Source organism: Vanessa tameamea, chromosome 29 (genome assembly GCF_037043105.1).
Source record: "Vanessa tameamea isolate UH-Manoa-2023 chromosome 29, ilVanTame1 primary haplotype, whole genome shotgun sequence".
Lineage (NCBI taxonomy): Eukaryota > Metazoa > Arthropoda > Insecta > Lepidoptera > Nymphalidae > Vanessa > Vanessa tameamea.
Window position 1 is genome coordinate 4,780,992 of NC_087337.1, and position 1,101,234 is coordinate 5,882,225.

The following is a 1,101,234-nucleotide window of genomic DNA, read 5'->3' on the forward strand; positions in this document are numbered from 1 at the left end:
CGTTAATACAGTAACGGTGTTTAAATTTATCATCATTTATTTATTGATATTTGACGATTAAGGCTTGAGAATCATTTTTGGTGCACTAAATATAGTATTTAATATTAATTATGGTTCATCTAGATTTTACACTATTATGATACAGTCCATAATAAGCGTACAAGGAGTTCCCGGTTTGGAAGAACCTCGATTGAACAAAACGAAAAAAAAAAAAAAAAACTTAATTTTCCATATTAATTAAAATCACTATTTACATTATATTTTTGTATGATATATCTGCTAAAATAAGTACAGTAGAGTCTGGTCGTCTTAACAAATTCACAAACATCGTTTCTCATACAAATATTTATTAGTCATAGATTTATGCTTTGTCATCTGCAGTAGCGTGCTTTCTAGCACGTGAGCACCTTAGGACATGATCAAACAAACTACGCCAAGTATTTAATCTTATATACACTTTGAGTTCCTTGTATCCCTCTTTCCTGGTCTACATTATTTATGATTTGCCGCTCGGTCATAAATACTATTGACTTTTTTTAGTATTACTATTGAGTTTTATTTATCAGTGTATAGACTAAGAAATATGACGTATGTCACTCAACATACACTCAGACGTCACACTTATAGAAATAAAACCAACTTGAGCTGTCTTTCCCTTAATGTACATTAAACTAATTTTAACCAGGATAGTATTAAATCACTGTACACACAATTGTTATTAACACTCAAATTACCACAAAGCAAATTTCTCGTCTTCAAACAATATATACAGAATTTTCAGGCCATATTTCAATATAGAAATCAATAATTCTAGCGACTAAAATTCATTCAGATTACTGTTCAAACATTAAATACATAAAACACGCTACTGCATAACATCACATCTCAATTCCATGATAAATCTTATCGATAAAATTGGTGTTACGGTCTGTTTAATCTATCATTTTCAATAACATGTTATACATTTTTATACGACTCAATCAGAACATCCATTATACATATATATGGTTGAATTATAAGGCGAAATTATGACGTTATATGTAAATAACTATTATTAATGAAAACTTACAGCCAAATTGTATTCATAGGATGCTTTCTGAGATCCATTTTACGATAACCCATATTAGAAATAAAATACAAAATAGTAGCACTCGAGTCACAGGTAAATGTATCATTTTCACTTTAACACTTCACTTTCCCGACACTTTGCTTGAGTACAATGTCACTTCACTTTATTGAATGGAGGGGGGCGATGTGATACCGCTCTATTTGTTCACCCGTTATTATAACAATAACGTCCAAATGCGGTCCGTTAAGTTTACCTGAAATATAATCAAATATAAATTAATTCAACTAGTCATAAAAGCACTTTTGAATGATGATCATTTAAATACGACCGGGTTGTTTCCGGGTTCGATCCCGGCCGAGTAATATAGGAAAAGTTCATTAGTTTTCTATGTTGTCTTGTGTCTGGGTGTATGTGATACCGTCGTTACTTCTGATTTTCCATAACACAAGTGCTTTAGCTACTTACATTGGGATCAGAGTAATGTACGTGATGTTGTCCAATATTTGTCCAATATTTAAATGTAAAGCTACTAATGGCTTTTGGAATGTAGACTAAACTCATTTTATTACAGAGTGTGTCAGTAAAGTACAATTAAATTTTTATATATCCTGTCTAGAAATCATAGTAGGAATAAAGAAAAAAAAAAATAAACACACCTTAGATTTAGATATTTCTTGCCATTGGCTAATAGCACAGTTATATTGTGCACTACAAACAATTCTTTATTTATAATACAACACTATTACAGTTGAATACTTATATCCATTTTAATTCTACATCTACAGTTCCGTCAATATAAGTTTCATCAACATTCAATACGTTTTTATAAATATCATAGATTATTCGAGGTCTCGACCAATGATATCGCTTCAATTCGATGTCAAATGTTGTTTATTTGACTTTTGACCTCATGCAGGCTGACTATATACCAACAACGAATTTTATACATAAAAAATGACTTTTCTAAACATACTCAGACGAGATATTAACGGTTGGATATAAGGTGTTGACTAGTACCTAGTCATAGAAGGGTCGGTCGAGCTCCGCGGAGGTGCGTCGCGGGGGCGGCGCTGCCGGCGAAGTCCCGCCGTAGTTTAGGAAGTCCCACACGAGGATCGTGTCGTCGTGGGATGAGGATACGATTTGAAACTCGTCGAACTGAAGACGGAATACACGACCCGTGTGCTCCTGAAATCAAATTTTATACTAAAAATATGCACGTCTAATGATACCGATAAGACCGCTTTGATTGCAGATGGTCAGTCAAATGTAAATTTATATTTATACTGGTAGCATAAATCTATTTATTGGAAAAGAATAACTACCGTGGGTCTTGTCGTTTCTAGTCGATAGAATTTACATACCAAACTGGTGTTAGCTTTATATTTCATACAATTCTGTAAAATTAATCTTCGAAAGTGTTTGTTAAAGCATACTTTAATAAAGTATACATTTCGATGTATGTATGTTTCGATGTTTTCAACTCAGTCAATGCAGTCCTTATACAATAGCCGTTAACAAATACAACAAAAATAGATAAATGTGATGTTCGAATATATGGGGCGGCTCACCACGAGCGTGCGCAGGCAGAGGTCCTGGTGCGGCGTGCGCACGTCGAGCGCGGCGCGCAGGTCCCACACCTTGATCTTGCCGTCGTACGCGCCGCTCACGATGCGCTTGTTGTCGAACCTGCAGTACCAATTGGTCATAAAGAATTATGATATTCCTCATTTACTTTATACATACACTACACAAAGACTGTATGCTTATATAGGAAAAAATATGAGACTAACCAACAGAAGCAGAATCGTCCATAGATTGTTACAGGCTGTGAATTATTTGAATTCTGTTGATTCTCACTCTTACGTATATTTTTTGTATTACAGCAAAGCAGGTAACATCTATTTAGATATATATACATATGTATATTATAATTAGTCCAGTGGTCAACAGAATGGCTTAATCATTTTTGAAAATTTAAGAGAACATAATACGAATTTGTATGTATGTCAATTTTTTTTTATTGTTAACACTAAAACTCTGCAATAGCTACTAAACCCACGAAACTGTTAAACAGACAGGAGAAAATGCCTATTAATAGCGATATGCCATACACAAACATGTATTTTGTCTTGAAAATAAAAGAATATTTGTCTATCTATATATAGATATTAAAATATAGATAGATAACAACTCACCGTATACACCGAACAAGTTCCTCATGTCCCTCCAGCACACGTATACACTGGCCACACTCGATATCCCACAGCCTGATAGTGTTGTCCGAGGAGCCGGACACCACCAGTCTATCCCTGTACTGGAGGCACGCGATCCCTCGCTTGTGACCGTTGAGCGTGCGGACGAACTCGCACGACGACGTGTTCCACACCTGGAAATTCAAACGATTTTGTGTTTATAATTCATCTTTTTTACAACGAAGTTCTTTTATATGGTTTACACAGTGGCTAGGTGGACAAGGGCATCGGTACATATAAAAAAACAATCGGGCCCTCACCCCCTCTTTAACTTATATACTCCCCTCAAATTTATAGATAGGAATAATAATAGGATACAGGATACAGTGAGTTGAACTTATCGTTAGTAGGCTAAATCCATAAGTCATTTCTATTCAAAGCTCTTTTCAAAGCTTAGGTTAAAGGGCCCCCTGTGCTACGGGGCTCTGGTGCACTGCACCACCTGGCCCTACGCTAGCTACGCTACTGGGTTTACAGTAGACTGAACTGCCAGAAATCGTCACGCAAGGAAAAGCCAGGCGACATTACCTACCTTATATTATATACGTATTTGTATAATATTATTTAAATATATATTTTTGTTATTGTTTCAATTCACACGGAATTTATAATAAAAATTTAGCACTGAAGGCTAAATAAATTGTAACTTCATAAAGTTTATTGAGGCGGTTTATCATAAAAATTGAATTATTCTCAAACATTGTTAATTCATTTGATTACGTCCGTAACTTAATACATATTATAATTAGCTCAAGTTCCAACTAAGTGCCCCACAAGATCTCTCGACTATAAATATTTTTAAATATAAGTTGGCAGACGGACAAATGAGACATCTGACGGTAAGTGGTCACCACAGTGGTGCATTGACATTAGATACCGTAAGAAATTTTAACTATTTCTCCAACCCTGAGAACTGAGATGTTAAGACTCTTGTGCGTGTAGTTCCACTGGTTCACTCACCCTTAAAACTAGAAAACAAAACTAACGCTGTTTAGCTCTAGAATATATTATGGGTGGGTGCTGACTATTCAAACGGGCTCGCCCGAAGCTCTACCGCCATGTAAATCTCTCATAATTTCAACTCAACGGTGAAGAAAGATACCACCAGGAGCACAGTATGTTGATGTGACTGACGATGTGATGATATAAGGCTGAGCGGACCTTGATGGTGCGGTCCCCGCTGGCGCTGACGATGTACTTCTCGTCGAAGTCCACGACGTTGACGGCGGCGCGGTGCCCCACCAGCACGCGCCGCAGCATGATCTCCGTCGTCGACGTCATGTCCCACACCGCTATCGACCGGTCCTGCACGCACACACATCCACACGATCGCAATCTAAGCTCAAATATGATACATATTCAGAACTCAAATTAAAAAAAAAAAAAATGTATATATATATATATATTTCCCGCTGAGTTTCTTTCGCCGGTTCTTCTCAGGTCCGAGGTGCTAAATTCCGAACCGGTGGTAGATTTTTGACAATCAATAAGCAAGTGTAAACACTTCTATATTGAATAAAGATTTTTGACTGAGTTTGACTTTAATAGACGGTACTGTTTTTATGCGAAAAGATGTTATTTTTGTTTGATCTTGTCCCAAAGTACACAATTTTCGGTTACAGGAACTAGACCCAATTAGTTCGGTTAATAGAGGTTCTGTAGTTACAATTTTCTTTTACGAAATACCGCAGCCTGATTATGAGAGCCGAGATGGCCCAGCGGTTAGATCACGTGCATCTTAACCCGTGATAGCGAGTTCAAACCCAGGCAAGCAACACTGAAATTTCATGTGCTTAATTTTAGTGTTAGTAATATATGAGGACACCCGCATGTGTCTAATTTCAACGAAATTCTGCACCATGCGTATCCACCAACCAGCATTGAGGCAGCATGGTGGAATATGCTTCAAACCTGTTCCACAAAAGTAGAGGAGGCCTTAGCCCAGCAGTGGAAAATTTACAGGCTGTTACTGTTTATTTTTTCTGTTGCAGTCCGATTAAAGTTGGCAATGCTTACACAAGCATACAGCACTGATCTCTCCCCAGGAGGGAGGGAGCGGGGAGCGTACCTTGCTGCACGTGACCATCATGCCGTTGCAGAACCGGAGGTGCAGCACGGCCTCGCAGTGGTGTATGAGCGTGTTGAGCATGGCGCCCGTCGTCACGTCCCACACGCGCACCGTGCTGTCCGAGGAGCCCGAGATGATGGCGCGCTCGTCGTACTGCAGGCACAGCACCGAGCCCGTGTGGCCCTGCAGCTCCTGGGGCGACAGACTAGTTGGTTAACTGCCAGTACACTACCGATTATAGGAATGTATTCCAAAATGGATAAATCTATGTATATTAAAGCAAAATACCATTCACTGATTAAACACAAACTTGAAATTTGGCAGGTAGGTTCCTTATTTGTATGTATATTTGGGTGTAAACGTCCGCTAAGAACGGATTTACGAAACTCCACCCCTACGGGGGTAAAACGGGGTTTGGAAGATAGTATCAAAGTCCTATGTTTTTGAAGTAAGAGACTTGAAATTTAAAATGTATGTATCCTAATACTGTATCTTTAGAAATCTACACCCAATTGGGGTTAAAACAGGGGACGGTTGTTTGTCACAGCCAGTATATCTATAAATAAATTGTCTTTTATAATATTAAAATAATAACTTTTCATTAAATACATATGTATGTATACACGGCACATACACCAAAACAACATTGTTTTTCAATTTATGTCTGTCCGTCTGTTTGTTCCGGTTAATCTCTGGAACGGCTGGACCGATTTTGACGGAACTTTCACTGGCAGAAAGCTGATGTAACAAGGACTCACTTAGGCTACAACAATAACTCCAAACGCGCAATAGGGTCGCAGTTTCAGCTCGTATACATTGAACATACAAACTAACCTTAACACACTGTAACGTCTTTCTGTCCCATATTTTGATTGTATTGTCTCTCAGTCCGGACACAATCTTGTTGTCATCATATTGCAAACAGTAGACACCCTTCGAGTTCTCTGATCGACAATTTATCCTCTGAAACAGATACATAACTTACATCAATACAAATAAATTCATCAAAATTATGTATATTAGCATTGTAACTTATAAAACTCATTGCATATAGAACAGGTCGGTGTTTTTAAGGTTTATTACACAGTGACCCCTTTTAATTGACTATTAGCTACCCATCCTGCTTCGAAAGAACAGAGTAAGGGTGTACATCAAACTGTTTTCATGATATAGGTAGGCGGACAGACTAATAGGTCACCTGGTGCTAAATGGTCCACCAGCCGTTGCGCTGGCGCTGTAAGAAACATTAACCATTCCTTACATCACCAATGCGCCAACCACCAACCTTGGGAACTAAGATGTTATCTCTCTTGTATATGCAGCTTTACTGATACACTCACTCATCAAACCGGAACATAGAGTATCTGATGAGTGGGTGGTACCCACCAAGTTGGGCTTACACACTCTCAAACTCTACTTTAAGAAAATTTCTTATATGATGTCGGAGCCGTCTCTGACTGGACCAGAGCACCTCACCAAAGTTTAATTACAAACATATAAATAGATAAAACATTTTCTATCGTCTAGACCACAATCATTACTAATTAAAAACTTTCAATAATTACTAATTATGATGATAAACGTTTCTCTAAATTCATCATAGCCCTCTTTAAGTCTACAGTTGCTTGACCACAGGCATATCTGATGGTGGACTGATGCAGTCTACGATGGAACTCACTTGCCTAGTGTAGATGGCAAGGTGGATTACAATGCTCAGGACACTTAGAAGCCCAGATCCCCCACAACGCAACGCTCTGAGCAAAACTCTGTTGTATAATAAACAGTATTAATATTACTTGTAAGTTGTGTCTTCCCATACGCCAGTTGTCCTCTATCGACTGTATGTCCTGAATGATCTTCGGGTAGAGCTGACGGTAGAACGAATGAGACGGATGCTGGCAACCAGGCTTCGGTTTGAACAGGTACATTATCCTGGAAGGCGATATTATGGTATGGTAACAGACAATCTTACATGATAAGACAAATTATACAGATAAAAATAACGGTCATAGATAATAAATTTAACACCAAAATAGTGTCTGCAAAATTCTTGGTACATTGCAAGTTCCAAGTTTCTATTTTGAGTTGCAAGTTTTGTAATTAAATAATTATTATGGTAACTTCCTGAACTAATTTGGCGACAGCGACCGGTCTTCAAGGAGACTACCCAAATGTGCTCTCTCTTTTAAGATAATTCAGACCCAGATCCAACGGCTTTACGTACTTTTGGAGGCACGGGAGTATAACTTAGAGAAACTTTCAAACTTACTAATGAGATACTAATGATAATTTCTCGACAGAGACGCCAATAACTTTTTATTAGTCCGATCCGGGGTTCAAAGCCAGGACGTCAGGTTCACCAACAAGCTATCCAAGTATAAGTTAGCGGAGTCTCCGAGATACTAATGAGAATTTCTTGAAAGAGACACCAATATTTTTTATTAGACCGACCTAGGGTTCGGTACGACCATTAAGCAATCTCCACTTACCATCCTCTCCTCTCAGCGAGTCCTCGCCATAGCGAGTCAGTTCGAACTTTCCTTTCCACGAGTTTCTTCCACAGCATACCCTCAGATATAACACGCTGCCACTCGCGACAGACCAGCTCCGCAGCGCAGAGGGAACTAGCGTCAAGGTAGGATAAGATGTTTTCCGCTACGTGATCTAAGCCTTTTTCTGGAAACATTTTAATATACAGTTTATATATGTGATGTATTACTAAAAATATATTTATTTAATCCAAATAAAGAGACAGACTGCAAAAGAGGCCATCTGTTGGTAGATGGTCAACACCGCCCGTAGACAAAACCAATAAGAAATATTAGCACGATCCCTTAGAACGCACCACAAACCTTGGTAACTAAAATGTTAAAACCCTTGTGTCTGTAGTTACATTGAGTCAGTCACCCTTCGAACTAATCATTATTGTATAATATACAGCCCAGACGGGCGGGGACGGTCGGACATGGCAGACAAAGCCCTACCACAAAATAAAATTCTATTACATATCTGTAAACCGTCGAGATGACCCAGTGGTTAGAACGCGTGCATCTTAACCGATGATTTCGGGTTCAAACCCAGGCAGGCACCACTGAATTTTCATGTGCTTAATTTGTGTTTATAATTCATCTCGTGCTCGGCGGTGAAGGAAAACATCGTGAGGAAACCTGCATGTGTCTAATTTCAACGAAATTCTGCCACATGTGTATTCCGCCAACCCGCATTGGAGCAGCGTGGTGGAATATGCTCCAAACCTTCTCCTCAAAGGGAGAGGAGGCCTTTAGCCCAGCAGTGGGAAATTTACAGGCTGCTAATGCTAATATCTGTAAACCTCAACATAACCACCATCACGCGAAAGAATTTGTGCTGATCTGATGGTACGAAAGAAGGGAGACCAAGAATTTCATTTAATTCTAATTATCTTCGTAATAGAGTTTAGCCCGCACACGGTCGCTCGGGTAATTTCCACTTAGTTTGCATATACGGTTAGAAAAAAAAAAAAAGGAGACGGATTTAATTAAATTTGCATATGAATCATGTCAATTAGCATCGCTAGAGTTAATATATTTTCTCGTAAAAAGGACAAATCCGTACAAACTCTCGTAAGAAATTTCTTACAGTCCAAGTTAAGACCCATACTAACTTATATCACCATATACAGTATTTTTATATATTATATATTATCATATATTATTTATTATGAACTATTTATATATTATTTTAAATTGAAAAAAAAAAAACATGTCAGTGTGGGCCACGTCTTCCAAGAAGACGACAAGCTCGAAGTCCAGCGAAGATCTGCTGATGTTCAGTAAAAATATAAAATAAAGCCACAATTTATAAAAAATAAAATGTAAAAAAAGCCACGGGCAACTGTGAGCCCGTGGATGTTGTAAAGTAAATAAAAAAAATACTAACTTATTTTCTTATCTTACAAAATCTAATTAATCACACCAAAAACGATCTCAAATAAACCTCATTACAAAATTAATGGTAACATTTTTTTGCTGTCTCTACAAGATTAAATACTTTCCGTGATTTCTACAAATTCTTCAACTATTAGCACGCCTTCATTTCATCTTTGACTTTCTTGTATAACCTTAATTCGACGACGAAAACAGGCAAACATGAATTTCAATACATATGTGGATTGTTTTTTTGCTGTCCTTACCTCAGGAAAAAAAGACGCTCTTATAACTAACTAGCTATCCGTCCCTGCTTCACAAGGATGTAGAATATGTATGTACAACGGTTTACAATGGTTACAATGGTTGTTACAATGTTAAAATGATTTTTCCGGCCAAAAAAAAAAATTGAAATACTCGGCTTTTCTCTACTATAATAAGGACGTATTACACAAATCAAGCTTCCTCTTGAATCACTCCGTGTATCGCTGAAAACAGCACTAAGATCCGTTGCGTAGTTTAAAAGATCGATGCGTACGGACGACGGGAAGTGACTTAGTCTTATACTATGTAGAGATTATGATTTCAAATCACATAAAAACATTCTTCAATCAAGTAGGCATAAAAGCACTTTTGAATCGTCATGTCACAGTGTCGAATTAAATGTTAAACCACCATCGGTTCTGAAAGTATATTCTACCAAGAAGAACCGACAAGAAACACAGTAAATACTCCTTTCCGCCATTTTGAATACAGAGTATATCAATAAAGAACAATCAAATTTTTATATATCCTGCCCAGAAATCAATAAATACTAAGACCACCCTATTTATCTTTAATATAATCTCGTATTTAGCAGCGTAAGCACCAACTCTCTGCTATTTGTAAGCATTAAAGTTACAGTCACGCGTCCTATCTGCACTTAAACGTAAAATATCATCAGAGTACTTCCAATTAACTCAAAGAATTTCGAAAGGCAACCGATTTCACCGTTGCACACAAATTAAGCAATATTATCCTTCAAATAAATTACAATAAACGTGACAATCTACACATCGAGAGAAAAACTCCGGGCGTAAAACTCGGTGGAATGTCGCGTATCATTTCAAGTATAATCCCCTCATGGTGAAACTCTCGCTGGATTATGTAGCTTCTTACGCTAACGCCGGTTAATATTTCTAACAGCGTCGACTTCTCCTGGCGGTGGAGACTTACCATCAGCCCATTGGCCTGTCCGCTTACAAATGACGTAAAGAAAATACTTACTTGGAAGCATGCTGATGAAATCCCTCTGCAGCATCGGTTTGAGGTATGCATTGATGTGACCATGTTGATAATGGCACATTCGCGCCAGTAACTGTTCCACAAATTCCACCTAAAAAAAAATTGCAATTATATCAAAATCAAAATGGCATTAGTGTACTATTTATTTAACATAACGTTGTGGTATCTTTGGTTGAATTATTCTGACTAAATTTCAAAAATAAAAAATATATTTAAAAGGTACTATTTCAATATTATTTATACTAATATTATAAATACGAAAGTAACCATCTGTCTAACCATATGTTACGCTTTTACGGCAAAACAATTGAACGGAATATGATGAAGTCAAGCTTGCTTCATATGATGATGAGCGTAGGTGGAGCCCTAAAGATCGAGCTCAGTGGCGTGCCATGGGAGAGGCCTATGGCTGAAACGGGCTTATGATTGTGATAAAGCTTGAAAGACCCCTAAGACACGGACGAAAACAAGTACTCAATGTTTATAATAATCAGTAGGTTTACTTCAGGAGTCCCACAAGGACAATTAATAGAATCATTATTATATTTAAGATACGTAATTGAGTTATATATTATTTTATGATTCGATTTGAAACGAAGAAAATACGAATGTATTATTTCGTATGATTAGTCATAACAGTCATGTATGGTAGGGCTTTGTACAACCCTATCTAAGTAACTACCTAACTACTTATAACAAATAAAAAAGAAAAAAAATGGTTCAATTTTCACAACATAATCATGTGGTATCATTTTAATATACGCTGGATATTGAACGGCTTTCTAGTAACACAATAATACATAATTTTAACCGCGTAAGAATATTTCCTATCTCCCACCGCATTTGCGGTCGCCTGATCTAATTTTAACGGATCGTGGACATTATTATTAACAAAACGTTTATTTATAAATAACTAGCTATCGCTCGCGGTTTCGATCGCGTTATAGGAGTAGGTCGTCAGGTGTCTGTTATAAAATGCCTTTGTCCTCCCTCTAGAAGCTTGCTTCATACCAAATTTCATCAAATCAAGTTCAGTGGTCTGGTCATGATAGCGAAACAGGCAAACAGACAGACAGAGTTACAAGCACATTTACAACATTAGACTAGACAAAGTTGTTACCACAACCTGTACATACCTCAAAAGTTATTAGAAAAATGTTAACCTAATATGCTAAAGTCAAAGTCAAAAGTCAAAATCAAAAATGTTAAGTACTTAAATATGACCAAGCATAACCTAGCCAAACTCAAATTTAACACAATTTTTTTGGACATTTTGTCATATACAGAGACGATCGACCTCGTAGCAAATCTATTTAGTATAACCCAAGCTATGATCATTTATATGTGGTGCACTGTCAAAGCCGAGAACGGGCCGAAAGAAATATTGGACGACAGTTCGCCATTAAATAAAAAAGCACACAAGTATAATACTATTATAGTTTAATATGGCGTTTGGCAAGTGTCGAGCGTAGCTAACACGCAACGAGATAATAAAGTTGACTCGTTTGTTTTAGTTCTTTTGCATAAATTAATGTAACCTCAAACTTTTTACGTTCACCACATTCTATCATAGTATGGACATGTTACGCGGAGGAATGAGGCACATGCTGTGAAGAAGTTCTTGAGCATAGATAGAAACGATGGATGGATTGTGTGAAAGACGATACGTCTAGAAAGAATCTTACTTGTGAGATGACGTCAGACAGAGAGCTATGGAAGGAGACATGCTACGCTACCCCAAATAAAATTGGTGTAAGGGATGGTGATTTTATTGGAAAACTGATATGTACCTTGTACCTGTAGTTACATAAACCGGAACTACCGATTTCGGTTACGATGAATCTCAAGACAGACCAGCCAACGCAGAACGTATTACAGCACAAGTGTACTCGCACACACAGCACTCATAAACCACTACTTCAGACGCAGGACCAATTGCTTTAAACGGGAATAAACTCCTCGTAACATGTCTGTCTTTGTGCTATCTAAACATTTTGTTTCTTTACTTATTTCGGCAATCACAACGGTGACCATCGAGTCCGTAAAATGTCCGGATAAACGGATTCCGGATAAACGGATTTCCGGATAATAAGGTATCTACTGCATAAATAAAAAATAGAATAGAATAGAATAGAAAGAGATTTGTGAAAATGCAGTCGTAATATGTTTTCCTCAAATTTTCAATAATAAATCGAACAAATAAGCATGGACCTCTTTGAGAAAACTGGCTGCACTTTTATTGATACGATTTTTGTATTCAGTGAAAGTTTAACAGGACGGCGTCTTTAGGCATGGAAACAATGTAATAATATTATACATAACATAACATAATCAGCCTGTAAATTTCCCACTGCTGGGCTAAGGCCTCCTCTCCCGTTGAGGAGAAGGTATGGAGCATATTCCACCACGCTGGTCCAATGCGGGTTGGTGGAATACACATGTGGCAGAATTTCGCTGAAATTAGACACATGCAGGTTTCCTCACGATGTTTTCCTTCACCGCCGAGCACGAGATGAATTATAAACACAAATTAAGCACATGAAAATTCAGTGGTGCCTGCCTGGATTTGAACCCGAAATCATCGGTTAAGATGCACGCGTTCTAACCACTGGGCCATCTCGGCTCTTGTATTGTCAATAATATTATAATTTACCTTTATACCATTATTAAGATCAAAGATTATTCATTAGCCGAAAACAAAGTTACGATTCCCCATATTTTTTTTACTGGATAAAAACACACTTAAAAGACTACGAATACGACAATGACCTCCTGACCTGACTCAGGGCAGGACTGACCTTTGTCAACGAGACCTAAGCGTGTGCCCTAAAACAAGTTCATTCATAATATCATGGTACGATTTTTATGAGAACACTTGTATTCTACCATCAGTAAGCGAAATAATTCGTTTCTTGAATATCATAACTGGACTTGTGATTTTTTGTTAAATAGGGGAAATAAAACAAAATATTTCTTAAAAAAATTGTCTTGCTGGTATTACCGAGAACCTAGCTACTAGTATAGTAGTCCAAACTTTGAACTTTCAGTTAACACTCCCGTCTCCCGGAAGTCTCTATGGTCGTGCCGATTTATTGTCCCATCGGATTATAACAGTTCACATGAGCTTGTTTTTTTTATTGGTGGGTTGGTCGAGCATTGTCAACCTGTTGGTAAGTGGTCACCACCACCCATAGACAAAGGCGCTGTAAGAAATATTAACCATTCCTTACATCACCTATGCGCCACCAACCTTGGGAACTAAGATGTTATGTCCCTCGTGCCTGTAGTTACACTGGCTCAATCACCCTTCAAACCAGAACACAAAAATACTGCGTACTGTTGTTTGGTAGAATATCTGATGACTGGGTGTACCTACCCAGTCGGGCTTGCACAAAGACCTACCACCAAGTAAACTCGTGCACTTTAATATCTCCAGCACATGGCTATATGACCTTTGAAAATGATTACTATGGTAGGGAACCGGTCATGGCAACGTCATATCATAACTTCATTTACCTGGTCTGTTTCGTTCCATCTTGAGAATAAATTGAGACATGTGTTCCGTTCAGCCACGTACGCTGCTCCACTCGGAGCGGGCCGAACCCCTGTGTCCAACGATGTTAATGACGTCACCTGAAATTTCACATACATTGTTTTACTTATTAATGTAGGAAAACATACAATAAAAAAAAATGGACTTAAGGGTTGCCTTACTTAAATATTACTACAATAAGTGCATAAGGATATCAGATATATAATATATTTATTTAAAATAAGTAGTTAAACTCGCTAATTATCTACCCAATAAAGCGGTCAGCACCGCCCATAGACAATAGCATTGTAAGAAATATTAATTTCCCATTACATTGCCTGTAAACCTTAGGAACTAAGATGTTATTATGTAGCTGAAGTTACACTGACTCACTCACTTCAAACCGAAACACAACAACACTGTTTGCCATAGAATAAACTCATCAGTATGACAATATATATAAAACATTAATAAAACGAGTTCCACATGAAAAAGAGATGAAAGATGAAGCTTTACTAGAACGCACACGGAAATCACATCAATTTTTTAATATGAAAACTTTCAAAGTATGAATACAACCGAATTCTAATAAATCAAAGCATATTGGTTCGTTTATTCTTTTACTTAGAACACAAATTTCTTTATTAAAATAATAAAAAACACATTTTGAATTGGATTATAACTCAAATTTATGAGGAAAATTTGTAAATACTGAGATTTAAATGAGAGATTACTGGGATAAAATCATTTTGTATATACTGTGTTTATATCATTTTGTGAAGATTACATTAATTTTCGTAAATAGGAAGTTAACAGTGAAACAAATTTCTGTTCGTTTGTGTTTAAATCCAAAGATTTTTTTGTACTTTGGTTTTGTATTTTTTTTTTTTCAATTTAATGCATGGTCAACACAAATCACAATCTAAATATAAAACCAATTACAATAGGTAATCATACTCAAAACTAACTAAATTGTAAGTATATAATACATATCTTTTTTAATCAGATAATACAGTAAACATGAATTGACAAATTCAATTTGAAAAAAAAAAAAGAATATTTACAAATCCACTGGATTAACAATTGCCATTCATTTAATGCACATAAAAAAAATTAAAAAAAACATTTTTAAGTACCAAAATAATAAAATACACCGACTATGTTTTATGTGTTGTACAATGAGTTTGAAATGAAAAAAAATCAACTTAGTAACAACTGTTGCTACTGAAATAGGTTTAATTTCACACACAAAACTTAATATATAGGTCATATAAGAAATAATTTAAAAAAAAGACATCTTCCAAGCATTTTTGTGTATGTAATGCTTCCCATACACTGGGTATCCAATACACAGTATCACAATATAAATGTTATATTAATATGTGAATGTATGAATATTCATAATTTTTTTTATAAATCAAATGTTTAAAACTGGTCTATCTAATCATTATGTATCACTTTCAACGATTACATATACATTGAAATTATAATGAAATACATAATGTCATAATAGTAAGTATAAATATTTGTTGGTAGTGAAATTTTTGAGAAAGTAAATTGTTTTACAAACGCTCAGGGTAATCTATATCCAGGACCAGGATATGGTTAGATAGTGGCTTGACTGTATATTTGAATAGTTGTTTTGTTTCTTGAAGATTGTTTTTAAATATAATTCAGACAATAATTTAAAATATTCGAACAGTTTCGATGGAAAAACGAATCACGTAAAATTCTCGTAAAATTGATTCGATTGTTAACAAGAATCGTTAATAACATTATCAACTCGAATTAGACTACATAATGTGAGTTTAAGGAAGAAAATAGTGTTCAAAAGACGAAATTGGGTTAAAATAATACATTTTACAACTGCAATGCAGAACTTGAAATTGACATTTTAACTTTTCGACAACTTATTTTCAACAGAGATATGTTCGTTTTCAATTGTTATGTCCGATTATGTCGACGTTATAATTGTTTAATTAAGATTTCATGGGAAAAGCAATGAATTAAGGAAACCTATGGTGCTAGAGAGGCAAAGATGGCGGAATAGATTGGCATGACAGTACTGCTGTGCCCTATTTCGTAGTTTCATATAATACCTTAGGTGTCGTCGAGTCTTCTATCATCCAATCGGTTTCCATTTTTGTAATTTCACTAAATACATTAATACGTGTCCACACAAAACGCCACTTATAACCAAATCACAATCGCTTAATATTCATCATTCGCATGACGTCAAGCACTACTATTTTCTTTTGATTTGAAAGGGTTAAATATTATTATTTGCACTGGATACGTGTCCTTCTGCTCCTTTCGATCAGATAATTGTACGTAAATATTTAAAAGATGACAACGTAAATTAAGTTTTTTTTAATTGATTTTAGTTGCTCTATGTCAAATTCCTGATATAAGTTAAACTTAATTAAGTGTTATAATACTATACAAGGCATTATTACATTTTTTATAATTGCACATTAATATTACAATTAGTTGAATGTTACAATATAGTGCGTTATTAATGTTAAAATCTATAAAATATATTCAAAGTTACATATTATAGTTTAAAATAAAAATATATACGATTAATTTCATTGAACAGATCTCTGAATACGAGAAAATTTTTACTTTACAAATAATTGAGTTGCCTACCAAATTACAATAAGAGTCTAATTAAGAGAGGTCTAATTTTATCTACATTTTTTTAACAATCGAAATGTATTTGTAATTAATTAGTGGATAGTTTTATTTAAGTAAATATATCAAACTACTATCCGAACAAACAATGAATTTTCAACCACAGAAATGTCAAATCAAAATGAAGTTGACTTTGTTTCTTTTCAAAGGTTCCTAGAATTATTCTATCCTAATGTTTTACTTTTCTAGTTTTATCCTATTTCTAGTCTGTAATGAGTAAGAATATAACATGATGAAATAGTAAATTATATAATTAAAAATTTAAATCTATAACTGCTTAAAAAAATGACGACTACTTTCGAGATCTGAATATATGTGAATATATGTTTGTGTATAAGTTATTTGTGTACGTTTAACTTTATAGGTAAGTTTGTTTTTGTAATTTACATATTTCACGCAACTTGCACTTCGTTACAAACTTATGTAAGTCATTGTGTAGTGATCGTAAAAATTTATCGTGTCGTAAGTATATTTAAACTTTCTTTAACTTGGCAGAAATAACAGGATGAACTGTTAAATTAGTCAAAGTGAAATTAAATAGAGTTTTAAAATAAACCCAACCTAGTAAAATGTTGCAAGATCAATCACAAATTACGGACACATATTTCGTAAACATTTTTTTTCAAATTTATAGAATATAATCATTTTAATTGGGTTGGTATCACAGATTCTACTGTGAGATGATCGAAGATAAGATACATTTTTACAGTATTATATTTTCATGCAAAGATGCCTATCACTTATAGACTCATTATATGATCAGGCATTCTTTAGGAATATTTTGTCATTTCTTTATGTTAGAAAGCAAATTTATTAATTTTGACTACCCATTCTAGTTTATTGGATATAATGTATATGTTATGGTTGTTAATATATCCATATTAATATTGTAAATATGAAAGCAATTCTGTCTGGTTAAGCTTTCATGGCGAAATTAAATTTTGGTAAAATTTAGTATGAAGCAAGCTTTTTTTTATGGCATAGGTTGGCGGACGAGCATATGGGCCACCTGATGGTAAGTGGTCACCGCCGCCCATAGACGAAGGCGCTGTAAGAAATATTAACCATTCCGTACATCACCTATGCGCCACCAGCCTTGGGAACTAAGATGTTACGTTCCTTGTGCCTGTGATTATTATTGTTATTATTGTGCTTGAACCCCAAAGAAGGCTTTTTTTATACCTACGACTATAGGGGACTGCCCTTATCACAAATGAAAACTACATTTCCATAAATAAATAGAAAAAGACAAAATAGTTCAGTAAATTCTACTGAGTAGCTATACATTTTAGTGTTATCAACAAAAACAATAGTTATAATATAAAATGATTCTTTAAATACTAGCAATATTAATTAATCAAGTATGTTTTTCTCTAATATTAAATTATGGTTGACTTTCTAAACAATGAATTATATTTTGCTATCAGACGTTGGAATGGAGAATAGACATGCACCGCCCGGTGTCAATTCCCGCTCACAGACAGCAGCACAGTCTGCGGCAGATCTTGAGGTATTATTATTCGCAATGATTAGTATAATATCACAGCTTGTAAATGAACTCATGTCTCTATGCAAAAGGTTTGTACATTTAATTGTAATGACTCAGTAGTACGGCTCGTTCCAAGACCGGTAGGTGCCATCCACAGATATATTCAACTGCCAAGTTTGTGTTGTTGTGTTCTGGTTTAAGGTGAGTGACCGTTCAATGTCATGGCAGTTTACTTACCTATTTTGAACGATCAAAGTTTAAGTTTAAGTTCTGTTTAATAATAAAAGAACAGCTGCTTCAAATAACTAAAATATAATTATGATTGTACATGGAAAATGGTTAAAAAAAAAATATATATATATATCCCGCTGAGTTTCTTTCGCCGGTTCTTCTCAGGTCCGAGGTGCTAAATTCCGAAACGGTGGTAGATTTTTGACAATCAATAAGCAAGTGTAAACACTTCTATATTGAATAAAGATTTTTGACTTTGACTTTGACTTTAGTGCTGGTATCTATACTAAATGTTATAAATCTGTTGGTCTTTTTCGGCTCTACCACTTAACCAAATTCCGATGACATTTAGTATGATGTAAGATGAGATGTAGGAAACTCAAACTTACTTATTGCGTGCTCGCACGAATGCACCGCGAGAATATCCGATCTGAGTCACATCGAGCATACCTGCGATATTACGTCACACTTGTTGATGTCACGTTCGTCCGCTCTGAGACAGCGTAGGGTATAGACGCCGCCGGCGCAAAAGCCCTTCAAATGACGATATGAGCATTCTAAAATAATCAAAATGTATCTTCTATTGTCAAAGCATCGAGCAGTATTTTTGAGTAAAATAGATCCTAACAGCGTTCATAAGTGAGAGATGAACCCAAAATCTTCCTTTTCTTCTATAACAATAACGTGCAAAAACCTTTTTGCGTTCGATGTCAATATTTCACTGGCTCACAACCGTCGAAGATATGGTCACCTGAACGAACGCTTTGCCGGACGAAATCGTATCGCAGCAATTCGCTTCGCAAGTTCCTGAGGTGTGGACGCCCTAATAAAGGAAATAGGCTCTTTTATGCCCTACGATAACTGGCAACTTACACACATGAATCTTTTTATATCAAATAAGTAAATAATAATATCAATAGTATGGATATTAATTATTTGCCTTTCAATAAGGTTCTTCGAGAGATTGACCACGTGTACTTCTCTCCGACGTCCGAGTTCGACGCGGCTCGTTATGTCTTGGAGCACGCGCCTTCGCCTCCGGACTGCGTCGCTATCGAGGCCATGTTCAGCAAGCTTAAGCGACAGCAGCAGGTAAGGAATCATTTTTATAATATACATAAAAGTATTAAAAGGAACCTATGTAGCCCAGCGGTTCTGTGTTTATGCGCTTAGTTTGTGAAGGAAGACATCGTGACGTGGTGTAGTAAATCTACTACGTGTATATTAAGTGTGGTGTTACCCGCATTGAAGTAGCGAGTTGGATTTAGCCCTGGCACCAGGGATGTTATGGAGCTCCGTAACAAATAAAAATTTTTTTTTTATCTATTTGTTTTTTCATAGTGTTATACTTAAAGAGAGTAGTTAATTGTATTTTAAAGTTATTTGTATTTTTTTCTGTGGTAACACCAAATAATAGCATAAAATTTAAGTCAAATTGTTATCTTGTAATTTTTTTCGTTTACAATTTCGAAATAATATAATATCCGAAACTAATGGATAATCCGAGATAATTTCATATCTGATTAAAATATTATTCATAATATCCAGATTCGGAATTGCATATCAATGAGATCCCTGATCTAAACATTCTCAATACGAGAGCCACTAGCCCAGTTGCTTGAAATTTTACAGAACTTTTTTCATTTATATAAAATTATAGTCATTGTAAGAAATATATTCATTAATGTCTGCCAGCGCCTTACAATCTATTCAACTAAACGCAAGGCTAGGAACCATTCTTTATGCTAACATCTTAAAAAAGAAGTTAAAGGTATCCAACGAACCGCAATACAGCAGCGTGGTGAAATTGGCGCCCGGTGTGGGACATTAAAGTTTTTCATTTTTTTTGTAAAATAGGTAAGCGTATACGGGCAATTGGGCATATGGTTAGTGGTCACCACCCTCTATAGACATTGACAATGCACCACAATTTTGAGAACTAAGTAGTTATGTCCTTCGTACCTATTACATTGGCTCTCTCTCAAACTGGAACACAACAATGCTAAGTATTGCTGTTTGTTGGTAGAATATATAATGAGTCAGTTGTACCACCAAGTAAAACATGCTTTAATCTTCTGCAGGTAGTGTCTGGTAAAGCTCTTCACTTAATATCCCAACAACGTGACAATTGCGATAGAGAATTCGCTGAGATCCAAAATATTCGCGCACAACTGTCAGACACATTGGACACATGCAAGAAAGCTAGGGAACGGTTAAAGACCGCTTCTAACCATCTGACTATATCCACCTTTGTCATACTCGCTAATGTTAGAAAGAGACAAATTATAAAGTCAGTTCTGAAGTCGCTGCAATTGTTACAAAGTCTACGGAGTGTTGAGAATGACGTGGCAGAATTTTTGAGTAAAAAAGAATATTATGAAGCGATCGATTTAATATTAAAAGGTAAGAAAGCGGCAGCCGCGCATAAGGAGTTTACTTGCATAGCAGACCTCGCTACAAGACTACAAGATACTTTAGACATGACAGAGGAAAGACTAGATTCGGTACTGGCAAGTATCTGTTATAATTTCGACGAAAACGTTTTTAAGAAGTTAAAGAAAGCTTACGACCTCCTTGGTAAAACTCAAGCTGCGATGGAACAGTTACACATGCATTATTCCTCTGCTGTAAACGAGTCTGCGTTAGAAGCTATAAAACCTTATTTGAATAATAATTCGATGGAAATGAAGTTTCAAGAAATGTGCCAAACCGTTCCAACAACAAAAGCACCGCTTTGTTTGTTGAACTTGTGCGAGAAATTGTTTCTAGTGATGAAGAGTTACTATTTGCTGGTCAGTTGGCACACGAAGAACGAGGACACTGTGCCGAGTTCAAACGTTTTCGATATAGAGAAGAACGTCAGCAGGGAATATATCAAGCAGAAGTTAAAAGCAGGTCTCATAAGGATATGGAATGATGTCCAAGCGAAGGTGTCTACGTTCTTAAAGAGTTCAGGTTTAGAAGAATTTCCATTTGAAAAGTTTATACAAATGCTGGGCATACTGAGGAAGTTGACACAAGTTGCTGAGATATTTTGTGGAGACAAATCTGATTTATTGCAAGATTTCATCAAAACCCAGAGCGTGTCTTACATAAAGAACTACCATAGAGGAAGGATGGAGGAATTGAAACTATTCCTGGAAAACGAAGGCTGGGAACAGTGCCCAGTCAAATCAACATTCAACCTTCAAAATTTGCAAGAATTCAAACAGTTCAGGAAATACTTGAACCCGTTTAAATCTGATACTTCAATCGCGAAAACTCAATCCGATGCAACGTCGTCCGCGCCTTCACAAGATGACAGCGTATATATATCGAAATATTTCACCCAAAAAACATCTAGAACTCCCTTCGAAATATTCAGAAACGAAAACGTCACCAATGACGATATATTCGGAATCGAGCCGGAATCGGATGCGAGCGATGAATCCGATGATGAACCGGATGAGTTGAGGCGAGACTTTGTTGAAGACGACAGACATGATTACACAACAACTAACGACTACATACCGACAAGTCCTTCGAAATTAAAAGAAAGCGTTATAGTCACGAACACGACTCTGTCAGTTCTCCGTAATTGCGGACAATATCTTCAAATCAGTAGATACCTGCCACAGATCTCGCTAGAAGTCATCATGCTAATGAACCAGCTGTTTGATTATTACTTCTACGCTGTTCACCTATTCTTCACGTCCGATTTGGACGTCGCCTCCTCAACTTTGTACACTTCAAAACTAAATTTAGTCCTTAAAAGGATATCCAATAGTATCAATGTGTCGACAGAGGACAATGCAAGCTTTGAGTGTCCGAGCATTCCACAGCACTTGGACATGGATTCCGAGGCTAATTTGCACGGCTTGAGCGAGCGTATTGTTGGCGTCGAAAGTGTTATATTCCTCGCGAAGCAATATGAACTTTTACACCCGTATTTAGAATCTATAGTTGCTCAGCATCAACGAATGATTTTGGAACATTTTAGAGATAATACGTTAGCTGTTGTGGCAGATTTGAGGATGCCTGTTTATATGTGTTCGGCTTCGAAAGCGGTGGACGCTCGTTCAGCTTTGATAGCGATGTCACAAGTCCGATGGGACGTTAAGAACGTAGCAGTCGAACATAGTCCGTACGTAGATATGATTATACGAAAAATTCAAGTGTTCGCCCTCCGTTTAGAGAATATATCATCAAAGGTTACTCTTAATTTGGAGGTCATAAACTCCATTTGGTCAATGGTTTCCAAATTCATTGTCCATTTGTTAGTGGAAGGTTTTTCAAACGCGACGAAATGTTCAAATGGGGGTCGGGGGTTGATGCAGTTGGATTATAGACAATTATTTGTTAAATTGGAGAAGATCTCTCGTCTCAAACCTGTTCCGTTTCAAGACTATGTCGATAGATACGTCAAAGCGTACTATTTACCAAGGAATGAATTGGAATGTTTTGTTAAAGAAAAAACTGAGTATTCCAATAAACATTTACTAGCTTTGGTGTCGTCTGCCTGCGAAAACAAACGGGACAGGCAAGCTTTAAGTGCTATCGTCGAAAATAAAGATAATCCCGCTTAACTTTTTATTGTTAAATGAAGATTGTCTATGGTAAGCGTAAATCGACTGAAAAAAATACAAATATGAGAAAATGTTTAATCAATAATAGTGCAAGTCTCGAAACTAAAATAGATCATTATTTTATAACGCTTAAAAAAACTTAGCAAATTTAATTTATTGAATTTAAAAATCAGAAGGAAATGTACTTAAGTATGATTGATTCCAATTAACGGTTTCCAAATACGTTTAAACTTTTCGACTTAGCGATTAAACGTGCTTCGCTTGTGTTTATAATTCACGTCGTGTTCCAAGGAAAACATCTTAAAGAAATGTCATTATTGAATCCCATGAAATTCTTTATATCTACCAAGAAAGAAGGTGGATGACCAAATATTTCCTAAACAGAAAAGAAGACCTTTTTTGTGTGCAACTTTTTACCCACACGTGGGATTAAATTAAACTTTTTAATTAACGGTAGACGTACATTTGCTGATGTTAAATATTGTAATTGTGAGCACTGTATGAGCAAATTTTACAATTTTAATGACCATAATAAATAATAATAACATATTTAATTTCCCAATGGGCTAAAGGCCTCCTCTCCCTTTGAGGAGAAGGTTTGGAGCATATTCCACCACGCTGCTCCAATGCGGGTTGGCGGAATACACATGTGGCAGAATTTCGTTGAAATTAGACACATGCAGGTTTCCTTCACCGCCGAGCACGAGATGAATTATAAACACAAATTAAGCACATGAAAATTCAGTGGTGCCTACCTGGGTTTGAACCCGAAATCATCGGTTAAGATGCACGCGTTCTAACCACTGGGCCATCTCGGCTCTGAAAAGTATTAGCGTTAGTTTATTTGGACATGAAAAAGTCAATCTGTTTATGTAAAGATTTTATTATTAACGCTTAATCTCGCTTCACTTATTTGCAACGAAATAATGATAGAGTCCAAATAGTACAAAAACTATATAAAACTAATCGAAATAATTGGAATTCTATACAATCCAATTCAATGAATGAACGATCAATTATATTCGTTAACTCCATCAGGCAATTGAATGAAAATATCCATTCGATTGACAAATATTGGAATTCAGATGTGTTTGATCATTAAATCAATAGAAGTCAAATCAATATCAATCAAGATATGTATGTACGAGCCAAATACCCTTAATGGGTATTTTTGATTGTGAATGTGGGTAGTACAAAATATGTTTCCTGTCTTTTAGTTCATATCATTCGGTCGAATAGCTTCTGTTAATTCTATTGCTATTTCATTCATGATCTCTCTCTGCCTTCTAGTTCGAACGAATGAACAAGCTAATAAGAACTAAATACTTGTAAATAAAATTAAAAAAAAAAAAACTATAGAATATGTATAGATGTATTGATAAAAAATTGATCGTGTGTTTTGTTTTTTAATAGTTTTTGTTAAATTAAAACAAGGTGAGTTTGTTTCTTACACTTTCTTGATGGTTCGGACGTGTTTCCATATTAAAGAGCACTTGGACGGGATAGAGCATACATTGTTTATAGAAGTTCCCGTATATTAATCATTGTACATATTCTATAGATATGAGCAATTCTCAACTTGTATCAAACTCTCACTATATTTTAAACTTGTAATAGTTTTAAACTTTTCAATTATAAATTATGGAATTTTAAATGTATAATTTGTATAAACAATATCAAAATAATTTTAACATAAAAAATTGTATAATTTTATTTTTTGTACAGGGACATAAATCAGGTAATCTCAAATATAAAGACATTAGTTTAAGCGATATATTTTATTTTTAAATATTTATATATGTTAATAAATAGAGAAATTAATGACTATGTACAAACAAAGTTGTTTTATTTATTACACTAGCAACCCACAGTTTGAGCTGGTTTCCCTATGTAGATAGACATTTCCTTAGAAATAGATAATATAGAAATAGATTCACCGAATTAAATTAACTAAGAAATAAATAATATAAAATATACTAGCTATACTAAAATTAAATCTTATTGAATACTAATGAGTTCGATTTGACTGATACCAAAACTATCAATATCGGTATTTTAACGACATTGCGTTTTTTATAGAATTACATATATTAATATTGCATTTTATATAATCATAATAAATGTCAGTCAAACATCAATTTTACTATTAAAAACTCATAAGAAAAGCGCGGGAATACGGTCTGTCAAGTGTCAACTTCAATCAAATACGAAAAATACCGTTGTCAGTATCAACTAACAAAATAAAAAAAGTATTTATTTACTATTTATTAATTCCAAAATGGCATTCATTGCTAGCTGTTAGCGTTAATAAATTTATATATGAATTTTCTTAAAAAAATAGCCCTTTAACGTTTAATTTTGGTAAAACGTCAAATTTATTAACGAACTCTTCATATGTACAGCAAAAACTGTGAGTGCCATCATTCGAGCGCCATTTCAACCACGAATACTTGGAATTTTGTTCACAAATGTCGTTACAAAATGTAAGTCTGTCTATCATTGTTTGGTTGTAATATGACGAGTTTATTGACACAAATACTGCAGCGGTTTTCTCTTTGGGATCATATATGACCTGAAAAATTAAAACATCTGTTGAGTTTTTGTTAATTATGAATTAACGAAAAATTATAACCAAATTTCCTGCTATGAATCAGTTATTTAATTTTATTAGTTGAAAAATTGTTTCAGGAAATTATACATAATTTTAATAACGGGGCGGTGATTTTTACATTTTTACAGTTCGGATTTATGATGCAAAAAAAGTATTCAAGACCTCTTTAATGATTACTGATTGTCTATTTTTGCCGTCTCGAGATTATAATCTTTTCTTTCACAATTTTTTCTTCTTCATATTATACATATCATATACATCAATTAAAAAAATATATGTATTTATTTGTTGTTAAATTTCTAAACAAGAGTGAAGTAAAAATGGATCCATGAATCTATATATTTACATATAGGTATTTAAAAAGCATAAAAACGCAACGTAAAATAAAATACAATATTACCTTGAAAAAATACATAGGCACGGGAAGGATTCCGTTATTATTTTCGTCGACGTCGAGATAGAAGTCCTTGTCAGTGGACGTTTCGTCAGAGAGAGTCGTCACTCCAAGTGTGCCAGTGTATATGTGCAGCAACATTTCTGAACGTACTGCGCGACGGCGCACCGCCTGAAAAAAAAGTAATAACTCCTAATCCAATGCTGCCAACTGAGGGGGGAAATGGCAATATATATATAACGGGGCGGGATTACTTTGATTGTTGATTTGGATAATTAATGAATAGTTGGCAATAATGTTTGATGGCACCCCGAATGGAGTTGTAAGTGTCATGGCAACGCGAGTCGTTATGTTTTGACAAGCGTCTCGAATGCGATGGTTGCTTGCAAACCCATTTGCTCGTAATCGAGATGAATTATTGTAATCCTTTGATATTTTTGTGGTGTACGATTATAGAATCAATTAATACAGTGATTAAACGATATTAAATACGTTTTATTTTGTGAATATCTCCATTGCACGCTCACAAAGTCTTCCAAATGTCGGACCAATCCCCGAACCCAACTGTTCGGCATCCTGCTCCTCCGACATATGTGTTTATTTATTTATTTGGGAAACAAACAATTATAATGACACTTAATAGTAAAAAAACAAATATAAGAAAAACATATATATCTTTATGCTTTATTAAATATATTTTTAAAATCTCTCTCAGTTTGGGTTGTCTGGAAGGGATGGCTTATTACAATACAGATATATGTAAGCCCGCCCGTTGTGCAGCTCATATTTTTTTTATTTGTCCTAAGATTTTTTTGTGATACTATGTTTGTGGCGCACAATAGAGTATATTTATAAATAATAATAAATAATCCTTACTAACATTATAAAGGCGAAAGTTTGCATGTATGGATGTTTGTTACTCTCATGCAAAAACTACTGAATGGATTTTAATGAAAATTTACAATAATACAGCTTACACATCAGAATAACACAAATTTATAAAAAAATATTGTGTAAATACTACCTGACAACCAAACCCCTAAAGCGCAAGTAAAGCCGCGGGCAAAAACTAATCATAAATAATCATAACCAATGAATGAACGTTGCGAAGAAGTTCTTATTCAGTGTCAAATATACATATATATATTAATGACACTACTAGAATGATAAGCGTATCCACGCTGTCTGAATAGAATGTGTGATTCTGTAAGAATTCACCTTGTATCTCACTCGTGAAATGTTGACAACCAATTCACGGTGTTACAGTATTTTGAGACACGACTACAAACTGTTTTATAATCATCATAGGTGATGTCAAATCACAATCACAAGTGCAATTCATACATGCATGAAACAACCGATTCAATAAATAATTATAAACAGAGTCAATAAAGAAAACAAACCAAAATGGCGACCTGTACTGGCAAAAAGAGACGTACAGTTGCAAAATACGTTATACTAATTTTTGCCTGTAAATCCGATCAACCTATAAATCTTACATCATATTATATAATAAAAAAAAACGGTTAGATTTATATTATAAAACGTAATAATTTCGCACGCATTACTTTGTAACTACGAGTTTAAATAAGAAATAATGATTAGCGACGCCATTATTTTGCCTGTTGGCTCGTTTTATACAAGCTATGTTATATTGAAATAAGCAAAATACGAACGTCCTCCAAGGCCGCCCAGTCGCCCGCGTTCCCGCGCATCCATTGCGGCGCCGCGTTGATGAAGTGGAAGGACGCGCGTTGCTGTGCACGCAGCGGGAAATCCCCGCGCGGAGCGAGGTGACCGCGATTTAAATACTAATAAAATGATTAAAAAATTAATTGAATTTTAAGTACAATTGATTAAGAATTTTGTGTCAAGTTAAAATATATAATCAAAATACGTTTTAGATAAACAGAATCTAGTTTTGCCAATGATGAAAAATACGATGTTATTAATTACTTTTTAAGCGTCTTTAAAGCGGGGATTATCAAGTGGGTTGTATTTTTATTTATTTTTTACCCCTGATTTGATAAAACATTTATTTTTGTTTAAAATCGGTTGATTTTTTTTTAATTAAAATAGTGTAATATTAACACTGGTTCGGAATTCAGAATAAATTGAGAAGAACCGACAAGAAACTTAGCAGTTATTTTTGTTATTAATCATATAATATGTATATAATTAAATGAATATTATAATTTATTAAGAACCCTCACCTGAACTTTAGTGATGTACTGATCTGACTTCCCATCGCCGAAGATTTCACGAATTCTTTTCTTTTGATTCTCAGTCGCGTATAATTTATTCATTTTAGTTTTACCGAATAAGTCACCTTCTGTGAAAATCGTACGAAATTGTTATATCGACTTCCAGAGCTAAATAAGAGTATCATCATCATTTTATAGTTCAAGATATTCATTTGACGAAAGAAGTTAATAAATGAAAAATACATTAACTAAAATTATGTTTTGGTCTGTATGTGCAACTATAGCCACAGGGGGCATAACATCTTACTAGACAACGTAGGTGGCGCAACTTCAACGGCGTATTTTTGATGACAGCCTGTGCGGGCGCTTCAAAAATCATTGTCTTTGATCTATATTTGACAGTACGCCAGAAGTCTATGCTAAATAAGTGCTAAATATTAATTGGTATATAGTAGCATCGGTTTGAGTAACGTATATTTGGATTAAATATCGGTGTTGACATCTTTGTTCATCTTTACATTTTATGATATGCGATAAAGAGATGAAACGAATATGATATCGGCATCGGTTTAATATTCGCTTCATCTCTTTCTCACAGACGTGTTACTGTAAAGTTAAAGAGAGACAGGGCGATTATTTCATGAGTTTAATATTATCGTATTTTAAATGCTTTGACGTAGACATGCCTAGTATATAGTTTAATTAATAATGAAATGAGACAATTTAAATCCGTATTTAGACTTCTGTTATTGTTTACTAGACCAATGTCGAAGTGTTGCCCGATGAAATATTACGCGGCTGTTACGTAATTAGTTGTATTTACCAATGAAACCCGGTCGCCTGCCGCCGGATTGGGAATATATATACTTCGGGTGTATTTGATGCTTCACGTACGATGTGTGTAGGAGATACTTATTGAAACAGGCTTCGTACATCGTATAGAAGACATTTTCGACTTCATATCCGACTCTACAATAAAATAAATACATTAAATATAAAGGAAACATCGCAAACAACTTTACCGTTAAACTTATATGCACCAATTAAACATAACGGTGTATTTGAATCCGTGATCTTATTTATAATTCCACTTGTTTTTACCACTAATCTATTTTAGCTCTTTTTTTATCGTATCTATTCAGTCACGAAGGCGCGCCCCTCCACACTAAACGTCACAATCTGCGTTAGATGGCTAATGTCAGTGTAAAAATAGCAAAAATAATATTAATTATTTAAATATTCGTTTCTTATTCCAAATTATGTCTTATGGTATTTGCAGTTAAAAATTAGATCTTGGAGTATTTATGCAGACACCTTCATTTAATGTATGACACTTCGCCTTATTGCCTCCACTGGACCATACCATAAACCTCCTCAGAATTCCTCTCCGTATAAAATTTACCTCAGCAACCTACCAAACCAAAGAAGCAGTTATTCTTGACGACATTACTGTATACATACTTGTACAATCTATATCTTTCGTAACAATCGCCGATCTCTTCCGTCGTGAACCAGGGTGGCGCGTTGCATTTGATCTCGCTGAAGTTGCCCACCCACGCGGTCTTTGTCGCTTGGAAAGTTTGGTCTTTCACGCATTTTACGACCTAAAAATGATACATCGAAAGAGGTTTTTATACGGGCATTAATTTATACAGGCCCTACGCATTGAGCCTTTACCACATATGTTTCTATTCTACATTCAAATGGCGTGAGGAGTAAAGATAAACTCACCTTTATATTATATTAACATATTCTGTATATTATATTTTATTATTATTATACTACAAACAGTGCATGTATTCTGTAAGAAGTAACTCGAAACTCATATGAAATGTTACAGTTGTTTCTCAACTCCTCTTGCCATCGAAACAGACTATACACTGACATTGAGGCAGCGTGGTGAAAGCTTTAAGCTTCCTTGGTAAGAACTTTTGCCTATTTATCTGGCAAATGGGCTACTATTTGAACAGTTGCTTTTTAAGACATATTTACCATCCCTTACAAATCAATGCACCACCAACATTGAGAACTAAGATGCTATGTCTCAATATTAAGTATACGAAGTGGTACGAAGCGACAAAAAAATCTCCGTACAATTTTGTTATAAGCAAATTGCCCTAATGGACTTTAACCTCGTACTTCCCACATTGATTCGTGTTAAGTTTTTATTGATTTTATCAGCATTGACTTTAAAAGGAACAAAGGAATGGACGAACCAATAATCGATAAAGACAAAAAATCTTTTTTTCGGAGTTTTTTTGGAAATTTTACAATTCAACGGTTACAAATTGTAATTGCTTTTATAAAAGTCGTCCATTAACATTATTTTACATCGTGTTAGGACTTTGCGCAAGCCCGTCTAGGTACTTACAACAAAATATTCTATTCATAACATATTCTAACGGTACACAGCAATACACAGTTTCTGTTTGACGGGTGAGTCAGTGTAACTACAGGTACAAGGGTCTGGACATCTTAGTTCCTAAGGTCGGTGGAATGGTTAATATTTAATAGGCAGTGGTGACCACTTTTTTTTCATTTTTTTTATGGCATTCCTTGGCGGACGAGCATATGGGCCACCTGATGGTAAGTGGTCACCACCGCCCATAGACAAAGGCGCTGTAAGAAATATTAACCATTTCTTACATCACCTATGCGCCACCGACCTTGGGAACTAAGATGTTATGTTCCTTGTGCCTGTGATTGCACTGGCTCACTCACCCTTCTAACCGGAACACAACAATACAGAGTACTGTTATTTGGCGGTAGAATATCTGATGAGTGGGTGGTACCTACCCAGACGGGCCTGCACAAAGCCCTACCACCAAGTACCACTTATTATCAACTGGTTCATTTGTCTGCCCACATATTAATGTAAAAAAAAAAACTGAACGCAAATTATTAATACTCATAATTTATATTACTTACAACAACATTGAAGTCCGTGTTGTTCTTTCCCAAAACAATGAATTTATTTTTCCCCGGGCAAGCTACGTGGACAGTTTCCGAACGACGTAACGTTATGTCACCTGACGCATTGGTCGGCGCCAAAAAGTCGCCATTGTGCAAATAAACGGGCGAGGGACTTCCGAAATCATTTTTCAATGATAATTTACAAACTGAAATCATAAATTTGAAATTTATTTAAAAATATACTACGTTACAGGATAGTGTCTTAATTTTACGAGTTTTTTTAGGAAACACGATAACTATACTGATATAAACTTAGAGATAAGATCTCTGCATAGTCCGAAACAAAGTCACTTCCTGCCGTCTGTACTCTTAGATCTTTCAAAATACGCATTGGAATTTCGTGCCGTTTTATTAATCAAGAGAATGATTCAAGAGGAAGGTTTATAATATTTATAATACACGCTTATTATAGTAGAGAAAAGCCGAGGATTTAAACTTTGATAGCCGGAAAAAATAAGGATTTTTCTTTTAATTTGTGGGGCGGGTAGTTATATTATAATATTTGGCATTCGGGGCAAAATCTGCCATCTTTTTTAAGGATAGTTCTCTGAGCCCAACGAGTTCTGTGAGACTTGCATTTATCGCCAGAGACTGATGTGATTACTCAGAATCAAAATATAGATACTTCATTCAAGTAGGATCTTGCGATCAAATTTTAGACGATATTTTTACAATAAAAATGTTAAGCTACTTGTATCGAGGGGTTAAACTAATTCTCTCAACAAAATGCCTATATGAACTTTTGCATTTTCAATCAGGTAGAATTAACTGTTCTGCGATTAGATAAAAAAAAACTATAGTAAAATTTGTTAAAACATCATTAAGTATATAACATTAACAGCCTGTAAATTTCCTACTGCTGGGCTAAGGCCTCCTCTCCCTTTGAGGAGAAGGTTTGGAGCATATTCCACCACGCTGCTCCAATGCGGGTTGGTGGAATACACATGTGGCAGAATTTCGTTGTAATTAGACACATGCAGATTTCCTCACGATGTTTTCCTTCACCGCTGAGCACGAGATGAATTATAAACACAAATTAAGCACAAGCAAATCCAGTGGTGCCTGCCTGGGCTTGAACCCGAAATCATCGGTTAAGATGCACGCGTTCTAACCACTGAGCCATCTCGGCTCTTTAAGTATATATTGTGGTATATTACGTGACCCTAGAATTATAGTCCATGGTTTAAACCGCAGAACGGACCGATAAAAAGTTAGTGGAATTATTTCGATAAAATTTTCAATGTAGCAATCTGGAGTCTGACTTTAATCCGTTGGTCGTTCGCCTGCCGAGCTTAAATGGGACAGATTTGCCATCACATCGGATTATGACAGATAAAATAAAGATCGCACCAGTGTTAGTTCACACTCTTGCGCTCAATAACATGTCCTCCATGGTTAGGTAGTCGCTCTTGAGAGATACTGTCGTGACCGAAATTGATTAGGTTAGGTTAGTAGTTAAAGTTGTAATTTAAGAAAAAAACAGACGTAAGAATAAATAAAAACAAAGTTAGTTGTAGGCTGTCAAACGAAATATTCATTGCTATTGTAGTTAAAGTTGGTGTAAAGAATGGTTGAAACTAGTCATCCTCTTGTCATACATTTGCCTGTTTACGTTCTTATCTTTACAAATATAAAAAAAAAATTAATTATATATTAAATAAATATTATTTAAATATGTTAAAACGTTTAAGCTAATTAATATTTTATAATAATGATCAAACAAAGAATGTTTTACCGTAATTGCTAACCTCATTAGTGTCCATATTATTTTAACAGTTATAAAAAATGAGATTTGTATTTATAAATATGTATAAAAAAAATTGATTTCAATTGCGATAAGTCTCATAACTTTTCAATAATTATCTAAATAATTTTATGCATTCCTTTACATAAAGTATAATTTATTCGAAATTAGTTTACGCTAATCGTACGTACGTTTAAGCTCATAATACAAAAAAAAAGAAGATTATTACAGATAAAGTAATACAGTAAATCCATCATACGTCAAATTAAAAAAAAAAAAAACAATTTCAACAAACAAAGTAAAACCTTCTTGTCATTGCAATGTTTTTTAATTTATTCGTACATCAAAATTGCCATGGCAATTCTTGAACGTACACTGAAAAATAAAACAAGATGGCCACCGTTCAATCAATACAACATCTTATTGCATATGAGTAATAAAAATGACATTACCGCCGTCGACTTCATCGCAAATTTTTGTGAAAAATAAAATTAAAAAAACAAACACTTTTAACCTGCACATGATTAGAATTGAAAACGTACTGAGCTGAATAAACTCGTGGGTGTTAAGTAATAACGGTGTATCCCCTACTATTGACTCACGATCGAGTTTAGATGTATTCGAGTTGTTTAATCGATAAAGAATTAAATGCTTCGTTAAAGTAAATATCGTTTGGTTACTAGGCGGCTACAGACCAATGGACTAACTAATTGTCTTCGCTCATTGACATTGATACTGCAATGAAAATATACCGCTATTATTAACTTTGGGATTGAAATATATCCTCGTGTTAGGGATACTAAAACTTTATACAGAAACTATTGCTTTTTTGGTGAAATTAATGCTGAGTAGATAAACATGATTAATATGCTCTGTGCAAGTCCATAACTTTTTAACTGGGTCATTACATTGTAACATTAGATTATCTTATAGAAATTTATTTGATGTTGTAAGAAAATTCTAAGTAGGTTATTTGATAAAAAAATGCTTATAAGATCATTAGTTGACACTTACATTATGGGCTGTCCTGATTTAATAACGACGTTACAGAGGTACCGTACCGTAGCATGCAGTTTCTAAAGTCAAAACTTCTTTGTTCTGAAATTAAATATAAATTGTTTTTCTATAGGTAAGGTTTGGAAATTGTGTATTTTTTTTATTTTGCTTATAGCATTTCATTTCAAATTGCCATCCTTTTAATGTTCTTAGCTGTTCTATCTCTGAGATGGTAATCAATTTCAAGAGTAATCTATTATCAGCTATTACGTAATGTGATCTTTAAGCACTTCTAGCGCTTTAGAAATCCGAGTAAAGTATGGACTACTTTATATTTCGTATGTATACACTATACATGTATTTATTATACTGTTTAACTCATGGCTCTTTCAAGTAGCATATATTCTTAACTTGTTGATGTTTTTATCATACAAACATACTAATAAAATATATTGTCTAGGAATTGTCAGTTTTTAAAAGTTCCCTGTCTCGGAAAGCACGTAGAGCTGTTATTCCTGCGCCTAAACTCTGTCAAGTCTTTGGTTAATGAGAGTGAAGGAAGAGAGAGTGCACTTGTGTCTGCGCACTAACATTGTGATATATATGTCCAGCACAATTGGAGATTGGCTGCCGTGGCCGCAAGCGAGGGATGGTCTACTGAAGATTGTATAGTATAGGTATTATATTTTCTTATTATTATTTATAATAATAAAACAGAGCTAAGAAGTATGTAGGATATACGCCACGCACACAAGGAAGTAGAGATCGGCGGTGGAAAGGGAGCATGTGAACGCGGCATGCCGTTTGTCGCCACGGCCAAATGCCTTTGGGGTGAGACAGACATAAATAATAAAATAAAGAGCTTTCAACGAGAGTATATAATATTGTAAGTCATTACCGTCTTTACCATAGGGCACATGGGCCACGTGCCCAGGGCCCCCATCCTGAGAGGGCCCCCAAGAACCAACAATTTCTTTCACTCGTTTGTCCTCACGTTGACTGTTATGTATATTTTCGAATGTAATATATTTGTAAGAAATAACTAACATATTTATCAAAAAAGATCAGAATCAGATTCCTACGAATATACGAAAATTACCGCACCGTTTTTTTGAAACTATACTTAAGGCCTGGCCCAAAGCAAATTATTTGGACATCGTAGTAAATATCTACCAAAAGGGCCTCACATTCATGGTGCCCATGGCCCCAGCATAGCTTGAGACGGCTCTGATGTAAGTATTTACCGAAGTGATTTATAACATAATACCTTAATACAAAATATTATGCTTGGAAAACTATACGTAGTTTAAAAAACGTAAAATCTAAAGCAGAAGGAAAATACTTGTGACTGTATTATTATATAACAAATAATATTAATGATCATATTTGTTATATAATAATTCGTCCTTATAACATTGGTTCACTGTATTAATGGTTTCTATTTAAGAATAAAAATAATTTGTGTCTAGTAAGAAAACAAAAACTATCATATTCGACACGTTGTTATTAATTTACAGTGAAAGAGAACATATAAGTACATAATAATGATTGATGTTTTGACAAAAACAAATTTTAATTATTTAATCTTATAAAATAAAACCAATAGTAGGGGTTATATTATTTGAAAAATGAATCGCCTGCAACTGTACAATACAATTAGCATAAGAAAAGAATATACATATCTGATAAAACGCTTATTAATTCCAATATTATCGATAAATTATATTTTATTATGTATTTATACAGTGGCGTAGCTAGGGGGCAAGGGGCCCGGTGCATAGAAAAATAATCGGGGCCTCACCCCCTCTTTCCACACCTTCTTTAACTTATAGTGCCCTTCAAAATTATAGATAGGAAAAAAAACCTTGTGAGCAGGGTCGAGGTCTTCTAGATTCGGGAGCTGGCGAGTTGGCTGACTCGCTCTTTTGAAAGCTTAGTTTACAGCCCCCCCTGAGCGCGGGGGTCCTGGAGCACTGCACTACCTGGCGCTGAAAACTTTTCGGAGTTTGGAAATTGAGTGTTTACTCAATAGTCTGTAATTATACTGGCTTAATAACTATTTAAGTCAGAACATAGCAATATAATATACATATCAATTGATGTTTGGCGATTATAGCCTCATGCAATCGAGAATACCTCACACATGGATGGGCGGAAGCAGTTGAGAGCAAGGGGGAGGCATTAACAGTCAGCTTGGACAGAGCAAAGGACTTGTTCCAAATCAGTAACATTCACTGCTATACAGACATAGCACCGTAGACACCTCATACACCGCCCCTGCTAATATTTCTCGGGAAAACGTCGACGAAAACCGAAACATACTTACATATGTCTGAAATCGAGTCTTTGCTAAACAAAGTCTCGGACTGGGGTCGGCTAAACCTAGTCCATTTCAATCCCAAAAAGACGCAAGTTTGCGCGTTAACTGCTAAAAAAACACCATTTGTCGTATCTCCACGATTTGAGAACATTCCATTAGCCGCCACAGCTAGTATCGGAATACTTGGCGTCGATATTTCAAGCCTCGTTCAGTTCCGCGGTCAATTGGAAAGCAAAGCCAAATTGGTATCAAAAAGCTCGATGTGCTCAGCAAGGCAAGACAGTATTTCACGTCGGCCCATCGTCTAAGACTCTACAAGGCACAAATTCGGCCACTCATGGAATACTGCTCTCACCTCTGGGCGGGTGCTCCTCAGTACCAGCTCCTTTCATTCGACCGTATCCAACGTAGAGCGGCTCGAATTATCAACGATCAAGCCCTTTCCGATCTGCTTGATCCTTTGGCTTTGCGTAGAGATGTTGGATCGCTCTGCATCTTCTACAGAATTTATCACGGGGAATGTTCCGAGGTATTTTCGGATTAATCCCGGCTGCTGAATTTCACCTTCGGACATCTCGTCAAAATTCAAAATATCACCCGCACCACCTAGATGTCCGAAAATCCACAACAGCGCGATTTTTAAGACATTTTCTGCCTCGCACAACCACTCTGGGGAACCAGCTTTCGCCGGCGGTTTTTCCGAACCGATATGACTTGAGAACCTTCAAAAAAAGAGCCTACACCTTTCTTAAAGACCGGCAACGCATCTACTAGCCCTCTGGTGTTGCAGATGTCCATGGGCGATCGTAGACACATGCCTCCTGCCCGTTTGCCACCTATGTCACAAAGTATATACTTATATATGTATGTATTTACGTATTTAATTCGAATTTAATTAAATTTGTATTTGGCATTAGTCCTCTTGTGGTTGGAATAGACTATAGTAATTGCTAGTCAAAGGTACAAAAAGAAAAGCCTAAAAAGGATCGACGACAAAAATAACTCATTTAATTTTATCTGCAACTATCAACTAACCGTAAGATTGTAAAAATGTTATCAAACAATTAGTTACCGAGCGTTGTTATCAAAAAACAAACTCAATAAAATTGCAACACTGTGTACACAAAAAATATTCCGCAATTTTATTCAATAGCTTTCAAATTGATAACAGAACGGTGTCATGTGTTTGATTAATTACATTTAGTTTATGGATCATCTTGCAGAACACGTCAGTCTTTTTTTTTTTTTGTTGACGCAGGTTAAATCTTCATAGATACCCGACTCCTGGGGGGATTGTCGGGTTATGTGAGATTTGTACTCACTAAAAACCCCTGCGATGGCCGCCATCAGCACGGAAACAGAGAGGCTGCGGGATCGCTTTCGCAGCACGTCCGCTGCCCCTCCCGTGTGTTGCTCCGCTCGTGGCTGGCGGAGCACGACTCAGGAGGGCGAAGAATGGTCTCGCCCTCCCCGCACCCCTCGCTGGTGCGTACACCGGCAGTCCGGGGCCATAACCGGACTGCCGTCCTCCTCTCGGCCGTATGAAACGGATGCATGAGACCCCCATCTCACGCACCCACGGCCGGAGGGAATGCCCTATTTATTCCGCCCCGGGCAATGGGGCTTGGAGGCCGGGAGGACGACCCGTGGGTCGTCTCCGCCAGGCGGGATCAGCCCTCTCCCGAGCCCGCTCCGCAATCTCCTTCTGGACCATGACGGTCTCACAGAAGGAGACTACGACCTCCCACGCCGATTCCCTGCGTAGCATCGCCGACACAACTGCCCGCAGGGAGAGATTTCGCCCGATTTCTTGGACCGCCGTCGCCTCGCGTCCGATCTTACACAAGTACTCTCCAGAGCAACCGTGACCAGTCAGTACTTGTGTAAGTCGGAAGGTGACTCGTCGCTTCCTACGCATCCAGGCCTCGAAGGCCGGCAGGATCGCACTCACGACGCGTTTATGCGCGTACCGATCTCCACGCAGACGTCGAGAGAGCCCTTCGCTGCTCCTGCCGCCTGAGCGCTCCGAAAGCACTGGCAAGTTAGGACGCACTTCCGCCACTTTGACGAAGGGCGCGAGTCCGGTCGTAGACCCTCGTGTCCCTCTCCGCCAAGATGTCCAACGGCGGAAAGCACGCCAGATGGGTCGCCGCCTTGTGTTGTGCGCCACGATATTGTGCGATATCCCCGCACCATGTGGATGGCCACTCTCTGCTGCAGATTCAGGATCTTAGTCTTGCAGCGGCGGGCGCACGTTAGTCGGTGTGACCAAACGGGCGCACCGTAAAGGGCCATCGATCGCACGACACCAGCATAGAGGCGGCGAACCTCCTCCCTCGGTCCCCCGGGATTAGGCTTCTCGATCCGGGGGGCCAGGAGCTTGAAGTGCTCTTCAAAGCTCGACCGTCCAGGAGAACACGTCAATCTTAGCTGTACTTAAACGGCTTGGAACCAGGCAGGCAAGAGCCGCTTCTACATTCTACATCTACCCCTCCCACAGAAAACGCCGATGGTCTTACGCCTGCTCTTCGGCCTTTTTCAATCGTGTTTTAATTTAAAATATTACATGTAGCTTAGTATTAACTATTACGTCCCTACGTACAATTACGACCTTCGTATGAGAAATTTATTCAAGTACTTATTACAATAATTTGATCGATAATAACCAATTTAAAAAACAAAACAATCAGAAAGTATGACGTACGTAACGCTGCCGTGTCGTTCTGAAATGTTAATTAACACCGAAACAAGTTCGCAAATAATCCATTGTAAAATTCATACAAGTTAACTTTCGTTTGACTAACTCAATTTGTTTTAAGTTTCGATAGAACCGGCGTTAGGGGGCGCGATGGGACGAAGTCCAGGGCGCCAAATTGAACTATCCCGTGCTGCATTACTGTGCCTTATTTATGTCGTTACAGTCGATCCTCGATCTCATTCCACTAACGCTCGCTACCTATGAAAAATATGAGAGTCCTACAAAAGGCCCGGAAAGGTTAATACTCAATACCGCTCTGGAACCATCCATACCCTTGCGGCCTAGTCTGAACCTGGTCAAAAATAGACGGGTGTCTAGATGGTCAAGGCCAGCCCTGAATAAAATGAGATGAAATAAAGACAAAATTGTACATGAGGAATCACTCTACTATAATAATTAAATAATTTACATTGATAATACTTACCGCTTTAAATATTAGTCCGGATGTCCGCACGGGGAAAAATAATAATTAATTTTAGTAGTAGTTATTTCGCCAATGTCACCTACGAATGTTACTTAATATTCCATAGTAAATAAAAAAAAATAGGACAAAATTAAGAAAATTAGTTAATAATTACAATCAGAGGGTACATAGCTTTCGGAGCTTCAAATAGACTTTTTAAAAATAATAGAATTTATTTGAACATTAAATTCAATTAAACAAAAATTAAAACTTAATTTTAAAATGAAGACATGTTGCAGAATTGGATGCCAATCATGTAGTGAAAGATTAAACTTAAAATTATACAATATTAATTTTGAAGGAATCAGCAAGTTTACTGGAAACTCACATGAGATTCCTTAGTTGGCAGAAATTGTGTACTGCGCAAAATAACTACTTTGTACTATTTATTTCTAAGACAATTTTTTATTAATTTATTTGGAAATGAGTAAATTCTATGTTTAATGTACAGATAAAATTTTCTTGTAGTAAACAAGTATTTAAAACGGGATATTTACCATATTTTTTATTTTTATTTGATGTAACTTGATATAAGAAAAAAAAAGTACTCTTTTGGGGACAATAAGTTGAATAAAATAAAATAAAATTCTAAACATTATTTATTTGACAGGTAAAACATCTCCCCAGTTGCTCGATCTCGCACATCTATATGTTGTTTGATCGTATTTTCCTTTTGAAAATATTATTTCCTTCAAGTCTCCTTGCGATGTACACAATCTGCACACCGTGTGACCCGATCGGACAATCGGAGCTCTGACTATTCTAGGCCACTGTGCATCATCGGTTGGTCGAGCACCTTTCCTAAGTATTACATATGAAAATAAATCAGCAACAACTTCAGTCTTTGTAACATAAGCTAATGACTCATACTTCATTAGAAAATTACATGGGGTTTTTTGTTCTAAGTATCTTGGGCAGACATTGTCGTTAGGGCAGGGAGCGAATGCATAGCCTTTGTTTTTCGCTGAATTTAATACAAATTCTCTAGCTTCATTGACCACTCTGAATCCCGCATTAGTGCCATGCTCAACAATTATTAAGAAGTTTTCTGTTTTGTTCCACAATTTCTGTATTGTTTCCAAGCGACTTTTCATGTTCGGCAACTCAAATAATGAGAATGCAGATAGAACTATATCATATTTTAAATCTGTAGACGCTGGCAAAAATTGTCTTGGGAAGTATGCTTTGAATGGCATTTCTACATTGTCTCGTCCCTGGCAAAGTATGAGCCGAGACAAATCATTCATGTGTGTCGAAGTGTCGACGGTAAAATATTCAAAAATATCTCCCTTCCAAAATGTATTTACCGCCCATGTTCCTGTACCGATACCGGATCCGAAGTCAAAGAAACTTCTAGGCTTGAAATCTGGCAATCGTCTTTTTATCTCGTCGAATATACGTACCAGGATCGCATACTCGGGAGCAGCTCTCGTCATTAAGTACTGTAGACAGGTTGGTTTATCATATGAAATACTGCCCCATCGATACACGTTCTTCTTTAAAACATTAAAGACTGTTGTGTTTATTTTCCTATTTTGTGTTTCGATTTCTTCTTGCGTCAATTCCTTGTCAATTTTCGAATAAACTTTGTTTGAAACACTGCTGTGTATTTTAGCTGCTTTTGCTCGTATTTCGTCTTCCTCTGGCGGCAGCAAGCGAGAATGTAGGTAATTGTTTAACTTAATGCTATCTTCGTGATAAGTTTTTGCTTCTGAATCATGTAATATAAGTTTTATTGCCTTTTGAATATCGGGAGGAATTACGCCAACTTTATATTGGGATCTACCTGGATGATTTCGAGGTTTGAATTGTTTTGTATCGAAGTTTTCTCGAAGGCTTGCGTCGATTTCGACTCTAGTTGAATAGTTTGTATATATCGCAGATAATTGTGAGAACTTAATTTTCCTAAACATTTTGTTTATATTGAACTTATAACCTAGAAGTATCGAAATCAAAACATTTACTTTGACACATTACATTTTTTTATTTACATATTCGTATAAGGCACTAATGCGTACAGCCAGTTAATTAAATATATTTAACATATTATATATTTTAATATTTCTCGCATTTTGCATTCAATCAGAAATGTATAAATGTACGTTATTGTTGTCAAATGTTTTCATTTTATGCAATAATTAAACGCAGTAAAATGTTATTGAACGAATGATTCCGACAAAATTGTGTAAAATATAAAAAATAATAATCAATACAATAACTAATGGGATTTTATAAATACTAGGATTTATTTTTAATTTAAAGAAATGATATACCTTTTTTTTTAATGTGTTTACATGTTCTTAATATAAATAATTTGAAAATATTAAATAAAATGAGAAATAACAAAAAACTATCTACAAAAACGTTGTAAAGTATGAAACTTTAGTTCTAATTAATTTTAATGGAGCAGAAATAAATTTAAATAACTTTATAAATACAAGACTGAGGTAAAAAAAACATAACAAATCTTTTATTACTTACATTTATAATTTAAATAAAATACATTCTACATTTAAATCACTAATTTAATACCAAACATTGCTCAAAAAACAAATATTTAACAACATAAATAATAAATTAATTTTTTAATCTAATAATTTCATCTTTGTGTTTTGTGATACATGTTTTGAAATCATTTACTTCTGTTTGACATTTTCTCCAATCCTTCGTAGTATTTATGCATTCCTGGAAAAAAATATATCATTGCTTCTATAAGAAAAAAAAATTATTTCACAAGAAACTGTTAGTCAATGTCAAAATCTTCTTCCGAAATAAATACATATGTGGTCGGTCTAAAATCTACCACAAAAGGAATATCTAAAATCTCGACTAATATTATAAATTCAAAACTAACTCTGTATGTTATGATTTCACAGCTAAGACACAAAATATATTTGAATAAATTTGGTATAAAGCAAATTTAAACCTCAAGGAAGGACATGAGTTACTTTTTTATACCTTAAGCCTAACACTGCCACCTAACATGCAGGTGGAAACTCATACAAAATAAATCAGCAAAAGCTCTTAGTGGAATAACATATTGCTTTAAGTTAATTTTCAACAAACAATTCTGCTAATGTTTAATAAATGCTATGATATTGTAATTCAATTTTTATGTATGCAGACAAGTAAGGAATTTAACCTTCATTTCTAAAATATAGCATTAAGTATTTATATTCAGTACACTAACTATTACTCTATATTTTGATTATAGAATAAAAAAAAATTAAAAATAGTTTTGCTTTTGTATAAAAATTGAAACAAAGTTTAACCTGAAATTATAACTATAAGTAGTATTTGTAAGCTCACTAATTACGAATATTTAACGGTTTTATCGTATCATAATCTTAATAATACTTGATACAATATGTTATATTTTAAACTCAAAAATGATTGTCATTAAATTAACAAACCTGAACTTTGTAGTGTAAATCTAAGCAACCTGCTTTTTTTAACATCGACTCCACGGGATCGTCATCACCGTCTACTTTCTCTCTCGGTTTTACAGTCATTTCGGTTTTTATTTAAATATAGGACTTTAAATAACATAACCTTTGCATTTATTTCAGTCAAATTCTTAAGAAATAAGAACTTACTGCTTAGAACTGTCACTGTCAACTGTCAAAAACATATGTAAAGTTCTATTGTCTATTAGCTGTAGAATAACATCTATGACATCCATCCATATCATTTTAATATCCATAATTTTTGAATCATTCCTCCGAATCCTGTAATGTTTAAATTGTAATCGATTACTCCCTGGAGTTATTAATAATAATACGCTCCTTCGAAAATCTTTGCAATTATTTGGAAAAATTAACGTTTTTAATCTTTATTAAAAATATATTTTATTATATTGAAATGTGTATTATTGTAATTTATATGTAATTATTTTTTCCTTCTGGGCTTAAAATTAGGAAGAATCATTAAATCTCTTTATAAGATATGCTTGACTTGTGATTTCAGTTCTCATTGGTTTTTGTTTTGTATATTTGAATTCTGGTTTGTATACCTGAGAATATTCGACATACAGTTACGTTATGACAAACTAAAATTTTTTTTAGAGCTTTTATATTTTGACTGAACCCACGAATATTTGTAGAAACTGCAAATATTGCATCAGCCCTTCCCTATTTTGTTCACAGACTTGTTTTTTTTTTTTAAACTTAGCAGACTAGGATCTACTCTACTCTAATAGACAGGCCAAGGATCTACTCAATAAGGACTTTCAATTTAATATTTTCTCACAATAATGGCTTTATAAATTATTTTTAATACATCATAATAAAACATTTTTATAAAAATTTATAGATTTAATTTAAATATATTAAAAACAACTATAATAACATCTAAGCTAGAATTTTGCTTTTGTTTCTGAGAGCAGTGTACGCAACGATGATAGATAGAGCAGTTGCAAGTACTTCAGAGTTCACCCAGGGACCGGAGTAGCCTGGAAATAAAACGGTTCAAGTATAATATAAAATAATAAAATTATATTCTATTCAAAAACCTAGTCATGTTCTGATTACCCAACAGCTTCTATTAAAATGTAATTATTACAAAATTTAATTTACTGTTGAGCTGTGTTGTGAAAGCGAAAAGTTAATTTCATAATTGAATATAAAACTAAAAATTAAAGCATGGCTAAACAAAATCATTACTCTTCAATCTTCAAAATCAAACTCTCAAGATTTTTTTTAACACATCAATAGCCATGAATACAGTTATATGAAAAGAACATTAATTTGATGCATATTGATCTAATAAAAATGCAGAAAATATTGGTTGCTTTTAGTACAAGCTTTCTGCCAATACTTAGCATTGACGTGTTTCAGTTTGGAGTGAGCCAGTGTAACTATGGCACAAAGGACATAACAACATATTTCTCAATATTGTTGAAGATTAGCAAAGTAAGGATGTTGACCACATAGTATCAGGTGGTCGGTCTAAACATCCACCTACATATAAATAATACTCACTTCCGGGATGCTGCAATTGAATGGCCAGTAGTGGGGCAACATTAACAGCTGGGTCACTGCGGCGAGCTCTGCGCAGGGATGCCCAGCCCTCTTCATCGAAGACAAGGACTTCGTGGACACCAGAACGTGCCTTTGCTGGTTCCTCAGTCCATGAGACCTTAAAAGTTGTAACAATTTAAATAACTCATCGTCATAGCTGTCTTCATCTTAACGTTATTGAGTTATCCGTGTCTGTTTGCGTATTTTTCATTGATTAACAGTTTTAATAAAAAAAACTAACAAATAGAATTGACTTTTAGAAAGCGAGACTATATAATTACTTATAATTTTCAATAAGTTCTCAGTTAAAAAGTAAAGAGAGCAATCAAATTGGAATATTCTTTTAAGATGTCTCGTTCAAATCGACTTATTTACGAAGCTTACCTGGTATCTATTTTCGGCAATGCGCGCCGCTGTCAATGGTTTCCCTTCAACCTCAGCGTACAGCGCGTAGTTTTCAGGCAGAGGGTTATCACATTTCAACGTAAATTCTGTAATATATGCTATGTGTGTGACGATGGTGGCATCCAAACTCGTGAAAGATGCAGCTTCCACTTGGGGATTCTGGCAGCTTTCTGCCAATGAACCGCTGATAGCAATTGCGAAAACTGTTAATAAATATTTTGTGACCATTTTGCAGTCTTTAACTCGAGGTTTATCTTAACACTATGTGTTTTTGTGAAAAATGTTTCCGCTAATACCCGTCCACGTATCGTGTCGTATGCAATTGGAAATGAAAGTGATGGAAACGTTCAGAAAATTATAAAGAGTGAAAGGAATCGTAATAATTAAAAAAATAATGCTTAAAACTTTTGCAGGTATTATTTAACTATTGTACTATAGTATTACTTTGTAATTACAATTAATAGTTATTTTCCTAATTATTTATTAATATATTTGATACATTAAATATTTTTTTATTAAACGTTTTGCAACGTACTGTGTGTTCGGAACGCACTCCTTAACATCACCGATGACGTGTGGCCGCTATGCCAAATTGATATCGAAACTACAATGCGTTCAGTAATATAATTTATAACGAATAATAAATAATTTAGAAAGCAATTTTAAATAAAACTCTGTTCACCTCTTTTTATATTTGTGCCTCTGTTGAGGCAAAATACAAATTAAAGATGAACGATATATGGTACGATACACATTTCTAGAGATAGAAATATAATAGTATATAATTAGTATGTTTAGAAGTTTTATTTTATATTTAAAATATAAAGTTAATGATTATACTCTTTTTTTAATGAATGTTAAAAATAAAACGATAATGCATTGTAAGCAGTCATTTATGAAATTTGTAATATTCTTAAAGTGATCTTTAAAGCAGTTGTATTATTCTTATGAAAGCAACAAAAAAAGCAAATAACGTATAAAATGCGACATTTGTAAGGCCGTAAAATAATTATTATTAATAATAACAGCCATGTTGGTCTAGCCAGTGGATATTAGTATCTTTTAATGTTAACTAATGTTTTACTATTGAGAAATTCTCTGTTAGAGCCCGGAGGTTGAACCAGCAGTAGTTTTTATTTTGAATTTATATAACTATATTGTAAATGCATTTCTGCCTCGCATAACCACTCTGTGGAACCAGCTTTCGCCGGTAGTTTTTTCGAACCGATACTACATGGGAATCTTCGAGAATAGACCGTTCATATTGTGCCCACCAGTTTTGCAGGTATACATGGGCGGTGGTAGTCACTTTCCATCAGGTGAGCCTCCTGCTCGTTTGCCACCTATAACATAAAAAATTGAAATGCATGTATGTTGAATGAAGAAATTCAAACGTGTCATTCTTGGTTAAAAATATCCCGAAGCTTCTCTCACTTAAAGATTACAAAAAGCTGAACTTGCTTGTTTTGGAAGTCATTCGCTTTAAATACAGTTTCTGCGTCCGAATCCTCACCAAAATATGATACTATGAAAGTTTTCCATATGTACTAATCGAGCAGTATCAATCTCCGTTAGTTGTCCAATTGATGTAACCGCGTCAACATACGCTATTATATTATATTATATATTTATGGCATTGGTTGGCGGGCGAGCATATGGGCCACCTGATGGTAAGTGTTCACCAACGCCCATAGACAAAGGCGCTGTAAGAAATATTAACCATTCCTTACATCACCTATGCGCCACCTTGGGAACTAAGATGTTATGTCGCTTGTGCCTGTGATTACACTGGCTCACTCACATTTTTAAGCGGAACACAACAATAGAGAGTACTGTTATTTGGCGGTAGAATATTTGATGAGTGTGTGGTACCTAACCAGACGGGCTTGCACAAAGCCCTTCTATAATATATTTAAAGTAACGCTCAGTAACCTATGTCATATGAAGTTACCACTGCTTACAATCCGAAGAAATTCCTAAAAAAATCCGTCTTATCTTATACAAATATAATTATAGTATCAAAAATTTTCTCTAAAACTCAAAATGTATCTTGCGTTTGAGAACCAATTAGATTTTATTAATTAATTTTGTATTAATAATACGCATATAGCCATTAAAATGTAATCGTCAAGAAACTATACAATATCACAAATATAGCAAGGGAGGTCATTTATATATATATCGAAAACAAAAACGGACCTAAAACTGAACATTGTGGAACGCCCAGTTTTTAGATGTCTTTAAATTTTATTCTACTTATGGATTGTTGAGTTCTTTGATTTAAGTATGAGCAATGAGATTAAAAAAAAATCTGTAACATTAATTTTTAATTTATATGCTTGAGTTTTGTGTTATACGTTATCAAATGCTTTAGAAAGATCACAGAATACAACATTAACTTTCAGATTTCTACGATGCGCTGTATCTGTGTAACGCTGTAGTCGCACTCGTTGAATCATTGCTTACTATGATGAATGATTTTATAGCAAAATTGAAGTTGATACTAATATTAAAAATGGAAAAGTGAGTTTGTTTGTCGCTTTCAAACCTTAACTTCAATATCTTATCTTCACGTTGTCAGGGGTCTAGAGAATAGGGTACTTATTAAAGTCGATTAGAATCGAAGAATTAATGATTTACGTATTGCACGCAATTTCCTAATAGCTCTGCTATGTTGTACATAACTAACAGTTATTGTTTAATATATCTTTATTTATAATATAATCTTAGTTTACTTAACTACTTAAATAATGAAGGTATAATTTTACTTCCAAAGTTCAGACAGCTTCGTCGACGTTAAAAACGCAATTTTTCTCTTCTGTCCTCTAGTGGTTGAAATACACTAAATTTAAAAATATTTTTGACACGTGTTTTGTCAATCTAGTTATTCTAGAGGTATAATTTTGAGTAATACGACCAGCTAACATCACAGACTGAAGATCTATGTATGTCTATGTATATAGGCGAAGAGAAAATAATTTATCACAAAATATATTAATAATAATAAATTATTTATTCGTAAAACATAAGTCATTTCATTATGTATTTAGAGTACATGGTATATATAACTAATGTTAGAAATTAGGCCAGTAGGTAAAGCCGTATTATGATACGTATATCAGAGGCCCTGTACCCCTAAACTAGGAGACCCCGTATCTTAGGAGTATATATATTACAATATGTTAAAAAACTGAACATATATATCAATTTTTTTTATTAAGTATTGCTTCAGAAGATTCACTTCTATAGCACAATATATTTTTTATGTAATTGTAGGATATTAGACATCAAGGGTGAAATAAAACCACGTAAATAATGTTATCCGTAAAGGCATATAATTATTTATTTATACAACATGTCCAGTGCCCGTGGACGAGTGAGTTCATATTGTTTTTTTCCTAATGTCAAATTGACATTTCGATTTTACCGCTTTTACGTCCATTTTTTTTAAAGTCACAGGCCGTTTAGAAACAAAAAAACTAACGTCACTTTAAGGCGATTCAATTTGAGTTTTCTTTTTTAATTCCATCACAGACCAAGGTTTTATACATTTTGTTTGTAAACAGCAGGCTTAGACAAAGAACATTCGATAATTATCGAAGCGATTTTTAAATTAGTTCTCTTAAGCAATTTATATAATATATCATTGACAGACACACGAACAAATAAATATACAAAAAAATATATAAAAATTAATTAATTTTATTAAATCTTATAACGAGAATCTGTGAAAAGACAATTTTGATACAATATTAAACACAATCCGACCACTGACGGTTTGAATTTGTACAGTTTAAGCTCTCAATTGATTCAAAATTACGATTGCGGCTAAAACCCGAATATAATATATAAAACGAATATTATATTTACATCGCGAAAGCTCAAACTGTACAAATATCAAACATAAACGACTGTCCCATCCGATTCTTCGACCGTTGAATACGTGATGACGTCACTCGTCTCCAACCGCCTATGTACATTTGTCTAAGCCCGCGGAGGTAAAATGAAACGAAATGGTGAATGTTATCCGTAAAGGCCTATATTTATTTATTTATACGACATGTCCAAGTGTCAGTGGTTGCCGGGGGGTGTTTTGGCGGGCGAGGCGGGCGGGGGGTTGCTCCACTCGACGCCCTCCCCCTCGTACTGAGTGTTCTCGAGCCTCGTGATGAGTCGCTCGTCCTCGTCTCCGAACTCGCCGCCCATCAACGACGGCTCACCGACCACCATCACGTCCTGGTGTAACGGATATTTGGGAATTATAGACAAAATAAAAAATATACTTTATTCAAGTAAGTTCTTCCGCACTTTTGATTCGTTAATTTAAAGTTAGCGCCAGTTTGGTATATAAATTCTATTTAGCAAGAAAGTCAACATAAATTAAATATATTAGGTATTCTACATGGACATCACCGAACACTATATATAACTCCACGCTTTAGTTATCTATTTAAATCACATTTTCATTATATTGTATGTGCAATGTTCGAGTCTGAATGCATGAAGCGAAGATTTATAAAAAATAATTATTAAATAAAATCCGTTGCCTAATTAAATGTTAATTCTACAGTACAAAATCTAGCTTTTAAGACTGCAGAACATCTATAGGCTTATTTACAAGACTCAGGTTCGAATCCTAGGATCGGAGCATTAATGAGCAACTCGACTGATGATTTTTCTGACAAGAAATCCCCCCCTGGGGAGTGTGAGTGTGTGTTTGTGTGTGCACCTGCGAGGCGAGGCTGAAGTTGGGTCCGGGGGATCGTTTCTTGGCGGGCGCGGGGGGCGCGGCGTTGGCGCCGGCGCTGCCCTTGCGCTTGCGTCGCTTGCTCGCCGGCCGCTGCGACTCTGGTGGGGGGGGCGCACATTATATTCACATTCGCGCTCAATTATTAACATAACTTAATAAATATATAGCTGCCATAGATTCACTTTAAATTTTATTAAATTGCATATCTGATTAACTCCCACGCGTGTGTGTGTCGCGGGCAGATGGTTAGGTTAGGTTAACTAGTCTATGTAGTTCAGGATATTAGTTAACCAGATTTCATTCAAATCTATTTAGACGTTGTTTCATGATTGATTAACAAACATAATAACATACAAACTTTGACATTTATAGTACTATTAATGGATAAAATATAAAAACAACTCTTAAGAGACTTTCCAACACACTGAACTTCGCTGGTTCTTATAGTTATAAGTATGAAATAGGTATTCTGGTTAATTACATTGTACGTACAGTATTTAAAAAATACTAAGTTTCACAAAACAAACCAAATCATAAACCATTTTTTACAAATTTTACAATTACAACGACCGAATCAATAAAACATCAAAAGTAAAAATTTCGTTTTACAATCAAATAGCGTTCGACAACCGTCTGGCGCAGTGGTCGGCGTACCTGCCTTCCGAGTCAGTGGTTTACAATTCAGTTCCGGTTCTTGGTGTACATTTGTATAATCCATACACATATCAGTCGGTGTGTGTCTGTACTGCCCTAGCGTTTGTTTCTTCCGTGTCTCTGCAACACGTAAAGCCGACGGTCCCGGTATATAATAACACCATAGTCTGTTTCAATGGCAGGACGAGTGAAAATAAAAAAAAAAATCGTCCTTGATTTGTCATGTGATATCATCTGTGGTATTTATTATGGATTCATAACTTTTTCTATAGGACGATTAAATGGGCCACTTGATGCTAACTAGTCACCATAGACAATGATGCCATAAGAAATGTTGTTCCAGTTACAGTCAAAATCAAAATATACTTCATTCAAGTAGGCTTTACAAGCACTTTTGAATCGTCATTTAACAAACTATATTAAGTGAAGCCACCACCGCTTCGGAACGTAGATTCTACCGAGAAGAATGGGCAAGAAACTCACTACTTACTTTTTTCAACATTTAAAAATACAGTCATGTTAGTTAAATACAATTATATATGTATGTTTTATATCCTGCCTGGAAGTCAACAAGTATTACCTTTTTTACAACGCTTTTTTATCATCTGTATAATCTTGTATCGAATAATATGCCTTCTTTACCGATGTATTATTTACAAATGGTTTGAATTTATGAAACGACAAAGTTAAAAATGTCTACGATATTTTATCATAGAAATTATTATAATACATCCCTACTCCACTTAACTACTTATATCCACTTTAAATTTACTTTCTAACATAACATAACATAATCAGCCTGTAAATTTCCCACTGCTGGGCTAAGGCCTCCTCTCCCGTTGAGGAGAAGGTATGGAGCATATTCCACCACGCTGCTCCAATGCGGGTTGGTGGAAATTTACTTTCTAAGCTCCCATAATAACTTCAGCGTCAGTCTAAACGCCATTCTTTCATGAATCCATAACGAATGTCACCGATTATTCAAGGTCTCGATACCAATGATATTATCAACGACAATTTAAAACATTCTGCAATTAAACAGGGTATTTAGAACAGATCCACACCGCAACAAATACGCGTATGTTCCATACAAACACAATAAAAAAAATGCCCGCTAGTCGTAACGGTATGTGGTACTCACCCGGCGGCGCGACCATCCTCTGCCACTTCTGGAAGAGCGTGGTCTTGAGGCAGTCCCGGGGGGAGAGCGCGTACGCCTTGTGTCGGGACATAAGCTCCTGCATCGGTTCCAGAATTACGCATAACTGTGGAGAGATTGGACGCACCGATTAGTTTAATGTTATTATTTAGTAGAATTTAGAATTGGCTGTTTGAGGTCTATGCAAGACTGCCGTATAGCTTACTACCTGAATATTTTATTAGTTGGAAGCTCTATACGGGTAAATTATTATTGTGGGGTGCTGTGGACACATCTTTTGAGTTTTTAAACATATGGAATTACAATACAAATTCTCCCCAAGTTCTCGCAACCCTTAAATTTAACTGCCCTAGGCCCGAGGCTACGCAGTCTTTATGGAAATCTGTCTCTGTGAAAGTGACGGATGAAACTCTGTCATATTTTTATTTAACCAATTAACAATTATCTCCAAACCTTTTCCTGAAAAGGAGGAAGAGGTCCTCAGTAACACATTGGGGAGCTAGGAAGTTGTCGCTGATATATATTACTTGCTGAACCTGCGGCATCCCTTATGAAATACAAATGTGAAATCTTTCAAGACCATACATTCTACCTCAATATACCCTCTACAAATTTCTCCATAAAAAAAGAAGCCTATGTCTGTGCTTTGTGTTCGAGTGCTTATTTCGCACCAAATTTAAGCAACACGTAAGCGTAAAGCGTGACAGACAGCGCGCTCACCCTGAGGTAGTTGAGCGTGGAGTTGGTGATGCCCTGGCGCGTGATGTTCTTGGCGAGCTGGTCGAGCGCGGCGTGGTCGGGCGGGTGCACGGCCTGGCGCGGGATCAGCTCGCGGTGCGCGCGCACGGCCAGGTGCCACGACTTGATGCGCATCAGGTCGTCGAACGTGAACTCCAGGATCAGCCGGCCCTCCGTGCACACCTGCAAGGCGACGCCGGGTCAGTGGGGAAGCTTTTTATTTGAGTTACTCTGATACATAGTGGGCCCTTTTCTTTTTTTTGATACTTTGATGGACATCAAAGACATAGTGACATAGAACTAAACAAAAAAAAAAATGTAACCAAAAATCAATAATTTTTTTATCTTTCATTAGTAAATATGAAATAGGATTCTATTTTATATACTATCCGTTAGATAAACGAATCGTTTCTTCAATACATATTGTGTAAATCTTAGTTAAGCTTTAATTGATTTCAATGATGGTCGAATAAGATTTATAAATATTAGATACCAGGCATTTATAAATAAACATGAGTTTACTCTTTTAACAATTATTTTTTTATTTGTAAATAAAAAGAACGCGTTTTAATTTAATTGATTGGATTCCGGTCGAAAACATATCATAATAAAATAAAAAGTACCAGGAATTTATAATATCAATCAAATAGGAGCATTCTTTATTGAATTGTATTTCCGCGTTTTTAATAAATTAACGTACAACATTACAAGTATTCTGTGAGAAGAAACTCGAAGCTCACAACAAAACACGATCGTGAAATATCAAAATGTGATATAGGACATTTACACCGACCATAATAATGATAACATTTAAACTTAGGTACTTATTCTTGTACTTATGATTGCTTGCGTTGTTTACTTATAATTTTTTTTAGTAGTTTATAAGCTTAAACTGTCATAGATATACAAATGTTATGTTGTTGGTGAACCAAATAAAAAAAAGATACACGTATCATACTGGCGTAACCACATCTTGTCAACGTTTCACGAGTGAGATACGAAGTGAATTCTAAGACATTGATTGATTTTTTTTTAAATGATTATTTATAATCCCGGTCAAAATTATAACGTCATAATTAATTATTAATTAATTAAATATCCATGATGTTATTTAATCGATTTGATCCCGGTCAAAAACTTACGCGTTAAATGAAAAGTACCAGGCATTCATGAATGAACAGGAGCTTACTTTAGTGAACATTGGTTTCCCGTGATGCGTGACCATGGTGCAATGGTCGCAATCGAGCGTGATGCTCGTATTGTGGAAGGATTCCTTGGGCTGTCTCATCGTGTAGTACAGCTCTGAGACTCCGCCCTCGTATATACTACGGAAGTACCGCGGTATCAGCGTCCTTCCTATTGCTGAAACGATAATAATGCATTACATTAATAAAAACACAATAATAAAATTTATTAAATTAATATAAAAAAAAACTGTATTTTTTTATTGATTATTATAATAATTTATAAATATTAGTTACCAGGCATTTATAAATAAATAGGAGTTTACTCTTTTGACAATTCATTGTCGGTGTTCCATCATTAATCATTATTTTTATACCTGCGATGACGTCACCCTCGCCATAGTTGAATATCATAAAATTATATTTAAAATCAAATAAAATATGGAATTTTATTTGATATTGAGTATAGATGCATTACACTTTTTTATTGTAAAATTAAACCCTACCACGAGTTCGCAAAAGAAATTACCCTGACCTGAGAAGAACCGGCGAAAGAAAAACGGCAAGAATCATTTTTAAGCAACAAAATTATATACCGATGGTAGGTGATAGCGTTGACTTGATTTACTACCCTTGAAGAGTTTATAACGGCAGAATTAAACGAACACAAACTAAAGTAGTACCGCGTCAAATTAGTGCTACGCAAACTTCGGGCACCGTTCGTCCAAGTGGCTTGTGGTATCTAGTCTGCAAATGGACCGCCTGATATATATTGGCGCTGTTAAAAATACTAACCATCCCTTACTTCGCCAATGCGCCACCAACCTTGGGAACTGGCTCATGCACCCTACAAACCGGAACACAACAATATCGAATCTTGTTGTTTGGAGCCAGAATATCTGATGACTGGGTGGTACCAACCCAGACGGTCTTGCACAAAGCCCCACCAAGTAAAAATCTACTCTAAGTCTGCGATCAGAAACGATAATTGTTCCCTCTTTGAATACTGTTAACCCAAAATCTACGATCAGGTACAACAGGTTAACTTACAAAAATATTTTTAAATACATTACACGATCAGAGCGTCCTTCAGACAGCAATATAGCATGAATAAAAGTAAAATCTAGACTTCAGCTAGGAGATAAATCTTAGAATATTTATCTGATATATACACGAGTCTTTGTTTTTTTTCTCGCTTCAGTATTTACCATCGTTTTCCTGGTACAGTAACAAACAGTACAGGATTATTCACAGGGCTCAATATCGATTAACATAAGAGTAACTTCTGATTTTCTTACCGGTTCTTCTCAGTAGAATCTACTCTAAAAAACCGGTGGTAGCTTTAGATTCAATTCAGGAATGTATCAGACGATTCAAAAGTGTTTTAATGAACCTACTTGAATTACGAATATTTTGATTTGATTTGCTTGGCTGTCAAAATGCATTTTGTTCCCCAAGACTCGCTCTGAATAAGTTCGAAGTCGTATATGAAAGTTACGAGTTATGATAAGACGATACTCACTGTATCTTTTAGGTCCATCTTCTAAACAGAATGTGAGAGTGAGGGTCGCGTCGTCTTCGAAGAACTCCGTCGCGAACGCGTCCCACCAAAGGTTATCCGAGTCCTGAAATCGTTAACAAAAACCAACAATTACAATATATACTAATATTACAAATGCTAAAGTAGCTCTGTCTGTCTGTCTATCTCTTACGCTTGCACGGCTGAACCATTTAACTGAATTTAATGAAATTTGGTATAAAACAAGTTTGAACTCCAAAGAATGACAAACACTACCCCCAAAACGACCAACTCCTCGATTGTGAGAGGAGCCGCGGACGCCATTCAGTCACATATATATACCAGGTGCCCGTCCCGATATAAACGGGAAAATGTCATAAAAAGCTACTCCCATTTATATTTAAAATTTCTAAAAATCCTCTCATACCTGAATCTTTCTTTGCTACATTTGCTACACGTGTCGTTATGCTTATAAATGTAAAGGAATTTAAATAGGAATATAAGAAACCTTGATGAAAATTACTACCGAAAAACGGCAGCAAAAATGTAACCACAGTAACAAGATATAACATCTTAGTTCCCAAGATTGGTTGCGCATTGGCGATGTAAGGAATGGTTAATGTTTTTCACAGTGCCGATGTCTCTGTAGCCTATTCCAATAAACAAACCTCAGATTTCCGTATTCCAAGGAATTTGCTAATAGCTCAGCTATATTTTGCACTACTAACAGTTTCCATAATAAATATCATAGATTAATCAAGCTCTCGACCAATTATATCGCTTCAATTCGATATGAAATGCTGTTTATTCGGCTTTTGTCCTCTCGTGATTGGAATAGACTATAAGCGGTGGTGACCACTGACTATCTGGTAGTCCATTTATAAAAAAAGCCTAACGGTTAGAACAAATAAACATAAACTGAAGTAAGTTGGTTCAAACCCGATCACCACTGACTTTTCACGTGTTCAATTTACGTTTATAATTCATCTCATGGCCAGTTGTAAAGAAAAAACATCGTCAGGAAACCTGCCTGCGTTAGATAAGAATTTCGCCAGAACTGGGACACTTAAAAGCGATTAATACTTACATCTAATAAAAAATGCCATTACTTTACAGTTCTTACGTCTCACGTTACGGCGTTGCTGACGTCATCGTCATCCTTGGAACGACGACGTCAGAATTAGTGGAAATAATACTCCCTTAAGCAAACGTATTAAGTTTCCTTTTAAAGTAATCTCTATAAATTGCATCAAATTTTTCATTAGAAGTACTCTTCAGTACTCAGTAGCGTCTCGACTAGAGCAATAATTTCAAACGTATATGTTGTCAACTTATATGACTATAATCTATTCAAACCATAACAGGAAAAAAGCCAAATAAACAACACTTGTTTTTTTTTTTTTTTATGGCATTGGTTGGCGGACGAGCGTGATAGCAAATTGACGCGATATCATTGGTCGAGGGCTTGATTAATCTATGATAATCACCATGGATTTGGAATCCGCATCTGGGTTTATAATCCGCAATCATTCGTTAGTTCATTAACCTACGCTCTAACTCGCACTGAGCCATCTCGGCCATTTCTTAGCGGATGCTTATGAAATTAAAATATTCAAAAATTTCTCGACTTCAGTAGTTTTAGCTGAGCTGAGAGAATCATAAAATATATATATTAAAAATCTCACCTCTGTTCTCTGTTGTAACCGTTTGTTGAGTTCATATACTCTGTAGTCCGGCTGCCCGAAATAGGGTGCGTGCCTCCTGGAATTAAAAATAAAAGGACATCAATCATGGTTTCTATTATGTGATTTATATTACAGAATATAGACGTATGTATAAATAATATTGGTGTCTCATTTCTACCGTTTTTATTAGTTTTTTTTTTATGTGCCCACGTTTTGTTTCTTCCAGACAGCATCAGAATCTTAATTTCAAGATTACTGGTCATTAGACTAACTTCAACTGGACTCCGAGCTTGTACCATCTCGTTGGCGGTATGCCTGTCTTATGATGTTACATTTTTTAACGATATTTTTGAAAATCTGTTGTCATACCAAAAAATAATTTATCTGCCGGTTTGTGATCACCACCATAGACATTGGCGTAAGAAACATGACCTACCACCTCATTTTACGTTATGTTCCTAAGGTTTATCTTAATATATGTATGAATTATGTAATTTGTCAATAATAATGGTTATTCAACAGTATAGATATCGAAGATTTAATTCCTTTGTTTAAGGGAATCCTATTATTTTTGATACAGTACATAAATGCAATGAATGTCTTGTATTGATTTCTTATGTTAGTTTCGCTGCATCTTAGTATTTTACGCTATATATGAACGTGATTTTCGTCTGTTTTAAAATGTCACATTAAATTGAAACACTAGTCGAGTACCAATTACAATACAATCATTTGGTAAATTCGTCTCAGCATCCAATCCGCATTCGTACCAGAACAATCAGCATTAAACAAAAATTAAAAATATAAGTTTCCAACATACTGTCAGCTATGCTTCTTAAATTTAATATTAATATACATATTATACACTGAAATAATAATTATGATTTATTTTGTAGATATTACTTATTTCGTAAATAAATAAATAATATAATACATGAATATAGTGTGCAAGTGAATTTCTTTTCGAAAACCCCATTGGCCCGGCTGGTTTTAATCCAAGATTTCAGCATCCGATAGCATAAACTAGCCATTAGATCAACGAGAAAGTCAATCCTACTTACAAAAGACTTCCTAGATGTTTACGTCATCCACTATTCATTTCGTTTTCGTGCAGAAAAAAACGCTCTACGTCTCAAATGAACATCGCAAATTTCAAGATGCACTCTTCTGCCATTTGCTCCTGAACCAAATGGTAACAAAGAGATGGATGCTAGCATGAGTATATTACACAAGTCATGCTCCTTCAGACTGGGCTTTCGATTTATGACTTATATGAAACCGAAACAGTCAATGATGTGCGTTTTCAAACCAGTCACCACCCAAGTGAAGGCGAAGTTTGCAGATCAGACAAGGATCTGATCAAACTTCACCTAAATATACCAACCTAAGACCTCATTTCAATCAATCAATCAATCGGACATCGCACTTAGGTATACGTAACACAAATATCACACAATCAATAAAAAAAAATTGTTACACTGTTGGAACAAGGCGCTGAAAAGTTTGAGAAACGGTTGTCTAATTTGATAACTATTGCGTTATATGAATATTTACACAAGTCATTTTTTTGTTTATAGCCGTCACCAGACTGGCGAATGAGCCGAGGTGGCCCAGTGGTTAGAACGCGTGCATTTTAACCGATGATTTCGGGTTCAAGCCCAGGCAGACACCACTGAATATTCATGTGCTTAATTTGTGTTTATAATTCATCTCGTGCTCGGCGGTGAAGGAAAACATCGTGAGGAAACCTGCATGTGTCTAATTTCAACGAAATTCTGCCACATGTGTAACCTTCTCCTCAAAGGGAGAGGAGGCCTTAGCCCAGCAGTGGATAATTTACTGGTTGTTAATGTTAATGTAATTGGTTCCAGACGAAGGAACACCTCAACGCGCAACAGCTTAAACAGGACATTTTATATAAAATATATATATTTTTTAAATATGAGACAGTAGTTACAATTTCAAAGCGCGCTTCTACAATAAGGTACTTTCACTTATAACAACTACCAAACTTTGGGCTACTACTGACAATTGACGGACAGAAGAACCAGATTTGACCATGGGATTGAACCCGATAATATAATTAGCACTCGGAAATAATGTAGCTTCCTAACGGTAACAAAAAAAATTAATTCGATCATTCGTTCCGGAGATTACTCGGTACATACAAACGAACAAATTTTACCTCTTCGTAATGTTTAGTATAGATAACTCACCGTAAACTTTTATTCATTGACGTAATCAAATCACAGTCTAAATTATAATACACTAGTTTTCGAGCGCAGCTTAGCCCGTGTTTCATTTATAAGGTACCACATGACACTTCCTGTGCCTGTGTCAACCGTTTAGTAGTTAGGACGTAACGGATAAACTTACTATCGCATTTGTAATATTAGTCAGGATACATACATACAGACTCGACGCCTTTGAACTTCGTTTTATATTAGAGTGGTAACACCCCAAAATTCAATTTCCTCCATAGTCACCGAAGCCAATCTTAGTTTTACAAGTTTATACGAGTCAGAATTTTCGGGAAAGTAACAGAAACTGTCAAACTAAACAGTAATTTAAGTATTTTTTTTAATAAATTCTTATAAAAAGACGGATTAAGAAATGGTCCATAGACACTGGCGCTGTAAGAAATATGAAGCATTTTCTTGCACAGCCCATGCGATACCGACCTTGAGAATTAAGAATTAAAAAAAGTGAAATTTTCTCGGATGAAGAAAATTTCACTAACCAGCTAAGCCAGTTACACTGATCCCCCACTCATCCTTAAAACCGGCACATAGCATTAAGTATTATAGTCGGTAGAATGATGATGATGGTACCCACTCAAAAACAAGCCTTACCATCAAGTAAAAAAGATATTAAATATATGTATATATATATATATATACAAGTACATTATTCTAATAATTATTATAGCATATTTATACTAAAACACAAATAACTATTATTACTCTATGAAAGTTATAAGAAAAACTAAGCACAACAAAATTTGTCGAATTTCATTTCGACTTTAGTATTAAACGCTAAAGATTTAGAATTTTCAAGTAAAATTATTTCAGTTCAGGCCACATAGTGCTGTTTATATTTGAGTCCTAAATTAAATCTATTACTAATTTAAAACATTATATATAATTGTTTAATGAACTGACTATCCCTCCTGTTTAATACAGGAGCGGGAGACGTAAAAGTTTGAGGAACTCTGATCCAATAAATTTATTGAGGTTAATTAATTAAATTCTGATCTCGTTGAAACTAAAACCATTGCTTATCATAAAATGATCTAATGCTAACTTTTTTAAATGCTAATTTTACTTCAAAACTTTTTCTAAATCGTTAAACATTCTACCTTTGATTTCGTGGTGACCTCCGTGGTCGAGTAGTGTGTACACCGGTTTTCATTGGTACGCCACTCCGAGGTCTCGGGTTCGATTCCCGGCCGAGTCGATGTAGAAAAAGTCTTGGGTCTGGGTGTTTGTGGTACCGTCGTTACTTCTGATTTTCCATAACACAAGTGCTTTAGCTACTTACATTGGGGTCAGAGTAATGTATGTGATGTTGTCCAATATTTATTATAAAAAAAAAAAAATATATGTTAGTAATACAGGAAATTACATATTTATTTGATTTTATTTATATGTCTAGGGTAGAATGTCAAAGATGAGAACGCGTCGATAAAAATAGTGTCCAATAACTGGCCGCTAAGTGCACGCACACTCAGAGCCGGATTTAGAGGAAGGCAACCGAGGCGACAACTGAGTTGCCAGCACAGGGGAGCCTCCGAGGAGTTTTACAATTTTAATATAATATATGTTTAGATATCTACATATAGTCAAAATTGCAATCATGTTATTAATAACTGTTTTAAAAGTTACCGATACAAAGAGTAAATAAATTATTGTCCATTGACAGAAATGAAAATGTTCGAATTAATTCAATAATGACAAATTATGGCACTCACTCCTACGTGGCAGGGCCTCATATACTTCGTGGCCACAGGGTATCCGGACCTTTAAAACTGGCCGTGCAAAGTAAGTATGACGTTCGGCGAGTGTCAAGCGTGGCTGTCACGCGTACCGAGATAATAAAGTAGGTTCGATTGTTTTAGTTCTATTGTAGAGCGACACTTCATCTAGACATATCATTAGTATAACATTCTGACCGACAGCGACGTTTCGGCAGAGTTTCACTTGTGTTATCACGATCTAACCGGGATTTCGAATGAACGGGATTCCTCCGTCTACCTCAATTATTTCCACTATAATGCTTCGAACACACTACCCTACTAAACACGAACCTGGCGAACGTTGTTTATATAAATTAAATTGTATGTACTTTTATTTATTCGTTATAACGCAACTCGGATCATAGCACAAAAGGCAGATGCGACCATAAGCGACCGGAACGTGAAACTTAAACAACAAAAGCATATACAAATTGCCGATAGTGCGACCGAGCGCTTCTTTCTTAGGTCGTCTTTTTAATACGTCGAAAGTGCTCACTTTAAACACTGACGTATTAACAGATTGTTAATTATTACATACATTTTTATTTTGTTATGTCAGATATTCTACCGCCAAACAGAAGTACTCAGTATAGATGTGTTCCGGTTTGAAGGGCGAGTGAGCCTGTGCAACTACAGGCACAAGGGACATAACATTAAGTGCTTAAATATATATATACAAATATGAATTAAAAATAGTTACTGTATAAATCTTGACCGCGTGGAATGGTGGCAATTGGTAACATCTTAGTTCCCAAGGTTAATATTTCTTATAGCGCCAATGTCTATGGGCGGTGACCACTTACCATCAGGTGGCCCATTTGCTAGTCCATCTACCGTTACCATAAAAAAACACACACAATACTTGGAATTTTTTATTCGTTTTTTATTTTATATTCGCTTTTCTCGCTTCACACTAATATATTAACTGCCTGGTCTGACTTCGTGAAGAAGAAGACCGGGACCGATCTAAACTGTCCAAAACCCCACTCTAACACACAGATAATTCCATCAAAAGCGGTAGAGCCGTTTAGTTGTGCAGTAACATACACATACCAAAGAATCATTTATATAAAGGTAACACAAAAACTAATCAAGTTTCGACTGATAACTATTACAAATATTTTAATGTCGTCCTGGCCGATTTCGGTAATGACGACCGATCTTAAGGGAGACCAGCAAACTACGCAGGACATATTTAGTCTATTGGCTCACTCTCGTAACCCGGTGAGACTGCAAATCCGGTACGACCGGAAAGACTTCAGACGCAGGACCGACGTCTTTACGTGCGAACAGCAGAGATACATATTTGACACCAGGCTCGTACTGAGATTTTTTCGATAGACATACCCAATAACTGTTGTTTACCCTTCGATTTTAAATAGATTTGTATATTCAATTATATGATACCACCCTCAAAGTTAAATAATTCAGTTCATTAATATTTATAACCTCAATTTTCAACTTTTAGATACCGACAATTACAATTTTGATTTTAAGAGTTGGAGGACAATTGCTAACGAAATCACATTAGCTGTGGGTTATTAACTCTAGCAGGAATCAAAGGTGTTGATAAATGTCAAAATTCTGCGTATAACGACGATGTATTTTTAATAAGAATTCACTTCGAAACTCACTCGTGAAACGTTGACAGTGTGCCCTATAAATACAACAATTATTACAGTCAAAGTCGCACATCACATTCTGACATTTCAAAATCGTGTTGTGAGGTGAGTTTCGAGTTTCTTCTTACAGAATACCTCTACCAATCTGCTAATAGTAAGCAATTGTTTACCGGTCATTCGTTTATTCGGTTTACATATTACTTTATTTAGATATATTAATAATATAAAAATCTACCGTGGTTATTAAAATGGATCGTAATGCGTTAGTTTGCCATAAGGTAAACGGACTTGTGATGGTATGTGGTCATTTAAGAGTTCGTCATCATCATCATCATCATCAGCCCGCATTCGTCCACTGCTGAACATAGACCTCTCCAAATGCACGCCACTGTGGTCTTTCTTCGGCAAAAAGTTAACTAGCAAAAATGAATTAATGAAAATATAAATTTATGATATTGTCTTTGCCTATACTTATTTTTTACCTATAATAAGGGTCCGGTATAGGGTGGTAGAGCGGCGGCGGCGGCGGCGGCGCGTACTCATACTGCAGCTGATGGTGCTGCGGATGCGGGTGCGGGTGGTGGTGAGGATGGTGCGGCGAGAGGTGGTGGTACTCGCGGTACTCGCCCTCGCCGCCGAGCGAGCCCAGCGCCACCGGCATGTAGGCCACTTTGTCACCGCGCCATCTAGCCTTTAACGCGCGAACTAGTTACCGCGAATTTAACCTCCACGAGATTTATGCGACTCTGGTACTTTTCGTCAAAATTTTTTATATATTTTTTAATATATTTTTTTAAGTTACTTTTAGTAAGTAGTAAATAAATATTATTTATATACTTTTTTTATTTTAAATAAATACTTTTTTCTAACTTTGGACACTTTGGTATCACATATATATTGCACTATATTATTTAACTTGAACACATTACACTAACAATAAATCACTCTTTCTAAATACGAAAACACTGCGAACATAAATTTATTTTTAACGTTTTTTTGTTAATTCTTATCAAATAGTAATAAAATAAATAATTCGTCGATGAATCACACGGACCAACTAAATGTACAAGCCGAACTCGACTGATAAAAAGCATTTCGAATTTTTCGCGCGGGAAGTGTCATCTAGCCTGATGAAACGTCCTATATCCTTTATATACTTAACATTGTTACGCGAAAGTGACCTCTGTTTCCTAGCGTTAGAGGCGATAAGCACGCAGATAGACGTCTATGCCCGTGGAACGGCAACGCCGCGTCAGCTGGCCGCGCTAGTAAGCTGCGTTCGGAAAGGTCAACATCGGTTACTATTTTTTTTATTACACCGGCTATTTTCGTGGTAGCTTGTTTGTTTTAAATTCAATTGATATATTCCATATTGCATTGGTATGCCACAGGCTCGTTAGCCGTTAACTAATTTCACAAACTTTTAAAATAAATCCGACTGTTTTGCATGTAAATATAAATGTCATTTTTTTAATTTGTAATTAGTTAATTGATTTACATCAAGACCCGACCCGATAAATTGTTTTTGGTCTAAATTATAAACACTAAAATATTCATAGAAATTAATTATTCAAAAAATATATAGTAATAAAAGGCATTGTTTTCACCGCTGCGGCCTCGAACACGCGACGTTGCCGCTCCGTGCGCTCGCGCCATACTTTTTACTGTTTCTTAGCACATAGAGCGCTCATTACGGCACGCACACATCGACATTGATATTGTTATATCAACGTACAGGCCGACATAGTGCAAGATGTATATAATGTACATTCCGAGCTACGACGGCCGTAGGTATGTAGGTGAGCTACGGCGCGGTACATAAATCAAACACTACATCTATAAATAAACGGACAGATGTCCGTGAAAATTTCACGCGTCATTATGTCCAGGTTAGGATGCTTATATTGCCAAATACATATTTGGACGCAATCTACGGTAACGTACTAAATAGAATGCGGAAATCAGTTCTAAATTTATGAACGCCTGGTACTTTTGGACGAGTTGTTTAGAATTTTTTCTTCATACTTTCAGTACTTTTTTATTGAGCAAAGTGAAAGGGGATAATTTTGTTACGGCTAACGTCATTAGTGACGTCCATGACTCGCAAAAATGAATCGATAATCCGAATCGTCACTGAAACGTGATGAGGGAATTTTTTGCGCGCGGGAAAAATACTTTCAAGTTAAAATTGATGGAGTATTATGAACAGTATTCATTTAAAATTGACCGAACGCTAAAAAAATAAAATTACATATGTATCAAAATTTTACAAACTTTATAAAAAACATAATTATATATAACACCGAAAATACAGTAACGGCTGCATTATTTAAAATATTATCTATTTCGGAGACACCAGAACGTTTAGCACAAAACCAACAGTTGTATTTTGAATAAACTTATCATCACTACACGATACCTTGTTAAAAAATACGGTACACTAATCAACGCTAAGCGGCAATCATTACTCGCAAAACGCGACATTCAAAGAGAGTCGCTTATCACTCAGATATGCTGATAATAAACAATACCACAGACAAAAAATACTTCTGATAAGGTTGAGAAACGTGTTAGACACCGCACTCGCGAAAAAACGGGCGTGTTGGCGTGCCGTCACTCTCCGAATGTATGTCATGCCGAGTGTCAATGACTCTAGCTGTGGCACACGTAAACAGTGAAGCACACGTGCGGGAAAACTCGGAATACACCGCGGAAAGCGACCTGAAACTACGGTAAATAACAGAATACACACTATAATAAAGCTTAAGTACGTCGAGTATGAGACGATAATCGTCTGGCGTCGACACTCGCGTCCGCAGCGCGACGCGGCCGCGACAACAGTGCAATGAAAATGCGTAGATAACGTAACTAGAATCGATTTATCGAAAAAGTTGCATTGCAACTAACTGTAAATAAATTATCGATTCCGAAATTTGTGTGCAGTGGAGAGCGCTAGCGGCCACGTACACTGCACCTATGTAATCGAGTACATAGAAGAAGTGTGCCGCGTTGTGACGGACGAGTGACGAGCTGTCAAGCGCTCGGGAAACTTCGGCAAGTCTCGGTTTAGTCTCGCGTCACACTCGGCGGATACGTGACCGACATTCTGTCGTTAGAAACAAATAGATCGAGTCAATATAATAATTCACTGTTTTTAAAAGCTGTTTTCCATGTATTCTCATATAGTTTATTAAGTAAATGTATTTTAACTACATTCAAAATCAAACTTCATTCTGTTAAACCTAAAACTTTCTGTGTGTGATCGGTTGCAGTTTATATTTATTATCCGAACATACGGCTAAATAGGTTCAGTATTAGTATCAGCTCAGTAAACATTATTCGAGCCGCTAGATAGTGAGATCCAAGATGGCACGAGGGATAGAACACAGTAACTCACGAATTCAAAAGGCAACACAATTGAATTTCGATGTGCATAATTTCTATTAATTCATCTCGTACTTGGAAGTAAAGATAGTTATAAAGAGGAAACTTACATGAGATGGATGAAATTTGGCTATCTCTCTCTATTACTGAAACAATTTGATGGAATAACAATAAAACTATTTAAAAATTCGGTTGATTGGGTTATTATAAACAAACGTATAACCGGTCCTTTTATGAAGTAGACTCAACAACAATATTTCATTATCATACTACACTCAATGTTTGACACGTCAGATGTGTCGCGTACCTAACCGCATCGCATTCGGCCTCAGTCGTGCGTCTCCGCCGGTAATGGCGGCAACTTCAACACGATTAGATTATGTCACATTGATTAATATCTAAAACCGGCCCGCGGTCAATCGCATTCGCAACTTGTATCGAAAAAAAAACCTGTTCGGACAGGTGATGTGATCTGCGCGTCAGTTTGTTCGCGTTAACCACGAAAACAAAGATCCTTAGTGAGATTGTTCTCTTTAAAGGCTTCAATGCCCAAGTTAGGAAACCTTGTCAGTTGAAATAATTAAAAGTTTATGAAGGAAGTCGTGTCGTAAATTTTCCTACTTATATAACTCATCTTGCAAAGAATATAAAATAAATTAGCTGATAATAAATTTGATCATTAAAAAAACTTAATTACTATGTACTACTATATATTATAGTCGCATTTCTTTTATCGGATGTTTTTGTGTACAAAACAAAATCTTTCAGTTTCCGAGATAACCTCGAACAAATAGATATATGCAGTTCTTTACTATGTATATTAAAAAAATAAGAAGACTGCGGTTTTAGAAAGTTAGTGAAAGCGGCGGAACGGTCTGGACGTTCAGTGAGTGAATGAATGAAACTTATTTAGTTTTAAAATAAAAAATAAATATGAACGACTATCACCTTCAAATTGACTTCATTCGTATTTAATCCTCGACACTTAAAGTTATTAAAACAAATTAAAAAAAAATACATAAATAAACTTTGTAGTAGTCAGTAATTTATTGTTTAATTACACAGTTAAGAACCATTTTAGTTCAACATATTATGTATAGCCTCGCATTTATATTGTGTATTGGGTTTGAATCACGATAAAAAAAAACAATAATATGACCGAGTTCTAGTAACGATGGAATATTAAGATCAAATTATTAATCATATGGACTTCAAAGATTTTGATGGATCTAAACTCAAGCGGAAATGCTGTGTAAAAAATAATTTAGGATATAGTTTTCAAGTAATTATAAATAAATAATTAAATTAAATTTTACAAATAATCTATAAAAAAATTAAGAAAAATATGATTGATACAATTTAAATACTCGATAATTGAAAAAAAAAACGTAAGGCATCCCTAGTAAAAATCGAATTCCAAATTCGAAATAAATTCAAATAGGGAACGCTGATCATCTCTTTATCGAGAGGGTGCGAGCGAGAGGTTGTTGATTTAATTCATTAGCGTGAAAGAGACGATGAGACCGGCGTTCGAGTGAGATAGCGCTGTACAAGTGTAAGTGTGCGAGGAAGGGACGGTTGCAGTCTGTTGACGTAGTAGTAGATGAGATAAGGGGCTATCAGCAGTTTTGAGCGCGTTTACGTTCGTTCAAGTACTTGCCTGTATTATTTGGCTTTTAGAAAGTTTTTGACTTACGAACTTATTAACCTAACTAATATACGAGAGGAACTATATGTTTGTAACGTTTACCCGTCTTAACTATTGAACTGATCATCATGTAATAAAGTACTTAACAGCCTCTCTTATGAGATGGCTATAAAATGGGGTTGCAAGGTATCCTAGATGACGCTGCGGACAAAAATATTCATCCCAACTATGAGGTAAATTTGTTGTTTGACACAAATTAATTATTAGAATATATTTTGAATAAATTGTCGACTTCGAAAAACATTACTGCTATCAAAACCTCCTGATATTTCGACAATCTACTGTTACCTAAAACAGAAACATCTTATTATTTAGATGTAAATATTTATCGTAAGAACATAAATTTCAAAATAGACAGCAACTTAAAATTGATTGACACGATTTAATATATGTAATAGATAATGTTCCTAACTGTCTACCATTATAAGTAATATTTTCAATACAATGCATAACTTTATAGTGAAAGCTATGTTCTTTACGTCGCTTTAAAGATATAAATTTACTTTCCAGTAGAATAGAACGATGTGAACGAGGCACAATCTACGCACACACGCGCATTCCGTCTCACGCGCACTGACACAGCTTATTATTATTAGTACACGAACGAGATACATTGAGATGGCGACAAGTAAAAATTTCTTTGGGATAAATATTTTTTTTTATGTAATGCCTAATTTTTCAAACAATAACTTTTTAATATATTGATATTTAATTAAGTATATTTTTATTAGTTGAGTATATCGCTGATACAATATAGGGTGAGTTTATCTGAAATAAAACAATTAATAGTTTTCAAAGATATGCATTATACAATAATCTTCTGATATTTAATGAGTTATTCTTGTATTTTGTAGATGTATATAATGTATTTTGTTATAAATCGAAAATAGCTCTAACGATTTGGGTCAAATTTTGTATTTGGATGAGTTTTCTTTTTATATAGACATTCAATAATTCACGAGAAAAACTAAATTATTCACAAATAAAAGTATAAATAGATTTTCTTTAAAAAATTGCCGAGCTTAGTCACCCGAGTACTAATTATAGTGTTAACAATTATAATTACATACCTTCAGACTAATAATGACGGTACCATCAGTCATATTATTAAAAACATTGTCTTGTACCACTTTTTCATAATTTAATTACAAATGAAACATAGTGTATGTCAATAAATAGCCATTTAAATGAATAATATTTGTTTTGTAATGAGTAACGACTAAAACAGTCTTAAGTAAGTCGCTGTAAGGATAATTCTATTTTCAAATTCATTCAATGACAACATAAAAATATGAATAAATAACTAATATTTTGAAATAAAAATTAAAAGGCTACAGTTTAGAGTAAATACGTAATTTCAATATACTTTCAGCTGTAAACAATTTCAAAATGTTGCCATTAATACAAACGTGTGAAAGAGTCACATGTTTGTATTTAGACTTTATATTTTAGTCATATCTAATAAAAAATAATTCGTTTGGAAAATGGTCATCGTTTTAAAATCCAAGTTCGTCATGACGTATATTAAAAATTAATAAATAATTACAATGATAAAGTAATCTAACGAGTTACTTTTAAAAGGCAAAAAACATGATAGATCTGTGAGTTCACGTACTCAGATACATTAATATAATTATCTTCATTTATAATTAAAAATCAGGTAAGTTTCCTAAGCTGAACATGTGTAATGTCATATTACAAACATTAAAAAGGGGCCAATCATACAACAACATATAATATGGTATGAGTAGCTTAATTCTCTGTCAAAAAACAATAATACTTCGACATCGAGTACAATTATCAGTACCTTATCAGGTAACAAAAGTAAAAATTATAGTTTTTATATAGAAACTAGTAAACAGTTTCCTTGATCTTCTAAGGTTTTATTTAAACATTGATATTGATAAAGCTAAAACACGAACGAAGCCTAACAAGAAATAGTAACTATATATAATGTACTATAGAAAAAAAAAATACCTAGAAAATTCAGTTACAACCTTCTCCCTGTTCAACGTACAAGCGTGTTGAACTCACCCACACTGATGTTATTCATTTAAGTGTGCGTGAAGACAATAAAGTGCGGTTGTGTGCGTGCGGCGTCAAGCTAGATATGCCATAGCGTGCTCGGATAGTTGTGATTTTTTGTTACAATTATATTTATTTAATTCAAATATAATGCGTATTTCTTCGAATATAATATATATTTTTTTAAAACATATATAATTTTTATTTTTCTTAATATTTTATTGCTTATATAATATAACAGAGTAACCGAAGTAACACATAATATGATAATGTGTAGCCAAAACCTTTTCCTGAAACACGCTATGAACACGGTTTTTTTTATTTAAAAAGTATCTCCTTAGATAGAATATAAATCAGTTATCTTAAATCTAAATCAAATATGGATTAATTAAAAAAAAAATCTTTATTTTATTTAAAGTACAGAATTCTCAATTAAAGTAGGAAAACAAAATAAAACATTGAGACCGAGTAGCTACATAAAAATATAAAAAATACATTCGGTACGAAGTTCAAATCATCTCAGTCGCTGTATCTAACCGCACACAGTCTCAGTCACCGCTACACGTGTACTGTACGATTGAAACAATTATTCGTGTATGTACCGGCGACCTTACGGAATTCCAAAATTTTAAACTTTTTTTTTGTTATATGAAAATAATTTCTAGACTATATATTATACATTAACAATTATAATAATTAATATAATTTTCAATGTATATTTTAAGAATTTTTTATAAAATTACTCGTTAAGACGAGGATAATTTAAATTTTAAACCATAATATAATATTTTATTGTGAATCTGTCAACACACAATATCAAATACTTTATGAATAGCATAAATAACGTTATATAAATAAAGTCTTACAGAATGTAATCTTTATTTATATGAGATATTTAAGTATACAATTTTAAAACAAACATATTTTGCATATACTTATAGAAAAAAAACCTTTTAAAATAGCGTAAAGATATTTGTTAATTTTTATTTAATTTATTGAAAAACCTAACAACTAGACACGTTACTAATAATATATTAAAAAATAAAAACTTTAAAATCGATTGGCTGTATAATGTCTACACATTAATACTCTTGCCATAATATTTTACGTCAAAAAAGTTAGGATACGTAAAAGCGCGGGAAAATTGTTTTCTACGAAAATAACTTTCGTTACTTTTGATAGAGATATGTTATGTCTGTATATATGTTTTGTCTGAATTATTTTATTTTTATACGTAATAAGAGATACAATTAATTAATTAAATAAAAACAAATTATATTCTATTCAAGTAGATTCTTAATAACAGTTTTAAACTGTCATTTCACAAGATAATATTATATATAAACCAAACACCGTGCCGTCTCAGAATGTAGATTATAGTTATAAAGACGGTCGGATAGATGCGCCACCTGATAGTAAGTGGTCACCACTGCCCATAACTTCTTACATCGCCAATGCGCCACGAACCTTAGGAATTAAGACGTTGTGTCCCTTATTACACTGGCTCACTAACCATTCAAACCGGAACACAACAATACAAATTAATGCTGTTTGGTGGTACAATAAACGAGTGGTACCTACCAGCCCTACCATAAAAAAAAATCCTATTTATATTTTATACACAATAAAATATTTATATTATTATAAAAATCGTTTTTCATTTAACACGAACAAAATCACATCAAAGAAATAAAACCTCATACTTATTTAACCAACAAAAAATATAAATATGTATCGAGACCGAAAAAAAAAAAAAAAAACAAAAATTTATCAATAACAATATTATTAATCTGTCAACAAGTAACGACAGAGACAAGTGTAACATTGATTTTTCATTTGCATGTTAGAACGAGACGGCTATATTTTCGAGACACGAGTGCGACTGAGACGGATTAAGTTTATTATAAATAAGGGAGCGTGGTCGTGAATGGCTTTGTGGGTTACGATATATTTTTGTACTATAAACAATTTTGAATCTGAATAGTTCGCTTAGACATTACAAGGTTTAAAATACTAAACACAAGATTATATAGGATGACTAGCGACCCGCCCTGACTTCGCACGGATGCAATTTATTAATAAAAATATAATATAATATAATTTAAACCCTATAGCACTCAGGTAACTTAGCTATCTACGAGTGATTTTTTTTTAGATTTGAATCATAAGTTTTTGAGATTATGATCTACAAACAAACAAATTTTACCTTTTCAAAATATTAGACAGATAAAAAAAGCTTAAGTATTTTTTTTTATTTTGAGATATATAAATATAATAATTATATAATTTAATTGGTTGAAAAGAGTAACTAACGAATTTCTTGATCGTTTCTTGCAAAGGCCTCGTTAAATCGTATCTTGATTTTGATATTGATCAAATCCTCAATAAATTCACAATAGATTACATATTCCGTATCTCACTTTTCACCTACCTATATTCGATTTATAGTTATACATTGTCTTTACTAATATTATAAATGGGAAAGTAACTCTGTTACGATATCAGAACCAAACCACCGAACCATTGATGTTTAGTATGAAGCAAGCTTAAACCCTATGAAAAGACATTGTACTTTTATACCTAACACCTGACGAAACCCTTTAGAAACTTACAAACTGGACTGGATTATGACTCCCAAACATTCTATTTTTAAAACATTTTTTTTCCAGTAGTATTATTAAGTATGGTTGCGTACCAATTCGAAGGGTGAGTACGCCAATGTAACACACAAGGAACATGATACCCTAGTACCCAAAGCCCAAAGCAAAGCGCATTGACGTCTATCTACCTATTTTAAATAAATAAAAAGTATTTATTGTAAGACCATAAATAAATCTCCTACTCTTGTACCGTTCATTTATTATTTATTAGGAATAATAGTTTAGTACGTCCTCTGTGTTGTTGTATTCCTGGTTGAAGAAACAACTAACTCCGAACAATAAAAGGGACTAAAGACGGACATCTTGAATATCGTTGCCGGGCGACACTGCCGAAATTATTTAAAAAAAATAACATCATTTATTTTGGGCGAACCAATTACCATAAGACCTTAGTCCATTTATCATTCCGATAAAAAAAAAATAGAAACATCTCAGTGACGTAACTAGTTCCAAATTTGAATAGTTTTAGTTTTTCTTTTCTTTTAGGCTTTCGTATTTTGCTTTTGTCGTCAGATACATTATTATACTAGCTGAACCTGCGGCTTCATACTACTTCAACTTTATAAACAAACCGTCACCCCCATTTTACCCTTTCAAGGGATGAATTAAAAAAACTAGCCTATACATATATATCCATACCAAAGCTCATGTTTTTTTTATATTAAAGGTTGGCGGAGGAGCAAATGGGCCACCTGATGGTAAGTGGTCACCACCGCCCATAGACAATGGCGCTGTAAGAAATATTAACCATTCCTTACATCGCCAATGCGCCACCAACCTTGGGAACTAAGTCGCAGCAATACTGGGCACTGCTCTTCGGCGGTAGAATATCTCATGAGTGGGTGGTACCCACCTTTCGCATTTACAATATCAGTACAAATTACATTTCTTGGTACCATCGTGTCGTTACTTTATAAACTACAGGTACACAGGACGTTAGATAGATAAAGAGTCCAGCAGGTAAAAGTTTTGCAACTCCAAGAAAGACTCAGAAATAATTTCCAAAACAATAAAACGACTACGTAAAAAATCACGCTCATAATTGATTTTAGAAGTTTAACCCGATACGAATACCAGTTAATTCGTGCAAAATAGCGTGCAAGAGTTAGTAATAGAAATATATCTGATATTAACTCATTAGGCCTTCCATTTGTCACCAAAACCGTATACTTCGATTTCAAACAGGATATATTATATAAATCTGATTGTATTTAACTGACATAACTATGGACATCAAATATTGGAAAAGAGTTACTGTTCTCCTCGGTAGAATCTACGTTCCGGACCGGTGGTAGCTTCACTTAGAATAGTTTGTTAAATGACGATTCAAAAGTGCTTGTAAAAGCCTACTTGAATAAAGTATATTTTGATTTTGGTCTCTTGATTAGGTTTTACTATATTTACTTGGTTTACTTGGGTAGGTAGGGTTTTGTGCAAGCCCATCGGGGTAGGTACCACCCGCTCATCATATTTTCTACAGCACTAATGTCTATGGACAGTGGTGACCGCTTATCATCAGTTTGATCATTTAACCATCTTCCAACCTACATCATAAAAAGATATGTTGTTTGTTATTGGAGGTTATATAAGGAAGTTATCCGGAACTAATGACCCAATACAAAAAAAAAACATTGGTAAAAAGCTACCTATCTATAGCGTATAAATTCAAATATATTTAACCAATAGGAAAAAAGATAAACAAACCTTTGATTTACGTATTTCATTATATTATTTACTAAATATACCTTTATTTATAATACAACACTAATACACTAAACTACTTATTTCCATTTTAATTTTACTTCCAAAATTCCGATAACAGTTTCGTCGACGTTCAAAACGCCATTTTTTCGCAAATCCATAGTGAATATCATAGATTAATCGAGCTCTCGACCAATCATATCGCGTCAATTTGCTGTCAAATATTGTCTATTTGACTTTTTTCCTGTTATGGTTGGAATAAAGTATACATCATATAATTTTCTTTATTTATAAACTGCATCCGTGCAAAGCCGGGTTTAGTCGCTAGTGTCACATGTATTCGACACGTATTTACTGATTTTTTCCCCCACCTTCACAGAGACACAGATCGCTATCTTATCATAAGATTTACTATCCACTACTGTTCTTATCTATCTATATTATGTGTATCTATATGTAAAAAGGCAAAAAGATAAAACAGGTTAGTACATTTTATCTTCTCTGTTCGTTAACAAATTTTCTTTATTTTTGCTTAGTATTGACGTGATTTAATTTTATTAATAAAGGTTTAAATCGTCAAATATCACAATATAAAACAAAGTCGTCTCCCGTCGTCTGTACGTTTATATCTTTTAAACTACGCAACGGATTTTAAAGTGGTCATCAATAAACAGAGCGATTCAAGAGGAAGGATGTATAATACATGCATATCATATTCCAGAAAAGCCGAGTATTTCAACTTTCCTAACCGGTAAAAAACGAGATTTTTTTTAAATAATAATTCTTCAATCTAAAGGTTGTGTAAATAGACCCTTATCTAACCCGTGCGAAGTCGGGACGGATAGCTAGTTTTCAATAATACATAAAGTACATTGAAATAATTCCAAAATAATTGTGCCCCTGGAAGAAAAAATCCGCACATTCCACGTTTAAATTCTTGTTAAATATCGGCACAACTCCGTGGGGTACTAGGAGAGCAGCGTCGTTGAGGGGGTGGCCGCCCTCACGTGCTCGCCCCTCGGTTAAGTATTCATACCTAAATATAGGTTACGTCAGCTAACCGTAGTACATAATTAACATTTATATATAATTTGTGAACGATTTCGAATAATGCCTCGTGAAATAAATTAATAATTAATTAATTTCTTGAAAATTCACAAATTATCATAAACATAATATATAACATAAATAACAAAGGGCATATGTACTTATATGATATTATTATACATAACGACGACGATAACGATTTTGACGACCTCCGTGGTCGAGTAGTGTGTACACCGGATTTCATGGGTACGCCGCTCCGAGGTCCCGGGTCCGATTCCCGGCCGAGTCAATATAAAAAAAGTTAAATTTTTCTATGTTGTCTTGGGTCTGGGCGTTTGTGGTGCCGTCTGCCTGATTTTTCATAACACAAGTGCTTTAGCTACTCACATTGGGATCAGAGTAATGTGTGTGATTTTGTCCAATATTTATTTAAATAAAGTATTAATCGATAATAAAATAAAAAATAAAAATATATTATTAAATAAAGCACATTATTCAACACAAGATTATATAGCTGATAAAAAAGCGTGGAGTTAATGCTTGTTGACTTCCAGGCAGGAGACATAACATACATATATAATTGTATTTAACTAACATGACTTTGTATTTCAAATATTGTAAAAGTAAAAAGAGGGACTCAGTAGGTCTCTTGCCGGTTCTTAGTGGAATCTACATTCCGAACCGTTGGTAGATTCACTTAATATAGTTTTGTAAAATGACGATTCAAAAGTAAATACTTGGATAAAGTATATTTTGTTTTTGGAATGCGAAAGCTGTCTATCTGTTCAGGGCCGGACCGTAAGTCTAGAGGGCTAACACTACTAAGGGGGCCCCTTAGACATATCTGAACGTAGACTTGAAACCATACGACCTGTTTAATTTAATGAAATTATTAATTATTTAGCATTATCGTCTATTTTTGACTTGACTTAGTTGGGGCCCCCTTGAACCACGGGGCCCTGGGCTGAAGCCCAAAAAGCCATATGGTAGATCCGGCCCCGTGTCTGGTACGCTTTCACGCCCAAACCACTAAAAAACTGAATTAGATGAAATTTGACATGAAGCCATCTTGCACTTTAAGGATATTAGTTAAGTAATATTTACAGTTATGTATTACAAAAGAACATATCCTCATTCATTGACAAGTATATATATAAAGAAATACTTTACAAAGTATTCGTAGCAAATTAACTCGCGTTCACACGAGTCGATTTTAATCGTTCAACTGGCGACGTGACCTAACACGCATTCAATCTAATTGAAACGATAAATGTTGATGATTATAAAATCAAAACTTGTATCATCGGGCCATTCGATCTTATCACGACTTGAGTTAGCTATATTGTATCTTATTTAAAACGTTTACAAGAATTATTGGTGGTAGGGCTTTGTGCAAGCCCGTCTGGGTGGGTACCACCCACTCATCAGATATTGTACCGCCAAACAGCAGTACTCAGTATCGTTGTGTTCCGGTTTGAAGGGTGAGTGAGCCAGTGTAACTACAGGTACAAGGGACGTAACATCTTTGTTCCCAAGGTTGCGCCACATTGGTGATGTAAGGAATGGTTAATATTTCTTACAACGCCTTTGTCTATGGGCTGTGGTGACCACTTACCATCGGGTGGCCCATTTGCTCGTCCGCCTACCGATATTATAAAAAAAAAGTACAGCAACATACTCAAAATGTCCTCCCTCCTTCTTAATGACGACATTTTGAAACTTATTTTATCAGACACATGGTTAACCGAGCACGTGATGATTTATAAGCACATGCAAATTATCAATCGTCTGGGTTTGAACCCGCAAATATCGGTCAAGATTCACGTGTCCTAACCACTGGACCAACTGTAGTTCAAAGCTGTTATTTTAATATTATAAATATATATATATATATATATATATACATTATAAATGTTAAAGTAACTTTGTCTGTCTGTTGCCGTGTCACTGCCAAACCAATGAACCGTAAAACCTTATCCTCAATCATAATCTTCTCAAATACATATATAAGTATATGACAATTACAACTACGATTATTAAAACGTATATTTTTAATTCCAATCGAAAAAGCACTGACGATAAACAAACCTTAGATTTACGTATTCCATGCGATTTGCTAATAACTCAGCTATACTGTGCACTACTAAGAGTTTATGATGAATATAACATCTTTATTTATAATACAACACTATTACACTTAACTTCTTAAATCCACTTTAATTTCACTTCCAAAGTTCGAATATTCGAAGCGTCATTTTTCCATAACGAATACTACAGACTATCCAAGCTCTCGGCCAATGATATCGCGTCAATTCAAGGTCAAAGTTGTTTATCTGTGTTTTCTTATCAAAGTTAACTATTCTGTGTTTCTAATATACTATACAATATATTCGTCTGGTGTGTGCATATGTATGTTCCCACCTAGATCTTAAGACACTTCAGCCGTTTCTGATAAATGAGGACTCGTTTGATTCGTAGAAACGTCCCGGACGTCAACAGCTAAACCGTGACGTCATAGATCAAATATGGCGAACGGAGGCGAGATATTACAATTTTAAAGATTATATCTTTTGTATATATACAATGTAAATTAAATATACGTTTGTATTAACGCGAGAGAGCAAAAATTGACCTCAATTTGTGAACAGATAAGCTTTATTTTTCTGAATAAATTAAATATATTTATTAATTTCTATTTTGTAAGTATCTATTTGTCACCGTAAAATTGTAAATATCGTTAGATTATAATCTATCTCAAGATTGTTGTGTCGATATATTGCGAACCGTAACATACTGTTTACAATTTAACGAATTATTTTTCGTTAGTTAATAATCTATCGAAGTAAATTACAGTTAAATTTTAACTCTAACCTAACCTAGCCGAAATATTATGAACTATCGAAATTATATGTTTTATTGTAAGATGAGTAAACGTTCACAATCTCGCGAGATAGATTATAATCTAACGGTATTTACAATATTACGGTGACATACATATATATATCTAATTAAACCTTCATAACATTCATTGGGTATATAGTACGACACAATTTAAATGTAGTATTATAATGTTACATATGTATACGTAATTTGACGATTGTATTTGGTTATATGACATTAAAAATTATTACGTTTGCGTAAAGATCATTTCCGCATAAGATATAAATAAATATTGATTTGAAGAGGTACTTCAATCGGATGTTATCGGTTTTACGAATTTTGCCGATGCTACATCTAAGTTGTGTCGTACTACGGGGACATGTGCCTGATAAGTTAGAGGTCATCACCGCCTTAAGACATTGTCGTTATTAGAAATATAAACGACACCTTAAACTATATTCCAACCATAAGAGGAAAAAAGCCAAATAAACAACGTTTGACAGCAAATTGACGCGATATCATTGGTCGAGAGCTTGATTAATCTATGATATTCACGATGGATTTGCGAAAAAATGGCGTTTTGAATGTCGACGAAACTGTCATCGGAATTTTGGAAGTAAAATTAAAGCGGATATAAGTAGTTAAGTGCAACAGTGTTGTATTATTAATAAATATGTATTCATCATAAACTCTTAGTAGTGCACAATATAGCTGAGTTATTAGCGAATCGCATGGAATACTTAAATGCAAAGTTTGTTTACATTTTTTCCTACTTCCATTGGAATAGGTTATACATCGTTTGCGCCACAATAATTTTGTGTAAACTGGCTGCAATGACGTCGATTTTTGAAGATATCAGAAAACCATGACGACTGGAAGCTTTACTGGCACCGCGACCACGTAAACCAATATACATACATTACGATATAAACTATATATGGAGACTTATTTCCGTTCGAAGACAGAACAGATAGCTAGACATACCCATATAGTATTTTACGAACAATATTCAGATGTCTTGTCCGCCTGCGGCTTCGCCCGCGTGTGATCTTTATCTGATGCAGGTGACTCTATGACTTTTTCTGTGCTGTTAGGGGGAGCGTGTTTACAAAATTTGCATGACGATCACCTTGACGGATAATGTGTTATGTGATACAGTCAATAATAATGAGTGGGTGGTATGGACTTGCACAGAACCCCACAACCGAGTAAATTCAATACTATACTAGTCTCTATATCCAATACGAAATATTAATATTATAATAAATGTGAAAGGACGTCTGTTTTGAAGTCTGTCCTTCAATCACGCGAACGGAACGGATTCTTATGAAATTCGCCGTACGAGTCGATTATATCGTGAATGGTTACTCATTGGTGGGGATTCGTGCATGCCGGGGTAAGTAGGATCATTTTGTTCGAGTGAAAAGCGGCACCACTCCTATTGAAGTGCTTTGGATGGAAGGGTATACAGGGCCTCAACCATCGAAGCAGCGCAGGACATGTATTCGACGCCCTTTTATATTCGACCATGGTTTGACTACCAACCCGCATTATCCACGAATCCGCATCGGAGCAGCGTGGTGGAATATGGTCTAAACTTTCTCCTCAAAGGGAGAGGAGGCCTTAGCCCAGCAGTGGGAAATTTACAGGCTGTTAATGTAACGTAATGTAAGGTTTGACTGGGAAAGTCAAATACCCTTAGAAAATATGGAGCGACTTTTTTTTTTTTCGAACATATCAAGTTTATGTGCTGTGTAATCAAGGACTGAGTAACGATATGCAAAGACTATTGTGGGCATCTAGGACGGGAGGCAGGAGACTCCAGACCACAGCGCCCTCCCAAATTGACTAACCTAACACCTGTCCTTCCCCACTCGTTGGCAGCTAGCTCAATACAGATGCAATACACTTCCTTACCGATGGTCAAAACCGGTCCCGTTCGGGTTCGTCGAGGATGTGTTTCAGTGACAATCCGACGTTAAGCAGGTGGCACTGAGGTTACGCACCCGTGCCTCGTAAAGCCGTTTGTTCTTTGATCTATCCGGTTATGTTGGATCACAATTCCATTAATGTTATCTGCCCTGAAGCTATTTTCCATAAACAATGACCGCGGTGAGAAGGTCATAGCGAAACCAACCCCATTATAGCAACCACGTACAGCATAGCAAATATAAATATTATAAATACACATACATATAGTACTCTTCACGTTGTCTGTGGAATCCTCAGAACCCAAACCATAAGCTTGATGCTTAATTGAACTTAATTCATAATTTTCTGACCTAAATATTCCACTTTTTTTATTTCAAGGCTATTAGGTCGAATTATCGTGAGTGGTCATAACACTGCCGATATACATTGGCACTGTAAGAGATGTTAACCATTCCTTAGATGGCCAATGCGCTATGAAACTACGATGTTATCTCTCGTGACTGTAGTTACACTGGCTCACTCACCCTTTAAACCGGAAAACAACAATATTTAATATAGCTATACAGTGGTGGAACATCTGTAAAACTGTTTAGCTATTGCATTTAATTATGTAATTATATTATAAAGTTCGATCGACTACTCAACTCAACTCAACTCAACTGGAGGGATCCAAGATGGCATTGAGTTTCGTCATCATCACACGAACGCGACGAGGTCAATGTTATCATAACAATCTTTAACACTTGGCTGATTAATTCGCCAAGCTTTACAATTACGAGTTCGACTTCAACGGGTCGCGGAGGTCAGATGAAGAACTGACAAGACCAACCTGTCACACGACAGATCTGAAAAACGACGTTCGTGCCTTAAGATCAAATAAAAAAAAAAATGCCTCTCTCATGTTCTACGATTAGTCACAAACTCAGGTGAAAGTACAGACTACAGAGTAACATTAAAACGGTACATTTTTTTTGAACAGGTATTTTATACCTGGGAAAGAATACGTAGTACTATTTTTTATACTACGGTAACAAACGAAAATGGAGAATGAGTATTAGATGTAGAAAAAAAAACTGAATAAAAAAAAAATCGGCCCTAAATTAACACACAAAGTACTCACACTTTAAAGTTAAATTAAATAAACAAACGTGTTGGGCAGGTTTAAAGAAAACCACGGAAATAGAAGGTAAATTTAAAAAATCAAGAATACGTCAAACCATTTCGTATTTCGAATGATTTTGATCGGAGCGCGGGCAGACGACACTCGAGCGACCGAGTCTATAGTCTTTACTTATGTACAGAGCGGCCGGTTTAAGCTGAGCCGTGTAACGTCACCCGCGCGCGTTTAGAAGCGGGTGGATATTGGAGGCGCGCGGGTTGAGGGAGGTCAAGTGGTAATGGGCGAAGCGGTACCACGGTACGTAGCGATGGATAGATAGGTAGGTGGTACTCGGGGTGGGCGCGTACAGTCGGTGACAAAATGTATTTCATTTATTATTTTTAATTATATATTATTATACAAAATAATTGTTATGTTTTGATAATATTTAATTTACTAGTTATCGTTTTATTACTATTTGTTGATAATGTTTTGTATACTATATTTTTGTGCCTTAAATATATAGCAATCAATAAATCGATCTTCAATCTGTCCCAAAAACGAAATTGAGCTGTCACTTTACTAGCTACAGTTAGTCCTCGCGAGAATTTCTATGATTTCATTTGATCATACCTAAACAATAATAAGATATTTTGATTTAAAAAAGTATTAATTATTTGTTTTTTTTTTTAATTACTACTATTGTTCAAGAACTTATAAAACCGTTAAATTGAAATCACAAAGTGAATGCTTCGAATGTTCGGAAGAAACCTTAATACCGACGATTATGATATTGATACGCTTAAGCATCGTTCGCGTACACGATAATTAACATCTGGATAAAATGTTCAATCTTACATATAGATAATTTATAATAATAATTGTTATTAATTTCGATCGTTAAAGAAACCTAAAATATTAAAAAACACCTGATTGTGTGTGACCATAAGTGAAAACCTTTTTTATATTTATATACGTTTTACATTTACATTAGTAAGCAATTAAATTAAAAGCAATTAGACTCCGATTCAAAACTATACATCCAAAATAAACATGGAACGCGACAAAACGAACACTTTTGATAAAGTTGTCGCTTATTCATATCCGAAACAAAAGGCCAGTTTAAAGACTCACCCTTATTATATATAATACAGAATTTGTTTTAAAACAAATCAATTTGTGATTGTTATTCACTCCACAACCATTTCATTAGTTAATGCATCGGGTACGATTCGAAACTGCTGTTTTAAACTTAACTGAAAAACAAAAGGTTAAAACTTCGATCATAGATTCTGTGTTAAGTAGTCTTTTTGAACTAAGTTTAAGTTTTGTTTAATTGCTGAACTTTTGTTTTAAGTATAAACATTTATATCATCACAATGTTTAAATTTTTTCTAACAATATGTTACTGCATTGAAGGTTTAATTTAATTGTTAAGTACTATAATATGGAAGAGATTATTTTAAGCAGGTTTATCATCTAATTAAATCTGATCTGAATAAAGATTAAGATCTATGTTAAAATTAACATTATTTATTGATAATAAAAAATATAATTATTTATTATACTGATAGAAATAATAACATACAGCTTCATCAAGAATTTAGCAATCAAAATATACTTTATTCAAGTAGGCTTTTACAAGCACTTTCGAATCGTAATTTCACAGAACTATTTTAAGCAAAGCTACCATCGGCAATATCTCTAAGTATTATATAGAGGTATGAAACATAATTTAATATTCAAACAGATTTTAATCCGCTTAGCTGTTAAATTGCAATTGGTCAACATACATTTCACAGAATATTCACTGTCACATACAATTTATGCAGAAGATTTTAAAAGCATTAAATACACCCAAACATTTCATATCGTGACGTAACGTTCATTCACAAATTTACTTAATGAATTTCCCATGCTTTGTAGTATCGTCTAATACAATACGTATTGTAGTCGTACTTACTGCAACGCGTTTGTTTCTCTATATTCTCAGTTACCCCCTTATTGAACATATACTCTTACGAACAAGACATCTAACTTTTTCGCATTATCACTTTAAATTTTAGGTACATTCATACCTGTCAAGATAACTATGTTCCTAATACAAGATATTTTTCTATAATACGTTCGTACAATGATAATCTGTTACCTGTTTTACTATCATAGTCTATCTGTAATGTTTTGGATAGTTTTTGTAACGTTTTATGTACGATAACATAATCAAAGAGATAATTATTTATTAAATTAAAAAAGCATATTAAAAACTTGTAACAAAACAGAAATCAATTTAGATCGGTTCTATACTCATTATATAACTTTCATCTTTAATGTTATTATAATTATAATATATAATATAAAATTCGAACCACTTCGCACAAATATAACTTAATTAAATTTGTATGCGTATTAAAGATATGTAGAAAGCCAGTTTTGGCATAAAAATTAGGCCCTTTACAATAATATGTTGTAACTCTCAACAACGACACCACTCAAATAATTATAACCTTTAATTTGTTTCCAAATGTAATAACTTAAAGACCATACAAACAAATCCAAGTTAAGTATAAATAAACATAAAAATACGTATAATCACAAATTAAAACAAATTAAAAATCTAATTAACGCTTTTCGTCTCGACCGTACCGCCGCTTCACAAAATATATACCTACACAGCGTTCACCTACATTTATTTGTGCACTCACACTGGCGCAATTTTATAGCTCACACACACAAACGTCGAACGAGCTTCGCCCCACGCACACAGGCACGTTTTATTTTACTCTGAGGATAATTTTGCGATTTTTACCGCGTCGTGCATCGACGCCATTTTTTTTTCTTACATATAATAATATAATATAATATATTCTATTTTTAAAAATCGTTTTTTTGTATTTACGTCAAACTCAATTTTCAATAAAAAAAAATAAAAATAAATATATTCTCAGATGAGTTTAAACATGGAACACAATTTTAATTGTTTTAATCAACGCTACCGACTAGGGACACTAAAGTACGTCTTTATGAAGCCTTTAAATAATAATAAATTAAAATATTAATTAATATAAAATTGATGATCAAAGTCTAATATGTTTCTAATTTAATTTCGAATACATTACAGCAGCAGTTTAATATTTAATTAATAATAATATTTAACTCCAGAACATAAAATTCATAATAGTCATGCCAATAGTCTATAATATTTGTTGACTTCCAGGCAGGATGACTAACATCACTGTATTTTTGTATGTTAAAAAGAGTAAGTACCGAGTTTCTTGCCGGTTCTTCTCGGTAGAATCTACGTTCCGGACCGGTGGTAGCTTCACTTAATATAGTTCGTTAAATGACGATTCAAAAATGCTTGTAAAAGCCTACTTGAATGAAGTATATTTTGATTTGATTTTATTCTTAATTTAATAAACGTATCCTTCTCCGAAACGCGTTACATCTTCTGATATAAGTTATACGTATATTGGTCTAGTAGTTTTTCAGTTAAGTTATTATTAGATCGTTTATTAATATAGATAGCGCACGTCGTTTAACTATTCGACCCATTGTATTTCATAAACATATTCTATATGACATGACTTCATGTATTCCTGGTAAGATAAAGAAATAAAAATTATTATTATCACTAGCTTCCGCCCGCGACGTCGCCCCATTGTGAGGGAGGGGGTTGGGGGTACAGGTGTTATTAATAATTTTTTTATGGCTATGGTGGCAAACGAGCAGGAACAGCTGATGGAAAGTGACGACTGACGCCCACGGACAACTCCAATACCGAGGGTCCCACCGGTGGGCAGAATTCTGTCCCCGGTACACAGAGCGATTTGTAGCGTATTACATTACGCGGCCCCAGCGCGGTATTTAATTTTTTATTCAATATAGATAGGCAGGCTGGCAAATGGGCCACCTGAGGTACAGGCACGAATGCCGTAACTATTTAGTCGCCAAGATTGGTGGTGGATTGGCGATGTGAGAATGAATATCAACGGTCGTTACAACTTACCATCAGGTGGTCTACTTGCTTGACAAACTATCAATAATAAAAGAAAAGATTCGGCGCTATTATTGTATTATGAATGGTAAATGTCCATAAGACTTTGGGATTCGAACTTTTACCATCATTCACTTGGTAAATCTTAGGATCTACATGTTAGGTTCGGTTAGGTCGGAATGGTAAAAGTCCGAAAAAGTCGTCCCTTTATAATAAATACTTAAATTTACCAACTCGTGTCGGTAAATCTTAGGTTGTAGTGGAAAATCTTGAGATTTACTTTAGTTCGATCTTTTACAGTAACATATAAACTTATTCAGTGTGCCAGGGTAAACAGTGGTCTTACGGGGCCGATGTCTGGTGGTGGTGACCTTTTACCACTAGGTGGTAAGGTACAAAATCGTAATTTGTCGTAGTTCAAAATCTCTATCAGATATGTCAGAATCTTATGCGCTCAACTAATAACAATTGGTAACAAGAAATAACTAGACTGGCACATTTTTACACAGAACCGGGGTTAAGGATGGGGGCAGCTGGGGCCTCCACAAGAGAGGGGTCTTCCGGTAGATTCTTAGATTAAAACCTAATTCTGATGCGTTAACTATTTTAATATACATATATGTCTAGATATAATAGAATTGAAAAAGCTGATAGACCAAAAAATAGAACGTTTTCACATTATTTTGTAAAATAATAAAATCAGGGGCCTCCCCCTCTGTTGCCGCAGGGCCTCCAGACCTCTAAATCCGGACCTGACTTTGTAGTTCAACATCCGTTTCCGTCCATCGTAAGACCATAAACACTGGCCCTTTTTAAAAATCGTCCATTCACGAATATTCAAAAATAACATCAATCATGACAAAAGACAGAAATTTTATTTTAAACTTTATAATGCAGCCACTTATCTTATAGTTGTTACTTGGATAGAAACAAAAACAAAAACACTCGTTCCACTTCTAAATCAACTCCGATCAAAAAAAATCAAGAACAACTCCAGGAAGGCCACGACGCGGCCTTTTATAAATTGGCACTAAACAATAGTTTACTTGTAATATTGTTTAAACTTAACTCGTATGCTTAATTTGTACTATTAAAACATTGTTAGAAAACCTGCAGGTAGTAGACGAGAACCAGCGTAGTGAAATAAACTCCAAAGCTTCTCCTCAATAGAGAGAGGAGGAATTTGCCCAGCAGTGGGTTATTATGGTTACATGGTATAGTTTCCTAGTTGTTTTGTTTAAACTTATATTATAAATATATGTAGATAACAATGTATTGTGTGACCTCGTTAAAATTATTTAACACGGTCTCTTTCGTGTTTCGTCTATTAGTACCGAACGTAGAATCGAACCAACTAACCTGTCAACAGGTGGCGGCAGTGGCGCCATCATGTGCGGGTGCGGCGGCATCGGCGGATGTGGCGGGTGAGGGTGGAACGGCGAGCCCGGCGGCGCGAACCCGGGCCCCGGGAAGTGGCCCTGCTGGGGGCCCGGGGGGAAGCCGCCGCCGGAGCCCGGCCTCGCCGACGGGCTGCCGAAGGGGCCCGCCGCCGCGTAGGGCCCCGCGAACCCGGGTCCCGGGCCGGGGGTCGAGGGCGCGGGGGACGCGGCGAAGGCCGGGCCTGCCGGCGAGCCCGCGGGCGGCGCGAACGCCGGGAACGGTGGCTCGCTGGACTTCCAGGCGGCCGGGACGCCGCCCCCGGCCTCGTCCAGCGCGGGGACGCGCCGTTGAAGGCCCACCGACATCTGATGGTTAGGAGAAAGCGTTGAACGAGGAACATAAATAGCGATCACCAAGGAACTAGTGAAAGGAAAAAACCTAACAAAAACTTCAATAATAAAACAATGACTCCCTGTTTGGGAACGAGTCGTCATAATGATGTCGATAGTGTCAAGGCTGAGTAATTAGAAAACGTCATTTAACCCGATGAAACCTGCAAACGGGGGAGCGGCCGCTGTAGCCGCCCGGCGGCAGGTAGAGGCCGTTGATAACCAGTCGCAAAAAAAAAAAACTCAGCGCATTAGAGCACCTTGCACGCGCCCGGGGGACTTGCGGATCACTTTTAAATAATCATTTTACAAGTTAATCCTGTTCATTAGACTCGAATATATTCTTCATTCAAATAGGTTCATAAAAGCACTTTTAAATCGTAATTCTTCAGTATTATATTAAAGCTACCACCGCTTAGATTCTTCCGAGAAGAACCGACATGAAACTCAGTGGTTACTCTTTTCCAACGTTGTAACTACAGAGTATGTCCAACATTTTTTTTTTTTTAATTAAATAAATATAGGACAACATCACATACATTACTCTGATCCCAATGTAAGTAGCTAAAGCACTTGTGTTATGGAAAATCAGACGTAACGACCATAAACAGCCAGACCCAAGACAACATACATTTTTCTACATCGACTCGGCCGGGAATCTAACCCGGGATTTGCCTGTCCGCCTACGTACTTCATAATAAAAAAAGCTACTGTTCTTACCAAACATAAGTACAGACATACTAACTAATTATTGTGTATAATAGCTATTTAATTAACTATTACATTAACACAAACACCAGCAGAAGTCAAGACCTTCTTTAAAAATGGTAAACTAATAAGGCCTAGTTTCCGACTTCGCGAAGTTAATACATCCTGCCTGGGACACGGTATTCGTTTCTTTAATAAGATCCCACAACCATTTTTATCTTGGCCTATTAAAAAAATTAAATCTCATATAAAAGGATATATTGATAAAATAAAATAAAAGATATTAAACATAAAAAAAGTTTGGACTAAAATGTTGCCGGTTCTTCTCGATAGAATCTACTTTCCGAATCGGGGGTAGCTTTAAATTTAATGGGGGTCAGTATTAAACAACAAACTCCAATATTAGTCTGTATGTATACAAATGTCTTGTTACTATATTCAAGTGAACGTTTCGTTTTTGTCACGATAAAATTCAAAAGCGTACTTATATAAATGTTTCGTAAGTTTGGAAGTCGCATTTATTTGACGTATCGGACCGACTTTAACGGTTCGTTAATAACAGATTACTGTTGTATAATAACGATCCGTTATATATAAAACTGACAATGGAGAGCACTAAGCCTGTGACACACCTAACTAAAATAATATAATATAAACTATAGCTGGGCATAGTACGATATATGTATTTTCTATACTCATTTCCGTGCGACCCAAACACCTATGATATATTTCTGTGACGTCACCAACCTCGTCGAGACTCGTTGAATTCATACTAATTGTATTTTGAAATCAGAATTAATTATTGGTATCAATGAAATGAAGGCAAAATATATATTACTAGATAAAAACCTGACTTCACTTGGGTAAAATAAATAAAACTAAACAAATATGAATATACTAACTACCGTAGACCAACGAAATTATTATTTGGAACAAACTTTCTGAACGCACCCGTAAAAGTCAAACATGGCCGCCCGTTGAACTGTCACGTCATTGAATTTCATTTATTTAATATAGAAATATCTCGATTATACTATATTTATATATGTGGATATGTGATATCGATTAAAAATATAAAATTTTTTAATGATCTATAATTATCCATAGATTTCGATCAAGTCTATGGTAGACCTGCACGGAATTATTAATATAGATAGTACGGTATATTAATATATATTAAGCTAGGTGTGTAGCGGGCTTTACGTGAAGGATATCACGTGAAGGTGCTTAAAAATATATCTTATTTTAGTTATATTAGACTATGTAACTAAAAGATTCAAACCGGATCACAACGATACTAAGTATTACTATTTGACGATCGAATATATATATCCTGAGTAGTACCTAATCAGACGTGCTTGCACAAAGCTCTATTACCGAGCAAATAAAACCTCTACTTCGAAAGGTGTTAACCTATTTAAAAATCCAGTCCAATAAAAAAATAAACCAGTGGTTATCATAATTATTTTATTTAATTATCTTCCTAATATAAAAAATTTTATATTTATTTAAATATATATATATATATATATATATATATATATATATATATATGTAAAGAAAATAATGTATTTTTCTTTAATTTGAATTCCGCGAACCTAGAATCAATCTCGTGATTGTGAAAAGTAAAGTATAAAGTATCTTCTGATTTAGGAACAGACATTGTTAATAAATAAACATTAAATGTCGTTTCTCTTTTAACAGGTGCGTAAATATTATTTTTATAAAACAATGCGTAGGTTAATACAAACTTTTATTTTATTTTCTATTATTGTAAAATTAAACAAATAAACCTCTTTTTACAGAGAAACTCAATTGTGTTTCATTAACTGTGTCGTCCTAATAAAAAGAATACCAGAAAAAATCTTATATATATATATAAAGCAGAGCAATATTTTTTTTATAGGACAAAATCCCAAATATTATATTTATACGTATAATTTGATACACCTTGCCGAGTTTCAAAACGAAGCGAGCAGGAGATACATTTATAAACGTCGGAAACTTAATACATAAAATGTTTTTAGGGACCACGTTAATATATATTTATGCAAAATATATACAAAATTAGACGAAAAAAAAAAAAAAACTATGAACTGCTCTCGCCTGTCTTTGAGTGGCACTTAATATATTAGTGTAATACTTCTATTTATACTAATAATATAAATACTGCTGTTTGGCGGTACAATATCTATCTATGTAGGATTTTTTAACTGACGCTGATTTTCAGAATAGAAGAAGTGATATAAAAGAGGAACTACCCAAAATATTTCCGATATAATCTACATCCCGAACCACTGGCAGTTTTATATTCAACAACTATATTCACTTGGTGGTAGGGCTTTGTGCAAGCCCGTCTGGGTGGTACCACCCACTCATCAGATATTCTACCGCCAAATAACAGTACACTGTATTGTTGTTCCGGTTAGAAGGGTGAGTGAGCCAGTGTAATCACAGGCACAAGGGACATAACATCTTAGTTCCCAAGGTTGGTGGCGCATAGGTGATGTAAGGAATGGTTAATATTTCTTACGGCGCCTTTGTCTATGGGCGGTGGTGACCACTTACCATCAGGTGGCCCATATGCTCGTCCGCCAACCAATGACATAAAAAATAAATAAATATATATAACAAAAAAGTTGTTGTTGTAGCCTAAGTTACCCCTTATTACATCAGCTTTCTGCCAGTGAAAGTCCCGTCAAAATCGGTCCAGCCGTTCCAAAGATTAACCGGAACTAATACAGACAGACAAAAATTAAAAAAAAAAATTGGTATATGTACCGTGTATAAAATACATATACATTTAGTTGCAAGCGGTTATTTTAATATTACAAACAGACACTCCAATTTTATAAGTATAGATTTAATCTCGTATCAGGAATACTTTGATTTTATCGACACTGGTGAAGAAGAAAAATTATAGCAACGTTATGTATTACAAAAAACGATTTTAATAAAAGACCACACTTAAAACGTGGTGCTCTTGCTTAAATACCCCAATATGTAAGGTATCTAAATATCTTTGATTGGCCGTAGGCTTACTTGGATATTCAAACTTTCATCCCCTATTTTACGCTTTTTAGTAACGAATTCCCAAAATGGTTAACTCATTAACCGAAGCTGATTTCCATATTTCTAACATTAAAATGAAGAATTTCCATATAAACTTTCACCCCCTATTTAACACCCTTTGCGGATGAATATTGAAAAAAAATATTCTTTGGGCTCACTTACGTTCCATAAGAAATCCCTGTGGAAGATATCATCTTGTTAAACCCAACGGTTTAGGCTGTGCACTGTATGACAGTTGTCATTAAAAAAATATTATTAAGTATGTTACAAAGAAATCCACTCGTGTTCACTAGCCAACTACACAAGATGGAAATTTCACAGAGACTTGAGCAATACATAGAAATAGAACGCAACAATGATACATAACAATATACAGGCGAATGTAACCCTAATGTATTACAAATTTAGAATTATTATCGTATATTTGAGTGTTATTTTAAGAACATTTCGAATGTCGTTGAAATAATAGACCTAACAAGAATGTAGAAGCTTTCAATAGTACATGTCCAAATAAACAAACCAGGTCGTAATTATTGTATGAAAAATTGGTCTTGGGCAAGTCCGTCTGGGTATGTATCACCTTCTCATCAGACATCCTACTCCCAAACAATACTCAGTATTGTTGCGTTCTGGTTTAATCGGTCAGTTAAACTATAGGCACTAGGGACATAACATCTTAGGTCCAAGTTTGGTAGCGAAAGTCTAAGGGCCGTCTCGTTCGTCTAAATACACATATATCAATAAAAAAAATTGTCACCAATATTTCAGTAGACTTTCAACAACCTACATTAACCACATATAGCCTATTCCAATCAAAGTAGGAATAAAGATAAACAAACTTTGCATTTAAGTATTCCATGCGATTCGCTAATAACTCAGCTATATTGTGCACCACTAAGAGTTTATGATTAATATATCTTTATTTATAATACAATACTATAACACTAAACTACATATTTCCACTTTAATTTTACGTCAAAAATTCCGATAACAGTTTCGTCGACGTTCAAAAGCCCATTTTTTCGCAAATCCACAGTGAATAACATAGATTAATCAAGCTCTCGACCAATGATATCGCGTCAATTCGCTGTCAAATGTTGTCTATTTGGTCTTTCTCCTCTTATGGTTGGAATAGATCATAAAACATATACTAAAAGATGCACCGCGTGTCGGAAAATAATACTACTTATAATATTATTTTAAATGCGAAAGATTTTTGTTACTCAATAACACCAGAACGGCTGAACCGATCGGAATGAAATTCGTCAGAGAGATAGATTATATTCTGGAATAGCACACAGGTTACTTTTTATCCCTAAAAATGTACCAACACCTGCAGAACACGAGTAGTATAAAGAGCATTGGCATTGACATTGAATTTCGTGAAATTCACGCGTTAGAAGCAGAGGTTTTATTCAAACTTTATTTATACGGAAAACATTGTGCTCAAGTTCGAACATGATTTTGTTGAATAATTTAATTTATGAATACATTTTTTTTTTCTGTTATTGTTTGTGTATTTAATTAGTATTTTAATTTGTTTAATTTTCAAGATTTCTTAAGGTAAGCCGTTCTGTGTTTTTTAATTCAACTATACTAAGCTCATTTCTTTTGGCACACAACAATTATACGTTAAATTTAAATTATAATAATATGTTTAGTAGTAGCAATAGTGACTTTCTTGAGTGAATTCTGGGGCAGTGAGTATAAACGTCATTTTTTCACAGATACATCTAATCATCAAAGTTGCGCTAATAGTTTCCTACCGATTGGTTAGGCAGGGAGGACAACACGAGCGTCGATGCCTTGCCATGCTCTTAAACCTACACCCGAGACGCAAGCCCCGGGGACGGAGTTTGTCCTTCTGCCACACGATGAACCGAGCACCCTTACGATACAACCATGGTATACTAACAAGTTCATCTCTAATCACCACAGATTATTCAAAATCTCGACCAATCATATCGAGACAATTCAAGGTCAACGTTGTTTATGTAGCGTTACTCGTCTTACCATCGAAACGGACTAAAGTATTCACTACGACAGTTCAAACAAATAACGTCGCTTTAAAAACATTTTTTTTTTTAATAAAATCCAAGTATTTAGGATTTAAGTGTTAACAATATTCAAAACGCCAGACATATTGTTGCTCACATCTAGACGCTTGTTGAATTTAATTGCTCGTATTGCATACAATTATATATTTCCTGTATTTAAATAGATTATGTTCCCACGATCTCGACGTGCCGTCTTTATTTAAGTGTAACATGATATTATTTCTGTTATTGTCGCACATACGCAGCTCGTATCACGCAAGAGAGAGCGGCATCATTTAATTTATTTCAAACACAAAATTGCATCTATTTCTATACATATATATATGTATATAGAAAAATTGTTGTACCTGCAATTCTTGGGCCGTATTTTTTTTTAAAATATAGTAGCAATGTCATAATTTAACTAAGGGTTGGCTTATATTCCTTTTTAATCCTCCAACTAGGCTTAAAGATTGTTTTAAGAAGTAGGGACGTGGTCCTGCGAAGTTTCACATCGACTGCCCTTAACCATTGTGCTATTGTTGCGTCTTAATTTTCACCAAGACTACTTATATGACTATATTAAAATAGATATACATCATACACATCACAACGAAGTATATTTGTTAATTATATTATATCCTGTCTAAAAGATCGACAAAAAAGAACAACACTATTCATCGTCTACTAACTTCCGTCCTATGATTCGCAGTCTATAAGAGGGTAGGTTTAGATGTTAGGTTAGGTTAGCCCTGTGCCATTTTCTGTACATATGATAACACATAGAAATGTCATCATAATCAACGAGTCGTTAAGACGTGACATTATATTTTACATACATTAACAACCTGTAAATTTCCAACTGCTGGGCTAAGGCCTCCTCTCCCTTTGAGGAGAAGGTTAAGAGGCACGCGTTCTAACCACTGGGCCATCTCGGCTCTCTCTATCTGGTCTCTAAGACGTGAGAACGTAACAAAATACTTCTGCATTTATAATAATTTAATTTTATTATTATATGGGTAGGCGGACGAGCCGAGGCCGAGATGGCCCAGTGGTTAGAACGCGTGCATCTTAACCGATGATTTCGGGTTTAAACCCAGGCAGGCACCACTGAATTTTTATGTGCTTAATTTGTGTTTATAATTCATCTCGAGCTCGGCGGTGAAGGAAAACATCGTGAGGAAACCTGCATGTGTCTAATTTCAACGAAATTCTGCCACATGTGTATTCCACCAACCCGCATTGGAGCAGCGTGGTGGAATATGCTTCATACCTTCTCCTCAACGGGAGAGGAGGCCTTAGCCCAGCAGTGGGAAATTTACAGGCTGATTATGTTATGTTTTATGTAAGGCGGACGAGAAAATGGGACACCTGGATGTCACCACCAGCCGTAAACAATGACGCTGTAAGATATATTAATCATTCTTTACTTAACCAATCTCAGGAATTAAGATGTTATGTTTCTTGTGCCTGTAGTTACCTAACTCACCCTTCAAACCGGAACACAACAATACTGAGTACTACTGTTTGGCGGTAGAATATCTGATGAGTGGGTGGTAACACCCAGACAGCCCTACACAAAGCCTTACCATCAAGTAGGATTTCAATCAGAGCAAAATATTCTTCACTCAAGTAGGCTCATAAGATCACTTTGAATAGTCATGTTACACTGTTGAATGAAATTTAAACCTACCATGGGTTCGGAAAGAAGATTCTACCGAGAAGAACCGGCAAGAAACTCAAAAGTTACTCTTTCCCACCATTTTAATTACAGACTATGTCACTACACAACATTTTTTTTATATATCCAGCGTAGAAGGCAATTAATACTAAGTCGACGCTTTTTTATCTTTAATATTCATAAAACCAAAGATTACTTAATAAATAGAGCCTTCAAAGTTCGTGATAAATGATTTAAACTCTAGTTTTATTCATGCATCGTGTTACTCTGTACTTGGTACCGGAGCACTGAAAATAAGACCTAACCTAATTCAATCGGTAACAAAGTTCACGGCCCGGCTCCGAACACGCGATCTCGTGAAATCGAACCGCAAATACCGTCAATAATAAATATTTTTAGGCTTAGGGTTAACGATTTCAGTCAGTGTGTTAGTAAAGGAAACGGATATGCTAAAATTAAATATTAATAAAAGAAAAATACAAATAACATAAAGAGGTATAATTCGCATGTTTGTATATAGGGGGTAATCCCTGGTAGGAAGCTACATTATTGCTGAGCGCTATAGAGTATAAATTAGATTTATATAATATAATTTTCTTTATAAATAAATTGCTATTAATATTTTTTTAAGCCGGGTCGAGTCGCTTGTATTTTATGAACAAGCTTTTATACAAAACATTTCTTGTCCATACAAATGACGGTTCAGAGTTAACTACTCAAGTCAATCCTGTAGGATCGGGTAATGGTCAGAATAAAAATGGACCAACGTGTAAAATTCCAACTGCGTTGGAAAAGAGGAAGAGGTTTCTAATCCAGCTTGCAAGATTTTATCTAAACCAACTAACATACACACTCAACTTAAACATCACAACTTTTTTTCTTGCCCATACAACGTATACGGCACTAAAACATAAGTACTAACATTATAAACGCGAAAATAACTCTGTATGTCTTTTGGTCAATCACGACCGAAACCACTCGACCGAATCTAATTAAATTTGTTATTTGGCAAGAATTTGTTATTTGAACTCTAAGGAAGAACATAGGCTTGGTGGTAGGGCTTTGTGCAAGCCCGTCTGGTAAGTACCACCCACTCATCAGACATTCTACCGCCAAATAGCAGTAACAGTATTGTGTTCCGGTTTGAAGGTTGAGTGAGCCAGTGTAACTACAGGCACAAGGGACGTAACATCTTAGTTCCCAAGGTTGGTAGCGCATTGGTGATGTAAGGAATGGTTAATATTTCTTACAACGCCATTGTCTATGGGCGGCGGTGACCACTTACCATCAGTTGGCGCATATGCTCGTCCGCCTACCGATATCATAAAAAAAGGACACTTTTCATGCCTTATACTTGACGACGAACACCTAAAACGGCAGCGGCAGTTGACAACTAATTCAAAATATTGACGGCGAAAAGTACTGGCTTTCAGAGAGGTTCTCTACGATATAAACCACAGGAAACAACGCGTATCTACATTCTCAGCTTTAAAATTAAAAAAAAAAACAAGACAAATATTTTAACTATGACATTATAAATTCAGCTAAATGACACTCAATAAACGTTTTTTTAAAACATTTTTATGTAAACTGTCCGACTTTAAAATTGAAAATAACTGTCACAAATTCTAAACGAATATCCATAAAACTTACACCAGAGGATGCAGCGTGATTCGGAGAAGGTTTTAGTATATAATATTATCTTATAAATAGCTAGGTTACGCACTTGCACCCGCCTTAAGATTATATTATCGTGACAAGCGTGAACTTCATGTTGAATATTTTAATATTTATTTATTGTAAGAAATCCAAATTATTTTAATTTAATTTGGTGTTTAAAACACTTGGACCTTGGAGTAGCAGTGCATAAAGCTTCATTGAAAGCATTGCCTGCGCTGGTGACAGCAGGGCTGGTTCGTTTTTAGCCCAGAGGATCGGAATTGCGATTCAACGGGGAAATGCTGCTAGCATTCTTGCCACCATTCCACGCGGTCATGATTTATGCAGTAACTATTTTTAATTCATATCTATTTATATTTAAGGACTTAATGTCAAAAATTCTTATGAAATACTAAAATGAATTTAGGCTATTTTAAGACATAGTACAAAATACATACGTTACGTAAGAACAACTATACGAGTTTCAAACAGTTCAGCTGGAAGCTGTTTTCCAAAACGGTGGTACTTTATTGTGAAATTCGAATAAAATACATTTGATTTGATAAGTTTTCGGTGATTGAACCAGTAAACTACAAGCTCAAGGAACATAACATCTTAGTTCCCAACGTCGGTAGAACATGGTGGCATATTAATGTAACTCATTAAAGTCTATTTTTTACAATACCATACGTATTTCCTTATTCTATTATTAAAGCTACAACTTGGAACCGAATCAATTACTTAGAAAACAATCATAATAATCTGACGTATACTTATCTAAGACATCTCACTGAAGGCTCCGCGTGTTTCTTTTATGTAATGTCCAATTAAATTACGATCAAAATCGTAATAATACACGTCTCGAGCATCAATAATATATATTATTTACGATTATTAAGGTCACAAAGCTTGGCCAACTTAGGGATCGAAGTAAGTCATCTTACTTGGTGGTAGAGTATGATGCAAACTCAGGTACAAGCTCATCAGATATTCACGGACACAATATATTATGGGTTGTCACCAATTGCAATCAGATATCCTAGTCTCCTGTCTGCTACCTATATAATAAAGTAAGTAAATAAACAGTTTTGATGTCGAAATGACGCAATATCATTGGTCGAGATCTGGAATAATATATGATATGATATTCATTATGGGTTCGCGAAAAATGGCGTATTTTGATGTCGACGGAGTCGTTATCAGAATTTTGGAAATATAATTAAAGTGATTATAAGTCGTTAAGTGTAGTGTTGTATTATAAATAAGATATATAAATCAAGAACTGCTTGTGCACAACATAGCTGATCTATTAGTAAATCACATGGAATACGTATAGGCTATTCCAATGGAAGCAGGAAAAAAGATAAACAAACCTTAGATTTACGTATTTCATGCAATTTGCTAATAACTCAGCTATATTGTGCACCACTAAGAGTTTATGATTAATATCTTTATTTTTAATACAACACTATTATTACACTTAACAAGTTATTTCGACTTTAATTTTACTTCAAAAATTCCGATAACAGTTTCGACGACGTTCAAAACGGCATTTTTTTGCAAATCCATAGTTAATATCATAGATTAATCAAGCTCTCGTCCACTGATCTCGCGTCAATTTGCTGTCAAATGTTGTTTATTTGGCTTTTCTCCTGTTATGGTTGGAATATAATATAAATCTAAGGTTTGCCTAGTTTCACTCCTTTTAGAATAGGCTAGGCTTTAGAGTGAGAGGTGTAGACTAACATGATGACTATGTAGGTCTTTCACTGGAGAAAATATATAACTTTAAGATTCTTTTCATTTTTTTTAAAGAGAATTTAAATTGCTATGCTTTGTGAATGTCGAGTTAGAACAACATGGTTTCAGTACCGGTGAAAATTCATTATACTAAGTATGGACTGATTTGACACCCAGGATTGCCTCCAGGCAAATAAGTCCTCAACCGTCAACACAGACAGACCTGTATGTACCTACAATTTTTTATATAGTTAGCTACCCATCCCAAATTCGCACGGCCTATCAGTGTGAACAACAAATCGGCACAAAAACAATAAGTAAAACAATAAAAACAAACATAATTAGAAAAAAAAACACTAAGTTTAATTTCTTGTTTTTTTTTTATAACATGTAGGTACGTATTATACCTATAAACTTTACTCTTGAATCACTCTGTTTATTAAAATGCGTTGATTAGTTTAAAAGATCCAAGACAGAAAGCAACTCTGTTTCATACTATGTAGATATAATAATTAATTTCGACTCTGTAAAAAAAAAACACGAACATCTTCCTGTCAGCGTAGTCGAGTAACTGCGAGTATTACACAACATACGACAAACAAAAGTCCGACTCGGGATTCAAAGCGGTTAAAATTCCACAGTTCAATGACCTTTCGTCAACGGCTACTTTTTTTAATTCACACATTTTGATTGACCAAGATTAATAAATAAAAAAATCTTCAATACCTTATGAATGGACATCATATGATCGATTAGATAAGTATTCGTAGTTTAGAGATATAATGAGCCAGTGTGATTAAAGCCGCCTTTACGTTTACCGATCACACCGTCTGAATGAAGCCTGCTCCACATGAGTAGAGACCGTTGCCCAGCATTGGGATATATGTATATAGGCTTCACCTTACTTTACTTAAAAATACGATAAGTTAAAGCGAATATACAAATCACATTAAGCATTCGTCTTTTAATATTCCCCTGCTGGTTAAGACCTCCTGAGAAAGTTCCAGGATTCATGCACAGATCCAATGCTGAATACACATGTAGCTGAATTTCATCCGAAACATACAGATCTCACGACGCTATCCACCACCGAGTACGAGATGAATTATAAACACAGATTGTCTATGTTTTAATCTCAAATATTTACTTGGTGGAAGTTTTCCAAGTCCTACCGGGTAGGGTACCACTCGCTTAGATATTCTACCGTCAAATGGATTTATAGGAATTCTTAAAGTTGCGTAATTAGATGTATCATTCTAGCCTACGTCGGCTTCTGTTTGTGCTTTTCAGATAATATGTGGAGACTTGATTAGTTTTTGATACTTTTAAATATTTTAATTATTTATCAACTGTCAGCAACAACAACACTTTTAAATATTTTAATTATTTATCAACTGCCAGCTGTATGATTTCCTCAATAATAAACAATATGCAGCAATACTTAGTATTTTTGTGTTCCGGTTTGAAAGGTCAGTGAGTTAGTGTAACCTGTCCCAGCGTTGGTGGCGCATAAACGATCTTCAATGTTTCTTACAGCGCTTATGTCTATAAGAAGTGATGACCACTTATCAGGGGGCCAGTTAGACAGTCTACCATACCTAACATAAAAAAAAATTAGATTTAAGTCGTCCAACAACTGGGCAATTTTCTTAGATAGTGAGTTTAATGGATAAAATGTCCTTCAGCGTCGCCCAGTCAGTCTCCCATAAGACTGTCGCTGTGTCCGAAATCGGTCAGGTGAACATAATTTGTCTGATGTTACAAATACTCTTTGTGGCCAACAGTTCGCCCGTCTCTATATATAGTCGATGGGTCTGTCTGTCTGTTTCAAATCAAAAACTACCGAACAAATTTCATCAATAGTCAAAATGATTCATGAGGAAGGTTTCCGTGGATAATTCATTAAAGTTTCTTGGAAACTAATTGAAATATCATATTTATTGTTAATGATGTCGGAAATAAACGTACTGACTTATACATATATACTATATACGTTATTTATTATGTAAGACCCTTTTTCTACCCGTGCAAAGCAAGGGCGGGACGCTAGTAATAAATAATTATTCATTCGGTATCGAAGCAAATGTGAACCGGTTACCAATCAAAATTGTAACGTACTGAACGCTGGTCTTTGTCGAACTAATCCTTATACCCTTAACTTCTTACTCTAACGTTTATATTTACGACTCGGAATCGAACTCGGACCAATTTATATATTTTATTTATTACATTATGTTTTAAAACCTAGGTATCCCAGGGGAAATCAATAAAAATCCAAAAATAATTTTCTTAATTTGTGAATAATTTATTAAAATAAACATCGTCAACACCCGCAATTCGATACGAATGCAAATCTGTCACATGTTTACCCACCAATCCGCACTGCAAAAGTATGGTGGCTACGACCCTTCCTAAGAGAGAACTGCCGATTCAATGCAAATACATAGAATCGACTGTTCTCTCCTTTTATTTCGTAGGTTAGCGAAATCGTCAGACTCGTGTAACAGTAGCAAAGCGCTTTAACGCGGTTGACAGCGCACTGGACAGTTATATACCTCCGTTATGTTTAACATTGGCGCTGAAATTGCTCTCTTGTACACACCTCTGAACTAAAAATTGATTTTAAAAATTATACAATCCGTTCCACTTAAATAAATTTATCTCAATTTAAAAAATATTAAAAAAAAAAACGTCAATGAGATCACTTATAAAGATTTTTTTTTAAACTTATAATTATCAATATTATGAATATAGTATGCCATTGTAAGTCTATTTTATTAATTTAAAAAAAAACTGTTTACTAAATAACCGTTTTTCTAAGATTCCAAATTCAAATTAAAAAATTGAACATATTTCTTCTAACTTATAAACACGCTAAGGCAAAATGCATTCGACACTAATTAACAAAGTGATTATGTACTAACTTAACTTTCGACTTCTACTTAGCACTCACAATCGAACAAACGAATAAACTAACAGAAAGACATCGCAATTACTTGTTAAAGTATTATTACTCTAGCGGTTTGTATAGAAAACGAACATGATCGCTTAAAGTAAAAGTAACAAGCCTGTAAATATCTAACTCAGCAGGCTTACTTTCCTCTTGAGAAGGTTCAGATATTATTCAAGCACGCTTCTCCAATGGGAGTTGGTATGATGGTTTCTAATACATTTTAAAATTCACCATTGATCACAAGATGAATTATAAACACAACAAATTTAGTGGTGCTTTGATCTTCAGGTCCAACCTTTGGGACCAGGCAGTCTCCTTATTTACATTGACTAACATTAAGTAAACAAATCATATATATTGAAAAAAGGCCTTAAAAGCGAGCCCAGGTAGCTACTAGACCAGAAATAGATTAATTTAATTAAAGATAGATAAAATAGATATATTATAGAATAAAAATACCAATGCTCATGTACCAGGAGATAATAAACAGTGAGAAGGCCTTCATCAAAACCGCGTTCAAAGGCACAAATTTTGCTCATCGAACGAGTGTCTCGCGTACCAGGAGATCATAAAAAAAAGTAACGTCTGTACCGCGATAAGTGAGACCTTAGCAAATCCAATACAGTAAGAACTCAATTCGTTTCTCACTCGTGAAATGCTGAAACCGACACACGATTTTATTGACGTTTCCTTAAAATATTATGATCATTATAGTGAATGTCGCATATCAATTCTGACGTTTCAGGATCGTTCTGAGGTGAGTTTTGACTTTGTTCTTATAAAATGGGTCCACTCGGTGTATAGTTTGGAGTATACAAGAGTATTGCTGTGGTCCTGTTTGAATGGTGAGCGAACCAGTGCAACTACACACACAAAAGACCGGACATCTTAGCCTCCACGTTTGGTGGCGCATTGGTGATGTTAGGAATGCTTAATATTTCTTACAGTGCGATTGTCTATGGGCGCTGTTGACCACTTACGATCCATCAACCAATGTTTAAACGACGTCCCAGTAAATACTATAAAGTTATACGTGTACATTACTATACTACTAATTATAAAACCAACCCGCCGCGTCTGTCTGTTTGAACTTGACAAAATCAAAAACTACCAAACGGATTTTGATAACGTTTTCTCCAATGGACAGTGTAGTTCAAGACGAAGGTCTAAGTGTATAATTAATAAGATTTTGTCATTTGTCTAAAATTTTACGATTTTTGACAAAAAAAAAATCCCGACTGGTAGCATTACATCTAGTGGCATGCGCCGTGTAATCTAACAGTGTTACGACATAAATGCTGCATGTATCCCTTTATTCTACCTGTTCGAAGCCGAGACGGGTAGCTAGCCAGAGATAAAAATGGGTCGTTTATTGTTTAACTATTTAAAAAGAAAACTTACTTAAAAACTTGATTAAAATGGATTGATAAAACTTTTGTCTACATCGGTTATCCAGTTCGGCTACTGGTGCCCTCTATTGCAAGTAGTCGTCGATTTTCATACAGGATACTCAAAATGTCTAGATCGTCTGGTATCATAAAGAGTACCATTTGTTCAAACCAAACTTCATCGAATTCAGTGCAGTGGTTTGAAAGAGCGACAGACACACAGTTACTTTCGCGTTTATAATACTAGTATAGACAATTTCACACTGTAAGTCGGGACAAAAAATCGAATTTAATTTTGCTAGAATTTAAAGATCAACGACCCTTAGGAAGGGGGGAAAAATTCAAGGTCTACATCGAGCGCAACGTTTTACGTAACGTTTCTGACGCAAAAGTTTCTAAGCGAATCGGTTCCGTTCAACGTGACTTACCAGACCAAACTCACGCATTTATTTATAATTTTATTAATATGTAAATTAATTTATTCGTTCGTTATTTTTTTGTAATCGTTCATTCGAGCACTCATCTATACATATAATAAAATTGAACTGTCTGTTTGTAATACTAAAATAACCGTGTTTTTACTAAATGCAATGTAATGTGCAACGTATACACGGTACATATACCAAATTAAGATTTTTTTCAATTTTTGTCTGTCTTTCTGTTTGTTCCGGCTAATCTTTGGAACGGCTGGATCGATTTTGATGGGACTTTCACTGGTAGAAAGCTGATGTAATAAGGAGTAACTTAGGCTACAACAATAACTTTTTGTTTAAATAAAACGCGCACAAAGTCGCGGGCACAGCTAGTTAAATATAAGTAGACTATAAATTTATCAATTCACAATTAAGATTCATCAACTGACCAAAAAAACCTATACTCTATTCCAACCACAAGAGCAGAAAAGCCAAATAAACAACATTTGACAGCAAATTGACGCGATATCATTGGTCGAGAGCTTGATTAATCTATGATATTCACTATGGATTTGCGAAATGGCGTTTTGAACATCGACGAAACTCTTATCGAAATTTTGGAAGTAAAATTAAAGTGGAAATAAGTAGTTAAGTGTAATTGTGTTGTATTATAAATAAAGATATATTAATCTTAAACTATTAGTGGTGCACAATATAGCTGAGTTATTAGCAAATCGCATGAAATACGTAAATCTAAGGTTTGTTTATCTTTTCTCCTACTTCCATTGGAATAGGCTATAGAGTATGTCTGTCTGTTTGTGCGCGATATTATTAGAAACTAATTTATCATTAACTAGTTGTCGCCCGCGGCTTTGCTCACGTCTAAGGGGTTGATCGTCAGGTATTCGGCTTAAAAGGTATCCTCTTTCCTTGGAGTTCAAGTTTGGTTCATACCAAATTTCATCATTTGGTCTAATGGTCTAGTGTCTAGATTAAAAGGCTGTTGAACTGGGTTCGAAACCCGGTTAAAATAATAAAGGGTTATTGGAATATTCCAGCAGTACCAAGAATTTAAGCGTGATGGAATAAGCTCAAATCAATACAAAAATAGAGAAAACTTTAGCCTAGAAATATAAGACGGCAGATCCGGGGGCAAACCATAAGTGGTCGTTAAAGAATATTGTGTATATGTCGAAAAATGGGGCTAAGGTTCAGAGCCTTATGCCACGTACGTCTTTAAAGGGAAACTATTTCTAAATCGAATTTCATCATAATCTGTCTGATAAAAGATACTTTCGCATTTATACTATTAGTAGAATAATTCAAAGAATATCATAACTTTAATTTTGATTTATTTTGACAAAATTCTATTTTACGTTTAAAACACTTCGTATCGACATTATTAACTTATCTAACTGTTGGAACTATAACAAAATAATGAAAGAATTAATTATATCAAAATTGGACTACTTACATACTGTAAAAAAATGCAATTTTTAAATATTGAATAGCACATTAAAAAAAAAACAAACGACTGTTTTAAATTTGTAAGATTCCATTTTCGAAATTCAAAAACTAAACAATAATACGTGTATCCAAACTTCTGACTACACTATATTATTATTTCTATACGAGTCGTGAATAAAAAAACAACTATTAAAAGACCACTAACTATTTCATACGTACATCGGTCGGTGGGTATGCCTTAAAACAGGTTTAAGTTAGCTAAACTTATATGACTTTTTTTGTGATTACCTGGCCGTATTCGAATGGATTGCTCAACAAGACACATTTTATCATTAAATACAACCTCTTTTGTTGTTTAGACCTTGTCATTGCGTTCTTACTTTAAAAAAAAGTTTGTTGTGAAACAAAAACAATGCACTAACACTACGAGCTACCAGGCACTCATAACCTACAAGAGATCGATTCGTAAACATTCCCTCCAAAAAAACGCGACGCATAAAAAAGGGGTTAGAGACCTGCTCGGATAGAAAAAAAGCATTGAGAATACGAGGGATAGACCTCCGTACCTCCGTGGTTCGATCAGCGGCCGCCCCACACGTATAAAACCTCCGGGCAGGGCGGGACACCCCGCATATCTGCTATAACAAATAACACCGAGCGCTCGCTCTGCACTTACAATGTTCCGGTTGCCTTTCTTCCTCATACGAACATTGCACGCCGTTTATACATTTAACTATTTTAAACTACACTACACTGACACTACAATCCTCACGCTCACTGACATCGAGATTTCGAGTTTCTTTTTTTTTTGGTAGCGTTGTCGCGTGCCGCGTCGCCGGCCGGCGGGAAGGAAAACTCACGGACGCAGGTAGCTGCCGCCGTAGCGGGTCCGAGGGTTTGTTTATTGAAAGTTTTACATTATTTCACTGATTACTTTTGGGGAATATAGCGTTCGTCTCATGACAGTCGCGTAGCGTCGCGCATTGTACGGATCGCGATAGGTACGCGCGGCACGTCTCGCTCGATCGTACTGGCTGAGCGTCGGGCGGGGCGATGCGCTGCGGGGGGGTTGTCTGCTTTACCGACCTTACTATACAAACAACTTTATCGACGCAACGGACAAGTGGCGCGGTCAATTACATCTGAATTTAAAATTTAGCGCTACTCTTACTATATACATCAGAATATTGTTCGTGAATCATTAAAATATATTTATTTAATATCATGTTACTATTATCTGTAAATGTCTCATAAAAGTATTTTATTTTACAAATAATTAATGTTCTTTTTTTACGCAGTTAAGCACGACGTAGCGCCACCTTCTGATGTTAGAAATATTTATTTAAAAAAAACAGAGGGCGTTAGCGTCAATTTGTTTTGAATCGATATGCAACTTTAACAAATGGGATGATTTAACTTAGGCTAAACTTTTTATTGTTATATGGCAGATATAATACTTCAAAACTATATAAAAGTTTAGTTTTTTTAACAGACTTCAAAAAAGAAGTTCTGTTTGACGTATTCGTTTTTTTTTAAATACATTTTGACAATTAAGCATAATCTAATAAAATATGTAATCATACAAATGTGCAAATTTGTCTTGCTTATGTATAACAAAATATGTTAGATCGATTTGAACTTGTTACCTTTATTTTTACGAATAAATTATTACAATATTTATTTGACGTGGCATTGTTTAGCACAAAAGTACAACTAAACGTTTGAGGTAATTAAATGTGACTATTAATATTATTTGTTATTATTATAAGTGTAAATAGCTTTAGAATTGCATTGTAACATTAAAAAAGTAAACATGATATGATTGAACATAGAATTCAGAACGAAACAATTTCGAACTCAATATGTCAGAATTATGTCAAGCACACAAAGATATTGACGTTTGCAACTGCAAAATTTGAGTGATTGGTAACCAGAGTTCTATCAAATATTATATTATTAAAACGTTTTATTTGAAAATCTTGAATACAAATCAATAGTTTAATGGTTCACCGCTATGGTTAGGCACAGGAAAACGACAGTTCCGCATAAACATGGGAATATCAACGAATCTGGATCGAGTTCGGGTGCCAGCGAGAGTTCCATCGCTAGTCGGGCATTTCATTTGTTATCTATATGGAAGACCGGTGTTGGAGTTATGTGTTTTATCATAGCTGTGTACGTGGGCACTTTAGGTTACCTAGAGACTAGGGTTAACACACCACTTGACGAAGAAAAGGTGATGATTGCAATAGTCTAACTAGATTTGTGGTTGATGGTTTTGATGTTTTGTTAAATAATTTCTATTGAAGTCATAAAATGTTGATATATAATGATTTTATTGAGATAAGATATTTAAGGATTAGTGAAGATTCTGTGTATATATAGTTTTATTCATTACTTAAAATAAATTAGATTTTTTTAAATTTAAATCTTAATAACAGGTTAGCTTATTGCTATTAAATAGAAAAACAATTAAAAAAGTAGTAATAATGTAGCAAATACTGTCAAATAGTATAAAATCTAATTTTGTATCTACACAGAAGGAGTTAGGGTACCTAGGGCATAGAGGCAGGCTGTAACTTGTATTTCCAATCTAACAAGGAACAAATATAAATTAATCTTAGATTTACATATTCCATACGATTTCCTAATATCTCTGTACTGAATATTGTGCACTATAAACAGTTCTTGACAAATTTATCATTATTTATCATACAACACTGTTCTACTTAACTACTTTTATCCTCATTAATTTAATTTCAAAGTTACGATAACACTTTTGTCAATGTTCAAAAATCCATCAAGAATATCGTGGATTATTCAAGCTGATAACCAATATTGCATCAATTTGATGTCAAATGTTGTTTATTTGGCTTTTGTTTCTTGTTGTTGGAATATACTATGAGTTTAATTCATATATATACCTCATGTCCTTCATTACAAAATAAAAATCCGTAATCTAAATAATATGTGATACTATTACTGTATATAACAATATTTTTTCAGGCAGTCCAACAATCAGGACTGGCAGTACCGGAAAGGTATTGGGGTACATATCGTCCGGGAGTATATTTCGGAATCAAGAGTCGAGAACCACGGTCCCCAGTGTTTGGGATGATGTGGTACGAGCTAGCCGCATCAGCCCATAAAGGGATAAGGTCAGTTAATATTTTATGTGTTATTAGTTGTTAGTAAAGAAATTATTTTAGTGATAACCTAATTTCTCTAATCAAAATGTTGATGATTAATTTACTTGGTGGTAGTCTGGGTAGGTACCACCCACTCATTAGATATTCTACTGCCAAATATTAGTACTCGGGATTGTTGTGGTCCGGCTTAAAGTTTGAGCCATTGTAACTACAGGCACAAGGAGGATACATCTTAGCTTCATAGGCTGGTGGTACATTTTTGTTGTAAGGTATGGTTTCTTACAGCGATATAATTTGTCGAGAGTGTGAAATATCTATGATATTCATTATGGATTTGTGAAAAAATGGTGTTTTAAACGTTGAAGGAGCAGTAAGAGAGTACATTTTTAAAGTTATAATAAAGCAGATCGCATGGAATACGTAAATCAAAGGTCTATTTATTTTTATTCCTACATAGATTTAAATAGACTTTAGAAAGCTCAATGGCTAATTATAAAAGCAAGCCATACTAAAGCCTATCTCTTAAAGGCACTGCACAAGCACAAATCACAGTTGATATGAGGATTTGTGATCTAGACAAGGCTTAATCCATTTTTCTAGACAAATCTAACATACTCGTAGAGCTTACATTACCATAATGACTCAATAAAAAATAATAAATATTATAACATAACCAAAAATAGTCAAGTAGTTAATTTATGTGCGGTGAAAGTGAGAGCCTCTCACTCCATCGTCTACCAGTAAAATCTCTCCTTCTCTCTCTTCTTCTCCTTCCAAAAGACCTTAGCCTGTTCAGAAGTGCAGCAAGTTCTATTTTAGAAATAGTATCTGAAGCTGCGCTAACAGGTTCCTTAAGATTTTGAGGTAGGAGGGCAAATAGAGCAGCTAAAATGAGGGCAACGAGAGCAGCTACACCCGGGTCCCAAGTTCCGGGATTAGGGTGTGCTTTACTTTAATTTATTTCTTTATTTAAGGCATTTGTGTGAGCAAAACGATAATCTACCGACGTATGGCTGGTTGAGACACGACGGAGTCAACTTCGGTGAGCAACTCGTGTCAGATCCCCCCCATGATATACACACCTCCTTCATTACGACACCTGGTGGGGAGTATGGAGGACAATGGACAGCACGTATCAATATTACGGCGACCGTAAGATTATTTAACAGTCTTTGTATGTATAGAAGAATTAAGCAGGCCATGTAAATGAAAGATTGCGCTAACAAAAACTTGCTGATTAAATATATTATTGTTAAATAATAAATTAATCATTTAGTCAATAAGATGACAGACCGAAATGCTTGGACTGCAATTGCGAGTATCGCGTTTAAAAACAAATACATAACATTATAATATTTCTTTTTTTAAATAGTAAAATATAGATCAATTCACCGAGCCGAGATGGCCCAGTGGTTAGAACGCGTGCATCTTAACCGATGATTTCGGGTTCAAACCCAGGCAGGCACCACTGAATTTTCATGTGCTTAATTTGTGTTTATAATTCATCTCGTGCTCGGCGGTGAAGGAAAACATCGTGAGGAAACCTGCATGTGTCTAATTTCAACGAAATTCTGCCACATGTGTATTCCACCAACCCGCATTGGAGCAGCGTGGTGGAATATGCTCCATACCGTCTCCTCAACGGGAGAGGAGGCCTTAGCCCAGCAGTGGGAAATTTACAGGCTGATTATGTTTATGTTTAGATCAATTCACAAAAAGTCATATCTCCAAGCTATTTTGTTTTTAAACATAATATACTTAACAAATATAATCTAATTTGTATTTTTTTTTGCTGTCGTTACATTAAGCCGTCTCACGCACGAGCGTCACTCGCTCATACTTGGGGCTGGATTAACCAACGGCGATGTACTTTTCGGGCCCCCTTCACCGTATCTAATCTCCTATATCATAACAACGAAATTTTATTTATAATTACGATGTTTTATTACAATATTACGAAAACTTATCGCCCAATTCAAATAAGAGAAATATTAAAATGTATATTAAAATTAATGTACCAAGTTTTGGTCTGTCTTGTCTTTGTCTTGTCTCTTCTAGTTTCTTGTACTACATAAATAATAATAATCAGCCTGTAAATTTCCCACTGCTGGGCTAAGGCCTCCTCTTCCGTTGAGGAGAAGGTATGGAGCATATTCCACCACGCTGCTCCAATGCGGGTTGGTGGAATACACATGTGGCAGAATTTCGTTGAAATTAGACACATGCAGGTTTCCTCACGATGTTTTCCTTCACCGCCGAGCACGAGATGAATTATAAACAAATTAAGCACATGTAAATTCAGTGGTGCCTGCCTGGGTTTGAACCCGAAATCATCGGTTAAGATGCACGCGTTCTAACCACTGGGCCATCTCGGCTTCTTGTACTGCCTAATGGATAATCCTGTTTATATTAATGCACACTGATAAAATATTAACTTGACCACCAGGTGAATCAACGAATGCCATAAAAAAACACCAATAAAAATGTTAATTATTTCTAGGGTAAAGAAAACACACCCATAGTATTGATTTGGTACGGTGCCCTGGATGAATCGATGGGTGCTGATGAGCATTCGATACTCTGGGCGGAGTACGGAGCCCTAAGGGGACACACGCCTGCGATAGGCAACTTCAAAGTGCATTTAGTACCTCATTCTGGTGAGACATCCTGCTTAGTATGTAATATATTCGTAAATTTTACTAAAGCTTAGTCTACCAAGTTTTACTAAGTCTCGTTGTAGAGTATCGTAAATCGTGTGGCGGTGTTTGGGGCACGAGAACAGATTATGAGATGAGGAACCTTCGTTGACTCCACTTTCATTCAGAGTGTGAAGTCTAACCCTAATATTTGGATGAGACTACATGGATGTCCAAGACGGAAGCAACAGTAGATCCTTCGACTTTTGTAACGTGCATATTTCGTTTCAGGTAAACTTATCCACACATCGTTCTCAGAAGCTCATTGCTCTGGACTTCACCTCCTCAAAGAGAAGTTCTACTCGTTACTGAGAGTTGAGAAGCATCCGCACTTTGGTCGTTTGGCTGTACTGGGACCAGACGACGAACTCAATGACAAGGTATGGTACTAATAGCCATTATTTCTCTTCAAACAGAAACAGTTCTGTAAACTTCTTACCTAATTGGTGGTAGGGCATTGTGCCTGTTTGGTACCACACATTCATCACTGATTTTACTACCAAGCAGTGTTGTTGCGGTTTGAAGGGTGAGTGAGCCAGTGTAATAAGTAGAAGGAACATTGTTAGCGTATTGCAAATGTAAGGGATGGTTAATATTTCTTACACTGCTGATGTTTACGGTCAGTGGTGACCACTTACTGTCCCGGGGCCCATTACCAATCTTTTTTTATGTAACTCTGGAGCCTTTAAGAGTAGAGTAAACAGGTTTCTTTTGGATGGGCGTGTACCATCTTCGTCTTCATCTACAATTTCCATCAGGTGAGATGGAAGACAAACGTCTATTCCATGACAACTATTAAAAAAAAAGGCGGACGAGCCAACAGGCCATCTGGTGGTAAGTGTTCACCACCGCCCATAGACAATGGCGCTGTAAGAAATATTAACCATTCCTTACATCGCCAATGTGCAAACTTTGGGAACTAAGATGTTGTATCCTTTGTGCATATAGTTACATTGGCTCAAACACCCTTCAAACCGATACACAACAACGCGGGACTGCTGTTTGGCGGTAGAATATCTGATGAGTGGGTGGTACTTACCAAGACGTTTTAGCACAAAGCCCTACCACCAAGTACCTACTTACCTACTTATTTTAAATAAAATAAGGGATTAATGTCTGGGAAAGAGCCCAGAGTCTTCTCATTAGAAGGATATTGGATTGGAACTTTTTTGACTATGCTTGTCCATTGTGGGTTGGGGGATATATTTATGTGACAGCATATTTATTCGGTTGCTCTAGAGGTTTTTCTCTACCACAAAACACAAATTAAACAAGTGAAAAATATGATATTTGTTACGTTTCAAAGTCAAAAATCTTTATTCAATATAGAAGTGTTTACACTTGCTTATTGATTGTCAAAAATCTACCACCGGTTCGGAATTTAGCACCTCGGACCTGAGAAGAACCGGCGAAAGAAACTCAGCGGGATATATATTTTTTTAACCATTATTATGTACAATGATAATTATATTTTAGTTATTTGAAGCAGCCTGGAGGCTTAAAAATAGACATCAAATCAGTACCGTTACTCTACCAAACATAGAAACTAAGATGTCCCTTGTGCATTGGAACAATCACATTTAAATGCGGGAAAATTAGTAGTACTTATAGAGGCAGTAGGACTCAGGCATAAAATAAGCAAAATAGTTGTCGTCGATTATGAATAATTATTAACTTAGATGATTTTGTTGTATCTGTGGGGCGTGGACGCCGTGACGTAACGAGTCACGTGATCGGAATCGTTTGAAGGGACAACTGTCACATTTTGAATTCTCTGGAGAGCGATGAGTCGGAAGCTAAACTTTATTATAGAGGGCGATACAGTTCGGGCCTTCCAAGCGGGACCGTTGGTTCACGCAACTCGGATAGTTGTAATATACCTACTTTATAATTTGTGATTGCTGATTACCTACATAAAGTACAAGAATTGTCATATTGTATCGTCGTGGTTAATTGCCTGAGACCTACGCCATGAACCCCGTACCAGAAGCTCATACCGATGACGGGCGTGCCGCCGTCATATTGTTTAATTTTCTGTTGCATTTTACAGGAGAAAGGCATTAACTTTGTTCCAATACAAATGTTAATCGAGACGCCATTTGTACTTGACGTTGTATACTCAACGGAGGGCTTACCCAGCCCCCCCCTGAAAGGTGATGAGTACACGAATGCGTTGGAGAAGTACAAAAAGGAGTTCGATGTGAAATTCGAAAAGGAGTTCAATTTGAAGAAGAAAGGGTAAGATACATTCTCAAATATATAGTCTAACCACAAGAGAAGTAAAGATGAATAAATAACTTTGACCTTGAATTGACGTGATATCATTGGTCGAGAGCTCGAGTGATCTTTGGTATTCACTATGAATTCGAGAGAAATGGTCTCTCGAAGGTCGGCAAACTTGTTATTGGAACTTTTGTAGTAAAATCTATTTAATTTGGAAGTATATTCATCGAGAACTATTTATAGTGTACAGCTGAGCTGTTTGTTAGCTAAATTTCCCATTAAATGTCCCAGTGCTGGGCATACGGTCTCTTTTGCTATAAGCCCTTGCCGAGCTATGTTTTTTTTCACTGATTAAGGTTTAGAAATTGCGACTTCTATCTGTCAGTTTGACTGAATATTCAAATAGTCTTCGGCTTTTATATATTGGGTACCAGGATACCATAAGTTATTAAAAGCAATAATTATATGTGAGTGTAAATTTTAAATTAGCGTAGATAATCTCTAAGACCGAACTACGATGATAAATTTAATGAATGTAATCTAATTAATTTTATATTCGTTATTTGAATTTTATTATTTCCTTACAAAATAACATTTTTTTGTGACTATTCCGATATAGTTTTATGTTGGTTTTCATCTTGGTTTTTATATTCCGGGTACCAGGAAATCATGAGACCGAAATAGTTTTTGATAAGTAAAGTTTGAATCATTCCAGATATTCAGACCAAGATATCAAGATAGCAAAGGCTGCGATGTCCAACATGATCGGTGGTATCGGCTACTTCTACGGAGCCAGTCGGGTCCAGTCGCAGTACACCAAGGAGCCGGTCCCGTACTGGCGGGCGCCGCTGTATACGGCTGTACCCAGCAGGTGAGTTTGGATGTATTAATAAAATTAGTAAGGGACCATTTATTTATTACGTGAGACTATTTTCGCTAGTTTTTCACCCCATCCCCCCCTAATATAAGAAAAAATAGGAACTGGCCTACCTCCTCCCTCCATGTTTAATATTAAATGTGTAAGAAAACATAGGTCATGATCGACCCCCCCCCCCCTCCCTAAACCGTCTTACGTAATAAATAAGCAGGTACTTATCAATTATTATATAAAACTAATTTAGTTTTTAAGTTAGAAATTCAAGCTGACGGGCAAGTGTGCCACCTGATGGTGAGTCATCGCTGGACATAGACATTGGTTCTGTAAGAAATATAAACCATTCCCTACCAGTGTGTCACCAATCTTGCGAAGTAAGATGTTATGTCCCTCGTACCTGAAGTTACACGCGCTTGCTCATCTTTCAAATTGAAACAAAACTATATTAAGTACTGCTGTTCATCGATAGAATATTTGATGAGTGTGTGACACCTACCCAGGTGGACTTCAATAAAGTTATGCTCACATGAGCTCATATTTCCAGATCCTTCTTCCCACGAGGCTTCCTCTGGGATGAGGGATTCCACGGCTTGCTGATAGGGAAGTGGTCTCCAGAAATTCAACTCGATATAGCGGCCCACTGGCTGGACCTTATCAATGTTGAGGGCTGGATACCACGTGAACAAATCTTAGGTGAGTTTATTGTTTGCGATGACGCACATAACTATTTGATTGGTTGATCTAACTTGTATCTTTATAAGCGACCTTCGTAGGCTGTATGAACTCCTAGTACATTATTATGAAAATTGTTATTCTGTTAGTCCCTGGTTTTGCTGTATTTCTGGGTCAATTAAATAAATACATCAAACGTTGAATCGAATCTATTACGTCTTTCCATATAAAATTCAGAGCTAGATAATACGTGCACTTATGAGAATCGAACTCACAGTCTTTATTTAATACTAACTTACCTGTATTTCCTATTGTACCAGGAGCGGAGGCGTTGGCAAGAGTACCCAAGGAGTTCGTCGTGCAGAGCAACGCGGCTGCAAATCCGCCAATGTTGCTTCTGCAAATAGCAAAACTTGTTCGGACCAAGCCGCAGATGTTTGAACACCGCTACGCAAGCAGACACACCCTGGACCGTATGTTCCCGAGGTTGCAGGTAACGAATTGCCTGAACGCACTTCTTTTAAAGGTTGCGTTAGGAAAATGTATTCCACCATGTTGGTCCTCTGCGAGCCGGATACTGGTCCTTCTAATTTCATATTTCTTCTCGCAAAATTCTCGTGGGCTCAGAATTGGAATTGTGTCACACGTGTTACAATCCAATGTACGTTTTCTCTTTACCACATTGAAGTAATATAGCAGGTGTTCAAGTGTCATGTATAGTTCATACAAAGGTACCTCTAGACTTAAAATTGCTTAAAAATGTTCCTTAGCGGATGCTCACGTCTATATGAATAATTTTGCACAGATTTAACATATACCATAATTTGGATTGATACCTATCCATATTTATATGTCGTTAAAAGATTACCCTACCTCGACGACATATATCCGTAAAATTCGATGACACGACAATTCAACGGGCGGCCATGTTTGACGTTTACGGGTGATGTTATAGAAAGTTTTATTTATTTAAGTTTTACCTGAGCGAAGCGGGGTTTTTAACTAGTTGTAAAATATACGTATTCTAAATTTCAGTTGTCTGGGCTCAGTGGTTTGACTGTACATTTATAGTCAGTCAAATCAAACTATTTAATATGGTATAATAAACACTGTTCCTCTGTTCATATTCAGGCATGGTACCAGTGGTTCCAGACGACCCAGAAAGGGGAAGAACCCACGTCGTACAGGTGGCGCGGTAGAGAAGACGATGGCCTTCAGTTGAATCCTAAAACTTTGACTTCCGGTCTTGATGATTACCCAAGGTAAGTATTTTCTTCCTCCAACTATGAAGTTAATGCGTTTACCATTCAATTTCAAGTTCACGACGATAAGGATAGTTAAAAACCGGCAAATAGAACATACATTAAAATGACATAATCAGCCTGTAAATTTCCCACTGCTGGGCTAAGGCCTCCTCTCCCGTTGAGGAGAAGGTATGGAGCATATTCCACCACGCTGCTCCAATGCGGGTTGGTGGAATACACATGTGGCAGAATTTCGTTGAAATTAGACACATGCAGGTTTCCTCATTATGTTTTCCTTCACCGCCGAGCACGAGATGAATTATAAACACAAATTAAGCACATGAAAATTCAGTGGTGCCTGCCTGGGTTTGAACCCGAAATCATCAGTTAAGATGCACGCGTTCTAACCACTGGGCCATCTCGGTTCATCATTAAAATTAAAATTAATTACATTAAAATTAGGGACTCACAATTTTGAGCTAGATTACATTCCTAAGCATGTGTACACGGCACGCTCGTAACAGTTATATATCAATGCAGTCTGGCGCTATTTTATATAATAATGAAAAAATTAATAAATTACAGTAAATATAAAGATAATAAATCAAATCGAATGATCATAAAATAATACAATTATCTAAAAAAGAGAAAAAAAAGGATTTAAATTGATAAATTCATAAATATCTGTCAATATGTTATCAAGTATTTACAGTCGATCATTGAATTTTAATATATAATATTCCTTACAATGTTTTTAAATTTTGTTTTTAAAAGTAAATCGTTGTAAGACAAAATCTAACTGGAAATTGGATTATAATATGATGTATTATTACTGTGATGATTCGAAGGGTTCCGGGGTTTAAAAAAATCATGTCACTTGTATGTCCGCCCCTTAAATATTTATTCTATTCTGTTTTTTAGTATCTGTCGCTATAGCAGGAGAAGTACATCATATGTGAAAATTTAAATTGTTGTTATCATGTTTTTTCTCTTTTAAATTTTTGATTTGCAATACTTTCAATAAAAGAGCCGAGATGGCCCAGTGGTTAGAACGCGTGCATCTTAACCGATGATTTCGGTTTCAAACCCAGGCGAGCACCACTGAATTTTCATGTGCTTAATTTGTGTTTATAATTCATCTCGTGCTCGGCGGTGAACGTGAGGAAACCTGCATGTGTCTAATTTCAACGAAATTCTGCCACATATGTATTCACTGGATTGGAGCAGTCTGATGAAATATGCTCCAAACCTTCTCTTCAAAGGGAGAGGAGGCCTTAGACCAGCAGTGGGAAATTTACAGGCTGCTGATGTAAAATACTTTTGAATGAGTATAAGAGATTAGTTTATAAAGTAGTGTTTATATAGCGATGTTGTTTTCCCAGAGCATCTCACCCGTCGGACATTGAGCGTCACGTTGACCTTCGGTGCTGGATGTACGCGGCTGCGGACGCGATGGCCACCATCGCGAAAGTGCTGGAGCGGGACACTGACAAGTCTGTACCGTTCTATAGTAATATTCCATCCCGATCCTTTCATTTCTATAAAGCAAGCGTCAAAGAATCTCCCCCTACTCCCCTAATGTCACTATTAATTCGACAACACGTTGTCCCAGGTTCGAAGCGGTCCGAGACCAGCTCGGTGATGAAGATCTTTTGAACGAGTTGCACTGGTCGTCGCACACGCAGACATACGCTGATTATGGTGAGAAATACTTCTTGGTCTGGATGTCAAAATACCATCAAAATGGACGCATATTTAGAAACATCTAGAATTCATTATTCATATTAAACATAAATAAATATTGGACAACATCACATACATTCCTCTGGTCCCAATGTAAGTAGCTAAAGCACTTGTGTTATGGAAGATCAGAAGTAACGACGCTACCACAAACTCTGGGTGTTTCCTCCCAAGGCAACATAAAAAACTAATGAACTTTTTCTACATCGACTCGGCCGGGAATCGAACCCGGGACCTCGGAGTGGCGTACCTACGAAAATCGGTGTACACACTACTCTACCACGGAGGTCGTCACTCAAATTCACAATTCTAACACAGTACATATATAAAATTGTTATTAAAAATTTCTTGTATATTGACAACAATAAAAGATAATTTTATATAAAATCTTATACAATAGAAACAGAGACAGAGTGAGAAAGAGATGGAAATGTTGAGGGAGCATATAGCGTTTACGTGTACAATTTTTGCCAGTTCACTCAACTGTGAGCTGTTCTATAAGTTCGTTCCCAAACATTTCAGCGAATCGTGCGTTTAACAGCTTATTTGTAATGAACTACACTCTAACCTTCGCAGGCTTACACACGGACGGTGTTCGCTTCGTCAGGCAAAACAGCAAGAATCAGCAAGAAGGCTCCAAAGTGGTTCGGAGCGTTACAATCGCTCCCCAACCGAGATTGGTGACATCCGCATTCGGTGAGCACTTCTTCCTGCTTATGATCTCCTGGTACATGAATGTTGTAATTGATATTCTGTATCTTATCTATCTATGTATTATGTATATATATGTATATATATATATATGTATATATATAATACTATTATATTGAATTGAATATATATATTATAATCTATCATTCGTCAAATATTGAAAAAAATATACACAAGTAACAATCATATACAGCAAAATAACAAAAACATTAAAGAACTCATATCATAAGCAACCGACTATTCAATTCTATCTATTCTGTCAACTAAATATGGCTGCCTCGCCGGTCATATATTTTCTTCTGCCACGTCGTCTGTCCGGTGACGTCACTTCCCCGGTGACGTAACTCAAACTTCGTTCAACAACAATAATATATATATAAATATTGGACATCACATACTTTAGCTACTTACATTGGTCCCAATGTAAGTAGCTAAAGCACTTGTGTTATGGAAAATCAGAAGTAACGACGGTACCACAAACGCCCAGACCCAAGACAACATAGAAAACTAATGAACTTTTTCTACATCGACTCGGCCGGGAATCGAACCCGGGAGTTAGAACCTCGGAGTGGCGTACCCATGAAAACTGGTGTACACACCATATATATCAGTTTAAGTGATTGGTGTATTGTCTATGTAAGGGCCATCCAGCGATGTCCCCCCCCCCCCTCCGAAGACAAGATGTATGCTTAAACGGAGGGGGTAAATAAGAATATTAGTAATCCCTTAATCATGAACCCAAGAATTACAGGGACAATCTGAATCAAAATATTTATTCAAGTAGGCTCATAAAAGTACTTTTGAATCGTCGTGTTACTGTTGAATTAAGTGTAATGGTACCACCGGACCGGAAAGATTCTGCCGAGAATAAGATATAAAAGTATCTCTTTAAATTAATTTATATTGTATTTTTGCAGGCTACGTGTCCCTATTCCCGATGCTCTTGAAGGTATTGAAGCCGGAGAGTGAGAAGCTGGGTAAAATATTGGAGATGCTGGACAAGGAGGAGCTGTTGTGGTCTCCTTATGGTTTGAGGTACGTAATATGACGGTATTCTTCGTCTTCGCGTCCTGAAATGCTTTTTCCGATGTGTCGATTAGCTTCTTCCACACCACTCAGGGAACAGAATATTAAGTATGTTTTGAATCTGGTCGGACCAGCGGGTAGTATTAATGTTAGATGAGATACTGTAGAATTCTACCGATCATCTTGTAATTTTGCATACACGTTGTCAGAAGTATAGAGAAATACATCGAGTAACCTAACCTAACCCCCCCCCTACTCAAGCGCGGGGAAAGCTATATATGACTCTTGGAATTTTATGATTTTCCATCGTTAATGCTTAGTACTTTGTGTCGCAGTGTGGTTTGTAGTGAGAGGAACGCAGTGACTCCCTCGTTGGTCCAGTTGCTTGATATAAGACAGATCCTGAGATTCTGGGTTGGCTGAGGTCGGGACGGTAAAAAGTTACCGGATTTTTCTATCGAAAAATGTTCAGTAACGGAGTCTGGGCGTTGGAAGTGTCCCCGTCGGTCCTGCGTCAGAAATTATTTTGGTCGTGTCGGATTCGCCGTCCCATCGGGTTACGAGAGTGTACATGTGTTTGTGCACAGACGTCTGCACTATATATCCTGCGTAGGTGGCTGGTGAATTTTTCCACATACATACATTACATTAGCAGCCTGTAAATTTCCCACTGCTGGGCTAAGGCCTCCTCTCCCTTCGAGGAGTAGGTTTGGAGCATATTCCCCAAGCTGGTCCAATGCGGGTCGGTGGCAGAATTTCATTGAAATTAGACACGTGACCTGCACGATGTTTCCCTTCACCGCCGAGCACGAGCTGAATTACAAACACTATAATTCAGGAAATTCAGTGCTCGGTCGGGTTCGAACCCAATCCGCAGTTATCGGTTCAGATGGACGCGTTCTGACAAGCGATATATTAGCGTTATAGTTAATGGAGGTAAAATTTTATGACAGATTGGACTACTTGGTGGTCTACCTTCCTAGCGTTACCTAGAAATTCTTTTTTTAGTCCCAATAACGAAATCTCGGAGTATATTACCAGCCAGCTAGCGTTTCGTTTTCCCTCAGATCTCTGTCGAAGCTGTCGCCGCTGTACATGAAGCGCAACACCGAGCACGACCCGCCGTACTGGCGCGGCCAGGTGTGGGCCAACATCAACTACCTGGCGCTGTCGGCGCTGCAGCACTACGCGCGCGCCGCCGGCCCGCACGGCCCGCGCGCGCGGGAGCTGCACCGCCGCCTGCGGGACAACCTCGTCGGTGAGTGTCCGAAGGAGTCGCCGTGAGGCCGAGTGACTGGGTATCAGGCTGATTTAGTCCGGGCGCAGTGTAGAGCAGGGTGTTAAGTGACTTTGATTTTCCACCTATTACACGTCGAGACCATTCCAAATTTTAATGCTCGCAGTAGTGATTGAAGACGGCCATCACTTTTTTTCTGAATTAGATTCCGATCTAAAAAAATATGTACATTTCTCATTAGGTAACATACTGTCGGAGTACAAACGAACAGGCTACCTCTGGGAACAGTACTCCGGTGAGGACGGGCACGGAAGCGGCTGCAAACCGTTCAGCGGCTGGACGGCCCTCGTGACGCTCATCATGGCCGATGAGTATTACTTGTAATATTATCTCATCGGACTCATTAAAAATTTAAAGCCAAAGTGGGCCTCGATCCAACCACACTCTATGTGGGTCCAAGTTTATTTGTCTGGATTCAAAACATCCTCACATCCTCAAACAGTCGAAACTCGCCGCAGTACACGATCGTGAAATGTCAAATATATTGCTATATTGTCTATGAGAACAATAATATTTAATCGTGAGTCAGTTTTCAGCATTTCATTAGTAAATTCTTATTGAATAGCACTGACGCACAAACCAGATTTTTTGGATGTTGATAGTGTGAAATGACCCTTATGTTTTGCATATGTGACGTAACATTTTATTTTATATTATTTATAAAGGTGAGTTTGGATCGAGGTAATTAAAATGTGAATAAATTGTTGTGAATTAAGTATTAGGTGTAATTGTAGTTCCCCCCCCCTACGCCGTGTGAGAAAGTAGCCTTTCAATATAAGTCAGTCAGTTTACCTGCCTATACAATATATTACAAAAAAATCAGTAAAAAAATGGGAATTTAACTAAGAAGTTTAATTGCGATCAATCCGTTAAATATTGTCCTTATAATTTTTTTTTTTTATGATGTCGGTAGGCGGCTGAGCAAATAGGTCACCTGTTGGTAAGTGGTCACCACCGCACATAGACAATGGCGCTGTAAGAAATATTAACTATTCCTTACATCACCAATGCGCCACCAGCCTTGGGAACTAAGATGTTACGTCCTTTGTGCCTGTAGTTGCACTATCTCACTCACCCTTCAAACTGGAACACAACAATACTGAGTACTGCTGTTTGGCGGTAGAATATCTGATGAGTGGGTGGTACCTACCCAGACGGGCTTGCACAAAGCCCTGCCACCACCAAGTAAACCAAGAGTCATACAGAATGCTAAATTAAGTTAACACTTTGAGAAGCGACTTCAATTCCTTCCTAATAATTTATTAGTTAGTCTATCCACTATTAATGGTTTGAAAAATCGCTAAAGAAAGCGAAGTTTAAGACAACGCACTCGGTTGTCTTAATTCGCTATCTTTTAAGGAAATATTGACCTAGTGCGCACGCGCTCATCCCTGGTTAGATTATCATATACAGGTATTTTTATCGTCTGTGTGTTTATCGTAATGTTCTGTGCGAGACTTTTTTTGTGACGGTCTTTGATTTTGCAATTGTTATTAATTTCAAGTGAACTAAACACTGGTATTTTAAATGTAAATGAGTTGTTATTCCTTTGCGATAAAAAAAACATATAACTTAGAATTCATGAAAAAAAAAAATTAGATAGATTTTTTTTTGCTGACGGTACAAAATAACGTACTAATGGCCGATATTAATAATCTGAAATCTGTTGATTTAAAATAGTAAATATAATCCTTATACGGAGTAGTTTTAGTTGGACACACGAATCGATCCAGCGTTGGTACATATCTAAGGTCGATTCCAATCTCAGATTGTAGATATAATAATAAACTCGACTATGAATTGTTAATAATACCTATGACTTTATAGAGCAAAGAATTGTTGGATAATTAAATTTAATTAATAAGATACCCATGCGTTATCCATTTAAATAATTTCGTACACAAATAGGGTATTGTCCTTATGAAAATACACACACGTATACTGTTGTCATAGAGCTACGCAACTTTCCAATAATGATACAGTTTCTACACATGCACAAAAACACACAACACAACAGATCGACGCACAAACAACGCACACATCTTAACACTAATTACAACAGACGATTTCAGATAACAGAAGGTATTAAAAAGTGCAAATTTGCCTTTCGCGGTTTAAATTCCTATGGAATTGAACATTTAATTTTTTCCTTATATTTTTAGTATTTTTATTAATTTTAATATTGAACTTTCTTTCGGTATAATGTAACAATTACCGCGATTTAATTTAAAAAAAAATTTAAGATTTAAAGGTTCTAAGAAAACAACACACTAACTAAACATGATCGTTCATTTAAACCTAAAATTGTCAATTATTAAATTGTAACATATAAAATGTATTTGCGTAATAATGACATTCCAAAAAAAAAAATGTATATCATAATAAACACAAATATTGATATAGTATATTCCATAATAAAATGGTTTTTTTTAGTTATAATATCGCTTCCATTACATCATATCGCCTCTAAATAAACACTTTACTTATACATTTTGAACGTAAAACTAATAAATAGTTCATTTCCTAGAGTAAGTCATTCGTACAAGCTAAATATAAAACAGGGCCTAATGTTACCCCTTGTGAAACTCCAAAAAAATTACAATTTTGATTAGTGCCGTGTTATATAAGTAGTCTTCTCATTAATAACTTACTAAATAACTATCAGTAGTCGAACAGGCCCAGTTACGTAACCACTGTATATTAGTTGTACAAACCGAGTCATTCTATGTTAAATTTAGTCAAAAGCCTCGGATTATTCAGTACTATTAATAATAGTCATATGCGTAAGTGGCCCTTCAATTCACTTTACTTCACAAGAGTATTTCCATGTGACATATTATTACCAGGACATAATCAGATTGCTATTAATTAAGTTCATTCCAATCCAATATGTCCGCCAACCGAGTAGAGCAACGTGGTCTTAGCTCGAACTTCTTCACCGGAGGAGCCTTTCCCTCACATAAGAGCATTTAAGGTCACTGTAAATTAATAAAAGTAGTTCTGTCTTGTTATAGATGTGTTTGTATAATGAAAATATTTTGTTACTTCTCTAGTTCAACTGAATCATTTTACAATTGTAAGATTTTATCAAGGCATTCGATCGAATTTTCATCGATATATTGAGGTTGGTGTGTTCGATTACATAACTTAGAATGTATAGTTAGTGTAAGTTTAGACATACTTTTAAATATATATATTGTAAATTTAAGGCTACTAGTATTTGTGCAATAATATTAATCATTTGTATATTTATTAATTGCTTGTTTTACGTTATAAAAATCTTTAAAAACCGCTATAAGCGCGTACAGACGCGCGTAAATATATGTGGCTTACCATCGGTAATATAATATGGACGGATAGGTTTTGATACTCGTACGGAAATCACAAAACAGTACTGGTAACATTTACATATAGTCTATTCCAACCACAAGAGGAACAAAGACAAATACACGAACTTGACCTTGAATTGACGCGATATCATTGGTCGAGACTTTGAATCTGTGGTATTTTTTATGGATTTTCGAAAAAATGCCGTCTTGAACGTCGTAGAAGTTATTATCGGAACTTTGGAAGTAAAATTTAAGTGGGTTAATTTGTTAAGAGGAATAATGTTGTATAATAAATATTGATATATTAATGGAGAACTGTTAGTACATGGTAGAGCTGAGCTATTAGCGAATCGCATGAAATAGGTATGTAAATGTACGGTTCGTTTATCGTCATTCCTACTTCGATTGGAATAGGCTATAGACATATAAATAATCAAAAACCGTAACGTATTTGATACAATACGTTTGGCATCTGTCATGAGTCTTGAATTATTCTATTTTTTTTAATTGAAATTTATTATGCTCCAAGATTTTATTCCAATTTATTTGCCATGTAAGTTTCTTTCAAATTTATTTATGTTGATATTTATTTTTTGTATATTTTGTAAATAAAATTTTAAATAAACATTCTAAAAATAATACTGTGTTGTCATTACTACTGGAGTGTTTAATTACAAGTACTACTAGTACTAGTAAGTATTTTACTTTTACCTTTTTTGTAGGACTCCTACCCACTAAAACCATTGCGATGGCCGTCATCGACACGGAGGGGGGGTCTGATCGTGAGAACAGGAGTATCTTATCGATATAACGCATCCACCGCCACTTCTATGCTATGTTCCATCCGTGGGGGCGAAGGTGATCTCGCAAAACCCCCAACCCCCTCCTAGCGAGTGCGTCGCACGAGTCTATCCCGACTGCCATCCTCCTCAGGACCGTTTCTACATAGACCCTACTCTAATATCGCCTTCTAGCGTAATGTTAAATTTTACATATTCTTACGACTTATACAAATCAAAGACAATAAGATTTCGACGTGGACAATGCTTATATGTAATGTACAGTCGGGGTAAGAAAAGGTTCGTCACCTTAAGATCTATTTTCGTGTGCTCAGTATGAGCGATAACCTGCTTTACCGCTTGAGTATGACATATTGCGTCGCAATGTCATTATAAGTCGCATCTAGCAAAGAGTATAATAGCGTTTAAAAGCTATAACAATAATGAGAAGAAGCCCTCAATCGGGATGATAATTACCAACTTTTCACGAAACCTCATGGCCCTTCGTGAATGCTCGTGTAACATCGGAGATTAGGACATTGTCTTGTCTCTTATAAAAAAGAGTGCGTAGTAGTAATCCTACTTCCTACTAATATTATAAACGCGAAAGTTTGTGTGTATGGATTTGGCTGAGATCTCTGAGGTATGGATGGATGTTTGTTACTCTTTCATGGATTTGGATAAAATTTTGCACACAGGTAGAATATGTACTGGAATAACATATTGGATACTTTTTATGCCGGGAAAACATAAAATCTTCGGGAACGCAGGTGACACCGCAGGACGGAAGTAGTAAATAAAATAGTAAAAATAAATAGTAATTATGGTAAAATTTATAATTTTTCATAAATTATTAATTTATTAACAAATCTTATTTATTTTATTAAAAAAAAGTATATCCGCCATTCGTATCAATCACAGCTTGTAATCGCATTGATCCAACAAGGCGAGAGCATATGGCGGTTCCTCTGAAGCCCTTCCAGACACTTCGGCAATGTTCTACGACAGCTGCTTTAGTTCTATCGTTATGATTTATCTACCGCCATCAAACCCCATAAATTTTCGATGCCGATGGAACCACTCATCACACGTCACGTCATTACATTAACCGTCACTTAAAATAACGGCCGAATAATATTACAAGCATTTTTATTCTAAAATTGCAAGATATTGCAAGAAAATATATGACACTGACAGACTTTGACAATTCAGTAGAAGATATCATATCTAATTTAAATCTTATAATGACTAATTAGGCCATAAAAAAGTTTTTATGTTGATATGACACAGACGTAGTCCAAAGATTTTACACTATTTTGAACCAAGTTATTATACTATGTTAATTTAATTTTATATGCAGTTGTCTGTTTAGTGCTTTAGATTCAAAAAGTACTAAGAGTTTAAGACTTGATAAAGGAATGAATTTGAAAACTGATGAAGGTTTTCTTACTCTGACTGTACCTATCATCCCCCCTTTTCACTTGATGCTTTCACTCGAGACACGTTACTAAGAGACTAATAAGGCACACCGTAAGACGCACTGTAACACCATTGATTAGTCGGACTTGGAATACTCAATTTTTTAAATTTCTCTTTCCCGACATCTATCATCATCATTAATGACTTTTTAAGACAAATAAACTTTTTTTTTTGGTGATATATGTAATTCTTTATTGTACCTGTGCAAATTACTATTTAAGTAAAAAAGTGTAATTTATTAACAAATTAAAAAAAAAAACTTAACAGTGCTGTTTGGAGGTATTATATGTGAATATGTATTATGATGTCAAATCTAATTTTATTAATTATTCGTATTGTAGTTGAATTTTGATAAATGGACGACCTTTGCTCTACATAGTTGAAAATCAAGTAACGAGGGGAACTGTAACGCTAATATGTTATATTATGTTTCTTTACACTAGCTTCTGACTTTAAGACGGTTTTATTTAATCAGTGTTGGAATTGTTTGAATTTCAGAAAAACGAAATTGTCTTTAGTGGAAGACATATTTTAGCGACTAGTGTTAAAAACTAGATTTTGTAAAGTAAAAGAAAATATACAAAATACGTGTGTTAGTATTATAAGTAGTCTTTAATATCTTTGGTTAATACCAATTTCCGATTTATTTAAAAACATTATTTTTACGTCATGTGTCAACTTGCAATGTCAATGTTTCTAATATTTTCAAACTTACCTTTTTTAGTTTTTACAAAATAAATACCACCAATGCTTTTAAAGTTAACCTTATTGACATTCATAGTTTGAAATGGATTACGAACTAAGTTCTATTATCAAACAAGAGAAACAAGAATTTGTAGAAGATAAAAATGACAATTATTTACCGTTACGTTTTGATATTAAAATTAAAGTTGAAAATGAGACGATACTCGATGATTGGTGTTTGCAAAATGTATCGTCAACGAACGACTACGAAACTATAAGTTACCTGAAACTGAAAGAGGAGTGCGAACAATCTTGTGTAATATGTAATGAAAACTTTACTGATAGGTTTGTGCGTGATATTACATTTAAAAAAATAAAACAATAATATTTTTTTAATTTTTAAAAATGTACAGTTGTACTCAGACCTTAAATTTTGATGCCAATTATAACTATTTTTATACTTAATGTGTTATTGTTCCAAAAATCGTTTTGTAAAAATAGTAAATTAGCATTAAAGTTAACTGATAAACTTGATGTTTTATGATAAAAAATATAATATCTTTAGTTATGCAAAGTTATTGTTTCAGCTTCTCTCTGTATAAACACAATCTCATACACCTAAAAGTGCCTTTAATACAACGTAAATTATTCATGTGCGATGCCTGCCCTGCCTTCTATAAAAAGAAAAAAGACCTCCAAAACCACATTTTATTAACTCACCAATTCAAAAGGCTATATTATGGCGACGAACTTATAACAAAGTCACTACATAAGTGTCAGATTTGTGAAAAAACATTTGCATATAAAAGTTGGTTTGATCACATAAAAAATGTCCATGGGCAGCTTAAATTGAAATGCGAGAAGTGTAATTTAATATTTAAGTGTGAAAGGTATTTAAAACGTCATATATTGTATACACATGAGGGAGTTAAACCTTCTTGGCGTTATCATAAAGTTAAGTCTGCTAATATCAAATCTTACATTCAGTGTGAGACATGCCCTGCCAGATTCACCAATAAAAATTCTTTAACTACTCATATAAGAAACTGTCATAGTGAGAAAAAGTTCCAATGTAAAATTTGCAAATCTATATTAAAAAGTAAGTCCTACTTATTGACACATATTAATAGAGTTCACTATGATGATGGGAAGTTGCATTCTTGTGATGTTTGTGGTAAGATTTTTAAGTCACCGAGATATGTAAGAGTTCATATTAAGAATGCCCACAGCTCTCAGAAGAAATATAAAAAAAAGAAAACTTAATGTGTTAAGTATGGAGCTTTATATACAAATAATATGTTTGAACAACTCTTTAAAATCTATCAAAGATAGTCAAATTATTAAATAAACGAAGCTATTGCCCCAAACCGACCAGTTGAATAAATTTTCAGTAAGGCATACATTGATCTGTTTAACATACATAATGAAATAGATAGATATGTCAGTCAATAGTTATTTGACCAACATATTCACCAGTTTCAAGGGAGCCAGTGTAAATACTTGTGCAAGGTTGAGAACAATGTAAATTTATTTTATTAAGCATTGATACTATCAGGGCAGATATGACCAATAACCATGTGGTGGACTATAATAATTTTAAAACAAATTGTTATTTTTTTAACAGATCAAGATAAGCTTTAATTCTTTTTTTTTAATATTGTCACACAATATATGGTTAAATCTTTACAGAACAATACTGATATATACTAATTTTATAAAGTAACTCTTGTCTGTTGGTCTTTCGTGACATATGAAAATCAACCCCTAAAACGCGAGCGACAACTAAAAAACAATGACAGTGACAATTTTGAAGTAACTACATACTAACCATACATAACATACTAAAGTGGAAAAAGGGGATTTTATATCTGTTAACAAGCAAAAGTAGAACTACACAGCTCTATTTTAAGCACGAGTAACCGAGTGCAACTAATGTTCTGGTAACACCCTTCCGAAAATATATATTTAAGGGTGCACCTCACGGATGGTCTCAGACTTGCCTATTATCAGCAAACTGGACTCGGTATGTTTTCCATGCCCTGATTGAAGACGAACTTGGAACAACAAATGACTTCTAATATATCCTAAGGACAGATTAATTACATATACACATTGTTAAACTATACATAAGTTAATTTATTAAAAAAAATATTTGACAGTATTGTTTTTTTTTTTATAGTTTGAATTCTGCACGAGGTTAAAATAATAACAACAAATTATATTCAAGGTTTTATTATTGTCTAAACTAATTTTTAATATTACAACTATTAACAACAGAATATTATTTACAATACAGATAAAACACTACAATATTTACTAGTTTTTTTTTTCTTTCAAATTGTAGTTTTAAACTATCACTTTTATATGAATAATTTACAAGAGATTAATGAGGGTTTTAAATAGAAATGAGTCTTAGGGCAAAGTAAAAATAATTAAATTACTTTCATGCCAATATCTTCATCAGTGATGAAGACACAAAGGAGATTGGTTAATATAGTCAAATGGCAAAACTCATCAGTAATATTAACAAATTTATTGGTTAAACAAAACTGTTTTGATTAAATACCGTTACAGAGGTTTACTAGGGATACCACATTGCGTAAAAAATTGTCATTCTCAAGCTCTAAAATGCAAGGTATATTATATTTAACATTATACAGCAGTTTTATTGCCTATCGGGGTCTTTCGAGAAATATTATTGCTGTTTGTTTTCAATCATCTGATATATTTGGTGCTGTAATGCTACCTGTCATGTTTGGAAAACCTTAATTGGTAGGAACTTGGTTAAACTTGTTTACAATCTAAGTTTATATACCATTTGCATCTACCAATAGTCCATTTTATTGAAATGTTGTTACTTTTTCTTATAATTATTTCATACAAAAGTGATAAACAAAATGTTCAGATTAATATTAATTTAATAATCTATTCTCCCGTCTTAACATCCTTTTCACTAATTGCTTGCTTCTCAAACATAAGTCTTAGTTTTTCAGTAGCAGATATGGACAATCTGTTGTTTGCACCGAATTTGGGATCAGGTAATGTAGCTACATTGAGTTCTGGGTCTTTGAAAGTGAAAGGAGTCCAAGGACCCTGGACAGATGGGTAATCAGTGTATTGGTATTTTCTGAGACGAGCTCCCGAAATGTCTCCTTGCTGTGTACGAAGTACTTCCATCCATTTTGTGATTTCCGAGTGAGTCTTATTTTGCACATTCATCCAGACTCTGTCCCCATTTACTGAAATTTTAATTGTGTACATAATTGTAATTTTTAAATATAAATTCTAGACCAGAACATTCTAACAATCACCATGGACTATAGAAAAAATATGAATGTCCAAAAATCTAAAATTTGAAAGATATTTTCTTTTTTGCAATGTCCACTACATTTGACATACTGAGAATATTGAGTTATTTAAGTTTGAATTTGAGAAACATGGAATGGAAATGTACTAATATATATACTTTTGATAACATACAGTTGAAACTGCAAGTGCTTGTAAATATATGGTTATTTATTTACCCTAAGGTTACTTACAATACTCAGCAACAAGTACAGGTCCTCTATGTCTACGAGGCTTTAGGTATACGACCACACTCGCGTTTTGTTTCGCAAAATCGACTAGATCTTGTTCGATGAAATCTCTGTAATGAAAATTCAAACGAGTTCTTATAAACTACATTGATAAAATTTGTTGCAAAATGTTTTAGTTAAATAGTAGGTAATTATAATTGTTCAGTTTTAAGTTTTAGACTACTTTATTTAATTTAATTTGGCCAAGACATGTTCTATAATTATATTTTCAGTTTTTATGTCCAAGTAAATTTTGTCACAAATATATGTTCACAAACTTTATTTTCTTTTTTTTTAAATTGTTAAAGGTTAAGGTGTCATTTTTGTAATATTTTGTAAGCACCTAATTCCGCGGCTCCCCCCGTGACTTTTACAGAATTTGAGAACAATTCTTTGCAATTGGCATACGTAGCGACCAACACCATTTTGTAAAGGAGCTCGGACAAAGGCCGATTTCATAAACATATTTTTATTAGACATTTTCACTAATAAATTGTTGAAAATAAATATTTATAATTTTCAGGTTAGGAAACTTAGGAATCGGATAGATAAGTCAAAATCACGTAATTGACTTTGACAGTTAACCATACTTTTGAATAAAAAGTATTTAAACCGTAAAAGTATAGTTTTTATTTTTATAATCGATTTTATATAAATCATTGCAAAGGTAATCGATAAGATTCAAATGTAAAAATTTAAGCTAAGCTAATTATTATGTTTTTGTTTAATTTATTTATATTTATTTATTTATTAAATATGACACACAAAACAGATTGTCACACTAGTACACACATTGTCACACTAGTACACAGGTATGATATAATATATACAACATTCAAGAGCTATGTGATAATCCTGAGCATCCTATTCCAACGGAAGTAGGAAAAAAGATAGACATACCTTCGATTTACGTATTTCATGCGATTTGCTATTAACTCAGCTATACTGTGCACTACTAAGAGTTTATGATGAATATAACATCTTTATTTATAATACAATACTACTACACTTAACTACTTATTTCCACTTTAATTTTACTTCCATAATTCCGAAAACAGTTTCGTCGATGTTCAAAACGCAATTTTTTCGAATCTATAGTGAATATCATAGATTAATCATACTCGACCAATGATATCGCGTCAATTTGCTGTCAAATTGTTTATTTGCCTTTTTTCCTCGTTTGGTTGGAATAGAGTATATATATTCTCATTGGTACAGACTTTGTGCTTATCGAATTACTACGTTTGGACTTCCGATGTGGAGTTACTGGCTTCCCATCGAGATTTCCTTCCAGGAACTCGATGACTTTCCTAAAGGTTTACCCTCGAGAAAGATGGGTTTATACAAAGCTGAACGAAAAAAATACAACACAGTGGTAGTTTAATTGTAAAAAGTTTTTTATTATGATATGAAATATTCTTATGTCTAATGCATGGATGCATGCACCTTATGGCGTAATACATTGTAAAAAAATGATCGCGCTACCGTCTTTCACAGAATCTTGGGTATACTCTTGTGCGTGAAGTTTGGGTGCTTCGGATGTACAATTTCTGATTATAAGAAATTTTGCGTTTTAATTGGTTTTTCTTATCAATTTAAAGTAGTTAATGTTATTCTTCATTGTTATTTGTTATTTTAAAGTCAGATAGTTAATCTTTCTGTCGATATCATTTGTGATCGGTAAGAGTATAAACTAGAACAAAAGAGGTGTATTTAAAAAAGTTTATTATGAAAAAATAATATTTACATCAAAATTACACGAACATTTTGCAATACAACTTTCATACGTTATATTTAGACATGGATTGAAAGGCAGAAGGCTTGAGTTTATAATCTATATTTTACAGATACGTAATTAATATCCTGTAAAATATTTTATAATACAAAATTACGAGTATTCTATTAATAATATATATTTCGGTATATACCGTTTCTTTAACAATATTTAAAAAAGCTAAAGCTGTCAATATATAAATTTACCAAAGATTATGAAACTTGGAAGAATAATTTAAGTACAATTACAAGATCATATTAAAAAAAAAACAAAGTTAAAATGCATCGAATATAAAACAGTTCAAAATCCTCGGAGAAAGAAGTAATCTCATACTTCAATAGGTTCTTACTTCAAAATTGTTTAGCTTCTACGGACAAAAATTAACAAGCAAAAAAAATTAAAAAAAAAAAAATCTGAAAGAATCGTAAACCTCCGGGATACTTTAGTTTAACTATAATATGTAAATTCAAGTAAATTTAATTATAAATATTATCCATAAGAGAGTAAAAATCGTATAAATAATTATATAACTAACAGAGTTATGAATTATTTATTTAATTATTAATATTTTTTATCGATTACTTTGATACCCTTTTCTTTTCGCTATTACACTATTTATTCGAATTATTAAAGAGTATAAAGTAATAGACATTACTTTAACAAAAAACATTAAAACTGACAGTTGAAAATTTAAATTTGTAATAAAACGTTTTTTTAAGATAATTTCTAAGATAATTTAAATAAAAAAAAAAATGAATGCGCATTAAAATTTATCCTTTTCTACGCATTTAAAAACAAATTTCAAATCTGACATAAAGATTATTTTTAAAAACCGATACATTTCTTATAAGCTCTAGAAAAAAGGGCCGACATCAGACCTTTTTACAGTTAACGTAAATTAAGTAATGTCAATGATTTTGATAGCGTACAATTACAGGTTGTTAATATGTAGACATGTATTTCGCAAATTTTAATTGCGCAATAAACGTAAAATCCGTTTCAATCGGAAATTTCCCTGAAAAATATACTTAATTCTTATTAATAATACAAACTTTATTATTCAAAAACACCGATCGTTATATTATTTTATTCTTTATTTCTTTCTTCAAGTTGTTTTATTCGAACAGGAACTTGTACAGCGGGGAGGTCGACGCTTTTCGCGCGTCGTCGGCCATTTTCTATGTCCATGTTAGTACGACGCGCTTCTGGCGGGAGAGGTTGTAAATCCGGTAATGTTGGACGTTTCCTAGCAAGTTCCGGTGTACGGAGAGTTCCACCTGAAATTGATGGAATAATAAGTTTAATAGTAACACAAAATTTAAATGTCTACTTCATTTTTAAAGTTTAAAATATTTGGTAGCTAGATGTATGTCTGATGACGCCATTTAAAGCATATATAGCTGCTAGGATTGTGTCTAAGTCGTTGTATCTGCGATCAACTTAATATTATTAACTAGAGTCTGTTATATTGTTTGATAGTATGCCATAAGGCTACGTATGAACAGGGACCGGATAGACTTTTAGTAATTAATACGTGTATACATAAATATATTAAAAGATAGACAAGACTAGATATTAAAGAAAGTGGCGGATTTTCCTATTTTTTTTGGGCCGAAACAAATACTTTGGGATGCAAAATTTAAGGGACGGCAAAACTTTTTGGTTTGGTTCGTGAGCTCCAACAGTGAACCCACAAAAACGTTATTGCTTAAAAATTCAAACATGTTTAAAAGATCTCAAATAAACGTACCTAATAATAATTCCTCACATTATTCAATGATTTGTGATTTACAGAAAGTAGGGGGCAGCATCTGTCATAGGTCTACGCCAGTAAGAGTAAGTAACAAATCTGCCCCTTACTAAAATAATGTGATTATACGAGTACGAGTATAATAATAATATACGATCCTTGTACAATGACACACATTAAGATGATCTTTGCTTAATCACCTCCAATTAGCTTCCTAAGTCAAATACGAGTACGATCTCTTACATACATGCCATAACTGTTTTGATGATGGGATACCAAAAATTAGGAAAATACTTTTTAGTCCTTTAGCCATCGTTCTTGCGTTCTCATTCATTCATCAGGATACTTTGACTCACCTTTCCTTCTCGGCGCGTTTAGTTGCGTCTCACACGCTAGAGGCCCGTTCTTGGATAAAAAAGACTCCTTATTTTGGATTGAGTTTTCACAACCGTCCGCGCGCGTACGAGCTCCTAGTTTTGGACTACTGAAACAAGTTGGGCGTTGTACTGTAGGAAAGTTAAAAAAATTAAACTTAAAATTTTGATTTGATACGCCAACGATTTGGATGTAAGTTCGTGTAAGTGTGGTGCAAATTTAAACTAATCACCGGACCCTACGTCCGTCATTAACTCTAACAATTATAATATTTAAATGATACAAAGACCGAAAAGATCACATCGGAAGATGGTTCAAATTTAACGAGTTTGCCACGATAGATATACTGCCCGGAGAAACAAAAACGAGAAGATTAATTGGACAACCCAGGGAGCAATATTACAAATATACAGAAACATATAAACTAAACAGAAAAATAAATGGTTTACAAGGGTTAATCAGTGTATTGTATAAATGACAACTAACCTCTGTTCCACGAGAAGCTTGGTCAGCCTCGCGACCTCAGCACGCAAGTGGTTGAGCTCCTTTTCCCGCGACCGAGCTTCCTGCTCAGCGGTGCGTTCTCGAGCCGCAAGACGAGCGCGGATGTCATCGAAACTGTCATAATTATCAATATATAGCTAGACTAAGCGATCTTTTAAAGCAAAAGGATTTTCAACTGCTAGCATATTTAGTGTGGAACACAATAATTTAATTAAAATTTGTTGCGCCTCCAGATTGGTACGAACTTTTTGGATAGACCGATAAATATATCTCGATTGGGAAAATATTCAAGTATTAGTTTACCTGTAACTGAATATTTTAAAGAGTATGTTGTTGATTGATATTAAAAACTGGAATTAATTTCAAATGAATCAATTATTTGTTATCGTTTGATAGCTTTGAAATGTCGACATAGGATTGTCATTTACAATATTTCAATTGAAATGTTTATCTAGAATGTTTTATGGAGAGCCATTTAAAGATTTATCAAAAACAATATCGTAGAGAACTATTGTTTAAACATAGTTTAAACATAATAAAATCAATTCTTACAGTTTCCTTATGCACGCACACTTTCTTGTTAAGTGATCGATTTGCTCCTGCGACGCTTTCTGATTCTGCTTCATATTCGACGCGTCTTCTATCCTCTTCTCTCGTAGCTCCCTCTCTCGCTCTAGCGCTTCTCTATTTTGTTAATTAGGGTCACAGGGTAAGTAAGGGGTTACTTAGATTGTTGTGTATTTGTTTCAGTGTTTTATGATACAATGACGGAATTTTAGCTTTTAATGCTAGAGATAAGCCAGATAAGAAACTATTGGAGCGTCAAATTAGGATTTTTTTACATTACATTAACAGCCTGTAAATTTGCCACTGCTGGGCTAAGGCCTCCTCTCCCTTTGAGCAGAAGGTTTGGAGCATATTCCACCACGCTGCTCTAATGCGGGTTGCTGGATACACATATGGCAGAATTTCGTTGAAATTAGACACATGCAGGTTTACTCACGATGTTTTCCTTCACCGCCGAGCACGAGATGAATTATAAACATAAATTAAGCACATGAAAATTCATTGGTGCCTGCCTGGGTTTGAACCCGAAATCATCGGTTCAGATGCACGCGTTCTAATAACTGGGCCATCTCGGCTCTATTTTGGATTAATTAATTGGATATAATTAGAAATGCTTGGTGCTTATAGCGTTGGAGCAATGGACTTCAGATCTTTTGTGGGTTTTCGTCAACACACTTATATAAAGTACCCTAATTTGTTATGTTTTCGGATAATTTTATAACGTGAGATGTTTTTCGATACTGATATTATAAATGCGAAATTAACTCTGTCTGTTGCTCTTTCACGGCCAAAGCACTGCACCGAATTTGGTAAAATTTTGTATAAAGCTTGAAGTCCAAGGAGGGATATATTTTTGTGTGCCTAAAAGTTGAAGACCAACTCATAAAATGAGTGAACGCGCGACAGCTAGTATTAAATAAATAACATCCCATAAAATTGTTGTATGTATGTTTGTGGAGGCTTCTTCTTGTCATGAGAGCGTTGGAATTCTTGCTCTATTAGTTTTGTATGGAACAGACTTGAACATTGAATCTATGCGATTGACATTTAATTTAATTTAATAATCAGATTTTATTAATTGTCATTATGCTCTTTGAAAGAGGCTAGTTTATGTTGTCTATGGAACTGTTTGGGGTTACCCTACGAAAGAAAATCTACTCTTGAAAATGCTAATGTCGCCATTAGGGAAATAATCTTAATTACTTATAAGATCACTTCATTTGTCATGTGATGTTGATATTTTAAAAAAAATGCCCAGATGAACTTTTTCATTAATGTTTAAAAGGAATAAAATGTCATATGAAAAAAAAATGTCAAAGTATCGCGATGTCTATTTGACTGTTAAGACAAAGCTGGAAGCTTATTGCGTATTGGTGTGGCAGAATTTAGAAATTAACAGCTCGTACAAATTATCTTCAATATTGTACTTTATTTCACATAGCTGGGCCAACTGTCAAATTATCCCCAAGAGACATTGGCGCTGTCAGAAATATTAACCATTCCTTACATCACCAATGCCTCACCAACCTTGGGAACTAAGATGTTATGTCCGTCAGTGTAACTACCTTCTAAACCGGAACACAAATTTGTTTGGCAGTAGAATATACAATGATGGTATCTACGCAGGCTCACACAAAATCCTACCATCAGTTGGTGGTGACGTAGTTCTTACGTTTTCCTTTAGGGCCATCCATTTATTACGTAAGACGATTTAGGGGGGAGGGGCGTCGATCATGTCTAATGTTTTTTTTACAGGGGATGGGAAGGAGTCTCGATAGTTCTTACGTAAGATCAAAAAAATGCGCAAAGTTAAAATGATTTGAAAAAGGTTCGATTGTCGAGGGTCGCTCGGTTGCGTATAGGTAAAAAATGATATTTCCATTTCCATGGCAACAGGCGAGCCAAAAAATAAACATTATTAGTACCTTTGAAATTACGAATAAATATTTAAAAAAATTGATTCTTTGAAACATAAACATTAAAATAAACCAAACGTGAATTCATTTTGTCCTTTAGATTCTTACGTAATAAATATTAAACAAAAATGAAGGGGTCGATCGATTCTTATTTTTTCTTAAAATAGGGGGGAGGGGGTCAAAAACAAGCAAAAATAGTCTTACGTAATAATCGAATGGCACCTATAGCGCTAAGCTCGTAACACAAATCACAAGACAAATTGAATCGTGTTTGTTCGGATTGAAATCCAAATGGCATCTTGAATCTTGTAACGATAGTTGTAAATAAAATATATATTTATAGATAAGAAATAAAAATTTAATTTTGAACATGAAGTGTTAATTGAGAAATTCTGTGTAGCAACATACAACAACGTAAGCATTATATTATATAATAATATAAATGTATATAAAAGCTTTTATGATACATGATCTAAATATTTAAATAATTCTTTGTATATAAAACATAAAAAGTATTTGGTCTAAATATATATTATGAAAAAAAATTGTTATTTTTTTTATATACAAAAGCAAAAGACTAGACGATGCTCCTTTAATACATATATTATGTCTATACTTAGTATATAAAGTTATTTATTTATATATCAGTCCAAAACGGCAGTAACATTTCAAAAAAATTAAACTATATATCTAAACAACATTTTTTTTTTGTATTATTTTTAGTATTTTTACATAAAATCTATACAAAACTATTATTGTTCTAATTAATGTTTTCTTCTATATCTCATATAGAATAAGGTAGCTATAGAGAGAAGGAAGATCGCTAGAGCGAGACGGAGCGAGCCGATGAGCACGCAAGCGCATGGCGCCACTAACGCGCTGACCCAACCGCAACTGTTAAACAACCGCCAAAAACTTCTATAGCTAAATATTTTACAACTAAGTTCATTATTAAGTTTCTATATTATCTGTGATTTGAGGTTCTAATTATTGTGCTAATTCTATTTTTGATTTATTTACAGACTAGTGCCATAAAGCGGAACTTACGACGCCATTTTGAAACTTACTGTCTTATTCGTTTGATTATATATATGGCTAGATTGTCAAAAAAATAGTGGCCAACAGTTGGCTACTAGTAAAGCAGTATGACGTTTGGCTCTCGTCTTATTAATTAACGTACGTCATCAGATTTAAAATTTATTTAATTTACCAAACAATTGAACCCCATTTTTTTAAAGTTTCTATTATAAAGTGCATAGGTAGTAGTGCTTTGTGCTTTTTAAATATATCTACTACGTGCAATTATATTTATCCTAAAATAAAGAATTATACATTTCAAATACAAAAAAGATAAGTGCTTAATTATCTGTGCATCATATAGTAATTACGCGGCAAATAATGGATTCTTCCGAATGTCTTTAGGCTGAATATAAAAAATCCATTCGAATATCTTTTCTTATCTGTGTGATTAAATTGGCGCCAAACTAGCAAAGTTTATTCAGTAGTTTAGAATTAACGTAATCTAAATTTAGCCTGGCCTCAATTTAGACTCCAAGATTTTTTTGCATTTAGCCCAGTCGAGTAGGCTTATGGCCTTGTAATTTAGATTCAAAACAATTCTCTACATTATTAACAAGACAATTCGACATTGCCTTTCACTTTTTATTTAAAAAAAGGATTAAAATTCACAGAAACTTTCGACAACATCTCAACATCCTTATAAATTTTGTTGAAAAAGTGAACGTCGTGTGATATTGAGGCGGATAACCACGGAATCTGTTCTCTATTTTAAATTTAGACTATTAATAACCTCGTAAATATTAGAATATAAAATTGCTGACAGGATTTATGCGAGGTAAAACTCATTTTGACTCGACGGGGCTAATTTAAAATAGAAAAAAAACAACACTCAAAATTGTCTGTTATTAATACGCACACGCTAAATTTAAACTGTAACTTATTTCTGAAAAGCCAATTTTATAATTTTTTTCCTAAAATGTTAAAAATATTGTTATTCATAAACGTATAAAATTTAATTCTAAAGAAGAAAACACTGTTTGAAATGTAAATACTGCCTTTTGGACTGTTTTAAAAGAATGCAAATGTGAAAATGATACATCGTGATTGATAATTTGATAGTGACGTGTGATGAGTGAATGAAATAGTGAATGAATGAACTGCGACAGATACATAAAATAGAATGCTATCTCTTTCCTTACAAATTTTAAATAGAGACCGCATTCGTACTTGTAGTAATGTCATGTAATTAATATTATTTACAGTGGATGAAGGATTTATGACATGCTGATTTTTGGTAGCCAAATACGTCCAAAAGACATTATTTATAAATCATTAGTTGTGTTACAATATTTAAAAAAAAAAAACGGACATTTAGCTACCAATTTTATTTGGAATTGTTAAGTAATATAATATAATCAGGGTTAAAACAAATAAACAAGCCTTTAAAACTTTTTTTTTTTTAATACGTTTTATACGCGGTAAAGGTATTTTAGTATCTATGCCCAATTTCAATCGGAGTACAGATAAACAAAACTTAAATTGTTAATTCCATATGATTTGTTAATAGATCTGTTGTATTGTGCGCTACTAACAGTTTTTTGTTAATATATCTTTATTAATATTTAATACAACACTTCCAGTTCAACGTTACTTATATCCACTTTAATTTTACTTCCAAAGTTCCGAACTACTTTCAAAACGTAATCATTTCTCGACCAATGATATCGCGTCAATACAATGTTAAAATTATTTACTTGTCTTTACTGTTCCTGTGGTACTAAAAGCCATTAAATTAAGAATTGAATTGTTCTCGTGGTTGGAATAGAATATCTTTACTAATATTACAAATGCAAAAGTAACTCAGTATTTGTTACGATTTCACGGCTATACAACTGAACCGAGTTTAATGATATTTCGTATAAAGCAAGCTGAACTGACTGAACGAAAACTAGTACACAATATTCAAACATCACACTAACATGGAACGGGCATACCAAGGAACGCTCGCTTACGTACGATCTCCTTGAGCGCGTGTAAAATACGATTGAACGCGATTGATTTGAACAGTATTGTATTCCATTTAAAAAAAAAAATTAAAAACAAATACTTATTTAACAAAATCCACGGCACAAATATTAAAACACAGGCATTACATAAACATGCGTTGACCGAATGTGTAAAGAAAAAGTTAGTTGTTTTTTTTAATTTCATTTACCTCAATTCTTGTTCAGTGACTGCCAATGTTCGTCCGCAGGCGGCGGCTTTTGATGATAGCTCATCAAAATCTGCTACTTTCGAATGTATTTGAGCTTTCAGTTCTGCAATGAATAAAAGAAACATTAATGGTTTTTTTTTATGTTATTTGTAGGCGGATCGGCCAATGGGCTATCAGAATAAAGTGGTAATCACCGCCCATAGACATTGGCGCTGTTAGAAATATTAACCATCTCTTACTTCAACCTTGGGAACTAAATTGATATGTCCCTTGTGGAGTTACACTGGCTCACTCACCCTTCAAATCGAAACACAACAATACCAAGTATTGCTCCTTGGCGGCAGAATATCTGACGAGTGGTACCTACCGAGACGGCTTGCAAAAAGCTCTACCACCAAGTACCACCTCTAATTAAAATAAAATAAAAATAATCTACTTATTAATATTAAAATCATAATTATACTAAATGTAACTATTTAAACACTGACAAATTAACATTCACAATTTAAATGTTTAATAAAATAAACATTTTAAAATAAGAAAAGGCGTGAAGTTGTCTATTTCGAGAGAGTTGACATTTAATTGTCAGTTTCGCGAGCAACTTCACCGTGCAGTTTTCACTGTGCGCGCGCATCATTAAAATCGCCTCTCATAATTATTCGATAACGCACCAAAAGAAGTATAACTCAAATATATATAGGGTATTTATTTTTTAAATCTAACTCGACTTTGCAGGTGTCGAATGATGTAGATAGAATATTTATATCGTAATACTTCTTTAGGTTTATGTGGCGCCATTAAATATCCCGGTCAGCATGATTTTCTTCCGGATGATCCGTTGCAGAAATTGCCTGATTCAATAGTTATTGAATTGATTATTTTCAGAAGAATTGAAAGTAGTTGCCGGCACATAAATTGACAAATATTTCCATTGATTTAAAATACTTAACAATAATAAATTCAAAATAGCTACTTTTACAAGACTAAGGGCATGTTTTTGTGCTGACCTTCTATTTCTTCCATTAGATCCTTTTCTCTCTTAGCCCGATCCTCTTCTCCCTCTTGCCTGCATTCCGATTTCATTCGTTGAAGGCAATTCTCTTTGTCCGTCATAAAATGCTCCCATTGGTCATCTGTAAGAATTATTTACGTGATTATAATAAATATGGCGGCACTTGGAATGTCAACAAAATAGGTCAATTTTCATTCGATCTTTTAATTCTAGTAATAGTTCTTTAAGAATGTACGGAATACAGGATTAATCTATCTTTGGGGAGAAGTTTTGGAGCTTATACCTCTTCGCTACACCAATGGGACTTGAAAACATTGGTGGCAGACCTTCATCCATCTACAGGTTTCCTCACAATGTTTCCTTCACCATCGAGCGCGAGTTGAATTATAAACACAACTTAAGAATTTGAAAAATTAAATTAAAAAAAATTTCATCATAGTTGCTACTCACACGTCTCACTCACGTCTACTCACGTCTACTCACGTCTTCGCACGTGTATAAAAAGGCTAATAAAGTGCATGTTGAGAGACAAACGTACAAAGGAAAAATCTTGTCATTTTTGGACGAGGAACCTTCTCAGTACATGGTATAATTCGCAATTGTTTCATCACAATTGGATGAATAGTTTAGAAACGCACTAAATTTCCCACTGCTGGGCTAAGGCCTCCTCTCCCTCTGAGGAGAAGGTATGGAGCATATTCCACGACATGCAGGTTTCCTCACGATGTTTTCCTTCGCCGCCGAGCACGAGACGAATTATAAACACAAATTAAGCACATGAAAACTCAGTGGCGCTTGCCTGGGTTTGAACCCGAGATCATCGGTTAAGATGATTTATTTATTAAGAAGAGGATAAACGTGGAAGTCTATAAATCATCATAATGCTCAAAAAATTGGATACAGTTCCTTAAAATTGACATAAAGAACGATCACGCCAGTTTTATTATTATATCTCCATTAAATTAAACTGTTTATGTATATTTACCCATCTCCTGTCGATGTTTCTCCTTTAGCTTATTGATCTGATCATTCTTCTCCGCGACCAGCGTCATTCTAGTCGTTTCTAGAAGTTTCCTCGCATCATCTACCGCGATCGACGCATCGTGCTCAACTTGTTGGAGTTTCTCTGACCATTCTTTTACTAATGACTCTGTGGAATTTAAGAAATACATTCAAATTTTTATTATATATAAACTGTTTTCTTTGTAACATTTTAATAACATTTAGATACACTGGAATCGAATTTCAGACTCTCGAAGTCGAAAGTATAATTATACTTTCTACCTAAATGGTTACCTGATTTTTTTTTAATTCACAGACTTAAAAAAATGTCTAAATAAGTTTGTAGATATCAGTCTAAAATAAATAAAAAATGAAAGTCTTAATACTGTTAGGAATATAACAATTTTAAAAAATTGTCTAAACGTATTTTGTCTTTGATCTATATTATTTGACAGTTCACTAAAAGGCTATGTTCGTGTAGGGTCTGTTTGAGGGAATATGCTATAATAATATCTATACAGTTTTTACAATTCAATCATTACAATATTAATTGACAAATTAAAAATAATATTATAATCAAATAAAATCATACTATTTAAGTTAGTTATGATAATTTATACACATGTTTAACTGGCATTAATGTTCCGTAGACAAAGAACCTAGATTTAACTCTATGTTAGCATTTATTAGAAACCTCGGTGGTTTTCTGATGCTAGCTAAAAGTATTTTGTTTTGTAAATTTTTATGTATAAATAAATAATTTTCGTCAATTCCTTTGGGTGCCTTTATTTTATTTGGAGTAACGTTATTTGTTGATTCCATGTGCTTTTATTTCCTGGGAGCATTTAATTTTAGAATTACTGACGACTACACAGTATTTAATGAGACGCTACGATGATGACTTTCTTCTTTGACTCTGTGGGTGTTAATGTTAATGTCTACCTCGAAGGGATGTGATTTGTCTTTTAGGATTATGGATTGCTAAGCTGATCTAGGCATTATTGTATAGCGGTTCGTATGGATCGCCAATTGTATTTTATAGTTATTTTTTTACAAAGTACTAATTTTCGACGACCTCCGTGGTCGAGTAGTGTGTACACCGGTTTTCATGGGTACGCCACTCCGAGGTCCGATTCCCGTCCGAGTCGATGTAGAAAAAGTTCATTAGTTTTCTATGTCGTCTTGGGTCCGGGTGTTTGCGGTACCGTCGTTACGTCTGATTTTCCATAACAGGAGTGCTTTAGCTACTTACATTGGGATCAGAGTAATGTATGTGAAGTTGTCCAATATTTATTTATGTATTTACCCCTCTCATTCACCTTAAAGCTTGATTTAGGAGTGGGGACGTCAATAGCCCTATGGGTCTGGGAGGTCGACTTTTTCATCGCTAGGCGGTTTTCTTACGCTACTTATGTTTAGATATCTTAGCTTAAATGTTAGTCTAATGCGTTTGTAATTCGTCCTATAGTGATGTTGACTCACCTTTTTCCTTTTCAAATCTCTCGTTCATCGCTTCAATATTGTTCGCGTAGTTAATATCAGCCTTGTCTAGTAAATGTCTGAGCTGCAGAATGTCCCAGTCAGCTTTGCTATTAGCCTCAGCTATGGCGCTCTCGAATTGTGACTCCTTGGACGATAGTACCTCTTTGAGATTTTCGAACTGAAATTGAATTATTAATTCCATTTATTTTCAAATAATAAGTGACTGTTAAATCTTAACCATCTGATGGTAAGTGCTGCGAGATTTTGGCATTGTTTGGAATGTTAGTCATCTCTTTCAGTGACATTGCGCTTTAAGCTTTGGGAATTAGATGTTATTTATCTTGTGCTATTCAGTCAACCTTCAAATTAGAAGTCAACATTACTAAGTATTGCTTGAACGAGTGGTAGTTTTAATTATTAATATAAGGACTAGCTACGGAGCTAATTACGGTAAACAGATTCTAATGTTTGAAGGAGCACAGTCACAATAACAGCATTCAATTGCTCAAATGTTATATTTAAAAAAAAAAAAAAAAAATTATATAGTCTTTGCCACTTCCAAGACTGCATAACTCTGTGCATTCTTGTGCATTGTTTCGTTAGTTTGTTTGAAGCTATTGATATTTTTTTAAATATGTGGGTACATGTTATGTTTTTAAATTTAAATGTTGTACGTATTCGCTATTGGTGAATGGCCTATTTATTTTGATTTCTCATGTAAGTGAATTACTAGCTAGTGAGACACAAAGATTTCTAACCACACTCACACTCAGCGGACGCCATCGCTTACCCTCGTGGTGAGTTCCCGTAGCTTCCGCTCCGCGTTTTTGGCGTCCCGGTCCGCCTCGGCGCGGAGCTGCGCGAGCGCGGCGCGCGTGCGCTCGGCGCCCGCGCGCTCGAGCGCCGCGCGGGCGCTCGCGGAGTTCGCGACGGCTTCCGCGTGTTCCGCTCTGAGCGCTGATATTTTATCAGAATGCTGCTGTTCCAGGCGATTCATTGCCTATGAAGAATATTTTAGATAAAAGTTTCGATGCGACTTATTTCGTCAACTATATGATATTGCTATGTCTACTAACATATATGTTGCCTATTTTTCCAAATTGTGAGCTAGTAATTAATATTAAAGAAAAAAATCTGACAAATCTGTGTGGAGAACAAGGGTTTAAAGGGCGCAAAATACCTGCAAATGCTGTTCTTCTCTGTCCTTCCTGATCTGCCCTTCTTTTTCCAACAAATCCTTTAACCTGTGTACTTCCAACTTTAACGCTTCTTCCCTCGTCTCTATTTTCTGCAACTGCAGGGTCAATGACTGTACTGATCTCTGTTGTTCTGAAGCCAGGCCTCGCAACTGTTGGAGTTCAGCGATGTGGGAGGGTGTTGGTGGTGCTGATTTGAGCTGATCTAGGGATTCTGATAACTGAAAATTAATGAAATTCAACACGTTTATCTTATTACACTTGGTCTTGAACGAAGCAAGCACACATAATTAACGAACAGAAATTTCTTATACTTTAAAAGAATATTTAAAAAAATCTGTCTTTAAGAATAAGCAAGTCTATTTTAATCAGTTCTCTCCTATGCTTTCGTATGTCACATTTCTGATACTGTGTTAAGTAAATTAAGTAATATCTCTTCCATTGACGATTTTAAAACGTATTTACATAATTAAAAATTAACAGCTACTGTACAAATCATGGCATGGAATGGTCTCAAGAATGCTAGCAGCAATGCCTTCTTGTATCGCCAATCCGTCTTTTGCAAGTTGTTGTTTTCCAAATTTCTATAAATAAATATGACTAAATGTCAAACCGAGAATTAAATTAATTTGGAGAATAGTTCAAAATAAGATTTTAATTAAAATCTCATTTATTGCTTCCATAGCAGTTGGAATATTGACAGTGAATTTTGCCTGTCGTAGATTTTTAACGTGAAAATAATGCAAGCATTCTTGCCAAGCGGTCATTATTTGAACAATAATTAAGATTGACATAATAAATAATTACTTAAATCTGATATACAAAATTGATACCTCTTTCTTCTCCTTCTCTGCATCTCTTGCTCTCTTCTCCAACTCTCTCATCTTCCATTCGCAGTCTGCCAGAATCCGTTCCGCTCTCGACGCGGCTTGTGATCGCGCTGATTCGTGAGCTTGGCGCCATTTCGCTGTATTCTCTTCCGCTGCTTCTAACGCCTTGAATTTCAAAAATATAAATTTGAATCTTAATCATAGTCTTCTATATTCTCTTTCTATGTTTGAGAGAATATATAAATATTTATGTATATATACATTTTGACCAAAGGCCTGAGGAAGATTTAGGAGTATAATTAATTAAAATTTTGCTTAAATTTGATGTGATAATTTGACTGAACTATTGTGATTGAAGATGTTGGAAAAATCATGCCAATTTGGAGCTGTTCTACCCGTGTAAAGACGTGTCGGGAAGCTAGTTATGTGCACAAAAATTTAAGGTTGAAAAAGTATAGCAAGTTGCATTTGCGTTATATTTCAAAATTATTGGATAAAAAAAGCATAATTTTAGTTATTTACTGATATTCGTTGTTTATGCTATTCGAAGGAAGCTTATATGATCAACATGTTCCAAATAACATCGAGGGATGACGCGTTTCCGTTATCCGGTACATCACGTTCATACCACGCAAAGTATTATTTATCTGGATCTTAAAATACATAATTATCAAAATTTACGATACGTAGCTTATAAACGAAGGTTACGAATTGAAATCTGTGCAAGCTGATCTCAAGTGCCAAATGTGTTTTGAATACATTTTATAGTTTTAGATTAAAGAAATACGTTGAATGCGAGTTGCTAATAACTCAGCTATATTGTGCACTACTAAGAGTTTATGATTATTATATCTTTATTTAATACACTTAACTACTTATATACACTGAAATTATACTTTCAAAATTCCGATAACAATTACGTCGACGTTCAGAACGCCATTTTGTCGCAAATCCGTAGTGAATAATAAAGGTTAATCAAGCTCTCGACTAATTATATCGCGTCAATTTGCTGTCAAATGTTGTTTATTTGGCTTACCTCCTCTTATTGTTGGTATAGAGTATAGATTGATTTATATCAATATAATAAAACACAATATCATTACAATGAAGAGCATTATCGAATCAAATAATTTCAATATAATACTCCTAGAGACAAACAGGACTATAGAAACTATTGTGACACGTCTGCACGATCGTCTCGGCTTAATCAATGAACTAAATGAACCTTCTCCTCCCGCCTTCTTTCCCTTTTCCGTCACTGTGACATAATTTTCACGGTTTGTCTAGTAGTGTACAATGTATACTACTAGACAAGTCAACCGTTGAGAGGAATGATATTAGCTTTAAATGACTTAGTCATACCTCTTTCGCCTTTTGCTCTTGCAGGAGTTTCTCTTGTTCCAACCTTTCCTTTTCCCGCTCCAACGCCTGGACTTTCGTCTCCAGCTGGGCTCGATGTGTGAGAGCATCTTCTAGTTCTGATCGTAGCTGTTTTTTGGCCTCATCTGGAAAACCATTTGTTTTATATCACATATAAAGGTCTGTTTATTGTGTTGTCTATCTACCTATTATGTAATATGTAAATGGTTCACCTGATGCTAAATGGTCACCACCGTCCACATCCCTACACACCACAACAATACGTCACCATGATGTCGCTTGTCGATAAGACTAACTAAACTATTTTGTAACAACTAGGATTTTATAATTTTAGAAATAATCGTTGCAAAATTTTAACACCCTGTATTTAGAAAATGTGTAAAACTAATAATATGGCTCTGACCAGGTAGTAATTAAACTTGAACATTTGGATTTATTCTCACCTATTCGTCTCTGTAATTGGTCAGCTAAAACCGCGGAGCATCGTCTCGCAGCCGACAGTTCCTCCTCAAGCGATCGACTTCTTTGTCTGACGAGCTCCGACTCCTTGTACGCAGCTGCTAAGTCGCATTTTAATTCTGAAAATAAACATTGTTATTATTGTAAGAAATAATTATTTGTGTATACTATTTTATCTTAAATAGGGCCAGCCAAGTCTACTAGCAATTGAATAGCCTGGTGGCAAGTAACCGTCCATAGACATAGTGTAAGAATATTAACCACCTTTTACAATGATTGGCATTTTCTTCGCTGATCTTGGGAATTAAGATTGTGCCTGTAGTTACGAGCCGAGATGGCCCAGTGGTTAGAACACGTGCATTTTAACTGATGATTACGGGATCAAACCCAGGCAAGCACCACTGAATTTTCATGAGCTTAATTTGTATTTATAATTCATCTCGTGCTCGGCGATGAAGGAAAACATAATGAGGAAACCTGCATGTATCTAATTTCAACGAAATTCAGCCACATGTTTATCCACTAACCCGCATTGGAGCAGGGTGGTGGAATAAGCTAATAAACTTCTCCTCAAAGGGATAGGAGCTCTTAGCCCAGCAGTGGGAAATTTAAAGGCTGTTACTTTTGTTGTTGTTACTGTCTTATTCAGACATCAAATCAGACAATAAAACAAATCCACTTTGTACTTTAGGAATTTTTGGAATTCGTTTAATTTCTGGTCAAGGTTAAGTCAGATAAAAGTCTAAATTAGTACGATTATCGAAATAAAAAAAAAATGTAAAAATAAAAGTAGCCTAACTCCTAGTACATCAGCTGTCTGCCAATGAAAGTTCCGTCAAAATCCGTGCAGCCGTACCCGAGAATACCCAGAACAAACAGACAGACACCAGACAGAAAAAAAAAATATTTCGGTACATGTACCGTGTCCATATTTTAATATTACAAACAGATACTCCAATTTTATTATATGTATAGATATAAAAGTCCATATTAATCTTTGTCTCTGACCGTCTACTTTAATGTCACTACATCGTATATCAAGCGTTCGCTTTCCTTTTGTAAAACTAAAAATAAAACCTTTGTTAAGCGCCACGTCTTGCTGATTTTCTGTTTTATTTTGAGGAATTACTCAAGGTTTATTGCTGTATAGAATCTTTGCGTCAATGCGAAGAGAATTGAACGATATATTTTATGAATATAGTAGCTATCGCCCCGGTTTCGTACGAGTAGCATTTGAGTCCCTATAAATCATTTATATAGTCATGTAAAGCTGCCAGTCAAATCAGTCAATCTAAACTTTTCTCGTGACTGTGTATTAGTGAAAATCATATGGAAATTTTTTAGTAGTTCACAGACATACTGGGTTGATATTGATCAGTGCACTAGCTGCTTCGCACGTTTCGCTTCGTGGGTCGTAGTGATGTTATGACCAGTCTCCATAAAAGGGGCTTCTAACCTATCCTCAGATTTGCTTATAGCCAGGCCTTGAGTATAATTTCAAATAAACGGTAATTTGCGCAAATTCGTAGGAACCTGATTGGTTGGACAATCTTAGGGCTATAGTATAACTATTTCTATCATGAAGAGCACGTCTATAGCTTTTAATAGCGACTATCGTCACTAGCCTTTTGACAAATATTTTTGTTATTTCTTACAAATATGACAATTTCGAAAATATACATAGCAGTCAACGTGAGCACAAACGTGTGAATGAAATTGTCGGTTCTTCGGGGCCCTCTCAAGATGCAAGTGCCCCGTGTGCCCTCGGGTAAAGACGGTAATGCCCATCGGTCATTTATGAACCGATTTCGGAAGTTTTTTTTTATTGGGAGGGTTGTCTATTTTTATGTTAAACATAAAACAAGTAATTAAATTTGTTTTGAGCTGGACGTTGCTTAGCTATTTCATTGGCTCTAGGAAAGGTCTAAAGATCTGTTTTACATTTCAAATATTAGAATCATTGAGCTCCATAAGCTCTTTTTATAAACTTACATCTTTGCCGACGTCACTAAGCACATCGAAAATATTGTCGTTTATAGAATTTACGTTGGAATCATGTTTTATTAAATGCCAACGATTTCGTCTAAACTTACGGCCTCTCAGTTCTTAATCTTGGGGTTTAGCTCTACATTCATACATACTTTACGTTCGGTCCCATTTAAGAAAAACTTCGTAAGGAAACATGTGTCCGATAAAATTTAACACGTGTGGTAGTGGTATCACATTGGAACAGCGAGTTGCGTGGTGGTGTAAACTCTGAATCCACTCTTAAAAAGGACAGGAGGTCTCGGGATACGGTCAATTACTTTATGCACTTAGCCTGGTATAAAATGTAAAACTTTCATCATTTCAAAATGAAGATTGAAAGAACCAGTATAAAACCAAGTAATTCATCTTTTACAATAAATCGAACTACATCACCAACTAAACGTATTTTTTTATAAATACAATGTCCACGCTTCTTGTCATCGTTGTGGTGTATTACGTAATCTTCATTATTTGTTAAAATGTTATTTTAATAAATTTATTTATTACAAAACTTCAAATTTATGCGGAGTTTTATTATAGAAACGCGTTTATGGGTAGTTTCCAAGAAACCTGGATATATTCCGCACCGTTGACAGTTTAATCTTGTAGAACGACGATTAACGATTCTAAAGTATTATTTATCTAACAATCGTATGATTTATATGTGTGTCTCTATATGTGACTGATTTATATATATATATGTGACTGCCTCATTATTATCGTGGTTTGATATGAAGCCGCAGATGATCTGCGGCAGATCTCGACGTCCTGGGTTCAAGCCCCAGGTCAGATCTAAAAGGTCAGCAGCCCGGAGACTGGAAGTCGGAAATGAGTACACTCCCATATTTCGGAAAGCGCGTAGTCACTGCGCCTAACTCATCTTGTTGTTTTAACTAAATTTACTTCTAAAGAGAGCGTTAAAACTGATAATTAATTTTCTCGAAATTATGTATTAAAATTATATTACAATTTCTTAGTGGGTGTTTATATTATTTATTTATTCAATCGTGCCAAGATTACGGGTAACTCAGGAATGTGTTATAATTAATGAGCCGTTAAAGAAGTTTTAGTTATGACTTTATGAGCCAGATAAGCAATTTAAAAAGTCGCAATTGTGTTAATTAATACTAGATTCGTTCAACAATTGCAATTTCCGTGGGAGGTGGGTGAGGGCGGAATCCTTTTCTGTAGCCGTTGACTTTTGACTTTTATAGCAACTTATAGGCATTAGTTGGTACCACTTGGTGGTGGGTACAAACCCAGACTGGATTGTACAAAGGTATATCTTATTACTTAATCTTACATATTCTATCTCAGCGGCAATACTGAGTATTATTGTGATTTGGTTTGAAGGGTGAGTGAGTCAGTACAAGGGACACCATAGTTCCAAAGGTGGTGCATTTGCGATGTTAGGTATCTATACTTCTATACCTAATATTATAAATGTGAAAGTAACTCTGTCTGTCTGCCTGTCTGTCGCTCTTTCACTGCCAAACCAGTGGACCGAATTTGATGAAATTTGGTATGAAACAAACTTGAACTCCAAGGAAGGGCATAGGCTACTTTTTTGCCCATCACATGACAACCAACCTCTTAAACGAGAGCGAAGCCGCGGGCGACAACTAGTGGTTAATATTTATTTCAACGCTAGTCTATGGGCGGTTGCCAATAAGTGTTCCACGTGGCGGTCGGCCTAATATAAAAAAAAATATTGTAAGAAACATACGTTCGATCTCCTGGTCTTTCGCTTCTATATCTTTTCTGTAAGAGACGATCAGTTCCCTGGCTCGTTCAGCCTCGTCACATCTCGAGTCCGCCAGCTCAGTTAACGCGGCCACTTGGGACTGGAACCGGCTCTCCTGAGTCACGAGATCCTTCCTGAAAGTAAATTGAATTAAAGTTTTTGTGCTCATAGGTCGCAGATCTTAAGGGGGTCGAAGCAAACAAAAGTTATGAGGTTTTGCTGTTTGGAAATGATCCGGAACAGCGCGGGGTTTGCAAGCTGCTTTGAAATAGCGTTGAAATTTTCCAATAATTTCTACATTTACAGTATAAGATACATGCAAAACTGCTCAATTGACAGTGGTATTCTGTAGGAACTCACTCGTCAAAGATTGAAAGATTACTGGCGATATCGATCTGTCGAGGTTTCCCGCTAGGAAAAACTCGAAGCTCAGCGCAGAAAACGTGTAATGTCAAAGTGTGACTGACTGTAATAATTATAAAATTTATAGGATACACGTATCACAATGTCGTATCACATATTTCACGAATGAGATTTGTAGTGAATTTTTACAGAATCACACTGCTGTTCACTAGCGAAAGCACGCCTTCTCACGCTAAATTCTCTTCTTTGTTCTTAAATTAGTCAACTCACGCACACTAAGACTTTTTTAAGGCACGAGCGTCACTCACACTAATGCACGACGATAGTTAAAAATGGCGCGTCTTCGTGAGTGAATAGATCTATGCGTTATTTCAATGTACCTTTTAAATGTTATATTTTTTATAGTCTTTTGTCGCATATTACTTTCTGACATTTAGCGATTCTATTTCTATAGTGAGTTTCGAGTTTTTCCTTACAGAATAAGCTCAACAGTTTCTAGGTTCAGTTCGTATTAGTCTAGACTAGATTATAAGGCTACACACACCGTGTCTGTCATTCGATGTCACTTTGACATTTCACGATCGTGCCGTGCACTGAGTTTGGAGTTTGATGTTACAGAATACCTCTTTTATTTTTCTTTGGAAGTATTTAAAAATGCTGATACTAGTTTTTTCAGGTTAGGTGCAATGACCAACGAACATCAGACTCGGCAAATACCACGCGCGTTAATAAATTTAGAGTCTGTCATCACAAGACACAGGTTTATCACGACGCAAAACATTACATATTAATAAACGATCTCAATAAGAGATTAGGATATCTTAATTTCAGTTTACTTCCATTATTGATGTAATTTATTCGGGAGTGGTACGTATCTGTGGTAGGGAATTGTGCAATTCCGTCCATGTACTGAATACTCATCAAATATTCTACCGCCAAATGTGTGTACCAATAGTTGTGTTCCGGTTTGAAGGGTGAGCCAGTGTAACTACAGTCACAAGGGACATAACATCTTAGTTACAAAGGTTGGTCGCGCATTGGTGATGTAAGGAATTCGTACAGAGCGTAATATTTTTTTAAAAGAATTGTAGCAATGCCCGTAATTAATTCAGGAATTACTAATATTAATAATTTTTCTATATAGTATTGGGGATAACTATAGCCCAAGGGGTCAGGATCGATCCTGTGACTTTATACATCGCTTGGCCGGAAACCATTGCGCTTTTGACGCTAATATATGATAACCATAGACTAACAGATGATTTATTTGCATTCTCTTTATATATTCTAAATTTAAAATAAATAAATAGCACCACAGAACATACTTGAACGTTGAAGACGTTGCTATTCGTGTTTATTTTGGTATAATTTCAATCGTTTACATTAAGACTTTCATGGGATATAGTTTAATCTAAATCTTGTTCTAGGAATACGTTTCGTAAACACGACCAGAAACAGACTCACATACCAATCGGCTTGAAGATTAATATCATTTTTATTTAGGTTAACTAAACTGATAAACTTTATTGATACGCGAAATAGATTTAATTCTATGCTAAATACAAATTAAATTTATGTACGTTAAAATTAACTAGCCTAAATTGATTAACGGCTTCACACGAGTACAATAAGGGCCTTTAGGAAGGGTCTGGTCAATAAGGGAGAGTTGAAATTCTCGGCTTTTCTTTTCTAATAATGATGTCGTCCTTACTGAGCTTTGCCACGATAGCTATTCTCAAGGAGCAACAGCCAACTGCACAGCGTATATTGCACAAGTGCAAGTGTGTGCATTAAGATTGGTGTACTGTCTATTCCCTCACTCTCATAATCCGATACGACAGGAAAAAAATCAGGCGTAGGATTGGTCCTACGAGCATTTTGCCCGCACACTTCGTCTTCGATCCTAACTGGAGACAGTTAGCGACAGTTTCTCGACAGTCATTTATCACTCTAACCTAGGACCTTCCCTGCTATCTTGTAAACTACAAGACCAGCATTTCCCAGTGTATGGGAGTATTAGTAAGTTCAATGGTGGATCACGATGTATCCTTGGAAACAAATGCATCATTCTCATTCTCATAAATATGCCCATGTTATTCACGAAAATCCAGATGTCAGTACCGAATTTGCAAGGTTTTGGTAAAGTGTTTTTTTTTATGTTATAGGTGGTAAACGTCCTGCTCGTTCACATGATGGAAAGCGATTACCACCACGGACATCTGCAACACCGAGGCCTTGCAAGTGCGTTGCCGGCCTTTAAGAAATTAGTACGCTTTTCTTGAAGGTTCCCAAGTCTTATCGGTTCGGGAAAATCGCCGGCGAAAGCTGGTTCCACAGAGTAGTTGTGCGAGGCAGAAAATGTCTTAAAAATCGCGCTGTTGTGGTTAAAAAACCACTGTCGTTTGGCAGTTACCAACATAGTTTGCTTGTAAATGTAATTTAAGATTAGACGGCCTTTAGCTTGTGTGTGTTCCTGAATCTTAATCGTTACACCAGTTCGTTATTAAATAACTTTAAAGATTATAGAAACAATCCATGCCAGTGCAATGAAATATTAGTTTTAGTTAACGATGCATTATTTCTCTGACCCATTTCCGAGCGCTAAATTCGTGTGGATTCCGTTCTGGATTTAGGTTAATTTGGATTATATTAAGCAGTACAATATTTTGTTAACGTCCCACAGTTTATTAGCCTCTTCTATCGAGGATTAGGAGTTTATTCAATATATGTCTCTGAATATATTTCTCCATCGTCACCGTACAAGATATATGCAATTATTATTATTATTTTGTTTTACTTTTTTTCTCTTATGAGGTAACTAAAAACACACGGACCGTAGCCAAGCGCTAGTAGGAGCTGGGTAATGGTATCAGCAGCTGAGATGAATGAAGTCGTAAGGAACTCACGGGTGAGGCAGCAAGTATTGAGGACTATTGCTATTTGGAGTAAATGATTAGTGATGAGGAACCTGTAACATATCAAGGCTGCGTTGTTGGCATTTGGGTACGACCCCAGTTGATATGACTATGGAAAGCTGGACGCTTCCGTTCTATGCCTAAGTCTTGACATTTACTGAGCTTTTCCGAAATTGTTGTCTGTATGTTGTGAGTGTTAGGGATAGCTGTGTCAATAAGATACACAGTTTTATTAGTTTTGTCATGTAGTGTGATATCGGGTCTGTTGAAATGTACTGTTTTATCTGTGATTATGATTCTGTCCCAGTATATCCTGTATCTGTTATTTTCTAGTACGTTATTATTATTATTACGATTTTTGATTAATTTAAGAGATCACTCTTTGTATGAATGTGGCCTTTTTTTTTTTTTTCTCGCTGGAAAAACGCGTTACGCGCTTCCCCCACGTGATGGAAGGTGGGGGGGTGTGTGGGACTCCCCGGAGCCCTGGACGCCGAGGGCGCCAGGTACGCCATTTACCCACTAAAAAACCAGCGGTACCCTCTCCGTCTTTCGGCGGGCGCCACGGGATCGCTTGCGCATGCTACCGTGACGCCCTGACGGTCGGCCCGCCTATGCGGGCCTCCAACACCTAGAGGGGGTTCTCGGGGTATGTGAATGTGGCCTAGAGGAAGGTTCCTTATCCTATATACTGTTCTCTTGTCCCAAACTCCTCCATCCCATATAAGTTAAGTTCCTCAATTTAGAAGGGAGAACATCGTCGTGTTGAATGTTTGTTAATATTTGTGTTTAGTTGTATGTAAATATATTGAGCGTAATAAAATCAAGTTGTAAATAGTTTTGCGATTGTTCTTATATGTTATTTTATTAACAATTTGCATTTATCTCATTAATTATTTTTGTGTTGTTTAAGGTTTGCAAAGAGTCTGATAATATGCCTTCTAAATTAAATTGAGCCTGTAATTTCGACCGTCCCACTCAATCTCTATCATGTCTTCTCCATCGTACGTGACATTTGCGAAATAATCTGTGTCCTCTCGGCACAAATAAACGCCACAAAAAAAAATTTTTTTGGGTTTAAGCTCCGGCTTCGCTTGGGTAGAATAAGGTTCTTCATAAACTTTTATATAATAATGTATAATTAATATATTTATTAATTACTCGTACTCTCATGAATCACTTCGACCATTGATAAAAACCGGAAAAAATCGATTCGGTTTTTTTTTGTATTTCAGACAGAGGCAGTGACGGGTATTTGATTTATATGTATAAAAAATCAACGGAAATATACTTTATTCAAGTAGGCTTTTACAAGCACTTTTGAATCGTCACCTTACAAAACTATATTATGTGGAATGTTGATTCTACCGGAAATAACCGGCAAGAAACTCAGTTACTCTAATCAAAGACATTAAGATTTTTTCATAGACAATATGTTTTTTTTTTCACTTATACCAAAACTTTGCCTTAGTGTGATGATAACATAAATGCAAGGCCTGTTTAATATTTTATACACTCCAATGTCTATGGACGGAAGTGAGCTTCGACTCTAATATATATGAAAAAATCATTAAAATGAGTAATTACTGAGTTTCAAGTCGATTCTTTTGGATAGATTATGTAACCAGTAGCTTTTTGATTAAATTTATTTTGTGGAAATACGATACAGAAGTGAATTTAAGAGCTGTTTTGTGCAAGTGTATATTTAATTTGATTTGATAGAAATTTATGCGTCATAAATTTCATTTGATATATTATGAATGTTTTTTTTTTTATTTCATTGATATGTATAGATTATACATGGATGTTAAATAAGTTTTAAGTATATTTACTTAAAATAGATATGCCAAATGCGGAAAACAATAAAAAGTAAATTAATTTTTACAAATATGCCGTATTCCAAATCAAATATATTTTATTCGAGTTTCAAAACAAATTTTCCAATAAAGCGTTGTTGAACCGTCAATATTTAAACACCTTAATTCTTCTATCGGAAAACAATAAAGTCTTCTGCGGGCATAAAATTTCTCAATCCACGACCAAACTATTAATTTATTTTTTTATATTTAACCATTATCGAATCAAACAATTTAATATACTCCTCTCAGAGACAAACAGAAAAATATAAAAACGATTGTGCCACATCTGAACTAACCTCCCCCCCCCCTGCCGTTTTCTTTCCATTTCGTCACTGACACAATTTTAGTTTTGAACAGCTTGTCCAATAGTATATTTACAAGTCAATGATTATGACAGACAAAGTATATATGTATTTATGATAGGATACAGGGTATCGAGTACAGAGCCTGTAACCGTACATGTCTATACAGCCACGAGTGATAAACATTTGGAATAGCTTTGTCTGCACACGGAATGACGCATACGATTTTTTATCCATTAATTTTCAACGCTGGCCGTGTGCCATGCGTGATTATTTGTAAATAAATATTATAAATGTTGAATTATTTACATTATATCAGTTCCGTTGTTTCATGAACGAAAGCACGTTTCGGAAAAACCTTGAAATTTAAACACAACAAATTTTAATATTCGTTTATAAACTTGCTCTTGGATTCAATGGGTTTTTTTTTTCTCGGTGAATTTTATAAGACGAGGGAAGACTTTTTCGGACAAGATACTTCCATTTTGCTCAAATTATTGAAGAAGGATACGGCGCTATGCCCCCTCCCAGTAACATTAAGGAGTTTAACCAGTACAGAGAGCATTATTGGTACTGGTGATAGATGCCAGTATACGCAAGTTCCGCCGTGACGTACTTCAATGACACTAGACGAAGATACGAAGCAATTATAAGCGACAGGTTAGTAATTACAATTTACTTAAAAATCTATACTATTATTATTTAAAAGACAAAATTAATTTGTATGTATGTAGGGGCTAATTTTCGATCAAAATCAAAACTTATGATCTAAACCTTTTTACTAGTTGAAAGGTAAATTATTCCTGTGTGTATAAAACCTGATGATGGCAAGAATGCTAGCAAATTCCTTTGATTTAACGCAATTTGTTTTGCTTGTGAATAGTTATTATATTGAAAAGAAACAAATTGATTATCAACACATATTTTAATTTGCTGCAATTATTTCCAGTCTCCCATGTATTTCTGGACCGGCGATTTTGATAATCGCAATAAAAATATACTATTAATAGTAAGTTACTTTATGTACTTGCAGCGATAAACTCGTCAAAAACGTGGTTTAAAATAGTCCATTAGTTGAGAAATATTTTGGGCTATACGACATCAGGAAGCCAATATTGCTAACTTATCACAAAAATTAACCTCCGTTTAAACTGAACACGAATTATACTTATTTATTTCGATTGTATTCCGATTCAAATTTGACCGAATCGCAATAAGATCGTTGCGTTTATAGAATAGCAAAACAAACGACACAATTATTTTTCGATTCGATTGCGATAAACTATACGAACAATTTAAGCAGAGACAGTTTATACTATAAAGTACTCTTGTATATATTTTTTGGCGTTTTGTAGTCCATTTATTGAGAACGATTTTAGACTAAATGGATGACGTTATAAATTGAAGGAGCGGTGCAGTAAACATAAATCAATTTGAAGATGGATCAAATTGACGTCTAAAATGGGCGCGTAGCGTTCAAATTTGATATGTGTTACCTTGTATTAATCTATAGGCTGCGTTCAATTTTAATAATAATAAATGCAGTTGAAACACTTGGACCTTAGAGTAGTACGGCAAAGGGCTTAATTAAAAGTAAAACACCTCGCCTTATTGCCTCTATTGGTGACAAAAGGGCTGATTAGTTACTTGCCCAGTGGAAATGCTTGCAACCATTCCACACGGTCATGATATGTACAGTAACTTTTTTTTTTTTTTTTTTTTTATTTTTTTTTTTTGTAAATAAAAGTAAAACATAATTATAAAAATGAATAAATAATAATAATAACTATATTATTAATTTTATTTTAATATATCTTAATATTACAGCCTTGACTACCGAGCTAGTATGAACTGTGCGTCAGAAGTCAATCTCTTCCCATAACCATGTTTTTGTCTAATAATAGAGATTAGCAATAAAGCTTATTGTACAAGTGAATCAATCGTCCGAAAATCTGTAGCAAAAATGCGCTCTACGTTATGAAAGTTCGACCATTTTCTTTTTCAGAATGACTTTATAGCAATTCTTGTTTTCGCCCGAGCTTTGTCCCCGGGTAGGGGGGGGTAGGTTTTTGTGAATACTAGTTTATGTCCAATGACGTTGTCTATACAATAATTGAGCAAAATTTATAATGTTCGGTTGAATAGCTGAGACAGCGACACAAATGAACGAACTCACATTTGTTATACGGGACAACATTGTGTAATCTATTTTAAACACTGGATTAATACTAAAGGTTATGCTGAATAATAATAAACTAATATATACTATACATATTCGTATGATTAAGCTGAAGTATTTTAGTTTTTGATAGCCCAATTATTGAGGACGGCCATAGAGTATATACTACGCGAAATATCAATGAAAAATGTTGCAATAGCGGTAAATTATTCCTTTTGAGAGCTTCCGTTGCGTGCTATGCGTAAACGGTTAAAGTATCGCAAAAATTATGCATGAGAGATACTGTGATATAGCCGATAAAAGAAATATAAATGGCTTGAATGACTCCCATTAACGCTCACCACTCTGTTTCTAAGGAGTTAAAAAAATGGGAGCCGAGAATCAGAGCACTGAATTCCATCTCGTGGTCAGCGGTGAAGGAAAACATCGTGAGGTAACCTCCATGTGTAGATGAAATGCTGTCACAAGTGTATCTATCAACGAGAGGGCCTTAGCCAAATTATTAGCCAACTCAGATATTTACTAGTGCTAGAAAGAGAAGGAGCTATTAGTCCAAAATCTGTAACTTTGCTTTAGGAATGTAATGACGAAAGCGATGACAACTGAACTGAACGCACTTTGTCTCTGTCACACCCTCCGAAACACATATAGGTCTATTCACTCACTCCTATTTAACTTATCGGCGTTCGTCAACAAATATGATCTAATTTGTACCTTTTTTTGTTGTCGTATGTTAATCGAATCGAGGTGATAATTTATATATTGAGTGCCACTAGTAATATACATGCGCGCCGATAATTTAACGTGGAGCGATGCAAACGTATATTTGTCTATGGATATTATTATATCAATGCATACATTACTCTATACTCTATTCCAACCATAAGATTTGCGAAAAAATGGCGGTTTGAACGTCGACGAAACTGTTATCGGAATTTTGGTAGTGTTGTTGTATTAATAAAGATGACTGAATCGATCATAAACTCTTAGTAGTACACAATATAGCTGAGTTTGTTTATCTTTATTACTACTTCGATTGAAATTGGGTGTATATGTATTTTTGATTGACATTGACAATCAATAGACATCAAGGAAATTAGAATTAAAAAAAAAAAAATGTTCGAGGTTCAAGTTTTACAGCCTAAATAATTTAAAAATAAATTTTAATTAAGCACAGTGTAACATTAGACGTCAGTCGCGTGGATTATTTAGATAATTACAAATAAGTCATGATTCAAGACGTTAGTGCGTCAATGTTTCACCTTGAAAAGTTCTGGTCGCGTGTTGAGAACTCAGTTCGGATAAGCTTGAAGTCATTATTCTCAGAGACAAAATGAGTCAGAGGGTAGAAGTTGTGCGGGTTCGAATACATACCCAATCTACGTTTTAAGTTCTCGTTAAAACGTTGCGAAAAACTTAACTTGTGTCGTATTTAACCAGCAGTGGAGTAGCTTGATGGTACCACGATACAAGAGATGAGGTATTTATTTATATATCTATATAATGAATGATACAGTTTACTGTTATATTATTTCTAAAACTCTGCTTACATTTCGTAATGCTGACAAAATCAATACCTTTGTCAAAATTTAAAAATAAAAAAAAAATAATGTAGAACACAAACGTTTAAAAGTACATTTGCGTTAAAATCATAACACTCATCGTCAATATTAAAAAGGATTTACTAAAAAATTCAATATGCAATGCGTTCTGACATGTTAGATTAGTCTGACAGTTCATTGTTTACACTTTGTTAGATTATCTTTGTGCCACAGAGTTCATAACAATGGCGTACAAAATGTAAACAAATGAAAAATAAAGTCCAAATAACCTACTTATTGATTTTAAAAATGTTAATTATTTGGATATCCTGTTCTATATGTTTTAATAATAATAAATTATAGTTTGCTTTTTTTAATCAGGTTGTATGGCTTAATACCTTTGCAACTTCGAATTGGAATCATACCGTTAACGAAAAAAATCGTGACCAAGTAGTACTGAGTTGACATTATTTGAAGCTCGCAACCCATTTTTTTAGTAAAAAAATAATGTATATTCTAGTGTTATAACTTTCTACCAGCAAAAACATTTTTTCGATTGAATCTTTAGTTTCGAATTTACTTTATATACAAACAAAGACATATCATCTCTGTATATTTTACGTAGTCGCTTAATAAAATATGACGCGTTATTTTGACGCCCGTATGACTTTTTTAATATCTACCGTAAATAGATTTTCCAAGACAAAGCATACGTGAGAGGCGTGAACTGACAAAGTTCTATACCGGTATTATTTTGTATGAAGATGAGTTGCTTCCTAATTACATGTTTGCTGTTAAAGGGGCGGTTTGTTAAACAGTGCTGTCTTAACAGTTATGTAGGAAAGAGAAGGTGTTTTCCATTACATTTTAAGCCAGTTCCACATACTCGATCAAGTTTAATTTAGTTTAGTCTGTTTTTTATATATATGTACAATTAAAATTTATTTTCCTGAAAACTATTAAGCATATGAGACTAATCGAGGTCGAATCCTTAGACGGATAGTCTGTAAATTGTTTGAATTCCGTCGATATTAATAAACATTGTACAGTGGAACATAGTAACATATATTTGATATTTGTAATGCACAAAGGATTGCAAACCGCTATACAATGTTTTTGGGGGGTTGTAAGAATTGTATAGTTAATGAGAGAGTCATTTTAGTAAGATCTAGAAGTTTTATGGTACTATGTTACTGTGTACGCTATGGATTATGTATTTTTAAATCAATTTAGTCATCACGTCACCAACATTGTATAATTTTAATTTCTATGTCTAATTAAATACCTTATATAATTGATATTGTTACTCACGTTTCTTCTGCATTAACATCTTCGTCTGCATCAACGATTTCTGCTTCGCTCTCTTCTTCTATCTCTTCGACAATCTCCTCAATCTCTTCCTCCGATTCACTCTCCCCTTCACTCTCAGCGATACTCTTAACATCACTAGTTTCATCACCCGATTCATTCTTATCACCTTCTATGAATCCACTGTCACTATTTTCACTAGTTATTCGTCGCAAGTCATCAACGCACTCAACTTTTATTATTGGTTCAGTTTGGTTAACATTTATTACCGTTTTATTTTCATTTTTAGAAACAACATAACCACCTAGAAGTTCGTCGTTATCCGGCAAATCTTCTAGATAGTCAGCTTCTTCGGAAGTAAGAGATTCGAATGATGAATCTACTTCTTCGTCTGTTTGTTGTTCGCCATCGTCGAAGATTATGTGTTTTCTGAACGTAACGCGTTTCTTTCCGTTGTCAGAACGATCGTCATCCGAGCAACCTTCGTTGTCCGAGCGCGGCGGTTTCAGATTCGACTTCCTGGTCGCAGGCGATTCTGAACTCTCCTTGTCGCTTCTCGCGTCCTCGTCTTTGTTCTCGTCCTGTATCAACTTCTCTAGTTCACCTTTAAGGTTATTTTTGTATGTCTCGATGGGTTTGTTCTCGACTGTCTCGTAAGCCGGCGCTTCCTTCGCGACCCTACTGTCCGCGGTTCCCATTTGCTTCTCATTTAATTTGTCGATAGTGCAATCGATGCTTTTGGCGATCTCGCGCAGCAAAGCCTCCGCATGTCGCTTGTCTTCCAAATCTTGCTCGTTCGATAGGTAGACTAGCGACACTAGTTGTTGTTTCGGCTCGGGTTTTGCGTATTTTTGCAGCACGAGTGCTTTAACGAAGTCGGCCGGATCGTCGGACGGTTGGGGCGCGTCTCGATTATTTTCGGCGGGCGTAGGCGTCGCGTCGCTGCATCGTTTGGTATCGTTCTCGATTTTGTAGTCCCGTTTTCTTTTGTTCCTTTTCCGTTTGCCCGCCATGATTTGTAATATGGCGCTGACGCCGGTCCTTTGATTGTAATCAGTCTCCGGTATTAAGAGGTTAACTACATCTTTGCGTGGAACCGATTTTTCGTTCGTTACGTCATTGTGATTTCGCGGCGCGCGAGCTTCGACTGAGGATGGTTTGGTGTCGCTCGGCTGTCTCCGTGAGGTCTCGGGCGACGATTCGGCCTTCCCGCCTTTTCTTTTGAAGAAGTTGAACATGGCGCGCTGTCAAAGACGAAATACGTTCCGAAATTGTATCCTGCGCCGCGGGTTTATAAATAATGCGGGAGAGATCGCTTCTACGTTATTTATTTACGTAGTTTTGTGATATTTAAAAAAAAAGTTTGCGATGTTTTGCGTGCCGATTATAGTGTTTAGCTGTGACTAATGCTACGATAAGATGTTTGTTTTCATTTCATGAAATAAAAATATATTCACGATAGTAGTTAATGAGTGAGCGGAACGAATGTATAGCGTAGGTAGTATTTTTTTATTAACGTGATATTGTGATTCGAATAAAACTACATTTTAAACTAAACCGACACACATACAAGTAAATATATTTAAAACTCAAGTAAAAAGTAAAGAAACAGACTGTAAATATTTAAGAAGAATGCTCAGTTTCTCCAGTAGCCATCGCGCTTCTCCAATAGTGGATACACGTGTGGCAGAATTTCAATGAAATTAGACACATGCAGGTTTCATGAATTATAAACACAAATAAATCACATGATTCAGTGGTGTTTGCTTGGGTTTGTACTTGCAATCATCGGTTAAGATGCACGCGTTCTAACTACTGGGCCATCTCGGTTCAAGTTTAAACAATATTATAAATTGACTTATACTGCACAGGGCAATATAACGAGTTTCGAGGAAGTATCCGTTGATTATCATAAGGAATACACAAATACAAAATTGTGTAATTTATTACAAATATATTTTGATGAATGAAGACGAGTAACCACTGAGTTTCTTGTCGATTCCTCTCGTTATGATCTACATTTGAAAGTTATAACACGACATGACTGACTAGTGCTACTTGAATAACGTATATATTGTTCTTTTTTTTTTTTTTTAAACTCAATGAAATCCCAAAACTGCCAACTATTAGTAATATAAAAAATACATCTATCTCGTTGCGTTTTTATGATCAAAAACAAAGTCGTAAAAGATATGTCGAGACGTCCATTAATGTTTCAATATCGTGTTTTACTACTCTGTGGTCTAAATTATATTTGTTTTTTATTTCATACTTAAAAAAAAGTAACTAGTGCTGAATAAATTCTCAATTATGTTGAAGATCTATAATAATTAATATTGTTTAATAAAAGATTACTCTGTATTTTTCTAATCAAAGTTTAACTAAACACGACGAAAACAACCTTTTGTAAGTAAACATGCAAATGTGTACCTAAGACTATAATAAATACAAGCAATATATTATTTATACTCACTCTTTGTCCCGCAAAGAGTGAGTGAACTAATGTAAACAAAGATAAGAAACATATATCGATTTTAGATTATTCATTTATCGTCTGAATAGCATGTGATGTGTGTGTGATATAAATAAAAAAAAAACGACGAAATATTCCCGTGCATTTCAGCCGCCATTGCATTTGACGTGTTGATTGATGCGTTCGTGTTAATGCACTTTTGAAAATAAAATACTTTCGTGTATTTTTGTAACGATTTACGAGTGAGAGATTTCAAAATTTGTATAAAATTACGAACTACGGAATATACAGTGAATACTGAACTGATTCTGTTGAACGATCTTTCATGTTGAGTTGAATGAGTTTCTTATTAATAAATTTCGTTAATTTTGAATTTTAATAAAATTGTATTAAGTTAACGAATTAGCAATTATAATTACTCTGCGGTGCCGGCAAATATTATTTAAAAAAACACATTTTCGTTTCCTTTCGAATATCTTGTCGGATTTAATTGCTTTTCAATCCGATATTTATAGAAAATGTTAATACAAAAATTAGTTATAAGTTAAAAGCGACCCGACCAGGTTTCTCTTCCAGAGACATTCTTTTCTAAGAGGTATTTCTTTCCGACTTGTTAGACAATAATTCTTATACCTCAGCTAATATACATGTTATAAATATAATTAATTATCTATAGCACTCAGAAATATTGAAGTTTTTTACCAATGAAAAGTTTTTTAGAATTCGATCATTAGTTCCGGAGATTACGTACAAACAAACAAATATTAGACTTACCATTACAATATAAATAACATTCGGCCATTTTGAATATCAAATTGAATTGAAATCAACCATTCGGCTATAATAATATGTTTGTGTAAGCGAATAAACCCGGCTCGCACTTGACTTACATCCAGATGAAAGTATAAATAGTCCGAAACATAAATGCATCCGTTTTCGATCAGCTGCTATTCTTGTGTAGTGATGTTCGTTTTATCGATATTTTTATTTATTTAATCACAAATTGAATTAGTTATAAAACTATCTTGAAAGTAAATAAAATAATGTCTTCTTTAAATATTCGATATTAACAATAGAATATGCAGGTGCGCATTTCTTTGATTTATCTTATGGGATTTTATTACAATTGACAGATAATTATGCAGTTTAAATGCGGTCTTTAACTTTTGGCCGGCAGTTCATATGTTTTTTTTAATTGTGTTATTGTATATGCTTGAATCTGTCTGATTTTTTTTTTCAAATTCCGAGCATCTGACCCCACCACCTCACCCCTCCCTTACACTTGGTTGAAGCCGCGGGCAGAAATTGTTTTATAGTAATCTATACTAATCTATAACAATATTATAAATGCGATAAAACTGTCTGTCTGTCTGTCTTTCAAGGCCAAATTTGTTATGAAGCAAGTTTCAACTCCAAGGATGAGTAGACCAACTATTAAAACGCGAATGGAGCCGCGGGTTGGAACGCGTGCATCTTAACCGATGATTGCGGGTTCAAGCCCAGGCAAGCACCACTGAATTTCCATGTGCTTAATTTGTGTTTATAATTCATCTCGTGCTCGGCGGTGAAGGAAAACATCGCGAGGAAACCTGCATGTGTCTAATTTCAACGAAATTCTGCCACATGTGTATCGACCGACCCGCATTGGAGCAGCGGTGTGGAATATGCTCCAAATCTTCCCCTCAAAGGAAGAAGAGGCCTTAGCCCAGCAGTGGGAAATTTAAAGGCTGTCAATGTTGTAATGTAAAATGTTGAAGCCGGTTTACAAGTTTACAACTAGTATTTTATATTTTAATGTCATCATTCACATAATTTATTTGTAACTTTGTATAGTTATTGTTCTGCCTTAAGATACCATTAGTTACCAGGCTGCCTGCCTGTTATTATAAATAAATAAAAATCTAGACTCCGTGGCGCGAATTAAAGCCGATAATTGTTTAATTTTGTTTCAATGTATGCTGTAATACTTTATTTTAATTATCACACATTTGATAGTTTAACATAGTAAACATTATCAATATCGTGACATTGAAATAGAATCATATAAATAGTTTCAAAGAAAAGTTTTTTTTTTTTTAATATAAAGCCTTGTTTTTATAGCGTTTTTAGTCTTAGGCATTGATTGTAGAGCCTAAAACGTTAAGATATGGCGATTTCACAGTATATCTCAAAATGACAGTTCCTTTTATGTAAGGGAATTTGTTGTAAATTAGACAGTATTCCTTCATTGTTTTTTCGGCTTTGTTCCTTTATTTAATTGCCCCGGACGTTATAAAAACATTACATATTTAAAGAGCCGCTATTACCTAATTCAAACTTTTGACAATTCGTAATGTTACTACTATTAAAAAAAATAACGTTAGGTAAAACTTTTCTACGTAAAACAGGATTTATGAGTGATTATAAATCTTATAAAAATATTACTGTAAAATTTCATTACACTTAAATGAACTACGTGTTCAATATACAAACCACGTGCAAGCGTCGAATGCGTACAGCGATTCTAAAAAAAATGATCAGCCGACTTGGCACAGAACGTAACGCGTAAAAACTGTCAATAGATTTATGGATGTGAATTTTATAACAATTAATCAGAGTTTAGAGATGCGACGTGACTTAATTAATTTAATTTATTTGTAATCGATAGTAAACATCACTAGCTGCTTGTCCCGACTTCGCTCGCTATATTACAGATTATATCATGCATAATATTATGCTTGGAAGCTCTCAAAAGGAATAACATATCCACGTATTTGCAATATTTCATCGGTACTCCGTTCCTATTGGTTGTAGCGTGACAATGGGCTATCTAACACTATTTTGAAGTGATAACTTCTTATAGAAGGGTAAACCGCTTCGTTACGTAACGCGTTACGGCGCCAGTCTGTCTGGCTTCCCTTTCTATTACGCATACGCTAGCGGTACCGCTAGGCAGGCTCCTCCGCTCTCACTTTAACTCACAGCGTATTTCGGACAGCTTAAGGTATCATTTCTGTCGGTCGCCCCGAGACACATATGTATTTTTTTTTAATCAGACCTGCAACGAACTGACTCTTCAGGTTTATAATATTAATAATATGTTTTCACTTAAGTTTTAAATATCAAAGAGAAAATACATAACTTACGTAACAAAATTAGCAATAACAATCAGGCGAAGGACAGGTACACTTGTGTGTATGTTTGTGTGGTTTGTGTTGTGTTTATGTGTTAATTAAGAGTGTTTAATGATTCAACTCTTTTCTTATAGTATGCCTTATTTGTTTATAAGTTTGTGTTTATTAACGTAAAAACAATTTCATGAACAAATGTTAAATTATATTTAAAAAAAGTTGTCATAAATGTTTTTTTGCGCTAGTCTACTGCTGGATACATACATCCTCGTAGAGCTTTTTAAACCTTTGTCCAGGGGTGGGACATTGCCTCAATAGCTTAATTTTCTTTCTTTTCGCAATGTTCAAAATTAAATAAGGTAAAAAAATAATTCAAGACAAATCATATATATACACACACACACACATATATATATATGCAGTCATAAATCAACATTGTCCACTCCAAATGCTAATTTATTCAAAATTATTTATTTTAATCGCGTCATTATCGATATGTCGATAAAACTCACGCGCGTCCCTGTGCACTTTCTCTGCGCACACGTTTAAATTTAGTCAAGGCAAAGACCTTTGACTGAAATTATTTCGGTTTTATAGCCGTATCTTTGTTCAAACGTGGCCAATTATACGATTAAAAAATTATCATTAAAAAAATTTGCACATTTTTACAAAAAAATTGGGATGTTATATATATATATATATATTTTTTTTTTTTTATGTCATAGGTGGCAAACGATCAGGAGGCTCACCTGATGGAAAGTGACTACCATCGCCCATGGACATCTGCAACACCGGGGGGCTTGCAGGTACGTTGCCGGCCTTTCAGGAAAGAGTACGCTCTTTTCTTGAAGGTTCCCAAGTCGTATCGGTTCGGAAAAACCGCCGGCGAAAGCTGGTTCCACAGAGTGGTTGTGCGAGGCAGAAAATGTCTTAAAAATCACGCTGTTGTGGATTTTCGGACATCTAGGTGGTGCGGGTGATATTTGGAATTTTGACGAGATGTCCGAAGGTGAAATTCAGCAGCCGGGATTAATCCGAACAATTCCTCGGAACATTCCCCGTAATAAATTCTGTAGAAGATGCAGAGCGATCCAACATCTCTACGCAAAGCCAAAGGATCAAGCAGATCGGAAAGGGCTTGATCGTCGATAATTCGAGCCGCTCTACGTTGGATACGGTCAAATGGAAGGAGCTGGTACTGGGGAGCACCCGCCCAGAGGTGAGAGCAGTATTCCATGTGAGGCCGAATTTGCGCCTTGTATAGTCTTAGACGATGGGCCGACGTGAAATACTGTCTTGCCTTGCTGAGCACACCGAGCTTTTTTTGTTGCCAATTTGGCTTTGCCTTCCAATTGACCGCGGAACTGAACGAGGCTCGAAACATCGACGCCAAGTATTCCGATACTAGCTGTGGCGGCTAACGGAATGTTCTCGAGTCGTGGAGATACGACAAATGGTGTTTTTTTAGCAGTTAACGCGCAAACTTGCGTCTTTTTTGGGTTGAAATGGACTAGGTTTAGTCGACCCCAGTTCGAGACTTTGTTTAACGAAGACTCGATTTCAGACACAAGTTTGTTCCGGTTTTCTTCGACGTTTTCCCGGGAAATATTAACACAGCCGGTGTATGAGGTGTCTACGGTGCTGCATAGCAGTGAATGTTACTGATTTGCAACAAGTCATTGATATGCAGAAGAAACAGAGTGGGTGATAGAACGCAGCCTTGTGGAACACCAGCATTGACGAATTTTTGGTCGGAGCATGCACCGTCGACAACGACCTTGATGCTCCGATCTGCCAAAAAGCTGGTAATCCAATTGCATAATTTCCCGGGAAGCCCATAGGAAGGACGCTTCGAAAGAAGCGCTTTGTGCCACACGCGATCTAAGGCCTTCACTATGTCCAAACTGGCTGCTAATGCGTCCCCCTTGCTCTCAACTGCTTCCGCCCATCTATGAGTAAGGTAAACTAGAAGATCACCGGCTGAGCGACCCCGACGGAAACCGTACTGGCGGTCGCTAATCAGCTGGTACTCCTCTAGGTACCGCAGGAGCTGGCAGTTTATAATGGACTCCATTACCTTGGATAACAAGGAGGTGATGGCTATAGGCCTATAATTGGACGGGTCTGAGCGGTTGCCCTTTTTAGGGATCGGATGCACCAAAGCAGTCTTCCAGGAGTTCGGGACGACGACGAATGCATAGGATTGCCGGAAAAGACGCGTTAAGACCGGCGCCAACTCGGGAGCACAAGTCCGTACCACGATTGGAGGGATGCCATCGGGTCCACTCGACTTATGAATACCCAAGGACAGAAGTGCTTTACGAACTGCACTTTGCCGGAATTTAACCTCCGGCATCGTGGTATCACACCGCGGAATTGTAGGTGGTGAATTTCCTCGGTCATCCAGAGTCGAGTTCGCCGCGAAGAGAGAGCCTAAAAGATCAGCTTTCTCCTTCGCTGTATGGGCCAATGACTCACCGTCCTTGTGCAGAGATGGTAAGGAAAGCTGACAGAAATTTCCTAAGACAGCCTTGGCGAGAGACCAGAACGCACGTGTTCCTGAAGGGAGGCGGACCAGTCTCTCGCCAATTCTGCCAATGTACTCCCTCTTCGCCTTAGCAATCACGTTTTTGAAGGACCTAGTTATATTCCTTTCTGAATGCGCTGGTATTTACATCACGAGACGCCGATGCGCCAGTCCAGTCTTGATAGCGTTCCCATTTTCGGTGTGAAGCCGTTTTGCAGAAACGACCAAACCAGGGCTGGGACTTGCCACCGATGGGGACCGCAGAATACGGAATGAATAGTTCCATACCCTGAAGTACCACATCGGCGACAGAGTCAGCAACAACGCTCGGATCATCCGGCGATAAACAAACCTGCCCCTATGGTAGGATGCAAAGAAGGACCGTATCGCATCTCAATCTGCTGACTTGTAGTGCCACACTCGGCAGCAGCCCACGAAATGAGGTCGTGAGTACCGCGCAACCGGCACTGTACTTTGGACGAGACAGTGGTCCGACGAGCCCAGAGGGGGATCGACGATAACCTGGTAGCCATCCGGATGGGAAGTCAGCAGAAGGTCCAACAGGGAAGGTGTATGATCCTCCACGTCTGGTATTCGCTTTGGCGAGGTGACTAGTTGTGTCAAATCATATGCTAAAGCGAAGTCGAGAACAGATCTACCCGCATGATCGGTAGTGCGAAATCCAAGCCATTCGGCATGGTGGGCATTAAAATCGCCAAGAATTACGATCTCTGCGGATGGGATCTGCTGCAGCATGGAATCTGTAGCCATTTGGACGTGCTCAACTAGTCGGTCGGTTTCGGCATTACCGCTATGGGACCTATAAAGGCACGCGTAGATTCGCGGATGGTCGTCGCAGTCTACACGCAGCCAGATAATCGATAGGTCCTGCCCTTCAAGGCTGCCGAGGCGTCGAGAGCAGATATCATCTCTGACATAAACGCACACCCCAGCTCGAGGTACAAAGGAATGTTCCAATTTGTACCAGGGGTAAGAGAGAAAAGTCGTTTTGGCAGAAGATGATATCTGGGTCTCGGTAAGAAAGAGCAAGGCCGGCTTCGCCGTCTCAAGGTGAAAGTGAACGGCGTTCAAGTTGGAGTTGAGTCCCCTTATGTTGCAGAAGTCCACGGTGAGGGTGGTAGGGGTTGCCTTATGATGCCTGCTCCGCTTGCCCTGAACAGTGGCGAGCGCAAAATTGCCCCCCCCCCAGAATTCGGAGGGCAGCCTGGGTGTCACTGCTCAGGTGGTGTACGTCCAGAGCATGGATATTTTTATACTTTAATATAATAAAATTATTGCAACGTACACATTTTGCCTTTGATTAGAATCTTTTTTTTTTTTTATTTATAGTAATTTGTCGATAATAGCTAAGAGTGCGTGCTTAATCCTATTTTTTTTTTTCAGAATACATTTCTGTATTTTAAATAATTATTGTACGTTGATAGTGAAACTGATTTGTTAATTATTATTGTAATTAGCGAGAGAATGTAATCATCCATGCGCAACACAGGTTCACCGTTCAATGCGTTTATTATGAATGTCGTAACTTGTATTCCATTAAAGAAAATTCCACACTTCAGAGATATGTTTACGCTTATAAAGAGTCTACTTTATACGTCCGTGTAAACTTGATGTTTTGACCATAATGGCGGAGTGACGGATTGACAGCGATTTCGGCGGGAAAATGAAACGCATGGCAATGAAACAAATGGTAATCTATTTTAGTTAGACTTTCTTGTTAAAGTAGAGATTTATTTTAATTTACGGTTGTAATTTTTTCTTGGATTATTTTTATGTATATCTTGACATAAATAACTAAAAATAATGAGCCAATATTATCTTGGTTTGTGACGCTCGACATTCACCAACCATCATACTATTTTACTAGTGTACTTAGTAGTCAACTGTTGGCCACTATTTTTTTTCGAAGTTTTCTCAACTTTGACAGTCTTTCTAGATATATGAATAATGAAATGTTTTTTAAATATGTTTATTACATCTTGGAATGAATCTAGGTAAAATCCTAACTTTTTCCACACAAAGTCGGACGAGCATCTAGTATACAACAGCGTATTACAAGACGATCGAACTTATCAAGACATATCAAAAGAAAGACTGAAAAACTACTGTTTTCACCAATGTACGGAGTGATTTGCTTCTATAATAAAATTCCGCAGACATTTTTAACTTTGCCGTTTCATAGATTCAAGTCAATTGTAAAAAATACATTGGTTAAGAAGGCATATTATTCGATACAAGATTATATTGACGATAAAAAAGCGTGGAGTTAATGCTTGTTGACTTCCAGGCCGGAGACATAACATACATATATAATTGTATTTAACTAACATGACTGTATTTTTAGATGTTGAAAAAGAGTAACTACTGAGTTTCTCGCCGGTTCTTCTCGGTGGAATCTACATTCCGAACCGGTGGCAGCTTTACTTTACATAGTTTGTTACATGACGATTCAAAAGTGCATGTAAAAGCATACTTGAATAAAGTATATTTTTATATATTATAGCTTTCTGTCAGATATAACAATTTATAATGACGTCAAAAAAGATCATGTGATTTAAACGATTTATGTACTCTCATTCGGCCATGCGAAGCCGGGACAGATGACGAGTCAGGATTGAAAATTATTCTAAAATAAACTGCAAAAAGTTTTCTCTCTTAATGGAATATGATCATTGGTCGGTGTCAGCGAATGACGTCATATCCGACCAATGAACGCTCAACTTACAGCCAAATTAGTGAGGACTTTAAATCGCTTTTCAAAAACCGGAGATAAGTTTTTAATACGTGATCTTTCTAGAAAAGTATTCTAAATAGGGATATCCTTTATAAATTTCTGTAACGTCACAAAATAACGGATGTGACATCAAAAAGAAGAATGTCGTCTTACCGCGACACGTTTACATTAATTTTACTAAGACTTTAATTTTTTAGAAACTTCCTACGACTTTGCTGTAGAAAAAATAATATGAATATATAACTCATATTATTTTTTTATTTGTAATATAATTGCCAACAGACCGCATGTTAAAGGCGTTACTTAATTGTATGTGACCACCACCATAGACATTGACGTTATAACGAATATTAACAATTTCTTACATGTGTCAATGTGTTAACTTTGAAAACTAAGATGTTATATCAATTGTGCCTGTAGTTACTCTGGCTCAATGAAACTGGAACACAACAGTACTGAGTATAACTGATTGGTGATAAGTAGGTGGTACATACCACTGAGTAAAAAGTATGTTGAACTTTCTTGTGAATCGAATCTACTCGGCGAAAACTTAATGAGTATATACTCAGTAGTTCTAGAGATTAGCGCAAACATACGTACAAGCAAGGTGGATGCCATGGGGTATTTTAATTTGTAATATATACAGTAGATGAGGGTTATGGTGTAAAATGAGTGCTTAATAGTAGTATTTTTTTTTCTGTAGAATGTACCTACTCTATATAGTAATATTTGTATTGCAATTTATAATATAGAATAATAACTACTTCGATTTACTTAGAGTCGGTTTTCCTTGGCAAAATTATCGATTATATTTCAATAAAAAAGCGCTTGTAAATTTTTTGTTTTTTTTTTTTAAATTTTTCTTCTATCAGTGGTTGTTATTTTTACAGAAAATTTTGTGTAAATCCTTGTGCAAATCTGTAAATTCAATCTAAACTGAAATTCAAAATATTAAAAAAAAAAACATTGAAAACAAACAACACAAATCAAAAATTGAAATTCTTTCTTTATTTATTTATGTTTATAAACGAAAGGTATTCAGCTTAAACAAACAAATGTAGGTTCCACACGGGTGGAGCTACATTGGCGAGGCAATTAAGAAACGATCATAAATTACCGATTCAAATGTAAACCTGACCAACTAATCATTTTTTTATGCGAATTAAGAGAAAATCTTTTAGCGGAATCGTGTTATGTTAAGGCGGGTCTACAATGGTATGAAAAGGTGATATATGAGCCGCATTCGTTCGAATATAATTCGAATTTTAAATAGCAGTTTGTTCTAAATACCGATAAAGAATAATATATCGATTAATTAACAAGTTAAATATGTTTAAATTTGGAATTTATTCCTTTGCTAGTTTTGAAATGCATTGACTTTTTTAATTTAAAAATAAAAGAGTTGTTTGCTTTCAATATTTCAGATTTGCTTCTTTCCTTAACAGAAATATAAGCACTTCGAAAAGTGGTACCTATATGTTGTCTATTTTTGAAATGATTTGCTGAGAATATTAATTAAAACATGACAATATTTAGTAAACTCTTTTTTAAATTAAATTAAGTACAATAAATAACATAATGATATGAAAATGTAAAATGTAAGCCGTGGAAGAACGCAATAAACATCGCAAACAAAAAAAAAACAATGGAATATCTTTGAATATTATTAAACATGCAATCTCATTTTACCAATTAAAGATCTGTCACTTGTCACGCGCACTTGTTTTTGTTTACAAAAACGAAGGCGCGAAAATTGACAGCTACGCCATTTTGAAATTTTCACTTCAATAACACACGAATATTCGACACAAATATATAATTTCACAGTTTTCTAAGAAAAAAGTCGTTTATAAAATAAGTTTAAACGAAAACAGTTAACCACAAACTATTTTTATATATTTTATAACATTTATTATTCAAATCCATAAAAGTGTCAATGATAAAAGACCTATTTCGACTCACTAAATTTTTATTTGAAACGTACACAAAAAATACCTTTAATAGATTAAATAATCAACATGGAATTATGACTTTTGACATTTTTGTGTGCATTTCCGATTCGTATTTAATTGTGTATATATATGATCGATTGTCGCGTCCGCGCGTCAGTCAGCGGTCGAGAGACTGGTTCGAGTTACCATCTAACCGTTGTAAATAGAATGAGTTTCGTTCTGTTTCATTCCGTCTGTTACCGAGTGACTTGTCGCGTATTTTAGATTTCAAGTCATTTATTTTTTCATGCATTGAACCCGATGTACTTACAAAATTTGTACGCATGTCCGTCGATTAGAACCTATCGTAAATTGTGAGTTTTATTCATTCTGCGGTTTGGATTTTGAAAATAAGACCTAAGCCATTAATAAAGTCCGAGTTTGGATTGACGATAAAAAAAAACAATATATTCTATTTTCAAATTCTGTCTTATTCGGACTTTTGAATGTATTTATGTTTTTTTTTTACCAATGACATTATAATATTAATCATATATAGTAATATAACTAAAAGTTTTTTATTGTCTATAAAATGTTGTACAGATCAGCGATATTCTTTCAATTACAATTAAAATACTCAAAGACGTTTGAATAGGTTTCAAACATAAATTAAAAAAAAAAAAAAAAAACGAGCGACCCACCCTCGTACATCCGTGTGTTGTATCTTAATGATAAAGAAAATCATATCATATACTTCTCACTCAGGAATAATTTAGCTTTCTGCCAGTGTTTTTTTTTTTTTCTATTGGTTCTTTAGTTTCAAACAAATTTGTCATCTTTACAATATTAGTACAAACCATGCGTTTTCCTTTGTCAAGGATGTGGATTCACTCGCACCCAACTGTACCTACAAGCATTAAATACTAACAAAGACTAATTTAGTTAAATACTTAATTCAATTCTAATGTCAATCTAAGTAATCTAAAAGTAGTAGTATAAAATATCACTACGTGCCGACAATTTGTCCTACCCAAAGCTCTGAATTGGCTGCCTTTAATGTGTATTTAGGTGAAAAAAAAACAAAAGCCCGCGAAACTGAATTTAACCGCCATAATTATTTCCTTTTGGGGTCGCAAGGTAAGGTCGAAATTGTCGCGACTTTTGATTTGTTAAAAGTTTTCGTTGTGTTTTATTAGGATTTATAAGTTTCACTGAGTTATTAATTTACTTCAATATTTATGATTTGGTGGTGTATTTATGCTAAGATAGATTCGAAATTGTTTTAAGTAAGTGATTTAAATATTGTTTTTTTCGTTTTTTTAAAAATCTTTTTCAGTTCTGGACGCAATTTTTTTTAATATAATTAATATAAAGATAACACCACAGATAATCAATAAATATAATAATCGACATGTCAGTGTCAGCCTTTACGTTCTCTCTAATCTCGAAGATATGCAAATATTTTTTTAATTGAATCAAATGTTCGTTGTTTTATTAATTTATAACGGTCACGATATTTTGATGTTTCTATTCCTATTTTGACTGAACCATAACTAGATTGAACCGAGATGGCCAGTGGTTAGAACGCGTGCATCTTAACCGATGATTTCGGGTTCAAACCCAGGCAGGCACCGCTGAATGTACATGTGCTTAATTTGTTTATAATTCATCTCGTGCTCGGCGGTGAAGGAAAACATCGTGAGGAAACCTGCATGTGTCTAATTTCAACGAAATTCTGCCACATGTGTATTCCACCAACCCGCATTGGAGCAGCGTGGTGGAATATGCTCCATACCTTCTCCTCAACGGGAGAGGAGGCCTTAGCCCAGCAGTGGGAAATTTACAGGCTGATTATGTTTATTATATATAACTAGATTCTTGTTAGTAGAATAGGTAAATGCAGGGATAGATTTAGTGGTCTGAAGGCCCAGGGGCCAAGAAGGAGAGGGAGGGAGTCTATAATTGTTTACCAAAAAATCAATATTTTTTATCTTAATAATTAAGGTGTTATTAATAATAATAACAGCCATAAAGCCTTTTTTAATTCCTTAATATGTTTAGAAAAGTATAAACATTTGTTAATTTAGAATTATTCTGTTATGGTCCCGAGCGGGTGTAGTCCCCCTCCAACAGTTTCCAGGTTTTCTCCAGCAGTATTTTTTATTTCATATACACATCGTTACCAATAAGTAATTAGTTGGTCCACCAGCAGAGCCGGATTTAAAAGTCTGGAGGCCCTGAGACCACAAAGGAGGTTCTAATTAATATTTTACAAATTAATTATTCATTTCTGTCAGTCAGGTTTGACAATAATGTGTTTACTATTCGTATCAGTAACTTTTAAAACACTAATTATTATAATTATATTAATTTTACTATATATGATCATATTTTTTTTATCTAAAATTGTTAGCTATCTTTTGTTGAGAGCCCAAGACAGATGCCTCGGTTGCCCATAAATCCGGCCCTGTCTTCTTGTATTTTACTATTGTTACGGCATTATTATTTTAATCACTCAATTTGCACAACACTTTATTTTTCACTACTTTTCGACGTTAGGATTTTAATTATAGTTAAAAACACTTAGGTACTACTTTTATGATATAGGTATTTATTTGTTAACACACCTTTCTTGTTCGTATCAAGCCACAGAAATGGCTGGTCGTCCGACTTTAATTATAAGCTTAATTTCTAGTCAAAATAAAAACCATATTATTAATCAAATAAATATTTAAATCTAAACGAAAATAATCAATTGAAATACTTAAATATTTGTAGGATATAGTTTGTGATTTATTAAAGTATTGTATATTTTCGCTTTATTGAATATATCTAAATCTAAATATCTAAAGTCGGTAACATTATATTGTACATACATGATTTGTACTGTTGTCGTGTCAATCGATCAATCAATCGATTGAAGAACTCTCCTAAGCCTAGTCCTGGGGAAACGGCAACGATTTCGTTTTCGATACGATTGCGATTGACAATTTGGTAGTAGATTTGCCTAGCTTTCCAAGGAAAGTCCAATGATATGCCTATTAAAAACTGTTTAACTGTTTACCTATGCGATCTTTGACCTGACCGAACGGCTGAACCGGTTTAAATTTCACTCTTTAACAATCATAAGCTTCGATTTCTCCTATATGGCCCAGTAGTTCACACGTTAATCTTTAACCAAGTGATTATTGTGGGTTCAAACCCAAGGACAATTTTATTTTGATGTGGTAAATTTTAACGACAATATTTAAATTCACGCTCATTAGGCGTCTTAATGTATATCAGATGAAATTATTTATATAATAAATACTATAGCCTTAGTTGATGGTAAGACTTTAATTTGATATTCTACCGGCAAACTGCTATACTTAGTACTATTGTGTTCCAGTTTGAAGAGTAAGCGATTTGAACTACAGGCGCAAGGAACTTAGTTCCTAAGGTTAGGTTAGGGTAGTTTCTATTTATAATCTTGGAGCTAGAGACTCTCTTCGGGATGTTTTTAACAAAGTAGGAATACTCACTGTTGCGTCACAATATATTTACAACAATATTATGTATATTCACAGTAGCATTGATCACGTTGATAAAATCAGTGATAATCATTGTATGTGCACAAGAAGTAAGGATAAGCTTAGAACGCCAAGTTTCCGACTCCGCAAAGTTCATTCTTGGGACAAGGTATCCGCTTCTATAATAAAATTCCGCAGACATTTTTAATTTTGCCGTTTCATAGATTCAATTCATTTGTAAAAATACATTGGTAAAGAAGGCATATTATTCGATAAAAGATTATATAGATGATAAAAAAGCGTGGAGTTAACGCTTGTTGACTTCCAGGCAGGAGACATAACATACATATAAAATTGTATTTAACTAACATGACTGTATATTTAGATGTTGAAAAAGAGTAACTACTGAATTTCTTGCCGGTTCTTCTCGGTAGAATCTACATTCCGAACCGGTGGTAGCTTTACTTTAAATAGTTTGTTAAATGACGATTCAAAAGTGCTTGTAAAAGCCTACTCGAATAAAGCATATTTTGATTTGATTTGATTTGATACATGTATCATAATCGATTTGGCAGGATCCGAATCCGATGAAACGCAAATCCAACACGACCGGAAACGAATACATGTATCATTTTATTATTACGCAATAATTAAAAAAATAATATTTCAATACTATAAATATGTATTATCTTGAATGTACTTATATTTTAATACGCAGATAACCTTTTTTAATTTCCTTGTAAAAACTTAGATTACGAATATTTCAGTGGTACAAGTATAATATAGATTATTTATATACGTAGATAGAGTGGCGCTACAAAATAACTAACAAGCCAAGTTTATTATCTTAGTGTGCGTGACCGTTACGCTTGACACTGTGGTGAGTGTCTCATACTACTTTACTAGTGTGCGTGTACTTAGTGATTAACAGTTGGTTACTATTTTCTTCGACGCGTCCTCAGATAAGACATTTAAATAATCAAAGGAGTTTTTCAGATCAACAATCCTAATCTTCTTCGCATAAGTCGTGGAATGTTTAAAAGAGAATTTGTTAATTGGTTCAGTAATAGTTCTTTTTAATCAGTCCAACGTTTCAATCCAAGTGATAATTTATTACTGGAGATAGAACATCCAACGGTATTGAGTGCTTTGAGGCACGGACGGGTATCACTTCCTATATCCGAACTACTTACTGGATACCAGAATCTCAAGAATACAAGCATTATAAGATATCCACAACGACCAATCAACGAAATATGAACCTTTCTTTAAATCGCCAACGTGCTACCAACCTTGGGAGCTAAGATGTTATGTCCTTTGTGTCTGTAGTTACACTGGCTCACTCACCCTTCAAACAATAATACTAAGTATTGCTGTTTGGCGATAGAATTTTAGGTGAATGATTCGTACCTATTCAAATGAGCTTGCACACAGCTTAAATAATAACCATGAAATATCATATAACAGAGTATGTGTGTTTATGTGTGTGTGTTTACAAATACGAATAATTAAACACTAGTATATTATAATTGCGCGTTGATTTCGATAAAATGAGCATGAAAAATGCTTTAACTGATAAAGTATTTGAGGAAACTTTGATAAGAGTCTAAGTCAATTTGTATCGCATATGCGTTAGGTTGGATTGGTCAGTTTTTAGTGGTTCGATTTTCCTTTGTAATACGACACAATGTCCGGCATGTATGTAAGTACATTGAAAACTCCCTCTTTTTAAATAATTCTCTTTTAATCTCTTTTAATCTTTCATCCATGAAATTTTTCATACGTCTTAGGAAACATTTTGGAACGTTCGTCGAAATGTCTCTTTTTAGTACATCTAGTGAGACTGGAATATAATTGTGAACTTTATTTAAAATTTCAATTAAATCATAAATAATTACATTGTCTGGTTCAAACTCCAAACCCGTGAAGATGATTCACTTGGAATATCCTCGAAACCCAAACGTGTGCTGAACAGTGGAAATGTTACATTACTGTGTTGATTATCAAACCTTCGGCCGCTGCTGTTTCGTGGAGTCCTATGCTCTAAAATTGTTTAGAAGAGATCGCTTTTCAGTAAATTCCAACCGTTTTTATGTGCTTTTTGGATCGATAGCCGTAAAGCATTGAAAACCTGTCCTACACCTCAACTCTTTGTTAGATTTGCCGTGTCATCGGTTCATGAGATTGAGGGTATTGTGCACCAGTGTTTATAAACGAAGTTATGCACCATAACATATCCTGTGCAGTTGAATATTATCTCTTGACAATGGCTGACGTGACTGCAATCCATTAGGAGAACATAATTATTAGAAGATTTACAATTTTTTTAACCACAGACGGTTTTCTACAGGGTGTTAATGTCGTCGACAACAGCTCCGGTGTACAAGTAGTCGATAACAATTCAGGAGTTCAAGTTGTAGACAATGACTCAGGAGTACAAGTTGTGGATAATGGTTCAGGAGTTCAAGTTGTAGATAATGGCTCAGGAGTTCAAGTTGTAGATAATGGCTCAGGAGTTCAAGTTGTAGACAATGGCTCAGGAGTTCAAGTTGTAGACAATGAAAGCGGAGTTTGGGTAGTACAGTAACGGTAAGTTAATTTTATTTTAAATTTCATTTTTTTATACATAATCAGAGGTTTCATTGTATTTTATAAAAGTGTGGAGAGTTAAATAACTGTTAATGGATTTTTCAACGTCATTAACGTTCATATTTATCGTCTGTCAATTGTTCAAAAGACAGGTCGACAAGTTTGATCGCTTAATAATAAGCGATTTTTGATATTATTTTTGTGTCTGTATGTGTATTTGAGTTTAATGTTATTTTATGGTCACCTGTAGAAATAATTTGGTCTTTTCCACTTATAAGAATACATTAAATTATTTAATATAAATACGATTATTTATTTCTAAATCTCATTGTCTTTGATTGGAGGGATTATTCTTATCAATTTCAAGCTGATTTGTTTTCCACTAAAGTCTTCTTCCAAAGTAGATCTGTGATCATTGCAAAAATCCCGAGATCAGCTGAGTACGGATAAACAATATTTGGTTCAAAACAGGGTACCGGTATCTGGGTATTGTATTCGCTTATATTTGACAATACGCAAAAAGTCACAATAAAATTCGTACGCAGTGAATTTGTAGTTTATTTGATTCATTGTTCGACAGTTTTAGTTTCGTATCTCACTCGTGAAACATTGAAAAACTTATGATACGAAATTTTACAGCAAATCACTAACATCTTACAGTGGTGTTCTCCGTTTAGTTTCAAGTTTGATAACAGTATAGGTATTCTTTAAGAAGAAATTCGAAACTCTCCGCAGAACACGTGCGTGAACAGTCAGAATGTGATGCTGTATTGATTATTATAAAAAAAACAACAAGAGCTTGAGGAGACCCGGTTGGAACGAAGTTGCTTTCGCTATTATTATCATCAGCAGCCTATAAATTTCCCACTGCTGGGCAAAGGTCTCCTCTTTTTTTTTATTTCGTTGAAATTCTGCCACTTGTGCATTCCACCAACCCGCATTGGAGCAGCTTGGTGGAATATGCTCCAAACCTTCTCCTCAAAGCGAGAGGAGGTCTTGGCCCAGCAGTGGGAAATTTACAGGCTGTTAATGTAATGTAATGTTCTTTGAATGTAAATAAAGATACTATTTTATTTATTTATATGTATATATAGATATACTTTAAGTCAGTTTTGTAAGTTTAATTGTATGTCTGTCTATGATATTATAACATTAATTATTTTAATAACAGTGGTGATACACGTTATATAAAAAAATATATATTTTACTAGAAAATATTCAACATTTATTTTTATTTCAGATGACACAAACAGCAACAATGAAGTTCCTCGGTGTAACGTATTTATTTTTTATTTTATTTAAGAACATTTTTTGTTGAATTTATTATATTTTTATAAGTAATTTTTTTTTTTTTTATTTGTTACTAATTTCGAATATTTATATGACCTATAAACCCCTGAGAGGAGTAAATATAAAGGACCCTTTTGATTTATAAATTATTTACAATTCCTTTGTTACATTTTCCCTGCAACAGTTCATGATTAATATATCTTTATTTATAATACAATATTATTTCAACATTCAAAACGTAATTTTTTTCCTGAAATCAAAATGAATACAATAAATTGTTTAAAATCTTTCCAATGACATTGTGCTCATTCAATACCTTATTTTTTTTATCTGAAAAACCCCTTCCTTGTGAGCTGTCTTCCTTCTTTGAAAAATATACTCATGGAATATAATTATATAAGTTATATTTAAAACAATAAAAGAAAATTAAACGCCTGTTTAAAAAAGTATAAACGACAATCGCACAAGACAAGCATTGCTATTTAAATACAATAGGCGTTTCTTTTATTGTACGTTTTGCGATAAACTAAGAAGTCATCAATGTTGTTATTTTTTAACGTTTTCTGGGATCCTGAACTCGTAACTCACATCGAATATGAGCGTCAAATGACAGAAGGTGATTTGCAACAATTTCTATAATAATCACATATTCTGTATGATACACGTATCAAAGTGGTGTATCATTCTAATTCAAATTCTCACGAATGAGATACGATGTGAATTCTTACAGAATCTGCCGGGGCCGGACCGTAAGTTTAGGGGGCCCTGGGCTAACACTAGTTAGAGGCCCACCTAAGACATATCTGAACGTAGACTTGAATTAAATTAATTGAATGGGTTTGATTAATTGCAGGACTCGCAGCGCTGCAAACCATACGATCTGTTTAATTTAATAAAGTTGTAAATTATTTCGCATTATCGTCTATTTTTGACTTAGCTAGGCCCCCTTGAATCTACGGGGCCCTGGGCTGAAGCCCAAAGAGCCACATGGTAGATCCGGCCCTCGAATCTGCTGCCGACAGACACGGTCAATAACCTTATCATTCTAGAAGTGTCATATTTAACCTACGGAATGATTTGGTTAATTATCTATATTTTTTTTATTTAAAAAGGTACATTAACAATATACATATTTTACACTAAACAATAAAAACACATACCTCGTAACATTCGTTTATTTCGGGTAAAAGTTGCCAGTACACCTATATATTATAATAAAAATAAAAAAGCCCGACAGAATTATATTTATAATTGCAACGTGTTTTTTTTTTTTTAATTTTCAGTATTTAAGCAACGGCTTAATCAAGGTCTGGATCGTAACTTTAAAACGCACACCATTAGTCATATCAATGATTTCATTTCTAGTTTATCTTGCTGTCAACGATAATATCTATCTAAGATAACACTGTATGTCCTTCTTGCTTCAAAAAGGGCGTAACTAATATAGATAATATGAAACGGACAATAGATAAATATAGATAACACATTTGTTAGTGATCATCTGTCGAAGAGTGCCATCATGTGGAACCCGGTATTAATTAATATAAATCAAAATATACATTATTCGAGTAAGCTTTTACAAAAACTTTTGAGTCGTCATTTAACAAACTACATTAAGTGAAGCTACCACCGGTTCGGAATGCAGATTCTACCGAGAAGAACCGGCAAGAAACTCACTAGTTAATTTATTTCAACATTTAACAAATATACAAAGTCATGTTAGTTAAATACATATGTATATGTATGTTATACATCCCGCCTGAAAGTCAGCAAGTATTAGCTCCACGCTTTTTTATCATCTATATAATCTTATATCGAATAATATGCCTTCTTTACCAAATGTTTGTTATTACAAAGACTTAATTAGTGTATATTTTGATGTAGGCATTTGTGCTCGTCTGGGTTGATACCACCCACTCATATGATATTCTACCGCCAAACTGTTATACATAATATTGTTGCACTGGCTCACCCTTCAAACCGGAACAGTTTGAAGGGTGAGCCAGTGTGACTACAGGCACAAGGGACATAACATCTAGCTCTCAAGGAAGGAATGGTTAATATTTCTTACAGCACAAATGTTGGGTACGCAGTAACAGCCTGTAAATTTCCCACTGCTGGGCTAAGGCCTCCTCTCCCTTTGAGGAGAAGGTTTTTTGGAGCATATTCCATCACGCTGATCCAATGCGGGTTGGTTTATATGTATTTCGTTAAAATTAGACACATGCACGTTTCCTCACGATGTTTTCCTGCACCGATGAGCACGTGGTGCTTGCCTGGGTTTGAACCCGCAATCGAACTAAGTCTACAAATTAATACTAAATTAATTAAAAAATGGTGTATTTCTCCTTTCAGGGTGTTAATGTAGCAGACAACAATTCAGGAGTTTACGTTGTTGACAACACCAATTCAGGAGTTTATATCGTAGACAACGATTCCGGAGTTCATGTTGTTGATCATGGTTCAGGAGTACACGTCGTGGATTATGATTATAACCATGGTTCAGGAGTACACGTAGTTGATCATGATTCAGGAGTTCACGTAGTAGATCATGATTCAGGAGTTCACGTAGTAGAGCATGATCCAGGATTGCATATAGTCGATCATGATTCAGGAGTGCATATAGTCGATCATGATTCAGGAGTGCATATAGTCGATCATGATTCAGGAGTGCATGTAGTAGAACACGATTCAGGAGTTCATGTAGTAGAACACGATTCAGGAGTGCAAGTTGTGGACCATGGCGTACATGTCGTAGAAAACAACTACGATTACGGTGGCGGAGTTCACGTAGTAGAATAAAAGAGGGTAACTAATTATTTTATCATAAATATATTTACATACACCACAATGCTACGCAGCTTTTTGGAACGCAGTTCTTTTACTCGGCTTACAGTGGAGTGCACTCACACACAATAAACTCTACCTTTTCGTCTCTATCTATTTGTCCCTGTCTCTTTCTAACGTATACGTTTCACATGATATCATCAAACTAATTTTTTTGTCATTGTCCTAATTAACACGGACTTTGTACTAACGATGATGTCATGGTGATTGATTTTCAAACGTTGCTAATTTATTGCGGTAGTCTTTGATACATCGTTTTTTTTTTGCTAACTTTAACCACCCCCTCTATTAAAGGCAGATATAATTCAATCATCACTTCCTAAGCCCGCTTGCTTAAACTTTAATAACATGAAAAAAATAACGCCAATTGTTTGAATAATAAAAATTATTTAATATAAGAAATGTCAAAATTTGAATCCGTTGCCTTTTTCATGACTACATGACTTCCAACATATTTTTAATGATTTCGAGGTGTTAGTCTAAGTTATTCGTATTTGTTTTCCAGATTGCGTTTTTATGCTGTTGTCGAATTTTTTATTAATTTATGTTATATACATCAAGCATATTTAATTTCCTCATTAAACTACTACGGTCTCAACTGGAGAGTACGACACGTACCAGTATGAAATTCTGTAGGTATCCATATTTAAAATTACATGGGATAGTTTTTAATACAATTAGTTTTATATCCTGCTTCAAAATTAACAAAACACTGATCTAAATTTTTGTCATTCATATATATATTTTTTGTTTTTGTAATGTTTCTTACAACATTTAGATTTATTTTGAAGACATGTTAAAGGTATAATTAATTTAAATATTATTGTGTGTAGGGTACACATGTGTAATATGTTATACAAATATTTTATTTGACCAAACTTGTGTTTTGTTTATATAAAAACCAGACGAAACGAGCTTTGGAAATACACGATGTGTCTATTTTAATTTGTTAAGTTATTATGTCATAAAATAAATTTGATAAATAATAATGGACGTTTTATTTTTGAAACTTGACGTTTGTTGGGGTTGCCAGGCGTCCAGATTAAGCCGGACAAAGGTAGGCTTTTTGATTGCGTGTCCAGCTTTTCCAGCTTTTGTTAGGGTTTTTATATTTTATTTATATATTTCGCCAACGTGATACATTCGATTTTATTTTTATTTCATTAAAATTTTACAAGATTTATGGAAATAATCAGAAAAGCTTGATGTTAGATAAAAAAAAATTATCGTACTTATTAATACTGAGGCACAAAATCTTTCTGGTGGGTGTCCGGCCTTTTAACCCAAATATCCGGCCTAACTGGTTGGTGCTGGCAACCCTATTTGTACAGATAGATTTATCTTATTCACTACCTAGAAACAGCTCTCTTATTCAAAGCTTAGACAAATTAATAAAAATATTTTAAGGTATTTTATACGAATTAAATAACACAATTTAATTCAATGCGGTCGTAGTTTCACCGAAAATGTAGCCAAATCGGACAAGACGGGACAAGTTTGCTTAAAACCTGGCACCAGTTCCGTACATATCTTAAAAAACATTTTAGACGGACATTTAGCTCTTGATATTAAAACATTGAATATTATAAATTTGACATTAGTTAAAACCATGAAGCAATTACTTCAAATTTTATTTTCTATGTCTTAAAGCGTTTCCAAAGTATATGTTCCTACTAAATCGATAGTTTTAAACAAATCATTTAAGGTTTTTCTAGTTATATTATTATTTTAAAGGTAAACTACATGTAATTGCAAGGTATGAACTTGATACCCCATGTTGTGTAACGCAGCACACTTAAAAACAATTGTTTATTAAGTAACATACTAAGAGCACTTACCAGTAACCGAAAAATTCTGAAAGATCCATGCAATCGATGTCCTTCTTTTTCTCCAACTCTTCAGCAATACCGGAATCGACGTCTTCTTCGGAACTAGCTGTATCGCTGTCAGTATCCGAACGTACAACACTCATTGCAAGTTGCTGGTACAGCTATCCGAGTTCTTTTAGCACTTATTTGACAGTTACACAATGTTGCAATTAATTCCTCTTTTTGTGACTTTTACAAAGCCATACTGAAAACTTTAACCACTGATTTTCATTTACTATTGTATTTTAGAATTAATTAATGTTGTCATTTTATAATTTTACATATAAATAGTATATTTCGGAATTAATTAACGTTGTCATTTTATAATGTTATTATTTTAATATAAATTAAAAACTGATGTCATGCAGAAACTTATCATGACAGATTGTGGTTAGTAAAGACGTAATTATTTTAAATATTTCATCGCCATGAATTTAACTATGTACAAAAACGTCGTGTACACGAGCTAACCAACAGTTCCTTAAATATCATACAGCCAGGCGGAGTGCTATTTTCCTCTAAATTCCGCGTAACCCGCTATTAATATGAAACTTTGTAAGCGTATAATTTTTTTTAAATATATCCTGGAAACTACAAGCCGCATATATTTATTATGCGCTCATTTTTACAAATAAATTAATAAAATAGAGATATTAATCGGTTAAATTACTAAATTATACGCTGTAAAATCTTTGAATAAATATGTATTATATTATATTTACTATAAACAATTGACAACCTTAGATACAAGATCCGTTACATTTTATTCCAAATCCAATTATAAATTATTTATAACCAAATAGACTATCAAAGAGTTATCAAACATGTTTATAACACGTGAATCTTAAATTAATATTGCGAAATCAAATCAAATCATACACGGCAAAATATTCATTTGTTTATTTTTGTGTTTACAATTAAACACGTGCTCGTCGGTGAATGAACACAGCGCGAATAAGGTAGACATAAGCTTCACCTTTTTTTTTTTTAAGGCAAAGGTACTTTGCTTTTCGACTATTAAAAGAAGTATTGATTCATACGGAAGTGAGGTGTTTAGACGAGATAATAAGTCTTCTGATTGATTGTATTTTAGCACCAAGGTAAGTAAATGTACCAACAACCACAGGGACGTTATATACGACTCTCACTCAGACTTTAAACTGAAACGCAATACAATCTCATAGAATCTCTGATTTATAAGAAAAGTGTTAACTAAGTAGTATCTATCCAGATCGTCAGTCAGTGTCGGCGTTAGGGAGGGGCGTGATGGAGCGACGGTCCAGGTCGCCAAATTTGGTAGGCGCCGAGATCTGGAGTCTCCTGCATCCGTCCAACATACCCTTAATACCACACGCATATTGTTAGTCTCGGAAAAAAGGAAGTTCCATGTTATTTTTCGAAGGGCCGCTTTGATCTTAAAAGGGTTGCCTAATGCATGTCCAGCCACGGGCGCCTAAATGGTTAAGGCCGGCCCGTGTCAGAATTTTCTGACTTTTGTTGCGTAGGATATATTTTCATCCGATCTTATGTATATCGATAGAACCAGGAAGCGATCGATCGCCCCAGATTCGTATAATTGTGTGCCATTATAAATAAGTGGCTCAGCTCAGCGGGGAAATGTCACGGGACCGTTACACTGCCAACGATGAGATAATTGCATATTAATGTAAGTTATTTAATTTAGCATTTCGTAGCACTATGTCACCGGATGATCCGGTTGGAACGATGAGGACAGACAGACACTCTTTGTAAAAGGAAAGCGCTATTATTCGGAATATTTTTTTAATATGGCAACAAAATTCAAATCAAAGATTTTAGCCGAGGTTGACAATGGTTAATAAATGTGTCATGGATTGACACTTACAAATATTAAAGCGATTAACTTTGACCGTTTCATATTTATTTCACTGTACTAACATTTTCAGATATTACGTCCTCAAAGTCAAAGACTTTATTCAATATGGAAATGTTACACTTGCTTATTGACAGTCAAAAATCTATCACAGGTTGGGAAATAAACACTTCGGACCTGAGAACTGGCGAACAAGATGCTGAGCTTACAATAATCGTTTTCAAACAACAACAATAAAAATATTTTCGTTATTTGATATGTTATCTTGTATACCTTATTTGCGGCATGTTGACAAAAGATTAAAAATAGTTCAATGTAGAGCCACAGGTACAGGTAGCTACAAAAATATTTTGTCCTTGACAATCTTAACCTCGAACCTGCGTAAATTATTTGTAACAAAGCTATCGTGACCACACGTTCCACTTTGAATGGGACAGTTCTATTTCAAACTACATGAATCAATGTTTTTAAGCCCCCTTTACTTGGTGATAGGGTTTTGTGAAAGCACGTTTAGATAGGTACCTCCTACTCATCATATAATCTACCACTAACCAGCAATGCTCAGTATTATTGTTCGAACTAACACAAAACAAAAGACATAAAATCTTAGTTCCCAAACTTAGTAGAATATCGGTATTGTGAGGAATGGTTAATATATCTTACGCTGCTAATGTATATGGGGAATGGTGACCACTAACCATCAGGTTACTCATACGCCCGTCCACGTGCGTAGTTAAAAAAAAAACATCCCATTAAGACAAAGCAGGTGTTCCGTAAAATTAATTCAAAGAAGAGCCGAGTCGGCCCATCTCAACGTGTGCATCTTAAATGATGATTGCGGGTTTAAACCCAGACAAGCACCACTGAATTTTCATGTGCTTAATTTGTGTTTATAATTTATCTCGTGCTCGGTGGAAGGAAAACATCGTGAGGAAATCTGCACGTGTCTAATTTCACCGATATTCTGCCACATGTGTATCCACCAACCCGCATTACAGCATCGTGGTGGAATATGCCCCAAACTTTCACCCTACTGTTACTGTGAATTCAAAGGATTTTTTTTTCTTCTTAAAGCTTATAAGTTCGAGTTCGTGTATACACAATACACATAACGCAATCATCATCAAATATATACAGGTTTATTATTACGACGTTTTCAATCATCGCTGCGCACAAAATATATATATATTGTTTAAAGACGCATCTCAGCAATTATCGACGTCCCGCTCTAATGCGTAACGAATGGTCACCCTAAGCAAGACGCATATCGCATGACGTTAACAAAATACATTTTTCTTGTCCATGATCTGTCAGCACGCTTACGGCAGCTGTTACAATTGGCAATACATCAATTCAAAGCTCATATGTTACGGAGAAAGAATTTGAAACGAGACGATTTGACATACATTTATCAATGTTAAGTCAATTTCGTTTTGTAATAATTCATTCCTCTGATAACTATATCAGAAACTTCGTACTTGATTGACGTATCGATTATTTTTAATTATCTATTAATAATCACGAAGATTCAATGACGGTTATCAATAGGGAACAAAATAAATAATTTAAAAAGCAATCGTTTGACTCGAGTTTGAATGTAGTTATGTCGGATGCAATGTACTGGATTTGTGCAAGGCCGCCATGTTGTATTGCACAAGTAGTAACAAACAGATGTAGAGCACACATTGGACAAGAAAATACAAGAGGAAGCTAAGGCGTAAAAAAAAAACTTCTTGAAAATTAGCTTCTAATCGACCAATACGTTCGGTTGATATTTTGAATTAAAAGACGTTGTAAAGTTATTTAGCAACATTTTAGTATAAGATAATTATATCAAATCAAATGTATTTTATTCAAGTAAACTTTTCAATGAAGCGTTTTTGAATCGACAATACTTAAACACTGCCACCGTTTCGGAATGCAGCCACCAGCGATAAGAAACGGCAAGAAATTCGCATAGTTGCTCTTTTTAAATAAACATATTTACGAAGCTGTTATTCACAATTAGTGTTCAATCAGTCCTGTGATGAAAATCGAGTCTAAATATAGGCGTTATTTTTAAAAAGTATAATTTAACGAATAATAAGATTAATTTATTGATTAATTAATTACATTATCCGGTATCTTATTATACATGCGTATGCTATTGCCCAAAAACTTTCTCTGTGCCGTATGCAATGTCTTATTAGCCAATTTATTTAACTAACCTAGTTATAAACTCAACTAATTACGTGAGATTAGATGACCAAGTGGACAAAATAATCTAAAAAAAAATATAATATTACCATCACCTGAAAATCCTTTTTTCAGAATTTGCTGTCCATTGGTACTCGTATCAAAAATGCACCACAAACATTCGGATCTCAGATGTTACGTCCCTTGTGCCTGTAGTTACACCGGCTCACCCTTCAAACCGGTACACAACAGTATTACTGTTTGCCAGTAGAATATCTGATAAGTGTGTATCTATCACCAATTAAATTAAAACCATATTAGTTAAATCTAAGATTAAAGATTAGTTTCGTTAAAATACATCAATAATTTTCCTCAAGGGGTGTTAATGGCAACAATGTATTATTACCATTATTTTTGTCCGCGATGACGTTTAGTAACTATTGTAGTAAAATTGGTGTTCGGTATTAGAACCACAATTAGAATTGAATGCCATGTAAATCCTTAAAAGAGCCAAATTGTTAGAACACGAGCATCTTAACTAGCAAGGCAGCAATCACGAATTGTCCTTAATATCTGTTCGTCAATTCGTGCGATGAAGAAAAACGTATTGAAGAATCCTGCATGCGTTTAATTTCAACAAAAATCTTTTACATGTGTAATCCGGTTTGGAGCAGCGCACTGGAATTATCTCCAAACCTTAGGCCTTAGCAGGCTATTGCTTTAAATCTTTTAAAAATAGAAGTGTTAATATATTTTTTTACAATTATTTTTTTTCTATTATAATATCCGGTTAATTAATAAACGTAAATATTGTCTATATCTTAGTATTTACAATTGTTAGTATGCAAATGGGAAGGATTTATATGGACACCTTGTAATGGTAAATACTGTTATTAAGAGTATATTAGTATGTTAAATAAGGTATCAATGACCTTGAACAAACTGTTCGACATTAAAAAATATGAATAAATATATATTTTATTCTAAAATAATAATTACCTTTATTTACAGGATTTTTTATAAAATGACAACACTATTCAACACATGTCGAAAATAATTTTCAATATCTATAGTACGCACTCACAACAATGAAGTTATGTTTTGATTTTTGAAAATAGAATATTATCGAACGTTGAAGGTGTTTTAAAAATAATGGTATTATTTTTTTAATAAGATGTTTTTTATAGAGTAACGTTTATAAGTTGACTTTAAACTTTTTTTCTGTTAGCGCGTTGGTTTTGTAAGCGAGCGGACAGACACTGTGGCATTTTATTCAGTCTACATTGACTAGGGAGCACATCGAACGTGTGGAGTGGACACTAAATAAAAATAATATATTTTTAATATTATTAAATTTTAAAAATGATCTTCATAATAAAGTATTTCTTTTCGAATTATCAAATATCTTAAATTATCTGAAATAAGAAATAAAATATATATATTTTCTTAGACTTCTTTATAGCGGCTACAAAATAAAAAACTATCATTTCACTAACAAGTCTACAAGATCCTAATCAATTTAACACATACTTATCTCTCTTGTGTATGACATGGACTTCTATATTTAAACAATATATGACATTTTGTTATTTATCCTATTTAATTGCGTGAGAGTGTGAGTCTAAATACAAAATGGCGACCTAGACCCTAAGTTTTTTTGAAATTCTGACCTGACTTGGCTATGTGGTCGATTGGGAACCCACAATTCAGATGTCTCTGATCTTTGGAAGAATTCAGCTGTTAAAATTGTAGCAGTATAAAGTCGTTATGCCGTTAGCCACTCCAAGGGCATGCCACATCTATGACGTCATCGTTTGGAACAACGAATAGTCCCGACAAGAATTGTTTATTTGAAACATAATATATCTTCTGAAAAGAACTGTTTGTCTTCGTCGAACAAACTTGAATTTATACTCGTAACCTTTTTTCTATTAAACATTCCACGAAAAGTATGACAGATGTATAATGATTTGTGGAAAATATAATTATAATAATCAAAACTACTTATATTTAAATAAAGACTAAAAACAAAATAAGTTGTTTTATGTCGACTCCAATATATCTCTGTCCGTCGACACTCGGAGCTGCATCGTGTCTATTCTTAACCAATTTCATCTGTACATGTGGACTTATTACTTACTAGCTTAACCCGCGGCTTTATCCGAGATGCATTTATAAAACTTCATAGCACAAACCTTCATCCTTCATCCCTAAAATTACTTCGAGGATTGAGTTTAAAATAAAATTACCCATGTCATCAATATAGTTTCTTTGCTTAGCCGTGAAAGCCATTTGAACACAGTCAGATATTTATTTTCGTGTTTATTATTTTCCTATTAATTATATGCGAGAAACTGAATTATAATTTATAAACTGTATTTTAATTTAAATAATAAAAAAAAAAAAACTGTATGTCATGTGACATATCTTCACCGCGTATTACATGAAGTCCTCCCGTCGCGTCTGTACGCGATAACTCAAAAACTACCATTTTAATACGGTTACGGGATCTTTATATGGTTTTTCCTAATGTACGGAGTGATTCACGAGGAAGGTTTAGGTGTATAATTCAAAGGTTTTGTTTAAATTGACTGCAAAATGATGATGATTGTTGAAGTTGTCGATTGAAATGATTTAGACGATAGATTAGATATAAGGGTTTTATTTAGACGATTAGACGAAGATTAATATTATTTTTATACTCTATAGGGGAACATCCTTATGTCCTAAAAAATTAGGCGGGAATATTTATACTGTGAACTATTTATTCTTCGGTCTCAGAAAAAAAAATATATAACTGTCATCTTACTAAATTTGTTTCAAAGTAGATATCTAATCGTAAGACTATAAATCGTAAAACAAAGACAATAAAATCATATGCTTTTGACATTACAACGTACGCAATAACTAAATATAAATGTGAATTGCGCGCCAAAATACTATAATCGTTTGTTTGTAATAATAGCCGAAACTAATTACTCAGGCGTCACTCGGCGTCACCGTGTCACACTTAAGTTCAGACTGCGTATTAAATCGAACCGTATAAAGGGCTTTGCCCTATTTGATGTTTACATTTCTGTACCATAAATTATACTTGAAATACATATGTTAGGATATTTTTAATAACCGCTATAAATATTTTTGTCTATTAATTCTCATCAATCTCAAAAAATCCAAGTCAACCTAAAATGTTAAAATAATAAAACCAAAAAAACCGCTGAATTTCTTTATGATGGACTTTAGTACCGAAGTATTTTCTTCCGATCTGGTGTATATTTTTGAAAATGTATAAATTAGTGTAATGCTATTGAATAACAATTTTGGTTTTGATCTGGCTCAAAAATAAAACAGCATTATACAATGCCTAGATACGTTCTGTGTACCTAATCAAGTCTAACCTTCGTGCATTCTGCGCTCCAAGATTTAACAAACTTACAATTCATTGACGTAGTATTTATCGCCTATTCCAATTAAGGAATAAAAATAAAGAAACAACTTTGACATAGATCACATGATATCGTTGATCAAAATCTCACTTTTGAATCGTCATTTTACAGAATTGTATGAAACGTAGTCACCGGTTTGGAATGTAGATTCTACCGAGAACAACCGGCAAGAAACTAAATAGTTACTTTTCTCCATCTTTATTTATAACACGACACTAATCGACTTTACTATTTATATTAATTGTAATTTCACTTCAAAAGTTCCGATGACAGTTTCGTCAACGTTCAAAACGCAATATTTTCACTTATATTGCGTTTTGACTGAACCTAACAGTTGAATATAACAGATTATTCAAGACCTCGACCAATGATATCGCGGCAATTTGATGTCAAATGTTGTTTATCTGGCTTTTGTCCTCTTGTGGTTGGAGCAAATTATGCGTGATTTATGGTAAGTTTATCTAGGTGATCTTATAGGCCAGCGTTAATACGAGCAGACGAAACATACTAGGCAGACTCAGACTAGGCGAATTATGTTTAATCCTGAATGACAGATGATAGGATCACATCAACATTAACTTAGTAGGGACCAGCGTTGCAGAACTATCAATAGTTTGACTATCGATAGTTGACCTCGAAAACTATTCACGATATCGATAGTTTAGGTTAAAAGTAATACTATCTACAGTATTGCACACGGGGAGCTATTGGTACTATCGATAATATTGACACGTGTCAATACTATCGACTATCGATAGTGGACTATCGATATGCAACACTAGTAGGGACGAGATCAGTACATTAAATACACTTACACCTGCCGCCGGCATAAATGATGACCCAATTTACGACGTCTCCTCGACACGCACTTAAAGAATTTAGCGTCTGCTTCATTCCGACGACTTAAACTAAAGTTCTCGGAATATAAACCATAATTAATTAAAGATTGTTGCTTGTATTTGTGCCGCTGAAAGTAGCTGTCTGTTACCTCTTCATGCTAAAAAACTGAACCGATTTAGTTAATAAGGAAGGACATGTTTTTTTTTCATTCACCCCTCGATGGGGTAAAATTTGGGATGACGGTTCCTAAGCTGTATGTAGTTTTATATCTTTCTGCTGTCCATTGATATTGGCGCAGGAAGAAACTTTAACAATTCCTCATCGCCAATGGGCCATCAATCTAGGGAACAGAGATGTTGTATCAGTATATTGTGGCTGTAGTTACACTAGCTCACTCACCGTTCAAACCGTGACACAAATATACTAAGAATTGTTGCTTGGCGGTATAATATGAGTGGGTGGTACCTACTTAGGCCGGCTTGCACAAAGCCCTACCAACAAGAAAACTTCTAAATAATGCCCTGTATCCCGAAGAAATCTGTCTACGCTGTCCACTCCCAAGGAAGTTTAGCTAAATCTCATAATATTTAATTTATTGGTACCAACATTAAGAGAATAAAATTTTTACTAACAAAATGGCCACATAGTCAGCAATAAAAGATTTATTTTATTACTATAATTCTATGGGACGACAATTCGACACGAACCAACGCCTCTACGCAGTTCCCAAACTCGAAAGTGCGTCTGCCTAAGTCCAGGCTACTTACGAACATTTTTAAGAGATTTTTATTGATATATCTAAAAAGTAGTAAAATTGTCTGTCTCACTGATACTTGACAGTACACCAGAAGAGTATATTAGTAAAGTAACTAAACAAGACCAACAACTCAATAGTGATAATACATTAATAACATTATATGGACCAATCTGGAATTTGGTCCATATATTGGTAACCAATCACCAATTGGCGAGGAACATTTGCCTACATTTATTTATTTAAATCAAACAACACATTAAAACTTATTCAAGAGATTTAATCTTTTCAACCGATGTTGTATATTCTTCAATCTATCCTCATTCGTCATCTTCTTCTGATCCCTGTAACAGCACTTCCTCTCTTTCTGTATCCGCTTCACCAGTTTCAGCACAAAGTACTTCTTCCCACAATTGTCACAGGGGTACCGTACACCTAATTCATCGTCTGTATCACCCATAAGGCAATAAATTAAATTAATCCGCCGCTTCATAAACGAGTAACAGAGGTCACAAACTTTCAGCATCTTCGCCTTGTATTTGGGACACTTGCGTGTGTTCGAATGACTGGCATTCTGCTCGGCGCTGTTGAATTCCAAACCGCATTCGAGGCAATCGTAGACGTGATAGTTCTTCACGTGTTTCTTATATTTTCTGAACCTTAAACCGCAACGCTTGCAGATAAACGTTTTGAATCTCTTCGCTTTGACGTTTGGGTGACGTTTCGCTATGTGGACGTTCAATGTTTTATAGTTGCCAGCGATAAATCTGTCACAGTATAAACACAATAACGGTTTTCCCCTTATTATTTTCATATGATTTATCTCGTGTTTTATTAACGAGAACCTGAAATAGAAAACATATTATGTAGTTTTTATTGTATATTAAATTCTGAAAAAGTATAACTACTGAGTTTCTTGTCGCTATACTTAGTTCGTAAAATGACGATTCAAAAGTGTTTGTAAAAGTTTACTTGAATAAAGTATATTTTCTTTTTGTTTTTTTATTTTTTATTAATGTAGTAGCGATGACTACAACGTTAGAGTTCACTCTACAATTTGTGTCGCAATATAAAAAGGTCAATCGATTGAACTCTTTGAAAATTGGGTATTTCATTTGGGTATTTTTTATTCTATATGGGATAATAATGTGAATGAGGATTACAAAAATAAGAAAATGAATAATTCAAACTGTTTCACACATTTATTGATAAAAAAAATAGGTTATAAAATTGGTAAAGTTAAGCACCCGAGGTCGATGGAAGTGATTCGCTAAAACTGAAGGCTCTGACGGTATCGGGGCATACGTTGCGACAATGGCGCGGATTTCGCTCAGTAAAGTAATGTATAACTCCGAAGTTATTGGCATTACAGAAAAAAGTTTCAGACAAAAATTGTACATAATTAAAAGATCTACACTTTGAGAATCGGTAAAATTTAATAAAATTGAATGGTTGGGGAGAAAACGACGAAAAATAGAGAAAAAAGTAAAATTTTTGCCTTGCGGTTGTAATTTGAAAAATATTAATGTTATAAAAAAAAGTATCAAATAAAAAAGTTAATAAATTTCATTGAGAAGAGAAAAGATCTCTACAATTTTTTGCCTAACACTGATATTTCTCGAGATATCGAATTAAACGCGTTTCCATCGACATGACCTTGAGCTGACCTCAGTACAACTCCTCAAATTGGAATTTATGCTCAGAATACACCTACTACTACTAACGACCCTTAAAATCCCCAAACTGTGTTCGTTCATGTTTTTTTAACCCATTTTTAGCCATAATTTGACTAAATTAACTCGCTCTGTAAGCACGGCTTCAGAATGCGTTACGATCAGTTTATACTCCCAAAAACGTCACAAACTAAACAGCCCGGTCAAGTTTAACAAATATTTGGACACACTATTCCCAATCCTTCTGGCCAACATGGTTACAAATTCTGAATAATATTTATACAACGTAACGAGACCTTTTGTCCTTTTTTACTTATAGAAGTTAATTGACATGATGTCATAATCTATTCCATTCCAAGAAGGAATGAAGATAAACAAACCTTAGATTTACGTATTTCATGCGATTTGCTAATAGCTCAGCTATATTGTGCACCACTAAGAGTTTATGATTAATATATCTTTATTTATAATACAACACTATTGCACTTAACTACTTATATCCAAAGTTCCGATAAGTCATCGATGGTCAAAACGCAATTTTATCGCAAGTCCATAATGAATATCATAGACAATTCAAGCTCGACCAATGATATCGCGTCAATTTGCTGTCAAATGTTATTTATATCACTATCGTTTTCCATTATCAATGGTGGCAAATTATTGATCAGAATTTTAAATACATAATTATTAATTATATCACAATAAACAGACTCACCTATTTGGGTATGACTTAGAACAATATTTGCAATTGAAAATCCCCGGTTTCATTAAACTCGAGTAATCTATGCAATTATATTCAGGCTCCTGAGTATTCGTTGACAGATCATCAAAGTCACTTTTAACAAAATCCTCATTGAAAACAGTGGTACTGTTACAATTGCTGAATTTCATGGACTGGTACGACCATGGGGTGTCCATTAACTGAATATTTACCTTACATTGCGTCACCAAGTCTTTTATTAAACCGTTCGAGCTTAAAACATCTTCTTCAAATTTAAGCCTGTTTCTGATTGGTTCGTTCTCAACTATTTTACTTTCAACCAATCCCTCATCACCATTTATATCGAGTTCTATTTCATTATTGTAGTCTGTTAATATTGTTTCACTTTTTATTCCATTGATTGGTTTAGTAACATTCCGAGGTTGTTGATGTTTCCTAGCGTTATGAGTCTCTATACCTTCAACCGTTGTTGTGTATATGTTGCAAATACTGCATCTATATAACGTTTGGGCCCACAGAGGTATTATAATGTGTGATGCATTATGAACTATACTATCGTATCTGAAAATGAGAAATGTTAAATAAATACCAAATCCAATCTCGCTCAGTAGATAAAGTGTTGAATTTAAACAGTTCTTAAACTTATAGGAATAAAACATTATGCAAATGTATATTATTTCCTTCCTTCCCCAAAAAGCATCTAAAAAAACCAGTTGCCATTCACTTATAATCCTTTAGTTTGGATTTTTTTTTGTTATCAATACAACTTTTTTTTTGTTTTTGTATTTATTTACAAAACTGACATTTTAGACACCAAATGGAGTTAGCAATAATGTACCAATATAATTTATTATCTAACTTTTATAATATCACAGGATTTATAAAATTGATGATTGCTCGATCTAATTTATTTATTTATAACATAAAACTGTATACATATCATTACAGGACATGGTTGTCCTAATTCGATATTACAGCATGTTTATTAACAACATTTAAAATAAGTCTCTACATTGTATAGACTACTATATTAAAAAAAAAATTAATTAATTTAGATATCAACTATATAAAAAAAAACTGCAGTTTAAAACTAGTGGTAAAAATTGATATATATAAATATTTTTGCTAAAATGACAAAATAATCTATGATCCAGAAGATTAGACACAGTGTAATAACAATTATTGAAGCAATTTCAAACTTTGCTTATATCTTACTTATTCAAAACAACATATCAATTGTCGATCACTTGATAAAACACACAGACATGTAATTTCGATATGTTTTGCATTTAAGCCCCGTATACACTATAAAACAAATTGAGCAACATGCTGCGGGGCAAACTAAATCCGCGAGACTAAGTGATTATAGAATTGACGTCCGAAGTTAATACCCTGGATACACTTGGAGATGGTAAGATTTACCCTTCAAATATTTATACCAGAACATCGTTACCGTCTAAGGAAGCGGTAATCGGAGTATAGATGATGGGAGTAAGAGTTAAGTTGCCCCATTTTCATGTCAGCTCACATGACCTTACATGTATGGTCGTTTTCAGAGCTGGAGAAGACATAAGTCATGTAAAACATTGTAGCATCATGTTGATTGAGTTGAGCATGTCATATTGCCAGTCGAAATGAACTCTAGTGTATTTGTTGTTTAACTACCTAAATTGACAATACTATGTATGTATATTGCTTCTCCTAGATCCAATTTTTATTTATTTGAAACACCATCGGCATATTCACAAAAACAATGCAATCAGAAGTACACTGACCGATGCAGTGCGATACACAACTACAGATATTTACAGCACTATTGATATAATAATAAAAACTTAAACCAGCACAAATTTAGACAAACATACAAACCAACAAGACAAAAATAGATATAAAAGTACAACAAACATAATGGTAATGTTACTCACTTACAGCATATAATAATGATTTCTTAAAGTTAAAGAGCTGACACAACTATGCCATGTTCTAAGCTAGGAATTTAATTATCTTACCTATTTTTAAACTTCTTATCACAGAAATCACAAGCCACAGCACTAGAAGTCTTCAAAGATTTATAAGAAATTATATCTTTACTAATTTTCATGCTTGGACGATTGAGTAAATCTGTAAAAAAAAAAAAGACATAACAATAACATAAAACTCTACTCAACTTTATTGTATTTTGGTTAATTTTATGAAAAGTACAGTATATGTGTGTAAAATTAAAAAGCAAAACATTCGCAACACAACAAAGACTCTGAATTAAATTAATTAGCTTATATACAAGTGTTCATTTATATATATTATAGAACTATAATTAACATATATTGCTGATACAAATAAAGATCACCATGTTATATTATGACGACAAGTAGGCGTCCTCTGTTTAAAGTTTTTGAGTGGTAGATATGGATGTTATACACTATTATTTGCAAACATCGTCTTTGTGCTAGTAAAATCTCTACATTTAACTAGCCTCAATACTTAGATTAAGGACGACTTTGTCTCCATTGTGTTTAAATGATATAAATATACATTGTATTTGTTTATTTGGTAGGGCTCTGTGCAAGCCCATCTCGATAGGTACCATCCACTAATCATATATTCTACCGCCTAACAGCAATATTTAGTACGGTTGTGTTCCCGTTTGAAGGGTGAGTGAGCCGATGTAACTACAGGACCAAGGGGTACTATATCTTTGTGCCAAGGTTGGTGGCGTATTGGTGGTGATTAAATGAAAATGTTATATCTTGTCAAAACTACTACAGAATAAAGTTTTGATACAACAATAAGAGTAATTTAAATTTATCTACGATAATCGCTGAAATTACGCTAATAAAACATATATTTATTTTTTTTGAATTTAGATAATTTTTTTTGTAAGTATAAATTTAGATAAATATTAAATTTAGATATTTTTTTTGTAAGTATAAATTTTGTAAGCATGAATATATAGTTGTAATGATTAGTTTTTATAATCACAATATTGTGTTCCAAACAAATGCGAAGATAGCTTTAGTAGAAAGTATACAAATCGTTTAAACATACCTTCCATTAATTTCAAAAATATATACAGATAGAAGAATACACATTTAAAATTACAAGTAAAATAAATATGATTATTATTATTTCACGTTATTTAAATTATTGCTAAATTTTCTGTTAATATCCTCATTTTATAAATTCTACGTCATTTCTTTTACCTCCATTTCGAAATCACAGACTACGAAAATAATTAAAAAAATAGACGGACCCGGGCCACAGAGTAAATTACAAATACTATTACCATACCATAGATTAAACAAACATATTTATCTACATTACTTATAAAATTTATTGCTATACCCTCCAGAATTTGATATTTATTTATATTTGATATGACATTTAAGCCAATTCGTATAATTAATGCTACTTCGATTAACATAAATCATCAGTTTTAAAGTTTTCATAATTTATTGGTTAATTTCAAATATCAGCTGCTTTTGACAAAACATTATGTGTAAATGTCATACGTCATTAAACTTATTATTTTTAAATCCGATATATTTACTAACAATATAAATAAAGTGTTAAATAAAAATTCAATTGGATCACTTTCAAGATGGTAATTTTATCAATAATATAAAATATTGTTAAGTTTTTAAAATATTAAACATGTCATTCGTTTGTTCGTTTCTAGGATTTAAAGACATTTGCTGATAACGAGTTTGATCCTAAAAAGTGGATAAATAAAGCTTGGAGTACAAGTGGAAATCAGGAAAAAGAGGTTTGATATCACATCATTGATTAATTAGCTTTAAATTAAAAAAAAAAAATGATATCTTATAATAATTAATATAATTCTTCTTGTACTTCTACGTGTACGTAATTATGCAAAACAAAATATTAAATGTATAAAATGAAACATACCACAAGTAATAATTTGCGCTATTGGTTTTATTAAACTTATAACATTGGCTATTTTATTAGAACATGCAATAATAAAAACAATTATCTCATTATATTTATTTTGCTGATCGTCAGATCCGAGATATATTTATCCTGAACTCCTAACTGGAGGTAGAAAAGAAATTTAAATTCTTTATTAAATGTAGATACATTAAACGTATTATACCACCAATTTGCACGAGAAAGTACCCTGTTTTTAGAAGATTTGGCAAAAGGAACTCGATTAACAATTGTAATCCTTCTATAATCAAATTGCTCAAATATATTTAGCTTTGCCAATTATTAAATTTCATTGATATATTAAAATGTTATATAGATGATAAAAAAAGTGTTAGTATTCATTGGTTTCCAGTGAAATAAGTAAATCCAATTATTGTGTGACACTATGTGTCATATTCTATATAATAGTAGTCTATTGTATCTATTTACTTCACAGTAGAATATGCATTCTGTACCATTGGTAGCTTCAAATTTATGAATAAAGTGTGAAATTAATACTCAAAACACCTACTTGTATAAAATATAGTTTGATTTCATTGAATAAAGATTACGAATTTATAAGTTAAATTGATTCATTGTTATGTTTTATTACATAATCGTCTTTAATACAAAGACACAAGCATTTATTTGACTCCACCAGTTAAGTATGTGTACTCCTTAGAACAAAATTTCATTCAGTTTCCAATGAACCTGAACATACAGATACTTGATTCTAATAACAGTTTAGTGTAGACTAAATTTCTAACACTTGTTGTTAAACTATTTTTTAAATATTGATAAATTTTTTTATTTTTTTTTATTTATAGATATTTGTAGTTAACACAGTAACAAGATTGCAGCTGTACATGAAACAGTTAAGCAATTCATTGGACGAAACAACTACACAGGTAATATAAAAATAGATTAATTGTTCATAGTTTAATATTGCTCAGATCTTCACGGAATTCATTTAGGCATCTTGTGATGTGCTTACATTTGGTAATTTGGGCTAAAACCTCCTCTGTTATTGGGAAGTTTCTTTGTGGCAACTCTCCATCAAGCCATGCCAATATACATAAAAAAATAATGTAGGTATACACATTGTATGATAGATTTTTATGCCGATTTCCTAACAATAATTTTCATTGTTTTGGTGTTTTTTTCGACAAAAAATAAAATTGTTTTTTTTTTGTAATTTTTAGATTGTGACGTCTATACCTCGTGTTCTCCAAGATGCGTCAACGTTGCAGCTGGAAGGTGCTCTGTTGCAACAGAAACTGGTGAATTTGGAAGAACAGGTCCAAGGTGTGGAGGAACAAACGGGACATTCAATCAAGAGCTTGCAAAAGATTGATCAGCTAAAAAGTCGGTTAGAGGTGAGGTTTGAGTATGCGTCCAAAAAAAATAGTACACTCCAGTACACAAAGGAGTGGAGCCCCTGGGTAACAGAGTGGAGGCCCCTAATTATTATTTTACAAATTAATTAGAACAATTTCATTTCTATCAGTAAATTTTGTCAATAATTTTTTTATTCTTTGTATCAGTGTCTTTTAAAACAGTACTTAGTAATATTATTGTAATTTGCCTATATCCAGATATCTAAACATACATTACATTAAAATTCTTATCTCGTCTAAACATTATAGAGGCCCCTCTATTGTAAAGGCCCGGGGGCAGGTGGCCCGGCTGCCCTCCCCTAAATTCGGTTTCATATAATAAAACAGAGTCAAAGGGACTGCTTATCAGATTCTCATATGGGTTCTTTTAAATATGAAGTCCATTAATTGTAACAAATAGATTTTGGCCTTGGTGAAGTTTTACAACTCATAAGTCACTGGGTAATTATTAGAATGCAGCTTCAACCCTCCGAGAGGCGGACAAGTGGGTTGCCCTAGCGACTTCATTAGAAGACATACTGGAAGCAGGTGTGCCGACGCAGAAGGAAAAACTGATGGAATTAGGGGAACAAGTGACGGCGATGACGGCAAGTTTGGAGGTAAGGGCACAGATAAAAAAAATGATAGTATTCTTGGGTATTTTAATTTATTGGTGCTTAGACAGTGTAATAAGTGGTATTTCCCCTAAACCCAGAAAAGACTACTGAGTTTTCATGAGCTCAATACATCACGTCCTCCTCTTTACATCACTGAAGGTCTTTGAAAATCCTGCGTTGCATTGTTTGCGATATTTTTCCATTTCGTTCGGTTTTCAGCTTCCCTTAGAGCAGTTGCTATTGCTAGGTCAGTGTAAGACGTTACCTAGTCATACCAGCGGCTAGGTGTTCGGCCTTTGGGTCTTTTATCTTCTACTTTTCCCACCACAACTAACTTCTCTTGGTTTTCTGATTGACGGCGAGCAATGTGACCGAAATGTTGTATATAAGGAGGGGTTAGGCCTCAACTCGTTATCAGACATGGGGATCTTCAAAATTAAAGCCTGGCTGTTCACGTTGGTAGTGTATTATCAATATTAAATTACAATAACTTTAAAATATGACAAGATTGACAAGATGAAGCACGATTCAGTTGGTAACACTGCGATTTCGTCCGATCAACTGAGCCTGCGCACACGGTCGGCTCTCCCACCTCAAGTACGTCATACTTACGATGTAGTGGCGACCTCGCTCAAGGTTCTAGATTGACGTTGAGTACCATATCCATTTGAATACGATAAATACTGAAATAGATTCCAGTTAAACTTGTTGATTCTTCGACATATAATTTTTCGGTAGCACATCATTGAGAGCTTTGTTGTTATGTTTAACTGGTTCAAAAAAGGCTTGTTTGTGCTTTAAGCCATCCATGGTAAGCGAAACATTCTTCTCCAGCACCACAACTCTAAAGCTTTCATCGCCTACTCGGTTGTAAAGAAACATCGTGAATAAACCTGCACGTGTCCGATGAAAATCTGTCAGATGTGTATCTAAACCACACTAGAGGATCATAGTTGCATAAGCTCTAAATCTTTTCCTCAGAAGGGAAGACAGTCTAAGCCCAGTGCTGTGACATTTACGAAGAGCTCTTAAACCTTCTTAAAATCTACGTAAAAAAGGTCTCATTTCTAGATCATTCGATTCATCGACCCCCACCCCCGCACTTTTCAGGCACTAAGCGAGTCATCGGACTATGAAATGAAAAGAATGCAGCTAGAGACGTTATATAACAGATTGGAGGCCGCGATAAGTTCACCCCTCATTGATGCGCTGACGCAAATGGACGCTGGTAAGAAGACACACGTACACACTATAAAAATAATGATTCAACAAACGCAATCCACTCGTGACCGCGATGGGATACGACCAAACAGCAACGGTATCCTAGAAATCGATTAAAACGCTTCTGTTGCCAAATTTAAGAAAATTTGTAAAGGTGCGCTTATTTATAAAATTAGTAAGTTCATTGTTGATAACTGCACAACCCGCGTAGTCGTTGGTAGCAAACTTAGCTAAAATCGGATGTCGTCGGAATATTGGATGAATATCGATCTGATGTTGAAGGGTAACCGTTCTCACTACATCTAATAATGAATTTGATATCGTTCTGGTACGTCAATCCATTAAAAGTACGATAACATTGAACGGATAAAACATTCGTCCTGTCTCTCTTTAGCTTTACGGTAACCCGTCTGCGGAAAAGGGATGAAGCGATGAGACGCCGATTTAGATACCACATTCGTTTGAGCTTTTTCTCACAAACCGTACAATGTAAAGTTACTCAAAGACTTCTGAAGACTGTTGATCCAAATATCCGTTTCACAGCGACATCTATCTCTATATAAATAATAAATGAAATATATCACCAGTGACTTTAACTTAATATACTATTGCATGGCTCTATCTGATGTTACCTTTATCAATTTATATTAAAAAAAAAAAAACAAAGAAAACCCTATTGAACTGTCAATTGCAATTAAATAAAATCAAATCGATTTTATTCAAGTAAACTTCACAACGAAGCGTTTTTGAATCGTCAATATTAAAATACTAACACTGCACCGTTTCGGAAAGCAGCTTCCTCGATTGAACGATCGACTCCTGGCTTTTCTTTGATTTCTCAATTGTATTGCAATGGTCAAAAATCTCCCGTTTACGTTATATCGGCGACGATCATTTGTAATTTACGCGGGAAAAGTCTTTTATGACTACCAAAGCGATACGAGTAACGTTCTGAAATCGATTACACTTTTTTTTATAAAATTGAATACAACAATAGAGTAAACAGTTTGGTTGAACAAGCTAATCTCAGGAACTACTGGTCCGATTTGAAAGTTAATCTAGGAAAAGGGCATGTCTGCTGTCTGCGCAAGGGTGCACGCGCAGACAGCAGACATGTTTAGGCTAGCTATCGCGTCGTGGCCGCAGAGCGCACGCGCGCGTACGCGAGCGTGTTCCGCGGCATGTCCCGCGGGGCGGCGGCGCGCGTGTGCTGGCGGCGCGCGGCGGCGGGGCGGCGCGCGGCGGGCTGGGCTCGCGCGCACGAGCACTCGCTGAGGGCCCTCACCAGGATGCTAGCGGAGGACGCCAGCACGCAGGTTCGTCGTGTAACATTGTTTCGTATATATTTTTTTCTAAATATTCTGAAAAACCGTAAAAAAAAATTGTAGAAGTCCCACTAAAGGTCTCTGGATGATCCGAGTCGTATAGAAACCTCATCCAATAGATGCAATGACTATCCTTTGCACGTATCAGAGGAACCTAAAGCTCCTCTAGGTCCTAGGCGAATCTTGTTTCAACCCTGACCTCATCGGCACCTCCTGCGTGTTCTCCGAAATTCTGATACATGCGTATCCGTTAACCCGGGTGTCCAAAGAGGAAGGAGACTTGGCCATCAGAAATATTTCAAAGCTGTTATTTTTTTTTTATTTTATTTCCCAGGTAGATTGGCTTACTTCAGTACTGAAATCGGATCAGCCGCTCGCTGAACTAGTGAGACTATACACAGACCTGTTACTGTCCCTGGACCCGTCACCCACAAAGGTTTGGCTGAGTTTTATGTATTTACAGCAGGCGCAACCGATGTCGACAGAATTGGTGATCCTTGTTTTTTGTTACAGATAGTTACGGCTAATTTCAAAATGTGCCAAACCCCTGAGGAAGGGCTCACATTGTTGATCGATCTCAAAACGGATATAGACGAGTTCATCGATTGCATTAGAAACGTGATTGAAGCGCCGAGACCCAGCAAGGGTGAGTTATTGAGGTCTATTTTAATGCCATACGCATATCCTATTCCAATGGAAGTAGGAAAAAAGATAAACAAACCTTAGATTTACGTATTTCATGCGATTTGCTTATAACTCAGCTATATTGTGCACTACTAAGAGTTTATGATTAATATATCTCTATTTATAATACAACACTATTGCACTTAACCACTTATTTCCACTTTAATTTTACTTCCGAAATTCCGGTAACAGTTTCGTCGACGTTCAAAACGCATTTTTTTCGCAAATCCATAGATTAATCAAGATCTCCAATGATATCGCGTCAATTTGCTGTCAAATGTTGTTTATTTGGTTTTGATCCTCTTATGTTTGGTTAAGAGTATAAATGGATGTTCTGACAGTAAGTAGATCCATTGCCCATAGATTCATGCCTCACATCGCCCAAAATGCGCACCCAATCTTAGGTACGGACATGCATCGTGCCTGTTGTTACACTGGCTCACTCAGAGTTGTGTAATGTGATTTGACGGCCTTGTTGCGAGCTTATAAGGTTTATTCTGTTCTATTTTATCAGACGAGGTCCCTCAGTCGTCGCTCCGAGACTTAGGTCGAGCTCTGTGCGCTCCGCTGCGTGCCCTGCTGCCAAGATATACAGATCTTCAAACGGCTATCTTCTTGGGCTACCTGGACGAACCGCAAGTGAAACAGGTAACAGATATGTTTTCTAGAACATTCTGCTATGAATGCGAGTGCGTTTTATTACCCTCATATTCTTATAAAGTGGTTTATATTACTTGACGGTAGAGCTTTGTAGTAGGTACCACCGACTCATCGTATATTATTTCGCCAAGTCTTATTGTGTTCTGATTTGACGGACGAGTAAGCCAAGTGTAACTACAGGCACTAGGAGCATCACATCACCAAGTTACCAAGATTAAAGGCGCATTGAGGAAGGACAACTTACAGCGTCGGTATCTATGGGGGATAGGTACCATCGGGTGGCCTATTTGCTTTTTCGAATACTATAACAGCCGAGATGGCCCAGTGGTTAGAACGCGTGCATCTTAACCGATGATTTCGGGTTCAAACCCAGGCAGGCACCACTGAATTTTCATGTGCTTAATTTTTGTTTATAATTCATCTCGTGCTCGGCGGTGAAGGAAAACATCGTGAGGAAACCTGCATGTGTCTAATTTCAACGAAATTCTGCCACATGTGTATTCCACCAACCCGCATTGGAGCAGCGTGGTGGAATATGCTCCATACCTTCTCCTCAACGGGAGAGGAGGCCTTAGCCCAGCAGTGGGAAATTTACAGGCTGATTATGTTTATGTTATGTTATAACAGCACCAGAAAAAGACAACAGCCTATCGCCTTGTACAAAGTAATAATGTTATTGTAACGATATTTATACGGTTCCTCTTCGCTAAGATCAGAGATAAGACCAAGTCGTGTGTCCTGATGGCAAATGACATGACTTTCTTTTATTACGTCATGACCTCCCCCCCCTCTGCTACCCTCTACTATAATGTGTATGCATATGTATTGTTATTATATATTTTAGTAACAAAACTGTTTTTATTTATTTTACTCTAAAATTTAATTTATAAATAAATAAATATTGGACAACATCACATACATTACTCTGATCCCAATGTAAGTAAAGCACTTGTGTTATGGAAAATCAGAAGTAACGACGATACCGCAAACACCCAGACCCAAGACAAAATAGAAAACTAATGAACTTTTTCTACATCGACTCGGCCGGGAATCGAACCCGGGACCTCGGAGTGGCGTACCCATGAAAACCAGTGTACACACAACTCGACCACGGATGTCATCAAATTAATTTTAATTTAATGATAAGTGCTTTCAATAATAATAAATTATGATAATTCACATTTGCCGGTCGATTTGGTGATGGTGTTCAATAAAGTATTTTCTATTTCAACCATCACTTTTTGCAACATGCGAGTTGCTAGGAATGCCTTGTCGGTTCTTCTCGGTAGAATCTACTTTCCGAACGTCGAAGCTTGACGTTTATTTAAACAATGACGATTCAAGTGCTTTTATTGTGTAATTAATTGATTGAATAATATTTTTATTTGATTCGATTAATAAAACAGTTCTAATTAGTGTTAATAGGGCTACGACTAGGGCTGTGCCCTCTACGAGAAGATATATCTTCTTTCTTTAGATTTATTGATTGGCAAATGTTGAAATATCATTGGCATTTTGTTTATACCTACTCTGAGGACTCGGTTGGTCATCGTGAACTAAATAAACATAACTATTTTAAAATGCCATCAAACCTCGTATTATGCCATTTGTTTGAAGGAGGATCTTCTAGAACAATCCAGAGCGTTGCTTTCGGTAGCGGAGCGAAGTGAAGTCTGGCTCAGCACCGCGTATACAAGAGGAAAGAAGATAGCTGGAACAGCTATATATCCGTTCTACGCTCCTTCTGTTGAGGTAATATTTTATTTTCTTAAAGAATATTGTCATTTGTAATCAATCGTTGGGATGGTTAATTATAATAGTTCATTTAGATAGGTGTAAACGAAATGCTTATGTTTAATATATATTTGAATAAGCAAATGAAACAGTTCAACAACTTATTCTCGTTTATTAACATGCAAATTAATTACTTTTTTCTTAAATTTTAAAAAATTAACGGTCTTAAATAATCATCAGTCTACACACGTACTGCAACGCTGGTAATATTGCCGCTGTTGGATAACGGTTTTGTATTGTCGCGGTTTCGGTATTGAGCGAGTCAGTGTAATCAAGCACAAAGTACATCAAATCTAATATCGTGACTGTGTTAACTCTGAAGATATCCTTAATATCTTAAGGATATCTTCAGAATTAACGATTTGCACTAGCCTTGTTAGAATATTAAAAAAAATATGCAACAGTTTATATAATTGTTTATGAATCGTTTGTCTAAGAGCGTCTATCCTAAGACGATTGTGTACTCGATTTGCAGCTCACGTATAGTCTATTTGGGCTATCTGGACGAGCCTCACAGTCTATTCCAAACGTTAGATTTACGAATTCCATGTGATTTGCTAATAACTCAGCTATATTGTGTATATTGTGCCCTACTAACAGTTCTTGATAAATAATAACTATTTGCTTTGCTGATGATTTAGGACTTGGTGTTTTGTATAAAATCATCAGCTCAGGTCTTTTCTCGGAGTCGAAGTTTACTTAATGCGAAATTACATCATATTCGGTTCAGTGGCTCGGCCGTAAAACAATAACAGATTTGTTTTCGCATTAGTATAGATAAAATATTATTTCATTTAATTGCATCCTCTTTATTTCTTCATCCAAAGGTTTTATGAAAGACTATGAAACTCTCGTCCATTGACATCGCGTCAATTCGCTGTCAATGTCTATTTGGGTTTTGTCTATCGCATTTCCATTTACCAGGCGTTCACGTCGGCGGTGTCGAGCCTGATATCGGGGCACACGCGGCGCATCGAGGCGCGCTTCCAGTCGGCGGTGTCGGCGGGCCGCGCGGCCGGCGTGCTGTGCGACTCGTTCCCGGCGTCGCTGGCGCTGGAGCACGCGGCGGCCGAGCTGCTCGACCGGCTCGCCGAGCGGCAGCGCCGCGAGGGGGACGAGGACGGTAGGCTGCGGCAGGCACATGAACGTTCAATGTAGGAAGAAGAAGTAAACTATCAAGTGCCCAATTTTAATAAAATTCTGATAAACGTGTATCAACCATCCATATTGCAACAGCGTGGTGGAGTGAGCTCCAAACGATTTCCTTCAGACTTATTCCTTCAGATTTCCTTTAGACTTTACTTCAGCATTAGGAGACTCACAGAATGTTACTTTTACTTTTTACTATTATACGTTTGTCTAAGAATTATCAAAATACTGCCCAATTTTTTGTAGATCCTAAAACCGACAACCCCCTACTGGATCTACCGACTATGTTACTGGACGCGGAAACGAGACAGCAACCCCGGACATCGCCCCCCAGCGTGGCGGCTCTTCGTCGCGCTCGAGACACGCTCAAAGGCCTCGCCAGGTCGATACTGCGGCACCCTATCGACGTGCAATTGGGTAAGTTGCTTAAAAAAAAATCTCCAGATCTGTGGCTTTATAGAGATCAGATACATTGATCGCTTTGATAGAATCAGTGATAATCATTGTATGTACACGAGTCGTATGGATAAGCTTATAACGCAAAGTTACCGACTCCGCAAAGTCAACAGAACATTCTTGGGGGCAAGGTATCCGCTTCTATAGTAAAATTCCGCAAATATTTTTAACTTTGCCGATTCATAGATTGAAATTATTTGTAAAAAATACATTTGTAAAGAAGCCATGTTATTCGATACAAGATTATATTGATGATAAAAAAGCGTGGAGTTAACGCTCGTTGACTTCCAGGCCGGAGACGTGACATACATATATAATTGTGTTTAACTAACATGGCTGTATTTTTAGATGTTGAAAAAGAGTAACTACTGAGTTTCTCGCCGGTTCTTCTCGGTAGTAGATTCTACCGAACACTCCAAACCTGTGGTTAATATAGTTTATAAAATCACGTTTCAAAATTGCTTGTAAAAGCGTAGTCGAATAAAGCAAATTTTGGTTTTGATTCTTATATCAAGTCAACGAGGAGTCTAATTTATTTATTTTAATAATAGTAAGAACTAATTTATATGAAGGAGGGGCTGTCCCAGGTTGTTTTTGAAAATATGACGTCAGCGTTGCTGACGTCACGAATGTCAGGGTTTGGATGTCTATGCATCCTCGGAAGTATGAAATGAAACGCAGGGAATATTCTTCTCTGATTTATTACAAGCTGAGGAGGTCCGATCGCTTCGACGGCTCGAAGAAGCCTATGGATTTTTTTTTTGTATCTTGATTGAGTAGTGCTGTTGGCCCTACTGGCCTCTACAGCGTCACCGAACGTTGGGGCGAGTGTTAAGACTCTGCCTTAAGGTGAACCCTTTTGGGCTCGAGTGACGTTCGTCCTGAGGGTGTCTCCTATGAGATCGCACCTCGGCTCCGAACGTAGTCGGTGGGGAGAATCGATACCGGCGGGCGCTCAACCTTTTATAACAGAAATCGGTGGGGGAACTATTCACTCAATATAACACCTGTTTATGGAAAATATTTCAGAATAATTTAACATCTCAGAATTCACTAAATATTATTAATTTGATGACCTTCGTGGTCGAGTAGTGTGTACACCGGTTTTCATGGATATTCCCGGCCGAGTCGATGTAGAAAAAGTTCATTAGTTTTCTATGTCGTCTTGGGTCCGGGTGTTTGTGGTGCCGTCGTTACTTCTGATTTTCCGTAACACAAGTGCTTTAGCTACTTACATTGGGATCAGAGTAATGATTGAATTAATAAAATGAATTAAATAATCAAACGTTTTTCAACTATTAAAATAATCATTTCCGGGCACGTGTTTTTCTTAAATATGTGGTTTCCCGCCGACATATTTAATATTTTAATATGATTCGTTGCAGAGAAAATTCCTCAGCTGTCGGTTTGGCACAACAATGACGCCCTATCGACAGACCTGCCCGACTTCGCGCTCTCGCCGCAGGAATACATCACAGAGGTTAGACGAGAGAATATTCCCAGTGATCAGGGCTTTGTGGACGCCCATCAGTGAGCCTAATGGAGAAAGAGCTGGTCCTATGTCGCTACATTTTTACCCAGAAATGTAGCATAATCATTTGCTTAATTTGTGTTTATAATTCGTCGACTTTGAAGGAAAACATCGCGAGGAAACCTGCATGTGTCTTATACGAAATTTTATATTTTGACCGTACAAAACTAAGTTATTGAAATAATCGTTATTGTAAACAATTCATAGGAAAAAATGAGAAAGAGAGCCGCGTAGTGACAGACGGTTGTTGTTTTTTTTTTTATGATATCGGTAGGCGGACGTGCAAATGGGCCACCTGATGGTAAGTCGTCACCACCGCCCATAGACAATGGCGCTGTAAGAAATATTAACCTTCCTTACATCACAAATGCACCAACCTTGGGAACTAAGATGTTACGTCCCTTGTGCCTGTAGTTGTACTGGCTCACTCACCCTTCAAACCGGAACACAACAATACTGAGTACTGCTGTTTGGCGGTAGAATATCTGATGAGTGGGTGGTACCTACCCAGACGGGCTTGCACGAAGCCCTACCACCGAGTAAAAGTTCGTTGTATATTATGTATTAAAGAACAGACACAATGAAATAAATTAACGACGTCCGACAATATATACCCAAATGTGAAGACATAAAATTGTACTTCAAAACAATTACAAAAAAATATATATTTAAATAGTTTTATATTAAATCGTATACAATAGAAAGGGACGGAGAGCATGAGAAAGAGAGGGAACACGTTTTCCTTTCATTCACATTTATTCTTTGATTGAATATCTGTGGCGTAATTTTAATATTTTCTGCAGTTACGAACTTTTTTTTTAAACAGATCGGACAATATCTCATGACGTTACCGCAACATTTGGAAATGTACCTGTCGGAGAATCAAGCGCCGTGGCAGTTCCTCACTGAAGTAATCCTCTTTTATTATTAAACAGATAACACACAACCGCACCTGTTCCCATTCCAATTTTGAAAAACAAACCATAGATTAACATATTCAATGCGATTTGCTAATATATCTAATATAAATAATTATTGGCTATATATTTATTTATAGTACAACACTATTGCACTTAACTACTTATATCCACTTAAATCAAAAAGTAATTTTTTCGCGAATCCATAATTAATATCACAGATTATTCGTGATCTCTACCAATGGCATCGTGTCATTTCAATGTCAAAGTCGTTTATTTTGCTTTACTCCTCTTGTGGTTGGAAAAGACTATATACACAAAGATATATATATATCCTATTCCGATGGAAGTAGGAAAAAAGATAAACAAACCTTAGATTTACGTATTTCACGCGATTCGCTAATAACTCAGCTATATTGTGCACTACTAAGAGTTTATTATTAATATATCTCTATTTATAATACAACACTATAACACTAAACTATTTATTTCCACTTTAATTTTACTTCAAAAATTCCGATGACAGTTTCGTCGACGTTCAAAACGCCATCTTTTCGCGAATCCATAGTGAATATCATAGATCAATCGAGCTCTCGACCAATGATATCGCGTCAATTTGCTGTCAAATGTTTTTTCTCCTGTTATGGTTGGAATTTAGTATAATTTATTTTTATCATTAACAGCTTTGCACGCACACATGCGAAGTTTATGCTGAAAAAATATTGAATATACAAAATATGGACGCGCTGGGAACAAAGCGTTGCCTCACTGACATCGGTAAGTACGTGAACGTCACTTAAGAAAACGTATCTTGTCGCTATTACGCGTTTTATGATTAAATGTTTTTGAATTTTAAAATTTAGACGATAATGACTTAGTTTTATTATTTAAAATAATTTTTTTAAAATAGAATTAGTTGTGATTTTTTTTTATATAATTATTGCGAAAGTTTAATTTTAACTCTTATTTTGGAATGTTAAGAATATATCATATTAGTAAAAAGTAGTCTATGTCTAAATCCAATCGTCTTTGATATTTGAGTCAGCGTCGCAGAATCAAATATCAAATCGATATCGTCAATCGATAGTTGACAACGAAAACTGTTCAGGATACTATCGATAGGATAGTTTTGATCAATACTATTGACACTATCGACAATATCGATAATATCGATAGTTTTCCGTGATCGATAGTCTATGGATAGTATAGATACGTGACAATTCTGTCGATACTATGAATAGAATCGCTAGCTCTCTGTAAGCAATATTATTGGTAGCAGCGATACTATTCATACTATCGATAGTTTTGGACTATCGATAGTTTACTAACATTATCTAAAACGGGATATTTACCATGTTTTTTATTTTTATTTGGTGGAGCTCGATATTTCGACATTATCTACGAATGTCTTGTTCTCGTGAACAAGTAATGTTAGTAATAAAAATAACCATGTTAATTTAAAATCTTATCGATAGTTTAGGTTAAAAGTAATAGGTTTTGCAATAGTATCGATAGTATTGCTCATGGGGAACTATCGATAGTATTCACACGTGACAATACTAACATGACATGATAACAAAGCGTGGAGTTAACGCTCGTTGACTTCCAGGCAGGAGACATGACATACATGTATAATTGTGTTTATCTAACATGACTGTATTTTTATATGTTGAAAAATAGTAACTACTGAGTTTATTGCCTGTTCTTCTTGGTAGAATCTACATACCGAACCGGTGGTAGCTTTACTTTAAATAGTTTGTTAAATGACGATTCAAAAGTGCTTGGAAAAGCCTACTTGACTACAGTATATTTTGATTTGATTTTGATTGACTATCAATATTATCGCTAAAACCTTAACTATCGATAGTCTATCGATGTGCAACACTAGAGCAGTTTATGCCGGGGGACTCATTATTATTAGTATCTATCAAGAACTCAATAGTGATGCACCATGGTACACGTCAAAATTGTTTATGTGAAAATAATTACTGGTAAATTATTATTACAGTTTATTTATCAAGCGTCGTTGAAGACTTGGGGAGCAGCATCACGCCAGCTTTGAAGAACTTGGAGAAATCTTTACGAGCAGCAACGCCGAGTCAAAACGAATGATATATTTTATTTAAATAAAATTGTTATAAATATCATTCATTATTCTTATTTAAGTTTTATTACGTATTATTTATATTATATTTATTGTTGTAACATTAAAATAATAAGTGAACGATTTACCTTCTCAATGTTTATAGTTACCTGGTACTTTTTTAGTAGTAAAATTACATTAAATTTACATCACATTACATTAGCAGCCTGTAAATTTCCCACTGCTGGGCTAAGGCCTCCTCTCCCTTTGAGGTTTGGATCATATTCCACCACGCTGCTCCAATGCGGATTGGTGGAATACACATGTTGCAGAATTTCGTTGAAATTAGACACATGCAGGTTTCCTCACGATGTTTTCCTTCACCGCCGAGCACGACATGTATTATAAACACAGATTAAGCACATGAAAATATAGTGATACTTGACTGGGTTTAAACCCGAAATCATCGGTTAAGATGCACGCGTTCTAACCACTGAGTCATCTCGTAGTACATTAGCGCCTGATTAATCTCCCTCTCCATGTGGTGGGTATTGTTGTCCCTTCCATAACTAACCATTTAAAAGGGGAGCAATATAATGTTTTAATCAAAATTAATCTTTTTGGTGGGAGAATCTTGTATATTAATTGCGTAAGCCGATTTTTGTCCCAGGGATTATGGTACGATAGCTGCATATAAAAAAATAGTCCAGAAAATTAAAGAAGATTCGTGATTGCAATTTACTAAATAGTTACTATTTAACAAAGAACTAATTTCAGAGAGAGGAAAAATGTACAGGACCGGTTAAAGAACACTACTACGGCTGTATAAGAAAAAAAATGAAAAACGTTTACTTGGTGGTAGGGCTTTGTGCAAGCCCGTCTGGGTAGGTACCACCCACTCATCAGATATTCTACCGCCAAATAACAGTACTCTGTATTGTTGTGTTCCGGTTAGAAGGGTGAGTGAGCCAGTGTAATCACAGGCACAAGGGACATAACATCTTAGTTCCCAATGTTGGTGGCGCATAGGTGATGTAAGGAATGGTTAATATTTCTTACAGCGCCTTTGTCTATGGGCGGTGGTGACCACTTACCATCAGGTGGCCCATATGCTCGTCCGCCAATCAATGCCATAAAAAAAAAACGTAAACCAAATTAACGTAAATTCTTATCGACTAACTCCAATTCTAACTGAAGTAATGTATACTATTTAGCATTAAAAAGTTTCATTCAAAAAAGTTTTAATCATTTTGGCGCCAAATGCAGATGAGTGACTTGCAATTTACAATGAAATTAAATCAAAACAAAACCTGTCATAGGTTCCGAAATTCCTAAAAAATCTTTTGAACAAACGCAAACTCTCTCCGGAGACTAGTAATATATAAAGGTACTATTAAAGGACTAAAACAAACAAGCCTACTTTACATGGTGTGCTTGACAGTTAAGTTCAACACTAGGTAAGTAATATACTTCTAATGTTTGCATGTACCATCCGGCCCTTGAAGTGTCAAGACTTGTAACAAATTACTTACCAGGACTAAAAGTAGAACCAAATTGCTACTTTCAAATAAAAAACATACTAATTTTATTTAATCAACATCTTATTAAACAATTTGTTCTTCTTAACACTAATGAAACTAATAAAATCACAAAGTAGTTAATATCATAATTCCCCTAAGGGAGTAAAAGATTACTAGTATACTAAGAAGACATATTAACTTGGTCATCAATACCAGTAAATAAAATAAAAATCTAATGTAAAACCATCATATTTTTTACCAATTTTAACTTAAATATAATAAACTCATAAACGGGAGTCTTGGGTGATTTTAGGATGAGCATTATTGAGACAGAACTTCACATAATTTACAAATTAGGAAAAAAAGTCACCTACAAAGATCAATATTTACTATTGTGGTGGTCCAGTTGGAAGGCACAAAGGACATAACATCATAGTCATGGAGATTAGTGGCACATCAGAGGTGTAAGTATTGTTTAATGTTTCTTACAGAACATGTCCATGATCAGCAGGGACCACATACTATCACGTGACCCATTTAGTTGTCCACCTACCTTTAATAATACAAATTGTTTATGTGAAATTATTGATTTCATATATATCTTGTATAACCCTGTCTAATGTCTGTGGGTTTGAAAATTGCACAACATGGGTCCATATCTCCATTCAAATAATCAACTGAATAAACAAACAAATTATATATATTATAATGTCATTATAAACATTTAATACATAGCCAATTAATCATCCCATGTTTCATGATTAGGGTCCATCTCTGGAAGATATTCCCTTTGCAGGATTGGCCGAGGTGCTATCAAATGGGCTACTACTTTTGGAGGTTTATGTTCTGGAAACATCTCTTCCCTTGACGGACATTGCGTGACGTGTATCTTCATGTCGGCTTGAGTAAAGCGATGTGTTGCGTTATACGGGCAAGCGGTGAGCGGGGGGTGTTTTTCTTGACAACGGACTATATGAGCTTGGATTCGTGATCGAGGCACGCGGTGCGAATGATCGTATGGGCACGTAATGAATGGATCATCCATTTTCCTGTTAGAAATTGAATGATTCTTTTTGAGCACTTTAAAATATACTTTTAACAAAGGAATATGATTCTAAGAATGTTTACATTCATATGGTAGGTTTTTTTAAGACATTTTGAGTAATTAATGACAAGAGTTTTGAATAACTTTTAAATTAAAACAAATGATCTAGAACGAACGTGGACTTTTAAATGTTAGTCTACTTTAATATTGTTTTTTTTTTAAATTTCTTTTTATTCTGGCTTTTAATATTGGTAATTCATTTAAAAATAATACTACCAAGTGACAGGGTAAATGTTCTATTAAACAAAATGGCAGGAAATGGGTATATATTTGTTTTAAAGAATATTTAAACAATTAAATCTACTGTTTACAGATATTCATTATTTATTTATGAACATGGTTTACCTTTATTTATTGAAAAAATAAATGCGAAGAGAAATGTATGTATACAAACACAAGATCGCCTTCATTAATTTGAAAATTGAAGTATACCAGTGCTGCCAGTACCTTTCCACAGATAATAATATAGATATTAGATATTATTAATTGTTCTTAATCTATCCAACCATATTGCTTCTACCATATTACCTTTGCAATTAACTTAAAAAAATATTTTAAAACTATTCTTTCGTTGCTTTTATCTTTTTTTTATTTCAAAGTCTTTGAAATGCATATTTTAGTATTTCTCTTTACTGATTTAAAATTTACAATTTTACTTATAGTATTTGTAATATCTACACTAGAAAATACAAATAAAAAGTATATTACATACATAATAATATACAATTCTTAGTTTAATGGCAGCATTCATAATATTTATGAATACAACAGTCAACACTTAGAGTTACAGCTGCTAAATAGTCAGTGTCAAATAATGTTGTCAACAGCAACATACCTGTTTCAAAGTAAATATTTTAAAAAGTTTATAGTTTGAACGTATACGTGCATATAACATTCGATATATTTTTTAATAAAATAATAAAGACTGAAATTATGATTCCATCTAACAAGCGTATGAACAAAATGGACGGTAAAATCGTAATTAAATACTTCTACGACACATACTCTGTTCGATTTTTTTTTTTGGTTAAAAGATTTATTGTATTACCATTTAGTGGTGTATTTTTATTTTTTTATATTGGCAGAATATTTTGCACTCATATAAGAAAAAAAGGAATTCGGCATAATTTAAGAAAATAACTTTCAGACTATATTACACTTTAAATTTGTAAGAATTTTTGTTTTTTGTAATTTCTAGGTAATCAAAATATAAAACGTGCTAAGAAAGAATGCAGTTACGGTGAAACATGCTATAGGCTTAACCCGGCCCATTTCAGAGAATTTAGTCATCCACATTGTAAGATAATTTTTTTTTTTTCTAATTCTTTATTTACTCTAAAATAACTGATACCAATAATATATTATGTATTTTATATATTTCTGCTTCATATTTAATCATTATATATAAATTTGCTAAAAACTTGTATAATGATTGGGAACAACATTAACTTTAATACATTAAAGTATTCCCTTTTTTTTAAATTTTATGTGAGCAAATAAAAATTCTATAAAGTAAAATAAAAAAAATTAGCAAAGAAACGCTATACAATCTAATTTAATTATGCCATTACAGTGGAATCAATTTTGGACAATTCTAGAGGCAAGGAATATGAAATTCCTGAGAAATTTAATTTACAGAAGAACATGTTTATAGACCAGTTAAATATTATAGTTGAAAAGAATTTGTATATACAAAACGTGGAAGTGAAAGATGGGTAAGTACAAATTGATCTTCATTATTCTCCTTTCTTTAAAATATATTTATCAAAATTTTAAGTCTGGCATTGTAAGTTTATGTCTTAAACTAGCAAGCAGTAAAAATTAAAAAAAAAAACATAATATTAACGAGATAATCAATTACATATGTTCTTTTTTCAAAATTATGATTTAAAAATGGAATTATATAATTCCAATAAGATAGATAAGTCTTCATGTCTTAACATGAACAATATATAACTGTAAAAGAGTCTTAAAAATACTTTAATTATAAATTAATTTACTCACTAAGCCTCCCCCTTTTATGTTTAATTATCAATGTGCATTAGTGTGACACTCTTGTCATAGTGTGTGTGAGATGACTAATATAAGAATAATGATAGCATAAAATTTCAAATTAGATTATATTTGTTAATGCCTAAGTAACAGACTGAGTTCTTAATTTTTTTTATTTTATGTTCTTTTTTTAAATTATACCTGTGAATTTGAAAGTTATTAATTTTCCTATTAGGCAAAGATGCCAGACAGTCTGTCTTCCTTAAACATGAGAAGTCTAATTCATCATTCAAGACTTTCCCAATCAAAAAATTCAATAATAAATATCATCCAATAATCAAATATTTTTTTCTATAAATTAGCAGCAATGCCCCAAATTAATTAAGGATTTACTAATATTCCTATTTACCCCTCCTTTTAAGCTTATCTCTTCTGTTAGGGATGGGGACTATAATAATCCAAGGGGTTGGGATAGGTCCTCGACAAATCAAAAAACATCTTTAAAATATTTTTAGAGCGAGTTCGAGCATGCAAAATGAAAATCCAGGAACATCAAGTAATGATATACAAAATCAAAATAATTCAAGGACGAATGATTCACAGATAACAAAAGTGTCACAGATAAAAGAAATTGATAAACTTACATCTAATAGAAGTAATAAAAATTTAAATCCAAATTGTACACAGACTATAAATCTGTCGAGGTCAAATGAGAAATTGTCACAGAGTAATAATGAAAGTGGTAACTTAGTTAGTGGTTCTAAATGTGATATGGGTAGACAGCCTGCATCAAAGATGGGGGATAAAGTAAGGGGTAAGTATTTTAAGGGTAAATAATCTAAAACGACGAAATTCTTTTATACAGCTTACAGTAGAGTGAAATAGCAGAAATCGTCACGTAAGGAATAACCGTTACGTCCCCAGGCGACCTTTGCCCTCATTGGCGGACGAGCATGTGTGCCACCGATAGTAAGTGGCCACCATCGCCCATAGACAATAGCGCTTTAAGAAATATTAACCATTCCTTATAACAATACTGAGTAATGTTGTTTGGCGGTAGAATATCTGATGAATGGGTGGTACCTACCCAGACGGGCTTGCACAAAGCCCCACCACCAAGTAAAGTTTTAATTCCGACGGCATTTTTAATAATTATTTTATTTCATCGTGTCTGTTAATATCTAATATGTAGCGGTCTTCGTTCCAAAAACGCGATTTTTTTATGATTTTTGAAACATGAGAATCGTGCTTGTCTGCCTGGGTCGGTTACACCCAGCCACAATTGTAATGCAATACATTAAACGTATTGCTTTGCTGAGTTTCGGTTTGATGAGTGACCCAGTGCGATGACAGGCGCAAGGGCCATGGATCGTGGCTAGCTTAATGGGTATCAGATCCTGATATCCTTTTTTTTTTTTTTTTTGTTTAACGAGGAGGAAATGCATTTACGCATGCCGCCCGGTCGGGGGACCGGGACGGGTATGTGGGACTCAACCGGGGCCTAATGCCCCGTGCCAGGGCACGCTGATGCTAATGCCCTGTCCTACCCACTAAAACCATCCTCGGGTTTCCACCATGCCGCCGAGTGGTGAGGCAACGGGATCGCCAAGGGCATGCAACCGCGACCCCACCAGCGGCAGCCGCCGTAAGGCGGCTGAATATTCATGGAAAGCGCGCCTAGTGCGCGCCTTCCCACTCATCCTCCACGTTGTAATGTGACGAACTCCCCCGAGTCCGCCACTGGAGGCTGGGCGTCAACGAAGCTGACGCCCTGCGGCGGATAAGGTGGTAGGCTCCGCCGCTGACCGCCGGTGTAAAACACCTGGGAGGCTCGAGTAGCGAGCCCTCCCACTCCCTCCTAGCCAACGAGGCCACTCACATGGTCCGCCCTGACGCCGATCAGGGACGTACCAGGAGCGGCCCCGCGGCATCCCTCCCGCCAGTCTTAGCCGTGGCCGACGAGCAAGCTCAAGCCGGCCCCGTTGCCCAGGCTACACCACGAGGAGGTGACTGACATGTACCCCAGATCCTGATATCCTGTCTTAAGCACAATAAGCGCCCAAACAAGAGGAGGTGTTTTATGCACTAACCCCCCCCATGGTTTTCAATGAATCTATTTCGATGGTCCATTCAATGTGTGGCAAATGGAATTTTGGGACGGGCCTGGATCCCGAGTTCCTAGGTTCAACTGGGTACGGCGTTTATTGGTTTTTATGTCGAGTAATTCTCATTAGCAACCCGGAGTTTGTACGTTACTTCGTTTATACTTTGTAATCTCAAATAGCAAATGAATAAAACTTGGAAAATCTCGCTTAAAAAATGTCGTCATGGTCGTAATACGTCAGGAAGACACGAAAATATCAACATACCCTCATATATATACCAGATTCAGACTACCGGCCCATTGTACCACCAACGAAACACGCAGAGGACTTCCTTAAAGTTGTCTTACCACGTGGCAAGATGGCCGCCAAGCACGCCGCCTCAGCGCCCTACTACATCTTCTACACCACGATCACGGACGCAAAACAGACACACACTCAGCCGTACTCCATTACCTTTCAAGGTGAGCTTCTTTACCTATAAGCGTTAGCATTTTTTTAGCATTAGCAGCCTGTAAATTTCCAACTGCTGGGCTAAAGGCCTCCTCTCCCTTTGAGGAGAAGGTTTGGAGCATATTCTACACGCTGCTCCAATGCGGGTTGGTGGATACACATGTGGCAGAATTTCGTTGAAATTAGACACATGCAGGTTTCCTCACGATGTTTTCCTTCACCCCCGAGCACGAAATGAATTATAAACACAAATTAAGGACATAAAAATTCAGTGGTGCTTGCCTGGGTTTGAACCCGCAATCATCGGTTAAGATGCACGCGTTCTAACCACTGGGCCATCTCGGCTCTTTTTTAAAGCGACATTAATTTTAGATTTCCAGACTTATTATGCTGAACTTTTTGATTTTTGACAGTCGTGTCCACAAAATATTTACGTGTCTGATCTGTAGGATGTTTATTAACTAAAAGCGAGCGCAGTAATGTCGAATATTATTGAAGTTATGTCCTGCGTTAGAAACGCAACGCGAGGTCAACCTAATCGTGTATTTATTTGATAATTATTTGTTCACAGAAATTCTTGACAGTAGTCTCGGTGAATTGAAGTGTTCCCTACAGATAAACTTCATGGTTGAAATAGGGTGGCTTCTAGCGCAGTACTACTTCGCCGGATACAGGTAATCAGGTACAATATATTATACGTGAAGATCACACTTCTAAGCATAGTGCGGACGGAGTGTGAGATTCGTCACAGTTAAGGTTTATTCGGATGAGTGCGGAAAGCTAAATTGATATTAAAATCAAAATGTACTTTATTCAAGAAGGTTTTACAAGAACCTTTTCAATCGTCATTTTACAGAACTATTAAACGTAAAGCGACCACCGGTTCGGAATGTAGTTTCTATCGAGAAAAACCGACAAGTAACTCATTCCGAAACGGAAAGGAACGGCAATATATTATGAGTTAAAAAATATTCGGCTTCCATGTGATTCTAAACTGTTCATCCGATTTGAAAGCCTGTTTAATTAGTTCTATTGTTGTATGTTCTTCTATTCATTAGATGTTCAACCACCAAACGGCAATTCTTAGTATTGTTGTGGATGTGTAGGTCAACACAAGGTCTTAGCTCCCAAGGTTGGTTGCCCATAGGCTATGAAAATAATAAGCAATATTCTTTACAGCGCCAATCTCTACAGTTGGTAGTGACCACTTACCATTAGGTGGTCGATTTGCTCTTCCACGTATCTCCACAGTAAATACCTTTGATGAGTCGTTCTGTGTACCCGAAATATTTTTTTCTTCGTATATTTTGTATTGTCAAAGTCAAAGTTAAAGTCAAAAATCTTTATTCAATATAGAAGTGTTTACACTTGCTTATTGATTGTCAAAAATCTACCACCGGTTCGGAATTTAGCACCTCGGACCTGAGAAGAACCGGCGAAAGAAACTCAGCGGGATATATATATATATATACATAATTTTTTTTTTTTTTTAATATTAATGTATTTGGCTACCCCGTGCGAAAGCAAGTCGGGTAGCAAACAAAATAATAAATTAATATTCGCATTACAGTGCGAAAAAACTGACAATATTGTATGGCGACGATTGTTCGGACATGAAGAATATTAACAAAAAGAAACCAAACGTCGAAGCGCACTACGTTAACATGGCAACACCGTTCGGGAAACATCACACGTGAGTATATACGTATCATTATACAAAGTCGCTTCCCATCTGTACGCTTGGCACTTTTGAACTACGGAACGCATTTCAATGCGGTTTCCATCAATAAACAGAGCGATTCAAGAGGAAGGTTCACATGTACGATACATGCATGTCATAGAAGTCTAGACGGGTAGATTACCTATGCATTGAAATTGAACAAGGAGTAAAGATAAACAAACCTTAGATTTACGTATTCCATGCGATTTGCTAAAAACTCCGCCATAGTTTGCTCTACTAACAGTTCTTGATTAATATGTCTTCATTTGTGAAATAGCAGTATACAACTTAACTACTTATATCCACTTTAAATTGACCTAAAAACTTTGACACATTTCGAAAAATCTGATAACAACTTTTACTATTCGAAACTCCCATTTTGTCGGGAATCAAAGTCAAAGTCATCTTTATTCAATATAGAAGTGATTAAACTTGCTCATTGATAGTCAAAAATCTACCACCGGATATAAACACCTCGGACCTGAGAAGAACCCAAATAATTCAATATCTCGACCTCGATCAACGTATCGGCGTTGTGTGTCATTGGTGATGTAAGGAATCTGTTAATATTTCTTACAGCCCTAATGTCTATGGGCGGTGGTGACCACTAAACATCAGGTTGTAATATACCAATACGTAATCTAAATCTTCCTACCTCAAATAAAAAGTAATCAGTATAAGTCAACACGTCGATCCTTATTTTCAATTTCTTTGTACTCCCTGACCTGATCCCCTCCCCCTCATACACCGCCTCAGCACTCGCCTTAATTTGGTCAGTTACACCCAAGATCTCAAGATCTGCAGCCATAGTCCTCTAAACATTAGATAAATATTGGGCGATGTTTCAGGAAAATGATGTTACTCTGCTACGAGGACGGATCCATACGAGTGGTTATATCTACCGCTAATTTGTACATAGATGACTGGGAGAACAGGACTCAGGGGTGAGTTGGTAATTATTTAGACCAACGTAGTCCACGGGCGGACTCAAAGTTAAAGTCAAAAATCATTATTAAATACCACCGGACACACGCCTATTAATAATATATCAATATCAAAATGTCCTCTAGTCTGTGGTTCAGTCCTCGCTGCCCGGAACTCCCCGCGGACGCGATGCCGCACGACGGGGAGTCCCCGACGATGTTCAAGCGCAGCCTGTTGCGGTACCTCGCGCACTACCACCTGCCACAGCTGGCCTTCTACCTGGATAGAGTGAAGAGATGCGACTTCAGCCATATTAAGTGAGTTTGTACATTATAATAGCAGACGTAGTTTTCCAAAATATATATTTTAGCAAAATCGGTTTAAATAGGTAGGGACCATCTGATGGTAAGTGGCCACCACTGCTAATAGACATTGCTACTGTAAGGAATATTAAGCCTCCCTTAAATCACACGCGTCATAAAACTTAGGAACTAAGGTGTTATGTCCTTTGATCCCGTGGTTATACTGGTCCAATGACCGATCAAGTGACGCACACGGTTGACGCCGGTGAGTCCATAAAATGTAACCTACGGGAAATGTCCCGGTGGTGGCCGGTGGCTCGTGTGTGGCGACCCTTGGAATTGCTGTTTGTCGCTAGAATATCCGAATGGTTGGTACCTACCCAGATGGATTTGCACAAAACTCTACTGCCAAGTAAAATCAACTCGTGGATTATCCGTAAAATTAAGAAAAAACATCGTCGTGGACCTTTTAATGGGACTTGTCCATCTATACAACTTTTCCATAGAAATAATTCAGATATTTCTTAGCGTTCGGAAGTGAAACATTTGCTATTCGTATAGACAGATTTTTTTCGTGGTCTGTTCCGAAATTTAACTCCGCGACGCCCCCCGTGTTTCAACGTCTTTATCAAAATTCTGGTGAAAGAATTTCGAGAAAAACTGTCAAAAGATCTCGATGCTATATTTTTTTAATCATGTTTAACAGGCATGGAAGCGATCGTTTCAAACCCGAGATGGCTTTCATCAATAAAATCATTAATCATAGCATTGTCATTGCAGTGTGTTCCTCGTATCATCAGCCCCTGGGTCGCACTTTGACCTAGATTGGGGCATGACCCGCGTGGGCGCGTTGCTCAGGCAGCACTGCGAGATCCCGCCCGCTGAGAACCGCTCGTGGCCTCTCATCGCTCAAGCCAGCAGTCTCGGCAGCTACGGCAACGAAGCCAAGGTCAATCTCTCAACTGACTAACACTTGAAACGCGTATCATTTTATTCACGAAGATATTTTATTTTAATATAAACTCAGTAATTTATTTTCGTAAAGCTCTCAATGACAGGTACATTATTTTAGTACAAATAAATTTATTATCTTTTAATATTTTTGCACATGGCAACATTCGTTTCGAATTTGACTCAACTTTGTCTGAGAGCTGTTGAGAGCCGAGATGGCCCAGTATGGGTTTGAACCATTTCATTTTCACGTGCTTAATTTGTGTTTATTAATTCATTTCGTGCTCGGTAAAGGAAAATATCGCGAGGAGACCTGCCTGTGTCTAATTTCAACGAAATTCCGCCAACCCGCATTGGAGCGGTGTCCTCCAAACCTCAAAGGAAGAACAGCGGGATACTTACAAGCTGTTACTGTTACTTTATCTCTGGCCTGATGGCACAGATGTAATATTTTAGGGCCTACTCGGATTAAGTAAGGTTTAAAATATTAAGTTGTTTTTCAGTTATGGCTGACAGGAGACTTTCTTCATAACTTCACAAAAGTCAAGAATCAAGCTCAGACGTTGTCGCAACCGCCGGAATTGAAACTAATTTATCCATCACTAGGTAAGACTAAACTCAAACTCAAATTCAAATTCCTCTATTCAATGTAGAAGCATTATACTTACTTATTGATAGTCAAATTAAACACTAACACCGGTTCGGAAGAGGAAACACCCTGACCTAAGGAGAACCGGCGGAAGAAACTCAGCGGGTCTTTTATTTTTGTCTAACAAATCAAATACATAATCAACTGCTTAAAACAACAATAAGGTACATTGAGGGCACATACAACTCGATACTTTGTTGAAATTCTAGGCTTTTATCTACTGTAATATGCGTGTATTATATATGTAAACCTTCCTCTTGAATCGCTCCGTTTATTGATGATAACCGCATCAAAATGCGTCGCGTAGTTTAAAAGATCCAAGCGTACGAACTTTGTTCTATACAACGCAGAGCTACCACGTGTCGAACTCGTAATGAACAAAATACTCGCACGTCATTGGTCGATGTGCATTTGAGATAGGCCGGAAGTGATTTAAGTAATGAAGATCACGCACATTAGGAAACACTTTGACGCACGTCATTGGTCGATGTGCATTTGGAAATACTTTGAATATTTATTTCTATCACTTGTAATTGTTTCCTGTGAATGAGAAGATTTATGGCGTTTAGTTTACTTGGTGGTAGGGCCCTGTGCAAGCCCGCCTGGATAGGTACCACCCACTCATCAGATATTCTACCGCCAAACAATAGTACTTAGTATAATGTGAGCCAGTGTAAATCAAGACTCAGGGGTCATAACATCTTAGTTCCAAAGGCGATGTAAGCAATGGCAAATTTTTCGTACAGTGCCATTGGGCGCTGGTGACCACTTACCATCCGGTGGCCCATATTCTCGCCCTCCAACCTATGTCATAAAAAAAAATAGTTTGTTTATTTGGTAACAATTATCAAATAAAGCAAACAACTCATATACAAACTTAAACAATGAGCGTTAAAGACGAATTTCCTTTGAGGGCTCGTTTCGTGGGCTTCAGTTAGGTGATTTTATTTAAGTACACCAAAAATATCACTAATTTCATATAGTCTCATAGTAAATATTCCAGTTTATTAAATATTTTAATAGATTGGTTAGACTGGCAAATGTTCAAACGGATTAGTAGTCACGTCTCATATTGACGTTAACACTTTAAGAAATATTATTTCGTACATCGGCAATGCGCCACCAACCTTGGGAACTAAGATGTTATGTCCGTTACACTGGCTAAGTTATTCTTCAAATCAAGTATTTCCAAATCCTTCATGCAAAATAATATGCCCAGACTTTATATATTAAATAACGTATTCAACAGAGAACGTGAAACAGTCCCACGACGATCTCCTCGGTGGAGGCTGCCTGCCTTACGCGGCGGATGCCCACAAGAAACAACTCTGGCTAAACGATTACTTGTAGTGAGTTTATTGTATATCTGCCTTTTTTATATTTGTTTTTTTTTTTCATGCAATGGAAACTGCCTTTTTAGCCAGAAAAATCCCCCCAGCGGGGTTACTGGGTTATGTAGGATTCCTGTACACTAAAACCACTGCGATGGTCGTCTTCGGCACGGATCGGAGAGGCTGCGAGATCGTTGCCCGCTCGTGTTTCGGTGGAGTTCTTCTCAGGGGGCGAAGGTGTCGCTCCCTCGCGTTTCTCGACCTCTGGCCCGTCTGAAATAGAACACGCGAGGCCTCCAACACACGCCCCCAAGCTCACGCCATATCTTTTAAGGCCCGGCCGTCGGGGCTGTATTTTTTGTTTGTCAAGACCAACTTAACCTATACCTGTTCAAGCCCCGACTGGGCTATTGAAAGGACAAATATCATCAAGTTCTTTCATACAATTCTCTATGCAGTCCGAAGGTTGATAGTTGGGACAGTGGCGTAGCTAGACGGAGAAATCAAATCAAATCAAATCAAAATATATTTTATTCGAGTAGGCTTTTACAAGCACTTTTGAATCGTCATTTAACAAACTATTTAAAGTAAAGCTACCACCGGTTCGGAATGTAGATTCTACCGAGAAGAACCGGCACGAAACAAGCATTAACTCCACGTTTTTTACAAGGTTTACAAGGTTATCAATATAATCTTGTATCGAATAACAAGCCTTCTTTACAAATGTATTTTATTGATTGCTCTTAAATATTGTATAATGAATATTTAAATGAACGAATTAATGAATGAATACGTAATTATTTAACGAATTCTCCAGCCAATGGCTCGCCACGTCGACGGGCCGCCACAAGGCGATGCCGCACATAAAGTCCTACACGCGCGTGTCGCCGGACAACAAGATGGCGGCGTACTACCTCCTCACATCCGGCAACGTGAGCAAGGCCGCCTGGGGCTCCCTCAACAAAGGCAACAGAGCCCTGAGGATAATGAGCTACGAGTGCGGGGTGCTGTTCTTACCGAGATTTGTGGTGGGTTATGAGAAGACGGTTTCCAGCTTGATGCTGCTCGAATGTGAATTGGTTGCGAATGAAATATGATTATAATGTTACGACGACGACGTGACGTCATATGCCATGTTCCCCTTCTCTTTGATAGGGGGGAGGGTGGTTGGCTAAAAGTATGCATAATACATTTTTAATTATATTTAGGTAGATACGATAGAAAATTAATATATTAGTATGTTTTAAATGCACGGTTGAAGTATTCTCCTATATATTTATTTCTAATGTATGTACTGGTGGTTATCGCCCGCGGGTTCTCTCGCGTTTTACGGACTGGTCAGGTGTAAGGTATAAAAAAGCGTATTCCATGTAGGCCTTCCTTGGAGTTCAAACTTCTTACGAAATTTCAAGGAATTCAGTTCAGTTTGGTCGTGACAGACAGACAGACAGACAGACAGACTTTTTTATATTATATTAGTATAGGTAACTGAATTAAAATACTTCAAATCAATTTTAATAAATATTATAGATTAATAATATAATCTTATGTTAGTTAAATTTCAAGTCGTTACGTCGTCCATCGTTGGGCTACCCGTACTTTCAATTGGCTATTTGACGATGCGAAAAATAAAGTGTCAATTATTGTAATCAGTATATATTATGAGTTTAAAATGGTTATTTATCAACGAAAGTTGAAAATAATAATTAATTTATTCAAAAATCCATAAATAAAAGTGCATTTTTTTAAACGTTTGTCACGTGACACAAAACGCTCCTGATTGGTCGGGCTTATGATGACGTCACTTGCTTGTTTTACTTAACCTCGTTTGCCTACTGTATGTGGATTATATGTGCCACAGATTACAATACAGGCAAGCGACGACGCCGACCCCATTGCAGCGCCATATTGTCAAAGTAGCGTTTTCGCGCGCTATTTAAATATGGAATTTTTAATTTGATATTTTTCAGCAAATATGTACTAGAATTTAAAAAAAAACAACTTTTACTGGGTTCCTTAACCTCTACTAAATAATATAAAATGGATTTTACAAACCAGGCAAATAGCCTATTGGTGGTGGGGTTTTGTGTTACGTATGGGTAGGTACCACCCGTTCATCAGATACTCTACCGCCAAACAATATTTCATATTATGTTCTGGTGGGTTTAATATAACTACAGGCTCAAGGGACATAACATTTTAGTTCCCAAGGTTGGTGGTGCATTGGTCGCCAATGTCTATGGCCAATAGCCAAGGCCAACATACCGATCCTGATTAATGAACTCATTAACGTTCCGTGTAATTACAGATCAATCAAGACTTCTTCCCCCTCCAAGAGAACGCCAAGAATCGTCTAATAATCCCATACGATGTTCCGCCAACGAAATACACGAGCAAAATGTCGCCCTGGTTCTCTGATTATTTGCATTGAAATATTTAATAAAAATATTATATTATTTTGTGTTTTTTTTTTCTTATTATATCCATTTCCATAGTACACCAGCCCAGGAAGCCTAGTGGTCTTTAGTACACCGAAATACCCATTAAAAAACCAGGGTATCCCTGGTCTCTTAAGCAGCCGTCGAGGTTTTCGCATACCCAATCTAACGTAGCCATCAAATCAAATAAAAATACTCTTTATTCGAGTAGAATCAAAAAAGGAGTTTTGGATCGTCATATCAGAGTTGAAAAGCGATCACCGGTTCCGAAAGTAGATTCTACTGAGAAGAACCGGCAAGAAACTACTGAGTTTCTACTTCGTTCTATTAGTCAGCGGCAGTTTCACACAGTTGAATGTTTTATTACTAAAATCAATAATGACGTCGCGAACATCGTAATTGAAAGCAATTAAATGTAATTTTCACGAAAACCTTGTCTATTATAACGTCGAAGTATTAAATACAGATTAAAAAGAAAAAAATGACTATTATTTTTTTTTTTTAAATACGACCTAATTAGTCACCTTATGGTAAGTTTTTTTTTTATGATATCGGTAGGCGGACGAGCATATTGGCCACCTGATGGTAAGTGGTCACCCCCGTCCGTAGACAATGGCGTTGTAAGAAATGTTAAACATTCTTACATCACCAACGCGCCACCAACCTTGGGAACTAAGATGTTATGTCCCTTGTGCCTGTAGTTACACTGGCTCACCTTTCAAACCGGAACATAACAATACCGAGTACTGCTGTTTGGCGGTAGAATATCACTATTAGAAGTAAACACAAACCTTTACAACATCAATGCAGCACCAATCTGGTAGGAATGTATCATACTAGCTTTTGCTGGCGACTCCGTTCGCGTAGACGTTGAAAATGTTTATAAAGTGTTACGAGACTAGCCCTAGCCTCCATACGGAGCTACGTCATAGGATATTATAAATATATACAATTATTATTGTAATAAATTGATCAATAATTTGTACACCTTTAGTTAATATTATTTTATGGGATAACATTTAATACTGGCATGTAACACTATTTCTTATTTTAAAAATGATTGAGCTGTCATAAGGAAAACAATTGGAGGATTGTGAGGGATTTTAAAGACATATAGAGAGATTGGAGCATCATTGTAAAAAACATAATTTTATTTTGCCATCCCGAACTACTGAAATTACAAAAGTCTTAAATAAATTAAAGAGCTATTTTGTAAGAGATGAACTTTAGAACTCTTACCTAAGAGTGCTGGATCTTAGCTTCTTATTACGTAGACATTTCTTATCACCAGTGGAGGCAATGAAGCGAAGTGTTATACTTTTAACGAAGCTTTTTGCATTACTACTCCAAGGGCCGAGTGTTTCGACAGCAAATGGAACAAAAAAGTAATTTGACATAAGACTCGAATATTTGGATCGTTTTTTTGCTTCAGTTTTATCCGCAGCGGCACCGGCTCTTAACATTCTCGGGTATGAGACGGAGCCAGCGTGTTAACGCATGTAGCGTCCCACAAGGCCCCGTCTTCGTTCCCAGGGAACCAATGTGAGTCTATCAGGTCTCTTAAGAGGACAGTCCTTGCGGAACGCCAAAATAGCGCTTACTATTTTCAAAATATCTTAAAACTGGAGCATTGATTATGGATGAAAAAATACATTCAGTATCTTAATAGATATATCTCGAGTTTCACCGCATGATATTTATAAAATATGTATCAATAACCTGGTAAATTCATCGTCAACATCACTCCAAACACTGAAATCGACCTTTTCTATTAGCATTTTTTAAGCTATTTAGCTGCTAGTTTATACATGTATTTTTGGTTAAATGGGGACACAAAAGTGTAAATAATAAGTTCACCGTGTTCAATTTCTATTATTTCTCACAATATTATAGTAATTTTTATTTAAATATTGCTTACTTTTTGGCATTCGTCGTCCATGCATTTTAGTATGGAGAAAATAATTTGACGGTTTTGACTTATTATTCGACATCGCTGTCAATAAATTTTCAGTCCCTCCCCAGAGCAAATTAAATTTAATTTATTCGTTGCACCGAATACAAGCAACTAATTATCTCAGGGGATGCGTACGATACACTGCACATTGCAACTGTATTATTGAAAAGTACCTATGTGTGTGTTCTAAAATTAATTCCCACGCTTACAAACTACGCTCTTAAACAAATAATAATATAATATTATGTCAATAATTATATCGTTCCAAAATTCTCCTTAAGATATTATTATATTGACGACCTCCGTGGTCGAGTACTGCGTACACCGGTTTTCATGGGTACGCCACTCCGAGGTCCCGGGTTCGATTCCCGGCCGAGTCGATGTAGAAAAAGTTCATTAGTTTTCTATGTTGTCTTGGGTCCGGGTGTTTGCGGTACCGTCGTTACGTCTGATTTTCCATAACACAAGTGCTTTAGCTACTTACTTTGGGATCAGAGTAATGTATGTGATGTTGTCAGATATTTATATTTAGTACCTAAGTTTGAAATGACGGTGCTTGCTCAAGTTTAAAACTATTAAGATTTAATACACTAACCGTTAAGCTAACTCGTTATAAATATATTGTAATTAACACTCAAAATACTGACTAATTATTTAATTACATTAATTAATCATTAGTTATAAGGATTAGTATATTTTAAAACAATTAGTGTCAATCATGTATCCGATCTTACGTGTACTTCACGGTTGTAACATTTTTTTAGCCGTGTAATATAATTTCAGTAAGTAGAAACTTTGATAAATAAGGCGTATAACACGATAAGACTATATAATAATAATAATAATAACTCTTTATTGTACATACACGAGAAAAAAAAAAAAACTAACAATCAATAACACAATATTAAAAAAAAAGAAATCTTATCGCTTAAGAGCGATTTCTTCCAGACAACCAGCGTGGAGGAGTTAATGTTAAAAAGTGGAAAGCGCGTGTACAGCACACAAGTTAAATACTATATGAAATTATATTTATACACAAATTATTACACTAAACAAGATAACTATACTACACAAATACATATACATACATACCTACACATACATATACAGATATACACGTACATACATAAGAATAAACATACATACATACATATAGATATAGACAGCATGTTATAAACTTATGTACGAGTACAATCGAATACAAATATGAATAGCTAGTGATAATGTAATTCATGTCAATATTTATTATTAAAAAACCGGTATATTTGTAATCTTGGAGCTCGATACTGCCTGTGTGATGTTTTCGACTTATAGCCTATTCCGATGGAAGTAGGAAAAAAGATAAACAAACCTTAGATTTACGTATTCCATACGATTTGGAAATAACTCAGCTATAAGCACTATTAAGAGTTTATGATTAATATATCTTTATTTATAATTAAATATTGCACTTAATACTTATTCCCGCTTTAATTTTACTTTCGAAATTCCGATAAAAGTTTCGTCGACGTTCAAAACGCCTTTTTTTACGCAAATCCATAGTGAATATCATAGATTAATCGAGCTCTCGGCCAATGATATCGCGTCAATTTGCTGTCAAATGTTGTTTATTTGGCTTTCCTCCTCTTATGGTTGGAATATACATATATATACACTCGCTTCACAATTGTTTACAACAATATCATAGCCTATTAAAACAATTCAAACTCGTGTTAAAAATATCTATAAATAAGGCATATTACTCAATACAAGATTATATTTAAGATAAAAAAGCGTGGACTTGGTATTCGTTGATTTCCAGACAGGAAATAAATGTATCTAATCGTACTTTATTGAATTACTCTGTAATTGGAATGTTGGAAAAGAGTAACTATTGAGTTTCTTGCCGGTTCTTTCGGTAGAATCTACTTTCCGAACCGGTGGTAACTCTACATTTAATTCGACAGTAACATGACGATTCAAAAGTGCTTTCTTGAATAAAGAATATTTTGATTTTGATCGCCAATGCGCCACCAACCTTGGAGCCAAGGTTTTACGTCCTTTGTGCCTGTAGTTACACTGGCTCGCACGCTCTTTAAACCGGAACTCAACAATACTGGGTATTATTGAATTACTATTTAAATATCAATCTTTATTTATGAAGATAGATAGACATTTATTGTTTATATGTCTAGACAGATTGACAAAGCTGAGAAAGTGGGCCAACTGTTGGTCACTGAGTACACGCACACTATTAAAGTTGTATGACGTTTGACATAAACATAACATTATCAGCCTGTAAATTTCCCACTGCTGGGCTAAGGCCTCCTCTCCCGTTGAGGAGAAGGTATGGAGCATATTCCACCACGCTGCTCCAATGCGGTTTGGTGGAATACACATGTGGCAGAATTTCGTTGAAATTAGACACATGCAGGTTTCCTCACGATGTTTTCGTTCACCGTCGAGCACGAGATGAATTATAAACACAAATTAAGCAAGTGAAAATTCAGTGGTTTGCCTGGGTTTGAACCCGAAATCATCGGTTAAGATGCACGCGTTCTAATCACTATTATTTATTTTGATTAAGTAATATAAATATGTTTTATACGTATTTTGTCAGGTATACAAAATGTTCGTGTCTTAAATAAACATTTTCCTTTCTGATCTAATAAATGAACCCAAGAACAGCCTCCAGGCTGTTTCAAATAACTAAAATATAATTATCATTGTACATGGAAAATGGTTAAAAAAAAAAAAATATCCCGCTGAGTTTCTTTCGCCGGTTCTTCTCAGGTCCGAGGTGCTAAATTCCGAACCGGTGGTAGATTTTTGACAATCAATAAGCAAGTGTAAACACTTCTATATTGAATAGAGATTTTTGACTTTGACTTTGACAAAGTGGGTTTAAAAGTTGGGAAAACTTTGTCAAATTTTAGAGCACACAAATCTTTGTCCTCCATTTTACCCCTCAAGGGGTGAATTAAAAGAAGTATCCTATGTCTTTTCTTGTGATTTTTCATCTATAATCGCTTACTCGTGAAAGCGTAACAGGCAGACAGAGTTATTATTACATTTATAAAATTCGTAGGGCTGGTATTAATAATGAATTCGTGATAAAATATCGTTTCGAATTTCGGCGATTTTGCTGTCAGAACTTTGGGAGTCAAATTAAAGTGGATATAAGTAGTTAAGTGTAATAGTGTTGTATTATAAATAAAGATATATTAATCATAAACTCTTAGTAGTGCACAATATAGCTGAGCTATCAGCGAATCACATGGAATATCTTAATGTAAAGTTTATTGTTGTGACTCATGCCGCCATTTTAATATTGCAGCTACAATATGATTTGATTTGATTTGACAATTAGATCACTTCGTTAATGATCGAAATGTGTTCATTACAACGATAAGTTATAATTATTTCATACGTAAATAATTAGCACGGCCAATGCATGCCAACCTGTTACTTTTCGGTCCATCGCTCCTCAAACATCTATATATAGATGTTATTTTCGTAAGTAGAGCATACTTTATGTTAGTCTGTTGAAAGAAAGTGTTTTATATTGTTAATTATGAGGGTAAGTTGATCTTAAGTTATTTATTTTTTGTTGTTTATTAAACAAAACATATGAATAATTTGAATTTAATTTAATTTTATACAAATAAAAATATCTTTTGAATCACGACCATGGTTGCAAGATATCCGATTTTTTGGGCGAGAAAATCCTGTTATTACAGACAATAAGACGAAGTTTTCTATATACGTATAATAAAATTGCAGTGTCTGTTTGTAATATTAAAATAAACTCTTTTTACTAAATGCATATGTATGTATACACGATACATATACCAAATTAAAAATCTCTACTAATCGGCTAATCTCTGGGACGGCTGGACCGATTTTGATGTGACTTTCACTGGCTAACTTAGGCTACAACAATAACTTTTTTGTTAAATTGAAACGCGCACGAAGTCGCGGGCACAGCTTGTATTGAATAAAGATTTTTATTCACTGTTATGTAAAAGTCCAACTGTATCAATTGCAAATTAAACAAGTACATAATCTTATATACTTTTTAAAACGTATGCTGGGCCGGATTTAGGGGAGGGCAAACCGGAGCAACTGCCCTGGGGCCTCTACGAGGGGCCCCTGTAATAGAGGTTCCGACGAGTTAAGAATTATAATTAGTATATGTGTAAATATCTGTATAAAATCAAAATCAAAATATACTTTATTCAAGTAGGCTTTTACAAGAAATTTTGAATCGTCATTTAACAAACTATATTAAGTGAAGCTACCACCGGTTCGGAATGCAGATTATGCCGAGAAGAACCGCAAGTAACTCAGTAGTTACTCTTTTTCAACATCTAAAAATACAGTCATGTTAGTTAAATACAATTATATATGTATGTTATATATCCTGGCTGGAAGTCAAAGAGTATTAACTCCATGCATAATATACTAAAATTATAATAATATTACTTATTACTGTTTTAGAAGATACTGATACAAAAAATAAAAAAAATATTGACAAATTTTACGTATATAAATAAAATTGTCCAATTTATCTTTAAAAATAATAATTAGGGGCCTCGACTCCTTTGTGGCCCTAGCGCTTTCAAACCTCCAAATCCGGTCCTAAACGTGTGTTTTGACTTTCAACGCGCAGCTAAATTTATTGAGTCTGAACGTACAAAATATATATTTTTTTTTGTTTCAGTTAATATGTTTCTGGTGCGCCGTCGTAGCGACGGCTGCGCAGTCGCGGGACGAAGATTATTATGGACCACAAACATTCAGACAAGTCAGTCTTATTACTCTTTAAATAGATATATATATTTAACATTTATATACACGGTCTACCACAGCGTTTTGACGAGGGTTATCAGACATCTGATAAGGTTTAATTGGCGCCTCCATTGTTTATATATTTGAAGCACCAAAACAAATTAACCAAAAATACACGGACTGGTACAGTGTGATACATCACTAGAGGTATTTACAACACTATTAAATAAATATAAAGAGGTCATACACTATTAAATTATACGATAAAATCTTAAACTAGCATAAGCAATTGTAATCCTCTAAAAAATAAAATACAAAAAAGGAATGATGTTAATTTAAAAGAAAGACAAATTTAATTGCCGAGCCGAGACGGCCAAGTGGTTAGAACGCGTGCATCTTAACCGATGATTTCGGGTTCAAACCCAGGCAGGCACCACTAAATTTTCATGCGCTTAATTTGTATTTATGATTCATCTCGTGCTCGGCGGTGAAGGAAAACATCGTGAGGAAACCTGCATGTGTCTAATTTCAACGAAATTCTGCCACATGTGTATTCCACCAACCCGCATTGGAGCAGTGTGGTGGAATATGCTCCAAACCTTCTCCTCAAAGGGAGAGGAGGCCTTAGTCCAGCAGTGGGAAATTTACAGGCTGTTAATGTAATGTAATATAAAAAAAATATATTTCGATTTGGCACAAATGTTGTGTATTGAGTTAGTATGTTGTTACGTAGTTAGACTTACTGATATAACCTATTCAAATCGAAGTATGAACAAAGATAAATAAACTTTAAAAGATTTACGTATTTTTATATCAGGCGATTTGCTAATAACTCAGCTATATTGTGCACAGTTCTTGATATATCTTTAGTTATAATACAATACTATTTAATAATAAAAATATATAATTATATTTAATTTTACTTCAAAAATTCCGATAACAGTTTCGTCGACGTTTAAATTATCGCAAATCCATCGTGAATATCATAGATTAATCAAGCTCTCGACCAATGACATCGCGTCAATTTGCTGTCAAATGTTATTGGGTTTTACTTCTCTTATGGTTGGAATGGAGTCAGTAAGTCCAGTGACGTTATAGTTCTGAATATGGCCCTCCAATAAACGGATTTACGATCAAAAAAATTCGATTATTTACCGATGTTGATACGGCTCGCTTAGTATATTTCAGTTACTCTCACAGTACAATGTCCTACGGTATTATGCTTTGGGGTAACGCAGCCGCTATCCATACAATATTTGTGCTGCAGAAGAGGGTCTATTCCCGCAATCTATGAGCTAGGAGCCAAGGAATCATTGAGGTATAAAATTAATGAAATCAAGATGTTAACTGTTGCTTCTCAATATATATTCTGTAATGTTTTGTATGTACGGAAAAATATTAACGATTTTATGAGAAAATGTGATTCTCATAGCATCGGTACAAGGAACAAACACAAACTTGTTACTCCTGTTACTCGACTGCATGGAGTCAGTAACTCTTTTGTGGGGCAATGTATACTGTTCTACAAAAGGATGCTAGAAAACATTAAAAAAATCGCTATTGCCAAATTGTAATAGATTTTTAAAGAACGTTTGTGAGCGAAATGTTATACAATCAGTGAGTTCATGGTTGATGGCACACCTTGTGAATGAAACACTCGCCACCTGGCTATTTCTTTGTTATACAAAATATAAATAAACAAGCACTAATTGACAAAACATAAACAAAAATACTCGCTAAGTTTCTTTATATTCTAATCTATGATATTCACTATGGATTTGCGATAATTTAAACGTCGACGAAACTGTTATCGGAATTTTTGAAGTAAAATTAAATATAATTATATATTTTTATTATTAAATAGTATTGTATTATAACTAAAGATATATCAAGAACTGTGCACAATATAGCTGAGTTATTAGCAAATCGCATGATATAAAAATACGTAAATCTTTTAAAGTTTATTTATCTTTGTTCATACTTCGATTTGAATAGGTTATATCAGTAAGTCTAACTACGTAACAACATACTAACTCAATACACAACATTTGTGCCAAATCTAAATATATTTTTTTTATATTACATTACATTAACAGCCTGTAAATTTCCCACTGCTGGGCTAAGGCCTCCTCTCCCTTTGAGCAGAAGGTTTGGAGCATATTCCACCACGCTGCTCCAATGCGGGTTGGTGGATAAACATGTGGCAGAATTTCGTTGAAATTAGACACATGCAGGTTTCCTCACGATGTTTGCCTTCACCGCCGAGCACGAGATGAATTATAAACACAAATTAAGCCCATGAAAATTCAGTGGTGCTGCCTTGGACCCGCCAATCATCGGTTAAGATGCACGCGTTCTAACCAATGGGCCATCTCGGCTCTAAAATATTAATATTGATAAAATTAAAAATAGATACTACACAAATCATGAACGGGGACAATAACAGCCTATAACAACTTTAACATTGAAGAAGGTTGAAATTTTTGGCTCGAATATAAACTAAATCAATTGAACCACACTTTTTGGTGAAAACCGCATTAAAATCTGTTGTGTCGTTCAAAAGATCTAAGCGAACAGACAGCCTCTATATATCTAGCCTTAAAAATCAACAAATTCAAGTACCTTATTGTTTTGATAACCTTGTGTTGAGTTACTTAAGTTAACTTATAATTAAAGGGATTATATATTATATAAAAAGACTGATATATAACTCTATCTGGGTAAGCCACTTGATTAATCTTACTTAAGAACATATAATTTCACAATATAAACATTGTGAGGAATAAAAGCTACTCGTTGTAGATTTCGTAGAGCTTCAAGTTGACTACCGTGATTAATGGTCGCGTTTAATATCCCCGCCAATAGTGCGAGCTGTCAAATCTTGTTTCCTCGTGATTTAAAATCTGGCGCTAGTGCCGGACCGTGAGTTTAGGGGCCCCACTTAAGACAAATCTGAACGTAGGCTGCAAACCATACGATCTGTTTAATTTAATGATGATGGATTATTTCGCGTTATAGTCTATTTTTGACTTTGACTTGACTTAACTTGGGGCCCCTTGAATCCACGGGGCCCTGGGCTGAAGACCAAAAAGCCATACGGTAGATCCGGCCATGGCTCTGTTATATCATATAAATATAAAGTTCATTTGAAACTACACAATTTCACAACAATAATCTTAACTTAAAGTTATTATTTGTAATTCTAAGAAGAAAAATGAAGAGATGTAAATTAAATTAAACTAGAGTCGTCGAGAGGATTTATTTGTCAAAATTCCTAATTTAAAAATATATCCTCCCCGGCGGGGAATCGAACCCCGGTCTCCCGCGTGACAGGCGGGGATACTTACCACTATACTACCGAGGATATGGATAAGGGAGCGAAATTGTTGTACTTTCTTTTAATAATGTTTTCATATACGCTGATCATAAACGTTCAACTTAGTTCAGTTAGTTCTGAACGACTAAAGAACTACAAATTCGATAACATTGAACTATCTCACCAAGAAGGTCGCAGATAGACATAGTTTACTCGGCACGTACTTAAGTTTTAATACATATTAATAAAAAATTGTTAATCATTTTTCAGTTTATTGTATATTCTGATATATTTTTTTTCAGTGTGTTATTTTTTATTTAATACGCACGAACGCAACAAACTTTGGGAACTACGATTTTGTTTTCCATGTTCACGTAGTTCTACTAACTCATTCACACAACGATACAAAGTATCGCTTCTTGGCGGTAGATTATATAGACCTTAAAGATTAACTTTAACGTATTACGTTATATTTAATTGCAACGCCTGTGTGCGGGGCACACGGGCCCCGGGTCTGAAGGGGTGCCGAGCGCCCTCTAATGCGGCTCCTCCAAAGATGCGTCGCTCGCGGCACCGGCGCTCTCAAAGATCCTGCGCCCGTGTTACGGCCGATGTCGGTTGCCCGTAGCAAAGCAAGGCGCGCCACCACAAGCTGCATCTTTAAATCCTCAACAAAATCCGCCATACTCGTAGGAAATGTTCACTTCTCCGCCCACTCGCGTTTGTAATAAGTTGCATTTTTCGCTTAAGTATGACGAAAAATACATTTCAACACTAAGGTTGGTAATTGGATCATCTCAAACACCTTCCTTCCTAATAAACACTTGCTTTGCTTTGCGACATCATTTAAATTTGCACTCGAATTTCCGTTTGAAAATATAACTGTAAGAGTATTCCATTTTGACTACTAGAGGGGGCCAGGGTACTGGCTGCACACGGGCGTCACAAGGGCTAGAGCCGCCTCTGCCAAACTAGACGATTTTACTATTCGTAAACAAAACGAAACGTAAACTGTCGGTATTTTTGTTGGACGATTAAAACTCTATTTACAGTAAATCACTCAAGATTTCGCAATATACACGTACCTTGCAATCAATAACGTCAAACAGACAACAATACAATAAAACTTTACACGAACAACAATTCTTAAAAACACAAGTCCATAGAGCTACGAATCGTAGAACTGCCTTATAATTCTAGCTTTAATATAAAAAAAATATTATAGGTGCCAAGATCTGCCATGTTCCAGCCCCTGGATACACCTTGGGCTTCTTCACAGAGAACTACCGACGTAGTAAGTACACGCTGACACTATCTGTTCTACCCAAAATATTGCATTTGTAAGCATATCCTCGGTAGTATAGTGGTGAGTATCCCCGCCTGTCACGCGGGAGACCGGGGTTCGATTCCCCGCCGGGGAGGATTGTTTTTATTTTTTTAATAAACAGATCAGCTAAATGCCTTTAGGTTTGATCGTATCTTTTATAAATGACGTATAATTCACATTTTTTTTTTCTTTTTTGTATTCTAAAATCATAAATTTAATATTTAGGTTAAGATATTTTTATGGTATAGACGGACGAACAGATGAGACACCTGATGGCACACAAAATCATCAACTAGGGTGTCTCAAAATATATTTTAGGAAACCTATGACAGATTTTAAATTAATATGGTTATTTTTATTTGTTATTTTATGTTTATTTTATTTGTAATTTTATGGTTATTTTAACATTTATAATGTCTTGTTCACGAAGTCTCGTGAACAAGACATTCGTAGATAATGTCGAAATATCGAGCTCCACCAAATAAAAATAAAAAACATGGTAAATATCCCGTTTTAAATACTGTTAGTAACCTATGACAGGTTTTGTTTTGATTGCATTTCATTGTAAACTGCAAGTCACTCATCAAACCATATTTGAATGAAATCTTTAATGTAAAATAGTATACATTAGTTCAGTTAGAATTGGAGTTTGTCGATAACAATTTACTTTAATTTTGTTTATGTTTTTAATTTTTTTTTCGTATACAGCCGAAGCACCGTTCTCTAATCGACCAGTAGCTCTCTAAAATTAATTCTTTGTTAAATCGTAACAATTTGGTAAATTGCTATCAAGAATCCTCTTTATTTTTCTGCACATCTACGGCTGGAGCTCCTCAAAATGAGACCAAAACAGATCTCTTATATCAAACTCAAACTCAATTCCTCTATTCAATATAGAAGCATTACACTTACTTATTGATAGTCAAATTAAACACTACCACCGGTTCGGAAAAGGAAACGCCCTGACCTGAGAAGAACCGGCGAAAGAAACTCAGCGGGTCCTTTTTTTTTTGTCAGTCTTATATGTATTTAATATATTGAATATGATTAGAAACAGCCAGGAGGCGATCGTTTCATTCCCAAGGCGTGCTATCAATCATAAACTCACTAACTGTATAGTAACCTTTCGCACACAAGCGTGCAATACAGCTATCATCCCATAATGTATAAGATGTGCCACTTACCTTGACAACTAAGACGTTATATCTTATGCCTGCAGTTATGAACGTTTCAGATATGGAAACTTGGCATACAATAAAATGATCTGCTAAATTATCTTTTATCTTCATCACGTTTTAGGTGAATCCATACCGCCCGCAGTTGTTCAACCCAGCTTCCGATGACGTCACACCACAAGGTACTACCGCACAATCCTGGAGACCCAATCCACCACCGGTCTATGAAAATTATAATCGAGGTTCGTTGCATAAAGTGTAATTAAATCAGCTCGATTGCCACCTCTTGCAGATTCATGAGACTATGGCAGAAATATTCATGTGCTTAATTCATTTAATTTATAATTGACCTGTTACTTGTGTGTGAAGGAAAATGTCGTGAGGAAAAGTGTGCATCTGGTAAAATTCCACCTTATGGATCACCAATCCGCATTGGAGAAGCGTGATGGAATAAAAAAGAGTCCAATATTGTGACATTGACAGGTAGGCTGGTAATTTACTTTAATTTGAAAAGTTTTTTTATTCCAGGCTCAGAAAGTCCACGATCAGAAAATTGGCGCGTTCCGTACGGAATTTCTAAGGAACAGCAAGCAGCGATCCTGCATCACAAGCAATCTTTGAGCTCAGGTTTGTGATATTGATTATGATGACCATGATAACTACTCTTCATAGGCAACTGCACGAGACATACACGAGTTTGCTCTCATTACGTCTCTTTCATAATCCAAAGGAACGGCAAATTCAACAAGATGAGAAAGAGTTCAGGCACATTAGGAACAGCTTTACCCAACGTACTTTACGGGTACAGGAGCGTGAACAGTGACGATTTCCGAATTCGGAATTACTGAGAATTTACAGTCAGAAAAACCCAATTAATTTTATATGGTCCGACCTGATGTTTAAATCCTGGTTCTACATATATGCGGCCTTTCAATCTAGCCACTTGATGCAACCATATTGGAAGTCAATAGCCATTACAACAGAACCACCATTTCTGCAAGTCTGTATTGGTATATGCAACAACTGGTAACATTTACTTTCTCACGAATCAGCATAAAGTGGACAGGATTCTAGATTCCAATTTTTATGTTGGAACTACAAAATTTCGTGGATTTTTCAAGAATTTTTCCGTATCAATCATGACTTGACAGAGTTTTTTCAGTTCAATGCAAAGTTTTTATTCACAGTTGTTCTAACACTTGCGTATTCTGCGTTTATTTCTTTCTGGTTGTGACAGATCTATGAGGCCATAGAGTATTTCCGAACAGACGCCTGAATATTAATTGAGAAATTGAGAAACATTGAGAATATTCACGATAATTGAAACATGGCATTGGAAGGAATAAATTCCTCAATCTGTCATTACGCTTCGAATCTCAGCTGAGGTTACGTTCAAAGGAGTCCGTTTTATCGGATACCTTTTATGTAGTTGTAGGAGTGAGTTCACAAATGACATTATTAGTACCAATAGAAGCACAACAAGAAACGGTCCTATAAATACGGTGCGAACATAGCCTCGAGTAGCAATTGATGCCTTATAATCGATTTTAATTCATCCACCAGAGGGCGCTTTCCGATTCGAATACGCGTCAGACAATGGCCTTGCGGCCGGCGAGGTGATAGAACCTGATGGATCCAGGGTCGGCGCTTATCAGTACAAGGATCCCAGTGGACAGCTCGTGAAATTGAAGTACCGCGCTGGAAAGGAAGGATTCCAAGTAAGATAATGACTTATGATATAGGTAGAGCGGGTGAACGTGCCATCTAATTTTGAGGGATCACCAACGCCCATAGACATTAGCGCTGTGAGAAATATTAAACATTCCTCACATCGCCAATGCGCCACCAACCTTGGGAACCAAGATGTTATGTCTCTTTTTCCTGTAGTTAAACTGACTCAGCTCACTCGCCCTTCGAACCAGAATATAACAATAGGTACTAAGTATTGCAGCCACCGAGTTAATTCGCCATTGCGCCTGGCGTAACAAGGAAATACTTATTTCATTTATAATTACCATAGTTTTGGGTCTATTGAAGTAAATTTATTAGAAGATTGACTCAAGTTGTAGTAATTTTGTGGAGTTCTGAATATTTAAGGTGTTATTTTGTATCAAATTCTAAATAGATATGTATTTCCAGATTCTGGAAGGAAGTCATTTACCGAAAAGCCCCGAGCCAGTACCGCCAGCAGCTCCTAGTAAGTATTTTATTTATATTGATTACAAAACGAATTCCCTTTGCCGCGTCTGTCTATCTGTCTGAATGTAAGGCTCACATGGTTTTTCACTAATGAACGGAGTGATCTATGACTAAGTTTAAGTGCCTCATAAATTAAGGTTTGGAGTAAATTGCGTTGAATTGAACGGTGACTATTGAAAATGGAAGAAAATATCATGATGACTAGCAGATTTAGTGGCGTGCACTGTGAAACATTAGTACTTCTATTTCAAATAGGTAATAACCAATTGACCCTTATTCTATTCTAACTTCATGCTACGACCTTATTACGACCCTTATTCGCCCAAAGTGATAAATTTCAAAATGAAAATAAAATATCTTTGAAAATTAAAATCTTCATAGTGTAATAACAGAGAAGTTTAATTAATAAAAAATATGTACATATAAATTTAACAAAAATTGCTTATGAATCACAATACAAGAAAGAGCCCGTTAAGGTTGTCGCTGGAGAAAATTCTCATTTAAAAAAATGCCATTTAAGGAACAATCTTATTGCTGATTCATGCATAAAATAGTACATATTCTGTAAAAACAAGCTCGAAACTCATCGTAGAAAACGATCGGAAACGTCAGAGCGTGATATAAGTCACAAATCAAATCAAATCAAATCAAAATATACTTTATTCAAGTAGGCTTTTATAAGCACTTTTGAATCGTCATTTAACAAACTATTTAAAGTAAAGCTACCACCGGTTTGGAATGTAGATTCTACCGAGAAGAACCGGCAATCAACTCAGTAGTTACTCCTTTACAACATCTAAGAATACAGCCATGTTAGTTAAATACAATATACAAATTACATATGTATGTTATGTCTCCTGCCTGGAAGTCAACGAGCGTTAACTCCACGCTTTTTTATCATCTATATTTCTACAAAATAGCATGTAATTTCACGAGTGATATACGTAGCTATTACAGATAACAGACCTGCCTCATAACGTTTAATCAAATTAAATTAATATACCAGCAGGTAATTACTATTCGGAGGCTTATGAACAGCAACGTCGTCAGTACGATTTGCAACAGCAGTACAACCAACAGCGACCCGAGCCGCAGTGGCAAAATCAGGTATTAATGATACGTCAAGAATTAATGATTGGATAAGGCATTCCAATATTATACGTATATTGTTAATGGGGTTAGTTTATTTTGTTTGTTTTATTGGTGGATCGATGAATGGTTTACTTGATTGTATTCAATTTGAAAATAAACTTCATGTTTTTAAAAATTATCGTCAATTGCACAACCGTTTAAAGTAAAAATTCGCAGTTTCGACCCTTACCAATTGTACCGAACTTAATTTGTGTTATATAAATGGAAATATTAGTAAAACTTAGAAGGGAGCATAGCTACTATTCCTTTTTAAAAATTATCTAATCAATAAGTCTTTTATTTATTTATTGAAAAAGTTACATCATCAACTTGTCACTAAGCACTCAGAAGTGATCACTGATGTGAGTAACGTTCAAAGTGATACGTTTTTAAAAGTTTAAAACGACATTGATCAAAGAAACTGTCAGATATAATTGACATAGCACCGAAAATCCTATATCCTGTTGGTGTAGAAGACATAGTACGTTTATTATTAATAAATAAATAATAATAATAAATAAATATTGGACAACATCACATACATTACTCTGATCCCAATGTAAGCAGCTAAAGCACTTGTGTCATGGAAAATCAGAAGTAACGACGGCACCACAAACACCCGGACCCAAGACAACATAGAAAACTAATGAACTTTTTCTACATCGACTCGGCCGGGAATCGAACCCGAGACCTCGGAGTGGCGTACCCACGAAAACCGGTGTACACACCACTCGACCACGGAGATCGTCAATGACGTTATTGTCGTGTTATAATTGATAGTTATCTTTTAGCCGATTTTAATGTCTACCTGAGTTCATACATATGTTCGAAATATATTTAGGCCGCTGAAACCCAGCGAGGTGCAAGTGGAGGCTCGGGTGCAGTAGCTGGCGCAGGCAGTCAATATTTCAACCAAAATTGGAGACCAGATGGTCGTGATGATGGTCAGGTATGATAAAAAATAAAAAAAATTTTAGCAACATTTATAAACAAATGCTCGGGTATAGTTTTTAAAAAGTATTTCGTTTTAAAAATCAAAAAAGGAGAAGGTTTTTATATCGTACATATAATCGGGTAAATTCTTTTGTTAATTAAGTATAAATCCTAGTCTATGGTCCCTTTAATTTCATTAGTATTGGTCTTTTTAAGTTTATTATGTAAACGGTTATAATCTATAATATTCATAATTATTATTAGGCATTTGATTTATTATATGTCACAAGTAATAATCATCACTATATGAACTATACCTCTTTGAGCACATAGAAAAAATCGCCATTTTATGGCAGTCGAATCCCGCCGATATTATCTATACTTTTTCCACAGATAATAAATAACACTTAAGTTTTATCATAAGTCTATATGCAAAATTAACGTTCGATTCCAGTGAATATAAATAATTAATGGTAGCAGCCTTTAAATGTCCCACTGCTGACCTAAGGCCTACACCACGCTGCTCCAATGCCTGTTGGATACACATGTTACAGAATTTCATTGAAACTAGACATATAGAGATTTCCTCGCGATGTTTTCCTTCACCGAGCACGAGATAAACACAAAGTACACATGCAAACTTAGCGGTGCTTGTCATTGTCATTCTAAACACTGGGCCATCACGGCTCCCAAATATAATATTACATATTGTTATCATTCGTTTATGATATAATGTAATATATATTTTCCTTTTGTTCTCAGTACCGCGATAACGACATAGAAGAACAAAACCGTGGACCACATTCATTTGGAGGAGGATACGCGTTCGCTTTCAAAGGTTAAAAATACAAAGAGGTTATCCGTCCGTGGAGAATCTATTCGGAGTAAATGAAATGTTTTTACAAATGAAATTGTTTGGATTTAGATAAGAAAAACTTTGAGCTGTATTGAAAAAAAATGTCCAATGTATTTGTTTACAGCAATCATTAATAGAACCCTTTTGTATAAACATTTATATAATGTATAATGTGTTTTATTTTATTGTTATTTAACCATTTTTTGTTTAAATTGAGTTTAATAGCATCGGTACAATAACTGTAAAGGACTTATTAATAAAGCAGAGTATAGCAGAGTATACGTTAAATACGCGTGTTCATTAGACAGTCGATGACGTTTCTTTTGAATATTTTTATACAAATGAATCTAAAATTACATGCTGACTGATTTCACCGCCGAATTAATACTAGTGAACTTGCAAATGAGATACTAAGAGATATATTTATTCCGTAATAATCGTTTTGAATTTAGTAAACATATATTTTTAGTCGATAAATGAATGAAATAGAAATTGAAAGAATTAATGAAATTCAGAAATGTTTTTTATTTTTAAATTAAAAAGTTATCGAATCTAAAACGAGAAAAAGTTAACAGAAAAGACTAATATCATTCTTCCCATCACTAAAATTCAAATTTACCAATAGAATAGAAACTTTAATAGGAAATTTGCTTTAAATGTATTTTTATGCAGATCAAAGCGCAGTACTAAACATAGATTGAAATAAAACAATAATTTAGTTCATATACCCACACTTTATTAAAACAACACCAAATTTTAACACAAACTCGACGTAACACTGATATAATTAAAACATTATAAAATAAATAAGCAAAATCGCTAATTAATATATTTGAACGAATTATAAAAATAAATCATTTAAAACATGACTAGTATATATTTATCGAAGCATTCAAACAATGCTAATATAAATAGTATCATTATTTATCGACACGAAAATAATTACATAATTATATCATTAAAAGCTTTAAAATATCACTAATGACTATCACAATAACATTTTGATATATTTAGATAAAATCTATTAATATTCTTTTGTATATTTTACAAATGTTTCTAATTATTACTATTTTACACTTTCAGCTCGTGGCCTCGTCGTTATAACTAGAAAATTTCGAATATAATCTGTACATTACATAGTACGAAAAGAAATAAACGTATATTTAATTAAATAATTACACTGCACGAACCAAGACCTTTGTTATAGTTCTATATTATTTTAAATAATCAACATTTAATTTTTTATTTCATGTTGTTTCAACTAATATAAGACATGAAAGGACCCAATTCCAGCTATGGATTAATTATTATATCATATTTTGTACATAGAAAATAAGCATCAAATATGAATGATTAATGTATAATGATAACATTTCAATGAACGCTCTATTTCATTATTTTCTACACTACGTTTAATGATATTTTGAATTATATTACTTAACATCTACGAATGAATATTTTATCGATGAAAATGATAATCTATGTGTAAAAAAACTGAATGTCAGAAATGAACGATTTCAAAGTTCTATGTCTTGTCATACGTTATAAACATCTCGATAACGTTTGAACATCTAATACTGGAAGTTTATGTGATTATATTTTTTTCCTTAATTATTATTACAATTATAAGCCATTTAAAAATATTTCATGCGTCGTTAACTATTTTGTATGAATATATTCTATAGTTATAACTTATTAATGAAATGTTATGAGATCGAGAAGTGGTCACAAACTACATACGAATATTGAAATTTAACCTAAGATATATTTTAAGCGATGGTAACGTTTAAGTCACACTAAATTTTATCAAACACGCAGCCATACGTATATTGATAGAACCGTCCTTGAGAAAAGAATCCTTTAGAATATGATTACAATATTAAATCATTATTACTGGTTATTTATTACGTAATAAAACACTTGTTTATTTTTGTTATGTGATTTGTTTTTCGACATATATCGTGACGAGACTATAAACACAATAAACACAAAAAAAAAACAAATGATTTTCTTGAAACATCCTTCAAAGACGCTTGTGACAAGTAACATCCCATCGCATCGCAAGTTAGGTTATATTATATTGAAACCACTTTAAATAATGATTACATGAACTATAAACACTACAGTAAATATTCCTTTGGATATAATGACTTAATCATTAAAATTTGATTTAATACTGTGTCAATTTTATTTTCGATCAATGAAATGATATTTATTTATACCTTATCATTCATTATTATATAAGACATTGATTAAGAGTTAAAGGTTTATATTCTTAATATTCCTAGCTTGTATTATTAAAAAAAAACTATTCACTTATGAATGTTACAATGAAACACGAATCTAGTACATGAAATAGTAAATAATGATTAATATTTTTACATCAGAGCATGCATATATTGGTACGTCTTTAACGGTTATTAAATACTAAGCTTTTAACATAGAAAATATGATTTTACTATCGAGATAATATGAGAATAACCATTCATATTTGATGGGAATATGCGTTATACATTACAAAGAGATTATTATATAAAAGATACTACAGTAATTAATACCGCAAAACACATATTTAAGATTAGACGTGACGAAATGATTTTCAATATTATTTCTAATAGATTTAAAATTTTAATGATTAATATGTTAATGGAATGATGTAAAATCAAGATGTAATGATCGTTACCTAATGTGGTTTGTGGTGGCAGAGCGATGACTTATAAAAATATATCTTATTAATTAAAATAAATGATATTTTTGGTCCGTAATCAAATAAGTGTGCTCGAATAACGTGTGCATTTAAATACGTTATTGTGTTTATTATTGTCCAATATGAAAAAAGTTTTATTGTTGCCATTTGTATCGAAAATTTATGTTATTTTTTTTTTACACAAAATAAACCATTGTTATTTTGTACGTAAAACACGTCGCTCTCTTTTTAAAATAATGTTTATTATTATTTATTGTAAATTTCGTTAAAAACAACGTCTTTTTTTTTTTTTTTTTTTTCAAAAAAAATTAAGTTGACGTTTGAAAAGTTCATATTGTCTAATCGCCTTTTCGAAAATTTAATCAAAAATATTGTCAAAGTCACCATTGCGAAATACTTTGAATCATAATTTTAAAAAAAATCTCGTTCTCGATATATATGTTTAAAATACGTTGATATATTTTCGATATATAAAATACATTTTTCTATAGACACCCTGACTAAACGGCAATATTTTTTTAAACGCTAAAGCCTACAAGAAGTCGCAGAAAACATTTACGTAGAGAGACCTGGTCAAAGAGGGAAAATTGGTCAAAAAATGCACTAAACCATTATATATTCAATAAATATAATCAATACTATGTTTATATATAAAGATATACAAACATTGGCAGCCACTACAGTATATTTATAATTTTTTTTATATATGTGTAAGATTTTTTAAAATCGTTAGAGTTAAACTACACATATTATCTAATATGTAAATTATTTAGTTAAATATATAGTAAATATCAGATTTTTTTTAACTACTATGATGCTAATTTTTTTTTTTCGTTTTTTTCTTTTCTCATACAAGCATTATATATTTTTTGGCAAAGATTTTAGTAATAATGTCAGAATCGGGCGGGTCTCAAGATGGCGGCGTTGTCAAATATGATTTTGAATCTTCGGGCTTATTCTTCTTCCTCGTTCTGGTAACTCACGTAGCGAACTGATGATTTTTCGCTAATGATTAGGCTCTGTCAAAACGTAATGACACGTCAACATTTAATGATGAATTACTAAACATCAATTTTATTTATTAACACTAAATTACGACTATACCAGCAACTTAAACTATGTAACAAATATATTTATTATTTACTAGCTAAACATTTGTCTTTAACCGCGCGTCATTTATAAAACTAACACAAACCTTTAGTACACAAATCGTATTGATCTCCTCGAGGAGTTAATTAAAAATAGTAGCCTTCCTTCACCGAGTCTTAAACTATTTCCATACCGAATTTTATCTAAATCGTTCCAGCAGTTTGAGCGTGAAGAGGTAACAGATGGGGTTACTTTCGCTTTGAAAATATTAGTATAGATTGACTATAAACAATTCAATGAATTGAATTCAGTGATGTCTGTCCTGATTTATATCTTTGTTGATTCTGATCTTAGAATATTATTATAATCTTTTTACTGATTCATCTTGGCGCTATTTTTCTTAAAGTCATAACAGGAAATAGGACTTTGACACAAATTGAATTTCATGTTCACAAACAAACAAAATAAAATTTCGCGATGGGTATGTATTTTCAAATATTTACCTGTTTCTCATCTCTGGCTGGTGGTGAGCGCAGCAGCAACAGGAACGGGGCATACGCGAAGTTCAGTATCGCGATTATGACGAGCATCCATTCAAAGCCGATGCTGTTCACAAGAGCCCCTGAGAACGCTGGACCTGTGGATCGAAACATATTCTTAATTTAAATCTTAATATTTTTTTTAATATTTAGAATGACTAAATGCGCTACCATGGGCAGATAGAAGCTAGTCGCGCAAACGCGTACCTGAGCATATCTGTTGCGCCATTTTGATGCTGTCCAAGACGTTGTATGCAGTTTTGTTAATTATTTGGGAACAGTGTAATTTGAATGATAAGTCCATAAACCAATAGTTTTTCTCATTTACTTGTATATTCCAAGAATCAAAAAGTTCGATTCAAAGAGTCCGCAATGTACAAGATTATGAACGCGAAGAAATTTCCGAATTTTCGCGCAACGTTCGCCAGGGCCGGATTTTGGGGGGATCCGAGGCAACTACCCTTGAGCCTCCACAAGGCAGAGCCACAACCTAACAATTTGAATGTAATATATTTGTAGATGTCTAGAGAAAGTTATATTATAATTATATCACTAAATACAGTTTTAAGAGAAGAGTAAATAAATTATTGCTTACGGGCGGAAATAAAGATATTCAAATTAATTTGTAAAATAATAATTTGAGTCTTCACTTCTCTAATTTCTCCCCCGGGCCTCAGATCTTTGAATCTGATCCTGATGTTCTGTTCTCTATGACTTACCAACAGCGTAACCCAAACAGAAGGCAGTGTCGCCGATGGCATACACGGAGCCGTAGACAGCAGCATGGCGAATATCCACAAGGAAGCCGAGCTCTGGCATCATGGACGAGTCGACCATTCCAATAGCGAAGCCTAGACCAGCGTTGGGGATGATGAGATGTTCCAGTTTTCGTGCCATTGGGATCTATTTGAGAAAAAATTTATTAATAATGCAATGACTATATATTATAAATGCAAAAGTCAGTTTTTGAGTGTTCTGTGACGCGACTGTGCGACTTTCTAATATATATTTTTTTTAAATTTTATATGTAGGCGGACGAGCAAATGGGCCACCTGATGGTAAGTGGTCACCACCGCCCATAGACAATGGCGCTGTTAGAAATATTAACCACTCCTTACATCACCAATGCGCCACCAACCTTGGGAACTAAGATGTTACGTCCCTTGTGCCTGTAGTTACACTGGCTCACGCACCCTTCAAACCGGAACACAACAATACTGAGTACTGCTGTTTGGCGGTAGAATATCTGATGAGTGGGTGGTACCTACCCAGACGGGCTTGCACGAAGCCCTACCACCAAGTAAAATTTTGAGTGCTTCACAACTGCTAGATATCGTCTAAACTTATATTATTATGAATTGAATATAACTCTGTCGGTTTGTACATCTGCTGCTCTTTCACGGCCTAGCTACTCAAACGGACATCATGAAATTATGTTTAAACGTTGTCGGGATTATAGAAAATGACATACACTAAATCAAATCAAAAATCTTTATTCAATATAGAAGTGTTTACACTTGCTTATTGATTGTCAAAAATCTACCACCGGTTCGGAATTTAGCACCTCGGACCTGAGAAGAACCGGCGAAAGAAACTCAGCGGGATATCACTAGCATAGCGGGATAACACTACCTATCGACTCCCCCCTAATTTATCATATGTTACAAACTTGCGCTCCCAACAATGGTAACTATTGTATGTCTCTCACGCATGTGATACCATCTTTCCAAAACAAATGCACGCAAATAGTTTCTATATTCAAATTATGGGTATGATGAACCTAACAAAGCCCTGTTACAAAGTAATGACAACGTCCTTGGTCTTCCAAGCTAAGACCTCAGGATCTTCAGGCCTGATAGCCACTAGATCAATGAGACTGCGATTGACTCATAATAAGATCTCAATTTTATATGGACAGGGAATTAAGGGAAGTCGGAACTGACGAATACTAATAGTAATATTAACTGAATAAAACTTTAACTTACCAATATAAGGCAGATACCAATGATGACAAGTCCAGAGCAAGCCGCAAGCCAGCGGCCCATCTTGTGTCCGAGCGGACCGAAGAGATTAGTTCCTGTGGACATGTAAAAGTATTTTCAAGACGTGTCACTCAAATAGCATGCTTATAGCAGGTTAATGTCAAAAGTATACGATAATTTAATTAAAAAAGGAGCTCGTGGAAAATTCAAGCAACCATGTCTGTTATTTGTGTTTCGTGAGATCACCTGCAGTCGATTTCTGCCATAGGTTTGCACCAATCCGTTCAATGTGGTCGAGTAAGTATGCTTGTCTAGGTTCGAACCCACGATGATGAGTTAAGATTAACCTAACCTTGGGGACAAGGCTTATGGTGCTGTAATGGGATAAAAATCAATGAATATATTACCAATAAGATAGCATATGCTCGCTGGCAGGAACGCAACTCCCTGCTGCCAACGCCTAGCTTCCATCGTGTCTGCCATCCAGATCGGCAAGCTTGGTTCCAACATGGCTATGCCAACGTTTGCGAATGTTATCGCTCCTGGGAAGATAAACATAAACATTTCATATAAATTCCGGCTTGAGTGTTGGAATTAAATTCAGTTTGTTTTATTATATTCATAAATGATAATATAAATGGGATTCTTCCTTTTTTTTAACTTAAATTAGATAGGTAGAATACTTGATGGAATGTGATTATTACTGCTCATATAAAATACATCTGTAGGAAATATTAATGGCTATCAACGGTCACCCTTCATGAGTGAGTGACAAGCCCAGATGGGTAGGTGTAGGAATTACTCGAAGGTTTCGTGGCGTCTACCTTTTAAAAAAATATTGCGGTATAAACCCTTGGCAATTGAATGAAATAAACAGTCAGGTTTTGTATATATTTACCAGCAGCAACGAGGATGTAAGGGTCCGTTACCAGGGCACGCAGTGACGGTGGTTCCGTTTCCTGTCTCACCACGCCAGGTTGCAAGATCATGAGTTGCAGCACTGTTGATAAATGGTACCAGTCATTCTAAAAGGCGGACTACACAAAGATTATACAAGGAAAATACGATACAGGCTGTTAATCTATATTGCATCAATATGGCGTCTTGTAACACTTGCAAATGTCCGCAAATTTATTTGTTTTGCTCAATGATAACGACCATGGATTTTGCAGGTTGTAAGTGTGTATACTTCTTTCCCTTGGTAAGCAAATAAAGCCGAACGTCTTGCGCCTAAAGTACTTCTCGAATTATGCACTAGTATTAAATAGTTATATAACATAACAACATTAGCCTGTAAATTTCCCACTGCTGGGCTAAGGCCTCCTCTCCCTTTGAGGAGAAGGTTTGGAGCATATTCCACCACGCTGCTCCAATGCGGGTTGGTGGAATACACATGTGGCAAAATGTCGTTGAAATTAGACACATGCAGGTTTCCTCACGATGTTTTCCTTCACCGCCGAGCACGAGATGAATTATAAACACAAATTAAGCACATGAAAATTCAGTGATGCTTGCCTGGGTTTGAACCCGAAATCATCGGTTAAGATGCACGCGTTCTAACCACTGGGCCGTCGCGGCTCATTAAATAGTAGATGATGTGGGTTGTTGATGGCGTTTTAATACTTACATCCATCGCCAAGAGCTAATGCTGACAACATCAGGAATGGAGCAGTTTTCCCGACGAATTCGTACATGAGTCCCCCAAAAGGAGGCCCGATTAAGACTCCTAGGGCGAGACCGCCTAATGCTATACCCATCGCGTTACCTCGTTCCTGAAACGAACGATAAACATCATTACGGTCAAATCAAATCAATGTTTAATGATACCAGCTAAAAAATCAAATTGCCTACGTTGCTAGATAAAAAAACATCAGCATTGTTGGAAAAGTAAGCAATTAGTATAATTATATTTTTTATAATCTCAGCAATCTCCCCGCTGAATGCCTCAATTCCCTGTGACGTATATTTAAAAAAAAAAAGAACGTTCGATCTCCTGTCATCGCTTGGGTTTACTTTTGGCGCGAAGTTTGGATGTTTCGGACACATCATTTAATGTTGATTGCTATTTGTTAATATAAAATCAGACATTATTAAGTCTTCTTTTTAAAAATACATTTTCACTTCTAGCCTGTGTGTAAAAACTCAATTATATATGAATTAATGGTATAAATAATAATAAGTTACCTTGTCGTCAGGATACCTCTCAGCCAACATTCCCATACCGGAAACGGAAGAACAAGATGAACCGATGCCTTGTAACGCTCGCGCCACAAATAAAACGCCGTATGATCGGCCGAAGGCGAATACTGAAAGCAATATTTTTTTTTTAAACACGTTCGTTTTTTTTAGGAAACAAACAAATGCAGTTCATTATTAGATCTTTCTGTGAATACTGTAACTTTGTTCAAGCTTGTCGAAGTAGGTACCGCATTCATTAGATATTCTATCGCCTCGACGTCGACGGAAAAATCCAATCTTTTTTATCGGTCCGGCCTGGGGTTTTTAACCAAGAATCTACGTATCTGTTGCCTTACATCTAGATACTAGACCAAGTAGTAAATCACAAATGTTATTCATAAATCGAAACTCACTTAACGTGGAGAGGAACATCAGGATGAAGCCGGTGAACATGGGCACGCTGTAACCAATTCTGAAACAAGGATTTCATATTTAATCAGTATTGTAATGATTTATTTTATTTGTAACCAACGGCTCTAATTAAATCACAGTAACTATTGAGTATCTTGCTGTTTCTTCTCGTAAGTATCAACATTCGGAAGAGCATACGGCTCTATGTTTAATAAATTCTGAAAAATTACTATTCAAAAATCGTTGGAATAGTATACTTGAATAAAGTATATGTTGTATTTTGCCTTGATGGCTCAGGGTTAAACGTGATTCTTAATTAAAGATTCTGAGTTGGCATCTGGGACAACTACCACTGTATTGATGGGTTTAATTTTTTTATAATTCATCTTGTGCTCGGTGGTTAAGGAAATCATCTTCCATGTCTGCCACATCCAAAAGAGAACCTTTGCCAAGAAGTGGAACGTTAAGAAGCTGTTACTTAACTGATTTAAAAAATAGTACAGTTAGCAAAAAAATACTTTTTTTTTTAAAGAAACTTTTTTTGAACCTCATCGTTAAAAGGCCTTACTCGGTAACGGTCTATGTTACTTTTTAATTTTTAATATTTTTCGATCCTAATTTTTATTAGCAATTCAGAAAAGTATGTATATTCAGTTATTTACTTAATGAAGTTAAGGCTATGTTCAGACGGACGCGCGTACATTCCGAAGACGAGAGGTAACGCACGATATCAGTCTGGAAGCTATTTTTTATAAAATTTCATTCGTTTATTCAATTTGGATACTTGCTTGTGTGTAAGAGGTCCAACAAATGGGTTAGCTAGTAGCTGAACGATGGCTTTGCTCGCGAACATCACTCCGACGGCAACGGTCTCGTGGATCAGTTCCTTGTGGCGTTCTTCCTTCTCAGCGGTCAGGTTCAAGGGTACTGGAACAATAAAATCTATCTATACATATAATATAAATAAATAACATTTAGTATGCTCGGAGAATTGGTACCCACACGCACGTAGGCATGAATTTGTCCACAGTTCAACAGTCATTATCATATATCAAATATTTATACACCTAAACCGTTCTCATGAATTACTCCTTGGTGAAATTCGTATGAAGTTATCTTCGGTAGATTTTGACTTTATACCGTTCATACAGGAGGCGGCAGGAGGATTTTGATTTGTAATCTGTGGTGATGTAATCTTGTGTTAAAAATAATAAGGCGTATTTATTGATCTATTTAAATTAATTGTTAAAATTAATTAATAATTTTAATATTAATTATTATTTACTTTATATTTCGGACCAATAATTTTGTTAATCGACTTCCAATTTAAGATTTTATTATCTATGGAAATAATATGTCATTTTGGCGGGCTTTTAAAATAAGATTAGATTGGGTAAAAATAAAAATGGCGTGTGTTTTGTTATTGATAACACACGACATTTTTTAAATGTAAAATTGATGAAATAACAATTGTGAGTTTTCAATAAGTAATTATAAGGAGTTTTCTTGTAATATTAACGTATTACACGTGTTATTCGACCAAATTACGCGAATGACAATGAATTTGGTGTTGACCTTAGCGCTCGAGTAAAGGACGTGAGTTGTTACGTCGGGTCTAAATGATCACAGTTAAGTGTTCAAGAAATAGACCCGTAAATGATGATAAAAATCTGAAATTACATCCGTTTCATGACTCGTAACTAACCTGCAACTAGTATATTGTTGGTAACTGGTCAATTTGGGAATGAAACGATAGCATCCGTGCCATTACAAATTAAAAAAAAAAAACTAGTTTTGTCATAGTTATTTACAATTATTAAACAAGCAATAAGAAAGTTTAACGGTTCTTTAATGAAGATTTTGACTTTGATTATTAACTCATCTCATCATCATCCTCCTGCCCTTATCCCAATTTGCTTGGGGTCGGCGCAGCATGTCTTCTTCCATACTTCTCTATCTGACGTCATCTCACAAGTAACATTCTTTCCAGCCATATCATCTTTCACGCAATCCATCTATCTTTTCATTGGTCGTCCTCTTCCTCTATATCCATCCACGTTCATGAGACCTTCCTCACAATATGTTCCTCATTCCTCCGCATAGCATGCCCATACCATGACAGCCGCCTTCCACATAACTTCTCGGCTACCGGTGTCACTTTTAAACTTCCTCTTATGGACTCATTCCTTACTCTATCCATTCGCGTAACACCAAACATTCCTCTCGACATTCTCATCTCAGCTACATGCAGTTCTCTTTCATTAACTCATCTATATTGTATATCATGATTATTAACTCATCTTTAATATTATAAATGCGAAAGTTACTCTGTCTGTTTGTTGGTCTTTCACTCTTCCGTCTTCCGCCGAACTACTGAACCGAATTTGATTAAATTTGATATGAAGAAAACTTGATATTCATAAAAGGACATTGGCTATTTTTTTAACCAAAAACCCGACGACCGATCCCTTGTTTTATAAACTAGTGTTTAAGCAAGTATTTAATACGGGATATTTACGAGTCTCGTGAACAAGAAATTCGTAGATAATGTCCGAATGTCGAGGTTCATATAAAAATAAAAACCATGTTAATTTAAAATCTTATATAGTGTTTAAGCACATGAAAATTTAGCTTATGAGTTTTAATTGTACGATATCTGGACGCGCAGAGCTGTTCATGATTTAGTTGGCACACGCAGCATCGCTTGCGCCTTAGGGGTTAGTCATCAGGTGTACGGCATGAAAAAGTAACCCTTGTCCTTCCAAAAAGCTCAAGCTTGGTTTAAACCAAATTTCATCAGATTCGGTTTGAAGGTTTGGCCGTGACAGACAGAGTTACGTCCGAATTCATAATATTAGTACAGACTAACTGTGCCCGCGACTTCGTGCGCGTTTGAATTAAACAAAAAAGTTATTATCGTAGCCTAAGTTACTCCTTATACATCAGCTATCTGCCAGTGAAAGTCCCGTCAAAATCGGTCCAGCCGTTCCAGAGATTAGTTGGAGCAAACAGACGGACAGACAGACAAAAACTGGAAAAAATGTTATTTTTAGTATATGTACCGTCTATACATACATATGCATTTAGTAAAAAGCGGTTATTTTAATATTACAAGCAGACAATCCGATTTTATTTTATGTATAGAATGGATAACTCATCACAAATCCAGATGGGTATCTCAAAGAATTGACAAATGTATCCCTTAAAGACTTCCTTTCAAAGTCCTCGGATTTAAGTAATGAGAACATTTACAATACGCAGACCGTCCGCTGGGAACAGAAACTTTCTGAAATATCCTTTGAAATATTAATTGCTCGGATTTTTTTTTATAATCCCTCTTCAGAAATGTTTTTATGAAATAACTTTTTAACTTATTTCATTGTGAAATGCTTAACGAAAAAAATAAAATGGAGTTTTATTTAGGGTTTGAATTTTCAAGATTCCTTTCTTAGTGGGTGTCTACTCAATAAAACGATCCAACTCAGCAAATTTCATGGCCCTAACTTTAATAGTTGACGCTCGACGATGATGAATCAGTCAGTCAGGACTTGTTATTTTGTAAGTACAGATAGAAGATGAATGAAAAATAGTTACCGTATAAATCTTGACCGCGCAGAATGGTGGCAAGAATGGTAGGTTGCGTACATTAGTTTATTTTACTTACATTGTGTGTTGTTTTCCACGAGCGTCTTGTTCATGCACGGGCAGTAGGGGGTCGGTGGTGGCAGAGGAGTGGTGAGGTCCTCTATCGAGACGGAGAGCGGCGCGTCCGGGTGGCGAATGTCATAGAGGAACTCGGGGATGATGGGGACTGTAAAAAAAATTAACTTTTAATCTTATTGATGTAAGGCTCTCAGGGTTATCTTGAGGTTCCATGTAATCAATTGGAGATCTTCTGTCAAACTGGAATTCTGTAAATGAATTTTTTTATGTTATATAGGAGGCAAACGAGCAGGAGGCTCACCTGATGGAAAGTGATTACCACCGCTCATGGACATCTGCAACACCAGGGGTTGCAGGTGCGTTACCGGCCTTTAAGGAATAAGTACGCTCTTTTCTTGAAGGTTCCCAAGTCGTATCGGTTCGGAAAAACCGCCGGCGAAAGCTGGTTCTACAGATTTTGTGGTTGTGATTGTGGAGTATGTGTTGGGTTGTGCGAAGCAGAAAATGCATTAAAAATCGCGCTGTTGTGGATTTTCGGACATCTATGTGGTGCGGGTGAAATTTAGAATTTAGACGAGATGTCCGAAGGTGAAATTCAGCTGCCGGGATTAATCCAAACAATTCCTTGGAACATTCCCCGTGGAAAATTCGGTAGAAGTTGCAGAGTGATCCAACATCTCTACGCAGAGCCAAAGGATCGAGCAGATCAGAAAGGGCTTGATCGTCGATAATTCGAGCTGCTCTACGTTGGATACGGTCAAATGGAAGGAGCTGGTACTGGGGAGCACCTGCCGAGAGGTGAGAGCAGTACTCCATGTGAGGCCAAATTTGCGCCTTGTATAGTCTTAGGCGATGGGCCGACGTGAAATATTGTCTTGCCTTGCTGAGCACACCGAGCTTTTTTGATGCCAATTTGGCTTTGCCTTCCAATTGACCGCGGAACTGAACGAGGCTCGAAATATCAACGCCAAGTATTCCGATACTAGCTGTGGCGGCTATCGGAATGCTCTGAAATCGTGGAGATACGACGAATGGTGTGTTTTTGGCGGTTAACGCGCAAACTTGCGTCTTTTTGAGGTTGAAATGGACTAGGTTTACCGGCCCCAGTTCGAGACTTGATTTCAGACACAAGTTTGTTCCGGTTTTCTTTGACGTTTTCCCGAGAAATATTAGCACGGCCGGTATATGAGGTGTCTATGGTACTGGTCTTCATAGCAGTGAATATTCCTGATTTGCAATAAGTCATTGATGTGCAGAAGAAACAGAGTGGGTGATAGAACGCAGCCTTGTGGAACACCAGCATTGACGGATTATTGGTCGGAACATGCACCGTCGACAACGACATTAATGCTCCGATCTGCCAAAAAGCTGGTAATCCAATTGCATAATTTCCCGGGAAGCCCATAGGAAGGAAGCTTCGAAAGAAGCGCTTTGTGCCGCACGCGCTGGAAGGCCTTCACTATGTCCAGACTGGCTGCTAATGCCTCCCCATTGCTCTCAACTGCTTCCGCCCATTTATGAGTAAGGTAAACTAGAAGATCACCGGCTGAGCGACCCCGACGGAAACCGTACTGGCGGTCACTAATCAGCTGATTACTCCTCTAGATACCGCAGGAGCTGGTAGTTTACAATGGACTCCATTACCTTGGAGAACAAAGGGGTGATGGCTATAGGCTTATAATTGGACGGGTCTGAGCGGTTACCCTTTTTAGGAATCGGATGCACAAAAGTAGTCTTCCAGGAGATCGGGACGACGCCTAATGCGTAGGATTGCCGGAAAAGACGCGTTAAGACCGGCGCCAACTCGGGAGCACATGGCCGTAGCACGATTGGAGGGATACCATCGGGTCCACTCGACTTATGAATGTCCAAGGAAAGAAGTGTTTTACGAACTGCACTTTGCCGGAATTTAACCTCCGGCATCGTGGTATCACATCGCGGGATTGTTGGTGTGACTTTCCTTGGTCATCCAGAGCTGAATTAGGCGTGAAGAGAGAGCCTTAAAGATCAGCTTTCTCAATGAGGCCAATGACTCACCGTCCTTGTGCAGATATGGAAAGGAAGGCTGACAGATATTCCCTAAAACAGCCTTAGCGAGAGACCAGAACGCACGTGTTCATGAAGGGAAACGCACCAGTCTGTCGCCAATTCTACCAATGTATTCCGTCTTCGCCTTAGCAATTACATTTTTGAAGGATCTAGTGGCAGAGTTATATTCCTTTCTGAATGCGCTGATGGTCGTTGCAATCTACACGCAGCCAGATAATCGATAGGTCCTGCCCTTCAAGGCTGCCGAGGCGTTGAGAGCAGATATCATCTCAGACGTAAACGCACACCTTAGCTCGTGGTACAAAGGAATGTTCCAATTTATACCCGGGGTAGGAAAGAAAAGTCGTATCGGCAAGAGAGGATATCTGGGTCTCGGTAAGAAAGAGCAAGGCCGGCTTCGCCGTCTCAAGGTGAAAGTGAACGGCGTTCAAGTTGGAGTTGAGTCCCCTTATGTTGCAGAAGTCCACGGTGAGGGTGATAGGGGTTGCCTTATGATGCCTGCTCCGCTTGCCCCGAACAGTGGCGAATGCAAAATTGCCCCCCCCCCGAATTCGGAGGGCAATAATTATAAACATATAGATACTAAACAACTAGTTTATACATATATATACAAAGAACTATACATCCAATAAAATTAATGTAAAAAAAATAACTATTTCAAACAAAAGAAGTCAAAATAAAAAAAAATCATAAAATAATTATAAAGATACTAATTTAAATCTAGAATCAAATTAGTTAAGATATCGGAGCACTTATGAAGACAGCGGTCGATGAGATCGAGAGCAAAGGGTTATGATAATACTTGAATATGAACTCTATAGTGATGTGATACACTTATCGATAACAGATATTTGTACTAATATTATAAAGGGGTTAAATTTGTGTATTAGGGGTGATCGATTCTAAAAATATGTTTCCTCGTCGAAGGCTACATTATTCCTGAGTGAATAATATTTATATTATAATATACTCTTTATGAATATATTGTTCATATTGACAAAGAAATAAAGGAGATGTATCGTTGGTTGAAACGAAGTTGCTTCCGCTGTATATTACGTATTAAATAACAGACATAATGAAAAAAACTTATAACCTTTGAGAGTTTAAATGTCAATGAATAAAATTGTTATTAAAAATCCGGCTTTGGTTGAAACAATAACAAAAATATAGTTTATATAATAACTATCAGTATTCAAAACGGGATATTTACAATGTTTTTTATTTTTATTTCCACCAAATAAAAATAACCATGTTCATTTAAAAAGTTTATATAATGTTTTATAAAACCGCATGCACTAGAAAGAGAGGCAGATATCACCTGGAGAGAGCATAACGTTACTTGGTGGTAGGGCTTTGTGTTTGCCCGTCTAGATCCACCCATTCATCAGATATTCTACCACCAAACAGCAGTACCCAGAATTGTTGTGTTCCGATTTGAAAGGTGAGTGAGCCTGTGTAACTACAGGCACAAGGACATAAGATCTTAGTTCCCAAGGTTGGTGGCACATTGGCGATGTAAGGAATGGTTAATATTTCTTACAGCGCTATTGTCTATGGGCGGTGGTGAACACTTACCATCAGGTGGGCCATTTGCTCGTTCGCCTACCTTTATCATAAGAAAACGCCTTTTCCTTACGTGACGGTTTCTGCCAGTTCACTCTACTGTAAGCGTAAAAGAACTTCGTACCAAAAAAAAATAATACAAAAATGACAAACTTAAGAAAAATATGAAATTTAATTGTTACACCTTTGATTCAAACATTTTTTAATATGTTCCAGATAGGCAGACAGCTAAATGGGCCAACTGTTGGTCAGAAACATTAACCAATCACATCGCCAATGCGCCACCAACGTTGGAAACAAAGATGTTAGATATTTAGCTCGAATATCTAGTATTTTATTATATAATATTTGCAGACGTTTAAAGGCAAGTGGAGTTCACAGCCTGATAACTAAGTTAGTTTTGATGACTTTAGAACTGAATCAAAGGATTTCATGGCACCGAAGCGTCGATAGGGTTGTTCCAGTGCGATATCGATATTTTATTAAATTGTGTAACATATATTTTTCATAAGGACGGTTTCATTCAGGCAGGTTTCCTTACGATGAGTTCCTGCACGAAGTAGGACATGATTTATAACACATATTAAGCATATTATTTGGTGGTAGGTCTTTGTGCTCCACCATCAGATATTCTAAAATCACACCGCAGTACTCAGTATTTTTGTGTTCCGGTTTGAAAGATGAGCTAGTTTACTACAGACACAAAGAACGTAACATCTTAGTACCCAAGGTTGGTGGCGCATTGGCGATGTTAGGAATGACTAATAGTTCTTTCAGCGCCACTGTTTATGGGCGGTGGTGACCACTTACCATCAGGTAGCCCATTTGCTTGTCCGTCAATCTATACTATATATAATCGGTGATTGATACGTAACGTTTGTGCTAACAATATAAGTTCGTTGCATTTACAAAGTAATCGTTTATTTACATAGACATAAATAAACAGCCTGTAAATTTCCCACTGCTGGGCTGAGGCCTCCTCTCCCTTTGAGGAGTAGGTATGGAGCATATTCCACCACGCTACTCGAATGCGGGTTGGTCGAATACACATGTGGCAGAATTTCGTTGAAATCAGACACATGCTGGTTTCCTCACGATGTTTTCCTTCGCCGAGCACGAGATGAATTAAAAACCCCTAAGCACGTGAAAATTCAGTGGTGCTTGCCCGGGTTCGAACCCGATCGTTTATTTATTTCCACCTAAATATCATCAAGTATCCAAAACTGCTCCCCCACAGCTCACACGTGGACGAAGCCGCAAGAAAGTAGTATATTATTTTTTAAGTAGGACGACCGACTCACGCTCTTGCTAGTTTTCCATAAATCATTTTCGTTTCACGAAACGTTTTAAAAATCATAATAAAATTAATCCGCCATCTCTCGAGTTAAACGATCTGTCACAAACAGATCCTCAACACTTTTCCAATCGAAACGAACTACACTCGACGTCGACCGTTCTCGTTTTTTATCGTTTATTTAATAGCGCGCCGATAAAATTTATAATTAATAGTAATTGAATGGTGTTAATAGACTTTCAGTTGCTGATTGGAGTTTGCAAGACCGTCTGGGTAGATATTTCCACGTGTTCAACTATCTTGTACAAGATAATCAATATAATGAAATAAATTTTATTGTATATATTTTTAAAGTATTTTTTTTATAAATATTGGACAACATCACATACATTACTCTGACCCCAATGTAAGTAGCTAAAGCACATGTGTTATGGAAAATCAGAAGTAACGACGGCACCACAAACACCCTGACCCAAGACTTTTTCTACATCGACTCGGCCGGGAATCGAACCCGAGACCTCGGAGTGGCGTACCCATGAAAACCGGTGTACACACTACTCGACCACGGAGGTCGTCAAATTTATATTTAATATTCTCAAATCTGATTTAATTAATTAGAAGTCTTTTGTATTGCTAAATGAAAAAACTACTAACCAGTATATGAAAAAATGTATTCCTGAAAATGTAGCGTATTTCGTTAAAGTTTTTGTCTATAGTGTTTAGTCTCTACATCGTATAAAGTCGCTTCCCATCTGTACGCTGGGATCTTTTAAACTACGCAACGCACTTTAAGCCGAGATGGCCCAGTGGTTAGAACGCGTGCATCTTAACCGATGATTTCGGTTTCAAACCCAGGCAGACACCACTGAATTTTCATGTGCTTAATTTGTGTTTATAATTCATCTCGTGCTCGGCGGTGAAGGAAAACATCGTGAGGAAACCAGAATGTGTCTAATTTCAACGAAATTCTGCCACATGTGTGGCACAACCCGCATTGGAGCAGCGTGGTGGAATATGCTCCAAATCTTCTCCTCAAAGGGAGAGGAGGCCTTTGGCCCAGCAGTGGGAAATTTACAGTCTGCTAATGCCGTAATGCCGTATATGATTAATGTAAGTTCGCAGTTATTTTCATATACTTAATGTAAATAAATAATTATTTACAAATTGTTGTAAAAATTTCACAAATTAACATAAAATTCACGAACACCGTATCGTGACCGTATACAATTACGGTTAGACGTGCAAAATGTAGCCTATATTTTTTCCGAGTAGTTTAAGTTTGACAAATAAAAATGTCATTAAATTCGATTCAGAGCTTGGGCCGTGAACGAACAACGGACAGACAAACAGACAGAGTTACTTCTCATTTATTATATTGACCCAATCAACATGTTCTAGCACTAAGCAACAATTGTATTGTTGTGTTTCGGTTTGAAGGGTGAGTTAGCCAGTGTAATATGTGCAAAGAACATAATGTCTTATAAATACAAATCATTTGTAAAAAATACATCGGTAAAGAAGGCATATTATTCAATACAAGATTATTTAGATACCAAAAAGCGTTGAGCTAATACCTGTTGACTTTCAGAAATTGATTCAATAAACATATATAATTGTATTTAACTAACATAACTTTGTATTTTTAAATGTTGAAAAAGAGTAACTACTGAGATTCTTGCCGGTTCTTCTCGGTAGAAAAAATATATAATTGTATTCTAAAATAACTTTTTATTTTTAAATGTTGGAAAGGATTAACAACTGAGTTTCTTGCCGGTTCTTTTCGGTAGAATCTCCATTCCGAACCGGTGGTAGCTTCACTTAATATAGTTTGTTAAATAACCATTCAAAAGTGCTTGTAAAAGCCTACTTGAATAAAGTATATTTTGATTTGATTCTCCAATGTTTATTATGCATTGGTTTTATGAGGGTTAATATTTCTTACAGCGCCATTGTCTACGGGCGCTGGTGGCCACTTACCATCAGGTGGCCCATTTGTTCGTCCGTCTACCTATACCACAAAAAAAAATGTTTTCGAGAGACAGGAGTGCACACACTTCCAACATCCAGTCGTTGTGTTACTGAGAATTTTTCTACAGAAAATCCCAATAAACTTTGATAGGTTCGACTTGATGTTTGAACTCAGGACCTCGGGATCTAAGGCCTTATATCAAGTCACTAGACCAACGAGGTAGTCGATGTTAGTTGGGTGACTAATAGAGTTTAAACTAAAATATACAGGATGCCAATTCAATTATTTCCAAGGCTTAAATGTAACCGAGGCGAGACTGCTGCTATAATCAGATTTATACTACACCAAGTTTGAGCTTGACGCTTTGCACCTATAGTGATGCGACATCTATCGATACTTTCAAATGTCCATCACTGTTTTTAATCTTACGTGTGTTATTGTGTGTTAGCTTTGGCAATTAATCAAACAAAATACTTTATATTTTACAAGATTATCAATATAATAAAATAACTGTATACATATAAATTTAATTGTATATGATTCATGTAAGTTGCAGTTTTTTTTTCATATACTTAATGTAAATAAATAATTATTTAAAAATTATAGTTTAAATAGTTCAAATTAACATTGAATTCATTAACACCAACGACCGTATTGTAAAGGTATACAATTACGACTAGACGTGAAAATGTAGCCTATATTTTTACCGAGTAGTTTAAGTTTGACAAACAAAAATGTCATTAAATTTGGTTCAGAGCTTCGGCCGTGAACGAGCAACGAACAGACAAACAGACAGACAGAGTTACTTCTCATTTATTATATTAAGTATAGATTAAAAGAAAACACATTAGTTAGGTCATAATTATAAAAATAAATATTATCGATATATTTTATCACAGCACATCACTATGGAGTCGACGTTTTTGATGAGAGCTAAATGAGTTTCACTTTGATCTCGCCGTGAAATTGGGCTCGCCTTGTTATTATAAAAGTTATCATAGTTTTAATTGCATCGTCGTGCTTATGACATATTTCTATAATCTATAACACCCTTTAAATTTCCCACTGCTGGGCAAAACCTTAAAAAGGTTCCGCAAAAAAGTCCGCAATGGTACCTATATATCTACCTCTTAGGGATAACCCAAAATAACCACCTTTAACCTTTAATTTTTACGAGAAATAATGGCTTATTTTCGAAGCGATTTTAAGCAATACTGCATTAATCTTTATCGAATTACGTACCTTAAATACATTGTGAATTTAATATAGATCAATATGGCCCTCTACAGCATGTAATTTAAATGAATATTTTCGAAGATATTACAGATTTAAAAATGCAGGGACATAGCGGTCTGTTGAACGTTATATATAAATACTCTATTCTGTAGTATATTTAGTTTTTTGTAGTATATTTCTGTAGTATATATTTACTTGGTGGTAGGGCTTTGTGCAAGCCCGTCTGGGTAGGTACCACCCACTCATCAGATATTCTACCGCCAAACAGCAGTACTCAGTAATGTTGTGTTCCGGTTTGAAGGGTGAGTGAGCCAGTGTAACTACAGGCACAAGCGACGTAACATCTTAGTTCCCAAGGTTGGTTGCGCATTGGCGATGTTAGGAATGATTAATATTTCTTACAAGGCCACTGTCTATGGGCAGTGGTGATCACTTACCATAAGGTGGCCCATTTGCTCGCTTACCGATATCATAAAAAAATAATAATAGTATCAGCATTGTAACAGTGCGAAGCCGGGCGAGTCATTAGTCAATTATAAATACATATTTATCACATGGAAATTCAGTGCTTGTCTGAGTTTGGACCGGTTAAGATGCGTTTTTAACTGCTACGCCGACTCGACTGCTGTCAAAGTTAATTACATTTGAAGCCAATATGGCGACGCTGATGTCAAGTTAAAACATATCTTTGATCAATCGACGATCATTAAATTTCGCAAGCACATTGTCATGGTTACTTTATTGGATATTGAATACCCAACATTTGATAGAGGTTCGATGTTAAGTTCCCTTCAGTCCCGAATGGCGGCACTTGGGGGAACCAGCCATTACACTTTAACAGCCTATAAATTTCCCACTGTTGGACTAAGGGCTCTTCGCTGTTTTGAGGAGGTTTAGAGTATATTCCACCACGTTGCTCCAATGCGGGTTGGGTGGATACACATGTGGCAGAATTTCGTTGAAATTAGAAACATGCAGGATTTTTCCCTACACCGCCGAGCACCAAATGTATTATAAACGAAAATTAGGCACGTGAAAATTCAGTGCCTGGGTTTGAACCCGAAATCATCGGTTAACAGAACAGAACAGAATATAATTACAGAATATGATAATATAAATTTGAAAATTTACTACGGACAACCGTACTAGTATTCGTGTAAATACCGGGTAAATGCGTCTTTTAGGGTTCTGTACGCAAAGGGTAGGTAAAATGAACCCCATTACTAAGACTCCGCTGTCCGTCCGTCCGTCTGTCCGTCTGTCACCAGGCTGTATCTCATGAACCGTGATAGATTTTTACAGATGATGTATTTCTGTTGCCGGTATAACAAAGAATACTAAAAAACAGAATAAAATAAATATTTTAGCGCGCTCCCATATAACAGACATGTTTATTTGCCGTTTTTATGATAACGCTACGGAACCCTTCGTGCGCGAGTCCTACTCGCACTTGTCCGGTTTTTTAAGGTAACATTTCTGATACACAGTTTGGATAGTTTTTTAATGAATTTTTACTTCACCAAACAAGAAAGTTTTTGGGTCATCTCATGGTAGTCACCAATGCCCATAGATATTTGCTGTATGAAATTTTAATCCTCAGATTTCTAATGCACCATCAATCTTGGGAAATAAGATGTTATCTCCCTTGTGCCTGTGGTAACATTGGCACATTCTTGAAACTAGGTATTGCTCGGCTGTCGAATATATCATGACCTTACCAAAGCTTGCAGAGATCCCTACCACGAAGTAATTATATATATATTAAGGCCTTAAGTATATACAAATATGAATTAATAGTTACTGAATAAGTCTTGACATGACTCGACTTAATAAATAAAATCAAATAGTGACATTACAGTATGGAGTAACCGCCCGGAATCTGTACGTTTAAAACATTTGCGAGAAGTTTTCGCGAAACTTCTTTAAAATGAATTCGGTTGAAGTTTTAAAACTTTTGTCCGTTAATGTCTTTGATGATTTCGTTTTGAAGTTTAACAAAGGCCTGCGAAACGTCGCGGACGTCGAAATGAAAAAAACACGAAAAGTATATAGTTTCTTTAAAGTTTATAGTATATTATATATATATATTTTTTATGCATATTATGTATTCAATAACGCTTAGAAGAAAAGCCGCGTAAAAGAACTTCGTTCCAAAAATATCTCAATCTGATACTTCTTAAACCATACATCAATTAAATCTCATTCTAGTTTCTTGTCGATTTTTCTCTGTAAAATGACGATTCAAAAGTCTAAAAAAGACTCCTTGAGTAAAGTATTTTGATTTCGAAAATTCCCTAAAACCAAACCGATGTAGATTTCATCACAATCGGACAACGGAAACTGGGTCAATTTTAATTTGCAAGATTCGATTAAACACACCAGTATAAATTTTCCGCCTTCCTCTTGCTCTGGATATAAATATAATTATACTGGCACCTAAGTCTTTCGCGTCTCAATTCTGTCGCCTTTTCAACCAGCTGGTAAAATTTACTGTCCGTAAAAAAGACGAATCGTTTGGTTATACTAATTGGCCGTATAAAAGTAATTTCTTTAATTATTTGTCATCGTTTAACATTAATTAGGAGCAAGAAGAATGCAATGTTTAATGTTTAAGAACCGAGATGGCCCAGTGGTTAGAACGCGTGCCTTTTAATCGACGATGACGAGCTCAAACCCAGGCAAGCACCACTGAATTTTCATGTGCTTAATTTGTGTTTATAATTCATCTCGTGCTCGACGGTGAAGGAAAACATCGTGATAAACCTGCATGTGTCTAATTTCAACGAAATTATGTCACATGTGTTGTATGTATTCCACCAACCTGCATTGGAGCAGCGTGGTGGAATATGCTCCAAACCTTCTCCTCAAAGGGAGAGGAGGATTTAGGCCAGCAGTGGGAAATTGGCAGACAGCTAATGTAAAAAAAAAAATGTTTAATAAATCATCAATCACCTCGCCCCGTCAAATCCCCCGTCCCCAAAAATTTGTTAAAACAACAAGATGTACTCAATGGACACTTAGAAAATGTTTAAAATGAACAATCATTTCGTATTTACAAAATCACACGGAAAACCAAACAAAACTGTAACGACGGAACCCTCGCAATATTTATCTGAAGGCGTTGGAGATTGGATGGGTTCATAAATTATGGAGCACATCTCATGAATTGAATTTTCATTTACGCCTTCAGATAGCGATCGTTTGTTAGACGGAGATGGATTATATTGCTATCGCGTCTGATATTTATTGAATAAACACCAATTATATTGGGTGGGATCAGTGTCCTAGATGGAGACGCTGCAAATTTCGATCTTTTATTTTAATGGCATTGTTTGGCGGACGAGCATATAGGCCATCTGATGGTAAGTGGTCACCACCACCCATAAACAAAGGCGATGTAAGAAATATTAACCATTCCTTACATCGCCAATGCGCCACCAGCCTTAGGAACTGAGATGTTATGTCCCTTGTGCCTGTGATTACACTGGGTCACTGACCCTTCTAACCGGAACACAACAATATAGAGTACTGTTATTTGGCGGTAGAATATCTGATGAGTGGGTGATACCTACCCAGACGGGCTTGCACAAAGCCCTACCACCAAGTAAATTCTGGATTACACACATATACACATCTGAATACATACACTTCTGGATTCAAAAAGGTTTTCTGGGAAAACTTTGTAGTTAACAGTGTTGACATTATCGTGCTTCGGAAACAACTTAAAGCTGGTCCACCGCAAGTTCTTCTCGGATCGGAATATGAGAGACTGTTCGCGTGGATCTCGATCTTTGATAATCTTAAATTTGACTTAACAGATTTCTATGTTATTACTGAAACGAAGGTTGTATAACAGCCAGGGTTTGAGTTAAATTCAATCAAAGAATTATTTTAGTATGATAGATTTTTGATTTGAAGCCGTTGTAAATAAATGCAAAAAAAAGGATATTTTTGAATTCGATATTGGATTGTGGATTTTGGTTGTTAAACGAGTTGTGAGTTCTGTTTCAAAAAGTGAAATGTATGGGCATTGTAAACTGGTGTTTTTGAAAATAATTTATGTTCCACACACAAGCATTAAACACTTAAAGCTGTGTCTTCAAACATGAGCAACAACTTTTTTTTAATGATATGCTTAGGCGGACGAGCAAACGGGCCACCTGACGGTAAGTGCTCACCACCGCCCATAGACAATGAATGCCCAAAGGCGCTGAAAGAAATATTAACCATTATTTACATCACCAATGTGCCACCAACATTTGGAACTAAGATTCCTTGTGTCTGTAGTTAGCCGATGAACGATGGTGACATGTCACCACCAGGTGGTCCATTTGCCCATGCGTTTATAAACATTTTTTGTTTTGTTCATATTCACCAGCTTTGTTATCAATAAAAACAAAATTGGTCATAACGCTTTTTCTTGTGTTCAGAATTTCTCCAATGGACGGAGACTATACATGTGATAATATAACTTACCAACGGTGGTCAGCAGCATGTTGTCAAGCAGCAGCGCGATGGCGACGATCACGAGGACCAACTTGCGGGACTCCCGACAGGCGGCGATGCGGGCGCGCCACACCCCCATGCCGTCAGATGCTGCACCCATTTTTATTATCCTAAAACACAATTTAAACTTTAATACAATTGACAGCAACTGTTATAGTATTTTTTTTTTTTTTTTTTCCTTTTTCATATTTCACATGATATAAGTTTGGTTTATATACATTTTTACACTTGTTAGTTTTTTTTTTAATTACCATACATTTAATTTTATTGTTTTTTTTTCTTTTATATATATGTTCACTTCCAGATTAATTATTTGTGGAAACTGTATTGGCATATGTGTTATTTAAGGTTTATAAGTTTTATGTAATATAAAATATGCTGTTTGTTTCTCTTACTTACAAATAAATAAATAAATAAATAATAAACTATACACTCATCCCGGCTTTACACGTGTACGATAAGGGTCCATATACAAATTTTAGATTAAAAAACAAACCCCGTCTCATATCAGAGAAACAACTTTATTCGAGTCTCATTCCAAATTGTTTTTTTGTCATTGCTGTTGAATGTCTTGGCCCTTGGAGTAGTAGTCCAAGAAGCGTCATTAAAAGTATAACAACTCGCTTCCACTGGTGATAGGGGGGGCTGGTTCGTTTTTCGCCCAGAGGATCGGAATTGCGATTCAACGTGGAAATGCTGCTCTTCCAGCCACGCGGTCAAATTTATACAGTAACTATTTATTAATTCTTATTTGTATATGGTTAAGGATTTAATTTTACAAATGTTTATGTAAAGAAAAATAATACAATACTATAAAAATAAAAATATAACTTTATATATATAACATATAGAATCCAACATATATAAATGAATCGATATATCCGATGGCTCACGCCATAACTCGAGAGCGATTAATTTCATTCATTTATTTTTTAAATTTCTTATATACAGTTGATCATGAAAAATACAAAGATAGATTAATTATTAATTTTCAGACAACTTAAGAGTGTTCAGTTTACACAGGTTTAAAATGCCAAGCGTGCGAAGCTGAGGTGAGTCTTTAGTAAGATTTAAATAGCCTACATCGATTACTATATATGTTATCCAACATTTTAGAGATACTTTTTATATTCATATAAACATGTCCATTCAACGCGTCCGCACCTATAAAGATAAGGTTGAAAATCGGCAGAGTTAAAGCTACGCGTCCAGTAGTCTGCTACGATGTCATGCTACGAATGATGCTACGAATACTATCGCTACGGTATTTACAAAATAATCGTTAATTGACGACTTGTTTTATGGAAATAATAATCCTTATTGATACTATGTAAGGGTTATTTATGTTGATTTGAAATATAATATATACTAATGTCTGACCGCGATTGCTTGTGTGTTTTTATATGATTTCGTTTGTTGGAATGTTAAATACCATTCATCATAGACATTGTTCCTGTAATACAGTGCATAATATGTCCCTTGTGCCTGTAGTCGCACTGGTTTTCACCCTTCAAACCAGAAATCGACAATATTTGGTATAGATGTTTGGCGTTAGAATAGATGATGAGAGACTACATATAAAAGTGCACAAAACCATATCAACAAATAAAAGGTAACAAGCGTTAAAAATTTAATCCGAATTTAGAACGTTCTTCATTTGAACTCTTTTAAAAATACTTGTGTGATTCGCATTGAATCCGCCATCTTTGTTCGAGATCTTTATTGTCGTAAAGACGGCGATTTAAGTTATTTCTTTAATATTCCAATGGGAGAGTTAAAAATGAAGGTAAGATATCGATATAATTAATTAATTTCGTTTTGATTAATCAATTGTGTTCTATCAAATCGTTGGTCTAATGTCTGGATATGTTGATGTGTTTGGCTATCGAAATACCCAGTAACACGGAGTCTGTAAGTTGGAAATGTGTCCTCACGCCTTGAAAAGCAGGTAAAGCCATTTTCTTATGTAATATCTAGGCGGATCATGTTAAGTGGTCACCGCTCATTGGCGCAGTTGGAAATATTAACCATCCCTTACTTCGACAATGCGCCACCAATCTTAAGAACTAAGATGTTATGTTCCTTGTGCCTGTAGTTACACTGGTTCACTCACATTCCAAGCCCGAACACAACAGCTGCTTGGCGGCAGAATATCTGATGAGTGGGTGGTACCTACCCAGACGGGCTTGCATAAAGCCCTACCACCAAGATTTTAGTTAGGGATTAGAGTGGACCTGTGTTTGCCCACATACGTCCACTGTAATTTCTCCTGCGTAGTTGCCTGGTCTCCCTTGAAAATGGATTCTTTGGCAGAAATCGACAAAGCGACATCTACTACGGAATCACTAATCCCCAGTAACAAAATTAAACCCTCTTTTTGAAGAGTACCTAACCCTAAAAACTTAATTCATAAAATGAATTCCATTCAAATTCACGGTTACAAAATTGCCATTTGAAAATCTTAATATAGGTCAAGAGATTACATTTAAATTTTAATTGACTTTTTAACATTTTTAATTACTCACGGCTCTAACCGTGAAATGTTATTTAGATATGATTAGTTAATGCTATCTTCGTCTTTCTCATGTCAAAGCACTGATGTCAGACAGAGAGATGTGTTTAAATGAAACGCCGATATAAAACGATTATAAGTAAACAGGTAAAATCTTTTACGTTATTATTTAAAGTAAATTAACAGCTTATTGCTGGGCTAAAGCCTCTCCTGTGAGGAGGATTGGAGCTTATTCCACCACACTGCTTCAATGCGGATTGGTGGATACACATGTGGCAGAATTTCATTGAAATTAAACACATGCAGGTCACTGACGAGATGAATTATAAACACAAATTAGGCACATGAAAATTCAGTGCTTGGCTAGAACGCGCAATCGGTTAAGACGTGTTCTAACAACTGGGTTATCTTGGCGGTATTTTTAAAGTATTATATTTAATATTCTCAAATCTGATTTAATTAATGATAAGTCTTTTGTATTGCTAACTGAAAAAACTACTAACCAGTATATGAAAAAATGTATTCCTGAAAATGTAGCGTATTTCGTAAAAGTTTTTGTCTATAGTGTTTAGTCTCTACATCGTATAAAGTCGCTTCCCATCTGTACGCTGGGATCTTTTAAACTACGCAACGCATTTTAAGCCGAGATGGCCCAGTGGTTAGAACGCGTGCATCTTAACCGATGATTTCGGGTTCAAGCCGAGGCAGGCACCACTGAACTTTCATGTGCTTAATTTGTGTTTATATTTAATCTCGTGCTCGACGGTGAAGGAAAACATCGTAAAGAAACCAGCATGTGTCTAATTTCAACGAAATTCTGCCACATGTGTATCCAGCAACCCGCATTAGAGCAGCGGGGTGGAATATGCTCCAAAACCTCCTCAAAAAGAGAGGAGGCCTTAGCCCAGCAGTGGGAAATTTACAGGTTGTTAATGAAATGCATTTTGATGCGATTTTCATCAATAAACAGAGCGATTCAAGAGGAAGGTTTGTATGTATAATACATGCATGTTATAGTCGAGAAAAGTTGTATATAGATTTTTGTAGAAGTGACGCCGGGATTACTAGCTAGTATATAATGTATGGGATACAATGTCTGCCGGCGGTCTTGCTTATATATTTTTTTTAATAATAAAAGTAGTTGCTCAGGATCCCCTACATTTCAACCCCAATTTTTACTCTGTTGTTTCTAGAAAAATACAAATATATCTATTTTCTAGTTGAACACAGTAGTAGTAAAATTGTAAGATTGTAAAATGCCTTCTACGCTCATGAAGATTAGGGACACATCAAATGTATTTTATTCAAGTAAACTTCACAATGAAGCGTTTTTAAATCGTCAATATTTAAACACTAACACCGTTTTGGATACAGCCTCTAGCGAGAGGAAAGTCGAATAGTTGCTCTTTTCAAATAAACATATTTAAAATACTGTTCACAAATCGTGTTCAATCTGTCCTGTGATGGAACCCGAGCCTAAATCCTAGCGTTTTTTTATAAAAAAACGTTTTCTTTTAATGAATAATACGATTTATTGATTAATTTAGTTTTAATATTTTAGTAAAAGACCAAAATATATAATTATTTACAGTTCGTTTCGATAGATTCTACGTTCGAACCGATTTAAGTTTAATTATTTATAAAATTACAATTTGAAAGTGCTTTGCAGAGTCTTAAATTTTTAGACAATGTATTATTAGAAATATGCCTTGTCTATTGTTTTTAACTCTATGGTACGTAGGAAGGAAAAGTTCCTTTTACGCGTAGTTCGTTTTTAATTAGCTTTGTAGGACATATCAGTTGTCTTGCTAATAAAAGATTTATGGATATGATCTTTAGGGTTTTGGAATAACACGAAGCAACAGTTATTAACATAAAACAACTTACGTTTAGTACTAAATTTTTTGTTATAAAATATTTTAATTCTGACGGTACTTATTATGAATGTTTTTTTTTTTAATATTTCAAAGTAAGGTACCGTTGTAATATTTATAAATAAATAACAGTTCGCTTTACTCAAAATATTCTTGTTAATTTTGTTTTTAATTTTATAATAATTAAATACTTACCCTAAATAAAGTCAGGACCACCCTTCATCTTCTTATAAATAAAATTTAAATAATAATTAATAAAATAATACTATTTAATTTAAATAAATCATTAACGTCCTCTCTTCGCGCCGTCCGAGGACCGACTAACACAGCCAGAAAAACGAAACAGCACTTCGAACGCAACCACAAGCACTGACCTCTGTGTTAAACTTAGTATGCCCCTTTATAGTACATGTATTGAGTACCGGGGAGAGACGCAGGAGGTCATTAACACTGGTCGCGATTTGACATACAATTGTATCTGACAAGGAACTTCGAATCCTATCGTTTGAATTTAGAATTCAATCTCCAGTGAACATGAAGTTGATTGTTTCAAAGATCTCAGTCTATAGTGACGTAGAGAAATTTTGACGTTATCATCTCGGAAATAGGGTTTAATTTTGAATGATAAAATTGAGGACTCTTCGATCGATATTCGTCGAATGGAAATCCAACTTTGTGGGCTTAGAATAAGGTTGAATATTGAATGTTGTGAATAATCAAAGCTACAGGTTTTCGATAAGTTCCCGCTGAAAGTGCGCCATACAGTTGTAACGCAGAATGTTGTAAATGAACTTTTGAAGGACGAAAAATCGATTTATTTAATTGGAATAATTAAATTTGAAAATGGTTGCGTATTTTTTTGCCAACTGCAAAAAAGGTAGTTTTTAGTTGAAGTTTATTTGATACGTTCCCTAATTGTCAACCGACTTTAGTTACGTTTTTCGATCTCGTAGAAATCGTCACGAACGGAAAAACTATACACCTCCATGCGACATTTTCCTCTCTTTCTCTTCATCTATTTGTCTCTTTCTATTAGATACGGTTTTATATAAAAAATGTTTTAATTCACACGGGATTTTTAATAACAATTGTATCATTGCCCTTTATTTATTATCAAATGTTGTTAATTTAATTTAAAGTGTGTTATTTAATATATAACATCTAGTGAACGCAACTTCGTTTCAATCGAACTGTGATTGGACAGTCATTGTTCATGAGGTTTCTATGTTAGATATAATCCGAAATAAGGACATTCGCCAGAGCCTTAAAGTCACCGACATCGCGCGTTGAAATAGCTCGTTGACCTGGAAGTTGGCTGGTCATGTCTCCAGGCGCCTCGATTGCCGATGGCGCCGACCCGACCTAGAGTGAAACCACGCTTAGGTATACGTAGTGTAGTACGTGCTGTTGCGAGATGGACAGACAATTTTAAAAGGGGGATACTTCATGGGGGAGACTTTCGTCCAGCAGAGGACGGCAAAAGGCTGAAAACAAATCCGTTGGTAATAGTTATGATTGATTAAATTATTTTTTATTTACTAAGAATAAGATATTTGGTAGATGAGTAATTAAATTTGACATTTGATTTAAGGGAATTCAATAACGTACTTTTTCTTTCAGAGCGTCACGAGAGGTCCTTAATTTCTCCCTCTATCTCGTTCACGCTCACATGCTTCTGTATTTACATCTCGTTCCGTACTAAGTACAATTCCTAACGTTTTATGTCCGTTACTAGGATGTCATTCGGATTTGTCTGGATTTAAAATTTTATCGGAAAAGATTATTATTTGATCTGAAATTCTACAATCGGATCTATTTCAATAGAAGTTAAGAATGATATCCACGTGCTACTTTAATATACGTTCAACACATTTTTTTTTTTAATTTTTTTTCTTTCTCAGGGAACTCAGGGACAAAAACTAAAAAAAAATTATATATTTTTTTAATTAATTCGACAGACTCATAGTACTTTTTTAACTAGAAGTTATTGTAATGAATTCAATCTTTGAAGTCCATATTTATTAAAAAAAAATTAATTTTCCTATAAATCGACTTTTTAAAAGAATATCTGTGTGCGTTCCCGGTCTGTTTAGTGAGTGGCTCTGTATGTGTGTGGTTATGTTAACCTGTGTGAATAAGTGTCTGTATTTATGACTGTGTACGTTTTTTCTATGTGTTTGCGAAAATATGGGAATGATTATTGATGTGTGAGGTTTTGTGATTTTTTTGTATATTTATAGACAGACATCCAAAGAATATATATATAAAATGATCAGTCGTAAGTTTTACGGTCGAACGGTCGCAGCTTTTGTGATTTTAACTAGCCATAAACTTTTCGCTTACTTGTTTTTTGAGACATAAAATTGTCGTTAAAGACTCCACACAGACATATGTTTCGAACATAATACCTAAACATATATGGGGGTATTATACATATGCCTTTTGCATTCATAACATTAACAGTCTGTAAATTTCCCACTGCTGGGCTAAGACTTCCTCTCCCTTTGAGGAAAAGTTTTGAATCATATTCCACCACGCTGCTCCAATGCGGCTTGAATACACATGTGGCAGAATTTCGTTGAAATTAGACGCATACAGGTTTCCTCACGATGTTTTCCTTCACCGAGCTCAAGATGAATTATAAACACAATTTAAGCACATGAAAATTCAGTGGTGCTTGCCTGAATTTGAACCCGCAATCATCTTACGCAACTTGTTGTCTGTCTTTAAATATGTTACTGTAAAACCTCGAACTACGGTAAATCTGAAGATTTTCCAGTAAAACCTACATAATCATAACATAATCAGCCTGTAAATTTCCCACTGCTGGGCTAAGGCCTCCTCTCCCGTTGAGGAGAAGGTATGGAGCATATTCCACCACGCTGCTCCAATGCGGGTTGGTGGAATACACATGTGGCAGAATTTCGTTGAAATTAGACACATGCAGGTTTCCTCACGATGTTTTCCTTCACCGCCGAGCACGAGATGAATTATAAACACAAATTAAGCACATGAAAATTCAGTGGTGCCTGCCTGGGTTTGAACCCGAAATCATCGGTTAAGATGCACGCGTTCTAACCACTGGGCCATCTCGGCATAAAACCTAAGATTTACCGATTGTGAATGGTAAATGTCCATAAGACTTTGGGATTCAAACTTTTACCATCGTTCACTTGGTAAATCTTAGGATTTACGTGTTAGGTTATGTTAGGTTGGAATGGTAAAGTCCCAAAAAGTCGTCCCTTTATAATAAATACTTACATTTCCCGACTCATGTCGGTAAATCTTAGGTTTTACTGGAAAATCTTGAGATTTACTTTAGTTCGAGCTTTTACAGTAACATATACACTTTAAACTGTAACATAGTTGTAAGTTTTTAATATATGTAATGTTGATGTACCTTTAAATAAATAAATAAAATAAATCTTATTGTATAATGATAAAAACCTGATCGTTGCGAGGATTAGAGTTATATATCATAACAAGCGACCCGCCCCGGCTTCGCACGGATGCAATGCTGATACTAAATATACTACAGAATGTCTTACAACGTTCACATTTTTTTTGTCATTAGACAATATAAACCGCTATGTCCCTGCTTTTTAATTCTGTAATATTTTCGAAAATATTAATTTAAATTACATGCTGTAAAGCGCCATATTGATATATATTAAATGCACAATGTATTTAAGGTACTTAATTGAATAAGGATTAATGCTGTTTTGCTTAAAATCGCTTCGTAAATAAATCATTGTTTCTCGTAAAATGTAAAGGATAAAAAACGGTTATTGTGGGTTATCCCTAAGGGATAGACATATACCATCGCGGACTTTTTTGAAGACCTTTTTATGGTGTACAATACTGTAGTACATTATTTTGATATATCTGGTAGGGTTCAGCCAGCGTTTGCAATGTAAGCGCAAAAATGTGTTTATTTACAATCTAGAAACCTCTTAAAATTATCAGTGTTTCTCTACTATATTGTGCATGTATTATACATAAAAACCTTCCTCTTGAATCAATCTATCTATTAGAAAAAAACGCATCAAAATCCGTTGTGTAATTTTAAAGATCTAAGCATAAATAGAGACAGACAGCTGTAAACGACTTTGTTTTATACAATGTCATAGTCATAATATAAGTATTTTTGAGACGAAGTTCTTTAACGCGCCTTACAGTAGAGTGAACTGGCAGATAACGTCACGTAAGGAAAGACTTTTATCCCCCCTCTACGTGTCCTTCCCCTCTCATTTTCTCTGTCTCTGTCTAACATATAACATTATTTAGAATTATTTTTTTGTTATTGTTTTAATTCAAGGGATTATATATAACAAAATGATTCCTTGTGATTTAATTATTCTCAGACGTTGTTCGTTTATAAATAAATATTGGACAACATCACATACATTACTCTGATCCCAATGTAAGTAGCTAAATCACTTGTGTTATGGATAATCAGAAGTAACGACGGTAACACCAACACCCAGACGCAAGACAACATAGAAAACTGTTGAACTTTTTCTACATCGACGGGTAATCGAACCCGGGACCTCGGAGGGGCGTACCCATGAAAACCGGTGTACACACTACTCGACCACGGAGGTCATCGTTTTGATTTGATATAGAGCGCCTTTGGCACATGTAGCGTCTACATACTGTGATTGATATCGTATTGTTCTTCATTCTTGCAATGTCATGATTACTATGGACCATAATTAATCCAAATATATAATACCAGAATATAGAAAACTGAAAACTGATGAACTTTTTCTACATCGACTCGGCCGGGAATCGAACCAGATATGACAGATATGTCATAACGAAAGCAATCGATATGTCCCACGACGTATATAGTTTTTATATATACTAATATTATAAAAACGAAAGTAACTCCGTCTGTTACCTCTCCGCCTTTAAATCGCTGAACTGATTTATATGAAATTACGTTTGGAGATAGCTCGAGTCCCGGGTAAGGACATATGCTATATTTTTCATTCACCCCTCGAGGGGGTAAAATGCGGGTGACGGTTTGTGTGCTATAGGTTAAGTTTTATTCATTTCAGCTAGTGTTTAACGTAGTACGCGCCACGCACAAACTACGGTAGTTAAATAATGCCTTTATCAGTCACAAAACCTAAATATACTTTATTCAAGTAGGCTTTTACAAGTCCTTTTGAATCGTCATTTAACAAACAATTTAAAGTAAAGCTACCATCGGTTCGGAACGTAGATTCTACCGAGAAGAACCGGCAAGAAACTCAGTAGTTACTCTTTTTCAATATCTAAAAATACAGTCATGTTAGTTAAAAACAATTATATATGTATGTTATGTCTCCGGCCTGGAAGTCAACAAGCGTTAACTCCACGCTTTTTTATCGTCAATATAATCTTGTATCGAATAATATGCCTTCTTTACTAATGTATTTTTTACAATTGACCTGAATCTATGAAATGGCAAAGTTAAAAATGTCTGCGGAATTTTATTATAGAAGCGGATACCTTGCCCCAAGAATGATTTATTGAATTTGCGGAGTCGGAAACTTGGCGTTCTAAGCTTATCCTTACTTCTTGTGCACATACAATGATTATCACTGATTTTATCAAAGTGATCAATGCTACTGTGAATGTACATAATATTGTTGTAAATATACTGTGACGCAACAGTCAGTATTCCTACTTTGTTAAAAACATCCCGAAGAGAGACTCTAGCTCCAAGATTATAAATAGACCGGATTGCTCTCTTTTGTAAAATAAAAACAGATTCAATATCTGCAGCATTACCTTAAAGTAATATGCCATATGACATAATACTGTGAAAACAACCAAAATCTACTAGACGAGCGGTATCACAGCATACGAATCGGTCCAGACGGGACAGTGGTACCCGAAACGGGGTTGAACAAAGCTCTGCCACCATATAACGTTTTTTTAATTATATTTTATTTATTTACATACCATTTGACCACCGCGTCCTTTAATACGACAGTATTATCATAATATTACAATAGGACTTTTTCAGAAGGCTATATTCTTTGAATAAAAATAAATCAATTTTCAAATATTCTTTATTCAATTGAACGCTTTTAATCGCTTTTTAAATAGCATTGGCATATAGGCCACCTGATGGTGAGTGATCCCCACTGCCCAAGGACTTTGTCGCCGACCAAAATGTCATAAATTTCTTATATTGTCACCAACATCGAGAACTGTCGAGTGTTGTCTCTTGTTAACGCGTTAAGACGCGTCTTCCAACCGCAATACGGTCTAAAATTTCAACGAAAATTCTAGAAATTTCTACGACTAATTATTTAATTATTTTCTTTGTACAGGGTGCGAGTATAATGCAAGATATAACAATATATTATTTTCCCATCCAGGCGAGACTTCGTGATGGAGGCTGACGTCACAGAGATTAGGCGAGTGCAGAGCGCTGTAACGGTTGAGAGGACTAGAGAGAGGCATTGAGACGATATTTGTACAAGTTCTTTTTTTATAATCTTTTTTTAACAACAATTTATTTATAATTGATTACATATCATAGAATAGTAATAATATATTTATTCCACTAATAATATTTATAAACAATGGTTGCTCTATGACAATACAGGTTTTTTAGTGGGTATTTCAGTAGTCACACTCGGCGTCCTGCGAATCCCACATATCCACTTCCACGTGGAGGAAATTAAAAAAAAAGAACAATATGTGTATCAGTGTATAATATCAGTCATAAAATGAAATATAGATCAGGTACCGGCTGTCCTAGCTACGCTAATTCAATTACCAATGTTGAGGATAATCAGTCCTCTCCGAAGTTGATATACATTACAAATATCATCCAAAAATAATTATTGCATTTTTCTTTAATTTCTTTCAGACAAATCAATCAAAGGCTATTGGCATTAATAGTCGTCGTCTCGTCCGCGAAGCTACGCCATAAAAAAAAACAGATTCAATATTATACAATAAAATTAATTTCCTTTAATGAAAAACAAACATTCTAAAATTTCGACTCTATTCATTCCGCAATCCATTTCCAGACCCTAAGGGTCGGTTTAAGTGCTAGAAAGAGAGGTCAGCGGTCAGAACGAGTACGAGCGAGACGGGAAATTATACTAAGCGGAGATTAGAGAAATTTTAGATCAATTGATAGTTGTAATGAATACCGACCTCGTTCAATACTGAAATTGCGATTCTTATTTAAATGCACTATTTTTAACCGCGGCTTCGTTGGCTTGGCGTTTACAATAATCATTCGAAGTTCTTTATTATATTATTTTCTAATAATAGTACGCACAATTTAAACAGATCGGCTAAGCTTTTACTTCTGGCAGGTTTTACGATTGCCCTGTAAATCTTCAATAACAACAAATAAACAATTATATACATTAACATCCTGTAAATTTCCCACTGCTGGACTAAGGCCTCCTCTCCCTTTGAGGAGAAGGTTAGGAGCATATTGCTCCAATGCGGGTTGGTTCCACATGTGGCAGAATTTCGTTGAAATTAGACACATGCAGGTTTCCTCACGATGTTTTCCTTTACCGCCGAGCACGAGATGAATTTTAATCACAAATTAAGCACGTGAAAATTCAGTGATGCCTGCCTGGGTTTGAACCCAAAATCATCGGTTAAGATGCACGTGTCAGATTAAGTAAGAAATAAATAAATAATTAGACAATTACAAACAAGGCTTACACTATGTATTGTATGTTTTAATCAATTCTGTAATAACAATAATTTAATTTAAGTTATTTTTGAATTGTGTTGATAACATTGATATTAAATAAGAGGGTACTTTGACTTTTCTGTTCATTATTGTGAGTCACGTGATTTGTAGTGAGGCTTATAAGTGATGGCAGCTCGGTACAGAACACTTTGACTTTTACTTTTCACTTTGATCCTGGACCAGCAAGTTGCTGCTAACATTTAAGGTACGATATAATTTTGTGATATAATATAATTGTTATTGCTTGTTAAATTATTGATGAATATATGAATTGTGTTTTTGCAATTATCAATATACGAAGTTAGTATTATATATATAAAGTTAGTTTAATTGTATTTAACTAACATGACTGTATTTTTGGATATTGAAAAAGAGTAACTACTGAGTTTCTTGCCGGTTCTTCTCGGTAGAATCTACATTCCGAACCGGTGGTAGCTTTATTTTAAATAGTTTGTTAAATGACGATTCAAAAGTGCTTGTAAAAGCCTACTTGTATAAAGAATATTTTGATAAGGTAATTGGTTTTATTGTAATTATTAATTGATACAATATTACGTTTACTACAGCTATTATAATGGCTAAATAAATACCTGTGTTTCATATATAATCTTTTATTGTCTTATAACATTAAAATATAATAAAACAATAAAGAAATAGAAATTATCTTAAAATATCCTGACATGGTAGCGTAATTTATTACGCTACAAGGTATTTGTGGTAAGTGGTAGGTAGGCGGTAAGAATATTAATAAATAGATAATTATAATTATATCAAAAATATTATGTCCATAAATAGATACGAAAGCTTTTAATTTCGTAGCTGTCGTAGCACTACGAGTGTCGATTGCTACGTACGTAGTACGAGCTACAAGTGCTACGAACTTGTAAAAATAAACAGTACTACGTCAAAACGGAGTATTTCTAATGTTTCTTTATTGCGTGTAAAAATTAATTTCGATGTTTTATGAAAATTATTTACGCTACTCTTTTAATATACTTTTTTAAAAACTTTGACCGCAATAAAAGTTAATTTAATTTCTATCAAAATACCTAAAAACCTTTAAAGATCAAATTGCAATGTTGCGAAATTAACATTAGTAATATATTTATTTATTTTCATTAGGACAACCAACTGTAGATACAACATTACATCAAAATAAAAATAACATTTCAAAACTATCAAGGCAAAAGTTCTACTACTAACAGGTAGTCTAACAATGCACTATCATATTTCACAATACGTATTAAAAATATAAAATAAATATTTACAATAAGTAGAGATAAGAAGTTATACATACATACTTAACATACATACACATACATACATACATTAATAAATGTATCTCGAGGATACATACGTTAAATACAAAAATTAACCCTTGACGCTTTAACGCAACTTCTTCTTTGCGTGGATTTGAAACAAAAACCGATCAATTGATAAGAATAACTTATTTCGTCCAGTAAAACCAAGTTAGTATCGTAACTTATATCTGCAAGTTGTAATAAAAGTTGAAATTAGTCAAATAATACGATCGCACGTTTCTCCTTCCTGTTTTTATTTTGACCAGGCTTGCAGAAGAGGGGTGTGTATTTAACCCTTAGGGGCAGTATTGTTTTAATTGGACCAAACTCGGACTGAAACTCAAATTCGTTTATTCAATATAGAAGCATTACACTTGCTTAACATAAAACATACATAAGCAGCTTGTAAATTTCCCACTGCTGGGCTAAGGCCTCCTCTCCCTTTGAGGAGAATGTATGGAGCATATTCCACCACGCTGCTCCAATGCGGGTTGATGGAATACACATGTGGCAGAATTTCGTTGAAATTAGACACATGCAGGTTTCCTCACGATGTTTTCCTTCACCGCCGATCACGAGATGAATTATAAACACAAATTAAGCACATTGAAATTCAGTGGTGCTTGCCTGGGTTTGAACTCGAAATCATCGGTTAAGATGCACATGTTCTAACCACTGGGCCATCTCGGCTTTTTTACACTTGTTTATTGATAGTCAAATTAAACACTAGCACCGGTTCGGAAGAGAACCAGTGGTAGTGTTTAATATGACCAAATGGTAAGTAACCATATGAAAAAAAAAAAGTAAACAAGACTTCTAAGATCAAGAACACAAAAAACTTACACCCGAATTGGGAATCTTCTCATTTTTTTGAATCCCTTAATCTATATATTATAAAAGCGAAATACCGCTCACTGATTAATCACGAAATCTCAGAAACTATAACACTTACAAACATGAAATTTGGCAGGTAGGCTCCCTATAGGGTGTAGTAATTCGGTAAGAACGGATTTTGCAAAACTACTCCCCAAAGGGGGTAAAAGGGGCGTTGGAATATCGCCTAAAATTTCGGTAAAGCCACATGTTCAACTTGTTATATATATGAAAAGGTATTTAATAATAATGTTATTTAAAGTAATTATTAATTAATTACTAAAACCTCCAAGTTTTTGAAACACGGATCTGAAACATTAAATGCTAATTGAATTCCGTTGGGAATGCTTATGTTGAAGTGACTTCGATATTATGATTTGATCTGAACAAACAATACTGTCGTGAATTAAAGTTATTTAAAAATACTAAACCAACATTCATAGAAATTATACAAGAAGACGCAGCCTGTTTCGGAGAAGGTTTTAGTATATAATACTATTATATAAACAGCTTGGATTTGCTTTTTCACTCTCTTTAAGTGTTGAGCGTGAGTTTTCATTATGACTAATTTATAAACGGCAAATGGGCCACCTAATGGTAAGTAGTTTAACTGGTGGTAGAGTTTTATGCAAGCCCGTCTGGGTTACCCACTCATCAGGTATTGTGACCCAAGCAGCAATACTTAGTATTATTATTTGAAGGGTAAGTGAGCTAGTGTAACTAAAGGCACGAGGAAGACAACATCTTAGCTCCCAAGATTGGTGGCGCGTTGGCGAAGTAAGGGATGGTTAATATTTCTAACAGCACCAACGTCTGTGGGCGGTGGTGATCACTTAACATCAGGCTGTTTTTCCGGTGCGCCTGGTCACCAAAGCTTTTAGACATTGGTACTGAAGAAGAAATAAATACGAAGCGTTCCTTATATTTCAATAATATCGAAGATGTTAAGCACTTTGTGGCTGTAATTATATTGGTTCAATTCCCCTTTTTTCTTTTTATATTTTATAGGAATTTCTGATGAGTGGGTGGTACCCACTCGGACGGGTTTCTATATTCTGGTATTATATATTTGGATTAATTACCGTCGATAGTAATCATGACATTGCAAGAATGAAGAACAATACGATATCAATCACAGTATGTAGACGCTACATGTGCCAAAGGCGCTCTATATCAAATCAAAACGATAACCTCCGTGGTCGAGTAGTGTGTACACCGGCTTTCATGGGTACGCCCCTCCGAGGTCCCGGGTTCGATTATCCGTCGATGTAGAAAAAGTTCATTAGTTTTCTATGTTGTCTTGGGTCTGGGTGTTTGTGGTGCCGTCGTTACTTCTGATTTTCCATAACACAAGTGCTTTAGCTACTTACATTGGTAAGTAATGTATGTGATGTTGTCCGATATTTATTTATTTATTATACATTTATAAAAAAAAAAACAAATCAAAATATACTTTATTCAAGTAGGCTTTTACAAGCACTTTTGAATCGTCATTTAACAAACTATTTTAAGTGAAGCTACCACCGGTTCGGAACGTAGATTCTACCGAGAAGAACCGGCAAGAAACTCAGTAGTTACTCTTTTTCAACATCTAAAAATACAGTCATGTTAGTTAAACACAATTATATATGTATGTCATGTCTCCTGCCTGGAAGTCAACGAGCATTAACTCCACGCTTTTTTATCATCAATATACTCTTGTAACGAATAATATGCCTTCTTTATCAATATATTTTTTACTTTTAATGTCTTCCCAATCAGCGTTTACATATATTAGAGTTATTATTAAGTTTTAAATTTAATGTTTAATTATTTTAAGAGAGTTCAAAGAAAGAGAAAAATAGAACAAATATACGTCGAACTATTACTAAGGAATTTTCTTTATTATATGCAATATATACATACATATATGTGTCCACACACACACATTGGGTGTGTGTTTGTCATGTACAAAGACAGATTTATATTTCTTTATAGTTTAGATCATTAAGCAAATGAATACTTTCGAAAATTTGCATTAACGTTCCGAAAAGCATTACTCGGGTATTGAATTTCTCTCAATTTATAGTTGGATGTGACGTCACTGACGATCAGGCTTGACGGACTACACGTCGTGTTTACGGTTTCATGTACTAAAATCAAATGTCTATACATCTTATATATAAAAATAAGTGGCATTTTTCATTGTCATTTTATAACTCAAGAACGCGCTCATCTATCCAAACCGAATTGAATATTCAGCAAAAACATGTATATGACACAATCATGCAAGCCGTTTCCAATAATTCAGGTGGATTATATTCCTTGATCTTATATCATTGATTTTAGCAACTATTCGATCGGAACATAAAATTGCATTGGCACTTGCGTCTTCGGGAATTGCTGCTACATTATTAGAAGGTGGTCGAACCGCACACTCTGCATTAAAATTGCCATTGAATGTACAGATGATTGAAACTCCAATTTGCAATATTTCGAGAAATTCTGTTATGGCAAAAGTTCTGCGATTAACGTCAATTATTTTATGGGATGAGTGTACAATGGCGAATAAAAAATCACTAGAAGCATTTAATCGAACAATGCAAGATTTACGTTGTAATCAACAGCTTTTTGGTGGCGCTTTGATATTACTGTCAGGGGATTTTCGTCAAACATTGCCTGTCATTCCTCGATCAACTCCTGCTGATGAAATAAATGCCTGTTTGAAGTCATCAGTTCTTTGGAGATATGTACAAAAATTTACACTAAACATTAATATACGTATTAACCTACAAAATGATCCAGCTGCCCATGAGTTTTCAAAACAATTGTTAGAAATTGGTGATGGCAAAATACAAATCGACAGGACCAATGGATTGATCGCAATAACGAAAAAATTTTGTACTATTGTGCAATCGATAGATGAATTGATTGAATGTGTTTTTCCGAATATTCTTCAGAATTATATAAATCCTGATTGGTTGAGAGAACGCGCCATTTTTGTACCAAAGAACATTCATATCAATGCTATTAATTTTCAAATTCAAGAGAAACTGCCAGGTGTATTCACGACATATAAATCAATCGACAGTGCTATGAATCAAGATGAGGCATTGAACTTTCCAGTTGAATTTTTAAATTCATTGGAACCGGCTGGTATGCCACCGCACTGCTTAAATCTGAAAGTTGGTTCTTTAATTATATTATTGCGAAATATTAATCCACCAAAACTGTGTAATGGCACCAGATTGACAGTGAAAGAGTTATTGCCAGATTTGATCGAAGCTACGATCTTAACTGGTAAATCTAAAGGTGAAGTTTGTTTGATACCGCGTATCCTTGATTCAAACTGATATGCCATTCGAGTTCAAACGATTACAATATCCTGTTCGTTTAGCATTTGCGATGTCCATCAACAACGCCCAAGGGCAAACACTTCAAGTTTGTGGTGAGAATTTGGAAGAATCATGTTTTTCACACGGCCAACTTTATGTTGCCTGTTCCAGAGTCGGTACTCCAGCCGTTTGTTTATTCACACTCAAAATGGAAGAACCAAAAGTATTGTTTATCCAAATGTTTTGAATTAATTTTTTAAATAGCTAACAATTAAGTAAATATACTTTTTTAAGAAATGAATCGATGTTCTAGCTCATTTTTGTATTATATCACTTTATACGTAGCGAAGCACGCACCGGCCCGCTAGTTGTTATATAAAAAATTAACAACATTTATAATTGATTTAATAACAAACTCACTTAAAAGATATTTCATTTATTATTCATTTCTCTAACTCCATTATACCCCCCATAACGTGTCCGTCTTACCGTCGATAGGACTTATTATTGCTTGAGAAACCCAATCATTCAAAATACCACCTTATTCCAAAGGCATACAGTCGAAATTAACTAGTAGCGTGCAGCAACTCAATTGTGAAGACGTCAATGTATTTAGATTAATGAATGTTGAACCTTAAATTGTATGTTATAAGGTTTAAATTCGATCATATTTAAGACTAACCTTTCCTCTAGTAGTAGGATGACAATGTCTCTTCAACGTGACGTACTGAAGTTAAGTTTCCGGTTCTAGTTTGTCTGTTATTTAATACATTATATAAAACAAAAGTTTCATCCATACGTTGTTGACATACCCAAAATTCGAACTAAACGCTTTGACAGTTCGTTTTTGGCGAGAGTCGCCAAGATTTGGACCGACCTGTCTGGGTCTATTTTTCCTGATAAGTTGAACTCTGGAGCCTTTATGAGTAGAGTGAACAGGTTTCTTTTGGATGGGCGTGTACCATCTTCGTCTTCATCTACACTTTCAGGTGAGATGGAAGACAAAAGCCTATTCCATTACAACTACAAAAAAAAAGTACGGCATAAAGCTACGTTAAAGTAGGGTCTATGACGAAGGACTTTGTAGTATTAATTCGTATATAGTGAGGATAATTAAACTATTTCTCGAATAGTTAGTGTATTAGTACATGTTTAGTGAAACTCGTGGCCACCCTCCATCAGTATGTCGGCACGCGGACCTCGCGAATTATTTAATAAGCGACAAATTCGCACATGGAGGCATCTGTACGGAATTTTTAAAGATGGCGTCACTCGGATTCCTCGACTTGTAAGGACGTACTTTAGATAAAGATTTTGGTCTGGTTTTCGATTTATTTTCAAGTAATACGATATTTTTAGTGACTTTAGAGCTATCGATGGACAACGAATTAATTTAAAACATTGAATTGTGCTTTTTTTTTTAATTGATAGTCGGATTGGCAAAATCAAAAGTCGAAATATTTTATTCGGGTAGGCTTTTACAAGCACTTTAGAATATATACATATACTTTTATCAAGATTCTACTTAAACGTCCCTCCCAATAATTCCCATAATATGTGTAATTTCTTTTATACCAGATTATATAGAACGCAATAAGGAAAAAAGTCCGTCATATCAAGATTATCATTGATATACCTTATGTAAATCACCTTTAGTTATCAAGTGAAAGATTTACACATATGTCACGATAGTCGCCCTCAGTTCAATTGTAAAATAAATACTTATTTGTACTAATTCCTATGATATGGTATATCTTATTGGTTTTATTAATTATTGTATAATATTTGAAAAAAAAAAAAGTATTATTAATCTTATTTCTAATCATCGATTATGTTTAATTTATATTTTTAATACATATTGTCCAATGTGATAGGGCATGGTGAGACAGTAATGATGAGAATCCTTTTTTAAATCGATTAAAAATATTCTATTTCGACTCGATACTTGATTGGCGGTTTCGCGAGCGACTTCAACGCGTAGTTTTCACTGCGCGTGCATCATAAAACTATACCCAGAAGTGCAACTACAAAAATATTTGACTATTTATTCGCCTTCAAATTTAACCATCTATTGTTAAGCCAAATTATTATATATATTTACTTGCTCGTAATTAAAGTATCGCCATTTTATTAAGATAAACTCAACTCTCACGTACACATACAACTTTTGTAAGGCTGAGCGTCCCTCACACTTATGCAAGATCATATTTTAAACATGGAGGCGCGTCATCATGATTTACTTTATAATAAAATAAATGAAAACAGCTACTCTAATTTGTACTAATTAAGGACCACTTAAATCTATTTTACATAATACTATTTCTTTTTTATCTACGAAGCTTGGGACTTGAAAATCATAATTACATATTGGAACTTTTTTAAAATTCGTTTCCGATAACTGGTATTCAGCTTCCATTATAGCACAATGGAAGCCATCGGGATGAAACGATCCTGTCGCTAGCAGGAGGAAGGGTGATAATTGACCTTTGGGGATAGAGTATCACGCAGACGTGCGATTTGGCATAATCCCATAGTCCAAATCAATACCTCTTGTCTTAAGGGGAAACTTGGAATTGTTCGCGTATATTTGTCACCATTAAGGGAAGGACAGAATCAAGTTGTATTTAAAGGGGGGGAGGCTTTTTGGAAAGGTATTTGCCCTAGAGGTCTTTTCGACCTATATGTTCACTTCTGGTCCAAAAAGTATACTATCTCGAGGAGTACAGTGTATGAAGTATATTATCATGTACCAGGAGAACAGCAACTTGTAGTAGTTGTTAGGTCAACAGAAATTTACAAATGTAAACGCATAGAGGAGGAACTCGAGGAGTCCAGGGTATAAAGTATATATTATTGTGTACCAGGAGAGCAGCAACTTATAGTAGTTGTTAGATGAACATAATAGGAAGGAAACTCGACGAATCCAGAGTATGAAGTATATTATCATGTACCAGGAGAACAGAAACTTGTAGTAGTTGTTAGGTTAACAGATATGAGAGAACGTCTAAGAAGGAAACTCGAGGAATCCAGGCTATGAAGTATATTTTATGTACCAGGAGAACAGCAACTTGTAGTAGTTGTTAAAAATAAATTTACAAATATGAACGCGTGGAATAGACAAAGACACTATTTTTACAAATAAAACTAACTGTCCGTCTTGGGCCCCAAATCTACTAACAAATTGTCTGTCTGATGTGTCTCATATACGATTAATCTGAGATTATTATTGTGAGGTGCACACATTACACGTATTTACACATATAATTTAATAAAAGTTTGAGTTATTGCTCATACAAAAAACATTCATTTCTAGTTCATTCATATATCGTAATAAAGGAAACTAAATAGAACAAACAAAGATTCTCAGATTATGAGTAGTCAGGCCGAATACCGTACCAGGAACCCAGAATCTCACGAAGACAAATAACACCCCATCACAACATTCAGGCTGAAATTTTGATTGCATATGAATACCATATTGATAAGAAAACGTATTTTAATCCTAATATTATACTTTAGTTGTAACGCCTGGCAATGAAAACATGCAGGCAACATAAATTGAAAAAAAAAACAACGAAAAATAAGATTGAACATTAAAAAAAACACAGACTCGTTGATACCCAAGTTTGGTTACGCGATTATTAAAAACGGCAGTTCTGTAAGTTAATCTTTGTAAAGAAAGAGGAGGGTAGGTGGAAGGGATAATTCAATCCACGATCATTGGACGCGCTTACATGGCGTTTGGACTTATTATATCAATTTTACATTTACAAATTCATATATTTCAAGCATACGTTAAAAAATCTTGACAACGATTCTAGGTCAACGGGAGGATCCCTACAGATTTGTTTCAATTTGCGGGTGTAAAGGAAATATGACATAAAATGGCATATCTTTTGATTACGTAGTCCCTAGACTGCAGTATTAGATATTAATTTCAACTTTATACCTCAACACGTTCCTGAGAAAAAGGATCTTGACGGACAAAAGTGAAATTATAAGGTCCATTTCCTTCAGAGGTAAATACGGCATAAAATGAGCGTTTGTAATGGAAATGAGGCTTTTTACTTTATATTTATTCGTTATTTAATAGATAAGCAACTTTGACCTTGAATTGACGTCATTGGTCGAGATCTTGAATAATCTGTGGTGTTCATCGTGGATTCGCGAAACAATGACGTTTTTAATGTCGTTGAAGTTACTATCGGAACATTGGAAGTAATATTAAAGCGGATATAAGTAGTGAGCCGAGATAGCCCAGTGGTTAGAACGCGTGCATCTTAACCGATGATTTCGGGTTCAAACCCAGGCAGGCACCACTGAATTTTCATGTGCTTAATTGGTGTTTATAATTCATCTCGTGCTCGGCGGTGAAGGAAAACATCGTGAGGAAACCTGCATGTGTCTAATTTCAACGAAATTCTGCCACATGTGTATTCCATGGTGGAATATGCTCCATACCTTCTCCTCAACGGGAGAGGAGGCCTTAGCCCAGCAGTGGGAAATTTACAGACTGATTATTATTATGTATGTTATGTAAATAGTTACGTGTAATAGTCTTGTGTTATAAATAAAGACATATTAATAAAGATGTATGTAGCTGAGCTATTAGCGAATCTCAAATAAACGACTACTGAGTTTCTAACCGGTTTTACTTGGAAAAACTAAAATGTATATTGTGAGAGATATTTTTTTCATATCGATAATTATAGCTCCTATGATCGTTATAGAAGACGGACAATGGACATACATTTAAAAGTAGATATTTAGATTATTATTATAGTAAAACAATATTGCTTAAACTGTTCGCGGTAATGGACCGAGAAGTATTGTGAAAACCCGTCTGGGTAGGAAGCACCCACTCAACAGATATTACCGTCAAAAACGTTTGTTTTATTTTACAAAAGAGAGCAATCCGGTCTATTTATAATCTTGGAGCTAGAGACTCTCTTCGGGATGTTTTTAACAAAGTAGGAATACTGACTGTTGCGTCACAATATATTTACAACAATATTATGTGTATTCAGAGTAGCATTGATCACTTTGATAAAATCAGTGATAATCATTGTATGTGCACAAGAAGTAAGGATAAGCTTATAACGCCAAGTTTCCAACTCCGCTAAGTCAATAAATCATTCTTGGGGCAAGGTATCCGCTTCTATAATAAAATTCCGCAGACATTTTTAACTTTGCCGTTTCATAGATTCAAGTCATTTGTAAAAAATACATTTGTAAAGAAGGCATATTATTCGATACAAGATTACATAGATGATAAAAAAGCGTGGAGTTAATGCTTGTTGACTTCCAGGCAGGAGACATAACATACATATATAATTGTATTTAACTAACATGACTGTATTTTTATATATTGAAATAGAGTAACTACTGAGTTTCATACCGGTTCTTTTCGGTATAATCTACACTCCGAACCGGTTGTAGCTTCACTTTAAATAGTTTGTTAAATGACGATTCAGAAGTGCTTGTAAAAGCCTACTTGAATTAAGTATATTTTGATTTGATTTGACTAAAAAATAATTATTTTTTAACGATCTACAATTGTAGACAGGTTTCGATCGAGTCTATAGTAGACCTGAAATTATTAATACAGAGATAAACACCTCGCGCCATGTAAGCTAGTCTTAAACATTCAACAGGCTATTTCGACTCTGTACTCTGTATATTGAAATTCATAGCGTTCCAGTTCGTTCCGCGCTATTAACATATTACGCTCGTGTCATTCGTTATACTCATTAAATGAATGAATGACATTTCGTGAATGAACGAAATATATTTGGTAAATCTAAATTCCATATACAAGTTATTATTAACTTTCATAACGGATGATTCACTTGGTGAGGGCTTTGTGCAAGCCCGTCTGGGTAGGTACCACCCACTCATCAGATATTCTACCGCCGAACAGCAGTACTCAGTATTGTTGTGTTCCGGTTTGAAGGGTGAGTGATCCAGTGTAATCACAGGCACAAGGGACATAACATCTTAGTTCCTAAGGCTGGTGGCGCATTGGCGATGTAAGGAATGGTTAATATTTCTTACAGCGCCATTGTCTATGGGCGGTGGTGACCACTTACCATCAGGTGGTCAATTTGCTCGTTCGCCTACCGATATCATAAAAAAAAAAGATTATTAATAAAAAATGAACAGTTCCTTCGAGTCCTCATGGATCGCATTATCAGAACTGTATTTTGTTACCAATCTGGAAGTACATATATTAAAAAACAAAACGAGACGAATTGTGCGAACACCCCGTTGGAACGAAGTTGCTTTTGAAAAATAATACTCCAAACTGGACAATACTTCCTTAGAACCGAGTATTATCTCAATAAATCACATAAACTCAATCAAATCACTACCGTTACAAAAATTTGCATTTTTCAAGAAATAATGACATTTCTTTTTTTTTTTTTTTATTTTGAAACGTTTCGTTTGACGTTAGTATTGACAACCGAGAAAAAAAAACACAGGCTATATAATAAATCATAGCTAACATTTTAGTTATATATTATGTATATAAAACAATGAAAAAATTAACAATCTTTCAAATTGTACTTGAAAATTCCGTGTGAATTATAAATATTATTTAAAAACGACAACGGCCTTTACGTGACGTGATATCTGTCAGTTCACTCTACTGTAAGCCGCGTAAAACAATTTCGTACCAAAAATATCGACTTAATAATCTGTGCCAATTGGCACAAATAAAAGCCAGAATAATTAAAAAAACACAATTGAATTGAGATCTTCCTCCTTTTTTTGAAGTCGGCTAACAAATACCACCCCGTCTCAAAGTGCGAATAGAGAGGTTGATTTATTTTTGGTCCGATCGGAATTACGAATCAACGGCGGAAGGCATTCACGCCATTCCACGCGGTCATGCTTTGTACACTAAATATTTTTAATTTTCGTTTGTATATACTTAATGTATCAATTCATATTTAAATAAAATAATATTTGATATATTTGCAAAGTAAATATATCCATATTTACTTTTTGCTATTAATTTTTGGCGTGAACGGGCGCGATGAGATTTAAATTTCATGGTTGATTTCGAGCGCTACGTTTTCGCGACACCGGTCACAAATTTTGTCTTTTTTTTTTAATTTCTGTTTTAACACTCCTTATTAATCTACATACCTAATTAAATAGACCAAATAAAAAAAAAAATCTTACACTCATAAAAATGGCGCCAAAAAGTGACATTTAAAAACAAAAATTGATATTTAAACAAAAAAAAAATACATGTACAAGTCATGTGTGAAAAAAAATGTTTGTAAAAAAATATCGTTAAGAAGGAAGTAATCCGTTTTAATCCTTTGCATTACATGGAAAACGGTATCATTTTTGTTTTTTTTTTATCGCTAATCAATAATTATCAAGTATTATCTGTGCTCCTTTTGATAAGGTTGAACTGTATTCCTCAGTTTCTTTACTGTTTTCATTCGAACGTGATGTGTTATTCTTCCTAATTATTCAAATTAATTGTACAAATTTCTCTTAAATCAAAAGTGATAAAGACTCGTTAAATAAATGTGAGTGTGTTTTTTTTTAATTGACATTTAAGTAAATGCGGTTTTTATTATTAATTTATGGTTTTTAGAATATTGTACGTACATTTAATATATTTAAAATAAATGATTTTGGAATAAAATAATTTACGTGTACACTAAGACAAAATAATGAGTTTAAGATTAATGTAGGATTTAAATTTTTGACGTTTGTTTTTTTTTTTTCAATACAAACATTTTTCTACAGGTCATGGTATAATTATAAACTTCTTTTTTCGTTTAGAAATTAAAAAAATTGAATTACATAACAGATATTATCCTAACGGTCACTCAACAGTCCAGCCATCGTTACCATTTATAGTGATGCAAAATTTAAACAATGCATAGGAAATGATAATATCGACAACGCAATCTTATCAATGATAAGAACTAATTATATGGCTGAAATTGGTCATAGCACGTTACTGAAGTACTTCACAGACACGTAAGTAATTTTTTATTTAATTTTAAATATTATAATTAATTTTTCTATACTTGCAACACCATCTAGGTCGGGATATCTCAACGTTTATGTAACCTTTATTTAATAGATAGGGGACGGGTAAATGGACCACAAGAGGTTAAGTGGTTACCACCGCCCGTAGACGTTGCTTCATTGCCAACTTGGGAACTATGATGATAGCTCACTTACCCTTTAAACCGGAACACAAAAATACTAAGTATTGATGTTTGGTGGTATCGAGATCGTCAAGAATACCTTAAATGAGTGGGTGGTATAAATACCTACTACCACGTAAGCGTGAGTTTCTTTTATGGTGAATCTTATTCTAAATCAAAATATACTTTATTCGAGTAGGGTCTTATAAGAAATTTTGTACCGTCACTTAACAATGTTTTAATATCAAGCTACCACAATTCGTAATGTCGATTCTACCGAAAATAACGGACGAGGAACTCAGTAGTTACGTTTTTTTAATCAAAAACAATGTACGAGTTATAATCAAATACAATGATATATTTTATTACATGTACAGTACAATGTAACTTATTTGTTTTTTTTTAATTAAACTTTAGGCAAATGACAAATGTCCTGCGGCATTTGACTACAGAATCGAATATTCTGCCACAGAAAGTGCTGACTTTGTCAAGTCGAAATGTCGTTGTTAATAACTTAGGGTTATTAAAAATTGCTCACCCTGAAATTAACCAGCTGTTTGAGGCATATTAAAACTCAACATGAATACTTAAATATACATTATTTTAGTAGAGGGACTTGCGACCATTTTTAAATCGTTACGTCACATCACTGACTTCAATTTAAAGCTACTGGAACACGGTGACTACAAGAAACTCAGTAGTTACTTCTTTTCATTATAGTAGCTCAGCTATATTGTGCACTACTAAGAGTTTATGATTAATATATCTCTATTTATAATACAACACTATTGCACTTAACTACTTATTTCCACTTTAATTTAACTTCCGAAATTCCGATAACAGTTTCGTCGACGTTCAAAACGCCTTCTTTTCGCAAATCCATAGTGAATATCATAGATCAATCGAGCTCTCGACCAATGATATCGCGTCAATTTGCTGTCAAATGTTGTCTATTTGGCATTTCTCCTCTTATTGTTGGAATAGAGTATATCGGTGGTATCACCGACTTATCAAACATTGTACCGCCGAACAGTATTGTTGTGTTCTTGTTTGAAGGTTGAATGAAGTAGATTGTTTTCCGAAGGTTGGTTGCGCAATGGCGATATTTGTTTGCCAGCTGTGGGACATTTTAGAAGTGTCAATAAGGTTTTTTCTTTACCGTTAGACCTGTGTCTTAAAAGACGTTATAGAGTGAGATTCTGATACTTCAGGTCAGGCCAATAAAAAGTTCTGACGATCATAGTCCTACATACAGGTATTGTTACTCAGCCGAATTCCAAGTGTAGTTCTTGATGACTGCTGCTCGTTCCAACTTCACACGGCCATATAACAAATTCTGTTGTACATGATTTTGCGAAATTTTAGCAACGCGCACAACGGAAGCTCTTGAAAGGAATGTTTTTCTCCCGTTTTTTGTAACATTTTTCATTGATACTCCGCTCCTATTGGTCGTAGCGTGATACTATAGTCTATAACCTTTTACGATAAATATTTTTTATATAATTTTTTTTTCAAATCAGACCGACCAGTCGTTCCTGAGATTAGCGCGATCAATCAAACAAACAAACTCTTAAACTATATACTATATATATAAAGCTGAAGAGTTTGCTTCTTGGCAGAGCATATATATATATTCATCATTAAAAACTGTTTTAAAAAATAACGTTTTTAAATTACAGATCAAAAATGTCAGACTTAACAAGCGACGCAATCAAATCGAATGTACCAGGAGAACAGAAGTTACGAGGAGTTGTTTCAGCGACTGCAACCGATTTCGAACCTAACGACGATAGCAACAAAGATGATTTCGTTCTGACGCCAGTCATGAGTACAACAAAAGAAGAATTGACTTGGACGAAAGGGGGGATGAAACTGCAGAAGGTCGTCGTTAGTGGCGAAAAATCGGTAAGATTTCAGCACCTGTTTAAGAAAACGCCGGCGGTCGAAACAAAAATGGAAAAAAAATGATTTCAAGAAATGAATATTTCAATTAAATTCAAATGATTAATTTTTAGTTTGTTTTTTTTTTTTTTCTAACGAAGTCTTTTACGCGGCTCGTTGTGGAACTGGCAGAAATCTTCGAGTAAGGAAAAAGCGTTCATCCCCCCTCCAGGCGACCATTCCCTCTCTGTCTTTCTAATTACGGTTTTATTCAATACTAACTGCGACTTGCAGCTTTACCCGTGCGAAATTTATATAATACAAACTGCCAAAAACCGTTTTACCCAATTAGGGGTGGAGTTTCGAAAATTCTTAGCGGATGTCTACACTTTATAGTCAAAATCAAAAATCTTTATTCATTATGAAAGTGATTACACTTGCTTATTGATAGACAAAAATCTACCACCGATTCGGAAATTAACACCTCGGACCTGCGAACCGGCGAAAGAAACTCAGCAACATATATACAAATAAATAAATATTGGGCAACAACACATACATTACTCTGATCCCAATGTAAGTAGCTAAAGCACTCGTGTTATGGAAAATCAGAAGTAACGACGGCACCACAAACACCCAGACCCGAGACAACATAGAAAACTAATGAACTTTTTCTACATCGACTCGGCCGGAAATCGAACCCGGGTCCTCGGAGTGGCGTACCCATGAAAACCGGTGTACACACTACTCGACCACAGAGGTCGTCTATATATATATATATTTAAATTCATTATCACAAGTATCAGTTTTCCAACTATTAAAATAATTAAAATAATCATTTTCGGGCACGTTTTTTTTTTAAATACGTGGTTCCCGCCGACATATATAATATCCTCTATATTTATAAAATAACAAGTCCTGACTGACAGATTCATCACCGCTAAGCGTAAACCTAATGATGAATAAAACTTTAATAAGTTAGGGCCATGAAGTTTGGTGAGCAGGATATTTTTAATGAGTAGACACCCACCAAGAAAGGAATTTTGGAAAATCTACCCGTAAGAAGTGAAATAGGGGTTGAAAGTTTGTATGGCAGTCCGTATATTTTTAAGTTAGAAAAATTTTTGGGGTACTGATGAAAAATAAGTATTAATTTCCACGCGAGCAATGCCGTGGGCAACAGCTAGTATTTATATATAATTTAATCCTGTAACATGAAGATTCTAACTATGCATGAACTTTAATCACAAAAGCCGAGTCCGATCTTATCAACTTGGTTATTAAAAAGACAAAATAATCTTAAAAAATAATTTAAAAAAAAACCATTGTCGTTGTATGCATTGAGTAAAACTCATCTGATTAAGTTATCCTTGTTTTGGCGTATATATACCTTCAATTTAATTTAATTTAAATCACTTTGAATCGCACTAAAATATTCTACTGCTACTGTTATAGTTTCAATAACAAAACAACATCTACATATATTTATGGACTCTTAAATATCCGTCACGTTCACGACGATTATTACAATTAAAACACTTCATTTTTATCAGTTGAAGGTGTGTTTATCAATTCACGTAACAATACATACCAGCCTCAGACATTATTTCATGATATGACCACGATCAAATGCATTTGCAAACATTCGTATCCTATATTGACAAAACTTATTGATTGTCAAGTAAAGCGTGGAGTTAATGCTTGTTAACTTCCAGGCAGGAGACATGACATACATATATAATTGTATTTAACTAACATGACTGTATTTTTATATGTTGAAAAAGAGTAACTACTGACTTTCTTGCCGATTCTTCTCGGTAGAATCTACATTCCGAACCGGTGGTAGCTTTACTTTAAATAGTTTGTTAAATAACGATTCAAAAGTGCTCGTAAAAATCTACTTGAATAAAGTATATTTTGATTTTGATAAAACTACCCTCGGTTCGGTAACACCTCAGCTTGAGAAGAACCGGCGAATGAAACTCAGTGGGGTTTTTTTTTAACAATTGTATTTCTTGTTTAAATGGTAGCATTGCCCCATAATAAGGAATTACTGATATTCCTATTTACCCTCAAATTAAATAAATATTTTATTATTTAAAATTACAATATTTTAATATTGTAAAGCGATCAAAATTATAATTGTGTACATTGGAAAGCACTTTCATTGACTATTTGATCCCTCAAAATCAAAATAAAAATATACTTTATTCAAGTAGGCTTTTACAAGCACTTTTGAATCGTCATTTAACAAACTATATTAAGTGAAGCTACCACCGTTTCGGAATGTAGATTCTAGAAACTCAGTAGTTACTCTTTTTCAACATTTAAAATACAAAGTTTGTTAGTTAAATACAATTGTATATATACATATATAATTATTGTATTATACAATACATCCTGCCTGGAAGTCAACAAGTATTAGTTGCACGATTTTTTATCATCTATATAATCTTATAATAAATAATATCCTTAGTACTTCTGCGTAAACTCTCCAAGCCTTCTTCTCACAAGGTGTAAAGCCAGTTATTAAAATTAATTGATTATTTATTATAGTTGTTTAATAATTGTGACATTACTTTATGTTTTTTGTTTTTTCTTTTATAATCCATATTATTTATGATTTATTCTATAGTCTATTCCAATTAAAGAAGGAATAAAGATAAACAAACATTAGACTTACGTATTACGTGCGATTCGCTAATAACTCAGCTACGTTGTACACTGCTAAGAGTTCTTGATTAATATATCTCTATTTATAATACAACAGTATTACACTTAGCTGCTTATTTCCACTTTAATTTAACTTCTGAAATTCCGATAACAGTTTCGTCGACGTTCAAAACGCCATTTTTTCGTAAATCCATAGTGAATATTATAGACTATTAAAACTCTCAACCAATATGGCGTCAATTCAATGTCAAAGTTTGTTTATTTGGCTCTTGTTGTTTGAATAGGCTATTTTGTAACTAGCGATCCGCCCAGCTTCGCAAGGGTATATATATATTTTATAGGTCCACAGTCCCTATTAGAAATACCCCTGTAAGCTAGTACGGCATAAATAATCTCAAGAATTCAGATTTCATTTTTACATCATTTTCCGGTTGTAAAAAAAATATGTTAATTAAAATCGGTAAAGGGAACTAGGTATTTATTTCTATCGTTTATACATCATTGTACGGTTAAATAAACCGAATTTTTTATCATTTTTTTTTTTAAATTTATTTAATGTAAATCTGTAATGCACTGCGTATTTTCAGTATAGAATATATTTTATCCGAAACGAACAATGGCAACATTTCTTCATTGAATCGAAATTCCGAATTTAAGCCACTTAATAAACTATCAGTGAAATCAATACGACATTTTAATATATATATGTTTTGAAATATCTTAATTACTAAATATTTAATATTTATAAAATAGTCTGGCAATTTTTAAACGTGATAATAAGTCATCGACACTGACCGATATTGACCGTAATTTACAACGTAAATACCCACAAAGGTAACTAAGATGTTATGTTCCTTGTGCCCGTAGTCAGGCCCGTCTTAAACGAGGGCGCAGGATGTGTAAAAAACTAAGGCGCCTCGCTTATAAACGTCTAATCAGCGACCATGGGTCAGACGCCCCAGGAGGTCTTTTAATATTTTTTGTGGGGTGTAGGCGAGACTTACACAAGCTCACCATTGCCGGCTCTTCTCAGTAGAATCTGCATGCCGTAGTTTCACTTTATATAGTTTGTTAAATGACGATTCAAGAGTTCTTGTAAGAGCCTAATTGAATAAAGTATATTATGATTTTGATTCAAACCACAACATTACATTTTTACATTAGCAGCCTGTAAATCTCCCACTGCTGGGCTAAAGGCCTCCTCTCCCTTTGAGGAGTAGGTTTGGAGCATATTCCACCACGCTGCTCTAATGCGGGTTGGTGGAATACACATGTGGCAGAATTTCGTTAAAATTAGACACATGCAGGTTTCCTCACGATGTTTTCCTTCACCGCCGAGCACGAGATGAATTATAAACACAAATTAAGCACATGAAAATTCAGTGGTGCCTGCCTGGGTTTGAACCCGAAATCATCGGTTAAGATGCACGCGTTCTAACCACTGTGCCATCTCGGCTCATAACCACAACATAACAATACTAATTATTGCTGTTTGGTGGTAGAATATATGATGAGGTGATACCTACCCAGACGTGGAAAAATCTCTACAAATATATTATTATTTCAGAACGAATCAACAACAGTAAACACAACAATGAGCGTGACGGAATCAACGGACAGCAACACAGTTCGTTCAGAAACAACGGAAGTTCATGTTACTTTGACGTCAAAGGATTTAAATGATAAAAGCAATCAAGATAAAGAGGAAGGTATAGAATACTTTTCGATTATATCGGCAAGGGCTCTTCATCATCGCTCCTGTTCTCACTCCACAACATGCACATGTGTGTGCGGTGACACAGGTGCACTCTTATGACCCGAGGGGACGGTAAATCAGATACGAGCGGAAATAGTTCAAATCGAATTAATTAAACAAATCAAATCTATTTCTTTTAATTTTTCGCCTAATCATGTCCTAGAGCTAACATTGTAAATTATTCGGAAAGCTCTTTTCTGCAGAATAAATACTATTTAAATATCTGTTGCATTACCCCATAACAACATTCCATATGACATAAGACTATGAAAATTACTAAAATAAACTAGTCTAGCAGTAGTTATGCCCGTGAGTTTTCTAATTGTTTTTATTGCATGAATGGCACTATTTAGTTTCCCTGCTAGGGCACAAGCGCAAGACCAGCGGCTTTACGCGCTTTCCGAGACACGGGAGAACACAGACTTTCAACTTTGAGACTTTGGTGTGTTACTGAGAATATTTCGACAGAAAAACGCAACAACACTTCATCGATCTGAACCCAGAACGTATTATAAAATAAAAAAAAAAAGCTAATTTATTTATTTATGACACAAAAACAGGTGACAAGGAACATGACGATTCGAAGAAATCAACTAAAATACCGAAATTCAAATTAAGACGAGCTTTTGATAAAATCAGACGAGAAGAACAAATGCCGCAAGAGAAAATAGGCCACGAGGTAATCATATAAAATATGCATGTTATATTAAACGCTTGTAAAGCTTGGAGCGATAACGTAAAAAAAACTAATCATTTTTAAAAGAAAGGCCTAAGGCTTCGGCTCCGTTTTTTAATTAAAAGGTTTGGAGAGTATTCAAATACGCTGCTTCAATGCGAGTTGGATACACGTGTGGTAGTATTTCATTGAAATTATACACATGGTTTTATCCTCACGATGTTTTTTAGTCGTGCTTGTCTTGGTCTAAATCCGCAAGCATCGCTTAAGATGGCTCTCGGCCCATAATTATGAGACATCAAAATAATACTGACTTTATACAACTAATTGAATATATTACGTATTACTACTAAATATTAGTTTATTTTTTTCAGCCATACCTTGGAATGAAAGTGCGATCTGCTATCCCTCGGTTGAAGGATGTCAAATATCAGCAAAACGCTCAAGAAAACTTAACAAAAAATGAAGAAGTGCAAAATGAAAATTCACCAAAGTTAGACGACGAATTCGACAAACTATATGAAGAAACTATAGAAATGGATCCGTTTAATAATAACAGACCGGTGTCTGAACAATTTGATGAACTATCCACAATGGAAACAAAATTTGAAGAAATAATTCACTCGTATGATGATAATAAAGTTCAACACAACACAATAACATCACAACAAGTTGTCACAGAGAAAGTCAAAAGTAAAATACCATTGCTTAAACGTAAAAGCGAACAAGAAATTGAAGTTCGACCTCAAAACAGAAGAAGCTCACTCAAAAAGAGCCTTTCTATTGACGATCCGAAAGGTAAAATCCCTGTGGCCACAACAAAGGAGAAAACAATCAAAACAGATGTAGAAAAATCCAAGATTATAAAAAGCAAAGCATCGTCGGAAAGTTCTACATTAACGAAATCTGAAATTGTTTCCGCGACAAAACATAAAGCGGAAAGTGTTACTAAAACTTTCACGACACAATTAAGTACAACCACAAAAGAAATAAGTGTCTCATCAAAGGATAAAGTTGAAATAGAACGAAACACCAATACTACACCTAAAGACGTCCCTAAATGTAACATTCCTGTTTCACAACATACAAAGGAAAAACGTGAAACAGAAATATCGAATAACAATGAAAATATATCAGAACAAGTTACAACTGAAACATCAACTGTATTAATTGATTGCAAAAGCGTTGAAAATGATGTAGACTATATTAAATCTATACAGAAAAATGAAACTCAATCAGAAGTGAAAACAACGGAAAACGTTAGCTCGAAAGTTTCCACTTCATTAAGTGAAAGTAAATCCTTTGATCAATCTTCATACACATCAGAAAACGTCGCCATTAAAGAAACTATTGACGCCATTAATGTAACAGAAATATCAAAAATAAATGTTGAAATTCAAAACGTTGGTACAACTGAAGTAAAAGAAACAATCAAAGTGGCAACTCTGAAATATGACAATTCCCTTGGTGCTGAATCCGAATCAATATTAAACAATAATAAAACAATACCTTCGAACGAAAACACTGATGAAAAAGGTATTATTAATGAAAATTGCGATATTACAATAAAGGAAGTTAAGAAAATAACAACTATATCAACAAATACAACTGAAGTAGCATCTAAGACAGAAAACACAACGTTCATTGAAAATAACGAAGCCCAAATGTATTTAGATTCAAATCAAACTATCACGAATGTAAAAAATGACATAAAAATAGAAAAAAACAATCTTAACAAAGAAAAAGTAATCACTAGTAAAATAGAAATTGAAAGTGTAAAAACATCTGAAGATAATTTAAGTGAAGGTTTCACAGAAAGCAATAGTCAGCTACAGCGAGATTTCACTTTAACCAGCTCGAAACTTGTTAAATCGTTAGGCACAAATGACAACATAGCTAAAAACACTATTGCTAAAGATACGACTACAGAAATAATCCAAGTTCAAAACACGCAAGAAGAACAAGATTCAGTGGTTATTATTAAACAAGAAAATGCTGATAAACTAGACAAGAATCCGATATCCATAAAAGAAAATGAAGAAAAACAAACAATAAACGTTTCAGAGGGCAATCATATACATACTAAAGAAATGAACTCGGTTAAAAATGGAGTTGAAATAGAAGAGACTGGAAATGATAAGAAATCTCTAACAAATCTGTCGTCTCAAATGAAGAATATTGACGATTTGGAAGAGGAAGATATTATAATCCTGAAAGGAAAAGTTAATCGAATAATAAGTAGATTAGACTCACGGGAACAACAAATAATCAAAACGGAATTAGACGACATACCGAGAGATGTGTGTGTGACATCAAAAATAGCTAATTTCGAAGTAAGTATTACTTCGTAATAGTTTTAATTTATTTGGTTTATATAATGTCATTCCTTGGAGTTTAAGTTTGCTTCATACCAAATTTAATCGTAATCGGTCCAGTTGTTTAGCCGTGAAAGCTTAAAAGACAGACAGACAGTGTTGCTTTAACATTTATAGTATAGATTGTTGTGTTATTTTTTTATATTAAAACTATAAGTATATGCACACATAGACATTGGCACTACATAAGCAATTCTCTATTGGCATCGTACTGTCTGCGATTAGATCTTATTACCTTATATTAATATGTTCGAAAAGAACACAGAAATACAGTTGACTTTAGCTCATCAAATAACTAAAGCGTATCTTGTTTAATCCATAGACTAGTGCTTAGAATAAAATGAATAGTTAATGCAATCTCATAACTTATAAAGTAATTAATTTTCATCAGAAACTCATCTTTGACAAGTAATACCTTAAAACCAATACATATTTTCCAGAAACCGAGACAAACAGGCGCCCTCCACGAAGGTAATACAAATAATTTAGACGAAAAAACTAACAACAGAAGCGATAAACCAAAGATTGTTGACGAAATATTGAAATCTGATACTGGATTGGATATTAATCACAATAAACATAATACTAGCATAGTCGACAATAGCATTGATGCTACAAGATATAATGACAATACATCCAAAGATATAACAAACGTTTTAGATAAAAGCAATCCCTTCGACTACACTAGTGCCTTAGATAATAATCAATTTCAAAGTAACTATGACGCAATTTACAACAAAGTTCACGCCTCAATCGTAAACCGTCTAAACAGTATCGAGAAGAAATTCAAAGTCACTGAATTTAGTGAAATAACTGAAAACAAAATCGAAACAATAAACGAAAACGAAGACGATTTTAAAAATAGTACTAATTTGAAGGAAACGAAAAGTTTATCCGAACCGAATTTCTTCAGAAATAAAAAACCAAACGACGCTGAAGATAACTTGTTTACTGATAAGAAGGAACCAGTTCCAAAAGTTGATATGTACAAAGAATACAGGGTTAAAGAACTTGATTCAGACCAACGAGCTAAATCTCTAGCAGAATTAGACCTAGGTGATGCTGTGAGAGGTAGAGTTAGGCAGATGGTGTACAGGATGAATTCAATGGAGAGGATGCGGCTGATGAGAAGTGATACTGTTGAAAGGAAGGAGAGATTAAGAAAGATATCAATCACTGATAGAGTAGCTCTGTTTGAGGTAAGTTTTAGTTTCTTAACTAGCTCCTTGATCCGACTTTGCGTTGGTTACATTACAATCATACAGCACAAAGTCCTTAAATATATACAAATATGAATTAAAAATACTAGAAGAATATCCCCGTTGAGTCCCAATTCTGATCCTCTGCGCAACCCAATCAGTCCTCCCGTCACCAGTGGAGGCAAAAAGGCGAGGTGTTACAATTTTAATGAAGCTTTTGCACTACTACTCCAAGGGCCAAGTGATAAAGAAACAGCGGTTGAAATACACGATTCTAAACCGATAATTGTGGGGTGTTTTTATAAGCAACGTTATGCAAATTAGTCGTGGATTTCAAATGAAAAATATACGTGATGTAGATATTTTTTATAATTTTCCTTTACAGTATTATTTGAAGCCTAGTTTTTTGTTATTAAAATAATATATTATTTCGACGGATACCCCTTTTAATTATCTTTATTTAAACCCTGAGAGGGTTCAACGTAGAGTAATGTTTTAACTTAAGCAGTTCATCTACCAATTAGTACGAGTAACAATTTTGTAATAACATAAAATAGATAGGTACCACCCACAAATCAGATATTCTAACCCCAAACTTAGTATTGTTGTGTTCCAATTTGAAGGGTGAGTGAGCTAATGTCACTACAGGCACAAGGAACATGACATCTTAGCTCCCAAGGTTTTTTACAGCTCCAATGTCTATGGACGGTGATGACCACTTACCAGTTGGGTAACCACTTAACTATTTAATAAAATTAAAACTCGTTTAATTTCGGTTCACTACGCTAAACGGCAAAAACAGAGGTACTAAAAGTAAATATACACAAACCTTAGATTTAGGTATTCCTGTCGATTTGCGAATAGCTCAATATATCTTCATTTATAATACAACACAATTTCGCTTAACTACTTATATCTGTCACCGTAAAATTGTAAATACCGTTAGATTATAATCTATCTCGCGAGATTGTGAACTGTCGAAAGATTGTGAACCGTAACATACTGATTACAATTTAACGCATTATTCAGTAGTTTATAATCTATCGAAATAAAATTCAGTGAAATTTTAACTGTAACCTAACCGAAATATTGTTAAGTATAATAACTATCGAAATTGTATTATTATTATTAAATAACCATTCACAATCTTTCGTCAGCTTAAAATTGCGCAAGATAGATTATAATCTAACGGTATTTACAATTTTACGGTGATATAATATCCACTTTTATTTTACTTCCCAAGATTCAATAACAGCGCCAGCTGTGGACTGTTGACGAACTCCTCGTGTAGGTGTGTTGGTTGTCGATGTTGCCCATAGATGGCGTTAATAAATTATAACTTTAATTAAAGCATAATAATTGAATTACGTTGTATTAGTAAATATTTAAAATAAAAGATTAATAATATATTTTCTAAAATTCAAAGTTAGAATAAAATGTATGAAAAACATTAATATCAAATATTATTATTAATTTTAAGTACAGGCTCAAGGGACCTAACATCTTACCTCATACTTCCCGAGGCGGTGGTGACCACTTACCATCGGGAGGCGCATTTGAAAAAATTCTTATTAGCTTCACATGGTGTCTCTATAAGCATTAAATATTTTGGCAAAAAAAAAGAATTCAAACGTTGCCTTCTAATTAGAAATCCTTGATGACGTAACTTAAAAAAAATATATGAGACCAGTTTTTACCCGCAGCTTGTGCTACGTTTAACGGAGGAAGAGAGGGGGGGGAGATCGTGGTTTCTATTCTTAGATTATTTATTCTAGCTAGACATAGTGTTGCACTACAAAAGAACTAAAACGATCGAGCCAACTTTATTATCTTGGTGTGCGTGACAGCTCATCTTGACACTCGCCAAACGTCATAGTACTATACTAGTGTGCGTGTACTTAGTGGCCAACCGTTGACCACTATTTTTTCGTCGCGTTCTAATCTTTGATGATCTATATAGTATATAGTCATATATATAATCAAAGATTATAGGTACAAATTGATTTTCGTACAGCTCATCGTTGGAGTTCAAGCGTCATAACAAATGTCATCAAATTCGGTTTAGCCGTAAAAGCGTAACAGACAGACATATTTTCACATTAGTAATATTAGTATAGATAAACATTTAAAAAATTCTTTTTCATCTTCATAAGTTACAAACTGAAAAAAAAATCAAGTCACATACAGACGATTTGATTTAATTTATACGTACGTAGGTATAAGGAAAATTTGTATGTGACAACATATACAACGCCCTTGGACTCGTTATGAGTAATATATATGCATAGATATATTACGGCGACCATTACACGCGATCCTAATACGCTTAGAAATTATCCTGTATATCTCCGATTCGATTACATTTGCTTCAAAACGATATACTCGTATGCCTTTTTAAATTATTTTTACTGAGTGAGGGATAATTAAAAAAAAAAATTTTTTATCTATTAATAAATTTTAAACGCTTAAATTCTTAAATAATAAATTTTATTAATTATTGTTAATCGTTTTTTTAAAGATTTGATTTTTTTGAATTCTACGTTGAAAGATTTTTTTTTTTTTTAAATATTTTCTTTGTCGAATATTGTATGAAACATTTACTCAGCTAGCAGGTAAATCATAGATCTAATTATATACACAGATAATCGTTAATGACAACATTTTACATGCAGATTAAAAAAGAGGGTAGAATGCTATTATATAAAAGCAAGAACATATCTTAAGCATTTTTAAGCTAGAAGTATTTCAAACGAAACGGTTCCTTGGAGTGGATTTATTAAAAAATTAAAAAAAAGAATAGTGTCCAAAATGAAATTCAAGTGTATATTATTTCTTTTGATATTATTTGTAAGTAATGTTATTTAAATTAATTATCTATTAATTTTTACATTAAATAAGTTGTTTTTTTTTTTTTTTAATAATTGTATTAGGAAAGCGAATGTTACATTTTTCGAAAGAATGTCTTAGATTACTAAAATCATTTCCAATTACAAAAAATATGTTTATAAATTAGATTTGTAATCAGATGAGTCATTGTAGTTAATAAAAATAAATAGAAATCACATTCGACTGGGAGGAAGGACGCTATGCCTCTCATTAGAAGAAGACTTTTACCATCACATGACCTCAGAAATTCCCTCTAAATCACCAATATAGCAAAAAAATATCTATTTTTCAGAAAAAAGTAGTGCCAATTTACACAGACGAGCCATCCACGCATCGGCCAGCACCGAAACCCACCACCGCGGCCGTCGAAGTCCTCAGCGAGGAGAAGTTACAGGAGAAGATCGCAGAACTCACGAATGCCAAAATTAAATATGGGAAGTTCGATAATATGACGTCAATCGAGCTCCGAGATGGATCGAGTATGCCTGTCATTGCCCTTGGAACAGCCATGGTAAGCTTTTTATGATGTTGATGACGTGCAAGACAGACCAGTTAACCACACTCTTATCTTGATGGGACGGCAAATCCGACACGACCGGAGATTTCAGGCGTACGACCAACGGCCTTACGTGCGCACCGAGGCACGGTTGTGTTCACACTTCCAACTTCCAGCCTCTGGTCTTTTAATGAGAATTTTTCGATACAAAATCCCAATATTTTTTTTAATAAATTTTCGGCCTGACCTGACTGACTGACAATATTATACATGTTGTCGATAACGAATAATTATTTAGTAAGTCAGTTGATTATGTTGCATCTGTGGGGTGTGAACGCCGTTACGTATTGAGTCACGTGATCGGATTCGTTTGAAGGGACAACTGTCACATTTTGAATTATTTTTGAGTCGAAAGTTAAATTTTATTACAAAGTGCGATACAGTTCGGGCCATCCAAACGGGACCGTTGGTTCACGCAACTCTGATAGTCATAATATACCTACTTTATAATTTGTGATTGCTGATTACCTACATCAAATACAAGAATTGTCATACTTACTTACTTGATGGTAGGGCTTTGTGCAAGCCCGTCTGGGTAGGTACCACCCACTGATCAGATATTCTACCGCCAAGTAACAGTACTCTGTATTGTTGTGTTCCGGTTAGAAGGGTAGTGAACCAATGTAATCACAGGCACAAGGGACATAACATCTTAGTTCCCAAGGTTGGTGGCGCATAAGTGATGTAAGGAATGGTTAATATTTCTTACAGCGCCTTTGTCTATGGGCGGTGGTGACTTACAATCAGGTGGCCCATACGCCATGAACTCTGTACCAGAAACACCTACCGATGACGGTCGTGCCGCCATTCTATCGCAGTCACCGTCGTATAGATGATTAAAAAGCGTTCAATTAATACTATTTAACTTACAGACAAAATATATTACATAAATTGACATATATTTGAGTGACTTTATATTTGAAATGCTGGAAAAAAGTAACCTCTGAGTTTCTTGGCGGTTCTTCGCAGTAATCAACATTCCGAACCGGTGGTAGATTTACGTTTAATGTAATTCTTTGATGTGACGATTCAAAAGATTCTTTTGTAAGTAGATTTTGATTGGAAAACTTCGTCGAATACTTCTCGGTAACAGCCCATAGTTGAGAAGATGGCAGATGGATAGATCGTCTTTTAGATTTAACAATTATTATGTTAATATTCACGAAAGTACAGCCAAGCTTCATTCGTGTGAGTAACTGAAAGCCTCGTTTGTCTAAACCCTAGCATATTACGTAGAGGTCAGTCCGATTAGAGACAATTATTGGGATTTCTGCGATAAATCCTCAGCAGCCATGAGTATCCGAATTGGCAGTACTGATAGTACCGTGTATCTGTTATAACGCCGTGGATCCTGCACTCATTCACTCTGGATCTTTCCGATTGTCACCTCATCTGGCTATGAGCGTGAAGGAATGGAGGCTCTGCCCAGATTGGTTGATGTTATAGACAATAATTACGGCGTTGTTGGGGAAAACGTCCTGACACGAAATCAAAATATACTTTATTCAACTAGGCTTTATCAAGCACTTTTGAACCGTCATTTTGCAAACTATATTAAGTGAATCTGCCACCGGTTCGGAATGTAGATTCTACCGAGACCGTCCGCCTACCTATTTTACTAAAGTCTGTATATATATGATATTTTAATCTGCAGCTGGATCCGAAGTTGGTCAAACATATAATATGCGCCGCGATCGACCTCGGCTACCGCGCCATAGATGCCGCTTACATCTATGGAAACGAGAAATATGTGGGCGAGGCGATTCAGACTAAAATAGACGACGGCACTGTTAGGCGGTAAGTTTCATTGTCTATGCTGTAAGTGGTATTTGTAACGCCATACGCTGTAAGAATATTATTCAAAAATATATTATGATCACTGTTAAAAGGCTGTATGTGTTATTTACGTCATTCGTTATAAGAATATTTATCTGGTGCTAGCCCGTCTGGGTAGGTACCATCCACTCACCAGATATTCTACCGCTAAACAGCAGTACCCAGTATTGTTCTGTTCAGTTCAGTTCGGTTTGAAGGTTGAGCAGTGTAACTACAGGCACAAGGGACATAACATCTTAGTTCCCAAGGTTGGTAGCGTATTAGTAAGGTTAATATTTCTTATAGGGCCATGGTTTACTTGACATCAGTTGACCCATTTCCACCTACACAAATCATAAAAAAAAAAAAATCTGGTACGCTTTCACAGCCAAACCACTGAACCCTAGTAGTACAGTAACGGCCTGTAAATTTCCCACTGCTGGGCTAAGGCCTCTTCTCCCTTTGAGGAGAAGGTTTGGAGCTAATTCCCCCACGCTTCTCCAATGCGGTTTAGTGGATACACATGTGGACACACACTTGAATCTGCAATCATCACCTGTTAAGATACACGCGTTCTAACCACTGGGCCATCTTGCCACTGAACCGAATTTGATGTAATTTTGAATTAAGAAATCCGGACTCCCAAGGAACATAGTAGCCTTTTTGTGCCTAAAACCTAAGACCGTTTTTAAAACAGACCATTTTTAATTATTCTGGCAGAGTTATTCGGCATAGACCATACTCTACAAACCTTCTGGGATACGGTCAAATATATATACTAATATTATAAATAAGTATTCGCTACTTATTTATAATATTAGTATTAGTAAGTCTGTATGTTTATGCCACTGAGTTTCTTTCGCCGGTTCTCAGGTCCGAGGTGTTAATTTCCGTACCGGTGGTAGATTTTTGTCTATCAATAAGCAAGTGTAATCACTTCTATATTGAATATGTTGCGTTTTAACATCCAAACGTCCGAACCGAATTTGATGAAACTTGATATGAAGTAACCTTGAACACCAAGAAAGGCAAAGGTACTTATGCCAAATACTAAACGACCAACCCAAAAACGCGAGCGAAGCCGGTCGACAAATAGGTATCATATAAATCAAAGAGAACGAGATTTAGACACTAGCAGTATTTTTTAGGAATAGTTATATTCTTGACTGAGAACTTTAGTCCTAATAGTGCGGGTCTGTATTTGAACCCGCAAATAGTTTACCCACTGAGACTATTTTGTCTCCGAAAGTATTCAAGCAGATCCAAGAACAGTCTGGTGTTATTTTAGTTACGAGATCTTTATAGACCAAGAATACCGTGAGCAAGTTAGCTTCTCAGTTTTTTCTAATGTTTATTTGTAATTGTTTCCTTTTCAGTGACGAGTTATACATAATATCGAAGTTATGGAGTACGTTCCATCGACGTGACCTGGTGGCGAAGGCCTGCAAGCAGTCCTTGGAGACAATGGGCTTGGAATACTTCGACCTTTACCTCATACACAATCCTATGTCCTTTAAGGTAAGTTTAGGAGAGAATTAATAAGCTATTATCATCATTGTTCAGCCAATCGTAGTCCACTGCTGGGAATAGACCATATCTTCCGGCTGTCCGTCCTCCTCATGCTGCCGCCTTCTTGGATCCACCTGGCTGGAGAGCTTTACAGTACATTTGGCGATCTGTGATCCGTAAGATCCGTCGGGAAGTAGAGAGGCAATTTTTTACGGATTTTTAGATGTCAAAAATAAAATCAGTTGTACACGACTAATTCTTTAAATTCAACGGTTCCGCTGTTGAATTTGAAATTAAGATTAAAAGGTTAAATTATTTTTTCATAACAAAACTTTAATTTAAGATCCATATCCTAATTTTTATATTTAAAACAATGTATGTTGATGAAATAGGTACGCTTAACTTCGCAGATTACGCAGTTGGAATATCTGGTATTCATTCGGTTAGTTATTAATTACTTGGTAGTAAGGCTTCGTGAAAGCCTGTCTGGATAGTTATACCCACTTAGATATTCTACCAGAAAACAATAATAATTAGTATTATTGTTTTCCGGCTTAGGGTGATTGAACCAGTGTAGTCAGGCATAAGGTGCTTAACATCTTAGTTCCCAAGAATGAAAGAAAAAAAAATGGAATGGAAGCTACTAGAACTGTGAGACGAACACAGTGTCAGTACTTGCATACATATGATATTGTCTTGCATCAGGAGTTCCGAGGTCATACTTCTTATTCATGTCACGTAAATAAATATTGGTTACAAATGATTGATTACAGGAAGGTGCCAACCCTATACCAAAAATCGCGAATGTTCTCCAATACTCCCAGCACGATTACCTTGAAGCTTGGTACGGCATCGAGGACTTGATACGCAAGGGTCTCGTGAAAAGGGGGGGTGTTAGCAACTTCAACTCTGTGCAAGTCGAGAGGGTTGTGGATAAGGGGAAGATCAAGCCAGTCGTTAATCAGGTAAGTAATGATGACGGTATTCGTAATAGGTAATGGTCGTAAAAGAAATTACACCATAAAAATGAACCTCGAAACTCGAAACTCACAGCAGAATACGAGAAATTTTCAAAATCTGATATGCGACATTAACTATGTTAAGTATAGAATTATCAAAATACACATATAAAAATGGTCTCGTTAATTGTCGACATATCACGAGAAGATACGAAATTAATTCTCACAGAATCTCACTGCAGGCGTATGTATGTACCAATGGGTTTATGCGCTCTGCTAGGAATGAGATCGCACAGTTGACTTGGACTCGTTGAAAACGTTTTTCACAACAATAAAACCTCATTTTTTCCCACAGGTTGAATGTCATCCATACTTAACTCAGCAACGTTTGGACGACTTCTGCACGACCCGCAATGTTAAGCTTAGTTGTTTTGGCGTTTTGGGCTCTAAGGGGACGCCACTGGAACTCAAGAGTGGTCTCCCACCAGCTATAGATGATCCTCTGGTGAAGGTCATGTCTGCGGGACTGGGGGTCAAACCAGGCCAGCTGCTAATAGCGTAAGTCTTGATGGATTCATGTTGCCTTACCAATTTTAAATTTATCTCCTTCCCTTTTCAGTATAGTAACTTACGATACTATAGCCTATTACAATGGAAGTAAGAAAAAAGATCATCAAACCTTAGATTTAAGTATTTCATACGATTTGTTAATAACTCATCTATATTGTGCACTACTAAGACTTTATGATGAATATATCTCTATTTATAATACAACACTATTACACTTAACTACTTATATCTACTTTAATTTTACTTCCAAAATTCCGATAACAGTTTCGCCAACATTCAAAACGGCATTTTATCGCAAAACCACAATGAATATCATAGATTAATCGAGCTCTCGACCAATGATATCGCGTCAATTTGTTGTCAAATGTTGTTTTTTTGGCTTTTTTCCTGTTATGGTTGGAATTGAGTATAGATAATGAAGTCTACCAATTGCCCATCCAACGTCTGGCTATAAAGCGCTATATCGCCTCAGAGATCAATGTGAGGATGAACACTACACAGTCAACATACCACCTCCCACCTTAAAATTAAAGTTCGTTGGGCCTACCGACCAACCTACATGCCCGCTTAGAAGAGACACTTCTATGAGAACTTTAAATACGAATAAAAATTACTCGTAACAGTAAAAACATGCTAATATTTTCAGATATCAAATACAGACAGGCCGCAATGTTGTCGTTAAGACAACTGACGCTGATCACATGTGGGATAACTTACAAGCGCTGAACGTCAAACTGGACCAATCTCACATTTCCGCTCTGAACGCACTCAACAGGAACAAACGTACATTCACATTTGAGGGGTGAGTTCATCTTTATAATAATAATATTTTGTTAAAAATTGAAGAACGATTTTACGATCATCCTAATGTCTATAGTCCATTAGATATTAAAGGTACAGATTTTGGTCCTTCGAGCCGCATAAATATTAACAATTAGTGTCTTATTTAAAATAATTATAACAATATAGAAATAAATGTCACCCCTGATCTTATTATTTTTGATCTTATTTCTGCCAATGCTTTGGCAACCGTTGAAACCAAGATGGTATATTTGGTGTGTACATTTTGCAGTTTGATATTTAGCTGATAAGTTTGTAAAGCCTACACAGTGGTTGGAGCAATACTTGTAGTGTTTACTTGGTGGTAGGCCTTTGTGCAAGCTTGGGTAGGTAGCTTATCTGATATTCTACCACCAAATAGCAATACTTAGTATTTTAGTTCCCAATGTTGATAGTGAATTGGTGATATAAGAAATTATTAATACTTCTTCAGTACCGTGGGCATATATCTGGAGCAGTGGCATTGTTATCTATGTGGTGCCACCTTGCTTATAATTATCCTGACTCACTCATCCTTTATACTAATAATACACTGTATTGTTGTGTTCCGGTTAGAAGGGTGAGTGAGCCAGTGTAATCACAGGCACAAGGAACATAACATCTTAGTTCCCAAGGTTGGTGGCGCATAGGTGATGTAAGGAATGGTTAATATTTCTTACAGCGCCTTTGTCTATGGGCGGTGGTGACCACTTACCATCAGGTGTCCCATATGCTCGTCCGCCAACCAATATAATAAAAAAAATTTTTTAAAAAATTATACTTTCGGTTCAAGCGATGACTAAAATGGTCTCGTATACCTCAATGCTTTTTTTACCAAGTGTCATTTACCTTAAAAATGTATTTTTTTACAAAACAATATTATTTTTCAGAATGGGAGACACTCACAGGAACTATCCATTTAAAATAGCATTTTAAATTATATTTTATGACAGAATTGACAAGATGTTTTCCGCGCCATTTGATACGTCATTTTGACATTTTATTTTTTTTCTAGTTTAAGGTTTTTTGACACTGGTTAAGTGATAATGTGACGTATAATTTTAATTGAAATAAATGTGTATTTTTTTTATTTTTATTTGTCGATTTTTTTATGTTTAATCTTAAGTGAATTTGAGCGAATTTTAATGAACAAAATTTTAAAAAGTAACTGTCTGGATTAGAACCATATATTGGTCTCTGCGTATCACGAGTGTCAAAAACAAGAGCATTTTTTTCTGTAAGCTGAAACAATAGTAGCGTATGCCATAAAAAAGTACTTTATATTGGTTTGGTGATTGTGTGAAAATATTATTCGCTTCAATTAAAATGATTAGAATTATGACAATAAGTGCATTGCAACACTTTAATTTTCGTCGTTTTGACATTTAAATTTTTTAAAGTTCTTTCAACAGTTACCGTATGAGATGAATTATTACGTATTATTTTTATAACAGTCTTTTTTTTAGTGTTCATTATTATACGAGACAATAATAATTCTATGTGATTAGAAATTATTTCGTTTTTATTTTAAGCTGAATGATATTTTTAATGAAATGGAATTAATAATGCTAGTGTAAGTTTTTTTTTTTATTATGATTCGTGTATTTGATTTATATCAAACGAACTTTTGTATGGATTTTTGACATTGTATTCCCAATGTGTGTGTACTTTGCTATTAATCATTTGTAATTGACGAATTAAATGTCATTTTTAATATATTCGTTTTATTTATGAAAGGGACGCTCAACTCGATTAGGTATTTAATAAACGTGTCACAGAAAAAACGCAGCCACATATTTCTATTAACTGTTCCAATTTAAGAAAGGATAAAGATAAACAAACCTTTGATTTAGGTACGATTCCATTCCATTTGCTAAGAGTTAAGAGCTCAGTTATATTGTGCGTTACTGACAATTATTGATCGAATTATATTTATTTATAAAACAACGCTATTCCAGTTAACCACTAATATCAACATAAATTGACTTCTAAAGTTCTAATAACAGTTTCATCGAGGTTTAAGAAGCATTTTTTTCGTAAATCCTTAATGAATGTCATAGACTATTCAAGCTCTCGACCACTGATATCGCGTCAATTTGATTTTTGTAATAGGGTTGCATATCGATAGTATATCGATAGACTATCGATAGTACCATCGATATCCTGAATATTTTTCGAGGTCCACTATCGATAGTCAAACTATCGACAGTTATGCAACGCTGGTTTGTAACAAATGTTATTTATGTGGCTTGTCCACTTGTGGTTGGAATCTTCCTAGTATAAAACAAAGTCGCTCCCCGCCGTCGGTACCCTTAGATGTTTTAAAATACGCAACGGATTTTAAATGAAATTTTTCATCAATAAACAGAGCGACTCAAGAGGAACTTTTATATATAATACACACATATTATAGTTGAGAAAAATCCAGGACTCCCAATTTTTCAATAATAATTACGTTGTAATTTCGTGAACAAGTGAACACATACAACTATATATTATGTATATTAGTATATAAAAATTTATATATTACTCGGACTTAACTTTGTAGAGCACTGATACGAGCGACAGCTTTTAAATTCGTTTTTTTTTTTTTGTTTTATGTCAACGAATCAGAGCAAGAGTATATGTTTTCTATATATACATAAACTTAACATCGGTTTGCATCAGTTGAGTGACGTACGAGCGTCTAAAATGTCGTCAACTAAGAGTACCGATAACAAACCTTATTCAATTTGTTTGAATAAGATTATAAGAATAAGATTATATTATACTTGTTTTATAATAAAAAAAAAATACCATATTCATGAGTGAATGCATTTATAAGTACCTAAATATTACAATAGAATCTTCCAAGTGCTCATAAAAAACATATGATAATGAAACAACAAATATATCAATAACATACAATTTATTTAAAAAATCATTAAAATTAAACATTCAAACAAATCAAGTCAGCCTGCAACACGACATTATTTATAAAATACTTAATTAAATAATACAGCCCGTCTCCTTTAACATATAGTCTGTATCGTTCAAACACATAATAGAATCACTGGAGAGAAAAGGACAAAGCAACAAAGTAACTTCATATTAAACTTTCAATCAAACATAAAAATGCCGTCGTATTCATATCTTCTACAGGAGACCAGTCTCTCTTTGACTCGATTTATATATTTACACGAGAGACAAGGACAAAAAATGATATTATTTGACATATTTTCATGTAACTGTCTTCGGTTTCGATATAGGTTTCTTGAGTAATCCTGAAACAATAATATTACTATTAATATATTTATTTCATCATTAATTTAAAATTGAGACTATTTAAGCCGACGTATCCTAGTGGTTAGAACGCGTGCATCTTAACCAATGATTGCGGGTTCTACCAGGCAAGCCCTGCTGAATTTTCATGAGTTTAAAAAGTGTTTATATTTCATCTCGTGCTCGGTGAAGGAAAACATAGTAAGAGAACTGTATTTAATTTCAATGAATTTCTGCCACATGTGAACCCATCATAAAACACACACGTTCTAACCAATAAGCCATCTCGGTTCGAATGAAAATTACACATTAATATACTTACTCGGTATATTTGTAACAGGTTTCTGCAAACTTTTCACGGACGATTTAGAACTGTCTTGTCCAATCGCCACATTCGATTGAGGTTTTCCTGAAAAACATTACAATGATTTTATTTATCAAATGGTTAAATAGTACTCTGGCACTATGTGCTCTTCTACTATGTAAAGACTATCTGAGTCCCGGCGGCACAATTCAACCCTTATATAAACAATCTACATATATCATACACTGAGTAGCGGCAATTGGTTTAAGCGCTCTTAATTTTATAACGAAAAATTTTGGAGACATATTTGTAAAAGAGAAATAATTAAAAAAAAAATTACCTGCAAATAGTTATTTACAATTAAATAATAATAATAATCTAAATAACAATAAAATAATTATTAATGTAACACTCACTCACAAATCTAAACATTTACAATTTAAATTTGTAATAAAATAAACATCGTAAAACAAGATGGCGTGAGGCGTGAAGTTGTCTATTTCGAGCGACTCGACACTTGATTGGCGGTTTCGCGAGCGACTTAATTGTGTAGTTTTAACCATACCAATATATAAATGTAACTTACTCGGACTAATTCTTAAGGGGTTTTTCTTTACATTTTCAGAAGACGGTCTCTTCTGCGGTATCTTTGAATTCTCGACTGCTTTTTTAACAACGGCCTTATTTAAATTGCTCGTTGATTTGCTTTTCTTATTTTCTAATATTATTTTATTATTTGTTTTTCCGATAACATTTTTATTCGTTCGTTCAACATTCGTTTTGGTCTTGGAAAAACGTTCTGCTAAAGTTTTTTCGTTCATTTTCTCTGTATTTGTCGACTGCAAGTTTTTTCCTTCACTGTTCGTCTTAGTAGTATCCTTTGTATTTGAATCTTGTATCTTTTTCATGTTTTTCGTCTTTCCACCTGAATCTGTGATCTCTTTTTCTGTTAGTTTGGCTTTTTTAACTTGTAAATCGTCTTGTGTTTTCGATTTAACTTTGACAGCTTTTATTTTATTTACAGTTTTCTTATTAACATCAGCTATATGATCTGTCCTATCAACAGTTTCCATATTTTTATCTGTGTCAACTTTATTTGTTTTAGTAACGTTGCTTTGATCTGAATTATCGTTTTTATTGTTTTTTGTACTGGCAACATTGACGTTAGACTTTTTAGGATCGGCGACAGTTTTCGCATCTTTTTTAGCGTTCGTAGAATTACTTTTAGATTTGAAAACTTCGTTCGAAGCTTTTGGATCTGTATCTACAAGTTTAGGATTCGCTTTTTGGTCGTTTGATGACTTGTCACCGTTTTTAACATCAGAAGACTTATTTATTTGCACATCACTCGATTTCTTAGCCGTTGGTTCATTTGTATCTTCGGAATTAACTTTGTTAGATTGTTTATTGAGTTTATTTTTCGACGTTGAAGCTTTAGCGTTATTATCGGTATCTATTTTAGGTTTTTTAACGCTCGCTTCATGATTACTGTCACTGGGTCGTTTCTTATCTTTTGCATTAAGGACCGTATTCTCTTTGCCTTTAGGTTTAATTTTCTTCGGTGGATATTTCGGTGGGGCCATTATTTCGCTGTCTTTAGACTTAACAGCTGGAACATCTGGTTCCTCGTCAAGCGTCTGCCGTCTCTCCCTGAGACTCTCCGCTTCGAAGCTCTCGTGTAATTCTTGGGTCGGTTTCTCCGCTTCGAGGCAAGTGTTGATTATCTTCGCCATGAGGAGAGTACGTTCGTCTGTGTCTATCGCTGGATCTGAGAGCTGTCTGTGCGCTTGCGTTATTATTTTTATGTACGATTCATCTGTAAGAGAATTATAATAATTATTGTTGGAATTTTTTATGTTACATGTAGGCGGACGACCAAATAGGCTACCACCGGCCATAGACAATGGCGCTGTAAGAAATATTAACCATTCCTTACGTCGCCAATGCGCTACCAACCTTGGCAACTAAGATGTTACGTCCCTTGTGCCTGTAGTTACACTGGCTCTCTCATCCTTCAAACCGGAACACAATAAAACTACACACAGCTCTACCACTAAGTAAGTTTTTTTTCATTTACAAAGGGGCTATAAGATACTGGTTTTTGATGGAACCTAAGTCATTTCGCTTCTGGTTTCCACAGTGTATTTGTGGGAATCATTGACTTTATATATTTTATAAACATACCCATATATTCCACGTCAAACTTCAGTCGGTGATGGAAATGCGCGATCGGAGACCATTTGTTCTGTAACGTCCATGATACTTCTAGAATGTTCGCACATTTCAGCAAGTAACCTCCGTCGGCCTAGAATAAACAGAATCGAATAAATAATTGAGCTAAATTCGTGTGTGCCCTCTTCTAGACATAAATATTAGAAGGAAATGTAAATTTTTTTGGTATTATTATAGATCATATAATTTTAAATTGTTTTTTTTTTCTGTTCAAGGTTCAAGTGCTATGGAGTAAAGTATATTCCAACCACGAGGATAAAACCCAAATATACAACATTTGGCAGCGAATTGACGTGATACCATTGGTTGAGAACGTAAATAATCTGTGATATTCACTATAGTCTAGTTATTATAGACAAAAAACAGACCGAGAAATGCAAATGAACCGAGAACTCTATGTGTATAGTACCTAAATGGTAGAACGCAAATGTAGCAAAAATAAAAGTATCTCGTCGTATTACGTACACAGCCGAGTGAGTTGTCGTAAAAAAACAAAATGACGGCGAACGAACATAGGAAATCGAGGACGAAAATTTCAAGTTAAAAAATCAACACTCTTGGTTCATTAGAAATTCTAAATGTATTGTTAGCGACTAGCCCTACGACCCGATATGATGTTATGTCATTGTATTATATCATTAATAATATCAGATTATTATTACATATTATAAATATATACAATTATTATTGTAACTAATTGATCAATAATTTGTACAACTTTCAATTAATATTATTTTATATGGAATAACATTTAATACTGGCATGTAACACTATTTCTTTTATTTATGAATCTGCGAAAATATTTGCGTTTCGAACGTCAACGAAACTGTTACCGAAACTTTGAAAGTAAAATTAAATTGGATATAAGTAGTTCAATGGAATAGTTATGTATTACAAATAAAGATATATTAATCAAGAACTATTAGTAGTGCACAATATAGTCGAGCAAATAGCGTATAATGTAAATCTAAACTTCCATCTTCGAATAGACTGTACACTTGTTTCTATGCTCTACTTGGAAGGCCCCAAACAGGATGTTACGTTTTGTTCAAATCGCTGCAACCTTATTTCAGATTCATATCAGATTATACTGCTCACCTTAACAGTTCAATTCTTAGTTTATGGCTTCCTAATTCGTGCAATTTATAACCTGGGCCCAAAAGATTCGTTAAGAGGTAAATTTAAAGAAATTAAAATAATGACTGTCGCTTCTCAGTTTGTTTTTGATAATGTTATGTATGTACGCAAAAACATAAATGATTTTCCCAGAAATTGTGACGTACATTCTATTAACACTAGGAACAAGAATAAACTTGTTACTCCAAGTACCCGATTACACAGGGTTAGTAACTCTTTTTTGGGGCAATGTATACGTTTTTACAACAGGATCCCAGAAAACGTTAAAAATTATTCAATTATAAAATTCAAAAGAATCGTTAAAGAGCGTTTGTGTGCTAAAGGATATTACAACACTAATGACTTTTTAGTCGACTGCACACCTTGGGAATGAAATGATCGCCTCCAGGCTGTTTCAAATAACTAAAATATAATTATTACTGTACATGCAAAATGGAAAAAAAAAAAATATCCCACTGAGTTTCTTCGCCGGTTCTTCTCAGGTCCGAGGTGCTAAATTCCGAACCGGTGGTAGATTTTTGACAATCAATAAGCAAGTGTAAACACTTCTATATTGAATAAAGATTTTTGACTTTGACTTTGACCTCTACAGTTCCTACTGATTATCGGAATCCGACATACGAAACTGGTGAGAATCGTTTCAAAACATATATTTTCTATCTCTTTCTTACCTACACACACACATCGTGACATATCATTCATGTATCTCTACGATTTCGAGTTTGATGTGCCTTCTTGCCGAAATATTAATCAAAACATCGTAAAAGTCATATAAAATCAATACATACCTTATTCGAATAGGCTTTTACGAGCATTTTTCAATGAACATTTAACAGAACTGTATCCAACATGAATCTATCACTCAGGGACTCATAAAAGAAACAATAACATTTGAAATGAGTTTACCATCGGCTCCATGTAGAGTGAGTCACCGTACGTCTCTGCGAGTCGCGCCAACGAACAGCGTCGCGAGCGATGCGCGCGCGCATAGTTGCGGAACACCTGGCACGGTTAGACAAATCATGAGGAAGTTGAGATTAACACATGTGGTAGCTGTTATTGACCACCATTTCGTTATAATCACAGTTTGCTCTCAACAGTAACAGGCTATAAATTCCCCACTGCTTGGCTAAGACCTCTTCCCTTGAGTAGATGGTTAGGAATTTATTTCACCACACTTCCCCAATGCGGGCTGGTGGATACACATGCAGGTTTCCTCACGATGTTTTCCTTCACCGAGCACGAGATGAATTATAAACACAAATTAAGCACATGAAAATTCAGTGGTGCCTGCCTGGGTTTGAAGCCGTAATCATCAATCACGCGTTCTAACAACTGGGCCATCTCGGCTCAGTTTGCTCTCGCTAGCTCCCAATAGGATTTTTATAACATTAACTTTCCGCTTTGAAGATTTCAGAAGATAAATGCATTATATAATTAATTGTGACACACTTCCAACGAGACGAAATCATGTCTAATTATCCGATTGCTTCGGATAGTTTCATTTACTAATATTAGATTAACTAGAAATTAAAAAATGAACAAATTACTTGGTTTGACTTAATTTGTTAGCTATTATTTGGTGTTAGGTTTAATCACAGAGAAAGCAAAAGCTTTATAAATCAATTAGCTAATCTTTATAATGATTTCTTATGATATAGGTAGGCGGATATGGGCCGCCTGATGGTTAGTGGTCACCACCGCCCATAGACAATGGCGCTGTAAGAAATATTAATCATTTCTTACGTCGCCAATACGCCACCAACCTTGGGAACTAAGATGTTATGTCCCCTATGCCTGTACAAGGTCACTCACCATTCAAACCGGAACACAGTAATAGTGAGTACTGCTTTTTGGCGGTGGAATATATGGCGGTACCTAATCAGACCGGCTTGCACAAAGGCCTACCACCAAGTAAATTATAAGTAATCTTTATAAGTATATAAAACAATACGAAAAACCAAATTATAATAAACAATGTCCTTATCGGTTAATTAGGTTAATCCCTAATTAACAGTACATTACCTCGACAGCATCACTCGGCGTCGTCACAGCTGATAACACAGACTTGGCCAGCTCCCGCTTGTGTGCAACCTTCACGGGGGACACGTTTAAGTTTCTGTACGAAACCGGCGCGAAGAGACGGTTCTGAAATATCATACATATAATTAGAATTTCAAGTTATCAATAGTTATACAGTTGAAAAATTATAACATTAATAGCTTATATAGAATTAACGTAAGTGAAGAGGCTAATTGTGATTAAAAGCGTTCAAAATGCGTTGCTAAATTTATTTGGTGGTAAGTGCAATCCTGTCATCAGACATTTCAGCAAAAACAAATACTCTATTCAGGTTTGAGTGAACTAGTGTAACTACAGGCACAAGGGATAAAATAAAAATATACTTTATCAAGTAGGCTTTTACAAGCACTTTTGAATCGTCATTTAACTAACTATATAAAGTGAAGCTACCACCGTTTCGGAATGTAGATTCTATCGAGAAGAACCGGCAACAAGAAACTCAGTAGATACTCTTTTTCAACATTTAAAAATACAAAGTCATGTTAGTTAAATACAATTATGTATGTATGTTATGTCTCATGCCTGGAAGTCGACAAGCATTATCTCCAAGCTTTTTTATCATCTATATAATCTTGTATCGAATAATATGCCTTCTTTAGCGATGTATTTCTTACAAATGATTTGAATTTATAAAACGGCAAAGTTAAATAACATCTTAATTGCATATTGGTGTTTTAACTAACCCATACTAATATTGTGAATGCGACAGTAATTCTGTCTGTCTGTTGCTTTCACAACCAAATCACTGAACCGAATCTGATGACATTTGGTATGAAGCAACCTTGAACTTCCAAGTAAAGAAATAGACTAATTTGACCTGTCTTATGCCTGACAACCAACCCCTATAACGCGAGCAACGCCGCGGGCGATAATTCGTTGTTAATAATTCTTACGACGCCGATGTCTACGAACATTGGTGACTACTTACCATCAGCTTTATTATTAACAGTGAATTCATTGATGATAACACATTGGGAATGAAACGATCCGGCGATGTCATTGTTTTATTGAAAATTTATAAACAAAACCATCACGAGAGGAGAAAAGCCAAATAAACAACATTCGACAGCAAATTGACGCGATATCATTGGTCGAGAGCTCGATTAATCAATGATATTCACGAGGGTACATAACGTGCGCGTCGGTGGCATTTTGTCTTATAGTTGCAACTGAACTATAGATGCAACTCTAAGCTACAAACAGGTTGCAACTTGTCTCACTGTGCGTGATGCGAGTGGGGGTGCATTGTTACCCCAGAGTCACCCCGATCGTGTTGCGACATGCATTCAAATTTTTACAATCGCGGTTGAGACGTGTTTTTTCAAAACAATTACTTAAAAATAGTACTATTTACTATATTTAACAGTGTTATAAGATTCAAAGTGAAAATGTATGTATATTTGTTTAAGATTTAATTTAAGGTAAGGAAGCTCAAAAACAAGATAATTTATAAGTGATAACTATTAATACGGACTTAATTTTATAATACAGGCGATTATTGAAACAATATCCTTTCGACCGATCCTTAGTATCAATTGCCTCGTTGGTCTAGTGGCCGCAGATCGCGAGGTCTTGAGATCAAAGCCCAAGTTGGACCGATAAAAAAGTTATTATTGAATAACCGGGTAGTTAGAGGTGTGTACTCCCGCGCCCCGAAAATCACGTAAAGAAGTTAAACCGAAATTTGGGATGAATCAAGTTTGAACTCCTGAGACCAATCAATCACCTGACGACGTTCCCGAGTCAAGTCGCAAGCCACAACTAGTATGATATATTCCTAACAAATATGATTACACTATAAATGATAAAACAATGGTATGTCAGGGATGTTTTGAATATATAATTTCACATATATGCATACAGATTTAATACGGACGTAATTATTTCGGATTATCCGTTTGTTTCGGTTACGGATATTACATTATTTAAATATTATGAAAGAAAAATACACAATATATTAATTTGTAGGCATTATTAAACATTATGTATAATCACAAATAAAATATCTTTAGAATACAATTAGATGTTCTCTTTAAGTATAATATGAAAAAATAAAATTGTAATAAATTATTATTTTTCAATCGGTTTCGGTTACGGATACATTTTTATTTTGGATATCCGAATTTCGGTTACTGTTACAGAGCTCCATAACAACCCATACATGTTTCAGATACGGTTATGGATACGAAATAACATACATATATCGTATTATCCGATTGTTTCGGATAGTTTCATTTACGTATATTAGGTTATTTAGAAATTAACAGAGAAAATTACGTAACAGTTTATCTTGTTTATAAGCTATTATTTGTTATTAAGTATAATCACGAAATAAAACTAACAGCCTTAAAAAAACAATTTTAGCTTCTATCTTTAAGTATAACACTGTTTATAAATAATATTACAATTTCGGATATCCGATAGTCTCGGTACCGGTTACGAACCAAACATCGCTGGTGTTATCAATGACTGTTACAGAAAAACTCAGGTTTACTTCCCCTCTCTGTTTAAGGAGGCTTGGAGCTCAATCCACCACACTTCATCACGAGTTGGTGGATACAAATGTGACGGATATTTCATTCGAATATTTCCATTTGAGTTTTTTCTTCACCGTCACAAAAGAGAAGAGACAAGATGGCCTAAAGGTTAGAACGCGTGCATTTTAACCGATGATTATGGATTCAAACTCAGGCAGGCACCACTGAATTTATAATTCATCTAGTCATCGGTGAAGGAAAACATCGTGAGGAAACCTGCATGTCTTATTTCAATGAAATTTGGTTACATTTGTATCCACCAAATATTGAAACAATGTTTTGGAATTAGCTCCAACCCATCTCCTCAAAGAGAGATGTTTGCCTGCGCTTCAATCAGCAATTATTGATTAAGTTTTGTTAGAACCAGTCTTTATCACTTTCATGGTTCATAATATTTATATTAAAACTAGCTGAACCCACGGCTTTAATTTATAAAACTTTACCTATAGCACACAAAACATAAACACCGTTAACCCCCTCGCGGATTAAATAAAAAAATTCTAACTTCTAAATCTGTTCAGCGGTTTAAGGTTGAACAGGTAACAGACGGAGTTACTTTCGCATTTATAATATCAGTGCAGATGTATAGATATATACTCACAGGCTTATGCATGTAATAACTCATCGAGAATGGTACAAGATCGACTCGGCATTCCACAATTATTTCCTTCCAAGTACCCTCGTCCGTTATTTGAGTTTCACTAAAACATATAAAACGATAACATATTATTATAAATGTTATTATATACTCGTTTTATCACCAGTTACATAACACTCACAAGTTTAAACATTCATAACTTATATTTATGATATATTAAGCATTTAAAAATAAGTTAAGGTGTGAAGTTGTCTATTTTCAGTGATTCAATCACACTGGGCCGAGACGGCCCAGTGGTTAGAATGCGTGCATCTTAACCGATGATTTCGGGTTCAAACCCAGGCAAGCACCACTGAATTGTCATGTGCTTAATATGTGTTTATAATTCATCTCGTGCTCGGCGCTGAAAGAAAACATCGCGAGGAAACCTGCATGTGTCTAATTTCAACAAAATTCTGCCACATTTGTATTCCGGTAACCCGCATTGGAGCACAGTGGTGGAATATGCTCCAAACCTTCTCCTCAAAGGGAGAGAAGGCCTTAGCCCAGCAGTGGGAAATTTACAGGCTGTTAATGTACTTAGACCATAAAAAATGACTATCTCCAAGCTGTACCTAAAATATTTCTTCACAGTAAACCCCAGACATCATATTCTACAACCAATACTGTTCCCAAACTAATATAGTTGTACAAAGATATTTTAAACGAAACATACCCTTCGTAAACTGGATCCTCAACCAAGATATTGACTTCTGACTGCAGGACCTGAACACTAGTGAGTTCCTGAGTAGCATGGAGACATGTCTTCAACATGCTTTGTTGCAATTTGAGCTCGGCTATTGATGGAGATATTTCAATAGAAATCTCTTGTTCCGAATCTGAGCTATGAAATTAATAACAAAGTAATTGTTAAATATAATGGTTTTTAACTAGAGATCACAGGTGCTTATCTGAGCATGTGGTGCTGAGTTTTTATGTGATCCTTTAATTAATATAAATTTGAGTCTACATAGGGCCTCCTAGACTTGGCCCCTAGGCAGTTGCCTACTCTGCCGAAAGGATAATCCAGTTTTGGTTAAAGGTGAAGGAAGACGAGAAGAAGTGATGTGTGTATGTATCCTACTTACCCACACTAAAGCAGTTTTGAGTTTTTTAATTTACTTTTATAGTTAATTTTATTGAAGAATCTAAGTATGTATCTATGGATACAGGATTAATACAAAGGCCTATAATATATATCAGATAGTACCCCTTCATGATGATTAGGTGGTGTTTTAATTGACTTCCATTAGTATTTTGGTAATTTAAAAAGTTTAGATCTTTGTAGCCTTTGTGATGAACGTACCAATAAATAGTTCATATTTGTTTTTGGATTGTTCCTAAAAAGACTTTTTTTCGGTTGTTCAGTTTGCTAAGTCAAGTATACAAGTAAGAAAAATATTCTAACTTCTGTAATAACTATAACTTTAAACTAAATTTACCGCAATTACTGTAACACCAATAAAATAGAATACTACAAACACACAAAATCCCAATATTTACCTGTCGTTTTCATTATGACTGGAGTTTTGTTTCGTGTTTCGAGCTTCATCAATTCTTTTTTCATAATATTGTAACTCACGTAACAGCTCCTCTTTACGTACAAGTAGAGCTTCTTTTTTATTAACTATTCTGTTTGCCATTATGCTTAAATTGTATTTTATTATTTCTCATTTATACAGTAAATATTTTAGTACGAATTAAACAAACTTTTTAAAATCAAAATAACGTTTAAAAGCATAACTAATTTAATACTTCTTGACAGCTATGTTAATGTTACCATTACAATAAATTATAAAAACCGGTGAAATTACTAAGCTTTAAAAACTGAAAACGAATAATATTTTGTGTGTTTTTTTAAATCAATGTGTGCTGTTAAATGGTTTTAATCACATTTCAATTATTAAAACACTATTTTTTTATTTTTTATCTTATGATGGTAGTATGCTTGCAAAATATCCGAACGTACATTTTATTATCTATTATTTCATTAATATAATGTCATACGTCAATTTGAAGAATATTTTGCAGGTTCTTGTGTGAATGTTGAAAAACATTAAAAATATTTGCAATCATGTAATAAAATAACGTGCAATCATTTTTATAACGAATTAATTGTTCCTTCGTAGTTTACAAAACTTAGTACTTAAGTTACCAGATTCTTATAAGAAATATAAGTTTTATATTAATAATGTTTAGACAATGTAATTTATAATCTATTACGTTAATTAAACAATAAATTTTACGTACATTAATAGGGATCATAGTTCAATTTATTGTGTAATGAACGGACGCCGACTCGTATACAGGACGTAACGTGTTTATACAAATAATTTATGGTGATTCAAGTGTTTGAAAAGTGCAAGAATTTCGAGAAAAAATGGGTCAAACTGGGAGCGCTATGCCGGGTAAGTGGTTATAATTGTTTCGTAAATACAAATTTTGAGTATCTAACAAGATTCTAACAAGATACAAAAAGTTCCTGTTAACATAACCTATATTTCCTAAATAAACAGTTACGAAAATTAACTTGATGTTTGTGTTATGATATTGTTATCAAACAAGAGTTTAAACATTTCGAATTGATTTAAATTTATATGATTTTTGTTTGTTTTAATTTACTTCACAATGTTATCTTTATGTAATATAAATAATAACAGAGGGATCAGATTGTGGTCATTAGGTCCAAGGTTCGATTAAATTAATCTTAGTTACGAAGTTAAATATTACATTGACATAACATCCAAGTAGTTGATTAAAAAGATAAATTTATTTATAAAAAGAATCAATTGTAAAATAAAATTAAAAAATAAATAGTTAATACAGAGGCCTTAAGTCTATATAATAAATAAAAAATTAAGAAACCTACAATACAATATATTAAAAAAAATATATATAGACTTTATGTCTAAGATTATCAGTTAACAAGAGTTTCTATTATTTGAGTATTATATGTGATTTACTTTTGATAATAAAATATTTTAATGTGTTTTAATAGCCTTAATTTATTTATTTTTTATATCTATAGATAAAAATGAATGAATTGATGCCACAATTTTCCACAATAAATACTAGAGATCTCTTACTTAGCCAATATTATGCTATCGTTAAGTACCTCTATATCTAAGGCCTCTGTTAACTACACTAGTTATAATAAAATGGATATTTAAGTGAATTAAAGCTTATCAATTATCTATTCAATTAAATATATATAATTTTTATCTCAAATTAACCCAATTAGACATTGTTTGTCTAATTGGATTGGACTCTTCACAATATTTGTGATAAATTAGTCAAATCAAGTTTCTATTTCTTTTGTTGTTCTCTTTGTTCCCCTTTCCCCTTATGGTGTTGACATTATAAGCTTCAATTATTCACATAATACAAACAAACTACGAAATTCATTTTGAATACAGATTAAAAAAATAATCTATACTTTAGTATGTTTTGGTAGTAAATACTTTTTGCATATGAAGATTTTTTTTCCTTTTAATTCAGGATTTAATAAATATTTAAAATAGAAATAATATTGTAGGTGTTAGGTTAGCCGTGAAAGACAGACAGACAGACAGAATTACTTTACTCATTTATAATATTAGTAAAGAGTATTTATTGACCAATTTGATCTATTAAGTTTTTCAATATGCTAGATCTTTGTTTTTTTTTAAAGGTTTTTGTTAGTTATGTCATAAAAAAAAAAATTTAATTAAAAAAAAAATAACCATCCGTTATGACGTGTACATGTTCTTTTATTATTTCAACACAAGAGCTCCGTACTGTGCATTTGGTATCAGAACAATTTCACTACATTGCTAAGGGCTTACTTGGTTGGTGCAATTATTTGAACACAGTTATTGAATAGCAAATGGGAGTGCTGGCAATGTATTAAGTATTAATGTTGATCTGTGTCTTTGTTGTCATATGTGTCATCTGATCTATGTCTTACTACCAAGTAAGACATAGATCAGATGACACAGACAGACAGACATTACCACCAGGTAAGGTTTTATGCAGGCATGTCTTGGTAGGTATCACCCATTAATCGTGTATTCTCTACTATATAAGCAATATATTTTATTTTATTTCTTTATTTGGGAAACAAACAATAATAATTATACTTAAGAGTAAAATATAAGAAAAACATAAATCAATCAAGTTTCCGCTTAAAATTAACACAAATAAATGACAACTTACATTAAAAATAAAATCAAAAACAGAAAGTATGAAAAGCAAGTAAAACAGTTAAAGCTTAATAATATGATGTAAATTAATTTGAAGTTCACTAATTTTTGAATTAAATATAACTAATTCTTTAAAATGTATGTTAGAATTTTTACATGTACGTAACAAGAACATATTCTTTCCTTTATATAATATGATTGTGTTCTGGTTTTAAGGGTGAGTGAGCTAGTGTAACTGCAGGCTTAAGGGACATGACATCTCAGTGGTTGCTGGAGTATTGGCAATATAAGGAATGGTTAATTTTTTTACTGATCGATGGAATCGATCAGGTGGCCCTTTTGCCCCTTTGCCTGTATATGTAGAGCAGTAATTCTAATGCACATATAAAAGTTTAATTATAGGTTAACTAAGTTTCAGTTATTATAAGACTTCTACCTCGTAACCATGAAAAAATCGAGAATAAAGTGGGTATAAATGAAAGCGTATAGTATATTTCGATCAATATTAGGGTTGGATTTACGTTACCCCCTTCATAGAAATTTCTAAAACAAAAAACATTCAATTTCCGATGACTGTATGTAGTAACCTATGCATTGGAGCAGCGTGGTGGAATATGCTCCAAACCTTCTCCTCAAAGGGAGAGGGGGCCTTAGCCCAGCAGTGGGAAATTTAAAAAAGGTATAAAGAACTTTATTTCTCATAAGAATTTACCATTCACTTAAAATGAGATACAATGAACATTTCTATACATTTGCAAAACAGTTTTAACATCTGGGCCGTTGGATATAAAAGGCTTTATTTACTATAGCGAGGATATTAAATGATTTTTTAGTTTGACTTTAAACATCTCCATACTATCACATAGTTTTATTTCATCTGGTAGTTTGTTGAACAGCTGTACTCCCTCAAACAGAATTGTCTTTTTACCATAATTAGTTCTTACATTATCAATATGAAGTTTATATTTATTCCTTAAATTCGAAATATGCGGTCTCTCACAAATCCTTATCTCTGATTGAATGGAACCTGATTTAATTTGTTTGATTAGAATGCATGTATAGTATGTGTAGTATGTGTATTACAGGCTGTTAATGTAAAAAAAAATGTAATGTATATAGTACATATTATGTATATGTAGTTAAATAAAAGTACTTCAAATACCTTACTGTATACACATATATATGTTAAATTTTTCTTTTATAAAGAATTAAGAGAACCATTTAATAATTCAATTTATTTGGAAAATAATATGGGGTCCTTTATCCCAGGGCCTCCCAACCTCTTAATCCGGCCATAAAAATATCCTGGTCTGACGTGAATCGGACACAGAAACTCAGCGGGCTTTTATTTTGTATTTTCAACTTTAAACGCAGACTCTCTTTCTAACATCAGAGATTTAACATTAGAACGAAGAAGACAGCACTATTCTAATCAACAAACCCTTTTAAACAGTACGTATTGTTGTACCCGTTATTGAACAACACTTTGAGTGGGCCTCCCCTCTTTTCGAGGGGAGATCTGGAGCTTGTCATCTTTCAGATTTCTTACATTGTTTTCCTTTACATCCGAGCACGAGATGAATCTGTATAGTATAAAACAAAGTAGCTATCCGTCTGTACGCTTAGATCTTTTAAACTACTCAACGGATTTCAATGCGGTTTTTATCGATAAACAAAGCGATTCAAGAGGAAGGTTTATATGTATAATACATGCATGTTATAGTAGAGAATTTCAACTTGCATAGCTGGGAACAAGATTTTTCTTTCTATGTTTGTTATTCCATCTAAGAGTTGTATATAGACCCTTATTTTATCCGATGGCCCAGTGGTTAGAACGCGTGCATCTTAACCGATGATTTCGGGTTCAAACCCAGGCAAGCACCACTGAATTTTCACGTGCATAATTTGTGTTTATAATTCATCTCGTGCTCGGTGTGTTCCGGTTTGAAGGATGAGTGAGCCAGTTCGAAGGCGCAAGGGATATAACGTCTTAGTTCCCAAGGTTAGTGGTGCGTTTGTGATCTGAGGAATTAATAATAATTCCTACTGTGGCCATGTCTATAGGCGGCGGTGTCTTACCATCAGGACCGTTTGGCTGTCCATCTAACAATACGACATAAAAACAATATAAAAAAATCCATATTCAAATTCAACATTTTTCTTAAGTCTGTTATTAGATCCAAGAATAAGATCGTTATTAGTGACACAATCGAATTCCGAAATCAATAAGGGTTCGATTCCTGGCTAGGCATATTGATTTTTGCAATTAAATGAGTTTTAGTTTTATGGATATCAGACTGGAGGACTTTATGATATTCCTCATGGTATCGGAATTGGCTATCCACGCCTTGTCTAGGAATTTACATGTTAATTACACTGAACATCGTTTTTTGTTTTTTTTTTTTTTTATAATTCACCAATGTAGATTACATTTCAGTTTACGCTTAACGAAACGGGAGGTTGATTGAATGTTTGTTTTAATTTATGTGTTCGTCGGAGAATATGAAATCAACGTCAATTATTCTAATGAATTTCAGTAATTGGAATGTGTACAAATTATCTCAAAATCTTCTTCTCTATCTCCTTTTCGTTTAAAAAAATATATCTTTGAATAGCTGAATAGTGCCCAGTTTAAAAAAAAAACTTGTCTAATTTCTTACAAAGAAGATGAAACCTCCTTGCAGTTCCCATGAATCTTTAACTATAAATCAAGTCTTAGAAAAAAAAATTAAAATAAAATCCTTCAAATAAAAATATAACTTATTCCTTTGAATTTTAAATCGGTATTCCTCAAACTTTTAAAAATGGAACGAAAATTTAAATTTTGGACTGATAATTTTCTACTTTCAAAAAAGATCCATAATATATTTACTGAAATGAAAAATCGACTTTAATAAATACTAGCTTAAGTATATTTTTGTCTAATACAAAATACGTACATAGAATAAAATAATAAACCATTTGTAACTAATTTCGAAATTTCAATTTCGAATTGTTCGATAATCACTCGATGCCATTAGGTTGTATGACATTTCGACCGTACACAAAAACAGCTCTTATTAATATTCAGTTAAATGTCAATTTCTCCTGTTTATAATTGCGTACGTAGTGGTAAATTATTCTGGTATGTGTTTTCAAACAGCTGACGATCAGCTGTAGCGTCTACCTGTTATTCTTTTATTTTTTTTCACGAGCGCACGTGTTTTTCGCGACATAAAAGGCAAGTACGAAATGGACGTTGAATTTTTATACGAAAATGCGCTTTGTTCTAAGGTAGTAAAGTTTATTTTCTATTGAACGAAATTTGTGTTCTTTATACAATGAACTTGAAATAAAGAGTTCGGTTATGCAAAGAGTTTTTGTTATATTTTTTTTTTCGATCAGCTGATGCAATGCAAAATGGTAAAAGTAAGAAAGGTTCTATTTTTGAAATCATATGGTCTCGCAGTCAGCTGATTTGCTTGACAACAGAGGTTTGCGCTAAGAAATAAAAAAAAAGTTTAAGGAATAATTCCGATGTGTTTTGTTTAACAGGATTTTAGTATTTAATTTATTTTAATTAATACGTAGTTAATACTCTTTTGTGTAAAATATTATATATATTTGAATTAGGCTAGCGTAGTCCTAACATCAAAAATATTGATTATTGAATCTAAATATCCTTAATAGTAACATAAAATTAACGCTTATCAAATTAATATTTATATATATTTTTATGATATAGGTAGGAGGTAGGCGGACGAGCAAATGGGCCACCTGATGGTAAGTGGTCACGACCGCCCATAGACATTGGCTCTAAGAAAAATATTAACCATTCCCTACTTCGCCAATGCGCCACCAACCTTGGGAACTAAGATGTTATGTCCCTTGTGCCTGTAGTTACACTGGCTCGCTCAACCTTCAAACCGGAACATAAAAATACTGATGAGTGCGTGGTGTCAGTGGACGCTATCACAAAGAAATAAAAGTCAAAACTTAAAGCGAAAATGCGAAACGCAGCTACTTCTCCGAAACGCGCTGTATCTCCTAGTATAAGTTTTATGTATATTGGATAAGTAGTTTTTTTTTCAAACAGGCATTACAAAAATATCTTAAACTATTATCGAAATTGGTCAAAAAAGCAAAATTGAACCTTGGTGTTACAATATTGAATGCAATGTTAAGTTACCACTGTACCGGAATGTAGATTCTACTGAGAAGATACGGCAAGAAACTCAGTATGTACTTATTTGTACTAGTTTATATTTTGTTATTTTTCATTGATTTAAATTTATTAATATAATTTATAATAATTTCGTAAATATAACTTTCAATCCTTAATGTATTTAAACTGGTCCGCGTTAATACAGTGTGCAGAGCCAAGCTGTTTTGAAATAGGCTCATAAACTTTTCCTTGGGGGGGGTCTGTGTATTGTACTGCAATATAATATAATGTTATATATTTATTAGAGCCAAGTATTTAGAGGTTTTGAGGCCCTGGAGCAAGAGAATGGATGCTGTTAATTATTATTATTATATAAAATAATTATATTATATAATTTTTGAACAGTATTTATATAAAAGTGAACCTCTTAGAATTGTGTTTTCATCTAATCTCTTGCATGGACGCCATTTTCTTTCCCTAAATCTGATATTTTAGACCTAAACAGATATTCTCATCGTCAACGACTAGTGATAGGACTTGTAGCGGGACTCGGGGCTTACTGTGCAGTCCAAATGCCCTCAAACATAACTTTATATACTCACTCGCATAGTTTCTGCAGGAGATAAGCGCAGACACGGGGTTGTGCCTGGGTAGGCGAAACAGCCATAATCAGTATTGTTGTGTTCCGGTTTGAAGAGTGAGCGAGTTTAACTACAGGCACAAGGGACATAACATCTTAGTTCCCAAGTTTGGTGGAACATTGGTTATGTAAGGAATGATTAATATTTCTTATATTATGAATGTCTATGGGCAGGCGTGACCACTTACCGTCGAGTTTCTGATAATTTTTATTCATTTACCAGCCCGTCTATCCATAAAACTGTTACAATGATTGTTTGTACGTTTAAATTGCGACTGATAAAGGAATGTCTCGACGGAAAATATACAATTTAGTACTTTTATTTACCTGACGCAGGATTGCGAAAGATTTATGGTCTATTTCAATCACAAGAGGAGAAGAGCCAAATAAACAAATTTGACAGCAAATTGACGCGATATCATTGGTCGAGAGCTTGATTTATCTATGATATTTGCTGTGGATTTGCGAAAAATTGCATTTTGAACGTCGATCAAACTGTTATCGAAATTTTGGAAGTAAAATTAAAGTGGAAATAAGTAGTTAAGTGTAATAGTGTTGTATTATAAATAAAGATGTATTAATCAAGAACTCTTAGTAGTGTGTAGTAGTGCACAATATAGCTGAGTTATTAACAAATCTCATATAATACGTAAATATAAGATTTGCTTCTAAAAGTCTAGACCAGCTTCACCTCGACATCGTATAGGCACTTGTTAAATACTTCTCCCTTATACTGAACGTACGAACAACAGTTCGATTGACCCACCCTTAATTATGCGCCTTTGTCTTAAACTCCAGCTGTCACAGACCCCCCCCTCTTTGTAGTGGGTTGAAAACCGCAAGAAAAAAACGATTACACAGGTAGAAATTTCTCTTCGTAATTTAATTTAATTTCAACCATATCGTATTAAAAATAAAGTCGACTTTGTGTTGATTTTTTTTTTAAATTGACAGCTGATTGTCAGCTGTTTGTGATGAACTTTACGCTCCGTATACGGTTTTAAACGTTTCGAACTTTAAACGTATAGATGTAAAGTTGTTAATTGATCGTTTACGATTTTTTGATTAAATGTTTTCGTTTGAAATTTAGATTATAATTTTTATGTTTAAGTAATAGAGTTTTTAATGCATTGTCGCTTATTTCGTTTCGGAGTTACGGTATGTACACCTTTTTATCCGATTACGGGGCTAAGAAATGTACAAATGGACGGATATTTTTAGATTCCTTACTTTCTAAGAATATGTATGGATATAGAAAATATTCATATATAGCACTGCCATGTAGTTTAATTACCTTTTTAATTAATAGCCTAGCCATTTTTCTGAAAGGCTTTTTAATCAGCGGCCCGAATGACATTCAGCTGACACATCTTCTACCCATAGGCTCTTACGCAATCATGAAATAAAATTAAAAAAATAATAATGATCTTTTACGTTAACTTACGACAACGGTTAAATTTTTTTTTTAATTTATTGGCATAACTTTTTTCGATCTTCGTCTGATTTTTTATTAAAAAAAAAATTAAAGCCTATAAACAAGAAAGCCGTACAAACTGTACACATGTTGGTTTTAAATATTTTCATAATCGCTCAATACTCTATAGCCACGCGACCCTCGCGTGCCACCGCGGCAGATGCGCGGGATGATTTTTTTTTTTGCAAATGGCCACGACCGTCCTTGCGCGCGAGGAATTCTCGTAACTCCTTTATTTTCTATATTGTAATCTTAAAGTGAATATAATTTATTGATATCATTTAATTTTGAATATTAACTGGTTTTTTTTTAAGTTATACTTGGTTATATTTTTACGATGCGCGCGCAGTGAAAACTACACAATGAAGTCGCTCGCTAAACCGCCAATCAATTGTCGAGTAGCTCGAAATAGACAACTTCACGCCTCACGCCATCTTGTTTTACGATGTTTATTTGATTACAAGTTCAAATTGTGAATGTTTACATTTGTGTGCGAGTATTAGATTTTTCGTAATTATTTTTATTTATATTAATAATAATTATTATTTTATTGTAATTAATTATTCGCATGCAATTAACAAACGCCCAAGCGGTAGAACTATTGCGGACTTCGGTGAACGCGTCTTTTTTGTATTTTTTACGTATAATATTAAGTGTATCTTCTTAATAAATATTTGCTAGGTAATTATGAATTATTTAATATAAATCATTTCAAACATCGCCTGCATCCTCTATTTCAGATAAGACAAGCAATGTTTACTATAATTGTTCAAAATCAAAATATACTTTAATCAAGTTGGCTTTTACAAGCACTTTTGAATCGTCATTTAACAAACTATATTAAGTGAAGCTACCATCGGTTCGGAATGTAGATTCTACCGAGAAGAACCGGCAAGAGACTCAGTAGTTACTCTTTTTAAACATCTAAAAATACAGTCATGTTAGTTAAATACAATTATATATGTATGGTATGTCTTGTCTGGCGTTCGCGTTTTAGGAGTTTATCGGCAGGTGTTAGGTATAAAAAAGTATCCTATGTCCTCTCTTAGAGTACGAGCTTCGTTCGTTATAGATTTCATCAAAAACGATTCAGCGGTTTGACTGTAATAGGGCATCAGACAGAGTTACTTTCGCGTTTATAATATTAATATATATTATTGTAGTACAAAAAATTACTATTCAATATTTTTTTTATGAAAAATAATTTATATATATATGGTTTAAGATATACATATATATATAAATCAGCCAAGTACGTGTGATGTAATTATTTTTGATTAGTTCAGAGCATTCTATCGGATCCTTTATAAGAATATGCTAGGATGTACCTAGAATTCTATTTAATAGCTATAAATAACAATGTTTAAACAAAAGGAAGGAATGTCAACGGGGCTGACGTTACTGTGATGGACAAAAGTACCAAATAAAAAAAAAATGCTGTATACTTCTGTATCTTCGTGTTCTTAATTTGTGTAATGAGCAGGCTTCATATCAATTGATATTTATAATTATCGCTAGAAAAATAACCAATCCGTTGTAAAGCTGGCAACATTGGCCCGAAGTAGCAATCTTACTTACTAAAGAAATTCTGAAGTGATTTTTTTTGTTTTTTAATTATTTTATTATAATATACAGCTTCAATATATATATATTTATCGGATATATATCAAGTATCGGATATTTCGATTTTTTTTTTAGCATTAGCAGCCTGTAAATTTCCCACTGCTGGGCTAAAGGCCTCCTCTCCCTTCGAGGAGAGGGTTTGGAGCATATTCCACCACGCTGCTCAAATGCGGGTTGGCGGATTACACATGTGGCTGAATTTCGTTGAAATTAGATACATGCAGGTTTCCTCACGATGTTTTCCTTCACCGCCGAGCACGAGATGAATTATAAACACAAATTAAGCACATGAAAATTCAGTGGTGCTCGCCCGGGTATGAACCCGCAATCATCGGTTAAGATGCACGCGTTCTAATCTCCATCTCGGCCATCTCGGCTCATATTTCGATATTTATTATAAATATCGGATTTTTGAGAGCTGCTTGGTATGACGAGCTCCAACCGGGAGGAGACGTTTTTGCCCAGGAATGTTTTCTTTATAGCATATTGTACACATGGTATCGAAGCTCACTGAAAGGTGGCACATCTAATGGATGTATTGTATTTGCACTTGAATTAAGATGCAAAGGTGTCGTGCGCACGCGCAGAAAACGGAATCGCAACACATGTTTGTTTTTTTTTTCACGTGAAAGGTCCCAAAAGGGCTTCCGGCATTTGGCGCGTGCGCATCTGGCGTTGATATTTAGATCGAGGTATGATTTGTTATTTAATTTCTATCGATTATTTTTTGGTTTAATTATTTTTATTTATATGTAAAAAGATACAGAATATATATATAAATATCGTTGGATAATGATTATCTTAGTTTCAGTTATATATTAATAGAAATATTATGAAATTCATCGAGAATGCAACTGTCAGTTATCAACTTGTTACCACCATGACAACCCAAGATGGGTACCCTTTTCTTTTACTACGTCTCAAAGGTGACGTCACTGCCTTGATCACGTCGCTCAGTTTTCGTTCTACAATAATAATATATGATAAGCCGAGATGGCCCAGTGGTTAGAACGCGTGCATCTATACCGATGATTTCGGGTTCAAATCCAGGCAGGCACCACTGAATTTTCATGTGCTTAATTTGTGTTTATAATTCATCTCGTGCTCGACGGTGAAGGAAAACATCGTGAGGAAACCTGCATGTGTCTAATTTCAACGAAATTCTGCCACATGTGTATTCCACCAACCCGCATTGGAGCAGCGTGGTGGAATATGCTCCATACCTTCTCCTCAACGGGAGAGGAGGCCTTAGCCCAGCAGTGGGAAATTTACAGGCTGATTATGTTATGTTTATCATATGTCTGTCTGTAACGATACATAGGATACATAGATAATGTATTATACAAAAAAAAAAACATAGTATTTCGTTGTTTAATTTTTAATTGACATCATTGTTATAATAGTGATCGTTTAAAAATTAAATCAAATCGAATTAAACTTTATTCGAGTAGACTTTTACGAGCACTTTTGAATCGTCATTTTACAAACTATTGTGAAGCTACCACCGGACTGGTTCGGAATGTAGATTCTACGAAGAAGAACCGGCAAGAAACTCAGTTGTTGTTCTTTTTCAACATTTAAAATACACAGTTATATTAGCGAAATACCATCGTATACTTTTTTTGGAGATCTTTTTTACGGAGTACTGTACTGTAGTACATTATTGTGATCTATCTCGTAGGGTTCAGCCAGCGTTTGCAATGTAAGCGCGAAAAATGTGTTCATTTACGACATCACATTAGAAATCTCTAAAATTATCTGTGTTACTCGACTACATTGTGCATGTATTATAAATAAATAAATAATAAATAAATATTGGACAACATCACATACATTACTCTGATCCCAATGTAAGTAGCCAAAGCACTTGTGTTATGGAAAATCAGAAGTAACGACGGTACCACATACACCCAGACCCAAGACAACATAGAAAACTAATGAACTTTTTCTACATCGACTCGGCCGGGAATCGAACCCGGGACCTCGGAGCGGCGTACCCATGAAAACCGGTGTACACACAACTCGACCACGGAGGTCATCATAGATCTTCCTCTTGAATCAAACTATCTATTAAAAAAACCTCATCAAAATCCTTTGTGTAATTTTAAAGATCTAAGCATATAAAGGGACAGACAGACAGCGGTAAGTTACTTAGTTTTATTCAATGTAATTATTGTTTTTTTATCATCATAAACAAAGTATTAATAATTTGCCTCTAGAACGGAGAGTGTACACTCTTCCTGCTTCCAGAGTTGGGGCTCCGACCAACTTAGTGACTTATTGGATTCAGAGGTAGGATTTAGGCTAAGTGGCTTCGTTTAGATCATTTATATGACGGGGAGGCAAGATTGTATGGCTCGGGGGTCACCATCTTCGTCGTACGTGTTAGAAATACTAATCTATGTAGGTACATTTATATTTTATAATTATATATTTAATAACACATACTTTGTTTTTTTTTTTTTTTGTATCCGATTTCATAAATCGATTTCTGAACGTCAATCGTATGGCTTTAAAAGATAATACAGGATGTTAGCCCGCGCAAAATGATTATTAAAAAAAACAAAAGAGAGCCGCGCCTGGAATGACAATAGGAGATTTTTGTTAATTCGATTTTCAACTTCAGGTCTATAATATTAATGAAATGAAATAAATAATAAATAAATATTCTGTGTACTGGTGTATTTATTATACATATCAAATCGATAAATGGATTATCGTATATTTGTTTTTTTTTTTTTTTTTACATTATTTCATAGGCCGCGACACCAACCGTCGTATGCTTCTTGACAGCTGATATTATTTTATTTTTTTAAATATGACAAACAGCGATAGATAGCTAGTGAGAGCCATCTAGAATCAAAGCCGAAAACAAAGTGATTATAATCATAATCTTTAATTATCTGCCACTGCGACATATATAACAATAGTACTGAAACAAACGAACCAACTTTTTTATCTTGGTGTTGTGACAGCTACGTTTGACACACGCCAAACGTCATACAACTTTACTAGTGTGCGTGTACTTAGTGGCCAACAGTTGGTCACTATTTTCGACGCGTTCTCAGCTTTGACAGCCTTTACGATTGCCAGCTGACGTTTTTACGAAATCGTCGAAAATTGACAGTTATATTTAGAGAGTTATATATATTTATGGCATAGGTTGGCGGACGAGCATATGGGCCACCTGATGGTAAATGGTTACCGCCGCTCATAGACAATGGCGCTGTAAGAAATAAACCATTCCTTACATCGCCAATCCGCCACCAACTTTGAAATTCTGTTACATGTGGATCCATCACGGATTCCAGAGTGTGGTGTGGTGGAATATGCTTCTAACTTTCAAAGGGAGAGGAGGCCTTAGACCAGCAGTGGAACTTTACAGGCTGAACATGTGTTTGTATATGCGTTTTGGAAAAAGATTAATTAGACATTTTTATTAACTGTTCACACAAATGCCTTATATAAAAATAAATATTATTTTATGAGTGAACAGTCAAATCTATCTTTTTCTTTCGTATATGAAATCATTGATGTCAGAAAGGGACAGCTCGTTTTTAGGTCGGTCGAGTATACGGTTCTGTTTTAATAAGCGACCAAAGTATCGTCTAGCAACGAGTATAATCGCTAATAATCCCAAGATTTCGTACGCGAAAGGTGGTTTAGGATAAACTCATTTGTCGCCTTTTATTAGTAGGTCAGTGAACCGACGCAGATGGGCCACGCTCTGCAAGGTGCAATTTACATCTGGCCGAGCTGACGAATGGCTTTGATGCGTTCAAACGTACTTCTTAAAACTAAAACCCTTTATAATATGCCAGTTGTTCCGTGGATTATGTATGTTTCCATGAAGGAAATTACGTAAAGTAAATGGCCGAGAGCTGGCTGCAATGTGTCGGGGCTTTGTCTTTTGTTTTTTTTTTTTTTTAATTTTGACGGATTATAAGAACTAGTCGGTCTCCCGCGAAATTTCGTATTTATTCGAAATATATATTTTTTTTTAGAAATTTCGAAACCTATGATTATGGTTTTGTTTTGATTTCATTTCATTGTAAACTGCAAGTCACTCACCAAACCTTATTTGAATGAAATCTTTAATGTAAAATAGTATACATTAGTTCAGTTAGAATTGGAGTTTGTCGATAAAAAATTGCTTTAATTTTGTTTTTGTTTGTTTACGTTTTTAATTTTTATTTTCTTATACAGCCTTAGTACCTCTTTGTAAATAGTAACAATTCAGTAAATTGCAATCAAGAATACTATTAATTTTTCTGCACATCTGAGACGAGAGCTCTTCAGAATTAGACCATAACCGATTTTTTATGTATAGCGCCCCTAATCACTGGGACAAAAATCGGCTTACGCTATAAATTTTTGTTTCGCTTTTTTTGTGGCATTTATACGCTATTAATATATAAGATTCAATTCAATTCTTAGTTTAATGGCTTTTAGTTGTGCCACAGGGCACAGATTATATCTCAAATGTCACGTAGGATGGAGAAGACACGAATGAGATTGATCGGTATGGCTGAGATAACAAACTAAATTAAATTTTAAAGCCAAGTATAGTAGTAGTAATTTCCTTGTTAATCTGTAACCTAAAACAACACAAACATTAAGGGTTATTAATAGGATAAATTACAGATAATTGTTAGTACTCTAAACTATATATAATAAGATATATCACTCGATTGGACTGTTCACAACTTAATTTTATTACATTTAATATATTTACACAAAAATGAACAAAATGGACTAAACACAAACGTCAACAAACATTCAACGTTTATAGGACGAGGAACTTTAGGAGGGATGTATAAGATTGTTCAATTTTCTCTCGTGACATTGACAATTGATATGTTTTCGTTTGAATAGTCAGTTAAACGTCATTGTATTATAGTTGCAGGATATGTTATTTTTCTACTATTCTTTATTTGTATATATTGTAAAAACCGTTAGATTATAATATATCTCGTGCTCGAAGAAGGAAAACATCGCGAGGAAACCTGCATGTGTCTAATTTCTAATTGAAATGACAGTTTTTGCCAATCTGACGACACACCATGGCGGCTCGTGTAGGTCGCGATGATATACAGACTAAAAATCGCGACTTTTTAATATGTATAATGAATTAATAATGGTCTTTTATTTACCTTCGTGGGCGAGTTGTGCGTACACCGGTTTTCATGGGAACGCCACTCCGAGGTCCCGGGTTCGATTCCCGGCCGAGTCGATATAGAAAAAGTTCATTAGTTTTCTATGTTGTCTTGGGTCCCAGACGCAAGACAACATAGAGAACATGTTTGTGGTGCCGTCGTTACGTCTGATTTTCCATAACACAAGTGCTTTAGCTACTTACATTGGGATCAGAGTAATGTATGTGATGTTGTCCAATATTTATTTATTTATGATTCAAAATCAAATATTTATATATAGTATATTTCTACGTATATTTTATTTTTTATCAAATTTCCCAATTTATTTTTCTCCACCGAAAACCCCCAGTTGAGTAACATTGTTTCGTACCAGTCCTTATCAGTTGAACTTTTCGCTGTAATAACACTGACTCACCCTCGAAACCGGAACACAATACGACATTATGGTTTTAGAGATTATTACAGAGGCAGGCAGGCTTCCCCGAATATTGTACACAGTACACCTCTTACGTAATCGGCTAACCAGGGCCGGATCTCCCATATGGCTTTTTGGGCTTCAGCCCAGGGTCACGTGGATTCAAGGTGGCCCCAGCTAAGTCAATAAGCAGCCTGTAAATTTGCCACTGCTGGGCTAAGGCCTACTCTCTCTTCGAGGAGAAGGTTTTGGAGCATATTCCATCACGCTGCTCCAATGCGGTTTGGTGGAATACACATGTGGCAGAATTTCGTTGAAATTAGACACATTCAGGTTTCCTCACGATGTTTTCCTTCACCGCCGAGCACGAGATGAATTATAAACATAAATTAAGCACGTGAAAATTCAGTGGTGCCTGCCTGGGTTTGAGCCTGAAATCGTCGGTTAAGATGCACGCGTTCTAACCTCTGGACCATCTCGGCTCTAGCTAGCTAAGTCAAGTCAAAGTCAAATATAGACGAAAATGCAAAAGATTCCATAACTTTGTTAAACTAAACAGATCGTATGGTTTGCAGCGCTGCGAGTCCGGCAATTAATCAAACCCTTTCAATCAATTTAATTCAAGTCTACGTTCAGATATGTCTTGGGTGGGCACCTAAGTAGTGTTAGCCCAGGGCCCCCTAAACTTACGGTCCGGCCCTGCGGTTAACTAATAATTTACAAGGAAAGTTAGATTTAGATCTGTTAATTACTTAATTGGTTTGATTAGCTTATTGCTCGACTTAAGTCATGACTTCCTCGGTGACGAATCAGGGGTCAAGTGTTAATGAGCGATGGGACGGGTTCTAATGGGATGGGGGGCCATTTTTGTGTTTCTTTTTTGTATGATGGGAGGATGAGGGAATGGACCTGTTGGTAAGTGGGCGCCACTGCCTTGGACAACAGTCATAAGAAGACCATTCCGTACATTTTTTTTATGGCATTGGTTGGCAGACGATCATATGGGCCACCTGATGGTATTAGAAATATTAACCATTCCTTACATCACCAATGCGCCACCACCCTTGGGAACTAAGATGTTATGTCCCTTGTGCCTGTGATTACACTGGCTCACTCATCCTTCTAACCGGAATACAACAATACAGAGTACTGTTATTTGGCGGTAGAATATTTGATGAGTGGGTGGTACCTACTCAGACAGGCTTGCACAAAGCCCTACCACCCAGTAAAACATGGTGAATCCACCACCAACCATGGGGCCTAAGATATTATGTCCCCTATGTAGTTACACTGGCTAACTCACGCTTCAAACCGGAATTACTGACTTAGTAATACTGACTCCAACTGTTGCGGTAGAATGTCTGATGATTGATGAGTAAGCCGATGTCCTTTCCCGGTACTGAAACTATCCTCCATATCGAATTTCATCTAAATCAATTCAGCAGTTTGAGCGTGAGCAGACAGAGTTATTTTCGCATCTTCTTATGTGCGTATAATAAAATCGGAGTGTCTGTTTGTAATATTAAAATAACCGCGTTTTACTAAATGCATTTGTTTGTATACACGGTACATATACCAAAATAACAATTTTTGTCTGTCTGTATGTTCCGGCTAATCCCTGGAACGACTGGACCGATTTCGGTGGGACTTTCACTGGCAGATAGCTAATATAATAAGGAGTAACTTATGCTACTTTTATTTTAGAATTATATGTAAAATAATAATATAGTCACGCTGCAATGTCCGAATACTGTCCAGTACGTCTTCGTCGCCGTCACGTCGGGTGCCTCCCACCAACGACTTAATATCACAAAAGCTGCCTAATACTGAATTAATAATTTATTGTAATTTCAGTAGTTCGGGATGGCAATAAAATTATGTTTTTTACAATGATGCTCGAATCTCTCTATATATCTTTACAATCCCTCACAATCCTCCAATTGTTTTCCTTATGACAGCTCAATCATTTTTAAAATAAGAAATAGTGCTACATGCCAGTATTAAATGTTATCCCATAAAATAATATTAACTAAATGTGTACAAATTATTGATCAATTAATTACAATAATAATTGTATATATTTATAATATCCTATGACGTAGCTCCGTATGGAGGCTAGGGCTAGTCTCGTAACATTATAGTAAAATCTGTGAACTTTTTTTTTAATTCAAACGCGCACGAAGTCGCGGGCACAGCTAGTTTATAATATATGAAGGGACTATATCTTCAAACTTAAACAGTGCCTGGTATCTGGTATATATGTGGTCGTTCCGTGTCACAGTTTATGAATGGGGGTGACCAGGTCACATTCGCTCATATTTCGACATTAATCCCTGAATCATTTTACAAAGATGTGATATTAAATTCCGTAACGGAACCCAATTCGTAACAAAGAATCTAAAATTAGCATAAATGGCCATCACTCATGGACGCTGAAACAATGAAAATGTTAATATTGAACCGTTTACGGGGAAGAGGTTCCGTATAACTTGGTAGGTACCACCCGCTCGTATATTCGACTTCTAAACAATGCTTAGTATTGTTCTGTTCCGGTTTGAAGGGAGGGTAAAGTTTCCTATCCCTTTGAGGAGAAGGTTTGTAGCTTCCACCACGCTGCTCCAATGTGGGTTGGTGAATACACATGTGCTGGTTTCCTCATGATTTTTTCCCTTCACCGCCGAGGACTGTTATAATTCATCTTGTGCTTGGCGGTGAAGGAAAACATCATCCAACAAATACAGGTGGTTTTTATTGGATGGACCAACGAATGAAGCTTTAGCCGATCAGTAAATATATGTACAGGTTATTAATTATTTACTTTATAATAAATTTTATGTATGTATTGGGGCTTCGTGCAAGAGCGTCTGAGCTGGTACCAGTCGCTCATTAGATATTCTACCACCAAACAGCAGTACTCAGAATTGTTGTTTGAAGGGTGATTGAGACAGTGTAACTACAGGCACAAGGGATGTAACTCAGTTCCCAAGGTCTGGCGCCTTGTCGATGTAAGGAATGGTTAATATTTATTACAGTGCCATTGCCTATGTGCAGTGGTGACCAATCACCATCAGGTGGCCCATTTGCTCCTACCTATAACATATTAAAAATAATATCGTTGTAATAAAACATGTTATAAATAAATTGTATTGATTATTAATTATTAGCTTTTTAAATATTTATTGATACACTTTAATCGACGGAACCGTTGACAGGACAGTGAAGTGTTGAAAGATGTCTTATAAAAAATTACACTGGCTCTTCAACAAAGGATCCCTAAATATCTAACCCTCGAACAAGATGTTCCGCTGAAATTAATCCATCCCTTTCACTTGTATCCCAATGAAAAGAGACAGCTGGCTTAAGGGCTGTTATGCGTGCGCATCTGCTGTCGAATGCTAAAATGACTTTTTTGTAGTACGAACGGTTAATTCAATATCAGCTCATTCACAATAGTATTAAAGCTCAATCTCTCTTGGTTAAGCGAGTAAGTGCAGCTGTTACCAATGTTTATAACGTTCTCGGCTCTTGGTGCTTCGCGTTCAGCGTCGTATCGTCACTCCGCCGGTAGGCCCCGTCGTGTGCGGACGTCTTTCGCGTCTCGTCGTAAATAATCGTGTTCAATTGAACGTAAATAAAGCGTGAAGTGCTAACGTGACTGAATAAAATCGTGTATTAAAGTTTCGTGACTTGTGGAAATGTTCTGATATGAATTAAGGATTAAATAATATTAATATATTTTAATTCGTTTTGATTTAAACCGTATAAATGATGGGTGTAAGCAGTTGTATGAGTCTGAGGCAGGCGAGAGGGTCGTGCCATTGCCCAGCCTGTCCTCGGGCTTCGGGACACGGGGTGTCGATGCCGCCTCAGACTCTGGTTCTGCCGCCAATGGCCCTGGAACCGGAAACTACTCCGGTTAAGGACAAGAAAGGATCGAAAATGAAGGTCCTGAAAAAGATTAAGAAAAAAATAGGACTAGGTAAGAATTTACATACGATAAACTTTTATAAGTAATATGTATGAATAAGTTCATATTTTCTAAATAATCATTTCTAAAAATTTTTTTTTTCTTTCTATGAAGCCTAAAGAAATGTCAGATGTAGACCGTTTTTAACGGTTTTATTTAATCTATATCACTATCAGTAAAGCGTTACGTTAAAATCTGGCCTATACAATAAAAATAAAATTAAATAAGTTAATAATGTGCAATTTCATATATAAATTTTTAACTTAAATGTTGCAAGTATTAAAAAAATAATAGTTTGACGTAATTTATAATTCTCTGTAGGTACCCGTTTTCGTGTTTATTATTTTCCGTCGTGAACTGTTCAATTGTAATTGTAGGTTAGTTAATTTAAAACATTAAATTAGTGTCGTAATTAATTTGTTCATTATTGAAATAGTGATGTTATAGTTGAATTGATATGGAATTGTATGTTTTGAAGAGAAAAACTAGCGGTGAGTTCATTTTTTATACTGTATTGTAATCACACTTCAGATTGCATCCATGGCTTTGAGTTATCCCAATTAATGAGGACTAATATTATATAGCGATCAAACATGTTAGTTTGTATGTAGGTATATCGGAAACTGATGAACAATTTCAATGATCTCACTGGTACATATAAGCATGAATTGCACTCGTACGAAGCCGGGTTGAAATAGTTGTTTATAAGTTTAGTAATTAAATCAATAGTATATAATATAAATTGATTATCTTTGTATTAATATACGTTATAAGTAATTCTTGATTGTCGAATTAAGAACTAACACGGGTTTGGAAAAGTTAATACCCTGATCTGAAGATGCGGCGTAACTGTAGGTTGGTAAACTGTACCCCCATGTGCTTTATGAAGCCCTGGTAACATGTATGTGTTTCATGGTATAGGTTAAGACGCAAACGCGTGACAAACAAACTCACTAAATCATGACACGAGTTACGACTGTCCGTCTTTAACTAATTAGTAACCTATCTCGTTTCAGCGGTACCCTATGAATTTTATTAAAGGGGAGATTATTTAAACAGTGCTTGTTTTTGTCTTTCATATGACAAAACTATAGTGTTAGACAGAGACGGAACTATTTTTTTATTTCATAACTGTTCTTTATTGCTATCGCGTGAAATTACAAAGCGTATCGCCTTCCTCTATACAAAGCGCGTAACGCATTTTTTTGTTTCAAATTTTTAACGTAGATTTTTCTTCAGTATTAGTGAATATGTATATTTGTGATAAAGTTAATATGTTGTCCTTAAAAAGTATATATAGTCTGTTCCAAACATAAGACGACAATTAAAGCCAAGTAAACGTTTGTCGTCAAATTGATGCGATGTCATTGGACGAGATCGTAACTTCAATATTATTTTACATCTATTATGGATTTGCGAAAATAAAAGCTGATATTATTAGGTTAAGTATTTAATGTGGACGAATGCATTCATAAATATAGTAAATACAGCAATCGTAAGCGATTTTAAGTATTTTATTTATATAATAAATAAACAATGATATCTAAATGGTAAGGCGTTATGTACAGGTGAAGCGTTCGAAATATAAACTGGTGGAGTTTGCCATCGAAAATGTTTTTTTTTTTTTTTCGGTTAAGCGAAGGTATTTATAAAAAAAGATTAAAACTCGTTACCAAAGAGGGAATATTATAATACAGTATTGGTATTTCGCATTTATACAAGACTTGTATTGCAATGAAGTTTTGACATCACGACGCGTGCCACCTGCCTTTGTTTTTTATTTTTTTTCAAACAGCTGCTCCACACCTTGCTCTTTTATATAATTTACTTTTTAATTATGTATTAAGAAAAGAGGCCGAATACAAATGTTTTCTTGGACTTAAATCATAATAATAATTAGTTAATTGTCGATTTTCGTTAATTAAATATTATTTAATGGATGACTTAGTGCGTCATTTGACTAATTGTTAAATTAATAATAGAAATTCTAAAAAGGTTTTATGTGTAGGTATAAAAGTCTTTGTGTGTTTTAAATATAAAGAAAACGTGACGTTGGCATGGAAAAAAAAGGAGAAATGCGAAATAATAAAAATCAGCCAGATGGCGAGGAAATACAACCGGAAGTCGCCTACACCAGATGTACTTTGGAATTGTTTAATTACAGAGTTTCGGGTATTAAGGGCTTAGACGTATGTTCTCTTTAGTCTGAAGTCGCTTTAATAGCTTAGAGCCGATGACTCAGTGGCTGGAATGAAATCTTAACGAAGATCCCAGGTACATTATTCGATCGTTGATAATTCATTTAATATATGCAGTAATTACTAATTTACGCTTAGCGTTTTAGGAGTTGATTCATCAAATTCGATTCAGTGGTTTGGTTATGAAAGCATAATAGACAGATTTCGTATTTATAATATATTATCAATCCGTATTAATCAGCGTGGCGGAATTATCTATTAACCTTATACGACGCAGCCTTTGCCCATAAGTGGGACCTCTACAATGGCTATTTATGTTTGTGCTATTATTATTACGTATTCATTGTTTAGTTGTGACAAAATTAGCGTGGTTTTGTGCAATATAATCTGTGGTAATTTCGTAAATAAACGGACGCTGATTGGCTAATGTTTTCGTACTGCAATTTAATTGGTGTTCGCACACATTTGACAGCTCCAGCTGTAGAAAAAGAATTACAATTATATATATAGGTTCCTTTTTTAAATTGCTTAACGAGTAATTTTGAAAATAGCTTGGGAGTTCCTTTTTTAAATTATTTAGAAGCACTCTTTAATTTTGTTGATGGAATGTATAAATGTATAGTGTATTTAATCTGTAAAATTTCTGACGTTCTCAATTTAAATTTTGTTTTTCTATTCACATTATTATTTGTAATGCTCATGTGTAGGTGATGCTTGTCGTGTCGTGATATTATGTTCTTTTTGAACTGTTTTTGTTCGACATTAAGTCGTGAAATTGTCATTAGTACGCTTTGTTAGTGAATGTTAAGGGGAAATCGTAATGTCTTCTACATTTGTTATGGTTCAAGCTTAGACAATTTATGTTCGTATGGCACACTTTTTTTTTTTATATATCTAATCCTAAGTTTTTATTCGGCTTTTTATTTTAGGTTATAATTTTTATATGGATATTTGATAACGTACGTTTGGTATATATATACGTATATCATGTTCATGCACTTTTTTTTCTTAATATTGTATCCATAAAGTTTTTTTTTTTTGAACCCGCATTCGGCCGTATGCGGGCTTTAGCCTCGAGAAGGTCGTCTTGAAAAAATTTAAAAGCTAAAGACAGCTGTGCTCGTCTTTTGAAAATCGAACGGTGTGTGAGCAGCTGACTGTTAGGGTTGTCGTTATGAATTTAATAATATAATTTGACTTGCAACATATTTATAGTGAATAGGTGAACGAATGTAGTATATAATATATATTATGTATCTACACGTACTATTATATACTGTTAATAAAAATAATACAATTAGATAAGTAGATGAATTACGTTAGTTAATTTATTTCTTCGTATATGACTATTTTTATAGAACTATTTCTGCTGATGTTATATTTAAAATATACAATTGATAAAACGTGATGAAAATTATTAAAAATAAAAATAAACTTCTGTTCGTTGCGTTTGACGACCCTGTCCATCTGCGCAAGCGCACGCCCTCGGTGTCCCGTTGCAAAACAGCTGGCATTTGAAAATGAGAGTGAGCGAGATGCAAGTAAACGTTAACGTATAAACGAATGAAACAGAATATCTAGTGATAAGCTTCTGTACACTGATAACGAGCACTAATTTTAACGCGACTACTTAAAACGGGGAGGGAGTTCAAAATGGAACTTGTTAAACCTTCAAATGCCCTCTCCCCTCTTCTAGCACGTGTCAATACATAAATGTAACTCTTGTTCAAATTGTTTAAGCATTCGTCTGTATTCATACCTAAAATTCTGCGTGTAATACGTCCTTACAATGATTTCGGTTTTGCTTTCATTTTTAATATAAATTTCATACGCCGTTACATACTATGTTATGTAACAATCTGATCAGGCGGTGACACATGTATATTGAAGTATGTCCGTCGGGAGTTTGAAAAGCCTTTTGACCTGACGCACACTTTTAAACCATTCATCTACTTCTGCTTTCCTGGTATTTAATTCTAACATTGAAAAACATTGAAGATGCCCGAAAAATACTTTGCTTTCTCTCAGTCAGTCATCTACTTCTGCTTACCTGGTGTTCTCTTTCCGGGAATCATGGAAACTCATTGAAGATACCTCAAAATACTTGGGGTTTTCTCGCTGATGGAAGTCATATATATATTGGTATTGTTTATTAGAATGAACAATATTACAATTTGTACGTACAATTTATCCTATGAGTAGAAGCGCCTGAACTAGGCCGAGCCTGTGTCTCAGACGCTAGTCTCTTCCGATGATATTATATGAATATAAAGTTCCATACATAGGTAGTCTGATGACGGTGGAAGTAAGTGAATTATAACAAAATAGATATATATCCACATATGTCATAGACAGGTACTCTTCGCCTTGAATACTAGGATCGCATGAGTCATTAGAAGTCAAATGAATAATTAATATAAAATTTTATTGATATGCGAACATATAGCTCGAAACACTAAGTATTCTAAAATTGTAAATTATTTATAGCACAAAAACAGACGCGTAATTAATTCAAAGATGGCGTATACACGTTTCGAAAATGTTAAACTTTACAAAACATCCTCATACAATTAATATTTGGATCGTCATTTTATCCGGCTGTAGGAATGATCGTAGCATATTATATCCAGGTACATCGTACAGCGGTGTACGACAAGCCATCGGTCGTACGAATCGTACATTCTGAGCCCTCTGGTTCTTGTAATACCCTCGAACTAAATTCCTACACCGTTACGTAGAACTCGGATAATCGTTTTGTTATAAACTAGTTACCGCTCACGGCTTCGCACGCATGTGAGGGGGGTAGCAAGTGTTGGGTATCCGACGTCGTTTTCTGTACCCCTGAATGTGTATGTAAATTATGATGATCGGTTTTTTAGTTAATATGTAACAAATAAACTCACTTAAGGATTTGTTATTAAATATTTTTTTGTTCTTTTATTCGAATTAGGATATATTCGGTGTTAAATCGATATATCTGTACTAATATTGATAGGAGGTAACGTGTGTTTGTTTGTAGGGGGGGGGGGATTATTCTCCGGAACTAATAATCAAGTTTTCAACATTTTCTTTATTTATAAATTGAACCGTACGAAGCCGGGTGGTTCGGTAATGTTTATATAAAAAATGTATCGATGTAAGTTTGGAACGTGTTTCGTTCGTGGTGTAATTTATTAGAAAAAAAATTATCGATATCAGCTGGCGTACTAACCTTTTCTTAAATTATTCGTCCTTTTCTTCCACGGATACTTTCCTATCTTCCATCCCTTGTAAAGGTTACTATTATTACAGACAGCTGCCCGATACGTACAGTGTCTCGATATATTTCTATATATATGAAAGAGATGGACGCAGCAGATGGATACATTCGACATGGATTAAGTTTATCGCCTTGAAATTCATTGAAAATATCTTTGACATTTTGCAAAGTTAGATAACAGCTGAATGGTAATTTTGTAGCGGCCATCTTTTATTCTTATTTTGAATTTTAACGTCGGATGTATGGAATCAACACATAATTCAAATATGGAACATTTATTTTGTAACGAGTACTCCAAAAATTCGATGAAAACTGCTAACATTTAAAGGGACGTTCGAATTTCGAAATTTTTGGAACGCCGAGAATTCTTCGACCGTTTCTCACGATCATTAGCGCTGGATCGGTCTTCGAAATTCGAATCGTGCGTGATCTACGGTTGTTGCTGTCTTGTCTTTGTAATTGCTTGAAGATAGGCCTAACGCTCACTGGCATATAATACCATTCTCACTACACATCTCTCTGCCCTTTCTAAATAAGTATTATAGAAAGAGTACGCGATACTATTCTATGATAATTATGTGGAAACTGTTTTATGGGTTGTAGTAAAGATTTATGGATAAGCTTTAAAAACAAAGCGCCAAAGCTCAGTGTGTACAGGGTTTAAGTTTTGATAGGCCGTAGTTACCGACAGTTTATTGGCCACGATATTTTGGAACGTATTATAACGGAATATTACAAGCGTAATAAAAGTTTCATCTTTTAAACTAATTATTTTTCTTAACAACCGTCATTACTATGTGCTATTTTTATTAAAACTTTATCTAATCGTAATCTCATACTTCAAGCGGGAAAAGGGTAACCGTTATAATAAATTAACTGACCGAATTTTCACGGTCTGTCACGAAATTTGTCGAGACTTAGTTTTTTGTTTTTACCCGACTTTGTGAAGAAGGTTCTAGATTTAATGTAATTCGTATGGTCCTCGATGACTCTCTGATTTCATCCAGGTATGAAGAGACACAAGCAACGTATGTAGGTATGTCGTCTATCCTTGTGTGGTAAAATTTCGTGGTAAAAATTATCTAGTTCTTTTACACGTAAGGCAATGTACCAGGAAATCAGAAGGCCCTAGCAGGTTTTGCGTTCGGTGAGAGGTCACGGGGTCGTGGGATGAGTTTACGAGAATGGTCGTTACGGGATGGGCTGTTACATATGTTGCCATTTTACTTAGTGTATGACGTTACGTGGCTAATAAAGGAGTGTTTGCCTTAGATCGCTATCACGGGAAATTCACTTACGCAAATTAAAGATTTATTTTAAATTTCGAAGGAAATAAGAATGATACTGATTTCTTTTTCTCATCGTTTCCTTATTTAAATATCGAACGGACTTTATTGGCTGAATATTACGGAAACAATTTTTTTAACGTTTAAGAAATAAGTTGATAGCGTTTTTTTTTTATATTTATAAATAAAGAATGAGAATATAATGGCGTAAGCTTTCGCGTTGTAATCGCTTTTATTTAATATTCATTATATTATAATGTATATTTTATTAACACATTTATTTTACATAATCTATTTCTGTTATTATCGTTCAGCAGATTAAAATAAAAAAATTACGTGTTAAAACAAATATATTAATGTATTAGATTTATAGACAGATAATAATCTGTGACCTTATTTACAACGTATTTACTAAAGCATTTTTTCTCATCGTGAACAAGTTTAACTCGTTTCCACTTTTTTTTTTTATACTTTAAATATTGAAATAAATTTATTATATGGCAAACATCGGTTCTTTGTATTTAAAAACAAGTTTTACAATTTGCCACAATAATTTAAAGAAATCATAGAAACTTTTTTTTTTTCTTAAAATGATCTGGTAACCAGATGTTTATGGTAACCCTTTGAAAAATTTTTCAAAATTCGAACTTCCCCGAAACGGCGCGTGGGAATGGAGACGTCAGTATGGAATTGCAAAAGTGAATATGCATTTGTTTTAATCCTTAAGCCTAAAGGAATAAAGTTGTAAATTGTATTTTCATTTAATTTACATAAATTGTCATTTGTATACAAGTTTTGAATCGCTAATTCTTTTGTATTACAATTGCAAGATGTTCTGCTTCCGGCACATTGCTTGAATGTCCATTTCACCTGTTACTATGTTATGAGCGCCTGGTACCTGAGTGAACATATAAAAAAAAAAAAAGCATTTGCAACTCAAATTCGAAATTAGAATTTGGCCGAGAACGTTCTCAAATCTCAAACATGTTGTTTAATCTAGTCACAGGTAGGTATATGGAAAAACAATTACTTGAATTTATTGCTAAATATAATTTTACTAGTTAAGTTTCTCTCCGTAAAGGTTTTAATGAAAGCGTGTGAACGTAATAAAGGTATTTCACGTATTGGACGGAAAGTGGTTTAGTGCGGGAAAATGTAGAAGGAAGCGTTCTATGAATGTCTTCTCGGTTCATAATCTCCTGGTACTTAGGGTTGTATGACCGTGATTTTGTATTTTTATTTTTTCATGGAATTAAATTTTTAATTAAATGATTTTATTATTTATTTATTTAATACGAAGTTTTACTAAAAAATATCTTCAAAATTAAGAATTAAAAAATAATTTTGGGAAGATCCTCTTAATTAAACACTAATTTAAATGCAGTGAAGTCCCGAATTAAAATCGGTTTACTATGACAGAATAAATCGATACATCGCACTGAAAGGTGAGGTTCCCACGATCCGTGAGAGCGTTAGAGCGTGACGCGAGATGTGACCACAGGTGAGAGCAGGGGAGATGGCTATAGTTCCAGCGTTCTAATTACGTAAACAGTTACTGTCAAAATGCGGTACACTATTTTCGACACAATACTAATGCACTTAAAGCGTGTAATTCATTGTAATTAACAATTGACAGGCTTCTTATAAAAGGTTGCAAGTGACTTTTTAGTAAAAATGTTACTTATATTTTTTACGTGTATAAATTTTTAAGTCTATAAATAATTGCTTAATACAATTAACATAGGAAAACAATGATATACTAATGAAAGTGGTTATGCTTTATGTAAACAAAAATATAGGATGAGCGTAATATAGACTTTAAGTTCTTTGAATAAAGTCCGATTTAGTTAAATCGTTTTAATGTGTAAGGATGCCTCTGGGAAAGGCGATTGTGAAACAAAACACGTCGTGATATCATCTATGTGTGATGGAATCGTTAGATATTCTTTACGTACACAAAATATTTCTCTTTGATTTAATGCGACTGTTTATACATTCATTTTTACCATATACAATGTGCCACAGATTATAAATGTGTCAGAATATGTCTAAAATAGGTTTTATGTTAAGTGATCTAACCTTGTTTGGCATGAACGAGCTAAATGTTTTGTTAAATTGTTTTTGTAACTGTATATACAAAAAATAAAAACAACATCGTATAATGAAAGTGAGACTGTTTCCCACGGCATTAATAATTAAAAATAAAGGATAACCCGTCCTAACCAGTAGTAACTGGTAAGTATTTGTTTGTCTTTTATTACAATAGCCATAAGAACTACATTTACTATCAAAAATACGATTTGATATTTATAATTCTATGCTACTAAGACTCTATGAATATTTGTAATAGTAGTCAATTAAATATTACATTGAATTTAAAACAATAAATAAAAGAATTGTTTAAAAATAAACAAAATGGCCGGCCATGTAAAGAGAGTACGGTGTACAAGTGACAATTACGCCGTGGGAAACGGATGCTTAACCGTTATGCCTCATCGTTGACTATTTTTTTTTCTTTACTTGTTTCGTGTTTATGTTATCCTGGTACTGTTTAATCGTGATCTTCGAGGCATTATACTACTTTTTTTTATAGATAGATAGGTAATTTAATGGAGGTTAATGATTAGTAACAGTGCGTTTATCTGTGTGGTTACATTGTACAGTTTAAACACCTGTTTTAATGTCGTTTAATATAAATTTGACGGTTCACTTGGTAAGGGCTTTGTGCAAGCCCTTCTTGGTAGATACAACCCACTCATAATTAATTCTACTGACAAGTAAAGCAAAGCAATACCTATTTTTGTGTTCCGGTTTTAAAGATAAGCCAGTGTAACAACAGGCACATAATAACTTAGTTTACAAAGTTGGTTGAGCATTGTTGATGTAAGTATGTACGGAAACAGTTCTAAATTTATTGTATTAGTCTGATGTTTGTTAAATTTTTATAATTGCTCTTGTATAATTGCAATTTTGTTAAAATTGCGTGCTTCTGTCTTTTTAAAACATCTATACGAACGAATAAATCATCCGAAACTATTAAAACTATTAATAACATAAAATTCTACTATATCATTACCTTATACAAATTAGATTGCGTCGAAAGTTAAATGGTATATTTAAACAATTACGCCTTTAAAAAAGCTCCAAGTTCGTCCATCGCCATGAATGTGATTACACAATTTTCAACCTTAATATCCAACGCATAAGAATGTTACAAATAAAATTGATCCCTTTCAAATCGTTTCCCACGGCTGATGAATCATTAAAGTGTATGTGTTGTGTTAACATTATAAAGTAAGATTTCGTTCGAAAATACTCAATGACTCGTGTTTTAAATGTTCAAATTTGGTTATATAATTATTAAACATATATAATTTATTATAATAGGTTAGATTTATGGAATTATGTTTTATACCTTTGCTTTTATATAGTCTTTTTTTAACATGAGATCTTGGTCATTTATTGTGAGTGTTGCCAGCCCTATTATCTAATATAAAGTATCTTTCGTATGTGACTTACTCTTTGTTCCGGGCAGAGTATTACAGAGCTTTGCTCTTTGGTATTAGAATAGCTTGCGAATGAGTAGTCAGTACCTTCCATGCGAGTTTGAACTTGGTCACCTCTCACTTTGCGTCAAGGATGGATTTTACCGATGGGGGCTTTGTGCATACACGTCTGGGTGAGTGTTATGTAGTTGTAAAGTATTGTTTACGGTTCTGACAGTGAAAATAGGCACATTACTAATAATTTTATTATTATTTTTATATATAATTAGGCAGTCCATAAGTTTCCATTTCCTGAAATAAAGTGACAGTTTAAATTTAAAAAAAAACAAACAGTTAATACGTTAAAATTCTAAAATAATAATTTATCCACGAACAACGTATATAACTTTCTCCGAAATAAATTTAACTTCAATCGTCGTATATTTTAATCTAAAGTTTATTTTGACAGAGATATGGGCAGTGATAACTTTTCGAGTTTTCGAGCGCTCGCTCGATCGATTCCCACGATGTGTGTACTACTTGGCAATTGTAACAAAATGTTCACATAGATTCTTTTTAAGATATATTTTGTAATTTTTAGAATGTTATGAATTCGAACTAATTAAATATACTAATATAATCATATTTATTTGTGAATTATATTTATAATTGAATGTAAGTATTGTCTAAATAAACGATGTTCTTATATAGTCTATCTATTCATTCGTTATCATTCATTTAATACGCAACAATAGAAATCATTCAGCTTTTCAAAATCATAGCAGCATCATTCTTTCTAATGGGCGTAATTATTAACATTGTTTAGGGCATGTATTAAAAGAAACTAATCGTAGTAATTATTTACTCGTGGGAAGTATATGGACCCATTTTAAGAACCGAAAAATGTTTTACAAATGAAAAATATATGACTATGGTAATTTTTATTTTGGAGTTCTTCAATAATATATGAGTTGTCATATATCATTCATAACATCAATGTCCCTGTTCCGATTCGAGTTTGTGGATACACGTGTGGCAGAATGTTATACGAATGGACGTTTTACGATGTTTTCTTTCACAAAGTTAAGAAAATGAAAACTGAGTGGTACTTTTCTGGATTTGCCCCGTAGCCACCATTTTGTCGCCTTTATGTGGGGATTCATATCCACCGAAACAACTGCGATTCTAGCCCCAATCTCAGCATAATTGTTCTCCTGTTATGTATATTAATAATATATCATAAGAACATATATCTGCTTTCTTCCTGTGTTAAGTAATTTTAATTCTAAGTTTCATAATATTGCTTGTACAGCTTGGTACAGGATGTGGATGCAAAAAACCAACTACATAAAAACCTAAAACAAACTAATTGGTAACAAAACTATTTTTTAATTTTAAGTAAAACATCGCGAAGGAATTTTCATATTCTGCCACAACATTACTATAATTTAAAAATTGAAATATTTAAATTAATTTATTTATTACATAATTCAATGTATTGTTTATTGAGAAGAAAGTATAAAAAATTGTAATGAATAAACTATTTGGAACGTGTTACGTTTCACATCCTATGACCATCACAAGATACCAGCATCCGTTTCCCGTGGTTGCGGTTATCTCGGATGCTCGACTGATTTCTACATACAAACTTTGTTAAACCAGAAATAAAAAAATATAACCTATTTATTTTATTACAAAATTCGGTTACGTCCTTTTTATTAAACACCGTCATTTAAAAGTGTTCGTATTTTAAATATTCTTTGTTCGATTAAGAATTAAATATGTTGATATGACAATGTTAACTGTTATATGTGATTTTAAAGAGGGAAATCAAAGATGGAGTTTCCCGCCTAAAATACAACAAAGCGGGAGCCATCATGAACAAATGTCCCACACATGGCGTTGGCCCACGGGGATTCAGAGTTAATAATGTACATCTTAGTTTGGAAATGCATTCGTTTTTAATAATAGCATCATAGAAATAAAACGAATTATTATTTTTTAACACATTTATTTATTCGATAGATTTAAATGTTTTTTTTTTAAGTATTATCCGTCATCTTGTTTTAAATTTGGACAATTATTATATGGTTATCCTTAAAAATATTGTGTTTATCAATATAAACATTTCTCGAAAACCACGTGACCTCCGGATCGTAATGAAATTCAGCATAGTGATCGGTTATATAAAGTACCCTATATGTTTGATTACTTTACCCAGATATTTTGCATATTATGACGTCGCACACTATTCGTTTCAGTACTATTTCTCAATATCTCATATGTCATTATGTTGTCTCGCTCTGTTATAAGTATATATCATCTCAGCGTCTCTTTCATTTAGCGTGTGCAATTGTATCACGCGTGTTGGCTTTTTAGAGCGTCACGCTTCGATTAACCGTCTACTTTCAGTTGTATATGAAGTACTTTTGTCTTATACGGCGTCGCTTCTAAAAAAAAATAATTTTTTTTTATTTTGAAGGCAAAGGTCCACTTTTGTATGCCATAAATATATTGTTTTTTTTTAATATAATAAATAAGTCATATAGTGTGTGATTGAGTTACATATTTTATAACATTGATAATGATTACAATTTCCTAATGAGATACTTAAATTTCAAGGATTTAGATAATTATTTAATTACAAATTAAATAGTTTACATTAAAGAGGTTTTATATGTATAATATACAGTATAAAGACATATTCCTTCGTTAAATAATAACCAACATAGGCCACAAGCCTTATATAACTTTAATAATGTTCATTTCTATTAGTTAAAATAGAAATAGGTATTTCTAATTTGTATAAAAGTAATCTCCCAAAGATTTGAGCGTTTAAAATAATGTTTTTCAATTTTCTTTATTGTTCTAGAAAATTCTCAGCGTCTGTGACTCATGCGTTTAAAATAGATCTCTTTGTACAAGCCCTTTAAGGGTTCGTTTTTCTTTGTTAGTCATAAATTTAGCTTTAAGACGAAGAATGTTTTTATTTGAGACAATAACTGTCTGTGAAAAGTCCTTGGACTTGTTAAATCGTGTTAATTTAAAAAAAAGCGCTTTTGTTTTTACTTATTATAAAAATACAAAAAATAAAATTAGCTTATTAGTATTATGTATTGTTGATAAAATATTAAGTGATTTCTTTTGAAGTGTGCTGAAACAAAAAGTTCTATGGTAGTTTCCATTCCACTGATCAGGCAACACTGGAAGGTCATAGACCCGTCCAGAAACCGTGACCGATGTGAGCCGTAGAGTTTTACGCCAGATTAAAAATAATTCAGCGTTTTTTTTTTTTTTAATCTATTATATCCGAAGCGCTTAAAATTGGACTGTAGTTATGGAGTGCTATTTTTGAAATGTATCTCTTATCATAATTGATTTACAAAAATTACAATAAAAATATGATTAATTATTTTCAAAATTATTATAAATAAAAATTAGTAAATTAGTGGGCCTCTTGCATCGTTGTACTCTTGTGGCAGTGTAAAGATGTGCTTTAGCCTCGTTAAAAAAACGTCAAATGGATTTTGCAACGCGTTATCTCCGCTTTGATCTATAGTATGTTTTATTTTAATAGAAAAGTTAGAACGGACATTATTTCCCGTTATATTTGATAAATACGTCCGTCCATCTTATACGTAACATATATTTAAAATAATGTAGAAAAAAATGTACTCGTTCTAAAGAGTAACTTAATAACTTCCTCGTCAGATCTTGGAAGAAGAAGGATTTAATCTTGGAAAATGAAAATTCAAAATTAGTTTTGTTTGATATATTTTAATGAAATGTATACACAGACAATATTGTTTATTTCTTTACTTAAGAATTATTATAACCACTGATATATTTATACAGCCCTGGGGGCCCAGATTTCATCAAGCAGATGGCGCCCTTGAACGTAAGCTATTTCACGGTCCGGTTCGTTTCGAGGATAACTTAGTTGAGATAAGCTATCAACATATTAGACATTATGTATTAAATACGAATCCCTAATATACAAAAAGTAATGAATTTACGTATTGTCTGTTTGATCGAATTGATTTATTTAAGTAATATTTGCTAAATATTGTCGATGGTCTAGGACCTTCATAGTTGGCGCTATGTTCAAGCGATAGACAAAAAAAAACTTGAGTGTAATTTCTAATCGAATATCCTTTGTACTAATTATTTATTTATTTATGTATGTATATATATATATATACACATGTTACTGTAAAAGCTCGAACTAAGGTAAATCTTAAGATTTTCCAGTAAAACCTAAGATTTACCGACATGAGTTTGTAAATGTAAGTATTTATTATAAATGGACGACTTTTTCGGAATTTTACCATTCCGACCTAACCTAACCTAACATGTAAATCCTAAGATTCACCAAGTGAACGATGGTAAAAGTTCGAATCCCCAAGGTTTATGGACATTTACCATTCATAATCGGTAAATCTTAGGTTTTACTGGAAAATCTTAAGATTTAATCTTAAGATAATTTTTTATCATATAATCGACTGATCCGACTGAATGCTGTTCTATCATTGGTCGTATTACGTCATCGAATGCGATCAACCAATGACAGTAGATGTTTATGTCAAATGAATTAATCCCTTACTGATCATGATTTCAGTAACTGTAAGTTGAAACGATGAAATGTATAAATTGTCTTGTAAAGATTTTTGTTTACGTACCGATATAGACGGACGTACAGAATGATTTGTTTGTTATTAAATCGTTATCCATATATAGATCGTTGTAAACAAAATTTTTATATTATTGAGAGATATGTTGCAGCGTTTTATATTTAGACAATATTATTCGGAAGTTTCGTAAATCTTTGTAATTATCAATGACTAGGAAGTGTGAACCACATCTTACTTTTGAATTTTAAAGCAATTCCACACATAACAACCGATTTAATAAATTACTATTGTCTTAACTGTTACCGTGAGATATATATATAGTCATTAAAAACCGAGTCTGGCTTACTGAAAGTACTTAAAGATCGAAGCTCTTCAATTGAAGAAAATTGAAACTATATTAATACGATTATGTGGCCCCTTATTTTTTTTTTTTATTTTCCCTACCCTCGAGTGTGTTAACAATACACACTTTATTAGTTCGATCCCCATGAGATTTTGACGACATAACCGCAGCTGTGAGATGCGGGGGTGTCTCTAGGTATTTCGAGTTTTAGCCGAACTTTAAATGGGGTTACTTCTGTGTGTCATTTTAAGACTTGATTGGATTACGTATACGTTTAATTTTATGTCATAACACCTTAACTTATGACATAAAATTAGTTCTCAACGAAATGTTACATGTTACCTTTTTTCACTCGTTTCTTCGTTTTGTCGAACTATAAATACATATATATATATATTTACTTATTTATCGGATGATTTTATTATATATATATATATGTTTTATCTGTTAGTTTATAATTTAAAATGACATTAATGTTCTTAAGTGTTGATTTGTATTTGGAATATAAATCGGATGTCATGATAAAACTTGTTTTTATACCAAAAAAAATTGATAGTACAAAAAGTAAGGAGACACGCTTCGTCGCAGGCGCATCCTGCGGGGTGAGGGTGGGCAGCGAGGAGGAAGAGTCTGTCATGCGTTTCAAATAACATTAGATTAACATTCAAGACTCTTTTGTAATGTTTTCTAGCGTATATCGAGTCTAATCTACCTTTAATGTCATTGCTCAATGTTCTTAAGTTGAGCTAGTGGACGGGAAGCCATATGAATTTCTCGATTGGCATATTTTCTCAAGTTAAATTTCATTTACGTATAATAAGTTAGGTTTAACTCACGTATAGTAACTTCGGTTCCGTACCGTCCGGCCTTTTGTAGTATATTAAGTACATACTTAAAACAACGGGACGTAGCTTCCCCAAGATCGTGTAATAAATAAAAACTATTTAAAAGGCAAAGACAATAAATTTAATGCTAAGTTGACTTTGTGTTTTAAGGTCTGGCAACACGAAAATTGAGCTGTATTTGTAATGATCATAATCTTAAAATTTTAATTCAGTATTCTTATTGTACCCTAACTTAAAAATAACGGTTCTTCCCAGTTAAAAAAACAAATCTAATTCTTTTTTCAAATATGAGACACACAGTCCGTAAACGATTAGTTAATATACATTTGTCAATCAATACACGCTTCTGTTATAGCTGGATGGCTTGCGACAGTTCTCTATTACTAAATCTAGATCAAGATTGACGTCAGTAGCGACTAATATTAGGTGGCGCGGCATCAGGAAGAGCCCGTGACGCAAAGCGTGGCATTTTCAATGCGCGCGCATCCAAGTTTCGCTTTGACAGATGTTATTTACTATTTGGTAGTTGTTGTTTGTTTTTTTTTTTTTGTAACTGGCAACATTGCTATATAAAGGTTAATGTACAGTATTCAAAAATGATTTAAAATTGTATTTTTCGGATATTTTTTTCCCCTTTAACGTCGATAACTTAAAAGTTAACGTACATATGAGCAATAACTTTTATAAATGTGATTATTATATACTGACGTAAATAAAATTGAGGATATGATGTATAATAAAAATTTGATTTAAACATACATATAGCTGTCTCGTTCTCGATAGTATTCATTATATTTATACTTGCCAATATTCTCCATTTCGAGTGGACCAGTAGAAAGAGATAGAAGTATTTTTGAGCCAATCAAGTAAGTTAGATGGTATTCAATGTTTTGTGTAATTTTAGGTTATCTTTTTAAAGGCACGTGCTCCATATTAATTTCTGTGACCCAAATAGATCGTAACCGAATCGAAGATGTCGCTTGTATTGTTTAGCACACATGGCGGGAGGGTGATCCCCCTTAGGATTTCGAAGAGGCATTACTTGTAACTCTCTCGAGCCCTTTGTATATTTATTTGTGGGTTAATAGGAATGCTGTTCTCGAAACTTCTATTCGAAATTTAATGTTTCATGATTTCGTAGATAGTTCTCGATAGCGAGGAGATGAGTCTCCATCTGTAGTATATTTATAATAAGGATCAAGAAATATAGAAAAAAAAACATAGAATGTGTAATATTTATTTATAATACAACATTTTCACTTAACTACTTATATCCACTGTAATTTTACTGCCAAAGTTCCGATAACAGCTTCGTTGAAAACGCATTTTTTTTTTTCGTCAATCCATAATGAATATCATAGATTATATAAGCTCGACCAATGACATCGCGTCTATCCGATGTTGTTTCTTCTGCTTATGTCTTCTAGTGGTTGGAATCGATTAAAAGTTTGGTATCGACTGTTTCGCACACGAATAAAGGCACGGAAACGGATATTGACTTGATTCGTTTTTATGTGCGTGTGTCTGTGCGAGTGTATTGTGTTTATTGTTACAATGTAACGAGCATCGTGTATTATCTTACACGAAATATTGGATATCTGATTTCCTCCCCTGAACGGTCCGATTTCGGAAGGAACGTTCAATCTATCGCTGCTTCCGCCGGATATGATCCCCCTCAAATTTAAAACCACCCTCCACGTAACCACCTGGCACTTAAAAAGTACCCATGTGAAGTGAAATGGCTCTTTGAGATTGGTAATGAGTTTGATGATTAAGTTCTTTAAGATGATATATTTTTTTTTATTATATGATATTTTTGTGCAGGATATATACTGAATTTAATATAAATCTAAATTTTTACAAGTTATTGCGTATATATAAAGTTTTGCTGTAATAATACTAAGTTTCAAGTTATGTCTTAAATTTTAATAATGTTTTAGGCCTATTTTTTATGGTCGTTGGAATATAGTATGAAAATTAAGTTTTTATTCGTAGAATATAATTCTCAAATATTATCACATAACGTTTTGAATAAAAATGTAATTGCTACCAAAATGGTAGAAATTGTTGAGAAGTCGATGTCTATTGAAATGTCATTTTGCGCGCGATTATGAAAGAACAAAATGGCGGCTATCATTGTGATCTATGAATGCGCTCGCGTTACACTTCCGTACTTAACGCCATTAAGCACGAAGGACACGTGCGGTTCCGCTTGGCTGGTAGTGGGTGGTATTTAAATGGTGGTACATAGACGAGGGGACCCAACTGCGTGTAAAACTAAACTTTTTCTGATGAATATAATCTGAATAACTTCTTTCAAGTAGGCTCTGGTCCCTGTCAAGCGCTTTTTAAATGTCATTTTATATTTCATTAAACTTTAAACCACAATAGGAATGTCTAGAACTCATTTACACAGTCTAATGCTGAAACAAAGATGGCGTCTCTTATAAAATATATTCTAATGCGTATTTGTAAATAGAACATTTAATTAAAATGAGTTTCGAAATTTGAAATTCGTACAAATTAATTTCGCATCTGTCGTCGAAGTTATATTCCAATTTCAAAATTACTATATTTTCCCGCAAGATGTTTAAATAATATGTACATAGAAGTTCTTAATAAAAATCTATTGAAAGAGCAAATGCTGGGGGCAAGCTGTCACACATCTGCCGCGCAGGTGGACGTAAATGCAACAGGGGGACACCTGTAGCCCTTAACTACTTGACTTAAGGACTAATATCGTTTGTATCATATGACGAAATTATCAAACCTTAACTCTATGGTATTAAGGCATATAACGTTATGTGTTTCTGTGTATTATAAGTTTGAGTTACGTGTAATTTTTTTTTTTTTAAAGTTTTGACGTTTAATTTATTGGGGAATGGAATCGTGTTAATTGCCCCCATGTTGCCGATTTTGTATTTTATTTAACGTAAGATTTGAGTGGTTCTGTTCGTGTCGTGGTTCTGTCAAAGTTTCAATAAAAATCTCACTTTTTTTAAATATCTGATAATATAAATGAACTCTTGATTCGTCAAGTTACAGTGTTGAATTAAAAGTAAATTTCTATACACGAGTACCGGAAAGAAACTCAGTAGTTACTCTTTCCAACGATTTTATTGCAGAATATATGAATGTGGTACATTTAAATTTATATATATCCTGTCTGGAAATCAACAAATACCAAGTCCACGCTTATTATCATTAATATAATCTTGTATTGAGTAATATGCCTTATTTATCATTGTGATTTTTTTTACTTTTTTTTTTTAATAGGTCAAGTAAAATTAGTGTTACCAGATTATATTTATTTAAAAATAACTACAATAATAGTTCAAGGTATCAGGAAGATGTTTCTTTTTTCTTTTCAATTTATAATGTAACTAAGAAATGTATCTCTTGTTCCAGCGCCCCGCACCTCCTGCACCGGTGGTACACCTAATAACCTACCACCGCTCAGCTTCCACGCGGTTCACGGCGAAAACGTCCGTGTGTCACGCGATGGTGCGACTGCGAGACGTGTCGAGTCGTTTTGCAAGGGCGTCGTGTTCAGCGCTCGACCCGTTAGGGTTAATGAAAAAGTAAGTGCGAATCGAAGACAACTTTTTTTTTTTGTGTATGTCCTGTAGTGAGGCATAAAATATACAGCCGGAAACATTATTATATTATGTCTTACAAATTCAATTTGATATCGTATGAAAAAAGTATCTAGGTTTGTTAATAGGATGCACTAGTAAGAGTCATAAGTATTTCTGAATATATCGGACATTTAAATATTAACACGAGAGGATTAAACAATTTCTACATAGTATTAACTAATGTCGCTTCCCGTCTGTACGCTTAGATCTTTTAAACTATGCAATGGACGTAAATGCTGTTTCCATCAATAAACAGAGTTATTCAAGAGGAATGTTTACATGTATAATACACGCATAGTAGAGAATTGAAATTGTCCTAGCCACAAACAAACAATAATTTTTCTTGTTATGTACTCGCGTGGAAAATGCGTCGCTAGTTTAAGTATGTATATACATTGATCTAATCAAAAACTAACCGGCTAATTTTCTTTCCAGGTGTGCCTCCGCTTTCTGGAAATGTCAAATAGCTGGAGCGGTGTCCTACGTTTCGGATTCACCACCCACGATCCCACGACCCTAGCGCACGCACTCCCGAAGTACGCCTGCCCAGACCTAACAAATAAGCCCGGTAACTGGGCAAAGGCACTCGGCGAAAGGTTCTGCGAGAAGGACAATATTTTGTACTATTACGTGAATTCGGCTGGAGATGTCCACTTCGGTATCAATGGGGAGGACAAGGGCATGTTTTTCTCGGGCGTCGATACACGCAGCCCGCTCTGGGCATTAGTGGATGTGTATGGCAACTGCACAGCCGTCCAACTGGCTGATCCCCGAGCCCCCAGTCAAGTTAGAAGATGCACGCAAAGCCCAATTTCTGAGGAAGATAGAATAATCAGTGGTATGCGCTCAATGACAGTTGAAGAAGCTTTACCAGCTCCTAGATACCAAAACCCGCTGGTTCCATTGAGCCTTCATAGGACAAAAGGCAGGAATGTCCAGTTCATCAACGATAGAGGTATAGCCGCTAGGATCGAAGCAGAATTCTGTCAAGGATACGTGTTCACAGCACGACCGATGCGCCCAGGACAAACTATTGTTGTCCAAATTTTAGCAACGGAAACAGCATACGCTGGAAGCTTAGCGATCGGTTTGACGTCCTGCGACCCTGCAACCCTCAGACCCAGCGATTTACCAGATGATGCGGAACAGCTATTAGATCGTCCAGAATACTGGGTGGTTCGACGTGATGCAGCCAACGGTCTCCGGAGAGGTGACGAATTAGCCGTCACCTTGACCTTAGATGGAGAAGTTCGTGTCAGCAGAAACGGTTCCAATCCTGTGACAGTAATGCACGTCGACCACACGCTGAGACTTTGGGCGTTCGTTGATATTTATGGAGCTACGCAAAAAGTGAGGATGTTGAGCTCTCAAGCGATGCAAGCACAGACTCCGCCGCAACAGTTGAGAGTACTGGCAAGTTCTGCAGCGCCGATAAACGCTGGAGCAGGTGGAACAGTACTAGTCGTCAGTCTTCCACCGCAGAATGGAGCTCAGAATGCAGCGAACCACCAGCAGGGATTGACATTGGCTAGTGCGCACTATATTGAGGTGAGTTGGGGCTTATACCAAAAATCATAATTAAATTATGGACTGAGCAACTTTAATAGTATCTAATTGAAACTTGTTACATAGTTTTAATAAGTTATTTTCTTCTTTACAGCCAATCCAAACGACTTCCCAACTCTGCTTGGCGGGTCTTCAGTCAATCTCAACCCAAGCTCCATCATGCTCAGTGCCTCAACCGTACCGTCCCCGGACAGAAGGCCAATGCTCTTCTACCAGCCAAAACAACTCCAACGAGCAACTACAAATGCCTAACGGACTCTCTGAACCATTAAGACTCGACAGGATTCCGAATGGACCTTCCACTAGCCGACCCATACCATCTACCTCACACCATCAGCCAATATACTCTGTGATCGGGGAAGGAAACCTCACAGGCACAGAATGCACAATTTGTTATGAAAATCCAATAGACAGCGTGCTTTATATGTGTGGTCATATGTGTATGTGTTACCGCTGTGCAGTTCAGCAATGGAGGGGGAAGGGTGGCGGCCAATGCCCACTGTGCAGAGCACAAATTAAGGACGTTATCCGCACATACAAATCTTGATGTGTTTGTAATTCGTGTTGTCTAAAAGATGTCGGTATGATTTTCGCGCGTTTTTCGCTGTCAAACTGACGTTGATACGCAACTAGCGTCCTGATTGAATGGTATGAATGATTGAACGGTTAGATTTGGATGAGTGTCATTAGTATAAGGTGAAAATAATATGCCAAAAATACGTTCGGATACTCTACACAATATGATTTGACAATTTTAATATATTCGCTAAGGTAGCTACTCCAAAAAGTATGTATATAATAATGTAACGTATTTATGTGTACAAAAACACTGACATTAATTAATTATAATTTGACATATAGAAAGGTTTTGAGAGTAATTTGGCTGTTATCATGATATGTATTGTAATCATAAAGGAATATATGTTAAAATAATATATACATTTAAATAATTTAGTTACATAAACGATTTTTTTAACATAACCTAAAAATTAAATACGAAATAGGTTATTTTAAACAAATAATAATATTTTTCTTGTAACCATGACTTTTTAACCGTAACGTTTAATTCGAAGATATTTTTTTTATTGTTTTAGCAATACGTCAATATTTATAATAATATTCATGTATTTTTGAAACAATAATAAAAAAAAAAAAACGATTTTTGTAACAAAACGTCACATATGTCACTTGTAGACGTCACCTTGACATTATAAGTAATCATTAAAAATATATACTATCTATAATTTGCGCAGATAATATAATACATTGAGTTTAAATACGCGAGGCTAAATTATTTGTGTATGACGGTAGTTTTGCTAGGTATTAATAAATAATAGGGTTCCTAAGTTAGAGTTTGTAGGGCACGCGTAGATATATAGATAAGACAGTGCCTATATTCCATCTCTGTCTAAATGTAACAAGAGTGAAAGAGATGAAGATATCCTATTGAAGTATATAACGTTAGAATTTGTACCAGGGAGACATAAACGCAATGGACGTATTTTCTTGTATTTCTTTATTTTTATTCCGCTGTCTTTGTTTTCGTATATTTATGCAGTGAACTCCCGATTATTCATAGTCGAATCAGAGTCAATCGCAGATGTTTTTAAAGTGTTTTATATACACTATAATGGCAATATATGCGGTTACAAAATTATAAATAATAATCATTATCTTAATCTAAGAAAAATTTCTTTTTTGTTTCGTATTTTATTGTTAATGATATAAGATTGTCGAGAGTTAACTGTAGTTTGTTTTGTCTATGCGCTGTCTTGTCTATTCATCTATGACAGTAGGCTGTAATCGTACGTCCACAGATTATAAATAGTCGGTGATAGATTTAAAAAGCATTTAATAATTTATATCATATCGTAATTATAATTTTTCTACTTGATAATGTTACCAGACCTCGGGAGTTCCTATTTGAACGATTTTCTTTCAAGAGGTTATGCGATTTTTTAAATTTAAATATGGAATCTTAGTGTTCTATTTTATTGTTTATAATAATCGCATGATCATACAATATTTACAACAACAATGGAGTATAGAGGGAAGGTTTATTCTATCTCTCTGTAATGGGTCACAGATGTAAAAGTAACCAATCCCTAATAAGATTTGTCTTCAAGTCTTGTGACTTATATAAAGGCAAAATATACAATTATTGATTTACTTTAACCTTTTCTAAGTTTGGAACTAAACTACAATAACGCCATCTTAATTAAAATTCAAATACTTTGTATTCAGGATTTCCTGACCTCTATCCTCCATAGTTAAAACATTCTATATCTTAAACTGTTAAATAATCGTGCGTTTGAGTTAAATTATACTTTTGTCATGTATTTAAAATGTTTATAAAATCAATAGGAAAAGTGTGTCATTACAGATGTGTGGAAATGAAATATAAGCTACATACATACATGTCATAATTTCTAGAGAGTTCTCTATTTTAAGAGGCTATTACTCAGATCAACTTGTAATATCACACAGATATTCTATGTTTCCAATATCTGTCATGTCATGTTTAACAGTAAAAAAAAACGATCAGATATTTAGCGGACATCGGCCCGTAGATAAAGCGCTATGGCGCTGTGTTGCCAGTGCTAAATATCGAGCATCAAAACGAAAATCGTTCAATACGAATAAGTTCGTTCAGCTTTAAAATTTTAAAAATAAACTCGGAATTTTATCGTATACTACCATTCCTTACTTGCTCAACCTTCTCAATTCTAATATACATATCATAGCTTACGTAGCGATGACGTCATTTTGGAGAGAGACAAGACAACAAGAGAGGACAAGAGATCTCTTTGTGTTTGTGGCGTTATGTCTATGTAATTGTGTCCTTAACATATCTCTACCAATAAAATGGCATTTTCTTTTTTTAAATCATTCCTATTTAGATCTTTTTCTTTTATAATAATTACCAATTTTATCGTACCAAACATTTGCAGCCAATTATGTCTGTAACAATTTGTTTAAGTGTCATTGTAAATTGTTTCTGTACGGTTCTAAATTTGAAAAAGATTTTCAAATATAGAATAGTATGGTTATATTATTAAACGTAACGTATTTATTTAATATATTTAGGACAGTTTTAAGCACTTTTATACCAAAACAGTGTGACCAGTTTATTGATTTTTTTTATTAAATAATACTAATTAAAAACTCGACTATGTTTAAGTGAAATATAATTAATTTGTAAATAAATATAATCGATGGATCAATATCGGTACATGTTTGTAAAAATAATTTTGTATTCAAATTTGTATCTGTAATACGGATTTTGTCTCTTTCTCGTTTATAAGATTTAAAGTGTACGAGCGAGACAGCATGTTTTGTTCACAAAATTAGTTATAAACGTGTACCAATATGGCACTTATGTGATAATCGTAATTTTTCGACATTTTTTTTGTTTCCTTTCGTCTTGTGTATAGCGTTGTCATCTAGTCGTTAATTTATTATATTTTGAATTTAGAAAAAACTTTCATTTGATTAAGATGTTGGAATTTAGATAAGTTTTCAATTAAAATGGTTATTGAAATTTTGTAGTGTTTCTGTTCATCCCATCCTTTAAAACATACTGATTTGCCATATGCAAAATAAATAAGTAGTACAGGATTACAAACTAGAAAATAAAATAAAAAATTGAATTTAAAAAAAAAACATTTTATACCTTTTTTTGAATTACTGTAAAAAAATTGCTGATTTACTTACTGAAATTTTTATATAATATCTAAAAAAATGTGTAAATTCGAACACATTTGCAATTTATCTTCAGAACCCTGGCAATACTTTAATAAATTAATAGGTATTGAACTTCATTTAGTCTGGAGCTTACTTAGCCGCTTCTATGTTGCCTGATAAAAAAAACATTTCTATACATATGTAAATATCGTCACAATGTTTTCCCTCGCTGCTGAACATACGATAATTATAAACTAAGATATGAAAACTACTTGAATTAATTTGAATAATATATTTTAGCGTTTATATATATTCTACAAATGATCAGTTCAGTTCGTAGTAATTTAACGCAAAATAAAACCGGCTAAGTGCGAGTCGGACTCGCGCACAAAGGTTCCGTACCATTGACTACGTAAACAACAGTAGGTACACAATTTTTATAATGGGTACGGAACACTAAAAAATGCATAACGCGATACACTAAATAAAAGTAACTTTTCTGTAAAATATTTAATTGTTAAAGAAAACTAAATATTTTGTGAATATTTCAAGCGTTTACCTGGTACAGCATTTTAATATAATAGGGCAAACAACGGCAAAAAAACATATTTTTTGTATGACAAAAACCCACTAAATATTTTTTAATTTAAAGTTTATTATTAAAGTGAATATACAACTAAGTATTTTGTGAATATTTCAAGTTTCTAGCTATCGCGGTTCTTGAGATACAGCCTGGTGACAGAAAGACGGACGGACTGACAATGAAGTCTTAGTAATTGGGTTCCGTTTTTACCCTTTGGGTGCGGACCCTAAAAAGAATCAAAAGTTAATAATCTTTCAAGAATCTTATTCTAAATTATAATAATTTTAATCAATTCTATCAAATCTAAGTTAGTTAAACGATTAAGTTAATAAAAATCATACGTAGTGTTAAAAAAAGCTAGAGTTTTTTATAACGTCATAACGATAAAAGTATTCAAATTTCCCGCTAAGATTATGATTTACATCTTTCACTTTCTAACAATTGGCGCTAGTAGCGTAGAATTTTTCAATAAAGCTAACCTTAAATACACCTTAACTTAATTTCAACAAAGTTTAAAGTGCATTAATATAATGTTGAAAAATTTAGTGCGCGTATCCGATCGCAGCGTGATTTATTTTGTAGAGCGTCAGGATGGATGTACTTTTGCCTTGTTATTATTGAAATAGTGTATAACCTTTTATTTTTATGTTTCGCGTCTATTTTACAACATATACAATCAAATTATCCGTAATCATGTATTAAATTAACGTTTTTGTGTGTAAATTTGTGCATCAAAGTGAAATACAAGCAAAACATCGGTTTGTTCATTCAAAACAATACGAAACGAAAAATTAAATTAGTTCAATGTACCGAACTTACTTAATAGTGGCATGTGCTGTTATTTCGTGAGATACGATTAATTGTGTGGTTTCTTTTATGAATTCAACGCCATTTTGATTCGTTTTATAAGTTAATATTGGTGTGCTTAACAATTATTTCGGAGTTATATTTTGAACAGTAAGTATACAAATAATTATATATTTAATTTATAACTGTTCTATGTGTGAATGCCCTCAATGTTATTTTAACCAGTTCATTGTTAATTATGTACTGTTTTTCAATCACTTATATCTATTCCTATGAAACCGTGAAATTTAAACGATTTTTTGTTTTTTTTTTTTTGCAATAACTATTCCATGATCATAAACTTACTAGCTAACTTGCTTAAAGGTATTATTACTAAGTAACTCCCTCATAGGTAAATAAGTTAAGTATTTAGATGACGGCGTATAAATAAACGCTATTGCTAATATTACTTCTATTTTAAACGATTATGTTATAACGATGTTAAATGTAAGATCATATTTTTTTAATTCACAGATGTTTTGTGTCCAAGAAAAGGAGTCACCTCACTCGGAACCGTTCAGAAATTCAGATAAAGATCCCCTGAACACACAATCAGAATCAAGTGATGATGAACCAGACCCAAAACGGCTCAAATTCACGAGTCCCGACCTCAATCTCCAAGTTTACCAGATACCAGCGTTCAATGCACCAAAGTCGTTATCTATATATCCAACCACACCTACCAGTACTCTACCAAAATTCGTCAACAACCCTTTAAACTTAGCGAACCCTTTAGCCTTCGCAACAAGTAACCTGCACAGTAATAACATTGTAAAAAATTTGCAAAATCGTTACTCATTACCTGCTAAATTGACGATCACACCAGTAACAAAGGGCGTTTGTGACGGGGAAATCGTTAGATATAAAAAAAATGGTGAAATAGCTAAAAAGCGAGGCCCTCCGAAGGGCTATAAGAGGAAACCAAAGGATTTATCACAGAGTTTTTCTAACGGAGCTTTATTACAGGTAAGAGGCTTAAATACTTGCAAAATACATGTACTGCACTGCTTTGACAATTACTATATTCCGATGGTGGAACTAATATTAAATAAACATAAGATTAATATATTCTATGTTAAACTAAATACTCTTTTATATGTTGCATAATAAACAGTTCTTGATTAATATATCTTTATTTATAATGCAACTATGTACATACACATATTAATTTCTTAGTTCCGGTTCAATTATTCCAGTTAAATATTAGTAATGAATAACATATATTATATTTCATTTATGTTGAATCCTCCTGACATTGAAATAAGATATATATACTTGGCAAGGGAATGGCATAGTAGAGTTAAGACTAATTTCATGCACACACATGGCATGGGTTTTCACTTTGAGAGATAACCAGTACCAGACTCCTCACATCAGAATAGTTGACTCGAATGGCTTTGAATGAAATTGTCAGGTGTTGGGCATACAGAAGTAGTAATGTCCTTGAGTGGCGTTCCAGCTTATTCATACCAATTTTAACCAAATTTGATTAAGCTGTTTGCCTGTGAAAGATTAGCAGAGAAACAGTACAGTACAATACAAGAGCCGTCTGGTCTATGTGCTGTTGCATCACACTGACAAGTCTTGTATGAATCTACTTTTATATCCTGATAGTGTTATTATAATGGTGATAGCTAAGAATAAAGGTCATATGTCAGGAATGTACTTAAGGGCTTAACTGTAGCATCCTTTGTCTCAAGTCTTAGGGCTATAAGTTTGCCCTTAACTCTAGGCAGGATATAGAGTGCCTATTGTGGTCATGGATCTTGACATGGTTAGCAGAAGCATGTAGTGATCTAAAAATCATATTTATAATTACAGGCACAAAACACAATCCTAACGAGTTTGCTGGCAGCGACAAACACAACACTGACAACAGTGACCGCCCCACCGACTCCACCAGAACCTGCTCCTGAAATAATACTACCACCAGGTAAGGATTTCAATGGTTTATTAATCTTTTGATTTATCACTTTAATTCATAGCTTTTTGTAAGATGCTCAGCACAGATTTTATGAATATGAAATATATAAACTTGATTGCTCATTCACAGCTTTGCTGTGTGTGTGTATTTCCATTTATTATATGAGTACCTAATACCAAACACAAATCACAGAGGCATACTACTTCCTAAGATGCCATGCACCAAAGATCATTAGTTGAAATTCTAAATTCTAAAACCATTTTGTAAGGTATTTTCAAGTTACATTTTTAAATTAAGTCTTTAAAAAAGTAATATTGGAAAAACCATAAGTTTTCACGTGATTGAACAATGAAAAACAATTTCATAATATATATAAGAATACCAGCTGAAGCTGCGGATACCAGCTGAAACAAACCATCACTCCCAATTTTACCTCAATAAGTGAATTAATTGGAGCCGAGATGAGTCAGTGGTTGGAACGCGTGCATCTTAACCGATGGTTTCGGGTTCAAACCCAGGCAAGCACCACTGAATTTTGACGTGCTTAATTTGTGATTAAAATTCATCTCGTGCTCGGCGGTAAAGGAAAACATCGTGAGGAAACCTGCATGTGTCTAATTTCAACGAAATTCTGCCACGTGTGTATTCCACCAACTCGCATTGGAGCAGCGTGGTCTATATGCTCCAAACCTCCTCAAAGGGAGAGGAGGCCTTAGCCCAGCAGTGGGAAATTTACAGGCTGCTAATGTAAAATGTAATGTAAATGTAAGTGAATTAAACAAAATTGGGGATAGATCTTCCCATCAAACCTTATTTAAATCGATTCATCGGTATACTACGTGAAGAGCTAACGATCTTGACTATGGTAATAAAATTGTCTAAAACAAAGAATTTCATGATTTCAGGCACAGAATTAATTGAAACCCTCCTGGATCCCGAAGACTGGTTTCCAACGGAACCGTATCGAATGGTTTTCAGCAGAAAAAAGAATCCTAAGTGGAAAAATTTTCCATACCGCTGTGAACACTGTTTTAAGGTATGTCTTATAATGTAAATAAATTGATTTACACATAGAGACTTTTAAAAGGTGACTAATCTCAGAATTTTCGATTAACTGTTCAAATGACTAAATACTTGCGAAATAATAGTGTTTGTATGTTTTAACTTAACCAGTTTAATTATGAAATTAGTTGATAATCAAATCATATATCATGAAATAAAAATCAATCCAACTCAATCTCAAAGGATACCAGTCAACTTCACGCTTATAATCCAACGGCTTAACGTGCGCACGGTACGGCAGGGTACACATTTATAGACTTCTGTTTTTGAGCATATCAGCCAGGCTTGGGGTTTGAACTCGGAACCTCAAGATCCACAAGACCAACAAGGCAGTTAAAATTATAGAACTAGCAGTGGAATAATTCATAATAGTGCTCTGAAGTCTAAAATTCATATAATTTTTATCACTTTCAGGTGAAATGTCTGGCTGTCTTACTCGCTCACTGTCTCTGTCTGCGTGGTTCTAAATATACTATAATTTTGTATATAATTTTTAGGGTTACAGAGTAGTTTCGACCCTCGTGAGTCACTCAGCGGAGCGTCATGGCTGCGTGCCCAAGGATCTCGCGATACCCTGCCCTTGTTGCCCTCACGTCTCTCTCCGGAGGAAACAGCACAAGAAACACTTGGAGACCCACGAGGGCAAACGACATAGGATATTCTGTCCCTACTGTCTGCCTCCGTGTGAGTATAATTTTATAAACTTATGAAAGAACATAATATCATAGCTCATAGCGTTAGTGACGCATTGGTGATGTAAGGAATAATTAATATTTCCTACATCCTAATTCTATCAATGAACGGTGACCACTTCCATAAGGACGTCTATTTGTTTGTCCACCCTACCTATATCATAAATTGAAACAAATCGAGAGTTCTTGTAGTTCTATATGAACAAACAAGGTCTATTTTAGTTTGCAAACTAACTCACAACGACGCTCCCCCCCACATTTACTCCACTAATCACTATCGGCGTGCATTAGTTGACTTAGTGACGTCATGCATACAAGAGATGTCTTAGTGTGTCTAAAGACTATGAGTAACATCAGCAAAAACATACACATTAATCTATAATTGTTAAGTTTATTTAATAATTATAAGGTAATTATATAAAATGTGATCTGTTGTTTCGTCGGATTTTGAGAGTAAGGGAACACTTAACGCACATGTGTTTGATAACACTTGACCACTCTGATAGCTCCTGAGAATAATCGGTCCGGGGACATCATCACCAACTTCTATAGACGACATTGATCACTTAACGCTTGGCCTTCAGTCCATTTGCCCGGCTGAAAGCTCATCTATTATAAGAATACTAGCGACCGACCTGAATTCGCAATGCTGATACTAAATTTAATACAGAATGTCTTATACAATGCTCGAAGCTTTTTCAGTCAGTACAGGGCCAAATTGATCTATTTTTAATTAACAATGTATTTAAGGCTTAAAATCGCTTCATAGATAAGATATTTCTCGTACAAAGTAAAGAATCAAAATTGGTTATTGTGGGTTATCCCAAAGAGGTGGACATATACCGTCGAGGACTATTTTGTAGACCTTTTTAAGGTGTACATTACTGTAGTACATTATTTTGATCTATCTCGTAGGGGTCTGCCAGTGTTTACAATGTAAGCGCACAAAAATGTGTTTATTTATCAAATATTAACATCACATTAGAAACCTTTAAAATGAACAGTGTTTCTCCTCTATCTATAAAAAAAACACGCATCAAAATACCTTGCGTAGTTTTAAAGATCTAAGCGTACATGGGGACAGACAGACTACGGGAAGCGAATTTGTTTTATACTTTGAAGTGATTAGCAAGAAACTGCTTTGTATACTTTTTTATGCTTACTCAAGTCATTACATATTTATTCTATTCCTTACAGCTGATAAATCGGAGCCCTACGTAAAAGAGTCAGTGAAATATCCCTTCGATAAATTTCCTCAATACTGGTACGCATCAGAGGAGTCCCTCCGTCTCCACAAGAAGAGGAAACATCCCTACGCCGCCATGTTTAATTACAACTGGTTCTACACGTGGGGTGAGATTGCGCCGAACAGCTAAAACTCGGTGGTATCCTACTAAAATGGTAGCTTCCAACTGGCAATGGTAGAAAATCGGTACAAAACGGTAGCTTTTTATAATTTTAAGGTGCATTAGTTGTACATTGTATCACAATTTTAATATTTCTTTCCGTCAAGAGATTACGTGTTTATTAAGGCCAGTAGGTTTAATTAAAACGCCTGAATAGTATTAGTATTTTTTGACGTAATTTATACATGTGGCAACACTAGCCTTTCTAGTACTTATGATTAGGTTTAAACTTAGCGTAGGTAGTCCGATCAGACGTCCCAGTGTTGCAATATGAAAAAAAAAGGACTAAACGGTTAATATTGTCACAATATATAATGTGTGTATATTTTTGTACGATCGATTTTTTAAAGAAATCAGCTAAAATGTGCCTTCAACGGTTAAGACCAGATATTTCGACATTCCATTTTTTATATATATTATTATTGACACGGAGTTGTGAATTATGTTTAACCCCAATAACCTCATGAAAGTCTTAATTCGTTGTCGTTTTAAAATATTAAATGAATTGTTAGAAACGAAAATATTGATTGATTTCAAGCTGTGGTTCTTCCTTATTGGATAGAATTTGGTTACGTAAGAAATACCTCAGGTCTGCGACCTGCAAAACGCGGTCCCTAACATACTTACCTATTATATAATACTATATATAAGTATTTTTCGATGGTGTATTTCATTGTTGATTTTTAACCTCTTGGCTATTTAAAAAGTGCGCGTGGGAAGTTGTTCTTTGGTAATTAAAAATATTAAATTATTTTAATTGCATGCAAATGATTGATAATTATTATGATGTTGTATTTCTTTCTGTTTTCGACCTCTAATATAAAATTCGCTCACAAATTTAAACATACACAATTTGAACTTGTTATAAAATATACATTGTAAAACAAGATGAGGCGTGAAGTTGTCTATTTCGAGCGACTCGACACTTGATTGGCGGTTTCGTGAGCAACTTCATTGTGTAGTTTTCATGTCAAAAATACACTAATTATTTTTTCATAACGCGCCAAGAACAATTACATATTTTTAATAACGTAATTAATACATGTGTTGATCAAACTTTGACTAGGCAATGTCGAAATTCCAATTCTAAATCTAATGTTTTAACGTTAGTAAAATTTAAATCATATATACTCTATTCCAACCATAAGAGAAAAGTTAAATAAACAACATTTGACTGCAAATTCTCGCGGTATCATTGGTCGAGAGCTTGATCTATGATATTCGCTATGGATTTGCGAAAAATGACGTTTTGAACGTCGACGAAACTCTTATTGAAATTTTGGAAGTAAAATTAAAGCCGAATTAAGTAGTTTAGAGTAAAAGTGTTGGGTTATAAATTAACATATATTAATCATAAACTCTTAGTGCACAATATAGCTGAGCTATTAGCAAATCGAATGAAATACGTAAATCTAAGGTTTTTTATCTTTTTTCCTACTTCCAAATATACAAAGATTAACTATAATTAAAATCATTCATTCGATCAGTCCATTCAATGTCGCTTCGCTTAAAACATATTTCTCAATTTTCGTGTCAGTAATTTATTGTACACTGTTACGCCAATTTAGTCTTTAAGAACGTATCATTTAAGGTTGATTTTAAGTTAATTCTCTAGTGTATATATATTCTTAGATGTTAAGCTTGGTCTGCGTGATGTTCAATTCATAAATGAATTAAAACAACCCCTTGTGTATATTATAGGGTGAACATTAGATTTTCAATGAAAAAATTAAATTACGAATCTTTTTTAAATCAATAATTCTGATTCATATTCGAGTCGGTTCGGAATGTAGATTCTACGGCACTATGATCTTGCGTTGAGTAATGCCTTTTTAATTAATGCTTTTAATTTAGTTATTGGTAAAGTTAAAAACTCAGAATATGTAAACAACAAATTTCACCTTGAAATCCGCCTCCCCCACCCAATTAAATACTTCAATTATATTAGAGATACAGTATTGTATTGCATATAGTTTTGTGTACGAATTCGTCTCATTTTGAAAAGGTCCTATCATAATAGGATTTTCAAGGGTGATATCATATAACGCAGACTACGCTATACGTCTATGTTCCACGAACAAATGTACAAACAAAAAAACCAGTATTTTTTTATATGAATATTGATGCATTTAATGAACTTAACGATATAGTATTTATACAGTTTAGTTTGATATGTCATTTTTGAATTTCGAATAATTCTCCCAAAAAAATACTTGCATTTCAAATTAAAATAATATTTCCTAAAATAAAAAAAAAAAATAGCGATTAAATTCAATTTGACAACTTTGACAGGACAGTTTTTGACGCGAAAAAGCGCGGGAAATCGATGTCGTGTTTTTTAATGATTGCTTTAATTGTCGAACTAAACTGTTAATATATTATCAGTAACAGTACTATAACCAAAACAATTCAGTATTATATAAATAAGTATATTATTTTCCATAAAGAAATCGATAAACTATCAAGCGGGTAATTGTATTTCAACGTAAGTTTTTTTTTTTATTTTTTATAAGGTACTTTCCATACTGTCACAATATTTTTTCAATTGAATACAAAAAGTATGTAAGAGCTTTATATGTAGTGAAGTCCGGCCGCTGAGATAATGCGTTCCTATGGTGTGTAACAGATTATAAAAAATAAAAATGGCGCATATTATTCCTTGATGGTAAAGCTATGAAACGACCTCGGTAGGTACCACTCAATCCTTATTCTACCAAACAGCAATAATCGATATTGTGTTACGGTTTGAATTATGATAGAAAGTGTTTAACTACATAAGGGACGTCTTAGTCCTCAGGGTTGGTGAAGTACGTATATGTTGGTTAATATTTTGTTACATCTCAGTGCCAATGTAGGTCATTGGTGACCACTCACCACCAGGTGGTCTATCCTGTCCGCCTACAGTTTTTAAATAAAGTTAAAATAATGATATGTATATAAATATTTTTATCGTAAATTCGCACTATTTTAAAGTTGCAGATATCATTCGATCACGAACGTGACAGGAACAGTTTCTCTCAACGGCTGGATTTAAAAATCTTATCATATTTCTCATGTGCCTGTACACTCATTCACCATTCAAACAGTTTGTCGGTGTAATGTTTGATGAATAGTATTTAAAACCAAATCGATTATCGGTTTCAGACAAAGTTTGGCTGTTTACATAAGGCATTATAAATAAGCGGCGTCGTTCAACTTTGTGAAACGAACTAAACTCAATTTATCTTTTGTCGCGTGTAAACAGCCATACAGCTGTAGTTAGGTTAGAGAATCAATAATCTTCCTTGCTTTAAGAAATGAATGAAATGTATTTAATATTTTTTTTACTAATCTATGATTGCAAACAGTATATTTGTCTATGATACACATTTAATATCGCCATTATGAAAAACTTTTTAATTTTATATTGAGGCTAGATTGTATGATAATAAACAAGTCTAATACATTATATTTTTAATAAAAAATACAATTAATAATTTAAAATAAAAAACTTTGTGTTGATTCGTTGTTTTAAAAAATACGCTTTGGATTGAATCGTTTAACAAAAAAAAAATGCACGATGTTATATGCAAATTATTAAAGTGAAAAAGCGCGGGAATTTGAAATAATTACGTAATAAATTCATACAGATAAATAATTTTATTGACGTAAAAAAGCGCGGGAAATACCTAAGATATGTATGAGTAGTATTATTTTGAGCAGCTATACTATTTTATAAGAACTCACGTCGTATGTCGTGTTGTAACTTAAAGCGATACGACAGATTTCTTCGGTGAGTTTTGAATTTCTTACGGAATAGTTTACCGGTAATATGTCGCGTATTTGATTGTTATATAATCATGGGTATTATGTTTGGAAACTTTGAGTACATATCTTATCTATCTCGCAGTGGACATCTTTTTTGTGTTTTGATCTTAAAATATCATTTAATTTATTTTGTATTGTATTTTGAAATGAAATAAATAATAATGAGACTTATTTTGTAATACTCGTATTGAGAGGACGATTATTAATTAAAAATGAATTTGTAATGACTTTTGTAAATAAATTTTTTTTTTTTGGAATATTATCTGGTTTTATTTATTTTTTTCCTTTGAAGTTGATTTCGTCAATTATATATATTCTATGATAGATGAGAACGTCCGTAAACAATTTGTTCCATGTTGGTTTGTTGGAAGAGTTAGAACTAAAGTTTGCTGCAGCGATCTTCATTGTGTTATCTGATCACAGTTTTAAAATATACAGCGCTAGAGCGCTTAAGAGAATAGTTTTCTCGCGACCAAAACGTCGTAAGCGCCGGTGATTTCATGGCGCTTACGTTTTTCATTCAACGTAGTGGAACAATATGGCGTTCCTTTAGATTTGACAGATAGTAGGATGGTTTCGACTTTAAATAAATATATTTTATTTACTGTTGTGCTGTTACGACATAATTAGCTAGGTATTCATAATTTTACTTACTTGACTACTGAATTGTTATTTTAGTCGAAGTTTGATAATGATTTTCGAATTAGCCGTTGCGTGCTTTACACTGATTGAATGGCAACGCTCAAATCTAATGTCAGGTGAACTGTCTGTAATTCGTTTGTCACAGAATGAGAGTTACTATGATTTCGGTAGTGTTTTTTTATGCACTACAGACGATATTATTTCATTTTTTTTTGCTTTTTAATTTTTATATCAAAATATTATAATTATTCTGAACTTTCTTGGTTTGGCTTAGATAGATATCACTCATCAGACACTCAACCGCCAAACCGCAATAAGTATTGTTGTGTTCCGGTTTGAAAGGTGAGTGAGCCCGTGTTATTACAGGCACAAGGGACATAACATCATAGTTCACATGGTTGGCGCGTTGGTGACAAGACAATTATTGGCAATATCAGGATTGTTCATGACAAGCGGGCGTATATTCAAATTATTGTTCACAAATTCAAAAGGTTTTTTAATCTAACAAATCAATTACACAAATAATTATAGGAATATGCTATAGTTTGCTGATCTCCCTTGAGATTGGACGCCGTGGCCGTAGGCGGTTAGGACGACATCAGCATCATAAGGTATGCTATGGCGACTTGATATAAAAGTGCCACATATTAGTTTTTCAATCATATGCTTCAAAATTAGGTAAATGAATACAAATCATAAATTATTAATATTTAATTTATATAAACTTATAAATAAGTTACACATAAAACTTATAATAGATAAAATTGTATTTTTTTATAAGTAACATCTAGCATTTATAGACTAACATTTAACTTTTTTTTTTAAATTAAAATAATTGTTTTTGTTTTCAATTTACACAAGCATATTTTTTATTCTATATAATATCAATAAATCATAATATATTTTTCTGTCTTAGCCCATGATAAAAAAAAATAGTTTAATAAACGAGCTGAGATGGCAGAGTGGATTAAGGGCGTTGCCATATTTAAAAAATTGCAAGTTAACGAAAGCATCACTACATTTTTTTTTAATTTTATGTGAAAACTAAGTGATGCTTGCTTACCATAATTTATTTCTTGTTTTTCGATTTAGGAAATTATCATGAAGAATTGCATATTGCAAGAAATATTCTGATAAAAGTTTATCCAGCAATCCGTATTGGAATAGCTTCTTTAATAGGAAAGGACGCCAGTTGTGAAACATTTTCGGGCTGTTACATGACATCAGTTTATAATATTCATTTAAGATAAATCATTCACTCATTTTAATGGATTTATAATAAATAATATTATAAACCCATTAAATAAAATAAAATGTACCACATAACCTAGATAGATTGTACAGTTGACTGAATTGCTTTTTTAAATTTTAAATAAGTTATAACAAAAACTAAAAATTATTGATGTAAACGTCTTTGTGGTGACTTTTCGAAAGTAAATACTCAGTTTAATAAGAAGTGAAAATATTCTGTCAATTAAGTTGGACGGGGGAGATTTTTATATATATTTCGCTAATTCAACTGTTCGTTATCTGTTCTTCACTGCTCGTTCAATATATATATATATATATATATTTTAATTTAAATAAATCATAAAATAAATAGCTATGTGGTAAAACATTCATGGCATATTCTTAAAATTAGGAAGAAAAACGACATTTGTTGTTTTATTAGTCACTAAAGTTATTAGGAGGTGGCCATCTTGGCAGCGGCTGCGGCGGCGACGGCGGCTGCCTTCTTCTTGACAGCGAGCGCTGTTCGCTGTTTCGCGGCAATTTTCGCCTTTTGACTCTTCGATAATTTTCGTTTTTTCTCATTCGCGACTGCTATTTATAGAACAAAAATAATAATGTTTTAAATTGTATTAAAATATATACATATGTACAGACGTTAAATAATAATATTATATTGATGATAATGTATTAAAATTGAGATCAAAATCAAAATATAATTTGTTCAAGTACTCTTTGAGACTTTACAGAACTACGAGTATATTAAAATTAAAACTACCGGTGCGGAATGTAGATTCTACCGAGAAGAAACGGTAAGAAACTCAGTATTTACAATTCTTCGACATTTGAAATAACTTATTGGTTAGTTAAATACAATTATGTATAATATACTTGCTGTGCCCGCGACTTTGTGCGAGTTAGAATTTAACAAAAAAGGATATTTTTGTAGCCTAAGTTAGTCCTTATTACAACAGCTATCTGAAAGTCCCGTCAAAATCGGTCCAGCCGTTTCAGAGGTTAATCGGAACAAACAGACAAAAATTGAAAAATAATGTTATTTTGGTATATATACCGTGTGTACCAAACAGACACTCCAATTTTATTATTTGTATAGATAGATATAGATATCCTGCCTGTAATTCAACAAGTATGAGCTCCACATTTTTTATCTGTGTTGAATAATATACCTTATTTAATAATGTTTTTGTAACAAATGATTTCAATTTAGGAATCAGCAAAGTTAAAAATATCTGCGGAACATTATAAAAGAAATGAACTACCTTGCAATTGAGACCAAAATAATAAAAAAAAAATACTAAGGAAATTGAATATAATATTATATTTTACAAATAATGAATGTAAGGTTGGAAATTGCATTAAATTGACCTAATTATTGTAAATATACCTTTTTAAAGATTTAAAATGTATGCTGGAAGGGAGACATCTTACCGGCGGCCAGTACTTGTCTGTTGGAGGCGGTGCGTGCGAGTTCCCCGAACGTGTTCGCGAGCGCGGCGCCGAAGCGCGTGCAGTCCGTGCGGGACACCGAGTGCACGCGCAGCGCCAGTGTTGCTAGCCTGAATAATTAATACAATTTAAAATTAATAAAAAATTAATACAGTCTTGTAAGTCTCTTCTCTGACGTTAAAATTACGTTATTACTTATGACCAATGTTTCTGAGCATAAAAGTAAGGCAATTGAAAATAGGTTCCCCCCCTCCTTCTCAGCTCAGCTCATTTTATCTGCTATTTAATATTTATACAATAGGCTATTTGACAATGCGAAAAATAAAATGTCAATTATTGTAATCAGTATGTACTATGAGTTAAAAATGGTTGTTTATCAACGAAAGTTGAAAATAATAATTAATTTATTCAAAAATCCATAAATAAAAATGCATTTTTTTAAACGTTTGATCCTCCTCCTCCCGATCCTCTGGGTAAAAAATTAACCAGCTCCTCTGTCACCAGCGGAGGCACTAAGGCGAGGTGTTATTAATAATAATAATAACAAGTAATATTTAATAGTACTGTTAGGTTTATAACTTGGCAAAGTTCAATAGATAATAAACTAGTTTTGTATTGATTCGATCGTTACACTGGCTCACTCACCCACTAATCAATAAAACAGTGATTTCATTTATTATCATTGACTAAAAATACAAATATCCTCTCCCCAAATTGTAGCTGTCAGTTTTTTGATAAAAAGGTGATGTTACCTGCCAGCAAGGTCTTGCTGATCAGCATCAAGGTCACATGTTGGGGTGGTGCTGTTCTTCTTGCTGCCCACCATCTGCGACCAACGCGACTGTTACAACACAAGCAATTTATAAATACCACAAAATATATAAATATAAAGATTTTTTTTTATGATATTCGCAGGCTGTCGGACTGGTCATCTGATGGTAAGTGGTAACCGCCACCCATAGAGATTGGTGATGTAAGAAATATAACCATTCCTCACACCGCCAATGCGCCATCAACTTGGCAACCTTGGGAACTAAGATGTTATCTCCCTTGTGACTTTAGTTACACTGGCTAACTCCTCCTTCGAACCGGAACACTAAGTACTGCTGTTTGGAAGTAGAATATCTGATGAGTGGGTGGTACCTACCCAGACAGGCTTGCACGAAGCCCTACCACCAAGTAAATATAGTCAATATTTAATACAAGTTATTGCATATAAGTAAAAATGACTGAACAAAATTGTGTTTATCTGCGAACCAATCTTGAGAACGCGAATCAAGCGAAATTATTTATCATTTTCCTTGGCTTACTTTTGTAGGGGGGATATACAGCTTATAGTTAAAAATATTGTATGTAATTCTTCATTATTGTTTCGAGTGTTGCCATTGACAAAAAATAAAACTAAAGTCGTCTCTTTGAAAAAATCACGAAGCGTCTAATTTTACATTTTGTACTGTATATTCTATTTATAAAATAATAGTTGGCGCTCGTGGCTTAACTCACGTTTTAGGGATTGATTGGTGTTCGACATAAAAAGGTAACCTACGTCCGATGCATTTTTTTCATACTAATATTATAACCGCGAAAGTAACTCGGTCTGTTGCTCTTTCACGGCTAAAACACCGAACCGAACTTGATATAGTTACGTATGAAGCAAGCTCGAACTTCAAAGAAGGCTTTGCAACTCTTTATGTCTATCTCCTTACACCCAACCCCTAAACCCACGGATGATAAGTTACAATTGGTATTATATAAAACAATAGTATATTTAAAATACGAGCGAAGGCGCGGGCGACAACTAGTTGACGATACTCTATCCAACCATAGGAAAAAAGCAAAATAAACAACATTTGACAGCAAATTGACGCGATGTCATTGGTCGAGATCTTTATATTAATCTATGATATTCACTGTGGATAAAATGGCGTTTTGAACGTCGACGAAATTGTTGTCGGAATTTTGGAAGTAAAATTAAAGCGGAAATAAGTTGTTAAGTGTAACAGTGTTGTATTATAAATAAAGATATATTAATCATAAACTCTTAGTGCACAATATAGCTGAGTTATTGGCAAATTGCGTGAAATACTTAAATCTGAGGTTTCTTTCTTTTTATATATATAAGAATATATTTATATAAAAGTACAGTTCTACCTTGTATGGCTGAGGACATATTCCGAACATGTATTTCTCGATGACTTGCTTCAATTCGTCAGCAAATAGTAACGCCGCACCATCGCTGTGAATCTGAAAATACAATTTTTGAACGAGATGCTAGTTGATCTATATATAAATATTCAATTGTCTATGGGATTATGTTATTACCTATAAAGGTCAATATTTATTTTATTTGAGTATTGAATCATCATTTTACAGAACTGTATTCAACATAGAGCTACCACACCGATGGGCCTGAAGCGTCAGCATGTGACTCTACCGAGAAGAACCGAAAATAAACTCAGTAGGTACTTTTCCAACATTTAAAATAAAAAGTCAATTAAATACAATTATATATGTATGTTATATATCCTGCCTGGAAGTCAACAAGTATTAACTCAAAAAAAATTTATCACTATATAATCTTGTGTTGAATAATATGCCTTATTTATTAAGGCTTTAACAAATAGGTACTTTCAATTTATGAAACGGCAAAGTTAAAAATATCCGCGGAACTTTATTATTTGACATCCAATTCTGTTTAAGTCCAGATTGCAGAGTGTGCAAAGAACTGCTGTGCTTTTGTATTGGTGGCGCTATGCGGATAATGTTTAAGGCTAGGACTTTCGGCCTGATCTCCTATAAATCTTCAAGTGTTCTGAAAATCTTTAGGTACATTGGAAATCACCAGAACTGCGCTTATCATGATTAAATTGAGCCTGAAGATATTTGACGTTGGTCTAGTCCGAAAATTCATACAAATGTTATTGTGTTTTCTATCGAGAAGTTCACAGTAAAGTAACAGCGCAGAGTCTGGAAAATAGCATGATTTACACTACTGTTTCCGGTCGTGACTCCTATCGGGTCGCCCGTCCCATGAAATAATGAGGGTAGAATTAGTTTGTGCAATGTACACATTCCTTATTTATCTTTGCACATGCCCAATATAAGTCCATTATTAGGAATAATCCTTCCGCAATAAACGGACAATTAAAACACCGCCACGTATTGCCCAAGGAAGGATCAAATTTGGGACCACCCTGAAGGTGCCTTCTTTTTTAAGTCGGTTTAAAGAGAGAAAGCTTAAGCCGTGATTTAGACGTGTAGGTTTCTACACGTCGGTAAACAGTAGACATTATATTAATGTAATATACAGGCGGACGTGAAAATATTACCATCGATACCACCCACCACCACTACCCGTAGATATTGCCGTAAAAATATTCACCATTTCTTATGTCACACCAATACACCACCAAACTTGGGAACTAAGATGTTATCTAACTCGTGACTCAAGTGACACTGACTTACTCATCCTTCAAACCGGAACACGACAATACTAAATATTGCTGTTTCGTGCTAGAAGATCTGATGAGTGGGTGGTATCTACCCAGGCGGACTTGCATAAAGCCCTACCAATAGAACACCATGTAACAACGGCATGTTCACAAAAACAATGTAATCGAAAATTCAAAGTGACAACATAACTATAAATTAAAATATCTCTTAAAATAAGTCTTAAATTAAATATTAAAATCTTAATCAAAAATAAATATATTAAATTATATTAAAGGCTCTTCGTGAGGGTAAATTCAGATATTATTCCACCAAGCTCCAAGTTCATCTGAAACATAGCTTACAATGTTTTCCTGTACGTATTACTAAACGAATTGATTACATGAATAAACATTTGAGCTTGTCAGTTGAAACTGCTCGGTTCTATGTATTTGTAACGTTATATAATAATATTGTTATGTGCATATAAACATATTTTGATTAATTTAAAATTTCCAAACATTTCAAATTTATAATCATACCGAAAACAAAGAATCATAAATTGTCATAATAAAGGTTGAGCCTATTCCAATCGAAGTAGGAGTAAAAACACATACATAAACAAACCTTAGATTTACGTATTTCATGAGATTTGCTATGTTGTGCACTACTGAGAGTTTGTGATTAATATATCTTTATTTATAATACAACACTATTACACTTAACTACTTATATCCACTTTAATTTAACTTCCAAAATTCAAAACGCCATTTTTTCGCAAATCCATAGTGAATATCATAGATTAATCGAGCTCTCGACCAATGATATCGCGTCAATTTTAATTGGAAAAATATACGTATACTTATATAGTATAATCTTAATAATGTATTTATTAATAATAAAATATTATGATTATGATAAATGTCATTTTTTTATAACACGCCGAATGCAAAACAATCATAACCTCAAAAAAAACTTAACTAAACAATTGTTACATTTGAACACATCAATATTAATTGAATTCGTGTCCAAAATAAACACAACTATGACGGTATGGACTGCCAGCATTAAATATAATGCGAGAACATCACGGCCGTATATTTTATCAATTCAGAAATAATCTGAATAGCTTTCAAGTTTTCGTGGCACTTGTGAAATTATTATATTGGCTAACCGCCAGGTGTGTTCGGTCTGTGGAATGAGTACGATAGATTCAACAACTGTACCCTAGAACAAAATATTTACAATATAGCCTCTGAACTTGGTTAGGAAATTGCGTGGCATTTTGTTGATGGAGCTTGGATTTAAACTGCAATTGCGTATTCTTTGGGCACGGTGTTCGTTTCTATGGTAATACTCAAAAGTTATTTTTAACTTAGCCTGTTAAAAAATTTAATGCTCATATCGAAAAAAACATTGATAAATATTTACTTGGACTTAGTGTTTATTGATTTCTGGGCAGAATATATAAAAAAAAAATTTTTTTTCTTAACTGACATACTCTGTAAAATGTTGGTAAAGAGTAACTAATGAGTTTCTTGCCGGTTCTTCTCGGTTATAATCTACTCTGTGAATCGGTAACTTTACATTTATTGCACACTGTAACATGACAATTCAAGAGTGCTTTTATGAGGCTATTTAAATAATTAGTTTAAATCGTCGACTGAGATTTACAAAAAATAAGCTATTTACCGTAAAATAGTTTCAATAATCAGTTTATTTTAAAGGGTCAAGGCTATACGCAAACTCGCCTTAGTCATATTACAAAAATATGATGAAACATTTCCGTCTGTATTTTTTTATCGAAAGAGAAAACGAATTACGATTTGTTAGTTGAAAGAATTTATGAGCTTAATTTCATGCCGTAAAATCATTGTGCATAAAAAATATAATAAAATAAACAGAATCGAACACAGTTGCGAACCGTGATTTAATTCAAAATAAAACGTCAAAAATTTCTATAGTTTATGATATTTTGGTTGGGTTAGGTTAGTTAAACGCGAAGTTTGGCGGGCAAACCATGTAAGTTTTATTTTGTTTTAGGGAGACTGGGAGAGCAAATACCTGTTGTTTAATACTTATTCTCACTGGCAATACACACATACAGAAATACACGTTAATATTTAGCCGCCGCCAAACATGGGTTCTAAAATGTTATGTTCCTTGTAAATCACTCCTCCAGTAACTGGAACAATGTGTTTCAAAGTCCAGTTTTCTGGAGTTACAGTTACAGTTTACCTGTAAGTCCCTGTAACTTTTGCCTTGATAATTTAGAAATGTAATTTTTTATTTTATATTTTGGACGTGATATTGTATCTACTGTTGGTTGTCCTAATGAAAATAAAATAAATAAAATATACAATTGTCGAAGATTTTATTACAATTGAAGAAATGATTTTGCACTTAGTTTCAGCTATTTTACAACAATATTCGACAACGTATAACCTGTTCCAATCGAAGTAGGAATAAAGATAAACAAACCTTAAATTTGGATCTACTTTGCGATTTTCTAATGGCTCTACTATATTGGACTATATAGACTTCTTGATTAATAAACTAATGTTCCACTTAAATTGTTATATGTACTTTGATTTTACTTTCAAAGTTTCAATAAAGTTAGCGACAGAGTTTTGAGCGCCGCCTTTTGTCGCTTATCCATTTCTCTTTTTTTTTATGATATCGGTAGGCGGACGAGCAAGGTCACCTGATGGTAAGCGGTCGCCATAGACAATGGCGTTGTAAGAAATATTAACCATTCCTTACATCACCAATGCGCCACCAACATTGGAAGATGTTACGTCCCTTGTGCCTGTAGTTGCACTGGTTCACTCACCCTTCAAACCGGAACACAACAATACTAAGTACTGCTGTTTGGCGGTAGAATATCTGATGAGTGGGTGGTACCTACCCAGACGAGCTTGCACAAAGCCCTACCACCAAGTAATAATGTCACTATAACGAATGTCAAAGATTATGCCAGCTCTCGGCCAATTATTCTATGTCAAATGTTGCTGATTTGATTCCTCTCGTGGTTGGAATTGGCTGTAGTTCGTACAATTCTACGACAATTTGTGACATTTTCAAAAATAATTCGTGTGACATTTTGTATGGAAGCTTTTCGAAGAACAATATCATAGTTTGATCGCTTAAAAATAAGAGATTGTCGACGTTAACTCGGCTGTGTTTTGCGCAAGCACGTTTGGGTAGATAACTCCCGTTGATCACATATTCTAGCGTCAAACAAGCAATCACTTATTAAAGTCGTATTCCGGTTTAAGAGTCTACAGACACAATATATAACATCTTAGTTCCAAAGGTTGGTGGTGCATTGTTAAGGAACCTTTTATATTTATATCAGCGTTAAGTTAATCTATGTGCGACGATGACCACTCACCATCACGTGATCCATCTGTGACACCTACCAATTTTATAAAATCATAAATAAACCGTCATTTTCCAATCGTCAATTGCTTATTACTTGATGAACAATGATGTCCCGACTGACGTTAGCCATGGCGGCTATACTTAAAAGAGCCTATCCAACTGCGCAGAACCTATTTGAGCGTGAAATCAATTTCACTATCTTTAATTAAACACAATCCCACAGGACGACTAACCCGTTTGCAAAGATTTCCGGAGCAGAAGTATTTACTCGATTAACGAGGCAATTTGATATATCAGAATTTCCTGGGGCAGAGTATTAGTTTCTATAAACACAATTTCTCAGAATATTTTACATTTGCCTAAAACTTAATTAAAAAATATATATTAATAAGGCGTTTTGTACGTGTACAGGATTATATGAATAATGAAAGAGCTCGGTGTTCATATTCGTTGAAGGTCATACGGGATGCATAAATATAATTTAATTTAATTATCGTATTTAGTTATTTAATTGTATTTAGTTATTACTCGTAACTGTTGTTTTTGATTGAAAAAGATTAACCACTGAGTTTCTTGCCGGTTTTTCTCGATAAAATCAATATTCCGAACCGGTGGTGGATTAATATTAAAATTAATCTTGTGAAATCCCGTTCACGTCACGTCGAAACTAGATCATATTATCCCTAATAACACTCGAAACAGTAAATTTTGATTTGGACGCTAAGAACTTATTGACTGAAAACATTTTTTTTTTTAATTAACAGACTCAGGACTTAAGCTATTGGTTTTAGAGGATAGTCAATAGACCGACTAAATCGTCTGGATAAATACATTAACCAATAAATAATATTATGTAACTTCCATACAAATATCAAAATTAAACGCTGCTGGATTTAGAGGTCCCCAGCAAATATTTCGGTTTCATGATACTTTATTAAAACAAGACAGACTTCAATAAAATCTCTTAACCTATTTCCCGCCTCCTTTCATTGTATAAAAAGTTTATTATGTCTTAAAATTTTAACGCAGGTGTTAAAATGAATACGTATTTCACATTTGAAACATGACTAATCGTAATAATTGACGCCATTTTGACGCGCGAAACGAGTGGGCGGGAAATATAAATACAGATTATATATAACGTTGCTTTTAAATTTACCGTTACAAATAAATTATGACAACACTTGAAGATATCTATGTATCTTTATTAATTTCGAGTTTCGGACAATTTAATTAATTATCAACGACGAATTATATTGTGGAATATATATTTTTCTATGGCAATTGTAGTTTCGGAGTTTTTTTTTTTTATATATACAGGCGAACGTGCATGTGGGTCACCTGATGTTAAATGTCACAGCCCATAAACATTGGCTATGTGATAAATATGGGCCACCAATGTTTTATGTTGTATCCCTTGTATCTGTAGTTACACGGGCTCACTAAGTCTTGAAAACGAAACACTAATAAGGTTAGGAGATTTTATTGAAGTATATTATATTTGAAAAAAGAACCATGAAACCGATACATGTTCAGGGGGGCTCAAAATCCAATGGCGTTTAACGATTTTACATATCATGCACTGGTTAATGTATTTATCGAAACGGCTTCGTCGGTCTAGTGAGTTGTGTCTGTAGTTACACTGGCTTACTCAGCCTTCAAGACATAACAACACAGGTAAAATTGCAAGTTATTGAAAAATATATTTGTTGGAGAATTATTATAAAACGTAATTTTATTTTGTCATCTTGAACTACTGAAATTACACTTATTATTTTTCATACATCGCAGATTACGGACAGATAGAATCCGAGGACTTGGATTCAAAGTGAATCGGAACTACGAAGCTAATCATCTTTACGTTAAGATTATCATATTAGCAAATTAACAATGGGGGCCCTGGGCTAACACTACTTAGGGGCCCACCTAAGACATAACTGAACGTAGACTTGAATTAAATTAATTGAATGGGTTTAATTAATTGAAGGATCCGCAGGGCTGCAAACCATACGATCTGTTTAGTTTAATAAAGTTATGGATTCTTTCGCATTATCGCCTATTTTTGACTTTCACTTGACTTAGCTGGGGGCCCCTTGAATCCACGGGGCCCTGGGCTGAAGCCCAAAAAGCCATATGGTAGATCCGGCCCTGATAATATTCACCTCAATATTCTCATGAACGTATCTTGAAATGCACGCAAAGCCATTGGTCCTGTTCATCTCGTTCGATTTGCTTTCCAGTCGTCTGTTTGTCATCCATAATATAATAAGAGCAAGAAATATAAATATAAAATAATGTCTATGGATGTGTACATACGCACCATAACATCTCGTATACAATTGGCTAATTCTTGAGTTCAACTGTCATGGCGGATATTCGTGCTGTACGATACGTTAATATTATCTACCTACAATACACCTACAAACGTCTAATTTGGCAGGTAGGTTCCTTATAGTGTGTAGACATCTTCAAGAATTTACGAAACTCCACCCCTAAGGGGGTAAAACAGGAATTCGAAGTTGTGTTATATAAATTTCACGCAGGTAAAGCCGTAGGTTCAGCTAGTTATTTAAGAAACGCGTCTTGTTTATTTCTAATTCAATTTATTAAGATCGTCACGAAATATTTTCTATCTACAACGATTCATTCATAATTTCAACATTTTATTAAATCGAACATTTTTTCTCTCACTCTCTCCTATTATAAACGTATCATTCTATTCCTTTCTTTACTCTAAGACTTTTCATGATAATTCACACGTATGCGACGCTAGCGGCGGTAACTAGCGAGTAATTCATCAAAACGAGTGCTTTTAGCCAAGAAGGTATGTCTATTTATGTGTTAAATGATTGATTTGTGAGTCTCGTGTGTCCATTTCCCTTTATATACGGTATTATTTACAGTAAATGAACCAGTTTCCTGTGACGTAATTAGATGCGCAGACTTGTCATCCTTGATCAGTCAAACAACTTTAACGAGCAGTGTGATTTATGACCCTGCTCGAAACTAGCAGACTCTTTTGGCAAATTCAAATCAAATCAAATCAATTTTATTCAAGTAAACTTTACAATGAAGCGTTTTTGAATCGTCGATATTTAAATACTACCACCGTTTCGGAAAGCAGCCTCCAGCGAGAAGAAACGGCAAGAAACAGATTTACAATGCTGTTTTTTTACAATAATTACTGTCCTGTAATGGAACCCGAGCCTAAATCCAGGCGGTTTTTCTAAAAAGTACTCTTTTAATGAATAATAAGACTTATTTATTAATTTAGTCTTAATAAACTTTTTAAATTTCTTAAATGGTAAATTGGTTACATTTCCCGGTATCTTATTATATATGCGTATACCGTTGCCCGAAAACGTTCTCCGTACCGTATGCGAACGGAAAGTAGGGGTTACAAGTTTATTCTTATTTCTTGTATTAATAGTATGTATACTTTTTGTCAACATCTAAAAATACAGTCGGTTTAGTTAAATATATGTATGTAAGTAAGTTATCACTTACGATAAAGCCGAGGTTAATTTTTGCGAGGAATAGTCGGATCTTTAATATGATTACTCTTATAATAACGTATGTCAAAAACATCGCAACGACCAACGCGTATATAATTTAGTATTTATATTTAGAACCTTAGATTTATTTAAGTTGAGTCGATTATAAATTTTGTTTCTATGTTATTTAATTTCGTGATATGATTTTTACATCAACCGACTACCAACATTAATTATTATTTTCATTTTGTATAAATTATAATTATTGTTGAACTTGAGCAGAGTGGTTACTCTGCCGGCTTAATAAATATTGTTTATAACAATACAACAATTATTTCGCTGCCCTGAACCTTCCGTTTCACGTTGAATGGGTTAGGTCGCTCAAACGACAGCCTTCGTAACAATTAAATTAAAAAAAAAAATCACAGACAATATGAGTACTATTTCGTTCGTAATAAATCTATTTTAACAGATATTCCTAGACCCGAAAAACATATTTAATGTAAACCTTGAAATTCATATTATAAAATTATATGTTGCAATATATTTGGCGCACATGTAGGTAATATTTTATACTCTTGAAATTGTATTTTTGTCACACGTCGAAAGATATACGCTCTGTAGTACTAACGCGTGACCGTGTCTTTGGGTCGCCGTTTTTTTTTTCAGCAACTTGCATTGCAATAGGCTATTTGACTGGTTTTTAAAATCCATTTTATATTATTTAGTAAAGGTTAAGGAAACCAATAAAGTTTTTTTTTAATTCTAGTAAATATTTGCTGAAAAATATCAAATTAAAAATTCCATATTTAAATAGCGCGGGAAAAAGCTACTTTGACAATATGGCGCTGCAATGGGGTCGGTGACGTCACTTGCCTGTATTGTAATCTGTGGCATATATAATCCACATACAGTAGACAAACGAGGTTAACAAGCATGTGACGTCATCATAAACCCGACCAACCAGAAGCGTTTTGTGTCACGTGACAAACGTTTAAAAAAGGCATTTTTATTTATGGATTTTTGAATAAATAAATTATTATTTTCAACTTTCGTTGATAAATAATCATTTTTAACTCATAGTACATACTGATTACAATAATTGACACTTTATTTATCGCATCGTCAAGTAGCCTATTGTTCACATCGACTTTTTGCCAATAACATATCCGATTCTCGCTCATCATTTGTCTTTCAAACAACGTACTCGTATATCCATAAAAATTAAATCTACACTTAAAAAAATCATTAGAATTATAAACATTAAGTCCTTAAATATATACAAATATTACTTAAAAATAGTTACTGTATAAATCTTGACCGCTTGGAATGACGGCAAGACTGCTAGCAGCATTTCCCCGTCGAATTGCAATTCCGATCCTCTGGGCTAAAAACGAACCCTCCTGTCACCAGTGGAGGCAATAAGGCGAAGTGTTATACTTTTGATAAAGTTTTTCGCGCCACTACTCCCAGAGCCGTCTCAAGCTATGCTGGGGCCCTTGGGCACCCATGAATTTGGGGCCCTTTTGCTAGATATTTTTTGGTTTAATTTGGTAAATTGTTGATTCTTCGGGGCCCTCTCAGGATGGGGGCTCTGGGCACGTGCCCAATATGCCCTATGGTAAAGACGGTAATGACTACTCCAAGTGTTTCGACAGCAAATGGGACAAAAAAGTAATTTCAAATAAGACACGAATATTTGGATCGTTTTCGGCTTCAGCTTTTTCCGCAGCGGCGTTTCTTAACATTGTTTCTCTGATATGATGCGTGTATTTAATCTATTCTTAATATTGTAAAGCTGAAGAGTTTGTTTGATTGAACGCGCCTTTCTCAGGAACTACTGGTCCGATTTGGAAAAATATTTCAGTGATATTTTGCCTATTTATCGAAGGCTCTATCCTCTAAGCGGATTATCAATGAAAAATGTTGCAATAACGGAAAATTATTCCATTTGAAAGCTTCCGTTGCGTGTGCTGCGTAAACGGTTAACGACTCGCAAAGATCACAATGACAGAATCTGTGATATAGATGAGCGGAGTCGGGACGAGCAGCTAGTACGTATATAATTACATATGCCGCGTCTGATTTATCTCCGGTCCTACGAGATTGTCATCCAACCGGTTTTTTTTAATTCGAACTCAAACTCAAACTCTTTTATTCAATATAAAGCATTACACTTACTTATTGATAGTCAAATGAAACACAACCACCAATTCGGAAAAGAAAATACCTCATTTAACAAACTATATTAAGTGAAGCTACCACCGGTTCGGAATGCAGTTTCTGCCGAGAAGAAACAGCAAGAAAATCAGTAGTTACTCTTTCAACATTTAAAAATACAAAGTCATGTTAGTTAAATGCAATTATATATATAATATATCTTGCGTGGAAGTCAACAAGCCTTATAATATGTATTGCTGTTCGCTGATAGAATATCTGATACATACAAGCATATTTCAAGAATCATTTTTGAATAAACCATCGGCATGCAATACGGATTCTATGGTAATACGAGTAAACCGGTATTGAACTCATAAGTAACGCCTATCAATCAATTACAGTGGACTCCCGGTAATTCAACAAACGTTTCGCAAGGAAGTGTCGGACTATCGAAATTGTCGGATTATAAAGTGCCCAAGAGTAATACCCCTAATAGTACGGAATTACTTACAAAAGACTACACTGTAATCTAACAAATTACAAATCCAATGATAAGATTATATATGTTATATAAGAATCTCTGAAGTATAATGAAGTGATGTCTATCACGTGGAGTCAAATTCAAACTAAGCGATCAGAAGCAAAACAATAAACGCGTCGAGCCCAATAGTGGTGGCGCCCAGGTTGTAACCTGGTTGTAAAGCGAAAATTGTCAAAAAAATATTCAATAATAATTGACGTGTCGGACTACAGGGGGTGCCGGATCAGCCAGGGGCCGGATTACCGGGAGCCCACTATAATTAACATATATTGATTATATAATTCTGAAGAATAACTTAAGTATAGTCTAATCTAATGACAAGAGGACAAAGCCAAATAAACAACAGTGGACATCGAATATGACCATATCATTGGTCGAGCGCTTGATTAGTCTATGATATTCACTATGGATTTGCGAAAAACTGCCGTTTTGAACATCGACGAAACTATTATCGAAACTTTGGAAGTAAAATAAAAGTGGATATAAGTACTTAGTGCAATAGTGTTGCATTATAAATATATTTGTATTAATCAAGAACTGTTATTAGTGCACAATACAGCTTAACGTCATTTTTTCCCAGATCCATAGTGAATATCATAGACTAATCGAGCTCTCGACCAATGACATCGCGTCAATTTGCTGTCAAATGTTGTTTATTTGGCTTTTCTCCTGTTATGGTTGGAATATAGTATAGTTTTATGAATATATTTAATAGAAAGCCAACGTGATACACAAGAAAACTAAAAAATAAGTTTGTTTATAATTGCGTACCACCTATTACGGGACTAACTCAACCTGCGTAACATTATGTTTAAATCTTACTATTAACAATTTGTAATTACAATAAAAAATAAATCTAAAATTAAAACAACCTAAATATTATATATTTTAATATATCTTATATTAAAGTTTCGCCTGTCTATAGATAAAATTTAACATCGGGTTACAAGTAAATATATCTATCCCTCTCTATAAATTCTATCTCTCGTCATCTGTCACGATTAGAGAGAGATGACACGAATGATATTCGAGGCAAAGGAATAATAGGCATTAGGCCTATTCGTACCAAGAAACTCGAAAGAACGCAAGCGTGAAATGTAATATGCGATAGTGACTATAAAAATTATTGAAATTATAAGACACACGTCTCAAAATAGCGTATCATTGTAAGTCGATTGTCACTAAATCAAATCAAAATATACTTTTCTTCAAGTAGGCTTTTACAAGCACTTTTGAATCGTCATTTAACAAACTATTTAAAGTAAAGCTACCACCGGTTCGGAATGTAGATTCTACCGAGAAGAACCGGCAAGAAACTCAGTAGTAACTCTTTTTCAACGTCTAAAAATACAATTATATATGTATGTTATGTCTCCGGCCTGGAAGTCAACAAGCATTAACTCCACGCTTTTTTATCGTCAACATAATCTTGTATCGAATAATATGCCTTCTTTACCAATGTATTTTTTACAAATGACTTGAATCTATGAAACGGCAATGCTAAAAATGTCTGCGGAATTTTATTATAGAAGCGGATACCTTGCCCCAAGAATGATTTATTGAATGATTTCACGAGTGAGATTCGAAGTGAACTCTTACTGAATCGCACTGCGCGGCTTAATTTCTTGATAGAAAAATCAGTAACCTTATTTGCCTGAGTATTTGAACTTTGGGAAGTGCTGGCATAGGAACCTTTCTTGATTTTTTTTTAAGATACGTATGTGGACAGTCAAATGGACTACCTGATGGGAAGTTGTCACCACCGCCCATAGTCATTGACTCTGTAAGATATTAACCATTTTACATCACCAATGCACCTCCAACCTTGGAAACAAAGATGTCTTTTGTGCTTGGAGTTACACTGGCTCACGCACTCTTCAAACCGGAACATAACAACTAGTTACCCAGATGGACTCGCACAAAACCCTCCCACAAATAAAATATTTATCGTCATTCAAAGCAATAAAATTTTAAAATACAAGTATGACGAAACAGACATATAAATATAAACTTAAAAACCTACATGCAGTGGAGGGAATTAAAAAAAAAACACACCGTGTTGCCAGATACGTAAAAATAATTCCGACTAGTTTATGGTTTAGGTTTTATTTAATAACTTGGCAGACAGCGAAACGTTTTTACACAAACAATCATTTTAAAAGTTACAAGAGTTTTTCACGTAACATTTTATGAAGTCATAAATAATTTGTTATCTAAATACTCTTTTGTTGAATATGTTGTGAGATTTTTGTTTACATTCCATTTAAAAAAAAAACATTTAGGATTTAGGCTGTGATGCGTAATCACATTTTTATTGTGGTGTTCGAGCATAGATAAAACATACAAACTGAAATTCGAGGCACGAGTGTTAACATTAGCAACTTCCAAAGCTCGCGTTGTTACTGAAAATTTGAAATGTAAAAGTTTTAGAGTATTTAATATAAAATTTTATATTTTTAAAAACTTATTTATAAACGAATTTGAACATGTAAATTACTTTTGTAGTTTTTTATTTTATTTATAAGACTTTTGAAAACTTTAGAAATGCAAACATTAGTTTTTATTCGTTTTACGAAATTAGTTTTTTTTTCATTCGAAAATTTTCAGAATAATACGCTCTAGTTATTCCCTATTTGACAGTTTTTGACAGTTGACAGTTGTAGAAATGTAACGCGCGCTGATTAATATATACTTTTTTTTTCTAAATCAGGTGTTTCTTTGCGTTTATCAATCAATACATAAATACCTAATTATTTTGAATCGTTACTATGAAATAACAGGTTTTTTTTACGTTTAAAAATAAATATTAACTAAGGTATACCTTAACCAACAATAAGTAAGATATCTATGTTGTTTTTTTAAAAGTTTGAAACGTTTTAAAATCGAGTAATCAAAATTCAAAATACAAATTTCGTATTTTTCTATGAGTTACAATTGTTCTTTTTTTAAATTACATATTTCATAATGAAATCAGATCGTTGCTTTACAGAACTATTCAAATTAAAAAAAAAAACACACAATCGCTTACTATTTAAAAGAGTGTATACATAATCACGATATTGATGAATGTGATCATGTCAAAGATGAAAGCCACGTGTGATCTTATAAAAGTTAAATTAATTTATATTTATAATACACGTTGTATATTACTTGGAAATTTTGCGTTTGGTGTTCATCACAGTCATAGAAAATGACGTGCATCGTAACGTAAATGTTAATATTAAACGATTAAAAATATCTTTTAATACCGAAACCCACGCCTTATTCTGATATTGCCTTCTTCGTCTTCCAATTTGGAAACAGAAGACTTTTTTTGTTTTTGATGGAAAAAAAATTACGCGTTTCTTCTACATTAAAGGTGTTAATATGGGACTAAACAGTGCCAAGTGCGCCGGAATAGCCGCTAAAAAACCAGTGGTACTCATTCCGTCTTTTCGGGGGGTACCTCATGACCACATGGGGTTCCCGGCGTACAGTGAAACAGATATAGTACGACACAATTTAAATGTAACATCTAAAAATAAAAACCACCATCGTGAATTTGGCGATTGTATTTGGTTATATGACATTAGAAATTATTACGTTTGCGTAAAGATCATTTCCGCATAAGATATAAATAAAGATTGATGATTTTGAAGAGGCACTTCATTCGGATGTGATCGGTTTTACGAATTTTGCCGATGCTGCATCTAAGTTGTGTCGTACTATACGCTTACGAAGAGAAGGTGCCCAAAGCGCCATCAGGAAATGGCGCAACAAATATCACCCCCTCTTCTATGCTGCGTGGTATGCGCGCATATAAAGCAAATTATAATAAATAAATAAATAAATAATAAATATTGGACAACATCACATACATTACTCTGATCCCAATGTAAGTGGCTAAAGCACTCGTGTTATGGAAAATCAGAAGTAACGACGGCACCGCAAACACCCAGACCCAAGACAACATAGAAAACTAATGAACTTTATCTACATCGACTCGGCCGGGAATCGAACCCGGGACCTCGGAGTGGTGTACTCATGAAAAATCACCACATCATTTCAATTAAATTCACTTTGTATTTAAATTTTCCGGCGGGCTGGTTCAATTTTAACCCGGAGGATCGGAGTTGCGATTCAACGGGGACATGCTGCTAGCATTCTTGCCACCATTCCACGCGGTCATGATTCGTACAGTAACTATTATTAATAATACTCTCCAAATACTTTGATATCGTTCAAAAGGTCACCAACTAAACAAACTAACGGCCGAACACTGACACGTCACTTAAATATTCAAGTCCAACTCAACTATTTGAGACGCCGTTCAATTAAAATTTCGCATACTCAAACGTCAATTTTGAGCATCAATCAAATTTGTGAGTGACTCAAATTAAGTAAGTAGTATACTCAAACGCCATTTAACGAATGACAAATAACAAATTGCCCACACAAATTATTTGAGACGCCGTTAAATTTGAGAGTGGTCGCTAGCTAACTTGAATCCTTTTTAAGTGTTTTATAAGTGTAAAAAAAATATTTATTTTCACTTTCGGACGACGAAACGACATCCAGTAGCATTCGTAAGAAAAACTATACTAAAAATATTCAGGCAGGCATCTCTGAGTGATTAAATTCATGAATTGCGAATCACTGGTAACTGTGCGTTTTGCAGTAACAAAACTGTAGTTATACAGCAGCGCGGTTTGGGCTGTATCCACACAGTTGTACACACTACACGAATGATGGAGACGATGCTAAGTAACCGATCATTAAAACAACGAAGTCAGTTAAATTAGTGAACTATGACACCACGTGGACTGTGATAGGTCGAGCCGGTCCCGCGCCTGAACTCTCTCAGGTCGTGTTGGATAGCCGTGCCGGATTATGAGGGTGAGGGTATAGACAGTATCTAAATATGTATATATATCATAATATGTATATTGTACGCGCGAGAGAAAAGTGGACTGTGGTTAAGGAAAAAGGGAAGTTGTTACCTCAAAACTGGGCTCTGACTTATGAAGACGCGTTCTTCTTGGGAGCGCTCCCTTGGTCTTCATACACTCGAAGAACACACCAAAGGGATGTGTGACATTACAGGAGAAGGATAAGTCCGTTACACAAGCTAATTTCAAAGGCGCGGCGCACTCACACAACACACGTTACCGCGGCTCACACGAGAAGGGGAGAGAAAAAGGACGTACGTCATACGTCAAATCATTCCATAGACAAATATTGCCGTTTCAATGAAAATTCAATTTCAAGAATAATGTATACCAGGAAAGACATTTTAAGAATTGGATTATAGTTGCGGAGATTACAACATACAAACAAACGAATTTTAACCCTTTATAATATTATACTCTGTACAAGATAGCTTGATCTTTTTGACAGATGTCAATTTTTCTGATCGACGTAACTTTGCAATGACGAACATATTATTTTCTTAATTTAATGATTTTAAAAATTGTAAAAATATTTTAAAAATATACGTATAATAGCCGAGATGGCCCAGTGGTTAGAACGCGTGCATCTTAACCGATGATTTCGGGTTCAAACCAAGGCAGCACCACTGAATTTTCATGTGCTTAATTTGTGTTTATAATTCATCTCGTGCTCGGCGGTGAAGGAAAACATCGTGAGGAAACCTGCATGTTTCTAATTTCAACGAAATTCTGGCACATGTGTATTCCACCAACCCGCATTGGAGCAGCGTGGTGGAATATACTCCATACCTTCTCCTCGAAGGGAGAGGTGGCCTTAGCCCAGCAGTGGGAGAATTACAGCCTGTTAATGTAATGTAAAAAAAATACATATAATACAAAAGTTCCTAAAGATTCGAGCGTTATCCGAAAATTTTAAGACTTTTTCTGTTATATATTATTGCTTGAAAAGTAAAATTTAAATAGAAACACTGAAAATAATAGACGCTTGTACGATGTTACGTCGGTCGGAATAGTTGGGACGCGAATAACAGGCAGTAACCGCGACAAATATCGATTACAAAAATCCTTATTAAAGATCATTGTTAAGTTATTGTTACGAACGGAGGTCCTCTTGGTTGGGTCTCTTTGGCTGGTATAACACTTTTTAGAAAAATAAGTTTAAAAAAAATTGAATTCTAATTTGAATTCCGCATTCCATCGTTCCATCGACTGTTATATTTCCTGTTTCTCATCACTAGCCCGTCCGTCAAAAAGATCAAGCTAACTTGAACAGGATATAGTATAAAAGCATAAGATTTGTTTTTTTTTTTTATTTTAATTAATTTAGCAAATATAAAAAGGTGTTAGCATTTTTTTTTTTTTAATAACTTGTACTTCAATTCCTTTTCGTTTTAATGTTTCACATAAATTCTTAAAATGAAGTATTTGTACGTCCGTTTGTATTTTTGTGATATGTACATACTTGATATGTTTTTGTATAGTTTTGTATTGTTTTTGTGTAGTTAACGATAACCGTATATCTTCCTCAATAATAAACAATGTCTGCGAGATTTTCTGAGTAAAGATAGACAACAGAACGCGCGTTTAAACATATTATATTTATTTAAAGAATATTTATTGCCACAAATAGTGTAGTTGTTTTAAAAGGCGGATTTAATGCCTGAATACTTTCTTCTAGGCAACCTTTTATTTAGGCTAATTCTGACTTTAGTATCAAATTAAGGCCCCAGTTATTTTTTTTATGATATAGTTTGGCAGACGAACAAATTGGCCATCTGATGATAAGTGGTCACCACCGCCCATAGACAATGGCGCTGTAAGAAATATTAATAATTTACATCGCCAATGGGCTACCATCCTTGGGAGTTAGGATGTTACGTCCCTTGTGCCTGTAGTTACACTGGCTCTCTCACTTTTCAAACCGGAACACAACAATAGTGAGTACTGCTGTTTAGCGGTAGAATATCTTATTAGTGGGCGTTACCTACCCAGAAGGGCTTGCACAAAGCCCTACCACCAAGTATACAAGTAACATTATTTTCTTGTTACTGTACAAGTCATGACCCATCACAGTAGTATGCGCAAGGTATTCCGTGATCAATCCACTGAAGAGTCGGAGTGGGTACCGCCGGTTTTATAGTGGGTATTTCTGTGAGCCGCATAGCTGCCCCGCCCCCCACCTGCCTTTAACGCTGGAGAAACGCGTAATTTTCCAGGGAGAAAAATATAATACGACCTCCGTGGTCGAGTAGTGTGTACACCGGTTTTCTTGGGTACGTCACTCCGAGGCCCCGAGTTCAATTCCCAGCCGATTCGATGTAAAAAAAGATCATTAGTTTTTTATGTTGTCTTGGGAGGAAACACCCAGAGTTTGTGGTACCGTCGTTACTTCTGATTTTCCATAACACGAGTGCTTTAGCTACTTACATTGGGATCAGAGTGATGTATGTGATGTTGTCCGATATTTATTTATTTATTATTGAATACCGCCTGAAGTCGCTATTACAATCCTCTGGGCAAATATTTAACCAGTTCTGTCACCAGTGAAGGTGTTACAGTTTTAATGAAGATTATTGCACTATCCTTCCAATTTTTACATTACATCACATTACATTAGCATCCTGTAAATTTCCCACTGCTGGGCTAAGGCCTCCTCTCCCTTTGAGGAGAAGTTTGGAGCATATTCCCCTAAGCTGGTCCAATGCGGGTCGGTGGATACACATGTGGCAGAATTTCGTTGAAATTAAACACATGCAGGTTTCCTCACGATGTTTTCCTTCACCGCCGAGCACGAGATGAATTATAAACACATTAAGCACATGAAAATTCAGTGGTGCCTGCCTGGGTTTGAACCCGAAATCATCGGTTAAGATGCACGCGTTCTAACCACTGGGCCATCTCGGCTCTCAATTCTTCGCTTCTTCCAATGGGCTAATTAAAAATACAATATACATTATGTTACGTAAAAATATATATGATATTTTTGTGGATAACGGTGTAATTTGTGAGATATTTTAAGATGTTAAAGAAAGTATTTAAAAAAAAATAAAACTAGAGCACGCGATCAATAAATTGTAGTTGTTTTGAGCAATCTTGAACTAGATCGATTTGAACGGAGACAGAACTATTGTGGGAGCCAAGAGGGATTTTGGGATTCACTATACGCGGCCGGTGTTCAAAGACATAACTGAAAGATCTTATGTCAGCCCTGGTCCCAAAAAAGGCCCTTATTAATCTCCAAATAAAACAATTTTTTAGTTACGCCGTTTTAATTATTAACACAAAATGAATTATTTTAATTCCAAATGTATTATGTAGATGTACTATCATATACATAATAATATATACTATATTATAAATATATATTTTTTGTAATGATTACGCGGTTCGGCAAATGGGCCACCTGATAATAAGTGGTCACCACTATCCTTAGACATTGGCGCTGTAAGAAATATTAACCACCCCTTACTTCGCCAATGCGCCACCAGCCTAGAACTAAGATGTTATGTCCCTTGTGCCTGTAGTGTAGTTTTAGTACTCGTCGGAATTGGGACGTTCCTGAAGTTATACTTCTAGAACGTTCTTATGATTGTAGAGGAAGACGTGAAAACTACATGAAGTTGCTCGCTAAGCCGTCAATGATTGATAAAATTATATATGGAGCTTGAACCCCAAGGAAAGACAGGATACTGTTTGCCTGACGACAAACGACTAAAACGCGAGCGATATTACGGCAGAGTCCTCCAAAATACTGATTGCTCCCTTTCTAACATCATCGATTTTACATTCGAAAGAAAAAGACGCGGCATTTTTCACCCCCTCAACATCTTATTAATATTATCAATGCGAAAGTTTGTATAAATGTTTGTTATACAGTCACGCCAGAATGACTGAACGTATCCGAATGAATTATGGCAGAGAGGTAGTTTATAGTCTGGAATAGCATATTGGCTAATTTTTACCCCCCAGACACACTCACGGTTGAAATTGCGCGGCAATTTGTCATTTATAAGTAAAGTAGGACATATGGACTAATATTTAAGTTGTACTAAAGATATTTTATTAGATATATGGGGACAATTCGTTAGTTCACTTCAATAAAATGGTAAAATGCCGGTTAAAATAAGACATTACTAATACTACAGATTTACCTTTAAAAAATGGCTTAAGCCGTAGGAAATGTGTCAATCCCATTATATTTAAAGTTATAACTAATTTTAATTATTTTGTTTTTTAATTTGATTTTAACATTATTGAAATATTTTTAACAGAACGTTATTGCGTAGACCTAATAGAATTCTTAATATTTATAATATTTTACGCATACTCTAATAAACAATTTTAATTTCATACCTATATATTAACAACAATAACTATAAAAATAAATTATTAAATATAAAATTATTATAAAATATATTTAAAAATCGTATTAATTAAAAAAATATACCAATTTATTCGTAGATTTCACTTCGGCACTGATGTTACTTTTTTCATCCGACTTTGCTTCTATTTTGGCACACACAAAAAAGAAGAACATCACTAATAGTTTACAACGCATTTTTGCAGACATATTTTTTTATATTACCAAAATAATATTTTACTTCAAAATTAATTGTTATTTTGATGTCAATCACTCAACAGATAAAATAAAATCGAATGTCAATGTGTCAAAAAAATGGCGGGAAAGCGTCGCCTGTCAAACCGGCAAGGCGTTCTCCAGAGCACTGGAGTTCTGCGGGTAGACAGCGGGACGGATTATTTTAAGACTTTATCGAAGACGTTTTATTGACTTGAGTGAGATACCGGCGTGATTTAAAGATTATGACACCCGTTATATACTTTCATTTATAGAATCCGTAGAATTTGTCTGGGTGTGATTTCGTCTACAAATTAAATCTTTTTTGACATTTTTAAAACTAGTACAAAATTAAAAAAAAAAAGTATTTCTAACGGCACTGTGTTCGATATTATTGCAATCCTCTTCGCGGCAGCTTACCATTTTTATAGAAAATAATGCTATTTCAATTTCCAAACAATATTAGTCTGAAATAAATAATACAAAAAATCTTAATTCAAATTTATATTTAAATTAGTTTGCTAAATAAACATTACAAAAATTAATAATAAAATTAAATTGCTCATACCAAAAAAATACATTTAATAAAGTAAATTGCTTTGTCGATTGAATCTACATTCAATAAAATATTGGAATGGCGATTCAAAATTGTTTGATTAAAGTACAATTTTAATAATAATTTTATTTATGGTTGTTGATACTTGACGATTCAAAATAGTTTGATTTAAGTACAATTTTAATAACAATTTTATTTATGGTAGTTGTTCCTTATTCCGGAATAGTCCATCATTACCGGTGTTCAATTTCAGCATTATAAAAAAGAAAATGTAAATTAATTTAAACTCGCAAATTAATGTCGTTCATATTTTTCAATGTAACACAGGCACATTACGATCGAGGGGAAATCAATGATGTGGACGGGACACCGCTCAGCATGCGTTGCCAATTTTTTTTTTCCTGAATGATGTAGTGCTGTTGGCCCTACTGGCCTTTACAGCGGACGTTGGGGCGAGTGCAAGACTCAGCCTTAAACACTTGAATTGAACACTGATTGAATCTAATTGACGTCTCCGCCTCCGTGACGTCACTAACCTGGGTCCTCGTTCCGCCGTCGGAAACGCTGTAAGTGTGAGTTGTGAAGTGTAAATTTCCCTACGTATGGCGCGTTTACGATAGTGAAGCTGTCGTCTTCGTCGTTCAGGACGTGCATAGGACGCCTGAGTCTATCTGGCTTGCCAGAACTAAAATTATTTGATATATCTAGACTTAAAAAACATGTCAAAAATATTGAAGCCAATGGTTGGCCACTAAGTACACGCACGCTAAAGTACTATGACGTTTGACGAGTGTCAAGATTAGCTGTCACGCACACCAAGATAATAAAGTTGGCTCGTTTGAGTTAGTCCTTTTGTAGTATGATTTATCTAAATATATAAATAATCTGAGCTAACATGTTAGTTTTGAACACTATTAACTGATGCTTGTTGACTTTCAGGCAGGATATATATATATAATTGTATTTAACTAACATGACTGTATTTTTAAATGTTGAAAAAGAGTAACTACTGAGTTTCTTGCCGGTTCTTCTCGGTAGAATCTACGTTCCGAACCGGTGGTAGCTTTACTTTAAATAGTTTGTTAAATGACGATTCAAAAGTGCTTGTAAAAGCCTACTTGAATAAAGAATATTTTGATTTGATTTTATTTGACATCTGAAGAGCTTCAAATGTACTTTATACCATAAAATATTAATTAATATAAAATTAATCCTAATTCCATATAAATATTGAAATATTGTAATAAACAATGTATTTATTTACAAAATAATTATTAATATTAAAGCCTTGATTATATACAAATAAAAATGTCTAATATAGTTAGTGTACAAAGCAAGACACAAGAAAAAATCGCAATTCCGATCGTCTGGACAAAAAATTAACCAGATCTGTCAACAGTGGGCGCAAAAAGCTGTTATATTCTTATTAAAGGTTAGGCACTAGTTCGTCAAGATACAAGTATTTCAACTGCAAAAGGAACAAAGGCATAATTTCGAATAAGATACGAAATAAATCTTTTTTTTTTATAATACTTGGAGTATATAACAAAGGTATTATTCTAACATACATCAAATAAAGATTTTGTTAAAACTTATACGTACAAAACGAATAAAAACTAACATTGTAAAAATAGATTTATATATAAATCAAACAATCATCAAAGGCAGATTAGCTTGGCCCTCGATTTTATAGTCGCCATTAATATCCCGCCAAATTACTGCCTGTCAAACCGTGACGTATCGTTCGCGTCAGCCATTATGCTTGATATATATTTGTATTTATTTAGTTAACGTGAAGTAGAACAGATTTTGTTTCTAGTTTTATCTACATATTAAAAAGATGATGTCGTTCTGACCTTTTTCAGCCCCGACTGCCATTCTCTGCTCTACTGTACAATACTATTAGTATTTGATTAATATATCTTTATTTATAATACAATAAAACACTATTACACTTGACAATTTATATCCACTTTAATGTAACTTCCAAAGTTCCGATAAAAGATTGACATTCAAAACGCCATTTTTTCGCAAATTCATTATAAATATCAAAGATAATTAAAGCTCTCGATCAAATATCGCGTCAATTGATTCGACGTCGTTTAAAAAAAACGACTACAAATAAAAACAAGGTAGGTACTCTGAAAATAAATTATAAATAGGACCACGCAGGAAGAGTACCCTCTTACAAATACAAAACAAAGAGTCTTACTAATCTGTATATATGTAACGGAGTGTGGTTACTTTGCTTGTTGATTTGGATAATTAATGAATCGAGTAGTTGGCAATAACGTTTGATGGCTGATTTACTTTTAAGAGCGGGTCACCCCGAATGGAGTTGTAAGTGTCATGGCAACGCGAGTCGTGATGTTTTGACAAGCGACTCGAATGCGACGGTTGCTTGCAAACCCATTTGCTCTTAATCGAGATAAATTATTGTAATCCTTTGATATTTTTGTGGTGTACGATTATTGAATCAATTAATACGGTGATTAGACGATATTAAATACGTTTTATTTTGTGAATATCTCCATTGCACGCCCACATAGTCTTCCAAATGTCGGATCAATCCCCGAACCCAACTGTTCGGCATCCTGCTCCTCCGACATATGTATATAAATATTATCACAGTCTGACTAAGTCACATCACAGACTCACAAAGAAAGGTTTTTAAAGAAAGGTTTTAATTTTAACTTCAAGGTTCAAGGTAACTTTGTATGAATTTTATCTGTACGAAGTCGCGATAAAAACTACTCGGTTCATAAAAGACGGCTTTACAAAGTCGCCTCCCGCTGTAGGTCTGTCCCCGTGTATGCTTAGTTGTTTAAAATTAATCAACGGATTTTGATGCGGTTTTTTTTAATACATAGAGTGATTCATGAGGAAGGTTTATATGTATAATACATGCACAATATAGTAGAGAAACACTGATAATTTTAGAGTTTTCTAATGTGATGTCGTACATAAACACATTTTTTTGCGCTTACGTAAACGCTGGTTTATCCCTACGAGGTAGATCAAAATAATGTACTACAGTATTGAACACCTTAAAAAGGTCTACAAAAAAGTTCACAATATCTAAGATCTATCTCTTAGGGATAAGCCACAATAACCATTTTTTATCCCTTACTTATTACGAGAAATAATGGCTTATTTTCGAAGCGATTTTAAGCAATAATTAAGTACCTTAAATAAATTATCCATTTGATATAGATCAATATGGCCTTTACAGCATGTCATTTAAATGAATATTTTCGAAAATATTACAGATTTAAAATGCATAGCGTTTCGTATCGTCTAATGACTGAAAAACTGTAAAGGTTGTATATAAAGACTTACTGTAGTATATTTAGTATCAGCATTGCACCCGTTCGTTCAAGTTGATATTATAAATTCGAAAGTAACTCTGTCTGTCTGTCTCTCTGTATGTAAGACGTTTTTTTACGGATAAAATACTGAACCGAATTTAATTTTAACAAAGGACATAGTCTACTTTTGTGCCTTACACCTGACGTGAGCAAAACCGCGGCAAATAAAATTTTAGTGTTGCATATCGATAGTCCACTATCGATAGACTATCGATAGTTAAGGTGTTACAGATAGTATCGATATTCCATCGATAGTATTGTCACGTGTCACTACTATCCATATGCTGTCGATAGTACCGATAGTATCGATAGCTCTCCATGAGCAATACTATCGATAGTATTACTTTTAACCTAAACTATCCATAGTCCAAAACTATCGATACTATCGATAGTATTGATCAATACGATACTATCGATATCCTGAATAGATTTCGAGGCCAACTATCGATAGTCAAACTGTCGATAGTTCTGCAACGCTGTCCCATTTATCAATCAAATTGTGTGACATTGACATAAGACATACGTATGGTTTCATCAATTTATTATTAATCAAGGCAGCCAACAGGTCTGACAACAATATCTTTCATTCTTGTCAATTTTCCATTTAAAACCATTAGAGATGGCATTGATGCGCTGCTTCTAGTGCAAAATATTTGAAATAACTAAAATGCTTGCTGTTCCTTTTTAACGTACACGCGAGAAAGAGACAGATGGTCCTGTCAAATGCCTGTCATAATTTAATGAACAAGTGGCACGGTATCTATATTTAGACTATATATATGTATATTATATATATATATAGTTCAATACTTTATAAGTGCATGTTGTGTTCTCCTATAATTGGAGGTACATTTAATATTTTATTGTCTAAACTTGTATTTTTTGTATTACATATGTACCTGTGTTGGAGTTCCATATTAAATAAATAAATAAATATTAGTGTTGCATATCGATAGTCCACTATCGATAGACTATCCATAGTAAAGGTGTTAGCGATAGTATCAATAGTCTATCGATAGTATTGTCACGTGTCAATACTATCGATAGTATCGACAGCTCCCCATGAGCAATACTATCGATAGTATTGAATAAACCATTACTTTTAACCTAAACTATCGATAGTCCAAAACCATCGATACTATCAATAGTATCGCTGCTACCTACAACTTACAGAGAGCTGGCGATACTATAGATAGTATTGATCAAACGATAATATCGATAGTACTATCGATATCCTGAATAGTTTTCGAGATCAACTATCTATAGTCAAACGATCGATAGTTCTGCAACGCTGACGTATAATACCTTATACCTTAGATTTACGTATTTCGTGCGTTTTACTAATGTATTCGAAAAAGCGCACATTAACAAATAGGATCTAATCTATTTCTATCTGTATTTATTCTAACATTAATCATCTTATGCAAAATAAGACTTTTTTATATTAATTTAGTAACATATACAAACAAAGATGGAATTTCTTTCAATCGTCCATTAAATAAAAGGATATTTGTGTGTCATGATTTTTTGAATATACTTATATAATTTCAATTAAAATGGTAATATTTAGTACTGCTTTGACTTTTAAATACGTTTTTTTTAAATTGAAGTATGATTATTGATTCGGTTATCGACACCGTGTTGTGGCACTCCCGTCACTTCCGTCTCGTGGCGTCGTGAGGCGAGCTGGTACTGCCTGGCACGGAGAAGCGCGGGATTTTTAACTATAGAGAAAAACTGAGGACGAAGGACGGATTTGCTGTTAAAGTTATAAGTAATATAATATGTTTCGAGTGGTTTTAATATAATGGAAGTTAATGTGATACGAGTTGTTTTATTTTATGTGTTATTATATAACAGGGACGGATAGTTATTTGTCAACTTGAATTAGTCATAAACAAAATAATAAATGTTTTTTTTTATATAAAAATAATATGTGATTTCGCAAACCCATTGTAGAAATATTCGATTACAAGGGAATAAATAAGATATTCTAAATTGTTGAGATAAAACGTGGAATAAAACAAAATTGTAAATGACAAGAATAAACATTTAAAAATAAATTATAACTACAAATTAATTAATGATAATGAAACCTCCTTTCACTATTTATAAAAGAATTGCAATAATATTACTTGGTAGTAGGGCTTTGTGCAAGCCCGTTTGGGTAGGTACCAACCACTCATCAGATATTCTACAGCCAGAAAGCAGTAATCAGTATTGTTGTGTTCCGGTTTGAAGGTTGAGTGAGCCAGTGTAACTACAGGCACAAGGGACGTAACATCGTAGTTTACAAGGCGCATTGGCGATGTAAGGAATAGTTAATTTTTCTTACAGCGCCATTGTCTATGGGTGGTGGTGACCACTTACTATCAGGTGGCCCAATTGCTCGTCGCCTAATTATATCATAAAAAAAAACTTGTTAATTTTAACTGAAAGACCGTCGTTGGTTGTTTGCAAGTCAAAATAAATCGTTTTAAAATTAGATTGCGGTTCTCCTGTCATAAAGTCGATGTTAAACGATTAATAGTTTCGTTTACTGGCAAACATGTTTATTTAGAACGGACATTGTGATTTTTAGTATCAATAAAAATATAAATAAATATTTGTAAGGCGATAAACGAAAACAAATTTACTAAAAGAGTAAATAGTACCGCTACGAATGAGGATTTGCTAATAACTTTGCACTACAAACAGTTCTCTACATAGTATAAAACAAGGTTGCTTCCCGCCGTCCGTACGCTTCGATCTTTTAAACTACGCGGATTTTAATGCGGTTCTCATCAATAAACATGGTCCCAACTTAATTCTATAGCCTTTTCCAGTGAAAGCAGGAAAAAAGATAAACAAATCTTAGATTTACGTATTTCATGCGATTTGCTAATAACTCAGCTATATCGTGCACTACTAAGAGTTTATGATTAATATATGTTTATTTATAATACAACACTAATACACTTAACAACTTATTTCCACTGTAATGTTACTTCCGATATTCCAATAACAGTTTCGTCGACGTTCAAAACGCCATTATTACGCAAATCCATAGCGAATATCATAGATTAATCAAGCTCTCTTCTGTCAAATGTTGTTTATTTGGCACAATAGTCAAAATCATAGACCCGAATAGAATCGCGAACGCATCATTACCAATATAAGTTAGAATTGGCCCTCAGAGTTATTCACGAGAACCTTTACATGCATACTAGCTGTGCGCGACTGTAGGACTTTCAAACAAACTTCCAAAGCCCGTTCCGTTTTGTAAAATCCGTTCTTAGCGAATGTCTACACCCTATAAGGACCACCTGCCAAATTTCGAGTTTATAGGTGTTTTAGTTTCTGAGATTTCGTGAAAAATCTGATTGATTTTAGAAGATTTACGAGTGATTTTAGAAGAGTAGAATATTATTTGAGTTTGCTACGATGTCTCATCCATCTAATTACGAATCTCATAACGAGATCCTCATTTACCTCCGTTTTATACATATAAGTTACGTATAACTCTATTGGTATACGCGGCACCAGTAAAACTCCCATCTTATCAGTCGACATCTTCAAAAATCTTCAATGTTCGTCATTTTTCAGTCTGTACATGCTGTATGTTATTGTCACGAGCCGAAGACAAGTGGTCAGACACTTCTTAAAAACTATTATTATTGTAACAATAAAATACCAATGATCTTGATCTGTAATATTCAGGTTAATAAAATAACCATAATTAAAATTATTATTTAAAATAGTTTTTGTAATAAACATTGTTTCACGAGCTGGACGCTCGCCAGGGGACAACTTCGATTGCAATTTTTTTTTAAACGTCTTTCTTTAACATATTAATATAGTTGCGTATGAAATCTATTTTTATGTCGTTTTTAATGGGTGTTCGTTTTGTCGGTAGTAAAAATATATAAATAAATACGCATAGATCTCTGTTTGTCAACCGATGTTTTTAGCAGCTATTGACTAGTTCGAACACATATTCAAATGAATTTGTTAAAAGAAGAATTTTTTTATTTGTTTAAATCATTTGTAAAAAAAAAAACCTGTAAAGAAGGCGTATTATTCGATACAAGATTATACAGATGATAAAAAAGCGTGGAGTTAACGCTTGTCGACTTCCAGGCGGGAGACATAACATACATATATAATTGTATTTAACTAACACGACTATATTTTTAGATGTTGAAAAAGTGGTTCTTCTCGGTAGAATCTACATTCCGAACCGGTGGTAGCTTCACTTAATGTAGTTTGTTAAATGACGATTCAAAAGTGCTTGTTTAAACCTGAAAAAGTATATTTTGATTTTGATTTCTTGATGCTGACTGAGCGTATTTTTTTAAATAATCTGTGTAATAGTTTTTAATTGTAAGTTTCTTATCAAAATGATTCTAAATTGACAGGCAATCTCATCTCCGGCTTTTTGTAAAGAGCCAAGCAGGGTCTATAGTAATCTACTAGACTATTAATTACCTTCAAAATGTAACCTACAGATGGCAAATAAACGTAATGAGTATTGAATTGTTTATTACCAGTTTATACTTAAGAACCCATAGCAGCCGAGATGGCCCAGTGGATAGAAAGCGTTCATATTAACCGAGGATTGCGAGTTCAAACCCAGGCAAGCACCACTGAATTTTCATGTGCTTAATTTCTGTTTATAATTCATCTCGTGCTCGGCGGTGAAGGAAAACATCGTGAGGAAACCTGCATGTGTCTAATCTCAACGAAATTCTCCTGCCTTTGCATACTTATTTTGAAAAAAAGCTAAAAAACGTGATTACTCAAAAATGGTTCACTTTGTAATATAAATATGGGGGTTAAAATTATGGCAAATAGTCACCCCTATTACCAATAACCCTGTATATTTTTTACTATATTGTTTTTTATAATCTCTTGTTGATTATTTATTCTTTTTAAGTAGTTTTAAAATTAAGATACTACATTAGGTTAAAATGTTGTTTTTTTTTGTGCCCGCTGCGTTCTTTTTAAAGTAATTGTGACACTTAGAATAGAATTACACTTTTGTTATATTATATTATATTAATCAGTGTACACATTGTTGATGTTCCAAATAAAATAAATAAATAAATACTGAAACGTCCTTCAAATCAAACACTCAGTTGAGCGCAACTTAACTTTGAGTAGCACCTAAATTTAAATGGTATTCTCAAACGTCATTCATACAATTTGATAGGGTGTGATTAGCTGAGTGGTCCTCGTATGTTTACCAATATATTTTTACCGCGTTTACGACGTGGTAGCATCAATGTCAAGGACATATACTCTATTCCAATCATAAGAGGAGACAAGCCGAATTATTACAAGCTTGATTAATCTATGATATTCACTGTGGATTTGCGAAAGAATGGCGTTTTGAACGTCGACGAAACTGTTTTTGGAATTTTGGAAGTAAAATTAAAGTGGAAATAAGTAGTTAAGTGTAATGGTGTTATATTATAAGTAAATAAAGATATATTAATAATAAACTCTTAGTAGTGCACAATATAGCTCAGTTGTTAGCAACTCGCATGAAATAACTAAGTCAAAGGTTTGTTTATCTTTTTTTCTACTTCCATTGGAATAGACTACTGGATTTTTATGCTTAACACCTGACGACTATACTAATATATAACTACAAAGTTATGAAGAAGAATTAAAAAAGTCTTCGAATAAATGTAATTATATTAATAAAATCAAACGGAAATATTACATTTACGATTAATGTACGACGTTAATGTTTGATGTGGATTAAACTTTTGACATTAAATTTGCAAAATAAAAGTAGTTAGCGGTAGGGCTTTGAGTAAGCCAGTCTGGGTAGTTACCCGCTCATCAGATATTCTACTCCCAAACAGGAATACTTAGTAACGGAACGGAACTGTTGTGTTCCGGTTTGACAGCTGAATGAAACATTGTGTTCAACACTGTGTATTATTTAATGTCATAAATATGCCATCTCGTTGTAATGTTAGGGATTTTAAAGAGACAAAAAGTATTCTAGGCCAGTCGTATACATTTAGATATTCTGTCAGACTAAGCCCTAATGACGTATCAGACGAATCACATAAATATCAAAAATATTTGCTTTCGCTACGGTTTTCATTGCTTCATAAAATTTTTATCGCGTTGTAATTAAAAACAAACCATTTACAAGAGATATATTGACTATCGGATAAGATTTATTCTGTTTGTTTACACCATCTGCTGGTTAGGGTGACAATGACTGACAAGTCGATTTTTTTTTATAAATTATCGCGAGTAGAATTTATATAGTATTTTCAATATGAGGTCAATATTTATTTATACCGGGCGAGTGAACCGTTTATCTAAGAATAAAATATCTTAGCTCTACTTATAATTATTTTTGTTAAGTAAAAAATTCTAAAATTCTCTATGTCTAAGCCTAATTGTCTTTGATTTTTGACAGTTCGCCAGACAATGCAAATGTCTTTGTTATAACATTTACATAGCGAAGAGTAACAGTTAAACAAGTCATAAACTTAATAAATATAATGATATTTTATAATCAAACTAATTGCTGTGATTTCATTCGCGCTAATAACTGCTCTGTTCCAGTGAGAACCGACATGTTATAGTAGCCTCAGTAAATAGCCTTGTAAAACAAATATTAGTATTCATAATAATATATCAGGATCCCAGAAAGCGTTCAAAATTTCTCTGTTGCCAAATGTTAAAGAAAATTGTTAAGGAACGCTTGTGCGTGAAAGGTTATTAAACAATAAGTGAGTTTATACTTGATAGCACAGCTTGGGAATGAAACGATCGCGTCTTGGGTATTTATTTTCAAATTGAATATTTGTAATTGATAAAATTTGTAAAAAAAATAGACCCGCTGAGTTTCTTTCGCCGGTTCTTCTCGGGTCAGGGTAGTTTCTCTTCCGAACCGATAGTAGTGTTTAATTTGACAATCAATAAGTATGTGTATTTTTTTTATGATATACTTTGGCGGACGAGCAAATGAGCTACCTGCTGGTAAGTGGTCACCACCACCCATAAACAATGGCGCTGTAACAAATTAACCATTCCTTACATCGCCAGTGCGCCACCAACCTTGGGAACTAAAATGTTATGTCCCTTGTGCCTGTAGTTACACCGGCTCACTCAGCCTTCAAAATGGAACACAACAATACTGAGTACTGTTGTTTGGCGGTAGTATATCTGATGAGTGGGTGGTACCTATTTAGACCCTACAACAAAGTAATGCTTCCATATTGAATAAAGGAATTTGATTTGATTTAGGATTTATCCTGTTCATTCATTATGTCTGGCAACACTAACCGAACAGCAACACACATAAAGTCGTGTACAAAAGTAACTGGGATTTATTTTTCTGTATTTCTTATCGACGTTTTAAATTTCCGTTCCTTTGAACGGCCTCTTTCAACTTCAAAGTAGATTAAAATATTTAGTATATAGGTAGGTATATAGATATATCAACCCCGTAACTTAAGAATTTATGTTATGTGTTCTTTTATATCAAATAGCAGTTGAATATTCTGATGATAAAAATAATCGCTGTGTCCACGGCTTCACCACGTGCAACTATAGCACTTCATCTGAAGAATTGCGTAATGATATTGACCTTCATTGAAGGGTAAGGGTTCCGCTAGGACTGGTAAGGTTCGGGGTACATGTCAGTCACCTCCTCGTGGTGTACCCTGCGCAACGGGGCCTGCTTGAGCTTGCTCGTTGGCCACGCCTAAGACTGGCGGGAGGGATGCCACGGGGCTGCTTCTGGTACGTACCTGATCGGCGTCAGGGCGGACCATGTGAGTGGCCTCGTTGGCTAGTAGGGAGTGGGAGGGCTCGCTCGCTCGTGTTTTACACCGGCGGTCAGCAGCAGAGCCTACCATCTTATTCGCCGCAGGGCGTCAGCGAAGTTGACGCCCAGCCTCCAGTGGCCGTCTCGGGGGAGTTCGCCACATTCCCACGTGGAGGATGAGGGGGAAGGCGCGCACTAGGCGCGCTCTCCATGAATATTCAGCCGCCATACGGCGGCTGCCGTTGGTGGGGTCGCGGTTACATGCCCTTGGTGATACCGTGGCCTCACCACTGGGCGGCATGGTGTACACCCGAGGATGGTTTTAGTGGGTAGGACAGGGCATTAGCATTAGCGTGCCCTGGCACGGGGCATTAGATCCCGGTTGTGTCCCACATACCCGTCCCGGTCCCCCGACCGGGCGGCATGCGTAAATGCATTTCCTCCTAGTAAAACAAAAAAAAAAAAAGGGACTGGTAAGGTTCAGTAATAGTTCACACACTTTTTTTTGTCTTATTTTTTTATGATATGGGTAAACGGACGAGCAATTGGGTCATCTGAAGGTAAATGGTCATCGCCCATAGACAATGGCGCTGTAAGAAATATTAATCATTTCTTACATAACCCTTCAACCTTACGCTTTCAACCTTGGGAACTGAGATGTGTGAGTCTGATTGAGATGTCCGATGTCTTCCTGCTTGACCTTATGGTCAAGCCGGTACGAGCCTCGAAGTCAATCCGTGTTTTAAGTCGTCATGTCCGATAGCGTGTCTTTTCCGGTGGTGGTCGTCGTCCTAATCGTCACTGCCATCGATGCCTGCTATGGGGCAGATATCAGGCGACAGTAGGAGTTCCCGAGCCTGAAGACGCCTCTCTGGTTGTCGAGCATACAGCGGTGCTGTGCCGTGGCCCACACTGTTGTCCACTCTTGCGAACATCGTGCGCGTTATGTCCTGTATCTGCAGTTACTGGCTCACAACACAACCATATTAAGTATTCCTGCTTGGCGGTGGGATAATTGATGTGATCAGAGCCGTCTCAAGCTATGATGGTGCCCTTGGGCACCCATGATTTTGGGGCCCTTTTGGTAGATATTTACAGATAATTTGCTTATGGCCAGGCATTAAGTATAGTTTCAAATAAACGGCGCGGTAATTTTCGTATATTCGTAAGAATCTGATTGGTTGTACAGTCTTAAGGCTATTTTATAGCCTTTTTTGATATATATGTTACGTTATTTCTTACAAATAGATCACTTTCGAAAATATACATAGCAGTCAACGTGAGCACAAACGTGTGGAGGAAATTGTTGGTTCTTCCGGGCCCTCTCACGTACCCCATGTGCACTATGGTAAAGACGGTAATGGATGTGGTACCGTACACAAAGGGACTTGCACATCGCTCTACCACCAAGTATTTGCAGATTAATAACTCGTCTATTATCTGCTGAGCAAATACCCAGCGCCTCATGGGTGTTGTCAATCACACGTCATAAATCTTTGAACGTTGAAAGCTTTCGGATGACTGTTCGGCAATTGTCGGCTTTTAAAACGAACGTTTCTTACGATAATGGAAATCTCTTTATTATTTCTTCATTAGAGCTTTCCGCCTTTTATCTTACTCGAAGGCAAGTATTAATAACGGTAATTTTATAAACAAACTACCCACAGTAGTGCTACACTTTTGTCTGTAATTTGTTAAGAAAAAATAAAAAATCGAAGGTCGAGTTATGATTAGATTCTTTATAGCAATTACTTTATAGCAAATAAAGTTGAAATTAAATTAATAAATTCGATATATTAAGGTTTACTTGGTGGTATGGCGCACAATATTATATTTAGTATTTATTGATTTTTAGGCACGATATATAAAAAAATAATTGTTCTTTACTGACAAACTCTGTAATTATATAAGTTTCCTGCCGGTTCTTCTCGGTAGATACTACTCTACTTTCCGAAACTGGTAGGTTTGGCGTAAATTTAATTCAGCAGTGTAACATGACGATTCAAAAGTTCTTCTACGTGCCTACTTGAATGAAGAATATTTTGATTTGATTTTGATTTTGCAAGTCCATCTGGGTAGGTACCACCCACTCATCAGATATTCTACCGCCAAACAGCACTGAGTATTATTGTGTTTCAGTTTGTAGGGTCAGCGAGCCAGTGTAACTACGGGTACAGAAAATCTCAACTGCTAAGATTAGTCCAGCATTGGTTATGTAAGAAATAGTTAAGATATCATACGGCGCCATTGTCTATGGACAGAGGTGATCGATTACTACCAGATGGTTTATTTCACAGTCTACCCACCAGTGCCATAAAATAACCCCGATGGAAAAAGTTATTTGTTACTTTGTCAGTTTCACATTGGTATTTCAATTTGTGACTCCGTAGTTCCTGAACTAATGAAACGATATTAATTTAGATTTTTTTGTATTAAAGGTGATTTGATGGAGAGTGTTTCTAAGTATGAGTAAATAGACTGTTCAGCGGCTAAATAATAATCAGATCTTTTCTAGTTGCTAAATGTTATCTTCTAGCCTGACCGACGCAAAATGAATTATCCTGATATTTTTGATGATAACTATGATGTATCAACCCAATGACTTAATTATGCAGCACCTAGAAGAAACCCAACTCCTCGACAACTTAGGAGACATTCATTTATTACGTAAGACGATTTAGGGGGAGTGGGGTCAACCATGTCTTATGTTTTCTTACAAGGGGGAGGGAAGGAGTATCGATAGTTCTTAACTATACGTAACATCAAAAAAATGCGCAAAGTTAAAATTATTTGAAAAAGGTTCGATTGTCGAGGTTCGCTTGGATGCGTATAGGTATAAAACGATATTTCCATTTCCATGGCAACGGGTGTCTGAGATTATTGTTGGCAACTGGTGGTTTGAGATTACGAATAAATATTTAAAAAAATATATTAATTGAAACATAAACATTAAAATAAACCAAACGTATATTCATTTTTTCCTTTAGATTCTTACGTAATAAATATTAAACAGGGGGCAGGGGATCGGCCTAATCTTATTTTTTCTTATAATAAGGGGGAGGGATCAAAAACAAGTGAAAATAGTCTTACGTAATAAATGAATGGCCCCTTACAGAAGACGTTTGAGATCATGGTTTCAATGAATATTTCGGGGTCTGCCGCAGCGTTAATAGGAGTGTTATTACGAAAATTACCTTTTTTTGCATTATTGAATATTTGAAATAAAAGACAAGAGATGCTTTGTTGAAATCGTTGTATCGTAATGTCTTTTTTTCAATTATACAATAATCGCCGGCGGTTATTCCGTACTGATAAGACTTGTGAATTCTGCCGGTAAGGTTCCCCGTGTTGCGAATGTTCATGGGCGTTGGTAGTCACTTACCATCAGATGAGCTTCATACTCGTGCGCCAACTATATCATAAAAAAATCTTGGGTGGAGGTAAGGGAACAATCTTAACCAACCGAAACTACTTTGCGCGTCATTTAAGGCGTCGATTGGCTTTCGATCACGACATATACATTCAGAGATTATCCACAGACTATACAGAAGTTGTTCAGAATAGGCTCTTATAGATTTTAAATTTATTTTTATACTGTGATATCCATCTAAGCGACCCGAGAGACCTGCCAACTGGTCAACCAGTTAAGGAAATATAGTGCTTAAAATCGTACCAACAAATCAATCCCGTATCCAATTACGTTCTTCGGCGATTTTCGCGCCAAAATAACGCGCGTAAAACGGGAGTCTACTGTACCTCTGGGTAAGATTTACAACCGCGTGGGTTGCAAAACAAAGGATAGGTTTGTTTATATTAAAACGTAACGGTATTTCGGTCACGAACTATCTTACGTAGATCTTTGCGGTCGATTTTAATAGTATATTTTCATATTATTGGTGATTCAGAATACCTTGACGTTTGCAGATCCTGAGGTTCTGGTCCACCATTGTAGGTTATGCGACATAAATTTCTCAGTAGCCTTAGAGTTAGGAAGATGATCATGTAAAGTTTCGTTTAGTAGTTTGAACCAAAGGGCTAGGACGGTCTCCAGGCAAGAGCGGGCAAACTCGTGTTCCAAAGCAGGCATGTGCGTTTATTCGATACTTACGTATTAACAGCACAGCCAGCACAGCGAAAAAAATATGCTGCTAATGCGCCAAAATAAGATATGTTATGGATAACATATGGTTCTTTTTATAGAGTGTCGCACTATAAATGAATTAAACCACACGAGTCACTTTTTTTTTTTAATTTTGGCTTTTATTATGCCGTGAACGAGTCAACTTTATTATCTTGGTGCGCGTGACAGCTACGCTTGACACTCGCTAAACGTCATAGTACTTTAGACACAGACTATCTAGTCTGTGTACTTAGTGGCCAAGAGTTAGACACTATTTTTTAAACCCTTTCTCAGCTTTGACAGTCCTTCTAAATAATCAAAGGCTCTTTTGTATATTGGTTTATTTTTTGTTACTATTATTATGAGTTTGGCATTCCAAAAAATGTTTCCTCATTTTTTAGTACATATTTTATTATTGAAATTTAACAGAAACTCATTAAAAATATATCTGACATATCTATGCGGATGCATTAAAATTTTATTATTTTTTTACGAATATCATAGATTATAATAAAAAATACACTTTTTATGTCAAATTTTGTAGTTTACGTTCGTACTATATTTATTTATGATTTAGAAGTCTGCAGGCCTTTTTTTACCAGCGGTACCCTCCGTACTTTCGGCGGGCACCACGGATCGCTTTCGCATGCTACCGTGACGCCCTGAAGTTGGAGGCCCTGAGACAACAGCAGAGGCCACTAATTATTATTTTAAAAATTATTTTGAATATTTTCATTTTTGTCAGGTAGGTTTTTAAATAATTTACTTACAGATGATACGTTTTTCTTTGTTTCTTTTTGTATCAAATAACTTTTAAATCAGTAATTAACTGTTGTCCCATCGGACAATGATGACGTATAATTTATAAAGAAATTATACGTCTCTTTTTATCTTCTTTTATTATGTCAATTGTTATATACATAAGACCATAAGGCCATAAACCATAAGAGAACTTAGTTTTAAATAACTTAAATAATTGTACATATAGACACTTTGCCCATATCAGGATTATTCGTGATAAGTAGGCATATATTTAAAAGATAATCCACATATTCAGTATTTAACAAATCAATTACACAGTCAAATTCACAATAATCATCAATATCAATTCGTTAATATGTCATACACAAACTCACCGAATCTACTACTAAAGAACAACGCTAATGTCGGAAATTAGAGATTCGTCTCATACGCGGTGCGCGGGAAATATTGAATGTAGCCGTCGATCCAAGATGGCCGCCCTACTACTATCGCGTCGACGCGACGCATCACTAGAGCGCCATTCAACAAGATGGCGCACCATGTGTCATACAAAATAAAGATAAAAAAATACTATAATTTCTACATAAATTATACGACAAATGAGAGTGTGGAAAAAGATGGTGCATCTGAGCTAACGCATACACTTCTGCACTATAAGATGTCCTACGTATGTGGGTGGTTTCGCTTGAGATCGGCCGACGCGGCCGTGGCCGACGACTTCACCATCACATTAAAATTGTTAACACAAATCCTAACCTAGGGAGGCCCCGAGCCATTTGCACCGGTTCCCTAAATCCGGCCTTGAGTGTTGATGTCTATCAAGTTAAGATCAATGTTATTTAACCAATGATAATTTGGCGACTAATTTAAAATAAATAATGATAGTTATTTATTACGTAAGACTATTTTCGCTTGTTTTTGACCCCCTCCCCCCTATTATAAGAAAAAATAAGAATAGGCTGACCCCCTCCCCCCCTGTTTAATATTTATTACGTAAGAATCTAAAGGAAAAAATGAATACACGTTTGGTTTATTTTAATATTTATGTTTCAAAGAATCTATTTTTTACTTACTAATATAATCTTTATTTTTTGGCCCGCCCGTTGCCATGGAAATGGAAATGTTGCATTCGAGCGAATCTCGACAATCGAACCTTTTTCAAATAATTTTAACTTTGCGCATTTTTTTTTTATCTTACGTAAGAAATATCAAGACAACTAAAGAAAAATAAAGTTCTGTGAAATGACGATTCAAAAGTAATTGTAGAAGCCTATTTGAATAAAGTATATTTAGATTTTATTTGATAAGAAAATAATTAAAGGTACCAGATAATATTTCATAGATTCAAGACATTTGTAAAAAATACATTGGCAATATAAAGACAGGGCCGGACCGTAAGTTTAGGGGGCCCTGGGCTAACACTACTTAGAGGCCCACCCAAGACATATCTGAACGTAGACTTGAATTAAATTAATAGAATGGGTTTGATTAATTGCAGGACTCGCAGCGCTGCAAACCATACGATCTGTTTAATTTAATAAAGTTATGGATTCTTTCGCATTATCGTCTATTTTTGACTTTGACTTGATTTAGCTGGGGCGCCCTGGGCTGAATCCCAAAAAGCCATATGGTAGATCGGGCCCTGGCTAAAGAAGGCATATTATTCGATACAAGATTATGTTGATGATGAAAAAGCGTGGAGTTAATGCTTGTTGACTTCCAGGCAGGAGACATAACATACATATATAATTGTATTTAACTAACATGGCTGTATTTTTAGATGTTGAAAAAGAGTAACTACTAAGTTTCTTGCCGGTTCTTATCGGTAGAATCTACATTCCGAACCGGTGGTAGCTTTACTTTAAATAGTTTGTTAAAAGTGCTTGTAAAAGCCTACTTGAATAAAGTATATTTTGAATTTTAATTTTGAATAAAGATAAAATAATTGATTAATCATTTATATATGTTAATTTATATTTTAATGGCTCGTCTGTATGAAATATAAAGCAATATCCAATTTTGCCGTAAAATATATAAAAAAATAAACTCTGGTTCAATATTAATTATTATTAAACATTTTATAATCTAAATACTCTATACTGACTCTATATTTTTATTTGGATAAGATCCCAAAAATTGTGACGCTGCTTGGTAATCAAAAAATATAGGAACTCTAAAATAAAAAAAAACACAAATTACAGATAAAGCCGAAGGCTGTCTGTGGAGATACAAATATCCCTTTCGCACCCGAATAAAAAAAGTATATACTCTGTATATTTATTAAGTACTGTGAAGGTAACTGATACTGATAAATAGCTATAATATGTCAAATTAGATACTATACTAATAGATTATTTTTAGAAATATTCTCTCTAATCAAAGTAATTAAGAATGCTCTTAGACAATTTTAAATACCATTCCGATGGTCCGTGCTTAGAGAAAAAAATCGTATACGTGAAATTGATTAACTAATAGCCTATCAAATCGAAGTGCTAATAACTCAGCTATTTTGTGCACTACTAAGAGTTTATGATTAATATATATTTATTTATAACACAACACTATTACACTTAACTACTTATTTCCACTTTAATTTTACTTCGTACTACGTTCAAGCTCATAATCAGACATCAAGCTCCCGACCAATGATATCGCGTCAATTTGCTGTCAAGTGTTGTTTATTTATCTTTTCTCCTCTTACGGTTCGAATAGAGTATAGATATAATACCATACCATAGACAAAACCATATATAATGTCTATTTGTACAGCGTCAAAAACCTTGGTTGAGAGCATCTTATGCCGGGATAACACCAGATGTCTCAAATCAACTGGTTTGCCAATAAGATTAGAAGACTTCCCTTTGTTTTATAATTTCATATTAATTGTTATATGTAATATAATTTATTGAATTAGTCAATACATATGATCAATTTAGTCAAGTAAGCATACGAAAATAGTTTTTTAGGCGGAAATACATACAGAGACAGAAAGCGACTTTGTTTTATACTGTTTTTAGATAAAGATTATGCCAAATAAAAGACAAACTACTACTTTTAATCACCTATAATTCATAAATACATTTATTATAAACATGATGGAATTATTGCCATTATAAAATAATCAGTGTTAACATAGAGCACAGGTTTATCTAGTATTATTATGTAACAAGGTGTATTTTAATATGGCAACACAGATGGTATCCACTGTCGCCTTATAAACTAGATGTTGACTTGTATTCACTTCTTTGCGATCATTTCTTCCAAGGCCTTCATTTCGGCTGAAAACGAATTATAATATATTAATAACCCAAAATAAAACACAAAAAATTGAATTTTTTGAATGTCACACTATCAGCTAAAGAATTAAGGATAAGTTTTTTTTCTGTTAGCTAACTATGACAACAATTGCTGAGATGATTGACCAATTCAAACCATCTGGTTTATGTATCCTACCAGCTGTTTTAAAGTCAAAAGAGTGATAGAAAATTGATAAATTAATCATTTGTTTATGTCGGCGGACGTTTATGTTGCAATTCAGTATTTTAACGGTCTTAATTTCATGCAATATTAAACATCAAAATTTAATTACTTGCAAATTTTTAGAGGTTTAACTTAAGTACCATAACTTTTATAATAAATATAAAAGTTATGGTACTAACAATTATAGATCTATTTTCTCAGGAAGGTGCGTCATTTAATTATAATACTAATTATATAATATCATTTTCTTATAAGTTGTCTCACACACACTAAGACATCTTGTAAACATGAGTTTCACTTGTGCTAATGTACAGCGATAATTTAACTTGGATATAACTCCATTAATAATTAATATTACATCTAGAGATATAATTATATAACACTAATTGTAAACATAAATAACTTTGATAACACTTTATTAGTTACCATAACTCAAAATTCTGCATATTTTACAGATAATAATATCCCAACTGTCAAGATGTTGGGCATTATGTAGTGGAAGAGTAGTTTAGTATCTTGTGTAAGTAAATGATATAAATTTTTAATATTATAATTTATAATATTAATTACTTTATAATTCGAATCAATAATTTTATTGATGTATACTGGAATTAAGCATTAATATTGTTACGTGACTTATGAACCAACATAAGATTTTATTATCTGTGGAAAAGGATAAGCAGTAATGGAGGGCTTTTAAAAAATATTAGATGGTGTGTGTTTCTATAACTGATCGCAATGTTAAATATAATGTATACATTAATTGATGGTTAAATTCAACTTTGTAATAATTAGAGTATTTTGAACTGAAGAAAGGAGTTTTTATATACTAGTTCAAAATCTACTTTAATAAGGCACAAACCAGCTGCTGCTCTGGCCTTCTCCTCCTTCATCTTTGCATCCCTGATAACCTTCTCCTTAGCTTCAATTTCACGAAGCTTGGTTTCCTTCTTTGATAGCCTGCTTTGGTGGAAGGCTCCATAAAGAATACCAGCGGTAAGGAATGACCAACGACCAAACTGTAATGTTTAAATAATAAGCTTAATTTTTTTATTTCTTCATGTAAACCTGATTAATTATGTCTAGATAGACACAACGACAGTTACCCATAAAGTACACACACACACACTAGTAAAGTAATATGATGTTAGGTGAGTGTCAATACCTATCACTCCAAGATAATAAAGTTGACTTGTTAGTTTAACTTTTCTTGTAGTGCAACACTCTTTCTAAATATATAAATAATCTTACTGTAGGACTATTATTAATTTAGCATATTTCTTTAAGTTAAATTTTTTAACAAAGGAATTCAACATTGAAATGGGGTTATGGGAAGACGGACAAGCAACTAGGCCACCTGATGGTAAATTACCACTGTTCAGAGACATTGGTGCCATAAGAAACAGTGACCGATCCATACAACACCAATGCACTATCAAACTTGGAAACTAGTATGTCCCTTGTGCCTGTAGTTACACTGTCTAGTTCACCGTTAAAACTGGAACAACAATACATAGTATTGCTGTTCGGTGATAGAGAAGAGTAGAGAAGAACCTACATGCTAAATGATCAGTCTTTAATATAATAATACATATCATGGTTGTAAAAAATTGGCAAATCCATTAAAATTAATTAAATAAGCGTTTTTTAAATATTCTCATTCTCATTCCATTACCATTTTTTTTTTATGTAAATTTAAAAAAAAAATCGTATCAGCTTTTTACCCAGTTTCAAATAAAAACAATGTTTAAGTTCACAATGTTTAATGTTAATACTTCAATTTTAAAGTAATACGATATAATAATATACATTTCAAAGCCTTTTTTTTTGTGAAGTGAGGTTATTCAAAAATTTCTTTGCAAATATAATAAATAACGCTATATTATATCTGATGGAAGTAAATAGTTAGAAGTATAATATTAAGCCTTTACATACAATTATTTTTATAAAAAAAAGTAGTTCTTTTAAATATCGAATGTAAGTTCAAAAACACTGTACTATTACATAATTTCAATTTATTAATTTTTAATAGTTAACTCACCCTGATCAATGGAGATACTTTTACAGGGGGGCCAAATGGAAGATCAGACATTTTTCTAGTATTTTAGGAATTTAAAATCCAAACAGGATTTTTTTTAGTAAAACTAAAATTATTTTCCCTTCGCGAAGGTTATGGTGTGATAGTGTTACCACTTACAATGCAACAAAATTACTATTATGCAAAATAGTAGGTATAAAATGTGTTCTTATTTAAATATTTTATTTTTAACTATATTATTATATTTAAACATTTATGCAAGAATAATTATGATAATAGTAATAATATTTTATAAAAGTAAAATTTACGTAAAAACGATTTGAAAAGAAAATAAATTATTTTTACTTATGGCAGCTCCATTACAATGCATCTCAATTCTGAAATGACTTTGTCAGACATGAATGAAGACGTCACAATGAGTATGACGTAAAAGCCATTTTCGTTCGTGTCATTCATTAAACGATTGATAATTTCGAATTTTCAATCAATCAGTCGGCAATATGGCGTTAATGGTATCGTTTGTGTCGGTAGCCGTTTCTATATTGTACACGCCGTTCCTGCTTCTTATTTTGTGTGTGATATTCTTGGCATCTATTGGAAAATCTTTGGGTGTAAGGCGGCTTTATGTGAACATTTTACTTAAACTTTTCGAGGTAAGTAATGTACATATATATTGTATTAACAATTACAGATGCTATGCAAGTATCACCCGCATTTGGTATCTCGAATTTTGATCGTATTGTTTAAAGAAATAACATGAATACGGCTGTTTATATGCTAGGTATAGTGCCGATATTTTTGTTTTATCTATGTCGAAAACGTTGAGCAAAATTGTTGTTTACACGGCTTTTACAAAGAATCGGCTGTGTTATTGGTTATCAAGAATTCCAAGGTTTTTTTTGTGTATCACCTAACACCTTTGGAGCTAAAAAGTTTACAGGTACACATCGTCGTTAAAGACGCAAAATTTTGCAAATTAGTCATTGATAAACACTTTTTTTATTCATTATCAAATGAATGGCTTACTATTAATTAAAACGCTAATCAGTGCATATCGTTGACTTATCTAATGCTAATAATGAGAATAAAAAAGAACATAGGTCTTGTTTCATCAGACATCTAATCGTTTAATGTAGCATTATTCGACAATTTTATAAAGTTAGTTCTAAACTATATGAATTATAAAAATATTTCAACGGAGTTGATGAATCCTAATTGTATCTATTTAAAAATATTGTTGCATAGTTTACAACAAAACAAATTAATCTGTTATAATAAATGAGATCTGTTTTGTAATGCAAAACTGAAAAGCCACTTAAGCAAGTACATATTAAACTTATGAGAAGCATATTGTAGACGGTTCTAGTCAGTTGCGGTCACAGCTAAAGATTTTCGGGGTGGTCATGTTTATTAAATTGACCAGGTGTTAAATGGAAGTCCACTATTTTTAATGGCCAGTTGATTATATTTGAGACCTCAGTGGTTGTAATGCCGCTTTCATTTAATTATTTTAGGGAATAATATTACTCTTTAAGTAGTGTATGCTCTGTTTCCCCCCTTTAAGTTTAGACTATTGACACGACAAATGTAAATTTCATATTATTGTATATTATATACAAATAAACAGTAAAGAGATGAAACATATAATTTAAATATGTTCAAGGGGGTGATTAGTTCCTTATGCGGACATAAAAAGACCTATTTTTTATTTATTGTTAACATAAAATATATGTCGACAAAAAATAAATACTGTATACAAGAATCGGTACAGAACTCATTAGTTAATCTATTGTTGAAACTGTGCCATTCAGTTTTAGCTACATTCTGTTTGAATTAAAATACATGATTATATATATGTGATGAGTACATGAAAATGCTTTTTATTATTTAAATACCAGTTGTTTGTTATAGTTTCTGATTAGTCCTTTAGTTGTAGCCTTTAGGTTGAATAGTCCTTCAATAAGCAGGCTATTCAACATTAAATATTATTTTGTTAACTGTGGGTTTGTTACTGATTGTTTAAATTAAAAAATAATTGTTTAAATTCATTGTTTAAACATAAAAAATCTAGTTTTATATTCAATTCAAACCAAAGTCTAACCAAGCTTCAAATTTCAAGTGGATATTAGTTGAGGATGCTTCTGCCCAGCTGTGGGTAAAATTGGAGTCCATTAGTTAACTTTCCATACTTATAATTTCAATTGTCACATATATAATACAAACTACTTACTTACTACCTTCTCCTCAACGGGAGAGGAGGCCTTAGCCCAGCAGTGGGAAATTTACAGGCTGTTATGTTTATGTTATTATAATACAAACTTGCAACTTTACTGAGATATCGGTGTTTAATTGTGTGTACACTATTTACTTTCTAATATACTTACTGATAATAATCTGATTGCACAGATATCCAACACAACTGGTTAAAGTTCAGGCACAGGATCAACAGATTTGGTTGTAGGGTTCTGTACAAGCCTGTCTGGCCGCTAAACAGTATAGCTGTGTTCCAGTTTGAAGTGTTAGTGAATACTACAAGTAGTATTAGTATTGTTGGTGCATTGGCCAAAATTTATTTCGACAAATGATTGGGCGTTGGTGACCACTTACTACCAGCTAGGTCATTTACATGTCCGTCTACCTGTATCAAATCAAATCAAAATATACTTTATTCAAGTCGGCTTATACAAGCACTTTTGAATAGTCATTTAACAAACTATTTAAAGTAAAGCTACCACCGGTTCGGAATGTAGATTCTATTAAGAGGAACCGACAAGAAACTCAGTAGTTACTCTTTTTCAACGTCTAAAAATACAGTCATGTTAGTTAAATACAATTATATATGTATGTCATGTCTCCTGCCTGGAAGTCAACAAGCGTTAACTCCACGCTTTTTTATCATCTACATAATCTTGTACCGAATAATATGCCTTCTTTACCGACGTATTTTTTACAAATTACTTGAATCAGAATTGGACCTTGTTTCTGATTAATCCGGTTCGGCATTTGTTGATCTTCGATCGTCTATTTCAATGGAAGAGTTATGATAAATATAAAAACAACTTTAACCTTGAACTGACGTGACATCATTAAACATAACTTAACGAATACTTACGTACATGTTAAGTTTTACTCGTTTCTTTTTTACAAGTGTTGTTTACGATGTATTTGACGTACCATTTGGGCTTTGACAATCTAGACGCTCCAGGTGAGTCATGCGTAAATGAGAAAGTAACTGTGTGTCTGTTGCTCTTTCACGGCCGAACTACTAAACCGATATTGATGAATTTTAGTATGAATAGATCGATCTCAGCTAATGGTTAAGGGGTCGTTTTTTAATCCTAACACCTGACGCCGCGGGCACCAAGTAGTAACAACTAAAACCGTGTTGTTGCTTAGATCGATTGCAATTAGTATTCAAATAAAGTTCTCAAATCAAGCTGTCATTCGGGGCGTTTTCAAGAGCGCGGCGCGCGGCGTCTCGTATGGTTTCAACCCCCAATACGAATTTGCTGGCAACGTATATATCAGTTCTATTGGGGGCCAAATTTAAAAAAAATTGTTAAGGAACGCTTGTGTGCTTAAGGTTAATGCTTAATTTGTGTTTATAATTCATCTCGTGCTCGGCGGTGAAGGAAAACATCGTGAGGAAACCTGCATGTGTCTAATTTCAACGAAATTCTTCCACATGTGTATTCCGCCAACCCGCATTGGAGCAGCGTGGTGGAATATGCTCCAAACCTTCTCCTCAAAGGGAGAGGAGGCCTTTAGCCCAGCAGTGGGAAATTTACAGGCTGCTAGTGCTAAGTTGTTGAAACTATTTTTTTTAAATTATAATACAAACTCATTATTGTGGTAATTGTGCCATTCATTAGACAGATTTAGGTTCGATGGGAATCCGGTCGAATCCGGCCGGACTGAAAATTACGCCGGATTGCAATCCCTACTTGGGAACCTTCTAGAAATGAGCGTACAAAGAGTACGCTCTCTTCTTGAAGGCCCTTAGAGGCCGGCAATACACCTGCGAGCCCCCCGCTGTTTGCCAGCTACAACATTAAAAAAAAATAACTCCAAGCTCGTCTGTCATCTATATTAATAGTCATTAGTTTTCGCCCACGGTTCGCTCGCGTTTTACTGGTTGATCTTCAGGAGTTTGTGTATAAAAGTCTCGCCTATGTCCTTCCTTAGGGTCTAAGTTTGCTTCACACGAATTTGCATCGAAATCGGTTCAGGGAAAGCATAACACAAATACATATAGAATTACTTTCGCATTAATAATATTACTTGTTTTAGCTCGCGCCTTTGCCCGTGTTTGAGGGAGGGGGTTGTAATCAATGATATAACTTATCTTAACTAATGTTAAGAGTTGATCAGTGGATAAGTGTTATGTAACTTAATATATAATAAATAAATAAATACTGGACAACATCACATACATTACTCTGATCCCAACGTAAGTAGCTAAAGCACTTGTGTTATGGAAAATCAGAAGTAACGACGGCACCACAAACACCCAGACCAAGACAACATAGAAAACTAATGAACTTTTTGGCGTACCCGTGAAAACCGGTGTACACACAACTCGACCACGGAGGTCGCTTACTTGTGGCCTTCCTTGGAGTTCAAGCATTCTTCAGACCATTTGTCCAGTTTTTCAGTTGCGTTGTTTAGCCGTGAAGCGTAACAGACAGATGTACTTTCCAATTTATAATATTGGTATTGACAATAAATGTAGATAATATGGCTTATTTCTTCATACCAACAAAAAAGTCTGCTGTCAAAATAGGTTGAATTGTTATTATCCATCCGTCCAATGTTAATCAGCACGTCAAAGGTTAACGTGAATCACACATAAATACAATAAATAATTAAATTAAAATCAAAGATATAAAATAACACTATACTGGATAATATATTTTCTACGCCTTTTATCTAATATAAGTTTTATCGGAAACGATTTAGCGGATCCCGATAAGACGTATTTATTTGATTTTGATTTCGTATTTCTTGCCTTTCGTCAGATTTATATGACGTAAATTTTAGATTACAGTACACGAAGGGCGAGGCGGTCTTAATTGCTAAGCTGTTTCATATCTCTTGTTTTCATGACGCGGCTTATCGTATTTGTATCGTAAGATATGTGTGTGCGTGCGAGTTTGAGGTCCTGAAGTGATTTGATTAGATTTTACTCATAAATTTAATGTTTTTCTAACCAAGTAAACTTTACAGTAAAGTTGTAATCGACAATAATACTCGACTGTATCGGTAGAAGAATTGGCAAGAATGAATACTAGCTGTTTCCTGTAGTTTCGCTTGGTTTTTTGGGGTTAGTCGTGGTGTTAGGTTTAAAAAGGTAGTCTATGAAATTCCCAGGAGTTCAAGTTTGCTTCATACCAAATTCGGGTCAGTGACTCTGAAAGTGCAACAGACAGACTGCCGTGCAATGGACGCGGAATATGAGCTGGAAATTATTATAAATAAATTCAAATTGTAATTCTTTATTAATCTCCTAATTGCCACGATCGCAATCTAGAAACCGTGGTCGTTGCAATAGCTGAGCTTAGGAGACCATTCGCGCAATGGGGTTAGCTCCGTTCAGCACTGAACCATCAGAATTGGGTCATTAAAATCTTTTTCGGAGGGGAATTCGGTAGAACACTGCTTGCACTCGCTTGTTGGGTATAAAACGGGGCGACATTTGCGTTTCCGGCAATTTTGGACACCTTTACTTCAATATTTTTAACACTGAGCCATCGAAAATGTTTTGAAGTAAAATATTTATGTAATCGCTAGGGTCCCATTGAATTGGCACAGCTTTGCCCCTATCCCCTCCATTGAGAAAGGTAGCGGCCACTTAAATTAGACCAATCTACAAATCACTAGAAGTATATATTACCTATGTGTTTATCAATTTTATTAAAATACTCTGTAATTTGATTGGTTGAAAAGAGTACTGGGTTTCCTGCCGGTTCTTCTCGGCTTTCTACTTTCCGAACCGGTGGTAGTTTTACATTTAAAATTCTTTACATTCAACAGTGTAACATGACGATTCAAAAGTTCTTTTATGGCTAATAAAATTCAATAATGACTAATTTAATTTGATTATTAAATTGTTTGAGTGCACAAACGAAGCTGCACTTTTCAGACCTACACACTCATAATCTGGACACGAACTGCTGGAGTCCAACGGCTTACAGACCCCCCTTTCTATAACCTGTTCAAGTTAGCTTGATCTTTTTGACGGACGGGCTAGTGATGGAAACAGGAAATATAACATATATAACAGCCGATGGAACGATGGAATGCGTAATTCAAATTAGAATTCAATTTTTTTTAAACTTATTTTTCTAAAAAGAGTTATACCAGCAAAGAGACCCCAACCAAAAGGACCGCCGTTCGTAACAATAACTTAACAATGATCTTTAATAAGGATTTTTGTAATCGATATTTATAGCGGTTCCTGCCTGTTATTCGCGTCCCAACTATTCCGACCGATGTAACATCGTACAAGCGTCTATTATTTTCAGTGTTTCTATTTAAATTTTACTTTTCAAGCAATAATATATAACAGAAAAAGTCTTAAAATTTTCGAATAACGCTCGAATCTTTAGGAACTTTTGTATTATATGTATTTTTTAAAATATTTTTACAATTTCTAAAATCATTAAATTATGAAAATAATATGTTCGTCATTGCAAAGTTATGTCGATCAGAAAATCAAATCTGTCAAAAAGATCAAGCTTTCTTTTTGAGCCGAGACGGCCCAGTGGTTAGAACGCGTGCATAACCTTTACCGATGATTTCGGGTTCAAACCCAGGCAGGCACCACTGAATTTTCATGTGCTTAATTTGTGTTTATAATTCATCTCGTGCTCGGCGATGAAGGAAAACATCGTGAGGAAACCTGCATGTGTCTAATTTCAAAGAAATTCTGCCACATGTATATTCCACCAACCCGCATTGGAGCAGCGTAGTGGAATATGCTCCATACCTTCTCCTCAAAGGGAGAGGAGGCCTTAGCCCAGCAGAGGGAAATTTACAGGCTGTCTATGTTATGTTTATTCTTTTACAGAGTATAAACTAGTATAAAGAACGATTGACAATCGAATGATGTCAATGAATGGTTCGTCTAACAATTATCGGTTAAATCGTACATTCGCGCCGTCCAAGACAATAAAACATTTACTTTGTGTTTAAAATTTCTTTGTTTCGATTTGAACGGATGGATATACGAGTTCGCTTGTACCGAAAGAACTTTGAACTTGCCAAGTCATTATATATTAATTAAATCGTTCGTTTACGTGACGTATGTTTAATAATATGGTCGAAGAATGTTTGGATATCGTGTTGATGTGGTCGTGGGTTCGAATTTGATGTTAATTCTGTTTATAGTCATAGATAAACAATCCTAATAACTCAGCTACATTATGCACTATTGAGAGTTTATGATTAATACATCTTTATTTATAATACAACACTGTTACACTTAACTACTTATATCCACTTTAATCTTACTTACGAAATTTCGATAACAGTTTCGTCGATGTTCGAAGCGCCATTTATTCGCAAATCCATAATGACAAATGATTCCTAAAATGTTTGGAATAGAGTATATAGCAAAAGCAACTTCGTACCAACCGGGTACCCAAGATATATCTCATTCAAAAATCATAATAAAAATATACTTTATTCGAGTAGGCTTTTACAAGCACTTCTGAATCGTCATTTAACAAACTATATCAAGTGAAGCTACCACCGATTCGGAATGTAGATTCTACCGAGAAGAACCGGCAAGAAACTCAGTAGTTACTCTTTTTCAAAATCTAAAAATACAGTCATGTTAGTTAAATGAGAGCCGAGATGGCCTAGTGGTTAGAACGCGTGCATCTTAACCGATGATTTCGGGTTCAAACCCAGGCAGGCACCACTGAGTTTTCATGTGCTTAATTTGTGTTTATAATTCATCTCGTGCTCGGCGGTGAAGGAAAACATCGTGAGGAAACCTACATGTGTCTAATTTCAACGAAATTCTGTCACATGTGTATTCCACCAACCCGCATTGGAGCAGCGTGGTGGAATATGTTCCATACCTTCTCCTCAACGGGAGAGGAGGCCTTAGCCCAGCAGTGGGAAATTTACAGGCTGATTATGTTTATTATGTAGTTAAATACAATTATATATGTATGTCATGTCTCCTGCCTGGAAGTCAACGAGCGTTAACTCCACGCTTTTTTATCATCAATATAATCTTGTAACGAATAATATGCCTTCTTTACCGATGTATTTTTCACAAGTAATTCGAATTTATGAAACGTAAAAGTTAAAAATGTCTGCGGAATTATCATATACATATATATATGGGATTATCTTTACTCTGAGATAACTTAAATTTCCTAAACGGATTGGAGGTACGGGGTATCGTTAGAATCCTTACAACATCCCGAGTGACGGTGAACATAAATTAATTAATTAATTCAGGACAGTCTCGCGTTACTAATTTTTAAGGTTAAGTTTTGTTTATTGTTTGTCTATCGTACGAGTGTAGTGTTGTTGTTAACTTGTTTATTTTCCATAATCGTATGTGTAATTATACATCAGGTCACGTTATCGGTTAGATAAGTTAATATAGAAAATACACAAATAATGTTAACTAGTGTGTCTCCCGTGAAACTTCGCGTTTATTCAGAAGATTTTTTAGGAATTTCGAAACCTATGGCAGGTTTTGTTTTGATTTCATATCATTGTTAACTGCAAGTCGCTCGTCTAAATTTGGCGCCGAAATGATGAAACTTTATTTAGACGACATTTTAATGTCAAATTGTATAGATAAACAATTTACTTTAATTTTGTTTATTTTATTCAATTTCTTTTCTTATAAGTAACGTAATTATTTGTTAAATAGTAACAATTAAGTAAATTTCAAAACGGAATCCTCTATAATTTTCTACACGTCTACGGCTGGAGCTCTTCAAAATGAGACCATAACCGATTTTTTATGTGCAGCCATCGGGACGATGATCACTGGGACACGCTATTAATATACAAGATTATGTTAAATGCTTTTTACGTGCAAAGGAACGTGCTTTTTTGAAAATTGGGGTTATGTTGTAGTCATGTAACGTTCATTGACGACCTCCGTGGTCGAGCGGTGTGTACACCGGTTTTCATGGGTACGCCACTCCGAGGTCCCGGGTTCAATTCCCGGCCGAGTCGATGTAGAAAAAGTTCATTAGTTTTCTATATTGTCTTGGGTCTGGGTGTATGTCGTACCGTCGTTACTTCTGATTTTCCATAACACAAGTGCTTTAGCTACTCACATTGGGATCAGAGTAATGTATGTGATGTTGTCCAATATTTATATTTATATTATATTATATTGATATTGGTGTTGTTTGATATTTTTCATCCTTGCAATATCAATGCGCCTTGGCAGCTAAGATGTTCTGTCCTCTGATGCTTTAACAACGATCCTAATTTGTCTGTCGAATTCAATTAAAACGCGACACCATTTTTTTCTCGATGGAAAACGATCTACGTTTCCCACACGTGGAGTTTGGTGCCTAGGACGCCCGGTACGCCAGAATACTCACTAAAAAATTGGTACCCACTCCGACTAGGTCGAGCGTCACGGATCGTCTTCGTGTGCGACCGTGACGAAACGACGTATTTTCCTGATTTATGTGTGTAATATATTGTGTTATATTTTATCATGGAACTGTTCGATTAACCTTTGAGTCGAGACGGATAAACGCATGATTAAGGCGTGACCACTACTGTAACTAGTTGGACCTGCTGCTTTACCCGCGCACATATATATATAAATATAACTTATCCCTTCCATTTTACTCCTTAAAATTTTAATATCCAAAAATCTTTATGTAACGGATTTTTTCTTTCTAGACTCAGTTTTGCGTGTGCGTTGATAGCCAGCCATTTTATATGTATAGTTAAATAAATAAATATTGGACAACATCACAAACATTTTATTTTATTTTTATTTTCATTAGGATAACCAACAGTAGATACAATATCACGTCCAAAATAAAAAATTACATTTCAAAATTATCAAGGCAAAAGTTGTACCACTTGCAGGAAGTCTCGCCGTGCATTATCATATTACACAACGTATGCATTGAAAACGTGAATTAAACACAAGCACAACAATAACCGTATGATTAGAATTGGGCACAGATACAATTCTTTATTTTTCGATTGAATCGAGGGCGACTATCGTGACGTACGTCTGAATGTGTTGCTTTAATACTGATGGCGGTTTACAACACTGATAATCTCGATATGGTGGAATTCCTACCTGGTTGCGTTTTATATAATCAGGTATAAATCAGACAGTCAATATGATTATTAAATAAAAATTCATTATTCATTACTCTGATCCCAATGTAAGTAGCTAAAGCACTTGTGTTATGGAAAATCAGAAGCAACGACGGTACCAGAAACACCCATGCCCAAGACAACATAAAAAACTAATGATCTTTTTCTAAATCGAATCGAACCCGGGACCTCGGGCTGGCGTACACATGAAAACCGGTGTACGCACTACTCGACCACGGAGGTCGTCAGTTATGTTTTCATGATATAGGTTGGCGGTCAAATAGGGCTAAAAGAAATATTAATCGACCTTGCTTATTGTTGTTGTTTGTTTGGTGGGATAATGTCTGATGAGTAGACGGTACCTACCTACTGTACGCAAACCGTCACCCCAAATTTTGTCCCTAGGATTTGGATTAAAAAAAGGCGCCGTTTACTTTCCCGGGAACTCAAATTAACTCTATACACAATTTTATCTAAGGAGGTTACAGACGGAGTTACTTTATCGTTTATAATATTAGTATTGATTATTGTCTATTATTAATTTTTATTATATATGTGCCCGAGTTCGTCCGGAAACGGAGCAATGATAAACAAACCTTAGATTTACTTATTCCATTTAAATAAATATATTATATAATATATAAACAGTATACTTCAGTTAGAATTGTAATTTGCCGATAAAAATTTTCTCTATTTTGTTTACGTTTTTAATTTTTTATTTCTTATACAGCCTTAGTTCCGCTCTAAACGGTCAGTAAATTTTTTCCGGTCTCTAAAATTCATTCTTTGTTAAATCGTAACTATTTAGTAAATTGCAATCGAGAATCCTTTGTTTTCTGCACGTCTACGGCTGCTGCTCTTCAAAATGAGACCGTAACTGATTTTTTTTATGTGCAGCTAATGTCCCATAGTCACTGTGTAAGATTTAATTCCACGTTGCAGCTGTAATTTCAGTGGATCATGATGACAAAGTAAAATTCAAGCTTGATAATAATTCTCCAATAAATATATTTCGCAAACCCTCGCAATCGTTTCATTATTTCTTATAATCATCAATCTTTAAAAAAAAAAAAAGAAATATTCCTATTGGTGCCCATCTTAAATATAATGCCACAAAAAAAACTCTCTGTAAGATTCGAATAAGTCGAATTGATCCTCAGTTACGTTTAAGCTGAGGTTAATTTTTGTGAGGAATAGTTGAAGTTGGATCGAAATAGAATCAGACACTTAACATAAATTTTATAAGTTAGTTGATTTTTCCTCGTTTCATTTCGGGTGGCTGGATACACCTGAGGCAGATTTCATCTGGATTATGGATTTCCCCATATATAAAACACGAAACCTCGCACAACCACTCTGTGGAACCAGCTTTCGCCGGCGGTTTTTCCGAACCGATACGACTTCAAGACAAGAGCGTAGGTACTCATTCCTTAAAGGCCGACAACGCACCTGCGAGCCCCCCGGTGTTGCAGATGTCCATGGGCGGTGGTAGTCACTTTCCATCAGGCGAGCCTCCTGCTCGTTTGCCACCTATAACATAAAAAAAAAACCAAATCTCAGTGATTCGAACCCACAGTCTTCGATTAACAATCACGTGTTAACTGACCACTCGCGAATTTTATATGAATATTAAAATTAATAGTAATACTGTAATAAAAGTTTTAATATACTTTGTTCAGCGGAAACGTTTTCGTAGAACTCAATCATTGCGTCGACACGAGAACTGAAGTCCATAGATCGCTACAAACATCTCAATACGACATGTTTACAGCAATTTTTGTCACACTCGAGGCATCTAACGGCTTAAAGTTACCCTTATAGCCTTTCCAATAGCCTTATGACTAAATCAAATACTCATTTTTTTATGATATAGGTAGGCGGAGCAGATAGGCCCCCTGATGTTAAGTGTCACTGCCGCCCATAGACAATGGCGCTATAAGAAATATTACCCATTCTTCACATCGCCAAAGCGCCACCAACCTCGGGAACTAAGATGTTATGTCCCTTGTGCCTGTAGTTACACTGGCTCACCCTTCAAACCGGAATACAACAATACTACTGCTGTTTAGCGTTAGAATATCTGATGAGTCGGTGGTACCTACCCAGACGGGCTAGCACGAAGCCCTAACACCAACTTAAAAACACAAATTAATTCGTTTAATAAAAAAAAATCCGTATCAGATATCGATAAACGCGAAAAACAGCTGATGTGATTACATAGTACTTACTATTATTTTAATTGCACAACGACAATAATCATTTTACGATAAAGGATTTAGTCCGATAAGTATGACGGACCGATTCCCGAATGTGAACCCGTAACGACCTTGAGATATGGAAGAACACCCGCACGATCCTCTCATTCAAGGTCATTTATCTCAAGAATGATATTCGCTAGAGTTGAGACCTGCGCGAGACTTGAAGTCACATTGCAGAGTATATTATGTATATTTTTCAAATTTTTAGTTTAACTTTACTACATAGTGTAAAACAATGTCGCTTCCCGCTGTCTGTCTGTCCCTGTGTACGCTTAGATCTTTAAAACTACGCAACGCATTTTGATGCGGTTTTTTTAACAGATTCAAGGTGAATGTTTTTATTTATAATACATGCATAATATAGTACTCTAACTCTGATAATTTACAACGTTTCTAATGTGATGTCGTAAATAAACACTTTTTTTTTGAGTTTACATTGCAAGCGCTGACTGAGTCCGACGAGATTAACTTATAAAGGTCTACAAAAAAGTCCTCGGTGGTATACGTCTATCTCTTGGGGATATAACCACAATAATCATTTTATCTTTTACTTTTTACGAAAAATAATTCTTTATTTACGAAGCAATAATCCTTATCCAATTAAGTACCTTAAATACATTGTGCTTTTAATATAGATCAATATGACCCTTTACAGCGTGTAATTTAAATGAATATTTTCGTAGATATTACAGATTTTAAATGCAGTGGCATAGCGGTTTGTATTGTCTAATGACAAAGAAGCTGTTATCGTTTTGTATAAAGACAGTATCGTTCTGTAGTATTATTTAGTATCAGCAACAAAGCGAAGCCGGGCGGATCGCTGGTTATATATAAATAATTAAATATTGGACAACATCACGTACATTACTCTGATCCCAATGTAAGTGGCTAAAGCACTTGTGTTATGGAAAATCAGAAGTAACGACGGTACCGCAAACACCCAGACCCAAGACAACATAGAAAACTATTGAACTTTTTCTACATCGACTCGGCCGGGAATCGGATCGGGACCTCGGATTGGCGTACCCATGAAAACCGGTGTGAACACTACTCGACCACGGAGGTCGAGGTATAAACAAAAAGTTAATCATCATTTTTTCGTGTACTCCAGTTGTAATTGTTTGAATGAAACAGTAACAGTTAATGATACCTACTCATCAGATACCAACGGTTCTGAATGTAGATTCTATCCAGAAGAACCGGCATGAGAATCGGTAGTGTCAGTAATGTCATATGAGACGTTCATTCTCCCAAAACCCCACCTCTTGAAAATATAGTCAAATCAAATCAATATTATTCAAGTAAACTTCACAACGAAGCGTTTTTGAATCGTCGATATTTAAATACTACCACCGTTTCGGAAAGCAGCCTCCAGCGAGAAGAAACGGCAAGAAACTCGCATAGTTGCTCTTTTCAAATAAACAGATTTACAATGCTGTTTTTTTACAATAATTACCGTCCTGTGATGGAACCCGAGCTTAAATTCAGGCGTTTTTTTTTTTAAAAATCTTTGTAATATATATAACAGAACTGTCTTGAAATCTTCTTGGTAGTATTGTGTTTTTGTTCTTTAAACGGCGTGTGAAATAATCAAAATGAATTTACGGTTGACGTCACAATAATTATACTTTGGTTTAATATACCTTACCAAAAAACGATGTTGGACATATATATAGTCAAAGTCAAAGTCAAAAATCTTTATTCAATATAGAAGTGTTTACACTTGCTTATTGATAGTCAAAAATCTACCACCGGTTCGGAGTTTAACACCTCGGACCTGAGAAGAACCGGCGAAAGAAACTCAGCGGGATATATTTTTTTTTCCATTTTGCATGTACAATAATAATTATATTTTAGTTATTTGAAGCAGCCTGGAGGCGATCATTTCATTCCCAAGGTGTGCAGTCGACTAAAAAGTCATTAGTGTTGTAATATCCTTTAGCACACAAACGCTCTTTAACGATTCTTTTGAATTTTATAATTGAATAATTTTGAACGTTTTCTGGGATCCTGTTGTAAAAACGTATACATTGCCCCAAAAAAGAGTTACTAACCCTGTGTAATCGGGTACTTGGAGTAACAAGTTTATTCTTGTTCCTAGTGTTAATAGAATGTACGTCACAATTTCTGGGAAAATCATTTATGTTTTTGCGTACATACATAACATTATCAAAAACAAATTGAGAAGCGACAGTCATTATTTTAATTTCTTTAAATTAATATTTATAAGAAACAATAACCGTTTAAATGTCCCACTGCTTGGGTAAGACCTTCTCTCCCTCTGGAAGAGAACGTTGGGAGCCTGATCCACCACGCTGCTTGTTCACCAATGCGATTGGCCGGATACACATGTGGCAGAATTATATCGATAAACACATGCTCAGGTTTCCTCGCGACGTTTTCCTTTACCGCCGAGCACGAGATGAATTATAAACACAAATTAAGCACGTGAAAACCAGCGGTGCTTGTGTTATGTTTGAACCCGCAATCGTCGGTTAAGATGCATGTCTTCTAACCACCGGGCCATCTCGGCTTGAAACCCCTGTAGGATTTGGAATAGTTTACACACTCGTGCCTCGGAAAGCTCGTAAAACAGTTAGTTCAGCGTTAAAAACTCTTTGAATTCGAGTCGGATTGCATTGCAGTTCCATCGTTTATGCCGAGGCATTGAGAGAGCGCCTGTCTTTGCACGCCTTCCGTTGAGATTAGCCGACGTGGCCAGGATCTGTTAGAATTATATAAGTATTTAGAAAAATCATTCTTAACTAAAGTAATAGAAGCCTTGCGATCACTATTTGATGACGCAGACTATAAACACGACCGTAAATAATTTTATTAATAACTCTTTTCATACGAGAGGAAGGCCTCCCGCTTCGCTTAAAAAAAACATCAAATATATATATATATATAACAAATGGTATATTTATTTTAAATTTTCCTATAAATATATACAAAACTCATAAAATGATTACACAAATAAATAATATTTAAGTGTCTCTCTGGATAAGTAGCTTTATATTAGAGGGGTTGTTATTGGCCAGTTGATCCTATTTGAGACTGCTCGTTTTTTGGACAACCTTTTTCTGTTTTTGCGGAACTTTGTCGAAATAAAAATGGATAGGATTACCACGTCATCGGATGAGAATTTCCGGACAATTCTATGTGACATGTATCGACATTATTATTACGATTATCTATTAGTTATTTTACTATTGTTTGTGGTCATCGTGCTTGCTCTCAACCGTGTTTTTCGTTACTTAACAAATAGGCGAAATTTGATTACGAATTTACGGGAAATTTATGAGTTCCTTATACATTTATGAAATATTCGGAAAATATGTATTTTGTAAGGTTTTCAATTTGACGTATTACACGATTTGCATACGTAAATGAGATATGATTCAAGATTCTATATTTTATAGAGGTTTTATGTATTCGATGAAAGAAGCATTTAATCTTTTAATAGTATTATAAATACGATAGTATGTCTCTCTGTCTGTTGCTCTTTCGACAATTAGTTCATTATTATATATGAAATTTCACGTTTTTTTTTAATATTTCTAGTATGGCAGACAGCACATCGAAGTCGCCAAGAAGCTTCAACGGACGGACAGTTCTGATGAAGAAGAAACTCCAGTGGTTGATGATAACAAGCCACCATCAGCGACTATCAAAGAAAACGGTGTTAATGGTAAGTGCAACTTAAGGCTCCAAAGTTTGTAGTTTATAAATTAATGTCGATAGATGGCGCTTATCTGTTAAACTTCAAATCTGAATCGCGCTGGCCAGATTTTTTTTACAATAACTATATAAGATTCTTAGAAAGTTTATGGTATCACTTGATGGTAGGGCATTGTGCAGGCCCGTCTGGTAAATACTACCCACTCATCAGGTATTCTGCCGCTAAACAGGAATACTTAGCATGTTGTGTTCCAGTTTGAAGGGTGAGTGAGCCAGTGTAACTGCAGGCACATGGGATATAACATCTTAGCTCCCAATAGGCACGGGCGATATCCGAATTTTGTGACATCGGTTGTGTAACGGATGTTTGGATTAAATATCGGTGTTGGCATCCGATTACCGATGTCGCCTTGTCTTTGTTTAGCTAAACATTGTACGATATGCGAGAAAGAGTGAACGGATATCGAAATCGGTTTATCATTCGCTTCATCTCTTTCTCACAGATGGGTTACTGTAAAGTTAAAGAGAGATAGGGCGAATATTTCATGATTTTGCGGGTTGATTGCGGGAGCAAACCCAAACAAGCACAACTGAATTTTCATGTGCTGAATTTGTGTTTATAACTTATCACGTGAAGGAAAACTGCATGTTGTGTCTAATTTCAACGAAATTCAGCCACATGTGTATCCAAACTGCATTGGAGCAGCGTGGTGGAATATGTCCCAAACCTTCTCCTCAAAGGGAGACGAGGCCTTATACCACCAGTGGGAAATTTACATGCTGTGTACTGTATGGCTACCGATATATGTAATTTAGTAGAATTTGTCGTTATTGGGAGATATAGTCGTAGTTGGATCACAATTAAATCGGTTACGTATTATTACCGTTATAGGTTAGTCGGATTGACCCCTAGGTCAGGTCACGCGTTCATAACGAACAGAAACAAGTATATATTTTATAAGTTTTGACGAGTATAAAGTCTAAAGATCAAACGTAAAATTAAACATGCTTGTGTTTTAAGAAAGTCGAAATTCACGGCTTCCTCTACTATAATATGCATGTGTTATCCATACGAACCTTCCTCTTGAATCGCTCCGTCTATTGACGAGAACCTCGTTAAAATGCGTTGCGTAGTTCAAAAGATTTAAGCGTAAAAACGCCGAGAAGCGACTTTGTTTTATACGATATATAGAGATGGCTGCAAAGTGATTTGGTTAATCGATTTTTCAAACTGATGAGGGAGAAACAGATCTTTAAAATAGATTGCTTATGAAAAATGTCGAAACTATATCGGCGCTGCGGGATGTCCACAATCTTGATGCCTTCGGGTTGTCATTAAAAAACACTCTAGTAATAAGATCAAGACCACGTTGTGAGAGTTGGTTGCGTGTCATTTTAGAAACACTAATGTCTAAGATTAAGACAAAAACAAAATATTCTTTCGAGCAGGCTCTTGAATCGTCATGATTATTAAAGCTACCGCCGTTTCGGAATATAGATTCTACCGAAAATATCCGGTATGGAACTCATTGGTTAATATTCTCCGACGATTAGATACAGTTTTTGTATTTTATTTTTATATTACCGGGTAGGCATATGACTCAACTCCACCTGGTGGTAAGAATAACTACTGAGTTTCTTGCCGGTTCTTCTTGTAAGAATCTACATTCCGAACCGGTGGTAGCTTCACTCAATATAGTTGGTTAAATGACGATTCAAAAGCCTACATGAATAAAGTATATTTTGATTTGATTTGGTAACACGTGAGTTGGTAGAGAATTCCCATTTTAATTTTTGTGATAAATAAAAGTGTTGTCAAATTTCTTCGCGATGGAATTGATAACACAGCCATATAGATTATTAAAAATAAAAAAAGAATAACTTATCTTGCATGGAAATCAACGAATCCTAACTCCACGCTGTTTATCATTTACGTAATCCTTATCGGGTATTAAGTCGCATTAATCAAAGTTTTCTTAACGAGTGATTGAAAATTAATTAGCAAAGCTTGAGGGAGTTTATCATTGAAGTCAATTCTTGTCAAAATTGATTTTGAGGAGATTGAAACCGGGTTATACGAGTATTTCTTTACGTCTTGATATGTTTTCATTAGCCCTTGGGATTTCGCGAAAAAAGGAAGTCACCTATGACCTATACTTGGTGGTAGAACCTTTGCAAGCCCGTCTGGGAAGGTGCCACTCACTCATCCGATATTCTACCGCCAAACAACAGTACTCAGTATTGTTGTGTTCCGGTTTGAAAGGTGAGTGAGTGTCACAGGCACAAGGGACATAACATCTTAGTTAGAATTAAGGAACGGTTAATATTTCTTACATTGTCTATGGCTGATGGGGACCACTTACCATCAGGTGGCCCGATTGCTCGTCCGGCAACCTGTATCATAAAAAAAACCACTGGGTTAAGACAAGAGGTCTCCTTTCTGAGAAGTTTTGGAGTTTATACTATCACGCTGCTCCAATTCGAGCTGGTAGCGCACACACGTGACTGATTTGTTGATGTTTTCTGTCACCGACGAACACGAGTTGAATTTTTTTTTTATTTACTTTACAACATCCACGGGCTCACAGTTGCCCGTGCCTTTTTTTACATTTTATTTTTATAAATTGTGGCGTTATTTTATATTTTTACTGAACATCAGCAGATCTTCGCTGGACTTCGACCTTGTCGTCTTCTTGGAAGACGTGGCCCACACTGACATTTTTTCAACAAAAATTAATCACATGAAAAGTCAGTGGTCAATGTTCGGTTAAGATTCACGCGTTCAAACCACTGGGTTACATGGGTTTACGTGTCATTTCAAATTGAACTGGACCTCGTCTTCCCGCAGGTACGAAAACGAGCGTGATCGAGCGACAGGAAATATTGGGTCCTTCACCAGAACTCAACTATAAGAGGAGTGCGAGCCAGGAGCGTGTTCATAATGGACACACAACGGATCCTGGGAAGCTGGAGGTACGGAAAGTTGAAGTTTATATTTAATTTGTGCAAGCTCGCCAAACAGCGATGCTTGGTAATGTTGTGTTCCGGTTATAAGGATCTTGGTTCCCAAGGTTGGTCACACATTGGCGATTGGCATTGGCAGTTGAATGTGTGATATGTCTTACGATGCCTATGTTAATAGGTGTTGGTGACAATTGACCATCAGGTGGCCCGTTTGTCCGAATTAACTAAAACAGAATTAGAGGATTTAATAAGTTTTTTTTTTTATTTTCAGACGAATTTAGAGTTCCATCTCCATCATTGTATGGACCTCGTCAGGGCCGGCATGGAATCGATAATCGAAGACCAAGTGACGTCGGTCTTCGAAGCTGAGGAGCTAAGGAGTTGGAATCTCCTAACGAGAACTAACAGGTAGATGATCAGCTTTACATCTTAGAACAGAATTAAGGTTTTTGCGGAAGTTTAGAGAGGTGATGATTTCATTCTTGAAGGACTTGTCAACTGTTTAGGACATATTGCATTGTACAAGTGTGTGTATTCTTCATTCATGGGGGTGGGGGGGCGATATCAGATAGATTGAACCCGAGTCCTACTCAACTCATTTCAGCTCTTCTACTATCAGAAACAGACAAAGCATCTTAGAATTTGCGGTTAGTGTCGAAGAGCATCATTGGTGCGATAAAACAATGTTGAGTTTTTCTATCCAAAAATTCTCAGTAACAGCCCGGTGGCTGAAAGTCGGAGGTGTGTACACTCCCGTTGGTTCTGAACTCCTTCCAATCGTGTTGGAATTTGCGTCCGATTGGATTATGAGACGGAATAGAGAGGGCACCTGTTGTGTTGTCTGTGTTCACACCTGGACTAGAATATGTCCTGCGTAGTTGACTGGTCTCCCTTAAGATTGGTCACCATGGTCATATCACTCGCAAGGACAATGTAAACGCCAAAGTTACCTAATTGTGAAAAAATATTTCATTGTGAATGTTTGAATTCTTACTAAAATCTATATCTAAAAATATGTATCTATACAAATTCCATGAGTTGAATTAATAGAGAACAAAATGCTTACATCTCATTGGCCGAGAAGCTCAAACGAATCTGACTCGTAAGACTATCCCAAAAAATGATTGGCCAATAAAGGTTACGCGTATTAACCAATGAGAGCTCACGATTTTCCTCTAGGAGCTAATTTCGTGGAATGTATTTCATATATTTATAATATATTAAATTTGTTATTAAATATGTTTTCAGACAGTACGAATTTCTAACATGGCGCTTGACGATCATATGGGCGATGGGTTTCGTAGTGAGATACTTCTTCCTACTACCCCTCAGGATCCTGATCTTCGTCATCGGGGTGAGTCACATAACATAACGCCCTGTAGAATAACAATTGACAAAAAAAAATCAAGAGATTATTTAGAACAGCCTGTATAACTGTGTCGTTAGTTTAACGTCTATTGAGATCTGACATACCGTCTAAAAAAGATGGCCGATACATTTGTTTTCGATATTTATCGTTATCAATAAAACTATTATTAATAGTTAGTTTTGAAATTGACAAGCGGAGTTTTTTATTTTAATAAGTAATTTGTTAATAAAGGAAATGATATATTGTAAATATCATTGATACTCAATAGCCAATGACCAGGGTAGTGGCCAGGGAAAACGTTTTTAGAATTGTATCCTTAGATCCGGATATTATAACTGAACAACTAGCTCAGTCAATCCCAAGGATGCTCCACTATACTAACGTTTTACTAATAAAACAATTAGGTGCCACTGGTAACCATATTTATTCAAAAAATTCCCAAATTCTATATGCAAACAATTAGCGAATCTTGCCATCGCGATTTAGAATTATCTACAATTTGACATAACGCCATCTAGTATTTATAAGTTGAAATATATATGTACATTAATTACGTATACAATTACATACAAACAAATTTGTCCTCATCATGATTTTTTAATTATATTTTGGCGGACGAACGAATGGGCCACCTGGTGGTACGGTCACCACCGCCCGTAGACAATTCCTTACATCGCCAAAGCGCCACCAACCTTGGGAACTAAGATGTTATGTCCCTTGTGCCTGTATACACTGGCTCCCTCACCCTTCAAACCGGAGCATAACAACTCTGAGTACTGCTGACTGTCGGTAGAATATCTATCCTTTCATGTGTGACTTGAGTGATGCGCGTTCGAAATAAATATCGACATTTTTTACTGATTTAATTACATTACGAATCTATTTTATTTTTATTTCTAAATAAATAACAATTTATCAAAATTAAATCATGTTTATTTAACACGATTATTAAAACTGTTCATTAGCACCGCTAATAAGTCTTATTAAAGATTTCATGAGTATGTCAGTTCTCAATAATCTGTTCAATTTTTTTTTTGTCTTTTTTTTATCTGTGAAAGACACTAAAGATGAACTTTAACAAGGTGCGCGAACCCGCGACCTTTTTACAATCCTACTTAAACACCTGTATGTTTTTACTATTGAACCAAAATTATGACATAATTACATACGAATAATACATACAATTAAATAAGACGTAGACTGTACCGATAGCACAAAAATGTTCAATTTTTTTTTTTTCTTTTTTTTTTTTTTACGGTTCAATCTGATATTAGAATGGTGAAAAAGAGTAACTAATAAGTATCTTGCGGTTCTTCTCGGTAGCATCTGCTTTACAGTGGTAGCTCTAAATCTAACTCTACACTGTAACGTGACGATTCGAACGTGCCTTTATGAGCCTACTTGGATAAAGAATATTTCGATTTTGATTTGATTTTGAATAACGGATCCGTCGCGTTGGTTACGTCTCTCAACGCTCGGAATATGTATACGCTTCTTTGGAACGAAGTTCCTTAACGCGACTTAAAGTAGATTGAACTGGCAGAAACCGTAACGTAAGGAAAAAAAACATTATGCCCCCTCTACGCGTCCTTTCTGTCTCCTGATATTGTATAAGGTTTTATATAATTATCTTTTTAATTCCCACGGAATTTTTAGTAACCATTTTATTGTAGTCATTTCGTTGTTGATCTATTTCATTGTATCGTATCAAGCAACTTCGTTCCAACCGAGTGTTCCACGATCATAAACTTATTTTTAACGGACAAACGAATGATTATTAAATTGAAGATAAAATATGATTTAATATACGTGTTATGGTTTTATTTCCATCGATATATTTTATTTTTATTTTCATTAGGACAACCAACAGTAGATATCAATATCACATCGAAAATAAAAAATAAAAAATTACATTTCAAAATTATCAAGGCAAAAGTTGTACCACTTACAGGAAGTGGTAGAACGCCGTGCACTATCATATTACAAAACGTATGCATTGAAAACGTGAATTAAACACAAGCACAACAATAACCGTATGATTAGAATTGGGCACAGATACAATTCTTTATTTTTCGATTAAATCGAGGGCGACTATCGTGACGTACGTCTGAATGTTTCGCTTTAATACTGATGGTGGTGTACAACACTGATAATCTCGATATGGTGGAATTCCTACCTGGTTGCGTTTTATATAATCAGGTATAAAAGATGTGGCTCATATTAAGGGAACTGATGTGAGGGACGTTTAAATAGAATTTTGATAAAAAGTTCCGGACAGTCAACAATGTTATCATAAATCGACTTATTGATTGTATGTTTGTTCATAAATGTGATTATGTCGTTAATTAATTATTTAAATACATTTCGATATTTATATTGTAATCGAATTAAATTAGCATTGTGATTATTACTCGAAGAGGTTATGGGATGAGGTTTAATGCAATTTTTCGTTTTTCTTGAGTTAATTCTTTAATATATGTATATATTTCTTTTTTTTTTTTAATTTAAATAATTATTTGGAAGCTCTAATTGCTTATAATTAATAAAAAAATATAATTTCAACCCCGCTGTGCTAAAACTACCCAGTTAAATATAAATATATAAGTTTTATTTCAATTTTTTTATTTTAAAATATAAAATAAACAATATAACACGGCAACACCAGGTATTCACGATGATAACGTCAATGTCGCTCATCGGAGTGTTGCCAGATAGCAGATTTCGTCGTTTCCTCGGCGCCCTGGCGTATAAAATATCGATACGGACTCTAATGCGGGGCATGTCGTGCGTCACGAACTTCCACGACACGCAGTACATGCCCCGGTCGTACGGTTTCTGTGTCGCAAACCACACGAGTCCGATCGACGTCGGCGTTCTGAGTATCAACACGTGCTTCTCCTTGGTAGGACCGATTTTCTCAGTGTCGCCAGCCTGGGGTTGATGTGCTTATGTGTCTGTTAATTTGATATTTGTTAGTTTTTAAGTTTTATTTGTGATTTGGGTTGAACTTGAATTATTTATATTATATCATATTTAAACAATCAGCGTTCGCGATAATCTAATATTTTGTATATATATATTTTTTAAATATATAGTATTTAAATTTTGAATAATGTAAAGTCATAAATGTTACAACTGTAAGACAGACTGACGCTATATATATTGTAACATTTTTTTCAATAGTTAACTATGTGCCCCGTATCAAGTTTAACCTCATATCACAGTATGCCCCATGTCAAGTTCGACTTAATATCATATGCCATATCCATCGATCATAGGTGTGGTGGTTGATCGTATGCACCGCGTGCGTTGGTACCCTACCGGACGGTAACCTCAAGCAGCGTGTCAACAACGCGCTATCCGTCGTCTGCTTCAATTTCCTATCACGTTGCATATCGGCCGTGATAACGTATCACAATAGCGACCATAAGCCCCGTAGCGGGATTTGTGTCGCGAATCACACGAGCCCCATCGACGTTTTGGTGTTGATGTGCGACAGTTGCTATTCGTTGGTGAGTCTGTATATATGTTCAAGGAGCAGCAGTGGCGTCCACATATATGTATATAAAATAGCTGAAGAGTCCGTTTGTTTGTTCGAAATTTCATTGTATTTAAGTTCAGTTAAAGCGAGTAAAGCCGCGCGAGCAGCTAGTTATGATCAATATGAACGCTACTGCTGTTTTGACTTAGTAAAGTTCAGTTTAAACTTGACTGTAGATTACATGTAAGTATTTTATGACTTAGTATCATATCAAAAATCGTATCTCAAGATGAATATTTACTATTTTTTTTTTTTTTTTAATTCAAATAAATTGCATTAGAACAGTAGAAATTTTGTGTGCGAACGTATTCGATACTCACTTTAAAACACGTGAGTAATCAATTGAGGGATACGTTCATCAAAATAGTGTGTTCAGATTAGCCCAACTGAGAACTAAAATGTCTCAATAAGGTCGTACGTTTTGTTTCAAGTCTAGTACTACTTCGTACTAGTTTAAAGTCTAAGTTCTCTAATCTCTGTAAAATCTAACTAATCTAAGCACTGTAAAGTCGAATGCGATGGTGGTTACGATCAATGACCTTGAAACAGTGATGGTCTAGCTTAGATGAAAAGTTTTAATGGTAAGTTTTTAACGTTAAGATGGGACCTTGTGATGTCTAGTATAATGTCGGTTATATAATGCTTGTCGAGGGATGCATGCTAGCGTATTTACTATAAGCATGTTTAATCACGGGGCATTTATTCACCCATATATGATCATTGTATCACAGAGTAAAACCATCAGGGGCATAATGTTGTAAAGTATTGGCATAATTCCATCAGGGGCATAATGTTGAAACGTATAGACATAATTCCATCAGGGGCATAATGTTGAAACGTATAGACATAATTCCATCAGGGGCATAATGTTGTAAACGTATATCGAAACTAGTTAAAGACATAATTCGGTATTTGATTTATTTTTATGTTACAGCTAATCTCAGAAACTATTGAACGATATTGATTAAATACTTTTGGCGGTCGTTTTTGTTTTATGAATGACCTTTGATTCTTTAATTCCTGTACTTAAAGACTTAAAAAGTTAATATGATTTCAAGTAAGTGGATAAAATAATATATACTCGTGGAATTTGAAACGAATCCGTGACGCCGTCGCTAAAGGCGGCGACTTTAAAGTTAATATTATCACATTCGAAAACATACTAACGGAAGCTTCGTAATAATAATGTTGATAAATCCAATACAATGAGGTAACTCAAAGATTTGCATCTTTCGTCGAATACAAAGGAGGCTTCCACTCCTTGAATAATGATATACTTATCAACACCCGACAGACATTCTGACTAATTAACACTATTGAGTTCTTTTCTTAATCTTGTTCAGTCTCTGTTTAAACAAACAAGTCGTTTAAACAAATAGGCCCCGACATATCTTACTCTAACGTAGCCTTCTGGCGTAATATCAAATATATATTACTCAAGTCTCGACCAATCAAAAACAAAGACATTTGGACATAGACAATTATAATTTAACTACATTTAATAATATGACACATTCCTAACATATATATATCTGTGTAGTGTACGTACGCCAATAGTTGTGGCGTTCGGTCATATAATATAGTGTTAACGTCTAATATATATATATGATTATATGTATATAAAGAATACTAAAATTAATTAATTCGATGTTTTAGCTTGTTCACGATTTGTTGAATTTGAAAAGATAATATATATTTAAACTGTCGTGTGAAACTAGTTGCTATTGTGTTAGGAATGCTCGTCGCCCGTCATCGTTTGTCTGTCGGTCGTTAAATACATAATAACATTCTGTAACATAACAATAAATATTTACGTCTGTTTTAAATGTAGTTTTTCGTTCATTGTTCGTTAATCGAATACTTTACTACGAATTTGTTTGAATTTACGGTGTTTTCAGATCGGTCAGCGACATAATGGTTTTCTAGGGCTCTTACAGAGAGCTCTGGCTCGGGCTTCGCCCCATATTTGGTTCGAGCGATCAGAGGTCAAAGACAGGCATGCGGTAGCGAGGAGGTTCGTACAAATATATATATATTTTAAACATAATCATAATAAATAACAAACAGCCTGTAAATTTCCCACTGCTGGGCTAAGGCCTCCTCTCCCGTTGAGGAGTAGGTATGGAGCATATTCCACCACGCTGCTCCAATGCGGGTTCGTGGAATACACATGTGGCAGAATTTCGTTGAAATTAGACACATGCAGGTTTCCTCACGATGTTTTCCTTCACCGCCGAGCACGAGATGAATTATAAACACAAATTAAGCACGTGAAAATTCAGTGGTGCCTGCCTGGGCTTGAACCCGAAATCATCGGTTAAGATGCACGCGTTCTAACCACTGGACCATCTCGGCTCTTTTTTATACGTTTTTAAATTTATTTTGTATTGAGTATTATATTTCTTTGTAATAGTCTGTTAATGACTATTCCCCCCTCCCCTTGTGAGTTGAGATCCGGAGACAAACACGTTGTAGGTCTTTTGTCACCATCAAGCTTGAGATGAACAATAAACATAATTACTTAAAACAAATGAATATTTAGTGAACCGATAATTTTATCTACTCATTACCTATTAAAGTACTTTTCGTCACAATGAAAATATTCTTTATTCGAATAGACTAAAGAAGGTTTCGCCTAATGTACAGTCAAATATATAATTAATTACGTATTAATTACGATATTTTACTCGACAGATTAAAGGAACACATATCGGTACCCGACAATCCACCGATCCTGATCTTCCCCGAGGGCACGTGCATCAACAACACATCCGTGATGCAGTTCAAGAAGGGTAGCTTCGAAGTCGGCGGCACGATATACCCCGTCGCCATTAAGTGAGTCACGGATTGATATTTCTTGTTTTTCTATGTATCAATAGCTTGGCATAGCTTTAGATGAGCTAATATATTTTATCTTTTTTGAACTACTCGTAGTGTTTAGGGAACAGGGGCAGCTTGGGCTGTAAATGTTTTACTGTAGGTCATTTTAAGAATTTATTGTTTTAGAAAGCGTTTAATAAAACTAAATAAAAATATAATATGTATTGTGTGTACTGTGTTGAGCGTTGTACGATGTGACGTCATGAAATGAAATAGGCTATTTGACTGGTTTTTAAAATCCATTTTATATTATTTAGTAGAGGTTAAGGAACCCAGTAAATGTTGTTTTTTTTTAAATTCTATTACATATTTGCTGAAAAATATCAAATTAAAAATTCCATATTTAAATAGCGCGCGAAAACACTACTTTGACAATATGGCGCTGCAATGGGGTCGGCGACGTCACTTGCCTGTATTGTAATCTGTGGCACATATAATCCACATACAGTAGGCAAACGAGGTTAACGAGCGAGTGACGTCATCATAAGCCCGACCAATCAGGATCGCTTTGTGTCACGTGACAAACGTTTTAAAAAGATGCATTTTTATTTATGGATTTTTGAATAAATTAATTATTATTTTCGACTTTCGTTGATAAATAACCATTTTTAACTTATAATACATACTGATTACAATAATTGACACTTTATATTTCGCATCGTCAAGTAGCGTATTGTCCGTCAACATTAAGACTTTAAAAGTAACAGCACGTTAATATCCCATTGTTCATACATACATAACATAAACAGCCTGTAAATTTCCCACTGCTGGGCTAAGGCCTCCTCTCCGTTTGAGGAGAAGGTATGAGCATATTCCACCACGCTGCTCCAATGCGCGTTGGTGGAATACACATGTGGCAGAATTCCGTTGAAATTAGACACATGCAGGTTTCCTCACGATGTTTTCCTTCACCGCCGAGCACGAGATGAATTATAAACACAAATTAAGCACATGAAAACTCAGTGGTGCCTGCCTGGGTTTGAACCCGAAATCATAGGTTAAGATGCACGCGTTCTAACCACTGGGCCATCTCGGCTTTGTTCATAATATAGTCCTATTCTCTCGAAGAGAGTTTGTCTTTATTCTATTAGGTGGTTTCAGTGCGTATGGTGCATATATCGGGTCTAAGATTTCTTTCAATACAGGCAAGTTTCCATTAGTGGTGCTCGAACACGTAGTCCTCGGGTAATATTGGTGTCCAAAGTACTAGGCATCTTGACTTTTAACTTTAACTATACGTAAAATATTTTAGCTATAAACACCCTGATAAAGAATCAAGCCCCCAGGCTGCAGCATCTTGATAACCAATGATTATCTGCCCCAGAATTTAAAGACAATATCTGCCCCTAAAAAAGTAAAACACCATCTGCCCCGGAATATAATAATAAAAACGACGTTTACAGATACGACCCCCGCTTCGGGGACGCGTTCTGGAACAGCTCGCGCTACGGGATGCTGCACTACCTGCTGAACATGATGACGTCATGGGCCATCGTGTGCGACGTGTGGTACCTGCCCGCCATGCACCGCGAGGCGGGCGAGGGCGCCGTGGACTTCGCCAACCGCGTAAAGGCCGTCATCGCGCGCCGCGGGGGCCTCGTCGACCTCATGTGGTGAGTGCGGGCCACGTTACGGCAAATGGCTGGGTTGGATGGCACTACCAACCTTGGGAGCTGAGATGTTATATTCCTGGTACACGTGGTTACATTGGCGCATTCGCCCTTCAAAACGAAACAACAAAAAAAAATCATAATCAAAATATACTTTATTCGAGTAGGCTTTTACAAGCACTTTTGAATCGTCATTTAACAAACTATTTAAAGTAAAGCTACCACAATGCTATGTATTGACGCTTGGCGCTATATAAATTACAAACATTTCGTTTATTTCTACATAAGACCCAACAATATCCCCTGCATTTTTTTTTCTCGCTGGAAAATCCCCCACCTGGAAGTGGGGGGGGGGGTATGTGGGACTCGCCGGTACACTGGAATACCCACTAAAAAAAACCAGCGGTACCCTCTCCGTCTTATCGTGACAAATATAAACTCTAACCTAACCTAACCGCCATATTATGAACTATCGAAATTTTATACGTTTCATTGTAAGTCGAATAACCGTTGAAAATCTTTCGACAGTTTACAATTGCCTGTGATAGATAGACTTATTTATATGTGTGTGTGTGTTGTGTGTGTGAGAAGTAAATACATTGTTCTCTTTCTCCTCCAGGGACGGACAATTGAAACGCATGAAAGCTAAGAAGGAATGGCGCGAGTTACAACAGGAAGAGTTCAGCAAACGATTAAAAGGGGAGTAAAAACGGGCCGTTAAACGTAAGTGTCGACTTCGGGATGTTTAGTCCTATCTCTGTCTCACTCCAACATAGCGTGTTAGAAGAGAACGGCAATATATATATCGTTGAAGCGTTTGTACATACATTTATATATAAAAATGAAAGTGAATTCGATAAAGAATATGATGTAATTAATAAATAGTGACTTAAATTTTTTCGTTAGAGTGTGTTTACTTAAATCCGTCTCGCTCTCTCGTCAGTGATGTTGCATTCGAACGAGCGAGATGGCAACGTTTAACTAGACACCCGTCTAAATGTGTTTCGATGAAATTATTGTAACGTTTCGATTTCGTGTAATTTGTACGAATTGTAAACAAAGATTCCGGTATTTTTGTAATAATTGTTCATATCATCGGTCGAATCTGTTGTTGCTCTTTGTATGTATATAGTAAGGCAGGCAGACTGGCAAATATTGGACCCGGTGGTCACCATCCGTTCAACTTGTCTATTTTTATATTCTTAGGATAAAAGAATTGGTCAAAAAAAAAAAACATTTATATGAATTATGTCTTTTTGTATACGAGAATCTATGAAAGTCTTTTAATTATGGCGACGCCCATTTAGTTTTGATGTCGAGCTCAGTTTGAGGAAGTATCGCGAGGTAACTTTGTTATCTGTGGAATAACCAACCCCAACCCACATTTAAACAACATAGCTTTTGACGTTTAATTAATCCTATAATCAATTTACACGTCGCCTCCACTTAAAGGGGGCTCGTCATGTTGAACTTCTGCCCCGTGCTAAAATACCCCCTTAAAGTCATTACGTCGTATTAAGATCACTGGCCATAATAGTCATTCAAACTTTCGACGACCTCCGTGGTCGAGTTGTGTGTACACCGGTTTTCGTGGCTACGCCACTCCGAGGTCCCGGGTTCGATTCCCGGCCGAGTCGATGTAGAAATGATCATTGGTTTTCTACGTTGCCTTGGGTCTGGGTGTTTAGCTACTCACATCGGGATCAGAGTGATGTACGTGATGTTGTCCAAATTTTTTTATAAAAAACTACCCAAATATATTTATGTATAACGTTTACGTAAAAATATGTCTGTCAATTAGTAAATGTTTGTGAGCGTCAACTATTCTTTGTTTACATTTTGTATTCATTATAATGGAAAATTCTCGATGGTTTTTTTAACATATGTTCCAACGACAGAAGTAGAGATATACAAAACTCAGATTTAGGAATGTCTCTGCTATGTTTTAACAGTATATCTATATCCACATAGCGACTTGTATCTGAATTCAATTTTACTCTGTCGACGTTGAATACGGTTTTTATTCACGAATCAAAACGTACCACAGATTATCAAGATGACCAATCATGCAATCTCGATGTCAAATTTTATTTATCTTTACGTCTGAATCTGTTTTACGTTATCGTGTCTTCGATGACACAATTTGACGTTTGCGTGTCACGTCGCCGACGCAAGAGTCCGGTCGCTGAGTGAATTCGTTCCTGATGCGTGTCAGTTAGATATGACGTCACTATGTCATTACAAACGTACAGTCAGCATAAACATGTTTACAGTTCACGTTGATTTCTGTGGAGGATACTCCTGTTGGTCCCGAGCATGAACTATTTGCGGTCGTGTTTGATTTGCCGTCCTGTCGGATTATGAGGGTGAGGGAATACAGAGCACCTGAGTTTGTGCACAGACTTGTGCTTTAATATGTTCGGTGTTGTCTTGTCTCCCTGTGTGTGATTTAACGTTCGGTCAGGATAACGTCAGTAGACTGAATTTGTTGCCACGTCAAAGGGACCTTCGTCCAATGCGTCACGGACCAGTACGTACTCCAGTAAGAAACTCGATACTCGCCGCAGAATACGAGCGTGTAATATCAGAATGTGATATACGACATTAACTTTAATAAATATAATATTAAACGTATCAAAATGGCGTGTGACCGTAAGTCAATTGTCAATGTTTCACGAGTGAGATTCGAAGTGATTTATAGAATCGCACTGCTAGTATAACGTTTCCTCAGCGTCCGGATATTGTCACTTTTGTCAAGTATCAGTTGCACGTGGTATATTTTGTTTTGTAATAATTACTTAAAGTTAAATTTAACGAAAATTTTGACACCAAATAATTGTATTAAAGTTACGAAACCCCAGGTAGGACGCCCAAGGCGGTTTACCAATTGTAATAAGTCTGTGTCATTCATTCATTCGATCGTTCGTTAATATGGAGAACGCTGAACTGAAATCAATCGTGTTTCCGGTATTATATCGTTTGCTGGGGGATAAAAAGGGGGGGTGAAATGATCGCTTTTAAATTATTTTCGGCATCTTTTTCCAATTTTTTCCGTCATATCGGTAGCTAATTATTTCCTTATATACATAGCATTTAATTATATGAAATATTAGTGTGAAATAAAGCTGCGATCACACTTGTGTGAATTTGTATCGTAAGTGTGTCGCAACTTTAATTACCCTTAGACTTAGTGGATAATTCCAAAAATATTTGTTTAATTTATTATTGATATGCAATCACAATTTTTATATAAACTGGTGTATATAAATAATTATTAAATATATGAATATAATATTCATTGTAACGCCAGAATTCAACGTGTTAAAATCTAACTTTAGAGGTCGATACGCAAATGTCTGACTTCAAAGTCATAAAATGTAGATTCAAATAAATATTAAACGAAATTACTTTTAATAAAACTGATGTATTGATGTACGTACGTTCTGTGTCTGTGATTTGAAATCAAATGAAAACAAGACAAATTTTCATTGAATAAAAGATCATCTGTCAAATGTTTTAATGTATATGTTACTGTGAAAGCTCGAGCTACGGTAAATCTTAAGATTTTCCAGTAAAACCTAAGATTTACCGATTATGAATGGTAAATGTCCATAAGACTTTGGGAATCGAACTTTTACCATCGTTCACTTGGTAAATCTTAGGATTTACGTGTTAGGTTAGGTTGGAATGGTAAAAGTCCGAAGAAGTCGTCCCTTTATAATAAATACTTACATTTACCAACTCATGTCGGTAAATCTTAGGTTTTCCTTAGTTCGAGCTTTTACAGTAAAATATACAGGTTAGGTCGTATAAACTTTGACATTCAACGTACTCAAAATAAAACTACGAACAATGATCTTTTATAAAACGTTATTTGTCCAAAGATATCTGTTTACGAAACGTTTCGAGTAAAAAATATAATTTGTCAGACATTTGGGAACGATCACAGAACAAATGACGAAAATGTATTTAATTTAAAATAAAGCGAAATAACTTAAATCGTTTTAATACTGTTGTAAATAATGAACCTGGCGTATGATATTGGCGAGTATACTGATCGTTAACACGTATCCATTGCATATTTATGAAATATGTAACAATATATTATCAAATAAAATTAGCATTTAATGCGTTTGTGTAATTACAGTTGCGTAATTCTAAAAACGCAATTATTTAATTGTAATCAGGGCCGGACCGTAAGTTTTGGGGGCCCTGGGCTAACACTACTTAGGGGCCCACCTAAGACATATCTGAACGTAGACTTGAATTAAATTAATTGAATGGGTTTGATTAATTGCAGGACTCGCAGCGCTGCAAACCATACGATCTGTTTAATTTATTAAAGTTATGTATTCGCATTATTGTCTATTTTTTTACTTTGACTTAGCTGGGGCCCCCTGAATCCACGGGGCCCTGGGCTAAAGCCCAAAAAGCAATACGGTAGATCCGGCCCTGATTGTGATTGATTATTACATTTGTGAAGGAGTAAATGTTTAAATCGTAATATCAGTGATAATTGTTGTGATTTACGAGTGTTTTGTATGCGTGTATTTTACCGGTTAATCTGTAATAATTTATTGTAAAATTAATTTATATTACAAATTATAAACGATTCGTTTTGTTTGAATTATATTAATAATTACGATATGATTACATTCGAAACTGGCATGTCTGGATCAAACTTGGATAGTGAATTTTAAACCAGTTCCACGCAAGGTGAGAGTTTGAACATTCAGCTGATTTTATAATTTTTTTGTAGACAAAGATTGCTCATTTAAAAGTATTCTTTAACGTGATATATTTAAGAAAAATTAAATTCATAATCACACGGTAGCTCTTACGAAAACTCTTGACTCTTCGACTAATCTTGAATGTCCATTGAACTACAGTCGTATTTCAATCGCAGTAGGAATGAAGATAAAGAAACCTTAGATTTACGTATTCCATGACATTTGTTAATAGCTCAGCTATATTGTGCACTAAAACCGTTCTGGTTTAATATATCTTTAATTATAATACAACACTTACACTTAACTACTTATTTCTACTTTAATTTTACTTCCGAAGTTCCGATAACAGCTTCGTCGATATTCAGAACGTATGAATATCATTGTCAATTTGCTGTCAATTGTTTTTTTTTTTGCTTTCATTCTCTGTGGCTGGAGTAGACTACGTCGATCAAATATGACAATATTTCAAGTAATTCTAGTTTAATGCTACGGACACTTTTGAATTGTCGTTTGATTAGCCAACTTATAAACAGCAATATTGATTGTATTCAAAAGAACCGAAAAAGGATCTAAAGGAGAAAGTTATCCTGAGGAATTTGAAGACATAATCGGAATCATTCAGGTTAAAAGATAATTTCTCTATCACATAACAATAAAATTAGCGTTATTTTAGCTTCTGTGGTCTTTTTCATTGATTTTTATAAGAGATTTCACTAGTCTAGGATTTAAGGGGGAACCCATATAGACGAATAAATTTACACCAATTTGCTTGAAAAGGATATTCATATCATGCCTTAGGCCTAAACTTTAACGCAAATTATTTGTTAGCTAATAAAATTACATCTATCAACAAAAAATACAGCTACCAAATTTTAGCGGACGATAAAAAAGACTTAGTGTGTACCCAGACTAGTGAGACTTGTGTCAAATGTGTGGCCGCAGCGTCACCATTAGTACATATTAAAAACAAAATTGTTGGTATAAGTTAGCATTTAATCGTTTTTTAAATTAGCATCCACTTAAATTTTATAAGATGAAAAAGTATTGATCTAGAGAAAAATGGCTTATGGCACTATATTTTTACAAATACTAAAAATATATATATATATTTTCCGTATCTATTTGTACAATATAGTAAATGTACATTAAATTCAATTTATTTTACTTATTTTAAAAAGAGCAAAAGATTTAAAAAAATATTTCAAATTGTTTTCAGTGCGCTTATTTTTCCCGCCTTTTTGAAGTTATCAACTATGACAGTTTGACTGTCAAAATACTGCACGCTCATTGGTTGACGATAGCGTCATCAACTGGAAACAACCATTCAGATCAAAGTGAATCAGTTATTCTGACCAAACGATCTGATCTTTCAAAGAACAAATTAAAAAACAAAGTATTTGCTCATTTGGTTTTAAGTACTATAGATTTAAATTAAAATTTCGTTAAAGGAATTGTAACGTTAATATTTATAACGGTTTTCACTCATAATTTCGTTAGTTTTTGAAAGGGTCTCGTCATGTTATCATAGAACGGGTTTAGTTTTTCGTTAGTTATTTGTATTTGTGTTTATTTGTTAATTTATTGTGTGCTTCGGGAGTTTCGTAAACTGGCTACGATTTCTTTTGTACTGGAGTAAACGGATGTATGTCTCTAAAATGTATTTTATTTACCACCCTTTTTTAAATAAACAATACAAATGAACTGTTTTTTATTATATGCCACCTGATAATGAGTGGTCACTGCCGTTCATAGTCACATAGCTAACGCGCCACCAATTTTGGGAACTAAGATTAATTATTCAAGTCAATCGTTATTACACTGCCTCACTCACCCTTCAAAACAATACTTAGTATCGCTGTTTGAATAAATATATGATGAGCAGATGGTACCTAATCAGACGGGCCTGCACAAACACCAAGTTAACGATATATGAAAATAATCAAACGTATAAAATTAAACTCTATAAACTATTTTCCTACTAAAATTTGTATCAGTAATATTATTTACACTGTAATTTTCCTTTTCTAATAATTTATACGCAGAAAAATGTTATAATTAATACTAAATTTTTTTATAAGCAATTGTGAATACCTAATTAATTTAACGATAATCCTATATCAATTAAGTTAAAAATTTCTAGTTAATCTCAAATTTCTATATATTTATGCCATAAATATTGTGATATAGAAAACAATAGACCATAGACAATCGGAGCATAACTTCTTGAGTATTAATTTTAATTTGTGTACTTATTAAACTCGCGAATATTTCCCTATATAATATAATTAAATATAATTGTAACGGTGGCCTGAGTTGAGCAGAAAACAGGATGTGAGAGTGAAGGGAGTGGGTATTTGACAGCTGTCAAAATATATTACAATTTGTGATCTTGATAGTTGATAGACAAGGTGACAGTTTGCTTGAGAAAAACAAAATAATTACAAAAACAGTTTATATTGATTTATCAATCTGCATACGAAATTCTATAACTATAAACGCAAAATTATCTTTTACGTCATTAATATGACTCATAAAATTAAAGCTAACCTAACCGCTCCAAAATCGAATCACATAAATAAAACACAATTAGCGAAAATATCAACAGCATTTATTATATATCAAGAATTTATATCTTAAAGCACTTTAATTACAATCATAATATATACTCATACAGTATTAACATACATTTTAATTTTAGAACTCATCATTTTCAAACGGATGGTACTTGTGGCCCAGAGATCTGAAAAGCAAATATATATTAATTTTATAATTATATATATTTAGTTGTAGCAATATATCTATATGTCGGAACAAATTTAGATTTGATATCAATCCGCAACAAAACAATCAAAGCGTCAATAAGCCGCCTAGCGTGTAAAAAGTCGCAGGATCGATCCTGACCCTTGGTCTACTGTCTTGGTCACTCCTAACACAAGCGATAAGCTTAAAGGGGTAAATAGGAATATCAGTAATTCCTTAATTATGGTCAGGTGTGGTGTACTCACGCAGTCATCGGCACGAACCGTCCGTTGCAGTCGAACGTGTTGATGAGCTGGACGTCCTCGGGGGACAGTTTGAAGTCGAACACGTCGAAGTTCGACGCGATGCGAGACTTGTTCACCGATTTCGGTATCACGATGTTCCCACGTTCGATTTGGTATCTGAAAACAATTGTTATTTTAAAATCGGACTCATCGGCTGATCCTGAAGGTTCCGGGTGTGACTACTGAGTTTCTTGTCGGTTCTTCTCGGTAGAATCTACATTCCGAACCGGCGGTAGCTTTATTTAATGCAGTTATGGAAAATTACGACTCAAATACTTGTAAGAGTCTGCATGAATAAACTATACTTTGATTTTAACTTCCCATCAGGTTATGAGAGAACCTGAACCTTAACTTAGATCTTTATATATCTTACGCAATTAACAATACGCCATTGAGAATGACCAGTTAGGTCAACCTCTCAAGTTTTCGGTTCATTGTATGGCTCTTCATGTTGAGTCTGATTGCCCATCGGAGTCTCGCACTACGACCGTATTTTGTCGCTGTCGAACTTCCGGTTACGTTTTTACACCGAGTCAATATGGATGGCAGCACTGTACGTACATGAAGTTCGTCGTAATTAATTCAGGTATCAAAATTTGGCATGGATGGAGTGAGTTGGAGAGATGGATATGACCGATCAGATGACGTATAATAGAGGATAGAGGAAGGAAAAGACAGGCTGCTCAAGACAATGTTCGCTCGTGCGGACAACTGTGTGTGCGGGCACCTCCACGGTACAGCACCATTACATGCTCGACTACCAGAGGGGCGTCTTCAACCTCGTGAGCTGTCGCCGACCACCTGCCCCGACGCCGGCATCGACGCAGACGCTTTGGAGCAACGATAGGACGACGAAACCACCGGACATGACAACCACACGGACTAGACGACCACCGGACAGGACACTGGGTCCACAGGATCCTGACACATTGGGTCAAAAAGAAAGGTCGCGGTAGCTAAAGGTACCGGGGAGGACCAGCCTGGGTAAGGAGGGCAACCTCGAGGCCCGTACCCCGCTTGGTCTAGGCCAAGCTGGAAGAACCCTACTATGTATATACAAACGACTACGACTAGTATTTATGTTCACGCACACAGAACACCCAAAACATATCCGAAATAGTTTCTATAATCACCATTTATTATCGTGATCGAAAGTCACCAAGAAGACATTAATAATATTTTATTTTTGATGTTAATCATTGGACATGACATCAGCCGAGCTCACCTGATGAGCACCTGTGCGACGGTCTTTCCGATCCTGTTGGCAATTTCCTTCAGTTTGGGATCGTCCATCAGCTGCGGGTCGTCCGGTTTGGCCCAGGGTCTGTCGGGGGAGCCCAGCGGGGAGTATGCTGTCAACTTAATCCCGCGAGCTTCGCAGAACTCCTGCAGACGCCTCTGACTCAGATATGGGTGACACTCCACCTAGAAACAAAGATTGCATTCCATAAAGCAAAGAAAAACATTAATGTTCTGAAATACCAACATAATAAAAAAAGTATATATATTTTGGCGCGAAGTTCTTTTACGTCTCCTCTAGTAGAGTGAAATGCCGGCTCAAATTACATATTTTTTTCAAGAAATATGACCCACTGCAGTGTTATAATTACTAGTAAACGAAAATAATTTCATTAATTTGGGCTCATTTTGTACATTCGGGCTCATTTTAACTATCATTTGTTTTGTATAGTGTCTCATTAATTATGTCTTAACTTACTAAGTTTAACTCAGTCTCATTGGACTCATAATTTCCTTAAGCCAAATCATTAAACTTACTTGGTTCATAACGGGCTTAATGGTTGCGTGTTCCAGCAACCTCTCGATCTGCTTCGAGTTAAAGTTGGAGATTCCCAAACTCTTGACGAGACCCTCCTTCGCGAGTGGTTCCAAAGCCTTCCAGGTGTCGACGTAGTCAACATCGGAGAACTGGATCTTGCCTGCCTCGTCGGCGGGGAAGAGTTCACCGTCTTCCTAAAAATCGTATTAATTTATTAATAAAAGTACAACAGCGAAATATATGTAGGAATCTCTTATATATTAATAACAGAAAATTAAAGAAGATTCTTAATTGCACTTTGCTAAATTGTTGCAATTTAAAAACCGGCCAGATAGAGAGCTACGGCTGTATAAGAAATACAATGAAAAAGTAAATTCCTATCGACAAACCCCAATTCAAAATGAACTAATGTGTACTTCATAATGAAAGGTTTCATCATTTCAATGTAGACGAGTGACTTGCAGTTTACAATGAAATTGTTAAATTAACTCTTGTTATATTATATATATGTTTTTACGATAGACAGTATATATCAACATTTATTTTGTAGATACTATATGGATATGTATGTATATGTTTCTTTTTAATGCAGTTTTATATAACTATGTGCATATATTGTTATATATTGTTAATTAATCTAATTACCGCCTTCATGGTTTTTCTGTTTGACCTAAAGGTTGACTGGCAGAGAATGCCTTCAGGCATTAAGTCCGCCTTTGTCCCATTAACTTTGTGGTGGTCAATAAAGCATTTAAATAATAAATTAATAAATAAATTAAATCAAATAAGACCTGTCATAGATTTTTAAAAATTCCTAACATTTTTTTTGAATAAACGCAAAGTTCCTCGGGAGACCCATAAGTATTTGGTTAAGGTCTTAATGTTGTATTAAGATATGAGCCAATAATTAATGACTCTGCACATCTACTGCTGTAATATATACAGCTATAACATATCATACGATGTGACTCAAATATTAACTTGCTCTCCAATAGTAATGTGTTACCTTGTACGCTTGCGGCCAGTGAACAAGATAAAGATCTAAGTATTTCAGGTTGAGGTTCTTCAGGGTCTGCAACAGAGCACCACGCACCAGGTCCGGCCGGTGGAATGTGTTCCACAGCTTGGAGGTGATGAAGAGATCCTCCCTGTTCAGATACAAGAAGGCATATAATTTTACTTGCTTGGTGGTAGGGCTTGGTGCAAGCCCGTCTGGGTAGGTACCACCCACTCATCAGATATTCTACCGCCAAACAGCAGTACTCAGTATTGTTGTGTTCCGGTTTGAAGGGTGAGTGAGCCAGTGTAACTACAGGCACAAGGGACGTAACATCTTAGTTCCCAAGGTTGGTGGCGCATTGGTGATGTAGGGAATGGTTAATATTTCTTACAACTTACTTACTTAAAAAAAAAACCAACACATTTGCGAGTACCTCTTAATAACCCCCTCGGCGATTTTCTCAGTGATAGCCTCACCGACTTCCTTCTCGTTTCCGTACACGAAGGCGCAGTCGATGTGCCTGTAGCCGACGTCGATCGCATCCTTGACGGCCTGAGTCACTTCACCGGGTTTCGACTGGAATTCGTTTTAAACGTTTATTGGAATGAAATCAATAATTCTGTCCCTTTCTAATTAAATACTATATAGCTGAAAAGGACACCGAGTTTCTTTAAACCTATGCTATGGACCAGAACCGAAACGACGAATATTGCTATTAAATGTTTTTAATTATAATACCGAGATAAGGTCAACGTATTGACAAGAAGCTTCGTAAAAAAATGCCAACGAGATAACCATCGCGTGTTAATTCAATGAAATAAAAATCAATAAATTAAAAAAGCTAGTATAATACAAAAACCGATGTACAATATAATTGTATTCCGTCCAAATACTGTCATTATAAGACATTCTAGAACAGAACGTCGTGTGACGTCATCGGTTAGTGTTTTGTCAACGCCTGTCAGTACCGTTAGCAAAACAATCGAGCGTTTTTTTTTTTTTCATTTCATAGAGGTAAGCGTTCTGGCTGATTGTGGTCATCACTGTCCATAGACATCAGTACTGCATGGCATATTAATCATTCATCGTATCACGCATGCGCTATCAACCTTGGGAAATAAACTGATATTTCTTAACTACCCACTCAACCATCAAACCCGAACACAACAATACCTGTTTATAGAATATCTGATGAATGGATACCCAGACGGACACTTAAAGTACTATATATAAAGGTTCTTGTTATAACGGTTGATAAAACATACAATTAATTTACAGTACTTGTGATAACATTTGACATAACTTTATATGTTATATCATAAAGGTGGCCTTGAAGTTCATTGTTACTTATAATATAATGTTATATAAATATTTTTTATATGCCACAATTATTTTCATTATCGAATAGAATAGTTTCGTTGAACTTAATAAATTTTATTGAATAGTTTAATATTGCTAGCTATTTACGAGCTACTCGCTCTCATCGGTCATTGCGTGATGTTATAGACCGTAACCTATCTCAATAAACAGAATAAATATATGCTGATGATTGTATTACATATATCGATTTTTAAACCTTTATCAGTACTCTCTTTCATACCAAAAGGCATTTGTATGCAAAATTACATCCTGCTAGGCTCGTCTTTGTGGGCAGTGTGTTGTATATTAATTGGTAATTTTCAAATTTTTATAGTATACTATACGGCCAGTGGACAAATTATCTGATAACAAACATTGTTTTTAATCCCAAATCAATTATATTTTTTAGTATATGCAAATGTATAAAGCTAGGGAATTGTTTTGGCATCAGGCAGTCGTAGTATAAAAGGCAATTAACATAAAATTACCCAACAACTTGGATGTTACAATAGCAGAGCAGTAAAATTTAATATGATCCAAACCACAGCAGCAAACATACCATAGAGTCAAATAAAAGGAACCAATATTGAAATTATTAGGACAGTACTAAATAGCTCCGAGCTAATCGATTCCAAAAATATATTTTCATAAAACAATGAAAATACAATGAACGAAACATAAAATGATTAAAATATAAATTGACTAACTCAAAGTCACATTTAACTATAAAGTTTGAATGTTTCATTGGTTTAATCGAACATAATTAATTATATAGTTAACTCTTAACCTTGTAATATATTTATAGTTATATACTTAGAATACTAGTTTTGCTATAGAATTGTTTATGGTTAGTAATTATGACATTATGCCATTTTAATTACATGTGATTACTGAGCTATCATTATTATTAAGTACTTTAATAGTATGACGTAAAATGGTATGAGTCGTGAGCACCTTAACTTGCACAGTAGTATATTTTTATATCAATCCTAGGTCTCGAGGTATGAAGGACCCAGGGTCCCCAGGGCTGCATGCCTAGGAATGCATTGATCTGTCAGTCAATACTTATGATACTATCATTACTTTGGGTGTTGGTAGATTGGTGTAAAGGTACAGCTGTAAAGTATAGCAATTATTGTATTTAAAACTAATATAACAGTAAGTCATATTTTTAAAATTTTAAACTCGAAACTGACTGAGGTTTTAGGACGAGATCCTACTTAACTTGTATTGAATAGTATATTCCACATTGTCATATATATTTGAATACTAAGACTAAGAATGATTAATCGTTTAAAGAGTTTCATATAATATTATTTAATTAAAACACAAATGAAATCATCAAAACTTTTGTAAATTGATCTCTGTATTACTTTCAAGACTTTTTAATATTTTGTATTGTAAGTTAAAATATAATTTACCTTCCAAGTTCCTAAACCCAGTATTGGGCACTCGAATCCATTTGCTAATTTAATTTTAATTACTTTAGACGCCATTGTACAAATTGAGTAATCAGAATTCGCAAACAACAACCGACCGGCTGATTTTATAATTATATTTTATGACTTCAGTTTTGTAATGTATCAACTTTAAAAGTTAGACATATTACAGTGTTGCCAGCACTTGAATATTAGTTTCAAAACTCTAAACCTCTTTCAAATTTAACTCAAGTTAACTTCAAATATATTATTTTAATCTTTTTTATTTTTATTCAAATTTTCTGATTAGTTATCTATCTAAATAGTTACCTGATTTAGAAAAAAATTCTGTTCGCCTTGCGTTACCTTTTTATTTAATATTAAATTATAAAGTACTCTTAAGCTAGCAGAGGTTAAATTTATTTTAAATAAAAAAAATGGTTAGTACGTATGGTTATATGGTATAATAATGTTATGAGAAATCAGTAGATTATTGAGTTATCTGTAACTAATACATAAATAAGATTACTATTACACTTACAGATATTTAACGGTTAAATAAGGCACTCCTTAATATATTTTCCATGTATACTAAGATAAATATATTAATAAATACGTATAAAATATACGTACATAAATGTATGCTTCTATACACAGATTTTGTACGTGTATTTTCTTTAACTAAGTTATTCTTATCTATCTTTAGACAGATTAGGATGGATAAAATAGGTAAGATTATTTATATCCAGCTACACAAATGAAGTTAATTCCTATGCTATGACATAATTATATTAACATCAATATCATTCAATTCAGAAATCCATTTTAAGTTATTGTTATAATAATAAAATTACTTGTAGTATTTTTAAAAATCAATAAATACATCGAGTTGTATTAAAATGAATCAAGATTTGTGATTCCTAGGTATATATTCCTTATACATGCTATAACATTTTTTTTTGTTTAAACATACCATTGCGATATTTAAAATTTTAACTAAGACCAACTGGAACATCAACACGTTTTTTTCGTGATTATTAACTATAATTATCTTAATTTAATTTCACAAGAACGAAATTAACTTTCATAAACAAAAAAAAATTAATTAATTATATTACTAAACCTATAACTTTAAATCTTAAGCTATTAACAAACAAAAAAAAAACTTACTTTCCAAGTACCTATTCCTATTTGAGGTAATGTTTTTCCATTACTTAATTTGATCAATGGAATTTTAGTAGCCATTTTATTTAGCGCGTAAACGTTGTCTGTCACCGACACTTAAACGTATTTAACGATCGACTTATCTTAACCTTTTGCGTTATCGATATTTCAAATATAATGCGAGTGTGCGACTATATCTGATATTTAAAAAAATATTGGGATTTTGCTGTACTGCCTCGACGTCTTATATAATATTTGTATTTATAAATATTAAAAAATTAAAAACAAAAAATGGTTTGTTTTTTTTTTAAAAGTTTTTTCTTATTATAAGTTTAGAAGAAAATTATCAGTCTTAATTATGAATAGATGATAACAAGGTGGTATTAACCCCGTTTGGGTAGATACCACCCACTCATCAAACTATTTACCGCCAAACAGTAATATTATGGTTCTGTTTCGATTTGAAGGTTAAATTAAACAGTGCAATTGCAGGCACAAGGGAGAATACCTCTTGATGAATTAACCGTGTATGGAATGGTTAATGTTTCTTATGTCTATTGTCGGTGGTGACCATGTATCAGGCCCATTTGCAGGACAGAATATACCAAGGGCATTCGAAGAAAAGAAAATTCTTTGTGTTATCGAAAACGTTTTACTTATCTTACTAATTAGGAAAAATTATAATAAATTTGTATTATTTGTATCAGTCATTTATTTAATAATCGTGTATCGAAATTTTATCGATTTTATGCAGGTTGGCATTTTTATGATTTACCCAGGGGCGGCGCTTACGTTGAATTGGGTATCGTCCTTTGCATGTCTGCCTATACTCTATTCCAACCATAAATGGAGGAAATCCAAATAAACAACATTTGACAGCAAATTGACGCGATATCATTGGTTAACACACACAGCTTAACACACAATATAAAATAGTTTCGGTTAAGTATTCATGCGATTTGCTAATAACTCAGCTATATTGTGCACTATTAAGAGTTTATGATTAATATATCTTTATTTATAATACAACATGATTGCACTAACCACTTATTTCCACTTTAATTTTACTTCCAAAATTCCGATAACAGTTTCGTCGACGTTCAAAACGCCATTTTTTCGCAAATCCATAGTGAATATCAGATTAATCAAGCTCTCGACCAATGATATCGCGTCAATTTGCTGTCAAATGTTGTTTTATTGGAATTTTTCCTGTTCTAGTTGGATTAGAGTATGGAGTTATATAAAAAGAGCAACTATAAAAAATTGTATCACAGATAGACAATATTTACCATAAATATATAGATATTGTTCTTATCATTACCTTTTATATATTTATAAGAGCCATATTTATTAAGATAAAAGTATATCGCGAAGATGACGGCGCAAATAGTTCTTTGATCAATAAAATATAATATTTCCAACAGTTGACACTTGTATTCGATCTCAAGCAAGAGATAAGTAATCCTCCTACTTGTTTTTCATTTGATGCATTAAGTTTGTGTTTTAAGTTAAAAGAAAATAATTTGTTAATTTTATTCCCCGAAAGCGGCGAGCGCGGTGTCAAAGAGGTCATGCCCGTCTTAGAAATGTATACGTCAAATTGACAAACCGTTAAAAAATGGAAAATAATTTATGAAATTTTAATAAATTATCAACTTAATTCTTATATAGTTTAAATAATAAAATCAATTGCGCAACGTCGAACATTTTAAACGTTATATAAGTATTTTAAAACATTGCGTCTCAATCAATATTAACCAATAAGAATAGTTATTAAAAAAAAAAAGATGTATGTCCGGACACCTGGTTGGAACGAAGTAACTTTCGGTATATATTATTTATTAAATTACAGACACAATGAAATAAACTGACAGCGTTTGAGAATAATTAAATAAGAAAGACAATGAAAATTTTTGTTACAATTGTTACTAAAATCTCGTGTGAATTAAAACAACACCAAAAAGTAGGTTAAAATAATACCAATAATAAAACCGGATACAATAGAAAGAGTCAGGAATAGAAAGAGAGAGAAAGAACACCCGAAGACGGCATAACGCTTTTTTCTGACGTAACGATTTCTGTCAGTTTACTACTGTAAGCCGTGTTGAGAAACTTCGTCCAAAAAATAGTATTCATTCTATTTTATTTGTTAATTTCTCATAATTTTAAATAAAAAGTCATAGCCTTTATCTCAATAATCATACAAGTCATTTTATCACCTTATCTAGACAATAATACCTCGGCTTTTGGAGTTCAAATCGCGCGGTTACGTATTGATAACACTTGCTCATGCCATTTTAAGGCCTTTGTCATCTGGTTTCAAGAATTACTTCTTTGTTCATTCTAGAGTTCTGCTACTATTGTACTAGCGACATGCCCCGGCTTCGCAAGGATGCAATTAATAAACAATACTAATATCATTTATATTTTATAGCATAGAAAACGGCCCAGTAGCTAGAACACGTGCATCTTAAACGATTATTGGGGGTCCAAGTTCACTGAATCTTCATGTTTTTAATCTATGGTTCAAATTCAACAACGAAGAATGAAGAACAATTAAAGAACAGTTGAATAGAAAAAAAATCTGCCCCCACCACCTTGAGAAAACGAAATAATTTAATGTTAAATTAAAAAGTAACACAGGACGTACAGTTGATTTTTTTATCGAACAATGAATAAGTAAACAAAAGTGTTATTAAAAAAAAAAAAAGCAAAAGTAAATTGATAGTTGATCTTGAGAGTCAATTTATTTATTTAAATAAAAAAAAATTACTAAAAAAAAATAAAAAAAAATTTCAATCGAACTATGAAGGACACTTGAAATATAAAAAAGAAACAAAAATGTATCTCCTTTGAACTTAGAACTGCACAGACCTTATACAGACATGTCTGGCAATCTGTCAAATATTATAAAGATCTCATCAAACATTAAGATGATTCCATAAACAATTACTATTTTTTTTAACTAATTAGACATTCTTAACAATTTATATATACACAGACAGCAGGAGCGGTCGCAGCTAAGGACTAAGGAGATGGAGCGTGTCGTTATAATATTTGTTAAATATATTTCAAATGCATGTCTATTTTATAGTACACGAGCATTTGCCCGCGGCTTGGACGCGTGTATATTTACAGATTAACTTGAAATATTACTTTAATATGAGACCTACTTGTATACCACATTGGTGTTTATTTAACCCCTAATCCGTAAAATATCCAGAAACGCTTAAATACGTATCTACTCATTTTTTAATTATTATCCCAACAAAGTTTCATGTTTCTAACTTTAAAAAATTACGTAATTCCGTATAAACTTTCAACCCCTATTTCACTCCTTTATGGGTAGAATCTCCGAAATCCATTCCTTATTGGGTGTCCGCTCAATAAAACGGTTCTACTCACCAAATCTCATCGCCTTAACTTTAATAGTTGACGCTCGGCGATGATCAGTCAGGACATGTTTTTTTATAAGTATACATTTTTATTTTGACAGATATTTGACACATCTGTCCTTATCTTGCAAGCTCTCAACAGACTTAACAATACGACATACGACTTAAATTTACGAAAAATAATTTAATGAAATTCCTTATACATATATTAAAAAAAATCATAAATGTCGATTTTGAGGAATTACCTCTATGACTACCTATTGACCCTCTCGGACGGCTAGTCGGCTACTATTCGACAAAAAGTGCCGACTACAGTTGTACCACAATCTAAAAAATAATACAGTAGGACGACGCCTTTGATCTCGTGGAAAATGCCGACAACTTCTAGACGGTGTTAGGATGACAGTTGTCACAAGTAAACAATACTTATAAATTTATTTTTTATTGCAAATCAACATCGTCAGCAATGTTATAATTAAAACAATATTATAACTTAATATAACAATGAAAACAATTTCGAATCAAAAAATCGATGTCATTTATATCATCTCACCGTTACAATATGGCGTCTGGTTTATGACGTAATTATCACAGGCCAATATACTGATATAATATTCTTACAAGAACTACCCCCTCCTCAACCTGGACCGAGCGGAATCACATAAATATGACAGAGCGCTTAGTAACTGGTTTAATGTTCGGTTGTCTGTCGGTCGATTAGGTTCGAGTCTGTTCGTATCGGTCGTGATATTTATTCTTAAATACTTATTAACTCTCTATGTATTGCAATATTCTCGTGTAGTTGATTAAAGTTATATACTGACGGTAATTGTGTTCGATTATAAACAAATAAAGAAGTATAGGTTAGCCACTCGTGTTTTTTTTTATTTAATTAATCTTAGGGTTTGTTAGAATATTGTAATATAAATCAGCATGTATATTACGAAATACACCGTACATCTTTGATACAATGTGAAAAAATAAAAAAACATACACACGTCAGCCCTGAATGATGTGTCCCGAACTACTAACATTGTTTTGTTTGCAGTTCGGGCTCGGCATTCCCGCCTCTCGCCCCTCACACCCCGCACGATTGCCCTGTCTAAACGTCTTCGTTGGACGACTGTATGGTTTTTTAGACTGTGGTTGTACAGACCGACTAGTCTCTGTACAACCGACTCGGTTAGTCAGGAAGTCAGCCAAAGTTATAATCGGCTACATCTCTACTAATTATACAAGTTGGTTAAATAAAACGAATACATGAGTTAAAAATAATTTATTGGAATACAAAAAAATCTCTCAACATTAAATACTTTATATCTTGCTCGCTTACACTTAAATCTAATGCATGCATTTGCATGTAACATGCATATACTAAATGTGCATGTTTAATATCATAACAGCATGTTATACCAATTACAATAATGTACATATTCGTGTTGCCACATAAATTATTATATAACATGTAAAACGGAATTAGTTTTATTAAAAAACAAGTACATGTTACATGCATAATTCATAGTTTCAGTTATTTTAGGATGCAAAATAAATAATAATACCTAGAATTATAAAGAAAGCTGTCATTAAGATTACTCTAAGTGTATCATTCCAACTTAAGCAAATAATTGATCTGTGAATTTAACTTTTGGTTATTTTTTAATATGTTAGGTTATGATGTTGAAAAAGATTAACTACTGAGTTTCTTGCCGGTTCTTCTCGGTAGAATCTACATTCCGAACCGGTGGTAGCTATACTTTAAATATTTTGTTAAATGACAATTCAAAAGTGCTTGTAAAAGCCTACTTGAATAAAGTATATTTTGATTTTTAAGTTATACTCTGTTGGTAATAATGTTTTTGACGCAAAACGGATTTGCAAAGATGGCGTTTAGAACGTCCACGAAACATTGGGAGTAAAATTAAAGTGGATACAAGTAGTTAAGTGTAATAGTGTTGTATTATAAACAAAGATATATTAATCAAGAACCGTTAAGTACACAATATAGCTGAGATATTAGCAAATCGCAATTAATACCTAAATTGAAGTTTAATTTATCTTTTATTGGTGGAAAATAGTTTTATATCGGTTAGTTCTCAGTAAAATCTAAATCGGTGATAGCTTTACATGAAATATAATCCTTTAAAATATACCAAAATTAACTGTTCCGTTGAGCTCAAACTCGGATAGGTCAAAAAATAAATTTTGAAATTAGCTTGCGTCTTCAAAGTGTCCATTGAAGAATACTACACAATTAATATACGATAATTAACGAAGTTCACATAATGTGAACACATTTATTATTATGACTTTGATTTGTTTGAATAATTTCAACGAGTGTTCGCTTCGTTCAGTGCTCGTTCAGAAAATTTGATACTTTTAAAACATACCACTTAAAAAAGTCTACTAAATTTTAAGGAATCGCTTATAATCTGTACGCATGTGTCTGATGTATCAAAACGAATCTTAAATCGAACGTTGTCGGTATATCAGATGCCATCGATTTCACATCTAATAAAACTATGTATATCGTTCTGGTACGTCAATGCATTCAAAGTACGATTACATTAAACGCATGAAATATTCTTCCTGTCTCTCTTTAACTTCACGGTGACCCGTCCGTGAGAAAGAGATGAGGCGAATGTTAAACCGATTTCGATATGAGATTCGTTTCATCTCTTCCTGGTGCATGATGCCACAAAATTCAAATATCGCCCATGCCTAATAATCTGACAATACAAAGTCGAACCAACACAATCGAAACACAATGCAGAAATCAATAACAAAAATAAACCAGCACAGATTAAATATAACATCGAAGAACTTGTATATATACATAGAAAAGAAAAAAAATCACCTTTATATATAAATTTAAGCGTTCAACTGTTAATCAATGTAAGACGAGATTGCCTCACAACAAATCTCCTTCATATCTCTTGTTACATTTGGAATGAACTTCATCAAAACTGATTCAGCAATTAAGAAGCTACACTTTTGTCACAGCAAAACAAAACAGCTGTATTATTATTTGCATTCGAGATGTAGTTTAGAACGTCTTGCGGTGAACAGCCCTGTGTCCCTCCTCATCGTACTCCCGTTTGGACACCCACATCTTCCGGAACGTGTCCAGGGAGGCGAGGATCGAGCCTCCTATCCACGTGGAGTAGAGACGTTCTTGAGGCGCTGAGATCTGAAATATTAATTTTTTTTTTATTTTATTTGGTTCTTCAACAATGTGTACACTGATTATAATTATATAATATAACAAAGTAAAATTATATTCTAAGGGTCACAAATACTTAAAGAAGAACACAGCATGCACAAAAAGAAAACAATCAACATCTTAACCTAATTTGAAAACTATTTAAATAAAATTTAAATAACTATCTAATTAAAAGTATACAAAAGTAAAAAAAAAAAAGCTATGTAATAAAAATACAAGGATGTATCAACTCAGAAAAGAAGTTTATAACGCGAGTAATTATGTAAATAAAAACGAATATCTATATGTTAAACTAATCGTCCGATTTTGATGAAACTTTGAAGAATTATTTTGTTTACACTCGAGAAGATTCCCAATTCAAATATATAAGAATTTTTCTTCTGATTTTATGTCTCTTAACATATTTTTATTTTTGATGTCATGTATATTGACGGTCTGACAAATGCGTCACCTGATGGTCACCCTCGTCCATAGACATCGGTATAATACGGCACAATTTAAAAGTAGACAAATTAAAAAAAAAAAAACATCAATCGCGAATTTGGCGAATGTATTCGGTTATATGACATTAGGAATTATTGCGTTAGCGTAAAGATCATTTTCGCATACATATATTAACAGCGTAAACCGATTTCTGTCCCAGTGATTATCGTCCCGATGGCTGCACATACAAAAACGGCTACGGTCTCATTTTGAAGAGCTCCAATGGTAGACGTGCAGAAAATTAAAGAGGATTCTTGATTACAATTTACTAAATTGTTACGATTTAACAAATAATTCATTTCAGAGAGAGGAAAACAGGTACGAAGGTCCTAAAAGGTTTAACGAATTTTGCCGATACTACATGTAAGTTGCGTCGTACTATACTTAAAGAAAAATAATTAAATATGAATCATTCCTTGCATCACCGATGCAAAGATGTTACGACGCCTGTGCCTGCAGTTAACTGCCTCACTCACCCTTCAAATCGGAACACAATAATTCTAAGTATTGCCGTTAGGTGGTGGAACGTACGATGAGTTCAACCCACCCAGATGGGCTTAAACAAAACTTGTCATCAAGTCATGTATCGGTATAAATCAAGTTATCTACACTCGAATGAGCCGAGATGGCCCAGTATGAGCCGAGATGGCCTAGTATGAGCCGAGATGGCCCAGTGGTTAGAACGCGTGCATCTTAACCGATGATTTCGGGTTCAAACCCAGGCAGGCACCACTGAATTTACATGTGCTTAATTTGTTTATAATTCATCTCGTGCTCGGCGGTGAAGGAAAACATCGTGAGGAAACCTGCATGTGTCTAATTTCAACGAAATTCTGCCACATGTGTATTCCACGAACCCGCATTGGAGCAGCGTGGTGGAATATGCTCCATACCTTCTCCTCAACGGGAGAGGAGGCCTTAGCCCAGCAGTGGGAAATTTACAGGCTGATTATGTTTATACATTCGAATATGGACCAATGGATAAAGTTGACCTTGAATCGACGCGACATCATTGGTCGAGATAGCAAACCGTCTTTGAATTTTAACGAATTTCTTATCGGAAGTCAAGATGTATAATTAATAATTATAGCTCAATAACAATGTAAATACCCTGATCTTCATGTCCTTGGGTGCGAGCCTGCGTATCTCAGCCAGCAAACGGTCACCGAAGCCCCGGAACAGCGTCGAGCCCCCGCTCAGGACTATGTTCTGGTACAGAACCTTCCTCAGGTCCATATCAGACTTCTGGATTGCGAACATCAACACTTCATGTAGACCTGGAATGGTATTATGTGGTATTAGTAATTCATCTCGTTGGTTATTATCGGCCTTGGGAGGAGGGGAGGCCTTTATCCAGCAGTAGGACGTGGTGGCAGGGCTTTGTGCAAGCCTGTCTGGGTATGTACTACCCACTCGTCAAATATTATATGGACAAACAGCAATACTCATTATAGTCGTGTTCCAGTTTGAAGGGCGAGTGAGCCAGTGTAACTACAGGCACAAGGGACATAACATCTTAGCTCCCAAGGTTGGTGGCGCATGGGCGATGTAAGGAATGGTTATTTTTTCTTACAGCGTCAATGTCTATGGGCGGTGGTGACCACTTACCATTAGGTGGTCCATTTGTCTGTTGGCCTACCTATGACATAAAAATAAGTAGAACTAAAGCTGGCATTGGATCCTCATTTACTCTTGAACATTCTCAGCCGCACCCTTTCCCCTCTATGGGCAGCTAGGATATGCTTGGTTGAAGTAAACCAAAATTACAATAATATCAAAATGTAACATACCTTCACACTCTTCCCCGATGAGATCAGGTCGGAACAGCACTTCAGGCGCTCGGAACCTTGCTGGACCAATCTATAATAAAAAGTTTTTCAGCTACTTAAAAAAATAATAAAAAAATTGATACCATCGAAGATTAAATTAAAAGTTCAGATGTCATTGGTCGAGAGCTTGATTTATCTATGATATTCACTATGGATTTGCGTAAAATTGTGTTTTGAACGTCGACGAAACTGTTATCGGAACTTTGGAAATAAAACTAAAGTGGATATAAGCTGTTAAGTGTTAATGGTGTTTTATTATAAATAGAGATATATTAATCATAAACTCTCAGTAGTGCACAACATAGCCGAGTTATTAGCGAATCGCATGGAATACATAAATCTAAGGTTTGTTTATATCTACTTCTTCGACTTGTGAGTTGAAGCGACGCCATCTTTAAAGTCATTCTTTAACTGAATTTTTAGCGTTGAAATAGTAACATAAATATTTATGTCATAAATATAGTTATACTAGCCGAACCTGCGGATTTACCCGCACGAAATTGATAAAACTTTACCAATAGCACACAATTCCCCTCCAAATGCATACAAACCAAACAAACCCCCAATTTTAACCCCTCGAGGAGCACTTTAAAAAATTAGCTTATGTCTTTTCCCGGAACTCAAACTATCACCGTGGCGAATTTCATTTAAATCGGTTCAGCGGTTTAAGGATGAAGATGTAACAGACAGAGTTACTTTCGATAGTCAAACATAGATATACTATAATATTAGTATATCTATGTTTGACTATCTTTGATAGATAGATAGATCGTTTCCCCAAAGCTTGCAAGGTTTACCTCCAGCTGAGTGCCATCCGGTAACGTGTAATGGGCCCGCTCAGAGTCCAGGGCTTCCTCCTTCAGGGGGTTAGGGGAGAGATAGCAGGCCCTCTCCTTGATGGCCTTAACGATCTCCAGCTCCGCTGACGTCCGCAGATTAACGCCCTCTTTACGGAGAAGCAGCCTGTAAAGTCATCAATAAAACGTTAAAATTTTTATTATGGAACTTAAAACTTAAATTGTTTTAACAACTCATATTGACTCTGGATTATGTATTAAAGTAAAAAAAAACCATTGTATTGGCGTTTTGACATAAAACGTATTGGATCTAAATTTGATAACGTTATGATAAAATAATATGTCTGTAGTCTGGGTCTAAAAGGGCATAAGATATACTAATATAGATTTTAATTGATTATGAAGAAAAAATCTACCACCGGTTCGGTAAAACATCTCAATCCTGAGAATGGCTACCACAATTGCTGAACTGGTACACACCGCCCCTTATATAAACATAAGATAAACATAAACAGCCTGTAAATTTCCCACTGCTGGGCTAAGGCCTCCTCTCCCGTTGAGGAGAAGGTATGGAGCATATTCCAACACGCTGCTCCAATGCGGGTTGGTGGAATACACATGTGGCAGAATTCCGTTGAAATTAGACACATGCAGGTTTCCTCACGATGTTTTCCTTCACCGCCGAGCACGAGATGAATTATAAACACAAATTAAGCACATGACAATTCAGTGGTGCCTGCCTGGGTTTGAACCCGAAATCATCGGTTAAGATGCACGCGTTCTAACCACTGGGCCATCTCGGCTCATGCCTTATATAAAACAAGTACATAATTCTCTCACCTCAGATATCTGGTCACGTCTCTCCCAGCAACGTCGACCCTCATGATGCTGTGCGGCATCGCGAAACCCTCGTATATGGGCACCGAGTGAGTCACTCCGTCCCCGGAGTCCAAAACGACACCGGTCGTACGTCCCGTTGCATATCTATTCAAACATAAATCAAAACGTGAATAGATTATTATGGATACACTTTTAAACGGTTCCCCACAGACAATTCAGCCGAAGTTATGCACTCCTGTGCTAAATGTTGAAGGAAATTGTTAGGGGAATACCCGCTTGGGTCACATATTCTGTTGTATACTCTATTCCAAGAATAAGAGGAGAAAAACAAAATAAACAACATTTGACCTTGAATTGATTAATCTATAATATTCACTATGGATTTGCGAAAAGAAGGCATTTTGAACGTCGACGAAACCGTTATCGGAATTTTGGAAGTAAAATTAAAGTGGAAATAAGTAGTTAAGTGCAACAGTGTTGTATTATAAATAGAGATATATTAATCATAAACTCTTAGTAGTGAACAATATAGCTGATTTATTAGCACCCGCATGAAATACGTAAATCTAAGGTTTGTTTACATTTTTTCCTACTTCCATTGGAATAGGGTATATGTAAATATATTCACTAATGGATAACGAAACAATGTATAGGAAATTGCTTCCAACGTTGGCCCAAGCGATGGTACATTTGTCATGTGAGCAAAGAGTCATTTACTTACAAACTAAGAACGGCTTGCATCGAGAGAAACAGGGCTGGTACATTGAATGTTTCGAAGAAGACTTCGGCCGCCTTTTCCCTGTTACGACGAGGGTTTAGAGGTGCCTCTGTCAACAAGACTGGATGCTCTTCAGAGAATGTTGATAGTTGATCCTGGAAAATATATTATATATAAACATATTAGCAAGAAAAAGTTAGCTAACGATTGTATTCCATTGCTTGAAACTATTAAAAATAACAAGTTATAGCCAGTAAATGTCCCACTGCTGGGTTAAAGCCTCCTCTCCCTTTGAGAAGGTTTGGAGCACATTACACCACAATTTTCCATTGTGGGTTGGTGGATACACTTGTGGCAGAATTTCGTTGAAATTAGACACAAGGAAATATCCTCATAATGATTTTTTTCACTGAGCACAAGATGAATTATAAACACAAATTGAGCACAACAAAATTCAGTGCTGCTTGCCTGGATTTCAACCCACAATCATCGGTCAAGACGCACACAGTTCAACTAATGGGCCATCAAGTTGTAGCTGGTATTTAGTCTTATATAAACAATCCAATGAATTCCAATTCAATATGAACTAAATATTTGTTATATGTATCTGGTGAATATACTTAACACAATACGCTAATTCCATACATCTACAAAGGGCTTCTATCTATCTATCTATATCTATAAACATGTAAGTTGGGAATCAGAACCCAGGAAGTTACTAGTAAGGATTAGTACTAGTCAGATGGCCCTACTTTTCCATAACAAAAAATTTAAAAGTTAAGAAACTCATTGTAATAAAGTTTCTACTTCATTGTAGAATTGTAACCTAATTCTAAGCTACCAAGCACCAAGTTGGGTTGCCTGGAAGAGATGGCTAATTATAAGTACGCCCATTGAACATCATCATATATATTTTCTTAACATTTCCAGTATATTAGTAGTATTTTATGTTTGTGGTGTTCAAAAAAGTATATTAACATTAAAAAAATGAATAGATAGGGATTTGCTTTGATGATGTTATAAATGATTAATGTTTCTAACAATCACAATGTCACATCTGCCAGTATACCTACCTATTTTAATTAAAAAAAAAAACAAATGTATGCAGTATAATCTATTTTATACTTACTTTACTATAAATATAATTCCAAACTCTTTCCATGTCATTCCAATCTGTAACAATTCCATGTTCCATCGGGTATTTTATGCTGAGGAGCCCTCTGTGTTCCTCTGCACGAGGACCTACAAACAACTCCCCCTCTAGCGCGCCCGCCATTACACGGACATGTTTTGGACGTCCGATGCTGAAAAATTTGATTGTAATATTTGCATTGAGCACAGACAACAGTCTCAGTCAGATTGCACATTAATTGTTTTAATAGAAATATAAAGATATTACTGAAATAAGTTTACCGTCATATATTCCACTTATTATATTATAAATCTAAATTTATTTGTAATTTTTGACACTGTGGCATGTTACCAAAGATCAGACTGACTGTTGTAACAGACAACTTTTGGCTTTTTATTTGCCCAAATTGGGATTTGAACCCAGAGCCTTAGAATCAGACTTCCAAGCAAGCCAATAGACCAACGTGGCAATTATATTAATATCATACCGATACAACATGAGATTCATGTCAATTTATTAAGTTTTATTCAAGTTAACCCAAATATAGAACACAATGAGAAATTAGCATAAACTCATACTTACTAGTTTGGAAATCTGCATTTTGGTATTTGGTCACCAGCAAATCCAGCTTTAATTACTCCAGAACCCTGAAATATAAGCACTAAAATAAAAAAAGTTCGATTTCAACAGTTAACGTTAGTCATGAGTCATTAATCATTAAAACTACCAAAAAGAGAATGTGTTAATGTATAATTTATTCACGTAACTATACGTGAGAGATTATTAAGATTTTAACAATGTTATTAGGTCACTTTTATAGAAAAATACGTAAAACGGATATGCCAATACGGCAAAAATCGATCGTTATGTATGTTACAAGTAAATTATTTACATTGTCTATAACCACAGGTTGATTCACGATGACATCATTTAGTTCCATTTTTATTAATAAGAGCTAATAATTAATAAACTATACGAGATCTTTATTATTTTATTTTTGTTAAAATACTCATCCGGACTGCTTTCAACTATGACATCAGTCTTTTGGTGTTGCTATTTTAGTGAAGATAAATTATGTTCCATATTTCGTATGAATAAAGATAAATGTGCGGTAAAAGGTGAGACTAGATTTTTTTTTTTTTACAATAACCCCTGCTCTGATTAATCTTTCCTTTTTATTCTTTGTATGCGGAGTATTAGGAACACTGTTAAAAGTAATTGTTTTTTTGCTTTTTGCTTTTTTATTTTAGTAATTGTTGCGTAACGCGTTACGGCGCCGGTCTGTCTGGCTTCCCTTTCTCTTGTACAAACCGTATTTTGGACTCTTGACTTCTATCGGGCGTCCCGAAACGCACACGAATTATTAATATAACATATTTGCTTGATATATTCAAATCATATGCAAACATGAAGGTACAGGTAGATTAATTGATGCAAATTATTGCAACATACATGTTTAAGGAAATGTCTAAAGTACGCTTTACAGAAATATTATATAATAATTTACAATAATTTTAAGGCAAAGGGCACTTATCTAACTTATTTTAATGATAATTTATATAAAATCGAAATTATTAAAATTAATAAAAGAGTACCTGTATCATGCTCATCTAGCTATAACTTTGTGATCTAGCACTAGTAAACCGATATTAAAAATCGTCATTATTCAAGAAATAACATCCCTATGCCCTATTCGCCAGCGATAACAATACTTGACATTTATTTTTAATTTCAAATTCGTACATAATTTTGTAGGGAATCTTATCAATAAATAATACATGTTTTCATTCACTTTTGCATGTCCATAAAAATGATAATCAATCTGAGTCTTCTGCTCCTTTGTGTTATTTTAACGAGCACAGAAAAACAGGACGGTTACTGTGATTTAAAAGAAAAGACCTGTGATAGAGATTTTTTAAATGAAAAGTTTATTATATACGATGTAAACCCACCGGAAGGGTTTAATTTGAGGAGGGATGTCTACATGAGATTTGCAATCATGCTATCGGATGCTAGACAACATAACGAAAATTGGAAATTAATTTTGCCGCCTTGGTATAGTTTATACCATTGGAAAGCGAAACAAAACGACTACCCAATGCCTTGGAGTAACTTTTTCGATGTGAAATCTTTAAAAAAATTCGCACCGGTAGTGGAATTACACGAAGTGTTTTCGAAAATAGATTCAAATATTTTTAAAATTGATCGTTTATATGTATTACAAAACTATGATGATGCATTCGAAAACGGTGAATTTAGAGATAAATGGGAGATTGGAGGGGACTGTGATTATGATGGAAGTCTTTGGGGATATAATAATATAACTGTCAAGAAAACAATATGTGTAAAATATCAGGGCCGTATATCAAAGTTATGGGAACTGATATCTTTAAACCCAGCAGATAAGTTTGTCATGTTCGCTCATGGTGAAATACCCCTACATGATCAATATGGCACTAAAACATTTTGGGATTGTAGAAAAAGCATGAAATTCAATAAAAATCTCATCAGTAGAGCTAAAAAATACATATACAAATACTTCAATTGCAATAATAAAATCTGTAATAATTATGTGAGCGTTCATTGGAGACGACAGGATTTCGCTCGATCACGTAAAAAAGATGTTCCTTCAATAGGAGGAACAGTAAAACAAATTGATAATGCTATCAAAAACTACAATCCACATATTGTTAATATCTTCATAGCATCCGATGGGCAGAATTCTGAATTAATTGAATTGGAAAAACAACTTAGTGATATTGGTTTTAAGGTCCACCTTTATTTACCGACACAATTGGAGTTAGATACATTTAAAGATGGTGGCGTAGCTATCATTGACCAGATTATATGTTCACATGCCGCATACTTTATTGGTACATATGAAAGCACGTTTACGTTCCGGATACAAGAGGAAAGAGAAATTTTAGGTTTTGACAGTTCTACCACTTTTAATAGGCTATGTCCGGACAATGGTAGGTGTGAGGTGCCTTCAAAATGGAAAATTGTCAATTGATCAATGAGTTCTCATTCCACATACTAAATTAACAGCACTTTCTCTACTTTGAAACCCTATGAAATAATAAATTAAAAATGAATTGGCAAATCAAGCTCTCTGTACTTGTTGAGAGCCAATTTGAGTCTATTGTGGGTTCGGATGTGCAATTAAAAATATTTTTAATTACATCAAAGATGTAGAACTTCTCAGGTGCATACTTAAATACATGTACCTTTTTGTGTCTATGTCGTTGATCGTCTAGTTGTAGAATGAATTAAAACAATGACGAAAATAACTTGTTGTTGAAAATGTTATTTTAAACTAATAATAATAGAGGCAAAGAGAAAAAGAGGCTGGGGTTGCTCGGAGGGGGCATAACGCTTTTTCTTTACTTGGTGATTTCAGCCAGTTCACTCAACTGTAAAATATAAGAACTTAATTTTTAAAAAAAAAGTGTAGTACTCTTGTTAAATTAGCTTAGCTGTAAGAATGTGAAATCAAATTGAGCTCAATTGTTATTAATTCATATTTTAAAATAATAATATTGTTAATGTAATTAAAGACTTCCAGTTAGTGTTTTAAGATGTGCCATAATTATTTTTTAGTCTTAAACCAAAGATTTTTAGCATGTTACTGACAATTTACAAATACTATTTTTAAAAAAAGTTTGTGTTTTTTTCTTTTTGTGAATATGCGTAATATATTGATTAAAATATGAATAAAAATTAACAAACTTTTGTTAGCTAAACTATATTTGAACTAAAAAAATGTATGAATCTTTTCTAATTTTTATATTATTTTATATTCTTTATAAAATTAAAATCTCAAGCTTGCCTTTCATTTTTTCAATTTTATTTATAAGATTTAATACGACTGATAAGTGGTTATCTCGGCTTATAGACTAGCGCAGTAAGCTTCGATCAACAATACCATTATATAGATAACGAACAAAAACACAACTCAAATGTGGCACTGACGGACAATACCATGATGTAAATATTTAATTAATTACTAATGCCCCACCAACGTTGGGGACTATGATTCTTCTTAACTAACACTAAAAACCAGAACATAATCATACTAAGTACTGTAGTACTGTTTGGCGGTAGAATACTTGACGAGTGAATATCCGATAAAATTAGTACACACATATAAGTTTTAGGACTTGACTAATATTGGTGACACTTATAAATAATACGGATCGTATACCTTCGGGATGTTTTTAACAAAGTAGGAATACTTATAGTTATGTCACAATATATTTACGTTAATGTTAAGAACATTCAAAGTAACATTAATCATTTCGATCAATTTGAATCAGCGATAATTATTATATGAACACGAAAAGTAAGGATAAGCTTATAACGCCAAGTTTCCGACTGAAGTCAATAAAACCTACTTAGGGTAAGGTATTCGATGCTATGGTTAAAATTCGCATCGTTAATTCGTTAAGTCGAATAAATTAAAATCGTTTGTTAAAAAAGTTTAATAAATAAGGTATATTATTCAACATAAGATTATAAAGATTATAAAAAAAACCTGAAGCTAATACTTGTTACCTTTCATACATCGTCATCATTACATAGTATAGAACAAAGTCGTTTACCGCTGTCTGTCCCTATGTATGCTTTAAAATTACACAACGGATTTTGATGCGATTTTGTTTTAATAGATAGATTGATTTAAGAGGAAGGTTTATAAGTATAATACATGCACAATATAGTAAAAGAGGAACTACTGAGTTTCTTTCGGGTTCTTCTTTACTAGCTTTACTTTTAATATAGTTCTCTAAAATGACGATTCAAAAGTTTTTGTAAAACCTACTTGATTATGACAATATTTTGATTTTGATCACAATTAAATTATGGCTTCAATTTGAGTATTAAATCGACCTTATTCTGTATATCATACGATACAACGATTATTAATCTGCGTCCCAAAAACGTGTAGTAATCAATTTATAGTTGAATATCCGAAGATAATCTATAAAAACATATTTATAGTCAAAATCAACTTTTATAATTCATGAATACTGTTATAAATAGTAGTAATTGACACAACAATGATAAAAATTACTAATATTAAAATGAACAAATTTTTGTACAAATATCTTCATTTTGCTATTTAGATAACATTTTTGAATTAAAAATATTTAATTTATTTATCGAACGGAATATAATACCAATATATATTGAACTTGTTATTGTTAGTGAAGTAGAAGAAATTCTAGAACCATAATAGTTTTTTTGGCATTTGGCAACATAGTTTAATTTGATGTAGTATGATTAAAAAATGAGATTTGAGAGTAAAGTACTTGTATCCAGCCCGATGAATAATTTATAAAAAGGTTCGGTGTCATCGATTGTTTACAATCGCTTCTCGAAATCCGCTTATTTCAAAGATATTATAACCATTAAGTTTTTTATATTTCGCTAAGTGCCTTTGCTAACTGAAACAGTGCCAATAAAGTGTTTCTTTCTTGAAGTACTATTAAATATTATAATACATAATATATTATTTTATAGTACTTTACCCATTGAAGTGTAATTAATAAAAACCGAGCGGCTTCCGTTCGTTGAAATGTACTTGAAATTAATATTGTTTTAGTAGTTCGAATAAAAATAATAAAATCAGCGAGCGACATATTTAAAATAGTACCTATGGATAAGAAAATCTTAGATTTTACTGAAAACGGTAAGCTAAATATTTTATTTATATATTTCCATAAATCGTAACAATACATTTTAGTTTATTTTTAATTTATTTGTTAGAACCAGCCGATAGCGTTTTACAATTTAGATAACGAAAAATAAAATGTTAAACATAAAAAAACCACTTCTGTGCAAAAGACTTTAGAGTACAATTAATTTTAATACTTTATTTCCTTACTTTTGACCTGCCTAGTGGTCACCTAGTCGATACGGGGCCCGTAGACTGACCTACGCTCATACATTTCCTAAAAGATAATCGGGACATGGGTGTTGCTAAAATTTTGAAATTGACATATTTAAAAGTGAGTTGATAAATTATAAATTCAAAGTAAAAATACTTTTTAAAAAAAGCTTTTATTTAAATGCTCTAAAAAGAAAAAAATAAAATTTTCCTTTAAAATTTTAACTATCAATTTATAACCTCATTATACACAATTTCTTTAATCATAAAAGCTTGTCGCGAGGTTTTCGTAAGTACATACATAGAAGTATTTAATTAAACTGAAATTAAAAAAAAAATTAAACTCAGCAGATTAAATTACTAAATTATATGGTACTAGCTAATTTACACAAGGGTTATTGCGCGACAAGCTTTTATGATTAAAGAAATTGTGTATAATGAGGTTATAAATTGATAGTTAAAATTTTAAAGGAAAATTTTATTTTCTTCTTTTTAGAGCATTTAAATAAATTTTTTTTTTTTTAAAGTATTTTTACTTTTAATTTATTTTTTACTCTTTAGTTGTCTACTGTCAAGGTTTCTGAGTCTATTCATCTCATTCAACGCATCATTGCAATTTTGCAAAGTCGTTTGCCGGTTAATTTCGAACAGTCTAAATCTTCAATAACAAGACCTAATGATTTTATCCTACTTAAGGCCACGTATGCTTGACCAGAAGCAAAGAGCTTCTTGCCTAAATAAACAACTGCGTGATCGACAGTACTACCCTGCATTATATTTTTATATAAGTGCATAAAAAATAACTATTCTGCCATCTTGAATGTTCCACCATATTGGACTTATAATGACATCAAGCTTATCGTGTATTGTTATCCAAACTTAACGTGTATACAAAATTTCAGCCAAATCGGTTAAACATATCCGCTTCAAAATTGAGTAGCAATATTCCACCGGCACATACATATATACATACATTGCATGTTAAATAAAAGCTTTTAAAGAGGATAGATTTTATAGCTGTTTAATATTTTTTGTCAAATTATCTAATTTTATTTCATGAGTGTAAATTATTACTTAAATATGTACTTGCATTCTTGGTGTACTATAAATCTGAGGCAATACATACAATACAGGCTGATACAATTCTCAGTAGACGGTGTAACCTTGTGGTGCATGATGAATTAATATGTCATTGGACTGGTTAAATTGCCAAAACATTGTACAGGTTCTGTTCGTACTAAGTGATAGTGATGATATTTATATTAATAATTCTATTGTTTATTCTAGCGGCAAGATACGATGGCCGTTTTGACACATTAAAAAAGTGATGTGAAATGTAAATTTATTATCGATATAATATATTCAAATCTTTGTTTTTTTGCAAGTAATTTAATTCAAGTTATTGTTGCAAGTAGTATCTGATTAAAAAGGTTTAATAAAAAAAATATAAAATATGTTTAAGTAATATATTCGAACGAAATCAATTTAAATCAAAAATTGGAATGAGAATGAATAACTTTATAAACACTTTACATAAAAAAACACAAATATAACACCGACTACGAGGTCGAGTGTGAGAGTGTGACGTACACGTTTACGCAATAAAATAAATAAAAAAGTTATCTTCGCGGTACCCTAATATTTGTAGTTTAGAAATCACATTCGATAAATTTTGTGACTAACTGCACGTCACTAGTGACAATAAAGAACAACAATTTGCTCCTTTGATGTAATTATTTATTAAATAAAAAACTTCATGAGCGGGCAAACGTCAAAACGGCCATCATAGCGTGCCGCTAATATAGTGAGTCAGTGTCGTTATCACATAAAAACATTATAGTATAAATAATAACTCTTATTTGTATCTGGAGTAGAATTAGCTGTTACTGATAGAGTTCCACGACAACCAATAAACCTGCTGTTAAGACTTTTTTTGTATTCTAATTAAACAACAAATCTTAAATCAGCACAGTGCATCTTTTGAACCATTTAGTGATTTTTCAATTAAGTTCCTCGACTTTTTATCAAAACTGTTTGCCCTGTAATCAATTAATTTATTTCTTACTCAAAACAAATTAAAGGTATTTAATTCACAAATATTTTACATTAAAGTATATTTGAATCGTCAATATTTCAACCACTGTGTCGGAGAGCGGTCTCCAGTAAGAAAAAATGGCAAGTAACTTGCATAGTTGCTCATGATGATGCTGATGACAGTATTCACAATTATTGTTCAATCAGTCACACGATGGAACCAGAGCCTAAATTCAGGCATTTTGTGCAAAAGTTATTCTCTTGTTTTTTTTAATTGCGAACCTAAGGCCTCAGGATCAGAGGTTTTATATTTTAATTAAAAAAAAGTAATTAACATTGATGTTGTTTTTTGATTTCAGATTTTATAGAGAATTGGGTGAGTATAATTAATTTTAAAATCTTATATAATTATTAATATTGCAAGCCGCTGTATTTCCATGTGCCTAATTTATGTTTTTAATTCATCTCATGCTCGGTGAAGGCAAACATCGTGGGGAAACCTGCATGTGTCTAATTTCAACGAAATTCTGCCACATGTGTATCCATCAACCCGCGTCGGAGCAGCGAGGTGAAATGTGCTCTAAACCTTCTCCTCAAAGGGAGGCCTTAGCCCAGTAGTGAGAAATTTACGGGATGTTAGTGTTATTAAGTAAAGTTGTTTTTTTGTTTACACAGAATACATCTGTGAGCTCATCGACGGACTGCACGATGCCTTCAGCGCCGAAGAAACGTCACCATCGCGCTAAAAAAAATAACATGAGTAAGTGTGTTCGTTTGTTTGTTACGTTTTTACGTCTTAACTGCTCTATTGATCAGGAAAGGGCCCTCTCCTCCCTCTCATGTGTGAGCGAAGCGTCGATTTGAATTTAGTACTGCTGTATGGTGTGGTAGGTAAATTTGAATTTGCCGCCTATTTGAACGGTTTTTATTTAAATATGGAATCGTAATTTTTTCGTTCTTGTTTAAAATATACTCGGCATTAATAAAATATGCAATAATTTAAAATTAATAACCAAAAGAATTAAATACGTCTAATCTTAATACAAATAAAAATATCTATAATTTTGAAATGGATTTTGAATGTGTGACATTTGTCTGAAATAAATAAAAAAAAAAAAAAAGAAATTGAGGGTAGTCGCAATTATAATTGTTACTGTCAATGAAGCATATTCAATCATTTTTCGTTATTTCTTGCGTAATATTTTGTTGATTTGTTACACACGAAAGACATTTATCAACCAACGGTTGAAACTTAACTAAATCTGTGATACTGAACAAATGGACACCACAAATAACTACGTACTCGAAGGTATTATTTTTTAATTTATTTAATTTATGAGTCTCCAACAAAGGATACACACTGAATACATATTCTTAATATTAAACAGTAAAAGGGTTACAAGTGTGCTCCTTCAATTATAGGAGCTCAGCATGAACTACTATACGCTATTCAAGTTAGCGAAACAGAAAATATAACTTATATAACAGTCGATGGAACGATGGAATGCGTAATTCAAATTAGAATTGAATAATTTTTTAATTTATTTTTCTAAAAAGAGTTATACCAGCCAAAGAGACCCCAACCAAGAGGACCGCCGTTCGTAACAATAACTTAACAATGATCTTTAATAAGGATTTTTGTAATCGATATTTGTCGCGGTTACTGCCTGTTATTCGCGTCCCAACTATTCCGACCGACGTAACATCGTATAAGCGTCTATTATTTTCAGTGTTTCTATTTAAATTTTACTTTTCAAGCAATAATATATAACAGAAAAAGTTTTAAAATTTTCGGATAACGCTCGAATCTTTAGGAACGTTTGTATTGTATGTATTTTTTTTTTAATATTTTTACAATTTTTAAAATCATCAAATTAAGAAATCAATATGTTCGTCATTGAAAGGTTATGTCGATCAGAAAAATTTACAATTTACATCTGTCAAAAAGATCAAGCTATCTTGTACAGGGTGTAAGCAAAAAATATTTAAATATAATTAAGATAAAAAGTGAAAAAAATAAATAAATTAGAGACTTATTAATTAAACAGTTTTTTTTTCTGTATTAGGTCGCTGCTAACCTCTAACGATGAATATCGAGGTCATTAGTATTTCTAGAAAGTTTGTTATATATATATTAATGTATATAGAACTGTTTTTAGTAGATGTTCCATTTTCTTGTAATCGATGTTGATGTTATTAATTCGAACGTGTATGGCTGTCGCTCTCTCACGGTCAAACCACTGGACTACATTTGATAATGTTTTGTATGACACAAGAATGAACTCCAAGGACATTGGTGTTTTTAATGTCCAATATGATAAAAGAATGACTAGCAACCAATCTATACATTATATACTACATATAATAAAATTGAAGTGTCTGTTTGTAATATTAAAATAACCGCTTTTGACTAAATACATATGTATATACACGGTGCATATACCAAAATATATATTTTTTTTCAATTTTTTTCTGTCTGTCTGTTATCGGCTAATCTCTGGAACGGCTGGACCGATTTTGATGAGACTTTCGCTGGCAGATAGCTCACGTAATAAGGAGTAACTTAGGCTACGACAATAACTTTTTTTGTTAAATTTAAACGCGCACGAAGTCGAGGGCACAGCTAGTAGTATATATAATTTGACTCGGCTTGATCAAAGGGTAAAAATTAGGGTCTACATAAAGCATTTGTATCGTAATATTTTTTATTCCTATATATTTATCAAAACAGTACGCATATTACAGGACGAGGCTCTCAGTCGTGATGATTATTTCCGACATCATTAATCATTGTTATATTTTAATTAATTTATACAAAATATTATCATTAATCACTCTGTTCATTGGTGAAAACTGTATCTGAATCCGTTCCGAAGTTTATGAGATAATCGCGTTCAGAAAGACAGACGGTGCTGCCTTTGTTTTATTATATGTAGTAATTCTGCCAGTACAAAAGTCGTAGCCTTTAAATGTCCCACTGCTGGGCTACGACATCCTCAAGGATAAGATTTTGGAGCCTATTACACTTAGTTGCTCCAATCTGAAAATACTGAACGTATCGGTATGTCGAATCGTCCGTAGATGCTTATGGGCTTATTCATTGTTTGAATTCCATTGACCCCCCCCCCTCTAATGTCCAGCTAAGCGAGCTGGTAGTTAGTTGTGTATTGAGTCTTATGTCGTCCTGTTTATAGATGACGAGCCTCCAGCCAAGAAGTCTGCGCCATCGATACAACTTGACGCTGGTTTCAAGTGGAATTTGCAGGTGATTTTTTTTTTTTTTTTTTATGTTTCTATATAAGTATCGTCTCGTTTTCCTAGTGTCTAGATATAAGACGGCAGATTCCGAGGATTCCGATTCAAATCAAAATCAAATCAAAATACTCTTTATTGTACACCAGTAAACGTAAAGTTGAATCGCATTTAAGAAAGATTCACAAGAGGCGGCCTTAAGGTGATATCCGACTGTTCATTCGAGTGAATGTTCTTTTGAGTGAATGATTCTATTTTCTTTCATTGTTCATTTTCATGTTCACACGGCTCAGCTGGAATGACGTAAAAAAGAACATTCATCCGTAGTTTCTTTCAATATGGCGTCGAATGAAGTCGTGTCTCTTGGAATAAGTTTAATTTGTGATCATTTGATCAAGGAGCTAAAAAAAAAGATTAACAAAATGCGTTTGAGACAAAATGGCCACCCGAGTGAACGTTCACTCTGTGTTCAGACTGTTCATTTTTCGTTTATTCGGAGTGAGAATGAAAGATGCCCAATGAACCGAACCAGCGTCGTTGGATCAGTTCACTAATGAATTCATTCGGCACTTTTGTTTCATTTTGTTTTTAGACGTGTCATTTTGAGTGAAAGATGCAAAATGAAACAGGAAAATTAACAAAAAATTAACCGTCTGATTTCACCTTTAGTGTAGAGGAAAGAAACAGATATAGAAATATAAACAAATAATAAACAAATAAATATTTGACAACATCACATACATCACTCTGATCCCAATGTAAGTAGCTAAAGCACTCGTGTTATGGAAAATCAGAAGCAACGACGGCACCACAAACATCCAGACCCAAGACAACATAGAAAACTAATGAACTTTTTCTACATCGACTTGGGAATCGAACCCGGGACCTCGGAGCGTACCCATGAAAACCGGTGTACACACAACTCGACCACGGAGGTCAAGGAGGTCGTCAGAAAGAGTGTACAAGTCAGATATAAACATAATATATGAATACATTACCGTGAAATAATAATATATTTAGAATAAAATAATGTACAGCACCTGGTAACAAGCATACATATATGTATGAATCTCATTAGATATGAATTATATATAATATATCCGATTCATGAGTTCAAACTTCAGGGTATGTTATTGGGGTATTCAGTAGAAACATTCTCAGTAGCAGGTCGGGATCTTGAAGTTAGAAGTTTGCCTCGGAATTCACGTAAAGCCGTCGCTCCAGCGCCTGAACTTTTTCCGGATTGGACCATGACAGTGAGAGAATAGAGTGCGCCTGTGTTTGACGCGCACACATCTGCACAATAATATGTCCTGCGATTGTCGGTCCAATGGAATTTATCGCGGCGGCGGAATCGGTCAGGACGATGTTTCGCTAATCTTCCTGCCCATTCATGGCCATTACTTTTACTGTTTCTATTAAGTAATTCTAGTTTTGTCGCGTTACGAAAAAACGATGAGTGGATTTTTTTACGATGTGCGCGCTCAGTTAAAACTACACGAGGAAGTCGCTCGCTAAACTTCATCACTCTAGGAAAAGAGGATTGATTATCATTTATCTTGCAAGATTAGATCTAAACGAACCGACGTTGCATTTAAATATATAGAATTAATTGTTTTTTTTTTTTTTTAATTACTTGTGTCAGGCGTTGGCGAAGGCCGCGGAATCCGTGGAAACAGGGGGAAAGTCGCCCGTATCAGCTCTCAACGAGCTCGGAGTGAGGGTCTCGTACTGCGTGCTGAGACAAGGTGGCCCAGCGCACTGTCCTAGCTTCACTGTTGCTGTTACTGTGAGTATATCCAAGTTAATGAGATCTATAGCCTACTCCAATCGAAGTAGGAATAAAGATAAACAAACCTTAGATTTACGTATTTCACGCGATTTGATAATAACTCAGCTATGTTGTGCACTAAGAGTTTATGATTAATATATCTCTATTTATAATACAATATAAACACTTAACTACTTATATCCACTTTAATTTTACTTCCGAAGTTCCGATAACAGTTTCGTCGACGTTCAAAACTTAAATTATAAGTTCGTAGATGTTTTAGTTTCTGAGATTACGTGATTAATCAGTGAGTGGTATTTCGTTTATATAAATATTATATATTAATAACAGACGCAATGAAATAAATTAACAGTGGTTGAGAAAAATAACACGTCTGAGTAGGTACCCTTATCAGATAAACTGCCGCCAAACATCTATTCAGTACTATTGTGTCGCGGTTTAAAGTGTAAACTACACGTCAAATTGAAGTTTTCATAGTGTTATACTTAAAGAGAGTGTCTGAAATTGTTTTTTAAAACAATTTATTTTACCTGTGATTATATCTAATACGATATAAAAAAAAAAAAAACTTTGATAAATAACGCGTGTTACTCAAGACAGGATTATATTTAAGACTAGCTGTGCCCGCGACTTGGTGCGCGTTTGAATTTAATAAAAAGCGTGGCTTTATTATTATTTTACATATAATTCTAAAATAAAAGTAGCCTAAGTTACTCCTTATTACATGAGCTATCTGCCGGCGAAAGTGCCGTCGAAATCGGTCCAGCCGTTCCAGAGATTAGCCGGAACGAAGAGACAGACAAAAATTGTAAAAAAATGTTATTTCAGTATATGTAACGTGTGTCTACGTATGCATTTAGTAAAACGCGGTTATTTTAATATTACAAACGGACACTCCGATTTTATTGTATGTATATAAAGATAAAAAATCGTCGACTTAGTATTTATTGACTTCTAAGATATATAAAAAATACTTGTCGTTTACTGACATACGTCATTGAAATGGTGAAATAGAGTAACTACCGAGTTTCTTGCCGGTTTTTCTCGGTAGAATCTACTCTCAGTGTAACATTACGATTCAAAAGTGCTTCTATGAGCCTACTTGAATAACGAACATTTTGATTTTGATTAGTCTACAATAACCATCCGAAATAATCGGAATCGGAATTCGCACGTGACATTGGCGTAATAATCTGTGCCCTCTTGGTACAAATTAAAGCCAGAATTAAAAAAAAAAAAAACAATCGGATAATTCGAAAGAATTTCGTATCTTGTAACATTTAAATATCTTAAATATGTTATTCATATATTCGAATCGAAATCCAGATTTGCATCACCTGCATATAACGATTCAATTTCCATACTGAATTATTTAAATATAAACTTCGAATAATCCGCACGATGGCAACACTCGCTGCGATACGTCTCGACGCAAAGCCTCAGTATCCATAGCGAGCAAATAAAAAAAAAATACGTTTACTGACAATTAGTCATTGTTTTCAATTCGATTTTCTGTTTAATTACTTTTAAGTTCGACGATATCTTTGTTGAAAATCGTTTATTATTTAATGAAAAGTATTGTTTGTGTGAATTGTGATTCGAAGAATTCTCATTACACATCACGTGTATAATAACTTATAAATATAAATATGATAAGATTTTAGATATATCGCGATAAATACCGATTTGGCTAACGGTGTCCGCTTTGAGTAGAACATGTTACTTGGAGTACTCACGTCCAGAATACGCGCACGCGATTCAAGCAGCTCTATAGCGCTTTATATTTTGGCTTGCTTTAAAAAAATCTATATTCGGATTGAAATTAAATGCAATCATTATTAAAATCGGTCCAGTGGTTATAAAATTGGAGGTTATGTTTGTAATATTAAAATAACCGCATTTTACTAGAGGAATTTTTATGCCGTTTTGATCGTTTCAATTTATCTAGCTGTCGATGTATGAACGTGACATTTCAAAACTTTTAAATTATCGAAGTTATCACGAAACTGATTTTTGCAGGCGCAACGACGTTATGCACGGATACTCGGTACAAAATAACGTCTTTTACAATTCTTGTCTGTCTGTCCGTTCGTTCCGGCTAATCTCTGGAACGGCTGGACCGATTTCGACGCGACTTTCACTGGCGGATAGCTCATGTAATAAGGAGTAACTTAGGCTACGACAATGACTTTATTGACGCGCACGGAGTCGCGGGCGCTTCTAATATTGCATAGGACTGGTTACATTTGTTGTGAAATAATTCGTGTTTCCTTAGACTCGGTGGAATCGTGTCGGCGTTACTCAAGTAGACAAATAATTATTTTTTTCTATATCTAAATATTGCGTCCATAGAAACTCGGCTCTTAACGACTCTACTAGTAACTCAATCGCTGATGATAATTATTAGTTAACGTGTGCAGCTCCCACTTTGATTCTGTTGTCGATTTTAAATTTCGAACTCTTTGTCTGTGTGTGTTGTGCGTGTCAACATCCAAACGGGTAAAAATTATAAATGAAATAGATATATTACGACGATGGTGTCGGTCGATGCCGAAATCAGACCTTATGGTCTGGTCTTACCAGGGTAGACCAGTTGATTACGCAGGACGTGTTATAGTGCAAGTGTGTGTGTGTGTGCGTGTGCGTGTGCGTGTGTGTGTGTGTGTGCAAACAGGTGCACTCTTTATTCCGTCAGTCTAATAATCCGATGGGGCGGCAAAACCACTGAGAAGAGTTCAGGCGCAGGACGCACCGCTTTACTATTTCCGAGACGAAGGAGTGTACATACTCCCAATTTCTGGTCTCTGAGCTGTCTGACAGAGCCCAGCACTGGGGCTTTAATAGACTGTTTTGACGAGGAATGAGTCAAAATGGTTTTTAGGGTTCCGCACCCGAAGAGTAAAAACGGGACCCTATTACTAAGACTTCACTGACTGTCCGTCTGTCTGTCTGTCTGTCACCAGGCTCGTATCTAAAGAACCGTTATAGCTAGATATGTATTCCTGTTGGCGCTATAACAACAAATACTAAAAATAAAATGAAATAAATATTTAAGGGGGGGGGGGCTCCCATGCAACGAACCCTTTTTTCTTGCCGCGTTATGTAACTTATTTAAGGTTCCGTTCCCAATATGAAATTTGTGTATCCACTGTCGATTACCTAATCAATGATACGGAACCATTCGTGCGCGAGTCCGACTCGCACTTGGCCGGTTTTTTCTTTTCCTAGAATTAATACAAAGAACGATAGACTTGTCCGTCTGTTAGTCGATTATGCATTACAAGTAACTCATTAAACATGACCACAGATAACATCAGTGATTAGATATTTAGTAATATAATGAACATTTGTTTGATAAAACTAATGACCTTTAAATTAAATAATGTTATTAAATGACTAGTCAACTTTAAACTGTTAATAATAATAAATATCTGACAACATCACGTACACTACTCATTATATAATAAAGGGTTTTCCATTAAGGGCGCTTGATCTTTGAAATGCAAAAAAAAATACATGTAGGAGAGATATTTGCAAAATTTTTTTTTTATTTGGAAGGTCTATCGACCCCATTATGTATGGAATATGACATCATTCAAATGACCGCCACGGCTTCGGTTGGTGGCGCGCACACGAAAGATCCAATTTTCGATGACTCTGGCGCACAAATCGGGCTGTATTTGATCGATGGCGTGGCGTATGTTGACTTTGAGGGCATCGGTGGTTTGCGGCTTGTTGGTTGTTGTTGCATTAGACCTGCGACTTAAGAAAACCCCACAAGAAAAAGTCCAGCGGGGTCAAATCGCACGATCTCGGTGGCCAGTTCACGTCGCCTCCGCGCGAGATGACCATGTCCAGAAATTGCTCGTGCAGAACTTCCATCGTAGCGTGTGCTGTGTGGCACGTAGCGCCGTCCTGTTGAAACCACATGCTGTCCAGATCCATATTCTCGATTTCAGGCCAAAAGAAGTTGGTTATCATCGACCGGTATCGCTCACCATTGACGGTGACGGCCACACCATAATCGTTTTCGAAAAAATACGGACCAATCACGCTTCCGGCCCAAAATCCGCACCAAACAGTCACTTTCTGCGGGTGCATTGCCACTTGGTGAACCTCGTGTGGATTGGTCTCGTCCCAAATACGGCAATTTTGCTTGTTGACATAGCCATTCATCCAAAAATGCGCCTCGTCGCTGAAGATGATTTTTTTGCCAAAATCGGCGTCAACTTCCAACTGCTCTAATGCCCAGTCAGCGAACACACGGCGCTGTCTATGGTCATTAACCTTGAGCTCTTGGGTCAGCTGGATCTTGTACGGGTGCAGGCTCAAGTCACAACGCAAAATTCGCCAAGTTATCGTCTGCGAAAGGCCGAGTTCCTGTGAGCGACGCGGAATTGACTGCCGCGGGTTTTCGAGGACACTGTCGCGCACAGCGGCGATATTCTCGGCAGATCTCGCTTTACGTTGACGCACGGGAACCGGCTGATTGTTAACTGACCCGGTTGACTCGAATTTGTCCACCAATAAACGGATAGTCGACTCGGCAGGACGATCATCGCGACCGTAAAACGGGCGAAGTGCGCGGAACGTTGCTCGAACTGAAGGCCCATTTTCATAAAACAATTTTATGATTTGCACGTGCTGCTCGACACTGTAACCTGCCATGGTGGTTTGGGAGGACGGAATGAATATAACACACTGCATTTGACAGCTGTCACTCAAACAACATGGCCGCAATCAGCTGTCAAAGTTCAAGCGTCCCTATTGGAAAACCCCTTATTAGTCGAGTATTTCGCGCACTGCACTGGTCGGGAACTGTTACAGCAGAATATTTGAATCTAAGGTTTCTCTTCGGTCCTTCGATTGGAACTTGGCGTTGTTGCTCGATAGAATTAATCGTCTTGACTGATCGAGGAAGTAATCGGTGTGAAACCGATCGTGTAAAATGAACATAAAAAATGTTAAGGATTGCGATTTGATTAACAAGAATCCAATATCGATCCTAAACGAATACACGAGTGGATTCGAGTTCAGGTGCATCGGTAAAATGGGTAGTGAACATTTACCTGTATTTGCAATGGAATTAACGGTAATTATTTATGTATTTTTTATATTTATTAATAGTGATTGATGAATTTCTTACATCGCCAATGCGCCACCAAACTTGGGAACTGGGAAGTCGACCTTGAAGCAACACGTAAAGCTGTTGATCGTTTGTTTTAACTCTGGGCAGAGACTGATATGTCCTTTTTAATGACATAAATTGGCGGATAGCCTAATGTGCTGTCTGACGGTGAGTGATTCTCCGCTCATGAACATTGATCCTGTAAATTAACCGTTCCTTACATAACCAATAAGAGCCGAGATGGCCCAGTGGTTAGAACGCGTGCATCTTAACCGATGATTTCGGGTTCAAACCCAGGCAGGCACCACTGAATTTACATGTGCTTAATTTGTTTATGATTCATGTCGTGCTCGGCGGTGAAGGAAAACATCGTGAGGAAACCTGCATGCGTCTAATTTCAACGAAATTCTGCCACATGTGTATTATGTGTATATTCCACCAACCCGCATTGGAGCAGCGTGGTGGAATATGCTCCATACCTTCTCCCCAACGGGAGTGGAGGCCTTAGTCCAGCAGTGGGAAATTTACAGGCTGATTATGTTTTATTTATGTTTATATGTATACATAACCAATGCACCATCGACCTTGGGATATGTTATGTCCCTTGTGCCTGTAGTTACACTGGCTCACTCACCCTCCAAACCGGTCTACAACAGTACTGAGTACTGCTGTTTGGCGGTAGGATATCTGATGAGTGGGACAAACACACCAGACACAATTGTGCATAGCCCTACTGCCAAGTGAAATCTATACGTATATTGAAATTGGAGTGTCTGTTTGTTATATTAAAATAACCGCTTTTTACCAAATGCATATGTATGTATATGTTACTGTAAGCTCGAGCTAAGGTGAATCTTAAGATTTTCCAGTAAAACCTAAGATTTACCGACATGAGTTGGTAGATGTAAGTATTTATTGTAAAGGGACGACTTTTTCGGACTTTTACCATTCCAACCTAACACGTAAATCCTAAGATTTACCAAGTGAATGATGGTAAAAGTTCGATTCCCAAAGTCTTATGGACATTTACCATTCATAATCGGTAAATCTTAGATTTTACTGGAAAATCTTAAGATTTACCGTAGCTCGAGCTTTTACAGTAACATATACACGGTACATATACCAAAATAACATTTTTTTTTCAATTATTGCCTGTCTGCCTGTTTGTTCCGGTTAACTTTTGGAACGGCTGGACCGATTTCGATGGGACTTTCACTGGCAGATAGATGATGTAATAAAGAGTAACTTAGGCTACAACAACCACTTTTTTTGTTGAATTCAAACGATAAATTTTATTAATATAGTATTATTTATATAGGTGGCGGATATGACGTTTGAGGGTTGGGGTCACAGTAAGAGGGATGCGCGAGCGTCCGCGGCGAGGACTTGCTTAAGTGCTCTGTTGGCGAGAGCGGGACGGGTCCTCCCTAATCCTGGTCCGCAGCCGGATTTCACAAGCGACGAAGCACCTAAGTACCCGGGTAAGTTAGCCGTATAGTATTGAAGACCCAGCTTAAAGTAAATAGGAACGTCAAATAATTAACAAAATTTAATATAGTTTACAATATTTATTTTTCCAGTTTTTGTTACAATCATCCATTACCTTCCGCTTTTCAAGCCAGATTAAAAATTCCCTGCTGAGAGGAATGTGTGGTGTTACTCGAATGGATAGAGTAAGGAATGAGTACATAAGAGGAAGTTTGAAAGTGGCTCCGGTAACCGAGAAGCTATCTGGAAACCGGCTGTCTTGGTATGGGCATGTTATGCGGAGGAATGAGGACCATGTTGTGAGAAAGGTTTTGAGAACGGATGTGGATGGATATAGAGGTAGGGGACGACCCAAGAAACGATGGATGGATTGTGTGAAAGACGATATGGTTAGAAATAATGTTACTTGTGAGATGACGTCCGACAGAGAAGTATGGAAGAGGAAGACATGCTGCGACCCCAAGTAAAATTGGGATAAGGGCAGGAGGATGATGATTAACAATTCCCGTCAAATTCAAAAATATTCTTCCTCTACTTTTATTATAAAAATGTCCAACCAAAAAGTATTCATCACATTTATATAATTCTGTGATTGAATATAACTCAATAGCTGAAAGCTATACAACCTTAAATGATTATTTATAAATATTTTATATAAAATAATTTATAGGCTCACAGCATATAGTGATGTCTAATGAATATAAGGTATAAATTTAAAGAAATCGAGATATTAACTGTTGCTTCTAAATATATATTCTGTAATGTTATGTATGTACGGAAAAATGTTAACGATTTCATGAGAAAATGTGATTCTCATAGCATCGGTACAAGGAACAAACACAAACTTGTTACTCCTGTTACTCGACTGCATGGAGTCAGTAACTCTGTTGTGGGGAAATATATACTGTTCTACAACAGGATCCCAGAAAGCGTTCAAAATGCCTCTGTTGCCAAATTTTTAAAAATTGTTAAGGAACGCGTTCGCTTGTGTGCGAAAGGTTACTATACAGTTAGTGAGTTTATGATTGATAGCACGCCTTGGGAATGAAACGATCGTCTCCTGGCTGTTTCTATTCATATTCAATATATTTACTTAATTAGATTGACAAAAAAAAAGACCCGCTGAGTTTCTTTCGCCGGTTCTTCTCAGGTCAGGGTGTTTCCTCTTCCGAACCGGTGGTTGTGTTTAATTTGACCATCAATAAGTAAGTGTAATGCTTCTATATCGAATGAAGGAATTTGAGTTCGAGTTTGATTTTTTTTTTTTTGTCGTAGTGTCCGAGTTCCAATGCATCGAAACGAAAATACAGCCGCCGGACGGTAACGGTAACAAGGCGACTCCACCACCGGGTGAGTGAATAAAATTAAATTATAAATAATATAAAATAATATAAAATATTTAATTGTAAAATTATTAATATGGAAGAAAGCTTTGCTCGTTTTAAGTTAATTATTAAAAAAAAAAAAAAAAAATCGCCATCGTAGTATTTGTTCGTCTTTGTTAAGGCAAAGGTATCTCCACAGTACCATAAATAAATAAACGATTAACTAAGTATTTATTATCTGCTAAACAAACTTATCCAAGTTATAGGATATTTGGTAGAGTCAGCAAAAAAGTTTTTTTCTTACAGGTCTCTTCGGTCCAGCCGTGTCGCCGGTACTTAAGAGCCCCATAAACATGCTGTACGAGACCTACCCCGGTATCACCTTCCACTGCTCCTTCGGGGACGGATCTCCCCTGGACACGGCGCAAGGTATGTTACAAGAGATTCAATATAGTATGGGAGTTACAAGACTATGTTAGGAATATGTTGATTATGTTGTATGATATCATACTATGAGGCTCGAGGCTGGTTGTCAGGTACTGAGGGGAATATTACGTGATCGTGAATATTGACCAATTTAGAACTGAGATGTGACGTCTCTTGTGCCCTGTTACACTGGCTCACTCATAATTCAAACCGGAAACGAAACTAAATATCGCTCTCGAGCGGTAGAATTTGTGGTCAATTTATGTAATAGGAAGGCTGATAATTAAATGGACTCCCTGATGGTAAGTGGTCACCATCGCTGTATAATATATTAATGTTTTCTTATATATGTCAATGCGCCATCGGTTTTGGAAAGTTAGATTAGTTTGGCGGTAGAATGTCTGATGCGTGGGTGGTACCTACCCAGACGGGCACAAAAGCCTACCACCAAGTCGTGTTATAAGGTTATAGTGTCTAAACAATGGATGCATAAGCGTCAATAGCGTTATAATTCACGGGTCGCCCAACGATGTCAAGAGTCGCAGGTTCGACGCTGAACCCTTGAGCTATTGTCTTGCTTTGAGCTTAATAAAAAAAAAAACTTGTTTTATTACAGCACCCGTTACGCTGAGCCACAGCATGCGCTTCAAAGTGGTCTGTCAGATAAAATACCAGAAGTTCGAAGGTTACGGTGAGTTGTACTTGATCAAAGTCAAAGTCAAAAATCTTTATTCAATATAGAAGTGTTTACACTTGCTTATTGATAGTCAAAAATCTACCGCCGGTTCGGAATTTAACACCTCGGACCTGAGAAGAACCGGCGGAAGAAACTCAGCGGGATATTTTTTTTTTTTTTCCATTTTGCATGTACAATAATAATGATATTTTAGTTATTTGAAACAGCCTGGAGGCGATCATTTCATTCCCAAGGTGTGCAGTCAACTAAAAAGTCATTAGTGTTGTAATATCCTTTAGCGCACAAACGCTCTTTAACGATTCTTTTGAATTTTATAATTGAATAATTTTGAACGTTTTCTGGGATCCTGTTGTAAAAACGTATACATTGCCCTAAAAAAGAGTTACTAACCCTGTGTAATCGGGTACTTGGAGTAACAAGTTTATTCTTGTTCCTAGTGTTAATAGAATGTACGTCACAATTTCTGGGAAAATCGTTTATGTTTTTGCGTACATTATCAAAAACAAATTGAGAAGCGACAGTCATTATTTTAATTTCTTTAAATTTACCTCTTAACGAATCTTTTGGGCCCAGGTTATAAATTGCACGAATAGCCCTCTTCTGCAGTACAAAAATGGTATCAATGTCAGCTGCATTACCCCAGAGTAGGATGCCATACGACATTATACAGATAAAATAAACTTCAATGGTTTATACACTTGAATGTGAATCAGCTTCGATCCTTAGTTTCGCTTTGAGACAAAAAGCACGTTTGAATCGTCGTACAGTAGTATAAGTTTACTTAAAATCTGTTTGGAATGTTGATTATACTGGAAATGCATTAGACTTCGCGTTCCGAACACTCGAGTTCGACTGAACTGAACTGCAGTCCGTACACCTCACTTAGTGTCGCTTCGTCATCCATTCAGCGCGGACGTGCGTGTGTGATTTTCAACTTCAATAATAATTCATTACCTTGATAATAAATATTAATTTATATAAAGACGTCATTCTACAGTCTAAGATTAACGAAACGCGTAAGCGCCATGAAATTCACGGCGCTTACGACGTTATGGTCGCGAGAAATATATACCCTATTCTCTGTAAGCGATCTAGCGCTGTATTTTAACAGTTTGATTAGATGACACAATTAATATTTATCGCTGCAGCGAACTTCAGTTCTAACCCTTGACGGTTATTTGAATAAATTGTTTACGTGAACGTTCTTGGAATTGGAATATAATTATGTCAATTCTCAGTTACTAGTTTCCACTAAACAAATAATATATTTGAAAAATCTACGTTTCTTTATCGTATTATTTAGTGATATTTTAGTAAATCAAATATATATTTTAGTATATCGGCATGAAAATAAATGCCTTACGTTTAGGATAAATCAATTCAAAAACTTATTAATTTAGAATTGTCATTGTGTTTAAAATTGCGTTGAAACCGACAACGCCCCCCCTCACAACCATGTTCGTTACTGGTAGGGCGTGGATATATTCCGTATGAATATATATGTGTTTAAATTTAAAATGACGTATGTATCCTATAAAATCAAAATTCAAAATATTCTTTATTCAAATGGTCTCACAAAAGCACTTTTGAATCGTCTATTTTCAATGTAAATCTACCACTGGTTCGGGAAGGAGATTCCACCGAAAATAACCGGCAAGGAACTCAGTTACGGTTTAATTAATTATTAATAGGCATTGTTAAATCAGCGGATTAGTAAGCTGAAGTGGCAGTGGGCTGGCCATATTTGTCGTAGAACCGATAACCGTTGGGGAAAACGTGTTCTAGAGTGGAGACCGATTCTCGGCAAACGTAGTGTAGGACGTCCTCGGGCACGGTGGAGTGACGATTTGCGCAAGACGGCTGGCAGGAGCTGGATGCGAGTTGCCGAAGAAAGACCACAGTGGCGTGCATTTGGAGAGGCCTATGTCCAGCAGTGGACGAATGCGGGCTGATGTGTGTATGTGTATTGTTAAATAATTCAGTTTATGATTTCAGGGTCAAGCAAGAAGCTAGCGAAGTTAGCGGCCGCCCGGGCAGCCCTGGGCGAGATGTGCGAGAAGACCATGTCGCACGCCAGGCCCGTGTCCTCGGACGGTCTGCCGCAGCTGCTGGCAGATCACGTCGCAAAGTGATTCTATTTCAATATTTATTTGTTTGTTAAAGGGGAGCGGGGGGGGGGGGGTGTAGGTTCTAGGTGTAAAAATGTAGCCTATGTCCTTCCTGGGGTTCAAGCTCTCGTACGAAATTTCAACATAATCGGTTCAGTGGCTTAGCTGTGAAGTGTAACAGAGACAGAGTTACTTTTGCATATAATATTAGTATAGATACAACACTATTAAAATTAACCTAACTCCACATCTAGTATCCAAAAATTCGATATTTATAGGAGCTTTTAGATCTCGACCAATGATATCGCGTCAATTCAAGGTCAACGTTCCCTATTGGTCTATGTTCCTGCCGTTGGCGATCGGATATTATAAAATACTAGCTGGACCAGTGGCTTTAACCGCACGCAGGCACAGGACTATACACACTTCCAACTTTGAACTTTAATGTGTTAAATTTTGTTAATAAATATATAGTTTCAAATAGGAATTTAGTGAATATTTAAACTATTTTTTTTTTAATTATTGTAATTTTATTTTATAGATTGGTCAATGAAAAATTCAACGAGATGATGCGAGGTGACCTCGTACATTCCAAGAGGAAGGTCCTCGCCGGTATCGTCATGACCATCGACAATAAATTGGAAGGAGCTAAGGTTAGTTTTCAAAATTAACGTTTATTTTTTTGTCAACGGTAGTTACCATGGCTTAATACACACATTCCGGTGCCGACTCCGACACATTCCGCTGACACCGCATTTAAGAAGACAATGGGCTACATATCATACAAATTCATTTAATGACATATTATAGTAATTAATTTAGTCTGAATCCAGTTTTCAATCAGTAAAGTTATGTTTTTGTATAATTAATTGTAATAAATAATTTTTTTTAAAAAGACTTTCTCCGGTCGTCATATCATAACTCGGTACGTGTAGAATTATTTTTGAAACGTTAGAAATGTTCACGAATAACGTTATTGATATTTACTGGGTTGTAGGGCTTTGTGGTAGTCCGTCTTGGTAGACACACTCATCAGATATTCTACCACCAAACAGTAATACCAAGTATTGTTATGTTCCGGTTTGAAGAGTGAGCCAGTGTAACTTACGGGCACAGGGGATATCTTAGCATTGGCGATGTAAGGTCTGAGCGGTGGTGACCACTTACCATCGGGCGTCCCGCTCACCTATATAATAACCGAAATCGAAATCACGAACTTTTGGTAATTCATGTTATATTTTTAGTGAAATGTACAGGCTGTTAATTGAGAGTTTATTCTACTGAAAACACTATTTTTCAAGTTTGGAGTTCTTTGTAATTTTACTAAGAGTCCGAAATCAAATCAAATCAATTTTACTCAAGTAAACTTCACGACGAAGCGTTTTTGAATCGTCGATATTAAAAAACTACCACCGTTTCGGAAAGCAGCCTCCAGCGAGAAGAAACGGCAAGAAACAGATTTACAATGCTGTTTTTTTTACTTTTACAATAATCAGTGTCCTGTGAGACGCGAGCCCAAATGGCGGGCGTTTTTTTTAACCAAAAGTACTCTTTTAATGACTAATGAGATTTATTTATTAATTCAGTGTTAATTTTCCAGGTGATAGCGGTGACCACCGGTACGAAGTGCGTCTCCGGCGAGCACATGTCGGTTCGCGGTCGAGTCGTTAACGACTGTCACGCCGAGGTATAATAATAATAATAATGTTTATTTCATCAATAACCAACGCGGTGCAATAACATCGCAAAGGTCGACTTCTTCTTTTGAGCGAGAACAAGTCGCTCTTCCTTAACGCACTTAAACTTTAATTCAAAGTTAGAATATGAAACAAGCTAAGAGTTACGAAAATACTAATGAAAATAGTTAACGGTAGCAAGGCGCGCGCGCGTGTGTGTGTCTCTCTGTGTGTGTCTGTGTGTGTGTCTGTGTGTGTGTCTCTCTGTGTGTCTGTGTGTGGATCTCTGTGTGTGTCTGTGTGTGTGTCTCTCTGTGTGTCTGTGTGTGTCTCTCTGTGTGTGTCTGTGTGTGGATCTCTGTGTGTGTCTGTGTGTGTCTCTCTGTGTGTGTCTGTGTGTGTGTCTCTCTGTGTGTCTCTGTGTTTCTCTCTGTGTGTGTCTGTGTGTGTCTGTGTGTGTCTCTCTGTGTGTGTCTGTGTGTGTGTCTCTCTGTGTGTCTGTGTGTGTCTCTGTGTTTCTCTCTGTGTGTGTCTGTGTGTGTCTCTCTGTGTGTGTCTGTGTGTGTGTCTCTCTGTGTGTGTCTGTGTGTGTGTCTCTCTGTGTGTGTCTGTGTGTGTGTCTGTCTGTCTCTCTCTCTCTCTCTCTCTCTCTCTCTCTCTCTCTCTCTCTCTCTCTCTCTCTCTCTGTGTGTGTGTCTCTCTGTGTGTGTGTCTGTGTATTTTAACAAAGTTTTGTTTATTTCTCTATATTTGACTATATGTCGTCTAGCGGCTTCGCTTGCGTTTTAAGGGTATACAAAGTACCCTATGTCCTTCCATGGTAAGACAATAAGTTTTGATGGGCAAGATCGGCGCCGTGTGAATTCATTCAAGTGTCCTAGAAATCGTTGGAGAACTGCACCCTTATTTTTCATTTTCTAACTTTTAACCTTAACTTCGAAGACGCCCTCCAACTAAGCGAAAAGCCTTTGACTTTGATAGCGACGACTCTGTCTAACTTTTTATTGTATTTCTCATACGTATTTTGGTCACAGGTCGCAGCCCGACGATGTCTGCAGAGGCACCTCTACGCGCAGCTGCTGATGTACGCGAATTCCTCAAGTAAGACATCGAGAATTAATAGATCCTTAGAAGCGGGTATTGGCACAAAGATGTTGTATTCCGTCAACGATCGGGTCGTACCAGGTTCGAGTTCGGGTTGTTTCAGTAAATAAATGTTGGTTCTCTGTCGAGAAATTTTAAGTATTCGCAGTTCTGTGATACTTTTATCACCCCGTACTTAAAGTTATCTAGATATGCAGAGCCGTCTCAAGTTATGCTGGGGCCCTTGGGGACCCATGAATTTGGGGCCCTTTTGGTAGGTATTTACTACCATGTACAAATAATTTGCTTATGGCCTTGAGTATAGTTTCAAATAAACGGTGCGTTAATTTTCGTATATTCGTAGGAATCTGATTGGTTGTGAAGTCTTATGGCTATTTTATGGCCTTTTTTGATAAATATGTTACGTTGTTTCTTACAAATGTCTAACTTTCGAAAATATACATAGCAGTCGACGTGATCACGACCGTGTGAAGGAAACTGTTGGCTCCTCGGGGCCCTCGCAGGACGGGGGCCCCGGGCACGTGCCCCGTGGGTCCTATGGTAAAGTAGATAAAATAAGTTTAAGAGTTAATGTGTACTCTACGAGCCTGTAAACGTATAGAGTTTCATAGTATCATGTTGGATCTGTGTCTGTTCTGTTACGTTAACGGAAAGCAAATAGTGTGTTTTTTGTAAATGTATCACCAGTGTGGTATTATTGGCATGCCATTGCCAGTTACTTAAATAAATAAATATCGGACAATATCACATAGATTACTAGCTAAAGCACTTGTGTTATGGAAAATCAGAAATAACGACGGCACCGCAAACACCCAGACCCAAGACAACATAGAAAACTGATGATCTTTTTCTACATCGACTCGGCCGGGAATCGAACCCGGGACCTCGGAGTGGCGTACCCATGAAAACCGGTGTACACCCTACTCGACCACGGAGGTCGTCAATTATCCTTTTTACTGGAATATGTATTCTGACGAACGACTTATACGAATATTGTACAAATGCAGATCCCACAGTCGCCATCCCCGAGTCGGACCTCGAGCCGGTGCCGGGCGGCGGCTACCAGCTGAAGCCGGACCGGCAGCTGCACCTGTACGTGAGCACGGCGCCCTGCGGCGACGGCCGCATCTTCAGCCCGCACGAGCACCACGAGCCGGAGCCCGACAGGCACCCCAACCGGTGGGCGAGTCGCGGCTACGTATACTTTGTTGGATTCCATTCGATTTAATGTTAATCGGTTCCGAACGTAGATTCTAACCGGCAAGAATTCAGACGCGGTAGAACGGTCCGGAGTCTGACGCTTCCTAAAGTGAAGTGGTCTTATCTTTTTAACAGTATTTCAAATGATGTTATTAAATCGTCAAAAATATTGAACTTTAGACTGTGACAACTCTAGAACTAATTCTTCATTGTTTTAGAATATATATAACATTAAATTCACATTAGCAGCCTGTAAATTTCCCACTGCTGGGCTAAGGCCTCCTCCCCTTTCGAGGAGAAGGTTTGGAGCTAATTCCATCACGCTGCTCCAATGCGGGTTGGTGGAATACACATGTGGCAGAATTTCGTTGAAATTAGACACATGCAGGTTTCCTCACGATGTTTTCCTTCGCCGCCGAGCACGAGATGAATTATAAACACAAATTAAGCACATGTAAATTCAGTGGTGCCTGCCTGGGTTTGAACCCGAAATCATCGGTTAAGATGCACGCGATCTAACCACTGGGCCATGTCGTCCATCAGAATATATGTAGCTGATTATTATTGTTTTTTAGGAAGCATTTTTATTGATTTACTAAAAAAATATTAAAGGCTCTACATTATTGTATATACGACGGGCATTGTCTTAACTAATGTAACAATTTATTGAGTTTCTTGTCGGATCTTAAGTGTAAAGGCCTAAGACCCCCCCCCCAACAACTAACATCCCACTGTGAAATGCCTGCAGGTTGGCCCGCGGCCAGCTGAGGACGAAGATCGAATCGGGAGAAGGAACCATACCGGTTAAGAATTGCATCAACGTGATCCAAACATGGGACGGCGTGCTGCAGGTAGGTCCGGCGGCGCCCGCGCGGGCCCCCCGGCCCGAGTACAGTACGTGTGCGTGCGCAGGGCGAGCGGCTGCTGACCATGTCGTGCTCGGACAAGGCGGCGCGCTGGTGCGTGGCGGGCGTGCAGGGCGCGCTGCTGGCGCGGCTGCTGCGGCCCGTGTACCTGCGGGCGCTCGTGCTGGGCTCGCTGCTGCACCGCCACCACATGTACCGGTCGGTCTCCTCTCGTGAACGGGCGCGCCCGTAAATACTACACTAAACTAGTTTTGCAATATATACTTGGGGGGGGGGGGGTCTTCCTTGGTGCTATTAGTATCTATTAGTATAAATTAATTAGAGAGCTGAGGGTCAATTACTTCGATTTTTGCTAATGACATAATTGATTGCTTTTTTTTTAATTACTCTAAAGGTAATAAAAGGCGTATTCGTAAAATTTTATATTTAATGTTAAACTATGTATATACGACTTTATATATTTCCACAGCGATATATATCGGACATACTAAAAGAATAAATACGGTTATATTATCCTATTGAAAATGGCGACTGTTGGCGCGTTGCTAGAAAGTATTTACCGCGTGCTCTGAAACATTAAAAAATGTGTATTAAAAATTTGGTCCGAATGAGGTTCGATCTTCGCTATTCATAAAAAAAAAAGTATAAATAATCTATTAATATTCAGTCCCGTCTTAAGTGCTAACGGTGCCCCAGTGCAAACAGTGTATTGACGAGCTCAGCCATCACCTCTATATAAAAACTCGGGACGCTCGACAGAAGTGAGAACTTGTGGGTTAGAGTGAGCGAGGGGAAGCCTGCCTACTTCTGCCCTATGCGTAAGAGAAAGGGAAGGCAGAGAGACTGGCGTCGTAACGCGTTACGTAACGAAGCGGTTTAGCCTCCCATTAGAAGTTATCACTTCAGAAATTCAACGGTCCAAGACTTTTTTGAATAAAGTATATTTTGATTTGATTTTATTTGAGTTAATACATTGGAATTGTATTTTTAATCTCTCTCGTGGCGGCCCCGGGGCTCTTGGACCGGTCTTCTAAATGCGGCTCTTGTATAGGGCGACCAATTATGTCTGGTTTTCCATTATTTAATTTTGCATATTAAAAAAATAAAATGGGTATTTTTTTTTTATGTCAATTATTGTCGCTGATTCGTGTCAAGCAGTAACAAGTCGGTGTAAATCATTTTTAATAAACAGTGAGATATTTTAACTAAGATAGTTCAGTCACCGATATATATGTATACTAGCTGTGCCCGCGACTTCGTGCGCGTTTGAATTTAACAAAAAGTTCTTGTTGTAGCCTGAGTTACTCGTTATTACATCAGCTATCCGCCAGTGAAAGTCCCGTCAAAATCGGTCCAGCCGTTCCAGAGATCAGCCGGAACAGACAGACAGACAAACATTTAAAAAAAAAAGTTACTTTGGTATATGTACTGTGTATTGAGTAAAAAGTGGTTATTTTAATATTACAAACAGACGCTTCGATTTTATTATTTATGTATAGATATGTTAGTACCTATTTACAAGAAACGAACGTAGTGCTCGATCCGAAACCGAACAATTTCTTTAAGAACGCCTTGACTTTCGAATCGGAATTCACTTGAACGGCATATACGTGTGGTCCAAAAGTATTCGCGACGTTTTCACTGTAGCTGTTCTGTTCTCTGATCGAGTGGTTTATAAAACCGCCGCCATTTTTGACGAACGTGTTAATTTCTCTGACGACGGTCACCGCCGGTGTATCTGTTTGCGACGAGAATAATCTTCGTATTTTCGATATTATGTTATCATTTGTCTGTTTCTTAAGGAATCGTTTCGCCCTGTGAACGTTTGATGGCATCTGTGTTTTTGGGTACGTGTGTGGTTCCATGTTTTGAGGGGTTTCTTGTGATTTTTGGTTCAGACGGTTTGGATTTTTAAACGAACTCTGTCTGGTATTCAGATCTTCTAATTTTGAATTAAATGAATTTCTGATAGCGTTAGTTGGTGTGGTCGTGATGCGTGTATTTGAAAGCTGTTCTGAATTTGTCTGTGATGTCAATCGATAGACGTAAAAGCGGATATTGTGCGTCTTATCGTCACCTGTAAATAAAAAGGTTCTTTAACGTGCTGTACAAACTACATGCAAATGTGCTGAATGAAAAATAAAACCTCTTTTGTAATATTTCGTCCACTAGAGTTGCCACTATATATATAATCTTCCCAAAATATTGGGAAGGTTATATGTGCGTAGAAGATAGATATTTGCAAATACACAGTGCATAATCTGCATCAAAATATAATCGAACTTGTGCATAATTCGCCCTATAACACCGAAATCTCACTTCAAATCGACTCCGAAGCCCATATGGGTGGTCTTCTCCTTTGAGCAGTAGCCTTTCGAGAAGTCACTCATCGATTGACAGCGAGAGGATACGAAAGATGCCGGACGTAGGACCGACTCGCTGTAGAACATATACGAACGCCAGTGACTGCAGAAAACTGGTGTGGGATTGAAAAATTGTCGGATGAGTTCTAAATCGAAATTTGATTGAGACATAATTATGAAAGTTTGTGATAATGTTGATAAGGTTAACGTCTAGGGGCTGATGTGCTTGCAAAAACAGAAGTTCTCGGTCAATGGTCCTGGTGTCAAACCTCAGGTCGGGCCAGTAAATTTTTATTCGACTTTTCTTTCTAAGAAGTTTTGAGTAATATTCTGGAATATTTCAGTTGGTTTTACACATCCGTGGAAAGTTCAAGTTGGTTCTGTTTCTGAAATCTTCCCGGTCGTGATGGATTTGCGGTTATAATGCGGCGTCCACCATCGGCCTTCGAGAATGGAGATATTATCCATCCATATATATATATCTCAATGGACAACGGCCTCTTAGACAGAAATTCGTCTGGATGACATCTTTAGCACAGTGAGGACCATTAAACTTTCCCTTGACCATAAAAACTCTGCCCTGCATGAGATCTAAGATGCTATGTCACCTGTGCCGATATTTTTGCTGACTCACTCATATTTAAAAATACTTGGTGATATGGCTTTTTGCAAGCCTGTCTGGGAAGATACTACCCACTCATCAGATATTCTACCGCCAAACACCGGTACTAAGTATTGTTGTGTTCCGGTTTGAAGGGTGAGCGAGCCAGTGTAACTACAGGCACAAGGGACGTAACATCTTATTTCCCAAGATTGGTGGCGCATTGGTGATGTAAGGAGTGGTTAATATTTCTGGCAATTGTCTATGGGCGCTGGTGACCACTTACCATCAGGTGGCCCATTTGCTATAATTTAAAAAAAAAAAGTACTTTACTGATATACTCTGTAATTAAAATGGTGGAAAAGAAACTCAGTGAGAGTTTCTTGCCGGTTCTTCTCGGTAGAATCTACTCTCTGAATCAGTGAGCATTACAATTTATTCAATACTGTGACACGATGATTCAAAATTTGCTTTTATGAGCCTAGCCTAGATTTTGGTAGTAAAATATCGGAGTATTTAAACTATACTCGGAGTCGATCGAATTGATACATTAAATGATTTTGTTAATTTATTATTGGTATAAATACTCACATTTAGTCAATAACTGCTGTTGAGGAATCACAACTTCGAGTTCGCATCCCGGTTGCGGGCTTATACCACCATTCGGGTAGAAGTCCACGTGACCCATTTGGTGGTTGAAACCTGTAAAATAAGATTAGTCTTTAAGGGGGGGTTTCCACTCGTTTATACGTTATTACTCCTTCTCTTTTATTTATAGTATAGGTAAGCGGTCAAATGTGCCACTTGACGGTAAATGTCCCACCGATCAAAGACATCGCCATTGCGCCACCACCTTTGGAAGCTAAGATGTCATATCCCTAATGTCTGTAGTGATATTGTCTCATCCTTCAGAACAGAAATAATACCAAGTATTGCTGTTAGGCAGTGGAATATCTGATTTTGTACAGAGTCTAAGCAAAAAAGCTTACCGAATATTCCTGCATCAGTATGTATCACGTCAACGAATTCAGCATCAGATGGGTCGAGCCTCTGTTGCAGCGGCAGCTTATCAAAGAGGGGCAGAGCCGGGTCCAGGCCGGTTATGCGAGATACATTACCTGAAAATTTAGGAAAATAACTCAACAATTTGTCTCCTGAAATCTTCAGAGATACACCGTCACTTAAAATCTATAAGACTGGTTTCCCGTTCCGATTTCATCGCCAGCTTCCGTCAATCATCGCCACTGCTGGAGAGAGGCCTCGTCCAAGGTCTCTCGCAATCGGATTACGCCACCTTGCTTAGGTCATCTGTCTACAAGGCTGGAGGACACGCTGTTTTTGCCGAACCGTGGTCTTTACTCCAAGCTACCTACATGAACCGGCACCAGGCCTACAACACCTTGACCTATAGGTCAAAACTATTGAAGCGGTAGCCGCATCTATTGCTGAGGCTGAATGCCCGGGCAAAGGGTAGAACATTGACGCCCTTACTAGGACTGGCTTAAATCTGTTAGGAAGTACCCTGTACTTAATACACAAAAACATTCATATATATCAGCGTCAAGGTTCAGCTGATTAGCATAAGTGCAGTGACAGACACATCGTATGTATAAATGTTACTTTTTTAAATTAATTCCAACCTACCAGATTTAATAGTACTTCCAGTCACCCCGGCAGCTTGAGCTCCCAAACTGTGCCCCACTAAATGGGTCTTTGATAGTTTTAATCCTCTAAAACGATATTAAAATTCATTATAACGTAAGGCATATTACTTCATACTGGTCTATCACTTATTACCACTAATATAAATGTAAATATTGGACAACATCACGTACATGATTCTGATTCCAATGTGAGTAGCTAAAGCACTCGTGTTATGGAAAATCAGAAGTAACGACGGTACCGCAAACACCCAGACCCAAGGCAACATAGAAAACTGATGTATTTTTTCTACATCGATTCGAATCGAACCCGGGACCTCGGAGCGGCGTACCCATGAAAACCGGTGTACACACTATTCTATTCCACAATTGCAGTTAAGATAATATTCTTTTTATTGTCTTCTTTCTCTTGTGCTTAACTGATATGGCTACGGAGCGTAACGCCATACAAACTCCAGGTCAGGTTGAAAGGTATTGAGTTTTTCCGTCGAGAAATTCTTATTAACAGCCCGGAGTCTGGTTGCACTATCGTCACAATAGCAGTAAAATAATTGTCTAAAAACACTGACCTCGATACCAAATAATCAATGAACTGGGCAGCGATACGTCCAATATACCAAGTGTTTTCGGCGGCCTTGAAGTACCAGGGTCCCGCTTCAAGGCGTTGCGCATCAACCATTATGATGTTGGTATCGCCTCTGTGTGTGTATGCTGGAATGAAAACATACCTTTTTGTTAGCACTTTATGAAATTGGTGTTATATACGTGCAAAAAGGGAATATACATCTGTGCACACATACCTCTGTGCACACACACCTCTGTGCAACTGGCCAAGTGAATAAGGGCACCAACAAACATGGTCATAAATTGGATAGTGGACATCGTCATAAACATGTCTTGGAAGCTTGTACGATGTCTTAGTAATTCGTGGAACAGGACAGACTATTGGCGAAATTGATGACTCACCTGGTTGTTCTTTTAACTGACTTCAAAAAAGCGGGAGGTCCTCGATTCGACTAATAATAATAAAATGTAAATATTATTTTTATATTTGACACCTCAGAACACCGTCGTGTCTTGTAAATTTGCAATGCCGATTTCTATGGACGCTGGTGGCCACTTATCACCAGGTGGCCCATTTTATAGCTGTCTAACTAAATCATGAGAAAGGTCATCTTACGCCTTCATATTCTTTTAATCTTCAATACCAATATTTGATCTGGTACACACCTTCTCTTATCCTTAAGGCGCTGCCGTCATCAGGTGTCTCCATGAAAGCGTGGAAGTATAACACAGTTGGATCGTTGAAGTCTATGCTCGAAGCGAAAAGGCTTTCATCGTCGTCTATCAGGAGACTGTGGGCGACGGTTGGGTTGTGTCTGAAAATATATCAAAATATTTATTAGGTTCTATTAGCAATCGATCAAAAATTGAAACAAAGGATAATTCAAGTGGGTTCTAAGTCTCTTATTCAAACGTAAAAACATGTGAAACTGATGGTCTTGCACTTTGACTCTCCGTTCGTATCTGATCGACCCTTGGAGTCTCCAGGAGTGTGGGAAGAGAACGAGCTCAAATATATGAGCACTATAATATTTCCTCTGCCATTGGTCTCCGTCGATAACGGCTGACGTAAATTGTCTCCACATAGAATACTGTTCTCATTTTTGGACTGGCGCCCTTTAGCTCTCTCTTGATTCCTATCAACGCCACGAACAGACGATTTAGTTCATCTAAGCTTCCGGAGAGGCGTTATCTCTGTGTGTCTGTACAAAGAGGAATGCACGACAGGATAATTTGACTTGGTGCCGCCATCACATTTCCATCATCGCACGCATCGGCTGCTGATATCACTTACATCCGCATCACGTCGATGCTTGGCATCCCGCTGATGTGTGTGTATCAAGATCATTCTTTCAACACACGTGCAGATCGTGGAATGATCTTTCCCAAAATGTGGCATTTCAAACATCGAACACATCAGTGTTACGGTCTAGGTGTCCATGGGTCAAATCATTAAGATTGCTAAACAAATTTGTAAGAATAATCGTCGTAATGACCTTTGATGTTAACACCGATTTCTGATTATCGTCGTCTATCACGCTACCCTTATTAAAATTGCATGTATCGCAACACTATGTCTCGTGTGATAGTATATCATGTTCAAATATGACCTTGGACATTCCGATCCTAGGTATTTCAAACTTCACTGACTATCCGGTCCAAGGTTGATAGAGTTTCTGACTTGTGACAAGTCTTTCAAGCCATCATCATCATCATCCTCCTGCCCTTATCGCAATTTTACTTGGGGTCGGCGCAGCATGTCTTCCTCTTCCATACTTCTCTGTCGGACGTCATCTCACAAGTAACATTCTTTCTAACCATATCGTCTTTCACACAATCCATCCATCGTTTCTTGGGTCGTCCCCTACCTCTATATCCATCCACATCCATTCTCAAAACCTTTCGCAAGCCTTTCAAAAGATATATGGTTTCATTTTAGAAAGTGTTGCAATTTTTTAAATTTAATATTTAGTAAACTTAAATAAAAAAAATACTTATTTTGCCATTTCTGGGAACGCATTCGATAGTCCATTGTTTGAATTCCTAAATTACTAAGATTAATTCATATATATCAAGCATTCGTACTGTATAATAATATTTTAATATTGGTTTAATGTTGGAGCCGAGATGGCCCAGTGGTTAGAACGCGTGCATCTTAACCGATGATTTCGGGTTCAAACCCAGGCAGGCACCACTGAATTTTCATGTGCTTAATTTGTGTTTATAATTCATCTCGTGCTCGGCGGTGAAGGAAAACATCGTGAGGAAACCTGCATGTGTCTAATTTCAACGAAATTCTGCCACATGTGTATTCCACCAACCCGCACTGGAGCAGCGTGGTGGAATATGCTCCATACCTTCTCCTCAACGGGAGAAGAGGCCTTAGCCCAGCAGTGGGAAATTTACAGGCTGATTATGTATTATATGTTTTATTGGTCAATATTTTTTATACACAAAACTTAATGTCAATTGGACCATATCCCAATTACAAAGAATCTACTTTAGAAATACATCTATCTATCTATATAAAAAATATCTATATGAATCGAATTTTAAATATTAACTTCTTGGTCCACGGTTGATAAAATTGCTTCGTCGTATTGTTTTTTTAACGAAATTTTAGTTGGAATTCAATATTTTTGCAATCACCAACTCGTAAATGTTGATGATGATGATGTCCAGTCTGGCTGGATGACGCCCAATCTTAAGGGAGACCAGCTGTGCAGGACATATTATAGTTCAGGCAGGCATGTGTGCACAAACACAGGTGCACTCATTCCCTCACTCTCATAATCCGATGGCAAATCCGACGCGATTAGAAAAACTATTAAAGCGTCCAAAGTGCAATGGATTACGGTTCGCCTAGCGATGTAAAAGTCGCAGGATCGATCCTGACCCCTGGGGCTATTGTCGTACCCACTCCTAACACAAGCAATAAGCTTAAAAGGAGGAATATTAGTAATTTCTTCATTAAAAAAAAAGAGACTTCAGGCATATGACCAATTGGCTCAACATGCTTTCCGAAGGCATGGGACTGTTCACACTTCCAAACTCGGCGATGCAACAGAAAATTATTCAATGGGGAAAAACCCAAACACTTCTTATCGATTTGGGCTTTGAACCCAAGACTAGTAGGATTAGTCTGCCTTATATCTAGCCACTAGACCGAAGAGGAATTCAAAGCAAAGACTGCTTTAAAAAACCCGTTCTAAAACTATACACACTTCAAAATTAATTTATTCAAGAATTTCATTAAAATTGTTTAATATAGGCAATATTTTATAAATGTTAATGTGCACTGAATTATTGGTCAGAAGTTGTTTATTACGATATTGTCCATGGTTGATTGGTCCACGGTTGACGTACCTCGTGTAAAGCTGGAATACGATGTCGATGTTGTCACGCACGAACGGACATTTCCCCTTGTTGACGGGCGCGATTTGGAACAATGCATTTTCGAACTGTATCCCAGGGGGGCCTGAAAAACAGAAATTAATTAAATGAAATGAGCCGTGATGGCCCAGTGGTTAGAACGTGTGCGTCTTATGATTTTAACCCCTATATGCATGATCCAAAAGTGAACCATTTTTGAGTTATCACGTTTTTTTTGCTTTTTTGGTGAAATTACCAGTAACCCTGTATATATTATCTATACATACAATATAATTGGAGTGTCTGTTTGTAATATTAAAATAACCGCGTTTTACTAAATGCATACGTATGTATACACGGTACATATACCTAAATAACATTTTTTACAATTTTTGTCTGTCTGTCTGTTTGTTCCGGCTAATCTCTGGAACGGCTGGACCGATTTTGACGGGTCTTTCACTGGCGGATAGCTCATGTAATAAGGAGTAACTTAGGCTACTTTTATTTTAGAATTTTATGTTAAACAATAATAAAGTCACGTTTTTTTATTAAATTCAAACGCGCACGAAGTCGCGGGCACAGCTAGTGCAATATACAATTAATAAATTTATACCCAACGTATGAATCAATAAATATTAACTCCACGTTTTTTTTTACTTCAATATAATCTTGTACTGAGTAATATACCTTATTTAACAATGTTTCTTTGATATGATCTGTAAATTTTTTAATAGGCCAAGTTAAAAATGACTGTGGAATCTCATATTATAGTCCCAGAAAGGATTTATTACGTATGAATCTTTGCGTAGTCTACCCCTCGATCTGGTGTCTATACAATGATTTTTCTATGACTTTCACGTTAGTATACCATCGATCAATAGTCTTGATACTTGTTTACATAACATAAATACATGTGGTCGGTATTACCGTCACCACAAATGGCGTCTGATTGTACGACGAGTTTTCCTCGTGGTCGAAGCGTCGTTGCGTCTTATGAGTTGCTCGTAGAAAGTTAGTCTTGACTATTTGACTTAGAGTCGGCTATATACAGCATGTTCATTAAATAGTATGAAAATTGAGCGTGTCAACTTTAATACTTGATTTTTATGATAAATATTTACAATCCCTTACATAGCCATTACGCCACTAGACTTGAGAGCTATTTTTTTTTTTTTTATACAAAAATCTTATCTATGTTTATAGTAATCCAATGCCTTAGTTAAGTTGACTACCAAAACATTATTGTAATAGTTCCTGAGTTTATATTTAAATTTAACAATATAAATCTATTTATATAATCCCATAACTGATTAAAATAATATCAATAATTCAACGTCAAAATCATACACAAAATAACGTTCAATAAACAATAACAAAATAGAATATTTATATTACATTTAAAAAAAAAAGTGTCAATGTCAGATTAAGTCATGTCAAAGTGACTTAGTGTTGTGTCCCATGTGGCTGTAGCTACTCAGCCTTCAAACCGGAACACAAGAATTCTAAGTACAGACGTTTGCCGGTAGAATCTTAACCAGACGAAAACCCGGCTTTGTTAGTTTTACAATAAATAAAACTAAACAATTACGTTTATTATTTACTTCATGTAGCATATAACTTTTTTATAAACGTGTCTACCCATCATCATCCTGGCCTTATCCTAATTTGCTTGCGGTCGCAGCGTGTCTTCTTCCATACTTCTCTATCTGACGTCATCTCACAAGTAACAATCTTTCCAGCCGTATCATCTTTCACACAATCCATCCCTCTTTTCATTGGTCGTCCCCTTCCTCCAGAGATATTAACCATTCCTTACATCACCTATGCGCCACCAACGTCCTAAGATAAGTCCGCTAATTTCAAAAGCGCGGCGTACTCTACGCTACATATAAGTGAGATGTTAACAGTTGATATGCTAAGTTTAAACACGTGTATCATACATGTGAACCTTCCCCTTGAATCGCTCTGTTTATTGATGTAAACCGCATTGAAATCCGTTGCGTAGTTTAAAAGATCTAAGCGTTGGAACGGGAAGCGACTTTGTTTTATACTACGTAGAGTTTATTCAAGATCACGGTTAACATCGCGTCGATTCAATGTCGATGTGATTAGAACGGGCTATATGTGTATGTTCGGCTTCCGGTTATAATACATATGTAAAGAAATTTGTATGATTTATATAATTTATGACGACTCAGGAATGGATAATGTTTAGAATTGGTTAACTGCTTCCAAAGATTACCCCTATATACAAGCCTAATTTTACCTTTTTATAATATTACTAAAGATAACGTTCCATGACGTTGATTCAATGTTACAATTAAAGCAACAAAAAAAAAAACCGTCCAAGTGCGAGTCGGACTCGCGCGACGAAGGTTTCCGTATCTATAAAAACGGCAAAAAAACATATCTTTTGTATGGGTATCCTTAAATATTTTTAATATTCACCGTTATAGCGGCAAGAGAAATACATCGTCTGTGAAATTTTCAACTGTCTAACTATCACGGTTCATGAGTTACGTTATAGTTGACTGCACACCTTGGGAATGAAATGATCGCCTCCAGGCTGTTTCAAATAACTAAAGTATAATTATTATTGTACATGCGAAATGGAAAAAAAAATAAAAATATCCCGCTGAGTTTCTTCCGCCGGTTCTTCTCAGGTCCGAGGTGTTAAACTCCGAACCGGTGGTAGATTTTTGACTATCAATAAGCAAGTGTAAACACTTCTATATTGAATAAAGATTTTTGACTTTGACTTTGGACTTTGAGCGCAGTCTTAGTAACAGGGTCACGTTTGACACTTTTTGTACGGAACCCTGAAAAACATCTGAGCTAATGCCGGTCATAATTTATTCGGACGTTAAAGCTTTATTTATAATAAAAAAGATATATATTATTATTACGTTTTAATAGTAAAAAAAATGGTGTAACGTAAAAAAAAAAAAAAAATTAATTGCTCATTATGAATGCATCGCGTGTTAGGCAAGAAATACATTACGAAAGTAGAATATTTCTTTGCACTAAATACTTACTATGTCGATTGGTTGCAAGCTATTACAAACGGGGCCGATAGCTCAGTGATTATAATGCGTGAATTCGTACCGTAAATCGCGGGTTCAAAGTGGACCTGGAATTTAGTGAACGTTTTCGTCCGTGTATTCGGTCGCGTTTTAGATGCTATGCTGGTTGTTTGGTATTATTCACACGATATATTTTTAATTTGTAGCCCATTCGTTATTTTGATGTATAAGATATATTATTGTAAAGTTTCATTGAAATCCGTTCAGTAGTTTTTGCGTGAAAGAGTAACAAACATACGTACAAATTTTCGCCTTTATATTTTCGGAGAGTTAGTCTCTCCGCAATAAGTACATTTTATAGTATATCGCCCCGTTGATCCATTGGTTAGATGTAAGACTGCAGATCCCAAGATACTAGGTTCAAAAAACAAAATCGAAATATACTTTATTCAAGTAGGCTTTTACAAGCACTTTTGAATCGTCATTTAACAGACTATATTAAGTGAAGCTACCACCGGTTCGGAATGCAGATTCCACCGAGAAGAACCGGAAAGAAACTCAGTAGTTATTAACTCCAGGTCGAGCCAATTAAACGTTTTTGGGTTTTTCATCGAAAATATCTTGGTAGCAGTTCTTTTGTCGAGAAGTTGGAATTGTGTACGATCCCTTGCCTCGTTGCGATTGTAAAGCAGGTGGTCCTGCGTCTGAATTCTTTGTGATCGTGATGGATTTCCCGTCCCATCGGATTACGAGAATGAGGGTATTGAGGGTGCACCTGTATTGGCGCTAGGACTACACGGGTGTGTACGCACTTTCCACTTCCAGACCCTGGACTAATGCGAATGACAAAATAGGCCAATATTTTTTACTGGCGCGACGCGTACCTTAGGTTAGCCATTGCGTACTTGGTAATGCGCAATGATCCTCGAGGGAATATTTTCTTAGCCGTTAATATTCTGAGCGTTTTATATTATTTTTGATATAAGATCAATTGGACAAAAATATAAGACATTGTTATTTGACACGTCTATTTGGTGGTATGGCTTCGTGAAGGGTCTAGGTATGTACCCAAACATCAGTTATTGTACAGGAAAAACAGCAACAGCAGGAAATTCAGTACTTTTGTGTTCCGGTTTGGAGACTAAGTAAGGCAGTGCAACTACAGCCACAAGACATAACGTAGTTCCAAAGCTTGGTGGTGCATTGGCGATGTAAGGAATGGTTAATATTTCTTGCAGCTCTGTGATAATACAATAAATCTGAGTACTGCTGTTTGACGGTAGAATATCTGATGAGTGGGTGGTCCCTACGATAAAATAATCTAATTCCAAAATACATCTTGTGTTCGGTAAAAGAAAATCTTGAAAGTTTTCGTACTTAAGTGCATTGTGGTAAGCCCTGAACCTTCTTAAGGCTTTTGTCCATCAGTGGATTATAACGGGTTATTTTAGTTATTTGAATTGAATAATCATATTTAAATCTGAATCTGATTTAAGTGAAGTGGCATATTTATCACTAGCTTCCTGTCTTGGTGTCACACTGGTAAAATAAGGTTCAATATATAACTTTTAGGTGGAAAATCATTCATGAAAATAAAATTTTTGGCTAGGAAAGTTGAAATTCTCGATTTTTTTCTACTATAACATGCATGTATTATACATATAAACCTTCCTCTTGAATCGCTCTGTTTATTGATGAAAACCGCATCGAAATCCGTTGTGAAGTTTAAACGATCTAAGCGTACAGACGGATAGCTACTTTGTTTTATACTACGTATATATTATATTAACATATATCAATACAAGCAAACCTTCTTAAAAACTCAGAAAAACTTTTTAACTAATATTATATTCGGAAAGATCTTTGACTTTATTTTGTAAAAAAAAAAAAATACGTACTTAAATTTAAATTTAAAAATTACAATAAACAAAGTAACACATACTGTTTACAGGTCCCACTGGTGGGTTAAAGCCCGCTTTTAAATTTGCACTTTTTTTTAAATAAATATTTTCAAAATATTCCAAAAAATACTCACGTATCAAAGATAAGAAACACGCTAGCGGCACCGTCGTCTGCATTATTATATCACAACTAATTAATTAAATATATAATTTAAGACTACAATAAATAAAACCTTATTTTAATATTATTAAAAAAAAAAAATTAACGTCAAATTTATTTTCAACCTACAAAAGAACGGCTTGGTATTTAAATTATTAAAAAAAAAAAAAACAACAACGTCAAAAGTATTTTCAAAATGGCGCACGGTTATGTCAAAGCGTACTTTCGCGGTAAAACGAGTAGGAAGGAATGGAGGCTTCTTATAATTTTTCCCGCTACTTTCTTAAATGGTAGGGCGGCTTGCGTAAGTCTACTGTCAGCTTCGGAAAACGGGAAAGAGATTATTTTTTAAATGTACGCGAACGCTTTCGATAAAATTGTTATAATTATAATTCTGATGCTGTGTTGTATGTCTTAAGTGGGTTGTAATGTTAGGGGGGTAAAGACGTGGTCTAATTTTTGTCTAATGTCTAGTGGAGAACTCGCTGTTGTTGTGATTTTTTTCTATTTAACATTTTTTTTTATTAGTTCTAATATGTATTATCAAAGCGAAATTAACACTGTCTGCATGTTTTTTTTTTCTTTTTTTATGGGATATATGGGCCACCTGATGTTAAGTGGTCACCACCGCCTTTAGACAATGGCGCTGTAAGAAATATTAACCATCCCTTACATCGCCGATGTGCCACCAACCTTGGCAACTAAGATGTTACGTCCCTTGTGCCTGTAGTTACACTGGCTCACTCACCTTTCAAACCGGAACACAACAATACTGAGTATTTTGCGCTAGAATATTTGATGGGTGGGTGGTACCTACCCAGACGGGCTTGCACAAAGCCCTATCACCAAGTAAAGCTTACAAAGCTATACTGCTAAACCGAAATTGATGAAATTTTGATTGAAGCAAGCCTGACCCCCAAGGAAAGAAATAGATCAATTTTAATGTTTAAAATCTGGGACGAGACAAATATTTCGTTTTTACGTGACGATTTACGATAAATTCATCATCGAAAACCGCGTAAAAGAACTTCGTCCTAAAAATCCTCAGGGCGATTTGCGGACGCATCGAGGGCTGTATCTCGGCCTTGCCGCCGCCGTACCGGCTCCACCGACCGCTGCTGGCGCGCGCCGCCAGCACGGAGGCGCGCACGCCGGCCCGGGCGCCGTCGTTCAGCGTCTGCTGGTCCATAACGTCGCCGGTGAGTCCACAACGTAAATACTTGCATGACAAGCTTGTGCAATGACACGGCCTTCGTTTATTGTAAAATGTGTTTGTTTGATCTGAAACGGTTTTTTTTTTCATTTTATACTAATTTAGCTGTGCTTCGCTGTTACAGCGCCATCTGTCCGGTATATTCTGTAAACTAATGCTGTCAATACGAGTATCTTTAACGACCTCCGTGGTCGAGTAGTGTGTACACCGGTTTTCATGGGTACACCACTCCGAGGCCCCGGGTTCGATCCCCGGCCGATTCGATGTAGAAAAAGTTCATTAGTTTTCTATGTTGTCTTGGGTCTGGGTGTTTGCGGTACCGTCGTTACTTCTGATTTTCCTTAACACAAGTGCTTTAGCTACTTACGTTGGGATCAGAGTGATGTATGTGATGTTGTCCAGTATTTATTATCTTTGATCGGTAAATTTTAATTGAACTTGGGTAATTCTATTAATTTATGATAGTTACGAAACGTTCTCGATTCGTGACGTGACACGTAACATAAACATAAAAAACATATGTTGACATGACACGTAACCAGGGGTTAATTCTACTATTTTATATTGGTTATGATTAAACATTTAGATTAGGATAACCGCATCTTTTTTGATACCTACGATGACGTCACCCTGGCCACACTGGTTTTGAAATTATCAACAGCAATTTGAGCAACAATTACTTACCCATGGTAGATCACTCGGTTTACTACCCTAGAAGAGTTGTTACTTGTAGCGGCACATTTACACAGCACAAACTAAAGTCAAGCGTCTGGTTTGGGCAATAACAAGCCTAACTCCATATGAATCGGGGAGGGCCTCGTATGTGGGATTCCCGGCACCAATTGAGCTAGAATATCAACTAAAACCTTTTCTTCCGCGTAATTCTGTGATCGAATTTCAAAGACTAACCTGGGCAGGATATATTATAAAGCAGGCGTCTCATGGACAGTATATTCAGCACCACAGTACCACAGGACTGGAAAGATTTCAGTTAAGTGTCAACGTCTTTACGCCCTGAGGCATGGCAGAGTTCCCATCTTACAAACGTCAGGCTACCAAACCCAGTAACTTTAATGGTAATAATTCACTGGTTCACTCAACGCGAACGTTGACCAACAAATCGTATTCAAAGGTAGTCGTTAATGGGAGCATCAGTAACTTGATTGTTCTTTACTGATATACTGTGTACTTAAAATTGTGGACAAGAGTAGCTACTCAGTTTCGTGCCGGTTCTGCCGGATAATATTTTGATTTTATTTTGTCATCATCGCACGCCTGTTTATTTATCTCATTTTCCCGCGCTTTTGCGATCTGTCACTCGAGATTACAGATGTTTAAATACACAGATTATACTAAACTTAAATATGCTTGAATAAAGAATATTTTGATTTTTATTTATTCGGTATGGACGATATCCGATTTTTGTGACATCGGTTGTAAAATGTACATTTGGATTAAATATCGATGTTGATCCAATTTAAGATGTCGCTCTGTCTTTGTTTAACTTTACAGTGCACGATTTGTGTGAAAGAGATGGAACGAATGTGATATCGAATTCCGTTTAACATTCGCCTCATCTCTTTCTCACGGACGGGTCACCGTGAAGTTAAAGAGAGACAGGACGTATGTTTCATGCGTTTAATGTAATCGTACTTTGAAGTCATTGACGTACCAGAACGATATACATAGTTTTATTAGATGCGGTGAAAACGGTTAACCGGATCTTCCATAAGTATCTGATTTTATATGTGTTTCGATATGTCGAACACACGGCTGTAACCTATTCCAATGGAAGTAGGAATAAAGATAAACAAACCTTAAAGTTACGTATTTCACGCGATTCGCTAATAACTCAGCTATGTTGTGCACTAAGAGTTTATGATTAATATATGTTTATTTATAACACAACACTATTTTTTCGCAAATCCATAGCGAATGTCATATGTCAAGCTCTCGACCAATGATATCGCGTCAATTTGCTGTCAAATGTTGTTTATTTGGCTTTTCTCCTGTTATGGTTGGAGTAGAGTATAGTATCTATACATTTTTGAATCTATTGTATCGTCTGTATTAGCTAACATAAGCTTAGTACACCCATTTACATTAGCACAGTAGTTTCCATCGGTGACTGGTGATTTTCTAGACGGTTCTCGGTATATATTGCATTAAAATTCGATAGTAGACTATTTAATTTCGCTTGGGAAACGGGCGAGCTAATGCCCTGAGTACACTGGCTCACTCACGCTTCACTAGAGAGTGTTATCAGTAGAGTACTGGGTGGTACCCGACACAAAGCTCATTCACGAATAAATTGATTAAAACGACTTTTAGAATTAATTGATTTTATGTAAATAAACTAGATTAATAATTATAGAAGCTAATGTATAACCTTGAAGGCTTTGCTTTAAACAGTATATAAATGTTCGTTAGGGTTTATTGAACGATGTTTCTTCTCGTTCCTGCATAAGACAGATCTTTAATGGTAAAAAGGGATGGATAGCTGTTTAACTTTTCAGCCATTAAACAATATTAAAGTGGGGCTGGAAGTTCTTCAGATCGTGTTAAATATATGACGCAGCTAACTTAATCAGACTTGTTATTGCATAGGTGGGCAAAAGAGGTACCTGATGGTAAATGGTCACCACTGCCCATAGACTGGTACTTTAAGAAATATTAATCATTCCTTATGACACCAATTTGCCAGCAACCTTGGGAACTGTTGTTAGGTTTCTTGTGCCTGTAGTGTGACTTGCTCAGCTTTCAAACTGGGACACTACCATACTAAATATTGCTGCTTTGTATTAAATATATGATAAGTGGGTAGTCCTACAATACCTCCCAGTATACGTTTATGTATATTTTGAAGTCTAAATCAAACTATCCTATTCTACGAAATATTCGCTTAACGTCTTTCAGTACCACTACTTGAACGACCATTTAGTAAAATGGCTAGGCTATTAATTAAAAGGCTATTTGAACCAGTTGGCTGCGACACATAAGAAGCTAGTATCTGAGTGAGATACTAAATTTATTATTTAAAACATAGTTAGTTACATCATTGTTCGATGTTAAGTATGTACTTTAAAAGATTCACATACGACCTTTTTCATTGACAGCAGCATTGCGGTATTCATTAATCAGAATAATAATTTTGTTCGTTATTATAATTTCCATGAAAAAACATTTAGTATCCGGAGATCATAAACGCGACCACTGGTAAGCTCGAGAATGGACACCCGTCGCTGCTCTGTAAGCAGAGTATGTTCGCTCGCTGGCAGTACCTCGTGAGACGATTACCGCTGTTACCTCAGGTAAGTTTGATAATTTGAACGTTCGCAGGTAAGTTATCGGTATTCAAGTTTATATGGAGTTAAATCTCGTCGACTTCCAGGCAGGAGACATGACATATATTTATAATTGTATTTAACTAACATGACTGTATTTTTAGGATGTTGAAAAATAGTAACTACTGAGTTTCTTGCCGGTTGTTCTCGGTTGAATCTACATTCCGAACCGGTGGTAGCTTTGCGCAAAATAGTTTGTTAAATGACGATTCAAAAGTGCTTGTAAAAGCCTACTTGAGTGAAGTAGTATTTGATTTTGATTGAATTGGATATATTATTGTGTATTGGCCAATTAAATAATTTAATAGTCATATACATGATTTAAGTTAGTGAGTAATTAATGAGTTTTATTTAGATTTTACATTTTGTCTTGTGAAATGGATCAAAATTGATTTTAAGAGCCTCGTTGAATACATTTTATATATGAAGAAATATTCCGTGATTTTAGTTTTTAAAAATTATCCAAGAACTCAAAAGAAAATTCAATCTTATGAAACTAATGGTACCAATCAATCTATCTTGAGTTTGTGTTTGTTATCCAGAGTGAATGATAATTATGTTTGTTTTAAATCTGACCTCAATAAGAATCGAATCCGCATCTCCAAAGCATCGTCGATTTTTGCAATGCTGTTACAACACTTATGTCGTTGAAATTCTCAGGATCCAGCCGGTCCATACCTACCGCCGTTGCCACAAGATATGGACCATCTCCTGTACGACGAAGCGAAGAATCTCTGTAGCACATATCAGGTAAATAAACTCACATTACGTGCAGAAAATTAAATACGTAATGAGTTTTACTTGGTGGTAGACCGCTCATCAGACATTCATCCCAAACAGCAATTCTAAATATTGTGTGGCAGTGTAACTACAGGCACAAGGTACATAACATCTCTAGGTGGTGTGGTGTGGTGGTGCATTGGGGATGTAAGCAAAGGGTAATATAATCTTACAGCACCAATGGACGTTGGTGACCACTAACCACCTGGTAGCCTGTTTTCCCGTTCACATATTAAAAAATGGTACTGGAAAATAAAAGGAAAGGTAAACTTCCTTTTAGCTTCTGGACATAAAACGTCTTTTCCTCTAAAGGTGATTTTAATGATGTTCCAATAGCAGCGTAATGGATTCATGAATAACATGTGTCAGAATTTCCACAGGCATAAGAAGATTTAGCACGAGATGTATAAATGTATATTACTATGTTCTGTTCAAACTAGTTTTAAAGAAGATATTGGTTTTGTAATAATATTAAAGTTATTTTTTTTTATTTTACACGCAGGTAGCTAAGAGATGCCTAACGGATGCATTCGAGCAAGCTCAGCTAGGTAGGTGGATAAAAAAACCGATTGAGCAGGATCAATTCCATTGCGAAATTCTTGGAGCGGACCCCGCCTTACTGTTCGCCTAGGCGGGTGGTACTCAGGGCTGTAACACTGTGCAGACAGATGCGGGATTTGATATAAACGTCAAAAATATAGCTCTTGATAATATGTTTAGTGTTAAAAACGAAAATGATAAAATTGATGATGAACTCAAAGCGGGATTTAGTCGTAACGATACTGAAACTAGTGTAAGCGTAGGTGATCTAGAGTCGAACAGAGATGTAGATATAGAAGTTGGTCCGCGTGAAGGAGATGAGGATAATAATCTAAATGCAGTTAAGGATAAGATTATTACTGATCGAGAAGTAAAGTTAGGAGCAAAAGTTAATAATGCAAGTAAATATTATAAAAATGTTTTGAGAGAAAACAATAATACAGCTTTAGGTCTTGTTGCCAGTAAAGATGATAAAACACATTCTGATATATTAAATAATAAACGTAAATCAGTTTTTAAATCTCATCTTGATACTGGTTTAGGTTTAATCAATAATGGTGAAAATTTACACGTTGATTTTGATTATTTAAATAAAAGAATACGCAAATTGGATATTAACTCTGACGCACAGAATGGAAATACGATGGAATCCTATTCAAATAAGATCAATGAAACAAATAAAAACTCTTTGAAATCGTTAATTAAACTCAATAACTCTAAAATTTATCATAATAATAATGAAAATTGCAAATTTGATGAAAATAATACCAAAACGGACAATATGTCGTCTAAAGATAAACCTATTATCAATAATGTGAACGATGTCAACAGCTTAAGAGAAGTAAACAATAACAGTGTTATTAATACATCACGAAGACTTAAATGCGTCTCGGGAAATGATAGTATAAGTTTCAATGAATCTAGTATCATTGATAAAGCGGTAGAAACAATTGCTAATAACCATTATGACGATAGACACAATAGAACAATTACAAATTGCCGATCGAAGGTTCTAGAAAGGAAACTGAACGTTTACAGAATATCTGATGAATTAAGAAATCGCACATACAATCAAGAACTACGAAAACCTATTAATTTTAAAGGCGGCGGAGATCGAACTGATTATAATATTGATTATAATTTCTTATCGAATACTGTTGATAATAATACCAAAAAAAATAATGATAGAAAGCTTAGTCATCTAGATATAGATTCGCTAGGCACTAAATCTAGAATTAATGATAGTGATTTAGAAGCTGATGCAAATTGTGATGTTTTTGACACTAAAGGGTGCACTAAATCTAGTGTAGCTAGAAGTTCACTTTTGCAAAGAAAATTAGCAATTTATAATAGGGTTAATTCAAAATGAAAGATGTGTCCAATGAAATGTGACACAGATGTCTTTAGTCTACCATTTGTCAGAAGACTGGCAATGTCGGTTCAAGAATGCCAATGAATGGGCGATAATTCCATCGACATTTATCGAGGGAGTGAATTTGAGACGTTAAATTCACGAATCTTAATCAATACGTCTCAGCGTTTAATACATATATAGTAGCATAATTATGTTTAATCACCAACTGCTAAATTAATAGAAGGGGGCAATAATACCCCCTAAAATTTTAAATAAAGAACTATATTTAACTAAGTCCCGCGTAATTATATATTTGTTTACCATTCGTCTGCACTGTGCTACTCGCCTTCGGGCTTCATCAATTTAGGCGACAGATAATATGTGTTACCGATATATAAAAATCGTTATAATATATTGAACGAGAGGGATAGCAACACGTGCTATTTCGCCCGCTCAAGTCTTCCGATTACGTCACAATCGTCACCGTTAAAAAAGAATGAGAAGGCAATAGTTTCAATTGTCATCTCATTTACGTAAATCTGTATAACCTATTCCAATCCAAATTTGTAAAAACACATACAAATCTTAGATATTTAAAGGCGCTCGGCTTTTGGCCGGACCCTCGCTGTCATCTTTGTCACTTATAGGATTAATTTCACTCATCACTCAACATTCCGGAAATAAATTTTGGTAGCGTTAGATTATAATGTTGTAATGTTTTACACGCGTTCGTACAGTAATTTTAAATTGTTAAATCGAATGATTAATTGGAATTCCAGTTATAGACGTCGGCGATCCTTTCGTGTGACACACGCCGCCATTACCGGCTGTTGTCCGGTGCCTTAGCGATATCAATCACCTAGCAGCGCTCCCCGTCAAACGTTTCACCAGAGCTTGACTCACCCTCGTTCCATAATCGAAACTATACAATTTAATTCGGGATAAATCAATTAGATGGCGCCGTATTTGGTGCTCGCCGTCATATTCGATACAAGATTTGTTCACTTAAACACTCGTATCAAATACAATTTTACTTCCGAAGTTATGATAACTTCGCCGTTACAAAACGCCACCTTTTCGAGAATCCATATTGAATGTCATAGATTATTCTAGATCGACCAATGACGTCGCGTCAATTCAAGGTCAAATGTTGTTTATAGACATCTAGAAATGTGACGTAATTCGTGACGTCACACGCTGAGGCGTGGCTTACTGCAGTTAATATGAACGTAGAGTTTAATATTATACGTTATAAAAATGAACTAGAACATGCACAATATTAATGTTTATCGTTTTAACATGTAAGAGGAACTTCAGTATTTTGTAAGTCGACTACCAAAGTGTTTTTGTTTTTCTTCTTAAATAAATATCCGATCCATTAAAGTTAAAATATTTAAGGTATACAGAGTTTGAGTTGATGTACTGAGTTTATTTTGTGTGGAATTTCGGCATAGTGTACAATGCTCTATCGTCGTGATAACTACATCGAAATAAACTTAGCAAAATATTTTTATACAATTTATGAAAGAAAAAAAGAAGGATAATCTAGCATCATTTGATCTCTCGTTAATACGGATTGAGACAGTTGTCCTTAAAGTAGTGAATTAAAATTTAAAATCAACTCAAATCCTAACCTAACCGTGGATGGGTTAGGTTTTCAATGACTTAATGAAGGTTATGTTTGATATAGATAATTTAGACCTTTTGAGGCTTAAAACTAAAACGGTATAAGTTTTTTGGGCTCCGTCAGCGCTTCAAACTCCGATACCCTATTGGCCATAATATGCTTTAAAAAGTTAGTAAATGTATGATTATAGGAATAATATATAAACGCTTTAAAAATCTAGAAAGAGTTTTAGGAATTAAGTGTGGTTTTGTCATATAAAATATTTGTTTTTTTTTTGTAAGGAAAAGTTAAAACCGTTTGTTATTTTTAGTTTTGCCGTTTTAGTTTTTATATTTATATATATTTTTTTTATTGTGTGATTATATACTTAGAATTAAGTGTTTTTGTGTGTCTGTTTTTTTTTTAATTAGTAGACTATAGACAATGTCCGTTTAAATTATTTTCTTATAAAACAACTACAATACACGCTTTCAATGAAAAACTTTAATATTATATCGAAATTAAAACTTTTTTAATAATATATTTGTGTTTTATTACATACACCTCTACGTAGTATAAAATAAAGTTGTCTTCGGTCTGTACGCTTAGATCTTTTAAACTACACAATGGATTTCAATACGGTTTGCATCAATAAACAGGAAGGTTTATATATAACAGACGACATTTTAGGTATAACAGAACATTGGCTTGTAAATTATCAGTTTATGTTCAACTTCAGTAGTCACCAGATGGCTAGTATGTTCAGTAGAAAAAAAGCCATACGTGGTGGCTCATTAATACTTATTAACAAAAATCTAAAATTTAAAGAACGTAAGGATGTTGTGAGCCTTTCTATTGAGCAGACTATTGAAATAGCCTGTGCAGAGCTTGAGCACGTCATTGTTGTATGCGTATACAGACCTCCTAGCGGGTTATATGAAGCATTTGAGAAAATATTGGAAAGTGCATTATTGAAATTATCTGGATCAAGTGAATATATTTTTATTTGTGCTTATTAAACTCATTAAATTCCTCTCCTAACGTTGCCGAATCATTATTAAAAAACAATGTGGAAGAATGTAATATTAGCTTTAAATTTAATACAGTAAGTGTAAATGATGTAATAAGTTTCTTCAGATCACTAGATATTAAGAAAACGGCCGATTTGTGGGGGATCTCTGTTAAGGTAGTCAATTCAATAATTGATGTAATCGCACCCTACCTTGTCACTATATTTAATAATTGTGTCCTTAGTGGCGTGTTTCCTGACCTCATGAAACACAGTAGAGTATTACCAATATTTAAGTCAGGTAGTACATCAGACCCCAACAACTATAGGCCCATCTCTGTACTACCAACTCTTAGCAAGATCTTTGTAAAGTTATTACTAAATCAAATGCTAGTACATTTTAACAATAACAAGTTGCTACACAAGAAACAATTTGGATTTACAAGGGGTCGCTTGACAACTGACGCTGGTGTTGAGCTCGTTAAAAATATTTACAAGGCCTGGGATGAGTCACAGGATGCCTTAGGGATATTTTGTGATTTATCTAAGGCCTTTGATTGTGTGCAACACGAAACTTTGGTCAGAAGCTACGTCATTATGGAATTAGGGACACTGCACTCAGTCTTCTGATTTCGTATCTGAGCAATCGGATTCAGAGGGTTGATGTAAATGGAAAGAGATCTCCCGGGTCTCTAGTTACTGTGAGGGTCCCTCAAGGATCAATTCTTGGACCATTTCTCTTCCTTGTTTATATAAATGACCTGCCACATCTCCTAGGTGATAAACTCGAGATAGTATTGTTTGCTGATGATACTTCTTTAATTTTTAAAATATTGAAAAAAAAAACATATATTGAAAGACGTCTTTTGTCTTTCAATATATGACGATGTGAACAATGCTCTCTCTGAAATAGTAAATTGATTTAGTGTTAATAATTTAATGTCAAATAGTAAAAAGACAAAATGTATTAAATTCACTACTCCCAATGTAAACTTTTAAACGGGGAAGCATTAGATGTTTTATAATCAACAGAGTTCTTTGGTATGACAATAGACTAAGCTCCAATGGGGCCCCCATATAAATAAATTGGCGAATAGACTCAGCTCTGCAGCCTATGCGGTAAAAAAAATTAGACTTTTGACTGATGTGGATACAGTTCGCCTTGTGTATTCTGCATGATGTCAATTGTGAACTCTCATAGATTTGCACCTCCATTTATTAAAAACCTCTTATTAGTATTCCCAGGGCAGGATCTACCATATAGCTTTTTCGGCTTCAGCCCAAGGCCCCGTGGATTCAAGGGGGCCCCAGCTATGTCAAGTCAAAGACAAAAATAGACGATAATGCGAAAGAATCCATAATTTTATTAAATTAAACAGATCGTATGGTTTGCAGCGCTGCGAGTCCTGCAATTAATCAAACCCATTCAATTAATTTAATTCAAGTCTACGTTGAGATATGTCTTAGATGGGCTCCTAATTAGTATTAGCCCAGGGCCCCCTAAACTTACGGTCCGACCCTAAGTATTCCATTCATAAATCTATATTTTCGAAAGAAGGCGAAAAAAAAGGTAGTCATAACTAACAATACTTTATTCAAATAATAATATAATATAATGCTTATAACTAAATAATAATTATTAGAGGTCATTATATACACACAATATTAAATTAATCATAAAAAAACGCAATGTCATAATTATATTTAAACGTATTCTTGAAAGTAAAATAATGGGAATTAAATTTCAAAATGCATTTTTTTAATTAACAATATTATTTATATTAATTGCAAAATGGTAACATTATATATTCATTTAAATTGTGTAATACGTATGTAAGGTTAAAAAATATAATACATCACCTTATTTTAATAATTACTTAATTAAAAAAAAAATACTTTTAGTATTCAAAGATCAAGGAATAAAACTGTAGTGCAGATATTTGTTAAAAAAAAAAGATTACTAATATAATTTGATCAATTCAAATTTTCTGAAAGAAATTCTTTAAAAGCTTTGATTATTTATTTATCTTGATAGACTGTTTAAAAAAATTCAACGAACAACAGTTTACTAAATAGTCCGTTTTTATAGCTACCACTTTACGCCGGTTTTAAGTGAGAGAGTGGTACTTCCCCGGGCGTGCCGGCCCATTCGACTGCAACCCGAAGGTATGCAGTGTGGCACTACCACTTTCAAAATCCGAACACTCGGACACTAGTAAAGTAAGTTTGGCGAGTGTCAAGCGTAGCTGTCACGCAAACCAAGAAATAAAACGTGTTAGTTCTTTTTTAGTGCGACACTATCTAGATATACAAATAATTTTAGTTTAAAAGTTATGTATTCATAATTAGAAAAATACTTCGAAGTATATTTTGTTATTTATAATAATAATCTTACATCGTTTCTTTTACGAACTTCTGTCAATTTTTACTTCGACTATCAATACGTGAGTGATCAAATAAAAATTTAATTAAATTAGTAGGCCGACTGAAAAACTCGCATATGATTCAACGCCCATAGACATTGGCACTTTAAGAAATATAAACCAAAACGCCACAACTTTGGAAACTAAGATGTTATGTCCCTTGTGTCTGTTACACTGACTCACCTTACAAACTGGAACTCAAAAATACTGAGTATTGCTGTTTGGCGGTAGAACATGTGTACATTAAATTAGTGTCTCTAGGGCATCAAATGGTATGTATTGTTTTATGATAGCCAGTACAAATAACTCGAAACTCACTGTAGAAAACGAGTATGAAATGTCAAAATATGATATGCGTCATTGAATATAATCATTAAACAATTTATAGGATACACGTAACAAAATGGCGTATCAGCGTAATTCAGTTGTCAAAATTTCACGAGTGAATTCACAGATAATAAAACCATATGGAATTAGTCTATTACATATTAAAAAATATTTAATATCGGTGTAAATAAAAATTAAAAACAAATGAATTTGAATATATTTTTGTATATGTCAATAGCTCAGTTCGGCTTGTGAGTGCTCACTGATACCAATATTTGAGTTTAGTTTTCGTCGAGATAATTAGAAAAACATTCCTAGCGTTTTGTTGTCATAAATAAATATTGTCATTTGTCAAATTGTGTACATATAAAAAATACATATGAGTTAAAAATTTAACAAAATATACATTTCGACTTTTATTGTAACAATATTTTTTATCACTGGCAATAAATTTCATTCGAATCGGATCTGTCCTTGTTTAGTCTGTGTTTACTGAGAGCTGCTTCGATCAAGGTCATTAATTCTTTATAGAGCAGACACTCTCTACTCGAAGGCTTGCAGATCTCTCTGTGATCGACAGAGACGCCGTATAGAGCTCCTATACCAGGATCTGAAATAATAAATATCAATATTTATTTAGATGTACACTGAGGTGAGAGTCGACAGTTTTAACACTTCTATATTGAATAAAAAAAAATTACTTTGACTTTGAGTCCAGGGCAGCAAAATTAGGGTGAGAAATAAAACTGCGTTTCTGATATTAAAAAAAGTATAATTATAGTTTTTTTTTTTTTAATTATGTATCAAAATTTTAAATATAGTTTCTATACGGCGTTTTTACAGTTCCCCAGGCCGGCGGTAACGTTGAACCCTTACAACTATATTATGCTAATCTACTGCAATAAGTATTCAGTCTCGTATGTTAACAGTTTGCTCACGTATTAAATACTGGATATCAAACATTCCCTACTGATAAACAGCCTTCTGGCGAGCTCTCATTATCACTTTTTGAGCGAGATAGCATCATGTCAGAGGGAGACAACATACCTGCCGAGTCTACACTGACTATTCTTAAGTAGAGGACAGACATGAGAGTGCGACTCGTCTCGACGAGGCTGCGGACGGCCGGCTGCGAGGACGACACAGCTCGCAGCCAGCGCTCTTGCAGACTGAGGACTAAACTACAATCTGAAAAAATGTTTCATTGAGTTTATTCATAAACACTAGCATTCCTGCCGCCATTCCACGCGGTCAAGATTTATACAGTAAATATTTTTAATGTTATCAATTCTTATGTTATTTGTCTTAAATAAATTTTATTATTTCAATTAACAGCCTTATTATTTGAGTCACCTTTACTTATAAATACAAATTGATTACGTGATTATCCAGTGATACTTGTATTCGAACCCACAATCGTCGCAAAACTACTAATTCTATAAGTGTAATCTTATATTTCATAATTCGCTAAACCTGCCCCACTTCTAGTCCCCTACTTTTAGACGCCAACTTTGATAATAACTTGCTTGAAGATCAGGTCGTTTTCTTAAAAAACTTGTCGCTGTTTTAGGCTGTTAGTTCTTTCCAAGCCGGTGAAAGATTTTTAATAAAGACCACCAGGTGTGATATCATAATATAGGAAGGACAAATGGGCCACCAGATGTTATGTGGTCACCACTGCCCATAGACACTGGCGCTGTAAGAAAATTGTAGCCATTCTCTACATAAACAATACCCCACCAAATTTGGAAACCAATACGCAACGTCCATTTCGTCTGTAGTTATAATAACTCTCCCTTAAACATAACACAACGATACTATTTGGCTTTGGAATATGTCGAGTGAGTGGTATCTACCCAGATGGGTTTATTTAGTAGATCGATTTTGTTATTCTTATTTATTACACATGACGAAAACCTTTATATTCTAGAAGGTACCATTTTATCCAGTATCAATGGACGAGCCAGCGTCAAGACAAATACAAGATAACAAATTACCTTTACAAATTTCCATGAGCTCAATGCTCCTGGCCGTGATGGGGGTTTTGATATCGGCGAGCGGCGACCCGCGGTGCGGGACGGAGTAAAACATGAAACCAGCGCTGTTGGTCCAGAGGCTTGCCTTCCTGATTAACTGGTCTTCTGAAACATTTGCTATTGATTTAAGACAAAATACCTCGAGGATCTCATTAGTTCACGAGTGTATATGGGGTCACGGGTGCACTTCGTATTCCATCACTGTCATACTCTGATGTGACAGCAATCTACATGATCTTCGTTCATGAGCAGGACCAATTAAATGGCTTTAGGTGCACACATCCAACTTCCAGACTTGGGGCTGTTACTGAGAATATTTCGACAGAATTACCGGATAACTTTCTATTAGCGCGACTTGTGGTTTGAACACAGAACTTCGGAATCCGCGGTCTGGATTTGGAAGTATAATTTGAAATTGATATAAGTAGTTAATTGCAAGCATGCTGTATTATAAATAAAGATCAACCAAGCACAATATAATAATAAATAAATTAATCTAGGGTTTGTTTATCTTTATTCCTTCTTTGATTAAAATAGGGTTTAAGCCATAAAGTTTCGTATACTGTATTCCAACCATAAGAGGAGAAAAGTCAAATAAACAACATTTGACAGCAAATTGACGCGATACCATTAGTCGAGAGCTCGATTAATCTATAATATTCACTATGGATTTTCGAAAAAATGTCGTTTTGAACGTCGACGAAACTGTTATCGAAATTTCGGAAGTAAAATTAAATTGGATACAAGTAGTTAAGTGTAATAGTGTTGTGTTATAAATAGAGATATATTAATCATAAACTCTTAGTGCACGATATAGCTGAGTTATTAACAAATCGCATGCAATACGTAAATCTCAGGTTTGTTTATATTTATTCCTACTTCCATTGCAATAGGCTGTACTTACTGTTATGTTCAGTGGCTTCGTTATCTTCAGCATTACTGTCTAATTCTAAATTATCTTTGTAACTATTATTTACTTCATTATTATTTAATATATCACTATTTAAAGCATTATCCATATCGGTGTCGTCCTTAGCGTTATCACAGTTCTTATCACAGTCTTCGTGTTCGTCTGTATTGTCTGCGTCGATGCAATGATTAATCCGATTGTCGTTTCTACCCTCGGTCGTGTATTGTTCGTTTTTAATATATTTCCTTATTATTCGATCGGCGTTTGTTAGTTTCAGGTGCGCGTCGTAAGCTTGAATGGAGAAAGATTACTTTAGAAATTTCGAGTTAAAGTTAATTATCTTTTGTCGTAGGTTTTTTAAATGTCATTGTAAGTTTGTTTGTCGCGTTATCGCGCTTCGACACAATCAGAGATCATGAAATTTTGTTGTATATGAAAGGAAACAGCAGTATCTTGTAAATAACATTTGATTAGCGTGATGGAAAATCTCCAATCCTGCTCAAATGAAGAGGAACTTTATGCCCAGCGGCATTTCAAGACTTTTATTTTTGTTGATCTGTCCTGATCTTGATCTTTTGTCCAACTCACCTTCACAGTAAATTTGTTTGATGAATAAACCACCCTTAGAATGACCGACCCAAACAATCGGACGTTCTCCCACCCCGAGGTCCAGCAGCTGTGAGATCATCTGATCAGCTCGATCGTGGAGTCGCAGTCTGAAACAGAATTCAAAGATGATTAGATGTCACTAAAATAGGAATGTATTTCATCGAAGTCTGATTTCGTATACGATTCGATAATTTAATATATTACAGTTTGACCCAACTTGGAACCTAAACTATTTAAATGCATTGTTGACTCCGTCCAGAACAAGAGCTTGTTGTAAGATTTAAAATAATCTAAAATTACATTAAATATTATTTAAAATTATAAGTAAATTAAATTAGGATAAGCTAATAGAAAATGAGCCAAATAGTAAGGGCGGTCATCTAACGGATGCCTTCGCTCATAGACATCATACTGTAAGAACTTTTTTTGCACATCAATCGTTCATTTTTGGTGGTAGGGATTTGTGCAAGCCCGTCTGGGTAGGTACCACCCACTCATCAGATATTCTACCGTCAAATAAGGTGATTGAGCCAATGTAGTCACAGGCTCAAGGTACATCACATCTTAGTTCTCAAGGTTGGTGGCGCATAGGTGATGTAAGGAATGGTTAATATTTCTGACAGCGCCTCTGTCTGTGGGCAGTGGTGACCACTTACCATCAGGTGGCCTACACACACACTTTGTAATAACTTTAACTAACTCTTTAACTTTATTTATATTAATTAAGAGTTTGTTTATTCTTTACTTGCTTATATAATACATGCTGTTATGGAAAAGTGGGTTCCTCTGACACGAGTATCTATCACGCTCACTAGAGAGACCCAACCTTAAATATACTGTGGTAAAGAATAAATAAATTGAAAAAAGAACTTTTAACTATACCTACCTACTGCTAAACTTGGAAACTAAAGAGTTATGTACCTTGTCTTTCAAATTGCACTAACTTGGAGTGAGTAACCCTTCAAACCGGATCAAAACAAAACAAAAAAATAGGAACTACCTATCCAGACGAGCCGAGAAGCTCCAGTGGTTAGAACGCGTGCATCTTAACCGATGATTTCGGGTTTAAACCCAGGCAAGCACCACTGAATTTTCACGTGCTTAATTTATGTTTATAATTCATCTCGTGCTCCGTGGTAAAGAAAAATATTGTGAGGATACCTGCATGTGTCTAATTTCAATTAAATTCGATCACATGTGTATTCCACCAACCCGCAATGGAGCAGCGTGGTGGAATATGCTCCATAACTTTCTCCTCAAAAAGGGAGAGGAGGCCTTCACCCAGCAGTGGACAATTTACAGGCTGCTAATGTAATCCAGACGAGCTTGCAGCAGGCGTTACCTTCGTAAAATGATTCTCACCTTTTAATCTCCCTGATCCAAAGCGGTCGCCATAAATACGGATCGCTGGTGTAATTGATTGATATCACTCTCGCACCGGGATGATCCACTCTGATCCAGTCTCTGGGCCAGCACGGGGAGTAGCACTCGTCACAGACGCACCCGCAGCCACGACACACGTCACCGATACACTTGCAGCTGGCTTTCATTTCCCTAGCGTCACTTTCGAACATGTCCTTAACGAACTGTGCTTGGGTTTCGTAATTTCCAATATTGACCTGTTCCAATAGTTTATTATTGTAGAACGTGTCGGCCGCGAAGTAATTATCCTGTGGTAGGACCTGATTACTTTTCTTATACGCGTTCGTGTTCAATCTTTCAGACGCCATTTTGTTTTTTGTTTGCTCGATTGTTCCGCCATTGTTTGTAGATTTTTTTGTGTCATCGTTTTCGTAACAATTCGTCGGTTCGGCGGGACATTTGCACGTCGGTCTGGAGTGCGGTCTTCTTAATGGCATTTTCGTCGGTAGCTTATCGTACTTGGACATCCATTCGCCCTGTCTCCAAGTGTTCCCTAATGATCCTGCGAGGCAATTAAAAAAATATTTAACGTGAACTAAATAACGGAAAATGATTTTACCTTGTTTTTTTATCTAGACTAGCTGCAGGACTTCCTCCACGTATATATTATACTTAAGCCCATAGGTGATCCATAGACACTCTTCAAAATCACACTTCTGTAGTATTATTGTAAAACAATAATTTAAAAGTATAATCTTACCTGTATCAAGAATTTATTTTAACCTGAACATATTGTTATTTGCGGATAAGGAACTACGAAACGTAGTCATTAGGGGTTCTTGCGAATATCACAACATATTGAAAAACAAAACCCAAATATGTCCGTCGGCTTGTACGCGATAAACTCAAAAACTAGCGAGCGACGTCGCAGTCATATTAATAAAATAAATTCGATATGGTATCAAAATCAAAATATAATTTATTCAAGTAGGCTTTTACAAGCACCTTTGAATCGTCATTTAACAAACTATTTAAAATGAAGCTACCACCGGTTCGGAATGTAGATTCTACCGAGAAGAACCGGCGAGAAACTCAGTAGTTACTCTTTTTCAACATTTAAAAATACAGTCATGTTAGTTAAATACAATTATATATGTATGTTATGTCTCCTGTCTAGAAGTCAACAAGCGTTAACTCCAAGCCTTTTTTGTCATCAATATAATCTTGTATCGAATAATACGCCTTCTTTACCGATATATTTTTAACAAATGACTTGAATCAATGAAACGGCAAAGTTAAAAATGTCTGTCGGTAAGTAAATCCAATTTTATAAATAAAAGTACAGTACATTGTCTATGAATGATTGCTCTAAATATAAAGTCGTATGCGCAATAAATACGTCCCACACATACTTTATAAAAACGTGCTGATACTTCGCTGAAGTTATTATGAAGCGCCATGTGTACGCACACAGAAGAGCACTTTTATTATTTGATTGTAAGCGCTCACCATCGCCCATAGACTATGAGTAAAATATATTATTCCTTACATCGCTAATGTGCAACCTCAGGAACTAAGACGTTACGTCCCTTGTAATTACATTGGCTCATTCAACCTTCAAATCGGAACACAATAATACTGAGTACAGCTGTTTGGCGGTATATCTGATGAGTGGGTGGTACCTACCCATTCGGGCTTGCACAGAGCCCTACCTAAGGACGCTCTCTCTCACCAATGGCTATACGTGCTGCCCGAGGTATGTTAGTACAAACTCTACATTTTTAGCTACTAAGACGTTCTGGACACAAAGAACCAAGAACATATATATTATCTAAGTATTTGAACGCAGAATGTTTTTTTTTTTAAATACTAAGAATGCCCCTTTATAAGGAGTTTAATCATATTCTGTTGGTATTGGAGACTCAATTCTGGGTTCAAAGCACCAATTAATTTTCATGCGCTTAGTATGTGTTCATAATTCATCTCGAGCTCGGCGAAAGGAAACATCGCGAGGAAACCTGCGTGTGTGTTATTTCAACGAAATTCTGCTCCATGCGAATGCAATCCGCATTGGAATATTCCCATAACCTTCTTCTCAAAGGGAGGGGAGACTACAGCTAGCCCAGCAGTGCGAAATTTACAGGCTGCTAATTTATTATACGTAGAAAAACTGGTACCAACGTGACATTTTCCACACTGTTAACGTGACATAAAGTTAATATTGGAACCCTTTAATTGACTTAGAACTCAGTGCATTCAGCCGTGGCATTGAGTTATTTCTGAGCACACTTAAGGCTTCTCGATTACGTCCAAGAGTATTCTCATTACACGTGTTACGTTACTTGTGGCCCGTCTCAATGGCAGGAGGATGTTGTGATGAACTAACTTTAGATTTTCATATTCTGTGCGATTCGCTAATAACTCTGCTATGTTATTTATAATTTTTTGTCGCCTGTGCCCCCCCCTTTTAGATTGCTCATTAGGTGTTAGGTATAAAAAGCCTATAATTAGTATCGTTGCTTAAGGCATGCTTCTACTGTATTCATTTAATAATGTTTATTGACGACCTCCGTGGTCGAGAAGTGTGTACACCGGTTTTCATGGGTACGCCGCTCCGAGGTCCCGGGTTCGATTCCCGGCCGAGTCGATGTAGAAAAAGTTCATTAGTTTTCTATGTTGTCTTGGGTCCGGGTGTTTGTGGTACCGTCGTTACTTCTGATTTTCCATAACACAAGTGCTTTAGCTACTCACATTGGGGTCAGAGTAATGTATGTGATGTTGTCCAATATTTATTTTTTATTTTTAACAATTAATTTAATGTCGACTGTATCACCATTCCCACCTATATTTTGCTCTTCTTCGTCAATTGGACTTAATATTTCAATTAAGACGCAGTTTGTACCGATTCAATCGATTAATTGCTCACACATTAGTTAGTTTCAAGTATGATAAGGCGACAACAGAAGAAAACCGCGCCCGGCCGATCAAAACAACTTGTCATAACGTGTTTCAATTAGGCTCCGCCCCTATCCGATATTATCCGAAACTTAATTTTCGGATTCGGTTACGGTTACGGATATTTTTAAAGCTGTTGATCATTTCCCTTAATTCTTTGGGCAGATACTGATGCACTATATGCTCTTGTTAATGTAATTGTAAATGGGCAAGCTACCTGATGGTGAGGAGGTGACCACCCATAAATATTGATCCTGTAAATATTAACCATTCCTTACATCACCAATCCGCCACCAACCTTGGGCGCTAAGATGTTATGTACGTTTTGTTTGTATTTATGTCTAACTCACCCTTCAAACCGGAACTCAACAATACTAAGTTTAATGCTTGGCGTTATATGTGATGAGTACTCTACTTAACACCAAGAAACACAATAAAGCCGAGCATATTTTGTCGTGCGTTTGTTTTCATGGAATCTCTCGCGTAATTAACGTTAATTCGTCTATTTTGATTCCAATTACGGCATTCAACGAGTTCATCCACATCCTTCTATTGTTGCATGACAACGACCCGCCAGTTCCAAACTAGACCTTAAGGCTTTCATTTTAGAAATCTTTTTGCAATGGTAACGTAATGATATTGTGCAAATGTATAAACTGGTTATGATAAATTCATATCCATGTATGTTCGTATGTCTGGTCGCACTAATCTAATAAATTAAAGGGGGGATTTTCATTAAACTGAAAAAAGACTGATTTATAAGAATGATATAAGTTTATAATTTAGAAATATTTAGTATTAAACTAATTACGATACGGTTATCTTCGTGAAACAAGAACGCTACTACACAATGGAGAGATTCTGGGTTACAATTTAAAAATGGCGATCCTTGCAATCCGTAAATTTGGAATGTGACTGCATTTCATTGGCACGATAAAATTTTAAATTATGTCTTATAGACGGACAGCACGTCTGTAGAGAAAACGTAATAACATAAAATATAAATTCTATTCCAACCATAAAAGGAAAAAATCGAAATGAACAACAGGATTTGCGAAAAAATGGCGTTTTGAACGTCGACGAAACTGTTATCGGAACTTTGGAAGTAAAATTAAAATGGATATAAGTAGTTAAGTGTAATAATGTCGTATTATAAATAAAGGTATATACATCATTAACTCCTAGCAGAACTTAATATAGCTGAGTTATTAGTAAATCGCGTGAATATGTAAATCTAAGGTTTGTTTATCTTTTTTCCTACCTCCATTGGAATAGGCTATAGGCATGTATATGTTTAAATTAGTTCATTTTATGATGATATTTGACGGTTTAATTAGAAACAATCTTACTGCCGGATATGGTGCGCATGCGCGGTGTATATCGATAAAGTCATATGACAATAGTTTGGAATTAGTCATATTAGGACTGATTGTTAAATCATCGAACAAATAGCGAATTATAAATAATAAATTTTCGCATTTTCAATGGTCATTCGTCTAGCTTGGGGTTATCAGTGAATTTTATTCGCCAACTTTAATATAAAATATATAATATAATAATAATATAAGGTTAAAGGACGTTTTAACATCACGGGAGTTTTTGGCGCCAAATGTAGACGAGTGACTTGCAGTTTACAATGAAACTAAATCAAAACAAAACCCGTCATAGGTTTCGAAATGAATAAAAAATCAGTTGAATAAACGTTAAGTTTCGCGGGCGACACACTAGTATATTATTACATAATCTGTGTATTTATACATCTGTCATCTCGTGTGACAGATCGCAAAAGCGCGGGAAAATGAGATATATAAATTGGCGCGCGATGAAGACAAATTAAATCAAATCAAATCAAAATATTGTTTATTCAATTAGGTTCAAAAAAGTACTTTTGAGTTTTGAACTAAATGTAAATCTACCTGATTAGAAAAATAGATTCTGCCGAGAAGAACCGGCACGAAACTCAGTAGTTATTCTTTTCCACCATTTTGAATACAGATTACATCAGTAAAGACCAATTACATTTTTTTTTATCTGACCGTCAAAGATTGTTATTGACCTAATAGACGAATCTAACAAATGAAAAATGGAATATTTTGTAATCTTTTATTATCTGATCTACGATAATTTATACAACGAACGAAGTATCGACTCTTATATACTTTATAAAATAAACATTGCCCAAGAACAATTGAGTCTTTAACCAACAATGAGCGCCAAGCTTGGCAAGCGCCATTTGTACCTATTCAAGCAGGTTACTTCTGAGTTGTCGTTTTAAATTTGCCGTTTCATAGATTCAAGTCATTTGTAAAAAATACATTGGTGAAGATGGCATATTATTTGATACAAGATTATACAAATTATAAAAAAGCGTCGAGTTAATGCTTGTCGACTTCCAGGCATAACGATGTAATTAACAATAATAATATTTATAATATGTATTTAACTAACATGACTGTATTTTTAGATGACTACTGAGTTTCTTGTCGGTTCTTCTCGGTAGAATCTACATTCCGAAACGGTGGTAGCTTCAGAAGTGCTTGTAAAAGCCTACTCGAAGAAAGTATATTTTGATTTTGATTTTGACAGGAAAATAGAATTGTCGATACATAACGCCATGATACTCATCAAAGTATACTTTATTCAAGTAATATTTTAGGACGGACAGTTTTGTATAGTAATTTTATAGAATTGTATTATAAATGAAGCTACTACCGGTTCGGAATGCAGATAGAAAAAGAGCCGGCAAGCAGCTCACAGTTAATACTCCTTTCCAAGATTTGATATATAAAGTTATGTCAGTTCATTACAATTATTTCTATATTCTGCCTAAAAGTCTACGAGTATTTTATCGTATAATCGTATCAATCTTGTGTTGAATGTAATAATAAAGTTTTAAGCAAAGTTAAAATATCTAGAGTCGGAAACTTGGCATTATTAATTCATCCTTACTTAGTAGGTACAACTTATTCAATATTAAATTTAAAAAGTTGATTGTAATATTCTCTAAATAATTATTAATTTCATAACACAACAAAGACTAATTTAATTTGGAATACGTTTCAAAACTATAAATTTTCGGCTAAAGATAGGCCGCCTTGGCCGGTACTGGGGCCAATATTGCATAGCCTTTGGTCTTTTCTGTAATTGTAACGTGCATGATCAATTTCATGATGATCGGTTCAGTAGTTAAGAGTAAAGAAAGAGTATATAAGGGGAAGTTTGAAAGTGGCACCGATAGCCGAGAAGTTATGTGGAAGGCGGCTGTCATGGTATGGGCATGTTATGCGGAGGAATGAGGAACATATTGTGAGGAAGGTCTCATGAACGTGGATGGATATAGAGGAAGGGGACGACCAATGAAAAGATGGATGGATTGTGTGAAAGATGATACGGCTGGAAAGATTGTTACTTGTGAGATGACGTCAGATAGGGAATTATGGAAGAAGATATGCTGCGACAGCATGCAAATTGGGATAAGGGCAGGAGGATGATATTTAAAAAGTTTAGAGTTATAGAAAATCATATTTGCATTGTAATAATATCCCAATATATATGTATCTAGGCAAAGCGAGTGTAATATAATTATTATAGCGGATCATAATTCGTGTGGATCATAGTGTATTTTTCTTACCATAAAGTCCATGGACGAATATGATATCTAGGGTCGGTTCGGCGGGCGTGTGTAAAACCAAACATTCCACTTTCGGCTCAGGGTGTAAATGATCTGAGCTCGCTGGTCGTGTTTTTGGAACCTTCGGCGCTGGAAATAAACGCGCTCGCTTAGATCTTTTAAGCTACGCAACCGATTTCAATGCGGTTTTCGTCAATGTACAGAGTGATTCAAGAGGAAGGTTTACATGTATAATACACGCAGAGAAAAGCAGAGAATTTCAACTTACCCAGCTCAGAAATAAAACAAGAATTTTTCTTCTCATGTTTGTTCTTTAATCCAAAATTTGCATATATAACTTTATTGTATCCGGGTGAAGTGACGTTTAGGTAGTCAGAAATATAATAATTTATTTACCTTTAATTGGGGGTATGGGTGCCGTTATAATTCTGTGCAGAATAACGGTAGCCGTACTCCAGAATGAGGAAACACACCAACGTCTGAAAGTAATAAATGAGTCAGCTTTTTAGTCTATGCTCAATTTGCTGGAGATTGTTTTAAAGCGCTTAATTTGCGCTTGAAATATTGCTTTCGGTTTCGAAGGTGAGCCAGTGTAACTACAGGCACAAGGGACATAACATCTTAGCTCCCAAGGTTGGAATGGTTAATATTTCTTACAGCGCCAATGTTTATGGGTAGTGTTAACTAACCATCAGGTGGTTCTTTCGTCTTTCCGCCTACCTATATTCATATGGAGGATCAGCGGAAGGATATTTAAAAATACCTAAGCACCCGCTTAGACGAACAATAATTTCCCCTGGGAATATTAAGTGTACAATTTACGCATGCTAAGTTTGCATAATCTATACAACTATATCATATCGAGTGTCTGTCTGTGACATAAAAATGACGGCATTTTTTTCATGTTAATATACAAAATAGTATTCGCATAACAAACTCTAACACAATCTTTATATATATGTTACTGTAAAATACGGTAAATCCCAAGATTTTCCGGTAAAACCTATGATTTACCAATTCTTAATGGTGAATGCCCAAAACGGTTTGTGATTCGAACTTTTGCCACCATTCACTTAGTAAATCTCAGGATTTACATTTAAGGCACGGTAAACGTTGAAAAAAATCATGTCATAAAGTGTTATAAAATAATATCCGAAATGAAAATAATTTAAATAGGTTAGGTTAGTTATTTCATGACTATCGTTTGATACCTTAGGTTTTGACTAATAGTTAATTGAAATAAGTGATTAAGAATTACTCATTGTTTTATTCTTAAAACCAACATCTACCAGCTGACATCGGTAAAACCTAGCATATGCTGAATTCGAATGGTAAAAGCCAGAAAAAATCGACCCGTTTTCAGAAATACTTACATTGACCAACTCATGTCGGTAAACCCTAAGTCTTATTCTTAAATCTTAGGATTTACCGTAGTTCGAACTTTTACAGTAACATATACATATATGTCCGCAAATAAAAACTATTTTAATTACGCTTAAAATGTATAACTTTTCGCACGTGTATATAAAAACCCATATCTTTTTTTATCTGTGACATTTATGTTTGACACAATTTGGAAGGAGGCATTAAGTTGACACTACTAGATATGTTTATCTGTGAGATTAAAATTATTTTTATTTTACAATTAATAAAAAAAAAACAACAACAACAATAATATATACTTAGAGAGCGTTCAGAAAATTTTAAACTTGAAGACTATAATAACTTTGAAAGCTAAATATATACCATGAACAATATAGCATATTAAATAATTAAGTTATGATTTATCACACGTTTTTTTTTTTTTTTAATTACTTGTTTTAATAAATTCTAATTTAACGGAGGTGAATTTGCGGGGCGCAGATTGACAATATTATAGTCACAACGCCATGAGTACATTCAAAAATGTATATTATTGGTTGGTTGGATCCTTTAGACAAAAAATGGACCAACTCTTCTGTCACCAGAGACTAAATAGTTGTATGCAACAGCAGATTAAAAATAAAATTGCAAGCAGGATAAACATAATTATTACGAGATTAATAATTAAGAGCCGAGATGGCCCAGTGGTTAGAACGCGTGCATCTTAACCGATGATTTCGGGTTCAAACCCAGGCGGGCACCACTGAATTTTCACGTGCTTTATTTGTGTTTATTATTCATCTCATGCTCGGCTGTGAAGGAAAACATCGTGAGGAAACCTGCATGTGTCTAATTTCAACGAAATTCTGCCACATGTGTATTCCACCAACCCGCATTGGAGCACCGTGATGGAATATGCTCCAAACCTTCTCCACAAAGGGAGAGGAGGCCTTAGCTCAGCAGTGGCAAATTTACAAGCCAATGTAACAATTTCTTCCCTTGTTCGTTTAAAATAAAAAATAAAAAACTGTTCAATTTGACAATCAATAAGTAAGTGTAATTGCCTTTATATTAAATGATTATTTCCATTTGATTCGATTCGAAAATGGTGTTGAAGTTATTTTCATCTCCTGTCACGTTGATTGCACTTCGCTACAAACAGAATAATGAGATCAATTGATTATGATTGCTGCCGTAACGCGCTTAGGATGCTGCCGGTTCTAGCAAACCGGTTTAACGTGCCACGGATGAAATATCGCTCTAAACTTTTCGTTTTTAAAGACGACCTAACTAACATTTTAATATGGTGTCACTTTTTCTGGATAGGTTTCACGCGCTCATCAGATATTCTACCGCCAAACAGCACTACTTGTTGTGTTTCGGTCTGAAGGTTGAGTGAGTGCTACAGGCACGAGGGATATAACATCTTAGTTCAGAACTTTGTGGCACAATGGCGGTGGAATGTATGGTTAATACTCCTTACAGCGCCATCGTCTATGGTGATCGGTTAACATCAGGTGATGTCACTTTGTAACAGAAGTCTTGATGTATTTAAAGTATGAGATAGATTTAGACAGAGCAATGTTAACTGACATTAGGCTGTTTTGTTTTTTCAATACAAAGACACTTCGATTGCTGAATAATATTGACGAAACAGATGATAGAGTTTCGAGTTAGTATTCTTTGATTTTTTTCGCACAGATACATTAAGTACCTAAATTGTTTATGATTATAGCATATACTATATCAAAATCTTAGCTTCCAAGGTTGTTGGTGGTATTCCATGTCAGGAATGGTAAACAATGGCGACAATGCCCATTTGCTCGTCCGCCTACCTACATCACACTGGCTCACTCACCCTTCAAACCGGAACACAACAATATTACGCAAACTACCCAAAGGGGCTTGCAAACCACCACCAATTAAACCTAGGAGACCGAGCTTTATGGGGGGGATTTTTACCCACTAAAGCAGGCAATACTACTAAAATCCACGCGTTCCTAACTGCTCTCATTATCAATCTTATCAAAGATTGAATAATAACTTGGTACGCAATTATAATTACACGTGGGACTCATACAATGTTGTACGTACCGTTATTGTCTCATTTAAATAATCGTAGATTAAATGACGATGTTTAGTCAAGTCATAGATTACTTAATGACTAGTGATGTCTCGCGGTTTTGACCGTGTTGAACTAATATTATATAGTACTAGTTGTCGTATGCGGTTTGCTAGTGATTTTGTTAAAAAAAAAAGAGGCGAGATGGCCCAGTGGTTAGAACGCGTGCATCTTAACCGATGATTTTGGGTGCAAAGCCAGATAAGCACCATAGAATTTTCACGTGCTTAATTTGTGTTTATAATTCATCTCGTGCTCGGCAATGAAGGAAAACATCGTGAGGAAACCTGCATGTGTCTAATTTCAACGAAATTCTGCCGCATGTGTATTTCACCAACCCGCATTGGAGCAGCGTGGTGGAATATGCTCCAAACCTTCCAGCAGCCCAGCAGTGGCAAATTTACAGGCTGTTAGTTAAAAAAATAACCTATGTCGTTCCTTGACGTTAAACTTGTTTCATACCAAATATCATGAAATTCGTTTCAACTTAATCTAAAACCTAACGATCAACCCCCAAAATGCGAGCGTTGCCATAGGCGACCACTAGTCAGCTTCCAGCGAAAAGAAACGGGAAGAAACTGAATAGTTGCTCTTTTTAAAACCAGATTTACAATAAGGTTAGTATTTACAATTACTGCTCTTGAACAGACCTGTTGGAGTTTAAATCCAAATCAAATCAAATCAATTTTATTCAAGTAAACTTCACATGAAGCGTTTTTGAATCGTCGTTATTAAAATACTACCACCGCTTCGGAAAGCAGCCTCCAGCGAGAAGAAACGGCAAGAATCTCGCATAGTTGCTCTTTTTATAATAATTAGTGTCCTGTGATGGAACCCGACCCTAAATGCAGACGTTTTTTTTTTCTAAAAAGTATTCTTTTAATGAATAATAAGATTGATTTATTAATTTAGTCTTAATAAACTTTTTAAATTTAGTAAATGGTAAATTGGTTACATTTCCCGGTATCTTATTATGTATGCGTATACCGTTGCCCGAAAACGTTCTCTGTACCGTATGCGAACGGAAAGTAGGGGTTACAAGTTTATTCTTATTTTTGTACTAATAGTATGTATATCAGCTTTTATGGAATACTTTTGTATATTGCATCTATATCCAAAAAGTATTATTTAAATGAGTTATAACATTAATTCATTAATTGTGTCTAAAAAATTTGTTTAATAGTTGATTATTAAAATTTTAAGGTATCTTATTATATATGCGTATACCATCGCCTAAAATCGTCTGTGCGAAGCGAAAAAAAAATACAATCTCGTTTTCTATTTCTTGTATATTTAATGAACATTCTTGTATATCTTTCCGTATGAACAGTATTATCATAAATATATTATGAAGCAGCCGTTAGCGTATTCCTAGAAATGTATCCTACATATCGCTACATAGTATGAAACAAAGTCGCTTCCCGCTGTCTGTCTGTTCCTGTATATGCTTAGGTCTTTGAAACTACGCAACGGATTTTGATATTGTTTTTAATAGATAGAGTGATTCAAGGGGAAGATTTACATATATAATTCATGCATAATATACTTAGAGAAACATTGATAATTTTTAAATTTTTTAAATTAACACATTTTTTTCACGCTTACATTGCAAATGCTCACTGAACCCTACGAGATAGATCAAAATAATGTACTGCAGTATTGAACACCTTAAAAAGGTCTTCAATAAAGTCTGCGATGATTTGAAATTGCATCTATATTAAATGCACAATTTATTAAACGTACTTAAATTGGATAAGGATTAATGCTGTGTTGCTTAAAATCGCTACGAAAATAACCTATACTATATTTTGCATGTATTATACATATAAACCTTGAATAACTCTATTTAAAAAAAAAAACTATCAAAATCCGCTGTGTAATTTTAAAGATGTAAGCATACAGGGACAGACAGACAGAGATAAGCGACTTTGTTTCATACTATATAATGATTATGGAGACCCGTGCGAAGCCGGGACGGATAGCTAGTTATTAATTTATAGATATTTCAAATACTTCATTGTGTGCCTTATCGGTCAGAAGGCACAAAGTTCACGCCAGACTTATAACAATGACGACTATTGCGAAACGTTAGTGATGCGCTCTTGTGTCATCGGTTTTTGTTTTACGATGAAATTCCGTAACTGGGCTGTATAATACGATACTATTGTAACACCAAATCAAATGTATTTTATTTAAGTAAACATTACAATAAAGCAATTTTGAATTGTCAGTATTTAAAATCTACCACCGTTTTGGACAGCATCCTCCAGCGCAAGGAGACGGCAACAAACATGGTTGCTCTTATAAATAAACAGATTTACAATGATGTATTAGTTTATCTAAGAATTATTAACATTGCTAAGTTCGAAAAAAGTACTTCAAAATGTTGATCTTCCCAATAAAAAGCCACAAAAAATTATTTCGCTAAAATAAACACGTTTTCTTGCCATAAAATTAAATTAAATTTTAAAACTTTTTTATTTCCGCAAAAACGCTGTCAGTCATTTTAGTGACGTCATATTGATAAAAACAACAGTTCACGTTAACTGCTATAAATATTTTCTGTTTTTTGGGAAAATAATGAACTATAATCACTATCGTTGGAGTTTAATGGACAAATACTAGCATTAAAGCTCCAGAAAAGTTGTTTATCGAAGTGCCAGATGATATTGAAATGACAGTTTTCGCCTATCTGACGCCACACCATGGCGGCTCGTGTTTTAGGTCACGTTAGTCTATATATCAGACTAAAAATTACGACATTTAATCTTAATATAATAAATTGATAATGTGCTTTTATGGCTCAAAATCAAAATATTTAAGTATATTTCTACATATATATATGTATTTTAATTTTTATCAGATTTCATAATAATTTATTTTACACTACCAAAAGTACCCTTAATATTTTTTAATCAGTCCTGTTTTGGAACCCGAGCCTCAATCCAGACGTCTTCATCCAAAAACTATTATTTTATTGAATAATCAATATTTTGATTAATTATATGTTCATAAAATATTTAAATAAGTTTTAGTTTAATTACGGTTTTAAATAACAAATATCACACTAAATAAAAAGATACGCTAGAATCAAAGGCATTCGACTTAAAGAGGTATTTCAATTGATTGCTCTTGTAGGTTAGCGATCTGTGATTTTTTGCTAAATATGTACAAAACCATAACTTAAATATGAGCTTATATTGTTCATATTTTATATTTTGCTTTCAAACTTATTTTACATTCAAGTTTGTATTTTCTGAACGCTATCGAAGACATTGTTTTTTTTTTAATTTATTGTAAAGTGAAAATAATTTTAATCTCACTGATAAATATTTGTAGGAGTGTCAAATTAATCCTCCCAAATGATGTCAAACATAAAAGTCACAGATAAAAAAGGTGTGTGTATTTGTTTACGCGCGCGAAATGTTCTGACTCATGATTATGTGATTAGAAATTGTTAAGTGATTAGAAATTGTTGTAATTGTTTACATTAAAATAATGAAATAATAATTATTATTAATGTAATTTCTTCTTTATTCATCACTACGAGTAATATAACACTCCCTCAGAAATTTAAATACTCACAATTTAAATTTGTAATCAAATAAACATTTTAAAATAAGATGAGACGTGAAGTTGTCTATTTTGAGCGATTTGACACATGATTGTCAGTTTAGCGAGCAACTTCATCGTGTAGTTTTCACTGTGCGCGCGCATCATAAAAATTCACTCGCATATTTTTTTTCATAAGACGCCTAAAGAAATATAAAACGTCACAAACTTGTGATTTATTCAATGAACATATTATTAGGTACATTCTTTTTTTTAAAATAATTTTAGTATTTTTTTTAATCTACCAATGAAAAATTATTACCTCAATGAAAACTAGTGCACAACGTTACAGCAAAAGTTTTTAATTCGCACAAAAATCCGAATAATTTTAAATTTAGTAATTTACACAAAGTATAAATAGTTCTTACACAGTTTAAGTTATGCAAGTAGGTATATTAATTATTTAATAGTTTTTTACTATTAATAAACTGATGCTGACCTGAAGTCGACGCGATTTTCACCAAGCACATAAACATTGCTACTGTATAATAGAAATATTAACAATTCCTTATTACAGAATAAACATAAACAAACCTTCGATTTACGTTTTTCATGCGTTTTGCTAATAGCTTGTCTACATCGTGCTATTAACAGTACTTGACTAATATATCTTTACTTATAATACAATGCTATTTCACGAAACTAATTTTACTTCCAGAGTTCCGATAACAGCATCGACGTTCTAAACGTCACTTCGCGAATCCATAATTAAAATCACAGATATTATTCAATATTTCAACCAATGACGTCGCGTCGATTCGATGTCAAATGTCAAATGTGTGTCAATGTTTATTTTCCTCTTTTGGTTAGACTAAAATATATTTTTTTGTTTGTGGTTGAAAAAAAAAGCATTTTGTTAAAAAAAATCGTCATAAACGTTCTGGTGCTTACTGTATTTCTCGCGCACATAATTACAAAACTCTAAACATAATCTTGGTAATGTGAGCAAACCTTCCTCTCGTTTCCTTACATTTTACAATAATATTGGTATTAGCGAGCAACACTAGCCTCCAATACGGTGTTATGTCAGAGGATGACATAATCTATATCTATATAATTGGAGTGTCTGTTTGTAATATTAAAATACCCCATTTTTACTAAATGCATATGTATGTATACACGGTACATATACCAAAATAACATTTTTTACAATTTTTGTCTGTCTATCTGTTTGTTCCGACTAATCTCTGGAACGGCTGAACCGATTTCGACGGGACTCTCACTGGCAGATAGCGGATCTAATAAGGAGTAACTTAGGCTACTTTTATTTTAGAATTGTATATAGAATAAAAATAAAATCACGCTACAATATCCAAATAACTTAAATTCATACGCGCACGAAGTCGCGGGCACAGCTAGTAACTTATATGATTATTATTACATATAATTATTATAGCACGAAACTATTTGTTATCAAAACTAATATGCACTAATATTATAAACGCGAAAGTACCCCTGTCTATCTTTTATTGTCCTTTTAAAGCCAAACTACTATGTCAAATTTGATAATAATTTTTATGAAGCAAGCTTGAACTTCAATGAAGGACATAGGCTACTTTTTATACCTTACTGACAACCAAATAAAACACGAGCAAAGCCGTAGGCGACAGGTACTTATTTATTAATTTAATTTGTAAATCTCTAATCAATATTATTTTATGTGGCATAATATTTAAGATTGATAAGTTTTTTTTTCTTAATTGATACGTCACGAGAAATAATCTCATTATTCGAAGGATTGAAAAATGTATTTAATTTAAATTGTCACGATCTATCCGTTACTAGAAAAATGTAATAAGGTGCAAGTAATTCCAGCACGTAGTTCAAAAATACATACTTAGTTCAAAACAATCATTTTAATCTAATCTCATAATTATTTAATAAAAGTAAGGTTAGATTAGTGTTTACAAATTGTGTCACAAAGATAATACATTTTACAGATAATATAAAAAATAATAGAAAAATAAAATTAACAGAAAGTTTTAACGTTGTAATTAATAATTAATTTAAAATGAATTATTTAAATGTTTATTTTATTATATAACTTAATTACTGCATTTTTTTAATAAAAAAATGCCACAAGAATTTTAATAGGTACGTTCACAACATAGCCGTAACTTGTTTAAATTTTGCGAAAAAAAAAAACGTTAGAAAATTCAGCATAAATTATAGTCTATAAATAATTCCTAATACAAAAACAAAAAAAAAACTATTATAAGTTTATACAATACTGAACGAACTAGTACCCATGACAGTCAGATAGAATGACTTATATTTAAAATAGTCTATTCAATTACGAATGTCAACCATCTTGTGAGTTCATTGAACCCTTGACATTGAAATGGCAGCGCGCCAATTGTAAGTACAGTCAGGGTAAGAAAAGGTTCATCACCTTAAGATCTATTTTCGTGTGCTCAGTATGAGCGATAACCAGCTTTACCGATTGAGTATGACATATTGCGTCGTAATGTCATTATAAGTCGCATCTAGCAAAGAGTATAATAGCGGTTAAAAGCTATAATAATAACAAGAAGAAGCCGTCAATCGATATGATCATTAACAACTTTTCACGAAATCTCATAGTCCTTCGTGAATGCTCGTGTAACATCGGAGATTAGGACATTGTCTTGTCGCTTATAAAAGAGACTGCATAGCAGTAATCCTACTTCCTACTAATATTATAAACGCTAAATTTTGTGTGTATGGATCTGGCTGATTTCTCTGAGGTATGGATGGATGTTTGTTACTCTTTCACGTAAAATTTACTAAACGGATTTGGATAAAATTTTGCACACAGAATATGCCGGGAAAACATAAAATCTTCGGGAACGCGGGTGAAACCGGAGGACGGAAGTAGTAAATAAAATAGTAATTATGGTAAAAATTATTCATTTAAACAAATCATATTTATTTTATTAAAAAAGAGTATATCCGCCATTCGTATCAATCACAGCTTGTAGTCGCTGTCGCCTTGATCCAACAAGGCGAGAGCATATGTCGGTTCCTCTGAAGCTCTCCCAGACACTTCGGCAATGTTCTACGACAGCTGCTTTGGTTCTATCGTTATTATTTATCCACCACTGCACCATCAAACCCCATAGATTTTCGATCGGGTATATCCGCCGCTTTTGCAAGCCAAGGAAACACCACCACTTCCCGGTGTCAATGGAACCACTCATCACACGTCACGCCTTTACATTAAACGTCACTTAAAATAACGGCCGAATAATATTACAAGCGTTTTTATTCTAAGATATTGCAAGAAAATATATGACACTGACAGACTTTGACAATTCAGTAGAGGATATCATATCTAATTTAAATCTTGTAATGACTAATTAGGCCATAAAAAAGTTTTTATGTTGATATGACACAGACGTAGTCCAAAGATGTTACACTATTTTAAACCAAGTTATCATACTATGTGAGTTTAATTTTATATGCAGTTGTCTGTTGAGTGCTTTAGATTCAAAAGGTACTAAGAGTTTACGACTTGATAAAGGATTGAATTTGAAAACTGACGAAGGTTTTCTTACTCTGACTGTACAAACTATAATAGTAGGAAACACGTGATTTTGAAGATTCTTTTGTTTAAATTTAGAATAATGTGTTATTAGGAGTCAAGTTTTTTTTTATCAATCAAAATATTCTTTATTCAAAAAGGCTCATAAAAGTTTTAAATCGAACCGAGTCGAATCGAATTAACAAGAACCGCCAAAAAACTCAGTAGTTACTCTTTATCACAACGCCTGTTACTAAATACACGTTAATATTTATATTCCATGAAAATCGGCGAATAATAACCACACACTTTTTTATCAGCTCTTCGATACAGAGTTTTATCTATAAATTGAGTAATATTTATCAACGTAGATTTTTTTTTAACATGAGATTTAAACTTTTTAATAGACAAAGTTACAATAACAAAATAGATTTAAAAAAAAAATTAAATTGCATTCGACTAATTCCGAAAATCGTAACGGCCCTAAAGTTATAAAATCCTAGGCATTTCTGATAAAACACGACTTAGTTTTGACTTGTGAAGTTAAAACATCGTGAAGGAATCTTTTTGTGGCTAGATTACTTTTGATCAGCAGCTCAACGACTACATCGGCAGAGTGTAGAAATGCCTTTGCCTTATTTATTAATGGCCGTAAAATTATATTGGACTGACATAGTTAAAGCCGAGGCCCAGTTAATACAAAAATGAATCATAACCGAAGACTATGGATTAAAATCCGGACAAACCAATGATATATCATATAAGTTTGAGTTTAAAATTTATATCCTGCTCGCGGTGAAAGAAAACATCAAGAACTAACTGCGTTTGTGTAGGATGATATTATGCCACAATGTGTGTACACCCATTCGCATTTAAAGGTGGAATAACTTCAATCCTATCAATTATTTTCTTCCTGCTAAATAAGGAATTTATTTATTATCTTCCATAGACATTACAATTTATATTTTCGATGCAGCTTAATAATAAGTACAATTATGTGTGGGAGGCAGGAGCCCAAATAAGGTTGCCCTGTATTAAGAGTCTCCTGGCTCTAGGATAGGATTTTTTTTTTTTTTTTAATTTTACAGCAAATAGCAGAAAGGCTAAACTTATAAAGTAATTATAAATATATATCAATTAATACTTATTATACTAGTATTTAGTAAAATTAAAGCCCACTGCTGGGCTATAGCCATCTCAAGTGTAGTCTCAAACCTCCTGCTCCAAGAGGTTTGCACATATAGCGGAACTTCACATGCATGGAGTTGTTTGTCACGATGTTTTCCTTCATCACCGAACAAGAGATGAATTACAAACACTACCTGCTAAAATCGGTTAAAATTTAAAAGAACATTCTAAACACTGGGTCGTCTCAGCAATGAATAGAATTTATTAGAAAATAATATGTTAAAAGTGACATCACGTTTCCCGCTCGCGCGCTAAACGCGGCCACAGATTATGTAACGTATAAAGAATTACAATTTTTACGCAACGCAAGAATGTGTGTCGAAAACCGAATTTTAAATGTTTGTTTAGTATAGTATTTACGTTCTGTCACAAACATATTAAATAAATATTTTATTTATACTGTGTTATTGTGTATTTAGGCTGTGTTACACATGTGCCTCGGAATACACGTTTTTTATTTTTAAATATATTTAGGTGGCAAACTAGCAGAAGGCTCTCCTGATGGAAAGTGACTACCACGGCCCATGGACATATGAAACAGCGTGGGCTCGCAGGTGCGTTGCCGGCCTTTAAGGAACGAGTACGCTCTTTTCTGGAAGGTTCCCAAGTCGTATCGGTTCGGAAAAACCGCCGGCGAAAGCTGGTACCACAGAGTGTTTGTGCGTAAAGTTGTCGTGTCTGATGTGTCTGCGGTATGTATGTGTCGGATTTCGGTATTGTTCAACGGTAGAATATACATATATTGAGTGGGGGTCCCAGACGTGCTTGCAGTAAGACCTACCGTCAAGTTAAATACCAATTCAATCCTATATACAATCTACTAGTTGTCGCCCAGAGCTTTACTCGCGTTTTACAGTTTTTTTTTTTTTTTTACCGTTCAAAGTAATCAATATTATTGTGGTTAATATGCGATGATTCAACACCGAGTATTCCAACGACGTAAAAAACAATTTCAAAGATCTCTAGCTCTGAAATTGAATATAGCCCAAACAGCTCTTCATTGAATATAACTTTTACGTAATTTTGTATAGTTATATGTGTGCGGACGGGCTTATGAACCAACTGATAGTAAGTGATCAAAACCGCCCATTGACATTGACGCTGTAAATAATATTAAACATTCTTTATATAGTCATTGCGCCATCAACCTTGGAAACTACGGTATTATATTACTCTGTGGCTCTAGTTGCACTCTCACCCTTCAAACCGGAACACAAAAAGTAGTACTGCTGTTTGGCGGAAGAATATCTGATGTATGGGTGGTACCTACCCAAAACCTGCACAAAGCCTTATCACCAAGCAAATGTTTAAGCGTCATCTTTAAATAGTATTGATATCATAACTAGTTGCTGCAAGGTTTTTTAAACGTATTGCTGACCCCGTGGGCTATAAACCTTTATCAGTTATTAGGCTATCTAACACAAAAGTATGTTTTCAAATAACACTAATAAAACAAAGTATATTTCTTATATTATTGTTGCAAATCTTATTCAAAATCTTTTTCGATATACTTGCTCATTGATTGTCAAATTTCTATGTAAAGAACCAGCGAAAGAAACTCAGCGGATTTTTTTCTATGTCATATTGTATAATTATAGTTTTCATTTAATAATAGCCCGGCGGTGATCATCTCATTCTCAATGTGTGCTATTAAGTAAAAAGTCATTAGTTTTGTAATATCCTTTAGCACAGAAACGCTCTTTGATTCTTTTAAATTTGACTATGGAATATTTTTGATCGTTTTCTTCCAGGGGTTAACGCCTGAAGGTATTCTCTTTCAACCTTTAGGCTAATCAGAAATATATGAAGACTATAACACATCTATTAAAATAATAAGCTTATTTCTATCATACAGTGAATGATTACTCACACCAATGCAAGTAAATATGGATGTTTAAAGTTGCCATCTTGGAACGTAATGTCGGACGTCGCCATTTTGAAATCAGTAAGCTGAAACGAAAAAGATTAATGTTAAGATATTAGATATTTTAAACTTAATAATAATTAAATATAATATCACTATTTAGTATCTGCCCGTATATTTGTATTTTTTTAAATTGAAACTTCTTTAAGCGCAAAGAGAATAATTATTTCGAGATCGAATTAAAAATAAATTTAACCAGTGGCGTAGCTAGTTGGGCCCCTGCATTGGAAAATAATCGGGCCCTCACCCTAACTTTCCGCCTCCTCTTTAAGTTATATTGCCCTTCAAAATTATTAATAGGAAAAAAAAATCTTGTGAGGTGGGTCCAGGTTATCTAGGTTGAGGAGATGGCGAGTTGGCTGACCCGCTCTTTTCAAAGCTTAGGTTAGAGGGCCCCCTGAGCTTCGGGGCCCTGGCACACTGCACCACCTGGCCCGTATCACCGTATCGTAGCTATCGTATAGCAACGCCACTGAATTTAACCTTTCACTGAACTCTTTTTACGCAAATTTGTTGCCGTTGTTACGTTTCACAGGCGGTTTATTTTACCTTATGTTTAATTAAAACCAATCTAATTATTGGTACCTTAGTATTTCATCTATTAAAACATAATTAGAGTAATTCGAAGTGAGACGGGAAAGATCATTTTTTTTTCAAAATAACTATAAGTTGTCATCACTACAAAGTATAAAACAAAGTCACTTCCCGCCATCTGTCCCAATGTATGCTTAGATCTTTAAAACTACGCAAATCGATTTTAAACGGTTTTTTAATAGACAGAGTGACTCAAGAGATAGTTTTAAATGTATATAGTAGAGAAACACATTTTTTTTTGCTTACATTGCAAACGCTACCTTAATCCTACGAGATATATCAAAATGATGTACTACAGTATTGTACACCTTAAAAGGGTCTACAAAAAAGTCTTCGATGGTATATGTCTATCTCTTAGGGATAACCCACAATAACCATTTTTTATCCTTTACTTTTACAATTACAGATTCGGTCTGTATTGTCTAATGACAAAAAAACTGTGAACTTTGTATGTAAAGACATTTTGTAGTGTCTTTAGTACAGCACCCGTGCGAAGCCGAGGCGGATCGCTAGTAATTTACTAAACTAGACAATTTTGATTGAGCAGTTTGTTGGGGATTTATTCAACTGCAGTACGAAGTTTAAGGTAGATAGGTAATTAAAATATTTTTAGATTATATCTCACCCGATATAGGGTGAACCCTTGTATAGAAAATATCAAGAACACTTACAAACACTACTCCGATCGAAGGAGTAAAGTTAAACAAAACTTAGATTTATATGACCATGGCTTTTGCCAATAGGACAGATATGTTAAGCACTACAAACAGTTCAAGTTTTTTTTTTCTACTACCCTTGGAGTAGAACCAAGAGCTTCATTAAAAGTATAACACCTCGCTTTATGACCTCCACTGGTGATAGGAGCTGGTTCGTTGTTTTTTTTTTTTTGTCCATAGTATCGGAATTGCGACTCAAAGGGGAAATGATGCTAGCATTCTATTTTTAATTAATTATTGTATACATTTAAGGAATTAATGTTAATAATTATTTTGTTAACAGTTCTTGATTAATATATCTTTATTTATAATAGACAACTCTTACTTTAATTAATTGTGGTTTTTTTAGGAGTACTTCCAAAGTTACGTAGCATTGCCGCCATTAAAAGCGCCATTTTTCACGAATTCGATCTAGAACAATTGTTGATACATATAAATTTAATTGTACTTCATTGATATAATCTGTTATTAAAATGGCGGAAAATAATTTCTTGCTGGTTCTTCTCGGTGGAATATACTTTCCGAACCGGTGGTTGAATTACATTTAATTCAAATCAGTAACATGACGATTCAAAAGTGCTTTTATGAGGCTACTTGAATTACTAGTACCGTGTACTAACGCTGTATCTTATTGTTTAAATACCGGCATCATAAGTGTCACCAATATTTTGGCTTCAGTGTGAAAGCGGTTTAAAATTCAGGACCAAGACTCGACACATACTGACAGGTAAATTTAACTCGAATAAGGTAAATAAATAAAAAACCACATAATAAAATTTGCAAAACCATCTAGAAAGGCTTATTAATATCTTAAATTTGTAAAAAGTTTCACAATATCAAAATAAAAACTATTTCGTGACAATTTTCATACAGATTAAAACTATTTAAAAAATGTATCTGTATTTCTTTTCTTTTTTTATTTTATCAAATATAATTCGAATGAATGAATTACACTATACAGCCACGATCGCGTCATCGAATTCTACATGAGCACAACATTCTTCTTCATTATGAACTCGCTTATCAAAGCCTTATATGGGCATACATTTAAACCGCATAAATGTATGTTAGATTGAATTCTAAATCGAATTTAAGCTCGATGTGGCAAATACATATGTTAATTTAATTATTACTGGTTTAAAACCATAGATACCAAGTATAATTTTTCCTAGTAAAATTTTGTATGAAATAACAAATTTCTGAATCGCGCTTACGTTTGGTTCACTGTGATATATAAGGTCTCGACGTACACTTCTGGACGTAGGCCTGTTTTCCATGCTAGTGGAAGAATTGGTGCTTATTGCTTATTCCACCATGCTGTTAAGCGATTTGATAAATCTAGCTAATTTTAAGGTAATTTCGGTCATCTTTGTCGACTTTGAACCCACAAACTTTACTAAAGGTTAATGGCCACTGGAACACCATACCTTGGATGATATTTCTGTATGTAATGGAAAATTTCAACGTAATTTTCATCTTCAAGACGTCTGATGAATTCAGTGGTAGAGTTTTATGCAAGCCCGTTTACGTAGGAACCACACACTCATCAGATATTCTACCGCCAAAGAGCAATACTCAGTATTGTTGTGGTCCTGTTTGAAAGGTGAGGACGTAACTACAGGCACAAGGGACATAACATCTTAGCTCCCAAGGTTGGTGGTGCATTGGTATAATGTACGGAATAGTTATTATTTCTTACAGCGCCAATGTCTATGGGCGGTGTTGAACCATCGGGTTGCCGATTTTCCCGCCCCCCTACTTACTAAAGACCGGTGTCAATTTAATTTTGTCCTAATATCCTGGCCGGGTCGTCAGGATAACAAAAAAACTGATATTATAGATTGCCTACGTCACGTCTTCCTAGTGTCCATCAAGTTACTCCTTCGCGTGTTTTTCTGAACTATTAAAAATAGAAAAATATAAAAAATAGAGCCTGTAAATATTTCACTGATGAGATAAGGCCTCCCCCTTTTGAGGAGGATGTTAACTAATTCCATCACACTGCTCCAATCAGGGCAAGTTAGTGGAGGGCAACCGGGGCAACTGCCCTGGGGCTTCCACGTGAGAAGGGCCCCCACAACAGAAATTCCGACGCGTTAACAAATATTACTAATAACTGTTTTAAAAGTTACCGACACAAGTAAATAAGTTATAGGTTACTGGTTGAAATTATTTCATAATATAGTTATTAGGGTCTCCACGCCTCTGTTGCTATAGAGCCTCGCCTCCTTTGTGGCCGAGGGTCTCCAGAACCTCCTTTAAATCCGTCTCTGGCTCCAATCGTGGATACACATTGGGCAGAATTTAATTGAAATAAGACACATACAGGTTACCTCACATTGTGATTTACAAATATAAATTGACTGGTGATTTTCTGAGTTTGATGACGTCAGACAGAGAAGTATGGAAGAAGAAGACGTCCTGCGCCGTACCCCAAATAAAATTGGGATAAGGGCAGGAGGATGATGATGATTTTCTAAGTTTGAACCCGCGTTTATTTTTAACATTTAACATAAATTTATTAACATAAGAATGAATAACATTAAGTGCTTAAATATATACAAATATGACTTAAAAATAGTTACTGTGCAAAATATGACCGCGTGGAATGGCGGCAAGAATGCTAGCAGCACTTCCCCGTCGAATCGCAATTCCGATCCTCTGGGCTAAAAACGACCCAGCCTTCCTGTCACCAGTGAAGGCGAGGTGTTATGTTGTTTTGTATTTTTAACCAATAAACTAATATAACATAATTATTTCCCCATAACAAATGAAGGCTTGAAATCTATCATCATTACATCGGTCGAGTGGACTACAATTTAACGCGCCTGCAGAAAGATATAACCAAAAAAAAATCGATTAATAGTAATTGTGAAACAGTACCTACAGGACAAATACATAACGCCTGAAAATACTCATATAAGTTATTAATAAGAAAATCATGACCGCGTCATATTGTGACCAAAACACTACCGGTATTTTCCTGATGCAAATTATTTGTACAATAAAGTTATTTCTTCATTGGAGGTAGGGCCGGATCTACCTAATGGCTTTTTGGGCTTCAGCCCAGGGTTCCCGTGTATTCAAGGGGGCCCCAGATAAGTCAAGTCAAAGTCAAAAATAGATGATAATGCGAAAGAATCCATAACTTTATTAAACTAAACAGATCGTATGGTTTGCAGCGCTGCGGGTCCTTCAATTAATCAAACCCATTCAATTAATTTAATTCAAGTCTACGTTCAGTTATGTCTTAGATGGGCCCCTAAGTTGTGTTAGCCCAGGGCACTTACGGTCCGGCCCTGATTGGACGTATGGTAGTCAACCCTAAACCTAAGCAAGTTTCAGACGCTTAATTCCCCAAGTAAGCACCTGAAACTTGCTTTAATTTGCTTTTGACAATATTGGAATGTTTTTAAAGGATATTCACGTCGAAATATGACCGACATATCGTTTCATTGTACGTATTTATCGCCAAGCGATGTCGCCAACAGGATTTGTGTCGTTACGTCTTTGTGTTTCTTGATTGATTTCTTCATTCTTAAATTATTCTTGTATTGTAGTATATAGGTCAAATGTCAAAGATCAAACGAGTCAATACAATTGCTTACAATATATCCATTATTTAATATTATTTAAATATAAAAATCGTTCGTAAGAAAATACTTCGTATTTTTAGTCGTTGAATTAGAATTTTTTTTTATGCTTGTATCTTTAAGGACGATTACAGCATTAGGTAAACGTGCCTCACTGAACTTAACTTACTGGTAGGGCTTTGGGTACTGTAACTTATTAATTCTGTAAAGCTGTTGTGATATCAAGTCGTTGGTGGGAAGCACCCGACGTGACGGAGTGGTGGCATGCGCGAGGGTTGTAGGCTGGACAGTATTTGGACATTGCAGCGTGACAAATACGTAATTCTAAAATAAAAGTAGCCTAAGTTACTCCTTATTACAATCAGCTATCTGAAGTAATTTTTGTTCGTGTGTTTTCTTGGAAAAATCTTGAAGAAACACGTGTGGTCGTGGCGCTAAGTACCGCAAGAGAAGACGAAGTGGGTACCTCTGCCTTTTTAGTGGGTGCGCAATACACCACCCTCCGAATACGTTGTAATGCCTTTATCCAGCGGGAAAGATTACTTATATATGTAAGCGTGTCATCTTCGAAATGAGTGTTACGTGACTGTGGTATTCGTAATTACATACATTACAATACAAATTGATGGCACACTTACCGAAATAAAGTTAATATATGTCTAGGCAAATGTAGTATTCTACAATAATATATTCAGTACTTTGATCACTAGTAAGTTTCATTTGGTCACTATAAATTAAGGACAATATGACACCCCCATATAATACTTTCCTTTATTTAGTGGTTATTTCCTTTACTTAGACCTTTTTATACCTAACAACTAACCCCTCAAACGCGGACTTCAACGCTAATATTCAATAACAAAAATGGCTACTCAAAGATAATTATAATAATTGAATTGAAAGTTCCTTACAACAATTTAACTCTCAAGGTCAAGTTTAACTTATAATGGTTTAGAACGCTCGTGACGCAGTTAAACGTGTAGGTACATTGATTCCCTCATTCATCAAACCGGAACACAACAATACTATTACTGTTTGACGGTAGGTATACGATGAATGGTGACCCATGGCTTGGACGAAGCCCTACCGCCATGTAAAGTGTTCGTTTATTTAAAAAAACTCAGCAATGTCAAGACAATACATTCGGCACCAATGTTTGTTTTTTTTTTCTGTGCATTGAGTTGTGACCGCAGTGTTACAGCTCACACAACGAATTGTTTATGGATTGATTACAATGTGAACTCTAATTACAAGTATCAATGATTTAATTAATACTTAATCTATGTCTATACAAATATTATAACGATGTAAAATTTGTAAATCCGGACGAATCTCCGGGAATAATTATCAAATTTGATAATATTTTTTCACTAGTCGAAATCTACGTTATACCTGAAAACTATAGAGTATAGATTTATGTTACATTATTATCTTTATTAATAAATTGAAATCGTGTGAAGCCGGGGCAAGTCTGTAGTGCAATAAAAAAAAAAAAACGTTCTAAATTTTTAAGAGTTTCTATCGAAACAATATTTTGACAGTCATAGGTGTATTGTAAGTAGGTAAATGTTTAATGAAGTTTTTATGATTAATTAATGACTTTAGTCCGTTAGCCCTTTTTATAAAACGATATAAAAAGTGTAGAAGGACACTACATTTAGTAGTTATATGCATTGAACATAATTCCGTGACCTCTTGGCATTTGAAAGTATATTTTTAATCTACTTAATAAAAAAAATGGCATCCTATTCTTTATAAATCATTAATTTAAGCTTACAAATAAAATAAAATAAAAACAGTTCATTTTAATGAGATATATATTAAAATATTTCGAGTTATTATTATTATTATTACGCTATTATTAAAAAAAATCATACACCAATATAATTTAAGGTACGTTTATACAAAATAGCTGTACGTATTTAATTCTTAGTTACTCTCGGGCTTCATGGTAACAAAAATAAATTGATATTTTTAAAAATACAAACGATTACTCTAAAGAAATCTCTATAATTTTTTTATAGATAATACAAATAAAATAGTACAATTTTTGAAAGGTTAAATTCTTTGGGGCCTAATAAAAAAGCGAATAAATATTTACCTTCACGCAATAGCGCCCATTCAGCCATAGCTAACAATAAATACTTCACAAACTTTTTAAAAAGTTCTTTTTATAAATCAATTTCCAAAAATAACAGATGACACGAAATATATTTCAAACGAACAATATTAATTTGTAAAGTTTTTCCAAACAAAGAATTGTATTTTTAATATCACAGATACACTAAGCACCCAATCGCGCTGCGCTTTCCCGCGTTACTACTAGTACTTATGAGTTTGTCAAAACGAGACAACCCACGATATAAAGAACAATACGTTCAAATTTAAACCTTCATTGTAAAATAATACAGCTTATTATTCAATAAAACGATTTCATATTGTAATATTTTAAAAATGCCGTAATGTTCACGTTCGTATTAAACCAAATTTGACTCTATTTTAAGGTATTAAAGTCAAAGTTCTTTTGATATTGAAAATAAATGACATTTCATAGAATCTTATTGAGAACCAGTTTTATCAAATTATCGGTTACATTTTAAAGGAATATAGCTTTTATTATTTAACAAATTGAATATAATTTTCTTTGTACATGATGTTTTATCACAACGTAAATATTTTTATTTCAAACACTATTGCTTGCATGAATCATAACGTCGTAGATCAGATACTAGACATGAAAAATTAATTTGCTAAAATAAAAAAGATGTTGAAAAAATTTATTGTGGCACTGTTTTAGGTTCTTCATTTCTAACTGCTGTGATAAAAAGAATGAATGACCTTGAAAAACTTACCAAATAAAAAAAACTATAACACCTCATTACTTACTTAAAATTAAACAAGAAAAAAAAACAAGTAAAATTAAACAGAAATTAACAAGTTATAAAAAAAATAACGAAATATTATTATCATGTAGGATGGCCAAGGACGTTGGTGCTATTGCCTTCCTAAGTAACTAGGCTAGCTGGAATTCAAGTCTTATTCTTTATTTAATAACAAGACAGAGTACATAAAATATTTTTTTTAATTGCATAAAATATTACAAAATGTAATTAGCGTAATTATTTTTATTTTAAATCTAAGCATTATGGACAGATACTAATTATAAATACAAATGGTAGCAATATTACTATACTAAATTACTCAAAAAGGGTATATACTTAATAAAATTAACATATCTACCATCCACCTCTTCATTTTTTTAAATTTCCCGCTCTTCAATTTTTTTTTAAATATAAACATCAATACAACTTTATGAGGCCTAATAATATATTTTTTTACAATTATTTTGAGAATGTAGTTGGACTACTATTGATAAAAAAAACTAATAATATGTTAATTGTATGACATCAAGTTAAGTATACGCTCAAGTTTTTTTTATTTGACAAGCGCCGTTAAATATTGCTATAATCAAAAAATATTTTCCCCTGCAACTAAAGATAATTAATTTTTTTTTAATGTGTTCTTGTATTTTCTAATTACGAACTTCATTCACATAGGAAAATACTTAATTTCAAAGTATCTTGTCATATATGTTTTAGTAAATGGGCTATGCGATGGAAAGTCACTCATAGGTATCGATACTATAAAAAGTATTAATCATTCCTCATATCATCAATGTCACACCAAACATGTACAATACATATACAAAGTCCTGTTACCAAGGAATTCACAAATTCGATTACTTAAAGTAGAAGTTATTAGTAAATTTAGTGTATTCACATCCATTTATATTTTTTTAAAGCGTATCAAAATTCTGTTTAAATTAAGCCATTGTTATATAGATTCAATACCTCGTAATACTTCGACACACCTCTTCAAATCTATGATGCTTACATTATATTATTGAAAATTGTAAGTAGTACACAAAATGGTATCTGAGTATAAATCACGTTATGGTTATGTTCGATTTTAAAACCATTTTACATTTACTGATTAAATAAAAATATTTACAAACAAAAAAATGGCGCCTTATGACAGAGTTTGCTACGAAAATCAAAAAACTTACTGTTTCAGAAATAGATTGAAAATAAAACACATTATTAAAAAGAGTAATACTCTATTTTGTTAAGATAAGGCAAAATTACATTCGTATATAGCAACATTGATGTGACTGCCAGTTGCCACAGCAGTCCAGTCACGCGAGAAAAAAAAATGTGAATTTGTAATTCATAATATACATTAAACCATTGTTTTACGTAGTAAATAAAATAATAAAATAACTCATGTAATACTAAAATGAACGATGAAGCAATAGGATCTTTATGAAATCATGATAATGGACGTAGTATTGTTAAATATGTGTTTTTTTTAATGTCATTAAATGTGTTGTTAAAAAAGTGCTTTTTTTCGTGACGACAGTCGCCTCTGTAGTAGGTACACTTTTTTCCTATTGATTATTTTTGGTCGACGCAGTTGTAAGCTGTCATACATCATAACTCGATGTAATATTTTATATTATAGCTTATAAACACTTATATTATATTTACTTTAAGTTTTGTCAATTTTTTTGCGTGAATGATATTTTTTTATCGCTAGCACTTATGCATGTGAGTACTTCTTAAATTAAATCTAATTACTTTAATCGTATTTGTTATAAATATATTTTATACATATATTGTTTATAGATGTAACTGTTTTGTTTACATAAATACAAATCTTTAAATGCATAGTAAATTTATTAAAACATTTTTAGAGCTTGAATTAATAAGTGACCGCTGACCTTTTATACAGTATTTTATTTATTTCCACATTGTGTTGTTAATGTTTAGAGCTAGATGTTGAAAAAATGTCATACGTTTTTAGTTTGTAAACTAATATCAACGTTGGAGAATTTTAATGATTAAAGAATAAAATTATTTACATTTATATAATTTTACCTGTTTTTACAACTTTCTTACCAAAGTTTTAACTTTATTTAGTGGTCTCTAGACCACTTTTGTTTTGGCAGCATATTTCAAAAGTTTCCGATCAATTAACATTTTCAAATAACATAATTAACATTTACAATGGAAATGGACAATTAATTATGTATGCTTTCATTTAGAGACTATTGCAGAAAGAGTAGAGACATAAACAGATCTTGATATTGAATTAACGCAATATAATTGTTCTAGAACTCGATTGATCTATGAAGTATCTAAAATTATGATTTGAGCCTTGAAATAAATTTAATATTAAAGTAGATATAAGTGGTTGAGTGGAAAAATGTTGTATTATAATAAATTTAATCATACTTTACTAGCATGCTAAGTAATTAAAATGTTGGAAAAGGTAACTACTGAGTTTTTGCTGGTTATTCTTGGTAGATTCTACTTTCCGAACCAGTGCTAGCTTTGCATATAATTCAATATTGTTACATGATGATTCAATAGCCTATTTTGATTTTTATTTTGAATGATATAGCTGAGCTATTTGTTTGTTTTACTCCTTCGATTGGAATAGACATGTATACTTTTTTTATTCAGCAAACAAAAACAAATACAGAACTACTGAAATTTTATTTAATGAACGTATATTATTAAAACAAATATATATATTTATAATTTAAGTAATGATGACGTGATCGTTTCATTATCATAAACAATTTCAGTGCTTAGACATATATTAACTTATTTCATTACTAATTTCAGGTTCCAACATGAATGAGAATATGGCACCAGAAGTGGATCCGTTGAGCAACTATAGCATAAATACATTCCACAACTTTGAAGGTTATGAAAATTTACCGTACACTGAAAACATAGGCCATACAACGTACCCGTATCCCATAAAACTAGAGCAATACCAAACTACGTTTAACTATTATAATCATGCACCGCACACTAGTGAAGTTAAGCACAACGTACCAGAAATAACCGATAGCCTACCTCCGAATAATGTCAGTAATAATGAACCAACGAATTCAAGCATAAACAACACTGAAACTACGAGCAATGAAATTAGTACAGACGTTGATATAAAACCAGATATAACCGAAAACATCAATAAAAGAAGAATTAAAAAGGAACGAAGCAAATATTTCTCGGAGAAAATAACAGAAAAGGACTTTCCCTTCTACGGGTGCTCAGTATGCAACATATGTTTCAAATCGCTACACGAACTGGACACACACGTCACAATACACAAGGACAGAATAACAAGTTACGATTTGAGAATAAAAAATCAGATTAAAAAAAAAAAGTTAAAGAAGGAAATGAAGAAGAATAAAAAGAAACAGAAGAATTTCGTCAAATTGGAAACGGATGTTGATATCGAAATTAAACCAGAGGACGGATACATTGGCAGCGAGAAGGCATCAGACCTGATCAACTACACAGAATCGGACAACCAAAGCTCAAAGGAGAATGAGAATGGAGTGATTAATGAGAAGAAAAATGACAATATTGCAACGACGGATGCAAGTACGAGGGAACCAATGAATAAACAGGAAATACAGAATCTACAGAAGATATACAAATGTTTTGCATGCCAGAAACAGTTTACGTTGAGTTATTATTTAAAGTTACACGTCAGATCTCATACAGGTGTGTATTAAATAAACATGGATAGTTTTGCTGAAATAGTTTAGTTGGTATGTTTTTGTGCAAACCTGTCTTGGTAGTTACCATTTGCTTATTAGATATTCTACCACTAAACAGCAATACTTAGTATAGTGTACCGGTTTGGAGGGAGTGAGCCAGTGTAATTACACAAGGAATAACATCTTAGTTACATTTATTGGGTTTACACCAATACTTTAACGCTCACTCAATTAAACATTCACAATTAAAACTTGTAATAAAAAAAACATTGTATCAAAGATGAGGCATGAAGTCTATTTTGAGCAACTTGTCACAGTGTCTCAAAATTTACTGATAATAATTTTTAAAAAATTATCCTCCAAAATATTTCAGATGAAAAGCCGTACACGTGCGCGGAGTGCGGCCAGTCCTTCATCACAGCCAGCAAGCTCGGACGACACAATAAAAGATTTCATCTCGCCATCCGGTACCAGTGTCGGATATGTTATAGATACTTCTCAAGGTAAATACTGTATACTGGTTGCCCGCGGCTCCGCTCGCGTTTTAGGTAATATCATCTGGTGTTAGGCATAAGCAGTGACGGGCTTTAAGAAGGAGGCCCGTGGCGGCAAAGCTAAATGAGGCACCCCAGCCTTAAAAAACTCATAATATTCAGTTTACATTTGTCACAAAAGTCTAGATGGCTCTAAAGCATATTGTTACCTTGATGAAATTATGTAAGTATTAAGCACATTTTTAAATTCTTGTTCAGGATTTGCTCAGGGGAACGGGGATGCATTTGGGGGCCCCCCAAGACTGGAGGCCCCCTGTTAGTCCGCCACTGGGCATATGAAATAGTCTATGATAGTATTTCATCAAATTCAGTTCAGTAGTTTGGACGTGAAAGTGCAACAGACAGACATGCTTACTTTTAATTTGTTTTGTTAAATAAGAATTAAAAGTTTAGATGATAAATATGTTAAGTGAATTTATATACACGTTTATATATAAATGAATGTATTTTGTCTTGATGCAGATTCGAATTCCTGACCCGCCATTTTGATAAGAAACATCCAGATGATAAACTGGAGGGGGAACCATATGGTATGTGAAATAAAAGTATTGTTTATACTTAATTTGTTGAGTACTGAGCTCAGTGGTGTGCCAGGGAGTCCTTAGTCTTACAGTGGACTGATTAAGGTTAACTATTTTTAAAGCTGAAGATTAAAAGTTACCCTCAGTGGTAGCGCTCATTTTATATTTGCAAGTGGTCACTATCTCTCATAGATATTGTCGCCATAAATAATTTCAATATTATAACCAATGTGTCTCCAAACTTTTTAAATATTGGAGCGGTTCTTCTCTGTGGAATATAATTCATCGGTGGATACAATTCTGTAAAATTATTGAGAGGTTCATGTAAAAGTTTACTCGAATAAAGTATATTTTGATTTGATTTGACTGCTGTTTGGTGGTCTGTAATGATTGAGTGGTACCCACCAAGACGCGTTTGTAAAGAGTTCTACCACCAAGCATCATCAATGTTTGCCAGGGCTGAAATCGGTCAGAAAGATCACATGTTGTTATTAAAATATATTATGGTATATTTTTGTATTATAAATATGCTATATTCTTTTCTAGATTACAATGCCATATTGCCATATTTAAAAGAACTAGAGGAACAGCTGCGTGAGAAGTCCGAGAGTGAAAAGTCGAAGCCGAAAACGGAGGATTTGTGGTCGAGCGATTGGCCGAATATGGGAACAGGTGATAACGATTTGAAGGAAAATGTCGTAAAGGACGAAGAAAAGGTAGAATTGAAGATCGAAGAAGTCAAGGTCGATATGGATGAAGTCGACTTCAAACAAGAGGCGGATTTTGAGGAGAAGAGTGACGATCTAGACGATTTTAGAGACGATTTGAAGGATGAGAAGTGAGTTTTTTTTTTTTAAAGTTATTGTTGGGAATGCTTTGTGAGTGTTTGTTAGTTTAATTTACAAAGATGGTCCTCTGCGAGGCGGACATTTATTTTCGTATGTTTTCCTTATGAAGTTGATATGTATTTATATTATATATCTAAATAAATATAATTTGTATGTTTGTTTGAGCTGTTCTCAGATATATGTCAACGATTCGATGGAGTATTTTTGTATCGTTTATTAACGTGGGTTCGAAACAGGCGCGTTTAACCCAATATGTAATGTCGGCTGCTTCGCGCGATTTCACCTGCTTTAACGCCATAGCTCAGGCGTTAGACGTAGTAAACCCCTCTTAAAAATGTAACTTTGTAACGCTGAAAGCATAAAAAGCCTCTTTTAAATGGGATTAACTAATTTATACATACAATAATGACAACGCAACGCAGCGCGTCCGACTCGGACTACTTCCCGTCCAACACGTGCGCCGCCCCCCCGCGGCCGCCGTCGCCGCCCCCCCCCGGCGACCGCCTGCAGTGCGGCGAGTGCGGCAAGCGCGTGAGCAGCGCGTCGTACCTGCGCGTGCACGCGCGCACGCACAGCGGCGAGCGGCCCTACAAGTGCTACGTGTGCGGCGCCGGCTTCATCACCTCCAGCAAGATGCACCGCCACGTGCTCACGCACCCGCAGTGCTGGGACGGTGAGGCGCGCCCGACGCTCCTGTCTTAAATATTCTCAGTAGCAGCTCGAAGCTATTTTTATATTATTCGATTGGCCACAGATTATTAAGAACTCGACCAATGACGTAACGTCGATTCAAGGTCAAAGTTGTTTATCTACCAGAACGATTCTTGCCGTTAGAATGGTGAACCCTAACCTTTGTTTTATTTACTTGGTGGTATCTTTGTGCAGACCCGTCTGGGTAGGTACCACCTACCTACAATCTAACACCGAATTCAGTATCGTTGTGTTCCGGTGTGAAGGGTGAGTGAGTCAGTGTAACTACAGTCAAGACATAACATCTTAGTTCCCAAGCTTGGTAACGCTGTGGTGGTGGTTGTTGGTTGATAAAAGTTTTAATAAATAATATATTTTCTATTCCAGATGATGAAGTGAAAACAGAAAACTTAGATATTAAATTGGAACCGCTGAAAGATGGCGAGGCGGTTGATGATAAGAAAAAGTGAGTATCTTACTGTAAACACACAGGACGATGGCGCTGGTAACCCAGCGGTTAGACCTCGTGTATCTTAAAGTAAGCTTGGAGGGTCGTTTATTTATAAGTCATCTCGTGAAGGAAAATTTGAGGAAACCCTGAGTTTGAGAAGTTTGAGGATTTGTCAGAGAATTTCTGGCATAAAAGTTATGGAGAAAAGAGGATGAGTTTGCCCACTTGTGGGACATTTACTTGTTATGAAATTCCTTTATTCAATATGGAAGCATTACACTTACTAATTGATAGTCAAATGAAACACTACGACCGGTTCGGAAAAGGAAACGCCCTGACCTGAGAAGAACCGGCGAAAGGAACTCTGGTTCTTTTTTTGTCAGTTTTTTATTCAGATATTTGGACGATACAGAAATTTCAGATTCTTTGGGGGAGGCTTTCGTTTAGCAGTAGACGGCAAGAGGCTGAAACAAAACTATACATAGCCAAAGCTAGGGTTACTTCAGACTAAATAGGAATTCCACCTTAGATAGCCTGGTGTCTATGGACAATGGTGACGTTATGACAACAGTCCTGTGCTGTGTCCGAAGTCGACTTGTGAGTCAGCCAGTGTAATTACAGACAAACTATCTGGAAGTCCATGTTAACATAGATTAGTTTATATCAATTGTATTAAATATAAACCTCGTTGGTCTAGTGGCTAGATATAAGGAAGAGCCCGAGTTCGCGAATTGGAACACCAAGTCGAGCTGATAGAAAATTGTTGGGTGTTTTTGTCGAAAAATTCTCGGTAACGGCTCGGAGTTGGAAGTGTGTATACTCCCGGGCTTCGGTGCGCACGTAAAGCCGTTGGTTCCTCCCGGAAGACTTTTCGAGGGAGAGAATAGAGAGTGCTCCTCTGTTGCGCACACGTGGACTATCCGTGGATGTTCTGCGTCTGCTGCTGCTGGCTGGTCTCCCTTGAGATCGGCCTTTCCTTCGACATTGTTATTATTAACTAAAATATTGGCATTCAACAGATCAAAAATGAAGAAAGCCCTCGCGAAGTTCTCGAAGAAACCGAGGAGTTCGGATAAGAAGAAAAAGCTCTATCAGAAACGACCTCACGCCTGCGAGTTCTGTCAGAAGAGATTTTTACATCTGGAGACATTACAGGTGAGCGAGATTTGTGTTATATGCCTCTTTGTGGTGGATGTTTGTGTTGTAATCTTGGTTAGGTCTCCCCCCCCCACTTAATACATATTCATTGGTCTAACAACAGTGTATAGTCTGGTTTGAAGGGTGAGTCAGTGTAAGTACAGGCACACGGGACACAAGATCTGAATTCCCAAGGTTTTTGGCTTTGGTATTGTAGGAAACGGTTGATATTTCTATTCATGATTATTGGTGGTGGTGACCACTTAACATCAGGTTTACCATTTGCCTACCAATGTTAAGTAATAATAAAAAAAAATTATGGACAGTCAACTGATCTGTTCGTCTGTACAATAAAAATACCAATTTTGGCAACGTTCGTTTCGAAAACACTTAAACGGTTTTTTTTTCTCCAATTTCGATAGAATTACAAAGAGTTTAATATCAAATTATATTTCCTCTAATATATCAAACGGGAACGTATATTTACGGACAGACAAATTAATGGTAGCACTATTCGTGTTACCATCGAATAGCGACCTACAAATATGTGGTACCACCGAGATCACTAACCTGCCATCACATTTGTAACTTTTCAGGTACACAAAAAGTCCCACGAAGGCGAGTCGATAGTCTACAAATGCACTTTCTGCCTCGACGAGCAACAGGACGAGGCGACGTTGAAGGCCCACGAGGCGACGCACGACGGCCCGAAGCCCTACCTGTGCACGATATGCGGGAAGGGTTACAAGAAACGCGAGACAATGGTGAGCGGCAGCGAGAGAACGAAAAATCTAAACTTGTTTTGTTTTTGTGGTGAATGAGTCGTCTCGCGGTCAGTGGTGGAGGTTAACGTCGTGAGGAAACCTGCATGTCTCGGATGACATAATGCAGCGTGTGTTTGTCCGCATTGTCGGGGCGATTTATTAGTTCGACCACAGTTTTAAAAAAACAGTATGCATAGATTACAATTTTGTGAAACTGTTTTGGTTTGGGGGGGGGGGGGGGGTATAACACTGACTGCCCGCCCGCCTGCCTGCCAGTCAGTGTTATTACAGACACGGGGTATACAACATCTTATAGTATACTGATTTATAGTTCTGAGTCCGAAGTCTTTTCGGTTGTGTGGAATTCCTCGTCCATTCGGATTATGAGAGGAAATTGACTGTATTGTGGTTATGCGTCCACTGCGACTTATAAATCAGGAAGTCGGTCAGGAGATACGTTGTAGATGTATGATAAAACTTGGTGGTCACTCCAGTATTCTCCCGCCAAATACAATACTCGTTTGTTGTGTTCAGGCTTGAAGAGTGAGTGAGCCAGTGTAATTACAGTCACGAGGGACATAACCTCTCAGTTCTCAAGGTTAATATTTCACACGGCGCCATTATTTATGCGAGTTGGTTACCATCTACCACCGGGTGGTCCGTTTGGTGGTACATGAGCATCATCGCCGGCTGTCCGCAGATATACCACCGGAAGAACCACAAGCCCGAGAAGGAGTACATCTGCGACATCTGCACGAAGAGCTTCAACGCGCAGTGCAAGCTGCAGCGCCACATCGTGAGCCACCGCGCCGACAAGTTCGTGCTGCGCTACGAGTGCCCCGTGTGCGCGCACATGTTCAACACCAAGTACCACGTGCAGATGCATCTCGCCACCCACCAGAAGGAGGGCCTGTGAGTCTCTTCGCGTGTGCTACACGGTCTCGTGCCTTAGGTCTTTGCCCAGCAGTGGGACTGTAGTAGCTGCAACGATCGATCTCTATGATTCATTCTCTAGTGTGATTTGTTTATAGATTTGGTTATGTAGTATGCAAATAATCAAATTAAAATATTCTTTATTCGAGTAGGCTCATAAAGTACTTTTGAAGGTCATGTTACACTGTTGAATTAAATGTTAAGGTACCACCGGTTTGGAAAGTAGATTCTATCGAAATAAACCGGCAAGAAACTCAGTAGTAACTCTTTTCCACTTTTATTACGGAGTTTGTCAGTAAAGTGCAATTAATTTTTTATTTATCTTAGTAGTCAACAAATACTAAGTCCATACTTTTTTATTTATTTTAATATCATTTTGTATTGAGTAATATATGCTTTATTTATCAATGTTTTTAGACATGAGCGTTAAAAATCTCATTACAGAAACGAATACCGTGTCCAGGAAGGAATTGTTTATTAAAATGAATATGTCTTCCAAAGAAATTGTGTTAATTGTTCAATTCACAACAGTTTTTCCAACTCGAGAACTTTGCTTCTCATTAAGAACTTATAGCAAAATTTGTAATACTTTGATTTCTTTTTTCTCTGTAGTTTTAACAAGTAAATCTTTAAAATGTATATATGTTAACCTACACGACATACGGCATAACATATTTGTTAAAAAAATAATTCAAAGTAATTAGAAGAAGACTCTGATTTTGTCGTTATTAGTTTATTTTTTCTAAGCTGTCTATGAAAAATATTTCTTATTTACATCGGAATATTAAATAATACAAAACTGAGGGAACCTTCGGCTTATATTTGCAGAATATCTTTTTAAATATATTTTTTACGCGTAAATCGCGTCAAGTCAGTACGGAAGGAGACGTTGTACTAAACGGAACCGTAATACTTCACCACAGTCACAGGGCAGGGGGTGTGAGTTTTCCGGGCGGTATATTAATTGATAACGCCCAATCAAGCAAGGTCAACGACTTTTTATTTAACTACCGACATTTTAAATAAACTTATTGTTTCCTTTCAGAATTCAAGAGGAGAATCGTAACGAGATCCTGGCGATGGTGTTACAAAACGCGCGTAAGATCCCGAAGACGCCGGACGCGCCCTCCGCGCTCACCGACATCGTGCCGGCCGACGAGCGGAGCCGCGTCTGCAACATCTGCGGGGAGATATTCCAGCACTTTTACTACTTGGAGGAGCATTTGAAGAGCCACGGTTCCAAAATAGCCGTAGAAGACAACGAAAAGGCTAAAGAGAAGAAACATATTTGTAAAATATGCAATAAAGGCTTTAAACTACATTATTATTTAAAATTACATAGTTTTACTCATACTAAAGAGAAGCCGTTCATCTGTCAGCAGTGCGGCAAGGGTTTCATAACCAAAGGCAAGCTGAAAAGACATCTCGAGACTCACACGGGCTTGAAAAAATACCAATGTCATATCTGCTATAAGTTCTTCACGCGGCCCAGTTATCTCAGGATTCATGTGAGGACTATACATGGTACGCAGGATTATAATTTCAGACTGGAGAAACAGTATGGGCTATCGTCTGTACCGCTCATGGGACATTCCGCTTGAGTCGAGTCGAGTCAATGTTATTATAAGTGCAACTTACCTGTGAACTAATATCGAGTGAACAATTTTTACCTGTCAAATATTTGGGCAACTAATGTCGATTTTGTTTTTTTTTTTTTTTATTATAAATATTGACATAAGATTTAAATATTGAGACCAAAATTAAAGTATATTGATTAAAAACAGGTTTATATAAAGTGATATATTTTTATGTATTTTTTTATTATAAATATGGGTACCTTGATGCGGGTATGTTGTTTAGTTTGTACGGTTTTAGTTTTTTTTTTTTTAAACACATGGATGTAGCTGGGTACCGGGGACCACACAGAAGAGAGCACAGAAACTTTAGAGCACTCCTTGACTTGCAACTTGTGATTATTTTAAAAATATTTGATAGTTTTAATTAATTTAATTTATCTTATAGATTTTTATATGGCCCTATCTAGCTACATCCATGACTGTTTTTTTTCGGTTACACAAGAACGTTGGTAACTAATAGAATCTTTGATTTTAGGTAAAGAAAAGAAAAAAACGTCAAGTAACTTTCTATTGTACTGTTACTGTATGGATGATTTTTTAAAACTGGTAATTAATGTCGAAAACCATTCGTTTTAGTGTTCATCACAAGTGGTGTTGGTTAATATTGTACTTATTTTAATTAATAATTTACTGGCAACGATACATTATAAGATTATGTGATGGTTTGTTTAAAATGATTAAACTATTATTAAAATTGGTTCAGGTTTTACCCAAACGTTTTTAAGTATCGTTAAAGTTAGGAGATTTAGTCTGTCAAACAGACAATTGCTTTTATTGCTATGTATATTAAAACTAGGTATTATTTTAACGGTGTAGAGAAAAACGGTGCGATTTTTTTTAAATGTATATTTTTCAAAATGTAAATATTAAACAATATTAAGTTTTTGTATTGTTTGTAATTAAACGTTTTGTACAGTGGTCCAAATATCAAGTTAAGATTTGAACCCATCCAATATTATTAAGGTTTGTTTTTTTTAATATTTGCAACATGTCGCTGTCAAAAAATATTACCATCTAAAATGGCGGGAAATTCTTCAAATAAGATGGCGTCTTTTGTGTTTTGCAATTACAGTTTTCTAAAGTTTTATTTTATAAAGTTTATAAAATAAAATGTTGACGTCTAAAATGGCGGGATTTTTAAAACACGATGGTGTCTTTTTATTTCATGGTATTGCAATTAAAATTTTCTAAAATTTATTGATTTTGCAATGTCAAAAAATGTTGACGTCTAAATTGGCGGGAAATACTTTAAACAAGATTGCGCCATTAATTTCAATATATTGCAATTACTTTATCCCTTATTAAGAATTATTGCCCAATGTTATAATGCACGGTTTTAATACGATCTCAACAGATGAAAAAATAGTTATTTAAAATTGCACGTTACTTAGAATAAGTTGTACATTTAATTCTTTGATAGGCTGCTCTGGGCGGTTGTGTTGTAGCAATAATTTTTCACGCAAAACTTGGTGTTGTAAATTTTTCTCACTTTTAAAGGTTGTTGATTTTGTATAAAGAAAAAAATATATGAATAAATAAATTAAGTTTTATATATGTTTTATTTTACCAATTTATGTCAGTTTAGAAATAAATTACATAATTAAGCCTTTGATTATTAATATGTCTAGCTAGACTGTCAAAGCTGAGAACGCGTCGAAAAAAGTAACCAACTGTTGGCACACTAAGATAATAAAGTTTTAGTTATTTTATAATGCGTACTCTTTCTAGATGTGTAAATAATTCAAGTGTGCCTAACCAAAGGAGTAAATCTCAGATTATAAGCGAGTGCGAATCCCGGTAGTGTGTGTAGGATTAATACGTCAATAATTAAAGTGACAGAACTTTTGACGTATTAAGAAAAATACGCGTCGTTTCGCGCGCTTTTGTGTTATAATCGCAGTAGACATAAACAAACCTTCGATTTACATATTCCATGCGATTCGCTAATAACTCTGCTATATTGTGCACTACTGAGAGTTTATGATTAATATATCTTTATTTATAATACAACACTATTTCATTAAATACTTTTAGGCACTTTAATTTTACTTACACTTGAATCCATACTGAATACTAGGCATGTGTCCGATATATCGAAACGAATCTAAAATCGGATGTCAACACCGATATTTAATCCAAGTATCCGTTACACAGCCGATGTCACAAAATTCAGATATCGCCCGTGCCTACTGAATACCACAGATTATATTCAAGATATAAGATTTTAAATTAACATGGTCATCTTTATTACTATCAGTATTTAAAACGGGATATTTACCATGTTTTTTTTATTTGGTCTGATTGAATGTCTGGTTGAATGTCTTGTTCACGAGACTCCACCAAATAAAAATTAAAAACATGGTAAATATCCCGTTTTAAATACTGATATATTCAAGATGTCGATCAAATACAATAATTACGTCAATTCAACGTCTAAATTAGTTGGCTTATTCTTCAGATGGTTTGATTAGGTTATTCTGTATATCGTTCCAAAGAGATCGAAATTCATTTCTGAGGCACGGCAGTGTACTCGCAACTGGGCGGACACTGAGATCATCTCAACGGAATTAGTGAGCGTCCCTACCTCCCATGGGTAGTATTTAGCAACCAGAAAGTCGCAAAAATATATACAAAAATTGTTTTTGAGGAACAATTTGATCCTACACTATTTTTCATATAATAATATCAATAACTTGATTTATTTTCATAAGCCTCGTAAATTAATCTCTGCACTATTGAAAAGGGAACGAAAATACTCCTCTCCTTTTCAGTTTGGAAGGCTTGAAATTATATATGAGGAAAACTTCTTGACACGTGCTTGATTTCTCGGTTTTCTTCGCGGCGAGGCGATAAAGAAAGAGATGAATATATATTACTAATTTTATTTCAAATAAATATATATCTTGAATACATTTTGCCCATTTGCAAATGAGCTAAATGTTAACCTAGGCATCGTGTATCGTGTATGTACTGAATTTCAATTTATAATTAATTAATTTACTTTGAAAATCTTTGTGAGGACACCCGCCTGTGTCGTGAAACTATACTAATGTATTTACAAATTGGTATCCTAATTCTCACCTAGTTTAATTCAGTGAGGTATTATTACCCGTCTCCACTAACATTATTTATCGAAAAATCTTGGTGGTAGGGCTTTGTGCAAGCCCGTCTGGGTAGGTACCACCTACTCATCAGATATTCTACCGCCAAATAACAGTACACTGTATTGTTGTGTTCCGGTTAGAAGGATGAGTGAGCCAGTGTAATAGGTATAACATAAATAAGTGTAACAGGCACAAGGGACATAACATCTTAGTTCCTAAGGTTGGTAGCGTATAGGTGATGTAAGGAATGGTTAATATTTCTTACAGCGCCTTTGTCTATGGGCGGTGGTGACCACTTACCATCAGGTGGCCCATATACTCGTCAGCCAACCGATGACATAAAAAAAAAAAATCTTTGTGTTTCGGAGTGGTCGTAGGTTTTTAAGCATTTATAAGGTACTAGATTGTCGCCCGAATTTTCGTCCGAGTTTTAGAGGATGGTGGTCAGTTTAGGGTTACTTCATACCAACTTTCATCAGACTTGGATAAGTGGTTTGGCCTTGAAAGACGGATAGAGTTACTTTATCAATATTAGTAAAGATCACTATTGAGTTATTGTCCTGTTTAATACTAATAACACTATAATCTGACTACAGAATCATCCGGCAAAGATTTACTCTAACATAATGTTCTGTCAGAGTACTGTCGAATATTATATACACTTAAGTCTCAACCAATCAAAGACAATGAGATTAAAACAGACAATTTCACTAATAAAATAAAACAATACAAAAATAAAACGATTATTTAGCAGACATAAAATAATGAAAACATCGTCTCAACAACAGAACGCAATCACTGGCTATTGCGAGGAGGTAATCACTCATATCAGCGAGGATATCGCACACCCGAGTTTTGGGGTAGCCCTGGATAGTCTTGAACGCTTCTTTGAAGAATTCAATAACGGTACCGCAACAGTTACAACAATCCTTGCTGAGGATTTGTTTGAGGCTAGCGAAGGAGTGATCGGGGATCGGAGGCGGCTTCTTGCACATCAAGCCCTCCTCTGTACTGCCGCACGTTTTGGATTTGGTGTAGCGACATGACGTACACGAAGGTATCTTCGAGAACTTTCTCTCGATATCGCCGACGTTTGATTTTTTTCTCGTTTCATCGATTTCTTTGTTCTTTCGTGTAAATAGCTAAAATTGTAAATAATCAATAATATCTGAGTGAATTACGACTACGGTGATTCATCTCAAAACGAGAAATATGAGTAGAAAAAAATAAAGGACTTTATTTCTAAACGTTGCACTCCTTTGTCTTATTAAACTGTAATACCTCTCAGTACTGAGTACAATTGTTTAACTTATTACCTTTGAAAAACATTTGTAACCAAGCCCTTATGTGTGCCCCATGTACATGGGATACCCACCCCATAAAACCCACTTATTGATCTAATATTGATGAGGCGTTTTACTTGTTAGGGCATTGTGTAAGCCCTCTCGGTAGTTACCCAACCACTCATCAGATAACAGCGGCAAGTAGCAATACTTAACATTGTTGTGTTCCGGTTTGAAAGGTGAGCCAGTGTAACTACAGGCACAAGGGACATAACATCTTAGTTCCCAAGGTTGGTGGCGCATTGGCGATGTAAGGAATGGTTAATGTTTCTCACAGCGCCAATGTCTATGGTGGCCAACTAACACGTTACAAAATTGCCATTCTCCCAACCTATATGAAATAAATCTCGCAGGATTGCCTACCACATTAAATATTAAAAAATGAAAACCATATTTCGTCTATTCACTGACGGAAACGACGAAACTATCGGCGTTTTAATAATATAAACTTAAATATAATCTAATTTGTACTTTTTTGCCGTCCTAACTCGTAATTGTCTAACGCCCTCGCCCACTAAGATATCTTGTAAGCACCAGCGTCACTCATCTAATGCACGCCAATAATAATTTAACATGGAGGATCACGCCCTCGTGAACGAATAGATCTATAATAGTCTTTCCGGAGTCTTTGGTGTCGGAGTTGGTCTTTTCCTTCGATTCATTTCTATTATTCGTCATCTGATAGTTCATCTCACATCCCTCACACCCTACATCCATACATACATCCCTGTAGGCTCATGCTCATCACTCTTTAAGTAATGAGGCGCGACCTTTAGGCTTCCTCTTATATAATCTTAGTGTATCCATTTTCGCCACCACACATCCTCTATGTTATTTATGTTTTATAATTTATTTTCATCCTCCATCACCATTCTGCACATTCCGATCCGAGAGGTTTAATTATGGATTTTATAAATAGAGAGTATAAAACCTATTTTGTTATACTATATATTATGTAGGAATTACCTTTATTCTCCAAACATCAGCCGCAGTCTCCATATCTAACCATATTATAATTTTTTATCTAATTAGAACATTAAAATTTCACAAGCAAATTTTCTTGACCGATTAAAATATTCTTTTACGTGTCAACAGAATCAAAAAATAAACGTCAGATATCTTTGTATTTAGTCTGCCATTAAAACCTTTGACAAATTACAATTAAAAAAATAATAGTATTTAATAAAAATGGAAAAATAATAGATCAATAACTATCTTTACAATAACAAATGAAAGATAAATAACTTTTAATAAATAATAATTAATAACAAAACTATAAGGATAAATTTTCTGATTCCAGATAGTATGTCCGAAGCAGTCAAATTTCCCGCCAAAAATATACCCAAGTCTGTGACATACGATCACGCGTTTTTTTTTAAAGTACTACACTACAAGGTATTGATGCATTAGGCCGTAAAATATATATAAAATAAGAAAAGAAACAGGTTAAAATAAAACACGAAAGTCCGTAATAAACTTTCAAACAGCATATATTGTAGAAATAAAAAAATACATGATACAAATAAACTCTTTTAAGCTAAAAACTTAAAACTAAACCAGGTAATCTGGCAGCATTGTGGAGGTGAAAAAAAAGTCCCAAAGTTAAAACTAATAATTTATTTCATTACAAATACACAAAACGTTGCATAGAATGCCGGTGTCATAATTTCAAAGATACAAATACAATCTTAAAAATTATTCTTTTTTAATACAGAATGCTTGGAACTGAAAAAGATCGCAAATGCGCGGTCGTTCGAAACATTCTATATAACGTATCAATAATAAAAAAATCAACTTGTCATTTTAACAACTCTAGACATCCTCTAGGTAATGTCAAATTGATAAGGCCCTTAATAAAAAATAAAATCAAATAAAAATAGTATTAAAAATAAAAACTTCATTTAATCTGGGCCTTATATCTAAAATAAAATGTGTACTTTTACCGTCCTATTAATAAAAAAAATGTATGTATTTAATTATTTTCTCTAAAAATTTATTATCTGTGATATTTATATAGACTTTTGTTCTGTCAGAATTATTAATAAGACGGTATAGGGTGTATTCGTTGGCGGTTTGCAAAAAGGCGGATTATTCAATTAATATGGCAGACATGAGGTATCTTTGTGTAGTTCGCGGGAATAATTGCATAATGTTCCGCCGCCATATTTGAATACACCGCGGTTACGTCCCATCAATTTCGAAAGAAAAAAATAATTTAAAAAATCTACAAACGTAGGCTAGCCGATAAATTCTTAAGTTTACATCGATAGTGCTATATATTATATTTCATTTTTAATAATATTTACCGAACACAAAGCCGCCATGTTGTATCCGTGCTCGTTATATTGGCGGGCTTTTCGTGTAAGCGGTTATTTTCATTTAATATTATTATAAAAGCACGAATGGCGCGGGTCTTCACCCTAACATGGAAAGCATTACATGCCATTATAAAAAATACAATTATACGAATAGAATGCACCAAACACCGTCCGTGTGTTTTGAGCGAAAATGTTGCCAGTTAAAAATACTATCATAAGAATTACTTGAGCACTCCGTAATCTAGTATTTATCAAAAACATTAATTATTATTATTATTTTTTTAATTCATTGAATCCTAAGAAATAGTTGCCATATTTGAATAACAAGATTAATATCGTTACGAATCGTCAATTGCAACATTTCCGTTCAAAACTCGCGTACAAGTCGGAAAAATAACGTAAAATTAAAAAAAAAAAAAGAAATTTTTTAAAATTTTTCAACGTTTCACAAGTCGTCTGGCAAGTCGTTAGAAGAATAGCATTACGTTTAAAATTTACCTTCGAATAAATAATAATTTGTCTGAATCTACTCCCTAACACTAAACGCTCAGAGCCGAGTATTGGCTCAGCCGAGCGATGCTCAAGCGAGGCATTGAGCGCCATCTATCCGTGACCTGGCAACATTTAACGACAGGTGGGTTACACACGAACATTTTTAACATATTTTTACAGAAACAATTTAAAAAGCGATAATCATTGCGATAAATTTGGAACCCTTAAATTACAATTATTTTGAAAGCATGATGGCAGTGTTGTTTCTGAGTTTTATCTGTGGACAAAAATAACATAATTAGGCCATTTTGGGGGGGGGGGGATAAGACTACTAATCTATTACTATAGAACTACTCTTTGGCTAAATCTTCGTAACATCTCTATGCGTAGAAACACAACCAACCATTACTGCGTAAAATAAAGAACTAAGGAACCGACTTCCTCATTTCTGGTTCTTTTTTTATGACAGGTTACCGACGGGCAAGTGAACCAGATGGTATGCGATCACCGACCAAAGAACGGGTCGTAGTTCCATTTCTTACATAAATGATGCACCACCAAACTTTGGAACTGAGATATTATGCCACTTGTATCTTACTAATTCCAAAAAAAAAGAACGCAAATCTCGAGGTCATCTCAAGAGGGCTTCAAACTCCAGGTCAAGCCGTTAAAAAGTTATCGAGTTCGTCGAATAATTCTCAGTAAATAACGGAGTCTCGATTCCTCGGTGCGCACGGAAACCAGTGCACTGTGCCTGAACTCTCCGGTCGGATTATGAGAGTGACGAAATTGAGAGCACCTTTGTTTGCGCACAAACGTGCACGATTACAGTGTCCTGCGCAGTTGGCTGGTTATTCAGGTAATTTACCGACGTGTCCGAAATCGATCTGGACATCATCATCCATATTTTGATGTGATATAATGTAATTATATTTATTACATTACATTAGCAGCCTGTAAATTTCCCACTGCTGGGCTAAGACCTCCTCTCCCTTTCAGGAGAAGGTTTGTAGCTTATTCCACCACGCTGCTCCTACGGGTTGGTGGAATACACATGTGGTCGAATTTCGTTGAAATTAGACTCATGCAGGTTTCCTCGCGATGTTTTCCTTCACCGCCGAGCACTAGATGAATTATAAAAACTAATTAAGCACATGAAAATTCAGTGGTGCCTGCCTGGGTTTGACCCGAAATCATCGGTTAAGATGCACGCGTCCTAACCACTGGGCCATCTCGACCCATTATTAATGTAATTTATATTTCTAAGTACAAATTTTCGTGCACCAACAAACGATTCAATTCAATTACCTAAAAACTTTTTGAATTAAAGTTGGGCCTGTGTGATCTGTTACCTCTAGGCGGGCTGGGGCGTGCTGGACTTGTCCTTCTTCTTTTCCTTCTTCTTCTTGAGGAAGGAGGGCGTCCTGAGACCCTTCTTCTTCTTTTTGTCCTTCTTAGGAGACTCCTCCGTCGATACCTCCTTGGACGGTGAGCCCTGAGTAATTTTACAAGATTTATATAACCACAAACTTTTGAGCTGACTTTTGAGCTACCCTACTAAAAAAGCTTCAAGTTTGTTGGGGTAGATTTATTTTGCTCCTAAATCCTAAATTACCTCTTTACTGCTGTGGGAGAAAGTGCTCTGATGGGCGTCAGAGTGGTCACCGTTGACGGTATGTTCGCCTGAAACATAAACAAAATACATTAATGTTATATTATTCATAAACAATACAATTATAACAATATCAAAATAATACTACAAGTAACGACATAGAAAAACCTCAGCCATTAACGTAATATACTTCTAAATTATTGATTAGTTGACGAGAGATTCGACTCTCCGGCTTGATGAACGTACCCAGAGGAGTGCAGACTAATAAACAGCATTTGACCTTGAATTGGAGCGATATAATTGGTCGAGATTTTATTTAAGTAAAGTAAAAATTTAATCTCGACCAATTATATCGCTCCAATTCAAGGTCAAATATTGTATTCAGGAAGAAATATTAACCATTCCTTAAAACGCCAATGCGCCATCAACCTTGGGAACTAAGATGTTATGTCCCTTGTGCCTGTAGTTACACTAAATCAGCCTTCAAACCGGAACACCATAATACTAAATATTGCTCATTGGGGGCAGATTATCTGACGGGTGGGTGGTTTACCCAGACGAGACAAAACCCTATCATCGAGTAAAGATCAAGACAAGACCCTGAATTATTCATGGTATGCATTATTATTGATTCGCGAGAAAATGACGTTTTGAATGTCAGAAATAGGTATATGTTAATCAAAAAATGTTTATAGTGCATAGCTGGTGCCTAAGGTTTGTTTATCTTCACTCCGTTTTCGAATCGAATGGGGAGGTGACTTTACATTTCTTTAAATAACTTAAAAATTATTTCGATTTACTATAAATAACAAATACATTCGGTTGTCATGGCAACGCACTGGCGTTGACACTGACTCAGTCAACCTTCAAAGTATCGGACTGATGAGATAGTGTACTCAACTTTATAGCCCCATCATTATATTATTAAGCTATGTATACACTAGCTGACCAGTCTACTATGTCGTAACTTTTGTATATAATTTTTAAAATCCACTGTCAAAATAAATAACAAATAGGATCCAATTAAATATATATACATATATGTTAAAAATATACACTATAGTATTCCACTAGCACAACCTTATGTTAATAACATATACATATATGAAAGTATGTTGCAACTTAAAGCCCTTGATTTGTTTTATTTGCCTTATTATTCAAATATGCAAATCAAATAGGGTTTCCACACGTTGCGTTCGGACAAGTAGTTAAGCTATTCCAAGTCAAGAATCAACAGGATAGATTTATATACAAATAATTAACTTAGCAAACAGTAAACATATAGAAAAGCATATATTATATACATACAGGGTTATTTTAATATATATAGCCAACAACAAAAACAGGTCATTAATGAGATTTGTATTTTAAAGGCATACAATACTATTCCACAAAATTAAAACAATTATGGATACCCTCAAGGTTTTGAAGCGAATGATAAGATGCGGGGTATCCACACGTTCTGATTTTAGTGTGAGACAAAGTTTTTTTTTTAAATTAAATTTGGGTATAAATTTTAAATTTGGAACTGTCATTTGGACAAAAGATATAAAATAACCCTGTTATAATATTATAAACATAAATAAACTGTACAATATACCAAACAGTGCTTAATATGCAAAGCAAATAAAACTCACCCGTAATCGTTATCAGCACGAGGCTTCTTTTCCGAAACCAACCAAAAGCTGAACATGCGGTAAGATTAAATTGCAACCGAAATTGATCGTTATGTCCATAACAATAAGACTAGCATTTCCATTCCATAAAAGCAACTTTTTAACATAGTCGAACATTCGCAAGGTGGCTGTGCGATTTATGCGTTAAAAAAATATTATTAAACAAAAGTAACAGCTCGTTAATATCCCACAAATGGGCAAATACTTCCACTCCTTTGAGATATATGTAGAGATTTCTACATATATTTGAAACCTGTGGCAGAACGGTCATGATGTTTGTTTATTGCGGAGCACATAAATAAACACAAATTAAACTCAAGTACTCTGATTAGAATTTGATCTTTGATAGAAGATTTTCAAATCCATCTGTTTCTAACGTTTTTTCTAAAGATTATACAGATTAAATTGAGATATAATTTTACTCTATGTATATAACTACGCAATAAAGTAATATGTTGGAATAAGCTCTAATTGTTTTCCACCCTTTTGCTAAGTAGCCCAGCAATGGGACTACGAGCTGATACTTTACGATATATAAAGAAAATAATAAAGTACATAAAATCTGGACCCAAGAGTTAATTATCAAATTGTTTTTGTTGAAAGTTCAACGGTTGAATTTTCCAAATACTTGGACCAGAAAATGATCAGATCGATGATCCTGATTTAAACCTCAAGGATATGTTCAAAGACCTTTTTCAACAGATCTTATATTTTTTTTAAATCGATATACATATTTTGGTCTTCCAACGAGCAATCTTACGTGAGCTAACAGAAACATGCATAAAATTAAAATATATCCACCTTTAAACAATCAAAACACTTATAATCTGTGCAGATAACTAAATATGGTGACAGAAAAGAAACACATAAAATTGTAAAGCACAACATACGTTAAAAATCAAACCAAACATTAAAAACATTATTTAATTATTTATTTATAATAGCAAAACAAGCGAGCGTGCGAAACACGAAACATTCAATGAATTTTAATTCAAATATATGTAGTCTGGCATTATATAGGCATCAAAAGCAGTTCAATACGAAAATACATTGTGTTAAATATTTGGCTGTATACAAACACGCTGTATAAGATTCTAACCCAACCTAACCTAACCAATATATTTTTAAAGAGAATAGTAGCAATGTCCCATGATAGAGAATTACTAGTATTCCTATTCAACACCTTCAATTAAGCTTAAAGCTTTTGTTACAAGTGGGGACTACAATAGCCCACTGATCCTTCATTCGTTATACAGCATGTTCACATAAGCCCAATGGAAATATATTATACATTACATTTATTTTTAAATATACTTCTGTCTCAGCGAAGGCTCAACTATTGCAAGCAGAGGGCATGCAATAACTCAGCCTTCACCTACATCAGGGCCGTTTACTAAACATGAATATATCAATAGATATATCCCATTAGTGTTACCGACCGAACTCAAAAACTAAAAAATATTTCATGCAATATATATTTACGGCTTTTCTGTAACCCTCTCTTGTCCATCAAAACTTAATAACAAATATATTTGTTTTTTTTTTTTTATATGCAATTCTTCCATTTGATAAACCAAGTTTTGAGGAAAGAGGGGGTGATCCCTGTGCTAGCAACTCCCATAAAAATTCTTAAACCAGATATAAGTATTGTTAGTTAATATGGTACAGTTGAAACCTTATTATTAGTAGGACATGAGATTTTTGCCCGGTTACTAAATTCAAGAAACGAATAGTTTTGCTTAAGGTTACTCATATACGAGGCGTAATTCAAATGGAATTGATTGCTAATAACAGACCAGAACGATACGAGTAAACGCCATTAGTTATATACGTATTACTGTAAAAGCTCGAACTAAGGTTAATCTCAAGATTTTCCAGTAAAACCTAAGATTTACCGACATGAGTTGGTAAATGTAAGTATTTATTATAAAGGGACGACTTTTTCGAACTTTCACCATTCCAACCTAACATAACCTAACATGTAAATCCTAAGACTTACCAAGTGAACGATGGTAAAAGTTCGAATCCCAAAGTTTTATTGACATTTACCATTCATAATCGGTAAATCTTAGATTTTACTGGAAAATCTTAAGATTTACCGTAGTTCGAGCTTTTAAAGTAACATACGTAAGCTAAACTAATCATTTTTATAATTTAGTATAACACAGGGCTTTAACGAACGACAACGTCGGCTTAGAAACTCATATCAATTAAAGGAATATATATGTTAATGAACAATCATGTAAAAATCGTTAAAATAAAAACTTTAAAGTACTTTTTAAAACAATGAAGACAATACTTACGAAAAATAAAATAAAAAAAACAATAATAATAAAAAAATAATTACATACAAACCAACAAACAAACCATTGTACTAATCATGACGTTATCAATACTCTTAATTTGAAAATGATCATAAATCTGCGCAGGAGTCGATAGGTAACGTCTTTCTTAAGTATCGTAACGGTTCCGTAATTTGACAGGTTATCATTTGCGCACGAAACGTTACAGACACATCTTTAGTCAAACAGCGTTTTATAAAACGTCGTCGCGCCTCCAAAAGTCGCTATGTGCTTATTTTTTGGTTTTTATTGCGTTTTAATTGTTATTTTAATAATATTACTTCAATAAGACGCAACGACGAAAAGATTATTCGACACACACATAAATCTCTGTATTACTTTGCTGATACGCTGAATGTTAAAAGTTTAAATGTTCGAATCTAACTTATTATTAAATGGATTTGTTTGTCAAATGAAACATTTATATAACGAGTTCGTCGTTAAATGAAAAAGTCATATTCCATCATCATATTCATCCAAAAGTTACTTTTAAAGGATCACCAGCGGAACCAAGGACCACCAGAAAATCACAATAAAATAAATCCCATCCCAGGCATCCTTTTCGTCGTATTATCATTAACTAAGATCTAAACTTTGTGATAGTTTAAATCTAGGCATAATTCTATAAAACAATGTGTGTTCGTATGGCGGCCATGTTGAATGTAACCTGTTCACATCCCTAGTATTGTATAGAAGTATTTCCTTACGATCACTTATTTCTAATCTAGAACTGAGTTCAAAATCACATGTATTATAATTAGAAGCTGATTCTGTTGTAAATGTTTCATTTTCTTTACGATCAACAGAAACATTAGCAGGTTCTCCAGCAGACTCGTCGTTATTTGTGTCTAATTTATCAGAATCGTGTTTATCGATATCGATGACGAGAAAGCTAGGATTATCCTTCGATCTTGGTACGCATCTCGTGTAACGCCTCTCGCTCGGTATTGTTTCGTCAAACGACACCCAATATTTAATACCTCCTTTGCGAACAGTTTTCGACATCGTTAGCAAGTTCGCTGCTTTAACGAACGGAGAACCCAAAATTGCATCATCTTTATCGTATAAGAGACTCAAATCATCAGCTGTGAATGAATCTGAGGCGTGTTTAATTGGTGATTCGGTGCACACGTCGAACACATCTCGATGGGGTGACGATGATCGGTAGAAGTCATCAACGAGGAACGCCGTATTCATCTCTTCTGTCTCTACTGTGTACGTTTCGTTAAATGTCTTTCTACTTTCGACGAATTCGTTTATTCGAAACGACCTCTCGAGTAATCTGTCTAAAATTTCAGTTGCAATATCGATTGTATGATCGTTAACGTCTTCGGCTCTCGTTTCGTTCAAATCTTTACACATTTCGTAATACGTCAGAGATACCTCTCGACTGTCATTTATGAATGCCATGTTTTGATCGTATGTTGTAGTATCGCTGTTCAAACTTAAATCGATCACAGCAGCGATTTTACAATCCAAATCTGTATTAGAAATACTCTTATTTTCAGTATCTAAAACGTCACTGTCGATTACGTTTGTGGGATACGTTCGTTCGTGTTTTGGTTTAGTATCTTCGTTGTCTTCTTGTGAATATTTATCGTGTTTAGAGTACAACCGTTCCATTGAAGTCTTGGAAAGAATATCTTCACAATCGACAACCGTAACAAGTGTCTTGCTAGCTTTTTCAACAAGACTTTTATTACTTTCATTGGCACAAATATCATTATCAAATTCATAATTAGGTTTGGATGGATGTTCAATATCATTTTCATGTTTTTTTATCTCTTCAACACTTTCATGTAAATGTTTGTAACAATCCTCATTAAAGTACAACCAACCTAACGAAGTCGTAGAAAGAATATCTTCAAAATCAACAACGGTAACCACTTTCTTGGTCGCCTTTTTCGTGTGACATTTCTCTTTATTGCTACAAATACGAAATGCTATATTAAAAATAAAGTATATTATAGCTTCAACTACTTTGCTGGACTCTTTAATATCTATATCGCTCGTTTCGGTTGCTGTAGATACGCTCAAATTTACGTTCAATTCGATGTTCTTTACAATTTGTGTGATCGAAAAACTATCTGTGTTTTCATTCTCTTCGCATTTAACTTCAGAGTTAGATTGCAAACTACTCTGTTCATATGATTCATTTTTAACATCACTTTCTTCAACTTTTAAGTCAATTCTATACAAAATAGTCGTAATAACGTTAGCTACTGTTTCATACTTTTCGAATTCACCCGTTGAATCTAAACTCACTCCATTCCCACTTGATGCACTCAATGAACTGTACCGATCTTTTCGAGAACATATTATAAAGGACCTATCAGTGTCATCCACACACATGCCTTTATGTGTTTGTGTATTTAGTTTTTTGTTTGTATCGTCTGGAACGAAAATGTCAGTGTCATTATCAGCTATCGTAGTTACGATTTCAAGATCAACTGAATTATCTCTCGTACATTCTACTTTCTTATCAACTTTATCATGGCTTGAGTCATCATATGAACTCTTGGATTCTTCTAAAATCGGTTCTAGAATATTCGTTTTGATCAAATCCATTCTCTTTTGAGGTGATTTCGTCGGACTCACATCTTTCTTGGTGTAATCTTCGCAATACAGATCTATAGGAACCGAATAGTCGCGTATATCTTTTCCTACTAGATCTTTTACTGGACTCTCGTAATCAACTTCAGCGAAGTCCATGTCTTCTGTAAAACTGTGATATTCGCCGTCAGCTGAATCTAAAGTTATATTAAGCAGTTCTTCGTTTTGATCTATATTGTTTGCATATTCAGCTCTATAAACGTTTTCTTGTTTACCGACACAATCATCAACTTCACTGTCAAGTTTCTTTCCGTTGCTCGTTTCTAAATCATTAACATCATGTTTTGTATCCGTATTTTCTTTTGTCACATTGTTATCAGATGGATATGTATTACAGATTTCACCAAGATAATTGTCTTCATTAAATTCTTGACTTTCAACGAATTCCGTTTGATTAGCTACTTTATACACTGGTAATACAGTTTCTTCTACTTTAACAACATTAAACTCAACATCATCTATACATTTTTGCGATATATTATCGAACGAGAAATATACAGAACCGTATTTATTATTCGTATCTGCTTTTATGCCTCTCGAGAAGGAATTAACGATGGTACCACAAGAATTACATCTGGGTACGTGGAAATGAATTGGTTCAGGATCTTTTATGTACGAATTAATAAAACCGCTCTGAGATCTTGTTCTGTATAATCTACTTGGGTCTCTTTTTCTCTGCCGCGGGAGAGAACGCGTGCGCAAAGGATAGTCGAATTTGCAGTGATCCCACTCTATAGACGGCACTGAATACAGACTGGAACGACTACTAATATTACCTGCATTATACAAAACTATTTCGTTACTTGCTACTAATTTGGAATTAAGGCTAACTTTGCACTTTGGCTGTTTGTTTGGTTCGTAATTTTTTTTTACATTAGCAAAATTAGGATTTCTGGGGTATTGATGAAGGGAACGCTTGTGCGATGAAAAAACTTCAACATTAGCTTCGGTTACCTTCGTACCTGTTAGTGGAGAATTATTTAGCCAACGTTAGTGATATTAAGCGAATGGTTAAAATGTATAATGAGTTTTGAGACCACATTTTAACACAGACAAATGAACAACAATGAACTAGTGAGATCCGAAACTGAACGTAATGACTCAATGAACGATAATGTTGACAATGACAAGCCTGATGATGGAGCTTGTGACGTCACATGACATCAAAGTCTACATAAAAATCAACGATATAGAATGAACCTTAAATACTAAGCTATAGAGATTCAAATACCAAAGCTAGCGAAGACAACACATTTGTAACACACAGACATCACATTCGATTACTCTTACGTCCAATTTATCATTCAAATAAGTATTTCTAGCTCGTATCGATCCACTGCTGGGCATCAACGTCAAAAGTTAACTCTTTATACTTCGTTCGTTCTTATTAAATATACTTCCTACATTCTCTCCCAACAGGAACTATGTAAACTGCGCAGGAGAATTATTATGTATAATATTATTCTTAAGTTTTTTGAAACACAGGGTTCGAACCCGTAGCCAGGTGATTTCCAGCAGAACTGACAGTGATCCCCTAAATCATCACGATTTAATGGCAAACTAATAGCGACTGTAATAACTGTTGAATAAGGTTTATTTCAATTAATTATTAACCACCAAAGTGATCTCACAAATATAACATTACAACTGACTTCGTCCCCTAAAATTGACAATCTTAAGATACATAATCTGATCACCCCCCCTCCCTTAATTTAACAACCTTTCACACAACCAAACAAACATCATTTGTCCCTCGAACTAAAACGATACATAAAGCCCTACGAAACCCCACACAGACATACAAGCACTAATAAGTACATTTCAATAGAACTGAACGAAAAGTTAACGGGATAAAATGGTATAATGATAAAATCTCTTGGTAGATGTTTTCGCACCAAAGGTAACAGGAAAAGTTGCCAATCATCAACACGAAGTTTTATTATAAGTAGTTTAACAAACGATTTGAATTGAATTGCTGATCCGTGGTATTTATTATCTATGAGTTCGTGGAAAATGACATTTTCAATATCGATAGCTCAGAAGTGGATTTTATAAGTAAAGGAATATTATTAAAATGAAAGATTATTAGTTTTCTTATTAAAGACCGAAAAAAATATTGTTCCCTGTTTTATAAAATTTGTATTAGAAAATTCTACAGATATTTTTAACTTTGCCTTTAACTGTTCGTCAAAATAACTTTAATAAATAAGGCATATTATTCAACACAAGATTAGATAGAGTTGAGCTAAGACTCGTTGACTTTCAAGCCGAATATATTATATAAATTTAATTGTATTTAATTAACATCACATTCTATTTGAAATGTTGGAAAAGAGTAACTATAGATTTTCTTGCCGGTTCTTCAGTATATTCGGAACCAGCGTTAACGTTTAACACAATTCTGTAAAGATGAGTTTAAAAAGCGCTTATAAAAGTATATTTGAATAAAGTATATTTTGATTTGATTCATTACATACGATTGTGTGTTATGTTGACAGTTTAAGCCAAGAATGGTTTTTCTAACTGTAACAAAATCTATGGTCTATGATAAATTAATTTAAAAAAAAAACACGTAAATAATTAGCAACATTTCCTCTTCTCCAAGAACACCAGCGAACTTTTGTACAAATTCTATTGAAACGCACAGAACAGGTTCGCTTGAACAGTCATTCTCACCTCGCCTGACGCTACCCTGTACTGCGGTGTACTGGGCACGGACTATCACGGGACCCTGGATCGGTACCGACGACGTACCCGACGGTACAGAGGACGTCGAGTCGAGGAATACCTCGTCATCGGAAAGCAGGTTCGGATCTCGGTTTGAATCTTATCGAAACGGGTTCACAATTAAAAACTATATTCGCATCGTTTTCGATCACATAACTTCTAAGCACGTATTAAATTTTGTAGTCAAAAAACTTGTTCCGTGTAAACTGTTAGTACTCTTAGGGTCTATGCACACGACAAGCTTTTAATGCGCGTCAAACGAAACGTAAATCTACACTTATTTAATAGAGGTATATTTGCTTGTAAAGGGTAATCCCCGAAACTAAATATCGAATTATTAAAACTTTTCACAGGTAGAATGCTATATTAATATACAATAAATATTAAGTTATGTGTATTTTTTATTAAAGGCATCGAATTTGACCCAAATTTTATGGAGTCAAAATTTCAAAAAAATTGCTATCGAAATTCAAATAGAAAAAAATCAAAACCGACTTTATCGACGCAACAAAAACGCGCGTTTCGAATGCGTCCACATATCATGTGCAAAGACCTCCTAGTTAGTAACTCTGTACGAATAGGTTGTCTCGAACAATTATGTAAATAACTTAAATGAACTCATTCGATTACATTTACGTTACAAATTGTCTCGAAACACATCCATCGCATACTGTTAAATGCGTTACACGTTAACACTCACTTGCAAATTTATTAATAACAATTACAATATTAATAATAATGACTTAAGAGCCTTAGGGGTTACTTCTAAAAAAAAACCATATAAACTTTCATCCCTATAGGAGATGAGAGATTTAAAAATTCACCATTAATGCTCGCCTGCGTATTATATGGAATCTCTGTGCAATATTTTGTGTTAAATCAGTTTAAGCTGTGCGTTGTGTGTTATCCATTTGAATCACACGAATTAGTACGCATTAGTTAGCATTTTTAGAGTCAATAGTGCAGGTTCGAATCCGATATGAGTATAAAATAAATTTGCAAGTAACAGAATTGTTATACATATACAAGATGCGAGTCCGTCCGTCTGTTACACGACATCCAACTAACCTCTAGTCCTGTCCGCGTGCTCTCGCTCCATGGCCAAGAAATCCGTCGTGTCAACTAGGGGACACAAACGTACATGCGATCAAGCAAGGGTCACTACTCGTACTGAATAAGTTGCACAGATACTTGACTAATTCAACGAAACAAAACGAAAAACAAAAAAAATGTTTTTCGTGACAACCCTGAAAGGAAACACCGATAGGGTTGCCACGAAAGCGAAATCTGTTAACATTTTAAACATACAAAAGATAATCAGTCAAATATGTTATGTTCTAACGGAGGAAATAACATCCAAACGCTCGCAATCATTACGAATACAAGGAGATCGATATGAACACGCTACGGCTTATACGGTTACTAAAATAGTCGGCTAAACTTTATATATTTAGTTACAACTTCCTGAGATATAGTACTGCATAGTATATATATATATCTAGACGGATATATGCTAGGCTTGTATTCGACACATCTAAACACGTCTAAAAACGGATGTCGTCGGTATTTCAAATGTCATCGATTCGTCAGTGCATTCAGAGTACGACAAAATTAAACGCACGAAACGTTCGTCCTGTCTCTCTTTAACTTCACAGTAACCCGTTCGTTGGAAAGAGATGAGGCGAATGTGTAACCGAGATCGATACGAAATTCGTTTCATCTCTTTCTCACAAGTCGTACAGTGTAAAGTTAAACAAGGACGGGGCGACACCACTTGTGATAGACACGGGCGCCGTAACTGAACCATTCCTTGAATCCTCGATACGCTATTGACCTTGGGAAATAAGATGTTATGTCCCTTGTACCTGTAGTTACTCGCTTAGCCTTGAGACCTGCACAAATGTTAAGTATTGTTGTTTGGCGATAGAAATTATGACGAGAGGGGGGGGGGGGTACCCAATGGAAGGGGTTAGTTTTTGACTAGTTTTACCCGTACGAAGTCTGGATCGAACAGTTTTTATATCAGAGCAAGAACTATGTTTCCTGATGACTCTTTTGTAAATCTATATTTATATATCATGTAAAACAAACTCGCTTCCCGTCTGTACGCTGAGATCTTTTAAACTTGACGACCTCCGTGACTATTAAAAAAGAGTAACTACCGATTCTCTTGGCGGTTCTTCTCGGCATAATCTACATTCCGAACCGGTGCTAGCTTCACTTAATATAGTTTGTTAAATGACGATTCAAAAGTGCTCGTAAAAGCCTACTCGAATAAAATCTTGTCTAGATATATATACACATAGTCATAACATATAACAGTTTAGCCGGCTAACATTACAAGCTGGGTACGATAGCCGTGATTTAGTTATGGAGTTCTAGTCATGCGAAACTGACTAAAACGGGACAAAATGCTTGGATATATATATATTTAAATGGCAACACTTCGAAGCCTCACCGTCGCTGAGGACGACCTCCGGCTGGCTGCGGACGGGCGCCTGCTTCGTCTCTATCCGGAGCACGCGTTGTTCTGGAAATGTTTAGTTAAAAATGTTGTAGTTTAATCTGTACTGATATTATAAATGGGTAAGTAACTCTGTCTGTCTGTTGCCCTTTCACGGCCAAGCCGCTGAACCGAATTTGATGAAACTTGGAAGCAACCTTGAACTCCAAGGAGAGATAGGCTACTTTATCTGTCCAACGCTAGTCGACCAAACCTTAAATTGCGAGCGAAGTCGCGGGCGTCAACTGGTTATTAATAAAATAAATTCTATATAAGTATCCATATCAAGAGCCGAGATGGCCCAGTGGTTAGAACGCGTGCATCTTAACCGATGATTTCGGGTTCAAGCCCAGGCGGGCACTACTGAATTTTCATGTGTTTAATTCGTGTTTATAATTCATCTCGTGCTCAGATGAAGGAAAACATCGTGAAGTTTTCATATGTCTAATTTCAAAGATATTCTGCCACATGTGTATCCCACCAACCCGCATTGGAGCAGCGCGGTTATATGCTCCAAACCTTCTCAAAGGGAGAGGGGGCCTTAGCGCATCAGTGGGAAATTTACCGGCTGCTTATGTAAATAAACGTAAATTAAGTATCAAATCCAATTTTATTTTGCGTACTGTATTTTATCTATTCATCCAAATATAAAGTCGCGTGCGCAATGATTACATCGCAGACACTTTTTCGTCGAGCATCTGACGACCGACGCAGTTTAAGTAATTATGGTGACAATGTCTTAAACAGACACACACACACATGCACAGCAACGATAATTTACAAGTGTATGTATGTATGTATGTATGTATGTATGGATGTATGTATGGATGTATGTATGTATGTATGTATGGATGTATGTATGTATGTATGTATGTATAGATGTATGTATGTATGTATGTATAGATGGATGTATGTATGTATGGATGTATGTATGTATGTATGTATGTATAGATGTATGTATGGATGTATGTATGTATGTATGTATGTATAGATGTATGTATGTATGTATGTATAGATGGATGTATGTATGTATGTATGTATGTATGTATGGATATATGTATGTATGTATAGATGTATATATGTATGTATGTATGTATAGATGGATGTATGTATGTATGTATGTATGGATGTATGTATGTATAGATCGATGTATGTATGTATGGATGTATGTATGTATGTATGTATGTATAGATGTATGTATGGATGTATGTATGTATGTATGTATGTATAGATGTATGTATGGATGTATGTATGTATGTATGTATGTATAGATGTATGTATGTATGTATGTATAGATGGATGTATGTATGTATGTATGTATGTATGTATGGATATATGTATGTATGTATAGATGTATATATGTATGTATGTATGTATAGATGGATGTATGTATGTATGTATGTATGGATGTATGTATGTATAGATCGATGTATGTATGTATGGATGTATGTATGTATGTATGTATGTATAGATGTATGTATGGATGTATGTATGTATGTATGTATGTATAGATGTATGTATGTATGTATGTATAGATGGATGTATGTATGTATGTATGTATGTATGTATGGATATATGTATGTATGTATAGATGTATATATGTATGTATGTATGTATAGATGGATGTATGTATGTTTGTATGTATGTATGTATAGATGTATGTATGGATGTATGTATGTATGTATGTATGTATAGATGTATGTATGGATGTATGTATGTATGTATGTATGTATAGATGTATGTATGTATGTATGTATGTATGTATGTATGTATGTATGTATGTATAGATGTATGTATGTATGTATGTATGTATAGATGTATGTATGTATGTATGTATAGATGTATGTATGTATGTATGTATGTATAGATGTATGTATGTATGTATGTATGTATAGATGTATGTATGTATGTATGTATAGATGGATGTATGTATGTATGTATGTATGTATGTATGTATGGATATATGTATGTATGTATAGATGTATATATGTATGTATGTATGTATAGATGGATGTATGTATGTATGTATAGATGGATGTATGTATGTATAGATGGATGTATGTATGTATGTATGTATGTATGTATGTATGGATATATGTATGTATGTATAGATGTATATATGTATGTATGTATGTATAGATGGATGTATGTATGTATGTATAGATGGATGTATGTATGTATAGATGGATGTATGTATGTTTGTATGTATGTATGTATAGATGGATGTATGTATGTATGTATGGATGTATGTATGTATCGGGCTCCGAGCTTCTACTGTGAATTTCTCGATAGAAAAACCCAATAACTCGGTTGGCAACATTCCCGTAATTGGAAAAGTGTAACTAATGAGTTCCTCGGCGATACATTCCGTGGGAGGTGCTTTTAAAAGCCTACTTGAATAAAGTACATTTTGATTTGATTGGTTGTCGACTAAATATCATATCAACGTGTGTGTACTAGTGTTTATGTGTGAATAAGGGGCTGTCGGTGTTGGCACGCACCGTCGCGGGAGTCGTCCTCCGTGTCGGAGGGCGCCGTGTTGGTGTTGGGGGACGTCACCTGCGCCGCGCTCACGGCCTCCGACTCCGACATGTCCGTGTCATCTGCGGGACGCGTGCACTTGTATAATGACTGCTAATCATCTTAAAATCGAGTTAAGTACGAAACACTACTGCATACCAAATTTAGTATTACTATTTTCTTGAATATATATTCGCTAGAGTAAGAAAAATCAAGTTAAAAATAATTGGTCCTTCGAGCCGGATTCTCATAAAAAAGCCAAACTAACAATCGTGTCTCTGCTTCCGCTCCACGGTGCGCTTGTACTCGTCGATCTCGTTGTCGGTGACGTGGTCGAAGGGGTTCCTCGCGTAGGGCGCGCTGTACACGGCCGCGTTGTGCTGGTAGCCGCGCTGAATTATACCCTTCGAGGCGGCTCCCATCAGCACCTGCATTAACGGGGTTCGATCTTCGTTACGACACGTTTATTTATGAAAACCAATAACAGTAATCGCGTATTACAGGTAATAATAATTGACAATCACTTACGAAGGTTCTAACGTTAAAATAATTACTTTTGTAAATAAGAAAGACTTAACAGATATTAATTTCTATTTTTTCTGCTCTCCCTACTCTTAGCTCTTAGCCATCTAACGCACACTAAGACGTATTATAAGCACGAGCGTCACTCACTCATACTAAGACACGTCCATTATAATTTACAGGAGCGCGCCTTCGTTATAAATATGTCATGTAAGTTTACTCGAGTAATATGAATTATTATTACAATAGTTAATAAAGAAAAATATTCACTCACCACGTGATCACCGGTGTGCGTGTTGGCCGCGTCCTCCCCAACAAGCTTGGATGCCTCGTCCCACGTGACGCCCTCCAGGATATGAGACTGAGGGCCCGCGCTGATCTTATCGGCGCGGCGGTTGTCTTTGATCTGATTTTATTTCAAATAACGACATAATAAAATCATTCTATGATCAGTGATTATTAATTAAGCAATGAGCTTTATTTAAATGATAAAACATCGATACACAAACAACTCAATGAGAGTCGAGTCTCTCTCATTCATTTAGTAACAAAAATCATAATTATTTATATTATGTAGACTTTAAAAAATACTAAACCTATATACGTAAAACTCGTACTAGGAGACGCGGCACGTTTCGGAGAAGGTTTTAGTATATAATATAAAGTATTCGAAGGTTAACCGGTTAGGTTAGGTAGTATTGTAGTCCAATACCAACTACACAATATGAACTCCATAACCAGCCGAGACGTTTAACCGATGACAGCTGGTTCAAGTCCAGGCCACCAATGAATTTTCATAAGCTTAATTTGCTTTTATAATTCATTTCGTGCTCGGAAGTGAAGGAGAACATCGTGATGAAACCTGGGGCCATTGGAGCAGCGTGGTGGTGGAGCTCCAAACCCTCTCCTCAAAGAGAGAGGCCTCATCTTAGCAGTGAGACATATACGGTCATTTTTCACTCAAACCCCACCAAGAACAAATTAGTGGTAGAAGAGATATTCATACGACACGTGTAGACTCAAAAGATATTGTCCTTTACCGAACACGAAGGGAATTTTGAAAAAAAAAAAATTAAATGTAATTCGAGTTTGGTTCGAACCCTTGGCTGAAGAAATATTATAACCATAAAGTTATCGTCCAATCAGTAACTTAAAATCATCATATAAATTATTAGAGAAATGTTATGTAATTATGATTTTTGTCATATATAACACCCCCCCCCAATCGTTACCCCCTATAAGCCACAAAATAAAAAACAAAAATACAACTAACCTGCTGTTGCAATTGCTTGAATTCCCTCGGATTCGTGTTCTTGGGCACAAACTGTAGCGTGTCTATTTTGACGGGTGTGCTTGAATGAGCCGGCGAGCCATCTTGAACCCACTGACGCGCGTCACAGAGTCGAATATCCAACATTATTACAATTGTAACGCCGCGAAGATTACCGTGTAGGGAAAAGAAATATATTAATTAGTAAATTGTTGCCAGTTAAATAAAGCGAGGATATTTATTTAAAGGGTTAGTATTTTGGTTGCAGTGAGAGTATGAAGTGCAAAAAGCAAAACATTTATCAACCTGGTGGACTCGAGAATGTACAGTATAGCTTTTTTTTTTTAAATATATTTTTTTTTTATAATTATACCCATGCAAAGCTTAAAGGCATTGACAGTTGGACTTTAGCGATTCAAATAAAAAAAAGACATTCACAATGAAATAAAATCATACAAAAGAGTTACTAGGATGAAAAATAAACAGTGCAAGGATAGGATTACATGGCAACACCTTTACTAATTTATTTTCTTAACCCTACACTGTACAAACTCGATATAAATACGGATAAAATGTACAATTTTATCCTAGTCCAGGGTAATCATGAAATGCTCTTGAATTAGAAGCGTTTAAGTAATTGCTGTGTCGATAATGTTAATGTTTATAAAAATAAATAGATAAAAATAAACACCCTGTAAATAAACAAAAGTTATGACCGGATGTACATGAGTTGGGTAGTTGATTTATTTTATGATGCATTTAAAAAAAACATGTATTAAAAATGTTAATATGTTAAGCTTCGAACTTAAATATAATAAACAAATTTAAGTATAACATTAAAAATTCAACGTCCAAATTTTTATTATAATTACAGATGGTACAGTCAGCAAAACAAGTTCACTCGATTTTTCAGTACGGTTAGTAAAAAAAGGTCGACAATTTAGATGTGGATTGTACATGTGTGAATTTTGTCATATTATTGCGATATTTTGGCATATTTGAACTATTCATAGGTCGATGACTAGTTTGTAAAGACACAATGTTCTGACAAAAAAAACCCGTTGAGTTTCTTTTACCAGTTCTTTTCAGGTGTGAGATGTTATTTTTTTCGAAACGGTAGTAGAATTTTATCGGTCAATAACAAATGTTGAATAAATGTATTTAAATTTGAATTGTTGACAATTTCTTGACAAGATAAAAAACTATATCTTATAACATACTAGAAAAACTCGCCAGACTGCCCGGTATATATATATATATATGTAGTATATAGCAATAGTCTTAACGATCGAAACGATATATAAGCTGATATGCTACAGCGCCATCTAGCGGCGAGGTGCAGCTACGTACTTCGTATAACGAAACCTTCACCTTGAAATAAACATAATTGTACTAACTATCATGACGATCTGTCAAACAGTGTCGAAGTAAATTGCAATTATATTTATAAAAATAAATCCCTTTTTTAAGATCCTTCTAGCATCGGACTACCAAAAAGGCCACCTTTTGGTAAACAGTCTTTAATAATTCTTTAATGAACTAAGATGTTTATCTGTTATGACTGTAATTACACTCACCACTCAAATCTGCTATATATAGAGCCGAGATGGCCCAGTGGTTAGAACGCGTGCATTTTAACCGATGATTTCGGGTTCAAACCCAGGCAGACACCACTGAGTTTTCATGTGCTTAATTTGTGTTTATAATTCATCTCGTGCTCGGCGGTGAAGGAAAACATCGTGAGGAAACCTGCATGTGTCTAATTACAACGAAATTCTGCCACATGTGTATTTCACCAACCCGCATTGGAGCAGCGTGGTGGAATATGCTCCATACCTTCTCCTCAACGGGAGAGGAGGCCTTAGCCCAGCAGTGGGAAATTTACAGGCTGATTATTATCTATGTTACTCAAATCCGAACGCAACGACTGATATTCTTGTTTGAAGGTAGGACGTATGACGCGCGACTTGAGCCCTACCCAATATACATGTATACACATCTTTATAATTAAAATAAATCAAATACCCGAAGAAAATAAGCATAAGGTTTTAACCCATAACCCCGACGAGACAGGAGGGAAGTAATATTAAAATATATCATCAGGTTTACCTCTTCGTTGTTTGCGTCGACCCACTGCAAAACATTATCGTATTAGTCACGTCATAAACACACACAGCTCCGTTAGACACACACAATTCAATAGCATTTCATATGTGTGATAGATAAATAAAGAAATTCGTTATATTCAATAAAATCTTTAATATGATTCTAGATATATATATATATTTTTTATAAGCGATATATTGTTATGAAAGCGAATTCCTTTTTTTATTTGGGATTTTTTTTTTTTTTTACGACCTTCCATTCTTTTTTTAGTATAGCAACATTTCATTATAAATAAAATTTATTTTCAAACTGAAATACGAATAACGTCGATATGCGTTTCAATAACGAAAATGAACTGTCACACAATCAAATCAAACATTACACTGATGTCTATTGACAAAATAATTTAAATTGTGCGTTTTTTTTTAATGAGCCTCGGTAAAAAAAAAGATGATTTTTTATTTGACGCTGTACAATATCAATAAATCCAAATGAAATTTTAAATCGCAATCACACTAGTATGTAAGCATCCTTAGATTTGAATGTTGCTATTAAAAAAAAAATCCCAAACACTAAACTTTAAATACACACAATAGAATAATTATTAAAAAAAAAAACTCTAATAGTGATGTTACTAAACTTAAGACTAACATATCATTCAAGTAAAAAAAAAAACGTATTTAAATGTAAAAATTTTGCGCGTTCACTAAAGACACTACAATTAATCGCATAACTTTAAAGGAATGTGTTTCTTCATAATCTCATTACATATGGCCTATATGTTAACATTTATTATATATGAAAGAATTCTACAACGACTATATTTATTGGAACGAAGTTCTTTAACGCGGCTTAGAGCGTTTACACATAGTCCGATCCGATATCGGATGCCGTCGGACGCCGTTGTCCGCGAGTGCGCTGTACGTGCATTTAAGCTGTCTCTGTGTGCGCCATTTTGCGTTTTTGTTTTAGGTGCGTTTTGTAGCTTGCTAACAAGAGTATAAGATGCTCCTCTATCTAGCTTCCACAATGGGATGTGTCCAATACTTTCCTCGTACAGATCTTGTTTTGCATCTCAAATATAATAGGTAAATGAAGTTTTCCCGCAATGCCCGGACGAAGCTGTGGAGCAAATGGCCGAATCGGAACGATTTTGTCGAAAATAGCACATGGTGGCTCTCGGCTGTCAGCTATCTGATCGGACATCGGATCGGATGATGTGAAAACGCTCTTAACAGTAAAGTGAACTGGCAGAAATCGTCACGTAAGGAAAAAGCGTTATGACCCCCCCCCCCCCCCCCCCACGCGACCTCTCCGTCTCCTTCTGTTGCGTACGATTTTATATAATATCAATTGAACTTATTTTTGTTATTGTTATAATTCAAACAATTTAATTTCTTGTCATTTGACTGTCAGATGTTACGATAGTCAATTCATTTAATTTTCTGTTATTTAATACACAATATAAAGCGAAAGCTACTCCGTTCCAACCAGACGTCCAAAAACACCTGTTATTTTTTTTTTTTTTGTTTTTTCGATTTTTTTTTTATTATATAATAATATATTCACCGTTCAAAGGCGAAAAATATTCTTATCATACTAGAATGAAAATGAAAAATGTCTACTCTGTGAAATTACACAAGTACAAATAAATCGCCTGATGTTTAACCGCTAAGCTGCGAATCACTCCATGATTTAAAATTCAGATATGTTGTACCAATATCGATCAATACAAGGCAATACAATCATATATATAATTAACAATTTCATCTCAATACATTTATATAGAAAAAAATCCTATCGGTGAGTATTTTTCACACCCATATAGTAAAACTAAATGAAAAAAAAAAAAACCGGTACAATATTAATAATCATAATAATCCGACATTTGATCATAATTCTATCTGCTTAAAATCACTTGAGATTGTTGACAAATTTGAGAAACAGCGTCTTTAATAAAAAAAAAAAAGACTATTTATTTGACTAAAATTTAAATAGTGAGCCTATATGATATCCAGAAGACACGTTTGAAGCACTATGAAATTTAATCAGACAATATCCAAAGAGCCATATCGATCTACGTCAAAAGCCTCGAGTCTATATTAAAGTTGCGCCTAAACATAAATATTAGCTTAATTTTTATTATAAACAAACATTTGGTATTAAATAAAACAGGCAGCCAAATTTTCACACTCTGTGTTAGTCCAATAAATAAAAGAAAAAACAAAATTACATCTTTGGACTGAAAGCAATCGTATATCTTTTTAAATTCATAATATAATATATATTATCTGTTTGTATTCTTAGACACAGATAAACAATTGATAAACCCAATTTCAATTAGACACTTCATGATTGAACATTTTAACTTAATAACGCGAAAGACATCAAAAAGATCCTTCCTCTACTGAACTTTTCAAAATAATATATTTAAAAAAAAGTAAATATTAAAAAAAAAAAAGGAAAATCGAATATCCATCCTGGCGCCAGAAAAGATCTATCGACCCCCCAAATTCTCCGATCAACCCTCTCAGAACGCCAGCACTCTCAAGCCTTACTCCGCCTCAACCCTGAGATATTCTACCTTGGTAATCTTCTTGGGATCGCTGGTTCCTGTCTCGAGGACCTCCACCTTCTGGTACACGTTGGGGGAGTTCAGCCAGCGAGTACGCTCTCCCGCCTTGCCAGTGCCCTTCTTCCATAGCCTGGAGACGAAGCATTTTATTAATTATATTTATAAAAGAAAGCTAGGTAGTCACTAATTGATAAGTATTACCTGTTCAATAGACATTCTCGTGGACAACCTTTTAATGACTTAAAGGTACTTGAAGTGCGCGAAGTACGCGAGTGTTCTTACAAGTACTGGTGAGGTATTTGATATTTATTTATGATGAATATCCACTTTATGGTCACCACCAGAGACATTGGCGCCGTGAGAAATGTTAAAATGTCTTACTTTACCAATGCACAACCATCCTATCGGAACTAAGATGTTACGTCCCTTGTGCCTGTAGTTACACTGGCTCACTTATAAATATAAATATTGGACAACATCACATACATTACTCTGATCCCAATGTAAGTAGCTAAAGCACTTGTGTTATGGAAAATCAGAAGTAACGACGGCACCACAAACACCCGGACCCAAGACAACATAGAAAACTAATGAATTTTTTCTACATCGACTCGGCCGGGAATCGAACCCGGGACCTCGGAGTGGCGTACCCATGAAAACCGGTGTACACACTACCCGACCACGGAGGTCGTCAACTTACTCACCCTTTAAACCGAAAAATGACAATCATGAGTATTATTCGGTGGTAGAATTTGTGATGTCTGTATCTGTGGGGTGATACCTACCCAGAAACGCTTATAACGGTCTAAAAGGAGGCGGCAAAAGATTTGAGCCACGCTGGCCACAACCCATGGCCTAGCAGCTGGTAAGTTAAGGGAAAATATATCTATGGCACCATAATATATCTGTATTCATCATGTATCTGCGATCCTACATTCCTTTTAAAATTATCAGCATGTCAGTACCTCAGACTGGTCCTTCCGCGGAACATCTTTTTATTGAATTAACTTTTTCCCATTGTAAACTTCTACTGTGTGTTTTTTATAATCCTTGCCTATCAATTGACTACTTTCCCTCACTAGAATACCTTCTTGAAAAATTTACTCCTCAATATAACCACACTATATTGATGGGTGACTTTAATACTTGTCTGATCAAGAATGATTATAGATCCTTGAGACTCAACTCCTTAATATCTGCATCTAACTTACACATTCTTCCTCTCTCTGCCACACACTTCTTTCCGAATTCCAATCCTTCACTTCTCGACTTAATTATCGTGTCCTCCACTGACCATGTTGAGAAATATGGTCAGTGCAATGCTACAGCATTATCTTATCATGATTTACTTTACCTATCCTATAAAGTTAAACCACCTAAAGCAAAGTCAAGAATCCTTCTGCTACGTAACTTTGGTGGTGTGGATATCAGTCGCCTGCATGAAGATGCGTCTAAAATCGACTGGTCAGTAGTACTGGCTGCGGATACAGTTGATGAACGGGTTGCAATTTTTAATTCCTTATTGACACAATTATTTGACACTCATGCTCCCATTCGTCCTGTACGTTTAAAACATCGACCTGCTCCCTGGCTTACCGATGAAATCAAAAGATTACAACATCGTAAGAACGTAGCCAAAGCAAAATATAAGTTGAACCCTACAGATCAAAATCGCGAGAAGTATAGAAATATTCGGAATCGCTGCAACATGCAATGTAGAGATCAACAACGACGCCATATCCATCGGTCTTTAACCGACAATGATCCTTCTAAAGTGTGGAAATTTCTTGAAACACTTGGAATTGGGAAAGCACGTCAAGAACTAAATTTAAATAATCTGGATGTAAATCATCTTAACAAGCATTTCTCGTCTTCGGATACCATAGATGGTACAACAAAAACAAGCACTATTAGAAATATTTCAGCGTCTTCTACTCCCAATATTCCTTCTTTCTCTTTTAGTCAGTTTACTGTATGTGATGTTAAGAAGAACATACTAGACATCAACTCTGATGCCGTGGGTTCAGATTGCATTAGCCGTAAAATGATTATTCCCATTATTGACCTTGTAGCTCCTATCATTACATCTATCTACAACTTGTCGATAAAATCTTGTACATTTCCTACGATCTGGAAAGATGCTCAAATAATCCCTGTACCTAAAAAGTCCAATCCGAATAGTTACTCCGAATTCCGTCCAATATCGATTCTTCCTTTCTTATCAAAAGTATTTGAGCGTCTTATATATCAACAAATGACTCCCTTTCTATCCAAAAATAACCTTATGAATCCTTTCCAATCCGGTTTTCGCTGTGGTCATAGTACGGCTACTGCCCTCGTTCAAATAACGGACGACATCAGACTTGGTTTGGACAACCAGCTGATTACAGTGTTAGCACTGCTGGATTTCAGTAATGCATTTAACACTGTAGATTTTGACATTTTACTAGCTATACTACGTTCTCTTAACATATCTCCTAAGGTAACTGACTGGTTTCAGTGTTACTTGCGAGGGCGTCGGCAGCGCGTATACACTAATGGTCGTAACTCAGACTGGTGTATGCTAAGCGCTGGCGTCCCGCAAGGTGGCGTGTTGTCTCCTTTATTATTTTCTATATTCATTTCCTCTATCACTAATCACATTTCTTCTCTCTACCACTTGTACGCAGATGATCTCCAAATATATTCACAGACTCAATTTAGCGGGCTCTCGGACACCATTGATTTAATAAACAAGGATTTGATGCACATAAGTCAATGGAGTAAATCTTATGGTCTGAGAGTCAATCCCTCAAAAACAAAGGTGATTATCATTGGTAGCCCGAGACTTATTTCACGGATTGACTGGAAACAATTACCACCTGTCCTTTTTGATGGCGTCTGCATACCAATCTGTGAAACAGCAAAAAATCTCGGTGTTATCTTTGATAGGCACCTTTCTTGGGCACCTCAAATAAATGAGGTTAGTAAAAAAATATTCTCTTCCATTGGCTCACTGAGAAGATTGAAAAACTTTCTACCCATTCCAACTAAAGTTACGCTAGCACAATCTCTCCTTCTACCGATTCTTGACTATGCTGACACTTGTTATACTAACTTAAGTGAGGAGCAATTAAATAAACTTGAGCGATTACAAAATCTATGTATACGGTTCATATTTGGTTTACGCAAATATGATCATGTTTCCGAATTTCGCCAAAAACTCAAGTGGCTCCCCATTCGCCTTCGCAGGAATACTCACATTTTATCTCTTCTCTATTCTATTCTTTTTAATCCAGCGACACCCTTCTATCTTAAAGAGCGTTTCACTCTCCTCAGGGAGACTCATAAGCGCGCTCTTCGCTCGAATGAAAATTTAATTCTCTCCATTCCTTCCCACTCTTCTTCTTATTATTCTAAGTCCTTCACTGTTGTAGCTTCTCGAATTTGGAATTCATTACCCTTAGCTATAAGACGCGCACAGTCGTTAGCCGTTTTTAAAAGTATGGTTAAGGACTTTTACTTGTCGCATTAAGCAGTCGTTGTCGTTGTTAATTTTTTGTTCTGTTATATCTCCTTTTTATTTATTTATTATTTTTTTTTTTTTCATATATATATTTTATGTATTTATTTATGTAAATATTTATTATAGTATATATTTATATTATATATATTTATTGTTATCTGTGTATTGTGTTAACATTTTTATATTATGTATGTATTTTATTTTGACTTAAATTAGTGTACCCTTCCCATATATGTAAATACTATGATCCTCTGCCCAAAGGTTGCCTGGAAGAGATCGCTGCTGAGCGATAAGGCCGCCTGTTGCACCTCATGCAACTTTTTGTTTCAATATTGTAATTTTTAGTTTTAAGTTTGGGTGCAATAAAGTATAAATAAATAAATAAATAAATAATATCGTAGAATAAGACCTGCCCACATAAAACTTTGGTCTTGCCACTGTAGATTGTCCTAATCAATCTATTTGTTTTTGTCGGAGAGTTTGGCCAATATTTGGTTGATATTATTGTATTAAGACAACATAGTTACCCTTGTTTGTACAGTTCCTCTTCCTCGAGAAGATAGCCCAGCGAGGACACGGCTGGTGGTACTTCAACGTCGTTTTTAGGTCTCGGTATGTCGTTCTGTGAATAATATCAATTGTTATAATTTCATTTTATTTTCATTAGGACAACCAACAGTAGATATCAATATCACATCGAAAATAAAAAATAAAAAATTACATTTCAAAATTATCAAGGCAAAAGTTGTACCACTTGCAGGAAGTCTCGCCGTGCATTATCATATTACAAAACGTATGCATTGAAAACGTGAATTAAACACAAGCACAACAATAACCGTATGATTAAAATTGGGCACAGATACAATTCTTTATTTTTCGATTGAATCGAAGGCGACTATCGTGACGTATGTCTGAATGTCTAATGTAATAATAAATAAGTCATTGGAGTTCAGAGTTCAATCATTAATGAATTCCTAAAATACAATAAACTAACTTTGAACGGTCATTAATTTTCCAAAAAAAACTTAATTTTGACCACCTGATCTCCAGAAATAGGTAACATTTCTTCATGAATCCTGTTATAATTTTTATTTAACGTTAATGAGCATAATTCAATATCAAATAAAGGGTTTCCATGTCGAATCAGCAGCTGGGTCATTTTTGACATGTTGCTAGTTGTTGAAAGTCATTTTGGAACAATTGTCAAATCCCTAAATTAATTTTTGAATAATAAGTGATACAGAGTAACTTCAATATTGTTTTTCTTCGAAACTATAATATATTCAAATGAAACAAAAGTAATACGAAAGCTGCTAATAATATTTAAATTACATAATTATCATTTTCATAATTTTTCGACCTTTTAAAAAAAGAGCATATATATTTTTTTTAAATCAATGAGTCAAGTTTCTTGTCTTTTTCTTGGGAGGATCACCGACCAAGAAAATTACGCAATTATCCAACTATAACATGTAGCAATTACATCGATTTGTGATCGGTGAAATCCTGTGAGACCCTTTGTATGATGAAAGTGCTCTATCCATAGGACTTACTTTAATAAGAGGATGGCGGTAGATATATCCGGTACGGAAGCCAGCGTTGTCCAACATCCTCATCAGAGCCTCGAACTCCTCGCCACCGACGCGCCACTTGGCAGCGTCAGAGGGAGGCTTGCGAGAAGACTCGTACATCTGGAGAAAATACGAGAATAAGTACCACTAAATCTTTCAGACCGATATCAAGCGAGACCGGTACTGACGTTACTAGCCTTTTCGGGCTCAATGCAAAATTTCTGAAGTACTCCCCCCCCCCCTTTGCTTATTATGAAAACAAACACGGGCTGTCGAGCTAGACGGACTGAGTTTAAAGTCATTATACATTTTTAACAATTTACATCATCATTCAAAATTTTTGACACTTTATTTTTCTTTAGGTTTTTTAAGCATCTATCAAGAAATAAGAGCATCGTTTGTATTTGGCTGGGAGTCCCCAAGCGACCTGAGTTACCATAATTATAATAGTTAACACCGTTTTTTTTTTTAATCTCATATCATAGAACCAAAGCTTTGAGTAGTTTTCCAGGGCATAGGAGTGTAAACACTTATCACCTTCCAGCTTACTATTGAGAACTTCTTAAATACTTGCATATACAAATTTGATTGGTCCGACCCGGGATTAGAAGCCGGATAAACTAACAAAAATTCCATTGGCTAACGTTCTAGCGTCCAACCGACCTGTCTTCTTGTCTCATCATCCAGCAAAGTTAGCTCGTCCAGTGGCAGTGAAGCCAGACGGAGCTGAACCTCGCAAGCAGCGTTCAGGTTCTTGGCCTGGAAGAAGGCCTCCTCGAGGGTAGCACCGCAACAGAGAGCTCCACTACCGCTCAGCATCAGCACCTTTGCGTGGGGCCCGAGGGCCCGGACGAGTTTATCACGTTCCTCGTTGTCGAGGGTACCTACAACGACAAGTTTTTTTAATTACAACGATTTATTTTTTATCTTCGTCATAATTGTATATTTAACAAACATAACATTAACCCTGAACTAGTCTTGGGGTCATTTTTGACCACAAAAAACAAACACTTTTAGAGCTATAATTTACAGATCAATATTACTGACCTAAAGTCTATATTTAGCAACAATATGAAAAATCATATTTACCTACATACCCATAGCACATATTGAAATACATTGCTTTACAAATGAAGCTCAGGTAAAAGATCCAGTCAGGAAAATTCTGCTTCCAAATTAAATTAAGACATAAATTAGTTTAGACCAATGACGATTCGGCCGTGCTCTGCAGAAATGTTCCAAAGAGATAAAATAATGACAAACGTTTAGAATTAAATGACAAATTCATTTCTACAGTGAAAGCGATCTTGCTAAACACACATACTGCTAATATACTTATTATATGTTAAGCATATTATTTTAAAGACAATTTTTTTTTATTTAATATCTTTAATTTTCAACACTGTTCAAGATTCAAAAAGAAAATAATCGTTCTAATGACATTTGCATACTGTAGCGTATTTAGGTTTATGCGTACATTGAAGAGCCGAGACGGCCCAGTGGTTAGAACGCGTGCATCTTAACCGATGATTTCGGGTTCAAACCCAGGCAGGCACCACTGAGTTTTCATGTGCTTAATTTGTGTTTATAATTCATCTCGTGCTCGGCGGTGAAGGAAAACATCGTGAGGAAACCTGCATGTGTTTAATTTCAACGAAATTCTGCCACATGTGTATCCACCAACCCGCATTGGAGCATCGTGGTGGAATATGCTCCATACCTTCTCCTCAACGGGAGAGGAGGCCTTAGCCCAGCAGTGGGAAATTTACAGGCTGATTATGTACATTGAAACGTCAATATTTGTCTATGGAATGATTTGACGTATGACGTACTTTTTTCTCTCTCCCCTTCTCGTGTGAGCCGCGGTAACGTGTGTTATGTGAGTGCGCCGCGCTTTTGAAATTAGCTTGTGTAACGGACTTATCCTTCTCCTGTAATATCACCCGACCCTTGGCTGTGTTCTTCGAGTGTATGAAGACCAAGGGAGCGCTCCCAAGAAGAACGTGTCTTCATAAGTCAGAGCCCAGTTTTGAGGTAACAACCTCCCTTTTTAACCTAACTACAGTCCACTTTTCTCTCGCGCGTAAACATACAGAACAACAGTCACCCCATTATACCATATTATAAAGACCGTACCGTTGGGCACGCGGTGGTAGGCGACGTCGCCCAGCAGCGCCGCCTCCCCGCACAGCGGCAGCAGGCCGCGGCGCGTGGCGGACACGGCCAGCGCGCCGGCCGAGCGCACGTGCAGCACGCAGCGCACGTCGGGCCGCGCCGCGTGCACCGACGCGTGCAGCGAGAACCCTGCGGCCGAGTCGACTATATAACCTTCTAGTTGTCGTTAAGAAAATCATGCTATAAATGTTTTAACATTTCAGCCGTTATTTTACAATTGACGTTTTTCAAATTTTGAGTTCCGTCGATGTTTCATTGGAACTAAGTTCTTTAACGTAGCTTACAGTAGACTAAACTCGTCGGGTCGTACATAACGTTACTCCTTTTTCATTATTTTAATTCAAACAGAATATTAAACAACAATTATTTTTCTTATCGTTTAGTTACTCTCAAACATTGTTAATTTATTTATTTGTGTCGGTTAATTAATACATGGCGAAAACAGCTTCGTTCCAGCCGGATGTTCCGCGACGCATCTGTATTTATTTCTTTAAACCTCATTCATTTAACACAACCCTTTTTTTTATAGTTGTAACGGAATAGGCGTTTGTCTTCCATCTCACCCGATGGAAAGTGTAGATGAAGAGGAAGGTGGTACACGCCCATCCAAAAGAAACCCGTTCACTCTACTCTTAAAGGCTCCACTTCGACATATCGGGAAAAATAGACTTAAAATAAAATTAAATCTTATTTTGAACAAACAAATAATATTAATAAATCAACCAAATATATGGACGATATTTTTATTAAATTTAAATGACCTGACCTTGAAAAACGAAGTAATTTCTATAGTTGTAATATCAACATGTCCCTTAATCGGTTTTACGGGCCTAACAATATTTGACCTAACACACACTAACATAAAGATTCGTACTGGTCCACTTGGACATTACTTCCAAACCTACCCTCAGCGTTGACGGGGAAGTTGGTGGTCCCCTGGTCCTGGACCACACCCTGCATGTCCACCTTGACCAGCGACGAGGCTGTCACCTCGTGCGGCAGGAGACCCCGCGGCGTGGTCAATACTTGCTCCACGGCGGTGTTGAGGCGGGCGGTGATCTGACCGGAGATGCCTGCTGTGAAAATATTTCTATTTAATTTATATTTACAAATCAAAACAAATCAAATGCTTTCATTCAATATAGAAGCATTAATTTATTGATTGTCGAATTAAACAATATCACCGGCTCGGAATAGAAAATACCCTGACCTAAAGAACCGACGAAAGAAATTCAGCGGGTTTTTGTAAATTGGTGATTTTTTTCATATAAAACAACTAGTTAAATATAACAAAACTCACTCTGCGTCCATCCAAACAGATCGACGAGACGATAAACAGCCGCCAACTTGCAGCGGAGGATTTTTTCGCCCTTCTCGTAGCCGACGCCTTCGATACCTCGGATGTCGTTGATGGGAAGGACGCAACTTGGACCCTGAGAGGAAAAAAAAAAAACGATTGTGATTATCAAAAAAATCTCCAGCTCAGAAAGGCACTTTCGAATCGTCGTGGTACAGCGTTCGGAGAGCAGTATCTGCCGAGAAGAACCGCCAACAAACTCAGCAAGTCTCTATACCACTATTTCGATCACATAGTATGTCAAAGTACAATGAAATTTAACTGGAAAACAACAAATACTAAATCCACGCATTTCTGTCATTAATATATTCTTGTATTGACCAATACATCTTACTCATCAATGTAACCGTGGAATTTCATGATAGAAACGTATACCTTGTCCCAAGAAGGAAAATCGACAGCTCTTGTTTTTTATCTGTCTAACTATTACTGGCATTGCGAAACCACAAGACAGGTACCCCCATTTTGTGGCTCTTCTTATCTATATTCCGATTCATTAGACTTTCAGGATTAGAGACAGGCACCAGTCACTCAGTCATTATTGGAGAATAACGAAGGGGGGGGGTCCCTTTCAAATTAGTCAGATAATTTTCTAATTTTTTACACATTAAAAAACGTTGATTGTAGAAAGCTTAAACTGTGCAATTGATACCGGCGGATAATGGTATATTTGAATAGACAAGGAGCTGTTTTGTAACTCATGCAGAGCCATATAGTTCTACCTTAAAGAAGAACTCAAACAAACTATATCAAAATTCTGACCATAGTTTTGCCTTGCACTAATTCCTCACACGGCCATACAACAAACAGCGTTGTTTCTAGTATTTACCATGCTATATACTAACACCTCTCTTATATTATATTTACTTTGTGGTAGGGCTTTGTGCAAGCCCGTCTGGGTAGGTACCACCCACTCATCAGATATTCTACCGCCAAACAGCAGTGACTCAGTATTGTTGTGTTCCGGTTTGAAGGGTGAGTGAGCTAGTGTAATCACAGGCACAAAGGACATAACATCTTAGTACCCAAGGTTGGTGGCGCATAGGTGATGTAAGGAATGGTTAATATTTCTTACAGCGCCTTTGTCTATGGGCGGTGGTGACCACCAACCAATGCCATAAAAAAAAAATGTATATTTAAACACAAAAAAAAAAAACAAACGAATTACATCCAATTATAATTTTACTTCCAAAGTTCCAATAAGAATTACGCCCACATCCAAAACGCCATTTTGAATACAAACTATTTAAATTTCGAACAATGACGTGTATCAATTCAAGGGCAAAGAAGTTTCTGCATCTTTACTCCTCCTACCATTGAATTACCTAACGTATTTGTATTACCACACTTACCCTTAAGCTTCCCGTATGCAGCCGCCCCCCAACCATCTCCCTGATGCGCTGCAGCAGCGGCGCGTCGTTACCCTCGTGCATCTGCTGATCGAGCACACGCTCCAGCTCCTCGCGGAACAGCTTCGATGACATGAGGGCCTCGACACGTTTCCGACGCTCCATTTCACGTACATCCTGAGAAAATAAGACGAAATATTTCACTTAACATTCGGAAAATTAATAACGCTACCATCAGGAGGCCCATTCGCTCGGGCGCCAACATATACGATATATTATTGTAATGATATACTCACAGCATCGATGTCGGCGGGACGCTGCTTCAATCTCTCTTCCTCCTCGGCGGAGAGCGGACCGGTGCCGTTCGGCAGTGTCTCTGTATCGGTGTCAGCCATTTTGCTTGCTTAATTCCGCTGTGGACAACAAGAAACTACATTAGAGACATTGACTAACGTAGTTGCGATGGACGTTTTAAATATTTACTAAATGTAGAGCGTTGGACGATACAATATAAATTTATAATCACTATACTTGTAAACGTTCCTCTTGAATCACTCTGTTTATTGATGGAAACCGCATTGAAATCCGTTGCGTTGTTTAAAAGATCTAAGCGTACAGACGGGAAGCGACTTTGTTTTATACTATACATAGTAACATATACTATATTTGTAACATATTATGTATAAATTGTAGCTTTCCGCTTTCAAATACAAACGCTTCAATTCGCACACTATTCTGTGCGTGCAATATTCTTAAAAAACGTGTAACTTTTTCGATTCCCGTATTAATAACTCGTAATAGGTGTCCGTCTCGCAATCATACGATTATAATACATACAAATTTAAACGCCCCACTTCCCTCCCTAAAGAAGAAGGTCGAAAAGTCCTTTCATAACCATCTACGTCGCGAAATTGACTTTGCAAAATTTAAAATAAATCGGATGTATTATTAGTCATGACTCAGTCATTGGTAAATTACAATCAGTGGCGTACCAACGCTGCCAATGTGGTCGCATGGGGCCCCCTGATCAAAGAGGGTCACAGATTACACATTTATTCAAAAATACTTCTTCAAGGAATTTAGAAAAGTGAAAAAAAAAACCGCAAGGATAAAGTGTCCTAAATTTCGGCACATGCAATACAACCCTTTCAAGTCTACTACCGGGTGACCGGCTCGACAGTCCAAAGCAGTCCCTCTTTTGCATTGGGGCCCGAAAAATCTAAATACGCCACTGATTACAATCAAGTATTACCCAATAGGTAAGTATATAAGATTAATATGACCTTATATACCAATTACTGCGCATCCATTACATAACATACTTTCACTATATAACCTAGTTTCTGCATTTTCGCAACAATCCGTCCGTCTGTCTGTGGGAAGATTTAGATAAGTGCACAATGGCGAACTTTGTTCATGATTATATTTATGTGTTACGTAACATGGACGTCAGGTCAGAGCCGAGATAGTTCCGTGATTGGACCGTGTAAATATTATACAATAATTTTTTTCGTTGGAAACGCACGTGAATGGGGGGGGATATGTCCAGGACGACTAGTACACCAGAATATCCACTAAAAAAACCAACATCAAGAGATCACTTTCGCTTGCTACCGTGTCGAAGTCTTAACCTAATACTACGAGCTGAGTCAGATTTAAAGGTCCTCCAGGACATGGAGCCAGAAAATAGTTCGGGCCCTAATTATTTAACGCATCACGCACGCAAACTACACGATCGAGTTGCTCGCTAAACCGACAGTTAACTGTCAAGTCGCTCGAAATAGAAAACTTCATGCTTTACCTTATTATTATTATTCCGTTTATTAAAAATTGTGTGGTTTTATCTTATTTTATAATGTTTATTTTAATACAAGTTTACATTGGTGAATGTTTCTATTCTCGAGTCATTGTTTAAGCGATGAAATAATTACATATATTATAATAATAATTATTAAAATGTAGATTATTAATATTATACTTTAATGAACTATTTGCATGTAAACATAAACTATTTTCAACCACGCCGAAGAAGTAGAATTTCACAAGCGCACGTAATCACTTTTTTTTTTTTAATTAACTTTTTTATTACTTATAATTGCCTGAAACCCGCTCGTTCCTAAGGTGTGTTATTATACAAAAAAAAAACACTAATTTTTTTTTAATTAACACACAAACAACTCAACACATCTGTTTAAATGTTATCATTGATTGGTCATTCGCAAATCATAAGCGCCGATAAAAAAGTGACTAGTTTAATAATGCATTTTGATTTTGTGTCTTTGAATACGTGAAGCTAACAACGTAGTGCCATCTCATTCGAACTTATATAGATTGATATACATCCATCCTTGTCGCGTACACGACACACAAATCTTTTAGGGTTGGCACTTTTCTATTTTAATTTGAACATGATAATTTGAACAAAAAAAAAAACGCGTCGATTTTCTTTCGCCGGTTCCTTTCAAGTTTATTCCCGAACCGGTGGTAGATTTTTGACGTCCAATAAGTAAGTGTATTGACATTAAACCTACCAAGACAGACCATCATAAAAATTAGCTCTTAAAAGCACAATTGAAATAAAATTTTACAGGATGAAATTAAATATAAAGCTACCACCGGTTCTAAGAGAATCTACCGAGAAACTCGGCTAGTTACACTTTTTCTGTTCGTCTACCTACTGATCTAGATTAGTATGCGTATAACGAATAATAAGTTAAACAGTTACTTCCTAGATATGCGACGGCTTTCAATGAATATTTGATGGAATTGCTAATGGGCTTTCGAGTCGGGAGATCATGATTAGGCGATTTCACAGTAGCGACAAACGCAAAACAGTCGCAGCAACTGTTTTCCTATCAAGGAGGGGAAGGTCTTGAAAAAAAATTCATATTATCTAGTCGCGTGGGGAACGGGACGTAAATTATACAAAACACCATAATCTCCATAATCTATTCCAACCATAACAGGAGAAAAGCCAAATAAACAACATTTGACAGCAAATTGACGCGATATCATTGGTCGAGAGCTCGATTAATCTGTGATATTCACTGTGGACTTGCGAAGAAGTGGCGTTTTGAACGTCGACGAAACTTATCGGAATTTTGGAAGTGATATTAAAGTGGATATAAGTTGTCGAGTGGAATAGTGTTGTATGATAAATAAAGATATATTATTCAAGAACTGTTAGTGCACAGTATAACAGAGCGTTTAGCAAATCGCATAAAATTTGTTTATCTTTATTCCTACTTCGATTTGAATAGGCTATACTTCAACGAAATAAGGTTACGTTTTTGTTCCATTCGCCGAGTCCAAGTTATTTCAAGACTTAAACATTTCCCTAGTTAAAAATAACATATTTGTGAACAAATCAATATATTAATCTAACCATCTATGGAAATTTCAACTTAAATCTTACTTCTTAAATCGCCGATAATGGTCAATGCTTCGATCATAAACGAGGCGCGGCCCATAAGGTCTCTAGTTCCCAAAGTTAAGGGCTCATTGACGATATAAATATGTCTAATATTTCTTACACCGCCGATGAGCGGTGGTGATCATTTATCATCAGTGGACCATTCGACAGTCCAGGGTGTATGATCTTAGTCATAATCGCTGACAATTTCAGCATTAATAAAGTTAACTAAAAATAATAATGATTACGGAAAATAAACACAAGTCAATGACGTCACACACTTATATCCTTCATTGGGATGCACCGAGTTCTATAGATTACGTAAGCACAACATAAACACACATAACGATGACAATTATTGCTTGAATATTTATGGAGAGGTCCTTCAAACAAATAGGTATTCATTGACGACTACGACGTTTCACGAATACCAGACCGCGACAGATTTTTCATAATATACAAGTTTTCGCCCGCGGTTACCCTTGCGTTTCAGGTCTTTCCTTGGAGTTCAAGCTTGTGTCGTACCAAATTCCATTAAATTTTATTCAACGGTTCGGCCATGAAAGATCAACAGACAGACAGAGATACTTTTCGTTTTAGCGTTGACTAGTAACGCTTTTTAATGAAGCAGTCGTTTCTGCAGTGCTGAAGTCAAATTTGCTGCAAGACTCTCTGACCTTTTCACCATTCTCAGAGCAAGAACTGCTTCTCATTGGCAAAGACTGAGCCGTAGTACTCATTCTATTTAGACTACTATCGTTAAGAATCTAAGTAATTCTTGCTCAAAATTTTTGTATAGCCTTCATTGGTAGTGGTACAGATTTGACGACCTCCGTGGTCGAGTAGAGTGTACACCGGTTTTGATTTTAATTTATTATTTATTTCGTCAGCGGCTTGATGGGAGGGAGGGAGATGGCTGGTAGGTGATAGCTACCCTTTGTCCTTGATAAAATATTAATAACAGACAAACTGACTTTATTAAAATTTACAATAATAGTTCGATCTTCACAAGTAAATCATAAAACTAATTCATGACAGTGTGAATCAGTCTTAATCAATATTAATTACTCATCGCTGTTAATTCAATCGATAAACTGTATTAATTAACACTTGATTCGGTTAATTAGCTGTGTTATTGAATGATCCACTTCAAATAGTAATTATGATAAAATTTATAATATTTTTCATGTATTCATACTAGGAATGAACCTGGGATGAATAAACTATAAATTAACATATATTTGGGATGAAAGGGTTGCGTTTTTCTCGATTTTCTTTTACGTTATTTCTCAGATAACGATATCCAAACTTGTCGTCCGTACCGCGTATGATATAATGAGGTTTTGAGGATGGACGTTTCTTTTGTAATACATAAAACTCGGTTACAATAACAGCCTGTAAATTTCCCATTGCTGGGCTAAGGCCTCCTCTCTCTTTGAGAAGAAGGTTTGGAGTATATTAAACCACGCTGCTCCATTGCGGGTTGGTGGATACACATGTGCCAGAATTTCGTTGAAATTAGACACATGCAGGTTTCCTCAGGATGTTTTCCTTCACCGCCGAGCTCGAGATGAATTATAAACACAAATTAAGCACATCAAAATTCAGTGGTCATTCTTGCGGCCATCTCAGCCGGTCGGTCGTATGGACTTCATTGGCGGCACACACTGCGGCGACATGATATGATTTTACCACCATCTACAACATACATCGTCATAACCCAGACAATTCCTACAAAATCGTAATAAATTATACGCCTAGTCGTGCGTCATGAATCACTGAGCATCAGCGAAAACAGTATGAAAATCGGAACGACAGGGTTTAATATGTCTTTGTTTTATGTGGTGATATTTCCGGGAATCTAGAATCTAGAATTACTGAGGATATTTTAATTTTAGGTCAATACAGCGTTTTAAATAGTTATCGCTCAGCTTTGCCGGCAATACACTTAGATTTGCCGTTGGGCATTCATTGTGTTCCGGTTTGAAGCGTGAGTGAGCTAGTGAACTACAGACACAACATCTTAGCTTCCAATGTTGGTCGTGCATTGGCGATGTAATAAGGAACAGCGCCGATTCCTATGGGCGGTGGTGGCCGATGACGTCTAATAATTCATTTGCCTACCTGTATCATACAAAACATCCTATTTTGGCGTGTGTCGTATGGAATATTATATTTAAAGAGACATTAAAATTTTTAATTGAACTTTTGAAAGATTTTGTTATTGTAAAAATTCTAATAAAATAAAAAATAAAAAAAAATACATTGAAATTTTACTTCATCATTGACAACCCTAGACCTCAAACGTCGCGGTCGTTGACCGACGTCATGACATCTTGACACAGACCCATTGAAACGCTATAGAAGATACGTCGGTATGAATTATAGATTTTATTAAAGTCAACACGTTCTTGCAACATTCGACTCTAAAGATACCGTGAACTTCAACAATATATTTTTTATACGCTTACGAAAAAAAATTAAACATTATAATATATTTACGTCTACATTAATATTTTTATAAATGCTAAAGTGATTCTGTCTGTCTGTTGGTCTATTCCGCAAATATAACGTTTAAATATTGGACAACATCACATACATCACTCTGATCCCAATGTAAGTAGCTAAAGCACTTGTGTTATGGAAAATCCGACGTAACGACGGTACCACAAACACCCAGACCCAAGACAACATAGAAAACTAACGAATTTTTCTACATCGACTCGGCCGGGAATCGAACCCGGGACCTCGGAGTGGCGTACCCATGAAAACCGGTGTACACACTACTCGACTACGGAGGTCGTCTTCGCTCTAACACGGCTAAAACACTGAACCGAACTGATGAAATTTGGTATGACACAAGATTGAACTCCAAGGAAGGACATAGGCCTAACAAAGGAAGACCAAACTTACAAAAGTCGCGGTCGGAATCTAGTAACATATAAAATTGTCTACAATTAAAGTAAAGACAAAATAAAACAATCATCAATCAACGAGAAGATCCTTCTTTCCGTGCTATACGGGGAACGAGTGCTAGCATCCAAGGCCCACTACTCAGAATCACGTGTCAAAAAATTACGATTTTTTTTTAAATTAAAATGAAAACTATTGTCATGTTGATAGACAACATAGAATTGCTTGTCACCTTTATAACAAATTTCAACAAAATCGCTTTCGCCGCGAAATAGCAACAGACAGATAGACAGACAGAGTAACTTTCGAATTTATAATATTAGCATAGATTCCTTATATCAAAAAAGAAAAAATAAATAAAGAAACTATATTATTTATAATTATTTTAGTGTTAGAAAGGAAAACATCTCACGAAAAGCCGAACGTGCTCACCGACTCACATTGGAGCAGTTTGTTAGATTAAGCTTGAAATCAAATCACAACGCACAACAATGGACCATATACAGCGTGTTACTTTTTACATCTATCTATATTAATAATTTCGTTCAGGTCTACGATAGACCTGATCGAAGACTTTCCACGATTAGAGATCGTTAAAAAAAAATAATGATTTTTAGTCGACAACATACATCCGCAAAATTCGTACAATCGAGATATTTCGGCAGTAAATCCATGAAATTCAATGACATGACAGTTCAACGGGCGGCCATGTTTGACTTTTACGGATGCGTTCAGAAAGCCGTGTATAGAATGATTACTATTAGTAAGTTTTCATCTAGTTTCCAACAAATTCACTACAAACAAGAACATGAAATTCAAAACGGGTGAATCTGCGAGGTGTACTTGCTTTTATTACAACACAAGCGACCCGCCCCGGCTTCGCACGGGTGCAATGCTGCCACTAAATACACTACAGAATGTCTTACAACGTTCACAGTTTTTTCAGTCGTTAGACAATACAAACCGCTATGTCCTTTCGTTTTAATTCTGTAATATCTTCGAAAATATTCATTTAAATTACATACCGTAAAGCGCCATATTGATCTATATTAAATGCACAATGTATTTAAGGTACTTAATTGGATAAGGATTAATGCTGTATTGCTTAAATCGCTTCGAAAATAAGCCATTATTTCTCGTAAATAGTTTATCTATAAAGGATAAAAAATGGTTATAGTAGGTTATCCCTAGGAGATAGAAATATACCACCGCGGACTTTTTGAAGACCTTTTTTAGGTGTACAATACTGTAGTAAATTATTTTGATCTATCTCGTAGGGTTCAGCCAGCGTTTGCAATGTAAGGACAAAAAATGTGTTTATTACGACATCACTTTTGGAACATATAAAATTATCAGTGTTTCACTATTATATTGAGCATGTATTATACATATAAACCTTCCTCTTGAATCAATCTATCTATTAAAAAAAAACCGCATCAAAATCCGTTGCGTAATCTTAAAGATCTAAGCATACACAGGGACAGACAGCGGTAAGCGACTTTGTTTTATACTATGTAATAATTATACACTAAAACCTTTGAAACCTTCGAAAGCATCTTATTGTACAAGTTTTATAAAGATCAGCTTAGTTTTTCACTTAGATATAATATATTATAGGTATGTATTTATTGGAACAGATTAAACACGACTTTGACTACTATTGTTACACCCCGACCCCCTTTACCGCAGTGTACCGCACGCGGTCAAGTTATATCGGTCAGAGAGAAGCCACGTGAAAGACGTGACTCAGAACCTACAGTTCAATGAACCCGACATTGATACGGGCTAACTATACGCCCTCGGTTTAACTTAGGTCGAAATTGTGTCTGCGAAACTAGGGGACGTCGCCGTCCTAATTACTTAATTTTGGTACTTATATATTTAATGAACACTGGCTTACTGCCAAGCTTCCAAAAAAGGCTTCTAATGGAATTCTTTGAAACACAGGAATGTGGAATAGATTCCACTGAGAAGAACCACACATAAAACTCATTCAAAAATCTATTTCGACGATTAAAAATATTGTTTAACCTGCGTCAATATACATCATCATTGACTGAAAATTTTCCATCGGAGATTATCTATACAGATACAATAAATACGTTAAGTGCGGTAGTAACTCTATCTATCTATCCGTCTGTTACGTTTTAACTGCTGGACCGAATCTGTCGAAACTTGTCACGAGCAAACTTGAACCCCAAGGGAGGACAACGGCTACTTTATATTACTTTACTTTAAGCCAGTTACGGATAAAGTGATTTATAAACTCAATACTGTTTGTCAAATCAAATAAAAATATACTTTATTCAAGTAGACTTTTACAAGCACTTTTGAATCGTCATTTAACAAACTATTTAAGTAAAGCTACCACCGGTACGGAATGTAGATTCTACCGAGAAGAACCGGCAAGAAACTCAGTAGTTACTCTTTTTCAACGTCTAAAAATACAGTCGTGTTAGTTAAATACAATTATATATGTATGTTATGTCTCCTGCCTGGAAGTCAACAAGCATTAACTCCACGCTTTTTTATCATCTATGTAATCTTGTATCGAATAATATGCCTTCTTTCGAGTAGACCTAGGCGGACGAGCAAATAGGCCACCCGATGGTAAGTGGTCACACCGCCCACAGACACTGGCGTTGTAAGAAACATTAACCATTCCTTGCATCACCAAAGCACCACCAACCTTGGGACCTAAGACGTTACGTCCCTTGTGCCTGTAGTTACACTGGCTCACTCACCCTTCAAACCGGAACACAACAATACTGACTGCTATTTGGCCATATCAGTTCAGTAGTTTTTCCATACCGACGTTACAGAACAAACGTCTCCTCGTCCGTAGTACTGAAACCATCGAACGCGTCCTACGTCCGAGTACATAACGTTCCTTATATAACACATCGTCTCCGTCCGACCGCAAAATTATTATTTCGCGGTCAAGTTCCACTATCGGAGAGCGGAGAGGGGAGACGTCACGTCGGATCGTCGAATCAGAGCGACGGAAATTTGCATAATCGGTGCGGAAACGAGACGATAAATATTTACTAGTCACTCTAATCAATTCATTTGTTATTCTATTGTGTAAAACGACTTTGAATTGGTTTGTATATATTTATTGATCAGTCTATTACAATACGTATATATAAATGTATTTAACGACGACCTCCTTGGTTGAATAGCGTGTACGCCGGTTTTCATGGGTACGCCACTCCGAGGTCCCGGGTTCGATTCCCGGCCGAGTCGATGTAGAAAAAGTTCATTAGTTTTCTATGTTGTCTTGGGTCTGGTTGTTTGTGGTGCCGTCGTTACTTCTGATTTCCATAACACAAGTGCTTTAGTTACTTACATTGGGATCAGAGTAATGTATGTGATGTTGTCCAAAAAATATTAAAAAAAAAAATATTAAAAATATTAAAAAATATATATATATTTAACGACTCTAACTGATAGCTACCGCAGTGTTGGTAACTAGTATAGTAGTGACTTATACTCTAATCTAACCGTAAGAGCCGAAGCCAAGCCGTAAGCCAGATAAACAATATTCGTTTATCTTTATTCCTACTTCAATTGGAATAGTTTACGGTATTGCTGTGATCCGATTTAAAATATCAGTGAGCCAGTGTAAAGACAGGCACAAGGGACTTAACTTAGTTCTTAAGGTTGGTGGCGCTTTGGCGACGTAAGGGGTGGTCCCTTCCATGGTTACTATTTTGGTTACCTACTATGTTTCTGCGCAGTGATGATAACAATCAATCAAGTTGATCAAGTTGCTCGTTTTCCCTTTTTTATATTCTATACTGTTTCGTTTCTATGTTTAATAAAAAATGCTATCTTCTTCATTCGAATGCCAAATCAATGATGAAAGAGGGAGAGCGATGAACGTGCAACCAAATACTCGTTATAATATTAGCGTTTATAAGGCCATTGATTATCATAATATTATACTTGTCACAATACTAACATACACTAAGAATTAATTATTACACTAAGATTGAAATACGATTTTATTTAAAACTCGATGGTCTCAAATACATTTAGCCGATAGTGATCATTATAAAAGATCACTGCATAAAAATACCACCCTGTATACAAAAAAAAAAAAAAAAATTAGCACAGAAGAAGCCATGTACTCCCCACATGACACCCGAAATCGAACGCAAAATTTCAGCAAGAGCACGCCCCGTCATCGGAACGCCGCCTAAGGATTCGACGACACCACGCTGACACACTACACCGATTCGTACCGAAGCCCCACGCGGCCCACTTCCTCGTAATCCGATTAACGACCGCATCGGCTACATCGCGTACTACCTATTCCAATAGGGAGGATTTGATATAAACAAACCTTTGATTAAAATATCACATGTGATACGACTAAAGTATAAACTAAGTATACGCTTAATAATCTATTCCCTTAAGGAGGCGCGCTGTTTAACGCTAAATAAATTATTAATTAATGAAATAAACATAGAAAATATAATTGAATTATTATTTTTTTTGCTGTCTCTACTCTTAGACGTCTCACGCACACTAACACATAGCAACCATAAGCGTCATTCACGCATACCAATGTACGCCGATAATAAATAAACGTGATAGGGCGCGACTTAGTACATGAAGAGTTGGCGGCCGAGCATATAGGCCACCCGACGGTAAGTGGTCACCACCGCAATGGCGTTGTAAGAAATATACACCATTCCTTACATCGCCAATGCGCCACCAACCTTGGGAACTAAGATGTTATGTTCCCTGCGCCTGTAGTTACACTGGCTCAGTCACACTTCAAACCGGAACACAAAAGTACTGAGTACTTTTGTTTGCCAGTAGAATATCTGATGAGTGGGTGGTACCTACCCAGACGGGCTTGCACAAAGCCCTACCACCAATTCATAACAATATTGTTATGAATTTAATGATATATATTTTGCTTGCCGGTAGATCTTTGCAAACCTACCTGGGTAAGTGAACAAACTTCACAGGCGGACGAAAATTATTATTATATATTTTAAGTGGTATTATTACGTATGTAGCTGCGCTTCAGTTTAACCCCCCTTTTAATTCAGACTATTGACTTATAAGTATCCGAAAATCCGAAATCATCGGTTAAGATGCACGTTCTAACCACTGGGCCATTTCGGCTCTATATAAATATATTAGACTGTTGGGACGTAATAAAAGTCCATAGACTGGTTAATATATTTTAATTTAGGAGCAAGACCACGTATTACTATTACAATTTTAAATGTTGAAAATATAGGAGAAGAGAGCGAGTGTGGCCTGTCGGGGCCTTATATACCCGGGCCCCCATCACTGCAGACACGACGTCATACTCGCCCATTGGCTGCCGAGCGCAAGTCTGCGACCGATGCGTTAGTCGCAACATAGACCAGAAATCTTGAAATCGTGTATTGCTTTTTAGACAAACTGCGACAAAATCCGTCTACACGGCAGACATTTTCTAGGTCATCCGCAAATGGGGCGTGAGGTCAGATGCTGTGCTGGTGATGCGACAATTAGGTCACGTTGAGATCACCAGCCGACGATATGTTACGAGTTGAAAGGTAAACGGGACAATTGTCGGAATTTCAAAAGAACACGTTATTAATTGATAATCAAGGGAACGAATACTGGTCTGTCTAACACTAGCTACCCAGCCCGGCTTCGCACTTACAATAAAGGTCATATGTAAAACATTGATAAATATATTATAATATGTACATCGTATATATGTAAAAAGAGTAACTATTTCGTTTCTTGCCGGTTCTTCTCGGTAGAATCTAAATTCCGAACCGGTGGTAGCTTCACTTAATATAGTTTGTTAAATGACGATTCAAAAGTGCTTGTAAAAGCCTACTTGAATGAAGATATATTTTGACTTTATTGGTTTACGTGTCACATTTCAGCCAATTAATACTAAAAAAAAAAAAAAAATATTTACCTAAACCGTCCTCATGAGTCACTCCGTCCAATAGTGAAAACCATATGAAAATTCGTTCAGTAGTTTTTAGGATCATCGCGTTCGGACAGACAGACGCGGCGGTTATAACAGTGTCTGTAGGTAGTAGGGTACCGTCATTATGTCACCGAAATCAGGTATTCGGTAAAGGGTAATAAAATAACGGTACTGAACTCTTTCCGGTCGTGACGGATCTGCCGACCCATCGGATTTTTTTAATATTTTTTATGGCATTGGTTGGCGGACGAGCCTATGGGCCACCTGAGTTAAGAAACAGAGAGCGCATCTGAGTTCGTACGCAAACTTGTGTACGTTAATATGTCCTGCGTAGTTAGCTGGTCTCCCTCGATAAAGAATCCTGTGACCGAAATACGTTAGACCGACATCACCATCCACTATCCTTGTAATGGACACCAAAATTCATACAAAGAATTGTATAATTTCAGCGTCTTAAACATTTGCCATAATAATATGCCTCTATGGACACAAGTCGCTCAAGATTGCTGACAGTTCTTCTGTCTGGACTTTTTAAAATTAGCTTGGCATAATAAAATTTAAAAATCGACTGCCTGGACGAGTAAAATCAGCCGTGTATATGGAAATAACGCCACATGAAGTGGGGATATAGTGATTCGTCGGTACTTCGAACACGAGATGCGTCCAAGCACAACCGAATACCCACTAAAAATCCAGAGGTACCCACTCCGTGTCTAAACTCTAACATGATGAGATGTCTTGCGCGTGATACCGTGACGCCCCATTCTACACATAGCCTACATCAGTAGGTCTTAACGGAAATATGGATAGGTGTTCACACCTCTGTTCATATACAAGTCAGTTTTGCCAAAAATTTGACGAGTCATCCCCTAATTGGAGAAACGAATTGATATCCTAGTCATAGTTGGATAATTCCTTGCATCAATTACTAGTTGAATAAAATTAGAAAAGCTATAAAAATATATTTCCCGCTAAATATATTTGCATATATAAACATATTAATATTAATTTAAAGTCCATCTCTATTAATATAAAGATCGTCACGGAAAGGTCACTGATTTGTCACTAACGTCTAAAAATAGTCCAATTATTTCATAACATCTTGAAGACCGGTAATCTCGTACTATCGTTTAAGTTCATAATTATGTTTATTAGTTAAGATATTAACATATATGCTGATATTATAAACGCGGAAGTAGCTCTGTCTGTCCGACACTGACATTGAACCCCAAGGAAGAACATAGGATACGTTTTATACCTAACACCTGATCGACACCAAAAACGCGAGCGAAGTCACAGACGACAACCAATAGTATAATATATACTATATTATAAATGTGAAAGAAACTCTGCCTCTGTTACCTGCTCATGCTTAGACCACTAAACCGATTTAGATGAAATTTTATATGGAGATAGTTTGAGTCCCGGGTAAGGACATGGGCTACTTTTTTTAATTCACCCCCTCGAGATGGAAAATGGGGATTGGCGGTTTGTGTGCTATAGGTAAAGTATTATAAACATCGCGCTTGCAAACCGCAGGCTCAGCTAGTATTTCTATATATTTAATTCTTCTGTATGTGTTTTTGACTAAACTCCTCTTGAATATCGCGTGTCCCTGGAGGGCTTATTTGATGATGATTGGACATGCAACAGACACACGCCGCTAGCATTTTCAACGGATACGAAGTACAGTGCTGACACGACGTTGACAATAGCTGTTTTCGCGAAAAAATAAAAGAAAAAATCATACGCAAACTTAGCTCAAATTAACGTAAATGTAAGGCTGTACTGAAACTTAACATGAGAACTGTCCATAAATGCCATTTCTACGAGTTCGTTGGAAGATGATTACGGTTAAATTAAAAATAGAACCTTTAGAATTAATTGCAATAGAAACTCTAGGCCCGAAATGTGAAGCCGCGAACAGGTTTTTGAAATTAAAAAAAAAAACCATTATAATTAACATTACACGAAACAATATCATACATATATTTTCACCACGATAACTTGCTACTGTTACTCCTAAATAGACTTTGATTTAATTAGTCACACTTTGGACATGAACACGTTTGCGTCATAATATTAATTAGGTTAATTAATAATTAATAAAACTTAACTATATCGCGATATATAATAAAAACATGTCTGTCTGTCGGTAATAATAGGATAAAAAATCAAATTTTCACGTAAACGGATGATTAACTTTGAAACAATTTTTCTAGCATCCCATTCAGTTACTAACTCAAAAGGCCATTAATATTTTACACGCTTCAGACATTAATAAAACAAACCCGTTGTCTCTCGATCTGTCTGCATGTTTGAACAAAAAAAAAAACAAGACAAAAATAGCTCATTAAAATAGAACGCATCTCGACGGATCTCCAAAAAAAATTCAAACAATTTCATCATCATTTCCAAAGACCAAACGAAATATCCCGACTGAGATCGTTAATTCTAAACTTAACCGAAACTAAACAACAAACCCAGAAATGCGTCTAGTGAGTCACAACATATAATATATAAATATATCCACGTGGCAGATGAAAAAGTAGACGAAAAATAAATCAAACCATCTCATAGATAACATAACACACGACGACGCGACAACCAAGCACCTGTCGGAACTGAACCTGAACTGCCTAATCACAACGCGACGGTATTTAACCAAAAAGAGAATTAAACGAACCACGAGTAGACACGTCCGAAATAGACGGCATGCGATCGAGGAATGCGCTTCCGCCGTTCCAAATTTAAAATTTTCACAACTTTTTCGTTTTATTTGTAAACGACGTACGAATGGTGTCGTTTCGCTTTGATGGCAGTAAATTCGCCTTTTTTTTTTTTCTAATCAGGCAACGCCTTTAATTTCGTTTGTGCAAAAATAACAACTTATCAAAATGACGTTTACAATAGCATCAAATGCAATGTAAACTAGGGATGTTAGGGATATGTTTTTTTCAGTCATAATTTCAATTACGAATATAGACTATTTAGAAAATTGTCAATGAGAAAAGTTCGTAAAAGTTTGACTTTTATTGTTGGTTAGTGTGGGTCACTCTCCTTAAGTATAAAACCACACAATAACACATAAATTTATAAAAAAATCAAGTTTTATATCGGATTCTGTTACGGCTTCGTACATATTTTTATTTCGGCTATCCGATAGTCTCTCTATATGATTAACAAATTACTATAACAAGCGATACGTATTTAAATCATCATTATTATAATCATTAGAGGAAATCACGGCACATGGTCACCACAATAAGACCATCACCATGGTCATCACAATAAGACATCGCCAATGCGCCACCAACCTTGGGAACTACACGGGCTCACTCACCTTTTAAACCGGAACACAAAAATACCAAGTAAGTACTGCTGCTTGGCGGCCGAATATCTGATGAGTGGCTGGTACCTACCCAGACGGGTTTGCACAAAGCCCTACCACCGAGCATATATAATACTTCCATAACAACAAATTACTGTCACACACACATCAACGCACAGACATGCCTTACTACTTACTCTGTAGATAGTTCAAATTCGTTCAAATTATACAAATAGACGGTCATTACAATATTATTATACGTAATCACATCCTCAATAAAACATAGACAAGGAAGTACACCCACATCATATTTGTCTATGGTGTCGTGGGATCTGAACTAATACCATAGAGGAAACTAAATAATCGTCTCGGGACGCCCGAGAACACTTAAACTGATCTAAGTTGAACTATTTAATATCGAAATTATTTAAGAAAAGCTCAGGTTATTACTTCAATTTTATGTACATGATATGGTAAATAAAGGTTATTTATAAATTAAATCTTTCATTGATCATAAAATATATTTTATTCTTAGCTACAATTCTTGTATATTATGTACATACATTAGAATTTTGTGTATGTACATTATTAGTATCATTATTGCCTGCCTGCCGCTGCCGTATGCGTCAGAGAAAGGGAAGCCAGACAGACTGGCGCCGTAACGCGTTACGTAACGAACATACTCGGCATACTCTGTCATAAGTTATCACTTTAAAAATATACTAGTGGGTCTCCCGGGAAACTTCGCGTTTATTCAAAAGAATTGGAGTGTCGGTAACGTTTACGTTTTTAATTTTTTTTTTTCTTTAGCCGTAGTACCGCTCCCTAACGGGCTTGTAACTTTTATCCACTCTATAATATTAAATCTTTGTTAAATCCCAACAATTTAGTAAACTTCAATCAAGAATCCTCTTTATCTTCCTGCACATCTACGGCTGAAGCTCTTCAATATGAGACCATAACATAACTTTTATTTGCAACAATCGTCCCATAATAACTGGGACGAAAATCGGCTTACGCTATTAATATATAAGATTCTTAGAGTTTTTATTAGTTCAATTTTTCTCAACAAAGACTATTTACAGACAGACAGTGGCCTTAATATTACACGGTCGTCGACACACAGTCTTATCGATCCCCTCAATCGAAACGCTATGATCTAACGGTTATTACGTTCACCCGTGTGTGTATACAATACTAGTTGACGCCCGCGTCTCCTCTTGCGTTTTAGTGGTCGGCCGTCGAGTGTTATGTATAAAAAAGACGCCAATATTCTTCCATGGAGTTCAAGCTAATTTCGACTTCAACAGACAGACAGACAGACGAATAGAGTTACTTTCACATTTATAACGTTACTATAGACAATGAATCAACACAATATGACTAGGCTTAATTTGAATACAATGACATTTAAAAGAAAATTCGCCGCCAAAGTTTTTGTGGCATCATTGCATATAAAAAGAGCCGAGATGGCCCAGTGGTTAGAACGCGTGCATCTTAACCGATGATTTCGGGTTCAAACCCAGGCAGGCACCACTGAATTTACATGTGCTTAATTTGTTTATAATTCATCTCGTGCTCGGCGGTGAAGGAAAACATCGTGAGGAAACCTGCATGTGTCTAATTTCAACGAAATTCTGCCACATGTGTATTCCACCAACCCGCATTGGAGCAGCGTGGTGGAATATGCTCCATACCTTCTCCTCAACGGGAGAGGAGGCCTTAGCCCAGCAGTGGGAAATTTACAGGCTGATTATGTTATTATGTTATTGCATATCTATACGTAAACGGTTAACGGCAAGGCAAGGCTTACTACATCTGTAATAATCAAAGTTTTGAAAGTTTATTTATCCAATCAAACGTAAACCATTAATCTATACTAATACTAATTAATGCGAAGGTAACTCTGTTTGTCTGTTACGCTTTCACGGCGAAAAAGATGAACCGATTTTGATGAAATTTGGTACGAAGAAAGGTTGAACTCCAGTCCTTCAAGTCCTTACGACCAACCGTAAGTCGCGGATGACAACTAGGACTATGCAATTTTGACAAAAAAATAATTGTTATATATTAATCAACGTCAATTATAAATTAACTACATGACAGCAAGTCTAAAATACTCAAGTCCATATACCATCAAAGTAACCCGCCTGTCAATGGTCCACTGCTAAGCTAAGCTACAGCATCTCCAATTAGAGAGAGTCTTCACCGCCACGCTGTTCCGGTTTAGGTTAAGATACACCTAAGACAGAATTTCATCGAAATTAGACACGTGCAGATATCCTCAAGAGTTTTCACTTCATTAATCATAAACACAAATTAAGCTTTCGAAAATTAAGTGGTACTGGCCTGGGTTCAAACCCATGCATTCTCTCTCGGCCTATTCCATCTCGGATTTTACCAAGAAAGCAATATTCGAAAATTATCTTTGTTTTTTTTTTTTTTAAAAACGAACCGTTTGTTTAAGGTGAGGACGTTTTGAATCACGTGAAATGATGTCACCCGGCGAAAACCGGTTCCATTTCGGTTACTTAACGTAGCTTTTGTGAACGTCTCGCAGAATCATTTAGCTCGGGACGCTGGGGCGATTGACGAGCGGAGGGCGAGTTCTCATTTTATTAAGTCCCACCGCTAGGCGAAGTGCTTCTCTGCTCTTAAAAAGTAGGTTTCGAATCTTGACCCAACCCTAATTTGGGTCACGTAATGTCACGTGCTCTGAAAACCCGAGAATTGTTCCAAATTTATTAGTCTCGACAAGCAAGTCGACTCGACTCGCTTGTCACGTCACGAATTTGTATAACTTTTCTCAATAAATAGACTTCTAAACGAAAAGAACCCCCCCCCCACACACACATATTCTACCGCTGAACAGCAATAGTGTTATATTCCGTTTTAAAGGATGAGCGAGCCAGTCTTACTACGAACACAAGAGACATCTTAGTTATTTCGTTAACGCATCAACGAAGTCAATGGTTAATATTTTCCCTGCGCCAATTTCCATGAGCGGTGCCTGATTACCATCAGCTGGGCCGTTTGCAAGTCTGCCTACCTATTTGAAATCACTATATCTACATCACAGTACGATAATTTCCGTTCTGGTATGACTAAAAGTCACAATGTTCATAAAAAAAAAATGTGCAGTCACTCGTCGCTTGCACCGCGTCTATTGTGCAACCGTTTTGCGCAGTCATCTGCATGTTGATCTTTGGACGCTGCACGGTTTAAAGCGCCTATAACGATATGATCTTTATGTGAAAAAAAATAAAACTTTTTTGATTATTTAAAATTCAGTTCGACTTTCAAATATCATATAGATAATACAGTCATGTACATTTATGGAATATTATATTTTTTGTCTGTTCTTATATAAATGTATATTTTTTAAATATTTGGGAAAGTATTATATATAATCGCACATGAATATAATAATAAACATAGGTATATATTATAGCTTAAAAATCCACTAAGAAAGGACTTATCTATTAAAGATAAAAAAGGGGAAAATGGGAGGGGTATCTCTGTATAAATTTACCCATACGAAGTCAAGACGGACAGATAGTATTTGTACAAAGCTAGACATTTCGCAAAAAAATATTCAATATCGTATATTTATATAAAACAATAGTTACACATATATTTAAATTGAAAATAAATATGTATCTGTAAGAAACTTGATCAACTTCAACGTAGAATATTAGAAATCCCTCTTTCTAGAATACTTCCATTCCCCTTAACAACATATATATAACATATAGAAAAACCAATTGTTAGCCACTGTATCGTCCGTACGTAGTATAAAGCAGTCTTGTCTGTACACTTAGAACTTTTAAACTACGCAACGGATTTCAATGCGGTTTCCGACAATAAACAGAGTTATTCAAGGGGAAGGTTTATAGATTTCTATAAAACATGCCTGTTATATTAGGGAAAAGCGTGGAATGTCAACATTCCTAGTCGGAAAAAAAACCGATTTGTATTTTTATTTTTGTTCTTTACTTTAAAAGTTGTATTTTAAAATTCAATTTAGGAGCTGAAAACCCACGTCTCGACAAACAGATACACAATTTAAACATGTACTTTTGCATCGGATGTTAATTAATATAAATAAAAATAAAAAAAGTCATAAAATACGAAATAAAATCAACGCCACATGATTTTATGCGTCGTTGGAATTCGCGGAAATCGGTAACTTTAATGGATATTCAATTAAACTACTTTCAACGTAATACATACTAAAATCATCACATACGATGCGTACTATAAACCCAGATCAAACTATAAATAACTAATGTTCCGATACTAAAAACATTTAACGACTGCACTTTAGTTATTAACTAAGCCGACTTGAAGCATTTATGATGTAAACTTGTCCATACAATATGTAATATAGGATTGCTCATGATTTAGAAAATTCTTAGTCAAAAAGGACATATGATCAAAGTTAGAACATGTGAATCTTAAACGATGTTTACAGGTTGAAACCCAGTTAGGTATTGTGTAGGCCTTTGTGCCCTCATATATTCTACCACCATACAGCAATATTCAGTAGTGTTGTGTTCCGATTTGAACGGTCAATGGGTCAGTTTACATTTACATAGTTTACATATTATTATTCTGTATAAGCTCTCTTATCAATTGTACTGATTATTGTTTACATAAAAAAATAACATAATCAGCCTGTAAATTTCCCACTGCTGGGCTAAGGCCTCCTCTCCCGTTGAGGAGAAGGTATGGAGCACATTCCACCACGCTGCTCCAATGCGGGTTGGTGGAATACACATGTGGCAGAATTTCGTTGAAATTAGACACATGTAGGTTTCCTCACGATGTTTTCCTTCACCGCCGAGCACGAGATGAATTATAAACACAAATTAAGCACATGAAAACTCAGTGGTGCCTGCCTGAGTTTGAACCCGAAATCATCGGTTAAGATGCACGCGTTCTAGCCACTGGGCCATCTCGGCTCTTATTGGCTCTTATTCGGCTCGGTTCTTGTTATCAATATTCATCTGATGCCTTGTATGATATGAATTATAGACATTAATAAAAAACACGAAAACCAGGAACCTGCAACGTTCGGTTAAAATTCATGGTTAAATCACTGAACAATCTCGATGATATTTCTATTCATCAGCTATAGCTAAGGAATGGAAATACATAAATGATATAACAAAGGAGCATGGTACAAATGATAATCCAATAAAAAGTAATAAAATTGCAATTTTATCAACTCTTTGTTATATGAAAACAATAAAAAATTATACAACGAGAACTCTCCCGTAAAATGAGCTGTATAAATTCAGTATAACTTTCTAGAAACCCCATTCTATCTCGTAGCTGCAATAAAACCCCGTCCCACGTCGGGCGCCACCGCCTCCCTAGTAACTACGGATCGATATACGTTTCATGTCAAATATTCTAGCTGGAATCAGTTCATTGTCTCTTGTGTATGTGTTTCTATAAATAGTTATCCATTGTGTGGTATTATTATTACTACATAATCGCCAATTGTTTTTAATGTAATATTTTACCTATATGATCTAAATTTATTATATTTAGTTAGAATATATTGATTAATAAATTTGATTAATAAATTTAACTAATTGTTATGGGTTTTTGTTTCACGAGTCACAAGTCGATAAAGTCCATCTTACACGTCACATAAATGTAACTTCAAAACCTATCGTTTTTGAATAAAGAACCCGGAGATAAATTAACTTATTAACTTAGTCAAGAGCTGATTAAAACAACCAATACAAAATACACGACCACCGACCGTTTATAAAATTCCTAATGTCAGATATTTTTCATATTTTGAAAGGTTTGAAGAAAATATTAATTTTACTGCATTTATTTACTCTATGTATAATAACATTAAATTCAATTATCAATTCTTCATCGAGATCCATGATTACTAAGATCAGTACAGTTAATCGGCGCCATGTTTTACAAAACGTGCGTAGCAACAGTGAATCGATAAATGTGTCCACGTTAATATTCTAACACGTTTCTAAGAAACTAATTGCAGTTAAGCGGCTTCGCCTAAGTTCAAGACTTTGTACTGATATATGACCATTTCATTCTGGTTCTGTTAAATATTTTAACACATGAAACACGATGTAAGTTTCAACCAAAATTACAGCACTTTTAAACACATTATTACATTGATACGATCTGTCAAAACAATTATTAATATAATAATCTTTTTTAAAAACAAAGAAGAACAATGAGCTTCTTAATTGTTGTTTTGTTCAATTTAAAGACTATATTCATTTTCTAATGATCTTTCAAACAACAACAAAATTAATAATAATTCTAATTTCCGGAACACATATATCAAAGTTAATGCCATTTGCTTTCGCGAACTTTTAACTTTACTGCATTGCGGGTTTGCTGAAAAATCGTTGGATATTACAAGCTGTAAATAAATAGTCGTTACTTTAATATATTTAAGATAAACTGTCATACATCGATTAATGAACATAAAAAACTAGTTATGCTGTTAGTATAATTGCGTTTGAAATACAAAGATATCTGAATTTATCTTTACACATTTTTGTGTAAGTCTAAGTTACATACGAATTGTAATTGAATAATACTACGGTACTTGCTCAGATTCGAGCTATCATTAAAGGTTTCTCGTGTTCAATCCGCTGAGCTATCCCGGATTTTGATCTAAAATAAAACTCAACTATATCATAAAATATATCGAAGAAAACAATTACATAATGATACCAAATAAAAAGCAATTTCTATCGAGGTGGAGTCCAGGTCTATTTAAATCGCCCCACGTCGGGCGCCACAAAGTCGGATCGATATAGGATTCACGCACAAATTTAATTATTCAACATTCATTAATATGCTCTATAAAATAATCGTTTATAACAACAACGTTTTTGAGCGATAGACATTATAAACCAATCAAAGGTTTTTAGTTATATGTTTTGTTTCGTTATTTCATTAAAAAAAAATCTACGATAAATCATATTATAAGCACAAATTAAAGGTTGATAACAGTCATGAAATTAATCAAATTCTTGGAATCGTTATCATCCATATAACTCAGCAAACACGCAATAATACACACGCCAATCCATCACGACGTATCGCATTACCAAACACCACGATTTCCGCTTATAAAACCCTAGAACTAATTACACGCAAAATTTCAGTTCTTCGAAAACCCGCTCCATATCACCCTTCGCCACATTTTTCCACGAGACGCCAACCAATGCTTTGTGTTCGACATCGACCCCGACAACATGGCGCCCGAAATGGGACTTACCATGGCCATATTTTACTCGCCTGCTACTACTACCGATTGTTTACGTATTTGGCTATCTTTTTTTTTCATGTTGTAATCAATTAAATTGTGCTGTTTTGGAATCAACCTGATTTCCTCAAATTAATCAATCTAATAGAAATCAGTATTATATTTTGAAGGAAAACATTTCATTTTGTTTTATTTAACACTGGCACAGAGACAATAAAATAACACGTACCACATACCAATTAACAATTGTTTAAAAACACATAAGACTCAAAATGCAACTATCATTGAATTTCATAAAAACAAGACCAATTTAAACAAGAACTCCGCAGGATAATGAACTTTATCCCGTAAATAATAAACCACAGAATCCCATAATATTAAAGTCCGTACAAACTACTGTAAGTACTTAAATAAATTATACATGAATATGTCAATAGCTACACGTTGCTATTGAAATATGATCTTTATTACGAGGAACATAAGATCGACACTTTTGAAATCTCTTAATTACTGAGGGTACAAACATTTGCATCGGTTTGCTTTGCCAAGGGTTGTTTTGAGGGTAAATTAAAAACATGAATACCTAGACGTTTTAGAGTCCTTCAGACTGGAATTAATTTTTTTTCCCTCTGAGTTGGAATGGCTGAATAGCCATTATGGTTGTCGTTGTGAATTTATTCCTTCTACGATTTTCATAATCTGCAGTAATGTTCAGTAAGAACTCACGTCGTATCTCACTCGTGAAATATTGACAACCGACTAACAGTGATACACCATTTTGGATGCATGTAGCCTTTAAGCGTCGGAATTATTATAGTCCATGTCGCAAGCTTTTTACATTATTTAAAGAGAGTTTGTTCGAACAGAATTGTTCTACTATAACAGATTTATAAAGCAGCTAGTGACCTCAAGAGATCTCGAGAGATTCAGTGTCACACTTTTTATTGCGTTAAAGTTAACATTCTCGTTTAGTAACGTTATGCGAGTCGAGGTGACCCAGTGGTAAAGGTACATGAATCTTTAATAACTATAATCTTAAATAATGTACATCGTGCTCGGTGACGAAGAAGAACACCGACGAAGCTTAGTACATTAACATACGTTGAATGTGTATTTAATTACAGTAGATAATTATTTATATACTACAACGTTATCAATCAACCGCAAATAATTATATACGGCTTATAACTCTACTGTTATATAATGCAAAATAACTACCAAGCATTCATTACAGTCAGACGAAGTCAAGGTTTAACTAAAAAACAGTAAATGTTTAACGTCTTGAAAAAGTCTCGAGTAAAACCTCCCGAAAGCGGACCGATGTTTTGTTGAAAACACTGAAATTACGCCAGCCATTTGCTTCAACAGAGAGACAAAACAAAATGGCGTACAAAGACGTCGGTACAGAAAAATGTCTTGTAGTTCAGAAGTTTGAAAATAGAAAAGGATAGGTAACAAAGTAGTTTGTGTTACCTGTGAAATCTGAAACGGTTAACATAAAGCATAAATAAAGATCAGAACTGGAAATGAATTAGACGGTTTCAAGGTTAAACAGTCGAATCGATTATGATGAAAAATAGTTTGAACTTTTATCACAGACATTCGTAACAGTGTTCACCTATTATTCTCGCAACGCGACCAGTAGAAGTCCCTGGAGAAAGATCACAAGAGCCGCATCAAAAGACTAACCCATAATTACAGCTACTCTTGCAAGAGTGAACGATTAGCACAACTGACCTTTCAATTGCTTTAAGTGTGAAATGGTAGAATATAAAGAATCAAGACTTGCATTTGAAGCATCAAATGCAAGTCAAATGAGCCGAGATGGCCCAGTGGTTAGAACGCATTCATCTTAACCACCAGGCAGGCACCACTGAATTTTCATGTGCTTAATTTGTGTTTATAATTCATATCGTGCTCGGTAAGGAAAATACCGTGAAAACCTGCATGTGTCTAATTTCAACGAAATTCTGCCACATGTGTATTCCAGCAACCAGCATTGGAGCAGCGTGTTGGAATATGCTCCGAACCTTCTCCTCAAAGGGAGAAGAGGCCTTAGTCCAGCAGTGGGAAATTTACGGGCTGTTAATGTTAATTCCTTGCTTAAAAAATACTTCTGAAATATAGATGTCTGTGTATGTTTGGTCCGGCTTCAATATTAACATGATTAACGAACTTGAAAAATTTATTTTCGACAAACATACCCGATACTTTTTAATACCCCGCCCGAGTACCATCGGTTGGGTAAATACGAAAGCGAACTACTCAGATAAAACTTTTAACCAGTTTTCAAACTAACAGCTTCATATAAAATTTTAAAACCATTTCTGCTGATCGTAAGCGGAAGGAAGTTTGTCTACCATCTTGAAATTGTAGGATTAAATTCTAGCATTTGCGTTGTTTTCTTACATATTAAAATGGAACATATTTATTATTTAAGAATGTATGTAAATCTCTATGTACTTGGTGGTAGAGTTACGGGTTTAAGGGGAAGTAAGGCGTGACTGGATTCACAGGATTTGTATCTAATTCGAAATATGACGTAAAAAAAACAGACTGTCAAAGTCCCACTACTGGGCAAATGCCTTCGCTCCCTTTTGATAAAAAAGTTTCGGATCTTACAAACTCTCTACGTCCTGGTCTCAACACGACGTTTACCTTCGATCACAAGATTAACTATAAATAAAAAAACTAAGCACATTTTTAACTCAGTCGTGCTATCAGTGAAATAAACTCTGAATCATCGGTCACGATTCAAAACTCGTAACCACTGAGCCATCACTGCCTTACATATCCGAATTCCAAATGAAAATATCTTTGCTTGTCGTAATGCAGATGAAAAAAATCACCCGTGCGTAAAAATAACATGCCCGTAGTGAATTAACATCTACGCACAAATAGTTTAATAAAAAATAAAAAAAAAATCGATACGAGTTCAATGAACCCTTACCCCATGGACGAACCGATGCCACGAAGCCAAAGTCAAATGTCTGAGTGTCGCCATCTTTAAGTGCTTCGTTTATTACACAATGGGCAATTCAATGGGTTTTTTCATCTCTATAATTTTGGTATAGAAAATTATCCCATTTCATTCCAAGCTCATAATCAAAGAGATTACACAATCCGTTTCAAACCTCCTAAACACAAAAGAAAAATTTAAAAACAATATTTGACAATACGAATTAACGCTATATTACAAGTTCGAATAATGTATGATATTAATTATTTATTTACGAAAAAACGGCGCTCGTACGTTACTAATTACAGTTCCTGAATAATATATATTTATTTATAATAAAATACTATTCCGGCCAACTTCTTGTATCCACTTTAATTTTGCTTCCCAAGGTCCGAAAACAGCTTACTAGACGTTCAAAACGCATAATACATTAAAAACATTTCATTTGACTTAAATCATACAAAACGAATGATATTATTGGGCGAATTCGGAATTTATGTTTGAATTAGTGTTGCATATCGATAGTCTATCGATAGTCAAAGTATTAGCGATAGTATCGATAGGCTATCAAGCTACCAAAAACTATTACTTTTAACGTAATCTATCGATAGCCAGTTATTTTTCGATAGTATTACTTCCTCAAGATAAGTTATTTAACAAGACAATATAGAAGTGTAAAATTTACATAATTGCATACGACAGTCGACGTCCAAAGACGCGTTTCAAAAGAAAAAAATACAACAACAGAAACATTAACGAGAACTTTGACTTCGTCATTAACCTTTTCTCAAAATTTATTCCCTGACTATCGATAGTCCAAAACTATCGATAATATCGATAGTATCGCTGATACCAATAGTATTGCTTAGTGTGGATACCATCGTCGTTATCAATAGTAACGCTCACGGAAAGCCATAGATACTATCGATAGTATCTATCGATATCCTGAATAGGTTTCGAGGTCAACTATCGACAGTCAAAGTATCGATAGTTCTGCAACACAGGTTTGAATTGTACCGACATCCGATACACATTGATATTAAGCTTAAACACGCCTTATACAATTTCATGAGTTCATATTGATAGCGCGATTCAACAAGCACGTAGCGACATCTATCGACAAGCGGACACACTAAAAATTATTCTACGACTAACACAAGCCGCACACCGCGAGCTAAGAATTTGTATGAATTAATTCTTATTTTAAAATTTCCATTTGATAAAATCACATACATCATAATACAGCATTGTATTAATCTCTGGTGTTGAAATTAGTCACAATAATAAAACTTTATTTAGGGCGTATTTTCCGAGCTCTATTCACGCTTGGCTCAACTCCACAAAGACCCATTGATTCGCTGGCATTCGGCCAGAGTTGACCTCATTACAACAATTAGCAGCCGAGAACCGAACCCGCACTGAGTCAGGCGTTAATCGACTTATCCTTGTACCATTCCGAGGTTAGGTCTAGTTCAATGAACTGTAATTAACATAATACTATGTCTTATTATTTTAGTCTACTTAATCTTTACAAAAAAACACTCCCGGCCGATTATCAGCCAAGAGATTCTTTCGTGGCTTTCAAAACCTAAACAATATTATAGCGAATTGACGCTTTAAGAAATAATAACTATAGTAACACTGGGTCACTCGCCCTTGCAACCGAAACCTAACATTACTAAGCATTGCTATTTGAGAATATCTGATCAGTGGCTGGAACACCCACCAAGACAACGTTTCAAAGATTGTATAAATGTTATTCTCAACACAACAGACCTAAATAACATACCCCCCCCCCCCAACATAGTCCAATGGAATGGCAATCAATCACGATTGGAGACTTATCAGCACTATTCTGTAATACCTAACTTATAACTCGTTCGTGAAGATATACGTATGTATATCCTTTAAATGATAAAATCATTAAAATCATAGCATTATTAATTGATCGTTATCGTAAATTGATCGGACTCTGCGAGTCGCGAGCTCGCACTAAACGAATAGCTACGAACAGAGGAACGACGGTTTTACGTACAATTAAAAGATCAAAGAACTTTATGAAGATTGCCGGTTGTAATAAAAATATCTAAACATAAGTATTGTCCTAAGTATCAAAATACGGTCAGGAGGACCAATTTTTCTCTCCGTGCCACCAGTGTTATTGACAGAGAGAATAAATCCTCGACATTGCGCATGCGTCATCTATGTAAATTTGATATAGTCAATAATCTAAACATATGCCCTAGATCGGATTACTCTAGGTCTAGACATACAAATTATCTAGACTGAATTATTGGGATCGAATTAAATCGGTCGTAAATTAAGCGGTCAAGCTTAGATATAATAAATGTTTCTATATTCGTTGAAAACGGAAAAACTTTCGTTTCGAACCCCGTTGAGGATAACCAGTTACCTTTTCTTCTATTCCCTGCCCATGTTCCAATCTATTCGGGGGGGGGGGGGGGGGTTTGCTTGTGCAGCATGTCTTTCCTTCCATTCTCCTTTAGTATTCGCCCTCTGATCATATACCTCCTAACACACTCCATCCATGTCTTCTTAGGTCGTCCCCTTACCCTCCCTCCCTCTACGCTCACGTTCATCACTGTTTCAGTTACGTGTCTAATATAGGGTCATAATATATCCTGACAAGGGAAAAATTAGGATATGATTTATGATCAGTGAACAGAAGTAGAACACGTGGAACTTAACCAATGAGTGGGTTCAGGTTAGAAATCCATGTTTCGTTTTATGTCGGATAAAATAAGCTTCAACACGGTCTTATCAACGGATTCTTTGTCTAGTATTTCACTCAGCCGTGGATAGACACTTATACGACGATTACTTGGTAGGAGGCCTTCCGTCTGAGCCAGTACAACAACAGCCACAACATAACATCTAAACTCCCAATGTTGGTCGCACATTGTCGAAGTATAAAGGAATCGTTAATATTTCTTACAGCGCTTACTTACCAAAAAAAAACACCACCTGTTTAATTCCAATTCGAGTTTCTATACGTATATAAATGCTATTTTTAACGATTTTGAATTCAAATGAAACGTTGAGATATAACATTTTCAAGGTAATAATAACTCCGCACATAAACTAGTATCAAGTACAGACGTAAGTGCGTCTGTTTATACGATCTGGTCGAATTGTTATATAAATAACGTGTATTGGCCTAGATTAGAAAATAAAAGTACTACACAATATTTTGCACCGAATATATATAGCAGAAAGCGTTTAATTAGGTTCGATTTTAACTATTAATAATAAACAGTAATGCTTAAAAATGATATCAGGAGTGTTAAATTTTGATTCGTGTACACATTTTAACTGAACCTGACCTCCTAGCTGAATGTGCAGCTTCACCGGCGTAAAATTTATTAAACTACCTCTAGCACACAAGCCGTCAACCCCAACGTGGGGTGAATTAAAAATGTAGCGTATGTCCTTCCCAAACTCAAACTATCCTCATAACAAATTCCATCTAAATAGGTTCAGCGGATTAAGCTCGAAGAGGTACCAGACGAAGTTACTTTCATATCTATATTTTTGTGTATTAGCTTTAAGTGGAAACTTGATTGATTTGTGTTTTATGTTATATTTTTGTTTTATATTACAGTGTTTTTAAAATAGTTTGTTTCCCAAATAAATAAATAAATAAATAAATGACATTAGTATAGATTAGCTACACCCCGCTGTTTCACCTGCGTTAAATTTGTATTATCAAAGTCAAAGTTAAAAATCTTTATTCAATATAGAAGTGTTTACACTTGCTTATTGATTGTCAAAAATCTACCACCGGTTCGGAGTTTAGCACCTCGGACCTGAGAAGAACCGGCGAAAGAAACTCAGCGGGATATATATATATGGGTGAATATACAAAAATTGGGTAACTCAATGTCATCAGCCAATTTATTCAAAGTCTTATTATATTTTATTAAAATTACAAATTATTTTAAAACAATGAAAACTCATTTATTTGGTCACCCAATTTCACTTCTTCATTTTAAATACAAGTTATTCAAAAAATAAAATTAATACTTAAAACGTCAGTCCTTTGGCATGTCACAATCCCGAAAACCAACAATCAAGTGACTATCCTTTAAATATTATCATTGTTTTAAGAAAACTTACTAATTCACTAGAAATTGTAGTGTACAAAGTATTATATAATACAAATTTCATAACGTAATGTTCATCATTTAGTAAAAAAAAATAATAAGAAACTTTGTGTTTTGTTTTATGTCTCAGTCCGTTGTGTGTTCTTTAAATTTGAAATTCGCGCCAAATATCACCGACGCAAGGTCAATACCGCGCTTGAGTTTTAATGTTGGTAATGAAGTTAGTTGCGGACCGCTCAATTTGACGGCCGCCATAACTGTACCAGTGCTTGGGGTGCGTTTGTCGTCTAAACACGTGCTGAGTCAGTCAAAATTTCAGTCCTGTGGTGAGTCGTTATTTTCTTGTAAATCTGAGATTTATTTTCATTTATACATTGTTAACTATGATTTATTAAAATGTAGTTTGTGAATATTCGAAATTACGAAAAAAAACATTAGTTCTGATTATAACCTCAAATTATGTCTTTTTCGTCAGTCCGTTGGCGTCAGTCCTTTGTCAGGTATCGCGCCAGAGGACTGACGTGTTTCCATAGTACTGATGTTTTTTTTTGTTTTAGGACCGATTTTTCAATGGCCAGATAAAGCTTATCGGAGGAATAAACTATAAGACGGCAAAATTATTAACACTGTATTTGTAAGAGTGAGTGTCAGTAGTAACGTGTCCTTATTTTTGCCGCTTTATTTTTATTACTCGAAAAATTTTTTTATTAGACATTGAAAATCGGTCCTTAGATCACTTTTATCTTAATAACTACCGTGTATAGGCATTTCTATTTTTTATTTCAGTGTAAAACATTATGCAGCACGCTAAAAGCAAATTGACGAGGGATGAAATATTAAAAAAAAGAGAGAAGCCGAAAAGGCTCGCTTGGCCAGAATTAAAAGTGACCCCATTAAATTAGCGGAATACAAAGAAAAACAAAAACTTCAGTACTTAAGGAAAAAAGAGAAACGAAAAAGAAAAAATGTTGTTGACATGACACCACGAGAGAAACGAATAACTAGAAAAAAATGGAAAAAATAGATAATGTACCACTATCTACATACGTTAAAGATAATGACGATCGCTCTAAATTGGATAGCAATCCATCGGCACCAGGAACTAGCGGTCATACGCACCATCAAAGCCTTTATAGTAGTGGCGATTATGTTTTGGTCAAATATCTTACTAAGAAAACAGAATATCATTATGCAGCGGTCTGCTCTTCGGTTGATGATGAAGACGGTGAAGTAAGAGTAACTTTTTTTAAAATATGTAACCAGAATGGCACTCTGTTTAAATTGGATGAAAAAGATATATCAGATATTCCCGTGGATCAAATAATAAAAAAACTACCCGTACCGAACCTTATTACAAAAGGGAGGAGGGTTGTTTACAAATTCCAGGAAAGAATCGATGTTTTCGAAAAATAATTTTAATGTTTGCATTATTATCATCATTATTATTTTTGTAGAGAAAAAGATCTCATGTTATTTTAATTATTGATATTTCTTTAGATGCTTTTAAGGCATAGTTTATTATATGACTTGATTTATTGGATAAATACGTACTGTTAAGTAAAATTACCTCAAAATATATTAAATAGTTAACTAATACAACATAAAATAATAAAAATGACAAAAGGCTGTTATGAAGACTGAGATTGTTGAGTTTCAAAGTATTATTATATTGTTATTGATTTAAATTTCATTATAATTAGTACTTTTAAGATAAATATTGTTAGATTTTTGTTTCTATTGTTTGTTGATTACTTAGAAATATTAAATAAAACTAAGTCAAAGTAGTAAAAGCTAAGTGAATAACTTTACGTATGACAAAAGGCTGTATTGTAAACTGAAATAGTATTTTTTCCCAGTATTACGTATTAATAATAAATTATTTTATTGTTACTAAGTGATTTTAATACTTAAACGACATCTGCCATTATTAAAACTAAGTCATTTGTACTATTTTAATTAAAATTCATTATAATTCTTTAAAAAATGTGTATTTTATCAGTACTATGTCACCCTAGTCAGTACCCTGGCAGTCAAATTCAGAAAATTATAAATATCTTACAAACTACATAAAAAAGTGACTGGCCCAAATTGCAACAATATATTCATTAGATTTACCATCATATTCACCCGAATTTGTAATAATTTGATTAAATAACTATAGTAAACAAAATATTCTCAAGAGTTACCCAATTTTTGTATAATCACCCATATATATATATATATATATATATATTTTTTTTTTTTTTTTTTAACCATTATTATGTACAATGATAATTATTATACATCGAATAATAAATATTCTAGTAACCTCATAACAATAACGGAAAACAACGCCGTCCATTCTATCCCGGAGGGAATTTCAAGCAATCTCAAATCAATTTAAGTTATATATACAACTATGGATAAATAACTTGATACAACACACGTCATATATACATATAATAAAATTGGAGTGTCTGTTTGTAATATTAAAATTTAAAGGTATTTACTAAATGCATATGTATGTATAAACGGTACATATACCGAAATAACAATCTTTACACTTTTGTCTGTCTGTTTGTTCCGGGTAATCTCTGGAACGGCTGGACCAATTTCGAAGGGACTTTTACTGGCAGATAGCTGATGTTACAAGGAGTAACTTAGGCTACTTATATTTTATATATAAAATAAAAATAAAGTCACGCTGCATTGTCCAAATAACTTAAATTCTAACGCGTATGAAGTCGCGGGCACAGAGCTAGTAAAATATACAAACATATATTCAAAGCAACTACACCCCCCCCCACACACACACCCACCTCCAAATTCCATAACAATTTCACTACCATCCAAGCACTCCAAGTTACGTATTAACACACCATGCCTGCTGTTTACGTATTACACAGTAAGAGACTCGTAAATCAGGTCGAAGCAATCTTTAGGCTGCGCGCGCGCAGGCCGTCGACCCGATGACTCACGGCCCTTACAAGGTATGCGTGGGCGTTGGTTGCAGATTTCGATATTACCAATGGCTGTATTGAACTGTTATATAATCGAAATGAGATCGTTGCTTTATTGCAGACTATTGCCTTTTTTAATTACATAATTATCATAAGGAGACTTGGACAAGCGGTTAAAAGGTCGCAAGTTAGATACCGATTTCTAGTGCTATTGTCCCCCCCTCCTAGCACACAGCTTTAAGCTCAATTTGAGCAGTAAATAAGAATAGTAAGTAATTCTTTAAAAGCACTGTTTTCTGTTTCCGATAATACATTACATCAAAATCAAAATATACTTTATTCAAATAGGCTTTTACAGTTGAATCGTCATTTTACAGAACTGTATTACACGCAAAGCTTCCACCATCATGATGAGCATGTCAGGATCGGCTCCAAGCCACAGAACTCCTCAACGGTCGACGGCACGAACACGAAATTTCGTATATAAAACAATAGCTCTTAATTACGAGTTCGAGTAATATTTTTAGCTAGTAATCGTCGAGTCATTCGAAACGGTTTACAATGTGAAAGTTATTATTTACTTGAACTTTCTACGTTCATTGCGAGACGACTTTGTTTACATATCAGCATCGTTTATATAGTCAAGAGGGAATATTTGTAAAGTATAAGTAACAGTCGAACATACCACAGCTGGGCTTCCTGACCTTCGTGCGGCTTTTGACGTTTATTTCTTATTAGCTTACGCCCGCAACTTTGCTCGCGTTTTAGGGTTTGGTTTGCAGGTATAATGCATACAATATCTTTATAAATAACAGCATATGTGTTATTCTAATGTATAAGCTATATTATTGTAAAGTTTCATTAAAGTTGATTCGGTAGTTTTGCGTGAAAGAGTAACACATATATAGAAACTTTCGCCTTTGTAATATTTGTAACGATTATCCAACAAATGACGAATTTCCGTACAAACTGATCGTCATCACCAATTCATACCTTCATCTTTAACAGAAGCAATTTATTTCATTAAGTATATTTGTATCTTTACAATAAAGCTATTTTTTATTACAGAAATAATACTAAAATATTAAAAATAAACTTATTTCGACGAGAATGAAGGCGTTTACGTTTAATATAAGATACATTTTACGTATATTTAATTTATACTTTTTAGTATTAAATAAAAAATGTAGTAATAATTGTATTTATAGTTTTTGGGACTAAGATTTGATTGACGTTAATTTAACTTGAAAAATTAGATCAATCTATTCAAATCAAAGAAGAAGTAAAAACAAACCTTAGATTTACATATTCCATACGATTTCCTAATTACTCTGCTATGTTTTGTCAAGCTTAACTTCCCTTCCAAATTTCCAATTACAACTTCGAAGACGATCAAAACGCCATTCGCGAATCAATACAGGATACAATAGACTATTCAAACTTTCGACCAATGACGTCGCGTCAAATCAAGGTCAAATGTTTATTTATCAAACTCGAATTCCTTCATTCAATATAGAAGCATTACATTTACTTATTGATAGTCAAATTAAACACAACCACCGGTTCGGAAGAGGAAACACCCTGACCTGAGAAGAACCGGCGAAAGAAACTCAGTGGGTCTTTTTTTTTTTGTCAAATTAATTAACTACATTATTTTTTTTATGTTATAGGGGGCAAACGAGCAGGAGGCTCACCTGATGGAACGTGATTACCACCGACCATGGACATCTGCAACACCAGGGGGTTGCAGGTGCGTTGCCGGCCTTTAAAATATTTCTGGCTATTTCTATTCATATATTGAATACGAATAGAAATAGCCAGGAGGCAATATATATGTACTTTGCCTACTGAATAGACTATACACACACACACAGAGACAGGTGAACCACACAAAGTTCGCAAGATAACACGATTCTGTACACGTGATACCGTACACAAAACGGTTTTATATCAAGTCATACAGAATTAAAAAAAAAAATAACAAAAACGATTACCGCAGTCACACCTGACGGAACCCCAATGACGGGTTCCGGACACGGACGCCGCCAATTGGGGACGGGAAGTTGCAAGATGGAATATATAATTTCAGTACGGTGCTCGCTGCGATTTATACATTTGATACATTTATCATTGGTCTAGTCAATATAAGGCTGCATATCTGTTGGTCTTAGGTTCAAAACACGAATCAGGCCAATAAAATAACATTTATGTATTTTTTCTGAAGGCAATTTTTCTATGATTATACCTAATACCAAACAATACTACAAGTAAAATCAAACTGTACCGTAGTAATTCTCTCCTTATACAATTTCTAAAAAAAAATCGGATCATACGAAACACACACAGACAGACATTCGTTCGTGTTAAGTACACCAAACGTACGTCCACGCCGGTGATCACGAACCTTGACATATAAAACGTATTATTACATCATTAAACGTTACGGTGAAGGTTTCTGCGTACAGGATGTTGCCAATTGGAAATGGGATGCTGTGATCTCTAAACGAAACATATATCGGAGTAATTTTAATATCTTCCACTCAATGTTAAAACGTTTAACGTATTCTGTCGTTTAGTTATGAAACTGAACACATGAATCTTAACCGAAATATCCGTGCGATTTATTTGCTTTCTAATAATTCTCGTGCTGGGCTGGTAAGGAAAACGTCATGTGAAAAATTCCATTTATCGGATGAATCTGCTATATGTACATCAATCAACCAGCATTGGAGCAGCATTGTTAAAGCGATCTCCTCAAAAAAAAGAGCCCCAACTTAAATAAATAAATATTGGACAACATCACATACATTACTCTGATCCCAATGTAAGTAGCTAAAGCACTTGTGTTATGGAAAATCAGAAGTAACGACGGTACCACATACACCCAGACCCAAGACAACATAGAAAACTAATGAACTTTTTCTACATCGATTCGGCCGGGAATCGAACCCGGGATCTCGAAGTAGCGTACCCATGAACACCGGTGTACACACTACTCGACCAATAAGGTCGTCGTTTTGAATACTATACATTTTTCGTATTCTCTCCAAATATTTTAAAAGGTTGGCTGGCGCTTTTTAAATAGACCGACCAGAAGTTACCACTTACCATCATCTTAAAATTTTGACTTTCCCAAACACAATTCAAATCCTTTACATAATATTACTAAGTACAATAAAAAATATAACAATAGAACCACTTCAATACAACCCAAAACATACACCCGAAATTACCCTCAAACATTACTCTTTTATAGACACGTCACAATAACGGGTAACCCTATTCCAAATTTAAAATTAACAAACTGAACGCTGAACGCTCATTCCATGCTTGACTCTCAACGGGGGCGGACGTGTTTAATGACATAATAATTGCTCTTTTGCGTGTTCATTTTAACCTTAATGAGGGTCGTGTTATGTTTATATAATAGTTTCTATGTCCGTTGTCGTTGAACACCATTTTGACAGAATACTATTTAACTCATGTTCGTTTTTTAAGTATTTTTAATGTTAAAAATCATTTTTCAGTACTCACTTAGTTACTCGTGATGAAACAGATTACAGTTGACACCTTGGAGTCATACACGATCTGTAACAATTAAAAAACTTTTAAGACTTCATTCTATACTATATATATAAAAAAAAACCATATTCACAAACGTCTGTCTGTGATTTAAATATATATAAAATCATATACAATGGAAGCTATTATTTTATTTATAATGAAGGTAACGACAGTTCACAGATTAGAGTACAAGTTAGCCGAATACTGGAAGAGATCACCACCAATATAGACGTCATTGAAGAAACGTCAAATGTCGTACCCACTTGCCATTACAAGTACCAAATAACAATGTTATCCTTCGTGCGAAAACTACCTTCAATCGTGTCTCAAACTAACCTTTACCCAACGGTGGGCTATTAGCTGGCCATTAGATACACTCTCGCTCGACCCACTTCGATAGCATCACGGTTTTGCCTCGCTTCGTCTTGTTTCATTAAAACTTAATTAACGTTACTTTTAACGACTGATTAGTAATAAGTTAACGTGTACTTCGCGATCTATTGGTGTTAAGTATTCTAGTTTTAACCGTTTACGGTGAAGCCGGGAAGGGTAATGTCTTAAATTTCATGTCATTTGAAAACCCGTCTGGGTAGGTACCACCCACTCATCTATGTAAGGAGTGGTTAATGCATATATATAGGTATTTTAAAACGAAGTCCTTTAACTTCGCTTACAGTAGAGTGAACCGGCAGAAATCGTTACGTAAAAAAATAAACGGTAGGCCCCTTCCAAGCGATCATTCCCTCCCTTTCGTAAAACAGTTAATTTTGATTATTTTTTTAAATTCATTGATTACCGTAACATCATTTTTTACGGTTAACAGTTGTTGGGGTAACAGTAATATCCTGACCGATTTCGACCACGGCGGTAAATAGCAAGGCAGACTACCTGACTGCGCAGGACATATTATACTGCATGCTGCGCAGAAACACAGGTGCACTGTCTATACCCTCACTCTCGTAGGCCAATGGGACGGCAATTCCGACACGACCGGAAATATATTGGGCGCGGGACCAACGGATTTATGTTTTCCACGGGATTGTACACACTGCCGAATGCCAAATTCGGAACTATTACTGAAAAACTCGATAACATTTTATCGTTCCGACTTGACGTTCGAACCCTCAGGATCTACGGCCTTATATCTAGCCACTAGACGACGCAGTCATACTGATGTGAAGCCGCAGTCGTTAACTAGTATCATATATTTTTCAAAAAGTTACATCATTAAACAATGCTTTACCACAATTCCGTAACAATAATAAGAAAACAATAAAATCAGTATCGAAATACACAAATCGGACATCGAACTGATAACCCTATCGGCTAATTAAACATGGCGGCGAACAATGGGAGCGTGACGTAACCGGGTCAACGACCACGATCCATTAGAAGGGAGGCAGTGGTATATGAAAATATATTGATAAAGTTTAATAAGGAACAATATCGAATATCAATTCATTTGGACTTAATACCTTTCGCTTTTGTATTATACTGGTTGTCGTCTGCGGCTTCGCCTTCGCTGGTTGTCGTGTGTTAGGCAAAAAAGTAGCCATATCCCTCCTTGGAGTTCAAGATCGCTTCGTGCCAAATTTCATCAAATTCGGTTCATTGTTTTGGCAGCGAAAGAGCGACAGACAGACAGAGTTACTTACATTTATCATATTAAGTATAGATTTAATTCGTTCCAAAGTTTTCTTTAACCATAAAAGGCCTGTAAATATCACATTAGAAGAACTTGCGCAAGCCGGTCCAGGTAGGCATCTCACTCATCACAAAATCTACCGCCAAGAAGCAATACTTTGCTTAGCGTTCGATTCGAAGGGTGGGAAGATAAATAATGGAAATAACATCTCAGTTAAGTGGTTACTTACCCAAGTGACTTAACGTGTTGTATATTAATATAAATATAATATAATATAAATAAATATTGGACAACATCACATACATTACTCTGATCCCAATGTAAGCAGCTAAAGCACTTGTGTTATGGCAAATCAGAAGTAACGACGGTACCACAAACACCCAGACCCAAGACAACATAGAAAATTATTGAACTTTTACTACTATTAAATAAGTATTTTTAACGATCAATGGTATGACTTTGACGCATGACGTACTTCTCTTCTCGCTAGGGCTGCGGCAACGTGTGTATCCTTAAAGTAAGCCAGTGTAACGAACCATTATCCTTCTCCTATCCTACAAATAATATCACCCATCCCTTGGCTCGTGTATGAAGACCAATAGAATCTCAAGACGGAAGTGTCTTCAAGAGTAAGAACCCGGGTCACGAGGTACCAACCGTCATTTTTATTCATAATCAAATGAATATTATTTAATATAATAATTTTTTTTTTTTTTATATAAATAAATATTAAATAAATATTGGACAACATCACATACATTACTCTGATCCCAATGTAAGTAACTAAAGCACTTGTGTTATGGACATCAGAAGTAACGACGGTACCACAAACACCCAGACCCAAGACAACATAGAAAACTAATGAAGTTTTTCTACATCGACTCGGCCGGGAATCGAACCCGGGACCTCGGAGTGGCGTACCCATGAAAACCGGTGTACACACTACTCGACCACGGAGGTCGTCAAAATACAGTCAGCTTATCTATCGCGTACACAATCATAAACTGAGCATTGAAGCCAAAGTGGACAGTCTTCCAAACGGTGCCTCTCGGCAAAGGTGCCAATTAAAAAATAACCAAGTAACCACACGATATAATTCCACCATTCCGGTTACGCCCACAGTCTGTCGTTGAAGTTTTAAATTGGGTTCTTACATTAGTGTGGGTTTACCATTAGTAACGCCATTTGTCTTTAACTGACTCTTACTTGCTCACGATATTATTTTTATTTAGATATTTTTGTTGAAATTAAAAAAAAAAAACAATTCATCTTCTTTTATTTGGAGAGGAACTCGGTTTTTGAAAGTGAACTAACTAATAACTTTAGTAAAGTCGACTACTAGAAACATACCCTTCAAAGTGCTCTAATTCGCACAATTTTCGTCAGGTAGGTGGTACCCGCATGAAAAAGACAGGGGGGGGGGCCTTAGTTGAGGGACTTTTACTTCTATTTGGGCTGTTAGAATCCAAACAAGTCTTCAAACGTGAACAATCACCATGAAGAAATAATTAAAACGATAAATTTATATTGTTGTTTAGGAGATAATAGCGAACGAAATGTCCGACGATAAACACATAACGGCAGGCGAATGACGTATCAGACGTCGTTAACGGCACGTGTCGAATCACTCGAATGCAATCAAATAATTGTGTACAGACATTACAATCGTGAACAATTTTGTATAATTGCCCAAGACATACACCGACACATACAAATCTACATATATATATATAAGAAAAATAAACGCGTGGAACTTTACGTTTTATACAATTCTATAAAATGGCACCCTTTTTTAATTACAGAAATACATTATACAGCCGTTATGGCCCAATGGTTGCGACGTGAGAATGTGTATCGACTATTTTGGGTTCAAATTCCGGCAAATACCACTTTGTTGTGTAAAACGATGTTTACAATTTATCTCGTACTCTAAGGTGAGGGAAATGCATTTGCCGGATGTTTGCGTGTCGTATTTCCCCCCTTTGAAATTGAAATTTACATAAATCGTTATATATATATATATGTATATATGTTACTGTAAAAGCTCGAACTACGGGTAAATCCAATTCTTAATGGTGAATGCCCAAAACGGTTTGCGATTCGAACTTTATCCACCATTCAATTAGTAAATCTTAGGATTTACATTTGAGGCATGTAAACGTTGAAAAAAAATTAATTTAAATAGGTTAGGTTAGGTTGGTAAAAGTCCGAAAAAGTCGTCCCTTTATAATAAATACTTACATTTACCAACTCACGTCGGTAAATCTTAAGGTTTTACTGGAAAATCTTGAGATTTACCTTAGTTCGAGCTTTTACAGTAACATATATATATATAACGATTTATGGAAATTTCAACTTCAAAGGGGGAAATACGGCACGCAAACATCCGGCAAATGCAATTTCCCTCACCTTAGAGTACGAGATAAATTGTAAACATCGTTTTGCACAACAAAGTGGTATTTGCCGGAATTTGAACCCACAATAGTCGATACACAGTCTCACGTCGCAACCATTGGGCCATATCGGCTGTACAATGTATTTCTGTAATTAAAAAAGGGTACAATTTTATAGAATTGTATAAAACGTAAAGGCTACCACCGCGCCGGTTCAGAATATAGATTCTAGCGCGAATAACCGACAAAAAACTCAGTAGTTACTCTATTTCAACGTTAGATATACATTATGTTTGTTAAATACAATAATATATAATACCCTATGTATTATATATTATTGTATTTACTGCCTGAAAGTCGACAAGTATTAGTTCCACGGTTTTATTTTTCTTATATATTCTTGTGTTGAATAATATGCCTCATTTATTAATGTATTTATAAAAAATGAATTTAGAAATCGGCAAAGTTATTATTTTCCTATCTCTACCCCCCTACATCTCCCCTCCCTTAGTGACGATACACAGACGAGTTCGATGTACCATAGAGCACCATTGATTAAACAAGTCCCCTATACATTCGTTTTTAGGTATTGAAAGCACCTAACCAGTAAGCCTAAGTTTGAATATTTTATTTCTACTTATTCCGGCATCAGAGAACGCATTTAGCTCTTAGTCTGCCATTTGTGAATTACATATATTAAGATGTTAATTAAAGTATTAAGTAATGACGATGGCTTTGGACAATTTCGGTCACGGCGCGAAATCTCCAAGAAGACAGGACAACGCCGGACAGGACAACGCTGGGGTAATAGCTGCACATTAAATATCGGTTATGGTCTCATTTTGGAGACCATAGAATTGCAGAAATATAAAGAGGATTCTTGATTGCAATTTACCAAATTGTTACGATTTATCAAAGAATTAATTTTAGATAGTCGAAAGAGTTACTGGTCGGATAGAGCGGCGCTACGGCTGTATAAGATAAGAAATAAAAAAAACGTAAACTAAATTGTTATCGACAAACTCCAATTCTAACTGACTACTGTATAATATTTACATTACAAATTTAATTTGGAAAACCTTTCATCGTTTTGGCGCCAAATGTGACGATGAGTGAATGAGTGACGGTTTACAATGAAACGAAATCCTGTCATTGGTATCGAAATTCCTAAAAAATCTTCTGAACAAACGCGAAAAGTTTCGCGGGAGACCCACTAGTGTTAAATAATAATACCTTTTCAGATGACTATATATATATATTAATATTATTACATGTGTAAATAGCTTTTACGACCGACATTAAATTGACATTTTACAAGATCCATTTAAATTGTCGTCAATAAAAACACCGGTACGAAATGTACTCTAATGAGAAGTTAATATTTACTGTTAAATGGGTAATTAAAACTTGTTCGAAAGGCTTTAAAAAGCTCGTCAGATATTCTCTGCGATAGTGCATCGGTCTCTATGGTGAGTATATCAGTGCAACTGCAGTCGCATCTTAGCTCATAAGGTTTGTGGCGCATACTAGATTTCGTTCAAACCAATTTTCGGTGGAAGTTTGCATAGTAATGTACATCATATATTTTTTTTTAGTTTTAACATTGTCTTAATTTCCAAGTTGCAGGGGGGGGGTACAAACATTTTACCACTTTGGAAGTGTCTCTTGCGCAAACTATTCAGTTAAGAAAAAAATATATATTAGAAACCTCTATAAAATCTTAATGCTGTTCACAGAATACATCTACTGACCAAGTTTCAATAGTATAATACTTATAGTTTCGGAACAAAGTGACAGACAAACAGACTATAAAGGTATAACGAATCCATAAGGGTTCCGTTTTTTGCCATTTGTCTACGGAACCGTAAAAAAGGCGACATCTTCAATATCGTATTTAAGAAATCACGAATGCATTTCTCCAAAACACACATCGCACTTAGTCGTCGTAATTACAGTCACAAGAGACACCATAGAATATTCTAGACGACATTCGAGTGTAGGAATAAATGATAAGAATACACTCTTCGATAAAATGAGTGATAAAATAAAACGTTGTTTTTTATCATACCTAATTCTTTAAACAATCTTGACCCACTTGTATCTTTAATGTAGTTTATAATCATTGTAAACATATTTTTTATAAATCAACTAGATCGCCGTCTCGACTTCGTTTAGGTTAAATAAAAAAAAAAAAAATACTACATAATCGCAGAGAGTCCAATCTAAATCATCAAGGGACTTATTAAAATACCCACAAATAAAAAATAACATTGAAATCAATTTAACTATTTAGATTTGAGTTATAAATCAAAATATAGTTTATTCGAGTAGGCTTTTACAAGCACTTTTGAATCGTCATTTAACAAACTATTTAAAGTAAAGCTACCACCGGTTCGGAATGTAGATTCTACCGAGAGGAACCGGCAAGAAACTCAGTAGTTACTCTTTTTCAACATCTAAAAATACACACGTATTAACATACGTGTGTGTGTGTGTGTGCCTTGTTATTTTAATCACTCAAACTGCACAACACTTTATTATACACTAATACAACTTTACTTTCCGACGTTAGGATTTTAATTATAATTTAAAACACTACATTTATAATATACGTATACATATTTACATGTCAGCACACCTTTCTTGTTCGTATCTAGACAACACGAATGGCTGGTTGTCCGACTTTAATTACAAGCTTAATTTCTAGTCAAAATAAAAACCATACGATTGAAATAATAAAATAATTGTGTGGTCATATATACCTTCGACAAATTTTATCCTTCCAATATTTGAACAAATTATCTGTAGCTATAAAAATGTGACTGTTATTTTTTTTTTTGCACTCTCATCACGCAAAGACCGCCGTATATTTTGACGTAAAATATGTTCCATTATATTCTAAGTGCATTGCCTATATAATTCTAAGTTATCCACATCTGACTAGAGTTCTGAGCAAATAATAATCTTAAATTATAGACATACTTATTTTTTACTTTCGTATTGAAAAGATAATTAATGTGATATTATTATTATTCAGCGTGTTTCAAAGAAGATTTTTATCTTAACATTATCATACAAGATAAATCAACGTAAAAAGTAACCATAGCAACACGTGGTAAGTCTGCTAGCGAACTCTAACTAACAACTGAGCCTGTGGCTCATCATCAACAAATTTTAGATTGAAGAACGACTATAAAAAGAAAAATTATTGTCTATTCCGGCTGGGAAAGTCGAAATTATCAGCCTTTCTCTAATATAACATACATATGTATAGACCTTCCTCTTGAATCACTGTTAATAATGTAAACCGCATTGAAATCCGTTGCGTATTTCAAAAGATCTAAGCGTTCCGAGCGGGTAGCGACCTGTTGAACGTGTTTGGTACATTTTTTCTGGGACAAATATTTAACCTATATGCTATTCTAGACTATAATCTACCTCTACCAAATTTCAGACCCGTTAATCCATTCCGGAAATCAACAAGCATCTATCCATCGAAACTTTCGCAATTATGACATTACTCAGACAAGGACATCGATGTAAAATTTAAAAGACACGTTATAACAGAATCATTCTTACGCGTTACATCGATAAACTTAACTCATATTGACAAAAGTCACTTACAAAAAGCGGAATTCGAACACGACCCACAACTCGACCTCTCTTTCACGCAGATACGTGACTCTCGCTCGCACGCAAGACCGGTCGGTTCGGTGCCCGGTTTTTGGATAAAAAAAAAAAGAGAATTTGAACTCCCGTATCCTTTTATTTTTTGTTACGAGTTGCAACGTTTTAGGCGAACGACTACCACGGATAAGTGGGATAGGAACCAGCGAACGATCACAGTGACGGTAACGTTGACCTTAAAAAATATATTAGTAAAATATTTAAACCATAAAACATTCGAAATAATTATTTAAATTAAAGCTACTTTTAGTTATAGAGGTAGGGGACGACCAAAGAAACGATGGATGGATTGTGTGAAAGACGATTTGGTTAGAAAGAATGTTACTTGTGAGATGACCTCCGACAGAGAAGTATGGAAGAGGAAGACATGCTGCGCCGACCCCAAGTAAAATTGGGATAAGGGCAGGAGGATGGAAAGGTACTTTTTATGATATCGGTAGGCGGACGAGCACATGGGCCACCTGATGATAAGTGGTCACCACAGTCCAAAGACAATGGTGCTGTAAGAAATATGAACCATTCCTTACATCACCAATACGACACCAACCTTGGGAACTAAGATGATATGTCCCTTGTGCTTGTAGTTATACTGGATCAATCACCCTACAAACCGGAACACAACAATACTGAGTCACTGCTGTTCGGCGGTGGAATATCTGATGAGTGGGTGTTACCTACCCAGACGGGATTGCACAAAGCCCTACCACAAAGTAAAAAATATAATACATCCTTACTAGAGCATTCGTTTACGGTATTCGTTTCTATAATAAGATTCCATAGATATTTTTAACTTTGCCTTTAGAAAAATTTAGAGCTAAAAAAAATTTATAAATAGCCTTATTACTTAAATACAAGATTATATTAATGATAAAAAAAAAAAAGCGGCCTTAGTATATGTTGGTTTCCGGACAGGATATACGTATACATTTAATTGTACCTTACTGACATACTATAATTAAAATGGTAGAAAAGAGTGCCCGAGTTTCCTGTCGGTTCTTCTCGGTAGAAGCTACTTTCCAAACGAGTGATAGTTTAACATTTAATTCAACACTGAAATGTGACGATGCAATAATACTTATATGAGCCCACTCGAATTTAGAAATCAAATATATTTTTTTTTAGTACTTGGCGATAGGGGTTTGTGCCAGCTTTGTCTGAATAGTAAGGTAGGTACCACACACTCATCACAAACTCTAACAACATCGATAATTCCTGTTGTGTTCCTTGTTTAATTACGGGCACAGGAGACATAGCCACTTGGTTCCCAAGGTTGGTAGCGCATTGGAGATGCAAGGAATAGATAATATTTCTTACAGCGCCAATGTCTATGGACGGTGATGACTTTTAACATCAGGTGGCCCATTTCCTCGTCTACCGATATATAAAATAAAAAAAGTCACTTGGTTACCAAGATCAGTGGTGCATTGATGATGTTATAATAATATTTCTTACAGCGCCAATTTGCAAGAATGGCAAACATTTTATTAATAGTGACATCCAATCGTTCGGCTTTGTCACCATGGAAGGCGTTGCGTTCGTTTGTCAACGTTCTGAACTTATTTAAGTCTAGTCAAGAATATGGAAACAGTCAAAATGGCAGAACTACACTCTGAAGTCAAAAACTCATCAGATCATCTAGCTATTTAAAAAAAAAAAGATACATTACAGGCTAGACCTAAACACCTCAAGCACGAACGACAATAAAAGAGGCCTTTAATTATTATCTTACAAATAAATCGAGAAATTTCTGTCACTCGAATATTCCAATCATTAAATTAATTACAGACTATCATTTCATTTGTGACGTGTTCCTTTCTCTTCGTTTCCTATCAGCAACTTTTAAAAACAGTAATATTAATATCGAAAAGATCGCATTACATATATATTACTATATCACATAATTATATATTAAACCGGCGAATATGTTTCTTTAGAATCTCTATTTCGGGACTCATATCACATGTATAACCTCCCCCCCCCTCACTAATCCAGCCTTGAAAATTGCTATGAATACTCGTCAAAAAGTAATCTACTTGTCTATATCATACACATACAACAAACGACACAAAATTACAATATGCTCCATATCATTTCCATTATTGCCTTTATTCTGTGACCATTCTGACCTTGGACCCACTTGAGCTTGTTCCTTGCTGATGTCATATGAAGCTAAATGTTTATACCAACCAGCGATGTCATCGCCTTTGAAAACATTCTATATTTGTATTGTACGTAAAGTTAACACACTAACTAAATTAAATCTATACAAGTATTATATATACAAAAGTAATTCTGTCTGTTGCTCTTTTTTGCCAAATTACTGAACTGATTTTATGAAGTTTGGTATAAGGCAAGCTTAAATTCTAAGGAGGGACATAGTATACTTATTTGACGACCAACCCCTAAAACGCGCTCGATAACTGGAAAAATACGTTGAAAGATTCACGTGTATTTTTATTAATAGAACCTTCTACCATTGGTGCTGCAATCAATCAATTTTGCTTGGTGGTAGGGCGTTGTGCAAGCCCGTCTGGGTAGGTACCACCCACTCATCAGATATTTTACCGCCAAACAGCGCTATTGTCGATGGGCGGTAGTGACCACTTACCATCAGGTGACTTATTTGCTCGTCCGCCTAGCGATATCATAAAAAAAAAACCAAATTAACCAAATCTTTTTTTTTATGTTAGAGGTGGCAAACGAGCAGGAGGCTCATGGAAAGTGACTACCACCGCCCATGGACATCTGCAACACCGGGGGGCTTGCAGGTGCGTTACCAACCTTTCAGGAAGGAGTACGCTCTTTTCTTGAAAGTTCCCAAGTCGTATCGTTTCGGAAAAACCGCCGGCGAAAGCTGGTTCCACAGAGTGGTTGTGCGAGGCAGAAAATGTCTTAAAAATCGCGCTGTTGTGGATTTTCGGACATCTAGGTTGTGCGGGTGATATTTGGAATTTTGACGAGATGTCCGAAGGTGAAATTCAGCAGCCGGGATTAATCCGAAAAAATCCTCGGAACATTCCCCGTGATAAATTCTGTAGAAGATGCAGAGCGATCCAACATCTCTACGCAAAGCCAAAGGATCAAGCAGATCGGAGAGGGCTTGATCGTCGATAACTCGAGCCGCTCTATGTTGGATACTGTCAAATGGAAGGAACTGGTACTGGGGAGCACCCGCCCAGAGGTGAGAGCAGTACTCCATGTGTGGCCGAATTTATCTCTTGTAGATTCTTAGACGATGGGCGAATTGACGATGTAAGTATTAATTAAATTAATATTTCATACATATCTGGAAGGTGGTTGATCACTTAGCAACAGGCAAGTCTGTCTGCCTAAATGAAAAAAAAAATCAAGATAAACAGACGAAGAACTTTATACCGCCTTATTTTGCAAGGTTACCTCTCATCTAAACCGAAAACCGTTTAACGAGAACCACACATAAAAAAGCCATATACGCAATGATCCGACACCATCACATCTGGAACCGTGCCAATTTTGATTTACAACTCTTGATTACGTATATTCTCCATCAGCATTCTAACATACACGCCCTTGCTTGAACTAATAACCTGGTGATTATCCAATTCGAAGAGCAAATGAGGCTCACAGACGGCCTTAGCCTAGGACTTATGGACTTTTACTGTGTCTATTGTCCATTATGATTTCTTAGCAACTATCTATTTATTTTTCTATGAATAAAACTTTCATTCAAATCAGTCCCAATAAAAAACTTATTAAAAAGTTTTTTATTTAAACAAGTAGTTCAAAAACGATCGATTGATATACGACACCGATTCGTTTAATATTCAAACTCCATATATATGTATATATATATATATATATATATATATGTACTTTTCAATTGCACATATAGTACAACCCTATGATTTGCCGTTGCTCAATTATATGAGATTTTACGAAATCTCGTCTCCGTTAGGTCAAATAAACGTTCGTGTGTGGAGTTTTTATGCGAATACAGGGTGCTTGCAATACAGGTTATATAAGGTATGTTACACAGTGAAACTATAACAAAATAAAAACAATTTTCAACTTTTGCAACGGACCAGACTGTTGTAAATTAGTTTTAAAGACACCTAGGTGACGTCAAAAATACAAAAAACGTTAAAAATACATAATAAAATGTTGCTTATTTCTTAAGATTTTGTATTAGATTTTGATATTAATGCAATCTACAGACATCGTAATGGTTTTAATTTGTAAAAAATCCACATAATAGGATTCCTCCCCAGCGGCTTTAGGCCTTTTGTGAAGGGATACTATTACGAGAAAAAATGTTTCAATAGATCTAATCATTTTTCTATACAAGTAGGTTACCATTACATAAAAAAAAACAAAATAAAATGTCTCAATATTTTAAATAAAATCATGAATTCGTCGACATATCCAACCATGTCATACAAATCTCTGATTGGTAGTTAATGACGTCATAAAGTCGCTCGGCGCCAATAGGGTGTAATCCTCGCTAAAAATTCACATACTAATTACCTAACGACATTCTCATAATCATTCAACATATCATCTCCCAAAGTCTCCATCGCCGACGATTAATATACCAATTCACACTGATACAATTTAATCGTATTATAGCATAGCTTCCAATAAATCACAATCACATAACCAGAAATTCCGGTCGTTCGGCTTTGGCAAATGGCAAAGCCACAACTCCAATTTACGCAATACTGATAAGATGTGATGTACTTACTAATATATATATGAATCTCGTCCGCCTGTATAAAAACACCACGCTTAACGTACTTACTAAATATAGGTTTTTTTTTGTTTTTTGTTTAAATTAATCAATCATAAATCTACTTGAAAATGATTACCAATACAATTCAATCGTTATAATATTATATATATATACCTATAATAACGTATATAAACCTAAGATTTACCGATTATCAATGGTAAATGTCCATAAGACTGGGATTCGAACTTTCACCAACATTACTTGGTAAATCTTAGGATTTACATGTTAGGTTAGGTTGGAATGGTAAAAGTCCAAAAAAGTCGTCCCTCTATAATAAATGTCGGTAAATCTTAGGTTTTACTGGAAAATCTTAGGATTTACCTTAGTTCGAGGTATATAATACTATTGATAAGTAGGGGTTGATCGTCAGGCGTTAAGCACATAAACAACACTACGTCTTTTCTTGGAGTTTAAGCTTGCTTCACACCAAATTTTATCAAATTCGTTTCAGTAATTTTTACGTTAAAGATCAAAAAACAGTTATACTTTCGCAATTATAATATCATTATATATGTAAACTACATATATATATATAAAGGCTGTGTATATGTGCTATGTTGTGCACTAATACCAGATCCTGTTTAACATATCTTTATTTATAATAAAACACTAATCCACTTAACTACTTATAACCACTTTAATTTTACGTCTAAAGTTCCCGATAACGACTTCGCCGACATTCAAATGTCACCAGCAAATTTATGATACAACAGTAAATATTCAATACTTCATCTTTACTCCTAATTTGGTTGGAATAGAATATAAACATACTCATAAATCTACATAGTATAACACAAAGTCGCTTCCCGTCTGTACGTTTAGATCTTTTAAACTACGCAACGGATTTCTATGCGATTTTCATCAATGAATAGAGTGATTCAATTCAATTCAACGGCTTAAGGATTCTGCAATTTGGTTGAGAGGTAGATTATACTGCAATATGACATAGCTTAATTTTATCCCAGAAAAATGTATGTCTTTAGTATATAACAAACTCATTACCCGCCCTCGGAACGCTTTGATCTTTTAAAATACGTAAGGATTTTAATTCTGGTTTCAGCAATAAACAGAGTTATTCAAGAGGATTGTATATATAATACCTGCATGTTATAGTACAGAAAAGTCGAAAATTTCAAATTTCCTAGCCGGAAAAAAGAACAAACAAATTTAAAAGCTGTATATAGTACCTACCGGTATCCGTTTGAAGCCGCGACGGGTAGCCTGTAAACATACATAACTAAACTAATATCGTAATAACTCAATCACGATAACCACGTCTGTGGATGTTCGGATTGATAAAAAAAAAACACCGTTGACGTCACCGTTTATACGAGTTGTATTTATAATAACCAGTCTTCAAATCTTAGTAACATGTAACTGTACTAAACACTCCAACCGTACGTGATCACGTTTTTGTGATAAAAATAACCACGGCATTAGGTATACCTAACGAACTAACAAAATTAGTACATTGATATACAAATCATTGATATTTCGACGTATCCTGGACACGAGCCAACTTTGACGGATGACGTGTGAGGTTGAGGCGTAATTATGGAAACTATTATAATCTCCAGTGAGATTTGTGAAGTGTCATAATTTCTGAAAATCCTACGATTGTATCTGAGGATAGTACGGCATTAATTAACAGCTTTCCTCCTCCCTTTGAGAAGGTTTCGAGTTTATTTCACCACGCTGCTCGAATGCGGGCATGTGTTTTTTTTTTTTATGTAACAAGTAGGCGGACCGGCATCGGCACATGGTCACCGCAATAAGACATCACCATAAGACATTGGCGCTGTTAAAAATATTAACCATCCCTTACTTCGCCAATACACCACCAACCTTGGGAACTAAGATGTTATGTCCCTTGTGCCTGTAGTTATACTGGCTCACTCACCGTTCAAACCGGAACACAACACTACCAAGTAATGTTACTTGACGACAGAATATCTGACATGGGGTTAGTACCTACTCAAACGGGCTTGTACAAAGCCCTACCACCAAGAACATGCAGCCCTACATGTGGCAGAATTTCATTAAAATTAGACATATGCATAAACACAAATCAAGCGTCTGGAAATTCGGTAGTGCTTGTCTGGACTCGAAACCAAAATCATCGGTTAAGATGCACGCGTTCAAACCACTCGATCATCTCATCTCTTCGGCATTACCAGCGTGATTGCAAAGAGCGTTATTTTTAAAAGCTCTTAAATAACTTCCAGTGTTAGTTTGTTTAGATCAAATCTTACAAGCTAAATTAGAACACATCCTCTCATCCTACGGAGTTGAAAGAAGATCGAAAACCAAGTTCTGTATATAAGAGCAAAATATTTATTAAGTCCATACTTCGTTCGTTTTCGGCGCGTTATAAGAATGAATTTTTATGATGCTCGCGCACAGTGAAAACTACACGACGAAGTTGCTCGCTAAACCGACCATTAATCGAGTTTAGTCGAAATTGTCGAGTCGCTCGAAATAGATAACTTGACGCCTCACTTTTATCTTATTTATTTTATTACAAATTCAAATTGTGAATGTTTAAATTTGTTAGTGAGTTTTATAGCAGTAGTGGTTCAAATAGAAGACATTGAATTTATCATAATAATTATTATTTAAATGTTATTGATAGCATGCAATGCAAAACTATTTGTTTTTTTGGTATACTAAAATTACTCGTATATTTGACTTCAAATTTCCATTGACTGTTGGGGAATACCTTCATTTGGAACCAGCCCTGGGTAAAGAATCAGATCAAGTGTATCACAAAAATTGCTTTGTCATGCAACTGAATCAACATGTTAAACTACAGCTCCGATTCAACTACAGCACTTCCGGTCAAATACACACTCGAATCGCACTAGCAGCATTGCAAAAAAATTTACTCTGTAAGGACGATTTCAAGTCGCACTTGTCATAACACACACATTGTCATACCCATTGAAAAACATACAAACAACATACAAAATTCAAGCTTCGTGTATTAAAATTATAATACGACCAAAAACCGGAACGGATCACGCCACACGCCCGTTGCCTCGAGTAAGCCGACAAAAAAACGAAACAAAAAAAATCGTTCACTCGTATTTTGACAACCGAGCCAGTAACATTAAAAACAACTTTTGTAAATATTACAGATTTCCTTTTTATTTGAACAAAACGTACGGACAAATTCGTACAATACATTACATTTTGAAATGACTCAATTATTTTCACTGGACATTTTTTTGCAACTTGGTACTTACGTGGTTTCTCAAACCCCGTGGATTTGGTTCAGTGGGGGGGGGGGGGGGGATTCAGAAAACATCTGACTTCCGTCACAAATCTTAGGATTGCGACAAGAATGAAGCCACTTAGATAGCATTGGGTACTTTTTTGAAGTGTTTACTTTACTAAAATCGCCCTCGACGCGGTCTAGCCCCCGTCCAAACGACAATAATCCGCTAACGATGTCGTTATGTCAAATAATCTCCTGTCGGAATATAAGCTTACTACAAATATTTATTTATATAAAGATTATGTAAGTTTCTATAGTATATACATGTATTTTAAATGCGAAAGTAAATCTGTATAAATAATAAATATTGGACAACATCACATACATTACTCTGATCCCAATGTAAGTAGCTAAAGCACTCGTGTTAAGGAAAATCAGAAGTAACGACGGCACCGCAAACACCCATACCCAAGACAACATAGAAATCTAATGAACTTTTTCTACATCGACTCGGCCGTAAATCGAACCCGGGACCTCGGAGCATACCCATGAAAACCGATGTGCACACAACTCGACAACAGAAGTCGTCTAATGTACGTCTGACGCTTTTCACGACGAAGCCACTGTAACAGATTTTGATAACATTATTGGTATCAGAGTAATCTTCAGACGCAGGAAAGGGTATAGGCTACTTTTTTTAGAAATATTTATTTATTTATATTTGTGTGCTGTACAGTTTTACGAATTGGCGAAGCCAAAGCCTCGAGTCCAGCTAGTATCAATACAAATCAGTTCATATCACCCTTATAGGGTTTTTACGAGACCCTCTTTTTTATTACGTTCTGCAACACGTTGTCCCTGCGTTACCTCGGATCGGAGTCCTCATTTATATGCGGGTTCCATGTTTAATATTTATTGAAGTCTCAAATTATTCAAACTCATTGTTTTTTTTATTCCCTTTGTAAAGTTGATTATAGTAAATATAATTTATTACTGCAGGCTTGCTATCCCTTTTCAGCCCGATCATAAAATAGAGATAAAATTTGTCATCAAATCTTAATATTAGATGTACAGTACACTCGTTCTCCAATATCATATTTTATTCAAAAAACAATGTTAATGATCCGTGACGACACGGATTCCTTATTCAAAATCGGGCAGGAGTAACGTCGATCCTTTCTTCGAGACCATAGACTAGCAATGGAATAGTTACAGGCAGTTTCTTTACTTTTTTTTATGCGAACTACGACACACAATATTCTTAAAACAAGATATAATCGTTGATCGTCACTATTATTACAAATGCCAACGCAACTGATAATCATGACACTTGACATACAGACGCCCCCCCCCCCTTCCTTTTCAGACGCGGGCGGACATTAGTTTGACATCAATTTATTTGGATATTTAATGCAAAAATTGTACTCATATTTTATGCCGTCTTATTGAAACGAGCTGGCATAGGAGACCGGTTTAACCGTTAATTTCTGTTAAAGACTGTAACATAGCAATTAATATATAATTGAAAGCTTAGTGTATTAAGGTGATATGTTACATTTCGTAAAAATATAATTTTATACCATAACCCCTTCATTTACGACATAAAATTAAATGTTATATCTTAAACTTTACTAAACGCAGTTCGTTGACATTAAAAATTCGCACAGTTAACCTTGAACTGAAATCTGATCCACCGAGTGTTGCATCGGTACAACGTGGTGGAATATTCTCCGACCAATCTCGGAATGAGAAGAGGTGCTTTTACACTAATCACGTAGGTTGACATCACAAACACAGTTAACCTTGAACTTTTGATGTTCAGCTGAATATTCTATTAAGAGTAGGTCGCAGTCAGTCATGACCCTTTATTTTGTAATTTTTTTATATGATGTATTGACGGGTGAGCAAATATGGCCAGGACCTGATGATAAGTGGTCCATCAATACCCAAAGACATTCCTCACCTGGTCAAATTGTGCCTGTAGTTACACTGGCTTCTCACCCTTCAAATACAAGCGTAACAATGCTAAGTATTACTGTTTGGCGGTAGAATTAATGACCTACCCATACGGACACGAAGCTCTACCATCAAGTAAAAAATATCGCCTGGCGATCGGATCAAATTCAGAGATGGTCCAATGGTTAGATCTTAGAACACGTGAATTTTAGCCAAGAGGAAACTTAGTCGGTTAAACATCAGACATTAGTATTTCCCGTTACCTCGTCGCTGTGACGTCACGATACCTACCCAGCGGGACGAAATAGCAATTCCTCTGTCACAAACATATCGCTGACGATTCCACAAACTTTGTACATATCTCTCGACGACAGAGATGACGAATTTGTCGAAATGTATTACCTAATAGCCTAGTTGACGAAGGAAATTGTTGCCGTCCCTTTCTTAAGGTTAAGATTGACAAGGATAGTAAGATATTTACAGTAAACCGGATGAAACTGCGGCTTTACCCGCGCAAAATTTATAAAACTTTACCTACAGCACAGAAAGTTTCACACTCTAGGAATGATTTCCGCGATAAAACCTATCCTATGTTCATCTAAATCGGTTCAGCGGTCTAAGCGCAAGGAGGTAACAGACGGAGTTACTTCCGCATTTATAATATTGGTACCTATAGACACGTTACATACATTCAAAATCAAAAATTAACTTTATTCAAGTAGGCCTTCACATTCTCATTTTAATCGCCATTTTACAGAATCGTGTTAAACATACAAGTTACCACCGGTACGGAATGTAGAATACCGACGAGAAACTCAATAGTTATTCATTTGAGTTACAAAGTTACGTCAGTTAAATACAATTAAATTACAACATATAATATGTCTAACACATTACGATATGTTGTACATGCATATACAGCATGATTGTTTCACCACGGGGCGGGGGTTGCGGATGGCAAGCGGCACAGTACAACAGAACGCCGCACGCGCCGGTGGCAATGTGTACACACTTCATTTATTTAAATGGAAATTTGATCAAAAATTAAGTGCCTATTTCTTTTTACATAATTCGAATGAGAATCATGTACCGAGTATTCTCCTTAAATATGAATAGTAATTCACCAGTCGCCCTATATATATAGATCAATAAATAACTACCAATTCACAAGGGAACGTTGAGTCGTCTGGGAATCGAACATCGGACTATCTCTTCGCGTGAGTTACATACGAGTAAATAATACAGTACATTATCAGTTATTTTCCACCATTTTAATTACAGAATATGTCAATAAAGCACAATTAAACACAAAAATACTAAGTTCACGCTCTTTATCATAAATATAATTTTGCATTTATTTTTTTGACATGAGCTTTAAATTTCTTAATAGGTCAAGTTAAAAATAACTGTGGAATCTTACTACGGAAACGAATACCTCGCGTAATAGGATTTATCAACTTTGGAGAGTCGGAAACTTGGTGTTATTAGTTTGTCTTCCCTCGCAAAAAGCTAGAAACTCGTAAACGACTCACCTCACCACGCTTCTCCATTGCTAGTTGGTTGCCAATTAGTTGTAATCTATACTAATATTCTAAATGCGAAAGTAAATCTGTCTGTCTATCTGTATGTTGCTCTTTCACGACATAGGACTGAACCGAATTTGATGAAATTTTATATGAAGTATGTTTGAGTCTCAAGGAAGGATACAGATTCCTCTTTAATACCTAAAACTTAGGGACCGCCCTCCAAAACGTGTGCGAAGCCGCAGGCGACCACTAATATATAATAAATCAAATTTTTCATTAAAATAATATTTTTTGGATAAACACGCCTGGAAAATCATTGTAAATCTGGTTATTTCGAAGATCAATGATGCGAATTTCTTGCCGTTTCTTCTCGCTGGAAGCTGCTTTCCGAAACGGTGGTAGAGTTGATAAATTACGATACAAAAATGCTTTATTGTAATGTTTGTTGTAATATAATGCAATGCCAGGCAGGTTTCCTAACGTCGTTTCAGCGAACACCGGGTTAAATCTTAGGTTAGGATTCACATGTCCGAACCCCTAGTCCATATCGCCTTGATAATTACTAAGTTTACGTTCCAATGAATCCTTGCTACGTGGCCTTGCATGTAACCTTTTTTTTTATCTCGCTGGAAATACGCGTTACGCTTTCCCCCCACGTGGAAGACCACCAGAATACCCACTAAGAACCAGCGGCACCCTCTCCGTCTCTTCGGAGGTCACGGGATCACTTTTGCACGCAACCGTCGTCGACGCCTTGTATCTAACCTAACCTAGTTGAGTTCAATGTTTATTTGTAACGTACTGACAGACAGCAGTAGTACGCCTGCGTCCCGTTGAAATGTAGGGGTGTCTATTTTTAATACTTTTGTATATTTTAAGTGAATTTCTTGGATAATTGTACATAATAAAGAATTTCATGTTATATATATTCTAGCGAGGCAGATTGCCCGCCTCGTTGGTCAAGTTTGATATAAGGCAGCAGAGGCATATGAGAAGCACCGGCAAGAAACTCAACAGTTACTCTTTTTCAAAATCTAAAAATACAGTCATGTTAGTTAAATGCAATTATATATGTATGTCATGTCTCCTGCCTGGAAGTCAACGAGCATTAACTCCACGCTTTTTTATCATGAATATGAATAGCTTTAACTTCAGCTGAGTGTTTTATTGAATAGGTCATTTAACCAGATCGCTACGTCAAATAGTTACAGTTTGCAGTACATATAGTTAGCGTCATATAAATTGAACGCAAACTATTCATATGTATAGACAAGTACACAATAAATAAGCGTTATCAAATACGCTGAACGATAACAGATAACGTTATTTCGTGTCCTTTTGATAACCTGCTTCGAGTGCCGAGTTGTCTTTCGCTAGAACTGTATTCCGATTTGTTTTAATAATATCAATTTATTTCATTAACATTTTATAACATTATATTGTACTTAAGACTTACAGACAAAACATTTTAGTAAGTTTTTTTTTAACTGTTTGTCGGTCGTTTTTTTTTACTATTGTTAGTAATTTAAAGAAATAATAACGTTCGAAATTAGTCAATTCGTAAATGTTTTCAATGATGATTTAATTTCGAACATCGACCACATGGCGAAAAATATATCAATACGTGAGGCAAAATCTTTGTACCCCTTTTTACGAAAATTGGGCGTTAGGAATACGAAATTTGACACGATTCAAATTAATACGGAGAAAGATTGCAGAAAGCATATATCTTTATATAAAATGCATTACAAATACATTAAAATAATAGAAAAAAATTACACACACTACTAAGAGTTTAATATACACACACATACGTATATTTAGTTTAAAACATGCACAGTTTACGTTCACAATACCAATGACAACACGCATGTCAAAGTTAAAAATTATATTACTTTTAGCAATTAATGACGGTCGAATTTTGACCAATGAGTGACCACTAGTAACACAATTCAGAACCATTGAACTCCTTTAGTTCGTCGTCATATATATTTTTTTAATTTTGATCAATCCTACAAATATTTATTTAACTTCTATTTACATTGAGAAAAACTTTCATAAAGTTATCAAAAACTAGCTTAACCTGCGGGATTAGACTCGCGTAATTCATAAAACTTTACCTATAACATAAAACCGTCATCCTCGATTTGAAACCCCCGAGGGGTGAATTAAAAATAGCCTATGACCTTCGCCGGGACTCCAACCATCCCCATAGGTAATTTCATATAAATCGCTTCAGCGGTTTGAGCGTGAAGAGTTAACATACAGAGTTACATGACATATAGATATAGACTATAAATAACCTATTCCAATGGAAGTAGAAAAAAAGATTCGCTAATAACTCAGCTATATCGTGCACTACTAAGAGTTTATCATTAATATATCTTTATTTATAATACAACACCATTACACTTAACTACTTATTTCCACTTTGATTTTACTTCCAAAATTACAACAACAGTCTCGTCGACGTTCAAAACGCCATTTTATCGCAAATCCATAGTGAATATCATAGACTAATCAAGCTCAATTATGTCAATTTGCTGTCAAAATTATGGAATAGAGTAAACATAGAATATCCACATTTAATAAATAGAATAGTTTACAAATTTTAATGTCAAATGAATGAATATTTAGTATCTGTGTATTAAATTAAAAAAAAAGTTATAAATTATCACAACAGTTACTCACTTACTAATTACTTTGTAATATTGTCAGTCAATAATTAGTAATCATATAAATAATAATTAATATTGACAGTATCAAAGAAACCTTTATTGAAACTGTTAATGTCGATATTCGAAATTATTTAAATAAAACCGGCCAAGTGCGAGTAGGATTCGCGCACTATGGGGTCCGTACCATTATCTATTAAAATGGCAAAAACATATGTCTGTTGTATGAGGCACCCTTAAATTTTATTGTTTTTAGTACTTGTTCTTATAGCTGCAACAGAAACCATCTACGGGCGATTCCACTTTGATTAGTCATAGTTTCATATCGAAAGATTCAGCAGTATAAAGGAAATTGACATGCAAAGAAAAAAAAACGTGATATATTAATTTATATAGTTTACATTTCAATTGTAAATGTGTGTTCTTGCAAACTGGCATTAAATATGTGTCATTCATTATATCACAGTAAAACAAAACATTGTAATTTGCAAGTAAAACCTACTTACTATTAAAGTATTACTAATATTTACCGAGATCGGTCAGGACGTCATCACCATTAAAAACTATTAGGATTGTTCACAATTCTCAATGTCAAAGTAATAACAGTAATCACTACGTCAAAAAGGAAATAGCTTAAATTATCTTCAACTAAATTTCGAGTAAAAAAGTTGAAATTATAAATATACCATTTAAAAAAGTGTACTTTAGGAAAAACTTGTGAAGAGACCGTTACAAAAAGAATATATCTATTGAAACTCTTAATGGTATAAAAATTTGTACATTTCTTTGTCAAAATATAATAATAAAGTACTTTTTTACACTAAGACGAGATAACAATATTACACTTTATACTTTTACAACAGTTTAGGTACATAATATTGATAGAAAAATTATATATATAAAAAATCTACTAATCTAAAATGATTACAGGTTCACCCAAGTAAACAACACCAAATTTTCATATACTTAATTAGTAATCATAATTATTTCCCACTGGAGAAACTCATTTAATTTGCTTTTTAATTAACAGCAACGCTATTTCATTAAACAGTTCAACCAGCCTAAATGATATCCAGCCGATACATATTCCAATTATATAATAGGATAATTTACTTTCAACTCTCCTAACGAAGACACTTTATACATTATACATCATGAAATATTACAAATTCCTGAAAATCTGCATATAAAGATGTTAAGAGTAGGTATGACGAGGTCACGATCGAACATACAAATCTCGCAATGCTCAATACCTTTTTACCTAGTAGCTATTGAAGCACATAACTATTAATAGACTCTAATCATGCATAAATTCAATACAAATTGCACAATACATTCAAATGAAATTCATAACTACAGTTAATGGCCTGGATTTGTTACAGTTCTGACTCGTACTTGTCCTACTTATATTTTTATCATTGATAATAGTCACTAGCAGATGATGGTAAACGCTCACCACCCTTAGAAATATCCTTTGTGCTTGACTTTCAAACAAAATTAGAAAAGCTACATATAAAACCTTATTATATATATCCAACAATATATTTAGATGTATGGTGTAAAATACCAGATCTACCTCTAAACAATAATAGAGAAACTTGGTGGTTAATTTTTAGTTCAAAGGGTGAGGCGATACAACAATGATTAGTATTTTAGTATAGACTATCATAATGAGAAATAACAGAGGTTCATGATTTTGTTTCACAAAAACCTTTTATCAAAAACTAAGCTAAACTAAAATGCATTTGAAATAAATAGGGATGACAACTTACAACATCTAAATAACATTATCAATTAATTTACATAACTATTAATTATTAAAATATCTGTATTACTCATTGACATGAATAAACTAAAACATGTAACTATTTAAGTAGTTAAAAAAATTAATGTAATTTGTAATGCATTGTTTAATTAAAATCTATATCACAATATGCTTAAACAAATATTATATATTATATATTATCTTTATATTTTCACTGATAACATAATTGATATTAAAAATATCCAATTAATTGTATTATTATATAATGATGTGCCTACGTAATTAATGAATGATTTTGTTTCTTTGCTTTTCCCTCCAAATTGGAAGTACAATTAAACAGATTATACAAAACAATTATATCAACTTAAAAAAAAAAAAAAACTTCTGCCTTAGATAAATTAATTGAATAATTATGTACTGTATTTATAAATGTATTACAATTTATAAAAGAAACATATAAAATCACAGTTCAGAAAAGAACATTATTAAGCTATTGTGAAACAATTTAATAGTTAGCCTCGATTAAATCAGTTTTTGTCGATCAAATCACAACCGAGATCGCTGGTCTATTACGAACGACCAAGCTATTGAATAACCGGCCGATTTCAGTCGACCCGATTTTAAATGCTCGCGATACATTGTAATATCCTCCCGTCACGGGTCGGGTTATTTGGTCATCCGCGCCCTAGCGGTGACATCACCTCTATTGAGGTAGATAACAGGCTATTCAATAGTGGCACGCCCGATATCGTGCGGAATCTATGTAAAATAGCTCATTACAATCAAATATTAGTATTTTCAGTACAATGAGTACATAAATTATTACCAAAAATCCGGTTTCCAAATTTACGTTAAAATGTCGGAAGGAAGCAAGGAAGTACGTCAACTTTGGCTGAGACTAGCGTTAATTTTCCCGAAATAAGGCGAGTTAGTCATTATGCAGCGGTCGGGCTAAAAAAAACGACCCAATTACGATCTACGGCCTTAGAAACCACACCCTAGTCTGGGGCACAGCCGGGCGGCGAAATACATACAGTCCTATTGGAAGTTATCTTTTTAACATGTAATCGTAATCAAATATGGATAAACGATGCTTACCGGCTGCTGGCTCCAAGAGGCGATAAGTCGACTTTTGTCACAGCACAAATCACTTCACTAGAGTAGCAATGTAACTCACACTAAGCACACGTAAGACATAATATTACGATGGACAACACGCACTGACGTTCCCTTCCCGTTTTAAACCACTAGCACCACAGACATTACGCGAAAAAGCGCTATTTCTTATTTTTCGTTCGTATAAAGGGACCGTCTGCTCACACCGCTTCCGTTAATCGATGTCGGAGTTTCGTTTCGGATCCGCGGCCGTAGCGTCGCTGGTATCGGCTGTCGTTGCAATACGAGCTGTCTTTCGTAAAACCAGATGGCGCTGGTGAGTTTGTGTTGTCAGTAAATTTCTACAATCTCCTATATCTCTACATTTTTTCACGAAATAATTTTATATAGCATTGATTAAAAAAATATATACGAGATGTCTAACAGGATTGCTTAGCAGAGTTTTCATTGTTGAATAAAATTATAATTAGTATAATGCAGAATACATAATTTGTTTATTTATTTATTCATTTATCAAAACTGAACACATATCATATACCTATCACAGGACAGCGTTGTCCTAATTCGATAATACAGCGTATTTAATAAGAAAATTTCAAATAAGTTACTACTAATAACCTAACCTAACCTTTGCCTATATTTATAATCTTAATAATACATAATGATGAACACAAATAATGAAAATAAATTCAATTATTATCATTTTTGCATATTTCTTAGAGTTAATATTCAGATTTTTTTAAGACAAGTTGCATTCGGATCAGTCATGACCAGACCAAGTCATTGTTTTTGACCTTTACCAAATTATTTTACGTAAATATTATAGGATAACACGATTATGACATATTCGTGTGGTTTTTTAATAATTCATTTCATAACATTAGCTAAACGTTTGCAGTAATTATTCATTTATAAATTAACATAGTCAAATATTAAAGAAATAACGATAAAGACCGCCGCTGCCACAGAAAACTTACACGTGAACAAATACTGTAAATATATTTTTATCTAAATAACTTCGTTGTCGATTTTATTCTTTAAAGATACTCATAGATAGAGCATAGCTAACTCCATAGCACGTGATCTTCTGACCTTGAATTTGTGCACTAGTACAGCAGTTAGTATTTGACACCATAAGTCATGGTAGTAAGACACATTGAACCCTTTAGTTTTCAAACATTGCGGTATAGGAAACATTAGGACTTAGCTAAGATTGCCAAATATTGCCCATGCTAAGTGAATTTTTCGATCGGCTTACTTCTCAATGTTGTTCCTGTGGAGCGGTATGATTTGACTTAGGTAGATATTCACCGACAACCTTGAAAGGCTTACCCACAACGTACCGATGTAGGTTACGTACGATAGAAACATTTTTGGACCCATGTCCAGGCATTACATTCCTGTTAAACATGACCTTGATCTTTTCCAAACCTTATTGCTTCCATATAAGTTTTTTTTTTTATTGCTTCCATTGTCGACCTTTCTAAGATTGGTTAATTTTTCATTGAAATACGTGCTATTTTAAATTTTTAGTACATATAGTCATTTGGCTCCCCAATATAACTAGTTCTTAGGCAAAGAAAGTTTATATATACCTATAATATATAGTTATTTTAATTTTAAATAACAATTGTTGATGAAATATTTAAGTTTATTGGGGAAAATTTGAACCCTGGCAACACAGTTATACCACTCCGTTTTAGGCAATAATTTTATTATCAACAAATAGATTTTTAATTTTTAATTTAGTTAGTTAATTATGTTATTCATTCAATAATCATATTTTAATTAATTTGCTTCAATAATAAGTTTCTGTTTGTCAAGAAGACAAAACTATAATTTTGTTTTTTGCTTAAGAGACTTATGGTGACTTATATTTTTTTTAATAAAGTTGAGCAAATTTTACTATTAAAATGTTACTTATTTTTCAAAACATAATTATTAACGTTCAAATAAATAAATTTATTGTAAAAAACATATTATGAATTATTTTCATTGTTATTTTCTTGTTTAAATTTTTAAGCATGAAATGAAACGCATACATTTCGTCGTTAAATTTTTTTAATAATAATTCATTCATTTCCAAAATGGCGAACATTTAGGTTGTGTGTTACTGTTATCTTTTTTGTTTTTTTATAAATTTTACACGCTGTTGACTTGACATTGAGGTAAATATTTGAATTATTATATCTTCCTTTCTAATTTCATTAATTAAACTTATATTTATTGGTATTCATTGCTTGCAACAGCTTTAATGGGTCGCTCGCCGAGTCCGCGGCGGCGTGAGGACCGTCGTGATCGCCGGGAGAGAGACAGGGAACGCGACCGAGATCGCGACAGGCGGAGGCCCAGGACCCGGTCCCGTTCGCGATCCTTAGATCGTCGAAGGCGCTCCCCAGAACGCAGACGGTCGCCGTCTCCACGCCGGAAACGATCGAGGTCCGTCTCCGCGACGCCTACGACATCATTCGCCCCGAAACCAAAGAAGAATTTCGGCGAACGGCCCATTGTCACGCCAGCAGATTTGGAGGGAAAAACGCCCGAGGAACAAGAAATGTTGAAGGTGATGGGTTTCTGCGGCTTCGACACTACAAAAGGTAAGAAAGTCGACGGCAACGTCGAAGGAGACGTACACGTAGTATTGAAACGAAAATATAGACAATATATGAACAGGAAGGGCGGCTTCAACAGGCCGTTGGACTTTGTCGCGTAACGGTAGCCCACAACCTAATTTTCTTGTTTGTTAGGCCTCCAGGGCCGCCCGATGTGATATTGGTTCTTTTAAAGCTTGTTCATACATAAACTGATGTATTCCATTACGAATATGAACATTTTTAGACAATATTGTCTCCTGTCTTGATCTTACAAAAGACACGTAACCTTGACCCTTTTAAGCCAAGGACAGACAAGTTGAATTTCTTTACGAAATCAGTTGTGAGGACAAGCTTTAAGAACAATTTTATTAGGATTAAGTGTTAAACTGTTTTCCATTTTGTATTGAACTAGTTTTTGAGTTTTGGCTGTGATATACATACATACATTTTTAATAATTACTAACACTATTTTATACACTTTAAATCCACTGAAATGCTATTTATTTTTAATCAGTTAATATAAATCAATATATTTTGAGGTTATAAAAGAAAATTACAACAATTTTAGTTAATGAATAATATTAAACAAACACAGCACTACTAAATAAATATCACAACTAAAACTCAGAAATAATAATATTTTGCCGCACGACACTGAAAAATATCAATTGTAAATATCCGGTGCAAACAACAAAATCAAACTTACTGGGGTTCAGTAAGAAATGACAAGAAATTATCTTTTTAGAAATACCGATCAGTAAGGTTTTAAAAGTAAGACGTTGATTCGATGTTGTTTTGTGGCAAAACTTAGGTTCTAAGTTAGATATAAGCCCGTTACCTCAGTGCCCGCGCGCAGCTCTCGCCCGCGCGGGTTTTGGTTGAGCGCTCAGCGCACCAAGAAATCTCATGGAGTTGATTCGGAAACGATAACATGGCTGATGAAGTTAGTGCCATACCGTCAAATGATCAAAGATTACATTTGTATTGCAGACAAAATTATCTTCATAATAATGTTGACATCTAAAACCTAACATTTTTATAAAGAACTTGATTTGACTCCAATCTGCAATTTAAACTAAGTAAATCTTTGATATGCAGCCTCCAGATATACATTTCCATCGATAGTCTGGGTTGATATTTGCATAGCACCACAGGACACCATAGAATTGCATGTTATATTTTCTTGGTGTAACTTCACATAGCCTTTCCATAAGACTGATTTGTCGTAGCTAAGTTGAACGTTGCCCGCGCGACGCGACACACACAGGAACCATAGTTATATTTATACACTTTACACCCCCTCCCCCCAACCTTTATCCTCCACAATGTACAATAGTTACAGATGTACGGACCAGAGTGTGATTTTATCAATGTTTTTGTGTTTACGAATGATTGGGGCGAGAAAGTAATTCCTAAATATATTTTATTATGATTTTATCTAGTCCATTTATATTTAAGGGCATTTTAAATATGTAATCAGAGAAAAATATTATTTTATATTGTTTTTTATTGAAAATTTATTTAAACATATTAATAACTGTAGCTAAGACTTATATTAGTTTAGATTCAAATAATTATATAATATAAATCAAATTTTAAATAGGAGATTTTTCACCCCGAAGTAATTCATAAATGACAGATTAATATTGACAAAACTGCTCTCTGTACCGTCCGTCTCCATAGACCATATACAATGATATACAAATGTTGCATATATGTGATATATTTAGTATTAGACGCGCACACGCGCCGCGCGGGGGCTCCGGCAGCAATACGAATCGTATCCGAATTAACTTCATTGGATTTGTCACTACATCGCACCCATTGAATGAATCTAATGCAAAAACAATTCACTAACCGATGAAAAAAAAACACTCTTTGAACTGTCTAGTCTCAATCTGGAATCTACAAAGTTACTTGCATGCCATGCGTTAAAATACCGTTTAAAGAAGACATGCATTTTTTTAATCACTGAAATATTATTTTCTCTTCTGGAAATTGTAATAAAAAAAAAATCATTTTTTTTCATGATAATTGTGTTATGTTAAAACACATGATATTCTTTATATATTTATATATATCCTCTGGTTTAAAAAGATTTTTAAAGCTAAGTTTTGTTTTTGTTTATAACATATAATATCTTTGGCTGAAAGAGAATTTAAAAAAAATATATATATATTTTTAATTTTATATATGACAACAACAATACAAGAATCGAATAGATTCATTCCCACGTGTATATACCACGAATTTGTATTTATTTTCTATTGTAATTCTAAATTGTACTTCTCATATTGATATATAATTTAAAATTGTGAATATTAGATCTAAAAACATATCTATAATTCGTAATCCTTGGAAGCTTCTGTCATTTGCTTTAAGATAAATACTTATTTCCGACATTCAAATAATTCTCCCTTTACATGTGATGTCACTTTTATTTTTTAATTTGATTTGACTTATCAAATTTGTGTTAAAGGCAAAAATGACAATGACTCACTATGTTGAGAATTTGTGTAAATTGAATGATTGATGTATGATTAAAAAAAAAAAACAAACATAATATTACTCTGCTTAGTAATTTGTTTATGTTTAAAATTTGTACGAATTTAAAAAAATATTCTTAAATCATATTTTTTTGCTGTTATGTGAATTATTGCAAAGTTATTTTGTTTAATACTAGTTTGCTACGATACAAATTACTATATTTTTTTGTATAAATGATTATATTATGACTGGGTTGGATATTTTTTTTGTAATATTTCTCTGTAGCAGGCTATAGCAAGAAATAAAAATCTGGTTTATGTTACCTGTAAAAAAAAAATTGCAATATTTGCTTTTCGACGACAGATTTACATCTCAATAATATTGTTTTGTTTGATTTGAAATCTGTAAAATTTCACCATTAATTTTTATTGTACTTATAATAGTCACTAAGAATAGTAAATTTTTTTTACATATGAAAATATTGATGTGTCAACTGTCAGCGATTAACTCTTGTGAACTCTCTTCCGATTGTGATTTGGTAATTTTTATTCATATGTAAAAATAGTTTGCTTGGTCCAAGGATGTAAAATTCAAAATAAAACTGATTTGGATTGAAACGAGTCGTACTCATTAACCAAACTATTTACCCCCTGTTTTTAATTTATATAATATTATAAAGAGGTAACGTTTGAATTTAACCCTTAATCAGGCAGAACTAAAAATCTGTTTTTCATGGCTTACGAACATGTTCTTGGGTCATGTTGGATATACATTATACATTGAAACTGAAAATAATGAAATTTATTTATCTAAGATTATTTTCGTGTAAAAAATACAACCTAAAAAGTTGCCATTTCAAAAATATTTGGGAATTTGGCTAGCTTGAGAGGTATGAAAATGGGCCCGATTAAGGGTCAAGGTATAATCTCCGGAACTAATTCAAATCTATAAAAAAAAAAATCACTGATTGCACATCAGTAGCTAAGTTTTAATCCTGAGTGCTATTTAAATATTTATGTCGTATAATTTTCTTTCCCCCACCGACTACGTTCTGAGCCGAGGTGCGATCTCATAGGAGACACCCTCAGGACGAACGTCACTCTCGAGCCCAAAAGGGTTCACCTTAAGGCAGAGTTGTAACACTCGCCGCAACGTTCGGTGACGCTCTAAAGGCCAGTAGGGCCAACAGCACTACTCAATCAAGATACAAAATAATTTTCTTCATTAACAAATTGCGCCCGTTTGGAGGCGGACGGGTCGCTCGTTGTCAATACAATCGTATTTATTAGAATATTCTGTAATTGAAAAATATCTGTAAATGTTTGGCAAACGTCTCGTCATGTCTTGTCACATTTGGCAAAGGTCTCGTATATACAACCACGCTGCTACAATGTAAGTTGTTCGATACTTCAAAATGAATTATATGAGGCTAGGAGTCAACCATTACATCCTACTTAAGTCATTGAATTATATTTAAAGAGTAAAAAATTAAAAGGTCGAGCGCAAAGTATTTGATTCGATATTGATAATTTCTTAAGAGTTTCATAGTGAACAAAATCAAAGGCTTTGGATAATTCTGTGATCCCAGGCTATCATATCTATGAAGCCAGGCTATATCTATAGCCTCTTTCAATGGAAGTAGGAAAAAAGATAAACAAACCTTAGATTTACGTATTTCTTCAGCTATATGGTGTTCTACTAAGAGTTTATGATTAATATATCTTTATTTATAATACAATACTATTACGCTTAACTACTTATTTCCACTTTAAATTTTACTTCCAAAATTCCGATTTGTTCGTCGACGTTTAAAACGCCATTTTTTTGGCAAATCCATAGTGACTATCATAGATTAATCAAACTCTCGACCAATGATATCGCGTCAATTGGCTGTCAAATGTTGTTTATTTGGCTTTTTTCCTGTTATGGCTGGAATAGAGTATAGACTCAACGGGTCAATTGTCGAACGATCCCATGAAATCCAAATTTAAACTAACCTATTAATTGATTCAAGATTTTTCAAATATTTGCTAAGGATAGTTAGTATTGATATTGGTCTATAGTTGTTGGGGTCTGAAGAACTACCAGATTTATATATTTAAATGGCTACTAGGATTCATCATGTCAAGAAACCACGTTGATTACAGCTATTAATATTCTTTTAAAATTCCAGCTCATTCCTTGGCTTTTAGGATAGGCATATGGTTGATCTCCGTATATCACTGGCCTAACGATATTTTCCATACCCCCGAGAGAGATTTTACAAACACAAATTAAACATATGGAATTTGTCCAATGTCTGGTTTGAATTCGGATCAATTGACGTTCGTTCATCCAAAGAACATTTGTATAGATGTTTGTACTCAATCACGGCAGAATGGGTGAATGGATCTGATTGTAATTTGCCATAAATATATATATATATATATATAGTCTGAAACAGCACATAGGTTACTTCTTGTACAACAGACTCCTCAGACGCGGAAGAAGACGCGGGCGGGAACTAGTTCGAAATAAATATGACTTTATTTATTAAAAGAATAAAACAATAAATATTGTTCACATAACATTTATTTCATATGTAACACTTCATTTCATCTTCAAGGAGTTAATTTTACAATAGCTTATAAGAGAATACTGTATTGCCTTAATATAATAGTTGGATAGACAAGAAATGGTGAAACTTTTAACTTCCGTTACACTGGCTCACTGCAAGGAATCATTCTTAAGTTAGTTAAGTATATCGCCTGTAATGTAACCTAACATTTTGAACGTTCGCCTGCTATCGAAACAGTTATTTTAACAATGTAATGTTACAAATTGTATCATTACAGAATCCGCACTGCGATTCCTTTGCGAGACCGACACGATCGTGAAACGTCAAAATCAAATTCTTGCAAGCAGCCATCGTAACGACCCAAATACTGTTTAATATATATATTCAAGTCACGTTTCGTTTTACTTACGAGTCGAGTTATCTACGAGGCGTAATTTGTAGTTACCATTTTCTTTCTAAAATTAGAAGGCTACGTTAAATGAATGCATGCTCTCAATTTGCATGGGGATACCTCAAGGATCAATTCTGAAACCTTTTGTATTCCTCATATACATAAATGACTTGCCCTTTCTCGTAACAAACATAACATAGTATTATTTTTTAATGAACGTTTTTAAAAGAAAACAGGTACAGTATATATATACATTAAAAATATAAGCAAGACGATTTAACCATCCGTAAGTAAAACGAAGCGTTTCCTTAATAACGTAACTGTTATTCAATGAGATTCAAAGTAAATAAATTAGGAACTTGACTGATACAACTCAAAATCACGAATAGATTACATTCATATAAATTAAATTCACATTTTCAAAACTTATATATATATGTTAAACTTCTCCCCTTACATCTTATATCATACTATACATTAGGAATGATATTACATATTTCTGCATATAAATGGACAATAGGATGTGCCGATTTTGATAAAGTTTTCACAAAAAAAAAAAATACTGGCACAATTTTGATATGATCGCAAAACAAAACACACAAAAGCGTTATCAATCATTAAATACAATATTAAAATTTTCTTAATATAAAATATATATTATATTATTATTAATTTAATTCAATGATAAACACATTTTAAAATGTCATATCGTTTGATTTTGACACGGAAAATTTTAATTACAAAATTCGAATCGAGCATTCGTCAAATCATTTACTACGAAACTATACAAGACAATCACATATCAGACGATTTGGCAAATGTTAGAGAAGCGTAATGTTTTAATGTATCATTACAATATCAATATAAAATGAAAAGCATGTCTGGGAGCAAAAATATGAATTAGTACGAGATCGTAGATTTTTATTATAATTAATATACTATTTTATAAATATACAGCTATTATACACATTTATAGATCTCTATTGCGAAGCGAAGCTATTAGGGAAGCTAGGCGTGGTCCCCTAGAGGAAATACTGTATTAGACACAGAAAAAAAACCTATTTAAAAATATACTAATAAGATAGAAATGTTCAATGAAAGCTCACTACAGCTTTTGTGCCTATACACACGGACGCAAAAAGATTCCAGCCTTTTTTAGTTACAGAGAAAAAATAGTACAATAATACATATTCCCACTGTTGGGCAAAGATCACATGGTTCATGTTACCCATCCCCTGTTTCATATTGTCATGACGTTATAACTACAACGAAAAAAATTTTAACTCAACACAAAATTAAATGCATATATTAATTTCATGAATAAAATCTCCATTTGCTGTCAAATATACTTTAAAAATAGGATATGATGTTTACTAAACCTTACTTCATACCTCATTACTACAAATCACCATTTCATTGAAACAACTCCCCCCCCCCCAAAACCCCTACCTTAAGGGTGAAAATTTAGCAACATATTTGAAATGGAATCCATTTATAAATACATTTTGTAAATTGAGAATTTTCAGCTGAACACGCTAGCCACTAGATCAAAGTATATATATATATATATATAAAATCCTGCAGATATTTGTAACTTTGCCTTCGTATCTTACGTTAAGAAAACATAAACAGATACGATTTTTTACAAATATATAATTAAAGAGCTTGGTGTTCATTTTCCCTGAATAATATACAAGACATATAAATTATTGTATACGTTTGAGAAAAACGTTAACTATTGAGTTTCATACCGATTCTTCTAGAATCTACATTTAAAACCGGTGGTAGCGGATGTCGACACCCTATAAGGAACCTAACTGCCAAATTTCAAGTCTGTAAGTGTTACAGTTTCAGAGATTTCTTGATTAATCTTTGAGTTGTAACTTGCTTTTATATATAAAGATTTAGTACTGTAACATGACGATTGGTAGACCCTATTAAAAAAAAAGTATACTTTAGACTTCAAGCTTGTTTTAAGTAACAATAAAATACTTGAAAATCATTTACAAGTAACATATAAGCTATAAATTTATCTCAACTTAGTCAATATGAGAATACATTTAAAATAAATAAAAGTTTAATTATATATATTACAAAATATACTTATTTTTATACAAATCTTTAATAAAGCAGTTATCTATGAGTCACTGAGATACGTTTAAGATATAGAGGTTGTATTTCAATGACAGCAATACTTTGACCTTGAATTGGAGTGACGTCATTGGTCGAAATCTAAATGATCTTTGATATTAGTTGTGATGTTTTTTTATATTAACGTTAGGCGGTAATTGAGTCACCAGATGGTAAGTGGTCACCACAGATAGATACTTGTATTGTAAGAAACATTAACCATTCCTTACATTACCAAATGCAGCTCAAACCTTGGAAACTAAGATGTTATTATCCCTTGTGCAGTTACACAGATTCAACATTCAAACCGGAACATATTAACACTAAGTATTCCTGTTTGGCGATAGAACTTATGGTAAGTGGTACCACCAAATAAATATATCGGCGATTTTGCTATCGGAACTTTCAAGTATAATCAAAGTGGATAATATATATATTGATCAAGAACTGTCTATGTCTAGCATAGTACGTTGCAGTACCATTGGATCTTTGTGAATACAGATAAAATAATTTCGATGCTGTTAAGAAGTACACAATTCAGTGTCGAAGCACAACACAATAAATTACTGGCATCAGTAAAATAATAATCAGGGCAGTCTTCATCGTATAATTAGTCTCCAAAAAGATCATATCAGTACGCTATTTGACGTATGACGTATTTTATGAGTTTAAAAATGGTTATTTATCAACGAAAGTTGAAAATAATAATTAATTTATTCAAAAATCCATAAATAAAAGTGCATTTTTTTAAACGTTTGTCACGTGACACAAAACGCTCCCGATCGGTCGGGCTTATGATGAAGTCACTTGCTTGTTAACCTAGTTTGCCTTTGCGACAGATTACAATACAGGCAAGCGACGTCACCGACCCCATTGCAGCGCCATATTGTTAAAGTAGCGTTTTCGCGCGCTATTTAAATATGAAATTTTTAATTTGATATTTTTCAGTAAATATTATATATAATAACCAGTCAAATAGCCTATTCAAGGTCAAGTTATTGATTCATAATTACTAGGGAATAAATACTGTTAGAATAAACTATTAATTTAAACTGGACACCCGTCCCTTCGCACTGGTACAATAAGGGACTATATGTTACTGTAAAAGCTTGAAGTAAGGGAAATCTTAAGATTTTCCAGTAAAACCTTAAGATTTACCGACATGAGTTGGTAAATGTAAGTATTTATTATAAAGGGACGACTTCTTCGGACTTTTACCATTCCAACCTAACCTAACCTAACATGTAAATCCTAGGTAAAAGAACCCTTCCCACACATGGCATGGCATTCAGCAATGAGTGCCCTCAACGGCAAATGTGGGACAGACTAGCGCGTTCCAAATTAAGCTATTGCTAAGGTTAGACACGACAACAGGAGGGCTCCAACTAACGTCGACGGGAGAGGTGGAACGGGATTGGGTACTATACAATGTAACCTCCAGAGATCGAAACAAGCTATGGCCATGGCACTGGTGCAGGAACCATATACAGGTGCTAGCGGCAGCGTCAAGCAATACCCCGGCACAAGAGTCATCCAGTGCACTCAAAACATCCACAGCCGCAACCCAGTGAAAGCAGCAATAATTGTGTTCGACGACCGGTTGAGAGTCTTACAAGATCCTCAACTGATCACCGAAACCGAATCACCAGTAACACTGGAGGTTGGAAGCTTCAGACTCGGAGCAATCTCGGTCTACTTCGACGGGAATGTTGACATCGGGCCCTACATCGAACGAACTAAGGCAAAGCTAACACTCTAAACACGCCCAATACCCTGGTAGCGGGAGACATTAACGCTTGGAGCTACTGGGGGGGTAGCGCCTCCGAGGACCAGAGAGGGACGGAATACTGCGGCTTCCTAAACGAGATGGACTACCACATCCTCAATACCGGACAAACTCCGACCTTCGAGGTCTGGAGAGAGAATAGGCACTGCACCAGCATAGTGGACGTAACCGCCTGCAGTTCGTCTCTGCTGGGGAAGATAAGGGATTGGAAGGTGGATGCAATCACATCAGACCATAACGCCATCACATATACACTGGTACTAGGCGGGGGGCTGCAACCAGTACCCATCCCAACGACCAGAGTGTACAACACCAAGAAGGCAGACTGGTCAGCGTTCAAAGAAACATTCCTTTCTTCACTCACGGAGATGAACGTTACGTCGGAGAGAATCGACGCCATCAAGTCCGGGGAGGATATGGAGATCCTCATCGAAGCCTACACAACATCCATTCGGATAGCATGCGAGATCGCTATCCCGAAGTTAGGCAGAAGGCGTAAGGGAACCGTGTTTCCCTGGTGGTCCGAAGAGATTGATCTCCTCAAGAAGAACGTTCTGACGAAGGAGAGCAGGATCAAAAACGCTGCACCCCACCGTACTGAAAGACTACCTTGAGGCCAAGGATAATTACATCCAAAAACCTTTGGAGGCCCAAACTCAGAGTTGGAAGGAGTTCTGCACCAGGCAGGACAGGGAGAGTATGTGGGATGGAATCTACCGTGTACTCAGGAAAACAGCAGGTAGAAGAGAAGACCTACTGCTGAGAGGTAACGACGGCAAAACACTTAACCCAAAGGAGTCGGCCGACCACTTAGCTAACATATTCTACCCTGAAGACACGGTGGAAACCGACACCCCGCAACACTCTCAACTGCGCCGTCTGGTGGAGGACTTACCCGAAGAGCAAATGGGAGAGGATGATCCACCGTTCACGGAGCTGAAGTGGAAGCTATTCTAGCGGAACAGAATCCAAAGAAAGCTCCGGGACCGGACGGGTTCACATCGGACATCTGTGCCACGGCTATCCGCTGTGCACGAGAAGTATTCCTAAAGAAAGCAAACAAATGCCTAGCTATTTCTTACTTCCCGAAACGGTGGAAAGAAGCCCATGTAGTCATACTCAACAAACCGGGCAAAGATGATTACACCAGCCCAAAGTCCTACCGCCCTACAGGCCTACTATCAGTGCTAGGGAAAACGGTAGAGAAACTATTTGTGAGAAGACTACAGTAGCACTTACTCCCGACTCTCAACTCGAGACAGTACGGATTCCTGCCACAGCGTGGTACCGAGGACGCCCTCTATGACCTAATGAGACACATCGAAGCAGAGAGAGACAGAGGTAACTCTGTCATCCTAATATCATTGGACATAGAGGGGGCCTTCGATAACGCGTGGTGGCCAGCTCTAAAGCAACAGCTGAGGCTCAGACGCTGCCCAAATAACTTATACATGATGGTAAACTCGTACCTCCAAAACCGAAAAATCATAGTCAACTACGCAGGAGAGAAAAGCGAAAGGGATACCACGAAGGGATGTGTGCAAGGCTCAATAGGGGGCCCCACATTCTGGAACATCATTCTGGATCCCCTTCTGCAGGGACTATCGGTAGAAGAGGTACACTGTCAGGCATTCGCGGACGACTGCGTTCTGGTGTTCTCCGGAAAGTCCATAGAAGAGATGGAGGATCGAATCAACAGAGTTCTAGAGGTAACAGTGAAATGGGGGGAGGACAATAAACTCAAATTCGCAGCAGCCAAAACACACGCCATGCTGCTGACAAGAAAACTAAAATATACCCCCCGCATCTAACCATGTCTGGTACCCCACTAGCCCTTGTTGATGAGATCAAACTTCTCGGACTCACCATCGACAGGAGACTAAACTTCAATAAACACGTACGCAACATCTGTACAAAGGCAGCTTTTATAAGCAGTTGGCCTGCGCAGCGAAGGTCTCCTGGGGACTGAACGGAGAAATATCCAGAACAATCTACATCGCAGCCGTAGAGCCAATCATCACCTACGGAGCGTCCGCATGGGCAAAAGCGTCTGAGCTACAAACGAATAAGAGGGCACTAGACTCACTCCAGAGGGGTTTCGCACAAAGTATCGGTAAAGCATACAGAACAACATCCCCGCATGCGACACTGGTCCTAGCTGGTATCCTACCGTTGGATCTGAGGATACAGGAGGTAGCGTCTCTCTACGAGGCGAAGAAGGGGTTCTCCATCGTCTACCTGCCACCGAATCGCAGACTCGAGGAGAGAGTTAAAGCTGGGGAACTACCACACCCAGCAACTCGTCTCCAACTAGAGTACAGTCTCCTCGAGGATACGTCGGAAGCCACCCAGGCAGCCCTAAACATCACGGGCCCACATATATATACCGACGGCAGTAAAATGGAAGGCAAGGTGGGTGCTGCGCTTACGTGGTGGGAAGACGGTAAGGAGAAACTCTATGAAGTCTTCAGCCTTGACCCCTCGTGTACAGTGTTCCAGTCAGAACTATATGCACTCCATAGAGCGGTGACCAGAGCAATGCACAGCACAGAAACGAATATAAACATCCTCAGTGACTCAAGATCGTCGCTAGAACTACTGCGCAGCGCTAGGCTCAGTCAACCCGCTTATAAAATCCATCAGAGTGCATAGCGGAAATGCTGTTGCGAGGAAGGGGAGTACGCTTATTCTGGCTCAGAGCTCACATAGGAACCAGCGGGAATGAAAGGGCAGACGAACTAGCAAAGAAGGGTGCTGCAAAAAACACCACAACACCGGACTACGCGGAGGTACCGTTGTCCTACGTGAGGAACAAGATCCGAGAGGAATCTATCGCCAGGTGGCAGTATAAATACGACTCCGCCTCTCAGGGTGCGGTTACAAGGACGTTTCTTCCCGACATCAGAAAGGCTTACAGTCTAGTACGGGGAACGAAACTAAACCAGCACCACACACAAATCCTCACGGGACACGGAGGGTTCGGAGAGTACCTACATCGGTTTAGGCTGAGAGACAGCCCCCGGTGCGAGTGCGATCCGAACACCAGCGAAACGGTGTGGCACCTTCTGCTCGAATGCCCCAGATTCCAGACCCTTCGGCACGACCTGGAGAGTGTAAGTGCCCAAAAACTGGGACTTGATAACGTATCCGATATCCTCCAAAATAAGACCACCAAGAGCTACTTCCTAAATTACATACAAAAAATAGCGGAATTAGCCACAAGGAGGAACAAAGCGTTGCCTATTACACCACCTTCTCCTACCAACTCCACACCGACACCAGCACAAAGTAGTACTAAAAATCACCACCAACCTACCCAAACTCAACCACAACATCACAACATTATACACGACGGAGACTTAGGCGTAGGATTTTTGCGGACAAAAGATGTAACGTACTAATATGAAAAATTTATTTAAAAAAAAAACAAAAAAAAACATATAAATCCCAAGATTTACCAAGCAATGATGGTGACAGTTCGAATCCCAAAGTCTTACGGACATTTACCATTCATAATCGGTAAATATTAAGTTTTACTGGAAAATCTTAAGATTTACCTCGAGCTTTTGCAGTAACATATATACAAATTAAATATTGAAGGACATATTTATAAAGAAAATTTTGTATTTCTGTCCGGCTATAATCCGTTCATTGATGGTCGCAATAAAATCCGTTTCATAGTCTAGAAGATCTAAACGTACAGACAGAAAGCGACCGTTTTATACGTAGAGAAGCAATTATTTTATACAATCGTGTTTTTAAACCGTCACAAATAATAGTCTTTAACACTTGCCTTGAAGGCAATTAATAAACTTACTGAACGTGAATCTAAACATCCTATAGAGTTGTTACAACCCCCAAACATATTGAACCGAGTCTGGTTAAAATTTATCAACAATTTTTGGTTAAATTTTTAACAAAACGAGTTGATCTCTAATGATATGAGATCTTTGGGCTTCTAACCGGTTCTCCTCTACATTCTTAACGTTAAGTTTTGTGCTAATCCGAGTCTACTCGAATATAAAGTATGCGAGCTGTGTGCTCCTCCAACAATAGGAGACCACAGCGGGCACTATTGAACAGAAAATATTTAAAAATATTTTAACTCAAACAAAAATTTAACCAAAATTGAAGTATACACTTAACATTATTTTGTTTAGTTCAAATATTAAGCGAGAAATTCTGAATTCGGACAACCTGTAACGACGGACATCAAGATCATTTTTATTCCTAGTGTTCTATACGGTCTAAAGAGTATGTGGATTTGACTCGTGTGTTGCAATACCGGGGGACTCGTCCGGCGGCGGCAGCAGCTCCAGGCGCCGGCTCTAGAAGGGCGCGGCCTCGTCCAGGGTGTGCAGCCAGTTGAAGATGATCATGTTCCGCTCGTACTTGGACAGCGGGCGGCCGCGCTCGCGCTCCAGGTCGGCCGCCGTCAGCGCCAGGGTCGCCGCCTCTGCCGGAGTCGCACCCGCGATTACTCCCTACGGCTCTTGACAGCCTCGGTAGTCTCTGCCTAGTCGAGGCATGTCGGACTCCAACCCCAGGTCGGACCGATTGAATATTGATGGGGTTTTCTATACAGCTATAGAAAACCCCATCAATAGCTATATAGCCTGGGGTCTGGAAGTGGTCACGTAAAGCCGTCGGTCCTGCGCCGGAACTGTTTCCGGTCGGATTTGCTGTCCCATCGGATTATGAGAGTGAGGGTATACAGGATGCGCCTGCGTCACACCCACTTGAGCACTATAATGTGTCCCAGTAAGCTGAACTTCCTCGAGACTGGGCTCCGTGACCGAATATTCAGACACAGTGAAATTACTTTCAAGGTTAACAGTAAATCAATTATTTATTTAACATAGAAAAATAGACTGGGAAATTTCCCTAGGAAGTTATCACCGACGAATTAATGACTAAATAAATAAAATAAATCTAAAACTTATAAATGATCGCCCTGCACTAACAAATATAATTTAATTTGTATTTTTTTGCTGTCTCTACTCTTACGTCAGCCGACTCACACACACTAAGACACCAACACGAGACAATACGCACGAACGTCACCCACACACACTAAGACAAGCCCATAATTCAACAGAGAGGGCCTTCGTGACACGTCATTAAAAACTCCATCAACTATACTTCTCTATAAACTTAAGTTCCAAAGACAACATATCAAGGTCATCTTTAACTTGAAAATTTGTACAGGAATCGTTTATGCAATGTCGGTGAGCATAAAAGAGGAGATTTTTCCCAAATTCATTCCTCAAGTGTAAAATGGGGGATGAAATATTGTATGGAAACTCGTCATATCAAATTTTACAATTAAATCGGTATTTAGACTTATGTTAATGAGGTTAACAATTTTTGAAATTTCATAATTCAATTGACCGCGGAACTGAACGAGGCTCGAGACATCGACGCCAAGTATTCCGATACTAGCTGTGGCGGCTAACGGAATGTTCTCGAATCGTGGAGATACGACAAATGGTGTTTTTTTTGCAGTTAACGCGCAAACTTGCGTCTTTTTGGGGTTAAAATGGACTAGGTTCAGCCGACCCCAGTTCGAGGCTTTGTTTAACGAAGACTCGATTTCAGACACAAGTTTGTTCCGGTTTTCTTCGACGTTTTCCCGAGAAATATTAGCACGGCCGGTGTGTGAGGTGTCTACAGTGCTGTCGTCTGCATAGCAGTGAATGTTACTGATTTGCAACAAGTCATCGATATGCAGAAGAAACAGAGTGGGTGAAAGAACGCAGCCTTGTGGAACACCAGCATTGACGAATTTTAAGTCGGAGCACGCACCGTCGACAACGGCCTTGATGCTCCGATCTGCCAAAAAACTGGTGATCCAATTGCATAATTTCCCGGGAAGCCCATAGGAAGGAAGCTTCGCTGCAGTATATTGTAGTTAACATACCCGGATGCACGTATTTGGCAGGTTTGATGGGCACGGCGAGCGTGGTGGGCCCCGGGCCCGCCGACACCGCCACCGACGCAGCTGCCTGTAAAAATCCACATATTCCAAGTGTTTGATCACGAATAAAGCGGATGAAAATTCTTACAATTCAATCACAAGTATTTAACTAGTAGTAGTAATATCAGTCGATACAGACAGACAGACAGACAGACAGAATTACTAGAGCGTTTATAATATAACTATAGATACGATCACCCTTGGGATAAAAGATAATTATAGATACATTTATTATTTTTATGCCATTTCTATTTTTTTTTTTATTTACTTTACAACTTCCACGGGCTCACAGTTGCCCGTGCCTATTTTTACATTTTATTTTTATAAATTGTGGCGTTATTTTATATTTCTACTGAACATCAGGAGATCTTCGCTGGACTTCGAGCTTGTCGTCTTCTCGGAAAACGTGGCCCACGCTGACATTTTTTTTTTTTTTCATTTTAAAATAATATATATATATTATTTGCCATTTCTATTCATATTAAATATATTATATAAACCATAAAACTGACAAAAAAAACCCGCTGAGTTTCTTCCACCGGCTCTTCTCGGATCAGGGTGTTTCCTTTTCCGAACCAGTGGTAGAGTTTAATTTGACTATCAATAAGTAACTGCAATGCTTCTATATTGGAATAAAGGAATTTAAGTTTGAGTTTAAGACCATTTGCCTGTAATTAAACTCACTCATCCTCCAAACTGGAATAGAACAACAGCTGTTATCTATTGAGAGTGTGGTACCTCCCCAGACGGGCTTGCACAAAGTCCTACCATAAAGTAATAGATAAATAAAAATACCTCCAGCTTGTCTAGGTTGAACTCCGACTGAGACATCCTCTCCAGAGCCCGGTACGTGGTCAGCAGACGGCGTTTGATGTAGTTCTGACGGACCTGGAATTATCATATTAGATTACAGCATCTTGTAATCCCACAGACGGGCTCCTCTTCTCCTATAGAGGTTTCATCTCCCAAGCGTACAGGTTTCCTAACAATATTTTCTTTCAGAGGTCATTCAGTGGTTCTTGTCTGGTTTGAATTTGCTAACAATGTGAAAATATTTGTTACAATTGATATAATATATTACTTTTTGTTTGTTAAATAAATAAATATTGGACATCACATACATCACTCTGATCCCAATGTGAGTAGCTAAAGCACTCGTGTTATGGAAGATCAGAAGTAACGACGGCACCGCAAACACCCAGACCCAAGACAACATAGAAAACTAATTAAATTTTTCTATATCGACTCGGCCGGGAATCGAACCCGGGACCTCGGAGTGACGTACCCATGAAAACCGATGTACACACTACTCGACCACGGAGGTCGTCGGAATGATACATTAAAGTTATTTCAATGTAAAGAATCTACGCTTCACGTTTAGTTTGTGTATATGTGGTAATGTTGGTCCTTCGAGCCGGACACACCTTCTTGTTATCGCTGGGCAGCGATCTGTGTGGAGGCTGGACCGGATGTGACCTCTGCGGCGACGGCAACTGCGACCCTCCTACTGGAATTGATTAATTTCAAATATAAATAAGATAATTTGAAGAACTATTTTGTACTACCTCAATAAGAGTCTCTGTTTGCACATCCTAGCACAGTCGCGCACAGTCAATTGCACATCATAGTCCTATAATGTTCTCTTATCTTTTTAGTAACGGCCACCAAACTCCCAGCTCTCTCTCTAGATACTAGCAAACCTCGTTGGCCATATTTAAAGCGTCAACAGCGATATAAAAAGTCACAGGTTCGATGACCCCGGGGGGAACTGTCGTTTCCACTCCCAGCACAAGCTTTAAGGTTGGAGGGTTAAATATTCATTAAAAAATATATGTCTTGTGCGAGTGTGTGTTCATAAACACAGTCATAAGTTTAAATGCTCTCACATAATCCGACACTAACGGGAGCTTATTTTCTAAGACACAGGTGGGCAACGTGTAGAGCGGACAGCGGGACTCACCCGCCACCCACGTGCTGCAGGAGCGCGACGCGGCCGTCAGCGTGAGCGCCTCCAGCGCGGCGCACAGCCCCACCTCCGACGTAGCGCTGCACATGGACAGACTTGGTACACATACTTGGAAATCTATTTATATCCGAATTGCCGTTTCTTTTCGCCGGAGGTTGCTTTCCGAAACGATGGTAGTGTTTGATCTGATGAGTGCGTGGCACCTACTCTGACTTGACCGAGTGTACACCTTTACTAAGTAACAAATCTATTAAAAAAAATCATGGCGAATTCATTGTAATTCTGGTAATACCTGAACTGCTCAAAAACATAAATTTGTACACCATATACAAATAAATATTAAAAATAAAAAAAAAGCTATCTATTTTATAAAGATAGTGTATCGACCTGCGCACGGGGGCGAAGGCTCCGGGCGCGGCCACGTCCCCCGCGCTGAAGGAGCGCCGCAGCCCGAGCTGAGCACACAGCGCGGCGCAGCCAGCCAGCAGCTCGCGACACGCGTCGCCCGCCTGCAGCGCGCCAGAGCCGCGTCTGGAACACACGTGAAGATTTGAACCGATGATTGCAGGCTCTCCTTAACGTATGTAACGTAACTCAGTTAAACCATTTCAAGTTGGACTGAACAGAAAAACTTGTGGAAAACTACATTTGTAACAAACCAGCATTGGACCAGTGTGTTGGAAAAAATCAACTTTGCCCCTAGATTTTTACGAGCTCTTATAAATTGTATATTATTTCTACTAAAAATAATTGTCTAGTACAGTAATACTGACATCACTTGATTGTAAATTTGGTATTTTGCACCAAAGTCTCATTGAAAGTATTCTTCGGTGAAATAAATTTAATATTTCTGAGAATCGAGCCTCTCTTTTATTAAACCTAACCTCATGGTCTCAGGACATGCAGCCTGTGTCCAGCAATGGAACAATGATAAACTTTAACAACATACTAAACAGTTACTCACTTCAATTTCCCTTCAGGATTAGGACTGGCAACCCTTAAACTTGGATCCGGTCCTTGTCCTGCCTGAAAAAGAAATCTACAATTTAGCTTAATTGGGTTGTTTGGATGCATACCACATGCACAAACTTGAGCACTATTATAAATCTAGATAAGACTTTCTCTTGAGCTGCCTTGGCCTAAATCAGTCAGGAGAACATAACTATCATTATGCAATTCACTGTCTGACATTCTCCAAGCATCTTTCCGAGGAATATATTTACTATCAAGTAACTTATGGCTAATACTAGACACTCACTTTACTGGCAAGTAATCGGAGTACACGAGCATCCGAGGCAGCTGAGGATACACTGAACAGGGACAGCTCAGTGGTCACTGATTCGTGGGACGGCGAGCGCGCCACCCCGGCGCTGCGCCACGCCTCCCCCGTGCACATTTCCACTACAGTCGTAGATAATCAGATTATCATTATCTCTACAATATTACACAGCTTCACATTGCACAGTTCAGAACTGACCCTTCTCTACATAGTATAAAACATAATCTATTCCCAGTCTTTACACTTAGTTCTTTTAAGCTATGCAAGAAATTTTAATGTTTTTTTTATCAATAGACAGAGTTATTTGGGAGGGAAGGTTTTAAGTATAATACATGCATGCATGAGCCGAGATGGCCCAGTGGTTAGAACGCGTGCATCTTAACCGATGATTTCGGGTTCAAACCCAGGCAGGCTCCACTGAATTTACATGTGCTTAATTTGTTTATAATTCATCTCGTGCTCGGCGGTGAAGGAAAACATCGTGAGGAAACCTGCATGTGTCTAATTTCAACCAAATTCTGCCACATGTGTATTCCACCAACCCGCATTGGAGCAGCGTGGTGGAATATGCTCCATACCTTTTCCTCAACGGGAGAGGAGGCCTTAGCCCAGCAGTGGGAAATTTACAGGAAATTTACAATGTTATTATGTATTATGTTAAGTACATGCATGTTATCAAAGGGAAATGTCCAGAATTTCAACTTTCCTAGTAGAGACGAACAGGATTTTTTAATATTTGTTATATTCTAAAAGCTATATGTAGGGTCTACACCCTCATGGTAACAGTGTGAAGGCAGGATAGCTCGATAATATATGATCAGATGGACTTCCGTTGTATGTGTACAGTGCAACTTGGTGCAATAAATTTTTTAGACCCAACCTTTTCCCCAACAGCTGCAGCTGTTAAGTTCTGTAGTGATAGGAAATATAGTTTTATGCAGCATTCTAGCTTTTTACCTTATCATGAAACAGTGTTATATAAAACTCTTAAAATATAATATATACAAGAATGTAAGGATTTAAGTGTTACCGATGACGGTACTATGTTCGTTATGTGATCAGATTTTGAACTAAATATCTTTAATTTTCATTTAAATAATTATTAATCTTTCGTATGTATAATAATCAAATTTTATGAATCGAAGCGAATTTTCGATTGAGAAATATAATTACATTCTCTGAAATTAGTTCGTCATGTAAAAATTATACTTTCTTACGCCATTGATATCGAAATATTGCTAAATAGTTAATTAAATAATGATATGTTATGATCACGTGACCATTTTCGTTCTTGTTCTGTATATTCGTTAGGCATGAGTTATTATTACATATTATTGTTACGTATTCAGAAATATTTAAAGGGAATTTAGAGTATGTTATTGCCGTCCGATATCGCATTTAAATAACAATGATTAGATATAAAAAATGGACACAGTACAGCAAGAACCGGAGTACGAAAAGTAAGCAATATTTACCGCTTATGTTGGGATCCACGGCGAATGTGTATATTTACCGCACAGTAAAATAGATTATTTTCCTTTTTAAATACTACAAGCGACAATATATTCAATGATATTCCAATATAAACATGGTATTACAACAAAACATCAAAATTTTTGCGTCGATCTATTTAAACGTCAAATTGACGAAACGTTCTGAAACTGAAACTGAAACTATGAAATAATACATCAATAGATTTATTTAACAATTTAATAATGACTAAAATTGTAATTATTATTTAATTATACATTTTTAATATATGTTCATTGTATAGAATCAAATAGCTGATTAAAAAAATGAGAATATCGATCAGAATGCCATCTATTACACTAGTAATCATATTTATTAATAAAATCATAGATGTCGCTAGTAGTGAAATAAATATAAAATTATTTATATTCGTATTTTTCACGGATAAATTTAAATTATCTTAATAATATTAGTAGAAAAATATATGTAATATTATTATATTTCGGATTCATCAGATGTTACTAGCACGTTTCATAATATCAATATATTTACATGCATCTATACAATGTCATATATTTAAGTAATAGGTAAAAATAAAAGAAAACTAAAGGTGTACGTAGCATTAAAATTGTAGTCATAAATATTATTACACTTATTGATTTCATTTGAATCGCTACAAGCTATCGTCCGCTTCGCATCATGTTTATCAAGGTATTCGCTTGCTTGAGGTAGGATTACATGAAGTTCTAACAAAATAATATTTAATTTATTTTATTTTCGTTTAATCGTTTTCTCTGTCAGTAAATGATCTACTATTGGTAAAAGGCTTCTCCACAGATGTTTTATTTTGAATTTTCTATTGGTTTTTTATGTATCCAATTGTTGTTCGAATGCCAGACGCAATCATTTGCGTAACGCAGTTACAAATGTCTCATTTTAAGAGCATTTGAAGCTTATTTACTACTCAAATATCAGATAACAATAGATTTAGACTCTTGAGTTGAGATTTCGTACCAAGGCACGTTAACATGATGACGACAGAAACAGTAGTTCAATTATATTTTGTACGTTTTAATTAATTTATAACAGTAGTTCTACTCTACAAGTCACTGCGTATCTCGTTTCGGAAAGTTTGGCAATAATCGACTTACGGTGATTCGTGTCCTTGACAGCTACGCAAAATATTTATTTATTTCAAACGACGCCTTAGTTAGACTAAGAAAAGCGCAAGCGCCATGAAATTCCAGGCGCTTACGACGTTTTGGTCGCATAAATACTATTCTATACTATAGAGAAATTTTAATATAAACGCTTTTAATATAAACTGTAATATAAAAACATCAACATAAAACTGTTTATATGTAGCTTGATTAGATAACATAATGAAGATTTATTGTTCCAGCGAACTTTAGTTACAAATCTCACTAGTATTTGAAGAAATTGTTTACATTGACGTCTCTATCTATTTTAGAATATAATCATAGTTTAAAGTCATGTAAGCCATTGTCAAAACCGAAACGTATGTATATATACAACCACGCCATAGCTTTGTTATGTACTGTGTTTAATATTCGCTGCAGTTAGAGATGAGTTCCTAGTCATATTAAGAAATGACTGTATTATTTATTTCTTGCATCCTTACTGAGTTCGAATATTTATTAAAATGTATACTATATTTGTACGTAGGAAGGTGAGTAAGTTTTGTTAATGGCGTTTTTAAAAGGTTATTAAAGTAGCAACTTTTACTTTTTGTTAATAATGATAAAATTAATTATAATTATAGGCAATTTAAGAATACTGTCTGTCTGACGAAAAACGCAACACGACACACAACTTAGTATTGTTGTGTTCCGATTTGAAGAGTGAGCCAGTGTAAATACGGCCTGTATTATATACCTGTATAGTGTGCCAAGGGACATAACATCATAGTTCCCAAGGTTGGTGGCGCTTTGGCGATGTAGTGAATGGTTATTAAATACCAAACTTTAAAAGAATATTATAAAATATATATTATTAATTTTAATTGAAGTATTCTTGATTATATTTTACACAACGAAGTTCAAACTTCAATGATATTCAATGCTATATATTCGTTTGTACTGTCATTGAAACGAAACAAAATTATGAATTCTCTTAATAAGTATGATATTGAAATAGTTGTAACATTGTTTAATATTAAAATTTATACTAAAGTCTATTATGATGTAAAGAATCGATCACAATTTTTCGTTAATTTAACTTTTATATGCTCAAAGCTTTTATGGCACCGGCTTAAGTGATGTTCACTTGTATTTTTTTTGAGTGAGGCGAAAAGCAAGGCTGTTATGGATATTTTGTTTCGAATCTGTATATGGATAAATTAATAATATTTATAATAATAGTTATAGGTACGAATAGATTTTTATTTCGGTTATCCTTTAGTTTCGGTTACGTATCTCCATAACATCTCTGGAGAAAAGTACCCCACGGGTAGAAGGGTTAAAGTCTATTATGAATATACAGTATTAAAATTAGCCGTTCTGTTATCTGGCGACTGTAGATATTAAAAATAGCATAGAAACTTAATAAGAATGTGAAATTTATTTAAAGAATCTGATTTTAAATTAAACGGTAACAAATGAGTTTATTGGTTGTGAAGTAATATTAATTAACCACACATATTATAGTAAAACAAAACAAAGCTTACATTTAGAAAGAGGTTTCAATTCAATGAGTTTCAAATCGAAACGATTCTAAAGAATTTTCACTTAAACACTAGAACAATAGACAAGTTATAGTATATCTATATTCAATTTCCATCGAAGAAGGATTAACAAACCTTAGATTTACGTATTTCATACAATTTGCTAATAACTCAGCTACATTACGAACCACTAAGAGTTTATGATTAATATACTTTTATTCATAATACAACACTATTAAACTTAACTATTTATATCCACTTTAATTTTACTCCAAAAGCTTCGTCGACGTTCAAAACGCGATTTTTTTCTCAAATCCATAATAAATCATAGATTAGTCAAGCTCTCGGACAGAGACATCGCGTCAATTGATGTGCAATGTTGTTTATTTAGCTTTTGTACTCGGAATATGCTATATACAAGGTCTTATACATAAACATAAAATAAAAATAAATAAAATAAAATAGCCTTTAATGCTGCTTCTTCTTACAATAAATTGATAAATGCCTACTTGTTAAAAACTAAATATATATTCTAATTCTAATTTATATTAAAGTGATCGGCAACTGGTTGCTTTAGTTGAACAGCTTGTCTGTCGAAAAAGGCCTCCTCTAAAGATTTCCACGTATTCCTATCTCTTGCTAATCGGCTCCATATTGGGCCAGCTATTTTCCGCAAGTTACATAAACATATCTTCAATTAATAAATAAAATAATATTATAATCCTTATAAAAGAGTGACTTTTGAGCTTCTCATGAATATTTGAATAACGTATCAGTTCAGTTCAATTCAAGTCGGACATTATAAAAAATGACCGATTTTCATATGAACTGTAACATTTAAAAAAAAAACCTTGACTCCATTTCATTAAAGCGACTCTATTTCGTTCGCGACTTTGTTCCTGATATCAAATGACATTTTTTATGATTCTTGGTTTGTTAGCAACAATGTTTGAAACAATTATATATATATGATTATTCAAACAAAATCAGTACATCAATTAAGATTAATCGTAAACATTAATTATTGACGTTATTGGTGGGTAACTGACATTTGATTCTACTTTTAAATGTCATTCTTACTATTTTAATTGGGTGATGAGTGAACCAGTGTAATCTTAAGCACAAAGGACGTAATTTCTTAAATATCATGTTTGTTGCATTAATTATTAAATAACGGTTTATGTTTCAGAAAACAAAGAAAGAGTATTTATATTTAAAGGAATAATAGCAATATGATAAATGTTTTGAATAATTAAATACCTCCATTTCTAAATAGGAGGAAATATTCCCTCCAATTAATTGTAAATCTGATCGAAATTAATCTTTCAAATCGCTAGGCTGTAAGCCGTTAAACCTTTGACACGTCCATTAAATAAATAAAAAAACAATTGTTTTTTTTCATAGCAAAAAGCAATATAAAAAAAATAACAAAATCGCATCGAAACAGACAAACAAATAAACACGTTTAAAGTATTTAATAAAATTATTTTTATTCAGAAATCTGAATATATTTTGTAAGCGTTCATACGATTTTAAAATTAAAATCTACTTCATGTGTGTGTATGTACCGACTGTATATAATGTAAACTAATGCATGTGTGCGTGTAAAGGAATATTGTGGATCTTATTATACTAAGATTTAATAGGCAAGCGCTATTGACGATTCTTTATGAAATTATGGAAATTACTTACAAAAGAACATGGAGTTAGTATTAATTAATTTTTATTATTATTATATTATTATTATTTAATTGCAGTTTTTTTTATTAACATAAGAATTGATAACATTAAGTGCTGGAATATATACAAATATGAATAAAAAAAAAGTTACTGTATAAATCTTGAGCGCGTGGAATGGTGGCAAGAATGCTAGTAACATTTCCCCGTTGAATCTCAATTCCGATCCTCTGGGCTAAAAATGAACCAGCCCTCCTGTCACCAGTGGAGCCATTAAGGCGAGGTCTTCTGTCGACCATGATTTAAAAACCATACCATAAACAAAAATATTAGTATGTTAAAATACATTTCATAGGGTCCAAAAAGATACCTTCTGGGGTGGCTTGCTGATGGTCGAATACTTGATCAACATCTATGCGGCGCCCGAAACGCGCTGCGCACGGACTTTTTGCACCCTGCACCTTAGACAAAGGGCCTGCAGATAATCTATTACAAATGTACGACAAAAAATTAACATTTTAGTACATTATATTTTGCTGTTATAAATATATAATAAAAAAAATAAAATTAATAGTTATTATTAGTTTTACCAGTTTAAAAATATACACTTAAACAAATACATGATCACAGCAAAGTTTTTATAAAACAAATGTAAGTTATCTAACTATACTAACAGAGCAGAGTTTTTAAGCAAAAACTTAACTTACTACAAGACGCAGCGCGCTTTGAAGGCATATTATTATTTACATAAGAATTATTAGCATTAAGTCCTTAAATATATACAAATATGAATTCAAAATAGTTACTGTATAAATCCGACAATTGACGTGACAATTTGAATTTAATTAATGTTCTATAAATATGATAAAATTGGAGCAGACACTGCATGTTTGTAATATTAAATTAACCGCTTTTTACTAAATGCATATGTATGTATACACGGTACGTATACCGAAATAACATATTTTACAATTTTTATGTCTGTCTATCTGTTTGTTCCGGCTAAACTCTGGAACGGCTGGGCCGATTTTGACGGGACTTTCACTGGCAGAAAGCTGATGTTATAATATATATTTTGTTAAATTCTAACATAGTGAAAGCGCACAAAGTCAGGTACAGGTAGTTTATATGATTACATATATACTTAAAATAGAGATGAAATAGTCGTATCTCCTCTATTCTGTCCGTCCGGGTATTGTGCTTGATTGTGGCGTGCGTGTCGGTGAACGGAATGCAAACTAAACGGTACAGGGTTGAAATACACTCGTATATTATAATATAAATGTTTTATTAATTAAAAGGAAAATTGTCACGAGTTACGCAATACTTTTGTGTTATATAGTTCTTTTATTGGACTTTAAATGAGGAGGAGAGGGGAGATGTTATATTTACATCCGTTAAGTTATTCAATTTGAGACTACGTTATTAGTCTTACGCGTCCTTGTTGTTACCAACTGTAACAAGGAACGATTATTCCTAATACATCTAGAACGTTCTACGCTATATTTCAATAGATAAATTAAGAAATTAGTACAGACAGACACTTTTTTGTAAAAACAGTAAAAATAATGTAGTTCGCCTTTGTTTCCGTACTACTATATTATATATTAATTTAAAACAATTTATTAAACTTAAAATCAATATTAAAAATATATTTAAATAGCAGAATATTTTTTTGTCAACCCTGTCTTTATCTCTGCACACATAGACAAAAGTCTCACTCACACACACAAGTAACGAATTAGGGTCGGTTCTATTTGGGATATCGACGAAATGGTATAACTCATATATTGTTTTTTTTTTAATTTTATTAATTTATAATATAAATATAAATAATATTTAGGCTTCGAATTAAAATAGATTGAACGCTATCTTTAGAATTAAATTAATTAAGATTTAATTAAAAATATTATTTAATGATTTTGTTAGTTTCGGTGAAAAGTTTTCGTAGTTCATTTCGATAAACAATTTCACTGTTACGTACAAATACAAATGTTTTAAGTACATGTTCAAAATCTATTATATCTCAAATAGAATAAGCCTATCTTACTTCAAGACAAAGTACCTTTCTAATGGAGAAATAATTATTAAAATCGGTTCAGTGCCTTTGGATTCGATCATAATAAACAATTGTTTTTTTCAAATATAGATAAAAAAGTCCTTTCTTATACAATTTGAAAGTCTTACTTATAAACGATTACTTAAAACCTGCTTTCTCCATTTCTGTGTCATTCTCAAAACAATTATTTGTAATTATTGTTGTCTACAAAAAATAATTTTGTAATGGCGTCCGTAACTTACTTATAAACGATGTTTTAATTTAAAAACAAACGTCATCGTTTTTTCTTTTAATATAATTTTTAATTTTTATAAAAAATAAATATTTTATATTTTTAATCTTTATTGATTAAAAAAATGAATATGTTATAAATATTGTAATATTATTTCCCTCGTTTTCCGTTGTTACGCCATTTTGTATCGCGCCGCCATCTTTTTTCCACAAACCGACTAGATAGTTCTACCATCTACATCGACAACATATTGTTTTGATAGCTATTTTCGTAAATGTACAATATTATTTGTGAAATTTCTCACAGATAAGAATCTTTTTCTGTACATTTATTATTAGATACATGATACATTAAAATCTTATAGTATTTTGGAGAAAAATCATAATAATTTATAATAAGAGTTAGTTTAGTGATCTCGGTATCGAAACACAATATGGCAGCTGTCGTTGAGCTTGATAAATAAGGTTATATAATATAAATGATAAAAAAGCAACCTGTTGTTTTCGTTAATGTTCATTGTTCATGCAGAAATAATTATTTAATTAATTGTGTTTAATTAACATATCTATGTGATTAAATTGTTGAAAAATACTCACAACTGAGGTTCTGTTGGTTCTTTTTTGTAGAACGTTCCGAATCGAAATTGACGATTAAAAAATTCTTAAATGAACTTTTTTTTTTTAAGATTTATGTTTATTGTCAAAGGTCCACATCTTCCATCCAATTCATTTCAAATATGTTCGCTTGTCATCAAACGCTATGAGTGTTTTAACTGCATTTGTATTCTTAAAATTAAGCGGTCACCTCTCTCCATTTTGCCGGTACATTGTTGTAATATTCTTAACCCGTATGTGCGCCAGAACTTTTCTGACATTGATTTTAATGATAATATGTTGTTTTATTAAATACCTTCGTTCTATCAATTATTCGTGTAATGGTGAGTTTTAGTTTTTGTTTTTTTAGAGAGTTTTCGCTAAAGGCGTTGGTCCTTAGCCTGAAGTCTACGGTCTGATTTGGATTTCCTGTCCTAACGGATCATGATACTGAAGGAACAGCGAGTGCACATACTTGTGCACTGTAATGTGTCCTGCCTTGGCTTGTCCGTAGGACCTGTGACTAAAATCAAGAATAAATTTAGATAAATTTTATCTGTGTACAATTGTTCGACCGACGTCTAACGAAACAAAATGGCGCCAAAACAGAACGCCACTTACGTGCTATGAAGCGAAAATATTTTATCAACTTGACTACTTTCAATATTAATAGTATTTACAGTTATAAAAATAAGAATTAATATAATTATCTAGTTAAATTGAATTATTTTCTTCTGTAAAACACACAACATATATTATTGATTTTTGTTTTAATATTTAATCTAAATATTCATAAATAAAAACGCAAAATGTATCTCTTCGATGACCTGCATGGTCAGTGACCCGATCGTTGTGTTAGGGACATATCAAATCATTAAAAAGTATTAAAATTACATTGTTTTAATCTCAGTGTCTTTGAGTATCGCATAGATTATTTATATATATATAGTGTCGCACTACAAAATAACTAAAACGAGCCAATTTTATTATCTTGGTTTGGGTAACAGCTCCACTTACATTAGCAGCCTGTTAATTTCCCACTGCTGGGCTAAAGGCCTCCTCTCCCTTTGAGGAGAGGTTTGGAGCATATTCCACCACGCTGCTCCAATGCGGGTTGGTGGAATACACATGTGGCAGAATTTCGTTGAAACTAGACACATGCAGGTTTCCTCACGATGTTTTCCTTCACCGCCGAGCACGAGATGAATTATAAACACAAATTAAGCACATGAAAATTCAGTGGTGCCTGCCTGGGCTTGAACCCGAAATCATCGGTTAAGATGCACGGGTTCTAACCACTGGGCCATCTCGGCTCGGCTACACTTGACACTCGTCAAACGCCATACTACTTTACTAGTGTGCGTGCACTCAGTAACCAACCGTTAGTCATTATTTTTTTCGATATGTTCTCAGCTTTGACAATCTCCATAGACATGTGCATAATCAAAGGAATATCTATGCTAAACTTTGTTATAATATTCTAAACTAATATTATAAATGCGAAAGTAAGTCAATCTGTTTAAGAAATTTTCACGGCTTAACCACAGGTTTCACAATTCTGGTGAAATGTGTCCACATTGATGTTACCACAGAAGCAACAGGACCAATTTTGGTGGACTGTGGTACGAAGCAAGTTTGAACCCCAAGGCATAAGATTGAGTACGAAGGGTTGTGTGCAAACTTTTGAATGCAGTCCGCGTCCCACGCAGACGTTGGTTACGTCTTTACTTGTATATAATGTAATTAGTTGTTAAATGAGACAATTAAATGAATACTGTCTGATTGCCTATCCCTAGGACCCCTGTTCGCTGGGATCTCCTGGCCCTGGGTTCTAAAACCAAGTCGAACCGATAAAAAGTTACTGTGTCTCTATTCAAAAAGTAAAGTTGGAAGTATGTACGATCTCGTGCCTCGGAAGCTATGTAAAGCCAGTCTTGAGCTGAACTCTCTCCGGTCTTGTCGGATATGCCGTTCCATCGGATTATGAGAGGAGACAGTGCATCTGATGGCGCACACATGCACATGTGCATTATAATATGATCTGCGCAGTGACCGAAATCGATTTGGACGACATCATCATAGTCTATGAGAATCCGGTGAACCTGGTGGGGAAACATTTACAGGATACATGAAATAAGTAATTACAAAAATCAATACGGACAGAACCACGAGTCGCAGCTTAAGTTTTAAATATAAATGAGGCCGTTGAGATGCAAGATACATGCTTTCCCTTGTGAAAATGTGTGGAAGTTTTGCGAAAAGGACTTATGGCGTGTTTGATTTATTATGAGATATATTTGGTGACTTGGTTCTACGTAACCATGGATTGCATGGCTTCCGTGCTTGATTGTACGCTTTTCTTCAGTTAGTTCTTACGATAACCACGGGTTGAAGGTGACTATTTTCTACTCTGAACAACCTTGATGTTGCTGGATGTAATGAATCAAAACCAAAGTATTCTTTACCCAAGTAGGATCTTGTGAGAAGTTTTGATTTGTCTAATTTACATGATAATCAAATTTAACGCTATCACCAGTTCGGAATGTACATAGATTCTAACGAAAACAACCGGCAAGATACTGAGCAGAATGTCATGATCAATGAGTATGAAAGAGGTCGAAAACCGTCTGTAATATATGTAATTTTATTATTAATATATTGATGTCAGAATCAAAATGGCGGCAACTTTGATTTATTAATAAAATGTAATATTGGGCTTCTACGATATAATATTACAACCTACGCTTCTTCATGTTTTTTAAAGTGAAATTTAAATATAACTTTTCGACAAAATTTAGTATTTAAGTAGCATGCTTGTAAATAATATCATCTCTCGTAGATTTCTTTTGAGCAAACTTATTAAATACGCCTTGTGATAAATAACACGAAAATGAATAAGTGTACTTCTATATAGAATAAATCAATTTGATTTGTTTTCAGGGCCGGATTCTACCTTATGGCTTTTTGGGCTTCAGCCCAGGGCCCCGTGGATTCGAGGGGACCCCAGCTAAGTGAAGTCAAAGTAAAAAATAGACGATAACGCGAAAGAATCCATAACTTTATTAAATTAAACAGATCGTATGGTTTGCAGCGCTACGAGTCCTGCAATTAATCAAACTCATTCAATTAATTTAATTCAAGTCTACGTTCAGATATGTCTTAGGTGGGCCCCTATGTAGTGTTAGCCCAGGGCTCCTTAAACTTACGGTCCGGCCCTGTTCGTTTTGCATGATGCTTGAAAGAGCATGATTCTATAAGAACGTCCTAAACAAGCATGCTTTTTTCGTATATATATGATAATTGCATGCTACTAAGTTTGCCCAAGTGACTTATTCATTGCACGTCACAGGTGACAGGAGTCAAAACGTCTCTAATCGAATACGTTACAAATAATACGTTGCGTTCATTTCTGTCCTTGAAATTGACAGTTTCACAGAAGTTTTATTTCGAATATTCGTTTGATGTGAAACTTCATGGAACGTTTTGTTATCCTATTTCGACGTTGCGAATCGGTTGCCCTACACAAGAGCGTAAGTGCAAAGGCAATAGCATGGTATGAACCGGCCCATTAGTGAGATTAACAAACAGATAGATCTATGCGTTTGTACTTAAGTTTCAATATATAAACAAATCTATATTTTTGTCAATCATTTAGCCAGCGTAACGTTTCTTTGTGGAGTTAAGATGTTTGTAAATTATGGGTATTCCCCGACCAAAAAATAGTTTTAACTTAAAAGACTATTTAAGCATTTATCAGTGAATCCATTCTTTAATAAATAATAATAATAAATATTCGACAACATCACATACATCACTCTGATCCCAATGTAAGTAGCTAAAGCACTCGTGTTATAGAAAATCAGAAGTAACGACGGTACCACAAACACCCAGACCCAAGACAACATAGAAAACTAATTAACTTTTGCTACATCGACTCGGCCGGGAATCGAACCCGGGACCTCGAAGTGGCGTACCCATGAAAACCGGTGTACACGCTACTCGACCGCGGAGGTCTTTGTTTATAAAAACGGACAGGAGGCTCACCTGATGGTAAGTGACCGTCGATGGACTCCAGTAACACACGAAGGCTGAAGTTTTGGAAACCTTGAAACCTGGAAACCTGGCGTATTGCCAGGTTCTTTTCTTGGAGGTTCCTAAAAACAATTGGGAAAACTACCCATTTACCTGAGAGACAATGTTACTATATCAAGATACGTTCGTGATTCTATTTCGAATAACTTAGACTGAAAATTGGATTTTTGTCTTAAAGTTAGCTCAATAGGAAAACGACTGCACAGCAAAGATTTTCACGATTGCGATAACGTGACAATTTCTAAGTAGAATTGGTCTGTTCTAATCAAACAGCACCCCTCGCGTATTTATTTAAATAACTCGTAATATTTCGAAAACAACCGGTTTGAATTGTAGTGTAATTAGAATGGGTTACGATTTTTATCTATTAATTTTGTGTATCTGTTACAATTATGGCAGCGGTCGCTTCGAAAGCGTCCAGTCTGACAACTTCAAATCAAATCATATTATACTATATTTCAGAAAATATGCAACATATAACTATTGCTATATATCATATATATGATATAACTTCAAAAATTCATATAGTAGTGTTTTGATTTAGTTCGAAATCTATTTTCTCCTTAAATAAAAGCTTTTTTTTTAAACGTAAGCGCGCGTTCAAGTATGTTCTCTCTAGCATAAGCTGATGCACAGCTTAAAGCAATATCGTCTTTACCATAAGGGCACACGGGGCACGGGCCCAGGGCCCCCATTTTGAGGGGGCCCCGAGGAACCAACAATTTCTCATTTGTTAAATATTTTGCTAGATATATAATTTTAGTAAATATCTAGCAAAGGGGCCCCCGATTCATGTGGGCCCAAGGGCCCCAAAATTGCTTGAGATGGCTCTGGCTTAAAGTCAAGGGTTGTATTCTTTGCCGTTCAATATTTCCAGCGCGCAAGTTGAAAATGAATTACATAGTTGTAAGCTTTCTTGGCGTTCAAACTTGCTTCGTAACAAATTTCATCAAGAATTTTCAGTATTTTATAATATTAGTATACGTATAAGATTTAATAATATTGAGGCTTTAATTATATACAAACAATAATTAATAACAGTTACATTACAAATCGTGACCGCGTGATGTTGGCAAGAATGCTAACAGCGTTTCCCCATTGAATCGAAATTCCGATCATCCGGGCAAAAACTGAACCAGCTCTCCTGTCACCAGTGGAGGCAATAAGGCGAGGTGTTATGCTTTTACTAAGGCTTTTTGCACTATTACTCCAAAGTTTTTACTTCAAAGATATTTTAAATACGTAGGTATATATTGTTTTTAAATTAAAAATTTAACTTGTTTAATTTTGTCATAAAAACAAATGTGTAAAAAAAAAATTTGTAGATTTGACTGCCTGGCGCAGAACACAAGCTACAACACGGAAAAAAAAAAGAAAAAACAGAAATAAAAAAATGATGTATGTATTCGGCATAAAATATTTAAAAAAAAATCAATTCCTACCAACTTAAAATCAATACAGTATAAAATAAGAACTATGATGAATGTGAAATGTCCTAAGCTGACTGATATACAGCCACGCACGGATCAGGTGTGAGGCTCCACCTAGGCAACAACAATGATACTCATGTGTAGTATTCGGGCTGTATAATGTATAGTAATGCGCTTTCAACACAGCTCTACAAACAGATTTGAAATTTAGACGAAATATTCACTTCCTACACATTAAACGATAAGCAAGGATTTTAATTTACGTTTGGAGCACCTCTTCGGCTATTTTAACCAATTAAGACAAATTAATATACCTTTTTGGTATTTGATAAGATAAAACGTATTTTGCGTAACGTATTATTATACTTAATTTTTTTTTTACGACCGGAAACCTTGGCCATGTTCGCTAGAGCCTAGAGTTGTTTTATAATCTGAGGTATATAAAATTATATATGTAAGCATATAAAATATTGTAAAGTATTGTGTCGTTTTAATTAACAAAGTATTAGTATTCCAAACGAAAACATTAGGTATACATTCGGCTATCGGAGACAAATTTATGACGAATAAATATGACAGGTATTTTGTCACTTTGACAAAAGATTTGGCGGGAAAACTGTTTGTCATTATTTTTTTAATATCGGCGTACACTTTGCATGGCTTGTTGATCAAAGGTTGGATGTCTTTGATTTATTGTAAATTACAAAAAAAAAAAATCATAATTCGATTTCATTAAAAAAATAATATGAAATATTGATCTTTGTATAGTTATAAAACTTTTGTTACTCATAAAAATTATCGTAGTTAATATCTGTGTGCGTCGTCTGTTACACGTATAGCACACATTGTGATTTGTTGATCTAAAAGTTAGGGTTGTCACTTATAACAACACACTTATATAATTTTTATTTGTATGTTTTTTTATTTTTTTATTTACGTTATGTATAATAGACATAAGCAATTACTTATAACGACTTTAAGTTACTTTCTACATTACTTATTTCAAGATAACATAATTATTTTACAAATAAGATATAAAGATAAGCTAGTTCATTCTATAGAAACGCAGTGCATGTCTATGTGATTAAATAATTGTTATGTTTAATTGGCACAAATTATGAATTTATTAAATAAATTTCCATTTCAAATTAATAGCTTGATCTGAAAGAAACTTTTTATTTTTTATCATTATTTAATTTTTTATATAAAATATTTTAAAACGGTGAGAAATGTCAATAATATTTATAAAAAAGAAGGTAATGAAACGCCTTACAGTACTTTCACATGACGTTTGACATTAGACGTTGGTAATAAGCAACATTATCATTGAACCCTCTCGAAATATAGATCGGTACCATCAGACGACCAAACCTATCCCCGCGCACTCATTGGTCAATTCGTTTACAGCAGAAAACGGATTTTCACGAAATCACTCTCACAGATAACGAGAAACAGAGAGGAAAGATATTAGATATGTAATATCAAAAATAAGTGAGTTGTAATAAACAAAATAATTTCTTACAAAACAAAAAGTCGAACTTGGTTATTTTTCATAATAAATGAGATTAGAAATATTAATTTATATTTTACACAGCCCTGACACACACAAGCGCAAACTCAAACACAGGCAAACAACGGATATATGAAACCGAATGCTTGTCAAACTAAATGGATACGGTTACGAGGGATGCGACGCAACGGACACGACATCGATGTATCGATATTTATTGTTATTTAGAAATCGTGTAATCTACGTGATTAAACAAAGAAAATTTTACAATCAAAGTTTTTAAAAATTTATGGAATCATACTTTTAAAGTAATCTATGATAGTTTAAACGCATGTTTAATTTTATTTAACGGACCTAGATTTAACTCTATGTTAGCATTTATTACCAACCTGGGTGGTTTTCTGATGCTATCTGTAAGTATTTTGGTTTGTAGACTTTTATGTATAAATAAATAAATCAATAAAATATACAAGTTATAATAAAAAATACAATTTGGACATTGATATATTTCAAAGTACGTTGGACTTTTTAAATTTTTAGAATTTTCAAAAAAAAAACTTTTAATAATAAAAAGTAAATATTTTTTTGGTTCCACATTTTTTTCTAATATATATATTTAAGTTAATAAATAATAATTATTAGTTACACTACTTTATATATAAGTAGTTTCGTTGGATATTAAACATACATTTATTTAAAAATGTAATACAGTATATTACGTTATATCGATCGTATCTATCGACACACGTCAATCCCTGCGTGTTAGCGGGGAGAGTCGCGCGAGGTATGCTCGTATTATTATTAGCAGAGTTAAGGTTCGGACAGAACGCTACCATTTTTAAGACACAAATACTTTAAATCTTTTTTTAAATTTCGTTCGAAAATATGAAAAAAAAAAATATTTTATGAGAGAAAACTAATTTTAATGCATTTATTACGAGAGTTTAAGATTAATATTAAAATATATTTATCTATTTATGGTTAGTGAATAGGAGCAAATTAATTAATATAATTTGATCAAAATTATATTAATTAATTTGTATTAAAATTTGTTTCTCTGTATCTAATTTTAATCGCCTCACACACACTAAGATATATTATTAGTACGAAAACCACTCATACTAATGCACGCATCGCCGTAATATCATCATGTATTTTAAATGTTGAAAAAGAGTAACTACTGAGTTTCTTACCGGTTCTTTTCGGTAATCTACATTCCGAACCGGTGGTAGCTTCACTTAGTTCTGAACAATGACGATTCAAAAGTGCTTGTTAAACCTTACTTGAATAAAGTATATTTTGATTGAACATCTTAACATAACGACTAACTTAACAATGTTAATTTAAAAATATTTATTAATATTTAAATTAAACAATAAATATTTTGATCACGAAGCCGTTATGTGAACAAGCCCTAACGTTTTCAAGGACCGGACGTAGAGTAGCTATTGTACAGAGAGTGATTATTATTATTATTATTAATTTATTTTATTATTTAAACGTGTTTTTTGTTGCGGAATAAATATATTATATGTATATATGTTGCTAGTATATATGTGACAGTTGGAGTTTACTTCGCTACGTGTTTTATTTATAGTGTAACAAGTACTTATACTTGTTACTAGATTTATAAGCAACCGATAATAAAACCCAAGTTAAAACACATGCACAACTTTATCAATAACAAAAACATCCAAAAAATATATACTTTAGACGAATTAACATAATTTATTAACAAAGTATGTAATATAGATTTTTTTTCAGTTAGAATTAAATATTACAATAAACGACAATAAATATGTACATAAATCACATTATATGTTTAAGGAAAATAAGATATTATTGTATTACACGTATTCTCTGATGCTTGGTTATTCTATATCATACAAACGTTAGAAGAGTAAGCCAATTTGCTGTACGGAATCATTTCCAGGGTCCCCGAGTTGTATTAAGACTTAATAGACATTTGTGTGATCTTACGACTGGTAACTTTAGAAAAAAAAAACAAAAGGCCCCCGAAAGTTGAGGGCCTTGAATTTTTATTAAACAAACTCAAAAATTGTCTCAAAAAATTTTAAGGCCCCCCAATGACGGGGGCCTTAATATGTTTAATAAAAACTATTTAATTTTGATATTTATTATTAAGAAATACGAACCCCCTACTTTTTATCATTTATATAATCGTCTGTTGAGTAATATGCCTTATTTATTAATTATATATATATATATATAATGATACACGCGTTTGTCTGTCAAGGTCGTCCGCGCATGCGCTTCGTTATATTCAATTACGAGAACATAAATAATATCTAATAACACAATATATTTGTCTGTTTGTCACAGATTTGTTTTTATTTAATGTAGAGTGACTACTGAGTTACTGCAGCTATTTAAGGTAGAATCTACATTTATAATTTAACCCTGTACATGAATATTCAACGGTCTACTAGAATAGAGCATATTTAAATATATATATGTATAATTTATTTTACTTTATATGTATATACTAGCCGGTCGTTCGTAGAGCTAAAATTCACACATAGCAACCCTCCCATTTCTCCCCCTTTGAATTTAACTGTACTTTCTTAGCGGCTGCGTGCGTCACAAAACAAACTTCTACGCTCGAAATTTCATCTTTTTAAACTCAATAGTTTTACTAAACGTTGATAGTCAGTCAAGACAAATAATTTCAATTACATCGGCCAGAATCTATTAATATTAATTAATCTTTATGTATTAATCTTATATACTATCTTATATATTAATAGTGTAAGCCGATTTTTGTCCCAGGGATTATGGGAAATGTGTCAAATGCTGTTTATTTGGCATTTTTCCTCTTGTAGTTGGAATAGAGTATTGAATACGGCAGAAGTAACGGCAGAACGGCAACTATAATATTTCGATTCGATTGCGAAGCGATTATTAGTGACTAGAATTTGCGCCCTTGTTTCCTCACGATGTCAGCCTGCAGTTGTTTATATTAACGTGCAAGAACTCGAACTCGTTTAGTTCTAAGCAGTGATTTTATTCCGTATTGAAGAAGACATAGTATGTTTTTTTTATGATGAAGTTAAACGGAGTAAAATTAATTTTTAATATTACATTATTAATTATAGTACAACCGTTTCGGTAATATTGGGACTAAACTTTAAACGTCTTCAATTTTAATGAAGTGTAACTTCTATAGAATCGTTGTGATCAAATGCGAACAAATGAAATTACGAGTCACGAAAAAACAAAATAGGTTTCTCTTTAACCGTGCGCGAACTTGTTTTCGAATTCATTAATAACTAATTACCTAATTAATGTTAAAAGACAAACAATCAATATTTTTGTATAGATTAAATATTTATTTAATTATAATGGATCAAGTGATCATAGTTGAAGTTTTTTTGTAGTTTAACTACGAAGCTCTGAATTTTATAGAGTTAGTTAAATGCAGACATGGCGAATTTTATTTTAAATTATTTATTTAAGCATAAAATCAAATTTTCATTTTTTGTATAGACTGTCGACGAATTAGTCATTAAGTATTAATGGCTATACAACTTTTAAGAATTTTGTGTTATATAAATGAATGAATAAATTGTAAAAATATTTTTTTTTATTTTTGTGTTAAAATATTTGAGTGCATTTTATGTTTTATCAATCGGTGGAAACTTCGCTGGATAATGTGATATTTAAATTGTATTATGTTATCAGATTATATTTTATATCTGTTTGTTTCCCAAATATTAAATAAATAAATAATTTCGATGTTGGTTTACGTTTCAGAATATTATTTTAATGACAGTAAATATAAAAGCAATTTCATAAATAAAATCATTAAAGCATCGAAGGAATCTAAATTTATTTAAAAATATCATATTTAAAATTCAATTTAAATTTACCATATAAACGCATACAACAAAGATGCATAAATATGTTGCATAATTATTGTATAATTAACATTTAATAATGATAATAATAAAAAATAATTGCATATATTTAAATTTATTGTAATTTTAATAGTCATGTCTAATATATTTGTTTATCTGCATTCATATACGCGAGTGTTTACGAACGAAGGCTTATCTAGGTCTGTGTGTGTTACGTTGGATAGTATGGATAAGGCTTGAATATTATTATTATTATTTTTGAATAAATATTTTATTTTTTTCATGTGGAATTTCATATGAATATTATCGTTGAATATTCAATATTAAATTATTTTTTAAATATTAATAAACTATGCTAAAAAAAAGAATATTCTAGATATTCTTATTTTAAATCGTGTGATGATTTTAAATATACTGACAAAAGTCCTAATTTAACATTCCATATCTGCAATAAACAGAGTGCTAAGAGTTTTGAAATAATAATGTGAAAAAAAAGCGACAATTTTATCACACTACTTGGATCATTTCTTTACCATAAACTAATATTATATATATTTATAATTCATAAAAATTAAAATCAAATCCATTTATACAATTTTTTTACAATTACTTAAATTAAATAAGCAATTAAAATAAATTAAATCTTATCTCTCTAATCTAGCACTAAAGAGGAAAGACATTCCGGTTTCATATGACTACAAGTGACGCACACTTACATAAAATTTATAGCTATAACGCACACATTCTAAAATTTTGAACGTGGAACTTGAAACATCACTATTTAAACAATCGTTGTATACAAAATTGAATCTTATAATCTTGTAAATAAAATCTAAAATCTACTTTAAGGAATGGAGAAGTAACTTTGTATACAGTCGAAGCGTTTTTAAATTACAACTCTGTGTCGAAATTTAACATACAAAAATGAACACAGTGCGACACAGTGACAATCGAGTCGCCGAATGGAATTCAACGTCACGTTCTTTCGTATTCCAACTGACGTGGCTGTGTGTAAAATTTGAGGGAGCTTTGGGCACTGTGTAAGCTTTAGTGTCTTCGTTAGTTAGTTGGAACGGTAACGTATATGTATAGATAGGAGTTACGACATGCAGCGTTGGCACACACAATATTGACCTGCTAGTTGAAGAGGTTGATGTGTTTTGATACTTGCTGTATTGAAATTTAAAATAATGGACAATAAATATGCTCTATTTTACATTATAAATATATTTCACCGAGACATTTTTTTTTAATTGTATAGTTACGATAAGTATTAAGTACATAAAAATTTGATTTTATATACGATTTTTCATAATTCCACAGACTATATTATATTTTATATATTCAAGGTTGTTTTAAGTTTAATTATTTGGATTTCGATTGTTATATAATTAAAATACTATTAATTACAAATAATTATACAATTATAAACAATCTCTTAATATTTTATAAAATATTATTGTTTTGTTAAATGTTAAAAAATAAAAATATTATATTACTAAGTATCACGGACTCACGTTCCCGCTACACTCAATTTTCCGATTTAGCGCTAAACGTGGCCGCCATGAATTATATATTTTTTGTTTCATAAACTCGTGGGCTAGTTCGATGCTACGGTTTCACTTCGATATTCGAATATTTTGAAAATGGAACTTTTTAAATATTCGAATATATTTTTATAAAATCCAATTACATTACATAAATATTTTTTTTAATAATATTAATTGACTAAAATAAATAGCGTAGATTCAAAATATATGTAAGTTATATTCGAAATTTAAAAAACCAGTCTTAATTTTTTTCTGTTTTTAGTAATTCGTGAAAGAATTATTTATATTCGGCTCAACTTTTTTTTTTAATTGATTGATTCGAAGCACAGATTCAAATTTATACGGCAATTCGAATTTATTTCACATACAAATCAAATAATATCTTATAACTAACTATTAAGTATTTAAATAGCACGCAAAGGCCGGTGTTGTCGTGAAGTAGCGATCTCGTATAGACTGTCATACGGAGCAAGTTATATGTGTATGTTATCTGTGCCATCTAATGGAACATTTTTGTAATGCTTAACTAAAATAACGACTAAACCAATATACATAAAACTAATACCAGTAATTTTTGTGCGTTTCGGAGAAGGTTTGTTGTATGTGTGTAAAGTGACTTGAACGAGGGTTTTCCTAGCTATGATTTGAAGATCATCAGCTCTTTCTAGGTGTTTTAAAGATGTAAATTTCTACTGAGTTGATCGATTTAAAACTTGATTTCGTGTGACTTCAATGACCGAATGACGAATTACCCTGATCTGATGCTGCGGGATCATTTAGAATCGGTAGGAGGCCCAGTTCCTCATCAACTTAAAGCAGATATATCGTCTGTGTCTCATTAAAATGGTCTAAGATTATAAATATACATATTTAGGGGGATTATTTAGTTGTAATTTATGTTTTTATATATGTACATTTATACATAAAAAAAAATGGAATATCTGTTTGTAATATTAAATTAAACGCGTTTTTTTAAATGCATTAAATGTACGTATACACGGTACATATACCAAAATAACATTTTTTACAATTTTTGTCTGTCTGTCTCTCTGTTTGTTCCGGCTAATCGCTGGAACGGCTGGACCGATTTTGACGGGACTTTCACTGGCAGATAGCTGATGTAATAAGGAGTAACTTACTTTTATTTTAGAATTATATGTAAAATAATAATAAGTCACGCTTTTTTATTAAATTCAAACGCGCACGAAATCGCGGGCACAGCTAGTTGATAAATAAATAACATGGTCGTTGTTTTTCTAATTCTTGCAAAATCTGAATCGATTAATTTGGAACTTTAGTATTATATAGTGACTAGTTTCAGGATAAATTATGTAAGGCTGTATAGGAATGAAGTTAGAGACAAAATGGCGTTTCGCGCGCTCTTAAAACGAACGCAGCCAAAATACAACAGATAACTCATAACTTTGTAAATATGATTTGTAGATATACAAATTGTTCACAGATAATCTTTGTATATTTTTTTAATCAAATCAAACACGTTAACCATATTTTTTTAAGAAATGGGATAACAACAATGATAAAAATTTTGTTAAAATAATTTTTCGGTATTATTAGTCAATGTCAAAGTTATAAAATCTTTGAACACGGAACATAGGGTATGTCCAGGGCTGGACCGTAAGTTTAGGGGCCCTGGGCTAACACTACTCAGGGACCCAGCTAAGACATATCTGAACGTAGAATTGAATGGATTTGATTTGCAGGACTCGTAGGGCCGCAAACCATACGATCTGTTTAATTTAATAACTTTAATAATCCGATTTTTCATTTTATGTTTTGTTCAATCTAAGATTTGTATTGAGATCCTTATTGTACTCATGTGAATCCAGGACGAGAGTTAGTATAATATTAAATATTAATTATGGACCAGACTTAAATAACGACGGAAACAATGACGTCATAAAAATAAATAAATAAATATCTATTATCAAAAATGTATGTAGTTCTACGGATAGCTTTATTAAAGTCAGGTCGAAGTGATGTGCGAGCGAGACGGGTGTACCCCGAGCGAGTGAGACAGACATAGAGTTAAATATGATACGTTAGAAAAAGACAGGGATATAATTAAAACTTTCGTCGCGTAGGATTTCTGAGGGAAAGGATGGGTGGGAGCAGGGGGTTGCGTGGAAACGAATGTTTTGATTTTTATTGAAGATATATTTTATTTAAAATTTGTCTTCATTTGTATAGAAGACGTTAAAAAGTATGTTTACAAATAAATATTTTAAAACAAGATACGTGTGTCATTACGCGCGTGAGTTTTTTAAAAAATAGTTTTTAATAGCAAGCAATTAATAAATTACAATAAAATAATAAATTGAATTCATAATTTCTTTATGAATTCAATTTTGAGCCGTTTGCCAGCTTTTACGTAAAAAAAAGATTATTTAATTCATTATTAACTTCGTTTGTCTATTATCAATTTAATGAATATTACTTTATGAGTACGTAAAATTATTGTTTTTAATGGTCTATTAAAAACCGTCGTCGACTCCGCGCCTCGCTCCGTTCCAAACGAATGTATTTCAATGAATTCTCTCTACCCTCTTTTAACCGATTACGTCGCAAAAGGGATTGTATTCGTGTTTGCGTGTGATTTCTGTTATTTTTTTGTAATAACAGATTTTCGGACATTATTTATTTTAATTTTATTTTCGGGAAACATAATCACACATCTGATACCAAAATATGTCTCACGTAAGCCAACAATTTTTTCCACTGTTACATTAAAACATGGAGTGAATCTTAATTAGATAATTAATAATAGATAATCAAAGTATATAAAATTGTTTTATTTTTAATTTTTTTTTTTTTTTAAACTGAAATAAAAAATATCCAAAGAATATTCAAGACAAATTGAGTATTTTAAGGCTGTAACGTTTGTTATGTATAATTACCACATGCTCTTACCAAAAAGCGATTTTTAGGCAATAAACATCTCTACATCATATTTAAACTAGATAAATTCTTTGTGTTCACCCATCTGGGTACGACCGTCCACTCATCAGATATCTCTACCGCCAAACAGCAGTACTTAGTATTGTTGTGTTCCGGTTTGAAGAGTGAGTGAGCCAGTGTAACTACAGGCACAAGGGACATAACATCTTAGTTCCCAAGGTCGGTGGCGCATTGGTGATGTAAGGAATGGTTAATATTTCTTACAGCGCTGTCTATGGGCGGTGGTGACCACTTACCATCAGGTGGCCTATTAGCCCATCCGCTCTTAATTAAAAAATATGTTTAATTAGAATATAAAATTTGAGTAACAAAATGATCAGTCGTTTTCATACCTTCCCACTGTTGGCCTTAAGAATTCCATTATTTTAGAGGTATTAACGCTGCTCCAATATTGGCGCACGTGCACAGATCTTCAACCGACACGGACAGTTTGCCTTACGATGTTTTCCGTCAATGTCCAAATATATACTAATATTAAAGTTAAAGTTCATACATACATAAGTAAATTAATTAAGAACAACGTAACCGACTTACACGTGATCATAAAATTATTTTATTTAATTCAATTCACGGATATTGAAAACTTGAATTACTAAAAATTTGTGCAAGAATAAATTTAAACAGAAGCATAATTTATACACGCGCGTAATAAGTTCTGCTTCGTTATTAAAAATAGTTTTCAATTGCATGCAAATCATGCAAATAAATTAATAATTATTATTATGATAAATGTAATTTCTTCTTTTTTATACACTAATATAACAATTTAAACATTAACCATATAAATTCGTAATAAAATAGCCATTGAAAATAAGATGAGGCGTGAAGTTGTCTATTTCGAACGACTGGACATTCAACGGTCGGTATAGCGAGCGACTTCAATGCACGTGGCAGATTAAGTAAGAAATTATTAAATAATAATATGATTACAAAAACGCTTACATTATTTATTGAATGTTTTTAATAAATTCTCTAATAATAATTATAAGATTTAAATAATTTTTGAATTGTATTGATAACGTTGATATTAAATAAGAGGGTCATTTGACTTTTCTGTTCGATTGTGAATCATGTGATTTGTAGTGAGGCTTATATAGGTGATTGAAGCTCCGTACAGAACGACTTTACTATTCCTTAAGCAGCAAGGTTTTAACATTTAAGGTATGATATAAATCCTTGATAAAGTATAACTGTTATTGCTTGTTAAACTATTGATGAATATATGAATTGTGTTTTTTGCAATTATCAAATTTAGATATACAAAATTAGTATTAATTGAATTGGTGTTAATATAAATATTAATTAAACAAATATTACGATTACGACAGCTATTATAATGGTTAAATAAATATTTGTGTTTCATATATAATATTTTATTGTCTTATAACCTTAAAATATAATAAAGAAATAGAAATTATTCTTAAAATATCCAGACATTAAAGTCTTTATAAAAAAAAATCAGCCACGCGCGCTCAAAAATACATTCATTTCGTATCGCGCCAAAATAAGTATTTACACCTTCAAGAAGCGATAATGTTATAATACTTCAGTGCTGCCAATTAATAGAATTACGTTAAAACATTAATAAATGACATTAACTTGATAAAAGATTGTACATATGATTAAAAGATTAGTTGTATTTTAATTTTTATTCACTATTTATAATAATATAAGTATTAATTTAACATAATTACGTTTTTATTGATTATGGAACGAAATTATGGTGTTTTGAAGGTTGTTCTTGGAAGAAATTAACTGTATACCTACTCGTTATATAAATAACTACTATACAATACTAACATTAATAAAATGATAAATTGTTTGTTTGTCTGTGATTCGGATGTTGTTTTGTGACTAATGATCCAATACTAAAAATGTTTTTATTGGTATATAGCTACATTGTTCCTGAGTTATATAGGGTCTGATATACATATATAACATATGATTTTCTGAATTCAAGGTCATCGGTTCGTGTACATTTTAATTTTGATCTGTAGATGTTTTTTTGTGGATAATTTGTTTTATTAAATAACCTCAGATTCAGTGACGGAAAACTCTGTGCGTAAAACTTGAATGTGTTGCACAGAACGCCTCATCTGTGTTCATCATCAGCAGAGTGTAACAGTGTGGTGAAAACTCCATAACTCAAATAAACTCGAAACTCACCGCTGGACACGAACGAGTAATATCAGAATGTGATATTTGATATTGACTATTATGATGATTAAATTACACGAATCAAAATGGCGTATCACTGTACACTCTAGTCCAACCATAACAGGAGAAAAGCGAAATAAACAACATTTAACGGCGAATTGACGCGATATCATTGGCCGAGAGCTTGATTAGTCTATGATATTCACTATGTTGATATGTGTGACGAAACTGTACTCGGAATTTTGGAAGTAAAATTACAGTGGAAATAAGTAGTTACGTGTAATAGTGTTGTATTATAAACACAGATATATTAATGATAAACTCTTTGTAGAGCACAATAAAGCTAAGTTATTAGCGAATCGCATGAAATACGTAAATCTAAGATTTGTTAATGTTTATTATGGTTTTTTCCTACTTCAATTGGAATACGATGTGAAATCTTACAGAAAAGCGCCGCTGACCTTAGGTGAATATTATTGATTTTATGGAAATACGCAAAATATGGAATATTTAAAAAAAAAAAATGTTTAAATATGTGGTAATATTACTTATCGACCTGTGTGTCTGTTCGCCGTATTCATTTGAAAGAAGCAAGTCGTGTTTCAGTCTGTGCGAACACACGGGGGAACTTTTGTCTGTTCAATACTTTACTTAAAAAAAACTCCACGATTTTGTTTGTGTCTTGTAACTGTTATTTCTTGTAAATTTTTATCGTATTTTGATAGTGGAAGGACTTTACCCCCACTTACTTAAGTTATTCTATAATTAAAATGATGGAAAAGAGTAACTACTGAGTTTGTTGCCGGTTCTACTCGCTAGAATCTACTTTCCGAACCGGTGGTAGATTTACATTGAATTCAACACTGTTAAGACGATTCAAAAGTGCTTTTATGAGCCTACTTGAATGAAGAATATTTTGAATTATTTATTTTATAATTTAGAAATAGCTGTGCTTTGTGTTTCTTGTGGTTTAAATGGTATTGAACCAGTATTTGTTTCTGTCGCTACCCTTTTTTGTATTATGTAGGCGAACGGGCAAATTGGCCGTGATGTTAAGTGGTCACCACCGTCCATAAACATTGACGCTGTGAGAAGTTATTTATATATCATCACATTATCACAATCGATAACGTATTATCATGTTTTCGTGATTAACATTAACGTAAACATGTAAATGATAAATAGTAAATACTTTATTAATATTATTTTTTTATTTCAAAGTATTTTCAAGTAGTATGCAAGACAGATATCCTAAGTTAGATTTGTCTGTTTTATAAAGAAATGTCGGTTAAATTACTACTAGACAGTGATCGTTATCTGCAAGCCCCCCGGTGTTGCAGATGTCCATGTTCAGATGTCGGTGGTAGTCACTTTCCATCAGGTGAGCCTCCTGCTCGTTTGCCACCTATGACATAAAAAAAAACAAACAAAAAAGCTGTTCAAATATTTAATTACGTCATTTGTCAATAGATAACGTTACCATCAGGGCCGGATCGTAAGGGGCCCTTGGCTAACACTACTTAGGGGCCCACCTGAGACATATCTGGACGTAGACTTGAATTAAATTAATTGAATGGGTTTGATTAATTGAAGGACCCGCAGGGCTGCAAACCATACGATCTGTTTAGTTTAATAAAGTTATGGATTCTTTCGCATTATCATCCATTTTCGACTTTCACTTGACTTAGCTGGGGCCCCCTTGAATTCGAGGCCCTGGGTTGAAAATAAAAAAACCATATGGTAGATCCGGCCCTGGTTAACATTATAACGCAATGTAGGAAGACTGAGCTCTGAGGATAAAACCATTTCTGTATATTCTCATGTGAATATTTACCAGGTCCCTTGATACTCTTTAGACTTGAAGACATCATATCTCTATAAAAATATTCTATATACAAGTAGGCGCATAATTAAATTATGTATTTTAAGATTAATAGTCTTACGAGACAACACAGCTCTATGGTATAGACAGAAATAATGTACCTGTATTATTTTATTTATTTATTTACTCTTTATTGCACCAATAGTCGAAAATAAATTAAACATATGGATTAAATAAAATTTGCATGAATGCAACAGATAATTATCGCTAAAACAGCGATCTCTTCCAGGCAAGCTTTGGGCAGAGGATTGATTGTAAAACTAATTTGGAAAGGGGTACAATTACTTTGATAAAACATTACTGCATACTAAACTACTGCTAGGTCTAATATATAAACTTATTTAAATACAATACACACATATGTATATGCCTGTATGTCCTGTTCGTAACATATTTTTTTATCTCGCTGGAATAATGCATTAACTGTTTTCCCCATTAGAAAACTAAGGTTATGTGTGAAGGCGGGCCTCCAAACTGGAGAGGTTCCCGATCCATCCCACCCTCCTCCGTTACACACGGGTGAAACCGTTGAGGAAACTAGTGTTATATATATGCCTAATACTGAACATAAAACGGATTTTCAATGAAAACAAGTTTGCTATAATAAAAAAAATAAGATGTCGTGTAAAAAACGTGAAGTGTGAATCGACCGCATCGCATTCATTTTGTCGAAATTGCTGTTAAGGACGAGCACACATCGGTACGTTTGTTTGTTCTGTATTTATTGTTCGACTAAACAAATTTTAGTTACTCATAGTTTTTTTGAAACTTTTAGTTTTATGTTAAATTGTTGTACGATCCACGTATAATGTATAATTATGTATAATTATTATTTAATGTTGTTAATTTTTTATGTACATATTTGTAATCAATTTCGATGTAATAAAAAAAAAACAAAATCAAAATATTCTATTCAATAACTTTTGAATCGTCATTTTACAGAATTGCAATAAACTACTATTTTTCAACATTAAATACATACGTATATGAAAAATAAACGCTTCATCACAACGCATATCTATATTATGGAAATCCCTTAAAGCTTTGTAAAGGTAAATGTTCACGAGTATAGGTATATCAATTCATAAAGAAAATAATCCTAATGTAATAGAATTCAATTTTTATTTTTTAAATTCATACCTTTGCCTATTGTCTTTCAAACATAGAAGGTTCTGGAAATCATTCGATCTTTCATTATAACGCTATCTGTGCACAAACACTATAAACATTGGCGTTCTTTATTTGAAAAAAAAAAAGAACAAATTCCCAACATTAGTCAAAACCTTATCGCTTAAAATTCAAACATCGAATCTGACGTCACGGCTTTTTTTAATTTTTTTATGGTTTTTTTTCACAAATGTACCCTAGTTTTGATGCAGACCCATTCTATACATTCGTGTAAGTGATAATAAGAATAATACTACAATTAAATTTGAACTTTATATTCTTAAGAATAAAGTAGATTTTCATTCAAATTTTATCCATAGATTATTTGAAAACGAATACATTGTCAATGTGTGCGTAATACCGGAACACATTAGGTGATTTCGTTATTGAATATATTTACACAATTAGTAGATATTCGGAAAATTATTCCGTCTCTTTTTAACACAATGTCTTAGAAAGAGATAATATTTGTGAGATATTTTTAATGATGAACAATTTAAAAATAGAATTACTGTAAACGAAACAATGTGATATATTCATCAATTATATTGTCACGATGTCTTTTTAGTAAACAATTTCGTCGTCACGAATACCTAAGGCAAAAAACAAAAGAAATTTAAAAGTAGTTGTCAGGCAAAATAACTCTTAATTTGGATATCTTTATTAACAACAATGAAGTCTTGGAGTCGTTCTCACGTGGACGTTTTTTCTCGGAATTAATCGAGGCTAATAGTGAAAACAATTAAAATGTTTTATATACATTGAATCGAACGAACCGTTTAAGTATATTATGTTTAAATAGTTGTCTTATTTTATATATAATATTACACTTGTACGGGTTTTCTATAGATGCCGTTTAGTTGGGAGGGCGTTTAGTTGATGTTGTCGTCTTCCTTCGAATTTCAAATCAATGGTGACGGATAGAGGCATGTGTTTATAACTAAATAACGTTATATGTAACGCTAAATGATTAAAATTTATTTAAAAAATAACGAATATCTCGCTTAAAAATAATGTCTTTTAAGCTATGATATATTTTAATAAAAAAAAAAACGAGCTAGTTTTTCTGTTGTATCTGGTGTACCATTTAACATTACCAAGGAAAGATGTCATCTTGCCTTGGTAATGGTAAATGTTTTTGTACCATTTGACGGTCAACTCTCGCACCTCGCGCTCATCATCATCATCATTGGTCGAATCAATTTAATTCAATGAAATTACTAATTACATAAAATATAATAATAATAAAAAATAAACAAGTCGAGTCGCGGCAGTAATGTTGTATAATTTCAAGAATTTTAAATTCAACAAATACCTAAGTAGAATTGACATACTGTGTATATAAATATATGTAGGTATGAGTTAGGGTTGTAAGGGCGCGTTCATAATTAAAATTATTATTATTATTAGTCTGTAATATTTATTCATTTTATTAATAATATCTTATTTATTAAATTATGTTTTAAGTTTGAGAGTATTATTTATTTGTAGTATTTTTTATTATATTTAGTAAATATATGTTAATATCAATAGAACGTGTTCGAAATTAAATAGTTTTTTTTGTTAAGTTGGTACTAATTCTGTTTTTTTTAACAATTCGTCTATCGTACAAAGAACTAGTAATAAACGACTTTTTTAGTTGCAGAATTATCTGTGACTAGAATCGATATTGTTTTTTATGACATTCGATAAAAAATTAAAAATAATTAATCTATTAAAATACGGTTTATTGTACTCTCGACTTTATGTTGTTGAGATGTTAGGGTTGTCACTTCACGTCTTGAAAATAATATTTTATTTTTTTTGTAATTGTTATATAAGCAATTTTATAAAAATGAGAAATCATTTTTAATCTTCACTTTGTTGATGGTCTTTGTACAAGGCCGTGTGAGTACCGTCAGAAATTCTATTGCCAAACAGTAACTTGGTGTTGTATTCTGGTTAGAAGGGTGTGTGAATTAGTATCACTAAGCACAAGGGACATAACAAATTAGCTCCCAAGACAGCCAGGTAAGCTATTTGCATGTCTACCTATTCCAAATGATCTTGCTTTTTTTGTTGACAATATCGCTTGTCATATGATAATAAATTAAAGAATAATTGGAAATGTTTCCCTAATTAAATATATTTTTTATTAACATTATCTAATGATGTTATGACGCATTGCCTCCAAAGTAGTACAGTTATTGAATGTTTTACATTATATTTAGTATCTACATTAATATTAAACACTAAAGTTGTTTTATAAAGAAATATATAAAATAATAATATAATTAATTGTTAATAAATTAATAAAACAAATTATCCCGCAGCCCTAACGCGCGCGTGTGAGAGGGTAAGAAGTATAACACAGATACGGCCCGACCGTCGAACGGAACGGTCGTGTGACGTCATTATTCCCGCGTTTTTTTTTTCTTTCAAAAAAATGTTCACGAGCGCCATGTTGTCACGTTTTTATTGACATTAATTTAAATGTTTTAACAATAATTTTTATGTTGTTATTGTTGACGCGTCGTGTTTAATTGTTGTGATTGTGTTTTATAATTATAATTGTTTGTGTTATAATATAGTTTTAATTTAGTTATGTATGATATTAGTGAAATGTTTAGTGCATTGAAATCATACGAACCAACTCAATGAAATGTGGATATCGAGTTTTGTGTGATCATTGGATTTGTATATTATGGAGAAGCCGTCTTATAAGGTAACTTAAATATCATAAATTTTTAATTAGTATCTGACCGATGTGATTTTATTATTGATATAATTTCAATATGGCCATGACTTTTTTGTTATGGTAATATTAAAGAGTTCTTAATTCGAATTATAATATAAGTAGAATCGTGCGTTAACGTGATGATGTCAGACATTGTTCTCGGTATGTTAAATTGTTAGAAAATCTAATCGCAGATAATATTTTTTTTAATTAGAATTGGATCGAAGCAAATGTTATTAAGTCCAACCCTGCCTCTGTGCGCCATATCAGCGAATGCTAGTGTTGTACTTGTCCTTATTCGGAAATGTCGATATCGATTTTTTTCACATGCATTAAATTAATACTAGTGATGTGCTTAATTGCATTTTTTTATCGAATTTAAAAATAACTGAAGTACTTATAAATTATTAATTATGATACATTGTTGTGTTAAATGTTTCTCATTAATTAAGGCTCGTTTCAAACGTGGCATTTTAATGTTACAGTATAAATATACCCTTACATAGTACATTAAACTGAATCAGAACGTCTATTTATAAATAGCACCTCACGGCTCGTACCAGAAGTATATGATCGCTTAACGAAATTTATGACTGAATTGTTTTGATATAAAAAAAAAAAAACTGACAATTAAGATGTTTCAAGATTATAATTTTATTGAAAGGAGGAAAGTTTTATCGGAATCGTTATAGGTGTGGCACGTGGAGATTATGTAGTGGTTTTTTTTAAAGATACTGATTATACAGTATAGTCTAGGATATTACAAATATTATTACTCTATCAATAGTTAAGATCATTTAATTGAAGCCACGTACACTGATCATTGATTAAACCGAGTTTTAGATATTTAACCGATTTTTATGAAGCCAGTGTAGTGTTTTGTACACGACCTATATATATATATATATATATGCATACTAAATATTAATTGTCAATATGTATTATATTAATTTAAAATATATTTTTATTAATATATATATATGTGTGTAGGGTTATACAATGTACCTATGTTTATATAGATGTATTGTATCTGTTGCTAGCCAAAGTCGCATCATACGATTTGTGTTACACGTTTTTTTAATATATCATTAATACATCTTAGCAAATAATACTATGAGTATGTTTGTATAGAGGAATTTAGGTGAGAATTTTCATGAATATACGTATATTTAAAATTAAATATTCAAGCCAGTCAAACAAATATATCTGTTTTGTGTAAAAATAAAACACAATATATGTAGATATCTGGTAACAGTTTAAATAAAACTTACGTAAATAAATCGTGACGTCACGGACACTCGTGCCGTCTCTTTCTAAATTTATGATGAGTTTCTTTGTAATGTAATGGTAATGAGTTAAATTTAACCGTTACTGTTAATACCTGACGAGTTTATCTGTTTCGAAATAACTATTACATATAATCGTTATAGTAATTATTTTGTATATTTAATTATGATTAATTAAATGTCTTTGAAGTACCTATGACAGCGATATCGTTTCATCTCTTTCTATTAATAACGATTTCATGTTTGAAAGAAGGAGATAAGACCTATTCTAATTAATTTTTACTATTTTTACACGATATTTATATTAGTCTAGTACCTTACTATCTATCGTTTCGTTGAATTAGTTCCACAGATATGATATTAAACAATGGTATTTGTATGGCTGTACGTAAGTGCTTAGTGGGCTTAGGAACCAAACCTCCAGTCCAGTTGCAGGTTGTTACTTAATGACAGTATTTATGAACCACGTGGCTATCAAAAGCTATGCAATGCCTTCTACTATCGAATGGGACTCGGGTTCCTCCACATAAGGTCCGGAAGAGTATTTGAGAGGGACTACTTACTTCTACTACAGCTGTTGTATATCTACATATCATTGTAATTGTCAGGGTTTGACTTTGACCCAGCCTTGACCTAAGTATATCTTTTTACCTAGTCGTAGTTGATCATGATATTTCATCAAGTGTAACTTTTTTTATTATTAAGATGATTCGTTTTTATTGTCTGAGTCCGAGCCGTTTTGATTTTCCTTCTTTTTAGATTTCTTGATAATTTTAACGTTTGTGTGATATTTTAATTAATACTCCTATAAGTAATTCAATGAGTTCTTGGTATTTCATTACATTACTCGAGTTTAAAATAAAGCTCTGTTAGTCTACGCATTTAAATAAATATTGTAATTTTATTATAATTATATGCAAAAAACTAAATAGCATAATATGTGTAAAAGTTACTCTAAATCATAAATTAATTAAACTTATCTGTTAATAAAACGGTATTGTCTTCGGCTTACGTATTTAATTACATGTTGTATGCATTTTTATGATTATAATTTGAACCCTATGTCTGTATGATAAAGTTTAAAATGATCTACATACAAATTATAATCAAATAATACCAAACATCGACTCGTCAGTGTTAATTAGGTCAAACAAACCCGAAATGGAAACGAAATTTCGTCTAAATATAAAGACGAGGTTTAAGTCCGTTTAATAAGAAAAAGTACTTGTAAACAATGATTGCACAAGCTTTTATTGTGTAGCTTGTTCGCTTGTGTTGTGTGGGTTTAATCTTGATATTAAATTTTAAACCAAATCCATACAAGCGATCGACCTGATATTTTAGTACTGGTGGCAATAAATAGACTCATGCATCAGTTATGAATTAAATAAAAGCATTTATATATATATACATTTTATTAATAATATAAATTAATGTTTTTTTATAAGTTTGTTTACTATTTGAAATGTTTTCAGATAACACATAAGATTTTATAACTCATAATAAAGATAGTTTGACATATATTGCATCGTTCATTATTAATATTACAATAACATATACATAGTTATTTAATTATTTTTTCAATGCCATTATAAAAATAAGTTTATCGATAGAATTAATATTATTTTATCGACACGTCCTCCGCCCTACGGAAGCCATTCTTTGGCATTATGGCGTTTCATTTTTTTGTCGAGTCCTGTGTATTTATACTTAAGAACGTTAAGTGTGTTGGAAGTGACATCGCGCTAAGCGCGCCATGCGGGTACGAGTTACTAGACTTGCGCTTAGTGTTATTACTAGTGTTAGCTGTTCGATCCCAATATTACCACGATCGTTAATGAAATATTAAGAAAAACCATTTATATATAATATATATTAATTTGAATATTTCAACTATTTTTCGACTTTTAATTTTTTTTTTTTTATTGATTTAACTCTACGTCAATGTCACGCGAAAAACGTTTGACAAACAGATGAGTAAAAGGTATAAAAGACCCGTTGAGTTTCTTTCGCCGGTTCTTCTCACGTCAGGATGTTTCCTTTTCCGAACCGGTGGTAGTGTTTAATTTGACAATCAATAAGTAAGCTACTATATTAAATAAAGGAATTTGATTTGATTTGTAATGAACAGTTTGGTATTGTGTATTTATGTATAGATAAAGTGTTATTAGCTTTACTAGTGTTCTCCCATACCATGGTCACTTTGGCGAAAATCGGTCAGATAAACATCATTCTTAAACACTGCCTCACTAAGTATTGCTGTTCGTGATGTACCTGTGATGATTCCTCGTAAAAAACGAATTGTCAAACGCGGTTTTGCGTTTTAGGATTTGGTCAAAAAAAAAAAATAGCCTATGTTAATTTCATCAAAATCGGTTCAGTGGTTTCGGTTTGAAAGAGCAGCAGACAGACCGACAGAGTTACTTTCGTATTTATAACATTAGTATAGATTACACATATATATATGTATATGTATACGTATATACATTACATTTTGGCGACCTCCGTCGTCGAGTAGTGTGTACACCGGTTTTCATGGGTACGCCACTCTGAGGTCCCGGGTTCGATTCCCGGCCGAGTCAATGTAGAAAAAGTTCATTAGTTTTCTATAGGTGTATGCGGTACCGTCGTTACTTCTGATTTTCGATAACACAAGTGCTTTAGCTACTTACATTGGGATCAGAGTAATTTATGTGATGTTGTCCAATATTTATTTATTTATTTACTATATATATTTATTTTCAAGGGAAATAAATAATTATATTACTTTACGAATGTTGTTAAATAATTCCTTATATAGTATTGTAATTAAAAACGAAGGTGAGTATTGTGTATATTTTGTGTCGCTTTTATTTATCTTAAAATTATTAAAATTACATTATTATCAAGGTATTATATGGCAACACAGATACGTCGTAAACGTTTCAAGTTGAAACGTTGTATTAAATGTGAACTTCAAATTATAAAGTTTAAAATTGCTATTTTTATTTATTCTTGACTGGTTAGGTTAACAGAATTGTTGCCGACGAGGCGTAGTTCGGCAATTGTCTTGCTAAGGATCAGAAGGGTACAAATAACAGATACTGTTTAGTGTTACAATTTAATTGTTTAAATTCATCATCTATATTAATATTGTATTGTATGTTCTTTCAAGGCCAAACTATTGAACCGAGATGATTGAAATTGGGTGTGAAGCAAATTTAAACCCCAAGGGAGGACAAAGGCATTATAGCCTATTCCAATGGCAGTAGAAAAAAATTAAACATACCTTAGATTTACGTATTTCACATGATTTGCTAATAACTCAGCTATATTGTGCACTACTAAGAGTTTACGATTAATATATCTTTATTTATAATACAATACTCTTACACTTAACTACTTATTTCCACTTTAATTTTACTTCCAACATTCCGATAACAATTTCTTCGACGTTCAAAATGCTATTTTTTCGCAAATCCACAGTGAATATCATAGATTAATCAAGCTCTCGACCAATGATATCGCGTCAATATGCTGTCAAATGTTGTTTATTTGTCTTGTCTCCTCTTACGGTTGGAATAATAAATAAAATAAATAAATATAAATAAATATAGGACAACATCACATACATTACTCTGATCCCAATGTAAGTAGCTAAAGCACTCGTGTTATGGACATCAGAAGTAACGACGGTACCACAAATACCCAGACCCAAGACAACATAGAAAACTAATGAAGTTTTTCTACATCGACTCGGCCGGGAATCGAACCCGGGACCTCGGAGTGGCGTACCCATGAAAACCGGTGTACACACTACTCGACCACGGAGGTCGTCAAATAATAAAGGAATATAGTATATTTTATTCTTGTTATTATAACCATATCAATAGGTATTAAGTTTGTTATCGATATAGTTTAAGTCGGGGCTTCCCCATCATCACAGATTAATAAAATGATATAAAAGTAACTTTATACCATTTCCGCGCACGTCTCTGGTCTCTGTACGCTTGTAATAATGTTTAAACTCTACATTTTTAACTATAAATGTCGTTTAGGGGGGGTTGACTTAAATTTACCGTGTTCTTTGTTCATATGTCAATTCATTGATGTTAGAAAGAGACAACAGTGTTTAACTAAACGAACGGTAGTTTTAAAGTAGGTAACGCCGATAGCATGCAATCAGGGATAGATTAACCAAGTCGGGGCGCCTGCACACATTTAAGCTCAATTTTTAACTTACTAAAATATTTTTTTTCTTTGCCAAAATGCTATTTTACACATAATTTAATTTTTTTACTATATTAAGTAGGTATGTATTCACCATATTTTAATGACAATGATTTTCCACCAACCCGCATTGGAGCAGCGTGGTGGAATATGCTCCATACCTTCTCCTCAACGGGAGAGGAGGCCTTAGCCCAGCAGTGGGAAATTTACAGGCTGATTATGTTATGTATGTTATGATTTTTTAAGCCCTATTTTCTGATTCTTGTCAGCCACATGGCCCCAGCTTTTGCTATATATGAACAATCCGGCCTTGCATGCTATCGATGTTGTGTAAGGACTTAGTAAATGTGTTAAATGAGGGTATACCCACCCTATTTCTATTCAGTATTTCATCAAACATTAAAACACAAACTTTAAAATTTACAATATTAGTAGTGTCTAAAGTGTTTATTTTAATTTATGTCAGTTTATGTTTTATAAAATTGTCTATATTCTATTCCAACCATAAGAGGAGAAAAGCCAAGTAAACTAATATTTGACAGCATATTGACGCGATATCATTGGTCGAGAGCTTGATCAGTCTATGATATTCACTATGGATTTGCGAAAAAATTGAATTTTGATATCGACCAAGCTATCATCGGAACTTTGGAAGTTAAATTAAAGTAGATATAAGTTGTTAAGTGTAATAGTGTTGTATTATAAATAAAGATATATTAATCATAAACTCTTAGTAGTGCAAGATATAGCTGAGTTATTAGAAAATCGCATGAAATACGTAAATTTAAGGTTTGTTTATCTTTTTTCCCAATTCCATTGGAGTAGACTATAGATGGCATTACTAGTCTTTTAAATCGTAATGTTTTGTACAAATGATTTACAATAGTAATATAAGTTCATGTCAATCAAATGAGTTGTTCAAGATCATGAAAGTTTTGTTAATAGAGTGGATCAGTACAATAGTTCAGTGTTTATAAGTATGGTTGGTTCATTTTTCGTCCAGAGCATTCTTGCCACCATTCCAAGCGGTCGTGATTTGTACAGTATTTTTAATTATTATTTGTATATAATTAAGGCCATGTTCATTGTTATTCTTGTGTTAGTTTAAAAGATTAATTAAATGAATTGTGTCATTAGAAGAGCCGAGATGGCCCAGTGGTTAGAACGCGTTCATCTTAACCGATGATTTCGGGTTCAAAGCCAGGTAGGCACCACTGAATTTTCACGTGCTTAATTTGTGTCTATAATTCATGTCGTGCTCGGCGGTGAAGGAAAACATCGTGAGGAGACCTGCATGTGTCTAATTTCAACGAAATTCTGCCACACGTGTATTCCACCAACCCGCATTGGAGCAGCGTGGTGGAATATGCTGCAAACCTATTCCTCAAAGGGAGAGGAGGCCTTTAGCCCAGCAGTGGGAAATTTACAGACTGCTAATGTATGTATGTGTGTAATGTAATGTCATTAGAATACATTGTTATTAATCGAGAATCGAACCCAGCGTCAACATGCTCAGCGGCGAATGGCGCCCATAAAATAATCTCAGTCGTAACATTGCGGTTCCGTAGCCTGTGTTTGTGTGTGTTTGTCAAACTTACATCAAGATTATTACAACAGTAGTGTTTGGTTTTGATTTTGTTATGTAGTATATTTTTATTGGTATATTCATTATGCTACCTTTATTGTAATTAAATAAATATATTCTTAATCGGATTAGCTTTAGAATTACCCCCTTTTTTTTAATAAATGCTGATAATTAACTCTGTATTCAATGATCTATTTGATGAAAACAGACGAACGAACAAGTTTTTTTTTTTATATAGGTAGCTGGACTGTCAAATAACGATCATGATACAGTGTTGGATTGACAGCAAAGCTACCACCGGAAGTTGATACGATTCGGAAAGTACTTTCCACTGAGAACCGACAAAGAACTCAGTAGGTACTCAAAATAGTACATATTTAGATATTTTGACGTATTGATGTTGACTTGCAAGTGAAGTATTCCACGCTAAAGAAAGGTTTCCACGTGTTCATAATATGTTTTTGATTGTTAGTATGTGCTATATATATATATATGTGTATATCAATGAAATAGACAATAAAGATACTATTAGTATAAATAACGTGTAAACACAGTGAATCTTAACTAGCGAGCAGTATACTTCAGTCTGTCGTTATTGTATTAGTTTCTGGCACGACTTCTCAAACTGTTCCTCCCCTTTTTTAGTGATTTGTTAGTTTTATTACGTTTTTTTTTTCTCTGTTTGTTTAACGTTATTTATTTATGTGATATGGATTATGAGTCTTCAAAAGTACTTTAGATGTATTCCTATATACGTAAATGTAGATTTTTTTACCTTTTCCGAAATAAAACAAAAATTCAAAACCTGAAAATCTATATATATTTAGGCTTTTTTATTTGTGCGTCAATCACGTAATAACTTCTTAAGAGTATAAGGGTAATAAGGTGAATTGATGATTATCATCTCTTGTTATTCGGTTTTGAAATCCTTTGATCCTAACCCCCCTTTTATTCAATGCTTAGTAAAGAGGAATATCAAGTATATAATATCAAACATTTTGTTGTTTTTTTTTTAAATATCAATAATTTGCACTCTCTACTAGTTTGAAAATTAAGTAGGTATATGCCTTTTTGTTTTTAGTAATTATGGCCTATATAGATCAAAATATAATTTACTTTTAAAAGCACTTTTGACTCGTCGTTTTAAATAACCGTATTAACTAAAGCTCCCATCGCATCGGTTCGTAATGTAGATTCTATAGAGAAGAACCGGCAAGTTACAAAAGTTACGTTAAGTTTTTTCCAACATATATCCTGCTTGGATGTCAACAAGTTGAACGTATAGATCCACGCTTTTTATAATCTGTGTAATGTTGTGTTGAATAATATGTTTTAATTTTGATTGTACTTGTAACAAATGATTTGAATTTATCAATCGGCAGAGTTTTAGAATCAATTCTATGCACTATAATTATATGTCTTTATCTATACGTGTTATAAAATCGGAGTGTCTGTTTGTAATATTAAAATAACCGTGTTTTACTAAATGCTTATGTATGTATACGCGGTATTATTCATTTTTTGTTTGTTTGTCTGTCCGTTTGTTCCGGCTAATCTCTGGAACGGCTTGACCGATTTTGACGGGACTTTCACTGGCATATAGCTGATGTAATAAGGAGTAACTTAGGCTACAACGATAACTTTTTTTTGTTAAATACAAACGCGCAGGAACTCGCGGGCACAGCTAGTAATATATACAATTACGAAATCCTTTTGTAAATATATCTACGTAAGAAGTGAAAAAATTCGTCGGCGTTCGAAGCGTTTACGACATCCCCCATCAGAAATCACAATAGTTCGACAATGTTTGACGTTTTGCTGTCATGTTCAATTGGATCCAATTAACAATGTTGTAAGTGTGGTTGAGTTGAATGTATTTATATATGATACTAGTTGTACAATATTAGTAATCATTTTACGAGTAATCACGAAATTACGAATTCAACATATTACTCGACTAGCGACTCGCCCCGGCTTCGCACGCAATTCTGATACTAAATATACTACAGAATGTATAATGTATGTATATATACTATGTTCACAGCTTTTTGAGTCTGTTAAGGGCCATATTGAACTATATTAAATGCACAATGTATTTAAGGTACTTAATTGGATAATGATTAATGCTGCATTGCTTAAAATCGCTTCGTAAATAAGCCATTATTTTTCGTAAAAGTGAAGTATGTAAAATGGTTATTGTGAGAAAATATACCATAGCGGACTATTTTGTGGACCTATTTTAATTTCGTAGGGTTCAGACAGCGTCTGCAATGTAAACGCAATGAATGTGTTTGTTTACGACATAATAAGAAACATCTCAAATTTATTATTTATTTATTATATTGAAGATAATAAGGTGTAGACTTGGTATTTATTGATTTCTAATTATCCTCGCAAAAACTACCCTCAGCTTGATAACAGGATCAAATTATGTATTTGTATTGTTTACGATACTATTAAGATTATATTCCGATCTTTGACCGAATCGAAACGGATGATCGGGAATTGTATTTTTCGTTTCGATTGCGATGAACTGACTATTTGTTAGTAGAATTTGAAACCAGGTCTCCTACTACGGATACATTTCTGACACAAGTTTCATTATAATCTTAGATACTAGCTGTGACCGCGACTTTGTGCGCGTTTGGTTTTACAAGAAGTTATTGTTGTAGCCAATTCACTTATTACATCAGCTCTCTGCCGGTGAAAGTCCCGTTAAAATCGGTCTAGCCTTTGCAGAGATTAGCCGGAACAAACAGATAAATAGACTTATTTAGGTACCGTCTTTACATACATATGCATTTAGTAAAAAGCGTTATTTTAATATTACAAACAGACACTCCAATTATATTGTATGTATGATGACTGGATGAATACCACGCTAGTCCAATGGCTAGATCATATGGCTACACACTAGAACTCAGGTACAATTCTGGTGTTCTGGTTTTTTTTATGTTGGTAGCCGTGTATGAACAAAATATTCCCCCCTTTTCAAATGCCAATTTCAATGGCAATATGTCGAATGCTGAATTAAAACGTCGTGTAAAAAAAATATTGTAAAAATTTTCAGTTAAAATTTCATCGTTACGCCGTATTTGGAATGCGTTATCTCAATTTTATCACGAGATAAGTGAGCTCAACAAATCAATGATAACAATATATTAATGTAATAATAATAAAACAAGGGATCCGCGGGGAAACATAAATATATAATTTGTTTATTGTATAATATCAGGTTTGCTAGTATGACGCCTACGGGCGGGACCAAGTGGCCGTTAGTTACAATCAGTTCTCTCTTCTTCCCCCCCCATGTCCTCCTTCTTCGCGTCCTATAGATGACGTGACTTTAATGTGTTGAAGGATCGCAGTGTTCTTTATGAAAGTATATATGTTACGATTGCAGAGCTATTGAGACGCGTCGAGGCGTTGCTCAGCGGTCATTATCTTTTAATAAAATAATCTTAACATGTTTAATCTAATTTGATTTTTTCACTAAGATATCCTGGTACACGTCATTTACCGATTACATACATACATTAAGAGCCTGTTAATTTCCCACTGTTGCGCTAAGGCCTCCTCTTCCTTTGAGGAGAAGGTTTGGATCATATTCCATCATGCTGTACCAATGGGGGTTGGTGGAATACACATGTGGCAGAATTTCGTTGAAATTAGACGCATGCAGGCTTCCTCACGATGTTTTCCTTCACCGCCGAGCACAAGATGAATTATAAACACGAATTACACCCATTATGGGTGAATTATTGTTTAATTATTCGCGTCATAATCCAGGGTGCCAAAAAACCCGGGCTTTGCGCATTGGTGATGAAGTTGAAGAGTCCGTGAGGCGCCCCTAAAGGTTTTTACCCCCTAAACTCTTAAAAACGTATTTTTGACGGAAGGGATGATCACCAGTACACTGCTTTACACTAGCGTTTGTTGTACTCAAAACAATAACTAAGGGTAGTATAATTTAGTTTCTTTTGTTTGTAATAGGATCCGTGTTAATTTACTGTAATCCAAAGTACATGTAACAGTATCTGTTTGCTGTTATGCTGTGTACATGAACTAAGACTAGTGTTCGCTCATTGGTCTAAATTCAACCGTCACTCGTTGCTAAAAAATATATGAATTACATTGATTGAGGAGGTATAATGAGACTCGGCTGAAATCAAATCAAAATATACTCAAGTAGGCTTTTACAAGCACTTTTGAAACGTCATTTAACGAACTATTTAAAGTAAAGCTACCATCGGTTCGGAATGTAGACTCTACCGAGAGGAACCGACAAGAAATTCGGTAGTTACTCTTCTTCAACATATAAAAATACAGTCGTGTTAGTTAAATACAATTATATATGTATGTCATGTCTCCTGCCTGGAAGTCAACAAGCATTAACTCCACGCTTTTTTGTCATCTATGTAATCTTGTATCGAATAATACGCCTTCTTTACCGATGTCTTTTTTGAAAATGACTTGAATCTATGAAACGGCAAAGTTTAAAGTGTCTGAACGATATAAAAATAAATGTCATTAAGAGCATCACTGATTTTTAATTTTCACCTGACGTTTGATGTCGTGGACTGTAAACTGTTTGTTTCTATGATTTTGTTTTTTATTAGTTTAATGTTTCTAATCTTTATTACATAGACATACATATTAGCTTTCAGCACTCCTCCATGTAAACTTTAACTGCGCTAAGTTTCGTAATCCACCGTCTGCGTAATTCTCGATTTATATTGATTTTTTTTTATTTATTCGTCGTAACTTTCACGGCATATAATATAACATTTTAATAAACAAATTATTTATACGACTAAAGTTTGAGAACCACGTCTCGCTATCCCTTATAACAGGTCTTATTTTGTAGGGTTGCGTTAGGGTTGTCGCATGAAACTAAATATTTATGAAAATATATATATATATATAAAAAAACTTTTGACTACATACTTGGATTTGTGCGAGCCCGTGCGTAAAACTAAATACTCAGTATTGTTGTGTTCCGGTTTGAAGGCTGAGTGCGCCATTGTTGCACGCACAAGGGACGTAACATCTTAATTCCTATCGACGCGTCCGCCTGGTTTTATAAAATAAATTAATAATATTTATTATACTTAATTTAAAAAAATGTTGTTTTTTTTTTTTAATAAAGGTCGCTAAATAACCCTCGGCTTCGCCTGGGTTACGTAACGCTAATGTTATAAATGTGAAAGCTTGTCGCCGTCGCGCTCGAATGGCTGGACGGTTTTCGATGAATTTTTGAATAAAAATAGATTACATAACTGATTGTTGTGTAATCTTTATAATTGTAAGATTCGTTAAAATTGACATTTTTGTTTATGAGTTCATTGTATACGTACTTACAGGTTAATTCGTTTTGAGTATATTTTTATTTATTTTAAATATCATTTGAAACAGAAATGACAAGATGAGATTTGGTATGGAGATAGTTGGTGCCCGGAAAGGGATAGAGGCTAAAGTGGGGGGTGACGCTTTGTGTTTTATTTTCGCGCGGATAAAGCCGCAGGTTCAACTTATATACATATATATACGTATTATATATTATTATTATAATATATATATTAGTATTATAAGCCTAAGTATTTTGTCATAAATTGTTAAAATTTTGTTTAGACTTATGAATTGTCGTTTGAAATTTTATGAAAACCTACAATTGTTTCACCCCCCACCCCCCTTTTAAACCGGTAAACTATAAATTACATTAACAAATGAATACATTAAATGCTTATGTTTAAAATAGCTATATGTCCGTTCTGACTTAATACACGTTAAATTCATATACAGTTACATATCCCATTCAAACCTCTTTAGCCTACTCCAATGGAAGTAGGAAAAAAGATAAACAAACCTTAGATTTACGTATTCCATGCGATTCGCTAATAACTCAGCTATGTTGTGCACTACTAAGGGTTTATGATTAATATATCTTTATTTATAATACAACACTATTACACTTAACTACTTATTTACACTTTAATTTTACTTCCGAAATTCCGATAACAGTTTCGTCGACGTTCAAAACTGCATTTTTTCGCAAATCCATAGTGAATATCATAGACTAATCGAGCTCTCGACCAATGATATCGCGTCAATTTGCTGTCAAATGTTGTTTATATGACATTTCTCCTCTTATGGTTGGAATTGAGTAAAATTGAAATTACATTTTTAGCGGATGTCGTAAAATAAACTTTTCGTCTATATTCCAGCTTTCTAGACTCCTCGGTAGTTCTAGCGCGGTGGAAGCCATACATGATAAACAATATTATATGTATAGATTTTGCAGAGAAATCCGTATTTATTTCATATTCAAATGAAACGATATTCATATACACACGAAGAGTAATAAAGTTGACTAAAAAAAATTAAATAAAAACTTCAACAACCCTTAAGACTCTATCCTCCCTCAACACAGGACCGAGACAGCGATACGGGCAGCGCGCGTGCGAGCGAGACGGGTGTATGTCTTACGTATTTGACTTGAACGAATTGTGTTCCAACTTAAGATTCGACCTTACGTTTAAAGTAATAAAGACTAGATACGCTTAAAGGGAAATATTGTCGAGAAATTTTAATATTTGAAATCAAGTTCGTGTCGACGTAAAAAGGGTTCATTTGTGTAATTGGTTTTAAATTTGCGGGTTCGCTATATTATTGTTAATATTTATTAAATAAACATTATTTTGGGGTCGCGGTTCAGTCAATTGGTTTGACTGTTATTATTTATGCGGACTGATGTTCGGACATTTCTATGGTTTATTTCGATCGCAGAAAGACTGCTTATCTTAGATTTGAATATCACGTACAATGTGATTAACTTGGGAGGGTTTGTAATAGTCGCTGCTGTGTTTTTGTTTGCTATTTTTTTGAAGGCAGTTTTTGTTTTTCGAATTTTATTTTATATATTATAAAAAGCGAAAGTAACTGTCTATCTGTCACTCTTTTACGGCCAAAATACTGAACCGATTTAGATGAAATTTCGCATAAAGCATGCTTGAAGTATAAGGATGGATATAGGGTACTTTTTTTATGCATAGCACCTGGCGAACAACACCTAAAACGCGGGCGAAACCGCGGTCGAAAACTAGTAGTGTGTGTGTAGTGAAAATGTATAAATACATCAATAATTAATAATTAAAACGGCAGTACCTTTTTATTATGATATCGGTAGGCGGGCGAGCAAATGGCGACCTGATGGTAAGTAGTCTCCACCGTCCATAGACAATGGCGCAAATATGTTTGAATAACAATTTGTTAACAAACAAATTAAGAACATGGCATCTTTGACGTATTCGTACTTGTATGGTCTTTCGAATTTCGTTGTTATCTGTGCCCTCTCGGCAAATAAATGCCAAAATAAAAAAATAAAAAAACATTAAAGCAGCCAAATGCCTTGTTGACGTACGATTTATCCGTAGAATCGTAAATGTTTTCTGTTCAAGTTGGCTCGTAATAGCGCTTTTGAATCGTCATGACAACTACATACGCGTGCTCTAATCTAATTCAAGAAACTATACACTTGACGACATACGTTTAGGTATAATGCAATGCAAAACTATACACAAATAGCTTACGCGATATCGAGAACTCGCGGTGTTTTCCTCCGAGGACGAGGCGAGTAGAAATTTGGGAGTATTCAACTTCGTGCGCGTTTGAATTTAATAAAGAAGCGTGACTTTATTATTATTTTACATACGATTCTAAAATAAAAGTAGCCTAAGTTACTCCTTATTACATCAGCTATCCGCCAGTGAAAGTCCCGTCAAAATCTGTCCAGCCGTTCGAGAGATTAGCCGGAACAAACAGACAGACAAAAATTGTACAAAATGTTATTTAGATATATGTACGGTGTATACATACATATGCATTTAGTAAAACGCGGTTATTTTAATATTACGAACAGACACTCCAATTATATTATATGTATAGGTAAAAATTCGTGGAGCTAATACTCGTTGAGTTTCAGGCCGGATATACTTGGTAAAAAACAAAAGTCGCCTTCCGCTGTCGCTCTGTTCCTATGTACGCTTAGACCTTTAAAACTACGCAACAGATTTGGAAGCGGTTCCTTTTAATAGATAGAGTGATCCAAGATGAAGATTTATTTGTATAATACATCCATAATATAGTATAGAATACTGATCGTTTTAGAGGTTTCTAATGTGATATCGTATATAATTTTTAACATACATTGCAAACTCTGGTTTAACTCAACGAGTTGGATCGAAATATTGTACTGCAGTATTGAACAACTTAAAAAGGTCGGCGTTGGTATGTGTCTATCTCTTAGGGATAACCCACAATAACCATTTTTTATCCTTCACTTTTACGAGAAATAATGTCTTGTTTACGAAGCGATTTCAAGCAATACAGCATTCATCCTTATCCAATTAAGTACCTTAAATACATCGTGCATGTGCAAATGAATGACGTTAGGGTTTGTATTGTCTAATGACAAATAAAAGCTGTGATCGTTGTATATGAAGACATTCTGTAGGATATTTGGTATCAGCATTGCACACGAGTGAAGCTGGGGCGGAACGCTAGTATTATATATATAATTGTAGAATACAATAACTGACATAACTTTGTATTTCAAATGTTTTAACTATAGATTTTATTGCCGGTTCTTCAGTAGAATCTACATTTGCGAACCGGTGGTAGCTTCACTTAAAATAGGTTGTTAAATGACGATTCAAAAGTGCTTGTAAAAGCCTACTTGGATAAAGTATACTTTGATTTGATTTGTGGGAAAATAATACTATACAGTTTCTAACCGGTTCTTCAGTAGAATCTACATGGTAGGTATTATACGGTGGTAGCTTTAATTTTAATATAGTTTTGTAAAATTACGATTCACATGTGCTTTTAGGGGTCTACTTGAATAAGGTATATTTTGATTTTGTTTGTAACCACTGGGTCACCTTCGTTCGGTCAACACTGAGTGGTAGTATATAATAGTAATGTTTAAACTCGTATAAAAATCCATGGCGAATAATTATTTATAGTATTATCTACTTGTTTTATAAATAGTTTCCGCGGCACGTTTCTTTGTGTGCTATTTTTGTAATTAGCCGGTAATTACACAAGTCGGACGACGTGGCTTTACTTATAGGAGTAACGTATCGAAACGCAACTAGAATTATGTTTTTGGGATAATTAAATATAAATAAATAAATATTGGACAACATCACATACATCACTCTGATCCCAATGTAAGTAGCTAAAGCACTCGTGTTAAGGAAAATCAGAAGTAACGACGGCACCGCAAACATCCAGACCCAAGACAACATAGAACACTAATTAACTTTTTCTACATCGACTCGGTCGGGAATCGAACACGGAAACTCGGAATGGCGTACCCATGACGACCGGTGTACACACTACTCGACCACGGAGGTGGTCAATAATAAAAATATGTACTATAATTTTGTGTTACATTCTTTTTTGTGACCTTAGATTATTTACTTGTTATATTTAGACTAGATATTTATAAGGTAGATAGACTGGCTAAGCTGAGTACCCGTCGCAATATTGTGGCCAACGGTTGGTTGCTAAGTACACGCACACTAGTCAAGTATGACGTTCGGCGTGTGTCAAACGTAGCCGTCACACGAAGATAATGAAGTTGGCTCTTTTTTTTTGTATCTGTGGTTGTGTATTGCTGTTGGCCCTACTGGCCTTTACAGCGTCACCGAACGTTGGGGCGAGTGCTAAGACTCTGCCTTGAGGTGAACCGTTTTGGGCTCGAAAGTGACGTTCGTCCTGAGGGTGTCTCCTATGAGATCGCACCTCGGCTCAGAACGTAGTCGGTGGGGAAGTTGGCTCGTCTGTTTTAGTTCTTTTGTAGCGCGATACTCTCTCATGTAAGTAAATAATATAATTTAGTGTCATTATTAAATTAATTAATTAATTTATTAATTATTTAGTTATATAAACGTATTAGTTATTAGTTGTAGAGTTAATGTTAACTAATAGTTATGTTAGTAACTGTAACAAATACGTAACTGCAGTGCGATTCTTTAAGAATTGACTTCGTGTCTAACCCGTGAAATATTGACAGTCGACTTCCAGTGATACGCTATTTTGATACGTTTGACTTATAAGTTTTATAATTATTATGGTCGGTGTCGTATTTGCAACGTGACGTTTCATGTTCGTGTTTTTACGGTGAGTTTCGAGTTAATTGTTACAGAATGGGCCTGCTGGTGAAGATGATCGTGAAACATTTTTACATTTTTTTACATTAGCAGCCTGTAAATATCACACTGCTGGGCTAAGGCCTCCTCTCCCTCTGAGGAGAAGTGGAATACACATGTGGCAAAATTTCTTTGAAATTAGCCACATGCAGGTTTCCTCGCGATGTTTTCCTTCACCGCCGAGCACGAGATGTGTTATAAACACAAATTAAGCACATGAAATTCAGTGGTGCCTGGGTTTGAACCCGAAATCATCGGTTTAAATGCACGCGTTCTAACCACTGGGCCATCTCGGCTCGTGGATCGTGTAACGTCTGAGTTATATGTCACATTGACTATTCAATAATAACTAGATGAAAACTCCATTCGGGTAAAATAAATAAAACGAAACAAATACGGTTTAATCTTTACTTTTGTAGTTTTTTTTGGCCCGGGAAAGTATATAGATCCAGTCCATTGCTTTTCTTTCTTTTTGTTTTTTTTTCTTAACGATTGGATACCATCGGTAAGGTACCTGGTTCCCTTTAACTGGGGTATATCTATACGGGATTCCTATCCACTAAAACCACTGCGAAGCCTTCGCGGAATGGCATGCAGCAGCACGGAATCGGGTAGCAAATCACATGGAATATGTAATTCTATGGTTGGTTTATTCGTACTTCTATGGTTGGCACCGAAAACAAATTGGAAGACACTGTGTAAATAGACTGCTCATGTTTAACTTGTAGGTCAGAGCTTGTTTCAGACCAAATAAAACTTTACTACAAAAAAAAAAAAAAACAAATATATAAATCCATGTACTCGAGAAGGTACGCTCCTCCGCGTTAAAGTATCTTATTTTTTTTATAGTATAAGGTGGCGGAGCAGCAAATGAGTCGCTTGATGGTAAGTGGTGGTCGCCGCCCGTAGACATTAGCGCTGTAAGTAATATTAAACATTCCCTACATCGTCAATGCGTATCTGACCTTGAAAACTAAGATATTACGTCCCTTGTGACGCTGGCTCGACCCTTAAAACCACAACACAATTGTTAACACTTGTGGGTTTTTTATGAAAATAAAAAACAGTCCAATAATTGGTACACTTCAATTTATAATACTCGGACAGCGTAACGTTGTGCCGGGACTTATTAAAACAATCGAATGTCTTCCTTTGGCGCGTACTACCCTTTTTATATCAAATAATCGGAAGTCAGTTTACGAACTAGTAAGGTTTAATTATTGTTCACAGCGTAACGAAATGATTGATATTAATGAATTATAGAAATAAGTTATTGGTAAATAAATCACTAAAATATAATTGAGAATAGTTATTATATGCCACAATAGCCGGGCGCCTATGTGGTACTTGTTAACACAATACAAAATGTTGTTGTTGGTAAAATAAACAGTATTTAAGACGGGATATTTACCATGTTTTTTGTTTTTATTTGGTGGAGCTCGATATTTCGACATCTACGAATGTCTTGTTCACGAGACTGACGTTTGCGGGTAGACGTTGACGGCATTAGAAGTGTCCATATCGGACTACAGTAGTCAAAAATAAAAAAACATGGTACATATCCCGTTTTAAATACGGTTAGTAATAAAAGTATTCGATCAAAATTTATCGTAAAGTTGACGAAAATCAGTAAGTAAGCAATGTGCTTTAATTATTTATTCAAGTAGGCTCCTTACGTCGTCACGTTAAAAGGTTAATATTAATGTCAAGTTACCACTGGACCGGTTCGGGATGTTGATACTACTAATACTATTCAGTAGTTAATCTTTTTCAATCAAAAACAATTTATTGGTGACCACTGACCATCAGTCGGCCATTCGCACACACATTAATAATGCATACAATACCAAAAAAATAATAAGTAAGTAACTTTACAATTACGACTAATACTGGATAATAAAACAATATGATTAATAGGATTAAACCGGTTTAAACCGGTTCCGTTTGTTTAGAGGCTAAACTGCTACATTCGGACATATAAAAGTGTTAAATAAATGAGAGAAATTTTAATTACTTATTTAAAATGGCCCATGTAATAATACGATTTTTAATATTTATTTAGTTATATAAACTGGGTCATTACCCTAATAATGTAGCTGTCTCGCTCGCACGTGTGCCGAGGCTATTTCAATTTTATACTTATTGATTCCGAGCTCGTCCCGTTTGTAGCGATAGATGAAAAAATATTACATGTATTTTTTTATTTTTATTAATTGTAATTAAATATTATTATAATATATTATTATTATTATTTATATATAGAGGATATAAATATGTACCTGCTGTACTATGACTGCGTTGATGTCAAAATTGCCAGTAAAATGTTTTAGGGCTCCTGTCACTAGTGGGGGCAATACAAATGAATTAAATCAAATTTTATTTGGATTTATCGTTTTGGAAAGCAGCCTCCAGTGAACAGAGACGGCAAGATACTCGCATATTCATTCAACGCAATGTAAAGCATCTGGGTAGGTACCGGGTGGTAGCGGTCAGATACTCTGCCGCCAAACGCCAGTACTCAGCATTGTTGTGTTCCGGTTTGAAGGGTGAGTGAGCTAGTGTAATAACAAGTACGAGGTACTTAATTCCCAGGGTTTTTGTTGATGTAAGGAATTATTAATATTTCTAACCATCAGGTTACCCAATCGCTCGTCCGTATATTTTATATATATATTAAATTAGTTGATTATTTAAAAGTATTTCGACTGTTTAAGATGAATATTCGCGTCGTTTGTATGCCAAGGTATTTACCATTGTTTACTAAGAGACGGAACAAATATGTCGGCGCGCGTACGTCACCACAATGGGACCCGTCTCCGTCACAGGGAAAGCAGTGTCCGTTTATCGGTCTTTTGACATCGTCACGACTAATAGGGGGTGCGATAAGAATGTCATCGGTGGAAACAGTTCGTTATGTAATTATGAAATGATTATTTTATGCATCTTACTAATATTATAGATGCAAGGCCATGAAAATCGTTATGGCCCTGCATGAACAGTAACTTAAAGCCTGTTCCAATGGACGTAGGAAAAAAGATAAACAAACCTTAGATTTACGTACTTCATGCGATTTGTTAATATATCCTATAATGTGGACTGCAGGTAGTTCTCGATTAATATATCTTTATTTATAATACAACACTTAACTAGTTATTTCCACTTTAATTTAACTTCCGAACTTCCGATAACAGTTTCGTCGACGTTCTAAACGCTAGTTTTTCGCAAATCCACAGTGAATATAGATTAATCGAGCTCTCGACCAATGATATCGCGTCAATTTGATGTCAAATGTTGTTTATTTGGCTTTCCTCCTCTTATGATTGGAATAGAGTTTAGGTGGTTTTCAAGTCTATAATCTATCCCTGTGCCAAAATTTATTCAGTTCAGTTCAGTCGTTCTGTACAAATATGTATCCATCAAATCATTCGCATTTATCATATAAAAGATTGATAAGATGTATATGTATATAGGTATATTATATGTTGCTATGCCGGTGGTAGCTTCACTTAATATAGTTTGTTAAATGACGATTCAAAAATGCTTGTAAAAGCCTACTCGAATAAATTATATTTTGATTTTTTTGATATTCAAGTGTAGGTACTTTTTTTGGTTGAGTTTTGTGAACGTGCCTCAAATGAAGTTTTGGTATTATTGTATCAAGGCGGTTACATGCCTGTTGATGTTGTTGATTTATCATGTACAATAACATTATTGTGTTTGTAAGAAGCGTTTAGTGTAAATGTTTTGATAAACGTCAGTACCTATGTGAGTAAAACAGGGTTCAATTCAGTAAGTTATTAAGTTGATAGTTTTTCGCTTTCGAATCGAATCGTACCCGGTGCTGTTTAGCTGTCCACCTAATCTACAAATGAAACGATCCAGTTGCGATTCGGTTAAAGTTGTATCGTATCGTAAATAATAGAACTAAGTAAGTTGACATTATTTTTTGGGAGGAATAGTCTAAGTTAGATCAGAATAATAGTTAGTAGATTTAGCCCACACTACAAGAAATCAATCAATATAATGATAGATTTTAAATTCAATTATCAAATTATTTAATTGTTCAAATCAGAAAATTAGGTCGAAAACGTAAGATAAACGGCATCCAAATGTTCTGTATGGTGAAGATTTGCTGGTCAACTATGTCTCGAATCAGTGGCGGTTTCTTGTTTTATCATTCGGAATAAAAATTAATGAGAATCTGAAAAAGGATAGAAAGGGAAATATTGCTAGCGTTATTGCCATCATTCCACGAGGTCACGATTTGTACGAAAACGATTTAAAAAAAAAAAAATTGTGTTAATATTAAAATTAATAATTAAATAAAAATAATAATTATATCATACTTTAAAAAATTTATAAAAGTATATGTAATTATTTTTCCGAATCTCTGTATCTCGTTAAAATTAAAATATTTTTATGCTATCCGTACCAGACAAAATGGCTACATCCGGCGTCAGAATTGTTAGTTCGTTCAGTAAATTGTAACTAAACTTTGTTATTATTATTGTAAATACGATATTATCTTCGGCTTTAATTTAAATTAATATGCTGTCTCTTTCTCACAAATGTCAAATTAATGATGAATGATACTTTTGAATAAATCTTCGCTAAAACATATTTATAAGGCCGTAAGATTTCAATCGTTGCTCGGACAATTACGATCTTAGAACATTTATTAGACTGGCTCGATGAGCTGATTAAAAATAAGTGCAGTTTTTCCAAGTTCCTTGTTTCCTTTCAAGTTGGAAAAATCTCTTTTCTCTCGAACCAGTGTTACTATAAATATGTCCAGGGCCGGATCTAAGGGTCTCGAGGCTCTGGGGCTACGAAGAAGAGGAGGCCCTATAGCAACAGGGCAGTGGAGGCTCCTGATTATTATTTTACAAATTAATTTCTGACAGTAAGGTTTGTCAATATGTTTATTTACACTTTGTAACAGTAAACTTTAAAACAGTAATAAATAATGAATAAATATAATCCGACTATTTAGATATAGTCTATATGTACATTACATTAAATTTGTTAACTCTTCGGAATTTCTCTATTTGGGCCCCTCTCCTGTTGAGGCCTCCGGTCAGTTGCCCCGACCCTCCCCGAAATCCAGTACCGAATATGTCTTATATTTAAATAGTGCTTAACGCGTTTTTACACAATAAGCTCTAAAACATCTCCGCGAAAGCCTTAACTGTGTCACCGGTTCGTATTTAACGGTGTTTAGTTACACTGGCTTACTCTCCCTTCAAAGCAAAGAATTCAATAATACTAAGTATTGGTTGGCGGTAGAATGTATGATGATGGGGTGGTGTCTATGCAGACGGGTTTGCACAATACCTTGCCACAAAGTGACCATACTAGCTAACTCCTCATCCCTTGTCTAACCTTATCGTATTATATTCGGTGACATTCTGTTGTTCTGACTGTTCCAGATGTCAACGGGTTATATTTATCAGGTCATTGTTTATGAAGGACGTCTGAGTTGAGATAGGTCTTCGGAAATAGCGGGAATTAAGTTCTGGTCACGTGATCTTTTCTTGTGCTTTTCTTCGATTAATAGCTCCTTTCTAGTAGTAAAGTAAAGCTACCACCGGTTCGGAATGTAGACTCTACCGAGAAGAACCGGCAAGAAACTCTGTAGTTACTCTTTTTCAACATCTAAAAATACAGTCATGTTAGTTAAATACAATTATATATGTATGTTATGTCTCCTGCCTGGAAGTCAACAAGCGTTAACTCCACGCTTTTTTATCATCTATATATTCTTGAATCGAATAATATGCCTTCTTTACCGATATATTTCTATGGACATATACGTCTTAAGTCATTTGGGTCTTTTCAAAGAGTAATTGTCTAAACTGCAGCTCATAATACGGCATAAGTGAGCACTGTCCAATCTGACACTTGGGTTATACTAACTTCAGAATTCAGTATCCTCTGTTACGTGCTAGCCACTAAACCAAAGAAGTATATTAGTGAAACAGTAACGCCGTGGTCCTCTATTTATCCAAAGGGAAAAATGTTGCCAGTATTTCGGGCACTTTGCCAATTTTAACCCAATGCACGAACGAGTGCTGTATAGTGATGCTTTTTTTTTTGTAAAAATATTTTACTTAACGAACAGGCTGTTTGCTATCGGTATTATAATGACCTCCTGGCCGATTTCGGTTACAGTGGATATCAAGGGGACTAGTCAAATCAGGACATATTATAATGTACTAGTATGTGTCCTAGCACAGGTACACTCTGTATTCCCTCACTCTCTGATGAGACGACATGATATGCCAATACATCCGGTTAGATTTTTTTTTATGGCATATTTTGGCGGTTTAGCGTATGAGCCACCTGATGGAAGTGGACACCACCGCCCATAGACATTGGCATTGTAAGAAATATTAACCATTTCTCACATCGCCAATGCGCCACCAACCTTGGGAACTAAGATGTTACGTCCCTTGTGCCTGTAGTTACACTGGCTTGCTCAGCCTTCAAATCGGAACACAACAATACTGAGTACTGTTGTTTGGCGGTAGAATATCTGATGAGTGGTTGGTACCTACCCAGACGGGCTTGCACAAAGCCCGACCACTAAGAATCAAGCTTTCCGAGGCTTGGGAGTAGATTGCTGCTTTTTGTGTCTCAATTCAAATTATGTTTTTGTCCTATGATACACTTGTACCTTTGAGTGGTAGTGCAAAAGGCTACATTAAAAGTAAAACACCTCGCCGTATTGCCTCCACTGGTGACAGGAGGGCTGGTTCGTGTTTTTTTGTCCAGAGGACCGAAAATGCGATTCAACGGGAAAATGCTGATAGCATTCTTGCCACCATTCCACCCGGTCGTGATTGACAGTAACAATTTTTTAATTTTTATTTTGTTAATAATTAAGGACTTCATTTTAATTATTATCATCTGTAATCCGTATCTACCTAGATATGGAAAGTTAAATCTAATTTCTTGAATATGTTTTGTAATTCTGTTTTCTGATGAGGATGACAATGACATCATCACTGAGTGATGAAATCGTCTCTAAAATTAAGAAAAAAAAACCACAAACAAACATTTTCGCAACTCTACCATTAGTTGGTTAAATAGGTAATGTAGTTTATAAAATTGTCAACGGACGGTAAATCGTAATTCAATTTACAATATCACGGACAAATTTTAGTTAAATTATATTTCAACTACCCACCCCCCCAACATAACCCCGCCTAACTTAAAAGACTATAAACCATTTAAATTCCGGGATTTAGATTAAAATATTCCCTAATGTTTGAAGTCGTTATTTTCATGGACGTTAACGGAAGATTGTCTGTTTCGGATCCACAGAGTCTTCTAGTCTAAGTACATTTCCTAAGTTTCGGAATGTTCGGCGGCGTCATCGGGTAGGAGATTCAAATCATACAGATATTGGTAGTCCACTCAGAAGGCGTGACATCCTATAGGTGCCATTTCGAAGCTGTCTATGGTCGTCGTCGTCCCCATCACCACTGGTTTCAGTAACAAGTTATTGAGATTCCATTATAGGACGTAGAATATGTCCTACGGTTCAACACACAGCACATTTTTTTTTTTTATCTATATTTGTGTATTGCTGTTGGCCCTACTGGCCTTTACAGCGTCACCGAACGTTGGGGCGAGTGCTAAGACTCTGCCTTAAGGTTAACCCTTTTGGGTTCGAGAGTGACGTTCGTCCTGAGGGTGTCTCCTATGAGATCGCACCTCGACTCAGAACGTAGTCGGTGGGGTCACAGCACATTGAAATAGTTGATATATATAGCAAGGGGCACAGAAAATATTAATAGCGTGATTCAGGTTTTTCACTATGCTTGCTTATGTAATCTGTTTACAAACTTTACTCTAATATTATAATTTCGGCTAAAGCATTGAACCTATATTCATAAAGCGAGCTTGAACCCCAAGGAACGACAACCAATAATCGATAAAGTTATCTAAAGTAATATTAAAGTTAAAGGGGAATATTAAACAACCAAAAAATCTAAATATACTTAATTCAAGTAGGCGTTTACAAGCACTTTTGAATCGTCATTTTACAAACTATATTAAGCGGTACTACCACCGGTTCGGATTGCAGATTCCACCAAAAAAACCAGCAAGAAACTCATTAGTTTCAACATTTAAAAATATCAGAAGCATCCTCGTGTATATCGGCCCTATTAAGAGCAAACGTGGGAGTCGATACAAAAATAGCTCTGAGAGTCGGATAATAACAAATTCATTTAAATGTTTACTCTCAAGTAAATGTTAGAACAAGCTGAAGTGGCAGTGGGCTGGTCACAGCTGTCGGAGAACTGATAGCCGTCGCGGCAAGAAGGTACTAGAGTGGGGACCGTGGATCGTCAAGCGTAGTGTAGGAAGCCCTGTGGCGCGGTGGAGCGATGACGTACGGAAGGTGGTTGGGAGAAGATAGATGAGAAGGGCCGAAGATCGCGCTCAGAGGGAGGCCTATGTCCAGCAGTGGACTAATACAGGCTGATCATGATGATGATGATGAAATGTTAGGATTAAAGTTACATTTAAATGTCCAGCTGCTGGAATTCGTAGCTTCCATGCTGGTCCAATGGGTTGGGGGATACATGTCGTTGACTTTGGCGATAAACCTTTCCCACGATGGTTAAGTTCATCACAAATTAAGGCGATTAAGACTGTTGGCCCGGGTTTGAACCCCATATATACACGTCGCTAATTTTATATTTTTGATGCTTGTCTATGGAACCGGTCGTATTCTTATCCGCCCCCTCCCATTAGTGACGTCACTCTATTTTCTAGCTGAATTATCTATATATTCATAATTATTCCGTACGTCTGTATGTCTACTCACTTGGTGGTAGGACTTTGCAAATCCGTCTGGGTAGGTACCAGCCAATCGACAAGTATTCTACCACCAAACAGTATAATATAATATTGTTGTGTTCCGGTTTGAAGGCTGAGCAAGCCAGTGTAACTACAGGCACAAGGGACGTGACATCTCAGCTCACAAGCTTGGGTGCGCATTGGCGTGTCTTCAATGTCTATGGGCGGTAGTGACCACTTACCATCAGGTGGCCCATTTGACCTTCTGCCTGCCTGTTACGTAAAAAAATTTGGTTGTCGGGACGCATTTTTGTGTGTTCCTGATTAGTCAATTGAATCCGGTAGGAAATCATAAATAAATAAATATTGGACAACATCACATACATCACTCTGATCCCAATGTAAGTAGCTAAAGCACCTTTGGAAAATCTGAAGTAACAACGGTACCGCAAACACCCAGACCCAAGACAACATAGAAAACTAATGAACTTTTTCTAAATCGACCGGTGTACACGCTACTCGACCACGGAGGTCGTCGGTGGGTAGTGTAAGCTACAATCAGGTTAAAGACTATTTTTTCTAAATAACCATAGTTATTTTTTCACTCGAACGAAGTCGTTGGGAGCTGATAGTTAATTATAAATTATTCTTATTAAATTAAATGTGAATGTTCATAATGTAAATGACGTCACTAATTATAATAACTCTCAGAGGGGTTGCGAACAGCGTGACGGATTGCGAATTGCGACAGAGGGTTGCCAGTATAGACGGAATGGCCCAGTGGTTAGAACGCGTGCATCTTAACCGATGATTTCGGGTTCAAGCCAGGCAGGCACCACTGAATTTTCATGTGCTTAATTTGTGTTTATAATTCATCTCGTGCTCGGCGGTGAAGGAAAACATCGTGAGGAAACCTGCATGTGTCTAATTTCAAAGAAATTCTGCCAATGTGTATTCCCTCAACCCGCATTGGAGCAGCGCGGTGGAATATGCTCCAAACCTTCTCCTCAAAGGGAGAGAAGGCCTTAGCCCAGCAGTGGGAAATTTACAGGCAATAAAATAATGTAATGTTAATGTTAAAGTACATATATATTAAATACTTCTGATACGAATGTATTTAATCGTAAGAGGCGATATCAACTGATTATCATAATTTATTGAGGACTAGCTGTGCGCGCGACTTCGTGCGCGTTTGAATTTAACAAAAAAAGTTATTGTTGTAGCTCAAGTTACTCCTTATTACATCAGCTATCTGCCAGTGAAAGTCCCCTCAAAATCGGTCCAGCCGTTCCAGAGATTAGCCGGAACAAACAGACAGACAGACATAAATTGTAAAGAATGTTACTTTGGTATATATGTACTGTGTATACATACATATGCATTTAGTAAAAAGCGGTTATTTTAATATTACAAACAGACACTCCAATTTTATTGTATGTATAGATTTCTCAATATAAGATATTCAAATTAAGTTTTCAAATTAAATTAATTTGTTCAAAGAAGAATCGGTGATACTGAGGGCGATCCTTGTAACGTCCCGCCTTGGGGGTAACATAGACTCGTACTTCGTGACGTTACGTCAGGCCCTGCACGCCGTCTACTTCCTTACGTGTGTGAAATAAATTTCGATGACATTGCTATGGTTAGATAATATATTTATTTTATTAACGGTTTTTGTTTTTGTGTTTATTGGTTTTCTTTAATTATAAATGATTTAATTGAACATAATTACCACGGGTTACTTATATTCTATAATAAAATTCTGCAGACATTTTTAACTTTGCCGTTTCATAGATTCAAGTCATTCGTAAAAAATACATCGGTAAAGAAGGCGTATTATTCGATACAAGATTATATTGATGATAAAAAAAGCGTTAAGTTAATGCTTGTCGACTTCCAGGCAGGAGACATAACATACATACATAATTGTATTTAACTAACATGACTGTATTTTTATATGTTGAAAAAGAGTAACCACCGAGTTTCTTGCCGGTTCTTCTCGGTAGAATCTACATTCCGGACCGGTGGTAGCTTTACTCCAAACAGTTTGTTAAATGACGGTTCAAAAGTGCTTGTAAAAGCCTACTCGAATAAAGCATATTTTGATTTTGATTTTACTGCGTGGGGCAAGTGATGTAAACATTAAAACATTCAAGTAATTTTATGTCGGAGACTTAATTTTGCTTATTTGTTAATATGTCGATATAACTAACACAAGATTCAAATAACTTGAATTGTGTTCCGGTCCGAAGGATGCGTGAGCCAGTTTAACCACAAGCACCATCTGAGTTTCCAAAGTTGGGGGGGGATGTGTGTAAAAGTAAATTTTTTTTTTACAGAGCCGTTGTCCCTGGTGGACCATTCGCCCATAATCTCATAAATAAATAATAACGCATTTTTATAGTACGACACGATCGGTTTCAGATGAATTATACGATACGATCTTTTCGAGTTAGATATAATATCATAGATACATTACAATTAATACAAACAAACTAATCAGTAGCTGTCGAAAGCATAGACTAACAGGCGAATAACGGTCCTGGGCGTCTCAATTAAAGTTTGAATTAGGAAACATAGCAAGAACCCCCCCCCCCCCTCAAAGTTACTTTCTTGGAAGACAAACGATGCAATTACTATAAAAGTGTAATAAATTTAAATGTAATACTAGTTCTTACTATCTTGGAAACAATGCAAAAGGAATTCGGTCCATGTCACGGGGCATATCGTAATTAAGTCCAAGTTTGTTTTGTTTGTGTGTGCCTGTGCCTCAGGGAGGTACAGTCGATATGTAAAGTGCGGCTCCTGAAGGTAGCATCTGTCAGCCTTGCCCCTCCAGTCATAAACCTTTATAGATATATTTGTTTACATGTTTGATGATTTATCTTGTTTCAGCTGGTCGGGGCGCCCTGTGGTCACCATGGTCAGTACACGTTCTACAAAGCGATTAGACTGACAGGACCCAAGGAGAGGATCGTGGCCATCGGAGACTTTTTCTTCGTGAGGATATGGCAGGATTCAGAGCTGGTGTCCATAGGTAAGTTCTTCAATATATCACTGAATTATCTGGTATTATACTGTGACTGGTTTACCAAAAGACCAAACGACAAAATAGAGGGTGATAGCGAATTTATTTTATCTTCGTGCAGGTCACCTGGGCACTCACGGAGGTACTCCTCCTCATATTAAGTTGACGTTCTTTTAATAAACATAAACTTATATGCGTTTTTGCAACCACTCACTCATCAGATATTGTATCGCTAAGCAACTCAGTATTTTTGTTTTGTTTAAAGGGTGAATGAGCCAGTGTAACTACAGGCACAAGGGACAACGTCTTAGCTCCCGAGGTTGGTGGTGCATTGGTGTGATGTAGGGAATGGTTAAATATTTCTTACAGCGCCAATGTCTATCTGCGGTGGTGACCACATACCATAAGGTGGCTCATTTGCCCGTCCTAACTATTATATATATAAAAATAGTCCTCTCACGCACACTGAGACATATTCTAGACAAGCGTCACTAACTCACGCGAATTATGATTTAACGTGGATAGACCCAAAGTGACCTGCACAAGGATCTATCACTACAACCTCCCGCCACACAGAAAGACTTTCAATTTCCCTCAGGACATTTTGTCTGTCTCGGATCCTGGAGGCACCCGCCTTCTTCGGTTAAGCTCGGTTTTGTTTTGTACGTTACTTGTTTTTTTTACTAGCAAGGTGAGTTAATTATATACTTCATTCTTCAGGCGAACTGCAACTGCTATGGACGGACAGGGTCTCAGACCAGACCCTGGTTTCGCTAAGGCTGTACTTCCTGCCAGAAAACACGCCAGATGGCAGAGGCCTTCATGGGGAGGTGAGTCATTTATAATCTGTTCGACGTTGTGCTGGGGTGGGGTGGGGTTGTGATTCTGATTGATGTTCATTTCTCAAGATAATAATGATCTCATACTTAAGATGTGCCCTCAGGGGTGTCATATTGATGTAAAAGTTGCAGATACGAACCGAACCTTGAGTTATTGTGGTCTTCAACGACTAACACAGACATTACTGAAAACTGAAAGCTGAAAACTTTATCTAAGTGCTATGTATATTTTCGTGTGTGTGGCTATGTTCACATTAAGGGTTGTAATATATACGTAAGTTACAACAGGGGATCTCAGTGGATACCCTCCCATTTTTTTGTTATCAAGGAATGCCTACATATGACGACCTCCGTGGTCGAGTTGTGTGTACACCGGTTTTCATGGGTACGCCACTCTGAGGTCCCGGGTTCGATTCCCGGCCGAGTCGATGTAGAAAAAGTTCATTAGTTGTCTATGTTGTCTTGGGTCTGGGTGCTTGCGGTACCGTCGTTACGTCTGATTTTCCATAACACGAGTGCTTTAGCTACTTACATTGGGATCAGAGTAATGTATGTGATGTTGTCCAATATTTATTTATTTCGGGAAGACCACGATTTCCGTCTCCACGTCCTATATATTAGGCTGTACACCTAATGCCTTTGTCTATGAAAAGATAAACCTTTTCTTTACGTGATGGCAGCTCTATCATCAGCTTTATCAGCTTCATAATATATTTAAAACTTGCGTGTTGCTTGATATGGTGAATATATTAAATTATATTTAAAAAATTATGTTATTCGTGTAACTTGTAGTGTATGAATATGTTAACATAAGGGGTTGAAATCAGACCAGCGAATTTCATCGTAAACTGTTGTTGTTAAATAACGATTAAACTAAAATTAAAAGTTAAACTTAAATGAGATCATAACATAACATAAACAGCCTGTAAATTTCCCACTGCTGGGCTAAGGCCTCCTCTCCCTTTGAGGAGAAGGTATGGAGCATATTCCACCACGCTGCTCCAATGCGGGTTGGTGGAATACACATGTGGCAGAATTTCGTTGAAATTAGACACATGCAGGTTTCCTCACGATGTTTTCCTTCACCGCCGAGCACGAGATGAATTATAAACACAAATTAAGCACATGAAAATTCAGTGGTGCCTGCCTGGGTTTGAACCCGAAATCATCGGTTAAGATGCACGCGTTCTAACCACTGGGCCATCTCGGCTCTTAAAATAAAAATGAGATCGTTGATCAATATCTAAAAACCGATGACTTAAATTCGCTGGTTCTCGTCTGGTCTTTGTAGTTCCTTAAACGAATGGCAGCTTTGATTTTTCCTTACAATAAATGGATAGTTGCAATGCACCAAAATAATTAAGGAATTAATAATATACCTATTTGCCTCTCCTTTTAAGGTTATCATTTGTGTTAGGGGGACGACAATGGCCCCAGAATCGATACTGCGACTTTTTAACCGTTGCGTTATTGACGCTTAAATATCTTTGACTATATATACCTACACACACATATATATATTAATCGAGTATCGGTTATATATTTAATGTAAACATTTTAATTAGTAGACTTAAACGAGTTAAGTTTACTAGCAAATGGGGCAACCTGATGCGAAGGGATTGTCACCATAAATATTGGCGCTGTAAGAAATATTAACCAACCCTAGCGTCGCCAATGCGCTTCCAACATTGGAAACGAAGACGTCACGTCCCTTGTGCCCGTAGGTACACTCGCCCGCCCTCCAAACGGGAACACAACTAAACTAAGTATTTCTGTTTGAAAAAATTATATAAAATTAATTATTTCATAATTGTTAATCGAGAGCTTGGTTAATCTGTGATATTCACTGTGAATTTGCGAAAAAATGGCGTTTGAACGTCGATGAAACTGTTATCGGAATATCGGAAGTAAAAGTTAAGTGGAAATAAGTAGTTAAGTGTAACAGTGTCGTATTATAAATAGAGATATATTAATCATAAACTCTTAGTGGTGCACAACATAGCTGAGTTATTAAATCGCAAGAAATACGTAACTCTAAGGTTTGTTTATCTTTTTTCCTACTTCCATTGGAATAGGCTACATGTCCTTCCTTGGGTTTCAAACTTGCTTGATACCAAATGTAAAAACGTTACAGACAGACAGTTACCTACTTTTGTATTTATAATATTAGTATAGACAATAGTAGAAAAACACGAACTGTTTAAAATAAAGATTAAAAAAAAAAATTATATGCAAACAAAGACACGGGCGCGAATGTTACAAAAAAAAAACCTTCTAAAACCTCAAAAATCCCTGAGTTTCTACGAATAGCGCCGTCTCGCTTGCGCTCGCTGCGCCGTCCCGCTCTAAGCCCTATTTGGTAACGCCAACTATTTCATGGATGAAATTACTGAGTGTGCGGTGCGAGTCATAAGATACAAGCGATTTTATTAATTTTAATACTAAAATATATTTTAAAAGTTTTAATGAGCACCACTGAATTTTCATGTGTTTAATTTGTGTTTATAATGCGTCTCGTGCTCGGCGGTGAAGGAAAACATCGTGAGGAAACCTGCATGTGTCTAATTTCAACGAAATTCTGCCACATGTGTATTCCACAAACCCCCATTGGAGCAGCGTGATGGAATATGCTCCAAACCTTCTCCTCAGATGTAGAGGAGGCCTTAGCCCAGCAGTGGGAAATTTACAGGCTGCTTATGCTTGTATGCTAAAGTTTTTTTTAGATATTAATAATTTGAACTCACTACTTGCGTCATGTTACTCAAATGATTTAATCTTGCAACGGCGGAAAATGTGAATTTAAATATTCATTATGTACCAGGGAAGTTCTAATTTCTCGGCGTAATTAAAAATATAGATTAATTGAATGAAAATCATTAGTAACAATAAAATAATAAGTATTATTATGATAAATAATCTTTAATTACTTTTTTTTTCACCACTTATATTAAAAATTTAAACTATCACAATTTAAATGTTTAATAAAATAAACATTGTAAAATAAGTTAAGGCGTGAAGTTGTCTATTTCGAGCGACTCGACAGTTCATTGACTTGCGAGCAACTTCACCGTGTAGTTTTCAATGGGCGCGCATCATAAAAACTATTAGCAATTTTAAATATTTCATTGAAGTTAAGTTATGGTGACACGTTAGGTTTCAAAGTAATTCGTTAAGTAAGTAAACTATTATGATATTTTGATCGTAAATTCTCCGATACTTAAAATTAACATCGTGTATTCGATCACGGAACTATCTCGACAGTGTTGTCTAACCGGCCCGATAATAGATTCAAGGTAATCTGTTATTGGAATTCAGCAGTACGTAACCAATCGAAGTTTTATTAAAACGCTTTAATTTTAATTTTCGAAATTCAAAAAAATATACAAAATACAAATATTTATTCTGAACTCGTACCACGCCACAACACAATCGCTACATGTTGAACTGAAATCGTATCTTATCACTTAGGACACAAAGTTGAATATTAAATGTATGTCTTTTCAAGTAATTGTGTAGTACGTTATGGGACTATACGGTGAATAACTCGTCTTGGTACTTATCCATTTTTGGGTTTTTTAATTTATTTTCTGGCATTTAAATTTCAATTAACAATTTATACGTTTTTGTGTTATTATAAAACCTTAGAAGATTTTAAGCGGACATTTTGATTTTATTTTAGTTTATTAATATCACGGCCAAAGAAATAATCCAATTAATGTATTCTGTTATTCGCCAAAATAGCAAAATTTGGCATCGGTTTATGCTTTGTTGAGATACACGTTTGCAGTTATTATTTTTGTTTCGTCGCTTCAAAGTATTATTATACATAATTGGTTTTTAAAAACAGACAATTATTTACTGTACTGAGTAATATTAAAGATTAATTTATTGGATATACAGTAGAGGAACGTCTATTTTATAATATCCTTTGATGCTAAAGGAAAATATAAAACTAATGGCGTTTTAGATTATAATACAGCTTGTCTATGAAATGGTCGCCTTCAAGCTGTTTCAAATACAAAAATGAACAAAAAAGTAATAATCTAACTGAGTTTTTTTCGTCGTTTCTTTTCAGGTCTTAGTTTTCTTCCAGAATTGGAATATTACTGTTGATAAATAAGTATGTGTACAATAACTGTTTCTTGAATAAAGACTATGACTTTGACAATAATAAAATAGCAAAACATTTACATCAGGCTTCTCAGTCAGTGAAGTGTGACAAATTGTTAACTAAAACTCAAGTTCATTTATTCAATATAGAAGCATTACACTCGAAAGTTAAGTACTAACGTCGAGGACTTGATATCTTTACCATTGTTACTAGGTCGTCCGGTCGTCTGTTCGTGATAAATTAATTTGACGAATTTTCAAATTTGATATATACCTGTAATTTTGTTTGATAATTGAGAGTAATATGTCATAGAAGCGGTTCGCCCTTGGCTGTGGATACACATCTTGACAAGTGCTCCGTATAAAACTGGTAGCTTGCCAAATATATAATCGACAGCAGATTAATGACTATAACCTATTAACATACCGCGAGTGTCACATAAGATGAAGCAAGTTTCTTTAATTCGTTACTCTGTGCGCTTTACGCTTCTATTTGTTCTGTAATATAACAAATATTTATGTTTTAATTCCGTTTATGTCGTGTAAATTTGATTGATTTGAACAAATGTACAGTTTTAGTTGGCATTTGCGTAAACTTTTCTTGCAGAATACCATCGATGTACTATATGGCGTGTCTATATTTTATTTACAAATAAAGAGGAGGCTTGATGTGTAAATTATTTGATATTTTCGAATCACTTAACCTATGAAACGTTGAAATATCACACTACGAACATGCAGATATTATTTCTTATTATATGTATTATGTACTTATGAAATCAATTGTAATTGTCAAGTCTTTGCTGTTACTAAAGATACGCTGACCTATCATATGTTTATCACCGTAATTTTTTGTATAAAGCTTTTCACGTGATATAAAAGGAAATATCAATTTTGGTACATTTTCCAAATGTTAGTTTAGTTTCGACCTTGAATCACATAAAACGCGTTTGTCGTCTTTAACTTTAGAGGTTAACTGTTAGTTATATAATTTATCATATATGTACATATTAATAAATATAAATGCTTGTTATTCCGTACATCTGAGCAATGTACCGTACGCCTTAACCAAAAAATGTCATCATTACATTTTAAGTAATTGATAAAAATCATCAATTTAATATACGAACGAAGTCGCGGTCTACATCCAGTGTGCTGTTGGATTCGTTACATCATGATAGGACACGCAGCTATTATTGACCTCTGTGATTGATTGAGATGTTACAGATGACACTCCGATAAAATTGTATTATTTTTAGTTATCTATTTTACAACCGCGACGGGAATTCACAGAAGTATATTTAAACTTTTGTAAATAATGATGTTAGTAAACGTGGATATATATATATATATATATATATATATATGTATATATATATATCAAAATCTATGCATGATAAGTATTTTTGGTATATGTTAATTGGTCTACTCATAAAAACATGTATGTAATGTTTTTATTGTAATATATAGTTTCCGCCCGCGCCTTCGCTTGCTTGTGTGGGATTTTTGGGTTACTAGCGTGACAAACAGACTTACTTTCCCATTTATAATATTAGTGAGATTATTTAAGTTCCATATTACGTAGTAATTTTATTTCAAATCTTAAAGAACTATAGTAATGATACAACTAAGTATAAGATGAAGATTATCTCTGCGACCGAAACCGCAGTATTTTTCATCTATATTCTTACGAGCACGATTGTACCTGAAGTTTAGATAACTTATCGCATTATGTGAATAACATTGTTTAATATGATATATGTGTTAACATGAACAGTTTATATTATGTTCTTAAAAAAATATATAACGTGACCATTCTTAAGACGTTATTAAAACTTTCTATACAATTATACATTTTGTAGTGGATTCAATCAGGTAATCTATTTCTTTAGCAATAGTTTCACCCAGGTTAAAGTTTACCGAGTTGAACATCACTCGTTCCCAAGACAATGACAGTTTATTAATTTGTATTATTAGTATAATACTATTTCCTTTGACAAAAATATGCGTGATTTGAAACGAATAAAGTGAACCACGACATCTTTTGATACATTTAAGAACTAAATAAATATTTAAAAATATACTCTTAGTTAAATAATAACGCTATATATAAATTACATATATTTTACTTTGAGATATATGTGTACTATGTTCATATTTCTAGTTACTTAGTGCAATATGATTTTAATTCTAATAAAACGTATATTGCGATAAGCAAACAAAATGTCGTAACTGAAATTCAATAAACGTTGCTTAGAACGTTGTCGAAACAATTTTCTTTTAAGGAAGTATGAAAAATAAAAATAATAAAAGATCAAGATTGTTCAACTGGGTATACAATACATTTGCTGCGATGCGCTCAAACCTTATGAACAAGAATGCATGGAGTCGTGTAATGAGTTATTTTAATCTTTTTTTTTTATTATTTACGAATAATGTACCATAAAAAAATATATTTATTTAAAAAAAAAATCTTCTTTTTTATAATGAAATGTTTTTAATTAGCTTTTTGTTGACATGTTCAATAGTTAATATCAAAGATAATGTTATATCAAAAGCGATTTAATATTTATAATTAACAAACCTTGCCGCATAGTGTTTGAATAGGACAACGTTATTATACGTTTAAATATGTATTCTTATTCTTTGACAAACGGTCTTATTATGTAAACCGTATTAGAACACGTTCCGTATTTGTCAATATTATGTCGATAATAACAGACGCGTTCTATAAACGTTGATGCTTAAAACATAAAAATATACTTTATCCAAGTGGGCTTATCCATTATTTTTTTATTATTAATTTACAGTATTAATTAAACGAAGTTACAACCGATTCGGAATGTAGATTGTACCGAGAACGTGGTAAAAAAGTATCTAGTGACTCTTATGAGCTGATAACACATCAATTGTGATGTATTTAATTACACATTCAATTGTAATAAATAAAACTGATAATATTTATAAATTTTAATGGTAAGGAATGATAAAGACACGGTTAACTTGCAAGGAAACATTACGTTAATGGGTGTTTTTAGTAATTATCATATTTTTAAATTACTTGATTGATGCGTTTGTACTAATGGAAGGAATGTGTATATCAGTGTTCATATATATGTTTCGAAAGAATGGACTCTGATTATAATTTGTTTATTTTATTATTAAATATATAAATATTGCGGTAACATAATCAATAAATATTTAGACATTTTTTGTGCTGACTTAATGATTAGTATTGTTTGTATATAATTATGTTGTAAAAATATAAAATTCGATATATAATAGAAGCGAAACCAAATCGTCCTTATTGACGAGTTGTCGTATATGTATATCTTATCGTGGGTTCGCTCTGTGTAAATAACTGATAACGAAACGAGCGGTACAGACGAAATGAAATGTTAAATAGTTTAGTTTCTATCGATTATATTCTTTTAAATAATAGTATATATTATGTATTCATGTACTATGTTACGCGAGATATACGAGTCGTTACGCATCACGATGAAAGTGTGTAGCATTCTGACGTGAGTGTGTAGATACCGTCTTATTTCTTGCCTTCTTCTAGGTTTAAATATGTATATAATGACAAAATAGCATACTATCTTTATTATTGTATACGTAGCATATTTATTTGAATTTATTAAGTGTGTATAAAATATGACCCCCATAGCCTATACATCGTAATGCATTAAATTTCAATAACATTCCTAACGATTTTCGACACATATTTGCAATATAGTTAATACTAGTTTTTACCTGTGACGTCGCTCTCGTTTTAGTGGTTGGTGGTCAGTATTATGTACACAGTATATACAGGGTTATTGATAATTCGACGTATTCCCGTTAGGAGGTGATAGGGGTGATTATTTGCAATAATTTTAACCCCCATATGCATAATGCAAAAGTGAACCATTTTTGAGTTATCACGTTTTTTAGATTTTTTCAAAATAAGTCAAAAATTTATTTTAAAAAAAGCATCAATTAAAATCTATTTTTTTTCTTCTGATTTATAAAAACGAAAAACGAACACTGGTTATTTGTCAATATTAAAACAATAATTATCGTTCCAAATTTAAAAATGCGAGACGGAAAAAGATATTATTTCAATTTTTTTTCCACAAAAATGCCCTAAAAACAAAAAAAATCGTTATGAAACTTGTCCTGCAGATTATTTTAAAAACATAACCGTTTTATCAGCTCTCCAAAAATGTATAACAACTAGGAACTTATTTTAAAACAACCGAAATAAGATGACCACAAAGGACGCTGGTGGAAATTCGTATTCGAACAAAACTTAAATTCGCTCTTTGAATAAGTTTATAATAAATAAGTTTAATACATACTTAACCAATGCAAGTTTATTCGCGTCGGTTTCCTCTTCACCGGCTACCGGATGTATCAGTTTATAATAAGCGAATCCGGGAAACTGGTAGTGTTCAGAGACGGCAAATTGTGTCGAAAGACTCCCAGTCCATGTTGTTAATTACTTAGAGGATAAGAATTTATCGATGAAACACTCTAACCATTTCGACAAACACTTTCGCCGCACGACTCTCTGTAACAAAGCACAGCACACACAACATGGTCTACAGTGCATAATGCAGGATTCCATCACCACCATTTACCATTATCCATACTCCTGCGCAAATTATTCACGATGAGGTCCCTGAAAGGAGAGTTATTTTTTGTAGATTCATGCCTACCGAACACGTTGAATTACCAATAACCCTGTATATAAATCCTGATGTATGAACTATATTATTGTAAAGTTTCATCACAATCAATTAAGTAGTTTTTACGATAAAGAGTAAAACAGATCTATACATAAAAACTTCCGCCTTTATAATATTAGTAAGGAAGTACAGGTAATGAATTAAAACTGAAAAATAACGAATGTATGATGTATTATATCTAACATACAACTAAGTACTAATCAAATTCAAGTCCTTTATACATAAGTGTCTCCGCATTAATTTTAAAATATTCAACTTTTGTTCGCGACCGTCCAACAAAGTAATAATAATGATATTTTGTAAGTCGAACGATGTGAATACCTTTTTTAATGTCCGCAGCGATAAGCTGCGTCGAGCAGCGCTCCTCAAACTAATGTATTAACTTTTATTTATATTTGTATTAAACACGCACTGATTTACTGTATTTATTTATTTGTATCTTAACTTATGGGTGTTATTTTAATTAATTTTATTATTAATGTACTTTTACTTCATGAAACGCGGAAAATAATTAATATATATTTTTTTATAATTTAAATGTCAAATTAATGCTGTTAAATGAACTGTAATTATATTACTCATTAAACTTAATCATGTCACGTTTCAAGTGTCACTATATCAGTAGCGTAGACGTAAAGATGACGAGTATAAACGGTCAGACACGACAATAGATTTATTCATTTGTTAATTGACATAGAAAAACTATTAAAGCACTACAAATCAATACTCATCGGTATTTTTTTTTTAAATTAATCTTTTTTAAAGTAACAATGATCGATATTGGATGGTATTAAATACAGAAGAAAAACAATTACGACGTCTCTTATCGTTTGTCAATAAGCCTAATTAATATTTCGTTTTATCAACAAAAGTATTATTAATTTGATTTTTTTTTTTTTTTAATATTTAATCGTTATCTCGAACGAAATCGGGATGAGAGTACTAGTGTCGAAATTACTGTTGTATCATAAAATAAGAAATGAAATATTCACCGATAACTTTACGAGGTCAATGACACGATTGCGTGGTAGATATAAGAACGCCGGTGAAATTTACAATATTTCATCCATTTATAGTCTTATAAAAAAAGTTTATAATTTAAAAAAAAAAATAACAGTGTCCAAATCCTATTGTTGTAGTGTCCATGTTCGTATCCTTTGTTATATTAAGTACATTTAGAAATCGGTTAATACAGATTAAAACGACTTAATATATAATTATTTAAAGAATCAATTAAGAAAACAAAATCAAATTTAAAAAAAGAACAAAAAAATATATTCAATTTAAAATTTTGAAATACTTCGATTACGATTCGACTCCACGTCGCCCGAATTCAGCAATTATTTGACAGCGACACAGAACAGGGCTGCCAACGTTCACGGATTACACTTTTAAAGATAGAACCGATTTATCGTTCGAAATTTGAATTTGAATTTTTTAATTAGTTCGATTGCCTATCGTTTTAACCGATTGCGACGTTAATGAAAGTAATGCTGTGACGTTGTCTATCAGTTTGGTAATTATGTGTATATATCTAAGAATCATAATTAGTTTATTATTGTTGTGAAACTTCTATCGGCGCGCCTCGGGGGTAAAATAGACTCGTATAGCGTTACGGCAAAATGCAAGACGCTCTGTTATGACGTCGTGCCCCCCCCCCTCCGTACCGCCCTTTACTCGCATCGTATCTTAGATCTTATATACGTGTGTCTGTATCTGAACTCTTTCCAAACGGTCGGACCGATTTCGATGTTGTTTTTATGTTTTTGAATGGACGAGGAGTTCAGTTAAATACATACGTATTGAATTTGCATTTTTATATTGTATTATTGTTGTTAGTAATTTTTTTTCCCCCTTTTTTGTATAACATAGTAGAAAAAAAAGTTGTGTTAGGTGATTAGATAAAACTGTCCTTCACCAAGCCGTGATAACTTTTAATTGAAACAACACTCAGCTAAACATGTAATTACCTTTATTTTAAAACCTATAAATGGTGTATGTTTTGTAAGTTGTCCTTAATAAAATAAAAAAAAAAATACTTGTTTATACATATAAAGACTAAGAGGGCTAAGGACTTCGCCCGCAGGGAACTCAGTTTGTTACTGATAAAAGGACTAGTTGTTGCCCGTGGTTTTATTCGCGTTTTAGGGTTTTTCAAAACCCTATGTCTATATGAAGCTTGCTTCATAACAAATTTCATCAAATTCGGTTCAATAGTTTGGCCTTGAAAGAGCAACAGACAGACAGAAGTTACTTTCGCATTTACAATATTAGTATAGAAGATAATACAGCTCGGTAGTGCTTGTTACTATAATATTGTATATTCTGACTAGTGTATAAATACCATTATTTCAGTTTGAAATTGAATTGTTATCAAGTCAATTAATACAAGAAATAAGAATAAACTTGTAACCCCTACTTTCCGTTCGCATACGGTACAGAGAACGTTTTCGGGCAACGGTATACGCATATACAATAAGATACCGGGAAATGTAACCAATTTACCATTTACGAAATTTAAAAAGTGTATTAAGACTAAATTAATAAATAAGTCTTATTATTCATTAAAAGAGTACTTTTTAGAAAAAAAAACGCCTGCATTTAGGCTCGGGTTCCATCACAGGACAGTAATTATTGTAAAAAAAACAGCATTGTGAATCTGTTTATTTGAAAAGAGCAACTATGCGAGTTTCTTGCCGTTTCTTCTCGCTGGAGGCTGCTTTCCGAAACGGTGGTAGTATTTAAATATCGACGATTCAAAAACGTTTCATTGTGAAGTTTACTTGAATAAAATTGATTTGAATTCTAACCTAGGTTACGTTTGGGTAGAGTATCTATCTAATGGCGAAGAGTATTACTAAAATCGGTTCAGTAGTTTCAGAGTTTATCGATTACGAACAAACAGATGTTTCCTCTTTAAAATATTACTATAAATAATAACACTTTACAACTGATCTCGGTCAAAAAGTTTAAATTAATTCATACGAATGTCAGCCCCGAGTGTGGTGACGTAATTAGAAATAAATATGGCGGACGGCGTCACGCCGGTATGGCTGTATTTATAGTCGTTCGTAAGTTCATTAAATTTTGCTCAAGTAATTTACGTGGTCGAGAATATTTTTTTTTCTAATTCATCGAATAATATTACGGTTAGAGAAATTTATTTACTCAAAAGATTTACATTTAAATCACTTACAGAGAATATTACAAAACAATTAGTATGAAAAATGAAGTCGAATTTGCGTACGTAATACGATTAATATTACAACTGCATTTTACATTAGCAGCCTGTAATTTTCCCACTGCTGGTCTAAGGCCTCCTCTCTCTTTGGAGAAGGTTTGCAGAAGCATATTCCACTACGCTGCTCCAATGCGGGTTGGTGGATACGCATGTGGCAGAATTTAGTCGAAATTAGACACATGCAGGTTTCCTCACGATGTTTTCCTTCACCGCCGAGCATGAGATGAATTATAAACACAAATTAAGCACATGAAAATTCAGTGGTGCCTACCTGGATTTGAACCCGAAATCATCCGTTAAGATGCACGCTTTCTAACCACTGTTAATAACATTAAGTTAACAATGTTTTTAATAGACTTCAAAGTAAAGTTGGTTCCCAAAACGGTTTTTTTTTTAATGTTTCTAACATCAGAACTTTGGGAAAATGTTTTATTGTTTGGAAGGGTGTACTTCCCGTTTGGTCCCATTTAAAAATACCACCCAGACAAACTCAGGTGAAAAAATACCGGTAATTGTTTTTTTTATCTTTTTTTTTTATGATTTAAATATGTTTTTTATGTTACGTTTCTAACTCAAAAAGTATATGGTTTTTTTTAACTATTTTTATTTATATATATCCGCAATAGCAACGTTTTATTTTATTCAAATATCCAAATTAAAATCTACTTAATGCAAATGAGCTCTTTCGTGAGCACTTTTTTATTGATGCGACATTTTTTAATCACAGTTACAAGTGTTTGGATAAACCTCGCAAAATAAAAGGAGAAAAGCCAAATAAACAACATTGGTCGAGATTTCTTGATTAGTCTATGATATTCACTATGGATTTGCGAAAAAATGGCGTTTTGAACGTCGACGAAACTGTTATCGGAATTTCGGAAGTAAAATTAAAGTGGATATAAGTAGTTAAGTGTAACAGTGTCGTATTATAAATAAATATATATTAATGATAAACTCTTAGTAGTGCACAACATAGCTGAGTTATTACCGAATCGCATGAAATACGTAAATCTAAGGTTTGATTGTTTTTAATCCTACTTCCATTGGAATAGGAACTATATAGAGGCTAGAGGTCTAAACCCAGCAGTGGCATGTTTCTAAGGTGCTCACACACACACGACGCTTCTCACGACGTCATGTCGTACGATATAAACACCCCCATGGCGCCATCTATATAATCGATCCGTAGCAACTGTTTGTGATACGAAACTTAATTTGATGGTATTAACCGATTTCACAGAACGTGTATACGACTGTTTATTGAATAATATATATTATTTAGTATAGATAATATATATATATATATATATATATATATATATATATATATATATATATACTAAAATGAGGTAAATATAACTCTTGTAACGTTAATAGTCTAGAATGCTTATCACCTCCCATTTTACTCCCTAAAGGGGTGAATTAAAAAAGTATGCCCATGTCCTTTCAAGGCACACAAACTATCTCCGTAACAAATTTCGTCTAAATAGGTTCAACGGTTTAAGTGTGCAGAGGCGACAGACAGAAATACTTTCGTATTTATAATACGTATATTAGTATAAGTATTATATACTAAAACTTTAGGCGAGTCAAACCGCACAAAGTCATAAAACCAATCAGGGCCGGACCGTAAGTTTAGGGGGCCCTGGGCTAACACTACTTAGGTGCCCACCTGAGACATATCTGAACGTAGACTTGAATTCAATTAATTGAATGGGTTTGATTAATAGCAGGACTCGCAGCGCTGCAAACCGTACGATCTGTTTAGTTTAATAAAGTTATGGATTCTTTCGCATTATCGTCTATTTTCGACTTTGACTTGACTTAGCTGGGGCCCCTTGAATCCAAGGGGCCCGGGCGGAAGTCCAAAAAGCCATATGGTGGATCCGGCCCTGAAACCAATGACAAAAGTGCAATTGAATATTTAACCGTGTATTACCGTTTGAGAATAATTAAATGGCAAAGAAATAAAATTGTTATTAAAAATGACATGAATTGAAATGAAAGAGACATTCATAGAGAGAAAGAGAGGGAAAGACGCTTGGGGGTGCATAACGGTTTTTTCCTTACGTGACGATGTCTGACAGTTCACTCTGCTGTTGAGCCGAGGTGGAGCATAGGTGAGTTTTCATGTGCTTGATCTGTGTTTATAATTCATCTCGTGCTCGGTTATGGAAAACATCGTGAGGAAACCTGCATGTGTTTCATTTCAATGAAATTCTGCCACATGTGTATCCACCAACCCGCATTGGAGCAGCGTGGTTGAGTAGGCTAACAAACTTCTCCTTAAAAGGGAGATGACGCCTCAGGCCAGTAGTGAGACTTTGACAGACTGGTATTTTTGAAGTGATAACTTCTTATGGGAGGGTCAACTGCTTCGTTACGTAACGCGTTACGGGCGCCAGCCTGTCTGGCTTGCGTTTCTCTTACCCATACGGCAGCGATAGGCAAACTCCTCTCTTACTCCAACCCACAGCGCTATTTCGCACAGACTTTTTTTTTTTAAGTTATCACATCTGTCGGCCGTCCAGAGACGCACACGTATTTTTATTTTTACTCTACTGTTAGCAGCGTAAAATATTTTTCAAAATCCAAGTCCAAAAATTAATTTGTCAATTTTCTTATAATCTTTGCAAGAAATCACCTCGTTGCACAGTTACAGAGCGAAAGGACAAACTGACAAAACAAACGAACGCGCTTTCGCCTCAACAGCGCCGTGCGTAGACACCATAGTAACAATACACGCAAAGTCGGGCGCGACTGATTACGCTATTAAGCAGACAAGTAATACTTTCTAAAGTAAACTCACTTCGTGATAAGATACGAAATGTTTATATTTAATAAGGTACCGTCGATGTGTTTGTTTGTAGAGTTTAACATGGATAGTTCTCTTTCTGTGTGTGTTTGAGGCTTTCGGTTCAACCCCCTTGATGATGGTGTACCTTCATTTCTGCAAAATTACGATTCAAAAGTACTTATGAAAGCCTACTTGGATGAAGTATATTTTGTTTGTTTTTTTTTTTTGACTGTACACGAAATTATCAATACAGATTTTTGATACAAATCTGTACAGACGATGTGAACGCTTTACGTACCTTCTCGCCGTAGTCGTTTAAGAGCTCAAGTTTTTCTCTCGACGCGAGTGAGCCCGTCCTTGGCCGCTTTGCATCGTATTACTAATAATAATTCGTTTTGTTTTTGTAAATAATTTTGTATTTTTTTTATTTTTTTTAATTGGTTAACGTTGTTTCGTCCTATTTTTGTATTCGAAATTATAAAATCTATATAAAATAGTTTATAATTATAATAATTTATTCATTATAATTCTGTGGTAATATTAGTTCAAGATTTGGGCGATATAATCGTAACGTGTGCCACGTTGGTCCTCTGCGAGCCGGATACGTGGCTTACAAACAGACGTGGCTTACAAACAGACATCCTTGTCATTTTTCCTCAACCAATAGATGTTTTCTTTAAAATTCGATATTGTCAAATGGATTTGAATCTGCGACTTTAAATAGCTTTATAATGTCCTGACCTCATTTTCAAATGAGACTTGTCATGTCTGCGGGATGTTATAGGCTCCTCTCATAATCCGATTGGACTTGGAATTCAGTCTAGGATCAACGCCTTCGCGTGCTATCTGGGGCAAGGGAAAGGCTATTAGACACTAGGCCGCCGCGGCAAATTTCTATAGGTCCGACCCGGGAATTGAATAGACAGCCGATGCAGTCAAGTAACATAGTTTATATATCCATAAAACTTCCTAGCATCAATAATAAATAAATATAATGTTTCATGACTTTAATTACGTATTATATACAAAGTAAGATATATTATAATACGTAGCACGTCGATATTACATTGTCAGGGCAACATAGAATGTCCGTTAATTACACTGGCTCACTCACCGTTCGACGGTACGGCCACCGTTTAACTTACAATACGTAACATCTAAACAAAATGTACTAATGCAAAAAAAAAAAAATCCTATATTTTCTCATTCCAGACCTAGGCTCAGATATCAAAGAAATAAACTTAAAAAATTAATTGATTATTACATCACCGTACAGACAAAGGAAATTAAACCTTATGTACTTGGTAATAGAGTTCAAATATTCATATAAATGCATAAAGAAAAATAATTTAAACCTTAATAACTTAAAGTTAGAGTTGTAAATACAATGACAATATTCGTAAATTCGACTCACGTCCGTTTATCAAACGACAGAAGGTAATAAGTCCATTGATGTTTATACGATTTCGAGCTCTATTACAATGGGATACGGTTGATGTTTGAATATTTCGAAGTCGTCGTTGTGCTATCAATGTGCTTGTGACCATAAAATTAGATGTTCCTGTGTGCGTATATTAAAGGTTGTTCGGTTGAACGGTATTATATTGTAACTCGAATCGTTATTAGTTTAGAATTTTGTTTGTGATTTTTCTTTTTTTTTTTTTTGGCGTATATTTAAGTCTAATTTATAGTGAGTTTTAATATGAAACGTTGCTGAAATAATAGCACAGTTAAATCGCTTTAGTAATATAAAGATTAAATTAGTTTTGACAATTAAAATTGGAAAAGAGGTTAGTCATAATTGTTTCGGAGAATAGATTTTAGAATTTGACTCATTTAAGCTATGAAGCACCGGCAAGAAACTCAGTAGTTACTCTTTCCACAAATGTATGGTCAACTTATAATAATAATTATTATGGTTTTTTAAATTACGGTTTTCATCAATAAACAGAGCTATTCAAGAAGAAGTTTTATATGTATAATATTAAAATAGAGAAAAGCCAATACTTTCAACTTTGCTAGTCGGAGAAAAACAATGATTTTTCTTTATATGTCTGTTCTTCAATCTAAAATTTGTACATAGTCACTTGTTGTACCCGTGTGAAGCTGGAACGGGTGGTAAAAACATCTCAAAGCGACTCTCGGGCGAGTTTTCATGTTATATGCAAAGTCTGAACAACTGTTTACGAACACTTTATATTTAAACATACATTAGTTTAATTTAATGTTCTACTAGTTTTTTGGTACAAGTCTCTTGAAAAATTATTTGAACAAAATTCTACCTTTAAAAAAGTTAAATATAAAATATAATCTATTCGAGTTACAAGTTGCAACAGTGTCGCCGTGAGCCGCATAAATATCAATGTACAATCGAGGTAATTTCACTCGGCGCTATAGTCCGCTGCGCGGGGATTTGCTCGTATTTAATTCTTTATTTATTTCTAAAGTGAAACTTCGTAGATCGATCGATGTAAGAGATTCGAGAGTAATCATTTTTGAGGTAGCGACTCGGATTAGGTTTATATGTAGAGAACGCCATGGGTTTTTTTTTTTTAATATTTTGGCGGTTTTTTTTATGGAATGAGCTGATGGTAAGTTATCACCACCGCTCATAGATATTGGCGTTGTAATGCACCACCAACCTTGGGTACTAAGATGTTATGTCCCTCGTGCTGAAGTCACACTGTCTGATTCACACTTCAAATCGGAACAATAATACCGTGTACTGCCGTGTGGCGGTAGATTATATGATCAGTGGATGATATCTACACGGGTTTTGACTACCTCAAGTCGGGCAAATGAGCCACATGGTAAGCGGTCACCGCCGCCTATGGCAATGGCACTTTAAGAAATTTAACATCACCGTGTGAACTGAGATGTTATCTCCCTTGTAAACTCATCAAATCAAATCAAAATACACTTTATTCGAGTAGGCTTTTACAAGGTCTTTTGAATTTAACAAACTATTTAAAGTGAAGCTACCACCGGTTCGGAATGTGTGTAGATTCTACCGAGAAGAACCGGCAAGAAACTCAGTAGTTACTCTTGGTAACGTTGGTTTAATAACGCACTGTTTTTTGTGTTGAATTTGTTATTGATCGAAATATATTTGTCTCGTTCGTAAATAATGTAAATACGTTTTTCGGAGTTTTATCATTAGTTCCGAATATTAACCCCCACAAATAAACACAGTGTACCTCTTTATGTATACTTATATCTAGTATATAATGCAAATTATAATTAATTAATGATCTCCGAATATTATTTCGTATATAATTACGAATTGACGACTTGTAAATGTTTCATTTGCACGTGATTTTAAAATCTTTAATATACGCCTAAAATATTACTGATTCTAAGTCAGTCCATCAGTTTTAAGTTAATATTTAGTATTTATTAAACAAATACAATAATCATTTTATATTAACGTGACTATGTCGTTAACCGACGAAAATGTCTTTAAGGTTATATACTCATAAACCAATTATTATTTTTTATTCAAGTATACTCATAAAAGCTCTTTTGTTATAAATATGTTAGAGTGTGATGAGATGTAAAGCTACTACCGGTTTCGAAAGTAGAAGAACCGACGAGAACATATATATATGTAAAGAAAAAAATGTATTTTTCTTTAATTTGAATTCCGCGCATCAACCGCCATCGAACGCGCAGTGACATGACAACTAAATTTTGTTAGCCATGAAAAATATTATCAATCTCGTAATTGTAAAAAGTAAAGTATAAAGTATCTTGTGATTTAGGAACAGACATTGTTAATAAATAAACATTAAATGTCGTTTTATAAGATTCTTTCTAGTACTCTTTTTACAGAGAAACTCAATTGTGTTTCATTAACTGTGTCGTCCTTATAAAAAGCATACTAGAAAGAATCTATATATATATATATATATATATATATATATATATATGTATCAAATAATCAATATTCTACCGCCAAACAGCAATATTTCGTATTTTTGTGTTTTGGTTTGAAGGGAAGGTGGAATAGGCACAAGAGATTTCACATGTTAGCTTCCAAGGTTGGGGCATTGGTTTCGAAGGAATGGTTATGGGCAGTTACGCTTAATCACCGTGTCTGTGTCTACGTATCTTATAAAAGCCCAAGATAAAACAACGCAGTACTTGTTTTCTTCTCCAACTTACTGGGTCCCTGAATGGTTCAAAGGTAAAAGTACCTTACTCTCTAATGTATGTCTAAAGTGTCTAGTTTAATTTGTGTCAGTTAGTTTTAGTTTCGTAAAAATTGTCTAGATGGCATTACTAGTCTTTTAAATCGCGCTGACGTTTCGTACAAATGATTTAGTTAGTAATATAAGTTCGTGTCAATAAAATGATTCAGTTGGTGCTACGAATAGACAGAAGTGTTCCCTAAACCACCGACAACCTTTTTTTTTTTTATAAAATAGGTGGCAAACGAGCAGGAGGCTCACCTGATGGAAAGTGACTACCACCGCCCATGGACATCTGCAACACCGGGGGGCTTGCAGGTGCGTTGCCGGCCTTTCAGGAAAGAGTACGCTCTTTTCTTGAAGGAAGGAAGTCGTATCGGTTCGGAAAAACCGCCGGCGAAAGCTGGTTCCACAGAGTGGTTGTGCGAGACAGAAAGAATCGACCTTCTGAGCCGAAGTGCGATCTCATAGGAGACACCCTCAGGACGAACGACACTCTCGAGCCTGAAAGGGCTCAAACTGCAAGGCTGAGTTCAGTACTCGCCCCAACTCCCGGTGACGCTGTGAAGCCCAGTAGGGTCAACAGCACGAATACACACAGACAAAAAAAGCAATTTTTATTATTAAAAAACAAAATCCAGTGAGAAGTGCGATCAGTACAATAGTGCAGTGTCCAAATAATAAGTACAAAGTTGAAACCATCTTCCGTTCAATGTCGGTTACAATTTAGCCTAATCCGACACAGTTTCACACAATTTGTAACTGACGTGACGACTTTGATTGCATAACTGGTCTGCCGTCTCGCTCTAACACGACGTTAGAGAGAGACGTCACGATCGAAAAGATAACTTTATTGTTACTTTATAAACATAGTTATTGTATTGTATTTTGTTGCATTATGAAGTAAATATTATTCTGTACGAATGGACTCGAAAGTGAAAACTCATCGAGTCTCATAAAGTGATTTCATAGATTATTATTATAACTAGCTAACGATCCCGACTTCCTACGGGTAAAATACGTACTCAATTCCTCTCACAACATTTACATAACATGTGCATTGTGCAGCCTATACATTTCCCACTGCTGGGCTAAGGCCTCCTCTGCCTTTGAGCAGAAGGTTAGGAGCATATTCCATCACGCTGCTCCAATGCGCGTTGGTGGATTCACATGTGGCATTGGCAACTTTATTAAGCCTAACACCTGAAAACCAACCCCTAAACGCGAGCTAAATCGCGGGCGACGACTAAATATAAATATTGACCACGTGGAATGGCGGCAAGAATGCTAGCAGCCTTTCCCCGTTGTATTGCAATTCCGATCCTCCGGGCTAAAAACGAACCAGCCCTCCTGTCACCATTGGAGGCAATAAGGTGTTATAATTTTAATAAAGGTGTTTGCACTAATAATCCAATTTGTTATTATTTATGTTAATAAGTACATAAATGTAATCAAAACTTTGAATATAAGTTATTAATCAATTACTTGGTAGTTGGGCTTTGTGCAACAATACAGAAATGTTTAACTTTGCCGTTTCGTAAATTGAAATCATTTGTAAAAAATACATTGGTAGAGAAGCATATTATTCGATACAAGATTACATAGATGATAAAAAAGCGTGGAGTTAATGCTTGTTGACTTCCAGGCGGGAGACATAACATACATATATAATTGTATTTAACTAACACGACTGTATTTTTAGATGTTGAAAAAGAGTAACTACCGAGTTTCTTGGCGGTTCTTCTCGGTAGAATCTACATCCTTTAGCTGGTTATCCTTTAGGTTGTAGCTTCGCTTAATATAAATAGTTTGTTAAATGACGATTCAAAAGTGCTTAAAATAAAAAAATCCTTTAAAATAAAATGTTATGTTAGCCAAATAAAATTATCTATACAGGCATACAATAAAATTGGAACGTCTGTTTGTATTACTAAAATAACCGCTTTTTATTAAATGCATATATATGTACATACACGGTACATTTAACAAAATAACATTTTTTTTTTATTTTTGTGCGTCTGTCTGTTTGTTCCGGCTAATCTCTGGAACGGCTGGACCGATTTTGACGGAACTTTCACCGATAGATAGCTGATTTGATAAGTAGTAACTTAGGCTACAACAGGAACTTTTTTGTTAAATTCAAATGCGCACGATATCGCAGGTAAAGCTAGTATATGTATATAGTATATCCATCCATCCATCTGTACTTCCAGCTCTAGGTGGAGGCGGCTCTAGGTGTCGGTAAGTATTTCTTCGAATATTTTGTTTTCCATCGACAAAAAAGAACTAAAGTAATCTTTGTATTCCTATATGATGTTAATTGCATCGACTTTTATACTGTTACTAAAAACTTTAATACCTCTAAATAGTATAAAACAAAGTCGCTTCCCACCTGCACGCTTGGATCTTTTAAACTACGCAACGGATTTCAATGCGTCAATAAACAGAGTGATTTGTGAAGATGAAGGTTTATACGTATAATATCACAGGACAATAATTATTGTGGAAAACAGCATTGTGAATCTTTTTATTTGAAAAGAGCGACTATGCGATGTCCTTGCCGTTTCTTCTCGCTGGAGGCTGCTTTCCGAAACGGTGGTAGTGTTTCGATATATCGACGATACAAAAACGCTTCGTTGTGAAGTTTACTTGAAAATACATTTGATTTGATTTGAAATACACGCATGTTATAGTACAGAAACGTCGAGAATTTGAATAATTTCTAATTTTAAAAAAAACCGGCAATTTTTTTTTATACATAAAATATATTGTATAAAAAATAAAATAAAAATCCAAACAAACAAACGGAACACTTAATGTCTGTTTAATATTAATATATATTTATATAATAATAATAATAAACTGTACGTCACACAGTCACATGGCTCCGGTGCGGCGTCTGTTGCGCTCGGGTATGTAGCTATCTGACATACGTATTAACAATGCTATTGACGTTAAGATTCTTTTGGCGCGTTCTGTATAAATTTCTACTATGAGTGGATCTTTACATTGACTAGAAAACTACACGATGAAGTTGCTCGTTAAGTTGAGTTAAGTGTCAAGTCGCTCGAAATAGATAACTTCACGACTTATTTTAATTTCCAATGTTTATTTTATTTCATTAGAAATTTCCCTCTTGGCACATATAAAGCCAGAATAAAAAAATAAAAAAATATCATTACAAATTTATGTTTACATTCGCAAGTGATTTTTATGTTAGCGTTGAAAAAATAAGAAATTACATTTGTTATAATTATTGTTTTATTATTAATGAGTAGATTATTATTAATTTAGTGTGATTTATTATTTGCATGCAATTCAAAATTTAATAACGCATCTATGTTTTTTAACTTTGTTGCTGTTGTTGCTGTTGTTGCTGTTTACCGACAATCAAGTTACATATAATTCAATTATTTATCATGTGGGAATCAATTAATACTAATTACACACTAACAAATACATATATATTCATCATGCTGATGCATTTATCTGATATAGTCACAATTTGAATGTCATATAACAAAATTTACCGACTCATGAGCAACAGCTGTTATAACAATAATAAAATCAAATGTTAGCAGATACATACAATAACGCGTCCCACCCCCCGCACCGGGGAGGGGGACGGAATTAACGTGCGAGCGAGACGGACGATTGTTGTCCGATTACATATGCCGTGGAGTCGTTTCGTGATTATAATTTTTTCGGTCGAATAATTTAATTATATTTTTTTTGTCTTAATTAATTAAATTATAATGTTTTGTAAAGTTTTGAGTTGCATTATGTTTATATATTTATAAAACAAGTTTCAGATACACTAGTTACATATAGCCTATTCCAATGGAAGTAGGAAAAAAGATAAACAAACCTTAGATTTACGTATTTCTTTCGATTAGCTAATAACTCAGCTATATTGTGCACTACTATGAGTTTATGATTAATGTATCTCTATTTATAATACGACACTGTTACACTTAACTACTTATTTCCACTTTACTTTTACTTCCGATATTCCGATAACAGTTTCGTCGACGTTCAAAACGGCATTTTTTCGCAAACCCATAGTGAATATCATAGATTAATCAATCTCTCGACCAAAAATATCGCGTCAATTTGCTGTCAAATGTTGTTTATTTGGCTTTTCTCCTCTTATGGTTGGAAAAGAGTATATACATAGTTTATTTATGGTATTTTTTGTTCTTTGAGTTTGTATTCTGGAACACTTAAAGTTAAAGGGAGCGATAATTGAAGTTTAATTCGCGATTTCATATACAAGTAGATTTGAATATTGTTATTAAAATTTTGCCGGGTTATCTGTGTGTTTGCTAAATTAGAACAAGAATGTATGAAACTGTTCGTGGTTGCGCCCGCAACTTTAAGGGGGGAGGTGTTAGGTATATAGATATAGATGTATTCATAAAAGGTTGCTTTTCACATATACAATAATTATATATTTGTAATACTTAATGCCAGATAAATATACTAAGCGGCATCAGTCTTGAGCACAACCTTCACTCTTTGGAGGAATAAAAAGGTCAGGGTCGCCGAGACTGCACGCGATTGGTCCGTCAGTTGTTGCCCGTCGCCTATTGGACACTCACTTGTCATTAGCCTGTAATTTGACCGAAAGTAATGCGCGAACTTGCAGTACAACAGTAGTACTACTGTCCATCTGTGCTCACGAGTCGTCCCGGCTACTATACTAAGCTTTACAAAACAGTATTAATGTAAATAATTTAAACTTGGATTCAGAATTAAATACAATTAAACTACATAATATTTCATCCAGTAATATTACAAAACTAGGAACGAAGTGTACTTTTTTTTAATAATTGAATCGTTTTATTATTTAAATAGCTGTTCGCGCGACTTCGTACGCTTTTGAATTTGATATAAAAAGTTAAAGAAAATGACAATACTTTCATACAACATTTCATCTCCCTTTTCAATCCTTTTTTTTTAAATAAAAAGTAGCCTATGTCCTTTCTCAGGCTCCAGATTATCTGTGTACCAAATTTCATTTAAATCGGTCCAGTAGTTTTGACGTGAAAGCGAGACAGACAGACAGAGTTCCTTTTGCATTTATAATATTAATAGTATGGAAGTATGGATTAATAAAGCGTAGTATTTAAATATTAAAGAACTGCGACGAAAATATTATAAATAAAAAATATATTACTAATTCGACTCGATCGTTTCCTGTTCTGCAGTGAAAAAATATCGGCCGGGCGCATACTTGCCGAGCGAACAGGGCTGCCACTCGTCCTATTATACTGTCGTTAAATAAAATATATATTTATTATATCTTTAAAAATAATATACCTTTATTGTTATTTTGATGACGAAGCTTAATAATAATTTAATTAGTATTTAAGTATTTATTTTTTACTGATTTAAATTTACATCAGGCCCATTAGATGCGATTATTTTTTTTTTAAAAAATCAGACAGTAATTACTGCCATAGCTTGAATAAGTTATCTTAACGTAGTTTAGTGATGAATTTTATTCAAACAACATCATCACAAAAACATTTGTTTAAATTTGCTCCCGCGCGGCCCAAACAATCCGAGATAAATTCAAATATATCACTAAATAAAACCTAATGATCGGTATACGTTACAATGTCTCTTTAATTTTTCTGGTTTTTCTGCGCAATTTTGAATTTTGTTGGCGACAACAACTATACGAAGTTTCAAAACAATCGGATGGACGATCCGACGAACCGTTGATAGCAGGTGATCTCCCATAAACATTGGGCCTATAATAATATTAACCGCTACACACACAGTCAATAATACGCTCACCACGATATTTGACACATCATAACATTCAATGTTAATACCCAGGCTCACTCTTCATTTCAAAATTATTTCGGAGATGGAATAACTGGTTTGTATGCCAGTGGTAAAATTCTTCCTTGAATTAATATACCGTTATTACTTGTATTCAAACCGTGTCTTTAATAACATAACTAATTACGTTCAAATTATAAATAATGCAATAATTCTTCATATTATTTAAACTGAAAGTCGTATATTAATATAATTATTTAATAGAAAACAATAGTTTTACATCTAAGGACGTTATGTCGCTCCATTAAAAATCACCATTATGGGTGGAAGCAATGACAATAACGTCTTAAGGTGTTTTTGCTATACGTTGAAAATATATTTGTCTCATCTTTTGTCTCTTTCTCTTTAATAAGATTTTATATTTATATTAGAACAGAACTAGTGAACTAAATTAAAAGAGGATTTCTGAACAGTAATGAACTTATATATTTTTAAACAATATTTCACTTCGTCACTAATTGCAATGTAGTTAATTAATCGTGTTTAGAATTATTATGGAAAAGAAGGAATATATTTATAGTAGTTTGCATAAAAAATTATATTCTGCTCAGCCGGTAGCAGCTTTAACTTCTTTAATATAGTAGAATTGTTGTACGATATAACTCAAATTATATATGTAGACATGTTATCAAAACAAACCATTTATCAAATACCATTATTGAGACGCGGAGAAATACTTTATTTAAACACGAATATAAGACGTCACTACTAATATTAATTTCATAGTTGTTTTTTAATATAATATTATTTCTGACATGTTCTGATGTTAAAGGTGAAATTTCGTTGTATCTTTTTATTATTATCAATAACTACGGTTAACAATGTCAAAATCATGAATTAACTGTAATTATTTTTTTTGTTTATATGTAGGGGATAAGCTACGGAAATATCGATTCAATTAAAAAAAAATCACTTTTAGAAAGCTTCATTATTTTCGCAATTTCGGGTATAAATTATATTTATCCTTTAAATTTATTAATAATAAATTCCACCCATGCGAAGCCGGACCGTTATGCTAGTATGTTATAAAATAAAACATTCTTCTTATATTTAAATAATATTTAATTTATTATATAGGACGCGTGACAGCCCTGTGCCCCCGGGTTTGCCTCGTTTGCTTGCTTTACTTAGCACGGCTCGGCTGCAGAAGGACGACACTGAAAGTTGCTACTTAGTTTATTTATAATTATTATTATTTCTTTAAATATATTTCTTGTTTGCAGATAAATGATAATCTTAATATTTTATTTTTTAATATTTTTTTAGCTTTTTATTAAGGCGAAAAGGCAAAAGCAGAAATAGGAACTACCGGTCGAAGTAAAAATTTGTAAATTATGTCATAGATCTTTTTTAATTGTAGTTTCATTTGTAATACAAATTGTTAACAAAATTGTCTGTACATGTATCGGCACTTCGAGCAACATTATATGTCATATGTGAACCCGTAACAATACCGGCCACCAAAAATCGCTCACGAACTAAATTAAACAAGTTTTAAATTAAATTACTTTATAGACTAAAGAATAATTAAAAATAATAAACATATTTCAGTGTTTTTAATAAATATAAAACAAACAGTCAATAAACCAAAAAATATTACACATTAAAACTTCATAATTACCTACAGACCAATTAATTGTTCTTTTTTATAATACATAATTAATAACAAAAAGTTCACATACAACCTTAACAATTTAAACCCTTGTAACATTTCGTAAGCGACGCGCGACGTTGGATTCCGTCCTGTACCGCGACCGAGAGGTATTGATACTTTTATAATATATTTGTTTTAATATTTTATAAATGTATATAATTATGTAAAAATTTTTTTTGTATAAAGAAAATATCCTTGTTTACATAAGAGTTATTAACATTAAGTCCTTAAATATATACAAAAATGAATTACTGTATAAATCATGACCGCGTTGTATAATTCGTACACATATTATATCAATACTGATAGGTTATATACGTACGACCTTTGGTCACGAATTGTACTATAACCTAAATATAAATTGTTATATGTTATACTAGTTTTCGCCAGCGACTCCGTCTTTCACGATGATGGTTAAAGCGTTATAAATAAACAAACTTAGGATGTATAATGTGTAATGGCCAGGATTGTAATTTAACCGAATGTCGCACAGATCTCGTGGTCGGTAAAGGAATACACTGATTAAACCGACGTGTTTCGGGAGACAAGTGCAGCTCCCTGACCGCAGTGAAGTAGCGTGGTGAAGCCAGGCTTCCATAGAGCCGTTGGTTTTAAATTCTCTAACCAGTGAATCAATTTTATCGTAGTAAGATCTTATACTATGATTTATATTTTTGTAAATGAAAGATAACTTATAAACCAATATATATAAAACTTATATAAGGTGCGGCGCGTTTCGGGGAAGATTTTTGTTTATAATATACATAGTATCATATATAAGTAGGTGAGGTTCGCCTCTTCACCCTCTTTAAATTTAGACTATTGACATGATAGCGTTAATTTAAATTTAAATGTTCTCGTTAAGAGCCGAGATGGCCCAGTGGTTGGAACGCGTGCATCTTAAACGATGATTGCGGGTTCAAACCCAGGCGAGCACGACTGAATTTTCATGTGCTTAATTTGTGTTTATAATTCATCTCGTGCTCGGTGAAGGAACCACATGTGTATCCACCAACCCGCATTGGAGCAGCGTCGTGGAATAAGCTCCAAAACCTTCTCCTCAAAGGGAGAGGAGGCCATAACCCAGCAGTGGGAAATTTACAAGCTGTTATAGTACTGTTCTCGTTATAATTATTATAAGCTTTTATGTCACTTGTATGTGTTCGGTGTAATGTTTTGTTCATCTTTCATTGATCTCTATCTCTAGTTTTATATGTTGTATCATTATTTTAGTATAAAAAGGTAAAGTTACCACCAGCTCGCAATGTGGATTAAAATGGTTTCTTTTTGTCGATAATCAACACGCAGACTATTGACTATTTTTACGGTTATTCTGTATAGTTGCATTTGCTTAAATATATTTTAACTTTTATATTGTAAATAAGGAAGCAAGTGCTTCTTATTATTTTTCTTTTTTTAAAAATGGGTTGAAAGATAAAAGTATACGCATAGCAATGTCAAGTCAGTCGTGTACTAGAAATAAAATATATTATGTTTATATTGGTACCGATTTATATAGATAAGTCTTCTGACAGGCAGATAAATCTGTAATGCTGATGGTAAGTGGTCACCTCGGTCATTAGACATTGACACGGTCAATATTAATAATCCTTTACATAACCAATGGACAGCAACCTTAGAAACTAAGATGGTATGTCCTTTGTTACTGTTACACTGGCTCACTCACCATTCAAAAACACAGCAACGCTAAAGTATATCTGTTTGACTTATACGATCAGGATGTGATATAATTTTCTTGGAAGATTTAATGACGTTAACGGATATAACGAGCCTTAATCACACAAAGCTAATTATAGATTAAAAATACATTAATCTACGGAATTTAGTGTCCCAAATTAATTTGACCCCTAAACCTTACAATCTCGTATCGTTCGGTTCGCTTATTGACGTAAAAAAATCACATATTTGAATACAAAATATATATTCGTATTTATGTTTGCGTGTGTATATTTATCACTTATAGCTTTGAGAGTTCAATCCCAAAGCGAAGTTAGAAGCCATAGGCTAAAATTATGTTATATTTTATCTGATAACGTAATGTACAATTGGTTTTTTTATTTGTAATTTTTATCTTCGAAATTCGTATCGAGAATCAAATGAATTTACAATATATAAAGTAATACTATATGATATTAGACAACTGTCCAATTGTAACCCATGTTTACCAAATATTCGTAAATCTAAAATCAACTGGGAACCGCCTTAATCCAGTTCATTCCGCTTGTAGGTGGTTTAAACCGGCCGATTGATAAGCGGATGCGATTAAAATTATTTTTTAATCGATTTATTAAGCCTTTTTGTAATGTAATGATATAACTCATATGTTATGTTAGCAGTTATCGTGAGTCGAGGTGGTTCTGTGGGTGGATTTCTTGAATCTTTACAAAACATTAGTGGTGGTTTTCATAACTTTCACATAAGAGAAATAGAGGCTCTTGCACAGTTGTGGACCGTTTGGAGCAAACCTTCGAACCCTCCATATAGCAATTCGATAAAAACATACAAGGCACTCGTCACTTTTAACAATCAATGACTGAACTTGACAAATAAATATATTTGCTAGCTCAGGTGTTTTAAAGGGAGACAGCCACCTCATAAATTGAGTGCAGCCGCGAGCGACAGCTGGTATATAATAAATCTTCGGTAATCTTCGGTAGTAACAAAAAAAAAACGTACCCACAAATAGATCCGTAAAGATAATTATTTTTATAAAATATTATAGTACACGTCAATACATCGAAGCTCAACATTATAATAAAGGTTTAAGTAGATATATAAAATCTGATGTATTTACCATCTGTATCGTTATGTAATATATAATTGAACGCTCGTAACTTGCGCCACGCGCCGTCCGTGCTATTATTAGTTAGGACCAATCGATAAACCCGACTAAATGTGACATTATGTATTTCATACGCAAGTTTGTTTGTTCAAATTAATAATATATACATACATATATAAAAGTAAAGGAATATATATATATAGATATAGATACCTTGGAATGTATAGAGGTTATTTAGTTATAAGATAAATAATTAAATACATATGTATGTTAGTTATAGTAAGATTTTGCTGAGCCGTTTTTGATGCGGTTGAAATCGTTAGTTTTGAGGCTGGCTTCAGTGCGATTTGTTGATACACACGTTAACTTTTATCCGATATATGTTAATTATTAATACAAATTAGGTACCTGAATATTCAGTGGCGTTTTTCTGGATTCGAACTCGCGACCGATTAAGATTCACGCAGTCCAACCACTGAGCCAGCTCAGCGTCGTGTAATGGGTATTATAATAAAATATAACAGTATTCCAATAAACGGAGCTGTCTCGATAATTAATAAATCACGTCGCCATGGCAACCAGTCGTAACGCCAGCTCCGTCGTGTCAGGGGTGTGGATTCGATTCCTATTATTATCTAATTTATTTTAATTTTCAACAGTACGACCTTTGTGTAAGAGTGGTAGTCGCCCATTTTTCTTTCAACTGACTTCGATAATTTGTATTTTGTTCCGGTTTGGAGGGAGAGTGGCCCAGTGTATTTACCGAGGTTGGTATATAGGCCGTGGTAGCCACTTGCCATCTGATGACCTATTTGCCTGCCTAATAAATAAATAAAAAAAACATTGATTTAATTTTAAATCAAAGGCTAAACGTCGCATTAACGTGCCACATATTTATTATAATATTATACGAACAAATAACATAACACGTATATACATACGGACAATTTATTAATCTATTATTCTATGTAGAGATAGTTCGAGTAACATCGCGTTGCACTACAAGTGTAAATACACGGAATAAAAAAAAAGGCAAAAAATACGATTTCCTAATCTTCAAATTCTATATAAGCCGGTATTAATAAGTTAGGCAAATAGTATAATTAATTTCAACTCTATGTGTTAAAAATTAAAGTTTAATTTCGCTTGTATAATTTAAAATGAATTCGTAGTTACACCCTTTTGTTCATTAAACGTTCAAAACTTCGTGAACAGTTAACTGTGGATGGGTAGTCTTGATACTTTAGCTATTATTATTATTTGTTGTATCTTTTTTATTTTATTTTCATTTTTGTTAGTGATATTTGAAATTAGTGTTTCAAAGAAGACTGTGTACAGATGTAATAGAAAATAATGTACGCATTCAGTTATTATCAGCGTTCATTTATGGAAGCGAGTGACGCTAAATATATTTGTGTGCGTGAGTTGACAAAAATATAGAAATTAGATTATATTTATTTAGTTTATTTTATTAAAAATTAATTAATTTAACACGTAGGGGCGCCTTAGAGTGAAAAGATCTTTTGAATATATCTTCCAAGTCTGTAATGTTAAAGGTCAAATTGAACGCATGAGTTAAACTTCTACAAACAAAATTATAATAAATAATTTAGTTGACCTTCTTAAAACTGTTATCGGTTGTAAATTAATTTGTTTTATTATTTATTATAGTATATATTATATGTTTGTTTCGTGATATTTGCGTGGTATACAAATTACATACTTAATAACATATCGTGCGTTATAAGAATGCTAATAATGTTTGTTTTCGAGTAATTATAATGATATTACTCCTTAAGCTCGTTTATGTGTGGGATGATGATAGAATTGAACTTACGACTGTCACACCTCTAGGATCGTATACATTTGAGTTATTGGGAGTTATTTCCATCCACATATATGTATGTTAACGTGTCGCAACGAATATCACAATAAACTTTATAGAAGATTTTTTTTTTTGTACACTTTTGAATGAGATTACTTACGAAAAGAGGATTTCGTTGATAAAAACTCACACAATGAAACGTAGTTATTACTCTTTTTCTCGATTGGAATATATAACCAATGAAACCACCTATATACAATTAGAGTTATATATCCTGTATGGCAATCACCGAATACTACATCCATGCTTTTTGCATTATATTATGTAATAAGCATTAACAATTTAAGTTTAAGTTTTTTAAGATTTAAAAGTAAGCTAAAGTTATAACTTATTTAACTTAAGTTAATAATACAATGTATTAGTTATATGGTTTTTGGTATAGACCAGATATGCGGGGCAAACCGTTTAATAGTTTTACACCCAAGTAAAAACAAAAATGCTTTATCGAGCAATTATAACATTTACTTATTTGTTAAGTTTAAAATTATTCACTTATTTAAATGCGTGATATTATAAGTAGAAACAAGTACATCGAAAACAGGTTTTCAAGTTACACGTTTGAAGAAAAACGAACAACTTGTATGAAGTTAAAAAAATATGTCTAAACATAAAATCGTTATAATTTTTTTAAACTTTTTTGTTATGTCTAAGATTAAGGTTATTCTGATGGAGAAAAACGATGTAGAAACTGTATTCTATATTCTGAGACTTTATCCCCGCCTAGATAGGTATTTTTAATGCAAATATATGTAGGTATGAAACATGAATGGGTTTGATTATTGATCGCTTTGTGAATGAAGCGTATGAGATCAGTATATAATGACCACTAAGGATATTAAGTTAAGGTAAATAGAGATATTGTATTTTGAGGAAAATAAAAATTAAAAATAGGGTTAAGGTAAATAGAGATATTTTATTTTCATGAAAATACATTAAGTACTGTATTTGTTGACGTGGCTACCAAAAAATTTAAAACTAAAAAGGAATGTCTTGAACAATTTAATTTTTGTTTAGTTTTGTATTACTTTTGTATAAATACAGAATCTAGTAGTCATGTGGGCTAAGAAAGATTCGTATTTTTCCTTATATTATCAAAGATAAGTATTTTAATTGCAATTTAATTTAGTATTAAGTAAATTACTTTCCACTTACATCTTACTGTAATGTTTATGAAAATATCTAGTAATATTACAAAAAATAATGACCTACATATGTGTGTTATATATAGAAGACCACATGGGGACTACTTCAATAGTAATTTACATCACACGAATTACTAAGTCGATAAACATACATACATTTTCAAAAAACAAATGTGTCAAGCACGCAACCTCCTTTTCGTAAATCGGTTAAAAATGAATATACATGTATTGATGTTATGCAGGTGTGTGTACGCAAACACAGGTGTACTATCCTTGCACTCATATACCGATGGGGCCGGAGAGAGATCAGGCGCAGGACCCATCGCTTTACATGCTTAAAAACATGCAACATAGCAACTATACGAATGTTGTAATGTTTGAAATATATATGCGATGGTGACATTTAAGTCGCATAAAACAATAACACACGTACACTTTGTTATGGGTTTTGAAATTGTTCGTTTGTGTATAAATTATCGAGAACGGCTTAGTCATTACAAAATTATTTAATAAATAATGTAATGATTGCTGTTTTCATTTATATAAGACATAGATTATAATTAAACAAGGAGCAACTATGTGTACGTCACCGAAGCGAACTTTGCGACGGAAATATTTTACGTTTAATGTATGAATAAATAAATAAGAATAACTATATCGGAACATCAGCTTGTCATTAATATCGATATACGAAATTTTATACAGATACGAGAGAGACAGAAATCATTCAGTCCCGATTTCGTAAGGTTAACGTAACTTACGGTACGTCACGAAAGGAGTAAAGTATGCTAAATTTAAAGTCAATCGAACCGATAGTTTAGGAGATATCTTGATGAGTCAGTGGCTTTAAGTATATAGAAGATGCGTATAACAATAATTTGCTGAGTTGATATTTATCCAATTAACAAGATTTCTTGTTTATTTTTCTAACGTGTTATAGTGCTATGTTTTTATGAGTCATTGTTTAATTGTCTTGTGAAACTTTATAATTTAATTTGCTATATTATATTTATATCTATTTTACTTAGTGGTTGGGTTTTATGCAACCCGTCTGGGTAGCTACCACGCACTCACTACCGCGTAGTACATAGTATTCTGGTATTCCGATTCAAAGGTCGAGTGAGCCAGTGTAACTACAGTTATAAGGGATATAACATCTTAGTTTCCAAGATTGATTGTGCATTATTAATATGAGGAATCCTTAAGATTTCTGACTGTACCAGTGTCTGTGGTGACCGCTTACCATCAGGTGGCCCATATAGCGCCATTAAATATGACATGAAATAAATGATCTATCTGTTTGTATACTTTATCTTTAATTTATCAATATCAAAAATATATCAATCAATTATTATAATTACCTTCTGGATAGTATTAAATGTTTAATCGTTTCTTGGTTGTGTTTATCGGACTTACTTGGAGTAATTTGTCGACGTAATTTTTGCAGAGATATAGCTTAAGGGTGGGAGATTAAAGCGGCTTTAAAACAACCCCAAAAATGTAACTACAGATAAAATAACTCCTTTTTGAATTATTGGCAAACGAAATTTCTAGTGATATCTAATATGTAATTATATATATCTATGAAATATCATTATCGTATTAACATATAGATACACATAGCTTTTAAATGATAACAAATAACTTAACATTATCGTTATTAATAACAATCTCGTCTCTTAGTTGATAGCGTATTAATAATAAGATATTGAAATACTATAAATACTACTTGTACTATACGTGAACAATATTTTCATCGATTAGATTTATATGTGAAAAATAAATAATCTTGTCACAAAATATAATAATAAATTTAATCAAATGTAAAAGTATCAAAATTGTCCCGTCACTGTTTTGACCCGCTCTCATCTTTCACTGCTTTCGCCAGGGCCGAACTTTAATAGATGTTTTTTTTGTGTTTTCTTTTTTTGGTATTAGTATTTTAAATTTTTAAATTACTCGTGACTATTTCTAGTTTCGTTTGTATTTTCGATTAAGCGATCAATGAATACCCTTTGAAGTTTTAAATTGTAATATTGTTATTTAAAAATGTATCGTGTAGTGTCACTACAGGCACAGGGACTTAACATCTTAGTTGCTGAGATTGGTGGTGGTGGGATAAGGGGTGGATAATACTTCTTACAGCGCCAATGTTTATGGGAGGTGATGGTGGTATTTCCCAGTCTAACCTGTCTCTTTTTTTTAAATAATTATCTTGGTTTTTATTTAAAACTAGTTAATATTTAAATATAGTAGTTGTAACTACTAACAGATGATCACCGCTGGATTTGCTTCGTATGCATCATGTGCTCAATTTGTGTTTATAATTCATCTCGTGCTCGTCATTTAAGGAAAACATCGTAAGGTAACTTGCATGTGTCTTTTCAATAAAATTATGCCACATGTGTGCAACAAGCTGCGTGGTGAAATTAGCTCCAAGACCTTCCCCTTCAAAACGTAGCTCGGCCTTAGTCCAGGTCATGACATACTATTACTTTACTACAGCAAATTTAATTATAAAATAACTTTACCAGTACCTGTTCGTGTATTTAAATATAATTAATAAATTAAAATAAGAATAATGAAACAATTGGTCATTGGTGTAACGGTAAACTAACCGCTGCGGTCAAAAGCTTCCGGTCCGTTTTAAAGTTCCCAAATTAAGATTACATGATATTATATGTGAGTAAATATTTATGTATATGTATATATTGTTGAGCGCACTAATCTTAGGAACTAATTGGTAGGATGGGCAAATGAGCAACCCGATAGGGCCAAAGTGCGTTTTTAGAGGTAGAGATTACTAGGCAATAGGATTACGTACAAATTATAATTTTTTTAGATACTACTTAGCAACAAATAAAGAAAGCTCTTGAAAAAAAAATACTCAGCAGCTTTTGGTTTAAAAGTAAGTTCATTTAGATTCTCCTAACTCAAAAAGCGAGTTTATAGTTTATATATGAAGTACAGAAATATACATGTATAACTTTACTTTATATAAATAAAACTCAAAGCAAGTCTTAGGTATCTCTTATCTCTATTCTAAATTTAATCTTAATAAGTCCAGCCATTATTTCGAAGTCGAATAAAAAACGTCAAACTTTTACGTACATAATAACAACAGGTTTGATAAATATCTTATAATTAAAATACTTTAACGTGTAAAACCGAGCGATACGATTGTATAAATAAATGCAGTTAGATTAATTATTCCTCAGTTTTGAAACTTAATTGATTTCCCGGTGGTGTTACGAATGCACGTTACATTGTTACGAAGCCGTTTGTAACACAAGACGGAGCGCTTGGATTTACTCGACCTTGGATATTATTAAGTATAAATCGTATTGATGATAAAACTCGTACCATGTTATAGTTTTATGTTTGTATGTATATTATATTCCATAAATGGGAGGGGGCGCTATGGCAGATGACTATGCATATTATATGACTCATTTTTACGACTATGATGTGGTGAGCTTATGTTCGTCACGTCTCATTGTATTTTCAACTGTTCTATCGATGTTGTTTTATTATAGTCACTAATTTTATCGATGTTATATAAACTAATTATTATTATTTAAATAATGTGAAAGAAACTCTTTCTGCTTCTCTGACTGTTGCCCTTTGACGGCCAATCCACTGAACCGACTTTGATGAAATTTAGTATAAAGTAAACTTGAACTCCAAGAAAGGATATAGGCTACTTTTTGTACCTGACACCATACGATGGACGAGCAAAGCCGCGATCGACACCTAGTTATTGATAAATCTAAATGTTTTCGATTTGTTTTTGGAATAATTAGTTACATATTATTCATAAACTGTAATAGTTTATAGATCTTTGATTAGGCTGATTTATAAAATATACATATTGTTTATTATGTTGAATATTAATAAAATTATAAACTCATATATAGTTTTGTGTAATTCTGTATGAATATTCTTAAACGTTCTTAATGAGAATCTTCATCAGTCGTGATACAATAAATCCAAAGTCGAATTTTAGTGCAACGTTTCGGTGTAATGTTCATGTAAAACTTAAAAGATTTGTCACGTAAGTTGCACGCATTTTTATGATAATGGTTATATTATAAGTGATTTCAAATACATTATGATTATTTAACGCGTCTCCTCAATGACGATGTGAATTTATTTGTTTATTATTTAAATAGCTAGGCAGATGGCGTAATGGTTCACCTGGTGGCAAGTAGTCACTACCACCAAAGGCCCTATTGGTAATATTAACCTTCACTTACATCGCTAATGCGCTACAAACCTTGGGAATTAAAATGTTGTCCCTTGTACCTTTAGGAATAACAATTTTGAATATTACTGTCAAGCGGAAGAATATATGCTAAAAAGGGTGGTGACCGTTAAAAAACTATAGTCTTCCCTAAATCAGACTATGCTGTATTCAAGTAGGCTTTCACAAGCACTTTTGAATCGTCATTTTGCAAAACCATATTAAGTGAAGCTTCCACCGGTTCGGAATGTAGATTCTAACGAAAAGAACCGACACAAAATAATAATTGAAGTGAATTAACTTTAAACGTACTACAATTAATACGGATTATTTAGTACGTAATATGAGAATAATTTATTGAAATAGTAATTAAAATATAGCAATAAAAAACAAACATAATATATTATAATAAAAATTAAAATATATTTATTTTAATGAATACACAACGATAATAAGAATAACTAAACCGAGTACGTCCCTGCCTCCCCCCTCGCGCTCACCCGCGCCGCCATTTTGCGTTATTGAGAATTTATGTCGCTAAGGCGACGTACACACGGTTTGAATAGGGTATTATTATAAGTACATATTATAATTATATATGGAAATTGATTTTTATAATTGTTTACGATCTATTAACGGCTTGAGTTGGTTTTTGTTGTGGTGAATGAGAGAGTCGCTCCGGATGTTTGTTAGTCGATCGGAAAGGCGTGGGCAGCTTGTGATGAAATTTGTCATAGAAGTCGTGTAAATAATTGATTATGTGCTCTATATCCAGCAGTGGACTACGATATCGCTGTATCTTGACTAATATTAAAAACATCGATACATACATTTAAATATATTATAACACGTATGATCAACCTATCAATCTAAGCTAGCTGATCAATATCAATCTAATCTGAACAGCGTTGTCAAAAATTCCAAATAGTTCGAAATAAATATCAAAATTTTATTAGTATTTACTTAAAATCTGCAAAATTAGCTACTCGTTTGCTACGTCACAACTAGAGAACAATTTGACGCGAACAGAGTCGTCTGTAATACATGTATATATCTATGTATTTAAATAAAAATGAAACATAAAAAAAAAAATGAAAGTCGTTAATTTAGTTAAAGTGAAACTTTTGTATATCGAAAATATTCACACGATACGTAGAAAATATATTATAATTGTCACGACCTAGATTTGATAAATTAAACATTACGACTTTAATATATTGTTACGAGTTGACGGTCGTTAAGAAACGAGTTATTTACCTTAGAGATGTAACTATCAGACCGTTCGAATCAGAATTAACGGATATAAATCTAAAATTTGATAAAACATAATTAATATTAATCGATTTCGAATGAACTGACAGACTATTAGCTCTAATTATTTTGTTATATTAAATACATAGGTAAATAGAGCCGAGATGGCCCAGTGGTTAGAACGCGTGCATCTTAACCGATGATTTCGGGTTCAAACCCAGGCAGGCACCACTGAATTTACATGTGCTTAATTTGTTTATAATTCATCTCGTGCTCGGCGGTGAAGGAAAACATCGTGAGGAAAGGTTTCCTCACGATGTTTTCCTGGGTTTGAACCCGAAATCATCGGTTAAGATGCACGCGAATCGAATCGAAATTAGACACATGCAGGTGCATGTGTCTAATTTCAACGAAATTCTGCCACATGTGTATTCCACCAACCCGCATTGGAGCAGCGTGGTGGAATATGCTCCATACCTTCTCCTCAACGGGAGAGGAGGCCTTAGCCCAGCAGTGGGAAATTTACAGGCTGATTATGTTTATGTTTATGTAGGTAAATAGTAAGAGCGATATTTTATTCGCGTCTGTCACGTCAATAGTCTAAACTATACACTAAAACCATGTCTGAATCACGCTGCGTTTTCTGGTATAGTTTAATGTATATTGGCTTAATATACATAAAACGTATCATGTGTACATCTCTCCGTACATGAGAATGGTAAAATTACAGCCCTATTGGCTTAATTAAACTGTATTTTTTCAGTTTCAAAATTTGACCCAGACATACTAACAGGTGAATTTAATTTAAATACGTAAATATGTCTTAAAACTGCAAACAACGTAATCAAAACGCCAGCGACGCTGTTTTTAAATTAAAATTTAAACAATATTTAGTCTGACTAATACGTACTTATACATACATATTGAAATGTTTGAATCATGATTCAATAATTGTTATTGTCATTTAACATTGACTAGGTTTACACGTCTACCGGCTTGGACTATATTGGTCTTAATGCTGCAGACACCTCCCGGGTTCAAAGACGAAGATGGATTGCTTAAAAATGTTTTTTTATTGTTAAATATTCTCAGACATTGTTAAAGAACGGAAGTTCATTGGTTCTGTGCATAAACTCTCTCCTGATTGAAGTTCTATCTGATATAGAAAGTAAAAGAATTGAGGAATCATCTATTTATGCGCTCTCAAGTTCATTAAATATATTCTGTATCATTCGATTCATTTCGTACTCCGCCATTATGTTTTAAATTAGAATTAAATCAGCTATATAATCTATATTTCCGAGTGAAGCTTCACGTTTGATTATATTCGTAAAATAAATATGATTACAAATCGTTTCAATTTCGATGATTATATATAACTATAATGTACTTTATGTATTTACTTTGAAGTGACCATATAATACACAACAAGAGTAAAATTATCTTTGCCACAATTAATGATTGTTTTGTTCTTTGAACGTGTATGAGGTTAAGATCTTTATTTCCCGTAAGAATTTTATTGTTCACTGAGATTAAAAGTACAAAATAAAAAAAAAGTACTCGCATGTCGGCGATATGCGTCTCAAGTTACAATACATTAAATAGTTATAATATTAATTAAAAAATTTTTTTTTTATATATATATTTAATATAACGATTAGACTCGATTTTTCAGCGAAGTTATCGAATAATTATAATATAATCATTTGTACCCCTATTTTAAACTCCGCAGTGAAATGTTTTATTAAAATCGGATAACACTCGACGCATACCCTAGACGTACTGAAAGTATGTACAAAAAAAAAAAACAAAAGAATAATAACATCAAATTGATAGCCTTTTTTTTTAAATTGGATCAAAATTAGTTCCAACTTATCACGTATTTATGTTATTAAAATAAACCTTTTTAGTATCGTAGCTGTAGTTTGAAAAATAAACGCTCCTCCTGAATTATATTAAAACAACAAAATATATTTAATAAGAAAATATTGTTTTATTTTAAATATTTTAATATGATTCGCTCGTCTGTGCGCGCCCTATCCCAGGGTTGTTGCACCGAATAGATCGCTCGCTATCAATTCCGTCTGTGTGTGCGGGTATATGTGTGTCGTGTACATGGTGATGAGAATTTAGTACTATTTGCGATACGAGACGAATCTACCGGGTTTGTCTATTTATTTAAAAATATTTTAAAAATTGTATGGAATTTTTTTTTGTTGTTTATTGTAATGGAATGTTTCTAACTTTATTAATTACTAGCGATGCGCCACGGCTTTGCACGGGTGCAAATTATTTGTTAGGTTAATATTATGGTATAATTATAATTTGTACTTAGGAATACTGTCGCTTTCTACACATGATTTATTTTCGGAATTGGATCGTCAGTACTGAATATTACCACCAACATACAAACAAACAAATTTAACTCTTTTGTAATATTCATTATATACAATAATACGAATTTCAAGCTTTTCTCGTTAATAGTCTAAATTGAAATCGGATGAAACAGCGAATCATAGCTACTTATATTATATACTAAATCCTTCTCCGAAACTCACCACAGCTTCTGATATAAGTTTTATGTATACTAGTTTAGTAATTATTTCAGTTATATGTTTAAAAATTAACGTCTCCCGATTCACTAGTGCAGATGTTGATGTTATTTGTATTTTAGTGGTAAGTTTACACGAGATTGCATTGATGTGTAACAAATTGATATTAATGTGGTTTTGTTTTTTTAGTTATTTATTTTCGTGTTAAAGTTAAGTATAATTCAGCAGTGATAATCGAGTTTCTTTTAAATAATATAAGGTATTATCTAGTACTTGTAATATGAGTTTATATAAAAAACAAAGTCCCGCCGGTGTCTGTCTGTCTGAAGACAATGAACTCAAAAAATATCGAACAGTTTCACCAATGCTTCGAGTGATTTATGAGAAGAAGGTATATGATTTTATATAAGGTTTACTTAAATCTGATCTGATTCGGTGAAAGGTCTGATCGCCAGCAGTCTGCTTGCACGCGAGTGTTTCTTGTGATCTACTTTTTATAATTTCTTATACGCATTTCGGTAGTCTCCCATAAGAATGACCGCCCCTTTGGAAATTATTTAATAGAATATCACAATCGCAAGTCATTGTTAAAAATAACTGACTTTGAATAATAATACTCTGAAAAAATAAATTATAAACAAAATGCGAGTCATTAAAAAAATATACCGTATTTTTTCGACCTTAGGATATTTTTCCTTAAAATTAAAATGGGACCAAACGGGAAGTATACCCTCCCAAACAGAAAAGGATTTTTCAAATCGGTAACTGACATAAAAAATACAACCGATTTGAGAACTTCAAAAGTAATAAAGAAAAGTAGCTAAGATGTCCTGTGTTTGCGGAGTAGGTTGGAGCTTATTCCAACACGCCCCTGCATTGCGAGGTGGTTGATAAAATAATAATAATAGTTACTTGAATACAGACAGACAAGCTAACTCTACAAACTAGCGATTCCGTAATTCGCGTTAAAATAAATTTCTTAAGAGGTCACATATATTAATTACATATAAAATATTAAAACAACAATTTGAATATAAAGATAATCTGAAACGACCTTGAATGTTAAAAATAAAATAATTATTATTACGTATGAACTCGAACACGCTGTATAGCGTCACCTTGTTTGAGGCAAACACAACTACAAAGACGACGTTCGTATATGTACATATATTGTGTATGTGTTAATAGCGTCTATATCCGTCATACAAAAAAAAAATATAACATGTGTGTATTTATTATAAAATAATAAATGTTAATGTGTGCGTTTCCGAATTATTTCGTAAAAAGAAACTTGAGACGGTTAGTCGTGGCGTCCGTCTGTGTGTACGTACGGATTGATTTTGAACTGTTGTTGTTTTTTTTTAATTGATTTAAATTTCGATTCGAATTCGAATATTTGTTCTGTTACTCGAAGTTTGTTAAGTACTTGTATTATATTATTGCTTTTTTTTTTTTTTTTTACTTGTAGCAAAGATGTTAATCTTAACTATATCAAATGTTTATTGTTAGACTTTTTTATTTAATTAACATATATATGTGTATTGGTGGAAAATAGTAGCCACTGAGCATATTGTCACTGGAATCAAAGTCAAAGTCAAAAATCTTTAATCAATATGGAAGTGTTTACATTTGCTTATTGATAGTCAAAAATCTACCGACGGTTCGGAAATTAACACCTCGGACCTGAGAAGAACCGGCGAAAGAAACTCAGCGGGATATCTTTTTGTTTATTTATTTATTTATTTATTTTTTACATGTCAATGAATGAATATACATTTCAAACCGATGGTAGTTTTAAATTTATTGTAATATCACGATTTAAAAGCGCTTCAATGAGCAGACGCTTTTTAAGCACAAGAAGCGAAAAAAAGATTCCAGTGGTCCAATTCCGATGGTCCGAAATTCTACCATAGTCATACGTCCCCAAAGCACGCCCGCGTCGCCCGGGCTTAACGCAGCCCTTGCACTCTGCATTAGGACGGGCGTGTTTATGAGGCTACTTGAATAAAGAACATTTTGATTTGGACTAGCTTATGGATTGTCAGAAATACTTCAAACGAACCGGCGAACTAAAATCGAACGGCTTAGACAATATTTGTCATCGTTAATTCGGTTTCTAATGAAATTAACTAGTAGTCGATGAATCGTCGAAATAGGACATTCCTTTATTGCTAACAAAAATATAACACATCGATTCGATAGACGGAAAAAAAAATTAGGCTCGATCGGACGATATCTTGTCGTCATTACAAAAAAAAAAAAACGAAATGTCAAAAACGCGTTATTGATTTTTAACTTTGACATGACGTGTATTGTCATTATTGTTTCTGTCAAACACATGTTAGTGCGTGTAATGTTTTAATTTCAAATTTATGTATATAGCTGGAACCGCGGGTTTACCCACGTAACATTTATAAAACTGACCAACTCTAGCACCCAAATCGTTACCCATTTTACCCCCTCGAGGGGGTTGGGGGGGTGTTAATTAATAAAACCAACTATGTCCCTACCCAAACTACTTCCATAATAAATTTCATCAAAATCAGTTTATCGGTTTAAGCAGGTACTTTGCACTTATAATATTCAACTTTGTGAACTCAAGCTGTTCATACCGTTCTGTCCTCTTAAAAAGTTTTTAGTTCTGCGCGGTCGCTAACAGACGCTAAAGTTTATTTTTGTTGATATTTATATATCTGAACTCATAATGTAATTAATTTAAAGAGTTATATTTTCTCGTAGGAATTGCTACGAATAAGGTTTCAGAATATAGCATCACGTTACGGTTTATAGTAAAAATGTATTCGCATCGACTAAAATATATCTTTTTTGTTTTCCAGGACGAAGTTCTTGCCATCAACGACAAGGTCGTGCTCCGTGCCGAGGACTTGCTCAGTTGGGTATGCAACGGGGCCGAATGGAGATGGGGGCTCCGAGCGGTCTGGAGAGGCGCCTGCGCCCCCCCTAGCGCTCCTTGCGTCACGTCACCGCTACATCACACGAAGCTCGACTTCAGTGACGTAGAGAAAGAAAAGTGCTCTATAAGTGAGTATCTCTCACAAATATGTTGGTTTTTTTAAAATTTATAATACATAAGTAGGTAGTCTGAAGAGCCGAGATGACCGAGTGGTTAGATCGCGTGCAAATTAACCGATGATTGCGGGTTCAACTAAGGCAAGCACCACTGAATTTTCATGTGCTTAATTTGTGTTTATAATTCATCTCGTGCTCAGCGGTGAAGGAAAACAATGTGTCTAATTTCAACGAAATTCTGCCACATGCGTATCCACCAACCCGCATTGGAGCAGCGTGGTGGAATATGCTTCTGCAAACCTTCTCCTCAAAGAGCGAGGAGGCCTTAGCCCAGCAGTGGGAAATTTACAGGCTGCTAATGTAGGTAGTCTGAGAAATATAATTCCTGATGAAAGAACATTGGCGCTGCAAAAAATATTTATCATTCTCTACATCACCAATGCACGACCAACCTTGGGAACTAAGATGTTGTGTCTAATGTCTGTCACTGGCTTACTCACCCTTCAAACTTGAACACAAAAATATTAAGTATTGCCTTTTCGTAGTAAAATGTGTGATTAGTAGGCTGTACCTACCCAGACCGGCATGTACAGAGCCCTACCACCAAGTAACTCCTTCACTTGTTCCTGATCACAACTGCTGTTGGTGTTTAGTACCACATAGGGTTTCCTTCTTTCCAATTAAAGATCTCCATAACTTAAACATATGGTCCCAGCTCTCATTTAAATGGGAATTTTGTAAATATTTTCCAGCAGTAGAAGTAGAAGATCCAGGTGTCGTCGTGTTCTCGTACCCTCGCTACTGCCGCTACCGCGCACTGCTCGCCCGCCTCGATGGTATCCAGGCGGACTGGCTTCGGGACTCGCTGGTGGCTGCCCTCGGCGGTTACGCCGCTCCCACCAAGAATACTAGAATATTGTATTGCAAGGTGAGTGGATTTCATTTTTTAACTTTGCCGATTCATGAATTCAAATCATTTGTATAAAATACATCGGTAAAGAAGGCATATTATTCGATACAAGATTATATTGATGATAAAAAAGCGTGGAGTTAACGCTCGTTGACTTCCAGGCAGGAGACATAACATACATATATAATTGTATTTAACTAACATGACTGTATTTTTAGATGTTGAAAAAGAGTAACTACTGAGTTTCTTGCCGGTTCTTCTCGGTAGAGTCCGCATTCCGAACCGGCGGTAGCTCCACTTAATATAGTTTGTCAAATGACGATTCAAAAGTGCTTGCCTACTTGGATAAAGTATATTTTGATTTTGTGTAATTATTTACATCGTAATGACAAAAGCGTTTTGCCTATAGTATTAATGTTCAAGTTTGTCTCAATCACGTAAAACGGCTGAACGGAAATGGATGTTATTTGGAATAGTTATAGTTTATACTCTGTGTTAACGTATGGGCTACCTAACACCTGCCTCACACGCGGTAGAAGCCGCGAGAGGAAGCTATGTAATCCACTCACTCGTCCACATCTCACATTGTTCCATGTTTGAGTAGAGTTGGAATAAGAGGATTTTAAACCAAGATTGCTGGTTCAAAGTCAAAGAACCACCGAATTTTCAAATGCTTGATTGCTGTTTATATATCTCTTGCAATCGATGAAGGAAATCCTGAGGAATCCCGCTAATGTCTTATTTAGCTTTCAATATTAACTTTAACAGGAACAGAGATCCTCTCCGAGCACGTTTTATGATCGAGCATTGTATTTAGTCTAAAATGAAGTCCGATTTTCAGGATACTTTCGAATACCCTGAACTCGAAGGCCACGAGTTCGTCTGTAATCACCTCGCGCCGAAACTGAAGGGCAGGCCGCGCGGGCGGCGGCGGCGCGCGGCGCGGTCACGCGACCGGTCGCCCGACAGGTCGCCCGACCGGTCGCCCGACTCGCGCTCCAGTGATAGTGACAGGAATACGCCCGACACGAGAGTGAGTGAAAGCCAGAGATCTCAGGGTTCTGTGTTCTAATCTCAGGTTGGTCAAATGAAAAGTTATTGGGGTTTTCTGACGGCCAATTCTCGGTAGCAGCGTGGAGTCTGTATGACGTCAGTGTTTCCGTGACCTAAAGTGTTGGATTGGTAGACTCTTTTGCAGAAGAAACTTGTGTACAGATGTGCACTTTAATAGTCCTTTGTCGTCGGTACCATGGAAACGATAGTTAAGAAGGCGAATTAAATATTTTATAAAAGTTCCAAAAATTGCGAAAATACCGAAATCTTACTACTCGAATATAATTATGATATTATAATACGTGTCCAAACTTTCAGACGCCAAGAAGACTATCACTCCGCAACGGAGCGGAGAAGCAGAGCGAGGAGGAAGAGGAGGTCGAGAGGAAACCAGAAGAGATAGCCAAAGACGAAGCTTTCCTGCAACAGCTCAGGGAGTTTCTCAAAAGTCAAAACGATTCGCTTAAGATATCGCACTCGTTGAAAAACGGTGAGTACGGAACCGCCGCCCGCGGTGTAGGCGCCGCCAAGAGGCCGCCAAGAGGCCGCCATAACCCGCGCTGTGGTTGCAGTGTCGCTGCGCGGCGTGTACCTGTGGGTGTCGCGGCGCGGCGGGCTGTCCGCGTGCCGCGCGGCGCTGTGGCGGCGCCGCTTCGGGCCGCGCGCCGCCGCCCTGCGCGCGCTCTACCAGCGGTCAGTCCCCGCACTCCGGAACTGCTACGCGCAGAGGCTAACCTAACCTCAACCCCCCCCCCCCTTAGGGTCGGGGTAGTATCCGTTCGTAGTCTGTGTCGTCTGCGGAAAATTTTCGTAATTTTATTCACTCGAGTTAACTAAGACGAACCTGCGTATTTCCCGCTGGACTTAAAAATCGCTATGATTGTTCCCGCTGACCAATCTGTGAAGAATACTTTCTGGTACGGTCGAAAAAAAACATTGAAAATATCTCGCTGTAGATAGAAATACTTATTAATCTTCCCCTCTATAGTTGGCTATTTCTAATAATATATTACGTTATAGTTTTGAAACGGAGTATCTCGCAGTAGTTGAACATTTATCCGCAATGATGAAAATCTCTGACTATTTCCCGCTGTAGTTGAATATTTCTATAAAGATTTCCCGTTATAGTTGAAAGTCCCTAGGAATATTGCCCAAACAGTATTTACGACGGATTTTCTGCAAATCTTCGATAAATTGCGATTCGGCGATTTGAGAATTTAATTAGTGAATTGTATTTCGCTTTTAAATATATATATATATATATATATATATATAAATAGATAATTAATTAATGGAATATTAACTGTTCCAGGTATCTCCTCCAGTACGAACATTACCAAAGATGGAACGGCCTGATGCACCCCAAGCCCAACGGGAAGGTCGACGAACCGAATACCATAGACACGATAGACGTCACGGACTCGCCGATCCGCGACGTCGACGTGAAAAAGGACCTCCCCGAGAAGAGGCTCCGGACCCCCTCCCCTAAGAAACTCAAACCGGAGAAATTAGTTTTGGACAACGAAACGGGCGAGCTGACGAAGGAGGAGATGAACATAACCTCGAAACCCGCCGAGGAGTTGAACAGGGAGTTCCTGGACTCGCTCCCTAACCCGAAAGAGGAGGAGAAGGGGAAGATCTTCGTGAAACCGGTCGAGAAGCTGATAGAGCCGAGCCTGAAGATGTTGCAAGACACGGCCCCGTCTGATCCGACGAAGCCGACGGCGATGGACTCCAGCAAGCTGACGGACGTCGGGAGCAAGCCAGGCGACGGGTCCGTGTTCTTGAACGAATTAGCACAAAAACTGAACTTAGGTGAGTCACGTTAGTTAGTTTTTTACTCGGTGGTAGGGCTTTGTGCGAGCCCGTCTGGGTAGGTACCACCCACTCATCAGATATTATACCGCCAAACAGCGCCGTTGTCTATGGGCGATAGCGACCACTTACCATCAGGTGACCTATTTGCTTGTCCGCCTACCGATATCATAAAAAAAAACACGTCAATCACTACATTTAACTAAATATTAAACAGATCTTGGAAATTTTCATAAGGGAGAATGGATCCTTATGAGATCAGTTCGTCGTTCATCTGTCTGTCTGTCTGTCGACTCTTGAAAGTTATAAAAAGGCGGATTAGGGAGGTGGACGCCAAATGGGACTCCTGGTGGTAACACTCGGTACTACCACCCATATACATTGGCGCCATCTCTCGTGCCTATAGTTCACACACACTGGCTCACTCACCTTTCGAACTGAACCAAACAATACTAAGTACTGATTGGCGGAAGAATGTATGACGTGGTCGGCGGTATCACTCTACCACGAAGTAGCCGAGTAAAGCCATATTATAATATATATCAGGGCCGGATCTAACATATGGCTTTTCGGGTTTCAGCCCGGGCCCCGTGTATTCAAGGGGCCCCAGCTAAGTTAAGTCAAAGTCAAAAATAGACGACAATGCGAAAGAATCCATAACTTTATTAAACTAAACAGATCGTATGGTTTGCGGCGCTGCGAGTCCTGCAATTAACCAAACCCGTTAAATTAATTTGATTCAAGTCTACGTTCAGATGTCTGAGGTGGGCTTCTAAGTAGTGTTAGCCCAAGGCCCCCTAAACTTACGGTCCGGCGCTGATTATTATAGTTTAATAAATTTCTGTATACAGATGCTGATGTCGCTACAATTATAATTCACTCGTCTAACTATATGTGTTTAATTTATAGGTAACACGGACACGAGGTTCCTGCACCAGCTGTCGCAGACTCCCCCCACCGACAGCCTCTCGAGCCTCTCGACCCTCGGCGACAAATACACGAACGGACACACCAACCTCGCCAGTAACCCCGACATGGTAAGATTTAATAGAAAGTTTATGTTTTTTTTTTTGCACCCTCGTCACTGATTGCCCCGTCGCTCTAGGGGGTGGATATAAAACCGCAGATCTCGAGTACCTGGGTCAATATAGTTCTGTAAAATTACGATTCAAAAGTGCTTGAAAAAGCCTACTTGGATGTAGTACCAAACCCCAAGTCGGGCTGATAAAAGTTTTTTTCTGTTATTTTTCTGTCGGTACATTCTCAGTACCGGCCCGGAGTCTGTGAGTTAGGAGTGTGTTTGACACTTCCGTGCTTTGGAAAGCAGGAAAAAAGGTGGATCGCGTCTGAACTCTTTCTACTCGTATTGGGTTTGGATTTGTCGTCTCATCGGGTTATGCGAGGAGGGAATAGGGAGTGCCTGTGTGTTTGGACAGACACGTGTACTATAATATGGCCTGCGTTGTAAGTTGTCCTCCGTTAAGATGAGCCGTGGCCCAAGTCGGTCAGGAGGATTTCATCGCCATCATTATTAATTTGTAAAGTGTTAGGCGCCGTTTAAAAGTGAGCTGTGGTACGTGTATGTCTAACGAGTGCGCCTTCCCCAGCAGCGCTCCCGCCCCGCGGGCCGCAGCTCCCTGCGCGCCGTGCGAGTCAAGCCCGCGCGACCCCCCGCCGCCACGCGTGAGTACACCCCCCCCCCCACACACACACACACACGACATACGTAACACTTGATACACGAACAAAAATAAAGTCATCTATATTTAAATAAACACTCGTTAAACAACGAACACACAATTAATCTGTTGAAATTAAATATGGCTGAAATACTTAACAAAATTAATATAATTCATTTTTTTTTCTACCAACAGCCCCGATACCTCCTCTCCGCGCGGACTCCGCGTCGTCCTCTCCCCCACTGGGCATCGTGCCCCCCACAGTCACGACCACCGCTACCACCACCATCAACAACTTCGGCATTCACCACCCCCCGCCGCCCGCCAGTCACAGCGATGATGAAATTGTGGAGGTAAACCTTATAACAATATTTAAAACAAGTTACTGAATGATATACGATTGACTATTACAGGGAATAACTATTGAGTTTCTTGCCGGTTCTCGGTAGAATCTAAATCCAATTTAAGACTTATTAAATGTCTAATCAAATAAAATATTTTGTAGATTTAATTTATTTATACAATAGTAACACAGTATGATTTTTTTTTTTGCGGTCAATTCAATTCTCTGATTAGAAGTTATTTAAGTACAGAGAACTATTAACTTATTAAGATATCGTTCAAAAATAAATCTTACGGAGATTTTCGCATAAATGGTATTCTAATTATTGTCTAACTAATATTATCTCAATTTCCAGGTGCCCTACAAGCCGAAAAGTCCTGAAATTATTGACTTAGACGAGTACCCAGAGAGCCCTCAAGGTATTAAGAAGAAAAAACTAGAAATCTTAAAAGAGAGGGGGCTAGAAGTTACCGCAGTTCCGCCGGGGCCCGTCTGGGCGGCTCCCATTCCCAACCCCATCACTCCCCTAATTAACCCCAGTCCTATAATCCTCAACCCGGCGGTTCAGCACCAGATTATGACTCAAGCTCAAATATTCCAAATGTACAATATTATCCCACCGACTTATCCGAATGGTATTCAGGTGCCCAAAGTCATCCAAGCGTCCAGTGCCTTCGGGACGGCTGGACCAGAAAAAACGGTGTACGGCAACCCTAAAGACCCATTCATGCCCCCGCCACACGTGCTGCAGGGCACCCCTATCAAACCACAACGAAGTATCCAAACCCCGACAGCAACCCCCCAGGACATCTTAGACTTAACTTGCAAAACTCAAACGAGTCCATCTCAGAAACCTGCCGTGGAAATAGTCAGGATACCCTCGGCCCCGTCCCCTTCGAAAACCCCCAACGCCCCCCAAAATTTGAGCAAAAACTACACCCTCCTGGACGGGAAAGCAGTCGTCGGCTCGAATTTAGAAATAACGCTAGTTAATTCGAAATCCCAAACTCCACCGAAGCGACCGCCGCAAAAGCGCTCCTCGAATGGGAAATTCGTGTCCGCAAAAACCCCCACTCCTCCCAAAGACTACCCAAAGCCTTACCCGTCCCCGTCCCCTAAGAAGCCCCCAATAGTGGTCCCCAATTACCAAATACCGAGCAGAGAAGACATATCCCCGACAAGTTCGACCACGGCGAAGGAAACGCAGAACAACATGCTCCAGAACGCTTTCAAGGGTCAAAACTTGGCGCAGATCATGGAAATGCAGAAAACTGTGCCCAACCTCAACCCGTTCATGGACCCGATGTACATGAACGCGTTCTACAACAGCCTGGGGCCGATGGACCAGCGCCAGCTGGCCATGTACCGGGACCTGATGACCAGTCAGTTCCGAGGGTACAGCGGCCTGCTGAACATCGGCACGCCGACAACGAAGAATTAATTAATCTAGTCGGTAGATTGAAATTAACGTTTTATTGGACACGACGTCATCGCCCATGACTCGACGAAGCTGTTCCACGTTATTGACTATTGTCGTATCAGCTAGCACAACCCCCTTGGGTGGGGGGGTTACTTTAAGTATAGCAATGTAAATTGGAACGTGTTCAATAAAAGCTTAATGTTTTATTTGATTGTGATATGGAAGTAGTTCTAAGTCGATCTCTAGTTATTTTAAAGGGATTTTTGTGAGCGACGCGTCTCGCTCTGCGCCCGTATGTGCGACAGAGACGGCACCAGCTGGTCGTCTCTCTCTGACATACAGGCTGCCGGGAATGATTCCCTTTTCTGTAAATAAATTGTAAATAAAGCGGTTCTTTTTCCTTTACGACCGATGACTACGTGACGATTATTTTAGGCTGGCAACATTGGAAATTAAAGTATCCGGGTTCCGTATGAAGATAAATGCATTTTTTTTTAAGGGTTGTATAAGCTCTTCTGTCTGTTGATGTTTTGAACGGAGTTTAGTTGTTTTGTCACGTAGCTGTTAATGTCGGTTAGTTAAATTGTAGTTTAAATTTAACGATGGATGTTGTTCTTAGGGTAATGTTTTTTAAATTCGGATGTAATTACGCCGTTACCTGTTTGGACCAACGTTGGACCAAACGTGGCCGAGACGGTGTCTCTATCGCTGTACAAAATAAACAATTGAAAAATTCATTGTATTTTCTTTGAACCCATGAATTTTACCATATTTATTTATTTAAATACTTTATTGTACAACACACGAGTACATAAGAGAAACCAAAAATATTTGACAAATGATGCGCCAAAATATTTGACAATTGATGAAACCGATCAAATCAAATCAAAATATACTTTATTCAAGTAGGCTTTTACAAGCACTTTTAAATCGTCATTTAACAAACTTTTTAAAGTAAAGTTACCACCGGTTCGGAATGTAGATTCTACCGAGAGGAACCGGCAAGAAACTCAGTAGTTACTCTTTTTCAACATCTAAAAATACAGTCATGTTAGTTAAATACAATTATATACGTATGTCATGTCTCCTGCCTGGAAGTCAACGAGCATTAACTCCACGCTTTTTTATCATCTATGTACTCTTGTATCGAATAATACGCCTTCTTTACCGATGTATTTTTTACAATTGACTTGAATCTATGAAACGGCAAAGTTAAAAATGTCTGCGACATTTTTTATAGAAACGGACACCTTGCCCCATGAATGATTTGCATGAGGAAACTTGGCACATCTCTTATAGCGATCTCTCACAGACAACCTTTGGTGATAAAAGCTTAGAACGGAAACAGGTAAGTGCAGATATACAGAGTGAGGAGATATATAGCATATTTCCGTAACATATATTTATTGGAAAAGTAATAACGGGAGGAATCAGGAATATTGAATCACAAATTTATGTTGGTTTGTATAGCATTTATCAAAGTCAAAGTCAAAATCAAAAATCTTTATTCAATATAGAAGTGTTTACACTTGGTTATTGATTGTCAAAAATCAACTACCGGTTCGGAATTTAGCACCTCGGACCTGAAGAGAACCGGCGAAAGAAACTCAGCGGGATATTTTTTTTTTTTCCATTTTGCTATTTGAAACAGCCTGGAGGCGATCATTTCATTCCCAAGGTGTGCAGTCAACTAAAAAGTCATTAGCGTTGTAATATCCTTTAGCGCACAAACGCTCTTTAACGATTCTTTTTAATTTTATAATTGAATAATTTTGAACCTTTTTCTGGGATCCTGTTGTAAAAACGTATACATTGCCCAAAAAAAGAGTTACTAACCCTGTGTAATCGGGTAATTGGAGTAACAAGTTTATTCTTGTTCCTAGTGTTTTTTAGTAGTTTTTGCGTACATACATAACATTATCAAAAACAAATTGAGAAGCGACAGTCATTATTTTAATTTCTTTAAATTTACCTCTCAACGAATCTTTTGGGCCCAGGTTATAATCAACAGAAACCATATTATCAAATAACTGTAAAAGTTACCACACTCAAATATATATAATAATTCAATATATATAGCCTATTCAAATGGAAGTAGAAAAAAAAGTTAAACATAAACAAACCTTAGATTTTACATTGTGCACTACAACGAGTTTATGATTAATATATCTTTATATATAAAACAACACTATTACAATTAACTACTTCCAAATTAACGATGAAAATTTCGTCGACGTTTAAAACCCCATTTTTTTCGCAAATCCATAATGAAGATTAAACAAGCTCTCGACCAAAGATATCACGTCAACTTGCTGTCAAATGTTGTTCATTTGACATTTCACTTCTTATAGTTGCAATAGAGTTCTCACTAGATGGCGCTGTACGTAGTTAGATCGCGCTAACGTTGTGCTTTCTTGAAATACTAAAACGCTGCGACGACTTCGTATCGTTGTCTATGTGGCTTGGTGACCACTTTTCATCAGAAATTTTTGTGGCGCGTTACTTGTAACAGGCGCCGTATTAAGAGAATTATATTTAAGTTTGGGTAACATAATATCTGTTATCGCCTAATGCTTCAATACCTTTGGCGAAATATATTTAAAAAAAAGTTTGGATGCTTCCGCCATATTTCGGAGTCATTGAATACATGCCGTTATTTTATTGTTAACTAGCGACCCGCACCGGCTTCGCACGGGTACAATGCTGATAAAAATTAAAAAATAAAGGAAAAAGGTTATTGTGGGTTATCCCTAAGAGATAGACATAAACCATCGCGGACTTTATTGTAGACCTTTTTAAGGTGTACAATACTGTAGTACATTATTTTGATCTCGTAGGGTTCAGCCAGCGTTTGCAATGTAAGCGCGAAAAATGTCTTTATTTACGACATCACTTCAGAAACCTCTAAAATAATAATAAATAATAAATATTGGACAACATCACATACATTACTCTGATCCCAATGTAAGTAGCTAAAGCACTTGTGTTATGGAAAATCAGAAGTAACGACGGTACCACAAACACCCAGACCCAAGACAACATAGAAAACTAATGAACTTTTTCTACATCGACTCGGCCGGGAATCGAACCCGAGACCTCGGAGTGGCGTACCCATGAAAACCGGTGTACACACTACTCGACATCATTATCAGTGTTTCTCTACTTTACTGAGCATGAATTATACATATAAACCTTACTCTTGAATTAATCTATCTATTAAAAAAAACCGCATCAAAATCCGTTGCGTAATTTTAACGATCTAAGCATACACAGGGACAGACAGCGGTAAGCGACTTTGTTTTATACTATGTAATGTTCACTATTAATTGAAAGTAATTAATGTTATAGTTGACTGTTATTTGTTATGAAGTCGGAGGATTAGACTGTTCTTTTTAAAATGACATTCCTTTCATCTTTCATTTCTCGTTAAGAATATAATATGTACACATTTGACACGTGTTTTTTTTTTTAAATACTTTTTGGATATTGACCCTTGGATTTCGGCTCAAGTTCCAACACTGGACTGATTAAACAATAACTTTGAATACTAACATAATTACATTTAGATTGCAGATCTGTTTATTTAAAAGAACTAAGCGAGATTTTTTCTTCCCGTTTCTTTGGCTGGAGGGCTGCTTACCGAAACGGTAGTAGACTTGAAATATTGCTTTATTTATAGTTTACTTGAATAAAATACATTTGATTTGATTTGATACCAAGATTTGCTTGTATATCTAAAGAAAGTATTTCGAAATACTTTGTTTCATTACAAAATGTACTAAATTAAAATGATAAAATACAGCCTCTGCAGATAAAGGGCGGAAGCTCGTTCGCTCATGAACGTGAATGAAAAAAACATTTCAGGCTGTTGATTAAATGTGTTATTGCTTAGAGTAACAACAATTTATTTATAACAATACAAATCTGAACAAGAAATAATAATATCACATATATTGTATGAAATGTGAACATGTCTTTCTTTGATCACAGCTAGGAACACCCTCGACCAAGTCACCTTTCTACCAAAAAAAAAAACTAAATCAAAATAAATTTAAAAACTACAACGCCACATAAAAACACGTTACACTTATAAGACCCCTCCTTTTGATGGTGGAGGGTTTTAAAAAATAACTAGTCGATTAAATAAAACAATTTGAAGACATTTCATGTATTTATTTATAATCTTTTACACATCTTGATTAAAACTGCATGTTAGTATCTCGAGTCTTCCACTGGGGCTCCCGTGTCTAGGGCTCCTCTGCGCCAGCGCCGAGCACGGCTCCGCTGTAGGCGAGGTCCCAGTAGTGCTCCACGCCGTGCTTATGAAATAGTTCTCTCGCTTGCTTCTCCGTCGGCATCACCTGGTATATTGAAAACTATCAAAATCCAGAACTAAGGAAAGGAAAGCATTGTCAGGGGTACAGAAAATAAACTGTTCTGAAACGTACACCCCCCCCCCCTGACACGTATAAAAAAGATTAGTATTTTTACTTTGACCATCAATAAGTAAGTGTAATGCTCCTTATATTTAACAATCAACCCGCCCCGGCGTATCTCAGGTGCGATATCTTAATAGAGACCACTCAGGGACAACACACCCTCTAAACAAACAAACAAACATATTTCACCCCTATAATAATTATCAAACAAAAATATCGAAGGGTTTCAGAAGATGTCTGTTCCCAAGTTCCCAAGTCTCACCTTGAACTTGATGTCTCCGAAGGCCCTCTTGGAGGTGGATCCCTCCCACACGAGGTGGCAGCTGTTCCCGGTCTGCTGACCGTCCGCATCTTTGACCATCTCTTCCTCCCATTTGATGCGATGCAACATTAACCTGTCGAAAATTACATAGTACTGAGTGTATTATATAAAACGAGAGCAAGACGTCACGACACTTTTATATAACGACACGTTGTGTGTGCGTGTGTGTGCGTGCGTGCGTGCGTGTGTGTGTTTGTGTGTGTGTGTGTGTTGTTTCAGTATTTATTAATAATAATAATCAAAGATTTATGACCAGGAAAAAATAATTCAAATTTTATTTCTACGTATATTAATTATTCAATTTATTTTATTTCCTTATTTACTTCTCTGTTTCATTTTATCTATATTAAAATAAATGTTAAAGTAAACTCTGTCTATCTGTTTGTTCGTTTGAGTTTTTTCTTCTGTCCGTACCGCAGCAACATATGAACAGAATAATTTGGATATACATATATATTATTGAACAAGAATAATTCCGGAAAAAACCGGTACAGGGTCACTGACCGCTTGTACTTGGCGTGCTGCTTGGGCCCGCCCTCCACCACGATGACGCAGCAGCCGCGGTGCAGCACCACGCAGCCCGTCATGTGCAGCTGCTGCGCGTTCACTTCCACCTTGAACTTGGCGGACGCGCACTCGAACAGGTCCTTCACCCTGGGGGGGGAGGAGGATAAATTCAAGTCATTTGTATAAAATACTTTGGCATATTATTCGATACAAGATTACATTGATGATAAAAAAGCGTGGAGTTAATGCTTGTCGACTTCCAGGCAGGAGACATAACATACATATATAATTATATTTAACTAACATGACTGTATTTTTAGATGTTGAAAAAGAGTAACCACCGAGTTTCTTGCCGGTTCTTCTCGGTAGAATCTACATTCCGAACCGGTGGTAGCTTTACTTAAAATAGTTTGTTAAATGACGATTCAAAAGTGCTTGTAAAAGCCTACTGGAATGTTACTGGTGTATTTTATTCAGATTTTTTGATTTAATAAATGCGAAATTTTGGATTGATACTTGTTCCGCGAACACACCAGAACGGCTGAGCAGATTTGAATGAAATTTGACACAGAGATAGATTTTAGATCTGGAATGGCACGTAGGGTACTTTTAATACAGCTGCACCACCCTCACAAACAAACGCCGTTAGGAATCTGGTATCTCATATATTATTAAGAAGAATTCTTTTAGTTATCTGTATTTATCGTGTAATCTACTAATAAGTTTCTTATCGGTTCTAGAAAGAATCTATATTCTTGTGTTGAAGCTTTTCATTCAATCAAAATCAATCCACGGGAATTCAAGTGCTCATTCAAGAATAATTTGATCTGGATTATTAATCATTTTTTTTATGTTATAGTTAGGCGGCCGGGCAAATGAACCACCTGATGGTAAGTGGTCACCGCCTATAAGGAACCTGGTCCCTACCCAGACGGGCTTGCACGAAGCCGTACCATTAAGAAGACTTTAAATCTTGTCAGAAATTGCTGAATATTTATATATTTGTATACAGATACTTGATGGTAGACCATTCTACAAGCCCGTCCGTGTAGGTACCACCCACTCATCAGTTATTCTAACAGCGATACATATTGTCCTATTCCTTGATGGGTGAGTGAGCCAGTGTAACAACACAAAGGACATAACATATTCAACACCGACGCACATTTTAAAGGACGGTCATATTGACTATTTACCATCAAGTGGCATATTTACCTTTATATAAAAATATATATTATTTGAATACTAAATATATATACGTCGCAGCGTCAGATAATTAAATACTTTGATTGTAATCTCTAAGTTTTGAGATTTGATTCTGGATGACCGGTGAGGTCAATAACTCTTTGTAACGTTAGAAAAACAAAATGTCAGCTGTCAAGAAGGATAAGGCAGATGTGGTCGCGGTCAATGAAATATTGTAAAAAATCAATATACGATAATCCAGCTGTCGATTTGTTGTATTATTTGTGAATATGTACGAGCCGAGATGGCCCAGTGGTTAGAACGCGTGCATCTTAACCGATGATTTCGGGTTCAAACCCAGGCAGGCACCACTGAATTTTCATGCGCTTAATTTGTGTTTATAATTCATCTCGTGCTCGGCGGTGAAGGAAAACATCGTGAGGAAACCTGCATGTGTCTAATTTTATTTCACATTTGTATTCCACCAAACCGCATTGGAGCAGCGTGGAGGAATATGCTCCATACCTTCTCCTCAACGGGAGAGGAGGCCTTAGCCCAGCAGTGGGAAATTTACAGGCTGATTATGTTATTTTATTATGTACGACGAAGATGGCGACCGCGAACCAAACAATACTGCCGGCTCGCCGTTATATATATATATATATATTCAAGCTATTAAATAATAATAATACAGTCCGGTGTACCTGTAGACGGCCACGTGGACGCTCATTGACGTGTCCTCCCGTATCTTCCTGTCTATCTGAAATAGATAATCAAAAAAAAAAGTGTTTTATAACAATCTATGTATCTCAAACTCACACGCAGGCCGTATCAAAATATACACGAAGCAGGCGGGGCGATGACTGCGGGTTCAAACCCAAGCAAGCAGTTCGTGTTATGAACACGAACTGCCATCCAAATCCATCTCGTGCTCGACGAAGGACATCGTGAGGAAACTTCTGCCACATTTATAATTACCGCGTTCGAGCAGCGCGGTCGGATATGCTCCATGCCTTCTCGAAGGGAGACGAGACCTTAGCCCAGCAGTGGGAAATATACAGGCTGTTACTGTTGTAACTGTTGTTGCGTGTGCAAATGAGCGCGTCTGAGCGCGTAGACGAATATCCATGGAAATGTATGTGGTTACGTGACTGGGGGGGGGGGGGGGACTCGTGATATTTAAGTCTGTCTGTGTGCGTATGTCTATTTTCACAACAACGAAGCGTGCTATGGCATCCAAGCAAAACTAAAACTTTATATAAATACAAAGTTACTATAAATAATCTTTTATTGAAGATCACGTGATCGGATGTTCACCTTCTCCCGTTTCTGGTCCTTCGTGAGCGCCCTCGCCTTGTTCGCTTCCAGGTGTGTCTTCTGTCGCTTCGCTATCTGCTCCCTGACCTTCGCCTCGATGGCGGTGGGGTCCTGGACGGCCTCCGTGCCCAACGCCCTCATCAGGTTCGATATCCTGTATAATGTACATCAATCCGACGAAACGTGCGATTAAAATTCCAAATTGAGAAATCAGTAATCAGTTTTGGAGAAAGCAGTAGCGTGTAACTGCAGGGAGATGACATGTTAGTTCTCAAGGTCGGTGGTGTATTGGTCTGACGTAAGGAATGGTTACCAGTCCTCACAGCGCTAAAATCCGTCTGCCTAATTTGACATTAATATCTACAGCCTACTCCAATGGAAGTAGGAATAAAGATAAACAAATCTTAGATTAACGTTTTCCACGCAATTCGCTAATAACTCAGCTATATTGTGCACTACTGAGAGTTTATGATTAATATATCTCTATTTATAATACAACACTGTTACACTTAACTACTTATTTCCACTTTAATTTTACTTCCGAAATTCCGATAACAGTTTCGTCGACGTTCAAAACACCATTATTTCGCAAATCCATAGTGAATTTCGTTGATTAATCAAGCTCTCGGCCAATAATATCGCTTCAATTCGCCGTTAAATGTTGTTTATTTGACTCTTTTCCTGTTATGGTTGGACTAGGGTATAGAAATATACGTATAATTTACCTCAACTTCGGTTCAGGCGGCGCTTCGAGTCCGAGTCGCACCTTCTCCTGTTCCTCCTTCCAAGCTTCCCTCCTGCTCTGTCGTCTCAATTTCTTCCTCTCCTTCTTCGTGAGGAAGACTGGCATGTATGTCGGTTTTAATGGTTCCGCTGTGGATGACATCAAAAGATTATTTATTGACAATCTATTCCCAGAAACACATATTATAATTAGATTTAACATAAAAATATCTAAATACATATTCACAACTCATAACGAATTACTTTTGAAGTGAGATTTTAAATTTGTCACTAGTATAACTGAAAAAGATCGTAGGTCCAAGAATTGATACCCGAGGAACACCCATACTGATTAAAACGAAACATTTGCATTATATACACCTAAACGACATAATCTATACTAATATTATATTAATCCGTTATATATAGTGTTATACGTTTTGTTTAAAAAAAGTTGATTCTAATAATTTATCCGCACTGATTTCATTATTAAACTGTACTGATACTTTAAACGCATTTATGTATTTGACCCTCGTAATGTCTTCAATATTTACTGATTTCAAAATTTTAGCCAATTTAAACTGATTAGGTAATTTTTCTACTGACGTAATACTAATTTCAAAGTTGTAATTCGAAATTCTATTCGAATTTGTTTTTGATAATGTTATGTATGTACGCAAAAACATAAACGATTTTCCCAGAAATTGTGACGTACATTCTATTAACACTAGGAACAAGAATAAACTTGTTACTCCAAGTACCCGATTACACAGGGTTAGTAACTCTTTTTTGGGGCAATGTATACGTTTTTACAACAGGATCCCAGAAAACGTTCAAAATTATTCAATTATAAAATCCAAAAGAATCGTTAAAGAGCGTTTGTGTGCTAAAGGATATTACAACACTAATGACTTTTTAGTCGACTGCACACCTTGGGAATGAAATGATCGCCTCCAGGCTGTTTCAAATAACTAAAATATAATAATTATTGTACATGCGAAATGGAAAAAAAAAATATCCCGCTGAGTTTCTTCCGCCGGTTCTTCTCAGGTCCGAGGTGCTAAACTCCGAACCGGTGGTAGATTTTTGACAATCAATAAGCAAGTGTAAACACTTCTATATTGAATAAAGATTTTTGACTTTGACTTTGAACCATTCGTACGAGCCACTTTTCGACGTCTTTTAACAGTTAACCACAACTCATCCTGATCTGTACGTCTATCTCTTTTATTGGGTCTTATTATGTTATTCGAATTTTCACTTTCCGATATCGTATCTCCTAATTCGTCCATATTCTCAAATTTTCACTATCCCTCAATATCTCACTATAATCTCTCGAACTCCAAAATTTCGTTTTCACTCAATGGCTCATCTTCATCCGCGATGCTAGCCATTTATAAACAACATAACATAAAACCGGTTTCCAATTAAAAATTTGCCTCTTAATGGTAAACGTATTTTAAACTTTGTATATAATCAAATTTTGACGTATAACCATATTCCAGATCAATGGCGTTATATACTATACACCCGATTGCGAAACCTGGTCGTGATTCTTCATGTTCATCTTCACTCAGACCGATTGCATTAATATCATGCTCGTGCATAAAATATCTCACATGATTATTAATAAGCGTTTAGAGTGTGATCTAAAATTATGTTTTCACCGTTCATGATTGGCTTTAGAAACTATCGATCTTGCACAGACAGTTTAAGCTACTTGGTTTCAAAAAATCAAATAGGTTTTACCAAAGGTCAAGTTACATTAGGGTGTTTTATTGATATAAATAATGCTTATAATCATTTGGTGAGAGGGAGTCTCGACAGTTCTTACGTAAGATCAAAAAAATGCACAAAGTTAATTAATTTCAAAAAATTGATTCTTTGAAACATAAACATTAAAATAAACCAAACGTGTATTCATTTTATCCTATAGATTCTGACGTAATAAATATTAAAAAGAGGGAGAGGGTGTCGGTCTATTCTTATTTTTTGTTATAATAGGGGGGGGAGGTCAAAAACAAACGAAAATAGTCTCACTTAATAAACGAATGACCCCTAAGGCTACAAATTCAGCGAGTTACATATAAATGTTATAAATTGAAATAAATTCAAAAATGATTTCGAACTGTACAAAGTTTCACCTGAATGGTTTCGCTCAGGGGTTAGTTATAATCCAAATATCATCGAATTCGGGTGGTTAGCCCGAGAAAGAGCAACAGTCAGACAGAGTTACTTTCGTATTTATAATATTAGTATGTTTAATTTACAAAATGTTTAACGATTAACCATTTACGACCACCGGCCCCACCGAACAGTGACCCTCATACCTCTGCGCGTAAAATATATATAAAGTTGTTTCTATTTATCGTAATCCATATTTATTTAAAGCTATTCTTCTGTTAGCGTATTAACCGATGACCACAGGCTCAAACCCAGGCAAGCACCACACGATTGTGTTTACAAATCTCGTGCTCGTTGAAGAAAAACATCGCGAGGAAACCTACATTTGTAAAATTTCCACCCAAATTCAACCCAAAGTTAGCCCAGCAGTGGAAAAGTTAATTCAATAAATATCCTAATTACAAATATTTGTCATTTAAATAAGCTCATACGCATATTTCGTCGGAAACATCCTTGACTTTGATAAATAAACATACAAATATATAACTCATAGAAAACAACATATTAATAACACACAAAACATATCATTTACGAATTTAATTACGGCGTACTATCGCGACCAACTTCCTCTATACATTACTTTAACTATATATATATCAAATATACGACACGTAATCTGTTCATAAAACATATATTACTTTATATAAATAACATATATAGAATCTATTACTATATACTACCCCCACTTCCCCCTCGCAAACGGTACGGAGAACGTTTTCGGGAAATGTAACCTATTTACCATTTACGAAATTTAAAAAGTTCATTAAGACTAAATTAATAAATAAGTCTTATTATTCATTAAAAGAGTACTTTTTAGAAAAAAACGCCTGGATTTAGGCTCGGGTTCCATCACAGGACAGTAATTATTGTAAAAAAACCGGCATTGTGAATCTGTTTATTTGAAAAGAGCAACTAAGCGAGTTTCTTGCCGTTTCTTCTCGCTGGAGGCTGCTTTCCGAAGCGGTGGTAGTGTTTAAATATCGACGATTCAAAAACGCTTCGTTGTGAAGTTTACTTGAATAAAATTGATTTGATTATTATACATAAATATTTTACGATCTGTTTATGTGAGAATCAAAAATCAAAATATACTTTATTGAAGTAGACTTTTACAAGCACTTTTGAATCGTCATTTAACAAACTATATTAAGTGGAGCTACCGCCGGTTCGGAATGTAGATTCTACCGAGAAGAACCGGCAAGTAACTCAGCAGTTACTTTATATTTGAGATACATTATAAAAGTTGTTTGTGCCTAAAATATTTTTTATCATCTATATAATCTTGTGTTGAACAATATGCCGAATTCATTAACATTTTTTACCAAACAATTTGATTTTACGAATCGGAAAAGTACAAAATCATCTCAGAACCGTAATTTATAAAACGAATTTTAAACCGTAATTTTACACAGCTAAAGTAAAACCACTACCAATTCAGAATCGAAAATCCACCGAGAAAAACCGCCAAGAAAATCAGTAGTTACACTTTTCCAACATTTGTAATACAATTTTATTAAAACAAAACCTACATACTCAATTTTAAACCGATTACTAAACAAAGTAACTAAACTAAACCAAATAAGATAATTTCGAGTTAAACTTAACGATGTTCGACTGGACGCGCATAAACACAAACCGCCGCGCAAAGTTGAACGATAAATATTTATTTGAACATATTTGAAGATAAGCAAACGACGAAATATTACTAAAAGGATAAAACGGTTACTAATGCATGCGGGATCACATCGCGCGGTTTGAAACAAACAAAATGTTAATACCCGTAGTTATTATTGTTAGTTTGATTCAAATTATAGCGAAGAATCACAATTACAACATCAAAATACGTAAAAATCCCGATTTCGAAATACGCGTGCGGAGAGACGCCGCCGTTACTGATACGAAACGTTTCAAAGACAAACTCATCAGTGATATACTTCAAGACATCGACGAAGATCAAACGATACGAATTTTAGATGAATTAGAACACATTTTAAAAGATGAAATCGTGATCAGTGAATCTAGACATACGCCTGAAGACGTAGAATTAATCAAAGGAAATATAGACAAGCAGACAGATACGCGTTTAAATGATGACAATATTAAAGCGGGTGATACAAAAGGAAAAATTCGAACCGTAAGTACCGATTTAGATAAAACTACAACAGAATCGATAGACGACGACCTTGATACGACTGATTTTATACGTAAACTTATCGACACAATAGTTCAAGATAGAGAAGCCGTTCAAACGATTCAAATAGATGAATCGGAAAATATTATAAAAGATAAAATCGTAAAGAGTGAATCAAAAGATACTTCAACTCTTGATTCAGGTGTAACGCTTGATAAATTAGACACATATTATGTAAAAACAGACAAAATCACACAATTCATTGAAAATATATTAAAAACAGATGAAGACACTCGAACAGATAAATCAAATCAAGACAATATTGAAATAAATCAAGATGCAACCGACAAAGATGAACCAGTGAGATCCGTTTTTGATGAAACTACAACAAAATCAATAGACAAAGATTTAGAAACTACAGACGTCATACGCGAACTTAACGACATAATCAACGATCTCAAATCAATCGTAACATCGAAAGATAACGATAAAAAATCAAAAACGAATATATCTATTATCGATATGATCGCAAAAGATAGATTTAAGAGGGGAGCATCACAAGGCAGCGCGATTACAAACTTTTTCAATAATATGTATTATAAAGTATACAATATAACCCACCGAGGTAACCAGAACATTGAAAACAATAACATACCCAATAACTTAAGTGTTAACTCCAACTATAACCAATATAACGACATGTATAACCAACAGAACATCAATAATAATAACGCCTTCATAAATAACCAGAACAACCAATACTATAACAAATATAACCAGAACAGATATAACGATTTAAGATATCCATTATACACATCTACGAACAATACATTTAACAACATATACAATACGCCGTATAATAAAGCGTATCGTACGTATCCCTATAACTATGGATCCAATTATAATCCATATAACTATAATAACCAATATAACATAAATAACTCATCAATTAACAATAACCATTCGATTAATAACTCGACGGACGTTAACGTTTTCGACGATAGTGTCGATGTGAATCCAACGACCGAATCGACGATTATACAGGGCTGTATATTGTGCAGTTATATAGGGTGTCCGGTGAATTATAAGCGGGTCGGTCATATGTGCGTCAAGATGAGGGGGTGATGTATGTGTTTGTTCGTTTAAATAAAATTTTGTAACAAAAACAATCGAAATCTGTCGTTTTAATTTTGGCCTTATTCAATTTTATTTACATCATTCATACATACATAACATAACATAATCAGCCTGTAAATTTCCCACTGCTGGGCTAAGGCCTCCTCTCCCGTTGAGGAGAAGGTATGGAGCATATTCCACCACGCTGCTCCAATGCGAGTTGGTGGAATACACATGTGGCAGAATTTCGTTGAAAATTAGACACATGCATGTTTCCTCACGATGTTTCCCTTCACCGCCGAGCACGAGATGAATTATAAACACAAATTAAGCACATGAAAATTCAGTGGTGCCTGCCTGGGTTTGAACCCGACATCATAAATGCGAAATTAACTTCTACTAACTGACACCATGTCCTGTTTTCACGTACTTCCGACAAAACCGTTCCGATTCGGTCATCATAGCTGACTGTATAATATAAAACTTCATTTACCGTGTCTATTATATTTGAGACGCAAAACAAGATCTGTACGAGGAAAGTATTGGACACATCCCATCGTGGAAGCTAGATAGAGGAGCATCTCATACTCTTGTTAGCAAGCTACGAAACGCACCTAAAACAAAAACGCAAAATGGCGCGCACAGAGACAGTTTAAATGCACGTCCAGCGCACTCGCGGACAACGGCGTCCGACGGCATCCGATATCGGATCGGACTATGTGAAAACGCTCTGACGACCAACCCCTAAACGAAAGCAAAGCCGCGAGCGACAACTAGTTTGTCATAGATACGTATCTAGAACCTTCGTTCGATGATTGCAAGTGTGGAAAACGGTCAGTGATTGCTCTGAACATCGCATGTTTCGATGGTACCACCGAGAAATATATGGTGGCGCTGTACTCACTGGGCGGCCTCAGCTGCTGCGGGTGCTCCACGAGGTTGGTGATTGCGTCCTCGTTGACGTTTTCCACGATGTCGTCGGCGCCCAGGTTGCAGGCCTCCACCCGCTGCGTGTCGGAGCGCCCGTCGGCCGAACTGCCCACCGAGCGCTGGCGCTTCGCCTCGCGCTCCTCAGGCGTCATCAGGATCACGCTGTCCCACCTTTGGGCAATAGGTTTGAAGGGTGAGTGGGCCAGTCTAATCCCAACGAGGGTCATAACATTTTCGTTCCCGAAGATGAAGGCATATTGATGATGTAAGGTACGGTTTTCTAAACGTAAATGTCTATGGGCGGAGTTGACCACTTGCCATCAGGTGGTACTTTCATAAGTAATTATACTACTGATACTAATTTCATAAAAAAAAATATACATAACCATAAACACTTAATTAAATATAAATGTAAAAACTAAAGCAACAGCATAGGATCCCACCACGCCCTCCCCCCCACAATTCATAAAAGCAAACGCAAACTATTTAAAAAGAGTTTTGAACTATAAGTATATCTGCAGTTAATAAATATTATTAACTGATATACGCATACAGAATATTTGTATGCGTAACAACACAACCCCCCCCCCTCACCACTCGATGTCGGGCACGCGGTCGGAGTCGGGCACGTCGGCGGCCAGCAGCGCCAGCTTGGTGGCGGACGAGATGCCCGTCTTGCGAGCTATCTGGGATATCTCGTTCTGCAACTTCTCCAGTTGCGCCTGCCGGTAACGAGTTACCGATTTAAATAATCTTTTGGATATGTCTATACCAAAAACTTTAGACCCTCCCGGACCTCACGGGTCATTATCAACACGAGGTCAGAAAAGCTCGCCCAGCGTCCTCACCTTCATGCGCAGGCGCTCGGCCAGCTGCGTGAACTTCCCGGGCTCGTGGAAGCGCAGCGCGCGGCGCGTGCGCGCGGGCGCGCGGGTGCGCACGCGCGCGTCGTGCCAGCGCGCGCCGCCCTCCGCTTCGCCGCCCGGCGCGCTCAGCTGCGCGCGGAACTCCTCGCGCCGCTTGGCGCGGATGTTGGCCTGCGGGGCGTGAGCGTTAGGCGCGGCGGTACTTGTGCGGGGGGCGAGCGGAAACCTCATTGACCTTGAGCGTGGGCGCCACGTGCGTCAGCTGAACCCTCTTCCCGCTGGTGTCGATCGTGCGCCCCTCGCGGTCCAGGATGAGCGGCGCCGGGCCGGACGCGCCGGCCGCCGCCAGGGCTCCACCTGAACCGTATTGAGATGCTATGTGAAGGTGCTGCCGCATAAACTCATAATAACCCAGTATATTGGCTTACATTTGAACTCGGTAAATTAACAACTGATTGGTCTGAAATAACCGAAAACATACAAAATAATTATAAATTAACCAAATTTACAAATGGCATTTTCTAAAATTGATATAATAATCTCATTCAGGAGGTCTCGAGTGTTTATATTCTGACTTAAAAAAGAACCTATAGATCATACCCGCTAACTTCCTCTGTATCCTGGCCTGCAGTTCCGCTATCTTTCTCTGCTTCTCCAACTCCTCAGCAGTTATGGGTTGAACGGCTGAAATAAAATTTTGTATAATTAACATGCTCTCCAAACATTATCATCATTGACTCAGTGGGACTTTGTGCAAGCCCTGTGCAAGCCCTGTGCAAGCCCTGTGCAAGCCCGTCTGGGTAGGTACCATCCACTCATCAGGTATTCTACGTTCAAACAGGAATACTTAGTATTGTAGTATTCCAGTTTGAAGGGTTACTGAATTAGTTTAACTACAGCAAAAAGGACATAACGTCTTAGTTCTTAGGGTAGGTGGTCATTGGCGATGTAAAAATGGCTAGTATTTTTTACAGTGCTTATGTTTATGGGTTGTGGTGACCACTCACCACGAGATGGCCCTTTTGCTCATTCACTTAAACATATTATACATTAAAACATTGGATTATTAAAAATAAATATTTGAGATTTGATTTTGTTTGACAGAACATTGAACTCACCAGGTTTAGAATACAGAACCGGTTTGATGACGCTCGGGGGTGGAATGGCATTGTTCTGCTGCATCTGCACCTTGATCTGCTGCGCTGCAGCCGCTGCAGTGGTCACATTCCGAGGCTCCCCCTTGAGGGCCAGTAACGCGCGTTTGCGTTCTTCGATCTCCTTTTGAGCGTTCGCCATCATCACCTTGAAGGGGTATTAATTTTATTGTTAAAATTTATTCAACTATGTAAAATTTATAATAACAATGATCGCGTTAATAAATAGCGAAAAATCAAAGTATACTTTATTCAAGTAGACTTTTATGCGCACTTTTGAATCGTCATTTTACAAACTATAATAAGTGAAGCCACCACCGGTTCGGAATGTAGATTCTACCGAGAAGAACCGACAACAAACTTAGTAGGTACTCTTTTTCAACATTTAAAATACAAAGGTTATGTTAGTTATATACAATTATATATGTATACGTCACCGTTAGATTACAAACATCGTTAGATTACAATCTATCTCGTTAGATTACAATCTATCTCGTCAGATTGTAAACTGTCGAAATATTGTGAACCGTGAAATATGCATTTTAACGCATTATTTTTCGCTATATTGTAATCTATCGAAGTTAAACTGTTAGATTACAATCTGTCCGCGCGTCAAATTGTCAACTGTCGATGCAAGGTATCATATGCTAGTAGGTACTCATATATTTATTCATAGTCTTGATTTAATATATAAATAGAAGCAAGGGCTTTACCTTAATTTTATCAGCACTCAGACCGGCCATCTTGGAGCCGATGGTCTCCCCGTCGGGGAGTATGGAAGGCAGCTCCATACCGTTATCTGCTTTTTTCTCCTTATCCTCCCTATCTTTGTCTCGATCCCTGTCACGTTTCTCATCCCGGGATTCATGTCTATCGTCATGACGGGATCTGAAATATATTAAAAAGTTTATAGGATGTGAATCCACCAAACCCAATGTACTAGGGTGGCCTTTGAAGATTTTGCCAAGTCTCAGTAAACAACTTCCCCAATTTAAAGGCCTTTAAACTGAAGGGGTTGTGGGCGGAAAGAGAATATATTGCTGATGGAGGAGAGAACTTTTTTTTTAGTACTTTACTGAGTACTGAATAATGGGCCAACTGATGGTAAGTTCTCTCCATAGCCCATTAGACTAGACATTAGAGCTTTAAGATGTATATATCACCAACCTTAGGAACTAAGATATCATGTCCCTTGTGCTTGTAGTTACACTGGCTAACTCAAACTTCAAAATGAAACACAACTAAACAAAGTATTGCTGATTGGTGGTAGACTATCAGATGATGAGTTGTACATACCCAGACAGGTTTGCCCAAAATCCTACCACCAAGTAAGTTAATAAATAAATGTGTATAAAAATAAAACAATAGTATTATATTACCTCTTTGAATCTTTCTCCTTATCTTTGTCATCATATTTCCGTTTCTGTGTCTTCGACGTGGAGACCAGCTCTTGTGCGAGAGCGATTACTTTGTCAGCAAGCTTGCTCGCTTTCTTTGAGTCAATGTGTGATGAAATCTTGTCTATTATTTTGCGACGCTCATACCTAGTATAGTAAAGAGACTTTAGAAGTCATACTTCTTTTGGTGCATTACGAAAAAATCTGACTAGTGATTTTATATTAAATATTTTATGACATGAAAATAAAACAATGAATTTGCCCACCAAGCTGCCAATTAAGTGTTAAGGCAGTCGAAAAAGACAACTTCAAACTTTATCTTATTTTATAACAAATTTAAATTGTGTATCTTTAAATTTGTTAGTGTGACAATGGTGGTGAAAAATATAGATATAATAATGGCATTTTTAATTATGCCCAAAACGTAGAGCTCCTTACACATATACCTAAGAACACACAACTTTTTTTAATTAAATATAGACGTCTTGTACTGTGTAAGGTTTGAAGTGAGTCAAGATATTGTTGCGACATTACAGCAGCAAATTAAAAATAACAAACGAACATATATTGCTTCATATTCTACATGTGAAATATTAACAAGCGACTTACAGTGATAGGCATTTCGATATGTTTCATAGATACATTAACAGTCTGTAAAATTCACACTGCTGGGCTAAGGCCTCCTCTCCCTTTGAGGAGAAGGTTTGGAGCATATTCCACCGCGCCGCTCCAATGCGGTTTGGTGGAATACATATGTGGCAGAATTTCGGTCAAATTAGACACATGCAGGTTTTCCTTCACCGCCGAGCACGAGATGAATTTTAAACACAAATTAAGCACATGAAAATTCAGTGGTGCCTGCCTGGGTTTGAACCAGAAAGCATCGGTTAAGATGCATGCATTCTAACCACTGGGCCATCTCGGCTCTATTCCATGTGTGTATCCTATAAATTCTATAATTATTATAATGTTGCATGTTAAAATCTGACATTTCAAGCTTGTGTTCTATGGTGAGTTTGAGTTTCTTGTTACAGAACAGCCAAACTGTACTGTATTATGTTTATATAGTTAACTATTGGTCCAGCCTAGGTCACTATAAATCTTGTTTAACTAAACTGTAATACTGACTATGGGAATATATACGTTTGATTTAAGTTGACAGTATATTGGAATTGTAAGGGATTTTACAACTAGTACGAGCCTGAGGCTTTAGATGTTAGGTGCCCTATTGTATTGACAATGTATATGCTTAATTTCATGATGAATAGTTAAGACGGGAACGAATAACAGATGAAAAAATAAACAAACTCGCGTTAGTATTTATATTACTAAGAAATTGTTAGGATGACCATGTATAGAGTTTATTAACTGATAGTTATAGTTAATCTACAATTAATAAACTAATAAATTGGATTGTTTCCCTACCAGAGGGCGCGAGTTAGGATGTATTTTCTGTTTAAATGTAAACTTACCCATTTGTGAGGCAAGAAGACACAGTAGAAAGTAAGGAGCTATCGGATTTCCCTATAGTCCTGTAAATAGCTCGGTCGAGGGAAGAGCGTAAATCTTCCACCTCCCTCCTTGATAATTGGTAAGCCATAGTTGAAACTCGTATATAACGAATAAAATAGCGAAGTGTCTAACACCTTCTAGGTTATGTGTCTGGTTATATACATTAATCTATTTTCTCGTAAAATGTACACATTTTTAAAGTATTTAACAGATTAATTAAATGTTTTGGTTGTGATAACGCATTATTTAAGAAAAAAATGCAATATTTATGCGTAGTATTTGCATTTAGTTTGGGAATTCTGACGTAAACAATAATCATAGACCAATACCAAATGACAATAGTCATTGAATTATAGAGATCGACACTCCACAGATCAGAATAAAGTCAATTATACTTACGCCGGAAAAAATGGCATACCAAAGCAAGTAAACTGGGAATGCTAATTTTTAAATATGAAGTAGAAAGCAAAATTGTCCGCCTGTTAGTTAATATTCTTAGTTAAGTAATAATATTCTTAAATGGTAAGTGGAAACTGACAAGAATAATGACAAATTGTCATAAGAAATTGACAATGGTAACATTATTGTTTTGCTTTAATGTTCTATGTTTATGAGCCGCCTTGTGAATAAAACAAACAATTATTATTAAAACCTTTGAATCCAATTAGCATCAATATAAAAAATTAAACATATCTAAGGCATACCAGAATAATAATACCACTTTATACAGTGTTTATATTCAATTTAAAATTCTAACCTAAAAATGTCTGACGATGAAGATGTAATCGTTGTAAAAAAGCCCAGACAAGTTCATTATGGCTCGCTGGAGGAACAAGAAAAGGCACGGCTGGCGGCTCTGGCCGCAGCCGCCAGAGAAGGAGTTGAGGAAAGTGGAAAGGAGCTTGGAGACATACAGATTTCTAATGGTAAGTTTAGTAGTTATATCGACAGTATATTTTTAGTTTTTTAAGTTAAATTACTAATGTAAATAGACAAGGCTTTCTGCTTAAATAAAATGCATATTGTAATAAACTTTCAGATTACCAATTCAAGTGGTTTGTCTTAAACAAATACACATACAAATACTTACATTTCGTCAACAGTTAGCCTAAAGTAGCCACCAGTATCAACAACACTGAAAATATTACTAAATTAACATTAAAATCACTAAGCAGTGTGATGCTTTTTAAAGTAACCGCAACATTCACATTTAGAGAGTAAAAAGTGAGACCAAGATTAAGTTAACATGCAATAGACATAATCTATATTCAATATGATTATTATAAATATTAGAGTAACTCTGTCTGTTGCTCTTGTACTGCACTGAATTTGATGAATTTCATTTTAACCCCTAGAACATTGTTTACAGAATACATGGAACTGGAGGAAGAAATTTCAAGGGATAAAAAAGCTTTGCTTGAAGAGTTTGAAAGGAGAAGAAAAGCTCGGCAATTGAATGTATCCACAGATGACGATGAGGTATGAATTAATAATTATTGTTATTATCATAGAAGATTCAAAGATGTGTTTTATCACAATACAGCTGAACTAAGGTGAACTAATCAAATTAAATAGTTGAGTGAGAATAGTACCAATTTTAAATTCAGTTTGGCACGTAAATCTTTAAAAAAAACACTTTTTTATATTAAGCCTAAACAAATATATATATAAAGTTGATATAACTTTCGATAGACTCAAATGATTTCGATTACAAAAAAAATAAAAGGTACCTTAAAATAATTGTTATAATAATTCAGGTTTCATATGTTTACCTGTTTGATGATTAAACAAATAGCCATATTAACAATTGCACAAACAGTGCACTGTTACTTCATTTATTTGTTAAGATAATAAATAGTTTAAAAATATTCTAGAACCTTTTCTCCATTAAACAAGAAGAAGCCTTGTTAAGGAGATGTTTTCGACTTAATTCCAGCATGCAACTGATGGATATATTCACCATGTTTTAGAATTCTATTAGGCACATGCAATTTTTTATTTATTCCTGTAGGTACTTGAAATTTTGTGACGTTCATTCAAATTTATCGTTACAGTCTATGACTATCCATATATGTTCTGCATGTCTGAATGTAAATTTACAATTTATGATTAATTAATTCAGGTTAGAAGAAGTTTAAGACAGCTGGGGGAGCCTGTGTGTTTGTTCGGAGAAGGTCCAGCAGAACGAAGAGTAAGACTGAGGGATTTGCTCAGCTAGTGAGTATAAAAACCGGTGACTATTAGCGTACATGAACAAGAATAATAATAATTAATATACTTCACCTGATACCACCGTATGATTAGGCGCCGTGGGAGCCCTGTAGTCCTATGTCATCAATATTCCGCCCACACACACTGATATACTCTAGTGATGTTTAATGGTTGTGTGAAAGGTCGTTTATTCTGATTCTAATAAATCTTTGTTATTATTTGATTTCAAATATCATGTAAATGTTAGATCCTGTGTAAAAGAACAATGTATTTTGCGTTTCTTTCTACTTTGCTTCATTGTATTTTTTAATAAACTGTGTTATGTATTCCAAAAAAATATTCCTAATCAACAATTTTCCCCAGCCTTGGTGAAGATGCAATACACAAGAAGTTAGAAGAGGAAGAGGCTCGAATAGAGAGAGATAGAGGTCGTGAGGGCACATGGTACCACGAAGGTCCTCCCGAGCTCCGAGACGCGAGGTTGTGGATAGCTAGATACTCTCTACCCAGAGCGAAACATAGGTGAGTTAGTATTCTTTGTTATTTTTACCGATTTCAGTTCATTGACGCACCCACTCGGTCTCTACATTTTAATATTATTTTATAAACTAACATGATTTGAATAGAAAACTGATAATCGTAGTGACAAGATTATATGTCGAAAGATAGTCCGGCTCGAAGGACCATGTACTCCCACGATCCAAAATAGCACTTGATACTTTTGACAAACGTTTTGACACAAACAAAAGATCCTAAAATAGCATACCCATACTTTAAAATTCGAGACCCTATAAGACATATTGCGGTGATCCAAACGTTAGCGCGATTCAGACAAATGTTTTTAATCATTTTAGTATATATATTTTTTATTATGATTGATTAATTTTGCTCTCTTTATTACCAACTCAACCTACCTGTCCTGGCTTGGTAGGGGTGGAATGAGGGTCTACATAAAATGTTTGTATCGTAATACATATAACTCGATTTGTCAATCAGTTTACACAACATTTTAATGAATAATATCACTTATTGGTGAAAGCCATTTGAACAACCATTCGATTGTTTTTGAGTTTATGACGCTCAGACAGACAAACGCGGTACTTTGTTTTATAATATAGAATTATTTTGATTAAGATGATTATCTTTATTGATTTCATAATGAATTATTTAATCAATTTATATCAAAATATACTTTATTCAAGTAGGCTTTTACAAGCAATTTTGAATCTTCATTATACAAAACTGTATTAAAAGTAAAGCATGTAGATTCTAGAAGAACAGACAAGAAATTCACTAATTACTCTTTACCAACATTTGAAATACATTATATATATTTATATACAATGATATATCAATCAATATTAATTATTTAGTCTTATGTAATATTCATAATCAAACATAATATATATTTACCCCGTTAAGTCAGAACCCGATTTAATAAATTTTGATTACAATCTTTAATTCCTGTTAAAAATCAATTAAACTGTTTCGAAGTAGTGTGTTTTTACCCTGGCTCACTCACCCTTCAAACCTTACCACAATAATCCTAAGTATTACTGTTGGGCGGTATGACTATGATGTTAATAGGTAACCGGACAGACTTGAACAAAAGTCTACTACCAAGTTAAGACGTGGTATAAACTCCGAACCTTCTCAAAGTCTTCTTTGGCATTTACATTTTGGTACATTTCCAAGTTGTAGCAAAACTGCTTTAGTTTAAATTTGATTTTTCAGTGTTATGTTTTAATATATTCCAGATTAAACAAAGCTCGTGAGGAGTTGCAGCTGGCGGGTAGCGTGCGAGCCGCGGCCAAGCAGGAGTCACAGAGGAGGGCCTCCGCCGTCTCCATATACTGCAGTCAGGTATACCGTCCTCGTCTGATAACTTAGTCAAATAATCAGAGGGTTCCCATGCTGTTACTACTAGTGGATAGTTTCAGGGTTATTCATTGTATTTAGTGGAATGGAACGAGCCCAAACAGTGATTAAATGGCTAAACTGATTTTGATGTAACTTTGCTATGGATTTATTGTCTTTTTTTTAATGCAATCAAATACTTATGAAATGATGAGGAAAAATAGTATGGATTCAAGAGTGTATCATATTTAAAATATTTTGGGAATGAAATACTATGGGGGTAAAATGCGGTTTACAATGTGATTTTTCATGTTTTTTCTTATATATATTTTTTTTTCAGATCGGCGACACGAGGCCGATAAGCTTCTGTAGATTCAGCAGCGACAGTCAGATGCTGATAACGTCCAGCTGGTGAGTCGAATAAACGCCCTTTGGTCGTACGTTTCTGAATAAATGGGCTATTTATCTATATTGGAAGGATTAATCCTGCGGTTTAAACAAATCAACTCTTCATATTAGTATAGATATTATTGGTTTTTATAGAGCAATTAAAAATACGAGTAGATTGATTAAGAATTTTAGTTAATTTTATTTTTAAAGAAACTAGCGTGCACTTTATATTTGAAATCACTTATAGTGTATATAAAAATGTTGCCACTTACAAAGAAAAATATTAAAATTAATGTTTACCTTTAATATTTATAATTTAATAAATATAATGTAAAAATATTTTTATAACATTAGTAGGCGAGCAGGGCGTGGTCACCACATGATAGGTGGTCTGTTCCGCTGATAGATATCGGCTCTGTGAGAAGTATTCCTTACATCACCAATGCGCCGCCGACCTTGGGAATTAAGATGTCATCTCCCTTGTACTGAGTTAAACTCACTCCTTCAAACCGGAACGTGATAATACGTATTGCTGACGGGCTTGCTCGAGCCCTACCACCGTGATAAAAGCCAACTTCCTACTGAGATGTTTCGCCACCAGGTCTGGCCTGGTGAAGGTGTGGTCGGTGCCGGACTGCGAGCTGCTGCAGACGCTGGCGGGACACACGTGCAACGTGAGCGCCGCCGCCTTCCACCCGCACGCGCAGCTGCCGCCCCACTTCCGGGACAAGGTCACACACGCATTCCTAAGTATACAGTACTAGCGGCCCCGGCTTCGCACGGGCGGAATATATTTACTAAGTCAATTTTAAATGACACATGTACTTCCACAAAAATGAAATTTAATCACACATTACGTGTGTGTGTGTGCTTTTTAACAGAACCCTTTTTGTGTCAAAAATGCTTTTTTGACATGACCTTCAAATTATTTAATAGGCCATGTTAAAAATAACTATGGAATCTTATTACAGAAACGAATACTGTGCGCAAGGACGGACGTATTGACTTTGCGAAGTTGGAAACTGGCTGTTATTAATTTTAGAAACGTTTCAAAGGAACTTTAAAGAGGTTTCACTCGAAGCCATTTTCTTTTTTCAGATAGAAAAAAAGGACGAGGAAATGAAGGTGTCCGTGGAGATGGATACGGACGAGTCGTCCAAAACGGTGGCGATGGCGTCTTGCGCGTACGACGGTTCCGTGCACCTGTGGAACTTTGTCAGGTATTTAAAGCAAAATTATACTTATATTAATAGGTATAAGGTTCATTTTAGCTTGTTCTAGTCCATTTTAGTTATGGTTGATTAATCTGTGATGGTTAAAACCGTATATAAACCTGACTACCCCTACCCCCCCTACACAATAGGCTATTTGATTGGTTTTCAAAATTCATTTTATATTATTTAGTAGAGGTTAAGGAACCCAGTAAAAGTTGTGTTTTTTAGTTCTAGTACACGTTTGCTGAAAAATATCAAATTAAAAATTGAATATTTAAATAGCGCGCGAAAACGCTACTTTGACAATTTAGCGCTCCAATGGGGTCAGTAACGTCACTTGCCTGTATTGTAATCTGTGGCACATATAATCCACATACAGTAGGCAAACGAGGTTAACGAGCAAGTGACGTCATCATAAACTAACCAGGAGCGTTTTTATTTATGGATTTTTGATTAAATTAATTATTATTTTCAACTTTCGTCAATAAATAACCATTTTTAAACTCATAAAATACTCTGTATAAAATACTCTATTATAAAATAGCCTATTTTATAATAGAAAAAAATACTTTAAAGCATGTATTGACTTTAGGGTATCGAAAATTTGATCCACTACTAGTCAGATATAAACAAAACCCTTTATGTAATCCAAAAAAATAGACTTGCAAATTCGAATTTCATATATGAGTTGCTGTGAAGAATCCTAAATTGAATAGTAAATATTTTTTCACAATTATAACCCACGAGGGTTAAAAAATTTAATAATTTATAGAAATCTTTCTGAGTGTTGCTAGAAAGATAATCTTTAATCAAAGTCGTAAAACTTTAAATTATAAACAAAAATAATCCTCTGATTTTATTTGATATTATTAAAATATAGTAAGGCTTGGGGGGGGGTAGCTACGGGACGATAGCTACAGCTTCAATTGACTATATATGGGTGACTGTGTAATAATATTAATATAATCCCCAGTGACTCCCCCCTCGCGTCGCTGGAGGGCCACGGCCCGTCCCGCGTGTCCCGCGTGGAGTTCCACCCGTCGGGCCGGTTCCTCGCCACCACCGTCTTCGACCACTCGTGGCGGCTCTGGGATCTAGAGACGCGTAAGTTGTCTACCTATTACAAGTTAAAAAAAAAAATATATATTAAGATTTCAATTGTGAAAATAAATGTTACCTCTACACGCTTAAACTGCTGAACCGATATAGATGAAATTTCGTATGGGGATAGTTTGAGTCGGAACGGAAATTGTCCCTCAAGGGTATGAAATTTGGTGGGGTGGTGATTTGTATAGGAAATATATAATTTATTAATTAAGGAATTATAAAACTCGTTACAATTTAAATTTTCGCTAGCCTAAATAATTTTTATGTTATTATTATATAAATAAATCCCCATTTAACATCATAGTCTCCACTTATAGTAAGCTTCTTTTCCGGAACTTTCACGTAATTCTTCAGCTTTAACTTCAAGATGTATTTAACTGCAACTTCAGGTCGGAAAAGTGAAAATATTTGTGATATTTTAATGTCCGATTTTGTTTTTTTTTCCAGAAAAAGAGGTTCTGCACCAGGAGGGACACGCGAAGCCTGTCTACAGCGTCGCGTTTCAGTGTGATGGGTCCCTCATTGTAACTGGGTGAGCCATTACAATATAATTTCATATGGAAGTCACTTTGGGCAACATCAATATAACGGCACTCGTCAATACACAGCTATCGTCTGTAGTCTCTAATTGTAACGAAATAAAAGTAAATTAACAGCCCGTGAACATCCCATTGCTGGGCTAAGCACTCATCTCCCATCGAGGAGATTGGAGCATGTTCCACTAACATCGATCGTATATGTTATTACGTCGCGTCGTAAAACGTAAACTGTTCGGCGTGCGTTGCAGCGGCATGGACGCGTTCGGGCGCGTGTGGGACGCGCGCACGGGGCGCTGCGTCATGTTCCTGGAGGGGCACCTCGGGCCCGTGCTGGGGGCCGACTGCGCGCCCGCCGGGCACCACGTCGCCACCGCCGCCGCCGACCACCAGGTCTGCGCCGCCCCCTCCCTCGCGACACTCTCTAGGCCAATACTCGCTCGAGACACTCTAAACCATGACACTCACTCGCGACACTTAACCAACACACTCGCTCGAGACACTCTAAACCATGACACTCACTCGCGACATTTAACCAACTAACTCGCTCGAGACACTCTAAACCGTGACACTCACTCGCGACACTTAACCAACACACTCGCTCGAGACACTCTAAACCATGACACTCACTCGCGACATTTAACCAACACACTCGCTCGAGACACTCTAAACCGTGACACTTACTCGCGACACTTAACCAACACACTCGCTCGAGACACTCTAAACCGTGACACTCACTCGCGACACTTAACCAACACACTCGCTCGAGACACTCTAAACCGTGACACTCACTCGCGACACTTAACCAACACACTCGCTCGAGACACTCTAAACCGTGACACTCACTCGCGACACTTAACCAACACACTCGCTCGAGACACTCTAAACCGTGACACTCACTCTCGTCTGTTCATATTTTGGAAAGAAGCATTAAACGACATTAAACTCTCAATTTCAGGTGAAAATTTGGGACCTGCGTCGACGAGCTGCGATATACACGATACCAGCGCACACGCATCTATTAAGCGGTATAATTATATAGCACTGGCTGAACCAGCGGCTTCGCTCGCTTGCAATTTAACTTGTAAAGTCGAAAATGCTTAACATTAAACTCAAAGGTTGAAAAATGACCTGGGGTTCAAGCTTTGTTATGGTAGCGAGCGAAAGCGACCCCGTGGCGCCCGCCGAAGGGACGGAGTGTGCCGCTGATGTTTTAGTGGGTAATCCTGTGTACTAGGGCGCACTAGGCGTCTTGGGCACATCCCCCCCCCCCCTTCACGAGGAGGAAACGCGTTATTCATTTTTCCAGCTAAAAAAGGGGGTACAATCAGATTTCATAAAAAAGGCTTCAGCGTTTGAATAATAAATATTTTATATCTTTCCTGGATGTTAGTCGATTTGCATCCGAGCCGTGTAGGTTTCCTCACGATGTGAATTCATCAAAAATTTGGCACGAGAGAGTTCAGTAGTTCATGGCCCGGACTGAGTTCAGCCATCCTCAGTCCAGATGTTATTTTAAGGAGTGGTATTCTTAAGTCATGTTATAATTTATGTTACAGATGTAAGATATCAAAAGAGCCACGGCCACTTCCTCCTGACGTCATCGTATGACAAGAGCGCCAAGCTCTGGTCGAACCCCGCTTGGCATCCGTTGAGGACGTTGTCCGGTCATGACAATAAGGTAACCGTCTGTCTGTCTAAATAAATAAAAGTTTTGAACTAATCTGGTTGAGATGAGTATTTTTTGTTTATCATTTATTAGACGACCTCCGTGGCCGAGTAGTGTGTACACCGGTTTTCATGGGTACGCCACTCCGAGTACAAGAGTACAAGAAAGCTTGATCTTTTTGACAGAATTTTTCTGATCGACATAACTTTGCAATGACGAACATATTATTTTCTTATTTTAATAATTTTAAAAATTGTAAAAATATTTAAAAAAATACATATAATACAAAAGTTTCTAAAGATTCAAGCGTTATCCGAAAATTTTAAGACTTTTTCTGTTATATATTATTGCTTCAAAGTAAAATTTAAATAGAAACACTGAAAATAATAGACGCTTGTACAATGTTACATCGGTCGGACGGTAGGGACGCGAATAACCCTAATAAAGATCATTGTTAAGTTACTGTTACGAACGGGGGTCCTTTTGGTTGGGGTCTTTATAGCTGGTATAACTCTTTTTAGAAAAATAAGTTTAAAAAACAATTGAATTCTAATTTGAATTACGCATTCCATCGTTCCATCGACTGTTATATATGTTATATTTCCTGTTTCCCATCACTAGTCCGTCTGTCAAAAAGATCAAGCTAACTTGAACAGGTTATAGTATACAAATATGTATGTTGCAGGTAATGAGTGCTGATATATCAATGGACAGCAAATATATAGTGACGTGCTCCTATGATAGAACCTTCAAATTGTGGACCCCGGACTTAGCTTAGTATAAGTTTTAAAAATGTTAATAAACTATTTGATATAATGAGTTATTTTATTTCATAAATTGGTATTTAACTCGGTGGTAGGGCCTTGTGCAAGTCTGGGTATGTACGAGCCTGGTATTGAATCAGGTATTGAACTGCCAAACGGCTGTGCTTAGTTATTGTGTTCTGGTTTGAAGGGTCCAGTGACCACTTATCAAGGTGGCCCTTGTGTAACTCCGCCTATATACATACGCGAAGCTTAAAACATTGTTAAATAATTTATATGATGTAATATTTAATTTTTTTCTAATATTTAATTCTTAATATCTTAAAATTTGTAAATATTATTTTCTTTTTTAATAATAAGTATCTATATATTAAAAATTACAATTTTGAATGTGTTGGTTATTTTTTTTTTTATTCATAATAGGGCCAATGACCAAATAATTACTAATTTGCGTAGAATATATTTTTATACTGATTACTGTATAAATCAGTTTGACAGAGTAGCATCGACTTTAATCAAAATTTAAAAATAACTTAAAATTTAATTGTTAAGACACTAAACTTAACCAAATTCACTGTAGACACGAGGTGAGTGCACACTGCACGTCTGAGACAATTTCAGAGTCAAGAAACTGGATATTCTGAACAGCTTATCAAGAAGACAAGTTAATCCTATCATATCATAATGGAACAAAGTTTTGGTTGCCGAATATGTTTTAAATGTCTAAGTTGACACAGTTTTGCGCACACTCTGGAACACTACACCTGTGACTAGGTGGCTGAGAAGCCGCCTTTTTTTTTTTTTTTTTATGTTAGAGATGGCAATCGAGCAGGAGGCTCACCTGATGGAAAGTGACTACCACCGCCCATGGACATCTGCAACACCGGGGGGCTTGCAGGTGCGTTGCCGGCCTTTCAGGAAAGAGTACGCTCTTTTCTTGAAGGTTAAAAAAGCCATGACCGGAATTGTTCAGGACAGCAACCACCATCGTTGTTATCACCATGACGACCTCCGTGGTCGAGTAGTGTGTACACCGGTTTTCATGGGTACGCCACTCCGAGGTCTCGGGTTCGATTCCCGGCCGAGTCGATGTAGAAAAAGTCTTGGGTCTGGGTGTTTGTGGTACCGTCGTTACTTCTGATTTTCCATAACACAAGTGCTTTAGCTACTTACATTGGGGTCAGAGTAATGTATGTGATGTTGTTCAATATTTATATAACATAATTAACCATGCTCCCCATTCTGCACAACAAGATTGGTTAATTATATGAAATATTTCCTAGTAATAATTTTGTAATTTCATATTCAACAATGTTTAAAAAAAAACATTAAATTAAAAGCACAGGAAACCAGATACTAAAAAGACTGACCTTTAACCTTGATGTCAAGATCGCTCACGAACTCACATACACGAATTTCTGTGATTTAGACAAAATACAATACATTAAAAAAAATTATTACCTTGTAGCTTATCTTTAATTTCTAGATTTTACTTGCACTTGGGCTTAATCCAAGTCCGTCTGGATGGTTACCCACCCAGCAATATTAAAGTTTTTTTTTTTGACTGCCAGTTTAGGGTACGAGTGAGCTACTGTACGCGAATACACAAGAGCCATGAAATCTTCAAATTGAATAGTTCTAAGATTGGTAACACATGTATGGATGGATGGCATAGTTAATAACAATATTTATCTCAAACCGACGAGCCTGTGTAGGCTATTCTTTGAGTTTCACAAGACGTATCGGTTCGGAAAACCCGCCGACGAAAGATGGTCCTACGAAATAGTTGTACGAGGCAGAGTGTGCCTTAAAAATCGCGCTGTTGCGGATTTTCGGACATCTAGGTAATACGAATTGAAAAATTGGAATTCTGACGCGATGTCCGACGGCGAAACTAAGTCTAACTAATTCGTGAATATGAACACGAGATAGTTTTTATTTGTTAAATATTTTGCCTGATATTTAATTTTAGTAAATATCTAGCAAAGGGGCCCCAAAATCATGTGTGCCCAAGGGCCCCAGAATAGCTTAAGATGGCTCTGTCAGAACGGGTCTATATATATTTGTTATTCTTCAATATATATTTTTAATGCGTATGTTGGCGCATGAGCATATGGGCCACCTGATATTAAGTCACCACCGCTCATAGACAATAGCGCTGTAAGAAATATTAACCATTCCTTACATCACCGATGCACCACGAACCTTGGGAACTAAAATGTTACGTCCCTTGTGCCTGTAATTACACTGGCTCACTCACCCTTCAAACCGGAACTCAACAATACTGATTACTGATGTTTGGCGGTAGAATATCTGATGGGTGGGTGGTACCTACCCAGAGGGGCTTGCACAAAGCCCTACCACCAATTATAATACAAGATTATATTTAAGATAACAAAGCGTGGACTTAGTATTTGTTGATTTCTAGGCAGGATATATTTAAATTTATGTGTACTTTACCTACATACTCTGTCCAATGACCAATCTGGAGCGTTTTGTGTCACATGACAAACGTTTAAAAGATTGGATTTTTGAATAAATTAATTATTATTTCCAACTTTCGTTGATAAATAACCATTTTTAAACTCATAATTTATACTGATTACAATAATTGACACTTTATTTTTCGCATTGTCAAATAGCCTATTGACTAAACGTTAACACTACAAGTAATCATTATATAAAATATGTAAAAAATGTTTTTTATTAAACCTGTACTTGTATGGCTTACGTTAATCGATGTAACGAAAATTGTAAATCGTGTTACGGTTAGCGTAACGTTTTTTGACTTTATAATTTGTAGAAGCATTAGCAATGGTAAAACTATTGATAGAGATGTACCGTACATGTCAATACTTAACCCAGTCGATTATCGATGAAAATCGTACATTAAAATTAATTATAAGAAATAACCACATCGTGTTTCAAAATCAAAGTATGTTTATTACGTATTACAGTGCGTATAACAAACTATTTGAATTTTTATTAAATATGAAATTAACTGTAAAATTTGTCACAAACGTGAAAATTAATTAATAAAAATCAAAATCAAAATACTTTATTCGAGCAGACTTTTACAAGCACTTTTGAGAAAATACTTATACAAACATCTTCGACATTTAACATGCTATATTATGTGAAGCTACCAATAATATTACTTGTATGTATTTAATGTAATATTTAACAACTCTTTGCCAGAATTACATTACATACAGTTTACTATTATACAATCAATTTAATATATTGTATGTGAAAGTCACTGATTACTAAAATAAACTTTAGATAGTTTCCTTCGAAAATGTTAAAGTATCTGTGAAAGTCAATAAATCCTATTTACTTTTTGTAGTCATTACGTGTTATAATTAATATATATAAATAATTATCACTATTCACCAGGATATTATATCATTCGTCAAATTTTGCCGCCATTCTAAATCATAAATTGAACCAATGCTGCCAATAGACATGAAACGAAATTGGAACAATACGTATAGTGTGTTTTGTACAGTTGAAAAGATAAAACGAAATTATTACAAACATTAAATTTCACTTTATGTTTATCAATTAGCATTATAAAACATTTCACAATAACATTCACTGCAATAATTCAAAGATTAATTCACTGAATTAAATATGAATCACAATTGAATAGCACATCACTAGGTTCAATAGTATCGTGCAACGTACTACACTAAACTACAGTCCAAATGTCATTGACATCAGAGAGAATGTGGCTTGTTGCATACGAAGAAGTTCTGGTTTTCAACTTCACAATAAAATGATTGCATAGCCGTTTTGCCCGTTATTAGCCTCGAGGCTCCGGCAGAGTGAATAGCGTGTCAATAAGTACAGCTCGAATTACAAAATCACAGCTCTGTTCGTTTAAATCAATTAAGGACGTTTTAGATAAAAATTTAAAAATGGTTATACAAAAAATTTGCTGTCTCGGTGCTGGCTACGTCGGCGGTCCTACGTGCAGTGTGATTGCGTTAAAATGCCCTAATATTAAAGTGACTGTTTGCGACAAAAGCGTAGAGAGAATAAATCAGTGGAACTCCGATAAATTGCCGATCTACGAGCCCGGTTTAGATGATGTTGTCAAGCAATGTCGAGGTAGGAATCTATTTTTCTCAACCGACATTGAAACTAGTATCGTGGAGGCCGATTTAATTTTCATCTCAGTGAATACGCCGACTAAAACGATCGGCAATGGCAAAGGCAGAGCTGCTGATCTTAAATATATCGAGGGCGCTGCCCGTATGATCGCAGACATCGCTACGAGTAACAAAATCGTTGTAGAAAAAAGTACCGTACCAGTGAAAGCGGCTGAAATTATCATGAAAATATTACGCGCTAACACGAAGCCCGGTGTCGAGTATCAGATATTGTCAAATCCTGAATTTTTGGCTGAGGGTACAGCTATTGTGGATCTCGTTGAAGCTGAGAGGGTGCTTATTGGCGGTGAAGACACACCTGAGGGCCAAAAAGCTGTACAGGCTCTCTGCTGGGTATATGAACACTGGATTCCAGCAAAAAACATCCTAACAACCAATACCTGGAGTTCAGAGTTGTCTAAGCTGGCTGCTAACGCCTTTTTAGCTCAAAGAATCTCCAGTATTAATTCATTATCTGCTGTCTGTGAGGCTACAGGTGCTGATGTGTCTGAAGTAGCTAGAGCTGTAGGTAGAGATTCTCGTATTGGCCCTAAATTCCTTGAAGCATCCATCGGTTTTGGAGGCAGCTGCTTCCAGAAGGATATTCTTAATCTCATCTACTTATCAGAATGTCTTAATTTACCAGAAGTAGCTGCATATTGGCAGCAAGTCGTCAACTTAAATGATTATCAGAAAACAAGATTCACTCGTAAAGTTATCGAGTCATTATTTAACACAGTAGCTGACAAAAAAATTGCAGTACTTGGATTTTCGTTCAAAAAAAATACTGGAGACACACGAGAATCCCCAGCCATTTATGTATCAACAACTTTACTAGACGAAGGGGCGAAATTACATATCTACGACCCAAAAGTAGAACATGATCAAATATACTACGAGTTACTCCATCCACAAGTCACAAATGAACCAGAATTAGTTCGTAAGAATATTGAAATTCATGATTCGGCATATTCAGCTGTATCAGGGGCCCATGCGATCGTATTATGCACAGAATGGGATGAATTTAAATCTCTAGACTATAAGAAAATATATGAAGTTATGATGAAGCCCGCTTACATATTCGATGGTCGTAAAATTTTGGATCACGAAGCATTGTTGAATATTGGTTTCCATGTGCAGACAATTGGGAAGAGATTGTCGAGGACGAGTAGCATAAGAGCACAAGGCAGCCAAACGATGCCCTAGGTGTTAAACTCACTGTAAGTAAACTTTACTTTAATATTTATTTTAAAATATCCAGCTAATATGTTCGTTATATTTCCTTAAAATTGGTCGCCTTGATTGTTCTTAACTATCATTGAAAATTGTGTTAAGAACACCTTGATTAATTTTTAATATTTTGATCTTTCATGGGAAAACTATATAATCATTCACAGGCTTAAAAAACTTAGAGAAAAATCTTTACTTAACCCTTATAAAGTTTGTATTGAATACTAGTATAATATATATAGTTTATCTCATAAATATTCTAGATTTGTATTGGGTTTAGAGCGTTCTAGGCATGTACAATTTATCCATCAGTCATTTTACAGTTAAACAACGTAACTCAGCTGTATTTAGAAAGATGATTCATTTAGTATAATTACAAGCATCAAGGCAACATTGTAGTTTCCATAATATGATAGAAATTTAACTATGTAAGGTGTAATCAATGTTTCTTACCAAATTGTCTTTAATTTAAGTTATGACCATAACGTAGCTACTCAACGTAATATAGCCGTTTTGTATGTCACTCGTATACAAGACAAAACTTTCCCTTAAATTGTTCCTTGTAAAGAATTTTCACTGAAAATTAGTCATTCAAAAACTGTATTATATATTTTTTGTTACAATCTATAATTATTTGATTAAAATGTTATTCATTCATTTACATTTTACTAGCAAATATTTACATCATTTATTCAATCAAAACAATTTAATACGAGTATTTAAAATCAATTAATTTTAATATTAAAGGTCAAATTTAATGACTACAATTTATTAAATATGTTATATACTCTGAAATTCATGATAAGTTAATATGATTACTACAATGTTATATTAAATAGACTTTATTAACAGAAAAGAACTTAGTGGAGTGATAAGATATCTGTGTTAGTGTGTACCTCTTTGCAAAGGCCTCGTCCAACTGACACTACTGGACGTGAACTGTTGCCACTGGTCCAGAAAGGTCAATATTATATAAACCATATGAGCCTGTTTTTTGTATTATATATTAAGTTATATGCAAAAGATTTTTTTTCTATGTTAAATCAATGACTTGAAACTTGATAGATGCCTTTTAGAAAATCCTTAAAACTTATGTAGTATTATTCAAGAGCTACGAAGTTATTTATGTTAAGAAAATTTAATTGAATATATTATATATATAGGAGACATAGTACGAAAATATATATACATATATATATATATATAAATTAGCTTAAAATAATTAGTGCTTTGGAATGTGATATACCTAAGTAATGTTTCATACTCTTTATTCACTCTGTATGTACTATATCACTAAATAGTATAAAACAAAGTCGCTACCGCTGTCTGTCCCTGTGTATGCTTAGATCTTTAAAATTATACAACGGATTTTGATGCGGTTTTTTTTATAGATATATTAATTCAAGAGACATGATTATTATTATAATACATGCACAATATAGTAGAGAAACACTGATAATTTTAGAGGTTTCTAAAGTGATTTCGTTAATAAACACATTTTTTTTTGTGCTTACATTGCAATCACTAGCTGAACACTACGAGATAGATCAAAATAATGTACTACAGTATTGTACACCTTTTAAAGGTTTTCACAAAAGTCCGCATTGGTATATGTCTTTTTCATAGGGATAACCCGCGATAACCATTTTTTATCCTTTACTTTGTACGTGAAATAATGAAGCTTATTTTCGAAGCGATTTTAAGGAATACAGCATTAATACTTATCCAATTAAGTACCTTAAATACGTTGTGTATTTAACAAAGATCAATATTACCCTTTAAAGCATGTAATTTATTTGAATATTTTCGAAGATATTACAGATTTAAAACGCAGCGACATAGCGGTTTGTTTGTCTAATGACTGAAAAACTGTGAACGTTGTATATTTTGTATCAGCAAAGATATTCTGTAGTATATTTTGTTTCAGCATTGTAGCCGTGCGAAGCCGGGGCGGGTCGCTAGTAGTATATAAATGTATTATGATTTCATTGTTTACACTTTTATCCGTTAAACATAATATCGGTGAACTATTTATAGCAAAAGACATGCATAGTAAAAAATACAAAAACAATACACCTCGTTAAGTTTCAAAAATTTTTTAATTTACTTGGATTATTATAAAAATATAAAGTCCTTGGCATTTTAAAAGTAATTTTCACTTAAAGATTTAAATATATATGTTATACAAGTTTCGTATGAATGTTTAACAGTATGGAAAATTATAATCTAAATATACTTTATTCATATTAGTGCTTTAAATAATTTTTAATCTGCATTTAACAAGGTTAAAAGTTAATATACCATCAGATTGGAATGTAGATAATTTTGCATACAGCCAGCTAAAAAAAAACATTATTTAAGTATATATGTAAACTGTATAAATATGAGCGTCTGCCGTGTGGTCGGAAATTAAGCCGAAATTAATTTCAACATTTTATTTTTCTAAAGCTCGTCTACAGCTACACAACCAAATATAAAAACTAAAATCATTTGATAAATTGTACTGAACTGAATCGTAGGTCCAGTAGCCACAGATCCTGATAAAAAACATGTTGTTTTTTTATCTGTCCAATAATTCTCATTAAAGCCTGTGCCTGGGAGAGCACGTAAAACCGTTGGACCTGCGTCTGAATTCTTTCCGGTCGCGTCGGATTTGTCGTTCCATCGGTTTATGAGCTAGGGAATAGAGAGTGCACCTGTGTTTGTCAGGTTGTTTATTTTAGGTCAGGACGACGTCATCACTGAATTGTGTTTTTTATTTTCTTCACCTGTTATATTGTACAAGATATCTTAAATCAAAATCAACGAATCGTCCTCACTTCTTTATCATACACATTTTTTTAAAATTTGTGTCGCGATTATCGTAGCACAGATTATCATATAATTTTGAATTAATGTCATATAAAGTTTGATTTGATTTTTTGTTGTGTAACATCTTTTTTCTCACTTCGTGGGAGTGATTGAAAAGGGACGGATATATGTACAGGATGACAGGGAAGCGCGCGCTATTTGATTAGACCAATGAGCGCTCTGTGCTAAAGTTGGCTGTCAGATGTACTGATCCATTTTCTAAAAGGGTTTAATGTTAATGTTGCTTATTACCAACGTGAGATGTCAAATGCGACTAGTGTAAGACTCGTTCGTTTGGTTTTTTTTTAAATGTTGTTTGAGCGCTAAATATTCTGCCATACTATTTCATCTGCATAATTATTTTTTTTTGTTTAATATGCACGAATAATTCCAGTTACAACATATTATATTGTTCCCTGCTAAACATAAAAATCTTATCAAATATTACTATGTATGATTTGTATGACCTATTAATTTGACTTCCTCTGTTATATTTTTTTTGTCGTTATCATACTGTGCTATGGCGCAATTGTCACTGAACACAGAGTAAATATTTTTAATTTTATATTTGGAAGGCAGACGAGGAAATTGGGCACGTGTTGACATCTCATACTGTTTGGCTTTATCAACAGGTGCATTTCACACTAGCAATTTGTCAGCCATCTCATCGTAAGATATTTTGTGATGTTCTTAATTAATCTGGCCTCGTATAATTGGCATAAAAGCCGAGACAGCCCAGTGACTACACTAGACAATAAATTTTAACGAAGATTGCGTGTTTAAACTGAACGTGTATTCGTGTGCTGAATTTGTGTTAATGGAAGACACCATGTATCATATGAAAATCTACCAGCATTGGAGTGGGTCCAAACTTACAATTTAAAATGAGATTTTTACAATTTGCTTAATTTAAGCGTAATCTATCGTTAAGGAATAATGAATTCCAATCGACATGGCTGTATGTATGTAATACTTTTTTTAGTGGTAAAAATGAAATAAAAAAAATGTACACAGTATGATGTCATTATTGACATTAAAATTAAATCAACATTTAAGTAAATATTATTTTATTTTTTAAACGTTTAAATAATAAAATTGACACGTTTTAAATCGTATAAGTTTTTTAAAGTTTCTGTAGCGAAATCCGATAGGATTGTTTAGTTGGCGACTCCCTTAGAGAATAGCACTGAGAACAGCTCTGAGAACAGCTCTGAGAAGCTAAAACGAATATAGAATACCAAGGATATTAGTCTCAACGCTGATTGCCTAGTAGTAGTAGTTATGTGTCTATACTAATATTATTAACTAGCGACCCGCCCCAGCTTCACTCGTGTGCAATGCTGATACCAAATATCCTACAGAATGTCTTTATATACAACGGTCACAGCTTTTTTCTGTCATTAGACAATACAAACCCTAACGTCATTCATTTGCACATGCACGATGTGTTTAAGGTACTTAATTGGATAAGGGTTAATGCTGTATTGCTTGAAATCGCTTCGTAAACAAGACATTATTTCTCGTAAAAGTGAAGGATAAAAAATGGTTATTGTGGGTTATCCCTTTGAGATAGACATATACCATTGCGGACTTTTTTGTAGACCTTTTTAAGGTGTACAATATTGTAGAACATCATTTTGATCTATCTCGTAGGGTTCAGCCAGCGTTTGCAACGGAAAAAAGGTATTTATTTACGACATCACATTAGAAACCTGTAAATTATCAGTGTTTCTCTACTATATTGTGCGTGTATTATACGTATAAACCTTCCACTTGAATCACTCTATCTATAAATAAAACCGCATCAAAATCCGTTGCGTAATTTTAAAGCTCTAAGCATACACGGGGACAGACAGACAGCGGGAAGCGACTTTGTTTTATTTTATGTATTGATGTTGCGAAAGTCTGTTATAGTCGGCGAAATTCTTAAAACCGATCACATCCGAATTAAGTGACTTCAAAATCATTAATATTTATTTGTTTCTTATGCGATAATGATCTTTACGCAAAGGTATTAATTCGTAATGCCAAATCGACGATTGATTTTTTTTTTCTTTTTTATCTGTCGATGTTACATTTAAATTGTGTCGTACTACTTCACGCTTAAGCTGCTTAACCGATTTAGATGAAATTTCTTATATCGGATAGTTTGAGTGCCGGGAAGGATATAATTTTTAATTCACCCCCTGAGAGGGCAAAATGGGTCGGTTTGTGTGTTGTAGGTAGTTTTATAAATTCGCCCGGACAAAGCCGCATGTTCAGCTGGTATTGTATATTTTTACGTTAATTGCTATAATAAAATTTAAACTCAATAAAGTTCGGTTTTACTGTGATTGTAAAAATATATGATTACACTAATATAAAATTAAATTCTATCGCGGGAAATCAAAGCGTCTAACTGATTATGTTGCTTGAGTCACAACAGGAAACGGTCTCAGGGTCAGGAGGGGGAGGGGGGTTGTATTCTGAGTATTAAGAAGCAGAAGGATAACGTTACGATAAAATATGTTTTTAGCTTTCTGTTACGAATTCTCGTTGTTTTTTAATGGCAAATTATATTTAGTGATTCAATGATATCTAAGAAACGATACGTTTTGCTTACGGATAGTAAAATTTACATAAAGAGATGTTATGAGTTTAACGTATGTGGCATCACTGGCTACTTTTTGTCTCGCCAATAATGTACCAAACTCATAACGCACAAGCCCCCACCCCTCCTCAGGCGCGGGGCAACCGCGAGCGTTTAATAGTATTATAAAATACAAGCGACCCGTCCATGTCATCCTCCGTTAATGTAGCTTTCTATCAGGGTTCTTTTTTAATTAGATCTTTATTATCGTATAGTAACCCCCCCCCCCCCCAACAAACAGACAAATTACTAAATGTCATCAGTGTAAGTAAACACGTGATAATAATCTCATCATCGGTTTATTCACTGGAGATCACGATTATTTAATTTTATAACGCATCTCGATTTAATTAACTACTCGCTTAATGATTAATAATCTAGTTCCGCATTGAGATCGAGAGCTTCTCAAAGGGGGAGACTTTAGCTCAACAGCGAGTCATTTATCTAATACATAAAATAAATGGAGTGTCTGTTTGTAGTATTAAAATAACCGCTTTTTTATCCTCATCATCATCATCAGCCCATATTCGTCCACTGCTGGTCATAGGCTTCTCCACTTGCATGCCACTGTTGTCTTTCTTACTTTTCTTCTGCGAGAAGCTGCGTCCTGCGATCGTCAGCCCGCCTGCCCAGCGTGGCGATTATGGGCAATACCTCCAAATGCTGAACACACGTAAACCGTTATTTGCTAAAGACATATGTATGTATATACGGTACATATACCAAAATAACATATTTTTCAATATTTGTCTGTCTGTTTGTTCCGGCTAATCTCTGGAACGGCTGGACCGATTCTGACGCGACTTTCACTGACAGATAGCTGATGTAATAAGGAGTAACTTAGGCCACAATAACTTTTTTTGTTAAATTCAATAGCGCACATAGTCGCGGGCACAGCTAGTAGGTAATATTTTTTATGTTATTTTTAGTGGAAACCCTAAAAAAAGAAAACCCGGTTCCCTGGAAGAGAAGTAGGTTATGTGAGATTGTTATCTATTTAAACCCTGTGAGTGTCTTGGAACGCAAATCGGAAGTGTCGATGTAATTAGTCCACTGCTGGACTGACAAGCAAGGGTACAGTTCCATCCTTTCTGCGGTTGTTATTTAAGGATAAACTTCCAAGCCCCGTTTTACCCCCCTTAGGGGTCGAGTTTCGTAAAATCCGTTCTTAGTACTACACACTATAAGGAACCTACTTGCCAAATTTCAAGGTTGTAGGTGTTTTTATTCGGAGATTTCTTGATTAATCAGTGAGTAGTAATTCGGTTTAATATATATTTATATCTATTTAATTATTAAATAATCGGAATTTTCTATTTAAAAAAATACATAAAAAATTAATCGATAAGCGGTTTCAGCGCTTGCATAATTTAATACTATTTATAAAAGCGCCAGAAAATTCGTTGAATGTAAATTTAAATTAATTTGCGCAAAATTATCGATCTTATAATGTTGTGTGAGAAAAAATTAAACAGTTCGGCGGGAAAATAAAAGGCGCGTTTTTTTTTGTTTTTTTTTTTAATACAGATGTAATATCCGCTTCGTTTAATGTGTTCCAACGTCGTCTGTGCAACACGTGTGGGTCGCATGTGGTCGTAAAACTTTTGAAGACGTTTCTTGTTCAAATTTCCAAAGTTACTTAAAATAAATATAAGTTAGATTTTTTTTAAACGAACTTTGGTATTATTGATTAACTAACGACACGCCCTGGCTTCGCATACGGGTAGAATAAGGGTCTTTTTACAACTTAAGAACAAACTTAAATCGAGTAGGAAAGATGAAATTCTCTATGAAATGATTTTTTTTGAAAAAAATAAAAATCTTTATTGGGCAGTAATGCCAATATCGCTCCCAAGGTTGGTGGCGCGTTGGCGCTGTAAGGAATGATTATTATTTCTTTTACATTACATTTTTTACATTAACAGCCTGTAAATTTCCCACTGCTGCTAAAGGCCTCCTCTCCCTTTGAGGAGAAGGTTTTGGGGCATATTCCACCACGCTGCTCCAATGCGGGTTGGTGGAATACACATGTGGCAGAATTTCGTTGAAATTAGACACATGCAGGTTTCCTCACGATGTTTTCCTTCACCGCCGAGCACGAGATGAATTATAAACACAAATTAAGCACATGAAAATTCAGTGGTGCCTGCCTGGGTTTGAACCCGAAATCATCGGTTAAGATGCACGCGTTCTAACCACTGGGCCATCTCGATTATTATTTCTTAACAGCGTCAATGTTTATGGGCGGTGGTGAATACTATGTATGATGTTCACACGTATGAAATCAGAGAGGGGAACTAGTATGTTGAATTTCGTTGTAGGTTCGTGTCAATAATCCGTGACTTTCGAAACGAAGGCCGGTTTAATAAAATAATAATTATTACGATCAATTAATTAATCAAACATCATAAATGCATCAGACGATCACGACAAGGTGAACCGTCGGCCTTGGTGTTATTGTTTCCTGCGCGCGCGCAGGTATACGTGATGTTAGGGTGTGTCCAGACGTGCGTTATTAAATTAATTATTATCGATTTTTTTTTAACTTTAATTATATATATAAAAGGACGATCAATTATTCGAAATATACTTTATTCTATTTTTTACAAACAATTTTGAATCATCATTGTACAGAACTGTATTAAAAGTAAAGCTTACCACCTGTTCGGTGTAGATTCTATACGGGCTAGAACCGGCTATAAAAATACTTATAAGAAAGAGGGGTGATTTAGGGAGACTATCTTTACTGCGGATAATTTAGATGCCCGACAGTGTTTAGTCTTTTCACGAACACGATATTAAAGTTTGTCATCATATTTAAATATTAAAGCGAGTGAATCTGAAGCGCAATTACTTCTATAATAATACTAGCTTCTAGGTAGGTATATATATATATATATATATATATATATATTTATATATATATATATATATATATATATTTATATTTGATTATGATGTCGGTAGGCGGACGAGCAAATGGGCCACCTGATGCTAATTGGTAACCACCGCCCATAGACAATGGCGCTGTAAGTAATATTAACCATTCCCTACGTCACCAATGCACCACCAACCTTGGGAACTAAGATGTTGCGTCCCTTGTGTATCTACACTGGCTCACTCATTCTTCAAACCGGAATACAGCAATACTGAGTACTGTTGTTTGGCGGTAGAATATCTGATGAGTGGGTGGTACCTACCCAGACGGGCTTGCACAAAGCCCTACCACCAAGTTAAGATCAAAGAGTCTAAGTCTTTCAGATTAAAGATCAAACTTAAAAATAAATATTATTGGTTTCTTCCGGTTAAGGAGAGTAGAAATTCTCGGCTATTCTCTGCTATAATATGTCTATGAACCTTTCTGAATGACTCTGTTTATTGATGGGAACCGTATCCAATACGTTGCGTGGTTTAAGAGATCTACGTACAGACAGGAAGCGACTACTGTGTAGATATTATATACTAAAACCTTTGAAACACGGTGTAGCTTCCTGTATGAGTTTTTTTTTTTAGTTAGACAAAAATAATCTCTAATTATTTGTTCGTACAGATAATAAATATCTAAGCTTATATTCACGCGAATACATTTGATGAACTCGAATTTGGTACCGTTAGGTATGCGTGACGTAAGCGCTACATAACGCTGAATTAATTCGATCGTTGCCTCAGTATTGATATCTAAATAAAAAAAAAACTTTAAATTTAAATTAAAGCGTGGGAATTTGAAGATTAATACCAAGAAGCTTGGTTGGATTTTATATTGTAGATCTTTTGAAATGATTATAAAAACGATATTAAGGAACGGGTACATTTTTGTGACTCCTCGCCCCATCTTATCATAATTCTCGTATCACGACGCACAGCTGAGTTATCGCAAAGAAACTAAATTAAATTATTTTTAATTATATAATTGTAAAATTTCAAGTTGCTTTTCTGAGCATCTCCTACAACATATTCAAAGCCTTCTCGGTTTATCTGCATTTCGAAATGAATATAATGACGGCTACAATTAGATACCAAACTTGTCGCGTTTGTCGTTTGAGAAACGGTGAATATTTCTTACAGTGTCTGTCTGTATTGTCTATTGGCAGCTTCAGGTGCAAGTAATTTTTTTTTTCACGAGATTAATTTTGATAAAATCCTCTCTTAGTGCTTACCTACATTCCATAAAGATTTTTTCTGTAAAATTTAATCCTGTTCGTCCCAGCGGTTTTGTCTGTACATTAAAAATTTATTAAAAATATATTTGAAGTCACAAAGTCTAACATATTCATTGTGGACACAAGGTGTAATTAAATATGATTAGCATTTCAGATCGCTAGTAATCTGCCTTACAGATACGTACTATATTCAAATATACAAAAAGAGATCATCTATTGGGATGATTAAATCAGACCACTATCCACTATCACCTTAAAGAGAAATAGAAAAAAAAATATTATCAATTTAGGATTGTCATTATGAAACCGGCTTTATGTCAATATCAAATTTGACAGCTGACGTCATAATGTCAAGGTCAGAAATACATGCGTAACGTCAGAAAAACATGGATCCTAAGAGGGGATACTACGTGTCTAGGTTTTTAATGTTTAGTTCTCAAAATTCGACAAGTATCAGACAATTCGCTTTATTTCAGGGATCACTCCGTTCATTAGTGGAAACCATATCATAAATCCGTTCGATAGATTTGAGTATATCTCGTTTAAGCAGACGTTTTGTGATATGAATTCATATTTATTTAATTATAGCTCTTATTAGCTATCCACCCCAGTGTCTAGCTTTTAAGCTCGACTTTGAGACCAAGTAAAAAAAAATACTTGAGGTACTATCAAGGATTTCTCAGTAACATACTGGAACTTCTATAGGGCCTAGGTTAGATGGCCAAGTTATTAGGTTTTACTTGAATTATAGGTAACACTCCAATAGGCACTAATGTTGGGAACGAAGTAGTTACGCTGGCTCACTCAGCCTTCAAATCGAACACTACAATACTAAATGTTGCTGTTGGGCCGATTTAAAGTCGTCTTACAACTGTCTCTTGGTGTCGGCTTTCCATCCAGTCAGTGAGGCTGTGTGATCAGAGAGTGCCTCAGTGTGTGGGCAGTCACAGCCGTATATTGTGTTATTTCAGTCGACCAGGATGTCAAATTAAATTGAAGCTTGATAATAATTCTCCAACAAATATATTTTTCAATCCCTCGAGAAACGTGATTATCTCTCGTGACAGATCAATCCTTTTTTTTTTTTAAATAAACGTATTAATGCCCTAAATATTATGCCACATAAAATAATATTAATAAAATTTTAAGAAATTATTAGACAATTAATTGCAATAATAAATGTATATATAATAATGTAAAATAAATTTATGTGTTATATTAATGTGATATAATTAAATTGATATCCTATAACATAACACCGCGCTGGAGGCTGGGGTTGCTACCTAACATATTATCGCCTGCACTTTTGTCAGCCCATCGAATAACCGTTCAAAAAAGTCTGCCAGGTTTTGCTAGCAACGTATATAAATATATTTACTATGAAATATACAATTCGAAATTGCGGCCAACATATTTTCAATTGTCGTGTATGTATATATATTGAAATGAGGTTGGTTTATTGACAAAAGAGCCAACTAATAATTGGTTATCCGTACACCGCCACGCGTCACCAAATTTGGGAACTAAGATGTTCTATGCCTGTAGTTACACTGATGCCTTCATTTACCGAAACACGCTAAGTGTTGCCATTTGGCGGTAGATTCAAATTAATTTTATGACGTTATCCACACTATTTATTACTCCAGATATTTTTTGGACAGTATATTATGATCGAAATTTTGCTTTTGATTGTAAAAAAGTCTATCGTACAATTAGTTCTGGGGTGTGTGGAGGGATTCCAGGTGTTAGGTCACTTTACGCCGTTTTCTGTAATCTTGACGACGAGCTTGCAAGGTTTCATGGTGCGATTAAGTTGTTAAGACGTTAAAGCGGACAAACAGACTCATATAATATTAATTATTTCATCAATTGGTGGTCTGGTTGGGTACCACTCATCAGATATTCTACCGCCAAACAGCAACACTTAGTACTGTTGTGTTTCGGTTTGAATGGTGAATTAATGTAACTACAGACACAAGGGACATAACATCTTATACTCTTTTCCAACCATAAGAGGAGACAAGCCAAATAAACAACATTTGACAGCAAATTGACGCGATATCATTGGTCGAGAGCTCGATTAATCTATGATATTCACTGTGGGTTTGCGAAAAAATGCACGTCGACGAAACTGTCATCGGAATTTTGGAAGTAAAATTAAAGTGGATATAAGTAGTTAAGTGTAATAGTGTCGTATTATAAATAGAGATATATTAATCATAAACTCTTTGTAGTGCACAATATAGCTGAGTTATTATCGAATCGCATGGAATACGTAAATCTAAGGTTTGTTTATCTTTATTCCTACATCGATTGGAATATACTATAGTTCCGAATATTGGTGGGCAATGATCAATATTTCTTACAGTTCCAAAGTCTATGTGTAGTGGTCACTTTACATGAAACGACTAATTTCCATTGGCATTCAAATATCTCATATATAAATATGTTCGATATTCATAAATGAGTTATTAGTGTAGCGACTTGAAACGTTTCCGTCGGACCATCCTAGAGCACAGCCTTAAGATATCTATACATAAACGCGACATCAGAGTCGCCGAGGCTGTGCTCTCTGTGATCGAGCACGGAGCAAGGCCCGCTGGATTGCAGTAATTAGGATGAAAAAAAAAATCACCATATACAGTATTTTTATATATTATATATTATTTATTATGGACTATTTATATATTATTTTAAACTGAAAAAAAAAAAATGTCAGTGTGGGCCACGTCTTCCAAGAAGACGACAAATTCGAAGTCCGGCGAAGATCTGCTGATGTTCAGTAAAAATATAAAATAACGCCACAATTTATAAAAATTAAATGTAAAAAAAGGCACAAGCGACTGTGCCCGTGGAAGTTGTAAAGTAAATAGAAAAAAAAAAAAACGTTTCCGTCGATAACGATTCGTCGACGATAATAACATTAGTTAACAGATGTATTTTTCATGTTTAATTCAATATTTTTATGTTCTCGACGTCATAACGTAGATTTAGATTAGATATAACTTCGTCTGTTTGTAAAATTTTAATATTATGTTAAAATAAGGATTATTATATAGCGTAAAACGAAGTCGTTTCCCGTCTGTGCGTTTCGATCTTTTTGATTGAACGGATTTTGATGCGGTTTTCGTCAATAAACAGCGAATCAATCAATAAGCAGTCAGGCTGTTACGCTTTCACGGACAAACAACTAAGCCAAAATTGATGAAATTAATTACGAAATAGACTCGAACCTCTAGGAAGGAGATAGGTTGCTCTTTATACGTAACACAATCAATCCTTAAAACGAGAGCAAAGCAGGACGACTAGTTAAAATAAATCTTTTATGTAGATCCTTTTCTACCCGTGCGAAGTTGGGTCAGTTAGCTAGTGAAGTTTATTTCGATTGGATAGAACAGCAATGTCGAGAACAATCCTATGTTGTCAACAATTGTTTTATACAATAATTGCAATCATTGCAATCATTCCATTGACAACGTGTGTGTGTTTTTTATGGCATTGGATGGCGGACGAGCATATGGGCCATCTGATGGTAAGTGGTCACCACCGCCCATAGACAGCGCTGTAAGAAATATTAACCACTCCTTACATCACCGATGCGCCACCAATCTTGGGAACTAAGATTTTATGTCCCTTGTGCCTGTGATTACACTGGCTCACTCACCCTTCAAACCGGAACACAACAATACTGAGTACTGCTGTTTGGCGGTAGAATATATGATAAGCTGAATCCTGCCTGGAAGTCTTGAGTTTTATGTGAACTTTTGACAGATCGTTTAGTCACGAACACCATTGTATTTGTCGGAGAGATCTGTTTATTTAAATATTCTAATCATCAGGGCCGGACCGTAAGTTTAGGGGGTCTTGGGCTAACACTACTTAGGGGTGGGCCCCTAAGACATCTGAACGGAGACTTGAATCAAATTAATTTAACGGGTTTGGTTAATTGCAGGACTCGCAGCGCTGCAAACCATACGATCTGTTTAGTTTAATAAAGTTATGGAATATTTCGTATTATCGTCTATTTTCGACTTTGACTTGACTTAGCTGGGGCCCCCTTGAATCCACGGGGCCCGGGCTGAAGCCCAAAAAGCCATATGGTAGATCCGGCCCTGATAATCGTATATTATATGACCTCCGTGGTCGAGGAGTGTGTACACCGGTTTTCATGGGTACGCCACTCCGAGGTCCGAGTCGATGTAGAAAAAGTTAATTAGTTTTCTATGTTGTCTTGGGTCTGGGTGTTTGCGGTGCCGTAGTTACTTCTGATATTCCAAAACACGAGTGCTTTAGCTACTTACATTGGCATCAGAGTAATGTATGTGATGTTGTCCAATATATTAAAAAAAAAAAAAGGAAATACGACAATGACTGAATACGAACACACAAGTTTCCGTATTCAGTCATTCTCGTATTCCGATCACGGATGATTGCTCTTATTTTACGGAGCGGAGTCGGGTTTTAATCCAGTGTTTAATAAAGTAGATCTATTATCGAATCGCATGGAACACGTTAATCTAGGCGATGTTTATCTTTAATCTAATAATTTAAGTTTAAATTCGGCGTAAAATGTAAATCTGTGTTATTACAAATGTAATTGTTATCTATGGCTGATAAACTGATTGCGGCAATCTCTCGAGGTATTAGAACTACAAAGGTATGCGACGGGATCCAATTTAGCAATAATTGTATTTTTTTTTTTTATTGTGTAGGGAGCCTTCTTTTTACCACTACAAGTGAACTCTGTTTTGCTCAACACGCCAAATCTCTGAGTATCGTGGATTATTCAACCTCGAACTAATGAAGACGTAAATTCAAAATCAAATCAAAATCAAAGAAATCTTTATTTGGACATACACATTTTACAGATCATAGAAATATATACATACAAAATAACAAAAGACACAAAATGTGATGCCCAAATTGGTAAACCACTCGACTTATGTTGTAATCATTGTAAAATTAGTTTCAACGCTGGCGTTCTGTGGTCGCCAGTCAATACGTACGTCACGTCGCAGGTAGTGAATTAAATACAAGGTAAATGAAAAAAGAAAAAATATAAAGATTTTTGTGATTATATATAAATACCAATGAAGTGAACGCCTTAGTTAAAGTCCGGACGCTCGCTTGATCGAACGTTAACGAACGTCACGGGATTTATGGAGATACTCGTATAAAATGAATAAATTCGATGTCAAATGTTGTTTATTTGGGTTTTGTGGTCACAACAGTGATCTTTGTGTGCTCGGCGGTCTAGGAAAACATCGTGAGGAAAGTCACCTGTCTTGATTGGTAGTACATATTCACCAGCGTTAAGCTTAATTTAAGCTCCAAATCTTTTATAGAAGAGTATCATTTGCCCAGCGATGGGATATTAATAGTAAGCAAGGCAGGTTTTTTTTCCTTTTTGTTTGTACACAGACCTAAAAAAGTACATTAAGATATACAAGTAAAATTTTTATGCTTTTTTTTTTTTGTTTCAGATACGAAAACTCAGTATACAATCAACTATATTAACTATGGACTTCGATATATAAGGTAAAAAAAAAATAGCTCAACCAATTCTTTTTATTCTGTGACGTTAACGAAACGACGGATAATATTGATGTGGTTTTTATTTTGGCATAATTCTTTGTGCCTTTGCTAGAGATGTTTATTTTTTTTTATTTCTTGGATTTATAGAACGTTTGAGCTATTTTTAAATTGTCAAAATCGTTTAATATTTTTATCGGACAAATATAGTAATAATTGTATCGCTAGCCTAAACATTTTAAGAAATTTTATTTTTTATAGTTTATTTTAATGATAGCTAATATTATCTGTATGATATATAGTTTAACTACTCTGTATTTAAATACTCTTGACCGGTTTTTAATGGAAACGTATTTTTGAATTTAGAACACGCACAATTTCGTTTTCAAATAACCAATGCTTTAAAACGTATATGTTATCTGTGACTCAACGGTATACAGTATCTAATCCTACCTCGTTGAACTGTTGAAGAGTTTCATCCACACCTAGAACAAAATTGACAAACATGTAACTTGTTATGGGAGATAGGGTGAGTCCCTGACACAGGGTAGGATGATGTTGGTTTTGAATTGATGAATTTATGTTAATGTATATCATACATTTTTATACGTATATTTTATGAGCCAGCCTTCCTATTTCTCGTCCATCAAAAGAATAACTTTGATATCAATTAGAAGTCATTATTAAAATTGTCATTTTTTTAATTGACCTTTGTTTAATTGTATCAATATTTATTTATTTTTTATTTATATCGTAAAAGGTTAATATATTCATTAATAAAAGATAACCCGTATAAGAATTTCAACTGGAGCAATTAATAAAAAAACGAATATGTTAATTTAACTTGTCACTGTGTGCCCCATTCTCTGTTCCTTGTGCCTGTTGGTGTACACTGGCTCACTCACACTTCGAATCGGAACACAACAGTTCTGCTGTATGACCAGGGGAGTTAACTCCAAGATGGTTTTTCCAAAAAATTTTTGGTATTTCTAACTAAATACTAATGTTCTTAATTTCAAGTTTTTAGGTTGAATAGATTTCGCTTTAGCGTTGACAGTCAGACAATCGATTTTATGTATATTTAATATTCGTACGAGGTTGTTTGTTCGGTTTTATATCAGTTTTCATTAAATACTGGTCGATTTGTATAAATGCGTTTGTAATGTCTCAAATAAAAAATTGAATCTATGCATTACGTATAATTCATTAAGTATTCTTTTATTCGAATGAAAAACACAAACACGTCGGATATGGCAACATTTAGTACTGTCTAATTATTTATTTATGAGTATTAATTATATTTTGACGTAAATGATTCTGTGCGTTTAATAATTATGTTTACATGTATGTCTCGAAAATATTACATTTGTATAAGGTGACGTGTTAACAGATAACTAATTCGATATATTTTTTGTTGTTTTGTCGAAGGATGCTATGATTTTTAAAGATTATTTTTGTTACAATTCAACCTTCTGGATCTCTGCTGCCATGCGAACAAAACGTCTTAGTGTGTAAAAATACAATTTGCAATCTTTAAGTATGCAAAAATAAAATATTATAAATTATTTTTGTAGCTTACGTTTACAGGTAACATATTACTACGAGTACTAGTATATATCACCGTAAAATTCTAAATACCGTTAGATTATAATCTATCTCGCTCAAATATAAACTGTCGAAAGATTGTGAACGGTTATTCAACTTACAATAAAACATATAATTTCGATAATTAATAATATTTGGGTTAGGTTAGAGTTTATATAATTGAACTGAAATTTATTCGGATAGATTATAAACTACCAAAAAATAATTTACTAAATTATGTTACAATATTTCGATAGTTAACAATCTCTATCTAACAGTAATTACTATTTCGCGGTATATACCGAAAAATAATTAGTTAAATTGCAAGCCGTATGTTACGATTCACAACACTTTGACAGTTCGCAATCTCGCGCAACAGATTATAAACTAACTGTGTTAACAATTTTACGGTGATTTAAATGCCTTTTGTAATGGCGATCGGTTGAACGGTACAGAAATTGGTGTTTAGCGTCGTATTGTGGCGTGTTAGAAAAAAAAATTGGATTTTATTAATCCGTGAAAAAATACCCGTGTATACTTTAATCGTGTTCAATTAAACGGTTTCGAAGACAAATAATCTCTCGGAATAGATTATAAATCTATTAGTTAAAGAAGATGACAAAGCCCCTCCCTCTACGTGAAATTTTTGGTTTATTTCATTATGAATAAATTTTGTAAACGGGAAAAGTCAAACAATACGAGATCTGGTCAGCGCGATGTCGGGACAAGAAAGGTGTCCGATCGTCTTTTGTTTGTGTCTGTTTGAAATCTGTTGGCCCTACTGAGCTTTACAGCGACACCAGTTACAGTTGAGAACTAGACTAAGCTTTTAACTTTGAGCCCTCTCGAGCCCCGAGTGATGTTCACCGTGAGGGTGTCTCCTATGAGATCACACCTCGACGTACGTAGTCGATGAGCTGGGGAGTGCTTTTGCTCATATCATTGTTTAATCGACGTCACGATCGTTTTTCGTGACGTCATTAATCGGGGCCCACCCGTACAATGCTAGCCATCCAATCACCATCTTTTTTTTGTTTACTTGACATAGCGTGTTAACATATAGGGTACATCAAATAGTATATGTATGTATTCTGTTTAAGTAATGTATAGATTCTAATATATCTTAATTAAATGCCTATTATTTTAGTAATATAAAATGAATTTATGATTGAATTTCTTAAAGAGATTATAAGTATTCCTTTGTCACACTTAGTTTGTAAGAAAAAAAAAAATATATTCCTCTTAAAGTATTATTTTTTATTTTTAAATTTTTTGCATTTAGTGAAATTGATTATTTTATTTCGTGAATGTTTTTTTCTCTGAATCGGCGACGTTTGGTAAATGTTATATTTTATTTTTTCGTAAATGTATATTTTTTATATTTCAATAAATCGTTGTAATGTTATTTTTATCATTGTATATTGCCAGTGTAAAATAATTATTGTAATTAAATGAGTAATAAAATATTTTTTGTTTTATTTCACTTGAATACCTGCTATTTATTATTTTAATCCGGAATATCTGCTAAAAACTAGTGATACCCAGTCTGTTAAAATCGCAGAATGCTATTGGAGTATTCTGTGATTTGTCTAAAGCATTTGATTGTGTAGAACACAAAACGCTTCTTTGTAAGCTCAAATACTACGGTGTTAAAGACAAATCTCTTGATCTCATTGCTTTATACTAAAGTCAGAGTCGAACGAGTTTTCATTGATGTAATAGTGTTCCACTTCTCGATAGAATCTACTTTCAGAACCGGCATAATAACTTACTAACAAAGACCCTGTATGTGTACATATACCAATTGATGAGCTGCAGCGCCACCTGAGGTTTAGTTACCGGGGTTTACTTCTCAAAAAGCCATCCCTCCGATCCTCTAGTTCTTATTTTCGTGTAGACATGAATTTCAAATCACTTAACTTTAAAGGTCAAATCAAGAAGAAAATTGTTTCACAATATTGATTTTAGTGGTAAATGTTACCAAATGGAGTTTTAGGCTATGAGAAGCGGCATTTTTTGTTCAATACAAGTTCCAGGTAATGTCTTTTCATGTCATTTCTGAGAAAAATTCAATTAGTTTGTTACAGATGAGACGGTCTTGTTTGCGCAACATAGTATTTTAGATAACAAAAATCGTGTTATATAAAGCGGGTTGAAATGTATCAATAAAACAACATATTAAATTACAAATTGCTATTTGTTTATTCAAAATTACACGTCATAAACATCGCCCATCGAAATTATCTCAAAAATAATAAAATAACGATAATTAATAATATACATAAAAAATACACAACTTAAATATTTTAGGCTGCCACTATCACAACAATATTCCCGCCATTTCGGAAACATTTCGAAACGTCAATGTCAAAACGTTTCCAAAATGGCGGCGGATAAAATGAAAAATAAATGCGTTTTAATGTGACCGTATGAGTATTATAAAATAAAATCGTTGAAATAATCATTATCTATTTACAATGTAAAGAAAAAAATGTTTAAAAAATACATTTTTTTTTAAATATTATACAAAATCTAAAAATATTTGTTATCAATCCGCGACCGAGGTCGGCCATTACACGCTTAGTTTAAAGTCATTATTATAAAGTATGCAATTCAACACGGAATATAAAATAAAACCAATTATAACCGATTATGTAGTAAATTTTACGGATAATTCTTTACACATACAATTCTCCTGTATGTTTGTTTGTCACTGAAGACCTAAACGGCTGGAACATTTTCTGTAATGATGATACCCCGTACGAAGACGGGACGGGTATCTAATCTTAATATATAAGAATCCTTTCATGGATATGTTTACAACATTCGTCTAAAACAATAAATAAATCGAATATTAACGTACGTCCATATAAATTATTTATAACAACTAATTACGACTATTGTTAGTTTAATATAATTATTATTAATTAACAAACTCAGTTTATTTTTATCCCATTTAATCTCTTGTAGAAATCTCAAAACATTATTTAATCTGTTATCTGCAATTACATATTAAAAAACAAAACTTAGAAATTGCATACTCTATGCTAACGACAGTTCGTAGGGAAGAAAGCCTTCGGGGACTAGAAAAAAAGATAAAAAATAAAATCATAGATTTTGTATAGACAAACATTATTAAATATGACGCATAGATATAGGATACACGATACTAAGAATAAATTTAAAAATAAACTCCGTATTTTTGTGCTCTCAGTGACGTAAGAAATATTTCGATATATTTCCTTTTAATATTTCTATTGATTAATATTTACTTGTGACGTCACTGATAATAATGGATTAGCACACGATCGATTATTAATTTAAAAAAAAAATCTACTGTATTCCAATATGGCTAAAAGCATTTTGATATGTTCGAACTAATTTTAAAATAACATATAAATACCATTTTTTTTTATTCTACAGATTATACAATATAACTAGGCTGTAGGGCGTAATTCAGAGTACTAAAAAAAAAATCATAAATATTTTTTATAGCTACGTTTCTTAAATCTAGAACATATTAAATAGATGTTTAGTATTACCCTCATACATAAAATTCCGATTCAATCAATCTACGTATACATTCTTTTATTTAAAGTGTGCCCTATCATTTTTTAAATAAAGCTCACCGAACATTTCCTTTGACTTTTTTTTAACAGCTGACCTGTCTTACTTCGATAAGGATTTTTAATCTGCGCTTTTAAATTATATTTCGCATTAAAAGAAAATCAACAGCCAGTCAAAAAAGGAGCGTTAATGCATTTTATAACAATAATTTTAATATTATCAAATCATCTATGTAAAAATGTAAATCATAAAAAAAAAAACTGGACTAACGCTGATAAACAGTTGTTTCCAATGGCGAGAAAAATAAATTAAAATCGTTGACATTAGTGATCTTAATAATCTATGCCATTTTTTTTACTGTTATTTTTAAATAATTTCAATTATTTTTAAGGTTAAGTTATGTTAATTTAATCAAAAGATATTATTAATAAAAATTAATGAAAAATTGATCAAGTTTAAACGTATAACTCTGAATCATTGTTAGAAAGTAATCAATATTTTAAAAGACAATCGTATCTGATCCGTTAAAGAATATTTTACTAAAGATATAAAAAAAGGCCTTCATTTCAAAGAATGGCTGTTTAAACGCTGTATGTTTTAAAGGAGTAATATTATTTGTATGAAAAATATAATCCGACTACATTCTAAATCCAACTCGTATTATTTTCTGATGAAAATTTGAATCGTGATAAAATATATATATACATAAATACTAAATAAACAACTTAATTATTTCATTAGTATTCATATTTATATTTCGTTATTGACAGATGGAAACAAAAGCAATTTCCGAACGTTACCAATTCGAATTGACGTCAGAAATTAAAAATCCCTCCCTCCCATTTGATAAATACTATATCTAGAGCACCTACCTAGGGTCCATGCTTATACCGTCTATATATTTCACATTAAGTACTAAACCTATTCACAATTACTAGAATACAATTACATTTATTGTACACAAAAGACTAAAAAAATATGGCGTCGCTACGTAAACTAATAATTGGCGTCAACAATATCAAAATCGGTTTAGTCACGTCCGGTTTTATTCATCGAGAGTATTTTATTATTGAATACAAAAAAAAATTCTGTTATTGTTCGTTAAACAAAGATCCGTTAATGTGTACATACATCCGTTTAGTACAAACGATTCGTTTTGCTTACTGGGCGTTATTCAAAAACGTCTCAATAAACGTCACGTAAGTTTGGAAGTCGCATTTATCTATAGAACGATTTAAACGGCTCGTTAATCGTAATTTAAAAACGACTATTAATATAGAACTCGGGTATTAGTCGTTAAGCAAAAATAACCCCTAAGGGGGTATTAAAATGGAAGGGAGACAAAGGAAACATTATCGCCAACGTGTTACCAACAATGAGATCTGAGACGTTATGTCCCTTGTGTCTGTAACCGAACATACTCCCTCAGGGCTATACCCCCAAACTGACAGAAGTGGAGGGGGAAGATTCATATCAGATAACTAAGAAATTGCATTATAACGAGTGCTTATGTAATTGACATGTCAGTTATTACTGATTCGGTTTGAATTGTAGTTAAAAAGGTATTACATCTACAACAGACTATAAAGGATTACTGTAACCATTTATGACATACAAAAAAAAATTAAACACATAAAAACTATTGCCTGTGTTAATAGAAAAATCGCCTCCCGCGTATTAATTTATCTTTGTAAACGATTACAAAATAAGTTTTATAAACCTGCCGAGTTTCTTAAGCCGGCTATCCGCGGGTCAGGTCCCTGTCGTTTCTGAACCGGTAATAGTTTTTAATTTTATCAATAAGTGCTTCCACGTGGAATAAATTAATTTGACCTCATCGTTCTAAATACATAGTTACCGTTTTTCTTGCCTATAACGAAATTCTACCGTTTTTACGTAATTATTCATTAACAAAGAATTAACAATTTAATTTTTTTTAATTGTTCATAATTTATGCAAAGGATGAAATCCGTTACCTTTGAATATTACAAAAAAAAAATTGCGTTGCGTTTTTAATCGCGCTGGCAAATTAAAAGACTTGGTCGAGAGAAACATTCGTAATGTTAATCGAAAAGTTTTACTCATTTGAACGGTGGAAGGCAGTTCCCTTGTTTCATTCAACATTTGATCCCCCCTTAATAATTCTAACAAAAACAAGGAGACTGGTGACTTCCTTCCTAAATTATCTTTTTCACAAAATAAGCTAACCTAATTTGATACGACAAAAAAGTTGCTAACATTTTTACCCCCTAACAATTAAGAAAGGGGGCAGAAAAAAAGTGTCAGCAATGTCCTTTAGTCCAATCAAAATAAATGAACACGACATTAAATTCGAATAAAATATAATTACGTCATCAAGTCATAGGTGTATCAGGGGGTATTTTCAAATTATACAAATATATATTTGATACTAAACAATGGCACATTACAATTGAAGAAATAATATAGTCGATTCCAATGGCGGCACGACTAAAAAAAGAGTTAACTTGACAATTTGACATAACACTGATCGAGATCTGTGGTCTAAGAAAAAACAGAGTTTTGTATATCGGTGAAGTTATAAACGGAACTTTAGAATAAACAAATCATGAGATGAAGTAATGTTATAATTTAAATAAAGACATATTAACCGAGATCTGTTTGTAGTGCACAACACAGCAGAACTATTACAAATCGCATGCAATATGTGAATCTAAGATTAGTTTTTATTAACTTCTCCTGCCATTGGAATGTACTATAGAAAAAATCACATTTACAAAACTTACAGACTTACAAAATGAATCATCAAACATAGTAATCCCTACATAAATGCATACGCAAAGAAATATTACTATAAAATATTGTAATAACAAAAAAAAAAAAAAAAACAATATTAATTCTTACAAAATTAATAATTTTATATTAAATTTAAAATAAATTAAAATGTTGATCGTTACTAATGCATAACGCGTCCCATCGTCACTCGATGGTCCTCGGTCGGTCCATGATCGTTACCATGGACCGTAGCTGGTCCAATACATGGTGTTCACGTCGATGACATTACTAATTATAATTATAATACAATGTATAGTATTGTTCATAACATTTAATACGTACGTAAATTCCTATAATTATTTGGCAGTGGCGGACGCTTCAGAACTTTGTCCTGGAAAGAAAAAAAAAAAGGATTTTAAAATATACAGAAAATATAAAATATTACTGTGCAACGGTCTCTGATAGGTTTCGTTTGGCCTTCCGTGTTCCCAACACAGTTGTGTTTTTATATAAATAAATTAGAAATCAGCCGAGATGGCCGAGTGGTTAGAACGCGTGCATCTTAACCGATGATTTCGGGTTCAAACCCAGGCAGGCACCACTGAATTTTCATGTGCTTAATTTGTGTTCATAATTCATCTCGTGCTCGGCGGTGAAGGAAAACATCGTGAGGAAACCTGCATGTGTCTAATTTCAACGAATTTCTGCCACATTTGTATTCCACCAACCCGCATAGGAGCAGCGTAGTGGAATATGCTCCAAACCTTCTCCTCAAAGGGAGAGGACGCCTTAGCCCAGCAGTGGGAAATTTACAGGCTGCTGATGTTAAAATTAGAAATTCAAGCGGTTCACGTATCATCACGATCTCTCTCCAGCATCCAGCGCGAGACGCAAGTACAAATTACACACGAACAGTAAGGCGTCCTTGAATTTGAGTCTCGCAACGTTGTAGCGCTCAAAACTTATCAATTGCATTGTAATAATTCAGTAAGTCACCGACCGTTACAGGAACAGCACGGGGCGGTCGTTGGCGCGGTCGGAGCCGCTGGAGTGCGAGTGCGAGCGCCGCGTGCCGCCGCCGCCGCCGTCCGCGACGACGCTGGCGCCCGACCCGCTCGACGTCGACTTCACTTCGTTCTCGCGGGTCGCCGCTGAAAGTTACATGAAAAGATATTAGTCAGTCGGTTAATAACCATATTAATAACAAATTATACGACTTCTTTGCGATGGTACCAGTACATAAGCGATGCCCCATTTGAAAGAATTACTCGTATTCCTGTTTACCCCTACAATTAAGATTCAAGCTTGTGCATGGAGTGGAGCCGACAATAGCAACAAGGGTCAGGATCGAACCTGCGCCTTTTTACATCGCTAGGCCGCCCATTGCTCTACTGACGCTTCGACCTGACACTTAAAAAGTATGGTTAGCAAAAAAAAAAAATATTTTGCCTATATTATATACTAATAGCAAATTACATAAATTTTTTGATCCCAGTTCATTAAAAAGTTGAAAGCGATTATAGACTTAAGTGAGTGATTTTAAAGTGTATTACCGGTTGGTTCTTTTGCGGTAAGATGATCTGATCCGGCACTCGAACCTCCGCTACCCGACAGGACGCTCTCTTCACGATTATACCTGCAATATAATTGATTAAATATATATATATATTAACATATTTAGGCGGTGGTATCGCTTACCATCAAACAGTCCATTTGCGACTGTTCGATGGTAAGCTATACTCACTGCTCATAGACACTGTAAGAAAGTACCATAAAAAGCATTAACCATTGTTCACATAACCAATACACCACCAACCTTGAGAACTAAAATCTTACGTCCCTTGAGCCTGTAGTTACACTGGCTTACTAAAATCAAAATCAAAATATACTTTATTCGAGTAGGCTTTTACAAGTATTTTTGAATCGTCATTTAACAAACTATTTAAAGTAAAGCTACCACCGGTTCGAAATGTAGATTCGACCGAGAAGAACCGGCAAGATACTCAGTAGTTTCAACATCTAAAAATACAGTCATGTTAGTTAAATACAATTATATATGTATGTTATGTCTCCTGCCTGGAAGTCAACGAGCGTTAACTCAACGCTTTTTTATCATCTATGTAATCTTGTATCGAATAATATTCCTTCTTTACCAATGTATTTTTTACAAATTATTTGAATTTATGAAACGGCAAAGCATACTATCTGACCGTTCCGATTGCGTGAGGCTGAAGTAAGGATTTAATCCTGAGATAATAGATTCTCGGTAGAATCTGCATTCCGAATCGGTGGTAGCTTCACTTAATACAGTTTGTTAATGACGATTCAAAAATGCTTGTAAAAGTCTACTTGAATAAAATATATTTTGATTTTGGTATCAACAGTAATTCGTAACTCACCCGTATATAGTATGCTCGCTGGTCATGCAGGAGGAGTACTTGAAGGGTATCGGCTGGTAGCCGTACGAGCCCGCGTACGGCATGTACCCGGGACCCATCATGCTGCGGAGATAGGAAAAAAAATTAGATCTGAACTCCGCACACTATGGTCTCATTATTTGTGCGTGCGTGTACGCACTTCGGGTTGGGCAGCGGCGCGAGCGTGTCGGAGGCGAGGCTGTCCTGGTCGGCGCTGCGCAGGCGCAGGGCGGCGAGGTCGGCGCACAGCTCTCCCGCCACGTAGTAGCACTGCTCGCTGAACGTTATCTTGTTGACCGTGTGGCGGATGAAACCAGCCTATAACGACAATATACAATTCGTTTTTTAATTTGTCTCTTGATCCCTCGCCTCCCCTTTCAGATTATTCCATACAAGATGGACATGAAATTCCTTTGTCGCGTCAATTTAAACCTAAGCGCAGCAACTTACAGGAGCGGTCACAGCTAGTCAATGGGGAAATCATATTTATTTATATGGGGGGGGGGTAGGTCAAGTCTTTTATTCTTATTTGCCTTTATCTATAAGACATCTATAATTATCTCTGGATAAAATTAATTCAACCAAATTTTAGGAACTTCACAAATGGACGAAATAGGATTTCGATTTGGAATATTTTTTATTATTTTATGAAATGTTCAATTTGACACTAACGATTTTGGGAGGTGTCATAAGGTTCGTGACCCCCTCTCGGACTACACCTATGTTATACGACAATATTATAATACAAAAACCTTATTTGAAATGGACTGTTCTTTTGCTAAGTTTTATCTATATTGGTTATTTCTAAATATACATTTTATATATGGATAAATATTTCACAAATGAGAGTTTTAATATAAAAAAATGATATATAAAATCAACACTATTTTGCTGACGCTACCTTGAGCATGTGCGATGCGTATTTCCTTGCGTCGCGCCTGTCTGCGATGCCGGCTACGTGCTGCAGTATCCAGTCGACGACGTCGGCACCGATGAAGGCGTTCGGTATGGTTATCTTCAACCACATACGGTCACGTATTTCTAAACCTGTAAGAAATAATTATTTAAGTACAATGTTAGAGAATTTTTTATTTTTTTGATGATAAGTGGTCACCACCGCCCATAGACAATGGCGTTGTAAGAAATATTAACCATTCCTTACATCACTAATGTGCCACCAAACTAGGGAACCAAGATGTTGCGTCCCTTGTGCCTGTAGTTACACTGGCTCACTCACCCTTCAAACCGGAACACAACAATACTGAGTACTGCTGTTTGGCGGTAGAATATCTGACCGCTACCACCCGGTGCCTACCCAGACGGGCTTGCACAAAGTTAACAACATTTGACAGCGAATTGAAGCGATATAATTGGTCGAGAGCTTGATTAGTCTATGATATTCACTGGATTTCCGAAAAAATCCCGTTTTGAACGTCGACGAAACTGTCATCGGAACTTTGAAAGAAAAATTCAAGTGGATATAAGTAGTTTAGTGTAATAGTGTTTCATTAAATAAATATAATGTTAATCAAGAACTGTTCGTAGAGCACAATATAGCTGTGTTACTAGCAAATCGCATGGAATACGTAAATCTATGGTTTGTTTATCTTTATTCCTTCTTTGATTGGAACAGACTATATATCTGCTACACCTGTATGGTTGAAACAAAAAGTTTTAATTTTTTTTTTTTTTTATTAAATTTTTTAACCTTTAATTCTGTCCTTCTTTGTTGAATATGTCGTAGTTTTATAAGAAAACCATATTGAACATCCCACAACAAGCACCACTAAGATTTAAAGCTCTCAATCATATTTTCGTTTATCTTGGTCTTGGAAAACATTGTTTGTAAACATGCTGTAACAAATTCTGCCACAGGAATAGGGTCAGAACTTATTCCTTAACAGTAGGCGAAGTTTCCCTAGTATGACTATACCTAATATGACTTTAGTTTCTGTTGCCAAATTTAAAAAAATTGTTAAGCAACACTTGTGTGCGAAAGGCTATACAAGTAGGGAGTTTATGATTGATAGCACACCTTGGAAATGAAAGGATCGCCTCCCGGGTGTTTCTATTCATATTCAATTGTGTAAACAATAAAATTGACCCGCTGAGTTTCTTTCGTCGATTCGTCTCAGGTCAGGGTGTTTCCTTTTCCGAACCGATGGTAGTGTTTAATTTGACTATCTGCTTCTATATTGAAGCATTACACTTACTTATTGATAGTCTAGTAGTTTGAGTTTGAGTGGAGATCTGTTCCACTTTTTAGTGAGATATATCTATGTCAAACCAGTATTACGTCTTACTTACCGGAATCAGGCCTTAGCATCGCTCTCACGACTAAAGCCATATCCATTCCAACAGACAATTGAGGTTCCGAAGGTAATGAACCCGCGTCGGAGGCCCGCTCGGGGATAGAAGCAGCGGGGAGTGTAGACAGAGGGGGAGGAGGATATGCCTCTCGTAGCGCTTGCGTGTGAGCCACCCAGGCACCTAAAAACAAAAACATCATGAAAGAAAATCTAAAATATCTCCAATAAAATCAGGAAGGCGAGATTCGGTTGGGGACTCACCAGGATCGATCGGTCTCACGGGTTCTGTCCGTGGTATGGTAAAATAACCCTTGGGATTAGGATCCCAACATTTGGCAACGACCAGTTTGATGGGGCCCGGCTTCTGTACCACCTCGCGCAGGACTCTCACGGCCTCGTCGTTGGTCATGTCTTCGAAGTTGACGTCGTTCACCTGTAAAGTTAAAATATTTACGTGAATGAAAAATATTTCAAATAAAACAGTCTGTGATCAACAAAAAATTGATGGATTACACACATAGGAAACATCGTGCATTTTATTTTATAGATACGTTTTAGGGGGTTGTCCGGCATATGTTAGGTTTAACAAAGTCCTTCCATGAAGTTCAAGCTTGCTTCATACGAAATTTCATCACATTCGACTTAGCAGTTTGGTTGGAAAGCCCAACAGACAGATTGACAGACAAAGTTACTTTTGCATTTATAAAATTAGTATAGATGGTATGAAAAAGGCCCTGGGTTCTATTTTTGTGTAGCATAGTCGTTAGTAAAGAGCCAGGATGGCCCAATGGTTAGAACGCATGCACCTTAACCAATGATCTCGGGTTCAAACCCAGACAAGCACCACTGAATTTTCATGTGCTTAATTTGTGTTTAAATTCATCTCGTGCTCGGCGGTAAAGGAAAACATCGTGAGGAAACCTGCATGTGTCTAATTTCAACGAAATTCTGCCACATGTGTATTCGACCAACCCGCATAGGAGCAGCGTGGTAGAATATGCTCTAAAAACCTTCACCTCAAAGGGAGAGGAGGCCTTAGCCCAGCAGTGGGAAATTTACAGGCTGTTAATGGTATCCTTTGCCAATTAGTGGGACATTATCTAGCCGTAAATTTTAAACAATTAATAAATCTCAGAATAAATTATTAGTACTGCCATGATAAAAATCTTTTAAAAATCTAAATATTCTTTATTCAACACTCATAAAAGCATTTTTGAATCTTCATATTACAGTGTTAAATTAAATGCAGAGCTACCACCAGTTCTACCAAGAGTAGATTCTACCAAGAGGAACCAACGAGTAGGTACTCTTTTTCACCATTTTTAATTACAGATTAATTAGTAGTTGTTTGTCTAAAAATTATGTGCACTCGATATTAACCAACCGAACATATAGCGCAGTCATACACAGCACACTAGAATGCACTTAGGGGACTGTAATCTGCATGGTATTTATGCAATTGCCTTGATTCAAGTCCTAGGTTAAGTCAAAAATAATGGTTACTATTTAGATTTTTGTTATAATGAGTTACAAGTGTAAGATTACTTAATCAACTTAAATTGACTGAATAAAGACATTTATATAATCTGAGTTTATCGTTGATAAGTTGAATACTGAATTTATTATTATGTAAGGGAATAAACACCGAAACTATTGGTAAAATTGATTTTGAAACTTTAGAAATCTAACATTTTTTAAGTTCAGTATACCCAGTTAATTCTTTAAAATATAGATGTTTACTAAGTTTTATGGAAATTTCAACTTCAATGGAAGAAGTGGATGACTTTGTACAAATTTTTTTCATAAGTTCATCCCGGACTAGTGTTCTATATAAAGTCGTAAGCAATATTTAATAATTTAGATGTAAGTTCTCTTTTCTTTCCTAGTGAGTTATGTGTTGACTGTTTTGAAAGCAACAGTTTCATTTTTGTTCTATAGTTTGGCAGATTCGCAAACGAGCCACCTGGTGCTGTAAGAAATATTAAATACTCATTTCAGCAATACACTACCAACCTTGAGAACTAAGACGTTACCTCCCTCGTGCCTGTGGCTACACTCTGATCATTCAAACTGGTACACAAAATTACTAAGTAAAGTTAGTTTTATTTACAACTGCAATACTACTCAATATTCTGAATTATACTTCTTCATTTACATAATTTTCATTCTTTTCATTATTGTTTAAATATAAATAAAAAATGTATGCCTTCAATAATTTCATTGTCAATAAAATAGATTAAATTACCTGCAATATCATGTCCCCAGGTTCAATACGTCCGTCCAAAGCCACTGCACCACCTTTCATTATACTCCCAACATATATACCCCCATCCCCACCTTTATTCGATTGCCCCACAATGGAAATCCCGAGAAAATTCACAGTGTCCATGTTCAATGTAACCGTTATTATGTGCATTGACATCGTTGAGTCCGTTATCGAGGAGTAGGAGGACGTTCTTGACATAACTTGGGGCCTCTTCCGTCTCCTTTGCGGTCTTTTCCTCGAACTGACTTGTAAATGTGACACACTACTGCATTCTGTAAGAGCCCTATCAACTGACGCGTTCGTATGCCTTCCCGTAGTGGTCGTAATCTCCGATTGACTATCGAATAAGCTCGTGGAGTCCAAGTCCGAGCTGAGAACGGAAGCCGTCTCGTATTCGAGACCATGGTTACCATACTTTGAATGACCATTTATCCGTAGACCTCTGTATTTATATTTGTCACACGAAGCCCTGTGACCTGGTCTGGAGCTTATCGTACTATCCGTGTCCGTGCAGGTGTCCCTCGTGAGAGGCACCGTCGGTGCTCCGTGGATGTTTTGTTTCGTTTTACCAGCATTGCTGTCGGTACACTGTGAAGCTCCGTCTGAAGGATTGGAACCCTCGGCAGACACTAACCACGACACTACACGACCATTAAAACACGGCAAATGAGCGTTATCATCGACTATTTCTTCTTTAACAACACCGAAGTCATCGTCCATTGATTTGAAAAAAAACTTGTAATTCGGTCTATTCAATTGATTCTTAAAATCCAACAATGTCACTTTTTCAGGCGATATCGGTATTTTGACCAGATACGGCGTCTCCTCGTCATCTATATAATAAATAACTTTTGTCTCCTCCATTTTATAACATTTATTATTGAAAACTAACAACACCCTTACGATCTATAAATATCGGCCGCCATCACAAAAATGGCCACAAAATCACTTCGTTCGATGACTATATGCAGCGCCACCGTCACCTAGGTATATTCAATTGTCTAGCTTTTCCTGTCTGATGTTTACATCAAAATACTAGTATTTAGATTATTAATGCGATGAATATTAAAAATATATTTTATATTTAAATAAACTTTTTCAAGTTAAATATTATACGATCTATAATTCTTATCATCATATCACTGATAATGATTATTGATAAGACGACTATGCTTTCAACTAAATGTCATTATTTTTAATATAACATTTTCTTAAAGTTAATACATTAAGATGTTTTTTAGTAATATTAATTAAGTATCTTATGCTATAGTAATCAAAATTTTGATGGAACAAAATTAATAGATAGTAATCTCCTGTAAGATGTATGTACCGTTTTTATTTTTGGACTAGATACCGATTTTCAGCATCACTAAAAAAAATTTCTTACATAAAATTAAATTGTGTCGAAAACAGTAAAAAGAAATCACACTGTGTCGATAACAGTAATATTTTTTGTAGTTTCACTTTTTTTTACAAAATATATCTCAAAGAATAAAACTCTAAAAATCACATAGCTATGATATATTTTTTTAAACTACTTTATAGGTTCTGCAACTTGAGCACAATATGATAATTAAGAATAATTAAAAAAAATTGAATTTTAGAGAATTACAAGCAATTACATAAATAAAAAAATTTGAACAGGCATCACTTTATCGTGTTTTGAATGGATGTCATTTAATGACAACACAATAAAATCGTTTTTTAAATTCAAACTAATCAGTACATACTACATAGCATGATTTAAAAGTGTAATCTAACAATAATAAACTGAATAATATAAATTTAAAAACTTTAAAATGAGTGCCATGAATGTGGCAGAACCCTGGTACCTTCGAGTCTGTGACGAGTTCGATGCTTTCTGTAAAAAAGTAGATGGTAAGTTTAACTGTAAACATTACAACTATTATCGAGTAAATGTATTTGATTTAACAGTCACGATAATTCAATTATATCGTCAAAACTGAATAGTTTCAAAGTTTGATAGATTTTTTCGTTGATATTCATGTTGTAGATATCTTAATTACATTGTACATAATCATATTATGTATTGTAATTAGTCTTGATACTGTGCTATATGCTGATGTTTTACATAAATATAATTGTAATATAAAAATTGTAAGTTCAGACCTATCTTAACAATACCCGGCTGTGCAAGCAGTGTTTTGGCGAACTCCTATCCCTTCATAAAAAATATTGAAATGGTTCAATTCCGATGGTCCAACAGTTGTGCATTATTAGCAAGGCTCGAAAGGAGAACTCAAACAATATTTAAATGGTGAGCTAAATAAACATAATATTCATTGGTATATGTTTATTTAACTCTAATATTTTCGATTCGGCGTAACTGTATTTATCTCATATATTAATCTTAATTTTTCAGATAGAATCGACAAGCAGCAACTACAATTAAAGGCATGTAAGAAAAGAAATGAACTTGAAAACAAACTCGCTCAAGAGTTAACAATCAAAGTAAGTTTGATGACCTCTCTCTTTGTCCAAAAGTTATCTGAAATGAATGAATTTCTAAGTACTAATTGTTACAATTTGTATTATTTATAACATTATAACACAAAAATAAGTCTTAGTCTCGTTTGGTCGAAGTCCCTTTTTGGTTTTGTTAAAATGTCTTTGTTAATCATGTACAGAATTAATTTCCAGAATGAGCTGACTCAGCAATTGTCTGAATTGTCTCGTAGGGGAAGCGAGCTGGAACGGGTATGTGCTGTGTTTGAGTCGAGGCTAACTATCACAGATAGTGATCAACATCGACTGGACAATGCTAAGTATGTTAATAGTGTTTTATTTTACTTCTAATAATAAATATAGATAAGTCAACCTGGCCCCTATTAAGTTTTTCGCTTTTATGATGTTTCTAATTGTTGAGCGGTTATGCTACTGGAGATACAGTTCCCTGACATACTGATGTATGGTATAGGCATAAAAAACAGATCTCTTCAGGAAAATAATTCTAAAATAACACTGGTTTTAATACAGAAATAAAATATGATGAATTAGGTTTAAGAAATCATAACTTCTTTGAGCGGAGTGTATAATTGTTTTTATGTTAACAGGGAAAGCTATCAGTTAGCAAAAGAGTTGACGGGTATTCGGCTCGATTTCAGCGCACCACCGAACATTGCCAAAGGCTGTATCCTTTTTTAACTATCTAATATTACATTTTTATAAATTAAATATTTTATTGAATGTCTGTAACTATAATACAGATAAGATATTTGTATTATTAATAGCAATTGCTTCGAGAACAATCTTCTAAATGTGTCAGTGTCATTATGGTCTTGGCGCGAATCACGGCAACACTTGGAGAATGCCAAACTTTTAAATGCTTTTCCTGAAAAAATTGCATTTTCGCAAAAGTGACGGTCTCGCACGGGGGGTGCGATATATTAATGTAGGTAAACTTATTATTTGATTTGTATTTCACGAATATGATCCTTAATAATGTGAACTAGATGTGAAAAATGAAGCTCGGAGACTTTTACTGCCTTTTGAAATGGAATCAAACAGTGACGCCCTTTGGGATCTCGTCAAGACAGCCTGCGACCCGACCTGGCCGGATAAAGAGAACCATGCGCCGAATAAAATATAATTATCTTTAGACAAGACTGTTTTTTAACTCGCTTTATTGTTTACTTCCTGTGTACCGTCGTGTGACGTAATTTGACGTATCATCGTATAACTATAGTAGCAATGCTAGTATTATTTATTTTTGTACATACAATATTGAAAACTTATTTAATTTTAATTTCAAAACAACAACATACATCTAAATAGTTTTGTATTTACAAGTTAACAAAACAAATTTATAATATATTTTATTGCATTTGTCTATTTGTTCTTCTGACACTACACATTACAATGGAGCTTAAAAGGATCCTTTCTTATCCGTATTTGGAACTCATATGACGTTTCAAAAATAATTTTGCATAGGTGTTGAGAAGCTCTGTCTTAGGCACAACAATCGAGACCCAAGCCCAAATCTCCTTAAAAAAATTATTAAGAAACCTGCAACCTATGATACAAGACTTGATGAGTAGCCTCATAAGAGGAGTGGGATTATTGCTCCCTGGATTTAGAACTGGCCTGGTATTGAGAAATATTGAGAATTCTGACATATTCCAAACCTTTTTATCAGTCGCTATGTCAATATTAGGGACATTTATTAGTAGTAATTTTTTATATTGAAAGATTTCTACATTTCATACATTATTAAGTACTTTTCAATAACAATTATTGCTCAAAAACTATCAAAATTGTTTTAAAAATGTTTAATTTAATAATACAGAATCGAATAAACTGTGTCGATTTGGAAGAACAAGTAACAACGAACATTGGTAACAAAGATATTTATTCTAAGCATTATGAAATACGCTCTTTGCCTTCTTCTCTCGTTTCTTCTTTTCCATTCTCTTCTTCTGCTTCTCTGTGCTTCGAAGGAGTTTCACGATCGCCTCCTCGGGGTCTTCTTCGTTGTCCTCTATATCTACAGTGCTGCCCTCTGTCGACGGCTTCATTTTCTTCGTTTCTGTTATTCCAGTGTCTCCATTTCGTTTCAAACTTGGTTTTTCACTGTAAGAAATAATTAAATGTTTTTTAGTTAAGAACTTTGAATAGTTTGACCACCTGATGGTATGTTATCTTGAACACCGGTACTGTAGCAAAATATATACTAATTAATACCTACTATACATATAATAAAATTGGAGTGTCTGTAATATTAAAATAACCACTTTTTATTAAATGCATATGTATAAATACAGGGTAAATATACCAGAATAACATTTTTTTCAATTTTTGTCTGCCTGACTGTCTGTACAGGCTAACCCCTGGAACGCCTAAACCGATTTTGATGGAACTTTCACTGGCAGATAGCTGATGTAATAAGGAGTAACTAAGGCTACAATAATTACTTTTTTGTTAAATTGAAACGCGAAGTCGCGGGCTTAGCTTGTATGATAATAAATCTATACTAATATTATAAATGAGAAACGAAGCTCTGTCTATCTGTCTGTTGCACTTTCTCTTCCGAACCATTTAACTGAACTTGATGAATATTGGTGTGAAGCAAGCTCAACAAGAAGGAAGGACAAAGGCGACTAGTATTATACGTATATACTAAAGTCAAAACTAATCAAAGGCAATCAGATTTGGACATAGACAATTAACTAACTTTTACTTATGTGATATATTCCAGTAACACAAAATATGAAATCAACTACAGCATTTAAAATGGTAATTTCGATGAGCCTGTCATTATTTTGCTGACTCGACACTAAAAACAGTTGCATAACTGAGGAGTAGGGGGGGGGGGGGGGGGTTTAATTTCAAAATAAAAATATTCTTTATTCAAGTCGGCTCATAAGAGCTCTGGTATCGTTATGTTAGTGTTAAAATAAAGCTAACACCGGCTCGGAAAGTAGATTCCTCCGAGAAGAACCGGTAAGAATTTCATTAGATACTCTTCTCCACCATTTTGATTACAGAGTATATTATGTAAAGTAATAAGTCCACCCTTTTATCTTTAATATAATCTTTTTATATCGCCAGGCAGCATCACAAACTAAATTGTCATTAGCACTTACCCAATAGTTTCCATATTTTCGAAGATGTCATCCATATCTTCCTCCTTCACCTCCGTGCCTTCGACCTGATCCTCCTCTTTAACCTCTGGGTCCTCCCTCTTGAGAGGCGTCGTGGTCGCGGTTTGAACAAGCACGCATGCCAACTTAGATGTCATGTATTGCTGGAAATTGTATTTTATTGATTTTATTAGATGGGCTGGTAGGGGGGGGGGGGGGGTGGCAGATGTTACCGATGGCTGTGATTGCTGATGCGCACCGGCTCTTACAGATGTGCGTTCAAAAGTTTTGTGTCTGTCTTATGCTCTATAGGGTAACTAACAGAGCTGTAGGCCTTTACATCCTGGGTTTAAACCTTGGGTACCACATTAAAATGTTTTTTTCGTCTTTTATATTGGAATTGGGTTGGATTGCCCGTCCCATACATAATAATCAAGTTACTATAGGAGCCCTATTTAACGATTTATCTACCATACAATACTAGAAGATTAATCCGGGCTCGCTCCCTCGCTCTCATAATCCAATGACCGGAAAGAGTTCAGGCGCCGGACCAACGGCTTCACATGAGACTTAATCGACAGAAAAAACCCAATAAACGTTTATCGGTCCGACCTGGGCTTTGAACCGAGAACCTCAGGATCCATGTCTTTATATCCAGTCACTAGACCAACGAGCCAGTTACAGTAGCCGCTGTGTTACTTAAAAATAATTATGAACTTAGAACCTTATACAGTAACTCCTTGCTGTCCCCCTGGTGTACTCGCAGATGTCGGTCCAGACTGGTGCTGAACACCCTCCCGCTCACCGCCACCACGCTCGAAACCGCCCCCACCGCTCCCTTGTACGCCTTGTCCGGCTTCCCTCTCCTGAGGTCCACTTGCTGGAGCTGACCACGACCGAATCCCACCAGGACGTGCCTAAGAATACAAGCATTTTACCAGTCACATTATTTGTTTGTTTTTTTTTATGATACAGGTAGACGAGCAAAAGGGCCACCTGATGGTAAGTGGTCACGACCGCTTGTAGACATTATCGCGAAATATTAACAATTCCATACATCACCAAAACGCCACCAACTTTGGGAACTAAGATGTTATGTCCCTTGTGCCTGTAGCTAGACTGGCTCACTCATCCTTCAAACTTGACAACAATACTGAATGCTGCTGTTGGTGGTAGAATATCCGATGAGCGACTCAGACTTGCACGAAGCCCTACCGCCAAGTAACCCAAAAGTTATTAATAATTTTAGGGATAGTTAAGCACTTAGTAACCTTCATGGTTTTGTCTAAAGTTTTACCAAGTACTAGTGATCGATGTGAAAAAAAAACTATCGATATCTTGAAAAATTATGAACGAGTGGTCATTACTCGTGAGCCGAGATGTCCCAGTGGTTAGAACGCGTGCATCTTAACCGATGATTTCGGGTTCCAACCCAGGCAGGTACCACTGAATTTTCATGTGCTTAATTTGTGTTTATAATTCATCTCGTGCTCGGCGCTGAAGGAAAACATCGTGAGGAAACCTGCATGTGTCTAATTTCAACGAATTTCTGCCACATTTGTATTCCACCAACCCGCATTGGAGCAGCGTAGTGGAATATTCTCCAAACCTTCTCCTCAAAGGCAGAGGAGGCCTTAGCCCAGAAGTGGGAAATTTACAGGCTGATAATAATAATATGGTCATTACTCACCGGTCATCGAACGCAGGTGCCATGCAGGTTGCAGCCATCTGAAACTCCACGTTGCAGACCGGCCGTCTTTGTGACCTTGTGTCGTACAACCTGGAATTGTACAAACATAGATTATATTAATATAATATATTAATAAGGAATAAGCGAATAAATAAATGACTTAAGAATGACTATCATGGATTCCTGTATACTGCCAAGACAAACCTGGATTTAAACCCAAAAAAAAAAAAATACTGTGACGCCCATATTCGGCAAGAATGATCTTGTAAAAAATAGACATTCGCAACAAAGCTAAGTCAGCAGATGCTCTCCTGTATAGCTTGAAGCATGTATGGAATTGGGCATGCTGCAAAGAGAGTTGATGGACTTACTAAACAACTAAATGTCATACAATTAATCAAACCCATTCAATTAATTTGATTCAAGTCTCCGTTCAGATATGCCTTAAGGGCCCACCATTAAGTAGTGTCAGCCCAGCGTCCCCTAAACTTACGGTCCGGCCCTGTAGGTCCTCGTGTATATATTTGTTACTCACGTAGGTCGAAATTATTCAAAGGATATATTATATAATGTATTAATACACTTTCTTTTATAATGATAAGAATGTTTTGTATGTTGTGTTGTACTTAGATTTATAAAATACCAGCTGTTCGACCGAACACAATTAAGTTCGATACATATTCATTTGTTTATGACGAATGTTATTACCAGGGATGTTATGATCTGGATACGGATACGGATACGGATATATGAATAATATTTTACCGGTTTCAGATACGATTACGGATACGAAATTATTTCGGATATTCGAAGCGTCAATAGGGCTATGGATTACGGGCCGCCTAGCGTTGTAAAAGGCGCAGGATCGATCCTGACCCCTTGGGCTATAGTCGTCCCCACTAATACAAGTGAGTAGCTTAAAGGGGGGGGGGGTGTTAAATAGGTATACTAGTAATTTTTTATTTCATTTGGGGAATTACTGTATTACTTCAAAAAATATATATATTATTAATAAAAAATATTAATTTATCTTTATTCGTAGGCTATTAATTGGTAGTATTGTATAATCACAGAAAAAAAACCAAATACTTTTACCATACAAACAGCTACTTAAAATATAACACTATACTAAAGCAAAATTATTCAAAATCAAATCAATTTTATTCAAGTAAACTTCACAACGAAGCGTTTTTGAATCGTCGATATTAAAACACTACCACCGTTTCGGAAAGCAGCCTCCAGCGACAAGAAACGGCAAGAAACTCGCATAGTTGCTCTTTTCAAATAAACAGATTCACAATGCCGGTTTTTTTTACAATAATTACTGTCCTGTGATGGAACCCGAGCCTAAATCCAGGCGTTTTTTTTTCTTCTAAAAAGTACTCTTTTAATGAATAATAAGACTTATTTATTAATTTAGTCTTAATGAACTTTTTAAATTTCGTAAATGGTAAATTGGTTACATTTCCCGGTATCTTATTGTTTGGATATTTGATAACTTTGGTTACGACTATGGAGCTCCTTAACATATCTGGATATTACACTAAGCACTCAGATACAATTCGGTGTTACATGGCACATCAACTTATTTTCAGGATATGTCAGCAGTTATGGTTATCATTAAACTCACCTGACATAACCATGTCTAGAGCACACAGCCAGCAACTCCGGGCTCAAGAAGGTCAGATCCGATACCCACACCGGCCGTCTGAGCTGCAGCCAATCGTGGGGCAGGTTTTTAGCACTGAACAATGGAGCTGCCTCTCCAATTCGCCAAACTTTTAGATCATTTTCTTCACCACCTTAATGATTAACCAATACTTATAATTTGATAATAGTAGACACCCCCCCCCCTTTTTCGTTTTTTACATTTTTTACATTAGCAGCCTGTAAATTTCCCACTGCTGGGCTAAGGCCTCCTCACCCTTTGAGGAGGTTTGGAGCATATTCCACCATGCTGCTCCAGTGCGGGTTGGTGGAATACAAATGTGAAATGAAATTAGACACATGCAGGTTTCCTCACGATGTTTTCCTTCACCGCCGAGCACGAGATGAATTATAAACACAAATAATCACATGAAAAATCAGTGGTGCCTGCCTGGGTTTGAACCCGAAATCATCGGTTAAGATGCACGCGTTCTAACCACTGGGCCATCTCGGCTCAAATTTCTTTTAAAATACAATAAAGTACTCACCAGTAGCGAATAAGGTGGTGTCTTGGTCACAGACTTTCATCTTATCCAGCTTACCGCCAGTATTGACCACCACGTTCTCTTTCTTGCTCCATATTTGTACCACGCCGCTCGACAGTGCCGCCAGCAGACGTCGCTTATGCTTGCCAAGTCCAATTACATCGCCGATACCGAAGTCTGCTGTGTATGACTTTGTGAAGCCTTGGATCGTGTCGTACACTTGTATCTGTGGGGTGAAATATATATATTTATTAAGGAACACCATCAATGACAAAAACAGCGAAGACGCTTTGGGAACACTCGCGAAGAGGACATATATGGCAACCCCGAAGGGAAAATTCTAAACATTCTACAATCGCTTATAAAATCACTTTTGAATCGTCACATTCACGTTGTCGTATTAAACATAAAGCCAGCATCTGTTTAGATAGCAGATTCTACTGAGATGGACCAGCAATAAACTCAGTAGTTACTCTAATCCATCAATTTAATTGTTAATTAATACGTCCACGAATTTTTATTGAAGTAAGACAATTTCTTATTGCAGGGTAAACCGCATCGTTACGTAACGCGTTACGGCGCCAGTCTGTCTGGCTTCCGTTTCTCTTACTTCTTCCTCCTCTCCCACTCTAAACCACTGCGCTAGCCACATGCACACGCATTTGTCAGGCGTCCCGAGACGTACACGTATTTTTTTAATAATCTCATATTTATTACTATGTCATATTTATTGTTTTTTTGAGATGATGTATATATATTTTAATAGCCATTTTAATTCTGGTTTACAAACTAAAAATGGCGATCCATAATAGAGATTTACCCGATTATGGAAAAACTGGCTGAATCCAAAATATCACAGACTAATAACACCAAGGAACAATACTCAACAAAGAAAAACTTTTGAATCAACGAAGAACATCCTCATAAAGATCCAGGTCAACTTCTTATCATCCATTTGCAAATGCAAAGGTTTTATTATATCATAGGCATTTAAAATTAAATAAATAAGATATTAAACCTGCCACATGGGTATCTACCAAACGTTGGTGAAGTCAAGGTACTGATAATGAGCTTAGAGGGTTCACACTTCTAGAAGTTTGCCTTTGGATAAAGTTATGGCTTACTAAACATACTACTTTTTATTAGAGAGGGGGGAGTTCTGTCACTTTACTTTTTCTTCAAAAGCTAAGACCACAACCCAGCTGTGGTATATTTACAGGTACCATTGATATATTATCCTTTGAGGTTGTTAATAAATATATGAAGTATATAAAATTAATCGTAACTGCTTCATTATCTTATATCCTGGTGATTGAACCGCACATCAAAAGATCTCGTTTAGAATTTTCGACGAGGCTTATAAAATTAGTAACAACCAGATAGTAAGAATTTGCAGTATTACACCCATGCATTTCATTTTTAAGCGTAGTTAGGCAAACCAGGCAATACAACTAACACGAACTAACATTGCCAATGCACCACCAACCTCGGGAACTAACATGTTATGTCCCTTGTACACGGGTACACTCACCCAGCCTCTAAACCAGAACACAACAATATCTATAGAATATCCGATGAGAGGGTACCTATGCAGACTTGCACTGAGCTCTAACACCAATTAAAGTTACATGTTACTTAGTTAACCACCATTTAATTTAATACGTGTAAGAACACACACTTGTAATAAAATATAACTTAGATATTTGGCTAGTCTTCCTTAAATTGACCCCCTATGGTATAGTTTGATTCGGAAGATTATATCATATCTTCCAAATACTACACTACAGTACTAGTACACTTATAATACACTTTTTGGAACTGTAAGAAAACTTTTAATTAATAAGGCGTATTACTTCATAAAGGATCATGTAGATGATTAAAAAGCGTGGAATTATTATACATTGATTTCCATGCCGAATAAGTAATAGTTAAATTATTAAATAATCGACTATGTAAGTCATTGTTGGCAAATAGTACTAGAGTAGTAGAGTAACTACTGAGTTTCTTGTTGATTATCTTGCTAGAAACCTACATTCAAAATCGGTGATAGCTTAGAATGAATATAATTGTGTAAAATTATGATTAAAATATTGCCTACTGGAATTGTTGATTAGTAATCTCAGATTATACATATTCTTTGGATGTTAACTCTGATCTGTTTGGTTTATGTATTATGTTTGAATTTCTTTAAATCACTTGAAGAAGTAACATGTCGAGTTATCTGACATAACTTAAGTATTCTATATGAATTTGATATTGATTATATTTCATCAAAAATAAATCCTAAATTGTTTAAGTTAAAATAAATAGTTTTTTAATCAGTTCTTAAGTGTCTTTTTGGTTCGAAAGTGATCCCATTAGTCACATCTACCATTCAAGAGGTATAATGTGATTTTTGATTTCAATTGATTCGAGTAAACTCCTAAAGACATCTTAACAGTTACATAGCCATTGCGTCCGTTAGTACTGCCCCATGAAGTATCAAGACTGTTTGAAGTAAGGTAATGTAAATATGAAAGTTTGGTTCCTAACTTACCTGTTGGTTTTTCTTTCCAATCAATATTTCTGTTTGTTCCTCGTTGCCCCAAACCATAGAGGTTATTGCATCGTCTTTCTGTAAGCTTTTAATTTCAACCAAATTCTCTATGCATTTCTTGTTATTTTTTGTTGAATCTGTGTGGTATTTAATATCTAAAAAAAAGAATGATTTATTTTGACTGATTCTAGGGTATTCATTATTACAATATCGTAAAAACATTTTTAATAATCAATATATATATATGTAACTGTCCTTCTGTCTGTTGCACTTTCCCAGACAAACCATCACAATTTGTTATGAAGCAAGAAAGCAAGCATATAGTACATCATATATAAAGCTTTATTTTAATCGGCGCCAAAAGCGAAATAACTTGCTTATCAGCTGATTTTAATTCAATAGTAAATTGCATTATTGCAACCAAACTTTGACATTTTTTTTTATAATACTTTTTGGTAAAATTGGAATAAATAAAATATTTAATACGATAACTTACGTTTGAAAGATCCTATTTTACTAGCTACGAATATATCAACTTCTTTGTCTTCTGCGATAACCATTTTGATGTGACAATAATCACATAGTATTTTAAATCAATTTATTCATAAAACGTACACAATTTTCATTCAAAAACACGTGAAACTCATGTCGTTGTGTTGTGTCAATTTGACAGTTCATTGAATTTTGACATTGACTTTTATTATCAATATACGCATACTACCCTCTTGGGGCACTGTGAGTATTAATGTATTACAAAATTCAGCGTTTATTTTTCTTAAGATAATATCATTATATTAAAAATAATCATTATTTTATATATTTTATTAGCATTCTAAATTTACTCAATTTGTAAGGTATATAAAGAGTTATTAATAACAACTTCGTGAAACCGATTTATTTTTTACGTTCCAATTACGCATGGTAAATTTGTAATGATGTTGATGTTTCGTTCAATCTTTTTTCTTATTTAATATTTTCTGGGATTCTAAAAAACTTCAATTAATAAGGCGTATAAATTAAATACAAAATCAAAGTGTGTTAAAAGCATTTTTTTATGGATCGTTTAAAAATTTGATTTAAATATCGTGTTATTAAGAAAAGTGCTTTGTTGCTGTATATTAGAATGTCAAAAAATACTAATTTTACAAGTATTGATTTAATTTTTGACAGTAATTTAATTACTGAAATAGGTAATTTTAAACTTGTATTGATATTTTAACGTTCCGTTCAACCGTCAGCTTCAACTGTTTTAGATTTTATTAGACGTCAAATTTAACAATACAGCAGCGACATACCGTGTTCTGTGTTGTTATAATATTGTTGTCAACATTGTTTTACCATGTTAACAATTTGGAGTTAAAAGAATAATCATCTGACCACTATTTATAAATTAATCCCTATCCTGATATTACAATTAATGTTTATTACATTCGTGGAGAGAATAATAAAGTTAATTTAGATGTTTTTTAAACTGTTTTTTATTTATATTTTCTACGTTTAGTTAAGTGTAACAATATTTCGAAGATTATAACTCACACATCAATGTTTCGAAGTTTGTAACATAATTCGCATCTTAGTAATTTAAATAATCATATGAATTAAAAAAAAATGGATTTCACTAGTATTTGTAGAACTTGTTTCGGTAAAAACGAACTCAGTCCGATATTTATCAATAAAGTAGATTCAATCGATGTAGATACACTTTTTGCAGCTACAGGTGTGAAGGTGAGATTTCATAATAATTTTTAAATATTGTCATCATCATCATCCTCCTGCCTTTATCCCAATTTTACTTGGGGTCGGCGCAACATGTCTTCTTCTTCCATACTTCTCTGTCGGACGTCATATATTTTTAAATATTGTATTTTAATAAAACAGTATTTTGAAAAATCTGGTTTAATAAATTTCAGAAAAGTTTCTTATTTACAAATGGTAAAATATTAAACTAAGAAAGTAATATATATATACAAAAGTATTATTAACATTAAGGCCTTAACTATATATAAATAAGAATTAAAAATAGTTACTGTATGAATTATGATCGTCTAGAATATCAATTGTCAGTTGCAATTCTGATCCTTTGGGCTAGAAATGAACCAGCCCTCCTGTCACCAGTGTAGGCAATTATATGAGGTGTTATATTTTCAATGAAGATTTTTCCACTGAAATACAATTGTCTCTTAAATTAAATTGAATATTAAATAATTTCCTGAAAATTTCAGATGGAAATTAATGATGGACTTCCACAAAACATGTGTAAATATTGCATAAAGTGTCTACAAAGTAATCTGGACTTTAGGAAAAAGTGTAAAGATGCTGAAAAAGTGCTTCTTGCTATGAAGAGAGACAATGAATACAAAATAGAAGTTGAAATAATCGTTGACAATAAGGATAAAAAACCAAAAACATTACACATAACAAATGATAAGTCAGAATTAGTTAATGAAAATAATCAAAATATTAACAATAAATTACCAAATATCGACATATTTAAGGAAGTTGAAATTAAAATTGAAAACTTTGAATCAGACAACGAAGATGACATACCATTGATATTATTAACAGACAATTCAATCGCACAAAATTCACAGAAAAATATTGAAGCAACGGACAAAAAAGACATCAGTACAGAACAAGAAAGTGTTTTATATGATTATAACGATAAAAGTTCAAGGATTACTTGCAAGTTATGCCAGAAGAACTTATCCAGGAGAAGTTTTGCCATGCACATGGCGAGACACCATCCTGGTGCTGATAACACCAGGATTAAATGCGAACTCTGCAATGATTACATCTTGAGGGATAATTTGAACCGGCACTTAACATCAATACACGGTACTGACAACTTTAAATGCAGAGTGAGTATTTATAGTGATTTAATAAAGATAATATTGGATTAAAAAAAAGTCAAGTGATACCTAATTTAAGTGATTAGTATTAGAATTAGTAATTCTCAAGAAAGGTCTATGGTAAGGTAAGGTTACCTTACCTTTCTTAAGAATTTATAACATAATTTAAAGTTTGCTTTAAAAAAGTCATCTTAACCAATACATTAGAAGAGATACTTCTTATGTTTATTAAGATTAAAAAATTTAAAGCTCATGTCAAACAATACATTGATAAATAAGGCATATTACTTAATACGAGGATTATATTAAAAATAAAAAAGTGTGGAGTTAGGATTATTTGATTTCAAAGCAGGATATTTAAAAAAGTAATTGTTTTTTCTGACATACTCGGTAATTGAATTGGTGGAAAAAAGTATCTACTGAGTTTCTTGCTGGTTCTTCTCGGTTGAATCTACTTTCCGAATCAGCGGTTGCTTTAAATTTAATTCAAAACTGTAACATGACGATTCAAAAGTGCTTTTGAATGACTACTTGAATAAAGATTATTTTGATTTTAACTAATGTCACCAATTCAATATTTGTAAGTCAATGACTAATATATTTTTTAGATTAATGTTAATAATAGCTTTATGTTTATTGGTAAGATTGGCAAATATACTTAACACGATGCATGCTAGAAATCCCCGAATGCTATTGGTGTGTCCTGCGATCTTACGAAAGCTTTCGATTATATGGGACACGAAAAACTTTTATATAAATTTATATAACTGATGTGTAGAGAACGGAAAGTTTAATTTTGTAGATAATTTGTATACTTAAGTCAAACTACTCAACGAGTTTTTGTATTGAGGATATAATATTTTCTGTATCTACGGTAAAGATGGGCGTTCCACAGGGATCTATTTTAATTCGTCGATTTTTTAAATTGTATTATTACGTGAGTGATTCAAGATATATTCAAAGAGGAAGGTTTATATGTATAAAGCATGCACAATATAGTAGAGAAACACAGATAATTTTAGAGTTTTCTAATGTGATGACGTACATAAACACATTTATTTGCGCTGGCTGAACCCTACAAGATAGATCAAAATAATGTACTACAGTATTGTTCACCTTAAAAAGATAACACGCAGCAAACATTTTTAACTTTTACTTTTTACGAGAAATAATGGCTTACATTCGAAGCGATTTAAAGCAATACAGCATTAATCCTTATCCAATACAGTATCTTAAATACACTGTGCATTTCATATAGATCAATATGGCCCTGTAATTTAAATGAATATTTTTGAAGATATTCCAGATTTAAAATGCAAGGACATAGCGGTTTGTATTTTATAATGACAGAACGCTATAAAATTTGTATATAATGACATTCAATTGTATATTTAGTATCAGTATTGCACCCGTGCGAAGCTGGGGTGGGTCGCTAGTTTTATTATAACACCTTCAATGAGGATTATTTGACTTTCCGTAAGTTTTGAAGAGTTCAGACTGTTTTGTATAAATTTTATTCCAGTATTGTAAAAAGGAGTTCAACAGCAAAGAGTTGCTGGTGAAGCATGTCACGAACTGCAACGTTAAAAAGAGACGGCGAACATGTGAATCGGTAAGAAATTTTAACGAATTATTTGCTTTTTAATTCGTCTCATGCTCAATAATGAAGGAATACACCGCGGGGAAATATGCACGTGTCGTCAGATTCTGCCGTATACTGTACCAGTCCGCATTTAAGCTGCGTGGAAGATATAAACTTAACCCTTCTTTAAACTAGCGAAGGTCTCTGCCCTGCTGTTGGAGCCGTGAGACATTTATAATATTATAAGCTTTGTTAATTTTAGTGAAGGCTTAATTATCGTTAACAACTTACGAAATTCGTTTTAGAGTCGTGAACTCACCGAGTGTGATGTTTGTCATAAAAAGATGCAGAAGGCAAGCCTGAGAATGCACAAGGCGGTCAAACACGCCGGCTTGGGACCCGTTTGCGAGGTACATTAGCACACATAATATTCAATTGGCGGAACTGAGTGATTAATGAGTTGCTTGTCGGTTATAATAATAATAATAAGCCTTTTTATTTCCTGTTTTACAATAGTCGGTAGTTATAATATTACAACGAAAATAAATAAAAATAATTTTTATTAGTAAGATTATCTTAGATTATGCCAGTAATATATGTTTTAAAATGATTATAAATTAACAGGAACCCCGGTTTAGGTAAAGGTCTCCTCCAAAGATGCCCATTTTTGTCGGTCTTGTGCTATGGAGCACCAGTTTATGCCAGCTGATCTTATCAGATCATCTTCCCAGCGGGCTAAGGGTCTTCCCTTCCTCCTCTTGCCTGGTGGTCCTTTCCACTGGGTAACTTGTCGGTTATGAGTAGTATAATCTACATTCGAAACCGGAGGAAGCTGTATATCTGTTACATATGTAAGCGTTTACTTGTGTGCGTGTGGCTGCGTCCGCGCCGGTGCAACGCTTCTATTAAATCAGTATATAACTGGTTAAACCGTCGTGGTTTATTTGACGCAGTCCTACTCCTGAGCATATATAACAATATCTTATATAATTATGTACAGGGACGGTTTTACCACTACTAGTCCTGGGCTAGAGAGCTACAGCGCTTTCAATCTGCTGCCTCACGTCGGGCGCCACAATTAGGGAATATTGACACTGTTATATTTCTGTGAAATAATTGGCGTCCAACGTGGGTGGCCTTGTTTATTTTCTTTCTAGTTCCTAACGGAACTTCAAACAATTATATTAATATAATATATTTTAAAATCAAAACCAAAATATTTAAACTGTACGGTAACAGTATTTTCCAGCACTGCGGGAAGCGCTTCGGGAACAAGCTTCGCCTGCACGAACATTACCGAGCGAAGCATGGTTACGAGAAGTTCAAGTGTAATTACTGCGACTTCCAGAGCGCTGGTGTGATGGCTATGAGGGTATGAATGAATACATACTGACTAAGATTAAGTTTATATTTGAGTACTTTTTAGGATCTGCAAGGTTAAATTATAGGTGAATTATATATTTTAAATTACTAGAATCACGAGAGACGTCACCGCGGTGAGAAGCCGTTCGTGTGCGAGACTTGCGGGGCGAAATTCCACGCCGCATACTTACTCGCCCAGCACAGGCAGTCGCATCGCACCGAAAAACAGTTCAAGGTTTTCTTGATCATCTTTTATGTTCACGTACACACATCGTCTCATATACACAGCACACAAACACATAAAATACATACATCTACAGAGACTTACCGTTGTGCAAAAGATATTGACTCACATGTGTGTGTGTGTGCAATCACAGTGCACCCGATTCCCTCACTCTCATAATCCGATATTATCACGGAGAGTTATGATGCAGGACCAAAGGATTTTCCTAATTTCTGAGATAAAGGAATGTTAATACTGACGTGTCCAAGCTCTTGGCTGTTACTGAGACTTGGCAGAGAAACTTAATCGCTATTTATAGTCCAAACTGGGCTTTGAATCCAAAGTATTGGATACAAAGCATTATAATCTAGATATATACTCAAAGTACTCTCAGACATACCGAAGTTTGAATGGCGTCGGTACTGATTACTCCTAAGCCTAGGCGACTGTACTTTTATGTCATTTCATCAAGACTACCTGGCAATCTCTGCTCATAGACCTTGATACTTAAAGAAATATTAACCACTCCTCGTATCCAATGCGCCACCGACCTTGGGAACTAAGATGTTATATCCCTTGTGCCTGTAGTTACCTTGGCTCACCCTACAAACCGAAACACAACAATACCGAGCATTACGTTGCACCAAGTCAATATCAAATGATCTGTCGGAGTGCCATTCCATTTGGTTGTGAGAGCGAGGACTTGTTGCGTTAGGAGAGACGAAGAAGTCTTCATAATCTATAGTCGTAAATACTAAGCGATGGTTCTGTTGCCAAATTAAAAAAAAAATGTTTAAGAACGCTTGTGTGCGAAAGGTGCAATTAGTGAGTTTATGATTGATAGAACACCTTGGAAATGAAAGGATCGCCTCCTGGCTGTTTCTATTCATATTCAATATATGTTTTTAAGACCCGCTGAGTATCTTTCGCCGGTTCTTCTCAGGTCAGGGTGGTTCCTTTTCCGAACCGGTGGTGGTGTTTAATTTGACTATCAATAAGTAAGTGTGATGCTTCTGTATTGAATGAAGGAATTTGAGTTTGAGTTTTGAGTTTTCGCTGTCAGTGCGAGCAGTGCCCGGCGTCGTTCAAGGCCAACAACAGCCTGCACATGCACCGGCGCGCGTGCCACAGCAGCGCGCGCGTGGCGTGCGCGGTGTGCGCGCGCGCCTACAGCTGCCGCCACTACGCCGTCAAGCACATGCGCGCCGTGCACCGCTACAAGGGGCCCGTGCCGCAGCTCCACCAGACCTGAGACACACTTCCCCGCCCACAAACCTCCTCCCATCCGTGACTTTAGTTCCTGTTCTTTACGGTACCTCTAAATAATAATTAAATTATTTTTTATAATCTGTGCGTTTTATTTGTTTTGTGTAGGACACGCAAAAAATAAAATAATTACTCCCTACTACACCAGATATATATCTAATCTAACGTACCTCGTTTCTTTTGATATTGATGGAGTAATAATAATTATATATTAAAAAGTCGAAACTCGAGGCATAGGACATTATGAGTGCACATAACTATGTATGCTAGGGTAGCCGTATCCATATTAAGCAGACTAACTTTATTATTAAACTTTTATCAAATGAAGCGAATTCGCGAATCGCCCTAAAGATTAATAAATAGACCAATACACGGATCTTTTAAACTATTTGTTAATATTGTCAATGATATAATTCAGAGGTCGGAATAATGACAAAATTAACAAAAATCTTCCATTTATGTCAAATTGGTGACGGTCATTTTATTTCTAATCGCAGGACAAAATCATGTATGCGGGAAAACCATATTTTATTTCAAAGCAAAACGAAAAACGATTACAGAATAAATATACGTGCAGTATCTTTATGAAATAGGATACATTAATAATAATATTTATTAAATATATAATTTTATATTAAAATTATATATTTAATATAACTACATAAGAAAGTATTTAAAACGGGATATTTACCATGTTTTTACGAGACAATGCTCGTGTCTTGTCTCGTGAACAAGACATTCGTAGATAATGTCGAAATATCGAGCTCCACCGAATAAAAATAAAAAAACATGGTAAATATCCCGTTCTAAATACTTGTAGTAATAAAATTACCATGTTTATTTAAAATCTTATATACATAAAAAAGTATTTTAACACGATATATAATGTTAGCAAAAATGATCATGTAAATTTCTTAGGAATAAAAATATGACGGTTCAAAAATATCCGTCTATGAGTCTCGCAAAATAGTACCAACATTAAAAAAAAAAAACTTACGTCGCCACGACCTCGAGTTATCCTGAAATTCGTTTCATAAGAGTTATAATGAGTTCCTTACCGGTTTTATATGGTAGATTATATTTCCAATTCCAACCAATCAACGATGATTACTAAAATCACTAATAGAATTAATTTAATTGAATAAAATATTATACTTGATTTGAGAAATAACAATAACAAAGATGCGGTTGAACATTTTTATTGAAGCATTTCGAACAATTCATTATAGTTACAATACAATACAATACTTGCTTAAATAAATATTTTAGTTACTGGTTATTTTCAACAGATTATAAATTAGTGTTGCATATCGATAGTCCACTATCGATAGTATAGTTTTGATCAAAACAATCGATTCGATACTATCGATATTATATAATAGTATTGCTTACAGAGAGCTAGCAATACTGTCGATAGTATTGATCAAAACGGTACTATAAATAGTACTATCGATATTCTGTATAATTTTCGAGGTCAATTATCGATAGTCAAACTATCGATAGTTTACCAACACAGTTATGTATGTGTCAAAAATAGCGCCAATTTATTTTCTTTTAGGTTAAAAATAATACTGTTTTTATTTTAAAATCTAACAAACTGTTAAATTAGAAGTAGATAATTAAGTATATACGTTTAAGGTAATTCATTGATTAAGGGTTAGTTCTCTAAACTTAATCTTTTTTCTCTTTGACAAAGCTTAAATATTACAATGAAAATTGCTCTTGACCAATCCAAACGCTACGAAGCAAGTGCAATTTTATAATTATAACATGTGGAGCTGGTACATTAGAATTTGTTTATTTTCAGTGTAAGAAAAACATTGCTGTTTATATTACTATTACAAAAAAAAAAAAAAAATACATTAAAATAATTCTATATCATTTTCCTTAAGGTGATGATAAAAAAATATGATTATTAATATTCATCCGCGAAAGGATAATCCGGGTGATGGAAACTGTAACAAAGAAAATATTTTTTTTTTAAATTATCTGGTATTTGAGCTATGGTGTTTTATTACTGAATATTTTTTTTAATGAAATTATGTTATAAACATTGTATGCAAAGAATTACCGTGAGTTTAGAATGAAATGTTGGAAAGATAAAATTGTACTTACTCGCTCATTGTGCACAGTCTGCCGTTACATTCCAAGGTACCGATCGCTTCGATATCCTCAGGAGACAGTTGGAAGTCGAACACGTCGAAGTTCGAGATGATTCGACTTTTGGTGACTGACTTCGGAATCACGATCAGGCTGCGGTCTATAGCATATCTGTGGCGGAAACATATTTTTATTATCTGTTTATAAATAATTAAAAGTTTTATTGTTTTTTTTTTATGTACATCCTCTGCTTGGTACTCGTAAGTCGTAATGTTTAAAATATTCAACAAATTACAGATATTGAAGAAGCATATTGAATTATTTCCAAATAATAATTTAGTTTTTATAAACATTTCGATTATCGAAAATTCTATTCAATAATTTTGCAAACATTTGTACCGCACATCAAGAACAATAAAATCTAAGTACTGTTTACAGCGTAATGTTCAATGACTCCATATTCGTCATTTTCCTTTTGAGTTCTGGCCGATGTACCCTATGTTTAATTTTTTTTTACAGCATCGTTTCGCCCGATTTACCATTGAGAGATAGATATGTGTTTTTTTATAAAAACCATCTGGTGTAGTTGAGAAACATAAAGAAAAACTTAATAACGTATATAACAATCGTAAATTATTCGTAATGACAATTAAAATTAAACCTTCTCGGAAATTAGATTGGTACACCTGACGGCTAACTCTAACACCGCGCGCTCATTGGTCAAATCAAAAAGCGCGCGCTTCCGACTTCCACTTCTCGTCTCTTTTCACGAAAGCGCTCCCACAGTTTGCAGGAAAGAGAGAGATATATCATCATATCAATGTTTCAAACAGCTGTTATATTTTAATAAAGTTCTAATAACTGAAGTTTTTAATAGTACCATGATTAAAATGTTGAAGTACTATTTATAAGGCTTACCGGATTTGATTATAAAGTCATGTCAGTATCGAAATTGATAACGTTAAGTGTTTAATATACGAGCAGTGTTGTTTATAATATTTAAATGGAATATCAAAAGTACCGTTTTTGCATATGTTCATTTTGACATTGTTAGTGTTGCCAGCTTATTAGAATCACAAAAATCACTGAAAGCTTAGAAACTCAAATACGATTGCACGATTTTTTTTTCTTTTCTGTCAAACTCATAAAAAAATTATACTTAATTATTTATTTCATTAAAAATTGAACATACGAATATTACAAATACGAAAGTAACTGTCTGTTACCTCTTCACGCTTAGAACGCTGAAACGGTTTAGATGAATTTTGTTATGGAGATAGTTCAAGTGCCTGGGAAGGCTATGAGACTTTTTCAATTAACCCCTCGAGGGTAAAAAGAGAGCGCTTGAATAAATTTTCCGTGGGCGAAGCCGCAGGCTCAGCTAGTTATAATGTACATATATTTTTAAAGAGTCTGTTATACACCTCACCTGATAAGGACTTGAGGAGCAGTCTTGTTGTATTTGTCAGCAATGGTCTTGAGCAGAGGATCTTCCAAGAGTTGAGGATCACCAGGCTTCGCCCACGGTCTGTCCGGAGAGCCGAGGGGCGAGTACGCAGTGATCGTGATACCAAGGGATCGGGCGTAATTAATAAGCTTTTCTTGATTCAGGTACGGATGGACTTCGATCTAGATTACGAGAAATCATATTGAAAAGAAGTTCTATAATTTTCCAGTAACCTGTATGTAAATAAATGTAAATATTGGACAACGTCACATACATCACTCTGATCCCAATGTGAGTAGCTAAAGCACTCGTGTTTTGGAATATCAGAAGCAACGACGGTACCACAAACACCCAGACCCAAGACAACATAGAAAACTAATGAACTCTTTCTACATCAAATCGGCCGGTGGCGTACCCATGAAAACCAATGTACACAATACTCGACCACGGAGCTCGTCAAGCATGTGTATGTGTTACTAGGAGGTAGGGCTAGATTTGATTTTAGATGTAATGGCTGTAGAGATATTCAGTAAGAAGACTTCGAAACTCACCGCAGAACATGAGTGTGAGATATCATCAGTCAATATAAGATTATAATAAAAATAAAATGCACGGGATACACTTATCGAAAAACATCGTAAATTGAATAAGATTTCACGAGTGAGACACGAAATTAATTCTGAATTATGGAATATATCGACGAACACATTGAAATCTTTAATCTTTTAACATGTGTTGACTAACTTAATGTTTGTAAAGATTGTTGTTTGTTATGTAACAGGCAATAAAGGCCCCGCACAGTGTTGTTGGGTAGGCAATAGACTTGTCTCCTCTAAAAGACTCCAGAGCTTAGCTCACCACGCTGTTCCACTTTTATTCGACCAGCCGACTTTTATTCGACCAGCCCACTTTTATTCGAAAGGTTCGGATTTCCTCACGATATACCCTTCACGGACTAGCTCAAAATAAGTTGGTTAAGATCCATGTACCACCACAGGGACAGCTCAGCTTATGAATATATTTTGATTTGAAAATTTAAAAAAGAATTTATTTTTATAACCTGCAAAACTGCTGGTTTAATCCTCCCGGTTTCCATCAGCTTGTCGATCTGTCTCTTGTTGAAGTTGGATATACCTATGCTCTTGGTCAGCCCGATGTCAACGAGCGTCTCCATTGCCTTCCAAGTGTCCACATAGTCCACGGGCGATGGGATCACTTTCCCTGCGTCGTCTACTGGAAACAGTTCACCTTCTTCCTGTGAATATTAAGGGTATTATTTTGTGCCTAACCAATTTTTTTTTTATGATATCGGTAGGCGGACGAGCAAATGGGCCACCTGATGGTAAGTGGTCACCACCGCCCATAGACAATGGCATTGTAAGAAATATTAACCATTCCTTACATCACCAATGCACCACCAACCTTGGGAACTAAGATGTTACGTCCCTTGTGCCTGTAGTTACACCGGCTCACTCACCCTTCAAACCGGAACACAACAATACTGAGTACCGCTGTTTGGCGGTAGGATGTCTGATGAGTGGGTGGTACCTACCCAGACGGGCTTGCACAAAGCCCTACCACCAAGTACCAATTATAATTATAGTCTTTTTTTATAAAATAGTGGACGTCAAATGGGATCGTCAATGCGCCATCAATCTTCGAAACTAAGTTCCTATGTACCTTGTACCTGCAGTTGCACTAGCTCACTGACCCTTCTAACTCAAACTGTGTAAGTATTGCTGACTATATTTGTTTGGCGGTAGAATTTGTAATTAGTGGGTTGTACCTACCCAGCCGAACTTGCGTTGCACTAGCATCAAGTTATTGTCGGACATATTGAACGGAGACTGTAGCCAACTGCACGGGGAAGTTAAGAGCATGGGTAAGCAAGCACAGCAGCAGTCACTCAGTTTGATTGACCCTAATCTGGCTACTTCTGGGAGGGGGGCGGTATTGTATGTGGGTCTCGCAAACGCAGGTTTATCCAATAAAAAACCAGCAGTACTTACTCAATCTTTTCAAGGTCGTTACGGGATAGTTTGCGTATGCTACCGGAACGCCCCGACGGTTGGCCCATATATGTGGTCCACCTCAGGCTAAAGGACCACGCAGCCACAGATAACACAATACACTGTTACACTTAACTATTTATACTAGAGTTCAGCAACAAAGACCCTACACTAGTATATCATTCTGGCGTACTGTTAAGTAAAGTACTAATATTATAAGGAGATAAAATTTGTTGTTTGTATGTAGGCAATTTCCGGAACGTATGATCCGATACTAAAAATATATTCGCTGCTAGAAAAATACAATTTACCTGAGTCCTATGGGTATAGATTATTCATTATTAATAAATTGGACCCGTGCGAAGTCGGGGCGGGTCGCTAGGATTTCTTTTTTTTTTTTTTTTTTAATGGTTTAGGTGGCAAACGAGCAGGAGGCTCACCTGATGGAAAGTGACTACCACCGCCCATGGACATCTGCAACACCGGGGGGCTTGCAGGTGCGTTGCCGGCCTTTCAGGAAAGAGTACGCTCTTTTCTTGAAGGTTCCTAAGTCGTATCGGTTCGGAAAAACCGCCGGCGAAAGCTGGTTCCACAGAGTGGTTGTGCGAGGCAGAAAGTGTCTTAAAAATCGCGCTGTTGTGGATTTTCGGACGTCTAGGTGGTGCGGGTGATATTTGGAATTTTGACGAGATGTCCGAAGGTGAAATTCAGCAGCCGGGATTAATCCGAACAATTCCTCGGAACATTCCCCGTGATAAATTCTGTAGAAGATGCAGAGCGATCCAACATCTCTACGCAAAGCCAAAGGATCAAGCAGATCGGAAAGGGCTTGATCGTCGATAATTCGAGCCGCTCTACGTTGGATATGGTCAAATGGAAGGAGCTGGTACTGGGGAGCACCCGCCCAGAGGTGGGAGCAGTATTCCATGTGAGGCCGAATTTGCGCCTTGTATAGTCTTAGACGATGGGCCGACGTGAAATATTGTCTTGCCTTGCTGAGCACACCGAGCTTTTTTGATGCCAATTTGGCTTTGCCTTCCAATTGACCGCGGAACTGAACGAGGCTCGAAACATCGACGCCAAGTATTCCGATACTAGCTGTGGCAGCTAACGGAATGTTCTCGAATCGTGGAGATACGACAAATGGTGTTTTTTACAATTAACTTTTTAAATTTGAACTTTTTCTACATCGAATCGGCCGTTAATCGAACCCGGGATTTCAGAGTGGCGTACCCATGGAAACCGGTGTACACACTACTCGACCACGGAGGTCGTTTAATGTATGCGGGACGACCTTCTGTACAATCGATGCGCTTAAATTATTCAACTTGGTTATTAGGTATTGATCGTCAAACACATTGCTTCGTAGCTCGTTTCAATATGCCATTAATATGCCATTAATGTTATCCAAGACCGGCTGAGTAGGAACCACCAAGTCAAAACCCCACCATTACGTGACGCACCAAGTACTTCTATTGACTGAGACATGTTCCTAACTCGAGAAGCTATCTGGAAACCGGCTGTCTTGGTATGGGCATGTTATGCGGAGGAATGAGGACCATGTTGTGAGAAAGGTTTTGAAAATGGATGTGGATGGATATAGAGGTAGGGGACGACCCAAGAAACGATAGATGGATTGTGTGAAAGACGATATGGTTAGAAAGAATGTTACTTGTGAGATGACGTCCGACAGAGAAGTATGGAAGAGGAAGACATGCTGCGCCGACCCCGAGAAAAATTGGGATAAGGGCAGGAGGATGATGATATTCCTAACCCTTAACATTTTCTTATGTTACCGACTTTAGTTATTTAGATTTAAATAAATTGCGGAAATATACCATACTTTAATAAATCACAAAATATTTTAGTATTTCAAATGATTATTTCCGTTTAGATTTAAGTATTTATTTTGATTAATGATATGGTTTTTATTTTGACTAGAAATTAAGCTTATAATTAAAGTCGGACAACCAGCCATTCGTTTGACTGGACACGAACGAGAAAGGAAAATGCTAATCACTAATGCTAACTAATAAATATTATAAAAATATTAAGTGCTTTTTTTATTATAATTAAAATCCTAACGTCGAAAATTATCCTAATCTAACCTTCGCCGTGTTATAGTGTAAAGTGATGTGAAGTTTGAGTGATTTAAATAATAAGGCCGTAACACTTAACGTACCTGGAAAGCTTGAGGCCAGTGAATCAGGTACAAGTCTAAGTACTCCAGGCCGAGGTTCTGCAGCGTTGTCCTCAGCGCCCCCTCCACGAGGTCCGGGCGGTGGAACGTGCACCATAACTTAGAAGTGATGAAGATGTCCTCCCTGATAAATTAAATTAAGTTTAAATTTAAAATGTTATATGTTTTCAATACGCACATATAAATTAATGACCCGTTAGTATATTTTAGAAATGAATCGTTTCGTTTATGGGTAGAAGCATTGTCTACGAGACGTAATTCAGTATACTTGCAACTTACGGATCAGAAGTCATTGTAATGGTTAACTAAAAAATTAAATTATTCGTAAGAAAAACTAATTGTTTTTTGAATATGCTTGAGCATTGGCAAGCGAAGGTTATGTTTTTTTAAAAGATTTCGTATTACCGTACTTTGTCTTCAAAATATGGTAAAATTTAAGCGTTAACTCGTCGTGACGAAGGATGCAGTTGACGTGAAATAGCGGAAAGGCTTGGATTTTTTCTATGGAAGACACTCTTACTCAGCGGCAGCCTTAGGGGGTGGGGAACGGGGCAATCGCCCGGGGCCTCGTGCAAAAATCCAAGCAAAATTAAAATAGATTTTTTATTTAAAACTTTTGTTTTTGATCCCCAATTAATTAGGGTTATAAAATAACAGTAAATTAAAATAAAGTTAGTTAACTAATTTATTAATTCAGAACATAATATATCGCGCCTCGAAACACTTGACGATCGGTTTTTTAATCACATAGTACTCGGCCAATGCTTTAATAAAAAAAATTTAGTCTAAGGAAGACGCCAAAAACATCAATTTAAAAAAAATATAATTTCTTTATTTATTAACTTTGTAATTATTTAAATGTAAAATATTTTAAAAGTACACAAATTTTATTTATTTGTTTAACTTTACCATCTCTCGTCAAACATAACAAATACCTAAACCAAACAACGAGACCTACTTTCGAATCACATACATACTTTTCAAGGACAAGGGGCCTCGCAAAGACCTACCGCCCGGAGCCTCGCAATGGGTAAGGCCGCCGCTGCTCGTACTTTATTCCAACCATAAGATTAGAAAAGCCAAATAAACAATATCTGACAGCAAATTGACGCGATATCATTGGTCGGGAACTTGATTAATCTATATTCTCTATGGATTTGCGAAGAAAATGGCGTTTTGAACGTCGATGAAATTGTTATCGGATTTTCGGAAGTAAAATTAAAGTGGAAATAAGTAGTTAAGTGTAAATATATATTAAGCATAAATTCCAATATAGCTGAGTGATTAGCAAATCGCATGGAATACGTAAATCTACGGTTCCTTTATTATTCCTACTTCGATTGGAATAGGCTATACAAAAAAGGGCTCAGCCACAGGGTAAGCGCGTTTGAGGGTGCGCGCCTCTTGTGACGACACTGGCCAGACCTCGGCTTAAGACGCCGTCGAAGTCCGAAGAGGAAATTTAGTGTAATATGTACTTCGTGCTAATCCCAAGCGCGGATGGTTGGTAATGAAAGAGGGAAAATCATTAGTTTACTTCCCAGTGCACTATATACAACGAATCTATATGAATATGATGCGCATCTTGCCATCGCGATGCAGAAATGTCAAAGATTTGACATAACGCCATCTAGAATTTCGGAAGTAAAAACGTATACAGGTCACGTCATATTTTTGACAACCTTGTGTATACGATGAATTTTAAACCGTCAAACATGGAAAGTTACGACGGTTTTATGTGGAGACGTGAGTTTGATACGATCAACGACAAAATATTTTATTGCGGCCCGTCTATTGTTTCAACACTGCTCGGTTAAGGCCTTTTCCCCCATTGAAGAGAAGGTTTGAAGATCATCGCACCATGTTGCTCCAATGCGGGCTGGTCAGAAATTAGACACATTCGAGTTTCTCAAGTTTTCCTTCACCTTCGAGCACGAGATGAATTAAAAAGGGCCTAATCATAAAACCCGTAACCATCGGTCAATATGAAGAGTTATAATACCTACATCCTTTTTTGTGGGACGGTATTCGTTTCAACAATAATATTCCACAGTTATTTTTAACTTGGGCTATTAAAAAATTTAAAGCTCATTATAAGGCATGTTACTCAATACAAAATTATATTAATGATAAAAAAGCATGGATTTAGTATTTGTTGTTTTCCAGCAAGATAAATTTAATTGTACTTTATCGGCATACTCTGTAATTGGAATGCTGGAAAATAGTAACTACTGAGTTTCTTGTCGGTTCTTTTAGATAGAAATCTACTTTCCGAACCGGTGGTAGCTCTACATTTAACTCAACACTGAAACTTAACGATTCAAAGGCTCTTTGATCAGCCTACTTGAATAAAGAATATTTTGATTTTGAGATGCACGCGTTCTTAAAACTGAGTCTTAAGAACACAGTTTCAGCTCACAAACTTAGAATGAAATACGGAAAAAATCAAGACAGCACAGTGGTATTGTTGATTGAAGGAAAACATTTAAGCGGACATTGCGTTAGGGTATTAAGAACTCGCCCAGGGACGAGAGCGGTTCTCAGTACCCCGGGAATTCCCCCCTAGGAGTTAGAGGGCCGCAAAAGCGGCTCGACCGTCAGTGCGTCAAGGTGGCAAGCGAAACCAATGCTATTTCACCCTGTAATACCCATAGCTATATACATATATATTATATTATGATGCATGTCCCTAAGGGGGGCAGTAATAAACGTTTACTCATGAAGAGAGTTTGTTTCTATTAACACCGTGAACACCCATCCGCCGAAAAGACGGAGAGTGCACCGCTGGTTTTTCAGTGAGAATTCCGGTGTACTTGGTACCGGCGAGTCCCATAAAATCCTCCACTTCACTCGGTGGAAAAGAGTAATGCATTTTCAGCGAGAAAAAAAAATAGGTCATGTATTTAAGATTAAAATAATTAATCTAATTAAAACGTAGCGTTAATAATGTCTAAGCCATCAACCATTGTGTTGACAGTTGGTTGACAGCGTCTGATTAAATATGGGTGACGTATGATACTTTTTGAAGTTAGCTTTTGGTGCGTTATGACAGAATCGTCGGAGTGATTTTTTATAATGCGCGCGCATACACATCTAAACTACACGATGAAGTTGCTCCTTAAATTAGGTCTCAAGTCGCTCAAAATAGAAAACTTAACGAAATATCTTATTTTACAATGATTATTTTATCTGTGCCCGCGACTTCGTGCGCGTTTGAATTTAACAAAAAATATATTGTTGTAGCCTAAGTTACTCCTTATTACATCAGCTTTCGGCCAGTGAAAGTGAAAGAAAAAAGAGATTAATGGAAACAATCAGACAGACAGACAAAAGTAAAATATGTTATTTCGGTATATGTTTGATATTTACGGGAGCGTTCAAAAAGCTGTGTAAAGAATGATTATTGTCAGTTTTCAAGGCCTAAATAGAAAATATAGATGTGTAAATATATAAAAAAATATAAATAAATCCTCTTTATGTCACTGAACGTGTCGACGAAGGTTATATTTTATAATTAAACGCAATTATTAAGCTGACAAGGACTATATTTCTTCAAATACAATTCGGTAACTTTTTAAAATGTCGCTTCCCGCGCTTGGTAACCAACCGCCATCTTATTTAGATGCCCCGCCCCACCAAGCGGCCACCAGTGTGCCCAGTTGATAAAAAAAATCATTCACCCGGTAAAGCTACTTTAAATTTAGGATAATTATTAAACTAAACCTTACAGATGTTATAAAAAAAGTTTTATGAAAAGTAAATGATAAAACGTATTTGTTTAGTTTTATTTATTTCACCCAAGCAAAGCCGGGTTTTCTAGTTATTTTGTAATCGAATGACAGAAATGGAAACAAAAACGACAAATAAATAAAAGGTCACAAGTGTTGTAAGACTTACCGTTTAATAACGCCTTCTTCAAACTTCGCTTTTAATGCTTTGCCGACTTCTTTTTCATTGCCGTAAATATGGGCGCAGTCGATGTGTCGGTAGCCGGCGTCGATTGCGTCTCTAACGGCTTGTGTAACCTCACCGGGTTTAGACTACATGGAGAAAATACACTTCGTAAAGTTTTTTTTTTTTATTAAGGACAACTTACAAAACATACACCATTTATAGGTTAAAAATAAAGGTAATTACATTTTTAGCTGAGTGTTGTTTCAATTAAAAGTTATCACGGCATGGTGAAGGACAGTTTTATCTATTAACCTAACACAACTTTTTTTCTACTATGTTATACAAAAAGGGGGAAAAAAAGAATATTACTAACAATAATAATGCAATATAAAAATGCAAATTACAAAAGACAAGACAATTACAAATTACCAACTAATTACTGAACAATTTAAAAAAAAATGTAACTTTTTTTATAGGTAACAGAAATGTTATAACAACATTACAACAATACAATCCACGATACACATGATACGTGAATTTAGAGTGACATTTAAATTTGACCTCGAAAATTGAAAAAAAATACAATGTCAACGGTCTTAATCAGGCACAGATAATATATTTATTTTAAGCACGGTGACTTTCGTTTTTAATACACAGTTGTAGTACGACAAATCTTATATAGATGTAGCATCATTAAAATTCGCAAACCCGGATTAGGGCCATGTTTTTTGCAGGCAACCCTATATCAACGTGTTCGCAATAAAACAACTCTAATATTGATTTTTTTTTTCTATTATCAAGCAAGTGAAGGTAACTGGTATCGACATACCCGCTTATACTGACAATCGAGTAGTTTGTCCATGCAAAGAATAGGCAACCCTACGGCTGCACATTCTATACGTTTGATACTTTAAGTCAGAGTAAAAATCATTTTTTAAAAAATAATTAAAAATAGTCTGTCCAAGATTTTTTTAGACAACCCATTTTTGACATATTTTCTAATATACTAAATTTGTTATAAAATATGTTTCATTCTATTATAAGCTCAGTAAAGATCGTTTTAAGTTCGAATCTTAGACTATTAGGCAAACGTTATAATTTGTAATGCCATATAACATTCGCCAAATTCACGATTGATTGCTTTTTTTAAATTTCTCGATGCTACATTTAAATTGTACGTACTATACGTTTTTCTACCGTATTCATTACATAATAATCATTTAATATATTTCTTGTATTTGTTAATAATAAATTAAGTTTAGGAGGGAGAATGTATTAAATTAATTAAAAAAAAAAAACTTGAAATGTCAAATGTCACTTTTGTCATTCTTTTTCAGTATTCTTATAATATAATAAGTATTGCATCATACAGCCATTATTAGTCTTAACTCTTAAGACATGTTGTATACTAAAAAATAACTTACACGAAACGTTTTTAACATCTAAGCGTTAAAAAAAACGATTTGTTTACGAACTGTGAATTCAGGTGTGATAATTGTTGATGTATCAATGTCAATAAACACATTTACCGAATATCGTGTAAATTGATTAATATTTCTGAATTACAAAGATATTAGATCATTTTTACACGAATATAGGAAGTGAATGAGAATGAACGAATTTGAAGAATGTCGTATTATATACATACCTACGGTCAATCTAGCAATGTATCTTGTACAATAATTTTGTTCTTTTTTATGTAATTCATAGGGTATGAGAAATTTTAATCACTCATCTTCAAAGACAAAGTCAAAAATCTTTATTCAATATGGAAGTGTTACACTTGCTTATTGAAAGTTAAAAATCTACCATCGGCTCGGAAATTAACACCTCGGACTTGAGAAGAACCGGCGAAAGAAACTCGGCGGGTTTTTTTTTCATAACACTTATGCCTATGAACTTCGGGAACTAAGATTTTATTTCCCTTAAGCCTATGCCATGAATTGGTCCTGCCGCCTTGATCGAATGAAAGTAATATTATTACAAGGAAGTCGGCGGCGGACGCGGCAACTGACATAAACTGTCAAAGGTTTCGAAATTTCTAAAAAACTTTTAAATTAACGCGATGTTCGCAAGAGACCGACTAGTCTATAATTAATATTATAAATAAAATTTGTTAATATGTAGGTGGTATTTACGGAACGAATGATACAATTCTAAGCAGTTCCACTGGTAAAAAACTACATTGTTCCTGAGTACTAGGGTATGAATGATATAGGTATAAATATATATATCATATAATTATATATATTGTACGCGCGAGAGAAAAGTGGACTGTATTTAAGGAATAAAGGGAAGTTGTTACCTCAAAAACTGGGCTCTGACTTATGAAGACACGTTCTTCTTGGGAGCGCTCCCTTGGTCTTCATACACTCGAAGAACACACCAAAGGGATGGGTGATATTACAGAAGGATAAGTCCGTTACACAAGCTAATTTCAAAAGCGCGGCGCACTCACATAACACACGTTACCGCGGCTCACACGAGAAGGGAAGAGAGAAAGGAAGTACGTCATACGTCAAATCATTCCATAGACAAATATTGACGTTTCCATGTACGCATAAACCTAAATACGCTACATATATTATATCATTCTTTATTAATACATTGAACCCGTTCTATGTCAGTGCGTGCCTATACGCGGAGCCAGATAAAATTGTAATTTCAAGACAGCCTTACTAATAATTTTGTCAAACAAAGTCTACGTCTTTAAGGGATCCCAGTAAACATAAAAAAATAACTTGTAAAGTAAATTATGTCGCAGAAGTATGTTCGAACTGAATATGGCTATGGATGCTGACTTACGATAATTCTTGGCATTTTTGGTTTGAAAGGATCGCCTGCTCCATCATTACCGTCTTTAGTATAAGGGCACGTGCCCCATCCTGAGGGGGTCCCGTTAAACCAATAATTTATCTCACACATTTGTGGTCACGTGGACTGCTATGTGTATTTTAGAAGTTGCCATATTTGTAAGAAATAAGTAAAATCTTCATCAAAAGGCTATTGACGATAGACGATATTTTAAGTTAAAGCTGTAGACGTGCTCATCATCATAGAAATATATATACTATGCCATAAGATAGTACAACCAATCAGATTCCTATGAATTTACTAAAATTTTACCGTTTATTTGAAAGTAAGCTTAAGGCCTGGTTATAAGCAAATTATTTCTACATGGTAGACGAATATTTCAAGTTATAAATAAATAACAATTAAACCATTGTTATCTTGTTAAATATTTTGCTAGATTTTTTATTTGAGTATCTAGCAAAAGGGCCCTGTGTGCCCAAGGGCCCCAGCATAGCTTGAGACGGCTCTGTCCTCCATTCGAATTAAGCTATTTTTTTTCCAGTATCCGCGTCCACGTCCGCGTCGTTCGATTATAACAAAAAGTTATCGTTGTAGCCTAAGTTACTCCTTATTACATCAGCTATCTGCCAGTGAAAGTCCCGTCAAAGACGGTCCAGCCGTTCCAGAGATTAGCCGGAACAAACACACAGGCAGATAGACAAAAATTGTAACAATAATAATTGTATATTTACCGTGTATAACGTACGTATAAATTTAGTAAAAAGCGGTTATTTTACAAAGAGACATTCCAATTTTATTATATAGATATAGATGTTGAAAAAGAATAACTACTGAGTTTCTTGCCGGTTCTTCTCGATAGAATCTACATTCCGGACCGGTGGTAGCTTCACTAAATATAGTTTCTAAAATGACTATTCAAAAGTGCTTGTAAAAAAAAAGCCTACTTGAATAAAATATATTTTGATTTTTTTATTTTAAAAACCTTCGTTAAAAGTATAACATCACGCTTTTTAGCCCCCACTTGTGACAGGAGGGCTGATTCATTTTTCGTCCAGGGGATCGGAATAGCGATTCACCGGCAAATGCTGCGAGCATTCTTGCCACCATTACACGCTTTCACAATTTGTACAGTAACTATTTTGTATTTATAATTGTATATAATTAAGACCCCTATGTAAATAATGATTATGTAAATACTAGCTTAACTTGCAGCTTTACACGCGCGAAATTTATAAAACACAAATTTCCTACTTCCGTTTTATTCCCTTAGTGGTGGATTTTCGTAAAATTCGTACTTAGCGGATATCTACACCCTATAGGGAACCTACCTGCCGAAGTTCTTTGTTATCGTTTCTGAAATTACGTGATTGATCAGTGAGTAGTATTATGCTTTAGGTTTCCTTTTGTTGAAACAATATCTAAGATTCGTTGGTCAGAACGTATCACGGGTGTCGTTTTACTTCCCGAAACGGTAGTTATTGACAATCAATAATTATTATTTTAACTCACACATAAAGTTAGTATAACATTCATAAAGTACGGTAGATTCATATTTAGCATAATAATATGTTTTTGACTTACTTTCCAAGTCCCTAAGCCGATGACGGGACATGTTCTGCCGTTGTTGAACACGAGTTGAGGTACTTCCGCCATTTTCAAGATATGCAAGCAGTTCGCAGCACTTTCAGCACAGCACTGAGCACGCCGTGTGACCTTATCTATTTTTATTTACGATATAGGTTGTTAAGGTACTGTTTCTCTAACGCGACAGTGTATCTTTTGTAAATATTTAATAATATTCTTTTATATAATACCGAAGATATTTTTAATTTTGCATGTTAATAAATAATAAATCTTATGTATAAAAAACATTGATTGATAAGGCTTAATATAAAATTAAAGAATATGATTCCCATACAGGACTAAATACATCTGTGAAAACTATTAGTTGCTTGCCGGGTTTTCGTTAGAAACAACATTCCAAACCGAGTTTTTAATTTTATCCGGTATTTTGAAAGGTGCTCATATCCTACTGAATCTATTTATTATAATATTATTGTTGAACCAAGACTGAGTGACGTGGCTTGGGAAGTGACGTCACCGGACAGACGACGTGGTATAAGAAAATATATGAAACGCGGGCGGCGAGGCGGCCATCTTTAGTGGACAGAAGAGATAGAATTGGGTTGCATGTTATATGAGTTCCTTAATGTTTTTGTCATTTTCTAGAATATAATTATAACTTTGTTAACTAATGAGTACTTGTGTATATTTTTTCAATATTTTGGTGAATGATACATTATAATATTATAAATGCGTTATTCTGTCTGTTAGTCTCTCACGGCCAACCCACTGAACTATATTTGATAAAATCCAATATGAAGCAAGATTTTACTCGAAGGAAGGACATAGGCTAATTTTTGACTACCTGACGACCAATCCCGAAACGCCAGTGAAGCCGCAGGCGACAACCAGAAAGAATATCTTGATTTTGACGATAGTTTTGAATTTGACTTCGACTTCTTTGTTAGTAAATGTTTTAATATTTAATCGATACGGCGTTGTAATTACATATAGATGTTAACATTATTCGATTTTCAAATTTTTCGAGTGTTGTCGCAGTATAAATATAAAATTGTGATTAAGACAGTCGCGCCGTACGCAGCAAAACTCCAGGTTAAACATTAAATGCTTATGGAAACATAAGTCAGGGTGGAAAATTATAGAAGCCTTGAGGCTCCCATGACGTGGCGTAGTTGCACTTTTTTATGGTGGGATATTTATTTTTTAATTTAAACAATACACTATAAAAATGAAATGAATTGAATGTAAATGTTTACCCCTTTGCTTAGTCAGTGTTAAGTTTTTTTTTTATAATTCATTCCTTACACCGCCAATGCGCCACCAACCTTGGAAACTAAGATATTATATCCCTTGTCCCTCTGTAGTAACCCTGGCTCACTTATATTTCAAACCGGAACACAACAATACGGACTACTACTGTTTGGCCGTAGAATATCTTATAAGTTGGTGGTACCAACCCAGATAGGCTTGTAAAAAGTGGTTAATCAATAAATGAGTATTTATTTCCCATTACGTATATTATTTCGATATCAATTTCGATTTTGTTGGTTGGAACATGGTTCAAGATCTTTGAAACTCTAGTGCAAAATAAAATGCCTTTAGATCTACTTTAACCTATTGGTTATTTTTCTGATAATTCCGAGGCCTTGGATAGCGGCTGCTTGCTGTTTACACGACTTTCAAAAAGGTTGAAAAATTGATCACAATTGCTTTTACGTCAGACATCTAAACCGTTGCTTCTGGGGTTCCACAGGGCTGTCATTTGGGACCTCACTACCTTTTAGTTCTCATCAATGACCTTATCATCTGCATAAGTCAAATTTATAATTGTATGCAGATGATTTAAACAATTATCACCATTACAGAACGAGAGGATCTTATTTTACTACAGTTATGATAGTGGCATTGGTCTTTAAATCATGTAGGAACAACGTTATGGGCGTCATTTGTTGACAGAAGACAAATAAAAAAACATTTGTCATCGAATTATCGATATCATTGGTCGAGAGCTTGAATAATCTATGTTATCCATTCTGGATTCACGATAAATTGGGGTTTGAATGTAGACGTTGTTATCGGAACTTTAGAAGTAAAATTAAAGTGAATATCAGCTGTTTAGTGAAATAGTGTTGTATTTATAAATAAAGATATATTACTCAAAAACTGTTAGTAGAGTATAATACAGCTGTGCTATAGTGCCCTTCGTAAATCTATCTTTTTGTTTGTTTGTCTTCATTTCTTCTTTGATTGGAATAGACTATAGACTATAGAGGTACGTTTTGACTCAGCGGAATCTAAATTAAGTATAAATCTATTTCATATATTATCTTTCCGCAACTGACTGCTTTGATGTCAATATTTTGATTGATTTGTTATTAATATTTCTATTTCATAATAATAATACAATTATGTGAAAATCAAAGGAGATTTTGAATTGTAATTAATTTAGAAGTATCGAATTTTTAAATGGGAAATCTGGTTAGTGAATTAATCATATTAAAAGTTAAATATTATTGGTTAATTTATGTAGCATCATTTTTCTTTTAACCTATGTCTAACTCGCTTGGCGTTCCATGTATTTATTAAAGGACGTTCTGAGTTAAATCGTAGTTACCGTTCGAGTCGCTCTGAAGACAAAATGTCCAGTGTTTATCACAATAAGTATGATATAAGTAGAATATTAGTACGATTTGACAGGAAAGACGGTTACCTTCAAAACTATCAGTGTTTTCACTAAATCGTACTTACGTTGCGTACGTATTTAATCTTTGTATGGTGCAAAAGAGATAATTAAAGCTTCACGGTCGAATAAAGCCTGAGCGCCTAAAGCCTGTGGTACCCACTCATACTACATTTTTTTAAATATTTAATTATAATCTGTTGATTGCGTCGTTGGTGTAGTGGCTCTGGTGGCGTGCTAGGGGTCATATTTTCAATCCCAGGTTGAGCTGATAAAAGTTTTTAGAAATCTGGAAGTTGGAAGTGTATGTACTCCCGTACCTTGGTGCGCACGTAAAACCGTTGATCCTGTGCTCGAACTCATTCCGGTCATGTGAGATTTGCCATCGGATTATGGAAGTGAGGGAATATAGAGTGCATCTGTATGTACGCACACACTTGGGCACCTTCCATCACTAGTCCATAACATGGTATCTAATTAAATACATCGACATAGGCAATTTTATTTATTTTAAAATGAAATTAGTTGATATATTCCTAACATATACAATTAAAATTATAAGATTTGTATGTCCATTTATATGTTTTTCATTCTATAGTGCTGTGATTATTAATAGAGTAAGTAAACGAATGGGATAGGAAATTATTTCGTCAAACGTATCGATTAAGTTTAAATTAGACAGGAGTATCTAATAGCATCCTCGCTTACCCTTTTTCAGAGGAATAAAATTGAACAAATTTTTATAAAATGTCGAACGTGATGCATCTTATTGTGTTATGATATGCTCAAAACTTGAAGAAAACCTTCATAAGAATTTAGATTTCAATGAAAATTAGAAAGCTTTATAAAAAATCATTAGTCATGCATATATACTTATAATTTCTAAATTCAGCCAGGCCAACAACGTGGTCCGCGCGCGCCTTTTGGTGGACAAGGAGGTGGTCCATTTGGTGGACAAGGTGGACCTTTCGGAGGTCCAGGTGGTGGTCCATTTGGAGGTCCAGGAGGTGGTCCTTTTGGAGGTCCAACAGGAGGTCCGTTTGGAGGTCCGACAGGAGGTCCGTTTGGAGGTCCAACAGGAGGTCCGTTTGGAGGTCCAACAGGAGGTCCATTTGGAGGTCCAGGAGCCGGACCATATGGAGGTCCAGGGGGAGGTCCATTTGGTGGTCCAGGGGCAGGTCCATTTGGTGGTCCAGGGGCTGGTCCATTCGGGGGTCAAGGTCCTACGGGCCCCGGGGGATATCCTGGCACTGGGCAAGGCCCACAAGATTCTGGCGGGTATCCCGGCGGGCCACCCGTCGCTAACGTGTCTCCACCGCCATACGGTCAGCAAAGTCCCGGAATGCCGGTAGAGGTAGTTATGATCATATCTTTTAAGTATATAGTCGGACAATATAGTGGCAAAATGGACACCTGACGGTAGTTAGCAAGACATTGGAATTAATTAAAACGAGCCTGTGTATATCCTATTCCTACTTTTGGGCAAAGGCCTCCTCTCCTAGTAAGAAGAATACTGGTGCTTCAGTGTATTTGGGCTCATAATACACATGAAGTTGATATCATTCAACACATGCAGGTTACCTCACGACGTGCCTTCACTGAGCGTGAGAGGAATTATAAAAATTAGATGTTCTCTCTGATTTGAGGTCACGCTCTTCCACAGCATCCGTAACGTCCGAACTAACGTCCAAGGTATTGTGTTTGGTAAAAGCTACGCCCCTGGTGGTGTTGAAAATGCTTCAGGGGGACGCGAATAAAATAATTTCAAACAATAAAATCATTTTGCAAATCAAATTTTACGTAGAATATAAAGTCGGAGCTGTGCCCGAACCATTCATTAAAATATAAACAATAAAATTGCGAACTTCCTCCAACTATGAAATCCATTAACGTCTTTACCATAAGGGCACACGGGGCACGTGCCCAGGGCTCCCATCTTGAGGGGGCCCCGAATAACCAACAATTCCTCTCACAGATTGACTGCTATGTATATTTTCAAAATTGCCATATTTGTAAGAAATAACTAACATATCGATCAAAATGCTTGTGACGACAGTCGATATAAAAAGTTGAAAGCTATAATGCCTAACGTGCCATAAGATCTTTCCACCAATCAGATTCCTAAGAATTTATGAAAATTACTGCAGCGTTTATTTGAAACTGAACTTAATGCCTCGTTTAAGCAAACTATGTGTACACGTTAGACAAATTATCAAAATTAAAATTTAGTTGTTACATTGTTATTTTGTTAAATATTTTGCTAGATATTTAATTTTTAGTAAATATATATGTGAAAAGGGGGCCTAAATATATATTTATGATCAGAATCATCAAAAAATTAAATTTACATATGACTTTCGAATAATTTACACCTTTGTAACCTATTTCAATCGAAATTTTGATTTCTTACATTATTCTAGCGGCAAGATACGATGGCCGTTTTGACACATTAAAAAAGTGATGTGAAATGTAAATTTATTATCGATATAATATATTCAAATCTTTGTTTTTTTGCAAGTAATTTAATTCAAGTTATTGTTGCAAGTAGTATCTGATTAAAAAGGTTTAATAAAAAAAATATAAAATAAGTTTAAGTAATATATTCGAACGAAATCAATTTAAATCAAAAATTGGAATTAGAATGAATAACTTTATAAACACATTACATAAAAAAACACAAATATAACACCGACTACGAGGTCGAGTGTGAGAGTGTGACGTACACGTTTACGCAATAAAATAAATAAAAAAGTTATCTTCGCGGTACCCTAATATTTGTAGTTTAGAAATCACATTCGATAAATTTTGTGACTAACTGCACGTCACTATTGACAATAAAGAACAACAATTTGCTCCTTTGATGTAATTATTTATTAAATACGAAACTTCATGAGCGGGCAAACGTCAAAACGGCCATCATAGCGTGCCGCTACTATAGGTAGGGAAAATTAAACATTTTTTTTTAGCAAAACTTCACAGTTGGTTTATATAAGGATTACTGAAGATAAAACTCTTGTTAAAAGTTTGATTGACTAGAATAATTCTTTCGCCTTGTGATTTTAGGCCACAGTTGCATCCGGCTACCAACAAGGGTATCCGCAAGGCTATCCCCCGGGGCAAGGATATCCTCCTCAAGGATATCCTCCACAAGGCTATCCTCCTCAAGGTTATCCACCTCAAGGCTATCCTAGACAGGGATATCCAGGTAAGTAAAGGAGCTGCTAATTTTTGGTAAATTATTGAAAGGAATACCACAATGCAGCCGTATTCTGCGTGTCAATTCAAATTGCGTCCTAAATTCAAGTTTTGTCATGAAGATTTTTATGACCTAATAGACACTACCATCCCACTGTTTCAACAAACAGTCTACTGCTTAACATGACCGTTGATATTCAATCAGGCCAAACGATTTAATAAGTATAGAAATTTATTTTGACGTTTATGTGATATCCTACTGATTTCAGCCATAAGGTTTTGGGAATGTCCTGCGCAATCGGCTATTGTCCATTAGATATTGTCAACGTGACCGAAAATGGTCTACAGGACAACAATCGGTCGTTTAACAAAGACTAGCCAACTGCGGGGGAGATCTCACAGTCTCGTAATGAGCACTCTCTTTGCCACGCCAAGTTTCCGACTCCGCAAAGTCAATAAATCATTCTTGGGGCAAGGTATCCGCTTCTATAATAAAATTCCGCAGACATTTTTAACTTTGCCGTTTCATAGATTCAAGTCAATTGTAAAAAATACATTGGTAAAGAAGGCATATTATTCGATACAAGAGTATATTGATGATAAAAAGCGTAGAGTTAATGCTCGTCGTTTAACTAACACGACTGTATTTTTACATGTTGAAAAAGAGTAACTACTGATTTTCTTGCCGGTTCTTCTCGGTAGAATCTACATTCCGAAACGGTGGTAGCTTTACTCTAAATAGGTTGTTAAATGACGATTCAAAAGTGCTTGTAAAAGCCTACTTGAATAAAGTATATTTTGATTTTGATTTTGCCGTCACTTTCATGATTCGATGGAACTGCAATCCAAAATGACCGGAGAGTGCTTAACGTGCTTTCCAAGGTCCAGGAGAATTAATTCTGCCATCTCCCAAACTTCGGGCTGCGAATGGTTTCAGATTTTTAGGATTTTAAGCCTCATAAGTTATACAAACTGAAGCATCCGCGAAGTAATTTCAAAGATGGTTTTGAATTACAGGGCAACCTCCAGCACCTGGTATGGGTGAAATGGCGTGCTGCGGCACGTTGATGGCGTGCCTTACTTGTCTATTTTGTTCTTGTTGCCAGGTTATAAAATCTTTATTTTTAAATAATGGGACTCTTGCAATCTATGCAAATATTATAAGAGCGAAATTAACTCTGTCTGTTTGTCTGCTTTTACGACCGAACCATTCAAGTGAATTCGATGTAATTTGCTATGAAGCAAGGTTGAACCCCAAGGACATAGTATATAATATTTGTCAGTATGAAAGAAGACTACGTTAAGCCCATTACACAATAAAAAAGGAAGTAAGGAGGTAAGGAATAAAGACACAGGATAAGAACACCGTTGATCAATTCTCAATTCAAAGATATGAAACAGGAACAGAATTTACGTCTTGGTGCATATATGTTCCTTATTTCTCATTGCCAACCAATCACAGGACCTTTTTATGACAGATAAACTCCTCATTGATATGGTACAAAGCTGTGGCAACACATCGATGAGTTACGCAAACAATTAGGTTATGTTTTTGACATTCTCGCACACCAGATATTAAAACGCTGTGATTGGTTAAAAATTGTAGCTTATCGTTCGTTGTGTTTTGGCTGCTGTGCTATATTTCATAATACCTCAATTTCTTCATTGTGTAATTGGCTTTAGAGCAGAACCTTTAGTAATGATCAGTATAGCACGTGGGAATGACGTCATCACATATATTATATTTTAATTTAATAATATGTGCCGTTCTAAGTCCAAATACAAAAAAAAACAATCAAATACATTCATTAACTTAGCCACAGGACATTTTATTTTTTATTTTATTAATTTACGAAATTCTAGAATATTAACGGAGATATTGTTACATAAACACTAGCGGGTCAATAACTGACTGAAATAGGTCAAACTTTGCCGTTCCGAACTATTCATTCACCAATTATTATTACCCTAAAGTAACACCGGCTCAGGGGCCATTCATTTATTACGTAAAACTATTTTCGCTTGTTTTTGATCCATGCCTCCTGTAATGTTCACATGTAAAGTTGATATACCAATTAAATTAAATAAATATTTTATTTAAATATCAGCTCGCTGTGCACTCACACCGTCTTCACCGCGCGCCCATTTTTATATATCCTCTTTTCCCGCGCTTTTGCGACGTGTGTCACTCGAGATGACAGATGCATAAATACACAGATAATATATATTTATATAAAATATAAATCTAATGCTAATGAATATGTTATTATAGATCTGTGTACACTACACCCGCCCCCCCTGTTTAATATTTATAACGTAAGAATCTAAAGGAAAAAATGAATACACGTTTGGTTTATTTTAATGTTAATGTAAAGATTTATTCGTAACTTCAAAGGTACTAATAATGTTTATTTTTTGGCCCACCCGTTGCCATGGAAATGGAAATATCGTTTTGTATGTACCTATACGCATCCGAGCGAACCTCGACAGTCGAACCTTTTTCAAATAATTTTAACTTTACGCATTTTTTTTAACTTACGTAAGAACTATCAGATGGCGTGCATCTTAACTGATGATTTCGGTTCAAACGCAGGCAATCACCACTGAATTTTCATGTGCTTAATTTGTGTTTATAATTCATCTTGTGGTCGGCGGTGAAGGAAAACATCGTGAGGAAACCTGCATGTGTCTAATTTCAACGAAATTCTGCCACATGTGTATTTCACCAACCCGCATTGGAGCAGCGTGGTGGAATATGCTCCATACGTTCTCCTCGAAGGGAGAGGAGGCCTTAGCCCAGCAGTGGGAAATTTTTAGGCTGTTAATGTAATGATGTAATGTAAGAACTATCGAGACTCCTTCCCACCCCCTTGTAAGAAAACATAAGACATGGTCGACCCCCCTCCCCCCTCCTAAATGGTCTTACGTAATAAATGAATGGCCCCTGACGTTAGAGGAGACTTTACGAAAATTACCGCATTTATTTGAAACTATACTTAAGGCCTAGCTGTAAGCCAATCATTTATGCATAGCATCTACCAAAAGGGCTCCAAATTCATGTGTGCCCAAGGGCCCCAGCATAGCTGGAGGCTCTGGCTATACACGCATACGCAGTTACACGCACACAAATATAAGAATGCAACTGACTTTTTAGAATACTGCGACCATCTAAGGGGAAGTCTGTTGTTTGGCAATATTTTAAATTAGAATACATGTAATCAATAAAAAATAAATCAATAAACAAATGTATTGATTGATGAAATTAATAGATAAAACCGATATTATGTTTTTGTTAAATTGTTTAAACAACGGCGCCAGGTCGCTTTGACAAAAAACAAATAATCCGCCGCTGTGATTGCAATGCAGCAAGTACCTACCTACATATAGCCTATTCCAATGGAAATAGGAAAAAAAAACGATAAACAAACCATAGATTTACGTATTTCATGCGACTTGCTAATAACTCAGCTATATTGTGCTCTACTGAGAGTTAATGATTAATAAATCTTTATTTATAATACAACACTATTACACTTAACCACCTATTTCCACTTTAATTTTACTTCCAAAATTGCAATAAGAGTTTCGTCGATGTTAAAAACGCCATTTTTTCGTAAATTCACAGTGAATATCATAGATATAATCAAGCTCTCGACCAATGATATCGCGTCAATTTGCTGTCAAATGTTGTTTATTTTGCTTTTTTCCTGTGGTTGGAAGAGAATATGTACATGTCCAAAGGACGCCGACCTGTGTCGTTGCCGTTCTACAGATTCGTGAATTCATTTTAACAAAACGAATTTCACGTTGAATTTTCGTGCGAATTATTCTGATCGAATTTTTAATTTTCGTGAATTTGTATCATAATTCTCAGCCTCATTGGTATTATAGTGCTTAGTAGTCCAACGAGACTGAACTCAACAACTCAATAGAGATATTATTGCAGGAATTTACTACTTCAATGTAAAATGTTTAATAGCGAAGGGAGAGCAATAAAAATTAATGTAATTGCTGGTAAAATAGTTCAAATTAATTCAATTATTTGACCTTCTAATAAAAATCAATTAGTATATGAATTAAAAAATAAATTTAATATTAAATAAGATACTATAATAGTAATTATAATTAGAATAACAAGTGTATGATCGTGAAAAAAAATAATTTGTTCTATTAATGGGGAAGCTCTATTTTGATAATTAAGATTAGATCATGTTGCCATTTCTAAAAAAAGGATAATCCTTTATAACTAGTTACGTTTATAATGTCACTTTACATTTAAGTACATTTAAAGGAGGAAGTGTGGCAGTACACTAAAACGCTGATTTGTAGTGAGCAGTATTGTGGAATGCAATGGATGAATGAATGAAAATGAGTGTTTATTTAGATAAATGTTTCGGGTATATATACAAAAGTTTCGGTAGCAAAAACGACCCCTTCCAGAGTCTCTAATGTTTCAAATACGCAGTTTATTTGTGCATAAATATTGTATGCGCTTGGAGTAGCCTGTGGTGTTATTTACGACGTAATGATGGCGTGCAGATGTTGTATACGCTTCGAGTGGCTGTCTAGTGGCTGGCGTCGTAACGACAAACAGATGTGCTGCTATATACATCACTTTTCTATTTGTCTCAAGGCTTTAATGGGAGCAGCAATGGGAAACGAGGGGCCTGGCGTGGGAGAAGACGAGGGTCCTGCTGGTACCGCAAATGTTTCATCACCTGCACAACTAGGAAGCCATACAAGTATCTCGTGATGATGGCAACATTGTGGCAGTGTTACATTTAATAAAGCTTAAATTGATTCGATTTAAATGTGAAATGATTACGAAATTAGATTTATATTTGGAATATATCTATTTAATTTTCATCATCTGCCTGATTTGTTTTTTGAATTGTTTTAAAAGAATTGAGAGACAATGACAGTAAATTATATTTCAAACAGTTAAAAGCAAATTAACAAACATTCTTTAAAATTTTATATTAGATAGAAAATTATTTATAAGTAGATAATTTCCTTCTTAGTTCATTGAAGTATGTTTTTTAATGTTTTATCAATTTTTCCCTAATTATTATTAGACCTTATAGGTGTTTTAGGGGCTATAATTTGACTTTAGATTATGGGTCATTTATTATGTAAAAAATAGTTATCCATATTGTGTTGTTTATAAGAATTGTAACATATTAAATATAACTTATTATTAATGGCAAAAGGAATTCGTATTGTATTATTAGTTTTATAAATATTTATAAAATAACATTTGATTAAAAAAAATATGATATTATTTGCAGTTGTTTTTTTTTTTAAACTTATTGTTTATATAAGATTTTAAATTAACATGGTTATTTTTATTACTAACAGTATTTAAAACGGGATATTTACCATGTTTTTTATTTTTATTTCACGAGTCTCGTGAACAAGACATTCGTGGATAATGTCGAAATATCGAGCTCCACCAAATAAAAATAAAAAACATGGTAAATATCCCGTTTTAAATACTGTTATTATTTATAGTATTAAAAGTAAACAAACTATATACAATCTTTTAATATTGATTTTTTATTGTATTAGGCAGACTAGCAAGTCCATCACCTGGTGTTAAGTGGACAACTATCACCTATTCCTGCCAATGCGCCACCGACCTTGGGTACTATGATGTTATGTCTCTTGTGACTAGTTACACTGGCTCACTCAGCCGTCATACTGGAATACAACAGTACTAAGTATTGTTGCTTGGTGGTGGAATATGTTCTGAATGGGTTGTATCTACCCAAATGGGCTCACACAAGTTCGTCAATAACGCAACAGGTTACGGGGCGCCTGGCGATGTGAAAAGTCGCTGGTTCGATCCTGACAACTTAGGCTACTGTCGGTCCCTCTCCTATGCCGTAAAACGGGGCATTATTACTGCTCTTTTAAAAAAAGTCAACAATGATGGGATATAACAAAAAAAAAATAAGCAAAAATATAGCAATTTGGCCTAAGGACAGGAGAGACCAAAATTAAGTTTAAGAAATTCACAAAGAAAAGACTACGTAGATCAACTTTCCTCTCGTTTCCTTGGAATGCGTGGATTTGGTGAAAAGGGACGGAAATGTGTAACAGAAAGATGGAGAAGCCCGCGCTTGATTTGACAAAGAGAGCAAGAGAGTTGGCCACGCATTAATGTTAATATTTAATTCATTTCTTAGTTAAATGGCTTTGTGCAGATTATATCGGCAAAAAATGTTAATATTGCTTATTAGTTATGATTAAAGTGAGATGTTTTTACACTACAGCAAGACCCGCTCGTTCTTTTAAATTAATTCATAACTTCACCAGGTTGACTATGTTACTAGATGCTAAAACTATACAGCAATTATAATGTACTCATACACGTTGGAGTCTATTGCATTGATTGATTATTGATTGAATAATAAATACAAAACTATTGCAATTGGACAAGGCTATATTTCCGTGGACATTATTACATTCTATACTGAGCTTTAATTTTGTAGGAAAGCAATACCAACTCATGACGTAAAAATATACAATATTTCTGGAGAAAAATAAAAATGCACGTTAATTAGATTTAATGTTTTTTTAAAATGTATCACCACGTGTAGATCTGCCATAATATGATTGAACCAAGTAGGTTTTATTATTATTGGCTGCAAGACTTTTTGTTATGACAGAATAATAAAAAGAAGAACTAAAAAATTCAAATTCAGATATAACTACAGCATCATTTGTTCCGGCAACACACAATTTTCCATCTACCATGGGCAAAATTTTTAAGTAAACTTAATAAAATATCAAAAATTTTCAAGTAATAGAAACTATATTCAAATTCATTGAAACAAATTTAAAATAATAATGGCGCTTGTATTACGGAAAGCGGTTTTAACGAAGAATGTATCCCTATTGAAATGTATCAAGGGGCGTCAGTTGGCTACCACAAATAATAAGAAGCATGCCGCACCTATATGTAAGTAATCTCATCCCCATTTACAAAAAAAAACCTTTTTTACAATTTTAATTAGACTAAAATTTTTAGACTTCTAGACTGGAATCTGAAATCGCCATTAGTGTTAAAGGTTTTCTAATCATCTTTATTGCTAATCGTGAAACTGCTAATATTTAAATTTTGATATAAAATGCTTAAAACGATATTAATTTTATTTGTATCGTAATGTTCAATTCAATCGTTATAAAAAGCGGCCCCTGATAACGTATAATTTGGAAATTTATACATTTTAAAATGACATGGCTTAAAAAATGTTTGAAAATCGTTTTTTTTTTTTGACATACATGACTATACCGGTTTTTTAACTGGTCAGTAAAGTAGTCGGTTTTTGTAAGCGTTAATTTGTAAGGTATTTGTAAGGTTTTCGCTGGTGTCGCGTCTGTGTTATTTCGGAGAACGGTGGCCGCTGCCGAAGGACTTCCATCTATAATACTCGACTCGACCCTCGTTCTTCGAATAGCACTAATCACCACCAGCTTTCCATCGCCGAGTATTATATGTATGGATGTTCTTTGCAGTGGCCCACCGTAGCGCGGTGTTCGGCTCCATTGAGGCTCGTCTAACCTGTTGCGGTGACTATTACCCACAAATTCGCGGCTATGCTGAGAAAAAGAAAGAAGGTAGCAATGACCCAAATTGCGCCTGCCCTTGTGGTCCATGTGGGCCTTGCGGGCCTTGCGGACCTTGTGGGCCTTGTGGACCGTGCCGCTGTCCCTGTCCACCCTGTGGACCTTGTGGACCCTGTGGACCCTGTGGGCCGTGTGGACCTTGCGGACCTTGTGGACCATGCGGTCCCTGTGGACCCTGCGGGCCATGTGGCCCTTGTCGATGCCCAGGACCTTGTGGACCCTGTGGACCCTGTGGCCCTTGCGGCCCTTGCGGCCCTTGCGGACCGTGTGGACCTTGTGGCCCCTGCGGACCTTGTGGACCTTGTGGCCCATGTGGGCCATGCCCTTGTCCGTGTCCACCTAAATGCCCGCCACCAAAGAAGTGCGAAGCCGCCGGTATTTGTCCAATGTGTGGAGCCCAACCCTTAGCAGCAGCAGTAGCTGCAGCAGCAGCCCAAGGCACGCCTCCACAAGAAGGAAACATGAATCCACCTAATGCATTTCCAAGAGCTCCTTTAAAAGAGAAAAAACCTCGTATGGTTTCAAATCCTATAAAAATAGTACCATGATCTTGAATTTTTTTTTGCATTTTTTGTATGAATAAATGTTTAAAATATATATTACTTTTACAATTAAATTTTGTCTAATTTGACTTTGAATATTTAATTTTAATCTACTCAGGTAAGAGTAACTTGACGGGAGAAAACGTAGTTTTTTTTAAATAATTTACGAAACTAACGTGAGGTCTCTGTATAAAATATTTTAGTATTTTGTATTGTCTGCACGTAGACAACTCGAAGGATTTTAATTTCCTATTATTTAGTTGTTACTCGATATCTCAAAACTTCGTAATACATTATAGAAGTTGAGCCCTAAATGAATCTACAGACGTACATCAAAAAGTTTATTTCTACGCGTTAGCGAGTTACCCTAGTCTCCACTACGGCGTTGTCATAGTATGTCATAATTAATTATATCACATTACATATAACTATTATAATCGAAACTATTTATTTTCCATTATTATTTACTTATAAAATTATTGTTGTAATTAGTTGTTTAATAATTTGTCTAAACTTTAATTGATATTATTTTATTTGGCATACTATTTAAGACTAGCGCAAATACATACCTGTTTCTTTTTTTAAAAAAGATCGTCATGTCACTGTCACGAGAACTAATGAGATGATTCCGAGTTATAGATTACTATATTTGTTGGAGAATTATTACCAAGCTTGAATTTATTTTGTCATCCTGATCTACTGAAATTACATACGCGAAATAAGTCGCGACTTAGAATATCCACAATATATTATCATTCCTTCTTACAATTTTATTATAGGTTATATAAATCCAGCACTCAATAAAACATTCAGAATGTACATTTTTCAGTCACGACCGTGCAACGACGAGGTTTCACAAGCAAATCGTTGTCTCCGGTGCTTAAGAATATACGAAGATCGAAGCTTCCTTCCATGCAAAACAACAAACGAATCGCGCCTTATTTAGGACTCTCGTCTTCTTGTCCAAGCATTGTGAGGCAGAGAAAGATGGCCGCATCCATTAGTCTTGTCAGACGTTTTAGTTCAACGGCTTATTCAATGTTTACGAGAACGGACACGACTGATATTCCACGTGCGATGAGTAATGTGACGCTAAAGAAATATTCCGCTAAGCCCTGTGCTGCGCCTTGCCCTCCATGCGGGCCGTGTTGTAAAAAGGGTTGCTGTCTCCCTCCCCCATGCAACACACCACCTCAATGTATCCAATACATGACAGGCTATTATTACTATCCATATGGAACATGGTTTTGTGGTCCATACCATGTAGCCGGTGCTTGTTTACCCGTCGGCGCCAAATGTCCTTGTCCCAAATGTTGTGCTGCATGTGTGTGTACATTGCCGAAAACAGACAAAGCTGATAAAACAATGGATAAATATAAAGTGACTAGTGCCGAAGCCCTGCCCGCAGAACCGTCTTGGGAGATTTTAGCTAAGACACGGGAAAATAAAGGAGATTCTAAATTGAAAAATAAAGAAAGCGGTAAAAATGAACCAGATTGTACGAAGAAAATGTTGCCTCCTGTTCTAGCTTCGATATTACATCCTTTTTCATGGGGTAAAGGGATGAGACCCGGAGCAGAAACTTCATACCCAATGTATTATCCTAAAACAAAGTCAAACTCGTATCACACCAAAGTTGATCCAATGGATCCAATGTATCGTAATAAATCGACTCATCACAAACAGAAAATCGATAGAAAACTCTTTGATGAAGCAAGTTATAATGTAAGAAATCCAGTCGAAAGAAATATTTCAAAAAGGGAGAAGAAAGGAAAACGATTTGATAAATTGAGATTGTATAATCATTCCACTGTACCCAAGTATTTGAAGGCCAATCGTAAACCACGAGTCGAACCAGATTTTGAGCAATATGATTTATGAAATTGCTATTCATTAAATACTGTAACTTATATCCAACTTAACATAAGCATAGCTAATTACCACATGCATGTTTGAAATATAATTTTATAAAACAAAATAAACATTTGAAATTACCTACTTAGTTTTATTTAATTTGTTATTTTCTGATCCCTTTACAAAAGTCTTAAGATATTCATTAATTATAATAGTTCAATCATCCTTTCAGTACACAATGTAATGAAGAGGAGTTTGACAAAGCGAGTACAGAAAGCTGCCATTTCAGTGACTAAGCCCAAGGACATTGAACTGCAAAGAGAAATAATCAAATTTGACAAAATCACCAAGTGTGCATCATGCCCAAGTTTTGTACATGCAAGAAAGGAACAGTCCATAGCATCCAATTTACGAAAAACCGCCTCAGTACTGTGTCTCAGAAAATGCAGATCACTGCAAACATTTTTACCAAACTTAATGCGAATAGATATCATTCAAAACAGAGCAGCTTCAACGAATCCAACAGAAAAGTTTGCAGACGCAGCTAAGGCTTTGAATAGCGTCTGTGCCTGCCCTGCCGCCTGTTCATGTCTTCCACCACCATGTAACACACCTGCCAAGTGTCTACAATACATGACAGGTTATTACTACTATCCTTATGGCACTTGGTTTTGCGGTCCATATCACGTATCCACAGGTTCATGTCCTGTTGCGGGTCCAGTTAAACCGGGCGGACCGTGTGGACCGATAGTACCATGCCCTGGAGATCCATGTGGTCCAATATGCTGTACCTGTAAACCACTTAGCTGCTGTGGCGTATGTGGTGTAGGTGGATCTCTTCCGACTGACAATAGTAACGCACATAGTAATTGGCAGTTTAGATATGCCAACATGTACAGCCCATACACCCAAACCCCATTCAATCCTTATCCAGAATACAATTCTTACAGTTCTTATAACTCGTATATGCCATATGGATATTACAATAGTTTTAATGGGGCCACTCCCAACTTTGGACCGTGTATCAACGTCCCAATCGTGCCTGTTCCGATTGCAAATCAAGAGGTAGGATCACATCAGCCAATCACACAACAAGCCACAACACCAGCTCCGAAAAGTGCAATCAGTTGGCCTTTATCTAAAGCTAATATTAATCAAGATACAAAAGTATCAGCATATAAAACCCCTGTAGTCAACCCTCCTGTTAACCCTTCAACGAATCATCCAATGACCCCTCCAATGAGCCCTCCAGTAAACCCTTCCACCAACCCTCCGTATACAACAAATCCTACTTCAAAGACAACTTACCCACCATCGAACTTGAATTCGAAACCAAATTTATCCAAAGGCAATCCTTATATGAAACCTAGAATCAATGCGCGCACTCTACAGCCATCTAATTCAATTGGTATTTGTTATTTTTCTACTAAATTTATAAGAAAATATCATAAGAATGGAAAAGTATCGCTTAATATAATACCAAGTGATATTAGAAAGAAAAAATCTTCAAATCTAAACAGAGTCGGAAAAGATTCAAGTGTCGTAAGGAATAAATCTATTAACTATTGGAGTCTTCTTGGCAATGAAAAGGATTCGAAAAAATCTTAAATATTTTATAATTTAAGCAGCCTTCCACAACTCATATTCTTTCAATATTTAATTAATTTTAAATTTCATTTCTTACTAAGCAACTGTAAGCAACTAATGTATTAAATTAATAAAATATATAAGTTATTGTTTTAGTTTAAAGTTATTGAGACACCATTTTTTAAAACTTATTTAACCATAACGTCTTTTGCGTGAAAGACGATATGGTTAGAAAGAATGTTAGATGACGTCCGACAGAGAAGTATGGAAGAAGACATGCTATGCCGACTCCAAGTAAAATTGGGAGAAGGGCAGGAGGATGATGATCTTATTATTAAAAAAAGTTGCATGTATGGACGTTTAACAGATTACTTGAATTTGATAAATTTGTTTTTGTATTTCACAGAGCAAAGGATCGACATGTTTTTGCTTAGTGCTAGTTTAGGGGTCATAATATTAATGTGATTTTGGACTTATTGTCACAAGTTCATGGATTGTTTCAATTCAATTCTTAATTTAATTGGCTTTTAGTTGTGCCACAGGGCACAGATTAGAAATTATTTGTCTTAACTACTCAACTAATAATCAAAAATTTTGCTTGTACCTTGTACCTTCTCATAGGTATCAGAACAGGACGAGGTACAACATAATGTTACGATAAAGAATATTTTTTTGTTTTCAACAATAAATTAAGCAACTTTAGCATGACCCTTGGACTAACAATATTTCTATTCGAGTTTAAGCTTTAAATTTTCGGATGTAGTAGTTCTCACCATATTATGACATTACTTCTTAAAAAATAATTTAATACTTAGGAATTGGTATGGTATCTAACTAAATGGGACATTATTATTCTCGAAACTATAGTTTCTTATTTACTTATTATATTGATTTATTAGACATTTGTCATTTATTGTACATTTAAATCTTTAGATCATTAATTATTTTTTTATTTCTAATTATTTTATATGGTTACTTAAATTCAATTTAATTTAGCATATAAACATATTTTACATAATTGAATAATACAAACAAAAATATGAGAACCGGGTTTTTCTAAAATCGATTTTTGTGTCAATCACTAGCGAAGCTACCGGCCGCCATTTTGGGAACAATGTTGTTCCGCCATTGCAAAATGTGGTTGTAGTGTTTGCCAAAAACATATAATTTAGGCATGCGGACATAAGTTTTTGTGAATATTAAGTGATAATTATTAAAAATGGAAGACGAATATATGAATACACAGGACTCGGGTATGAACGATGTTATTAATCGCAGTAGTGAAGGAAACGATAGTGTAAGTGAGACATCCAAAGATTTCGTTGATCCAGCTAATTATGATGATAGTTTTGAAGATGAAGACGGCGGTAACAGTTTTCGAGGTGGTCGAGGTGGTCGAGGAAATTTTAGGTAAGATTTTTCTTCACTTTTCACATTCTAAACAATGTAAAAAATGTAACGTTCGAACAATTTGCTCATTTCCCTATTGTGTTAAGACTTATTCTATAATAGTTTAAATTGTAGTGGAATTTAGGGCGATTTGCTTAGGATCTAGATTGAATAATATTTTATTAATAATATGAAACCGATACTCCCAATTGCATGCAGAAATAATCGTAGACTTCTATCTCAATGCATTTATTGATTTACCAAAAAGCCAGCCACTTTAAATCGTGTTTAATGAATATGACAAATTACGTTTTATTTTAAATAATGAAACTCGTAAAACAAATAATTATTTCATACTTCGAAGCTATTAATAAATTTTGATTGTTTAATTATTATAATCAATTATAATCGATGTGTCGTGTATACTATATGTAAATCATATAAAAAAATATCGTAATTTACATATGTTTAACTTATGAGGAATCTAAATATTAAAAATAGCGCAACAAATGAAAACAGGCATAACATTAGCGGCATTTCTCTGTTGTAATTACAATTGTCCGAGCGAGACCTTAACAAGCCCCCTTGTTACCGCAGCGAAAATCAGACGAGTCATTTCTTGTTGCTTTTTCTGTACCATTACTCGAAGAACTGCTTATATGATATGCAGATATGAATGACTGATGTATATACCAATTCAGTCATGAAGGTGCATCTCTTCATCTTAAATTATTATCTGTATGCATAATTATAAGTGAGAGATGTTCATGTCTTAGTGTGCGTGAGAGGACTAAGAAATGACACTGCTTGTAAGATTATATTTGTTAAGTTTAATTTATTAAAAAATAATTCAACATAGAGGGTGCGCTTTGGCGAGTTAATAGATCTTTACTAGTTTTTATTATGCGCTTTATTGACTGGATCGTGATATTTAACAAAATGTATTGCTTGGTTCATGATAGTGTTATATAAACTAAAATTACTTTAAAAGGTATATAAATTGGCAGTAATTTAATCTAGGAACATCGATACTGGCTTGCAAATTTTGATTAATTGCCTAATAATAATAATATTTGTTCTGATAAAAGTAGCATTTTTGTTTGTGATTTGACCATAATGAATTCCTTATAAAATATAAGATATATAAATTAGGCTCAGTTGGATGATATACAGTAGATCCTCGATGATCCAAACACAAACATATCTGAATTGCGGTGCGTTACAGCCATTCGTCAGTTAATAATTGATGATTATATAAAAAAAAGTAATATACAAATAAACATTACAGTTTTTAGGTGTTTTACATTGATTTATTTATTTTTACATTTTTTTTTTTGGCTGTACTGTTTTTATTTGAAAAGGTGTTGATTTTGTTTGATCTTGTTCCAAAGTATCCACATTTCGATTATCTGAACTCAGTCTCGGTCCCAATTAGTTTGGACAATCGAGTTTCTACTGTACTATGTTATTTACCAACAAAAAACCCAAATAGTATAAAAAGATTTTGATGTGATGTGTGTTATCACTGCCTGTCTGAATGTAATCTAAGAATGTTTAATCATATTTGTTATTAATGTGTTTGTAATACATGTGTTAATTGTAGTTTTTGGACTCTTTAAATTAAAATTTGACTATATATTCCGAGCGAGGCATGTCAAAAATCCATCTTGTTAATCCATTTTTAACTATGTTGATATAACATTGTATTTACCATAGCAACTGTCCATGATGAATCAATAAACATATTGATTTGATTGTCTATTACATTTGAAGGCAAAGAGGGTTTATATTTAATATTGATTGTTGAAACAAAACTAGCATGGCGACATCATTTCTTTTACTTTAACTGTACTAATTTACACTAATATTAGAAAGAGGTGAAATTTGTTTGATTCTATGTTATGGTAATCTCCTAAACTAATGTTTCAATACTAATAATTTCACTGTTAGACAGCTACCAACATAAAATTTTCTTTATTAATAAATTGCTTTAAAGTTGGGGCAGGTAATCAATATTTAGTCATTAATCAAAAGCTCGGACGAGTAAATATTAGAAATATAGTGATCAATACATCCTTTTTATTCTGTATTATCAATATAGTCTATTGTTATGAATATTATATTGCCATATATTATAATTGTACAATTTACTGTGTCTTAAATGCATGCAGGATATGCCTCTAATAAGTTATTTATGTGTATTTAGCAACTAAGCAACATTATACACAAATGACCTGCCAAAAATCTAATAGAAATTGTATATATTTGGATATTATTGTAATATTGACTAGATAGGGTTCCGTGTAAGCCTGTCTGGGTAGGTAACACCCAAGCAGCAACTCAGTATAGTTGTGTTTCGGCTTGAAGGGTGAGTGAGCCAGTGTAACTACAGGTCCAAGTTGCATAACATAGCTCCCTAGGTTGGAAGCACATTGACAATGTAAGGAATGTTCAGTATTTTTTTAAATTCCTTTTTACAGATGATGATATTGATGATAAGAAAGTATATAGCTAATATTTGTTGACTTCCAGGTCAGATATATTATATATAATTGTATTTGACTGATATAATTTTTTATTTAAAATTTTGGAAAAGAGTAACTATTGAAGTAAACTACATTCTGAACCGACGGTAGGTTAAAATTTAATAAATTTCTATAATGGCACTTCAAAAGTGCTTGTAGAAGCCTACTTGAATAAAGTATGTTTTGATTTGGATAATGGAATAATTCTTGTGTCATTTCTCATGGTATTTAAGAGTAACTAACTTTATTGTTGTTTTCCTATAGGGGACGCGGCCGTGGTCCACCTCCAGGATGGATGAACGGCCCACCACCACCGATGCGTTTTCGCGGCAGGGGTTACGGCCCTGGTGGACCACCAATGAGAGGTCGAGGCTTTTTCCGAGGCCGCGGTGGACCTCGCTTTGGACCTAACAATGGACCCAACTTTGATAACAACTGGGGCCCTATGGGTCCTCCTCCTCCGGGTATGATGGGTGGTCCGCCACCATTCGGTCCTCCGCCCGGTATGATGCCACCTGGAGGTCCTATGGGACCCCCGCCGAATATGATGGGCCAGCCTCCACCATTTGGACCACCGGGAATGCCACCACCAAATATGGTAAGCTTTATATTTCATAATGTTCAATATAATATGTGTGCATGAATATGTCGCTGATAAGAGCCAGTAAAACTATTGGGTCAGTCGGAATCATGGTGATTTGATTGTACCAGGTAGATGTCTACTGAACTAAAATAAACTTAATAAAAAATATTACAAATATATAAACAGAGACAATTTTGTAAAAATATTTTAATCAAGAGTAAAAAAAAAATGTACAATAAAACTTTAAACGTATGTACGTGTTTACACAACAGCCGGCGCCAGAACTCTGGGTTGAGACTAAGTCAGAGGAGGGGAAATCGTACTACTACCACGCGAGGACTCGTGAAACAACGTGGACCCGGCCGCAAGAGGGACCTACCTGTAAGGTCATCACGCAGGCTGAGATGGAGTCTATGGCTGTTACGGGTGAATATTACTTTGCACAAATTGCTGATCAGATTGAGCATTAAACAGTCTCTCTGTGTCATTGTTGCTACCATACAAATGGATTATAATTTTACTATGTTAGAATTTACTTTGAATATTGAACTACTTGTTTTTTAACAGGTCAAATGCCAGGTATGGGAGGTCAGTCGATGCCAATGAACGGACCGATGGGCGGTCCACCGATGGGAGGACCCCCCATGGGCATGATGAATGGTATGATGGGCATGATGCCGCCTGGCGTGGGTCCAGCGCCGGGGGCCGTCCCTCCGTTCATGACTCAACCTCCTCCATGGGTTAAAGACAGTAAGTGCTTCATATGGTCTTCTATAGCCTGTTCAAATGGAAGTAGGAAAAAAGATAAACAAAAGATTTACGTATTACATGCGACTTGCTAATAACTCGGCTAAGTTGTGCACTACTAAGAGTTTATGATTAATATATCTCTATTTATAATACAACACTATTGCACTTAACTACTTATTTCCACTTTAATTTAACTTCCATAATTCCGGCAACAGTTTCGTCGACGTTCGGAACGCCATTTTTTCGCAAATCCATAGTGAATATCAGAGATTAATCGAGCTCTCGACCAACGGTATCGGAGTCAATTTGCTGTCAAATGTTTTTTATTGGGCTTTTGTCTTGTTATGGTTGGAGTAGAGTATTAGAATTTGTGTGATTATTATAGTATATTATTAATAACTGTTATTGTCCATATTTATTCCATAAGGAGCTAACCTAAGCTAATAACTATTAGAACTGTAAATGACAATAATTAATTATGATTTCAGATAACAATCAAATGTCCACCCCAAAAGACAAACAGGACAGCTCCCCAGAAGACGAGGCACCTCCCGGGGACTCTGCTCCCTCGCAGTCCCCCGCTCAGACCCCTACACAGCCACCAGGTAAACTTCAATACGAGAGACAATAGTAGTTTGGTCATTGTTTTTGATATTAAAGTTACATTCTGAGTAGTATTTTATTGTTGTTAAAAAAATAAATCACAATATTTGTTTAAATAAGTGTGCGTGTGTGGTCGTAGGCGGCGCGTGGGGCGGCTGGGGCTGGGCGCCGCCGCTCGTGGCGCAGCCGCCCGGCCTGGCCGCCGCCGCCGTGCCCGACAAGGGTGAGCGCCCCAAGGCTACCACTTATAACACTAACTTCAGAGTTATTTCGAAATGTATCAATGGCCTGCCCCCTTATATATATTGTATTCCAATAGCAACAGGCACTTCAAACAGTTCTTGATTAATATATCTTTATTTTTAATACAACACTATTTCACTTGACTACATATATCCACTCTCGATGACAACTTTGTTGACATTTAATAAATATGTCATATTTTTTTTACGATAAGTGCCACAGCTTATCCAAGATCTTGATCGATTCAAGGTCAAAGTTTGCTGTTGCTGTGATTGAAGAAATTTTATAGTACTTCAAATTCGTGTAACTTCTCAATGTTTTAAATTTGTGACTATAACCGTCATGACTGTGTGAGATAATGTTTACAATACGCCTAATAATATAAATTGTGTATTTAACAATCTAAATGTTTTTTCCAGGTGCAGCCACACAGCTACCACAAATGGGCGCTCCGTTGGCCGGCAGCGAAGCCCCCTCCGAGCAACCTGCAGCGCCGCCTAAGAAGGAGGAAACTGTGAGCATCTTATATTTGGGCATTAATAAAAAAAATACTTATAAATACTCTTTTGTTAAGTATCAAATATTTATCATGTGAATGTATGGATGTTTCAAATACACATGCACATGTATTTGCACACACACTCGTGCACTATTATAAGTCCTGCATAGTTAGCTAGTGTCTCTTGGGTTGTTGGAAATCAGTTAGAAGAATATCAAATAGACGTCATCGTGACCACGATACTGAATATAAGTGGATCCGTCCAATAAAAATGTATAGAAAAGATAAGTTTTATTATACACAAAATATATGAAAGGAATGTTAGGTACACGTTAATTTATTATAGTCTGGGTGTACAAAGGCGATATTATTGCTATGAGCAATCTCTTACGGGTAACTTTTAACAAAGGAAATCATCAGTAAAGAATCGGAGTAGTGAAATTGCTATAGGTACATATGCAGTACTTACAAAATATGTTTAGTAGGCAACTCGGTGTCTGGAATTTGAAGAATTAAATGTAGAAGCTGTAATTGATTGTGAAATCAAACACTACCCCACCATCCAGTCAGACGAATGTCATCACCCACGTGTACCGCAGGCGGTGCCGGCGTCGCTGCAGGCGCTGGCGGCGGAGTGGAGCTCGCACCGCGCGCCCGACGGCCGCCCCTACTACTACCACGCCGCCACGCAGCACAGCGTGTGGGAGAAGCCGCCGCCGCTGCGGGACCTGGAGGGTGAGTGCGTCCCAACCGGCCAGCTGGACGGTAGCCATGTCTTCTACCTCTCAATAATATTATTCGTATCAAATCAAATTCATTTATTGAATATAGAATTATTGTCAAATTGAACACTACCACCGGTTTGAAAAGAAAGTATCCTAATCTGAGAAGAAATGGCAAAAGGAACTCGGTGGGGTTTGTTTGTTTGTCAGTTGTTATCGTTATTCAATATCAAAAAGAAAAAGCAAGAAGGCAATCGTTCCATTCGCAGGGTGTAATTTACAAGATTATATAGATGATAAAAAAGCGTGGAGTTAATGCTCGTTGACTTCCAGACAGGAGACATGACATACATATATAATTGTATTTAACTAACACGACTGTATTTTTAGATGTTGAAAAAAAGTAACTCTCAGTAGTTACTTTTTTCTTGCCGGTTCTTCTCGGTAGATTCTACATTCCGAAACGGTGGTAGCTTCACTTTAAATAGTTTATTAAATGACGATTCAAAAGCGCTTTTAAAAGCCTACTTGAATAAAGTACTTTGATCAATCGTGAACCCACAAATTTTATAAGAACCCTTCGCACACATGCATTCTTAAACCTTTTTTTTTTAATTTCGCAACAGATGTGGTCATGACACCATTTCGAATATCAGCATTATTGTCGAAACATGTTCTGACCTGTTTGTCTGTTACAGAGTTGCAAGCTAAGATATCTATCGAGAAGGCGGACAAGTCTGAGAAGAAGACGGACAGAATAGATCTCGACGACAGTAAGATTGAAGGTAATGGCTTTCGTTTACTTTGAGCGCGAGCTGTTGCGTTGTTTTTTTTTTTTTTTTAAATTAAGCCTCCATTATGATCCGACCAAATGGAATACTTATATAGATTAAAAATCTAAGAATATTTGATGTCATTTTTTTAAATGAAATATTTATATATAAGATATTTTTTAGGGAAATGACGAATACGTATTATTGTTTTTTAAATGTAATAAGTGAGATTCAAATTTGTCAGGTAATATATAAAATGCGAAAATGACGCATTTGGTTTATTGTTTTTATATTTTTTTATTTTATAGAGGTCCGATGTATTCTACTGTCTACTTAGCAAAATCGGAGTGTTTATTGAATGACTCGATTCTCAGACAGACTGAGTTATTTTCTCATTTATATTGTTAACATATATTGTCACCGTTTTCATTGAAATAATACTAGTGTGGCAACACAAGCTCGGAACACATTCTGTATGGTACGCTCCTCCTAGTGATAGACGTGGACGCGCACGCGGAGGCGCAGGCGGCGGCCGAGGCGGCGGCGGAGCGCGAGCGCGCCGACCGCGAGCGCGAGGAGCTGGAGCGCCGCGAGCGGGACCGCGCCGAGCGCGAGCGCGCTGAGCGGGAGCGCGCCGAGAAGGAGAAGGCCAAGACCGACAAGAGCCGCCCCGTCTCCAGCACGCCCATCTCCGGCACGCCCTGGTGAGCCGAGACACGCCGTGCTCCGTTCGAGTTGCTTCTTACGTCACCTTCGAATCTTCTTTTCATTAGATAATTTCAATTTAAAGTTACCGCTGTTCCGGAGTGTATAGTGGTATTTTGGTAGTTATCGCAAATGTAAATTTTGGTCCTTCGAGCCGGATTCGGAGTTGGCTACGTTTAATGTTGAGTTACTTGTAGTACATTACTTGAATAAACAATAATGTCGCGCCGCAGGTGCGTGGTGTGGACGGGCGACGGTCGCGTGTTCTTCTACAACCCGACGGCGCGCCTGTCGGTGTGGGAGCGGCCGGCGCAGCTGGCGGGCCGGCCGGACGTCGACCAGGCCGTGTCGCAGCCGCCGCACGGGAAGGACGCCGCGGTGAGTGGGCCGGGTCGACGCTTCAAGCTTAGTTCTTGCTAAAGTTTATCAAATTCAATTCAGTGGTTTGGCCATGAAAGAGCAACAGACAGACAGGCAGATATAATTTCACATTTATAATATTAGTATAGATGTTATTGTTTAAGTGTTTAGAGTTTCAAAGAGTTTCAAAATTTAAACGTAACATACTCATGGATTTATGCAATTGTCTTGTGCGTAATCAAAAATGTTTTTATTTCAGGCAAAAGACAAAGTAGCGACGACGACGCCGTCGAAGAACGCAAACGGAGAGCTAAAGAGGAACGCAGAGTCCGAATCCTCAGACTCTGAAGCCGAACCCGCCAAGAAAGCCAAACCAGAAGAGAGTGAGTACACCAGCTTCAAATTTTTTATAGTTACTTTTCACTTCGCCGATGTTCACTTGTGTGTAAAACGTAATAAAGTATCGTTTTAGTCGTTTTACTCAAATGTAAAAAATAATAAAAAAAGAATACCCTTTTTACATCAATCGCACAGACAGAACAGACTGACATCGTATCTCTGTAAATACGATCTGTACCCGGCAGGCGCGGCGGGCGCGGCGGGCGCGGCGGGCGCGGCGGGCGAGGCTCCGCGGCGGCGCGCGCTGCAGATCGACGCGGGCGCGGAGGCGGCCATGGAGGCGGAGTCGCGCGCGGCCCGCGAGCGCGCCGTGGTGCCGTTCGAGCAGCGCGTGCGCGCCTTCCTGCAGATGCTGCACGAGAGCGACGTGTCCGCCTTCTCGCCCTGGGAGAAGGAGCTGCACAAGATCGTGTTCGACAGCCGCTACCTGCTGCTCGACTCCAAGGAGCGGAAGCAGGTACCGCCCTCCGTTCCTTCGGCGCTCCCTTCGTTTCCCGTAGAATACGAGGTGCCTTGCTCCACGATATGGGATTGAAGCTCGGCTGAACGGTACCACTACGGAAAAAATACCCTCGGAATGAACAGTCAATAAGATTTAAGTAAATTATTGTTGCCTATGATATTGGAGCAGTGGGATGGAATATGCTCCAATCTTCTCCTAAGGAGAAGAAGAACCCTTGACCGAACTATTTTTATTTCACTCGTATCTTATAGCAATATATCTAAGTGTTATTCATTGTATAATTCCAGGTGTTTGACAAATACGTTCGCGAACGTGCTGAGGAAGAGAGGAAAGAGAAGAAAAACAGATTGCAACAGAAGAAACAGGCCTTCAGGCTGCTCATGGAGGAAGCCAAGCTACATTCCAAGTGAGTACACACCGCGTTGATAAATAAAATTATAGGTATTACGTTACAAATGGACGAAATGAGATCTAGAATATTCCTAAATGGGAATTATTATCGTTTATTAATAATATCTATATTTATTTGAGGAATGATTAATACTTCTTACAGCTCCTTAGCATTGTTCTCACAATACTCCTTAGAATTATGTCTTCCTAAAATTTTTTAGTACTAGCCGACTGTGCAGAAGAAACTATACTGCATCAGTGTATACCCAAGCTGAGAGTATATTTGTCTCACCCTAGTAGTGACCAGATGAAGTCAAAGTCAAAGTCAAAGTCAAAAATCTTTATTCAATATAGAAGTGTTTACACTTGCTTATTGATTGTCAAAAATCTACCGCCGGTTCGGAATTTAGCACCTCGGACCTGAGAAGAACCGGCGGAAGAAACTCAGCGGGATATTTTTTTTTTTTTTTGTCCGAGACAGTACACCACACCACTATTGAGTCTTCTATTCAAATGGAAATTATTCCGATATGGCAACTCACCATATAACCATTTTTTTTATTACATATACTATATAGATATATGTATGTATATATGATTTATTTATAAATATCTATAATCTGCTTTATATTCTATTTATTAGTATTTTTTGTATTTATGTATTTGCTATATTTATTGAGTTGTATTCGTTATTATTTCATAATGTAAGTTTTTACTGCACCGCCATATTGCCGTCTTCCATACACATTATCCTTCTAAACCAAAGGTTGTCTGGAAGAAATGGCTTATAAGCCATAAGACCGCCTTTTGCTTGGCCAATTTTCTTTTAAAGAAAATATATTTTGTATCTTTATGTATATTTGGTGTGCAATAAAGAGTTAAATAAATAAATAAATAATCATAGAAATCAACAATCAAGTACGCTTGTTAACATTAAAATTAAAACCGTCCACAGATCGTCGTTCATGGACTTCTCGAGCAAGTACAGTCGCGACGAGCGGTTCAAGAACATCGAGAAGATGCGTGACAGGGAGACGTACTTCAACGACTACATCGCGGAGGTCAGGAAGAAGGAGAAGGAGGACAAGGACAGGAAGAGGGAACAGGTGAGTGGGATTGTACGAAGGAGATGTTGTACGAATGGGAGATGACGCGTCGACGTTCAGTTGAACCGTTCTATTTGCAAGAGCGGATCATTGAAATGATTTTATGCTTTGAAAGGATATTTTAAGGTTACAGTTTTGTGTACGCTTTGTAAATTATTTATGTAACCTTGAATTGACGAATTGTACAGTTTGATTATTTAACTATGAAAATAGTCTTGAATGTATTGGTCAGTTGAATTCGAAGTAGTTCGGAAAGAATTATTTGAAAAGTAATTTTTTTAGTCCGTAAGATGAGTTTCGTCAAAATCGATCGTATGTATATTTTTTGCTAACATGCGTTAAAGCGAATCAGCAAATATTTAAAGTAAGAACTACAGAAAGATTTGCATTTGATGTACCGCAACTAAACTAACATACATTTTTTAATTTGATTTCAGAAAACTTGCTATAAAATGTTTAATATTTTAAAATAATTGATTATTAAAATTTAAAAGACTTTCAAAGCTTTCTTGTATCGAGTTCGATCCTCGTCACGATGTGTTTTAATTCGTTTAATGTTGAGTTGATTTTGTAGTATTTATGCGAAATCAATTTTGCGCTGCGAATTTGAACCTTACTGAAATTATAATTGATGTTATTATCGTCGAAACTTTAGTTTAAATATGTTTTCAAATCGATATTTGCTTATAATATATATTTTGTAATATTTTCGATATAACCTTTTTCGTTTGAACTATTTTTTTTTTTTTTTCGTTAATTATTTATTGTCTTTGTCGAAGTACAGAAATATGAATCGTACGAGAGAGATTATATCGAAAACGTTTTTGTTTAATATTGATCGTATACTATGCGTTATGAAGTGTAATATTAATTGCTTATATATTTACGTGGAGGGGTATTCCGCCCTCGGTCAGATAACTCGGCGAGCGTCCCCGTCGATCGGTCGCGTGTTCAGAACGCATAGTACATATATAATGTTAACGATGTCTAACGATGGTTGATCTCTTTCCCCTCTCTATCAAGCGACTGTGTTTCATGATTATGCCGTTGAAGAAACGTTCGTTGAGAATATAAAAAAAAAAAAATTGACAACAATATATATGAATTTATAGTTTCATAAATTTAGGTAATTTTTAATGAACTTTAAACGGACGATGTCGTCGGAAGACTCGACGTCCGTTCGACGAGAGATGTTCTCGTGCGATATCCCCGAGCGCTCGCGTTTGCGCGTATAACGGCACAGTCACGCAAACACGTGTCCGGCGGCGGCGGCGGCGGCGGCGGGCGGGCGGGGCGGGGCGGCGCGGGGGAGCACTTGACGAGCGCGCTCGCCCGCGGAGCCTTGGAGTCTCGTTAGTTACACGGCCCTAGAGCCCGGCGCCGATGCGGTCCACGGTTTTGTTTCCATTGATCCGATGTGGAATTATCGATCAGCTCCGTTAGTTTGATATTAAAAGCTTTAATTCATTGATACGATATTATATTGATATAAGTTTACATCAAAACGAGTTCAACTCTGAGATCCCTAAACAGATAAATTTCGCTTTTCTTGTTGGAACATATTATTCAATATCTTCTCCTGTATGTCTCCAAGTATAGTTTAATTTTTAAATCATTTACGATTTCAAATATAATTTATATGATAACGCACTATGCTGTATTAGCGAGACTCCATTGCCTGTTGAAATATTAAATTTGTATGATATGAAAAAAAAACAAAAAAAAAACTCGTTTCTTTTCTTTGAAACCGTTGCGTTACTTAAACGATATAACGTTACGACAATAACGATATAAATTTTTTTTAGACAGTGCGATATATTGATTAAAACTTCGTCAAGTGGTCACCCCGGTTCACAAGACGCGACATAAGGTTAGAAAATAATTTTAAGCAAATAAAAATAATATATATATGTATATCTTAATTAAATATACACGATAGATAACCCTAACATTGGCTGTCAATGTCTTACCTTGCGGTGAGTAAGTCGAATTTTATTATTAAAATAGCAAGAGCCCGGAATGCGTTGCGATGCCTTGATGTTGTTTAAGTTTTTTTGTTTTTTTTTTTATTGTAATCTCATCCGAGACGACGGACTCAGCTTTGGTGATTCAAAGTCGTAATTAATTCGGATATGGGTGTAGCAACGCATACGGGACGATGAAACGAATATTAATTTTATATAGATAAAGATATCCCCCCCCCTGTATAGCTTTGAAAGCTACAAGTTGCATGCCCGTTCAGTGTTGCCACGCTGCATCGGAACATTCGATAGTTCATGGTGATGGGTTGCCAGTGAAATTAAAACAAAAAAAAAAAATTTTTTTTAGTGATAACTGTTGAAGTATTGTAAATAATTACATTTTTAATTAGTAGACATTTGATTGAAATGGAAAATGAGAAATTATGTTTAGTTTTCCCCCCCCTCGCAACTAATTATTTCTTTTTCAGGTTTTTTATTGTAATCTTTTTTAATTGAAACGATCACGGAGACTTTTTTTTTTCGTATATTTTGATAATATATACAATTTTTTTTTTATTTTGTATATTTGTACTTGGAAGCTACTGAACCGTGTCTAATAGTGTTTGAATTATATGTTTCAATAAATATATTAATAAAGTATAAATATACATTGAAATAAAATAAAAAACTCTCCGTTGACGTGTCTAGTTTTCTTGTGAAATATATAAAGCAATCAATTAAAAGTAGTTAAATTATATAAAATAATTTCAAATATATCTGTCCCTTTGTAACACAGAATATATATATGTTTTTTTTTATTTTTTTCAAATTAAAATGAACATTTCGAGTCCTTTTTTTGACAAAAAAAAAACGAAACAAAAATGTAATCTTTAAAAGAAATACTTTAGCGTTAGCAGTTTCACGGGTTCGTTTAAGATGTTAATTTTCCGATCTAGAAATCACTGTCGACTTTCTGGGTTCGAAGCCCAGGTCGGACCGATACAGGTTATGAGTCTGGGATGTAAGTGCACTAGTGTCCAAGTAGTTGTTCAGTTGGCCGCGTCCCTGGTGGGGTGGTAGGCGTTCATGAATAGCAAAGTACAAGGGATATAACGTCAACGGTAGTGTCCATGGGTAAAGTGGCCACCTACCACATTTAAGTTATAAACAAATTACGTCAGCCTTATATAATAATAATAATGTCTTATTTGATGAAAAAATATATGTATATTAATATAATCATTAATACGTTAATATTATTTAACTTAAGTTATTACTGTAATAGTAATGGACAAAGGGGGGGTACTTTCAACCCCAAAATGTCGATGCAAGACGAATCGATAAGAGCGTTATGTATACGCAGACGTACTCGTAATAGGTTTCTGTAGAAAGAGGGCGCGTACAAAAACGTTTCATTGAAAGATTGCCAATATTCCTTCAATGTGTTCAACTGTCAACAACCCCCCCCCCACACACACACACGCACGCACACATAATATCTTTGAATAATGCTTTGTTTTAAGCTTCTATCTTTTTTTCCTAATGATAATGATGATTTGGGGCAAATGCATCACGGATGGTAAATGATCACCACCTTAGACCTTGGTTCTGTAAGAAATATTAACCATTCCGTAATCGCCAAAGACCCAGTCGTGGCGTGTAGGCCCTTAATAGTGTACTGTAGTTGTGTCCCTTGTGCCTGTTATTACTAACCTACACTGCCCTACACACCCCTCAAACCTCAACACGGCAATAATAAGCATAGCTGTTTGGCGGTACAATATCTGATGATTAGGTGGTACCTACCCAGACGGACTTGCACGAAGCCCTACCACCGAGTAAATGTGTTATTATTCACTCGTTTCATATATTTTGTTTAACAGTGGTAGTCTTAATAGTCATAATTGTGTAAAATGTTTTCTATTATCGAACCCGTAAGGCTGTTATCCGCTAGCACCATAAAATTAGGTAGGCTATAAGATACATTAAACGAAAATGGAGGTTGAGATAAAATACGTAATTAAATATAATTAAATAGCTTTGATGTTTTAAGTTTATTAGCGAAGCGTTCCGTATAGTCCTTAACGAAGTCCTTAACGTCTGTGATACGATTCATTGACGATAAAAATGATGCGTTCAGTTTGAATATATTTTTTGTTGTTGGATCTACTGTAACATTAATTTGTTACGCAAAATATAGATCTCATGAAAATCGCTGATGAAATTATAACTTACTTATATCAGTGTTGCAACTTTTGAAATTGAACAATGTATCATGTTTAATATGATTGCAGTGTTGCTATAATTTTTGTGAAGTTTCATTGTTAATACATACGAGTTAATAATCGTAAATTATTTAGTGTAACTTTAATAATAACTACTGAGATGAAATAAGCACTTACATCGTGCTCACACAAACATTTATACGTGTATAGTTCAGTCTACTGTAGTCTATTCCGATGGCAGGAGGGGTTATGAAAAATAAACTTTAACGTTGAATGAAATGACAATCCGTAAGGCGAATGGCGTTTTGAATATCGATGAATTGAAATGTACATGAGAATTTAAGTGATATATTGTTGTATCATAAAGATATATTGTTAATCGGGTGTTAGTTGAGCATAGAACATGTTTTATTGGTATATGGGTATATCAGTCGCGGATTGCCTTTCGTTTTAAGTTTTTGATTGTCAGCTCATTGGTTTAAAAAGTAGCCTATGGAGTTTGGACTTGAAGTTTGCCTCATAAGAAATTTCATCGAATTTGGTTCAGTGGTTTGACTGTAACAGGGCGTTACGTTGACATTTATAAAATTAGTACAGATTTACATGAAAATAATTAAGCCCGCCGAGTTCCTTTCGCCGGTTCTTCTCAGATCTGAGGTGTCTATTTCCGAGTGGTAGAATTTTGACAGTCAATAAGATAGTGTATTGCTTCTATGTTGAATGTTGAATTTTAGTTTTTAAGTTTACATTCTATCTGAGACCGTAACGTGACGCTTTATAAAACGTACATGAATAAATATTTTCTGTACTCGTAATAATATTAATTCGAAATATTTTAGTAGTGTTGCCATTTATAAAGCAACCGTTTATGTCGTGTCGGAAGAACTTTAGCCGAAAATCTCAACTCCGAACGAGTAGTTTCGATCTTTGTGTTTCTCCTCCACTTTCGTTTTTGTAAACTAATGTTTATTCTCTTTCAGGGACTAATCTTTCTTTCATTCCACAGCATTAAAGTTTATTTTTATATATTTTTTTTAAATCTTTTCAGCGTTTAATGTAATGTCTTGTTTTTCAGGGGTTGCAGATATCAGAGCGCTTTTTTTTGGGAGTAACGTGCGGTTTGATTTCTGCTTTGGGGGATACTTGCTATGCGAAATAGTTTTTAAGGGGGGGCGAGGGGTCGTTTGTCAGATTTCGTGATTGTTTATATTTTATTTTGTATATCTACGACTTTGTTTGATGTTGTTCAGAGGGTGATTGGTTAGCGATGCTCCGCTTCAACGTATGGCAAATCTATGATGTCTGAAAGAGAAATCGGTGTTCAACTAGTCAGCCCCTAAACAATGTTTGTCACTAAGGTCGGAAATATTTAAATAAAAAATAAATAATCTCCATCTTGTATACCTTTAAGGTTAGATTTGAATATTTTCCTGGGTAATTTTGAAATGAATTTCATTAAAAGTTATTGTTCAAATGTTCGTAGATAAATGAGAATAATTCCTCCCAGACCACAAACCAAGCCGCACGTCCCCGCACCCAGACGCACCGGTTGAAACGCCTAAATTAATATAAACCCCCCTTTTTTTAGGCCAAGACGGAGTTCATAGCGCTCCTCAAAGAGAAGGCGGTCGATCGTCACGCGCGTTGGGTCGACGTCAAGAAGAAAATCGACTCGGACTCGCGGTACAAGGCCGTCGAGAGTAGTTCCATGAGGGAGGATTACTTTAGGGAGTATTGTAAGATCGTTAAAGAAGAGAGGAAGAAGGAGAAGGACGGAAAGGAAAAAGGTGAGTTTATCGGTAATAGCAGGATCTGGGGGTTTAAAGGTTTAGACCTGATATTGCCTACGGTCTTGTAATAGACAATTAGAATTTTGTGTTATGTTGACTTCTAGACAGGATATGTTATATACTTTGTATTTTAATTGTTGGAAAAGAGTAACTACTGATTTTCTTGCCGGTTCTTCTCGATAATCAACATTTCGAACCGGAGCTAGGTTCACTCAAATACAGTTCTGTAAAATTACGATTCAAAAGTCCTTGTGAGAGCCTACTTGAATAAAGTATGTTTAGTTTATCATTTTGAATGAGGGTGTGCCCGACGCGCTCGCCTACAGCTCCGCGATTAGTTTCGACCGATGCTGATTGTGATTGTTATCGTATGTCCGTCAGAGCGCGAGCGAGGCAGCAAGAAGGACAAAAAGGACAAGGAGCGAGACAAGGACAAGGACAGAGAGAAGGACAGCAAGAAGGACAAGAAGAAGGAGAAAGCCGGTGACGTAAGTGCATAGAGCTCTAATCGGGGACGTCGGCCTGTCGGTCCGGTCGTGCTTTGTAAAATGCGCCCCCGAACGTTTGCCGATGTCGCGGCTGAAACGGAAGATGCACCCGTCTCTTTTTGTTGCAATCGATATGGTGTTAGAAAGGAGGAGACTCTATTAATAGTTTTTTTAACTGAAACCCCCCCCCCCCTTAAGTAACATTTGTAGGTAAATGTCGTTTCGAAATTGTTAAATTTAGAAGATTTTTTTTTTGTGTGCGGTGAATTATTTCCGGGGCGCGAGGGTCCTAGACGACCCCCAAAGGGTATTCAACAATTAATTAAACACTCTATTCATTGAACGATTCAATTCAGCGATTGAACATTGTTATATTTACAGAAATTTGACGACATCCGTGGTCGAGTAGGGTGTACACCGGTTTTCATGGGTACGCCACTCCGAGGTCCCGGGTTCGATTCCCGGCCGAGTCGATGTAGAAAAAGTTCATTAGTTTTCTATGTTGTCTCGGGTCTGGGTGTTTGTGGTACCGTCGTTACTTCTGATTTTTCATAGCACAAGTGCTTTAGCTACTCACATTGGGATCAGAGTGATGTATGTGATGTTGTCCAATATTATTATAATATTACAGAAGTAGGTTCGTACAATTTTTTTCCAAATTGCCGTACAGGTTACTCTATGATCTGGTTATAAAATAATCTGTATTAAGAAATAGCAGTTCCAGTAATTTGCTCACTTGTCTCCGTTCTCGTGAATCTCCTGCAGTCGCGGCTCGAAATAGATCGATCGCTTGTAAATAAACGGTCGTCGATGTTGGTACCATCGACGATTGTTTGATCACGCGAGACGTCGAATATTTATTTCCATTAATTTCGAACTTTTTACAAAATAAATTAGCCATCGAAGTCTGACTTCGTCTGAGTCCAGTGTCAGGACGAGTTGACACGGTTGACTGTTGGTGCAATTGTCGTGTTGATGGTATTATTTTATAGCATTTTTTTTTTTTATTGAACTTTACAGGCGTTCTTTCCTTAACTAACTTTCGCCTCGATTTTCAAATCTTAACTCGTTTAAAAAGCTAATCTGCGACGGACAAAATCGTATTGCTATCGTTTTTTTATATTTTAATCGTCATTGTGAAACACTTTTAACGAAGTTTTTTTTTTTTTTACTATTTCGAAGCCCGGATGAATAGTTCGGGTCTTGGCCTCGTGTCCAATGGCCTGTAACCGACAGTGCGAGACCGCGAAGTGTAACTCGTTTCCGAGTGTTTCAGGCGACTGTCATAATCTGCGGGGGGTCGTTACCCCGCGCGAAAAGAGAATGAAAACTTAAAAAAAAAAAAAAAAAAATTAAAGTGTGTGGTTTTACAGTGTGTTTTGTTTTATTTAATCTGTGGAAGAGACAAACGGAGCTACGGTGAGGTACTATCAGTAGGGAACCTACATCGGACATCCCGCAGAATTATGACAGGCATAGGGTGTGGACACATCTAACTATATATAATATAATCTACCGAATGAGTTTGAAAATTAAAATTTTCACTGTTTGTGTTTCGATTCGACGCGCCACTTAACCGTTAGATGTGGCCTTAACCTAAGACCGCCATAAATACGCTCTTAGCGACGTCAATGCTACAACTAATATTTATGTATGATATTAAATTGTATTCCATTTAATATATAATGCAATTAAATCTCTCTCCACGATCCCGAGACTTTACCATTCGAATGATTAACGTCATAGTTTCATATGAATCTATCCTCTCAGAAGTATTTGATTACGGCAAAGCGAAATATTTTATATGTTTCATAATTAATTTAAATTTACATTTATTGGTTTTTTTTTTTTTTGTTCGTTAAGACAACTCGAATGTTTTTTTTTTTCTTTTTTTTTATGTTGAATATTTATTTTATTATAACACACGTGTCCGATGCAGGTTCGCTTTAAATATATTATTAAATTTGTCTTATTTTTTGTTTTGGTATCGCTTCTGAAGTGCTCCCTTTGTCTCGCAGAAGCAATCCGACCTGTCGACGGAAGACGAGAAAAAGCAACCGACTCCGCCCCCGGACCAGTGGGCGGAGATTCTCGGTATACCCGGCGAGGAGGACTCGAAGGAGTCCAAGTCGACCAAGTCCTCGAAGGAGAAGAAAGAGGAGTCGTCGGAGGCCAGCGAGGCCAAGTCTCGGTCGCCGACGCCGGAGAAGGAAATAAGATCCCCGAAACAGCTGAGATCCTCGAAGAAGGAACTGCCGACCCCCGAAAAGAAGTCCCCGATAAAATCGCCGCCCAAGAAACGCCGGCAAGACTTCAAGTCGCCGGAACCGGAGCCGGAGAAGAAGGGTAAGAAGAAGGCGGCGGAGAAGTCGGAGAAAACGGAGAAGAGGAAACGGAAGAAGTCCGAGAAAGAATAGTGTTTACTTTACGTGTTTTGTAAACGCTGATCGCTGGCGCGGCGCCGCCTACTGCGCGGCCGGGACGATTAGACGCGCGGACACGCGGCCTTGCGCGATGAAATTACACGACGGCCGGCTTCGGGGTGACCTTGTGTTTGAATATTTGTAACTTATACTGTACATAGTCGTCAATGTTATCTCTATTTGTGACGGTTCGTGTCGATGGAACCAATATCGGGGCGGTCCCAGGTGCTCCACCAGCAGCCCAGCAGCCCAGCTGTGGTATATTGTCATGGACATAAGTCAATATTGTATTTGGGGGGGTACATCCCATCATCAGTAACAATATCGAAATAGATTAATATAATGAAACGGCCGCAAATAATAAATTCGGTAATTTCAAATCGCAAGGAATCTCCGTGTCTATTTTTTTTTTAATTTTTTTTTGTTTTTCGTATATTTAAGAGTAAACACTTTCTGACGTGAATGTGATCGAATAACAATAATCGATATCTTTTTTTTTTTTAATTTTACAAAATCGATTTAATCATTGTACGGTCGACGATTCGTCGTTGTAAATATATGGAAGTCGCGGTGATAATTATTGAATCGAACTCTGTACAGTTTGTATATAGACTCTAAGAGGAGTTAATGTACTCTCGCGGTTTTACTTTGAAACGTTCGACGGTCAGATTAAATATTGCCGTCTCGCTCCGATCGTAGTTGATCCGACGAGACGGAAGATATTGTATAATTTTCACGATAAGACTCGTAGTGAGTCATGCGGTTGAAATTATTTAATTCGTTCGCTGTGAATATGTCGATTTGTGAAATGTTTGTATGTATTAGTCGGTCGGGCGATAGTCAGTGTCGTTGAAGGCTCAATGTGACATTTTTAATGTTCAATATATCAGTTTTGTGTATTTGTAGTTTAAATTGTTTTATTCGTATTGGATCTCGAAACGATTTTTGTTTTGCTAACCTTACTAAAGCCTTACATAAAAATCGGTATCAGATTCGATTGATTCTATTTCTTAATATGTGTAATTTATATTATAAAACACAAAATTTCAACCCCCAGTCTCACCCCCTCAGGGGTGGAGTTTCGTAAAACCCAACGAGGAACCTCGCTGCGTAATTTCATGTTTGTAATGTGTCGTAGTTTCTGAGATTTCGTGATTGATCGGTGAGTTGTATTTCGGTTTTGTTATATATGATTCCAGTTGTAGGATATTTACGTTTTAGAATTTAGATAATCTACTCGGTTTTTCTGATAGTTTTGTTGCATTACGTACGAACAGTTCGTTATCTTTATTTATAATACTGTTACAATTAACTATTTTAATAATAATAGTACTCTATTGTTGTGTTCCCGTTAGGAGGGTGAGTGAGCCAGTGTAGTCACAGGCACGAGGGACATAAAATCTTAGTTCCCGAGGTTGGTGGCGCATTGGTGATGTAAGGAATGGTTAATATTTCTCACAGCGCCATTGTCTTTGGGCGGTGGTGACCACCTACCATCAGGTGGCCCATACGCTCGTCCGTCAACCAATGCCATAAAAAAAAAATCAAAATTCCGATAACAGTTTTATTTGGAATATAGTATATTATCCTTACATTAAATATCAGATTGAAGTGGAAATATATATTATATACAATATTATTTAGTACTTTTTTAAATACATGAATGACAAACGTAACCCAGCAGACGTCCTGTCTGGCTTAAAATGTATTTAACAGTCTGGTCGTTTTACTAAACGACGCTCGTCGATAAACTTCCTGAATTTCTATCGCCAGTCGTCCAAAAGTAGATTTATTTGTTTTAGCTTCGCCTTTAAATAGCAATATTTATGTTGGTTAGGTTAGAACCTGAATTAATTTTTATTTTTTACTTGAATGTAGTTGAATTGTTTTCGTTCTGTTTGTTTTTTTTAAATAATATCAGCAATGCCCCAAATTTCTTAAGGAGTTACTAATATTCCGATTTACCCCTCGTTTTAAGCTTATCACTTGTGTTAGGGGTGGGGACGACTATAGCCCAAGGGGGCAGGATCGACCGTTTCGATTACACCTCATACCAAATAATACTAAAATGAAATTTTATAATTTTGAACACGTTTTGACTCGAATCGAATAACCCTATTCTACGATTGGTTCTCGGTTCATGATAGATAATTTTGACAATAGTGACATTCTAATTAGCCATTAATTCTTGGCGTTTTTAATTGAATTCGTTATTTTTTAATTGACGTAGTGCAGATTTTTCTAAGTGTTTTGAATTGTTATATTTTGTATGTACCATTAAGAAGGAGCATTGCAGAACTGTCGATAGTTTGACTATCGATAGTTGACCTCGTAAACTATCCAGGATATCGATAATATCGATAATTTAGGTTAAAAGTAATGTTTTTTGCAATACCATCGATACTATTGCTAAAACCTTAACTATCGATAGTCTTATCGATATGCAACACTAGTGTATCGGTTGGATGTCATGGTCGCTCAGTTAAAAGGCTAGGCTGTTAATTGAATGGTCATTTAAATCGGTTGCCTGCGATACGTACATACCCATCGTTTAGGCGAACGATTGACGCAACGCGACGCGATGTTGTGCAGGTGATAGAACTAAAATTCATGAGTCAATCCACACACATACAGCTGTACCGACATACGTACCGTGTAAGTTAAGCGTATTAATGTTCCTGTATACGTAGTCGGTAGGGATTGCAGTCCGGAAAGACGGATCCGGTAATTCGTCTACCGTATCCGGTGCTAGCAATTTTGGCGAAATGATAGAACTGTTGCACGAGTAGACACTTTAAATGCGCTTGATTGTTAAAAATTGTTTAATCTAGCCTTGATTAAATTACATAGTTAATGTACTGCAGAACGTACTATCCGCACCGATTAAAAAACTTCGGTTTTGATACTGAACTGATATTATTGGCAAGAGCAAGAGTCGTGGTCAAAGTAGATAAGCTTATGAATTGTTATGAACAGCTGTGCTTCGCACATTGGCTATGATTAGCTGTGGTCGATGTTTTATATAAAAATAATGAAGAGGCAGATGACCGCCTGGCAACAACGCCAACAATACAAATGAATCGGATACAGATGACGAAGACACAACGAATGATGATTAACGAGGAGTTACAGTTACAATAACTGACCCTCGTCATCCTTATCTCTCTAAGGCAGAAGTGATTCTTAGATACGATGAGTTTCTTCACCAAGTGCGGAAAGTGGTAAAGCTTCTCAAAAGATTGTCTGCTAAAATCGATATGTGACTGCAGACGTATGTGACAGACGAAACAGGTTAAAAATAATGCCTTACTTTGGATCACCGCTAAAAAACTAATTAATTTTTTTTACCGAACTTGTTGAAACTAATTTTTTTTAATTATAATACAAACTCGTTTTTGTGGTAATTGTGCCACTCGTTAGACAGATTCATCTGAATCGTATTTATCCGAACCGATCCGGCCGGACTGAAAATTACGCCGGATTGCAATTAGTAGTCGGGTAACAGGTATCGATTAATGTTAGTGTTGATTTTAAAAGTGAATATCGATTATTGTGATTCAATAACATCCTGTATATGATAACTCGGACATTGTAAATATTGACAAAAATGTATTGTATGTTAATATAGATTTATAAACTAAATGTAAGTATTTTATGTATTTAAAATAGTGTTTACGTTTTATTTTTTTGGAAATTGTTCCACCCTGTGTAACGCCGATATGTATTAAGATGATACTTCGATTGTAATTATATTTTTTATCTGTTTCTAATTCCATTGAACGATGATTCGTGTAATGTTTAAAATAATACATTTACAATGAATAGTTCTTATATATATGTCTTCAAAACAGGTGTCATATATTTCAAAGACTAACGTTAAGACTCTGGAATGGAATTCTGTATATAGTACGAACTGCGGTTCATCCGCGTCGATTTTCCCGTGTACAATGTGGCAACACTATAAATAATGATGTCTCTTTCCAATGTAAGGCGTTAAAACGAGATAGCAAATGTTTTAGTTGTTTGTACAGGAGGTTGTGTACAATAGATTTTACATCAGTGTATTTTAAACAAAACGACAAGTGTTTAAATGTGTGGAAATTTGAAATAGGTAGGCGGACTGTAAAACTTACCTAACTTAAAAATATCTTACATGACCAATGCGCCGCCGAGCTCCGGAGCTAAGATGCTGTGTTTCTTCTGTCTGTAGTTCACTGGTACAATCACTTTTCAAACCGGAACTCAACAATACCCACGCAGATAGGCGTGCACTCAGGACCACCCAATGATACGTCCAAATTGATAGTAATTAAAAAAAAAACATTCAAATTAAAATTGAGTTAAATCGCGCCCCGCACGTACAACATAGCAGAGATTGGCAGCGCCCCTCCGCTACGAGAGCATCCGGCATCAGCTGTGACGGCATACGAGTCTGTATAAACCCTAAGCCGCACCAATATAGGTTACACAAAATGAGATCACGTTTTTTTTTTCTGACGGTACTTTGTCGAATCCTCAAAATGGATGCAGACTCTTTTAACGTCACTTCTGTGATGCCCTGTCTCAAGTTTCCACTTTGTATAACGTACGAATTTAGTTATGGCTCTTATTACTTAAAGATCATCGACGTCTTGATAAAGTAATTCGCTGAAAATGAACTCAACACGTAGAAGAAATATATATAAATAGATATATAAGGATGATTTATTTGAATGTCTGTCTATAGTACATACTACATAGTAAATGTTAAAATCATTGTCTTTGAATGGAGTTTTTTTTTGTTTTTGAATGAAATAATGATTAGTTTTCAATTATTTTCACAAATATAACGCTACACATCGCCTTGCTCGACTGAATGTTTTCGTTTCGACAGACTTGCAGTTTCTGAAGTCGTGATCAAAGTCGGATTTAACGTATTCGAATGTTTATCAAATCTCGAGATTAAAATATTCTTTAAGGAATTTCATACAGGTTAATATAATAATATAGAGATCAATGAGCGTTCACTGTTTGGTCGGATCGTTAATCTGAGTTTGATCATCGTTTCAGAAACTGACAGTTGTATTTAAAAATACATTTTTATACTATTTTATTTGGAATGTGAATTAATTTTAAGTAAACCGTAGGTTAGTGATATAATTTTAATATTACACATATGTATTGAAACCATTGAATAAACTCACTGACTCACTCAGTTAGTAATGAAGTTCTTAATTTAGCTTGGACATTTTATTTTTTGTTGATATATCTAAAGAATATCTAAATTTTTTGTCCTAATAATATATTGATTACTTAAATATTTAACTACAGATTAACTATTTAAAACGTGACTGCGTTACAGTTTCTGCCCTAATCATGTTGGTACAGTAACATATACATAAATACTGACAGTCCCTTTGTCGCAAACTTAAATATTATTTTTTAACCATTTAAGTAACGTTAAGTCGTCAATAGAAGAGAAATATCGATGTTTAATTCCGTTCTGTCAGCCATTTTGAATCGACCACAGATTGTAAATAGTTGTCATTTTAATCATATAACCGGAAGTACACTCGCGTACTTTATATTTCTACGTATTATTAATGTAAATAATATTCGATTCTTTTTTTTTTTTTTAATTTTAAAAAATAAACACTTATTAGTGACTATGGAATTATTGTGTTGTATTAAATATGTTGTATTGACGTTGTGTTTTATTTATTTTTTTATTTTTTATCGCGTCATACATTTTTATCTTTTAACAAAGGCATTATGGATATCTGACAGAAATGAATGCTTGTTTCCGGTAGCGCGAAAGAAGCCTTTTGTTGTATTAACGTAACGATTGCTTTGTCCGTCGGTACAACTAAATTCAATTGCGATTTGGAGATTGATTTATGTTCGCTTTTGTTGCTAGACTATAATATTCCGAGCGTTCCATCGAACCTAAGGCGTCTGCAAGATTTATATATTTTCAAATATCTTGTCAATAGATAAGTATTTCGGAAAAGAATATTACTGTTTTCACATCATTTAACAATTCTGTTTTGGTTTATTCGAATGTTATTTTAGTTTTAGTCAATCGGGCATCGTTTTACGAAAGATTTGATCGAAACTCCGAAAGTTGCAATTTTTCTGAATTATATTCTTGTATTGGTCTATTTTTGTTCGTGGACAACTTAGATTTGTGATTATAAGGCTTGATATGTTTGAAAGTTTACTATGAGTAAAGACTATGTGTTAATGTAATATAAACTCCCTATTATGCAAATAATAATTAAAACATTGAAATAATTAAATTCGAAATTGAAATAATATCAACAAGTGGTAGACAATAAATGTAAACGAAAATGAATAGGAGCCGGTAGCCGAGGCGTCGGAGGCGGAGGAGGTGGAGCCCGAGGAGACGGAGAGCGAGGCGGCGAAGGAGCGCGAGGCGCGCGCGCAGGCCTCCATCAAGGAGCGCGAGCGGCAGGTGCAGCGCGCGCTCGCCACCAGCCTGCGCGACCGCGACAAGGAGCGCGAGTACCACAAGCGCGACGAGGCCGTGCAGGTGGCCCGCGAACACTTACCCGATGCTTACTTCAATAGAAATATATGACATGCCTAAATAGCGAAGGTCCCTGTCTGGGCGCCAAATCTAACAGCTCGACGTCACACTCCAAGAGAGAGACGTATCATAATACGTATATATATTTCAGTTAACGTCCATTATATAACGACGTCGCTTATAAAATTCCTTTTCCAGCACTTCAACGCACTCCTCGCCGACTTAGTGCGGAACCCTGACTTGACGTGGCGCGAAGCTAAGAAACAACTAAAGAAGGACCACCGATACGGTCTCGCCGAGGAGCTCAACAAGGACGATAAGGTTTGCTTCTGAATTATACTTAAACAGAATAAACATCTACTATTGTTTAAATTCGCGAGTCAGTCAGTCAGTCAGTCAGTCTGCTTCAGCAATGTGTGTAGTTGTTAAATATTTAGACGGGGACGTTGTCGTTGCAAGCCGATTGTAGCAGTTCCGAGTTTGTATCGTGCAGTGAAATGATGACCTCCGTAGTTGAGTAGGGTGTACACCGGTTTTCATGGGTACGCCACTCCGAGGTCCCGGGTTTGATTCCCGGCCGAGTCGATGTAGAAAAAGTTCATTAGTTTTCTATGTTGTTTCGGGTCCGGGTGTTTGCGGTGCCGTCGTTACTTCTGATTTTCCATAACACGAGGGCTTTAGCTGCTCACATTGGGATCAGAGTGATGTATGTGATGTTGTCCAATATTTATTTAAATTTATTTATTTGAAGCCGATTCCAATGGCGACGAGTAAAGTAAATGAATGACCGTCGACTTAAACTTCCTTGAGATCTCAAGATATATACTTATTCGAGTAGGCTTTTATAAGCACTTTTGAATCGTCGTTTTACAAACTATTTAAAGTGAAGCTACCATCGGTTCGGAATGTAGGTTCTACCGAGAAGAACCGGCAAGAAACTCGGTAGTTGCTCTTTTTGAACATTTAAAATACAGTCGTGTTAGTTAAATACAATTATGTATGTGTGTTATGTCTCCCGCCTGGAAGTCAACGCGTATTCGCTTCATGCTTTTTATCATCTGTATAATCCTGTGTTGAATAATATGTATTTTTTTAAAAATGATGTGAATTTATGAATCGACAGAATCACATCGAAGCTAAATATCTGCCAAGATCTAAATAATCAATGATCTGTTTTATTCACGATGGTTTCGAGAAGGGATAGCGTTTAGATTGTTTCGGGTCCCCGTCCGAACTCTGGAAGTTAACGTGAAACGCACATAAGTAGGTAGGATGTAGTAAGCAGACGCGTCACGGCCGCTGCAAGTCAGCATAAATCTCGATCCGAGCGACCTCCGCAGGAGCGGCTGTTCAGCCAGCACATCAGCGCGCTGTCGAGCAAGCGGCGCGACAAGCTGCGCGCGCTGCTGGCCGAGCTCGGCGTGAGCTGCACGGCGCACTGGCGGGACGTCAAGAAGCAGCTCGCCGAGCTGCCCGCCGCGCCCGCCTACCGCAGCGCGCCGCAGGTCCCCTCACTGATTTCGTTAAAACGCCCTGTTATGACGGCTTTCCCATATTGTTTTGTATTTATCTCAGTAGTTTTAGATTTATTTCTTAAAAAGCCTCGTCTTATATGAAAAATGGCAGTCAATGTCGCCAATCAAATGTGCAATCTAAAAGTTGAAGTTCGCGTAAAGTATAATATTGAAATGTTGACTCAGATGGAGCGCGAGTTCCGCGACTACCAGCGCGACAAGCAGAACGCGGCGAAGACGGCGCTGCGCCAGCTGCTGCTGGAGACGCGCTGCATCACGCACCGCTCGCTGGCCGCCGTGCGCGAGGGGCCCGCCGCCATGCAGCTCATACAGGACACGCTCAAGCACGACGCCAGGTGGGGCTCGGAGTTAGAGAGACGATGGACCTTGTGATACTGAAGCGTTGTGTACAGAAAAGATCAGTTTCGTGTCCGTTTTTGTTTCGACTAAATAGGACGTAAATGGTCATAATAATATCGTTCAATGTTCTGGTCTCTTCTCACGCATAGAGGAATGCTCGTCTGGTTTGAGGCGACGCGGTGTCGGGAATCACAGTCATAATGTCGAGTGCTTGTTAAGAAATAACATTTAATACATGTTTTTCCACTTGACTTGTGTCATGTATAATTTTCAACTCTGTCCTCAGGTACACGGCTCTTGATCACATAACGGAGGAGCGACAACAGATCATAACGAGCTACCTCGAGGAGCTGGAGAAGAAGGGCCCCCCGCCGCCGCCCACGGCTACGGAGCCCTCGCGACGTGCTAAGCAGTGACGGGTAAACAGTAATACCTGTCTGAAGAGTATTGTCTTTAACATCAGGTGGCCCATACGCTCGTCCGCCAACCCAAGCCATTAAAATAGATGTCATGTCCCTTGTGCCTGTAGTCGCATGCGTCAGTCTTCAAAACGTACACAATACGAGTATTACTGTTTGGTGGTAGAACGGCTTGCACGCTTTATTGGACACGTTTCTGATAATTCAAGTCAAAGTCAAAGTCAAAAATCTTTATTCAATATAGAAGTGTTTACACTTGCTTATTGATTGTCAAAAATCTACCACCGGTTCGGAGTTTAGCACCTCGGACCTGAGAAGAACCGGCGAAAGACACTCAGCGGGATATGTATATATATATATATATATTTTTAACCATTATTATGTACAATGATAATTATATTTTAGTTATTTGAAGCAGCCTGGAGGCGATCATTTCATTCCCAAGGTGTGCAGTCAACTAAAAAGTCATTAGTGTTGTAATATCCTTTAGCACACAAACGCTCTTTAGCGATTCTTTTGAATTTTATGATTGAATAATTTTGAACGTTTTCTGGGATCCTGTTGTAAAAACGTATACATTGCCCCAAAAAGAGTTACTAACCCTGTGTAATCGGGTACTTGGAGTAACAAGTTCGTAATTGTTCTTTTTCCAGTTGCAGAGGGACAAGCGACGGAGCATTCTGTTTAATAAGAAACTGTAACCCTCAGCTGCGATTTGTGTCTGTGAATATTTTAGTAATAATTTGTATTAAAAAAAAAATAGAAACACATTTTGATAATTTGTCTTTTATTAAATAACCTTTTTTTTATCTATCTACGTAAGAAAAATTTAATATATATATATTTTTTAATCTATGTTAATTTAAATTAAGAAAAAAACCATACGTTTTAAATATTGTTATTATTAACAGCAATTATTTTTTTTTCATAAAAGTGTATTTATGTAGACAGACTTGCACTCGTACAATTTTAAACGACATTTATTCGCTTAATTGTGCAAAATCTTATTTATGAATAGCCAATAATTATTAAAATAATAATTTTCACGCACAAAAACAAATAAGAAACGTAAATTTGGCTATTTCTTATTCGTATTTCATTTTTTTGCTTCTAAACGTCATTTCTAAACTAACCTAACCTATGATACTTCAAATCAAAAACTACCTCTATAAACAACGCTTGCTCAAATTTTACAGACGGTCTCTGAACGACAAATCAAACGTCAGTTTTAACTGTCAAATCGACACTTGCAGTGTTTACACGTGTAAAATATTATGGCAGTATACATCAGCAAAAAAACATCATTTTCAATCGACCATTTAACGAACACTCGATAGAAAAAAAATAATAATACAGGACTATTAATTTATAAAAAAAAACAGGATGAAAAAAATTGAACCGTTAAAATGGCAAAATCTCTTGCCAACTGCATTTAGAGCTATTTTTGACGTGTCATTATTTGTCGTTCAGAAACCGGCCGTTACATTAAAAATAAATCTGAAAACATAATACAAGTTTTGTTTAACATATTATTAAAAAGTTTAAAAGTCTAAGTCGTCATCCGATAACTTGATGTGTCGCGTGGGCAACTCCCAAATTTTAACATTTCCGTCGCTGTCGCCAGCGGCAACACGACACGATCTGAAAGTTTAATTTATATATGTATTATTATTAATAAACAAATTTCTCGTTCATCTCATAATCCCAAAGATTCCATCTCTGTTATTAATTATCTGTTGCATAATAATGTTTGAAAAAAAAAAAAAACGGCGATACACACCGAGACACTGACTAGCAGCGTCCATAACAAGGAACCTATTAACTTATTTTAGTTTAAATAAAATTATAATGTTCTGAAACCAAACTATTCCATTGTCTAAATGTAAATATTATATTTAATAATATTCAAAAATATTAGTCGTCCAATTTGGGAAGACACTTTATTAATAGACTATACAAGACTAATTTTAATATGTTAATTCCGAAATATATTCCGACGTATCACAATTCCTGTTAAACTTGAATTGTATTTTTTTTTAATCGAACATACCGTTTGTTGAATATTCGTAGAAAAGCATTCATTCGGTCAAACACTCCCAACGTAACCAAATAAGTTAAAAATAAAATAAAATTCAATTCTTAGTTAAATGGCTTTCAGTTGTGCCGACAGGGCACAGATTGTAAGTTGAACATTAATATACTGACCCAAACTGGTTGACAGACACACAAGTGACATCCCCGCAACCATTCATCCCGGTGACGGGCACAAACCGGCCGCTGTTCACGTTGTACACGCGCAGAGACTCCTCACAACCAGACAGACCGAGAACCACGCAGGGCGGCGACAACCAGCTCATGCACGATATTGGAATGTCAAGACAGAGAATCTGAAAGGAAATAAATAAATGTAAAAAGTGTATACGACGTCAAATATCTAAGATGGCGGCTGACAACTCGGTCGTTCTTTCGAAGGTGACTTGATACCGCTCTATACTTTCACAGGACGAGCTCCCTTATTGATTTTTGTACGCTTCGTTCCCCTGATCTTTCATCTGTTTGGCTATTAAACCTAAATTCTGTTCGATTATTTTTGCATTATCGGAATCTAGAGGTATCGATTTTAATCTCTGTCGTCTCACTTGCGCTGAATTCGAAATCGGAGTTAGTTCGTGTTTCTCACTAGCCGTTGTATCAACTCGCAAATATTTCTATTTTGGCACAGCAATCTACTACATCTCTGTCTGTTGCTTCCATTTTAGTTCCAGCATCAGCCGTTTCCTTGATATCGTCGCATTTGGAAATATTCACTTAACTGGCATTTTGTTACAAAAATAATAAGTTCTAGTACATTATTCACATAACTGATAACATTTCCAATTTCTTTTTTTCTCTCGAGATTGTGAACTGTCTAAAGATCGTACACCGTAACACACTGCTTAGAATTTAACGCATTACTTTTCAGTAGATTATAATCTAACGAAGGTACGTATAATTAATGTTAAATTATAAAAATTCTAACCTGACCGAAATATCATAAACTTTGATGTTTATTTTGAGTTAAATCACCGTTTACAATATTTTAGCAGCTTACTATCTCGCGAGATAGATTACTATCTAACGGTATTTAAAATTCTAGTGATATATATAATCTAAGAATACACATTAAACTATTTTGATTCCTGTCACCATACGACGGTTTTCATATCACAAGTGAGATATAAAGTGAATTCTTTCAAAGTAACATACTTGAGAGAAGATTTTTTAAAATATAAACAAAGAAACGTACCTTCAATGGACTCCCCTGGTTAATATCATAGACCCTCAACTCGGAATCCATTGATATGGACACGAATATACCCGGTCTTTGATAACTGAAGGCCACATCGAGAACGCAAGTACCATGCCCCTCGAGGACATCATAAACCGGATCAACGCCTTCAACTTCCGCCTTGATCTTGCATAAAAACAATTTCCCAGTCTTCGTTCCCACCACGAAGACGTCATCGGGGACTTTTTCGTCAGTTGGGCGTAGCGGATAGATTACAATGAAATCAAAACATGTTATATCTGGGGCCAATTTCTGATCACCATTGATATGGTAACAAACTATATTTTCAAATACTTTTTGATCGGCGTTCACTTGCCATGCGTTAAGGGTGCCATCACATCCAGCAGAAAATAGAACCTGGTTTAAGTTTAAATTTTAATAGAGTTCATTACACAGACAAAATCATACATTTTAAACACACAACTATGCACTTAAATAAGGATTTATATAAATAATAATGTTATCTGAAAACCTGATCAGCAGCTCCACGTCGTTTCCCTTTGCCGGTAATCTGCATCATCAAGAAAATGTTCGCTAACGGCGCGTCTGCCCAGCGCAGAGCCGAGACCCGTCTAGAACCGTGACACCCGGCCGGTGAAGCCAACTGAGTACCTTCATCCAAGCTGCCATTTCTCAAATTACAAAGTACAATTTCACCAGAGGTGGTCCCGTAAGCCAACAAGGCGGCGACCGTTGGGTGGTACTTTAAAACACTAACACAATCTTTTTCAGTGACGTCCATAGCTTGGACGAATCTTTCCTCGCTCCTCTTCAGCATAAATACTTTGATAAGGCCGGAATTCTGACACCACGTTTCGTGTTGCATCGCGCCGATGGACACAGCGATAGAATTACCGGCGCTGCTCCAAGTGACACCCAATATCGAAGTGTCATGGTCGCCACACCCGAGTCCGTGCTTGAGTTTGATCTCTTGCAATAATTTCGCGACAATGACGTCTTCTTCGTCTGAATCTGAGGATTCGTTAATGAATTCTCTGTCGTTCTGTTCCAATTGCTCCATCATAGCTGGAGCAACTCTCCTGAGGAATTCGTTCAAACCCGAGGGTATTTCTGATATCTCGTTTGTGCCTCCGTCTTCAGGCTGGGTCATGCAGCCTTTGTCTTTCGACATGGACGTTTGAGAAGCGACGCCCTGCTCACTGAACTCCGTGGTCTGAGCTGAGCTGCTAGCGAGGGATCGGGGGTCTTGAATAATACAGTCGAAGCCTACAGCTTCGCTGTCATACCCACTTAAACCAGACATGCTTGTATTTTCAGCAAATTTTAGACCGTTAGTGTTTTGTTTTGTATGTGTTGCACGTTGCCATGGTAACGAGCCATGTGTATACAAATTGTTGCCAAGTATTTTGTGTTTAACAGAAGTTATAAAATAATATATTTTAAGGTTTTACACGGAATGTACAAGTTTCGTATAAAAAATCTTTAATGTTTTAATTGTCCTTTTTTCAAATCAAATCAAATCAAAATATACTTTATTCAAGTAAGCTTTTACGAGCACTTTTGAATCGTCATTTAACAAACTATTTACAGTAAAGCTACCACCGGTTCGGAAGGTAGATTCTACGGAGAAAAACCGGCAAAAGACTCAGTAGTTACTCTTTTTCAACATCTAAATATTTTCAGTCATGTTAGTTAAATACAATTATGTATGTATGTCATGTCTCCTGCCTGGAAGTCTTTTTTATCATCAATATAATCTTGTATCGAAAAATATGCCTTCTTTACCAATGTATTTTTTACAAATTTATCTATCTGCCAAATTTCAAGTTTGTAGATGTTATAGTTTCTGAGATTTACGACTAATCAGTAAAGGATGTTCACTTTAATATACTCGTATATTAGATTAAGAGCACAGATTTTTGTATTATTTTGTAGAGATTTTGGGGCGTTATATAGGCGAGTTAGTTATAAGTAGCTACATAAAGGCACGCTCCAGCCTTTTTAAAAATATTTAGCCTATGTAAATGAATATGTTGTCAAATGTCTTCCTTTGATCTTCCGTTCTTTTAAAATTGAGTTGCTGTTGCTCGATGTCGTCCAAGTTATCTCTAAAGGACATCTATAACTTTAATAATCAGGTCTCTAATCCTGTTATATCCTTATATTTTGAACATAATTGGTCGTTAATAATTCGTAAAAATAGTGACAGATCTCGGGCACTCACTATAAATGACTAAAAACATCATATGCTGACGCCGAATTTTTGGAACAGAAGACTTATTAGAGATAAACAAATCTTTCATATATAATTTTCGTGTCGGGTATTTTGGACAGCATTCGTTTCGAATTAAAACATTTGGATAAAATACTGCCACGTGAATATTAACCATGAACAGACTAGTGTGATAGAATTACCTTCAAGTCTTCTACTTTATAAGAGGACAAAAGTATTTTCCATTGGTGAGAAATTTTAAAACAGTTTGGTTTTATATCTGAGCCGAGATGGCCCACTGGTTAGAACACGTACATCTTAACCGATGATTTCGGGTTCAAACCCGGACAAGCACCACTGAATTTTCATGTGTATTTATAATTCATCTCGTGCTCGGCGGTGAAGGAAAAAATCGTGAGGAAACCTGCATGTGTCTAATCTCAACGAAATTTTGTTTTATTTTTTTTATTATTAATATATTCAAACTTATATAATAATAAACCTTATGATAAATAAAACGACACATTAAATTCAACACTTTTATATTATATATTTTCAATCAACTTAATAAAATACATTTTATGGCATCGAATACGTGACCGTGTGACGTGCGGTTGAAATGTCAAAATGTGTAGACGTGAAATTCTCTTAAAATGGCGGGAGATCAATGTTTTATATATATATTTGCTATTTCAACAGTTCGTTAACTGATCTTCGATGTTCCATTACGTTTTGCTATCCATCGTATTTACTTTTTTTATAAATAAAAATAAATTTAAACCTCAAATTAACAACCAAGCTGTTTTTATATATTTTATGATTAGTAAAAAATAAATTTTTTGTTGACCTTCAATTCAATATCAAATTATTTATAACCACAGCCTAAAAAACTAAAAATAAAAAAAATAATGACAAGTTGAAATATAAAAAAATGATTTCCCGCCAACTTAAGTGAGCTAAGCGTGGCAATGTGATACAGATCCAATAAAACGAAATTAACATAAATAATAAAGGTTAAAAATTAGTAAGTTTAACATTCGAGCCTCATTGGTTGAAAATATGGACTATAGAAGTAAGAAGTATGTCTGCGTACAAAGAGTTCCGCAAAATATATGACATTAATTTATTGGTTTTTCTCACAGGAAACGGAATTAAAACCAATTATACATTCGCCTTCAAAATTTTCAAATAATTCCGTTAGTAAATAGACCACATAATTATATCGGTAGACCGTTATTTGAGTAAAGACCTCCATTGTTTTTAACGTCAATATTGACAGACAGAACAGATGCTTAGGGTAGCCATCTTTTTTTTTTTTTTAATTGATTAATTATTATAAGACACGAACGACATTTATTTTTTTATCATCTGTGATATATTATATTGATTATATTAAATTACGCTAGCTTCTGTTAAGTTAATTATAATTAAAAAATGAATAAATATTACCATATTAAAGATATAATGATCAGATACTTTGGTACTTGAATTAATATAATTAAATTACGTCAAATGGGTAGTAGAGGTGATGACATACTGGGCATTTAGCATTTGCACTAGTCGTATGGAATTAAAATTATTTCGATTTTCAAGAATTGTGACTAGAGACGCCATCGCTTCGTCTCTCTCGCACTTGTTGCATTTACTTGATTTGAATAGAGAAAGGGCATGTTTAATTATATTTCTTAATGGTTTAGTCTCTATATAATTTTTATTAAATTAAAATTCGACCGCTGTTAGAATGCTTGTCTGACATCTGTCTGTTGGTCACGAATATAATCTATATATATAATAAAAGTGCAGTGTCTGTTTGTAATATTAAAATTACCGCTTTTACTAAATGCATATGTATGTATACACGGTACTTATACCAAAGAAACATTTTTTACAATTTTTGTTTGTCCGTTGTTCCGGCTAATCTCTGGAACGGCTGAACCGATTTTGATGGGTCTTTCACTGGCAGATAGCTGATGTAATAACAAGTAACTAAGACTTTAGTTTGATTTTAAAATTATATATAACATAATAATAAATCTGCGCACCGAACAATATTTTTTTTTTGTTACATTCAAACGCGGCTGAAGTCGCGGGCATAGCTAGTGTAATATAATAAAATTAAAAATTCGCAAGTGACTTTGACGAAATAATCTGTGCCCTCTCGTTACAAATAAAAGTCAAAAGTAAAAAAAAAAAACACTACAGATAATAACGGATAGTAACAGAGTAGTGTAGAGTTAAAAAAGGTTTTATTTTTAAAATTATAGTACAAGAATATTAATTATATAGTTTTTAATGATGTTAGTTAATAGCTTTACGGTAATTTATTTCATTAATTCAAACATCGATTTCATCAAACGCATTCTATCATCGGTCGAAAATTAATAGTTACAATTAAACAAAAATACAATATAAGTTGAACTGACAAAGGAAATAGGAAAATTTTACTTACGAATTACATTAATTTATGTAGAAAATTCTATAAAAGCTATATAATATATTATAACTTTAATAAACTTTAGAGTCATTTAATTTAAGTGCAATTTAAAAATTATCTTCAAAATTGTTTCAACTGACTTACTGATTTATTTTTTAATGTATCGACTAAAATTATATAAAAATAACAATTCGAGACAAAATATTAATGAGACTAAAAAATGATAGAATATAAAAACTTATTAAAAAAAAAAAAACAACACACCATTCTACCTTAACTGCTTTTTTTTTTAATTTAAAGCCTAAGGCATTTTTAAAGGCTACTATTTCCGCACACCATGATAAATATATTTTTATTGGTCACATCTAATAATGTAATTTTATAATTGTGCTTAAAAATATTTGCTTAAGAAATAAATTAGGCTCCATTTTTTTTCCTCTACAGATTAAAATAATCCAATACTTTAAACGCTACTAACAATCATCGGACATTTTTTTAATCTAAAGATGGCGCCTGACTTGCGTAGTTTGAACGTAAATGTAACATGTTTCAATGTGAATATTCGTACAATTGTGAATGTTCGTTCTTTGCTCGCTATCCATTCGACAGTCCGTCGTCGAATATCTTTGAATATGACAAGTCAATATAGAGGGTAATTCTACTAATAAAAGTTCACGCACCAGATTCTTTTCCTCAAACAAATCTTAACCGAAGGGAAACTGGATGTCGAGCTGTATTCGTAAAACAATCGAACTACGATTGATATAATAAACGGCATGAGTTGTGAGCTCAGCCTTGACCTGTGCAGTAGTATTTAGGTATCTTTGGAGGAATCAACGAGCTGGAGTTACTGCTATATGCTTGTCGTCTATTCGACTCTCACTTGTCATTCGGCTGTTAATGGCCGGCCAGCCCGCCCGTGCTCATGAGTAACTATATATAAAACTTGTGAAATGAAGCAAAATTTTGATGTTGGTCCATCTGTACTTATTTGTTCAATGATTGGATGATATGCTATTCGTTAGTGTTACATTACACTTATATATATTTCAACGGTCTTCAATGACAGACATGTCCCAATTGACGAATTCAAGTCAACGTTCGATGTATCACGCGATCAAAGATTGAAATCGCTTCGCTAAGAATCGAACGCATTCGTCTAAACTCGCAAGTCAGTCGCCAGCATAACATGAATTATAATCACAATTTTATTTGCAACGAAATATTAAAATACTTTATAGAAAACTATGTATTTAAATAATTTTTTTTACGTCTTATTAGTTATAAGTGTATTATTTATATGAAGGCGAGTTTATTCCATCCAGTCGTCGCCACCGAATTCTGCAACTTGTACCTAGAAAAACGAAATATTATCATTTTATTTAACTAATGTCTAATTTTTCTAACAGTAGAGGTGTATACTCTAAGAAGAAACTCGAAACTGACCGGAGACCACAGCAAAATGTCACAATGTGAAATGCGACATTAACAATATTAATTATTAGGATGCGTATCAAAACGGCGTATCACCGTCAGTCAGCTGCCAACATATCACAAGTGAGAGACGTAGTGAACTCTTACAGGAACCCATTACTATCGAATATCAAAAAACTATCGGTTTCTAACCCAATAAACTCCGAGCCATGCGCGCTTGATTCATCTCGTGCTCAGATAAGCTCCTCAGCTTCACTTCGAAATAAAATATCCAATAGTAACCTAGTTAAATCCGTTCATCAAAAGGTACACTATTCTTACCTCACTAGGCGGACTGTCGTTACTGAAACCGCCGGCCATCGCATAGCCCGCGAGCCCACCGGCCGCCAACGCGCCCACACCGAGCCCAACGGCCGCGCCCGTGCCGAGCCCACGACGCTGATCGCCTTGCACGTATTGTGTACCGTAGCCTTGTGGCTGCTGTAATATGTATAATATTTGCCAATAGATTATTTGTACCAGTACCATAAGTTTTGGATATTTCTTGATGCGTATTTATTGGGATGAGATGTTACCGAACAATTCAAATAGATACAAACACGAAATACGATCTGTATTTAAAAAAAATACTCACCGCCCCCCCCACGAAACCTGTAACAAACAATATTTCATTTAATCATCACGCACTACACACATAGATTTTAGGAAAAAAAGAAGAAATATCGTAATTCTTGCCGAGTCTTCTCGATAGAATCTACTTTACGACCTTTATATTGAATTTTGTCAGGAAAATGACGATTCAAACGCGTATTCAATTAGATTTGAAAGACTAGTGCTTACTTTTTTACAATGAGGATAAAACAAGTCATTTATATAAATAAGGAAGAGAAATGGACCAAGAATAGAACCTTGAACGACACCTCATCCTGGTCGGAACGTCGTAAGATCTTTTGAGATTCCCCATCGTTTCCTTATTGTAAAATGAGTTAAGTTATTCAATCAAAATCAAAATATACTTTATTGATGATGATTTAAATTTATTACGATTCAAAAGTGCTTTTAAAAGCCCAAGTAGGTTCTTATTTAACAAACTATATTAAGTGAAACTACCACCGAAATGCAGATTCCACCGAAAAGAGAGAAATGCAGTAGTTACCCTTCTCTTTTTCAACATTTAAAAATACAAAGGTATGTTAGCTAAATACAATTATATATTTATATAACACGTTATGCCTGGAAGTCAACAAGTATTAGCTAAACGCTTTTTTATCATCTATATAATCTAACATCATTTAATTATCTATTACTCTTGCGGTTACATTTTTAATGTGCGTTTTATTAATATTATAAGTAGGAGACCGTTATATTTCTATGTAGTGCCTTTAATATCACCTATTATTGCAGTCAATTACTGTAATGATTCACATACTAGTTTGCAGGACGTTAAATGGTTAAGAGATTGTAAAAAAATTGATAAATTCTATCATTTAAATAATAATAAATGAATATATCTAAAGAGCCGCGGGCGATAATCTTTTTAACAGTCCTAGTTGGTACAGCTTCCCAATAAGACCGTTGTGCCAGACTTTGTCGAATGCCTTTGTAAAATTGAAGAATAGAGCTACTGTGTCTGTGTAGCGTGTTGGATGAAAGAATGGCTTAGTAAGACTATAAATCTATGTGGCAAAACACACTGTGGAGCCCGAGACCCCACCCTTACTTGATTACCTTACTTAAGCCTTTAAGTTTAATCGCTCATTCCCTACGCGGATTTCGAAAGTGATATAAAAAGTCTTTAATTTTTTATAACTATCAATACGACGAGTAAACGGACCACGTGATGGTTGGTGATAGCCGTCGCCAAACCGCTGTCTGGTGGACAAAAGTCGATATCCATTCTTATCGAGCATAATTCAGCACGGTGTCCCCCAAGGTTGTACCTTGGGTCCACTGTTGTTTATTATTTATATCGATGATCTGTCCTTGGTAACCTACCTCAAATTTTATTATTTGCTAATGATATTTTATATTAGCAAACAAAAATATAAATTACCCTAAAAATGACGTCAGTCATACATTATATGACTTAACTATGACTATACAAACTTTAGATAAAACTTACTGAGCTTAACTCAGTCTTTTTCCAAAATTTTGCTTTTAAATGTTGAATGAAATTGGAAAAAACAATATTTCATATTTTAATTCGGATGTAGAATCTATTATTCCTATTAATATCTACCAGTATTGTTTAATCATTTCTTCGTGTAATAGGCAAAGGTATTTCAACATTCGTATTCTTAATAATCAGAAGAGTTTATATATTTGAATATTTTTAATACAGATAGGTACATAAATTCATTTGAAAAGGATTTAAAAAAAAAAAACAATTTATCGTGTAATATTTTTATTAACCACCATTATAATTGTACACAAAGTTTACATCAAACGAGAAAATGCAACATACGACGCCTAATGTAATATATAATACTAACAAGAAATAAATTAAACCACAACAGTGTTAAAGTGACTTAAAAAAAAAAACAAAAAAATAAGAAAAGATTTTGCGAATACTACAAGTGAAATTAATAAAATTAATGATTGAAATAAAAAAAAAAGACAATGTTAGCTAATTTGATTTTATTTATTTTCCTTAAAAACACTGAATCTAGTAACTAGTTTGTTAATTAAGAAATTAAAAATTTATTATAAGTAATCAAATAAGTACTGAACTACTTGCTTGTCTTTGTAGAATTGTCGTTTGCTTTTGTATTTAGACAACGAATTTCGGAGAACACTTCTACAAGTAAGAAATGACATTAGCAATTAAAAAATTAGACTAACATCGAAATAGTCTACAAAACTAATTATAGAAACTTTTTCAGATCAACTAAAACATAAAAAAAAAAATTTTGACCAAACTATATCAATCACGAACAATTTTCAATCAATAAAACTATCAATACAAACCAAAAAAAACATTTAAATAAAAATTACATTCGAAAACAGACACTTTAACACTGGATTTAGTAAAAACAAACTTTAAACTCGATCTAGAACTCGATCGTGAAATATCGTAAAGGGTTATATGTAAATAAGTTTACGACATTTCACCATAGCCTCGAGAAACCAGAGTTTAAAATGCTTTCATATAGATTAGTTTAGCAAATCTAACGCAGCTGCCACATCTGTTAGCGTCATCATTAGCAAGTATGGTTGTAGCTTTATATTAAACACTCAAATAGTTCGACGATATAGAAATACAAAAGAAACACTACGTTATTTATCATAATATATCGTTCAATAATAATTTATTAAAATAATTTTATTGTTACAAAAAAAAAAAAAAATTACCAAGAATACTAATTGGGTCTTTATCAATAATCTATTTCGTACGTACAGGCTATTACAATTGGAGCAGTCAAGACAACCAAGTAATGACGTTAAACTGACATGACGTTATCGATCTAAATAATCTGTGGTTTACATTATGGATTCTAGAAAAAAAAATTGTTAAGTGGAATATTGTTCTATTATAAATATATATATATATTAATTATTAATAATATAAAGTATATACTATATGAACCGTGAACTGCATAGCTAAATATAAAGATCGTTTTAACTCCTCTAATCAGTACAAGCTGTACGTAAATTTCAAATGAGATATAAAAAAAAAATTAAAAATATATTGTACGAATAAAACATATAATGAAAAAAAAAAGAAAAAAAACCTAATAAATTACATATAAAACAAATACATTACAAAGTATATTTCATAGAATGATATACAAATTAAAAGATACGGTGAAGTGCGAATCTACGTCAATGAACATGATTATAAAAAAAATCTTTTCCTCACGATAATTCACAAACCACCTGAAATGAAAAATATAATTAAGAACCGTCGAAAAACATCGTATCATAAACTGTAGACGGAAGACAAACTTGTGATCTGAATCGTATGATACATATTCAAACGTTTCTGTAATAAACTCGAGCATATCTTATAAACCAATAGCGTGAGCCGATTTTCGTCCCAGTGATTATGGGACGATAGCTGCACGTCGAAAATCGGTTACGGTCTCATTTTGAGCTCCAGCCGTTGATGTGCAGACAATTAAAGAGGATTCTTTATTGTAATTTACTAAATTGTTACAATTTAACAACGAATTAATTTAAAAGAACGGAATAATGTTACTGGTGGTTTACAGAGCGGTACAGCTGTATAAGAAACAAAATAAAAAAAATAAAAAAACGTAAACAAATTGAACTATTATAGACAAAATCCAATTTGATATATATTTTGTCATTAAAGATTTTATCATTTTGGCACCAAATTTAGATGAGTGACTTGCAGTTTACAATTAAATTAAATCAAAACAAAACCTGTCACAGGTTTCGAAAATCATAGAAAATCTTTTGAATAAACGCGAAGTTTCGCGGGAGAGCCACAAGTTTTAGTAAAACGTCAAACAACATATAACTTATTATATTGTGTTGCCGTTTGACGGGTAAGTGTCCCAGTGTAACAAGAACCAGAAAAATAACAACTTAGTTCCTAATTTTGGTGGGGCTTTGACGGGGGATGGTTAATATTTCTTACAGTGCCAAAGACTATGGGCGGAGACCCACCAGACTGAATTAAAACATTCATCTTGAATTACCACTCTGTTCTCGAGCAAAAAAGAATCACTTCACAAAACATATATGTTAAGTACACAACTAATATTGGTAATGAACTGCCGAAAAGCAGACCTACTGAATCTGCCGATCAAACTACACTTTCAAAAGCAAATGAAGGAAATGATAATTATTTACTTAAACATATCTAAAACTTCTATATTAAATTAAAACAAAAAAAAATAATACCTACACATGACGACCTGTCTCACCGCTAATGAACAAAAGCCCTCAGTAGAAGCCTGCGAAATGAAAAAAAAAAAAAAAAAATCAAAAAATAATGTCACACTAACGAAAAATAAAACTGTGCTAAATTGCCCAAACATTACATACTACTGGTGTTAATAATATTAATGTGATTATTGTATATATAATATAATCGTGCGTTAGGATTTAGAAACGGTGACCTTGAAAAATTAACAAACCACTTCGACATTTAAACGACGCCATACCATTGGTCGAGAAACTCGAATCTTAAAATCTATGATGTTCACTATGGATAAATGAAAACTTTTTTTTAATGTTGTCGAATTTGCTATAGGAACGTTGGATAGATTGAAATTGAATATGGGTTGTTTAATGATATAGTTTTGTATTACTGTAAACCGACTTTTATTTAATGTTTTGAATTATTATTTTTCAATTTATTTTTATTAACAAAAAAAGATTATTGACTGCCGGTCATTATATTTTGTGAATGGCAACAAAATGTGTGCGGGGAAGGAGGATACGGTAATTTGATTCATTCGGTTTTGAGCGCTGAAGGAAAAACAAAAGAAATGAAAAAAAAGAAAAATAAAAGTGACTCTGATCATTACGGAGTTTTATTTTGGACATATTTTGTTTACATCATGACTAAGGATATATTCATGGAGAACTGTTTGTAGTGTGCAATATAGCTGAGCTGTTAGCAAATCACATACAATATGTAAGGTATGTTTAACTTTACTCCTTCTATTTGGAATAGGGGATAGACTTTAAAGAGCGACCTTTAGCCCGAGTTTGGCCATGTTCGAATACGAATTTTCACCAGCGTCCTTTGTGGTCATTTTAATTCGGTTGTTTTGAAATAAGGTCCTAGTTTTTATATATTTATGGCAAGCTAAGAATTCGGTTATGATTTTAGAATAATCTGCAGGACAAGTTTTATAATGTTCTAAGGCATTTTTGTGGAAAAAAATAAACAAAAAAAATATTGAAATAATATTGTTTTCCGTCTCGCATTTTTCAATTTGCACCGATTATTACTGTTTTAAAATTGACAAATAATCAGTGTATTATAAATCAGAAGAAAAAAATAGATTTTAATTGATACTTTTTTTTAAATATATTTTTTAAGTTTGACTTATTTTGAAAAAATCTAAAAAACGTGATAACTCAAAAATGATTCACTGTTGCATCATGCACATGGGGGTTAAAATTATGGCCCCTATGGTCACCCTTATCCCCTCCTAACGGGAATACGTCGAATTACCAATAAGCCTGTATATCACGGGCACTTAGAACATCATCACACAAAACGTCACTCATATGTCATTGAAATTGAGACCTATGTTTTACTTTAATATCGTATTTTAATATTGAGTCAAATTATTAATAAAAAACAGACTAAATATTTTCCAATTGGAACATATTACTATTAAATCGAAACATTCTACTGAGTTTTTTAAAGCTCGCGTCACCTGCACACCAAAGAGTCGTATCATTAGAGAAATTATAAAAAAAAATGGCGACGATTTTAAATGCTAAACGTGAATAATTCTTTGTTGTCTGTGTTTATATGACACTTGAAGTGGACTTTTCGATACGTATATATTTAAATTGGAATTGGAATTTCCGATATTTGACAGATGTTTGACAGATGTACTTGTTAGGTTATCCAACAAGTGTCTGATTATTGTGATTCGATCAATTAACTTATAAACCCTTGGTAAGTACATAGTCATTGTTATCATTTCTATAAAAAAATGTTATATTAAGTACGAAATAATTTAATAGTCGAGTTTACCTAAACGCATAACATAACCCGTCACTATTATTTATGAAAACGGATCTTATATGTATATATATATATATATATATATATATTTCTTTTTTTGAAAATAATCCGCATTGTACATTTTCAATATATATTTTTTTTGCTGACTGTACTAAGTAACGTTAAACAAATATCTTTTACGTAGACACGACCTATTCTACATACCGTCGACATCAACATTGGTAGTATATTCTACTATATACACTTCCAGTGAGTTTGCACCACAACAAATGTTAATAAAACCGTCACCAGAACAAGTGTTAAAGCCATAAAAAAATACACCACAACCAATAACTACAAAATTAAAAACAATACTTACCTTTTAAATTCTATCGCATCCTTTTACACTTTATTAATAAAAAAAAAACAACAGCGTTAAAGAAAACCTTTATATCAAAGCGTTTGTTACGATCGAAACAGCTGTTACAATAAATTAAGTTCTCTACAAGTACGGTAATCATATTCCGAGCTCGTAGTTCCAATATCGTAATCATAGATGGCGCTTTAAAATTTTACTCACTTCTTTTTTCATAGGTGTTCTTTTTGGCGTGGGATAAGGTCCAAATGTTATCAGAAGGAGAGGGATATATGCAGCCGTATGTGAAATATAAACTGTTCGTCAATTTATTGCAATATTGTCGTAGTTCTATCACTATACTTGGCACCTTTGTACATGATAAAGTTTCGAGTGAGTACACCATCCCGTTTATGAATCACCGTGCACTAGAAAACCGTATTGTCCCCGTATTCGATCACTTATAATTAAAAAAAAAAAAAAAAAACCATTCTATTTACACACCCTGTATTTACAATTTTTATTGACACGACTGTACATGTTAGACAACCGCGTTGCTCTCCACCGTACCGGTTACTCGTCTCAAATCCGATCACTATATACAAAGTACGACTCGTTTTGCTTACGAGTAGTAACATTGTCTAATCGACGTTAATATTCATTTATTGAACCAATATAATCTTCATGAATTAACCTAACCTACCTATGGAGACGTAGGAAGTACCTTTGTGTATAAAAGGCTTCCTGCGATATGTATAAAATCTAGATCTCGCTACCTGTGACAAATTGCCTGGATAAGGAGAGGATAACCTAGATGCCCGGACGCAGCCTGACCTTGACCAGAGAACCAATTGTAGTAACAAATTATTACTTTAACGGAATCGTATCGAAATGTCATCATTGCTGATCAGCCGTATTCCTACTCTCCTAACATTTCATTCATCCATTCATTCATCAGCAACCCATACTTGTCCACTGCTGGGCATAGGCCTCTCCAATTGAACGCCACCGTGTTCTAACTTCGACTACTCGCATAAAATAATAATAAATAATCTACTAACACAAAAATACAATTACGGTTCGAACAAAGTTAGATCAGAATATAATAAGGAACGTATCATAATCGAAATAAATAAATGGCGAACATTCAAAGATCGGAATAGAATCGAAAGCGTATCGAATAGCCGTTATACACCCCCCCCCATACGACCCACATGAGATACTTTAACCTCTACAACATATTCATTGGTTTTACTTCGGATCCGTAAGCAGCAATCCAATTAAATACGCAAACAGTCTAACTACCCGTAACCAAAACGAGGCGTTCTTTGTACATGGTGACCGAACATCAATCGTTTATAAAAAGGGATGAGATATACTTGTAAAACACCAACGCTACCGGGGACAAGTATGTCAAACCAGGTCGAAGGCAATGCGCTGTAGTTCGTAGCCGAAGTTGAAAATACTTGCGTAGCAAATCAATAGCTTATTCGAACCAATGACAAAGAAGAATGAACAAGTCCGACCTTGAATTGATGCGATGTCATTGGTCGAATCGAATTATCTATGACGTTTATTATGGTACCGCGAAGAAATGACATTTTGTATGTTATCAGAACTCCGTGGACATTAGTTGTTAAGTGAAATCGTGTTGTATTTAATGAGACATATTAATCAAGAACTGTTTGTAGTGCATAACATACATGGTATATGCAAACCGAGATGGCCGAGCGGTTAGAACGCGTGCATCTTAACCGATGATTTCGGGTTCAAACCCAGGCAGGCACCACTGAATTTTCATGTGCTTAATTTGTGTTTATAATTCATCTCGTGCTCGGCGGTGAAGGAAACCTGCATGTGTCTAATTTCAACGAAATTCTGCCACATGTGTATCCAGCAACCGCATTGGAGCAGCGTGGTGGAATATGTTCTAAAACCTTCTCCTCAAAGGGAGAGGAGGCCTTAGCCCAGCAGTGGGAAATTTACAGGCTGTTAATGTATAAAAAATGTAAACAAGGTTTGTCTATCTTTACTCCGTCCTTGGTTTGAATAAACTATACTATGAGTATTTATGGAGCGCTCCTATTAAAATGAACACAAAACCGGAATTAGAAAAGTATGTTTTAATTATTTAAATTAGCAGATTTAGGGTAACCATCTGATCATAAGATAAATAAATAAATATTGGACAACATCACATACATCACTCTGATCCCAATGTGAGTAGCTAAAGAACTCGTGTTATGGAAGATCAGAAGTAACGACGGCACCGCAAACGCCCAGACCCAAGACAACATAGAAAACTAATGAACTCTTTCTACATCGAATCGGCCGGGAACCGAACCCGGGATCTCGGAGTGGCGTACCTATGGAAACCGGTGTACACACTACTCGACCACGGAGGTCGTCAGATAGACAGAAGATAAGTCAATGCCATTGATAAACAATCAATTCAACACGCCACCAACCTTGAGAACTAAGGTTTTATATCCCATGCGCCTGGAGTTACTCAGCTCACCCTTCAACCCAGAACACCATAATACTAAGTATTTCTGTGACGATAGAATATATCATAAGGCATAGATTTAAATTCGTTGGTGCAAGCCCGTCTGGGTAGGTACCACCCACTCATCAGATATTCTACCGCCAAACAGCAGTACTCAGTATTGTTGTGTTCCGGTTTGAAGGGTCAGTGAGCCAGTGTAACTACAGGCACAAGGGACGTAACATCTTAGTTCCCAAGGTTGGTGGCGCATTGGTGATGTAAGGAATGGTTAATATTTCTCACAGCGCCTTTGTCTACGGGCGGTGGTGACCACTTGCTCGTCCGCCTACCGATATCACAAAAAAGGGCACATAGCTGTAGACGCAATGTTCATTGAAAGATTGCTATTAGCAAACTAATCATTAGGAAAAAAATAATTCAACCTTTCGATAATACGATTATGATCCTTGTGGGTATTAGTAATAAGGATAAATTACCACTACGAATATTTTCAACTTTTGTCCTAGAAGCCCTGACTCTAGTATCAAGTATACCCGATCCCCTTCCTTCAAAATACATGCAAATTCTTAAGCGAAGCCGATGGATATTATATACATGACTACAATATTAGTTGATTAGTTATTATTTTGTGTAATGATGTGTTTTTAAAATAACACTAAATAAATTATTCTGCTAACCGTCCGAATTGACGACGGATAGCAAAACAGTTACAAAAATTATTTTTTTTTTCGTTTCTTTATATGAAGGCAGCAAAATATGACGCTTCGATGGTAGGTCACAACTGAATGGTGCATAGTATGATTAAAATGAGTTAAATTCTTATGACATTTCACTATACCAATATTCAAGTTTGGCGGTACTATCACAAAAACAATTACATCATAATTACAAATCTAATTGATTCACAGATTTTTAGCTTCGGAAAACAATTTAACTCCACAAAAAAACCAATAAAAAAAAAACAACTGATTTTAAATTTATTAATATTTTTTATAAAACCATAGAGAACACACCTACCATCATTGAAACACACGTAAAACACGACACAACACAAAATTATATTAGTCAATCTTAATATTAAGCATTTCATTAAATCAATGCTTTCCTGTAAGAACTCACGTCGTATCTCACGTGACATTACGACTTTTTAACGAGTATAAAATTTAACCGTTAGAATTAAAGTCACCTTTTTATATTTCACGTCAGCGCGAGTCTCGAGTTGGTTCTCACAGAACAGCTGTATAGGTCGAGGTCTTACCTTGCGGCGCTCCGTAGCCGGGGGCGCCGTACGCGGGCGGGGCGCCGTACGCGCCGTACGCGGGCGGTTCCGACTGGAAGTATCATAGAACACATCTTAATACTTATATTATTAAAAAAGCATAATATTCAACACAGGATTATACAGATGCTAGAACAGCGTGGACCTAATACTCGTCGACTTCCAGGCAGGAGACATAACATACATATAAAATTGTATTTGGCTAACATGACTGTATTTTTAGATGTTGAAAAAGAGTAACTACCGAGTTTCGTGCCGGTTCTTCTCGGTAGAATATACATTCCGAACCGGCGGTAGCTTCACTTAATAGTTCTGTAAAATGACGATTCAAATGTACTGCTGCTGTAAAAGTCTACTTGAATGAAGCATATTTTAATTTTTATTAAGTTGTAATATACCTATATATCCTGTATTATTACTATATACTATTATTGGAGCAGCGTGGTGGAATATGCTCCAAACCTTCTCCTCAAAGGGAGAGGAGGCCTTAGCCCAGCAGTGGGAAATTTACAGGCTGTCAATGCAAAAAATGTAATCCTGTATTAAAACCGAAGAATACTCCTAGCTCTTCCATCAACAATATAATCTTGGATAACATAGATGAATATTTTATTTCTGCTATGTAACTCACCATATACATCTGGCTTGGTGGTGGCTGTTCGCCTTCGAAGCCAATGAACTGCATCATCACGTCACCGTCGATGGTCAAGTGGGAGATGCGCTGGAACGGCAGGCGGTGAGGGAACTCGCAGAAGTGGACGCCGTTGAGAGCGATCTGTAATAACAGTATATTAAGAAATAATTTATACAGAACTGACTTCGTTCGCTTGGAGTTCAGTTGTGACGAAGAACTTAAAAAAAAAAAAAAAGAAACGACGGTAAGTTTTATCCATATTACTTATAATGATAATTAAATAAATAAATATAAATAAATATTGGACAACATCACATACATCACTCTGATCCCAATGTAAGTAGCTAAAGCACTTTTGGAAAATCAGAAGTAACGACGGTACCACAAACACTCAGACCCAAGACAACATAGAAAACTAAACTCTTTCTACATCGACTCGGCCGGGAATCGAACCCGGGACCTCGGAGTGGCGTACCCATGAAAACCGGTGTACACACTACTCGACCACGGAGGTCGTCGAGAACTTGTGTCCAACCTTTTGATATCCACTCTAAGGGATTATAAGGGGGCCTATGTCCTTGGAGTTAAAGCTTGCGTCATATGAAATTTCAACAAAAAATCGAGTCATTGCTTTAGAAGTGAAAGCACGACAGGCGACAGAGTTACTTTCGAAAAATTAATTCGGAAATTTTACTCAATAATACAGTTTTTCTAGAAGCTACGGGGAAACCGGCTGTCATGGTATGGGCATGTTATGCGGAGGAAGAAGGACCATGTTGTGAGGGACCATGAGTCTTGGGCATGGATGGATATAGAGGTAGGGGACGACCCAAGAAACGATGAATGGATTATGTGAGACGAAATGGTTAGAATGTTACTTGTGAGATGACGTCCGACAGAGAAGTATGGAAGAAGACATGCCGACCCCAAGTAAAATTGGGATAAGGGCCGGAGGATGATCATGATACAGTTTTTCTAACTTTGCCGCTCTGTTGTTACCCACTGACCGGGCATATCGTCACACTGTTAAACTTTTACTAAGCTCAACAAAATATTATTAAAAAAAAAAACAAATATTCATGATTATTTATCAATCACTTGATGTTTTCTGACGATTTTAGCCAAGGCAGCTGTTCCCAAAGGAGACTAGCTCACCACGTAGGTCGTATAATTGTGCATAAATGTGTGTCCAAACACAGATGCACACCCTATTCCCACAGTCCAATAATCACTAGGCCGTATACGATAGCTACTAGAACAAATGAGCGAGATACCGGGATCAAAACGATGGGAGTTTTTGAACGGCGTGAGACTCTTCCCTAAAAACGAGTATACAATCGACTTACACTACGACTCTGTCATATTTGATGGAGGTTTTCGCTGGCACGTTCGGGAACTCCAGCTAATTCTAATTCATTGCTCAGGTGTTGTTGCGCTTGCACGTTAAGCTCTTTTTGTAAATCGGACACCTTTCCTTCGAGAGTTTTAACCTCGGCGTCACGAGTTTCTTGAAGTTTTATGCGATTTTCGTTGATTGCTATAGACGATCCCAGTTCTTCAAGTCTTGTTTGGCAGCAGTTTAGTGAGGCCGTGGCAGCCTCGAGATTTATTTTTAATGAAGAGATTTCTCTTGTAAGAAGGCGGACCTCATCTGCCAGTTCCTTTACCTCGGAGTTAACGTACGTGTCGCAGTGAGAAGTATCCGTCTTTTTCCTCAAGGTAATGTTCTCTTCCGTAGAGCGTATCGGAGTGGAGCTATTATCACCTCCCTTTCTATGCGAAGCACAACAGTCTGGGCATTTCCATATATTTTTCTTGTCTGATAATGCAGTTGTATTAATGCACGACGTGCAGAAACTTTTTTCGCAGGCAGTATTTGAACATTAACGAGCCAAGATGGCCGAGTGGTTAGAACGCGTGCATCTTAACCGATGATTTCGGGTTCAAACCCAGGCAGGCACAACTGAATTTACATGTGCTTAATTTGTTTATAATTCATCTCGTGCTCGGCGGTGAAGGAAAACATCGTGAGGAAACCTGCATGTGTCTAATTTCAACGAAATTCTGCCACATGTGTATTCCACCAACCCGCATTGGAGCAGCGTGGTGGAATGTGCTCCATACCTTCTCCTCAACGGGAGAGGAGGCCTTAGCCCAGCAGTGGGAAATTTACAGGCTGATTATGTTATGTTATGTTATGTATTTGAACATTTTATACGGTTCGCTTCTCTTGTGGTTTTAATACAGCCTGAACATTTCATTGTCTTATAATAAAATTGAAAAGAAAAATAAATAAATAAAATTATATTGTTAAGTCGCGCTGGTCAGTAGAGTATCGTAATACCGGGGTTTGATCCTGTGTCCTGGCAATGGACGTGAACAAAACTATCACAATCCAGCGGTACGCACAAATTGCTATGCGGAACTCGTGGTACTTCGCGAAAGTAAGTGTAGTGTTTTCCAATGTATCAGTGACTGATGTGACGGGTTAATGAACTTTGTTTAGAGTTTATTGAACCCACAGAAACGACACTTTAAGTTACCTTGAATCGACTTGCAACAGTTTTTCGTATTATTTTTGTTTTCTGTATAGCACTGATGTATATATTATACTTACTTGTAACTCCAAGTTTACGTATTTAATGTAAATATCTACTCACTGATAGTAATTCAAATTCAAAAACTTTTCCCGACTCAAATTAAAAGCACAGCTTAACAACACGTCTACATACCGACCGAACTTGTAATAGACAGAGGATAGATATGACTTACCTTAAATGACTGAGTATCACAAAGTACAAGAGCCTCAAACGGCTGCCCCCTAACCAGCGGCATGCCACCGTTAGTCTCCTCCACGCCCCAGTTCATGGCCGTCAAGTGGTTCCTGACCACGCACATCTCGACGAAACGGAAGTTCAGATGCATGGCTATGTCATCACGTGGGTCCGTATTGGGGCCGCATTGGAAGTTGATAGCAAACCTGGTAACGAAACGTTAGAATCGTATCCGATAACAATGGAAGGACTTAAGATAAACAACCCTAATATTAACATATTCCATTCGATTTACTAATAATTCCATTGTAGCCGAGATAGCCATATTTGAGAGCCGAGATGGCCCAGTGGTTAGAACGCGTGCATCTTAACCGATGATTTCGGGTTCAAACCCAGGCAGGCACCACTGAATTTACATGTGCTTAATTTGTTTATAATTCATCTCGTGCTCGGCGGTGAAGGAAAACATCGTGAGGAAACCTGCATGTGTCTAATTTCAACGAAATTCTGACACATGTGTATTCCACCAGCCCGCATTGGAGCAGCGTGGTGGAATATGCTCCATACCTTCTCCTCAACGGGAGAGGAGGCCTTAGCCCAGCAGTGGGAAATTTACAGGCTGATTATGTTTATGTTATGTCCATTGTACAAAACACTACAAACAGTTCTTGATTAATATGTCCATATTTATAAATTATTCCACTTAAGTCCACTTATATCCACTTTATTTTTACTTCCAATATTCCGATAACAACGTAAGCAAAATTCAAATATATTTTATTCGTAAATCCATAGTGAATATCATAGATTAACATCAACGCAACCAATGATATCGCGTCAATTGGATGTCAAAGTTGTCTATTTTGGATTTCGCCGACATTATAAACGTAAATTTTTGACACATCGACAATGAATACCGCGTTCAATTCAAGGTCAGAGTTTGTTTCGACTCCTCGTGTCATATTTATAGATTCAAGTCATTTGTAAAAGATACACTGGTAAAGAAGGCATATTATACGATACAAAAGTATATTGATGATAAAAAAGCGTGGAGTTAATGCTCGTTGACTTCCAGGCAGGAGACATGACACACATATATAATTGTATTTAACTAATATGACTGTATTTTTAGATGTTGAAAAAGAGTAACTACTGAGTTACTTGCCGGTTCTTCTCGGTAGAATCTAAATTCCGAACCGGTGGAAGCTTTACTTTAAATATTTTGTTAAATGACGATTCAAAAGTGCTTGCAAAAGCCTACTTGAATAAATTATATTTTGATTTGATTTGATTAGAATGAGCTAAACCTATTTGTAACATTAGGTTCAACGTAAAAACTTAAATTTTAGTATTTTAAGATTGTTAACGACCACAGTTTATGACTTAACTAGTATCGTAAGTGTTCTAAGGTAGTAGAAAGGAGTGATGTCTAAAATAAAATCTATAACCTGACCGAATCCTAAATTATAAATAAAAAACATTGTTGATTATTTTGTGTTTTTTTTTATAGTTTTCTACATAAAGTAACTATTTTTTTTTCCCTGTGATTATTAAAATTTGACTCACCTTTGACCTCCTGGTGGAACGTTCCCTTGGAAACGGACCATGCGGCCAGGGTACATACCCCCAGGAATTGGTTGGACGCATGGTATTACCTGCAATTCATAAGACATTTGATGAAAAAAAAAATACGATTGTGTCAGATTAAGTAAGAAATAAATAAATAATTAGACAATTACAAACAAGGCTTACACTATGTATTGTATGTTTTAATCAATTCTGTAATAACAATAGTTTAAGTTATTTTTGAATTGTGTTGATAACATTGATATTAAATAAGAGGGTACTTTGACTTTTCTGTTCATTATTGTGAGTCACGTAATTTGTAGTGAGGCTTATATAAGTGATGGAAGCTCCGTACAGAACACTTTTACTTTTACTTTTCACTTTGATCCTGGACCAGCAAGTTGCTGCTAACATTTAAGGTACGATATAATTTTGTGATATACTATAATTGTTATTGCTTGTTAAATTATTGATGAATATATGAATTGTTTAAATAGTTTGTTAAATGACGATTCAAAAGTGCTTGACTAAATAAATATTTGTGTTTCATCTATAATGTTTTATTGTCTTATAACCTTAAAATATAATAAAATAATAAATAAATAGAAATTATTCTCAAAATATCCTGACATAATGTATTAAGTGTCTATAAAAAATCTAACACGTGATAGAAGTGAATCTTCTTAAAATATAAAGCTTTCTTTCTCTCTTCTCTGACGTAACGAATAGTGCCTACATGTTCAAATTCTCGTCTATCTAATGAAGATTGAATCTTTGCCTAAGAAGACTTACTTCATATAAATTTAAAGTTCCTCTTAAAAAACCTTAAAGCATAAGGCATATTATTCTGTATAGGATACAATACGTGATAAAGTCTTGGAGTCAGTATTCCTTGATCTTAATAGTATATTTATGTTGCTCGGGAATCCCAGAAGGCTATTGGTGTATACTCCGATTTGTTTAAAGCTTTCGATTGTGTGATACACGAAACGTTATGTAAATTTTCACAAAAAAGTAATAAAATAAAATATATTTATCATCATAGCTCAATACTCGAGGGAAGGAAATAAAGAAGTTTTCGTTAATGGAATGCAATCTCAATTCTTAGTCTGTGCTATAAGCGGGCGTTCCACAGGGTTCATTTTTAGGTCCTCTTCTATATCTGGTATGTATAAATGGTATTTGTGATATTGTATTATTTTCTATACTATACTATTTTTTCTATATGATACTGATAACCCGCTGAGGTTAAAAGTTGACAGAAAAGAAAATGTTCCAATACAAAATTTGTTCACAAAAAATATTATGTTTTTCCATGTTACTAAAGTTTTCACTGTACCAAATATAAAACAACAGAACTTCAAGTTGCCGGACAATTGAATTATTAGTTTAATCTGACGGTGCAGTACTTTAGGAATTACTTTTGATTGAAACCTTGCTTGAAGATTTTAATTCACATTTGCAGGTCAGACTCAGCTCCTCAGAGACAGACTATAAACTGTCATTATTGCTTGATTAGTATATTTTGGACATTTACATAGTATATTGTTATATAGGAGGACTATCAAACGCTCTACCTAATGGTAAGTGCCTACCACCGTCCGCAAACATTGGTCCTGTGAAAAAACTAAAACGTTGCTGTCACACGTAAGCAATTATGCGCAATATTATGTCATACATTCCATGACAGGATGTGACATTGTATTGTGTGTATATGTTAAAACCCTTAATTGCATGTAATTCTAATACATAGCATATATATATATACTTCCACATACATATGTTACTACTAATGTTACTTAAACAGATACATAACGTAATTAGCTTGTATCTTTGTTTCGATAGGAGCGGACACCGTGCTGATCAAACCATAACTTAATAAGGATATGCCTATCCAATAATACGCCTTTTATACAATTTGTAACTTAACTATACTTTTTAATATACCGATATTTACAAAATATGATCAACCTTTTACGATAACATGCATACGCTGATTTCTTGTCTTATGTAGTACACTAACTAGCAAATGGACATCTTGATCACAAGTAATCACCAACGCCCATAGCAACACTGGCCATACCTTACTAACATGTTATATCCCTAGTGCCTGTAGTTACACTGACTCATTCTATCGATAGTACGAGAAAGCGTTAATTAGAGTTATTGAATTACTAATGAGTGCTACAAATTAATTACGACTGATAAATGTGAATAGATTCATAAAATAAACTTAATATAAAATATGTTGCCGCTGTTCGGCTACACTATGTTATAATTCAATTGACATAAAAATTATACATACTATCTAAACGTAATATATGCTAGTTTCGTTCGTATTGTGATATTAATGTTAGAATAATTTAAATTACAAAAGATGAACTGTTTTAATGAATAAAAAATACAGTTTAAAGATTCAACGGTTGTTTCTTAAACTTTAGGATGTTTCATATTACGTAACATTTTACGTACATTTAATTCAATAGTTTATAAATTTATTTATTCCAAGCCAATTCAATACTCTACAAGCGCTTTCAAATTGTCGGTTCACAATTTAGAATCTACCGAGAAGAACCGGAAAGGAAATTGGTCGTTAGTGTTTTACATTCATCAAAAACAGCACATATAATAATCATATATAACTACATTTAAGTATACATCAATAAGCTATGAAGGTGTTCCACTCCCCTCCCCTCATTTAAGTTTAATAAATTTTTAATAAACTTAATATGTAATCTTATATAAGATTGTAAACGAACATGGTTATTTTTATGGGATATTTACCAAGTTTTTTATTTTTATTGGGTTGAGCTCGATATTTCGTTATCTCCTCGACGTTATCTACGAATGTCTTGTACACGAGACTTGTTTTGTTTTGTTCTCGTAAATAAATATCCTATCTAAAATACTTGTAGAAATGTAATTTAATTTGTATTTGACTTTATTCTTAGACATCTCGCAGTCAAATTAATAAAATCTGATAATGAATTAACTTGGACAGTCATGCCTTCATGAGTTAATATATCTTTATTTTATATGAAAATCAATAAAAACTAACTCCAACCTCCTTTACCAGCTAATAAACCTGATTTATATTAACTTGTTTTTTAACTCGAGTTTTCTGTTTATTGGCAATTGTACAATTGTCTATGGTAACGTTTTTTTTATTATATAATTAAATCGAATATTGAATTATGTCTTTTTATAATGAGCAGCAGTGAATTAAAATTCCATCAACATACATATTAATTTCAAATTTTCTATTGCAATTAGTAATCTTGTTAGATAAGAAAACTGAACTTAATTTATCTCTCTAATGATTTCGGTTTTTCACAAAGGTAATTTTACTATGAACAGGAAAAAATCTATTTAGGCATAATCATGACGCACTCACAGAAAGGAAAAGGGCCTTGAACTGAGTTAGAATAGCATCTTTTTGATAGACAGTTTCATTGAAATCTGCATGTAAAATTATCAACGTAAGAACGTCAATTAAATTCTATTTACTTTGTAAATTACGTTGACGAACAACTGATATCGAAGTGATGCCCTTGGAATCACCAAAGACGTTGTAATAAGCCACCTATGTGAGTTATATTCATTAAAGATGCAGAATATAAAATGTTTTCTTACCGGGCTGTAAATCGGCGGTGCGGCCATATTTTTATCGTATAGTAACTGTCCTTGTTAAACTTAAATAATACTGCTTTATATATCTTCAACGATTTAGCAAATATTATACTTAAATTCACCGGTTACGCCTTAATCGCAAGTAAAATACAGTTTGTAGTTGATTATTAGACGAGAATGCGTCATACGTCATATGACGGCAACTGAGAAAACAATACGTCAAAAATTAATAAAATATTGCTATACCAAAAAAAAAATCCATAAAAAGACAACGCAAATAAAACGAGATTTTTAAAATTGATAAAAATTTTGCATTTATTATATCTCGTAAATATATCTCACATCTCTTATAAATATATTTTCAGTATGACTATTATGTCGTTTTTTTAACATATAATTAAGATTAAAAAGCAGGATATCAATGCAATAATGTCATGTAATGAAATTGTAAATATTGCAAATGGCAACAAAAGAAAATATTTTTCTCCATTCTTTGACGCATTAAGCCTATTGTAATAATGATTATTCAGAAGTAAAACCAATTTAAGCTAATTAAATTTGTTTTTTACGCCAGACGATTGTCACACAATTCGTCGCAGTTGCGTCTGCATCTGATAAAACTTGTGAACCAAAATGACGATCGAAGGCAATAAGGACGAGGCAGATAGGTGCATAGAGATTGCGCAAAATGCATTCTCTGCTGGAAACGCTGAGAAAGCTGAACGTTTTTTGCTCAAAGCCGAGCGTTTATATCCTACAGCGCGGGCCAAAGAACTATTAACGCGAGTCAGAGCTGCAGGCAGTACGGGAAGTGTGCCCAAACGTACGCCTCCGAGCAGCCCTAGTGCGGAAGATATACGACGAAGGAAAACTCCTACACATCAACCTCCTCAAAGGGAATATACTTCAGAACAACTAGAAGCCGTACGCCGAGTGAAAACCAAGTGTAAGGATTACTATGAAGTACTAGGTCAGTACAGAAATAGTTAAATTCAAGGTCGATATTATTACTCAATATAAACGTAAATAGCAGTCAGTAAAATGAACAGTGTGTTTCAATTTTATAAAAGTCAAATAATATGCGTAGCTACTATATTTAAGTAAATCTAATTAAGAGTCAATTCTTAACGGACATCATTAAGCAAACATAATTAACAATGCATAAATTATAAATGAACACAAACAATTTCTTAATTTTTAAGATATTATCTATACATGGCCTATTAATTCTGTGTCTCGTTTTCCTGTTACTATGTTATTTGGCAATATTACTCACTGTATAAAGCAGTTATGGCCGACATGTGCCGCTCAAGACAATACCATTAATATGTTAGGATATTACTCAAATTATGATGCTACTAGGATCAGTGGTTAGAATGCATGCATCTTAACCGATGATTTCGGGTTCAAAACCAGGCAAGCCCCTCTAAATTTTCACGTGCTTAATTTGTGTTTACAATTCATCTCATGCTCGGCGGTGAAGGGAAACATCGTGAGGAAACCTACATGTTTCGTCGAATTTCAACGAAATTCTGCCACATGTGTATTCCACCAACCCGCATTGGAGCAGCGTGGTGAAATATTCTACAAACCTTCTCTTCAAAGGGAGAGGAGGCCCTAGCCCAGCAGTGGGAAATTTACAGGCTGCTAATGTAAAAAATTTAATAGTCCGTAATACTGATTTAATGACTGCAACATTTATCAATATGCAACAAATATAAGAAATTTACAAACTTAGGCAAGATACACTAATTATACGGTACATGTCTTCGGAGATACTAATTTACAATAAAAAAAATTGACAATCTGTAAAAAATATATTTCTAGTAGTAGCAAGTTGTTCAATGCAATAATGTTGTATTATAAATAAAGATATATTAATCAAGAACTGTAAACTACTATGTAACTATTAGCAAATTGCATGAAATACGTAAAACTAAGATTAGTTTACCTTTTTTCCTACTCCTATTGGAATAGGCTACAGAATAAGTAATGAGTAGGACTCATTGCTACTCATACTCATGTGTACAAAGACAAGCTTGCAGGAAACCTTGTCAAATGGGTCTCATTAATATTTCATTGCTAATTCCATATGTTTATCTTTGAAAAGGGTAACCACTGAGTTTCTTGCCGGTTCTTCTCGGTGGAGTCAACTTGCCGAACCGGTGGTAGTTTTACATTTAATTCAACATTAAAATGAGTATTCAAAAGTGCTTTGATGTGCCTACTTGAATAAAGAATATATTGATTTTGTAATGCGTGCGTCCTTACAAACTACTTTCCAAACCAGTAGCAAAGCACATTTTAATTCAGCACTGTAACGTGACGTAAAGTGTTGTCGTTATGCGTTTTCCCCGCATGAAGTGGGGGGGGATATGTCGGACTCGCTGATTCCCAGGACACCTCGCGCCTACTAATTTCGCAATACCCATTAAGAAACCCAGCGGTACCCTCTCAGTCTCTTCGGCTCCATTATGCTATATGACGTGCTTTTATGAGTCTACTTACTAACTAAATTATCATAATATGTCTCTCAACAGGAGTGACCAAGGAGGCCACAGACTCTGATATAAAGAAAGCCTACAAGAAACTAGCGCTTCAGCTCCATCCAGATAAGAACCACGCCCCTGGAGCTGCCGAAGCTTTCAAGGTATTTAAAGTGTCTCCTCTATTTTCTTATCAAGACCATCGTAGTTGCTGATACTAGACTAGTAAGTAGAAGTGGTATGTGGCTGTAATTATCCTCCTGAACGTATTATAAAAGTGATCAGCATTTAGACATTGGCGCTGTAAGAAATATTAACCATTCCTTACATCGCCAATGCCAACTATCTTGGGAACTAAGAGATTATGTCCCTTGTCCCTACAGGCATGTAGGTACACTCCCTAACCCATCAAACCGGAACAATACTAAGTATTGCTGTTTCGCGGTAGAATATATTATGAGTGGGTGGTACCTACCCAGATGGACTTGCAAAAAGCCGTACCACCCAATAATCTAACACGAATGAAAGGAGTTCAGGTAGAGGATCAACAGCGTTAAGTTCTTTCCGAGGCGCGAGAATGTACAGTTCCAATTTATAGACTCCAGGATACTACAAAAAATATATCTTGAAAGAAAATTCCAATGACTTTTCTTAGGCCTACCCGGGCTTTGAACTCAGGACATCCGATTCGCGCCATATTAGTATCTTGTTATGAGCCCAACGTTGCAATTACAACGAATATAATTTTTTTTTTTTTTGATAAATAAATTTAACCTTCTAACAAAAGTCATTCAGATATTCAATAGCGAAAACCCTTGAAGGCGATTGTTGTGCACAAGGTCGTGGTTTTTTATTAATTGTTTTAGTTCTTACTTAAAAGATCGCCGATCCCAAAGTTCCGGTCTCAAATCTCAGGACGGAACAATAAAAGTAATCGGATTCGTCTGACAGTAAATTCTCAGTAGTCCGGAGTCTATAGTTAATGTTGAGAAGTTGGTACACCCTGCACAAGACAGCTTGACCTTTTTGACAGATGTAAATTTTTCTGATCGACATAACTTTGCAATGACGAACATATTATTTTCTTAATTTAATGATTTTAAAAATTGTAAAAATATTAAAATAAAATATGTGTAAAAGAAAGTTATTTGTTAATTAACTGCTGCTAGTTATTTGTACGGTGTATTTATATAAGTTGTATGTATCACTCTCGAAATTAATTAATAAGGTATTTCTTTATTGGTTAAGTTAAGAATTAAAGTAAAACAATACAGTAATGTAAAATAATGTTATAACAACGTTCCCGGTTCTAGCGTATCCAGAAGAGAGCTTAAATTTCCCGCCAATGTTTTCTTTTTTTTTTTTAATGTTGCCCGCTTCAAAAATCGTAGCGACAACATATGTATTTAAGACTTTTTCTTTACATATGATTGCTTCAATGTAAAATTTAAATAGAAACACTGAAAATAATAGACGCTTGTACAATGTTACATCGGTCGGACGGTAGGGACGCGAATAACCCTAATAAAGATCATTGTTAAGTTACTGTTACGAACAAGGGTCCTTTTGGTTGGGGTCTTTTTAGCTGGTATAACTCTTTTTAGAAAAATAAGTTTAAAAAACAATTGAATTCTAATTTGAATTACGCATTCCATCGTTCCATCGACTGTTATATGTTCTGTTTCCCATCACTAGCCCGTCTGTCAAAAATATCAAGCTAACTTGAACAGGGCTATAGTTAATGTTGATCCTCTGACGAGATTATTCTGACAGGTTGCATTATGTCGTGTTTTGCAAGTGTGTGTTGGTGTATCTTTACTGATATTGTAAATGTCAAAGTAACTGTCTGTCTGTCTGTTGGTCTTTCACGACCAAATCACTAAACCGAATTTGATGAGATTTAGTAAAAAGCAAGTTGATTGTAATATATACCTTTTATAAATAAGAGGCAGATTTATGCATGGAAAGGAATGAAAGTCGACGAACGCTATCTTCCGATCACAACATTGCTGTGAACGATCCTTTTGTAATTACACGGACGCCGCAATTTGAAATATATTACTAGCTGTGCCCGCGACTTCGTGCGCGTTTGAATTTAATAAAAAAGCGTGACTTTATTATTATTTTACATATAATTCTAAAATAAAAGTAGCCTAAGTTACTCCTTATTACATCAGCTATCAGCCAGTGAAAGTCCCGTCAAAATCGGTCCAGCCGTTCGAGAGATTAGCCGGAACAAACAGACAGACAGATAAAAATTGTAAAAAATGTTCTTTAGGTATATGTACCGTGTATACGTCCATATGCATTTAGTACAACGCGGTTATTTTAATATTACGAACAGACTCCGATTTTATTATATGTATAGATGAGGGGATTAGCGTGGCTTTCCGAAAGTTATACGTCATACTGTCAGATCGCTTTTAAATTCCATTTTGTCGGGGAACAGCGCGAAATACGGTCAGTCGTATCGTTGTTAAACTGTTTTTTTGTAATAATATTAGCAAACCGGAAATTGATTGAAGTATTTTGTTATCAATGATTGTAATAAATATATTAAAAGTAAATTTTTTTTTTTTTTTATAATATATACATAATACTATTATTCGCCTGCGTCTCAGGGAGGGGGGGGGCGCTCATAGGTTGTAGGTATTAAAACCTATGCCCTTGGGGTTAAATCTTGCTACATATTAAAGTCGGTTTAGTGGCTAACAATGAAATCGTAAAAGACAGACAGACAGAGAGTTACTTTCGTTTTGTTTCTTTCATTTATATAATTTTTTATTTAAAACAGGCAATAGGTAATGCGGCAGCCATCCTCACAGACCCGGAGAAGAGGAAACAGTACGACCTGCGCGGTGAGGAGCCGGCACACGCGACTCATACGCACCACCAGTACTACGCAAGAGGTTTCGAGTCGGACCTCACCGCTGAGGAACTATTCAACATGTTCTTCGGGGCTGCCGGTGAGTCTTCTGTGATTACCTTAAGATGTAAAAATTCGCAGGATGGATCCGGACCGCATTGGACGATTTTTGGATTATATCCATCCCCGGGACCCAAGCTATCTCTATAAAAAAATTACATCGAAATCAGTTCAGCGATTTAAGTGTAAAGAGGTTACATAGGACAGTTATTTTCGCATTTATAGAACAAGGAAGGATAAGTATTATTAATGACCAAACCCCATTGAAGCAGTGTGATGGGGCAAGCTCCAAATCCCCCCCTCAAATGGGATGGATTCACCAAACTCTTATTTATTTTAATGACTTGATTATACCTTTTTAACTTTACCGTTTCATAGATTCAAGTCATTTGTAAAAAATACATCGGTAAAGAAGGCATATTATTCGATACGAGATTATATTGATGATAAAAAAGCGTGGAGTTAATGCTTGTCGACTTCCAGGCAGGAGACATAACATACATATATAATTGTATTTAACTAACATGGCTGTATTTTTAGATGTTGAAAAAGAGTAACTACCGAGTTTCTTGCCGGTTCCTCTCGGTAGAATCTACATTCCGAACCGGAGGTAGCTTTACTTTAAATAGTTTGTTAAATGACGATTCAAAAGTGCTTGTAAAAGCCTACTCGAATAAAGTATATTTTGATTTGTTTTGATATATTTCCAGCCTTCCCCGGCGGCGGTCCCACCGTCTACACGCGCAGACGAGCCCGCGAACCCGAACCGAGAGACAGCCACGCCGGCATCGTTCAGCTCTTACCGGTCCTCGTGCTGGTCCTCCTCTCGATGATGTCTGGCTTCTTCATCAGCGAACCGGTGTACAGTCTCAGCCCGAGCCCGAAATATCCGGTTCCGAGGGAGACTGTCAATCTAAAGGTACATATTTACTGATCTGAGACTGATGCTTCCACACATAAGAAACGAGGAACCGCAGCAGGTAATAAGTGCACTAATATCTGATACGAGCAGGTGTGGCTCCGATCTGATGGCATCCTAAGCAAGGCCCTCACGACTTACTGCAGACACACACCCGTCATCAACAGTCCTAAGCAAAGATATGGCCTCGCAGACACCGTCCAAGAACAACAAAAAGTACTTTATAACTCTACGTGGAATAATCTCCCTGTCAGACATGTTGCACAGCTCATCAGATCAGATCACCTCGTGTGGTTTAAAATGCTATGACGTTACTTCAAGGTCAACTATGTTTATGTTATTTTGTACTCGTCCTGCCGTTGAAATGCACTGTTATTGCAGATGTGACTCAACGGTCTGCTGTGGATCTCTGAGCTGACTCGAGTGTGTCTCTCGTTGCAGGTGCCGTATTATGTGAAGGAGAACTTCCACACAGATTACCAGGGCTCGTTGAAGAGACTCGAAATGGCCATTGAAGAGGAATATTTGGGTGAGATTTATTTTATTGTAATTGTAGCGTATGGCCTTCCCTGGAGTTTAATCGTGCTCAGTACCAAATTTCATCAAATTCGGCTTTTTGCCTGTGAAAGAGCAAGAAACGGACAAAACAGAGTTACTTTTGTAATTGATTACATAGTTTAGACAAGACTGCAGATCCAAAGTTCCTGAGCTAAAAATCCCAGCTCCCGACTCTCAGCACCGGGTTGGGAGGGAGACCCTGGGACTGCAAAGGCCCTCTATTATTTTCCAAAGACTGTAGCCTGACTGTAGGGCTACAGCCCCGGATGGGCACCTGTCATCTCCTATATTAAATTAAAAACTTTTTGATCTTAATAACACAGTCGAATAGGCTCCGTACCGACTACTCGGGGCCAGTCAGTTTTTTTAAATATATTCTGTAAGTTGAAAGTAACACCCCGCCCGTGTGCCGCCAGTGGGGCTGAAGCACGCGTGCCAGCGCGAGCGCAACTACCGCGACAGCGTCGCGTGGAAGGCGCGCAACTTCGGCGACTCGCGCCACTCGGCCGACGCGCAGCGCCTGCGCATGCCGTCCTGCGAGAAGCTGCAGCAGTACCAGCGGTAGGCGCCGCCCCGAGCCGCGTGCGACCCGATACTGCTGCTTTTTATTTCGTTACTATGCATTTGTGTCTCGATTACGAACTTTGGAAAGTCTCGCTCAGTTGTGACTTAGTCCCCCCCCCCCACTTGTGACTACTTCGACTCGTATTAGACCCGATCCGCAGCACCGTATACGGCGTCCGCCTTCCCCGCACCTCTATGAGCAACTTTTCATCGTATTCCATTATAACGACCTCGTAACACTCGTATTTATTTACAAATATTTATATAATAAAATATTGTAGACGGAGAAACTGGTCTTAGGGAACACAAATTGACAATTTTGCGCCTGAATAAGTTTTTTTCTTTTACAAAATTGTTATACTATCTTAATTCAATGTTATGATTTCTATAGTGACCCCTAGTTCACTATATCAGCTAGAAAATCTAAGTATTCGAAGTCGCGAGTGAGATACGAAGTGACTGGTTACGGAATAGTACTGTAGAACTCAATAGTGTGTTAAGTCCTTTTTCAAATTTGATGAGTATTTGAAACCATGTCACCAGTGAATCCAAAAAGTTGTAAATCAGTTTTAATTTTTTATCTGTGACTATTTTATGGTACAGTTAGTTAGTAAATGTGACTAAACGATGGAAGAAGGGATAGTCCCCCCTACCCTAAATATTCTTCTAAAACCTTAAAGAATTCCTCCTAAAACTCAACCGTATAAAAATGTTTTAAGATAACAGGAAATTAACGCGTGTCACGTCAATACATTTAAAGTGTCTATGGATCTATGTAGGTGGTTATATAATAATATCATATATGTACTAAAACCTTCTCCAAAACGCGCTGTATTTTCTGGTACAAGTTTTATATTAATTGGTTTAGTAAATTTTTCAGCCGTCTCATTTATGTAAATCAACGCCTTTGCTACATACGACCTTTTGAATTAGGGGGTCAACGTGTATTACTAGAAAGTCGAATTATGATGGTTTTAGCCAAAGTGTTTTAGTTCGAACATGTTAAGCGATGTTGCTCGTGTTTGAATATTATTATATAAGTAATAAATATTTTGAAAATTATTTGCTAAACAGGCGTTGTCTATGGGTGTTTTGTTTGATGGTTGCCGTTTTGTTATAGATTGTCTATGGTGAATGTTTAATTTGATGTATAATAAAGTATAATTTATTCCCTGTTTTGTCTTATTTTATTGTAGCTACCCTATTTTTTTTTTATTTCGAAATTAGTCCAACCGCTTAAGAGGAGTTCAGTGACATACAAACATACAGAAGATTTAGTATAATATATATATGTGTCAGAGGAGCAGGATGCCGAACGGTAGGGTTCGAGGATTGGTCCGACATTTGGAAGCCTGTGTGGGCGTGCAATGGAGGTATTCACAAAATAAAACTTATTTAATATCGTCTAATCACTGTATTAATTGATTCAACAATCGTACACCAGAAATATCAAAGGATTACAATAATTCATCTCGATTAAGAGCAAATGGGTTCGCAAGCAACCTTCGCATTCGAGTCGCTTGTCAAAACATAACGACTCGCGTTGCCATGACACTTACAACTCCATTCGGGGTGACCCGCTCTTAAAAGTAAATCAGCCATCAAACATTATTGCCAGCTGCTCGATACATTAATTATCCAAATCAACAACCAGTAACCGCGTCCCGTTATATATATACATACGAGTTTTGCCTCTGCGTGTTAAAGGGGGCGAGGCGGAGCCAAAATGTGATAGAGAGAAGAATCACGGAAACACGCACACCGTCATTTTAAACATATCTGTACGCGTTTTATGCGAGCGGTTGGAGCTTAAGTTAAAAAAACTAACCTTCTAGTCCTTCCTAGAAGTTCAAACTTGCTTCATAACAAATTGCATCAAATTCTGCTCAGCGGTTTGGCTTTGAAAGACCAACAGACAATCAGTATTAGTATCGAAAATATTAGTATAGATTAATCCCTACGTACATACGGACCATATATACGTTACTAATGACAGCCGGTTAGTCACGACTAGTGAATATACACTACGAAAATAAACAGTTGTCATAACCTTGTAACAGCGACCATGTAAATTCAATAATAATGTTTTCTATATCCTTAAAATGAAGTTTAAAAAGTTTTAAAAAGTTGATATAATGATAGAGTATTCAATTGACACGAATATAATCCACAAAAGTTATCTCTGATTTCCGATACCTATTCACAATATTTATTTGGAAGTATTGTAAATATTTGCAAATAACATTAACGTGATTACCGATTTCAATGAGAGACGTATCTGATATTTGTATATTTAACTTTGTCTGATCCTTCTTTCTAGTATGTATAGTTGAATCTGGGGTTACAATATTGACGATATTATTTTCAAATCATATTTCAAACTATGAAGGTCAAATTTATCATATTTATTAAGTTCCGGTTTACTGTGAATTTTTATTATCTGAGCTGAATCTACACCAATGACAATGAAGTATGACAATGATACACTCGAAACGAAGGTATTACTCCACTGTCAACGCCATAAATAAGAAATGTCTGAATAATCATGTTTTAAAAAGGTTTTACTATTAATTATAAGGCTTTGGAAGCAAGATCTTGTCCTAGTTCTATAATAGTACAACAAATTAATAAATTATTAATGCTGTAGAGTAGAATCTTTACCCATATTGCCTTCCAAGCGCAGGTGGATAGAGAAAAACAAATTTGCCATTGAATTGACCCATTGTCTCTGGTCGCGATCTTAAATAATCTTTAGTATTCACAGACAAATCTTATTTTTAATGTCGACGAAGTTGTTTTCGGGAATTAGAGAGTTTAGTTTAAATAAATTGAAGTAGATGATACGATGATAATAGATACTCTATTTCAAACGAGAGGAGAAAAGCCAAATAAACACAATTTGACAGCAAATTGACGCGATATCATTGGTCGAGAGCTTGATTGATCTTTGATATTCTCTATAGATTTTTGAAAAAAAGCCGTTTTGAACGTCGACGAAACTGTTATCAGAATTTTGGAATTAATATTAAAATGCAAATAAGTAGTTAAGTGTAACATTGTTGTATTATAAATAACGATATATTAATCATAAACTCTCAGTAGAGCACAATATAAGTGAATTATTAGCAAATTGTATGAAATACGTAAATCTAAGGTTTGTTTATCTTTTTTCCTACTTCCATTGGAATAGAAAATAATTTTAATAACGTTAAATAATAAATAAATAAAGGTTAAGGGTTTTTAATGAATATATTCACATTTAGCTATAAATGTTGTAAACTAATTCTTTATTTACATTGATCGTAATAAATTAATTATTAATTAAGTATTTTTTATTTATTTTTACAATTGTATCTATTTATGGTATACAATTTATAAAGCTCAAATATTATTGTAAATACATCAAAATATCACGCATCTGGACTATGCCATCTATTATTGAGAATCTATTCGAGAACTTATTCGAAGTTGGACTTCTGCGAGCCGGATGTTTGCCTTAATTATTTCTTTCTTAAAACTTTTTATTGAGAAAGCTCAGAAATGCTATCAAGCATGTCTTGGTGTTGGTTTGTACGTAAGTTGACGCTGTGTTGGTGCTGGGACCTGAAGGGTAGGTTGGATGGGGTCATATGGGGCAGACACCCTAAAACGTCTTGCTTTGTTCAGCACTTAACTCTCTAAATGACTCCAAAATCAGACATCTTTTGATATATTCACCACAAGAATCCCAACCTCCTTTGTTTTACAAACTTCTTTGTTTTCTCAAAGTTCTTTTATCGACTTTGAAACTCTGATCAATCTCAGCTCATCATTCTGTCCGGGTAAATCTGTCTCAGCACGTAGTCATGCTCTTGGTGGTTCAGTGTATTTTTATCCGGTGTATCTGGTGGTCGGGTGGTAGACCGTGTACCCTTTGAAGATGTCTCGCCACGTTTCGTCGTCTCGCGAAGCTGTTATCACAGACACCGCACTTGAATGTGTACTGGGAGGGTCGGTGGCGATTTTTATGTATTCGCATCAAGGTCACAGATTTGAATTTAGCTGTACATTGGTCGCACTGGAACAGAAATTAAACTAATTAAGATTATGTAAAGGTAAGTAAGAAAACTTAATATAGATTCTAAATGAAGTACTTGTGTAACGAACGGTTGGCATGATTAACCATCAGCAACCTGTGCTAAATGAATGTGAAAACCAACATACTTGCACAGTTTTCTCCGGCAGATGTATAGCTATGTGCTGTAGGTAGCTACTCTTCCGGTGGAAGCCAGCGTTGCATTCTTTGCACACAAATGGTTTTTCGCCTGTGTGGAGTCGTTCATGTATCTGTAATGTTGGGACAGTTAGATGTTATTATTATTATATCAAACTAGAATACTTGTAATGCCATCTATTATCAATTTTGAACTCAAGAATGTATAAATGTTTTTTTTTTAATATAGTACACCTTACTCACTCTTTGTGTCTCAACAGAAAACATTGTTTTAAATATAAATGTTGATCGCTAGAACAAGTAGAAACAACTAGGAACTATACTCATTCATAACACTTAAAGTTAGACAGGATGAAATATTCATTTATATTCAAAAGTTGCTGAGTTTTCTGTCAAGAAGTTCAGATAAGCAAACGGGGGTTAGATATTGGCCTAGGCTCGGTAAGCACAAAAAGCCTAATCCTAGACTTGAACTTGTTCCGGTTAAGTCAGTTTGCTGTCCCAATCCATTATGACAGTGAAGAAATATAGTGTATTCGAGTACGCAATTGTCCACAATATAAATTCTGTAAGTGGTTAGTTAAGAATGCCATCACAACTGACTGTCAGTGGGGAAACTAGTGTTTGTATTGAATAATTATACTTATTATCGTAACTTTTAAAACAATGTTGTTCTTTGTAAACAATGTTGCTATTGCTTATATTTATCTAAATAATATGATAGAAAGGTCTTATAGATAATCTTTGTTAACTTTAATGATCGCATGAATACTTGTCTAGACTGAGTAAATTTATAAGCCATTATGTGCAATAAAATAAATATTATTATTACTAGTATACCATTATTTTAATTTTCCTCTCATATAGGGTAACGGAATCCTAAGCACTTGGACTAAGCCGAGCACTAGTAGGGGCGAGGTAATCATATAAGCAGAGCGGATATATGATGTCGTATGACACTTGTGGGTGATGTGACGAGTGTTGGGGATGATTGCCATTTGGAGTAAATGATTTGTTATTATTACCTTGACTTGCTCGGCATTGGATGCTTTATAGTCACAGTAGGAACACTTGTCTGTCTTCTCGTAACCATGTTTCGCTCGGCAGTGCATCAACAAGAGTCGTCGTGTAATAAACTTCTTGCCACAGTGCTGGTAAAATATATAAATGTGAGGATTAATAAACATTACTTTGTAGTACAGCTTAGTGCAAAACCTGTCTAGTTAGGTACGATCCACTTTAGTCTACCTTTAAGCAATGATACTTAATATTGTTGTTCCGGTTTGTATAGTGAGTTAGCCAGTGTAACTACATATACATAACATCTCAGTTCCCAAAGAAATGGTTAAAAATTCACTCACAGCTATGGGTAGCGCTCCCTTTAAATGGAACATGGCAGTATTCATTTTATCGCTGTTTGGAAGCAGAAATGTTGAGAAATGCTAGTGGGGTGGAATCAATCAATAAAAATAAAACAATACAGTATTATACCATCATAGTATCATAGTTGTGTAGTAACTATGTTACTATGCTTGCTTGCAATTTTATTTGATTAACGAAAAAGCAGCAGGCCAATTCATAAAGTTTATACGTAAGAATTAAATTAACAAAGGGCAAGAATGTTTAAGTGCAGTTATACACGGACAGTGTAATTATCTTGTCACACTTATTCATAAGGTAATGGGCTTGATTACTTAAATAACCATTTGCAGCCATCCCAGTAAGTGAGCTTCTGAATTTCCTGCATAATCATTGAAAATTCTGCTAACCATAAGCAAGATTAACAGTTACATTAATATAGTAATCAAGCAAATTTGGAGAAATCGAGATGAGATATAAAAAACAATCACTCACCTCACAAACAACATCGAAACCCGTATGAATCTTATAATGATTTCTCAGCGATAACTTTGATGTTAATATCTTATGGCAGTATTCACACTCTATCTCCTCTCTCACTCTCCCGGTTTTCTCTTTCGCCTTACTCTCCTTTCGTTTTATTTTAACCGATCTCGTTTTCTGTTTGCTTTCGAACATTATGTCTAATGGTTTCTCCTCTATTTCTATAACTCTTGTTTCATAATCTATCTTTTCCTTTGTATTGTTGATATTGTCTGTACATTCTTCGTTATCTTTTAGGATTTTGTTCAGTTGTAATGTGTCTAGTGTTATGTTATCATCGTAATCTTTAAAGTCCTCATCCAGCTCATCCGTTTTGTCTATTGAGGTTGAATATTCTTCTGTTTTTAATATATTATTAACATTTTCAATTTTTATTCCGTTAATTTTTTTATCGAGTAATTGTTTTTGTACATCCTCACATTTTCGTCTGAATTTTATTGATTCGTTGATGAAACTAACACACGCAGAACAGATTTCTTGAGGTAGTGTGTCGTTCATTGCGACCTGTGACGTGATTCGAGTAATGAGATTTTTATTGTTTTTTTTTTATAATTCTTACAAATTAAACGTTAATTTTTCGATGATTTATCACGAAAAGGTAAATAATTAAATAACATTTCAAGTCATAATTTTCAAAAACATCAACAATTTGATGTGAAAATATAAATATTGTACGACGACTTTAAAATCAATTAGAATGAGTTTTTTCTAGTTGGAATTGTTAAATTAGTGTAATAGAACCATCGTCTCAATCGATGCCCATATTGAGACAATAATACTATCATCAAAAGCAATACCTTTACACCGGTAGTTAGAAAAACAGCGCTCGAATATTTTACACTCTGCTCTGGTGAAATGAATATTGGATGTAAGCTTCGAGTACTCGTACACATCCTGCAACAGTTCCATGGGTGCATTGCTGTATGTGATTGGAATAATTTTATAAAGAAACCCTTTAATAATAGAAAAAAATTATAAAATCTCTTATTGTTATTGTTTGTGAAACATTTAGAACAGAACTAGAGATTACAGATAACTAAACTTAAAGTACAAGTGTCAATTGTCAAAAAAGAAAACAGGTCTATATTTTTAAAAAAAATTGACAAGGCTTGGCTACGTATTCATTCTTTAGTTTGGCCTTTAAACTATTATATTAATTCATTAAATATGCTGATGGTAAAAAATTTAAAGGTTGATGTTAATTTATTAAAACCCAAAAAGTGTTTATAAACCACAGTGGCGCGGTAAAACATAAATTTTGTGTAAGCCGGTGCGGGATAAAATTTTGTATGGGTGAAAATGGGATCCTAGAAATCGTAGATGACCTTTTTTTATTTATAAAATTCTAATTATCTCAACTGGAACTAAAGACATAATCAGTTTTAATACGAAATAATCATCTATGTCATTATTTTCGTACTTTGCAATATATTTTACTAAAATAATCAACTTTTGAAACATGAATATATTTAAAACAGGTAGTTTTTACACATAATTTTAAAGGTCTCTTTGAACGTAAAGCCATGGGCAGCGGCCCACGTCACACACACAAGTTTAGTAAGACAGTACCTCGGTAGGGCACACCGTTTAGTGTGTACCGGTGACATCACTTCCTACCAAATGGTGACATATAAATAAAACCATTTTGTTACCTATTTGTATTTTACTTTTAAAATTCCTTAAAAATTTAATACCCGTAACCGAAATTATCCGAAACTAACGGATAATCCGAAATAATTTCATATCCATATCCGTATCCGGTATAATAATCATTCCTATATCCGTAACCAATCCGTATCCGAAATTTCATATCCATAACATCCCTACCTTACACCGCCTCCGTTTTGGTATCCTACCTTTGTCATCCTCATAGCAGACACCCTTAGGAAACTTGAGAATTTTGTTTCGCCTTCCGCTCGATAACGCTGTCGAAGGGCCAGCAGAGGGCGAAGTAAGAATGTTTGAACAAAATAAAAACCCATCACACTGATTTTTTTTTATTCACATGGTTTTAGTTTAACAATATTCGACAAAAGTTATAGTGTTTTTGATAACGCATTAAAAAAATTCTGTAGAACTTAGCTTACATGAAAACGTCGCAATGGTCTTGTAAATACTTCGGTTCAATGTGATACTTCTAAATTGTACATGGCAACATTACAACACAATGTTAAAATAAAACAACATTTCTTAAATTATAGTATAATTTTTATATACATTTTTAATAATACTGAAAATAATACATATTCAATTTATCGTACAGTTTATACAGAATAAAAAAAAACAAACATTATCTAGAGTAGATTATTGTTGAACTTCAATAAATGTCTCCGGTACTGTTGGCAGATTTCTCTGTAAAAAAAAAAAATTCAAATCCTTTATGTACAATTATTACGATTGAGTTCTTAATCTTGTTTAGTTATTGTTTAAAAAACTCCTTCCTTAGAGTTCACACTTGCTTTCAAACCAAGTTTAATTCATCAAGGACATATAGAGTTACTTTGTAATTTATAACAAAAGTTTAGATAATATAGATCTACCCTCAATCCACTCTACACAGCCATCAGAAGTTCTGTCAAATATTGTATATGTCGCAGCCAGCTGATTAAATCAGCCATCTAATCAAACGCCCAGCCACTTTACTTAAAGTTGCTGTTCAACCGGCCTGAATGACACTCAGCCAAATAATAAATAAAAATATTTATATTGATAGTTTAGGTTGGAACATTATTATTTGGTTACTAAACGTTTCGAATATCGCACGTATACACTAAACTCAGCGAGTTTTTTTTTTGTCTATGAGTAATTACATGATAGATGTATCAAACAGATGTTCATATTAAAATTTGTATTGAATTGATGTGAGGAGTTTTGTCTTTAAGACTATTGAGTATATTTACGCACATGGCTTCTCGTTGGTGAGACGACTCACCAAATATCATCGCAGAGGAATTGTCTATCAAAGCATAAAGGACGAATATACAAAGAAATACTTTTTGTCTTGTACAGATCTTACTCGGTGGTAGAGCTTTGAGCAAGCCCGTCTGGGTAGGTACCATCTACTCAACTGAAATTCTACCGTCAAACAGCAATATATATTGTAACTACAGACACAAAGGACATCTTAATTGCCATGGCATGACGACCTCCGTGGTCGAGTAGTGTGTACACCGGTTTTCATGGGTACGCCACTCCGAGATCCCGGGTTCGATTCCCGGCCGAGTCGATGTAGAAAAGTTCATTAGTTTTCTATGTTGTCTCGGGTCTGGGCGTTTGTGGTGCCGTCGTTACTTCTGATTTTCCATAACACAAGTGCTTTAGCTGCTCACATTGGGATCAGAGTGATGTATGTGATGTTGTCCAATATTTATTTATATTTATTATGGTTGGTGGCGTGTTGCTATATAAGGAATGGTTAATATTACTTACAGAGCTTAGTGTCTATGGACGGTTGGTATACCATAAAAAAGAGCCTCACCTCAAACTTCTCGATGGGCCCTTGCCCCTCCCGGGGGACGTTGTGCGCTCTGATCAGGTGCTGCCGGACGCTGCCGGGCCTGGCAAACGTCTCCCGGCAAACGGGACAGACATACCTGTACCTGTTCTCTCTGTGCCGTTTGTATTCGTGGACTTGGAGTCTCTTGCGGGATTTCTCGCGTTTATTACATATTTGACACTGAAAATTTTTAATCTGTTATATCTTATGTTCATTTCGTTGCTTATATATTTTTATTTAATTGTTTATAATTAATTTTTAACTTTACCGTTTCATAGATTCAAGTCATTTGTAAAAAATACATCGGTAAAGAAGGCGTATTATTCGATACAAGAGTATATTGATGATAAAAAAGCGTGGAGTTAATGCTCGTTGACTTCCAGGCAGGAGACATGACATACATATATAATTGTATTTAACTAACACGACTGTATTTTTAGACGTTGAAAAAGAGTAACTGCCGAGTTTCTTGCCGGCTCTTCTCGGTAGAATCTACATTCCAAACCGGTGGTAGATTTACTTTAAATAGTTTGTTAAATGAAGATTCAAAAGTTCTTGTAAAAGCCTACTCGAATAAAGTATATTTTGTTTTTGATTTAAATTGTTTAAATTAATATTGTCTATGGTTTTTACGACTTGACGAGACGGTGGCGCCTGTCTTATCAATTAATTGAAGCAAAAGCAAATTCTCTATGCCAGTAATTAAAAAACATTTGTAAGTTAATTAAAAAAAAATTAAATAACAATTTTTACTTCTTTAGATCGACGAACACAAAGACTACGCTTTTATAATAACGATATAATTTTGTTTTAAGCAATACATCAAACTAGCACACAAAGCGTCACCTCGTTTGAACCCCTTCGAGGGGTGAATTAAAAAAATCGCATGTCCTCCCCGGGCACTCAAACGATCCCATATAAAATTTCATCAAAATCAGTTCACCGATTTAAACGTGAAAATAAAACATCATCACTTCCGCGTTTAAAATATTAGTATAGTGGGACTACAGACTATAAATAACTAAGATATTAAAAAGCACAGATAATAAATAGTAAGGCAAAGACACTAGTGTTTGTCAATGACGTATATGGATGAGTTATTATAAAAAAAAAAAATATATTGTGATTTTAGACATGTAACAATCACTAGTGCTTCAATAATTAAAAAAAAAAAAAATCATGCAATTATTAAGCTACGGTCATACATTCGAACATACTTTATGGTTATATGATAATTATACGTCAATTAAACTCAATCAAACTGCTAGTGTCGTTACCGTACCTTATGATGACTCTGATGATGACTCTGATGTCCCAGCTCGGGACCGACCGCTTCACATTGATATACCAAAGGCAAATGTAGTTTTTTTTGTTAACAGATTTTCAAAACCTCAGATTACCACTTGAGGAGATTTTTGTTGAATGCTTGCGATTTTTCAGAAAATTAAATTACAATCCATATATAAGATCCATTCCATTATTGTTAATATATTTATTTATGGAAACATCCTAGTATATAAAATTATACGAGATATTTTTATATATACACTATATTTAAAAATAGTGTCAAGCTTATATATATTAGCAAAACCCGATTGACGTCTGTATATAACTGTTGTTATATAGATATAGTATACACATTTTAGGCTGCTAAAATGTAAAAGTTTAAAAATAATCTCCATAAAAATATCAAATCCTCGAATTCATCATGAACAGATTCACTAAAATCCATTTATACAGATATGATTTCTATCAACACGCGTATATTTTAAACTTAATACGACAATGATCTTTAATTCAGAAACTAATTACAATATATTTATAAAAAAAAATCTTTCGCATGAAATCAAATGAATCCATTATTTTTAATACATCAACTCTAAAGCTGCACCCTGACGATCGGTCCCTGCTGGTCGTCCGGCAGCCCGTGCACTCGCCTCGTGTGGGCGCGGACCTTATTCGGTTTCTCGAATCTGTGGTCGCAGACCGAGCACAGGTAACCGTAACGCTTGCCGGTGTGCGCGTTGTGTTTGTGTATTTGGAGGAATTTGCGTGATTTTAAACGCTTCGGGCACATGTCGCACTGCGGCAAAAGATACTTATTGAAATATTTGGGAGCTCAATATTTAACGCAGGAGGGCACGGTCTCATTGTCAATCTGATTCAAATTCATCGATTCAATACAAATTCACTTACTTATTGACAGTAAAAGTAAAAACGACGAGGGAAACGATACCCTGACCTGAGATAATTAAGCAATAGACAAAAGGCGATTTTTTATTGATCGAAAATTGAACCACTTGGTCGTTGTGGTGACCACATATATACTGATTTTATGGCGTTTGTCCAGCAGTGGGAGAAAGTCGACCTATTGGTTTCTACTTAACTTATTCCAAAGGCAGAAGGGGAACTGATAAACAAGCCCTGATTTGACTTGATGATAGGACTTTGTGTATATAATGTTTTGGTATTTACCACTCAGTCAACATATATACAACTACCGCCAAACAGCAAAACTTAGTATCGTCGAGTTCCAGTTGGAAAGGTGAGCCAGTGTAACTACAGGCACAAGGGACATGACAACTGAGTTCCCAAGGTCGATGACGCAAGGACTCGACCGAATGACGTCGCATCAATTCAAGGTCAAAGTTGTTTAATTTAACTTTAAACCTCTCGCCCTTGGAATTGAAAACGTAAATGAATATTCTATACATATTTACTTCTAATTTAAATCATTTCTTTATAATTCTCTGTCAGAAATATGCTCGGACATCTCTGATTAAAGATAAGCCTGCCCGCATACTACATTTCGAAATCAAGTTTTACACAAACCAACACTATTGATAAAATTAAGTAAAGGTCGCACCTGGAAGTTCTTCTCGGGCAAGTGTATGGCGATGTGTTGTACGAGGTTCGACCTGCGGTGGAAGGTGGCCCCGCAGTGGTCGCACACGTACGGCCTCTCGCCCGTGTGGCGGCGTTCGTGGATCTTTGAACGAATTGAATTCAATTACAAATTAATACCATTTTACACGCAGTCAACTCTGTGATGACCTATTTTATTAATTTTTTATTTTATTCTATGATATAGATTGGGCGAGCAAATGGGCCACCTGATGGTAAGTGGTCACCACCGACCATAAACAATGGCGCTGTAAGATATATTAACCATTCCTTACATCGCCAATACGCCACCAACCTTGGGCACTAAGATGTGTTCTTTGTACCTGTAGTTACACTGGACTGAGTACTGCTGTTTGGCAGTAAAATATCTGATGTGTGGATGGTACCTACCCAGACAAAGCCCTACCACCAAGTAACCTGTTTAAGTTGATACCTTCAATTCAAAAACATTACACCAACACACTCAATACTACTGTCTGGTTGCTAGTAAATGCTCCACAGCTGAGTTAAGGGTCTACATACCAGATGGTTTCCTGTTCTTCAATTTCATCCAGCAAGCCTTTACATGTTTAATGCAAACCTGCCACGTGTATATTCTCCAAGCTTCACTGGAGTAGCTTGGTGCAATTTGTTCGAAGTATCTTGTTTCTAAAAGTACTTAACCCGGCTGTGGGAAATTTATATACTTATATACTGATAAAAATACCATCACTCACGGTCAAGGCTTCCTTTGTAGCAGAGCTGTATTCGCAATATGCGCACTTATGAATGCGACCCAGTCCGTGTCGCGCTCGCTTGTGCTCCTGGAGCTGGTTGTTGTTGCGGCAGCGCTTACCGCACGACTGTTGACAAAGAATTGAAAAAAAAAAAAAAAAAATAAATAAATTGCTCATCTACCATTTCTAATGGTACTTAGTGCAGACCCTGGAACGCTCATGCAGTCACATTAATTCTCACCTCACACACACAGTAGTTAGTGTGAAATCTCATATGGGCTTTATAAGTGGCCTTCATTCTGAAATCTTTGCTGCAAATGTTACATTTGTAAGACATTGCATTCGGTATGATTTCTCGTTTCCTCTTCTCCGTTGGGATGTTTATCTGAAAGATTATCAAAACATACAATATTCAAATAGTCTCTGTGATAAGTTCTTGGTGGAACTTCTTGGTGGTAGGGATTTCTGCAAGCCCTTCATGGGTCAAACAGCAGTTCTCAGGATTGTTGTGTTCGGGTTTGAAGGCAGACTGAGTCGGTGTAACTCTACAGGCACAAGGGAGATAACACCCTAGTTCTCAAGGTTGGTGGCACATTTTCAATGTAAGGAATGATTAACATTTCTTATAGCGCCATTATTTATTGGCATCACCGTCAAGTAGCTTGCTTACCTACATATTAAAAAAAAAATTTGAATCTACATTTCACAAGATAAAATATCATATAAAACTATCAATGTTGTATGTACTGAGAAGAGCACGAAACTAAATAGATTTTTTCTTTTATAATACGTTAATACATTTAAAGATTATGTATCTTACTTGAGAATCATTAAATGATATTATAAATAACATAACATAATCAGCCTGTAAATTTTCCACTGCTGGGCTAAGGCCTCCTCTCCCGTTGAGGAGAAGGTATGGAGCATATTCCACCACGCTGCTCCAATGCGGGATGGTGGAATACACATGTGGCAGAATTTCGTTGAAATTAAACACATGCAGGTTTCCTCACGACGTTTTCCTTCACCGCCGAGCACGAGATGAATTATAAACAAATTAAGCACATGTAAATTCAGTGGTGCCTGCCTGGGTTTGAACCCGAAATCATCGGTTAAGATGCACGCGTTCTAACCACTGGGCCATCTCGGCAAATGATATTACACAGTAGAGAATCAAAAAATCACAATCGGAATTATTCTTTGTTCAAGTAGGCTGATAAAAACATCTTTAAAGTCATCATGAAATAGTCTAGAATTAAATGTTAAGCTACTACTAGTTCAGCGAGTAGATTCTACTCAGAGGAACCAGCAAAAAAAAAACAATAGTTACATACTTCTTGATCTTTCTTCGGTGCGACGTCATCATTGCTATATGAAAAGTCGAGTTCGTTCTGAAAATCATTTTCAAAAACATCCTCGTAGCTGAAATCTATTTCCTCTTTCTCTGTTTCCTCCTTAGGACATTTATTAGCTACACTTTTACTAGCTTTCGCGGTGAACTTCTTCTTAGATTTACCAAAGTACTTGTTAAGGAGAGTCTTCTCTGACTTCTTGCTTGTGCGTCTAAATTGTAATGCCACATGGATGACTTCAATGCATTTGTCACAGATCTTCTGCGGGAGTCCATCGTTAACTTTTATCTGTAATTAATTTTATTTTATTTTAAGAACAGAAAAAGCCATTGTACGTTCCAATCACAAGAATACAAAAGTCAAAGTAACAACATCTGACAAAGAATTGACGCAATGTCATTGGTCAAGAGGTTGAGAGCTTAAATAATAATCTATGATATTTATTATGGACTTATGATCACTGATTGACACTCACACATTTTAAATGTCGATCACACTGTTATCTGAACTTTCAAAGTTAAATTAAAGTGGAAATAAGTAATGGAGTGGATTAGTGTTGCATTATAAATAAAGATATATTATGCAAGAACTGTTAGTTGTGTACAATTTATCTTATTAACAGATCTCTTGAAATTTATAAATTTATGTTTGTTCAGGATTATTCCTTCTTTGATTGGAATAGGCTAAATTCATATGCAAAAGTTAACTACTCATTGAATATTAACAAATAAAAACAATAGATATTTAATTTGAGAAATAATTGATGATATACTTAACTTCAAAAACTCTATTAGGTTAATGCCATTCTATAAAGAGTTTTAGTTACTGTTGGTGTTAGTCATGATATTATATATTTAAATGTAAAGTTTCAATATAAAACAGCAGTTACTTGTATATCACTGTAAATTCTCATAAATTTCTAGGATGTTAATCTAGCAGATCGAAAATAATTCAGCTGCAGGATGAACAGCTTTACATGCTTGCTGATGCAGGAAACTTTATACTGCCACTGTAATTACATGATTGAAAAACTCAGTACCTAGTTTTTAATCTGTCTGAGTTGGTTAACATAAAAATAACTTATTACAATAGAACCTCTATAAGTCGAACATCAAGGGAGATACCAAAAAAATTGAGTTATAGAGTATTCGACTTATAGAGAATTTCGCCTTAGGCTAATTTTGATTCGACATAATGAGGTTGAGATTCATTCTTATAAATTTTGTTAGAGGTAAAATAAATAAAAATTGAAGTTGTAGAGGTGACATATATTATTATTTGTATATAATCAACAATATTTCAAAACATCCTTAAAATACAAAAATATGGCATTAATAAAAGTCGGCGGTTTTTGCTTTAGATAATTCATTCATACAAACTAATTCTGACAATATTCACTGCAAATGACTTGTGCTTCGCTAAAATTTAAATGAAATCGAAACTAATAAAATGCAACACCTGACACCAAGCAAGCAAACACGTGTTAACGTGTCATAAATCACAACACGTTAGTCATAAATTCATGGTTATTCTGTTCATTGTACACTCCTCTAAATTGGTTTCTAAAAACAATTGTGTACTTACACTGTCGGCGAATTCTTAAAGTCGGTAACTTATTTTTTTTTTTTTTCGAACTAAATAGGTAATATATCAAATAATGGTGTTGTAAAGGTTGTGAAATAAAACATTACTATATTCGAGATATAGAGGTAAAATTTAATTTTTCGAGTTATGGAGGGAAAATATGTACCAAAATGGTTTGGACTTACTGATTATTTCGACTAATAGAGGGTTGAGATTTCGAGTAATGGAGGTTTTGGTGTTTGGAGGGAAGGGAACAGAACATTTTTCGAGTTTTGGAGGTTTTCAACTTATCGACTTCACCAGATTCTACTGTAATTAGTTTTAGGCGATCTAGTACAGTGTCAGCTTTACATTTTTTACATATACAGCTTTAAATGATTTATGTTTTTTTCTTTAGTATGTCTCTAGAGTTAATGTTAATAAAATAATATATAAACATACTTCCAAACCGGTGACTAGTCGTAAGTCCTCAGATCGCTTTTTCTCGCATTCCTTATTATGAAATATGGCCACGAGATTCTCTGTACTCATACAAGTCCTACAATAGTCTGCATCGAGCACTTTCTTCTCAGGTTTCACGGATTTGATTGTTTTACGAACATATTTACGTCGATTTGCCATCCGATTCATCAATAGGAATACAGGTAACATTTTCACTTATTATTCTATTATAAATATATAAAATTTGATGAAATAAACATATTAATTAATTATTCAAATATTTTACACTAATTTTAGTTTCCTAGCAACGTATTTTCAATAAAAATTATGCATTTTGTGATCAAAACAATTCAATTTTATTTATTTGACAAGCACATTTTTAATCACCAGGCAGTCGTTGAAAATAGTTAAGCAAGGGCATTATTTTATACAGCCTACCAGTTTTCCAGTCAACTTTTAGAGTATCCATAACCACAAATAATTATAACTGTGCCCATTTTTTAAATGTTGTTCGGATGTTATATTTGTTTGTATTGTACATGTCAGTGGTAAAGTGTAATAGAGGAAAAAATATTCTATCACTATATTATAACGTCTAATAAATTAAAGTCAATTATTTATTGGCCATAAATTATTTATTTCATATCCTTAATTTGTATTTGAGCAAAAGAAAGTTAGTCAAGAATTTCTGAACATAAAACTGAACTATCACTAATTAAAAAAAAAACAAAAGTAGTCATAAAATTGCGCAAATTATGTTTATGTACATATTTATTTATTTTTAATATTATTACCTATCTTTCGATTTGTTATTCTCGTTCAATAATAATTCCATCACTAAAGTATTTATACAACCATAAATATAAATCACGAATAATATCGTCTCGCTTGTCTTCAACGTTAGTTTTTCGACGTTCACGTAACCGGGCGGTTCGAGCATCTTATTCATAAAAGGTTGCATCAAATTGTGATCATAAGGGAATTACGTCGGAAAAAATGCTCATTGATAAAGAGAATAGAATCTCTGATTCGTCGTACGTCGTGTTGGATGAAAATTTGCGACATATGTAGGTATGCCAACCCGCATTGAAGCCGCGTGGTGGAATAAAATCGTGAATTGTTATATAAGTTTTCAGAGCTAGTTACAAAAGGGCAAGGCAAATCTTAGATATGAACACTGACTCTTCAAATATGTCTGATTAGGTATCCCAAATATTAAATAATATACATTGACCCTAAAATTGTAATTAATAAACAAATATCTAATTTTTATAATTTGCACAAATACTGAGCTATAACCGACAGTTTTTTTCATCAACAATCAAAGAAACTCCTACTCCACCCTTACAAGCAGATTCGAGATACTATTTCCAAGAAAATTCTCTCTTTAGGTATAAACAATTCATAAAAAAAACAACGTTTGTGTGCAATTTACACGCGGTAGAAATAATTCTTTTTTTTTTCATGAGTTTTAAATCACGATTCTAGATTCACTTCAAAAATCATAAACGGTTCACACCTTCACACAAAATCCAAGTGGAGTCGAATTCAGTCCTTCTAATCTTAGTTATATTTTATTAGTCTACTAATAAAATAGCACTTAGGATTTACAAATACGAACAAAAACAAACTGCGTTATAATAATGTTTATTAATAATTATTTACAATATTTTTTTAGTATCTGTAGAAAGTATTTTTTTTAATTCTTAACATTAATATAATATTCTTTGTGTAAACACTGAATTTCTGTTATTCGATTCAAACTTTAACGTCAAATCCAATAATTATAGAAAGATCATTTTAAGGCAAAATATTAACCTATAAAGAATACAAACTCATTAATATCAAAATATAATTACTCATATAATCTTTGGTGATAACGTATAAAACATTTATTACAAATCCTAAAAAGTGTTTATTTTATTATTTCGTCGGAAAAGGTTTCTCAAACATTCAATACTTAAGAGGGCTTACTCTAAATTGCCGCGTTAAAATTATATTGAATTGTTGTTATTTATGTAAACATGCATTAATTTTAATAAATTATTTGTCCAACATCAGTTTATTAAGTTTTTTTTCAATATATTCCATTAAATAGATAAAATTTCGTATATTGTTTTTTGTTCAAGTTGAGAAGTTGAAGAAGAGTTGGCTCTAATAAAATAAAACAATCGCCCTAAAGTTCCGAGTGTTGATGTGGCTTAATAGCATTTTTTTCTAACACGTATCGATTTTAAGTTTACAAAACAATATCTTCATATGATGGTCTCTATAGAGCTTTGTATATATTAAAAATAATATACTAAATTAGCGTATAAAAGAAACTTCAATTAAACTGAGAAATATAAATCTTCAACACCTTTTAAATAAACTATATGTATAATATTTTTATATACTGAGATTCAAGGTCATATCAAAAATTTAACAATGTATTTGTAAAGAAAACATGCAACGTTTTATCCTGTGTCTTCACTCGAGAATCCTAACTCACGGCTTACCACAGAACACGTTCGTAAAACGTCAGAAAGTGACATGCGAGAATGAAAACTTTTATAGTTATAAAAATTAAAGGATACTCGGATGAGAATAGCGTATATATAAATAGATAGATAAGGAAACTCCTTTTGTTTGCAATATACAAGTCTGCCTCTTGTTGATATTTAGTATTGCTGTTTGGCGGTAGAATATATTATTGGTGGTAACTTGGTATCACAAGGATCTACTACCAAGTAAAATTGTCTGATGATTATTTATAAATATGAGACTTTATTTTACTTAGTGGTAGGGCTTTGTGCAAGTCCGTCTGGGTATGTACCACCCACTCATCAGACATTCTACCGCCAAACAGTAGTAGTCAGTTTTATTTTGTTCCGGTTTGAAGGGCGAGTGAGCCAGTGTAACTTCTGGCACACCATAACATTTTAGTTCCCGAGGTTGTTAGGCCATTTGCGATGCAAGGAATTGTTAATATATCTCACAGCGCCATTGTCTATGTGGGGTGGTGATTAATTACAATCAGGTAGCCCGTTTGCTCGTCAGCCATCCTATATCATAAAAATATAAAAAAAGTACGATTCATATTGTAGTCAGTTTTTTTTATAAGATAATTTGTCACTTGTATTTTTAATACCTATAATAAATGTATTACTATACTTATATAATAATTATTGCTTCATTTGTGACGATAATTTTGTGCCTTTGCATATAATATAATATTAACCCTAATAAGAGAAAATGTACACAGAGAAAAATATTTGTTGCATGTTACAATTTCAAAAATGACCACATGCTTTTCGTGGAACATTAAAAAACAATTGATTTATTTTATAAAAGGAGCCTTTTAAACTTATTTTTTCATATAGCAACATTAATCTCTGTTTGTCTACATTCTGTTTAAATTAACAACATAATCCTTTAATATATTTTATCCCGTTAACTAAAGCTGAAGAGTTTGATTTAAGGTGCTTATATCAGGACTTACCAAATCGTATCAGATATCCCATTTACTGGAATGGTTTACACCAATGAGGAAGCAATGACAACTGACGCCCAGCAGCTAGTTTGAGAATAAACTGGCAACACAATGGCGAGATAGACGTGCATAGATAAAATATTGGAGCGAGTATTTTTGACAAGCTGTAAAGTTGGGGCGTTGAATGAATTAAATAATTATCTACAGGATTTAATTTTGATATTACTGTGACATGAAGCCAGGGACTAAATTCTTCAAACCTCTACTGTCTTCGAATAAACTCTTCAAGAAATATACCTGAAATATATCAATTAAATTATTATATGGTGATTACAGTAAATAATATATATGTACATATATAAAATAGAGATATATATAATTTATTAATTTTAGTCTGCTTGCATTATTTTACCCCGCAGCATCACACTTTAAATTTGAAGTTCAATTATAATATTATTTTTAATTGAATCAATAACATATATTACCTGCGTTACACCAACCACCATCATTAGCATGATCTGACCCAGAGACCAAGACATTACCCTGAAAATATGAATAAAGGCAATATAATAATGTCATCCTGATCGATTTCGGTCACGGCAGCCAACTTCGAGGGAGACCAGCCAACGATGCAGGACATACTACAGGGGTATGTGCGCAAATCCGACAAGACCGGAAAGTGTTCAGTCGCAATGAAACCGCTTAACATGTTTTCAACTTCTAGGCTCCGGTTACTGGGATAGGAAAAACCAATACCATTTCATTGGTCTGACCTGGGTTTTAACCCTGGACTTCGGAATCTGCGACTATAAGACAATGGACCAACGAGGCATCATCCTCCTACGGTTATCCCAATTTTAGTTGGGGTCGGCAGCATATCTTATTCTTCCATACTCCTCTGTCTGACGTCACCTTACAAGTATCATTCCCTCCAGCCATATCTCCTTTCACACAATCCATCCATCGTTTCTTCGGTCGTCCCCCACCTCTACCTCCATCCACATAGACCAACAAGGCAGTCACGGTAATATTATACCACTAATCGTGAAAATATAAATTGTTTGAAAGCGTGAAAGTTCACTGATGGTTTATTGTTTAAATCCAAAAACATACCTCATGTTCTATGGTAAGGAAAACATCGTGAGGAAACGTATATTTGTAGATCGTTTGTCGATGGTCACATGTTTATCCACAAACCTTTACCGTAACAGTGTGGTGGATTAAGTCCCGAATCTTCTAAGAAGAATAAATCTTAAGTAATATAAAGATAAATATTTATATACGAATACACTTAAATATTTTGAGTCATAAAAGCAAATTATTGTTTCATTACGTTAATAGTAAAGGTCGTCATTTTTTATCTGTTAGTCACGTGACATAAAACACGAGCCGCCGTGGTGTGACGTCACATAGGCAAAAACCGTCATTTCAATATCACCTGGCACTTTGATAAAGAACTTTTCTGGAGTTTTAATGCGAGTACTTGTACACTAGTGTTAGCATTTATTACCAATTATTATTATTATATTAGCATTTATTATAAATTATTATGCTTTATGCATTTAGTTTTGTTGTAATTTTAAGAGACTGTCAATTGATTGTAAACACGTGATGAGTTACTCCACTATAACGAATTGTTGTTGTCAGTTGAAATTATAAAATGTGCAGCAGTCCGTTCGGAACATCGGCAAGTGTAACAAGTGAATTGTGATTCTAAATAAATCTTGAAGTACAAAAGTGTGTTTTTCTGGAGACCGGAACAAAGCTCTGAGATTGGTAAAACTAGACACCACCGATAGTGATTGTAGTTCATTATTTTCCTAAAAATCACCAAACATTTATAACTGGTAACGTTGAATGAGTGCCTATGTGACGTCACACCACGGCGGCTCGTGTTTTAGGTCACGTGATATACAGACTAAAAATTACGACTTTTAATTTCAATATAACAAATTAACAATGCGTTTTTATGGCTCAAAATCGAAATATTAACGTATATTTCTACATACATTTAAAGTTTTTGCCTAATTTCACCTAATTTACACTACCGAAAGTACCCTACTGTACAAGCTAGAGAAGAACTCTGGGAGAACAGGATTTTTGGCCATTAATTATGGAAGAATCTCTCACCGGGAACACATATCTTCAGCGAGGTTCCTGTCCCTCGCCTCGTGCGCCGACAGCAGTTCCTGCAGCCTCCTCGCCGTGGAGACGTTGTCTTTCAACTTGTTCACCGATTCGGATATATCTCTGACGCGCATCATGTACGTTTCCGCTGCATTGCCTTTAAAATTATATTTTGTTAATGGACAGAGTGAAACAAAAAATCGCTTTCTGTCTGTACGCTTCGATCTTTTAAACTACGGCATTAGCATTAGGATTTTAGCATTAGCAGCCTGTAAATTTCCCACTGCTGGGCTAAAGGCCTCCTCTCCCTTTGAGGAGAAGGTTTGGAGCATATTCCACCACGCTGCTCCAATACGGGTTGGCGGAATACACATGTGGCTGAATTTCGTTGAAATTAGACACATGCAGGTTTCCTCACGATGTTTCCCTTCACCGCCGAGCACGAGATGAATTATAAACACAAATTAAGCACATGAAAATTCAGTGGTGCCTGCCTGGGTTTGAACTACGGACCGCATTTTAATGCAGTTTCTCCAATGAACAATTTGATTCGAGAGGAACGGATATTTAGATTGAATATCGTGATATGTTAACATCCGATTTCAGATGTTATCCTGTCTTTGTTTAACTTTACGTTGTACGGGTTGTCAGAAAGGGATGAAACGAATGCGATACCGAACTCCATGCCATGTACATGGACACGGATCTCATTCAGGTAGCGATTATTTCTTTGACCGCAAAATTTGTTCGATTACAAATACCTAAAAAAAACAATGTGTATTGTGCAACCGTCGTGTACAATTATATTAATACGCTCTTTGGAAATCAACGAATACTGAATCCAAGCTGTCGTAATATAAAGCTTCAACGATTGTCGAATGCCCGCTATCAAGGCTCCCTCCCTTTTAGACACGACGTTTCCCAGAGCCTAACTTCAGACCGGCAAACTTATATTACACGACACGTAATAAAACCAATTATTAGCGCCCAGCGGGTCAATTCAAACGATTTTTACAAATTGCGAATTTATGACAGGTTTTGATTTGATTTAAATTCATTGTAAATTGACGACGTCTGTACGCCGTTACTTTTTTACGTTCTCTAAAACTTAATTCCTTGTTAAATCGTAACAATTTAGTAAATTGCAATCGAGGATGCTCTTTAATTTTCTGCACGTCTACGGCTGAAGCTCATCAGATCGTAACCGATCTTTTATGTGCAGCTTTCGTCTCATGATCACTGGAACAAACATCGGCTCACCCTATTAATGTCTAAGATAACATGCATATAATGTTTACCGAGCTCCATTTCTTTGTCATCCTCATAATCCTTCTCATTCGTGTCATCGTTCTCAATCATGAGGTCGAAGAAGACCTTAAAACAAAAAAAAATATTTGTAAGAATGGCAACATTATAAATATTAAAGTTATTACAAAATATATATTTTTTAAAATTTTACATTACATTAACAGCCTGTAGATTTCCCACTGCTGGGCTAAAGCCTCCTCTACTTTTGAGGAGAAAGTTTGTACCATATTCCACCATGCTGCTCGAATGCGGTTTTGTGGATACACGTGTGGCGGAATTTCGTTGAAATTAAACACGTGCAGGTTTCCTCACGGTGTTGCCCTTCACCGCCGAGCACGAGATGAATTATAAACACAAATTAAGCACATGAAAATATCAGTGGACTTTTTTATAGGACGTAATAATTAGGTAGTAAGGCTTTGTGCGAGCCCATCTCAGCAGGTACCACCCACTCATTAGATATTCTACAGCCAAGAGTAATACTTGTAATGGTTGTGTTAGGGTTTTAGGGGTGAGCCAGTGAATACAGTCACAAGGGACATAGCATCTTAGTTCCTTAGGTGGGTGACGAAAGTAATGGTTTGTTTTGGTGATGTAATTAATGTTTCATATTTCTTACAGCACATGTCTATCGGTGTTAGTACCACTTACCATCACGCGGCACACTCACGCGTCCGTAAAAAAAAATCGTAAATCATAAAAAAAGGTAACAAATTTCGTTAACTCGATCAAAAATTGTTTTCTTGGGCATAATTTGAGTTTATAGTTCAGTGAGGAAACCCGCACTTGCGGGGTGAAATTACGTCACGTGAATATTGATCAACGCTCGGAATAATGTGTCAAAGTCGATATCGACAGGCCCTTATTTATTTGCATGCCCAGCAAAAATAAAAATACTAAAATAGTTATAACACTTCACTTACAGTCTTTTCACTGAACGTACTAAAACTGTTGTCGAAACAGAATCTATAGTCGCCTTCTAGCAGCGATTTGTGACGGTGTCCATTTTCTGGTTTTTTATAATCAGCTACAATGACTCTACCAACAGGGTCTGCCATCTGGAACGATATGTCCAGCTCACCGTGTGTAGCATCTATCACCTGTTGAAAAATTATTAAGAATTTTGAGCCTGGTTTTGCACTAGTACGACGGCATGTGTTAGGTACCTTTTCTGTACTCCTTGCGATGTTTACATAATTAGGATCCCTACATTCACATGTCTTGGTATTTGAGGTCATGTTTCTGTTACCTAGTAACTTTTTTGTAGCTTAAGGGGCCATTCGTTTATTACGTAAGACGATTTAGGGGGGGGGGGCTGGACCATGTCTTATTTTTTCTTACAGGGGGCCACCCCCTGAAGGAGTTTCGATAGTTCTTACATATATGAAAAAACCCGGGAAAACGCGCTATTGCTGAGGTTACCTTTAGAACCTTTGAAATTACAAATAAACACATTTCAAAAAGTTGTTACTTTGAAAAATAAACAGTAAAATAAACCAAACATGTATTCATTTTCTCCTTTAGATTCTTACGTAATGAATATTAAACAGGGAGGGAGTTGGTCGGCCAGTTCTTATTTTTACTTATATTAGAAGGGGGGGGGGGGGGCGTGGGTCAAAAACTAGGGAAAATAGTCTTACGTAATAAACGGATGGTCCCTAAGCTGTGAAGGGAAACATTGCGTGTATCTCTGTTATATACATCCGTATCTGCCCTGAATTGTCTCTGACCCCCAGTCTATACAGAACTCTTGACATGCTTAGAGGTCCTTACAACAGCTTTAGGCAACTTATAAACAGGATATAATTATTACGGTACTATTTCCTTTAAAGAAGAATTATATCTAAGAGGATTAATGTCTTATTTTAAAAGTGTTTAGTGGTAATGAAGTATGCTAGATAGGTGGAATTAAATGTTGAGAAATAACAAGGCATAGGACACTAAATAAACTGGTTAAGGATATATTACATTGTCAATGAACTGCCAGTATTTAGATAATGTTTCATTGTTTTTATTTCATTACGTATAATTTGCTTAAGTTCTAATATGTATAATTTTGTTTTCTTTGGCATAGGTTGGTGGACGAGCATATGGGCCACCTGATGGTAAGTGATCACCACCATCCATAGACAAAGGCGCTGTAAGAAATATAAACCATTCCTTACAGCACCAATGCGCCGCCTACCTTGGGAACTAAGATGTTATGTCCCTTGTGCCTGTGATTTAGCTTTAAGAAGTAAATAATGGAAGAGCACACTGGTTCGTTGTGGCACAGAATTTTGCTTATCACGAGAACCAGGGAACTCATTTTTATCTATAAATCAATATTTTTTTATAATAAAGCATATAGAATATGTTCATATTGCACTATTAATTAAATACTGACTGAAATCAAAATCCCTCACCTTTGGTCATTTATGTTATATTTTTAGTTTAAATATCATATTGTTGAAATTGCTGTAGAATTGTAACTGATGATTGTGAGCCAAAATAAAAATTACACATATTGTCTTAAATATAACACCTTTAAGTTGTAGCAAAGACAATAAACATATTTTGGTTCATATGTGTGTTTTTTTTACTGAACCTTTTAGAATTGTCATTATTTTACAATAAAAATATTTTACTTTTCTAAATTTCACTAAGAGTTCAATATCTACTTTAAATATTTTTGCCATTTTATTAACTCTATTGTAAGAGAGTTTTGAAATTTACAATGTAGTTAAAATATCCTTCAGATTTAGTATGCCATTAAATGTGTAAAAGCTTATCAAATGAAGGTATTTATAGAAAATTACTACCGATTCGTCGGTTCGATAGTTATCAGTGTTTTTATGTTACCATTTAATTTTTTTATTACTGATAAGAAATATTTAAGGTTATTTTAGACTAAATAAAATGTCACCTGATATTCGACATCAATTGCTTCATTCACGGACACTTTTTGATAAAAACATTCCATTTTCCCGGCTTGGACACTAAAAGTCATGTCTTTTTCATATGCAAAAACAACACTAAAAATCGTTGTTAGAAATATGTACCGCATTTTGTAGCTCACTACTACCGAATCACGACACGAATCTTACGATTTCCAAAAGTGACGAACAAAGTTATTAATAGTACCAAAGCGATGTTTATTATTGAAAAAAATATAAATAAGCAAAATATTTGTTATACAAACAGTATCCGCTGTCAAACTGAAAACGAATAATGGCGGGTGTATGGCCGGTAGAATGACAGCTAGTTGACAATAATTCGTCCAGAAATATTAGGAGCATTTTAATTACTTTTAATCATCACAGAATGAAAAAATAACAGTATAACAATAACAGAATATATAAATTCTAATTATTATATATTATATCATATAAATAGCAGCTATTTTCTATATTTTTATTGTTATTTTGGATTGGCAGCGTGGTCAGTAGCTCGAAAAGCTTATGGCAAGATTTTCAATTACTTTGACAGTCAATTATACCAACCATATTAAATTAAAACAAATGGTGGATGCGTAAACAACGTTGAATCCCGTTTTAATTTTAAAATATTATTTCTAATTTTATTTATTTAACTTAAACCATAAATATAATAAGTAATGTCAGGTACAAGTGGCTCAGGGGGCGGTGTTGTTCGTAATAGTGCGTTAGCGTTCGTTGCGCCTGCGCAAGCGACGATGAATCCTGATGCTGCCACATTACAAGGGCAACAAACTGATGAGTTGAATCAAACAGGTGTTTTTATGGACATTGTTATTCTCCTTACGAAGTCAATATTAATTTCATATGTTTTACCGTATCAGTTGCGGTTATATACATTTGTAAAAAAATTTTTTGAATTTTCTAGAGCGCCTCATGCCTCCGGGATTAAAAGCTCTGTATGATGTTTGCTCCAAAGTATATCCAGATCAGCCTAATCCTCTTCAAGTAACCACAAGACTTAAGTATTGGTAAATATAATTGTCAATTTAATCATTTCTTTCTTTTTGACCCTTTATTAACCATTTAACAAGCAATTTATCATGGACTAACTATTCGCTATTGATTTTGTATTAGCTTTTGTTGCTCTACTTTTATGTTCCGTGTGCTCATTCTGTCTTTTTATATATAATCTGAGCTGTTTATATTCTATTTCCAGGCTCGGAAGTCAAGACCCCTTGGACTATATTAGCATGTACTGGAATGCCGGCATACCTGATGAGAACATACCACCACACTGGCATTATGTTAGGTATGTATTTAAATTATTATTAAGGAAAGACTGAAAAATTGTGCAAATGAGGGCTCAGTATTGTGCAGATTTGAGTCTGTACACTTCGGTTAAGATTTACATGTGTGTTCTAACTTCTCAGAGCTCTTGGCTTTCCTATTTCCAAACTCCTCAAATATTAATAGTAGAGTAATAAAATAAGCAATATTAAAAATCAATGTTTGTACAAAAAGAATGGTAACCTTCTCCAGATCACTTTTACCTAACGACAAGACATTAAGAAAGCTAAAAAAGAAAATAAAAAGTTAATTGATTAATATATTTATAAATTTCGTACAAAAATTAAATGTAAAGCAATCGAACAATACAGTATATCAAATATGTTAAACATTTATGCAAAGTCTTTAAAATATAGTAAAAATAGAAAATGACCTACATTTGATCCTTGTGGAACACCCGTTTTTAACACAGATATTTTTCTCCTTTCTATTTATGAAAATTTGTTAATCTCTGCCTTAATTTTGAAGTAATCATATAAGAATATGAAGGAGCTGTACCTGTACCACTTATATTTTAATCTATATATGTAGAAGCATCTTGTGTTGCACACAAACAAATCGACACCAACAATTTATACTACGCTAACTCGAAAGTGTGCGCATACTCCGCTAATAATTGTTAGCGTAATATAAATCGATTGATTTAAAAAATTGCCTTTAGTTAGCGTTGTATAAATTGTAGGTGTCGAAATGCATTAAACAAATCACGAGCGAGGAGTTGATTGAAATTATTTCGTTAAATATTAAATAGAAACAATATTCCTATAATTCCACAGATCGTTTTTTTTTTCTGTTATTTGTAATTATTTATATTGTTACAGTTTCGGACTATCAGATCTCCATGGAGACGGTCGGGTGCACCCTGAGCCAGATCCCGTGGAATGCTGCTCAGGGTATGGTCTGGAGCTGACTTTCAGACTCGAATCTCAAGAGAGAGAACCTCCTCTTTGGCCGGCCACATTACTACAGGCATTAGCGAGATATATTTTCACAACCGGTCAGTGGTATTTTACCTTTTTCGTTCTCTTGTTTGTGGGCGCAATTAGCTCGGTCATGATTTTGAACTTTATTAACGCAAGTCACGGTCCAGTTAAGTCAGTAACCACCATAACATATTTATGTTGTCCCCCTGATTCTACAAACAACATTACATTTTATCAAATAAAGTGTCATTCAATAGAACCGTAATGTTATAATTGCCGTTCAACTGTTATCCTATTCTACTATCACAACGATCCAGTGTATCCAAAGTCAAAGTCAAAAATCTTTATTCAATATAGAAGTGTTTACACTTGCTTATTGATTGTCAAAAATCTACCAACGGTTCGGAATTTAGCACCTCGGACCTGAGAAGAACCGGCGAAAGAAACTCAGCGGGATATATATATATATATATATTTTAACCATTATTATGTACAATGATAATTATATTTTAGTTATTTGAAGCAGCCTGGAGGCGATCATTTCATTCCCAAGGTGTGCAGTCAACTAAAAAGTCATTAGTGTTGTAATATCCTTTAGCGCACAAACGCTCTTTAACGATTCTTTTGAATTTTATAATTGAATAATTTTGAACGTTTTCTGGGATCCTGTTGTAAAAACGTATACGTTGCCCCAAAAAAGAGATACTAACCCTGTGTAATCGGGTACTTGGAGTAACAAGTTTATTCTTTAAGTTACTTAAAATCCGATTAACTTAAGTTCTCTTAAAATCCGATTAGACGGGAAATCTGACACAAACGGAAAGAATTTATTCGCAGGATCTTTACAGGCAACATTTTCAGGCCTATTAAGAATCTCAATGGCAAAATTCCGATAACATGTTAACAGCCCACCTCGGCGTTTGATATTTGAACATGGAATCTGCGGCCTCGTAAACTTACGTGACGTAAACGCCAGCAGACCGACAAAGCACACCCATATATTTGTACTTGTCCCAACAGCAATAATTAGTATTAGTCGATCATTTTTCTAGAAAAAAAAATTAAAAGTAAAAAAAAAGTTAACCTAATGACTGCGTTTATCACTAATTGTCGGTTTTCAGGTAATAAATTTATGGCTGGTGACCACGTGTCGTGGCACGCGCCACTGGACGGCGAGCGCAGTCGGCTGCGACACTTGCTGGTGGCAGAGGACCCTCGCCTGCCACTAGCTCACACTCCCCATGGCACAGTTACCTTCCTTCAGGTAATCATTAAATATAGAGCGGACTTGATTCACAATTCTACAGCTATTATTTACCCCCACTCTTTATTGTATTTGGAGGGGTAATAAATGTATCTCGTTGAAGGCTTCGGCCTTCTAAGTATTCTTCCTCCTTAAAACAAGATTTGGAGATCATTACACCACACTGCTCTAATTCCAGTTGATTACATACATGTCAGTTTTTTACCAGACATATATTTCTAGTATTCACAAAGATCTCAACAGTAACAATTGGATCGCAGATGGTGGGCTGTACCAGTAGAGAGTTGCGAGCGGCGCAGCGAGGGTCAGGCTTTGAAGTTTTGAAAATGATTAGCGAAGATCCAAAGTGAGTTGAATTATAATAATAAAGTTCCAGCTCCCGTCAAACGAATGAGTTAAGAGTTAATTCTGCCACATTGCTACAAACCAAAATGTACTGGTCATACTGGTTTATATGATACGTACAAAGTATTGAGGAGTTTCAATCGACATACCATGCTTTGATTTCCTTATGATTTTTCCCTTTGCCAATCATTCACATGGGCTCCAGATGACAGATTTCCACGAGGTTTTTCTTTAGCGCCTTATGATGTAGGTTGTCGGACGAGCAAATTGGCCACCCGGTGGGAGGCGGGCACCGCCGCCATAGACATGGGAAATGTTAGCCACTCCTCCTTATTCCTCCCCTCCGCCAATGCGTCATCGGATGGAGCGTGCGTGTGGCAGGTGCGGCGGCGCGTGGCTGGTGTCGCGCGCGGGGCGGCGCGTGTCGGCGCGGGGCGCGGGCGCGGGGCGGGCGCGCGCGGCGCACTTGGCCGGCGTGTCGGCGCGCGTGCGCTGGCTGCGGCGCCAGCAGGTGACCGCGCGGGCGGCTGCTCTGGGAGCCGATGCTATCCACGTTTGAGAGTTTCACGGCCCGATGCTATACTAAATGTCAACTGTAGCGTCACCGGCGGCACGCTTTAAGCGATAAGCCGCAAGTTTGATCCTGACCCCTTGGGCTAATGTCGTCCCCCACTCCTAGCACGAATTAAATTGAATTAATTGGAGGGGGTGAATATGAAGATAAGTCATGCCTTAAAATGGAACATTGCGACTATTCTTTTAAAAATATAATTTATATAGATTAAGATTAGAATTAGGGTGACATCATTTCCTGTCTAAAATGCAGGATACTTTACGATATATAGCGGTCACAGTATCCATTCTCGAGAGAGTTCTCAAGTGTGTGCATAAATACAAGCATACTATGTTTTCCTTCGCGCTCATAATCCGATGGGAGACGGCTCTCTTCGTTTGACCTTCCCATTATCAAATGACTGGATCATCTTAGGTCTGGAGGGAAGTATTAAATACTTATATTGCTGAATGATTAAAACGTCTGCACTTAAAATAGAATATCTATGACTGACAATGAAATAGACTTGACTTATCTGCTAGGTATACATGATAAAATTTACATTCATTTAATATAACATATACAGCCTATTCCAATGGACGTAGGAAAAAAGATAAACAAACCTTAGATTTACGTATTTCATACGATTCTTAATAACTCAGCTATGTTGTCCACTACTGAGAGTTTATGATTAATATATCTTTGTTTATAATAGACCACCATTACACTTAACTACTTACTTCGAAGATTCCGATAACAGTTTCGTCGACGTTCAAAACGTCATCTTTTTCGCAAGTCCATAGTGAATATCATAGATTAATCAAGCTCTCGACCAATGATATCGCGTCAAATTTCTGTCAAATGTTGTCTATTTGCCTTTTTTCCTGTTATGGTTGGAATAGAATATAGATATATGTGTATCAACTAATTGAAGCTTATATCATCTAGAGTCCAGAAGAACAGGCCAGTCCACTATCTCCTATCTTGGAGCAACAAATCAAAGATACTCTCCAGAGGGGCCTGAGCTGTATGAGTGACAGGGGAGCAGAAGGTGAGAATTTCTTTTAATTTTATTGAATCAACCGATATTTAGATAGATTAGCGAGCAAATCTACTGTAAAGGGTAATTTTCCACCACATACACTTTTTTGGAAATACTCCGTAAATAAACTGTTAATGCAACGGGTGCCCTTCCTTCTGCCGGTAAATGAAAATCACGAACGTATTGCTCAAAACCAACGGAACGCTTCTATCTATTATAGAACACATTCCGTACAAGAGAAGGAAGGGGAAATTTCTTACAATACGGGGAATCGCTACACCTTGGCAAACCTGAGCCAGTCTACAAGTCTCCTAAAACCCAGCACATCCGAAGCGAACCAAAAGTTCCAACCTTGAACGCTTCGCAGTCAGGTGTCAAAGCACTGCGCTCGCGCCACTTCAATGTCAATCTGGTCGATAATATCCAGTCACTCCCAATGATTGATATTCTTTATCCTCCAAAACTTCCTTCTCGGCGACATTTCGGTCAGCGACCTGGACCTGGAACTACAAAGACCCAAATAACCCTCGGCTTCCGGCTATCCATGTACATCTCGGATCAGCCGGTGTTTCATAGTAGTTTGCGGCTATTAGCTAGTACATAATAAAGATTAAACCAACTTTTTCTCACCAGGTCACAACATGTCGATAGACAGCTTCGAGATGACCAGCATCGAGCGAGCGTTACCACAGTTACCGGAAATAATGCAGGTAATAATGCTAAAATATCATTGATAATTGAAGTTGTTACCATCGGTTCGGCAAGGTACCATGATTGAAACGACCGGTGAAAGAAACAGCGGAAATTAATTGTCAGAATTTTTTAATTGTTTACAATCTTAATATAAATGCCAAAGTTTGGATGGTTGGATGTTTGTTAGTGAGAACGGATTTGATGGGATTTGGCACAGAGTTAGATTATAGTTTATAATAGCACATAGGTTACTTTTTTCCGGTAATATGTAACTAAACTTACAATCAGCACCTACTTATGATTGGGTAAAGCCGCAAGAGAAAATTAGTTTTATATAAAATCATAGAAATTGCCAGAAGATTGTTTAATTGCCAATGCTATCCTATATAAACATTCAGCAGACAAACTTAACTTTACATCAAATCAAGCAACAAAGGAATTTTGATTTTTTTTTCAACCTGTACTACCAACCTAAAATAATATTAAATTACAAAAGTCATTGTAATTGATCTTGCAGCCACTGACCCCTATGGTGTCGCCTAGATTTCACATTGATGATTTGTAACATATTACAAACCAAAAAAACTAATAATAATTATTTTTTAACTTAGATTTGCCTCGAAGTGAATTTTTGGCATTATGTATTTTACCTTTGCTTAATTTATGTATATAAAAAAATGTATCTGTTCTAGGGTTCATGGCGAAGTGATGATGAAGTTGAATACTTAGACGGCGTCCACGTTATGTTAAACGCCGAAGGCGCGAGTTTGTTGCCGCTGGCTATCGAGTGAGTACTCTGTATTTATGACCTTAATGTAATATATTTAAGCCGGAGTTAAATTTAACCCTAGATTTTACGCACTACTAACAGTTCTTGATTAATATATCTTTATTTATAATACAACATTGTTACACTTAAATACTTAATATACATATTATTACTAATAAATTTCGGATAACTAGATCACCGTTGTTCAAACGCGATTGTTTAACATCTGTATTTGAGTGTTACACTGGCTCACTCACCTTTGAAACCATTATATATGATAGAATATTTGATATGTAGGTGGTATCTTCCGCAAACATATACCGCGGGGATGATAAACTCTACCACAGTCCTAATTTCTGGCCATCATAAAGTTTATAATGGCCTGATCTGATTTCCTCGTATCAGCCACGCTTCCCTCCAACAACAATATTGTTTAGTTTGAGAAGAATTGACAGGCGATTGAGCCACTATTACACATAGAAGGGATACAATATCCGAGATTACCTTATAGTCAAGAGGAAGAGGTTACGTCGAACACATAATCTTGACTGATGAGTTTGAGTTTGGGTTCAGATGGGCAAGCTCCAAATTTCCACGTGTTGCCAGTTCCCCGAGCATATCGAATAAAACACTTCTACTTAAGCATGGGATGTTTGTATATATTATTTTTCTAGATGTCGCTTGATAAGGTGCATCGCTTCCTTCATGAATTCCAGCCATTTGTCTTGTAGCTGGAGTTCCACATCTCTCTGCCTCACTCTCTCCCTTAACTCGTAGTCCCTCAGCCGTAACTCCTCATCCCTTTGCCTAATCCTCTCCCTCTCTAAATCAACGTCGATCCTATCCCGTTGCCTGCCGTAATCCCTTCCGTTCTTATCAGCTTCTAAGATGAGTTGGGTTACGGCATCTTTTATCGCTTGACTGGAGGTGGTGGGTTGTTGAGGTTTTGGAGTTTCTTCGATTAGCGGTGATTGTCTGCTGGTTTCTGGTGTGTCGGAAGCTGGAAGTATATATTTTATTAATCGCTTGCATAATAATATATATAGTATAATATATATAGTAATATAATATAGTATTTCGGACTGTAACTAGGTATGTGTTCTACTGTTCACAAGTGTAATTTTATTTGATCTATATGCTTAGTAGAGAATATCTAGATAGCGCGATTCAGGAAAGTGACATTTTCGATCAGCGCCATCTATCGCTACCGATTTGTAAAAAAGATCCTCAGGGCTAACTTGGCTATATATATAAAACGCTCATTTTAATGAAACAGTTAATCTTAACCAAGTAACTCAAGTAACTGATGGTTGAACAAATTTTGATGTAAAAATTTGTACATATACATTGTTTAAAAAAAAAAAACTTTAAATCCAGATTTACAGATTTTTTGATGAGCAACTTCTGTACCATAAATAGGAATCATTGACATACTCATTGTACAGTCTTCAGTTTTAACGACTGAATTCATATAGTCCGGAACGGATCCATTTGATAAACTTTTTCCTTCCTCCTGTTCTTGTACCTGGAACAAATGTTTCAATAAAAACTTCGCGAGACTAGTCTCAGCTACGTATATACTGACGACCTGACATGATGGCAATTCTCAATATAATTGCCAACGAATGCAGGAGATATTATAGTGGCAAGTTTGTATGGCAATTATAATTGCACAACCTTAATCCGAGACTTGGTCCTTGGTCTAGTGGCTGGATATAATGCTGTAGACCCTGAGGGTCTGGGTGCTGACCCCAGGGCTGGCCGATAAAAATATATTGGATTGGAAAGGACAAAGAAGTTGTTCATGCTAAACATGCATAGACAGACCAGTATGCGATGGCGATATCCGAATTTTGTGACATCGGTTGTGTAACGGATATTTGGATTAAATATCGGTGTTGACATCCGATTTCAGATGTCGTTCTGTCTCTGTTTAACTTAAAATTGTACGATATGTGAGAAAGAGATGACACGGTTGTGATATCAAAATTGGTTTAACATTCGCTTCATCTCTTTCTCACAAGTGGGTTACTGTAAAGTTAAAGAGAGATGGGGCGAATATTTTAAGAGTTCAATGTTATCGTACTTTGAATGCTTCGACGTACCAAAACGATATTCATAGTTTTTTAGATGCGGTGAAAACGGTTACTCGTCAACATCAAATTGACGACATCTGAAGTTCCGACAACATCCGATCACATTTTAGATTAGTTTCGATGTATCGGACGCATGCCTAGAGTGCAGCTGTGACTGCACACATAGTTGTGAACTAATATATAAAAATATGTCCAGCGTACTTGGCTGCTGTCTTTGAGATTAGGCACCGTATCAAATCGGTCAGGGAAACATACATACACATAATCCAAGACTGGAGTGTGTAAGCTCAACATAATTTCTGAGTCAGTAGTATACATTCAGCTAACTTCTATACCCTGAACTATTAATAATATTTTCTTTTGAGAAAAGTCTGGTATTTGAATCCAGTATCTGCAGCCATATATGCTATTTATAACATATATCAAAAAACTTAACACAATATATACATATATTATAATACAAAATAAGACGGTGCATGTAACATTAGGTTATGTTTTACTCGGAGGACTGTTTTATTGGGTGATAGTACCACATAACCCCTGTTCCCAGGACTCTGGTGACTGCTAAAGGTTTCTAGTGTGGCAAAAATATTACAAACCTGTCCATCAATAGCAATCTCTACTACTTCATCTTTGTTAGGAGATTTATTTTGCATTATTTCAAGCGCCCGATGCTCCAAGTCAGTGATTATGAATTTAACTGCTGGACCACCCTTGGATACGTTGACGATTTTACATAGTTTTCTCCGAGCATTATTCTTAAAATCGCTCCAAACCTAAAAAAAATACTATTATGATTAAAGAGAAATACTTGTTTTTAAGATAAAAAATTATATAAAGAAAAAGTGAAAGATTGGTACGAACAGAAGGCATTTGCCGAAAACGCTAGTTTGTCAATATGGCGCTGCAATGGGGTCGGTGACGTCACTTGCCTGTATTGAAATCTGTGGCACATATAATCCACATACAGTAGGCAGACGAGGTTAACAAGCAAGTGACGTCATCATCATAAACCCGACCAATCAGGACAGATCAGACCAGACAAATGTTTATAAAAATGCATTTTTGTTTATGGATTTTGGAATAAATTCATTATTATTTTCAACTATCGTTAATAAATAACCATTTTTAAACTCATAATTTATACTGATTACAATAATTGACACTTTATTTTTCGCGTTGTCAAATAGCCTATTGCATATAACCTAAAGCTACAACATATTTGAAGTGTAGATTGTACAGAGAAGAACCGGCAAGAAACTTAGTATTTACTCTTCTCCAACATTTGAAATCAAAACTTATGTCGGTTAAATACAATTATATATAATGTATCTTATTCTGAAAGCCAACGAGTGAAAATCCACACTTTTTGATCATCTATGGTTTTCTAATCTTGTGTTGAATATGCCTTAAGAGAGTGATCTCTTTCAGACAACTGTTTGATAAAGAACATAATATCGATGAAGCAGTTTAATTAACAGTTAGTTAAAGTTATCAAAATATACTTTATTCACGAGCACTTTTGAATCGTCATTTAACAAAGTATTTAAAGTAAAGCTACCACCGGTTCGGAATGTAGATTCTACCGAGGAAAACTGGCAAAAAACTCAGTAGTTACTCTTTTTCAACATCAGTCATACAGTCATGTTACTTAAATACAATTATATATGTATGTTATCTCTCCCGTCTGGAAGTCAACAAGCATTAACTCCACTTATAACATATATATATAATACTATAAAATGTAATTAGTATATTTACATATACATATAGCTATAAAATTATATATAATATATATAACCAACTAGAAGTGATTTTTTTATAAAGAAAACATTAATAATTATCTGACTTTATAAGAACAGTCAACAATAACATTAATTACTTTAAATTATATTTAATAACAGAAATCAACTAAAACGACAAATTTTCTAGTACTCAGAAATTCAGAAATAGTGTGTCCGAAGCAGTCAAACTTCGCGCCAAAAATTAAACCCGAGCCTCTGTGACAAGCGATCTTACGATATTTTTTTTTTTTTAAATATATTACGCTACAAGGTATTGACGCATTAATCTGCAAAAAATATACGTATTCATACACAAAAAAATAGATTAATCATTTGGTCACCAACTCAGTATGGCCGATTCCGATGTTTGGAGTAAAAAAACAAAATTATAACCTTGAATTGATCTGTCATCATTGGCTGTTGATCTAATTTATTTAAGTTGTTTAAAGCTTTCAAATTAAAATTAAAGTGGATATAAGTAGTTAAGTGGAAAAAATGGAACTTTAATCAGTCAAGTTAAATTGAGCAAAAATATTTTATAAAAATATAGGTTATATTACAAAAAAAAAGAAAAATATAAGATACTATTATATGCAACACACATGAATGTAATAAGTTAGGAAACTGAATTAATATCTGTCGAAGGTGGTAATTTTCGCCTCCATGGAATTAAACAAAAATTGATCTACGAATGACTATTACAGCTATGGCTCACAGTCAAACATCCCATGTAAAAATTATTAAAATCAATCATTAATTTAATGCGTTAATTATTAGTTTTATATAATAATTATAACGTATAAAAGAGTTGCCCTACAAACTTTATAACACAAACACACCTTGTGTTTCAGTGGCCTTATTTCTAAAAGATTTAGACCAATTACTTCCAGGTAAATAAATACAGAGAGAGGTTGTACATATATCATTATATTTCACATAAAATATTTATATGTATAAATCTTCTGTATGTTTGTTAGACCAATTTTTGATGAATACTTTTTGTGTATTTAAGTGGATTTCTGGATGGTTTAGATTGGATCCAGTAAGGTTGTGCTGCGATTATTACTTTTATGATTAATGTAATTTCTTCTTTTTTCTCCACTGCTATAGCAATCCCCCACAAATTTAAACATTTCTAATTTAAATTTACAAAATAATCATTGTAAAAAAAGATAAGGTGTTAAGTTGTATAGTTTAAGCGACTTGACACTTGGTGATGAATTAGACAGCAATTTCATATAGTTTTCACATCACCTTGCGCGCATATCATACAAAAATACACTCATGATTTCATCATAACCAAATTAAATTTATAAAAAACATGATCCACTCCAAATAACACAGCGACTATAAAAAAGGGGAATATCTTGTAGTCCTAAACATTGCAGACAGCTGGTAGTGAGGGGAGTCAATCTGAGTAGGTACCATTCAGTCATCAGTTATTACTTGCCCGATTAGAATAACCGATGAGTGGACGGCACTTACCTAGACTTCCAGGTTGAAGGTTGCCTGTGAAATAACAGGCAGCAAGTATGTAACATCTCCGGTCCTGTCGTTGACAATTACCATAGTCACTATGATACTATAATATCTACATAGCACTGTTGCATTTAAGTAAAATGATACAGGTCTATCCTTATAGACCTTAAGTGTGATATTAGAGTCAACAACCATGTACAATAAATGAACTCTCTAATGAAAAATAATTTACAAATGAGTTTAATAGATTCTAGGTTCAACATTAACTCTTCAAGTGTATGTTAGTACAGACCACATGGTTTTTTATATATGGAATACAAATATTGACTACAATCTTACTTTACCCCACCGAATTTCCGACCGATAGTGTCCGTCGCTGATACTGTTCAATTTTTTTATCAATTCCTTCCATTTCAATTTTATCATCTCTTGGGCCGGGTATTGTCTGGGTTTATGAATGTCTCCGTATCTGTAATAAGATTACACAGTATAAAGGAATGGATCAGCCTGTTGCAATGCTAAACGCCTAACTTTTGTGAAGGGGTTACAAATGAAAGATTTTTATCCAATTCATGCATTTTCATAATGTACTTACTCTTGTGTTGAGCTTGAGTTATACTAGACAAATTAAGCACTGTGACAATCTTTGTTCACAAACTAAATACAAAATTTCACAGTTATGTTTAACTTAGTGTATTTAAAATTCAAAGCTCATGTAAAAAAATATTGATAAATAAGGCATATTACTCAATACAAAATTATATTAAAGATAAAAAAACTTGGCCTTAGTATTTGTTTATTACTAGGCAGGATATGTAAAAATTTAAATGTACTTTCTTCACCTACTCTGTAATTAAAATGGTGGTAAAGAGTAACTACTGAGTTTCTTGCTGGTTCTTCTCGGGGGAATCTACATTCCGAACCGTTTAAACTTATGTTTTATACAGTTCTGTAAAATGACCATTCAAAATTGCATTTTGAGCCTAATTAAATAAAGAATACTTTGATTTTGATTTAAAATACAGACATCGCCACACTAGTGTGAACCTATAATCTACGATTCAATTATTTTGTCATGACATTCAAAGTATTGGTCTGGGAATAGGATTTATTAGATGGATTTAAGTTTAGATTAGCAAAGTTTTGGGTACTTACTGCTACGTCTGATCACTGCCCTAGATAAATGTGGGGGAATATATATCATCATTACACTTGTAATGTTAATGTATATTGGTTAGTATAGTTTAAAAATGACCAAAGTAGCCAGAACTCATGAGTTAGTTCTTTATTCCTATTTTAAATGTTTGATACTGCAAATGTAGCATAGAATGTCCTAGATCTTTTTCATTAAACTTAATGTTTATACCTCTACAAGTATTCAGGAAACGATATTTTCCAAGTTAAATAGATAACTTCGTATAGTCTATTCCGACCACAAGAGGACAAATGCCAAATAAACAATATTTGATATCAAATTGACGCGATATAATCGAGATCGAGAGCTCGAAATAATCTATGATATTCATTCCTGAATCGCGCACAAATGGCGTTTTGAACGTCGACGAAGCTGATATCGGTATTTTGGAAGTAAAATTAAAGAGTTTATAAGTAGTTTAGGGGAATAGTGTTGTATTATAAATAAAGATATATTAATCATGAAATGTTTGTAGCGTACAATATAGCTGAGCTATTACCAAATTGCAAGGAATGCGTAAATCTAAGATTTGTTTTGTTTTGACTATGCTGTACGTATATTATAAAAACTAAACGGTTGTTATTGTATAACTTTCAACTCATTATTGTTGAATAATTACTCACTTCTCCATAAAATCTATAATCATTGACATCTGTTTTCGGCTCGTTCTTGCTTTATTCATGATAAATATGACTTCTTCTATTTAAATACACAACGATATTCTGTGTATAAACATTAAATAGTCTTTTGTAACGACGCGACGAGACCGATCACCGATGCAAATTGCCAACAATTGTCAATTGTCAAACTAAGCTAAGTTTTATGACTTAACCCCAGTGTTGTCATGTCCTAAAATATTTTACAATAAAAAAAAGAGTATTCGATCTCTATGTTATGTATTAAAACAAAAAATGCCGCAACAATATGTAATATGTTTTTCTAATGTTTTGTGTTTATTAAGTTATAAGAAATGATAATTTATTTTAAAATGTTTATTTTTCAGTGGTCGAGTTTTACACTCTCATCACTTCACGTGGAGGCAAGGCCCTCGCGCTGTCACCGTTCTGCCACCTACTGTGGTAGGGGCCTTCGTCACGCCAGAGAAACCTTACGCAACTAAAGGAGCCTGGCTTCAGGTAGTCGTTAATAATATTTGTTGTTTAACTGTAAATTATAACATCTAAAAAATTACAGTGGTGGACCTAAGAAAAAGTTCATTCTTAGATTTTATTTTACATCCTATTTAATCCTGTAACATGGCGGTTAGTGCTTATAAGACCCTACATACATAAATATTTTGATTTCCTTCTTTGCTTCCACACCGCAGTATTTGTTGCTAACAAAAAAAAACGTATTTTATTCAAAATGTTAAAAATGAAGTCGAATTCAATGGTAGGAGGATAAAAAAAATATACAACTTTGAACTTAATTTGACCCAATTAGATCTATATAATCTGTGGTATTAATGATAAATTCGTGAATTCTACGTTTAAAATTAAAATGACGACTAAATAGTTATCAGCTTAGTTAGAGTTTAGTTATTATTAAAGAAATATAATTGGTTAGTAGATAATAAGCAATTATTTTGAATATTTAAATCAAATGGTTCATTTTCTGTAATTCTCCTGCCATAAAATAAAGTACACCCTACTTTATTATAGAATATTTTAAAGCCAAAAACATTTTATAAACTAAGATAATATTATTTATCAAACAATAATTGTTAATTAATGTGTATTTTTTATTCACAGATCTTAATTCCGCCGGATTTAGCACAGGAGATGTCAAAACAAGTCTTTAATCTCTCTCGCCTTGCGGAGAGTGACTCGGAGGAAAGTGACTCGAACACTGAGAAACCTCCTAAACCGAGTCTTCCAATCACATTGAACTGGCCGAGATATAGACTTAGCTTGTCCGTTTTAGACGATATGGAGATATTGTAATTTGATTACATTTAATTATAGAATATTTTATAAATGACCCTTAACTTGGTTTTTTTTTACTTTATCTGTCTTGATGTCATTTTGACGCATATGATGATGTTAAACTCAACTTGTCATTTGTCAGTTAGACGTGTGGAACGTACCTCGTTAAATAAAACTAGGTTTAATTCTACTAAATTATAATGGTTACAATATTTTCCCGATTCCAATGGGATCCAACTTCAAGACCTCAATGGGAAAATAGCTAAACGGCAATGACTGCAGTTCGATTCGATTGCCATAATTTGAAAATCTGTTAGTAGAATTTCTCCTGGAATACTTATGATTATGAATAATAAATAATAAATAAATATGGTCATAATAGTGTTGTAAATTATGACAAAATTTTACTTCAGTAGAAAATGTATTTAGAATCACGTTATAAAAACTTTTTCGTTAGTCTGTAACGATGTTACCACACATAACGTTAAATTGTAGTTTATACGAATGAAATGTTCACTTTTAAAATATATTTTTTTGTAAATAAGTCAATTATAAACTAACAATAAACTGTACACGAAGTTTTAGAGATTATATTATTAATATGTATTCACTTTTATAAATATTAATGTACATTCAATATATTAAATAAGCCTGAATTTCTTTTTATTTCATTTGAAATTATTATTCATCACATGTGATCTCACGATTAAAATGTTAGTTTTCATAGCAACAGAAACTTAGTTCAATAAACACTTTTATTTAATAATAATATCTATGCATATTAAAGGTTGAAAAAAGGTTCATCAAGTAAAAGGTTATCTACAACTATAGTGGCTCTCTAAACGGGCCAGTCTGAGCCTACGGGGTAAGGGGTTAAAAAGACGAGTTACGGCAGTCATGTCGGCCGTATGATGTAAAATCCTTGCCATTGCAAAAAAGGCTATAATATATACCGTCGTTGCGCCTGCAAAAGTCACAGTGTTATGCCGTCTTAATCGTTCTTTCAATACGCACGTACTGTAAAAACAGTTTTGTGATAACTTCAATAATTTAAAAATGTAGCTATGTGACGTTCATACATCGAAATCTACATAAATTGAAATAACGATTAAAACGGCATAACAGTCTAAAAATAAGAAAAAAACACATTGCGACTTTTACAGGCGCAACGACGGTATATAAAATAACACGTTTATTCATAATTTCACAACGAACAACTCTGTTTTTAACTTCTTTAATTAACTTGTCGGCGAACGAGCCTACTTTCTTGTAATTAATTACAATCTATACATATAAATTAATCATCAAAATCAGCGTTAATTGATAGCTGTGAACGTCTTCGATCGATAGGTGTGAAATCGGCGAATAAAAAAAAACTATCAAAAACGTTACCTATAGAAGAACGAAGAAGAATATGGCGCGAAGAAAAGAGGAAATATAAAAACAAATCTTTGCAAGTTGAAACAATTGAAATTAAAGAAGAAATTGATGAAAGCGATCGTGAGTTCTTTTTTGATTTGTAACTTTATAATATATACATAAATGCGAAAGTTATTTTCTTTGTCTATTCGTTTGTTACGCCTTCAAGTTTCACGCCTTAATAAATAACCAAGAGTACCTAAGACATATGTATCCTTATCCGCGGCGAAGCCGCTGGCGGACCTTCCCAATCCACTAAGATCATAAATTATTTTTCTAGTGTCTTTCAAAATTTTTAATTTTAACATTTCTTAAAAATGTCAATTGCAATCTTTATTTAATTATAGCATTTCTTATAAGATATCTTGTTTCTGAGTTTAAGATTAAATTTTAAATGAGACCGTTTTAAAACAAGCAATAAAATGCATTTTTGTAAATAAAACTAGTGTTCGTACAATGTTCGAAATTCGACTTTAACCATTATTGGAAATTTGAACGAAACATAATTATAAATAGGAATGTTTCGATATAAGTTAATATGTTAATAATTACAGCCACATTGGCTGTATAATGCAAAGCCTTTGCCTTTTCGAGATGATGGACTTAAAAAAATCCATAGTTGACGTAACAAAGCCATTTAACGTCATCCGTTATAACGTTAATAACGTTGTCTTTCTAAATCGTACATTTTTAACAATGCCCAACTACGTTTTGAACTTTTTCGATAAACTCGACGGTAAACGGGCCAAGTGCGTTTTCTGTTCCGATGTTATTGACTACACTCGTCCACACAAGCTTGCAAATCACATGAAAATTAAACACTCGGATTCAATTGATTGGGCACTTATATTACAATCTGAAAATAGTAACCGTAAACGTCGTAATTTTTCTGTGACCGGAACAAAAAAACATGTATGGTCAAATTTTACGAAAACTGATGTACATCAAAAATTAGCTAAATGTAATTTATGTGAAAGAATTCTGTCACATAAATCGACTATTGCGAATTTAAGGATACATTTGAAGCGAAAACATCCAGAAGTTTTTTCAAACTACGAAAGTCAGAAAGAAATTGATGAAAACGATCGTGAGTAACATTATTTTATCCGTTTAGTTTAGATGTCATTGGAGTATATTGTACAATTATATAAAAATTAGAATGATCTAGACAGATAACAAAAAATATATTTTATCTATCTTGAACTTATATTCAGGAGACATTATTTTTGTAATGCCTTACTAAAACTATTACTAAACCAAATGAAATACGACCAATATGAAACTTATACCAGAAATTTTAAAAAACGTTTTTGTTAATAATAGTATCTTTATATTTTCTTGCTTTAAAATTAGACTATTAACGTGAAGCATGAATTTTATGTTCTGTGGACGTCAATGTCATCTGTGATCTCTTGGTGATAGGGCTTTGTGCAAGCGCGTCTGGGTAGGTACCACCCACTCAACAGATATTCTACCGCCAAACAACAGTATTCAGTATTGTTGTGTTCCGGTTTGAAGGGTGAGTGAGCCAGTGTAACTACAGGCACAAGGGACATAACATCTTAGTTCCCAAGGTTGGTGGCGCATTGGGGATGTAAGGAATGGTGATTATTTCTTACAGCGCCATTATCTATGGGCGATGGTGACCACTTACCATCAGGTGGCCCATTTGCTCGCCCGCTAACCGATAACAATAAAAAAAGTACAAGCAAAACTGCTACGGCTGTTTTTACAATATATTAAATTATGGTGCATTTTCACCAAAATCAGAATTAGTAGACGTGCTATGAATACAGTAGTCACTATTCTAATGTCGACCTAAACACGAAAACGATAAAGTAACTCTTTGCACATTATTATAGGTACTCGTTTCCTTAAATTTAACGTTATTTTTTATTATATGTATACAACCTACTTTGTTATTATTTGAAGCGGATATAATCTAGATTGCTTAAATTTACTTTTATTTAAAAAATTAAATCGATCGTTCTGCTGATACTACAAATAATAATACCATTTCTTAGTTTCAAAAGGTCTTACCGCAACGTACGTGTACGTAACGGGTTTTAAGTTCGGTTATTCGTTACTATAATAAAAAAAACCAAAATTCGAAACCTGTCTAATATAGATACGACATTTAGCAGGTTTGTTATGCTTAAATCTTAACTATCCAACCGATTATTCTGAAATTTTGCGCACGTGTTATCACGAGCACTGAAAAAGACATAAGGTTTATACGTGTAACTAATGCCCACCGAGACGAGATCTCATAAAGACCTATCACTTAAATTAATTTGAATATATTTATTCTTCTGCCAAACAGGAGAACTCAGTATTGTTATGTTCCGATTTGAAAGGTGAGTCAGCCGGAGTGACTACAGGCACAAGGGTAACATCTCAGTTCCCATGGTTGGTTCCGCATTGGCGATGTCATTAATGGTTAATATTTCTAACGGCACCAATGTCTATAGGTCATGTTGGCTACTTACCATCAAGTGGCACATTTGCCCGTCCACCTAATCTATCTATTCATATATACATATAATACAATTGGAGTGTCTGTTTGTAATATTAAAATAACCGGTTTTTACTAAATGCATATGTATGAATACACGGTACATATACCAAAATAACATTTTTTTACATTTGTTGTCTGTCTGTTTGTTCCGGCTTATCTCTGGAACGGCTGGACCAATTTTGACGGGACTTTCACTGGCAGATAGCTGATGTAATAAGGAGTAACTTAGGCTACTTTTATATTAGAATTATAGATAAAGTAATAATAAAGTCACGCTGCAATGTCCTAAGACTGTCCAGTACCGCGCGCAACTCGCGCATGCCACCACTCCGCGGTCACGTCGGTGCCTCCCACCAACAACTTAATATCACAAACGTTGCCTAAGACAGAATTAATAAGTTATAATTATAATAAAATCTAGGAACTGAACCATAACGTTTTTGTTAAATCAAACGCGCACGACGTCACGGGCACAGCTAGTTAAAAAATTATATTAATGACTTAATAACACAATTTAATACATACTGAGGTTCCGTAGAACCTGCATTTCATTCCATAACGATGTAGTGGCAGATTTACGTAGAAAATGTATCAAGGACTAATCCATTGCGCGCAAAATTGATATGCGTACACACAGTAAATCAATAATGATATAATAATAAACCCATTTTAAGTAAATAAATAAATCCGGAAGTGTATTTTTTTGCCGGAAACACTTATTTTTTTTAATCTTGATTACTTTCTAATTGTAACTTTATGTAATTATCGCTGGATACGAATACGTAACTGTAATGATTGTTTGTTATTTATATAATACTACATAATCTGTATTAATACTAATAATAATGAATACGGCAGAACACGGAATATTTTTTTATTATAAGTCTTAGGTTGAAATAAAATCACGTTTGATAAAAAAAATCCCACTGACGTTAAATCAGTGACAGACATTTTCATTTCTAATTTTACGCGGGAAAAACTTAATTAATTTCAAAGCCATACGAATAACGTTCCGAAATGGATTACAATTATTTTTATGAAATCGGATACAATATTAAAATATGTATTTATTCAATATCAAATATTAATATTAATGTAACTGCATAAATAAGATTTTGTAACAATAAAATATTTAAATGTTTATAACTAATTTATAAACTGACGAATCCTATCATAATTAATATGATAATTACGAAAGTGAGCTTGTTTATTGTCATCGTTCATCTGGGAATTTAACATAAATGTCGTCAGGGGCACAGAGTATAAAATAAATATGGAGTAAGTACGTAATATCTGGCAAGGAGCAACTTTTAATTCGATCACTTTCAATATGTACGCGTTATTTTTAATTTAAGATGTCAAGACATATTTAAACATTTAGTTTCATTATTTTCTCCTTGGTGAGTGTGAGTTGTATCGTCATATCGTGTGACCCTCTTCGTTTAAATCATAACCTGAAAAAAATCATTATAATTTTATTAAACACTATGTGGTAAGTAAATCGGGTGATATTTTAAACTAATATATTTTACGCGTATTAATAGATTGCAACAAAACGGCGTGATTATGTTAATATATTTTGTACGAAAAAAGTAGGTTAATTCATACGAATATATAACCAATTAAGACTAAAATATGTATCGTGGTCTACGTTGAATAGAATTTCGTTACAACGAAAATTTTTAATTTATAATGATATAAAAATTAGTAATTCCGTTCATTTTTTAATTTAGCTCCATCTATTGGATGTTATCGTAATTAACAGTAAAACATTTAGTTGAACTTAAATACTGTTTGTGATAAATGACAACAGACAATTCTAATAATTGTATGATATATTACTTCAATAAAAATGAATGTTTCAACCATTCATCTGATTGTGATGAAACTTTGCCTGCAAATATTCTTAGCGTAAAAAAATAAAGTTGTAAATATTTTTGTGATTGCTCTTATATGTTGTCTTAATAATAATTTACGTTTATCCAATTATTTTTTATTGTGTTGTTGTAGGTTATGTATTAACAAAGAGTACTATTATTATGCCTTCAAAATTAAACTAAGCCTATAATCTCGACCTTACCGTTTAATCTCCATCGTGTCTTGTCCCGGCACAAATAAAATCCGAAATAAAAAAAAAAGAATATTCGTAGACAAAACAAAAAACTATATTTTTTCTTTGTGTGTTAATCTATCTCTTTATTATAAAGAGGTAAAATTCGCATGTTTGTATGTGCATAAATGCTTATTCTGAAACTAATGACACGTATCTATATTTATTTCGCTGGTAGAAAGCTACGTTATTCCGAAGTGTTATAGGGTAAGAATAAGTGTTATGGGTATAATTATTTTTTACTTGGGGGTAGGGCTTTGTGCAAGCCCGTCTGGGTAGGTACCACCCACTCATCAGATATTCTACCGCCAAATAACAGTACACTGTATTGTTGTGTTCGGGTTAGAAGGGTGAGTGAGCCAGTGTAGTCACAGGCACAAGGGACATAACATCTTAGTTCCCAAAGTTGGTGGCGCATAGGTGATGTAAGGAATGGTTAACATTTCTTACAGCGCCTTTGTCTATGGGCGGTGGTGACCACTTACCATCAGGTGGCCCATATGCTCGTCTGCCAACCAATGCCATAAAAAAATGTTTATTTGATATGCATTTTCTTTAATAATAAATTATACCCGTGCGAAGCAAGGGCGGTAGTTCTTCAATATAACCTTTCTATGTAGACCCTTATCCTACCCGAGAGAAGCCGTGACAGGTAGCTAGTGTGATGTAAAAATAACCGTTCAACTGATTTGTATTATTAAATTAATACTAAGTATTGTTTAAATTACAGATAACCTCGTTAAAATTCGTTTCTTTTTTTATTATATTGGCCTAATAGAAATTCGCGTTTGAGTTTTTTTAAAGCAAATTTACGTTTTCTACTAAGTACTTCACGAAATGACCAAATTAATGCCAAATGCCAATGGGATACTATAATTTAAATGTTCAGTTAAATAATCCGTTATCAACGTCTTCGAAAATATAACAAACAGGAGATCAAAAAGATTACGATATTTATAGTTGTGTTATTTTTAATCAATGTATATTTATTATCTATGCATAGAAGAATGTTCTAGATTTCATAGATGTTTGAACTTATGAAATACTTACTAAAAAGTATTTATGTAGTTTTAACGAAACGTTCGATAAGACTCACTAACTGTAACGAAAGTTAAGCGCGCTATTTTAAGCATCTGTTACTGTCATTTAGAAAAAATACACGGTAGGTGGTGGTATGTGGTAGCCACTGCCCATAGACATTGGTACTGTAAAAAGTAATAACTATACGTTATGTTGCCAATTCACCAACAATTTTGGCAACTTAGATGTTAGGTCCCTTGTGGCTGTGGTTATACTGGCTCACTCATCCTTCAAACCGGAACACAACAATACTAAATATTGGTCTTAATCGGTAGTTTATGATGGTACCTACCCAGACATAAAGCCCTATCATAAAAGAAGTTAAGTTCTTAGGCCATATTATATTCCAGTATTAAATATAATGAACTACTTTGACCTTGAATCGACAACATATAATTGGTCGAGATATTTTGGACCTACTGTTTATGGATTCGTGAAAAAATGTATTCAAAAGATAAGTTAAAATTGCATTCAAAATCAAAATATACTTTATTCAAGTAGGCTTTTATAAGCACTTTTGAATCGTCATTTAACAAACTATTTAAAGTAAAGCTACCACCGGTTCGGAATGTAGATTCTACCGAGGAGAACCGGCAAGAAACTCGGTAGTTACTCTTTTTCAATATCTGTTTGTATTAAATAAAAAAAAAATTGTCACAGATAATGTTTTTTTTTGTTTAACTAAAACAAAGGGTGACTAAAGCTTATGATTTGTATGTATTAACATAAATTACTTAAAATAATGTTTCTTTTAATAACCTACCTACTTAATAATTAGTTTAAACCGACTTCGAAAAAGGAAGGTTTTGAATTTGGATGTTTATATATATTTTGTGTAGGTTTGGGCATACCTTAGTCATATTTGTAGACTTTGCAGTTATTTTTTTTGTTAGAAAGGAGTTTATACTCAAATTGTCAACAAGATAACTCTTCTTTATTGATATATTATGTTATTGAAGTCGATATATATATATTTTTTTTATTTTTATCATCGCAGTTTATTACGTTTTTGTCCCCTTTTATTTCGTTCTAGCCTACTTAAAGGTACTTAACAATACCTACTTAATTTTTGTTATGCTATCTCGTAACACCTAAAAATTACTATTGTATAAGATAATAAAAGTTATGACAAGCATCCGGTACATATTAACCTGATTTGGAACTTACCTATGTACCTAAATCATATTTCACGGAGAAGCTGGATAAGTCACTAGAATATTCTAGAAAGGGCTTCACGCTATTCGATTGGAAGGTATTTTAAGATGTAATTCTTATTGTTAATTAACAATAATTTAATGTAACATCCACAATTATTCCAAACGTGGAGTTATAGCTTTTTTTAACATATTTTACGAACGTTAAATACCTAAATACGTGACTTCCTTCACGGGTCGCCATCGCACCATTCATAACGTTACATGAGTAGTTCAAGCTATTTCGTCTCTTATCACGTAGCAATAGCTACTAAAACCGCTTGCACATTAAGATTGTTTACATTGATATAACATTTCGAAAGGTCATAATTATATCCAAGTATATTGTAATATCAACGTTATTTCGTAAGCGATAACGTCGACTTTTAGCAACGTGCACAGCAAGTCAACAAAATGGCCGACGATTGAATGTTTTCAACGTATGAGCGGCAACACCGCATCGGGAATATATTGATCAATTATATAAATGGAAATATTGTTACCTGGAGCGGCTGTCTGGATGTTTGATTACTTATTCGGTTTTGAGAATGAAAATTTTTCACCTGCTGTGTTTTGTAGCGGTATTGAGTCGTTTGAACGCGATGATAGATGGCGCTAGTTGCTACAAACTTCAATGTCTAATTTTATTTCATATAAATGTGTGTAGTAGTTTAAGAAATACCCGTATTCGGTATCGATGTAAGTTTTTATATTAACTAATTTTTATGTATTAGATACGTGAATACTGATCTACGATGTATATTATTATCAAGGAAGTACTAGCTAACAATTTTAAAAATAAGCACCTACTCTCCAGCTTTCTAAAATTAAAAACGGGTTATTGCAACAGAAAACTACTAAAATTGGTTTAAAAATCAAGTTTTAATTTATCTAGGCATAATATAAATCTATATTTTTATAGATACTCAAGCACTGTGAAGCATTTAGTCGTTATTTTACAAGTTTTAATATGAAAAACAACAATGAATGTTAGGTTAAGTTGGGAATCATTTTAGTAAAAAATATTACAACTGTCTAAATATGTCTGAATCTTATTATTTTATATTAGTTGACTTGAGATCGATTTTTTAGATTAGGAGACTTGAGAACAAGATTAAGAATTAAATTGTGACAATTATACAATATTAAAGGATAGCAGGGACTTGCAAAAATATAAATTACTAAGTCACGAATTCAAAAAATCCGTAATTAAAAAGGATTTAACAGAGTAAAAAATCATTTATTCAATAAAATAAACATAATAATTGTATTGAGAAGATGCGTAATGATCATTTTATATATTATACATACTAATGTGACAGGATGTCTGTGTATCTCGCGTCTCGTATCATGTGCACAATTCGCCTACGAATAATTATATCTAACGCGTAATTGTATATTGTCTAGTATGTTTTTTTAACTTGACCTGTATCGGAACAATAAGTGCGGCGGAACTTTCATCCACTTTTTAACGGATGTCGGATATGTACAATAGGTTAATTGTTGGTTAATTTATCTAACATATTTTAAATTTTAGTAATATAATATAGTTACTGAAATAGTGTTAAGATTAATTAAAATAAATATTGTTTTACGAAGGGGGTGATAAAAATGTTTGTTTTCGAGTGGGAGCGCTCTAACGGCTGGATACCATCCTTCAGTTGGCCTTTATTGCTATTATGATATACTAGCTAACCGTCCCGACTTCGCACGGGTTGAATATGGGGTTAAAGTTGTCACACACAACTCCACTGGTTTGCGAGTCGCACACCATTAAAGCTTCCAGTCGTATTTATTTTCGGAGATCTTTAACAATGATCGCCATATTTAATGCAATTTATATAAATCTTTGATGATTTATACATCTAAACCTAGCTCATGAATCATGAATCGCTCCGTGTTGATGATAACTGTATGAAAATCCTTTCGGTGGTTTTTGACTTTATCAGATATAGACAAACAGACGCAGCTGTGGGATAATGTTTTATAAAAAAATATGATGTAATGATCACGAGTCGTGGTCATAGCTATGACCGTGCATGAACTCTGAAAATGTATCTACCGTCGGCCCCGTGTCAGACGGTAAGGCGGCGTTGGATTATTATGAAATCGTCTTGACCGAATTATCGGCCACTGCAAACAACCACGCGGGAGACGTAACTATAGTGTATATCGGTACAGACAAGATATACCCTACTCCCTCACTCCGATAATCCAATGTGATCGGAGAGTTCAGGGGAAGACCTTGAGGGTTTCACAGACACAGAAGCGTAACTTAATTTTAAGAGGTCTTTTTAAAATCATATTATATAGAAATATTTCTAAAAAATGGTTTACAGTGTGAGCTCAATAAGCTTCTGGGTACAATCCCAAGAACGATCTTCTGGAAGGCGTGTATTGTTTATATTTTATATATATCTTTCATTTTATAATGACGTCTTTTGTATGTTTTAACCCACCCCGGCTTTACAGGGTTACGATAAGGCTCTATATACAACTTTTCAGATTGAAGAACAAATGTAAAAACAAAAAATATTCTTTGTCCGGTCAGGAAAATTGAAATTCTCCGCTTTTCTGTACTATAATATTAACACGTATTATACATAAATCCTTCCTCTTGAATCGCTCTGTTTAGTGATGAAAACCGCATTAGAATCCGTTGCGTAATTTATATGATCTATGTATATTGGCGGAAAGCGACTTTGTTTTATACTATGTAGAGATGAATTTAAACTTGTATGTAATTTTTAAGCACATAATAATAATCGATGTTTAAGTCGATATGTGAGTGACAGAATAATATAATCAGTCAACTGTAAAGGCAAGCTGCGGGCAAAAACTAGTTAATGTAAATTTATAGGACTGTACATACACCCGTCGGGTCCGTCAACAGACATAAAAAGGGTTGAAGCACGGAACACCGATGACAGAAATGGTACAGAACTGTTTAGAGAAAATACTTTTTTTTTTATATATAGAGGTGACACGGCCCATTCGTTGGAACGAGTGCATCTTATCAGATGAGTGTGTGCAAACCCAGACATGCACTGAATTTCCTTGTGCTTAATTTGTGTTTATATTCCATCTCGTGCTCGGCGGTAGAGGAAAACATCGTGAGGAACCCTGCATGTTTCAAATTAAACTCTGCCACAAATCTGGCATGTCTACCTCCAAACCTTCTGATCAAATGGAAACGCCTTAGCCCAGCAGTCATTTACAGGGTACATTTTTAAGTTATTAATGTTAACATGGGGCCTTTCAATTTGAACATAGTCATTAGAATTCTTAACAAATTGCCGACGATATTGAATAATAGGGTCATACCTAATAAAGGACTCATACCCTATTATTCCCTTTAACTACAATGAAGTGTTAATAATTAATTGTGTTTAAGCAATTAAAATAAAGGTATAGTTCATTGAATTAGGCCGTATGAGCACTTCAGGGATCTTTTCCTTTTATGTACAGTATTTCAATTACCATCAATGGTAGGTTGAAATAGGTGAAAAGTTCATAACATTACATACATAATCAGCCTGTAAATTTCCCACTGCTGGGCTAAGGCCTCCTCTCCCGTTGAGGAGAAGTTATGGAGCATATTCCACCACGCTGCTCCAATGCGGGTTGGTGGAATACACATGTGGCAGAATTTCGTTGAGTTTTCCTTCACCGCCGAGCACTATATGAATTATAAATACAAATTAAGCACATGTAATTTCAGTGGTGCCTGCCTGGGTTTGAACCCGAAATCATCGGTTAAGATGCACGCGTTCTAACCACTGGGCCATCTCGGCTCAATAGTTCAAATGATCTTATTTGTGGAGCGTAGAATAAGTAACGAAACAGAAGATCAACCTATTCGTGTTATGTCTCCGAGTCAAATTGCAAAAAAGACAAAAATAATCCCTTTTCAGGATGGCGGAGAAATCTTGTTCGACAATTTCAAGTTTTGCTTTTTGGGCCTCAGCCTACGTCCAAAGATTTGCCTTGCCTTGCCTACCTCGGTTTATCTGCATTTATACGTCACGTTTGTCCATGCAGTGGCTTTCGCTCCAATGAACACGACTGCCATTTCTATTCGATTCTCAGTACTGTGAGTTGAACTATTCACCTTGAAAGGGCATTTCACAATAAGCTGTAGCTATTGTTAAATTAGCTATTGTTATTGTCAAAAGGAGTCATAACTAGACAGAAATGTTACCCCTTAAAGTGTTTCGTATAATAGATGTTTTAAATAACAAGCATTGGAGCTTTAATTGTTGAAACTTTCAATTACAAAGGATAAAAATCAAGTAGCCTCTGATTTTTAATTGTTACTTAACAAGATTATTTTAAATTTAGAGCCGGTGGTTAGGACGCTTACTCTTAACCGATGATTTCGGGTTCAAGCCCAGGCAGGCACCACTGAATTTTCATGTGCTTAATTTGTGTTTATAGTTCATCTATAAACACAAATTATGTCTAATTTCAACGAAATTCTGCGACATGTGTATTCCACCAACCTGCATTGGAGCAGCGTGGTGGAATATGCTCCGAACCTTCTCCTCAAAGTGAGAGGAGGCCTTAGCCCAGCAGTGGGAAATTTACAGGCTGTTAATGTAATGTAAAAAATATTAAATTTACTTAATATTAAGTTTTTGTGCCAGCTCGTCTGGGAGTGAGCCAGTGTAACTTCAGGCACAAGGATCTTCAGGCATAACATCTTAGCGCGCACTGATTTCATAATCAATGGTTAATATTTGTTACAGCTCTAATGTCTTTGTGCGATGGTGACCAATTACCATCCGGTGGCACAGTTGCTTGTTTGCAGTTGCTTAAAATAATTTAAAGAACCGGTAGGAATGTCAGTAGCTATAGTTACTCATCTCAATAGAATAAATTACGTGTAGCCTATTCCAATCGAAGTAGGAATAAAGATACACAATCTTTAGATTTACAGCTATGTTGTGCACTACTAAGAGTTTATGATTAATATGTCTTTATTTATAATACAATACTTAATTGCACTATTAATTTCGTTAGCAAATCCTTAGTGAGTATGATAGATTAATCAAGCTATCAACCAACGACATCGCGTCAATTTTCTGAAGACACGTACTTGGTCTTACAAGTTCCAAGTTCTTTTACCTCTCGTGTTTATCCAACGTTTGAAAAAGAAAACAATATTATTGTGAATATAGGTAAACAGTATTGTTGTAAATATACTGTGGTAACAATGTAAGTGTTGTAACTATGTTAAAAACATCCCGAGGGGAGGTAGTCGTGAGCCCTTTTTATCTATGTTTTTATACACTTGTCGTAACTCGTAAACTCCGTGATGGACAATATCCCGAATAAATATAGCTCTCTTTTGATGAATGCTCAGTTTCTTTGTCCGAAGTAATAATGTACCAGTTTCGTAACAGTGACAACCTTGAAAAGAGAATGTTTAGAACTTATTCCGCCACGCTGTTCCAGTGCTGGTTGCTGGATGTGTAGGTATGCAGAAATTCATTTGGATGTAGATTTCCTTTACCGTCGAGCACAAATGAAATAAAATATACTTTTGCTTGCTTATACTTTTGATTACTTACTAAAATTTCCCGCTCATGATACATTTTTCTCTAAATACTTTTAGTCTGGTCTGGTCTGGGCTTTTAATTTTTGTCTCGATTATGTTGGCATATTATGCCATCATAGTATAACATAATATCATTAACGCAGCGCTGTAAGGATAACGTTAAAAATTAAACGATTTTTCATGAATAATTGGTAATTTTAAACGACTACAGTTTTAAAATTGCATATTTTTCATTAAAATGTCACCTAAATTTCATTTTTTCAATACTAACAATAATTCAAAACCAACGTCCAACCAAATTCCAAACAGCCGTATATGAAAAAAAAATGTCACAGATTCACAATTTATATTATTTTAATCATCAATATATTTTTTAGAACCATGCAATTAAAGAATAAGATTTCATTTAATAAACAGTTTTTGAGTCCCATAAAATTTAATTATCGAAAGACTAGATGTTTATTTATTTTTTATTACCCATAAAATTTAAATAAAAAAAAGATGTATACATTTTTTTTATAAACCGGAAAAGACAAAAAACACTCATTCCGTTTTTGACACGCTCTCAATCATTTCAAAATATATTTATGTAATACTAAAATTGTTTTAACTGTATAATGAACATTTTTACCTTTTTTTATTATAATATACTTTTGTAAACCGATTTTAGAAACGTTCTTGTTTAGAGTCGCGTGAAAAAAAAATCAAAAAATGGGATTTGGTATTTATTTACGTCACACGTGTGGAGTTCGTTTTTGAGTAGGTAATTATTACACTATATTTATAAATCCCGTTGTGTTGTGTTGTATTGGTTTGAATAAACCCAGTAAAATGTTTTTTTAAGTATAATATTATGCGCTATTTAGAATATTATTAGCTTGACGATATCTTACATAAATACTATTTATAGTCGGAAGTTTTATTGTTTTCCTTATTTACCTATTTATTAACAATATTTATTTATAATTGACATAAATGTCATGTTAATGTTTTTTTATCTTTATTAATGATTATAATTGTTATTTTACTCGTAACTGCCGCGTAGTGTACAAACAACTTATGTCATTTTGATTACATTATAAGGTTTTTAAAATGTAGTAATTATCTGTGGTACTTAAATATTGTAACAAAAATCTTTGACATACACACATTCGTCATACATCCATAACCTAAGAATATTTTGATTGAAAACGGTTTTTTTTTGGTTTTACTAAGTATAAGTTAATTGACATATGGTAGACCGTACCTTTTTAATAATTCATAAAAAATATTACTTTAGGTACTAAAATTCAATATTTATAGTAAAACCAACGGGGAACTTCTAGTATTAGGTATAAATCATCCAGAAATTAACATCAAGAACTAGAATATTCTGTGATAACACAAAAAATAAATTCTAGCCTAGTCGACGGAATCAATTCGTTGCTTCGAGAACCCGTTCGAGAGAAAGGCGACGTTGCCGCTCCGTGCATCATAACACAAAACACAGGCGTGGGGCTCGGCAGATAGATTTAGTAGTTCTTTGCACTGTGCTGCCTGCTACGTGGTTATTGGTTTGGTAGATGTTGATGATTCCGGCTTCTATATTTAGGTACACCCATTCGCATTTCGCAATCGATTTACTATCTTAACAGTAGATAATAATAATGTAAAACTGTTTATCTGTCGTGACATAAAATTATCCTTATTAGAATCATTTTTTAACTTCGTAGATTACTTCGTGCGTGATGAAGATTAAATATCAAGATTGTATTTTAAGTCTTAAGTATTGTTCTATTTGTAATGTTTTATTAAAAAGTTTACTCCTACACCTGGTGGCTCAATTGAGGCAACCAAGTGTGTAAAAGACCTTATGATAAACAAGTTTGGTTACATGACAACTTTAGAAAACGCACATTTTAAACTAACCCTATACCCCGTTTTTATTTGACATTATTATAAGACACGACTTAAGAATAAAATTGAACAAAGTGACAAAACGAAAAACCTTATATGTCATTGGCAGAATTATTGCACACTTGTATTAGAGCTAAAAACTACGCATAAAAAAAAAACAAAGCTATACATATTCGCGCAGTGAATGATTCTGGATTATTAGGAACAAAACAAAAGATTAATTATATTGCGTTTCGTTGTCGTATCAATATATATATATATAAGTTTAATCGAACATAAGTATATTTGTTGTTATATTTAAAATTTAGGTAAATTTTAATTTAGAATCAGAATTAAAGATATTGAATATACTTAAAATAATTTCTATGTTTGTAAATAACTGCGCCCCGAATAAATATATTATACAATATTCTTAACACACATCACAAATTACAGATATTATTTTCTAATTCATGTAAAGTTTGTAAATACATCGTGTTTGTTTATATAGGCTATTCCAATGGAAGTAGGAAAACAAACCTCAGATTTACGTATTTCATGCGATTTGCCAGTAACTCAGCTATATTGTGCACTAAGAGTTTGTGATTAATATATATTTATTTCTAATATAACACTATTTCACTTAACTACTTATTTCCACTTTAATTTGCCTTCCAAAGCTCCGATAACAGTTTCGTCGATGTTCAGAACGCCATTTTTTTCGCAAATCCATAGTGAATATCATAGATTAATCAAGCCCTCGACCAATGGTATCTCGTCAATTTGCTGTCAAATTTTGTTTATTTGACATTATTCCTGTTATGGTTGGAATAGACTATATAACTCTATAATATAGTTTATTTAGTATTTATCTAACTGACTATATAAAGTTAGCAACTTGTGATTTTAATAATAAATATAAACGTGAATCGCAAGTAAATACACGGTCTATATATTATATTAATAATGTCGGTATCATTGTTTGTTGAGGAAGAATTTACTTCCGCGACTGTCAGATCTGTTTTTCCTATAGACATTTCGATTCGGCGTCCTTATAACCGCTTCCGTAAATTTATAAATATAATACTCGTATCAGATGTTCCGTACAACAGACGGCGCGGCTATCCACATATGCAAATCTATTGTTTGACTATAGTTGATTCGGACGTCTGAGTCCGTTTTTTAGTATTAATTTAATTTAGTTAAACGCGTTACAGTTACAGAATGACAATGTCAAAGTATAAAAAAAAAAGATTCATACTTCAAAGCAAACGCAAAACAGATTATAAAAGTAAGTAAGTATTGGGTTTACATAATTGATATCTAGAATTGAACAAAATCTTCGGCCTAGTTTAATTTCGAGTCCGGCTTTTTTAAATGAGGGCGACTTACAATATACGCGTTTTATACGTTTATCATTTTAAGCTGTACAAAACAAAAGGCGGATTTTATTGAAACAAAGGAATCGATAATATTAACAATACCTAAATGACAGCACGTTTTGACGTATGTATATAGTAAATAGACGCGTATTATATATTTGTATTCGTCTTAGTTGCTTTACAATAATATTTCACGCGCTCCATCTCCCTTTTGATGTATATTATACCAAGAGCTATATTATAATTTATAGTCGATGTTTTGACGTCGTCCGTGGTCGAGTAGTGTGTACACCGGTTTTCATGGGTACGCCATTCCGAGGTCCCGGGTTCGATTCCCGGCCGAGTCGATGTAGAAAAAGTTCATTAGTTTTCTATGTTGTCTTGGGTCTGGGTGTTTGTGGTACCGTCGTTACTTCTGATTTCCATAACACAAATGCTTTAGCTACTCACATTGGGATCAGAGTAATGTATGTGATGTTGTCCAATATTTATTTATTATTTACTTGTGTATCAGTTGCAACATTCCAGAAAGATAGCCTCCATTTGGTGGTAGGGCTTTGTGCTAGCCCGTCTGGGTAGGTACCACCCACTCTTCAGATATTCTACTGTAAAGCAGTACCAAGTATTGTTGTGTTGTGGCTTGAAGGGCGAGTGAGCATGTGTAACTACAGGCACAAGGGACATAACTGATTAGTTTCCAAAGTTGCTGGCGCACTGGCGGTGTAAGAAATGGTTAATATTTCTTATAGCGCCATTGACTCGACTTATAGGACCTCTGGAATATTTATTTTCTTTGTTATATTAGTTAGCGAGGAAAACTAATCCATAAAACAGGGGATTTAGTATACATTGAGAACGATGATTCAATGAACTATTCTTATAAAAGTCTTATTTGTCGATATTGAAAGATTATTACAAAAGTTCGTTATTTTTTTCCATCGAACAAAGTCTCTTCATTCGCGTAATGATTTCCTAAACCAGCTGTTATAAAACCTCAGTAATCCCATTCAATATTTATCTGTAACATAAAAGCATTTAAACTATTTTTAAAATGCAATTAAAAGTTAGTTTGGCCGAACGCCATTGCGATTTTATAGGACCACTTCGGTAAATACAAGTTTTCAAATCAGTAATATAACATCCCACAACGATGTTTACTAAGGAAAACGAATGAAGTCATAGATAACAGCCTAGCTATTTCGTAAATAATGCGAGAGACAATCAAACTGAAGTAAAAATATCAATAATATTTACACAGCACGTGTGGCGTTTGTCCAAAAATGTATACGTCATTTGTCGTTAAGTCTTTTGTAGCTTGTTTTGGTTTTAATGTAAATGTTTGTTGAGCTGTATTTATAAAACGTAAACAAAAAAATGCAAATACACTATTTAACAATTGTTTTTTTTTTTATAATGACTGAGCAAGACGAAGAGAGTGAGTCGTAGGGGGAGATTCGAGTTAAATCTATACAAACATATCTGTCTTTGGCATTGCACCGAATTTGATGAAATTTAGTATTAAAGCAAACTTGAACTCCAGGGAAGACCTCTGACGATGAAGTTATTTTTTAAAGATCACAAGGTTTTGATGCATTCGATGGGAAGATTCTTAAATATACGTAACGTATGTACATAACTATAATAGGTATAATTTGAAAGTCCACCCAGAGTTATAAGTAAATATTATATAATCTGTATATTCGTTAACAATTCTGGCGATGAAGCTAAGTTAGGTAGTGTCTGTTACGAGGATCTCTACTAATTATGTCAAATATCTATAATAATCAGAAATGTCAGAAATATTGTCGTCTCATTCGAAGCTGTGGCACGTCTCACTCCTTTGGAAGGGGCGTATTGTAGGGGGGTGAGATTCCAATTTTAAACTGCGACGCAATAACGCCAGCCGCCCCTCAATCCGGGGACGCTGTCAAGGGCATAAGGGCGAATAGCATAATACAAGTTAAAAAAAAGGATTTAGACATTTATAAGTTATAGTATACAAAATAAATAGCGTTTATTATTCATTATAAAGATTTTACGTTTAAAATATATATTTATTTACATTACTTAATGAAATACAGATAAAAAAAATTGTTTAAATTTCAAATCGTGAACGCGTGAATGCAAACAACATTCCTTTGTGTTACAATACATTTAAAAATATGAAGTTAATTATTTATGTATTTATTATTTATAGGAGAGTTATGTTACTTATACGATTCCAGGATTAGTCCAGCTGTGGGAAAACAACGTTTATTTTATACAAGTTCTGAAATAAAAAAAACTTAAGTATTTTTTAAATATTAACCTTCAAATATTTTCGTATTTAATATTATGTTTATCCTTTAATAACAATAAAGATCAAGATCTGTCACTTTACAATTCGACCTATATTTCGACGCCATTCAAATGCTATTCAAATGATATTTCAATATTTGCGACGCAACAACTCGAGTGTTGTTACTTGTCATTGCTTGTAGCGGAAACGTTACGTGGCTACTTACTATGAAGTGGTGCCTATGTTAACTCGTCGTTTTAAGATCTGCAGCATAAGCGTAAAATATGAATGAGAGAGAAGTTCGTTAAAAATAAACGATGTCGAAGAGTTTAATTATAGTCTTTCAATTTCGTCCTTTGCCATAAAACGAAATAATAAAAAAAAAAGTTGTCAATATTGAAAAATCCGCGAAGAATTTTACGGACACAAATATATCATGAAATAAATTATTAAAATAGCAATCCAAATTAGTCTATACTCTATTCCAATGGGAATAGGAGAAAAGATAAATAAACAACTTCGACCTTGAATTGACATGACATTTTAGTTGCACTAGTGAGGAGAAAATTATTGAGTGAATGGGTAAAGAATGCCAAGGAACGATATATTTTATTGGTTTTACGTAATTTTTTAAATAAATTTTATATAAATTGCAAGAAAGGTACATATTCAAATTTTTAGATAGCTGCATTTTAGGCTTAAATAAAAGTTTGGTCGTTAGTTTTGAATTGGATCGTGGTATTTCGCAAATAGCCTTATTAACTTATAAAGAGGTAGTTATTTTCAGTGATAAGTCATAGAAACACACTCAAGTCACTCACAATTTCATTTATATGAATAGATTTTTATTCCATCATTAATAAACAGAAACATTGTATGTTTCAATAATGAAGTGGCCTTAGTATTGCATAATACTAAGGTTTTGAATAAATAAAATTTTATATATCTTTCAAAGAAACTCTTACTTTATCTTATATCTAAAACGACTTTGACCTTGAAATACATTTCTTGGAATAAATTTTTTTGAAAAAAAAAACAAAATGTAATTAGAAATAACATATCTTAATCTTCAAACCGAAAAAGTAATGTTCAATCAGCGTAGGCCGTGTTGATCGCAAATCAAAAGTCAGTAGGCAAAAGCAAAAGGTCGTAAATACTAAATCGGTTACAATTACAGTTCGCTTAAACAAAGCCATAAAACAGTCGTAAGAAAAAAACTTTTGATAATTCCGAATAACATCTTACTTTTGTATTATTTTCAAAACTATAAATTAAGTGTTGCTTTGCATAAAACTGATCTATATTTTAAGATTTTTTATTTCTGTAAAATGAATTAATTCTTTTAATTTTTTTGACTATACCTTACTATATAAAATAATAACATTTTTATCGAACAATATGTAACTTAATATATTATATTTCTATATTATATTATAATCCATATTATAACCAATTAAATAAATATATATTTAAAAAAAAATCTAAACTGTATGTTAAAACTAACATAATATATTTTTTATGTGTATAAATTTATTCATTCTCCATTCGTTTAGCGAACATCCTTAGAGAGGCCTCCATTTTAATTGTTCGTTCATCGAAAAATGGCGTTTTGAATGTCGGCAAAACTGTTTTCGTTACTTTGAAAGACAAATTCGAGTGGATCGTAGTTAAGTGAAATATTGTTGTACTAAAAGTGAAGATGTATTAATCAAGAACTGTAGTAAATCATAGAGCGGACTTATCAACAAAACACTCGTGATATTGAAAAGTACGTTTTGTTTTGGTTCTTTCCTATTCCCATTGGAATAGAGTATATGTAGCCTTTAGATTTGTCTTATTAATACCAACTGTCCATTCTATATTAGCTCGCGATCAAAACAAGCAACTAAGTCGAAACGTCGGGCTACATACGTACAATAAACTTGTAATCGCAGCCACAACCCAATTTATATATATTTGAATTGTCTCTGTGTTCATTTATATTAGTTATAACTACCTATCTCGGCTTCTCACGTAGATTAAGGGTCTGAATAAAATATTTACATTTAAGGACAGAAATTTAGGAAGAACGTTTTAGGAACGCATAGACAACAATGGCAATGAACACTCTTGTCATTGTTTTTTCAAATAACTGTCAAAACTTATCCATCTCTAATCACACTGACAATCAATACTTAAACCGATCATAAAATTAAGCTGTTCTACGAGTTATTTTAATACTATTGTACTCTATAATCTTAAATATTGCCATATATAGTTGCAAAAATCTCTGCCATTCCTCGATCGATTTGTTCTTATAGAAGTTTCACAGAGAAAAATCTGAATCAAGAAAGTGCGTTAGCTTGCAGTAGTGTCGTTGGAATAACAATTTTGTAACCAACACGTGACCCGCCGGCCTTGTACCTAAACAATACAAGGAAAACGTGACGTCGTTTTTAATAATATACTTACATAATCGTCATTTTAATAATTGTGCAAAATCTGTTTTTTCGACAAGAAACTTTGAATTTTAAGATTAAATCTAATCAAATAAAAAATATAGGTATTACATTTTATTCATAAGTACTTATATAGTTTGCATTTGTATCTAGTCATTTAATTTAATCATAACGAGACTTCAAATGTTTCACATAACCTAAAAATCGGATTGCGTCCCGCGCAAATATACCTGTTTGACGTAATTAAAAATAAACATACCCAAAGGTACGAAATCTATAAATTATATCGTAAGACTGCTCTATATCAATGTCGTAACAAATTTTACTATCTAAAATTAAGTTAATCTAGATTTATCTCGAAATAGTTGAACTTGTAAACAAGATAATAAAATCTCGCAACGTCGACTATTTTTGGGCAGATGACATGCGTTCATTGATCTGACGTGAAATTTAAATTTATTTTTATCTATGGTGATTAATAAATAAGATATGTATTACTTTAATTGGTGTGGGCGTGTCTACTTTATTTTAGTAACTATGTACATTCATTCTTAGTCATACAGTTTCTACGTGTATGTATAATTTTCATGCACGTATATTATTATAATATTATATAGAATAAAACTTGATAAATGAAATATTATTAATATAGGGTTGAAGGGTATCTAGGGTATAAGGTCTTTATATTTTTAATGTCAAATCCTCAGATGATAGCAAAAGTGAAAAAATCCGGTATTACGAAAAAGTGCGTCTTTTTTTAACACGTCAATAATAAATAAATAAAATGACAGTACTTTTGACGTATCCTTATGGATTTTAAAAACAATTCACTAAATACCCGCTTAATAAACTTCGCGAGTAAGAACACTTTGTTATTTTATCGATATTTTTGGACAGTTTTAATAGTGAAAACTGATAATTTTTTTATGTGTATATAACCTTCCGCTTTCTTGCAAACTGTGGTGGTGATTTCGTAAAAAGGGACGGTAGTGTGTTACTAAGGAGTCGAGGAAGCGCGCGACATTTGATTTGACTAATGAGCGTGCGGTGCTGGAGTTGGCCGTCAGATGGTACCAATCTACAGCCTATTCCAATAGAAGTAGGAATCAAGATAAACAAACCTTAGATTTACGTATTTCATGCGATTTGATTTAATAACGCAGCTATAAGACTTTATGATTAATTTATCTTTATTTATAATACAACACTATCGCACTTAACTACTTATTTCTAATATACTACTTAAATTTGATGTCCAAAATTCCGACAGTTTCGTCGGTGTTCAAAACGCCATTTTTTCGCAAAACCATAGTGAATTTAATTGATTAATCAAACTCTCGACCAATGATATCGCGTCAATTTGCTGTCAAATGTTGTTTATTTGGGTTTTCTCATCTTATGGTTGGAACAGAGTATATATTCCAAGAGGATATGATGTTAAAGTTGCTTATTACTAACGTGAGATGTCAAATGTCCAACATCATATGCGACAGTAAGGCTCTATAAGAATTAAAATTATCTTTAAATAAATGATTTAAAATAAATATGTGTACTGTTAAATTCGTATTTAAATATAAAGTAAATAAAAGGTAACTTATTCATCTATTTTTAAACGAAAACGATGAAATAAACATACACGAATAATTCATCCTTACCAAGCAATTTACCAAGGGCATTTCGGTTACGGGCTCAGGAATACGATTCCAGAATAATATTAAACTCTAATATTGAAACGATGTAACATATATTTTATGCATTCAAAATTGTACTCTAACGCCAAGTATTTAGAGTTCACGACGAGCATTATTTTCTCAAGGCTGATGCACAAGAACAACCGATTTATATCCGTCTCGCTCACACAATTTTACTAATACACGAGGTAGACAGAGAAGGATATTGTGTTACTTCGTATTTATAACTTAACGATTTACTCCAATAGACGCTCGTTATATTAAACAGCAAATTAAAAATGATGTTTTTGTTTATTTACTGTACTACGAACAATTTTGATATCAACGTTTCAACTACACCTTCATTAATTATATCGCAATCTCGTTTACAAACAACGCTAAGTAAGTAAATGATTTCAGTGTTGCCTAAAATGACCAAGAGATGTCGCTTTTTCACAGTAACAGATCTTTACGTAATAGAAATAACGTCGAAAACCGAATGCATATCAATCGAATGCTGTCCTTATAGTCTATTCCAACCACAAGAGGACGAAAACCAAATAAACAACGTTCTTCATCTGTGGTATTCATTATGGATTCGCGAAATAATTGCGTTTTGAACGTCGATGAAACTTATCGGAGCTTTGGAAGTAAATTAGAGTTTAAAAGTAGTTAAGTGGAATTGTGTTGTATCATAAATGAAGATATATTACTCAAGAACTGTTACTTGTTAGTGCACAATATAGCTGAGCTATGCGAGAAATACGTAAATCTCAGGTTTGTTTATCTTTATTTCTTCTTCGATTGGAAAAGGCTGTAGGTAATCGCGATGTTAAAAATAATGTCTAAATAATAAGATGTGGCTCGATCATTATTTTTGTCCCTAAAATCAAATGTTTCAAATGTTTTTATCGTTTCGTACTCAAAGGGTAAAAACGGGTCCCTATTACTAAGACTCTTTCGCCAATTATGTATTTCTGTTGCCGGTGTACCGACAAATAGTAATAACTAAATATTTTTGAGAGTGGCTCCTACACAACAGAGGCGGTTTTTTTGCCCTTTTTTAATCGATATCAATAAATGTGTTTTATAGGAGATTTGTTTGCAATAATGCCATTTCGTTTTCGTTGATTTAATAAAATGATTCCAAACTGTACTGTACAGCGTATTTTCTTTTCAGTGCGCTTGATAATTCACAATGAATGACATACGTTTTTAATACGAAAAAAATATAACGAATTAACAATATTATTAAATGAAACGAATTATTTCGTTATCGTCAGTCGGAACAGCCTATAGCAATTTGTTGTTTTAGTAGCATTCGTTTAATTAGCGAGCCGAGATGGCCCAGTAGTAAGAACGCGTTTTTTTTTGTTTGTTTTTTTTTTTTATAGCAATGGTTGGCGGACGAGCATATGGGCCACCTGATGGTAAGTGGTCACCACCGCCCATAGACAAAGGCGCTGTAAGAAATATTAACCATTCCTTACATCACCTATGCGCCACCAACCTTGGGAACTAAGATGTTATGTCCCTTGTGCCTGTGACTACACTGGCTCACTCACCCTTCTAACCGGAACACAACAATACAGTGTACTGTTATTTGGCGGAAGAATATCTGATGAGTGGGTGGTACCTATCCAGACGGGCTTGCACAAAGCCCTACCACCAAGTATGCATCTTAACCGATGATTTCGGCTTCAGACCTTGGTTCGGGTTTAAATCATGTGCTTAATTTGTGTTTGTAATTCATCTCGTGCTCGGCGGTTAAGGAAAACGTGAGGAAACTTGCATGTGTCTAATTTCAACGAAATTCTGCAACATGTGTATTCCACCAACCAGCATTGGCGCAGCGTGGTGGAATATGCTCAAGACCTTATCCTTAAAGGGAGAGGAGGCTTTAATCCAGCAGTGGTAAATTTACAGGCTGTTAAAGTAATGTAATGTTTAATTAGCGTACTGCCTTTTCCAATCGAAGAAGGAATAAAGATAAACAAATCTTAGATTTACGTATTTCTCGCATAGCTCACCTATATTGTGCACTACTGAGAGATTGTTATTTAAATATCTTTATTTATAATACAAGATTATAACATTGAACTACTTATTTCTGCTTTGATTATACTTCCTAAGTTCCGATAACGGTTTCGTCGACGTTCAAAACGCCATTTTTTTGCAAATCCATAATGAATATCACAGATTAATCAAGCTCTCGACCAATGATAGCACGTCAATTCTATGTCAAATGTTGTTTTTATTGGCTTTTGTCTTCTTATTGTTGGATTAGACTATATGTATACAATAGCTTACCGGAATTAGCTATGAGAATGTGCAAATTGCAATAGAAATAATCTTATAACTATAATTATTATTGAGTTTAATACATGTTTTGAATTTGAACTGAAGTTTAATATATTTCTCATTAGAAATTGTATCAAAAACTACGCGTTTGTTTGACGTTATATTTGTTTTTATAATTTCATACACGTTAGTAAATACGAGTAAACGTGAGCTGTTTTTTTTTTTTTATTCAATCGGTCGATTAAAGATAAAGGCAGTCTAGTAAACTGATAAGATATAAATAATAATTTCAACGATGAACATTGTAAACATATAAAATAGGGTAACATAGATTATATATTTAGTTAGAGCGGCACTACAAAATAACTAAAACGAGTCAACATTAGGTATATGTTTTTTTTTTGTTGGCTTTTATTTGTGCCAAAAGGTCAGAGACAGATTTCGGTCAGCATTACAGGCTCAAATTAATTTTGAAGGCATAATAGTAGTAGACTATTTTTAAATCCATAACCTTAAATAAATATATGTTTAATGGTGCGGCTATGCTTGACACGCGCGAAACGTCAAACGACTTTACTATTGTGCTTTGGACGCATTCGACAGCGATCGCTTTGACATATACGTAGGTTTCTTTTGAAACCTGTCATTTTTAATATTTGTTATTTCTGTTTATTGTAGATAAATGTATGATTATAATGATCTTAGTTACACAAGATATTAGACCGCATTGGATCCTCATTATAATAACATTCAATTATCGCCACGACAAAAGAAATACATCGTGTAAATGGGATCCTAATGGACAGTGATTCAGTAGTTTTTCATTCACACGATCAATAACAGATTATATAATAAGTTTATATTTATTGTATGTTTGAAACAAATATAATAAATAAAACTGAATTGTCTGTCTGTCAAAATAAATAGTTTTCAATTTGACAATCCATAAGTAACAATACTTACTCTATTTCATCCATAAGAGGACAAAAGCCAAATAAACAACATTTGACCAAATTGACGCGATGTCATTGGTCGAGAGTTTGATTAGTCTATGATATTCACAATGGATTTGCGTAAAAATGGCGTTTTGAGTTCCAAGGAAACTGTTCACGGAATTTTGGAAGTAAAATCAAAGTGGAAATAAGTAGTTAAGTGTAATAATGTTGTATTATTAGTATGAGTTATTAGCAAATCGCATGAAACACCCAAATGTAAGGTTTGTTTATCTTTATTCCGACTTCTATTGGAATATTCTATAAGTGTAATGCTTCTTTATTGAAAACAGGTTTTGATTTGATTAGTTTATTTTAAACTAGCTTAGGGTTAGGCTCAGGGTATAAGTGTCTATAAACGTTCATAATACACATATCTATTGGTCAGAATGTTTTTTTCCGCCATCTTCAACAATCCACGTCATATTTAAGACAGATAACACGTAACTTTAATGAATAACACCTTCATCGTGAATCATTACGTCCATTGGAAAAACGTAAAAAAATGATTTCGGTTGTATTTGAGTTTATCGCGCACAGATAGATGTAGATAATGATTAATATGTTCATGTTTAGGCAACCGATAGCGTTTATTTTATGATTAGCTGAAAATGTGAATACATATTTGGATAAGAGAAGTAGGTATCCCAAGATTTTTATTTATATACGATTATTTGTTAATATATTAATATTAAAACAACAGCATTTAAGTGAGCAGTAAATCCCTCGTTGGTCTAACGAGATGAGCCGAGATGGCCCAGTGGTTAGAACGCGTGCATCTTAACCGATGATTTCGGGTTCAAACCCAGGCAGGCACCACTGAATTTACATGTGCTTAATTTGTTTATAATTGATCTCGTGCTCGGCGGTGAAGGAAAACATCGTGAGGAAACCTGCATGTGTCTAATTTCAACGAAATTCTGCCACATGTGTATTCCACCAACCCGCATTGGAGCAGCGTGGTGGAATATGCTCCATACCTTCTCCTCAACGGGAGAGGAGGCCTTAGCCCAGCAGTGGGAAATTTACAGGCTGATTATGTTATGTTTTATGTTATGGTCTAACGACATGATATAAGGCCGCAGATCCTGAGGTTCTGCTCTCAAAGCTCCAGGTCGATCCGGCAAGATTCTATTGGGTTTCTCTGTCCAAAAATTCTCAGTAACAGCCCGTAGCCTGGTAATAATAATAGAAGTTTGTACACTCTCGTGCCTTGGAAGATACGTAAAGCCATTGGTCCTGTGGCTGAACTCTTTCCGGTCCCATCGGATTATTTGAGTGAGGGAATAGAGAGTGCACCTCTGTTTATGCGTACACCTGTGTGTTCAGTACAATAGTCTGCGTAGTTGGTGTGCCTCCCGTGAGATTTCGTGACCGATATCAGCCGGATGACAGCACTTATCGCTTAATAAATGACAATTTTCAGGATATTTTAAAATACGACGACGAAGCGTTATTTTGTTTCTGATAATATTTTTAGTATTTAGGATATCTTTTTCAGTTTAAATATGTAATGAAATAAATAAATGATAACATTTAATGTATTAAAAAGTTACAGACAGACGAACACGTCTCATGATTTTTATATGATTACTCGTCCGTTCGATTTAAACGGATGAAATTAAATTATTATTTGGTTAAAAATCGTGGCATCATCGGGTTTAACCTAAACCTTAGAGCTAATCAAGCACTCATAAAAAAAAAAAAAATATTAGCACTGTCGCTTAGGAACATACACATGAACAGATAAATTATATGTATGTATATAAATATAGCAATAAAGTCTCAGATATATCAATGGGAATTATTAAATTAATTATGCATATTTTGATCGTAGCTGGTAATACCGTTGCGAGAAGTTTTTTTACGGTGACGCACCAGGAAAAGGTTTGCGTCACCGTGACGTATCCGCCATTATTTCGAGTGACGTCTCTTGACGGCTGACCAAACTTTATATTTATATTTGACAACACATTGACGTGTTTAAAAAGTAACAATACTTTCTTCAAAATTTCACATAGAAATCCTAAATTTACATGATTTAAGATTACTTTAAGTTATTGTATTCCTTGAAATGTTTTTATTTGAGATTTTATATTGTTTGCAGAATCAGAATCAAAAATCAAAATATACTTTATTCAAGTAGACTTTTACAAGCACTTTTGAATCGTCATTTAACAAATTATACTAAGTGAAGCTATCACCGGCAGACAATATTATACTTTTTAAAGTTGACTTAGAGAAGTTTAACCTCGTAGTATTTTTTAAATCGATTTAATTAAAAAAGTCAACTAATTCGTCTTATAGTCACACGGATATACATTGCATCGCAAAATTGCGCAGTCGGTTGGTACTTGAGACAGACTGTCGTTGCTAAAATTCGGCTACGCGGACTTCCTTAAACGTAAACATCATGAATGAACTGATACTTACTTTTTTATGGTCAATATTGGCCATTAACCATCTTTGACTGCGCGTGTCAAGCTCTTGCTTAAGCAGCGAATCAAATGAATTTCAACATGCATCATTCTTAGGGTTAGGGGTACCCGAAGGGTAAATCGGGACTCTATTACAAAGACTTCGCTGTCTATCCGTCCGTCTGTCTGTCACCATCTGTATCTCAAGAACCGCGATAGTTGAAATTTTCACTAATTGTCTATTTCTGTTGCTGCTATAACAATAAATACTAAAAACAAAATAAAATAAATGTTTAAGGGGACTCCCATACAACAAACGCGATTTTTTTTTTGCCCTTATTTGCACGATATCATTAATGCCAACAGGTAGGCACTTGAAATGTTCACAAAATACTTAATTGTTTAATGTTGTATACATACTTTATTGATAAATAATATAATCAAAATAAAAACAATATTTAGGAGGATTCTCATGCAACAAAAACATTTTTTTTGCCGCTTTTTGCCCGAAATTAAATTCAGCATCAGGTAAATTCTTGAAATATTCACAAAATATTTCGTTTCATTGAACAATTAAAAATATTACAAAAAAATTACTTATTACTATTACTTTAGTGTAGCGTTGTGCATTTTTTTAAGGTTCCGTACCCAATATGAAATTCGTGTACATGGTCTATGGCACGAAACTCTTCGTGTGCGAGTCCGACTCGCACTTGGCCGGTTTTATAGATAATGGTACGGATCCCTTTTTTATCGTTTTTTCCTTTATACAATGCTGTGAATTAAACGAACCATGAAATTAACTTTAGTATATTTAAATAGCTGATAGAGATAAACATCTCTACTCCTCTCTTTTTAAATACATATTTTACTTGTTAGGGCTTTGTCCAAGCCCGTAGTTAGGTACCCATAATATATTCTATTTTAGTACTGTTCCAATTTGATGGTGAGTGAGCTAGTGTAACTACAAGGTACAAGGGACGTAATATCTTATACACTATTCCAACCATAGCAGGAGAAAAGTCAAATAAACAACATTTGACAGCAAATTGACGCGATATCATTGGTGGGATTTGAGAAAAAATGGCGTTTTGAACGTCGACGAAACTGCTATCGGAATTGTCGAAGTAAAATTAAAGTGGAAATAAGTAGTTAAGTGTAAGAGTGTTGTATTATAAATAAAGATATATTAATCATAAACTCTCAGTAGAGCACAATATATTCGGGTTATTAGCGAATCGCATGAGATACGTAAATCTAAGGTTTGTTTACATTTATTCCTACTTCCATTGGAATAGGCTATAGTTCCAAAGGTGTTGTTTTGGCAATGTAAAGGTGGTTAATATTAACATTGCCAATGTCTTTGGCCCACCGAAACCACTCCACATCAGGTAGCCTATTTGCTAGTCCGCCTACCTATACGAGATAAAATACCTCTGTTATGTTATACCAGTTTAAGCCAGATAAAACCAGTTTCTTAACAAGTAACTTTTCCTATTCATATTAATGTATTGTCTATTTTCGTTAATCTAGAAGAGGAACCCGGGCCGAGTGAGACGTCTGGTATTTGGGGTTCATTCGAAAAGCAATCCAACAACACAGCGAGCACCAATCACAGACTAAATAAGGTACAATTACACATACTTAAACATTTGTGAAAAGTAAAATAAATTGTTAATTTTCGATCACTTTTAAGCTTCTATTGGTATTTTGTTGAATTAATATATGTAGTAACAACAGAGTTAAAATTTATTGTCATCCGGACATAAGCAAACATATAAAATTTAGTGTTGGGCCGAAATTCGTTTTAGATTTGTTTTAACCGATTTTTTGCAGTTTGAGGCGAACGTTGGCATTCGGTCGAAATTCGATTTAAATGTCGTATGTCAAGACATCGTCATAAAACATGTCTATAATAACAGTGACATTAAATAAGACTGTAATATTATCTTGGTCATTTATTTTAATTAGGAAACCCTATTAAACCCTAACTAATATTAAAAAAAAGTCTAAATGAAATGTGTTCTTCTTATTAATCAAATTAACATCAGAAGATCTGTAACAGAAATGCAATAAAATACGGGGTTACATGTATCAATAAATATAATTGAACTAAGTTTTCAGTCAAGTATCGACATGTCACTTTCGAGAAAGTCTGGCGATTCGATTTTTTCATTTGAACCGAATATTCGGCCGAACGTCGTATTGGATTCAAACCATATTGAGCCCATTGCAGCATTGCCCAGCTTGAAATATTTTTCTTAACTGATTAACAAACATTGCAAGTGAAATAAAATCCTGTTAAAATTAAGTGAGCCAGTAATATAAGCGACACAAGGCGATAACCCAGGTCACGGTTGGACAAACATGCTTCAATAAATTACATATTTTATTGTTTCTAATAACAATTTATATTAAAGGAACATTTACTTGGTGGAAGCCTGTCTTAGAGGTATATCTCATGAGATATTCTACAGCCCTACAAAAGTACACAGTATTGTTGTTCAAATATCAAGAGTTGTTTAGTTTTTAGTAATTCTTAGAGCACTAAAGTCTCTGGGCGGTGGTAATCACTTACTATAAGATCGGCCATTTGTACAAATGCCTGCCTATATTATAAAAATCTAGTACAGTCTTACTAGTAGTACTAACTTCAATGTCCGTTCGCTGGGACAATGTATTTCCTACAGGTCTGTGGTTGAATGGACGTTAGATCTGACGACGAATTTTCGATAAAAAATTGATAATGATAACGGATATTATAAACGCGAAACTAACTCTGTGTTTTACTTCTCCACGCTAAGCCGATTTAGATGAAATTTCGTATGGAGATAGTTTGAGTCCCAGGGAAGGACTGGTGGCTCGTCCTTGAGATTTATCTCTGTCAATAGAATTACATTTCAATTTTCTCTTACAGAACGAAGAGCACCACTCCGATGTCGATGAACAAAACTGCTACACTGAAGTCGTATACTTGGAAGACGAAGAACAAACGTCGAAGAAAATGGAACCGATACTCGAAGTTCCCAAGCCACGAACAGAACCGAAAGAAACCCGAATATCGTACGAGTCAATGGAAACAGAGACCGAGGAAATCGAAAATTTTAGCAAATACGTTACGACTTTGTTAAAAAAATTACCGAAAGATTTGTGTACGCAGTTACAAATGGATATAATTAATTTGATTATGACAGCGAAGTTGAACAAAATGGCGAAACAGTTGGCGCCAAATTTGACAGCTGCCAATGTCGGAAACGCGTCGTACATACTGACGTTACCCAACGTTCCGGTTGGGAACTCAAGCGAGGGTATAAAATCGTTCAATAGAGACCCGGGTCTCCCAACGTTATAACGTAAACTTTAGCTTAGTATTATATTATTACAGAACTATACTGAAGTTTCATCTTTTATTTTTGATCCCTAACGATATTCCAATTTGTAGATTTTCTGTTCGACGTATGTTTTCACTGAAGCAGCGTGATTACCTCCAAGCCCGTCTCTTCGAGAGAAGACGCGTAAGGTCCTCTTCTCTTTATTTTTCTTTTGCGATTATTGTAAGTTGTTTGTTATAGGTTTTTTTTTGTAATTATAAGATAGAGATTCGTTTATCAGTGGAACAAGGTATTGATTATATTTGAATTATTTATTTATTTATTTTTAAACGTGATTCTGAATGACCCAGACTAAATAACGAAATATAAGATTTAGTAGATTTATATCAGTATATTAAATTTTAAGTAATGTTTTATATTGTCGTAAGTAAAATTGTTTTGTTTACATTATTTCACCAGATAACTAAAATGGCTGACCTTCGCACACTTTGAATCTCATCCACTCGTAAACAGATTGTGTTTAAAGCATTACATTTTAGGAGACAATTTTTTTTTAATAAAAATAATAAGGCACGTGTTTCACTTTATTGTTATTTTTACGTCAGAAATGATAAAAGTTATTAAATTCTTACACGCTTTGTTTGAGTCTAAACTCTCTTTGGTCGTGTAGCTGGCGAATCGGATTTTAAGAGTGAATCGATGTACACTATAATTTGACTTGTGTAGTTACGTACTTTATTTAGTATCCTGTATTTTTTTCAATTTAATTTTGTAGTTTTAATATAACCTAAGCAGAATTGAAATTATGTTTGTTTAAAAAATATTACTAGTAGAATTTAATCTAAGGAACGCCCTAGGTGACCTTTAAATGTCATTTGTGACAGTTTTTTTTTTTAATTCTATAAAGTTCTTACAAAAGCTTACGCAGGTTAGTAACGATATTAATATTTTAGATTGTCTTAACGTGATAGTCATTTCAGCAGCAACATGTGAAGAATTAATAAAAAAATCTTAAATAGCGGTAAGTCAGGTGAGCAATGGCGACCAAGTGAAAAAAGACCAGTAGGACTATTCCTCAGTCTGCACAAATAAAAACCTCAGCTTAATTATAACTGAGGGCCAATTGTAGTTATTTATATCGGTTATAATATGACCCCCATTATATTAGGATACAACTTCAACCGAACCGCAACTTGATCGTTGTTTTATATAATAAAAAAAATACATCAATCATCATCAATGTGTGTGACTAACTAGCATAGTTCATGACATACGGACGGATAGCGGAGTCTTAGTAATAGGTCCGTTTTATCGTTTGGGTACGGAACCCTAAAAACAACTGAACGGCAACGATAATTAATTGTAATAAAGTGATAATTCGTTAGTCGAATTGGCGGCTTCGTATCTCACTCGTGAAATATTGACAACCGACTGACAGTTAAACGCCATATTGTTAGGTGTTCTTTAAGTATCATAATTATTATAGTAAATATCGCTTGTCGTTCTCTGACTTTGACGATTGTTAAGTGTGTGTGAGATTGTCCTTAGATTAGCTCTATTGTTTTTACAAATTATATCGTCAGCTACGTGATATTACCATGCCCACCAATACCTCATTCGCCCCTCAAAGTGTAGTGAAACGGCTATACACAGCTTAATTCAAGTTTGTTTGTATTAGGGATTGATACCACATAACTAATTAAGAGGTTGCGGCGCGCCGAACTTAAGTACTTAGTACTATTGTGTTCCTGTTTGAAGGATGAATGTCAGTGTGACAGACACAAGGGATATACCATCTTAATTCCCAAGGTTGGTGCCGTAATGGGAATGTAAGAAATAGTTAATTTCTTATAGCCTTCGTCTATGGGCGGTGGTGACCACATACCATCTTGGTCCTACCTCAAAATGTATAGGTTATTGTCTTTGACATGTCTTGGTTTTGAAACAAACATTAATTGTTAAATATTTTCGTCATTGAGTAACTAATGCGACGATTAATCCAAAGCTGTTAGTTCTTTGTGTCAAGAGATAGGGACTTCGTTGGTGCCACGCCTTGTTTCCGGTTGTGTCGTATTTCCCTTCTAACTATGAGGAGAGGAATCGACGGTCAACTTGCGCCACACCTCTTCACGATAATGTATCCGCCAGTTGGCTAATCTCCGTTAGAAGTGTCCGTGATTGCCGAAATCGGTCAGGACAACATTATCACGTAACGCTTTCGAAAATGAATAATTCAGATAAATTTAAGTATGACACAATTGATAAATGTTAACTAAAATTGCTTTTAAATAGTTATTATATATTTTTTTTTATATTCGACCTTTTTGACAGACGACCTTATGACATGTGTCATCATCTAAATTTTTTTTTTAAATTGCCAAGAGATTTTTAATATTCGTATAATTTATATCACAGATTAAACTAATGGAATAAATTAACTGTAATTTAATGTGGAAGAAAAGAATCTTCCACATGGCCATTAGACACGCAGCCTTATCTGTTAGCGAAAGATTTAGCGTCAGACCTAACCTATATTTGTTAACCTATAAAAAAGTAGGTAATTTTAAACTGGAACACGCGACGTTCTGTTTAAATAAAAACAATTTGATAACAATGGCCTCGATTATGTTATAAAATATCTCTAATTTGATAGAATTAGGTACATTACTATCTGATGTCCGTCCGTGCCAATATAAATACACCATATAAAATAGTTTTCCACCGAAATACAATATAAATAGCTTTTTTTTAATATACGAAATAAACAAAGTTATATTAGCCTCAAAACTTTTAATATTTGAAGATAGATTTCAGACTGTTTTATAAACATACAAGTTGAAACTGCGGCTTTACCCGCGCGAAATTTATAAATCACAAAATTCCAACCCCCCTTTGACCCTTAATGATGGAGTGTCGTAAAATCTGTTCTTAGCGGATGTCTACACCCTATTAGGAGTCTACCTGCCAAATTTCAAGTATGTAAATGTTATAGTTTCTGAGATTTCGTGATTAATCAGTGAGCGGTATTTCGCTTTTATATATTTCTCTCAGTTTTAAAGTTTATTTATTTATATGTCCCACAAGCTACGATCTCCACTTTTTTTCACGACACTTCTCCAATGGGTTTCGTGTGGCGTAATTTTGTCCCGTACATACAAGTTACCACAAAATGTTTTCCTTCCTAGTATTGTTTCGATAAAAAAATTACTCATACCTAATTCTTTACTCAATCTTATTCAAATAAAATAAAACTCCGTCATTTTATGAACAATCACAGCTGACTAATATGATCCCTTTTTTTCTTGATATATTACTTCTATAGTTTTTTTTTGTCTCGTGAACAAGACATTCGTAGATAATGTCGAAATATCAAGCTCCACCAAATAAAAATAAAAAACATGGTAAATATCCCGTTTTAAATACTTGTACTTACTTACTTACTCCGAGCCGATTTCTCGTACAACTTGTAGACCAGATGGTATAGTGGACTTGTCTATCTTAACCGGAGATAGCTGGTTTAAATCGAGGGAAAGCGCCCTTCAGTCTGTACATCCTTAATTAGTTTATAATTAAATTCAAATCAAATGTATTTTATTCAAGTTTGCAATAAAGCATTTTTGTATTGTCAACATTTCAACTCTACCACCGTTTCGGAAAACTTAGTTGCTCTTTTAAATAACCGGATTTACTGTGTTAGTTGTCCTTTTAAATAACATATTTTTAAATAGATATTAGTGTTCACAATTATTGTTTAATCAGTCCTGCGCTGGAACCCGAGCCTACATCCAGGCGTCTTTTTTTTTTATAAATATTGGACGACATCACATACATTACTCTGATCCTAACGTAAGTAGCTAAAGCACTTGTGTTATGGAAAATCAGCAGTAACGACGGTATCACAAACGCCCAGACATCATAGAAAAGTAATGAACATTTTCTACATCGACTCGGCCGAGAATCGAACCCGGGACCTCGGAGTGGCGTACACATGAAAACCGGTGTACACACTACTCGACCACGGAGATCGTCATCTCTTAACCAAAAGTTTTCTCTTAATAACATTTTTAATTTTATCAAATGGTATATTTATTATATTTTTCGGTATCTTATCAAATATGATACGTTCTCAGTTTGTTTTTATTTCGTTTATTAATAGTAGTGTTCAGCTTTTATGGAATATTTTTATATATTCTTCGTGATGATGTCGTATAGCTACTATTATGAATAGTTCGGAAGCTCTTTTCTGCCGACTATTCATCTCCAAACCTCAAGGGTAAACTAGTCCTTCGGTTAGCAGGAACGTATGTCAATCAGCGTCGTTTTAAACAAAAAATTGCACACATGCAATTTTCTGTCGATTTAAGACCCTCTTCCTTCTAAACAAGACGGGCTTTGTTAGTTCAAGAATTTACCATAATCAGTGAGGATTTTGTGAAACTCATGCGCCCTGGAATAAAGCACTATTAACTACAGGCCTACAAGACTTATTTTTTTTTTATATTAGAGGTGGCAAACGAGCAGGAGGCTCACCTGATGGAAAGTGACTACCACCGCCCATGGACATCTGCAACACCGGGGGGCTTGCAGGTGCGTTGCCGGCCTTTAAGGAAAGAGTACGGTCTTTTCTTGAAGGTTCCCAAGTCGTATCGGTTCGGAAAAACCGCCGGCGAAAGCTGGTTCCACAGAGTGGTTGTGCGAGGCAGAAAATGTCTTAAAAATCGCGCTGTTGTGGATTTTTGTGTTAGTTTAACTAAACGAGACACACAATAGAAAGTAGTTGAAAATATGGCTAAATTAATTAAAAAGAAAAATACAGATATTTTTCCAACAAATGGGACACATGCAAGAGATTAATGTATTTCCAGAAAGCTGTCCATCGGTGTGAATGCCACGTTAAATCTGCTCACTCTAAGAGTCGAGACTTAATTCATAGACTAAAACTTGGCATCGGAACCTCTATCCTCAAAGATTTCCATTTATTTTGATGTTTTTTTAAGATATTAATTAACACTCATAATATTAATAGAATATTTGTGAAGATTAAAGTTTGACAAATACTCGATAAATACAAACCAATACTTACCTTGTATAAAACAATTGTATAGATCGTGTCTTGTTTAATTGTCCCAGAGAAATATTAGTTGCGACCTGATAACGGTTGAAAGGTTATCAAACAGCGAACATTCTCGGGCTTGCGTTGTGAAAACATTAATAATCACGAAATAATATTTATTACGTGCGATTAGTTCAAAAACAAAAGTTTAATCAATTGAAACAAGAACTGAATTAAGATCAACAAACAAACACTTCTCTCGATATGCCTAACTGAAAAAACTTATGTGCATAAAACTTATACCAAAATCAAAATATACTTTATTTAAGTAGGCTTTTGAACGAGCACTTTTGAATCGTCATTTAACAAACTATATTAAGTGAAGCTACCACCGGTTCCGAATGTAGATTCTACCGTGAAGAACCGACAAGAAACTTAGTAGTTACTCTTTTTCAACATTTAAAAATACATTCATGTTAGTTAAACCATTATATATATATAATATATGCTGCCTGGAAGTCAACAAGCATGAACTCTTGTAGTACCTTAATATAACTGAGCTATTAGCAAATCGCATGGAATGGGTAAATTTAGACTTCGGTTACATCTACTCCTTTCAATAAGGATAACCTGTGTATTTTATCATCGAGCTAGAAGCACACATCAGAACCGAGCAGATCAGCTATTATTTCAATTTAAAATTAAAATTACAGATTATCAAAAAAAAATACAAATGGCTCGCACGGAAAATTTATAGTGAAAAAAAGAAAACAAAAGCGAATACAATTTTCCGGAAGTGCTAAACGAGGCGCCCTTTTGATATTAATACGTCAATACATAATAGTGACAGCACTTTTATCCGTGATTAAATTTATAAACCGGGTCAGAATTAAAAGTGATTGAATTTAAAAAAAATCGCTCGCATGTGTATTATCTAGTAAAAATTATAAAATATTGTTATTATTAACACTGATAAGCTATATTATTATTAAATGCAGATTGACCCCGAAATTTTAAACCCATGAACAGACAGACAGTATGCATATAAATCATAAACCAACAGTAAAATCAACAGAGTAAAAATAATGTTTAGACATATCCTTGTAACAATTATGTTTAGATTAAATTAAAGTTACTGTCATTGATAGTATGAATAGAATAAGGTCAGAGCTAATTTGATTATTAAAAAAAAAAACTGATAAAGGTCTTATTTTGTCACTGATTCGTACTAAATGTATCCGAGGGTTCCCGGCTCCCGCAGTTCGCAAGGTCGCTGGTATTGATCGATCATACGAGTCACCTTCCCAATCTAATTTTGGTCTGCACTGCATATTAAATACCTACCCGTTTTCGAACGGGGTTAAAGTGAGGTTTTAGTCAAATGTTATTAAAAAAAAAAACTTAGGCACTTGATACGCACCTATAAATAATATTGTTTTGTAATACATCAATGTATGTTAGGTAAACTATTTGTGTAATTACTTTGTAATATATTTAATTTTAATTGTACATTGTTAAGATTTTCTAAGATTGTACGTGTTTACTTTTTATTATCAGTCTATATTAATATTATTTCGTTTTTTTTTTTGTATTTGAAGAAATCTATTGTAGATATAATCTGTCTTATACAAAATAATTGTCTTCGACATAATATTGGTTATACTTTTTTTAATTTTCTGTTTCGATAGTTAAGTCTTCAAAACAGCCTTAAAGCATATTGTTTTATTGATGATGATGATGTGTTTGTGTATACTTATAAATAGACTAAATGTAAACAAATGCGTAAATAAATCGTGGCCTTTCGGTTTTCAGGCATATCCGGCAACGATGTCAGGATGTATATAATATCAACCTACTGTGAAAATTATATATTTCAACTGTGGTTTTACTGGTCTCGACATCACTAGCAGTAGGAGACCCAAGACAATTTTTTAGACTTGAGTCTCCACTGTAGGCTCAGAATAGTAATGGAACTTAGGACATCCATTGTTTTCAGTGTGAATTTCGTACTAATTTGAAACATACTCCTCCCTTACTAGTTGCAAATATTTGTTTTGCTACGCTTATCCTTCAAAATAAAATAATATATGTATCATTTATAAAAAGGATGCTATTTGTGTGTATGAAGATTAATTATTTAGGTGACTTAGAATAATTTAAGGCATGTAGTATTATAAAATATTAAATTAAATACATCATTAGTTAAGTTGCATACCTAAAATATTATGTTTATAATACTTTAGGTATGCAACTTAACTGGTTAACTAAGAAAAAATATTAGTTAAATGGTTAAAAAGATAACCACATATATATTGACTCAAATCAATGAAATCATGATTAAACCATGTTATGTAGAAGTGTTCCACTCTCTAACCCAGAGACGAGTGAATTTGATTGGTGCAAGAAAATCCAATATGATAAATTATCTTTAAAATAAAATAATAGTTGTGTACATTACAGTTTAACAGGGTCACTATCACTATAAAATTAACATTCTCTCAAAAATCTTAACTTTTATTCGACTCTGCAGGTTGAAATGTTGATTCTACATTTTCAAGTAGATTCTTATGGGCAGATTTGAGTCATGGGCCAAAATTATCAATAATAAGTTAGATATCAGGAATTTTCAAATTTCAGACTACTTTTAGTCATTTTATACATATGGACTCATACAGATGACAGATCAATAAAAGTGAATAATTTTCTGTAAAATATTTATGAAAATGTCTGATAAGCTATTGTTAGTATATAAGAATGCAATGTTTGTCAATGTTTATGTAAATCTGTGCGTTTTCATAACAAAGAATCAAATAAATTACTTAAATTTGAAAACTATCGAATGTTACTGAAACAATCTCAGAGGCATTTGTAAATTTATTATGCTACTCCTTGTAAAGTGTAAAATTTGTGTGTATGTTATGAGATGTAAAGTGTCATTCAGAGCAGCAGATAGTAACAAAAAAAAAATGCAAAACCAATTTGGTGTGTAGCTAAATTACCTAAGATTACAGGATTAAGGGGGTTAAAAAACAACAAAAATCATTTATTTAACTCACCACGATCTTGAATTGCTTCATGTGTATCTTCTACTTGTCTACTTGTAACATACAGCTTCGTTGAGTGACGGGTGTTCTTGATAAATAATTGGGTATCTTGAGCTGAAAATACCACAGGAAGTGGATTTTGTTTTGACGTCTGTCGTGAGACATTGAAATATTTGGCAGGCTCCGAAGAGCCTTGGGGTGGGACGGGAAGAAGGATGGGTCGAGGGAGGACAAGGACGCTGCGAGCGGCTTAGGTGCGATGGATCACCATCACACCACCATCTTCACTTAAAAGTATACTTTACAAACTAATATTATAAAAAACTTGTAAAATTCCAAATATTCTCATCATCTTTTTGTACATCACAGAAGCTCCTACGGCAGGCCGCAGACGCCCGCAGCTGAGATCAATATACTCTCTGTACAAACATATATAATCTTCCAATTCTTTAACAGTCGGTTTACACATTACCGTATCGTTAAATTTTAAAATCTACAACTAGAATTAAGGACGCCGGGCCATCGCTTACTTAATAATTTTTTTAAAGCTCTCTGCCAGCGAGGTGTGTGCGCGTGGCGGGCGCGGGCTGGGCCTCTCGCCGATGCGGGGCCCGACGTTTACAAATAAAAATACATTGGTCTCGTGATAAATAAAACGATACGACTAGCGGGGCGCGCCCCGGCCCGGCGCCTAGAGCCTCATCACCGGAGACACTCGAAAAATATAATATAACGCCTCATTTATAAAAAAAATGCAACGTTCGTGCGCCTTGCAACGGCAAGCCCAACGGTCACGCGGCGCGGGCTCCAAGACGCGGCGCTGCGCCCTCGCGAAATTTACAAACTTCGGCAGTTATACATCAGTCGAGACATATAGAAAACTCAAAATAATTTCTTTCGAGGGCGAGAGCACAGCGCGACTTGCGAGGAGCCCTAATAAAAAAATCACAGGAGCGCCCTTGTGCCGCTTGAGGGTGCAAGGCGACGGAGACGAGGGTCGAAGCGTCGGGCTTCGCGCCGCCGCGGACCCCCCACCGCCACGCCAACTGCTCCCGCTATTTTTTTTTTGTGTTTTTCTCGTATTTTTAAAAGGGATACGGCTGAGTTGACGGTGGCGTCGCCCGCGGGCGCGCGGTTCTGCACTTAACTACTAAAATTTTCACAAAATAATACCTAACGCCGGAATTTTGTCGACGCCGAGGCGGAATTGCGCGGAACAGACCGTGCTACGCCGCCACTCACGCGCCAGAGACGCGCTTCGCGTTACGAAATAAAAAACTTAGCACGAGAGAGGCGGGAGCGCAGCCCTACGGCGCATAGCGGCGTCGGGCTGCGCCCCCGGGCACTAACACTAGAGTCCATACAGGGCGGCGTCTACGCCGAGACGCTGACGTTGAGAAGAAGTTTGAGTGGCAGTGCCCGATCGGGTTCGGGTCGGCAGCGGCCCTCGCGGCGCCAGTGCGTGGGCGGAGGAGGTAGTGCGGCTGCAGCTGGGGCGGCACCCCATTTGCTCCCCGCATAGCGCTCCTCACGACGCTCACGTTCTCGTTCGCGTCGCGCCCCTAGGGTCACCGGGAGAGCCGTCCGGGTGCAGCGTCTTCGCCCCCGGACTTGTTGTTGCGCCTGGCAGTTCATGTCCCCGGTCGGCACGTCTTAAATTCTAACAAGATCTGGATAAAGACTATGACGGACAGTTCACTTATCACTTTAGCGGTAGCTTAGCCTGTGACGCCCTCGGAGCAGAGCGCGATGTGCACGAGTAATACGAGTCACGAGAATCCACAAGATGGTCGCCGTACGCGCACGCTCACTTGTCGACTCCGCAATCTGCCGTGTTTCGGCCTCGAACCGCTGTCGATCTACGCGGATGACACGTCGAAACACTTAACTGCTTCACTTTCACGACTATAACGTCGACGGTCGCACTGCTAGCTCCGGTGATAATCGATTAATTGAACATAACATGGACGCCACCTTTCCATTATTCGCACCTTCACCTCTCGATTTCGACTACGTGACGTCGATGGCGCTCGCGGTTTAAATACCGTAATGGCGGCTGCGCGTGTTCATTGCGCAGTGGGGATTTAAAGCCGACTATCAACGACACGACAAGTTAAATACAACAAATCAAACAAACTCATACCTATTGTTTGTATTATTCATTTTATGACCCATTATTGTGGGCTAAGGCGATAATAATCAGTGAATATAATAATTATCGTAATAATTGCTTTTTCTGTTATAAAATTAAAACAAAGCTTAATTTTAAGTTACGTTAAAGACGGACCTTTACCCTTAAGAAAGACGTACGAAAAGTAGGTAGTACTTGATTTGGATGTTTTTATTTTTTTTAGTTTTTAGTTTTTATTAGATGTCATTTATTATTTCTCTTTCTCTTCACTATCCCGACCTATATTTTTAATAAATATATATTTTCAAAATAAACTAGTCTTACTCGTGTAATTCAATGGTTCATGCATATTATAAAGATTGAAAAAAACAATTTAGGTAATCACACCCATATATTGTATAATTCTATTAAGTTTTCCTTGCTATTTTATTGTAGATTTCTCATACAAAAATTGTATAGATTTAAATTTATAAACAACTAACTATTAAACTTATTTCTATGGAGTTATATTTATCGTTTTCAGATATATGTATCAGTTCATATTATTTGTAAAAAATACATATTCATTTAAAATTGTTTAAACTGTACCTACACCTCCTTACGTGTATTTTGTTAATCCCAAGTCTTATAGTCGAGATGAAATGTCCTAGTTAGAACGCGTGCATCTGAACCGATAATTGCATGTTCAAACCCAGGCAAACTCCACTGATTTTTTATGTGCTTAATTTGTTTTTATAATTCATGTTGTACTGACGGAGAAGGAAAACATTGTGAATATACATCAAGCATGTGTCTTGTTTCATTTCAATGATAATATCCTGCCACAATTGTATATATCAACATGCATTTTAGCAGAGTAGTAGAATTTATTTCAAACCTTTTTCTCAACGTGAAGATATCTGAACCCAGCAGAGAGACATTTATAAGCTGTTATTTTACCTTAATGTTGTCTGGGAAAAGGACACTCTCTTATCGATAAAATCACCTTTTTTTTTATTATTTATACCATTTTTACTTAATATTTTCTGGGAAAAGAACACTCGAACGATAAGATCGCCTTTTATTTATACAATTTTTATAGAAAAAAATTATAACTGTTTGTTTCCTTAACTCTTTTGGTGTACGAAAAAGTATATTCTAATTATCATTTAAATAAAACATTGAAAATTACATCAATTACTAATAGCATGATTCCTATTAAAGGATTAAGTGCATCTAATATTAGGTATTTCAGTTGCCTAAAGATTAACAGGTTATTATAACGTACTGTCATAAAATTCAAACTCATACAAAATAATCACTATGCATACAATGCAAGATTTACTAATTAACTTTTTCAAAGTAAATTTGTTATGTAGAAGGTAATTATCTAATGTCGCATATCGACAAATTTGTCGCGATGTCGTGGCATGAATATACATTATAGTGTACGTGCCTTGCCTATTGCCGCGTAGCGAGTTGCGTGAAAAAAAGAAACGACGAAAACAAGGAGGTTGAGTTCATAACCCGACCATATCAAATAACCTATAAACACAAAGATATCCAATACGTAACTATGACTCCCCTATTCGCTTGCCTTATTTGCAAATGGCGGCGTGTTATTTTCGAATTCAGCTAGAAACATGATAACGCCTTTGTTTGTTTTTGTAATTACAGCCGAGTTTATAGTTATCGCTGACAATTATATTTCGCTTTTTACATTCATTCAACATACATGATGCTATCGCTACGCCCAACAATAATTGCGCATAATAAAATTCGTATTATGCAACCTAATTCAGAAGGTATGTGTCGTAAATCAGCTAGTACCGACGAAAACAAAATGTTATACTTGGTCGTGTAGCATCTACTAAAACACTAAACAGGCCAACTTCAGAATCACGTACTTATTTGTACATACATACTTCGACGTGTATTTAAAATAGAATCTACATTTTATAAATACACTTTTGCATTTAACATTAAAATATCATCAGTAATTATTTCATAGAGTTTAAATATTCTCACTTGCCTTTTTTTATATCGGTAAACTTTCAAAAATATATTTTTTCGTAATAAAATTTAATTTAAAAGTAATAATTAATTTTCCTGTTGACAAGCGTCTCGTGAACGATACTGACAATTAAATTATTTAGACCTGTAGGATTAAGTATATCATAACGTTATTAATTTCAATACTAATTCGCTTAAATTAGAAAATATAATACTAGGTTAGGTAAATCTGAAATAGGTACTTCGAAGTTTTCTCGATCTATCTTAGTGCAACTAATTCCAAATGTCCAGCAAGAAAACCTATTAAAATATGCCTATAACAGGATGAAAGCTGATGAAAGTCAAATTAGTTGAATTATTATTGAAATTCTCCCACGCAACGAATTTTTTACCCTACAAAGGACGCAGTTTTCTCTCTCGTTATTACGACATTTGTTTGCACGAAAGAGGGAGATGGAAGGATTCGAAATAGGCATCAGCTGTTAGCCGGGTGAGTGTTTATTCAACCCACTTTAAGAACAGGTTGCGAGGTTGATAATAGTCGAAGATCTTGCGGGAATAATTAAATACACAAATATGAAAAATTAAATAACAATGTTTTTTTTTTCGTTTCGAAACCATTCGTCCGATTGGAATGTAACTTAGGTGCGTTTTTCTGCCTATGCCCAAAAAGATTCCGAGATCATAAAAAAAAAATCTTTGCACATCTGTCCTTGTATATATATGTTATAAAGATATAGAATAGAACCTTATTATACTCGTAAAAAAGGTGGGTACATAATTTATAATATAATTTTTCTTTAAATTTGTTTTATTTAATAAATTTAATATTACGGAATGTTAATATTTATTGTTATATCTAGAAGGTTCTATTTTCACTAACTCTTAAGAATTATTTAAAAACACGACTGCTAATTAGCTTTGATTCGCTTTGGTTCTAAAAATAAATGATTAAGTAAAGTAAATATTTTCAGTTTTTAGTTTGAGTGGAGCGCGGCGAAGCTCAGGAGATGATTACTTTATTTTGATTAATTTATTTCTTAACTTTTAATGATAGATAATTTATTTTCTTTTCTTTTTAAGCGCCTTTTTCAAATGGGACAGGTTAACTTAGATAAATATATTTGTATACTCTTAACAGAGTTTTTTTTTCTTTCAATTAACATGACATCATTCTTTATTCGTATCAATCTTCTTATTTTCCATTGCTATCCACAGTTACAGATAAAAAAAATATTTTAGGAAATCACCAAAAATCCGCTCACATTCGAACAAAATAAAATTTAACTTAATTCCTAATCATTTTATCAGATTAAAAACTGATAGGACTATCTTAATCGATTAACGCATTTTTAAACCTAGACATACAACAGTAAGTGTCATGCTCTTAATTTTTGTTTATTAATCAATAGGGCCCGTGGCGGAAGGAGAGCGTTTCGTGTACTCACTCGCACTGGAGTATAATGATATTTTAACCTTTTCCTCAGTGTAACCTTTTTGCTACGGTTCGGTGATATCGAAATAATAAAACCTAATTATCCTAATTATAAGAAATTGTTGGTTTAATTAATTAATTACACATATTACTAACAAAACTTAAACTAAAACAGTGCAAATAAATACAATTTTATTTATAGGTAAAGAATTATGACATAAATAATACAATAATTCAGATATTTTCAAAAGAATCCTGGACAATCATTGTATGAACACCAAAATTATAAAATTGTTGTAAAAACTAGTATCCGAAATCGCAAAGATAATATGTTCTCCCTGAGATTTTTAACTTTGCATATCAGTCAATTTAAACCTAATGTCAAAATAACAAAGCTTAAAAACAAGTTACTCGACAAAAGACTATGAATGATAAAAAAAGCGTTTAGTTAGTTACCTATTTGTGTTTATCATACAGGATAAAATAATGACGATTTCATTGTATATAATTCACTAACTTTTGTAATTTAATTCGAGGAAAAGAATAAATAACGAGTTTCTCTCGATAGATATACATTCGGATCCGGTGGAAGCTTTAATTTAATTTTGTAACATGACGATTCAATTGTGCTCTTATGAGAATATTTGAAACAAGATTTTTTTTTTTTGACTTATTATAAATTTGGCAACAACAACATTAATTATTAATTTATAAAAAATATAAAACCCAATTAAAACATCAAATCTATTTAATTACCTAACTAGTCTAAACAAATGATAATCATTTATAATATTATAATTTATTAATTACTTTATATTTCGAAACAATAATTATTTATGTCTACTGTAATAAAAGGTTTATTTTTTAATCAACATATGACCCAATTTAAGATTTTATTAGCTGTGGAAAAGGTTGGTAGTTTTGGCGGGCTTTCAAAAAAATATTGAATTCGGGAAAAGATAAAGATGGCGGGTTTTTCTAACAGGTCACTAAGATATTTATAAATTGATAAAATAGAAATTAAGTGTCAGTATAATTAATAATAAAGATAATTTAATTTCTTATATACTTTTGCTTTATTTTGAAAATCTTTTAATATTATGTATATTGATCAAAGCTAATGAATTATATGTTTTTTTATCCTATATTTATAAGAATGTAATCGCCTCTCCGACTACGTTTATGCAGCTTAGCGTCCGGGAAGTGTTTTTATAAGGCAACCTGTGATTTTTTTTTATACGCAGAGTTACGGGCCTTGATTTTAAACGTAGATTTTCATGTCATATTTGATATAATAAAAAAAATTAATAATTTTAAATTGTTTTTCATTGTTTTTATCGTATACACTTCTAAGTCATTTTGGATTTTTGTTCAAGGATCTTGCTCCATTTATTGAAGTCGGTAAAAAAATTAACACATTTACGAAATACGAAATTTACCATAATATTAAGATTTTTTTATAACAGTCGCTTAAACGTCGTAATTATTAAATGTTCTTAAGGTTAAATAAAAATAAATTTAATGAAATCAGTAAGTACTAGGTACTAAAATTATTTTTATTTTATAATAAATTAAAAAAAAAACCACTCCTTTGCCTTACATCACTAATGTTGAATTTAAAACAATATAAGTAGGTAGAGTTATGAGTTACGTTTTTAATTTTAGTATATAACGTTGCATGATTTTTTAATAAACATTATCGTTCAAAAACATGTTAATCTTAAAATATTTTTTTATCTCTGACGAAACATTTGTCGTATGTTTATTTTTCGTAAAACAATAAGATTTATACATTTCCATTGCGTCGACAATGATAACATGAATTTCCATTGATTAATAAGATAAGAGCTTACATCAGCATGATAACAGAATTTTACGGTCAGCCACTTCCCTTGATAAGAAATTGCAATACTCAAACCAAACCATTGTTCTAACTTCTGAGTAATAAATTCAGCGTCATGAAATGTTTCATAACATCAGAACGTATTCGTAAAACGTAATAAAAGAAAACAAAAATCTGTAATCGTTTTTTAGACAGTAACATTTAAAACCGAGTGTTTATTGAGCGTGGGTTGTTAATTTTCATTGTTAATCTTTTAGATTTATCTGACTCGGAGTTAAAGTCCAGTAGGTACCTCGGGATCGCCAACCTTATAGACTATGGGTTTTATGTTTTGGATTTTCAATAATAATTTAAACAAAACCCTCACGAAATTAATATTAGACGAACTATTATCAAATAACTTATCAAACCTCCGATTATCAATTAATATTTTATAATTAGCGATTATCCGCAGCCACGCTTGGGTGTATCTAACTATAGTCTATTCCCTAATCGAAACATATCAAATCAAATTCCTTTATTCAGTATAGAAGTTACCACTTACTCATTGATAGTCAAATTAAACACCACCACCGGTTAGGAAAAGAAAATACCCTTGACTGAGAAGAACCGGCGAAAGAAACTCAGCGGGACTTTTTATTTGGCAATTTTTTTTTATTTACATATATTTAATATGAAAAGAAATAGCAAGGAGGCGATCGTTTCATTCCCAAGGTGTGCTATCAATCATAAACTCACTAATTGTATAAAAACCTTTCGCATACAAGCGTTCTATAATCTGTTTTTAAATTTGGCAATAGAGGCATTTTGAACGCTTTCGGGGATCCTGTTGTAGAACGCATACACTGCCCCACAAGGGACTCTATGACTCTATGCAGTCGAGTAACACGAGTAATAAGTGTTTTTGTTGTTTGTGTTTGTTCCTTGTACCAATGCTATGAGTATCACATTTTCTCATAAAATAATTAATTCCTTCCATACATAGCATTATAGAATATATAATGAGAAGCAACAGTTAGTATCTTGATTTCTTTAAATTTATACCTTAATGATTCCTTGGCTCCTAGGTTATAGATTGCGCGAATAGCCCTCTTCTGCAGCACAAATATAGTATGGATAGCGGCTGCGTTACTCCAAAGCATAATACCGTAGGACATTATACTGTGAAAGTAACTGAAATGTACTAAGCGAGCCGTAACAACATAAGTAAATAATCTAATTTTTTTGACCGCAAAAGCCGCAGAACTCAGTCTACTCGACAATCCGTTAATATGGGGGCCAAAGTGGACGAAAGCCAAATAAACAACATTTGAGCAAATTAACGCGATATTATATTTGCGAAAAAATGGTGATTTGAACGTTGACGCAACTATTATCGGAGTGGATATACTTAAGTAGTTAAGTGTAACAGTGTTGTATTATAAATAAAGATATATTAATCATAAACTCTTAGCAGTGCACAATATAGCTGAGTTATTAGTAAATCGTATGAAATGCGTAAATCGAAGGTTTGTTTATCTTTTTTCCTACTTCCATTGGAACCTATTCCAATAGCAGTTGAAGAGATAAACATTATTACATATAACTACTTATTTCCATTTTAATTTTACTTCCAAAATACGGGTAACAGTTTCGTCGGCGTTCAAAACGGCAATTTTCCGCAAATCCAGAGTGATTATCGTAGATTAATCAAACTGTCGACCAAAGAGATCGCGTCAGTTGCTGTCAAATGTTGTTTATTTGACTTTTCTCCTCTTACGATTGGAACAGAATATAAAAAGACGGTGTCCATTATCCGTTGTCCAAATAACTGTAACCGTACATAATTTTATTAACTACTAGTTTCAACGTTTGAGGGGCAGAGGAAGCAGATGTTCAGTACCATATGTACTTTACTGAACCCCACTGCGAAATTTCATGATGATAACTTGAGGCGTCAAAGCGTAATCAACGAACTAACTCACTTGATGCTATTGCCATGACACAAAATAAATTTTGTTTGAACGAAGGATTACCTTGTAATTATGTTAATATTTTCATCTCTACATAGAATAAAACAAAGTCACTTCCCGCCGTCTGTATATTTAGATCTTTTGAAGTATGCAACGGATTTTAATGCGATTTCCATAAATACACAGAGTGATTCAAGAAGAAGGTTTATTCGTATAATATGTATATTATTGTAGAGAACAATTGAGAATATCAAATATTCTACACAAAAAAAAATTAAAATCATTTTAGGTTTTTTCTTCAACCTATGATCGTTGTTGTTAATCTTACTGTACATGTGTGGAGCCGGAAAGTATTGTATACGTATGAAAATCCTCTGTACGTGTGTATGTAACTGAACTTTTTATTTTTAAATATAGGCGAACGGGCGGACGGATCAAAATTATTTATAAATATTTTATATTGAATCGAAAGTTAAAAAAGGACGAAATATTTTTTTTTTAAATCGAACTATGAATAACTTGTCACAAAGTGTTATACTTTTAATGAACCTTTATTAATGTTACTCCAAGAGCCAAGATAAGCTTCATCAAATGTA

At 34.9% G+C, this 1,101,234-nt stretch overlaps 57 protein-coding genes, 1 long non-coding RNA gene and 2 other non-coding genes across 90 annotated transcripts; 26 read left to right on the top strand and 34 right to left on the bottom strand.

Annotated features, from left to right (window-relative positions):
• Window positions 1–563: 563 nt before the first annotated feature.
• On the bottom strand, window positions 564–16,394 carry Slmb (supernumerary limbs). 2 transcript variants are annotated; one of them, XM_026643720.2, is made up of 12 exons: window positions 16,213–16,394; window positions 14,098–14,214; window positions 10,564–10,672; window positions 7,882–8,068; window positions 7,189–7,324; window positions 6,227–6,355; window positions 5,393–5,584; window positions 4,486–4,629; window positions 3,268–3,458; window positions 2,641–2,758; window positions 2,087–2,254; window positions 564–1,322 (listed from the first exon to the last, which is right to left on the bottom strand). In XM_026643720.2, exons 1-11 carry the CDS (start codon window positions 16,252–16,254, stop codon window positions 2,087–2,089), a joined length of 1,533 nt encoding a protein of 510 aa, XP_026499505.1. In that variant the 5' UTR covers window positions 16,255–16,394; the 3' UTR covers window positions 564–1,322. The 2 variants fall into 2 exon arrangements, with proteins under 2 accessions (XP_026499505.1, XP_026499504.1); XM_026643719.2 differs by having other exon boundaries at window positions 565–1,322; window positions 2,087–2,257.
• Window positions 16,395–16,923: 529 nt separating this feature from the next.
• Window positions 16,924–23,163, top strand: LOC113403251 (syndetin). The gene is made up of 4 exons (XM_026643717.2): window positions 16,924–17,171; window positions 18,235–18,317; window positions 19,479–19,619; window positions 20,609–23,163. The coding sequence occupies exons 2-4, from the start codon at window positions 18,243–18,245 to the stop codon at window positions 23,090–23,092; spliced, it is 2,700 nt and encodes an 899-aa protein (XP_026499502.2). The 5' UTR covers window positions 16,924–17,171; window positions 18,235–18,242; the 3' UTR covers window positions 23,093–23,163.
• A 1,692-nt stretch (window positions 23,164–24,855) lies between these two features.
• Window positions 24,856–33,579, bottom strand: LOC113403262 (uncharacterized). Its single transcript, XM_026643732.2, has 8 exons — window positions 33,471–33,579; window positions 31,230–31,420; window positions 29,763–29,905; window positions 29,125–29,270; window positions 28,311–28,429; window positions 27,774–27,908; window positions 26,104–26,268; window positions 24,856–25,664 (listed from the first exon to the last, which is right to left on the bottom strand). Exons 1-8 carry the CDS (start codon window positions 33,538–33,540, stop codon window positions 25,422–25,424), a joined length of 1,212 nt encoding a protein of 403 aa, XP_026499517.2. The 5' UTR covers window positions 33,541–33,579; the 3' UTR covers window positions 24,856–25,421.
• Window positions 33,580–37,934: 4,355 nt separating this feature from the next.
• LOC135194320 (uncharacterized) lies at window positions 37,935–38,629 on the bottom strand. The gene is made up of 2 exons (XM_064219641.1): window positions 38,388–38,629; window positions 37,935–38,343 (listed from the first exon to the last, which is right to left on the bottom strand). Exons 1-2 carry the CDS (start codon window positions 38,627–38,629, stop codon window positions 37,935–37,937), a joined length of 651 nt encoding a protein of 216 aa, XP_064075711.1.
• Window positions 38,630–40,139: 1,510 nt separating this feature from the next.
• LOC113402483 (methyltransferase-like protein 17, mitochondrial) lies at window positions 40,140–41,531 on the bottom strand. The gene has a single exon (XM_026642747.2). The coding sequence runs from the start codon at window positions 41,466–41,468 to the stop codon at window positions 40,155–40,157; it is 1,314 nt and encodes a 437-aa protein (XP_026498532.2). The 5' UTR covers window positions 41,469–41,531; the 3' UTR covers window positions 40,140–40,154.
• Window positions 41,532–42,048: 517 nt separating this feature from the next.
• On the bottom strand, window positions 42,049–43,156 carry LOC113402482 (uncharacterized protein). Its single transcript, XM_026642746.2, has 2 exons — window positions 42,969–43,156; window positions 42,049–42,240 (listed from the first exon to the last, which is right to left on the bottom strand). The coding sequence occupies exons 1-2, from the start codon at window positions 43,065–43,067 to the stop codon at window positions 42,133–42,135; spliced, it is 207 nt and encodes a 68-aa protein (XP_026498531.2). The 5' UTR covers window positions 43,068–43,156; the 3' UTR covers window positions 42,049–42,132.
• Window positions 43,157–43,847: 691 nt separating this feature from the next.
• On the bottom strand, window positions 43,848–45,314 carry LOC113402481 (translocon-associated protein subunit delta). Its single transcript, XM_026642745.2, has 3 exons — window positions 44,958–45,314; window positions 44,535–44,691; window positions 43,848–44,005 (listed from the first exon to the last, which is right to left on the bottom strand). The coding sequence occupies exons 1-3, from the start codon at window positions 45,204–45,206 to the stop codon at window positions 43,905–43,907; spliced, it is 507 nt and encodes a 168-aa protein (XP_026498530.1). The 5' UTR covers window positions 45,207–45,314; the 3' UTR covers window positions 43,848–43,904.
• Window positions 45,315–48,291: 2,977 nt separating this feature from the next.
• Window positions 48,292–104,659, bottom strand: LOC113403266 (LIM domain-binding protein 2). Of its 3 annotated transcripts, none has more exons than XM_026643738.2 (9): window positions 104,297–104,659; window positions 86,094–86,479; window positions 56,668–56,743; window positions 54,986–55,088; window positions 53,469–53,641; window positions 52,262–52,462; window positions 51,524–51,647; window positions 49,708–49,826; window positions 48,292–49,214 (listed from the first exon to the last, which is right to left on the bottom strand). In XM_026643738.2, the coding sequence occupies exons 1-9, from the start codon at window positions 104,321–104,323 to the stop codon at window positions 49,050–49,052; spliced, it is 1,374 nt and encodes a 457-aa protein (XP_026499523.1). In that variant the 5' UTR covers window positions 104,324–104,659; the 3' UTR covers window positions 48,292–49,049. The 3 variants fall into 3 exon arrangements, with proteins under 3 accessions (XP_026499523.1, XP_026499526.1, XP_026499531.1); XM_026643741.2 differs by lacking the exons at window positions 86,094–86,479; window positions 104,297–104,659 and adding exons at window positions 62,787–63,269; window positions 65,057–65,297; XM_026643746.2 differs by lacking the exons at window positions 86,094–86,479; window positions 104,297–104,659 and adding an exon at window positions 62,787–63,763.
• Window positions 104,660–105,515: 856 nt separating this feature from the next.
• On the top strand, window positions 105,516–120,162 carry LOC113403264 (mannosyl-oligosaccharide glucosidase). The gene is made up of 16 exons (XM_026643737.2): window positions 105,516–105,856; window positions 106,627–106,778; window positions 107,744–107,921; window positions 109,270–109,426; window positions 109,697–109,845; window positions 111,516–111,703; window positions 112,404–112,559; window positions 113,107–113,255; window positions 113,555–113,727; window positions 114,366–114,496; window positions 115,861–115,971; window positions 116,091–116,179; window positions 116,795–116,914; window positions 117,847–117,964; window positions 119,023–119,213; window positions 119,434–120,162. Exons 1-16 carry the CDS (start codon window positions 105,635–105,637, stop codon window positions 119,574–119,576), a joined length of 2,427 nt encoding a protein of 808 aa, XP_026499522.2. The 5' UTR covers window positions 105,516–105,634; the 3' UTR covers window positions 119,577–120,162.
• A 5,403-nt stretch (window positions 120,163–125,565) lies between these two features.
• Window positions 125,566–127,115, top strand: LOC113403267 (zinc finger protein 28-like). The gene is made up of 2 exons (XM_026643750.2): window positions 125,566–125,868; window positions 126,111–127,115. The coding sequence occupies exons 1-2, from the start codon at window positions 125,627–125,629 to the stop codon at window positions 126,784–126,786; spliced, it is 918 nt and encodes a 305-aa protein (XP_026499535.2). The 5' UTR covers window positions 125,566–125,626; the 3' UTR covers window positions 126,787–127,115.
• Window positions 127,116–128,349: 1,234 nt separating this feature from the next.
• LOC113403268 (large ribosomal subunit protein mL43) lies at window positions 128,350–129,671 on the bottom strand. The gene is made up of 3 exons (XM_026643751.2): window positions 129,442–129,671; window positions 129,063–129,169; window positions 128,350–128,762 (listed from the first exon to the last, which is right to left on the bottom strand). Exons 1-3 carry the CDS (start codon window positions 129,576–129,578, stop codon window positions 128,449–128,451), a joined length of 558 nt encoding a protein of 185 aa, XP_026499536.1. The 5' UTR covers window positions 129,579–129,671; the 3' UTR covers window positions 128,350–128,448.
• Window positions 129,672–130,806: 1,135 nt separating this feature from the next.
• On the bottom strand, window positions 130,807–190,985 carry LOC113403263 (myosin heavy chain, embryonic smooth muscle isoform-like). Of its 6 annotated transcripts, none has more exons than XM_064219743.1 (16): window positions 190,745–190,985; window positions 185,689–185,923; window positions 150,335–150,486; window positions 146,565–146,699; window positions 146,104–146,246; window positions 144,745–144,906; window positions 143,896–144,132; window positions 143,506–143,715; window positions 142,716–142,893; window positions 141,217–141,381; window positions 140,227–140,352; window positions 139,220–139,322; window positions 134,054–134,185; window positions 133,484–133,615; window positions 132,979–133,106; window positions 130,807–132,149 (listed from the first exon to the last, which is right to left on the bottom strand). In XM_064219743.1, exons 2-16 carry the CDS (start codon window positions 185,820–185,822, stop codon window positions 131,959–131,961), a joined length of 2,328 nt encoding a protein of 775 aa, XP_064075813.1. In that variant the 5' UTR covers window positions 185,823–185,923; window positions 190,745–190,985; the 3' UTR covers window positions 130,807–131,958. The 6 variants fall into 6 exon arrangements, 5 of the variants coding, with proteins under 5 accessions (XP_064075813.1, XP_064075814.1, XP_026499518.2 ...); XM_064219744.1 differs by having other exon boundaries at window positions 185,689–185,939; XM_026643733.2 differs by lacking the exons at window positions 185,689–185,923; window positions 190,745–190,985 and adding exons at window positions 160,823–162,063; window positions 173,374–173,614.
• LOC113403258 (uncharacterized) lies at window positions 182,487–183,805 on the top strand. Its single transcript, XM_026643726.2, has 2 exons — window positions 182,487–182,534; window positions 183,359–183,805. Exons 1-2 carry the CDS (start codon window positions 182,523–182,525, stop codon window positions 183,803–183,805), a joined length of 459 nt encoding a protein of 152 aa, XP_026499511.2. The 5' UTR covers window positions 182,487–182,522.
• Window positions 190,986–195,036: 4,051 nt separating the features above from the next.
• On the bottom strand, window positions 195,037–200,420 carry LOC113403261 (zinc finger protein 568-like). Its single transcript, XM_026643730.2, has 4 exons — window positions 200,225–200,420; window positions 199,189–199,300; window positions 197,174–197,740; window positions 195,037–195,630 (listed from the first exon to the last, which is right to left on the bottom strand). Exons 1-4 carry the CDS (start codon window positions 200,229–200,231, stop codon window positions 195,045–195,047), a joined length of 1,272 nt encoding a protein of 423 aa, XP_026499515.2. The 5' UTR covers window positions 200,232–200,420; the 3' UTR covers window positions 195,037–195,044.
• Window positions 200,421–200,668: 248 nt separating this feature from the next.
• LOC113403260 (conserved oligomeric Golgi complex subunit 7) lies at window positions 200,669–214,993 on the top strand. Its single transcript, XM_026643728.2, has 17 exons — window positions 200,669–200,780; window positions 200,856–200,942; window positions 201,931–202,011; window positions 202,306–202,479; window positions 202,953–203,099; window positions 204,207–204,324; window positions 205,464–205,633; window positions 205,977–206,078; window positions 206,156–206,288; window positions 206,841–206,974; window positions 208,604–208,738; window positions 209,705–209,903; window positions 210,176–210,346; window positions 211,771–211,865; window positions 212,743–212,826; window positions 213,517–213,610; window positions 214,842–214,993. The coding sequence occupies exons 1-17, from the start codon at window positions 200,778–200,780 to the stop codon at window positions 214,943–214,945; spliced, it is 2,031 nt and encodes a 676-aa protein (XP_026499513.2). The 5' UTR covers window positions 200,669–200,777; the 3' UTR covers window positions 214,946–214,993.
• Window positions 214,994–217,175: 2,182 nt separating this feature from the next.
• On the bottom strand, window positions 217,176–217,481 carry LOC113403255 (gametocyte-specific factor 1-like). The gene has a single exon (XM_026643723.2). It carries the CDS (start codon window positions 217,479–217,481, stop codon window positions 217,176–217,178), a length of 306 nt encoding a protein of 101 aa, XP_026499508.1.
• Window positions 217,482–218,357: 876 nt separating this feature from the next.
• On the top strand, window positions 218,358–230,419 carry Gkt (glaikit). Its single transcript, XM_026643727.2, has 14 exons — window positions 218,358–218,511; window positions 218,740–218,838; window positions 219,115–219,256; window positions 220,049–220,347; window positions 221,920–222,099; window positions 222,660–222,762; window positions 223,659–223,781; window positions 224,657–224,752; window positions 224,879–225,049; window positions 225,815–225,983; window positions 226,489–226,591; window positions 227,884–227,983; window positions 228,783–228,993; window positions 230,274–230,419. Exons 1-14 carry the CDS (start codon window positions 218,475–218,477, stop codon window positions 230,394–230,396), a joined length of 1,956 nt encoding a protein of 651 aa, XP_026499512.2. The 5' UTR covers window positions 218,358–218,474; the 3' UTR covers window positions 230,397–230,419.
• Window positions 230,420–237,047: 6,628 nt separating this feature from the next.
• LOC113403256 (uncharacterized) lies at window positions 237,048–248,155 on the top strand. Its single transcript, XM_026643725.2, has 9 exons — window positions 237,048–237,143; window positions 241,669–241,737; window positions 243,070–243,187; window positions 243,474–243,572; window positions 244,509–244,663; window positions 245,085–245,142; window positions 246,151–246,251; window positions 247,117–247,224; window positions 247,971–248,155. The coding sequence occupies exons 2-9, from the start codon at window positions 241,684–241,686 to the stop codon at window positions 248,049–248,051; spliced, it is 774 nt and encodes a 257-aa protein (XP_026499510.2). The 5' UTR covers window positions 237,048–237,143; window positions 241,669–241,683; the 3' UTR covers window positions 248,052–248,155.
• Trnad-guc (transfer RNA aspartic acid (anticodon GUC)) lies at window positions 240,420–240,491 on the bottom strand. The gene has a single exon. It is a non-coding gene; the product is annotated as a tRNA-Asp (tRNA).
• Window positions 241,793–241,864, top strand: Trnad-guc (transfer RNA aspartic acid (anticodon GUC)). The gene has a single exon. It is a non-coding gene; the product is annotated as a tRNA-Asp (tRNA).
• Window positions 248,156–251,190: 3,035 nt separating the features above from the next.
• Window positions 251,191–277,998, bottom strand: Vmat (Vesicular monoamine transporter). Its single transcript, XM_064219723.1, has 13 exons — window positions 277,832–277,998; window positions 273,221–273,360; window positions 260,635–260,781; window positions 257,759–257,897; window positions 256,973–257,031; window positions 256,566–256,687; window positions 256,009–256,153; window positions 255,280–255,381; window positions 254,789–254,923; window positions 254,385–254,476; window positions 253,119–253,302; window positions 252,364–252,497; window positions 251,191–251,790 (listed from the first exon to the last, which is right to left on the bottom strand). Exons 2-13 carry the CDS (start codon window positions 273,348–273,350, stop codon window positions 251,725–251,727), a joined length of 1,455 nt encoding a protein of 484 aa, XP_064075793.1. The 5' UTR covers window positions 273,351–273,360; window positions 277,832–277,998; the 3' UTR covers window positions 251,191–251,724.
• Window positions 265,689–465,627, top strand: LOC113402091 (glycerol-3-phosphate acyltransferase 4). 2 transcript variants are annotated; one of them, XM_064219718.1, is made up of 11 exons: window positions 265,689–265,696; window positions 436,194–436,357; window positions 451,856–451,982; window positions 454,821–454,945; window positions 455,208–455,344; window positions 456,185–456,290; window positions 458,971–459,207; window positions 461,745–461,860; window positions 462,541–462,681; window positions 464,130–464,339; window positions 464,956–465,627. In XM_064219718.1, exons 2-11 carry the CDS (start codon window positions 436,205–436,207, stop codon window positions 465,041–465,043), a joined length of 1,440 nt encoding a protein of 479 aa, XP_064075788.1. In that variant the 5' UTR covers window positions 265,689–265,696; window positions 436,194–436,204; the 3' UTR covers window positions 465,044–465,627. The 2 variants fall into 2 exon arrangements, with proteins under 2 accessions (XP_064075788.1, XP_064075789.1); XM_064219719.1 differs by lacking the exon at window positions 458,971–459,207 and adding an exon at window positions 459,584–459,817.
• LOC113393654 (myb-like protein X) lies at window positions 298,705–320,293 on the top strand. The gene is made up of 13 exons (XM_064219806.1): window positions 298,705–298,857; window positions 300,710–300,935; window positions 305,152–305,293; window positions 305,901–306,019; window positions 306,391–308,349; window positions 308,832–309,590; window positions 312,769–312,987; window positions 314,687–314,829; window positions 316,224–316,365; window positions 317,130–317,321; window positions 317,671–317,873; window positions 318,532–318,687; window positions 319,595–320,293. The coding sequence occupies exons 1-13, from the start codon at window positions 298,793–298,795 to the stop codon at window positions 319,638–319,640; spliced, it is 4,371 nt and encodes a 1,456-aa protein (XP_064075876.1). The 5' UTR covers window positions 298,705–298,792; the 3' UTR covers window positions 319,641–320,293.
• On the bottom strand, window positions 321,693–332,628 carry LOC113398379 (probable protein phosphatase DDB_G0282105). Its single transcript, XM_064219916.1, has 9 exons — window positions 332,398–332,628; window positions 331,571–331,738; window positions 330,859–330,958; window positions 327,664–327,786; window positions 326,545–326,640; window positions 324,454–324,574; window positions 322,856–324,085; window positions 322,288–322,374; window positions 321,693–321,967 (listed from the first exon to the last, which is right to left on the bottom strand). The coding sequence occupies exons 1-9, from the start codon at window positions 332,535–332,537 to the stop codon at window positions 321,924–321,926; spliced, it is 2,109 nt and encodes a 702-aa protein (XP_064075986.1). The 5' UTR covers window positions 332,538–332,628; the 3' UTR covers window positions 321,693–321,923.
• Window positions 332,905–377,289, top strand: LOC113393649 (protein neuralized). Of its 3 annotated transcripts, none has more exons than XM_026630647.2 (4): window positions 332,905–333,302; window positions 371,950–372,122; window positions 372,615–373,727; window positions 373,840–377,289. In XM_026630647.2, exons 1-4 carry the CDS (start codon window positions 333,275–333,277, stop codon window positions 374,290–374,292), a joined length of 1,767 nt encoding a protein of 588 aa, XP_026486432.2. In that variant the 5' UTR covers window positions 332,905–333,274; the 3' UTR covers window positions 374,293–377,289. The 3 variants fall into 3 exon arrangements, with proteins under 3 accessions (XP_026486432.2, XP_026486431.2, XP_064075819.1); XM_026630646.2 differs by lacking the exon at window positions 332,905–333,302 and adding an exon at window positions 352,063–352,506; XM_064219749.1 differs by lacking the exon at window positions 332,905–333,302 and adding an exon at window positions 352,856–352,985.
• LOC113393650 (uncharacterized) lies at window positions 378,604–384,398 on the top strand. Its single transcript, XM_026630648.2, has 6 exons — window positions 378,604–378,969; window positions 379,333–379,824; window positions 380,680–380,791; window positions 381,688–381,818; window positions 382,342–382,528; window positions 383,734–384,398. Exons 2-6 carry the CDS (start codon window positions 379,333–379,335, stop codon window positions 383,910–383,912), a joined length of 1,101 nt encoding a protein of 366 aa, XP_026486433.1. The 5' UTR covers window positions 378,604–378,969; the 3' UTR covers window positions 383,913–384,398.
• On the bottom strand, window positions 389,971–413,758 carry LOC113393653 (uncharacterized). 2 transcript variants are annotated; one of them, XM_026630652.2, is made up of 5 exons: window positions 413,472–413,758; window positions 393,240–393,332; window positions 391,841–391,914; window positions 391,071–391,198; window positions 389,971–390,215 (listed from the first exon to the last, which is right to left on the bottom strand). In XM_026630652.2, the coding sequence occupies exons 1-5, from the start codon at window positions 413,592–413,594 to the stop codon at window positions 390,076–390,078; spliced, it is 558 nt and encodes a 185-aa protein (XP_026486437.2). In that variant the 5' UTR covers window positions 413,595–413,758; the 3' UTR covers window positions 389,971–390,075. The 2 variants fall into 2 exon arrangements, with proteins under 2 accessions (XP_026486437.2, XP_026486436.2); XM_026630651.2 differs by having other exon boundaries at window positions 389,972–390,215; window positions 391,841–391,929.
• Window positions 433,236–435,879, bottom strand: LOC113393652 (ATP synthase subunit e, mitochondrial). Its single transcript, XM_026630650.2, has 3 exons — window positions 435,708–435,879; window positions 434,529–434,685; window positions 433,236–433,464 (listed from the first exon to the last, which is right to left on the bottom strand). Exons 1-3 carry the CDS (start codon window positions 435,756–435,758, stop codon window positions 433,424–433,426), a joined length of 249 nt encoding a protein of 82 aa, XP_026486435.1. The 5' UTR covers window positions 435,759–435,879; the 3' UTR covers window positions 433,236–433,423.
• A 6,029-nt stretch (window positions 465,628–471,656) lies between the features above and the next one.
• LOC113401516 (aldo-keto reductase family 1 member B1-like) lies at window positions 471,657–478,977 on the bottom strand. 2 transcript variants are annotated; one of them, XM_064219722.1, is made up of 7 exons: window positions 478,835–478,977; window positions 475,321–475,463; window positions 474,894–475,035; window positions 473,887–474,081; window positions 473,336–473,535; window positions 472,072–472,227; window positions 471,657–471,806 (listed from the first exon to the last, which is right to left on the bottom strand). In XM_064219722.1, exons 1-7 carry the CDS (start codon window positions 478,907–478,909, stop codon window positions 471,761–471,763), a joined length of 957 nt encoding a protein of 318 aa, XP_064075792.1. In that variant the 5' UTR covers window positions 478,910–478,977; the 3' UTR covers window positions 471,657–471,760. The 2 variants fall into 2 exon arrangements, with proteins under 2 accessions (XP_064075792.1, XP_064075791.1); XM_064219721.1 differs by lacking the exon at window positions 478,835–478,977 and adding an exon at window positions 477,668–477,835.
• Window positions 478,978–483,484: 4,507 nt separating this feature from the next.
• On the bottom strand, window positions 483,485–492,306 carry LOC113402624 (alpha-centractin). The gene is made up of 9 exons (XM_064219720.1): window positions 492,135–492,306; window positions 491,825–491,889; window positions 491,240–491,414; window positions 490,114–490,265; window positions 489,393–489,536; window positions 488,553–488,718; window positions 487,717–487,786; window positions 487,037–487,203; window positions 483,485–485,410 (listed from the first exon to the last, which is right to left on the bottom strand). Exons 1-9 carry the CDS (start codon window positions 492,180–492,182, stop codon window positions 485,267–485,269), a joined length of 1,131 nt encoding a protein of 376 aa, XP_064075790.1. The 5' UTR covers window positions 492,183–492,306; the 3' UTR covers window positions 483,485–485,266.
• Window positions 492,307–492,976: 670 nt separating this feature from the next.
• LOC113399238 (GDP-fucose protein O-fucosyltransferase 2) lies at window positions 492,977–494,474 on the top strand. Its single transcript, XM_026638321.2, has one exon. It carries the CDS (start codon window positions 493,041–493,043, stop codon window positions 494,253–494,255), a length of 1,215 nt encoding a protein of 404 aa, XP_026494106.2. The 5' UTR covers window positions 492,977–493,040; the 3' UTR covers window positions 494,256–494,474.
• Window positions 494,475–499,716: 5,242 nt separating this feature from the next.
• On the top strand, window positions 499,717–539,873 carry LOC113399237 (double-stranded RNA-specific editase Adar). Of its 2 annotated transcripts, XM_064219792.1 has the most exons (18): window positions 499,717–499,923; window positions 502,358–502,428; window positions 504,061–504,204; window positions 510,654–510,816; window positions 512,099–512,173; window positions 512,455–512,577; window positions 513,191–513,265; window positions 515,267–515,399; window positions 515,921–516,032; window positions 516,980–517,066; window positions 518,090–518,156; window positions 519,167–519,338; window positions 520,108–520,210; window positions 520,272–520,423; window positions 534,919–535,069; window positions 538,272–538,394; window positions 539,088–539,177; window positions 539,710–539,873. In XM_064219792.1, exons 1-18 carry the CDS (start codon window positions 499,797–499,799, stop codon window positions 539,836–539,838), a joined length of 2,097 nt encoding a protein of 698 aa, XP_064075862.1. In that variant the 5' UTR covers window positions 499,717–499,796; the 3' UTR covers window positions 539,839–539,873. The 2 variants fall into 2 exon arrangements, with proteins under 2 accessions (XP_064075862.1, XP_064075863.1); XM_064219793.1 differs by lacking the exons at window positions 499,717–499,923; window positions 502,358–502,428; window positions 504,061–504,204 and adding an exon at window positions 509,158–509,299.
• On the bottom strand, window positions 522,541–533,975 carry LOC113399235 (inactive pancreatic lipase-related protein 1-like). The gene is made up of 8 exons (XM_026638318.2): window positions 533,845–533,975; window positions 528,781–528,892; window positions 526,081–526,229; window positions 525,420–525,561; window positions 524,834–524,919; window positions 524,179–524,307; window positions 523,781–523,891; window positions 522,541–522,701 (listed from the first exon to the last, which is right to left on the bottom strand). The coding sequence occupies exons 1-8, from the start codon at window positions 533,885–533,887 to the stop codon at window positions 522,541–522,543; spliced, it is 933 nt and encodes a 310-aa protein (XP_026494103.2). The 5' UTR covers window positions 533,888–533,975.
• Window positions 539,874–546,859: 6,986 nt separating the features above from the next.
• On the bottom strand, window positions 546,860–578,894 carry LOC113402613 (uncharacterized). The gene is made up of 10 exons (XM_064219860.1): window positions 578,684–578,894; window positions 571,626–571,705; window positions 558,366–558,448; window positions 557,970–558,098; window positions 551,384–551,945; window positions 550,001–550,128; window positions 549,407–549,703; window positions 548,464–548,607; window positions 547,514–547,654; window positions 546,860–547,076 (listed from the first exon to the last, which is right to left on the bottom strand). The coding sequence occupies exons 2-10, from the start codon at window positions 571,688–571,690 to the stop codon at window positions 546,904–546,906; spliced, it is 1,722 nt and encodes a 573-aa protein (XP_064075930.1). The 5' UTR covers window positions 571,691–571,705; window positions 578,684–578,894; the 3' UTR covers window positions 546,860–546,903.
• A 1,862-nt stretch (window positions 578,895–580,756) lies between these two features.
• LOC113392885 (zinc finger protein 14-like) lies at window positions 580,757–592,247 on the top strand. Of its 3 annotated transcripts, none has more exons than XM_026629495.2 (11): window positions 580,757–581,016; window positions 582,273–583,166; window positions 583,536–583,665; window positions 584,179–584,246; window positions 584,784–585,075; window positions 585,508–585,758; window positions 586,163–586,241; window positions 587,246–587,381; window positions 587,960–588,127; window positions 588,828–589,039; window positions 590,106–592,247. In XM_026629495.2, exons 2-11 carry the CDS (start codon window positions 582,281–582,283, stop codon window positions 590,659–590,661), a joined length of 2,778 nt encoding a protein of 925 aa, XP_026485280.2. In that variant the 5' UTR covers window positions 580,757–581,016; window positions 582,273–582,280; the 3' UTR covers window positions 590,662–592,247. The 3 variants fall into 3 exon arrangements, with proteins under 3 accessions (XP_026485280.2, XP_026485281.2, XP_064075835.1); XM_026629496.2 differs by having other exon boundaries at window positions 580,757–581,012; XM_064219765.1 differs by lacking the exon at window positions 580,757–581,016 and adding an exon at window positions 581,042–581,153.
• A 2,284-nt stretch (window positions 592,248–594,531) lies between these two features.
• Window positions 594,532–596,198, bottom strand: LOC135194427 (uncharacterized). The gene is made up of 2 exons (XR_010309769.1): window positions 596,111–596,198; window positions 594,532–594,943 (listed from the first exon to the last, which is right to left on the bottom strand). It is a non-coding gene; the product is annotated as an uncharacterized LOC135194427 (long non-coding RNA).
• Window positions 596,199–596,745: 547 nt separating this feature from the next.
• Hts (hu li tai shao) lies at window positions 596,746–691,893 on the bottom strand. Of its 6 annotated transcripts, none has more exons than XM_064219712.1 (22): window positions 691,579–691,893; window positions 666,819–666,872; window positions 630,674–630,790; window positions 630,381–630,554; window positions 628,972–629,104; window positions 628,577–628,747; window positions 627,633–627,800; window positions 626,160–626,380; window positions 625,479–625,616; window positions 624,453–624,547; window positions 620,430–620,550; window positions 617,849–617,872; window positions 615,743–615,853; window positions 614,744–614,875; window positions 614,216–614,375; window positions 613,929–614,030; window positions 611,383–611,454; window positions 609,993–610,046; window positions 608,874–609,023; window positions 599,570–599,637; window positions 599,263–599,449; window positions 596,746–598,231 (listed from the first exon to the last, which is right to left on the bottom strand). In XM_064219712.1, the coding sequence occupies exons 3-21, from the start codon at window positions 630,770–630,772 to the stop codon at window positions 599,309–599,311; spliced, it is 2,334 nt and encodes a 777-aa protein (XP_064075782.1). In that variant the 5' UTR covers window positions 630,773–630,790; window positions 666,819–666,872; window positions 691,579–691,893; the 3' UTR covers window positions 596,746–598,231; window positions 599,263–599,308. The 6 variants fall into 6 exon arrangements, with proteins under 6 accessions (XP_064075782.1, XP_064075781.1, XP_064075783.1 ...); XM_064219711.1 differs by having other exon boundaries at window positions 599,307–599,449; window positions 691,579–691,892; XM_064219713.1 differs by lacking the exon at window positions 617,849–617,872 and having other exon boundaries at window positions 599,307–599,449; window positions 691,579–691,892.
• On the bottom strand, window positions 604,161–607,184 carry LOC113400646 (uncharacterized; the record flags this gene model as incomplete). Its single annotated transcript, XM_026640282.2, has 1 exon — window positions 604,161–607,184. A coding segment is annotated over one exon (3,024 nt), but the record flags the coding sequence as incomplete, so codon positions are not given.
• Window positions 691,894–693,673: 1,780 nt separating the features above from the next.
• LOC113403239 (U4/U6.U5 small nuclear ribonucleoprotein 27 kDa protein-like) lies at window positions 693,674–697,294 on the top strand. Its single transcript, XM_026643706.2, has 2 exons — window positions 693,674–693,764; window positions 693,846–697,294. The coding sequence occupies exon 2, from the start codon at window positions 693,851–693,853 to the stop codon at window positions 694,307–694,309; it is 459 nt and encodes a 152-aa protein (XP_026499491.1). The 5' UTR covers window positions 693,674–693,764; window positions 693,846–693,850; the 3' UTR covers window positions 694,310–697,294.
• Window positions 697,295–707,703: 10,409 nt separating this feature from the next.
• Window positions 707,704–714,399, bottom strand: LOC113403486 (uncharacterized). The gene is made up of 9 exons (XM_026644056.2): window positions 714,239–714,399; window positions 712,743–712,885; window positions 712,449–712,510; window positions 711,872–712,015; window positions 711,479–711,564; window positions 710,943–711,025; window positions 710,314–710,406; window positions 709,462–709,546; window positions 707,704–707,997 (listed from the first exon to the last, which is right to left on the bottom strand). The coding sequence occupies exons 2-9, from the start codon at window positions 712,878–712,880 to the stop codon at window positions 707,870–707,872; spliced, it is 819 nt and encodes a 272-aa protein (XP_026499841.1). The 5' UTR covers window positions 712,881–712,885; window positions 714,239–714,399; the 3' UTR covers window positions 707,704–707,869.
• Window positions 714,400–744,483: 30,084 nt separating this feature from the next.
• Window positions 744,484–826,246, top strand: LOC113391469 (AT-rich interactive domain-containing protein 5B-like). 3 transcript variants are annotated; one of them, XM_064219708.1, is made up of 13 exons: window positions 744,484–744,823; window positions 773,836–773,977; window positions 774,689–774,798; window positions 818,099–818,303; window positions 819,044–819,219; window positions 820,043–820,234; window positions 820,573–820,744; window positions 820,827–820,947; window positions 821,567–822,069; window positions 822,979–823,106; window positions 823,677–823,752; window positions 823,944–824,101; window positions 824,447–826,246. In XM_064219708.1, exons 1-13 carry the CDS (start codon window positions 744,803–744,805, stop codon window positions 825,530–825,532), a joined length of 3,090 nt encoding a protein of 1,029 aa, XP_064075778.1. In that variant the 5' UTR covers window positions 744,484–744,802; the 3' UTR covers window positions 825,533–826,246. The 3 variants fall into 3 exon arrangements, with proteins under 3 accessions (XP_064075778.1, XP_064075779.1, XP_064075780.1); XM_064219709.1 differs by having other exon boundaries at window positions 823,680–823,752; XM_064219710.1 differs by having other exon boundaries at window positions 819,047–819,219.
• Window positions 826,247–829,669: 3,423 nt separating this feature from the next.
• Window positions 829,670–845,637, bottom strand: LOC113391468 (U4/U6 small nuclear ribonucleoprotein Prp3). The gene is made up of 15 exons (XM_064219786.1): window positions 845,255–845,637; window positions 843,765–843,929; window positions 843,099–843,273; window positions 842,350–842,533; window positions 841,832–841,915; window positions 841,467–841,588; window positions 841,214–841,402; window positions 840,960–841,087; window positions 840,340–840,536; window positions 834,007–834,154; window positions 833,282–833,435; window positions 832,669–832,724; window positions 830,777–830,926; window positions 830,213–830,345; window positions 829,670–829,872 (listed from the first exon to the last, which is right to left on the bottom strand). Exons 1-15 carry the CDS (start codon window positions 845,380–845,382, stop codon window positions 829,759–829,761), a joined length of 2,127 nt encoding a protein of 708 aa, XP_064075856.1. The 5' UTR covers window positions 845,383–845,637; the 3' UTR covers window positions 829,670–829,758.
• Window positions 845,638–845,864: 227 nt separating this feature from the next.
• LOC113400979 (U4/U6 small nuclear ribonucleoprotein Prp4) lies at window positions 845,865–855,092 on the top strand. The gene is made up of 14 exons (XM_064219850.1): window positions 845,865–846,220; window positions 846,664–846,773; window positions 847,417–847,511; window positions 847,869–848,027; window positions 849,263–849,368; window positions 849,703–849,773; window positions 850,354–850,483; window positions 850,851–850,972; window positions 851,940–852,070; window positions 852,521–852,605; window positions 852,861–853,002; window positions 853,568–853,637; window positions 854,169–854,290; window positions 854,964–855,092. The coding sequence occupies exons 1-14, from the start codon at window positions 846,058–846,060 to the stop codon at window positions 855,054–855,056; spliced, it is 1,599 nt and encodes a 532-aa protein (XP_064075920.1). The 5' UTR covers window positions 845,865–846,057; the 3' UTR covers window positions 855,057–855,092.
• A 3,650-nt stretch (window positions 855,093–858,742) lies between these two features.
• On the top strand, window positions 858,743–876,095 carry Sgl (sugarless). The gene is made up of 2 exons (XM_026640659.2): window positions 858,743–860,416; window positions 875,549–876,095. The coding sequence occupies exon 1, from the start codon at window positions 858,963–858,965 to the stop codon at window positions 860,400–860,402; it is 1,440 nt and encodes a 479-aa protein (XP_026496444.1). The 5' UTR covers window positions 858,743–858,962; the 3' UTR covers window positions 860,403–860,416; window positions 875,549–876,095.
• A 7,525-nt stretch (window positions 876,096–883,620) lies between these two features.
• On the bottom strand, window positions 883,621–891,612 carry LOC113400969 (segment polarity protein dishevelled homolog DVL-3). Its single transcript, XM_026640657.2, has 9 exons — window positions 890,474–891,612; window positions 888,490–888,661; window positions 888,227–888,409; window positions 886,821–886,966; window positions 886,080–886,237; window positions 885,902–886,003; window positions 885,056–885,138; window positions 884,503–884,653; window positions 883,621–883,893 (listed from the first exon to the last, which is right to left on the bottom strand). The coding sequence occupies exons 1-8, from the start codon at window positions 891,356–891,358 to the stop codon at window positions 884,505–884,507; spliced, it is 1,878 nt and encodes a 625-aa protein (XP_026496442.1). The 5' UTR covers window positions 891,359–891,612; the 3' UTR covers window positions 883,621–883,893; window positions 884,503–884,504.
• A 569-nt stretch (window positions 891,613–892,181) lies between these two features.
• LOC113400972 (uncharacterized) lies at window positions 892,182–894,120 on the top strand. Its single transcript, XM_026640660.2, has 5 exons — window positions 892,182–892,372; window positions 892,878–892,966; window positions 893,156–893,280; window positions 893,569–893,645; window positions 893,968–894,120. The coding sequence occupies exons 1-5, from the start codon at window positions 892,294–892,296 to the stop codon at window positions 894,102–894,104; spliced, it is 507 nt and encodes a 168-aa protein (XP_026496445.1). The 5' UTR covers window positions 892,182–892,293; the 3' UTR covers window positions 894,105–894,120.
• A 726-nt stretch (window positions 894,121–894,846) lies between these two features.
• Window positions 894,847–903,172, bottom strand: L(2)k09848 (lethal (2) k09848). The gene is made up of 8 exons (XM_026640665.2): window positions 903,009–903,172; window positions 902,513–902,667; window positions 899,980–900,202; window positions 899,415–899,586; window positions 897,785–897,874; window positions 896,819–897,011; window positions 896,098–896,258; window positions 894,847–895,084 (listed from the first exon to the last, which is right to left on the bottom strand). Exons 1-8 carry the CDS (start codon window positions 903,070–903,072, stop codon window positions 894,868–894,870), a joined length of 1,275 nt encoding a protein of 424 aa, XP_026496450.2. The 5' UTR covers window positions 903,073–903,172; the 3' UTR covers window positions 894,847–894,867.
• A 710-nt stretch (window positions 903,173–903,882) lies between these two features.
• LOC113400976 (zinc finger protein 62-like) lies at window positions 903,883–909,803 on the top strand. Its single transcript, XM_026640668.2, has 7 exons — window positions 903,883–904,237; window positions 904,735–905,370; window positions 906,884–906,973; window positions 907,249–907,353; window positions 908,193–908,315; window positions 908,418–908,540; window positions 909,592–909,803. Exons 1-7 carry the CDS (start codon window positions 904,121–904,123, stop codon window positions 909,778–909,780), a joined length of 1,383 nt encoding a protein of 460 aa, XP_026496453.2. The 5' UTR covers window positions 903,883–904,120; the 3' UTR covers window positions 909,781–909,803.
• Window positions 909,804–911,571: 1,768 nt separating this feature from the next.
• Window positions 911,572–925,941, bottom strand: LOC113400975 (aldo-keto reductase family 1 member B1-like). Its single transcript, XM_026640666.2, has 7 exons — window positions 925,840–925,941; window positions 921,448–921,590; window positions 917,533–917,674; window positions 914,402–914,596; window positions 913,324–913,523; window positions 911,910–912,065; window positions 911,572–911,749 (listed from the first exon to the last, which is right to left on the bottom strand). The coding sequence occupies exons 1-7, from the start codon at window positions 925,909–925,911 to the stop codon at window positions 911,710–911,712; spliced, it is 948 nt and encodes a 315-aa protein (XP_026496451.2). The 5' UTR covers window positions 925,912–925,941; the 3' UTR covers window positions 911,572–911,709.
• A 12,483-nt stretch (window positions 925,942–938,424) lies between these two features.
• Window positions 938,425–943,481, top strand: LOC135194438 (keratin-associated protein 5-3-like). 3 transcript variants are annotated; one of them, XM_064219887.1, is made up of 2 exons: window positions 938,425–938,681; window positions 941,978–943,481. In XM_064219887.1, exons 1-2 carry the CDS (start codon window positions 938,570–938,572, stop codon window positions 943,351–943,353), a joined length of 1,488 nt encoding a protein of 495 aa, XP_064075957.1. In that variant the 5' UTR covers window positions 938,425–938,569; the 3' UTR covers window positions 943,354–943,481. The 3 variants fall into 3 exon arrangements, with proteins under 3 accessions (XP_064075957.1, XP_064075958.1, XP_064075959.1); XM_064219888.1 differs by lacking the exon at window positions 941,978–943,481 and adding an exon at window positions 940,721–941,862; XM_064219889.1 differs by lacking the exon at window positions 941,978–943,481 and adding an exon at window positions 939,239–939,946.
• A 942-nt stretch (window positions 943,482–944,423) lies between these two features.
• Window positions 944,424–973,321, top strand: LOC113400973 (transcription elongation regulator 1-like). 4 transcript variants are annotated; one of them, XM_064219919.1, is made up of 23 exons: window positions 944,424–944,742; window positions 947,511–947,844; window positions 948,102–948,255; window positions 948,397–948,579; window positions 949,068–949,184; window positions 949,322–949,405; window positions 949,845–949,939; window positions 950,524–950,659; window positions 951,345–951,431; window positions 951,913–952,123; window positions 952,358–952,502; window positions 952,744–952,867; window positions 953,069–953,340; window positions 953,634–953,752; window positions 954,692–954,842; window positions 960,617–960,815; window positions 961,200–961,306; window positions 970,067–970,261; window positions 970,457–970,579; window positions 971,599–971,763; window positions 971,959–972,128; window positions 972,419–972,551; window positions 973,205–973,321. In XM_064219919.1, exons 1-22 carry the CDS (start codon window positions 944,552–944,554, stop codon window positions 972,546–972,548), a joined length of 3,492 nt encoding a protein of 1,163 aa, XP_064075989.1. In that variant the 5' UTR covers window positions 944,424–944,551; the 3' UTR covers window positions 972,549–972,551; window positions 973,205–973,321. The 4 variants fall into 4 exon arrangements, with proteins under 4 accessions (XP_064075989.1, XP_064075990.1, XP_064075991.1 ...); XM_064219920.1 differs by having other exon boundaries at window positions 951,919–952,123; XM_064219921.1 differs by lacking the exon at window positions 949,322–949,405.
• A 442-nt stretch (window positions 973,322–973,763) lies between these two features.
• LOC113404283 (cytoplasmic dynein 2 intermediate chain 2-like) lies at window positions 973,764–977,202 on the bottom strand. Its single transcript, XM_026645149.2, has 4 exons — window positions 976,352–977,202; window positions 975,838–976,236; window positions 974,757–974,938; window positions 973,764–974,192 (listed from the first exon to the last, which is right to left on the bottom strand). The coding sequence occupies exons 1-4, from the start codon at window positions 977,141–977,143 to the stop codon at window positions 974,093–974,095; spliced, it is 1,473 nt and encodes a 490-aa protein (XP_026500934.2). The 5' UTR covers window positions 977,144–977,202; the 3' UTR covers window positions 973,764–974,092.
• A 4,429-nt stretch (window positions 977,203–981,631) lies between these two features.
• On the bottom strand, window positions 981,632–1,001,530 carry LOC113404280 (galectin-4-like). 2 transcript variants are annotated; one of them, XM_064219923.1, is made up of 8 exons: window positions 1,001,326–1,001,530; window positions 997,693–997,781; window positions 996,125–996,332; window positions 993,350–993,493; window positions 992,698–992,770; window positions 982,555–982,571; window positions 982,242–982,397; window positions 981,632–981,840 (listed from the first exon to the last, which is right to left on the bottom strand). In XM_064219923.1, the coding sequence occupies exons 1-8, from the start codon at window positions 1,001,350–1,001,352 to the stop codon at window positions 981,799–981,801; spliced, it is 756 nt and encodes a 251-aa protein (XP_064075993.1). In that variant the 5' UTR covers window positions 1,001,353–1,001,530; the 3' UTR covers window positions 981,632–981,798. The 2 variants fall into 2 exon arrangements, with proteins under 2 accessions (XP_064075993.1, XP_026500932.1); XM_026645147.2 differs by having other exon boundaries at window positions 981,633–981,840; window positions 982,242–982,400.
• Window positions 1,001,531–1,001,779: 249 nt separating this feature from the next.
• Window positions 1,001,780–1,009,951, top strand: LOC113404277 (dnaJ homolog subfamily B member 12). Its single transcript, XM_026645145.2, has 6 exons — window positions 1,001,780–1,002,292; window positions 1,003,863–1,003,972; window positions 1,006,603–1,006,774; window positions 1,007,445–1,007,653; window positions 1,008,095–1,008,182; window positions 1,008,628–1,009,951. The coding sequence occupies exons 1-6, from the start codon at window positions 1,001,956–1,001,958 to the stop codon at window positions 1,008,774–1,008,776; spliced, it is 1,065 nt and encodes a 354-aa protein (XP_026500930.1). The 5' UTR covers window positions 1,001,780–1,001,955; the 3' UTR covers window positions 1,008,777–1,009,951.
• Window positions 1,009,952–1,012,130: 2,179 nt separating this feature from the next.
• On the bottom strand, window positions 1,012,131–1,015,887 carry LOC135194360 (zinc finger protein 510-like). Its single transcript, XM_064219757.1, has 5 exons — window positions 1,015,688–1,015,887; window positions 1,014,843–1,015,394; window positions 1,014,014–1,014,139; window positions 1,012,979–1,013,101; window positions 1,012,131–1,012,832 (listed from the first exon to the last, which is right to left on the bottom strand). The coding sequence occupies exons 1-5, from the start codon at window positions 1,015,805–1,015,807 to the stop codon at window positions 1,012,635–1,012,637; spliced, it is 1,119 nt and encodes a 372-aa protein (XP_064075827.1). The 5' UTR covers window positions 1,015,808–1,015,887; the 3' UTR covers window positions 1,012,131–1,012,634.
• A 1,220-nt stretch (window positions 1,015,888–1,017,107) lies between these two features.
• LOC113404284 (GDNF-inducible zinc finger protein 1-like) lies at window positions 1,017,108–1,025,763 on the bottom strand. 2 transcript variants are annotated; one of them, XM_064219870.1, is made up of 7 exons: window positions 1,025,384–1,025,763; window positions 1,023,341–1,023,646; window positions 1,022,248–1,022,391; window positions 1,022,007–1,022,132; window positions 1,021,253–1,021,375; window positions 1,018,369–1,018,566; window positions 1,017,108–1,017,242 (listed from the first exon to the last, which is right to left on the bottom strand). In XM_064219870.1, exons 1-7 carry the CDS (start codon window positions 1,025,591–1,025,593, stop codon window positions 1,017,195–1,017,197), a joined length of 1,155 nt encoding a protein of 384 aa, XP_064075940.1. In that variant the 5' UTR covers window positions 1,025,594–1,025,763; the 3' UTR covers window positions 1,017,108–1,017,194. The 2 variants fall into 2 exon arrangements, with proteins under 2 accessions (XP_064075940.1, XP_026500936.2); XM_026645151.2 differs by lacking the exons at window positions 1,017,108–1,017,242; window positions 1,018,369–1,018,566 and adding an exon at window positions 1,020,259–1,020,469.
• A 3,044-nt stretch (window positions 1,025,764–1,028,807) lies between these two features.
• Window positions 1,028,808–1,035,500, bottom strand: Opm (opossum). Its single transcript, XM_026645148.2, has 6 exons — window positions 1,035,196–1,035,500; window positions 1,033,214–1,033,390; window positions 1,032,281–1,032,356; window positions 1,030,986–1,031,139; window positions 1,029,341–1,029,398; window positions 1,028,808–1,029,152 (listed from the first exon to the last, which is right to left on the bottom strand). Exons 1-6 carry the CDS (start codon window positions 1,035,334–1,035,336, stop codon window positions 1,029,078–1,029,080), a joined length of 681 nt encoding a protein of 226 aa, XP_026500933.1. The 5' UTR covers window positions 1,035,337–1,035,500; the 3' UTR covers window positions 1,028,808–1,029,077.
• A 281-nt stretch (window positions 1,035,501–1,035,781) lies between these two features.
• On the top strand, window positions 1,035,782–1,051,137 carry LOC113404276 (suppressor of fused homolog). Its single transcript, XM_026645144.2, has 12 exons — window positions 1,035,782–1,036,021; window positions 1,036,134–1,036,236; window positions 1,036,425–1,036,517; window positions 1,037,377–1,037,552; window positions 1,038,600–1,038,742; window positions 1,039,003–1,039,088; window positions 1,039,469–1,039,598; window positions 1,040,589–1,040,691; window positions 1,041,316–1,041,392; window positions 1,042,068–1,042,162; window positions 1,049,702–1,049,834; window positions 1,050,450–1,051,137. Exons 1-12 carry the CDS (start codon window positions 1,035,886–1,035,888, stop codon window positions 1,050,639–1,050,641), a joined length of 1,467 nt encoding a protein of 488 aa, XP_026500929.2. The 5' UTR covers window positions 1,035,782–1,035,885; the 3' UTR covers window positions 1,050,642–1,051,137.
• On the bottom strand, window positions 1,042,749–1,049,464 carry LOC113404278 (uncharacterized). The gene is made up of 5 exons (XM_026645146.2): window positions 1,049,322–1,049,464; window positions 1,047,843–1,047,972; window positions 1,044,840–1,045,016; window positions 1,043,579–1,043,669; window positions 1,042,749–1,043,144 (listed from the first exon to the last, which is right to left on the bottom strand). The coding sequence occupies exons 1-5, from the start codon at window positions 1,049,378–1,049,380 to the stop codon at window positions 1,042,807–1,042,809; spliced, it is 795 nt and encodes a 264-aa protein (XP_026500931.2). The 5' UTR covers window positions 1,049,381–1,049,464; the 3' UTR covers window positions 1,042,749–1,042,806.
• Window positions 1,051,138–1,051,990: 853 nt separating the features above from the next.
• LOC113391766 (uncharacterized) lies at window positions 1,051,991–1,083,246 on the top strand. The gene is made up of 3 exons (XM_064219882.1): window positions 1,051,991–1,052,123; window positions 1,081,390–1,081,484; window positions 1,082,774–1,083,246. Exon 3 carries the CDS (start codon window positions 1,082,861–1,082,863, stop codon window positions 1,083,206–1,083,208), a length of 348 nt encoding a protein of 115 aa, XP_064075952.1. The 5' UTR covers window positions 1,051,991–1,052,123; window positions 1,081,390–1,081,484; window positions 1,082,774–1,082,860; the 3' UTR covers window positions 1,083,209–1,083,246.
• The last annotated feature ends 17,988 nt before the right edge of the window (window positions 1,083,247–1,101,234 follow it).

Coding starts and splice junctions, on each gene's coding strand:
- Slmb (XM_026643719.2), bottom strand. CDS start 16,254: ATGGAAACCGATTGGATGATAGAAGACTCGACGACACCTAAG. Junction 5,585..6,226: donor AGACGTTACAGTGTGTTAAG/GTTAGTTTGTAT, acceptor CTGTCGCCCCAG/GAGCTGCAGGGCCACACGGG. Junction 2,258..2,640: donor TCTGCCTGCGCACGCTCGTG/GTGAGCCGCCCC, acceptor ATTTGATTTCAG/GAGCACACGGGTCGTGTATT.
- LOC113403251 (XM_026643717.2), top strand. CDS start 18,243: ATGGAGAATAGACATGCACCGCCCGGTGTCAATTCCCGCTCACAGACA. Junction 18,318..19,478: donor AGTCTGCGGCAGATCTTGAG/GTATTATTATTC, acceptor CCTTTCAATAAG/GTTCTTCGAGAGATTGACCA. Junction 19,620..20,608: donor AGCTTAAGCGACAGCAGCAG/GTAAGGAATCAT, acceptor AATCTTCTGCAG/GTAGTGTCTGGTAAAGCTCT.
- LOC113403262 (XM_026643732.2), bottom strand. CDS start 33,540: ATGTGCAGGTTAAAAGTGTTTGTTTTTTTAATTTTATTTTTCACAAAA. Junction 31,421..33,470: donor TTGCGATGAAGTCGACGGCG/GTAATGTCATTT, acceptor TTATGATTTCAG/TTTGTAAATTATCATTGAAA. Junction 29,906..31,229: donor ACACGGACTTCAATGTTGTT/GTAAGTAATATA, acceptor TATCATTTTTAG/GTCGTAAAATGCGTGAAAGA.
- LOC135194320 (XM_064219641.1), bottom strand. CDS start 38,629: ATGGCCCTTTACGGTGCGCCCGTTTGGTCACACCGACTAACGTGCGCC. Junction 38,344..38,387: donor CCTTCGTCAAAGTGGCGGAA/GTGCGTCCTAAC, acceptor CTCAGGCGGCAG/GAGCAGCGAAGGGCTCTCTC.
- LOC113402483 (XM_026642747.2), bottom strand. CDS start 41,468: ATGTTTAGGAAAATTAAGTTCTCACAATTATCTGCGATATATACAAAC.
- LOC113402482 (XM_026642746.2), bottom strand. CDS start 43,067: ATGACTGTAAAACCGAGAGAGAAAGTAGACGGTGATGACGATCCCGTG. Junction 42,241..42,968: donor ATTTACACTACAAAGTTCAG/GTTTGTTAATTT, acceptor ATTTTTTTCCAG/GAATGCATAAATACTACGAA.
- LOC113402481 (XM_026642745.2), bottom strand. CDS start 45,206: ATGGTCACAAAATATTTATTAACAGTTTTCGCAATTGCTATCAGCGGT. Junction 44,692..44,957: donor TTGCCGAAAATAGATACCAG/GTAAGCTTCGTA, acceptor ACAACTTTTAAG/GTCTCATGGACTGAGGAACC. Junction 44,006..44,534: donor TCAATTGCAGCATCCCGGAA/GTGAGTATTATT, acceptor TTTTATTTCCAG/GCTACTCCGGTCCCTGGGTG.
- LOC113403266 (XM_026643738.2), bottom strand. CDS start 104,323: ATGAGGAAGAAAGGCAACCGGAACATT. Junction 51,648..52,261: donor CCACGCTCAACTACCTCAGG/GTGAGCGCGCTG, acceptor ATCTCTCCACAG/TTATGCGTAATTCTGGAACC. Junction 49,215..49,707: donor ACTTCAGCCTCGCCTCGCAG/GTGCACACACAA, acceptor CCGTTACACCAG/GACGTGATGGTGGTCGGTGA.
- LOC113403264 (XM_026643737.2), top strand. CDS start 105,635: ATGGTTAGGCACAGGAAAACGACAGTTCCGCATAAACATGGGAATATC. Junction 114,497..115,860: donor GGTCTTGATGATTACCCAAG/GTAAGTATTTTC, acceptor TTGTTTTCCCAG/AGCATCTCACCCGTCGGACA. Junction 117,965..119,022: donor TGGTCTCCTTATGGTTTGAG/GTACGTAATATG, acceptor GTTTTCCCTCAG/ATCTCTGTCGAAGCTGTCGC.
- LOC113403267 (XM_026643750.2), top strand. CDS start 125,627: ATGGATTACGAACTAAGTTCTATTATCAAACAAGAGAAACAAGAATTT. Junction 125,869..126,110: donor AATGAAAACTTTACTGATAG/GTTTGTGCGTGA, acceptor TTATTGTTTCAG/CTTCTCTCTGTATAAACACA.
- LOC113403268 (XM_026643751.2), bottom strand. CDS start 129,578: ATGTCTAATAAAAATATGTTTATGAAATCGGCCTTTGTCCGAGCTCCT. Junction 129,170..129,441: donor GGGGGGAGCCGCGGAATTAG/GTGCTTACAAAA, acceptor TTTTCATTACAG/AGATTTCATCGAACAAGATC. Junction 128,763..129,062: donor TGTACTTGTTGCTGAGTATT/GTAAGTAACCTT, acceptor TTAAAATTTCAG/TAAATGGGGACAGAGTCTGG.
- LOC113403263 (XM_026643733.2), bottom strand. CDS start 162,057: ATGTTCAACTTCTTCAAAAGAAAAGGCGGGAAGGCCGAATCGTCGCCC. Junction 143,716..143,895: donor GAGAAGAACAGCATTTGCAG/GTATTTTGCGCC, acceptor TATTCTTCATAG/GCAATGAATCGCCTGGAACA. Junction 132,150..132,978: donor AAACGCGCCGAGAAGGAAAG/GTGAGTCAAAGT, acceptor CATCAATTTCAG/GTGGAACTCTCCGTACACCG.
- LOC113403261 (XM_026643730.2), bottom strand. Junction 197,741..199,188: donor GATAAGAAGTTTAAAAATAG/GTAAGATAATTA, acceptor TCTCATTTTCAG/ATACGATAGTATAGTTCATA. Junction 195,631..197,173: donor TCTAAGTCATACCCAAATAG/GTGAGTCTGTTT, acceptor TTTCTATTTCAG/GTTCTCGTTAATAAAACACG.
- LOC113403260 (XM_026643728.2), top strand. Junction 200,943..201,930: donor GTGGAAATCAGGAAAAAGAG/GTTTGATATCAC, acceptor TTTTATTTATAG/ATATTTGTAGTTAACACAGT. Junction 203,100..204,206: donor CGATGACGGCAAGTTTGGAG/GTAAGGGCACAG, acceptor CGCACTTTTCAG/GCACTAAGCGAGTCATCGGA.
- LOC113403255 (XM_026643723.2), bottom strand. CDS start 217,481: ATGGATGATCCATTCATTACGTGCCCATACGATCATTCGCACCGCGTG.
- Gkt (XM_026643727.2), top strand. CDS start 218,475: ATGATTCCATCTAACAAGCGTATGAACAAAATGGACG. Junction 218,512..218,739: donor GCGTATGAACAAAATGGACG/GTAAAATCGTAA, acceptor TGTAATTTCTAG/GTAATCAAAATATAAAACGT. Junction 223,782..224,656: donor CCGTTCGGGAAACATCACAC/GTGAGTATATAC, acceptor GCGATGTTTCAG/GAAAATGATGTTACTCTGCT.
- LOC113403256 (XM_026643725.2), top strand. CDS start 241,684: ATGTTCCAGCCCCTGGATACACCTTGGGCTTCTTCACAGAGAACTACC. Junction 241,738..243,069: donor CACAGAGAACTACCGACGTA/GTAAGTACACGC, acceptor ATCACGTTTTAG/GTGAATCCATACCGCCCGCA. Junction 243,573..244,508: donor CAAGCAATCTTTGAGCTCAG/GTTTGTGATATT, acceptor TTCATCCACCAG/AGGGCGCTTTCCGATTCGAA.
- Vmat (XM_064219723.1), bottom strand. CDS start 273,350: ATGGGTGCAGCATCTGACGGCATGGGGGTGTGGCGCGCCCGCATCGCC. Junction 253,303..254,384: donor TTGGTATCTGCCTTATATTG/GTAAGTTAAAGT, acceptor TTTCTCAAATAG/ATCCCAATGGCACGAAAACT. Junction 251,791..252,363: donor CAGCCAGAGATGAGAAACAG/GTAAATATTTGA, acceptor ACGTTTTGACAG/AGCCTAATCATTAGCGAAAA.
- LOC113393654 (XM_064219806.1), top strand. CDS start 298,793: ATGATAAGAACTAATTATATGGCTGAAATTGGTCATAGCACGTTACTG. Junction 306,020..306,390: donor AAGAGAAAATAGGCCACGAG/GTAATCATATAA, acceptor TATTTTTTTCAG/CCATACCTTGGAATGAAAGT. Junction 317,874..318,531: donor CCAGGCCAGCTGCTAATAGC/GTAAGTCTTGAT, acceptor TAATATTTTCAG/ATATCAAATACAGACAGGCC.
- LOC113398379 (XM_064219916.1), bottom strand. CDS start 332,537: ATGGCAAACAGAATAGTTAATAAAAAAGAAGCTCTACTTGTACGTAAA. Junction 324,575..326,544: donor CACTCTACATGGAGCCGATG/GTAAACTCATTT, acceptor TGTTTATTCTAG/GCCGACGGAGGTTACTTGCT. Junction 322,375..322,855: donor CCCCTTAAGAATTAGTCCGA/GTAAGTTACATT, acceptor AATGTTTTTCAG/GAAAACCTCAATCGAATGTG.
- LOC113393649 (XM_026630646.2), top strand. CDS start 352,293: ATGATGGGTGTAAGCAGTTGTATGAGTCTGAGGCAGGCGAGAGGGTCG. Junction 372,123..372,614: donor CCGTTAGGGTTAATGAAAAA/GTAAGTGCGAAT, acceptor TTTTCTTTCCAG/GTGTGCCTCCGCTTTCTGGA. Junction 373,728..373,839: donor CTAGTGCGCACTATATTGAG/GTGAGTTGGGGC, acceptor TCTTCTTTACAG/CCAATCCAAACGACTTCCCA.
- LOC113393650 (XM_026630648.2), top strand. CDS start 379,333: ATGTTTTGTGTCCAAGAAAAGGAGTCACCTCACTCGGAACCGTTCAGA. Junction 379,825..380,679: donor CTAACGGAGCTTTATTACAG/GTAAGAGGCTTA, acceptor TTATAATTACAG/GCACAAAACACAATCCTAAC. Junction 381,819..382,341: donor GCTGTGAACACTGTTTTAAG/GTATGTCTTATA, acceptor TATAATTTTTAG/GGTTACAGAGTAGTTTCGAC.
- LOC113393653 (XM_026630651.2), bottom strand. CDS start 413,594: ATGTCTGCAAAAATGCGTTGTAAACTATTAGTGATGTTCTTCTTTTTT. Junction 391,199..391,840: donor CAGCAAGACCTTGCTGGCAG/GTAACATCACCT, acceptor TTAATTATTCAG/GCTAGCAACACTGGCGCTGC. Junction 390,216..391,070: donor CAGACAAGTACTGGCCGCCG/GTAAGATGTCTC, acceptor TTCTATAAATAG/CAGTCGCGAATGAGAAAAAA.
- LOC113393652 (XM_026630650.2), bottom strand. CDS start 435,758: ATGTCTGATCTTCCATTTGGCCCCCCTGTAAAAGTATCTCCATTGATC. Junction 434,686..435,707: donor AAGTATCTCCATTGATCAGG/GTGAGTTAACTA, acceptor TAAACATTACAG/TTTGGTCGTTGGTCATTCCT. Junction 433,465..434,528: donor GAAGGCCAGAGCAGCAGCTG/GTTTGTGCCTTA, acceptor ATTCGTTTTCAG/CCGAAATGAAGGCCTTGGAA.
- LOC113402091 (XM_064219718.1), top strand. CDS start 436,205: ATGGCGTTAATGGTATCGTTTGTGTCGGTAGCCGTTTCTATATTGTAC. Junction 451,983..454,820: donor CAAAGAAAACGGTGTTAATG/GTAAGTGCAACT, acceptor GTCTTCCCGCAG/GTACGAAAACGAGCGTGATC. Junction 464,340..464,955: donor GGCCTCGTCGACCTCATGTG/GTGAGTGCGGGC, acceptor TTTCTCCTCCAG/GGACGGACAATTGAAACGCA.
- LOC113401516 (XM_064219722.1), bottom strand. CDS start 478,909: ATGGCTACTAAAATTCCATTGATCAAATTAAGTAATGGAAAAACATTA. Junction 473,536..473,886: donor TTAAGCCCGTTATGAACCAA/GTAAGTTTAATG, acceptor CTTTGTTTCTAG/GTGGAGTGTCACCCATATCT. Junction 471,807..472,071: donor CGGTTCGTGCCGATGACTGC/GTGAGTACACCA, acceptor TTTGCTTTTCAG/ATCTCTGGGCCACAAGTACC.
- LOC113402624 (XM_064219720.1), bottom strand. CDS start 492,182: ATGGAACTAAATGATGTCATCGTGAATCAACCTGTGGTTATAGACAAT. Junction 487,787..488,552: donor CGGATGGCACTCAGCTGGAG/GTAAACCTTGCA, acceptor TTTTTATTATAG/ATTGGTCCAGCAAGGTTCCG. Junction 487,204..487,716: donor CATCGGGGAAGAGTGTGAAG/GTATGTTACATT, acceptor ATACCATTCCAG/GTCTACATGAAGTGTTGATG.
- LOC113399238 (XM_026638321.2), top strand. CDS start 493,041: ATGTCCATAAAAATGATAATCAATCTGAGTCTTCTGCTCCTTTGTGTT.
- LOC113399237 (XM_064219792.1), top strand. CDS start 499,797: ATGTTAGTGTTATTAAGTAAAGTTGTTTTTTTGTTTACACAGAATACA. Junction 513,266..515,266: donor CCAGAAGTTCGAAGGTTACG/GTGAGTTGTACT, acceptor TTATGATTTCAG/GGTCAAGCAAGAAGCTAGCG. Junction 520,211..520,271: donor CATGGGACGGCGTGCTGCAG/GTAGGTCCGGCG, acceptor GTGCGTGCGCAG/GGCGAGCGGCTGCTGACCAT.
- LOC113399235 (XM_026638318.2), bottom strand. CDS start 533,887: ATGCAGACGACGGTGCCGCTAGCGTGTTTCTTATCTTTGATAC. Junction 526,230..528,780: donor GTATTCCAGCTTTACACGAG/GTACGTCAACCG, acceptor ATATATTTTCAG/ACACAACCCAACCGTCGCCC. Junction 524,920..525,419: donor ATTGATTATTTGGTATCGAG/GTCAGTGTTTTT, acceptor ATATCGTTTTAG/AGGATTAAAACTATCAAAGA.
- LOC113402613 (XM_064219860.1), bottom strand. CDS start 571,690: ATGGCGACGTCCGACATTACGTTCCAAGATGGCAACTTTAAACATCCA. Junction 547,655..548,463: donor GCTCATGGAAATTTGTAAAG/GTAATTTGTTAT, acceptor ACATTTTTTCAG/ATTGTAGTTTAGTCCTCAGT. Junction 547,077..547,513: donor AGTCAGTGTAGACTCGGCAG/GTATGTTGTCTC, acceptor TTATTATTTCAG/ATCCTGGTATAGGAGCTCTA.
- LOC113392885 (XM_026629495.2), top strand. CDS start 582,281: ATGAATGAGAATATGGCACCAGAAGTGGATCCGTTGAGCAACTATAGC. Junction 583,167..583,535: donor ACACGTCAGATCTCATACAG/GTGTGTATTAAA, acceptor AAAATATTTCAG/ATGAAAAGCCGTACACGTGC. Junction 587,382..587,959: donor TACATCTGGAGACATTACAG/GTGAGCGAGATT, acceptor GTAACTTTTCAG/GTACACAAAAAGTCCCACGA.
- Hts (XM_064219712.1), bottom strand. CDS start 630,772: ATGGCTGACACCGATACAGAGACACTGCCGAACGGCACCGGTCCGCTC. Junction 630,555..630,673: donor GTCCCGCCGACATCGATGCT/GTGAGTATATCA, acceptor TTATTTTCTCAG/GATGTACGTGAAATGGAGCG. Junction 627,801..628,576: donor CTTCCCCGTCAACGCTGAGG/GTAGGTTTGGAA, acceptor ACTCGGCCGCAG/GGTTCTCGCTGCACGCGTCG.
- LOC113403239 (XM_026643706.2), top strand. CDS start 693,851: ATGGGTCGCTCGCCGAGTCCGCGGCGGCGTGAGGACCGTCGTGATCGC.
- LOC113403486 (XM_026644056.2), bottom strand. CDS start 712,880: ATGTGCACGGGGGAGGCGTGGCGCAGCGCCGGGGTGGCGCGCTCGCCG. Junction 711,565..711,871: donor GCCTTCGCCCCCGTGCGCAG/GTCGATACACTA, acceptor GTCCATGTGCAG/CGCTACGTCGGAGGTGGGGC. Junction 711,026..711,478: donor CTGCAGCACGTGGGTGGCGG/GTGAGTCCCGCT, acceptor AATCAATTCCAG/TAGGAGGGTCGCAGTTGCCG.
- LOC113391469 (XM_064219708.1), top strand. CDS start 744,803: ATGGAGAAGCCGTCTTATAAG. Junction 773,978..774,688: donor TTCAGAGCTGGTGTCCATAG/GTAAGTTCTTCA, acceptor TTCATTCTTCAG/GCGAACTGCAACTGCTATGG. Junction 824,102..824,446: donor GCGATGATGAAATTGTGGAG/GTAAACCTTATA, acceptor CTCAATTTCCAG/GTGCCCTACAAGCCGAAAAG.
- LOC113391468 (XM_064219786.1), bottom strand. CDS start 845,382: ATGGCTTACCAATTATCAAGGAGGGAGGTGGAAGATTTACGCTCTTCC. Junction 841,916..842,349: donor GGTTCTGTATTCTAAACCTG/GTGAGTTCAATG, acceptor ATTTTATTTCAG/CCGTTCAACCCATAACTGCT. Junction 830,346..830,776: donor CAGCACGCCAAGTACAAGCG/GTCAGTGACCCT, acceptor AATTTTCGACAG/GTTAATGTTGCATCGCATCA.
- LOC113400979 (XM_064219850.1), top strand. CDS start 846,058: ATGTCTGACGATGAAGATGTAATCGTTGTAAAAAAGCCCAGACAAGTT. Junction 846,774..847,416: donor TATCCACAGATGACGATGAG/GTATGAATTAAT, acceptor TAATTAATTCAG/GTTAGAAGAAGTTTAAGACA. Junction 853,638..854,168: donor GCACACGCATCTATTAAGCG/GTATAATTATAT, acceptor TTTATGTTACAG/ATGTAAGATATCAAAAGAGC.
- Sgl (XM_026640659.2), top strand. CDS start 858,963: ATGGTTATACAAAAAATTTGCTGTCTCGGTGCTGGCTACGTCGGCGGT.
- LOC113400969 (XM_026640657.2), bottom strand. CDS start 891,358: ATGGAGGAGACAAAAGTTATTTATTATATAGATGACGAGGAGACGCCG. Junction 888,662..890,473: donor CTGGGGACATGATATTGCAG/GTAATTTAATCT, acceptor TTAACTTTACAG/GTGAACGACGTCAACTTCGA. Junction 886,967..888,226: donor GATGCTAAGGCCTGATTCCG/GTAAGTAAGACG, acceptor TATTTCTTACAG/GTTTAGAAATACGTGACCGT.
- LOC113400972 (XM_026640660.2), top strand. CDS start 892,294: ATGAGTGCCATGAATGTGGCAGAACCCTGGTACCTTCGAGTCTGTGAC. Junction 892,373..892,877: donor TTTCTGTAAAAAAGTAGATG/GTAAGTTTAACT, acceptor TTAATTTTTCAG/ATAGAATCGACAAGCAGCAA. Junction 892,967..893,155: donor CTCAAGAGTTAACAATCAAA/GTAAGTTTGATG, acceptor ATTAATTTCCAG/AATGAGCTGACTCAGCAATT.
- LOC113400976 (XM_026640668.2), top strand. CDS start 904,121: ATGGATTTCACTAGTATTTGTAGAACTTGTTTCGGTAAAAACGAACTC. Junction 904,238..904,734: donor TTGCAGCTACAGGTGTGAAG/GTGAGATTTCAT, acceptor TGAAAATTTCAG/ATGGAAATTAATGATGGACT. Junction 907,354..908,192: donor GCTTGGGACCCGTTTGCGAG/GTACATTAGCAC, acceptor AGTATTTTCCAG/CACTGCGGGAAGCGCTTCGG.
- LOC113400975 (XM_026640666.2), bottom strand. CDS start 925,911: ATGGCGGAAGTACCTCAACTCGTGTTCAACAACGGCAGAACATGTCCC. Junction 917,675..921,447: donor GAAGAAGGCGTTATTAAACG/GTAAGTCTTACA, acceptor TTAATTTATCAG/GGAGGACATCTTCATCACTT. Junction 913,524..914,401: donor TTAAACCAGCAGTTTTGCAG/GTTATAAAAATA, acceptor CTCGTAATCTAG/ATCGAAGTCCATCCGTACCT.
- LOC135194438 (XM_064219887.1), top strand. CDS start 938,570: ATGGCGCTTGTATTACGGAAAGCGGTTTTAACGAAGAATGTATCCCTA. Junction 938,682..941,977: donor GAAGCATGCCGCACCTATAT/GTAAGTAATCTC, acceptor TCATCCTTTCAG/TACACAATGTAATGAAGAGG.
- LOC113400973 (XM_064219919.1), top strand. CDS start 944,552: ATGGAAGACGAATATATGAATACACAGGACTCGGGTATGAACGATGTT. Junction 949,406..949,844: donor CGCCGCCGTGCCCGACAAGG/GTGAGCGCCCCA, acceptor TGTTTTTTCCAG/GTGCAGCCACACAGCTACCA. Junction 970,580..971,598: donor AGCTCAACAAGGACGATAAG/GTTTGCTTCTGA, acceptor CGACCTCCGCAG/GAGCGGCTGTTCAGCCAGCA.
- LOC113404283 (XM_026645149.2), bottom strand. CDS start 977,143: ATGTCTGGTTTAAGTGGGTATGACAGCGAAGCTGTAGGCTTCGACTGT. Junction 976,237..976,351: donor GACGTGGAGCTGCTGATCAG/GTTTTCAGATAA, acceptor AACTTAAACCAG/GTTCTATTTTCTGCTGGATG. Junction 974,193..974,756: donor GTGTCTGTCAACCAGTTTGG/GTCAGTATATTA, acceptor TTAAACTTTCAG/ATCGTGTCGTGTTGCCGCTG.
- LOC113404280 (XM_026645147.2), bottom strand. CDS start 1,001,352: ATGGCCGCACCGCCGATTTACAGCCCG. Junction 997,782..1,001,325: donor CACCGCCGATTTACAGCCCG/GTAAGAAAACAT, acceptor TATGAATTGCAG/GTAATACCATGCGTCCAACC. Junction 981,841..982,241: donor ACGACAGTCCGCCTAGTGAG/GTAAGAATAGTG, acceptor TCGTTTTTCTAG/GTACAAGTTGCAGAATTCGG.
- LOC113404277 (XM_026645145.2), top strand. CDS start 1,001,956: ATGACGATCGAAGGCAATAAGGACGAGGCAGATAGGTGCATAGAGATT. Junction 1,006,775..1,007,444: donor CATGTTCTTCGGGGCTGCCG/GTGAGTCTTCTG, acceptor ATATATTTCCAG/CCTTCCCCGGCGGCGGTCCC. Junction 1,008,183..1,008,627: donor CATTGAAGAGGAATATTTGG/GTGAGATTTATT, acceptor GTGTGCCGCCAG/TGGGGCTGAAGCACGCGTGC.
- LOC135194360 (XM_064219757.1), bottom strand. CDS start 1,015,807: ATGCACCCATGGAACTGTTGCAGGATGTGTACGAGTACTCGAAGCTTA. Junction 1,013,102..1,014,013: donor CCAATGCCGAGCAAGTCAAG/GTAATAATAACA, acceptor CCAACATTACAG/ATACATGAACGACTCCACAC. Junction 1,012,833..1,012,978: donor TGCCGGAGAAAACTGTGCAA/GTATGTTGGTTT, acceptor TTTCTGTTCCAG/TGCGACCAATGTACAGCTAA.
- LOC113404284 (XM_064219870.1), bottom strand. CDS start 1,025,593: ATGTTACCTGTATTCCTATTGATGAATCGGATGGCAAATCGACGTAAA. Junction 1,022,392..1,023,340: donor CACCGAAGAAAGATCAAGAA/GTATGTAACTAT, acceptor ATAATCTTTCAG/ATAAACATCCCAACGGAGAA. Junction 1,022,133..1,022,247: donor CTAACTACTGTGTGTGTGAG/GTGAGAATTAAT, acceptor CTTTGTCAACAG/TCGTGCGGTAAGCGCTGCCG.
- Opm (XM_026645148.2), bottom strand. CDS start 1,035,336: ATGCGGTACATATTTCTAACAACGATTTTTAGTGTTGTTTTTGCATAT. Junction 1,033,391..1,035,195: donor CAATTGATGTCGAATATCAG/GTGACATTTTAT, acceptor ATTTTTCAACAG/GTGATAGATGCTACACACGG. Junction 1,029,399..1,030,985: donor GCTGAAGATATGTGTTCCCG/GTGAGAGATTCT, acceptor TCATATTTTCAG/GGTAATGTCTTGGTCTCTGG.
- LOC113404276 (XM_026645144.2), top strand. CDS start 1,035,886: ATGTCAGGTACAAGTGGCTCAGGGGGCGGTGTTGTTCGTAATAGTGCG. Junction 1,038,743..1,039,002: donor GCACAGTTACCTTCCTTCAG/GTAATCATTAAA, acceptor ATTGGATCGCAG/ATGGTGGGCTGTACCAGTAG. Junction 1,040,692..1,041,315: donor GAGTGACAGGGGAGCAGAAG/GTGAGAATTTCT, acceptor TTTTCTCACCAG/GTCACAACATGTCGATAGAC.
- LOC113404278 (XM_026645146.2), bottom strand. CDS start 1,049,380: ATGAATAAAGCAAGAACGAGCCGAAAACAGATGTCAATGATTATAGAT. Junction 1,047,973..1,049,321: donor ATTATAGATTTTATGGAGAA/GTGAGTAATTAT, acceptor ATCTTATTACAG/ATACGGAGACATTCATAAAC. Junction 1,043,145..1,043,578: donor AACTGAAGACTGTACAATGA/GTATGTCAATGA, acceptor ATATACTTCCAG/CTTCCGACACACCAGAAACC.
- LOC113391766 (XM_064219882.1), top strand. CDS start 1,082,861: ATGGAACCGATACTCGAAGTTCCCAAGCCACGAACAGAACCGAAAGAA.